The sequence below is a fragment of the Ambystoma mexicanum genome, chromosome 6p (genome assembly GCF_040938575.1).
Source record: "Ambystoma mexicanum isolate Mex_15411 chromosome 6p, UKY_AmexF1_1, whole genome shotgun sequence".
Taxonomy (NCBI): Eukaryota; Metazoa; Chordata; class Amphibia; order Caudata; family Ambystomatidae; genus Ambystoma; species Ambystoma mexicanum.
The window spans coordinates 1,520,630,151-1,521,783,583 of NC_090935.1; the positions used below are offsets into that span (position 1 = coordinate 1,520,630,151).

The 1,153,433-nt window shown below is 45.4% G+C and overlaps 2 protein-coding genes across 3 annotated transcripts; one reads left to right on the plus strand and one right to left on the minus strand.

Annotated features, from left to right (window-relative positions):
* Positions 1–99,926: 99,926 nt before the first annotated feature.
* LOC138510600 (purpurin-like) lies at positions 99,927–204,324 on the minus strand. Its single transcript, XM_069626381.1, has 6 exons — positions 204,196–204,324; positions 175,864–175,984; positions 133,252–133,388; positions 129,284–129,396; positions 109,537–109,749; positions 99,927–100,296 (listed from the first exon to the last, which is right to left on the minus strand). The coding sequence occupies exons 2-6, from the start codon at positions 175,981–175,983 to the stop codon at positions 100,286–100,288; spliced, it is 594 nt and encodes a 197-aa protein (XP_069482482.1). The 5' UTR covers position 175,984; positions 204,196–204,324; the 3' UTR covers positions 99,927–100,285.
* Positions 204,325–301,652: 97,328 nt separating this feature from the next.
* Positions 301,653–955,285, plus strand: PDE6B (phosphodiesterase 6B). Of its 2 annotated transcripts, XM_069626382.1 has the most exons (22): positions 301,653–302,311; positions 439,173–439,325; positions 440,001–440,090; positions 454,863–455,003; positions 501,622–501,696; positions 501,784–501,848; positions 503,239–503,305; positions 518,498–518,545; positions 528,977–529,126; positions 569,956–570,099; positions 621,328–621,393; positions 649,553–649,699; positions 696,828–696,935; positions 722,874–722,983; positions 757,441–757,528; positions 799,699–799,799; positions 807,107–807,214; positions 834,531–834,594; positions 876,497–876,571; positions 887,797–887,880; positions 917,059–917,215; positions 954,689–955,285. In XM_069626382.1, exons 1-22 carry the CDS (start codon positions 301,844–301,846, stop codon positions 954,751–954,753), a joined length of 2,574 nt encoding a protein of 857 aa, XP_069482483.1. In that variant the 5' UTR covers positions 301,653–301,843; the 3' UTR covers positions 954,754–955,285. The 2 variants fall into 2 exon arrangements, with proteins under 2 accessions (XP_069482483.1, XP_069482484.1); XM_069626383.1 differs by lacking the exons at positions 301,653–302,311; positions 439,173–439,325; positions 440,001–440,090 and having other exon boundaries at positions 454,871–455,007; positions 501,625–501,696.
* Positions 955,286–1,153,433: the final 198,148 nt, after the last annotated feature.

The window sequence follows — 1,153,433 nt, forward strand, 5'->3', positions numbered from 1 at the left end:
AAATTGATGCAGTAACACGCTCTAAAGCGCCAAAAGAGGTGGATCCAATTTTGGGAATATATTATATTCATTTAATAGACCCTGAACAAAACCCTTTAAGAGAGAATGATTGTGTGGGAAAAGAAGAGTTGAGGGTGCTATTAAAGAATAAGAAACGAATTAGACTACAGGATGGGCTCATGATTAGAGAGTCCATAACAGGACAAATACAGTGGGTGGTGCCCCTTTCATTCAGAGGGCTAATGCTACACCATGCACATGATGCAATAACTGCAGGCCACAGAGGTTCACAAAAATCATTGGAGATACTGAAAGATTATGCTTACTGGCTGGCCACATATGTCCCAAGATGTGGAATTATATATTAGGGGATGTCTACTATGCGCCCAATTTAAACCTGCTTCACCAATGCATAGAGCCCCATTAATGAAAAGAGGCTTAACTCTTCCATGGTCAGATTTGCAAATAGACTATGTAGGGCCTGTAAAGAGGTCGAGTAGGGGTAACCGATATATTTTGAGTGTGGTATGTTTGATGTCAAAATGGATAGAGTGTATTCCTGTACCAGATTGTAGTGCACAAACAGCAGCTACATTACTGGTGAATAATATATTTTCAAGGTTTGGATTACCACAAAGAATAGAATCAGACAGAGGAAGTCATTTCACAAGCGCTCTAATGAGTAAGGTGTGGCAAATACTGGAGTGAAAAGAAAATTGCACATTGCATATCGAGCTGGTTCTTCTGGGGGAGTTGAACGCTGTAATAGGTCTGTTGTGGCTATATAAAAGAAGTTTGTAGCAGAAGCAGGTTCCAGCTGGGATTTACGTTTACCTTTGGTTTTGATGTCAATCAGATCAACTCCTGCCAAAGCAACAGGTATTAGCCCCCATGAAGTTTTGACAGGTAGGAAGATGGTGTTGCCGCAACACCTACTATACAGAACACATGAGCAGGCACTTGTAAGCGCATCTACAGTTCATGAATACATGGATGAACTGAGGAAGCATTTACAACATGCATTTGCTTTTGTGAAGCGAAATCTAGAAAGGGCTGCTGACAGTACAAAGTCATATTATGATAAAAAGACATTAGTGAAAGAGTATTGTGTGGGGGATCAGGTGTATAAATTTCATTTTGGAAAAAGTACAAAAAAAATTCAAAATATCTGGCAGCCTGGCAGGGGCCATTTCGAATTAAAGATAAGATTTCTCCCGGGGTGTACAAAATTTCGAAAACTGAAGGTGAAACAGCAACAGAACAGTTTGTTCATGTAAATCAAATTAAACCATGGCATCCCAAACATGAGGTAAAGAGGCTTGGGCGTGTAGAAACAGATACTAATTCTAACAACTTACTAGGACTTAGGCAATCAGGCTTCCGTCTGAGGCATGGCACGGAGACAGCCTTGATTGATTTAAAAACACAAATCGAGGACTTGAAAGACAAGGGCAAACAAGCGCTCTTACTCCTACTCGACCTCTCTCCGGCCTTCGATCTGGTCGATCACCAAATACTCTGCCAGCACCTTAAGATTGCCGCCCACTTCTCTGATGCAGCTACCACATGGATCAGCTCCTTCCTGGCAAACAGATCCATGAGGGTCTTCTCCCCCTTAGCTGCAGCCGACCCAGCTCATGTGCCCTGCGGAGTCCCACAAGGTTCTTGTGTATCACCTATGCTCTATAACGTATTTACGAAACTGCTCTTTGATATTCTTGACCATCTGGGTGTCACCTACACAAATTATGCGGACAACACCCAGATACTCATCCATATCACTGGCGATTATGTAACTGATGTTAAAGCGCTCAATTCAGTTTACACTGTCATCCAGGCCTGGATGGCTCACCATGGGCTATGCCTCAACAACGAGAAAACTGAGTTACTCATCTTAGGTTCTCAGTCCAAACTCACCAAACTTGACCCCAAATACGTCTCCTTCAACATTGATGACAATGTTATCAAGGTCACTAGCGTCACAAAAATGCTTGGAATTTACCTAGACTCAACCCTCTCTCTCAACCGACAAACTAACTCAGTTGTCTCAGCATCCTCGTACACATGTAAGCTCATCACTGCCTATCGTCCCTTCCTGACATCGGACAACTGCCTGATCCTTGCCAGAACCCTTATCTTGTCGCAAATTGACTATTGCAATGCCCTTTACCTTGGGACGAGTCAAAAAAACCTTGATAAACTCCAGGTCACCCAGAATAACGCCATCACAGCGGCGCTTAACATACCCAGACGCGCCCACATTTCAGCTATCAGGCGCAACCTACACTGGCTCCCCATTACACTGCGCATCGCCCTCAAAGCACTTGTCTTAACCTACAAAGCACAGAACAATGCTGCACCTGCCTACTTGTCTGCGCGCTTCACTCAACACACAGCATCCAGACCCTTGAGATCTGCACAAGCGCACACACTAACCATTCCCAGCTTCAAGCTTGAGACAGCTAAAGGTACTTTAGCTTCGCTAAAGAACTTCCCAGTTCTTGCAGCGAAGCTTTGGAACTCCTTACCCAATGATCTCAGGAATACTCCATCCCTCCACTCCTTCAAAGACAGTACCAAATGGTGGCTTTACGAACAGGATGTTGCATCTGCCTCCTCACTGTAATTCTTATTGTTCTTATTCTGCTAACTGGCTACTCAAATGTATATATTGGCCCTCATTACAACTGAGGTGCTAAGTGCACCAACTATACCACCATGGTGTAAACTACGTTTACACCATGGTGGATGGCGGATTTACCGCCCCATTACAAGGTGAGTGGGGCGGTAAATCCCCATTTCCCATTTTCCCTTCCCCATTCCCATTTTTGCCCCATAGGGCATAATGGGAGTGGGGAAGGCGCTAATTACGGCACCGTAAATTACGGTGCCGTAATTAGCACCAAGGTGCCTTAGCACCATGGAACTTAACGCCTGCAAAAAGCAGGCGTTAAGGTGGGAATCAGGCGTTAAGGGTTAACGGTGGCGTTAACCCTTAATGCCTGAGTTGTAATGAGGGCCATTGTATTGATTATTGTAGTGGAACACAAATACTGTGACATATATATATATATATAAAGAAAAATAGGGGGGCTGAAGCTAATGGAGTTATTTTACAAAACTGAAATGTATTAAATGTTAATATGTATGTTTGTTTTCTCTCTAACATGTGCTTAATTTCAGAAGGCGAGAGGAAAAGGGCGAAGTGATTTATAAAGTGCGTGGATATATATATTTTTTTTTTTCGTAAGGGGTGAAATTAGTATTGTGCCATGTACTTAATTTGTTTCTTTTCCATTTGATTTAGAATACTGACATAAATTAGTCGGAGGTCACGGGACCGGAGGACACGGGAGACAATGGTGTCCTGGAGTCCCCTGGATGAAGATCAAATGATGCCTGCCTGCGGGTGGAGGTGAATACAAAGTAGCCGGGATGCCAAAAGAGATGCCTCCTATGGAAAAAGTATCCAAAAGTGCCAGGATGAAAGAGTGCCCCAAGTGAACCAGATGATGGGATGTTGCTGATCGGGACATATCAGAGGCAGACAACAGTAGAAGAGCAATGAGCTTGCAGCATTGTTGGTACATGAATTCCGATGTCTCCTGGAGTATGGAGATCCACATTTTATTGTTTTATTAATTGTTTTAATTTGTTATATTAATTCTTTATTTTATTTATTTATTTTAGTTTATTGTTTTATGGTTGACTTCAAGTATAAAAACAAGACGCTGAACTATGGACACTTCAGTTGGGAAGAAATTTGTAAATCATTTTATAAGAACTGATGGACTCATTTGGATTGGATTTTGATTTTATGGTGATTGGACAATGATTTATTGTGAAATGTGTGAATATTCATTTTACTGAATTGCAGTGTTGAAAAAGAAAAGGAAGAGCGTGTTTTGAGTTTCTTCCAATTGTGGCTTGGACCATTGCCAAATTCTCAGAAAAAGGAGGGATGATGTAGTATAATTTATTGTATTTTGGAGTACAGCGCCACTGAATATGATAACATTATGGCCAGCAATAATGTGGCACACATATAGCCATCCATACGTCGCTAGTGTAACATATGGATATGCGAATGGAGACAGGCTGCAGATTTAAAAGCACACCAGAATATATATTTTTTTCTTTTTCTCTCATTTGAAATGCCTCATTTACAGGAGACCACATTAGCTGTCTAATTGACTGACTTAATTAACAAATACTAACACCGGTACTAACTCAATAACATTATAATGTGCTCTCCATGTGGAAAAAGAGGCAGAAGAGACATGCTCTGAGAGTCATTTTAAGCGTGCATTTAGATTTTTTTCCTTGCTCTCTTTCTGTTCACTGTGTTGCAGGAAGCAAAATCTGCATGCCAGGAAATGAGTTTAGATACAGGTTCTTACTGTAAAAGTTGAGCTATTGTTGAAGGAAGGAGGATACTGTCTTTTGAAATTGATTGGTGACACGTAAGCACGGGGGATGCAACAGAGTTCTGCTGGACAAGGTTTGACAGAACTGAGTTCAGATCGCTTTGGCTAAGCTGCCGGGAGGAGTTTGCTTTGGCTGAGCTGCTGACACAGAGCTTCAGAGACTGGGCATTCCTGGTCTCACTTGGCACTGGCTTGAGAACTGCATGTTTCTCGCTGTGCATTTCAAACTGCAAGGTTACGAGGACAACCCTGGGCCCATTCCTCGGAGGCGGCAAGCCAAGGGAGGTCGCGTGTAGGAGAACTACAGATAGCTGGTAATTATCTAAGTGAATTGAGGTTGTGTGCCGTACGGATGAAATGTTTCTATAACTATCAGGCAGGGAGAGTAGCAATAGGAAAACCCTGTGTTTAATTGCCACGTTATAATGTTGCAAAGTGAATGCTGTTCCATTGATGTAATTTTTCTTCTTCTTGTTACAAATAATGTGAAGTGAATTTCGTTGTATTACTGCATTTGTTTTCTCTTCTGTTTGTTTCAGAGAACACTGTATAACAAGAAGGGTAAGGTATTATTTTGAAATGCAATTGTTTACAATATAAGTATAACACACACAATCTGTGTAGAGTGTTTTTGCTTTTGTCTCTTTATTTGGGGTATCTAAAATAATATATTGGGAGAAGGGGAAGATGTTTAAGTAATACATCTGTCATGTTTCCCATACAGATGGAGTAAGTTCATTAGCAATTATAAATAGCAGTGTGCGTGTTTCCACTCAGTGTGTGTGTCTTCTGAGTGGAATATAATACATCTTGCTGGGCGTACATGAATCATCAAAAAGAGGCCTATGGAAATATAGTTCACTAATGTAAATAAATTAGTGATAATACCACAGGTTATTGGGAATGCTATATGTGGAATTGTGGTATTTCTGAATGTAGTTACGAGGCCTCTAGAGATCCCATGAACAGTCTAAACAAAAGAAGGGGGTTTTGTATGTTGGGGCCACAAATAGAACAGAAAAATGAGTCTCACCCAAATACCACCACACATGATATATACCGCTAAATGATCCTGTATACTGTAATAAGGAATGGTCCCTGAAAGGAAATAGGGCCAAACCCAATCTAAATGCAAGGAGTAGTCATTGTCAAATTACCATTATTTTTGGCGGTAAGAAAATACCGCCGGGCCCCAAATCTACACAAAATACCCAACAGGTCTGGGTCCTACAAAATGAGCATCACTGCTTGCGAATTATCTGACATACATATGATATGAGTGCATCCTTTGTGCAGTTTACTGATGCCTGATTTTCCTTTACCTTCTTTCCAATTTTTTTGTTTCAGTGCAAATCATCCTATCTTTTTCTCTATTCCTCAACGTTTCTGTTTCAAAAATATTTTCCACAAAATAAAGGGAAACTGTCATTCTAGAAATGGAGCAACTGTTTCTTCTTTGAGTGAATGAGCTCAAAAATGAACTAGTTGATTTCTAGAATGACAGTTTCCCTTTATTTTGTGGAAAATATTTGGACAATGTGTGTAGATGTAACATACATGCCAGCTTAACCAATTCCCTTTAGGAGAAAGTAGTCCACTCATGGCCTTTGCTTTGTTTTGCGACTTGTAGTCCACAATTTCCCCCTTTATAAGTAAGGGGAAATCCTGGCTCTCGAGCCCAAAAATGCACATTTTAAACCCAGGACTGCGTCAAAGTGTGGGCAAGTTCTGTCTCCTGAGGAGGCTGTCTGATATGCTGTGTGAACTGGCTATTCTTGCCTGGTAGTCAAGTTCTCGCCAATCAATGTTCCTCACCTGAAGCACAAAACTCCTTTCACACATGTCAGCACGTGTACAAGGGCTGTCTGCTTAGGAGACTGTCTGACACGCTGTGTGGAGTGTTATTCTTCCCTGGTGGTCTAGTGCTCGCCAATCCGTGTTCCTCGCCTAGAGCACAAAACTCGTTCCACATGTGTCTGCACGCGGACAAGTGCTGTCTGTTGAGGAGGCTGTCTTACACGCTGTGCAGAACGCCTATTCTTCCCTGGTAGTCTAGTGCTCTGCAATCAATGTCCCTCGTCTGGAGCACAAAACCCTTTCCCTATGCGTTAGTGCACGTCAAAATGTGGACAAGTGATGTCTGCTGAGAATAATATCTAACATGCTGTGCGGTGGAGCTATTTTTCCATGGTGGTCTAGTGCTCAGCAACCAATGTGCTTCTCATGGAGCACAAAACTCCTTCCACACGTCAGTTTAGGAAAAATGGCTCTTTACTGTACCTTTCCTCAGGGCCATCTTAATAACTTTGGGGGCCCGGGGCACAGACACCTCTGGGCCCCCCCTCCAACAGACCAAAGGAATTCATGGATATAGAATATCTAGTGCGCTGCACCCCGTATCATAACAACCCATAGCTTCATGTGCTGCATCACAGAGATCAAAATAAGCATGGTAAACTCTGATTAAGATACCTTACCCTCTTCATTCTTGTTGTAATCAGAGTGATACACAAGTAGCATGTCAACATTTCATCAATAGCAGCCATGTGGAAGGTATACTGGACATAGTATAACTGCAGGACACAGATTTTATGACAAAAGTACACATAATCCGAATAGTCAAACGACTCAGATTAGCTGCCTCAGAGACAGCAAAAGTGCTCAAGCATGGATACAGGTGACCAAGGGAAATAAGGATAAAACTACACATACCATAGCATAGAGAGTGGATGATGATTTGAAGATACCCGGAAGGTGTCTTTATCCAGACAGACTGACATTAGAAGTGGGACATGGTTTTCAAGCAGTGTTGCCATTCAAGCACAAAGAAACAGGTGGCTGTTGTGTGTAATATATCAATGCGCACTATCATTATAGAGAAAGCAACTCGATATATAGCCAGTGATACCATCAATGAGTCTTTTTGAAAGATCATACCCTGAGAACGAAATCACTCTGAAGGGCTGACAATTTGGAAAGGTTTAGGGAGGTGAGGAAATACAAGATTAAATGAGATACAGAGGATCACACATTCATTAAGAGGTGAAGCTGGGATTCGTACCTACTCTGCAATTTCTGATCTTTTCCAATTTATTTTCTAGTTTTTACCTTAAACTAAAATAAACCATTTTACAGAACTGACTTGGAAAACATGAAAATCACATAACCCAATATAAACAATTTACAAAACAAAACGTTATAGAAACATATGCAAAATGGGAATGATTCTAGCTTCATTGTCTCCATCATGAAGGAAAGTATATAAGTACCAGCATACTAATGGATGAGATCTTAAAAGATTTCAGATAGGTTTCTCTTTTGTATTGTACAGCTTTAAATACTCCCCAAACACAGGCGTGTGCAATGGTATTAAAAAACGGGCAGACAAACCTTTAAATTGTACAAAAAAGCAAACCGTTTTGTTGTCACATAAGCAGACCTTAAAATATGCTTGTAAGAAGCCTACAATATCTGGTCTGCTCTCTTCTGTTTAGAACTCCTTCCACTCAAATGGCCTACATGATAGGAAAGATCAGGTAATTGGCCAAACAATGCCACCAGTATATGAGAACCAAACCTTTTCATAGAAGGCAGTACAGTACTGTCAGTGATATAAGATTTGTCCAGGATCACTGTATTGTCTGCTGGTAAATCCAGGATCCAAGCATGAGCGCTTTGGTTTCACAGTCTGGAATTTGTATACATAAAAACCTCTAACACTTTATTTTCCTCAATGGAGGTGCCTACCCAGGTTTTACAACTCCTCATCTATACAAACGAATTTCTAGACCATCACCATACTGACACTATGTTAGGTTATATTGCAACTGCTATCTAGTACAGGTACTTGGTAATGATAACACCTGGAGTGCTATATAACAAAGTACATATACATGCAGGCTTAACAACTTCACACATTCGAAACGGTGAGTCGGCCTTGCTGGAATTTGGTATTGTAATCTTGCATATGAACGCAGATCTATGCAATGAGTGCTTAACACACTGAGCTATCCTCTGAACCATCAGGGCACTCACATTTATGAATATGTATTTCAACTTTGGCTATTGCACATGATCAATTTAATCCCCACAGAAAGGTGAGAATGCTACAGGTGGTGTTCCACGCACGCTATGTATACCACAGTGAACACAGCATTACAGGAAGAAAAGATCAGAACAAAATATGCTTGTCAACAAGAGACAGAAAATAGGTTTAGCCATAGCAGCACACCATAGAAAATCCTGATGTGTAATACTTAATTTTGCTCACTTCGGGAAACTGACTTTAAAAAAAAATATATGTCTCCTTCTTGGGGCCCCCTCCATGGTGGGGGCCCGGGTCAAGTGCCCCTTTTGCCCTCCCATAAAGACGTCTCTGCCTTTCCTTCCATTTTTATGGACCCCCAAACATTTTGCTTTTATTTTTGATCCTGACCTGTACTTTCCAAGTGCAGTGAAACTTTAAGCTTCACTACACTGTCTTTTGCTCATCTGTTACGGGGAAACGGACACATCCTTCAGGCTGTCAGTACTGGGTAACACTGTTTCCCTTAGTCTTGCAACTTTGTTGCTACTTTTAGTACATTGTTATCACTTGTGGTTACTTTTGATCATTGTACAACGCATCCTGAATTGGAGTACGACGGGGTACACTTTGTTTTTGCCTTAGTCTAACACTCAAAGGATTTCTGGTTAATCGAGGAATGGACAGGCGTGTCACTGCAGTGACTTTTTACAATTTTTTGGTGCTTTTTCATGTTAGCCTCATTGCATTTACCGTGTTTGGCTACTAACTGTAGCTAGTGTCCAAACGTTGCTGTGCAACATGGTTTTTCGCTTGTTCTTTGGCCATCTGGTTCTTTAGCCTTCTTCCTGGCCTATGAGGTCAGGAAATCCTTATATGGACTTCCAGTGCCCAGGAAAGCAGAAGATTTTGGTGGGCTACTGGAGGGCTATGTGTGTTTGCTTGCAGGAAGTGGGCTGGGACTGTCTGGTCCCAATCCACAAACTGGTTTCTGTGTGTCTGAGTGTTATGTATGAGTGTTCCCACCAGTGGTCCTGATTGGTCCTGATTGGACCACTGCTGGGGTGTGTTTGGCTAGTCCTGCTATTGGCTAGAGGGAGTTTTGGTTCTTACCTGTCTTTTAGGATAAGAAGAGGACCTCTGCACCCATTCTTCAGAGATCCTGGAATACCATGAAGGAACCAAAACTCCTGTCCAGCTATGAGACCTGTGAAGAGACCAGAGACCCGTCTGAAGGAGGCCTGGCGACCAACTTCTCCTGCTGTTCTGGTGGAGCCCTGTCTTGCTATTGTTCTTCAGCAGTCCTGCGAAGGAACTGTGACCATTGGAGTGGAGGGTACATCCATTCCTGATGTCTGTTCGGTACTCTGTGAAGAAGAGCCATCGGAAGTATCTCGAACCGTCCTGTGGCTGACCAGCTCTGCGTTTGGGCTACCCTGCTGCCGACATCGATGTTCCGAGTTTAGGCCTGGAACTTGGGGGATCCTCAGCTTGTCCTACAAGACTTACTTCAGTGTAATTACGTAGTTTTAGCACCCAGGGGACCCGAGATAGGAGGGAAAGTCTTACCGCAACAAGCATGGTCCTTTGCGTCGCCGTGCTGCAGTGACCACCATCTGAAACAGCTAACCTGCTTCAAGTCCAGTCCTGAGAAGGGTCCTGCATCATGTTTCTCTACATTCTTCATATGAGAGTCCTTGCACCAGCGAAAGACACCGACCGAAGAGCAGCTCAAACCTGCAACTCCTGCGAATCAAGAACTGAGGCTAACAGCGGAAAAAAAGCAACCTTGGACCTTCTTCCATGGACCTGCCAAGTCCTGGGAATATTCAGAGTATGGGGGGTACGTTACAGTGGTTCTTACCTGCCTCTAAACTCCATTTAAACATTTTCCTAACTTTTACAAAACTTTTGCTATACTTTAAGCCTTCCAAATGTTGGGGACACTTCTATTCGTTAGAATACACTGTCCGATAAACCTTGGAACTATTCACTGGACCCCAGAAACCCTACCTTTATTTTATCCTGCATCACAAACTGTGTTGGAACTTTCCTGAACTTTTGGGCATAAGGCCCCAGACAACTTAGGGAAGGACTTTTGAAGTTAGGGTTAATTCTCTGTAGTACATAAAACCAATCTGCACTTTCTTTTACAGGAGTTTGATTTGTGTTATGCCCTACTCTAGTGGCTGTGTATATGGCATCTATTAGTAGTGTTGTAATGATACCTCTACCTGTTAGTAGTCATTTTTCATAGTGATATTTGGCCATAAATAAATAACTGTATTTTTATACACACTCAGGGTAATTCATAGAATTTCGCAGAAAAGTGTCGCAATCGGCTGGCGCAGAGTGTCCGCGTGCGATTGACTGCGCCAGGCACGTGCGATAAAACCGATTTCCGCGCACAGCGTATTCATGGATTACATGCTCCCAAACCAGCCGTGGCGCAGAGTATCGCAGCGACCCTGCAGCAGCGCCAGTAACGCCCCCAAGAACGCCCTCTCGCAAGGAAAAGCCAGCAAAATCGCTAAATCATCGCAAAGGGCTGCGCTAACTCTGGACCAGTTTACAGGGCAGCCAAACAAGGAACGCAAAGCGGGTAACGTGCATATCAGGGGTACACGTGAAGTTCAACACGCGATTGGCCAGGGTACGTGTATTACAGGGGTACGCGGGAAGTTTAACAGGCGATTAGCCAGGGTACGTGTATTACAGGGGTATGCGGGAAGCTTAAAACGCGATTGGCCAGGGTACGTGTATTACAGGGGTACGCGGGAAGTTCAACACGCGATTGGCCAGGGTACGTGTATTACAGGGGTACGCGGGAAGTTTAACACGCGATTAGCCAGGGTACGTGTATTACAGGGGTACGCGGGAACTTAAACACGCGATTAGCCAGGGTAAGTGTATTACAGGGGTACGCGGGAAGTTCAACACGCAATTAGCCAGGGTACGTGTATTACAGGGGTACGCGTGAAGTCATACACGCGATTAGCCAGGGTACGTGTATTACATGGGTACGCGGGAAGTTTAACACGCGATTGGCCAGGGTACGTGTATTACAGGGGTACGCGGGAAGTTTAACAGGCGATTAGCCAGGGTACGTGTATTACAGGGGTACGCGGGAAGTTTAAAACGCGATTGGCCAGGGTACGTGTATTACAGGGGTACGCGGGAAGTTCAACACGCGATTGGCCAGGGTACGTGTATTACAGGGGTACGCGGGAAGTTTAACACGCGATTAGCCAGGGTACGTGTATTACAGGGGTACGCGGGAACTTTAACACGCGATTAGCCAGGGTAAGTGTATTACAGGGGTACGCGGGAAGTTCAACACGCAATTAGCCAGGGTACGTGTATTACAGGGGTACGCGTGAAGTCATACACGCGATTAGCCAGGGTACGTGTATTACATGGGTACGCGGGAAGTTTAACACGCGATTGGCCAGGGTACGTGTATTACAGGGGTACGCGGGAAGTTTAACAGGCGATTAGCCAGGGTACGTGTATTACAGGGGTACGCGGGAAGTTTAAAACGCGATTGGCCAGGGTACGTGTATTACAGGGGTACGCGGGAAGTTCAACACGCGATTGGCCAGGGTACGTGTATTACAGGGGTACGCGGGAAGTTTAACACGCGATTAGCCAGGGTACGTGTATTACAGGGGTACGCGGGAACTTTAACACGCGATTAGCCAGGGTAAGTGTATTACAGGGGTACGCGGGAAGTTCAACACGCAATTAGCCAGGGTACGTGTATTACAGGGGTACGCGTGAAGTCATACACGCGATTAGCCAGGGTACGTGTATTACATGGGTACGCGGGAAGTTTAACACGCGATTGGCCAGGGTACGTGTATTACAGGGGTACGCGGGAAGTTTAACAGGCGATTAGCCAGGGTACGTGTATTACAGGGGTACGCGGGAAGTTTAAAACGCGATTGGCCAGGGTACGTGTATTACAGGGGTACGCGGGAAGTTCAACACGCGATTGGCCAGGGTACGTGTATTACAGGGGTACGCGGGAAGTTTAACACGCGATTAGCCAGGGTACGTGTATTACAGGGGTACGCGGGAACTTTAACACGCGATTAGCCAGGGTAAGTGTATTACAGGGGTACGCGGGAAGTTCAACACGCAATTAGCCAGGGTACGTGTATTACAGGGGTACGCGTGAAGTCATACACGCGATTAGCCAGGGTACGTGTATTACATGGGTACGCGGGAAGTTCAACACGCGATTGGCCAGGGTACGTGTATTACAGGGGTATGCGGGAAGTTTAACAGGCGATTAGCCAGGGTACGTGTATTACAGGGGTACGCGGGAAGTTTAAAACGCGATTGGCCAGGGTACGTGTATTACAGGGGTACGCGGGAAGTTCAACACGCGATTGGCCAGGGTACGTGTATTACAGGGGTACGCGGGAAGTTTAACACGCGATTAGCCAGGGTACGTGTATTACAGGGGTACGCGGGAACTTTAACACGCGATTAGCCAGGGTAAGTGTATTACAGGGGTACGCGGGAAGTTCAACACGCAATTAGCCAGGGTACGTGTATTACAGGGGTACGCGGGAAGTTTAACACGCGATTAGCCAGGGTACGTGTATTACAGGGGTACGCGGGAAGTAATACACGCGATTAGCCAGGGTACGTGTATTACAGGGGTGCGTGGGAATCATCACACGCGATTAGGCTGGGTGGGTCCTCACAGGTGTTCCCTTTACACCCTCCACGGCCCCTGCAGGCAGTCTACAAAACAGGGGACTACCCTGCACACCTGCTCATGTCCCCCTGCACCCCCACCCCCCCAGCAGTGCAGGGGCAGCCTCCACCAGGCCCCCACTCATGTCTCCCACCACCCCCACCCTCCCGCCACCAGGGGCAGCCTCCACCAGGCCCCCACCCATGTCTCCCACCACCCCCCGCCACCAGGGGCACTCTCCACCAAGCCCCCACCCATGTCTCCCACCACCCCCACCAGTGCAGGGGCACCCTCCACCAGGCCCCCACCCATGTCTCCCAACACCCCCACCCACCAGCACTGTGGGGCACGTGGCCAGCAGGCAGTCAAGCAGCAGCAGATGGCAGGTGGGAGCGTGCTCAGGGCTCTGGGGGGGCAGTAATTTCGCCTCCTGGCCAGGAGCGTGGTCTCTCGTGTGTGAACGCGTGGACAGCCTGATAGGTAGTGAAATCCCACACGTCAGCAAAGGCCCTTAGCGCGTAAACCCGTCAACAGCATATGCGCGCCTATAGTCACCTGCACGTGCAGGAAATTGTTACGTGACACGTCCCAGTGTCAAAGCGTGTGATTGGTGAAAATTGATGTACACGTAGAAGTGACAAAGCGTGTGATTGGTGAAAATGGATCTACACGCAGGAGTGACAAAGCGTGTGATTGGTGAACGTACACGCCGCGTAAGTGACGCTGTACGTGTGGGCCTGTATATAAGGTACATGTAGAACACCATTTCCTTGTACGTGCTTTTCGTGGAGAGCGAGTGGGTGAAATCTGTACTTCTTGTCGTTTCACACGCGATTTACTTCACGGCGTTTCCAGTTCGTATTCCCTGTTACCTCTGACAGCTTTTTCTCTTTTTTCTCTTTTACTGGTTTACCTGGGCCTGTTCCCTCAAACAGTGTCCCCTTCTACTGTTGTCCTGTCTTCTCAGACAGCGTACACATCTTCTTTTGGCGGGGGTTTAGCCAGCCAAACGCGCTCATTCTTCACGCTCTTTTACCTGGCAGACGGTGAGTCACGCACGTATCCAACTTCTGTGCTTGCCCCGTGTGTTGCCTACCCCTTCAGAGGTCATTCTAGGCTGCGTGTGACACGCATACGTTCATTCTTGTGTTACTGGGTGCCACAGCGTAGTGCAGGTTTTTCTTTCTGCACACGTGGTCTAGGAGGGGTTGCGTGCACGTCATCTCCCTTTTTTGGGCCTCCTGTGCGTTGCGTGACCCGTCATCTTTCCCCAGGGGTTACAATCAGCCGTGCTAGAGCACTAGGGTACAATTACCATCTGGTACCCAACCCCTTTGACCCCCAATTGCCCAGGACAATTGTCTACAGCCACTCCCATATGCACATTAATATCAGTGCCATGGCTGGGAGGCGAGGATTCCGTAAGGGTGGCAAAGGTGGAAGAGCCACAAGTGGTGGCCGTGGTGGATCCGGTAGGGGACGTGGTCGTAACTTGCAGGGTGAGCCTGTCCCCCCATGTGTGGAGGACCAGTCAAGGGCACCCATCATCCCCCCCCCCCTCCCCCCCCTCCCCCCCTCCCGTTGAGGCTGAAGTGGCTGACACCATCCATGCTCAGCCCTTGTTGGACCAGCCCATTGTGGCACCAGACCTGGCTGACTCCATGGCTGACTTCCAGGTCAGCAGGGCTACGACACGTGCGCTGGTGCACGTTGATGCCATCATGCCACGTGGATCTGGGGCAGCAAGGTCATCTACTGCACCAAGGAGGCAGGGCGGAGTGGCTGCAGGGGCAGCTGCGGCTCCATCCACCCCAGCCCTCACACACCCAGCCAGGACAGTGTCGGTCCTAGTCCATGCTGCTGAGATTCCCCCTGACACCATCACACTCGAGCCAATGCCTGCACCAACTCCCATGCTGAGTGTGCAATCCCACACTCCTGATACAGAGTCCACCAGGGCTCCTGCCCCTAGTGTCCAGAGCGGCGCAGGACACTCAGGATCACCACCACCTTCCAAGCGGAAGAGGAAGAGTGCTCGTCCGGCACAGGCTGATGCCCCAGACACGGCTACACAGTCCGGCCCGTCCAGGAAGCCCAGCTTCACGGATGACGAACTGAATGCACTTGTCGAGTATGTGTCCGGACATGACAACGAGATGGTCATTGTTGCAGGATCCAAGACCACACCTGCACAACGCCAGGCACACTGGCAGACCGTTGCGGACATCGTAAGTGCCCTTGGAATCGTGAGGCGCACAGCCAATGATTGCTATAAGCGCTGGAATGACCTAAAGCGCAGGGCAAAGAGTAAGCTGGCCTCAAGTCATGCCGCAACTCTAGTGACTGGAGGTGGGTCTCCAGTAGTAGACATGGAACTCACTCCACATGAGTCAGTCGCTGGGACCTACGTCACGGAGGAACAGATCCAAGGCGTGGGAGATCTGGCTGATTACGAGGCATTGTCCGGTGAGTGCACATGCATGTGTGTGTCATACATGTGCATGGTGTGTGTGTGAGGGCTTCTGTTTGGGTGGCAGGAGAAAGTGTGCGCGCCTCAGTCGTATGGGTCAGCCATGTGCTTCATGCAATACTTCCTGCGCAGCTGCATTTGGCCATAGCAGTATCCCTTCTGCCAACAGTAGACATCTAGCACAACTGCACGCCAGTTGCCCTTGAAGTGTCACCTTGACACAACAGATTTGCTTATTTTTCACTGTTCATTCAGTCAGTTTGTTTGCATTCCACCACTTTCACTAGGCATGTCGCTGTCCACTAGTCACATGTCTGACATGGGTATGGTAAAGGGGAGTGACTTTGTTACCTGGATATCATTTGTACACACATGTCCCTGTGCAATTTGACCATTACAGACTGGCAGCTCCAGGTGAAAAATCTGACCTGTTAGAATCAGAAAAGCTATTACATGCGGGAACTGGACTGAATGAATAGGTGCTGCCCTCCTCTCCATCTTCACTCAATAGCAATGGTACATGCCATCTGTGTGATGGCATGTGTGTTTCACCTGCCAATCACAGGCCAATGTGTGATGCCACTGCCAGGCAGCATGCAGAAAATTTGTTCATCTTCCATCTTGGTGTCATCAGTGTGTGCCGTTTGCCTGCACTTCATACGCAGTGTGGGTGCATGCATGGGAGGGTTTTAGTCATGTGGGACATGTCAATCAAGTACTGGTTCTCTTGCTTCTCAGCCCTCAATGTGTGCCATGGTGCTAATGCCTGTTTCCATTACTTTGTTTTCATGTCTTTGCAGGGGAAGACGCACCTGATACTGCTGGGGTTGTGGAGATGGTGCAGACCCAGGAGGTGTCCCAGGGCCGACCAACCACCAGTGAGGGACGTGGTGTGGTGGTGGGGGAGAACCCACAAGTGCTGCAGGTCGTGCTCTCAAGGGGTGTCTCTGGCTGCACCTCCCCCGAGCTGTACTCAGGTGTTGATTCGGATGAGACCTACGTGCCGTCGCAGGTGAGTGTTCCAGGGAGGGATTCTGTTCTGTCTCACCCACCTGCACCAGGGTCAGTACCCTCCATGGGGATGTCAGTGTTGGCAGCTACGCCTTCGGTGGTTACGGATGCAGGGTCACACTCCGCGACATCTGATCCTGTTCCTGGGCCAGCAGATCAGAGGGGGAATGCAGTCCTGCAGCCTCAGGCAGTGCCGGCACAGCAAGGCGCAGTTCGCCTTGCCCCAGACAGGTGTGGTGCCCGCCGACGTGGTGGCCGTACGCCACCTGGCAATACCGCATGGGAGCAATCCATTTACGGTATGGCTACCCAACAGGCTGCATCATCCGAGATGATGGCTCAGGCCATGGATAGGGTGGCCACTTCCATTGTCCCCCCAGAAAGGCTGATGGAGCGACTAGAGCAGGCAACTGACTCCATCTGCCAGTCACACAGGGAGGACATGTTGGGGTCCAACAGGGACAGGCGGGCGGCACTGGCGACTCTGCAGGAGGCCATCTCCATTGAGTCCCAGGGCCACAGGGAAGCCCTGAGGCAGGAGCTCCTACACCTCAGGACGACTCTTGTTGAGCTTGAGGCTTCAACACACCAAAGGACAGAACAGCAGCTGGAGCGTCTCACCCGTACGCTCTCAGCTGAGATGCAGGCAACGAGGGCGGAGGTCCGGGCATCCCGTGAGTTGTTGCATGGGGACCTCCGCACACTCATCCTCCAGAACCAGACCTACCACACCCGCATGCTTGCAGCCATGGAGGAGCAGACTAGGGCCTTGCGTGGGCTGCCTCCCATAGTGCAACCACCTCCGGATGCAGCTGCACAGGGTGATAATAGCGACAGCAGTGACACTCCCACAATAGGGTAGCCGTGTGGGCCATGAGCCCATGGAGGTGTTTTATTTTCCCAGGATCCACGCAGGTGGGTTCTGGTGTGCATCCTGTCCTCGGACCTCCTGGGTGGCCTCCCCAACCCCCCCGGGCCCATCAATGGCCATTTTTGATTTTTTCTTATTTTTATTTTTATTTTGATTTCTTTTATTCCCAATTTTTTTGGGAGGATCTGTTGGCTCCGATCTGTTGGCTCCGATCTGTTGGCTCCGATCTGTTGGCTCCGATCTGTTGGCTCCGATCTGTTGGCTCCGATCTGTTGGCTCCGATCTGTTGGCTTCCGTGGTTCCTGTGGGCATACGCTGCATTGTGGCTGGGCACATGCAGGCTTGTAATGTATTTGGTTCAGATGCTTGGGTTTGAGTCACACACACCCCTCCTGCTTCCCGTTTCCATGGGCTTGCAAAGGGTGTGCCCAAGTGACAGTGAATTACACAGTGACGTTGGACTCCCATGACCTGTGTGGCCAGTCTGTAGTCAATACTGTGTATACATTCCTAGTGCATATTGCTGTTGTGTTGTACACTGCATGTTGCATTGATGTGTAACTCTTCTTCTGTGTCTACCTCCCAATTTGCAGGTCCCTTCCTCAAGTCCACACAAGGACCTCTAGTCTGGCGATGGGGACCATGTTGGCAGCAGTGCACCTACAACTCTACATGGCGCCAACACTGCACAGTTGGTAGTGGTGGGAGTGCAGGCATTTCCAGGTGGTGAGACTACTAATATGTTACATTTTTGATGTCATGTTAATGGTACTACGTGCTCAAGTATGTTGTTGGTCCGGCATTGCTGTGAGCATTTCAGGTGTTGCAGGTTTCTAATAGTGCCACTGTACATAGTGAGAGTGATGTCATGTTGTGGGGATTACTTTGTTTACCTGCAATTAGCATGACATGGCACGGTGTGTCGTGTGGCAGTGCTGGGGTTGGGTTGGCTGATATGCCACTGTCCTCTTGTTGCATTTTGCAAGTGGGTATTCATTTTAGCTGCTTCAATGTGTAACTTCACAAAACTGCATTGGTGGTGTCTGTGTGGGTAGGGATGCACACATTGTGACACTTCCAGGTGAACAATCTCAGGCTGACATGGAATTCCCCGTTCATTCTCCACACATTCAGGATCAGTGTCAGGTTGAGTCATCATTGATTGTCAGATGGAATGTGCCAGGGCAGTGTGCACTCCACAGGGGTGTGATTTCTATGTGAAGTAATTAGCCACTAGCTGTGTACGGGCTGCCTCCCCCCGTGCCCTTTCCCCTCCCATGCGCAGCGGCTGTGCATGTGGTTGGGGATGTGGGGCCACCACCATGTCCACGGCCAGGCCCCGGCGTGTTGCAACGTTGTGCAGGACACATGCTGCCACTATGATCCTGCACACTACTGGGGGAGCGTATAACAGCTGCCCGCCAGAACGGTCAAGGGAGCGAAAGCGTGACTTCAGCACTCCGAATGTGCGCTCCACTATGCCCCTGGTTGTAATGTGGGCTGTGTTAAATCTTACCTGGGGTGGCGTGGTGGGGTTCCGAATTGGCGTCATCATGTGGGGGCTGAGAGGGTAGGCACTGTCCCCTGTGGAGGTGGGGATTGGTATCATTGGTGAGGTTGTGACCTTGCTCAGTATCCAACATGCATGCATGTGCAGTGGCATACATACTCACCAAGCAGCCATGTATCGCCATGCCGCCCAGCTTCTAGGTCCCGGCTTAGGGTGGACATTCGGTAAATGAAGCTGTCGTGGGTGGAGCCGGGATAGTTGGCATATACTGAGGTGATGATTCCCTTGGCATTACATGCTACCTGCACGTTGATGGAATGCCAGTGCTTGCGGTTCCTATAGATGTGCTCAGATGCCCTGGGGGGACGTAGAGCCACATGGGTGCAGTCGATGGCACCTAGCACTTTGGGGAATCGTGCCACTGCGTAAAAATCCAGGGCGGCAGCATGCCTTTCTGCAGGTGTTCTGGGCAGGTATATGTGCCTGCGGACTGATGGGCGTGCAGTCATGATGTTCAAGACCTGGTGTAGGCAGCGTGACTGGGTGGCCTGTGACACCCCACCCACTATGGCACTTGTCCGCTGAAATGATCCAGTGGCTAAGAAGTGCAGTACATTGAGGACCTTCTCCAGGGGGCTGAGTGCTTGGGAGCACAGGGTGGGTGATGTGAGGTCATCCTCCCACTCAGTCACCAGGTCCAGTATGATGTGTGGTGGAAACCTGTACCTCCCATACACCTGGTCATCAGGCATCCCGAAAAGGCTGGTTCTGGGTGTGAATATTCTGGCCCTGACTATCCTCCTCCTCCTCCTTTGGTAGCCCACTGCCACTGCTGCTAGGAACGGTATGTTCATCCTGGCGTCTGAGCTTGTTATTGTTAAAGTCCGCAATTTATGCTTAGCGCGTGTTCTAGGCGAGCGTGTGACCCGCGCAGCCCTGGAATCCTGTTGCCAGTCCAATAGCGTGTGGAAATTCACACGCACCACGGGATACAGCGTGTGACCCGCGCAGCCCTGGAATCCTGTTGCCAGTCCAATAGCGTGTGGAAATTCACACGCACCACGGGATACAGCGTGTGACCCGCGCAGCCCTGGAATCCTGTTGCCAGTCCAATAGCGTGTGGAAATTCACACGCACCACGGGATACAGGTTCGCTGACGTACTTGCGTGTGTAAGTGGCCGCGCACCCATTAAATACACGTACATAGGCCAATCGCGTGTACGCGCACTTTTGTCCAATTACACGCGATGACACTCTGACGTGCAGTATCTCCACGTGTGCCCCGTCATCACGTCCTGAGTGGGGAACACCCGTGCGGGTCACGTCACAGACGCGCTTACGCGCTGAGGGACTCTGGTCCAATAGAATCGCGTATGCGTGCTGACGCGCTTACGCGCTAAGGGCCTTTCCTCGGATTTCACGCTGACGTGCAGGATTTTCACGTGCCAAATCACTCCGTATCAAGCTGGCCACGCGAAAACACACGGAAGCCCACGCTCCTGCCCAGAAGGCCGAGTTACTGCCCCCCAGTGCCCCGAGCAGCCTCCCACGTGCCATCTGCTGCTGCCTGCCTGCCTGCCTGCCTGCTGCCACCGTGCCCTGCCATTTGGTGCCTGCACATCAGCCATCTGCAGGGGTCCAGTTGCTGTGTCCACCCCTGCTGGAACTGAAGACTCCCGACTGGTATTACATCGCTCCACAGCCCAGCCCCAGGACCCAGTTGCCCACCCACACCTGCCTCTGGGGTTGCCATGTCGGGCACTTCCACATCTGGCACCAGTGGCAACCCCAGGCCAGAGGGGCAGAGGGGCACCAGCTTCACTGTCACCGAAGTTGGTGTCCTGGTGGAGCATGTCCTGGGGCAGTATGATGCCCTCTTTGGATCGTCCCGCGCCAGCAAGGAAGGACGGCAGAGGATCTGGGCCGACTGTGTGGTTGCCATCAACGCGGAGGGGGTGGCAACCCGCGACGTCCTTAAGATCAAGAAACGCTGGGAGGACTTGAGGTCCAGGACCCTTGTGAAGGCCCGGCGCCTCGTGGAGGGGGGCCGGGGCCGCATGAGTACCATCCAGATGAGGGTCCTGGAACGCGTACGCCCAGCGCTCCACGCCCAGATCCTTGAGAGGGAGGCCCGTCTGGAGTTGAGCGGTAAGTGTCCATGCATTACTGTGTGAGACAGGGCATGTTGCGGTGTGCTGGTTCTATGATACTTGCCTGTATGTGTGCCATAGCCCATGTATGCATGTATGTGTGCAGGGACATCATGGTAATGCATGTGCGACCAGTGATGTGTGATGCACATGGTTGTTGCATGTGTTGAAATGCCGCATGGGGAGCCCTAATCAGATTATGAACATGAGAGCATGCCAGTCTCTGTACCTGAACATGGGTGGGGGTGAGGGATGGGTGCTGATGCCAGGTACATATATGGTAGCCATGTCTGTGTGCCTGACCTGCGTGTCTGTGACTTGTGCATGCCATGGATGCATGACACATGTGTGTGACAATGCAGAGATTCAGTAAAGCAGCAACATGACCCTTGTATCCGCTGTGTTTGGTGTGTTTGGGGCCAGATGGATGTGACTGAGGTGATGTGTGTGCATGTGATGGGCATGAGCCATGATGCATGTGAGTTACATATCATTGAATGTTTCAAGAGTCCATTGGACATGCATGGAAATGTCCATGGCATGCACCATGCCTGTTACTGTGTGTGTTTTGCCTGGACTGGCCCATGTGTTGTGGAGGGACATGATGGAAGTGTACTTTGACAGTGGTGCTCATCTGCTATTGCTTCCTGTCTAGGGGACCATTGTACAGTGCCCTGATGCTTGTGTTCTTTGTCTCCCTCTACGCAGCGGCTAGTGAAGAAGAGGGCGGAGACGGCGCTGTGGAGCAAGGCGGCGGGGATGCCCCCACGGCTGCAGCGGAAGGGGTGGGTGAGCCCCCACAGGGGCCTGCTACGGTGGGAGACGGTGAGGAGCCATCCAGGTTGGTGGTTTGCACAGAGGAGGAGGAGGCCGCCACTGGGGCACACATGGGGCCTGGTGGGGGCATCCCTGCTGGTGCAAGTGGTGCAGTCCAGGGCCAGGGGCAGGAGGCAGCACAGGTCACCGTGGAGGGGCCTGTGCATGTCGCTGTCCCTGACCCTGTGAGTGCACCACCATGCACCAGCAGGGATGCCCCGTCCCAGGCCTGTCCGCAGGTAGAGGGGATGTCCATGTCACCTGACTCCCCTCCACCTGCGGACGTGGGAACCCCTGGCCGTGCGGAGAAGGTCCTGATTGGGGTCGCGTTGCGCACGGCTGCGATTCGTGATGCCGTGCGTGCTTCCCGGGAGGAGCACGCACGTCATCACGAAGTGCACCGTGCCGACGTGGCCCAATTGGGATCGGCCATGTTCGGGGGTTTCCTGCATGTGTTGGCCAATGTGGCGGCCCTCTCCTCCTCTGTGCAGGCTATCCACCAGTCGTTCTCCTTGCCGTCTTCCAGCCCAGATGCCACCAGGGCCCCCTGTGGACCTGCCCCGACCAATGCAGCCAGCTCGGTGGGGATCCCATCCCTGCCACAGTCGGGAGTCAGAGATCCAGCAGGGGTGGACACCAGAGCAACTGGACCCCAGCAGATGGAGGATGTGACGGCATCATCGGGCAGGGCACGTGCACGACGGCGTCGGTGGTTTCCATCAGCCTGGATGCCGTCGTGCTGGCACAGGCAGTTGCGTCGGAGGCAGCAGCAGGCTCAACGTGGGAGGCATCATGGCTCGGGGCCATCAACATCAGGGGTGCAGGCATCGGCCGGAGGGCAGGAGAACCCTGGAATGGGAGTGGCTTCCGTGTGGGAGAGGTTGTGCCAGCGGATAGGTGCGGAGCGGCAGCGGGCAGAGGAGGAACGGCTCACGATGGTCAGGGCGGAGGACTCCATGCGGAGGGCGCTGAGGCGGGCTGAGTGCCTCGAGGGTCTTCGCAGGGAGTTTGAGCTTGACACTGCGTTATCCCTGCGGGACCTCGGGGCCAGGGAACATGCCCGCCTCCAAGCCATTGAGCAGGAGTTCGAGGATGCCCTGGCCCATGACAACAACCAGTGAGCCGTCCGAATAGCCCGCTGCCTTTGTATATAGTTGTATAGTTAGGGTTAGGTTTCCTTTGTTTTTTTGAATTTTTTTTGGGTTGCGATTGGACAATGCACCACTTTTTTGTATATAGTTCCCTTTTTAGTTAGTAGTCAGTTAGGTTTAATTTGGTAGGGCTCATGGACCCAGGATTATCTTCTTGATTGGCTTATTTTATTTTTTCATAATTTTTTCATGGACATTCATCTTGTTTTGTTTGATTTGCTTTGTGTTTTTTCTTATTTGCTGTTCAATACATATTATTTTTTTAATCTTCAATGTGTCGTATCATCTCATTGCTTTCAGGCATGTCATGTTGGGTGTTTTGTCATTCACTTGCAGCCATTGTGTGTGACAGACATGTGTTAAATTGCATTATTTACATTGGGGGTGTAACATGTAATTGCCTTTGATATGTGGGTGGGTGTGATAGTTGGTTGGGCCTTTTGGCAGGGGAGGATGGGCATTACGGACATGATTGGGGAATGTTGGGACCCAGGTGCAGGGGGGCATGGATTGGACATGGGTGGGGGCCTGCTGGCAGGTGCCCCACAGTGCTGGGGGGTGGGGGTGGTGGGAGACATGAGTGGGGCCCTGGTGGAGGGTGACCCTGGTGGCTGGGGTTTGGGGGTGGTGGGAGACATGAGTTGGACATGGGTGGGGGCCTGCTGGCAGGTGCCCCACAGTGCTGGGGGGTGGGGGTGGTGGGAGACATGAGTGGGGCCCTGGTGGAGGGTGACCCTGGTGGCTGGGGTTTGGGGGTGGTGGGTGACATGAGTTGGACATGGGTGGGGGCCTGCTGGCAGGTGCCCCACAGTGCTGGGGGGTGGGGGTGGTGGGAGACATGAGTGGGGCCCTGGTGGAGGGTGACCCTGGTGGCTGGGGTTTGGGGGTGGTGGGAGACATGAGTTGGACATGGGTGGGGGCCTGCTGGCAGGTGCCCCACAGTGCTGGGGGGTGGGGGTGCAAGGGGACATGTGTTGGTGTTCATTAGTTCAAGGAGACATGTGCCTTTGCTGGGGGGCATGCCCATGTTGGGTGGGCTGCCTGCGGGACATGACCAGGGATGCAGGGTAGTCCCCTGTGGTGTGGGCTGCCTGCAGGGGCCGTGGAGGGTGTACAGGGTACACCTGGGAGGAGCCACACTGTCAAATCACATGTGGAACTTCCCGCGCACCCCTGAAATACACGCGCCCAGGCTATTCGCGTGTGGAACTTCCCGCGCACCCCTGAAATTCACGCGCCCAGGCTATTCGCGTGTGGGACTTCCCGCGCACCCCTGAAATTCACGCGCCCAGGCTATTCGCGTGTGCGACTTCCCGCGCACCCCTGAAATACACGCGCCCAGGCTATTCGCGTGTGGAACTTCCCGCGCACCCCTGAAATACACGCGGCCAGGCTATTCGCGTGTGGAACTTCCCGCGCACCCCTGAAATACACGCGCCCAGGCTATTCGCGTGTGGAACTTCCCGCGCACCCCTGAAATACACGCGGCCAGGCTATTCGCGTGTGGAACTTCCCGCGCACCCCTGAAATACACGCGCCCAGGCTATTCGCGTGTGGAACTTCCCGCGAACCCCTGAAATACACGCGCCCAGGCTATTCGCGTGTGGAACTTCCCGCGCACCCCTGAAATACACGCGCCCAGGCTATTCGCGTGTGGAACTTCCCGCGAACCCCTGAAATACACGCGCCCAGGCTATTCGCGTGTGGAACTTCCCGCGCACCCCTGAAATACACGCGCCCAGCCTATTCGCGTGTGGAACTTCCCGCGAACCCCTGAAATACACGCGCCCAGGCTATTCGCGTGTGGAACTTCCCGCGCACCCCTGAAATACACGCGCCCAGGCTATTCGCGTGTGGAACTTCCCGCGAACCCCTGAAATACACGCGCCCAGACTATTCGCGTGTGGAACTTCCCGCGCACCCCTGAAATACACGCGCCCAGCCTATTCGCGTGTGGAACTTCCCGCGAACCCCTGAAATACACGCGCCCAGGCTATTCGCGTGTGGAACTTCCCGCGCACCCCTGAAATACACGCGCCCAGCCTATTCGCGTGTGGAACTTCCCGCGAACCCCTGAAATATACGTAGCACGCTCCCCCAGGCCCGATCGCGTGTGGAACTTCACGCGAACCCCTGTAATACACGAAGCCCGCTCCCCCAGGCCCGATCGCGTGAGGAACTTCACGCGAACCCCTGTTATACACGTAGCCCGCTCCCCCAGGCCCGATCGCGTGAGGAACTTCCCGCGCACCCCTGAAATACACGCGCCCAGCCTATTCGCGTGTGGAACTTCCCGCGAACCCCTGTAATACACGTAGCCCGCTCCCCCAGGCCCGATCGCGTGAGGAACTTCCCGCGCACCCCTCAAATTCACGCGCCCAGGCTATTCGCGTGTGAAACTTCACGCGAACCCCTGAAATATACGTAGCACGCTCCCCCAGGCCCGATCGCGTGTGGAACTTCACGCGAACCCCTGTAATACACGAAGCCCGCTCCCCCAGGCCCGATCGCGTGAGGAACTTCACACGAACCCCTGTAATACACGTAGCCCGCTCCCCCAGGCCCGATCGCGTGAGGAACTTCCCGCGAACCCCTGTAATACACGTAGCCCGCTCCCCCAGGCCCGATCGCGTGAGGAACTTCCCGCGCACCCCTCAAATTCACGCGCCCAGGCTATTCGCGTGTGAAACTTCACGCGAACCCCTGAAATATACGTAGCACGCTCCCCCAGGCCCGATCGCGTGTGGAACTTCACGCGAACCCCTGTAATAGACGAAGCCCGCTCCCCCAGGCCGATCGCGTGAGGAACTTCACGCGAACCCCTGTAATACACGTAGCCCGCTCCCCCAGGCCCGATCGCGTGAATAACTTCACGCGAACCCCTGTGATGCACGTACCCTGCAAATCGCGTGTGACACTTCCCGCGCACCCCGGTATACATGCACACGTATTTTTTGTCAGCGGGTGTCCGTGTTTGTGGGTACCCCTTTGCACGTCATTTTTCCTGGAGGGCCACAGTATGGGACATTCATCATGGCAGTATATAGGTGCTATTTGTTGGCGCACGTTTTGGCGCACATTTCTTACAGCCGCAGAGACGCTACCGCCTCCTTTCTTGTGGCGGTCGTGTTTGTGCCTGTGCGCTGGTTTGAGCGTGCGCTTTTTTCCCCTATTCTATTCCATGAATACGTGTTGTAGGCGAGCGTGTGGGCGTTCCGCGCACTTGTGCCCTGTACTTCCCCCGTGACGCCCACGTTTTGGCAAGTTGTTCCCCATTCCGAGTGTTACGCCCGTGTTCCGCCTACTTTTATTGCGTGCGCCGCGCTATGTGCGATTTTCGCTGTGGCCTGTGCGATTTTCGCTGTGACCTGGCGCACGCTGTTAGATGGCCTGTGCGCTAACGTGCGCCGCGCACTTTTTATCGCACATCCGCTGGTTTTCTCGCGCACGGACTTCCATGAATCGACGTGCGCTGCTTTTCGTGCGATTTTCGCACGTTCACTGCGATTTTCGCTATTCCACTGCGATTCGCACGTTTTTGCCCACTTGCGCCGCGCTAATTATTCCATGAATCGGCCTGGAAGTCTAAGTGTAATTTGAGATTCCCATTGTGTGTACTCATTGTGGACCCTTTAGAAGCTCACCACCTCTTGAGACTTCACCTAGAACTCTCGTCACTGTTACCTTGAACTGGTTTGGCTACAGCTCCCAGAGTTGTCCCTGTCACAATATAGGTTGGTCTTCCATACATCTGTCCACCAGGCCAGAGTATAGAAAATCAGTCCTAAAAGTCAGCTCACGCCAAAGTGTGGACAAGTGCTGTCTGCTGCCAGCGACTGGAGGTGTGGAAATGTATCAGCCGGGGCGCCGCTTCCGAATGTCTACTGACGTGATGGAATCAAGCTACCGGCTTAGGAACAACCAGACTTTGCCAGTGGGCACTTCTCTTCAAGTACTGGTAAGCACAGAACTGAAAGCTGTGGTCAACAAGAACACTAAGGTCCTCATTACGAGTTTGGAGGTAGCCAGGGCGCTATAAGCACCATGGCTGCCTCCAAACTCGTGTCCCGGTCCGGGTTGTCGGAGTAGGGACTTACCGGGTCATACCAACCTTGGAGGACCCGGTAAATCCCCATTCTGAAAACCATTCCTATTCCCATTCGAGCCCCCAGAACAGCGGGCCCATTATTAGCTCCCTGGTCCCTTAGCGGCTCCCGCTAAGGGACCTCGGAATGCGGCGATAGGGGGTTAACAGCACCGGCATCCTTACCGGTGCCGTTTACCACCTACCACCGTACTCATAATGAAGCCCTCAATCTCCTTCCTGGAGTACTTTACCCACGATAGATGATGGAGTTCAGCCATCGAAGAGTAGGGGGATCGCTTTTCTATCTCCATTGAATATTAAGAGTATTCTAACTGAGGCTGGATCAACGGAGCCTGCTGAAGCTCAAGCGAAGATTGCTGAGAGTGTGCAGGTGAGGTTGAAATCACCCATGCACATAGGGCTAAGTGAGGAGACACCCCTAGTAACTGATCAATTAAAAAAGATGTCAGCAGAGATCCGTTCTTTAGAGAGAAAGATTACAGCATTTTTCTTAAAATCAATATTAGAGGTGAATAAGCTCACCCGAGAGGGGAAGTTACAGATGTTGAACATCTGGAGGAACTATTTCCAATGGCACATAGGGCGAATAAGACCCGCAATAAGCACATTATTTCCACGCCCAGAGTTTTAATTCCACAACTTGATAAAGACACCCCCTCAATTACTGGGTCATTTAATAATGTGACTATAATCTCATCTATTCGCTGCCCCTACAGTCCATGCAGAAGAAGGCTGTTCAAATGGGAAAGGAGGTTGCACTACCAGACTCAAGTTCGGGTCTGGGCCACGCCACCATTTCTGGGGAGCACAGAGTTGTATTAGGTTATCTTGAAATAGTTGGTGGTCAGGTTTTGGGAAATATGGTTAAGCTACCACTTTCTGATCTGACGCCAAATGTTCCCTTGGAGAGAATCTTGGGAATGAATCAAATGAATAATCAGGAAGCTTCTATGAGTCTGAGGGGTTGTCTCACTGTTCTACCTCCTCCTGAAAGACCAGAGAAATGTCGAAGCTGATTACCACAAATGAAATATACCAATCACAGGCTGAAACGATACAAGTATCTTTTATTACTGTACAGTTTACAAAGCAAAACAGATAGCTATCTGGCTCCCAACACCTCACAGTTTGTACCAGCAGACAAAGTGAGGAGTGAGAGACCTGGACATCTAAACACAGACAATTTATACGATTTTAGCAATATTGTCCAGCCTCTCTCCGGGTTAATATTTCATGGGCTAGAGTTCGTGCCTAGTTCACATCACAGATTATACAATGTTATACAAAGGATTAAACAGATTTACATGTCCATGAACATTCAATGGTCCTGTTCGTTCTCGAATCCACGTTAAGCCTTATTCCAAGAGTTACTACAATGCAGTCCAGCTAAAGCATAAGATCAAAGTTTACTCTTCATTGTTTCAGGATGAGGCTTGTGAGCGCAGACAACAATTGAATGACAGTTCGTATGAAGCGCAAGGTTTCTTTACATAGGTTAAACAGTCGGCTCTCGGTCAACCGATACACAAACGAAACTCAGAGGTCATTCAGCATGACTGCAAGTTGAAAACACAGTTCACCATTTTAAAACATGGAATATGAGTTGAAATCAAAATGGTGGATGAGTCTGAAAATGTCAGCGAAGTTAACTCAAAAATCGGAACTTTGCGAACACGGTTTTCTGCGTAATGCGAATGGGCTTAGGCCAATATTCATAATTATGAGGCACTATAAGATTGCAGTTTAACAAACCCTCCTTTTGGCCTAAGCCAAGATCTTTTACTCAACCATTCGCTTTACTCAAAACCCCATGTCTCAATGTCTGTACATCCTGAATCACATTCTTCAAATATATCAATCGCCATTAGATCCTTGATAGTGATGTCCTTCATTACAAAAACATTAGTAATTTTCTCAGGTGCATGTATTTTTGGTCCCAATGTACCTACTGTTTGCACACAACATCCCCCTAACATCGGACAAATAATGCAGGAAGACATTGGGCCTCATTACATGGACGGCGGTAAGGGTTAACGGTCACCATTAATGGTACCAGTGACCGTTAACCCTTACCGCCTTACTACGAGGTCCCTTTGCGGGTTGGAGACTTTAACGCCTGCTTTTTGCAGATGTTAAAAACCAACCCGCAAAGGGACCAGGGAGCTAATTACGGTACCGCAATTTGCGGTGCCGTAATTAGCACCTTCCCCATTCCCATTATGGCCTATTGGGCAAAAATGGGAATGGGGAAGGGCAATGGGGGAAGGGGGAATTACCGCCCCACCAACCTTGGAATAGGGTGGTAATTCCCCTTTCCTCCAAGGCGGTGCCAGTATTTTACCGGCATGGACCAAGGTGCTAATAGCACCTTGGTCCACTGCCGTCTGTGTAATGAGGCCCATTGTATGCAACAACAACAGAACAATAGAATTGTCACGACCCTCGACCAAAACCCCCTCTGGCAAACCCATTGGCCAGGTGGAGTCAGGACTCGGGCCTCTAGAGCCTGGCATCCTCTTCAAAAGCCCTCATGGGGCCAGTCCTGGCCCCTATGGCGCCATGCTCATACACCATGAAAAACAATGTGCTTGGGAACTACTTTATTGTATTGTCAGCCAACATGGAGGCATCCACATAGCTTGGTTCCTAAGAACCAAGCTATGCGGTCTAGTGTTTTGGGTGTGGTAGCCTAGGGACTACTTTTCCTGGACTATTTTGTTGGGGCTATTTAAACCACACCCGAGCAAGACAACACGCTTTGCGTTACTTCGCAGCTTGCAACGTGACGCTCACCGTGTCCAGCTATTCCCTCGAACCTCGGAGAAGCAGAATCTGCAAGAAGACAAAAGGAACATCATTAGCAGCAGCATCTTACCTGCAGTCTTCATCTTTAAACACTCGCAGCTACTGAGAACAGCTTCCTCAAATCTGCATGCCTCCCGGACAGAACGACCTGAAAGAGGAAGATAGAGGCCACATTAAAGAAAGCAGTAGAGACATTAACAAATTACGAACTGCTCAAAATGCTTACTGGCTGGTCTCTCTCGGCTGGCACCACTCCGGACATTCCACTCGTGCTGAAGAACACTACGACCTACTTGGAAGGAAAACACAGGTTAGGAAAGGCAAGACTTTGCAGCACTGCGCATAGTGCTTACTTACCGCATCATAGCGCTTTTAATGTGCCATCATTTACCAGCGAGGCTCAACCAAGCCAGTTTGCCGCGCTGAAGCTCCGCATACCTAAGGGAGAAAAAAGAGACATTTTAAACAAAGAAAGGCTTGCAGGATAGCGACAAAACTAAAGAACAGCAATAAGACCTACCTGAACAATATCAAACGGGCCGGCGTCAGTGAAGGAACTGGACCGCACTCGCCCATGAAAGACAACGCGCCCCTGCAAAGAAGGCAGGACGGAGAGCACGCCTAATTCTACCACAAGGTGAGGAGAGGGCGCCAGAGGGACTGAAATCATACGGGGGTGGAGGGAGGATACTTACCCCAGTCGGTCAATCCTGAACACAGTCCTTCTGTATTTTCAGGCAGAACATTCCCGGCAGACCACATCAGGGCAAAGCTGAGAAGCATACCAGCGAGTAACCCGGCTGGGTGGCGTACCTGTGCATACCAGTTGAGAGTAACAGAACGCAAAGCCTACCATAACAAATCCACCTGCGCGCCATGGAGACATCAGAAATGGATCAATTGGCCCAATTACTAGGAGAGCTTCGTGCTGAGGTTCATTCTGCCCGACAAGAGACTAATGCCCTCCGGAGAGACCTAATAGTGACCAAAGAACACACTGAAGAGACTAGCAGGCAATACTTGCAATCACAGGAAGGACAGACGCCTCTGCCTGGAAGCAATCCAACAATGCAAAACCCTGCCATACCACCCACTCCGGTACAGATCATGTTACCTGGAACAGTGCCCATGGCACCACCAGAAAGGTACTCAGGCGACCCACTGAAGTATGCGACATTCATCAATCAGTGCCGCCTTCATTTTCTTTGTAGGGCTGGAGCATTTCCAAACGACCAAGCTCGGGTAGCTTTTGTCTTATCATACCTGAGTAGTAGTGCAGCAGATTGGTTGGTGCCGTTGGTAACCCATGACGATCCTCTATTACATGACTTTGGGGGGTTCCAGAGAGAAATGGAAAAACATTTTGCTCACCATACCCAGGAACAAGCAGTAGACAAAGAACTCTTGTCCCTCCGACAGGGGAATCAGGACTTGTTAACGTACATTGCTACCTTCAACAGACTGGTTGCCGAAGCTAGGTGCCAGACAACAAAAGAACCATGTTATTCCATCGAGGCTTACGAGGGGAATTAAAGGACATCTTAGCCCAGGTGGTTGATCCACCCAGAGACTGTGCAGAATTCATAAATCTGGTCATGCAGCTAGACCACCAGTTGCAGGACCGAAAGGCAGACCGGTCTAAGACGGACCCTCGGACCGTGTATGTTCGACCAAGGGAAAACACACCCTGTGTACCTGAAAATGCTGTAGAACCCATGCATATTGGAGGGATACGGCCTCAATTAACAAAACAAGAGCGGGACAAAAGAAGACAACAACAGCTCTGTTTGTATTGTGGGAAACCAGGACATTTCCTGAAGGACTGTCCAGTAAAACCCCCAAGAAGAACAGTCGGGGCCACAGAGAAGGATGAAGCTAAGGAATCGGAAAACTACCAAGCTCGACAAACGTAGAGGTCAGTTTGTCGAGTGAGAAAAAAGAGTTGCTGACCTCGCACTTTGCAATACCAGTGATCTTAATTAACCACCAACAGTCGTCAAGAATGCATGCCGTTGAAGCATGCACCGATAGCGGAGCAATTGGAAATTATATTGATCATGAATTGGCAGTAGAGATGGGGCTTCTTTTTTGTTCTAAGCCAACTATGGGCAAGGTAACCACCATGGATGGGACAGAAATCGCTTCCGGACCAGTAATCCAGTGCACAGCCAGGGTAACCTTGCTATGCCAGGACGGACATCAGGAGTCTATTTCATTCGATCTCATCAAGGCACCTCAGTTCTGGCTAATACTAGGGATGCCATGGTTGGTTGCTCACAACCCTTTGATAGACTGGCGGGCACGAAAATTAACCTTCCCCGGTTACTGCTCCCCTGCCTGCTATTACCAAGAGGGAAACCCGACGTCAGTATCCCCAAGACTACCGGAGCGACAGTACCAACCCTGGGAGCAACTAATACCTTGCCATGTGAATACCATGATTTCCAGGATGTTTTCCGAAAGGACCAAGCCAATACATTGCCGCCGCACAGGCCCTATGACTGTCAGATCGACCTTGTTCCTGGTGCACAAATCCCTTGCGGCAGGATCTACGCTCTCACACAACCAGAAAACCTTCATTTGAAATCCTATTTAGACCAGTACCTTGCAAACATATTTATCCGTCCTTCGAAGTCCCCTGCAGCCAGTCCTTTGTTCTTCGTACCGAAAAAGGAGGTAGACTTGAGAACCTGTATTGACTACTGCGCATTGAACCAGATCACTGTGAAGAACCGCTACCCCTTGCCACTTATCCCTGAGATGCTAGACCAAGTTAAAGATGCCCAGATTTATACCAAATTGGACCTTCGAGGAGCGTACCACCTGGTCCGAGTCAGAAAAGGAGATGAATGGAAAACCGCCTTCCGTACTAAGTACGGCTTGTTTGAATATAAAGTCATGCCCTTCGGGTTATGCAACGTTCCTGCGGCATTCCAGTATTTCATGAAGGACGTCTTAAGGGAGTTTATTGATGTGTGCGCCTTAGTGTACATACATCGCATGTTTGCAAAGCATGAAAAATGCTTTTTTCACGTCACCGAAGTAAGAATTTCTTGGTTTTATCCTTACACCAGGAGGCATCAGAATGGACGTGCACAAGGTAGATGCCATTCTGAAATGGCCTTCGCCGAAGTCTCTGAAAGGGGTACAAAGCAAGCAGGGCTTTGCGAACTTCTACCGCCGGTTCATCCCAGACTTCTCTCAGGTTGTGCACCCAATCACAGTACTATTACAAAAAAACAATAAAAAGTTTGCTTGGACCGAAGAAGCAGAAGAAGCCTTTCAGGAAATTAAACAAAGGTTTACCTCCGCTCCAATCCTGTGACATCCTCGTCCTGACCTCCCTTATGACATTGAAACTTATGCGTCCAGTCTCGCAATGGGGGCTGTCCTTTCACAGAGAGACCCGGAAACCGGCCAGCTACATCCTGTGGCCTTCTGGTCAAAAAAGTTCTCACCTCCAGCAATTAATTATGCCATCACGGAAAAGGAACTCCTGGCTATCAAATCTGCCTTTAAAACCTGGAGGCACTACCTTCTGGGGGCCAGAGACACCATTACAGTCATCACAGACCACCAAAACCTGCAATATCTCAAAACAGCCAAGGCCCAGTCCTTGCGCCAATTACGGCGGGCCCTTTTCTTCGCCGAATATGATTATGTAATCACATTTCGACCAGGAGTAAGAAACAGAAAGGCGGATGCCTTATCTCGCATGGGCATAGATGAAATAGTATATAGAACTCCAGACCCAGTACCTATTATACCTGAAGACAAACTCGTGGGTATCACGACAGCCTTAACACAAGCAGAACTACGAAAAGAAATCCAACGGACAAGGAATCCTGATGCCTACCTCGCATGGCAAACTCAAGGAGAACAATATACCATCAAGGACCATCTACCCTTTTTAGGGATCACCTATATGTACCCACGAAGGAATTACAACAGCATATTATTTCAAAATATCACGATTCACTGATTGAAGGGCATCCTGGCATTGCCAAAACCCTAGCTAAGGTGAAAGAGAACTTTTGGTGGCCTACCTGGCGTAAGGACATCATTCAGTATATTCAGTCCTGCGGTGTCTGCGCGCAAAATAAATCACAGAAACAAAAACCATCTGGTCTCCTACAACCTTTGGACATTCCTCCAGTTCCATGGCACACTCTTTCACTTGACTTCATCACTGATCTACCTCCAAGGCAAGGGTTCAATACCATCCTTGTAGTTGTGGACTTATTCTCGAAGATGGCCCTTTTTATTCCTCTCAAAGGTCTCCCAGACGCAGCCACTTTAGCAAAAGTGTTCCTGGAGGGTTTGGTTAAGCTACATGGCTTTCCTTCAGTTCTGGTGTCTGATCGAGGCAGCCAGTTTGTTTCAAACTTCTGGAAAAAATGTTGTGCAATGGCGCAGATCGACGTAGATTGACGTTCGGCTACCTACCAGTCACCATCCCCAAACGGACGGCCAAACCCAGAGAACCAATCAGACACTCAAGCAATATTTACGGTGCATGCTGCACCACAAACAAAGGACCTACTAGGGATAGCCGAATATGCATATAACAATTCTTTGCATTCAAGCACGGGACAAACACCCTTCTATTCCATTTATGGCAGACATCCACGTACCTCTGAACTAGACCTTCCAGCCAGCTTGGAAATTCCAGCGTTAAAGACTCTACACACAACCATTACTCAGGCTTTCAAAAGGGCAAAGGAACACCTTATTCATGCCAAAGAAAAACAAAAGAGATTCGCCGACCAACACCGGAAAAAGGCCCCTGATTAAGTAGGAGACAAAGTTTGGTTAGCTGCTAAATTCGTACCCATCAAGGGATCCCGGACCTTTCATCCCAGATTCTTAGGACCCTATACCGTTAAGCCAATTATCAACCCAGCAGCCGTGAAACTTGATTTACCACCTAATCTACACCTCCACCCCGTATTCCATGTGTCCCTTCTGAAACCAATGCAACCCGGCACACGGATTGGGACACCACCTAAACCCATACTTGTTGACAGAGAACCAGAATTCGAAGTCAAAGATATCTTGGACTCTAAATACTCTAGGACCAAGCTATATTATCTTGTTGATTGGAAAGGATTTGGACCACAACATAAACCTGGGAGCCCAGTGAGAATATCCAGGCACCACGTCTAATCAGGAAATTCCATCGGAACTTCCCAACCAAACCTGGGCCAGACAGAAGGATCACCATGGGAGTGGCCTTAGGGGGGAGTGCTGTCACGACCCTCGCCCAAAAACCCCTCTGGCAAACCCATTGGCCATATGGAGTCAGGACTCGGGCCTCTAGAGCCGGGCATCCTCTTCAAAAGCCCTCATGTGGCCAGTCCTGGCGCCTATGGCGCCAGGCTCATACACCATGAAAAACAATATGCTTGGGAACTACTTTATTGTATTGTCAGCCAACATGGAGGCATCCACATAGCTTGGTTCCTAAGAACCAAGCTATGCGGTCTAGTGTTTTGGGTGTGGTAGCCTAGGGACTACTTTACCTGGACTATTTTGTTGGGGCTATTTAAACCACACCCGAGCAAGACAACACGCTTCATGTTACTTTGCAACTTGCAACGTGACACTCACTGTGTCCGGCTATTCCCTCGAACCTCGGAGAAGCAGCACCTGCAAGAAGACAAAAGGAACATCATTAGCAGCAGCATCTTACCTGCAGTCTTCATCTTTAAACACTCGCAGCTACTGAGAACAGCTTCCTCGAATCTGCATGCCTCCCGGACAGAATGACCTGAAAGAGGAAGATAGAGGGGACATTAAAGAAAGCAGTAGAGACATTTACAAATTACGAACTGCTCAAAAGGCTTACCTGGCTGGTCTCCTCTCGGCTGGCACCACTTCAGACATTCCACTCGGGCTGAAGAACACTGCGACCTACAAGGAAGGAAAACACAGGTTAGGAAAGGCAAGACTTTGCAGCGCTGCGCATAGTGCTTACTTACCGCATCATAGCGCTTTTAATGCGCCATCATTTACCAGCGGGGCTCAACCAAGCCAGTTTGCCGCGCTGAAGCTCTGCATACCTAAGGGAGAAAAAAGGGACATTTGAAACAAAGAAAGGCATGCAGGATAGCAACAAAACTAAAGAACAGCAATAAGACCTACCTGAACAATATCAAACGAGCCGGCGTCAGTGAAGTAACTGGACCGCACTCGCCCATGAAAGACAACACGCCCCTGCAAAGTAGGCAGGACGGAGAGTACACCTAATTCTACCACAAGGTGAGGAGAGGGCACCAGAGGGACTGAAATCATACGGGGGTGGAGGGAGGATACTTACCCCAGTCAGTCCTGAACACAGTCCTCCTGTATTTTCAGGCAGAACCTTCCCCGCAGACCATATCAGGGCAAAGCTGAGAAGCATACCAGCGAGTAACCCGGCTGGGTGGCGTCCCTGTGGATACCAGGTGAGCATAACAAGCATACCAAGGATTATCACTAAGGCTGAAAAGTGTTTCCATCCCCAAGACCGTAAAAAGTCCCAGAACCAAGCACTAAGATCCCAATTCCCCTCGGGAACATGTACTTCTATACTTAGGACGTGCAGATTTTGTATTGCCTTGAATATGGTAGGGGAGGAGTCAGGCACAAAAACACAACAAGCAGATCCCACCAATTTACATACTCCGCCACGCTCAGCTAGGATGCCATCTAACACCACCCCATTCTGTAGAGCGACTAATCTAATTGCTTTCTGTTCCAATGCCATATTGTATAGTATATTGATGGTTCTGTTGATGGTCCTCTCCAATACTCTTGCCAGTCTCCTAATATCCTCAGAGTTCATGATCCGTCCCCAAAATGTCACGAAGGATTTTGCTACATCACCCATGACCTGTGAAGGAGTATCACCATTCTCGTCCCACCTTGGACAAGCTCTAGAGACCTCAGAGGTGCTGGCTATAAATACCCCTGGTAGCAAGATACCCAAATAACAAGTAACATGCCAATCTCTAGGGAGCCAAGGATAAGCTTCATTGCCACAGACAAAATAAACTGGATCACCTACATACAATGGCCTGTCCTCACTAGTCAGATTCGCAATATTGGTTCAACCCTCAAAAGTACCCGTTGACTGAGAACCATCCCTTTGTATGCAGAAGGAAACGGAGTTGGGGCTATGATTGATAGTGTAAGAAGGAGGCATGGCATCCCGGTTGCCTACGGCCGCCATCTTGAAAGAAATCAACGATTGGAAAGGTCTAGAAAGTCTATCAGAAGGCCTAATAGAAGCAACATTGAGTTTGCGCCTATTTGCTAAGAGGGAACATCCCGTAGGCGTCAGGACTCGTCTTTCAAATTGATTCAAATTAGTCCCATCGAAGTTCCCTGAGATGCTATCATTCAAACGACAAAAGAATAGTGCCCTTAGAGAGGTGTAAAATGCAGTAGTCAAAGGAAGAGGATGAATATACCAGCCCAACCCTTTTTTCCTGTGCTGTGGCAAATGCAAACATATCCAGCAATTCGTTCTGTGTAGAATCGCTTGGGTGACATTCATGATTAATAGAAGAGTATTATTGTGGTAACTCTGCCTGTGTTGGGAATCCATAGAAGGTAGAGTGTGCAGATGCACAAAAGGTGAAGACATAGTGAGAACACTCTTGGTAGGTAACAAAGTCTCAAGTTGACGCACCCCCTCAATATACCAAACCCAAATGCAAATACAACTGTTAGACCAGTTAACATTATCACAAGAAAACAGTAAGTCCTCAAGGACCATGATTTTTCATACTCAATTTCTTTGTCAGCCACAAGACTGATTGGTTGCTTCATACGAGTAGAGTTAGCGATGGGCATTGTTCCTCATAGTTGGTTTTGAAAGGTTTCTGCGACGGGCTCCTTAAGTTCATTTGTTGGTGATCTCCTGACCATGTGGCTTATCTTGTTCGGAGGTAACTTTGCCGGTCCCAGCCACTTACTTATGTTTCGGTGAGAGAGTGGCAAGGGACTAGCTCAACAGTGATTCCTCGTGGGAATAGCCAAACTGTGCTGTAAGTCTAGTGCCGTGGACGCAGATCGTGCCTCAAGAATCCAGGTACAGCATGATCTGCGAACAGAGTGACGTTGCTTCCTGATGGAAGTGGTGAAACAGAAGCAGGATTGCTCAAGGGTGCAGAAAGATCTGAAGAAGAATTCAAAGACAAAGACAAAGCAGCAGTCTCCCCAGGCCCTATGGGCTCAGGAAGAATCTCCGAGACACCCTTGGTGTTGTTCAAGAAAGGCTTATTATGCGAAGCAGAACAGACAGTTTCCTTCTTTTCTTCTTCATCGAGTGGCAAAGGAAAAGGTATTTTCTTGACGTGCATCACGTGTATCCAGTGTTGCTTTCCTTCTACTCGTACAGCGGTCTGTGTGGCCAACAGGACCTGGAACGGTCCTCTCCAATGTGGTGCGAGACAGGATGCTCTTTCGAAACTTTTAGTAAGCACCGAGTCCCCAGGTCGAAGTTGATGACCTGACCCCTCGCATTTAACTTGGAGGGCTTCTCGCACCTGTTGATAAATCAAGTACAGGTTTTGAGTTAACTGGTCACAGTATTCAGCAAGAAGCAAATGCTCCACCTATTTCAGTATTTTGGGTTTAGGTGAGTTCCAAATATTAGCTGGCCTCCCCATCACAATCTCGTATGGGGAAAGTCCAGTTCTAGTCTGTGGGGTCATCCGCATGGACAGTAAAACTACCGCTAAGGCATCTGGCCATTTCAAGTTACTGCTAGCACAGACATTTGCTAGCTTGTTTTTAGGATACCATTATGGCGTTCTACAAGTCCGGCACTCTGAGAGTGTCTAGCCGAATGGAACCGTTTATCGATCTGCAATCCAGCGCATACTTGCAGGATAACAGCAGTGATAAAATGTGGACCATTGTGCAACCAGATGACTCTCAGCAAACCAAACCTAGGAAAATATTCCTTAAGCATGGTTTTTGCCGTTATCATTGCTGTGACATCTTTCACAAGGAAGGCTTCAACCCACTTGCTAAAGGCACAAATGACTACCAGAACATACTTGTAGTTGTAGCAGTGTTCCATTTCGATGAAGTCGAAATGTATTACCTCGAAAGGCACACAGGGGGGACCAAAACTACCTCTTGGTGTCGCTGTACCCTTCACCACATTATGTTGTAAGCATACCATACAATTTTGGACCAAACGCTCAACAGTTTTTGAAATATTTACATTTACCCAAACAGGTTCTAGCAATTTACCGATTTTTCTAGCACATATATGAGTAGGACCATGAGCCAATGTAACCATGGCGGTGACATAAGCATCGGGTAGCATCCATCTTTTTCTTTCGTTGTCCACCCAACAACCTTCCTCATCCAGATTTACTAAACCCTCAGCCCAGTGTTTAAGTTCTTTTGGAGTGGCATCAGCTTGAATATTTTTTATTGAATCGATTCCTTCATCTATTGTACAGATATTTGTAGCTTCTTTCATTATATACATTTCTGAACATAAATCAGTAGCAGTCTGTTTAGCTATCCTGTCAGCAAAAGCGTTTCCTCTCCCTACATCGTCTGTTACTTTCTGATGTGCAGCGTACTTCATGATTGCTAGTTGAGTTGGAAGCGCAAGTGCTGAGAGTAGCTGAACTATCAAAGTACCATGTTGGATTTTAGTTCCGTGTGAGGTCAAGAAACCTTGTTCTGCCCATAGTTTACAGAAGTTGTGAACCACCCCAAAAGCATACTGGCTATCTGTAAATATATTTACTCTAAGCCCTTCGGAAACTTCACAAGCTCGAGTCAAAGCAATAATCTCTGCGGCCTGCGCAGAGTTATGTGAAATTCTCTTGGTTTCCACAATCGTGCTTAATGTAGTGATGGCATAAGCAGCAGTGGATGTACCATCTGGAAGTTTGAAGCAGGAGCCATCGCAAAACAGATCCCCTTGTGGTTCTTCAATCATGTATCATTTAAGTCAATCCTGCCTTTGGTTTCTTGCTCTGTGGTATAGAGGCAGTCATGTGACATTTCGTCACTGCAAGCAATGTCTTGCAGAAGAGGCAATAATTCAGCCGGATTCAATACACAACACCTCTTAATTTAAATATGCAGTGCAAATAGGATCAATTTGTATCTTATTAATCATGCAGAAGTAAGGTGTTGCTTTTGCGTTCTGTTTAATAGAACCTCTACGGAGTGGGGTACCATTACGGTTAAATAGTGACCTAAACCTACATCCTCACATTGTTTTACGGACGCAGCAGCAGCAGCAACAGCTCTCAAACATCAAGGCAAAGCGCAGGCAACAGGACCAAGTTTGGAGGAAAAATAACCGCACAGTCTATTCTTCCACTCATGTTCCTGCGTTAACACAGCCAAAGCACATCCATCACATTCAGGCACATATAACACAAAGACCTTATCATAAATTTTGTGTGTCCAAAACTGGTGCTAAACACAGTGCAGCCTTGAGCATATCAAAAGCTTTCTGGTATTCCAAGTTCCACAGTAATGGCAAAGAAATCCCCTTCTTTGTCAATGACAACATTGGTTTTATCACTAGTGAACAATTTGGGATCCACTGTCTACAGTAAGAAGCCATTCCTATCAAAGCTCTGATCTCTTTCTGAGTATTTGGGACAGACATGCTAGAGATGCTTTTTATCCGTTCAGGTGTCAATCTTCTTCCCTCCTTTGACAGGAGATAGCCTAGATAGGCAACTTCCTGTCGACAATACTGAAACTTTTTCAATGAAGCTTTATGCCCATGCTCTGCTAGATGAATAATAAGCAGCAACACGGTACCCTCTTTGCAAGCAATTTCTGAGTCTGCAGCTAAGACAAGATCATCAATGTATTGCAATAATGTACAAGTGGGAGGCAACTCAAGTGTATCGAGCTGCTCTTTCAAAGCCCTACTATAAATGCTCGGACTCTCCATGTACCCTTGTGGCACACGAGTGAATGTAAACGAGCATCCCCCTAGGGTGAATGCAAACAAATATCTACTATACACATGTATGGGAACACTAAAGAAGGCATTCTAAAGATCCACCACACAGAAATGTGTAGCAGAAGCTGGGATCATTGTTAATATCATGGTTACATCAGGCACAATTGGAAATTGTGGAGCAACAATCTTATTGATAGCACGCAAATCAATAATAAAACAGAAAGGAATCGCATTATCCCCTTTCTTATACCCTGTAAAATGGGGCTATTGCATAAACTTCCTGCAATTTCCTTGATTACTCCACGATGGACAAAATCAGAAACTATGCTCTTCAGAGCTTGCTCACAATCAACTGAAATCTTATATTGTGGAATACGTGGCAATTTAGCTCCTGGATTTAAAACTATTTTAATAGTTTCAATTTGCAAAATGCTGACATCATTGTCGTCAACCGCCCATAAACACGCCGGAACCTCACTAAATTCAGGCGGTAATGGTCTAGTCTAAAACAGTGAGGCAGAAGATTCCTGGGGTGAAATCGTCAAACGTACTCATCTGAAGAACAATGAATTACCGCATTTAATTCCTTCAACAGACTCAACCCCAACAAATTCTCACCACAATTCGTCGTTAGAAGAAATAGGCAGTGATCTGTGAATGGCCCCAGTGAAATCGGTACCGGCTGAGAAACCGGACTAAGCACTGGCATGACAGAAAACCCTACAGAAACGTTATTCTGCCCTGACAATGGAATATCTGGAACCCGTGAATGATCAATGGAACACTTCTGTGCTCCTGTATCTATCAAAAATAGATGTTTCCTATTCCCCACTTTCATCTCAACGTAGGGCCCTTTCTGATTGACGGGAATAGGTACTGGTTCCAGACCTTGCTTCGGGCTGTCCTAACAAAACAATATATCAACAAAGACAAAATTTTCAGAAAGATAGGCAGTTGAAGGGTTATCAAAAATATTTCTGCTATCTATACTAGGTTGCTGACTATCTTGCGAGAATGTCTGTGGATTTTGAGCGAACTGGCTTCTACCAGGACCCCCTACCCCAGGGTGGCCTCTGGATCGTCTAGCCATGATCCCATATGTGTTACTCGATCTCTGCTGAAGGATCGGGCATTGGACTCGCCAATGACCCTCTTGTCTGCAATAAGCACATTGGTTCATGTGTACAGGACCCAACTTCGCATTATTTTGTGGAGCAAACTGGCCTCTAAACTGTGTGTACTCCCACCTCTAGTTCCTCTAACTATCTGTTGCAACAATACTTTGGTATATTTCAGTCTCCCTTTCTCTTTTCAATCCTCTCTTTTTCATTATTGACTCTATTTTCGTAATACTGAGCCATATGCAATACTTCAGACTGTGATTTAGCGTGCCAAGCACTTTCGGAAGTCATGATTTGTGATTGGATATCAGGCAACAATCCACACACAGATTTATCCATACACAACCCTTTTCCTGACTCTGTGCTTAAATCCTGTCTGCTAAAATCTGAAAATACTTGTTTGAACTGATTAAAGAATTCGGTAGCACCTTCAGATTTCCCTTGGGTACAAGCAGTGAGTTTGTCCCAAACAATTCTTTTCTCGGGAACCAGAGTCTTTAATTTCGTTACTATTACTGTCTGGCACAGTCAGTATCACTTGAGGGGGTCTCGAACCAGCTTTCCTTTCTCCGTCTAACCGCACCAAGTTAATCCATGTGTGACCCAGTCCTGCTTGATCGTCTACAGTCCTAATCTGTTTCCATAAATCAGCAGGTAGGATCACAGGGAACAACAAGTCTATATCACCTAGGGTGAAAACTGACAAATGCAAGACAGATTCTATTTCTTCATAAAACCCTGTTGGATTTTTCCTAATGTCTGGAATCGACTGCCTAATAATGTTCACTTCCTGTCTGGAGAACTGGACATGAACAAATTGTGATACATAGTGAGCTTCAATAGTAGTGGCTGCTGTACCTGCTGCAGCATTAGCGGGAATCTGAACTTTAGGACCAAATGTCGGGGAAACCTCTCTCATAGGCAACTGAGTAGTAGGCAACTCTGAACGTTTGTTAAGCAATAAAGCCAGATCAAGAGCTAAAGTTGTGAAAGCAGTATCGGGTGCAAAGGCTCTCTTAAGAATAATCATCAATTCTACGGACAACAAATCTTTTTCTTCATACACTCATCCTGCCGGTACCCCACATTAACTGTAACACTTTCTTCTGCATTTCTGGAGTATACTGACTAAACATATCATATACTTCTATGGGAGATATCGACACATCCGAAATCCATCCAAGCGCATCCCTCTGCAAATTCGCGTCTCTTCACTAGTTGATTTACAGGGAGGAAGGAACCATTTCTGCACATACAAAGCGTCCAATCTATCACCATCTATTTCATCATTCCGTAATCGTTCTAACTCCCTTCTTAACTCGAAAACCCTCTCAACATGCTCATTTACTTTCTCTGCAGTATCCCTTGAATAAGCTAAGACATTCAAATCCCTTAACCCTTGTGGGACATCCATGTCCTTCAAATTATTCCACATTACAGCCAAGTGTATTCCCATCCCCTCAATAAAAACATTCTGTTTGGGAATACTTTCTAGATCAAGCATTGTAGCTAAGACAGCTGGTTTTTCACCTTTCTCTATACTTTTCTTAGCCCATGCATACAGATATTTATACTTTTCTTAGCCCATGCATACAAATATTTCTTCTTATCTTTAGAAACTGTACTACGAGTCACCACTTTTGATTCAACACTCACCCCTTCATCGGCTACAAGTGGAGCAGAACCACTTGGGAAAGAGAGAGCAGACAAATCCTCTAAAACAGGTAGTGGAGACACTACCGCTGGCAACGAAGACAGAATCACAGGAACAGTAATGGTCGGTAAAGGTGGAGATACAGAAGGAGAAACGACAATAGGAAGAGGAGCAACAGCTGGTGGCGGAGGAACAACGGGTAGAACAGGGACATCTACGGGAGAAGGTGCAACGGCGGGAAGAGGTAAGACAGCAGGAAGAGGTACATAAGGAGGTGGTACAGTGGCACCAGGCCTACGTTCATTTAACAGCTTATCAATTAGTTCATCTGAGACATGAAAATCTTTCGACTGATATATTTTCTGTACACCAAGTTGGAAAGCCCTAGCCATGTTCCTAACAGACTCTGGGCCTCATTACGACCCTAGCGGTACGGAGTGAACGGCGCCGTAAAAGGTGCTAGCGCCGTTCACTCTGTACCGCCGCATTACGAGTTCCCCTCGCGGGACACGGTAAGCACGCCTGGGAAAACCAGGCGTGCTTACCGGGTCCCGTGAGGGGAAGAGGGAGCAAACAACGGGCCATCTCGTAATGGCCCGTTGTTTGCTCCCTCTCCCATTCCCATTCAGCCCTATGGGGGCTGAAATTGGAATGGGGAAGGACTGTGTCCGGGTCCTTGGAGGGAAGGATTACTGGGCCTTCCGAACTCGGAATGGCCTGGTAAGTCCTCATTCCGAGGACCCGGACCCCAACGCGATTTCGGTGGCGGCCATGCCGCCAATAGCAGCCTGGTTACCGCCGAACTCGTAATGAGGGCCATTGACTGTTTCTGTTGATCATACAATAATGCCTTTTCTGAATTTGAAATATGACGACGTGCATGCTTCTCTTTACTCTTAAGTTGCTGCATAGCTTCTTTTTTCCAATTCTGAATTACATCAAATGCTGCAGGTCTAGCTTTTTTCTTTAACAATATGGACTCTAAATACTCTATACGGGCAATCTCAAAACTATGATTCACTGGCCAATGAAATTCGGAAGCAAGTCTAGTTTGTCTGTGCCAAATATCGTTGAATTCTATACTACCAATGCTGTACTTACAGTACATCGTACATCCCGGCGACCCCTCGTGTGGCGCCAGTCGGCCAAATTCTAAAGATTGTCTGTCTTTGCGGAATAAACCCCTGAAACAGGCAGACAATTTCCCAGGCATGTCAGATCACTGGTGTTACCTGGTGTTGTTTGTGCTCATGAGGACAAAACTGCAACCAAATATCAGGATACTTAGGAATCGGGGCATGACTCACCTGATTACAAAGGACTGAGGAGGTCCGATCGGATTACAAAGGACAAAGGACCCTCGTGGTTGGTAATTTCAGCAAAACAGGCCTCCTCAATATATGGACCCTCGTCAAGATGCCTTTTCGGACCGCATGCTCACCGTCCAGGGATCAGATCGTGCAGTACTGTCGAGGTATCGCGTCTCATACAAAGGGGCCCCCTTTTTTTCTCATCGTCCGATCCCGGTCCGATAGCCCCGTCTTCTCTTCAATGAGATGGCATCAATCTTGAGGGTCCCTATTCGGGCGCCATCTGAAAGACCAAAGAAATATCGAGGCTGAGTACCACAAATGAAATGCACCAATCACGGGCTGAAACGATACAAGTATCTTTTATTACTGTACAGTTTACAAAGAAAACAGATAGCTATCTGGCTCCCAACACCTTGCAGTGTGTACCAGCAGACACAGTGAGGAGTGGGAGAGCTGGACATCTAAAACAGATATATTTATACGATTTTAGCAATATTGTCCAGCCTCTCTCCAGGTTAATATTTCACAGGCTAGAGTTCGTGCCTAGTTCACATGACAGATGTTACAATGTTATACAAAGGATTAAACAGATTTACATGTCCATGAACATGCAATGGTACTGTTGGTTCTCGAATCCACAGTAAGCCTTATTCCAAGAGTTACTACAATGAAGTTCAGCTAAAGCATACGATCGAAGTTTACTCTTCATTGTTTCAGTGTTTATACGAGGATGAGGCTTGTGAGCGCTGACGGCACTTGAATGACAGTTCGTATGAAGCGCAAGGTTTCTTTATATAGGTTAAACAGTCGGCTCTCGGTCAACCTAAACACAAACAAAACTCAAAGGTCGTTCAGCATGACTGCAAGTTGAAAACACAGTTCACCATTTAGAACATGGAACATGAGTTGAAATAAAAATGGCAGATGAGTCTTAAAACGGCGGTGAACTTAACCCAAAAATCGGAACTTTGCCAACGCGGTTTTCTGGTAACGTGAATGGGCTTAGGCCAATATTCATAATTATGAGACACTATATGATTATGGTTAAACACTGACTCTTCAGTAGCAATAGACCCCCGCCAACGTTTAAGCCCCAAGTTTAGTAAGAGACCTTTGAGTATTATGAGACCTATAAAGAACTCTTGGTAGTGGGGATGCAATTGCCAATATGACTATAGCTTTGACACCCTTCTTAAAACTATATGAGACCATGAATGACTCTTTGAAATATCAGGCAACATTACTGGCTATTCTCCACTTTAAGACGATTTTTATCAAGGTAGTTATTATGGCATTCAAACCTGACCTCTCATTAGTACTGAAAGATCTAGTGGAAAAAGTTACTACTCTGTCAAGTGTAACTGACCAGAAATTGAGAGCCAAAGATAAAGTGACCCATGTTCTGGTTGTGGAGCAAAAAAATCTTAATAAACAGCCAATAATTAACCAGGCCTTTGGGAAAGAAGTAAATGCTACGACTGAAATTGTGGAAGTAGTTGGTGATGAAGCTGGCACGAGACAAACTTCTGTAGCAGGACAAGTAGACCCACGGGGTCAACTTATTTCAGCAATTGACACCGGAGGAGTTGTAAATGAGTGCCAAGATTTAGAGGTATGTGTTGAGTTGGTTATGGATGTTTCGCTGGAAGCTACTGGGGAGCTAAATACACAAGAATGTCCCCAAAATGAATGTCCTCTATTTTGTAAAATGAGACAACAGAAGCCAAAAATGAATGACTTAACAAAAATTCTGCAAAATTGTGAAATACCACCCACCCCTAAAAGTTCAACAAATAAGGGGAAAAAGTAAACAATTATAAATGGCTGGGAAAATGATTTACTAAAATCGTATAATGTTCCTTAATTAAGTCCTGCTGTAGAAAATATCGAGGACCCACTACTTAACTTATCGGTTTATACAGATGGAGAATGTGGTAGGGAGACACAGTCTGCAATTAACTGATTAGCTTGCTGTCAATACACCTTTGATAAGATTTAGGTTAAATTTGGTTCCAGGCCGGATATATCAAAAGTAAATGAGGCTGGTTGTAATTCTCCAAAGTTGTAAACTTTGGCTCAAAAAAGACAAATTGGAGATGCAAGACACACTGAACTAAAAGAGAAAATACTGTCTCTAGCCCCCAGATGCAACTCTTCGATTGGAAATAGGAGAAAGGAACCCACCTTGAAAAAAGACTGGGAGAAATGCCCATTATTCAAGAGATTGATTCCTGCTAATGATGGTCTTATATTGAATAACAGTAATTTGTTAAGTTTACTCCACCACATTCCAAAAATTAGAGCTATATTAACGCAAGACTTAAAGATGGTTGAATTTGTTAACGAAATACAACTAGATAAAGTTCTCTTGCATTTGGAATAAAATTGGTAAAGTTAACATTGCTATAGGCTGATTCCAACCTTTTAGAATTGGAGGTTGGACTTATTTGAAGCTAAAGATGATGCAGCTTTTCTTTCTCATTTGCATGCTGAATATGATGACGATAAGTAGGGAGGTCAAATATAAAAACATTTAAATGGTGAGCGAGATAGTCATTTTTATATTGAGCAAGGGGGTAAAGAAGATGAGGGTGGATGAATCAATTTTCTATAATATAAAGAAAAGCCAATAAGAGTGACATATTATATAAACAGGAGGATGGAAGGACGTGTGGTTAGTGAATTTAGGAGACCACCTATGCTGCCCAAAGAACTATCATGGACGTGGAGGGCAGAAGCCTTATCAGGTGGGAAGAAAAACAGCTAACTGGATGCTAATTATTCCGGCCGACTGATAATCAGATCCTGGAACATGAGAGGTCATGTTTATTTATTCAAAGGGGGGCTTACATTTGATGATTTTGATGCATTATGTTTGCAAGAGACTTGCCTTTGTTCCAACCCAATCTTAGATGGATTCACCTCTTCTGTAAAACGCAGCGTTCAAAGGCCAAAAAGGCAGACCGTCTGCGGTTCTCTTGATTTTGATCAAAAATCGTTTGGGCATAATTGTTAAGGAAATGAGACCAATCGATTTATTCAGATATTACAACTGTGTTGGGACCCCATAGTATACCCTGGTGGAGAGACTTGGGTGATTTTTAAACTCTATTGGAATCCTGTAGCTTTGAAGACTGTGAGAAATCTGAAGGTGTTTCACCCGCTATTCCTGAGGGATCTGTCATCGAAGTGGCCAGGACATGGCCATCGTTTTTGGATCGAATTCCTGTGGGTGAACCAGAGCAGGTGGATCACCTGTGTGAGGGGTCTTCGGGGAGTGGAAATGGGAGTGGGACACTGAATGGTGAAAAGCAATATCCCCTTCCCTGTAACACCTTTATCCCATCCCACCAGGTAGGATACTTAGGAACTCAAACATCCCACTCTTCCTTCACAACACAAACACTTGTCACGGACAGCTTGCTATGAGAGAAAATGGACTAACACCGAGCCGCATACCTGACATGTCCCAATACGATAGTCAGGCAGGGTCAGGCAATTACTGATTGATTTAATTAAGGCTCCCCAATTCCGGGTCATTTGGGGTATTCCGTGGTTACAACACCACAACCCCGCTATTGGCTGGACAAAGAAAATTGTGCAATTCCCTTCTTCAGAATGTAATGAAAAGTGTTTCCAGAATACTAGTATGTGCCCGGAATCTTCCTGCAAGGCCTTGGTGGCCTCCATGGCAGTAATTGGGGTCATTACTAACACAGCTGAAACCAACATACCTTTTGAGTATGGGTCCTTTCGGGACGTATTCGATAAAGGGGGCACAGACTAGTTACCGCTACACAGACCCTATGACTGCCCCATTGACTTGCTGCCAGGGGCCAAGATACCAGCCAATAGAGTTTACTCACTCACCCTGCCAGAGGACAAAGTTCTAAAGGAATACATTGATAAAGCCTTGGCCACAGGGTCCATCAGACCGTTGAGGTCTCCTGCAGCGTTACCCCTCTTTTTTGTCCCAAAGAAGGAGGGAGTTCTCTGCCCTTGTATTGACTACCGGGCATTAAATGCAATTACTACAGTAAAGAACCAGTACCCCCTTCCGCTGATATCTGTTCTTTTGGATCAGCTTGGTTCCTCCGTTATTTTCACTAAACTAGATCTCCGAGGGCTCAGAACCTCGTTCGAATAAGAAAAGGGGATGAGTGCAAGACAGCCTTCAAAACCCGATATGGATTGTATGAATACCTAGTGATGCCCTTCGGCTTGTGCAATGCCCCAGCCACGTTTCAGGCCTTCATGAACAACATCTTCCATGATTGCCTTGACCAATTTGTTGTCAAGGCAGAAAAGTGTGTTTTCAACTCCACTGAGGTTGAATTCCTTGTGCATGACCTAACTAACTAAGGCATTAGGATGAGCCGCTCCAAGGTCAAGGCTGTTCTAGAATGGCCTGTCCCTAATTCGACTAAAGCCCTACAGTCCTTTTTGGGATTATCAAACTTTTACAGGCGCTTCATCCACTAATTTTCATCCATTTCTGCTCCTCTGACAGCACTGACCAGCTCTAAAAAACCCTACCAATGGAACCCGGAGGCACAGTTTGCCTTCGAGACCCTGAAAGCCGTATTTTCAACCACACCAGTGTAACAACATCCTAATCCACTCCTACCGTTCCTAGTGGAGGCCAGCCCTTCTGGCTCAGCCAATGGGGCAGTGCTTTCGCAGCATTGTCCTGATTCGGGAGAGATTCACCCAGTTGCTTACTTCTCAAGGAAACAGACCCAGTACGAACGTAACTATCCTATCACGGAAAGAGAACTACTAGCCATCAAGGATGCCTTTTCCGAGTGGCGACACCACTTGTTGTGTGCTCGTCATCCAGTCACTGTCTTCTCCGACCATCGGAGACTCATGGTGTTCAAAGCAATGAAACGCCTTACGGCCCGGCAGGCCTGCTAGCATCTCTTCTTTTCTCAGTTTAACTTCTCCATTACGTATCGACCTGCCCATCTCAATGCTTGTGCGGACGCATTGTCACGTCTGTCTTCCAGCCCTTACAGTGCCATGACCGACCGCTCTCTCTTATTGCCTTGTAGGGTGATCTGTGGCTGCACTCCTCAGCCTTCGCTTCGTTCCCTGGTCTCCGGCTGGGTTTCCTCGCATGTAGAAGACTGCGAGACGCTCAATCTCGATGTGGTACAAGGATTACTCTATATCCAAGGCCGTTTATTCGTTCCTCCAGGGGAGGCACGTCTTTGTGAGCTTGCCTGGTCTCACGACTCATTGATGGTGGCCCATCCAGGTCAGCAGAAGATGCTGGAAGCCTTGCGCCATTGGGCCTGGTAGCCTTCTATGACTAGGGACGTGATCGACTATTTGGCCTCCTGTTCTGTGTGTTCCCAATGCAAAGTCACCCGATCCAAGCCTGTGGGCTTGTTACAGCCTCTTCCAGTACCACACAAGCCATGGAATATGGTCTCCATGGATTTTATTGTAGACCTGCCTCCTCTGAATGGCTTCGATTCGATCTGGGTGGTCATTTAGTACTTTACCAAGATGGCACTGTTCATACTGTGTTCGGGTCTGCCTTTAGCACCTATCTTGGCTTCACTTTTTCTTAAAACCGTTTTCTGTTTTTTAGGTCTACCTACCATCGTGGTTTCCGACTGCAGCCCCCAGTTCACGTCACGCTTTTGGAGGGCTCTGATGGCATCCCTTTGCATTGATGACAGATTTAGCTCTGCTTACCATCCTCAGACTGATGGACAGACTGAAAGGGTCAATGCTACTCTCGAACAATATCTTTGATGCTTCTGCCTACGCTTTCAGTCGTCCTGGTTGGCGATGCTCCCGCACGCTGAATTGGCTTATAATAATTCGATGCGTACTGCTTCGGGTCTGTCGCCCTTCTTTGCTTTGTATGGATACCATCCACGATCTTTGCCCTTGGATCTTGCTCTTCCCATTGCCAACCCGGCTGCTCGGCATGTGTTAGGGATCTCGGGGCCATTTGTAGGACCGTTCGGTTACACCTTTTAGGGGCTCAGGAGAGAGCAAAGAAGTATGCGATCGACATAGAGTTCCTGCGCCTGAATACAAAATGGACATGAAAGTTTGGCTATCGATGCGCAATTTGAAGATTACTGGTAAGCGTTTACTGCTGCTGAAGTTTGTGGTACCTTTCGCCATCACAGACATTTTGAATCCCATAGCAGTGCATCTTTCTCTGCCCTCCTCTTGGAAGCAGCATCCGGTTTTTCATTTATGTCTCTTGAAACCGTGTCCGCCTTCAACTCGTCTGCCTGGCTGTCCCCCCCCGGTTCGGGTGGATGGTGGTGAGGAATACAAGGTGGTGGATATACTGGACTTTCAGCTCTGCAGTGGTCGTCCTTACTATCTTGTTGATTGGAAAGGCTATTGTCCTGAGGATAGGTCGTGGGAACGTTTGTGCAATATATGTTCCCCTGTGCTCCTGCGTCACTTCCAGGCTCACAAGCGGTCAGCGCCGCCTTTGGTGGTCGATGCTGTTACACCTCGGCGCCCGCCTCGGCTTCCGCCTCATCCCCCCCTTACCTTCTCTCCTCATCTGGGCAGTTGGAACCCCACAAACCCCCCAAATGGGACTTTCGGGAGGGTCATAGCTCTCCGTAGGGGTGTGCAGCACTTTACAGCACCTTTCTAGTCCTAGTGGTGGTTGCCGTGGAGAATAGCTGCAGCAGTTCCTATTGCAATGAATCAGAACTATGTTGCCCAGAAAACCTGACTCTTGATTGTAGTTCAGAGGTAGTGGCATGGCGCCTCGCTTTCATACGGTTCCGCCTCCCTGTGGATTAAATCCACGCAGCTTGCAGAACACTGCTTCTGTTTATAGTTACAGCTGACATTTTTAGAAGTTATGTCTTTCGTGCCTCATACTTCATACTATTCTACTATGTACCAGACCCTGCCTTGCCTAACGGACTTCTTGTGAAATTCCTTCCTTGTCTGCTAACCTGTCCGTGTACCGGATCTTACGGCCTGCTTAAGGACTGCCTTGTTACTGTTCTGCTTATTCTGCCGCTAGCCCGTGTACCGGACCTTACAGCCTGCCCAAGTACTGCCTTGGTACTGTTGTGCTTATTCTGCCGCCCATCCGTATACCAGACCTTACAATCTGCCTAAGGACTGCCTTGTTACAGTTTCTACTTGTTCTGCTGCCCGTCCGTGTACCGAACCTCACAGCCTGCCAAAGGACTGCCTTGTTTTCCTGTTGCTACAATTTCTGCGTGCTACCCGTTTTTCGAACCTGATTGACTCCTCTCACCATTTGCATTCAAGAAATTGGTAAGACTGCTTTCTGATGTTACCATCAACTGATTTGGAGCTCCCAAAAGTGCCATTCTATTATTATTGACAGTGTGGGTTTTGACCTTTTTATTTTGGCTATCTCATCCAATTGCTGCAACAAAGACTGTCATCACTTCATTTTGGACTGCACACATTCAACATTTACAAGTGCACACGGGGACACTTGTCTGCTTGTGCACCTTCCCGTACCTAGTGGGCTCCTCGCGCCGCCCGGGTATAGCGTCCTTACTAACCTCCCTATTTTCTGTTCTGTACTTTCGTTGTATTCCTTCCTGTACATTCTAAGTATCCCTGCTCCAACCAGTGGTAAGGCATACGGCTCATTCCTATACATATATAACACCCATTTATATCTTATATTCAGATTAGCACCTAATCTCCTTCTACATTTATAGGTTGCTTCGGGTATCTGTCTCGTTGAAATAGGGGACAGAGTGGCTCAGGTATTCCTCTAGGTGCTAGGAGTCTGGGGGTAGTTCATACTGTTCTGGTTACTTACATTTTGTCCTTTCTTTTCAGCTGGGTCCGTGGCGGTGCGTTCTCCCCACTCTTTTAAGTGAGCAGACTCCTTGTCTTGTACAATACACAGCAAGGAGACATATGATTGAAAAGAGTTTATTGCCTCACAGAGAGGAGGCTCGGTTGGAGGCCCCAACCCGAGCTCTTCAATCAACTACCCCGTTTAAGCAGTCCTGGTCGAATGTCTCACATACTCCCCGATCGTTGTGTAACAGCCTTCGGACCTGCTCTTGAACACGTTTTGATACTTCGCCGCCTGCTTCCACTTCGCTACGGATCTGCCCTCAGACCTGCCTTTGGATTACACCTTGATACCTCGCCGCCCGCTTCCTCTTGACTACGGATTGTGTCTGGTATCACTTTGCCTACCGTTCTGCATCTTGCTGCCTGCTACGTTTTGACCCGGACTGTTTGGATTGCCTTTGGAACTGCACACGCGTTTTTTTGGGGACTCTTGAACTTTGTTTGCTTAAATAGTACACGGACTAGAGACTGCCATTTGTGTACTAGAACTTTGTGGCGTCCTCGCCCCGTCGGGTAGGTTTGGATATTATATTTGCTTACCTTGGATTCTACAAGCTACTTACTCCTCCAGCCTTTGAACTCTTCATGCCGTACAGACAGGATTCTAGTAGGGTAAGCCATACAACCCCTGTGCTTTGTTAACGTTAGTCAGCTACAACCTTTTGCTTACTGTTTGGGTTTTCTTGTTACAGAGAAGACCTCAGGGACCTGCATCGCTTAGCATCACATGACCCTTGAATGTTTCATGTTTCTATAGTAGGTAAGTGGGTATTGCATTTTGGAATGTCATCTGTAGTTTGTTACGGTCAGTATTGTACTGATAGCTTACTTTCTTTGCAGTCTTCAGTGTCTCACCCTCCAATCGAGTGTTTCAACCTGCAGCTCCTTTGTCTCATCCTGCATCCTGTCTTTTTACTAATAGACCATTCTGGTTGTTTTCTTCAATAACCAGACAGGCACATTAGTTGTAAGACTTTGTCTACTACACGACGAGTCAACTCACTTCATTCAGCACACCAAGTGAGCGCCTGACATCCATTGCATGTAATCACCCAGGTCCCAGCCCAAGGGTGTACCTACAACATACAGTCACTGGGAAGGCTTGAGTCAGTCTGGCCTGGACTTCCTCACAATACCATATATGGAACTTCCACCCAACAGCCAGTTAGGGGGAAGGGACTCAGTCAGGGCTTCTCAGGACTTTGAGAAAACAAGGAACAGGCAATTGAAAGTAAGAGGCCACAAAGGCCATCTTGTCTACTATCAGGAATGAACTGATTTCAATGGCAGGGCCTGGGTATCCCAAAATGGAGCATACTCAGAGCACCTGTCAAATTCAGCATGGAGCTGCCACCAGCCTATACCCTGCTTGGGGGACCACACACTGGTGCCCAAAAACATACACTAGGGGTACAGGGTTGTACCCCCACCCATGCGTGCCATATGGGTATCCCAAGGGTCTGTTCACCAAACCAAAAAGAGGAAGAACTGCACTGCCAGGAGTCCCACATGGACTCCTGTGCAGAAAATAACACAGAACACACATGATAAAAGAACAGGACAAGGACATGGAGGCCCAGTCCCTCCCATGCATTTCTAGCATCACAGTCACCCTCCCGACTAAGGTTAGGGTGGTCTACTCTCCCACAAGAGTGACACCCTCATCCAGAAGGTCAACATATCTTCTGGAAAGGCCATCCACATTATCATGACTGTTCCCTGGCCTATGCTCATGGTGAAGTCTAGCCCTTGCAGGCTAATGGACCACCTTTGCAGTTTTGGGTTTTCAACCTTTATCTGCATAAGCCACTTCAGGGGCTTATGGTCTGTTTGGACCTTGAAGGTAAACTCTGTAAGGTAGGGCCTAAAACGCCTAAGGCTCCAAACTATACTGAAAGATTCCTTTTCAACAGTAGCCGACCTAAATTGTAAGGACAGGAAGCTTAGCTCTCTCGTCTCCAGTCATGATTGTGACTAGGGCAACAGGAGATAATTTGGGAGGCCCACCAGCTAACCTGGTAGTTCTCAAAGGAGCACCTACATAATCCACTGGCATGGGCAGGGTCCTGTCCACCACTGTCATGCTTGCACCAGTGTCTCTGAAATCAGTAGAAGGCTGGCCATTCAGGAGGACACTTCTCAAAAACATACGGGTGTTCTGCGGGATTGTAGCCAGTACTTCTACGTACTGGTCCCAGGCCCCAAGGGACACTAGGGAAATCTCTACAGGAGCACGAAATGTGATTCGTGTATAGGAGGGGAGGACAGTGGCCTCCACCTCAGGCATGGGGTAAGGGTAGGTCAAGCTGACAGCCTGGACTCCAAGTGCCTTACCTTTACACTTGGGGTCACCCTTCTTGTGGTCCAGAGCCCCACAGTCCCAACAAGTGCCAGGAATGCGGGGTACGGTACTGGAGCCACTGGGAGCCTGCTTGACAGCAGGAGGACCACTACTCTTACTCCCACCCACATAGGACTTATCCCCACTAGATTTATGGGTCTTAGGAGAGGAAGATTTTGGTTTACCCGGTTGTGAATGCTTTTGGGACTCCTCAGACTTCTGAGTGGCCACCTTTTCTTTGTCCTTGTCCTTCCCACTAGGTTCCTTAGGGGACACCCAGTGGGAGACCCACTTGTCAACCAGCCTGGCCATCTTAAAGTGATCTAAAATGTTCTGGTCAACAACATACTGACGTAGCTCTGGTGAATAGGCTTCAGAAAAATGTTCAAAAAACAAAAGGTCGGACAATTCAACAAACGTTTTCACTTTGTAACCATCAATCCACCCCATCATGTTCATATGTGCAGCACTCACCCATTCAATCCAAGACACATTCTTTTCTTATATTCCATGAACCTTTTATGGTATTGGGCAGGTGTCTTGCCAAACTTGGCAATCAAAGCAGAATTCATGCACTCACACTGACCCCTTTCTTCCACACTCAGTTTCAGAATACAGTCATACCGAGTCTGAGGCACTCTGCTTAACAGACACTTAGCCCAATTTCTTTTATCAACATCATGGACTCCACAAGCCATTTCAAACGCTTCAATCTACTGGAGTATATCAGAACCTTCCACATACACACCAACCAAATCTTTCATAAACTTGGTGGCAGGGGACCTGACACTCTCAACTGGTTTAGCTGAAGTCTCCACTCTAGCTTTCTCCAACTGGATTCTTTGACATTCAGTGTCCCTATCTTGGAGTATCACTTGCTGTACCAACTGCTCTTTCTTAAGTTCAGCTTCTGTTTCCAACTTTTTGTATTCAAAGGCCAATTTCATCCTTAATGTTCCAAGGGATCCCCTGTTGCTGGGTTTGGGAATAGAGGCAGCAGGAGTGGTGGCATTCCCAGAAAAAGATTCAGTAACAGCCCCAGGGGCCTCAATGGTTGCATCCCGACCCCACCCTTTCATCAAGAGCTTCACAATCAGTCTGGTATTCCACCAGGGCAGCTATCAGCTCAGCCCTTGACTTATCTTCAAAGTCTAACTCCCTGGCTTCACAAGCACTCTGGAGAGCCTCTAAACTCATCCTAGTCAATTTACCATTTGCAATAGATTCCATTGCTTGTAATGTAGTTATCCAGTACACAACTAAACCTCAATTTAACAAAGTGTAGATAATTTGTAAGTGGCAAGTTTAGACACTGATACTTAAAACCATTAGCAGTAAAGACTGGAAGGGGGTTATATGTACTCCTGCCCTCTATATGGCAGAGTAGAAGCACAGAGCACCCCAGCCAAGATTCTCTATAGGGTAGCAATGGACGCGCAATCAAGGCTTAAGCTCTCATGAGGTGATGCAGGCTGGTTCTTAAATACAGTGTAGTCCCCAAGCACCCACAAAGGAATGTACACACACTATGTTAGTGAAAACACAGTTCTTTATATAAATGAGGGTTTGACTTGCACACATACAATAACATACTTTGTGCTCAGGCAATTCTAAAATGATAAATATATACAGTCTCTATGTGGTACCACAATTACTTCTTTGATTCCATTAAAATTACTCAACTATATACAGTTTCAAATGACATACAAATCAATTAATAATGTAACCAACAATAGACTTGAGGAGTGGTGGGAAACGTACCAGCGGATTCTCCTCAGTTCATCGGTGACCTTGACTTTCTCCATCGGGACAAAGCGGTCGACAGTAATGAGCAAGCAAGTCCTTGATTCAAAGAGTTCCTAGGCAATGGAGCATTGCGGCTCTGGTCGTCGGCAGCACAGCGTCAAGCTGTCCCCACTTCTGAGCAACACAGCTTCGACGGGCTTCCAGCAGTTACGGCGATCCTCCGAACCCTGGAGATGTCCGGGTGCTTCTCTTCGGTTTCCTTGGCAGTCCCTGTCTCCAGTCAACAGTCTTTCGAGGCTGGCTTCCAGGGTGCTTTGTGGAAGGTTAGTGGTATGCACGATGTTCCCTCGTAACTCAGGAAGAGGTCTCCTAGCCAGGTCCTCTCTTGGATCAGTCCTCGAAAGCACATTAGCTTTCAGATTGCGTCTAAGAAAAACAACAGTTAACCTTCTTCTTCCGGCTCGGCTTCGAGATCAAGCATCAAGTTTGGGCTTCAGCTTCTGAATGATTTTCATCAGTGGAAAGTCCCCAGATATACTGTTTGGTCTCTCATTCACTCTGCTGGGTCACACTCAGGCAACCAATCATTCCTAAGGACATTCAGGCAGGCAGCCAATCAGGCTCACTGTGCATTCAGGCCAATCACTTCCCTCCAGACACTCACAACAAGGAATGTGTATTGGGACAAGTACCCAGCCATTCATTACTCCACATTGCATTCATACTGGTTTCAGGCAGGGCTGTCTCAATCTTTGTGTCACGTACCAGAAACCAGACACCCATAACATGAAATGCATATTGGTCACACACTCCATTCACCCAGGTCCCACCCCAAGGGTATACCTACAACATACAGTCACTCAGAAGGCTCCAGCCATTCTGGCCTGGACTTCCTCACAATACCATGTATGGAAATTCCACCCAACAGCCAGTTCGAGGGAAGGGACAGAGTCAGGGCTTCCCAGGACTTTGGGAAAACAAGGTAACAGGCAATAGAAAGCAAGAGGCCACATGGGCCATCTTGTCTCTGTTACGCTCACCTGGACCCCACAGGGGTGTTGATCGGACCCGGACAGCTGCGGTCTCCGTAAACGTGATGCGTAGTGCAGAGATGACTGTCTGGACTGGCCCACCTAGTCTTGTCTGCTGGACCCAAAGAAGTATTTTCCTGCAAGTGGAGACAGGGATTAGCCACCTGTGGGTTTTAGTGATGGCCTCCCAACTGTTCTCGCTCTCCCCTACTAATCACCTCCGATATCCCCTTAGTAACCTCACCTTATGTTTGATGAGCTCTGCATCCTGCGTATCTTGCAGGGGTGCGTAGATACCAGTTACTTCACTGGTTTGAAGGCATTGGGAGAGTTCCGGTAAGCATTGACTCTGAAGTCCCAGGCGGGATTGGTGAGTATCAAGTTCAAAGAGTTCAATGTGCCCGATGTTCACTCTTGTCCTTTTCCTTCCTTAAATTGCAACTGAGTTTGTGAGAAGAAGGTCTCGTAGCTGCTGCTGGCGTTCAGGTAAGAGTCTGTGTTACTCAACGCTGTCCGGTAACTATTACATGCGTTAACGTGTTGTTTTTCTCCCTCTTTACAGATGCGGCATATGAAGATATGGAGAATAATACCGCCGGTGGTAAATCAGGTAAGTCTATGGTGGTAAGAGGTATTTGTTGATTCCCTTGGCTCACCTTGTTATTCTTGTGCCCCTAGGTGCCGGAGTACGGCGAAGAAATGATGGAGACAGTGCCGGCTCGAAAGATGCTGTGAGAACTGGTGAGTATGGCGCCGTGCTGGAGCTGGCGAAGCGACACGTGCAGGACTGATGTACTTCCAGGTCGGGAGATGAAATGGATCCGGAATCAGGTGACGAATTTGAAATAAGTTTGTTTTCTAACCTTGTCCTTTTCTTCCTCTTTATTCTAGGAGCTCCGGATTCAAGGCGGACGTGGCAGAAGACTGGATGCTGGCTGCAGGCACGGTGAGAGTCACGCTGCTGGATTCAGAATAACACGAAGCATGTGCTGCTGTTCGGGCGTGGTTTAAATAGCCTCCAAAGTAGTCCCAGGAAAGAAGTTCCCAGGACCACACCCGAGTAAAAAATAGTCCCTGTAGTAAAATAGTCCCATCCAGGCCTCACGTTGGCTTGGATTTATTTGCAGCATGGTCTGCATGAGGTAATGTCTATGAGCCTGGCGCCCATGGTGCCAGGACTGATTTTTATTATGAGCCTGGTGCCTACGGCACCAGGACTGAACCCAGACAGCCCCTAGCTGGGGCTGCTGGGGTTTTTGTAAATGTCTGGATGCCTGCTCCCGGGGCTGATGGGCTTGATCCGGATGCCCGGGGGTAGGCATCATGACAGTCTCCTATCAGGAATCAACTGATTCCAATGGCAGGGCTTGGGTATCCCAAAATGGTAAAAAAAAAAAATGCCCAAAAACATACACTAGTGGTACAGGGTTGTACCCCCACCCATGCGTGCCATAAGGGTATCCCAATGGTTTGTTTACCAAACAAAAAAGAGGAAGAGCTGCACTGCCAGGAGTCCCACATGGATTCCTGTGCAGAAAGTAACACAGACCCGCACATGATGAAAGGAGAACAGGACAAGGACATTGAGGCCCAGTCCCTCCAGTGCATTTCCAGCATCACACTCATTATAAAGTTCAATAAACACCTTTGAACTGTGATCACTTGTGCCTGTCTTTACTGTTGCCACCATGAGTTCCTTACATATGTTGTCAGGAGTGGGATATGATTCAACTGATAGAAAATTGAAACCCATGTTAATAATTGTGGTACCACCAGAAGGGGAAAACAAAATAGTTGACCTTCTTGATTCTGACCGCGTATCCACATTAAAGGGGATATTATTCTCTCAATTGCCTGTACCACCTTGTCGACATGATCTGTTCTTTAAAACTCAAGTACTGCTAGACAGCCTTCCTCCCTCTCATTACCACATACAACCTTGGGATCGGATAATCCTAAAAGTTTGCACTGTCTTTTCCTTCATCAGAGCTAGTGCTCTTGATCCCACTCTGTCAAAACCTTTTTTTTGTTGGTACTCAGTCCGTTGCCGTTGCAGGACCTTCCGGCTTGGGGATTAATTTACTGCAGCCCATTACTTCGACTGACTCAGAGTCAGAAGTGTTGGACAATTTTGAGACCTTGTCTGACTGAGCCAAAAATTGCTTCCTTTCTGATTCAGAACCATCTTGTCAAGGCTTGAAGATCCTCCTTGCTCCCCCTCCTCACCTGAGTCTTCAATGGTACTTTTGTGGGTCTCTGAGTCCTTCTTTCTCCTAGTCTTCTTAGTTCCTTTAGGCTTCTTCTCCTTCTTATGGTGTAAATAGGAGCAAGCTCTCTCGGAGGCATCCGTGACCAGTAGAGATATCTAGGTTAGGGGGAACCTCAAGAAGCAAGCTCCCAAAAAGTCCAGGGAAAAAGCCTTTAAGACAGAAAAAACCCTCTAGAGCTCTTTGGCAGAATGTGACAGTAGAATCTGTAGCCTGTCCTTCTTGATTTGTAGAGTTGCAGATATTGGAGATTGACGACACTGGTTTGATGAGGTGAGGAATCCTCTTCCTCTTTGTAATGATAGTGCAATCCTCTTGAAGGAGAAGGGCAGAACCAACATACAGAAGAATATCAGAGGAGTAGGAAGTCAGATGAACCACACGACTTCAGCATGGCCAAGGAATGTTACCTTGCGAGGATGAGGAGAGAACCGCCAGAGTTAAGGAGGTGGAAAGTCAAACCAGAGAGAGACAGAACGGAACACGTCCGGAGGAAGACATAGGGCCTCATTAGGACCCAGGCGGTAAGGGGTTTACGGCAGCGTAAACAGCGCCGACCCTTACCGCCTGATTCCGAGGTCCCTTAGCGCCATGGAGGATTTAACACCTGCTTTTAGCAGGTGTTAAAATCCATGGCGCTAAGGGACCTTGTTGTTAATTACGCCACCGTAATTTACGGTGGCGTAATTAACGCCTTCCCCACTCCCATTATGCCCTATGGGGCAAAAATGGGAATGGGGAAGGGTAAATGGGTTAATGGGGACTTACCGCCCGCCAACCTCGGAATGGGGCGGTAAGTCCGCCAACCACCATGGCGTAATTCATCATAAGTGACGTCATCCTATGTGGCAAAAAAATAAAACCTACTAGGGAATATGACAGGCTTAAAAGGAACATCTACATATACTTTCTATGGAGTATGAGGTTGTGATTGGGTCTCTAAAGTCAGGTGGACAACTAAGCCCACCCCAAGTGCAAGTCATCTTCCGTGTTGGACTAATACACAATGTCCTATTGGCTTTTCAAACTATAGGTCTCTTTGATACTTGGCCCTATATAATTGGTTGGCACACTTGTACCCTTCTGTAATATTCCACTTGCTAGCAGCACGCAAGCTGTTACCCGAGGTGCTGGGATGTTGGCCTTGTCATGCCTCCCCACCCAATTAGCCCAACATCCATCATCACTCCTGCGGTCTGCCATTCAATTACTATGTTTGAACTTGGCCTTGTGCAGGCTCTCTGCGCCTGAGATTAAAATGAAGTGAAGGCATGGCCTTATCTTTTGGTCTCAGTGTAGCTCGCTCCAAAGTCTATTTTCATCTGACCATGGGACTCGAGACCATGTTTTGAGCTCCTTTGTTGCATTTTATATGATAAAATGGAGAAAACCTGGCACCTCTAGTTTTTTGCCATTACACCTCAAACATGAGCTCAGCTCACTTCTCACGTTATTGTATCCTCTTGAGTAGATAACCAGGCTCTCAGCCGCCTGACTCTTGACACTGGGCCAGGCAAGCCTTCTCGAATCATCCTTCGCGGTCAGCTATTCTATTCTGTTGCACTACACTTCCAACCCTTTCATTCACAGGGTCCAAGTGTACTACAATGCATCGGGGAACATCCAGATTCTATACATTCCTATACATATACATTGGCGCATCACCTGCAATCTATGTACTTGTACACAGCCTTACGATTACTTCGTCTACTTGCGTTACTGTGTCTGTACAATTGTAAAATTGTTTGACATTTTCTTCAGTGCTTCTCAGCACGTACAATCTTCATTTTGCTCCCAAAATGTTGCTTAATTCGCTACTTCACCATCAGATTCTATAAGATCTATATTCTTTCTTTATCAGCATCTCTTCTAAGTGCATCATTTCTGCTTTGTGTGATGTCACCAGTCTTCTCTTTCATTTTCTTTTGCATTTCTTCCGGAACTTCCTTCAGAAGACCGTAATTTCTTTGTGGATAGATATAGGGTTTTCTCAATGGATACCTTGTTTCAAGGACTCTTCTTGGCATAGGCACCATTACTGGCCATGTGCATGTCTCAATTTCCGGTTGCCAACATATAGGCCGGATGCGGACGGGACATCCGGGAAAGGGGTACTTGGCTTCTCCTCTACATCTTGATCTACAAACTAAGTGAAAGAAAGGGAACTGAATCCTGGAGTGAAAGGAACAAGGGAAGCAAATCCCAGGACGGTCCAAGTCTAAAGTCACGAATAACAGTGTGTTTGGAAATGTTGAAAAAGACCTTAAGATTTACGGAATACGATACGTGAAGTGTCAACCCAGAAGAGGGGATTCAGGGTTGAAGCCATCACCCTATTTGAACTATGGATTACACTTGAGAAGGGTCAGCCCAGAAGAGAGGGACCCAAAAAGGTGAATCAGTGTCACCATAGCGAACTTTCATTTTGATTAAAGAAACATTTGCTTTTGTTATTTGAACACCAGGCCTGAAGGCAAGAGACTTTAAGAGGAAACAAAACTTGGCCATTGAGTTTCCTGAGAAATGCCTTTGGAACTGATTTCTCGTCCTGGAGAAGCCTGAGACAGTACGGTGTTCCAAGCTCCCATCCTACCCCATGCTAAAATGTGGTGAAGGGAACACTTCTTTCTTTTCTTGAGAACTATACCACACCCCTTTTTGTTGTAATTGTAAGGTTTGGCAATAGGTTTCTTATTATAGGCCCTTTTATTTTGACATGACGTCACTAGGACAGCCATATTTTTCATTTGATGGTGACGCTTGCTGCCATCTTAGATTTAGGTTTAGATTAGGCATTTTTCCAACCTGTATACAGCATTTCATTGTTCAATAAACACCCTTGAACTGTGATCACTTGTGCCTGTCTTACTTGTTGTCACCATGCGTTCTGCACATGTCCGAAAGGAATAAAATACTAAGATTCATGTTTGGTCAAACTCTTATGGGGGAAAGAAGCAGCATAGAATATCAATAGGCAGACTTATTATAACCTGTTCTCTTGGTGGAGTAGAAATCCCTGATTTAAAAGAAATACCATTTAGTATTTGTCTTGAAGCAATTGTGGTTTGTCCTTGCAGAATACAACAGTGAGCTTAAATGGCTGCTCATAGAGAGAGCTATGGTTTCCCCTCTAACTCTTGCTGATTGATATATCATCAAGGTGAAAATAGATTTCTTAAATGTACAAGTATTATCCTGTCTGCCCACTATTTTAGAACCTTTATTTATCCTTCTAAACTATCTTAATTTATCTCACAATATCTCTGGTTTAACACGTTAATATGAGTTAATGGTAGGTCTATGTTTTGTAAACCATGGCTTTCCTAGGGCATTAAGTATATTACTCAAATATTCTTGCAGGTAGTTCCAGAGATCAGTTTGCTGTGAAATTCAGTATCCTGGTTTCCTATATGCACCAATATGCGACAATTATCAATGCAGTAATGGAAAATTATGATTCACTAATATGCATTTCTGATACTTCTAATAAAGAAAGACTTCAACATATGCAAACTCTTTATTTTAGTGCTTCTATGCTCTACAATGTTCTCTCTGATAAATCTTCCTCTGAATCTAGGTGGAAATCTCAGATCGTATGGCAGCAAGAATGTACTTTATTAGATAATGAATCAGACTGGCCTCCTGTTTGTAATAACATCTCCAAAGTTACCATGTCAGCCAGTCTACTTCAAACCTTACATGTATTCCATCATAGAGCCTTCATCACTCCTTTAAAGCTCTTCAAATGTAATGCCACACACAATTATAGGGATCATTTAACCATGTGTTTGTGGACTGTGAACATGTTAAATCATATTGGGCAAATGTGAGGAACACAATCAAGCTAATCTTTAGTGTAGACCAAACCTTTTGCTTAGATTTCTTCTTCTAGGTGGCACACTGCTGCCAGGTGTCTTGGAACGTAAAGCCTGCTATTTATTTGACTTTCTTATTCTAGTGGCAATTCAAACTATACCATCCAATTGCAAAAGTCTTGATTGCATTTATTATAAAAGGTGTTGAAACTCTATGCAATATTAATAGGTTAGAAAGATGTAATGCCTCCTTCCCTTTTCTTTTACTTACACATGAATTGAAGTGGCATCTTATTCTAAGGTTTTTATCTAATGTAGCCCCTAAATGATGATGAAGTAGAGATATAATTATAAATATCCTGCTAATCTCCTCCCTCCCTCTTCTCCTTTTTTGGGTGTCTGTTCCCCTTTGCATTTTTGTCACTGTATGTCTTGCTGTGTTTTATACTTTAAATGTGTTTAAAATTTCTGCATCAATTCCATAAGCATACGTGGCCTTCGTGAAATGTAATTCTAACTACTGGATTGTTGAAATCTTTCATCATAATATTGTTTCAGAATATCCTCTCTAGTTATTAAGTGCCTTGTATTACTCTTGGTTCAAATGAAAAAGAAAGATCACTGCTATAATGACCTACCGTGCATAGGCCACATTTAACATTTAAAATAAAATATGGTCGACCTTGGAGGGTATCTTCTGGAAAAGAATACTATGCCTCCCGAAGGGTACTCCAATTCAACCAATCAGACGTGAATTAGGGTTGATGTCATTGTATGGTCTGGTCTGTTGGAAATCTTAATCCCTATTTTGGAAATGCATAACGGAAGACACCCTACCTATATGTCAACTATTAAAGTTGGCATTAGCATGTGAGAGAGAATGGAATTTGTTGAAGTGGAGGTCTTCTTATAAATATGTATAAGAGCTAATAAATTCTACAAAAGCTTTTAATAGCTAATCCGACCTATGTGAAGTGGAACTTATGGAGGCTGGTTTGGCTGCTTACTCAGGAGGAAGCAACACATTAAAAATATATTTTATCATCTGAACCAGGAAACCCGGGTGTATAATGTGTTACCATCTTATCTATGCACATTTCCCAGCCCCCTTTTTCATAGCAAATATATGAGGTTTTGTCTGAATTTACATCATACAAAATAGGTTTTGGAGGCTCTGAAGGAAGTGTTGAGCAAAGGTGTAAAAAATGCAGTCTTTGTGCAGGAAAGGGATTGTTAGAAAATAAGAAGCACTTATTGTTATTTTTCACAGCCTTGATAATTAAAAGGACATTGTACTTAGGAAGATTTATTGTTGAATTGAAGACAATTACTGTAGAGGAATGGTAGAATATTTTAATTAGCAGAGAAAATGTGTCTATGGTTTGAGGGATTGTTACATTTTTAGCTCAGGTATTCAAATGAAATGTTTTTGAAATGTTGAATTCTTATTTTTATCCAATGTGTTTTTTGTATTGTTGAATTTAAAATAATTATGACAACCTAATGTGTGATACAATTGTGAAAGGTTTGCACCAAACCATATGCAACAAAAATAAAGAAAATAAAAAACAGGACTGCTTTAGCATCTCCCAAATGGAATGGGACAGCCTGGCATCCGTTAACCATTTCCTCTTGTGCAGATCCGCATTTCATTCATTTTTTATGCTCAATCATCAATTTTGTTATGTTGGCCTTACATTTCGAAAAAAAAATGTAATATAGGAAACAAGCACACATCAGAAATTGTAGAAATGCTATTTGCATATAAACAAAAGGGCAAAAGAGTGAAGGCAACCCATTGTCATATGAGTCTTCAATCTTACTTGATCTAAATGAGTAACACTGCTGAGTTTACAGTCCAGCAAAATGCCCTGATATTTATATGAAGAAACCACTTCAAATGAAGCCCCACCCATCCCCCATTTCACCTGTTTAGATTTTTTACCAACAGGGTCAAAGACCATGATTTTGGTCTTTGAGATGTTCACGACAAGTGAGTTAAGGTCACAATACACTTTCAATTTACTTAAGGTTGATTGTAGACCCCTGGGAGTAAGATCTAAAATAACAAGGTTATCTGTGTAACCTAGCCTCTGTATGGAAGTAGAGCCTAATTTAGGCGGGATAGCAGAGATGTTATTGAGTGCATCACCCAGGTCTGAAAGGCATAGCTTGAAAAGCATGGGGGCTAAAATACGGCCTTGTTTGAGGCCTTTCGAAGTAGGAATCAATGAAGTAGTCCCACCATGCTGATCCAAGCTAACCTTTAATCTTGTTTTTTCTTGCAGGAAGATAATAATTTTTAAAAGACCAATGGGGATGTCCCAGTTAAGCAACTTTTTTCACAGCCTATTATAATCTAAAGTATTGCTGGTGCTATAGTATCAATAGAGGCGACCACTACCCATGAGTAATAACAACCAACCCAGTACCGGCATGACATAAGCAACTATGCTTGGCCAAACGCTCTGAAGAGATCATATATAATCCACAAAGCACTCACTAACCCAGCCTAAAATTCTATCAAGGACCTGTAAATAGCCCCCCTGAGGCCCAAACTCCAGAGTGAAATCCATTACCAAAGAAAACCCAGTGCAGACTCCCCCAGGGCGCTGTGCGCCATAACCATACCATATAATGATGCCACCCACCGGTAACCGCATACACTCATTCCTACCATTATGCTCACCCTCCACTTTACACCAACAAACAATAGAATGCAGCTAAACCCCTCAATCAATTTGACCTAGCTGCACACATACCTACATTTCTCATATAACACCTCAATAACCTGATAGAACACAGCTATACCCCACACAAAAAATCATCCTAGCAGCACACATAATCTCGTGCAGATGCCCCACGGCAGCCAGAATGCAGACTTGGAGACCACCCTCCATGCTACACACTTAACACTGATCTCTCACATCCACCGCACTACACTTAGTGCTAGAACGCAGCCAACAAGTGCAATCTGCATCGGCTGAACACATACCAAGTGCACCCAAGCACTATGTGCTACATTACTCTCTCAACTGATATGGACTATGGTCCCCGAGGGTGTTCAACCCACAGCGCTTTGAGATCATTCCAATGGTACATAAGGCGCTATACAAATGCACTATAACATAACATAACATAAAATAACATAACATAACATAAACAGTTCATATTAATTTTGGACTAAATTAGGCTTTTAACCAGATGCTATTCCTTAATGGGGGCAATGGAGGAAGCTGCTTCCTCCTCCGGCAACATATGCCAGTTGAAGCACCACAGCATTTATTGTTTACTGTGCCTGAACTGTGGATCAGTAGTTCCGAGTAAGGTGTGATACCATAATATAGTCATACAATATCATGTCTACTATCTTCCCCATATTTACCCCATTATAAAATATGTAAAATGATTTATATTCAGACACTTAGCTACAACCATATTATGACCCTCATCACTGCCAAATATCAATCACTTTCTTTGCACCCTGCTGAATGGCCTACATAAAATAAGCATATGGACAACTGCATCCTCACGCAAGAAGGGTACATGCCCATGCCTCCAATGTAGTAACTGCAGTAACATCATCACAGGAAACACCATTCAACATCCACATACCAGACAGAAAATAGCACTTAGAGATTTTGCCACTTGTAATAGTATTGGAGTAATCTATTCCATAAAATTCCCTTTTGGCCTGCTATACGTGGGTCAGATCTGCAGATCAGCTCGGGAAAGATAGTTAGAGCATAAATCTAAAATCCGTACCCTGAATCCCAACTCCCCAGTGGCTAGACACTTTAAAGAATACAGACAAAACCTAGCCCAGATTAGATTCATTATATTGGAAGTTCTACACACTCCTCACAGATGAGGCAATACATCCAAGATGCCTACCCAGAGAGAAATGCACTGGATCAATCTTTAGACACAGTGCACCCAAGAGGGATGAACGAGGAGTTCAATGTACACTGTTTTGTTTGATTAACAGATTGTCTACCTGTAATATGTCATGAAGCATGATATTTACGTTCTGTTTTTTCATTCCACTAATGGGCCAGGCACCTGATGTCACTCATGTTGTAGTTAGACTATGTAATGCTGTGTAATTTAATTTGTTTTTCAGGGGTTCTCGCCTTGATATTTAATCTTAATATTTTGGCAGAGCTTACTCTACCAACAGTGGAAGTCATCTGATTTTAACTTTATAGCTTGCTTCGATTTACTTTATCTCTCAGGTCCCTGTGATTTGTAGAATATACAATGATGAAATGTTAGATCACAATGTTCATGTTTGTTAACTTTATCTTGAAAACTTGACAATGGGATACATGTTGCCATGTCGTTGATTCTGGTTACTTTATTTAGATTGTTATCATAATATTGAACATTTATTCAAATTTATGGATTGAATATTTGTGAACGCACAATGATATTTCTCAACTCTTATAATTATTGGAGTCATGTGACCTCCAATAATTCAATAACTATTTTTCATCTACAGCTAATTGCAACTTTATTTATTTTGTCCACCCAAATTGTATCCTTACATATGATGAGTGAGAGTCTATTGGGACTATTCACATATTAAATGAATACTTCTTCAGTTTCCTCTCTCTGGCTTGTATGTATCTATGGGCTCTATCCAGTCTCTTTGATCATTTCTTCACATTGGGTGCTTTTCAGTCCCAATTCTATGCTTGATCTACCTCCTACAGTCCATTGTCTAATATCCTCTTCTGTTTCCATGATTACCTCCATAGTAACACCACAATCGCGTCTTCGGCTGCAGCGAGAATATCGATTTCAATCAGCAGCCTTACAGGTACACAGTAACCCTCTTTTCATTCACTCCCGAGTACACTTTGTTAATTTTTTGGCGAGCATTAAATACACGCTCGTACATTATTTACAATGGTCGGTTCTCATTAACAGATTCTTACTGTTATGCGTGTATAAGTTTTGCTGACAGTCGACTACAGCGCTTAAATGGATGCAAGTAGGCTTTATTTGAGCACTTGTCAATTTGAACATGTACTCTGGATTTTGGATTCCAAATAGTTAACACTGACTCTTCACATTTCTTTCATGGGCTACATTCTAAGTTATTTTTTACTATCTTTCTATATGGGCTCATCACAGTATTGCAGCAGTGCCGCTGTTTCGGTTCTTTCTACTCTGTGCTAAGCACAGTTCAAGTTACAGGTACCATCTTCATTATTTAGATTTACTTCTCTCATGACCTTTCTTATCAGTAAAAGCAGGGGTGACATTCACAGGTTACTCACACCATTTCAGCATGCTAGCATGCACTCTTATCTGCTTCTATGGATTAACGCACTGAAGCCTTCCTCTAACTTGCATGATTTCTTTACTAATGTGGTTTATTTATCAAGTACTGTATCATAAAGAGCAATTTCAACCTCTACTATGCAACTTAATTCAGATTCCACAATGGATTGCTAATAGCACTTTTGTACATAGATTTAATTCATTTTCTTATGAATTGCTGTAATCGTGACACACTGTCTTTAATCATGATGAACTGACATGAAGTATATTGTATCTATTATTCTCTAGACTCTGTAAACTGCACCTGATGAAGGGAATTTTGAATCCTGAAATGCTTTGTGCTTTCTACTTTTAACCATAAAAGAAGATTTGGACAACACATTTGTTTCTGAATATTGTTATTTATTTAAAGTAGTTATATATTTCTACATTAAGATCTCAACATTTACCTAACATTATATTGGCTGATTTTCAGCAAAAGGGTGTGCAGGGGACAGGAGTGTCTGATACGCTTTGGACGCCATCTTGTTTGTTCTGGAAAATCTTATGTGCTGAACCTGATTCCTTGTTTGGGGATTTGAAAGGTATTCTTGAGTCGGGGAAATGCAGATGGTTAACCGAGATACTCAACTATTGTAAACTTCTTTTGTCTAAAGCTGCTGACTCGGTAAGTGATCTTAAAGAAAATCTGTGCAGAGTGAAGATGCTGCTATTCGGAAATGATTGGGTGAGCACAGTTGATAAAATACACAGATATCCCTGTTTGAGCTATCTCAAGGGGATCACAAAAATATAGGTATACTACCCTCTTTCCTAGCAATATATGCAGCCAAACCGATCAGGTTTACATTTTTACGCTTTTGATGGAATTTGCATCCAAACAGAGCAGATTTGTATTCGAATCTGGTCATCCGGAAGCTGATCAGCTGAGTTGTTGTTTCTGTAAGGTCGGGGGCAAGAGTCAAACCCTTAAGCAGCTTTTGATCGACTGTCCAGCGATACAGGGGCTGAGATGGAATCATTTGATTACATTTTGGCCATCTTTGGAAGAGGGGTTGGGAGATTAAGTCTGGGCGAATGCTTTTTGGGACGTATCACTTCTACTGTTAGAGCAGTAACAATTTTTCAAACGTCTTAAATTAGAAGAATATCCTGTGATGGGTTCTATTAGAAGATAGTTTTGTACATTTTCGTTTTTTATTTAATGTCGATACTCTTCTTTTGTGTGTCTTTCATGCTTTGCTGTTCTGGTTTATATATATTATGTGTTTTATGATCTTATTTTATTGGATAACATGTTTGCGTATCTTAAATGTTAAAGTTTAATGTTTTTTTAACCATTAACCATTCATTAAAACAAAATGAGTCAGTTTACATGTTGCCACCTTGATTAAAAATGTATATTCAAATGACATACCTCCTCTCTTTCCTAAAGTTCCAAGATGTCAAATTCAAAGGTTACTTAAGATTCTTTTTCTAATCTTCGCTAAATGTTTCTGCAAGCCATATGCCATGGAGACATAGTTTTGTGTAGCTACTTTGCAGCTCTCAAAATGATTTTGTCTCTCGTTTAAATTCATCTCATTCTGTCAAATTGATTCTAAACAACATTGGAATGCAGTCTTTCGCTCGATGTAGGTTTAGTTCTAAATATTCTGTGGATTGGTATGAAGCATGTTGCAGTTCTTTGACTTAGGTGTAGTGCGCATATTCACCTCAATTAGGGCATCATTAGGGCATCTTGTCATTAGATAGAGATTAACATATGTTCATTGTTATCTGTCAGTTAAGATAAAATCTATCCTGGATTAAGATTGATATGCTTCTAAATAAAAGATGCTGTTCTTTAGGCTGGAGTTTGCTCTCAAGATATTAGTTAAATCTAGGAGGGATTGAAAGACTTGGTCGCTCCAATCTTCAATGTTTTTACTGCAACTGTCCCCGTGTATTGAAAAGTAGATAGATACTCGACACACAATATAAAATAAAATAAAAGAACACGTCAATATCTGTTTTTGTGCTAGATACAGTCTTTTATATGAAGAACATAACATACACCTGGGAACTCTGTCACATACTCCCCAGGGTCACAAAGAATGGTGCACATAGTTTTGTGAGGACTCCATGGGGCCAAACTTAAAAAAATAAAATTCAATAATTTACAGCTCGCCAGTGACTGCTTGCCCTAAATATTCTGCAATATGACTGGTCATATGGTACACTTTTTTCAATATCATTCTCTGTAGCAGTGATTATTGCTAGGATACATTATATATTTGCGCATGCCAGCTTATGTGCTGATCTTATGCTGCAATCAATGGAGGCTTTCATCCTAGATGTGTTTGAGAATGAAAATGCACTATTTTTACATTAAAGTTTACATTAGGCATTAAATTGAACACAATCATATTGCCCTGTTTTTCTTTTTTAACCAGACACTATTTAGAATGCTTTAAAGAAAATAATGACTTGCGTAGCAAATGGTGATGTGTTGGTAAACGCCCTTTGTATGTCCATAAGTCATATTGAGGTTATTTCTGTTGGAGAGTGTTCAGGAGCTTAAACCTGCACCTACAAATATCTGAGGAATAGGTTTGCAGGCAATAAATAATTCACCACAGTGGCCTTGAATTTCAAACCCTGCAATGTTCTATTTCATTTAGAATGGTGAATGCAATATTATTGCTACCCTTTATTCTACAACAATGTCTCCAAATAACTGTCATAGATTGGTATTCGGGCAAGATTATAATAACAAATCTGTACAATTCCAGTACCCCAGAGGCAAGTAGTACAAAATCTGTGCAACGTGGTGGAATTATTTGTTTTTCACGAGAGGAAGACTGATTCAGTGCCTGTTTTTTTGGTGAACTTCCTTCTTCTATTGTTGACTTTTGATCTAATCAAGAATGGCCGAGCGAACATGTCATTTTCCTGATTCTTCTTTCTCTCCTTCTCGTAAATCTCCGTAACCTTGGTTTTCTCCTCATCTCCGCTTAATGCTGTGAATTCTTCATCGTCTTGAGCATCGTTGGCGCAAATCCCTATCTGTTTACCCGTGGCTATCCAAAACTCGTCCCATCATACAGCCGCGGCTAGGAAGCAGCCATCGGTGCGTTGTGTACCTGCGACTATAAAAATGTATTTTAAAAAAAATATACATGCCTATGGCTAGTCGTCTTGGCAAGTTTTTTAAGATGTATTGAGTGTAGTATTTGCAACCAGTTATAGTAATATTTTGTATAGTTTTTATTCATTAATAATACCTATAAGTGTACAAACTTTAAAAAGGTAAATACAGATGCAAACAAAGTTTGTTAAAACAGGTTTATTTGAGGGGGATGTGGTTGTGGGTTTTCTTTTTCTTTTTGTTTGAACACATGATACATCTTCATGCTTAGGCCTATTATCTGGTTATTACTATCCATGATGTCTTAAATGTTCAATGTCCTTTTTCATCGATTCTACTTCTTTTTTGAAAATTAATGAATAGTTGTTTTAATACTGTTAACGAATCCATGATTAGTTTTGTGGGTAGTGCTTGTGGTGCTTCTTGTTTAATTCTTCGCTATACCTGAATGACTTATTTATCTGTTTGAAAATATTTGAAATAATCTGTTTTGTTATTCTGATTGCAGAACTATGCAGATGTTCTGTATTTGGCAATTATGAAGATCTATTCATTCCTTGGAGAAGTTGAAGGTCAGTGATTGTGTGCGTTTTGTATGTTTCATGGTTAATATGAATTGTTGTTTATATAAGATGAATTAAGTATGTTTAGGTATCTGACTTAGTAAAGTTTATAAGAATTATTTGGAAAGTAGGGGTGATTAAGCAGTACCACATGTTATGCCAAGTTATGTGTGAGAAAAATATATTTCCAATTACAGGTTGTTTGTCACTGTTTTGTTGAAGGATTGTTTTGATAATTCATTGATAATGTGGCTTTGGGAATTTTTCTTTCAATCCTTCTGTATTTGTTAAAAATAATGTGCTGCTGCTCTGTATCTAAGAAATATATGGTCACAGCTCTTATAAATTATTTGTTGGGGAAGAACATGGGTTTTACTTTGAAGAATTAGGGTGTTTTTTCTGAGTTGTGTTGCATTATGTACCTTAGGTTGTGATATGATATGTTATTTAAAACACGCTTAATACCCAGAGGTTTCTAAGTGCGGACCCGGGGATCAAACCTGTGTTGCTCCAAGGTGAGCATGTTGCCCCTGAGCTATAAGAATATAGGTGAAATCAAGTGTGGCATTTCTATCACAGATTTGAAAGTAAATTGCATCACTGCATTGGATACAGAACATAATGTGCATACTAGTTAGAATAAAATGTTGGTAGTATTTCATAAACACTAAACAGCAACCATATTTGGTATTTTCACAATCTGCTTGTAAATGGTGTACTTTGGGAGGGCAGCGACCCACCTGGGTACTATACTATGTGATGACATATACTGTTACATAATGCAGAGACATTGGAAGATGTGAAATGAATGGGGGTGCATAGCAAACCCTAGCATCAACCAAGCAGCATAACTCTACCCTTGACAAATATTGCAGCTTTGTATGTGCTTTGTAGATGGATATCAAGCTGTTTCCCGTGACCCTATACCTTCTACTGTGTCAGAGTTTTGGGAGTGTTTGAATGCGGCTTTAGAATTAGGAACTCAAATGATGCAGTGCACCTGATCAATGCTAACTTGGTTATGATGTTTTCAAATGTTCTTTTGCTTGTTTGTGGAGATTTCGGGATTCTGCCAGTTTACTGGGAAAGTTAATCACCACTCGTAACTTTCCAGTGAACATTTTTTCTCTTGCAAAGTGGTTTGGGAATTGTACACTCAGATAATGTCTACAGTTGGCCAGGTAGTACACTAGTGTTTTGGGGTTTCAAGCCAAATATACCATGGCTTCTGAGTAAATGTAAATTAAAGTGAAGGTGAAAGCCCAGTGGCTAGGGCCTCATAGTTTGCATTTCAGCTTTTATGCAGTAATCCATCAAATGCCTTTACCTGTTTTTGTATAGGTATGACCTTGGAAATTACATGGTTTGTGCATTTCTTTCACCTGATATGTGTATGCATTATTATGAATTCTTAAGCTATGAAGAAAATGGTCTCTGTGGTCTATAACATTAGTTACTATTGTATTCTGATTTAGCATTCCAAAAATATACTGTGCCAACCACAGATGCATCACAACCTGGCTAACATAGAGGTCATTCCTTCAAACTCTAGTTTGCTTATCTTTTTTACTCTATAAGAGATGTCAATACCATCCCACATTACCTAAGCATTAATAGTAGAGCTCTACCTGTGGCATTTTTGTATACTGCAGCAATTGCTCTCTAATTTAATTGTTGCATTATGTAGCACAGCTATGTACGGTTTCCTCACAAATAATATTTGTGAAATTGAGTCTACCATTTCGGTCACATATTTGAAGTATATTGCATCAATGCACTGTATGTAGACCAATATGGGTACTATACTGTTCAGCACCATTGCAAGTACATGAGTCCAATCTGTGTGGTAGACAAAAAGGAATGTTGGTAGTAATTCTTAAATAATAAACAGCAACCAAATCTGGCACTTTCACAATTTGCTTGGAAATGGTGTCCTTTTGAAGGGCAGGATCACATATGATGTTAGACACTGCACATGAATAGGAAAATGTAAAATGAATCAGGGTGCATAGCAATTCCTATCATCAAACAAGCAGCATACCTCTTTGAAAAATATTGCAGCTGTGTTTCTGCTTTGAAGTTGGATATCAGAATCTTCCCTATGATCCCATATTAGTAACTCCCTTTGTATCAGATTTGTGGAAGTGTTTGAAGGTAGCTTTAAATATGACAAGTCTTGTGATGGAATGCAGCTGATCAATGCTAGCTTGGTTATGATGTTGGCAAATGTTATTTTCTTTATTTGTGGTAATTCATAGATTCTGCCATTTTACCGGCAAAGCTAATTTCAACTGGTAAATTTGCAATTAACATTTCTTCTCTTTAGAAGTAGTTTGGGAATTGTACTCTGAAGGTATGGCTACAGTATGCTAGGCATTACTAAAGTCTTTTGGTGTTTCAGGCAAAATACAACAGGTAAATGATGTCTGAGAAATTATGTAAAGAAGGTGAATTCACAGTGGCTAAGGCCTCACAGTTTGCATTTCAGTTTTCCTGCAGTAATCCATCAAATGTGTTTGTATCTTTTTATATGGGTATGACCTTGCAAATCACATGATTTATGCATATCTTTCACTTCATATGTGCATGCTTTATGATGAATTGTTAGGTTATGAAAGAAATGGTTACTGTGGCTTATAAGATTAGCTCACTTTTCATTCAGGCTTATCATCCAAAAAATGTAATGTGCCAACCACAAATCTATCACAACCCGGCAAACTCAGTGACCACCCAGTTAAACTCTACCTTGCTCATTTTATGTACGCTATATGAGCAGCTCAATACCATCCCACATTACTCAAGCACTAAGAGCAGAGCTCTACATGGGGCAATTTATTATATTGCGGCATGTCCACTCTAATATAATGATTGCATTATATAGCTCAGTTATGTACAGTTTCCTCACCAACAATATATATGAAATTGCATCTAACATTTTGGTCACAGATTTGATAGTCGATTCCATCACTGCATTGTATGTAGAATATTATGGGTACTTTAATGTTCAGCACCAGTGCATGCACATGAGTGTAACCTGTGTGGTACACAAAACAAAATGTTGGTAATAATTCATAAATAATAAACAGCAACCATATCTGTCACTTTCACAATTTGCTTGGAAAATGGTGTGCTTTGGAAGGGCAGGAACCTACCTGGGTTCCATACTAATGCTCTAATCACTCCTGCTCATCCCCACTCTTGTTCCTCTCTCCTTCCCTATCTTGCTATCTCTCCTTCTTCACACTTTCCACTGTAATCTTGCTCTCTTTTAATCTTCTGTCCTCCTATCTCTCCACCACTTCTCAAGTTCTGTCCCTATGTCCCTACCTCTCCCCCTCCATCTATACACTGCCTGTGTTAATCATTGCAATGTGGCCCTATCCTGTGAGGTGTGAATGGCATGCTCCCCCTGTTTAGGACTCTTTTGCTTGAAGGATCTGCAGAGGTTTGCGTTGATATCTGAATTGGAAGGGGGATACTTGCTCGAGATCTGTGGGGGAAAGCCCTTGGCAATGAGGTAGAAAGGGGTCGCTTATGGGAATAAGGGAGGAGACAAGCAAAGGTGTCTCAGTGTAACGTTCACGAACATCCAGGTGTTTACTTCTGCATATTTAAAGGGAGTGCATCGTAAATTCAAAATAACTGCACTGTAAGAAGCTCTTCCATGGTTCTGTCAGGTGGGGGCTATTCCAAGAAAAACAACTATTTATAGGAGTGCATCTTTAATTCAGAATGCCTGCACCATAAGATGCTCGTCCATGGTCCTGTCAGAATGGCTCATTCAGAGAAAAGGTTTAACAGATTGCATCTTTAAAGCAACAACCTTTAATTCAGAATGCCTGCAATGTAAGATGCTCTTCCATACCCCTATTAGAAGGGGTACTTCAGAGGATGGCAACATGCTAGACTGCTTTGCACGTTGTTTCAGTCTGGATGAGTAATCACCACGTAACAATGTATGTTGGGTGGCATCATGGGAGAGGGCAATCCATTATATTGGACATTTCCCATAGAAACTGAAGAAATGTTTTTCTTTTTTAAGCAGGACATATGCACTGGAAATACACTGGTGCAGGCGCACCATGAAAATCAATATTGTGTGGCTCAGCAATCGAAATAAGGATTTCTTGAGAAGGAGCGAAAAGCAGTTCCTGGGTATCGGCATCATCCAAAAAGTAGGGGCTAGTACATAGCAAGGTGCAAGTTTAACTTTGTCACGAGAGGCATGTTTATCCATTATGTATGGCCTAGTATAATTTAAACTGACTTGTAAATTTGGCCTAATATTACCTTTACACATTCCCAAGCACTTAGGCATTGCCATATAGGTGTGCTTATATGGCACCAGTTTGTGTAGGTAGTCAAAAATAGCTTCAGGTAGCTGTTGGTGTCAAACTAAGCATGCACTTCTAGGCTATAAGCAGGAGGTAAATAACATTCAGCTTCTGCCAGTTTCAAATCCTGTAGCTCACCAGAGGACACAACTTGAACTGGGTGCACAGAAATAAGAGCCAACACGCCAAATTGGTTTAAGAACCCATATATTTTACCATGCAGTTTGCAACGCGCTGGTCTTAGAAGCAAGACCACGCAGAGCAACATAGGTTTGAATCCCGGATCCACACTTAGAAAGAGAAGTCAAGTATGGTATAAGGTGCGTTATAAAAAAACAATTAAATAAATACATTAAATAAATAAGGTCAAAAAAGGTCTACATCAGTAAGCATTGTATAACATTCATTTTAATGTTGAGGTAAGAGTGAATCATGGGACAGAAGTGATGGTTTCATGAGCGAGCTAAGGGACAAATCAGGCCATGCCGCACTACATAAATAACCAATATTATTTGTATTGCATATGGATCCCTGCTTCAGTATACTAAACCATATCTTTGTAGGCTTTGTGATTAGTGCATACCCAGCGGAGTACTTGGGCTTCAAAGTTGTCCCTTTGTAGTCCGGTAAACAAATTGAATCAATAAGAAGCAGCAGGTTAGTCGTTGTCGTATCCTCTTTGCCATTCCTCCAGGGGAATGTGTGCTTGGACATGTATGGCCAACCGATTTCAAGGGGGCAATGGTGGGAGCTGCAGCAACACATTAAAGTCTCATGCATTGATGGTTAGGGTAACCACCAATAGATTCTTCCGCAGGCCTGCAGGGTATGGTGAATTGTCTTTCTTCTCTGTTTCTGCCTGTGGCATTTACTTTAAAGATACATTGCTGCGTTACACAGCACGTAATAATTTTTTCGTATGTGTTTTACTTCACACGTTTTTTAACATTTCAAAAACACAATTTGTATGGTGGTCTGGTGAAACTGCAGCATGGGCCAGGGTGGCTACCCATGTGATGCTGTGTTGTGCTTTCCCCATGTCAAAAGTTGCCTGTCATCCCCTGCATAGGAAGATGTCAAATGAATGGGGGTGCATAGTAATTCCTATAATCAAACAAGCAGCATACATCTACCCTTGAAAAATATTGCAGTTGTGTTTGTGCTTCAACATTGGATATCAAGCTCTTCCCTATAAGCCCATATTAGTAGCCTCTTTTGTGTCACATTTCTAGAAGTGTTTTTATGTGGCCTTATATATGACAAGTTTTATGATGGAGTGCTGGTGATCAATGCTTACTTGGTTATGAGGTTGGCACATGTTATTTTCCTTACTTGTGGTAAATCATGGATTCTGACATTTTACAGGGAAAGTTAATTTCAACTGGTAAGTATCCAGTGTACATTTCTTCTCTTTAGAAGTAGTTTGTGAATTGTACTCTAAAGTTATGGCTACATTACGCCAGGTATTAATTAAGAAATGTTCACTGGGATGGGAGCAAGGGCAATATTGATGTGGTTCGCTTGGGTTGCTTTCTGGGGCTGCTCAGGACACTTGGCCATTGAAACCCTAGTATGAGTGGGGATGGGCAGTGGAGGGAAGACAGACATGGCGATGTCTTGTGTTGAGTAGCAGCAGCAGCGATTAGCTTGTAGGTGAAATGCAGGTTAGCAGGTCATACCATTGGCCCTATAAGGCCTGAACAGGTACAAACAGGTAAGGACCTTGCCCTTTGTAAGTGCTTTGATGAGGAGGCCTAAGGAGGACTGATTAAATTGCTGGTGGGAGGAGCAAGTGAGTGGTAGGGCTCAGTCACGTGACCAGCAGCCTACTCAATGCTGTCTTCCTGAAGCTGCCATACAGTCCTTACGTAGAGGCTTATAAGGCATGAAAACTGGAGCTGGGAGAAGACACTGAGTGGCAGTGTATTATATTCCAGCTCTTCTCCCACATCGCCTTCCTCATGAATTGATGACACACCAGAGATTTGTGAATGGCAGGTTTCTACATCAAACCAAAGATGTGTATTAGATTATCTTGCAACACCTTTATGTATATGAATTAACAATTTATGCTAATTTATGCCATGTTTACTGTGCTCAGGACTAAGATGCTCACTTTGCACCTTCAGTTTATAGTGATCAATGAATGTAAAGGGAGAAGACCACATGCCTTTCCTTCAAATTTCTAGTGAAGGAATGCCTTTTTCCCCAATAGACTGACACATCTCTTGTAGATTAGCCTCATATGATTGGAGAAAGTGTGTGAAGGATTGCACGTAGCGTAAATAAGATGCGCAAAGTAGAGTTTCATTGGTTGGCAACTGAGTTTCTCAGTTTGCAATGCTTTTGTGGCTGGCACAGTACATTTCTTCAAGATGCTACGCCTGAATGAAGCCTGAGCTAATTGTATAGATAATAGTGACCATTTGTTTCACAGCCTAAGCATTTATGTTAAGTGATGCACATATGAAGTGAAAGATATGGACAAACTATGGGATTTGCCAGGTGTTAAGTATAGAAAAATAAGTAAGGACATTTGATATGGTAAATATATTTTTCTCACACATAACCATACCATATCATGTACTACACCTTGAACACTCTTCAGAAAACACTGAAATAAAATTGTAAAAACCCTGCTTTCCAAGTGATATGCATAAACTGTACTGAACTACAAACCTACATTTACTGAATACATTTTATATAAACAACAATTCATATTATATATTGAAAATATTAAAAAAACACAATCACTGACCTGCGCCATCCAAATTATTATATTTTGGTTTACAGCTTTTTTCTAAGATGGCATCAAGCAAGCGACAACAACGTGCTAGTAGGAATAATCGTGTGCAGGGAAGTAAAGTTTTACAATATAATATTTTTTTTAAGTAGTGTTCTGAAATCTGTTCATGAAAATACTATAGATAATACAATCTGCAATTTCAAGTAGGTGTGCCAGCTGAACAAATTAATGGAACCCAGAATGTTTTTAGTGAAAGTAATGAAAGAAAGAATTATCAAATCCATTAGTAGTTAGTAAAAAAACAAAGGTTTTTAGAGGAAAATATAGGAAAAGTGCTATCAATTTGAAACAGCAGAATAAAGATACATATAGGAAAATGTACCACTCTTGAGTTTTTACAAATCTTGGGCGAAGTGTGAAACCAAAATCTAGATATGTTGTAAAGTGTTTTTTGTAAAAGAAAAAAGTAGAAGTAATAATTAAAAAAGCTTTTCATATGAAAAGAAAATTGTTCATTTTTGTATTGAATAAACTTAAGAAATTACTTAAGGTGACTACACCATTCCATAGAAATATAGTTAAGTTTAGTTTATTATTTGATAATGCGCACCAAACCCTGAGGTAGTGGTAACAAGAATATTTAAGCTTAGTTACATACATTAGTTACAGTACATGATTATTACAGTATTTGCAGTACATATATACAAGAAATGGGTGCATAGCATAACAAAGAAGGGAAGAAAGGTAGTCTTTAGTACAGGTTTCGGGAGAATCATGATAATCTGTAAAAGTCCAGGATTCAATGAAGGGGAGCAGTTTAACGGGCATCATTAGTCCAGAGCCAGGTTATCACGTTACATCTGAATCTAGGGTAGGACTGATCAACTCTCAATGCAGTAGGAAGTGCATTCCGGGCACGTGCAGCTCTGACAGGGAAGCTAGCTCCACCCGCTTTTGTTAATCTAAATCTGGGAATTTCTAGTGAGAGATGGTTAGAGGCTCTGGTGTGGTGACTGGACGATCTTCTAGTCAGTCTGGCAGAGATATATGGGGCGCAGTATTGTTCAGTCCTTTGTAAGTGAGGGATACCGTTTTGAGGAGTATTCTATCACTGATTTTTAACCAGTGGTGGTCTTTCCTGATATCGGATTTATGCTCTCTACGGGGTATGTTCAGGGCAGCTCTAAGGGCATTATTCTGCATTTTTTACATTTTGTTTATGGTAGTTTTTTTGGCGCTTGCATATAGGGCGTTGCAATAGTCCAGCTTAGACAGTATTAAAGCATTGGCTAGTGTGATACAGTTGTTTGTAGGGTCTGCAGGCCCTGATCAATTTACAGGTATAGGCTGTAGAGGAAGCCATAGAGCTGACTTGTTTTTTGAGAGATAGTGTGGAATCAAGGTAGAAACCAAGTGTTTTTACCTTGGTTACTACCTTGATTACATTACCATCGATATTAAAGGCAGTGTTACTGGGGCTACGTTTTTTAAGGTTGGAATCGGAACCCAGGATCAGGATCTCAGTTTTGTCGTAATTCAGGCAGGGGCCGTGAGAGGCCATCCATGCCTGAATGAGGAGGTATATCTTATTTACCAAAGCTGTGTCTTTGACAAAGTTGCCAGATAGTGGTATGAGGATCTGTGTGTCGTCCGCATAATTAGTATAAGTGACCCCCAATCTATCAAGTTTGTCAAAGAGTGGCTTAGTAAATATATTGTACATTGTCGGGGAGACACATGAACCTTGTGGAACACCACAGGTGATTGGTATTGGGTCCGCTGAGGCTAAGGGGGAGAACACTCTCATTGTACGGTTAGCTAGGAAGAATTGTACCCAGGCTATAGCTTCACTTGAGAAATGGGCGGCAGACGCTAGATGCTTGAATAACACTGCATGGTCCACCAGATTGAAGGCCGCCGATAGGTCGAGGAGGAGGAGCATAGCTGTTTTACCTTTATCCTTCAACTCGTCGATTTGTGTCTTGACATCAATTAAGGCCGTTTCAGTACCGTGTTGTGGTCTGAATCCAGATTGGCGTGATCCTAGTAGTTGGTTCGCCTCCAGATGGTTTTGGATCTGGAGATAGGCTACTCTGTCAATAGTTTTAAGGAGGAATGGGACCGTAGTAATGGGCCTATAATTAGTTGGGATAGCCGGGTTGAGGGTCTGTTTTTTAAGGAGAGGCAGTACCCAGGATTCTTTGAGGTTAGTAGGGACAGTACTTGAGTTAAAGGAGGCTTTACTTAGCTTAGAGATGAAGGGTGCTAAGTCTCTAGCTGCATCCTTAATAACTTGTGCCGGGCAACTGTCGCCTTGGCAGTTCGAAGGTTTCAGAGATAATATGAACTTTTCTGTTTCCAGTATGGATATATTGGTGAACCTGAATGGTTTGCTGCTACTTGGTTTATCTGTACTTGGTGTATCTGTCAGAAGGGTGGTGTGTGTTCCTGTGGAACTCAAGGAGACTTTCTTCTTTGCAATTTTGGTCTGTAATGTTATTATTTTATTTGCTAAGGCATTTTGGATGCTAGTGCACCATTTTTTGTCCTTTGGGACGTTATCAGTGGGAACAATCGGATTTTCCATTTCCCGGAGAATAGTAAAGAGCTCTTTGGAGTTAGATTTAGCCTTAATGATTCTATCATTAAATGTGTTCTTTTTAGTTTGGATTATTTATTTCTTATATTTGTTCACAAGGTTAACAAGTAGAGTTTTGTTCTCAGCCTTTGGTGAGTGCCTCCAGATTGCTTGGAGTTTTCGTTTTTGGATCCGTAGTTCTTTGAGATGGGGAGTGAACCATGAATTAAGGTGTGATTCTTGTTTACTTTTACATAGTTTGACTGGGGCAATGGTGTCCAAAGCTTTGGAAATGCTATTGTTAAATGTCTCAACTAGCGTATTTGGGTCAGAGTTATGAACGCTAGCAGAGAGAGCTGGTAGGAGGAGAGGGAGAAGTTTTTCAACAGTCATTTCTTTTTTAGTTCTAGGTAGGAGAGGTAGTGCAATTTCAAGAGTAACTGATTTTAGAGGCTCTATAATGGATGAGAAACAAATAAGATGGTGGTCGTACCAGACTTGTGGGGTAATATTAGTAATGGTAGTGGAGCAATTCAGATTAGCTATCCAGTCTAGTGTGCGTCCTTTTATATGTGTAGGAGCTAAGACTTTTTGGGTCAGGCCATGTTCGACTACGATAGTTTGGATAGATTGGGCCGGTTTGTCCTCAGCATCATTAAATCCCAAGTTGAAGTTGCCTAATAATAGGAGCTGAGTGGAGTCCTTGATGTTATTAGTGAGGAGGCTAGAGAGGTCTTCCTCAAAGTTACCTAGGGGTCCTGGTGGTCTGTACACTAGGAGAATAGTTATTGTACTATTATTGGAAATGGGTAGTTTAGCTGATAGTAGTTCACATGATTTAATTTATGGCGGTGGGGTACGTTTTAATGCTAACTTAGTTTTAGCTATGATGGCCAGGCCACCTCCTCTAGAGTTAGCCCTGTCGACTCTGAGTGTATTGTAGTTGTCTGGTAAGGCAATCATGAGTGCGGGACCTGCAGCATTATGTAGCCAAATCTCAGTGACAGCCAGAAAGACTAAATCGTCCATAGCGAGTATGTCGGCAATTTCAGTATTATGCATTATGAGGGACCTCACATTAATAACGGCACCTGAAAAGGTGGGTTTTTTATTTCTTTCTTGAACGGGTCTTGATTTGAGGTGGTTGAACATTTCTTGAACTTACACGTGACAACTTTTATGACGTGTTTGACGGAGAGTGGAAACACACTTCTCATACATTCAAGCAAAGAATGTGCCCCTTGCTATTGATGAGTGTGGGTGTATCTATGAAGTCCAAAACCAGTGTGACTTCTAAAAAAGAAGAAATCCAAAGGTCTGATAATACAGAAATTGAAAGTTTAGGTCAGTCTAGAATAAAACCTAAAAATCAAAGTGAGGTATGGATGTGCAATTTTTTGTGCAACAGTGATAAGTTATCTTGTAAATTCTTAAAGAGATTTTTGCAAGTTTTGCACAAAAATAATAATGTTCAAAGACAGATCAAGATGCTACAGAGATTAGATCACTGTGAAGTTTGTGAAAAAAATGTCTTCTGGGTCACTCTGTAGCTTGTCTTGATAAAACTAGACGCAAGAGTCAGTTTCATTATATACAGATGCTGAATGCACATAATACTACACTGAGATACCTTCTAGTTAAACTATAAGTGCAAAACACAAAATCTGTCACTTGCACTTTTAAATCCCTTTGGACTACAACTGTAGAAAGGTAAGTTTATACTTTGCAAATGATAAACATAATTCATTTAACAGATTATGTGTATGTAGATGAAACACTGGAAGTGGTAATATATACTTTCAAAGGATCTGATTTTTCAACAGTGTAAAAAAGGATATTCCCCCAAAATACTGTAAAAAAAAAAAGCTGAATGCACAATTACTGCACATTCGGCTTGTGAAAAAGAAAATCGAGGCCCATAATGCTGAACACTGGGAGCAGGGGTTGTAGGAGTGTCACCCGCTCCCCTTGTTCAGCATTATGGGTTTTGGGGGTTGCGTGGGGTCCCCCCTGCTTCCACGCCATTGGAAGTGGGGGACACAAAAAAAAAAAAGAAAAACGGACCCTGCGGCATCATCTGTGACCCACGTTAGTGGGAGGAAATTGATGCGGCAGGGGTACAGGAATGTCGGCGGCACACCGCTGTGTGGGTGGCTGAAAAAGGTAAGTGGGAGGATGTAGGGGGATGTGGGATGGGGAAAGTGATCTACTTGATCACTGAGCAACAGGATTTTCCGATTTCAATCTTTTCGGATTCACAATTTCCCATTGCGCAGTGATCACATAGATCCTTAAAAAAGTATTGCAATGTTTCAGTTGACTTCTACCCCAAGACCTGACATTGTTTGCATATCTTCTCGACACACTTTTTATAAGTCTCAAGTGTAATTAGTGTACATTGAGGAGGACATTAAACAGAGTGTAGAAAATGTTTGGAAATGACTTTATCTGTATTTGGTTGTAGAAAAACGATTTAAGACGAGTGAGGCACTTTATGCTTGTGACAATATGTTGGGTTTTATAATCAAACAAGTATTCCTGCAAGAAGTGTCTAGAACGAAATGGTAGTACCCGATATCCCTGTTTTGCTTCAGAAATTGAGCATGTTTGAAGTGATTGCATTGAAAACTGTTCATCCTTTTCAAGTTATTGTTAGGTTGCAAACAAAGATGTCAAACATGCCTAAAAAAATCATTAGTGAAAGGTGTGAGAGGCAAAGGTGTGTATTTACCTCTCAATTTGGAAGAAAATGTCAAAACTTTAGGAGTGAAGAATGACATTGCAGATTCTTTGTTTGTTTTAGTAAAAGATGTTGCCACAAAAGGTAAGAACATTTGGCAACAACTTATAGATATTGGAAAAGTGAATAACGCATTGGAGTTTCTATTGGAGCACAATGATTTATCCAAAGTCAGTGTGACTGTATCAGACCTGTCTTTGCTTGATGTTCAGTCAACAAACAAAAGCAGTGAAGGTCAGATCCAACTTCTGTCTGTTGCAGAAGGGAATTGTTTGTATGAACATTACACTATTCATCCTCTACACTCACATGAAGTCATGGGCGACAGTTTAGAATTGTATGAAATGAAAGCAATCAGTGTTTGGGAAAAGACGCTAGAAGCTTGTTGTTTCCCTATGCTTTTTCCTACTGGTAGAGGAGGCAGATTGGATGATCGAAAGGTTCCAATCTCTTCTTTAGAATATTGTTTTACAAGAATGTATTCTGAAGATTCCCGATTACGCACCAATGTTGAATATATTTTTCACTTATTGTATGAAAGTGAATTTTCTACATTATTTTATGCTGTTGCTCGTACACTTCAAACCGGAAACTAGATTTCAAAATCATTCATCATGTGAGATGCTGCAACAGGTGGAAGAGAAAAATGAAGTTTTAGAGGGTAAACTCATATTTTTTCTACAATGAGAGGAACCAAGGAATATGGGTATAAGAGACACAGCAAGGTTAGATGCATGATCCGAAACTTGGGCTCTCCAACTTGGTTTGTGACTTTAAGCTGAGATGAGTATGGTTTGGATGATCTTGCAGAGTGGATTCGTGAAGGTAATACACAGAAAGAAGACATAGAACACATGACACCAGTAGAATTGTGTTCCATGGGCCCTGTAAGTGTATCGCGATTCTTTCATCACAAATTTCTAGGCATGTTACGCTTTATATGTAATAAAGAAAATGGTCCACTAGGCACTGAAGAACATTTCTTTTGAAGGAAATAGTACCAGGCCTGTGAGGCTCCACACATACATATGCTATTGTGGAGTAAAGATGCTCCTCCATTGGGTAAAGCAAGTGGCAGCTGTGTGATGGAGTTCATAAAAAAATAAGTAACTTGTACCATTCCGTAACAAGGTGGAAAGATTTCAAAGACATGCATGTGGTAAGTACTGTTGGAGTAAATACAAAAGTAAAGACAAGAATTCTATCCTTCATGCATCAAGCAGCCATTGACGCAGTGTCATTCACAACATACCAAGAGGAGAATTTCTTAGATCAAGACGAAATTGCAGTCAACTTGATACTTAGATCAAGACGAAACTGCAGTCAACTTGATACTTAGATCAAGACGAAACTTAGATCAAGACGAAATGGCAGTCAACTTGATACCTTCAAAACAGAATGTAAATCCATTGGCGAACGATTCATGGAAAGAAGGTATCCCAAACCCCTAATCAGGCAAACATCTGAATCTATCCAAAAGGTGAAAAGGCAAACATTACTTCAAACTAAAACTAAAGTGGATCAAACAGCATACCCTAAACTTGTGAATTTTATTACTAAATACTCACAAGATAGCAAACTTATCTATCAGTTACTGAATAAACACTGGCATATTTTGCGTTTAGATGCAGACCTTACCAACTACATCTTGGAACGGCCAAACATCATTTTCACCAAAGCAACTACACTTAGAAATCCTCTAAATCCCTCTTTCCTCAAACCGGAGCCAATTGGACAGGAACACTGGTTAACATCCAGTACCAAACCAGAAGGCTTTTATAAATGTGGAACGTGTCATTTTTGCAAATACACATTATCGCCAACCAAAGTATTCAAATGTCATGGAGGCCTTGAAATCAAAATCAAAGACTTTATCAATTGCTGATCTAAGTATGTTATATATGGGATCCAATGTGTTTGTAACAAAATGTATATTGGGAGTACCATCAGAGAAGTCCACTTCCGAATACGTGAACATCTAAATAGCCTGAGCAGCCAAGACATCAGATTACCACTAGTCGTTCACTGGCAGGAACATCACCAAATGGACAATGCCACAGATATCAGATATATCGGATTACAGCAGATTCAACCACATCCGAGAGGTGGAGACAGAGAGTTGAAGCTACGCCAAGAGGAAGCGAAAATGAGTTGCAAACTTCGATGCCTTACACTCGGCCTCAGCAAGGAACATGAGCTGAATGTCTTTTTATAGCCTGTATAGATAAAATGTCTAATATATCACCCAGTACTGTTAGATCAAACAAGGTATGAAATAAAGGGAATTATATAACTGGTTTTGTTCGAGGCGTGACATAGTTCCTTATATGAAGGCGTGACATAGCTCCTTATTTGAAGTCAATACAACTGTCTATTTGATTTGAACCCTAACGCATGAAGACAACATTGTATGAAGTCAATACAACTGTCTATTTGATTTGCACCATAATACAGAAACTACCAGTGTACGGTATATTGCTGATGATACAACAGCTGTTGCTCGTTATGTTACAGCATACATGACAAAAGTTGAAAAGAGCAATACAGTTGAGGTATAGGCAGACTTATCAGCACAGTCTTAGTCAGAAACTTCTAATCTTTTGTCTGAAGATGTTCTCATGCAGCGGGAGTGGGAGCTACGAAGCTGCAGATCGGCTAACTAGTTTGCCTCTGTATGGTGGTAGCATTAATGTACTTTGGTTAAGTCTTGGCCCAGCTAGTATTAGAAATCGTGTACTAAAGTCTTTGAGTGACATTCAGCAGGTAGATGGCACAGTGCCTGATAATACAGAGATTCTGAAAACCAACTTGATTGATACATATAATCCAAATCGATCTTTAGAGTTGGAGCATCTTTGTTTATATGAAGTTTCAGAACGTTACGCATATAGAAATATTGAAGCAAACAGTGACAGAAGAAGGTTTAAAGTATGTGGATGTACCGTTTCTCTAGTGAGACAAGAGAAGGCAAGCCTCATCAACCACATGAAACTGTCTTGCCAAACTGCAGAGTAAAAGGAATGATTTCATTTTTGTCTTTTGCATTTGTTCTTCCCATAACATGCAGAGAGTGATTTGTTTGGAAGTTTTGAAACTTTTGAAGAATCATTTTTTGCAACAGAAAAAAGCTTAATTACATATCCAAAATTACTTGGAGTTACTGGAGAAAGAACTACCTCAAGAAAAACTTTTTTTTTAAAACATATTTTTATTAAGAGAGCAGGTCAGCAGCACGACAGTAACATAGACACATCTGTACAGCCTCTGAATTTCTTACAACGCACAAGTAAAGGAGCAAAAGAGAGAATTAAGGCATCTGTGTTACAGGTATGATGACACCACATACAAGATAAATAGAATTTACAGGTCAAGGTGAGGATTCAGGCGCTACATCTGAGTCTGAGTCAAGGCCACACGGGTAGAGGCGCAGCAATGTCCAAATGTCCTTGGGCTGAGAGGGCGACAGGACCGACAGTACAAATAGTTCCTCATCGTCATTCACCATACAAAGTTCTTTCAAGAAGGTGGCCCTGGTCGGGGCGGTAGGGGTCTTCCAACATTTAAGAATACAACGTTTAGCGATGATGCATGATATATTAAATAACCTCCTTGTGGTTTCATTCACCTTTCCTATGTCGCCCAGAAGGTATTTCAAGGGCGAGAGGTTCGCCTGGATGGCCGTAATGTCTTCGAGAAGTTCCGCCACCTCCCTCCAGAATTCAACAACCAATCGACATGACCAATACATATGATAGGGCCCTGCATCGGGGGCGTCACATTTAGGGCAGGCACCTGTACAGTTATCCACAAATTTAGCCACTCTGGAAGGGGAGTAATGTAGTTGGTTCAAGACTTTAAACTGGATTAGCCTGAGCCCAAAGTTCATGGACACTGATCGGGTTAATTGACAGTACCGGGCCCAGCAGACCTCATCTATCTGAGTGCCTGTGTCTCGCTCCCAGACCTCCCTCATCGTGTTGCGTGAAGGGGAGTGGGCCTGCACCAGGGTGTATAGCATGGAGACCCCCTTGCCGTAACTATTCGTGGACACTATTGACCTGATACACTCATGGGACTGAGGTTCCTGTGGGAATGTTGGCCATTTTGCCGAGAAGGCCGCCCTCATCCTGTAAAATTGGAGGCGTTTAAGCTGTCCCCTTCCCACCACTTCAACAAAATCCTTGAGGTCACAGAACTTCCCATCAGGGAACATGTCACGTAGTGTGAAAAGTTTGTTGGGATCCCAGGATTGCTGAAGGGCCCGATCTAACGTGGGGGAGATGCTAGAAAAGTCCCACAAGGGAACTTCCGGGTCATAGGGGGATTCCAGGCCAATCCTCTTATATATCTTGGTCCATGCATGAGTGGTCGTATATGCTGGGTCAAACGGGCATATATCCCCATAGCGTGGGTTAAGGAGGACTGAACGTATGTCATTTGGGCGGACAGAGTGTTCTCGATCAATATGTGTGGGGCCGTGTCCTCAGGGTCAAACCAATGTTTAGCAAATTGAGCTTGCGCACATACATTATATAACTCAAAGTCCGGTGCAGCGATACCACCCTGCGCAAAAGGTTCAACCATTTTATCCCAACCCATCCTGGCTGTCTTCCCATTCCAAATAAACGAGGAGGCAAGAGATTTAAGTTTGGCGAAGAAGGGCTTACCGGGACAGACAGGGATATTATTAAAGTAGTAAAGGAGCTTGGGGAGAACCACCATCTTGAGTAATGCAACCCTCCCATATGGGGATAGCGGAAGGTTGGCCCACAGTTGAAATTTAGTCAAAAGGGTAGACAGCAATTCCCCATGATTGTGCATGTACAACAGGCCTTTATCTCTGGCAACCAGTATCCCTAGGTACCTTACTTTAGTGGGGGCAGATCTAAATCCCTCTACTTCAGTTAGGTCTCCCGTGCCATCTGTGAGAGGGAATATTTCAGACTTTGGTACATTAATTCTGTATCCCGAATGCTCTGAGAATTTCTGTATATCTGCCATGATGTGTTTTACATTCTCAATTGGGTCTCGAACATATAGCAGGGTGTCGTCTGCATATAACAAAATTATCTGAGGAGGGCCGGACATCCTGAGCCCTCTATGTGCGTGATGTTGACTTATGTATTCTGCCATTGGTTCGATAGTCAGAGCAAAAAGTATGGGCGAAAAGGGGCATCCCTGCTTAGTCCCCCTATGTAGATGGAAAGCCGGGGAGAGTGGTGTTGGTCAAAACCTTAGCCTTCGGCTGTGTATACAGTAGACGCACACAGTTAGTGTAGTACTGACCAAGGCCAAACCGTTCTAGTACCAGAAAGAGATAGGTCCAGGACACTGAATCAAAAGCCTTCTCGGCATCTAATGCGACCACGGCCGCCTTGGCATCTGGGTCTATTTGTGCCATAACATTAAATAGGCGCCTCAAATTGAGAGCAGTAGACCGAGCTGGAATAAAGCCCGCCTCATCGGGGTGGACTAGGATCGGCATGTACGGGGGAAGTCTGGGGGCCAGCACTTTTGCAAAAATGTTTGCATCAGTATTAATTAAGGATAGGGGTCTATAGGACGCCATGTCTTGTGCCGGTCTGCAAGATTTCAGGAGGACAGTGATAATCGCCTCTCGCATCGATTCCGGAAGCACCCGCAGGCCCATCGCCTCCTCCCATACTTTTAACAGTATCGGGGCCAGTTCATCACTGAACTCTTTATATAATTCCGCAGGTAGGCCATCAGAGCCAGGGGAGCGACCGTTCGATAAAGCTTTTATGGACTCCACAATCTCTTCCACAGTGATTGGCCCATCCAATGCATTTCGGGTCTCAGCAGTTAATGTGGGAAGGTCGAGGTTGTCCAAATATCGGAACATATCCTCTTTGTTTTTTTGATTGTGGTTGGAATAGAGGGAGGAATAAAACTCCATGAATGCGGAGTTGATGTCCTGTTCTCCATTCACCAGTGTTCCATTAGGAGTCTGTATACTAGGGATCGGATTATGATGCCTATCAGTTCTAAGCATGTTGGCGAGGAATCTCCCGGCCTTATTACTTTCCCCATATCATCGGGCTTTGGCTGGTGCGGCCATATACAGGACTTCTCTATGGGCTAACTTATGGAATTCTCCCAATGTAGTGTGAAGTTGCGAAAGGGTTTCCTTGTTCTGTGTAACACTATATTCAGTCTGTAATAAGTCAGGCTTAACCTCAGTCGCGCCCAATTCCTCCAGTACCGACTTCAACATACCTGTTTACTTACCCAGAATGGCTCCCCGGACCCAGACCTTAAATGCGTCCCACAGGATCGCATAAGTGGAAACCGAACCCTCATTTAACCCCAGAAACTCTGCAATCTCAGTATGTAGCGACTCACATATGTTAGGGTCTCTTAGGATTGTGGGGGGCATCCTCCATCTTCTCGCCGGGGGGGAAACGTCACTCAAGTTGATATCAAGTGTTATCGGCGAGTGATCCGATAGGGTACGAGGATCGCATCGAGAGACCGCCCCAGCTAGGGATTGACTAATGATCCAGTAGTCAATGCGCGAATAAGAATCGTGCACCGATGAATAGAAAGTGTATTTCCTCTCACTTGGATGTAATGCACGCCATGTGTCAAACATGCCCATCTGTTGCATCAATTGTTTAACAAGTGCGGCCCTGGAGGGAGTCCTGGGGACCGCCGACGAGCGATCCAGGGATTGGTCCAGTATCATATTGAAATCGCCACCCCAGAGTATTCGCGCCTCCCCAGATGGAGTTAGCATATCCATTATTGTACAGTAGAACTGTGGATCATCTAGGTTGGGACCATATGTATTTATCAGGATCGTCTGATACCCAGCCAATTCCCCCGACACCAGCACGTATCTACCGTGTGGGTCTATTTTACTGGATTGGTATTTAAAGCAGAGCCTGGGGTGTATAAGAGTCAGTACTCCCCTGGATTGTGTCGAGTAATCTGTGTAATACCTGTGGGGCCCCCACCTCGGCAAAAATTTAACATTGACCTGCCCAAGCGCATGTGTCTCCTGCAGAAACAGAATGTGAGGGTTGTGGTGTGCCACATGCGCTGAGATCTTCCTTGCTTTGATCGGGTTATTTAATCCCCGGATATTCCAGGAAAGGAGCTTAATGTCCAAACCCTTATTAACCTGTGTCGTGTTCGTACCACAAACTGGGTGGATGCCCACACTCCCGCCCTTTCCGCGAGAAAAATTGAAGTCTTGCTGCAGAACCGCTCTCTGATTTAATCATAACAACTCTGAACGTGAGTTCCCCCAACAAACCCGGCATATCATCCGGCCCAACCATACCTCTATTCCGCCTCCAACCCCCACCCGCATCATCAACCCCAACTGGACGATGTACCCCTAGAACCACAACCTAGGAACACTCCTGGGGGTATGAACTGCACTCACATGGCCTCCAACCCAAGAGATCTGCACACCTTCATTTAAACAAACATTAATATTCAGGGCCGCCCAACAGCCAACGGATTAAAGCATTATAGCAGTGTGGCATCAAGGAAGACGCATCAACCCTCTGGGCCACCGGGTTCTGCTGCACCCCGGGGCGGCAGATTGTGGTTGCCACCCCGGTCCCGGGCCAGTAAAGGGATGGAGGCCTCAACGTACAACATGGCGTCAGTTGGATTTTCAAAGAAATGAGCCCGGCCACATGCTGTATTCTCATTTTCGCCAGATAGACAAGGGAGTATGGGACCTGGCGAAGCCTCAGTTGCCTCTTGACGGGTTCATAAGATCTTCTCAGTGTTTGGACATCCGTGGAAAAGTCCGGTTATTTATGTATCCTGTTATCATATAATAAAGTGCCCCTTTCCCTGGATATTCGCAGGAAAGCATCTCTGTCCCTGTAGTTGAGAAGATGGGCAATTATTGTGCGAGGCGGCGCTCCGGGTTTGGGCAGAGGTGCTGATGTACGGTGTGCTCGCTCCACAAGGAAGTGGTCCGAGAATGAATCCGGGCCCAGGAGTTCTTTCAAAAGGGCTTCTACTTGGCGTTCCATGGATCCCTTACCAAAGGTTTCGGCCACCCCGACCAGACAGATGTTATTCCTCCTAGAGCAAGATTCCAAATCCTCGCATTTATCAAGGGTTTTCCGGAGGTCCCCCTTCAGTTGGGCAATGTCGCGGCCATGTTGTGCTATCGAGTCTTCATTGGTAGCGATTCTGCCCTCGGCCTCAGTAATGCGAGCGCTCTCCTTGTCCACCCTCGCCTTTAAGGTACTGATTGTTGCCCCTATGTCATCCAATTTTGTGTTCACCGCCAGAAAGCCATTCTGGACCATAGCCATCAGTCTATCCACCCTCTCCTCCATTGGCAATTCGTGTGGACTAACTGCCTGCTGCGACGGGGGCTCTGCGGACCCGCTAGGCTGGGCACTAGCAAAGGAGTCCATTGGGCCGGTTTTCTTGGAGCGTACTCCCTTCTGCTCGTGGCGGCCCATATGCAGAGGAGGGCGGGCCGGGTTCTCTAATACCTCCAGTGTCCCTTATATCCACGTGTCTTAGAGGTGCTATATAGGGCTGGCAGCGTATCCGAGCTTAGTCGCCGCGTGGTAGGGGCTCGGAAAGTGTTAATATAGGAGGGTTGATCTAGTGTGATCAGGAAGCAATCGTGCCGCAAGGCCTGGTGATGATTGACTCTAGTAAAACAAGGTGTTAGTGGCACCAGCAAGGAGGACTTGTGGGTACAGTGTAGGAGGGTGATAACCAGTCTCTCAGGATTAAGCGGTACTGTATGTGGTGTAGCCCACCACTGATCAATAGAGGCAGCTGGACATAGCCACCTAGTTCAGCCACGGGGTTAGTGTTATGGTGCCCCAGTCCAGTGTCCCAGCCACTTAAGGCCTCGTGTTGTCACCAGGAGAACAGCCCAAGGTCCACGTCGTAGCTCGCAGGCCCGCACCCTCAGTTGGTTCGCCGTATAAGCGTCTTCAAACAATGCCTCACACCCCCAACAGAAGCCACCGACCGGGGGAAGCCGCATCCGATGTATTTATCCCCTCCAAAGCCAGCTCCCCGTGAGGCGCGAACCTCCCTCACAGGCTGCACCACTCGATCTTACTTGTGTTGTGGCAGGGGGCCTCGGGGGAGGGGGCGTCCCGTTCTGCAGGAGACACCAGGCAGCGCCGCGGATGGTTTCCGCGGGATCCGGGCCCCATGCAGCCCCCAGGGAGATCAGGGGGCGGCCACCCGGCAGGACCAATGGGCGGCTCAGCAGCGGTCCGTGCAGCAGTCATCCTCACCGCTTACGGCCGCCGACGGAGCTCACCACGGCCCCAGTCTCCAACCCGCGGGGCCGCGGATCGATACCAGCTGGGAGCCACCCGCATTCGCTAGGCCCTGCCAGGTCCACACGTTGCGCTGATCCGCTGGTCACAGCGCTCCGCTCGTCTCCAGGACGTGTTGCCACGTACGGCCCTTCCCCCGTGGCTATGAGGGTAAGTCGCACGGAGCCCGCAGGCGGCAAGCGTCCTGGCCTCAGTCCGCCGGATCTTCAGAGCGGCGTATCTGCCGCACGGTTCAGCGCACCAGCCCCAGAATCAGCCAGAAGGAGCCTGCAACTGTCCGCACACAACGTTGTGTTTTGTCTACTTCTAGGGCGGCCCCAAATCAGGATGATCAACTGCGAGGATTCATGGAAGCCAGAGCTCAGGGATCAGTCGGCCATCTTCATTGTGCGCAACAGCGCCCCCCAAGAAAAACTTTTGACAACTGAATTGGCAGAAGAGACGCCTGAGGGAAGTAAAGATTCTGCAGCAGGATGTCAAACTGTGCTTGGTGAGCCAACTATTCAAATTGATGTTGCGCTTGCCATGGAAGAAGTAGAAAGTGCAATGCAACAAAGTGCAATGCAACAAACTAAAGTTGCAGATGAAAATTATGATGAAATAATTAGTAAACTTAATATAGAGCAAAAATAAGTTTATTATAAAATCAAAGATAGGTTCTTACATGATTTACAGCATGACAAGCATGAATGTTCTTGTGTCCAATACAAACGTGTATTGGAGTGTGTTAGTGGACAGGCAGGAACAGTTACATCTTTTTCAATTCATGCAATAAGAGCTATGATCCTAAATTTGTCATGTATTGTAACTGCTCCAACAGCTTTAGCAGCATTCAATGTAGGAGGTGTTACTTTACATCGACTGTTGATGCTACCAGTTGAATATGGCAACAGACTTGAGTATAGTATCGAAAACTTGTATCAAGTCCAGCACAAGAAGTTTGAAAGGTTCTTAGAAAATTAAATACCTTGATTGTACATGAGGTAAGCATGGTGTCTAACTTGATGCTAGCTTTCATTCAATTGCGAATGCAAGAGGTGTTGAACACTGACTACAATGTTTTGTTTGGAGGTAACCATGTACCTGTTTTTGGAGACTTGTTACAATTATCTCCTGTGAAAGGTCAACCAGTTTTAAAAATGTTGCAATCTAAGGATAGTCGAAACAATTATAGGAAGTTTTGGTAATTTTAACCTTTGGAATTGTTTTGAATTCCAGGAACTCACCATTAATATGAGGCAATCTGCAGACTTAGAGTATGCAGAAATGCTTAATAAGATTTGTATAGTTCCTGAGGAGAATGTGAAAGCAGTCCTAAAGAGAAGACTGATTTCGAACATGTTTCATGCAGATTGCAGTCCGTCTGATGTCATGTTGACTCTTCAGGAAAGAACATTTCTTGTGTTGCTTTGATGCGCACTTGCAGAGTTAACATGTTTATCTCTACAACGCTACTGTCAGTTCAGCCAAATATTGTGGGGATAAAATCATGTGATGTTTTAGATGGTCATGTTATGCCATTAGAGTTGGATAACAGAGCATAAACTCGATTAGTTCAATGAGAGAATTCAATTTCGAAAAAGCAGGTATAGAAGCAGTTGTAAAACTGCATCAATGCACAAGTAATGTTAAAGAGGAACTTGAATTTAGGAATTGGTCTAGTCAATAGAGCGATGGGAAGAGCGATTGCATTTCACACTTTTCCTAACAGTACAAATATTGAACATGTTGAAGTAAAGTTTGATCATGTAGAAGAAACTCATTTGATTTCTTGGACCTCTGCACGTTTCATCCTTTTTAAGGATAGCTTTGTGAAAAGGGAACAATTTCCATGGTGCTCTGCATATGGAATTACTATTCATAAATCACAAGGGTTGACTTTAGAAACAGCACTTATTGACATTGGTCGCACAGTGTTTAAAGCGGGAATGTCATATGTAGCTCTGTCACGTGTGAAAATTAATATACTTTGTTGAAACAAAAGTGACAGTTGGCATTTCTTGCATTGAAGAATATAACAGGCTATCTGTACTGTATGCTCCTCGCCTGAAACTCATACCTGTACCCACAAAGCCCTTAGCCAGGAAACATAAGGAGCCAGTGAAACTACATTCAAATAAAATAGTTCCTCCTAAGACTAAAAAACAACAGAATCTAACAGAGTTGGAAAGTCATTCAACTATGACATACTCTCATTCCAGATTTAGTAATGAAACATGAGTTGAATGCTATTCTAATGCAGCATTGTGTATGTTGTTTCAAATGACACCATTGTGCAAGAAATTGCTTGAATAGCACACAAGAAGCTATGTGTGGAACTTTCCTTTCTCAAAATATCTGTAGATGAAAAACTACACAGTACACATTCGGCAATGTCTATCTGAAATGTTGTAGCTGTTGCAAGTGGAAATCAACAATTTTCTCAAAATACACAGGAAGATACTCAAGAATTTTTAATGACTGTCCTTGATTTATTACTGCAGGAAACGGTTAGTGTAGATAGATATGTAGGTATTAGTTAAGAGTGGAATCATATGTGTCCACAATATAACAAAGATTACACTACTCAGGATATTTCTGAAAGATTTTTATATTTTCCTATCCCTGATCAGAAAAGTGTAAATTTGACATGCCACAGACATTACCCCTTTTCACCTTAGAGATCATTTGTTACAATGTGTTGGTCAGAATAGAACTTTGGACACAGGACAGTTTTGCTTTGGACATTCTGACATCGACAGACCCTTAGCTTTGGTTTTAGGTAGGGAAACACCTCTAGTGCAGGGACAGAGAAGCATTTCCCCACCCCTTGTATTTTATAAAAGTCTTTGACCAAACCATGACTCACGTGTGTCCGAGTTTCATTCCTGACTCCTCACAACTATCTGGGGCTGCTTAGTGCTAGTCAGTATTTGGCAAGGGACCCACGAAAGCCTTTATCTAGCTAATCTATGAGGAGCAGAAGCCACCCCAGTGACACACTTTGTTTGGTCATCCTTGAACATTTTTTGTTTGTTGTATTGGCTTTCAATTGATCCTTTTGTCCTATTGTTACAAGAAAGACTGTAGATCACACTTCCTGCGTCAAATCATTTGTGCCTTGGTCAAATCATGTGTGCCTCCTCCAGGCCCCCATGAAACATCCCTTTCTCTCAGTGTACTACTCACTTATCCTTTTGCTTTCTTTTCATCTTTTTTCGATTTGCTCAGCCAGCAGTGCGGTAGTAAATGTCTGCCTAAATGAGGGGGATGACCAGTTTACTGAGCCACTTCTGAACTTCACAAAGACAGTGTGACCCGTGTTGTAAAGCTCCTTCAGATTGGCATTCATCTCTCCGCTGAGCTTTTTGGGAATGATACCAAAATGTGATGTGTTGAACAGATGGATGAAATGCAAACAAAGCGAAAGTGATGGCAGCAAGATCCCAGAGGGGCTCCATAAGAAGATTGCACACCAGGGGGATATGGGAGAGTGGCATTACCTCTCAGGAGTCAGATGCGAATCCGACACAGAGGACTGGCAATTTGTCATAATGGTGCTGAAAGGCACTTTTAACGATGTGGGGCAAGGGCTTGCTACACAGTGTGAATTTTCAAGAATCTGGACCTACAGCATGAATATGCCAGATCACATACAGAGGAACAGGCCTGAATTGTTATGAACTCAAAAAATACCCTACAACATGTTCATTCTCACACTGAACCATGGACAAAGGCTGCAATATGGAACATTTTGCCTTTGATGTAATTTCAGTCATTTGACTAGAAAAGTTGCCTTCCTTTCCTTTACATCTTTAGAAACAATGAATCGTGATACCCAAGGACAGCCCATTAGCGGGATTCAATAGACAATGCCACAGTGCTAGAAGAGTAGCCTAACCATGGTACTAACCATGAATGAGCAGTGACCCAGCACCACACTTTGGATAGAGTGAACAGGTGTGATGGGCTCATATTCTCTTACGTTCATGCATGGGGCAAATTGTTTTGGTCTATCTCCACACTGGCAGAAGAGATGTCATACGATGGTTTTTGCTTTAGGTGTATTAACAGCAGAAACCTAGAAACCGGGACATGGGAGTCAGCTTGTAGAGCAGAGAAACATGAGATGGCAAAGCAGTAGAACATAGCTGTTGGCGAGATTTGAAATGGCAATGACAGATATTGTATTTCAACACTGTCAGCCCCTGAGAGGGATTTAGTTCTCTGGGGACGTTCTTCAAAGAGGCCTGACTCATGGCTGTAGTGTTGCTTAATGTATAATAGTGATTATTGATATAATGCACTCCACAAAGTAATTTGTTTTTTAGCTAACTCCTGGCGACGCCACTTGTAAAAGCCATTTTCTAATCTCAGTGTATGTTCATTTAAGCACACTTCACTGTCAAGTCCTAATTTGTATCCTCTATTTATGCTGTCTATGTGTTCCTCCCCCGCTGCTTCAAATCTGCCTCAGATCCACACTTGACCACTTGTACCTTATGTGTGATTGATAATCTGAGTATTGTGTCTATACAGGGGTATATGTACCATTTCCCATACAGTTACTCATCTGTGTTCTGCATTTGGTTGCTATTGTTAAAATGAGTCCTGTACCTATGCTCGAAAACAAGTACCTTCTTTATTGACTGCTAATGTTGCCCTTGAAACCCCCCACATGTTTATTATTTTAATCCCAGCATAGATAAAGAGGGTAAGGTCTGCATATCAAATTGTGTTTGTTTGCTGTTGTCTATTCATTCAGCACTAGTCCATCGTCGCTTTTTCCTCCAGGCTCACACCCTGCCCCTGGTTCCTGTGCCTTGGACTACGAAGGTTGCCTGCAACAAAAGTGGCTTCACCACTACTTGTTTTCTTAGTTGGCCACTAAAAAAAGTAACCAATTAAAAGTGCTTATCAATTCAACGTGGAACATGATGTGATCGATGGAGGCTGCGTGTAATGTTGCCTTTTAAATGGCTCCCCTTGTGTAATTCCTCAATTGGATTCAAAGTACCTGTTGTTGCGCAGAACGAAAGACTACTTAAAAGTCTACACATCGCTAGAATTTCTTAGATTTGACGATAGTCGATGTTTTGTTCTCTACCAAAATCGCATTGAGTCTTACATATTTCGAAATGGTTATATTTTTTATTGAATAGTCACAGATGAGGTCTTATTGTTTAAAACACATTGTATTGGAGACACTGCAATACAAACACACTTTAGATGCTCTACAATCACACTATTATTTGGTACACCATCTTAAGTGCATATCATTATGTACATAAGTCATATTGCTTTTACGCTCTTTGGAAAATATTTATCACACACAATTAAGTAATTAGTGTAACATTTACTATAATAACCACATCCATTTATTGTTGTTTTCAAATAATAAATGTTACATATTGTTCTTGAAGTGCCACTGTTCCTATTTTGACAAGTTCAGTTCACAAATTAAAGTTTCACCAGATGCAATTTCATTTTAGCAGGCTCCTGAAAAAGATAGAAGATATTTTACAAACCCGTATTTAAAACATGAAGGACAATTCAAATCTTAAAACAAAGCACTACAATCTGATATGTGTACAATACTGAAAAATAGCAAGTAAACCTAAGGTAGTATGTGGGGAAACGAAGAACATAACAAATGCTGTCAACAGATACTAATGTTTACAATATTAATTGGTCATATTTATTAATGTAAGTCCTAATTTTCCTTATCGCACTCCTAAACCAAATTCCACCCTGATAAAGAGCTCTACAGGTAAAAAATAAATATTTTTAAGGCACTGGCCCTCCACATTTTCCCTGTTTACCGCTGTGTGTCAGATACTCGCCCCTCAACCAGCGCACCCCTAATGTTGTTGGGGACAACGCATGAATTAGCTCGATATCCTCTCATGGAACCAGTAGGTGTGGGAGCCAATGCTTATGCAGCAATCTTCCTCCGCACCCCCTAGTGGTCTGGCCAAGATTTTGTTACTGTTTTTTTAAATGAAGTTGGAAATAGATCTATCGTTTGATTTTGTTTTTTTCCTGACGTTGGAAAGATGCTTAGCATTTTGATTCTGTTTTTCATGAAGGCCTAGCTTGAAGTTTTGCTTGTGTCGAAAGAAGGACGTGTTTCATTGACTAGAAGAATTAGATTGATGTTTCTGTGTGTGTCTAAACACAGGGCAGATTCCATGTCTTAAAAGGTATAGTAACGGGTTTTTTTTTTACATACATTGGGCTTCATTATAGGTTTGCCGGTCCGGTAGTAACGTAACGGTGCCGGTAAACTACTGGCACTGTTACTACCGGACCGGCAAACTACGAGTTGTGCTTGCGGTTGCCTTTCTGCCTGCCAGGTCTGACCTGGCAGGCAGAGCGGCACCCGCGAGCACAACTCGTCGAATGCACCGGCATCATTCATGAATGGTGCCGGTGCATCCAACCTCCCCATTCCCATTGAGCCCCACTGGGCTCAATGGGAATGGGGAGTAATGAATACCGGCACCCGGCAATGGGGACGGACCGAGTCCACCGGGGTCGGAATGCCCCCGTACGTCCCCATTGCCGGGTGCCGGTAATTACACGAGTTTTGTGGCAGCGATGCCCGTTTTACCAGCACGTCTACCGCCAAACTCGTAATGAGGCCCATTATTGTGTTGAAACAGCCTGTTTTAGCTGTGGATTTTAATGAGAGGAGTTAGGGCACAGGCGATCTAAGTAACAAGAATGTAGCATTGATGCACAGGGAATACAACACAGACTAGTTTGCACCTTTAATAAGCTTATAAAAATAGATTTTGCAATATACTTGATTTCAGAAGCAATTATTTCTAGAGCCATTGAGAGAGTGAAAAACAGAACGTTTCTTTTAAAACGCCTTTTGATATTATGATTTGAATGCACCTATATGTAAAAGGCAGAAATGTTTCAAACGAAATGGAATTGTTTGTCAATTCTGAAACAAGTGCATGTTGCTTTTTAGTGAATAAGGTTAAGATCACTGTTGACAAGAATGCAGCATGTGAAATATGTTAATTAAGAACACACATGAACATTATTGATTAATCCCAAATGTTTTAAACACTTTAAAATATAAAAAGTAACGTGTTATTCTTGGAGCCTTCAAGAAGTCCAGTAGTTGATCACCAATGACTATTTTATTTTGTTATTAATATGTGTCCAAGTGAAAGGGTAATCAAGACAGACTCATTAAAAACACACACTCTCCACTAGATGTAACTGCATGGCATATTAAAGTGTATGGTTTGAGGTAAAAGAAGTAGAGAAAAGTAGTCATGTTTTGTTATTGGGCTTATACTGTGTACCGCTGTCACATTTGTGGTCTCTTGATGCCCTGGCAGATTTGAAAAGGAAGGAGGGCTGTGAGGGCTTCGTTAGTGGGATTGAGAAGGAAAAGTACAAGCAAGCTTTGATGTGCTGTTGGTAGCCTCAGTTCCGAAAAAACGGTTGCTGTGTGCTGGTTTGTTTTTAGTTGCTAGTCGTTATGTGGTGTTTGGTGTATGAGTAGGTAGGTGGAGATTTGTGTGTGGCTGGCTTGGTTTCTTGATCGGTGTAGCGTGGAGTTTTTATGATTCACTACAATAGCCCCCTCCCTTTATTTTGCACCCCTCCCTGGATTGGTCACAACTTTAACACTTCATGCATTTGCACTAGGAGAAATGTCGTCGGGCCTAGTATGTATCCATTGCCACCTTGAAGCGCTTTGAAGCACTCCAGCTGTGTATAAGCACTGTATAAATAAACTATTACAATTACAATTACATAGAGGTATGGTGTATTTTGTTCTGTGTTTTAGGGTGGGTAAGCAGAATATTTGAGTTGTTAGTGGGTTTGTGGTGAGTTGCATCACGTTCACCTAAGTTCAGTGCATTGTTCATGCATTGGCTACCATCAAAATCCATCAAAATTCAATACATTGGCTACCCTCAAAATCCTGGAAGGCTAAGGAAACACACTCGGGTGCTTCCTAGAGCTTCCGACCACGTGGCCAAAGCAGCAGGAAAGTCATTATCACTGACTCACTTTTTTAGTTTGACAAGGGATCTGCCAAAGTTTGAACTTAACGCTAAAAACCAGCATCTCTTGAAAGCCTTCAGGGAAGTTACAGTAGGCAAAATGGCAAAATAGAGAGTCCCCATAAAAAATATATTTCGAAGTCCCTTTCTTCAGGGCAAGAAACCGGAAAGCCGCTTGGGTTAAAATGTATGTCAGAGTCCTAATATCCTACTCTTCTCTTATTCACTTTTGAAATGTTAAAGCAACCTACAACCAATCAGCAATGTGTATGGCGCCATTGTGGCACAGTAAAATATTAGACTTGCAGCACTACTGTCAGGATTGGAGAAGCCGGAGATGGGGGAGATTAGCCCATGAATGGAACAGATTATAAAACTGTCAAATGTCCATGACCGCTTCTAGTTCTTCTTATTATTATTATTCTTCTTATATATTTTAATAGTGTCAGCCTTGCTCCGGAGCAACCGAGACCTGTGCAAGCCATAGGGCAAAACATTAATAGCAAGCATTTAACGAGCCATCAAGTAAACATTAATAAGAATTACAGTACAGCATGTTGATCATGGAGTGCACAAGATAGCCAGACTCTAGGTTAAACCAAGTTGTTATTGGAAGAACCATGTCTTCAGTTCTTTCTTAAACTGATGGAGACTTTGGAGCAGTATAAACTGTCACGGGGATGGCGTTCCAGTGGCCCGGAGGTTAGCATGAGAAGTACTGTTTCCTAGTTTTCTTCTTGCTTTCTCTGATCCAGACAGTCATGCCTTATGAATTAACTAGGTCCTGCAGCTCTGCCCATCCTGTTTTCTTCAGGTATATGGCCTCCAGCTGCCTCTGCGGTCTGTCTGTGTCTCTGCTGTCCTGTGCAGCTAGTTACATAGGGTCTTGGCCTACCACTGAAGCCAGACTGAACCACCCTTATTTCTTTGCTAACTGACAGGCACTTGTGGATGTTATTCTTTTAATCACCAGTTTTGATCAGCTGCCCTTATTCTGAAGGTCTGCGTCACATAGGATAATATGGGTTTTTGTAATATAGTTTACATTGCAGATATGATAAGGCTTGTGTTGAAGAATCCTACAGATCCCTCACTGAAACCCTGCCTAAAGTCTCTTTCCAGGTGGCCAGGGAAAGGCAAGGCTTCCTGATCCTAACCCTGCGAGTGGTTTACTGTGGAAGGAATACCCAGGAGGAGACAAGGCCCAGGGTGCTGAAGAGATTCCGTGGGGTGAGAAAGTATTTTTCCTCTGAAAAGAAGAACCTTTCTAGGCTACCAAAAGAGGTAATGGCTTATTGTCATTATAATGTCCCTGACACAGATATAAGATCTAAGGATATGGACAAAAGTATTATAAAATCTGAACAAGCCTTACCAATGGAAAGACCTGTTCTGTTTGTGTGTTTTTCAAGCTAAAAACTCTCATTACTCCCAAGGGTGTAAGTAAAAGAATCTGGAAATGTGGTCTTAAATAAATGAGCTTCCCCTGTAACATCTAATTCAAAAGATTCTGTTTTAAAGGACTATGAGGTAAGTAAATCTACTCTCAAAGTGAAGCAAATGGCTAAAAGAACTAACTTACTGTTTGGGGACTACACATCCCATAATCCCAGGAGTACCGGGAAGGGGAAGAGGGCTGAACAGGCATGCAATTGCGGCAGTCAGGCAATTGCGCCTTACAGTCCACACCTGAAGGAATCTGGGAAGCATAAAAGGCCCCCTCAGGTGCAGGCAAGAGAAGAGAGAGGAAGGAGCTGGGACTGTGACTGGAATGTGACTTGTAGCAGTAGTAACAGACAGAAGACACAAAGCTGGCAAACCAAGTAGATGTGGGAGAACAAGCCACAGCGTGGAGACAGCAGATTTCACCTGCTTGTTCTGACAGGATCCTGTTCCCAAAACTCTAAAGTGCAGAGGCTGCGCAGCTTAAGGCATGCAGGAGAGAGGTCTTTCCACATGTGAGCCTAATTGTGTGCTCGCCGTGCAGCCAACGTGTTGGAGACCGAGGCAAGAAGCAGCTGTCAAGCCGTGGGTCTCAGGAGCAAGAGGGCCTCCATAAACCTCTAGCCTGACTGAAGACACCTTCAGAGAAGAAGGGTGTGGATCCCTATGAAGCCAGAAGCAGTACATTGGGGCAGTAGTCGTGGAAGCAGAGCGACCCACAGAGCAAGTGTTTAAGAAGCCGATGAGTGAACCCTGGCGTTCTAATACCTTGCACGAGCATTGCCGGCAACAGTATCCAGTTCCTTATTCACTTGCATGTCATTTAAAGCAAGCTGAATTTATTTGTTGAAGTCCTAATGCATGAACAATGGAAAAGTAGCAGTCGTGTATTTCGGGAAAGTCCTTTTACTCACGTGGAAAGCTAATGCTGCTTAAACCCATTGTTAAACCCTTAACAGACTGTATCTAGCAAAGGAGTGTTCACGCGCCAGTACTTAAGAGAAGTGAACACTGCGAAGACCATTACCGAATACCTAAACATGATACAACAATTGTTGAAGTACTTATCTTGTGAAAACTATATCAAAAAGTGGTCATGTGTACCTAATTAGGATTCCCAAAGGGAGACTGAACTCTATCTGTTGCTTTACACAGGATTACAATTCAACACAAGTCTAAAATCTGAAAACTACCTTAAGAAGTGGTTGTGTGTGCCTAATTGTGATTCTTAAAGAAAGATGGAACTTTGTTCTTTATTCTAACATATATAGGAAATTATAGTGTATCTACTATTGAAGAAGAGAACAAGCATTGCCCAAGCCAAGAGGTTCCCCATATTAAAAGTGAAATCGGCCTTTCTCAGAATTAAGAAGCAATATAACGGTTACTGTGAAGTTAATAACATTTCAGCTGACCTGAGATACCCATGTGCAAGCATTACCTTAAGCTAAGAGAATGTCACCAAGGGTTCTGGGAAATTACATGGGCTGAGAAAGCTGGGGAAGGTAAACTAGTGACTTGTACAGACCATAATGAAGTTGATAAAATCTGTAGTGTCTAAGACTGTGGAAGCCAGAGACAAGTGAGTCTTAAAGGTACACTCAGGTTGTGATTGTGGCAGACAGACAAGAGAGGCAAAGAGGCTGCTCTTTTTGAATAGAGGTATTCAGAAGAAGGGTGCCTTGCCTACTTGAAGTTGTTGAAGTACTTTAAAGTGTATCTTGTCGAAGCATACCTAGCAGACCAAATTACTGAAGTTGGAGTAGTAGTCCAAAGTACTGAAGCATTGGTGGCACATCTGGTTTTAAGTAGATGCAACATTGTAGTACACTAAACAAAGTGGAGTACTATGAGACAAAGGTGACTGCTCTCATAGTGAATCAACTAGAAGTGAAGTTATTGAAGTGGAAGCAGCAGCACCGAGAAGTCATCCTGACAAATATACCATTTTGAATTCTAAAACTGTAACTAAGGAAATACTAACTGTTAACCAGGACTGTGTATCACTGACAGTTGTGGATATTGCATTTCTTTTGAACTGTGGAAAGTCTTCTTGAATAAGTGACAATTCATTGTGGTTTGGAATATCATTGGTGCAATTTGGTGGAAGTTGAAAGTGGATATTTCACTAAGGAGAAGAGACTTGCTATCATGGGAACTTTGGTTAACAATTCTTGCATTGACTTTGAAATATACAGAACTGATTTGAGACCTTTCTGTCTTTGGTTGAACATTAACAGTTGACCTTGAATCCTGCAGAAGGGAATGCACCCAGGAAATCAAAAGGTTATTCAGAACTTTTGAATGTTGTTTATGTTATCTTTGCGATATATTTTCTTTGTGTATTTGTTGGTTAGTGTCCGGGCCAGATATCCTTTGTTAGAATGTATTCCTTTAGCTTTGGGTAGGCAGAGAAATCCACACCAGAATAGGGATAGTGAGGCATTTTTACTACATTTATTTTGAGAATAAAATGGCATGTTTTGATAAATCATCAAACAGTTGCCCGCCTTGTATTACTGACCGCTCACACTTGGTAATGTTGGGGTAGACTACTTGTTTTCAAATAGGAGAGAAACAACAATATGCGGACAATATTAACATTAAGAATGGATGCAATATGGCTACAATATTGCAATTTGCATGTATTTACAGTAGGTAATAGAGGGCTGTTAAAGGTTATTTTTAAGGTTCCTTTTTGTCTAAAAAGATACATTTTAAATGTGCATACTTGTAGCAACATACAATTGTATGGATATGTGCAATTTAGCACTATGAAATTTAAAGCACAGAAGTTTTATATAAAGAAAGGCTTTTCAATGGGGAATCCAATGCTGTAGATTTTAGCACATTTACATGAAAATGAACATGCACATATTTATGTTCGAACTAGCTGACTCCGGAGATTGACATGGTGACAGCTAAAACCACCTGAAATAGAGTGAAGAATATAGGCCCAGGGTTTTCGGCCTGGAAGATTGTTAAGTAGTGCCCAGAGAAGTGTAGGCCACCTCGTACTGTCAATCTGGGGCAGTGCCTAAATTTGTAACAGGTTGACTGGAAGTGGAAAATGGCTGTGGGCCTACGAGAAGGTTAAATGGAATAGCAAGGAAAACATTGAAATGGGAATAGAGGCATGATGAATTGAATGGTCGTGCACAGCAAGAACGCCAAGAATAAATATCTAGAGTGTAGAAGTGTGTGGAGAAATTAGTTAGTGCCCAGTTAAAGGAATCTTTTGCAAAACTCTCTAGCCTCATAAAAAAGTGTCCATACATAAACCATGTGTGTCAGATCTAGCATTAGAGGTCTGCAACCAAGTTAAAGGTGTACTAAATATATATTGTATATCATGTTAGCAATGTGTGTCTTGCAGAGGGAAACTAAAGAAGAGGGTTGGGCTTGTCTTTGTAATGTCATGAAAATTGGATATTCAAGGGAATGGTGCTGCAGTTAAAGGCAGCCAATGTGATTGTTGGGATTAGATTTCCTTATAATGGGCCAACCATTTGCATTTTGGGTAATGATTTATAAGGGAACATGAGGGAAATGTGGGAGTGTGTTAAGTGTTCTGGATATGTATATATACTGAATCTGCTCTGTGGTTGGAGAGAGGAAGCATGATGGGTCATAAATAAAGGACAAGATGAAAAGTTAGCATCTTATGTGGAAGCCAGATTTGCAATACAGCCAATCAGCAGGGGTACACATTTGAAGATACAAGGTACTTACTTGCCAGCCATAGAAAGTCCATCGCCATCTCAATTATACATACACACAGCAGACCATTTCTTACTTGTAAAGAATCAATTATCACCAGCTAAAGGCTAGTGGCGAGTAGAAATGCTGTGCTCTGCAAGTTGGATCTATTTGTAAGACTGACAACTGTGACGAAACCCTTTATTCTTCAATGCTGTCAGATTCAGAATTATCGATCTCATAATATGGGATTAGATAGCAGTAAAGTAACTGGTCATAACATCATGAACTGACAAAAGAAAGTGCCTGGCCTATGATTGTTTTCTGGGTGTGCTCCAACCTTATCATGACTGAGCCCATAACATGTTGGGACCGCACTGTAGTAAATATATGGTTGAAAACTAAAACAGCCTTTTGCTGATTTTAGTTTTATTTTACTAATCATACATGCATCATGTTTTTTTAAAACGTTTTTGATGTCACTACCTATCATGTCACCATGGCTGAAGGTCATAGGACATTGCTTCCTGTAATGTCTAAACAATCAAAGGTCATGTGATGTCACTCGTAAAATATGTCACTTCTGCTACCCATGGCATTTTGGGTTAATTTCGCGTTCCTGATCTCATTGTTTAGTGAGCGGCTTCCACTCGACAACAGTTACAATCTACATTTAATATTTGATTCAGTGGCCATGTGTCAAGTTTACTTCACGCACATGGCCGCGGGGGAACAGGGATGATTACATGCCTGTGTTGAGTTGAAGACATCTGGGGCCAGATTACAGAAACTTTGCACTGGAACAAGTGCAAAGTTGCACTGTATTAGCATGAGGGCAGAGTTTTCCCTATTTCTGAAAACACTTCTAAATATTAGAAAACCATTGCACCATGACAAGTGCAGTCTGGCATGGTATAAGCACCAATGCAAAAATGGTCCTAAGCAAAAAAAAGAGACATTTTCGATGCACTTTTGCACCGGGGCAAAGTTTGCCCTAGAGCTAATATCATATATCATTCCGTATTAACACTAGGGCAAACTTTGGCCTGGATCACAAATACAGTGAAAACTGATCTATTTTGCACTAGGGCAATTTTTGCCCTACTACTTATAACATGCCAAAATGCACTTGTCATGGTGCAATGGATTTCTAATATTTGCAAGTGTTTTTAGAAATGGGGCAAACTTTGCACTAGTGCAAATACCGTGCAAACTTTGCACTTGCACCAGTGCAAAACTTCTGTAATCTGGCCCCGGATTGACGCGTTGTTGCACCCTAAATCAATATAGGAAAAAGACACGTGTAACATACTTTTCTGACCATGCATCGTTTCAGAAGCAAGTGTGCCCTTGTATCGAAGTATTAGGTCTTGTTTAAAATGTACATCTGGCATCATGCGTATGGACGTGTGATCATCGATCCTCTCAGTGATCAGTGTTGATATAAAATACCTCTCATAGCTGATTACTAACTGAAATCACAGTTTGCGTGACCTCTCCAGTCACATTTGGCATCTGCAATTTACTGTACGATTTCAATTATACACAAACTCAAACATACCTGACTGCAGCACAGGCTGGAATTGTCCTGCCATGCAAATCTCTTCCTGCTTTTGGCGAATTATGCGCTGAATTGCTGGAGAAATGTCACGTGGATTACGGGAAAAAATGATAGAGTATCCATCCTTGCATGTTCCATCACTGTTAAGACTTCGGCAGGCATAGGTAATGGCATAGTTATCATAATCAGTGTCAATTACCCAGTAGTTATCACCTGCAGAAAGAAAATAATTGGTAAACACTTAGTTGCTGCTGAAACTCGTTTCAGCTGCATGTATTACATGTTGGCACCTTAGCAGTAAAAATCACGTGATAGATCTCAGACAAATATGGGAGAATGGTTCAATGGGTTCACATTGTTTTGAAAAGCCCCCTGTAAATCGTTCTGTATCCTTCAGTCCCTTAATCACCACATGATACGCAAAACACAAGAGGGAGACTGACAACAGGCTGACAGCCTCATACAAAACGAGACAAATACACATATATAGCATAGGAAAAGGCATTTAATCAGGGTGTAGGATATACTGAAATTATGGCGGATAAGGCACGGCTTAGGGTGGAGAAATTGCACTCAAGCCTTTTCAAGAATTTCCCTGACAAAAAAAAAAGAATCTCAGTGTTTTGGGGAATATCTTTTTCTGATCCAGGAACGCTCTATTGGGAAGTTTTATAAATGTGTACTTTGTCCTTTTTAAAACAGGAATACTGTCTGAGAGCCATAGGGGGGACGATATTGGTGCCAGGGGGACAGGACAGCTCCTGAGGGGGAACCAGGATTCTTAATGATTCAGTCCATCACAGATGGTGAATATTTTTAGTAGAGGGGCCTACATATTTTTCCAAATTAGTATGAGCAACCGAGTGTAGCAAAGGAGCCCAAAACAATGGGAAGAGGTTCGCAGTAAGTTTTCCCACCAGAGATTTTTTAAATTCTGTTGACGGTGCATTTGACAGCCCATATTAAAAAAAGAAGTTGGTTAAAAAGCCATGCAAGTAACAAAAGGTTCTCTAGGGTAACCTGAAAAAATCCAGTAACACCATGTCACTAGTATTGCACAGGAGCATTGTACACCATTTTCATGTCGGTTCACCCACAATGTATCTATGCTGCTAATAGTTGCTGTAATTCACTTGCATGTGTCTGCAACAACAATTTATGCCAGTAATGATCACATGAAACTATTTACTATGACCATTACTGGCATAGATAGTTGTGGGCTCAGCTTCATGAATTTAATCTACTTTAAATACGCGATTCATGGATTTTTTGCGCCAAACAAAACGTGATTTGTGCACCATTCTGCCCGCAAATCTCCATTTGTTAAACAGGGATTTGCAGGCAGAATGGCGCACAAATCCTGTTTTTTTGGCGCAAATAATCCATGAATCAGTGTTCAGATCATTTCCGAAAAGATGAGCCCACAATCTATGACAGAAATGGTCACTGTAAATCACTTGCATGAAGCTGAGCCCACAATCTGTTTATGCCAGTATGTTCTCAATAAATCACTTTCTTGAAGGTGAGACCACAATCTATACATGACAGTATGGTCCCAGGAAATCGGTAAAGCCACAGCACAGAGGCTCTTCTAAGTATACATCTACTGAAACACATTGGAGGTTTGAATTATATGTCATAGTATGTTAGTGTGATTTAAACCGAGCTTTGTTGGTCGGAGCAGAGGGAAAACGCACCAGTGCTTTTGATGCAGTGTTGGTAGTTTCAGTTATGAAAACCCAGTCACTGTGTGATGGTTTCTTTCTTTGTTGTCGGGGTTAGTGGGTGTGTAAGCTCTTGAGCCTATATGGGGGGCCGGGGGTGCCCATTGCATGGGGTGCATTGGCCATGCTGAAGTATGTAATTATTGGAGGAGATGTGGAGTTCTGCTGTTTGGTGTGTTTGTGGGGTGTTATAGATGCCATATGTGCATTGAATACTTGGTTTGCATGCTGTATGTGTGCAGGAGTGTGGATGGTTTTAATATGGGTTAGTGGGGGAAAGAGTGTTCTCTTCATGGCATATGATTAATTGCTGTCTCCCAGGTAGTTTGTTGGGTGATCGAAGTCTATTGTGCTGTGGTTAGCTATGTTTGGTCTCTCTTTGCCAATGGCCTATGGCTGGCAAGTTAACCCGGCATATTAAAGAGCAATGTTTTTACTGCTTTTCTCATTTTCAGATGATCCTCTATTGTGCGTATTCCCTTGGAGAGGGGGAACCCAAAATTTCACGTAGATACCTTTGCCAAAGTCTATTCTTGACATGACAAGTGCATATTGAACACAAAAAGGTAGATCACTCAGTTTTAAAAAACTTGCACACAAAAAAACCTAACTGTCCCTATTAAGAATCTTTTCCCTAGCATGGTGGATGTGTGCAATGCCTGTCTAACAAAGGATAGTATACCCTCAGCCGATAGTTAAATGAAAAAATGAGAAGATTATAGTTATTTTTGTGATATTGTGAAAACTTCAATTCAAATCCCAAAAATAAGAGAAAACATGGTTGTATATTGAAAGTAATTTTGTTAGTTAAAAGGAAAGTAAGTATCACATATCAGCATTATACATTCTGTGGGATACTACTCTTCAGTTTTATATGCTACCCCTTGATATGTACATGTGAATAATATTTTGTACTCTTGTTTTTGGGCTTTAGAGTAAATGTTTTACAATATCACAAACAAAGTGAATATTCTCTTTTTTAATTAATTATTTTTATGGGCATGCTATCTCCTTTTAGACAACTGTCACAGTAAATAACTTTCATGAAGTTGAGGTTGCTTAGCTCACAATCTATTCCCAGTATTTTCACATAAAATTACTTTCCTGAAGCTGTGCCTACAAACTAGATCTAATTAGCCATGCTACTAGCTCTCCACTATACCGCCATACACATACAGGCTCTGAATTCACACTAACAGTCATACGCAGACACCTAAAGCACACAGTCAGATACACATAAATACAAACACACACCCACACACACACACATTCACTCAAAACTCTAGTGAACATGCACTGCAAGCAATACTCATTACATTCAAACGTGCACACACACACACACACACACACACACACACACATACAGCACATAAACAATTACCTTAAAGTGTTTGGCTCATCAGTCTCATGTTTTTTATGAGCAAGAGTGAGCGCTGCAGTGTCGGGAGCGGGAGATACAGAAGTGCTGTGCACTTCAGATAGACTTGAACACACGGGGTGTGCCAGCTGAACAACGTGGTTGCTAAGCAACATAGGGGCCATTGTGCATGCAGTACTTTGCACACTGGTTTTTAAAAAATGTTTCATTAATATGCGAGGCAATGCTAACCCTGCAGGAGTCTGGGGGGGGATGTACCTGGTACTGAAGACAAGAGGGCGATGACTCCTTTTACTTCCTCCTTTCCTCATGGGGGGGGAATCCAACAACGCAAGCCCATCTCCTCCCCCTTCTGTTGCCAGTAAAAGGGGGCCACAAGGTAAGCACACAGGAAAGTTAATTCCAGAGAACAGTTCACCCTTAGCTTCTTCAAAACATGAGCATGGAGGGAGGTCCAGCTAGACAGCAAAAATGAGACAGACAGAAAGCCGTTCTCAGGGCCTGATCCACGCAATGTCAGTGCAAGCCTGGCTTCTTAGTGGGAAAAGGCACAGCTCCTTAAAAGCTCCTTATACTATCCATACTAGTAGAGCTCCAAAACAGCAGCAGAAATGCAGAAAGGCTCACAAAGTTAGACTGGGCTGGCCTGGGTCAGCCGCAGGAACAGCAGGGAACAACCAGCTCTGCGGATGGTGGCAAGCACCTCCAGCCATCACCTTCCCACGCATCTCAACCAAGGAGCACGGAATGCAGCGAACAGCCTGCCCCACCAGTCCAGTCACCTCAATGGTCTGTGCAAGAGCACCAACCAGTTCAGTTGGGTGTCAGTTTCTGGTTTCTGGTGCCACGGTAACGGCACATTTCTTAACTTTAGCTTTAATGTGTGTTTTTAATATATGAGAGCCGTATATAATGTTTCCATTTCATACTTGTATGCAGTTTACAGCTCATGAAAACCTACATCATAGTAAGTCTGAATTTCCTGTCAGTTTTCAAAATATGTCAATTGAATAATTGAATGCCTGCAAAAATCATACGCTCATTGGTACTGTTTGTAGGAAAGATGTACATTTATTACATCTCCTGAAAAGTACCATCAGCCCTGACTGATGTTAGTTTTCAGATTTAAACTGAGTAATGTACGAACTGTAAAACTCATACTCCTCTTGGTACAGTTTGTGTGAAAAGGGTATATTTGTTCCGTTAAAACTGCTGTGACTTGCCTTTGATGTGTGGTTTGAGATGTTCATTGTGTAATGCATCGACTGTAAAACTCATACGCTCTATGTACAGTTTGTATGAAAAGTATACATTGATTCTATAACCTTAAAACTGACATGAAAGTCAGCTGTGACTTGTCTTTCATGTGAGTTTTTAGGAGATATTAATTTTGCAATGTACAAACTGTAAAACTCATACGCTCTGTGTACAGTCTGTATGACTTGCCTTTGATGTGAGTTAGGAGTGTGTGGAAAGTTTGCAGCAAATGAGCATGCATCATAAGAGTGTTTGTTGTAAGAGGGTGTGCGGTTGTGGAACCTGTGACATAAGAGCATGTGTCCTACACCCACATGTTATGTGTAGTAATCATTGTGTAGCAGGTGCGCATGTCACAGTAACATGTATTATTGAGGTGTGTGTTGTAGGAGCGCATTTAATGGCAGCGCATATCATAGGAGCACGTGTCATAGGGGTGTGCGTCAGAGTGTGTGTCTTAAGAGTGTGTGGAAAGTGTGTCGCAAGAGTGTGTGTCGTAAGAGCATGTGTGGTAGTAAGGTGGGTGGTAGGAGCGTCTATAGTAGGAGCATGTGTCATAGGTGAACGCGTCCTAGGTGCACATGGTGTAGGTGCATGTGTCCTTGGTGCATGTGAGAGCATTTGTCTTATGCCTACATTATGTTTAGTAAGCATGTGTGCATTAGGTTTATGTGTTGTAGGAGCATGTGTCCTAGGAGTGTGTGTCATTAGAGTGTGTTTCGTGAGAGTGTGCAGTAAGAGTGTGTCATAGGTGCATCTGTCATGTTGGCATGTGAGAACACGTGTTGTACATCCACATATTATGCGTAGTAGGCACGTGTGTAGTAGATAGTGTCATAGGAACATGTATCACAGAAGTGTGTGTTGGGGGAGCGCTCTTCACAGTGGCACATGTCATAGGAGCACATGGAGTAAGAGCATGTGTCGTAGTAGTGTGTGTCATTAGAATGTGTGTCTTAAGTGTGTGCAGTAAGTGTGTTGTAGGAGTGTGTGTGGTAGTAGTGTGTGCGATAGATGCATGTGTTGTAGGTGCATGTGACGCCGGTGCATGAGTCATGTGAGACCACATGTTGTACGTACACATGTTATGTGTAGTAGGTGCGTGTGTAAAATCATCCCTGACTTTAATGTATATTCTGATGTAAACTGCGTAATGTACAAACTGTGAAACTCATACTCCTCTTGCTACATTTTGTGTGAAAAGTGTACATTTATTCAATCACCTTAAAATTGACATCAGAGTCAGCTTGACTTGCCTTTGATGCGAGTTTTTAGATGTTAATTGTGTAATGTACGAACTGCAAAACAGATACGCTCTGCGTACAGTTCATATACAAGGGGAACATTTATTCCATCACCTTAAAACTGACATTGAAGTCAGTTTTGGCTTGCTTTTGATGTGTGAGTTTTTAGGAGATGTACATTTTCTAATGTACAAAATGTACAACTCATATGCTTTGTAAACAGTTCATATGAAATCTGCGCTTTTATTGTATGCAAACGTCATCTATAGATCATCATTTGTTTATTTTGGATATGCACAGAACATTCCATAAACAGTGCAAAATATAAAAATGCATTTCAATTGTGACACAGTAAAATACAACATAAAATATCATAAAAACAACAACTAAGGAACTCGGAGCCCCATCAGTGATAGTAGTGCATAATTTCATATCATAGAGCTCTACTTAGCATTCTTTTCTGCAGAAAAAGTGCCGATTTCAGATATGAGAGCAAGGACCAGCCCACATGTGGTGACTCCGCCTACAGCAAGCATATCAGGGCCGGCTGATATTGCACAAAACCCAATTCCTGTAATAAAGGCCGCAAGAGCAAGCCTCTAGCCCTTACAAAGTACCAGATGAGCCAAGTCTTTGTGGGGTGCCTCGCACATATGGCAAGACGGTCAGCAACACCCCCCAGACCAGGTAGCCACCACTGCCTGTAGAGGGATACAGTTAAACTGTGCCCTAGTTATGAGTACGCGATCCACCCTGAAATCTGCTCACAACAGATATCTCTGAAAACCTGGGGACATGATTGTCATTAGCCCTCAGTTCTTAGGTATCAACAATTTCGTACTTCTCTATTCATACTCACAGACTCATAGAAGGGGGCAGTCCATAGTTTTATCCCTCCACGAGAGAGCATCCTATAAGGTGGGTACAAATGCGTAAAATTAACCGCCATCAGCTGTTGCTTAATATGAGACAGCCATGGGACCTTGCCTCCCGAATCCTTGTCAATCATAGAGATAATCAATTTGTGGGTTGAAATAGCTCTCCTATTGCCCCATAGCCTAAGCCAGTGCAATACTGGCTGCAAGGAGACCACATCTCCAATAGGCTTACAGCCCAATTTTTGTGTACTCTGAAACTTGGAGCCAAAACTGGCAGGCCGAGCAGTTTCTTAAAGAAATGATTTTCCACTGTCTGAACCACACTAACATTAGAATAGCCCCACAGTTCTATCCCAAATCTGGCAACCGAGGCGGCCTTGCCCTTGTATAATTGCAACAATGGGTCAGTTGTTATAGATGTATGTCAAACATTCATATCTCCAAATTGGCCAAGACGATTTACATTTTTTTTCAGTGCACCAATTCCAGATAAAATCTAGGAGCTGGCAAAAAATAGTAAAAATCGAATTGGCCAATTTATTTATATTTGGCCTCAATTTTTATGTTATTTCCTGCAGGAAAACTCAATTTTAAAAGCTGCTCAGAACAGGATCAAAGTACAAAAAAATATAAACTATGAAGCCGTCAATGTACAATTCTGCAATATTGCATGCAAAGGCAGATGCCTCGAAAAATGACTGTGTAATATTTTCAGATGTGTTCATGCAAGCATTTGAAAGTTATTGAGAAAAGTCATTTTCTGAAATGCTATAGAGACTGGGCCTCATAACGAGTTTGGAGGTAGCCATGCCGATTTTAGCGGCATGGCTACCTCCAAACTCGGGTCCGGGTCCCGCAAAAGGCGACTTACTGGGCCATTCTGACCTTGGAGGGCCCGGTAATTCCCTTTTGCGGGACCTGGACCCGGTACGTCCCCATTCCCATTTGAGCCCCCATAGGGGAATGGGGAGGATGCTAACAACAGGCCCGTCAACAACAGGCTCGTTGTTAGCATCCTGGTATGCTAGCGGGTCCCGCTCTGCACGTCTGGTCTGGCCAGGCGTACAGAGCGGGACCCGCTGCATAACGCGTAATGTGGCGGCCCAAAATGAACAGTGCCGGCACCGTTCATTCCGTGGCCACCACATTCGTAATGAGGCCCACTGTCCTAACCTTAACCATGACTTATGCTAGCACAAAAGGCATTATATATACACATATATACATGTATATATGTATACACACACACATATATATACACATGCACACTTACGTACAAATGTATGTGTGATATGTGTGTGTATGTGTGCATGTATAAAGAAAGACATCTGCACCGTATGATATTCATTTATTGGCGATATTCCATTTAAATGGGTGACTTAAAGGTGAATATTCACAATGGTTATATTTGTGCCCAAGTTTCTAAAGAAGTGGGGTGGGGGACCTCCTCATCCCTATTTCCTACTGCCTTCTCTCAGCCAGTGGCAGAGGCTATAAGCTATATTGGGCTAGGTGATTATTTGTTGCTAAATGTTAATTTACATTTTTTTCTATTTTGAGGTTGTTTTATGCATCACATTTGTATTTGTGTTATTGCACATAGTAATGGCTTTTAAAGCTTGATATTTTATCATTATATGTAAAACACTGTTTTTAAACTTCTACTAGGTCACTCTGCACACTATAGGCTGCTTACAAATTGATATATATGAGTAGGAAAATAGTGGTCTTTGCTCTGCATCATAAGCACTTCAGACACTTTAATGCACTGACACCTGAAATGCGTATTTCCCTGTACATTTTAGACCGTTTTTAAATCCTTACCTGGTTCTAACTGTATGTACTGTAGTCCCTCAGTTGGACTTTTTTTAGCATACATTTTATTCTTTTGTGAGCATACTTTAGGACTTTTTTGTTATTATTATACACACTGAGACAGCTTTAGGCACTGACACTTTTCAAAGCTATTTTTTGCTGCTTTTTAAGTAACGATATTATGTATTTGTAAATTACTGATAGCCACCCCTCTCCAAACAGAGTGGTGTTATGGCCAAACGGAAGGCCAAGAATCCCTTGGGGCCTTTTGTTGGTACATTAGTGAAGAAAGAGGAACTTGGTTCTTGAATTGGGGAAAGGCCCGGGTCCAAGGCCAAGTCTTTGTTCCCGAAGGGGGACAAAACTTGGGAAGACTTTCTGAAGAAGGCAGTCGGGGCTCTAGATGCCAACATATGTTTGGCAGAGCAATCGGCAAAAGCAAGATATAATGTATAGGTAGTAATCGAAGTGGACTGGAGCGGTACTCCTCTACTTTTAAAGAAATAGGTTTTACTGCTCCTGTACTTGATTTTAAATAAAAACTATTCCGGAATGGTTTTGTTTTCAAATAAAAGTATAGGATGAAGTTGAAACTAGCGCTTTCAGTGCACTGCACTGAATGTTCCATTAAACAGCAGGCAAATGTGTTTGGGGAGTGTATTGTGCATGGGAGGGGGTGTGGAGATGGAGTTTGTTGCGATTGGGGGCAGGCCAGTAGGGAACATAGTTCCACTATTTCTCTTTGTACGCTTCAACCACTGTGTGTATGTCATCCCAGATGAGATTGAGGATCTCATCCATCGTATCGAAAACACGCTAGAGGCTGCCCCCCCTCCACTCTTCCCTTGGATCCCCGCACATCTAATTCTGCAGGCGTTCTGGGCTGCTCTAGACTGACTTCAACAATTCAGATGGACACTTCCATGCCATTCAAGGGCCCGCTCACTAGCCTGGCAAAGGAATTAAGCTTAAAGTAGACCTACCCCAAATATAATCTAGGACAGTGATCCCCAAAGTGTAGTCAGGAGCAACATGTTGCTCGCAGCACCATAAGTTGTTGCTCGTCAATTGCTCTCGGCCATGGTGTGGCGGCCTAGAAGGAGGTGCTCAAGCGATGAGACGTCAGTAGCAATAAAGCCAGGACAGAGTGTGCAACAATGTTGGCCAATAAGCCTGTTGTGATTCCAGCTGGCTTATTTTTTTACGTGCAAGATTTGTGGTTGTTGTCACCATGTAACTATTTTTTGGTATATGTCCTTACTTATTATACTAGTGTCATTGTTAAAACCATGTCCTCTTCAGATACTTTGCCAAGCTGGCAAATAAATGAGTAAAATAGTTGAAACATGTTTGTGTCCTGACGACATATTCTGTTTCTTTATCATAGTCTGTTCCTTTGTACATCTAGTAGGAGCATAATGGACAAATGAGTGGCATGCATATCCAACTTTTCTTTATTAAATATTGTATGTGTTTGATGCCAGAATCAAAAAATTGGGCTCCTGGTATGGAACCTATTCTACCCAGCAGGGTTAACTGAAGAACAAAGCACACAAGTGAATAGGTTTAAGCACACTATTGCTCATACACGCGTAATCCCACAATTTTTTGTGTAAACTCTGCCGTTTCTTCAATGAGACAATACTCAGAGGTTATATCGTAGAGAAAAAAATCTCTCAGACACAATTATTTTATATATTGGAACTGTGTGAGTGGTATACAATAGTGCGCACTATTTCCCTGAAACTACAGCACATATATTGCTGTCCACACATGCACATTTTTCTTTTGTGTCCTTGCAAATGTATTATGTTGTTTTAAGAACCTTGTTTTGTAACTTCACACCATTGAATTGTGCATTTTTGACAAACCCCCACACAGATTGGGTTTGTTATACACACACTGGCTTTATTTTTGCCTGAAAAACGCCTTGATACAGTGTGTTGAAAACATATTCTTGTTTGTTCTGTTGTGGTCCAAGAAACCATTTTGATGTCCGTTTCTCCCTGGAATTGTGCTTTTATGTATACCACTCACACAGTTCTAATATATAAAATAATTGTGTCTGAGAGATTTTTTTCTCTACGATATAACCTCTATGAGTATTGTCTCATTGAAGAAACGGCAGAGTTTACACAAAAAATTGTGGGATTTCGCCTGTATGAGCACTAGTGTCCTTGAACCTATTCACTTGTGTGCTTTGTTCTTGTGTTTGATGCCACCATGCATTATATTTATCGGAAAAATTAATTATAGTGTCACCTAAATATATCATTACATAGTGTCCTGGTGAAAAATTTGTCACCGTTTGATACTCTGCCCATCTGGCTTGTGGATAATCGGCAGAACAGGTAAATGCATGCCACATTTTTCATAATTCATTTGTCCTATATTCAAATCCAATTACTTTGAATTAATGTAAATTAGCAAGCCAATTAATGAATCAAAATACTTAATTAACACCACCACACCCCTCTATGAATTGGTCATCAAATGTTCAACGTTTTGACCAATGTTTGCCACTAAGTCTTGTGTAAAATCCCTTTGGTTAGAGAAAAGAGGCTGTAAATCCTTCAGAAAAGCATTATTTGTACTCCTAAGCACAGTTGTAACCAATGTAACAGGCCCCAGGAACTTTACAATCCACTATTTAACATCACAGGCCAAAATAAATCTTAGGAGGTAACCTCCAAAGCCCCAGTGAAGTGATCTTTAAAGCCTACCATGTAATGACCAGCATTACTTAATCAATATTTAATCAATCATATTTCTCCATTAAGTTAGCAACATTTAAAAACATACATATTTCATAAACTTCTCAAATAATAGAACATGAAAATAAAGCAGCTTTAACATATTCAACCAAGCTACATATAACACCCTGATCATTACAATCAATGATATAAAACATAGTTGCCATGTATTTCCACGCTTACACAAAACATAGAAACCACAAATTAACAGGAAATGAACCAAATCTTCATCTACTGCTACTTTGCAGGCACAATTTGTGCTTCCTGCTGCACACCATCATTTATTGAGGCGGTGGGTAAATTTAAACGTGCCATTTGCATCAGCCTCCTGCATTCTGGGGATCTTATTTCAAAGATTTCTTCTTTGCAACTTATATGTCTACATAAGTATGTATATAAACTTAAAGAGAGCATCCTATGTATATTTTGGGATTCTGCCTCTTTCCCCACCAGACAAGCTCTTGCTTTAAGAACTATTTTGAGTTGACTTAATGTGCCAACTTTAGATATTTCCCACACCCTATTCAAATGGACAGTGTTTACAACCCCCCGTAACACAAGTATTTATCTCTACAAGGGGAGGCTTCAATCGCATGTGCACTGAAATTCATTTCATGATTAGCAGAAAATCCCAGACGTGGTTTTAAAAAAGTAGTAAAAAATCGTCACTGGCCCAACACCTTCAAACTGAACATCCCCAATTCACCTCATAAGGCGCTAGAACGTGTATCTGCAGGGAGACCTGCTATTTGGCACAGGAATTTACTTTGCAACCCCTCCAAGACATGACACAACCACCCTAGATTTCACTGCCATAAAATTAATGGAACAGACCTTTGCCTTATATACCTCCAGGCACTTGTGCAATCAGAATGTCCCAAACCTGAAATAAAAATGTAAGAAGCCCTTTAATCCTTAATGATGCCCTTTTAGCTGTCTTCTGAAAATGGTTGACCCAAGCACCGCTCTTTGAGAAGAGTAGGCTCAAATAAAAATGATACAGCCCCCTCATCTCTACATTAATTTAAAAACTAGCTACAAGGTTTCACCCTTTTTCCGAGCACCAACATCTTTGTTTTTACCATATTTAATTTCAAACTATAGATCCCATAATAGTAATTTGTGTTTAGCATGTCCTGTGGGGGCCCTGCCAGGGTTAAATCCACAATAGCTGTGTCTTTGCCATAAAGAAGCCTGCTATAAAGTGTACCCTTCAGAGAGGGTGGATTAACTTTCCTAAGAGAAGTTCTAGAATCAACATCGGAAAGGAATAAATTGGGGCCAACTGACATCCTTGCTTTTCACCTTTATTGGTTGGGAAAACAATTAATAATTACCCTATATAGTATATCAGACAGACGCTGAGACATCTGCATATCACAGCTGGATAAGATTTAATAAAACATTAGGGTCCCCAATAAAATGTAAATTACGCCACACTATGTTTCTATCAATCAAATCAAATGTTTTCTCTAAATCTGAAAAAAGCCCAAACTAATCTCCCTCCCTTAACCTTACTGGATTCTCCATCATGGTGCTCAGAGTGAAGCAGTGGTCCACTGTATTAAGCCCCCTCCCAAAACCTGTTTCGGAAGCCTTCAAGATATTGTTACTTTGAGTCCACTCCTCCAGACTGACCAAAAAACATTTGGAGAATATCTTACTAGCAATGTCCAATGTGGAAATATAACCGTGGGGGCTGATGGGCCAAGGACTACTTGTCCAGGGAGACGGCATAATGCCTGTCTCGACAACTGAATTGAACATAAAACAATTTGGTGTCTTTTTAAAAAGTTCCCACTGTTTCTCAACAAATTTATTTGTGTCTTTTGCCAATTTTTATATCCTATTTTTAAAAATATAAATCTGACCAGCCACATACACACCACACCTTAAATCGTGGCTGAATTTTCTTTTCAAGATTCTACATTCTGCATTGAACCATGGGTGGGGCATCCCTTTCTATAACCTGACCTCCTGAACTTGGGGATGCTATTTGCCAGTAGCTCTGTCCTGGATAGTTTCAACCAATTACTGAAACTGATACTTTCCTTTGTGACCTCTGAACCGTTTAACAGTTTGAAGAGAATATCTTATTTTCTTGTGATTTATTAATTCTTTCCAGTGCCTCCTTGTCGATCTTAGGCATCGCCAACCAGCCACTCTGGCTGTCGGACATGATCTTCGTGGTGCCTACCCTGGCCATTGGCAAATTAACTCAAACGGACAGTGTTCACTCTTTGTTCAAACAGAAATGCACTATTTCATACCATTCCTGAAAAAGAAACAATCCACAATACAGTAATCGGTGACTGTGGGACAGTATTGTTGATCTTGTATGCTTATGAGTGCACCATTTGCGACTAAAGATCCCAGAAAATCCCCTGGCGGAACCCCCAAGTACACCTGAAAATCAGTGTTCCATTTGTGACCAATTTTACTGTCCAAGCATTTGCACTAATGTCTTTAAAATATTTAGCTCAAGAACCTGAAACCTCTGGTAATGTTCATCAAGTCCTGATATATTTTAAACAACTTGACTGGTCCTATGTGTCTACAAATGTACTACTGACCAGTCAATTTCCTCAATATTTCCTGTAAACAACCACTTAACGTCAAATGAAGTTAAAGGCTTTGCAAATTTCCTTTACTAGAATTGCATGTGGTATAGTAACTATTAAGTTTATTACATTTGTAATTTGTTTTGCAATCATTTTTCTGCCAACAGAGCGCCGATATGTTCTGTCAAAAAATTGATGTTGCTATCCATTTCATTTGATATGCACATTTTGCTCATAGTGCATAAAAGGTTGGGGACCCCTGCTCTAGGCAAAAGACTCTCCCTAATAGAGAACCCCATTCTTAATGTCTGCAAAACCCTGTCCAATATGAATATCAAGCTGGACAAAATGTTGGCCTCTATTGGTGACTCTGCTTTGAAAGGCAATCAGAGGGGCAGTTGTCAATGATGTGGGGTTGCTAAGCGTACCGTAGCTGAGGTAGATTATAACGGTGAGGAGGGCTTTTGTAATAACCGGTCAGGTAATGTCCGGTCCCTATTCTTACCCCACTGGCTAGTACCTAGAAAATCGAGTATGACTAAAGCTGGGGAAAGGTTTGTAAGTATCCCAAGCTCTGAGGGACCCTCCAATAGCAAGGACCACCAGGAGGTTGCTAAGCAGAAGGAAGTGATAAATCTACTAGTTCAAGCGCTCTAACGGGTGTGAGTGGCTCTCTGTCTAATCTTGCCATTCCTCTCTCTGACATCTGCAGGAGTACTTTAGATGTTCTGCCACATGTTACTCCCTTACTTCTAGTTCTGACCAACGTACTTGTTTTGAATTCTCACCAGACTGAGGATACAGTGGGTCTTCGGAATAAGGTTACCCACTTTATTAAGCAAACCTGTAACACTACCCTTACAAGAGGTAGAGACGTATTGATGGCCAAACGATCTTCTTGGGTATGTCAGGGGCCTAAATGCTTCTGTGGTGATTGTGTTACTACCACCTTAAATCATCCTGCAAAGGTGTTAGACCTACCTTGGCGGACCTTTCATGGCAATGCTGTACATCATACAATTGGATTTTTCTCTTTGGGTTTCTTTTATAAACCAAGTGATCCTGCCTTGTCTGACTTAAACATTATCACTCTGTCTCGGCTTAATCATGATGCTCCGGGGCACTTGTGGCAGGAAGTCTCTAAAACTCGCAAGGGGCACGGACGTGGCACGTTGTTAGGGCTGCCTTTGAATCCAAATGTGCCTCTTCTGAACCGTTTTTCATGTCTGGATTCACTGAAAGGGCCATATGCAGGGCAAGATCGCTGACAGTGTGAGTGGATTGTACCCAAGTGTGAGTGGATTGTACCCAAGTGTGGGCATCAAATCTAATTTGTTGATCCTTTGGTTACTTGTGCGGAAAAGGGTGCTACAGAAGCTCTGAAGCCAGGGTATGTTAGTCAATCAAGTTCAGTTTATTTCGGAATAGAGATTCCATAAAAACAAAGCAATAGCAATACAAACATAAAAACAGTGAATACTACAATTAATACATAATAAAAAGGTACATGAAGCAGTCATTCATATTTCAAAACAAAAACCACATTGTTAGACCTTCCCTGTAGTAGTAACATATGCATTGTTATCAGTACTGTCGACAGGCAGATATCTTTTCCTTATACTCATAGCCTGTCTGATGAACGATAACAAAGCTCACCCACCCCGTAATGTTTCTGCTCTTAGTAAGTAGCATAGGGTCGGACGACATTGCCTAAAGCCAACATCTCTTAAAATTAAACATTTAGTCTGTGCTCTCGTTCGTGAATATCCTGGGCATAAAACCATGAAAGGCATCAAGTTTTCACAACTGTCTGCGCAACATGGACTGACTGTATTTTCACTTGAATTAGACCAGGCAGCTGTAACAGCTTTTAGCAGGAGACAATCAAATTTAGCTCTAGTAAGTAGATATCTATTGTAGATACGGTTCCTCCAGGCAATTTAATCCTGGCTGGCAGTGTCCGAAAGCATCCAGTGCCTACGATTAGAGACTTTCATCACTTCTTTGGATTCTCTCAGTTCGTGCACATTTAAACCAAGGCGACTTTTGAGGCGACCTCTTACACCTCAATCTAAATTTGAGGATTGGTAAAAAAAGGTTCTGTGTTCCAATTGTGGTTACGTTTTTGCAATTATATTTTAGCCATGGGATTGTCACCCCACCTGCGTTACTGATCAGACCTTCAATGAAGCGCTAGTAAGCTTTGCTTTCAGGTTAGACCAAATTCTAAACCAGTGATAGTCATTCTAGCATGAGATAATCTTTCAAAAAGGGGAAGGCTAGTTCGATATGTTGCCTCATAATTAGCCGCAAAACGTGCGAGGCACAACATTCTTTTGATAAAGTCGTTTTCTATTGTTTGTAGGGGTGTCATATTCGCATAGCCTCAAAGTGAAGCACCATATTTGGCTATCGCTTTCGATTTGGCATTATAAACTTGCAGGATTGTCTATAATTTGAGCTTTGAACATTTTCTTGAAGGAAGTATCAGCCCCCAGGGACTGTTTCATTCTTATAGACTGGTTACATGGTCATCTCCAGGTAGATGACTGGAAAAATCGAACTTCTAAGTAGTCAAAGTCTGTCACGTATGGAATGTTGTTTTTTTGCTAAACATTGTACATGTGTTACATTTCTTTGTGCTATTTAAACGACCAGTACAGCAGATTTAGAGGCCTTAACAGTAAGTTTAGTTGATTCATAAAAGAAGTATATTCAGGTATTGAAGGTTGCAGAGCCCATGGTGTCTTAGCTATTAGAACAGTATCATTCACATAAGCTAGGACCCGTAGAGGCATATTCTGAAATTGTAGTATGTCTGTTCAACATTTCAGCATTCCTCAGAATGTTCGATTAGATGGACTTTGGGGGGCAGGAATGGGATCATCATGAAGATAGTTGATATAACTATAATCGGAGAGGTGCCAAAACACAGCCCTGGCACACACCTGTGCTAATAGGAATATAAGAGGGACATCTGCCATTTTTGCCATTTCTGACGCATGCTTTATCGTCCTTATGAATATACACAAGGATGTTTAGAAAACCCGGGACGCATAGGGGCGGTTCTCCCTATGATCTTCAGGGTGCTGGGGATATTATCATGAAACATCTGCGTAAATGGATGGGCTAGCTAGAGTGTGTTACACCATTCCTTTCCCCCAGTCCATCTAATCGAACATTCTGAGGGCTTTTAAAATAAATACATAGTAGTGGGGGAAAAGCACCTAGATTTAAAATTCACAGCAGTGAGAAAAAGCCCCTAGAGTTCACATTCACAGCAGTTGGAAAAGGCACTTGGATTTAAAAATTCACGCCAGTGGCAAAATGCATCTAGGTTTAAAATGCACTTTGATTCAAAAGTGTAATGAAAATCCACTTCGATTAAACTTTTGTAGAGAAATGAAAAACCAATTAATTGCAAACTTTGGCAGTGCAGTGAAATACCAGTTACACAATTACACTAGATACAAGTAGATGTAGGATAATATGTAATAAGAGTGGTGGGGTTTTACTGGAGTGCAGTAATGGCTGCACTCCCTGCACACAACACACTTATAATGTCAGTCACTGTAGATTGTCTGTGTCAGGCCTCCCAGGCGAACACGGGCAAGCACAGAGTGGAGCTGTTCAGTGGGGAAATACGAGCGGAAAAGGGAGATGAATAAAGAAAGAAATGTGAGCGGGAAGGAAATAAACAGAGAAATGCAGGCCAGAAGAAAGAAGGTGTGGGCGGGGGCACTTATTGCAATGTGGATGCGGGGAGAGAGAGGAGAGAACACAACCTGCTTCCCCGGGCCTGAGGCAGTAAGGAGTCCACCAGGCTCTGTGTAAAATATTTTCAAATTCCCTTCCTGATTGGAGCAGCCAATCAGTGGCCTAGGAGGGAGGCAGTGGGTCGGAGAAGGACAGAGGAGGGAGCTGTGGGAGGAGGGAGTATGGAAATAGATACATATCGAGGCAAAGGTGGACATAAATCAGCCACTGTGGGCGGGAAGGTAAATACATAAAAAATACCTGCCGGAAAGGGAGATAAACAAAGAAAAAAAGCGTGCGGGAAGGAAATTACCAGAGAAATGCTGAAGGAACAAAATTAAGGAAGAAATGCGTGTGGGCACTTACCGCAATGTGGGTGCGGAGGGAGAGAGGAGAGAATGCAACCTGCTTCCCAGCGAGTAAAGAGTCCCTCAGGCTCAGTGTGAAATATTTTCAAATTCCCTTCCTGATTGGAGCAGCCAATCAGTGGCCTCGGAGGGAGGCAGTGGGTCGGAGAAGGACAGAGGAGGGAGCTGTGGGCTCTGTGACGCTTGGGGCCAGGGAGGGCGGGGCGCTCGCAGTTCGTGGTGCTTCGAGGCCTTGAGTTTCAGAGGTGGCAGACGGAGTGCGGGCCCCCGGGGGTTTGGGGTTTGAACGTTGGAGTGCGGTCGGCGTGTTTCCGGTCGGTGGTCGGGCTGTTGAGGGGTGTTGCGCGGGTGGCGGATGCGATTAGTAGTGGCGGGAGTAGCAGAGCTGAGGTCGGGGAGTGAGTTGGTGGGGGGCGTTTGTTTGTGGTAGGGTGGCTGTTGGTGTGGATTGGCTGGGTGTGGTTTGTGGTAGGGTGGCTGGTAGTGCGTGTGGTAGTGTGGGTGTCGCTCGGGTTGGTCGCGGTGGGTTGGCGGCAGCGCGCGGTGCCTCGCCTGAAGCGCATGTGTAGGCGTACGGGCTGGGGTCTCGCGGGTCTGCGCGCCGGTCTCCGGGCTCCCTGGGTGGTGTGAGTTTGGGGTGTAGTGTCTGTTGGTGTGGATTGGTGGGGTGTGGTTGTTTGCGGTGGGATTGCGGGTGGCTGGTGTTGGATTGGTGGGGTGTGGTAGTTTGCGGTGGGGTTGCAGGTGGCAGGTGTTGTTTTGGGGTAGTAGTTGTTTGTGGCTGGAGGTTCGTGTGTGGGTGTCGCTTGGGTTAGTCGCGGTGGGTTGGCGGCAGCGCACGGTGCCTCGCCTGGAGCGCATGTGTAGGCGTACGGGCTGGGGTCTCGCGGGTCTGCGCGCCGGTCTCCGGGCTCCCTGGGTGGTGTGAGTTTGGGGTGTAGTGTCTGTTGGTGTGGATTGGTGGGGTGTGGTTGTTTGCGGTGGGATTGCGGGTGGCTGGTGTTGGATTGGTGGGGTGTGGTAGTTTGCGGTAGGGTTGCAGGTGGCAGGTGTTGTTTTGAGGTAGTAGTTGTTTGTGGCTGGAGGTTTGTGTGTGGGTGTCGCTTGGGTTAGTCGCGGTGGGTTGGCGGCAGCGCGCGGTGCCTCACCTGAAGCGCATGTGCAGGCGTACGGGCTGGGGTCTCGCGGGTCTGCGCGCCGGTCTCCGGGCTCCCTGGGTGGTGTGAGTTTGGGGTGTAGTGTCTGTTGGTGTGGATTGGTGGGGTGTGGTTGTTTGCAGTGGGATTGCGGGTGGCTGGTGTTGGATTGGTGAGGTGTGGTTGTTTGCGGTGGGGTTGCGGGTGGTTTGTGTGGAAGTGTGGCCTGTGTGTTGATTGGTGTAGGTGGTGCACATCATCCTTTAGGATGGGGAAGCGCCTGCGTGGGTCCGCCCACGCGTTCGTTAATTAAGAAGAAGAAGAAGAAGGAGGGAGCTGTGGGAGGAGGGAGCATGGGACTAGATACATATCGAGCCCAAGGTGGACATAAATCAGCCATTGTGGGCGGGAAGGTAAATAAATAAAAAATACCTGCCGGAAAGGGAGATAAACAAAGAAGAAAAGCGGGGGGAAGGAAATTACCAGAGAAATGCTGGAAGGATCAAAATTAAGGAAGAAATGCGTGCGGGGTAGTTATCTCAATGTGGATGCGGAGGGAGAGAGGAGAGAATGCAACCTGCTTCCCAGTGAGTAAAGAGTCCCTCAGGCTCAGTGTGAAATATTTTCAAATTCCCTTCCTGATTGGAGCAGCCAATCCGTGGCCTCGGAGGGCAGGAGTGGTTTGGGGAAGGACAGGGGAGGGAGGTGTGGGAGGAAGGGAGCCTGCGAATAGGTGAATATCAAAGCCTAGGTGGTCATTATACTCTTCTCTTTTGTTATCTTCATGTGTGATGCTGTTTATGCGTTCCAGAAATGCAATTTTATTGAAAGCTCTTACGTATTTATTAAACAACAATGAACAGCTGACTCAACTTACCTCCACTGGACAAGTAACTGGCTAGCCCTTGATAAACCATGTACATTTTGGCAGGCTGAGCAGGGTCTGGAATTGAGTAGTGAGCGGCCATATCAGCACAAATCACCCAGAACCTGAAAAATAATCAAATCGTGTAATTATTGTCTTAATGATTAGTACAATAAGCATTCAAAAATTATATTAAAGAAATAATTTTACATACAAATGAACAGGTGTTTGAAAAAAAATCAGGCCACAATCTCAGAATGCATTTATAGTTGGTCAGATAGCACAGTGAGCAGAGCGCTCGCTTTGACAGCCGTGCAGAGCCTACTGACGCAGGTTCGATTCCCAGCAGGGCCAAACTCAGCCTTTCATTCTTCCGAGGTGGATAAGTAAGCAGCGCTCAGATGCCGGAGTGTTCGGAGCGCTTTATAAATGCAAGTTATTATTATTGCCATACTCTTATATAGAAGGAGAATGTGTCAAATGTATCGAACCGCTTAGCCAGACGATGTGTTGTTACCTTGAAGTGTGTTATATGCTAAATACTCAGCAAAATGAGCGCTATTTAAAGGCAGGTTTAAGAATAATGGGGCAACTATTACTGCCCTGATTTTTAATCCTTGTATATATGTTTTGTGATAATGTATTAATTTGAATACACATTTTTGACTGTCTAGTACTTTAAATATTGCAATAGGTATTAGTGTGAGCGAGCACAGCGAGTAGGCCTTAACATGCAAAGGAAGTGTGGGAGTAGTCATTTCCCCAAAGGACACTGTTTGGAAATGGGGCTTTTACAAGACATGTTATGCATATTATATCATATTTCAGAGCACAGCTCATTATTCTGAATCATTCGTCCTATTCAGACCGTCGTGGGGAGTGAGGTTCCAGGACATGCATCTCCTGGGTTGTTAAGGATTGGTGGTTCCGGGTTAGTGTAAAGATACTTTTATTTGTTGAGAAAAGAATTTACTTTGCTCAATGTCAACATTGAATTTTCCCATCTGCTTGGTAAGACATCTCCCATCATGTTTACGGAAATAATTAATTTGGATTACATGCCCATTATTTCATTAATTTGCATATGAAACATGTAACATGTATTTGTGGGAAGAATGAAGTGGGAAATTCGAATTGAATGCTATTTGTTCTGTGCAGTGCTGCATTAAGGCACTGGCTATTATGACGAATTCAGGGAATTCGCCTCCTCTCCCCTAGTGGGAGCCATCCCCTTTGGGACTAGAAAGGTGAGCTTATACACTGAACATGTCCCTGTAGACAGGGACAGACAGGATCATACTGGTGGTGACCCCCGCCCCAGAGGACAAGAATTCCCCAAGTAAGGGTTCTACACAACCTCCTTTTAATATCTAACCCCAAGTGTTTGTTGGCTATATGAGAATTGCGCAGGATAGAAATGTGCAGTGCCCAATGGTTTCTGACCTGTGTTTGGTAACATCCATGCCTGAAGAGCGGAACCAATGGATGCTCCCATCTTGTTTTTGGGGGGGGGAGGGGGAATTAGGGAGGGGGAGGGGGAGAGAGAGATAAAGAGAGAGAGAGAAAGAGAGAGAGACCGAGAGACCTGCGTTTGAAACGCAGAGGAGGGAACGTCTCCCCTCCAGGAGGAGCCAGGGCCACACAGCTGGAGAAATTGGAACACAGAAATCTGTGGAACACTGTCGAGCCCAGGAAAGTGGGGAGCCCGAAGAGCTCAGAGTCGCAGAGAGGAGGAGAGACAAAGCTACATCCCCGCGTCCATCATCCCGTTCAGGTCTTGGCAGTCACAGACAGGAGGAACTAAGGCAGATGACCTGACCATGAAGAAGTCAGAGTTGCAGTTCCACGCCGGTCTGAGACACTGTCTCCCCCAACAAACAAAGCTGCAGAGAACCAGGTATGCGTCAAACACAGAGGACGGGGAATAGGGTGGTAAGGCACCAAGAGACCCCAACGGTTTATCACCAACATACCCCATTAGGGGGTTACAGTAGTGAGATTTCACGAATGTCTGAGAAACCAACTAGCCCACTAGGAGCTGAGCACCAAGATACCCACGAAGGGGTTACAGTATTGAGAAATCAAGAACGACTGAGAAGCCACCTAGCCCGTGAGGGACTGTGCACCATGATACCCCACAAAGGGGTGACATCAGGAGTAATCCCCCAATGGCTAAGAAGCCATCTAGCCCATGAGTGGCTAAGCACCAAGGTACCCATGAGGTGGTGCGAAACCCAAGAACCTAAGAAGAGCTGAAGAATCAGTAAGGTCACACCAAACTAACTCATAAGGTAAGTCTCCAAGCAGGGGTGAAGAAGGGAAAGGGCAGAGACGTGCTGAGTAACCAGAGACCCGGAGTGGAGGCAAACTACATTCCCAGCTACGAGAGGACAAGCAAAGACAGGGTCACAAAGCCTGTAGCATAAGAACATGAACTCATTTACAAAATCCTTGGATAGATTTAAAACTTGAATTGTTTGAACTTCTTTAAACATTTGAGTGGAAATACAAAGCAAACGCTACCAGAAGAAGATCCAGACTGAAAGGCGACCAAAAGACGTTTTACCTTTCAGTTTCAGCAGCAAGCCTATAGCCTGAGACAGAACCGAACCAAGAACATTTTGTGTGGGGTCAGAAACCAGCCACCTCTAGCCAAGTTAAAGGGGGCACCACCTTTCCCAGGCTACATTTACATTGTTATGCATTAGTGGTAGGGTCAGATGTTAGGACAGAGGACAGTCATTTTCAGTAAGACATCCAGATGAACACTAGTGTGTTATTTGTTCTTTTTAGTGTATGGAAACCATCATCCTAGCAGTAGGGTCAAGGGAGGCATTCTTTCCTTTAATAAAACGGACAGTCTGAAAACATTTCTTCCTGGCCATCTCAATGTCTGACTTACCACTCTATTCAAAATAAAATGATAGAAATACAAAGAAGCTAGTGGGAACAGGAAAGCACAGAATAAAGCAAGATAGTCACGCTTTGTTTAGAATATACTACCCAGTTTGCCCACGCCTGATGCCCAGTTGGTTTTCACTGAATTCCATTTAAGACACCTAGTGGTATCCTCCTCTCTAGAGTAAGCAATTCACATTAAGGTAAGATATTTATTTGATCTGGCTAATACCAGATAGATAGTAGTTTCACTGCCTGTGGCCTTACACCAAAGTCCCTCCAAAGTCCTTGGAGGAGGAAGAAATGAGTTAGTGAGAGGGAATGGAGGAGAAAATGCGATTAGAAATGTAGCTGGAGAGAAGGAATTGCGAAGTGGGAGGAAAATAACAAGCTCAGAACTACATTAGAAAGAAGCAAACAGTAAGAAGAAAATGACAGTGCACACATTTGGGAAGGAGGTGCACAGTATTTGAAAGGAGACCAAAGGTGTGCCAGATTGCAAATGGAGGAGCGCAGATATAAACTTTTTAAAGAAAGGAGGGTGCTCAGGAATTAAGATAGGTAGATAAAGAAAGGAACAAAGAAGGGAAAAGGCGAGAGAGGAGGGAGTGCAGGTATCCAGTGTTCAAGAAAGATCTATACCCAACTATTTTTTGGAAAGGCAGCTGCTGGGCCACAGAGGCAGACTCAGATAAACATTCTCTCCAGAATTGAGAGGGGGATTTACATGCAAATATTTAAAGGTGCACTGATTGTATTCCTCAGTGCATAATTGATTGTACAAACTGCTCAAGCTGGTGCAACTAGGAATGTAGCATTCAAATACATATCTAGGTAATCGTGTTTTTGAGATGTGCTAATCTACAAACGTGCATATTGAGAATTTTGGTGACAAATTCTACTGGGTGACATATCCGCCTTGTTATGTGTAATGACATTTTGATTTTCTTTAAAAGAGTGGGCAAAACTCACATTAAGTCATGTGGGTTGGAGGAGCTGTGAGTTTCCTTATCGGTGGTAGTCGATCCTGCACACGTGGCTTTACTTGATTAATTCAGCTAAGTTTACAGATAATGACTTACCCAAACAGTTTGACTCTGCCCTTGGAGGCTGCTGTCATGATGCCATCTTCACCAAGTGTATATTCAGCAGAGATATTATCTTGGAGAAAAAGGCCTTCTGGGTCCTTCTTGGCGACAGCATACCATTTTCCTGCATACTAAATTGGGGAAACAAATATGCATTCATTTTGATATATTTCGAGAGTTATTTTGATGGTTGTGGAACATGCAAATGGTGCTTTTAAACTTTACACAAAAGAATGCTTTTGATTCGTACGGAATCCACATGTTTCTTGCACTTGCAAAAAGTAGATGGATTCCAAAGGAATACATGAAATGCCACCCATCACACACTGGCATTTATTGTTTTGTTTTCATGTTTGGGCCAAGCATAATTGACACCTACACATGCAAATACACAATATTACACCGAGTGGGCTTAACATAATCAGTCCTCTGCGTGTAATATAGTGGTCGATCTAAAATGATATGTCTACAGTTGGCCAGTTCCTACAACATTTGTACTGAGATCTCTACAACAAATCACGTTTTTTTTTGGTACGCATGCTAGGTATCTTCAAATAAACACTAGTAATGTGCCTCACAAATAGGTATACAATTCAATTTTAATCTTCTATTATTGTATGAAATGTGATTAATGAAACAGCAACCATGTCAAGTGGAGGAACATTTTAATTACTGGAAATGTCTGCCACATTAATACCAGGCTACCCCTCTGAGAAACTCAGTATCTTAGAGGCCTGCAATCACCCTGAAGCAAGGACATGTGCAGACTAGAACTCTGCCGGTGCAGGTAGGAAAGAGTCAGAAGACATGCCTTCTCTGTCTATGCCCCAAAACTCTGGAGCCACTCCCTGTCAACATCAGACTCGCCCCATCACATCTACAGTTCAAGAAAGAACTTGAGCCTTTCCCCTCCAAGGAATGGCTCCTCCATAACATCCAGATCTGCACACCCTCCACTCCCCACCCTACCCGAGACACTGTGATATGATCCTCACTATTTCTTCCCCTGATTGCTTGTAGATTCCTTGCTGCCATTTGCCCTCACTCCCTTGTTGTTAGCTCCCAGCTCCGTTTTTCTCTGCTTTCTTCCCTCACTGTGTTCTTCCCCCTGTGATTGTAAAGCACTCCGTAGCTCCCCGAAGCTAGGTCTGCTCTCAATAAATACCATAATAATAATAATAATAATAACATGGTACACTATTATATGAGTGCTTGCCCGTGCAATTTGTGATAAAAGATCAATACAGATATGTTGTTCTCAGATGATACCAACGATCTTTAATCAAAGATCTAAATGCCAACATCATTAGTAGGGCAAGAAGAGGTTTGGTAAATCAGTTTTATTTATTAAATGAAGATGTAAGGAGTAAAAAGGATTTAAACAGTAAGCTACATTATTTTAAAGGTTTGGAATACTTTACAAAATACATATGACTGTAATCTTTAAATGCTTTAGGTTCCTTGTTGAACTCTTCATTGAGGGATCCCTTATGGTCCTGCCTTTTGTTTGTATGCTGTCAAAACAAGGTCGAATTAAATAATATTAGATTCCATACTTCCATAGAGATTTAGAACCTAAAGAACTATATTATATTGAATTAAAAGTAGCAGACACCAATAGCAATACAAAGAAAACCTAGACAAAAATGAACAATGCTGAATTGGTTTTAGTACACCAGCATGGCCACACCATCCCTAATAACTGTGGATATTGTGATAAAAGCCGCAAATGTGGCACACATGTACATAGTAATATGAATTAATTTGAATAACTACACGTTTTGCTGCACCCATTATTACAAATGGCTGCCATATCTATGTTCAGTTACCGCAAATTCACATACTTGGTAGACTGCATGTTGATAAGGGGTCATTTTGATTAATATAGATGTCCATGAAGCTTGGACAAGAGAGTGTTATTGAATCCTATTTCTTTGTTACAGAAAAAAAACTCCAAGTATTTAATTAAGACTAACCCATCAATATACTTACAACAGGGTCACCACCAACGATTGAAGTGTACAATATCTCTTTTGCACTGGCAACTGCATGGTATCTTCAACTACTGGAAACAACTTACTCCAGTACTGTCACTGATTGTTTTCACATCATTCACCAACGACAGCCTTGTTGTAAAGATTCTGTTAAATAGTTTGTTTTAAAATAAAATTACATGATCAATATAGAAAACATTGCTTGCTTAGTATTCGATGTAGGTGGATGGTAATGGTTTTGAGTTTGTTGGTGCTTACTTTTGTGGTGGTATGTACTTGGGCCTTGTGGTGGTGGTAGTAGTTCCAGAGCAGTAATAACCAGAAAAGTAACATTAACTTCTTAATATTTTTGCATCTTTGCAGGTTCACTCAGAAGTTGCTGGTTGTGGATGCTGAACAGCAGGCGCTGTCCATAAACTAGATTGTCGATATTGCAGCTGCATCTAAATTCTAGCCTAGTTAAATCATTTACACCAATGTTGATGGATGATGATGCCTTTTTCCTAAAGCACATTGACAGATGCATGGCACACCAATAAGTATTGTATCAATCATCTTTTATTTGTAATAGATCCACTTACTTGTACTCTTTCTCTCTACTCTCAGCCGTCCACTCTCCCTATGCCATCTACCAAGCGTGTTCCCAACCTTCTATCCTCACATTCCACCCCAGCATACCACACATCTCCCTCTCAAGCATTTATGATTAAAAATCTGCAAGTGTAAAGATCCCTAACTTGCCTTGACGCCCTCAGAGCAAACTCCTTTGCACCCATCTGTTTTGTTGTCTGTTTCCTTGTGTAAATTAGTGGCTATGCGGTCAGTGTCAAATAGCCTTCTAAAGGCTGAGGGCTGTGATCGGACCTGCCGAAAATCTCCTAACCACTGGAGTTTCATCTAATCCTTTGACCTCTCATACTCCATCTTATGCAGTATATCTGTCTTGTTGGTTGTTTCCATCCCTCTCCATTTTACAAAATACTGAGGGGTAACTGCTCTCCCTTTCAACACACAATTACTTGATTCATATTCCACACCTTGCCATCATCCGTACTAATGGAATTATGATATATTTTAACAATCCTCTTAAGTCTGTACAATTTCATGTGTCCTTTCCGCAATTCTTACCCACTCACCCATTTTGGGGCCCCCTCCTTCACTGCTTTTTTCCAATCATATCATAATTAGTTCTCTCTTTGGGAGCTATGATCCAATCTGTTATGGTTTAAGACTAGGAAGCTCCCTGCATCGATGGAGGACACACCTTTGTATTCAGCTTTCTTCCCCTACTTAACTGAAATGGTGACACCCCTGCCCTTCAGTGAGGAGAAAACCTATGCGCAATTACTCTGTCCCAGATGGATTTCCTCCTGTCCAGGACATTCACCCACAGCTACCTTACACAGTCTTTAATGGCATTTTCAATTTTTCTACCATGCCATTAGTCTGCGGATGACAAACTGAATTGAAACGATGTTCTATACCATTGTATAAAAAAATAAAATATTTCCTTTGAACTAAACTGTACTCTTTGATCCGTTATTATTATGTTAGGATAGACTTCTCTCATAAAAATATCTTCTAGAAAATGTATTATGGTTTTGGTGGAAATTATGTTTTGAATAGACACCAGTCTCGTCAGGAGATCTATCAAAAATGCAAAAGTGTGCATCTCATTGTCTCTATATTGGCCCGACAATGTCCACTCAAAACCTTTCCCACAGTAATTGTAATTGGTTATTTATAAGACCATTAATACTCAGAGGTTTCTAAGTGCATTCCTGGGGATCAAGCCTGTGTTGCTCTGTGTTGTCTTGCTTCCAAGGCGTGTGTGTTGCTCCTGAGCTATCCTCTCGAGAGAGTGAAGGAACTGTCTTTTTGTCAGGGGTACTTCTCAGGTACTGATAAACATTTCACTATTGTAGTATTGCATATAGTCCCTCACATTCCTTTCGATCTCTGCATTGTTTTCCTCACCCATTTCTATGTTTATGGAATTCCTCAATGGCTCTTATGAGTCAATTCATTGATTTGTTCTCTTACTCATTTTGGGGGTATCATACATTTCCTATAAACACATTCCCAGTAACTACATGCATTTCATCTCTAATTGTCCACACACACTCATCCATGTTCATTTGAGTATTCATGCTTACAAACACCTTTCTCTCTGACTCCTCTTTAAACGTTTGGTTATCTATGTCCTCTCTCATACTTGCCTACCACACTTCTTTTGATATTACTGGTTGTTCTAAAACCAATACATTTCACACTTCCTCCTTCTTTCCTTGTTCCTCTTCAGTTGTTAGGCGTAACAAACAATCTGGTAGCACATTGCTTTCCCCAGGAACATATTCACCACCAATGTGCACTCTTGCATACACGTCACTCATCTTCAAAACTGGACAGAAATCTTGTACAATCCCTTAGAGATTAACATCTCCTTCAACTGTTTGTGATCATTACATATCTTTAAAGTGAGCCCTCACAAGAATGTTCTGAATGTATCTATCGCCCATTTGACAGCTAGTAGTTCCTTTACTATGGTTGAATACGATGTCTCAGCTTCTTTGAGCAGCTGGGTAGCAAAATATATCACAAGTTTCTTCCCATTCTCCTGTTGGCATAGTACTGCTGCTAAGCCTACATTACTAGCATCGGTGAACACTACAATAATTCTTCCTAGTTTGAACTTTTGCAGAGATGGAGCTTGGTTCAAATTTACCTTAAGTACCTCAAATGTCTTTCTGCAAGCATCTGACTATTCAAATTGCACCTTACATTTCAGGAGATGCCTCATGTGCATAGTTTCATCAGCAAACCTTGGGATAATTGTAAACGGCATTCCCAGAAATGACTGAAGTTCATCCTACTCCCTCGGTCGTGGTGTTTTTATTTTTATATTTGTGAGGTCTTTCTTTGGTTCAATCCCTTTAGCTGAAATCACATGTCCCAAATATTCTATGCTCTCTTTATTGAGTTGCACTTATCTTTGCATAGTGTTAGATCTTGTTCCTTTTCTCCAAACCTCTTGTCAGTTTTCACTTATGCTCTTTAGAATTCTTTCCATAACACAATATATTGTCTTGAAAACTAAGTACCCCAGCATCTGACTGGAATATATTGTGCATAAATCTTCCTTTAGCTGAATATGCACCAGTCCAAATGTCATCCTTATAAATTGGTATAGGTCCTCTGGAGTAATGAACGCCGTTAGTTTTCTCATCCCGGAGGTAATGTAACTTGATGATGCGCTGGCTTCAGGCTGCAGGTGGAGAAGACTTGTGCATGTTCATTAGGGGTGGCGGTGCAGTATGATAGATCTATTAAGTGCTCTTAGATCAATACATAATCACAATTTACCTGTGGCATTTATAGGACGACAATTGGGGAAACACATTCTGCTGTTTTTCTTCTTTCTATGATCCATTATTTGTCTAAGTTGCCCAGTTCTTCTTTCATTTCTTTCCTACTTAACAATCGAAAATGTCTCCCTCTGTGAACTACTAGAGTCTATCCTCAACTTAGTTTTACAGAATGTACGAAATCCTTGAGACATCCTATTGTATCCATCTCGTTATCCATTTCACTCTTGCCCTCACAACGTAAAACAATTTGTTTTACGTTATGGTTTCATTTAATATTCAGTTTTTTTCTAATGCAGCCTGCTGAGTAAAGACATGGACCCTTCATTAGTAACATAAACTTCCTTGAAGCATACCGCCCGTTAAATGTGAGATGTCCTAAAAACACCACAGAATTTCTATGTTCACACCTCCATAGGCCACTGACTTTATATCTATCCCATTCAGTGTTACATTCTCAAATATGAATTGAACACCCTCTCTGGAAGCAAAGTGTACTTAGCTCTTTAATCTATTGTCATCTAAACTGGATTGTTCTTTGTGTAGCGTTCATCATTTCACCCATCAAGATCTTCTTCTTCACACCACTGCGAATTCTGCTTATTCTAGTTCTTCACACAATTCGTCTACTAAGCATACTGGACTGTTCAAAATGTGCCCTAGGGCATCACACCTGTAACAACAGCGCTGAATGAATTCCTGGTCCGTCACTCCCCCAGGATTGTAGTTGAGAGTTTTTTGGTAAGGTGTTTTTCCTGTGCCCAATGTCCTCCCCATCATCCTATTGGGTATCCGTGCTTGAACTATGTTTTTCTCCTTTGTGAGACTATCAGTAATTCTTGCCACTTTTTTACAATGTTTCCACTCATTTGTTTGTGTATTCCTCCTCCTTCGTTATACAAAGGACTTCATCCAATGTAGGATCATTCTTTGACCGCAATTGCTCCCTGACCTTGCCATCTCAAAACTCTAAAATAAACTGATCCTGCAATATCTGTCTGTGGAACAAGTTGCATGTTCTTGACAAGTCCCTGAGAACCATAATGAACTGTTCCACTGTTTATCCATCTACTTGTGAATGTTTCCTACAGCAGTATCTTTCCAAATTGATATTGATTTGTTTCATAATGTTTGTCTTATTCATCATGCATCTCTCATATTTGTTGAAATTGATTACCTCTTCTTATGAAAGCTTGTGTAGATCCTCACATTGGTCTTGCCTTACCATTCCCAGACAGTGCCTAAACAGTGATTTCTTCCCATCAATCCCATAAATCGGTCTTCATGCAGCATTGACCTATTGCTCAAATGATTTGTTCAAGCTCTTCCTTGGACTTGGGGGATCTCCTGGTGACAGTACCATCAACCCAGGAAGGGCCAACCCTCTCAACTCCCACCTAGACCCCCCCTAATCCCTCAATTAGCTCCTCAATACTAAAATCTACACTACCAGCTTGGCAGTAATCCATAATACACTTACCAGGACAAATGAATGCTGTTGTTCATATTAACAGCCCCTGAGATGGACCCAATTCACAGTGACCAACTTTGTTATGCGTTTTACCACAAGCGGTAGCATAGGAATACCAGCTGCAGTAAGATGCAATGACCATCTGGTTCACAACTTTCAGTATGTTATTACAAGGGACCAGGACACATAATAAATAGTCTGAGGCTGATTCACCTTGCTTTTTCTTTCATAAGAGATTAGAATTCATAACATTCACAAACAAATATGTAATGCACTGAGTTTTTCTCGTTACATCCCCTTGCAATTCAAAATGAAAAAAAACAAAAAACACACAATTCACTAGCAAAGTTCTGCTAGGGGAAACAGCTTTTCATTTCAGACAATATATTTTGTCTGGAATGAACTGTCATCAATAATGATATGTTGTTTGGAACCATTAATATTATAATGGAAATTAATTGTAATTTTCTTAAATATCCTAGAATATCTATATTTTTTAGAGATTCAATTAGTGAGTGAATGTATGAATGCATGATTAGTAGAATGTTTTTTTAAGAATTGATTAAAAGGTTCAATGTATTTTACACAAATCTAAATAAAATGAAAATAATGATTTGAGCTTTATATCCTTCTGCCTGCCTTCTTCAGTTGCTCTTTCACTCCTGGTACCACTTTTGTTGTATTATGTGCAAAATGATAACACCAGCTGTTATGCAGTGCCAAATCCAACCAAAGGGGGGGGCTGGATTTGGCACTGCATAACAGCTGGTGTTATCATTTTATGTTTTCTGTGCACCCACACTACTGACCCATACCAGATTCAGCCCACAGCCTCACACCTGAGTCTCACACTCTTGTTGACAAATGGGATCAGTTTTGAGCTTTGTTGAAATTCTGAGTCCTAGTTAAACTTCAGTGCCTCTCTTCCTACAAACACCCTCAACACCCTCTGCATCCCTCACATCCCTCCACTAGCTCCTCACTACTAAACTCTTGCATCCTTATACCTCCCACACTCCATCAGATAACTGCCTAGGTCTAATGTTCTAAATAGATTCCGATCCTATCAATCTTCTATCATCAACTATGCTGTCAATTTTTGCACTCCACAATCTGGGGGCTGCTCAAATGGCTAACCTGCTCAGTCGGTACCAAGTATAAAAGTCATTGGTGGGGTAATTTTTTGTATTGTGAGATTTCTTATGGTAGATGCCTCACCAATGCGATACAAGTTATGAGATTGGGTACTAATGAAATATTGTACCAGAGTAATTCTTCCTCTGTTGCACTTACCAGTTCTTTTTTCTTCTGTAATTGGTGCTTTCCTTCCTTTCTATTCATTTTGCATATATGTATTCATTTAACTGAAGTTCATCATGTGTTTCTACTTCTTATCATAGCGTCGCACTGAGTGCTGAAATCGTAGCTAGTATAGTCTTATCCACATGTTCCATTTCACTTTATGCTGAGCTTTGAGTTTCTTCCCTCTAAAGTGGCTGCCAAGTTGTTATGGGTTTGTGCTTGCAGCAATTCATTAATGCTTCTACCATCCCCCAATGAATCGTCTCCCCTCACCCTTCTTGCCTGGGGTGCATCTGTAATCCTTTCACAAATGCAAAATGGGGATTTTGAGCTGATCTCGGCCGGAGGGACCAAGTTCACGTGTTGTTAGCGACACCAGATACAGCTGAATCCTTCCTCCGAGTTGTGCATGTGGTGTACACAAGAACAGCCCGCCAGATCATTGCAGCAGCCATTTTCCTCTTGGAGCATAGGACTGTGTTTGAAATTTGGTGATGATGGAGTAGTGCCTCACTTTGATGTGTGGTGCCAGCAGAGAAAGGAAACACTTTCAAACTTTCATTACTGGGCTTCTGTGCTGAAACTAGAGCAGGTTGTACTACAATATGTGCGTCCTCTGCAGCTGTCATCATTCACAGTGTATCTAGATACCCTACAAAATAAATGGTTCCATGGTTCCTGGCCCTGGAACATACCAATTGTACCAGATGGCTCCCTATTCACTTGAAGGACATGACTAAGCTAAGAACAAGGCAACCAGATATAGTGAAAGAATACAGCACAGGCAACTTTCCAGTGCAGAAAATATTCAAAGCGTTTACTGCTATATTGATTGATCAAGCACACGAGCAGAACAGTGCTTGCTTTACAGGAGATGAAGGGGTAGTGGGCCTCAATGACAACCCTAATTCTTTGAGGTAATGGGTGATTGCTGTGTCAGAGGTTGCCAGGGTCATAGAGGTGTTTAATGATGGGCTCCATCACTTTGAAAGGCCACGAGACAGGTCATCATGACCAGTCATGATGTGTGCAGGCCATTTCCGACAGAAATGTTTCCTGTTTTGTTAGTGCCATGGAAATGTTAGGCAACCCATTTGAGGAAGACAGAAATGATCTGATTGCTCTCAAGACTAAGTTTCTTGCTGGGCTTGTTGCAGTTGAGGTTGTCCAGAATGTGAAGAGGATAGGCCATTTGGAGAGTTCGAGACTTTCGAAAAAGAAATATCTGGTAGAGAACAAGACCCATCAATGACACAGTTCAACAAAGCAAACTGAAAATCTTTTGTGCTTCTACACAGAAACGTTTCAGCAAAGGGAAGCAGCAGCTGGTCTCCCTTGAGAATGAGACACTCTTCTCACATCTGTATACATTTTGCCAAAAGTTAGCTGGAGACCTTGAAGAGCTTTACCACCATGAGAACCAGCCATGTGTCCTCCTGCACTCTCAGGTTGTGATAAATTGTCATTAGGGTATAAGGTCAGTGTCAGGGCTGGAGGCCAGAGTGTGTGTGGTGTGAGTGCAGTGGGGAATGAAGGCTCAAGAAGCCAACCACCAAAACCAAAAAGACAAACAAACCAGTGACAAAAGTGTTACAAAACATTCAAGCCTTATCAAAGGCTTCTCTGCTCTCATTGCAGGACAAAGGCCTACAAAACCACACTTCCCAGCAGCCCCAGGGCCATGGACTACAAGAAAGAAGCCACATTGACACACATGCGCGCTGAGTAAAGCATGTGGCTTGTGCTCGAGATTCCGCTGAGGGAAGAAGCATGCTGAGCAGCTCTGGCCACGGTGATAGACCCCACAGGATCACGATCCTGGCTTTCGCAAAGCTAAGAGCTGCAGCGCTCTCAGAGACAGTGGGGAAGCAGGGGGATAAGCGCCGGGGGCCTAGTCCTGCCCAAAAACAGGCCCCTGCCTCTCAATAAGCTAAGTACAGCTCTGGCTGCTGCATGGTTCAAGCAATCCCGCCTTAACCTGCGCACCTAACCCGGCGCTCATAAGCAGTGCAAGCACTACTAGGATGGCATACAGGCTGTCATGATCATGGACAAACTCAGCCTTATATGCTGAGGACTACAGGCTCACTGACCTTCACGCTGCAGGCCAATCAGCTACATGTGGCCTGCAATGAATGAAGCTGCATGTAAAAGCCACATACGTCCCCTGCATGCCCCTGCATGTCACTAGCATCCCTGTGCTGCTAACTCAGAATCCAAAGTCTTCCCACAGTTGAACACACTCACGCAGGGAGCCATGTGCAGCCTTAATTCGTGTGAACTAATGTTGGCTCTCTTTGCAGAATTTGAACTGCTCCTGCTGTCCAGATCAGAGAGCACGCAGGCGAGGAGTCAGCAAGGGCCACTCCAGCAGCCAGCAGCCATACCCAGAGCTAAGTGATTCTTTTGTTTAGTACTGGTACATGCCAGCACCCATTGTTATTCACTGCATTGTTTCTCGGGGGGCATGCATGTATGTACGAACCTCTCCCTAAACCTCTTCCCAGTTATCCTCATACCCCATACCTATCCAACCATTGTTTCCCTAGCCCTCCATCCCTGCTGGGGTTGCAGAGGTCTGCTTAAGCCCAGTCTTGTAGTCACCAAAACCGCAGTTGGATTTGTTGGTTAGTGCCACTTCCGCGCCTCGGAGTTGTGGAACCTGTCAGTCAGATCGCGCATGTTTGCAGAAAGTCTCTAATGCCAAGATAGAGGCTCTAACCACTACTTGTGTAGTCCTTGATGGAGTAGCTATTGTTCAGATTTTGAAACCCACTGTGGCCAAGATCTTCAGTGACTGTGCTCATGAATTTTCATTCCATACCTGTTTTTCAAGCTCCAAACTGCATTGCAACTTGACCTGACCTGGGACAGGTAGCTTCCCGATTTACTGAAAGGCAGAGCAGGAGCAAATTGTGGTACATGACTGTGTATGCGTGTGGTGGTTGCAGCCACAATTCCAAGTAATTGTTTCAACTTCCTCCGAGATGACAATAACAAGGTCTGAAGCAGTCTTCAGTTGGGTTAACTAGCAAGAGAAGAAACTCATCATCAATGATGCACAGGCAGTCCTCAACAAGCCACAGATGTCAGGTGTGGCCTCACGGAGGCCAGGTACCCATCATGAATCTGATAGTCGAATGTTGTGCATGCATATCATGAAACCTGACATGGCCACAACTAAGTATTACTTCATTCTGTTTTTATGGTTGTTGTGGTGTTGGCTGTATCAGTGGCCCAGAACATGCCACCAGGCGATGAACTCTGGCTGGCATTTGGAACTGGAAAGACACTTATGTATGTGGCGGCACAGGAAATAAAAATGGTGTGGGAATGAAGAAAGTACAGGCACTAGTGGATGTGACAGAATCTCCAGTTTTGCAGGCCATGTCATAAAGAGCATATCAGCAGTTGTGGCTGTACTGATAGAGCTCACAGCTCGAGGTGACACTCCAGAAGATATCATTCATGCACACCGTCGAGAGGTTTGTCATTCTGCTGTGACAGAAGTCACAGGTGCACAGATGTTAACACAGCACAACTGATACTCTATATAAAGAAGAGCAATGTGCAGTGAATTCCACCAACCAGGGCAGCACCAGAGGAGCATGTGCAAAGAGCAATCTACCAAGGCGTGTATGTTTGTTGCCAGATACTTTTACCAGCACCTGAAGTGCCTCCATCAACTAACTGGGCTTCGGCTAAAACTGATATTTCATTTTATGAATCACCCTGGCTTGCCTGACATGATGAAAGTACAAAAAGGCTGCACTTGAGTGCACGGCTCTGTGTCCGTGAAGGGGAGTGTTCACAATAATAACTGACTGGTTACCAGGTGGAAGAATTATGCTTACTTATAACAATATTGAAAACATGTCCTGTTGCCGATAATGACCAATTTTGCTGAGAGATCCTTTGAATATTAACTCATGAGAATTCAACGTCATCTAAATGTTTGTCTAGGCCTGCAAAGGAAGCTAGGCTGGTTGCTTATGTTACTTGGAAGACAATTTACATTTTAAAAATTATATTTTATTGGTTCTTTATGATAATAAGTCTGTAATATAGTGATTAATTGTCTTATGTGTACAGTTTGTTAAAACATTATAAAACACCTGTCAATAAACCATAGTTCTTGTGCATAACATCGATTGCATTTTATCCTGTATTAAACCATTAGAAGAGTCCAAGAGCAATCACTCTCTGCAAATTACTGTACAAAACCTTCTGGCAGCTTTTGATTTCATCAATCTCAACCTGAAATTACACAGGGGTTGTGCAGTTGCCGGTTGAAACAGTGGACAACTCAAGGTCATTCTAGAAAATGCCCACCTAAATGTGTTCAATATACATCGAGGTATATTTGGGCCAAATGCATTGCTTTTATCACAAAATGCACAATAGAGTTGCTATGATGCATTACTATTTAGAGCCCAACCAAGGCATTCAGAAACCGCAAAATATAAAGGTAAAAATTGAAACAAACCCATTTTACATCTTACATATTTTCGAACATTAATCTTCATCTTGCAACATTTTAATTACAACCAAAAAATGTTTTAATATGATTTATGTTTTTTATTGGGCGGCAGTCACCGCCCTATAATTTATGTCAAACCAATTTGCATTGACTTTTTCTGAAAATTATACAGCTTATCTGCCTGATTCATGGAATTATTTGCGTGAAAAACACAGATTTGCGCGCCTTTCTGCCCGAAAATCCACATACTTCAAACAGGGATTTTCAGGCCGAAAGGCGCGCAAATCTGCGTTTTTCACGCATCCTTTGAATATGCATACAGTCATAACCACTGGATGGATCTGCACCAAATCAGAAACAAGTTCAGCATAAAGCATCACACACATTTATTTTGATGTAAATCTGTCCAGTAGTTATTAGAAAAGAAATGGAGATGGGTATGCCCCCATTACCCAAAAATATTTAAATATCTTCCATGGTCCATCACTACACACACTGAAGCATTTCGGACGTGAAAAGCAACAATGTTTGCTTGATGTGAGAGATTCCCATGGTTATTCCCAGAGGAAGGCATAACATAAAAGTGCTCAAAATGCTATTTGGAGGAAGGACAGAGATGGTTTAAGATAAGGGGATGGGTGAGGGATGGGTGTGTGGAAAATTAACAAATGGTAAGGTGGCCATTTTGAGGCTGGCCAGAAAAGTGTTTATCTGAGAGATCAATTGTGTTTTACCTTGGCAGTCTTGTGGGATTACCAAGAGGACACAGTGCGATAACAGTAGTAATGGGAAATGTGTAATGAAAAGAAATAAGACAAACACTATATTGTGGAGGGTTTGGGGCAAATTGAGTACAGTTGTGATGTGATGAGGCCCAAAAAGGAGGAAAGGGGTAAACGTACGTGTTAAGGGGTGCCTTAAAAACTATTTCAATTAGAAGACCTTTTTGTGTTACCACAGGAATGAGAAAGCAAGTAGATTACTGCGTGAAGGCTGAGTATTGGTTTGAAAGCCTGGCAACCAGAATTATCACCAGGGAAAAAGGGCATTATTGGGGTTTTTCCTGCGGAAAGATTTTGGCATGGTAAATATCTGCAGAAATAGACAAGGAGGGTCACAGAAGAAGTCAATCTGGATGCTTGGAATTTGAGCTGTACTTATTGGTACATACCCATGTTCCGAGCAGCCTAAACGAGGTGTGTATCTGCTCTTGTTGCCCCTGATGCTCTAGGACACTTGATGAGCAAATGCAAGTGTTATGACTTCTTTTTCATTTAGGGATTGGGGAACTAGTCATTGCCCAACCTCTAAATAAAAAAAACAAGCTTATTAGTGTGAAATAACTAATAGGATATTGAGTATTTTCATGCATGGCCGTTTACCTTGTTATAGAGAGAAATGTAAAGCAAAAAACTGCTGTGAAGCATTGAAAACAAGAAATGTCTTTGATTTTGACCTTATTACATCCCTCTCTGCTTCTCTTCAGTCAAACAGTATTTTTGGTGATAATTGAAAATAATTACATGTTGCTACACAAATTTATTGTGCAAACCAAGTTCAACAGGAACAGGGTCGCTTGCAAAGTAGCCAATCGCATGTCGAGTAACTGAGAAAGTTATGGTGCTATTCTCACAGGAGCTTTTCCGCAATAATGGAGAGAAAGATCAATGTGAAAATAAACATTTTGAACATTAGCCTATTGGATGTTGAGAACCTCAGATAGAATTGTCAAATTCTTCCAATTAAAATGTAACTCTAGTTAATGTTCAGTAATTAAATGAACACATGTTTGTTAAGGTAACATAGTGTTTCATGTACGCTAGGTACAAACACGGATGGGCTGGAGGTAAATTGGGTATTCTTTACAGGTTTAAGTTGAAAATATGTTGTTGCTGACATTTATCATGTTTGTGGTGCTGTATTCAGGGTGTACTATCCTTGATAATTCAAGCAAATATCAAAATGACTTTAGAAATGGATAGATGTTCTTTTTCTTTAGAAATTGATAGATTTTCTTTTACTCAATCGATAGATTTCTACAGAATTTTCTAAATCTAGAGGTCTAGAGGGTGGAGAGACAGCAGAGACTTTGTCAGCTGCTCTAAAGTGCTGATTGTCTTTTGTTGCTGCCCATTTATACCAGGGTTGTTGGGAGGAGGAGCTTGCTACTTCTAAGACTCTTGCTCCAAGTGGAGCAACGCAGAGAGTCAGCAGAGTCTTTGGCAGCTGCTCTACAGTGCTGATAGTCTTTCGTTGCTATCCATTCAGACTGGCGTAGTTGGGAGGAGGAGCTTGTTATGTCAAAGACTCTCGCTCCAAGCAGAGCAACACAGAGAGTTAACAGAGTCTTTGGCAGTCTTCGGCGGTGCTCGGCGTGCTTTATAATGCTGGGCTGCAGGAGTAGGAAGCAGTTTTCAGTATCCCGTATGATCTGTCAATCCTTCCTGTGCTACTGGAAATACCGCCCTTAAGTTGGCTACAAGAAGTTAAGGTATTGCTCAAATCATTGTTTTCCTGTGAGTATGAAGGAGTGATTTTGGAGTTCGATTGGACGACAGTTGCTCCTTTGACAAAGGAAGTTACTTGTAGGCGGCAGGAGTGTATTTAAATAATGCGCTGCTTGACATACTCCCATTGTAAACTGTGTCCTAACATTTTAGGTGACTGCGGGCCTGGTGCCTTTGAGCCTCTTTTTTTGATTATACAACAAATTGCATTGGGAGAAAGTTACTGCCCTTGTGTACGTGGGGCCTGCCATATTGCAAGGTTCACATATTAATTATTCTGAAATCTAACTTAAGCTAAGCTACATACCTATGGTTTACGTAGCAGTGCGCTGCAAAAGGGTAAACGACCTAGAACTCAAACTACTTGGAAGCGTGACCCAGGAGGTCCCGTTCGTTCCAATAAAGGTAAAAAGCATTTTGCAGTTGTTCAAGGAACGACCCAGCCCAAAATTACTATTTTTATAGGAGCAACCAGGTCTGCACAAACAGAGAATAATGCAGTAAACACTGGTGTGCTTAACACTGGGGACAGCATATTGGAACCCATAAATACTGCTAAAGACCATTCCCCTGGGTTTTCAAACATTGACAATAATGGATCACCACTTAACCATTGTTTGAATCTATTAGAGAAAAACTAGAATTATCACGGCCAACATCTTACTCTAGGCACGGGTGACTTAGCTTGGTAACTAATACAGTTTACATGCACCATCTAGGAACAGGGCAGATAGTATCACAACACATTTATAAAAGTGCCTGTATATGGGCACCCATATTTTGATCCTGCATGTCACATAGTGATGACACGAACTCCTGCATGAAAACAAGGTATAACTGGGTGACCACGCCGCACAATTACTAATTTTGATAACCTGAATTATTAAACACTAAGAAGGATGCCTACCTAATGATGAACACAAAACTGATTGGGAAGTGATGGCACAAACTTAAACATGAATATGAGGTACAACTAGGTGACTACGCACAACTGTTAATGTTGATAACCTGAATTGTAGCATGCTAAGGAGGATGTTTATCTAATGAGGAATGCAAACTGATTGTATTCCTTAATTATCTCTTGTATACGTTACATGTTTTTTGTATCTGTATGTTATGTTACACGTTGGGGGCGCCCCGTCAATATGTGATTGGAAATAATGATGTGCTGAATAACGCAATGGATGTGATGGCTGTAACCTAATTTGGTGTTTATACTGATGGATCGACTTTCACAATTATGAAATACAAGGATTTCTTGCTGACAAGCTAGGGCAAGAGGCCCTGATGAAGGACCAATGGTCCGAAACGCATAGGCCTATTCTCGCTCTTTGCTGCAAATTTGGAACCACAACGAGGTTCATTTCACTGGATTAAAGAAGGAATATTTGACACAATATAGAGTTATTTGATTTGCTTTATCTCTAAGCATTGGATTATTTGAAGAAGACAAGAATTCCTTTAGAAACAAACTAACCCTTCGTGAGCACTATGGTGTGCGGCCCACACCGATGGCTCATAAGCCTTGGTCTTTTTTTCTCTACGTAAACATTTGGTGCACAGGCACAGTGCACTTGACAGTGGGCTGCACCCCACATACAACTAACACAAAAGGTGAAATAAATTAGCACAGAATCACTGGTTCTAACAAGCTGTGCCCACTCGCCAACCAAACCAGCTTTTAAGATTAGCCATTTTAACTCTAACTTGAAAACAATTACACATAATCATGAGGCATTACTCAGCAGATATGATTGGGAGCTGAAACACCTATTGGATAGGTGTAATGTATGTCTAAGGCAGTGTGTTAAATGCCCTAATGCTCATAGTAAACTAGGTTACTTGTACGATCAAGTGATAGCAAAAAAAGGAAGAGATCTTATAATGGTACTATCTGAGAAATCACGAAAAATAAACATGTATCATACAGTGAGAAACTCAGACTTAAAGTAGTCGCAAGTTTTGAGTATAGTTAATACGAATGCCCGAAACTGGCACCTAATTGACAGAATTATTAAAACAACTGATAACAAGAAATGTTGGTTTCTTTTGCGAAACTTTCGTTCTGTAAAACCAGAACGTATGGTATGTGGTATTTCAGAATCTTCCTGGGCTAAGCATATTATTGGAAACTTTTGGAGTGAAATTGATCCTAACATAAGAACATTAAAACACCCCAAGACAGGCTCAATGGTCTGGAAATACGTGAAGGAGGCAGACATAACTTTATTTATAACAAGGTCCAAATCATCAAAAGCCGTAGGGCCAGATGGATTATGTAATATGGTGCTAAACAATGATCCTAATTATTGGGCAGAGCTACTTGGCACATTATTTGTTCGTGTCTGTGAGACCGGTGATTACCCTTCTACATGGCTTGAGTCGATTCTGATCCCTGTATATAAGAGAAGATCATGGGAGGACCCAGATACTTATCGATTGCTAGCCATGCAGCACTCCAGTTCTAAGATTTTCTCCCAATTGTTGCTGGAGTTACTTTCTACATGGGCAAGTACAAATCATATATTGAGCCCAATGCAGATGGTATTCAGGAAGAGGTATAGTACTATACCCGCAATTTGGATACTCCTTACACTAATATCTGATACGTTTCAAAACCCGGTAGTTTGTTATGTGGACTATTCTTCAGCCTTCGACACAGTAGACAGGGACAGATTATGGGACAAACTGTCAGGGTGTTTTACCAAAATTGACCTTTTACAATTGACCTTCTTCACATTTGACCTAATTATAGTTGTACTAATTGACCTTCTGCACAATTGACCTTTATTTTATTTTAGTTATTTTATATATGTATTGGGTTGGTTTTGGATTATAAATAATATAAGGGGATTGGGTGGGGGTTGCAGGGGTTTTTGGATTGGGTGGGGGGTTGTTGGTGGTTTCCCCCGCAAATATGTCCTAATTGACCTTCTAAATTAGGTTAATTCTCCCGAGGTCAATTCTCCCGAGGTCAATTGTGAAAAGGTCAATTAGTATACAACCCTGTCAGTGTGGGGCCTAAATGATTGTCTGCAGTAATTATTTTTGACAGATGCATGAGGATACAGTGGTGAGAGTCAGATTAGCACAGGGATAGTTCTCATACAAGACCAATCCTAACTAATATTGGCCATAAGCAAGGTTGTGTACTTGCTTCAATACTATATAATCTTTACGTGACAGATTTTGTTCAACATCTTGAAACAGTACATAACCATCTTCCGTCCCTGGATGGTATAAGGATATCTAGCGCCACTTACACGAACAACACTGTGATTTTTGATCGTACCCTTATGGGTTTACAGCGTTCACTTGATGCTCTGTCAAGGTATGCAGAATGAAATGGTCTACGAATACATATTGGGAAGACAAAGCTTATGCCAATAGGCAAGGGAGCATATTGGGGTAAGAGGTTTACATGGGGATTGGGTGGACAAACTTTAGAACAAGTCGATACCTATAAGATACTTAGGTATCCATATAGCACACGACTTGGACATTGCACATCATGCAAGAGAGGTTAATTCTTCAGCCTGGATCAAATGGCTCGCCTTAAAAAATGTGATTGACAGACAGGGGGGCCGCTCTATGGAGACCAAATTTACTGCATATAGGACAGCTGTAGTTCCGGCGATCCTTTATGCATTGGTAAGGCTGCCGATGGGACTGGTTTCTTGGCTGCCAAAATTGGATGGAATAATATTGAGATCAAGGATGGGCTTGCCACGATCAGTGCCGGTGGAAACTACGTGCCTGGAATTAGGATTACCACCTTTGCATGTTCTTTGCCAGTTGGCCGTTAGTAAGTGGTGGGGCACTATATATTTTAGTGAAAGAGATAAACCCACAAATATAATTAAGTGCCATGATTTAAATTGCAGGCGCAGTGTGTGGTTTGCAAATACCGAAAAATGCGTATTAAAAGATTGCATGGCGATTGGCATGAAGGGTATACCTGCTTCGCCTGGTGGGGTATATGCCTTGGATTTCAAAAGGAAATCCAAGGATTATGATTGCATGATGTGTATTGATTACCGAGCGAGTAAAAGGAAATATTGTACGCATTCAACACAGGGTATGACAATAAATGAGCCCTGTGGTTACTTGCTTAAGTGCTACTCGCCAAGGTTGCACCATTTTGTTACTTCATTGCGCCTCGAAACCTTGCCTGTACTCAAAAGCACAAGGGCGTGCATTGGCTTGGAAAGATCTAACCGACTTTGCTGTATGTGTAAATTATCAGTGGAAACAGCCAGACACATACTTACTCAATGTTGCGTGTTAACGCCTTTTCATAAGAGAGAGGCTACCATAAGTATGTCGATTATACATCAGATCAATTCTGGGGCTCCATACATGGTGCAAAATCTCTGGTGGTAACTGCGGCTGCTTTTCATATATTGCAGAAGGTGGGAAAACTATTGGCTGTTCCATGACTCAGTACAATCTCCTGCTCAAGTCCATTATTAATAAAAGGCTATTGTATATATTATTGATGTAATTGACTGAACATCTGTTTAAATTGATGATTTTAATATTTCTCTTTTAACTTCTTTTAAGGTTGATTGGTTTTAACTGCGTAATGAAATGGAAATGATTACATGAAATGTTGGAAATATAAAATGTGTAATAACATAGTGTAAAGGTCTGATTGACTAGAAACACTAAGAGGCCGATTCATGGAATAATTAGCGCGGCGCAAGTGGGCAAAAACGTGCGATTCGCAGTGGAATAGCGAAAATCGCAGTGAACGTGCGAAAATCGCACGAAAAGCAGCGCACGTCGATTCATGGAAGGCCGTGCGCGAGAAAACCAGCGGATGTGCGAAAAAAAAGTGCGCGGCGCACGTTGGCGCACGTTGGCGCACAGGCCATCTAACAGCGTGCGCCAGGTCACAGCGAAAATCGCACAGGCCACAGCGAAATTCGCACATAGCGCGGCGCACGCAATAAAAGTAGGCGGAACACGGGCGTAACACTCGGAATGGGGAACAACTAGCCAAAACGTGGGCGTCACGGGGGAAGTACAGGGCACAAGTGCGCGGAACGCCCACACGCTCGCCTACAACACGTATTCATGGAATAGAATAGGGGAAAAAAGCGCACGCTCAAACCAGCGCACAGGCACAAACACGACCGCCACAAGAAAGGAGGCGGTAGCGTCTCTGCGGCTGTAAGAAATGTGCGCCAAAAGGTGCGCCAACAAATAGCACCTATATACTGCCATGATGAATGTCCCATACTGTGGCCCTCCAGGAAAAATGACGTGCAAAGGGGTACCCACAAACACGGACACCCGCTGACAAAAAATACGTGTTACAGGGGTTCGCGTGAAGTTCCTCACGCGATCGGGCCTGGGGGAGCGGGCTACGTGTATTACAGGGGTTCGCGTGAAGTTCCTCACGCGATCGGGCCTGGGGGAGCGGGCTACGTGTATTTCAGGGGTTCGCGTGAAGTTCCACACGCGATCGGGCATGGGGGAGCGGGCTACGTGTATTACAGGGGTTCGCGTGAAGTTCCACACGCGATCGGGCCTGGGGGAGCGGGCTACGTGTATTACAGGGGTTCGCGTGAAGTTCCTCACGCGATCGGGCCTGGGGGAGCGTGCTACGTGTATTTCAGGGGTTCGCGTGAAGTTTCACACGCGAATAGCCTGGGCGCGTGAATTTGAGGGGTTCGCGTGAAGTTCCACACGCGATCGGGCCTGGGGGAGCGGGCTACGTGTATTACAGGGGTTCGCGTGAAGTTCCACACGCGATCGGGCCTGGGGGAGCGGGCTACGTGTATTACAGGGGTTCGCGTGAAGTTCCTCACGCGATCGGGCCTGGGGGAGCGTGCTACGTGTATTTCAGGGGTTCGCGTGAAGTTTCACACGCGAATAGCCTGGGCGCGTGAATTTGAGGGGTTCGCGTGAAGTTCCACACGCGATCGGGCCTGGGGGAGCGGGCTACGTGTATTACAGGGGTTCGCGTGAAGTTCCTCACGCGATCGGGCCTGGGGGAGCGTGCTACGTGTATTTCAGGGGTTCGCGTGAAGTTCCTCACGCGATCGGGCCTGGGGGAGCGTGCTACGTGTATTTCAGGGGTTCGCGTGAAGTTTCACACGCGAATAGCCTGGGCGCGTGAATTTGAGGGGTTCGCATGAAGTTCCACACGCGATCGGGCCTGGGGGAGCGGGCTACGTGTATTACAGGGGTTCGCGTGAAGTTCCTCACGCGATCGGGCCTGGGGGAGCGTGCTACGTGTATTTCAGGGGTTCGCGTGAAGTTTCACACGCGAATAGCCTGGGCGCGTGAATTTGAGGGGTGCGCGGGAAGTTCCTCACGCGATCGGGCCTGGGGGAGTGGGCTACGTGTATTACAGGGGTTCGCGGGAAGTTCCACACGCGAATAGCCTGGGCGCGTGTATTTCAGGGGTTCGCGGGAAGTTCCACACGCGAATAGCCTGGGCGCGTGTATTTCAGGGGTGCGCGGGAAGTTCCACACGCGAATAGGCTGGGCGCGTGTATTTCAGGGGTGCGCGGGAAGTTCCACACGCGAATAGCCTGGGCGCGTGTATTTCAGGGGTTCGCGGGAAGTTCCACACGCGAATAGCCTGGGCGCGTGAATTTGAGGGGTGCGCGGGAAGTTCCACACGCGAATAGCCTGGGCCCGTGTATTTCAGGGGTGCGCGGGGAGTTCCACACGCGAATAGCCTGGGCCCGGGTATTTCAGGGGTGCGCGGGAAGTTCCACACGCGAATAGCCTGGGCGCGTGTATTTCAGGGGTGCGCGGGAAGTTTTACACGCGAATAGCCTGGGCGCGTGTATTTCAGGGGTGCGCGGGAAGTTTTACACGCGAATAGCCTGGGCGCGTGTATTTCAGGGGTGCGCGGGAAGTTAAACACGCGATTTCTGCACGGTACGTGTATTTCAGGGGTGCCGGGGAGTCCCACATGTGATTTGACAGTGTGGGTCCTCCCAGGTGTACCCTGTACACCCTCCACGGCCCCTGCAGGCAGCCCACACCACAGGGGACTACCCTGCATCCCTGGTCATGTCCCGCAGGCAGCCCACCCAACATGGGCATGCCCCCCAGCAAAGGCACATGTCTCCTTGAACTAATGAACACCAACACATGTCCCCTTGCACCCCCACCCCCCAGCACTGTGGGGCACATGCCAGCAGTCCCCCACCCATGTCCAACTCATGTCTCCCACCACCCCCACCCCCCAGCCACCAGGGTCACCCTCCACCAGGGCCCCACTCATGTCTCCCACCACCCCCACCCCCCAGCACTGTGGGGCACCTGCCAGCAGGCCCCCACCCATGTCCAACTCATGTCTCCCACCACCCCCACACCCCAGCACTGTGGGGCACCTGCCAGCAGGCCCCCACCCATGTTCAACTCATGTCTCCCAGGACCCCCACCCCCCAGCACTGTGGGGCACCTGCCAGCAGGCCCCCACCCATGTCCAACTCATGTCTCCCACCACCCCCACCCCCCAGCCACCAGGGTCACCCTCCACCAGGGCCCCACTCATGTCTCCCACCACCCCCACCCCCCAGCAGTGCAGGGTCACCCTCCACCAGGGCCCCACTCATGTCTCCCACCACCCCCACCCCCCAGCACTGTGGGGCACCTGCCAGCAGGCCCCCACCCATGTCCAACTCATGTCCCCCACCACCCCACCCCCCAGCACTGTGGGGCACCTGCCAGTAGGCCCCCACCCATGTCCAACTCATGTCTCCCACCACCCCCACACCCCAGCACTGTGGGGCACCTGCCAGCAGGCCCCCACCCATGTTCAACTCATGTCTCCCACCACCCCCACACCCCAGCACTGTGGGGCACCTGCCAGCAGGCCCCCACCCATGTCCAACTCATGTCTCCCACCACCCCCACCCCCCAGCCACCAGGGTCACCCTCCACCAGGGCCCCACTCATGTCTCCCACCACCCCCACCCCCCAGCACTGTGGGGCACCTGCCAGCAGGCCCCCACCCATGTCCAACTCATGTCTCCCACCACCCCCACACCCCAGCACTGTGGGGCACCTGCCAGCAGGCCCCCACCCATGTTCAACTCATGTCTCCCACCACCCCCACACCCCAGCACTGTGGGGCACCTGCCAGCAGGCCCCCACCCATGTCCAACTCATGTCTCCCACCACCCCCACCCCCCAGCCACCAGGGTCACCCTCCACCAGGGCCCCACTCATGTCTCCCACCACCCCCACCCCCCAGCAGTGCAGGGTCACCCTCCACCAGGGCCCCACTCATGTCTCCCACCACCCCCACCCCCCAGCACTGTGGGGCACCTGCCAGCAGGCCCCCACCCATGTCCAACTCATGTCCCCCACCACCCCCACCCCCCAGCCACCAGGGTCACCCTCCACCAGGGCCCCACTCATGTCTCCCACCACCCCCACCCCCCAGCAGTGCAGGGTCACCCTCCACCAGGCCCCCACTCATGTCTACCACCACCCCCACCCCCCAGCCACCAGGGTCACCCTCCACCAGGCCCCCACTCATGTCCCCTATCAACCCCACCCCCCAGCCACCAGGGTCACCCTCCACCAGGCCCCCACTCATGTCTCCCATCACCCCCACACCCCAGCAGTGCAGGGTCACCCTCCACCAGGCCCCCACTCATGTCTCCCACCACCCCCACCCCCCAGCAGTGCAGGCTCAACCTCCACCAGGCCCCCACTCATGTCCCCCTGCACCCCCACCCCCCTGCCACCATGTGCAGCCCCCACCAGGTCCTCACAATCCCCAATCATGTGCGTAATGGTCAGCCTCCACAGCCAAAAAGACCTACCAAGTAACCCATTCACCCACATGGAAATGGAAATCACATGTTACACCCCCAATGTACATGAAGCAAATGAACCCATGTCCGTCACACACATATTTTCAAATTGAATGGGAAAACACACAACATGACATGCATGAAACCAAGGAGATGAAACCACACAGTGAACAATGGAAAAAAAAATGTATAGAAAAAAATACAAATGCCAAAGAAAGAAAACTAACTACAATTTAAATGTGAAAAAATAAGCTGCATGTCCGCATAAAAACACAAAACTAGAAAATCAAATAAAAAAAAATGTCCAAAGTGAAATGTAAAAAGTCTCCATGCAACAAAGAACTATGTACAAAAATAACAAGGGTCCATCATCACAACTGAACTAAGGAAACCTCCTAAAAAACCTACCTAAATATCAACTATATACAAAAAGTGGAGCAGTGTCCGTCGACTCCAAATAATAATAAGAACGAAAGGAAACCTAAAACTAAAGAACTATATACAAAGGCGGCGGGCAAGTCCAGCGGCTCACTCTGTGGTGTTCCGGGCCAGGGCATCATCGAACTCCTGTTCGATGTCCCGGAGGCGGTCCAGTTCCATGGCCCCGAGGGTCCGCAGGGACGACGCCGTGTCCACCTCCAACCCCCTGCGGATTGCCTCGAGGCACTCGGCCCGCCTCAGGGCCCTCCGCATGGAGTTCTCCGCCCTGACCATTGTGAGCCGCGCCTCTTCCGCCCGCCGCCGCTCCGCACCTATGGCGTGGCACAACCGCTGCCACACGGAAGACACTCTCTGTCCTGGGTCCTCCTGCCCTCCGGCCGATGCCTGCCCCTCCGATGTCGAAGGCCCCGAGCCTTCATGGCTCCCACCATCTTGCTGCTGCTGCTGCTCTGCCTCTGCCCGTGCACTGCCTCCTGCTGCCTGCACATCCTCCGCCGGCTGGGGTGCACCTGTTGATGTGGCCACCCCTGCTGGACGTCCGACTCCCGACTGTGGCAGGGATGCCTCCTCCACCAGCCTGGCCGCACTGTCAGAGGCAGCTCCACAGGGCACCCAGGTGACTGATGGGTGGGAAGATGGCACAGAGGACGACTGGCGCGTAGGGGGTCCAGTTGAGGAGGGGGTCGGAGCAAGCCCCATCAGACAGCGGAATCCGGTCTGGGTGACCTGTCCCAGCAGGCTGACGTGGTCAACGAGCCATTCGAGATGACGTGCAGTCTCTCCATGAAAAGACTGCAGGTCACCTCGCATGGCCCGTTGACGCAATGCCACACCAGCCAGGACAGGCTCAACCCGGTCCCGGATGGCCACGTCCGCAGGCAGAGGAAGGCCAGTTGACGTCAGCTCATCCCCTGCCTGAAAACGGGTCTGGACGTAGGCATCCCTGCTGGTGCAAGATGATGCAGGGACAGGATCGGGGACAGGATTGCACACAGGCACCTCCGCGGCCGCCTGTGCTGCCTCCTGTCCCTGGTCCTGGACTGCACCACTAGCACCAGTGGGATCCCCACCTCCAGACCCCGTCTCTGGTGCTTGCGCGGCCCCCTCCTCCACCAAACCCCCCACCAACCTGGATGACTCTGTGCCATCTTCCCCTGTTGGGCCCTGTGGGGTCCCAGCTGCCCCTTCTGCTGCCGAGGAGTCCAACTGCAACCTCCGCCTCTTGGACCTCCCCCCGGCAGCTGCGGCCTGGGACGCGGCACCGGACTCCTCACTCCCCGACGAGATGACAACACGGGAGGGGAGCCGGGCCTTGCGTCTCCGGCTGGCGGTCGGATCCCCGCCGCTGTGCTCCACAGCACCTTCTCCGCCCTCTTCATCAGTTGACGCTGCAGACAGGGAGAAACAAAACACAGGCATCAGGGCACTGTACAATGGACACATACACGCATGACAGTTGCACATGAGTGGCATTGGCAAACCTCAGACATGTCATCACAATCCCCAACACACATGTCATTGCAACTGGCACACATGAGCCATACCACAGCCATATCGCAACTGCCACCACCATCCCTACACATACAACAGCATGAGCAGCCAAAGGGGAGCCATACATCACATGCAACACAGGAAGTGCAACACACATGTACACACACCACCACACTTGCATGCATGTCTACACCTCTGCCAAGTGTCGCACTGTTCAGACGGGCATCCATGTCACATCTGCCAATCAGGCTTCCACATACCGCTGTCACATGCATCCATGTAGCATCACTGTTGCACCTTTGACAAATACACACACATGCACATGTACACAGTGCTCATACATGCAGCTGAAAACAACATACATGCCTGACATCACGGACATGTCTACTTACATACACATTCATCCAAACATGTGTGCACGCACAACTGCATTTGCCATGCAAGCCCACACACACAAGCACCATCCATGTCTCACACATTACAGCCCTCGCATGTGTCAGCCCCACGGCCCTGTACACCCCCACCCATACTCCACCCCATACAAACAGATGTGCAACCGGCACAATGGGGAATGATCACCACACGCCCTGCTCACAACCAGGATGCATGTACACTCACCGCTCGACTCCAGACGGCTCTGCTTCTCTAGGACCTGGACGTGGAGCGCTGGGGATATGCGTTCCAGGACCCCCATCTGTTCTTCCGACAAGTGGCCCCGGCGCCCCTTGGCATCCGCTGCCTTCAAGAGGCGCCGGGCCTTGTTCAGGGTCCTGGACCTGAAGTCCTCCCAGCGCTTCCTGACATGTTGTAAGTCCCGGACTGCCACCCCCTCCGCGTTGATGGCAGTCACGATGTCTGTCCAGATCCGAGTCCGTCCTTCCTTGTCGGCGCGGGAACTTCCAAAGAGGGCATCATACTGCCCCAGGACTTGCTCCACCAGGACACCAACTTCGGTGGCACTGAAGCTGGTGCCCCTCTGCCTCTCTGGCCGGGGGTTGTCAGTGGTCACAGATGGTGTTAGCCCCGACATGACAACCCCAGAGGCAGGAGTGGGTGGGCAACTGGGTCCTGGGGCTGGGCTGTGGAGCGATGGGATTCCAGTCGGGAGTCTTCTGTTCCAGCAGGGGTGGTCACAGCAACAGCACCCCTGGCTGATGTGCAGGCAGCAAATGGCAGTGCACGTGGGCAGCAGGCAGTCAGGCAGCAGCAGATAGCAGGTGGGAGCGTGCTCGGGGCTCTGGGGGGCAGTAATTCGGCCTTCTGGGCAGGAGCGTGGTCTCCCGTGTGCTCACGCGTGGCCAGCTTGGTACGGAGTGAATTGGCACGTGAAAATCCTGCACGTCAGCGTGAAAACCGAGGAAAGGCCCTAAGCGCGTAAGCGCGTCAGCACGCATACGCGATTCCATTGGACCAAAGGCCCTCAGCGCGTAAGCGCGTCTGTGACGTGACCCGCATGGGTGTTTCCCACACTGCACGTGATGACAGAGCACACGTGGAAAGACTGCACGTCAGAGTCTCATCGCGTGTAATTGGACAAAAGTGCGTGTACACGCGATTGGCCTATGTACGTGTATATGAGGTGTGCGCGGACACTTACACACGCAAGCACGTCAGCGCACCTGTATCCCGGTGTACGGCCATTTCCACCAATCACACGCGATGAGACTCTGACGTGCAGTCTTTCCACGTGTGCTCTGTCATCACGTGCAGTGTGGGAAACACCCGTGCGGGTCACGTCACAGACGCGCTTACGCGCTGAGGGCCTTTGGTCCAATGGAATCGCGTATGCGTGCTGACGCGCTTACGCGCTTAGGGCCTTTCCTCGGTTTTCACGCTGACGTGCAGGATTTTCACGTGCCAATTCACTCCGTACCAAGCTGGCCACGCGTGAGCACACGGGAGACCACGCTCCTGCCCAGAAGGCCGAATTACTGCCCCCCAGAGCCCCGAGCACGCTCCCACCTGCTATCTGCTGCTGCCTGACTGCCTGCTGCCCACGTGCACTGCCATTTGCTGCCTGCACATCAGCCAGGGGTGCTGTTGCTGTGACCACCCCTGCTGGAACAGAAGACTCCCGACTGGAATCCCATCGCTCCACAGCCCAGCCCCAGGACCCAGTTGCCCACCCACTCCTGCCTCTGGGGTTGTCATGTCGGGGCTAACACCATCTGTGACCACTGACAACCCCCGGCCAGAGAGGCAGAGGGGCACCAGCTTCAGTGCCACCGAAGTTGGTGTCCTGGTGGAGCAAGTCCTGGGGCAGTATGATGCCCTCTTTGGAAGTTCCCGCGCCGACAAGGAAGGACGGACTCGGATCTGGACAGACATCGTGACTGCCATCAACGCGGAGGGGGTGGCAGTCCGGGACTTACAACATGTCAGGAAGCGCTGGGAGGACTTCAGGTCCAGGACCCTGAACAAGGCCCGGCGCCTCTTGAAGGCAGCGGATGCCAAGGGGCGCCGGGGCCACTTGTCGGGAGAACAGATGGGGGTCCTGGAACGCATATCCCCAGCGCTCCACGTCCAGGTCCTAGAGAAGCAGAGCCGTCTGGAGTCGAGCGGTGAGTGTACATGCATCCTGGTTGTGAGCAGGGCGTGTGGTGATCATTCCCCATTGTGCCGGTTGCACATCTGTTTGTATGGGGTGGAGTATGGGTGGGGGTGTACAGGGCCGTGGGGCTGACACATGCGAGGGCTGTAATGTGTGAGACATGGATGGTGCTTGTGTGTGTGGGCTTGCATGGCAAATGCAGTTGTGCGTGCACACATGTTTGGATGAATGTGTATGTAAGTAGACATGTCCGTGATGTCAGGCATGTATGTTGTTTTCGGCTGCATGTATGAGCACTGTGTACATGTGCATGTGTGTGTATTTGTCAAAGGTGCAACAGTGATGCCACATGGATGCATGTGACAGCGGTATGTGGAAGCCTGATTGGCAGATGTGACATGGATGCCCGTCTGAACAGTGCGACACTTGGCAGAGGTGTAGACATGCATGCAAGTGTGGTGGTGTGTGTACATGTGTGTTGCACTTCCTGTGTTGCATGTGATGTATGGCTCCCCTTTGGCTGCTCATGCTGTTGTATGTGTAGGGATGGTGGTGGCAGTTGCGATATGGCTGTGGTATGGCTCATGTGTGCCAGTTGCAATGACATGTGTGTTGGGGATTGTGATGACATGTCTGAGGTTTGCCAATGCCACTCATGTGCAACTGTCATGCGTGTATGTGTCCATTGTACAGTGCCCTGATGCCTGTGTTTTGTTTCTCCCTGTCTGCAGCGTCAACTGATGAAGAGGGCGGAGAAGGTGCTGTGGAGCACAGCGGCGGGGATCCGACCGCCAGCCGGAGACGCAAGGCCCGGCTCCCCTCCCGTGTTGTCATCTCGTCGGGGAGTGAGGAGTCCGGTGCCGCGTCCCAGGCCGCAGCTGCCGGGGGGAGGTCCAAGAGGCGGAGGTTGCAGTTGGACTCCTCGGCAGCAGAAGGGGCAGCTGGGACCCCACAGGGCCCAACAGGGGAAGATGGCACAGAGTCATCCAGGTTGGTGGGGGGTTTGGTGGAGGAGGGGGCCGCGCAAGCACCAGAGACGGGGTCTGGAGGTGGGGATCCCACTGGTGCTAGTGGTGCAGTCCAGGACCAGGGACAGGAGGCAGCACAGGCGGCCGCGGAGGTGCCTGTGTGCAATCCTGTCCCCGATCCTGTCCCTGCATCATCTTGCACCAGCAGGGATGCCTACGTCCAGACCTGTTTTCAGGCAGGGGATGAGCTGACGTCAACTGGCCTTCCTCTGCCTGCGGACGTGGCTATCCAGGTCCGGGTTGAGCCTGTCCTGGCTGGTGTGGCGTTGTGTCAACGGGCCATGCGAGGTGACCTGCAGTCTTTTCATGGAGAGACTGCACGTCATCTCGAATGGCTCGTTGACCACGTCAGCCTGCTGGGACAGGTCACCCAGACCGGATTCCTCCGTCTGATGGGGCTTGTTCCGACCCCCTCCTCAACTGGACCCCCTACGCGCCAGTCGTCCTCTGTGCCATCTTCCCACCCATCAGTCACCTGGGTGCCCTGTGGAGCTGCCTCTGACAGTGCGGCCAGGCTGGTGGAGGAGGCATCCCTGCCACAGTCGGGAGTCGGACGTCCAGCAGGGGTGGCCACATCAACAACTGCACCCCAGCCGGCGGAGGATGTGCAGGCAGCAGGAGGCAGTGCACGGGCAGAGGCAGAGCAGCAGCAGCAGCAAGATGGTGGGAGCCATGAAGGCTCGGGGCCTTCGACATCGGAGGGGCAGGCAACGGCCGGAGGGCAGGAGGACCCAGGACAGAGAGTGTCTTCCGTGTGGCAGCGGTTGTGCCACGCCATAGGTGCGGAGCGGCGGCGGGCGGAAGAGGCGCGGCTCACAATGGTCAGGGCGGAGAACTCCATGCGGAGGGCCCTGAGGCGGGCCGAGTGCCTCGAGGCAATCCGCAGGGGGTTGGAGGAGGACACGGCGTCGTCCCTGCGGACCCTCGGGGCCATGGAACTGGACCGCCTCCGGGACATCGAACAGGAGTTCGATGATGCCCTGGCCCGGAACACCACAGAGTGAGCTGCTGGACTTGCCCGCCGCCTTTGTATATAGTTCTTTAGTTTTAGGTTTCCTTTGTTTTTTCTTATGATTTGGAGTCGACGGACACTGCTCCACTTTTTGTATATAGTTGATATTTAGGTAGGTTTTTTAGGAGGTTTCCTTAGTTCTGTTGTGATGATGGACCCTTTTTATTTTTGTACATAGTTCTTTGTTGCACGGAGAGTTTTGGCATTTCACTTTGGACAAAATTTTTTGGATTAGATTTTCTAGTTTTGTGTTTTTATGCGGACATGCAGCTTCTTTTTTCACATTTACATTGTAGTTAGTTTTCTTTCTTTAGCATTCGTATTTTTTTCTAATACATTTTTTTTTACATTGTTCACTGTGTGGTTTCATCTCATTGGTTTCATGCATGTCATGTTGTGTGTTTTCCCATTCAATTGGAAAATATGTGTGTGACGGACATGGGTTCATTTGCTTCATGAACATTGGGGGTGTAACATGTGATTTCCATTTCCATGTGGGTGAATGGGTTACTTGGTAGGGCTTTTTGGCTGTGGAGGCTGACCATTACGCACATTGTGAGGACCTGGTGGGGGCTGCACATGGTGGCAGGGGGGTGGGGGTGGTGGGAGACATGAGTGGGGGCCTGGTGGAGGGTGCCCCTGCACTGCTGGGGGGTGGGGGTGGTGGGAGACATGAGTGGGGCCCTGGTGGAGGGTGCCCCTGCACTGCTGGGGGGTGGGGGTGGTGGGAGACATGAGTGGGGCCCTGGTGGAGGGTGACCCTGGTGGCTGGGGGGTGGGGGTGGTGGGAGACATGAGTTGGACATGGGTGGGGGCCTGCTGGCAGGTGCCCCACAGTGCTGGGGGGTGGGGGTGGTGGGAGACATGAGTTGGACATGGGTGGGGGCCTACTGGCAGGTGCCCCACAGTGCTGGGGGGTGGGGGTGGTGGGAGACATGAGTGGGGCCCTGGTGGAGGGTGACCCTGGGGGGTGGGGGTGGTGGGAGACATGAGTTGGACATGGGTGGGGGCCTACTGGCAGGTGCCCCACAGTGCTGGGGGGTGGGGGTGGTGGGAGACATGAGTTGGACATGGGTGGGGGCCTGCTGGCAGGTGCCCCACAGTGCTGGGGGGTGGGGGTGGTGGGAGACATGAGTGGGGGCCTGGTGGAGGCTGCCCCTGCACTGCTGGGGGGTGGGGGTGGTGGGAGACATGAGTGGGGGCCTGGTGGAGGCTGCCCCTGCACTGCTGGGGGGTGGGGGTGGTGGGAGACATGAGTGGGGGCCTGGTGGAGGGTGACCCTGGTGGCTGGGGGGTGGGGGTGGTGGGAGACATGAGTGGGGGCCTGGTGGAGGCTGCCCCTGCACTGCTGGGGGGTGGGGGTGGTGGGAGACATGAGTGGGGGCCTGGTGGAGGCTGCCCCTGCACTGCTGGGGGGTGGGGGTGGTGGGAGACATGAGTGGGGGCCTGGTGGAGGGTGCCCCTGCACTGCTGGGGGGTGGGGGTGGTGGGAGACATGAGTGGGGGCCTGGTGGAGGGTGACCCTGGTGGCTGGGGGGTGGGGGTGGTGGGAGACATGAGTGGGGGCCTGGTGGAGGGTGCCCCTGCACTGCTGGGGGGTGGGGGTGCAGGGGGACATGAGCAGGTGTGCAGGGTAGTCCCCTGTTTTGTGGGCTGCCTGCAGGGGCTGTGGAGGGTGTACAGGGAACACCTGTGAGGACCCACCCAGCCTGATTGCGTGTGATAATTCCCGCACACCCCTGTAATACACGTACCAAGCCAAATCGCGTGTGATAATTCCCACGCACCCCTGTAATACACGTACCTGGCCAAATCGCATGTGAAACTTCCCGCGTACCCCTGTAATACACGTACCCTGGCCAATCGCGTGTTGAACTTCCCGCGTACCCCTGTAATACACGTACCCTGGCCAATCGCGTGTTAAACTTCCCGCGTACCCCTGTAATACACGTACCCTGGCTAATCGCGTGTATAATTTCACGCGTACCCCTGTAATACACGTACCCTGGCCAATCGCGTGTTAAACTTCCCGCGTACCCCTGTAATACACGTACCCTGGCCAATCGCGTGTTAAACTTCCCGCGTACCCCTGTAATACACGTACCCTGGCTAATCGCGTGTTAAACTTCCCGCGTACCCCTGTAATACACTTACCCTGGCTAATCGCGTGTTAAACTTCCCGCATACCCCTGTAATACACGTACCCTGGCCAATCGCATGTTAAACTTCCCGCGTACCCCTGTAATACACGTACCCTGGCTAATCGCGTGTATGACTTCACGTGTACCCCTGTAATACACTTACACTGGCTAATCGCGTGTTAAACTTCCCGCGTACCCCTGTAATACACGTACCCTGGCCAATCGCGTGTTAAACTTCCCGCGTACCCCTGTAATACACGTACCCTGGCTAATCGCGTGTATGACTTCACGTGTACCCCTGTAATACACTTACCCTGGCTAATCGCGTGTTAAACTTCCCGCGTACCCCTGTAATACACGTACCCTGGCCAATCGCGTGTTAAACTTCCCGCGTACCCCTGTAATACACGTACCCTGGCCAATCGCGTGTTAAACTTCCCGCGTACCCCTGTAATACACGTACCCTGGCTAATCGCGTGTATGACTTCACGTGTACCCCTGTAATACACTTACCCTGGCTAATCGCGTGTATGACTTCACGTGTACCCCTGATATGCACGTTACCCGCTTTGCATTCCTTGTTTGGCTGCCCTGTAAACTGGTCCAGGGTTAGCGCAGCCCTTTGCGATGATTTAGCGATTTTGCTGGCTTTTCCTTGCGCGAGGGCGTTCTTGGGGGCGTTACTGGCGCTGCTGCAGGGTCGCTGCGATACTCTGCGCCACGGCTGGTTTGGGAGCATGAAATCCATGAATACGCTGTGCGCGGAAATCGGTTTTATCGCACGTGCCTGGCGCAGTCAATCGCACGCGGACACTCTGCGCCAGCCGATTGCGACACTTTTCTGCGAAATTCTATGAATTACCCTGTAAATAGATATTAAAAAAAGTCTAGAGGATCTTTTCTTTCCTTTAATGTCTGCTGAAAATGAAGTGGAGGATTGAGACTAGCTTTATAATAATAATAATGTAGCATTTATATAGCGCTACGAACCCTCAGGTATCTGAGCGCTGCTTATTATTATCCACGGGTGTATGGTGCTCATTTATCAACCTCGGAAGGATGAAAAGCTGAGTTTGGCACTGCCGGGATTCGAATGTGCGTTGGCAGGCTCTGCACGGATGTCAAAGCGAACGCTCCACTCGCTGTGCTATCGCTGTGCTAATGTTTGTTATCGAATGTCCAGACAAGTTTGGTTACATGAGCGCACTTTGGATGGAGCTGTTTACAAATAACTACTGGTATGGTCAAATATTTCCTACTGGCTGTACTTATTTTTGAATGTGGTACTTAAAGTACTTAAAGTACTTAAAGTATGCAATCTCGAAAGAACAAACACTCTAACCAACAAACTAGCTCTCTTACACCCACCAGGCAACCCACCCTCCATACAGGCCAACCCACCGCCTGCGACCACTACCCAACCAACGTTCGACTACTTTAGTCCAATATCAGCTGACCAATTTCTCAAACTCCTCTCTGCCCGCAAACCATCCGGCTCTCCGCTGGACCCTTGCCCGGCCACAACACTCAAAGAAATTTTCGCATCTACCTGCACAGGAGAACACACAAAAACAATCATAAATGACTCCCTTTCCTCTGGAATTTTTCCCGACGCATTCAAAACAGTTCATGTCAAACCTCTCATAAAAAAGCCTTCCCTCGACCCTATCGAGCCCCAAAACTACCGCCCCATCTCAAACACCAGGTTCCTTGCTAAACTCATCGACCGAACCGCCTACTCCCAACTAAATGCCTTTGTCGAAGCCAACAATCTCCTAGACCCCACTCAATCAGGTTTCAGAGCCCGACATGGAACCGAAACCACCCTGACCTAATTCTGGGAGGACCTTAAAAACACTGCAGACTCTGCGGGATGCGCCGCATTAATCCTTCTTGACCTATCCGCCGCCTTCGACACAATCAACCACTCAATCCTCCTTGACCGTCTCCACTCCCTAGGAATTCGTGGAACCGCTCTCAAATGGATAGCATCCTTCCTCAAAAATATGAACCAAATAACCCTACTCTCCACCTATTCCTCCCAAGCCCGACCAGTCGATACGGGAGTTCCCCAAGGAGCATGCCTATCAGCCCTCCTGTTCAATCTGTACTTGATCACCCTCTCACCAATAATTTGTTCGCACAACATCTTGTGCTACAACTACACCGACCACACTCAACTAATTCTAAAACTCCTGAACTCAAAACCCATCTGCCGACCCAACCTCGCTTCCTGCCGACTCGACATAGAGCTCTGGATGACCACAAGCCACCTCTTGTTAAACCCCTCCAAAACCGAAATCTTGGTATGTGGCAAAACCAAACTTCTTCCACGCCCACTACCCTGGCCATCTGCCATGGGCAACCCACTGACTCCCTCTAACTCAGTTAAAAACCTTGGATGCACCCTAGACTCTGACCTAACACTCTCGCACCAACTCAACAACGTCTCAAAGTCCTGCCACTACCACCTTAAAACTCTTAGGTGCATTTTTCCATACCTCTCCTTTCCCAACAGACTCTCTGCGGTCCAATCAATTGTTATCTCAAGACTGGACTACGCTAGGCCCCTCTACCTCGGAGCACATGCATACCAACTGACTAAACTACAAAGAGCACAAAACGCCACAGCCAAACTCCTACTAGTGCTTGGCCCTAGAGACCACATTTCCCCAGCCCTAAAACCTCTGCACTGTCTTCCAGTTGCCAGAAGGGTGACCTTCAAAACCTTATGCATTTCTCACCGAGCACTGCATAAAACCGGACCTCAATATCTTCAAGACAAACTAAAACCATATCACTCTGCGCCTACTCTAAGATCAAGCTCAGCCGGCCTCCTAGTCATACCAAAAACAAACACAGTCAGGTTAGGCGGATCATCATTCTCAGCCTTGGCCCCCACGCTGTAGAACGCACTCCCCCTCCACAACCGACTCACCGAAGACCTCATGTCTTTCCGCAAATTACTGAAAACATGGCTCTTCCCCTAAAACCGAGATGATAAATAGCAATGCAGCATCCCGATCCGAGCGAGAAATCGAAAACTAATAACCTCTATTGGTTAGCTAAAAAGAACAAACAAAATAGAATGAACAAAATGGATCAAACCTGTGAAGTAGATAAAAAGAATAAGCTGTATGAGAGCAGTAAAGTGGCTGAAATTAATGAAATGGACGAAATAAATATCATGGACAAGAGGATCAAATGTGGACGTGAGGATTAAAGTGGATAACAACAATTCAACTGACCCAAACTACTAGATCATAAATAACAATAAAACAAACAACAATACAACCTCAAGATCCATGCGAGAAATCGAAAACTAATAACCTCCAATGTAAACTAAAAAGGACAAACAGAATAGAATGAGTAAAGTAGATCAAAGCAATGAAGTGGATAAAAGAATAAATTGTACGAAAGCAGTAAAGCGGTCGAAATTAATGAAATGGATGAAATAATTGAAATGGACAAAAGGAACAAAATGGATGAAAGGAATAAAGTGAAGAGGATAGAAAGATGAATACAGGAGACGGATGAGTGCACAGAGAGATGGCATGGAATGTAAGAGCGCATGGTATAAATGGAAAGTACAGAATAGACGATTCGAGTACATGAGATGGGTATAGTGCATGGGACAGATGGAGAGCACGGAACGGATCGAGTGCGTGCGACAAGTGACATGGGCTGAACCGATAATGCAGGATGAATGAACGAAGTGAGTGGAGCGGGTGAAGTCGGTGGAGTGGATGAAGCGCATAGCGCGGATGAGTGAGCAGAGCGGATGAGTGTAGAGCGGATGAATGTGTAGAGCGGATGAGTGCATAGAGCGGATGAGTGCGTAGAGCGGGTGAGTGCGTAGAGCGGGTGAGTGCGTAGAGCGGATGAGTGCATAGAGTGGATGAGAACGTAGAGCGGATGAGAGCGCAGAATGAATGAGGGCATGGAGCAGATGAGAGTGTAGAGCAGATAAGAGTGTGGTGTGGATGTAGGTTGTGGTGCGGATGTAGGGTGTTGAGCAGATTAGGGTGTTGAGCAGATGTAGGGCATGATGGTCTTGAGCAGATGTAGGGTGGTGACCGAATGTAGGGTATGGTATGTAGGGCGGGTGAAGGGGGAAAAGCGGGTATGGAGTGAGGAGCGGGTGTAGAGTGCGAAGCGGGTTTAGAACACGGAATGAGGCGTGGGTGTAGAGTGCGGAGCAGGTGTAGAGTGTGGAGCAGGTGTCGAGTGTGGAGCAAACGAATGATGTATGTGGACAGAACGGGTGAAGTGGTTGGAAGGAACGGGTGAGGTGGTTGGAAGGAACGGGTGTAGTAAGGGGAAGAAACGGGTGAAGTGGGTAGCAGGAACAGAGGATGGATCTGGAAGAACGGGTGTTGTATAAGGACGAGACGGGTAAAGTATAAGGAAGGAACGGGTGAAGTATGTGGACAAAATGGGTCAAATATATTAAATAGAACAGGTGAAGTATGTGGATGGAACAGGTGAAGTGGATGGATCAAGTGAAAATGTGATTGGAACGGAAGAAGTATGGGGTTGGAACGAGTGAAGTATGTGAGTGGAACGGATGAACTGGGCAGAACAGATGAACTGGGTGGAAAGGATGAACTGGGTGGAACGGATGAACTGGGTGGAACGCATGACCAGAGCGGTAGGGGTTAACAGGGTGAAATGGGTGAAATATGTGGACGGAAAGGGTGAAGTATGTAGATGGAAAAGGTGAAGTATGTGGATGGAATGCATGAAGTATGTGGATGGAACCGTTGAAGTATGTGGATGGAACGGGTGAAGTATGTAGATGGAATGGATGAAGTATGTAGATGGAACGGATGAAGTATCTGGATGGAGCGGGTGAAGTATGTGGAAGGATGATGCATGGAGAAAGGTAACGTGGGTAGAACGAATGAAAGGAGCAGTGCATAAAATAGTTGGAGTGGATAAGATGGCTTGGAGTGCATAAGATGGCTTGGAGTGCATGGAACGGATTGGAGTGCATGGAACTGATTCCTTCAGCTTCACTCCACTGGCCTTTTGCTAATTTGTTATGGGAAAACTGACTAGTCCTTCAGACCGTCAGTTGGAGCGCATGCAACGGATTGGAGCACATAGAATAGCATGACTTGCATGGAACGGTTTGTAGTGCATGGAACGTTTGAAAGAGCATTGAAAGGAACGGTTCTGAGTGCTTGAAACGGTCGTAATACATGGAACAGTTCGGAGTACATGGAACAGATGGAGTACATGGAACCATTGGAGTGGGGTCGATCACAAGCACCTAAGGTAAACCAACATATCACATCTCCATGCTTACTCTCTTCTTAACACCACTACTCAACTAGAACACAGCGATACTATGACACCATTCGGTATAGCTGTTCTCATACCATCATTTGCCTCATACTCCCCATCACCCTAACTAAACACTGCTGGTTACACACCCTCCAGCCTAGGCGTTCTCCTGAGGCCTAACACAGCTAGAATCGGTCTGGATAACAACCTGCCAGAACAAACACATACTCATGATCTCTCAACCACCACACCTACCGCTAAGAAGCAGCTATCACACGAATGCCACACCAGCTGCACACATATCCATTGCTCACACGCACCTTATGGCTCTCTCTACGTTAATACTAAATCAATCTCAACAAACGTATTGTAAACTCAATTGTAATGTAATGAATTACTAATAACATACTAGATTAAGAAAGTGATAGGGAAGAATGAATAAGAAAATAGAAACAATTAGAGAAAGAGGCATGAATAATGTAATTCATTCCCATTGTAATGCAAGTGCCAAAATAAAATATGGTGGGAGAAAAGTAAATGCTATGCTGGAATGCGAGGTTATATAAAAGATTGGTAATGGGGTGCCCAAGTTAGAATATTGAAAACTATGTTTTGTAGGGTAAATGACCTTACACTTGAACGATAAAAATAATCCCAAATAGTAAAAATAAATGATCCACCGTTTGCAAGGAAAATAAAGTGTTATGACATGCAAAAACTATAAAAAACGGTCCCTTAGAACTAAACAAACACAGAGCTCACCAACCCAAAGGAGTTACGTCTTCTCTAGCGGAAAACCGCAAATTAACAAAACTATGCACAATAAAGTTTACAACATGATCCTGCACTCCTCACTGGCTAACACCTATATACAATTCTAATTATACCAGACACTTTAGCATGCACAAACAGTTCCCTGCCCTTGTAGATACATTTATTGGAATCACCTCTGCTCCTCCAGTCCTAAATCACGGTATAGCCCTAGCACATCTCCACCCTTATTTCTCTGGGAACCCCGGTGCACATGGATGACGGGATCTGGGCACCACTCCTGTGTTTGAATTTCACTTTTTATTGATCCATAGAGTGCAGAGCCTGTAGTTCAAATAGGATGAGTGATTTTTGAGTGAGGGCAGTAGTGCTCTAAATCTTCACCAGGCCTTTGGCATCACATAGCCCCATGCCCTGCTCACATGAATTTTACCTTCAAAGGGCACTTCCCTGACAGCCCATCTGGACCCAACATTCCTTTCCCAGCTCCTCCGAGCTCTACAGCTGGACTCAATGAACTGTTATTGGCACAGCATGGCTGCCTGTGGCCTTGAAACCATAACATCTCTCTGGGAATGGGAGGGGACCCCTCTCTGGAGCAACTGGACAGAGCAATAGCTCCATGTTAGGCCTGTTTCTCATGCTTTCACAAACGCATCCTGTATTATGCTTTAAAATCCAACATGACAGAAGTCCTGCTACCTTAGCCCAGGGACCTCACCTTTACTGCAACACCTCTCTGACTCCATATCACACGCCTACCTATGTCCACTACCTACTAGCACATCTCTTAAAACATAATACCTTACATTACAGCTAAATGCAAAATACATCACCTTATCTTTAACCTGTGCAACCGCAATGTGAATGCACTGTTGCTCTTTCTGTATGGCTATATGATGTTCTAATATGTGTCAAAGCTAACTACAAAAAGGGGTATGTGTGCATTCTACCAAGCCCAACGAGAACTACTAGCACTAGGCCACCTGCTAATATGTTTCACACAGTCTAAATTTCTTTGCCTGCCTGGGACGTTGTACTTGCATCCAAAAACGTTCCCTTTTTCTTTTTACATGTTATCTGTTTTGGGTAACTTTTTCCTATTGCACACACATCTTCCAATAAGTGCAATGGGGATTATTTTGTGTCACTCTAGACCTACACTCAAAGGATTTTTGGGTACTTTTAAATGTACCTAAACATCAAGGTCGAAGAAGGGCTGAGGAAAAATTGCACATTAGTTGCTGATTTTAAATATCAGAGCGAGATACTGACTAAGGCCCTCATTACAACCCTGGCATTAAGGGGTTAACGGCGCCGCAAAAGGTGGCAGCGCCGTTAACCCCTTAACGCCTGATTACGAGGTCCCTTTGCGGGTTGGCGATTTTAACGCCTGCTTTTTCCAGGCGTTAAAATCCAACCCGCAAAGGGACCTTGGTGCTAAGTACGGTGCCGCAATTTGCGGCACCGTACTTAGCACCTTCCCCATTCCCATTGAGCCCTACGGGGCAAAAATGGGAATCAGAAGGGCCCATGGTGAATGGGGAATTACCGCACCACCAACCTTGGAATGGGGCGCTAATTCCGCCATTCACCAATGGCGGACCCCGGCATGGACCATGGTGCTAATAGCACCATGGTTTAGCGCCGGGGTCGTAATGAGGCCCTAAGCATTTAAAAGCAAGAGGGTATACCAGAATGTTATTCAAGCATTCTTACAAGAGAGCAAGAGTGGCAAATACAGGAGCACTCTTATACCTCTCAACTCACATGCTTTTGGCGGGTGTCACCTGCCCGACAAGCATCTCTCTCACCCGCCAAGCTCCCTACACTTCCATGTTTTTAGGAATGCTTGAGGGTGATGTTCTTATTCCCACTGTGGTCAGATCACCTAGAGAAATCTAAGTCCTTAATCCGTATGTTTAATCAATTCTGAATAATATCACACAATACAGTCCAACTGTCCTTTCGACACTAAAATAGCCTCATCACAAGTCTTGCGGTAACCCTTAAATGTGGCGGTAGCGCTATTACCGGCACATTTAAGGGGCCACCAGATCATGGGCTTGGCGAATTAGCCGATTTTTGGCGCTGTTACTGCCGGCGGGAAATCCACTGGTGGTAATACCACGAAAATTCCCTATTGGGCCCAATGGGAATGAGGTATTCCCGAATGGGCCCATTGGGGAATGGGAACCAACCGCTCTGCCAAACCCGTGATCTGGTGCTAATAGCGCCGGGGGGTTTGGCGGTAGCGCTATTAGCCCCAGCGGTAAAAGCACCGGGGCTACCGCCCAACTTGTGATGAGGCCCAGAGGACTCACCAAAAGGCCTTCTCATGTATTCTGCCACGCCCAACCCAGCACTCACCAGTCCTTTTTCTGCTGCCCGGAATGTTTTCTTTTTTACCCCATCTGCCTTTGTTCACCTACTCCACCTCAGTTTATCCCCTTCCACTGCGTCCTTCAATCTGCTCAAGATGGCTCAGTAGGCGACGGGCCCATTTGCCTATTGGCAAATCCAGCTATGCTACACCATGCAGAGCAGACCCCTCCTCTTCCAGTCATGTAGGGGAGGGGGTCAGGCCAATCCTCTGTGTCCCCGCTTTAACCACTTTTTCAAAATTGTCAAAAGGGCACAATCGGGAACGGCACTGCCTGTTTCAGATGCTAACCACTGCCAATCCACCCGAATCCGCTGCAATCTCGACTTCCTTGGGTTCCAAAGTGGACGTTGGGTCACTTCATGACTTCATCCTCTCCCCAGCTGGCTTCCCAATGCAAAATCTTCGTTATTATTGGTGGCACCGGGCAGGATCCCACTTCTCACGATTCGAGCGTCCCGGTGGCCATCTTGGAATGTGGAGGTGATTTTTCGAGTGTTTGTTCAATTCTACATGCTTTTTTAAAGCTGTTATAGACCATTGTACATGCCACCAGTGGTATTTTATAGTTGTATATAGGATACCACTGCAGTGGCAATATTCTGGGCATACCGCAAGAGTGTATATTCATGCGATAGCAGAGCTCAAATGGGGAGGGCCCTATTAGCATATGGCATTGATGAATACTTCCCATTTTACAATTATCACCAAAGCTTTATTGAAGCCTTTATTCTACACATGTTTCTACCTCTGGTCATGGCAACTTTTATTTAAATATAATCCTGGTTGCCCTAATTTCGAACTCAGTCATCTAAAGGTGATTCTGTCATTGATTACTACATAAAAAAATGCATTATTGTTAAATGTAATTCACTTTATTCCTCCCTGGAAAGGGACATAATTTAGAATACACTTATGTATGTTTTACAATGTAAATTTACCATTCGTGGCCCCATTTTGCAATTTCCCTGTAGTAAAGAAGGCATTAATAAAAAAAAACCATAATAGGTTTATGCATGGGTAGAGACCACCATTGCAAAGTATTTGACAAGTGGAGCTGGGGTAGCGGGGGAGAGAGGGGCATCGCTCAAAATATATGATCGTGCTGTCCCCATCCACTCCGCCTATCAAAAATGGGAGCATCTACCTCAGAACCGCATTTTGATGCTTGCAGAGATGCCCGGAATTCCAATGCAATTCGCCAGCTTTTTAAACCCTGTTCAAAGCTGGTGGATTCCCTAGATATCCATGTAAACACTGTGTCCCCTGCATGTTCCTGGCAGGAGGAATGCATGAATATTTTCTGACAAGAGTGCAAATTTAACAGAAACCTGAGTCAGCCCGCATTTCCATGTTCCATGTTCACCCTTGCCAGTAACAATTCAAATTGTCAAGGCGAGGACAAAGGTGCGCGTGGATTCTGCGTCCCTCCCTCCACCCCCTCACCCCCTATTTACAGGAATACTGAAAATCAGTACCATTAGCGTTATCAGCAGCAGAAGATGACAGTTCAAGCAAGACAATACTGTGAATCAGCGCGCTGCTGCATCCTGGAGCGCACTTGGATGTCTTAATTGTGCACACATACCCTCTTTAGATCAAAGTTTTCTTTGACGGTAAACGAGTCCACAACGCAGGTCTGAGCCCCCATACAATGCTCGACTAATGTGGTTAGGGTAGCCAGGAATATATATGTGGAATGCTTCATTCTGGAAAATAAAGCACATAGAAAAATATTAACATTAAAGGTTATACCGATAGAAAATATAAAATGCACTCGTTACCTCAGTTTAGCAAACATAATTTGTGATGCAACAAATAAATTCCGAAAATATAAAATAGATCATATCTATCATTTGACCTTCATATTGTTGAAATAATATGGCTTACTTGTTTGAGCTACTGGGCCTAATCAGAACGAAACACCAGAACATTACTTACTCAGTGTTTTTGTTGGTAAAAATAAAAGCATAATATGCATTCAGTTGTTAATTTAAAAAAAACAATTTCGTTCCAATATACAAAAAGCTGGTGACCATCACATTTGCAAAAGTGGTGGCTCGCAATCAGTTGACTTGCAGTGGTTGTTAGTCTTGGTTAACACCCTTCCCATTGACAAACCAAGGCAAGCATTCCAAGGCATTGTGTCCTGATCTTTTCCTTTAGAGTCGGGGGGCGACTCCCTTTTAAGCGGCTATTTACATATACCTTGCCAATGTACAAACAGTGGTTGTGGTCCTAAAGGTTCCAGCTTGATGGTTGCAATGAACTCTCGCTCACTCATTCAAAAATATATCAACTTCTCTTAAATCAATCCATTATACCTCAATCATAAACCCAGATTGTGTGTCACTAGCTTTCCCTTCCAGGTGGCAAATATCCAGCACTGAGCATGCACTTCACAATACTGCTAATGCAACACATCACACAATTCACTCACCTCGCCCTAATTTAAATCAAGTGGTACAACCAACATCAGAGAGGTGCACACTATCCACTCTGCTTGATTTCTTTTATCCGTTCTACCAACCGGTGTGCCCTAAATGCCTACAGAGAAACTAATTGCACCTCTGTAACCTGTCCACGGTGTGGTGCTAGGCAGAAAGTGCACTGCCCAGGTGCTAGGCTTGTGTTAAAGCTCATCTATGCTTCTGCAGGCTTCACTCGCACGGCGTGGATTGGCAAGTGGATTGAACATGGCTATGAACTGGGAGCAGTCCTGAGGGTTGGGTTTGAATTCCACCTCTGCCAATGACTGTTTAGAATTGAGTAGTTTTTTTCAATAAAATGTTATTAATAACAGAACTGCAGAAATAAAATAAGCAGACAACTTTATTACAAAGAGCGCTGATCTTCATAAGTGGTCAAAGTCCACGCCTTTCACTCAGCTCCCTTCTCCACCCATTCACACTTTACAACGGCCACCCAAAACAGCTCACATTTCAATAAAGATGTCACAGTAAAGAAACACCATTTTGAGTATTATTATTTTACACAAAAGCCAAAAATTGGTTGTTGGGCAATTCAAACCTGTGCTGTCTGACATATGGAAGGACTATTTCAAACCATCCCTGAGCAGCTTGCTACATGTAGGGACTAATTGAAGCTAGCACGTCTATTTGAATGTGTTCTTTTATGATGGTTACTCAATTGTTATATATTGGTTCTTTGTCCTTGAGCTACCCTCTCGTCTACCTGTGTCCCTAACTACCCTGTCGATTTGGCCATATAATAAATTCCTTGAAATATATAGGTGAACTTGGTCCACATACATAGGGTACATGTCAGGAACAGACCATCCGGTGCTAGCCTTCACAAACCCAAGGCTCCATGGTCTCTTTCTGGAGATGGAAAACACACAAGAGGGGAGAGGATAACCCAAAAGGTTGGGAGAAACCGATTGCCATAAAACAGCTGCTAGGACTCTCTAGCTCAAGAAGGAAAAGGCAGCAAGAGAACAAGTAAGAACCCAACGTGACAATGCCCCTTCCCCGCCTTTCCACCCTCGTCCTCTAGCCTACAACACACTACTGAATGAAATATGAGATGCTGATGGCCTGCCAGGAGGTGGGCAGTAACTCAAGCAGACTCAGCTCCATCTCCAACCAGGTCCAGCGAACATGATGGCACATGCTGGGCAATGCTGCATGGGCATCCCACAAGCGAGGCAGGGTAACTGCTGTTACCATAGGCAGCTGGGAGAGGGGCAGCCCCAACCTCCCCGTGCCTGCTCCTCTCCTCCCCCCAGCTACGGAGACACGCAGTCTCGGCAGCACAAAGCAACGGAAGGGTAAGGTGCGAACAGTCATCTCACCCTTCCTCCAAACAGCAAGGTGCTAAACGCCATAAGGAAAACAAACGTCAGGCAGGGCCCAGGTTCAAAAGATCTGCCCCCACCAGGGGGTCAGACAGTCGGCTATCCGGCGGAGGCTGCAACAACAGCAGCCCCCACCACATACACAACAAAGACCCAGGGCCTCCCTGGGTCCTATAAATGAGAGCAGCATGCTCAGAGTAAACACAATCTGTTTGTGGACCCTGAACGGGGACCCAAGCAAACAGGAGGTTCACTGTTTACTCAGTGTCTTCCAAATCTTCTTGCTTCTTTAGCAATTCTTGAAGTTCGCTGTACATCGCAGTGTCTTTTTTCCTTCCTGAACATTGTACTGTTCAAAGCAATTGCAATGCAGCCTTAACGAAGGAAGAAGCGGCAACCGAATGGCAAGCGCGGACACTGTCAATCTCAACATTTCGGCATAGAGGAAAACGCGAGCGGCGAGCGTGTCCAAAACAAAACAAACAAAGACGCATGCTACGGAATCATCCCAAAAACCAGTGCGAACGAAGAAGAGAGAGGCACCCGAGCAGCCCGGCGCGGACTGCGATCGATTCAACAACTTACAGGTGAGCCACCGCGCTGGGGCTACGAGGGAGGAAAAACAGACATTTGTGTCCGGAAGAGATACAATTTATTACAGTGGATCGGAACCCCTGCGTTATTAGGCAGGCGGGGCAAGATAACACAAGCCAGTTTAAACTCGGGCAGAGTCACAAGCAAGCTTGGTAGCACGGCGAGCCGGGAGCTTGTCTTTTCTTGACAGCCACGCAGAGCTTGCGAACACAGTTTCAAGCTCGGCAGGCCCAAATACTGCAGATTTAAAGTAATTTCTGTAATATTGCAGGGCGACCTCACAGCGAAACCAATTATTTAAATACCAGTGAATCAAGCCTGGGGGCTGCCCAATTTTTTAAAAATAAACACCGCACAAAGTGGACACTAAGAGACAATTTTCTTTGAACACGGTCAAGAATGCACCAGCCAGCAGTTACCCAGCACGGGCAACAAATAGAACAGGCACAAAGAACTCGCCGATAACAACAGTTTAACTCCTTGATAAAACTTTTTCCCTTTTCCTATAGCAGGCATAGAAGACCATGGGGCCCAAACGGAAAGGATGGGCACCCCCAACACCGGTGCAGAAGCCCAAATCACCACAATTGCTAGCAGCCACTGAAGCGGCAGAGCACTACGGATGGGCATGGGTTAGAGAAAACATGTACGGCCTACTCAGGGAAGGAATTACCAGCGCACCCAGCCAGGAGGAGGTTTCTGCACCATTAAAAAGTAGAAAAGTATCCGAAGGTGCCAAAAAAGGTACCAAACAAATTGTCAAAACTAAGCGAGAATGTAGCAGAATTACAGCAACTAATGGTAGAAATAAGGGGGAAACAGACACCGACCACAAGGGAACCTGGGGCCTCAAACCCTACCATCGCAATAGAACCTACAATAACGGTTGTCAAACCACCCGTAACACTACCTACAGCAATCCCGCCACAACAAATACAGCAGTTGCCAATAGCACCCACAGCTATAAATACAACAGCCTCCACAACTCCTGCAACAGATTCAGCAGTTGCCCTAAAAGCATGGGCAACCCCAGGCACAGACAACACGGGCGCGACAGGGACACCCGGCAGCAATACAACTGACATTGTAACAATCTCTAATGCACAATTAGACCAAAAAATGAAATCTTTCCAAACAGAGATATTAAATAGATACAAAAGATGCCTGGCATGGAACATTGATACCACAATCACAGAAGCCATATGGGCCAAATAATTTATAGAAATCTTTTCCCTAATAGAAGCCCAATGCAAAGCGAAAGACGCTTTCAGAGACCCCAAAAAAATAGAAGAAAAAGCTATCGCCAGAAACGCCCAGGTCGAACAAAACGGGGACAACTGGTTACAGGCCTTTGCCATCTTAGCAACAATATATGAAGAAAAATTCCCCATGGATGGTAGGAAGATCTGGGCATACGTTGATAAAATAAGGGAAGTAAAAGTAACACAGAGCTCTTTCAGGTTACTCCAGGATCTCTCTAGAGTGGGTGCAGGGGTCCTCTTCTTATCCCAAAAGCCAGTTAAGAGCTGAAACTCCCACTAGCCAATAGCAGAACTAGCCCCACACACACCCCAGCAGGGTCCAATTAGGACCACTCGTGGAAACACTCTTGCATAACACTCAGACATACTGAAACCGGATTGTGGATTGGGGCCACAGAGTCCCAGCCCACATCATGCCAGTAAACACACATAGCCCTCCAGTAGCCCACCAAAAGCTTCTGCTTTCCCGGGCAACGGAAGTCCATATAAGGAATTTCCTGGCCTCAAAGGCCAGGAAGAAGGCTAAAAAACAAGATGGTCAAAGGGCATGCGAAAAACCTTGTGACATGGCCATGTTTGGACACTAGCCACAGTTAGTAGCCAAACCTATTAAACGAGGTAAGGCTAAAACAAAAAATAGCAAACAATGGTAAAAGGTCACTGCTGCCACCAGCTTGTCTATTTATCACACCTACAGTAACCAAAAATCCTCCGTTAGTCTAGGGCAAAAACAAAAATGTACCCCTTTTTACTGCATTGTAAGATGCATTGTACAATGATAAAACGTTACCACAAGTGATAACAAGTTACTAAAAATAGTAACTAAGTAGCAAGACTAATGGAAACAATATTTCCCAGTACCGACAGCCTGAAGGACATGTCAGTTTCCCCGCAACAGATGAGCAAAAGTCAGCGTATTGAAGCTTAAGGCTTCACTGCACTGTAAAAAGTACAGATCAGGATAGAAAATAAAAGCACAATGTTTGGGGGTCCATTAAAATGGAAGGAAAGGTGCAGCAAAGAGAACTCTTTCCTAACACATATGACATTGGCATTCACACAGCCAGATGTGGATTCCACCCTCATAAATTACTGAACCAAAGCCATGATTACGTACTTAACGTATAAACACACTGTGCACCTTCATGGGCATACTCCACACATCAGTGTGGTGAAGTTAAAAATGTATGAAAGGTAACATACACAGCGCATACACATACAGCCGATGCTTGGGAAACATGGACCGTAGCACACCATTGTAGCATGCCCAGGCGAGAAGGCCACATATCAACAGTCACCCCAGTGCCCAATGGAGTAGTGCCACTCATTCTGGAGGCACCTTTCATCACAGACAATGCATGGCTCACCCTCATCTGGATACCAATGACACAAATCATCGATCTGAAGAAACACACAATTCTGCAAGCAGCTGCACTTGTGACAAAAAAGCCCCGAGCTCCCAACCTAGATGTTGTTGGATGCAAGATGTAATATCGAATGGCTGTGCACATGAGCAATGCAATTTAACACATGCGCGCCATTTTATGCAAACACACTGAAACCGTAGTGCTGAGATTCCTCTGCACTCCAGCCTTGTCCCCAATGATCACTAGGAAGAATGGACTATAATTATTCATCCGACCCAAGGCACCAAAAGGAGGCTGCGAGAACTTCATGATTCGTCAAACATGTTCTACTAGGAAGCATTTCTGGAAATTGTTGTATTGCTTGTGACGGCTGACAGGCAGGTATTTTTACGGTTTTGCAACATGCAGTGTTTTTTCATCGGTCTGAGATTGTATACATCTCAGGCCTTCTGTGAAAACAGCGGAACTGGTAATCGAGTTATCTGTGAAAACATGGTTGCCTGTTTAGCAATAAATGGCTTGCTTTTCGGGGTTGTTTCTTGCTGCTGTCTTTGTAGTGTGTGATGGCAGAAAGGGTAGCTTTAATTAGATCTCTCTGAACCACTACCTTAGCCCAGAAGAAAAGGATGCTGGTTGGTGGATGTGGACGAGGGAGAGGGGAAGGGGTAGGGGAAGGCAGGTAGCGGGCACTCCGGATAGTATGGACCAACAGACCGGCATACAACAATGATGTATTGCAATGTCCTTGGGAAGCAGACCACTGACACACATAAGGTTCAGGGATCATGACGTTATTATACTTGTACAGGTACCCAGGATGTGGACTAAATGAAAATGAACCTCGGTTGAGATACAGTTTCAAATAAACATAAAAGTTTGGGTTTAGGCCAACCCCTTCCTTCCAAGCCCTAAAGGTCTTTGCTAATTAGCACTGCGTTTTCTATACCTTTGAAGATCTAGCAAGCTTTCAGTCAAGATGTCGATCTATTCTTGTTTCCCGTTAGTCATTATTTCTACATAGAATTCCTTTCTGACTTTTCTAGGACCTTCATGACCATTCTTGATGCCAAAGAATCCTAGGGCCATCTGTTGAGATGTGTACATCCCGCCTCGTGGGTTGGATGACCAGAGGACGGATCCAGAGACAAAGTTCTAATGTGTGCGTTTTCCTTTTCCCAGAAGCACAAATATAGTCTCTATCACTGACAGGCCCTTCTTGTAAAGCACAGTCTCTTCCAAACAGTCTCTGTCTGGGTCCTATTCTCTGGTGTCACTCGCAGTCTCTCATGCAGGGTTTCTCCACTGAATACTGTCTTGGTGGCTGAGTGGCCTTCCCGTGTCCCCACTGCCTGGATGGTGTTTCTCATATGTCTGCTTTGGAGCATGTCTCACAGGGCCCCCCAGAGATGGGGCTGGTCTGGAGGGCGTTAATGTGCTAGATCGGGTCTGGTTCACCTCCCTGCCTTAGGGTCCTAAACCTATAACTTCCCTGTCTTACTAACCTCTATGCTGATGCGCTGCTCACTTGTAGATGAGGGCTCCTGTCTACCCGCCACAATGTCCACAATGTCCTGCCACATGTTACTTCCTCCCCTCACTTCTCCCAGACAAAAGAGACACTTTGTTCTCACTCTTTCTGGCACTCTTCCCATGCCTCTGTAGTATCCCCCTCTCTCACCACCTGTTTCGTCTCCTCTGTTTCTCCACCTAACCTGTAAAGCTGCTTCACTTCTATACATTCTCTACCTTCCTCTGTTGCCAATCCCAGCAATGACATTGACCTCCTTCCCTCATTTTGACTTTTAAGTCCTTAAATCTCTTTTGTTGTCTCCCCTCCTTCTGAACCTCTTGGAGTTGCACCTCCTCATGCTTCCACAACTTCTCCTGCTTCCCAACACCTCCTAGTACTTCAATTCCTTGCATCTCCAACATCCCCTATATAAGTTCAAATACATTAAATACAAATACCTCCAACTCCCCCTGCTCTACCTCCAACCCGACACTTCCTGGACCTCAACTGCCTCCATTCCTCCTTGTTGTTCTGTCTTTTGGAAGTCTAACAGTACTTCTTTCCAAGACAGGGTCTAACTAGAGGTTCCTCCCCTTTCCTCACGGCCGTTCTTGTGGCACGAACTTGAGCTGGAGCAGATCAGGTATTCTATTCGGTACGTCCTTTCATAGCCTGCACTTTCATCCCCTGGCATTTTTACGTGCATATTACAACAAATATGCTCATCTAATTTTTTAAGGGGGTGGGAAAGGGCAGATAAGGGTTTGGGCTTGTAGGCAATAGCCAAAAATAAGTGTGGGAGATGGGTCCCCCCCCCAAAAAAAAGAAATCGATGAGCATTTTCATTGGAATTTACATGTTAAAATGACAGGGGATGAAATTGCAGGCGATGACATGATATGGAAGCTTCAATTCAGCACTCTGGCATCTTTTCATGAGTGGATTTGAACCCCTCTCATCCGGCAGTGGGAGACCTACCAGGGAGAAATTGAGAACCAGTTATTCCTCTGAGAACGGCAGTGGCAGGTGAGAGGATCCTAGTTTATATCCGCCTTGTGCCAGAATGTTGATATGCAGTACCTATTTGCCTTACACCATACTGTCTGTACAAAATGCCCGCCAGACACTTTCTGTTTCTTATAGAGTCAACAAACATGAGAGAAGCCAGAGCATGCAGTACCAAAAGGGAAAGAAGCTCTTGAGGACCACATAAGGTTGTTAACTTAAAGAAGAGACCTGGAACCAAAGAAATGAAAGCAACCCTCCAGCAGCCAGCACTATCAGTGGTTCACCACAGAGGGAATGAAAGAAACGAGCGAAGCAACAACTCTGCAACGGCCAGCAAAGCTGTACAAAGCTCTCCAGCAATGGTGGTGGCACACCGCAGCCAGCGTTGAATTCCCTAGACCACCAGCAACTTGACAATGGGGATGTGGGGCCCAAAAAGACTATGCTTACCAATGGGAAACACGAAACAAGCCCCGAACACAAATAGGAACATTGAGTGCCTCGGGATGCCGTCATTGTTCCGTGGCAGGGCAGCGCAGAGAAAAGGTGCATGATTCTGCTAATTGTCACAATCTGGGTGGAAAATATGGGAACATATTGGACAGGGAAATACAACCAATGGCAGGAGGGCGGCGACATTCAAGGAAAGACTGGAAGTTGGAAGTTGTGGGTTATTTGGGTGAGGTCTAAAGAGGTGACTGCAGCAGACCAAGAGAGAAGCTGGAAGAATGAAGGTACAGACGAGTTTAGAGGCAATTGGAGGAGAAGGTGAGATATTAGTATTGGTTAGTGAGTGCAAGTGGTACCGTGGAGTAAGTGAGTGAGTGTGTGTGTGTAACAGTGTAGCAAAGAGTGATTAGGTGAGTTTGTGTAAGGAATACATGTGAAGCGAATGTAGCTGAGTGGAAGGAGGGGGTCTGAGTAGGAGGTGGGTGGATTGATAGTAGTAGAATGGAGAAGGGAGTAGTAGAGTGAAGGAGGGTATAGTAGTGTGGAGGAGGGAGCAGTAGTTTGCAGAAGCAAACAGTAATGTGGAGGAGGAAGCAGTAGAGAAGAGGAAGGTGGAGTAACATTGAAGGATGAATGGTGAGGCCCAGGAGGAATGAGAGACATCAGAGGAGGGACAAAGAGAAAAGTGATGAGAGTATAGGTGGGCAGAGTTAGAGGAGGGAGTGTAGTGAGAGATAAGGAGAAGGAGAGGAAAATTAGAGCGTGGTAGAAGGAGACTGTCTCAAAGAGGGTTTCTGAAAGGCACAACCTCCCACCCATCCCTGGATAACACTAACCATATGATAGAGTAGGCACAGTTACGAGCTTCCTGAGTGAATCTGGACAGAGAAGGAAACGTGCCTTTAGGTCGGCATCACAGCTAAACATAGCTTTTATCATACTGATGAAGAAATAATCAGTAGCTACTAACCTAGATGTAAGGACGCCTGGGTTGGGGGCACATGCTTTCTAGACGAGAGAGACATGGGAAATGCTGAGGCACCTGTGAATTTGATAAAATTGCTTCAACCATCTCTGCGACTTGGAGTGATTATTGTGCCATCTGTGGCAGTACGGGTAATGCACAAATCTTCTTGTGAACCAAATGCAAGCATTGGGACCTGTTCCCCATTACAACAGTACATAGAGCCCGGAAGGAGCAGTCTGTGGAGAGTAAGCCTATATAAATATATTTGATGATTTCTGAATCCCCGAACAATGTTTCCTGAACCATATCCAGGATATCTGAGGGAGAAGTAGTACATTATAATAAAATGTAGTGGAAGGAGAAGTTAAAAACTGCAATAGGGTACACATTGTTTTATGACTACTACTGACTACCATTAGGGGTGGAAAGAATGAACACATACAGGTTACAATTCTTGTCAGCGGTGTGAGGGGTCAGAAATGTGAGGCAGACAACTTTGTGTAGTTTTTTGAAAAGATGCAATTTTATTTACTTAAAAGGTTGGATGAACGCCTCACTATCCCTATCCTGAGGTGGATTTCCCTGCCTAAAATAAACTAAAGGAAACACTATAACAAAAGGATTCTGTCCTTCACACTTAAATATACACCAACTTAACTAGGTAATATATGGCAGTTCAATAGCAACAAATATGACAGTTAAATCCACAACATAATAACTGTTTCTCCTTTTAATTTGGGTGAATTCCCTTTCCCAGATTCAAGCAGGATTTTGTTCAACAGTACCAAAAAGGTTAAGGAAATCCTATGTCCTAAGAAAGTTCCACTTTAGTTCTTTTTAATTCCAACTTGACAACATTAATGTTCCAACAAAGTTCTTGTTTGCTCTTTGGTTCCAACAAAAAGGTCTTTGTCCCGATCTTTCTGCACCAGTTGACAAAACCATTTGCTTGACAATATTAAAAACTTCTGCAGCAGATCCTTTCACACTTGCTTCAACATGTCAGGATGTTTTGATATTGATTCACAACAACACTTTAGTGGTTCTTCAATCTCTTCTTCAATATTTTAACCACACCACAGTACTGTAATGTCTTAAACCTGGTCCATTCATCTGACAGGCATAATGAAACAAAAGTTATCTGCTCTGGTATACTCTACTGCCATAACAGATCAAACTACTACAACATTATCTGACCTGGTGTGCTCCCCTGCCAGGCCAGAACAAACCTCTACTTATAGGTATTTCTGTGATAAAGATCAAACTAAGACAGGTTAGCAATGTGGTTTGCTCCACAACCTCAAAATTAAGGAACTCTTCAAGGGAAACAAGAACCACACTGATGCTATTCGTTACACCTGTGTACTTGCAACATTTTCTGAGTTATGCTCCTCTCTTTCTGAACCTCTTAGGCATTCTTGCCACTCTTGTTTTTCCACTTTTGTATTTATCAACTGCTGATAGGAATTCTGTTTCACTTCCACACTTCTTTGGCTTTGGCAATGTGGGTTACAGCCCTTTTCTCTTAAGACATATTTTGCATAAAGGAAACATTTATTAACAACATTGAAATTCTCAACTGCCTCCTTTTGGCTTGGGCAAGTCAGGATTGTTTGTAATTGCCTAGTTATGATATGATAGGGCATTTTATAATAACGTTATAGTTATAATAATAGTTATATCTCTCTCTTGGCTTTGGCAACTGTGTTTTTCTCTTTTAATAGGAATATTGCCCTTTCTCAGTGTTGGCTCTTTTTATTCCCCCACAGTGACACAATCAAACTTTTCTGGTAAGAGTAAGCAGTTCTTATTATGCCATCAGTGTCTCTTTGTCAGCTTGGTTGATAACAAATGAATTAGACTGCTTTGCATTTGTTCGGTATTCAAAAGCTTTCTTTCTTTCTTTTTACTGTTACTTTGTTACGGTTCACAATGTTACAGTTTAGATTCCTGGTCTCGGCCAGCGTGTGATTACGGAGCGCCCCAGGGTCACAATGTTACAGTGAACTCACAGGGTCTGGCATACGCGTCCATTCACTTCGCTGTCTCCAGGTCTTCTGCTTTGGTTACCCTCCGCGGCCCGGCTACTTCTTCCCCGTGGTTTCATGTGGTCCACGTCTGCCAATAGTAGAACTCTCCCGGCTCCCACAGTGATCTGGAGCTCATCTGCTCCATCTGCTGGGCTAACAGTCGGAAAGATTATAAAACGTGTGCTTTCCGCTGTGCGACCTCTGCAGGTGAAAACTAATGTCCAGGAGACTCTCTCAAGACCGGCATTTAATCTGCCGAGCACTGTGGTGCCGGCGTCTTGGCTCACAGCTGAGTTCTGCTTCTGCTGCCTCATGGAGGTAAAAAACTACCCGAGCTGCTACTGCTGCTCTGCTTCACCTTCTTCTCCTCTGCTCCCTTGTCCTGCACCTGAGGGGTCCTTTTATGCCTCCCAATCTCCCTCAGGTCATTAGCCCTAATTGACTGCGATTTGCAGTCCTCTGCCTCTGCAACCCTCTTCTTCATATCAGTACTTTGGGAAGTCAAATTCAGGTTTTTTAAATAATTTCTTCCTTACAATAGGCCATTAGAAGGTCAGGGTCTTGAGGGAAGTTATACAATGGGCTTATCCATTTTCCCTGACCTGAGCCCCCCCATGTGATTTTACAGCAGAACACCACCCCCCATGGTCAGTATTAGAAAGGATCTGCCTTTCCCTGGCCACATGAGTAGGGTCCCAGGGCAGGTTTCCTGGGTGAACCGTGTCTGATTCATCACAAACTCTTCCCCGAATGTTGATGGTTTTCTCAGCATTTATTGGGAATTGTGAAGAATCCTATGGACCCCTCACTGAAACCCTGCCTTAAGTCTCCTACAAGGTGGCCAGGGGAAGGTAGATGCTTCCCTTTTTCCCAGCGCTGGGGGTGGTGTATTGTGGGAGGATCACCTGGGAGGAGACATGGCCCAGTATGGTAAGGAGATTCTGTGGGATGAGACACAGTATTTTTCCTCTGACAGGAAGCTTCTACCCAATATACCTAAAGAGGTCATGGCTTGTTGTCATTTTAACTTCATATTAGATCTAAGCTTGTGAACTCCAAGATTATAAAGTCAGAGCAAACTGGACCCTTTTTGGTATCCTAAACTAAATACCTTCCTCAATCCCAAGGGTACAATGTGAAGGTATATAGAAATATTGTCTTCACTAAACCATCTTCCTCTGTAATAGCTAATTCTCATAGCCCCTCTATAAAAAAAAAACCTTAAGGGAATAGAATCTACCCTTGTAAGTAATTCAGAAGTGGAAAAACCTAATTGTGTTAAATGAAACCACAAGTTCCAGAACCCTAGAGGTACTGAGACGAGGAAGAGGGATGAAGAGGCATGCAGATGTAGCAATCAGGCAATTAAGCCTAGTAGCCATTGCAGTTGTCAGGCAGTTAAGGTTATAGCCCACACCTGAAGACAATTGCTGAACCTGTGAGGCATGAATGGGCCCCTCAGGACAGGAGGGGTAGAAGTAGCTGGAACGAGAGCTGGAGGGCTGGCTGTAGCAGTAGGAGTAGAGAAGAAGCACAAGGTTGGCAGATCAGGAGAAAGTGGAAGAACAAAAGGGACGCCGGAATGTTGACACAACGGATTTCACCTGCAAGTTCTGCGAGAGTGCTGTTCCCCCAAATCTGAAGTGCAGAGGCTGGGCAGCAGAAGACATGCAGGACACTAAGGGCCTGATTCACAGAAGCATTTTATAATGGTGCAATCCCATTGGAAAACGCTCTATGAATCAGGCCCTAAGTATTCCATGTGTGAGCCTTATTGCAGAGCTGTGAACGTGCAGGAGACTAAGGCCAGAAGCAAGAGGCAAGACGAAGATCTTGTGAGGAAAAGGAACTCTCAAATCAAGAGGCCACACTGAAGGCACCCGTGTAGGAGGAGGGTGTGGGTCCCCAGCGAGCCAGCAGCAGCAGAAGTGGTAGAGGAAGTCGGGAAAGCAGTGCAACCTGCAAAACCAGTGTCTATGAATCTGGTGAGTGAAGCACAGTGTTCGAATACACTGCGCAAACCTTACCGGTAACTGTAGCCATCCCGTAACTGACTCGCATATTACTTTATGCGAGTGAAAACTGTTTGTTATATCCAGTCTTGTTAACGATGGAAATTTAACACTCACGTATACCGTGAAAGATTTAATACTCGCATGAGAAGCTAAAGTTATTGAAATCCATTGTCGACCTATTTAAAGACTGTTCTGTATAACGTTGTTGTTGCATGTTCCTAATAAAGAAGGGGGAACACTCTCTAAACCATTACCAAATACCTAACTTTGACAATACAGGAGTCACAAGTTATAAAGAGTGAAAACTGCATCAAAAGGAGGTCGCGTGTGCCAAATTGTGATTCCCAAACACAGTCAGAACTCTATCCTTTAGTGTTTTAAGGGAATGCAATTCTTTATTAAACTTTAAACCTTGAAATCTACTTTAAAGAGAGGTTGCCTGTCCTCCCTATTGTGTTTTCACCTGGAAAACTGAATCCTATACTGTATCTAGAAGTGTAATTCTTTCAATTTCAGCAAAGTAAAGAGTCTAAACTGTTGAAGAGAAAAACAAGCATTAACCAAGACAAACGGCACCTCCTTTTCATAGTGAAACCAACCTTGCCAAGAGTTAAAGAGCCATTCAACTACACTGTGAAGTTGTTAACAGTGAAGTGGCCTACGTTACAAGTATACCATTATTACCTGACTCTGAGAGAGTGGCACTAAAGCTTCTGGGTAATTACTTGGGCTAATAACTGGCATAAAGGTGTGAGTAAAGCTGGGGAAGGGGAACTAATTGCTTGTGAAGTATATTCTGAAGTAAATGCAACTTGCGGTGGCCAAGACTGTGGAAGATAGAGAGAAGTGAGTATTATGGGCAGAAGCAGGTTGTTATTGTAGTAGACAGTCCAACAGAAGAGGCAAAGAGGCTGCCCCTTTTGGGAACACCATTAAAAGGAAGAGTGCCTTGCCTAACTGAAGAGGTTAATGTGTATCTGGTCGAAGCCTGTCTAACAATTCAAAGTACTGAGCTGCAGTAGTTAGACCAACAGAAGAGGCAAAGAGGCTACCCCTTTTGAGAAGATCATTAAAAGGAAGAGTGCGTTAGCCTACATGAGGAGGTTAAAGGGTATCTTGTCGAAGTCTGTCTGACAATTCAAAGTACTGACCTTTGGTAGTAATACTTAAACGGTAGTGGTATACTTAATTGTCAACAAAAGTTACATTGAAGTGGTCTGAACCAGTAATGTACTATGGGACAAAAGTGACTGTTCTCATAGAATCAACAGCATAAGTGTGGTTGTTGAAATGAAAGTAGCAGCACAAAGAAAGCATCCTCACAGATATACCATTGTAAAATTGTAACTAAAAGTGCTAAATAATTGTGTACTATTGACTTTGGGGAATATTACACCTTCTTTTGAACTGTGGCAAATTATATGAAAGAAGAGACACTCAATGATAACCAAAATTACCATTGGTGTATTTCTTTTCTGAAAGTGATAAGTGGATCTTTCATTCAGGAACAGAGATTTGTTACCAGTGGATTTTTGTTTGATGAACTTTTTATTTAACTTGGAACTATCAAGAGCTGGTTCAAAATCTTTCATCTCTTTTGATGAACATTTTGAGTTACCTTTGAATCCTGGGGAAGGGATCTTACCCAGTAGAGGAGAAGATAATTCAGTCATTAGGCCTCATTACAAGGTTGGTGGTAACTGCCAACCCTGTAACACGAAATCTGGCACCTGACTTACTGGTGCCACTGGGACATTAAAAGTCCTGGTGGCACAGGAAGTCAGGCGTGGAATTTCATAAGTCCCCATTCCCATAGAGTCACGTAGGACTCAATCGGAGTGAAGAGATGGAAGCACCGGCACCATTGCTAACGGTGCTTCCGTGACGACTCTGCCTACCGGGGCCGATGTGCCTGACAGGGTCAGACCTGTCGGGCGCAACGGCCCCAGCATGCAAACTCATGGTGTGGCGGTTCGGAAACAAGGGTGCTGGTGAACATACCCGCACCCGTGTTTCCGGACTGCCACACTTGTAATGAGTCTCATTGTGTTAATATTGTTTATTATATTGTGTTGCTCTATATTTTCTTTGTATGCTTTTCCCTGCTAGAAAATGTTACCATAGCTTTTAGACCAGGCAAGGAATTTCTCATTAGAGTAGGGCAAGCAAGGCTTTCTTTTCATATCTTTACTTTAATAAAAATGGCATATTTGGAGAAACCCACAAGCAGTTGTCCGCCTCGATTACTGACCCCTCACAGAATCGAGAAAGGAAATCAACATTTTCAATGCTCAATAGAGAAACAATAGGGCTGTACATCCAAAAGGCAGTGCATGACTCTAGCATTGATATCCTTCCTTAGATCTAACCATTTAAGGGGAGCATGATCTGTAACCATATAAATTTCCGACCTGTCAAGTAATATTTCAAATATGTTATTCTCGGGCAAACAATGTCCTACTAATGTATAGGATAGCATGTTCTAGCCCATCATGACTTTGTGATAATAATTCCCCAAGACCAATATGTGAACCGTCAGTTTATAAGATAAATGGCCTATTGAAGTCTGCCACCTTCAAAATAGATTCACTACACAACATTTGTTTAACTGGTCAACACATGTTTGATCTTTCGGATACCATTTGAGTCTTGAGGAGCAGAAATGGTAGAAACATTTGGAATTAATCTATAATAATAACTCACTAATCCTAAAAAGGCCCTTTCCATAACAGCTTTGACTTTTTCAGTTTGAGGCTGAACTAATCCATTCCTTACAAAATAGGAACAAATAATTGACTTCAGATCTAGCCAGATGATGATGATGATGATGCCATTTATAACATGCCTGTACACAAGTGTTTCTAGGTGCGACAACACAAGGGACAGAAGGCAGAAGGAGGACAAAACAAGCGATTTTACTAGGCCTTGTGTAATTCAGATCGTGTAAGTGTGATAACACACAGTAAAGGGGGGTGGGGAGAAGGAGGAAGTGCCAGGGACCGGAATAAGGGGAAGTGCAATCAGTTCAGCATTGCTCAGTATGTGCAGCCAGGGCAGCGGTACTCGGGGTAAGTGCAAGGGGCTGGGTGTCCAGTGAGACTATGAGGGTAGCCATGCCGCCAATCAGTGCAGCAGACAGCTAGGTCAGCAGGGAAGAGAGAGAGAGAAAGCAGAGGTGAAACAGAAGGTCTTGAGCTGCTTCCGAAACTTCAGGTGGTTCGACACAACTTTGATTTGAGAGGGACAGGGAGACTATTCCAGAGGGAGGCACCTGCAGAGGAGAGAGATCTACCACCCACTCTCTGCCTGGAGAAGCGCCTGACCCTCAATAGAGTTAGAGGTGGCTGAGCGAAGGACTGAAGAAGGGAGGTGTTTTGGAAGAGAGATTTAGATGTATTGCGGGGCCTGACCATGGAAAGCCTTGTGGGCAATGCAGAGGGTCTTGGACTTGATCCTTGCAGCCACCGGTAGCCAGTGGAGAGATTTCAGGGCTGGAGAAATACAGTCCCTGGGTTTGAGGCTGAGGATTGCAGTCCTGTTCTGGATTAATTGCACAGGGTGGAGAGTAGAGGAAGGCAAATTGAGAAAGAGGCTGTTGCAGTAGCCCAGCCTAGAGAGAACCAGGGCTCTGGAGACCGTGAGCTTCTTGGGTAAAGTGAGAAAAAGAAAAATTCCTGTGACTATGTGCAGCTGGTAGTGGGCCTTCTTGGCAAGGTCCATGATGTGAGGAGAGAAGCAGAGAGTGGAGTCAAAGATGACACCAAGGTTTTTTGCCTCAAAGGAAGGCAAAGGAAGAGGGCCCAAGAAGGGTGGCCAGAGTAAGAGAGAGAAAGTGGGAGCAGGGGCCCCAATGAGAAGGATCTCAGTATTACTCAAATTTAGGAAGAGATTGTTGGAGGCACACCACTCCTGAATTGTGGATAGACGGTCAGGAATGACCGAGAGAGGAGAGGAGGATGAGGGGAGCATGAAAGAGAGCTGAGTGTCATCTGCACAATACTAATATTTCTTTGGATTTCCAGAGAGTCCAGCTTTTCTTAAGACTTAGGTGACTTGCTATAAATGTGACGTGTTCAAGCCATGTTTTGCTGTGAATAAATATGTCATCAATATATGCCTTAAAAAATGATGAACAGGGTCTCAAGACCCGATCCATTGGTCTCTGAAAAGTAGCAGGAGCTCAATGTAACCCAAAAGACAATGCTTTGAATTGGAATAGCCCAAGAGGAATAGAAAAGGCAGTCTTGGGCTTATCTGTGGGATTAACCGGTACCTGCCAATAACCTTTAGTCAAATCAATGGTTGATAGATAAACAGCATTACCCAATCAGTCAATTGAATCATCTATCCGAGGCATGGAGGAGCTGTCAAACTGTCAAACCTCTTTGACCTTTGTAAAATCAATACAAAATCTCCAGGAATTGTCTAGTTTTGCCACTAATACAATAGGAGAGGATCATGGATTTTGTGATGGTTCAATAATGTCTGCTTTTATCATGGCCTCTAGCTCATCCTGGATTATTTATTTTCTGCTCTCAGGAATTCTATATGGTTTCTGATGTCCAGGGGGAGTACGTATATAATGGTATACCCCTTTCACTCTTTCTGGTTCAGTTCTAAACACATCAGGGAATTGCACTAATAGAACTAATAAATCTTGTTTATGATTTTGAGGCAAGTAGGTAGAAATTAGCTGGTTAGCATCACTTTCTTCAGACAATAAAACTTGTTAATGTGACAGAAGTATTTCCTGATGGGTCTTCTTTCCATTCTTTGAGTAAATTTATATGCTATATATGTGTTTTGATTTTTCGGTCAAGCTGAGAGACTTTATAATTTGAAGGTACCATTTGTTCTGGAATTTCGTAAGGTCCATGCCACCTAGAAAGCAGCTTATTTTCTAAGGGTGGAAGTATAACTAAGACTTTCTGTCCTACCAAGAAGGATCTCATCACAACCCTCTTATTGTAACATCGTTTTGATGCTCCTGCTCTCGGGCCATATTGGTCTGTACTATGCTTCTTACTGTCTAACCTTTGGGCAGTTTGGGATAAGGGAATAAGTAGTAGCTCTATCTCTTTCTTCCCACGTCTCTTTTAGCATATCTAATACAACTCTGCGCTCTCTCCCATATAATAAATCATCCTGTTATTGTGGAACACTGTGTAACATGGCCATATCTGTTGCAAGCCTGCCCAGGACTCAAATGGCCAGATGGCAGCGCGATTACTGTGGGGCAGCTCCTTGCACCATTTCAACCGCTTCCTAGTCCTACTTAGATAGCGCAGGACACTGAAGCATAATGGGAGTGGGGAAGGCGCCAATTACGCCACCGTAAATTACGGTGGCGTAATTAGCACCATGGTCCCTTAGCACCATGGATTTTAACGCCTGCAAAAAGCAGGCATTAAAATCACCATGGCGCTAAGGGACCTTGTAATCAGGTGTTAAGGGTCGGCGCCGTTTACGGCGCCGTTAACCCCTTAACGCCTGACTCGTAATGAGGCCCTGGGCCTGTCTTGAGAATAGCATCACTAGTGTTGGAAGTAATACTAGTTAATTTATTTATTTATTTATTTCATTGGTTTTTTAGTTGTACCTCAGTAGAAATGTTTCGAGTATTTGAAAACTTGTTGACCTCCTTAGTGGTGAAGTGTGACTCTGTGCTGGAAAAAGTTACTAAACAGGCTTAGATGCTTATAGTCCTGGTACTGCGATGTAACCTGATAGATGATAAATCTAAGCAACATTCTGTCACTTTGGAATAATGCTTAAGAGTTACTACCGACTTTTCTGATTTGGCTAGACAATTGACGCACACAGAATGTCAAGAAGAGAACACAGGGGGATTGAGGCTAATGTTGATTGCATGCAAATTGTCGAAGAGTGCCAAGTGATAGAGAGGAACATGCCCAGAAGTAGTTAATAAAAAGCGCAAAACAAAAAACACTATTAGACAGCCATTTATGTGTGCAAACAATAAAGATAGAAACATGAAATGCCTACGTAAAAAGACCTTAGAAGCAACAAATCACATCAAAGTCTTAAATAATTCTGCCTCTGACGTCCGTGGCGTCCCCATTTTATTGGATGAAAGATCCATGGCCCACTGCAGTGATATTTGAACTGTAACTGGAACAAAAATATCCAAAGGGAGTGCTAATGTAGTGAGCATTTCTTTTGCTGTAGAAACCCTTCAGTTTCTTCATGATCGAAGTGACACATCAGGCAAGGCCGAGTGCATTAAGAGAGGTGAAATTAGTAAGCTCAAGCTTGGAGAGATACCGCTTGCTAAAAATGTCCAAAGCGGTGCAAACCATGCAAGCTTGATCTGCTTACTATTGTCAAAAACTACAAAGCATCGAATAAAGAGGTGGGTGAAGATCCCCTAACTGACTTGGTAAGATTGCATCAGTCTCCTCTGGCATTAGGACATCCAAACGAAGTTATGGAAGCTGCTACCCAATATACCCAGATCGCTTCTTCGATGGCCACAAGTACACATCATAATACAACATTGATGGAGCCTAAAAAGACCCTACGCAAGGAACGCAAATTGAGATGCATTTTTGGGAATAGGGTTGTTGCCTACATCAATAGAGGGAGATGCATGGAGTGAATCCATTGGGTGTTCCCAATGTAGTGCCTTCATAATCAGGATACAAAGATAGTGGACATCAGGGAAGAAGAGCACATCGCTACCTCTTACGTACACTTCCAATCGGCGGGCATCATTACCTACATCTCACAGTATGAAATTGCTTTATTAAAATTGGGCCATAAGTGTACGACCATTGAAGTAGAAGACATTACTATAAATGGGACTAAAAGCCTAAGCAAAAAACATGTTGCCTTGGAGGAGGAACTGCCACAAGGCGAGGGGCTAAACAATCCTGTGCCCATTCCACTTAAGAGCACAGATCCCACAAATTCACCTAATGGACAAGCATGTAAGTAATGATGACCAGGGTTGGGAGTGGCTAATAAAAAATTGACTTCCTGGCTCTAACCACTTACCACTGCTACTATCTTGGAACACCAGGGAGCATAGCATCTGTTTCAGAGCGGAGCGCTGTGTGAATCTATTGACCTGTTTAGTGTCATTGCATTACAAGAAAAATGGCTGGTCAATTCTTTCTTCATAGATGGTTGGACTTTTATTTAAAAAAAAGCAACGCAAGATCCAAGAGGAAGACCGAAAGGGCGATTTGTACTGGGTTGTCAAGTATCCCCTACAACTTGTAATGGTGGTCGAATTAGTGACTACCTTCTTGTGGGAAAAATTCTAATAAATAGAAGCAATGTTGGCCCACATAGGCAAGAGAAAGCAGTTGTTACTCTATATGATTCCCTGGCTCAAAAAGATCATTGTGAGGCCATTAGAGAGTTGGAGACCTTTATTGACCTCCAAACGTACTCAGATGCTAAGACTATTCGTATATGTGGTGATTTCAACGCTAGTATTCCCAGAGATGGAGTGGAAGAAGAACATGTTATGACCTCCCGTCCCTTAACATGTTCTAACAGTAGCAACAAGCCAGGCAATACGCATGGTAAAGATTGGGCTAACATCTAGTATTCTGCTGGCCTCAGGATGGCAAACTGTAATGACTAACTAAATAAGTTATTGTATAGCGCAAAATATTGTATAGTTCTTGTCATCCCACTTTCCTTCCCTCAATACTAACAAGACTGAGGTGCTTTTCTTCCCTCATTACAATCTCTCCCCTTCTCCCCCTCCCTTCATCCACTTTCCACTTTCCAACCTCCCCATATCTTCCCATGCCCGCAATCTCGGCCTCCACCTCGACTCCTCTCTCTCCTTCTCCAACCACATCTCTCTAACCTCTCAAGCTTGTCGCCACCACCTCTATAACATCCGCAAGATCCGCTCATCTCTCACATTCCATGCTTCCAAACTCCTAATCTCCTCCCTTATTTTCTCCCGCCTCTTCTGCTGCTCGTCTCTCCTCTTTGGACTCCCTGTCTCTCACCTAACTCCCTTAAAATCCATCTACCACTCCTCAATCCGTACTCTATGTCTCCTCGGCCCTCGAGACTCTATTTCTTCCACTCTCTCTCTCAACTTGACTGGCTTCCCTTCCTCTCACAACTGAAATTTAAATTCCTCTGTCTTGTCTTTAAATCTCTCCATGACCTGACGCCCCCCTACCTTTCCTCCCTCCTCTCATTTTACTCCTCTCCCGCTCTCTCCGCTCAGCAAACCTCTACCTCCTCACTGTACCCCCAGCCCCATGTGCCTCCTTACGCTTCCGCTCCTTCCAACTTTTGGCCCCCCTACACTGGAACTCCCTCCCGCTCTCCATCCGCTCCACCCCTACCTACTCATCCTTCCGCCACTCCCTGAAAGCCCATCTTCTTCACTCCCCCCTGACTTCCCTTCCCTACACCTCCCCTTCTACCCTTGCCCCCCTTCTTTCCCCCCACCCTCTCTCCTCCCCCTCTGACCTTAAATTGGTAACAAATACTACTTAAGGGCAATGAGGACACCATATCACTCCCCCTTCCCTTCCCCTCTGACCTTAAACTGGAAACAAATACTACTCAAGGACAATAAGGACACCTGATCACCCCCCTCACCCTCTCCCTTGCCCTCCCCCTACCTCAAATTCTACACTGTAACTCCCTTCACCTACCCCCTCCTCTACCCTCCCTCCCTTGTAAATAGCTCTACTTATTGTTCTAATGACCTGTTCATGTTTGTAAATATGCTTCTCTCACTATTGTATCCGTTGTTATATTGTAAAGCACTTTGCCTTAAAGCGCTATATAAATTCAATAAACATAAACATAAACATAAAACTAACCCAAAGGTCTCAGGGCGCTTACACAACAAACAATAGAGCAAAACATAAAAGAGGGAAGAAAACAGAGGGATCGAAATGCAGACAACTGTTCATACTAAAATGAACAGTCATATCAGAGATGTCAGTGGTTATATTAATTGTTCAATTTAGGCTTCAAAAAGAAGTGTTTTGAGACATTTCCTACCTTGCTGAAGTGTTGCATATTGTTTTATTTGCAGGGGAATTGAATTCCAAATGTATGGAGCCCACGCATTAAAGTTCGCGCCACCCATCTTCTTCAAGATCGTACGTGGTTGGGTCAATAGCACCTGGTCATTTGAGCGCAGAGTCCGCTTTGATGTAGCTTTTTTAATTCTTGATACAAGATATTCAGGTGCATCCCCCGAAAGGCATTTGAACACAATAACTGAACCTTTGAAATAAAGTTGTTGCTCTATGAAAAATGCAATTTCCTCCGGTATTCCGTAATGTGAGTTTGACGGCTAAGCCTGCATACTGCTCAGACTGCGCCATTTTGTATGACCTGGAGTCTCCTAATATTACGTTTAGCTGTTCCTAATAGGAGGCTATTGCAGTAATCTAACTTGGTGTTAACTATAGCTGCTGCAATTGAGGCCCTATTATGTTCTGATAAGTATGGACGAATTTTCCACAGAAGATGTATAAACTAAGCACATGATGATTTAAGTTAGGATACATGCTTCTGGAAAGAAATATGAGCGTTAAAACACACTCCCAGGGTCTTGACAGATTCAGATACAGGGATGGAATTTCCATTTATAACAAAGGCTTTGTATCGTCGTACATCTAGATTCTTCAATCTATGAGGTGTACTGACAATGAGCAGCTCTGTCTTTTTATCATTTAGAGCTAAATAATTGAGGGCCATCCATTTCTGGATTGCCCCAAATATCTTATTAATACTAGCCAGATCCTCCTCATAGATCCCAGATAGTTTAAAAACTATCTGGGTGTCGTCGGCATGATTGGCAAATTTCACGCCCAGAGATTTGAGGAGGTCACACAGGCATTTAATATATATATTAAAGAGAAGCGGGGCTGCCCTCCACACTATACAGGGTTTTCTTCTTTTAAATCCAGCTGCATTGATTATGTTTTTCATTCCCAGTTGCCCAAATTAGTGGCATACTTGACCGTATTAGTCAGGGAAGAGAGTGATCATTTACTACCACTAAGTGCACTAAATTGGGATATTACTCAATTTGAAAATAAAGAGACCGATGCGATGGCCATAAACACGCAGAACAATTGCATCATATGGACTCCAATAATCTAATTGTCCTGGGGGAAAGGGCAAGAGAGATACTTCATTGATTTGCCATAGCATATGACAGCTGCACTCTGCAGCACCTAACTAAGGAGATGGCTGAGTTAGACATTGTCACATATCAAAGCTTTGTGGACAGTATTAGTACCTGCTTACCAGCTCACAACAAAAGGCCCACTAAGTTTGGATGGAGGCAGGCCCAATCTACACATAGACATGTCTTTGATATTGCTCTTAGAGATAGAAAAAGATTTCTAAGAGCTGAATTGAGGAGAATTGATTGTGACACACTTGATCCTTAGAATAGTGTTTTATGAGTTGGTATAAGTTGTGTACACTACACACGCTGGTTAAAACAGCACAAATACAATGTGGAGTGCAACAAGTGGAAGAAACTGGTTTATTGCAGTTCTATTAATGACTCCAAATCTTTCTGGAATATAATTAATGTCCTGTGCAGAAATATGCGAGGTGCTTGAAGGAGATTGGGTTGAGCACATGGAAGCCATGTTGGGTATTACTTCTATTTGCCCAGTAATAGAAAATATCCGAACACAGGCCCAGTGGGAATATCGATTAGAATATGCAGATGTTATGAAAATTATTGGCTCATGTAAATGTTCTAAAGTGCCTGGCCCAGATGGCACGTGTAATCAGATGAACTAAAATAATCTGAGGTACTGGGCGAGAGCATTACATCGGCTGTTCCAACTAATCAGTTACTCCCAGCTTATTCAGACTATGTGGCGCGAAGGCATAATAGTTCCTTTATAGGAGAAAGGGTCAAGGCATGAACCGGGTAACTATAGACTTCTCGTCATGCTCGATGCCCCTTCAAAAATGTTTGCTAACATCCTACTCAGAGAGCTAAACATTGCGATTTAAGAAACCAATACCATCCCTATGATCCAGACTGGTTCCATGAAGGGCACCGGGACTGCTGATAATGGATTGTCCTTGGCTACCTTGTCAAGAGATGCTCGAGGTCGACCAGGGAGCAATCCAGAGCAGGCCTTCCCCTGCTCAGGATGGTGGCAGTTCAGAGGGTCTGACTTCCTTCCCCCCTTTTTGCCAGCATGCTATTAAGCAGTCCACAATTGTTTCACACGGTGCCTCATACATCGAAAGCTCGCCAGTCACTTTCTTTTTCTTACAGATTCAGCGAAACTGTCATGGACTAAGAGCAGCAGCAAAAGAGAGTGAGAAACCTCCAGTGCCACCAACGCTCCATGAACTATGTGAAATCTGGACCCAAGTTAGCAACAGCGACCCTCCAGCTTACTGTGTAACTGGCGTTCCACACCGCGAAGAGGAATATCTTGGAGAAAGAGAGTGCACTGGCAGGACAATCACTACGCCAAGGCGAGAGGAGCTGCACAAGGCTCCCCAGCACTGACTGGCACACAACCCCACTGGCGGTGTGCACGCTAGACCCACAGGAATGTTGTAACACAGATTGGTTTGCCAAAGAGACTAACCTTACCTGGGAGGAACATGAAAACGATTCCACCAACAGAATCATTGAACGCCACTGGCCGACATCACTGTTCTGCAACCAGCCTGAGCAGGGAAAGGGGATATGGCTTAGGCCCCCATTTAACAGTTTTCCTGCTATGGTCACACCCAGGGTGGGAAAGATGGGGCCAGGCTGACCAGGGAGAAGAGACCCATGGACACAGGAGGGGGAGCAAAAAAGGGAGGACAGAAAGCAGGGGGTTGTGGGCTGTTGGGGTGAGGTCAGAGCAAGTGGAGGCGCTGGACCAAGAAACCAGAAGGAGGAAGAAAGGAGCAACGGATTGTGAAGACCATTTCTGGAGAAGGTGAGGTATTAGTTAGGTATTGGGTAGTGAGTGCAAGTAGTACTGCAGTGTGAATGTGTGTGTTAGTGTGACAGGTGTTATTAGAGAAATTATTGAAAGGAGAAGTGACAGTGAAGTGGATGCAACAGGGTGAAAGAAGTGTGACTGAGCAGCAGGTAGGTTAAGGAGTGAGTACTAGTTTGGAAGTGGTAGGAGTAGTGTCAAGGCGGGAGTGGCAGTATGGAGGAGGGAGCATTAGTGGGAAGGAGGGAGGGGAAATGAGACAGTACTAGTAGTAGTGCAGAAGAGGGAGCAGCTGTGAGTAGGAGGGATAAATAACATCATAGAGATAGTAGTAACATCAAGGGGTGGAGGCGAGGCTTAGAAACAGTGGGAGACATCAGCGAGACAGACCAGTTGCGAGAGGAGAGACAGGGGGAGTTGGAAGAGGAGAGTAGAAGAAAGGACAGGAGAGGGAGAAGAGAGAGTAAGCATGGTCGAGTCCAAAAGGGTGTCTGTAAGGCACGATTCCCCTGTCAACCACTAACAACTGGAGAGATTAGGGACCGATAGGAAGTCCCTGAGGAAGTTTAGTTAGAGAAGGCAATTTGCCTTTCGGTCTTCACATCTAGTAGACACTAGTTTAGGCAGAAGGATTTAATCTTATGTGTGTAGTAGACGGGCGTCAGGGACACCTGGGTTGGGGAGGAGGGGCTAAACAAGATGAGAGGATGGAGGGAGGGACGGACCTTGAGTCCACAAAACTTGAAATAAAAACTCTTGGACCGTTTCTGAGGCTTGGAGTGATTTTTCCGCCTGCTGTGACATCACCTTCTATGCTTTTGTCATGATTATTGAGGTTGCAAACATTCAGTTTGAGTGGCACATCTGATATGTTGTGCGGTGAAAACGTTGGCTCCCAAAGTTAGTAACTCACTTTGTAATTTTCAGTTAACACATGTCATATTTCCATTGTATAGTTTAATTTTCTTAGGCCAATGGTCCTTTATAAGAAAGAAAAACGAGACGTGACCTATCTCCAGAATTACATAGGAAATACAAAGATGTTATAGGGGTTCACACTGCAATTTGACCCTAAAACAAAATATGCACTTAGTGCTGTGTAAAGGGCATGCTCAGTACATTCTTGAGAACATCACTGATTCATAAAGGCAGACCTTCAGGAATCATCCGTCTCCCAGGCAACCTTCCACAGTACATGGTCTCACCTAGCGCAGTGAAAAGAAGGGGTCTTTTCCCATCCTACCTGGCCCTGTATTGTCTGAATACAAATGTTCACCAACGCCACGAGTGCATCTATTCTGTTTTAAATGGACACCTCAGAAAATGGGCTATAAATGTAAGAGGGCAGTTCTTGGTGACGTGTCTTCCCTCAACTCATGTGGGTGTAGGGGGAAAATACCTAAGTGAGAATCAGATGCAGAAAGAACTTTCCCAGAGCCAGGCTGTGCAGCCCTTGCATTGGCAGCCCGCCCCTCCTCGACTGCATACCAGTGCTCCTCTAGGAATCATGGAACCTGCAGCTTCTTCATGACACCGGACGCAATTAACAATCTGCCACCACTTCCTGCGTTCTGCCCGACTTGTGAACTGGGTACAATGTGAATACATTTGCATTGTTATTTTGTTCCTTAGCTGACAAGTCTGTTTTTTTTTCTTTTCTCACAAAGCAGTAAAATAGAAAACACAATTATCCCAAAACACAATTTCATGGGCTATTAGCAAATATATTTGTAAATCTTATGGAGTTCATCGTTTGCCTTTTATATTGCGCGACGTCTGTTATTGTCATATCCTCCCTGCACTGTAAGGCTTGTAGGGTGAGTTTGAGTTGTTTAAGGGGGGGCATTAGTGATAACAGAAGGTGAACAGGGTGCTGTTGCTGCTGTGTCGATGTGGGCAGTTCCGGGGTTTTATTAGTAGCCAGTATTGACTTTTGTTCCGGTTAAATCCTTGGGTAGCTTCTATCAATCTGTACCACTGCCAATACCGCGGGCGCCCTCGGCTAGACCTGGCCACCATCTGCTGCGCAGTTTTTATTGTTTGACTCTTAAACAGCCTGGCCTTTGGTCGCCCTTCCCTCCATACATTGCAGGCTCTTTCGTGGTTGGTCACTCTCTGCCTGAAGTTATATTTTCGCCTGCTCCTGAGTTTTAATTTATCACAGTAACTTGAGAGGGGTCGAAGTGTTGTAAAACAAAGGGTGAATTACCTGACAAAGGCCTTACCTTTAGTTTAACAAGGTCATGTGTGCACCTGCACCTCAAAAACATACAAAGTTCCTTATGTAGTCATTTCCTAAATTATGTGTTATTCGTGTGCTTTTATATAAAAACATTCTACTACAAAACGATCGTTTTAAATTTAAAAAATGAAGCTTAATGGCAACATAGGTTGTGTAAAGGGATAACTAGACAGGTAACAAACACATCTACTGAGCTGCAGGAACAGAAGACATTTTCCATCAGGCCTGGGCACAATGCACAACACACATTCCAGTCAGACCTCGGTGGAGGGAAACGACGACTGTGGCACCTGGCACAGTGCAAACAACCATTACATTACCAAGTGTAGCCAATATCCTTGGATAACCTGGCAGATTATAATATAAACATAGAAGCTATCACTTTTTAAAAAGTGTATTGTATCGGAACAGAGGCCAATTAGTAAAATGGCGGTTCATATTTTACAGTATCCTAGCTCCCCAGCCTGCAATATGTTTCATGCTACTTTGAGGTTCATTGTGACAAGTTGACTCGTAGGCATCTGCTTTGTGTATAATGAAAACACACATTCTGCACATGCATACAAATCGCCACACAATAGCATGAAGGATAACAGAACGCCTCCTATGTTCGTCATGTTCTGAAATAAGCCAATGTACACGCTGACATTATTCAAGCAAATAATAAAGGCTTTTTCAAAATGGGTCAGAAGTTGTTTAGTTAATACTCCCCCTCTTACCTGCTTTTCTAAACAGTCGTTGGTGTGTCCAGTGTCACCGCTCCTTGAGGTTTTAGAGGTTGCACCGCCTTTAAATAATAATCCCGAAGGCTCCTTAATTGGTTGTATTAGTTTCTGGGCCAGAATAAGATGCTTAAAGAGTCCGTAATCCATTATATAAACTGCAACTGTAATCCGTTTGCTAATGGAAGTGCTTACTGCAATGTAACAGCCACAGGTTTACATAATACGCGAAGAGATCTCCCTTAGCCGCCGAGTTCAGCCCAATATTACAGCGCCATTTGTTTTTCCTCCCCATGTACGTGTATGTAACACACGGTGAGGATTAGGGAAGCAGATTTGGGATCATGCAGGTTTGCAGAACCAGAAAACACCATTTTACTTACCATTTTGCGATCTTAAAGATAACAATATCACACATTATAAGTAGTAGATAAAATCTAACCTGTGCAATCGCATATTATATATGACATTACAGTTCATTTGAACATGCCTGTGGTATGCTTTAAGGAAGCATTTCTGAGGAAATCACATCGGCTTTTGCATAGTGACACTTGTGCATTCCTTCCCTTTATGTGCACATACACTCAAAACATTCGATTTTGGCAGCATATGCCAAGATATTCACAACATTTGCCTCACATTGGAACTCACACCATTTACCAACTGCTGATACCATTGCTCATGTACCTCCATTGTTTGAAAGGTTTTACCATAAAATGTAATAGACGCCAGTCCCATCCGTTTTGGGCCATGGAGAGACCTTTAATTAACGGACATATCCTGACTGGAACCAGGCACAGCACGTTCCTATGGTAGAGCAGTTAATGAGGTATATGTTGTGACGAAATGACTTCTGCTCTGCAGGAGTACAAGGATGCATAGGGGCAAAATGGGCCTACTTAGCACCCACAATTCTTCACACCAACAGTGATCCCAATCATAAAGGTAAAACAGGCACAGCTAACAAATATAGGTCCTTCGCCTTTTGTTGTAATGTGTGCCGAGGAAAGGATATACTCTTAGAAGGGGTGTGAATGTGAGAAAGTAGCAAACCAAACAGCAGTAGCGCACAAGTTCCTAAATAAAAGAATGTCCAAACAAGGTTCTACGACAATTTATACTTTCATTCAACAAATCAATCATACAACAAACTTTTAAAACACTATCAAAAACCCAACCCTACAAAAGAAGACAGAAGATACAAGTTTGATTGTGGCGAGTCGTACTTGTCCAAGCAGCAAGCTTTGTGAGTTGGTTTGAAGCAGGTGCTTAATGCTTTTTGAAGGCGGTGTTTGTGGGTTCAGCCCAGATAGCTCACCAGGGTCTGTTCGAATGTTGGGTTATTTCAAGAAGTTAGTAACTGCTGATTCGGGTTGGCTATTGATCCGAGGTCTGGCAGTTTCAAGCTTGGATCCTGACGGTCTGATGCGATGTTCGAAGAGGCAGCAATTCTAAGTCGTCCACAGTCACAAGATATGTTTGAGTCTGTGTGAAAGGTAGCATTGTCAGGTCCTGTTTGTTCAAAGGTGTGGAACCTGGTTTGAAGATGACTAGAATCGGTTTGAATGGTGAAAATAGGGATCATGTCTATTCCTGGCTCTAAGGATGCTGTGAGTCCCATGGTACTGACTCTATGACAAAGGGCATCATTTCAGTCTCTCAGCCTACAGAGGTTTGCAAGCAGAGTAGTAGGCATTGGTCCTCTGCTAGTGCCACCACCAATGTGCCCTAGGAGTGGGTAGGGAGAAAAGCTTGCTTCATGCTTGGTGCACTCATTCACCTCAGTGGCTGAAGACTTTGGAAAGATCAGCGCTCACAAAAGTGGTCCAAATTAGTTTTTTTATGATGTCCTTGAAGGTCCAAAAGTGAATCAAAGAAGGAGTGGCAGACCCCCTCTTTTATAGTGAAAAGGCCAAAGGAGCTTGGATAAAATTAAGCTTGCTTGAAGGGGACAGATACGTGTACTTCTGACAAGAGGCTCTTGCCTTCTGATGTCATACTCAGAGTGTCTTGTTCCACAGGAAGTGGAAGGAACTGGAAGGAGAGAAAAGCCCACAGACAAGTAAGATGGAGGAATCCTACCTCAACTCCCCTTGTGCTTCCTGGCTGTCTTAATTCTGCCCCTTTCCTAGCATGCAGCTTCAAAGGCTCTTTGATGTGCAGTTCCACAGTGTGAGGCAGACGTTTGGAATGGAATTGAGTATTTGAAGCAAGGCTCTCAGGGTGTGTCCAGGCAGGAGATGCAGGGTTTGGTACGGGGGAGTTACTCTTCCTCTCAGAGAGTCAACAGAGGCATGTATCTTGCAATTTGTTCCATTCACTGGAAATACACAAACTCTCTTATAGCGGGATGAGTTTACACAGGTGACACTAGTATGTTACAATTCAGATGTGGCTTTAATAATTATGTGAACCACCATACCCACATTGGTATGGCTTATATTTCCAGAGTAGCCTGCCAGCAGGTTGGTCGTTTATCATAATTATGATGGTTTTGGAACAGTGGTGCAGATTTAGTTTGTATATATTTATTTTGTATTTCTAGTTACTTTTTCTTTTTTTTTAGTTGAATACGTTTTATTATTTGTGCAAACTTTATCAAAATGTTACATTCCAGATAATACAGACAGCAACATATTCATTAATAATGAATGTGAACATGAAACAAATATAAAAATTACACCATCAAATATGTCATAAATACATAAGTTGATATTTATGTGTATTCAATATTAAAGCTAAAAAATGATACTCAGATGTTATGAACAGATGTGAAATGTGAATAAGTATCATATATGCTATTCATGACAAGCCTCTAAAAGACAAAAAAAGTGATATCTAACACTATAGTACATGATATGATATGATATGGTATTTGTAACGCGCCTATACACAAGTGTTTCAAGGCGCGACGAGGCAGGGAGGGAGGGAAACAAGGGGAAGAACAGACAAACGATCCTACTAGGCCAGGTGTCATTCAGATCGCGCAAGTGCAGAGGTAAGGGGAAAAGGAGAAAGTGCAGGGGGAGGAGGTGGGGGGGAAGTGCAGTACAAGGTAAGTAGCGTAATAAAATAATAAATAAAAAGGGCCAGCTGGTGGCAAGTGCAAGGTAAGTGCAGAGCAAGTGCTGAGAAGTGCTGGGAAGGGGGGCTGTAGGGATACAGTGACAGTCCCACAGTGCAGGGGGAGCCAGGGAGGCAGTGCAAGTGGAGAGTGGCTGGGCCCTGGACCGAGGTCGCTGAGAGTGGCCCAGATGCAGGTTTAGTGCAGAACTCAGTGGGGAGTAAGCAGGTTTAGCAGGGGAGAGGGAGAGAGAAGGCAGAAGCGAAGAGGAAGGTTTTGAGGTACTTCCGGAACCGGAGATGGTTCTCCTCAAGTTTCAGGGAGGCAGGAAGGCTGTTCCAGAGGGAGGCCCCTGCTGCGGAGAGAGATCTACCCCCAGCTCGTTGCTTCGAGAAGCGGCTGACCATGAGGGAGTTGGAGACGGATGAGCGAAGGGCTCGTGAAGGAAGATATTTAGGAAGAGAGAGTTGAAGGTATTTAGGCCCCAGGCCCCAGAAGGCCTTGTGGACAATGCAGAGGGTTTTGAACTTAATCCTCGCAGCCACTGGGAGCCAGTGAAGAGATTTCAGTCCTGGAGAGATACGGTCCCTGGGCTTGAGGCCAAGGACAAGTCTCGCAGTTCTGTTCTGGATAAGTTGCAGAGGGCGGAGAGTGGAGGCAGGCAGATTAAGATAGAGGCTGTTACAGTAGTCCAGCCTTGAGAGAACCAGGGCTCGGGAGACAGTGAGCTTCTGGGGGAAGGAGAGGAAGGGAAGAATACCTCTGAGGAGGTGCAGCTGGTAGTGTGACTTCTTAGAGACGTCAGATATATGAGGAGAGAAGGAGAGTGTGGAGTCGAAGATGACCCCGAGGTTTTTAGCCTTGCAGGTAGGGGCGGGAAGGGGGCCAAGGGAGGCCGGCCAGAGAGCTGCAGGGAAGGAGGGAGTGGGTGTGCCGATGAGTAGAATCTCAGTCTTACTGGCGTTAAGGCAGAGGTCATTGGCAGCACACCATTCCTGGATAGCAGACAGACAGTCGGAGATGAGGGAAGGAGAGGAGGAGGCCGAGGGTAGCCTGAAAATGAGCTGGGTATCGTCCGCATAGCACTGGAAGTGGGGGCAGAGAGCGGCGATGCGGTGGGCAAGGAGTGCCAGATACTGGTTGAAAAGCCAGGGAGAGAGGTTGGATCCCTGGGGGACACCACAGGTGGAGAAAAAGATGTCAGAGAGGAAGGAGCCCATTTGGACCTGGGAGGGTCGACCGGAAAGGAAAGAGGTCAGCCAAGCCAGAGCCTGACCAGTGATACCCAGGTTATCACATGAAAAACATGGCACTGGAAAAGATAACCAACAATACACAACACATCAGGGGGCTATAGGGAAAGAGTCAAAGATCTACATTTTGCTTAAATGCAAAACTACAACACACATATAACATCATATCCATAAAAGTACTGAGAAGAAGTAATGTGATTATTATATATTCAAGAGCCATATGTAGTCATTTTATAAATGGTTAGACAATCAATGAACATAATTCATTTGGATTCATATTTCACAAATAACTTAGCTGATCAGGCCATATAATGTTCTAATCTTTGCATATTGCAAATGTTATTCCACCAACCCTTAATGGTAATGTTTTGTAATTGTTTCCAGTTAGCTGTGATCATTTTAATGGCAGCTGCAATAAAAAGATCACATAGAATAAACAAAGAGTTCATTTCAAATCCATTAAATGCCATAGTACTATGCAGGATCTATGACAAGGACAATGGAATATTAACTTTAAAGATATTTTTCAATTGTGTCCATATGTCCTGCCAAAACCTATGCACCTAAATACAATAAAAACATATGTTTGAAAGACCCAGGATTATCTTTACATGACCTGCAGTTACCAGCATCAACATATTTGGTTTTGAGTAAATTGACAGCGCTTATAAACACTGTGTGATATTAGCAGATGAAGATATGAGATACATTTTCTTCCACATTGAAGACCATGTGTTTTCATCAAACAGTACATTACAATCTTGTTCACAATGTAGTTCAGATGACCATTTAGTATCTGTAGTTCGTATATGCATTGCCATCTTGTAAATTTGCAACTTTAGGCGCTAAGTCCAAAACCAAGCATTGCAATCTGGAGGCATCAGGTACTAATCCATTTACACTGAAGAAGTACATTGTGTCTAAACATGCATTAATTAAATCATTATAGAATTTTTAGTCTGAAATAGGCAAAGAAAATGAATCTTCAAAATCTTGAAATGATAATATATCAGGCCCTAAAAACACTTGATGAATAAACATAATCCCTTTTTTCAGCGAATGCTTACGAAGGACATATATCCTGTTAATGGTTATTCCCTTTATAAATAACCTGTCTTAGATGATTTCACCCTTTTTATAGTGTAACAAGTGCATTTCCAATTTTGTAGCTGGGATAATTCCTGGAAATGTCTTCCATGCTTGAGTGAGTGCTGGATATCTTTTGCCCCAAATCAGGCCACCTTCTCTTGGATGAAGCATACACTTTATAAGCTTTCAATGATTTTTTTCCTGAATGTTTGAAACAAGTTGTAGAGTAACAGCTCTTCAATATTTTTTTTAACACATCATCACAGATTTGTCTTTATTGGTTTCCAAAGGTTTTCCTGGTCAAGTGCTATTCTCACATAGTTAGGACCTCACTTGTTAAGTTCTCATCCTTACTTTTCAACACCTGATGGAGTAAATAAACCTATTCACCTTTCCAGGGGCAGGTTTCCCTCTTGGGTTCTCTCTCTGCTCCTCCTATTATGTCGGCCCCCATAACCTGCTCAACCTCTCATGTGGTAAAGCTTCACCAGGCTCTCTTCACCCTCATGTGGAAAGTGTTGTGCTTGACTCCTCTACACTCATATATCAAGTGCGTGCTTACATCTCAAGGAGTAAGTGCGTTGCTTGACTCCCTAATCTCTTGAGTCAAGTTCTGCACTCTGCTCCTCAGCACCTCCTACAGCAAGTGTTGGAATCACTTGTCCAGTAGGTCTTGGATCAAGTGTTTCACTTCTTGGTGCTTTAGGTAGCTAATTTGACCTTTTTTTATTTCTGTATTTATTCATTTGTATTGTAATCTGGTTCAATTTGTCAATTTATAAAAAAGCATGAACATAATTTTCAAATTCATCAACAATGTAAAAAAGGAGGATTTTGCACAAAGCATAAAATGCTTCAATGTTTCCATCAGACCTAGAGGTTTACAAGCCGACAGGGGTACTCATCTTCATTTGAACTATGCCTAGGCACAATAATTTCTAATTTAAAAAATAAATGAAAACAAAACCTGATATAAAAATATTTGTAATCATGGCACAGTAATTTACACAGGTATGACAGTAAATGGTTGCATTTCATTGGACATTTGGGGCCTCATTATTCAGGTCGGCACTAAAGGTGGCCCTAATTCCGCTGGACTGAATTATCAGTACCACCATGCCATCCAATAGAGTTAGAGCCAAATTATAAGTACACTTGTGCACAGCCCACCCGGTGGTGGCAATTGTAATTCCATGTAGCTGAATTAGCACCAAAAACGAATAACCCACTTTTCAGCAGAATTAGTTTGTTTGTTTGTATATTCATTTGTATTGCACTCCAGACCCTCAGGTATCAGGGCACATGGGTTACACGTAAATTCACAGTTTAGTTACACAGTAGGACAATAATATACAAGCAAATATATACATGAAAAATATACATAACAAGAAATATGCATAACAAATATGTACATGATATAGGCATAAGGGAGCAGGTATCAGCCGGTATCATGGCAGGTTGTACATTACAGAAGTTTTTATATAATAAACAGTTTAGAAAATGGAGGATTTGAAACAGTTAGCGATCAGTAGATTGGAGCTAGTTAATGCAGTTGGATCGGAAGCTCTGAGAAGATTAGTCTTCACGGATGGAGAGTGGCAGCGAGTTCCAGAGCTGGGTTGCTTTACCTGGAAAACCGCTACCTCTTACGTTGGAGAGCTTGAATCTGGGGACGTGGAGGCAGTTGGTATGGGCTAGTCTGGAGGGTCTAGTGGAAGTCCTTCTATGGAATCTCTCTGTTAGATAGCTAGGTGCAGTGTTATTCAGGGATTTATGAGTAAGTGACGCAATGTTCAGCTTACTTTTGTCATTTGTGGAGAGCCAATTATTTTGTTGTCTGATTTCAGTCATATAATCTCTACTGGCCACTCCAAGGGCCGCTCTAAGAGCATTGTTTTGGAGTGTTTGGATTTGCCTGATGATTGATTTGTTGGAGCCAGAATATAGGGCGTTACAATAGTCAAGCCTGGACAGAATGAGAGCTCTGGCCAGAATAATACAACTATTATTGAATGGGAAAGGTTTGCCCGTTCTTATAAGTTTGGAAGTATAGGCAGTAGTGGAAGCTAGTGTGTTGGCTTGTTTGGTGAAGGAAAGGGTTGAGTCGAGGTAAAATCCAAGTGTTTTAATCTCGTTGGCCACTTTAATAAGGTTGTCATCAATTATAAAGGAAGCATATTCAAGCCCTAGTTTCTTAAGGTTGTAAGGGGTGCCCAGGATGATGATCTCTGTTTTGTCATCATTCAGGCATAGACCGGGTGTAGCCATACATGCCTGTATGATGAGATACACCCTATTCACCAAGGCCAAATCCTTAACATAATCCCCTGAAAGTGGGAGGAGAATCTGTGTATCATCCACATAGTTGGTGTAGGTGCTACCAAGATTGTCCAGATCATCGAAAAGGGGCATAGTGAATATGTTGTATAGCATGGGAGAGACGTATGATCCCTGGGGGACACCGCACGTGATGGGGATGGGGCCAGCAGTTGCTGAGGGAGAGAATACCCTCATGGTTCTCTCACTTAGAAGTGACTCAATCCAGATTATGGCTTCCCTAAAGAAATGAGCAGCTGAGTCAAGATGACCTCATAAGACTTTATGATCCACAAGGTCGAATGCAGCCGAGAGGTCAAGGAGGAGAAGGAGGGCTTGTTTCCCCTTGTCCCTTAGTTCATCAACTTAAGTCTTCAAATCGATGAGGGCTGTTTATATTCTGTGTTGTGGCCAGAAACTAGATTGGCGTGCTCCAAGGAGGTGGTGTACTTTCCAGGTACTTCGGGATTTGTGTGTAGGTGACCTTATTAAGAAGTTTTTATAGCAATGGTACGGTTGTGATAGGCCGGTATTTAGTAGGTATCGATGGGTCAAGTGTTTGATTTTTTAGCAAGGGGAGTACCCATGATTCTTTGAGGTTGGTGGGGATGGTGCCGGATGCAAATGAGGTGTTGATAAGCTTGGAGACAAATGGAGCTAGATCCCTTGTGGCATCCTTGATAAGCTGGGCTGGACAGAGGTCGCCCTGACAGTTGGAGGGTTTAAGTGAAAGTATAATTTTTTTTCAACCTCCAGGATTGACGTTTTGGAGAAGTTGTAGCAAGTGGGTGGGGAGTTGGGTGTGAAGAGAATCTTAGCATCAGAAAGTGGGGTGTTGGTTGGAGGAGTGTTTGGGGATAGGTTCAATGATGCTTTTTTGGGGCTTTTTGTTTTGGAGAGTAGCTACTTTATTTATTATGTTTTATATATGAACAGATATTAAATGTGAATAAGTATCCTATATGCTATTCATGACAAGCCTCTAAAGGACAAAAAAGTGATATCTAACACTATAGTACACGAAGAACATGGCACTGGAAAAGATAACCAACAATACACAACACATCAGGGGGCTATAGGGAAAGAGTCAAAGATATACATTTTGCTTAAATGCAAAACTACAACACACATATAACATCATATCCATAAAAGTACTGAGAAGAAGTAATGTGATTATTATATATTCAAGAGCCGTATGTAGTCATTTTATAAATGGTTAGACAATCAATGAACATAATTCATTTGGATTCATATTTCACAAATAACTTAGCTGATCAGGCCATATAATGTTCTAATCTTTGCATATTGCAAATGTTATTCCACCAACCCTTAATGGTAATGTTTTGTAATTGTTTCCAGTTAGCTGTGATCATTTTAATGGCAGCTGCAATAAAAAGATCACATAGAATAAACAAAGAGTTCATTTCAAATCCATTAAATGCCATAGTACTATGCAGGATCTATAACAAGGACAATGGAATATTAACTTTAAAGATATTTTTCAAGTGTGTCCATATGTCCTGCCAAAACCTATGCACCTAAATACAATAAAAACATATGTTTGAAAGACCCAGGATTATCTTTACATGACCTGCAGTTACCAGCATCAACATATTTGGTTTTGAGTAAATTGACAGCGCTTATAAACACTCTGTGATATTAGCAGATGAAGATGTGAGATACATTTTCTTCCACATTGAAGACCATGTGTTTTCATCAAACAGTACATTACAATCTTGTTCACAATGTAGTTCAGATGACCATTTAGTATCTGTAGTTCGTACATGCATTGCCATCTTGTAAATTTGCAACTTTAGGCGCTAAGTCCAAAACCAAGCATTGCAATCTGGAGGCATCAGGTACTAATCCATTTACACTGAAGAAGTACAATGTGTCTAAACATGCATTAATTAAATCATTATAGAATTTTTAGTCTGAATTAGGCAAAGAAAATGAATCTTCAAAATCTTGAACTGATAATATATCAGGCCCCAAAAACACTTGATGAATAAACATAATCCCTTTTTTCTGCCACTGCTTACGAAGGACATGTATCCTGTTAATGGTTATTCCCTTTATAAATAACCTGTCTTAGATGATTTCACGCTTTTTATAGTGTAACAAGTGCATTTCCAATTTTGTAGCTGGGATAATTCCTGGAAATGTCTTCCATGCTTGAGTGAGTGCGGGATATCTTTTGCCCCAAGTTAAGCCACCTTCTCTTGGATAAAGCATACACTTTATAAGCTTTCAATGATTTTTTTCCTGAATGTTTGAAACAAATTGTAGAGTAACAGCTCTTCAATATTTTTTTAACACATCATCACACATTTGTCTTTATTGGTTTCCCAAGGTTTTCCTGGTTAAGTGCTATTCTCGCATAGTTAGAACCTCACTTGTTAAATTCTCATCCTTACTTTTCAACACCTGATGGAGTAAATAAACATATACACCTTTACAGTGGCATGTTTACCTCTTGGGTTCTCTCTCTGCTCCTCCTATTATGTCGGCCCCCATAACCTGCTCAACCTCTCATGTGGTAAAGCTTCACCAGGCTCTCTTCACCCTCATGTGGAAAGTGTTGTGCTTGACTACTCTACACTCATGTATCAAGTGCGTGCTTACATCTCAAGGAGTAAGTGCGTTGCTTGACTCCCTAATCTCTTGAGTCAAGTTCTGCACTCCGCTCCTCAGCACCTCCTACAGCACCTACAGCAAGTGTTGGAATCACTTGTCCAGTAGGTCTTGGATCAAGTGTTTCACTTCTTGGTGCTTCAGGTAGCTAATTTGACCTTTTTTATTTCTGTATTTATTCATTTTTATTGTAATCTGGTTCAATTTGTCAATTTATAAAAAAACATGTACATAATTTTCAAATTCATCAACAATGTAAAAAAGGAGGATTTAGCACAAAGCATAAAATGCTTCAATGTCTCCATCAGATCTAGAGGTTTACAAGCCGACAGGGGTACTCATCTTCATTTGAACTATGCCTAGGCCCAATAATTTCTAATTTAAAAAATATATTAAAACAAAACCTGACATATACATATTTGTAATCATGGCACAGTAATTTACACAGGTATGACAGTAAATGGTTGCCTTTCATTGGACATTTAGGGCCTCATTAATGAGGTCGGCACTGAAGATGGCCCTAATTCCGCTGGACTGAATTATCAGTACCACCATGCCATCCAATGGAGTTAGCGCCAAATTATAAGTATACTTGTGCACAACCCACCCAGTGGTGGCAATTGTAATTCCATGTAGCTGAATTAGCACCAAAAACGAGTACCCCACTTTTCAGCAGAATTAGTTTGTTTGTTTATTCCTTTGTATTGCACTCCAGACCCTCAGGTATCAGGGCGCATGGGTTCCACGGAAATTCATAACTTAGTTACACAGTAGGACAATAATATACAAGCAAATATATACATGAAAAATATACATAACAAGAAATATGCATAACAAATATGCACATGATATAGGCATAAGGGAGCAGGTATCAGCAGGTATCATGGCAGGTTGTACATTACAGAAGTTCTTATATAATAGACAGTTTAGAAAACGGAGGATTTGAGATAGTTAGCGATCGGTAGATTTGAGCCAGTTAATGCAGTTGGATCTGAAGCTCTGATAAGATTGGTCTTCATGGATTGAGGGTGGCAGCGAGTTCCAGAGCTGGGCTGCTTTAACCGGAAAACCGCTACCTCTTACGTTGGAGAGCTTGAATCTGGGGACGTGGAGGTAGTTGGTATGGTCTAATCTGGAGGATCTAGTGGAAGTCCTTCTATGGAATCTCTCTGTTAGATAGCTAGGTGCAGTGTTATTCAGGGATTTATGAGTAAGTGACGCAATTTGCAACTTAATTTTCTCATTTGTGAAGAGCCAATTATTTGGTTGTCTGATTTCAGTGATATGATCTCTCCTGGCCACTCCAAGGGCCACTCTAAGAGCATTGTTTTGGAGTGTTTGGATTTGCCTGATAATTGATTTGTTGGAGCCAGAATATAGGGCGTTACAATAGGCAAGCCTGGACAGAATGAGAGCTCTGGCCAGGATAATACAACTATTATTGGATAGGAAAGGTTTGCCAGTTCTTATAAGTTTGGAAGTATAGGCAGTAGTGGAAGCTACTGTGTTGGCTTGTTTGGTGAAGGAAAGGGTTGAGTCGAGGTAAAATCCAAGTGTTTTAACCTCATTGGCCACTTTAATAAGGTTGTCATCAATTATAAAGGAAGCATATTCAAGCCCTAGTTTCTTAAGGTTGTAAGGGGTACCCAGGATGATGATCTCTGTTTTGTCATCATTCAGGCATAGAACATGTGTAGCCGTCCATGCCTGTATGATGAGATACACCCTATTCACCAAGGCCAAATCCTTAACATAATCCCCTGAAAGTGGGAGGAGAATCTGTGTATCATCCACATAGTTGGTGCAGGTGAAACCAAGATTGTCCAGATCATTGAAAAGGGACATAGTGAATATGTTGTATACCGTGGGAGAGACGTATGATCCCTGGGGGACACCGCACGTGATGGGGATGGGGCCAGCAGCTGCTGAGGGAGAGAATACCCGCATGGTTCTCTCATTTAGAAGTGACCTAATCCAGATTATGGATTCCCTAAAGAAATGAGCAGCCGAGTCAAGATGACCTCATAAGACTTTATGATCCACAAGGTCAAATGCAGCCGATAGGTCAAGGAGAAGAAGGAGGGCTGGTTTCCCATTGTCCCTTAGTTCATCAACTTGAGTCTTCAAATTCATGAGGGCTGTTTCTGTTCCATGTTGTGGCCGGAAACTAGATTGGCATGCTCCAAGGAGGTGGTGCGTTTCCAGGTACTTCGGGATTTGTGTGTATGCAACCTTATCAAGAATTTTTTATAGAAACGGTACGGTTGTGATAGGCCGGTAATTAGTAGGTATCGATGGGTCAAGTGTTTGTATTTTTAGCAAGGGGAGTACCCATGATTCTTTGAGGTTGGTGGGGATGACGCCAGATGCAAATGGGGCGTTGATAAGCTTGGAGACAAATGGAGCTAGATCCCTTGCTGCATCCTTGATAAACTGGGCTGGACAGAGGTCGCCCTGACAGTTGGAGGGTTTAAGTGAAAGTATCATTTTTTCAACCTCCAGGATTGAAGTTTTGGAGAAGTTGAAGCAAGTGGGTGGGGAGTTGGGTGTGAAGAAAATCTTAGCAGGAGAAAGTGGGGCATTGGTTGGAGGAGTGTTTGGGGATAGGTTCAATGATGCTTTTTTTGGGCTTCTTGTTTTGGAGAGTAGCTAATTTATTAGATAGCGTATGTTGGATGCCAGAGAACCAGTTTTTGTCTTTGGTACAGGTATCTGGCATGGAGATAGGGGTTTCTATCTCTTTGAGTATTCTAAACAACTCCTTCATACTAGAGTTAGCTTGAGAGATCCGGTTATTGTAGGATTCTTTTTTTGGCTAGGCAAATTTCTTTTTTATAGAGGGGGGGAAAATCTTGGTTATTTCTAGTTAAGGTCGGCAGGGTGGTAGGGATTGAAGTGGGGAGAGGTCTGATGGTGTTGAGCACAAAGGACACAAGGGAGTGGTCTGTCCAAATTAGTGGGGAGATGGAGGTGATATTGGCATGGCAGTTATAATCGGCCACCCAATCTAGTATTCTTCCTTTATTGTGAGTGGGTATGGAGACTTTTTGAAGTAGGCCAAGGTTGGTCAGGATAGTGGCAATATTTGTAGCATGTTTATCAAGTAGGTCGTTAAAGCCCAAATTGAAATCGCCAAGGAGTATGATTTGCGAGGTGTTTTTAAGATTATTTGAGAGTATGGTGGAGTTATCCTCCTCAAATGTTCCAATGGGACCAGGTGGTCTGTAGATCAGATGGAGGGTTAGAGGTTGGGAGTTGACCAGTCGAAGTTTGACTGTGAGCATTTCGCATGATTTGAAGTCTTGGGACGGGACAAGTCTCATGGCTAAGCTTGATTTAAAAATGAAGGCGATACCTCCGCCTCAGGCCTCATGTCTATCTTGTCTGAGAATGGAATAACCATCGGGTACTGATAGCATGAGTATGGGGCCTGCTGCAGCATGTAACCAGGTCTCGGTTATGGTGAGAAAGTCTGGGGTTATCTGCTAGAATCAGGTCAGCAACTTCAGTGCCATGAGCTACCAGGGACCTAGTATTTAGTAAGGCCCCTTTTAGTGGAGGGGAATCTTTGTCAGCAGTGTGGGAAAGGTCAAGAGTTTTTAGATGAGGAGTGCAGTGCTTAGTGGAGGCTTTACGGTGGATAATACAGTGCTTGGTTTTGGAGATAGTTTGATGGAGATAGTTTGATTTGGGGGGTGGTTGATATTTAGGGCAGGTGTGGGTGTGTGTCTGGCAAGGGTTTCGAATACTTTGGCTAATCTAGATCTGAGTCAAGTATTCCTGAGGTTGGTGTTACACGGATTAGGAATTAAACTCAGTGTCGATAAGCCCAGTTGAGTTGCTTGCCATGTGTCGCTGTAGTCATTGTGAAGCCGGTCAGGCTTAATGGGGCACGAGTGGGGGGGCTGGCCAGGCATTGAAGGGTATAGATAGTAATTAGAGTGGCTAATGCAGTAGGGTGGGCTATCGTAGGCATACAACAGCTGCTACGTTAGTACGCTTGGTAACAAGCACAACCTGATAAGGGCAAGCTTTATGGGCGTTCGCAAGGGTGGAGAGACGTTAGGGCGTGGGATGCCTAGTTGTAACAACAGAAATAAACTAATTGGAATGATCAATTGGCAGGTTATAGCAACAAGTAAAGCTAGTTCGAGTGACAGCTAAATCAGTTTACCGAGTGGCTAGATATAGCAGCATAAAAGGCTTATTCAATATAACAAATAATTAGATATGACATCAAAATAGGCTGATTTAATTTAACAACTGGCTAGCTTTAGCAACGGCGCCAAATAGGCTAATTCGATATAACAAATGATTAGATATGGCAGCAAAATAGGCTAATTTGATGTAACAACTGGCTAGCTATAGTAACGGCACCAAAATAGGCTAATTCGATATAACAAATGATTGGATAAGGCAGCAGAATTAGCTAAGTTGATTAACACAAGGCTAGGTAGAGCAGCAGAGAGTAGGCTAAGTCGACGTATCATGTGACCGAATAAACACCAGCAAAAAACGTATTTGAAATAGCAATAGGCTAGGTGCGGCAATAGAGTAATCTAGATCACAGTTTAGCAAGCATGAGAATAGACTAAGGGCCTCATCACGAGTTGGGCGTTAATGCCGGCAGTATTACCGCCGGCGGTATTAGCCCTACCGCCAAACCCCCCAGCGCTATTAGCGCCGGATCACAGGTTTGGCGGTAATGGAATTCCCCATTCCACACTGAGCCCATTCGGGAATGCCCCATTCCCCATTGGGCTCAATGGGGAATTTTCACGCTCTTACCGCCGGCTCAGAGCTGGGGAGAAATCCGCCGAAGCCCTGATTTGGCGGACCCTTAAATCCGGCCATAATAGCGTGACCGCCGGATTTAAGGGTTACCGCCAAACTCGTGATTAGGCCCTAATTCAGCAAATCCTAGGCGTACATAGGAGTAACTTGTTCTAGGTGTGTAAACATTGGATGTGGGTAGGCCTGCTAGTTGTTGCAGGTCTATGCATGAACATTGTCCAGTAGTGCTGACGGTGCGCATACAAAGATAACACAATTATTACTTTGCAATTGTATATACATCAAACTCATTGCACTGGATACAGTAGTGTAGTGAGCAACAGTATGAGAGGTGCCGTACTTCGGCTGTGAGGCGAACTGAAGTCACAGCATTAATGACTAAGTTTTACAGATACATGGCGGCGATTGGGCATTGCAAATGGCCATTCCATAGGTACAAGGCAACGTGCTTGTGTTTAGGCAACTGACAATGTCTGCAGGAAAGTTAAGCGTGTGCCCAGGTCACGGGACGTTATTTGAATATCAGGATTACAGGTTCAAAGGAGCGGCTTGCAGAGCACCCCGTGTGATCGTAGCAAAGACGGTGGTGGGCAGGCGAGTTCATTAGTTCAATGGATTAGGTGTATATAGTTTGGAGGGTTCTGGGAATGATAATAGACGTATACTAATGTTCACGGGCAGTTAGTCCTGCGGGGTAGTCTTACCTCAGTGTGGAGGGTTTTCACTTGGAGAAGGTCAATAGCGCAACCAGTGCACGACCAGGTGCAGAACAGGGCCTTTTCATGCTGGGCCTTCGCGTGTATGGGCTGGCTTCCGCCTACCCGCGGGGGATTTTGGGTGAAATGGGCTAACGTTGCCTAGCAACGTACACACAACCTCATCTTTGTTCCCGGAGGGGACGGCGGCCATCTTTGGGGCAGGCACGTTATGGACAAAGGCCGCAAGCAATCAGAATGCAATATCCGTGTAATGGAGGAATATTTAAACAAAATGATTACTCACCTCTATGAATCCAACAGGATGTAAAACAAGGGATGGGCAGGTCGTGGCATCAAGTTTCGATCGAGTGATGTAGCACCAGCTCCTGCCTGGTGTAGATTCTGCAGGTCAGCTGTGATCACCTGTGCTGGCGACTTTGACGAGGTAAAGCGCCTCGCACCTCCAGGTTGCTGCGTGTAGGCTTGATGTGGCTGAAGAGGGAGCTGTGGCTGCGAGGGGCTCCTGCCCACTCCAGTTCCGGTGGCCAGTGAAAGTGTTTCCACTGGAAAAGTAGAGGAATTACCCAATGGTAATTCCACCGGCAGACTTGGCGCTGAGCAGAAAATGTATCATGCACCTCGAAACACATTGTGTATAGGCGCTTTATAAATACCCAATTATTATTATTATTATTATTATAATTATTATTATTATTATTAAGGGAAGCTCAACAGTTGCAATCTTTAAAAACTCAACCCCTTCAGAAACACCCATTTACTGTTGCTATCCAAGTCTTGATGCAGTGCCAAGGATGCCAGGGGATAAAGGCAAAGGAAAAATGCCTGAAATGTGGGCTCAAAAACTCAAATTCAGTGAGGCAGAGCTCTAGTTCCTTTTGAAAGAGTTGGTGAGCCATGCTGAGGAGCTTTTTGGGGCACAGGATCTCAAACATCTGTCCAGTGTAAGGATGCAGAAGGGGGAGACTGACACACAGGTGGCATTGAGATTCTTATAGACTTTTATTTAGTCTGAAAAATAAAGAGAAAACCTAACTTTCCCTATCTCTAAGATGTGTTTCCCTTGCTCAACTAAAACATTAAGGGTTCTGTCAAAATATCCGTGAAAATCAATAGTCCACTGTCCTCTATCAAAAACCCTACATCTGTACTTCTGTCCCTTACACGTAATGCTAAAATAAAGATAAAGTAGGCCTTCCTGGTCCAGAAGTGTGACTCCCTTCTTCTGGAAAGGGGAAGAAATTTGTTTCCAGTTGCTAGCTTCCTCACAGGGGAATGACTCCCTTCCCTGGGTCAAAATTGTCTTTCAACAAAAAAGGCAAAAGTTCAAGCAGTTCTCTGTGGAAGATACACTTCCATTTTTGCAAGTAAGAATTTGGCATAGTGATAAAGTTGGTGGTAACGGATTTACTGCCAATTTCACCACTTACCGCCATATGATATGATATGGCACTTATAACGCACCTGTACACAAGTGTTTCAAGGTGCGACGAGGCAAGGGAGGGATAACAAAGGGAAGACAGACAACGATCCTACTAGGCCAGGTGTCATTCAGATTGTGCAAGTGCATGGGGGAAAGGGAAAGTGCGTGGGGGAAGGGAGAGGGGAAAGTGCAGTACATGGGATAGTAGAATAAATAGGATAAATAAAACGGCCAGCTGGTGGCAAGTGCAAGGTAAGTGCAGACATAAGTGCTGGTAGGGGGACTGTAGAGATACAGAAAACCAGGGAGGCATACTTGTAATAACCAAGTTAATGTGAACTTGTGGAAGTGGAAGGCAATTACAAGCGTGAGAGAACAAGAATCCCTGACAGGAAAGTACACCAGGCAATCATCAGTGTGTGAGTTCAAGCAACCCCTGCAGGAGAGTACACCAGTCAGTTATCAGTGTTTGGGCTCACAAAGCCCCACCAGTATGCCAGGCAATTACAAGACTGTGAGATCACAAGTGTGTGAGTTCAAGAAGTCCTGGCAGGAGAGTACACCATGCAATCTCAAGTATATCCATGTAAAACGCCCTGGTAGGACAGTACACCTGGCAATTGCAAGAGTGTGGAAAAGAAGGAGTCCTAAGAAAAAGTGTTAGGTTCCAGGAATCCTGATTGACAGAATGTAGTCAAAACAGCTTTTGTATGCAGGTCTAGAAAGACACAAGGAACTGTTAAACAGTGAACTCTTTTTGTTAAACAGGAATCCAGGGGAGGGGAACAACCCTCTGGAAAGGAGAATCTTTTCTCTTGATGAACTTTTGTGTTGGAACTGTTTATTCTTCCTTTGCAAAATCTTTCTTTCCAAAGCCCAAAGGCTAAAGACATTTCCCTTTTCACCTTATACTTTAGTTAATAGTGTGAGAGTCAGACTATAACTTTTGGACACAAGGACAGTTTTGATTTTGACTTCTTGACACAGACAAATCCTTAGTTTCTGTTAAGTAGGGAAGATCCTCTAGAGCAGGGTCAGAGAGGCAGTTTCCCAACCCCTTTTATTTTCAATAAATGTCTTTAGCCAAAAACATGGCAATCTTGTGTCTGAGTTTCATTCCTGACTTTTCACAGGTACTAGATAAAGTGTTGGTGTCTATGGGGTACAGAGGTGACTAGGGTGTTGGGTGAGGGGTGTCATATCATGTTTTCCAAGATTTCCTCCCTGATTTCCAGAGGGGGAGTCCATCCCCTTTAGATCCTCCTGCTGAGTACCACCCCCAGGAGGACTATCGAGTAGAGGTCTCACCTCCCTTGCCTCACAGAAAGTGACGACATCTCAGGATTCGTCAGATACCCTTTCCATACTGCTGCTGGCTTCCCCATCTAGAATCAAACAGGGGCTTTGGGGGTGGTGTTATGGTTTCAGACTATCCCTGTACCCGTCGTGCCATTGCCAGATATTCCTCTGAGAATAATGACAGGAGGGCTTTCAAGTTTGACGATGGCTTGATCCCAGTCTCAGGTTCCTGTTTTTATTTCCTTCGCCCCATATGGTTTTTAGTATTTGAAGAGGGATCATGTAACCCCAGATATCTTTTTTTAAGGTCTATTTGGGTGATTTGTGACACCTATTGGGAAAACAGGGATACAGTGCTACCTAGGCCCAATTGGGTAGGAAGTATGGGAATTACTGTTGCTGTAACCCATATCTCTTTCCCCAAGATATAATTTGGAAATATTGGTTTGTGGGTACATTTTACGGTGGCCATCAATGCAGTTAACTTCTTCTTGTCTCATTTCTGTCATACCCTTTGATAATAACTGTGGACGTACAGCAGAGCTTTTGCTTACATTGTGCAACTCAGCCCATACTTTTTGTTGGTATAGAGTTACAGGTATTCTGTACATGCTCTTACCTCCTGTATAAAGACAGTTGTTTTTATCTTTTGTCCTTCATTGCTTACCCTTAGGAAGAGCTCAGGATTGGTCTTTCTTCCCACCACCTCAATTTGATGTTTGAGTATACAGAATATTGGCAAAAGATAAGGGGTAGGTTTCATTTTGATCTTCCATGGTCTTTTTAGGACCTGTATCAATTGGTAAACTGGAAGAAGACGCAGAATTAAGGTGGCAACCTCTTGTAGGATGACCATATCTCCCACACAATAACATCTCTTCCCTGTATTGGATGGTATGAATATAGGCGATTTATGTTCCAGACTCTCCAATTTGCCTGCTGGGAAAGACAGACCCAGAGGTTTTCCCTGCAAAATTGGAGACTGTGTTCGAGCACCCGGAGTGGAGGTAGCGGACAGTTGGAAAGCTTCCATAGTGCCAACCTGCACCTTTGTGGCATTTTGGGTAGACAAGAAGTTCAGCAGGTAGTATACCCCTAAGGGATAGTTCTCTGTAACCTGAGCTACTTCCCCATGCGACCCACCCATGGAGCTCTCAAAGAATGGCGGCAACAATCTGGTGGGAACAAAGCTGCTGCCACTTTCTCCATCCGGAGTCCTAATCCTAATTCATTGCCTTGGGGAGCTTGCTAGGATGTTTCTTCCAGTGGTTCCTATGTTTCAGACTTTCCCAGGCTGGATAGGGTGTTCTAGCTCTAAGGTGTTCTGGCTCTCCTCCATGTCTATAGGACTATTGACGAGGTGGCGTTTTTCAGGGAGAAGGAGATGTCCCAGGATGTTAGTGGACTGGAAGGTCCCATTCTTTCTAATGAGATTTTGCCCTCACTTTTACTGTGGGCAGAGTCAGGTGTCCAATGTCAGGTAACAGAAAAAATGTTCTGGTACCATTTTCCAACCATGTCTTTTCTCTGGGTTATCCCTATCTCCCTCTCTATAGTTGTTATTTGCAGGAGGTTCTCATAGGGTTTCATAGATCAGATATTCCATCAACTCGCCCCTCTTAATCTTAATTGAACTGGATGAGAAATTCAAGAGGACAAATTTCAACTCCTCTCCACGGGATAGGAGGGGTAGCACTTTTAATGTCCTCTTCTGGCCCATTTCTTCCCGAGGCATAGTATATATCACTGATCAAGATGGAATATCTACTCTGAAGCCTTCAGCTATCCCTCCACAAATACCTCCCCTCTCGAGCTCTTCGCTCCTCTACCTCCAACTCCCTCAGGGGCAGTCGTTTTTCTAAGAAACGAGCTGGGGGTAGATCTCTGTCTTCGGCTGGGGCCTCCCTCTGGAACAGCCTGCCTGCCACTCTAAAACTTGAGGAGAACCATCTCCGGTTCCGCAAGCACCTCAAGAGCTTCCTCTTTTCTTCTGCCTTTGCTCCCCCTCTCCCCTGCTGATCTGTTCTCTCTTGGCACCGTGCACCTGGCCACCCTCTGTCCTTTGGGCCCAGGTACCTGCTCATCCTGTGACCCTCCCACACTGCCTCTGGGCCACCCCTTGCACTGGGGTCTGTATTTGTACCCATACAGCCCCCCCTTTTTCTTCCTGCACTTATCAGACCTACCCTGTCTGCTGCCTTAAACCTAGCACTTGCAAATTGCTGGCTGCATTACCACTGTTTGTTGCCTTTATTATTTATTTATTGTTATTCATCTGTTTCTCCTCTGCTTCGCACTTTCCACCCTCCCCCATTCCATGCACTTTTCCCTTCCCCACCTCCCATGCACTTGCGCATTCTCAATGTCACTGGGCCTAGTAAGATCACTGTTTTGTTCTCCCCTGTTCCCCTCACTTGCATTGTCGTGCTCTGAAACACTTGTGTACGAGCGTGATAGAAATAAAATATCAATCAATCAATCAATCCAAGCCAAAATAGAGTACAATCTTATTCCTACCGGGAATCTAACATTCATATGGAGAAAAAAGGTTGGAATTGTTCCCCTCGACCTTCTTCCTCACCGGTAGGATTGCTCATGAAGTTAAGGGGACAAAGGTGAGTCCTATCCTATGACCTTTGTGGTTAAAGGGTGTGTGGCCTCTTGCCGAATCAGGACCTTGTTGTCTTGTCACAAGTAGGGGGATGTGATCAGTCTCTGTTTCCAGAGGGGCTGATTTACTGGTGGAAAAGAAGACATTAGTCTACTCATTTCCAGGTTTATCCACCGGGGTTTAGGAGGGGGGCTAGAAATCATAGTTCCCTTCATACTGCTCTCGAGGGTCTCCCAATCTGTTTCGGTTGGGTAGGATCTCACTCCTGACACCATATGTAAGGGTGCAGAAGGAGGAGATTGACATGCAGGTGGTATTGTGATCGTTATAGACTTTTATTTAGGCCAAAAAAGAAAGATAAACCCTAACTCTCTAAGAGGGGTTTCCGTGCCTCAACAAAAACATTAAAGGTTCTGTCAGAATGTCCGTGCAAATGAATAGTCCATTGTCCTATGTCAAAAACCCTATGTCTGTCCTTTACACTTAACACTAAATTAAAGGTAAAGAAGGCCTCCTTGATACAGATGAATGACTCCCTTCTTTTGGACTGGGGCAGAGGTTAATTTTCAGTTGCTGGCTTCCTACAAGGTCAATGGCTCCCTTCCCAGGGTAAAATTGTCTTTCAACAAAAAGGCAAAAGGTCTAGCAGCTCTTCTTGGCAGATACACTGCCTATCTACAAACAGTCTGTATCAGAAAGTCTTTGGTTACTAGGAGAATTACTCCTTTCTCCTAGTAGTCTTTTTTTTATTGTTCTTGGTTAAATAATCAACCTTAAACATATACATTTTTAAAAAAAAGCAAATACATTGTAATACATTAAGTAAAATAAAATAAAAGGATAGTTAACAAGGAAAAAAGTAAAAATCTCATGTCAAGTAATTTTCATTTCATTAATATCCAAAACAATTGACATGTTATCAGTAATCTTCTTGGTCAACCCATTAACAAATTCATGAAATACCTCCATATTCTAAAAATCTGATTGTTTCTATAATCAGTGGCATAATCTCACCTCTATAATTTCACGGCCATAATGTCCCTTCAGGTGAGTATTTCAAGTTTTCATAGTATTTACCAAACAGTTTTTGCCTTATAAAGGTCAGCTTTAGGCAATCAATGAGCAAGTGTCTCCATGTGTTTTTACAGAATCTACATAGCCTCAATTCTCTAGCACTTTTATTATTATTTATTTATTTGTTTTAGTTCTAAAAGAACTTTACAAAATACCCTTAATAAACAGTTACTAGATAATCAATATTCTTAAAAACATCCTAAAACCATGTTCATCTGTTTACAAGATATATAAACACATTTTTCATTTTACATTTGATACTTCACTACACCTATAGTTAAAAACCGTGTCTACAAGCAAATACACATGCTACAAACAAGCTTTCCTCCTCTGTTAAAAGGGATTTACAGTCTATAATAGGTTCCTTATTCCTGCTCCTTCCCTATATTAATCGCTTTTTAATGGCACCCACAGTCGATACATGGCTATGTGCACACTCTGAGTTTCTTTATTCAAACAGTAGGTCCAAAAAGCATCATCCTTTGTGCTATCATAAGAATAGACACAGTTGCCCAAAATGGTCATATATTCCACCCCCAGGGCGGCACATTCTGTCAGGAGGTGTTTAGCTGTCTCCGGTATTCTTTTTTAAAAAAAATTTTTTATTTTTATTTATTTATAAAGTTAAATGATAATCAATCAGAACAAATAATACAGTACAGCAAAAATATACAGAACAACATAACATTATATATTCATGACCAGCAATAAATTAGTAAATATTCAGGAAGTCATCCCAAATCTTTCTGTACACACTCAACTTCCCTTGTCTCTTAAAAAACATTTTTTCCATGGATGCCAGGGCAGACATCCCTTCAATCCAATCATCAAGATTTGGAGCATTCTGTGATTTCCAGCCCCTCAAAACCAGCTTTTTGCCCAGACTAGCACCACGGAGTAGAAACTTTTTCAGTGACACAGAGAGATCCTCCAGCAATTCTCCACCTCCCAAAATCATTGTCATAAAATCCAATTCTACATCCAGATTCGAAACACACAGACAGGCACGACAAACATCATGCCAAAATCCCCGTACATGCACACATTCCCATAGTAGATGTTCCAGACTCCCCTGTCCATTCCCACAACACCAGCAATCATCCGAGTCCATCAACCCCCTCTTTAACATACGTTCCGCACTCCAAAACACCCTATTGAGGATCTTTATCTGTCATGATCGTTCCACCAGATCAATAGCACATAGTTTAATATTCGCACACATATCCAACCACATCTCGGGCGAAACCTCACACCCCAATCTCCTTCCCCATTCATCTCTCAGATCAGAATTTCCCTCATAGGCAGACACAATACAATTGTATATCCTGGTAGCGATTGAACAACCACCTGGCTCCCTTTCTTTAAGAAAGAGATTTACCACTGAACTTCCTTGCTCCGCCACATCACCTATACTTCTCTTCAATTTTCTGAAGTCATCAGATCTGAAATTGTCAATGTGAAATTTTGCTCGCAACTCACGCTCTCCAATCCACTCACCATCTACCAGAACATCATCAATCCAGAGAACTCCACCTAGAAACCAATCCGGCCAGAATAAAGACTTACCCCCGACAGAAATCATTGGATTCAACCAAATGGAAGCATGAATGGTCTTTGAAGCAACCGATCCCAGTAATTCATGTACCTGTCTCCACGTTTCTCTCAAAAAGACAGTCAAAGGCGATTTCTTACATAACTTGTTAGTTGCCGTGAGAATTGCCCTTGGAGGGAGCGGGCCCAACATACTTGCCTCAGCAATTACCCATTTATCAGGCTGATCCATCAAAAAGGGTAAAATAAAATGACTTGAAAAAGCTAAATGATATGCCCTAAAGTTCGGCACTCCAGACCCCCTTTTTCCACTGGCAACTGAAGTTTCCATAATTTTAGCCGTGGCGGCTTATTACCCCACAGAAACGACTGCAACAAACCATCAATCTTTTTCCAATAATGTTGACCAATCTTCATCGGAAGTATACATAGAACGTAATTAATCTTCGGAGCTGCATTCATTTTTATAGCGTTCACTTTGCCCCATAGGGACAAATGAAGCAAAGACCACCTCAAAATGCTCATTTTCAAATCATTACATACTTCACTCATGTTCACCACAACCATCTCATCCACCATTGGGGTTAGCCATATACCCAGATATTTCAGTTTCCTGTCACACCACCGAAACCCCATCCCAGTGATCAAATTCTTGTCACAATATCCTGAAATCGGCAACACCTCATATTTAGACCAATTGGCCAACGCATGAAATCTATCCAAAACGTCCAACAAGGCCGGAAGGGACACTGTTAAATTTCGTAATAACAATAACAGATCATCCGCATAAAACCACAACTTCTGATCAGCACCATGAAAACTCAGACCCTGTATCCCCACATCACACCTCAAGGCAATCGCCAATGGTTCCATGGCCAAAACAAATATCAGGGGGGATAAAGGACACCCTTGTCTTGTACCCCTCTGTAGTACAAAAGAATCTGACAATTGCCCATTAGTTCTGACAGTGGCAGTTGGACAAGCATAAAGCAAGGCAATCCATGAAATAAATTCCTCTCCCAAATTCATAGCATGCAATACTGAAAAAAGATAGTTCCAATCAACGCAATCAAACGCTTTCTGCGCGTCCAAGGAAAGCACCGCAACATCATCTTCCATATCCTGTGCATGTGTCATCAACAACAATAAGTTCCTAATACTGCTAGATGTTCTCCAGCCGTGAACAAAGCCTAACTGATCAGTGTGCACTAACTTCACAAGAAGATTCTGCAAACGAAGGGCCAATAATTTCGCAAGAATCTTATTATCAGTATTAATCAAACTGATCAGACGGTAGTTCGAAGTCAAGCAACCATCCTTATCCTTTTTTAGAAAAAACGATATAATGGCATGACTAGTAGAAGCAGGAAGCAAACCTCCCACCCTGGATTCCATGAACATATCCCGCATAAGTTCTACCACCGAATCAGGTAAGATTTTATAAAATTCAGCAGGCAGACCATCCGGACCCGGAGACTTGCCCGAGTTCAACTTCCCAATCGCAGTTTTCATTTCATCCACAGTCAAAGCTTCACCCAGCATTGCATTCTCCAAATCATTCACTCTAGGTATCCCCAATCCATTAAAAAAGGAATCATTCAATCCATTGACACCCAACTCACTTTGATAGAGCTTCGTATAATACTCCTTAAAAGTCTCATTAATCAGTTTCAGCTCACAAGTCACCTGACCATTCTATCTTTTGATAGAAGTGATAGATCTTTCTGATTGCTGTTGTCTTAATCTATAGGCAAGCCAGCGATCACACTTTTCACCATATTCAAAATAAGAACATTTCAATCTAAACAAATCCTTTTCAGACCTTGTTTTCAAAGTCTCATTCAACTCCCTTTGCATCTCCCTAAGATTTCTCCTTATCTCCAGATATACTGAGTCATTAATCAAATCCTTGCAAAGCTGCTTGATACATTGTTCCAAATCCAAACTTTTCTTCTACAAACATTTCCTCTTGTTACTGGACAAAGCCAGAATCAAGTCCCGCATCGTACATTTAAATGCCTCCCAGACTGTCCCAACACTAATTCCCTCTGTCCTATTTTCTACAACAAAATGATCAGCCTCAGATCTGATTTTTTCCACTATCTCCTCATCCTGAAGAATTCAGGTGTTCATTCTCCATCAAAATGATCTAGAAGTATCAAACTGCAAACCCATATTCATAAACACAGGTGCATGGTCAGTGACAGCAATACAGCCAATCTCACAGCTTGCCAGATTCAAGGTTGCTGAACCAGCCGTGAGAAACATATCTATGCGAGAATGTGAGCCATGAGAGTTAGAATAAAACGTGTATTCTCTCAAATCAGCATGAAGCAATCTCCAACAGTCTTCTAAGGCAAATTCAGAAACAAGTGAGTTAAAAGAACAAAATGTTGGATCCCGCCTGCAAGCAGCATTGGATCCACTTCGGTCTTTGACATTATCAATAACCAAATTAAAATCTCCCCCCAGAATAACATTCCGGCAAGCAAAATCCTGTAATATTTGAGCCACTTTTCCAAAGAATGAACCATCATCCACCGAGGGAGCGTAAACATTGCAAAGAATAGTTTGAACTCCCTGAACTTCCACTAAGAGTGCAATCACCCTACCCTCCTTATCAGAGCATGAATTTAAAACCTTAATTGGTGAATTCTTCCGAATCAGAATAGCGACCCCTCTACTCCTGGACGAATAGCATGAGACAAAAAGTTCCCCAATCCACCCTTTGCGCAACACATTAACTTCGTCCATCAATAAATGGGTCTCTTGAAGAAAATAAACATCACTGTGCATATCCTTTAAACAATTAAAAATCGTTTGCCTTTTGAGTGGATTGTTTAGGCCATTTATATTCCATGAGGAAACAGACAACTGGTCACCACTCCCAGAAGGCATTGCAAGGGAAAAAAGAAGACAACAAAAAACCAAATAATAAATTCTGTACTTCTAAGAATCAAAAACCCTCCCCCACCCCCACCTGCAGAAGTATGAATCCAACATCAACAAGAACTAACAAACCCCAAGCCACCCCCGATACCCCTCCCAATCACATGGAGATATCCCAACCAGAAAACACCAAAGTCAAAAAGAGCCCATACAGGCTATAAGCAACCTATAACATAACCTGAATCACTTCAACAGCATCCCAATCATTGAAGCAACAGGTGAAAAGGATGCAACAACAAATATATCTAAAACTAAATAAATACACCCATCGGACCACCTATCAAAACATCACCGACCCGTGAGTCAAGAGATGGAGATGCCTATCCCCTCTAAATAAAAAGAAATAAAGAAGAGAGAAGACAAAAAAAAAACAACATAGTAAGATAGCAAAGCAAATAACAATGCAGCAACATATGTCAGGCAATCATGATGCAAATCCCCATTTCTGTCCAAGTCCAGCTGTAAAATCACAAGCAGATTTTAATAATAACCTGTTAAACTGCCATCCTGTCGCTTTAGCGCACATTGTGTACCACTAATCATAGTACCTGAATAATGTCATGGACGTAGCTAGTGTGACTACGATATGGGGGCTGCGCCTCAGAATCAAAAAACTAGTATGAAATCATGAGGAGTTACATCCCAACAATTTAAAAAGTCAAGATGCCACCGCATTGCCCCATTTCTGCAGTTATATCATACAGTTATTAAAAAAAAAAAATGATGATGGAGACAACTGGGAAAATGAAAAAATGGGCTCCTCATGCCTTCTTTCTTCTCCTGACCAGTAACCAATGACATACGTTTCTCAGCAGGCACAAAATGGTGGAGACAGCCATGTGGAATCTCACTTCAAACATGCTTTTAAAATTGAACCAACACTGCTGTTCACTTCCGCCTTGCTTCCACACACTGGTCTCCCTCAAAAATAAAAATATTCTGAAAATAAAATGCTGTATGTTTTGTCAAGTAGCTTGCCATATAACATGCATTTGTCATTTGGATCCAGAAACAGATACCGGAGCAGTGAAGATGACCACTCCACAACTCCAGGAAAGCAGTGTCACAAGGAGCCAGTGTAAAGAATGAAACAGGACCCTAGAAGCTGCGTGCCCATCCCGACTCCACCACATGCCAGTGCCTGAACTATTCATAATCCAAACATAGACGATTTGTAGAAATGTAGCACATGAAAAAGTCATCTTGCCACTCCAGCTTGTATTGTGCACCATCAGTCACAGATCTTGAATAATGTCACAAACGCAGCAAGTCAGACTGTAAAAATGAATCTACACCCTTTGTCCGCCCTGGACTGACCAATGTCAGTATCAGTAGATAGCACTACAGGGCAGCATGTCACATGGCCACACAAATATGATGGCAAAAAATCAGCCACCAATAGCCCATTCACCAACCACCGCATTCATCCGGACGGGGCAGCCAGTAGAAGAAATCATTTAGCAAGGGCCACCACACAAGTGCTACAAAAATAAAACATGCATAAAATGGGAAAGCATGCCAATTGTGTTGTCATCTGTTCCACAGTAGTATTATGAGAGCTGCCAGGTCAGGGGGGCACATGGGCACAGGGTAGAATGATGGTTACTAGACCACTTGATGTATCCAATAGAATACGTGTGACTGTGCGTGGGAAAATACCACAGTCATAGTACAAGCAGATCATTTTATTTCATGGAATAAACCAGGGTATGTTATACACGTATTCAACACCAGCACAGGTCATTCCAGATAGAATGGAAGAGGGTATGGGGCACTGGGTCGCACCTTGTATGTCCAGAGAGTGTCATAAGCCAGCTGCTCCGCATGGACCAGAAGGAGCGGGGGCACAACTGCTGCAGCTCTGTGCACCGTGTTGCACATACCCCCGTTAATATCCTCCCTCAGACCAAAACAGTACGGGCAGCTGAAATCCACTCGCAGTTCGTGAAGTTTAGGCCCCGCAGCAAGATCGCTACCTCCTACATACTTCAAACCTTCCAGTAATCCAATCCCCGGTCTCCATTCCCGGCGTTCGAGCCACAATATATCCATTTGCACGAGGAGGGAGAGCTGCAACCCAGGACGCGTATGATCATCCATATGCCGTGCCATCCCATACCAGCCGTAATATTGACACACCACATAACGCCACGTAATGCGCAGAGAAGTGCAACGCCACGCATTATGCATCACGTGTCATCACGTCGGATAACAAGGTCCTTTACTCTCTCCCATCAGAGCGTCGCCTCTAAAGAATCCACAAGCTGTATTACAGCATCGAATGTAGGTGAATTTGAATCTATAACTGTAACCACCATCCGGCGCCATTTTACCACATTAAATGTATTAAAAAAAAAATACAAAAAAAAAACACACGAGAAAAAGAGGGGAGGCCAAAAAAAGAAATGTTCAATGTCAATCAATCAGCAATAGTGCCAGGTGTATCCCGAAGCGCCTGCAGCCAAATTAAAGCTTCTTTTGGATCATTAGTTATTCTCTCCCCCTCTGGCAACATCAAGGTCAATGAGTTATATTTGTTCAAAAGGAACTTTACCCTCAGGGATTTTGCCAAATCTTTCACACCCTTAAAGCTCTTCCTAGCCATCATGACTTCTTTAGGGTAATCTGGAAACACAAATATAGCTTTTCCCCTGTAAGAGGAAGATCCTTTAGACCTAGCAGCAAGTAGCAGACCTTCTTTCTTCCTGGCCAAAACAAAGATTACCATGATGTGCCTGGGTCTAGAGACAGGCTGCTTACCAATCCTATAAACATGGTCAATATCCTCTTCCTTAATTGATATTAGACCATAACATTCATTGAAAAACCCAATAACTGTTGAAAGCAGCTTGTCAACCCCAGGGTCTTCCTCCACTCCCACCAGCCTGACATTTCTTTCCCGCAGTTTGAAGTCCATTTCCAGCCTCCGGTCCTTCTCATCATGGAGATCCTTTTTCAAATTATTATAGGCCCTGTAACTTCCCGCCATCTCAGAAGTCATTGAATGTGATTTTCTTTCCAACTCTTCCACTCTGCCATCCAAATGACACACCTTAGAATTCAGTTCTGCCAAGGTAGTTTTTACTTCTACCATATCCAGGGACACCTGTTTAAAAAGCTTATATATGTCCTGGCTGCTAGGATTATCCTCTTCCACGTCCATCAGTTGCTTCTGCTTCTTAGAAGTAGGATTTTCTGGTTCTTGAATTTTCTTCTTTGAATTCATTATCAATCTTGAAATAGCTTCAGGGAGGGGATCAGGAGCTGCAGGTTCAAGCTGCTGTCACCTTGGCCAACATTCCGGAATCCTGTCTCTGGTATTCTGATGCCTTTACAAATCCTATAACGTCTGTCCCTATATGGTATACCCAACTGGATACCCGTACGGGCTAATACCGTCCAATACCGGAAACTGATTGGTACGCAATCTTAACCTGAAGTATAAGACTGCTGGGTTGGGGCACTGCCATAGCTACTTCTGTGGTTGTAGGTATTTATATGCAACTCCTGATACTTGACTGGAGCTACGCAAAGTCATCAGGTAAGTGTAGTTATTCATCCAATCCCATTCTTTAACTTTACACATGAAAATACGTTTTAATACATATCTAGTTCCCCTATGATAATCAGGACTCCAATCCATATCCCTATACAGTGAGACCACTAACTTCACAAACTCGTCCCTGCTACCGCCTTGGCTCAGGTTATTACATTCAGCCAGTACAGCTAGCAATTTACATTTCGGGTTGGAGTTTTGTTTTATGTGCAATAGGCCGCGCTGTATCAATAATTTGCCTTTCAAGGAAACCAGACCCAACTCTAAGCAGATGTATTGCATTGATGTTGCTTGGCTCAGTCTCAAAATGTGCTTCCAGAAAGCACCATCAATACCATCAAGCTATGTCAAGTCTCTCATGGCCAAGGTCTCCAGCCCATACAACACCATAAGGCAATAACACTGTTTACATAAGATGATAATCCCCTCCAAAGAAAAACATGCACTGCTCCTTGCAAAGTTGGAAATGAACTGAGTCGAACGCAAGGCTTTCGTTCTCTTTGCTTCTACTATATTTTTATAAGATTTCTTGGAACTCATGTCATGTCTATGCCCAAAAATAGGTAAGACTCAACATAGTACACCTTGCCCACTGCTGTGGTAAAACGAGGGCACTTCACTTTTTTATTAGAGACGACCATGCTTTTTGTCTTACCAGTATTGATTTTAAGATCATTTTTGGTTGCATAGATACATAGTTCTGAGAACATGGCCTTAGCGCCACTGTATGTGAAATTTAACATAACAAGATCATCTGCATATAACATGCAGGGGATGGTACACACACCCTTCTTTGGACAACACCCAATGTTATCATTAATCAGCTTGGCAAGTCTGCCATATATAGGTTGTACAGAAGAGGTGCAAGTGTACAACCCTGCTTAACTCATTTGCAGATCTTAACGGGGGCAGTAACTAACCCATCATTGGTCAGACGTACCCGTGCCTGGGTGTTCTGATGCAGGCCATTCTGTATGTTAACAATTCACATAGGACATCCCCATGTGAGTAATTTACCATACAATCTTGAGCGATTTACTCCATGAAATGCAGCGAAAAAATCTACAAATACTACATGCAGTGATTGCCCACCCTCCCCGTGTGTCTTTTTTTTTATCAAGGAGTCGAGTACCTTCAAATTATGTGTCATGCTACTTCCTGGTCGAAAACGTGTCTGCATAAATGGCAGGATCTTTATTTCATCAACCCATTCCTGCAACGCCTTCAGGACCAGGTTAGAAAATAACTTACCACTTGCGTCTAAGAGTGATAATAACCTATAGTTCTCTGGGCTCATATGGTTGCCTTTCTTGTAAACCGGTAACAGGACCGACTTGCCACATCTCGGGGATAGTCTGGGTCATACATACCTGAGTAAATAATACCTTCAATATCTTGGCCCACTGGTCCGGGTTCTGTTTTAGCACTACATTCGCCAGCCCATTAGAACTGGGAGCCCTAGAGCTCTTTAATTTACGAATAGTGTCAGCAATTTCCTCTTCCTGTATAACCAGGGGCCATCCCCCAACCAAGTAACTCAGGATAATGCTGGGAATGATAACACTTCCCCTTTCCTCCAGGTACCTAACCCACTCCGATTCCTGTATAGGGTTCAGGGTCAAATTTTCAGCATCCCCTTTGGCTTTAGACAACTTTCCCTAGATCTCCTTGGGACAGTTGCTACGCAAATCCATAAGCATCTGTTGCCAACTCACATTTTGAATAGAGTAGTGCCATTGCTTAAGCCACCCAGCATAAATGTTCTTTATCGCCAAGATATAAAGCGCTACCATCCCCAATGGAAGGCCCTGTGCTCTTATCAGCTGAATCTCTTTCCTCTTGCCCCTCTTTGCATCTCGTATATACATCGAATCTGTGCATGGGTTTACCACATATAACTTGCTGCCCACTTTAATAGAGCCAGTCTCAAAGGTTAGGTTCCTGATACAGGCCTCAATCTCATCCCCTTTGTTGTTGCTCATAAAGACCAGATCAGTTTCTTGGATTTGCATTATTTTCCTATTGATCTTTAATCAGTGTTTAGCTGCCCATCTCACTGTGCTACCCGTATGATTAACTTTAATACCAATACAGCCACTCTTTTTAATCCCTTGGGCTTGAGCATTGATATCCAGTGCCAAGATTTTATGATCACTACATTTTGTTGGTAGCACCTTTAGTTCTTCTACCAATAGTGAACCTTCATTATTGCCAAACAGGTAATCCAGAGTGGCCATGCTCTTATTACCTTCCCAGGTATACTGCACAGGTATATCACCCATTGTCCTGCCATTCAACATACATATGTACCATTGATCTAAGTATGATACCCACCGAGCTCCTTTGATGTTAACCATAATCTGCGTCATGACACTTTTCCCGACATACCCTGCGGTACTCAGCACATAACTTCATATCAACGCATCAGGCATTTAGGTTGCCTCCCAATAATATGGGATATGGCCCCATAGTGCCCTTTGCTTCCAACAAAATGTCATCTATACAGCTGAATATTGATTCACACCCATCTTTACTATGGGCTAGATACACATTAATAAACAGTATCTTCCAACTATGTGTGCTTTCGTCCTGATGGACTTCCACAGCAATCACATTAGGTTCAGCAGGCACAACATTCACCTGTCGCGACAACATAATCTGGCTAACACTGATGACCAGCCCACCATAGGGTCTCACCCTTTTGGCCTTATTAGCCCTAACCTGGTATATATGATATCCATCAACATATATTACGCAGTCTAGCCATGTCTCCTATAGCATAAATATATCAAATTCCTTAAGGAGATCCATTGAGCCGTGTGACTGTAGTAAATGGTTGTTGCCCCGGGTATTACAACTTGCAATACAGATAGGTCAATAGGGTTGCCGTCTGTCCTCTGGTCCTACTTCCGTGCCCTGGGCAAAGACCAAGGCATTTCTTCATAAACTGTATTGCCTACTCATAATCTCTTCATTCCATTGGGATTAGTATGGTTTATGCCCCCTAGTTGTTGGTTATCAAAATCTACCCTTGGAAAGTTATGCTGGCCATGGTATACCGAATGTGCTTTACAAACGGTGAGTTTAAGGCCTATGTTATACAATAAATGTGCATTTGCCCACATCAATGATACTACCACTGGTGAGGCAAATCGTATCAGAACCCAGTTGGACGCACATCGCCATTTGGGTAGTTTGATTTGAGCTATATCACCTGATGCAATAATAGACAACAATGGTATAGTAACCCACATCCTTAGAAGGACAGATCGATTTAAAAAGGGGCTAGCATCTGAGGTATATAGCTCCTCGAGTTTCACAGATAAGCCACATTTTAGGGGGGCCTGCAAATAATGTCCTTGATTCCTCAGCCCCAGACCTCTGTGGGTAAGAATCTGTATTCGGAGTTGGATACTGACACTTCAATGTGGGAGCCTTATGAACATTCCCAGCTCGGGCTGGCCAGCTTGCCTAACCAATTTGTGATGGTCTCCTATAGTCACAGGGAACGTCCCCGTAGGAAGGCCACCCGTGGTTACCTTGGTGGTAAGGGGCTTTGCTGGATTAAATGGCTGGTCGTGTACCCACTTGTCCAGCGAGCCCTCTAAAGTCATTGTTCTTTTTACCCCATCCTTCAGTGTCCGGGTTACAACAATAGGCGCCTGAGCACTCAGGCCTTTATTAAAGCCCCAACACTGATTTGGGGGACCCTCTGTGCCTTCACCCCCCTCAGGCACCCAGTGACTTTGCTCCCTTTGAGAGTGTCCAAGTGTGCAAACTGAGGTCTCCGCCTCCATCACGGAGATCTCAGCGCATAAGGCATCGATTGCATCTTATTCAGATACCGCTGCTATATTAACAGAATCTTGCGATCTCCACGAGGTGTCAATGTCTTCAAGGGCTATTATACTTTCAGGTCCTCTCTCGGTTATACCAAGTGGAGGGCCCTGGGACTTTGAGTGACAAGTGGCGTCTAGACTGCCCCACTGCAGGCCCCCCACCCCCGTTGCAGCATTGGCACTCTAGTGGAAGGCCCCGGCAACTCATTTTGTTTTGTGCTAGATATAATCGCTGCTGCTTTATGGCTGAAAAACAGTACGTCCACCTTGGCCACTAAAGAGATCAATAGTTCCAGAAGCACAGGGTCCCCCACATTTGGCCTTGGATCAACCAGTTGATTCTCCACACTCGGTTTGCCTCCCGAGTGTCCAATCGACCCCCTTGGCGAGACCAATGCTTCCAAGATTGGGCTCTCAGATAGATTGCTAAATTGCATAGCCTGGTCTGTATGTTGCTGCCCTGGCCCCAAAGTGTTTCTTCTGAGGGTATTACACAGGGCCAGTAAGGAACCATTATTATCTAGGGAGAGGTCAGCAGCGAAGAGATGGCCCACAGTTCGACCTCTCCGTTAACAACCCCACCCAGAGTTGATTTCAAAGGCATGGCTAATTCTGAGGTTCCTTTTTCCGTCAGTGCCACACCATCTGAGGCTAATTTCTTAGTGCCTTTGCCCATAAACGCCCCCAGTATGCTAGGTTGGGCATATGAGGTAGCCGATCCTCCAGCACACCCTTCTTGCTTGCCCTTTTTCCTTTTTGGGCCATCTCGTTTGTTTGGTAGTTTGCTAGGGGCTGTGAGGCCATTTTCCTTTCAAAAGTACCTTGCTCCTCAACCCCATTTTCTTCCTGGGTTTTAATCTCATATTGTGCGCCACCCTTATTGTCGCAACCACCACTCAACTACACAAGCCATATAACGGCCGACCAGCCATCATAAGTTTTATAGGACAATGAGATCCAGTCTGAACAAAAGGTGGGCTTCGTTGTGGGAAAAGTACAGCCCACCAAACAATTCACAGTCCACAGACAGACAATAGAGAAAGGGAAGAGGAGGCACACTGTTCGATGTGGGCAGTGAATTAATGGATGAGGACTAGTTCTCTTACCTCATCCAAGCATAGCGTCCACACTGCCCACACCCAAACACTCTACGCACTATGCGTCGCTCCACTTGTCAGCTGATCTTTTGAAGCTGCAAGCAAGCGTTGCAAGTGAAAAAGCACTTCCACGGTTCCTGTGGTGTTCGTTCCTCCCTCCGGGACACAATGTAGCAACGTGTCGAGTCATCAATGCAGGCGATTACAAGCATTCTACGTCACTCTGCTTGTCAGGTGATCTTTTGAAGCTGCAAGCAAGCATTGCAAGTGAATAAGGACTTCCACAGCACCTTCGGTGTTCCTTCCTCGCTCCGGGACACAATGTAGCAACATGTCCAGTAATCAATGTAGGTGGTCAGAGGTACTCCGCCTCACTCCGCTTGTCAGCTGATCTTTTGAAGCTGCAACCAAGCCTTGTAAGTGAAGGACTTTCACGCACTTTCGGTGTTCGCTCCTCGCTCCGGGACACAATGTAGCAACATGTCCAGTAATCAATGCAGGTGATTACAAGCACTCTGCGTCACTCCGCTTGTCAGCTGATCTTTTGAAGCTGCAAGCAAGCGTTGCAAGTGAAGGACTTCCATGGCACGTTCAGTGTTTGTTCCTTATTCCGGGACACAATGTAGTACTTTTAATTGTACTACCCAACACTTCCTTTGTTGGCCATAGATTCATTCTCATTTTTAGGAACACATTCCTAATTTTTGGTGAGGAGAAGCAGTTTAAATATTTTGGCAGTACATTCAAGGCTCTGGTTTCTTAGACAGTAATGTGGTTTTGAAAGGCCTTATATCTATTGCACTCTTGAATGGTGCTACACCAGTCTGCCCTGTATAATTTCTGCTTGGCCATCAGCATTTCCAAGGCTCTATCTGTGTTATTTAGCCACTTTAAACAGTGCTCCATCTGTGATATTTAGCCACTTAAAACAGTTTTTCTTCCAGGACCCTAACAATCCCCCATCCCGATCCTTTAACACCTGCCGTACAACCGGGAGCATGGAGTCACTCTTAGTCATAATGATCTTTCTGTAAAAAGACACAAACTTCCATTTCACTGCCACCAGTAAAGAAACTAATCCTACTTCATGACGAATAATCTGTATGGGGGTACCTCTCAGCAAAACCAATATACTCCTCCAGAATTGTCCCTCCAGTATATTCCAAATCTCTGCACACAAAAACATTTTTCCTTCCACTCCATATGTCACGATTGGGACCACCTTTTGTTTGTAGAAGGTCAATAATGGCACATAGGAAAAGTGACCAAACTCTTTCTGGATTAGTAATCCCTGAGACGATGCTGAAGTCATTTTTGATTTCAAATCGTTCCTAGAAGGGGTTTCTGATCCTGATACATTCATTAGACCGCACAAATATCGATACTTCGGGACCCTTTCCAGAACTGTTATCAACCTTCATCATCATCATTTTGTTCTAGTGGTTTGTCTAAGGGCCAGGAACATTACCTTAAGTATGTAGTATATAGGAGCCATTGAATTACATGGTTTCCTATCTTTGGTGGGAATGATCTGGTTCTTTTCAAATAGGCCCCAATATCTGCCAAGTATAAATTATACAGGGCCGGGGCTAGCACATACCACTGTTTCAAGCCTCTTGCTGTTGGGATCGACATAGACAGAAGACCTTGGCGGTTTAACCTCACCTGAATTGTGGTATTACGAATTAAGCCCTTTATTAAATTAAGTAGATGGGAGGCGCAGCCCATTTTTGTAGTTTCTTCCAAAGCCTGGTCCTGTCGACTGAGTCTATGGCTGCTTTGAAGTCCACAAATGCTAAATAGAAGGGCTGGCCAGTACGTTTTACTTGTTGTTTAAGCAAATCTAAAGAAGCCAAATTCATGTCAGTGCCTAGTCCCGCCACAAAAACTGACTGTAGAAGGTTAACATTATGCCCTCTTCCCTCACCCACTTCAATAATTGATTTAAGATCAGTCTTGCAAATATTTTAGCTGAGATATCCAGAAGTGCTATTGGGGGTTAGTTTTGTGGTTCAGCCTGTGGGCCTTTTTTGTAGACGGGTATTATCACCGATTTTGTCCACAAATGCGGAATATTTCTCTCTTCCTGAGCACTAGGTTAATCATGCTGAATAGTATGTCTGCCCATTGCTCGGGGTGCACATTCAACAAATCATTTAACAGCCCATCTGGCCAGGGGCTCGGGATGTAGAAAGTCGCACAATAATACCCAGTATGTCATCTCTATCACACAGAAGGAACCATTGGTTGTTTGTTATTTTTAGCCTAGTTCTGTCACTCAGGCTTTTGGTTGTGAGTGTGTATAGATCTTGGAAATTATCCATCCAGTTTTCCTCTCGTATCATATTAGCCTGCAATTCTTGCTGTTCCGTGCCCTGTTTTTAATTTAATATTGCCTATGTTGCTTCACTGTTCTTAGTTGTTTATGAGCACGGAGCAAATTTTTGCTTTAGGATTGTAGCTTTTTTTCATCTTTCAACAGGGTCTCTGTCTTCCAAATGCAAGATTTCCTGTTTAATTTCCTTTTTTGTCTCTGCTACCTGTGAATCGTAAACATGGTCATACTTCTTTTGATTGGTCATACTCCCTGGTCCTTTTATCATGAACTGGCCTAAGATTAATGGATAGCACATGATCTGGGTACCTAGTCCCACGTGTTGTTGATTAAATTATTCCAGCGTAGTCGTTGATGGTTTAAATTGATTTTTTTCCAGAGGAGACCTTTAGGTTTGCTCCATAAATGTGTATCGCACACTGAAAGCTTGTGACGGTCCAACTGGTTGAAATCAAGTCGTGATCACTGCTTTTTTGGGGATAACTATCAGGTCCCGTATTGAATCAAACAGCCCTCTGGAATCAAAAACGTAATCCAGAATGGCTGCCTGATTCCCCCTCGACCAGGTAGCTCTAGGGGGTGAATCCCATTCAGTGCCATTCACCATTAGCGAGTCTCTAGATTCCATTAAGTCAAACCATGCCTTAGATCTTGCTCACCTTTCCCCTCAGTCAAACAGGGAATATTTGAATCACCCATAATAATGATTCCTCCAATTGCGGTTTCTAACATACACAGATCCAATAATCGATTAACAGCCCTCAAAAATGCATCTGTATTTAGCCCCAAGGGATTCCAATATAAATTAATAATGCCCCACAAGGCACCCGTTCTACTATTTAGGGAATCCCAATAAAGTCTACTTAACTGGGAAAATATATTGGGGGCGGCCCATTGCGACAATCTCAATGCTCAGTCCTTTCTACATGCAGTAACTAGCCCCTGCCTTGGTCTACCCCGCTCCTCGTTGATAGCTTGTACCGTGGCAAGAGTGTACCCGTATCTCTCCTCGCAGCCAGGTCTCTGCAAGCAGAAGATATCTAAATCAGTCAGAGTTTGTTTCCTTCCCACCACAGGTGAGAGCTACCTCGTGTGTTCCAGGATACCATCCGTAACTCGGTTTGCATAATTCCCATTTCTTGCTAATACCCCCCTGAATTTCTTCCCAAGATCCCTGGGAGCCAAGCACAATCTCTGGACTCTTGGGGTACTTGCTTTACTTGGATATGTTCAGTGGCCCTTGGGTAACTTTGTGTGCATGTTACCTTTAGTGGCAAATGTTGGAATACTTGTGTACATTCTTGTTTCTGAAAGTTAGGAACAGCAAATCTTTGTACCAGCTGTTTCTCCCATACATCTATCTCAAAAATCACACAGCCAAATGGCCGTAATAAAGGTCCCCATGATTATAGTCTTAACTAGATCCAATGTTATGTGCAGAAAGACACTATGACGATATTCTCTGTGCACAAATTCCACTCAGTCAATATGTCTTGATTCCACAACCCTCACTCTTGGGACTTTGTGCATAAGGCTTAACACATTCAATCGATTCAGCGGCAAGGGTGCATACAAGCCTGTTAGGTATTCCAGGAGAAGAATTGTCTTGTTTAAGCTTACTCCCTCATACTCCCTGATTCTGGGTAAAGCCTCCGAATAATCATTGCATTCAAATTGTTTTGCTTCATTTGCTGGATACTGGTTGTGATGTTGTGGCTCTGTCTGGATGGGCCCAGCTATGGTAAGCGCAGTATCTTGTTTCTCTGGGACCTTCCTGCAAGGCGGGAACTCCACCTCACATCCATCTGTGCGTTTCTACACTTTGTGCAGGGCTAAACGTTTCTGTTCTAATGTTTTGAAATTTGCTGACCCGAGTTTCAGAGTTGAGTTCTCCCTTATATCTAGGTTCTGAGATGTTGGCTTTATTATATCCAAATCACTTATGATATTTTTCTGGGATACTCCCTCTGCATTGGAGGTTTGATGTGGGGAAAGCTACATCTCAATTACTGTATTATCCGCCACTGAGTAGGTAGACAGATCTAAAAGTTCTCTGTCATATCCGATTTCCACACTGTCTCTGGTGCGGTACATTTCCACTCCCCCTGAGTTTAGTTGTTGTTCATCCTTTGCCGATTGGTCAGGCTTTGCTCTTTTTTCCTAGCTCCTCTTGATCGTTTCTTCTTGGTCGGTTTTACTCAGTTAGTTCTTTTCTTGGCTACCAAGGTATGAATAAATCTTCTAGAAGAAGCGGTTTGCCCTCCTTTAGATGGTTTTTGATTTTTAGTATTTTTGTGTTGAGTACCCAGCTCGCCCAAAGATGGCTTCTTTGCGAATATCGAAAAAAACCAGCTCCGACTCCTGAGTGTCAATTGACAAGATATGTATGTCTGTCTCCCTTGTCTCAAGTGGAGATATCTCCCCCCCGCCATGGACTTTATTCAGATGGCTTGAATTAGTTGTCTCCAGTGGTCGAAGTGGGTGGGAGCGGTCGGGAGTGGTGCTCCTCTACTTCTTTTAATTATGTTATACCGTTCCTATACTTTTATTTTAAAAAGAAACCGTTCCGGAACGGTTTTGTTTTAAAATAAAAGTTTAGGAAGAAGTTGAAACTTGCACTTTCAGTGCACTGCACAGGACGTTTCCTTAAAGAGCAGACACATGTGTTTTGGAGTTTTCATTGAGCGTTGGAGGGGGCGCGGCGATGGGGTCTGTGGCGAGCAGTGCAGGCCAGTAGGGAACATAGTTCCACTGCTTCTTTACATACATTTCGACCACTGGTTGTCTCTATGGATGGTCCCTGCACAAGGATTATGTCTCTAAGAGGACCCAGTTTCCCGTCCAGGCTCTCAATCTTTGCCGCCAATGAGAGTAACAGGGTTAAGTGTATCGCACACTTTTCATTTAGTGCTTCGTAGAGTTTGATCAGGGCAGAGAGGGACGTATTCATTACTCCTAGAGTTAGTTGCGTTGATGATGGTACTGGATTGGGAAATCCAAATAAGCACCTTGGCGTTTGTTGCAAAAAGGAGGCTGACAGTGATAATGAAGTTCTGGATGATGTTGTTGAGTTCCCATAATGTGCCAGAGAGGCTGAGTGGTGCATCTCTTCTCGATCATGTATGATTGCGTCTTTATCGGGAGCCATCACTGGAGATTAGGATTCAATTTAGTAACAATAGCAGTGGCCAGAATACAGCCAGGTGAGATAACATCACAGGAGTTGTTAATATGTCCATCATGACAATGATTTCACTCTTCCCTGTCCCCTCAGTTCAACTCTAGTTGTGTATGGAGGGTTCTATTGTTCTTATCAGAATGTACCAAAACTCTTTCAATCTCTGTGTCAGGTAGAGGCTGTTGTGGTGGATTTGTATCAGCCAATTCTATTTGTTCCAAGATATTTGGATGCCCTGTTCTGCCAGAGTTATTTTTTCCTGCTCACAATCGTCATTAAGAGTCATCTTTTGAGGATCCGTTCGCCTAGACTCCTCTATCAGTGTGGAATCAGATATTTCTTCAAATGAGAACAATTGTCCCATTGGACATTTCCTTGGTGCCACTTCAGAATGTGTTAGGTCTATCACAGAAACCATGTCTTCCTGCATCCTTCGTTTGATGATTTGCCTTCAAAAAGGGTTGTATGTCTTGCACGCCTTGAACCAGGGATAACGTTTTCAATGTCTGTGTTCCCCTCATCTATGCGCTTCTGCACCTAGTAAAACCCTTTTTACTGTTTTGGCAGCTAAATGCTGTTTATCCTTTGGCATTGCAGACTTTAGCATATAGTCATAGGACTTCCCCCTCAGGGCGGGCTGACCTTCACAGCTGTCCAGGGATGTTGGCCTACTTTCATCCTGATCCCCTAGCATGGTGGGATAGACAGCGGGGTCTCAAGTGCTGATAAGAAAGATGCTGAGTAAATAGGGTCTTACCTGCAAACGTTTGACGTCCAACTTCTTACTTTTATGGATCCATCAGTATGTTGTAAGATTGTAACCCTTCCCTCAGCAGGTCCTGTTCTTCTTCGGTCTCCTGGAACACGGGACACACAGCCGCACACCACTGCGCTCCCTCATGTACGGGGGTTAAGAGTGTTTTTGCTGCCACCTTTCCACTGCGCAGCATTGAGCACTGCTTTGCTGTCTTCTAATGTGCCCTGAGCTCATAAGCCGGTAGACAGCTGCAGTCCTCCTTAGCTACCACCAGCACAGACTGCTAAGACTGCTACTCGGCTGCTCCACCACAAATTTCAGTGGGGTCGCTGCACGCGCTCTGCACGTGCCTGGGATCCTCTACCAGAAGCTCCTCCGTGGTGCGTATTACCAGTCCGGCAGGAAGCAAAGCCCAGTCACCAACGTTTCACAGCCCACTTCTTCTCTCAAAGAAAATCTTACATCCTATTGGGTTGGTCAGTTGCAAGAGTAAAACTGTGCAGTCACCTGACCATTTATGAATATATATAGAAGTAAGCAGGTCCTTTAAGTGCGGAATGCTGTTGCCAACCACAGATTTAAATTTGTCCTGATAGCAGACTTCTTGTTGCCAAGACAATTTGTCGGCTATACTCAGTAATCTCCAACCGTGTGCAAACCATGTACAGCAGTAAGTATTTTTGACAATATCAAAGTGCAATGCGATGTTAAAAGGTCCTTCACCCTAAAATATACCGACACACAGTCTCTCTCGTGAACTTTCATAAATACAAGAGCTGAACAAGACTGCTGTGGGGCTGCTGTAGGGGGGTCGACGACCAAGGCTCTAACTGCTGGATTTTTAGAGTTCAGAGTTGATGCACACCACTGGGAGAGGGAAAAAGAACACCAACATGAACACAAAACCCTTCTCACACCAGGACTCGGCTTACTGATCCTCAGTAACCTCCACCAGCCGAGCGGCACTGACAGCCGTTGGTCGGCTCCCACCACTGACCCACAAGGATTATGCAGGAGAAAAGATAAAACAACAGCATCATGGAAAATAAATAACACACTGTTTTCCGTGTGTCTCACAAACGCCCACTCTGTGAGCTCCTGCTCCCACCACAGACTGCTGGTGGCCACTCCATCAGAGGAAAGGACGAACACCTGACACAAACGTACACACTAGATCGTCAGTGCTCCAGCCGCTTCCGACAATCCAAACTGGTGTTTGCTATCTAAAACGTCTGGTCTGGTATCTTGATTTAACAGTTCAACACAAGCAAGGGGAATGGCTCCTTTCCCCTGACCTTGGTTACCAGGAGAATAATTCCCTTCTCCTGGTCCATTGACTTCCCAGGTTCACACAGCAAGGGGAAATTACTACCTTCCCCTGGTCTTTCTTGGTTACCAGGAGAATGACACCCTTCTGCTGGTATCTTGATTTCATGGTTTAACAGCGCGAGGGGGGAATTCCTCCCTTCCCATGGCCTTTCTTCCACTTGTTTTACTTGAGTTCACAACACCAGGGGGTATGACTCCCTTCCCCTGGCTTCTCTTATATTTTGTTTCACAGTTCACAACAGGACTCCTTTCACCTGGCGTCTCTTATATATAGTTTTAAAGTTCACAACACCAGGGGGAAGGACTTCCACCCTCTGGCTTCTCGTATATGTAGTTTCACTGTTCACAAAACCAGGGGAAATTACTCACTTCCCCATGCTTATGTAATATTTGGTTTTGGGCAGAGCTGGTTCACTCTCCTGCCAGGTACAGCCACAAAGACGATGACTTTGGATGGATCTTCTTTTGGAGGTTATGGGTCGCAGACCTTAGTTTCTCTATGGCTTACTTCAGGCAGACCTGGCTCACTCCCTAGCCAGGTACTGCCCCGAAGAAGAGATTTTCTCTGCCTCTTCTTTTGTGGCTGAGGGCCCCTGACCCATGGGTGTGCTGTTTTCCCAGAGTTTCTCTCCTCTCCCTGCTTGTGTTATATATCGCCACATTATCATGTAATAAATATATCTATATACATATAAAAGTCAAAATGTGTTTGTTTGTGGTGGAAATTGTGATGAAGCGTTGTACCTTATATAATTCCACACTGTTTCACAAATCTGCACCAAATTTTGCATAGTTGCCTGTTAATACCCTCGGGACATTATTGGCTACATTTTGACACCCCACCCCTTTCCCTGGATTTCAGCAAAAGCCTGAAATCGACAAAACATCAAAGTGGTCATAGAAGAACGGGTGCTGACACGGAACAAAATTCGAGGTCCATGCATGGTTAAACAGCTAGGACATCTGCAGCGTGGCCTGACATGGTGTGATTTCTCCTGGGTTGGGGTGGACTGCGCAGACTGCTCCTCTATTGCTACTGCATCTATGGAAATATGAGCTCATGCCATCTGAAGGCGTACATGTCAGGACAGGCCATGGCCAGGTGCTCAACTAAAACCCCTTCTGCCCAGCAGCATTCCCAAAATGCCCAACATTGAAAACACAAGTACCAATAAGTGGCGTGACCCATGTAAATTTCACATAATGAATATATCTGCCAATCAGGGCCTGCATACAAGGCAGGTCAATTAATCATGTCTCAGTGGGGTTTGCTCGCAGAGTAAACATACCCTGTCTGAGAGGTACAGTAAATGCCGACTCCTCAGAGTTTTCAAGAAGGAGGACATAAAAACAAAACCCATGACCAGAAAATCAACTCTCATATCCTGCAAGGTGTGCACATCAAAAGCATTGTGTAGCAATGGCTGCACAGTCACTTTCCCAAGTGTGAACTCACCCTACTCACATTAGCCTTTGGTCAGCATCCTCAAAAATGCATGAGTGCTTTGCTAAGCTATGTACCAGTCCACAGTCCACTGCAATGCCAATTGTCTAGTAGTACCAAGATTCAGACTTACTACGATTGGTGGTAACAGTTTTCTTGTGAAGGCGGCCAAACTCTGGAACTCCTTGCCCAATAACTTGAGAGTAGACCAACCTTACCTACACCTTAGAAAGAACTTTATTAAATAACGCTAAGGACCACAAGTCACCTGTCAACTGTTATCCACGTTGCTTTGCCCCCTGTCTCACTTACCCCAACTGTATATAACCTGCATTTTGAGTATTGTAATTGTAATTGAACAAAGTTATACTGCCTTTGTAATGATATTGCAATGTATGATATTTGTAATTTACTCTGCGTTCCTGTTTACTTTTCTGTAACTTGCACAAATCTGTAACGTGTAAGCTTTGCACCTTCTTATTGCTGCGCCCTGTTACCTTCGGGTCTGGAGCGCATTAGAAATAAATAAAACAACAAACAACATGATGAGTGACTGCATGCCATTCATCACCCAACAGGTTCACAGGACACCCAAGGAGTGGAAGAGTGAAAAAGACATGCCACTGAGAGCACTGAGGTGCCCACACTATCCACTAGAACCTCAGTCACCACCTCTCCGAGCCATAATCATGGCATCAAGCAGATGACCCCTGACAAGACCGCATCTGCTGCCAGTACCAGCATGCCAGCTGCACCCACCAGTCAGACTGGCTCCATTCCAGCAGTAGTGGTCATTGACACAACCACTGTCAACACTGGCACTGATGCAGCACCACCACATGCTGCCACCGTAACTGACACCCTGCTGATACCACAGCCCCACCTTCTGTCAGCACCACCAGCGACCTGTTCTATTGGATACCTAACTATCCATCCATGGGGTGGCACTATCAACCCCAAGCATGACCCTTGTTCCCCCTCCTCACCTGTTCCATCAATTCAATGCCACCAGCATCAGAATACAGACACAGGAACTGATGATGGTGGCATTGGACCAGTGGATGCCGGTAGTCAGGGGCAGGTACCTGTGCGACCCCTCCTTCTCTGCTTGCACCCCTGGCAGCATGCCCCTGTACATCACAGAAGGGACCTGGAGCAGGCTGAACAACATCGAGCAGTTCCAAGACTGCATAGAAAATGTTGCAGGGCAGCTGCTGCTACACCTGCAGATAATTAGGGATGCTGTCCAGGGTTTCACCCACCATATGGCTAAGGCAACGCACAGGCAGTGCTGCCACCTCTCTGCAGCAATAGCATCCAAAACGGTTATTGGGCAGCGAGGCAGAGAGCTGGAGGAGGTAAGATTGTTATGGGCGGCGCCCATTCAAAGGAATGAAATGGCAACATATCTAAGTGTAGCCACTGTCATCAGTCTCAACACTCTGTGGCACACACACCAGTTGAGCAATCTGGCATGTTCAAACAGTCACGTGATTGAGGCTGAAGTACATGAGCCACTCATGCTAGGGACAATGAAGGTGGGAGGGCAAGGGTGTTGGGGACAATGAAGGTGGGAGAGCAAGGGTGTTGGGGACAAGGAAGATGGAGAACAAGAGTGTTGGGAATAAGACAGATGTGTGAGGTTTCTTAATAAGGCAGATGGGCAGGCAAGAGTGTGGGGGATCTGGAAGATGATAGAGCAAGGCTGTTGGGGACATGGGAGGTAGGAGGTCAGGTTGGTTGGGGATAAGTGAGTTGGGAAGGCAAGATTGCTGGGGATAAAGGAGGTGGGTTGGCAAGGACCTTGTTTGACCTGCAAATAAAGTTACAAATCAACATGGAAAGAGCAGTGCACAGTCATCAATGGGTGGGTGTGAAAGATGTGTATGTGACTATATACAATTGTGTGAGGTTTGTTAATCCAATGTCCTAAAAAGATATTATCACTACATTATTGCTGCTTGTGGCATCCATCCCTGCCATCATCACGGTCACTGCATGACAGCAAGTGGTCCCCTATCATGGGTATGATCATCCTCACCTGGGTGTGACATGTCAACTTCTAGGGGCTTGTGAACAAGTCTGGAAAGCACATGTTGTGCAGCATGGCACAACTGACAAACATTTTGGCCACCTTGTCTGGCTTGTACACTAGGATGATTAGGTCTGATGGAGACACCAGAAACGTCCCTTCAGCAGGCCAGAATTACGTTCTATGCAGAACCTGGTCTTAAGGTGTGCCTCATTGTACCCCGTCACCTGTGCTGTCCGCAGGTTTGGGACAGGTGTCATCGAATGTCAGGTGGCTGCGAATAGCTGGAGGCACCTGCAGAGGCAATGGGCATATGTGTTGGTTGTACAACAATCAGCAAGTGTACCAACTAGTCTTGCCATGATGGCCTACATTTTAGGCAATGTATGTATGGCAAATCAATGTTTCTGCCATTGGTCTCTGTCCCTAAATTATGTCACTCCTCATGGAATGAGTGGGGAAATGGGTAATGTCACTAGGGGGATCCATTATCACTGTCCCGCCAGAGGTGACAGAGATATGCTGCAACTGGATTGCTAATGGCCATATTATTTGTGGATTTTCAGTACTGGACACTCATTATCTGCTTTTTAATAATCATGTGCATGTTGTGATTGTGATCAAACACTTAGGAAATTGCATTTTTAAGTGCAGCCTTCATGCCATAGCTGCCTGTCAGTGTTTACACGTCACCTTGCACAGGAGAAGGATCATGGGCCTCATTACGAGTCCGGCGGTAACCGAGGCGGTAAAACCACCTGGTTACCGCCGGACTCGTATTACCATTCCGCCTCTGTGATTCCCGGAATTACCGGGGCATTACAACCCCGGTTTTCCAGGAATCACGGAGGCAGAATGGTGTAAATCCCCATTCCCATTGAGTCCTATAGGACTCAATGGGAATGGGGATCATGGAAACACCAGCAGCATCTCGTAATGCTGCCGGTGTTTCCTCGTCTGCCTGCAGGCAGGCGGTGTTAAACCCGCCAGGTCAAACCTGGCGGCAACATCACCTCCCGCCTGCAGGAGTCGGGATCAGGCGGTCCGGAAACAACGGTGGCGCCGGGTTTAGCGCGACCGTTATTTCCGGACCGCCTGATTTGTAATGAGGCCCTATGTATTTCTGTTGTCTTGAAGGGCCTTGTCAGGGGGTGTAGTGCTTCTTATATGTTGTGTCAGAGGGCATTTCCTTGGTGAACCCCCCCCCCGCCCTCCCTCATCATCCTACCCATTTCACTTGTGAATCCTACTGTTTGTTGGTTGTTTTACTTACCCAGAAACCTGCTCTGTTGCCCTCTGTGGGCCTCTACGTATGCTGGCAGAGCACTGTTGAGCAGTACCATGTCATCATGGTTGGAACCAGGGAAGCATGCACAGTAGTGGCCCATGGTGAGATTTGTAGGGACTGTTATGTGACCTCTTCAGATGCCTTGGAGGTCAACAAGTGTGACAATTGTGCAGTCCAGAGCAGCAGTGACAGAACTGTGCCTTTTTCATATCTACCCGTGCAGAGATGGAGGGCAATAAGATGTGCCACAGTGAATGCTGATTTAGTGCCTCCAGCACCTGATAAAGCTCAATTAGGAATGTGGCTATCGGTCCAAAATACTGACTAGAACATGCCGAATGTGCATTTACTGCGCATTCAGCATTTTCAAAAATTCAGACTCACATTACAGTGACCAAGCGGAACAGTGGTTGCAGGGGTGTTCCCCACTCCGCCTTGGTTGCTGTCGTGGGAGTCAGCAGTTGCAGGGGGTGTCCATCGCTTCCATTAGATGGAGAGCAGGGGACAAGAAAGTTTATTTTAATAATGTTTTTTTAAAAGGACACTCTGGCGCCAGCTCTGACTCATGTAAGTGGGAGGAACTGACGCCGCAGGAACAGAGATGAGTCAGTGGCACACACAGAAGTATGCCGCCGAAAGGTAAATAGGGAGGGAAGGGGGAGGCAGGTTGCGGCTGCAGGCCAAAATGATCTATGTGAACGGCTTTTTGAGAGTCGACATTATGGGCGGCGCAGTGATCACATAGATCCGGTTGCGACTACCATGCATCCTGCCCACAGTGTATCGGAAGGTGCCTGAGAGGAAAAAGGACAGCACTGACATAAGCTTCAGCTCTGGTGGAATTACTGACTGTTTTCGTCTGTAATTCTGCTGCCACCAATTTCTCCAGGGCTAATTCTGCCAGAGTATTTCCGCCCATATTCAATAACCCTTAATTTGTCTGAGTGGTAAAAGTGCCAGTAATTCCGTTACTACCACTTTTTCCCCCTTACGGCCAAACTCATAATAAGCCCCTTTGGGTATCCCTCCAGCATAGCATATTTAGATTAAAGACGTATTGTTACACCAGTCATGGTCCCTTTTTAATTAATGTTGATTGCTTAATTATTTTATCGTTCATCAGGTGATTCTCCAACATGTCTGCTTTACGCTCCTGTGAGCGAACTGCTGTCGTTTATCTGGGAAAGTTCAGCAAAGAGAGTGTTTGGACAGGCCTTTATAATCTTACAATATAACGATAGTGTCTTCTATAATATGAGGGCCTTGCATGAGGTAAGGCTTCATTCGGCCCTCATGGAAGCAATTAGATATGAAATGACGTAGGTAATTTCAGCAGGGGTGTGCCAATGAATCCCTCCAGAACAGAGAACATGTACATTTTTTTTATTTACCATATCTCCAAACCATAAATAATAATGGGATCTATTTTCATTTTATTGCAACTGACTAGTAACTGGTAGTAGTGATAAATGGCCATATCTTTGGTTTATCGTTTTCACTTGAGCTATAATGGGAACTGTTGTCAATCTTAATCTTGGCTTTAAGGCTGATTCCCTGCTCTTATTATAAACTAAAACGCCCATATAGAAAGGTTGCGCAAACTCCCCCAAATTTGTACTAGCAAGAGTCTTCCTAAAATGTTTGTATTTCCTATCCTCTTGAAATGTATACTGTTTGACTTGGCGAGGTTGATTAGAAGGTTATTATCCTTTGCCTATGACTATCTTTGTTAAGCTTCGTTGTAGTCCAATTGGCGTTAAGTCAAACAGGATGATACGATCAGCATCAGCAAGCCAGCGCCGGGCCGGGAGGATACCCCAGGGGAAATACATCTTTTTTTAAAAGCAAGACAATGCAGAGCAGCACATGTTCAAATCCTGGTTCCGGGCTTAGATGCTGGTTTCCAGTACAAAAAAAGCTCAACGTAGGTGCAAGTGGCACATTTGGACAGAAATGAGGGAGTAACTTCAAAATATTCCTGTTTGTCATTGACATATACATTTAACAAACAAGGGGCAAACACACAGCCCCATTGTAAACCTGTGCGCTTTCCCTAGTCACAAATACTTTGGTTAAAACCTCTGCTCAGATTCTCTGCACCTCTGGGGTTAAGTGCTTGTCTCGCCTCTTTGGCACCTCCCGAGAAAAGTGCTCATCTTGGCTTCTCTATGGTCAAGTGCGTGCTTTGCCCCTTAAGAACCTCCTGGGGGGGAGGTGCTTGCTACCTTGCGACTAAGATGGCTGCAGCTGTCTGAGCTCTGCTTGCAGAAGGAGGCCGGGGTCCAGTCATGCCCGGAAACAATCTATGAAGGCAGCGGTGTCAGGTGCTGCAAGCTAAGGGGCAGTGGTGAGCCAAGTTTGGAGCCTCCCCGTGGTGCCGATGTGCAGTTTTTGCTGAGAGCCACAGTGGTCAGGAGAGGCTGCCTTGAAGCACGAGCCATGTGAGTTCTCCTGAGGGAGGACATGGCGGCACCGAAGTGAGTGGCGATCCAAAAAATCCATCACCTTCCACATCATCTATAGACCACCTCACAGGGGTGACTCTTTCATTGCGGACATTGCCTACTTACTCTGCCAAATTAGCACATTCAAATAATACCTTTCTCTGAGATTTTCATGCTCCAGAGTCACAGGCTGACAACCACACTCAAAGCATTCTTTTCACACTGACTACTTCCATGGACCTTCAGCAAATTGTGCTCTGCCCCACACACATAAAATTTAACACCATAGACGTAATCTTCACATCATCCCCCTGCATCACCTATGCAGACTCTATCTCACTTAACTGGTCTGACCATGCCACCATCCCATTATCAGTCACCAACTTGACTACGGCTCACAAAGGTCAGGCTAAATGCCCCCTCACTCAACGCTGCTCATTCAAAACGTTCCCGGTCAATGAGCTAGAAGCAAACTTTGCAGACTTCCCCACCACAGGGAATACCTCAGACCTACTGGAATTATTCAGCACTTCTGCTATGAAAGTGGCGGACACTCATGCACCTCTAAAATCCAGCCAGACTAAGACCAAAACATTCCCCCATGGTACACCCCAAAGCTAGCTTCCAACAAACGCTCAATCTGAGCCCTAGAGAAATGGTGTCGTAAAAACCAGATCTGGGTTGTTAGTTTGTGCTCGTTTTGTTCACGGGTGAACTGCTCGCAGTATAATTGCTGCCCCCCCTTTTGACCTTTCATTGTTTGCCGCCAATAGTAAGGACACCCAGCACCCCCGAAACTCCCAAATACCGAACATGGCGAGCGTGGGACACCTCTGCAGCCCCCGCTCCTCATGTTCAGTATTTTTGTTCAGCATTTTTGGATTTGAACAAAACAGTAACACCCAATTCGATCAAAATGTCCATACTGGCAGTTTTTTTTGATCAAATTCGTTGTTACCCAAAAATCATTACTCAGGAGACCTCATCACCTTCAAATCTCTGCACGCAAACCATAGAATTCTGATTACCGAGGCCAAAGCTGCTTACTACTCCACCACCATTGCAGCAGCCTCTAACAGGAGCAAAGCCCTCTTTGAAGTAGTAAAGCATTATACCAAACCCTCACCTGATTCGAGATACCAGCACTGAGGAAAATACAACAGAATCAACAAATCTTTTATTGAAAAATAAACAAAATTGTAGAGATCATCGAATCCACCTCTCACAGCATTAGCATCCCCTGCATCTTGGAATGCACACTGTCCCTCTCGACGGAATTCTCTCCTCTCTTTCGCCCGGATCTCCTAAAAATGATTGCCTCCCTCAAACCTACTTCTTACTCTGATGACCTAATTCCGGGCTCCATCATTAAACAATTGCTGGGCAGCGCTCAATGCGCTCCTCATCATCATCAATGCCTCCCTCGCAGAAGGATCATTCCTGGACACCCTCAAGCTTGGTCTCATACAAACTCTTTTGAAAAAACCAACCCTATATCCAGACTACATGGCCAAATACAGGCCCATTACAAACCACCTGTTCATTGTTAAAATCATGGAAAAAGCAAATACTCGCCAGAATCAAACAACTCCACCTCCTAAATGACTATCAGTCAGAGTTCTGGCCAAAGTGTAGCATCGAGACAGCCACAATCCAGGTGGTGGATGATGTTCTTTAAATCATGTATAAGGGCGACCCTTCCCATTTGCCCTCCTTGACCTCTTGGCTGCATTCGACACAGTCCACCACTGCATCCTTCACCCCCTCCAAGCTGACAGGATGGGATTCTCTGGCACGGCCCTGAATTGGTTTAACTCCTGAATTTTCAGGCAGACACCAGTCTGACCTGATGAGTTTGTTGCATTCTAACCGATTCCAGCTCCTTTTTCGGAGTCTCCCAAGGCTCATTAATCCCTTTTAACTTTTATATGGAGCCTCTGTGCACTCTCTTCAAAGATCCCAATATAGCCATCCACCAATACTCAGACGATACTCAGTTGTACACAAGAGTAAATAGCGCACAGGACATCATTTGTCTCTGTGATTACCTAGCCATCAACCAGTCATGGATGCTGACTGCCTACCTCAAAATAAACCCACCAGTGACTGAAGTTGTCCTCATCGGTCTGCCTGCTAAAAAAACAACTTGCCCAAACAATGGCTCAATCATATGCACCTAGAAGGATTTGATCCATAGGTCTCAGATTCAGCAAAATCCTTGGGCTTCACCATAGACAGCAATCTGTTCTTCCAGAAACACATAGCCAAGAAGGCCTAAATAGCCTTGCTCAGAATCCCTACCCTTTTAAATATCAAACCCTTCATCCCGCCACAGGACTTCAAGGCCGTAGAGCAGGCCCATGTGGTCTTGCACATTGATGGGGGAAATGCTCTCTTGACCGGGCTCCCAACTACTCATTTGGCTCCCCTAAAAGCGGTCCACCACACCCCAGCACATCTTACTACGGGACCATGGAAAGTTGACTGAATTACCCCCATCCTACACAAATTACATTGTCTTCCACTTCAAGCCAGGATACTGTTCAAGACTGTATGTATCATCTACAAAGCAGTCACGAGTAGCACTCCAGCATACCCGGTGGCTGTCCTTCACATATCTGGTGGCACATGCTCCTCATGAAGCAAATTGACCAACCAGCTTGAATCACAACTCGTCCGCAAAAAGAAGAACGGCAAACAATCCTTCTCTTATCATGCACTCAGCCTCTAGAACTTGACCTCGTCTTGGAATGTCTCTAACAATTCGCCTCGTCTCTAACAATTCTCCAATTTCCCAAATCTCTCAAAAAATTGCTCTTTTAACACACAGACCTCACAGTACTGCACTACTGTTAAAGGATGCCAGCCCAAATTCTGGCTACCCACACTCTGCAGCGCTCTGCTGCTCTTGAGCTAGGTCAGCGCTTCAAACAATAAAGAATTAAATAAACAAAATAAAACCCCTTGAATAATGTTGAACATATAATCTACAACTGGCATCTCAAGCCAGTTCCTCATTTCCTGTACGAATTCAGGTAGAGCGCGTCAGATTGGTTGGTTCAACAAGGCCTTCAGCGATGCTAAGAAAACGCTAATCTAATTACAAAATGACTCACACCAAAGTCACCGATTGTCAGCGCCAGGCCAACTATAAGAATGTCATTGCGGAAAGATTGTAGCGGCCAGGATGACTAATAACTGCAGCAGGAGAAAATAAAGCAAATAAATTATGGGAGCTAGTTACTCATGGCCCAGTCCACAAAAGGAATGACTTGGGTAGTAAAACAATGGTACAAGATAAGGACTGGATCTGTTCAATAAACAGCCACTGGTATTCTGGAACAACTGTTATGGTGGTCCCCCAGAGAACTCACTACTTGTGCCACTTCAAGTTCTAAAAATGTGGTTTACTCGCTAAAAGATATCATTGAGGCCATAGGCAAACAATTACTAAACCGGAGTCCAGGTCCGGACTGTTTACAAGCAGATTTCATTTGTGCTGAATTGGAGGCATGGGCACCGCTATTAACTGTTGATTTTAACGCCATCATACTTTCTGAAAGGGGTCCCAAGTCGCGGCAATCAGGCATAATCCAGCCAATCTACAAAAAAAGGGGATTGCAAGATCCCAAATCCTATAGGCCGATATCTCTATTGGATTGCATTTTCCAAATCTTTGACCGTGCTTTGCTTGCAAAATTAGAGGAATGGGTTATGAAAGACGGTACTCTCTCCAGTGTCCAACTTGGATTCCATCTGGCGTTGACACAGGTGAGCAGTCCCTAAACTTGTATCTCCTAATTACAAATTCTCTCTAAGCAAGAACGGAGCCCATCTTTCTGGCTTTTATATATCATGGCATTTGACAAGTCCAATCATCAGAAGCTGTCGGCTGTGCACAGTTCATTAAATTGCCCGCAGGAAATCCTGAAAGAACAGGTCATAATAAATCAGGGCACAACAGCATGTGTTAGGAGTGGCAAAGAGGGAGGATGCACAGAATATTTTAAGTTTGAGGAGGGAGTTCTGCTAGGGCTGTTTACTAATCAAAACAGGGGCGTATGTTCCCAAGCTGGGTAGCAATGTGTTTCCCATGTTGGTGGTTGATACGGTGCTACTGGCTCGAACTCCCTGTGTGCTCCAAAAATGTAATAACTGCTACACTCTTTTTATGACAAATCTAGACTTTAAAGTAAATGCAGATTAATCACCTTTAATGGTTTGTCAGTTGGGTAACCAGAGAATGGTATTTCCGCCCTTGTATAGCAACAAATCTAGAATCCCTGTTTGCAAGGAATTTGACTACCTGGGTATTCGGTTTGCATCCAAGTTTTCATGCACTGCTTGCGTAACAAAACAGACACATAGGGCCTCATCAAAAGTAGGGTGGAGTGGCAAAAATGTGGCGGTAACACTATTAACTCCGCATTAACGATGCGCCCAACTATGAGTTGGACGGAAAGTCTCCCAACTCAGCTGGAGGTAAATCTGGTGAGTTTCTGCCCATTTGCAGGGCTATTACCGCGGTGCAAATTGCACCACGGTAAAAGCGCCGGGCATGTCGCATAGAGTCCTATGGACTCTTAAAAAAAATGGGGACTTACAGCCGTACAGCAACTTGGAATCCGGAGTTAAAAGCGCTGGATCGGGTTGCAGTAACGCTATTTGCATTGGCGGTATGCCACCAAATTTACTGCCGGGATACCACCAATGTTCTGATGAGGGCCATAGATTTAAGCAAGCCTGGGTGCTGTTTCCAGATGTATGCACATTTCCAATTTCAAACTCACCAACTTGTTCAGGAATGTTTATATTACAAAGGCATGTGGGGTTGCCAAGTATGGGTTTTCGATGTGGGGCTTGGTGAAGACCTCAAAGCTCCAAGTCGCTGAAAACAACTTTCTCAAAAAAGCTTTAGGCTTAACATGATCAGCATCAAATGATGCTACTCATCTAGAGTGGGGGCTTACTTTCTTGGAGGGCGAGCTAGTAACTCAGCCCACGCTACAATGGCTCTGTTTCTCACACACTCTTTTTATCAGGGGCTATGCAAAATTATCTGATGTGGGCGAATGACAGGACTCAAATATTATTAATCACAAGAGCAATATTCAACTGCCTCTCTTTGAGAGTGAATATCGCTGTCTGAAGATGACTCCAGTTGCTAACTATGCGCAGCTCCAGCAGAAGATCGGACTCATTTTCTACTCTCATGTCCAGCCTAGGCTGTTAGTAGGAGTCGCACTTTAAGACCGCTTCTAAGAGAGACAGGTCTTACCCAATCTCGTCCTGCTGTACTGTATTTGTTGTGGGCAGAAACACTTAAGGTGGACTGGACTCTCTTGATATAATATGATGTGATATGGCATTTATTACGCGCCTATACACAAGTGTTTCACGGCATGATGAGGCAAGGGAGGGGAAACAGAGGGAAGACAGACACCGATCCTGCTAGGCCAGGTGACATTGAGATCGTGCAAGTGCAAGGGGAGGGGGAAGGGGAAAAGTGCAGGGGGAAGCGGAGGGGGCAGTGCAGTACATAGGATAACAGTAAAATAAATATGACAATAAATAAGAGTGCAGCCAGCTGGTGGCAAGTGCAAGGATAAGTGAAGATATCAGGTGTCAAGTGCTAGTAGGGGCTGTAGGGATACAGAAACAGTCCCCAAGTGCAAGGGTTGCCAGGGGTCAGTGCAGGTGTGCAACTGGTGGAGAGGGGACCTGGACCCGAGATCAGAGGGTGGCCAGATAACCAGTGCAGTTTCAGATTCAGCCAGGGGATCAGCAGGGGAGATGAGGAGAGAAATCAGAAGCAAAAAGGAAGATCTTGAGGTGCTTCCAGAACTGGAGATGGTTCTCCTCAAGTTTCAGAGAGGAAGGGAGGCTGTTCCAGAGGGAGGCCCCAGCCGAAGAAAGAGATCTACCACCAACTCGTTGCTCGGAGAAGCGCCTGACCATGAGGGAGTTGGAGGCGGATGAGCGAAGAACTTGAAATTGAAGATATTTAGGAAGAGAGAGTTGAAGGTATTGAGGCACCAGGCCCCAGAGGCCTTGTGCACAATGCAGAGGGTTTTGAACTTAATCCTCACCGCCAGTGCAGAGATTTCAGTCTTGGAGAGATACGATCCCTGGGCTTGAGGCCAAGGAGAAGTCTTGCACTCCTGTTTTGGATGAGTTGCAGAGGGCAGAGAGTAGAGGCAGGCAGATTTAGAAAGAGGCTGTTGCAGTAGTCCAGCCTAGAGAGAACCAGAGCTCTTGAGACAGTGAGCTTCTGGGGCAAGGTAAGGAAATGAAGAATACCTCTGAGGATGTGCAGCTGGTAGTATGACTTCTTAGAGACGTCAGAAATGTGAGGAGAGAGGGAAAGTGTTGAGTCGAAGATGATCCTGAGGTTTTTAGCCTCACAGGTGGAAGCAGGAAGAGGGCCAAGAGAGGCCGGCCAGAGAGCGACAGGAAAGGAGGCAGCCGGTGTGCTGATGAGGAGAATCTTGGTCTTACTGACATTAAGGCAGACGTTTTTGAATGTTTTTGAAACAAGCATGGCACTGGAGGACACTACTCCTTGCATGTTAGCAATTTGTCAATGTTTTTAAATCACTCACTTTTTTAGATATGGAGATTTAATCACTGTTGGCGTTTTCATGTTCGTTTCAAACTTGTTTTGGTATTTTTGATCAATGCAATCCTTGGAGGATCGATGTTTTTAATAATTCTTAACTTTGCACAAGCACTTTAATTATCTCGTTTAACTGTTTACCTTGCGATATCAGAAGTTGCTCCAAGTTTTAGGGTATTTTTAGTCAATTTTTGAGTTAATCTGTAGACATATATGCTTAAATAATTGTTGTAGTGTTTGATTGATTGATGAATTGTTTATTTGTATAGCGCCTATACACATTGTGTTTCAAAGCACTTTAAGCAGGGAGTGAACATGGGAGAATACAAGTACATTCTTACAAGCCCTTGAAACAGATCATAATGTAATAAATAACTATCAAATCATAACAGATAGTACAAGTGCATGCTACAATAAGGGAGAGGTGAGGGGGGAGACGAGGTGAGGGGGGAAGGAGACAAAACTAGCAGTAACAATCCTATGCCTGATGACAATTGTTGCAGTGCAAGAGTGACAAGAAGTGGGGGGGGGGAAGGGGGAGAGGAGAAGAAGGGGTAAGGAGAGGAACAAAACAAGAGACTATCGATAAAGGTCAACGACTGTTCAAGATAGTACAGGGGAGGGAGTGGGATGATAAAACAGAAGGGAAAAGGGGGTGTGGACAAGCTGTTATCAGAGGTCCGGGGCAGTGATAAGAGTAAGTGCTGAGATAATGTTAAAAGGTGGAGGGGGGCAAGAAGGCTGCAAAGACAGGCTGCTATGAATTACTATGCCTAACAGCAATTAGGGTAGTGGAAGAAATTGACAGAAGGAGGGAAGGAAGGGAAAGAGGGGAGTATAGTGTGAGGGAGAGGGAAGAGAAAAGGAGGGGGGAGCAGGGCATAAGGCCAAAAAGAGGAGAAAGGGGGTAGGAGGACATCAAGGGGGGCAGGGGGATACCACAAAGGCAGGGATTGGGAGAGTGAGACTAGACACTGGTGGGGGACCAGGGGGACATGGAGACACTCGCGGGGGCTGGGGCACATGGAGACACTGGCGGGGGCAGGGCGGAACATGGAGACACTGGCAGGGGACAGGGGGGACATGGAGACAGTGGCGGGAGGCAGGGGTGAACATGGAGACACTGGCAGGGGCAAGGGAGACATGGAGACACTGGCAGGGGGAAGGGGGGACATGGAGACACTGGCGGGGGACGGGGGGACATGGAGACATGGGCAGGGGCAGGGGGGAACATGGAGACTCTGGCAGGGGGCAAGGGGGACATGGAGGCGCTGGTGGGAGGCAGGGAGGAACATGGAGGCACAGGCGGGGGACAGGGGGATATGGAAATGCTGGTGGGGCCAGGGGGGAACCTGGAGAGGCAGGTGGGGGACAGGGGGGGGGATGGAGATGCAGGCAGAGGCAGGGGATAGGGGGACATGGAGACGCTGGTGTGGGGCAGGGGGGAACATGGAGACGCAACAGGGACAGGGGGGACATGGAGACACTGGTGGGGGAGGGGGGAACATGGAGACACTGGCGGGATAAGGAAAGGGGTGGCATACCGTGGTGGACCGGGGTATTCAGGGCCTTCGTAGTGGGCCTTAGGTGGTGTGGCCGCTCCCGCCTCCCAGTTGCAGCCATTGGCTTAAGGGGGCCAAGGCAACAAATGGGAGGGGGGCGGGGGCTGGCCAAAGCAGGAAACTAAATTGCACATACACAGTAATTACAACAAAGGCCATCTTGGAGGGCCTGAAAGCATGGAGGCAGCATGGGCAAAGCGATGCATGAGATTAATCCACATGGGTAGTGAGCAGAGCGCAACATGCTTGCCATGCCAGACAAAGTAAACATCTGCACGATGTATTGTGCAAAGTCAGGCAAACACAAAGTCACTCACAGCAATCAATATGCAGGCAGCAAAAGTCTCGATCCCTACCCCCAGCAATGCGCAATTTCAAAAGAGTCCAGCACAATGAAAGTCCAATGCTGGGGAGCAGAGGAAAGGGGCTCCGTCAGCGAGAGGGAAGGCAGGAAAGATGAAGGATGGAGTTCTGTTTTTAACGGTTTTTATCGAATTTTATTTTGGAATAAACAGGAATTAACAATAAAGTTTGATCCTTAGGCACTTTACATGTCTATACAAGATTTCAATATAATTAGCGTAACGCACACATGTCCATGCTTATGTGTGCCAAGATACCTATGACATCAATGAATTTAGGATATATGCCATTTGTTTGCATATATGCATAGATGCTTCAGTAGCTTATTTGCTGCAACATAAATTGCATTGATACCTTATTCTATCCAATGTGTGGCTAGAAAGGAGATACTTATGCTCGTTACTTGTGCATGCTTTTATGGCAAGTTGCAGAAATAAAGTGCCTAATGAGAAGGTTTAACGTTCTTGTAAAGCACTATGATGTCACCATCTCATGGTGTGTGCAGATTGTTATTGGCCAACTGTTTTCAAATTGAAGCATTACATGTGAATACTCCAGTGATTAGCTTTCCTCTTATGCGTAGAAATGGTTATCCGCATTATTAATTTTAATTTATACTTTATTGTGATACAATCCAAAAATTGGATTTTACACAATTCATAAGTATATACATCCCAAGAACATATATACATCTCAAAGTACAAAAAAAACATAAACATAAACAGAGCATAAACAAGAAAGATCAACTCAATCATATAAAAATATAAGATATAAAAATAAAATATAAAATATAAAAGTACAGATACATCACATAGCCACGTAGAGGAGTTTGATAAGTTATGGTTTAAGGTGGGTGAGTTACACTAACAGGTGAGCACCTATAGTTATTGGGAATTCCCCATTCCAATACAACAGTGTGTAGAAGAGACCATTAAGTATCACTTTGTTACTAAAGTGATAAGGTTTTCACTGAAGTAAAGGCTTCACATGGTTCCATACCCTAAAGAGAGCTAACTGAAGGCCTAAAGTGACTGGATTCAGACATCCATACCAAAAGAACTCATCTTTTATTGCCTCAAGGTTGTGGACCCATTTTTCATATGAATTCATATATAGCGGTCCCAATTTTGGGCAAAGTGTTAATACATGGCGTGCCGATTCCAGAACTCCTATTTTCTTACATATTCTACATGTTCTGGATTCACGAGGGATTTTTAGCCTTGGACCAATTATGGTAAGCACCGGGAGCTGGTTTGTTCTTAATTGTAGCAAAAAGCGTCTAACATCAGGTGCCGGGGTGAGCAAGAGATACACCTGGGGTCTAAGATATCTATGGGTGACATGAAGTACTGCCTCATACCCTTTTAGGGTAGCTAAATGCTCCACATTCAAACACCAGTCCCACTTGTTCAGCTTATCTTGGAATGCTCTTTTCTGGTGAATAATCGGGAAGTGTTTTAGCTTTTCATAGGGCCAGTCAATCTCCATAAACAGTGATTCATTCAACTGTTTATAAGACCCACCCCTAGGATGTTTTTCCAGATGAAAGCTTTGCCCTGTCAGTTTGAGCAATTTACAACATGGGTTGGCTAAGGCTTTCAAGTAGAAGGAGCCTCTCGCACGCAGTGCCATCCCACTCAGGGAGACAAGACCCAGTTCCAATCTTAGATACTGTACTGAACAAGAAGGTCCCAGGCCAAAGACAGAGCGCCAGTAGTGTCCCTCTAGAATGTTTAGCCACGTCAAGTCTTGCATTGCTAAGGCCTCCAGGCCATATAGCACAGCAGGGACAAAGCACTGCATGTACAACTTCATAATACCAGCCATACTAAAGCCAGCAGTCCCCTTAGCAAATCTACATGCCTGGAGGGTAAGCAATTTAGCTCGTCTTTTTTTGTTTCTGATAATGGCTTCATAGTCTGATAAGGCCATAAAATCCAGCCCCAGATATGGGTATTGCTTCACCAGTGCAATGGTTCCCAAGTGAGTATCAATGCCAGATCGTCTTGGCCCTTTTCTTGCAATAGCCATTATTTTTGTTTTTTCCAAGTTTATAACAAGACCCAGTTTAGCAGAATATTCCTGTAGTTCATTAAATAGAGTCTTGATACCGGATAGTGTCCAGTCGAATAAAATTAAGTCATCTGCATATAGCATTCCCGTAAGTGGGGTATCCTTCAATTTAGGAGGGCAGTTTGATTTTGATGCCATACGTGCCAGCAGATCTGCTATATATAAATTATATAGCATAGGAGCCGTTACGAATCCCTGCTTTACTCCTATGTTGGTACAAATCTCTTTGGTAACCTCCCCTCGGTCATTAAGGCGGACCCTTGTTACGGTATTACTATGCAGGGCTATCAGAATATCTACGATCCAGTGTGGGCATTCCATATCTTTTAGCTTACACCACAGGGTATCCCGATCCACCAGATCAAAAGCACTTGTGAAGTCTACAAACAGGATGAAGAGAGTGGCATCATTACAGCTCATGGTGTTATTTATTAGCATGTCTAGGACCCTGATGTTATGGGTAGTGCCTGCTCCGGGTCTAAAGCCAGTTTGGGCATAATGCAAAATCTGTCTTTCAGAAACCCAATTTTCAATCTCTTTAAGGACCAGCGTGTTAAAGATTTTGCTGCTCACATCCAGCATTGAGAGCAGGCGATAGTTGTCCGGTAGAGTACGCTCCCCCTTTTTATATATAGATATTAATACAGACTTCTTCCAAGAAGAAGGAATTTGGCTAGATCTACCAATCCTTGAATATAATGTGAGTAGTATCTGTGCCCAATTATGTGGGTCCTGCTTCAATACCACATTAGCCAGACCATTAGGGCCTGGGGCATTGGAAGATTTTAAATTCAGTATAGCCTGTTTTATACACCTATAGCTCAGGGGGAGGGGCCAAGTTTGCAACCCCATAGTGCTTTGTGTATTGGTCATATTCTCTCTGAAGAATTTGTTTGAAATATAATCTACCCATTTTTCTCCCTGGATGGGGTTTAGGACCTTCAACTTCTGTTCTCCCCCCGCCTTTGCCAATATTTGCCAGATCTTGCGGCTATTTTTACTGCAAAGAGCTTCAGCGAATTTTTGCCATTTACTTCTTTTTTGAGTCTGGCGGTACCTTTTTAGCCAATTGTGATAATTACGTTTTATCTTTAAGGTCTCCAAAGCAAATGTGTCCACCTCGGAGGTAGAAGTTTTGTGTGCTCTTAGGGATCTTAAAGCTCTTCGCATAAGGCGTTTCTGGTCTCTGATATTAGCATCAAATGTTCGAGTGCCCCCACTCTTCCAACTTATCATCGGGGTAGGGTTAGCTTTAAAGAGTGAGTGTGTTAAATAGGTAATCCAAGATTCAATTTCCTCAGGACTCTTACCCCACATTAGTTGCTTAATGGTCTTATCACTAGGGAAGGAGATAGAGATCATTTTTTCAATATATCTATGTGTCCATCTAATCTTGTTACCCGCAAGGTTAGGAGCCAAGTCTTTACAGGCATCCACCTTTATACTGTCCCCTCCACCCTCTACAACCAGTGTGATGGATCCATGATCACTAAAGTCGTTCAACATGATGTCTAAATGCATGACATATGAGAGGATACACTCCGATACGGCCACATAGTCCAGAACAGAGCTCTTTTCCCCAACAGCCCAGGAGTCTTTCCCAGGTATATCTCTCCTTAGTACGACCATTTAGGATGGTCAAATTCCATTCTCTAATAATGTCCAACCAGAGGCTTCCTTTGTTATTACTCTTCGATAGGGGCATAGCACATATATTCTGGACATAACGGTAGTTCCCACACCCTTCCAAATCAACACATTTAGATCTCCACAAAGTATCACTGCTGGCTTTTTATCCCCAGTGTACCAAGCAGACAATATGGTGTCCAATTTATCTCCTATGGATTCTGTGTTCTGCTCACCCGGCGGGTCGTAGATATTGATGATCAGGACCTCATTACAACCTGCCCAACCACCCGGAGGGTTTATTTCAATCGCCAGGGCATTACCTCCTGGGCTTTCCTGGTAAATCAATTTCGGGTTGTATGAGGACTTTACACCAATTAGGAGACCCCCTTTCGGTCTACCCCTATCTCCCCTTACTGCCATACATTGAAATATGGTATAGCCATCGAATACCAAGTCAAAAGTTACCCAGGTTTCTTGTAGTAAGAATATGTCCGCAGCTAATAGGATATTACAAGAGGCTCCCTCATTTATCCAATGGCTATGTCCCCTCGTATTCCAACTAGTGATGGTAAAAGTTCATTCCCTTTTCTTCTGGTCAAACATTCCTTGCAGCCATTCCCAACCTTGTTCATCACTGAGTCTTTGAACAGCCTTTGATGTTGTTGATCCAGCTGCACCAGAGAATATAGTCGCCTATTTGAGTGACTTAAGTGTTGAGCGTTGTCTTCCTTTTCTACCGTAAGTGCTTTTTGAATCACACAAACATGTTTTTGATTCCTTCTTACCATCTTGCCCTGTTGGTTTTTCTATCAGTGCCCCTATAGTTAGAGGCATATTCAGTGAATGGTGGAAGCAGGCACAACCTTACCTTAGTGAAAATGCGGACTTTGGCGATAGATTCCTAAGCAAGCTGTTCACACACTGGCGTGTTGTTTGCCCTTGTGCCTGAAGCGTACTTCATGAAGGCCATGAGCAACCAGAATAGCATTTAGAGATGAAGTGATTTGAATCTTTCTTGCCTGTTAACATCACCAGCAATGCAATGTATTCCTACACATCTGAATTCACCCCTGCACGTCACATTGCAGCATGATAGCATACAAACATGGGCATAACTTTTGAGAATATCATTTTAAAGCAGAAAAAATACCAAAGGATTCTGAAATATTTCTAAGAATAACTAGGAAGGGGACTTTTCCATGTGCCTTTCTAGACTGTAACTATTGTAGTAACATCATGAAAGAACAATACATTTGTCATCCTAAATCAGGTGAGAAGACTAAATTGAGACATCATGCAACATATGATAAGCGTTATGTCATCTATGGTATCCGCTGCCCTTGTGGCCAATATTACAAAGGCCAAACAGCATGTAGAGTGAAAAGAAAACTGGACGCACAACTTACATCTGTAATTTTAGAAGTGTTATAACGACCACCCAGAGGTGGCGATATCTCAAAGAGACTCTCACAGAGCAAAGAATTCTGGATAGATTATTTAGAGACAATGCATCCTTCAGGCATGAATGAAGAATACAACCTAAATCATTTCATCTGAAGAAGTAGTTCACAATTTGATTGGATGTATTATGTGTCCCCGGAATAGTTATTCACTTTGCTAAGTTTAATATTAATTAAGCAATATGCCCCTCGCGGCGGGGGCATTACTGATTCAGGTAATGCCTCGAGGCCCATAGTCATAGGCCAGAGCGAAGCGAGGGCCTTAATGAAGGCCCCGGGGCATTATCTAGCTCAGCAATGCCCCAGCCGCGAGGGGCATATTGCTATTAGTACCCCGGCCCGCAAGGTCTGCGAGACCGGGGTACTAAAAGCAGTTTTTTCTGTCCCGAAACGCTGCACCGTTTCGGAAAATAAAAAATAAAAATGTCTGAGAAAAGGGCCACCATGGAAGGGAAAACTGAGTCTATTTTTCCCTTTCCATGGCGGCCATCGTGGCCATCGTGAACGGACGCGTTGGGAACACCTCTGTTCCCAGCACGTCCGCTCCTGAAAAAATAAAGAGAAGAAGGTAAGTGAGGTTGGGAGGGCGGGGGGACGAAGGGAGGGGAAAAAAAAAGAAAAACAAAAAAAGTACCTGGGTCCCTGGCAGGGGACGATGGAAGTCTCCAGCTGTGTGGAAGCTCGGAGCGGGGATGGCACGGCTGAAGGCTGCCATCGTCCCCCGCCGGGGACAAATCAGGCATTAGGTAAGTGGGGTTGGGAGGGTAGGGAGGTGGAAGGAAAGGGAATACAAGGGTATAGCCCTGCTTCGAGCCTTCTCATTGGCTGAGAGACTGCCACGCCCCCTGCCAGGAACAATAGCCGTGGAATCCCTCCCGAGGGATTCCCGGCCGGGTAATGCCCCGGCGAGCGCCAATCAGAATGCTTCTTTCATTCTGATTGAGCCCTCGCTGGGTACTAATAGGAGTGATTTTCACACCAAAGGGATTCTATATGTGAACTATGTGACAAATCCCAGAATTTCATCACTGCTTCTGAAGAATGAGGCTGCGGTGGTGAGGCCGCTACTCGATAGTCCCCTTGTGGGTGGTACTGAGCGGGTGGATCTCATAGGAGGGGAAACCCCCTTTGGGACCAGTGACGACCAAACCTGGAGAATGTGATATCCCCACCAATCACGTGACCCTAGACCTTCTTCCTACAATAACTCCACCTCTCCTCCACCTCCTCCCTCTCCATCCCTACCCTCATACACCATGTACTTTTGTAGCCCAGCAGAAGTAGAGAGTACTGGGGCAAGGAAGATCTCTAGTGAGTTGCAACCTCATAACTCACTTAGTACTGTGACAAGGAAGAGGCGTGGAGCAGTACAGAATACTTATGAGAACCACTTTGGCCATTCTAGTGGCTCCCAATCGTCGATTGGAAGAGAGTGTGTTAAAAGTAAAGAGGGGCTTGATAAAGTGTCAAGCCCTCCCTGGAGGAGCTGTTAGAGTAAGTACGGACCAGGTATGAAGGCAGTAGCTGACCGGGACGTAGATAACGGATGGGGAGAGTCTGAGGCCGGTCCAGGAGTGAGGACCACAGGGCCAGCAGGCAGCCAGAAACTTTGGGCATCCCTGAGACCCGGGTAGCACGCATACCATGCTGCCGGGAAGGAAGAGAAGACTGCGGAGATATTGCAAAGTGAGAGAGGCCCCAGAATTCCATCAGAGCTCCATGACCGAGCCAAGCAGCCTCAGAGGATCCGACGCCCACGCAGACCACTCAGTAAGGTATGCGATTAGCCAGAGAGCGGCTGAAGGCCCAAGGAGGTGGTGGCCTGAACTAAGAAGCTGGGAAAAGAGGGTCCTGGAACCTGAAACAGTGGGAGAAACGGTTGAATGAACATATGCTTGTTCTAAGGCCAGGGCTGTCAGAAGATGTGGTGAGGCCTGGGGCAAAAAAAAATTTTTTGTACTCAGCCAGCGGCAGTACCTCTGCAAACAGGAGACTCGAGAAATCTCCCTTTGAGTTTGTGTGCAGGATCCCAAATATGGTTTATTAATACAACTCCAAATCAACTACAGCAAAGTTAGATTTCTCTACTGAAGAAAGCTTCATACCGGACTAACTTTTGTATCATATGCAAAAATATATATAGGATGGCATGAGCTCTCCACTCTGCCACCTCCAACTCTCTGAGGGTCAGTCACTTTTCCAAGCAAAGAGTTGAGGGCAGATCTCTTTCTTTGGCTGGGACCTCCCTCTGAAAACAGCTTCCTTGCCTCTCTGAAACGTGAACAGAACCATCTCCGGTTCCAGAAGCAACTCAAGACCTGTCACTTTGCTTCTGCCTTCTCTCTTCCTCTCCCTTGCTCATCACCTTCCTGATCCATGCACTGGTCACCTTGTCAAGCTCTGAATTTGGGCCCAGGTCCCTGCCTTTCCAGCTGCAATCCTGCACTGCCTCTTGGCTCCCCTGCACTTGTGGTCTGTATTTGTAACCCTACAGTCCCTCTCTTGCACTTATTCTTCACCTGTTGGCTGCACTTATGAGTGCCCACACATGCCACCTGTTGCCTGCACTCTTGTTTCTCCTTTGTTCCTGCACTTATTCATCCTATCCCACCCTCGGCACTTCTCCCCTCCCTCCGTCCCTGCTCTTGCGCGATCTGAATGACACAATGCCTAGTAAAATCTGTGTTTTGTCCTACTCTTTTGTTTCCCCCTCCTTGCCTTGTCGCGCCTAGAAACACTTGTGTACAGGCACGTTATAAATGCTATATCATATCATTAAGGAGCATACTGCCCCATTGTGTGCATTAAAACACACATCATACACAGTGACAAATGATGTACAGTGGAAGCCGGTACATTTCTGAACTTAAGAGGCTTAAAAGTTTGTGCCAATTAGGCAGGATCAACAGAGCTCAGTGAAGGAGCCCAAACCAAACAAGGGTTACTTGAGGGGGGTTCTCACTCCCAAGAAAATGTTTGAAACATTGGGATAAATAATGCATCTTACAGCACTTTCTTTGCAAAATTGGGTAGAAATCCATACAATTTGCAATTGGTTTTGTATGTAAGCACATGGAAAATCCCAATAGTTTCAAATCACAAACCGTGCACAGGAACATTTTTTCAATACATTTCATGCCGCCTTTCCACGCAAGATATGCTAGTAGAAAAATATATTCATGCTGGTTGATCTCATGTATGTCCATGAAGGCTGCATCAATATATGCCATTATTACCATGTACAGACTCCCAGCCAGTAAAAATGCCATGACACAGAAAGTATATCCAGGATGACTGTGTACCATAAGTGTTATTACTGACTAGCTTGGCCTACATTCAATGTGGGCCAATTTAGCCAAGTAGTATGTTTGCTTTAACCTTGATGCATAGTCCTGTGCATCAAGGGTAAAGCAAAAAGAGCATTGGCAATGCTAACAGTTTGGGCATTCGTGTAGGCATGGGAAAGGCACTTCTGTATTGGTATTAGCTGGCCATTAATAGTGCCAGTGTAAAATGGTTTGAGTACCTCAGCAGCTAATAGCAGTGCCTGGCAAATGCCTAATACTTATACACAGGCCAAAACTGTTAGCTTTGCCAATGCTTGTTTTTAACAGGACTTCAGCAAAAGACATGCAGGGTGTTTTTAAATCGAGTGGCCAAAGGCAGACCTGATTAAGACATTTTTATTACATCAGTTCCATGTTTACAACTCCAATGAAGTCATGAACTCTCAAAAGACTCCTTTGAGAAAACACTTGCAGGCACATTGAGGGGAAAGTTTGATGGAAAGGCGTGTTTAAAGCTAGTTTAAAGAGTTCCAGTGAGGAGGTGTTTTGGCTGGGGAGGGCAGGAACTGGGTGAGAATTGCCATAGGGATTAGCATGGCCATGAGAAGTCAATGGGTGGGCAAATAACTAAACAACATCTCCAAGTCCCTCCTCATATTGCATTTCTTCCTATCTGTACTTGATGCTATCGTTGGGACTGATATTTCCAGACCCAGGATATGGCAAATAATTACTTACCAGATTGGAAACACAGCTCCACAATCTGTGAAATCTGTGCACTATCTGTTTTTTTTAGAATACTCTGGTGTGCTTTAAACTATGTTGGACAGGGATTTAAACCGTGGCCGCTAGGTTCCAAAGTGAGACACTTCCCCACAAGACCACTTGAGGGTCTGAGCGGGAGCCCTGTGAAATCCCTTGTCAATGTTGCACTGTACTGAAAATATTGATGTGCATTTTGTAGGTTTAAAAGGAGTGCAGGTTTTGAACTTTGCTGACGATAAATCCTCTGAGTGGAAGAGGCAAATGTTCATGGGGTGACTAAAATACCTGCCCTACACCCTCCTAATCCTCCCATTGCTGGGCCTGGCCTCTTTCACTGCGGTAGGAGGGTTGCCCCATAAAAAAAGTCTATTTCCACCACTGTCTGTTCGCTAAAGCAATAGTTTTGGCTTATTAGTGGCACACCTAATAACCCAAACAAAAAGAATGCCATGCAGTGGTGCAACACCATTGAGCAGATCGGGCTCTAGCTCCTTCCTGAAATGTTGTGCTTTGTTGACTCGACCTGGCTCCATGGGCGGCGCCAGCCCCTGGCCACTTTGAGGCAGAAGGCCTCTTTCGATGTGTCGCCAGCCCGTAGCACTCATTAAGGAGCAGCATCAGCATCAAACATGCAGAGCATAAAAACCTATCCATGCAATATCAACAGACTCACTTTGATAAAGCCAGTCTTAACTTCTGGTCTCAGCTTTTAGATGGCCCACCTCTCCAGAGATTAGCATAGCACTATGAAAGTAAACAGCCTCTGAATTGGGTTGAAAGGTACGACTAGTGACCAAAGGGAAGGTGAAATAGCTTTTCAGCTTCCCAGCTGGGCTCAGGGAATTCAGAGGGAAATGGGAGCAGGGCTGGCTAACGATGTGTCACGGCTGGTGGGGTCTCATTTCTTTTGATGTTTGGGGCACCCATTACTGATTGGAACAATGGTCCAAGGCACCTGTGGAGTGCTTAAATCAATAATGAAGTCAAAATAATGCAGCAAGGAGGTTCAAAGCTGCAGATTATCAGTAGGTTTCTGTGTCATAAGACTGCCAACATGGGGGCAGCTACTTGGGGGCCCATTTCATCTGTAAAAGGTGAAAGGCCCAGATGCCATCCCTCAGGGGGGAGACCGAAAGTGCAATGGGTTTATTGGGCCCACTCACTATACGCTTTTCAAATTGTCATCTAGTCTCTGCCGGGTTGACCGACAGAGCCGTGGCCAGACGGAACAGGACACAAATGTAAACAGTGCCTGGGCTTCGCTGTTAACAAAGGCCCTGCAATTACTAACACAAAACATTTTACTGTTAGCACCTGCATTCATATGCATACATTTTTAGGTAATTGAAATCGTGATGTAGGGTTAGCACTTGCGTGCCAGGGGAGTGATTAGAAGGGAAGTGGTGACATGAGACATCTCATTCTCACAGCAGTACTTAAGTGTGACGTTTCAGAAATGAAGGCGAGAACATTGAAGCTTCACCAGAAAAGTCTCATTCGAATGTGAAAAGATGTTAGATGCCCACACACAAGTAAGTTTGCTCCTTCCTCCCAACCTCTGAAGTTAGTGCCTCTCACAACATTTGAAGTGTTAGTCCCCACCCCCCATCTCCCCACCTCCTCCTGACATTTTAGCCTAGGTGCACCTCTGATGCCAGGAACGCACCCCCAGTTCTGGTCATTGGGCCGGCTCTTGCCGGAACCAACATCCGGCACCGGATGTGTAGCCAGATCTCAGGATGCGGCCAGAGTCAGCCGCCCCAAATCCTTGCTCTGTGCTGGGGAGAAGGGGAAAAAATGCCTGGAGCAAACTGTAACTTCCTCTGGTGACCCCATGTACGAGGTCACAAGAGGAAGTTACAATCCTCAGCCACGACCCGGTTTATGTATTTATTTATGCAATGTTTGTCGGATACATGGACCCAGATTATTTATTTATTTATGCAGTTTGTTGAATACCTGTATCCGACAAACATTGCATAAATAAATAAATATACAGGTATCCGACACACATTACATAAATAAATACCCCTATTAAAACGATCACACACGATGCAGCCACCCAACTGCTTTCAGAGGGGAGCTGCAGGAGTTGTGCCAGGTGGGGTTCAAGTAAAAGAAAATGTTGCTTATGGCAAACAGAAATCACCCTTAAATAAAATGGGAAGCAAATTGTGCATTTTAAAGAATATTCACTCAGCAACACTGGTCAAAACTATTATCCGCATAGTGAAGTTACTCATTATAAGTGACATGGAAGTGGTTTAAAATGCAATTGATACATAGTTTGGAAAAGAAGCAACAGGAAAACAATTGTGCAGTTTTAAACTTTTATTTTTGACATTTTGGTGGCTGCATCGTGTGTGATCGTTTTATTAAGGGTATTTTTTGACATGTCCTCTGATCAGAGGTCAACTGCCACCTCCACCCCCTTAGCCCCACCTCCTTGGGCACCGCCCCCCCAAACGCTGCTCCCACCCCGGCCCTTGTGGGATCCCCAACCATTTTTTTTCATTTCCACCACTGCGCACCCCTTAATGAAATGGCTCCCAGGGCACCTAGATTTAGGGGTGAGGCTGAACACACATTGGGCCTCATTACGAGTTTGGAGGTAGCCATGCCGCTATTTGCGGCTTGGCTGCCTCCAAACTCGTTCCAACTCAGGCCTGGTGAATGGAGCAATTACCGGTCCATTCCGAGGTTGGAGGGACCGGTAATTCCCCATTCACCATGGCCATTCCCCCTTCCCATTGAGCCCCCATAGGGCTCAATGGGAAGGGGGAATGCAATAACCGTACCGCAAATTGCGGTACCGTTATTGACCCCGGTGTACCTTTGCGGGTCCCGTCCTTAACGCCTGCAAAAACCAGGCGTTAAGGAAGGACCCACAAAGGGAACTCGTAGTAGGGCGGTAAGGGATTACCGGCACCGGTGCCTGTTACCGGCACCCGTTCCCTTACCGTTGCCGGTAATCCCTTACCGCCCACCTCGGAATGAGGACCATTCACATAAAACACTTTCACCCATGCATTCATCCACTAGGTACACAACTGCATGCATACATACATGAAACCAAACACAGCATTGACACAAACACCAACATGCACGCATGCATTCATACATACATACACATGTACATACTAATTTGATTTAAATACACATATATACACATTTAATTTAAAATAAAAAACACTTACCTTACCTCCATGCACCCTTCAAAAGCATCCACGCAGCCGACACGTAGACATACTGCCCGACAGGAAAGAACTCTTCTCCTATCAGCCAGCGTGGCCATGCTGGGCAACGTGAACACATTGACTGACAGGAGAGGAGTCCTCTCTTGTCATTCAGCATGTCCAGGTTGTCAGCAGAATGATGGGAGGCAGCAGAGCTCACTTCTGAGCCCTGCTGTCTCCCATTATTTTGCTGTTTGTTGCAGAGCCAAACGGCTTCGCAACAAACAGCAAAATCAATGCAGGAGCAGAGAGCAGACAGCACAGTCCCCCGTGTGAATAAAGTACACAGGAGACTGTGCTGCCTTCTCCTTATGAAAAGGGGCCACGAGGCCCCCCTCAAGCGCGAGGCCCGGGGCAGTTTCCCCCCTGCTCCCCCCTCGTGACGGCCCTGTCTAAGGCTTGGCAGGAGAGTGAACCAAGCCTACAAAGTAGGAGACTAGAGTCGGAATTGTGAGCCTGGAACTCACACCCACATAGAGAGAACTGTAGAACCAATAGACAGTCCATGCAGTATTTGGCAGGCAAGTAAAGTAAGTATGTGCGGGACACCATAGCCTGAGAGTGCTTCCAGGCTGATCTTCTTCATCACAGTATCCGGTAAGAGGAAACCAGGTCTGCCAACCAGGGTCAGGGACCCACCACAGCTTGGGGGAGTGCATCCGGGCTGTTCTTCATTGCAGTACCTTGTGAGAGGAAACCGGGTCTGCCAACCAGGGTTGAGGACCCACCAAAGCTGGGGGAGTGCATCCAGGCTGCTATTCATTGTCGCAGTGCCTGGTAAGAGAAACCCAGTCTGTCAACCTGGGTTGGGGACCCTAGTAAGCAGAAAACAAGTCTGAGAATGGTGTTATAAGTCTGAACAAGGCTGTGGAAGAGAGACATTCCCCCATCTTTTTGTTGAACTCTTAAGAATGCCTAAACAAGGCGAGGAGAAGGGAAACATTGCCCTTTTTGAGGAATTGTGCCTATGCAGAAGAGGTGGGTCACTCTTCTGCTGGATCAAGAAGACAGAGAACCCCTTTCAGTTTACTTTTAAGTGTGAGGGACAGAGTTAGGATTCTGACATTGGACATTGGGAGGCTGACACTCGTTGTTTTGTTTGAGGAAGGGAAACCCATCTTAGAATTAGGGCAAGTTGGGGTTTTCTTTTCTTTTATTTCACTTGAATAAAAGTTTATGCCAATTAGTATAACCCCTCAGTGTCAGAGTCTTGCTTCTGCAACCTTACAACTACTTGACAGAATCAAATTATTTGTCTATGTAAATATTGTTAAATATCACAAAAGATTGTTTTACGAGAAGGTCATATTTGAATGCAAGAACCAAACTGTAAATATTACCCAAAAACATTTCAGGTGTTAGATTGTGAGAGAGAAATACAAATTCCTTCTTACAGAAGATTTCATAAGGTTAACATTTGAAGTCCATACATTTATTATTTCTTTTTTTTTCTTTTTTAATCATAGGTATACAACTATATCCTTACCACTAAGACCTTGTATCAAATAACCACCCAATTTAGATTCAGGAGTAACGTTATTGAATACGTTTTCATTAGCCATCTCGCATAGTCTTTCTACCTGATATTGATACTATTCAAATAAACACCCGGTTTGCAATCAGGTATCTTTGCCGATATGGGTTAACACCTTTAGTAACACATATACACACAGAACACTCATTGGGGGAGCGGGAGCCTCACCTTGGCCGTGTGGTGTTTTCAGAGGGTCTCGAGGGGATTTCATGTCCCAGGGTTGGGGATCTTGCTGGGCTGCGTTTCCTCTGCATGGAGCTTCTGCCCATCTCTAGATATTGTGCCTCCTTTTATGGGGCCGCAAGGGGCTGGATGCAGACTCTGAGGTTTGTTTCCCTTCCACGTGCAATCGATCAACTTTAGTTTGTAGCTGCTGGTGTGGTGGTATTGCAGATGTGTCTGTTGTTGTGTTCTTTCACATTGCTTGGTGTATCTAGGCCTTGGCACTGCTGGATAGAGAATCATGGGTCTCAATGGCATTCGTCTTCCTGGTTGAGTGGTGAGGTTCATCATGTTTCGCATCAGCGGGCCCTTGTGTTTTGAGGGGTTCTGTGGCCTGGCTTGGTCATCCGTTCTCAGGATGGGCTGTTTGGTTTTTTGCATTGTGCTGTGTTTGTTTATGTTCATCTGAGGCCCTATAAAATGGGAGTCACGCACTACAGGGTGTTTGGCAGAGAAGGCTACACGGTAGACTGTTGATGCAGATATCTTGCTCTGCTTGGATGACTTGGGCGTGATTCCGGAGCAAGTGGCACGAGATCATTCTAGACATACGCTTTTTTATCCATGCCACCAATACTTGCTGGAATATTGCTTGTGATTACTTTGGCATCTATAGACTAGCATTGTATGGCCTTTGGGACTGGGCCTCAGTTGCGATGTCATGTTTTTGTCTTTGCAAGCTTTTGCATGGTGTTTTGTGCAGAGGTTCGGCTGGGGGAGGGGTGGGGAGGTCTGTCTCCTTTCCTACTGCATATTACTGGTTTCCTTTCATCTCACTTCTCTATTGTTTTTTTTTTAGGAGGTCATACTTATTGGTGCAAACAGTGCAAGGGTTTTGTTGATTGGTTTCTGCCATGTTTTGACTTTTTTGTTCTGGGCTCTTCTCTGAGTCTGGGTTTTGCTTCCGGTTGTAGCTTTTCTTTCGCATTGCACCTGGTTCCACAGTGGCAGGGTCTTCCATGACTTGAGTGTGATTTCACTTCTGTTGATTGAATGTCATGTTTGCTTGCCATTGTCCCACATCACTCTTATTGCCTCACAGTTGAGCAGTGCATTGCTGCAGGTTTACCTGGTTTTGCCCTGTCGTCTCATGCCCCTTGCCCAATTGGTTGGGGATGGTATAGCCAGGCATCCAGTTTCTGCCTGGGCGGTGCGACACTCAGGTGGCGTCTCATGCATGTGGGAGGGCATGATATGGAACCCAAGATGGCCGAGGGGGGAAGCAGCATTGTTCAGGTACGTTGGCGTGAGGTGCAGATTTGTGGTTTCTGCCGAGTCTCTGCGTTGTATTCATGTAATAAGGTAGATTTCATTTATATAGTGGATCCAGGGAAGCAAAGGGTTTCCTAGATTCACACACAATAAGCATTTAACAGATGGCCACAGGTTAAGTTATTTGGCACCCTTAGCTTTTGCATTATTTTGCTTTTGGGCCTTTGCTGGGGCTTTAGTTTTCCTGTGTGTTCTCACACGGATTTTGCGCTGTGGGTGAGGGGTTTAGCTCCTCTCTACTCCATTCCACCCGCTGAGCTCATTTGCTGCGCACGGCTGATGGAGCTCGTCCTTTTCGAGCTCAGTACACCGCTAGGCCTATGTTCTCCGTCTTGCTCATATTTGTATCATGTTTATCTATGTCAGGAATCCTTGCTCATCCCTTTCGCTGCGCATCCCTCGCACTTTACTCAGCCTTGCTGGGAATTTTCTCAGGGTCCCTGTGCCTCCCCTGCAGTTGCAACATTGTTTATTGCTTGAATCTTTGTTTTGCCCCTACCTGATTCCTAACCTCTTTGCACCACATCTCAACAGAGCATTGAGTTCTACAGGGCTACCACACTTGTCTGTGTCGCAATATGTGCTCATACTGTTCGAGGTAGGCTGCATACACACATATCGACTAACTATGCAGCATATCAGCATTTTCTCCTATGAGTAGTGCCTTCCACTCACATCCACTTTCATCATTATTACATGCTTGCTTGGCACAAAATACCTAGGAAATTGCAACCCTAAACTGACAGGCAAATCACAGACACGTCTGGCCCTGCAAGATTTTTTTAATCAGATTTGATTAGCCTATTGATTTCTTAATATATACCCCCGTTGACATTTACTTCCACAGAAATTTAAACTTTTTTCATCAAGGTGGGGATTATATTTGCAACTAACTTCTCCTCAGATCCACATTTCAAAAAACAAGAAGTGAATTGTAGACATTCCATTGGTGGGGTGGCCAGAGCCATGGGAATGTTTAAAACTAAATGGCAAAGCGGCTTAGGTTGGAAGGTGTGGCATGGAGCTTTGAGGATATAGGAATGCCAATCCTACTCATATTCTGGAAAAATTATTTTTTTAAACAAGTGCTCGGACTTGCTCGCCCTACTTCAAACTTTGCAGTCCATCTTGAACTGGGCTGTGATTTTACTGTTGACACTATCTTGGCACAGCCAGTACTGTACTGGCCCCGATTATGGTGCAATGCCAAGGCAAATTTGACACATGAGCTCATTAGCTATTTAGTCCACAAGGACTCGAATCTTAGGATACTTTGGTTGGCATACGTTAGATCTAGGTTGGTGGAAATCAATGTAGTTCCACATTTTCATTTATTATATATTTGCCCCCCATTCCCCAAGCATAAAAAGATTTATAAAAATCAGATTTTGCTCCCCTATTGTGAAGAAAAGACACTCTCTGGAGATGCTTTTTTTATATTTATTTGTGTTGGTTTTTCAAAACCTTTACAAAATAAGCACAGAAAAGAAAAAGAAAGAAATAAATATAAAAAGAAGATTCCAGTCGTATCAGTAAAACAATTTGTATCTATAAGACAGTTCTACTGACCTATACATCAACATCAAGGCAAAACTAAACTGTAGATAGTTTTTCCATAACAAATACATTAAGTGACCTGTCTTTCCAGTGGCTACTTGCAATCTTGGTTTGAGATCCTTTGCTATGGAGCTCAAAAGGCCTAATATACGAATCCAAAGTGTTTTAGCAGTTCAACTACAGAGAATGTCAAGTTAGTCTCCTAACCGGAGATGATTCTGTTCCAGAACAAATTGGAGATCAGCCCTTCATCGTTCCTTACGTATTTCCTTAGTAGCACGTTTCTCAGGTTCCAGGTGCCCGCGCAATCCATAAACAGGTGCCTCAGACACTGGTTTGAACGGTTCTCACACACTTTGCAAAGTTTATTTGAAACGTCCTCTTGTCTTCTCTGTACCAGCACCACCCCAACTGGTAAACGATTCACTCTCTGGAGATGCTGGAATCTTCAAACAGGAGGCATGCGATCCTATCTGTTCCAGGTATCCAAATGTATTTGCTCTGGCCTGAGAATCCTTCCCAGGGAATTTTGATAACAAGGGCATGTTTTAACGGTCTTCCCCTTAGAGCGGTTGTGGAGGTCTGGCCGCGTGATGGTGACAATCAGCCCTATCCAATGTGTAATGCTTCCAGGGAGGCCGGCCCTAGCTCACTTTTTGCTGTTCTGGCCGTCTTCTCAGAGTTAAGAGTGAAAACGCTGAGGCCACAGTTGTATGAACTCCGGTCAATGCAGTACCGACAGACCCGTTGACTCTCCGGGGCAGGCCGGGCACTGTAATCGTTTCTGAAGCAAGCCCTGTATGTAAGGAAATGTTTATTGAAATTGTAGATTTGTTGTCCTTTTTTTCATTATGTTTTAAAATGCTCTGCTAAACCTGTTTTAACATATTTCTTACTATGTTATTATTTGGCTTTAAGTGTATTTGAATTGTATTCTTTTTTTCTGTTTGTATGTGTTCTTATTTCCGAAATAAGTTTTATTGCGAGTGGTACAGTTTCCTTAACTTTGCTGCATACCTTGTTCTGTCTGCTCTTACCCTGTGATGCCTTCCTCTCTACCCTATCCTGCCCGAGCTCGCCTACCTCGTGCTTTCTGCCCTCACACCTATGTCATGCCTTGTACCCTCTACTTCCTGCTCTTTCCGAGCCATCCTGGCAGTCCTCTCGTAGCCTGTTCTGGCTGCACTCTATTATGCTGCGCTCCCTGCTCTCTCATACACTGTGTTGCCTTTCACCTCCAACCCACGCATACTGCTTCCCATACTGCATACCCAGTTCTCTCCCCTTGTTCTTCCTGCCTTCTCCCCACGCTTAACCTTTTCTATCTTGTGGTGCCTTTCAATTTCCATCATGTGCTTCCTGTTTTCTGACCTACTCTGTGCTCATGCCCCATCTCTTTCCGTGCTGCTTGCCCACCCTCACAGGTAGAAAGTAGGCCAAGAAGCCAAACAATTCAGACAAGGTACAGCACATGGAGCTAACAGCTGCAAGAAGATAGAACCTGGACACATGATGACAATAAAACCCTAATGTAGCTTATTTAGCTAAGAGCTTCATCAGATATTTCTGTCCTGCCAGAAAAGCACAAGTTCCTATCCTTCCAGGGTAGATACAGTGTTCATTTTTCCACGGTCAACACTATAAGTACCATAAACCCCAAGGGGCCTCGTTTTCTTTAAATTAGTAATTTAGCGGCAGGGAGCCGTTACGTGTTGACATACGCATAGGCGACTCCCTGCCACCAAATGTTCACCATTTGCATGGTGGAGTGCAAAAAAGCAGGGCAAAACGCACCGTATACATGTGTTTGCCGCTTTTTGCACTGCACTTTTGCACTCCACAGTAGAAAGTGAGGAAATGCTACCTGGCATGCTTGCATGCCAGGCTTGCATGCCAGGCAGTGTTTACTTTTAATTGTGAGTGCTGCTTGCCATGCACACATAGTAAGCAGTGCTTACAATCACGATTAAACCATGGCCGGCAGGCTTGCATGTTGGGCAGGGTTTATTTACAATTGTGAACACTACTTATCATGCACACATGGGAGGGAGTGTTCACAATTAAAATTGCATGCGATTGTTGGCACGATTGAAATGCAAGCATGTCAGGCAGGGTTTATTGATAACTGTACACTCTGCTTTCCAGGCGAGCATGTCAGGCAGCATTTACAATGGATTCCTACGGGGTCTGTCTGCTTTATGCTGATGAATAACGTAGACGTACCCTATAAGGATCACCAGCATGAACATCAATGCTGGTGCAAATGGAGCCTTTGTATGGTGGAGAGGAAGGAGGTGGTGGAAACGCGAGTTGCGTTCCGCCCCTTCTCTCTGCCATACAAATGATAGATAATGTGCCATGGCGTGAATGCAAGGCTTTAAAGCCTTACTCAAGGACTTGACACCTTCCATTCACGTTACACCAATATAGAACATAAGCTCCATTATGATTTTCTCTGTGTGGCATCTGCACCCCTGACCAGCCTGCCCATTGAGGTAACCAATGGCTGCTCCACACGATAACACACTCAAATTCTACGTTGCAAAAAATATTAGGCACACCACACTACACTACTAGATCCAATGTACACACCGCAGCCCTGTCTAATGCAGACCACACATACAGTTCGAGATACTTCCGTATTGAACATATCAGCACAAGCACAATGCTATCTTCCATTTCCCTCTCTCGCCACTAAGCCAACTCTCCCCCGTCTAGTCCTGGTCCACCAGAGCTCCATGAGACCATTCAAATGTCAGCGCAGTGCAGTATAAATCCCAGTGCGATAACGTAGCACACTCACGCTACACAAGCACAGACGCACGGAGACGCACACGCAACCACTACCACACCTGATCATGCACGTACCCCTCCGAATATATGTGTGTGTGTGTACATACAATATGATAAAACAACTCTTAAGCTCAAAACCACACATACAAATCACACTTAAATGGAGACAGCGCAAAATACACATGAACACTGTGTAATGTAAGCAAGCATGAAAAACCCACACTGAATATACAGCTGCACATCCCGAGTAAATACAATAAGCACATACAATCCACATGTAATCCCGGATTTGCCCCTTCCTACTTTACCCATGGCAGGTAGTAAAGGATAGAAAAGAGGCACTGAGGAATAGGAGAGGACAGGCAACATTGGAAGGACTCAGAGAGTGCTGGAAACACATTGCAGGAGGGCACAGAAAGAGAAGGATAGGGAGGGAAGCAAGCAAATGCTAGGGCACAGCAGGAAGTAAGAAGTGGGAGAGGGCAAGTACCAAAAGGTATCAGAGTGCAGGAAGCATGGGTCAGTAATGCAGGCAGAACAGTTTACCAGAGGCCACAAAGCACAGACACAGCAAGCAATGGGCTCTAAAGCCATGCCCCAAATGAAACACAAGCACAGAATATTCAAATGCACATCACACATAAAAAGCTATGCACCTACAATGTGCATTTTAAGTCCAGACGAACTGCAACACTCAATACATTGAAGCTCATTTAGCTGAAGGCCATAATTTGGCAACACAGAGCCATTAAGCTAGCACTGCAACGTAAACGGCACCTGCCACCAAATTCTGGTCATTTGCATGGTGAAGCACAAAACTGCAGGACAAAAGGTGGCGTATGCCACGTTTTATGCTGCACTTTTGCAGTCTGCCATGCAAAATGAGTAAAAGCTGCCTGTCATTTGCGCATGAAGGCTGCATTTACAATAGATCCCTATGGCGTCCACCTGCGTTAAAGGCATGGTCTAGTAAAAATTTTTATTGTCCCTACGGGTCGGCCATGTTTTTTTAAGCCTAAGTGGCTCGATTTTAGAAAACTTTCCTATGGACCTTACCCGAGTTTTCGTCCATTAAACGCACGCGAAAACAAGCACCAGGGAGCCGTCATTTTCTGATAATCCTATCTTTTCCCTGATCGCCCTGGCTGACCTGCTTTTGCGGCACTAAATCAATTCCCCCGCCCCTGAGCCTGTCATCAGCAAACTCGTACCGCCCATTTCCCAACGCCAAAGCACGTCTCGTGTCAACATTCGCTGCGCTTCAGCTAATGACGTGTCGCCATGGAAATGGCAGGACGCCTCTCTCCTCAATAAGTATAAACAGACCGTTTCACACCACACAGCAGCCGATTTTCGATTCCATTCCTCTCTCTGTGTTAATTTGAGTATTCTGTGACTCGTTTCAGTGCTCTGGTCAGCTACCTTCGCCGCTTGTAGCCCGTGCGAACAGATACCAGTACCACCGCTATAAATTATTTTAGTTTGTTTAACACACAATGGCTACAATAATGCCCTACATGTACGAGCCCGAGTATACCGAGGAGGAACTACTGGAAAGGGAAGCACGCGAAAACGATGGGGATTCGGACGGCAGTTGGCAGGACGAATCAACAGATGAAGAGCCTGGGCCTAGTTGCATGGACGGCGTCTCCACCTGGTGCACATGCAATCGGTGCGAGCTAATGCCAACTGAGGACGAGAACTGCTGCTGCCGAGAAAACTTGGGATGCCTGGCCTACATTTCGGAAGGCGAGCCACAACCGCAATGCATCACCGAGCTGCCAGACTTCAGGGCAGCATGCCTCACATGGGCCGTGTTGAGAATAATGATGGTGCTTATGCACGAACTTCGAGCAACTGTTCATCCTCGTAATCCGAGTAACGAGTAAGTATACTCTGCTTGTCATGCCACTCCTATTTCATGGTCTTCTACTATATCCAAAATTACATCTACATATCATTGTAACGCATGTAAGTCGTTGAATAGTGTGCATTGTCTAGATAGCAATTGTCCGTGTAAAATTCCATTAGTTACAAGAATTGTCATTGACAACAAACGTTTATTAAACTTATCTTGGTCATTTAAAAACAGTTTGTTTCATTCCTTTTCACAGGTGGTACAGGCTGGTGGCCTAGCGTTCCTTTACATGGTGGCTTCACGGGAGGCTTGGGCACTGCGTTCGAAGAGTGATAACCGCCTGTGCCGTTCGTGCCATTAGAGAAACGTTCCCGAGTGACAGCGGTCAGTACAGGGGATTTTCTCTCGCTGTGCTGCAACCTGACCTGTATAATCTTTAAAGTCTTGTATTTTTGTGTCATGAAAATAAGATACAAAATAAAACACCACATATATTTTAACAACGGTTGTCTCGATTTTTTAAATGAATCAAGTGTGTCTCCATTCAAGGATGGACGTCAGACATCTGTGCTCCGAATGGGTGAAGGTCTGGTTGCTGTGAAGCAGGGTGGTCACTATCTATCTAAGCTAACATAACATATTCTCGATAATGCATGCACTAAAACACACCTGTTCAAAGTCTTTCAGTAGGTTATGTCTCTATAAAAGTCACACATATATCTATACTAACATTTACCATTGGATTATACAGTCTTGACCACTATAATACACCGGTTGAAGTGTGTGTCTGTGCTCACAAGAATCTCCGGTATGTGGCATTTGTTATTGATAAGCAACGATATACTATCATTGATATAAAGGCGATATACTGTATATTGATATAAAGGCGGTTCGCGCCGGGGGATGAGCGCTGGCATGGGGGGCTGTCAGGGGCGCGAAAGGCCAAGGTGCCAAACTGCATGTACACTTCAAAAGGTAGACCACGCCAAGGGGCCATTGTTCACATGGTCTCCTCAGACCCCGTGTCTCCAGGCACGCCTCCGCTGAGGCAGGCCGCCCCCTGCAATACACATAAGTGTGTCTCCATTCAGCAGTCTTCCTGTGCCTTATCTGCATGCCCCAGCTCCATCCATCCCACCCCCCTCTATCAAAGGCGGTTCACACCCGGGGATGAGCGCTGGCATGGGGGGCTGTCAGGGGCGCAAAAGGCCAAGGTGCCAGCTGCATGTACACTTCAAAAGGTGTCCCACGCCAAGGGGCCATCCGTCACATGGCCTCCTCAGACCCCGTGTCTCCAGGCAGGCCTCCCCTTCAAGCAGGCCGCCCCCCTAATACCACGACATACATATGTCATTCATTCACAAACACACCCCAGTTTCTAATACTTTAAAAACCACTCGATATGTCTCATGAGAACATCTTTGTGCTTTGCAAGTCAACTCCTGAACGTGCTACCTGGGAACCACTGAGATCTATGCTAATCTGCTCATCGTCGTGCTATCTGTGAACTTCTGTGACCGCTTCGAGCATACCCATCAGTGCGCTATCTGTGGCCATCCACCTATTCTCCCGCAACATACTGCTCTGCTTGCTGAATCCAACTGTTTGTTGGTCAAGGTAAGGCCATGTATCCTGGTCATATTTCACAGATTTTTAAATTTCTATCTATTTTCGAGTAGAGTACACAATAGTGCTATGTTCATTGGTCTCATTGCTATTGACTTGAGTTTCCATTGCTATGCTATCAATAGATCTATTTATTTTCATCTGTGTCTATTGTCATTGAATTGCATCCTTCGGGGGTCCAGTCTATAATGTAAGCATGTTTCCTTCTCGTGCAAGACAGAACATCCAAGGGACGAGTCACATGTTCAGATTTCAGTCACATCAATTATACATTTCTGCAATTTATGCAAATACTAAGCAGCACATAATGAACTGGTATAGTTCCTGCGACCAAAACAAACCTTGCATTGATCATTGTATGATTCATTTACTTTTGTATCAAATCTTTACTCTTGAAGATTGTATAATAATGTTCATATTTACTTTTCAGATTTATCAACAATGCCTGCCTGTTCGATTAGCGGTTGCCCTTCGAAGACCCATGCGAAATCTGAAGGAACTACAATGCATGTATTCCCGAAAACTGTTGATCGAATAAGAGAATGGGTCAGACATTGCAGATATCCACTGGATGAGCTGGAAAGTAGAGTCCAACAAGTCTTAGAGGACAAGAGGGGTGATCGATACCCCATCTGCAGCCGGCACTTTTCCTTGGACATGTACACAACTTCTTGGGTAACAAAGAAGAATAAACGGCGAACGACACGGAAATTGCGCGAAAACGCTATTCCCACTCTATTTGTCCACATTCCGCCACCTGTGAGTCAAGTGTCCGGATTTAGCTTTCGGCCTTGCGGTAGTGTGTAGCCGAATGGATTAATTGATATTGTAGGTGTTCTATCCCTTGTAATAATTTCGATATTGATGAGTGTATAGTTTTTTGAATAATGACATTTATCAATATATTCTTTTTCGATTTCATAACCCACAAACGCAATGTATATATATATGGGGGCAGGGAACTGTGCTGTATTGAGCATTTTTCAAGTACCGCAATGTATATATATATGGGGGCAGGGAACTGTGCTGTATTGAGCATTTTTCAAGTATTCTGTCGGCTTACATGGCTATTTTTAATATTGGCATTTCATTATCAATCATTAATTGACCTTTACAACTTCTTGACTATCCCTTGAATCTGAAGCAAGAACATTCTACATCCTTGACGTGGTCGCAGTTATCAACCACTTCTAGCACGTATCAGGTAATCTTACTAGGCTAATCCGATACATACTTGTTTTATGCATGTCAAGTAATAGTTTTATTCTATCGTGTAATTATTTGACTGAATTTTTGGTTACTGCTTTCCAATTGATATACACCTTAGTTATCGTCCACTGGTGTTTGTTTTCAGTTATAATTAGTGTTATCCATACTAATGCAAGTACTGTCTTTCAGGGAGATGCTGAAGCGTCCGCCACATCTACAACATTTCTAGATGTTTTTCAACATCAGGAGGTATGGATACTGACAGCTCCATCAAGCATCATCATCAGAGCTGGAATTCTTGTTGTTTGATTGTTCTACACAATGTTTCATTCGTGGTTAGCCGTTGATATGTGCCTGTGCTGTCGACCCCAGGTGTGTGTTATGTTTTCACAATTGTAATCCTCACTAATGCAAGTACTATGTTTCAGGCAGTTGATGGAGCGTCAACCCCTGCACTTGATGCAGAGCCTGACATTCAAGTATATGAATCGGCGCAACAGCTTTCGGAAGTGCGCACTACATTTGCAAAATCCATAGATATTCTTCAGCAGCACGAGGTATGGATAATGACAGCTCCATCATGCGTGATCATATAACGTGATTCCATTTGCTATACTTTCTTCCCTATTAACGCAAGAGCTGTGTTTCAGGGAGACGACGAAGCTTCCACCACAATCACAACATCTCATTTAGATGATGCAGAAGTAAAGGAATCGTTGAAATAAGTCGATGAAATGTGATCATATTTGGATTTTCCTTGATTCTTTTGGACAATGCATCTTTCGCGGTTATCTCTTTATATGTACCTGTGCATTCGACCCCAAATGTGTGTTATGTTTCCAATATTGAAAACCATACTAATCTAAGTACTGTGTTTCAGGGAGACGACGGAGCTTCCACCACAATCACAACATATCATTTAGATGATGCAGATGTAAAGGAATCGTTGAAATAAGTCGATGAAATGTGATCATATTTGGATTTTCCTTGATTCTTTTGGACAATGATTCTTTCGCGGTTATCTGTTTATATGTACCTGTGCCGTCGACCCCAAGTGTGTTTTGTGTTTCCAATATTGAAAAGCATACTAATGCAAGTACTGTGTTTCAGGGAGATGCGGATGCCTCCTCTCCAATACAACCATTCATGGCAGTCCATGCAGAGCCAGAGGTATGGATACTGACAGTTCCATCGAAATAGATCATCACTGGTCGAATACTTGTCGTTTGATTGTTGCACACAATGTTTAAATCATATTTGGCTATTGAGATGTACCTGTGTGTTCGTCCTCACGTGTGTTTTATGCTAACAATATTTTGATACATAGTAATGAAAGTACTATGTTTCAGGGAGACGATGGAGCCTCATTCCGTGCTGTCTATGCGGATACAGAAAATATAGTCGTTGCAGCGCAAGAGGAAGGGAGGACATGCGGAAACGAATCGGAGCTACAGCGTGCAGATGTTGAAGGTCGAGTCAAAAAAGTTGCAAAGAAAAAAAAAACAAAAAAAGGTTAGTTACAAACAGTTCATAACTTTAAAAAAATGTTTGTGCTGGGGACTATTTTATGTTTTTTTCCAGTCAATTCTACTACACTCCATCTTGTGTTTAAACTGAACATCCCTTTTCCAATCTCTCCTCCAGTTACCCGTGGGTGTCAGAACTATACACACACAGACAGGGAAGCGAATGAGAGATGTGGCTTGCCAGACCGTGTACACTATGGAGGAACTATTAATTGAGGCGAGGCGTGTTCAGGCTCGAGATGCTCATGTCCAATGGCCAGAACATGAATTAATTGTGTTTGGAGACTACAGCAAAGTTGCATTGGAACATAGCTACAGTGCGTCCGCACCACCACAAGAAGATGTTATTGAATGTATTGAAGATAGCTCTGAAGTAGTTGCAGATCAATTTACACAATCTACACCCGCCAACAATTTGCCACCAAAAAACCTGTCGACATTGTTCTATTCTCCCATCAATGTTGAAGTAATAGATGTTGAAATGACAGAGAATGAACCAGCCGCAGCATCCATAGACGCATCAGAACTTGATATCAGCGATATTACTTTTCAATGTGTTGAAATCTCCACAACGTCAAAGGCCGAAACAACGTTGACGCAGGATGACAGTCTAATGAAAGAGAGCAAATACATTGTATTCGACAGTTGTTTGATGGAAATTATAAGTATGCTGAAATGTGTGCATTCCATTAGAGGGAAAGTATGTGGGAAGCCATTGATTAATGTGACTCGTCAAATAAAAGGCAGTAACGTCAAAATAAATGCCGCCTGTAGATTAAATCATAGGTTCTCATGATCTGCACAACCGATGCTGGGGAAACTGCCAGCAGGCAATCTACTGTGTGCAGCTGCATCACTTTTTAGTGGCTCCAGTTTTAGAAAGTTAGAGGCTTTCTTTCAGTTTGTGGGACTCCATTTCATTTCTAAAGCGCTGTACTACACATACCAACGTGATTATCTGTTTCCGGCCATTAGTGATGCTTGGAAAATTGAACAATTGTCTCTAGCAAGTACATTCGAAGGCAAACGATTCAGGCTAGCCGGCGATGGACAGTGCGACAGCCCTGGATTTTCTGCCAAGTACTGCACCTACCACTTTCAGGACATGGATAGTAAGAAAATTGTGAGTTCGGTGGTCGTGCAGGTAACACAATGTACATCCTCAGTGGCCATGGAGAAACTAGGTTTTATAAAATCAGTGGAATATCTACAATCGAGGGGAATGCACATCGACCTCATAGCCACGGATAGACACGTTTCAATTGCCAAGACAATGAGAGAGCAGTTCCCACATATTAAACATCAATTTGACGTATGGCATCTTGCTAAATCAATCAATAAGAAAATCTCGGCTGCAGGGAAAAAAAAGGTTTTGAAAGTATTTTGCAGTGGTCACATTCTATCACCAACCATCTTTGGTGGAGCTCAAAAACTTGTGAGGGGTCAGTGGAAATACTACTTGAAAAATGGCGGTCACTGATGCACCACTGTACCAACGTTCACCGCTGGACAGCAAATGAACATTTCCACCAATGTGAACATGGCCCTTTGTCCCCAGAGGAGGCACGGAAGAAGAAGTGGTTGATTCCATCGTCACCGACACACAAAGCCATTGAGAAGATTGTTTTCGACAAAACTCTATCAAGAGATTTGAGAGGACTGACAGAATTCTGTCACACAGGAGATTTGGAGGTGTTCCACAATATGTGCCTAAAGTACAGGCCAAAGCGCTTGCATTTTAGCTTTCGGGGCATGAAACATCGCACTCTACTAGCGGTCTTGGCCCATAACAGCAATGTCGGACGTGAACAATCTAGGACTAGGGGTAAAGTAAGGATGCCTCGCTACACTAAGGTGTTTTCAAAACGAAGTAAGCAATGGGTGATCAAACCAGTCTATGATGAAATGCAGTTCGACTTTGTGAAAGGCCTTATTGTTGCTGTGTTAGAGAAGCACAGATATGGAATTTTGGACGTCTCTGTGCAGAGCATTGATCCATTGCCACCGAACATTGCGACTGTGCCATGCCCACCCGAAGCACAGCTGATTGTGAAGTACAAATCCCGGTTTAAATAATTGCAATACGATTGTCTTTTTGTAAATAAATGTTATTGTACAGTGTACCTGTAAACCTAACCCCTACCTTCACCATCATGGGTGGCGAACAAGCTGGGTGTCATCTTTGAATTCTCTCTATTCACCTCACATATGTGTATGTATATATTTTTCTCATGTCTCATCTCATGTAAATGTAAATGCTGCGCACTGTTAACGGAGGGGAGGCTTGCGTATTGCAAATAATAAAACAAACAAACAAAAAATAAATCTCACTTTTAACTCAACTCCTGTGGTACTTTATACTTTCCCTGACCTTCCGCCAAAAATTAAATGTCTCAATTTGGGCTGCAAAGCTCGCAGACAACGGGGACAAAATTGGGGCACTTAGAACGTGCCAGCCAAGCGGGCCGTGGCATTTGGGAGAGAAGCCAGTTCGCGTTTGCACATTGAGGCGCACTACATAGACGGATTCTAAACTTCAAGTTCTCACAGATGCCTATACTACCTGATGTTGCACATAAAGAATGCGAAGGACAGCGCCCAGATGAGGCCCACAAGTCGCACTGGAAGTATAAGGGTCTATTGTTTTTTGACCTTGAGACAGGGACCATGCCGAAAGTACTACATTTGAAGGGAGTGCGCAATAACGTAAGAGACGATAAGGCAGAAAATTCAGAAACTAGACTGAGTTTCAGTTTTAGGTCAGTATACGAAAAATCATTGTCAAGAGCACGGTCCGTTTTACAGACTGCATTACGAAGAGACACAATGGAAATTTCAAATATAATGTAAGTAAATCTTTACACGCTTTTATACCGGAATGAAGATTTAATGAATGAATGCATGAATAAATGAATGAATGAAGAGCTAGGAAAAGCAAGTAAAACTGTTCGTAGTGGGCACATGGGCATGCAGGTCCACTGGTCTCACCGATCTCGGTCCTTGGCCCAGCCACTTTTCCCTGCACTACGGGACTGTCTCTGTATCCTTCAGCCCCTTCTCCCGCATTTACCTTGCACTGTACAGCCCTTCCCCATGCGCGATCAGAAAGACACCTGGCCTATTAGGATCGTTGTCTGTCTGCCCTTGTTCCCCACCTGCCTCGTCACGCCTAGAAACACTTGAGTATAGGCGCGTTACAAATGCCATATCATATATCATATCATTCCTCACGCATGTAGACTGTCGTTTATCATTGTGTGTTGGCCTCGATTTATCTCGTTACTTTTCGCATTGATTTTAGAGACGAACATACTCCATTGAAATATCCTTGCAAGCAAATAGTTTCTGATTGGCCGTAATAAATAAAATGAGTAATATTAATGAAGTTCGGCTAGCGAGACTAATTATAATATTTTTGTTTTCATAACAGGTATTTGATCCCTTTCTGCCACTGCCATCTGTTTGAAACACTGGCGGATGGATTCTTCAGCAGACACCTGCAGCTTCGTGTCAACAACTGGAGCACGATCACCATATTATGGGACGATCGCCAAGGGCCCACATGCCCTTACACTGTACTAGTGGCTAGAAGCAACATATCAACCTTTAGGCTGGACTAGTGCCTAGTTGATGGAACAGCCTTGCGGTTCACCGTGCTTCCAAAGTGATTCTTTTTACGAAAATGAACACCCTGTGTACCATAAAGGAACAGCGCGTGACTCAAGATGAAACGGAACAGTTATTGCGGATACAGATAAAAGAAAATAAATGGCTTCCGGAGTTCATATGTCAATTGCTGAATATTCTCTAAACATGTAATGTCAAATAAATGTACTTTACCAAATGTACTGTGTTGCTGTTTCATTTTAAAGTACAGTTTCATATTCCGAATTGTGGCGCGCTGTGTTGTGAGTTGATCTGTGTTGGTTTCCGGGTTCTGTGTGGAGTCGCGCAGAAGACAACTGGGCGCGTTTGCCTACGCAGCACAGTAACGACACGGGGAGAGGCGGGGAATATGAATGTTTTGATAATGTCAGGCTCAGGGGCGGGGGAATTGATTTAGTGCCGCAAAAGCAGGTCAGCCAGGCCGATCGGGGAAAAGATAGGATTATCAGAAAATGGCAGCTCCCTGGTGCTTGTTTTCACGTGCGTTTAATGGACGAAAACTCGGGTAAGGTCCATAGGAAAGTTTTCTAAAATCGAGCCACTTAGGCTTAAAAAAACATGGCCGACCTGTAGGGACAATAAAAATTTTTACTAGACCATGCGTTATGTTTTCTATTCCCTTCAGACTAGAAAAGAGGCAGTCTCCTCATCTGCTTTCCAGGCCTTTGGCTCCCACCCTCCACGCAGATAGGAATTAGTAAGGAAAGAGAGCGTCCTGGTTCCTGACATACACAGTTTAGTTTAGTTTAGTTTATTTGTGGAGCGCGCCAAGCCTGTAGGCATCTGGGTGCTATGCTTACAGGTTACAATAAAATACAGCAATATATTACATAACGACAGTTGCCGATATACATTGAAAATTGAGGACAATATATTACATATGTACATAAAAAATGATGGGCTCACTATGGCAAGTGTAGCCATTATCTAAAGTAAAAATGGATACAATGCAAAGTACAAGCGAATCACACATAGACAGGAGAGCACAGACGAGCAAGACAATAGTTATGTAGAATAACTATTGTGGTTAGAGTTTCTAGTTCTAGCTGGGCAAGATGGCGTAGTTATACGATGGGCTGAGTTCGTACTCCAGTAGCCATACCTTGACATTTTTTCTGAATAAGGGGTACGAAGGTTCCTCTCTTAGGGAGATAGGGAGGGCGTTCCAATTAAGCTGACCCCACCTTCCCTTTGTTGCTTGAACCGTGGGATCTTGACACAGTGAGAGTGGGCTGTTCTAGTTGGACGGGTTGAGGTGTAGCAAGTGATGCTGTTAAACAGGTATTTAGGAGCCTGGTCAGATAAGCACTTATGGGTGAGGGACAGTGTTTTAAGTGGAATTCTTTGCTTGATGTTTAGCCATTTTAAGGTATGTCTGGTTTCAGAGATGTGTTGTTTCCTTGAGATATTCAAAGCTGCCCTAATGGCGTTATTTTGAATAATTTGCATCTTATTGAGGTTCCGTTGTGAGGTGCCTAAATAAAATGCATTACAATATTCCACTTTAGAGAGGACTAAGGTTCTTGCAATTGTAATACAGTTAGACTGTGTCAAGAATGGTCTGCATGGGAGGGTGGGATTGGGCTGCCCAGACTGCAAACTTACTACTGGGCCAGCCAGCTGGTGGTGGTGAATGACATGCTCCATGCGGAGAGGAACCTGCCGCACATCAGAAGGATCAACACTTACAGTATAACAACACCCCTGGAACTCCTGTATGCGGCCTGGGCCGCACATCAGCTCCCAACATGGAAACGCATATCACACGAATCTGGGCGGAAGCACACCGTCACGTAGGATGGGACTCGAAACTGACCGTGGCCCAACCTCTGTGGAACAACAGTCTTCTACCCGAAATACAGAAGCTGCCTCAATGGCCCGCCTGGGCCCAGCGTGGTATCACCAAAGTTGGAGACGTAATGAGGGAGGGGAAACTGGCCCCGTTTGAAACACTACACTCTGAATTTGCCCTCCCAACCTCTCAGGGATACCACTATACTCAACTGAAGCATGAACTGCACGCCCATCGACAGATCATCAGTGACACGCCAGAATGCACCCCGCTACAGCTCAACATAGTCCGGACCAAATAAAATGAAAAGTCATTTCAACTATGTACAACGTGATCACATCCTTTGCCATGCCTGAACTGGTCAGCCTGAAAGCCAAATGGGAGCGAGACGTGGGACCACTACAACCAGAGGACTGCACAGAAGCTCTGATGTACCCCCGGGAAGTGGCCATTTTGTCAAGGCTCCGACTGGTCCAATTTAGGAACCTACACCGCACCTACTATCCAAGAGTGGCACTCTTCCGCAGGGACAGGGCCTCCGACTCGCGATGCCTACGCTGCAACCGTGAGGAAGGAACTTTCTGCCATATCATATGGGAATGCGACAATATACAGCAACTATGGCGGGAATGCTGTGACAAACTGTCCAGAGTCATGGGCAAGCCAACACAAAGGGGACCAAAACAGCTCCTGTTAGGGATTTCCAACTAATGTGATCGGACCCGCTATGAGAAACTGCTCTGGTCAACCGCTACCGCGGTACTCAGAAGGAACATTGCGCAGCTATGGGGATCGGAGAGAACACCCAGCTATGACCAATGGGTCACGGACATGGACATTTGTGTAATAATGGAACGCAGGGTGTACGCAGCAAGGGGATGCCCGCAAAAAGCAAGTAAAATATGGCAGAGATTGGAAGATGATAGCTAAGTACCCGACGTGATGACACAAGCAATATGTACTAAATGGGCGGGGTGACGCCGGGCTAGCGAGCCCAATACGCACAAACTGTTTCATGAGATCCCTCATCGAAGACTTCATGGTCCGAGGGGCTGAAGCCCCATCCCCCCTTTTTTTTCCCCCTTTGTTGTTTTTATCCTCAATGTTTCTTTTCCCTCCCCTGCAATGCACAGTGTTATTTTTAATGTTTATTCATGTTTGAAAATCAAATACATTTTTTTATTAAAAAAAAGAATGGTCTGAATGCAGTGATAAGTTTGCACATGTAGGCCGAGGAGGATGCCATAGCGTTTGTCTGTTTTGTCAAGGATAAGGCGGAGTCAGTGTATATGCCTAAGGTCTTTATCACCTTAGAGACTTTGATTATATTAACGTCAATATTGAAGGAGGTGAATAGTTCATCAAGTTTTTTCAGGTTTGCGGGTGACCTGAAGAGGAGCAACTCTGTCTTCTCGACAGAGCCCGCGCTTAGCCATCCATGTTTGTATGATGAGGTATATGTAATTTCGAGCGTTACTGTTTGTAATGTAGTCACCAGTGATAGGAATGAGTATTTGGGTGTCATCAATGTAATTAGTTTAGAGAGAGCACAGAAAGTGAAGGATAGCGAGGGAAGCAAGCAAATGCTAGGGCACAGAAGGAAGTAAGTAGTGGGAGAGGGCAAGTACCAAAAGGTATCAGAGTGCAGGAAGCACGGGTCAGTAATGCAGGCAGAACAGTTTACCAGAGGCCACAAAGCACAGACACAGCAAGCAATGCGCTCTAAAACCATCCCCCAAATGAAACACAAGCACACAATTGCATTTAAAGTCCAGACAAACTGCAACATTCAATACATTGAAGCTCATTTAGCTGCTGCCATAATTTGGCAATACAGAGCCATTAAGCTAGCATTGCAACGTAAACGGCACTCGCCAACAAATTCTGGTCATTTGCATGGTGAAGCACAAAACTGCAGGACAAACGGCGGCATATGAGGCGTTTTTTGCTGTATTTTTGCAGTCCGCCATGCAAAATGAGTAAAAGATGCCTGTCATTTGCGCATGGAAGGCTGCATTTACAATGGATCCCTATGGAGTCTGCTTGCATTATGCCCTGCGTTATGTTTTCTAGTCCCTTCAGACTAGAAAAGAGGCGGTCTCCTCATCTGCTTTCCAGGCCTTTGGCTCCCACCACCAACGCAGATAGGAATTAGTAAGGAAAGAGAGCGTCCTGGTTCCTGACATGAACAGAGGAGCCGGAGAGCAACCCCTGCAAGCTTGTACTCAAATCCTTTCTATTTTATTATGGAATGTGCTTTCTTTATGATATTTAAACATTATTAATATTGATAGGAAATCAACAAATGTATTGGGTATTTTATCTCACCATATTGAACAATATTGAACAGCAATCCCACCTCACATCTCCCATTTTTGTTTGCTTGTTTCATCAGAGATCATGGCCTTCAAAAATAAACTTCTAGGTACGAGCCCAAATTGAACCCTATACAGCAAAAGATATATACTGAATAACATTTTGATGCAGGATTGAAATATGTGCAGCCGATTGGAAACCCTGCTCAGATATTTAAATCTCTATTCCATTTTGTACAAGAACATTTGTTCCTGCAATCACGTTGCTAGGGAGAATTCTCAAAATTTGCTAATTACTCTCTACTTTAGAGCCCTCCAGCTCTTTTGCTAACCTTTGGGGCTTTGAACTTTTTAATTCTGTTTGTTTTCTGTGTTTATTTCATTTGGTTATGGAGTTTTAAACAACTCCATAGGCATAATCTTGTCATGTGTGTTACACAGCACCCTCAGTGCAGTGACACAGGGATGTCTTTTTTTAGGCTTCCCAAAGGTTTAAATACCTTCTCTGTGATAAACTACTGTTTCCCAGAGAATTTAAGGTTAAATTTACTTTACTAGTCTTTTTAAATTCCTAGACTTAGCACACACCATCTTCCTATAGAGTGCTGGAGGGCTTACCTAGTACTCCCACGTGTCTGGAAACTCATGCAGCAGTCACATGCTACCCTTTTCTATCGAAATGGCTGGTGGCAGTGGTTTCACAACGAACTAGCATGTTTTTTACCGCCTGCGAACACTGGTAGCTAAAAATCGCAGGAGTCATGTTTTTCAAGATGGCGCGTTAAGCCCCTTTGTTTAAACAGGTCCCGGTCTTCTTTTTTCGCCATTTCTTTTTAGAAAGGTCCTTCTAGTGTTTGTCTCTGCGCGCCAAACCAGGTTTGGTCCCTTTGTTTCCATGCCTTTTGCGGACTTCAGGACTGAAGACCGCCTCTGGGGTCTGAGTGTCTGGGGTGGGCAGGAAGTGAGGGAGGTGCCTGAAACTCCCTTCCCTTAGTCTCCTAGGAGACCCAAATGCACTCTGGCGTGATAGGCTGGCTGACTGTCCGGCAAGAACTGCTAACTTGCTGGGTGAGTGGCAGCTAGGGTGGAATGAATGGGAGAAAGCTGTTTAAAAGGCGAGTCTCCTGGAATGGAAAGCAGAGTCGACCTCTGGAATGAAAGAACCGAAGGCGAGCTGGAAGAGGACAGCTGCTGCAACTCCTGGACCGTTGGTTTGCCCGGTTAAGCCCTGCTGGAGGTCTGAATTTCCAAGTTCATCCTGACAGAGAGGCCCCTTCAAGGACGACTTCTTCCTTTGAGTTGGTGGGACCAATCAACTTGTAAGCCACCTAGATACCATTCTGGAAGCTGGTTAGGATTAACCAGGAGGAAGGACACCAACTTGTGTGCTTGATGAACAGCTACTCGAAATGAAATGACTCAATTTTGCGTGCGTTTTCCGACGATCCCGTGCAGTGCAGGAGTCCCCCGACGTCCTCACGACTGAGGTTCAGGAATAGTGAGATCTGAAGGAACTGCCAGGAACCAACGTCTTCAGCTGCATCTGTTGCTTCATATTAAGGTTCTGTGCCTGTTAAACGGGAAATCATATTGTGCCTCCTTTCTCGTATATATTGGCCTAAGCCCAATCGCTCTACGAAGAAAACCGCGTTGCAAAGATCCGATTTTAGATGGACTTCGCCACCATTTTAGGTTCATCCGCCATTTTGATTTCTGTTTAAAAGTAACTCTTTGTCTAAAATGGTGGACATTGTTACTCGCTTGTAACTGAGCCTTCCTGAACTTTGCACTATAGTTAATGGTCCATTGGCCGAATGTTTGGGTTGAGTAAAGAGATCTTGTCCCGTGCCTGATTTATGGTCCTAGGGCAGTCTGCACCAATAAGTCTGATCCACGGACATACATCGAACACAATGTTAAGCAAATATCGAACGTGGACACTGGCTGAACTGCATTGTGAGGGACATGTGCTAAGGCTTACTGTTAAGCCACTGTTGCCATTGTGACTTGTTTGTATGTAAACCGAGGATGATCCATGTGCATATTGTCGTACAAGCCATAAGTGAACTCGGCACAAACGCTAGACCATGGATTATTAACTTGCAGAGGGGCTGGACATTATTACCAAAAATGTATAAAATGCACAAATGTTTAGATGTCCAATACCTCTCACTTCTCACACTGAAGGGCTGGTATTCGCTGTGATGTACTGAGGGCCAGATAGCTATCTGTTTTGTTTCTTTGTAACTGCGCAGTAATAGAGTAAAGATCTGTGAATCTTTATAAGCCTGTGTTTGGTGTATTTCCTTATGTGGTACTCAGCCTTGATATTTCCTTGCTTTTACATGCCAACCCGATTGAGAGAACGCCTCTCTCGTGGTGAAAGTTTGTGGAACTTTCCCAACTTGCATGCCTCATCATCTTGTGACCCAACATATGATTCTTTTTCGTACATAACACTTCTGCGAAATTTGGCAAAGACTTTACCGTTTACTTCAAGAACTGCTCTTTCCTATCCAAGACACTAGTCCACTGATTTTGGCCTATGCCTATTGAACTGAATCGAGTCCTCTAGTGAACTGAAACTATTTGCCCTGCCTAAGAAAGTCTTTGTGATCTATTCTGCAAACTTGTGCCTTTTTCCTCCCATTGAAAGTAACTGAAATGCCATTTTGCTCTCATTTCAGGGGAGCCTAATTTGTTCAGAAACTTATGGATTTGGTATTGAAGTGTGTTTGTGTATACTATTAAGTTTTACCAAGAAACCTCGAGTGTAAGTGTGTACTTGAACCACTGTGATTATAAGACCTCTGTGTTATCTCTTGTACTGCTCACATTCCCTCTTGGGATAAGCCTGGCTGCTCAGCGTGCTACCACAAAACTGTGTAGTACAGACTTATATCAAAGGCTGCTTTTGCTTACACCTGTAGTCCTAATTGTATGTGGTGGTCCCAGAGGGTACTGCATGCAATTCTCCCTAACACACGTAAAGACAGATTCCTGCTTCATAGGTTTGAAGATTATAAATCTTAGTGTTGGACGACCAGTGACAAAGACATCTGTAAATGCTCACTCAATAGCGCTGAGTGAGCATTTACAGATTTTGGGTGTGCCTTACCTGCTCAAGCCCTGCCCTGTCTACCCCATGGCAGGCAGCGCGCACAATTACAATTACACATTGCCCAATATGCTTGCATGTCAGACAGCATTTGTTTGTAATTGTGAACACTGCTTAACATGCGTGCATGGTAAGCAGTGTTCACAATGAAAATGAAATGCTACCAAACATGCTGGCATGTGGAGCAGCTTTTAATTGTGAGCGGCATTCTGCAAGCTGCGCCCACAATTAAAATAAACACTGCCTGGCATATAAGCGTGTTAGACAGCATTTAATTGTAATTGTACATGGCAGGCAGCATGTCCAACGGATCCCTATGGGGTCTGCTTATGTTATGCTGGTGCATAAAGCTGGCAGACATTTTAGGGATCTCCAGCATTTATGCCGGCATGAAAACCTGTGGCGGTTCAAATGCTGGGGATTTGTAGGGCGGAGAGGAAGTGAGGGTGACAGAAACGCAAGTTACGTTCCACTCCTCTCTTCCATACAAATGATTGAAAATGCAGCATAACGTGAATGAATTACCTTACGTAAGGCTTTTACATAATTAATTTGCCTAACATACTCATTGAACAAGCGGTCCATTGGAGCTCATTTTCTAATGAGCCTTAATGTAAATGTATGACATAAAAGACTTGCATAACCCTTTTAGGCCATGCTTTAACATTGCAGCTCTTTTTTGCCCATTTGTATGGCAGAGAGGAAGGGCGGAACGCAACTTGCTTTTCTACCACTTCCCTGCCCCTCTGCCATAGAAATGCCCCAGCATTTGTGCCGGCAGCCATTTTCAAGCCTGCACAAATGTTTGGGATCCCCATGGAGCTGGCCTGCTTTATGCACCAGCAAGCGAGCTCCATAGACATACATAGGGATACATAACGCCGTTGTTAACCCTTAACGCCTATTCCGATTTTAACGGCTGCTTTTAGCAGCCAATAAAATCCATGGCGCTAACCTGCCATGATGCTAATTACGCCACCGTAATTTACGGTGGCGTAATTAGCGCCTTCCCCACTCCCATTATGCCCTATGGGGCAAAAATGGGAATGGGGAAGGGAAAATGGGAAATGGGGATTTACCGCCCCACTCACCTTGGAATGGGGAGGTAAATCCGCCATCCACCATGGTTTAAACGTAGTTTACACCATGGTGGTAAAGTTGGCGCAATTAGCGCCTGGGTTGTAATGACCCCCATAGTAAATGATGCCTGCCTTGTCTGCATGGCAGGCAGCATTTAATTGTAAATGAAAATTTGGTGATGGGGCACCATTCATGTGTCAGTGTTAACATACCAGTTCTCCACCTTCAAATTGCATTTAGTAGAAAAATGAGCTCCAATGTCTACAAATACACAAAAGCAAAAATGACGTACTGTGAATGCGCCTATGCACATGCACGTCTGTATTACACAAACCAGAAGTAGGTACCGTACGCTCACCTATGATTACCTCCATGCAATACACTCCGAATGTATGTAAGCGTAATATTGAACATACACTATGGGCTAAATGCAAGTGCACACAGTCAATATGCCGTGCATGCGAATACCCAATGTGTGCAAGCAATACCTCTGAATGTGTATTGAAGCATGAGGAATATGCTCAACGTGATAATTCACACTCACACACACAGAGGAACATAAACATACAAACAAACACAGTCAATTGCTCTAAGACGAAGCCCATCACAGTGTACATTAACCCTTAACTCACGCAACAGCATTACTTCACAATCCATTCTTTAAATGTTAGGTAGTTCGCGCTAAAGAGAGAGAGTGTTTAAGGAATTCATGAATCGTGCACAGTCTGTAGATACATCCCGCATCTGCATGGCTTGTTTAGCACAGATAAGAGGCATTAGCATTTAGCATGAGTCATATCGTCAGGTGTACTTCAGAAGACCTGCCCTCCCTAGGGTTCACCTTCAGCGCGTGACGAACACACACCACGGATGACAGTCTGCCTAATACACCGTTGCCTCACTCCCAACCTTACTCGGTGACAGTCTCATTTCGTGAACATATTATATGTCATAGCAGAAACATCGCCTTTTAGCGGCGTGTACTGTCGCCATTTTCCGACCTAGTCTGACACAATGAGTGTCAAGGAAGATGTGGAGACATTTCTTGACGAGCATCCTGCTTTTGCCAAGCGCTACTTCGACAAGAGGCTGAGGCCAGAAACCGTAGCTGCCGCGCTGGGCCGCAAGGAACCCGACGCCGACTTGGAAACCTTCAGGGACATAAGCCAAGTGGAGGAAAGCGAGATTCTCTTCGAACTCATCCGGGACATGCAGGAAAGCATCAACATGGAGAAGGTGGTCTTCAAGACCCTGCGCAGAATCAGCTTCCTGATCCACGCCGACCGCTGCAGCCTCTTCATGTACAGGCAGCGGAACGGCACGCCCGAGCTCGCCACGCGCCTCTTCAACGTGCACCAGGACAGCGAGCTGGAGGACTGCCTGGTGCCCCCGGACTCGGAGATCGTCTTCCCGCTGGACATTGGCGTCGTGGGGCACGTCGCGCACACCAAGAAGACCCTCAACATCAAGGACATCCACGAGGTCGGTATTCACGGGGCGGATTCCGCTGCCGTTGGCGGCACGTGCGCTGCTATTTGCGCATGTTCCGTGTAAGAGCAGGCCAGCAGCAACCATTTCACACTTACACTCGTCAAACAACAATCGTGAATTGCATTAGTGTTTAGATACATTTCAACCAGTTTTCAGTTTGTTTTGCCTGATAATTCGTTGATTTGAATGATTGGCAGTCAAAAACCAAGCGTTGTACAGTCACAATATCGTTCCAACCACATCCTACTAAATATATATCGGTGTTTATATCACGTCGTTAGAAAAATCATTCATAGTTCATGTAGCAGGTTTACACATATTTACTAGACAGGTTTGACGAACACCGAGGCTGCAGTATAGCCCATTATATTTTAAACTGTGCTAATTCCAATCCGCTCACTGTAATCTGCATTCTAAACCTGAAATGCTCGTGACCCAGATATCGTGTCAGGGATTACCCCCTCATCAGCGCTTTCCTCAAGTAGGTCAGCGCCTGGTATTATCTCACTCCATAGAGGGTAAATGAAACAGATGTGTCTAATTCCCATTTGCCCGGGATGTCACCCAAAAGTGGCAGTTGCCTGAAGCGCAGTTTCTGTGATGCAGAACTTTATTTTATGCAGTAACGTACATTGGTTTTCTGAATGCTTTGATGTTTTCATAGCCAGTGCTCTACCGATCCTGACCATGATACACATCTATATATGAATATATCAAGTTGTCTTTTTTAGATCTGTAGTCAGTGACAACCCTTTAGCTGAAGTGAGGTTAAGATGAGAGTTTAATGCAAGAAAACCCTCGAAACTGACCAAGTGTTGGTAGAAACGCCATGTTAGGCCCATGAGCACACTGATGACCGCAAATATGCCAGAACTTATGACATCATCGATGACATCAATGGAAACTATAGTACACTGATATCACAGATGACAACACTGATTCTTTGAACTGGTTTAACGTAATTCTCTTAGTAATTCTCTTAGTGCGAGTTCATTTATACGGAATGTCAAGGCTTGTGTTATCCTGCATCTCACACAACCTGTAGTACCAAAGCTTTTGTTCTTTTCCTATCATCACAGATGTCGTATTCAATATCATCATTATGTTTAGAAGCTATATATCAGGTGATTTTTCCCAATTATGGGTCCATGGCCTGCAGGCCAGTGGCCAGTTTGTGATAATATGGATGAGTATTTGTGAGCTATTTCGTATGTTTTAGCACGCTTCTTAAAAAGGGATTTTGTGCCCCCCCCCAGAGTTCTAGTGAGAATTTACATTAAAAAGTTACTATGGAGTTTATTGTGAGATTTCCTTGCGAGAATGCAAAAACTTCAAGCCGCTCGCACACAAGCTCCACACAAATATCTGTTATTCCTGCAACAAGACAAAAATGCATACAAATAAGTATTATCCCAGCCCCCCCACAAACTTTGAATGTGCTCAAATGCTACTCTTATACTCTCCCCAAATCCGCCCTGAAGACAAACTGCTCAAGCCCCTCGTCTAATATTGGATCAACCACTATCATATTCCTGTGACACACTTCAAAAAGCAAACCATATCGTCACAAAAGCATCACCATTCTTGCGAAAAGATGAAAAGGAATACAAACAGATATCTTACCTAGAGCACCACAAACTCTTAAGCTTCCCAATTGCCACTGTTTCACCCTCCCCCACATTCTCCCTGAAGCACCCTGCATAATATCATTTTGAGAACATTGTACTTTCTCATTATTGCAAGACTACTGGCGAGTTCAGTGAAAAAAATGGTGACTTTTCATTTCGGAAAAGACTCAGTTGCTGCAATGAATCTTGGGAGATGCATAAAAGATGTTGGTGTACCCTGCTTTCTTTCACATTTTCAAAAAAATATAGGACGGATTTCCACCACACCAAAAAAAGGCACATTTGCACGGCTTTGTGCAATTTTTTTAATAAAGATGAAGCAAATCTGTCCAGCGATTTAGGCTGTGATCCTATTTAATTAATGTTAATTTTGTCTATAGGAAAACCAATTAAAAAAAGGTGGCGGGGTGAGAAACTACTTTGGAATATTTTGCAAAGCCAATGGATCTTTGGTTTCACCTTACCTATATGTCGACTAGTCTCATTCTACAAAGTAGATGTTGTTCTAAAAAAGACAAATTGATACTTTAATTAGACTAACAAAGTAATTTTTTCACAAGTTTTTTTATTGTATGACCACTTTTTTGGGTAGTGATTGAATGGAGCATTCGAAAAACAGTCCGGGTGTTATGACAGACATATTTCACGGGCGCTAGTAATTAGTACTAAGGCAGAAATTGACCTAAGGCAAACCACATTTTCTTTCAATCCATCTTTGCACTAGGGAACTATCTTCCCAAGTCCTAGTTCTTTATCCTAGTGTGAAAATGCTTTCAAAGAATGTTTTGTGCACTAGAAAATTGTTGTCCTAGTGCTAATTGCACTTGCACTAGTGCAATGTTTCTGTAATACCACATTGAGCGAGTGTTCTACTGAAACTCTGCACCAAAATAAGTGCAATTAGCACTGGAGGAGAGATTTCCCTCGTGTAAAAACTATATTCTTTCAATACTTAGTGTGTAGAATGAGTGCAAACATCGCCAATTTGCAAAAATGCATTGAAGGAATGTTTCTTGCTGTAGGGACATTTTAGCCATAGTGCTAATTGCACTTGCTCTGGTGCAACATTTCTTAATACCGACCACAGGGTGGTATCACAGAAACTTTGCATTGGTGCAAGTGCAACTAGCACTAAACCAAAAATGTCCCTAGTGCAAAAAAAGTATTGCCGTTCATGTTTGAGCTCCATGACTATTACACCGAGGAGACCTGATACATTTACACTTTTGAGTAAGTCGTTCGCCTCCATGTAATTTCATGGCAGAAACAAAAAGGGTTGTGTGAAAGGTTGGGTACTCACTTGTATGCCACCCTTTTTTACTGTGCCGTGCAAAATAGAGTCAATGTTGCCTTCCATTTATTTATGGTAGGCATTGTTTTCTGAAGTATTTGTAGGGTTAGGCAGAATCTTAACTTAAGATCTGCCTCTCTTCTCTGCATACAAATGAATGAAAATGAGGCATGACATAAATCTTATGGAGAAAAGTCTTACACAGACTTTTAGACATTAGATTTACGCTACGACTCATTGAACTATGACTAATGCTATGGAAAATCGAGTGAGTTACCCATATGTATAAGTAACCCTGATGTATCTACAGGCATATACCTATTCACCAAAAGACGTAAGGACATCTGCTGACCATAAACTGAAAATAAGTTTCACGCAAAAATATATGCAAAATCCATAAGCAATGCCAAAAAACAAATAAAAAATCCTGCAAAATACCCGTTCAACACATAAAGGCATAGCAGAAATGGAGAGTTCCTCAATGCCTCCCCAACAAGGGTTCCCCTAAAAATACAAAGAAACAGCCAGGTTGTGGTACTCTTACACACAGAACCCAAAAAACTTGCCAGAATAATCACTGAAATACATCACCAATGCCAAGCAAAAGACCCAATACATCCCAGAACCTTTGACTGGTGGGAACTTCTTTGAAGCACCACATATGCATACATCGTTGTCCTTTAATGAGTCTCTGCACACTCCTATCAGGTAGTGTTGTGATTCTGAATCCCAGGTGAGCTTATACTTGTGTCCCCAAGTACCGGCCAGAAAGAAAGAACATAGACTCTCTAACCAGTCATTGGGATCATAGGGGGAACAGGAAACTGCAGCACTGGGCCCTCGGTAGCTGAACGGAAAACAACAGGCGTTGGACCCACTCTACAGTGCAGGTGCCTTTTGAGCACAAATACTGGAGAATTATAGTGAAACGCCACCTATCTAGTGCAAGAGAAGGCCAGCATACCATAGGAGATGACACAGGACCTAAGCAAACAAAATGGAGCCTGTCCTGAACAGCACAAGGGCAGATCCAGAAATGATATACAGTACGCCAAAACACAGAGATAATCCAGAAACAATCCAAAAGGGAAAAGCCAAAAGGTCAATCCAGGTAAGCGAAAGAACAAAGAACGAAATGCCACTAGCAGAAATGCTTAGAAGCACCAGCGTCACCTTGCAGAGTCTTTAAATGCAGTTAGCTTCCTGGTTCATGTCACGCAACTTGTCTAGGTCATCTGAGATCTCAGCTGTTGTGCTGAGATGACGTGGTAGTTTCCACGGTGCAGTGTCCCTGAGGTGCCGTGGCAACCTCCACCCGCGATGCAGGAAGCCTCGTGCGGGCTGGACACTGGAAGTAGGGAACATGATGTTGCAATACTTGGATCGGCAGTAAGTGTATGTCAGGTAGCCACTTTGAAGACATGATAAAGCCACTCTTGTGTTGTACCCTTGTTGCATGATTGAAAAATATTTCAAGCTACTAATTCTAGCTGTTGCGCATGAAGTCCACAATGTTGATATAATGACAAACAAAGCTGTGTTTCACTTACTGCCCAATATGCTTTCTAAAAGGCATATACACACATGGGGACATTTGTCAAGGTGTCCGATACCTTTACCCGCTCGATTCAAGACATTTATGTCAATGTGGCCACCTAACACAGGCCCAGAAAAACATTTTCCCTACACAGAGACGTCATATTTTAATGGTCCCACTGAACAGTGGGCCTCATCACGAGTTGGGTGCTAAATCGGCTGTTTTACCTCCAGCTTTTTTATGGAGGTGAAAATCCCTATTTTTGGCGGTATTACAGCTGGCTGTATTAGCCCGCAGTATTAGTACCGAAATTTCGCCATTGGATATCAGGAATGAGGATTTACCGTTAAGGCCCAACCCGTGATCCGGTGGTAATACCACCAGGCCGGTCGGTGCTAGGGCTATTACAGTCAGCGGTATTACAGCCGAGAATACAGCCCAACTCGTCTCAAAACATGTGTGTCACCATCCCCCACCTCCCATCTCCTGCACTTTTCCGCACTGCACTTGCACAGCCGAATACCACGAGGTCTACTAGGACCAAGTCTGTATTGTACTGTTTTTGCTACTGTTATTGTTCCCCTGTTCCCTTCCCATTTAGCCTTTTGGTGCTTTGAAACACTATTCAGTTGTATAAGCACCTAAGAAATGTTCAATAAAATAAAAATAATATAAACACACTTCACAATATCACTTGAGTATAGTGCGTCTTAATTTTTGCATCATCATGGGATCGAAAAGTCCCCTCATTTCAATGAACACAATCATTGTGCTGCATCATGTAACAGATTACCATCTGGCGATGGTTTAGAATCACTGGACTTTTTGATTTTTATTAACTTAATGAAATGTTACAGATATTTCCATCTCAGGAAGGGAAATCTAAATCAGATCCCCTTTTTTAAGCTCCCTACCAAAAGCATAGTGTACACCTGCATCCTGGCATAGAGCAGGTTTAGGAGTGAAATGGGCCCATTTAACAGCTTACATACAACCATGTTCCAAAAACGACATAACTATGAGAGTTGCTATGCTGGTGGCATGTTAAACTTTAAATATGGAGAGGCACACTTGATGACGTAAAACAATTTTTTGAGTTTGGCACCAGGAATTCAATTTACAACTGAGTATAGTACAAACAGAATTCAGTTTTTGGGCGTGGAACTCTACGTGAAAGATGGTAGATTAGAAACTACGATTTGCAATAAACTGACCAACAGGAATATCTTTCTGTTGGCTTCAAGTTTTCATTCCAAACAAACAATTGAAAGCATCACATACAGGCAAATTCTACGGTATAAGAGGATCATATTGGATGATCAGAAGATGTTTACAAAATCAGCAAAGTCACAAATGACATTTTCAGAAAGAGGTTATGCTACAGAAACTAGATCAGCGGCTAACTTGAAAGCAACATTAGTGACAAGAAATGTAGCTTTGCAACCTGTGCAAAAATCACAAGAAGAAACATGGGTATATGTATCAACTTATTCCCAACGGAGTCAGAAGATTAAGCAGATAATTAAAAGAAACTGGGATGTATTGAAAATGGACTTAACACTTGCCCATTTGTTTGAAGACCCACCTACGTTTGACTATAGGAAGAGCAAGTCAATGAGATTTGATGAATATAGCGAAGACAAACCACATCGAACATCTTTTAAAGGGGCATTGGCATGCAACAATTGCCAGCATTGTCATAATGTCAACTATCAGCTGCACCTCCTCAGAGGTATTCTCCCTTTCCTCATTTACTCCCAGAAGCTCACTCTCTCCAGAACTCTGCTCCTCTCTAGTCAGGACTACTGCAACAGCCTCTTCTAAATCTCCCTGCCTCTACTCTCCATCCTCTACAACTTATCCAGAACAGGACTGCAAGCCTTGTTCTTGGCCTAAAGCCCAGGGCTTGTATTTCTCCAGCACTGAAATGTCTTCATTGGCTCCCAGTGGCGGCAAGGATTAAGTTCAAGACCCTCTGGATTGTCCACAAGGTTTTCTGTGGCCTGGGACCACACTACCTCCAATTCTCTCATCCTAAACATCTCCCTTCTCGAGCTCTCCACTCATCCACCTCCACCTCTCTGAGGGTCAGTCGCTTTTCCAAGCAGAGAGTTGGGGGCGGATCTCTTTCCTCGGCTGGGGCCTCCCTCTGGAACAGCTTCCCTGCCTCTTGAGCAGAACCACATCTGGTTCCCGAAAGCAACTCAAGAGCTTCCTCTTCACTTCTGCTTTCTCTCTTCCTCTCCCCTGCTGATGACCCGTTTGTTCCACGCAATGGTCACCTGGCCACCCTCTGAACTTGGGCCCAGGTTCCTGCCTGTCCAGTTGCACCTCACACTGCCTCTTGGCTCCCCATCAATTGTGGTCTGTATCTGTAAAGCTACAGTTCCTTCTCTCTACACTTATGAGCCACCCGTTGGCTGCACTTTCTGATTCCCTGCACAGAGCCATCCACTGGCTGCACTTTTGTTTTGTTTTATTTTTGCATTTTTAAAGCGCTCACAAAGCCCGAGGGCATCGAGACGCTGTTATAGGAATTGTTTGTTTTTTAGTTTGATTACCTGCACTTCTCCACCCCACGCCCTCCTTGGCACTTCTCCTATTCCCCTTCCCCGCACTGGCACAATCTGAATGACACAAGGCCTAGTAAGATTGTTGTTTTGTCCTCCCTCTGTTTCCCTCTCCTTGTCTTGTCACACCTAGAAACACTTGTGTACAGGCGCGTTATAAATGCCATATCGTATCATATCATATCATAAAAGGCAATTACATGAGTCATCCTTACACTGATAGAAAGATTGAATTACGGCATACAACCACATGTGATTCCTCACATGTCATCTACGGGGTGAGATGCCCTTGTGGCATGTTTCATGTGGGTCTTACTACAAGAAAGGTTAAATTGAGGTGGACAGAACATAAATCTTATGTTCGCACATGTCATTTGCATTCACCTGTGGCGCAACATTTTAAGACACTGCATCATCCCAAAGCACAGATGAGATTTGTCATTTTTGAACAAGTGAAATGTCCTAGACGTGGTGGTAATGTGAACGCTTTGCTTCATCAGAAAGAAATATTGTGGATAGAGCGTATTGAGGCTCTAATTCCAAAAGGGATGAACTTGAATTTGATTTGATATGTTTCTTGTGAAAGATATATTTTTTTCATGTAACCAATTAGCTAATATTATCAGGTTGCGATTTTGTGATAACTCAGAAAGGGAATATGCCCAAAAGAGGTTAAATTATTTGTATGTACTTTCATTGTTATGATTATATTGCCTGATATGACGTTGTGAGTAAGTAGACATCCACAAAACATGGGTATTCCAATATATATAAAGCAAAATGCTACTAAGACTTAAGGAACGTACATAAATCATATTACATACACCCAAAAGTGTTATCATAAACCAAGCCAAAATGGCGATCAGCGTTATCAGCAGTTTGGTATCATGGAACCACAAGGAGAGGAGTCTCAATTATCTATTTGAGTCTCGAATAAATGAGATTAGTTGCAATTAATATTATCGTGCAATGGGGAGGCTCTGTTGTTATTACAAACTAGTAGGTGGGGCTGTGATTAGTAGAACGGTTTATTTGGAAATTAGTCCCTGGACTGAGGTAATCAGTGTAACTATATATTACCTGAGATGGCTGTTAAGACGGATTTCTGAACTCTGTCCTGGCGGCGCAGAAGTTCAGAAGGCCAACCTAATTACTTGGAACAGGGTAACCTCTGGACAAGCCAGACCAATCAGGGTAGCGATCGCGGCGGTCAAGACTAGGTCTCAAGAGGGGTGAGGGTGACTGAAAGCCCGCAATGAGCACACAAAGCAAGGACACTTACAAATTACTCCAAACAGGTGTTATATTAAAAATATATACACATTTATTCCAAGGCCTTTAAAACAATGACCGTAGCGAGAAATCACAATACAACTCTAGTAAACCAACACATACCATACCAATACAATATATATACAAATACAAACAAGTCTCAAGCGTTAGATGCACGAAATGTGTAGTCCACCTAAAAGGGAAGGAAAACAGGCAGTGCAAAATAATGCTTAGACCCAGTCCGCCTTCAGAGGCACCTAACTAAAAGGAAGTCCGAGCCCTACGAAGAGTGGAGCCTTGTGCTCAAAAGTACCTGCACACGCTGGTGCCAACGGGCAAAAGGGGAGTCTCTTCGAGGGATATCAGGCAGTTCAGTTTAGTGCACAAATGAAGAAGAACAGTGTTCCGCGACTCAAGCGCAGCCTCCACTGTGGGCAGAAGCAGAGCGCGAGTACGGAAAGGCGTGCTGTTTTGACACAGCGGGGAAAAGTTATGGGCTCCTGCAGGAGGGCGACCAGTTCCTAGCTATGCTACTCACCGGTCCCCGATGCAAGCAGACCCAGACTTCTCCGCGTCAGTTTCAGTCGCTGGCAGGTTCAGAAGAGCAGGGGACGTCTCGTCGTCGTGTTGAGTCTGCAGCAGCAGAGTTGGGTAAAAGACGTCCCAAACGAAGGAACCCGCACAGTTTGTTACCACAGCAGGGCAATGGAGCGGCCGTGTGTATCTGAGCCAAATGTACACTACTCACACCACCCTAGACTCTCTGGCACCCAGGATGTGTATTGGGACCAGACATCCCAGCCCACATCCTGGAGGCACACACCAGGCATGTAGAAGCCCGCGAAAGCATCCGTGTTTCGCGGGAAAGTACATGCCCAAATAAGGAAGGCCCCGGGTTGGCTCAACCTGGGGAAGGTGAAGGGAGCAAGACGGTCAGCGGACAGGACAAAGGAGCCTGGTGGTCTGGCCATTTTGGGAGCCAGGCCACCATTTTGGGTTAAGCGCGAGAAACCCGCTTAAAACACCAAAAGGAGCTCCAAACACAAGAAACGATCGCTGCCACCATTCCCGTCCGTGAATCACTTGCACCGATCAGTTACAATCCTAAAAGAGTATCTAGGTCCTGTAGAAGGCTAGAGACCCAAGAGAGCAGTAACTTAGCTTACAGTGCCCTCTTGTGTCATGTCGCACGAAAGCCGCAACATGATAAAAGAAACTACGGAAAACAGCGTTTCCCGGTACTGACTGTTTTAAGGGCATGTCAGTTTCCCCATAAGAAAGGAGCGAAAGCCCAGAGGAGTGCGGCAGAAGGCTGCACTTCTCTGGCAAAGTCGAGAACAAGGTGAAAAACAACAGCAAAAAGTTTAGGGGTTGCCACATGGAAGGAAAATTACCTACAATTACGAAATCTTTCCTAACAATGGCACAAATAGTTACTGGCTGTTTAAGAGTGTGCAACTAGACTATGATGTTTGTGTGTTATTTGGAACTACACTGAGGGTGTTTCATTCTAAGATGGCTATGGATACTGCACTGAATTCCAAGAGTGACTCGAGTAGCAGAATGGTACGTCAAATGCGGCACGGTATTCACGTGACAACTCCCGTTCAGTACATAATGCCGATGCAGGAGGGGAGGCTGTTCTTGCAGCCGCCTCCCTGTTCCTATATCATGCATATGCTAATATGTTCAAGGTAAGATGAGGGCCATGGAGCCTTGGCTTAGTGTTCATCATAGGGGCGCAATGTGATGCTTTTTGGTCATAAATTAACATTAAGAGGGGCATATCCTCTTAATTTTTAGAAGGATCTATTGGACTGTGAGGGACTGATCCATTGTTGATAGAAAGAATTACAACAAGTAAGTTCAAATTATATTTCAATTTGGTGCTCTGGACTGATAATTGGGTAAGAAAATATACCTGACAATTGTGGTGTCTTTGTTTTCAGCATTGACTATTGGATGAGTCCAGAAAGGAGATAGGTCAGTTGTTGAACTGATGTGACTGGTGTCTTTAACTTAGTTGCACATGGCGATAGATATTTTGATTACAAAGGATTGTACATTTGTTTTTTGCAGCTCTCCATTTTGTTGATTATTCCGTACATTGAAGAACAGACAGATACGTGCCTACACCACGAGAAACAGTGTGTGTAGAATGGAGTATGGATTTGTAATCTTATTATATCTTTCTAATTTCATTAGATTATTGAAAAAGATAACATTCACACCTGATGAAGGGGCAGTGGGGTCCCGAAACGCGTAGTGAATATGGGAGTATCTCAGTAGAAAAACAAATGTTGTTGATGTAGCATTGCTCCGATATAATATAGAATTGTTATCATAGTAAAATCATGTACACTCTTGGTTGATATGGTTTGTTTTACAAAACAGATGAAAATATTGAAAAGCACAGACGATGTTTTCTTCAATTTAAATTGGATTAGGCAAGTATTTTGCCTGAAGGAAATATCTGTTGACACTTATTAAAGAACGTAAAATGTTATGAGTTAATGTATAATTTACCATTATATGTCTATTAATGGTGACTATGCTTGCATACATTTCTTTATTAAAAAATAAAGACAATCTCAAAGAGGTATTTGCCTCTTTAGGAGTCACTGGGCAACCTTTTCATACACATTCAGTATAAGCCACAGCTATTCATGGGGAGTAAAACAATAGCTCCTTTTTTGATTACTTTCATTAATACAAGGGTAGTAGACCCTGTTAGTTATGCGGTGACACTCAGCAAAGAAATCAAATAATAGTGGAACACAGATTCAAGGAACAGTATATGCCTATAACTACTTTGAGGATAATACAGTTATACTATGTGAGTAAGCTTTTTATATCAATGGACCACAGACTAAGGTAAGCAATAACTCTTTAACTTATTTTAGGATGGCCCACAGCTAACCCAAGGTATATAAAACCCATATGCTTTTTAACTGAGCTATCAGCAACTTAAAGGTAGGTATACACCTAGGACTGTTTTAGCATCTGTTTGAGACAGACCAGGGAAAGCAAAACCCAATGTTACACGTTATGAATGACTCACTGTTATTCTAGGTAGGGAAAACCTAAGGCAGACTTATTTTAAACAGGCTATTACAATAGGTTAGTGGAAAAGCAAGATCTAGTTGGGAAATGTATACACCTATTCTCTGAAAGAAATAGTTAATGAAGCCAACAGCATTACTTCTGCGAAAGAGGCCTAATTTACAAGAGGCAGGAACCCCAACCAGAGAGCATGACACTCCAGCGAATTAACACAAATGACCACATGTTTCAAATAGGTCACACAAAGATGACGGACATGCAACTGATGCAATCAGGTGTGTGTGTGTGTGTCTGTGTGTGTGCGTGCATTCATGTGTGTCTATGTGTAACTCCACTGTACTAACAGGCCACAAAAGTAAAGTGCAATGTTGCATTGTCTGTAACAAAATGTCCTAAAAATGTAAATGGCATTTGTGCAAATGACAAGGGGCTGCAGAACTATTGCCTGTTTCACTCCAGAATGCGTATTGGTCATGAGATGGGTGGCTGCTGTATCATGACTCTGAATATGTCTGCATTGTGAACACTCTGCACAACCTGTGTAATCAATTGCTCCATGCAGGCACACAGATATCATATAACAGTAATGGGAATATACTGTTGTGGCATTACATTTGTAGGTTCATCAAAGACAAATGACCCCAAATTTCTTCTTCCTCGTCCTAGTCACCAGCTGGTGAATCCGCCTCTCACTTTGACCTCACTGGCACCAGGGCAACCAGTGGATTTGGGGCTCTGAGTCTCAATACAGGAATTCCCATTCAATGTATGAACTTGCACAGATGTGGAATCAGATTGAGGTAGCACTGGCCATTGTATGTATCTAAGGTTGGGACACCACCAAACAAAGGTATTCATACAGTGTACAAGTCAAGTTATATTAATGTGGCTGCCAGGTTAGGGAGGCCCCAACTCCTCCCGTATATCCCAGATGAGATAGAGTATGAGACACACACAAGGAGCAAGGTGACTCTGCTGTTTATTTATACAAAACGGCAGGGATGGGTCAAGGAGCGTACGCGTTCGTCCTGACACACACACAATCGTGGGGCTCGCAGGCCCTTTTTACTGTATTATGACGCGCTACTTGCGTCACTTCAGAAAGTTAACAAAAAACCTATCGCCACTCTTAATTGGTTGCTCGAGTGGTAGGGTTAGTATAGTACACATATAGAGAATGATATTAGTGGACATGGTGTAGTCAGGTGGTATATCTGGGTTGTCCCTACAATTAGATACATAAGAATTGTTACATGAAGACTCCTGAGGATTGGCTAATATTACTGACGTCTGAGATAAGAGCCCCATGTTCTGATTGGTGCACTCGTGAGCTTCCCAGCCTGGGACCAGCGTTGTTCCCAGCTCTCGGTGTACCTGTGATTGCAACAATGTTTCAATATGGGTACGTGCAGACAATGTGAGGATTTATTCATAGGTGGAAGGCTGACCGCTCCCACTATAGCAGATGTCCATTGAGCCTTTCAAGTGTATCGGCCTGTGTCTCGTAGCGAGGGACCCAGACGCCTTTTTTCTCCTGGGTTTTGGCATCTCGTCAAGTTCGGCTTGGTCACGTGGGGAGGGACCGTGAAAGAGGCAGAATTCTGCACAATTAATATTGTTTTTTCTACTGCGCGTTTGGTTTAATTTGCCGGCGTGACTTTATCGTTGGGGCGCGGAGTGCGAGGTTGCAACATCGTGCCTTTGATGATTTGTTCTTGGAATGTGAGTTTGCAACATTGCGACCTTGGCTGGTTGCTCCACCGGGTTCTTTCTGCAGGATCAGCAACCTGACTCTTGCTTTGTTAATGTCCACGGGAGCTCTTGGTTGAGGCCTACTCGGGCCTGGTGCATAATTAGTCCGTTTGGTGCATAGGTGCTTTTAGGTTATAATAGCATATATTTCCATGACCAGTATCGTGTTTCCATTATACCTCTATGGTGGTAATGGGTTTCAAGAGAAGCGTGAGCAAGCGTTATAGATGAGTTCATGATGCGTCTTGCGTTTCTGCATTCTGAAAGCCTATGTAAAAATAATAAAGATGCACGTCCGTGAATATGCCTGTCGCCTACGTCAGAGCACTGAGTATGTTCTTCGTGTAGATTGGTGTGGAAATGTTCAGTGTGTATATTTGTACAGAAGTGCTTCCCGTTGTCTAGGTCGTCATGGCATCTCTAACGACGTGTGGATTTTAGTCTAGCTGATCCGAACCGCAGGTGTCGGCATGGCCAGTGCGGGCTGTTGGGCAGGCAGATGGACACATCCGTATGTTCCTGTACCAGGGTACCTGGTCGTCTGGTAAATGGACAAACTCTTCTCGCGGCGGGTGTCTGGGCCGTGACCCTCTAGGCCAAGCGCGAGAGGTGAAGGACGGGAGCCTGGTCTTCCATTCTCCCACTTCAGTCCCCCCTCTGGTCGACTTGTCGACCACAAACATATCCTTCTCGTTATCTCCTCTTACCCTCCATATCTTAGTTATCCCTCCGAGATGTCCATAATGGTTTACATGATCTTCAAATGACCAATACATATATTCACATGTTCCTCCAGGAGTACAGTATACCCATCTTCCTATGTAGCTCCTGGGGTTCCTTGGGTTCTCGATCTTCACTGATGGTGGGTCTAGATGGTTGGTGATGATTTGGGAGCGCAACTTCTCCCTCTCTTGTATTATCACCCCTGTATGCTGGCCGTCATCTGCTGGCATTAAGGGGTGCATTCCCACCATTTCCAGCAACTCGTCAGTCGTGCGTGCCTTCCGGGCCTTCCAAAATCTAATTATGATCAGAGTAGCTCCAGCCAAAATAGTACACCCCACTATTATTTTCAGTCCATCTGACAGCCAGGATGGCATCCATGACCATAATAGTGAAAACCAGCTCTTATCCTTGTCTACACCGTTACTTTCATCCATCATTTTGGAGTGCATCTGGGCCAATTGTGATACTGCTTCTGTCAGTGTACCATTGTCAGCATCGTTGGCAGGTATGAACGTGCAGCAAGATTGTCCTATCTTTGCACAAACTCCTCCTTCCATTGCTGTGAGAAGGTCCAATACATATCTGTTCTGGAGTGCTACCATCCTTACAGCTCGCAGCTCCTCTTTAATTGCGTTGAACCCATTTACTGTTGAATTGATGGTCATCATTAGTTCCCATCTGGTTATTTGGAGCCATTTTGCGTTTGCGTATGCCTGCAGTCCCGGATGTATTATTGAGGAGAAGAACATTGCTGCTCTGCTGAATAGTCTGTGTTCTGGCGGTATTGATGTTAGTTCCGTTTCCGACCTTCCCCACAGGTAATTTCCTGTCAGTGGCTCTCCTTGTCGTTTTCTCCTATTTAGGACAGTATCATTGCTGTTGGTCCTGTTCTCTTGCTCCTTCTGAAGTGGTGCAGATCTCTTTCTTCTCTTATCCCCTTCATCCATTTTAGGGAATTTCGCCACATCGACATGCTTCTTAGGTACCACTAATGATGGTACATTGACGTGTACCATTGTGCACACACCATTCCACAGGGGAGGCAGTGTATGATATGCCTTTTCTCCACAGGCCCAATAATGGTCCATTATTACTGCTGTTCCCGCTCCCCCCTCAGGTAACTCCATCACGCTTGCACAATTGGTGTTATATCCTACGTCCACCTCTCCTTTATGCTGGTAGCATACTTTGGGCGCAGTCAATGGTAGTATTGTTATTGGGTCTTCATCTTCTTCTACCCACGTGAGCATTGGTACGTACTTGATCCACGTCATCCAACATCGATGATTGTGTGTCTCGATGGTTGAGATAGTTTCTTTTGTTACCATGTTGCTGCCAATCACTCCTATCTCCCAGCTGTTGTCCAGATACACCTTTCCTGTTATCGTCAGTAGCGGCCTCTCCCAGCATCCTTGTTTACCCGGAACTTCAGTGGCGTACCAATCACATGGTAGATACTGCAGTGTTACCTTCTTTGTTTCTCCTTTTGCAGGGCCACTTGTTATGTATTTGAATGCTTCAGCATGTAAACTGGTCTTGTGATAACTCAGATAGGTCTTGAGGAAGTTGTTTTCATATGGGTATGAGTCTCGTGTTTTCCATGTCATGTGCACTACTGTTCCTTGAAATCTTCCTTTCGTTTGGAACAGGGCCAAATATATTATGCACTGTGCTGTCTTTTCATCTATTTCAGTGGCAACAAATGTTCGTGAAGCGCTCATGGCGTATGGTATTAATGAGCAAACGTAACAGCTATCCTCAGTTGTCTGCTTACCAATGCGGGTCATGTGCTGGTACCATATGTTGTTTGTGACGTGTGCTGAATCTTGTACATAATTATCAATACCTTTATTGTCTGAGTATGTGCTGCGTTTAACTCTATTTTGCTTGGGTGCAATGTTACTATTACCACCTGACGTAACACCTGTTGCAGCAGGGAACGGGGGTATATTAGGTTTGGGTGCAGCAATAAAATTGATAGCATAGCTGTACTGCCAGACAGAGGCAGCCAAGAACCCGGTGATCATAAAAATCCCTATTATTTTTATTACATATGCTAATCTCACCGGCATTTTGCTCTTACCTTGCTGCAGTCCTGGCAGCGTATTCTTGTGACGTTAAAGTTGCCCGCCTAAAAATTCTCAAAAGTGCTCGTTATTAAATGTTAGTTTTGTTTCCTTTAAGCTCTCCCTATCAAGTAGTCATTCAGTGCCCAGGCGAAGAGCTGCTCCCACGCTACTCTAAGTGATCGGTCTCTTAGGACCGGCAAGTATGGGCGGAGGTGGGGCATGTAATTTTCTATGGCCAGGAGGAAGGCTGTGTAGTAGACACGTACCCTTCTCCTTTTTAGGTATGTTGGCCTTTTTATTTCGTATACAAATTGTTGTGACAATTCTTCTGGGTAGTTATCGTCTGGCAGCACCATCTACGCCTGTACACTGAACTTGTTAATTAGCTTTTCTTAACAATACAATATTACGCAGTTCCTGTATGTGCGAGAGAAAAAAGAGAACATTCACGTGTTTACATGTGTATTGGTGCAAGCAATGTCCTTCAGTTTTAGTTACAACTGTACTTAGGAGTCAATGGGGGGGGGTTTGCGCTCAGATGGCGGAAGTATTTTTACTCTTTGAGCGTGTGACCATGGGGTGGGCAGTATGGGGATCACCCCTTTCTTCGTCAGTTATCGTCTCCGAGGGAACAATTGGGTCGTTGTCTGTGATGAAACTTTCTTCCGCTGTCGGGGATGTTGTTGCTGTTCTTCCAATGGACCTGTCGTTGGCGCTGGGGCGGGTCTGCAGTTTGTAGATCTTTACGTCATGTAGGTGGTTCCAGGCACGCTTATCCTTTAGTTTTACTGCTCTTGTTGATACGTCCTCTACCAGATGGGGGCCAGTGAACCTCTTCTCGTTCCACTTTCTATTGAAATTGCGAAGTAGTACGTGGTCACCTTTGGCAAGTTTGCACAAGTTCTCCTTTCCCAATTCTGTACTTGCGTCTTTTTCTTGATTGCTGGTAGACCCGCCCCGTGTGCGCTCGAGCTGTTGAGACACAAACACGACACTAGTAATCAAAGAAGACACATATTGATACATTTCATCACCTAACACACTCGCTGAACTTTCGTGGTCGGTGAATGCCCTTGACGTTGGGGTTAGGGGAAGGCGCATTTGACGTCCAGTAACCACTTCGTGAGGGGTGAGGTGGTGGTCGGACCCTGGCCTATTTCTAAGTTCAAATAAGGCTAACGGAAGGCAATACAACCAACTTTTCTTTGTTGTTTGTTGTATTTTAGCAATTGCCTCCTTCAATAAGCCATTCAGGCGTTCACATACACCATTAGCCTGTGGGTGGTATGCACATGCAAATTTGTGTTTAATGTTCAGCAGGGATGTGATATGCTGGAACATTTCGTTTGCGAAATGTGGGCCGTTGTCTGATCTTAACACCTCGCACACTCCCCACCTGGGGAAGACCTCCCTTACTATGAATTTGGCTGCTCTAAACGCATCAGGGTGTGAACAGGGCCCTGCTTCAATCCACCTAGAAAATGGGCATACTACTACAATCATATACCTATTACCTTGACATATGTTGATCATATCAACATAGTCAATGTGAAGGTGCCGAAAAGGTCCTTCTGGCCGGGGTATGGTACCTCTTATCACTTTTAGAGTATGACCGGCCGTAAACTGTTGACATGTGAGGCAATTGCTGATAAAATTTGACACATGAGAGTTTAACTCAGGACAAAACCAATCTTCTCTAATTCGTGCTGCGATTATTTCCTTGCCTGTATGGGCAGGGTGATGTAATTGGCTCAGGGCGGTATTTAACAGTGCCAACGGTATTACAACTTTCCCAGTGCCACCCTGGCGCCATAGTGCGTCGGTTGGTGACATTGTACATCCTCTTTTCACCCATACTTCTTTTTCGGCCATTGGTGCAGCCGCTTGTAGCTCCATAATCTGTGTGGCTGGGAGATGGGTGTACCCTTCTCTTATTAACATCTCCCTAGCTATTCCCCTCCCTCTCCCTCTCTGTGAGTCTGTGGGGTTCCATATCTCACCAAAATATGCAGCATATTTCGCATGTGCGTCTGCTGCTGCATTTCCTTTTGAGACGTAGTCTTCTCCATTGGTGTGTGCGGTGCATTTGACTAGGGCTAGTTCTTGGGGGTCGTTTATTACTTCAATTAGTTCAGCCAACAAGAGGGCATGTTGTACTGGAGTGCCATCAGCTCTCCTAAACCCTCTTCTTCTCCATTTTGATAGCCCTGAGTGGACAGTGGATGTAACATATGCACTGTCGGAATATATAGTTACTCTTTTATTAAAACTTTCCTTTAATGCCAATATTAGTGCAACCAGTTCCGCGGCTTGAGCAGAGTAATGCTGTGGTAATTGTACACACTTCATAGCCACACACACCGGCGCCTCCATCATTTTTACTACTGCTGCCCCAGTCCTTCGTATCCCATCTCCTTGATCAATAGTTGATGACCCATCAATAAACAAAAGCTCACCTCCCTCTAGTGCGTTTTCTTCAACTTTCCTAGTACATGAGTACATCTTAGTTATTTGGGTGCAGTCGTGGGCGTAATCTCCCTCTTCAATTACTTCTGCTAGGAATCTTGCAGGGTTAACCGTGCTACATCTAACAATTGCTAGTTCAGCTTTAGACAAAATAATCTCATAACCTGATGCCCTCTGTGTCGTTAGTGTGGACTTAGGTTTATTCAATATCGCAAATAGTGCATGTTCCACAAACAGTGTAGTTGGACACCCCATAGTTATTGCTGATGCTTTTTCTACTGCAAAAGCAGCTGCAGCAAGACCTTGTTCACAAGGGAAGTGGCCTAACATCACAGGGTCTAAGTGACCGCTGTAAAATGCTACTGGTTTATAGCCCATGCTAGTTTTTTGGGCCAACACTGCTTTCATCACTGCTGAGTCGCAATGTGAAAATATAAAAAAGCGTCGCTCATAGTCTGGGGATGCCAGTACTGGAGCAGTTGATATCGCGTCTTTCAATTCGTCAAATGCCTCCCTCATTTCCATAGTCCACCCCAACTTTTTCTCCCCTTTATTTGCTTCCTTCAAACCCTCAAGCAGTGGTCCTATGTCTGAGCTGTAATCAAATACCCATGCTCTACAGTAGTTGCACAGCCCCAGAAATTGCTGCAGTTCTCTCACAGTCTGTGGCAGGGGATTGCTTGAGATGGCCTGTGCTCTCTGTGGTGCAATCCTTCTTCCATGTTGGGATATCAGTTGGCCAATGTAAAGTACCTGTTCCTGACAGTATTGTATCTTTTCCATGTCTACCTTGTACCCCTTTTCAGCCAATATTGTTAACATTTTTAAGGAGTCCTCTCTACATTTACTTTCGTTTGTACTGCAAATTATTATGTCATCCACATACTGTAACACTGTGCTTTCCACCTCAACGTTACCCAAATCCATCTGTATTACTCTATTGAAAATTGAGGGTGATTCACAATACCCCTGTGGTAACCTGGTATGTTTCCACTTTGTATTTCGGTAAGTGAAGCTTGTCAAATCTTGTGAGTCTGGGTGTAATGGTATTGAGAAAAAAGCATTTTTAAGGTCAATCACTGTAAATCGTGATGCCTCTGCTGGAATGCCACACAATATTGTGGCCGGGTTTGCTGTTACTGGATACTCTGCTTCTACTATGTTGTTCAAGGGTCTGAGGTCCTGTATGAAGCGCCAAGACCCCCCTTTAGCCTTGCGCACCGGGTACACAGCTGTGTTACATGGTGATTCTGAGGGGACCAATATGCCATTGTTTATAAGGGCCGTTATGGTTTCATATATGCCCTCATCTGCCTCTTTTGACAATGGGTACTGTTTCACTCTTGGTAGTATGGCACCTTTTTTCAATTTTATCCTTACACCCCCTATGCTTTTTATACATCCCACGTCATAAGGGCTAACAGTCCATAATGATTTGGGCACCTTTGACATATCTTCCTTAAATAATGGGACTGGGGTGCCTGCGGGTGCCTCAAGTGCCATTGCAATTTTCTGTGCTACTTGTTTGTGAGCCACTCTTAGCCATATTTCTACACTCATCATGAACACCATTTCACCTTCCTCCTTTTCTTCTGAGAACAGCTCTTCATCTGACACCTGGGTCAGCCTACATCCTTCTGCTAGTGCTATCACTGCCCTCCATGCTCTCCCTTCTTTATCTTGGGCGTGCACAGCAACATAATCAGCTGTTGCAATAATGCTCTCAATGTTCATTACAAACACCTTCCCTTCCAGTTCATTAACTGGTGTTTCTGGTCGGAACAGATAGGCTGCTGGCCTCCTCCATATTTTCCCTTCTATCCCTGGCATCCATGCAAATGCCATGTCTGTGCCATACTGGAATAGCTCGCCATCTACTGGCTCCGCCCTAATCGCTGTCTGTCCACAGTATGCTTGCAAAATCTGTCGTGCTGCGAGCATGTTAATCCCTGGAGTAGAGCAAATTATGCCATCCTCTGTAAAGGAGATCGTCATATTCAACCTGTTCATTATGTCTCTCCCCAGTATATTTACTGGTGAGGCACTATAATACAAAAGTGGGACTGACAGATCATAATCTCCAATAGATAAGGGAACGTTATCAGTAAATGGAACCAACCCTTTAGCCCCAGAAAATCCTTGGGTGTTCATGGCTTCGCCTGACATCTTAAATTTACCTTCCCTTATGCAAGACCGGGTTGCCCCGGTGTCAACAAGGAATGATAATTTTTTGTCACCTATCGTTACCTCTATGCGTGGTTCCTCCGCACTATTAGGTGTTACTGACAGGATGGGACACACCAAGGCCGTCTGTGGGCTGACCTATTGGGGGTACAATGATTGGCCATTCCCTGTGTAAGGGTTGTGTCCCAACACCGTCACCCTACCCAATTGTGTTTGTTGAGTTTGGGGTGGTGGTTGTATTAACGCTACTTGTTGTTGTGGCGGTGGCAGTTGCGGTGTTATTTGTTGTTGTGGCAGTGAATAGGTTTGTGGCTGTTGTGTTTGTTGTTGTGGGTCACTCCCTTGTTGTGACATCTGCTGTTGTTGTATGCCCTGCTGTTCTTGTGAGGTCCTAGGTTGTGCTTGTTCATTCCATGCTGGTGTTCCTGGCCTGACCCTACATGTACGTGACATGTGTCCTAATAGTCCGCAGCTCCAACACACGGGTGGTTCCCTGCTTTGCCATGGGAAGCTCCCTGTGTTGTCCTGGTATACGGGTTGCCCTGTGGGGTAGTAATTTCTAAGTCCCCCAGCCTGTTGTTGGGTATTATATCCGTATCCTCTCCCCCTCATAAACCCTCCTCTCCCTCTGTTATAACTATAATACCCAGTTCCTTGCATTGGGTACCCTCCTCCCATGTTTGGTGCGTGTAATTGCAGAGGCGGCACTTGCTGTATTACACCTTGTGGAGGCATTATTTGAGCGGGATCTTGTGCAGCCACTACTTGCGTTGGGCTTTGGGCCATTGGTGTGGGCGTAGTTATTAGTGCCCCTTCCATTGTGTATTTAGTAAGTTTTTTCTGTACTAGTTTGGCCTCTTCTGTTTTCCTGTCCTCCTCCTTTTGTTTCATTTTTCCTTGCCATGTCCTGCAGTGATGTACTATAGTCAGTTGTATTTCTGGCCATGGTTTTGCTTCCATCCCCACTACTTTCTTTAGTTGTTTCTGAACTCCTTCTGGGAGCCCTTGTACTAGTATATGATAAAATATGGCTGGTGTTTTGTCCCATTGTTCTCTAGTTTCCATGCGCCACTTCTTTTGAATATCCTGGATATAATCAACAGGATCCTCATTTTCACCCATCTTACGGGAAGTAATGGCTCCTATGTCTGATGTGTCTGGGTACTGCACTCTCAGTGCCTGCCATAGCGCATGTCTGCAGTTTGCAAATGGTGCCCCATCATGCGATGTGTTCGTTATTGTTACCCCATGGAATCCCGCTCTTTTCCAAATGTCATCCGCTCTATCCCCTAATATTGATATTAACAGGCCCTTCACATCTCCTACTGCTAGTTTCTGTCCTGCGGTGTGTTTTTCCATTTCATATATCCACTTACCCGCACCTCCACTTAGTGATGGGAGCCTACATTTTATATTTTCCTTATCCGTATGTTTCCAAGGTACATACTGTGGTCTAACCCCGCCTCTCTCCAACAGTGGCATTAAATTCTGTTTTGTGTCACCCTTTACGCTCCATAATATTGAGTCTTCACACCCCTCCTCTTCCCCCATTTCCTTTACTACTTCAAATTCTTCCTTACTACCTCTGCTCCTACCTCCCTCTTTTTCCTTTCCCCTTTTTTCGTCATTTCCTGTGTTCAATATGGGTATGTTTATTTGTCTGTCTTGCCTGCGACTAGGGAGGTCCCTAAGCCGACATGCATAAGGTGTAAGTTCGTTCATGAAGGGCGCGAGCTTTATTCTGTGCAGTGAGCGTGCGGTGGTTGAACATGTAGGGTGTGACGTGGGAGGGCGTGATGGGGATGTGGGTGGCGTGGTTTCATTGGTTTGTGTTTCCCCTATTCTTTTCACTTCCTCCTTACTTCTCTCCAGCTCCTCCCATCTTCTACTCATCCAGGGCGAATCTATGTTTGTTCTAGTGAGGTATAGTTTATCTAAGCTTTCCCTTTCACTCTTTCTTCCATCCTTCTCCACTCCTTCTTCCTCCTCACTGCAAAAGTCATTCATAAATGGCACCCCCCACTCTGCCTTTTTTCCTTTTATTGTTACTGTTTTTAAGTCTATTAGGTCTCTTTCTCCCCTTTCGTTGTTACCAACTGTTCCCCCTAGTGCTGATGTTGTTGCTACCTCTCTACTTTTATATACATCTCCCCATCTTTCACTCTCCCTACTCCTCCCTTCTCTTCCCCCTTCACTTCTCTCCTCCATTTCCCTACTATTTTCCTCCCTTTTCCTTTTCAATTCCTCCATTACTTCGTTGCTCATCTGTTCCAATATCCTTTCATCCTCTTTCTTCCTTTCCCATTTCACCCTTTCTCTTTCTACTATACTCTCTATTACCTTCCCCTCTTCATATTTTTTAGCTGTCTCTGATATTATCCTCCTCCTCCATATTTCCATTTCCTTTTCCTTTTCTTCTTCTTCCTTCTTCTTCTCTCTCAGCACTACTCTTGATACCCTATCTGCTGCTGCTTTTACCCTTTCAGCTTCTCTCTTTTGCTCCTCATTTCGTTCCCTTAATTTTTCCAATTCGTTCTTACCTTCTTTCCTTTTCCTCACTCTCTCTCTTTCCTCCCTCTCAAGTTGTTTGATCAATTCATTCTGCTCATCCCTTAGTTTTGCTAATCTTTCCTCCAAAATCTCTTCTGCCGTAGTAGCTCCTCTCCCCTCATTTCACTCCCTCTGGCACTATCCTCGTTTGTTCTCTTTACCGCCTCCCTTTCTTCTCCAGTTAGTGAGCCTCGTAATTTCAATAATATCTGTGCAGCTACCCACTCATCGTTTCCTATCTCTACAGTCTGCTCTTCTCCAATCCTCCCTTCCCCCATTGGTATCTTCCCATGAGCCACATATGGTGGAGGGCTGTATGCCGGGTTTGAGTATCCTTCAGCCGCCCTGAACTGTCCTTCTATTTCTCCTAATTCTCTTAAAGGGTACAACCCTCCTCCCTCTGTTTTCACTCCCGGTGTTATGGGTATCTCATTGCTCGGTTCCTTTTTTATGTCGTCTGATTTATCAATCTTTTCTCCTCCCTGTCCTCCGTTCCCCGTATTCTTTGTGCTTTCGCACTCCTTTTCCCCATCCGTTCCTTCTTTCTTAATCTCCTTTTCTTCCGGTGTTTCCCCCATAGTGAACATTCCATTTGGTCCTGGTCGGGACCCCTGGAACATCCTCCATAAGTTAAACACCTCCACATGGTTTGCCAACTTCTTCCCCTTGTATGTATTGTGCAGATGGTTTAGTAGTGAATGTTGGGCATATGGATCGAAACTACCATTAGGCGGCCATGGTGTTAACATTTTGTTGTCCGTCCCCTGGGTCCACTCTATGCTGTACTTAATTAATTTCTCCCTATGTGGTGGCAGTGTGGTGCATATGTGTTGTAGTGGGGTAGTGAGGGTGTTCCCCCACCCTCCCGACCCTCTCCCGTATGACATAGTGGCACTCCCCTGGTTACCCTTCCCCTTACTAGCAGTTTACAATATACAACCTTGTATTGCTTACCTCGCAAGTGTGGGGACTTACGACAATCCTTTGACAAATTATGCAATAATAATAAATATGATGTTATATTATATTCCTTCCCCTACGGCCCCCTGCGGCCGAAGCGCACGCAGCCCCCTGCGGCTGCGTACCCCTTACGACGATCTTATACAGTCGTCCTGTTTCTCCGTTCTCTTCCCCCTTTTACACTTGCCGTGGCCGGCGTTCTCCGTGCGCAGCCACGCCCCTTTCCCCTTCTCCTCTTTCGATCCACTGGTTTATAGTTTATCTCCGTATCCGCTCCTTTATCATGTTTCTCTTCCCCACCACTCTCAAACCCAAAGTTCCTTGTGCTCGCGATATCCTATTAAATCCCTACTGGTGACGTCACCGATTTCTTCGAGCTACTGGTACATTCTTGTTATGTTCTTTAAGTTCAAAATACACTTGCAATCTACCCCGCTAACCCTACAGCTGTCTTCCTGTCTCTCCTGGAACAAGGTAATCTCATCAATAATATAACCGGACTGCGCACGCTGCGTCGCCTCGCGTGTGATACGCCCCTCAACAGGAGGGCTTAACCAGCCAATTATCTTCCGTTTTGGGCAACTATGTAACTAGCTACCGCCCACAGGGAAAAGTCATCTACCTATCGAGTTTCTTGCTCGAACAATAGGGAACCTCATCTACTCATTGATCAATAAATGTCAAATCGTAGGAAACCACACACACCCACCCTCACACGTAGTCGCAATTTAGGCCATCAGTGTCTTACGAGCGGCTGCACGTGATGTTTTCGTGCCCCGCCCCCCTCTTTCGCGTAACGTAGCCGACTGCTCTCGCACTCGTTTCGCTACCATTCATTCCATTTGCAACACTCAGTTAAACCTTCGCCGCACATCTGTACAATACCTCCCTCCTCCCTTATTTACTTCCTCCCCCTCCCTCACAATTTCGCATTGCTTGTTGTGCGTGTCATGCTCACCAAGTTCTCTCGATGCAGGGCCGTTCGACTGCGTGCACCCCTCCAAGCGGCTCGCCACCTCCCCTCGTCTGGACCACGTCTGGACACTCGCCGACCGCGGGCGGGATACTTCTCAACCGGCTCCCGAGGGCCAATATCCGGATTGCGCTGTCCGGTCCTCTCGCAGCTCCGCGATGGTCCTGTAGTCCTCAGAAAGGGGCAACGGCAGAGGGGGCCGCGCCGCCGGGCCTCCTCGCAACGGGAGTGCCTGGAAAAATTAAAAATAAAAGTCGATCTTAAACAGATCTCAGCAGTGCCTCCAACTTGTCGGGGGGAAATTCTGCCGGGGTCGGCCGGGCCGTCCGCAGACCTCCGGGCAGGGAGGCCCCAACTCCTCCCGTATATCCCAGATGAGATAGAGTATGAGACACACACAAGGAGCAAGGTGACTCTGCTGTTTATTTATACAAAACGGCAGGGATGGGTCAAGGAGCGTACGCGTTCGTCCTGACACACACACAATCGTGGGGCTCGCAGGCCCTTTTTACTGTATTATGACGCGCTACTTGCGTCACTTCAGAAAGTTAACAAAAAACCTATCGCCACTCTTAATTGGTTGCTCGAGTGGTAGGGTTAGTATAGTACACATATAGAGAATGATATTAGTGGACATGGTGTAGTCAGGTGGTATATCTGGGTTGTCCCTACAATTAGATACATAAGAATTGTTACATGAAGACTCCTGAGGATTGGCTAATATTACTGACGTCTGAGATAAGAGCCCCATGTTCTGATTGGTGCACTCGTGAGCTTCCCAGCCTGGGACCACCGTTGTTCCCAGCTCTCGGTGTACCTGTGATTGCAACAATGTTTCAATATGGGTACGTGCAGACAATGTGAGGATTTATTCATAGGTGGAAGGCTGACCGCTCCCACTATAGCAGATGTCCATTGAGCCTTTCAAGTGTATCGGCCTGTGTCTCGTAGCGAGGGACCCAGACGCCTTTTTTCTCCTGGGTTTTGGCATCTCGTCAAGTTCGGCTTGGTCACGTGGGGAGGGACCGTGAAAGAGGCAGAATTCTGCACAATTAATATTGTTTTTTCTACTGCGCGTTTGGTTTAATTTGCCGGCGTGACTTTATCGTTGGGGCGCGGAGTGCGAGGTTGCAACATCGTGCCTTTGATGATTTGTTCTTGGAATGTGAGTTTGCAACATTGCGACCTTGGCTGGTTGCTCCACCGGGTTCTTTCTGCAGGATCAGCAACCTGACTCTTGCTTTGTTAATGTCCACGGGAGCTCTTGGTTGAGGCCTACTCGGGCCTGGTGCATAATTAGTCCGTTTGGTGCATAGGTGCTTTTAGGTTATAATAGCATATATTTCCATGACCAGTATCGTGTTTCCATTATACCTCTATGGTGGTAATGGGTTTCAAGAGAAGCGTGAGCAAGCGTTATAGATGAGTTCATGATGCGTCTTGCGTTTCTGCATTCTGAAAGCCTATGTAAAAATAATAAAGATGCACGTCCGTGAATATGCCTGTCGCCTACGTCAGAGCACTGAGTATGTTCTTCGTGTAGATTGGTGTGGAAATGTTCAGTGTGTATATTTGTACAGAAGTGCTTCCCGTTGTCTAGGTCGTCATGGCATCTCTAACGACGTGTGGATTTTAGTCTAGCTGATCCGAACCGCAGGTGTCGGCATGGCCAGTGCGGGCTGTTGGGCAGGCAGATGGACACATCCGTATGTTCCTGTACCAGGGTACCTGGTCGTCTGGTAAATGGACAAACTCTTCTCGCGGCGGGTGTCTGGGCCGTGACCCTCTAGGCCAAGCGCGAGAGGTGAAGGACGGGAGCCTGGTCTTCCATTCTCCCACTTCAGGTGACACTCAGCAAAGAAATCAAATAATAGTGGAACACAGATTCAAGGAACAGTATATGCCTATAACTACTTTGAGGATAATACAGTTATACTATGTGAGTAAGCTTTTTATATCAATGGACCACAGACTAAGGTAAGCAATAACTCTTTAACTTATTTTAGGATGGCCCACAGCTAACCCAAGGTATATAAAACCCATATGCTTTTTAACTGAGCTATCAGCAACTTAAAGGTAGGTATACACCTAGGACTGTTTTAGCATCTGTTTGAGACAGACCAGGGAAAGCAAAACCCAATGTTACACGTTATGAATGACTCACTGTTATTCTAGGTAGGGAAAACCTAAGGCAGACTTATTTTAAACAGGCTATTACAATAGGTTAGTGGAAAAGCAAGATCTAGTTGGGAAATGTATACACCTATTCTCTGAAAGAAATAGTTAATGAAGCCAACAGCATTACTTCTGCGAAAGAGGCCTAATTTACAAGAGGCAGGAACCCCAACCAGAGAGCATGACACTCCAGCGAATTAACACAAATGACCACATGTTTCAAATAGGTCACACAAAGATGACGGACATGCAACTGATGCAATCAGGTGTGTGTGTGTGTGTCTGTGTGTGTGCGTGCATTCATGTGTGTCTATGTGTAACTCCACTGTACTAACAGGCCACAAAAGTAAAGTGCAATGTTGCATTGTCTGTAACAAAATGTCCTAAAAATGTAAATGGCATTTGTGCAAATGACAAGGGGCTGCAGAACTATTGCCTGTTTCACTCCAGAATGCGTATTGGTCATGAGATGGGTGGCTGCTGTATCATGACTCTGAATATGTCTGCATTGTGAACACTCTGCCCAACCTGTGTAATCAATTGCTCCATGCAGGCACACAGATATCATATAACAGTAATGGGAATATACTGTTGTGGCATTACATTTGTAGGTTCATCAAAGACAAATGACCCCAAATTTCTTCTTCCTCGTCCTAGTCACCAGCTGGTGAATCCGCCTCTCACTTTGACCTCACTGGCACCAGGGCAACCAGTGGATTTGGGGCTCTGAGTCTCAATACAGGAATTCCCATTCAATGTATGAACTTGCACAGATGTGGAATCAGATTGAGGTAGCACTGGCCATTGTATGTATCTAAGGTTGGGACACCACCAAACAAAGGTATTCATACAGTGTACAAGTCAAGTTATATTAATGTGGCTGCCAGGTTAGCAATTGGTCTGTGTTGATTGGAATGCACAGCAAACCGCCTGAAGATATGCGATTTAAAGGTCAGTCTCTTCCCACACGTGGGCAAGGGGGTTTTATTACACCTAACACACAGAGCCTTGCTGTGTCAGTAGCTTTGTTTTCACAAAGGAATGATATGCCAAATCAAGGAGGCCTCACTTGTACCTGCCATGCAATGGGCAAGAGTGAATCCTGTATGAGTTTGTCTTCCCAAGCCAGCGCTCACACATGTAATAGATCTATGTGTCAGAAAGGCATTGGTATGTGCAGGTGTGGACTGGCCTATAGGGAACTATGGAGACTTCCTGGTAGGCCTCTGTACCATGGGCCTCTTTTGTGTGGTAAACTACCTTCTTTCCACATTTTCTCATAGGAAAAGGGTCGGGCTTGCTGAAAATGTGTAATATGGTTCCACTTTGAACATTATTTCAAGGGCCTCTTTTGGTTCCCAGTCCACCCCTGGGTATTCAGATTTACCATTTACAGAGCCACCTGATGTCCTAGGCCATGTGGTGGGTAGATGATGTTTTTTGCCTTCATGGCACACCAGTTACATAGAGGAGGGTTTGTGTGTGTTGTGCATTTATTTATTTATTTATTTATTTATTTTTTATTTATTTATTTATTTATTACACGCCCAGGACCCTGAGGTATCACAGCGAGGTTACAGACAGCTTGTTAAAACAATTAAACATATACAGTTTCATTTATAATTACAATTACTAAATCACAGATTAATTACAATGAACAGTAAACAGGCAGTTTAAGAGAGTGGATATGAACAGCGGATAAGGTATCTGATCTGTCAGTACTGGTTAAATAACCACGTTTTTAGCAGTTTTTTAAAACCAGATAGTGTTTCTTCTTTTTTGATACTAAGCAGGATGGTGTTCCAATATTTCGGAGCTAGATATTGGAAGCTGCTCCCTCCTGCTCTGGTGTTCTTGAAACGGGGCAATCCTAGTAGGAGTTGGTTGTTGGATCTTAGGGTTCTGACAGTTTATTTTTTGGCAATGGCTTTGTTCAGATAGATGGGCGCTTTGTTATGGTGCCATTTAAATGTGATGCATAGAGTTTCGAAAAGGATTCTGGCTTTGATGGGAAGTCAATGAGCATCTCTTCTGGTTTTAGAGATATGATCAGATCTTTTCATTCCTACGGTAGCCCCCCTTAATGCCTTGTTTTGGATTACTTGCAGTTTGTTGAGTTTACTGGCAGTGGTCCTGAGTAACAGTACATTACAATAGTCTAGTTTGGATAATATTAGCGCTCTAGTCAAAGTGATGCAGTTAGTTGAGGTCAGGAATTGGCGGCTTAGGCCTATTAGTTTGGCAGTGTAAGAGGATGATGAGGATAGAGTGTTGATATGTTTAGTCATTGTAAGGTTGGCGTCCAGATACTCTCCTAGGGTTTTTACTTGCTTAGAGACAGGAATCATTGTGCCATCGATGTTGATGGCGGCGTAGTCTGGGTGGAGTGTGCCTAATTTGAATTGGGAGCCCACAATGAGAATCTCTTTCTTCTCATCGTTGAGGCACAGGCTGTTTAATGCCATCCAATTCTGAATTATGGCATAGATATTGTTGATGGTTAACATACACTCATGTTACTGATATACATTAAACGATACAAGTATCTGATGTAAAAGGACATTTATTTGCATTACACAAGGTTGGAATAAGCATGAGAAGCAATGGCCGACATCTTTGGTGTTGTCAAATGGATGGTGTGTGCTCAGTGTGTGGTATGTTCAGACTGTTCATGCTGTTGCCCATGTGTGGTCGTTGGGGTGGGGGGCCAAGTGAACTTTAGTGGAAGATTGTGAATGTATGCAATGACAATGTGTTGGATGCAGCGAGGGGTCCCTTTCTACCTCCCTCGGTTCTGTATATGTCACAGGCAGGTTCCTTCAGAGCAATGTTTATCTACCTCTGGCTGGCTGATATTGAGGTAACATACATGTTAGGACTTTAAGCTGCTGACTAAACATGTCATTGATGCAACCAGAATGGTGAAGGATAACAAGCAAAAGGTCCAACACCAGGACAACCACAGTTGTGACTTAATCAGCAAACTTGACAATGGAAGCTTGTATCCATTGTGCCTCTTCCAACTCGTACTGAAGCGTATACAGCAGCTCCCATTGTGGGTCAAGAAGCACAGCGATCCAAGCTGGTGCAGCAGTGCCCAACATGTGCAAAGCCCTAAGTGTTCGTAGGGCTGCAGTTGTGCTGTTTGATGATGTGGCAGTGTGAATTTCCCTTTGTGCAGTTTGTGTTTATGGCGGCCCTTGGATAAAGGTTTGGGGAGAAGATGTGGATTGACCCGCCCTCCATTACTTGAATCATTGTACACCTGGGACGGGTGGATATATGCCTCATTGTGCTGGAGACAGCTTTCCTCTGCCAGCACCAGGGGCTGTTGCTGTGTTTCAATAGGGGTGAGTCGTATGCAATTATTACATTGTATATCTGCCCTACAATGTTGTCTCATTCCTGCGTCGATGGAATGAGGGTGTCAGTATCATTAATGGCCCCACAGCTGTCTGTTGTGGTGTCCCAGAATTCATCAAGCAAATCAAAGATTTTCTGGATTACATATGGCAAGGGGCCTGTTTATTTGTTGGAGTCTCTGGTGTCAGCGATGACCACAGTTACATGTAACAGGAGAAAGGGGCATGCCAATGACATTTTTTTGTGTGTGGACAAATGTTCACTCATATGTCTTCACTAGGTTGCTGTGTGTCTGACGACTTTCAAGTACAGAGACACAAAATACTGTTCCCAGTTGGAGGTGATGATTTTCTATTCCTAATCAAGGAGGCCTCACTTGTAGCTGCCATACAATGGGCAAGAGTGAATCCTGTATGAGTTTGTCTTCCCAAGCCAGCGCTCACACATGTAATAGATCTATGTGTCAGAAAGGCATTGGTATGTGCAGGTGTGGACTGGCCTATAGGGAACTATGGAGACTTCCTGGTAGGCCTCTGTACCCTCAGCGATGACCACAGTTACATGTAACAGGAGAAAGGGGCATGCCAATGGCATTTTTTTGTGTGTGGACAAATGTTCACTCATATGTCTTCACTAGGTTGCTGTGTGTCTGACGACTTTCAAATACAGAGACACAAAATACTGTTCCCAGTTGGAGGTGATGATTTTCTATTCCTATGCTTTCTGCTCTCTGCAATCAGGGAGTGGGGGTGAACTGGACAGGTAAGGCAGCCATGTGACAAGTGATTAGTCATGGCAGAATTTGCTGTTTAGCATAGGCACTGTATTCACTCAGTACACATGTATATAAATATGCCTGGCATGTTTACTATGTACAATTGTGTATTGCTCTGTTAGACATTGGACTAATATATTTCTTTGTACAACCATTTCCCAGCACGTTGAGCATGAAAAATCCATATTTTACCTCACTCAGAGCTGGAGTACCAGACTTTATGGCTTACTATGTTAGTTACTATGCTAGTTACTATGTTAGTTACTATGTTAGTTAGGGGGACCACTAGTGGAGCAGCTTCAGGTGGGAGATCAATAATTACCTGGTTCGCCCAAGGTCTAGCTGGGCCTAGGTCTGGTAATGGTATAGTTGGGTTAGTAAGGGTGCGTGGTTATGAAACCTTTATTTGCGACATTCCATGGCTATGGGCGGAGATGGACGCTAGGTTGGTTGGCCTTAAGGACATTGCACTTCCCTGTGATTTAACCTGGGCCTCAATGACTGAGCTAGAGACCACGCCCATAGGAGTAACAGCTTTGCTTCCCAATGTTACCTGCTTCACCTCCACAAGGTCGTTCTTAATCCCTCTAATAAGGTCATCTAAAATCGAGAGTGAGGTAATTAGGGAATGCTTACGTTGGGAAATACTAACCAATACCGGGGCCAATTCAATTACTACCATTCACACCATTTTGGCCCTACTTACTTTTTTTGTTCTGCTTTCTACAGGCAGCTGGTCTCTTGCTCTACGTTTGGCCATAATTGCTGGAAATATAGAAACAAACCCGCTAGATTTTAGCGTGCAAGATTATACCCGATTGTGCAAAAAGTGCAAACTTGTGCAATGTGTGCAAAATGTGTCGAAAATGTGCAAGACAGCTGGTCTTTGGCCAGAACGCTGCGACTGTAGACTGTGGACTTTGAACCTGAATAAAAATGCAGTTAACTGCAACCGAATACAAAACAATACAGATCTGGACTAAGAATTCAAGCTAGAAATTCATGAATTACACAACATTCCATAGATCTCATGGAAACTCTGCATTAAGAAGATATTACATTTATTGGACGTATGTTAAAAAAGAAAAAAACAGTTATGAGCGCCCAGTTCACGCCCGACTGGCTCAAGGGGCTGCCTTAGTCCGTCTCCCTCCCCCTGGGACACTCAAGGCTGAAAAGAACGGCTGCCTGTAACTTTCCCAGTGTCTGATGTCAAAGAATCCGGATTATCCAGGAAGTAGAATATCGATCAACAAAGTCACAAAGCAGAATCACAAAGGATCAGCAGATGGAATCCCCCTTAGTCGAAAAAATACTGCCGAAGTCTTAAGGCCAAATTCTTCTCAACTGCTGGGCCACAGGACCGATCCTGGCCAAGCCCAACAGCTCAAGGATACCTTTACTCGCCTCCAGTCAGAAGTGCCTCGCAGGTGATTATTAAAAGAAGAGACCAATCATTGGGAGAGCAGCGCTCGCAGCGCGGGTTTAGACAATTAGAATTTGTGTCTGTCACAAAAGGCAATCCGGTATCAGGAGGTAGCAGCGAGTAACAGGGAAAAGCAGCAGCAGTGGTGGTAGTGGCAACAATGGTGACTTAAAGTGATTAAGAGCACACAAACATGGCACCGAAAGCGAGGTAATATATTTGATGTTGTTAGTTGTAAAATGTAAGATGTAAGTTGTTACCTCCTAGCTTTTTGTAGAGCGCTTTCCACCTCACAACTCTTGCACAGACTCCACGGACTGTCTTTCTCCGTGGCTTCAGCACGGAATCCAAGTTATAAAGAAAAAAATTAATGCAGCAAACAGGTGTGGGCCATCAGCTCCTCCTCCTCTCCAGCTCAGCCCACCCTGCAAGCACTACCTTCAGAGCAAACACTTCAGGGAATTCAAATAAAATACCAAATCTGAAAGAGTAACATCCAAGCCATAGGTTATAGGTGGTGCTAATTGTGTCAGAATCTCCGAACCTAATAAGTAAAAAGTACTCAAACACATGTGTACACTTTTCAATTTTTATATATAATGCGGAATATATGGATGTGTGTATGTTTCTGGCTATACAAATGCACACCGTTGAACCCACGTCTACCACATTTTGCATGGATTCCCCTTTTGTCTGGGGCAAGATTGTAGTCTGTTTGGATGCAAAACATTCACTTCGTAGACACCCTCATTTACTGATGCTCACCCCGATTCACTACAGTAGGTACTAGAAGGAGGCAACATTTGGAAAAGTGTCTAAAGCAAAATGATCGATGTGTTGGTTATTCCTTTGAAATGTATTACTACTGTATACAGTTCAAAAGTGTTTTTTAAAGCATTTTTAAAGGGAGTCAAAACAAAAGAAATTACATTTTTTTTATCACACCACTCCAAATATGGGAAATGGCAAGGTTACAGTTTACTTAAGTTCATTCACGAGAAGAGAGCACAATCAATCAATCTTTCTTAGACATTTTCTCAAATGTGCTGAAGCCATTGAGTGACTGAAACACGCCGCACAAAAAACGAACATCACTTGGAAAAGCGCCATCTGATGCAAAGCGAAAATCACCATCAAGAGCTTCTGAAACACAACAACAAACAGCAGCGCAACTTGCCGACCAGAGGACAGACCAAATGTGATGCCAGAGCAAACTGAAGCAAGGCTTGCTGACATGAGGTCAAGAGCAACATCCTCCAGGTCACATGAGACACCACTCGATCAGGACACAGGCAATGCTGAGTACCCCAGCTTGTTGGGATATAAGGGGCTGTGTCTTGGCTAGACATCAAGTCATTATTAGCAATATTAAAACCCAGATATTTAATAGAGTGGACTCTTTACAGTTGGGAATTCCCAACCAGCCAACTCATGATGTTTGGCTTCTCTTTGGTTGTAAATACAATAATCTTGGATTTACTCCCATTTACCACCAAGTTGTTATCAACAGAGTAGCTGGAACACCTGATTAATTTCCTTTGGAGACAAATAGGGGTCAGGTCAAAGAATATCAGGTCATCCGAAAAAGCTAGCCAATGTGATCTCATGGCCTCTAATTTGATTGAATATGCGTTTACGATGTCCCATAGATTATCGGTGTACGAAATATAAATCCCTTGATAATCTAATCTTTACGTAGGTGTTTTGATGTAACAAAGAGCTTGCCTAGGGAACCAGGTACTCCCCAAGTTAGTAGTGTAAAGGTAAGCCTTTGTCAGGTGTTAGGGACAATTTTCAGTTTCTGTTCTAATTCCCTTTAACCTGAGAGAACCCCAGCACTTTTGCTGGACTCTGGACTTATTTTGAATTTTTATCTCCTGAGTGAATGGAACCTTTTACCATTCACTCAGTCCTTTTTCTCTGACTGGGATTTTTATTTTCACTGTTTTATGGAGTCTGGTAAACTCCATATGTTTAATACAGGCATCTGCTTTTTGCTTTGTGACACCAGCGCCCTAAGTGCAGTGTCACTGAAAAGTCGCATGTGCTTCTCTTTATGTTTAAATACATGGTCCTGTGAGAACTACAGTTCCCAAGAATAGTAAGATTACTTTTATCTTACCTTTTCTCTTGTGGGTCCAGCACACACCACACTATGTGGGATGCTGGGGGGTTACATTGTAACTCCTTCTCCCACTCCCCAAGTCACTTTTTGTCACAACTGACTAACTTAAATGGCTGGTGGCAGTGGTTCAGTGTTACTACTTTTTGTGCAAGTTACCAGCAGGCTGATTTCTCAGCTGCAGTACAGCACCCACGTGTGACCATTTTCCCCAAATGGTCCCTGTCTTCTTTTTTTTCGACATTTTCTAATGGTCAGTTCCTTGTGGGCTTTTCTTCTATCCTTTAGAGTAGATTTGAATTCTTTGTAAATTTTGCATTTGGCGGCCTTCAACCCTGAAGCCAGTCCAGGCTCCAGTGTGCCTGGGAAGGCAGGAAGTGAGGGAGGAGCCTGAAACGTCAGTGTCCTTTGTCTGTAGGTATGCCTGGCTGAAACCAGTTCTAACTGGAGGACAGCCAACCCACAGGGCACTGACAACTCTGAGTCTGTGAATGATTGGGACCAAGCATAAAAGACAATGATTTTTGGACTACGGTAGAGTCAACCACTGGAAGAAGTAATCCGAAACAGAAGACAAGCAGAGATGTCAGCAGAACCTTCCAGGAATGTGAAAGCATGGTGTATCCTTGCAGCTGCGCTGACCCTGCATTCACATTGACTGTGAAGACCCGCCAAGGATGACTTCCTTCTGTAGGCTGATGGGACCAAATAGCATCAAGACCTTCTTCAATTCTGGCCATCCTCCGACTTCCTGCGAGTTTCCTGAGCTGCAGAATCCGAATATCCGGGTTACCTGGACCATTATCAAGTGCATTATCTTCTGAAGATTGAATCTGGCTGAAACATTGCAGACATCGTGTGGATCTCCAGAGGTAGGAATCCTTTACAAAAATCCCCCTTGTAACAGTTCAGGAATGAGTAATCAAAGAGGATCCGACAGGCAATATTCAATTTGTCTTGGCAATTTGTCTTGGCAATAAGGAAAAGCCACCAAAACCACAACGAGCCACTGGAGTGAGATTAATCCATTGCTGCCAACCCCTTCTCCTGAGTGCTGCTGCAGAAGTCCCCCACACGTCCCCCATTTCATCACTATGATCAAGGAGCAGAAATCAGGGTCTGCACTGTTGCACCTAGAAGGAAGCCAGCTACAATTTCTTCTTTACTTTCAGGGTACTGTGGGACTTGGGTTGTAATTACCTTGAGTAATCTTTGGTGTTCCTGGCTTGGAAAGTGCTGTTTTCTTCAACTGAGAGTTGACCTCAACTCCTTTGTGCAGGACGTACAGCTTGTGCACTATCAGGTAGGCTAATGTTGAGCTCCTGTGCTTCTTCAAGAACTACTGACTGGTTAACTTTTCCTCTGAAGATCTTCATCAGAATTGGAACTGTCCATTTCACTTTGGCTGTCCTGGTTTCCCATAGGTCCATCTCCTGATTCTATTGCTTTGGCAATGCTGGTTCCTCCTAGGTTTTAATTGTGAACACTTTTATTGCTAGGAAACAGACTGCGTATATCCCTCTGGGAGAGTGTACCTATTATTTACAGTTGCTAGTTGTGTACTGCCTAACTTTGAAACTTTCCCTCCCATCTTCATTTTGCAAAGGTGATATATATATATATGAGTGCTGATACTGACCTTTGTTGATGTCACTCTGTGTGCTGTATATGTAAAGCATAGAAAAAGTTACGCACCTGCATTATTGTTTCTTATATTAATTGATTCCATTTCACATTTAATGTTTTTTGTAGTTGCTGCATTTTAGATTTGCTTGCGGGCCTTGTGTACATATAAATACAAATATTTTAATATAACTTTAAGTGAGTAAGTGTTTACTTGGTCACCTGTGTGAACTGATTTCATTGTACTGCTCTACAGCTCACATAACTCCCTCCTAAGATAAGCCTGGCTGCTCAGACACTCTACCGACTTGTGTAGTACAGGCCTTTATTAAGAGATGGGTCCCTAATGCCAAGAGAGTAGTCTTATGAATCCCACACCAGTTGGACTTTAGAAAAACCTACATAACATCAGGACACACGGTCAAAGGTATTAGACATCTCCATAGATGCCATGTAAACTGTTCCACTTATGCCTTTTGCGACTGAGTCTTGAATATGTGCCAGAATGGTACTGTTGAGGGAAGCACCTAGCTTTTTCCGAAAGCCCACTTAGAACTTGGTAATGATATCTAATATATCCACCAGCTATCTAACGCCTTTAATAACATGGAAGCAAAGATCTTACTTGGAGCATCTAAAATGGCTATCGGTCGAAAATTGACAGCCACTTTTCCAAGCAGAGTGTTGGGGCAGATCTCTTTCTTCGGCTGGGGCCTCCCTCTCCCTCTTGAACAGCTTTCCCGCCTCTCTCAAACTTGAGCAGAACCATCTTCGGTTCCTTAAGCAACACAAGACCTTCCTCTTTGCTTCTGCTTTTTCTCTTCCTCTCCCCTGCTGATGACCTGTCTATTGCATCCACTGGTTACCTGGCCACCCTCTGAACTTGGGCACAGGTCCCTGCCTGTCCAGGTGCACCTCGCACTGTCTCTTGGCTCCCCCAGCACGTGTGGTCTGTATCTGTAATCCTACAGTCCCCTCGATCTGCACTTATGAGCCACCCATTGGCTGCACTTTCTGATTACCTGCACTGAGCCACCCGCTGGCTGCACTTTTTCATTACCTGATCTTCTCCACCCCCCCTTTTTGCACTTCTCCCCTTCCCCTTCCCTGCCCTTGCACAATTTGAATGACACAAGGCCTAGTAAGATCGTTGTTTTGTCCTCCCTATCTTTCCCCCTCCTTGTCTTGTTGCGCCTAGAAACACTTGTGTACAGGCGCGATTTAAATGCCATATCATATCATATGAATTAGCAGGATTCGATCAATCACCCTTTTTAAAGATCGGTATGATGTAAGACACGCTCCAAGTGGGAGGGAACATATTAGTTCTTAAAATTCCCTAAATAGGCTTAAAAGAATGTTCGGCCAAAGTTTTGTGTTGCTCTTTATGGTGATGAGCGCTAGATGATCAGGATCAGAAGCCCTAGATGGCTTACTTCTACAAATAGGTTCCTGAATACCTTTGATAATCCTTTTCTTGGCTATAATACATTTGTTGGGATCTAAGAATTGATATTCAAGATTTCTAATTAAACCCCTCCTATCTTGCTTAACGTTGGCTATCCTGGGGTCAAACAAATGTGATCTAATTCTAGGTGCATAACAGGTTCCTTTCCCAGTCATCTGCTACAAACACTTGGAAATAGTGTCATTAATAGTTCCAACTGTAAACAACCGTGAATGGTTATTGGGATAGCTTGAATAGAATAGATTATCCATTGCCCACGTACATTTCTTCAATAAGAAATTATTCCTCTTGGCTGTTAGACCTCCCCATGTGGTTCAACCAGTACTACAATCAGTAAGTGGTCATGTGTTTGGATGGTTAGTTTAATTGCAAACCTAAGCAATGAGTGGTCACTCAAGCCAGCTTTCTCAATTATCAATTGAGTGCAAAGTGACATAAGATTGTTAGATACAAATACGTGATCTATCCAGCTGGAGGAAAGTCCTCTATTTACTGTGTAAATATTGTTCAAGGTTTCCATTCCTTTAGGGACTAGGATCAAAAGATTCCAGGATTCCTTAAAATTCTTCCAGTGTTTACCTCTGCGAGTGCCACGACTGATGGTGGAACCAGTTGTTTGTGATACCTCAAATGTATTAATGAAGTCTTCTTGCACACAAAGTTAAAGTCACCACAGATAACTGTATCATAAAAAAAGTGTGTAAAATGATGAGTATGCTCGTTCTAGTTTACATCCATTCAAACTTGCGGTCAATGGGGTACATTACTATTAATGGTCAGTGGCAGCAGAGTCTTTGATCAAGGGTGAGTGATTGTCATTTCACCAATCACAGGTGTTATATCTTCTCAAATCTTCAAGACGACAATTAAAACAAGCAGTGTTTAAAAACAAACAAATTAAAGTTATATTTGTAATTGACAAAGAAACTCAGCAAAACCTGTCCCTGTGATAATCCAGATAGGTATTTAACTTTATGTAGCGCTTCATACATGGTTCGTCCAACATCTAGGCACTGTGATTATTATACCTTAGTCGATACTCTGTTTATGACCTCTGAAGGATGTTACGCAATACAATAGCTCAGCCAGTTGACCGCTCATTGTTGTGATCTGTAGGTTGCAGGTTTGAATCCCAGCAAGACAACTCAGCCTTTCCAGAACAGAACTGCGAGACTTGTCCTTGGCCTCAAGCCCAGGGACCGTATCTCTCCAGGACTGAAATCTCTACACTGGCTCCCAGTGGCTGCGAGGATTAAGTTCAAAACCCTCTGCATTGTCCACAAGGCCTTCTGGGGCCTGGGGCCCAAATACCTTCAACTCTCTCTTCCTAAATATCTTCCTTCCCGAGCCCTTCGCTCATCCGTCTCCAACTCCCTCAGGGTCAGCCGCTTCTCGAAGCAACGAGCTGGGGGTAGATCTCTCTCTGCAGCAGGGGCCTCCCTCTGGAACTGCCTTCCTGCCTCCCTGAAACTTGAGGAGAACCACCTCCGGTTCCGGAAGCACCTCAAAACCTTCCTCTTTGCTTCTGCTTTCTCTCTCCCTCTCCCCTGCTGAACAGCTTTAATTCTTCACTGAATCTGCTCTGAATCTGCAACTGGGCCACTCTCAGTGACCTCGGTCCAGGGCCCAGCCACTCTCCACTTGCACTGCCTCCCTGGCACCCCCCTGCACTGCGGGACTGTCACTGTATCCTTACAGCCCCCCCTTCCCAGCACGCACTTGTTCTGCATCTACCTTGCACTTGCCACCAGCCGGCCTTATTTATTATTTTTTACGCTACTTACCTTGTACTGCACTTCCCCCCCTCCCCTTCCCCTTGCACTTTTCCCTTCCCCCCACCCCTGCACTTGCGCGATCTGAATGACACCTGGCCTAGTAGGATCGTTGTCTGTCTTCCCCTTGTTCCCCCCCCCCCCGCCTCGTCGCGCCTTGAAACACTTGTGTATAGGCGTGTTACAAATGCCATATCATATCATATCCGTTCGAGGTCGATAAAAGAGTAGCAACTTCGATTTGATGATAATTGTGATAAATATGTTCTATGTACAGCACTTTCCCAAAAGCGCTATATAAATAACTATTTGCTCATGGGCTTAGGTATAACATTTAGCATGGAGTCCTTGTCTCGCTGCACTGTTGTTTCATAACATTGGCATACAATTATGTAGTAATAGCTCTAGGAAATTAGGACTTTCAAAAGACAATTCTTATGTAGACCCTCAAATTACACAATACAATTCATGTTTGCTTTACTATGTAATTGGCTAGGTTTTTTTGTTTTCAACATTTAAATATATTCAGGTGAGATCAAATGGCCCGACCGTAGAGAAATAATGAAAGGTGTATTCTGTCACAATGCAGAAAGCTGCCGCCTGGTAATGATTTCCATAAAGTTTTTGCTCACGTCGGCTGGATGTCACATACATTTTACTCTCTTGAAATCACATGTATCCTCAAAGTTTAAAAATAGGGAGTTAAATACTCCCACCTCAGAATCTTATCTGGAGCATTGCATGTTCCTATTATTTCATCCATAGCAGTTTGAATATCACAAAGTTGCCACTTATCACGATTACAGTATAAATAAATTACAAGGATTTCGATATCTCTAGCTTTGGACTCCAACTCTATGGCTAGAATTCCCTCAGTTGTTTCAATGAGACAGCCCCGTAATTTAAGCTTTAAATCTTCCACAAATCAAGGGCTGACCACAAATGCCTTTTGTGGCTTCCCACGTGAGTGCTTGATAACCATCAATAATGAGCAGAGTTGTGAACATGGTCTCTTGTAGCAACACGATATCATATTCAAGGAATATAGATTTATAATTAGCAGCCTTTGTGATATTCAAGAAACCACAACTATTTCATGAAATCATTTTAATAGTATTTTTGTTAAAGAAATCTTCAGGCTGTTTGGGATAGTGTTTTTGCTAATGGCAGATATTAGCCATGACCAGTCTTCTTGGAGTTCAAGATAATTGCGTTGGTGCCCCGTAGTTATGAGTCCTAGTTGCTTTTGTAAAATCTCTTTTTATCATTAATGGTGGGATACCAGATTGCTTAGTGTCCCAGACTAATCGAGCCACTAAGTAGGAATAGAAGTGGGCCAGCAATTTCTCACCACCTTGGTTGAACATTTCAACCCAATCTCCATTGTGTAAGAGACGGAGGGCTGGTATTTAAAAAAAAATGGGTATTAGTCTTGACCAATTAAGATGAAGTGTGCAATGAGGATTACCCAGGCTTATTAGCACTGGGAGTCTTGATTCTATTAAAGATACAGATGCAAGCATTATGCTTCAACTTCTTTAATGTACTCTTCAGCAGTTTCAACAGTTACCACTGAAAATAAACAAAATGTTCTCTTTTATTTTTGAAAAACTACATTTCCCTATCTTTTGGTACATTGCTCCCGTCCTTTACACTTCTGGTCTATGTAGCCCTTTAACCACTTCCTGCCTCTGACTCCTCCTCTTCTTTGGATGCTCTGACCTGATCCATGTATGTCTCAACTTAGACAACCACATGCGAAAGTCAGCAGCGACCCTGATAAACCGCCTCAGGCTCGAACTTTCCAACTCAAACTAGATCCTTCCCCACGACGAGGAAATTATGCAATTCTTCCTCGCAATCATCACTCCTCAGCCGTTCTTCTGGTCATCTCCAGTCAAAGCAGAAAGAACATGGTTGCCGAGGGAGAATGCACTTCCCTGTTAACCAGAGATGGCAAATCACATCATTAGTGCAATGATACTTTACAGTGCATGCGCTTAGCGGGCAAGTAATGCTTGTCTCTGTGTCTTTAATAAAATTAATACTCCCCATGCTAGTAAGCCTGGCCAATCTTCATTCTATGTCAAGACCAGAGGCGAGCATTATGCTTGTTCAAAGCTCTGCATCACTGCCTCTGCTGCTGATGGGACTCGTTTGAAGTAAAAGGTTTTAGACGAACTGCTGTTCGACCAGCCTGCTGCTTGTAACATGTCTACGAGCACCACTCCCACTGAAAACACGTTGGATGCCATCATGCCTCTTACTGAGTGAGCTTTAAATTAGATCAGATAAATATCCACCTGCTGCATGATCTCGTGGACCCAACTGGCTATAGTCGGCAAAGCGACTGCATGGAAGGATTTCCTGCGTGCAATAAGCAGCCGTGTCACCCCCGCCTGATGAAATTCTGCTGTCCTAGCTTCGTACTTGCTGATGAATGCCGCCACACTCAGCTGTGGCTTTTCATGTAGATAAGGGCATGAGATGGAAGTGGAGTTAGTCTTAGTCCTCTTCGCTAGCATGGAAATCACACCCTACTGGCTGCAGATCTTCTTATCTACCGCCAATGCTCTTACATCTGAGACCCTCCAACGTGACACTAGGCAAAACAGCATTGCTAGCCTCCCTGACAGCTGTGTCATTGAGAGGTATTTATTTGCTGGTAGCCCGCTAGGAACTGTAGCACTATATTCACATCCCATAGGTGTGTGTATTTCGGGACCGGGGGAACACAATACTGTGCTCCCTTCATGAGCCTGACTACCGCCGGATGGTCCCCCAAAGGGTGCCACTACTGCATGTCCTGCCAATATTGCTGATCTGTAAACTACCGTCTGAAGTCCTTGCCATTCTCTAGAAGTGAGGCCAGGAAATTGAGGACGGATACTACAGGGGCAGAAATGGGATGAATACTCTGCCTTTTGCACCAGAGCTCCCACTTGCCCCATGCTGTGTTATAGCTCCTGCAGGTGGACCGGGCTCAAGAGGCTGACATAATTTCGGCAGCATAGCCCAAAATGCCTGGCATTCCCATCTTCCCCTGGCACCCTACAAGCCATCAACGGGAGTGCTTCCCTCACTCTCAGAGGATGAAACGACCCAGCTGGGTCTATGAGCAGGTACATCTCTGATGGCAGGGTCCGCGGGAAATCCGAGAAAAGTTCCATCAGAGCTGGTAACCGTACTTGTGATTTCCACATGGGTCCCACAATCATGACCGTCACTTTCTCCCTGCAAACCTTTGCCAGCCCTCTGCTCAGCATCATGAAGGGTGGGAATGCTTACTGCACTCCCCGCCCAGTCCTGTAGAAACATGTCCATCCCTAAAGTGCATGAGTCCAGCCTCCAGTTGAAGAAGCTGGTTGTCTGATCGTTCAGCCTGGACACAAAAACATCTGTGTGAATCAGCCCCCATAACCAATCCAGACACTGAAAGACTCCCCTGTCGAGTTTACAGTCGCTGGAATCTGTCAGATATTGGGAATTCCAGTCTGCTACAAAGCTAACGGATCACAGCAGGTACTCCGCCGTCACTGAAACCCTGGCCTGAAGGCAGTAGTGCCAGAAATCTTTCACCAGCTCTTCTAGGAGTCTGGACATTGTCCTTCCTAAGTGACTGCTGAGATGTCCATCTTTAGGAGAATGCAGCAGTTTGCTCCGTCTGTCATAAAGGCCTTGATTGCGAAGGACCCAGCTAGTGCTCCACATAACAATTTGAGGTGAGAGTATTGTACTCCCTATTTTTATAAATAGAGAGTAAATGCAATTTCAAGGGATTAACATGTGTGTTCTCCTTCATAAGAGAGTAAAATGTGGGACATCTAGTAGTTGCAGAAAGTAAAAACTGAATAGAAAAAGGTTAGAAACAAAACAGAGTCATACACTCAGATATCATGCAGGGGTGGATCGTGCTCTGGGGTCCAATAAGCCATCAGATACAAGCGAGCTCAACCTCCTGGTTGTGATTCGCGTCCAGCAAGCGCCTAGCTGTGTCTTGTAGTGTCGATTAACTGATGCTTAATATTGTGATGACTAAGCAAGATGGTAAGGTTTGATCGAAGTTGCATGTCAAGTGCACGGCTGCTGTCTTCTAGTGCCCTGCTCGTCATCCTTGGTTGTTGTGAGAATGAAGTCGACTATATGAGTCGTCTGAAAGTGCTAATTGAGACCTGAGCTTGTAAAACTGAGGATGACTGGTGGGTGTGCTCCTAATCCCATGAAAAGTAATTGGAACTTGTGATATGTGTGGAAAAAGGCAACATCTTTCTTACCTGCTGGCTCCCTGACTGTTCCTGATGCATCTGAGCATGAAGCCCCAAGCTTACAGTACACCACACATTTCGGGCAGGAAAAGGTGCATTTTGTAATAAGCTAATGCTGAATATAACATCATAATCATAGGGCAAGTCCTAAAGAAATAAGTGGGGAACTAAGTGACATATGAAATGTGCAAAACGATAACAAGTTATGTCATAGGGCATACATCAGAGCAAGGCAATGCCAGCCCCTTTAAATACATGGGGCAAGGGCAGGTAGGCATCTGTTAATTGAGTGTACCTGGCCCGAGATGCATTTACTTGATTGGGAGAGAGACAGATTTTATCTTCTGCAAAGCAATAGTAATCTTCATGGAAAGTAACATCTGAGGACATGCAGCATTCCAATAAACATTTGCCAAACAGCTGCCCACTGTTCACACCTAACATCACTCTTTGATGCCCACAAGTGATCTGCAAATTCTGGATTTTAGATACTGTCAATTTGAATTTCTGTAAAGTAAAATACTTGTGTTGTTGTTTTCCCTTTGATAAACGTTGACCTCCACGTCCCAGAATGCAAAGGAGGCCTGCACTTAAAAGCCAGGACTGGTGAGCAGCTAACACTCTAGAAAGGAGAATTTAAAACTCTTGTAAAGAAACATTTGAAAGGAGATTGTAATATATTCCCTGCTTGTAGTGATTATTAGTCATACAGCTTCTTGTTACGTATGATTAGTTTAAATCTACAGTACACATACCAAACAAGCTGCCATCACCATCATGAAAATGGAAAGAAAGCTTTGAAAAAGCTCATTTCTTGTATTCTGTTTTTGTTTTCTAGCAAGCTGCGTACACAGCTTCTGCTGTTTGATCTTCTGGCTAGTGTCAGAGAAGGACAGGGGGATACGCATTATAACGATTCCCCAATGGGAGGCCTGATCTTAGAAATGACTAATTCGGAAGCCTTAGTGGTTGGTTCAACTCAAGTCTTGCTGATTACCTCACTAAGCTTGAAAAGATTGAGCGCTTCTTCAGAATTGTTCCAATCCCAAAAGACCTTGAAGATTCTATGGCAGTCTTGTCCACCAAAGACAAATTGAACACTCTGGTCTCAACTGTAACTTCCCCTGAACAGCTGAGACGGAAAAATAGTTAAAGCTGTAAAAGGTTGTTGATGCAACAGCGTGCATCCCATTCTGCCTGCACCCCAGGGACAGATCCACAGGGGCTGCTAGAGAATGAAAAATCCCACCTTTTGCTGGTTACGTGGGGGAAAAATACCAAAACATTGTGTGACGCTATTAGCCTTGCGTGGTGGGGGAAGGGGAGATGTTGGTGGCAAGACATGTTGAAGTATGGACAGTGTTTTGCCTGAAAGGACCTATAATCTAAAGACTTGCATCCATGGCTGTCAAGTTTTCAGACGTGGCATTCTTGAGGCATGTCTAGGTATATTTCCATGTCTTTTGTGATGCTCAGAGTGAATATGTATCCCTTCCTGTTTCAACAATCAAAATCCCTCTGACTATGTCCTACCATTGGTCCCTATGTTTATCTCATCCCCAAAGTATACCACAGAAAAGAGCTGTTTTCCTAGTGGAAGTGCATTGCTATCACCCTCGAGTCTCACAGTGCAGACCCATCGGATTCCTTACTCACAGTGCTGCTCTCCAACCGTCCCCCTCATGCATACCATACTAGCTCCTTCTTTCTCACAGTAAACCCTTCAGACTTCTCCAAGTTGTAGCTCTCAAGTGACAAATCATTGTGACTGCCCTTAACCTCATTAGCCTTGTTTGGATGGACAACTGGTAAGCAGTGTTCCTAGAAATTATTCATACAGTCTAATTCGTTTAAACTCAAGTTCAAGGTGGTCCAGTATATCAACGTTAGTAAATGCTTAAATTGCTCCTTCTTATCCCCTCGGCAAGTTAACGATTCACCTCTCTTCTCTTCGCCTACAGGGTCATGCCATCCCTCCCCTTTGCTACAGTTGCTCACCATCCTCCCATCTCTGTGCTCCTCGATTTTTCAGGATGGCCAACCGCTTTGCCCAGTTTGTTTCTTCCTTCTGATCCGTACTTTTTCACAGCTTTTTCACAGCTCCGGCCCAGCCCTCTCTTTTTTAGCGCCACATTCCATTTTCAAAGTGTTTTGTTTCATAGCTCAAAACTGTCCCTCATTTGCATTCCAAAAAGTGATTTTGCTGTGACATAGGATTTCAGAAAAAATATTAAAATGACAGAGGGCTCGCTATGAAATGTTCAAATCTCTGCTCTCCATTCAAGAGTGGTGCTTCCATGGCACTCGTGCTTTCATTGGACCCCTGCTTTCCTTTCAGCAGACACTTTCTGCATTTAGACGCATATCCATATGAGAAGATTGTACACAACAGTAATGCTGTAACGGAAGGTATTAATTAATATTCAGTAGGTTATAAGCACAAATAATATGGTGACACAGAAAAGTAATACGTAAATAAGCCAGTGGTTTTGTCATTTAATGAAGATATTATAATTAATGCCTAGCTAGACAAGAGAAATTATGCCATAGGCAATCCGTCTGTGCCCATAGTTAGCTGTGCATGGATAACCCCTTTTTGGGCATAAGTCCCTACTGCAGCACAGTGGCTCTAGTGCACATCTACACAGCAGTACCACTCAGACAAGTAATTGTTAGTGTTTGCAGGCAATGGTTATACCTGTGGCCAATGGGCATGTGACGCTTCCTGACATGTCTGCGATTAACTTGGACTTGTTTGCCTTCATCTCCCTGTTTGCCCTCCCTCGGGGCCTCGCATTTAAACAGGGTGCTGCCAAAAAGAAAGCTGCTGATTGAATGAGCTTCACGGAATGGGTTCTACACTGGAACCTCCACTTTCATTTAAGAGCCAAACCTCACGTAAAGCACATGTTAATTTCAAGGGCAACAACACTCTGTAACTGCAGAGCAGTGTTGGCTGGAAATGGGGATGCATAGACAGCTACTTGCACAGTAGAACTGAGCTGGGCAACGTGTGCTTATCTGCTCAGTACTTTGAAGCGGAAAGGTCCCATTCCATTTTCTGCAGCCTCCTGGATCATCAATTAAATGACACAAAGTTTCCATGTGCTGAAGCTTTTGTGCGCCATCTACTGGAGAAAGATGGCAGGGAAATTGCAAAACAAATGCCGTGGCTAGCCTGGGGAAATGGTACGAAAGGAAAAATAAAATGTGGCATTTTTACAAGTGTTTACTGCGTAAAAAGCCCTCATATGCATTTTATCTGGAGGAATGGACCCAGCTAACAGTTTAGACAGTTCATATGCAGATATTGTTCTTCAGGATCTCATTTTCCCCCTCTCTCTACTGCGCCGCAGCTCCCCAGCCTGCTCTGCTGATGTCTGACTCTACTACGTGGTCTGGACTGTCTAAAAAAATGGCACGTCTGTTCCAAGCTTCCATGTTCTGTAGCCACCATTATAATTCTGTGTTCGATTCCTGATCGAAAAGGATCGTCTGGTGGTACCTCAGACCCTGTTGAACATGCTTTATCTTCTGGAGGGCTCTGCAATGTAGAGTCCCTGTTCAAAATGGAGGACGCTAGCAGCACTACTTCCCTGGTTAGCATGCATAGGGAGATGCTCGTCTTGTCGTGGCACGTCTTTATCGCCCTCTTGATATCTTATATCTTCCTCTCTGGCAGTTTCAGAGTCACTTTCCTTGTGTCTACTATGAAGCCTAGGAAGTCTAGTCTCCAGGTTTGGGACATGTCCGACTTCTCCTGATTGATGAGGAAACCAATTGACGACAGGAGGTTTCTTACTCACCATGTCTGATAGATCAGGGCTTCTCTGTTTTCTGTTATTAGCAGGATGTTGTCTAGATATACGAATATGCAGCGCCCTTTTCCCTGACGGCCACTGCTACCGGTCTCATCATCTCATCATCTTGGTAAAGGCCCACGGGGCTGAGGTGAGACCGAAGGGCAGTGTTTTGAATTGCCAGAATTACCCTTCACATCTGAAAGCCAGTAAGGGTTGGTATACCTCCACTATTGGGATTGTCAGGTATGCGTCCTTCAGATCTATCCTGGCCAACTTGTCGTGTTTTCTGAGAATGTCCCCCAGTAAATGAATGCCCTCCATTTTGAACTGCCTGTACGTCACCCAGCTGTTTGGCTCTTTTAGGTTTATGACACAAACCTGGGGTGCTCACAAACCTGGGGTGTAGGTCGGAGCATCCTTCTATGGCTCTCTTTGCGGCATTTAGATGCGGCATGGCCAGCTTGTCTGGAATGGTGTTTGTATGAACTCTAGATTGAAGACTCGGGCCATCTACAGTACCCAAGCATCGCTGCAGAGCGTGAAACTATTTAACTAAATTGCATAGTTCCCCTCCTACCAAGGGATATACTATGTGAAGCATGCACACTTGTGCTTGCTCCTTGGAATCTGCATGCTCCTCTGCCTCTGCAACCCCTGAAATTCTTCCTCTGGTTAGGAAAAAGGAATCTTGTTGTCTCGATTCCCAGTAGTGGGCTCTGGTGCCCTGGGGTCTTCGGGAGGATGAGAAGCGCCAGGCCGATCTACCCCGATAATAGCCGGTCCCGGCAAAAACCCTTTTTTGGAAAATCTTCTTTATAGAGGCCTGCGCCTTCTCCAGGGAGGCATATTTGCCAAAAAATCTCCCCATTTCCTTGCCAAAAGCCTAACCAAAAAGGACCCCATGTGATGCTTCTCCTGCCTCGTTTGAAGCAAGGTCACTTATTTTGGCATCAATCTTTAGGAGTAACCCCCTCCATCTCTCTGAGGAGATTGCGCAGTTATACTTGCCCAGAAAGCATTCTGCATGTTGCGCCCAACTTGCTATAATGTTGGGGTCTACTTCTTTGCCAGTGCCCCTGGCATGTTCGGCCAGATCCAGAATCTTCACTATGGGCCCAGAGAGGTCCCGCAGTTTCTCCTGGCAAGTCCTCCAGGAACTATCCATACCCTTCCTCAGGTCTTTCGAGGTTTTAGTTATGAAGGTGATCATTTTGGGATCTAACTCGGGTGCCTTGGCCACCTTTCCTGCCAGGTCCAGACACGGCCATTCCTCTCTCATGCACATCCTGGTATCCTTGTCTAATGGCGTCTTGATTCTCTGCGCCATATATTTCACCACTCTAGGCGAGGGTTACCAGTCCAAGGACCTGCTGTTCCTGATCCCTTCCGGGTCGAACATATCAGATATTTCCATGTATGAGACGTCCAACTTTCCTGGACTTTTTACCACCCGCTGGAGCTGGCATCTCTTCTGTCGGCTTATTGTCATCCTCTTGCGAGGAAGTAGCAGCCTCTGGGGACTCCACCAGTGTCCTCGTTTGTGTCTCCCATATTATCGTACCCTCGGATGTGTGTCTGGACGCTTGGCACTGCTGATCTCTGGAGGAAAGCTTCCTTTAGCTTTCCAAAGGCATTAGCAGCCTCTGGAGTGTTTGACCCCATGGCATTAGCCTGCGGGAGTAGAAGAGATTTTTCTCTCCCAGTCTGTCATTTTCCCCTGAAGGAGAGACTTCAGTGCAACGACCTTCATGGACGTGCCTGATTTCTCTGTGTGGGCGCTTTCACTTTTCTTCTCCAGGATTGATTCTAGGGTGTCCAACCTTTTCTGCAGAGGGTTGACCCCCCATCCCCCGCCTCCGCTTTAACCAATGAATTCCCAAGCACCTGTTTAAAACTAGGCATCAGATCGCTCTCTGGCGGCTCCTGCTCAATCTACTCTGACTCTCACATATTGAGGATGGAATCAAGGGGCCCAAATGCAGGTGCTGTGCCAATGCTTGGATTTAGCAGGATGAATCCCCCTGGAACTTGTACTGGTGTATGGTTGGTGTTTTGTTTTGGACACACATTATAGTTACTGCTTCCACGCTATCTTGAGGGGGTATTGCAGCAAATTAATGGGATTGCCTTTGATCTGTCCTGCTCCTTGGCGTTTCCGATGTATGTAAAAGAGCACTCTCACAAAGAAGCATTGTCTGGAGCCTTAATTTCCACTCTGGGGAAGGGGCTCAGTTGAGCGATCAATTCGGTTCAATATGTTAATGTGCTTCGCTCACTATGGGAGCACCGCAGGCATCGCTCAGAGGCGCTTGTGCTCACGCCAGTGTGGGTGTGGTTCTCACCATGCCTGGGACTGTGCTGGGTACTCGTGGCAGAAGTGACACAGAGACTCCTCTCCAAGGGATGGGGCCTTGGTCACTTCGCGTCTTGCTCCTCCCGGCTCTGGCGAGTGGGTTCCTGAGCATGCCTGTTGTAAGGCACGTGTCCCACTCTGCGCCTCTGGCAATTTTCATTCGCAGTGAGTAATCACTGTGCTGCACTAGAATTGTACTGTGAGGCCTGTAATAAAGGGACGCTTGGTCCAACGACAACACGCAGCATGCTGCAGCAAGTAATGCTAGCTGTTTGCACACATGACAATTAAAGCCAGCTGAACACGCACATTATACAGTTATGAAACAATCAATAAAACACTCTCCCTATCCATCCATTATCACAAGTAAACGCTCTCCAGAATAGATATTACTTATCCTGCTGAAGAGCAGCTAAAGAAGATGAGAAGTCAGAGACAGGAAGCGTAAAGGACTACTGGAATGAACCAAAAGATAGGGAAATGTCGTTTTTGGAGGAGACAAAAGAGAGAATATTTTATTTTCAGTGTTAAGGGCTGAAACAGCTGAAAAGTAAATGAAAGAAGTTGAAGCATAATGCTTACCTCCAGTCTTGACATAGAATTTATCTGAATAATGTTTTCAAGTCCAATCACCTGATCGTCAAAGCAACATTTCCCAAGTGGTTCTCTTGAAGATAGATTACTAAACTGCTGATTAAGTACATTGCCATCATCCAAAGGGGTAATGATAGTCGGCTCTTTGGAGGCGCTAAGACTAGTTCCAAAAGCAGTAACTTCCGAATATTTTTTGTTTTTGAGCATACCAAGAGGCTGTGCCGTTGTTGTGCATTCAGAATAATCCAAAAGCTGATAGCCAATAAGCCTAGAGCACACCTGCTTTTGGAGGAATATTAATATCTTAAGGTAATTATTGGGGTGCAGGGGAGAAAAACCAACCCTGACACTGGGTTGTATCAAACATTGTAGAGACAACAGTTGTCCAGAAACTTGTGGAACAATCCCGTCCCCTGCACACCCTATTGTTATTGAATAAACAATCAAACTCTATCTAGTAAGTTTTGGAAATATTCAAGATGATACAATATAACAGAACAACATTGGTCAGTGATATTGGTCTGTCCTTCAGTCCCTGGTGTCTCCTTTGGCTGAGAATTTAAATCAATTATCTCCTGTTGTGTTGGTAGGGAGCGTAGACATTTCCTTGAAGAATTTTTTCTATTGCCATTCACGTTAGGGAGATTTTAGGTTTTCTTTTTTCCTTTTACAGCTTTAACTATTTTTCCGTCTCAGCTGTTCAGGGGAAGTTACAGTTGAGACCAGAGTGTTCAATTTGTCTTTGGTGGACAAGACTGCCACAGAATCTTCAAGGTCTTTTGGGATTGGAACAATTCTGAAAAAGCGCTCAATCTTTTCAAGCTTAGTGAGGTAATCAGCAAGACTTGAGTTGAACCAACCACTAAGGCTTCCGAATTAGTCATTTCTAAGATCAGGCCTCCCATTGGGGAATCGTTATAATGCGTATCCCCCTGTCCTTCTCTGCACTTATTTTTCTCAAAACAGTTGTTAAAAACATGGTATTTCGGTGAACGGAATCTTTACTATTATCGTATAACCGCATTATAGATTCTAACACCAAATATAGTGCCGAGATAGACGATGGCCCCCAAGTATCAATTTGGGGACATTTCCTAGATGTGAATTCTAGTAACAAATCCAGCTGGTCTAGATTGGTCAGAATCTGGTTGGATGATGGCGATTATGGGGAGTGATTATTCCAGGATCAGGAAGTCTCTCCTTGGAACTCATAGTTTGTGAATCATCACACATCTCTTGACAGATGCGTTAAAAAGGACTCATCTAATACAACAGAGTCAGGTCAATTCAAATTTGGGACAGGGGACTTGGGGGAGGTATTAGTTAATTCAATGGTTTCGGCTGACAGAATTCTGTTATGTTTACCTGTTTCTGGTTGGCCTGCAAACGAGGATTAGGAATAGCATCCACATTAGAGGAATAGACCATGCTAATAGCCATGGACAGCGAGGTCGAGAAGAACAAAACAGTGGTTGAACTGTCAGTCATAGTGGCAGTATTTGAAACACTTCTCAAATTATACTTTGAAGCTTGTGTTGGAGATATATAGCGAGTGTAAGATATTGTTTAACACAATAGATGTAATTTCTTAATTTCAAAGGCTATGTGAATGTTGTTAGAGACACATTTCTTCAGTATTCTGAGTTATACAAAAATGGATCTTACTCATGTAGTCTCTCCCTCAGTCTCGTGCGGACCACCACAAACCATACATTTGCTGCCACTTCCGCGCTCCTCATGGCACCTCGGTTAATAAACACTCTCACTGCATTTCCTCTCTGTGTCACGAGTATTGAGGTCTGATGCAACAAAACGTTTTACATGAGCATCTGAAGTACATGTAAGAATAGAAGACCATACAGTTGATTTGTGTGCTTTTGCATTCTGATAAATTGTATCTTGTGTCTGTAGTGGGTACTTTGTTTGGAGGGTACCCAGTCTCTTGTTTGCCCACACCAATCTATTCAGGCATGAATGTGGATTTTTTCTCGTTGGAAAATAATTTCCTTTATTCAGAATCTCACCTCTGCTGGCGACCTTGACCTATTTCATTTAGGTGCCATCACTGCCATCTAGTGGTCATTATTTGTTCACAATACGTTTCGAGCAAAGCAAGGAGTTTTGGGGCCGACTGAAGAGTTTCATTTAAGGGGAAGTTCACTCAGAAATTGTATTGACCCAATCGACAGGGCATGTATTTTTGAGCATACATTGATCGATCGTAAAAAGAATTCCAAAGTTTTTCTCACATTTATACATGCGAAAACGACTGGTTGGTTACTGCCATCTTGTACTAATCTTATCAGTTGATCCATCGCCCTAAATTCAAGTGTCCTCACGCCAGTAATTTAGATTACCCACCCCTAAAGCTGACATCACTAGTCAAAACGATATGCTCCACCTATTTTAATGATGTTCCAGGGCAGCCAAAGGCCATGCACCCAAGACCGAAGTTATATGCACCGAAGTTATAAGACACCATGGGTGGCTTATAACTTTGCTCTCCCTGGATGAATCTTCACTAAACTTTGTAAAAAGTGTGATATGGGTGGGCCCACATAGACAGTTAAAATGTTTGATTCTATGGGTGTGATCTATGGGTGTGATAGCCAGGGCCTAGGGTCTTCCGTGCATGGCCAAAGGCCGTAGGCTGTAGGCCATACACCCAAAATTCTAGGCCCTGGCCACAACCACAGCAGCATATCACACCCATAGATCACACCCATAGAATCGAATATCTATCAAATATTTGCAAATCTACAGTTTGTGTACTGTTTGAATTGTATAGTTTGTATGTGAAGTTTTGGCTACGTCATGTCATTAAGATTGTAGAGTTTGGTAAACAAGCACTGCAGTATAACATATCAATGGAAGTAAACATTTTGTATTGTGGTGTATGGTTAGATGTTTGCTTCAATGGTTCTGTTATGCAGCAATATGTATGCGTTCTATTAGAGTATACTTACTGTTAGATTTTTTGAGATTGGATATATTTTTTTTCATGAGTTGGGTAACTGGAGCACATATTCTTTTTCAATTTCTGTGATAAAAGAAAAGAGCATGTTAGTGTTTGTATTTTATAAAGACTTATTACATTGCATAATAGACATTTCAGCTTTTTTTACTCTCATATTTAGTAGTTTACAAACCAGTGTACTGTGCAATTTTCTCAGTTTCTGTGTTTGTTTTTCAAATCATTGGGTCTGTGGGAAAAACAATCCATGTCGGATTAAAAAAAAAGTTTTTTTGTTATGCTACAGTCTATTTGTTTGTTTGTTTTCAGTGGTCACTTGTTGTTTCTGGCTTATGTTCTGTTGGCTTGTTGGAGATTTTTGGAGCAGTTAGATACCTGTTGGCATATTCTTACTGTCTATTTTGTGTTATAATTTAGTGGTATTGATTTATCTGTTTGGTTGTTGCACAATCTTGGGGCAGTTAGATACCTGTTGGCGTATTCTAACAGTTTACAGTTTTTTAATTGAAGTTTTGTTAATGTTTAAGTACAGATTAGTTATTAAATTTTGGTTTTAGGAAGATTAAATAAGCGTTTTTTAAGATTTGCTGGTAATCTCTGCTTTACAGTAATGGTACTATCATTACATTCGAACCATCCACATTTCTTTTTTATATATGCAGTGTAGTGACCTGCATTGGTTGTGGCTCCTGCATGGTAGATTATACCTATTGTTGTGAAGGATTTCTTACCAAGTGATACTTGACCATGTGTGAATCCAATCGGCTTGCAGTTGTTTTTGGTACCATGTGCATTGTAACATAGAAGCATTACTATTACGTATTTACTATGTGTTTGTATTAGTAAGGTGGAGCGATAATCTGAATTGCAGGTAGTACATAATCTACCATGGTTTGCATTTTGTACAAGTTGCTGAAACGGAACAGATTCACAATTAGGTATGGATACATACACAAAGCGCTCATTAGGAATTTGTTCCTGTCCCACATTGTTGCAGAGAGTGCATGTAAGTTTTCACATGTATGCAATCTGGAAGATTTCATTTATAGGTATGTTTTTGTTTTCTAGTACTTGTAGTAAGTACATTAGACATTCTTGTGGATCTTCTTGTGAGTTTATAGTGACTTCACCATTCCAGCACAGTAGTCCAATTCTTGTCTTATTCCATGAACACTATACGTGTTGTCAGGATTGTTTGTTGCGTTTCTATGAAGGACTAACATTTGCAAACACAATTGGTCTGTACTGTGTAAGTAAATGTTGTCAACAATTGGTGGCAATTGAAATAGAATATTCATTGCTACATTTGCATAGCAATTTACACCAGTTATATTTGAGAATTTGAATGGACCAGATAGTTCTGTGTCCAAGTAATTTTTTCGGAGTGTGTGTTGCTTCTTTGAAGAAGTACCAGAGTTACTTTGAGTAATAGGTTCTTCTTTGGTTGTGGTAATTGATGAAGTATTAGCTTCTTTTACTCTCTTTGGAGGATTTGCAGTGAGATCCTGTTGCATTTCTGTTTGAATTAGTTTTCTTTTACAACGTTTTCCTTTTTGTGGAACAGGATATGTTTTTAGATGGGGTGTATAGTGAACGTAGTCTATTGTATTCTAAAATGCAAGAAATATCAGCGTTAACTTTACCCGCATCAAAGTTAATTAGAAATAGACCGTCAAGTGTACGTAAGCATGATAGTGCTACGTAGCTCATGCCTTCTTTAAAGACTGTATTCCCAATATATATCAATGCTTTGTCTAGGGTAAGACCTTGTGATTTGTGAATGGTGACTGTGTATGCTAGAGTTAGAGAAAATTGTTCTCTGCGTACATACATGTCTTTGAAGAGAAGGAATTGGGCTGTTGAGTGCCCTATCCTTTTTACTTCTGAAAGTTTGTCAAAGAGAATATTGACAAACTGAATGTTGTCACGTGGGTATGTTTGAAAGCCAACAACTGTACCCAGTGCTCCATTAACTAGTCCTTGCTCCACGTCAAGGTTACGTTTAAGCATTACTCTACAGTTTAAGGATAATTTTATTATTTTCTCCAAACCAGTTGTGTTCTAAGGTATTTAGTCTTTTTGTGGCTTGTTGACACATGGGTAGTGTCATACCATGTGCGTCCAGTTTGTCTGTGGAGCAAATTTCAATTATTGGCTGCATTTCTTTTTTCAACATTGTTTCATTGAATTTGGAACAGCTTGCAAGAGTTGGCATTAAGGACATACAATTGACATTTTTATGTGCTAATTGTTCCATAACATCAGTAGCACATGAGTTATGGCCGTAAAGTGCACTGATGTGTCGGGTTTTTAATATTGCTTGTGCTTCTTGAGATAGTACACCAACTCTAATACTTTTTAAAATGTTGGCGTGAGGTCTGCAGATTGGTGCATGTTTTCTGTTAATTCTCTATATTGGAAATGTTGCCAAAGGTTGACATTTTTTATGCTGCCAACAGTTTTACGGCAGAGTTTGTGTCCTAAGGTTTTAAAAATAGGTTCACCTTTCACTGGTGTCAATTGAAGATCTCCGAAAACAATAATGTGTTTTTCTCCAAAGAGCTCTTCGTAGTTTGTTTTAAGTACTTCTTGCAATCTGAGGTGAATCAAAGCCAACATTAGGTTGGAGACCATGCCCACTTCATCTATTAGTAGCATTTTCATTTGTTTTAACACTCTGCGTAGTTCCATTACAGTTTCTGTAGAAAGTTTGTAATATTCTAATTTGTTTTGGTGTTCTACCGTAAGGAGTAGTAATCGGTGTAAAGTGACACCGCCTATGTTGTAGGCAGCTAAACCTGTGGGGGCAGTTACAACAACTGACAGTTTGTTGTTTGTCAATTGTTGAAGGAACTTTCTGATGATTTTGATTAAGAATGTTTTGCCTGAACCAGCTTCACCACTGACGTATAGTAGTATAGGTTTGTAATTTTGGCAGGTACATTCTTTATTTTCATGTTGTACACCATGTGCAATTTCTTTTGTTACTTCTTGAAAAATGGTACGCTGGTCTTTGTTCAGTTTTGATTGTAGTACAGTTAAGTCTTCTGTATCTTCTACATAGTGACACATGGTGTTCTCTACTTCTGTCATAGCTAATTCTGCCTCCTTTGCTATTAGTGGCTGTCCCAGTGGTTCTTGACTTCCTGTTACAGAAGGTTACTACTACGTAAAGTTTATTTCTGTGATAATGCTTTCATTTGCTTTGAAAGCGTCTTCATAGGAGTCATAGTTTTCTAGTATCTCTTCTTCTTTTCAACATGGTTTAAAAAGTTGTAGCAGGGACATGTAATATAGTTTTTTATGTTGAGGAGTTTTTAATGACAATTTGATATGATTAATCAGGCTTTGTTTGGTAAGTTTCACTAAGCTGCCTTCACAATCTGCCACTCTATATCTACCTTTTTTTTCATCAGGTTTTATCTTATTTTTGTATGTGAAGTTTTGGGCTATGTGGTATAGACACATGGTTTCCAAAGTGGTACTCCTGTTTGGGTAGTATGTGTCTAGTAAATTGTTTTTCAAAATGTTTTGGCTGTGGGATCATTTTTGGCTATTGTTTCTATGTCGTCGTATGATTTGAGAACTCTTTTTCTAGATTTCGCAGGACCAAGACTTAGCCATACTATATTTTCAGATTTTCCATACAAAGCAGTACCGGTTAAATGATCTGCAGCTTCATAGGAGCCACATTCTCTATGAGAGAGCATTTTTATGCCTAAGCTGTACAATTTCTGAGATAGTGTTTTGTCCGATGATAGGTCATTTCAGAGGTCTTGAAGCTCTGTTTTTTCTGCTTTTATTAAGTAGGCTGTAACATATTGTGCAACTGCAGTGGAATTGTCTGCAATGTACTGCACATCTATGTTTGCATTCCATAAGAGGGCAATATTGCATTGTAATCATTGATATATTTTGCTTCTTCTGTTCTTTTTATGTACTACGTGTTCTTAGGTGATTTACCTTTAACACTATGTCTAACTGAAGACATGAAGTTGTTCAGGTCACCTGTTTCTGTAACTGGTCTAGGGAAACCAAAGCGGCATTTGGTGTAGTATTTCCCTTTCTTTTTGTATTTGCGACGAAAATATTTGCCACATTTGTGTCTTTGAAATTGTACAATTTGTGCATGAAGATCACTATTTGTTGCTTCCGATGGAATTTCACAAGTGACATATTTTTCGATATACTGTAAAACAGTGGCATCACTGTCTTGACCAAATTTAGGAGCATCTTTTATCCATAAAAGCATGTGGATATGTGGTGCTCCTCTGGCTTGGTATTCTTTTCTCCAAAAGAATTGTTGCACTTCTCCGAGCGAAGGGACAGTTTTATTATAAATAAAGTGTAGCATAGCAATGAAACGATGATGGAAATATCTTGGAACATTAAAAGGATCTAGAGAGCAAAGTTGTCCAGGTGTTAGTATATCTATGTTTGTTTTGTTTTTGTTTGATATGCAAAGGAAATTATGTATATCTTCCCATGCATATTCTGCACAACTTAATGTAACAAACCAAGTGGGTGGGACAAGGTTTCTTATCATACAACATACATCTCCGTGACGTCATAACCAGTACTCTTTCGTAACAGGTGTGTTTGCTAACAGATTTGTAATGCTTGATTGTAAACCCTCATCTTTTTCTTTTAATTGCGTAGCTGACATATTTTGAAAGTGGGTTCCTGATTTTAATGTGTGTGCAACTCTGTAACATAGAGTTGCTAGTTCACTTTCAAAGAGTATGTGGAATATGTATTCCACATTTTGTCTAAATCTGGGATCTTCAGAATACATTCGTAACGAGCAGTATTCTGATGCTGTTATGTGAGGGGGTCTATCATCATACCTTCCTCCTTTGCCAGAAGGAAAGAGTAGAGGAAAAGCACGTGCTTCTATACTTTTTTCCCATATGCTGATTGGTGATTCTTTGGTTTGTCGCATTTGGTACATTTCTAGTGCATCATCTATGCTGTCATTAGAGTGTAATGGATGAATTGTATAATGGTCTAAAATATTGGATACGATAGCAGGATCTAGAAGGTCAAATTGACCAGTTTCTGGTGACTCTTGAATTATTTCAGTTATTTCCCTTAAGTTTTCTTCAATATTTATTTCTTTGTAGTATTCATTATTGTCTTTTAGATATTGCAAGGCTTGTCTAACTTTATGTAAGTCTACGAGTTGTTGCCAATTTTTTTTGTCTTTTGTAGGTACACCATTTACTAAGACAATTAAAGATTGCTCTATTGGACGTTGTACTCCCAGAGTGTGCACATTTTCTTTCAGATCTAATGGTGAATAAACTACATTGCCACAAATGCCACCAATTCAGAGGGAGGTAATTTTGCTGTTTTTGGTTGAAGGTGTATTATTGCTTAAAATGGGTGCACTGTTTGAATTATGATGCTCTCATATAAATTGAGTTGTTGCAGGAGTTTTGGTAGTGGGAATAATTCCAAGTTATTTGTGATAGCATGTGAAGGAGTTTGGTTGTTGTCAAGTTTTGTAGTGCACTAACTGCAAAGTATTAAGGGGTCAGCCATTTCGTATTTGTTTTCTGCTATAAGGTAGAGTGCTAATTCAAACCATTTGAAATCTTCATTGTCTTCTATTTTGTATGTTATGTCTACAGTTTTTGTGTTACTTTTATAAAAGGTTCTGCGGCAACACACACACACATGGTTTGGTACTTCAGCGGATGTACTTTTAAATGTTAGTATTTCTTTTTTGTATGTGTGTAGTAGAATGTTGCCATGAGTAGAATTGTTGCTAGTCTGTTGTAAAGCTATTACATTTTGTAAGTGGCTTTCACTTCCAAAATATTTTCTCTGGATATGGTTGATTTCTTCGAGTAGGTTTTTGGGTGTACCATGTAGAAGATTGTTATTTAAATTGTCTAGTGCTAAAGCAGGAATTTTAGCATAGTATAGTTTATAGACTAGATTTCTTATAGTTGAATGATGTCTTGATATCATTTTGATATGATGGAAGGTGCTTTTGCAAATAGGTCCTGAAATGCAGGCTAATAAATGTCCTTGTAGTCCTGTGTATTTGCGCACTGGACAGGTATCCATATTTTGCAGCACTTTCATTTTGATTTTGTCTTTGCCTTTCACATACTGATTGAGGAACTGGTGTAAAGATTTGAAAGATTTTTTGGGAATGTTACACATTGACGTGCATGGCCATTTGTATACTGGACGTTCTGGTTCAGTCGAATGGAGAGGTATTTCTGAGTTTTCTGGGGATTTTTTTGTAAGCAGTATTTCTTGTTCCATTATGGTATTATTAATTTGTTCATAACCCCGTCCACTGCTATGTATGGCAATTGTGTTTGTTTGGATTTGTTTGTATGCTTCTTCATTAAAATAAGGTTCTGTGCTCGTGGTGTGACTCCATTCACCTCCACAGATATTTAAGAAGTTATTTTTGTTGACATTCCGTTTATTGAGAATTTTTGGAATTTAGTAGTTAGTTTTGTTAGTGCTTTCATTCTGTTTAACACTAAAATGAATAACTTTCTTTTGAGAAGGATTGCACTGTCTATCAAAGCTTCTAAGATTATTTTTCTACGGTAGGTTTAAAGGGTTGTGCATGATTTGTCTCCTGTATTTATAAGATTCTAAAGGACTCTGTGGCGGAACATTTTTGCTAAAATACTTTTTTGGTATGGTTACTTACTAGTATATCAAGATTTATATGAGCAGTTTTAGCAGTAGTGGTAGCTGAATTCTTGTTAATCATTTTCTGTTTCGTTTTACATTTTGATAGAGGAGGCAAAGTTTCTGTAAGGATGCTTGTTTTGTTTCGCTAAATGACTGTATTAACTGTTCTGTTTGAACTTTTTGTACAAACTCTGGTAGAGATGGATGCTTATTTTGGACACTTTTATTTTAATTTGCTCTATTTCTGCGTTGCTTTCTACAGACTTGCTTTTTGGTAGGCATTCTTTGGGTTGGCATTCATAGGCTGTAAAGTCTGGTAGCAAATAGTTAAGAAACCAATTTATCTTAACCTAACTCCTAAAAAATGTGTGCCCTCTTATTTAACTAGGGTTAATACACCAAAAGGAAATTGAGGTAAAATCAAAGGAAGCGCCTAAAAATAAATGATTGAATTGTGGCAAAAACTAAATCTACAGTATTGGTGAGTGCCATCTATTTGGAATCTTTTCTTTCACCCTGATCTGTTTGAAAATGTTTAGAAAAATGAGTAGTTTTGATTATCCTTTTGGTACAATAAGAATGCAATTTGTATGCTCTCTTTCTTTTGTAGAAAATAGAAATTGAACCTCTCCTGAAGATCCTTAGTGATAGTAACTAAGGTGAAACACGTGTAGAGAGAAAAGAACTTGAGAGAATAAAACTTGAAAATGATAAAGTTAAATCAGTGAATGGAACAAAATTATGAGAAATATATGAAATATATGAAATAAATATATTTTTATTTTGAAAAAGACACGTAGTGTGAAGGAAATTTATTTTGGCACTCAAGAAAATATAAAAACTGAAAAATGAAAAGTTGCAAGTGGAAATGTATTTTATTTGGAAAATGATTTAACTCTACCCATGGCAATCTGGGCATCGATACAACACCATAGCTGACTAATCCAAACAACATATAAAATAGCAAAAAATCAGAATTCGCTGGGAACATAGTCCAGTGAAGGTTGCCGAGAAAGTGTTTACAGCGCATTCTTTGGGTTGGGCCGTTCTGCAATGTATGTGTGCTGTGCGCATGAGGGTCTGACTATGATGGGAAAGATGTATGTGGTGGTGTGTGATTGTGCATTGGGCAGCTACAATTAGTTGGGAAGGCTATTCTTCTATTTGTGTGTTACTAAACTGTGGTTCAGATGAGAGTAGAAAGTGAGCTAGTGGTGAGGAGAAGCATTAATAGTAAACCTAATGGTATAAAATTAAAACAGTTCTTTGTTTTGTAATACTAACATTCTAGGGGTTGAGTATGTTATTTGTGTTCCAAAAAAACGGGGATTTGTGTGCCATTCTGCCTGCTAATCCCTGTTCAATAAATGGGGATTTGTGGGAAGAATGGTTCGGAAATCTCAGTTTTTTTTTGGTGTGCAAATTACATTAATGAGCCACACAGTGTGTTTGAAGAACAGTAAGAATAATAAGGTAGTATTGTACTTACAATTTTTTTGTGGACTGAGAAGGTTTCTTCGGATATGTTGTTTGTAGTTCAGATGCTGCTGATTTTCATGAGAGTGGTCTTCACTGCAATTGTAAAAGAAAGAAGTTAGTAATTTAGTGTGTTTATAGCACGGATGTTAATTTAGACGTTGATTTTTATGTTTTTGTAGTAGTATTCTTGTTTGATATCTGAACATAGTGTATGCATGCATTTCATTTGACTATGTGCAGCCTTTATATTTTAGTTACAATATGTTAGTTCAACATGCTTTACAAATGAGTAGAATTTTAAGTGTATGAAATTCACTTGGTTTTTTAAAGCTGTGTTGTAGATAGCAGACAGGTTTGGAAGTGACAGTTGATTATAGTAGATGGAAACATTTCAATAAATTCATTTTATAGGCAGACATGCCAACAATCGAGAGCCCCTGAGAGGGAGATTTCACAACAGCAATCGGGAACATTTATTTTCCCCATAGGATTGCATTGGCATTAGCATTAATTTAGGCGGGAGACAGTAAAAAATAGTGCAATTGTTCAATGAAAAATCGGGAGTCTCACGCCTAAATCGGGAGGGTTGGCATGTATATATAGGTAATGCAGGTTTAGTGGCATTACTCTGTTTAAATGGATTCATAAGAGTTGTACATGTACTGTGAATAAAATATGCATACCTGTAGTATGTATTCATGCATGTGGATATGCATGGAGCTGTAAGTAGAAATCTTGGAGACTTGTAGAGCAGTTTTTGTAGTAGGTGTTTTTCAATGTTATGAGACTTGCACTCAGAGTGATCAACAGTACATTTGAAGTGCGGAACTCTGATGATGGAGTTAGATGTAGAGGTCTTGGATGTGATTGGTGGATGGTTGTGTGACTGCTTAGCTGTATCCAATGAGGGAATGGCACCGAGAGTGATGTGGAAAGGGTAGAAGGGCTGGCTAAGAGTTACGCACCGCACGGACACCACAGCTGTCCGCGGAAAGGGCGTGCCACATCTGAGGTTTTCCAGCAAATCCAGCATGGAAAGGGGACTGTAGGGATCAGCCAATCAGATGTTGACGTTGTGGATTTGTGTAGAAAGAAACTGTGTGTAGGGAAGTTGGCAGGGGTGGAGAAAGTCAGGGTGTTGGTGCTCGGAGATATGTTTGTGCATGCTTTACAGCAGTATGCTCAATGCAGGCATGTGGCAAACAATTTTGATGTTAAAGGAGTGGAGGTGGTGTGGAGCGCTGTGCCTGATTGCAATGTACAGCTAATTCTACAAGTTTGTGAAGATATGGGCAGGATGAACAGTCCCCATCTGGTAGTTTTGTACTATGGTGCTTTCCATTTGGGCCACGTCAGTGATATGAGATGATATGATATGGCATTTGTAACGCGCCTATACACAAGTGTTTAAAGGCGCGACGAGGCGAGGGGGGAGGAGAACAAGGGGAGACAGACAACGATCCTACTAGGCCAGGTGTCATTCAGATCGCGCAAGGGAAGAGGGGAAGGGAAAAGTGTAGGGGGAAAGGGAGGGGGGGAATGCAGTACAGGGTTAGTAGAATACAGATAAATAACAGTGGCCAGCTAGTGGCAAGTGAAAGGTAAGTGCTGGGAGGAGGGGCTGTAGGGATACAGAGACAGTCCCGCAGTGCAGAGGTTGCCATGGAGGCAGTGCTGGGAAGAGTGGCTGGACCAAGGACCGAGATCGTTGAGTGGCCCAGTTGCCGATTCAGTGCAGGTACAGTGATTTTAGCAGGGGAGAGGTGGAGAGAAAGCGGAGGCAAAGAGGAAGGTTTTGAGGTGCTTCCGGAACCGGAGATGGTGCTCCTCAAGTTTCAGGGAGGCAGGAAGGCTGTTCCAGAGGGAAGCCTCTGCTGCGGAGAGAGATCTACCCCAACTCATTGCTTGGAGAAGCAGCTGACCCTGAGGGAGTTGGAGGCAGATGAGCGAAGAGCTCGGGAAGGAAGATATTTAGGAAGAGAGAGTTGAAGGTATTTTGGCCCAAGGCCCCAGAAGGCCTTGTGGACAATGCAGAGGGTTTTGAACTTAATCCTCACAGCCACTGGGAGCCAGTGTAGTGATTTCAGTCCTGGAGAGATACGGTCCCTGGGCTTGAGGCCAAGGACAAGTCTCGCTGTCCTGTTCTGGATGAGTTGCAAAGGGCGGAGAGTAGAGGCAGGCAGATTTAGATAGAAGCTGTTACAGTAGTCCAGCTTCGAGAGAACCAGGGCTCTAGAGACAGTGAGCTTCTGGGGGAAGGAGAGGAAAGGAAGGATACCTCTGAGGAGGTGCAGCTGGTAGTGTGACTTCTTAGAGACGTCAGATATGTGAGGAGAGAAAGATAGTGTGGAGTCGAAGATGACCTCGAGGTTTTTTGCCTTGCAGGTAGGAGCAGGAAGAGGGCCAAGAGCGGCCGGCCAGAGAGCTGCAGGGAAGGAGGGAGTGGGTGTGCCAATGAGTAGAATCTCAGACTTACTGGCATTAAGGCAGAGGTTGTTGGCGGCACACCCTTCATGCATAGCAGAAAGGCAGTCAAAGATGAGGGAAGGGGAAGAGGAGGCCGAGGGTAGCCTGAAAATGAGCTGGGTATCATCCGCATAGCACTGAAAGTTGGGACAGAGAGTGGCGATGCGGTGGGCAAGAAGTGCCAGATACTGGTTAAACAGCCAGGGGGAGAGATTAGATCCCTGGGGGACACCACAGGTAGAGAAAAAGATGTCAGAGAGGAAGGACCCCAGTTGGAACTGGGAGGGTCAATTGGAGAGGAAAGAGGTCAGCCACGCCAGAGCCTGACCAGTGATACCCAAGTTATCACGGAGACGGTTGAGCAGGATGGTGTGGTTGACAGTATCAAAGGCAGAGGAGAGATCGAGCAACATGAGAACACATGGGGTGTTAGAGTCAAGGTTCGAGAGCAGGTCCTCACGGATGTTCAAGTGAGCGGTTTCTGTGCTTCTGGCAGCTCTGAAGCCAGACTGATGGTCATGAAGACTACCAACAGATTCAGCATGGAGATTAAGCTGGGAGATGGCCAGTTTCTCCAGGAGCTTGCCCAGGAAGGAAGTGATAGAGATTGGGCGATAGTTAGCCGGGCAATAGGGGTCAGAAGAGGGTTTCTTAAGAAGGGGGGTGCACAGGGGAGTGCTTGAGGGGGGATGGGAAGACTCCATAGGTGAAGGAGTGATTGCAGAAGTCAGTCAGGGCAGGAGCCAGGGAGTCGATGTGGTCCTTGATAGTCTTGGATGAACAGGGGTGGACCTGTTTGGATGAGACTTTCATGGATCGGACTTGTCTGGAAACCTCATCTGCAGAAAGAAGAGGAAAGGCAGAGAAGGAGGGTGGAGGGGTGGCAACAGAAGGGCCAGAAGAAGAGCAGGGAATAGATGGGGGGAGGTGATAGGAGGAGAGTGAGGACATTATGTCCTGAGTTTTAGAGATGAAGTGAGAGGCCAGTGCCGAGCAGAGGGCCTGGGAGGGGACAGGAGAGGTAAAGACTGCAGCAGGGTTGGCCAGCTCCTTGCAGATTTTAAAGATTTCGGCCGAATTGTTAGATGCTGCAGAGATGCGGGCTTGGATAAGGGCTCTCTTCTTGGTGAGAACGGAGAGCCGGTATTTCCTTTGGAGCAGACGGCAGGTCAGTTTGTCAGAGGGTGAACATGAAGCACGCCATTTCCTCTCAGCCACCCTGCACTTGCATTTAAGGGTGACGAGATCCGAGTCATTCCAAGAGTTACATTTGGCTTTGGGCTTCAGGCGGATTCCCATGACAGGGGCAAGGATATCAAGAGTATCAGATATAGCAGAGTGGAGAGTGGAGAGGGCTGTGTCAGGGTGGGAGTCAGCCGAAGGGGGAAGGGGGGACGAGAAGGTGGCATCGAAAGCCTCAGCTGACACGTGCTTCATGGGTCGGATGACCGAGAAGGAGGATGGCAGTGATGAGGGTGGTATAGCATGTGGGGTAGGGAAGGTGAGGTGGGTGGATAGGAGAAAGTGGGCACTCCAGGAGAGAGGAGTTGAGAGAGGGACAGAGAGTGAAAGGTCAGAAGAGATCAGAGCATCAAGAGTGTGCCCTGCAGAATGAGTCGGCCCAGACGGGAGAATAGAGAGTGAGAGAGAGTCGCAGAGGTCCCGAAAGAGTCCAGAGGGAGGACAGGAGGCATCCAGGTGGATGTTGAAGTCTCCAAGAAAGAGGAGTTGAGTGGTTGAGGACAGGAGTGAGGAGGAGAGGTCCGCCCACTCAGAGAGGAAGGAGGAAATTTGACCAGGTGGCCGATAGATAGTAGCCACAGTAAGGGAATGGCTAGGAGAGAGAGAGAGAGTCGGAAAACAAGGCATTCAAAAGAGGAGTAGGTCTGCGTAGGAGTGACATTGGCAGGGATCCACTCAGGGAAGATAAGGGCCACACCCCCCAGCACGGTTGGGCCTGGGAACAGAGAGGATCTTGTAACCGTCAGGTAGGAGTGTGTCAAAGCTGGTGACAGAGCTGGCCGTGAACCATGTCTCAGTGAGACCGAGGATGTCAAGGTCCGGTTTCTCAAGAAGGCGACAGATATCAGATGAGTGTTTGACGGCAGAGCGAGAGTTAAGAGTGGCAATGTGGAGAAGGTTGCCATCTTTGACGGACTTCCGGGGAGGGGTACAGATCAGAGGTACACCCTGCAGAGGTGAAGAAGAAGTCCGAGGGGGGCCAGGGTGGGAGGGTGGAGGCAAGGTAGCCGAGGACAGAGAAGCGGGGACAGCAGGAGAGGAAAGGAAGTTGATGAGGCGCAGGAAACGTCTATCAAAGAGGTGGAGGTTGGCCTGAGGGCCTTGGACCAAGATGGTCCCATTAGTGTAGATATTAATGAGGGCCTTAGAGGAGTGGGAGGAAGCCAAAAGGACATCCCATCGGGTGCCACCATTAATGGGAAAAGAGGAGAAGGGAGAGAGCACAGAGACCATATGAAGGGTCCACAAGTCAGGAGAAGGCACGAAAAAGAGGATGTCAGTAAGAGTTTCCTTGGAGGAGGCACTGGTGTAGGTGTCAGCGATAGGGAGGCCTGGGTTGGAGACCAGGATGTCCTTTTTAAACTTTTTCCTTCCAGATTTAGTGAGGAGAGCAGGATAGTCAATAGAGAAGCAGTTAGAGAAGATAGGCGTGATAGAGAGAACCATGGAATAAGGAGGGAGTGGGGGGAGACTGACGAGAGCAAGTGGACAGGAATGAACGGCAAGCCCTAATTTATCACAAATTCAGAGCAACAGCAACACAGTAATGCGTATTAGGTACCCAGAGGAGAGGCCACTTAAATTTGAGAGTCCTGCGAAGGGGAGAAAAACCTGATGTACCACACATTCAGAGCAACAGCAACACAGTAATGCGTATTAGGTACCCAGAGGAGAGGCCACCTAAATTTGAGAGTACTGCGAAGGGGAGAAAACACTGATGTACCACAAATTCAGAGCAACAGCAACACAGTAATGCGTATTAGGTACCCAGAGGAGAGGCCACCTAAATTTGAGAGTCCTGCAAAGGGCAGAAAAACCCAATTTAACCAAGAATTTGCGGAACTTAGTGAGGTGTAGACACCAGACGAGTTAAGTGACCAGGTGTAGGAGAGTGGGTTGGGAGAGAAGGTGGAGCGCCGAACGGCACCTGGCGTCCCCTGCAGACACCTGCAGACACAGCTGGGAGCCTCAGACGTAGGAGCCGCCCTTTGCATAAGGGACCCTTAGCCGAAGGGGGGCTGCCGGGCAGGGGGGGTTTCTAGGGTGGGTTAGATTTCAAGACAGGGGGAGGAGAGGAAGGGGGAGGGGGTGTGGGCGGTCAGGGCAGCATGATGGGAGAGGGGAGAGGAGGACCAGGAAGTGAGGGGGAATGAGGGGGCAGGGGGCTGCAACAACGCACACGGAGCGTGAAAACAAACAAACAGTGCCTCAGGAAAAAAAGATTATTTTAGATTGCACACTCACTGTAGCCCAACGGGGCCTGGAAAGGCAGCCTCAGAATGACCTCACAGGGCTGCGGGCGACCGCTCCAGCTGCTCAGCTCAACAAGAAGCGAGCGTGGCGAGCGGTCGCCGCATAGTCCTGGGGGGGATTAGCGGAGCCCAATCAGAGGGGGTGTGGGCGGGCAGGGAGGTGGGATGCGAGATGGGAGAGGAGGACCAGGAAGTGAGGGGGAGGGAGGGGGCCCCTACTTTGTTGGTAGATGTGGAACAGTTGGTTCAAGCAGTAATGAACATCCTTCCAAATGCGAAATTATTTTTTTCTGGGTTACTACCTAGGGCAATATGGGACAATAGTTCTGTTTTTTGTCCTCAGCAAAACATTGCTTTGCTAGGTGTGCAATGAACCGAGGCATGTGTGCTTTCATGCCTAGAGTTGGTATGTTTTTCTGCAATGATGAGAATATTGATTCGAGTAATGCTGTTTATTTTGAAGAAGATGGCATTTCTTTATCTTTTTTGGGAAATGCCATGCTGTTTTGGAATGTAAGGGTTGCTTTGGAGAAGGTTATGTAAAGATTTTAGTAGTAAAGTAAGAAGAAAAAAACCCCAAAAAATACAAAATAACAGGTGTCTGTCAGGCATCTGCAAAAAAAAAACAAAAAAAAATGGCTCTTTTCAGAGCCAACCTCAAAGGGGAAATGAGGCACACTATTTAAATTTCCTTTCACCACGCTCAGATTTTTGATATGTCCGCGTACATGACGGTAGTCCGCGGACAGCGCGTATTACATACAGGGATTCTGGGGTGGAGAGGCATGCAAATGAGAATGAGCGGAGCTAGGGATTGGTCAATAAAGTTTACTGGGTGTGTTGTGTAAGGAGAGATTTTGTCAGACCGTCTTTTTCCTGAGAGAAGAACAGATAGCTATGGCTGTGTGTTTCCGAAAACAGATTATCTGGATTTTGGGAGACTCATGGATACATTGGTTGGAGGTGCATGCAGAACGTTGTGGAGTAGCTGCAGATCTTGGATTCCCTCATGTGGAAGTGCACTGGCATGGAGTGCATGGAATGAAGTGGCTGAACTTGGTACCTCTCTGTGCTACTTTAGAGACAGAGCATCATCCAGACATAATTATAATTCATTGTGGAGGGAACAGTTTAGGATATGTGTCTGGAATTGCTTTGCAATTTGCAATGCAAGAAGGACTTGGGAAGGTCATGGATATATTTCCAAATTCCCAAGTCATTTTTTCTCGTACTGCGCAAAGACAAATGTGGCTGCGTTCTTCATTTGGTCCACAAATGGAGAAAGCGAGGCGCAATGACAATAAGGCTGTTTGTGCCTTTCTAAGAGTTGTTGGCATGTCCTCTTTTCACAATGAAAATATTATCTTTCGTAGCACATACATTTTTCGGAGAGATGGAGCCCATCTTACATATGCTGGCAATCAGATTTTTCTGAGAAATGTACAAAATGCATTGCAACCTTTTTTGGAATTACAGTCATCTATTGTGCAGTAGATGTTGACGATTTCAAGTTTTTCAAACGCACAAAAACACCACCAAAAGGCTCTTTTCAGAGCCACCACTTCCTCCCGGAGAAAAGTGCATTGGTTTTGCTAGGGCAGCACCCTAAAACATTATATGTCCTAGGACTGTCCACGGACTTCCAAAAAATGCACAGAGCCCTGCACTGTTTATTTGCCACTTCTATTTTTAAACTGTGAATGGCGGCTCTAAAAAGAGCCTTTTTTTGGATTTTTGTTGTTTTATATTTTTTTTTTACACACAACACACTAGGAGAGGAGGGGAAAGGAGGGTAAGGAAGGGACACCAACCACAGGATAAGAAAGGGCAGGTGGAGAAGGAAGATGTAAGGTGGGCCTTACTTAGGTAGGTAGCAGGTCTTCTGGTGCTCCGTGACTGTAGTCTCGAAAGCACTTCGAAGACTCTCCCCCCTGCAGAGTACTGCATCGCAGTACATACAGAATATTGTTACCCTCGAAAGGTAAGGGTCAACAGCATCGTGAATCGCCTGTGAGACAGCTGGAGGGATGCGCTCTCCCACAGGAGTGTCTCTTGTGGTGAGAGGAGCGGAAACGTAGGATGTGGTAGAGGAACTCAACCTACTACGTTGATCACAAGGTACAACCTTGCGAATGTCCCCACTGTGGAACGTTAGGTGTCGATTCATGGATGTCGTACCAAAGCTGTACGAACCACGTCTCCCACGACTCAGTACCATTTTGCACTCTTTGCAGGTGACCTTGTTTGTACGTGCTTTTGGTACGTTACCATGAATGGTAAACAACTGCCACACCCAAGACTCCCGGCGAGGGCTGGAAGTAGGGAATTCCTCTACCTCATCCTCTTCATCTTCGTTCTGTACATCCTCACGCCTGTTCCCCTCTGCAGGCCCTTGGGGAGGTGGTGGTGGTGGATGGTTTGGGGGTGGTGCTGAGGCAGATGAAGCAATAGCAGCCATGGATGCCATCAGGGTTGATGAAATAATCTCAGCAAGATCAGCAAAGGCAGAAAAAGTCAATCTGCAATAGCCAGAAGTACACTGAAGATCAGCTCTGGGGTGTGGCCTTTTATAGGGGTGGCGGGGTGCGCTTCGCGAACATATCGAACACCCAATAAGGTTAAAAAAGTTCCAAAAAGTATGTGGAAAGGCACGTTCATTTTCTGGCACATGTGCAATGGTGAACTTTTACTGTCAAATAATTTGGATTGTCTGTTAAAGCTCTTTTAAACTGTTGGGGAACCGAACAGTGTCCGCAAATTAGGACACACACTCAGCGAGGGTGTGGTCACATGAGGACATCGGAACAGGTCTGCGACGGGAACGGGTGTCCACAGGACACCAAATGCATGGGAACAGTCGTGCGCATGCGTGCGGGTATTCTACGGACAGTGTTCTGGTCCTCAAACAAATTAAAAGTGTGACACAAGTGAGATGGACAGTTACGGACATGCGCAATGTTTGCAGGACTTACGGGTGTGGTGCGCATGTGCGCAGATGTTCTGCAGACTGTACGGACAGGTATAGTATCCTTAAGACACCTCCATTTTGTTTGACTATGGACATCCCGGACACGGCACATGTTCTTAGGACAGTTTCAACTTGGCGGCGGACGGTACAGACAGGTATAGTGTCCTTAGGATACCTCCATTTCGTTCACTTAAGGACATCCCGGACACCAGGTGTGTTCTAAGAATAGCTCCATCTTGGTTGCGAACGGTACGGACAGGTATAGTGTCCTTAGGACACCCCCATTTTGTTTATTTATGGACATCTCAGACTCCGTGTGTGTTCTAAGAACAGTTCCACTTTGGTTGCGAACGGTACGGACAGGTATAGTGTCCTTAGGACATACCCATTTTGTTAATTGCAGACATTCCGGACAGGCGCGCTGTCCGCTGACATTTTAACTGCTTTTAAAAAAACTAAGACACAAAGGATTTCATTAAAAGACACATAATATTTTTTTTATTATTATGTACAGATACACAATTTATGAAAGAGAGGGGAAAGCAGAAACTGATAAAAATACAGGGGAATTAGGGGTTTGGAGAGGATGATGGGAGGGGATGAAGGGATGGAAGTCTCATCAAAACGTTTTTCTTGGTGTTGAGGGTTTGGGTTGAGGGATAGTTGACTGGGACATGGAGAGGGGGAACAGGTACATGTGGGACAATGGTATTTAATTTTTTCTTTTATGTGGTCCTCCACACACTGTTTTAAAAGATTGAAATTTTCCTTGAGCATGTCCATTTTTTGTTCCATGCGTTGTAGAGTCTTTTCCAATGTGTCTTTTGGTGTATTATTTTCAATGTTTGTATGGTCTGTTAAAAATAAATATATATATGTTAAGTACACATAAAGTAATGATTATTAATTTGCTTATATAGAGAAGTGTCTACCATTAGTATCACTGTCTTCAGACATTTCCTCACGTGGAAAATTTTCCTCAAGCCATTCCAAAGTACTGCACATTTCTGTGTAAAAACAAAAATATATGAATTTTAGTGTACCTAATACAAAAAGTTTAGAAAAATATAAGAAAAATGAAGTTTACTTACTAGTTTCTGGTAAGTTGTATTCGTACTGTTGTGTAGGTCTACTGTTGCTCCTAGCTCTGCAGTTTCTGTGAGGTAATTATGTTGGAGGCATATCTTTTTTGTTTTGGTATATTCCATTTTACTACATATGGTATTTAAATGGATGGTTGATGTGTTAGATATATAGGTTCCACTTCTCATTTATTATTACATATAATGTGTTTATGTGCTGCTTTTTGAACTCGTGCAGTGTTTATATGGCATGATAGAACAATTTAAGATACCCCCTGAGTGTTTGGGTAGTGTTGATGGTGTCCGTGTCCGTTCATGGACATACGCACAGTCTGTGGACATCGAAATCATTAGCAGGGGGTTCAGTATGTTCTATGTTACATGTATATAAAGTAAGGGAATCCTAGTAAACATCTATCAAATTCACACTATGCAAATGTATATTCAGTAAAAAAAACTTTGATAAAGGGAGGTTATGGTTAAGTTGTGCTACTAAAAACCTATGAAATTCAGTAAAAAAACGTTGTTAAAGGGACGTTATGGTGAAGTTGAGCTACTAAAAACCCAGGAAATTCAGTGAAAAAAACTTTGTTAAAGGGACGTTATGGTTCCAAGTAAAAACGAAAAACCCCTGAAATTCGCCAGTTATGGTCAACTAAGCAACCATAACTCGCGCCACCAGCGTGCACTGCTAAGACTAACACCCAGGACATCAAAGATGACATCACAAATGTCATTGATGACATCACTGATGACATCACATGTGCATTTACATTTCATGAAAAGTCTGTACAAGGGATTCTTATTATAATGTTGACAAAAAAGTGTGAAAGATCATTGGGATAAATATCATGAGCTACTTAGTGCATTAAGCAATGCATTGATATAAATAGCATTCTATTATGAAGTTCTATCCAGTATACTAAACTACCCATGCAGAAACATAGGCATTGTGTGCAGCATACATGATGGAGGTGCAATATTCATAATCTTGCCATGTTGCATAGTGAAATGATAACTGCTTTCTTATTAGAGTTTTGCGTACTGTGAAACATGTAATAAGTAGCTAATAAAACCCACTTACTACATAATTGCATTATTACAGACAAAACACAAAGAGACAACAACACATACAAATATGAGTATACACAGGGAAAGTAAAGTAAGCAAAAAAGCAGCAGTAGTAGCAGAAAGTGTTCATAACCTAACTGATTATGTTTATGCTGAGAAATGATTGCTCTGTTTCAAAGCTGCTACTTACACTATGTATGTGTATCACATGATGTGACTGGACCCTAAGGAAAGTAGTGTGAGTACAATGTAAAGAAATATGAGCATAGATAGGGAAAGTACAGTAATAAAAAAAAAACTATCAGAAAGTGCTGATAACCCAACTGAATATCTTCATGCACAGAAAGGATTGCTGTCTTTCAAGCCTGTGTCTTCACCTATGTATATGTTTCATATGATGTGACTGGACCCTAAGGGAATTACTGTAAGAACATACTTGAAGGATAAGTCTACAAATATAGTTCCTTTTCAATTTTTACTGAAAAAAAACATGTGGCCTAGATATGTCAGTAAAGGAAAAAAGGGAGAGCCAGACATGTGATGTCATCAGTGTTGTCATCAATGATATTTGTGATGGCATCTTTGATGTCCTGGGCGTTAGTCTTAGCAGTGCACGATGGTGGTGCAAGTTATGGTTGCTTAGCTGACCATAACTGGCGAATTTCAGGGGGTTTTCGGTTTTACTTGGAACCATAACGTCCCTTTAACAAAGTTTTTTCACTGATATATATATGTATATATATATATATATATATATATATGGTCAACCCTGTACGCGAGTGCAGGGAAAGTGGAAGGCACTCCAGGAAGCGAGTTCTGCTGGTAACAATTACGGCAAAACACTGAGGCAGCAATCCATTAAGTTCAGTCAAAAAATTGTACTTTATTTGGACATATGTCCAGGACAGAAAAAGAAAACACACGGTAAACGACGCGTTTCGTGGCAACTGGCCGCTTGCTCACGTTCAGGGCAATAAACACAAAGGAAGGACAATTTATCCACATTGAAACTCTATGATTGCAGTGTAGAAAGTCACGCTCATTCTCTATTCGTTCGTTTCACTTATCCACCATTTTACATTGGGTTCAAAAGGTAAAAAGTTAAAAACTCGCACATATTTTAGTAGATTCAAATAGAACATGTGTTCAGAATGATATATATATATATATATATATATATATATATATATATATATATATATATATATACACCAATTGCATAGGAACAGACATAAATATTTATACATCCACTAGTTCCCCAGGCATTGTGTGGTGAAATTTATTTGGAACTGCATTGCGAAGGAGTTTGGGGCAACGCTTTTTAGTGTACTTTGATGGTTTGTAAAATATCTTCTGAGCAGTGCATGCTGCAGACCGGGAATTGATTGCCCCTCACGTCATTCAAGCATCCTTGGCTGTGCGTTCAATCTCGGACACTGGAAATCTGCAGTACAAAGGCCATCTTTTTATTAACTTCAAATCCTTTGGAAATACATGCATCACTGTACCATGAGTTTTGACATCGCTGATATTCGGGCAACCAAAAATGATACATGAAGGCATTGGGCCTCATTATGAGTGTGGCGGTCTGGAAATAAGGGTGTCGGTAGCAACGTACCGGCACACTTTCCGGACCCCCACACTCCGACTCTGTGGGTGGGGGCCGTTAAGCCCGTCAGGTCTGACCTGCATTGCGCAACCGCAGAGTTAACAAGGTGCCGGTGCTACTGTGAACCCATTCCCATGGAGCCCTATGGGACTCCACAGGAATGGGGACTTACCAAATCTGCCGCTCTGCCGGGACTTGTACTGTCAGGCGGCGGATTCGGTGTAACGAGGACAGAGGCAAACCGCCGGCTTACAGCTGTCCTCGTAATGAGGTGGATTGTCTGATTGTACAGAATATCTGTAAAAAGAAATACAAATAAATATTACAAATATCCCAACATTTTTTAGATTGTAATAAAAGATGTGCCAAACAATTTTAATAAAGTATCACAGTGAGTAAATCAACCGTCACATAGCGTTGATTGTAAACTTTTTTTTGTATATAAAATATGCCCTGTAACCAGGTCTAACCATCACAGCGATCAAGTTAGTCAAAAAACATTGGTCTACAACAAGCAGAAATGTATTACTCGTACATTTAACAAACTATGAGCCACCTAAACAAAAAATACATTGAAAACATGGATTGCAAAACATTACATTTGGAAATAATACACTGTAATATTATGTGCTAATTCCAGATATAAAAATACATAGAAAGGTTGATAATGGTGAAGTATTTCAGATAATTTAAAATGAGAATACAATGAACTTTGAGTATAAAGCAATGGAATGTTGCTGAGCTGAAAACGATGAGACATCAGAAACCAATAGTTGACTAACCGTTACTTGGAAGAACAGATGAGCAGATTCAGCAGGAAAGGTAAAAAGTGGATCGATGAAGATATTCTTTGCAGATCACACAGATGTTTGCTTGGTTCATTTCAAGGTGTTTATAAAGGCTTAGAAAAGAGTGTGTGTATGTGAATGTCTGACGTGTTTGTTCCCAGCCAGTCTCTATGTGAATGTTTGATGTGCTCGTTCCAGCCAGCTCAGACCCCTCACAAGCGCACAGTCACAGGTGTGAATTGACCTTGATACCGGATGGGATGTGGATGAGGCGAGCGCAACATAGACCGGAACATAGTCAAAGAACATACAGATATGTAGATGGCAGTAACGGGGTCTTCAAAGGGGAGTATAGAGACACAGGCTCTGGGGTGGCCATGCAACCCTTGGTCCCCGTACGAAAGAACCCTTTGAGGTGTACATGGAATTCGGCACGTTCAGCGTTCCAATCCACACAGCCCCCTTGCGAGTGCACGGTTACAGGTGCGAACTGCCATTGATACTGTAGGGGGGATGGATGTGGATGAGGCGAGTGCAATATGCCCGGAACAATGTTCAAGGGACACACAGATTTGAAGATTGCCGGAACAGGTTCTTCAAAGGGGAGTATGGAAACACCGGATGGGATGTGGATGAGACGAGCGCAGTAGGCCCAGAACATAGTCAAAGAACATACAGATATGTAGATGGCAGTAACGGGGTCTTCAAAGGGGAGTATAGAGACACAGGCTCTGGGGTGGCCATGCAGTCCTTGGTCCCCGTACGAAAGAACCCTTTGAGGTGTACCTGGTATTTGGCACCTTGAGCATTTCCATCCATACAGCCCCCTTGCAAGTGCATGGTCATAAGTGCGAACTGCCATTGATACTGTAGGGGGGATGGATGTGGATGAGGCAAGTGCAATATGCCCGGAACAATGTTCAAGGGACACACAGATATGAAGATTGCCGGAACGGGTTCTTCAAAGGGGAGTATGGAAACACAGGGTCCGGGGTGGCCATGCAGCCCATGGTCCCCGTGCGAAAGAACCCTTCGAGGTGTAAATGGAATTCGGCACCTTCAGCGTTCCAATCCACACAGCCCCCTTGCGAGTGCATGGTTACAGGTGCGAACTGCCATTGATACCGGAGGGGGGAGGGATGTGAATGAGGGGAGCGCAGTATGTGAGTAAACTTGTTGAAGCACACCAATATTTCATGCTCCTATTAGATGTTTGGACATGGTGTGGACTTACAAAAAATGTCTTACAACTTTTAATATTACCTCAGTTATTTATTTATTTTTAATGTAGTTTGGTAAGCAGGATGGTAATGACAAACTACAAATTGTAGTGCTGCGGTTGAGGTACTGTCTGTATACATCCCCGGTATTCATTTATTTTTTGGTCATTTATATAGTGCCTATACACTTAAACAAGTGTTTCAAAGTGCTCCAACTCAGGCAGGGTGAATAGCTAAGCAAAATAAGATTACATTCATAATAGGCATTGGAACTTTCAGAATGTGCAAGTACTGTGTGTTTAGTGGTACAACATAGGACATGGGGAATACAAATTGTCACAACATATGCCATAATTGTTTCACATGCCTGACGGTCGTTACAATAAAGCAAGAGCTAAACATGAATAAAGGGGAGAGGGAAAGGGGGTAGGGTAAGATGAACAGGGCAAGATAAGTGAAAGGGACACCAGGTAGGAGAGGAGGGGGTGAGATGGGTAGCAGGAAGAGGCGCAGCAAAAGCGAAAGTGGCTGCAGATGTAAAGTCAAGTGTAATCCCAATTAGGTGAGCTGCCTACTCACAAGACAATCTGCATCGGTGCCTGAAGTTCTGGAGTCTTCATTAGGAATTGGTGCGGTGATGGGGGACAAGAGGGGAGCCATCCGGTCCAGCCAGGCCTGGACCGGCTCAGACAAGGAACTTCTTGTGGCACTTCGGGGGTTGGCCGGCTAACGTAGTCACTGGGGAATTTCTCATGAATGGCTCGGACCACACAGGCAGGAATAACTCGCTGAACATGGAATCCCAGTTTTCCATGAATCCACCATGTAAATTAAATGCACAATATGCCACAAGCCTGCACTCCCTGTGTAAGAGATACAGAAATAGTTTACTTGAATTAACCCAAAAACTGCATTTATTTTGTTTGCACTACCTTTTAAAATGTAAGGCATTGTTAGGCTTTAAAAAGTACCTTTTTGAAAAAAGAATTGGCAGTATTTGTGATTTCAAGTAGGGATAAATTTGAAATGTGAACGCTCATTACAGCAAAAACAGTTTGGGACACATCATTGCTTTTAACTTACAAGTGAAAGAAACGTAATTGTTCGGACGTGAAATGTAATGGTGAATATTTTGGTTAGAGATTAGAAACAGAGATTCATTGAATTTATTGAAATAATCTTTTGTCAGTGATCCATCAAAGTTATAATGATGTAGAAGAACAACATAAATTGTCAGCCATCTTGGTTGTTAACCATACAACGTATATAGAGTAAACTTACTTGTTACTTGGATTACGAGGGCGAACTCTAGCTGGTTCCTCATCGTTTTGGCTTCTTTCTCTCTGCAGTATTTCCTCTTCTGAATATTCGGGCTCGTACAGGTAGAGCTGAATTGTTGCCATAGTTCCTGAAAATTGATAAAGTACATAATCAACAGTGGGAAAAATAAAAAATGATTGTTTGTATACAATAACGAAATGAGGTTTAATATTAAAATTCAATTCAAACAGCCATGTTACAAAAACCCATCGTGCAAAGGCAAGATTAATAGGGTCAAACTTTGAAAGTTCTTAAAGACACATACGAAGAACATGCCATGTTACAGTAGAATGTATATATGGTTTGGTAAAGACATTTGTACATAATATAAGACATTTTTAAATAATAAGCGACTACTAAGGTAATTCATTTTAGGCAGTGTAAGTACCTATTCTCAGTGCGTAGCACTTGGAAGATAGCTGAACAGAGCAGAAACAAGGGAGGTTCGAAATGAAATACACTGACACGAAGGAAAAAGAAACTCCAATATTGTGTGATCACCAAGGGTTTGTTTATACTTGTAAAGGAAAGAGGCGTCTTGGCATTTCTATGGCTACATGTCAATAGATTGCATGCAGAAGACTTTGACATGAGACGTGCTTGGGCATTGTGAAAAGGGGCGTAAAAATCTAGTGATGTCAGCTTTAGGGGTGGGTGAACTGAATTACTGCCATGAGGGCACTTGAACTTAAGGCGATGGATCAACGGATAAGAATAGCACAAGATGGTGGTACCTGACCCGTCGGTTCTGCCTGAGTAAATGTGAAAACTTATATAAAATGCATAGGATTTATTTTTTACGGTCAATAGATGTATGCTCAAAAATACATGCCCGATCAATTGGGCCAATAACATTTCTAAGCGAACCTCCCCTTTAAAGGCAGTTATGGGGTGGAGAGTTAATTGGGGGAGCAAAGGGGGGATTGCCCCCATTTTATTATTTCACTTTCATATATTTATGTTTAAACAACAGTGGGAAGGTTTAGGGTTCGACTTTTTGGTCAAATTAAGTGTAAGTATATGAGATTGAGATTAATATAGGTGATCATTTCAAGACAAGCTTTAGGACAGGTGACAAGTTAGTAGGTGATTTAAAGACATAGGGCTTCATTACACGGATGGCGGTAAGGATTTACCGGTACCGGTAAAATACCGGTACCGGTAAATCCTTACCACCTTACTACGAGGTCTCTTTGTGGGTTGGGGGATTTAATGCCTGCTTTTTGCAGGCGTTAAAAACCAACCCGCAAAGGGACCCAGTGAGCTAATTACGGTACCGCAATTTGCGGTACCGTAATTAGCGCCTTCCCCATTCCCATTGAGCCCTATGGGGCAAAAATGGGAATGGGGAAGGGCAATGGTGGAAGGGGGAATTACCGCCCCGCCAACCTTGGAATGGGCGGTAATTCCCCTTTCCGCCAAGGCGGTGCCGGTATTTTACCGGCATGAACCATGGCGCTAATAGCACCATGGTTCTCCGCCATCCGTGTAATGAGGCCCATAGATCTGTTTGGAGTCACTGGACTTTGCAATAATATAGCCACTGTATTGCTGTCTTCAGCTGTTCTCTCAAAGGAATGATAGCACTATGTGGATGTATTTGTTAGTATTCTAGCAATATGTGCGGTTCTTAATCTTTAACATTTTGGCTACAAAGACTGCTGATTCATGGAATTTGTGCACCGAAAAACGGGGATTTGTGCGCCATTCTGCCCGCAAATCGCTGTTTAACAAATGCGGATTCGCGGGCAGAATGGCGCACAAATTCCCTGAATCAGCAGTGTGTCAGCTATTTTCGGAAGTGGTTGAAACTGAAAGTGCAAGAAATGATGATCTTGTTTAAGTATTGTTACAACATTATGTTTTAGATGTCTCATTCCTTCCTTATGAGATCTCCTGCTTTCCCCAAACATTTTTCAATGATTCACCTTCTATCATTTCGTGTTTAGACATATACTCTGCTTTTCATGAAAGAGTACACATGGGCTATTTTATCTACCATTTACCATTCACCCATTCTATCATCAAGCACTGCTACAGAGATGACAGGAACAGAATGCAACCATTTACCCTCACATCCCCTCTTCGTCATGAAGCGCCAGGACTGTGAGAGGGCTTTGAGTGACGAGGTGTGATGAATATTACTTGAAAGTAATCAGAGCATTGCCTCCAGATTCTTGATGAGTCAGACAGCCAACGGTTTGTCCGATTGACAAGTAGAAGGATGCTGTGTATGGCAGTCATTGCGTACTCCTCTAGGGAGGGTGGCTAGATTAGCTGAAGGGAGGCAGGATGTGTGGATGAATGACTGAGGGCGAGCATACATCCTTCATACATTAGGACTGGCATTGACACATAGCTGGAGTGCATACAGTGATTTTTACAGCTTTCTATTATGAGGATTCCTGTGCACTCTGAAGGATGGCGCTCTTTTGAGGCTGGAAGGCATTGGTCTTGGAGAGTGGGTTGTAGCATGACATATGTGACCTCAAGAAAGCATTACAATTCAGTTGCCTGTGCGTGGCATCTTGCCCTACTGGTGATGCTGACATATCCACTTCAGTACAGAGGGTATGCCTGTCCACAGTGCTCTAGGTGGTGTGAGATTGTAGGTAACGCGCAAGTAGCATGGACCTGCTGAAGAATTTTAGCTAGTCTGCTTTCTTAGGTGTGTTAACTCATTTGGTGGATGTTAGTGCATGCCTTGTCAAGAGTAGACCTGGGGGAGCCAGGGAATTCATGGTAAGGGCCGAGCCTGGGGGTTAAGCCTGGCTCTAGGAGCCCACCACGGGCCGAGCCAAGAGCACAGCGAGGGGCAAAATCAAAATAAATGTAGGCCTGGGGGCTAGGGCCACATATACTGTCTTTCCTTTTTATGCATTTATTTCCATGTTGCCCGCGCCGCTGCAGTTCCCTCTTCCCAGACTGCAGTGGCACAGGTAAAATGGAAGTAAATATGAGGTCCTAAATTCCCCTACTGTCACTCTTAAGGTCACTTGATGTCTGCCACACCTGCAGATGATGCAGCATGTATAGCGCCTAGTATGGAAGATAGCCTGTTTCTCGTGCTATGTTTATTTTAAGTTAAAGCAGCTGTGGTACCGCATTCTACCCTAGCTGCTCTCTTGGGCTCCCCCACTATTCTCCCTCACACACACATTTAAAACACGCCGCTTCACCACCAGCGGAATCTGCAGGTCGCCCGCTCTAAAAACTTCGGCAAGCCGCCAAGCAGTCCTCTCACTGCAATAAACATGTCACCTGTGGTCGCTTCGCTAGGCTTTTGTGTTTGTAGAGTGCGCGAGAGGACGTCCAGTCTACAATACACCTGTTAAGTTAAATCTGCTTTGACACCGTGGATAAGTAGAGGTGGGCGAGCCTCGCAGCGGCACCCGAGCCTCCTTTATTTCCTTTACTTTGTGTGCCTTTATTTCTATTTTGCCTGTGCTGCTGCAGTCCCATCTTCCTGGACTTCAGCAGCACTGGTCTCGGGAGGATAGCTCAGGGGCAACGCGCTCATCTTGGAAGCAAGACGACGCGGAGCCGGGTCCGCCATCCTTTGGGTATTAAGCGTGTTATAAATAACCCATTACAATTACACACAAAAAATGGAAATAAACACACAAAAATGGAATAAAATAAATGACATCCTCGGGCAGCATTTATTTTCTTCCCTTTTCATGAATATATTTCCATTTTGCCTGCGCTGCTGCTGTCGGCATTTCTTGGCCTGCAGTGGCGCAGGCCAAAATGGAAATACATAGATAAAAAGGTAAACAAAAATCGCTGCCGGGTGCTGGTTACTCCCTGTCATGCCCCCAGCCAATTATGTTGGAAGATTTTGGGTGGAGGGAGGGCTTAGCAACGGGCCGCGATGCGGCTAAGCACTACAGTTTCCCAAAATCAGGCAGTCAAATCACACGAGCACGGAGCTCGAGTATAATCAAAGAGAAAAAAAGTCAGCACTTTACCAAAGGGTGCATCTCAGCAACAATGAGCTTCTGTGCCATTGTGTGCTGGGTTACACCCGGTGCAGTATTCAGCTACACAGGGCCAAAGGCCCAATCATGGCACGAGACGGGCTGGGAGATGGGCGCGCGTAGAGGACAAACAGGAAGAAGGTTTCAGGTGGAGGGAGGGCCTAGCAAAGGGCCGCGATTCAGCTAAGCACTACAATTTCCAAAAAAGCAGGCACTCACATCACACGAGCATGGAACTCGAGTATAATGAAAGAAAACAAAGTTGTAGTCGATTTTTAATCAAGGCATTTCTCCAAACTGTATTATCTGCCTCATCACCGGGTTAAGATTGTCCCTTGGGTTCTACAGAAATAGCTTAATATCGTCTGCATACAATGAGAGGATGACCTTGCGAGTACAATTGAATACCTCTCTGTAAATGCTGTTCCCTCAGTGCCGCAGTCAGTGGCTCAATAGCGAGTGCGAATAATAGTGGTGAGAGAGGGCAGCCTTGCCACGTCCCTCTCGCCCGTTGTAGGGGCGCAGACCGTTCACCATTAATGGCTATCCCCGCTGCGTGTTTGTTTATTTAGTTATAAAGCACTCCAAACCCTAGGGTATCTAAGCGTGTTGCAGGTTACATATTGTTGCATGTTACAACTTATACAATATAATAAATACTAGTTACATGACAATATTACATAGAAATTGCAACAATGTTTTAAATGATACGGTTTACACAACATGATTTACAAATGTACATGAGTAGCATGGCAGCCTAACTCGAAGCAGGAGTGGTGGTGTAACTATGCTGAAGATCCCTAGCAATCAGCCAATTTTTGGTTTCATTTCTGAAGCTAAAGAAGGAAGGGTCAGATCTTAAGGTTGGAGGCAACGTGTTCCACAATTGTGCTGCCATAACAGGAAAGCTGCTTCCCCCTGCTTTCTTAAGCTTGTATCTGGGGACCTTGAGGCAGAACGAGTGCTGGATTCTGGTAGGACGAACAGATATATGTCTGGCAAATTTGTCCACTAAGTATTTAGGGTCTGAGTTGGCTAGGCATTTGTGGGTAAGGGTTAAGGCTTTGAAGTTTATTCTGTCCTTAACTGAGAGCCAATTCGTGTTGCGCCTAGCGGCCGAAATGTGTTGCGTTCTTGGAATACTAAGAACTGTTCTTAGTGCATTATTTTGTAAAAATGTGTCATTTATTGATATTTTATTTACTCGATCCAATATAAAGGGCATTGCAGTAATCTAATTTCGAAAGAACTAACGCTCTAGATAAAGTAATGCAGCTGGCTGTGGAGAGGAAAGGTATGCAGGCGTGGATAAACTTACATGTATAACCTTTTGCTGAAGCGGTTGCATTGACTTAACTATGTAAATTCAAGGCTGAGTCTAGTTCGAAGGCCACAGTCTTTACCTCAATAGCGACTTTAATATCTAAACCGTCGATGTTGAATGATTGGAATTGGTTATTGAGTTTGTTAAGTCTGTTTGTTGCTCCGATGAGTAGAAGCTCAGTCTTATCATCATTCAGACAGAGTCCGTGCACGGCCATCCATGTCTGAATGACGAGATAGATTTTATTCAGAAGGGCAGAGTCAGTGTCATAATCTCCCGACAAGGGAATGAGAGTTTGCGTGCCATCAGCATAGTTAGTGTAGGTGACACCCAAATCATCAAGATCATCAAACAAAGGCTTGGTGAATATATTGTACATCGTAGGCGAGCCTTGTGGTACTCCACAAGTTATGGGCACTGGCGCGGCTGATGCAGAAGGGGAGAAGACTCTCATGGAGCGATTATCCAGAAAGCATCTAATCCATGCCGTTGCTTCTGGGGAGAAGTGGGCCGCTGTGGACAAGTGTTTGCACAGCACTTTGTGGTCCACTAAATCAAAAGCGGCTGAGAGGTCTAGAAGAAGGAGGAGGGCCAATTTCCCTTGGTCCTTTAGCTCATCCATTTGGTTTTTTAGATCAAGCAAGGCCGTTTCTGTAACGTGTCTAGATCTGAAGCCTTACTGTCGGAGTCCCAGAAGATTATTAGCCTCTAGGTAGGCCTGTATTTGGAGGTATGCCAACTTATCAATGATTTTTATCAAGAAAGGGACCGTTGTTTTAGGTCTATAGTTAGTTGCAATGTTTGGGTCAAGAGTGGGTTTCTTTAGAAGCAGGAGGACCCAAGAGTCTTTGAGGTTGGTAGGGACAGTACACGAGTCAAATGGGGTGTTGATTAGTTTTGTTATAAATAGTGCTAAGTCACTGGCTCCTTCTTTGATTATAGAAGTTGGGCACCTGTCTCCTTGGCATCTAGAAGGTTTGAGGGTGGCTATGATATCCTCCACTTCCTGGATGGAAATCTGGGCAAATTTAAATCGATTATGTAATATGGTTGGGTTTGACTGAGATCCCTGAGGGGGAAGGGTGTTTGAGAGGGGGAGTTTTTTTGCTTCTATTTTTTCTTGTAAAAGAGATATTTTATTAGATAAGGCTGTTTGAATTTTTGTGCACCAGGCCTTGTCTTTAATGTATGTCTCGGTGGGCAGAATAGGGGATTTTAGTTCTCTCAAAATGACAAAAAAATTCCCTAGTGCTAGAACTGGCTTTGTTGATCCTGTCGTTCTACGCATCACGTTTGGTTTGGAGGATCTCCGATTTATATTTAGTGGCTATTTCCTGGAGATTACTCTTGTTAAGGGCTGTCAGGTTATTATTCCAATGGGATTCAGCTTTTCTTTTTTCAGCAGTATGTCTTTAATATTAGGGGTAAACCATGAGTTGAGGGGAGCTCTAGGTTTGCCTTTGCACATTTTTAGGGTTGCAATCGTATCTATAGCTTGATTCATTGTAGAGTTGTATAGGTGTACTAGGGCGGCAGGGGCTGAACAGGCAGGCAGTGGTTTTGTGATTGGATATGGAAGCGGAAGTAGATTCTCCACTGTTATGTTTCGTTTATTTCTTGTGAGAAGTGGAGGTGCCAGGAGGTTTGTCAACGAGAGTTGGTGGCTATCTTGAATGGTGAATGAGAGTAGGTGATGATCCATCCAGGCACAGGGTTCATTAGCAGTTATAGTGATCACATAGTTAATGTCTGCTACCCAGTGTATGGTTCTACCTTTAACATGAGTTGGCAAGTTGACCCCTTGAGTGAAGACTAATTCCGCAATAGTATTGCACAGTGCCAAGGCATGTCCATCATTCTGGTCATTAAGACCAAGATTGAAGTCCCCAAGTACTATAATTTGAAATATAGGTTTAGTGTTGGTTGAAAGTAAAGCTGTAATATCTCACTCAAATGAGGCAATAGGGCCTGGAGCTCTGTACAGCAAATGCAGTGCTATGGTACGCGAGGCTGATAGTGGCAGTTTAACTGATAGAAGTTCACCAGATGGAAAGGGGGGTACAACGAGACCCTTAGTCCCAGGTTCGTTTTGGCAATGAAGGTGATGCCTCCTCCTCTGGAGGATTCTCTATCTAGCCTTAGCATGGTATAATTCTCTGGAATAGCCAATGAGAGGGAAGGTGCTGCAGCTACGTGGAGCCAGGTCTCTGCTATCGCGAAAAAGTGTAGTTGTTTGGAGGTTATCAAGTCTGAGATATCTAGTGCATCGTCTACCATAGATCTGGCATTGATAAGCGCACCTTTGATATGAGGAGCAGTATTGCCTGGATTGTTCAGAGAGCGGAGTGAGGTATTCTGACCTGTCAAGATGTTAGTGTTTAGGATAGTTTTAGTTTTGAGACTCTTCTCTTCTTATGGTGGAGTTTCCGAGTGGGTTTGTCATGTAGAATAGGGAGTGATCCGTAAAATATGTTTAGTCTAGATCCAAGTCTATGATTCCTGACATGAATAGAACAAGGTTGATTAGGCATGGGCCTAGCAGCAAATCGTTGGATCCATTGGTTAGGCATGAGTGTGCAGGTACAGACTAGGGTGAAATTGTTGGAAGAGTTAATGTTTTTGGCTCCATTATTGAGATGATGCAAAAAAAGTGGTTGGTTTTATCATTCTTAGCTGGAGAGGTATTGATAACTTGTCAGAGATTGGGTTAAGTGGTGGAAGGAATTTGGTTGGTTTTATGTAGTTTGATTGCGGCATAGGTAGTGTTGTAGTATACAATGCCATAATGACAATCTTGATTGAGGACAAAGGCATGTCTATTTGAGGGTCCGTCCTATAGTTGGTGGTCACTGCGAATAGAGCAGGTGTACTGCGGCTGATGAATAATGCTAGTAGGGTTACCAAGGTTCAGGTGACCGCATACATAGCTTATGTTGTCAGTACGCTATCCCGGTAAGGAGGCTGTACCGTTGGTAAGTAATAATCGTGGTCAATGGTGGTTATTAATAGGTTGCAGTAGTTCTAATTAGCACTATCCGTTGAAGATGTTATTGTAAGCCTTGCAAAGGCGGGGTGCCATTACAAGGCAGACGTATGACTACAGTGGAGTTATGCATAGCAGACTGCCATATATATTTGTAGTGCGACCACCGTCACGCTGTGGGGGGTCATACAACCAAGCTACATAGTCCAGAAACTGGCAACCCATACCCATTGTCGAAGCATGGCGAACATAAATGGCCATTCAATCGAGTAGAACGCCTTCTCAGCATCTAATAGATCCTTAATTGCTACAACGTCCCATTTCACCCCTTCAAGAAGGGTGAAAAACCACCACAGCCCATAGCTGGTATCCCTCCCCGATATGAACCCCGATTGATCCACTAAAACGTGTTCCTGCATGAAGGGAAGGAGCCTATTCGCCAGTAGCTGGGCCAGGATTATATTGTCCAGATTAATAAGAGATATCTGCTGGTTTCCCATCCTTGTGCAATAGTGTTATCGTGGCTTCTCTAAGTGTCGGGGGAGAATGCAGCCTGCTGCAATGCCTCCTTTTATACCTGGCGCAGATACAGGGCTACTACGTGAGTATAGGCTTCATAAAACTTGGCAGTAAGGCCATCTGGACCCACTGATTTGACCCCAGGCAGGCAGTTCTTTAATCACCCTCTTGATTTCTTCCACAGTCACCTCTCTGTTCTGGTGACAGCCAATACAGTGTCACCTCCCCAAGGTGTGGCTTTATGTCATCCTCAGAGCACACTCCCTTTGATGAGTATGGCGTACTGTAGTATTCACGGAATGACTCCCCAATGTCTGATGCCTCAAAGACGGATTCCCCTCTAGAGTTAACTATATGATCAACCTGAGTGGGTCGCCGCTCGGCTCCGAGGAGCCACGCCAAGAAAGCACCCATCTTCTGGCCCTCCCCATACTGTCTAACCTGAGAAGATAGGTGCAGATAGCGAACCTCCCTCAATGCATTAACCTGGAATGCATATAACTCCTTCCTAATGTCCGCTAGTGTAGGCCGTGCCCCATTACTTGATACTGGTGCACTAAACCTTTTAGTCTTACCTCATTGTCCTCCAGTTCCGCTCTGATCAATTTTAGTATCCCGCCTCCATGCTCATGTAAATCCCATGGACATAACATTTAAAGGTTTCCCATAATATTGAGAGAGTCGACCGTACCGCTATTCGTGACAAAGAAGGCCTGCATGTCTGCTAGTAGCTCCTCATAGGAAACAAGCACCTCCGAACTACCCCTTACACCACCAACCCGGGGATGAGACACTCCAGCGTCACCAGTGAGTGATCCGAAAGGGTTCTTGGCAGGATCTCTCAGGGCCCAAGATGCACTATTGACTGCCTGGAGACCAAAACAAGGTTAATCCTGGACGCTGTGTGATGCACCCATGAGTGGAATGTATAGTCCCTAAAACCAGTGTGCTGCTCCCGCCTCACATCCACCAAGTCATAAATGGCACAAATATCTATCACCCTCTGGCTAGACCTGGACAGCCGGTGCATCCCACCAGTGGACCTGTCCAAGTTGTCATTTAAAGTGGTATTGAAGTCCCCGTCCCCCCCAAACGACGAGGGAATCCGTTATTGGAGACAGATGAGAAGGAACACACTCAGAAAAACGTGGGTCATCAGTATTCGAGGCATAGCTGTTCAGCAATGAGTCCTTAACCAGTACCTGGTTGACAGCAATGCCCTTCCTTCCTGGTCTTTGGCCATCTCGATGAGGCAAAACCCAAGGGAGCTGTGAATCAGAATGGCCATCCCTCTTGCATAGGAGTACGATGAATAGTATCAGTGACATCCCCATTATGCCGCCCACTTACTTTCACTGTTAAGTGGGCCTCCTGTAGAAACGCTATTTTAATATCATGGCGCCTCATGTAAAGGAGAACTTTCCTAACCTTGATGGGGCGCTCGCATCCCCTTATGTTCCAGGTAATCATTTTAAAGCTTTTCATCACCCTCCCACCACCACAATCAAAGGTCATCGGGGACGCCATTCACCAATGACCTGATTCCCCAGAAAGGCTGACCCAGTACCAATTGACCCCACCAAGTCCATCCATGCTCCACTACGCAACCTCACCAATGAGCAAATAGTAGATGACACTCTGAAAAATACGGCATACCCTCAAACTCTCACCCCCACCTCCCCACAACCAACCCAACATGTTTGGAGCACCCTCCTCCCACCGCCCTCCCCAGACCAATATTTGTGGAGTCCCTTGTGCCTCCACCCAGCCTCGATCCACCACAAGCCGCAGTTGCTCCGAGCGCTATGTCACTACCCCAAGAGGGCTATGATTCTGTGCCCCTTGTCCAGTCAGCCCCGACCCGCAGTGCCACCAGAATGCAGCGACCCAGAGCATGGTTGCCGGATAGAGCTGCCCCTACAGCATAATGTCCCAACCATCCATTGCCCACCCTGGAAGGTATGAGGGCCAGACCCCTGCATCCATGAAAACACAGAGTGACTCACTCAACAAGTCAACAACATTACTCCCCTCCCCGGCTTCCACATTTGATAGTCTTCAAACAGGGCTGGCTGCCCGTTCACTCCCCCTACCTTGCAGCAGCAGGTCTGATTATGGGATGGTCTGACCGCTTCATGATCAGGGCTGGGGGTGGACTGACCCCCTCTCTGCCCACTCTTGGGAAGGCTGTGTAGGAACCTGCTTGCTTCCTCCAGATGAGCAAAAAAGTGTGCCTTCCCAGCATACTGGATCCTGAGCTTGGCTTGGAGTACATCATCGCATTTTGAATGTCCAAGTCACAAAGTGCTTGACTCCCACAAAGATTCTCCTCGCTGCTTTCCCTGATGCTGAAATGTCTGGGAATATCTGTCTCGTTGTATATGAGTTCGCCTTTGTCTCTGGCCATCCAGAGAATTGTGTCCTGGACGCTGTAGTTAAGGATTCTCACATTTATGAGGTGTGGCAGTGCTCCCGGGTCAGGCTGGAATCCTGTGGGCCTGATCTACAATGACTCTATTCGCTCCTCGTGGTCCCAGCCACCAGAGCCACCCCATGAAGTGCTCAAGCCAGTAGCAGAGGGGCACTACCACCCACACTATATGTTAATGATAATGATGTGTTATTTATATAGTGCCTTAATCCAAAGCGCTTTACAGAGAACATATGTACATACAATATCACCTAGCCGAAAATGGTACTCATTTATCGACCTCGGAAGGATGAAAGGCTGAGTTGGCCTTGTCGGGATTCGAACCTGCGACCTACAAATCACGCTCAGATCGCAGCAGCGAGCGCTCAACCCGCTGAGCTATCTTACCGGCTATGTTGCATGGAGCTTACTCTCTGGGCGTGATCGGCCGCCTTCGCTTCAGTCCAGAGCACCTAGTAATGGAGCACTGCCATGGCCTCTGTTCCTGGCCCAATTCCTCCTCCTCCTCCTCCTCCTCCTCTCCTGATGTGAGGAGTTTCTGTCTGCTGTGGCAGGGCTATGCTGCCAATGTCCGGCGGCTGTTCTGTGCCTGCCGAAGTCACTAAGGTGCTTCTAAGTGGAGTTGGCTGCTCCTCACCAATTTCCAGCCAGGCCACCGTGGGACAGTTTGCACGCCACTCTCCCGATTGCCATTCCGCTTGCCTGATATGATGGCAGACCCCCGGGGATTGTCCCAGCACACCGGTCCTTGGGGCAGCAGTCACCAGCTCATCACTCATGCCTCACAAGGCACCCGCCCCTCGCGCCCCACCAGCCGCTCTCCGCTATCACTGATTCCACCTCCAATGGATCCGTTCCGGGCCAAAAACTGCACCAGCCGCTCAATGTCCACTATGGACCTATTGCCACCGGTTTACAGCATCAAACTGCGTCGGGGGCCTCAGGATATTGGATTGAGCATGGAGCTCACAAAGGAGCTGCCATCTGATTGAGCTCACAAGCGCCCCTCTTGGATTGGTAAGAGGTTTAACAGTAGCCGCACTCCAAATTGCATGACATTAGTGAATCAGTCCTGTGTGGAGGAGTGAGGGTTGCTAGCCCACTGAGGGGGTTTATCGTCTACTTTCTCTTTGATGCACAGTGACAAGTATATACTTTTCTGTACCTCTATTCCTACCACAACCCCTACTGGAGGTGAGTCCAGTACACTCCCCTTGGGGTGGAGGAAAGTCTCTGGATGAAGGGGTGAGAAAAACCACATCAGAAGGAGAGGTTGCAATCAATGTTGAAGCTGAGAACTTTAAAGTTAGTGAATCTTGCCCAATGTTCTTACATATAGATCATTTACTTTTTACAAAATTCTTCACCCAAGCATGGCAATACAGAGCTTAACCCTGGCTACTGTGAGAAACCAGAAGGTGTCTCACCCACTAGTCCCCGGGGATCTGTCATCCAGGTGGCCAGGACACAGCCATCACTTTTGGATCCAGTTCCTGGGGGTAGATCGGTGCAGGAGGATCACCTGGTTGAGGGATCCTAGGGGAGTGGGAGTGGGACACTGGATGGTGAGACGTGGTATCCCCTTCCCTGTAACACCTTTACCCCACCCTACCAGGTAGGATAATTAGGAACTCAACCCCCGACCCCCTTTCACAAGACAAACACTTTCTCACGGACAACCCGCTATAAGAGAAAACGGACTAACACCCGCGCCGTATACCTGACCTGTCCCACTACAATGGTGAGGTAGGGTCAGGCAATTACTGGCCATCACGCACACCTGGCTTCCATTACACTTCACCACAAGGATAAAAGTGGAGCATAAAAGCGCACTCTGAGTGAGGCAAAGCACACGAGGAAACAGCAGTTCCGAAATGGCAGTTTAACACGAGGAGAAAGACGGCGAAACCAAAGGGGATCACAAGGAGGGAAGTTCCCTTGACCTTTTCGACATGGAACTATTACTTTCATGAAGCCTCAAGAATAGAAAGCGTAAGACCAGGAAACCCGGCTGAGGAATCCTGCATTACGTATCAGAGGTATCCGGGTCCTCCCGTTTCGATAATCAAGGCACGGAGAATCGCCAGCTGCCGTGGTACTGTCATTGGCTCCAACCACAAAGCAGCATCAGTGAAATCAACACAGCCGGTGAGTTGGGGAGTCTGTGTTGAAGCCAAAGTTGGAAGAGGCAACATTGCATGGCGAGCGCTGGAACGAACATTGCATGAAATGCGTGTGATAATCAACACGAGTAAAGTTGAACCGCAGGTTAGTGATTAAACTTTGAAACCAAGATATACGATACGTTTGACAGAGTGGTCTGCATGCTCAATCGAAGGTCTCTGTAAGGTCTCCAGCTGAGAGTTGACAAAAGTGAAAAAGTGGCAAAGGAATGTGAATTGAAGTGGTCCTGCAACGGGTCAAGCAAAATCCTGTGCACAATCGAAAGTCTTCGATATTGATACAATAAAGAAAGTTGATGGCAAAGTAGGTTGATGGCAAAGTAGGGAGAGCTCTCTCCCAGCAGAGGGAGATCAATTGAAAGCTTTGTTTTAAAGCAAGTTTGTGTTATAATGGATGAATTGGTCTGAGCCCGGCAGTGGGAGACTGATTGAAGATTTTGTGTTAGAACAGATCTGAGGGTGAACCGTGAGTCACCGGAGAAATTGGATACATGGACATCCAAAGAAATTGTGTATATGTGAAAATATAAACTTTGTGTTAAAGTGGATATGAGCCCAGCAGAGGGGGATCCAAGGTGAACAGTAAATCACAGGAGAAAAATGTGCGTAAGAGAATCCTGAAAGGAAAGGAACTTTATTATTTGTTTGCTGCATCAGACCCTCTGAAAGAAGAGACTTTGAATGGCAATTAGACTTTGGTACAGGAGGCCATGATGTTGGAGTTTTGAACTGCACCTTCGTGCTAGAGAAGTCAGAGACTGTGCTAAGCTTGAGTGTGCTGCCTTGTCTTGTGCTGAAAAACGTAGGGAAGGGAAGCCAGCAGCTTGAATATCCTGACTTATCATTTCTTGAACACTTTTCTTTTGCATAACATTGTTTCCTACACTATTTGTAAGGATTGGGAATAGGTTTATTAGAATAGGCCCTTTTATTTTGACAAGACACCACTAAGACTGCATTATTATTATTTGATGGTCGTAATTTGCTCACCTCTTTAGATTTAGGATTAGATAGGCGTTTTTCAAACCCAATTGAAGTTCAATAAACACCCTTCAACTGTGGTGACTTGTGTCTGTCTTACCGTTGATACCATGCTTTCCTTACACTACACACAGCTCAACAACAGCAGAAATCCAAGTACTTGACTGTAAGTCTTCCCTCCGCGGGAAGCTTGCTTACCACAACGGCTCACACATATAATGTACTTTCCACAGCAATGCTATATTGGATCATTTGTCTTTACATTTTATATATCATTTATTTTTTGAAAGAACACCACACTTTACGCTGTGATAGGTATTTCACAAAATGTACTTAGTGGCATTGTGAGCAAATGCAAATGTAATTAAGTACTCACTCCACAAATGAGAACCAGCTGCCTTAAAGAGCTATCGAAGACAAAACCGACCTATAACTCTACCACAGCCCAGTAACCCTTATGGCTTAGAGCCTGTATCACCCATACATCCTGGCACAGTGGCCCCAGGGAGCAGATCATCAAAACATAGACAAATGTCGCAATGGGAGGCAAACACATGTTTTGTAACAAAATACAACGCTGCTACAGCACCGCAGCAATTTAAAAGTTAAAAGTAAAAGAAAACATTTTCCACTTGCAGCTCACAAATAAATGTATCCATTAAAACATACATTAAAAAAGGGAAAATGTAGAACGAGGGAAATGGAAGTTATAAAAAGCCAACACTATGGAAGGCCCTGTGGAGCCTCTATTCAAAACACCTAATTTTGCCATCTCTTCAGTTCAGCTGGCTTTGAACTTCCCGAAAATCCTCATTTATTCTTTTCCACGGTGCCTAAAGACTGTGATGGCAGCAGCAGATGTATCAGTGCCATTTGGGCGAGGGCCATTGAAGGCTGCTGCAATTTCCACACCCACGCACATTTCTTTTAGTGCAGGGACTTCCACTGATTTCAGCTAAGAAAAGTAAACCGTTGTAAATATGTATTATCTAGTATAGTTTACAGTTAGTTTAGAGTTTAGTGTTTAGAGTTTAGCATGTTTAGAGTTTAGAGTGTTCAGAGTGTTCAGAGATTTTAAAGTTTAGAACGTTGGAGTTTAGAGATTGAATTTAGTTTTTAGAGATCAATTTGAACGCACAGCGACAGTCACCAAGAGAAAATAGTTGACAGGTTGAATCCAAAGTCCTGTGTGTTGCATGCATGCATGGACTTCCACTTCCACCTATATCATGTGCATTATTTGTGAAGTATAGCTATTCCCCTTTTGTCTGCAAAATATACATTTACACAATTTTAATGTTCACACATGTGGTTATTCATGTTCAATATATACCACAGAATGCAATTCAGTAAGTAATACACCTTGCAAGTGGGGTTATGCTTCTCAATTTTTCATCACAAATGTATTGTTCAGAAATACTTCATGCTCATACATGTGTGCAATGATGTTTAACCACAAACAGAATTGGTGAAATTTCATCCGCTAACTGAATGGTGTGGCACAAAAACCTTTGCCGCCAGCAGAGACAGAAAAAAACAACACAATACACAATTTTGCATAGCAATCAGTGCTTAATTTGTGGGGGTGTTTGCCAGGGCTCGGCACTGGCCGATATTTCTGAGCCCCTGCACTTATTGTCTCAGACTCAGATTGTTTATAGAGTAATGATAGTCAGAGCATTCATCAACCCCAATGAGCAGGTGCAAGCTGTAGTTTAACCCCAAATTTGTCGACAGTGTGGGGGGTAGCTGTAGGTGGTGGCAGCAATGGTGGGAAACTGGCTGCCCGCAGTGTCACAGGCATGGTAAAACATATTTGGGCCCTGGCTCTTATTTTCTTACAAATTAAATACTGATAGCAGTAGATCCTTTCAGATGTTTGGCGTACACCATATCACTAGGGAGTCCCATGTTCAAACCTTCCAAGGCATCTTTCCAGGCTTTAACACAGATGTGGATTCCAGCAAGGAATCCAGACATCATTGGCCATCTGGCACAATCTTGCTTGAAGTCTGCAGGCATCCATTTTGGCCATATATGTAGAAACATCTGTGTTCCATGGTCTCTTGCAGGTTACAACATTAGGCAGCTGGTTACTTCATTGGACTTTGCACCAGGGATCCTGGTAGGGACGTCCCTTGGGTTTAGTAGGATGTGTCCCACTATAATTGTCATGAACCAGTGGAGCACACATTATCTGCGATGTGAGGACATTTCTACATGGAATCTTGTACCTTTTGTGCAAACTGACCTGAGATGTGCACATAAAGGGCTTATGTACCTGAAGAGACCTCAGATCAGGCTAATTTTCAAGTTAACCAGTCAGGACAAATGCAAATGTTGAGGAGGCTTAGTAGTACGATGGGATACCTTTCACCAAGCGTTTCAGTTGACAGGTGGCCCTGCCCCTTTACCATGCCCCTGAACTCCTATACATTTGATTTAACCCCTAAAAATGTAATGCCCCCCAAAATGTTAAATACATTTGATATAAACTTGATGAGAACCCTGCTGTAGTGTATATAACATTTTGATAGAGATGTATCCGAACCCCTATAAATGTAATTGAACCCCAATAAATGTGATGTCCCCATATTTTTGTATATAAATTGTACATTCATTTTATATAAATTTGATAAGAATTGCAATGAAATTGATATAAAAACTGGATATAGATTTAACTGAAGCCCTATACATTTAGCTTAACCCCAATACATTTGATGACCCCCAATCTTATACACATTGTGTATGCATTTTTTATAAGTTTCCTTAGAACCTCAATGGATTTGACATAGAAATACCACGTTGAGAGTACCTCTCCAGTTTGAATGGGTCTACGTGCTAAGTAGGTATATGTCTAAGGCAGGTCCAAGGCTATGATGCTATTAGGGTTGGAGACAGATATATAGCTGTTATTGTAGGCCTTGAAACACATGTGCTCTTCGGACTTCTCAGAGCTAGGCAGCGTGGTGTCAAGAAAACTGTAATTATTAACAGCAAGGAGTTACGTCGAGAAGAAAACAGTCCTGGCAGCCCCAGCAATGCTGATGAGAGTTATTTACCTTATTGCCTTGGGAGACAATAGAACAGTCTTGATTCAATGGATGATCATAGGCTTTGATGATGGACCATGAAGATCGGGAGCTCATCTTACTCTCATTGCCACTGTCATGAAGTGATTTTTTTGGCGATGTCATTCAATTCAGCCAAAGATATGACTAATTTGGAAATGGCTAGCGGTGCGGACGCTGTGGTTCTTGCACAGTACACAGGCGTAGAGCCCGTCCTATCATGGTTAGATATGCAACATGGTGAAATGGAGTTTGAAGACAATGGATACGAGTCCATGATCATGCAGAATGATGGAGTTCACTTGGAGGCTAGTGACCCCAACCATCTAAACATTTGGAGAATACTGAAGGACATGGAGCATCAATATCGGACGTTGTGCCAGCCGGTGGATATATTTTTAAAGCAAATGTTTGTACCTTTAAGGGGTGTGACACCTAACCCAGAGTTATATCGATGCATTTCTGTTTTTGTCTACAACCTCTAGCTGAAAAAACGGATGGCAAGGAAGAGAGCCAAGCTGTAGCTGGCACTATTTTATTTCTTCATTTGATTTATATAGCACCCAGAGGTATCACAGCTCTTGTACAGGTGTGTGTACACTGTCAATATTTACTGTGTTTGCTGCTCGAATCAAATTGAAAACTCTGGGAATATCAATAATGGAGACTGTTTAAGAAATTCATTTCAATAATGGAGACTGATAGTGATAAATGCAATAAGGTGACAGCAGCTGTGACCTGGGCTGATATCCTTGCCATTTTGGGCTTCATGTGTTTAAAACAACAGTTTCACAAATGGTTCACCAGGCATAAAATTGACCCTCCGCAGCAGGGGGCTCATGAATGTTTGGAAATATCCTATACAGATAAATAGCTATGTAAAATATGCTTCTTGTTGAGCCCTAAACATCTTGTAAAAATGATGAGTCTAATACAGCCGTCAACCCAACTAAGGGCTGGGAAAGGGACAAAACAACACATATCTAAAACATTGAGGGCTATACAAGTGGCGTATATGCTCCTCTTGAAAATGAAGCAGTTTAGACAGAGGTGTCTGCTTTGCGTTAGAAATTTAATTGAGAAAACACTGTAAAATGATATTGGCTATTTGATTGGGAGCTTAATGAAGTTCTCTTAGCCACTGCTATACTCTGTTGGTTTGTTTATCAACACAGTTAACAGCAGAGTGTGTATGAAATATTTAAGCATACTGCAGAACTTGGAGCCCGATTGATAGCTGCACAGCAGCAGACAACCCCGACATTCAATGTGAATAAAAATCTGATGGTGTAAATCTGAATGAAAATCGGGTGTTGTAAATGTCAATAAAAATCAGTTGTTTGTAAAATGTAGTTGTTTTTTTTATGTCCACTCGCTATGTGTTGAAAATTTCCCGCATAAAGCTGTCTGAAATATCTTAGTTCAAGGGGGTCTTGGTAGTTATGGAGGTTTTGAGGGCTTGTATCGTAAACTGAAAACCGATGGTCAGAATGTGTCAAGGAGCGCTGTCAATACGTGGCTTTAGGATCAGTAGTCCTGCACGCTACACAAGCTGGTCAGAAAACATTTGAAATGACAAATGACCATGTATCTGATATTGATCAGCAATGGCAGTCTGATCTTATGGATATGAGGCAGTTCCAGGGAGATAGTGATGGCTTCGGATATATTCTTGCCGTCATCAATGTCCTATCAAAATACGGCTATGTTGATGCTTTAAAAGACAAGACGGGACACAGGGTAGCAACAGATTTTAAATGCATATTTAACAGCGGGTGAGTACCCGCTAAACTACAGGCTGACGCCGGTAAGGAGTTTCATAATAAACAGCAATTGATCCTTCTAAAGCAGCACAAGGTACACCATTTCGTTACACACTCCAAAGCTAAAGCCTCTATTGTAGAACATTGTATACAAACTTTTAAACCACAGATCTGGCATTTCTTCACAGCTCAAAACACCCATCGATATGGCATTTATAAATATTTACAGCAACACACATCATAGATCTATTAAAACTACACCCCTTAGCTGTAACACCCCAGAATTCCTTCATGGTCTGCAAAAACCTGTATACCAAAATACGTTTTGAAAAGGAGACACAAACTACCCTTAACAAGGGTGATCATGTGCGGTTCTCGAAACTCTTTACAAAGGGGTATCTGAAAAACTACTGCAATGAGATCTTTATCATAGATCTAGTGGATCTCTGGGAAGGTCTTTATATATACAGACTAATCGATTACTTAGGGGAAGCTGTTCAAAATGTTTTTTATAGGGAGGAGATTCACAATGTTAGGAAAGATCAACACAGAGTTTATAGAATAGAAAAAGTTATAACTAGTAAAGGACGAGGTGCTAGGAAGCAATATCTAGTGAAATGGCAGGGGTAACCTGTGAAATTCAAGTGTTGTGCGGATGCCAGCTCTCTCGAGGCCACACCTTTTTACATTATGCTCCCCAGCAACGACTCCGCAGATACATTTCCACAGAACAAAATATACAACTTCACCATGAAGCAGACCAAACCCATACATTTGCAAGGACAGTGGATTGTGGTGCACACTGAAGTTCAATATGTCAGTTTGTGTGATACTTTAGGCAGCGGGGATGCTGCGTTTATCATAAAATAAACAAACCCTCTGAGGCTTTCATCGGGATGGTTTGCTGAGGGGTAGCTACCAAATACACAGGATCTTTTCAGAGTCATCAACAAAAGCATATCAACCCGACCAGAGTATGGTGGCATGGTGTTACATCTAGATCCGCACCAGAGGAATGTTTTTCTACAGGGGCCAGACGTGTCTATCAGGTTTTCAACAACGGCGGGGACTGCGTAACATGCTGGGAACCATGCAACACATTGGAAGTAGAAACCTGTGGGACAAGAGCAGAGCTGATATCAACAGGGGTTTTAGAGTTTACTGATTTACAGCAATATAGTGGAGTGTCAAAGGGTGGGGGATAGCTACGCACCATTACATAGAACCATGGAGATCAGAGGTCACTACAATGATATTGTGAACATTCAATACAGCAAACCTGAGTACATACCAGTGTGTAAAAACCATTTAGACACCATCAAGTGCAGTTTGTATCATTTAAATAAGGAAAAATCTGGTGGAGGTTGCACTTTCAACCTCTGTGGCTCAAAGACTAATATAACAGTGTTACAATGGCCGTGGTGAAGAACTATGGGGACCATGACCTACATGGAACATTATAGGACCCAGGCCAGTTACGGCGATCAGCCATACCTTATTGGGAGCCCTGTGATTTATGAAGTGGGGATCAGTGGTATCTTTAGAAGTCTCTTTAGACGTGCAATGCCCTGCTCATGTCGCGGCTTCAAATTAGTTAAACCACATGTGAAAACAGCTGCCAATCGTCGGCTCCCTGAGTCAACTACATCTACGGCCTTGTGAAAAACTGGACGTCTCTGACCTGGATGTGTTTAAATCCTACTAAAACAGAATTAATGATCTTTGGCTCTATGCAGGCCAGAGCTAAATTAATCACTGAATATTCTCATATGAACATTGAAAAGAATAACATCAAAGTCACAGAGAAAGTGAAAACTCTGGGGGTCTATGTGAATGCCTCACTCAGCACCGATTCACGTGTCGACGGAGTAGTAGGCACATCACAATACCATTTAAGAGTACTAAAACAAGTGAAAACATTGTTGTCTCTCAACTATCGTGCAACTCTAATTGGAGCAATCATCATGCCTCGCCTTGATTACTGCAATGCCCTACTGTTCAGTGCAAGTAGTAACTGCATTAAGAGATTGCAGTTACTTCGGTCTTTCCCGTTCTGGGAAAACTAAAAGCTTTCAAGATTTTACTGAGTTTCATGGATAAGAAATTCAAGGAGTTGATCAAACGTATTTGCAATGTTACCACACAAATGGACATGAGTTTAGCACCCTGTGTTATATGATTCACTCTAGTTTGTTCCTTCACCAATTGTTTAAGTATAAAGTAGCCATTGTGCCCTATGGCATTATGCGCTAAACATGTGTAGTCTTTGAATTTAGTTGTTACAAAGGTCTTAACACAATCACTCACACACAGATCCCGCTCAAACTCCCAAGAACTATCACCTGTTAAATGTCTGGCATAAATGTAGCTTGGCTGGTGCGTTATATCCTCTTACCTGGCTTCCACGTCACATGCAATATGATCCTCGCTTTTTTTTTAGGTCTACCAGGTGTCATATAACACACGTGCTCAGCCATGTTGCCGACAAACACTTTTCATACCGGGCACATAAACCCATTGCACTTATGACTCTTGGGGGTACATTTTGCGCACATGGGACAGTTAAAATTTGGCTAACACATGACAGCCCCTGAGACCGCTTTCCAGTGTGAATGTTAAGACAAACACGCAAACTTGCAAAGGTGTGACATTGCGGACATTTTGAAGGTTTCTTGTTAAGCGCTTTGCACTCTTCTCTTAAGTAAAAGCGACAATGATACTGACAGCTCTGTTTACTTTTGTTGTTAAAAATATGAGGACCAATGCTTAAAGAGGTTTTTAGCCCCTAGGAAGTTTTGTAGATTTGTAATACCATAGAAAAGGTCATCATGATGTGAACTATACGTGTTTTTTGCTGTATTAGCTGTTATCGGGAGTTTTTGCCATACACCTCTGTTGAAGTACAGTATTTTCATGGCTCTATGAAATACTGCTCAAAGAGAATCAACTGTCCAAAACGTACTGGTGTATCCATCGGAATGCCGAGCTCTTTATGGGCTTTCAATGCTTTGTCACATAAATATCTGCATCTGTACAGCTCTGCGGTTCGATTAAATCTATGAGACTAGACATCAGACGCAGTTTAATGGCCTGTGATTGAAATTTAATAGCCATATTTAATATGAATGTGAATGACTTTGTGCAAAGGTTGTAAATACCTCCGGAGCGGGGCCTGACAACTACCACAATGATTCTTAATGGTACAAAACACATAATTTCGGTCTTACTCTGCATGAGCCTCCTCAGATTTTCCAGAAATTGTAAAACGCCTTGTAATTAAGGACCTGGTTACAACATCAGCATCCATGCATATGTGAATGAAATTGTTTGGTCCATTAGTTTCTAATATACGCATGACCAGTGTTTCTATGGCTGCTGTTATAACAGCTAGATCGTGTCCCAGGGACCGTAACTGATCCAAGTTTACAAATCGGAATTCCTCATAATACTTGACGTTTTATATGTCCGTTGATATGTCTGCACCCTTTATAGGTATACAGGAGCATCAGGATTTTGGGTTTGGGTGTGTGAAATATTAGGACAATCACGTCTGGATATTACCAAACTGGTCTTCCTCAATCTTCTAAATATCCGATGCTGCTGGGGTCTGAAGATGCACCATTTTAAGGATCTTTCACTGTCTTTACAGTCCCTCTGAACTGGTATCCACCCCCACTCTGTAGAGACATACCAATTATAACAGTGCTTGTGTTTTCAACTTCACATGCTGGATCACACCTGTTACATCGGGCACTGGTTAAATGCATGCAGTTTTCTGCCTCTTTAAAAGATGTGCATGTTTTGTAAGGGGTCATTTTGTTTTCAGGTGTGAGCTATTTACTAGTCACAAATGTTTGCTGTTGTTAGACCATCTTACTGACATCTAATAATTGTGATGCCCCTTCAGCAGGTATTGGTGGAATAGCAACTGTACTAGGGCTAGGCATCACTACACCATCATTTGGAGTGGGTATCAGTGGCATAGACGATGTATTATGGTTTTCAAACCGACTGGGCCCCTCGACCACTAGTATGCTATGTTCCACATTTTGATCATTGCTTGTTGCGCTATTAGGACAGTTGAGCCGGCTTACCATGTCTGCCCCACAACGCCCCGTCACTAAGGCTATAGTGCTATCATTCAGCTGTTTTATTAATGTAGAAACGACTTGCGCCACATATTAAAAGAACAATTGGTGAGCAGGTGCAAGTGGAGCTAGGTCATGTGGCCTAAACTCACCCACCTTCAATCACTGCTAAACTGTTGGTCCCTTCTTGTTTTGTTGCCCTTTTTCCCACTTAAGAAGCCCCCAGACTCGTTTCCTTTGCAGTTGGTGAACAGGTGCAAGTGGCCTAAGCCCCACCCACCATCTTAGCCCTGCCTCTTTCAATCTGCTCTTAACTCTTAGATCAAGGGTGGCTCTCACCCGGGCGTCTGAAGTTAAGGGCAGATGAAGAAAGTAGCAATTCCTGTTTGGACCTGTTCGGACCAGAAGGACCCAAGGCCTGAACCCATGCTCAGACAACAGGTAAGCGCGCACCAACATGTCCTTTCTGCCTCTGTCCCAAGAGGCCATCTCCACCATCACCAGGCAATGCCAGCATCAACGACATTGCCCCTTCTCTAAGGCATGGACTCCGCAATGCAGCAACCTCTCCCACATCATCCTCACGAAAGACCCAACACACGAGAAAGGTAACATCCTTGGCTTAATCATCATTGCATTGCCTCCCCTCCACTACAGCTCTCCTCTCCCACTTGACTGGTCTGACCACCTGGCCATGCCCTTCACCATCCTCCACACCACCGCAGTGAAGCAATCCCAACAGACAAACATTCAGGTCCTTGAAGAACTTCCCAGTGGAAGCTCTCACGGAAGACTTTGCCAACCTCCACTTCACATGGACCGAACTGCGACTCTCTACTGGAAGCACTCAATGCCACCCCCTTAGCCTCCATTAACCAACACGTGGCTCTGAAACAAGGCACCTGCCATCAGCACCTTGGTAAACCCCAGGACTCCACCTCGGCAAAAGAGTAATCAAAAAACAAGAGAAAACCTGGTGCCAGTCCAGGACCGGCTCTGACCTGGCGCACCTCAAGGAACTCAGAGCAACCCGTTGACAATTAATCAATATAACCAAGTCCTCCTACTATCAGAACATCATAGCAGAAGCCAATAACAAAAGCAGAACTCTCTTCAAAGCAGTCAACATGTATGTGCAGCCATACCACTGTGCTCTAGCATCTTGAAGCGTCTTTTGTGCTAGATGGAATTACAAATTACGATCACAGACCAAATAACCGGACAGACTCAAAGAATATGGAAAAACGTTACCTTATTCTCAGTTCATAAAGTGGGTAAAACCTGACAAACATCAGACTGATGCATGTACACTCACAAAGCAGCTTGATTACACACAGCTCTTTATACACCAATATGGGTCATCTATGATGTCTTTCTACGTGGCAAAATACAAAACCTTTCAAGGGGAAGGATTAGTTAAGGGATCATATCTACGTATAGAATATATAGGGATTAGTGATAACCCTACGCCTTGAACTACCTCTACATTCGTACAATACTGATTATAATTGATAACCTGTCAGTGGATTGGTCTTTGCAACATTGTATGTTAGATTGTCCCTCAAACCCACTGATTGGTTGACATACTATTCCAACCTTGGACTTTCGACTCTTTTAGCAGCAAGTAAGCAAAACGTAACTTAGGTGTTTGATTCCCGTCAGACTACTCCCCGTTTTCACAATAAGTCCATCATCTCTCATCGGCAGGCCATAAGGTAAAGTCTTGCTTTTGTAGTTGACCTTCTTGACTATTCACTGACCTGGAAAATTCAAGGGAGTGTAAGCACACCACTATCTTCGTCTGAAGCATAATGAATTGCCCTTGTTCTCTTCTCTGAAATCAGGTGCTGCTGGCGAGGCAGGTGAGTGTTGACCTTTGTAGCACTTCCTGGGCTTGAAACTATCTTCTTGGCCTTTTCTGAGCCCAGTGCCCTGTGCAACTGTTTTTATTTTCCCGATCCCTCCCGCTTCCTCCTCCTCCCGCCTCCCTTCCCATCCCCCGCTCTGATTGGCCTCTGGCCTTTTGTGTTTGTGTGTATCGGTGGACACACTCACTGCTCGCCTCTTGTGCTGCTGGCAAGGCAGGTGAGTGCTGGTCTTTGTAGCCAATCCTGGGCTTGAAACTATCTTCTGGGCCTTTTCTGAGCCCTGTGCCCCACGCCTCTGTTTTTTCTTTCCCGATCCCTCCCACTTCCCTCTTCCTGCTTCCTCCCCCTTCCCGCCCCCACTCTGATTGGCCTCCTGCTGGTCCACACTGACCTCCACAGGGCAACCCTCTGCCCGGCAGCCCCTGCGGCCAAGGGCCGCAAGGCAAAGGGCAGCTCTAACTGAGGCGGCTCTGGCCAGTGTCTGCAGGTGTCCGAAGGGGAAGCCAGTTGCCAGCCATCAACCATTTGCCACTATGGCAGGTATGAGTGGTCCTCGTTAGGTTCTGAACCTCACTCTACCCAGCAAACTTGACCATTTGGCAAACTCTCAAACTTAGTTGTGTTTCTCCTGTTTTAGAATTGCATTGTGAAAGTGTTTAGAATTGCATTGTGAAACCCAGGCCTTTTTCCCTCTATTCAGGACTCTCAGACTTAGGTGTGTTTTCTCCTGTTTTTAAAATTGCATTGTGATTGTCCTTTAAATCTGAGTGTCTGTAGTCTGGTCCAACTGTTCCAACTTGTCTCGCCTCTCTCTGTCTTTTCTGCCTGCACCCTGCCCTGTGTCCTTCCCTAGTGTTCTCCCCTTCCCTCTTCCTTCCTCTTCTCTCCTCTCCATACCTACTCTATGGTTCTCTCTGTCTCTCCTATTTTCTCTAACTGCTTCTCTATCGACTATCCTGCTCTGCTCACTAAATCTGGTAGGAAGAAGTTTAAAAAGGACATCCTGGTCTCCAACCCAGGCCTCCCTATCTCTGACACCTATACCAGTGCCTCCTCCAGGCAAACTTTCACCGGCATCCTCTTTGTCGTTCCCTCTTCTGACCTATGGACCATACATATGGTCTCTGTGCTCTCTCCTTTCTCTTCGTCTCCCATTAATGGTGGCACCCTGTGGAAAGCCCACCTGGCCTCCTTCCACTCCTCTAAGGTCATCATTAATGTTTATGCGAAAGGTCCAAGGCCCTCAGGCCAACGTTCTCCTCTTCGATAGACATTTCCCGTGACTCATCAATTTCCTTTCTTCTCCTGCTGTCCCCTTCTCCCCCCTCAGGCTTCTTCTACACCTCAGCAGGGCATACCTCTGATTTGTACACTTCCCCGGAAGTCTTTCAAGGATGGCAGCCTTTTCCATATTGCCACTCTTAACTCTCACTCAGATGTCAAACACTCCTCCGACATCTGCCGCCTTCTGGAGGAACTTGACCTCGATGTCCTCGGACTAAGCGAGACATGGTTCACGGCCAGCTCTGTCACAGGTTTTGACACTCTCCTCCCTGATGGCTACAAGATCCTCTCTGCGCCCAGGTCCAACTGTTCCGGATGGGGTGTAGCCCTGATCTTCCCCGAGTGGATTCCTGCCTCGGTCATTCCTACGCAGGCCTACTCCTCTTTCAAATGCCTTGTCGGCAGGCTCTCTCTCTCTCCTAGCCATTCCCTTACTGTGGCTACTATCTACCGGCCACATGGCCAGATCTCCTCCTTCCTCTCTGAGTGGGCGGACCTCTCCTCTTCCCTCCTAGTCTCGACCACTCAACTCCTCCTTCGTGGAGACTTCAACATCCACCTGGATGCTTCCTGTCCTTCCTCTGGACTCTTTCGTGACCTTTGCGACTCTTTCTCACTCTCTATTCTCCCCTCTGGCCTGCCTCACTCTGCAGAGCACGCTCTGGATGTTCTGATCTCCTCAGACCTTCCCCATTCTATCCCTCTCACCACTCCTCTCTCCTGGAATAATCACTTTCTCCTTTCTTCCTAGCTCACCCTCTCTACGCCTCAGGCCAAGCCAATTCCATCACTGCCACCCACCTTCTCGTTCATCCGACCCATGAAGCGCGTGTCAGTTGAGGCTTTTGCTGCCACTTTCTCGACCCCATCCCCCTTTGGCTGACTCACACCCTGACACAGCCCTTTCCATGCTCCATTCTGCTATATCTGATACTCTTGATGTTCTTGCCCCTGTCATGAGGATCCACCTGAAGCCCAAAGCCAAGTGCAACTCCTAGAACGACTCAGACCTTGTCACCATTAAACGCAAGTGCAGGGTGGCTGAGAGGAAATGGCGAGCTTCATGTAAATCCTCTGACAAACTGGCCTGCCGCCTGCTCCAAAGGCAATACCGGATCTCTGTCCGCACCAAGAGGAGAGCTCACATCCAAGCCCGCGTCTCTTTACCCTGTTCTCCCCAGACAAGGTTTCTAGAGAAGTCCGATCCATGAAAGTCTCGTAAAAACAGGTTCATCCTTGTTCCTCCAAAACCATCAAGGACCACATTGACTCCCTAGCTCCTGCCCTGGCCGACTTCTGCAACCATTCCTTCACCACAGGAGTCTTCCTTTCCACCCTGAAGCACTCCCTTGTGCACTCTCTTCTTAAGAAACCACCTGCCGACCCATCCTGCCCAGCTAACTATTGCCCAATCTCCATCACTCCTTTCCTGGGCAAACTGTTGGAAAAGCTGGCCATCTCCCAGCTCAATCTTCACACTGAATCTGTTGGTTGTCTCCATGATCATCAGTCTGGCTTCAGAGCTGCCAGAAGCATGGAAACTGCTCTCCTGAACATCCGTGAAGACCTGCTCTCCAACCTTGATTCCAACACCCCCTGCTCCCTCATCTTACTTGATCTCTCCTCTGCGTTTGACATGGTCAACCATGCCATCCTGCTCAACCGTCTCCGTGACAACTTGGGGATCACCGGTCAGGCCCTGGCATGGCTGACTTCTTTCCTCTCTGATCGACCCTCCCAGGTTCAACTTGGGTCCTTCCTCTCCTCTCTCCATCTCTACCTGTGGTGTTCCCCAGGGGTCTAACCTCTCTCCCTGGCTGTTCAACCAATACCTGGCACTTCTTGCCCACCGCATTGCCGTGCCTTGCCCCAACTTCCAGTGCTATGCGGATGACACTCAGCTCATTTTCAGGCTACCCTCAGCCACCTCTTCTCCCTCTCATCTCTGATTGTATGTCCGCCATCCAGGAGTGGTGTTCCACCAATGATCTCTGCCTTAATGCCAGTAAGACCGAGATTCGCCTCATCGGCACACCCGCTCCCTCCTTTCCTGTCACTCTCTGGCCAGCCTCTCTTCCTGCTCCCACCTGTGAGGCTAAAAACCTCGGGTCATCTTCGACTCCACACTCTCCTTTTCTCCTCACATCTCTGACGTCTCTAAGAAGTCACTCTACCAGCTGCACCTCCTCAGAGGTATTCTTCCTTTCTTCTCCTTCCTCAGAAGCTCACTGTCTCCAGAGCTCCGGTTTTCTCTAGACTGGACTATTGCAACAGCCTCTTTCTAATTCTGCCTGCTTCTTCTCTCCGCCCTCTGCAACTCATCCAGAACAGGACTGCGAGACTTATCCTTGGCCTCAAGCCCAGGGATCGTATCTCTCTAGTTCTGAAATCTCTGCACTGGCTCCCAGTGGCTGCGAGGATTAAGTTCAAAACCCTCTGCATTGTCCATAAGGCCTTCTGGGGCCTGGGGCCTCAATACCTTCAACTCACTCTTCCTAAATATCTTCCTTCTCGAGCTCTTCGCTCGTCCGCCTCCAACTCCCTCAGGGTCAGTCGCTTCTCCAAGCAACAAGTTGGTGGTAGAACTCTTTCTTCAGCTGGGTCCTCCCTCTGGAAAGCCTCCCTGCCTCCCTGAAACTTGAGGAGAATCATCTCCAGTTCTGGAAGCACCTCAAAAACTTTGTCTTTCCTTCTGCTTTCTCTCCTCCTCTCCCCTGCAGACTTCTGATGCTGAAATTGCACTGGTTACCTGGCCACCCTCTGATCTTGGGCCCAGGTCCCCTCCCCTCCAGTCGCACTCCTGCCCTGCCTTACTGGCAACCCCCGCACTTGGTGACTGTTTTCTGTACCCCTACAGTCGCACCACCAGCACTTGACACCTGATGTCTGCACTTACCCTTGCACTTGCCACCTGCTGGTTGTACTTTTACTCTTTTTATTTATTTGTTATCCCATGTAATGCACTGACCCCTCTCCCTTCCCCCACCGCACTTCCCTCCTTCCCCTTCCCATGCACTTGCACGATCTGAATGTCCCCTGGCCTACTAGGGTTGCTGTCTGTCTTCCCTCTGTTCCCCCTCCCTTGCCTCGTCGTGCCTTGAAACACTTGTGTATAGGCGCGTTATAAATGCCATATCATATAATATCATGTGTTAGCAGACCACGAATTTGGTATTTTCAGCCTTCTATTTTCTGCTATTTGATTTAATTATGCTGGATGCACTTGCTCCTTTTGGCCTCTAAAGACTTGCTCACTCCATCTCATATGAACTTTGTGCACTTTTAACTTTTAATTGTCCAACAGTTGGCTTTCGCAGATGTTTTCTTATTCTTCAATCTATGAGGAATGTCCCACATTCAGATCTTATCCATGTTACTCCCTTTGTGCTCTGTGCTTATTCCTTTCAATAGCATCCTTAATTCTCAGCCAACCTTGACTCATTGTCGGTTCTGCACACAGAACTATTCTTCTGCGGCTCCTGATCTTGCAACCTTAGTCTGTTTCGCAGGTAGCTAAGTTGTATCAGGCATGAATCAGCATCCATTTTCCTATCATGGCCATCCTAGCCATGTTATATATACCTTTGGAGCAAGCTTCTATGTGTTTCCTTTCTACCTTGTGTTACTGCGTATTTACAGTTATTGATCAGTAAGTAACTTCAACTTCTTTATAGTCAGGATTACTTTAACTTTGGGTACATGTTTCTCTTTGTGCTTCAGTTACATTGTTATTCCTAAGTATTTTCATATTGTTTCAACATACGTTCATATTTCATCTTCATCGCTCTGCCCTCATCAGATTTCACTTAATGCTCCATGATGTCCATAGGTGCGTGCTGACATCCTTCCATGTGGCATCCTTCCACTGGCTCAAAGTGAGAGTACATACTATACGGCTGTCTAAGTGCATAACTTCTCTCGTACACTCAAAGTAGTATGGGAACGACACAGGGGGTCCCATTTACTGCTCTTCTTTGACGATTCCAGTATGACAGTGGTGAGGGGGCGGGAACTAGTGAGAACGCGGCTACCTGCTCTTCTACACCACACTGCATTGAAAAATCGACTGTCATCAACACCTTCTTCATCGACAAAGTCAACAAGATTTGCCAGCACATAGACACCAGCTCTGCTTCCACAGACCCACCTCACAACCCTCCTTGCGATGAATTTCCACACCCTGGACAACATTCAAGAAACTCTCTACAGAGGATCTAGTAGAAACCCTGGCTGCCTTCAAAACCACAGCATATACAGATGACATCCTTCCAGTATCCATCCTCAAGACCCTCCCTGCAGAACTCTACTTTCCTACCTCAAGGTCATCAACAGCTCCCTAACTCAAGGCACCTTCCTGTTGACCCGAAAGACATGACAAATCCTCCCTCTACTAAAAAAAAACACTTTGGATCCTGACAACCTAGGTAATTATCGCCCCATCATCTATTTTCAGATTCAGACAAAGATGCAGCAAGGAGACGTCAACCATACTGGTGGTCGACGATACCCTCAACATCCTTGACGATGGCCATCACTGCCTCCTGGTTCTACTCAGCCACTTGGCAGCTTTCAACACAGTAGACCATCAGGCTGAGATCCTACATCAGATCATCGGAATCAGCAACATTGTCCTACGCTGGTTCATGTCCTACCTGGCCAACCACCTGCAGTTTGTTCAGATGGACTCCACTAGATCGCAAATGCTATCTGTCACATGTGGAGTCCCACAGGGCTCCATCCTCTTCCTAGTGATCTTCAATCTATACATGGAGCCGCTAGGAGCCCTCCTACCCTCACACAACATCCACAAATATTGCGAAGACACACAGCTATACCTCAAGATCAACATCATCAAGGACATCCACAAGCTCAAAACCTGACCTTTTCTGATCCAGTCTTGGATGTCCAGTGTTTACTTGAAGCTAAACCCCTCCAAGATCAAATTCCTAGTCCTCACCAACAACACCGAACACCCAGACATACAGGCCTGGCTATCTACCATGAACCCTGTGGGCTTCACACCTGAGCTCACCTCCTGCACCAAGTCCTTCAGGTTCCACATCGACAAACACCCCTCCTTCAAGACAAAGATAGCTAAGAAAACTCAGACAGCTTGGTGTCAGCTCTCTCTCCTTTGGAAAGTCAAGCCCTCTCTCTGGACAGCTTTAGATCCACCATTCAAGCACTGGCCCTATCCCACCTGGATGGGAGCAATGCCCTCCTCAAAGGCCTCCCATCATCCTCCTTTGTGCCCCTGAGAAGTGTCCTGCGCATGCCTGTACGCCTCATCAAGGGTCTATGCAGAAACAGCCACATTACCCCAGCCCTCATTGACCTTCACTGGCTCCCACTGTACACACAAATCACCTTCAAGTCTTGCTGCATCCTCTATAAGGCAGCTGGCCTCAAGTTAACCAGCTACCTCATGAAGAAACTCAGCATCTCTGGCCGACAGCACACCACCAGAAGACAGGAAATGTACAGACTTGAAACCTGCCACTGCAAAAAGGAAAGGACCAGAAAACATGCCTTTTCTGCCTACACCCCAAGACTTTGGAACCTCCTCCCTGTCAGCATCAGACTCTCCACGTGCTCCTACAATTCAGAGAAGAACTCAAGACCAACCCCTTCAAGGAGTCTCTCCTCCTCTTGGCACCTGACTCGCCATACGCCACCCACCCTTCTCCGCTACACCAAACAGTACAGCTGTACCCTGTTGGGTGTCCTGACCCACGTTTAAGCTATCATGCCACCACATTTGGTGCTGTGGGCTTAGAAAATTCAAGATGGCGGAAAACCCACATGTGCGCCGCAATCCAGGAAAGCTGCGCAGTTTGTGCGCACACTAAAATGGTTGCCTCACTTGCCACCCACCAGTGCGAGAATGAAAGGCCGGGTTGCCATGAGGGAAATGGGTTGCCAAAGGAAAAACAGTAGCGCCGGTTAGCTTCAAAGCGCTTTAAAACCACCATTGGACTACCCGCACAGTAGTCTGAAACCATTGGGAATGGAAATGCTGATTGCCACATGCAACCTAGAATTGTGGGGAATTCATTTCTTAAATCCCAAAAATGGGTGCAGTACCAGTACTCACCACTATCCAAAAGCCGGCGTTTTAAAACCACTCTGTTTCCCTGAAGGCAAGTCAAAATGCCTATTTTCAAACATTGCAATATGTGCAAAATATTTACTGAACACCAGCAGACATTTGGCAGAATGGAGTTTTGTGTGCCTACAAAATCTGGGAAATGAAGATCATAAGACAAGGTTTATAACAAGACTGGCTGAGCTGTGGATTGCAGCAGTTTAAGTTGCACTGGATTTAAAGACACTAAAATCGAAAATGTTTAGATTAAATGAGTGACCTATGTTTGGTATCACATGCCTTTGTAACTGTTGAAATGTCATAGTTTTGCACTTAGACTCAGCATCCTAGCTGCATGTGTAAAATTGCAAGTTAAGTTAAAAAGCAACAAAAAACCTGCCAGTTAGCTGAAGGTCTGGCTTAAGGAACTTGATTTTGCTTGGCAGCTACCCCCATCAGGAGTGAAACTTGAGTCACCACTGTGTTCCCAGGCCAACCTTCCTTTTGCTGCCCACACTAAGGATATGCCATCTATCTGATAATTGAATTACCTGTGCTCTGCAGGAGAGTGAACAAAGCCCTCTTCACTCAGGCAAAGGTTTTATTACGCAGTCGTAAAATGTAGCTTCCTCTTGGCAGGAGCTGGGAGGGGCACTGCCTGTGAGAGCAAGCTGGCTTGGCAGAACTGGATTAACCAGTATTTCTACCTTGTGCTGAGAGAAAACCACACCCCTTTGTAGCCAGAATATTGTTTAGAAAAAGATTAATAACTCATGGTGCGGACATGTGAAAATTTTATAAATGATACCATAATTCTTGTGATTTTTCTGCCCACAGTTTAAGAGGTTTTTAGAACCGGTGGTATGTACAGGGGGGTGTCAGCGGAAAAGTGGATATTACTCTAAAGGTGTGCATGTTAAAAATCTGAAACTTCATCAGTTAATGTCCCTACTCCCTGCGCACATGTATGTAAAGTTGGGTCCATGTCAGAAATTGAAAAATCAGTTAAAAAGTCCATTATGTCCCATCTCTGAATGCAAGCTCCTAGAAAGAGCAGATTTGGACAGAGACATGGCTAAATTCAGCCACACCATGTATATGTAATTTCAAGCAACTGTGTAACTGTGAAATATGTCTTTTATTATCAAATATAGAATGTGTGCAATCTGACAAGGGAGTGCCCTCTTGGCAAGCCATAAAATGACATCACTCTGACTCACAGTTCATTCCCCAATCAAGGGGAGGAATGAAAGCTGGACCAATGACAAGTGAGAGGGGCAAGTCTAGTGATGCAACACACACACCCACTCTCAAAAACACATAAAAGCAGAGAGTCAGGACAGATAGGGACCTTCAATTCCATCTGCAGCGGGACGCTCTGCCGGAAAAATCCATACTTTACCTCCATCAAACCTCCAGAGAGCCAAACTAGAGACTTCAATCTATCCAGAACTAGAGACCCAGACCAGAGAACCAGAGAGAGCTGACCCAGATCACTGTGAAGTGCAGAGACCAGAGGCGAGTCTAAAACCCTGACCAGATCCGTTATGAGGCCCATTTCACTCAAGAATATAGTGTGAGTACCTAGAAAACTGTGCAGAACCAATCTCCTAGTTAAAATAATATAATTCAATCCATTTTTAACCTAAGTAGAACTGCAGCTTAGCAATTGTGTTATCCTGCCATCATTTTTAAAGCTGAAAAAGTGTGCGTTTAAAATTTCAAATCTGAAAAACGACCTTCACAAAATCGCTCATATCTCCGCAACCGTTTGTGCTAGAGACTTGCAGTAACTTTCATTTTGAAGCTGAGATCCTAGGCTTTCCCCTGACCCCAAAACGATAGAGATAGTCCTTGTGGTTCCTCTGTAATAGCGCTCGGCGCATCCGCGAATTTTGCCGCGATTTGCAAATTTCTCCACATGTAAAATCAGCTGCTGCTTGCCTTCCATTTGCCAGAAATTCGTTTAACCTGCTAACTATCCCTGCATCATTGCTAGTGTGAGCCTGGACTAATATTAACTAGATACCACAAGGCCTGAACCTCTGAAAGGGAATTAACAGCATTTCCAGCATATTTCTCATCCATTGCTAACACATATAAAAGCATTTGGGCCTGTGTTTTCAAAACTCCTATCTGTTTTCTGTGGTGTAAGCTTGCTGGGGTGAACTGATTTACATTGATTGCATTTCTGAGAACTGTGTGTTTTCCTTCCATTTCCTTGCCTTGCATCAAGGGGGGGAGGGGATTGCCAGAGAAAAGTGATTACATTGTTTGGTTGAAATCATATTGAGTATTTTCTGTACTGCATTCCTTGAATATTGCATCCACCTGAGCTTACATAAAGCATCCTCTACCACATTATACTTTTGTTCCTATTTACCAGTGTGCTACCTTATCCATTTCATGTCAACTCCTTATTGATTATAGAGAAGCGTGTTAGTGCCAGATTCTCCGTTGTTAATCTTTATCATATCAGATTAAGTGTGATATTCAATTATTAATTTATTATAAGGTGTGACATATATATATCTATTGTTTAAATTATCAAATAAACCTTTTAAACTTGCAAAACAGAACTACTTCTTGGCTCAGTGGGGTCAGGGGGATTCCAAGAGAGGGGTGTTAGATAGGGGTAGTCATCCAGAACGCATGAACTGGACCTAAAGATATATCAATAAGGGTTTTCATTCAGTATTCTAGACTAGGCGTTAACTTAGCTGTAGTGCTGAATTGAATCCTCTTACAAATTGGGGGCTCGTGCCGAGACGTTTGGGTTAGAATACCACTTGTGCAGCTTAATACAGTGTGCTAACTGACGGGATACATACATCCGGTCGGATCACCACGCTGCATTACGCTGTGAAGCATTCCTCAAAAGGGACACTCCAAGAAAAGTTCTGTTCTGCAAAAATAAAATACAAACTTCTGTAAGTCAGGACAGAGACCAATCTCTAGAATGACGACCTTAGTAGACATGAAAATAGCCAGAGAGCACCTCTTGCATAAGCTATTTGTGAGAGGTGAATGGACCGAACAGGGCCAGGATGCGTGGTTGCAGGCCATCACACAACAGGTCACTGAAACAGGGTCAGATATATATAGAGATCAGGGTCCCTTACATGTGGCCCTGAGTGAACTATATATGGCTCCTAAAGCCAAAGAGGAACACAATAAGATTGCCAGGATAGCAGCATACCTGTACCTATACGTGGGAGACATGCAGGATAGATGTGCTGAAAGCCAAAATCTGGCAAATAGGCAACAGATGGCATTACAGAAGGCCCAATCTGATCTGGACTCTTCTGAGCAGAGGCTGCAGAGGAGCCAGGAGTCAGAAAATGACAGCAGACGGTACATCACTAAAATAAAGGAGGATATGGATATAATGCAACAGGAAAAGGCTGACCAGGATACCAGATTTCTGGCCCTGCAGAAGGAGCACCAAGACAGTTTGGACTCCTTACTGCAGAGCCAGAAAAAGCTGGAGCAACAATTAGACTTTAACATGGCATGCACGGAGCAGGTAGCCACCCTGCAAAGTCATCTAGATAGAGTGAAGGTAGAGAGCAACAAGCTGATTTTGAAAGACCTGGATACCCAGGCAGAGTTTGATGAAGAACGGCAGAAAGCTGGTGCCCTTCAAAGGCAGAGGGACGACCTGGCGGCACAAATGCAGGCTCTTAGTCAGGAAAGAGACGCCTTAGGCCAGGAAGTCTGCCATTTAAAAAGAAAAATGGAAGAAAATCACCTGGCCCACCAGGGACTGGGTGATCTCCAAAAAGAACACCAGAACTTGTTAGAGCACACCAGGAGGGTGGAGGATGCTCTAGCAAGAAAGGAGCAGGCCAATAGGGACACAGCTCAGGAGGTAACCCTCCTGCAGCAAAGACTGGCCCAGTTCTCCAGGACCAACCAGGAAGCACAGAGGGAAAACGAGGCCCTCTGTGAACACAATGATAGGCTCCAACAACAGGTAGCGATGCAGGAGAGACTGATAGAGTCCAGTAAGGCCTTAACTGAGGAACTGAAGGCACAAATGCAGGCTCTTGCATTGCAACAGGGAGCAGGGGCGGATAGAGATGAGGTTCGCTGGGAAAGGGAAACTCCGGAGCATAACCTCAGGAGCCCTAGTACCAGAGGCCCTCATACCTCTCGGTCCCTGGACTCTGCCACCCCCATGTTCCCTGGCGCACACGAGCACAGGGCCACAGGGATGGCAGATTACTATCCAGCTAAGAGTATGGGGCTCATAGGCCAGTACCACCCAGGAATGGAGGGGTGGGCATCCGGGTATGGGCACCCAAGTACAGTACAGTTCAGTGGGGAACCCCAGGAGAGTAGGCCCCTTAAGGGCATCCTGAAAACCTCTGCCCAGTTAGGTCAGTGGGGAGGGTACCCATCAAATCCTGGCAGCAAGGAGGAATCTGAAGACTCCTCTGAACTGCGCAGGACACAGGAGACCAGGTCCCCACATTCTGCCAGCCATTCCCAGGCTCGCAGAATCCGGGAAAACCTGGAAGAACAGACGGGAACCTCTGGGAGCAGTGCCTCTGAATCCGAGGATGAATGGACAAAGGTTACCCGAACCAAAAAGGCCAATAAGGCAAAAAGGGCCTTGCTTAAGGACCCCTTAAAGCAGATTAAGGCGATCAGGAGCGTCATCACGCCTTACCATAAGAACGCTAAGTATTCTGTTTGGGAGCACTTAGAGTTGTTTGAACAAATGATGGAGACTTTCCAATTGAAGAACAGCCAAAGCTGTATTCAATATGTAAAGTGGACCTTCTCCCCGGAATACTCCAGTTTCTTTGCGGGGCTGGAGGACCAAAATCATTTAAGATGGTCCACCTATAAGGCGGCCATCTTGAAACATTTTTCTGTTCACAGAAATCCTCAAGAGGCTCGCAAGGCAGCCTACAATTTGCAATGTGGGGAGGATCAGGCCCCACAAGAATTTGTGCAGGAGTTAAAGCAGGCTTTTGCACAGACCACAAGAAGGGTGCGCACGGATAGCAGGGAATTTATTAATACGTTTTTCCATGCCTTGCCCAAATATATCATGACCCAGCTCGTGAGGGATTTTCACGAGAAAAGATCTTTAGACTGGGTCATTGAACAGGCTACCCGGATCTATGAGGTGCAGAAACCGATAGATAGCAAAAGTAATGCCCAGAAAAACCCCAAAGCCAACAGCACCCCTGCTGCTGCCAAGGTGGCAGAGGTAAAGGTCACCCCCGTTTTGGATTTGGAGATGGGGGGGCCTAAAAACCTACCTGCACCTAATAATGCTAGGCCCAGAAGGTCTTCGGGCCAGTCACAGACAGGGAGCCAAGGAGGCAGCCCCACAAATGGGGTCCCTCGCTCTCCTGATTATGTAAGTCCCCGTTACAAGGGAAATCGACCCATCCTGGGTTATGTGTGGACTCCTCCAGCCCAAGGGGGGGGATCCAGACAAGCACCTAACCCAGGGAACTTCCCTCCAAACTTCCCACAGGAGGGCAGAAATTTACCAAACCCTGGGCAGAACTTTTTCCCCAGATATCCACCCGACTTCCAGCCCCAAAACCATCCATCCTTCTTTCCCCAATTCCCTGAGCCCAGACCACTGAATCCGGGAGAGGGGAGGCCAAGGGTGGAGGGGTACCCAAATCTTCCCAACCCGGGGTATTACCAGAGGAGGGACAGCTACCCTTCCCGGGATCAGCCCAGGGGAGAAAACAGGGCCCCGTATCAGCCTGAGCGGGTTTCCCAGTTAGAGCGCCAGGTTCAAAACATGGCGCGGGATATGGGTCACATACTGAGGGCTCAGCAGAACCCTCAGATCGGCATGCCGGCGCAGAACGTACCCAACTCTGGACCTGGTGCTCCAGAACAATGACGGGGGCAGCACCCCGATAACACACCGGTTCCCAGGGAGGAGGCACAAAGGGAAGGGGGGTGTAAAGCCTTGGAGGAAGCTTCCTTCCTCACTTGTAAACAGCCCCTGGAAACCCAGGAACCGGAAACAAAATCTCTTGCCCCTGAAAGTCTGCCTCCTAAGGAGCAGAGGGGGGGTAGGAGAAACAAAAGACCCAAACAGACTCAGTTTGAGGAGGAGGTACAGATCTTCCAATTTGAGGGAGAGGGATCCTCAGAGGATCCTGAGAAAAGGATCTTCTCCTTCAGAGAGGGGGGAACTCCTCCCAAAGAAAAATGGGTCCCTAGGGATGCAAATCCAGACTGGGGAGATGTGGAGACTGAGCTACCGCCGCCCACCATCTCATCCCAGAACCAACAGCAAGAAAATCCCCTGGTTCAAACCCATCCTGGGGACTGCCTCCAGAAAGGGGGGGGCGGCCCAGAACCGGAACCAGGGGAACCCACAATGGCTCTGATCTCCAGTTGCCAACTTTTTCTTTCAGATTCCCAAGACTCTCCACAGAATTCTGCCCAAATCTCTTCGCTAGCGATGTCCAAAACCAGAAAGTTAGCCCACCAGTTGTCCAAAAATGTGCATTATCTGTGCCCCCTTGAGGAGAAGGAGGGAAGATATTATGCCCCGGTACAAGTACAGGGGCAGGGTACAATCTCGGCACTGGTGGACACTGGATCTCAAGCTACCCTTCTGTCCAGAAGGGCCTTTGATGAACTGAATGCAGGAAGGGGAGAGAATTACCAAATTCCTCTCACCTCTCTTCCGGGACAACTACAGAACTTTGACGGGAAGGAAATTCCCGTTGAGGGGACTGCAGACTTGGACATTAAAATTGGGCGACATAAGTTGAAACACCCGGTCATAGTTGTGACCCCAGAGGGCACCCCTTGTTTACTAGGGAATGACCTCCTGAGAAGGTTGTCACCCCTAATTGATTGCGTAAACAAGGTCCTCTGGACCCAGACTAGCCGACCAATAAAATTAAAACAGAGTGTCAACCATGTTAGTTTAAACGGCACCTGCCACATGGTTGAACAAAAATCTGACCAAGTAGAATTTCACTTCCAGAATAGCCAAATTCCAGACGTGACAGTAATAGCAGTAGGACAAGAGAGTGGTGGTGGAGGGTCCTCTCTATTTCTGAAAATCAACCTTCCTTCCAGTCTAAAGTGGTACTCCACGCTGGAAGGAAACACTCTGAAATTCTATACCAATCCACAATCTGAAACTCCCACTCCTATAGTCCAGAAAGATGTGAAATCAGCTCAGAGCCTGGCTGATATTCAGCAAATTGGAGAGCAGTTGTTCATCCCTGTTCAGTTAAATGATGGGAAGGACTCTGTTCTCGCTCGAGTGTGTGTGAACAACGGTAAGAGCTTCATCAGCGAAGCCATGTTTCGCCAACTCCCAAAAGATCCAGCCATTCCCACCTTCAAACTGATAGACAAATGGGAAATGGACCTGGAAGCACCTAATTCCAAACATCTCCTGCCAAGCAGGTGTATGCTCAAAATCTCCATTGGCAACAAGAGCATAGTCCACAATTGTTGGGTCGTGCGAGACGTCCCTGCCGCCTTTTACTTAGGCAGTGACATTCTCAATCGCTTTGCCATTAGTTTGGACCTAATAAACTTCAAAGCTTGGACCCGATTAGCGGATAATCCCATGGGCTTTGATGATCCAGAAAAAGCATTTAGGTCAGCTCAATTGCTACCTTATGCAGTTGAAATTCAGGTTAAAGAGGAAGTCACCATCCCAGAAAGGACCCGACAATTCTCCCTGGAAGTGAAAGTTAAAAGGGGACAAGAGTTGAAAAACCCTGATGCTTACATACATCTAAATGCTTCTCTCCAACAGCAAGGGTTAGGGGTAAACCCAACTCCATTAGTCAACATAGAACATGACACCATTCTAATAGAGGTGGACAACAGCGACTTAAAGAGTATTACTCTAGCCGCAGGCACCATTATTGGAATGGCGGTTGATGACCGACATTTTTCCATCGACTTAGTAAATGAACTGTTAGGACCAATCCCCAAGGACTGTTTTGACAGTGACAGTGAGGACAATACAACACCAGACAGGATTTTTACCCGGCATGGGGGGAACTTCCTGGTGTACACGTCCTGCCCCTATGGTAAGGAAGATGTGACTTGTGATTTCAGGAGGGATGAGGTGATTTTCCAGGTCCATGAGGGCTGCCTTTCCCACCTGAAGCCTCCAGTCCAAATCAGCACTCTAACCAGGGACTTCTCCACCCAGCTGGAGGAGGCCGCTGAAATAGCCAAACCAGAAGTCTTTCCAGGCTTCAGCCAGATGGTGGAAGAGAGAGTCAACCTAGCTGATGCCTGTGTGACTCTGGAACAAAAGCAAAAGTTGAAACAAGTTTTCTTGGATTTCCAAGATCTCTTTGCGGTAGACTCATATGACTGTGGTCGCACTGACATCCACACAACAACAATCCCCACGGACCCTGGCATGACTCCTGTGTTTGTGAAGCAATATCGCTTGCCTCTCGCATCAATGGAGTCCCTTACTGAAATAATTAAGAACCTTGAGTCCAGGGGAATAATCCGTCCAGTCCACAGCACCTTCAATAATCCGGTGCTGGGAATATTGAAGCCAAACGGCCAGTGGAGACTCTGTGCTGACCTTAGGGAGCTCAACAAACGGGTCCATACTTCCCGATGGCCTCTGCCCTACATTGACCAAGGTCTGGCCCAGATTCAGGGGTCACAGGTATTCACTGCAATAGACCTGACCAATGGATACTGGGCCGTGCCTGTCAGTAGGGAGGACCAATACAAGCTGGCTTTTACCTTTGGGGGCCAGCAGTACACATGGACCCGGACTCCCTTCGGATACCTCAACTCCGGCAATGAATTCAACATTTTTCTACACAAGGCCATGCCCGACTTGGGTGCAAGGGGTAACCTGGCTTATGTAGATGATGTCCTCATCAAAAGCTCAACTGTTGAGGAACACATAGCGGAGATCCGTTATGTTCTGACACAGTTGAGGGCCGCCGGAGCAAAACTTTCCTTTCAGAAAGCACAGTGGTGTAAAACCCGTGTTAACTTCTTGGGGCATGAGATCACTCCTCAGGGTCTTTGTCCCCAGGAAAAGAAAGTGGAAGCACTTCAGAAACTGAAAGACCCCACAACGCTGCGGGAACTAAGGAGCCTCCTTGGACTGACTAATTACAGCAGAAAGTTCATTGAGGGCTACGCAGAGATCACCAGACCCCTGATTCATCTCCTGAAGGGGGGGTCAAGTGGGAATGGGGTCCAGAACAAGCCGAGGCAGTAAAACAACTCAAAAGAAGCCTCTCACAAGAGCCTTGCCTAGCTTACCCTGTCAGAAACAAGGAGTTCTTCCTGGAGACGGGGTTCTCTAATACATGCTTGACGGCAGTATTATATCAAAAGCATGACAAGGTCAATAAAGTAATCTCCTATGCGAGCAAAACTTTATCCTCTGTGGAGGAAAAATTCAACGATTGTGAGAAGGCACTCCTGGCAACGGTGTGGGCATTGAAGAATTACCGCCCGTTTATCCAGGGGGAACACATCATAGTGGAGACTCCACACCAGCCTCTGCAATATCTCCAAAGTGACAGAATCCGGGCCGGAAATGTGAGTAACTCCCGAATTACTTCCTGGATTCTGTCAATGCAAGGCTTTCCTGTGGAAGTCAGATATGGCCAAAACAAGAAGAGTCCCCTCGCGCAAGGTCTGGCTGACTTGCATGATTGTGCCAGAGAAAACTGTCTCGAGGACGAAAGTCTAAAAATAAAGGACAACATGGAGGCATACCTTAATTCCCCCCACAAAGTCTTTGAAGAGGACAAGTGTGAGGGAATGCCCACTGTCTATGTGGATGGATGCTCTTACCATGTTGACAACGACGGGGAGAAAGAACTGGTGGCCGGCGTAGGGAATGCATGGGTGAATGAGTCCCCAGAACCCTCCGCTGGATACAAAATTGGTCCCCGAAGTAGTCAGGTGGCAGAATTGATGGCTGTGCATCAGGCCATCCTCACTGCTGTCCAGCATCAACTCCACGAACTGGTCATAATCACAGATTCGGATTATGTACGGAACGGGTTCGTGGAGCACCTGGTTAATTGGAAAACCAGAGGCATGTTATGTGCTAACAACAAACCCTTGAAACATGGGAAGTTGATCCAAAACATTGATGATCTGGTCACCTCGAATGAGATGACCATCTATTGGAAGAAGATCAAGGGTCATTCCAAAGTAGAGGGACCAGACAAAACTGGAAATGACTTAGCTGATCAGCTGGCCAAAACCGGGGCCATCCAAGGGGATCTAATTGAGATTGAGTCCCTGTTGGGGGAAATCCAGGTCACTGCTATCACTAGGTCCCAGACAAATGCTCACAACGACCTTTTAATTGCACAATGGAGTAAGGAGATCCCTGATGCTGATTTGATTACTGCTCAGAAGGGGGATCCAATAATTGGTAAATTTTACCAGCACCTTGAGGACCCTGAGAACTTTCCCCTGACGGATACCGATTACATTGGGAAAGAGGACCTAAGAGTGTTGATGAAATGTCCAAAAATGTTCCGAATCCAAGACGGTTTGCTGGTAAGGAAATCCAAAGCTGGCCACGATCAGTGGGTGGTTCCTACCTCATTCCGAAGCCTGATGTTAAGTCACGCCCATGATGCGGCCACCGCCGGTCATAGGGGGTTTCACACAACATTGGAAATCTTAAGAGAGGTTGCATACTGGCCACACATGGGGCAGGACCTCAACCAATATTTGAAGGGTTGTCTTGTGTGTGCACAATTTCAGCCGACATCCCTCACACACCGGGCGCCTTTACAAAAGAGGGGAATGACACTGCCATGGTCAGATTTACAAATCGACTTTGTAGGCCCTGTGATTCGCTCGGCTAGGGGGAATAAGTACATGTTGACTGTGACATGCTTGTTTACCAAGTGGGTGGAATGTCTCCCAGCCCCAAATTGCAAGGCAGAAACTGCAGCTGCCTTGATGATTAACCACATCTTTTCCCGTTTTGGTCTACCTCAAAGGATTGAGTCAGACAGAGGTAGCCACTTCACCAGTGAAGTAATGACAAAGATGTGGGAGATACTGGGGGTCAAGAGAAAGCTGCATATTGCTTATAGACCAGCTTCTTCTGGGGCAGTAGAGAGATATAACCGGACAATTGTGAGCATATTAAAGAAGTTTGTGGCAGATTCTGGGCCAAGTTGGGATATCCGATTACCTCTGGTCCTAATGGCCATCAGATCTACCCCTTCATCTGCAACCAAAATGTCACCATTTGAGTTGATGACTGGACGCAAGATGGTGCTTCCTCAGCATTTGCTCTACAGGACCCAAGAGCAGACACTGATAAATGCCTCCACTACTCATGAGTATGTAGAGAATTTAAGGAAACACCTCCAACATGCTTTTGCTTATGCTCAGCGGAATCTAGAAAGATCGGCTGATAGCATGAAGACCCATTATGACCTGAAAACTTCCAGGAAGGAATATCAGGTGGGAGACCGGGTCTATCTATACAACTTCCAAAGGAACCAGGCCAAGCAGCGCAAATTTTTGCCTACTTGGAAGGGACCCTTTGAGATCGTCGATAAGATCTCCCCTGTGGCCTACAAGATCCGCATCCCCAAAGGCGGTTCGGCAGAGGGGGAAGACAAGTGGGTACATATAAACCAGTTGAAGTGTGGCCATCCCAGGCACACTCTGCAACAACTGGAGGAATCCTCTGGAATCCTAGCGGATACTGTATCAGACTAATTCAGTTCCAATCATAAAACGTACCACATCTAGTCTCTAACATACTGTGATTTGTATGAAACTGTCTCTTAGTCATACTGTTTTTCAAAATAAGAATGTAAGGTTTCGTTATGATGAAATGCATATGCTGCCCCACTATCGCAACAGTGGTGGAAAAACGTCCATGAGTAGGTATTGCCGCTCTTCCTTTGTCGTCCTAGGAGAAAGAAAACCTGAAGACGGGCCGAGGAGGGCGATCCGGAGACCGGGAACGAAGATTCAATGGGCCCAGTGGACCGCCCAATATTCCCATCAGGACCGGCGAGGAGAACCATCGATCAGTACCGGATGGAGAAGAAGATGCTGAACTGTGCCATCTACAGAAGAGGAAGAAGATTATGCGGACAGACCGGTGCATGGGTCAAAACCCTTGTGCACGCGACTCCCCATCGACTCAAATTCAAGGGGCAGTCACGTGGGGGGGGCTTGTTGGGTGTCCTGACCCACGTTTAAGCTATCATGCCACCACATTTGGTGCTGTGGGCTTAGAAAATTCAAGATGGAGGAAAACCCACATGTGCGCCGAAATCCAGGAAAGCTGCGCAGTTTGTGCGCACACTAAAATGGTTGCCTCACTTGCCACCCACCAGTGCGAGAATGAAAGGCCGGGTTGCCATGAGGGAAATGGGTTGCCAAAGAAAAAACAGTAGCGCCGGTTAGCTTCAAAGCGCTTTAAAACCACCATTGGACTACCCGCACAGTAGTCTGAAACCATTGGGAATGGAAATGCTGATTGCCAAATGCAACCTAGAATTGTGGGGAATTCATTTCTTAAATCCCAAAAATGGGTGCAGTACCAGTACTCACCACTATCCAAAAGCCAGCGTTTTAAAACCACTCTGTTTCCCTGAAGGCAAGTCAAAATGCCTATTTTCAAACATTGCAATATGTGCAAAATATTTACTGAACACCAGCAGACATTTGGCAGAATGGAGTTTTGTGTGCCTACAAAATCTGGGAAATGAAGATCATAAGACAAGGTTTATAACAAGACTGGCTGAGCTGTGGATTGCAGCAGTTTAAGTTGCACTGGATTTAAAGACACTAAAATCGAAAATGTTTAGATTAAATGAGTGACCTATGTTTGGTATCACATGCCTTTGTAACTGTTGAAATGTCATAGTTTTGCACTTAGACTCAGCATCCTAGCTGCATGTGTAAAATTGCAAGTTAAGTTAAAAAGCAACAAAAAACCTGCCAGTTAGCTGAAGGTCTGGCTTAAGGAACTTGATTTTGCTTGGCAGCTACCCCCATCAGGAGTGAAACTTGAGTCACCACTGTGTTCCCAGGCCAACCTTCCTTTTGCTGCCCACACTAAGGATATGCCATCTATCTGATAATTGAATTACCTGTGCTCTGCAGGAGAGTGAACAAAGCCCTCTTCACTCAGGCAAAGGTTTTATTACGCAGTCGTAAAATGTAGCTTCTTCTTGGCAGGAGCTGGGAGGGGCACTGCCTGTGAGAGCAAGCTGGCTTGGCAGAACTGGATTAACCAGTATTTCTACCTTGTGCTGAGAGAAAACCACACCCCTTTGTAGCCAGAATATTGTTTAGAAAAAGATTAATAACTCATGGTGCGGACATGTGAAAATTTTATAAATGATACCATAATTCTTGTGATTTTTCTGCCCACAGTTTAAGAGGTTTTTAGAACCGGTGGTATGTACAGGGGGGTGTCAGCAGAAAAGTGGTTATTACTCTAAAGGTGTGCATGTTAAAAATCTGAAACTTCATCAGTTAATGTCCCTACTCCCTGCGCACATGTATGTAAAGTTGGGTCCATGTCAGAAATTGAAAAATCAGTTAAAAAGTCCATTATGTGCCATCTCTGAATGCAAGCTCCTAGAAAGAGCAGATTTGGACAGAGACATGGCTAAATTCAGCCACACCATGTATATGTAATTTCAAGCAACTGTGTAACTGTGAAATATGTCTTTTATTATCAAATATAGAATGTGTGCAATCTGACAAGGGAGTGCCCTCTTGGCAAGCCATAAAATGACATCACTCTGACCCACAGTTCATTCCCCAATCAAGGGGAGGAATGAAAGCTGGACCAATGACAAGTGAGAGGGGCAAGTCTAGTGATGCAACACACACACCCACTCTCAAAAACACATAAAAGCAGAGAGTCAGGACAGATAGGGACCTTCAATTCCATCTGCAGCGGGACGCTCTGCCGGAAAAATCCATACTTTACCTCCATCAAACCTCCAGAGAGCCAAACTAGAGACTTCAATCTATCCAAAACTAGAGACCCAGACCAGAGAACCAGAGAGAGCTGACCCAGATCACTGTGAAGTGCAGGGACCAGAGGCGAGTCTAAAACCCTGACCAGATCCGTGATGAGGCCCATTTCACTCAAGAATATAGTGTGAGTACCTAGAAAACTGTGCAGAACCAATCTCCTAGTTAAAATAATATAATTCAATCCATTTTTAACCTAAGTAGAACTGCAGCTTAGCAATTGTGTTATCCTGCCATCATTTTTAAAGCTGAAAAAGTGTGCGTTTAAAATTTCAAATCTGAAAAACGACCTTCACAAAATCGCTCATATCTCCGCAACCGTTTGTGCTAGAGACTTGCAGTAACTTTCATTTTGAAGCTGAGATCCTAGGCTTTCCTAGGACCCCAAAACGATAGAGATAGTCCTTGTGGTTCCTCTGTAATAGCGCTCGGCGCATCCGCGAATTTTGCCACGATTTGCAAATTTCTCCACATGTAAAATCAGCTGCTGCTTGCCTTCCATTTGCCAGAAATTCGTTTAACCTGCTAACTATCCCTGCATCATTGCTAGTGTGAGCCTGGACTAATATTAACTAGATACCACTCACCCTGAACCTCTGAAAGGGAATTAACAGCATTTCCAGCATATTTCTCATCCATTGCTAACACATATAAAAGCATTTGGGCCTGTGTTTTCAAAACTCCTATCTGTTTTCTGTGGTGTAAGCTTGCTGGGGTGAACTGATTTACATTGATTGCATTTCTGAGAACTGTGTGTTTTCCTTCCATTTCCTTGCCTTGCATCAAGGGGGGGAGGGGATTGCCAGAGAAAAGTGATTACATTGTTTGGTTGAAATCATATTGAGTATTTTCTGTACTGCATTCCTTGAATATTGCATCCACCTGAGCTTACATAAAGCATCCTCTACCACATTATACTTTTGTTCCTATTTACCAGTGTGCTACCTTATCCATTTCATGTCAACTCCTTATTGATTATAGAGAAGCGTGTTAGTGCCAGATTCTCCGTTGTTAATCTTTATCATATCAGATTAAGTGTGATATTCAATTATTAATTTATTATAAGGTGTGACATATATATATCTATTGTTTAAATTATCAAATAAACCTTTTAAACTTGCAAAACAGAACTACTTCTTGGCTCAGTGGGGTCAGGGGGATTCCAAGAGAGGGGTGTTAGATAGGGGTAGTCATCCAGAACGCATGAACTGGACCTAAAGATATATCAATAAGGGTTTTCATTCAGTATTCTAGACTAGGCGTTAACTTAGCTGTAGTGCTGAATTGAATCCTCTTACAACCCCTCCTCTGTGCCCCTCTCTATCCTACCCCCACTGTATATCTGCTATGTTACCTCTGAAAAGCGCTGCGTTAGGCATCTATACTGTTGGATACCTCTGTGAAGCGCTCTGTTATGTATCTGTATTGTATACCTCTGTAAAGAGCTCCCATGCTTCTCAAAGCTAGGTCCGTGCTCAATAAATACCATAATAATAATAATGGAGTTGAGAGTTTTGCACTCTACTGGGGCACGCACATATGACGTATGTATATCTGCATACATCGGCTGTGTCATCTATAGTGATGATAGTTGTGTTAAGGCCTTTTTGAATGTTGTTTATCACACACCTGCCCCGCAACATTAACATTGCTCTTCTGAGTTTCAACATCATGATCAATGCATGCATTTGTGTCGTTTACAATGGCGATACTGACGGACCCACCATCTGGAATGTCACTTGGAGCAGCATAGGGGTTATCACACACATCATCTAACCATTCTAAAATGCACTCAACATGTCAATACAACAGTTCCCTTTAAAAGTTTAAAATAGCGAGGCTCTTCAAACCGAGTGAGTTCAATAGAAAATATAAGCAGATATGGCAGTAAAAGTGTAAATAAGACATGACCTATGGCTATATTTCCATGAACGTACAGCCACAACTATGAAATCCATTGTGACTTTCAAAAAGAGTATGAGAGAGTTTGGATTTAAAACATGCTTTGAACATGTTTATACAACTGGTGTCTTTAAACGTTTTAAATAGCTGTAGACTACAGACTAATAACATAAAGCCTGGCACATGGCTGTCTTAAGGACCATTCTGTTACCCTTGCTTACACTAGGGCTGTCCAGTAGTGATGTAGTGCTTGTGTCTTAGAGCTATGTCCAGTGAGTATCAAGAAAGGAGGGTGAAGGTATACCGATGAGGAAAATCTCAGTCTTGCTGGCATTAAGGTAGAGATCGTTGGCGGGACACCACTCCTGAATAGCAAACAGACAATCTGAGATGAGAGAAGGAGAAGAGGTGGCCGACGGAAGCCTGAAAATGAGTTGAGTGTTAACCGCGTAGCACTGAATGTTGAAGCAGAGAGCGGAAATACGATTGGCGAGACTTACCAGGTATTTCTCTCTAGCTTGGACTATTGTAACAGCCTCTTTCTAAATCTACCTGCCTCCACTCTCCGCCCTCTGCAACAAATCCAGAACAGGACTGCGACTGCGAGACTTGTCCTTGGCCGTATCTCTCCAGCTCTGAAATCTCTCCACTGGCTCCCAGTGGATGCAAGGATTAAATTCAAAACCCTCTGCAATGTCCACAAAGCTTTCTGGGGCCTGGGTCCAAAATACCTTCAGCTATCCCTCCGCAAATACCTCCCCTCTCGAGCTCTTCGCTCCTCTACCTCCAACTCACTCAGGGTCAGTCGTTTTTCTAAGAAACGAGCTGGGGTAGATCTCTGTCTTCGGCTGGGGCCTCCTTCTGGAACATCCTCCCTGCCACTCGAAAACTTGAGGAGAACCATCTCCCGTTCCAGAAGAACCTCAAGACCTTCCTCTTTTCTTCTGCCTTCGCTCCCCCTCTCCCCTGCTGATCTGTTCTCTCTTGGCACCGTGCACCTGGCCACCCTTTTGGGCCCAGGTACCTGCTCATCCTGCCACCCTCCCGCACTGCCTCCGGGCCACCCCTTGCACTGGGGTCTGTATCTGTACCCATACAGCCCCCCCTTTTTCTTCCTGCACTTATCAGACCTACCCTGTCTGGTGCCTTAAACCTAGCACTTGCAAATTGCTGGCTGCATTACCACTGTATGTTGCCTTTATCATTTATTTATTGTTATTTATCTGTTTCTCCTCTGCTTCACACTTTCCACCTCTCCCCCTTCCATGCACTTTTCCCCTCCCCCCTCTCCCATGCACTTGTGCATTCTCAATGTCACTGGGTCTAGTAAGATCGCTGTTTTGTTCTCCCCTGTTCCCCTCCCTTGCCTTGTCGCGCTCTGAAACACTTGTGTACGAGCGCGATAGAAATAAAATATCAATCAATCAATATTGGTTGAAAAACCAGGGTGAGAGTTTAGACCACTGGGGAACACCGTAGGTAGAGAGAGATATAAAGGAAAGGAAGGACCCAAGTTGAACCTGGGAGGGTCGATCAGGGAGGAAAGATGTCAGCCAAGCCGGAGCCTGCTCAGTGAAACCCAGGTTGTCACGGAGACGGTTGAGAAGGATGGTATGGTTGACCGTGTCGAAGGCAGAAGAGAGATCGAGTAGGATGAGGACAGAAGGGATGTCAGAGTCAAGGTTGGAGAGCAGGTCTTCAGGGATGTTCAGGAGAGCAGTTTCCATGCTTCTGGCAGCTGTAAAGCCAGACTGATGGCCATGGAGACACCCAACAGATTCAGTGTGAAGATTAAGCAATCAGATGGCCAGCTTTTCCAAGAGTTTGCCCAGTAGAGGAGTGATGGAGATCGGGCGATAGTTAGCTGGGCAGGAAGGGTCAGCTGTGCGTTTCTTGAGAAGAGGGTGCACAAGAGAGTGCTTCAGAGGGGAGGGGAAGGCTCCTGAGGCGAAGGAGAGGTTGCAGAAATCGGCCAGGGCAGGAGCAAGGGTGTCAATGTGGTCCTTGATGGTTTTGGAAGAACAGGGAAGAACCTGTTTTGACAAGACTTTCATAGATCAGACTTGTCTAGAAACCTTGTCAGGAGAGAAAAGAGGAAAGGAAGAGAAAGAGGGTGGGGGCGGCTGCAGGAGGGCCAGAGTTAGCAGAAGGAGAAGGGGGAAGAGGAGGAGGGGAAAGAGAGGGTGGACAGGATGTCCTGGGTTTTTGAGGTGAAGTTAGAGGCAACAGTCGTGCAAAGAGCCTGGGAGGCGACAGGAGAGGTAAAGACTGCAGCAGGGTTGGCCAGCTCCTTGCAGATTTTGAAGAGTTCAGCCGAATTGTTAGATGCCGCAGAGACACAGGCTTGGATGTGGGCTCTCTTCTTAGTGTGGATACGGAGCTGCTATTGCCTTTGGAGCAGGCGGCAGGCCAGTTTGTCAGAGGATGAACAAGAAGCCCTCCATTACCTCTCAGCCACCCTGCACTTACGTTTAGGGCTAGCTGCGACAGAGTCGCACTTGGCTTTGGGCATCAAGCAGATCCTCATGACAGGGGCAAGAGCATCAAGAGTATTGGAGATAGAAGAGTAGAGCATGGAAAGGGCTGTGTCAGGATGTGAGTCAGCCAGAGGCGTAGAGGGGGGAAGAGAAGGTGGCGGTGAAAGCCTCAACTGACACACACTTCATGGGCCGGATTTCCGAGAAGGTAGGTGGCAATGTTGGGGTTGGCTTGGCCTGGGGGTAGAGAGGGAGAGATGGGAGGAAAGGAGGGAGAGATCGCTCCAGGAGAGAGGAGTTGTCAGAGGGATGGAGAGGGGGAGGTCAGAGGAGATCATAACATCAAATGTGTGCTCTGCAGAGTGAGTCGGGCTAGAGGGGAGAATAGAAAGGGTGAGAGAATAACAGAGGTCACGAAAGAGTACAGAGTAGGAACAGGGAGCATCTAGATGGATATTGAGGTCACAGAGAAGGAGGAGTTGAGTGGTTGAGGACAGAAGGAGGAGGAGAGGTCTGCCCACTCAGAGGCGAATGAGGTGATCTGACCAGGAGGTCGATAGATAGTAGCCACAGTAAGAGAATGGCCAGGAGAAAGAGAAAGCCTGCAGGCAAGGCATTTGAAAGAGGAGTAAGTCTACGTGGGAATGATAGAGGCAGGAATCTACTCAGGGAAGATCAGGACTACACCCCCTCCGGATTGGGTGGATCTGGGTGTGGAGAGGATCTTGAAGCTGTCAGGGGGGAGTGTGTCAAAGCTTGTGACAGAGCTGGCCGTGAACCATGTCTCAGTAAGACCGAGGACATCGAGGTCGAGTTCTTCCAGCAGATGTCAGAGGAGTGTTTGACGGCAGAGCGAGAGTTGAGAGTGGCAAGATGAAGAAGGTTGCCAGCCTTAAAAAACGTCCGGCGACGGGTACAAATCAAAGGTACGCCCTGCGGAGGTGAAGAAGGAGCCTTCTTGGGGGCAGAGCAGGAAGGAAGAGAGGGCAAGGTACCCAAGGGGGAGGTGGAGGGGGGAGGCAGGGAAGCAGGAGAGGGGACAGAGAGGACAGCAGGAGATGAAAGGAACTTGATGAGTCTATCAAAGAGGAGGAGATTGGCCTAAGGGCCTTGGACCATGACGGTGCCATTTAGGTAGACATTAATGACGACCTTAGAGGAGTCTAAGGATGCCATGAGGGCTTCCCAGCAGGTGCCATCATTAATGGGAGAGGAGGATAAAGGATAGAGCACAGAGATCATATGAAGAGTCCATAGATCTGGCGAAGGAACGACAAAAAGGATGTCGGTGAGGGTCTGTCTGAAGGAAGTGCTGGTGTAAGTGTCGGCGATAGGGAGACCAGGATCAGAGGCCAAGATATCCTTTTTGAACTTCTTCCTACCAGACTTAGGACCTCATCACGAGTTTGGCGGTAACCCTTAAATCCGGCGGTAGCGCTGTTACCGCCGGATTTAATGGTCCGCCAAATTAGGGCTTTGGCGGATTTCTCCCCAGCTCTGCGCTGGGGGGAAATCCTCTGAAAATTCGTGCTCATACCGCCGGCGGGAAATCCGCCGCCGGTATGAGCGTGAAATTTCCCCATTGAGCCCAATGGGGAATGGGGCATTCCCGAATGGGCTCAATTGGGAATGGGGATTTCCAAATCCGCCAAACCCGTGATCTGGCGCTAATAGCGCCGGTGGGTTTGGCGGTAGGGCAGATAGCGCCAGCGCTATTAGCGCCGGCGTTACCGCCCAACTCGTGATGAGGCCCTTAGTGAAAAGGGAAGGGAAGGATAGTCGATGGAGAAACAGTTAGAGAAAATAGGAGAAATCGAAAGTGCCATGGGTGAGTTAGAGAGAGAGGGTGGTGAGGGTAAGGGTGGGGCAGAGTAGAACAAGTAGAATGGTGCAGTCACTGGGCCAGCAGGTTATAAGAAAAGCATGCAGTAAAGCAAAGAGCACAGCAAATTTGCAAAAACACAGCTAGATTTGATTTTAAGCTAAATGCAAAAACACAGCTAGATTTCATTTTAAGGTAAATGCAAAACACAGCTAGATTTGATTTTAAGCTAAATGCAAAAACACAGCTAGATTTGATTTTAAGCTAAATGCAAAAACAAAGATATATTTGGTTTTAAGCTAAATGCAAAAACACAGCTTGATTTGATGTTAAGCTAAATGCAAAAACACAGCTAGATTTGATTTTAAGCTAAATGCAAAAACACAGCTAGATTTGATTTTAGGCGCAAAAACACGGCTAGATTATAATTACAGCTAGATTTAGATTGCTAGCAGTGGGTGTAAAACGCAGTGCAATTAGAATGGGCTCCACCATAGGGTCATGCCTTGCACTTGGATAAGGCGTTGCTCTTCAAAGGGCCCAGCTCATTGTTATCACCATGGTACAGCTGAACTGCTCTCTCAGTGTGCCACCCCACTATTCCAATTTGTCTTTGAAAGGCTATGTTAATGCCGTGTTAAGGTTTATCAGATTGTGCCCACACGGCTTGCAAGGGGGAATCGCAACTGTGCTGTCTCATGTAACCCTCTGCTGCAGCTTGAACTGTACTTTTAAGTGCACCCCACCTGTAAAACCTAAAGACTGCATGCTCTGTTGATTACAGTAGCATCAAAAATGCACTTATTACCCAAGCCTACAACCAATGTCGTTATACTCTAAATACCGTTAGACCTACGTATTTATTAAGAGCTATGCTCTATAACAACAGTTGTAAAAGTTATATATCACTATAAATAGTATTGATCTGTTGTGAAATACATAAATCCAGCTGTACGCATCAAAAATGAGCTTATTACACAAGCCTACAACCAATGTCGTTATACTCTAAATACCGTTAGACCCACACATTTATTAACAGCTATGCTCTATAGCAACAGGTGTAAAGGTTATATATCGCTATAAAGAGTATTGATCTGTTGTGAAATACATAAATACAGGTGTATGCTGTTGTATGAAGTCTGTGCAAATATGTATAACATCCTGAACGTGATGGCCGCCAACCAAATAGCTAAATATTGCTGTGAAATGTATCAGATGATAGCAATAGTGTGCATTAGATCTGTGCGTTTTAATTTTGTATTTTACAGTTCAATATCAAACCGATAAGGTCGCTCTCGAAGTTGTATTTTTATATCAAATTCATTGGGGCTCTTATTGAGTTTATATACACATTTCTGGGGTCATCAAATATATATTAAACATTTTGGGAAGTCATATAATGTATTGGGGTTCAATCAATTTATATTGAATGTATATAAACATGTATGTGGTCATTAAATGTATTGGGGTTCAATAACATTTGTATCAAATGTATATAAACAATTTTGGGGTTCAATCAAATTAAATCAAAGTTTTATAAAAATGTTTGTGGGTCATCAAATATTTTGTGATTAAATCAATTTTTATGAAATGTATATAAACATTTTTGGCAGTCATTACATTTATTGGGTATCACTCAAATGTATATTGTATTTATATAGAAAATTGGGGGTGCTTCAAATTTATTGGGGTTCAATCAATTTATATTGAATTTATGCAAACATTTTTGGGGGTCATCAAATTTATTTGGGTTCAATCAATTTATATCGAATTTATATAAACATTTGTGGGGTCATTTAATTTATTGGGGTTCAATCAAATTTTGATGAAATGTATATAAAAAATGTTGGGGATGCCATCACATTTAATGGGATTAAATTAAATGTATAGGGGTCCGGGTAAATCTATGTTTAGTTTTTATTTCAAATTCATTGTAATTATCAAATTTATATAAAATTAATATATATTTTATATAAAAAGGCACTCTATGACCTTACGCCGGTGGGGCTACAGCGTCTGCTTACAAAAATTACTGACTACGCTTAAAGTAATGGTCTTGTAATTAATCAGAAAAAGTGCCAGCTGATACAGTTATCCCGCCATAAGGCTTTACGAGCAAAATATACCTAGCAAGTACAAAATATCAAGATACCACCTGAAAGAGAAGTAATCTGTCTAGGTTTTCAGGTTACTGATAAAACATTGTGTGAGGATCGTGTGAATCGAATGCTGCATAAAAGTGGTCAAATGATTTACCAAATGAAGAAGATCCTCTCTAAATACTGCAAGTTCACAATAAAACTCCTGCTCATATACTATGTGGGGAAGGTAGTTCTCAAAATACTATATAGAGTGGAAGTGAACCCAACAAGTCTAACTATACCATGGGTAAAAATAGAGGGCTTCATATGGAAAAGGGTACTATTTACCAAGTGGGACACCAATGCCGTCAATACGTTATGAATAACAAAAATTCTCTATCCCACTGCACATACACTCTTTGTAAATTTAGCTAAAGAATTGGATTCAAACCAATCATTCCTCCTTTCGGCAATGGTCAATAGAGCTGATGCCATGTTGGTGGAATACAGTAAAGATCAGAAAGAGATGTGTGAAAACCTGTATGCAGTAAAAACAGACTGAAGGAGACGGACTGGATTCAAACGATCGCTTTAGTAAGAAATTACAAAACCTATTCTACTTTTGCTAGGATCGAAAAGCCAATGGGAATGTTGCCAACTATTTGAAGCAATTCCATGTCCAAGAATACATAGTCAATTTTTGTGCATTCCGTTTCAACCTTTTGCCAACGGGGGAAATATTGGCCAATAGAAGAAGGGGTGTAGAGACAAATATGTGTCGCTACTGTAAAATGACCAGAGACCCTGTATCATTTGATGGTGGAATGCCCACTGCTAAGAGACCTTAGAACGAGATTCAAAGTAGATTGTTCTCATTAAGTAATGAAGATCTGGCACAAGTAGTATGGGAGAGACTAAGTGCGGGCAAGGAAATTTTCTAACCCTAGGGGTTATTAGAATGCTGGACGAGTTAGGATTTACTAGAAAGTATTTAAAAAGCATCTGTAGATGCTGTGATGAATTGTATAATTAATTGGATAACTAAGGTTTAATTTTCTACTTCTGTGGCTTTTCGCCCGAAAACTAGAATGGAGCTTGATTTATTTTAGTGTTATAATTGTATATTATGGGATATTGTGTGTGAATGGTGAATGTTTGAGTGTATGTTTTAATTATTTATATATCAAAATGACTGTGATGGAAGAGTGGATTATTTAAGTTTTTCTTTTTAGAATTGCTAGATTTCGTTTTTGCTATCTAATGAATTATGTAAATATTTTGATGTGTTAAAGTTCTAATTTTGAAGATAAACACAATAAGTATAAAAATAAAAAAAGTGTTTCGCTCATCACATTTATTGGGGTTCAATTTAATTCATAGGGTTTCAGATACACCTCTATCAAATGTTATTCACTACAGGGGGTTCTTATCGGATTTATATCAAATACATAAAGAAATGTGGGTGTCATTAAATTATTGGGGTTCTGTCAAATTTATAGCGGTTCAATGGCATGGTAAAGGGGTGGGCCACCTGTCACTTAAAACTAGGCATGTACCAAAATTCAGCTTTGAGTAAGTATTCTGGCTGAAAATTAGATTTGGCTTTGGCAGAATGCTTAAATATCACTCAAATCCAAATAGTTTCCCCTACAAAATACATAAGTACTGTTTTGACTGTGTATTTGGCTTTTAAAAGGATTATGAAACATATGCTGCTGTCACTTTTGTGATTGAGCACAGGTGGAGCAGAGGTGTGAAAGTGCACACAAAGTCCCCACCCTTTATGTGCTGGACAGACAGACCTTAATATGGGTGTTTGTTGAGGAGGGGTGAGCTGCAGCAAAACTCACAATATTTTTTATGTGTCTCTGCTGTCCCCTGTGTTTTGCAGTTGAAAGCCAATGAGCTGGTTCAATAGTTTATGACGTTTCTATTGGAACATTTTATTTTCTTTAGGTGCTATTAATTTGCTGATGACCTGTGTGAGAAAGCTGAGAGTTATAGCTTCCAATCCCACCAATTCCCAATCCAAATAATATAACTACGTGGATTAATGCAGCTGTTGCAGAGATCCCAGTTAGTTCCAAACCCTCAGTAAAATAGCTCAGAAGGTAGTGTGCCTAAAGCAAAGAACTGAACTGTATTCAGCCTGCAGGCCAAGGTTATAAAGGTTATTAAGCAAGTAAAATGGCTCAGTGGGAAGTGTGCCTGTGCAAGAGATGTGCTTGTAATTTCAAAACATAGGTTACAATTCCTGCCCTCCAACTTTCTCATGTAGCCAAAATGAGTAAGTGCCAGATGTTACAAAAGAACATGGCTATTTTTTTTTATAACCAAACCACCACAGTCTGTGGTGGCAGAAATATTCCTCTGAGTGTTAGAGAGTTACAAAAGAGGGATATGTGTGTAATACAGTCAAGGAGTTACAAGTTTACAATTTAGAAACATTGGACCAAGTGGATGTACAAGTGAAAAAAATAAGTCAAATAAACATGAACATGCCAATTAAAGATCTGAAAACCAGCACTATGGGGTCAGCTGAGAAGCATGTAGGACTGAACATTTATTTACTATTCATATTCTATTTTTATTTATGGGATATTTGTAAGGTGCTATACAACAAATGGTGTTTCAAGGTATCACAAGACAACAGGGGAGGAGGAGACAACAGAGAAAGATAACAATAACGGTCCTACTAGGCCTTGTGTCATTCAGATCATGCAAGTCCAGTGACAAGAAGTGCGAAGAAGATGGGGGAGGGCGGTATGTGCGAAAAACGAAGTGCTAGGGTGGGAAGGGAAGTGCAGGATGAAGAGAGAATGCAAATGAAAGGGGACAGGGGGAAGTGGGTCACAGGGCTAGGAGCGTGCTAAGGGGAGGGCAGGAGGGCAAGTGCCAGTGATTGCATGCGATGCAGGGGGTGAGGGTCCACATGCTAAGTGCAAGGAGAGGGTGGACTGGGGGTTTTTCTGGTGTCTTTTACCATGTCCCAAAACACCACAAACATACTCCACCCGAAAAAGAAAGAAAAATACTATTAATAAAAATAAATTTTTCAAATACCTGCATCCCCCCTCAGTACCACACATACATTTATTAATTAAGAAAATGCAACTATTTGGCTCCATATGTGTCTCCTGCCGAATGGTTGTCCAGCTATTCGGTATTCGGCTAAATACTTAAAATGAAAGGTATCCCACCCTACTACTAGCTCTTACAAGATGGAAATAATGGGACTTTCCAGGAAGCAGATGTCATAGCCATACATGCACGTCTGGCAATGTTCGTTCACCATTTCACTCACAGGACACAATGCTAGGCTTCTGACCTCAGCACTGAATTTCCCATTAGTGATTACAGCAGCTTATACCCCACTAACCTTCTACAAAGTGGAGACTTACACAGGCTGCCTTTTGGACACTCTAACCCTGACGGGCCAACAGGGGCACATACAAGACAGGAGTCCCTTTCTGAACTAATGCAAACATTCATGAGGCGCAGTTCAGGGCTTAAGGGGAATAGGACGGGACGGATACAGGATAACAGTTATCGAAGTGAATAATTGGAAGGTTCACATAGGTTTATAGTTAGAATATTATTTTTCTCTATAAAGTGCATGTATTCAATACACACAGAGGGTGGCAGTGTAAAATGAAGGAATTCCAAAGTGGTTAGGTGGGTGGAAGAATTATTTTTCCATGTACTGTTAAGCATAGGGATCCAAATTGTTATTGTGCAATTGGTGGGCGCCCTGTGAATGATGGACCACTCTAACCACAATGCAGGTATACCTTGCCATTCGATTTGGTAGAAAGATGATGGATGGTTCCTTCTGCGTGTGGGAGATTGTCTTGATGCTGAGCCAGAGGGTATATATGAAGTACACAGTCACAGTTCCCTGCCACTGCATGCTTCTCGGGTGCTGTTTGGTGACCCCCAAAGTCCAACCCTTTTTTTCTGAAAGGCAGATTCTTCCTACAGTTGGTTTTCCTGTTGTATATTGTAAGGTAGCATGTTCTTCGTTTTCTTATTGAAATTGTGAAATCTGGTAATGATGCCTTTTAATTGTCTATTCAACGATTTCTTAAACAGAGTACGCAGTACAGCAAGTTTGCAGATGACCTCACAGAGTATGCAACAAAGAATATTCTTGCCACGCCTATCATGAACGGCAAAGATGTAGTGGCTGTAATCATGGCAGTAAATAAGACTGATGGACCTTACTTTACCAATTCAGATGAAGATGTGAGTATTACACAATAACTAAGGAAACATCTTGAAACAAAACATGTGTGTGTGCCCGCGCATGAGTCTGTTTGTGTGTGTGGGGGGGATTTCCGTTCAAGCTGCCGGAATAATTTGCCTCAACCTTATCGCTTACTGGAAGATCATTTGGCTTTTAGGAAAACCTTGAAAACATTGCTTTCCCCCAGATAATCGTTCCTGGTCAGCTTAATATTTAGCAGTATGCTGAATGTCATTTCATATTCAGTGCCTTGACGCCCCATTGGTGGGGAGATGTTGTTGCGCGATATAAATCCAGTACATATATACATACATTTGCAAAGTGCAAACCTAGCTGGAAAGCAAGTTAAGGCTGTATATAGCGGTTGCACCAATAGGTTTTAGGCTATGGCGTTGCAGATGTTGCTGGGTTGGGTAGGGGGTGCATTTGAGGTAAAGCTTTGGGGGGTGGAGAGAGGAAGGGTTGAGTGGTGCTCAGCGATTGGTGAGATGTTCTCAGAAGACCAGCGATTCCATTCCTTTCGAACATGTAGGAGGATGGAGCCAGTCTGATCTGTGTTGGTTACATATTCCACAGAGAGGGTGCTTGGAAGAGAGCTGCCCTAGTTTTTTTTCGTCTTGCATTTCTTTTTTGTTTGTTGGATAGTTTGTTTACCAATCACTTTCTTGTTTCAGCTTTTCCTGAAGTATCTGAATTTTGCCTCTCTGAACCTGAAAATCTACCACCTGAGCTATCTTCACAATTGTGAAACACGACGGGGCCAGGTAATGTAAAATAAAAGATCGAATATTTCGTTATTTTGATTGTACTTTGGAAGATCATCACAATGACAGATGGGTGTGAATCACCTCGACTACTACTAATTCAGGGCATATTTGTATTAAAACATAATTACACAAGTCAATATCAGAATTTTCAGAAATACACAACAGCAAAATCCCCTCTGGGGCTATGAATCATAAAGCTCTACACACATTTTTTGTCATATTATGCACATCAAGGTGGTGCCAGAAACCAAATTGGTTAATAAAGAAATGATATACGCCATGTTGAATATGGACATTTGCCACACGCATTTGAATTTTATCAAAACAGACAAACACACTGCAAAAGCGAATTTAGGTCTGTACAAATGGGCAAGGCTTGGGTCTCGGCCAGGATTAGCAGAGCGAGTCTTCTCCATCAACACCAGAAGCATGACATGGCGGTGTTGGTTATGTATTTTTAGGTGTGGCGAGAGAGTGCTTGCTCTCTGCAAGCAGCTTGCAGGTACATATTTAGATCAACCCCACCTGCTCTGTCAAGCATAACAAGGTAGTGGAGCTCTCTAAATAGGCGAGAGATTGGTAAATACTATTAAAATATTATTTATTTCCTTGCTGTTTGGTTCACTGATGTGTTTTCCATTGTGATTGTAATGATGAATTATATTGTAGTTGTTATTATTACCGATTATGCCTCTGTTCATGGCGTCAAACTACGCATGAAGTCCCCAATCCATAATGGCCACAATTGGCCGAGAACATTTTGCAGTCCGTTTTTATTGTTCTTACTTTGACCATGTATGGCAGCTCACTACGATTAAAGCAGTGTGCCGTGCTTTATTGGGATTCCTGTACAGCCTTTCTCCACTTACCACAGTGCCACGTTTACACTTGCTTTTGCTGTCTGCGTGTCCCTTCTGGAGTTCTCTGTGTGGAGCCCTGTTTTTATTTGGTAGCAGGCAGCATCAAGACATCAGAGGAGGCATCAGTGTCCGTGGAGCTGGACTGGAGTTGAGCAGGGAGTGCAGGGTCTTTGCCCTGTAGACTGAGGATATGCCCTCTTTTGTTGGAGCTCTGGGTAGTATTGCACTTTCCCACAAGCCTTCCTTAATGGCCAGTTAGATCATATATTATATGAATCGTTTTTACCCAAATCCTCATTGACTCAGTGCCCACCTGCAATTGTAGTTGGGTTATTTGGGTAAATACTCCGAGTTTGGCCTCAGGAGTCATTTTAATTTTGAACGGTGTGGTGCTCCTCATGGAAGAAAGACCTGTGCCTGGTCCTGGGGCAGGCTTGCCTTACCATGCTCGAGCCACCACACTGCAAAGGCTTTACCCACTTCCTCCCTCACAAGTTGATCCACTTGAGAGAAGATTCAAGATCACTGCTATGTGCAAATAATCTGCGAATGTTGTTCAATGTGTGCATGTGCAGTAGGGATTATGTGTGCACATCTGACTATTTGCGTTTTTCAGTGAGTGAATAAGAGTGCGATTGGGACGCATGCGTGTGTTTGTGTGTGTGTTTCAATGAGTGACTGAGGGAATGTGTGTGTGTGTGCCAGTGTGATGTGTGCTTGATGAGAGAGAATTTCGCCACACCTGTTCTCTATCCCTCTATCTATTCTCTACATTTCTAGCATTTTGGCGCTCCTTGAATTACCTGAAACTGGGAATCAGTATATCCTTGAACATATTTACATAGTTGGTTCCTCTTGGAGTTTCCTAACACAATCTATTGGAAGAAGATGTTATCTCCCAGCAAGAGTTTTCCTCCTTATATTCGTGACTGTGCTTCCAGGGAGGCCCAAAGCCCTCTGTATCTATCCAGAGAGGCGAGGTGGCTTCTCTGGGAGACAGGCCTCATCTCTTAGCCTCTCCACCCAGAGACACTCCTAAGGTAAAGCCTGTCACTGAGAGCTACAAAATGTGTGAGCCAAAGCTCTGTGTCATTGAGTTAGGTACTGTTTTTGATCTACTTGCTCGGAATGAACCTGGCCCGAAGAGCAATGGAACATGATAACACAAGTGAGTTAGACATTGTGCAGCTTGTAAGGGAACTGCTGGCAATCTTTCAGAATGGCCCACATATTAAAAACATGAGCAAAAACATTCAGTATCTTTTGGCGTCATTCGTTGACACCTGCTTTAAGGTTAAAGTCGCTGTATTACATACTCTGGGCAGTAGGATGACATAGAAAAGACATAGGGGGTCATTACAACCCTGGCGGTAGGGAGTTAACAGGGCCGGTAGAGCTGCCAGCCCCGTTAACCCCCTAGCGCCTCATTACGAGGTCCGCTCACGGGACCCGCTAAGGACGCCTTGGTAAACCAATCAGCCACTTGGGGCTATGGATGCCTTGGTAAACCAAGGCGTCCTTAGCGGGTCCCGTAACAACGGGCCCGTCATTAACGGGCCCGTTGTTAGCATGCTCCCCATTCCCATTGAGCCCTATGAGGGCTCGAATGCGCATGGGGATGGGTTCCTGGAATGGGGACATACCGGGCCCTCCAAGGTCGAAATGTCCCGGTATTTCCCCATTCCATGAACTCGGACCCGGTACCCGGAATGGGGGTAGCCATGCCGCAAATAGCGGCATGGCTACCTCCAGGGTCGTAATGACCCCCATAGTTGTAATGTGCAAGACTGTGTTTAACAGATGTTTGAAAAACCACTGCGTTGCAGAGCAGAGGCATTGAGGACAGGCAACAACAATAACAACTGAGCATCCCTAACATCCGTAAGATGTCTGTCTTCATTTGGTAGCACCAGCTTCACAGTAGCTGTTATAGGTGCAGGGGTACTACATTTAGGGTGTTCAACGCTCACACAAACACTCCTGTGGGAATAGCTTCCAAATTCTTCATTATTCAATGTATCTGGGCATGGTAGATCAACAGGTAGCAGTATTGGGCCTACAGCTGCAGATGGAAGAGGTGTATTTGAGTGATAAATGTCAGCTCGGCAAGGACGATGACTCACAGCTGTACTGGTTCTACAGTCTATTTGCACAGCACGACTTGTCAGTGTACACATTTGAGGGAAAGTTTAATTTAATTGTATGTGAGAATGTACTTACAAATTCTGAGATGGAGTTACACCACCATTTAGTGGACAAGAGCAACACAGACACAAGGAAGCTTGAAAGGGCTGTTGACTGGTATGTGAGCACTCGAGCCAGAAAAAGACTCAAACAACGACATCTAAGATGAAAAACCGATTGATAAAAGAAAATCCATGCAGAACAAGAGCACAGGCTCTCACTGCCACCCCCACCAAGACAGGGCCCCAAAAGCACAAACAAAAATCACAGACATCTGGTTCGTCAGCACCCACAGAAAGAAGGCATGAAGGCACCCCTAGCTTTGGGCCACTCACATCCATAGCCCCAAGTGGCTGATTTCTATCTTGGGATATGACACATAGGAGAGGAGATTGACCTTGCCATGGCAGACCCAAGCAGGCCTTAGTTAGTGCTATCCTCATAAAGGAGGAGGAAGCAATAGTCATCATGGACAACTTAGATGATGAATTACCACTAGACCAGAGGCTGGCCAAATGTACCCTAATATCAGCAACATAGCAATTTGTTGGGACGGGTCATGTGTCCAGAAATAGTGGCAGAGCCCAGCACTACGTGACACTGCTACGAATATAACTGGTATCCGAAAATGGGGGTTGGGAGAGGACCCGATCCTTCCTGGTCCTCACACTTATGTCAGAGTATTTGATGGCTTCACCTGATGCCAACTGGCTATCATGGAGTTTAGGTGGAGGGGCCTCTCAGCTTCGCTGTCTAGGACGCAATTCCAGTGGACTGTCTGTTAAGAAATGACAAGCCTGATAACAAACTAATTGCTACAATCACAAGATCTTGGTCCAAAAGATCAGCTTAGGTAGCAAACCTAGGGGCCATGCGCTCAGTGGTGCTCTCAGCTGAAGATGGCTAAATACTGGCACCACCAGTGCTGCCTAGTCCAGATTCCAAGTCCACAGAGATGTCTGCTCCTTCCAGAGAGAGCCTAGTGGCTACTGAGGTGCCTGCTGCTTTGGGTCTAGACCCAGTGATCACAGGGTAGACTGAAGGGGTAGAATCACAACCTGGGGTGGAGGACATGATAATCTCAGACCTCAAGGGCCTGCCAGAACTAAGTGACTTGTCCTTATCTGGAGGGTCCAGCCAGGCTCACATTTGCTAGGCGTAACGCGACTATCCAACTCTGGCACATCTGATTGAGCAAGCAGAGAAAGAGGCTCAGTGGGAAGCCCTGGGGTTGTTCAATGTATACTGGGAGAAAGGTTTCCTCTGCAGTTAGTTCAACAACCCTATGTCAAGGGCCAACCGGAGGTGGTGGTGCCTCAATGTCACAGGAGATTTTCTAGTAGAGTTGGCTAAACAATATTCCTGTGGCAGGTCACTTAGGAGTGGCCAAGACAGCTGACGTGTTGATAGCCCATTATTTCTGGCCCCAAATGGGTGTAAAATTCATGACGTTTGTGCAGTCCTGTAACACTTGCCAAGCAGCTGGTGAGTCTGCCCGAGGCAACAAAGGTCACCTTAATTCGACTCCCAGTGGTTGGATGTCTTTTCGAGGAATAGGCATGGGCATTGTAGATACTTTGGTACTTCAGACCTCCTCAGTGAACCAGTACATCTCGGTTGTGATACACAATATCACCTGGTACCCAGAGCTGTACCCCTTGAGAACCATCAAAGCCCCAGTGATGGCTAAGGCTTTGATAGTGATATTGTCGTGGCTGGAAATGTCTATGGAACTCTCCCGTGACCCCTCCTCACCTGTCTCTTCCGATTAAGTGTTTCTTGTCTCCGAGGTCTCTTTCCTTCGGCAAGTCACTTTCTTGGTCTTCTTCTTGACCTTTACCCTCTTATCGTGCAGATAAGGACGGGTTCCACTGGAGGCCACCTTTGCAGGAAACAAAATCCTAACCAAAAGAGACCCCCAGAAAGCCTGCCTCAGATTCAGGGGAAAAGCTTCTTCGGCACCAAAAAACCCTGATAGACTCTGACAGCTCCGGAGGATGATTCCACTTCTGAAGAGGTTGGTATTCCGAAAGGCATGCGGAGGTGTGCCACAGCAATCCTCAATGTTGATAGATGGCCCAGATGGATTCAACCGTAATTCTGAGAAAGGTAAGTGAAAATGATGGAGATGAAAGAATGAATGAGTGAGTAAGAAGGTTGCTAGAGTTGGAATGCCAGGATGGCTGCAGAGCGTGCAGGAGCACAGGTGCAGGAGGAAAGTCACGGTAAACCCGGAAGTGTGCCGTGAGAAGGGTTAAGACTCAAGAAGAGAAAAAGATCCGAAAAGCCGGTAACAGGAGAGAAGACGTGTGCAGCTGAGAGACGCGCCCAAGAAGGAGGCTGCGAATCTCTTGAAGCGGAGGGAGGAAGAGAAATGCGAGGAGCGCCGATCGAGGGCTGCCGCGGGAAAGGAAGGCGAAAAACTCGCTACTGGAGGGAAGGCGAGCGGCTAGGAGAACCAGAACGCCAGCGGGCACCAAGGAGCGATACACCGCACAGGACGTAGGCTTCTATGCGTTGTTATAGAAACACTGTAAGGCGGCGGCCATCTTGGTGGAACGCTAGACCGCACCTTACTCTTATGAATGGCAAACAAAACCTGCAATGAGCAGAAACTCATCAACACCATACCTTCCAGGACCGGGACATGACAGATATCCACACATGCAGGGTTCCCTAAAGAAGTTATTTCTGTCAGTGGGTCCAACTTCATACCCACGTATATGAAGGCTGTAAGGAAGGCATGGTATCAAAGTAAGACAGACACAGGTGACCACAGTTCAAGGGTGTTTATTGAACTTTATTAAGGGTGTGATAAATGCCTATCTAAACCTAAATCTACGATGGGAGCAAGCTACGACCATCAAAATAATAATAATGCAGTCCTAGTGGAATCTTGTAAAAAAAAAAGGGCCTATACTAAAAAGCCTATTGCCAATCCTTACAGCTAAAATACAAATAGTGTGGGGTAATGTTCATGAAAAAGAAAGAAGTGTTAACAAAATGATAAGTCAAGATGTTCAGGCCGTTGGCCTCCCTTCCCCATGTTTTCAGCACGGGACAAGGCGGTTCACTCGAGCATAGCACACTCCTGGGCTTCATCGGCATGAGGACACAGTTCCTTTTACCAACATCAAAGTCTCTTGATTCAGATGGCATGATGTACCACAAACAACGAAAACATTTCTTTCCAAATTATTGAAGTCGGGTGATTCACTCTTCACCCTGGATCTCCCTCAGCCGGGCTCAGATCACTTTTCTTACCATAATCTTTTGTTTGGATACCCTCTTCTGGGCGCAGATCCCGTTTATACAATTATCCTCCCTTAGCCGGGTGCAGACCAATTTTAGTTTGTATTAGCGATCGAAGACTTTCGAATGTGCACAGGGGTTGGCATGACCCGTTGCAGGACCACTTCAATTTCGCAATTCACAATTTTACACCCTCAGTTGGATGCCTAACAGAGCCCTTCGAATGAGAACCCACGTGGCGCCGGCCAACTCTGTATATTGTACCTATTTTCGGTTTCATAAAGTTCAATCACATACGTCTCATCTTTCTTCATACAATGTTGCCGCTTGCAACCTTGATCTTAACACAGTCCTGTCTGCTATCAGTCTCTCCTACTTACCGGCTGTGCTGACTTCACTGGCCCTGCTTTGTTGTCGGAGCCAAGGACAGTTCCACAGCGGCAATCGCTTCTCCCCACCTTGGCTATCAAGGCAGGGGGGCCCCATGTACTTTCAAGACACAAGTGCACTGTTCTTCAGCTGTAATTCCCGGTCTTATATTTATTTTCCTCGAGGCCTCTTGAAAGTCGCAGTTCTCTGAAAAGGTCATGGGTAGTTTCCTCCATGCAACCCTCTCTGCTCATAACGCCTTTCTCCTCGGTTTAAACTGCCATCTTGAAATTGCTGCTTCCTCATGCATTTTGCCTTGCTCAGACTGTGCTTTCATGCTCCATCTGACTCTGCTTGACCCTTGTGTTGGAATTTGTCAGGTATACGGTTCAGGTGTTAGTCCGTTGTCGCTCACGATTAACTCTCAGTGAGAAAGTGTTTGTGTCGGGAAAGCGGGGTTGAGCTTCTAGGTATCCTACCTGGTAGGATGGGGAAAAGGTGTTACAGGGAAGGGGATACCGTGTCATCCCACTTCCAAGACCCCTCATCCAGGTGATCCTCCCGCACTGGTCCACCCCCAGGAACTGGATCCAAAAGCGATGGCCGTGTCCTAGCCACCTGGATGACAGATCCCCGGGGACTGGCGGGTGAGACACCTTCTGGTTTCTCACAAGGCTATGTGGGATGAGTGTGGGTTTACTTACAAGTTCTCCACAGCCTTTCACCGACAGACCAATGAGCTTGTAGAGTGATTAAACAGGAACCTGAGTGACATGATAGGTGGCTTAGAAGAGCACCTGAGGAGAAAATGAGATATTCTCCTGCCATGCCTTCTGTTTTCCTACCGGGAGGGATCACAGAGCAGTGTAGGGATCCCTCTCTTTGAGTTTCTGTTTTGACAACCAATTAGGGGGCCACTAATTCTGGATCAATCCACAAACTCTTTTCAAATACATAGGGATTATACAGATCCAAGATGGCCAAGTACAGAGAATAGAGCACACAAAATCGGAAAACGCCAGACAGAAGCTCATAAAGCACTGGCATGACCAGAAGGCTACAGTGACAGAATATACTCCTGGACAGATGGTTTGGATTGTGGAGCCTAGCTTCATTAATGACAAGTGAACTGGGTCCTATGTAGTGCCTGAAAAGATCAGTGTGGTTTACCACTCATTGATACAAAGACCCCAAGTCAAACGCACAGGGCACATCCGACCGGAAGCAAAGAGATGTCAATTGCCTGAAGCCTTACCACAGCTGGGATGACTTGGTGGTGGCTCTACTGACAGACGATGAGACTGAGGAGGAGACAGATCCCCTCACAGATGCCAGCACTGCATTTGTTTTATGAGGTTCAAGGTGAATGGGTAGCAGAGATCTTATCCTAACAGTCTTTGACCCGTAGTACAAGGTTCAATTCAAGGATGCAGCTTCTGATTCTGAAACAACATCAGGCACCTTAAAGTAATCCCAGGCCCAAGAGGATGGTGATTATGGGGAACTGGATTCCTGCCCTCCTTTCATAACAACTGCTGAGCCTTCCTTGCACCTCCACTGGCCTTTATGCCTCCTCCCACCCTGCAGTACTGGCTCTCATCCTCCTGACCCCTGCGGTACTGTCTCGTCACCTAACCTTGCTGCACTGGCTGTATCACTGGCTCAGGCTCCTCCCTACCTCTGTGGCAGTGCCAATAATGTTCCTACCCTCAACCCAATCACCCCCAGTAGCAACCCCATCATCAGCACTAATCCCATTAGCTACATATGCAGAAGCAACACTTGCTGGTGGAGGCAGATTGGCTGTGCATCCTCCTATTCTGATTCCAAGTGTGTAAGAGATCCACTTCCACCAAATCCAGATCTCTGTACTCCTCCTGCACAGAGAGAACCAAGAAAGATTCCTCTCTCCGCTTCCCAGTCATTTTCCAGCAAAAAACAGAGATTCTCATGAATAGGTTTAGGAATGAAAAAGTGAATAGGGCTTTTTATGTTTTATTTTTTTCAATGTTTGGGGTAGACAGAAAGGTGAAAGGACAAGGAAAATATTTTTCTTTTTTTGGAGGGAATGTTAGGGTAAAAATGACTAATGTGAGAAACCTAAGGGTATTCTCCTATTCCCCCTGGATCTTGTTCTCAAGTGGCCAGTGGACGGCTATCGCTGTTGGATCCAGAACCTGGGGGTGGACAAGCGAGGGAGGATCACCTGGGTGGGAGTGAGGTATCCACGGGCGAGATGAGGTATTCTGACAGGACAATAGAAGAAGAAGATAAAGTCCTGGATACTTTCATGGGATATATTGGGGGTGTCAGGGCATTTGAGTTTAGTTCCATCAGTCAGAACACAAGACGGGGCAGAAAGGAAACCCTAATGAACCAAGGACAAAGTTCTTGTTTTGAGACCCTTTCATCCTCTACCTGTCCAGGTCGCAGTGGATACCACCAAGACCCCTATTTGTATAATCAATCCACAAACATAAGGAAGGGGGCAACCATTCCCTTAAGTAAAGATAAGGTTAAAAGATTTTCCTACATTCAATGTCCACTCACTAAAGAAATAAAAGGAACTCAATCTAACCTCCCAGCCCATTGCACTTGCAGCCTTTCCATAGGGTATTTCCAAACCCATTCCATCTCCCCCTCCCCATTTCGAACCATTACTTAGACGAGGAAGAGGCTACCGGAAGAAATAAAGATTTTCATAGGAGCAACATGGGGAGTGCAAGGGAAACCGACTATAAAAAGCACTTAAACTGTCCCACTGATCGAGTCATGCATTTACGAATGATCACTCACACCTGACTCCACTTGACCGTTTTCATAACTATAAAAGGGGTGTTTCTTTTTCAAGAGAGTGAGCAAGCTGGGGATGTTGTCTGGACTATAGGAGCCAAGGAGCAGAGACTGACAGGAGCTGAGGGCTGGAGGAGAACGGCATACCGATATGCTGGCCCGATGTCTGTGAGGGGTTGCATTGTGGCGAGGAAGCCGTTTCTCCAAGGATCCGGAGTGAGGCTGTCTGCATCCTGCTGGCGCTGTCCAGGAGAGTGCCCATTCCCTTGAGACCTCTGCCGGCCCCAATGGTGTCTGAAGGGCAGGATGTGAGACTCTGCGTATCCTGAAGTGACCACCGGTCAACGCGACGCTGCCCGGTGAGTTTCGTGAAAGCAGTGAGAAAGAAACTCAGGAGCATGCGTGTGACTGTAGCGTAGTGGGAGAAAGGCACAGAATATAAAGCGGCACAGTGTGAAAAGCAAGCGGCAGAAGGTTAAAAGGTTTTGAAGCTGAAATCGATTAGAAAATAGTCCAAAAGACACGAAATTGAAAGTGAAAAGCAGAAAGTGTATAAAGAAGCACTGAGAGAGCGGAAAAAGAAAAGGTGCAAATCAGCACCGGGAGGACAGAAAGATGTGGGAAAAGGGTGCAAGTAACCTGCAACTAAACGGAAGGTGCAAGTGAGCACCGAAAAGACAAGAGACGTGTGCAAGAGGCACAGGAATGAAAGGGAAAGTGCCAGGGGCACGGAAAGATGAAAGCAAGCGACAGGCAGTGCAAGTATACACGAGAAAGCAAGACGGGTACAAGTGTGTACAAGAAGTAAGGAAGGTGCAAGTGTGTACAAGAAAGAAAGCAAAAGAAACAAAAGAGAACAAGAAGGGGTGCAGGAAGCACCTGAAGGCGAAAGGCTTAAGAAGGAAGAGCAAGGAATAAAGAGTGGGGGAACAGATCGGAGTGGTCACACCTATAAGGAGCAAAGCACCTGGCGGTTTTGAAAGTATCTGATTGTGCCCCACAATTGAAGTGTGTATGAAAGTACTGTGTTTAAAAAGCAAAGGTACATCCTAACAAGTTGAACTTGTATTTGAAACCAAAAAGGGGCCCAAGCTTGGGGAAGGGAACCCTGAGAGGCCTAACCAAGTTGGAGACTTATTGTTTTGTATTGTTGAAAGGATTGAAGCTTGAGGAAGGGAACCCTGAGAGGCCAGACAAAGTTCAATACTTATTGGTTTGATGCTGAAGGAGTTAAGGCGTGGGGAAAGGAACTCCGAGAAGCTTTAAACGTGGAAGAGTTAAAACTTGTGGAAGGGAACCTCAAGGAACTTAAGACATTGAAAGTTTTGCGACCACTATAAAAACTGTGGAGAAGGTCTTATGAACACCCTGTTTTGATTGAACTTGTTTTGTGAAACTGACCAACCTACACCTGGTGGGAAGACAACCTTAAACCAACCTTGGTGTCCTATTTTCTGTTGAACCACTACCTTTTTTTAAGAGACTTCCTAACACATTTTGTCAAGGAGTGAGGGCAAGCATAGGTTTAGACACAGACAGACTTTTACTTTGGACTTTAAGACTTTGATGGCTCTTAGAAACATTAGTGTTAGGGCCACTTAGGCATTATACCAACCCCGGAACCTGAGTAAATAAAGTTTTGAAACTAACATCTTTCAGTCTGTGTCTCTCTTGATAGCATGCCTGTCTCACACTAATTAACACACAGATTGAGAAAAGGGGCAAATAAAGAGCAAACCTCATTCAAATTTGATGCACTGTCAAGGAAGATCAACAAACGAATCAAATGCCTACCAAAACAACTCTATTACACCAGTTGTAGTCTGGCCCTTTAAACACCTGCTCTTACAGCCTATGAAAACCCACTAAAGAGGGGAAAGTCATTTAGTACTTTTATAGGGCTCAGAAACCTCCCAGAGCACACCAAATCTTGCCAGGTCAGTCAGCGACCCTGATTGGCCGGCCTAATGAACCTTGATCTGCCCATGGTGGGTTTGTTCACCAATGTTAGCTGCCAGTGAGCCCTGGTGGTGGCACTTAAACTGTGTGTGGTACACATCCTCGTCCCCAAAAATGAGAACAAGCTGCCTTTTTGATGTGTAAAACATGGAGGTCTCCCTCCTTGAAATCCTACCAAAAGGGTTTTTTGGTGTGCATAATGCAGGATGGCACTAACAAGGGCTTGGAGAGTGCTAATGGCCCCTTTCGCTGATGAGTCACAGCTCACTGGGAAGGGGGTCATAAGCATTCCAAAGCCCCTAATTATGCCTATTCTCCTCAGTAAATGGCTGCACCACATAAGCCTGAAACAGTGTAATGCATGGACACTTGCATATTTTATTCAGAAGGGGCGTGTGTAAAATAATTCTGTGATGTGAAGACAAGAAGGTCAATACACAGAGATGTCTGGTTGTCTTGTGCAGGTAAGACATTTTCAAGCAACAGGTTGTTGTAAATGTTTGCAGACTCCTTGGTTTGAGAATAAGAGGGTTTTAAGATGAATGTTGAAAACAAGGACAGGGGGTGTTTTAAAAAATTCGAGATGAGCATGGGTACAACGTTAAACTGAGAGTGCCAGGGTCCACCAACGGGCAGTGAGCCCCGTGGGAACTCTGAATACCTGTGTGCATATTCGGTTCATGCTGCGATCACGGCTGAGCAGAGGTTCTCCAAGGCTTACTTTCCAAACCCCATACATTTACTACTTAGATTTTAAATATTTGCCTTCAATCTGCATTGAAACAAGACTTGTTCTGTACTTAAGTATATGCATAAATTGAGAAGCTTACATGTGATTGTACCTGGTATTGGTGTAAACGTAAGGAAAATTAATGAAATGTAGATTGTGGTTACTTTAGGAATGCAATAAGGGCAGTGATGACATTGATGAATGAGGTTTATTGTAATTGTTAAGTTGTTGATTTGAAGTGAGACATATTACCTGTTCGATTATGATGATTTCCACACTGGATTGATTGCATAACTTGGGGTATGATTAATTGTGATTGTAATCATGATATGGTATGTTTTATGGATCGATCTGAACAAACATGACAGTGATGATAAATGTACCCATCAACATACACAATGAGAGCAAGAATTTGGCAAACCTTCTAAGGGCTCTGGCCTTTTGTCACAGTATGTTATATATCTCCAAGGTCTAACTACGTTCCAAAAGTATGGCATCTCTGCTTGTCCCAAGTCTTTCTTGCTTAGACAGATAATTTGAAACTAGTATGTGCATTTTAATTAAGTGAAAATAGAACATACATTGATTAAGACTGAAACAAGGGTTCAAAAAGAGATTTGAATAAATATCTATGGTACATGTAAAATTGCATTATAAGCTTTCACAATGCAAAAGTAAAAAGCAAAGCAACTATGAGCAACACCATGGATGCATTCTGACCATCACCTATGGAAGGAGTTGTGCCTCATGCCATCTAGTGCATGGCACCTTAGTACTACCAAGAAAAGGAGGAAGCTTTTTAAGATTGCTGAAAGGACTTGAGATGCATAGTGTGATTTTAGTTGAAGGGCAGTCTGTAGATGTGAATGGCTACATTATGCATGTACTGCTAAGATTATCAAGATAAATAAGAGCAAGAGATTTCATGTGAAATGGTGGGAGTCACTCAGTGGGGTTAAGCAAGTTGCATCCTAATGTGTCCATTCATGAGTATAGGTCTTCACATGCGTAGGGCACAAGTTTCAATTTCATGAAACATAGTTATTGGCCACCCAAGTGTATGAGGGTGTCTTTTATTATGCCTGTGCCCATCACTTTTTGTTGTTATAGTTTGGCAACATGGCAACAATGACTCTTCTTATATGGCAAGATTCTATTGTATAGTGACAAACTGTCTTGAGCATTGACATTCCCATACATTCCACTATCTTACAATTACCTTAGATGAAATAATTCCTTGTGGTCACTTTGGTACAGAGCCCCTCCTTCACTTTTCTTGCCATTGCTAGGCATAGCTTTCAGGCTTCACAGTTGAATAACGCATGACATGGATGCAGAGTCAACTCACGGTCCAGAGGAGCCCTAACAGAACACAGCTCTGCCCAGTAATCTGCAGATTCAAGTCCTACATCAGATTCGCCTTCAACCCATACATCTAGCCTCTTGGGGAACTCCATGCCAACACCAATGTCAAGATACACCAATACACAGATGACATGCAGCATTACCTAATGATCACTTCCATCAATGACACCCATCGACTTAAATGTTGCCTGTCACTCATCCAATCCTGAATGTCAAGCTTGACCAATTGCTGAGCTCAACACATTGAAGGCTGAATTAATTCTCCTGGGAAATGTCATGAAGCATGCCCAAGACCAGAATTGGCTGACACAAAAGAAGCTCAACCGATTCATGTGTCTACCCCCACCCAGTGAAAAATCTCTTGACTTTATAATTAAGTGTGACCTCACAATCAAAACACTCATCCCCCAGGTGTGTGCTGCTTCACAAAGTCATAAGGTTAAGCCCTTCTTCCCTGCCCCAAGTTTCAAAACAGTCATCTAAACCCCAGGTCATCTCCCACCTGGATGGTGGCAACACCCTATTCCCCCCATGGTTCCCTCTGCAGCATGCCACATCACAGATCGATGAACATTCAACCACATCACCCCCAACCTCAAGGAGCTGTCCTTGATTTTCTTTCAAGCATGCATCATGGACAAGACAGGCAGGCTGCACCTACAAAGCAATCACACACAAAAACTGGCCTATCATCACACACCACCAGATGCCATAACATTGCCATACAGGAAACAAAGAAATGCCAGAGGGAGAAAAAGCAAGAAAACAGGCCTTACCTGCTGTGCATGCTGTCTCTGCAACAGTTACCACCGTACATCTGACAGACCCCCTTCATCCTTCACTTGAAGGAGGATCTGATGACCCTACCCTTCAAAGAACAACTTCATCTCTACTTCCGCCTCTGGATCTCGCCTTTTCCCCACTCCCCTACACCTATCACGGCTATCTCTGCTACCAATGCCCCCTCCCTAGTACCTCCTGGGTGTGTTACGTAGGTACAATACTGTGTTGCTTCTGAGCTAGATGCTTGCTTTATGCATTCCAGTACCCACATTGCTTTTATGATACTCTGCTCTAGGCACATCCAGGGATTATACTACGTTTTACACTAGCCCACAATCTCTTTAGGTCATTGTCTGGATACTCGAGATTTAATTATCAAAACTCCAAAGCAAAAACAGATAAACAAATCAATAATCATTTTTAATTTCAATTGCACCTGCGAAAGAGTGATGTGTTGTGTGTTTCTCCATGCAGGTGCTGTTGTGGTCGGCTAATAAAGTGTTTGAAGAACTAACAGATATTGAACGACAGTTCCACAAGGCCTTTTATACCGTGAGAGCTTACTTGAATTGTGACAGGTATTCTGTGGGCCTTCTGGACATGTCAAAAGAAAAGGTATGTAACATTTTCATAATGCTATTAACCATTCACATTTAGTTGGGAGGGAATACCATTTTAGGAGACAAGTGGCAGAGGCAGCATTTGGTGCTGGGTGCGAGAGGGTCCTGAGGTGGCACCAGCATTGCACATGATTCAAGGCCAGTTGTGCCTAGTGTATATTTTCAGTCAACAGTCGTAAATGTCTCCGAATTAGCATGATAGACAGAGGCCAAACACATTTTGAGGGTCTTGGAGAGAACAGATCAAAAACAAAGCACCCACAGAGATACTCATTTCTCAGTTATAGCCCTCTATTCATCTGTCACCATTCAAAGCATTCTCATACCCAACATACCAATTGCTTAGACGCAGACTCAGCCTATCATATGCTAAAAATATATTTTATTAATTTATCATACCATACAATATATATATATATATATATGTATATATACACGTCGAAATTCACAACTCTAAAATATAAGGGTGAAACCCCTCATACAATGCAACACAGTAATTACACAGAAGAAAAAAAGCAGCTTGTCCAACCTATGTCCAGAAGCATTGCTGATCAATATGGAGTTGGGCCAATGAGTTGTTTTGCATCCTGATAAAGGCCTAAATAGAAAATGTTAAGGGTGCCCCATGAAGAGAGCTCACCCTTAATTTAGGGGCCGAAACACACCAGTGTCGATTTTTTGTTTGAAAATTACATTGCATAACCAACTAAGTGAGGTGTGAGACGAAAAACACTGAGGCCAGTATTGGTTGGGCCTCAGGGTTATGCCACAAATGTTTTGGCCAAATAAACTACTTAGATGATAGTGTTCTGTTGGAATGGCCACATGATTAGAAAATAAGGCAATCGAGGGTTGAGACCAATGCTTTGTTCTACAAGTGAAATGGTGGCAAGAACCAATAAGCGAAATTAGTTTTTGGAATAGTGGCACACTTTACTAACCCCACAACTTAGCTTCTGTGTAATTACTGAGTTGCATTCTATGAGGTGTTTCACCCCTGTTTTTTAGAGTTGTGAATTTCAATGTGTATATATATATTTTTGTATGGTATGATACATTAATAAAATATATTATTTGTATATGATAGGCTGAGTATGTTCCTAAGCAATTGGTTTGTTGGGTATGGGAATGTTTTGAATGGTGACAGAGGAATAGAGGGCTATAACTGATTAATTAGTGTCTCTTGCAGGCGCTTTGCATTTTGTGAATCAAATCCTGGTAGAGGGATACTTTGATCCGGGCCCTACCGTGTGTGATGAGGTCACCAACAGGACACTGGAGCATTTGACAACATTTTCATGATGTTTGTGTCCACAATATATGCTGGCATTGCCACTCTAAATCATTGTCATGATAATGTTCTCACATTGCATGCCAACAATGCCACTGTAAATCACGTGCATGATGCTGCACCCACAATATAACGCACGATATATGCTTGCATTTCCATGTTAATTCACACTGATGATGCTGTGCCTACAATAAATGCCACCATTGTGAATGCAAAACACTCAATCGGGTGCATCTGTAATATATGCCAGCAACACTATTTTAAATCAGAAGAAGCTACTTCTATACAAATGCTAGCAAATTCACTTTAAATCATTTTCACTTTCATGTTGTGCCCCCAAAATAAGACAGCATTTTAACTGTAAAACCATCAGCAATGTTGTGTCCACAGTACATGTCAGAATTTCTACCGTAGATCGCTTTTGTGATGATATGCACACACTATACACCATTATTGCCTAGGTAAATCACGTTTTCCTAGTTGAGCTGTCATTATATGTCCGAAATGATTCTTAAATCATGTAAATGTGTGTAGCCCACAATATATGGCAGCATTCCTACTGTAAATCACTTTTGTGATGCTGTGCTACCAATATGTACCAGCAATCATATCAGTAAATCACCTTGATGTAGTGCCCACAGTATGTGGCATTTATCATTGCATTTTGCGTTCAAAGTTCAAAATGCTATTGCACCCTTTCTCGCCTGCCAAACAAAACACATGCATCTTTTGTACTTGCATACACATTCATTCAGTCCATTGTACTCACACTTACAGAAACAAACATACACAAACAGACTAAAGCACTCGCACACATGGAATGAAAACCTTTACACACATTTCATAATCTTGGAAACATTCATACATAGATACTGTAAGGTTGGAGAAGTAAGGCTCGGACACAATGGTGGGATATTTTTCGGTATATACTTTTACAATCAAAGAAGGGTTGGAAAAAGGACTCACTCTCCCTAAAACTAAGAGGGATTTCCCTGCCTCAAAGAAAACTAGTGAAGTTGTCAAGATGTCCAAAACCAAAAAGTCTGTCACTTTTGTGTCTGTAAAGCCTACTTTTGTCCCCAACACTAACAACTTAAACCAACTGTGCAAGGATGACCTATTCATAAAAATAAAGGATTCTTGGTAGTTCCATTGCCCAGAAAAGTTCCCAGTCTCCCAGGCAATCAAAAGGGATGCAATAAACAATCATCATAAGTATAGGATTCCAAGGCGAGGGGGTGCTCCTTTCTCCTAAACTCCTTCTAGTTTTATTCCTTTTGGGACTCTGAGCCCTGTATCCTTTCAGGCAAATGTCACCAGGTAATTCACAAAGATATGTTTCTCAGATTCACTGCTCTTATCCTATAAACGTGGTGCACTTCCATACCAAGCATAGGATTAGGTCCTTTCAGGCCACTTGTCCCTGTTGTTCTCAACTTCTGATGTGGGTGCAGGTCCCAAACACGCAACCATATGAACAGCTTGGTTTACTCTTCTGTAAACTGTTGGCATCTACTGGACTGTTTCTCTTTCTCTTACATGGTCCCAGATCCTCTTGTTCTCTGTTACTTCAGGTCTTTGCCTTTAACATGGGTGAGGTACGCAGACTTGTAACATAGAATTGTATCTGCTTGGTTTAATTTCCTGCCAAGCATACAAGTTCTCTTTGTTTGTTTCTTCTTCACTCTGGGTCCCAGACCGTCTTATTCTTGACTTCATATATTGGTGTGGGTCCCAGACTTGCTCTTTGTTGTTGTATCTGTTTGGTTCACTCTCCTGACAAATATATGATTCCTCTCTCTTGGTTATTCTCGGTGTCCCAGACCCTCTTATGCTTTGACTTTAATAGGCTGTGAGTCCCGGACTCGCAATGTCCCTTCAGGGTCAGAGACCCTCTTATTCCTCTGGGTCCCAGACTCATTAATGATTTCACTTTCATATGGGTGCAGGTCCCAGCCTCGGAATTTCCCTTTCAGGGTCCCAGATCCTCCTCAGTTCATAAAGTTAATTCAGATATAAAAACATCCATCGAACACAAACAATACATAGCATAAAAATCAACAGAATACAGCATACAGATAAAACAACCACCATAATAAATTCACTGGCTCTCAACAGAGACATCAAACCATAGATCTTAATAATGAAACACAGCATCTTATCCCTTTAAAATCCCTGTTCTTCTGAGCATAGCACGTTTCAAATAGGACAGAAGGGCCCATGCAGTCAATTCTGAATCCGCCGTCAGAAGCAGCAGCAAAGCAGGTTTATAGCAGCATAAATCCGTGCGCTTTATAATCTGCAGAATTGTTAATTTTCTGATGTCCCCATATCCGCGGCAGAATATTATAAAAGGACTCAAATCCTCTCCTGTAGCCCCACACACCGGGCAACTAGGGTCATCAAGGTATCCTGGCCACTTTTCAGTATTTCCCCTCAACAATAGACAATCAAATCTGCCCTCATAATGAGCCATCTGTGTTGCTTTTTCGTGGCCCAAACGAGATACGTCTGTATAAGGGGGATCTTGTTAATCAGCCTATGCTGGCTATCATGATATGTGACCCGTCCTGAAAGGGCCCGCTTGGCTGTAATCCCTTGATGCACAGCCTTCTTATACATTCTCAGTTGCAGGGAAGATAACACTACGGCGGGAGGAAACTGAGCCTGAATATCACTGGAGCACAAAGACTCGTTTACAAACCTCCGCCAAGGTATTTTAGACCAGGTTTCCTTTTCCAGCATACTTCTTATTATAAAATGACACAGAGTTGCATGCTTGTAGGCTATCCCCAGTTCCCTTTGAACTGAGACACAAGAGGACGAGCCAGAGAGCCCCAGGAGTTTAAAAAAATAACGATTTTCTTTTCCCTGTCGGTCACTGGACTTAGTGTGGCCCCACAGGGGTTCTCCATATAATGTGGCTGCCTTTATTTGTGTTGTGTAATCCTTAAGGACCGATTGGATATGCTGACCCTTGCACCTTGCCAGAAAATGGCATATACCACTGTGTTTTGTCTCGTCTTCAATGACTGCTTTTTTACATGGGCATTACCCATCATAACCTCTGAAACCCTAACCCCCAAGTAGTCAAATTCAGCTACCCTTGGGATATTTTCCCCAATGCAGACTATGGGACGTATCTTGGTGTGTCTCTTCCCTCCGATGCAACCCATCACTGCCGATTTAACAGTGTTGATTTTCAGTCCCTGACCAGTCATAAAGGTGGCATATGCATCGACCAAGGTCTCAGGGCCCTAGGGGTTCTGGCCATAAGAACCCTGTCATCGGCATAGGCCAAATCTGGGAAGGCCCTGCCCCCCAGGCTCAAATAGTCCATGCCTGTTCCCACCAGGGCCTTCAACAACCCGTTGATGTACAGTGTAAAGAGTATGGGGGTAAGCACACACTCCTGCCAAACCCCCAACCCTACATTGAAAAACTCTGTACACCTACCCCCTGGTCCAATACGGACACTTGCCCTGTTATTCATATTGATCTCCCGCAGCACCACCAGTATTGCCTCTGGGCACCCCATGGACTCAAGCTCGGCCCACAGCTTCAGTCTATCAATTTTGTTGAAGGGTGTGCTGAAGTCCATAAAAGCAAGGTAGACCGCCTCTCCCTTGCAAAACACAAAGTTGGGAACCGGGAGATACGAATTCAGTGCTTGTTCCATCGTTCCCATTCCGGGTTGAAAGCCAAATTGAATATCCGCCAAAACTGCCCCTTCTGTAAGCCATGTCTCAATATGTCCTAAAGGACATGTTCAAAAATTTGAAAAAAAATGTCCAGGAGAGATATAGGGTGATAAAACGAAGGAATAGTTGGATCTCCCTTTTTGAAAATTGGGAAAATGATCGCAGATTTCCATGAGGATGGATAATGACCCAGGCTTAAGCAAGCACTAAAAGCTAACATCAATACCGGTGCCCTTAGGTCAGTTTGCTAAAAAAAAGGTCAGTCAGTATTGCATCTGGTCCAGGAACTCGATTTCGGGCCTGTTCTCCAATCGCTTTTGAGACCTCTTCTATAGAAAAACGAAGAATTGAACCACATGTCTCCTTCCCCTCTGGTTCATAGCTAACACCAAACAAAGAACCTAAATAGGATACCCAGTCTGCCGCCCCCACATGGGTATCCGTATGACCCTCCTTCCCATTGTATACAGGCCCCCCTTAACACATTTCCCAAAACCTTTAGCATTATTAGTCCTTTTGCCTCCAGAAACTCTTCCCTTGCCAATTCTTTAAGCTCTATTTTTCTATGTTCAATTGCCCTACGGTAATTGGATCTGGCTTGGACGATGTTACCTCTAACTGTCACCAAGAATTTTAGGGCATTTAGAAGTGCCTGTTTAGCCGTCCCACAGGCCTGGTCAAACCAACCCCTGCCCCCAGAGTTCCCCTTCGGTTTATGCTGTACCAAAAAGACCCCTGTGAGTGCCTCCTAAATAACCGTAAACAATCCCGCTACCACAGGTTTGGCTGAGTTCTCAAGGATTTCAGTTATTTCCGGGGTCAACCCAGCCATAATATTTATATGCAAACTGGAGGGCTTGAATTTTTCCCCAGTTTAACCCTCTTAGTGACAGTGCTTCGATTTCCACTTTGCAGGGTACACTGTCTATTGGACCCTCCTTTCCAAACAGTCCTCTGATGGTTAAGACCAAGGGATCATGATCACTACTACCCACTCTGACCACTTCAAAACTCACAATATCTTTCCACAAATCTAGTGATAGTCAAAAATAGTCAATGGTTGAAGAACCAAGATGGTTACTGAACATTTGTTTCCTTGGGATGTCCGGATCAAAACGGCCGTTCACCGATCTCATGCCCCATTCGATCAACAAAGTACTTAATTGCAGACCCCTTGCACATACCCTTGTATCCTCAATTTGAGGTTCCCGAACATGTAGAAGATGGTCCTCCAATTGTTCATGAAGATCTTTTACTGATCCCCACCCCATTCTGAGATTAAAGTCACTCCCCAAAATTAGCCTATTGTTAATACGCCCTTCGTCCGCGTGATACTTATCCACAAACCCCTTTACCTACTCCCATCTATACCCTTTCTGCCTAGAAATTTAGGATATCAAACTTTCCTCTACCTGGCGGACTAAACCTTAGTAGTTGAAAAAGTCCATCTGCGTCTCCACCACCTTAACCCTACAATGTAGTGACACCTTGACCAAGATGGCCAGACCCCCATAACTCCTCCCCTCTGATTTGTTTTGGCCGGTATGCCATAGGAGACATAGCCATCCAATAGGGGAATCTCTAGGTCCCAGGTTTCTTGCAGGAGGATCACATCATAAGACCTCAAGAAATTCAGGTTATCTGCCTGCTCCAATTTTCCCCTGGAACCTGCCATATTCCAGGAGATAATCTTAGCATTGGAACCAGCCTCCTCAAGATCGTGCCCATTCCCAACCCCACTCTCTTGGACCCCCTCTATTCTCTGAGGCAAAAGTCCCTCTGTCAGTCCTGCTCATCCAGAGATAGTAAGGGATCAAATCTATTCTGCAAAATCGAACCCCTGAAGGCTCCTCCCCTTCCATGCCCCTGTGGTTCACTCCTACCCACGTTAACCTATGGTTGCACGCAGATTAAATTGTGTGTAACTGGGGCACCCCCTCACCAAATCCTATTCCCCTGTTTACCATCCTCTCCATGAGGCCCTCTGTAGGTGCCGCCAGCAACCCATTTGTGGGGTAGAAGAAGTCCAAGCCAACCATCCTACTGTCCAGTCTCGTTCTGTATGCCCTTAACCCTCTCGGGAAATTTGAGGCTACCATATGCCTAATAATTTGTGGATTTCTGAAGGAGACGACGATGCAGTGATGCTCAACTGATTTTCTAGTGAGGCCCACCCGTCCCACTCTTCTGGCCATTATGACTAGATTCAGGGCTTGGTCCAATCAGGTTGGTAGTGATCCAATGCGTGGCTTTGTTCATCTGCGATTTTGTGGTTTCAAAGACACCCTTGGGCAAGCCCCTTACTCCCATTATCCCCCCCACCAATGGAGCCGTCGCCAGGGGAAGATTTAACACACTGTTCTCACCACCAACCCGCCCTACATCAAGAGCACTAACTAGGGCTCCCTGCATAGGCTTGGTCCTTCCTGGAACCTTAGTCCTAGGACTTCTCTCCCTTCTACAAAGACTGTCTCCACCATCTTGGATAATTGTACCACCCGTTTCAATACCCTCCATACCACCCTGCCCCTCCTTATTGTGTGCTACCACCGAAGCACACACCAACCCTTCCCTTCTCTCTAGCCCAGCCAAGTTCCTCCACTTTTAGTTTCAGATCTCTAACTGAATCATCCAAGATTGCCAGGGTATTCATTACCCCACTTTTGAATGATTGGGGTAGGGTGTGGGAGGCCTCAATTTTTTCCAACCATTTAGCATCTTGGAATATGTCCCTCGTTGATGTGCCCTGTTTAGAGGCCAAGAGCTGATTAAGGGGCTTACATTTTTTTTATCAATTAGGGACTCTAACCAAATCTTGTTGTCCTCCCTTGTTGTTGAGGCCAGCGATATATATCCACCAAAAGAGGGGTATCCCCCAGCTCCCCCGCCACCCCTACCTCGGTCCCCTCATCCATACCCCCATCCCCTCTACCTATTGGTGCTGTTGGTGCTGTTAGATCCCCATTGTTACAAAACAGGAAAGTACCAATTCTCAAGGGAGTCTCAATATTATCAAGGTTAGACCCAAACACCTCCTCACAGCCACTGTCCTTATTGCTCACATTACACTATGTCCAGACCTCAGGTGAACCCCCACTCTTCCCCCTCTCGTCTAGCCCCCCAATAGACGAGGCAGCTTCCCATATAGCTTTTTCAGTAACCTAGATCCTATCAGCCAGATTCCCGGCCATAGTCTTTAGACAGTTATGCAACAAAAGTTGGGATGCAGCCCGCCTAGCCCTTATGGTCCTAACTGTGGGTTTGGGGGTTAGTTTTGGGGCTCTGGATTGTTTAGGTTTTTTGGCACTGGTTGCCATTTTTCCCAAATAACCTTCTTCCCTCAATTTCCTTTTTTATCATTGTTTGAACAAACTGGGGTTTAATTTGGTACAAAAGAGTGGGAGCTAGAGTGCTAAAATACTAGCAATATACAAATCCATCCTAATAAAACAATGTTAGCATGAGGAATATGTTATGATCATAAATACCAGACAAAAATGAATATGATGTGGTGATTGATACACAGAAATTAATAAAAAATATTGCTGAATTTGTGATATAAACATGTAGCATAAAAGGAATCAAAAACAAACAAAGGCAATTAAGAGAAATTAAGATTCAGATTTCAATACTCAAATAATAGCCAATTCCATTTTTTAATGTTATTTCTAAAAATTTGCCAAAGTTAGTCGAGATTTTAGGCAGTCCAATATGTAAACAATCAGCGGTACCACCTATAAAGAGTTTTTGGCCCGTAATCCAATATGCCAATGATTTTATGAAATCTTATAAAATGATAACTCATGTAAACTGATTAAGTCTAATTTAAGCTGGGGGGGTGCTGTTGAGCAGCCTAATAAAATGCTGCCTAGCTCTAGTGCTCCATGCACTATCAACACGAATCCGACTCCAACAGCGGATAAACTGTCACCCTCCAGTCATCAATACCACTGCGGGTAGCAGACATTACGTGGCACATCTGCCTCCAATTCTGGGGAGAATCGGTGCAGCTGAGTGTAATTTTGCTGTGTGTGCGGCCTTGCTGACGGCCGGGATGGCCTGGGTCGCGTGGATCTGCTGAGCGGCCACTCGGGGTCGCAACTGGACTGGGCCTGACAGCCGCAGCGCCCCTACACCCACTGTGTTGCGGGCATTTATAATCCTTCTCTGCCGACAGGTGCTGCGGCTGCTGTGGGCCTCACTGGCTGAACCCCCCCAGCCGGGGGTGCCGTATGCTGGTGGCTCCGGCCACTGCATCATCGATGCGAGGGAGCGGCAGGGACGAGTGGTCCCTCCCACCTAATATCATACAGGCACAGGTGGAGTGCCCCCGGGCTGTGTGCTCCGCCCTTCCTGGCCCCTCCTGCACCACTTGACTTTGTACCAGCGGCAGGGCCGAGTTGGATTTGGCGAGCAGCCCGCGGTGCATGGGCACCCCGGGTCCCCCCAAGCTCGCTGGATATCTGGAACTGACCCTGGAGGGGTAGCGCTGCGGGGACCCACGCGGCGACTGGAGCGACAGCGCAGCAGAACTTCGCTCAACTGCTGTGGACTGTCAGCGGCCCGTGAGTGGCCCCTTGAGCTCCCACTGGGGGTGAGTCGGAGGCCGGCGCAGGCGAGGAGTTTGGGCATAGCTGCCCCTGACGTTGGGAGGTGAGTGCTTGGGGCACCGGGCCTAAGCCGGTATTTACCTTCTTCTCTGGTGGCGTCCTTGGACCCCCCACAGCGCCCCCAACACCCTAATATACAGTGGCCAACTGTCACACTTGGGTTGCTGTGTGGCCCGATGCCACCCGCTGCAGGGCCCAGCGCGGGCAGACCCCCTGCCGCAACCAACAAACATTCATACCTGTGCTGTGGTCTGGGTCCGTGCACGGGCCCTCTCTGGAACCTGAGGGCCCCCTGGATGTTACATACAGTGCTGCCTGGTTGTGCCTGGCATGCTCTAACACGTTGACCACCGCAAACTTTTTGAACACCATATTCCATGCTAAAACTTACATCTGTTTGGATGTTTACCTGCTGGAACAAAGCTTGCCACGAGTCATATGAAGAGGACGGCGTTCACACATATGCTGCCCCTGTCATTGACCCATATACCACTCATACTATTGTGACCTGTTTCATCCGCACTTCTATATATTCAGGTGGCAGATCACCGCCCAGGCCATGCCGCTATATCAATGCTTCCTTCTTTACCCTATTTTCCAGCCCCAGGAGCTGCATAATTAACAGGCCAACTCTTGTCAGCCGCTCCTGTTTCTCTGTTTTTCTGTGCCTCCACTCTGATCCCTTATTATTCCTTGCTGTTGCCACTGAGTACTGTCTGGCCCCTGCCTGGACTGCTTGAACGGACACGGCGCCTTGACGTCAGCCATCTGGGCTCAACCACACTTTTGACTGTATTGAGATGTCTAACAGATCCCAGGGTGCCAACAAAACGGGGGCCATGGACAAGTTTGCCAAGGTGGCGCCTAGATCAGAGCCGGGCCACACATCATCCAATCAGGAAGAACCTGCTTCACCCTCTGCTCTCCAGCCCCTGACCTCGTGGCAATGATGGAATCTATGGCTAAAAATGTAGCCTCTTTCCACAAAAAGTTGGACGATATAAATGCTAACATCGCATCACTTAAGACTCAAATAGATCACGCTGGTACCAGGATCACTGAAGCGGAATCTAGGATTGGAGCCAATGAAGATGGATTACGCACCATTCAGGACACAGTTGCCTCCCTTACCCGCAACATGAAGTTCGTCAAGGCTAAGTGTGATGATTTGGAGTCCTGATCACGCAGGAACAATATACGTATAATAGGTGTTCCAGAAAATGTCCTCAAGGGTCGTATAGAGCTAGCGGTTGAGAACTTGCTTAAAGAGCTGCTCGACAACCCTAACCTGTCCCCCTTCTTCACTGTTGAGCGTGCACACTGTGCCCTATCTCCGCGACCCAAACCCAGAGACTTCCCCAGGTCTGTTATTGCTAAAATTCTCAGTTACAGGGACAGAGATCTTATCCTCCGCCTGTCACGTGAAAAGGGGGAACTGCGTCTTAGCTCCCAAATAATCAGGATCTTCCCCGACTTCTCTGTGGGGGTGCAGCAGGAAAGGCGCCAGTTTCTTGGTGTGAAGAAAATGTTGCGGGAACGAAACATCTCCTATGCAATACTGTTCCCGGCATGGCTGAAGTTTACCTTTATGGAGAAACTCTGCTTCTTCACGGTCCCCGATGAAGAGGTGAACTTTATAGAGGCACAGATACCGCTTAACAATCTGGCTGAAGATCTTATGGACAATGACTGAGCCGAGGCCTGACTGTTCTCGGCCTCCCTAGGCTTTTGGCAATTAGTATCCTTTAGCTCTTGAGTTGATAGCAGCGTCTGATCTACTGGCTCCCCACCACATGTGCGAATAGCATTTTGAATTATGGCACACCTTGCCATCTGGGTTACAACCGAGAATCTCCCTGTAAATGCTATACCAGTTATAATGTGATACCAGTCTGTACCCCTATTTACTGATGCACTTTGTTTTGCCTGTCTTATCTGAAATTGATAGACCACATTTGCAGCTGCTTTAGAACTGCTCCCTGCCACTGTATGTGTTGGTGAGATGGAACTGTGTTCTAACGATGTACACTGCGGTCTTAAGTACCAGTTCCGGTACTTCATACTCCTGTTTAGTTGATTGCACGGCAACAGCGTACCCACTGCCGTTGCAATGGCTACTTTAGAGTACTTGTTAGGTGTAGGTCCCTGTTGTGCCAGTAGTGCGGTTGGTCCATGTTGGGATTGGCCCGCTGACACCTGTTTGGGGGGATCTGTTGGTAACTGCAGGAGGCGGGAGGGTGGGGACACTGCCAGCTGTAATGGGGTTGTGAGGGAGGTGTTGTTTGGGGAAGTTATATTGAAAATGGCAGAGGCGGATCAGCATTTCACGTCATGGTAGGGTGTCATAATTGGAATAATTTTATCTGTGGATATACGCTCGGCCATCCTTGCTGGGATGCACCTTAGGACAATGAAATGGCCATAAATATAATGTCCGGGAATATCTGGGGTTTGAGTAACTACACCAAAGCCTGCAAAATCATGGCTTACGCTCAGAGACATGGTGTTAAGATACTTACGCTGCAAGAAACGCATTCTCGAGGTCACCTGGCAATGAGCATTGCACCGTCTTGGTGGACTAACAGATTTTACACGACTTATTCCACACAGGCCAGAGGCGTGCTGACGCTGATCCATAAATCTATTAAATCCACACTCCATAAGAGTTATATAGAGCCCTTTGGGCAGGTATATTGTCTTACACTACACAATGGTAAACAGGGAATACCTTCTTGTGAACACTTATGGTCCCACTGTAGACACCCTGGATTTCGTTGATGCCATAGCCTCTTTACTGCTGGGCTATGTAGGCATTCAGATCATCTGGGGAGGTGATATGAACCTGATACTCGACACCAGCCTGGATAGAACTGGAACTGCGCTCAGAACCCTGTCATGCGCAGCACGCAGAATACACATGCACAGCACAGCACTTGACATCTGAGACGTTTGGAGGGCTCCCCACCCCCAGTTGCGTGAATATACTTATTATTCGTCAGTTCATGATAGCTTCTCCAGAATGTATCTTTTCTTGGTATCTAGTGACTTGATGGGAAGAATTGTTAAGGCACAGATACTTACCCGTACGCTGTCCGACCATGCCCCGATCACCCTGTCGGTGCAATTTGGAACATCCGTGCCTACATGTAGCACGTGGCGTTTCAAATCCGCTGCCCTCCTCGATATAGTTTTTAAGGCTGACATACTGGCGGATATTGAGACCTTCTTTGAATGCAACTCCCTAGAGGCTACTACTGCTGGGGTCCGCTGGGAAACTTTCAAACTATATATCAGAGGAATGTCCATCTCGAGGGAGGCGGGAGTTCTGAAAACTATAAGAAACAACCTCAGTCGTTCTGAATCCAAGCTACAGGAGTTGGAACAGGATTGCTCGACAGCAGCCGACACAACCAAACTCGCACAAATCAGTGAGGAACTCAAGGTCTTCGAGACGCACGCCATGAGGGAGGTTCGATACTTTAGTCACTCACAAGCTGCACGGAAATACGGGGATGGTGAAAGACCGGGAAAGACACTGGCAAAACTAATGAGAGGGGAATGGGACCAAGACCAGATTGCGTCCATCAAGGACGCACAGGGCGTTCCACAATGGTCAGACCAGCAAATATTGGGGATCTTTAATGAGTTTTTCACAAATCTCTATGCTTTACCCCCGGAACATAGTGAGCAACACATGAGAGATCTCCTTGATCAGATCCCCACAACATGTATCTCCTCCTCGACTAGGGACCAATTAGATTCCCTGATCTTGCTAGAAGAGATAGTCAAAGCCATCTTGGACCTCCTGAAGGGCAGGGCGCCAGGACCTGACGGACTCACCCCTGAATTTTATCAGGAACATGTCGCTATTCTTGCTCCCAAATTATTGGAGGTCTGGGATGAATCACTCTGTGTGTCTGTCCTCCCTCGATCCCTGCGTGATGCGGTCATGAAATTGTTACTTAAGCCCAACAAACCTAGCGACGAATGTGGCTCATACAGGCCTCTCTCCCTCATGAACATTGACACCAAGATTTTTGCCAAGGTGATAACAAACCGCTTCCTTCCGATCATGACATACCTCGTTCACAAAGACCAAGATATTTTATCGGGATTATGTGCCAGATTCCCCCCTTGATCCTGTAGCGACTACCCTCCTTGCCTGGGGCCATCTCCTGAAAACGACTGCGGAATCCTACCCCTATTATAAATGGCTCCCCATCGGGGGGTTCCTCGGGCTGGAACCTACACACGATACAGCCTTGGCCCGACGCTGGGGTGCCCTAGGTTATCAGGCATTGACTGATTTCTTTCCCGAAGTTCATTGATCCACAGACATGGAGGCAGGGCCACTCTGCGTCCGCACTTGAGATGTTACAGTATTATAGGCTTTGCGCTGCCTTCTGCGCCAGATGACCCACTTTTCCTGCTGAGCCTCCTGACACCCCAGAGGTTGCCTACATTGCTAATTCGAGTGGCACCCGTGGCGTCGCCTCCTCTTTAAATAAAATGCTATTGGTGGGGACCCCAGCCCAGCCTTCCAAAGCACGCACCGAATGGCCATCTATGGAAAAAGATGTGCTCGCTCACCAACAGAGTATGCCTCAATTTCCGCTACCGAGTCATGCAGTTTAAATTACTGAACAGGTTGTACTACACTCCTCTTAAAATCTCTAAGATTGCTCGCACTATCACACATACCTGCGCTTGCTGCAAAGTGGAGTGTGCAGACTATCTACACACATTCTGGACATGTCACATACCGGGAGATTTCTGGGATGGGATCTTGAAGGCTCTCACTGATATCACCGTCACTGTGATCGACCCTAGCCTGCTGGGAGTCTTGTTTGGGGTGTGGAATACTGACCATACTAGATGGATGGCTAAATTCCTAAAAATAAGCTGCATGGTAGCCAGGAAGTGTGTACTTCAGTGTTGGAAGAGCCCCTCCCCACGACCTTTCACAAGTGGCTCAACGCACTCACCTGGTCCCGGACTTGTGAAGAAGAATGCTTCACTATGCTCCCTGTGCACTCTCGTCCCAAGAACATATGGTCTGCTTTCAACAGTTACCTTATCAGTCAGGCTGAAAGCACATCCGAAAGTGACTCACCCCCGGTCCCACAGGGATAATCTCGAGTGCCGTAGTATGCCACAATTGACTGTTTCTTCCTCTCTTTGATGTACTATCCCTTCCGCGGGTGCATTGTGTCCTATGAGTGTACTGATTGTATGTTATGCTCTGACATGTGTGTTTGTTGTAAACCTCTGCCAAAAAAAATTATAAAAAATAAAAAAATAGTCTAATTTAAGCTGCTGATGTTAACGTCCCACTGCTTTCACCCCCCCCTGACCTCCCTGCCGCACTGCCCGACTGATGCTGTTGAAGGGGAGAGGAACTCAACGGTGCAGACAGAGAGCAGCCAACATTACAAGCCCAATAAATGACAAAGTATGGCAGGAAAATAGGGGGGCAGTCACCAGTTTTCAAGGACCAGCAAATCTAGGAGAAAGCAGCTGGTATAAGGCAGAACTAGTGCGGCTAAGCCCAAGGGTAGGGCACGCCCCACGGCTTAAGGAGCCGCCAGAGTCCGACTCTTCTCCCCTGTCCCTTGGGACTCAGGACACGTGTTAGTTGAGAAACTATTGGAAGACGGCAGTCAATTTGTTCAGTTTAATCAATTTAGAAATAGCAGCAACAACGGCAGCACGAAGATACAGCGAAGGCCGTCAGTGTCAACATTGATGTGCCCACTTACTCAGATGCCGGGCCGGAATTGCGGTTCCATATAGTAAGTAAGATCCATACAGTTCTGTGCGCCAGAAAGTCAGGAATTCCCAGAAGAAAACTGCACAAGTAACACCTGAATGCACTGTATGCACGGACTGCGTAGGCTTGAAGGACTCTGCCGTGGACTCCGCCATGCTCCAATCCTGGGGCAAGGTTTGACCGCAGTGGCCCACCCCCAAAAGAGAAACACTGAAAACAGACCAGGGCTATGCAGGGGCTTACAGGTCTGTGCAGGACTTCAAGGACTCTGCTATGGACTCCTATTCTGACTTCTCTCGGCACCCCTTTGCTTCCTTGGACCTGAAACGCCTGTCATGTAACCCACATTCCTGTTAGCTTCTGTGTTGTAGGTACCAGCATTTCCCGAGCAGCTGCATTGTGCGCTAAGGCTCCAGTAGAGTTCAGGTAAGCAGCGGACACTGCAGCAGCCCTGCAGACATCTCCTGACTCTGCCTGGCCGCACGTCCTACCATGCTGGTGTTTCACCAGGGTCTGGGGGACACATAGGTTCATCACGGAAGCAGCACAAGAGGTCCTTCCGGCTTTAACCAGGTTCACATTCTCCCTCCTCTCTGTTTGCGGCTTCCCTTTTGGCTCCTGTCTGTCTGCCCGCTGCATGACTCCCACAGTTCCTTCATGGAGGATCGTTCTCCTCTTGTGTCCCAGCTGAGCACATTTTGAACTCCTGCATTGGTTTGTTACTTTCACTTAGACCAATGACAGCCTGTGAGAAGCTAGACCGCTCGTGTTGATCCTTCAAAGTGATCCTCGGACTGTCATCTTCTTTTTCTCAGTACTTTTTTAAAAACCAGATGTAAAATACTTGATTGGTATTTTAGTCTTGTCAAGTATATTATTTTGATTAATTTATCAATAGAACACATTGGCTCTGGCTAGAGGGGAAAAAGCAGCACTTGGTAATGGAGAAGGGGTTGGTCGTCCTAAAGCAGGGTCATAGTGTGTCTCCTGGGAATAGTTGCCCCTAATCCCATGGGGGGTTTCCTTCCCCTTTTGATCCTCCTCCGGTGCACCACCCCCAGAGGGGATTATTGCAATGTGGATGCACGTCCCTGGCCCCATGGGAATGGTCTCCCCCAAGATCGATATAGCAGACAATGAGGTACAAGGTTAATAATAATGCAGGTTTATTAGTGACCAATAAATCGTCAGTCAAGCAAGGAAAACCTAATTCAACAGGATTGGTTTCATACAGGAAAGTCTCTGGTTTTGAATCCCCTCCCAAAAAAGTCTCCATGATTCAGTCCCTTACAGGTTTGGGGTTTGAGCGTCTGTGATACATTTTCTCCTCTTCCTAGTTTCATATTAGAGGGTAGTGGGCTGTCCCTGAACTCTCACAGGTAGAAGAGAGTACTATTTACAGACACTGTGAGGTTACTGTACTTACAAAACTTGAGAGAGAGGCAGTCAGGTCACCAGGCCGAGACTTCGGACCTACCATCTCTGCAAAATACTAACCACCCACAGCACCTGCTCTGCTGACGAGCAAAGGAGCAGAGAACATGCTTACATGGAGGCTCCTTTCTGAAGACCAGGAGTCACTGTTCAGAACCCAGAGCCAAAAGGGATTGCGATCTGCGTCAATATGCAATCTAAAATGGCACGACTCCAGCACCTACCTGTGATGTTTTGCTGGGACAGCAGAGTATAAATTAGTGGATCAAGGCCTACGCCAATCAAAAGCCAGGATTACAAGTAGCCTAGAAAATAACCTATGGGAAACAAAGCGGGAGGAACAAAGCCTCCTCTTGAGTCATAAAAAAGGTAGGAGAAGCCTAGCAGGACATAGAACTCTGGAGGAGATACATCTACAGCTGCAGTCATATTTGACACAAGGGACATCCCTTGAAGACCACACATGGGAAGAGATCCAACTGGAGAGTCCAGATCCCTTGATTCAAAGTGACTCCACAGAAGACATATCGCTGATACCATAGTCGGGTGATCTTAAGCTGTATAGAAGACGAAAAAAGTTGCCATTCTCTGCAACTGTTCTCTTGGAGTCCTGGTAGGAGGTAAAAAGCCAAAGCCCCAGAGCCACACTTTGCCTAGAGGGAATTGGAATGTACCATATCATTCTGAACACCAGAGACATGCAACATATGTACCAAGTTGTCCACCAACATATCAGGCTAACATACCTGATTCCAACAATCAAGTATCCTTGGTAAACGTGGCAATTTTTAAGAGTATATTTGAGACCCCAGTTTACACAAAACAATGGGCCTCATTACACGGACGGCGGTGGACCAAGGTGCTATTAGCAATACCGGCACCGCCTTGGTGGAAAGGGGAATTACCGCCCTATTCCAAGGTTGGTGGGGCAGTAATTCCCCCTTCCCCTATTGCCCTTCCCCATTCCCATTTTTGCCCCATAGGGCATAATGGGAATGGGGAAGGTGCTAATTACGGCACCGCAAATTGCAGTACCGTAATTAGCTCCCTGGTCCCTTTGCGGGTTGGTTTTTTTTAACGCCTGCAAAAAGCAGGCATTAAATTCTCCGACCCGCAAAGGGACCTCGTAGTAAGGCGGTAAGGATTTACCGTTACCGGTAAACCCTTACCGCCTACCGTGTAATGAGGCCCAATGTCATAAAAAGAAGAACATATAAGAGACTGAGACCGATAATGGAATGCAGAGAGTGAGGCTGCATGGAATCCACTTAGCTTTTCATAGCTGGTCTGCGCTCACAGGGTTAACACTGATATGAATCCAATTTGATGCAGATTTAATAATGATGTTTCTAGCAGTCACCATACTGAAATCATTATGGCTTATTATTGTTGATTAACCTGTAACCAGACTGATCAATCCATCATTATGATATTTTATTTCAGAGGTGCTGAAGTTAATGCAGGCTCTGCCTGTAGGAGCCTTGTCCTCAAGCAGTTGTCAAAAGGGCACATCTGACCTTTGAACATGCTCTGTGCAATGAGAGAGCAGGTGCTTCAGCCCTGTCAGTTGACTGGTGCATCTAGACACATTTGTACAGTATGCTTCTGGTGGGGAGTTTTATGAAAGCGGTGGCTGTTTAGCAGACCACCTTTTCTGCGATAGTGTACCCTCATCATTTTATGGTTAATAATAATCATAAAATGTGCTTTTGCACACCAGTTAAATTGTTATCCTTTCAGCCAAAAAGGTTGAGATTCACCCTTCTAAGGGTCTGGCTCATCCACTTGATTCAAATACCTACTGAGGCCATCCAAACTGATTCCCAACACAGGCTTATGTTGCATGCTCATGTCCATGTCCAATCCCTGTAGGAATATGCGCTAATGCAGCAACCGGCAAATCTCTCCCTACATGCTGTGAGAAACTAGAAGGTGTCTTACCCACTAGTCCCCAGGGATCTGTCATCCAGGTGGCCAGGACAGGGCCATCGCTTTTGGATCCAGTTCCTGGGGATGGACCAGTGTGGGAGGATCACCTGGGTGAGGGGTCTTTGGGGAGTGTGAGTGGGACACAGAATGGTGAGATGCAGTATCCTCTTCCCTGTAACACCTTTACCCCATCCTACCAGGTAGGATATTTAAGAACTCTACCCCACCTTCCCTGTCGGTTGATACAAGAGAAAAATAGAAAGAAAGATGAGACTAGAACAATCAAGGAAGCCAAGTTAGTTCAGAATAAAATGTCAAAATGGGCCATAGAAGGGGCAGTATTGACAGGCAGAGAAGGATTGGGAATGCAGGAAGCAATGGGTACATTGTAGGCAAATAATCAGCGCCCGATGGACCAAGGTGGATACAGGTCTGTGCCACGAGGCAGAGGTAGAGGTATGGGCTATACAGTTAGAGGATGAGGATTTCAAAATAATAATCAAGGTGGGTTTCAGAATAAGCAGAATGAGAATCAGAGTACCCAAGGAGGATTTAATCAAGGGGAACTTGTTATACGGGCACCCCAAGTATGTTGGAATTGTGAGATAACAGGGCACATTGAACGCGTATGTGGGAGTCACAGGAATGTACTGAATGGCCAATTTTCAAGAGGGGGGCAGGTTATCCTCCACCATATAGCACACAGACTAGGGAAGGGTTTGTCAAAGAACATACAGTGTATCAGACAGAAGCGCCGCAAGTGCAGCAGGTACAGCAGCAACAGCGAGTGCAAATGAATCCATCACAACAAGCCCCCATGCAGAAACTGCAATATGCAAACACAATACAATTTCTGACAACCAGAATAGGAGGTGTCACTGTGGTAGGAGGAAATCCTTTCACAGGGACGGAGATGAGCCTGTACCCACAATAGGACAGCTCATATGGTGACGTGATGTGTTCAGTGCTATCTGTGACACCAGACCCCCAAGAGGAGCCAAGGTTCGATGTGACGATAGGAAGCAAATCTTTTTCTTTTCTAGTTGACTCCTGGGCTACTCGTTCAAGTATACGAGAGGGAAAATTTCCAATGTCAGGGATTGCCACGAATGCTCAAGGGTTCTCTGGAGCTGCAAGTCAAGTTCCTTTTACTGATGAATTACCAATCTCTATAGGGGAGTGTGACATGTCTGTTCCTTTGTTATATTCACGGCAGACACCAGTTAACATTTTGGGAAGAGATTTAATGACAAAACTCAACATGACGATTTCATTCACTGATCAAGGAATAGTGTGCTCCACTCCAGGAACACACTATTTAAATATGAGAGAATGTATATCGGCGTTCACAGGGCAAGTGGCTCTGCTAGGCATTCCAGTAGATCCAGAGGTTTTTCTATATGGCGTGAGCATTCTAACGACATGGCTACCTGGCTTAGTCGGAAAAATTGTGAGGATACCTGATGAGTTTTTGTTTAGACCGCAAATACCTATGGGCGAAGAGGGGTGACAGACAAATTTTATTAAAGATGAGACATTTGGAAGCTGGCACGCTTCTGGAGAATGGACAAGTGCAACAAGTACCAGGATGTCACAAAAGGTGGTTGCCTATGTTTTGGTGTAGTGCATATTGGAGTATTTAGAACCGCCTGGATAGGCACTGATAGGCCGTTTAGGAAGTTGGAAAGGAATACGATGAATGGCAATGCTATTGAGACCTGACTGTATCCAACAAAAGAACAGCCTGAACACCCGAGGAGATAGCAACCTGGTGTATATATAGGAAGAATCGACCCGGAGCACAGGATTACTTCTGCCCCTGATGAATGTCCGGTTATTTGAAACACAAAGGACAGAAACGTATATAAGTTGGGCTGGTTCACACAATGGGAAATGAGAAGAATTGAGTTGCCATTGTTGTGTTGTGCTAATGACATTTTTGGCATATAATTTTTGACACTGTGAGGTGTCATGATTTTAAGATGTATATGACTATGTTATGTGTATATGTTTTTTAAACAAATGAGTGTATTACTTGTGCTGAAGAGAGATTAATATATTAAAAATTATATTTGTTTGGTAACACTGCCTTTGATGATCATTGAGAACACATAATGCAGCCCATATTTGTTAAGTGGTTGCTACAAGACATTTCTGTCTGAGGGTATATACTGTTTGATGTAGTTTGTTATATGTTCCTTCCTTTTGTTTAAATACATATTATTTATCCTCACTTAGCAGGAGGGAATATCACCAGAGTGTGGGGGTTACCCCTGTAGAAAAACTATCTCTCATACCCAATGCCATGAAAGCAGTACACACGTTCAACTCTAGAGAGGTTCCAGAATACAATGCTAGGTGCCTCGTTCATCTTGCAGCATGCATGACCAGAGGACAATTCCAGGGAAGTTGGGCTACTTTGCAATGGAGATCGAAATGGTCATTTCTGTTTCAGGATGATTATATCAAGACTTCACAGATGGAAAAGCAACCTGGATGGGAGAGCAAGATGCTTGTGTATCCTGCAGAAGGACAGGAAGAGGTGGTCATGAAAGACATGAAGAGAATGGAATTCCCTGATATAACAGAGATAGCTGGATTTCCTGGATGTTGGGAACAAACTCAAGTCTTAGTCTATGGACAAGTGAAGTCTATGAAGGGATGGGAAGGAGGACTGATGTCCTGTGCAGCTCATCTACTGAAGTCAGAATATGTGCAAGAGGTACAGAGAGTAAACGATGGGTGTTTAATGTCATGGGCTAAGCATGCCAATCTGCTGACATGGGTAGAAGATGAATCAGGTCCAATGAGTGTGATCCCCTTGCCGGATGCGACATTGTGCTTCTGAAGAGAAGGAAGAAATCATGTGGGAGAAAACAAAGGTTGCAAAACTACAGTTGACGTTTCCAGGATGGGAGCAGGGGCAGCCGTCCTGATGGATTGATATTGGGCTTGTGGGCCTAGGGCCTACATGAAGCTGCCCAAGGATTGGGGAGGAATGGGTTCCTTGGTGCTCATCCATGTTCCAGCATTCGTGATTCCTCAGAGTGACTTGAACATTGGAGAGTTTCCAAAAGTAAATGCCCATTTGAGAAAGAGAAGAGCGCTTGAATTTCTCGAACGCACCAAAAGAAATAACTACTTCTCAGCCAAGTCAATAGAAGCCTTTGAATCCATGCCGTATGAACACAGGTTTTTCAGCAAGACTGCTTCAATATTTACAACTATCTTCATGCCTGGGATCCAGACGATGACCCATGCCAAATGGTTGCAAATTATGAGATTTGAGCTCCTGCAGACAATCAACACCACTATAAAGATATTCTATGCTATCAAGGAAGAGCTGAGGGCCATACGACTAATGACCCTGCAGAACAGATATGTCCTTGACATGATCACAGCGATGGAAAGAGTTTGCGCTAAAATTGGGCCATCGTGTTGCACGTTCTTACCTTCTCATGATGACGAGAATGGGACCTTGACAGAGGCCATAACGCTGTTGACAAACCTGCATAATCAGATGGAAGACGAGACAGAGGTCATTATAGATGACAGTTGGTTTTGTGTCCATATTCTCTTGGATTCCGTAGTGGATGGCACTATTGCTCATGCTGATGTTTGGATTCCGTGTGATCAAGATAATAATTGCCCAGTGTAAGAAGACAGCAAAGAAAACAGTAGGAATGAAGATCATGATCGATGTCAATCAGGGTTTGGACCCAAAGAATTGGAATCACAAGAAGTACGTGGGACGATGGGTCTACTGTAATCCAAATGGACAGTGCAATTACATGACCTGGAGTGTGGGTGAACATGTCAAGTCAGCTGGCCCCCTGAGGGGGGGTAATGAAGATCTGGACTTCAAAGAAGCTCGTATTCAAGAGGAAATATCAAGATGTGGAAACTGGTGAAGAGGTGGTCGATGACTCAACCAGAGGGGGGAATGTAGAGGAGCAGCTGCATGCCTCTGCAGGAAATCGCGCCCCCCTACCTCCTGTATATTGGAAGCCTGAGATTATGCCATGCTTGACACCAGCAGTTGTGACCATACCACGGTGAATATTCAAAAGAAGGTACCCTCTAAGAAAACCTTGTCAAATGTATTCCCAAAGAGACAACAACCTGAGGGAGGGACTCATTGAAGGAATTTGAAAAACGAGATAGAAGAGGAGCTGGTGATGTCACGAGAGATGAACATGACGGCCTGAGAAGACTGGCTGAAGATTATGCATGGACCTTATAGAAACTGATGATGAAGTTAAGAATCAAATAAACTTTCATATGCGAAATGAAGATTACACGTGTGTGACGCACTGCAGAAAATGCAAGCCGTTCAATAACTGTACAGGTGCAGCAACGCAAATAGATTAAGTAATCTTAGAAGCTGGCTATACGTAGTGAGTGGACTGCAGGCAAAGCCGCCATTGTATAGAAGCTGGACATCGTTGTCATGAATTTAGTATGCCCGGACCCATGGAGAGGAAAGGCAGAGAACTGTGTCGCAGCAAGAATTAACTGAGATTGTGGATATGAGTGGCGAGGCTGTTTGGTCTGGTATCAAAGTGAAAGCAGCCAAGGCCGGTTATCTATTCGTGAAGGCGGTGAACGTGAGAAGCTGAATCATCCCTTGTTAAGATGCAAAGTAAGAACACCAAGTGTGCCAAGTTTTATTCATTTAAGATATTTAAATGCTGAAAAATGGACCAAATCGTGGTCTCCTGCCACATGAGCCAAGGATGGAAATAGAGTCGAGATTGGAGTCCTAGAACAGCGATAGTGTGTGCTCGCACTCCCTTATATTCCCAGAGACAAGAATACTTTGTAAGGCCAAGTTCAAAGACAATCTTCATCATAGAAGGCATTTGTGATGAGAGACGTTGGGCTAATTGGGTGGGGAGGTAAAGTCAAGTCCACCTCCTGGCACCTGGGTATGAGCTTACGTGCTGCTAAGTTAACCGAATGTTCCAGGCATGGCACGAGCATGCCAACCAATTGTAGAGGGACATATAATGAAGGGCCTTATAGTTTGAGAGCTAATGATATACTGTGTACTTAATAGTGTTGAAGATTACATGTTTTAGAGGTAGGCATAAATTGTCCACCTTACAGTAGATATCCAACCACAACCCCACCCCTTATAGAAAGTATACTTAGATGTTCCCTTTAAGCCTATCACAAACTTTGGTAGGTTTTTCTCATTTGCCACGTATGATTAAATTTTAGTATATAAATGTGTTTTTATGTGAAATGAACCGAGAGCTCGAGCGGACGTCCGTTGATGTCCTTTGTAACTCCCTGTTTTAGACAATTGATAATTAAACAGCAAACTTTGCCATCTTCCTGAGTTGGTTTGATTATTTGGTATCAGAATTATTCTGCATCCCCATCCATTTCATGCACGTTACCCAAAGGGCTCTAAACTCAGTTTTGTCAGGGTAGACTGGGTGTTCGGGAATGAATTATCAGAGGGACGTGGAAAAGAATGATTGGGAGTATTCATATAGGAAACAGGATAACAGGAATTCTGCAAAAGATAATTTCTGGGTTCAATGGGGTTTGGGATCCTAGGGGATTTATTATATACAGAGGGGTTGTTGGATTTGGGCCAGAGAGCTTCAGTGAGAGGAAGGGGGGCAGATGTAGTACAGCCTAGAAAGGCCTCAGGGATTTCGTCTTCCTCTCCTTCTTCCTCTGTACAAGACTGCATCTCACCTGGGGCATTTCCCTGAGCACAACCCTGGGCGTCCCTACCCAGGTGATCCTCCCTCACTCTTCCACAACTAGGGTTGGGATCTGAGAGCACCAGCCCTTCCCTGGCCACCTGAATAATGGATTCTCCAGGTCTACTCGGGAGAATACCCTCAGGTTTCTCACAGTCTCCTACCGAGGCCACAGTTCTGGCTAATACAGCGATCTTCTTGGACTACGTATTCATGAGTTGGAGCAGAGTCAACAGCACTTTGGGACACTGCTGTGTGTATTACTGCCTTCCAACGATGGTGGGTGAGCAAGGACCAGATCATCCCTTGTCCTCCCAAGCTAAATAGGGAATTCCATGGCCTTACCTGATGCCCACTGGCTATTATGGAGTATAGCTGAGGGGAGAAACCTCATAGCTCTGTGTCACTGTAAAAGATGCCATTCCAGTAGACTGTCCATTAGGAAATGATAAACATGATCACAGGATCCATGGTGAAAGAAGCGGCTGCTTCTATGGCGAAAGAAGCAGCAGGAAGCAGCTCTGGTGGCCATTGTTCGAGGGGCTCTTCTGACTGGAGATGGTGAAAGAGTAGCCCCCGCCAGTACTACCCAGTCCTGATCCAGAGTCTCCTGCCAAAGAGGATCTAGTCGCCACTGAGATGCCTGCTGCAGAGACATCACACTCAGTGACCTCAGGGTTGCCTACAGGAGTAGAACAAGAACCTGAGGTGGAGGCAACAGTAGTTCCAGACGACAACGGCCTCCCTGAGCTAGGCCACTTGTCCTAAGCTGGGGGCCTGAGTCACGTGACTGTCAAACTTTGGCAGATCTACATGAGCAGACAGAGAAGCAGGCCAAGGGGAAGAACCTAGGATGTTCATGGTGTACTGGGAGAGTGATCACCTGTACAGTGAGCACCAGAACTCTGAGGCAGTGCCCAGCCGCCATTTGGTAGTCTCTCAGTGCTACAGGAGGTTCCTTTGGACTTGGATCACAGCATTTTGTTGGCAGGTCATCTAGGAATGACTGACAACCAACAGGCTGTCTGCCCATTTCTACTAGTCCCAGATTGGGTCAAAGATCAGAGAATGTGTCCAGTCCTGCCACACTTGCCAAGCATCTGGCAAGACTGGCAGAGCACCAAGGCCCCATAATTCCACTACCCAATGTTTGGGCTGCCTTTCGAGAGAATAGGTATGGACATCATGGGTCCTCTGGATCACCAAACCTTCACAGAAAGCCTTTACATTTTGGTTGTGTAGGGTTCCCTAAAGAAGTAATTTCTGATCAGGGATCCAACTTCATATCAGTGTATATGAAGGCTATGTGGGATGAGTGTGGGTAACCCACAAGTTCTCAACAGCCTTTCATCCACAAACCGATGGGCTTGTTGAGCAGCTCAACAAGACCCTCAAGGGCATGATAACTGGCTTGGAAGAGCCCATAAGGAGAAAGTGGCATACTCTCATGAAATGTCCCTGTTCTCCTTGCGGGAGGTACTAAAAAACGGTATTGGGTTCAATTCCTTTGAGCTCCTGTTTGGCCATCCCATTCGGGGTCCATTAAGTGTGGAGCCAGGAGGATGAGAGGGCAATCCTCAAATTCCTTCCCATGACATAGTGAACTATGTGCTTGGACGTTGATCCAAAATGGCCAAGTACAGGAGCAGAGCACCCGGAACCTGAAGGCCAGCCAGGAGCTCATGAAGTACTGGCATAACCAGAAGGCCGCCATGACTTAGCACATGCCAGGTCAGATGGTCTGGATCATGGAACCAGACAAGCCCAGTGCCTTGCATGACAAGTGGACTGAGCCCTGTATGGTGCCAGAGAAATTCAGTGAGGTTAACTAGCTAATTTATACCAAGGAAACGAGGCAGACACATTGAGCACTCCATGTCAACCGGCTGAAACCCCATTACAGCCGGCATGACCTAGTGATAGCTCTTGTCACTGATTGTGAGACAGAGAGAAGACTGATACCCTCCCCAACTTGTTACATGCTGAACTCACTGATTGGTCCCTAGAGAGAGTTCAGATCACCCCAAACCTCATCAAACAGCAATTGTAGGATTGCCAGAAACTGCTGGATCAGTTTGTAGGATTGTTCTCGCTGACTCCAGGGAACATTGATTGTGGCGTCCATGATATCCACACCGGGAAGTGCAAGCTGCTGAAAGGTAGGATTCACAGGATGTCTTACAAGGTCAAAGACACCATCTAGAAGGAAGTCTGTAAAATGTTGGCCTTGGGGGTTATCAAATCTTCCTGAAGCCCCTGGGCTAACCTAGTAGTACTGGTCCCTAACAAGTTCAGTAGCAGAAAAACCAAAGTCCGCTTTTGCATAGTTGAGCCCTGAATGGCTCAACTTTGTCATGAATGTAGATGCCCACCCTATCCCAGGGGCAGACAAACTGATTGACTGGCTAGGAGCTGCTCCACAGTACCTCTGACCTCAAGGCAGGGTATTGGTAGTTCCCTCTGACTGACCATGCAAAAGAGAGGTCCACATTCTCCACTCATGAAGGGCATCACCAGTTCACAATCATGTCGATCAGACTAAAGAATGTCCCTGCCACCTTCTAGAGGATGGTGAACCAGGCTGTGCAGGGTTGGAAGACTTCAGTGTCAGCTACCTAGATGACAATGCGGTATTCAGTCACACTTGGGAAGACCATCTACCCCATCTGGAACAGGCACTTCGGGCCATACAGAAGGCTTACTTGACTATCAAGTCTTCCATATGCCAGATAGTGCAGGTTACTGTAACGTACTTAGGACACCAAGCGGGTGGCGGTACGAAACAGCCTCTCCAGGCTGTGATGGATTGGGACATCCCCTCCACCCAAACTCATGTGAGAGCTTGCCTAAGCCTCACACGTTATCGCTGCCCTTTTATTAATGGGTATGAGACTCTTGCCCACCCCCTAATTTATGTGACATTAAAAAAACTGCAGAAAAAGGTCACCCGGTCCCCCGCCTGCCAGTCCTCCTTCCAGGGCTTGAAGGGCTTGTCTGTGCAAGTCCCCAGTTCTAAACATCCTGGATTTTGAGTTTGTCATTCAGACAGACATATATTAATTTGGCAGTAGTCAGAAAAGCATGTGAATTTGTTTTCTTACCCTTATTGAATGTAATGCGAATCTCCCTTTCCTTATTTCCGGGAATTAGTTTTTAGTTGAAGTGTATCACGGTAGTTCCAGGGTTAAATCCCACCTAGAACAAATTTGGTTGTTCTGTTATGCTAACATTAGCCTTTTAACCTTCTATCGGATTGATTCTTTATGCATGATTCCCTAGCATATATTTAGACACATTTTAAACTCTAGTAAGCATGACTAGTAACATCTTTCTCATTGCATTTGTGTAAAAAGTGCTATTCATATTTACAATCCTCCAATCGCATTACATATCCTTGGTCTCATGCATTCTGTTACTCTAGCGGTCACTAGGAATTACTTTTTCAGTTGCAATGACTGGTAACCGATTTGCTCCCCATTTGTGTTTACCAAAACACCCTTTCGCGTGAGTTTGAAATCCCAACCAAAATATATTTTGTTTATGCCACTCGACATCAAGCGTGCTGAATTCTACATTGAGCATGCTTGTACCGTGATACACTTCAACTAAAAACTAATTCCCGGAAATAAGGAAAGGGAGATTCGCATTACATTCAATAAGGGTAAGAAAACAAATTCACATGCTTTTCTGACAGCCAAAAATTGTTAGGTCCATGCCATCCCATACTTACTTCTTTTTCGGATTGCACAAATTTAATTTTAATAAACTAACATAGTCACTGTAATGGATTTATTTTTAACCATTTGAGGTAACTAAGAGGTGCTGCACTTTTAGGTGTTCATGCAATTTGAGAATGCTAAAAGGATATACTACACAGCCTAAGTCACTATTCTAACTACTAAATGTGTTATAAAATATGCTAAAATGCTATTTCATATGTTATATTTTGTGTTTTGTTTTATTACATGTTACGTTTGCATTCAGCCCGGATTTGAAAAAGGCGCCAATGGAACGCCGAAACACGTGTCATCCATATGGGCAGAACATATATCAAATAAATTAAGAAAATATACTTGAAGAAACTTGACTACGTACTTTTATTCGTTTACATCAGAAATTTGGCGCAAAGAGGTGTAGGCACAAACAAACTACTGCTTACTTTACAAACGGAGCTGAGGGACTCTATGTCTCCGTGTTGACCTACATCCTTGTGACACAAGAATAAAATAATAAAATAAGAAAACCATTGCCAACTTTAATAGCACTAACATACGGGTCGCGAGAGTACACCTTATGAGATCCCCACTTAAGAAGTTCCTCACTCAGTATATATTAATTTGGTATCAGTGCAGTGCTGGCTCAACTGAACTCTGAATGTGCAGAACAACCTTGTGTGTACCTGATTAGGTGCTTCAACAAGAAAAAAGGCAACTGGGTTAGCATTGAGAAGGAGGCAGTTGCGGTAGTTTGGGCAGTATGCCAGCTGAAACCCTACATTTTTGGATCTCACTTCACCGTCCAAGCGGACTACAGACCTCTTAGGGCACTTATAGTCATGCAGGGAGATAATCCCAAATTAATGCATTTGGCCATATCCCTGCAGGGATTGGACATTTATTTATGTTTATTTATTTATACAGGAAGGAGCAATGCTCTTTTGATCACAAAATAAAGTACAACAGATAAGAAATCTGATTTGACAAGAAGGACTAAGCTGCATACAATGGGGTGAGCTTGAGTGACAGTCGGACCGAGTTGTGGTGGGGAGTAAATGGAACAGTCACCAGGGACATTACATTGGTAGACATACATAGATTAAGGACATTTTTAAGTGCAGGTAGGCGGTACGGCCAGTTGTGTTAGGGATGTGACCATGATGGATGAAGTGCTATAGAGGAGGCACTAGAATGTGATGGACAGGCCAGAGGCAAGGGAAATATGTTAGCTAGAAGGCAGATGAGAGGTAGGTTAAGAGTGTATCTCAGAGGTGAGGAGGTAGGCTTTTAGTATGGTTTTGAACGAAATCCTTGTGGACTGTTTCTCGGATGTCTGGGGAATAAAATTCCATGCAAGTGGAGCAAGGAGAGAGAAAAACGGAAGCGAGGGACAGCACAGGGAGGGTGAGGTGCTGCAACGGTATGCAAGGAGGCAGAGCAGAGATTACGAGGGGGCTTGTAGAGTTGGATAGATGAGGATAAATACAGTGGTGCCTTTCTCTGGATAGATTAATGAACCAGGAGAAGACATTTTAATCTCACCCCATCTTGCATTGTCAGCCATCCAGCCTGGTGATGATACGAGGAAATATGTGTGAAATGATGGAGTTCAACGAGAGTCCTGGTAGCAAAGTTAGTGATCTTGTTGGGGAGACCAAAGAGGATGATGGCACAGTAGTCAAGTTTAGAGAATACAAGAGTGTTTAAAAGATGCTTGGCAGTGTTGAAAGGAAGGAAGTGCCTAATTTTACTAATATTTAGGAGGTGGGGGCAAGCTCAAATTGGAGCTTTTAGATGAAAGTAGAGAAGGTGTGAGAAGTGAGAAGTGAGAAGTGTCGTAGATGAAACTGAAGATTCTAGCTGAGGAAGAGTAGGGCAAAGTGTCAGGTGGGAACTATATAGTCAGGGGAAGAGATGAGACAGAGTATTTGGCAGGGAAGAAGAGTACCTCTGTTTTGGTAGATGTAACATCAGAGAGTGCAAAGCCATCCAATATTTAATGGCAGAGAGACATTTTAAAATTTTGATAGAGATCAGAGGAGAGCTCAGGAAAAGAGAAGAATATTTTAGTGTCATCTTTGAATAGTTGGTACGAGAATCCAAAGGAGGAGATTAGTGACTCAAGAGCAGAGGTGTAGAGGTAAAGAGGATAGGACTCAAGAGAGAGCTCTGTGGAACACCAACAGTTGGAGGAGTTCAGAGGTGTTGTTGCTGCAGGAGACAGAGAATTGGTGAGGTGCCAGGTCGGATTCAATCCAGGCAAGGGCTTGATCATAAATTCCAAGAAGAAGAGAGCATTAAACAGATCAGAGTGATCAACAGTGTCAAAGGCAGGGGACAGGTCAAGGAGAAATAGGATAGAGGATAGGATAGGACTTGGACATCCAACACAAACCTGGGTTGGAGCACCCGAATGCAGGTGGCCTCAGTCAATTCTTTCGCCAAAAGGATGAGCAAATAAAAGATGTGGGTAATGTCATCTCTGAATGGGTAACCTCCTCATCAGATTTCCCTTTCAGAGCTCCATGACAAAAGCATAGAGAAGTTGTGCCCGGCTGCATCAGTAGCCTGATCTGCAGTGCCTACCATTGGCATAGGGCAGGTTCAAAGGCCGCAAGTAACCACTAGACACCTGCAACAATAGCCAAGTCTCTACAGCGCAGGGGTAGTATTCAAGGCATGGCTCCCTGTATCAAAACTAACCAATGATAGTGACAGGAAAAACTAAAATAAAGCTATGCCGGAGTTTAGGCATAGTGCATGGCTCTACTTATGATCATGGTCGCCACATTCAAATTGATATTGCATATGTGTCCACACCTGAGAGTCACCGCTGCCATGGAAGGTGATGTGTATTCTGGACAGAAGGGTTGAGATTGCCAAATGGCAAGACAGGAACCTGATTTAACGCTTACCTTAGACTCCTCGTGGACACCACGTGATATTCTGAAACTTCTCAGGTTGCGCAGTTATCTTTTGTTCACTACCCCAACTGGACTCTCTTTCTATACCACAGAAAACAAATTACAACACGAGAATAATTGGAATGCGTCCTAATGTAAGGAAAAAATTATAGGTCAAAATTCCAGCAACCGTATAGTTCAGTTACCTTAGTTGGCGATTTGGTTAGCTCTCCATCCTGCTTCTGCGCAGGGGTGCGTGTTCTGAAGAAGGGCCTAAACAAGGGAAGAAGGACTGCCCAATATGAAATGTAGGGTTTAGATAAAATGCCCTATGGTGAGGTGGAAAGAAAACTCAACCTATTCCAACAACACAACCGTGACTGGATAGGTAAGGTTATTCTCCGGAACTCCTGGAAATACCTCAAAGGTGCAATTCCTAACAATTCCCAGTCAGAAATAGTATTGCTAACAAACTCCTTGCAAAAAACACCCTAATGTGTCTAAAACTGAACGTGCACAACCCTTAACCTTTATGGCACCTTAATGTGTAAAATTAGTGTACCTAACTGTGACAGAAAAAACGGAACACTTCTGTTCCTAGAAACAAAATCTCCACACGAAACCCCCTAGCTCCGTAATACTAAAACAATACTGGCGGTTAAACATACACTTGCCCTTGGAGAACGAATGTACGCAGAGCACTCGCCATTTAAGAACAAATAATAAGTGGAGACAGCTAATGAGGTAAATGATACTTGCTGTGGAAAGGAGACAGAACAGGAATGAGTGCCTCGAAAATCTCCTCACAAAACGAAACGCCAAAAGGAATGTGTCTCCCGCCAGCTCCACACTGACGAACGCCAACTCCACACAGAGTTCACAGAATAGTTGTTGCGGAACGGCACAGGAAAACAATGACCATGGCACTACAGAGGGGGTATCTATGAATTACAAGGTAACTGAGGAATTCCTGTCAGAGGGATGAACCGCGGTAAGTGTTCGCTGAACACAGCTGAAGACGCGAAGCGCCGTTGAACAAAGGGGAGGGGCTTAAGTACTCCAGAGTGACAGAAAACTAGACCGCTTGCCCAATCTAGAGGTTGTAACATCAGGCGGCCATGTTGGTTGATGAGGAAGAGCCTAGCCCTACCTATCCTTAGACCAGGAATTGTAAGCAGCCACCCAGGAAATTTTGGAAATTCTTTTGAGGGGAAACCCCGTAGTCATGACAGTATTCCCCCCCGAAGCTCCCCCTAAACTGAAATTCCCCCTCCCTGGTTTGGACGGGTGGTTGCGGTGAAAAATTCTGAATAACCTAGGGGCATGAACATTCTCGCAGGGTTCCCAAATTCTGTCTTGAGGGCCGTAACCCTTCCAATCCACTAAGTAGAATAGCTTATTACACACAATCTTGGAATCTAAGATGGCCTTGACTTCATATTCTAGTTGGTCATTATCTACAACCACAGGGGCTGGTGCTTTGGAAATTCGTGTGTTTGGATTGACAGGCTTTAAAAGAGATACGTGAAATACTGAATGGATTTTCATGGTTTTTGGAAGGGTTAGCTACCTGGCCACGGGATTGATGATTTTTTCAATAGCAAAAGGTCCCAGGAAGCGGGGAAGGAATTTTCTAGATCCCTTCAAGGTCAGATTTCGAGTGGCTAACCAAACCAAATTTCCCACCTTATACTCTGGTGCAACACATCTTTTGTCATCAGCAAATTTCTTCTGGGATTCTTTAGCCACAGATAATTGTTCTCGAGCTTGAGCTATGGCAGTGGTGATTTTTTCATGCAGAGATTTTACTGCTGGCATTTCCAACGGTTCAGGTGGATCGTAAGCTGAGGTACGTGGATGTCGACCATGCAAGGTGTAAAAAGGACTCAAACCAGTGGAGGAATGGACAGAATTGTTATATGCATATTCAGTTATCCACAAAACGTTTAGCCAGGTGTCTTCTAGTTGGTGTAACATACATCTAAGGTACTGCTCCAAGGTTTGATTGGTTCGCTCAGTTTGACCGTCAGTTTGGGGATGATGACTGGTGGACAAACGTACATCGATTTTAGCCAACTCGCAACATTTTCTCCAAAACTTAGAGACAAATTGGCTTCCTCGATCAGAGATTATAACCCTAGGAAAGCCATGCAACTTCACAATATTCTCCAAAAAGGTTTTTGCCAGCACTGAGGCTGACGGCAATCCTTTCAATGCTATGAAATGTGCAATCTTGGAGAAAAAGTCCACCACCACCATGATGGTGTCAAACCCTTCACAAGGAGGCAAATCTGTGATGAAGTCCATAGAGATGGTGTGCCAGGGGTTTGGTGGCACATTCAACGGAAGAAGCAAGCCAGCAGGTTTCCTTTTTTGATTCTTGTTTTGAGCGCAGTTACCACAAGTTTTCAAATGTTGAATGATATCTTTTCTCCAAGTAGGCCACCAATATGACCTCTTAACCTTCTCCATGGTCTTTGTGATTCCGGGGTGACCTTCCAAAAGAGTGTCATGATAGTTTGTAGCCACTTTTTCTTGTAGTTGGGGCGTGGGCAAGTACAACCGTTCCTGATAAAAGGGAAGGCCCTCCTGCACTGTAAAACCTTCTCCTCTGGATTCCCAGTTCAACAATTCGTCCTGCATCAGGTGGTTTTGAATTTCCTTTTTTAATTCTTCAAAGGCAGAGTCTGTTGTGTTCATTACTCCTAGGATTTTTTCTCCAGAAATTATCTCCACAGGATTCACCGGCACATAGGCTTCTTCCCCGTTACCAATTCGAGACAAGGCATCAGCCTTTCCATTTCGCACTCCTGGTCTGAAGGTGATAACAAAGTCATATTCAGCGAGAAAGAGAGCCCATCGTAACTGTCTTGAAGATTGTCCCTTCGCAGAGCGTAAGTATTGCAAGTTCCGATGGTCGGTGAAGATGGTCACAGTGTGTCGTGCGCCCAGCAAGTGATGCCTCCATTCCTTCAAGGCACAAATTATAGCCAAAAACTCCTTATCCGTAATGGTGTAATTCAATTCTGCAGCAGAGAACTTCTTTGACCAGAAAGCTACTGGGTGCAATTCTTGGGTGCCAGGATCACGCTGAGACAACACAGCTCCCATAGCTACATTTGAAGCATCAGTCTCAACTACAAACGGAAGATCGGGTCTCGGATGTTGGAGAACAGGTGCAGCAGTAAATTGCTCCTTTAGTTTCTTAAATGCCTCATCCGCTTCATTGGTCCATTCAAGTTTCCTGTTTTTTCTAAGTAGTGGGGTGATAGGATGAACTAGGCGAGAGAAATCAGAAACAAACCGTCTATAGAAATTTGCAAATCCCAGAAAACTCTGGATTCCTTTGACAGAAGTTGGAGCGGGCCAAGACAGGATGGCATCAACTTTTCTGTTATCCATTTTGATTCCACTTGAAGATAGAATGAACCCCAAGAATTCAATTTCGGGGACATAAAAATTACACTTCTCCAATTTCACATACAGAGAATTTTCTTGGAGCCTTTGAAGCACCGATGTCACGTGCTTAACATGATCCGCCAGGTTTGCAGAGAAAATCAGAATGTCATCCACATAGACCACCACACAGATGTCCAGTAGTTCTCTAAAGATATCATTCATAAAGGAATGAAAAGCAGCAGGAGCATTGCAAAGCCCGAAGGGCATGACTTGATATTCGAAGAGCCCGGAACGCGTTCAAAAAGCGGTTTTCCACTCCTCACCCTTCTTAATACGAATGAGATGATAGGCACCTCTAAGATCAAGCTTGGTGAATATTCGTGCCTGCTTCACCTGATCCGGCAATGTCGAAATAAGGGGAAGAGGATAGCGGTTCTTCGCAGTGATTTGATTCAGTGCTCTGTAATCTATGCAGGTTCGCAAATCCCCTTCCTTCTTGGGCACAAAAAAAAGAGGAGATGCCACCGGTGACTTGGACGGTCTGATAAACCCATTGGCCAGGTATTGATCCAGATAAGACTTCAGATGAGCATTTTCTTTTTCAGTGAGGGCATAAATTCTGCTGCAAGGATGCTGAGCCCCTGGAATGAGATCGATTTGATAATCATAAGGTCTGTGTGGGGGCAAAATTTCCGCCTGTCGTTCTTCTTGAAAAATATCCTGGAATTTTTTGTATTCTACTGGTAACGAACCTATGAGGCCTAAGGTAGTTTTGCTAGTTATCTCAGGCTGCCTGGCGTTTTTCGAACCTTCTGCAGAAAAACACATACTCTGACATTTGGAGTTAAACGTCAATGTCCGGGAACACCAATCGATCACAGGGTTATGCTTCTCCAATCAAGGTATTCCCAAGATGATCTGGAATTGAGGAGCTTGAATCAGGTCAAAAGAGATCCTCTCCCTGTGTCCTTCCTGGCAAAGCATCATAAGGGGGCAGTGCACTGGGTTACGGGACCTGACACCAAAGGTGTGCCATCCACCCGGAAACATTTTCAGCTTCTAACTTATTCCTCAAAGGGAATCCCAATTTACTAGCCAGATGTTGATCCATGTAGTTGCCAATGGCCCCACAATCTATGTATGCAACTAATGCATGCCTCTCTGTGGGGTTCTTCTGGCAAAAAAGGACTATAGGACACACGAAGTGTGAGGTCGCTGCAACCTTTTCCATGCTCGACAAGCGGACCTCTAGACTTGTCGGGCACTGGAGTTTTACGCCGTCTGTTCTTTTTTATACGAATTAATTCCTCCTAAAGGCTTCCGTGAAGGTTTTACTGGACAATCCTTTAAAAAGTGATCGGCCTTGCCACAATACAAACACAACTGCAGTTGTCGTCTTTTCTCTCTCTCTGCTTGGGATATAGGGCCTCGAATTCCGCCCAACTGCATGGGTTCATTGTGAACATCTAATCCTGACTTCGACACTGGTTCCCTTGAACAGACTACAAAGGAACGGCTGTCCTGATGAGCTCGATCCGTTCTCCTATCCTGAAGACGATGATCCAACTGGATTGTCAGATCTATGAATTCTGTGATACATTCAGGCGGATTGACAACTTGAGCGAGAACATCCTTCAGCTCATTGCGCAGACCAGGATAAAACAACGTCACTCTCTTTTCTGTAGGCCAATTAGTTTCTGCCACTAATCGATTAAAAGTGGCTACATGTGCAAGCAGCTCCTGATTGCCCTGCTTGAGTGACAGTAACTCATTGTCCAATGCCTGGCCTTGTGAATGACGAGCAAACAGTTTCTCTAACTCTCGTTGGAATTCTGAAAAGTTCTGTAACACGGGATCATCCCGATTAACAAAAGGAATGGACCAATCGGCTGCATGACCACCTAAATAAGACAACACAAAGGCAACCTTTGATTGGTCAGTGGAGAACACGCCAGGTCTGCACAAAAAATGTAGTCTACACTGATTTAAAAACACTGCAAACCTTTTTGGGTCCCCCGTGAATCTTTTGGGAGGGGCCAAGGGAATATTTCCTGGAATCACCACTTGGACTGGAACTGGGGGCGATGTTGATGAGGAAGCTTGGGCATTACTTTGGGGAAGGGGAACCTGTCCCGCCTGATTCTGTAATAACTGGCGAGCCAATTCTTCAGTTTGTTCCCTATTGATTCCCAGTTCCCTTCTAAGAGCACCGGTTTCGGTCCGGGCTGCATGGACTTCAGCTCTAAGTTCTCCCAGTAGTTGAGCGAACTGGTCTACCTCAGAAGTTCCCATGATGCCCAGGCGGAGTATTTTTTATGGTGGCTTCGCGTTCTGTAACGCTTACCTTAGACTCCTCGGGGACACCACGTGATATTCTGAAACTTCTCAGGTTGCGCAGTTATCTTTTGTTCAGTACCCCAACTGGACTCTCTTTCTATACCACAGAAAACAAATTACAACACGAGAATAATTGGAATGCGTCCTAATGTAAGGAAAAAATTATAGGTCAAAATTCCAGCAACCGTATAGTTCAGTTACCTTAGTTGGTGATTTGGTTAGCTCTCCATCCTGCTTCTGCGCAGGGGTGCGTGTTCTGAAGAAGGGCCTAAACAAGGGAAGAAGGACTGCCCAATATGAAATGTAGGGTTTAGATAAAATGCCCTATGGTGAGGTGGAAAGAAAATTCAACCTATTCCAACAACACAACCGTGACTGGAGAGGTAAAGTTATTCTCCGGAACTCCTGGAAATACCTCAAAGGGCACAAAAAAAGAGGAGATGCCACCGGTGACTTGGACGGTCTGATAAACCCATTGGCCAGGTATTGATCCAGATAAGTCTTCAGATGAGCATTTTCTTTTTCAGTGAGGGCATAAATTCTGCTGCAAGGAAGCTGAGCCCCTGGAATGAGATCGATTTTACAGTCATAAGGTCTGTGTGGGGGCAAAATTTCCGCCTGTCGTTCTTCTTGAAAAATATCCTGGATTTTTTTGTATTCTACTGGTAACGAACCTATGAGGCCTAAGGAAGTGTTGCTAGTTATCTCAGGCTGCATGGCGTTTTTCGAACCTTCTGCAGAAAAACACATACTCTGACATTTGGAGTTAAACGTCAATGTCCGGGAACACCAATCGATCACAGGGTTATGCTTCTCCAACCAAGGTATTCCCAAGATGATCTGGAATTGAGGAGCTTGAATCAGGTCAAAAGAGATCCTCTCCCTGTGTCCTTCCTGGCAAAGAATCATAAGGGGGTCAGTGCACTGGGTTACGGGACCTGACACCAAAGGTGTGCCATCCACCCCGGAAACATTTTCAGCTTCTAACTTATTCCTCAAAGGGAATCCCAATTTACTAGCCAGATGTTGATCCATGTAGTTGCCAATGGCCCCACAATCTATGTATGCAACTAATGCATGCCTCTCTGTGGGGTTCTTCTGGAAAAAAAGGACTATAGGACACACGAAGTGTGAGGTCGCTGCAACCTTTTCCATGCTCGACAAGCGGACCTCTAGACTTGTCGGGCACTGGAGTTTTCCGCCGTCTGTTCTTTTTTTATCCGGATTAATTCCTCCTAAAGGCTTCCGTGAAGGTTTTACTGGACAATCCTTTAAAAAGTGACCGGCCTTGCCACAATACAAACACAACTGCAGTTGTCGTCTTTTCTCTCTCTCTGCTTGGGATATAGGGCCTCGAATTCCGCCCAACTGCATGGGTTCATTGTGAACATCTAATCCTGACTTCGACACTGGTTCCCTTGAACGGACTACAAAGGGTCGGCTGTCCTGATGAGCTCGATCCATTCTCCTATCCTGAAGACGATGATCCAACTGGATTGTCAGATCTATGAATTCTGTGATACATTCAGGCGGATTGACAACTTGAGCGAGAACATCCTTCAGCTCATTGCGCAGACCACGATAAAACAACGTCACTCTCTTTTCTGTAGGCCAATTAGTTTCTGCCACTAATCGATTAAAAGTGGCTACATATGCAAGCAGCTCCTGATTGCCCTGCTTGAGTGACAGTAACTCATTGTCCAATGCCTGCCCTTGTGAATGGCGAGCAAACAGTTTCTCTAACTCTCGTTGGAATTCTGAAATGTTCTGTAACACTGGATCATCCCGATTAACAAAAGCAATGGACCAATCGGCTGCATGACCACCTAGATAAGACAACACGAAGGCAACCTTTGATTGGTCAGTGGAGAACACGCCAGGTCTGCACAAAAAATGTAGTCTACACTGATTTAAAAACACTGCAAACCTTTTTGGGTCCCCCGTGAATCTTTCGGGAGGGGCCAAGGGAATATTTCCTGGAATCACCACTTGGACTGGAACTGGGGGCGATGTTGATGAGTAAGCTTGGGCATTACTTTGGGGAAGGGGAACCTGTCCCCCCTCATTCTGTAATAACTGGCGAGCCAATTCTTCAGTTCGTTCCCTATTAATTCCCAGTTCCCTTCTAAGAGCACCGGTTTCGGTCCGGGCTGCATGGACTTCAGCTCTAAGTTCTCCCAGTAGTTGAGCTAACTGGTCTACCTCAGAAGTTCCCATGATGCCCAGGCGGAGTATTTTTTATGGTGGCTTTGTGTTCTGTAACGCTTACCTTAGACTCCTCCGGGACACCACGTGATATTCTGAAACTTCTCAGGTTGCGCAGTTATCTTTTGTTCACTACCCCAACTGGACTCTCTTTCTATACCACAGAAAACAAATTACAACACGAGAATAATTGGAATGCGTCCTAATGTAAGGAAAAAAATATAGGTCAAAATTCCAGCAACCGTATAGTTCAGTTACCTTAGTTGGTGATTTGGTTAGCTCTCCATCCTGCTTCTGCGCAGGGGTGCGTGTTCTGAAGAAGGGCCTAAACAAGGGAAGAAGGACTGCCCAATATGAAATGTAGGGTTTAGATAAAATGCCCTATGGTGAGGTGGAAAGAAAATTCAACCTATTCCAACAACACAACCGTGACTGGAGAGGTAAAGTTATTCTCCGGAACTCCTGGAAATACCTCAAGGGTGCAATTCCTAACAATTCCCAGTCAGAAATAGTATTGCTAACAAACTCCTTGCAAGAAACACCCTAATGTGTCTAAAACTGAACGTGCACAACCCTTAACCTTTATGGCACCTTAATGTGTAGAATTAGTGTACCTAACTGTGACAGAAAAAACGGAACACTTCTGTTCCTAGAAACAAAATCTCCACACGAAAACCTCTAGCTCCGTAATACTAAAACAATACTGGCGGTTAAACATACACTTGCCCTTGGAGAACGAATGTACGCAGAGCACTCGCCATTTAAGAACAAATAATAAGTGGAGACAGCTAATGAGGTAAATGATACTTGCTGTGGAAAGGAGACAGAACAGGAATGAGTGCCTCGAAAATCTCCTCACAAAACGAAACGCCAAAAGGAATGCGTCTCCCACCAGCTCCACACTGACGAACGCCAACTCCACACAGAGTTCACAGAATAGTTGTTGCGGAACGGCACAGGAAAACAATGACCATGGCACTACAGAGGGGTTATCTATGAATTACAAGGGAACTGAGGAATTCCTGTCAGAGGGATGAACCGCGGTAAGCGTCCGCTGAACACAGCTGAAGACGGGAAGCGCCGTTGAACAAAGGGGAGGGGCTTAAGTACTCCAGAGTGACAGAAAACTAGACCGCTTGCCCAATCTAGAGGTTGTAACATCAGGCGGCCATGTTGGTTGATGAGGAAGAGCCCAGCCCTACCTATCCTTAGACCAGGAATTGTAAGCGGCCACCCAGGAAATTTTGGAAATTCTTTTGAGGGGAAACCCCGTAGTCATGACACCTGAATGGTCATATCTCTTCTTCAATCTCTTTGTGAGTGCATGTATTACCCTCTGACAGAGACAGCCATGCAGCGGGCATCTATCCTGGCCCCAGGCATCAAAGGACCACACCCATTCAAAAGGAGTAGCCTCACACCAGGGTGTTGCATCTCTAAAAGTCTTTGTTCTTAGTGAGAAGGGAAAGAGGCGGGATCAGATTAGACAGGATGATATGTATCCTAGCCATGTATGAGAGTGAGCAATAGCTCAAGCCGTGTAGTCTTTAGGCACAATAGCTTGTAAATAGTCAAATGCATTGAAATGTATTCATGCAGTGAGCATATATCCACAAGTATGAAAAGAGTTTTCCATCCACTCTAAATGTCTGGGCTTTGAGCCAGTCTAATCAGTTGTTTTGGAACACACGGTTACACTATAACTAACAGCTCCTAGGTTGCAATCCAATGGTCTGAGATGTCTTCCAATTGTTCTTTTTGTAAATGGTACCTTCTGTTCTAAAAAACAATAACAAGGTACTGGGCTGCAATCCACCAGCCTGGGATGTGTTTCAATTGTTCTTTTTGTTTTGGTAAATAGTACCTCCTGTTCTAATGAACAATAAAAATGTCCTGAAAGACTACAACGGACTACAAGGCTTCTGGGCTAGGCTGGATGTGAGGGAGATAGTTGACTGATGAGCTTGGGCATTGAAAAATGTCAGGCTTTTATTATCTCAACAACTATGTGAACAACTGTGCTAATGCTATAAAATGCCAGTTCCTAGGAGGTGCCGTCAGTGATGTTCCTGTCCCTGCAATAGGCAGGTTGGAGGCAGAGCTGAAGGACCTAGGAGCAAGCTGGAACTACTTCCTCCATCGTAACCTATGGAGAGGGGGGGATGGTGTGAGTGAGGGATGATCATGCCTCCTTTTTTCTGCTCGGATTTTGAAGCATCTGAAATTGCATTACTGGGCTTCAGAAGCACAGGAGGAGTTTCTTTTTGCTTTTTGAGAAAACTATTATTTTTGACTGAGCTACATAGGAAAGCACCCCTAACAATGGCAATCAGCTCACCACCTATGAAACCAGTTTATTCAGATTTGGCTTTTGTTTGCATAATGGTCAATTCAAATTGACACTAAATCTTTGAAGGCATTTAAACAAAATTAAGGCATGTTTACCTTTTTTGCTGCTTTTTGCTAAGAGACCATAATGATTTTGATAGGTGTTTTTTCCAATTGGATTTTATATTTCTGGATATTTTTCTGGGTTTGTAATGGATTGTACAAACCACAAGCCTTCATCAAGGCTCCAGGCATCCATCCTTCAGCTCTCTTCCCCCTACTACCAGAGGACTGCATTGATTATGAGAACCAGTTATACTCATTTTCAATATACCATTGGGAAAGAGAAGAGGTATTAAGAAGGTTGTTCATTTTATGATACTGTTTAGTGAGAAGTGATTAGGTAATCAATTACTTTTAAGGAGCTATTATGTTTTGAGATGGTTGACTCATCTTAAGTAGATGTATAGACTATACAATGATAGCTGTATTGGCATTTATAACCCTTTGTATATTGAGTGTGTTATGTGTAGTTACACCGATGGTGCTAATGTTCTTATATTACTTATTTCTCATAATAAAAAGAATTACACTTTACAGGAGAGTGTGAATGCATTAATTCAGTGTTCGGTATTGAGAATCAAGTCAGATGCATGTATGCATATGTATTAAATGTGGGGCGTCTATGTAATGTACTGTATATTGTTTGACTCTATATGGTGCATGCTTTGATAATGGAGGGGCTAGTAGAATGTTTGAACTGTACACCCTCAATAAAATATATGACATTAGTAAATCAGCCATGTATGGATAAGTGAGGGTGGCTAACTCAGTGCAGGGGTGTGTTGCCTACTCTGTCTTTTGATGCCTAGTGACAGGTATATGCTTTTCTCTACCTCTATTCCTACCACAACCGAGACTGGGGGGTCTAGCACACTCCCCTTGGGATGCAGGAAAGGTTCTGTGAGATAGAGGTGATATGAATCATGTCATTTTGGAGAGCACCAGGGACTCTATAGATTAAACAACCCTACCCCCTATGTTTTCCCCCTACTTAGTTACTGAAGAGCTAAAGGGGTTGCTACAGGCCTGGCAATACAACAAATTTGTTAAAAAGTCTTAAAAACACACTTTAGTGGAGATCAGGGTGTCTTTATTAAGCAATTAATTTTAAAAGCTATCTAGCTAAGAGATACTAGAATGGTTAACCCACATGTTAATGTCCCTATACCTGAAGATTGCCACCTAGCAGTAACCAGATGGTGACATAAAGGCGTTGTTAGGGATGTTGACACCAATTTCAAAGTGGCAGTGGCTGTACCTGGAGGATTGCCTGGGGAACCCCTTTTTACACATTTGAAGAAACCCGGCATCAAACCAAGGGGCAGGTTCGACACCCTATACATTAGGAGGGACCTAGACCTGATACAGTATGCACCTTTTAGGTATCCAGTGTCAACTTTGGAGCAGGTAGACAACCAGAACTGGTTTTAAGGGTTTGACCTATCCCACTACCAGGGCTTGGCATGTCCCTTTTGCTATGGAAGGGTTACCCTTAGAGCACATCCTTAGGTACCACCCAAATAGGGAGGCAAATGATCCCTATACCACAGAACTACGGCTTTGTGAGGGGATACTTTGACACTGTTCATGCTCAGGCTATGGAGTTCAGAGTTCTCGGGGCTGCACTAGCAACACCTAGACCTGTAGAAATGGCACACAAAGCAACAGGAAGTCGCAAAATGGTATTCCACTAAATTGAGCCTACCTAAGGCAGCCTACCGTCAAGTTACTGCTCAGGAGAGGCTGAGGGATTTAGCAAGCATAATGGCAGCAGGTTGTAATACACCTATAGACCACTGTGACAGCAGGGTTTCAGTTCATAGTTGGCTATACCTTCATCTAATAGGGACTGTTTCAATTACAGCATTAACATCCACTCTGCGAGAAATATGGAACTCACAGGGAGCAGAAGCATCCATGAGATAAGGACTAGCAATAGTTGGGGAAATTATCTCATGATAGAGGGAGTAATCATGCCACTAATAAAAGCAGAATCAGTGAGAGTAGAAGTCTTCAAAAGCCTTGCCATGTTGCCCGGTGAGCAAGAAATGAAACTCTAATTTTGTCAAATTGCGACGGCTATCTATATCTCCCAAGGTAATGATCACCTGGGTAGACACACTGGGAAGGGGGCATGGAAGGAATTAAGTGGAAAGCACATGAAAAGGGCGTTGCCTACTGACACTACACGTACCAGGTGGAATACAGACAGAAACCCCTTCTCAGCTAGAGGTAGAAAGGGAAGGGGACATGCCTTCAGCCTGCCCCATATAGGAGAGGAAGAGATTGAGATCTTTCATAGCAGGGCAGTATCTATAGAGAGGAATGGTACTGGCACCAGGCAGAACTCTTCATGGGATATAAGATCCTATGAGGGCAGAAGTGGTGTGAGAAGTACCTACCATCTCAGGGTTAGGGCACAGCTCAGGCAACCACAAAGATACAGAGGTGAGGACTATCCTTCTTCTCCTTCACAGAAGAGACGAAACAAGGCCTGGCACCCAAGGCAGAGCAGAAGCAGCTATAAGAGTGGACAATGCTACACTCACAGGATAATTCCAGTGACTAAAAAAACAAACAATGGGCTAATAGTTCTGTTGGATTCTGGCACACAGGTCTCCCTAAACAGAGAAAGACACAAGAAGCTGTTACATTACATTCCTTCTGATGAGACAGTAGAAGTTATTACTCCCTCCAAAGAAGTGGTTGATACAATGAAGTGCATCTGGTTGGAATACAGCTTGAAGGGGAATACCCAAACGAAATAGAGGCACTGTTTTGGTCTAAGTTGAACAAAACACAAGATGGCCTTTTAGCACAACAAGACTGGCACAGGCTTTACTTTAGGGAAAGCCCTGAGGTGTGGGGGGGGTAATTAAGGGAATCTTTTCAAAAGAGGTTGAAGAACACTTAGTGAACAATTATGCAGTATTATGGGCTGTTCTAGATGAAGCACAATTATTAAAGAATCATGTAGGGCATGATATAGATTGCCCTCCATATAGAATGAGTGTTTGCAACACCAAACCTCAGAGACAGCATCCAATCAAAGCACAAGCAATTCCACATTTAAAGATAATAGTGGATAAGTTAGAATAGACCAAGGGGTTCTGGTACAACAAGCAAACCCACACAACACAGCACTACTTAGAGTATTAAAGTCAGATGGTTCATATCGTCTGGTAATTGACTTTAGGACTCTTAATGCAAATGCACGCACAGAGGCTGTTCAGGACATGCATAGTGCAGGCCTTTTGAGTAGCATATACAGACAAAAGTAAAAGACTGTATTGGCTGTGGGTAATGGATGTTTTGCACAACTTTAGGATCTAGAGAGCTATAAATACACAGCTATAACATTCAGAGGGAAGCAGCTTTGTTTCACAAGACTCCCACAAGGGTACAAATACAGTCCCAAAATAGTCCAGAGATTTTCAAGCAGAATGCAATCCCTTTTAGAGGCATTCACAGTCGCTGGACATATGTATATGACATTTACAGTACACATGATGATTTCAAAGGTGGATTTGATCATGGGAACACTAGCAGCTAAAGGCCACATTTTCAATTTCAAGAAATCTGATATAGCCCATAGGGAAATCATTTTTCTGGGGTTTTCTTTATCTGATAAGGGGAGGGGGCTTGCACATCAATTCCTGGGGAAATGCACAGACTTGCAGAGCCCACACACACTTAAAAAAGTTACAGGCCTTGCTTGGTCATTTGAATGTTGGACCTTCATACGTTGCAGAGTGTGCAGCTATAGCAAAACCACTATATGACCTGTTGAAACCACACACACATTTTGCAGCTCATTTACTAGCAAATGACTCAGAGTATTCCTCTTCAGGACAGAAACAAAGAAAACGATTTAGAAGTGACATTGTTTCCTGGTCTGAATGCATTTGCATATGTAGTATGTAATCAGGGTGAGACGAACCCCATAGCAGACTTTTCACATGTGTATACAATTCCAGAGCAGAGGTTTCCTCCAGAGGAGACGATTCTCGCTGCAGTTCAAATAATAGTGCAGACGGAATGCACACTAGCGGCAAACAAAATTATACACATAAACACACCGTTAGTGCAGTTAAAAGTGGCTACCAGCTCCAGTATCCTAAATGCAAAGGACCTACACTCAAGTAGGGTCTAATGGGCATCCACCCAAGCAGCACAGATATAAATGCCATTACAAACCAGAAGTCCAACAGATGTATGAACTGGAATGGTCTTTAAAGCCATAAGCAGATTCAGCAGCACCAGACATCGCACTTTGGACTCTGGAATAGTGCTATACTGTGATTGGATTGCTGTTCCAGCAGATGGGACACATTCTAAATATTCTGCTGCCTGTGCTGCTGTGAAAGGTCATTTCAACCATAAGAAGGAGTTTGAACACCAGGATACACAAACAAAGCATTTAGGTAATACATCAACTCGGGTTGGTGAGTTACCTGGCCTCGTCCTTTCATTCACGCCACGACACATTTTCATTCATTTCTATGGCTAAGAGGAAGGGTGGAACGCAACTTGTGTTACCGCAGCTCCCTTCCTCTCTGCCATACAAATACTCCAGAATTTTCATGTAGGTGCAAATGCAGGGGATCCCTATGGAGTCTGCCTGCCTTTTGCACCATAGGGATTTATTGTAAACACTGTCTGCCATGTGCACATGGCAGGCAATGCCTACTCTATTTGCACTGCAGAGTCTAAAAGGGAAGGACAAAAGGCAGCATACATGTTTGTACGCCACCTTCTGCCCTCCCCTTATTTGCATTCCACTGTTTACGTAACATATCCCCACAGCCAAATTGCAGGCTTATACAAAACGAGCTCAAAAGTGTTATAGCCAAATTGTGTGAACACCACATGTGGCTATCTATGTGAACTATCCTACACATGCAATTTGCATTGGTTGTAAATGCAAGGGAGCTGATACCTCAAAAATGCTTCAAGCATCTCCAGATGTGTTCTACGTTTAGGCTTTGAATCAAGTACGAGGTATCAGGTACAATCAAAGATGCAGCAGGGTACCACCTCTTTTGATCCGGTGCGCTCTTTGTGCCTCAGGCCTTTAAATGGATAGCCTTGTTTTGCCCATACAAATCCACTTCCTTGTGAATTAGCATTGGTCCGTGGATTTTACGAATGCTGAATGTGTGTAAAATGACATGCAGTTGACTATTTTATTTTGTTTATTTTTGCAGGAGTTTTTTGACATGTGGCCTGTACTTATGGGTGAAGTTCCTCCATACTCGGGGCCAAGAACACCAGATGGAAGGGTATGTTTAACTTCTTTGATATACATTCTCACTGCCTGTCAATAGGAACATTTTGCAGCTCTCAACAATATTTGTATTCCTTTGTAGGAAATTGTCTTTTATAAAGTCATTGATTACATACTGCATGGAAAAGAGGAAATTAAAGTCATACCGTAAGTTAGCTAACTATTGTTTATATTATTTCTTACAATGTCATGATTCAGGAACTGTATGTGCATATTACTAAGTATGTATTCAATATGCTGAATATTAGTACCTTTTTAAACAATGCTAATGTTCATCAGTGTTGTTTGCTTGCCATGTGCAGACCATGATTTGGCCTCCGTCCACTTTCTTTGAGTTTAGCATTACATCCAGCATCAGGTGATAATAGTACAGTGCGTTAAGTGTTATAGTGCCACCCCATATAATTTACACACCATCATTATCTGCAATTGGAAATAACTGCGAGTGTAAAGGACAAATTACTAAGTATGTGTACAGCTCCAAACAACCTTTACTATGCAACGGTGCATTCGCGGTAAAGTGCATGTATAAAGAACAATCAGATCAGGTGCTCAAACACATCCTATATCAACTAATGGAACATCATTATATTACCACATCTGCAAAAATAGAAGCTGTGTTCCCTTCACTATCCAAAGGCATTGGCAAGTTAAAAGGATGCCAAGTCAAATTCCATATTGGCCTGACGGTAAAGCCAATGGCACATTACAGGGGTATCCAGTTCAACATTCAAGGTCCGGTGGAAAAGGATCTCCACTCCCTCATGAAAGATGACATCATTGAACTGGCAAAAGGGACTACCCTGTGGGTTTTTCCCTTTGTTCCAATGAGGAACCCCTCACTTTGTTTCCCTGTCGGAGAATTGGTCTGCTTCCCTCGCTGTGTCGCCCGAGGGATGCTGTTGTGTGCTAGAGGACATGATATGAAGTTGGGACTGCAGGGAGGCACTGTTAATGCTTCAGCTTTCTCACACTAGTCTGGAGCACCCGTGAGTTGGGCCCTGTCCGCCATTTTGCATATTCTGTTGGATGGGCAGCCGCATAATGCCGTGGCTCGGTGTGCTGGAATGGGGTCACCATATGAGGTCTCAATCCGGCTCGTCGATCTCCATGATATGCTCCAACTTGGTGCTGTGTTTCACCTCAAACCGCGCGTTTTAGCAGATTTTATTTGTTTGGTTGTTGGGCCAGAGCCGGGAGCTCTCAGGAAGCCATGCCGTGTGGCACAGCTCCAAGCCACCGCGATCAGTGCTTTTGTTTTTACAGTGCAGGATGGACCGAAGGTCTAAAATAGAGACCGTTCAAATTAAAATGAGCAAGTATTATATTGTTAGACTGTTTCATCCCATTAAAGGGGAGTGATTTCCTAGCTAACTAAACTAAAATGTATTACATTACTTACTGTATATTATTTGCTTTGATCTGTTTGTCTTTCTATTGTTCGTAGTTAATAGTTGACTGTTCGAATTGGATTTAATAAGCATCAAAATACAAATAATTGGTTTTTAACATGTTTTGTTTTGTTTTTATCTTTCAGAAACCCACCAGCAGATCATTGGGCATTAGTTAGTGGCCTTCCAGCTTATGTTGCAGAGAGTGGCTTTGTAAGTTGCTGATTTATTACATTAAATTCAAACAAGGCTGTATACATAGTGACTGTACTAGGCTGAAAATGTCATCATCATGGCCGCTTTTCTTAATGGCTCCTGTATTTGGCTACATGTTGAAGTGTCCAGCAGAAGCCCAAAAGAGTTGTAGGGACAGTAAAAGAATCATCCCTCGTAGCATATCTTGAGCATTCGAGAGAGGCTTGAAACCGAATTTGTTAGCCTTTTTTGTGGGGTAATTATAGCTCACCACTCCCTCGTAACCCCTCGGTTTGGACAAGATGCGATATTCAATTTTACAATGCATAGAGACAGTTTCAGGACTGAAGAGTGGTGAAGCATTTGTTGGGGCTCAGCCTACAGAAGGTGGAGAGATTAATGAGGAAACAGATCTAAGGATAGGGGATTTTCAACATCTGGGCACAAGGACGTAGGTGCATTTTAGATCGAAGAGTAACTGGCTTCCATGTGGATGTGATTCACAATTTATCATTTTGCCCTGGTCGTAGACCACAAGGACGAAGCTGCATGATGTGATGGGATTTTGGTCTCCCTGATGCTTTTCAGTGGATAGGTCTGTGCCAATTAAGCACTTAATCTGAATCTCAATTAACTCCTTAAAACCAGTCATGTGATTTCGGGGGTAATAAGGAGAGAGTCCCATGTAATCTAACAATGCCAAAGAAAAGAAGAAAAGAGAATAGAGAGAGGCTTTTAGAACAGACACTCATTGGCATTAAAAGAGACTAGAGAGAGCTGACTGGATGGGCGGTAAATAAGAAAGAGGGCTTGACCAGTGGGGAGAACACCCTCATTAAAAATAGACATAGTCCCCATGCATACTTGAGCATAGAGTTGTGTAGGCCCCTTGTCCCCATTTCCTTAGTCCCCATTTTGAACAGTACAAGGAAAATGTGCAGGCATAGCTATTAACTCAGCCTCCTACCACAGTCCAGCTACTGGACCATGCACTGATGCACTGGACCCATCCAGCCTGCCCAGCTCTGCCAGCCACTTGTGAGGTGTCGGGCCATGGCTGGGAGGATTACAGGATTGATGCGGGTAGGCAAGGACATTTCTTGCAGAGAAATGAGCCTCCTATTAGTGTGTGTCTATATCTAGGGACCTCTAAGACGTGAACATAAAATGCATACCACCAGAGCTCTGACCTGAGTTATTGAATTGCCTGCCTATGCTACCCATCGATTTTCAGCACTACACAGGAAACTATAACCTTTAAATCCCTTCTAGCACAATACCCCGACACGTGTTAAGGTTTCTTTTCCACCTTCCTAGGACAACATGGGAATACAGACGTTCGTTAATAACTATCCTCTCCAATAAAGTAAAACACTTGTTTCATGAGGTCACAGCATGTTTACCTAAGATCACCTTTACCGTTGTTTGGTACTCAAATAGAAATATTTCTCTCCTTGCTTTGTCTAACAATGGAGTTATATTTGCTCTATAATTATTAGTTTGGGCTATAGCCCAAACTATTGTATTAAAATACTGATTCATGTAAACATAGGGAGATGGGCTTGTGACAAGGGGCAAACACAAATGACATTTGAGGAGGGGCACACAGTGTATTTTGATGTTTTTTGGTCATTGATCCCTCCCATTCCCTGCCCCTGGCCAAGCTAATCGCTATGGCTAATCCCACCCATTCCTGCCCATCTCGGGAACTCTTTTAGCTCAGAGCTCTTCCATGGTCGTGGCCATCTTGGATGGAGAAGGGGTAGGCTTTGATATGTCACTTGTCAATGGGAACCACCTATTGAAAGTATATGGTGTTTGCTCTTAGATAAAAAATGTATTTGTTGTCTTTTATTTTTATTTGTTAAATTCGTGAGCCATTTTGGATCGTTGGAAATCTACAGCCCTCCAGCGTCACGTGATAGAGAACACGCATTACATTAACTACTCTTGGCTAAAATGGCACATTTCTGAGCCTGCAACTCCCTCGTTCCTTTTACATGTTTGGCACAAGCAGAGCAGGTCTGCTTTAAAACAAGAAATACTACCTGAAACGCTCAGTAAGACAGTTCACACAGTAATCATTCTTTCGATGCTGTAAACATATCTATTCTAAATGCCAGCAGTAACGGCTGCCCAAATCAAGGTATTTGATTAGCTAATGCAGCCTACTAACGTTAGGATGTAGTTTACATCCTTCTAGCTGAGGAAGACCTCCGATTATGGCAAAACATTCAGTAGATTTCTCTCTAAAGCTTCATCAGAGCACTCTCAAAGCCGCTCAGTGAGCAAAGACTTTGAATACCGGCAGTGTGTGCCCTCTTCCCCCAGCCTCCACTTGTCTCCCAGAGGAAACGGCAATCGACTAGTGACTAAAGGAGACAGCGAGAAGGAGATGAGAAGCTCTATATGGTCTATGCATTGAAACAGACTTTAAGTGTCTGTTTTGAGTGCTCTGTATGGGCTGCCTTTAAACCACCTTTTGACTGAGTGACACAGTAGACACCCCTCATTCATAAGCACCACAGCCAGGCATCTTAAGTGAGTACACACGCGCTGCATTTAAGCATAGTTCCTTTGGACACACGCGTGCTGCATTTGCATGTTGCCACTGTTGCTCCTTGTGTGCTGCATTTGCAGAAGCTCACTGTAGACATCTATGCTCTGCATTCCCATCCACTGCAGGCAGATGCCATACACAGAACCATATTACAGGTACACACTGGGCGCCTTTTGGCATAGCAGACTCTTGGATACACAGAAGTATGTTATAGAAACACTGTAGCCAGCAATAAACAAACCCACGTTCAGTCTTGAAGGGCCTCCATATTCAGACACATTCACTATGGTTTCAGACACCACTTACGTCCCATCATAGCACTTGTGTGCATCATCCATAGAACTGAATGGACTGCAGTTATCTTACTGGGCTGTTTTTAAATACTTGTGCATTCATGCCACATAAGTTGCGCTTACTGATTTTCCTACTTGGTGGAATTCACAAACGCTATACATCCATGTTGCTAGATGCAGGTGTTGGGGAGCAGGGGCGTAAATCCCAGGCCTTTGACGATTTCGGACGAGGCCTCTGTAGGGTTTTGCTCGGGCCCTCCAACCGAGCAAGAAACATAATACGTGGGAGCCAGGCTCTGTGTCAACTTATCCTTTATTCAACCTGACAGGGACTGACCCAACTCCCCTTTGCCCCCACCCTAGCCCAACGTCACTTCCCCTCACTTGGGAGATAAGACCGCAGCGGCGGTCTGCCCACACAACGGTGTGGGCGGGCTGTATGCCCTGAGGGACGACCTGACAGACTCTATAGAAAGAGATGATGTCAGGAATCTGGAAGGATGGAGGGGGTCCCCGGTAGAGGCTGTATTGTAGTGCAAACACAGTGAAATTAGTATTGACCTTATGTATGCGGTAGACACCATTTTAGAGGTTGGATGCCATTTTGAAATTCGGCCTAGTGCCACGGCTATGCCAGCATGCTTAATTCTGCCCCAAGAGTTAGCAGAGTGTACGTGCATTCCTTGTTCCCAGCCCTGCCAGCTTTGTGGAATGTTAATTCAATTAAAGACACGCAGTTCTTCACTGTCTTTTATCATTAGTGCATGTAAAGCAGAAGGAATGTGCCCTGCCAGGCCAAGAGAGGGCTGCCGTTGGTCTTCGAAGAGCTATCCCATGAGAAGGTGGGTGAGGGGTCCAGGGCTCCACCAGTCCGGAATTCTAAGTTATAGCGGGCAGGGACCCCCAAGTCCATGACACAAGAATTGTAGTGCACAGCCCAAGACCGCCAGCCCTAAAACTATAAAATGGCCAATCGATCAGAAAGATCAGAGAGCAGTGATGTTTTGCGCGCACGGCTGGTTCATGTGATTTGTGCTGCGCGGTTCCAGGGCAGAAGGTAACACATTTAGGATTCTGGTGGTAGAGTTGTGGAGGCGCCAACGTGTCTGGGAATGGAGCGGGGGTTCTCATAGTTTATCACGACCTCGAATGTATCCGCCTCATTCATGTCCTTGGTACCAGGTGCACTGTAGAGCTATGAAAATAATGAACTGTACAACTACATTTGCCAATTAACACCTTTGTCCCCGGTGACGGAAGGAGGAAGACCCCCACGTAGAAGAAGATGCTGGGACCAATCGCCTGGCATCCCATATGGAGCAGGCTATATGTGTATAGGGACGCACCAACCAGCTACCTGGATTTGTAACCTATATGAGCTATGTCACTTGTGACGCTGTGTACCTTTATAACTTGATGCTTATGATATTTTGGTCAGAGCGCTCCATCGCTGCAGAGTTCTTTGCTGACACGTACTTGTATTTTTATGAGATTACACCTTCTTCTTCTTGCAAGAAGTGTGCTGGGCCGTTTTCCCTAGTGGGTTGTATTTTTTCTGGTGTGAGAGTTTAGGGGTTACTTTACAAATTTGCTGACCATGGCATGATCCCATATTTTCCACAGAGCCAGAGGATTCCAGGCTGCACATCTAGGGTGGGGGGAGGCAAGACCGCCTGCAGCGACCAGTCCCAAGCGCACAACCTGTAGTAGTGTACAGCAGCCGTTTTCACAGAATTCTTGTCTGCTCAGATGTCAGTACACCCCTTGCAGCCAAAAACAATGGGGGAGGACGTTGAGAGGGAAATTGGAGAAGTGAGAGAAAGGTGTGTGGGTTTGTAAGAGTGTTCTGTGATATAATGTGGGACGGAATGAGTAGAGTGTGAAGACTATGTGGCGATTATGTCTTTTATTATTTTCTTATGTATATGAGAAGAGACATGGAGAAGTGGAATCCTTTCCAAGACAGGGAATAAGATATAGCCATATTTCGAAAAAGAGATAAGAGAATACAGAAGTAGGGGCTCTGTATAATTAGAGGGCTTGAATTCCTGTGCCCAATATATTTTGGGTGGGGGAATAAGGTGAGGTAGTGGTTGTTATTTTAGTTTATTGTTTTAGCTTGTTCTTTTAGTGTTTATAACATCTATTGTATAGTGGGGGGAAAGGGAGAGCTTGTGGAAGGGATGGTGCAGTTGTTTTCTGTGTGAGGAGCGTGCGCGTGTGTGTGTGAAGTGGCTGAAAGTAACAGGAGTGTCGGTAGGGGGCAACAGGAAAAAGAGTATAATCGACTGGTAGAAACATCTAAGACGAATTGTACCTTGTATATGGTGTGACACTTTTATATATAACGTTTGTCAATATGGGAGTGGCTACTCCGTTGGAGTATATGTTTAGTGCATTGCTGTAGTACAAGTATAACACTGAGAAATATCACAAGCAATGGGTGGCGGAGACACAGGAGGGAATGTACCGCCCACGGCCAGCGCAGGGTATGAACAACAGAGGGATATTGGAACACATGGACACGTTTATGGCAGCCAAATATAAGGGTGAAAAACTACAAAGGGGGAAAGAGATTTCAGAATTATGGAAGATGGTCAAGGACATAGAAGACAATGATGAGTGCAAGGCCCAGTGTGATAATGGCCCAACCCCAAGTATAGCTAAAACAGCACTGCCTGAAGAAACACTGCTACCTATGCCCCGGCAGGATTTTACCCGACCCTTCCCCCTACTGGATATTCCAATTCAACGTATGCCCTGACCTGCCACAGCCCCATCCCTATCTGTGCCACCACCTTTATACCCAACGAACGAACACTGCCATATCAATGGACAGGAAACCCCAGAAGGAGCTAGAACAGGCGTTAAGGCGCAGACAGAATTGACGTGACTGATGGCCCCCAGGGAAGAAGGGAGCAAATCGGGGTGCAGTTTAGACGAATGGAGGGCCAGAAACATTTTGTTTGGATTAGATATTACTGCGATTAAGGATGTCCACATTGAGAAGGAGAGGGGTATGAGTGATGAACGAGGAGCAGGGAGTGTGGGTTAGAACAGTAAGGTCAGACTGAGATACAAACAGGGAGGTATGGGAGGAGGATTGGGATACATTGGATGAATTAGAAGATGACGAGGAGGCGCATGCAATAACTCCACATTTGGAAAGCTTTTGGGGTCTGCAGCTGAGGAATAGATTTGGGCAGGCAGCAGTGGCAAGGAAAAAGACAAGTGATGGCAAGAAGGGAAGTAGAGTAGTGTGCACACAGTTGCCATTATTGCATGAGGGCCACAGGAGAGCGCAGTACAAACCTTGGGTTCAGATGGACAAAAACAACCTTATTAAAGTGCTCCTGCCCCTAACTGAAGAGTCTGGGAAATTGATATATGTGTTCGAAAAACAAATGGCTGGCATCCACTTAGCAGTAGGAGATGTACAAGGTTTGCTTGTAGCAATCGTAGGGCACCAGGCCGCGGATGTTTGGGTCATGGCTGGATATCCAGGGGTTAAGAGAGTTGAGGATGCACACAATGGGGCGCACCTTAACAATATCAAAGCGCACGTGTGGGGAGCATGTCCTGTGGGCTTACCCCGATACACCGCATCTGCAGTCCATAATGCAGTATACAATGGGGGATGATGAGGACCCCGCCCGATCCAATTTAAAGGTGCAGGAGATGTGGAGGCCGGAGACTGGTGAACAGTGGGATCGATCAGTTATGCTTTGTTTATTTTTTTATTAAAAGGGGATTGCCCAAGGAAGTTCAGATGACCCTTGATAAGATTGTGGGCATTGAGGCGAAAGGCTGGGCTGGGATATAGACTATAATTATACATCATTGTAAGCAGATCAGAGAAAGAGAAAAGGAAACTGCACAAATGTTGCAGGCTGAGGAAGCAAAACTAGTACAGAAGAAACTGGCAAAATTAGCAGTTGAAGGGGTGGTTGCGGCAGTAACTCAGACGGACTCAGCAGAGCAGGCATCAGTGCAAACAGATGCAAGAATAGTAGTGTTTTGCCCTGGCAGAGTGCAATTGAACAGTGGGTCTCAGTCACAGTACCCTGAGTGGTATCACAGGCCAGCAGTGGGGGAGAGGAGGGTTCCAAGGCAGAGGGGGTCACAGGGGCAAATTTGGAGGAATGGGACTGACAGCTGGACCTGTTCAGTGTTGAAGATGCCGTAACATGGGCCACTTTGTAAGAGAGTGCAGGAGCAGGATGGGAGCGGGGTACAATCAGTACACTCCCACTGGCCCAGTACCACAACAGCAACACTTTACGGCACCCTCTATGCCCACATCAGTACCATATGAATTACATCAGGCGTGAATCCAGCTGCCACCACGACCCCGTCAAATGCAGTTGCCTGCCCTGCCCGGCACCCCAACACAGCTACAGCTGTTAGGGCAATCATTTAACTCCTAAATGCCTGGAAGTAATACTGTTCCTAATGGGACAGTACAACCCTATTGAGGAGTAAGTCTCATAGGGGTAACCCTTTCCTGTTTCTGGGTGCAAACACATATACCAATTAGGACAGCCCACAGAGAGCTCTTGCACACCCAGTCCTGTCCATGACTTCCCATCCAGACAAGGAACCCTTAGTGGGCGCTGGGATAGGAAACAAGCAATTCACCATTATGGTTGACGCACGGGCCACTAAATCATGCATATGTGAAGGAAACTCTGTGTTATCAGGTGAAACTCTTGGCACGCAGGGCTTCTCTTGGGCTGTAGCAATGGTTCCTTTCACAGAAGACATATCCATCAAAAAGGGAGGCAAGAAAATTAAACATGACCATCTCCATTACAGATCGGGGGATAGTATGCGCTAGCCCCGGAATGTGTCCTCTGAGAGTAATGGTGATAATACAGGCCAGAGGTGGGGAAGTGGTGGTTCGTGGCATTCCGGTTCACCTCGATATGTTTGTGTATGGGGTTTCAGTTTTGCTTGAAGCTGTGCCCCAGGTTGGAAAAGTGTGTTGGAGGGTACTATCTGATTGTATCTTCAGACCTGTTGTCAGAGTTTGTAGCAGGTAGAATAATTTCACTGAACTTGCAGGGGTTGGTGGTGTCACAAAGGAGGATTGTGGTAGTGATAACTGGTTCAGACAGGTGTTAATGGTGCTTAGTGTTGTGTATTGAACCAACAGTACCCTTGAGGGAAGTAAAAGATGCAGAATTGTTTGAAGACTGGGTTGATGATGGCAAGATAGTGCTGGCTATCTGCATACCCTGTGAGATCATGGCGCAATACTGCAAAGTGCAGTGTTCTATGATGGCCCTTGTAACAGCGGCCTCTTTCACCTAAAGCGACCTAGCACAGGTTCCTGATTTATTATGGACAACCAGTGCCCAAGATGTGGGTCTTTTACAGGGAGTGGCACCCGTTCGATTCACGCTCAAACCAGGTGTAGTATTACCTCGGGTGAGACAATATCCACTGTCCAAATAGGCAGAGGAGGGGGTACAAGATACAATTTCTGCAATCCTAAATCATTGTGTCCCCCAACTCTCCATGCGATACGGCTATATACCCGATAAAAAGGCGAAAGATTTGAGTTGGAGATTGATCCAGGATCACCTCCCCTCGAATGGCGTTGTACGGACAGAATCTCCAGCAGTTCCTAACCCTGTGACCATTTTGTGCAGCATACCAAAGCAAGCGACACACTTTATTGTAGTGGACTTGGAGATCTTGTAACCGTCAGGTAGGAGTGTGTCAAAGCTGGTGACAGAGCTGGCCGTGAACCATGTCTCAGTGAGACCGAGGACGTGACAGTGTCTAAGGCAAAAGAGACAGTGTCAAAGGCAGAAGAGAGATCGAGCAGGATGAGAACACACGGAGTGTTGGAGTCGAGATTCAAGAGCAGGTCCTCACGGATGTTCAGTAGAGCAGTTTCCGTGCTTCTGGCGGCTCTGAAGCCAGATTGATGGTCATGAAGACTTCCAACAGATTCAGCATGGAGGTTAAGCTGGGAGATGGCCAGTTTCTCCAGGAGCTTGCCCAGGAAGGGAGTGATGGAGATTGGGCGATAGTTAGCCGGGCAGGAGGGGTCAGAAGAGGGTTTCCTAAGAAGAGGGTGCACAAGGGAGTGCTTAAGGGGGGATAGGAAGACTCCAGAGGCGAAGGAGGGGTTGCAAAAGTCAGCCAGGGCCGGAGCCAGGGAGTCGATGTGGTCCTTGATAGTTTTGGAGGAACAGGGGTGCACCTGTTTAGACGAGACTTTCATAGATCGGACTTGTTTGGAAACCTCGTCAGCAGAAAAATGGGGAAAGGCAGAGAAGGAGGGAGGAGGGGTGGCTGCAGAAGGGCCAGAGGAAGAGCCGGGAAGAGAGGGAGGGAGGTGATAGGAGGAGAGTGAGGACAGGATGTCCTGAGTTTTAGAGATGAAGTGAGAGGCCAGTGCAGTGCAGAGGGCCTGGGAGGGGACAGGAGAGGTAGAGACAGCAGCAGGGTTGGCAAGATCCTTGCAGTTTTTAAAGAGTTCGGCCGAGTTGTTAGATGCCGCAGAGATGCGGGCTTGGATAAGGGCTCTCTTCTTGGTGAGAACGGAGAGATGGTATTGCCTTTGGAGCAGGCGGCAGGCCAGTTTGTCAGAGGATGAACATGAGGCACGCCATTTCCTCTCTGCCACCCTGCACTTGCGTTTAAGGGTGACGAGATCTGAGTCATACCAGGAGTTACATTTGGCTTTGGGCTTCAGGCGGATTCACATGACAGGGACAAGGATAGCAAGAGTATCAGATATAGCAGAGTGGAGCATGGAGAGGGCTGTGCCAGGGTGGGAGTCAGCCGAAGGGGAAGGTGGGGGCGAGAAGGTGGCAGCGAAAGCCTCAACTGACACGCGCTTCATGGGTCGGATGACCGAGAAGGTGGGTGGCAGTGATGAGGGTGGCTTTGCCTGTGGGGTAGGGAGGGTGAGGTGGGAGGATAGGAGAAAGTGATCACTCCAGGAGAGAGGAGTGGAGAGAGGGACGGAGAGGGGAAGGTCGGAAGAGATCAGAGCATCAAGAGTGTGCCCTGCAGAATGAGTACATCCAGACGGGAGAATAGAGAGTGAGAGAGAGTCGCAGAGGTCACGAAAGAGTCCCGTGGGGGGACAGGAAGCATCCAAGTGGATGTTGAAGTCACCAAGAAAGAGGAGTTGAGTGGTTGAGGACAGGAGTGAGGAGGAGAGGTCAGCCACTCAGCGAGGAAGGAGGAGATTTGACCAGGTGGCCGATAGATACTAGCCACAGTAAGGGAATGGCTAGGAGAGAGAGAGAGACGGCAGACAAGGCATTCAAAAGAGGAGTAGGTCTGCGTAGGAGTGACAGTGGCAGGAATCCACTCAGGGAAGATAAGGGCTACACCCCCCCTGCACGGTTGGGTCTGGGCACGGAGAGGATCTTGTAACCGTCAGGTAGGAGTGTGTCAAAGCTGGTGAGAGTGGGTATCCGCATATGAGATCATTTTAGCCAGCCCAAATATTCACAGTGTAGAGCAATGATCCCTGCTATGTTTCTAACAGAAATGTGAACAGAGGAAGACCTTCCTAAGCATGATTGCCTACCTTTTGAGGGGGAAGAAGAGGACATACCTAAAGCAAAGGACAGCCCACGTTAAGGGGGTGTGTGTATCAGTAAGTTGACGTCACCAGTACATCTGGCAGACACATAAGCTAAGACCCCACCCAGCTAGAAAAAGCCATGCTTAACAAATTATAAATCAGTTTATTAAGAATTATAAGACATAAAACCACTTTAACTGACAACATGGAATTATAAAATTGTTCCTATTCATGCATGGATAAAGTTCTTACAAACATATATGAGTGTGATATGACAGACCCTCAGCCCTGCGCCCTTACCTGCTAATAAGACAAAAAATCTGGGGGTCATGTTCGATTCCACTCTCTTCTTCTTGTCTCACATCCCTGACATCACAAAACATTCTCGCTACCAGCTGCATCTCCTCAGAGGTATTCTACATTTTCTAACCTTCCCCCAGAGGCTCACCATCTCCAGAGCCCTGGTTCTCTCTAGGCTGGAATACTGCAACAGCATCTTTCTCAATCTTCCTACTGCTACTCTCCGTCCTCTACAACTCATGCAGAACTGAACCACGAGACTTGCCATTGCCCTCAAGCCCAGGGACTGCATCTCTCCAGCACCGAAATTCCTCCACTGGCTCGCCATGGCTGCAAGGATCAAGTTCAAGCCCTCTGCATAATCCACAAGGCTTTCTGGGGCTGGGGCCCGCAATATCTACAACGCTCTCTTCCTAAATACTCTCCATCTAGAGCCCTCCGCTCGTCCTCCTCCAACTCTTTGCGGGTGAGATGTTTTTCCAAAGAGAGATCTGAGGGTAGATCTTTATCCGCTGCAGGTGCCTCACTCTGGAACAGCATTCCTGCCACTCTCCATCTTGAACCAGATCACGTTAAGTTCCGGAAACTCCTCAACACCTTCCTATTCTCTTCCTCCTTCTCTCTCCCTCTCCCCTGCTAACCTCCTTTCTTGGTCTAAATTATGGTTGTGAATAAGCAGTGCTTTATGAAATTATTGAAAAGCATGTTTGGGGAAAGCGCACAAAGATCCCGCACAGTTTGGTGGTGGTGATTGGTTTTCACTGTTGTGTGGTGATAATCACTGGGCTGGGGGTACTTTTTCAGACGCAGTGGCCTGACAAGTATCTGTCCGTTTTTTGCAGCTGGTATTCCTGCATAGAACGCAATGTTGGAGGGCGACTGGGTTGTAGAGTGAAGACTGCCCGCCTTTTTCTTTGGGCCTGAGGAAGACCTTCGTTTTTTGCAGCTGGTATTCCTGCATAGAACGCAATGTTGGAGGGCGACTGGGTTGTAGAGTGAAGACTGCCCGCCTTTTTCTTTGGGCCTGAGGAAGACCTTTGTGTAGAGCCGAAACTAGGGCTAGTGAAGGCCACAGTGGTCAGGTGGATCTATTAACATAATAGGCATGTACAAACAGATATAGAGTTTTGCGCTCTTTAGGCATCTAGTTGGCCTCATCTTTCTGCTTAGTTGCAAGCACTGTTAATATCTTAAGATACATCTCATTTTGAGAGTCCAGTGGTGTCCAGTGTTGTCTGCCATACTAAGGATGTGGACTATGGGTCTTTGGTGAATTTTATCAACAATGTATAACTTATAGAATGTATGTTTTATATGAAATGCATATATAATTGTTTTGTAAACAGATGTTTCCATGTAAAGAAATGTTGTCTATCACATCACACTCATATATGTTTGTAAGAATTGTATCCATATATGTATAGGATCAATTTTATAATTCTCTGTTGTCATTTAAAATGGTTTTATTTCTTATAATTCTTAATCAACTGATTTATAATTTGTACTGGTGACGTCAACTTACTGATACACACACAGTAGTAGGTGTATGCAGAAGCATCTTTGAGTAATTCAGTATACTGGTTTGGTCCGGGAGAAATTTTGTTTATATAGTTTGTTGTTCCTGCTTTCCTGGTGAATCAGGGTGCCGTGGTGTTTTCCAGAGATTAAAATGGACAGTGCTGGCCATGGCCAAAGGCCATGGCTAGTGGTCTGGTAGTGTTCTAAAATATACAGTGGGCATGGCCGTAAGCCGTCGCCACTGGCCATGTGTGGAAAAAAATCAATGGAATAACAAAACCCTTGGAAATCAAGAAAAAAACTTTAGTTGCAGCAACGCATAGCAACACAAGTTCGAATCCTTGGCTCACACTTAGAAACTGGTCCCCGGTATTAAGTGCATTATAAAAGAACAGTTATAATTATAAGGAAAAAACTTCAGTTGCAGAGACGTTAAGGTGAGAACTTAAAACAACAAAACCCCAGTAATGTCATTATTGTGGTCGTAGGCCGCGCAGCAGGGGGAATGAAGTTAAGGTGGCTTCAACTGAATTTCAGAGGTTTTGTTGCATTAAGTTCTCACCTTATCAGCCCTGCCAATAAAGTTTTTTACTTGAAAAAAATAATATATCTATATGTATATGTCCATAGACACTTCTGACCCTCTGCACACAAGATAAGGGTCAGTGAACATATATTCATGAGGAAAGTCTCATGAAAGTACTGTTAATGAAGAACATTTCTTTGAATTCTTCAGATATATGAGGAGATTACAGTTAGTGGGTTTGACTAAGTTTCCCAATATTTTGTTATGCGAGAAAGTACTAGTTGTTAAGAAAACTATTTGAAACTAGAAAAGAGTACGTTCAGTGACTGTAAATGAGTGTGCCATTTTTTGGAAGGCGGTACACTAGTTGCATATAAAGTCTTAAAAGACTTTGGGACAGTAGAAAATTGCATTCAATATCTGCAACTGAGTCTGCCATCTATTCTGACGAGATAATACAATTAGCTAAAGTACATTCAGTGATAGTACTGATTTGCCAAGTTTTTGTAAAGAATGGTAGAATGTACTAGTTGTAAAGAAACATTCTTAAAGTTGTTTGTATGTAGAAGAGTACATTCAGTTGTATTTATTGTGCTAACTTTTTGTGACAGCTGAATAAGAGTACTGTTTCTTTTTTTTGCATTCTTTATTGATCGCTGACATGGTTACAGAGACATTGCATAAGTCACTGTAAGTAGTAACACATCTAATGCACTGTAAAGTGACTAAAAGAAGAAAAGATGCTGCATTACAAAAATATTGTGTCGCTCAATAGTATAGCAAAATCTGTAAAAATGAAAAGCAATATATGCCATCAAGTCAATAGAATATCTGTTAGTACCCCAATATGATTGACACGTGTGTACCATCAAATTCATAATCTGCAAGATCTTCTGAATTGGCCACATCCTGTAGGTGCATACGTAATGGAGCCAAAATTCACAGGGACATTGCTGAGTAGGGACCACACTACATTATGGTTCGTCCTTATCATTACACCAAATTAGTTCACACATGCACTTATTTAGTGACAGTACAGTTTTACCTGTCCAGGTTGTAAGTATGTATTTCTTTGTAACTATTAAGGCAACATATAGCAGTTGGGACACCTTCTTAAGCAAGCCTCTGTTCTTCTCTTGGCCTATCAGGCCTGTTAGCTACTTTATCACCTTTAGCATTCTGGCACCATCTCAGAGTGCCACAGAGCTCAACAGCTTTTCTTCCTCTCCTGAGTCCTGCATACCTGCTGTTCCATGCTGTCCTTTTCTGGGGGAGGAGGTTGCTCCTTCTCTGATGGAACCTTCCTTTGCAGGATGCTGGTTCGCTTCTCCGTCTTTCTGGTGCCTTGTTTTGGGCATGCCGATCTTCTGCATTGGTCGCGGGTTGGTCTCTCTTAAGCAGAGACCAATGGGACTGTGTTTCTCCTTGCAGGGAGAAACATATGAGGGACTAGACCCATACCTGGTTAGAGAGAGGAGCAAAGGCGGAGCAAGTCAACTGCTGTGAACAGGCCAGTTGGAAGAAAGCTTTGCAGAGTGGATGCCGCTGCTACAGCGCTGAGCCGACACACCCTTGAGGCAGGACCACAGAGAGCCTTCACAATGCTGGCGAGCCCAGGAGCTCCAGAGGCCCTGGTGCCCCTGGATAATACATTACTTACAAGTGTCGAGTCATAATTGAAGACTAATGTTATTTTTGATTCAACTGGATTTTGAGATGAACCAAGTAGACCCAAGCAGAAGTCACATCATATTTATTGTTAGAATCAAATTCAGAGTTGTTTTTCCTCAGGCACAGTAACTGTGAGGTTCTACCAACTTTGTAGTAACTAATAAGAATAGGTTTTTGAATATTTGTGTTTGGACCTTCTAAAAAATAGGGTGTTGACCACTGTTATCAAAACGATAATTAGGTTGTCCCATCCTGACATTGCATTCTATAGAGAAGCCCTTAATAGTAGTTCATACCCTAGATCTTACAGGTGTTTGCACCAACCCATCTGCTAAACCCCCAGAATAAGGAGTTGTTTAAATGTACTCACCATTGCTGTGTGTTCCATTGCTTATCACAGATTCAAGTAAGTGTCTGCACATGAGAGCTATTTAGGTCTATGCTGAAAACCTTCACGAGAAACTCCTTTATTAAGGTGAAGTAGCAAGATGTTTAGGAGGTGGCTTCTGGTCAAGATTTGTGATTTGGGTTACCTTTGTCCCTCTCTCAGCCCCCTGGACTGTGATAGCTAAAATAAACTGATCTTGATGGTGGTTGTTGATCTGGCTTATTTAAATCTCTGGTGTTGTTTGTTCATGGGGTGGAAATAGTGCTATTGTGTTATTTGACCGCATGTCTTGTTATTCAATACAAATATTTTTTGAAAAATATTTGACATTGTTGATTTCCAGTTCGTATATAGAAAGACATATTGTGCACAATCATATTGTTTATTTTTCTCTTCTAGATATGTAACATTATGAATGCAGCAGCAGATGAAATGTTTAAATTTCAGGTATGTACTTTTTTTTAAATGTCATAAACCATTCAAAATTATTTTTTAGATGAAGTTAGAATGCCACATTGTCTTTTACACTACAATACCTAGGCTTACTTGAAGGTTTCCAACCTAGGCTTACTTGAAGGTTTCCAAAAGATGTAATTGATGAAGAGAACCGCTTTCCCTTGCTGTTTGGTGTGAGCTAGAATACAAAAGGATTCTGGCACACCAGAGTGGGATGCCTGATAGCTAAAAGTGGACTTTGTACCAGTAGCCCACCAGAAAGAGGTATTGGCAGCCCCAAGAACTATTCTGGATCAGTTCCTATGAATACAGGCTTTCTAGAATGTATTTGGGTGTCACATGTCTTATATAGTTTCTATTTACATATGGTACTCCGTTTCTATTACACATAAAGACATTCAGTGCCCAGCGCTTTGCAATGAGGGAGATTCCATGCTGCAGGGCCGTGGAGCATCACTGCAGTGAGCCTTAATTACTTTGCAGAGACAATTTTTATATTCATGCCACACACTGGCATCCATTTTAGAATGATTCTAGGTCTCTGAGTCCCATCTTTTCAGTTCTTGTCCTTCAAGTCCAATGATGCAGGTTATTGACGAATCCCTTCAGATAAGAACAAGAACCCCTATGCCTTTCCTCTAATGTCAGGGTGTAGTGTACACACAGGATTAATGATTCCAAAAGCCTTTTTCTGCTGGCCTGAACAATTATCACACCAAGGTAGGCCACATCTAGGGATGAGTGAAAATGCAGATCTCCATACATGGAGCAGAATGGTGATTTGGGTGAAAAAATCTGTTTAGGAATTTTTCTCCATCTTTTTGATTTTAAGAAATTCTATCTAATCCAAGAAGCCAAACATGCTGGTGACATAGGGCCCATGAGCAGGCAAAACACAAAATGTGTCTCCCCATTCTGATTGGTTAACATGGCTGGCCTTTAGCAAATCAAAGTGCAGATTAGATCCCAGCCTCCTAGTTGGTTCAAATTGTCATGCACCTGGCTCTGTTCGCCCACATGTCTGTGGATCTAAGTGCTTTAAGTATGCACATTCAATTGTATTATTATGTCCAGTGATAGGAATTTGCTGCAGTTTACCCACATCTTTATTTGTACAGTCAACACTGGATTGAATACAGCTCCCAAATCTTAAATCTTGAACAATCTGTCTTTAAAGAGTCAAATTACTATTCCATGGTGAGTAGGAGATCATGGCCAGACCCATAAAGACTGCCACATATGCTTACAATCAATATTTGACCTCAAATTCACACAGCACAAAATCCGCTTCCACGCTCTTCCTTTGATCTAGAAAAAATAAAACATGTATCTGAGGTATTCACTGACCAAGTGAATGCGGTACATGTGTTCAACATTTGCTTCATGTGACAGAATTTAATCTTGTACCCCTGAGTTTTTGTTTACGTTACATTGGAAAAGTGAAGGTGTTTTCTGCCAGAAAGTATGCTTTGCTGAAAAGACATGCTTTCTCCATTTGCTTTGTGTTTAAAAGGTGGTGTCAATGTTTACGCTTGAGCTTACTTACATCCTGCTCAGGGAGTAAAAAATCTGCCTTGCATGTTGCGGATAGATTTTTACTTCTGTTTTATACTGTCTAAAGAAACACCGTAAACTGGATGGTGAAATGGCCACCTACACACGTAAAGTTAAATGCAGCCTTAAATGTCCTCATGACCAACTTTAAACCTCCTCATTTTATCTTCTGCTGAGAGCCCATTGACGCTAGGAAGATGGTATTATGTATGTTGTTCATAACATGTGAGCAGTTTTTCAAAATGGCCCCCACAGTGGAGTGTTACTGTGGGAGCTTAGAAAGTGAGAAAGAACTGGTGAACCATATGTTGTGACTATAAAACATGATGTTTTTAAAGGTTTGATAAGAGGAGAAAGCTTAGTGTTCCAATGAAACACATCGTCATTGCTGCCTGGCAGGCTGTTGTCAATGCAATAAAGGATTTTTAAATTTTTGCTACATATTGTTCTTGCTGAGTGTGGCGATTACTTAATACGATTTTCCAACGTGGCATTTAGATACACCTTTTTTAGATTCTGTTTAAATATTCTTCTTATAGGGGAAATACTTGATATTTGGACTAAAACCACCTCTAAAAAACCATCATGCAGACATTGCAATTTAACACTAAAGGATACCTGGATGTACACATTTTTGGAATGCAAGTGGGTTTCTGTTTCGCTGTCTCTATCTTCGTCCTTTATTTTATTATGACGATCCGTGTGAGGAAATTAAGACGGGTTTCTTAGAGCATTTGGGCCATAACCAAGAACATTACAGGATGTGCCTCAGAGAAATGAGATTATATCTGCGTGAGACACCAAGACAGTTATCTTCCCGGGTGAGAGATCTGTTGGAGAGAGTAGGGGAGCAAAGATATTCAATGAAGTTAAAGAGATGATGATCCTCAAGCAATTCACCAAGTCCCTGACCTGGTAATACAGAAAGTGGTATGCTAACTTCATGAGCCCACCATGTAGGAAGTATGGCAAATGCCCACCAAGGGGCCAACCCATAGCAGGATATCCCGACTACTACCAACAGATCAGATGAGATGAAGAACCTGCCACATCCTCGAGAAGAAACATATTAACCCTGATTTTTGGCCTCCCTGAAAGGTGAACGATAGAGACACTTCCTCAGAGACACAGCTTCAGACCCCCAACCCTTACAACATACCACAGCTAAATCTCAGTTTTAAATGCTACACTTGTGGCATACATGGACACATTGCACGGTCTGCCTCAATAATCAGATGGAGGACCCGATGGACATTGGGTTTATACAACCTGGTTCCAGGTAGGAATGGAGCTTAGAAGGGAAACCTCTACAGAGGGCATAAGAAGGAGGATGGTTGCAAGACCCTTGGTGAGGGTACAAAATCTAAGAGACCAATACATGGGGAGCAGTTTATACAAAGCCATGCCCCCGCCCCAGAGGCAAGTGTTTTGATGGGGCTTCGGGGGATATTGGAAAGGGTGGAGGTATCTCATAGGGTCAAGGATATGACCCTGTCAAGGGGGCCCAAGGACCCCTATGGGGGTAGCCGGTTAGCCGGCCTAGCAGGGTGAGGCCAAAGCCAGACCTACCACAGGGGTGGGGGAGCTGAGAGGGTGCCTCATTCTTGGGTGCCCAGAATGCTTCGAGATATGTATGTGTATTGGTACCTTATTCCCAGTCTCACTGCTGCCTATCATCCTCTGTCCTGGTTGCTTTTTTAATCCTTCAGGTGGTTCCCCAGAGACAATAGCCACTATAATTCACCACCCTACTCATACCGTTGGAGGGGCTAGTGGGCCCCATTGAGTAACACATGCCAGAGACCACCTTAAAGGACTACAAGTACCACAATGCACTTGGGTCATATGTCTGGAACTCAACTGGTACCTCACAAAAGCAGGGGTTGCCTTCTGGAAAATTGACTTTCCTAAACCTCCCAGGAGCCAAGTACAGGACCTAACGCCTGCCGGAGGATCCAGCCTCACTACTGAGGAGCAGTGGAGCAACAGTACAAAACTGGAGCTAACCGGGAATGGTACAGCAGCAGGGGAGACCAGGCAACACTCCCCAAGACCCTTATTTAGAGTGACTTAACTGATACAGGAGGGGAACAGAGATCAACACTGTAGGCTACGTAGCAGGCAGGAAGTAAATGGAGGCTACGCAGTGGGTGCAGATAAAGGTCCTTATAAAGAATCCCAAACCATTAGGGGATGAGATAGGAAGAGTTTGGGGTAAACAAGGCCCATGGAGACAGCTCACCCAAGTGTCATATGGGAGCTTAGAAAAACATCTGGATAGGAAGGGGAGGGTCTAGAGATATTGGCAGCTCGTGAGTGCATCATCATGCGAACGCCTTCCCTTTGTTATTGTTCCAGGGAGCGGTGTTTGCGTGAGAGCATTGACAGTTGGTAGATGGTGGCAGAGGGAGAGACTCGACTGGCGGGCTCGCTTTAATAAAACTTAACTAAAGTCATAACTCTCACCGTGTCTGCCAATCTTTACAATGGCGACGAGGATGGGATCCTCAGCGAGCCCGCACCGGAGCGGCACGAAAGGGCGTTCGCGTATCCACGCCTTCGTGCCACCGGAGTGCTCCGGAGTCTCCCGTCCTCCCGAGCTCGGCGGCAGAGATACCACTGTGAAGCGCGCTGCCCAAAGCCTCGGCAGACCGCGGTCCCAGCCGACTGAAACATTGGGAACTGCCGCGGATTGGACCAACTCACCGTTTCCTCATCGTATAGGCATTAAAGGTGAGGAGGGATGGAGGGAGAGCGAAGAAGTGTCCATATAAACTCCCAAGGGGGGCGGTCCACTCAAGTGTGTTGCTGAAACAAAATTAGCGCTTTGTCGAGCTGGTGCCTAACGCTCATTGGTACGGCCCATAAGACTGGGAAAAACAAGCCCAACCGCCAGACAGCCCGGGAGGTAGACAAACTATTGTAACATACAGCACTAAGGGAGTGTCATAAAAGAGCTGCCTCCAGATACAAGGAATCGGGGAAAAGAGGCTCACATGGACATATATGGTGTATGAGTAGAAATAAAGAGTACTGACAACATCTCAAGTTGTACGCACTGAATAAACAGTCACAACTTTGGCAGTTATAGATAAGCAACTTAATAATGGCAGCAGCTAGCATGGCCCTAACTCCGCCTTTTCTTTCTGAGCCAGGGGCTCCACCTGTAAGGTGGGACAGGTGGAAAAAGATTTTTGATACCTGCCTAGTGGCAATTGGTGGAGACAAATTTGCCGCAGCAAGAAAAGAAGCAATACTTCTGCACAATCTGGGCACTGATGGTCGTAGTGTATATGACGGATTGCCTCAACCTCCACAGGAGGGACAGGGAGAAATAGACCAATACACAATGGCTGAAAGGAAGTTAGAAATTCATTTTGAGGCGAAGAAAAACATAACTTTTCAAAGACACAAATTCTTTCAAAGAACACAGGATTCCCACGAACTTTTGGAAAACTTTGTTGCAGCCTTAAGATCCCTGAGTCATACATGTGAGTTCGGCCCACTGACTGATTCGCTTATACGTGACCAGTTGGTACGTTGTACCAACAACATGAAAATACAGGAAAGATTGCTAACCAAGGATGTGTCTTTGGAAATAGCTGTGGAAACTGCTAGAGGAATGGAACAGACTCACAAGTACATGCCCACCATGAAGGGAGATTGACAAGAAGGAGAAGTAGCAGTAGTGAGAGGACACAAAAAAATGAATGTTAACAGAGAGGTCAAATGTTATAAATGTGGTAGCAATCGGCATATTTCCACAAGTGTATCCTGTCCTGCAAGAAACATTTTTTGTTTGAAATGCAAGAAGAAGGGACATTTTGCAAGAGTCTGTAGAGAATCAAGCCAAGTACAACATGTGGAGTCAGGACCAAGAATTCCAGAACAAGAGGAGAGCTCAGTAATCGTCCAGGGACCTCAGACCAAACATGTGCTGGAAATATCAGAGATATCCAACAAAGGAAGTGCGCCCGCTGACGTATTTTTGATGAATGGCAGGGTTGTGACATTGAAGGTAGATAGTTGTTCGCCCTGGACTCTGATGTCAAGAAGGACATATGAAAGCTGTTTGCGGGGCCAGCTGGCCGAATTGAAGGAACACACGATAGAACCGTATGCATATGGCAACGTAAAGATCAAGATATTGGGGAAGTTCCAAGCTGCTATCAAATACAAAGGTAGGAGTTGTGAATCAGATGTGTATGTGATACAAGAAGGCTTGTCCCTTTTAGGCTGGGGCTGACAACGCAAACAAGGAATTAGTGTACAAGCAAGTCTCAGTTGCGGAGATAAAAGACAAATGGGAGAAAGAATTTCCGATGGTGTTTCAAGGAGACTTTGGAATGCTGGGTTTAAAGGTGCACAAGTTGAGGCCGATACCTCATGATTTGAGGGGAAAGCTCAAAACAGAAATTGAAACATTATTGCAAAAAGGGATCATAGAGGAGAGCGAAAGCTCAGAATGGTTGTCGCCAGTGGTGGTGGCGGCCAAAACAAATGGAGACATAAGGCTTTGTGTAGACATGAGGGACATCAATAGGAACATTCTCGTAGACAGGCATCCTTTGCCTATGATTGGTGACAAGTTGTCAACTCTGAAGGATGCCAAAGTATTCTCCCTGATTGAACTTTCTCAAGCCTATCACCAGATTCCTTTGAAGGAGGATTGGCAGCACCTCACAGCGTTTATAACGCCTTTTGGTACTTTTAAGTATTGTAGGATGCCATTCGGCCTTGCCTCGGTGGCGGCCGTCTTCCAAGGGTGATGGACACTGTTATGGAGGGGGTGAAGAACATTGTGGTTTTCCAAGATGACATGCTTATCTATGCAAGTTCTATAGCTGACCATTATGTGATTTTAAACCAAGTGTTGAGCAGATTGTCTGAGGCTGGATTGACAGTAAGAAGAGATAAATGTAGGATTGCAGTTAGAAGAGTGGAGTATCTGGGACATGAGATTGATGAAAATGGTGTGAGACCGAAGAGATGCTTACTAGAAGCAGTAAAAGATGCTCCAATACCGACAGACAAAGACCATGTAAGGTCTTTCTTGGGTCTTGCAGAATACTACCATAAAGTTGTAAATGATTTCGTTATGGTGTCCGCTCCCTTAAGAATGATACTGAAAAAGGGGTTCAAGTTTGAATGGTTTTAGGAGTGTGGTGTAGCTTTTGAAAGCATTAAAGAAGCAATCAGTAAAGCGCCCTCTATTGGAAGGTTTGATCCAATGGACAAGACAGTGTTAGTGGTAGATGCTTGCATGTTGGGACTGGGCGCTGCCTTGATGCAATATGACAAGGAGAACAAAGAAAGAGTTATTGCATTTGCATCTAGGGCTTTGAGAGGGGCGGAGCCTAAGTACTCAGTTATTGAGAGGGAGACGTTAGCCATGTTCTGGGCCACAATGCACTTTAATTATTTTTGTGGGGTAGGCGGTTTGTTGTTCGTTCAGATCATAAACCCCTAGTGCAGTTGTTTGAAAGTGGGAGATGGGCTTTGGGTTCACCCAGGATAAGTCGATGGGGTTTAGGTCTCCAAGATTATAATTTTGATTTGAGTTTTCTGCCTGGGAAAAAGAATGTGGTAGCGGATTGCCTTTCTAGGATGCCAATCAGTGAAACTGAGAAAGTTATATGGAAGTGGATGAATCAGTAGTAGCAGAGGTGGGAAATGCTGTGAGTCAGGAGAGGTGGGAGCAAGAAGAAGGTGCTGATGAAGAACTAAAGTTAACTAATGAATGGACGGTGAGGGGATGGCCCCAAAGAAAGAATTTTGACAGGAAGTTTGATATATGGTGGGAGGTCAAGGAGGAGTTAAACATACACAAAGACAGGCTGAGGAGGGGGCGGTGTGTGATTCCTCCTGAGTCAATCAGAACATGTCTAATTGAACTGGCCCATGAAGGACACCCAGGGGAAGGGAAAATGAAGAGAAAACTCTGTCAGATCTATTGGTGGCCACGCATTGACAAAATGGCGGAGAGATGGGTGAAAGACTGCATGGAGTGTCAATCCAGTGACAAAGTGAAAGTAGTAAGGGAAATCCCTTTATTTCCCAATGTGGTTTCCGGATCAACCTTGGTCCAAAATTGCTGTGGACATCATGGGTCCTATTATGGGTTTGGGAGGTGGTCTGAGATTTCTGTTTCTGCTAGTGGATTTTCATTCGAAATGGATCGAATGGGAAGCAGTCAAAGAAGTCACAGCTAGAGAACTAATAGCATTTCTGGAAAAGATATTCCTTAGCGAGGGTGTGCCCACTGAGCTTGTCTCGGGTAATTGGGTCCAATTTGTTTCGGAAGCAATGAGGAAGTTTCTTAGCAGTTATGGTATAAGGCATACTAAAACTGCGTTGTACCACCCTAGAGGCAATGGCCTTGTGGAGAAGGTAAACCGATGGTTGAAGGGAGGTTTGCAGTTGGCTATGAGAGTGAAGCAGCCATGGAGAGAAATATTAAATGTGTTGACATGGAATTACGTAACCACTCCACATTCGGTGACCAAGGTATCACCGTTCACATCCCTTAAGGGAAGGGAGCCAGGGACCAGACTGTGTCCGGGGTGGTTGGGGATGGCCAAGGTGGTTCAAGTAGACAGAGAACAGATCATGAAACTCATCAGCGAGAGCCAGGAGAGAAATAAAGAGTGGTTCGATACTCGGGAAAAGGTAAAGGAACGTGAATGGAAGGTTGGTGAAATGGTGTATGTAAAAAATCCCAGATTAGTGAACAAGTGTTTGGAAAGTAAGTTTATGAGACCAAAAAGGATAAGTGCAGTGAGGAAGAGCGTGGTGATCGTAGAAGGGGGAGAAGTGTGGTCAAAGGGGAGAATTGCTAAGGCACATGGAGTGAGTGAAGAAATGGAGAAGGAAGGAGAGCGAAATAGAGGCAGAAGAGGAAGTGAGAAAGTGTATGGTGGTAATGCATTCAGTTGTCTCCAAAGGACGAGAACCAAGCCTGTATGGATGAAGGACTATATGTCTTGATACTTCAAATTTTCAATTGCAAAATACTTATGTCTGGAGACTTCATTGAGATGTTGTGTTCTATGCATTGTGGTAAATTCTTTTTGTTATCAGCAATTCTTTTCAGGATTGTTGATATGTTTTATCAGAAATATTCTTAGGATTTGTTGAAATGTTTCATCAGCAATTCTTTACAGTTTTGTTATTCTAAGTTTTGTTCTATATATAAATTTTAAGTTGAGATTTTCGATGTTTTGTTGGTTCTCCTAAGCGGGAAGATATGTAGAGATATTGGCAGCTCGTGAGTGCATCATCACGCAAACGCCTTCCCTTTGTTATTGTTCCAGGGAGTGGTGTTCGCGTGAGAGCATTGACAGTTGGTAGATGGAGGCAGAGGGAGAGGCTCGACTGGCGGGCTCGCTTTAATAAAACTTAACTAAAGTCATAACTCTCACTGTGTCTGCCAATCTTTACAGAGAGCTATAAAACACAAAGAGAGTCAGCCTATAGTGAGAGGTGTTTGCATGAAATCGCAGGAGCTGCAGGAGGACCAAGAGACCAGAGAAAAGCGTTCCCCAATTGGAGGAGGAGTTGGAGGGGAGTACTGGGATGTATGGTGTGATTTATTGTAAGGTTTTGAGATTGAGAATGTGGTACCAATTTTTTTGTCTGTAGGTAAGTGAGTGAAGATGAGAAAGAGCAAGAAGATGTAGAAGTTCAGAAGGGAGGTGGAGATATAAAATGAGAGAGGGATTAAGATCAGGAGGGAGGAGGGGAGCAAAGGTATGAGGAATAGGAGAAGAGAGTAAGATCAGGATGTAGCAGGAGCATAGGGCGAGGAGGTGTTGGTGGCAGAGTACGATCAGGTGTTAGGAGGAGAAGAGATATCGGAAGAGTAAGAGGTGAAGAGAAGGAGTATGATCCAGAAGATGAGTAGAGAGGAGGGTTTGAGGGGAGAGTGAGAATAAGAGTGGCAAGGCCCTCAATGGAGAGGAAGGGTGTGGGAAGATGATCAGGATACCCCTGTTTAGGTTATCTCTAACATCTCAGAGCGAGAGAAGTAGATATGGATGTGCCCTTTAGACTCCACAGAATAAGGATAGCTTAGATAGTAGGTGAATCCTATCTATAGTGAAGCCATATTATATAAAAAATCTTTGGGTAGGGAGTCTGGGCTATGTATCGATAATGGTATTGCCAACCTTGTCACATTATGTAGGTTATATGTGAAGTGCAATTTAATGGTGCTGTTTGATAATACTGTTGTGATGTTTTGGTCTGAAGGATAAATATGGCATGCACTTATTTGTAATATAATCTGACAACACAGGCCAGGTTCGATTGCCTACAGCTAAGGGGCAATACGGAAAAGTGCCCTGGCTTCCCTAACAATCCAAGCTGCCCAGCATGTGGGGTAGTGAGGGAAGACCGAAAATATTTCCTATTATTTTGGCCAGCATATGGGGACATTAGAAGGTCCACTATCTTGCAGGTTGTCAAGCTTACTAACAACCGCCAATATAGGCCGGCTCTACGCTTCCATGTAACGGCAGACTCTGAATTGACTGCTTGGTGCTTTTGTCCTACCTGAAAAGAGCTATGCATCTGAGAAAGAGGATTTTAAGGGAATGATTAATGTTTAACTGTACTGAATAATATGGTTTTTACTTCTTCATGAAAAGTTTTGTCAATGATTGCAGTTTTTTCTTGATTTTATCGTGCTATGTTCCGATTCTTGTTAATCTTTTATATTTGTATTTGATGTTTGTGACTGATGGATGCTTAATCCGAATAAACTTTGCAAAGAGAGAAATATAATCTGTGATGACACAATTAATGTATATGTATTTACATGTCTAGATGAATGTACCTTTCTCTTATAATGTGCTCACATCTTTTAAGACAGGACCCATGGATGACTCTGGATGGCTTATCAGAAATGTTCTATCCATGCCAATTGTGAACAAAAAAGAAGAAATTGTTGGTGTTGCAACTTTTTACAACAGAAAGGATGGTAAACCATTTGATGAACAAGATGAAACGCTTATGGAAGTAAGACTGTTCGTTCTTAGGATTTTGACATACACAAGATTTTGTATTCGAATTTGTAAACCCATAAACATCTAAAAAGTAATGGTCATTTTATCTCACTTGCCAGCAAATTATTATCGTTGCATTGTGGATAGCTCTGGGCAGCAAAAGGAAATACTCCTTGGTGGTTGACTAGTGTGGTTCAGGTTGCAGGGTTTTTCCCAATTTTTCTGGTACAGACCTGACCGAAATCCATAATATTCAGTTTCTGCCAGCACATTCCATTCTTAGATTTACTGGTTAAAATATATGTTTATACAATAGATGGAAATGTCTTATTTTGCATGATTCCTACTGACAAAGAAAAATATCGCAATCTCCTGCTATTCTCTATGAAACCTACCTTCTGTAGGAGCAAAATGCAGGAACTTAATTTCACAGATCAGGTCAGCATGCGGGAGGCCAGGCATCAGTCATTTATCAGATAAGTGTGCAAAAAAGAGTGTTTCTGCTCATGAGGAAAATAAGAAGTGTTCCATTTTGCTTGTTTCCGCCTGGTAGAAAAAATATCAAATGCCCACATCTTAACTTGAAAAGGTGAATGACCATAAGGGATTAGTTAGGGGTTTGGGAATGGGAACTGGCATGGAGTGTCGATGGAGGACTGGTGACTGGCGTGATGCAGTCCCTGTTGTAACACAAAATGATGGTGGGCACAATTTTCAGGAAAATAGTTTCGAGTGGCCCTATGATTTTTGCCAAACAGACATTCAAAGGCTTTTGGCAACGTTTGATGAATCTTGATAGTGCCCCAAATACCTGAGGGCGCAACATTATAAATCCTGCTTACGAAGTTGTGGGACTCGCTGCCTGATAGGGTATGCAGGCTTTGACAATCCCCTCTACTTTCTGCCCCACAGCATTACTGAAATGTGTACTTCTGCCAAGATCTAGTGATCAAGGCGTTGCCATTTAGTGGTCTGTTGATGGATGAGATTAACTACAATGACATTTGTTTTGTTTCCAGTGGGCATATACCTGCTTCCTGAAAATGTAATTAGCATTAGTACTCTTATTTTAGAATCTTTTTTGTTTTCATAAATATGAAACAGAAGACATGTTTTTGCAAATTTCCAAGAACAGCAGGCCTATTGGGTTTTAGTCAACCCCTTTTGATCTTCATGTATTATACATTATCCCAAATAGGTGCTAGTACCACAGGCTGTTTGCTAAGCATAAACATCACTTTCTCTTATAGGCAATCCTTTCTGCAAACCTTGTTTGTCTACCTTAATTCGGAGGCAATATCCCTGTTTGTGCTATTAATGCCTTTCCAATGAACGGCCTTATGCCCCTTTTATTGTCTAGCATTTCCATTTTATGTTTTGGTGCACATGGTGGTGCTTGCAAAACGGATAGCCAAAACAATTATAACAGAAAAGCATGGCAAAGTTCTTAAGGAGGAAAATATTAAAGTGCCCAGCCAGTGGCAGTGCTTGAAGCATGTATAGGCTGAAGTACAATTTGTTTTGTGTGTGTTTCTGTCTGCCTTATTAACTAACAAGGGTTTGTTTGAAAATCTGTATTTTAGTCAGGAGTAATGTAGTAAGGTGCATGCCTGCATAAATGTTATTGGTAAAGATGCACACTGAAGGGGCTTGCAGAGGATGGTCCTGTTGCTCCCTGTCCCTTATGATGCTGACATCTTTATGTGCTGGAGAGGTTTCCAATCTACACATTTTCCTATTATCATGACACTGAGTAGTTTCCTGTTATCATGACACTGAGTAGTATCTTAATGTGGTCATGGGTAGTTGGATTGTTGGTTGCTTCAAGGTGAAGGAAACACCCCTGTGCATATGATGTTGCCTTTCATGCGGGTTTCGGGTCACGTGGTCATTGGTGGACTGGGAATCATAAGTGGCCCCGGAAATGCTTTGCAAAGTGGTGCCATGTTACACAATGCCAGCAAATGTTGCGAGCAAGCCCAGTCTCTCTAAAGAGAGTTTTGGGAGGTCTCCCACCATGTAGATTTTGAAATAATGGGGCCCCTTCTGCTAATCCAAACATAGCATCCACTATCCTTCCCAGTCCCCTCAGCCACCTGCACCACCGTCAAGTAGCGAACAGGGTGGCTGGGCCAGGACTCCACCTCCTGACCTGCCCTGCTCCGTAGCGCAGGCTCGTTGTCCCACCTCCCCTTCTCGCTATTGGATTCTCCTTGCTTTGGGACGACTCAACCATGGTGTGCCCTGAGACCTACAGTTGTGTGGCATGTTATACAAATTAAAATAAATAAATAAACCCTGGGCCACCCAGCAAAGGACAAACAGCTAAGAGCAAATTTCCAGCCTATCCTCCAGCATTTTTGCCTCTTTACGTTTGAGCTATTGTTTTGCTGTGTCTACTTGCTTGTGAGTAGCAATTACGTCTTTGGTCAACACTGCCTTCACCATGCACGGCTCTTAGTTTCTCTTCCTTTCTCTTCTACTTATTTCTTCATTCTCCTCGGCTCAAAACCATTTCAGCTCTTTTCGTATCCCTATAATCTCTTTTCTTCCATGCCATGCCTCTTTTTGCTCACCTAATCTCTATATGCACAAAACCTCCAACCCTAACTTTCATCACACTTCCTCTTCTAGTATCTACTGCCAGCAACTCTCTCTCCTTTGCAGAATCAGCATCAGTATTATTCTACATCTCACTCTCTTTTGATTGCCCTTTGGAATGCACAATCTGTCTGTAACAAGACTTCATTTACCCCTGTCTTCCGTGTTTCTCATTCTCCCTCTCTGGACCTCGTTACCATTGCAGAAACCTGGATTTCTCTCACAGACTCTGCAACCCTTGCTGCCCTTCACAACTCTGCCTGGACCTTCATGCTGATGGTGTATGGTGTAGGACTGTTTGCATCTTCCAAACTTTCAATCCCTCCTACTCGCCTATCTCCCACTAGTTCTCCCTCTTTTGAATACACTATCTCCACAATCACATCTCCCAATTAGATTCATATTATATCTCTCTATCGGCCACCTGGTCCTGCTGGTCAATTTATTGACCACCTCTCCCAACTAACTGACTCTCTTCCTCCCCATCATCACCTCATTGTCACTGGTGACTTTAACATCCACTATGTCCCCACTACTCTAACCACTGACTCTAGCTCACTTCTCCATAACCACTTGCTTCTGTCCCCTCTCTGCCCACCCATTCAAATGGTAACTCTGATGATTTTCTTCTCATCCCCTCTCAACCCCCTTTCTCTAATATCTCCACTGCTCCTTCTCCTTCTGATCATTCCATCATCTTTGCCTCAATCTCCACTCCTACTTCCAAGCCACTCTCTCCATCTACCACTTCCATGAATCACCTGTGGGTGTTTGCAATTCACCATGCTATGGCACATTGCTAAACCCTGATTCCCAATCATATCACAAACTTAATACCAAAGCAGCTCCAACTTTTCAAAACCAAGGTCATGTGAAATACCAAGGCCCTTTGTAAATGTTTCGAAACAATGAACCCAGGAATCTCCAATGACCCAAACAATGTTCTTGTTTCAGCAAATCACAAAAATAAATTAAGCACTTGTTGTTTTCCTTTCAAGTTCAACTCCGTTCCACAAAAAGAACCCCAGATTGGATGTGTCTCTAGATGTCCACAGACAGACACAAATGTCTATGAGAGAGGCATTCTTTTATTTTTAGGATTTGAAAAAGGCATGGATGAGTGCCCGGATGGTAAATTATCCATCAGCAAACTACAAAGACATTAGAAGAGGGGCACACTGTTGTGTTGTTAATTGTTATTGTAATTTAGAATAGTAGTATGTCATTAGTGGAATGGACAGAATGTATTAGAAAATCTAGAATGTAGAAGGGGCAGTTAAGAAGAGATGATTAAAAGATAAGGATTACACATTATGGTCTCCAGTTTATTAATAATATAAATACAAAACAATGGCGACGAGGACAAACGGAACTCATAAAAAGGAAAACTGACTATTGTCACGCAAATTGGAGGTGAAACGGCAGGGAGATATTGAAGGTGAAACGGCAGAAACTGAAGAAGAAACTGAAGACATAGGATAAACAAATGAAAATGGTAAGGCGCACTAAGTAAAATAACGTCATCATAATATACTTAGACAAAGAAACATTTATTATCATAAGTGAAACTAAAAGCACGTAGTTAAAAGGAGCGCTGCATATTTTAAATGATTTGGAAAACGTACTTACTTGAAGCGAAGCGCGAGCTCCTGAATCAACTGATGACATAAAGACGCTGCCGCTGCACGCACATTAGAAAAGAGCACCCAAAAAACATTAAAAAACGTGCAACCATTTTGGATATTGCTATTTTGAGGGAAACGTCTGGTGATAATTATTGTGCTCTGAATCAGTTCACATGATATACATAAAGACAAACAAACAAAGGGAAATTGCAAAAGAAATAGGAGGAAGATAAGACAAACAAACAAAGGGAAATGCAAGCAAAATAAAAATAGGATAAACCAGTTAAATAAATCAATACATTAATGAAAGAACATAATACAAAGGTAGAACAATAATATACACAGGAAATTTTAAATATTGCACAGAAAGCTATAAAAGATGTCTTCTGAAAATGCAAGTGGAGACATGAGCACTTCATCATAGACCATATTAGGAACACCGGTCATATCAACAGACCCAACCAATTATTTGCGAAAGCCTAATCCTTTCAATTTAGAGCCACAAGATGATCACGGACAAAGGTGGCAAGAGTGGCTTGATGAATTCGAAGAATTTTTGAGAGCAGTTTGAAACCAAAATGCTGTTAACAAATTGGACATTTTCACAAATTTAGTAGGAAGAGAAATGAAAAGTGTTATTAAAACAATACCAGCAGAAGAAAAAACGACCTACCTACTTTTGGTGATAGCAATAAATACAAGGATTATAGTGCCACCAAATTGAGATTATGAGCGCTACATTTTTAATCAATGCACTCTCCACATGAGACCATAGCACAATTTGGGCCTCATTACAACCCTGGCGTTAAGGGGTTAACGGTGCCGTAAAAGGCTGTGGCGCCGTTAATCCCTTAACGCCAGATTCACACATAACGCCTGCTTTTTGCAGGCGTTAAAGTCCAATCCGCTAAGGGACCTTGGTGCTAATTACGGCACCGTAATTTACGGTGCTGTAATTAGCGCCTTCCCCATTCCCATTAAGCCCTGTGGGCCAAAAATGGGAATGGGGAAGGGGCCATGGTGAATGGGGATTTACCGCCCCGCCACCCTTGGAATGGGGCGGTAAATCCGCCATCCACCATGCCGGAATCCGGCATGGACCATGGTGCTAATAGCACCATGGTCCAACGCCAGGGTTGTAATGAGGCCCTTTGATTTACGTCCCCAACGAAAGGCAACATACTGTAATTTCTCACATTTCAATGATGATGAAGCAATCAGATTAAGGATCATTGAAGGTTGTTTATCATCCCAGTTTAGGAAACACCTCCTTAAAAAGTCCCTTCCGTTGAAAGAGGTACTGGAACTGGCGAGAATGTATGAGAGGGTAGATACACAAGCAGCGAACATGGAAAACCCTAAAAGAATGGACACCATTACCAAAATCAAGGTATTCAATGGCAAAGACGATACTCAAATGAGTCATTGGGGTTGACACCTTATTGGAACAATAATCGCAAAAATCCTGGAGAAAGACAGTGTTATAGCTGAGGATTTGAATTTCCACATAGAGGTCAATGTCCGGCTTTAGGTCATATGTGTCTACGATGTGGTCAGGAAAATCACTTTCAGAACATGTGCCGAGAGAAGATACCGTGGACGCCTATACATAAATCAAATGTGCAGATGGTTCCTGGTCGAAGATATGACAGTCAAAGAAATCTCAATGCAAGAATGGGCATGAAGAGATTGAATGAAAATTTGAGACCAAATTCGAATCAACCAATCTCACAACCTGGATTTGTAAGAACAATGGATGCTCTACAAATAGAATCTGAACAGGCTCAAGGAACACAAGTATATCATAATCAAGACCACGGGAAAGAGTTATACAGTGATCTATATGAAAATTCTCTGATAGAAGAGAGGAACATGAATATGGGCATGTATAATGAATGTCTAGAATATGACATGTAAAGTAAGGAATATGTGAGGTTGATATATGACATGTCAGATGGAAATACGGCTATAAAAGTAACAGTGAATCTAGGAGATCAAAATATACCATTTTTGGTGGATACCGGTGCTACGGTGAATGTAATGAGTAATAAAATATATAAAGAAATAGCTCAGTTGTACCCATTAAAACCGTCACAAGCTAATATCTTTCAGTGGGGAGCAACACAACCATTCGCTGTGAGAGGAAAGTTCAAGTGTGACTTGGTACACAAGAATAATCAGGTACCTATTGAAATGTTTGTCATAGGCAGTCCTGTGGAAGGGAGATGTCTCATCAGTTGCAAGACTGCAACAAAGCTAAGGCTTATCAATATAAACTATAACCAATCGGAAATGATAAAGGGCATACCACCAGAATGGCATAGTATACAAACTATAACAGAAGAGACAATGGATTTGGAGGAATTGAAAGAAAAATGTCCTGATGTATTTAGAGGAGTGGGGAAATTGAAAGGAGATGCAATACATCTTCACATTGATCCACAAGTTCAGCCGGTTACTCAGCATCCAAGAAGAATAGGATTCCATCTTCAAGAGAAAGTTTCTAAAGAATTACAACAACTCATTGATAATAATATAACTGAAAAAGTGGAAAGTGGTCCCACACCATGGGTGTCTACGGTGGTAGTGGTTCCAAAGGCAGATGGACGTATTTGTTTATGTGTGGATATGAGGATTCCCAAATTGGCCATACAGAAAGAGAGGCATCCAGGACCTAATATTGAGGATTTGATCATCAGATTGAATCGAGCAACAAGATTTACAAAACTTGATTTGAATCAAGGGTATCATCAATTGAAAATTGATCCTGAGTCTAGATACATAATTACATTCACAACTCATGATGGTCTATTTAGGTATAAGTGATTAAGTTTTGGGATATCATCATCAGCGGAAATATTTCAAGAGGCGATAAGAAATGTTATTACACCTGTGAAGAATGCATTTAACTATGGCAATGATATACTGGTGTATGGAGCTACCCAAAGACAGCATGACAGCATGATGAAGCATTAGAGCATGTATGTACAGCTTTGCAGAATAGTGGATTGACTCTAAATGGATCCAAATGTGATGTAAACAAACAAAGTTTACAATTTTTTGGACATGTATTCTCAGAAAGAGGAATAAGAGCAGACTCAGATAAGGTGAATACCATTCTCAATTTAGAGCCACCAAAGGATCATCTGGGGATGATAGGATATTGTGCTCGTTACGTACCTGATTTTGCAACGCTGACAGACCCTCTTCGGCAAATATTGAAAAAGGAGACAGCATTCACGTGGGATGAGAGATGTAAATAAAAGTTTGAATTAATCAAGAGGGAACTTGTCAGTGGCCGACAGTTGGCCTATTTTAACCTGGAATGGGAAACTGAAGTAACGGTGGATGCCAGTCCTGTGGGATTGGGGGCAATTTTAGCACAAATTGAACCAGGAAAGGAAGAGGCCAGACACATTGTGAGGTATGCTAGTCGTGCATTAAACAAAATTGAGCAGGCATATTCGCAATCAGAAAGGGAAAGTTTAGCAGCTGTATGGGCTTGTGAAAAATGTCATCATTTCGAGACTGGAAGACCATTTACGCTTGTTACGAACCATCAAGCCCTAATCTCACTTTTTGGAAATCCAAGGATTAGAATGCCTCCACGCATTAAAAGATGGGGAATAAGCTTACAAGAGTATGATTATGTCATTGTGCACAAACCAGGAAAAGAAGCTAATCCTGCGGACTATTTTTCTCGACATCCAAGGGAAGAATCTGATGTTAAAATGCAAACAGAAGCAGAAAATTACGTGTCATATTTTTCTGTTAATGCTCTACCGCCAACAATATCGAGAGAGATGTTTGCAGAAAAAAGTAAAAGTGATCCGACAATCCAAGCAGCAATACGTCTAACCACAACTGGCAAGTGGAAATGGTTGTTGAAGGAACAGAATGCTGAAGGAGGAGTAGACATGAAAGATCTGAAAAGATTAGCAAGGATAAGTAAAGAATTGACATCAACTGATGACGGAATGCTCTTGAGAGGAAACAGACTGGTGGCACCAAAAAGCTTAAGGAAAATGCTGGTAATGCTGGCACATGAAGGACATAGGGGAATAGTAAATATGAAAAAGATATTGAGAAATCAAGTATGGTTCCCGTGTATGGATATAATAATTGAAGACATTGTAAAGATATGTTTTGCCTGTCAGGTGTCTGCATCTAATAGCAATGCTGTTTCTCTTCAAATTGTAGCATTAACGGATGGACCTTGGAGTAGGGTATCTATGGATTTCTATGGACCTCTGAAAGAAGGAGAATATTTGTTAGAGGTATTGGATGAATATTCCAGATTTCCACTGGTGAAATATGTGATGTCAACTGCTTTCCATCATGTAGTTGGTGTTCTGGATGAATTATTCAGTGAATGGGGTATTCCGAAAATAATCAAAACCGATAATGGTCCACCATTTCAAGGACACCAGTTTGAGAAACTTGCAGCCTACTTAGGATTTAAACATCAGAAAATTATTCTGCTGTGGCCGCAAGCAAATGGCATGGTTGAGAGGTTTATGCTCAATTTGAAAAAAACAAGACAGAAGGCTATTGTGGGCAATATGTCAAGGACCCAGGCAGTTTCACAAATGCTTAGGGGTTATCGGAACACCCCGCACGAAATGACTGGGTATTCGCCATCTGAACTAATGATCCGTATAAACCTCAAACTCATATACTGCAGTTAAGTGATTATACGCTGGAAGAAGATGAAGAGATAAGAGAATGGAAGAAGACAAAGAGAAGAAAAGTCAAAGAATGGACTGATTATAAAAGGAAAGCCAAAGACAATCAAATTGGGCTGGGTGAACATGTGTTACTACGGCAAAGACTGCGCACTAAGTTCGATTCAAGATACAAACCTGTGGTTTTGAAAGTGAAAAGAGTGAAAGGACCCATGATTACTGCAGTTTTGAAGACAATCATGAAATTACACGGAATGCATCATTCTTTAGGCGGATGTTCCAAGAGGATACTGATGTTGATGTTGAAAATGAAACAGGACCTGATCCTGATGGTGAGGTGGCTGACAGTTCAATATGGGATGATGGCTCTGTGAACTCAGGAGATTTTCCAGTTAATGAAGAAGTGACTGAATTTATGGGTGGAGGTTGAGGTGGTGTGGGTCCTGTAGTTGATGTTTCACATCCTGGTGAGTTAGGATGTAGTGGAGAATCTGATTCAAGAAATATATATATGAGAAGACGTCCTCAACGAGTGGTGCGTAAGCCAGATCGATTAATTGCGCAAATGTAGATGGCAATTCAACAATCTGTAAGTACAGAGTTAAATAATATTATATACATGCAGATGGTGAAGTTAAGTATTTTTACGTAGTGATATAAGTCAAATGATAAGTAAGGGGGGTTGTTGTGTTGTTAATAGCTATTGTAATTTAGAATAGTAGTATGTCATCAGTGGAATGGACAGAATGTTTTAGAAAATCTAGAATGTAGAAGGGGCAGTTAAGAAGTGATGATTAAAGGATAAGGATTACACATTATGGTCTCCAGTTTATTAATAATATAAATACAAAACACACACCTGCTGACTTACTCAGGCTGCATTCCAGCAGCTACAGAGCCATTCAACAATTACATCCACAAACTATCAATCTAACCTTCTCACCTCAGCTAAACAGTTCAGATGTGGCTTTCAGCTCTCAGAGTGCTTTTAGGTTGTGAATCAAAGCTTTTTTTTTTATCACAAGCTACCTTTTCAAACTTTTACAACATACCTCCTCCAGGATGAACAGCCATTAGCATCTTAGAAGACATCCTACAGGTATGTTCATAATATACCAATTAGCAAGCATTTTTTAATATACCAATTATAAATGATCAAGTATGTTAAAACAATACAGTAGACAAACATAACATGCATAATATACATGCACTGTGCATGTTTACTTTATGCAAATGTAATTGCTTCCAAATTATAAATGTTGGATAGCACTCTCTTAAAACTACAAATAAAATTAAATCTGAGTAATATTTGCTACAGCATTTAAAATACATTTTGCTGCCATTATTTGCATATGCTTGCACAATAGACCAAAGTTCTGAGCACAAGTGCTGAAATGTGCTACCATATATGAGAGTTTCCATATTCCCACCATTTGCATATAGCACAATTAGCAATATACTGTGCAGAAAATAAGCCTATGTTTTGCACATTTGCACTGCACTGTCACATAAGTGCACTTAAAATATACTAACTGAAATTCCATTTTCATAACATCATCCACTTTAAATTCTAATACAATGTTCTTCATATGTAAAATATACTACAAAACATGTTTTGTATATATTCACATTATTTCAACTACACACTAGCATTTCAATATTTGTAAATGATATAATAGAACAATCTGAACAAACAAAAAAGTGCATCCAAGTATTTGAATCGCTTTTGGAAAACAGCAATGGAACAGTAACAATAGCATTTTAAACTTGCTGCTGCCATAGTTAAGTTAAGTTACTTTAAACACAGCGTCTATTCTCATCAGGAGTGTATGTAATTTCTGTCCATTACAAAGTCAATTTCATTTGTACATTTTACATGTACATGTTAAAGTGCAGAAATGCCTCCTAAAATTGAAGAAACAAAGCATGGTTAAACAAGGTCCTTTTAATTTCCCCAGAAACTAGAGAATAGTTCCTGCATGTCACAAAAGTAAGTACATCCATGAAAGATGCATTCCGCTACAATCTCCATAACATAGTCGACGTTGTACTATTATGCCACCACTCAACTAATAACTCCCTACTTCTCACAGTCCCAATTACCCACACAAATCCTCTCAGAATCCAAGCTTCTCACTAACCACACAACATATCTGATACTTCCTTTCACTCATTATTTACACAAATTCGCTTTCTACCCTACCCTCTTACTTAACCTGCAGACTGCATTTCAATTGCAATTTCTCCTTGATATCCTGCGTAACCTAAACAGTGTACTCCTTAGCATCCTCATTGAAAAGAGCAAGCTTACTTCATACCCTAGCACAATCTAACAATCCATCCACAAATAAAAAAACAAGCTATCAGCTGCTTATACCCAGCCTCCTAGCAACTTTAGTGCTATCCACATCCAAGGCCCCACCCATCATTCCTCTATCTACCTCCCACCACCCACAACTCCCCTCCTCCCAACTTATCTTTTTGGGAGGATAACGGTTTTCTTCACAGTACTGTCAACCAAAGCCACCATGAAAATAGAAGATTACCTCCACTTAAAACCCCACCTTCCAGCTCCTTAAAAAACACGTCAACACCAAGCCAGTACAGGCCACACATTCTCTAAAACCCATTGTTACAACAATTTATTAGCTGCACTTTGCATGCCAATTCTATGCTAACTCTATATAACAGCAACTATAACAGCTGTTAAATTAAGGAAAAAGTCGGGTATTAAAGGTGATTACAATGTGTGGCCATGTGTTACAAGCATTGAAATACTCTCTACCACACGTAAAACAGATATTGCAAGTCTCCAAGTAATTCCTTGACTTTATACAAAATCTCAGCCTTTAGCTACACTCCTCTATTCCATCACGGACACATCAGTAATTTGCAATATAAATATAATATGTTAAGGGGTCCTTTATCCAATATATACATTTCCAAATATCTCTTAGTATCCTATATGTGTAATATAGCTCGATAGATAATACATGCCCATCTATAATGTTCTATTAATTACACTAATGCTGTTTAAGCAATAACTGCCATAGTGAGGGTGCATTGACGCTTAGGTACTTACCCCACACTCAGGTTACACACCCAAGCAAAGCAATAGCCTTAACAGATGCCTAAAACCCATTACCTGACCAATATTGCAGCCCCACCAACAAAACTATAACTATTAGCACCCTAGACCGATTAAAAAGGTGCCAAGAGCCTTTTTTAAAGTTAAAAAATGATATAGTCACTAGTTCTCAGGTCCATAAAAAGTAGAAAAATAAACGGCTACCATAAAACATGAAGACACCAACGACTTGGAGTCCCTTATTCCTTATAGGGGGAATCAATGAAAGAAAGACAGAATGAAGCAGAGAGTAGAAAATGCACTCAGAACTAATCACAAAAAAATGCTCCACTGCCGCTTGAGGCAACGCACAGGATTATCTTAGTTTAGGTTGGTGATGGTGTGATTAGTACTGGAACAGCAGTTGAGTCCCTATATGCCCTGGCTGTAAGGTTGGTCCATCCCCACCTCCTAGGAATTCCAAGGTATTGTGTGAGCATTTGCTTGACTTCTGATCTGTGCTGACATCAAGCAGTGTCAGAAAGCTAAAGCCCACTGTTCACCACTGTTCATGGTTTTCAAAAGGCAACATTACTAAATATTACAGTCCTCCTTCCAAAGTCCCCAATTAGGCATAAACTGCCGTAACCTCACCCGAGGTACTAATAAACAATAACAGTCTTCAAAATCGTACAGACACTGCTGCAATCAAATATAATCAGTCTTCCTTTCTACAACAGAAAACATGAAGATGTGGATAAAAACATTGGAGAGTGACACACTCAACCTGCACTAAAATCCTTCATACAAAATGTACAAGCAAGAGGCCTACTCACAATTTTTAAGATACAAACAGATGAACCATTAATATGGGTCTCATTCCCCTACCTCCAACCAAAGAGAAACGCAAACAATTAGCTTTAAAAACAATGTCAACAGTCAGCCCGAACACAGATGATGTACATGAAACCCCCACCTTCAATGTGGTGCCAACATTGAAAACAATTTTACAAAAATTTTGCATCAAGTGTCCTTACTAATCTTATAAAAATCTGAGAAGTCGCATTGCTCATTTGTCAGTTATCAAAGAAAACTGGTGTTTTGAAGCAATATTTCATAGCATATTCAATCTAAAATGAAAATTGTTTATAGTAGTCTAAAACAAAATAAAAGTTTTTCACATACTTGGTTAAAAAACTTGAAACTAAACTATGAAATTTGCACAATGTCAATGAAGATAACGTCTCAAACTTTAGTGTGAGTGATTGGTATGACACTGCCAGCAAAGAACACCAGAAAAATCTAATTGCAATAGATACACGAAAGAGAGTATGACATAGTCAAAGGAATTATAAAAAATGAAACCTTTAATTCAAAGGCTTTCCCAAATAAATATTGAATCTATTGTTCCTGCTGTCCAGACACTGCATCCGATCTACAAATGGTCATGCGGCTTGATCTGAAATATGCACTCACAGTTGTTAAAATCTTTAAAACAATTTCTAAAACAAAACATACAAGCAAAAGACAAAAGTAGAATCAAAAGTCTTCAAAACATGGACTTCTGTCCTGTTCACATCTACACCAGGTTGTCTGGGCATTCTTTAAGCTACATTGCAGGAGCATCCTGTAAAATATCATAAAACAATGTTAGCAACGAACCACTCCACAATGCACATGCTTCTACATAAAATGTAGCGTGCTGTGCTAAAAGTCCAGCTGTAGAATTACAAAAGCTAAACAAAACTTTACACAAGAAGTACTAAAACAAATAAACGATATAAAAAATATATATATATTTATTTATTTGATTTAATTGAGTTACAATTTTACAAACTATTTCCATTTTACAGTTCAATGTTCCATTTGTCATCATAGGTTTATTGGGATGGAATCCACACATCCGTGAATTGTTCTTTATTCTTTTCGCAACACCTGGAGTCTGGGGATTTTCTTGTTTTGTCCTTGTTTATCATGTAAGTATCATTCAAGTTGTATCCCGTCACGCGGTAGAATCTTATTTCAGAATGAGATCACAGCTATCACAATTGCTGTCCTTTCTCTGTTTACCAGAGTTGTCCAACAGTCTTCTATAATATATGGCGGGTACTTTGAGAAAAGATGTCCCAAGAAAAGTTCTCTGTCCTTTACCAAACCCTTGCAATACAGTAGTAGATGTTTCAGGTTATAGTACTGAAGTAGAATGAGAAAACACAACTAACTCACAAACTAGCAACCAAGTGGATCTATGTTTAAAGGCTGGTTACAAAAGGCCATACCTGCGGGTTCCAGCACAAAAGGCTGAATTCCATGTACAGTCTTTGGTAACCAGCCCTCTTCCAGTCCCTCCACCCGCCCCCTCCACCACTTACCTGCTGCAGGCTCCATCCTACAGCTGCCTCTTTCCTTCACTGTTTGTGCTCTAGATACTATATCCCCAGAAGCCTGACGCACAGCACGCTGTGCTTATGTGCACATTCTTTTTTACCTCAGTCTTCTGGGGCCACGACATCTAGATGGCAAACAACCTTTTTACAAGCAAAGTACAGATGTTATGTTAGTGGGATTTATACCATGCACCACTGCCATGGCGCTCTGCAGATCTGATAAAAGGAGAGGAGTTAGGTTGTTAGTGGGAGGAGGAGGAAAGGTGATTTGATCGAAAATATTGCTTCGAATACCATTTCATTAATTTATTTTAAACACGTTTCATTGAAAATAGATGTGTGGGAGACCCCCGCAATCCCCCCATGCTCCCACCTTAATTAAAACCCAAAATCAACCCCCCATCTACACTTGTGGTGAAAAGTTTTTAAAACAATTCTATGAAATGGGATACACAGAATGGTCTGCGATGTAATGGGTGTATACCGAGGGAAAGTGTTTTCACAATGCTGTTGGTAGTTTCAGTTTGGAAAAACGGTCACTGTGGGTTTTCTTCTAGGTGGTCTGGGCTGGTGGGCGTGCATGGTGCTGTGTGTGTGTGGCATAGTTGATTCGCATGTGGTATGTTTTCAGGAGTATTGAGGGTTTTAGTATGGGTTAGTGGGGGAAGAGAGAACAGTCCTCATGGCATTGGGTTTAATCGCTGTCGTTCAGGTAGCTTGTTGGATAAGTGAAACCCAGTTTGCCATGGTCAGCTGTGTTTGGTCTCTCTTTGACAATGGCCTGTGGCTTTTGAGTTAGCTCGACAAATTGCACAGCTATGTTTTTACTGCTTTCCTGAAGGCCAGATGCTCTTCTACTGTGCATATTCCCTGGAGGAGGCTTTTCAGAGTTTCATTCAGATGTTTGGCACTGCTGATCCCCCATGTTTCATTTTAGAATAAACTTTGGGTTCCAAGGGTATATCATTGCTACACCTCAGGATTATGTTAGGTCTGTAGCTGGAGGTTAATTATTGCAGGAAATCTGCTCCCTGGCCATAAATTGCTCTGTGGAGAATGCAAAGTGTTTTAAAATAGGTCCTTTTTGTGACTGGAAGCCAGTATAGCAATCTTAGTGCTGGTGATGTGTTCTCTCTTGTTGAGCCTTAGTGGGATTCTTGCTGCTGCGTTCTGGATTCATTGTAGTATTTTGGTGAGATATTCAGGCATGCCAAGATATATGTTGTTGGCATAGTCTATTCTTGACATGACAACTGAAATAATGGTGAGTGCTCACGATGGAAAAGTGAGAAAGGGTAATATCTGTCTGATACATTGTAGGTGTTAAAAGCATTTCTTCACTACTCCATTTACTTGAAGTTCCAGTGTTAGCTCATTGTCCATCAGGATTCACAGTTGTTTTAAGAACTTTGGAGGATTCTCGTTTGGTTCTCATTTCCATAGGTTAAGGTATGAATGAGTTGTTGGGTGTGATCATGATTTCAGTCATATCCAGTAGAGTTCAAGGATGTTGTCCATGCATTGATTTGTCAGAGTCAATTGATGAGGGTTTGGTCAAATATGCTTGCTGGAGGTGTTTTTGTGGATGATTTGAGTGTCAGTTGTGGCATGTAAGGCAGTGTTGTTTGTTGAGTTTCATGAGAAGAATCATGCAGATATTGGAGACTAGCAGTAAGAGGGATGAGCCTTGTGGAACACTGTATGTGAATATGTGTTAGACTGAGCTGAAAGGGGGTAGACAGGTGTTGTTTTACATTCTTTCTGTGAGGAAGGATTTCATACATTGTAGCTTGATGTTGCTTACCCCTTTCCAAAGTCAGTGAAAGGTCTAATAGTATTAGTGTGGAGGAGGTGTTGGAACCTGAGTTCTTTTTTATGTCGTCCTTGACTCCAGAGTAGTGCTGAATTCTTTCCCTCTTATAGGTCAAAAACTGATTTGTGCCTGGTCTAGTAGATGGTTGGTTTCCATGTGTATTATAATTTGTCCAAATACATACATTTCTAGGAGTTTGGCAGGGTGAGGGATGTATGGTAGTGGCCAGTAGTGGGGATGTGTGTGCTTCCTGTTGGAACTTTGAGAAGGGGGTTTAATCCAGGCGGATTTGAAGTTTCTAGGGATGATTCCTGTTTATTCTGAGTAGTTCATGAGCATGAAGAAGTATTGTACTGGTGTTCCTTTGCTGAGGATGGCCTTATAGATGTCTGGTGAGCAAGGGTCTGCTGGTCAGCCAAAATTGTTGCTATGTGGCGATCGCTGCAAGCCAGGTCAGCATTGGGGTTGCTTCTGGGGATGCATCAGTGGTGATGACATTGCTTATGATACATGGGCATAACACTAGTGACTTTCTGGATGTTTATGACTTTGTTTTTAAAGTGGTTTGCAAGGTCATCAGAGTTTCTGCGAGAGAGTGGGGACGTTATTGCATGTTGTTGGGTTTCTTATCTCGTTAATGATAATGAACATATCTTACCGTGTAGTATTTGCTTTTGAGATTCGTTAGTCATACTATATTTATTTGCTTTTAGGATGTGTATCTATTTTTGGTATGTGATTATGTCTTGATTTGTATAATGTTTCCTCCATGCGTGTTCTAATTTTTGGTTTGTTGTCTTTAAAGCTTGAGGATGTGGGTTAAACCATGCTGCGACACATTTCTTTGTGAGGAGGGCAAAGATTTCTGGTGCTACGGAGTATATGACTTCTGTGATCTATTGTTGGAATGTCCCCATTATTTCTTCTGGTGGGAGTGTATTCAAGAGAGAGTTGGTTGTGTTGTTTTGTGGATTCCAATATGGTTCTGAATTACACATTGTTGAGGGATTTCTATTTTCTTTTCTCCATTCGATCTACATTTGTGTCAGCATTATGTGCTCGCACTGGAGTTAAATCAAAACAGGAATCCTACGTGGGTCACTCCACAGTATGCAAACTGGGAGAGCAGTTGTAGTTAGACTTCCTTTGCAGAAAATTGCATTCAATGTGTGTCCGGCAGCATGGGTTGCCCCTTTACCATTTCTTGTAAGTGCGTGCTGGCTAGGTGGGAGGTTAGTGATTTAGTAGAGTTGTGAATCTCCTTTTCAAACCAAATGTTAAATTCGATCGGGTGCTCGCACTCTATTACGATCCTGGTTATTCTGTCTGCATCTTTCTCTGTGAAGTTTGGGTTGTATGTGGGCAGTTTGAAATGAGTAGGAAGCATAGATTGTTTGATGGTCCAGTTCTATCTGAAGGAAGAGTTTTTCGTGGTCTGTGATGTTTAGAAGTAGTGCCGTCATGATTCTAAGGCATTCTTCATAAGCTATGGCCAGGCCTCCTCCTCTTTTTCCATCTGGGTTGGCTTACCTGATTTTGACGTTGCTAGGGAGGGATTTGCATTGACTTAAAGTCATCCATTACCCGGGTTTCTGTGAGGAAAAGTATATCAGTTCCCCCTTCGCTGAGGAGCTTTTGTATCTCTGTGGTAAGTTTTGACATTGATCGGGTGCCGATAAGATTGTAGTGAATCTTCTTGTTTTCTGGGTTCTGTTTATTCATTATGGATTGCATCAGTGGGTGATTGCCCTTTGGCTCTTCTTGTCATTTGATCCATTGATGGACTTTGATTTGATGGTTGATTGGGTGTCATTTGTTGTTTCTTGTTCATCATTAAAGAGTTGAGTAGGTTGCATGTAGGGTCAATGTCACTCTCGTTAGAGTTAGAATTCTGTTGTGTTGCCATTCTTTTTTTTTTAATAACATTTCTTTATTAATTGATTCGCATCTCAGTTACAGTGACCAAACATATTCAACAAACATTACAGTTTTGATTACCAATTGAGCCTTGTTTCAACATTTACATATCCTGCCATGGGTGTTGCCAATTCTTAACGATAAAAGGTGTGTTCAGGTGGGTCGCTTCTCTCCTTGTCCTTTGGGAATTTCCAAGTATATTGGTGTAGGTTTCTTCTTCTCTCCCATTGTGATTGTGACTCCTCAGGTTGGCCGGTTGTCTGGCTATGTAGGTGGATAAGGGCTCTGTTCTTTGGGGAGGTTTTGCATGAGATTTCCTAGAGTGTTGAAGTTGCATGAAGTAGTTTATTGCATTCTTTGGCTTTAATTGCTGGTCTTTGCACCTTTACATGTAGTCCTTGTCCAGCGGTTTTTCCATGAGTGAGGCACTTTTGCCTGGTTCTTGTGATTGGCTGATGAGGAGATGTGATCTGAGCAGGCTGCCTGTATGTTGTAGGGTGTAGGGTGCCCTTTGCGTTTCTTCTGAGTGCCTTATTATTAAGTTGGTTACTGGGGACATTGTATGTTACATTGGTGGGTGTAATCAGGTTTAGTTTGCTCGTTGTAGCAGTTTGTGTGGCGCTTTGCCTTCTCAACAGTGGGTTAATATCACAGGGGAAGTGACAGGGGGCATTTATCGCAGAGTTGTTCTGTCAATAGTGGAATCCAGGGAGTTAGTACTGGAGTTGGGGGGTGTCTCAAAGGTACAACTATAAAAGTTATCAAATTGGTGATTTATCGTAGTGGCAAATAATCAAAGTGGTAAATTATCAAAGTGGCGAATTATCAAAATGGCAAATTATTCCATTTGCCAGATAGCCGAGCAGGAAAGTATCAAAGTTTGAAGTATCCCAGTGGTAAATTAACAAACGGTAGATTTTCTTAGTTGCACAATTTCACAGTGGAAAATTATCAAAATGACGAAGTATTCGAGTGGCCAAATATCCCAGTGGCTAAGTATCGAAGTTGGAGGTAAAGTAACATATGGTAAATTATCTTGTAGGGTTCAAAATTGAGGGGAGCTGGGAGCTATTTAGCTCCTACTTGTAGCCTAGAAGAACCTGGTTAGCTTGACTCCAACAGCAACCAGGAGCTACTTTTGGATCCACAGACCAACTGATGCAGAACAACCACACTTTAACCCTGACACTCTCTAACAAGAAGAGCTATGCCACAATTACCTAGAAATTGTCCCTGAAGCAGGGACACAGGCGAGCGCAGCAGGCATCCATATCCACCCGAGTGGGTGGGGAGTCGGTGAGGTGTGCTGTTGGGCAAAGTGGAGAGGTGAGGGGGACTAGTGGCCACTTGTTGGCTGAGTTTGATTTAGGACTGAGTGGTGGTGTTGGTGGTCAGAAGAAACTCCATTCCCCCTCCTAATACCCTGCCTATTTTCCCTTCCTATATATATTCCCCCCTCACTAAACCTTTTTTCATTTCCACTGTCCTCTTCCGCTCACTCCTACCCCTGCTGGCATCCCTGCACCTTTATTCGCTGAGTGATTTACTGTGGAAATCGATTTCTCCGCTGGCGACCTGCCTGATTGTGTTCTGGCTCAGACTCAGAACCAAGGCTCACTGCCAGTGTAACCAGCCTAATTTCACCTCAGCTCCTCACGCTGGATGGCCAGTTTCTCACGTAGTTGATTGATCAGGATGGCGTGGTTGACTGTGTCGAAAGTAGAGGAAAGATCAAGGAGGATTAGGACAGAAGGAATGCTGGAATCAGGGTTAGAGAGCAAATCTTCACAGGTGTTCAGCAGAGCAGTTTCCATGCCTCTGGCAGCTCTAAAGCCAGGCTGATGGTCATGGAGACAACCAACAGATTCAGTATGGAGAGTAAGCTGGGAGATGGCCAGCTTTTCCAAGAGTTTGCCCAGGAAAGGGGTGATGGAGATTGGGCAATAGTTTGCCGGGCAGGTAGGATCGGCAGACGGCTTCCTGAGGAGTGGGTGCATAAGGGAGTGCTTAATGGGGGAGGGGAACGTTCCAGTGGCGAAAGAGTGATTTCAGAAATTGGCCAAGGCTGGAGCAAGGGTGTCAATATGGTCCTTGATGGTTCTAGAGGAGCAGGGGAGCACCTGTTTGGACGACACTTTCATAGATCGGACTTGTTAATGTTAATGTTAATGTTAATGTTAATGTTAATGTTAATGTTAAAGGACATTTGTACTGTGCACTATCACCACTGAAGTGGTCCCCTGGCGCTCTGGCGGCTCTGAAAAAGGGGAGGAGAAGGGGGGTGGTTTAGTGGGAATAAGTTGGAAAAGTGCAAGAGAGCAGTGATGTGCTGTTGGCAGCCTCAGCCCGGTGGGTCCGTCGGCTGTGCTTGGGGTGTTTTGTGGTCCGTAGTCGTCGTGTGCTGTTGTGCAAGTCTATGTGTGGTTTGTTTTGTTGTTGCATTGTTGTGAAGTTTGTGCGGATTGCTGCGTTTAAGGCTTGTGGTTGTGTTTGGTTATAGTTTGAGAGTTGTATGCAGAGGGATGGAATTGTTAGTTGGTTGGTTAGTTGGCATTGCTGTCCTTGCAATTGTGGGATTCTATCTAGGTCCGGTACATGCTAACAGTCACATTTCTATCTAGATGCTGCGCAAGCTAGGTTCATAATTCTAATTGTGGTGCATGCTAAGAATCACATATGCTAACAATCAAATTTCTGAAATTCCATCTAGGTGTGGTATTTGCTAGCAATCATATTTCTATCTAGATGCAACGCGGGCTAAGCTTGAGAATTCCATCTAAGTGTGGCATATGCTAACAATCACATTTCTGTCTAGATTTGGCGCAGACTAAGCTTGAGAATTCTAGAAACCTTGTCAGATGTTGTCAGAGAGAAAGAGGTGACAGGTGGAGGAGAGGTAGAGATGGCCAAAGGGGGGCAGAGAGAGGAAGAAGGAGAGAAAGAGTAGATGGAGGACTGAGTTTTAGATGAGACGTGAGAGGCCAGAGCCATACAGAGGGCCTGGAAGGGAACAGGAGGGGTGGAGACCACAACCGGATTGACCAGTTCCTTGCAGATTTTAAAGAGTTCGGCTGTGTTGTTAGAGGCCGCAGAGACACAAGGCTTGAATGTGTGCTCTCTTCTTGATGAGTGTTATTGCTTCGACTGGCATATTGGTGCAGTCTAGGTTTGTCTAAATGTGGCCTGACATGCTTTACTGTAATGTTATTATGTGTCTATGCTGGTCTACATTGTGCAGCCAGTGGGACATGTTTTGAATGTGGAATGGAATTTTTAAAAGCAAAGCATTAATGTTGCTGTGCACTGCGGGTGACTTGCATGTATTGGATTGGTATTACCCAACAAACCAAGTGCAAACACTCTGACTTTTTTTGTCAATTTTTCTCAGAAAGTGTGCTGTATATTGCATTAAAACACATATTTATATATTTCTCCTAGTACAGTGTGCAGCATACCCCTTCAGCAGCACGTTTGTGCGTATTGTGCAAATGTGATAATCTAGGTCGGCACCGAGTGTGGCACGACCTGTGATTTGTTGCCGAGAGCGGGGGCCCCCTCAGCATGGCTCGCAGGGCAGCCCCAACATTTTGTGTTATGCCACTGAGTTCCGACAGTCAGCAGCAGCGCCGCGGCCCAGGTAATGGTAATGGTAAACAAACATGATACTTAACTCTGGTGCCTACTGCACAGCCCGCTCACGCGTCTTACTCCCCCTCCAGCTACCCCTCCCCCGCGCCTGCCGCCTGCGCATATGGAGCATCATGTACCCAGGCCATCATACTGCGCGAGCTTCAGAAGTCATTAGCCAGGCAGCGATGCATGCTCCTGACTACTGACAGCGTGAGAGAAGTGTGACTCCGCCGACTCGACCTCCGGGAGACTGGAGTCTAGAGGAGAGACCTCACACTTACTCAGCCTACTAAGTAAGGCAAGTCAAGTCAAAGTGGCCCAGGCAGGTGTGTTTTCGTGCAGGGGTGCCACTCTGCCTGTTTAGTCAATGTTTAGAATTCAGGAAAAGCCAGCAAGCACCTTAATTCGTCCCACTTGTTCATTAATTTGCATGTGATAAATTGGAACACTTCCCCGGCTTTCCTGTCTAGCACCTTTAAAGCTACATAAACTCCTGATGGCGCCAAGCGGGGAGCGAGTGGGTGTTTGTGCGGAACAGTTTCTCACCACACAAGCCTGTGCTGCTCGTTCACATGCCGCGGGTCTAAGCAAAAGATTGTGCACAGCTGTGAAGTGCCCCCCTCCACCCTCATGTCCTGTCTGACACCCTGGGAGGTACAGTGCCGGCCAGACCGGCATCAGGTGTTGGGGGAGGAGGATTTAATTAGAGGGAACGAACGAGCGACCGTCATATTTAACATGCCGCGTGTGTCAACTGTAGAAATATGATATTTATACAGTTAACACGCGCTGCACGTTGATGTTGAAGGAGCTGCTAGTGCTTCCTCATTATGGGCCCGCCCCATGCTGCCTTGCATGCCCCCCGTTGGCAGGCGGCATACTTGCCAACATTCTGTGACCAAAAAGTCTAAAATGTAGGATTTTTCAAGTTTCAAAAATAATACTTAGCATAACAATGACATCACAGAAAATTACAAACCATACATTGTTGGCACCACTGGAGCATTCTAAAATGCACAACCCATCAAACAGCACAACATGGAGATATGTTGAAATGTTTACAATGTATAATTTCGAATGGTAAATTGATACTAAATTTAATTACCCACCTTCACAGAAGGTAATCACACAGAACTGGTAGGTCAGCCCGGGTAGTACATATTTAATACTGCAGTGGAGGTGGAACACTGAACAACATGGAGACTGATACCCACCTCAGTCTGATAGGCAGATGCTGTGTGATGGTGGTACGCTCTGCAACTTGCCTTCACTGGTGGTTAACGTAAGGTCTGTCCCTGCAAGAGTGCAGGGCAGAGTCATGTAGCTGTCAGGTCAGTGGATTGATCTGAGCCCATCGCTCAAATATATCACTTATCCACCCACCGCACAGACAGATTAATTGCCTTAAAGTCACATAAATTACCTGCCACTGTAAAAAGCAGTAGAATATGTCACCCAAATCTGTAGGCAGTAGGACTGCTTAAAAAGCAGTAGCCTGCCTACTGCCTAATTCAGTAGGGTTGGCAAGGACGAGGCGGTACACAGGCCCAAAACCGCTTAGTCTGGGGCCATGCTGTTTGCGCAAAAGTTGAGAGGCAGCCATTCCAGTCCTTTTATAGCCTGCCGGCCTCCAAAGAACAAACCTATGCTATTTTTGCCTTTAGGCACTGTTCAGAAAAACAAACACGTTTTTGCGCAGGACCTGCCCCTACACGACCCCACAAGCATTGCACTGCCTGCCAATCAGCTGCATCTTGCTAGCTGCATGTCCCTGACTGTCTCTAGTTGTAGCATTACTGCACTTCTTGCTAGGAACGTTGTGAGTTTTGAATTTGAATCCAAACGTATATCTCTTTACAAGGGGGCAGTGTCTTTGCCCCCAGACGCACAGCCACCACTGTTACATCTATCCATGGAGACATGGGCATACAAGCTTCTTCACAACACCACCCTAACCCTCCTCCCCCTGCACCGCCGCCAGGGAAGAGCATCTTTCTTCCCAATCCAACAATGTCAACCTAATAATGTGCACCCAACAAGTATTAACCCCCACACACTCAAAAATAAATACTAGCAAATATTGTCCCAAAAATAGGCTGCACACACGTTAAACCAGAACATTGCACTCAAACTGTGTGTCATAAAGGGTATCACCCCATCACTGCGCATCCCAAAATGCCAAATTTCCACAGCCCCATTTCACTGCATATATATATATATATATGGGGCGTGGGTAAAGTTAATAATAAATGAGAGCGGTTATGGGGGGAAGGCTGCACAGGGTCTCCTCTGCATATATATGCAGTGAAATTGGGTAAAACAAAAACCTCTGCATTTTGGTGATGCACAGTAAAATATACGTAGTGATCACACAAAGTTAAGGATGTAAATTGAAATTCCTGGTTGAATGCACCACTTTGTTGATAACTTTTAAGTTACTTACCTTCATGCAATGTGTCGAATACATCAAATATATTTCAAAAATATTCTTGAACCACACATTTGTGTCCCAACAAATGTCATGGTACTACAGTTATTCTTTTTGGGACACATTTTAAGTAACTCAAAAGTTATCAATAAAGCGGTGCATTCAGGCTGGAATTTCCACTTACATACATGGATAACGTGCCCAATGTGATACAATAAAGGACATGATGCTGTGCAGTTTGAGTGTTACACTTATGTCCAGCAAAAATCAGTAGTACTACAGTGCTAATACTAACAAGGGAGACAGTTGCCGTGACCTGGCCAGTATAAGCAGCAACCACCCGTGCCTTCTCTCTCATGAGCGGGGTATTATTTCACCCTCTGTGGTCAGATAAGGGTCAGCATTAATGCACAACAGTAGTTTGTTACCCTTCTACACCAACTTCTGCTTGGTGAGTCGCTTGGTGACTCAGGTGAACTTTAATCTAATTTCTGTTGTTCATGCATTTCCATTAAGTCAATTACTTTTGCAACAGTGCAGCCCTTCTCAGCTTCTAGCCCACTATGCAGGTGCATTGAATCACGAAAGGCCTAATCAGGGGTGTTGCTTGCAGAGCCCATTTGGATGACTCTTATTCTGCTGACGCTTCATATTGGTGCTTTCCTGTCCTGCATCGCGTTCCTATGCCTCAATTATTTCAGCAATAGCAATCCAGTAACCCTAACTCTTTTAATTGCAATTGCAATTTTTACAAAATGAAACATATGTCCACAACAACAAACAGACAACAACAAAAATCCCTCCTTCTCATTTTAGCCAGTTGTTCTTAGACACAATCTTCCAGTCGTCGCTGTAGGTTGTAAAGAAAAGTCAATGTATAAAGAAAAAAAAAACGCTTTAGCTTCTATCCAATTTTAGTTTCCTTCTGTCATTGCTCTCCTTCATGCTGGTGGATAGATTCTCCTGAAAAAGGATGTTTTGTGCCCACTCATCAAAGCAAGCCATCTGTGTTCGTCCTCCATAGTTTGAAAGTTTCGAAAAAGTGGTGTGAGGAAGGAGGAAGATCTCACGTTATTCAGTTAAGGCAGGGCAACCAATTATCACATGTTTAATTGATTCCACTGTTACTAAGTCTTTACAAAATCTAAAGATATTTGAGTCACTTTGCCCTATGATTTCCAGGATTTCATTCGTTTGAATTAAGTTAAATCGTATTCTCATAAAAGTTTCCCTATATTATATATTTGGGAATTTTAGGAGATAAGGTTGCACTTCATTTAGCTTCACAGAGGGTTGTGGCATATCCTTAACCAGTTTCGAGGCTCCCGCTTTTTCTAGGGTCTTTATCCAGTCGAGTAAGAACATTTTTTTCTTTACACTTGTCGGGTTTGACCTTAGATCTTCTTGCATTGAGCTAAGTTCCTCCAGGATCTTTCTGTTGTTTCTCACCCAGGTCTCTAACTTTGGCACTGCTCCGTTCTGTATTTCACAGTTTATTATTCTCAAGACCCTTGGATTGTTTGGGAGGGTTGTTTTTTGGAAAAGGGATAGTCTTTTCCAGTCAACAGTATCTTGGAGCGATGATAGGCTCAATTCCCTCCGGATTACATCTATTTTTGTTGGATTCGGTATGTATAAAGTCTTCTCCAGATGATGGCTTCCAATCTACCCCATAATTCTGGGTGAATTCCTAAGATTGCTTCCACCTAACATGTTTATAATTAAAGTGCAGGTGCCAAGACCTTATGGTGAGGTAGGAGTTTGTGTTATCTCTGCGCAAGACCCACAGGAGATCCTGACAGCAAGGCTCTCATCATCTCGCCCATAGAATAAGGCAACACATTTCTCTAAGCTCCTCTCTACCCCCTTGAAAGGGACTTTATGTGGCAGCTTGCGTAATCACACGCTTTTCTCAATACAATCACACTCACAGTACCACCACACTGGTCGTTTTTCGCTCCCAACTCACCTTCTCTACACAATGTTCTTCATCATAATTAAGGCCCTCCCCATCAAGAAGACATCGCCAGTAGCCTAACAATCTAACTGCGCCATGAGGCTACCATTCCAATGAAAGCTATGCCCAAGTCAGGCTGGAAATCGATAGGTGTAAGAAAGAGACGACACGCAAAGCCCGTTTTAACTGTATGTCCAAGGATTTAGCGTGCTCTCCCCAGTTCCGTCAGAGAGTGGGACTGAAAAGTGAAAAAGGGGTAGAAAGGGTGCAGCGGTCAGAAAAAGAGAGGAGCAAGGGAGGGGAGGGATAGGAACAAGAACAGAGTGCAGATGAAAGATAGGGATGGTTAGTGTGTGCAGAGGATGGAGGGGTGCAGGAAAGAGCAGAACACAGGACAAGTCAGGAATGGTGGGTGGACACCCAATCTTTTTGGGACGAGCTATGCTCAGGCCATGAAAGCTATGTGGCCAGGGAAGTGGAAACATTTTTACACAAACTGAGCCTTCTGAAGTGAGACACCAAATTGCAGGATTTTGTACTCTGAACTGCTTTTCTTTTTCTTAATTTTCTTCTGTTTTCTTTTCTTCATTTCTCCTGTTTTATACAGTGATGATATATGTGATTTAATACGTACTGTGAATTTAATTTTGGGAAAAGTCAAGTTCTTTGACTAAAACACAATAAATAAATAAAAAAGCAAAGTCCCAAGGTGTCCCCTGTCCCCCGCAGATTTTATGAGTCTCCTACGCCCCTGGCACTGCACACCCACCCACCCAACTGAGCGGGACAGCCTGCCTTATGGGCAGCATAGCCAGGTCTCAGAGGGTGACTGAGACAGCCGGTAAGACGAGTCCGGGTGCTTCAGCTTCAGCCCTGGTGTTGTGGGGAGGGGGAGTTGTGGGGTGGGGGTTTGCACATGTCAACATTAAATATTATTAGTTCACCTGAAGCAATGCTCGGTCATTCCTTTTTGTTTACATGTCTTTACAGTGGTGCATAGCATGTGGATATTAATGTGCTCAAAAATAATTGTCCATGAGTTCTTGCCAAACCATACGTCCACACCTGCCCTCTTCCCGCCCACTGCTTGGCATTGCATCAACCACAGGCAGTGTGTTTTCCTCTTCAGCGGGTGTCATGTCCACACCAGGGGGTAGAGAGACATTCCGCGTGAGGCATGTATTGTGCAGTATGGCACAGGCAAGCACATTTTTCCAACCTTTTCAGGCCTGTACATCAGCGCCCCTCCATTGCAGTGAAGGCACCGAAAACGAGCCTTCAAGGGGCCGGAGGTCCGCTCAATGCAGGGCCTGCTCCAGACATGTGCCTCGTTGTAGGCTACCCCCTGTGGTATCTGTGGATCCCGCACAGGTGTAATGAGCCACGGTAGCTGGGGGTATCCGGAGTCACCTGCAAGAGCAAAAGTGTAAGTTGTCAGTCACAGAGCTTGTTGACTTTTACAACAGCATGTTGACGGTAATTCTGTGCATGAATTCTAAAAGTATTCTCGCACAACCTGTCTAACTATCACAGTACTTGCAAGTGAAATCATTCAGTATTTGCATTGTCATGGCACAACATGCACCCAGCTCACAGCCAGCAGTTGTCAAATTCAGGGTATGAGATTGACATTGCAGGATGCCGTGGTACCTGTTTTGGGACTGTGCCTTGCTCTCATGCATGTGCCCCGATGGTTGGTTATTTGTCTGCGTCTATTCCATGATTGTGTCAAATACCTGAGCACATGGCATTACTACTGCCAGTGTTACATATATATGGTTTAGTGATGTACCTTGTGATTCAATCAATAGGGATGTACAATGTTGCATTGTAGTACCTGTAGTCATATGTGTGTGTGTGTGTTGGTAGCCTGTTGGGGCAATGTGCATTTACAAATTCATTCAGCATTGTCCATCATGTCCACGTCTGGAGGGTTGTAGGTTGTCATTTGTGCTGTGAGAGGGCAGGTCCTGCATGTACAGTGCCTTAAAAGGACATGCAATGATCAGTTGTTGCTATAGACCCCCCTTCACATTGCTTTTCTGTACTGCTGCAAGATAAATGTGTGTAATGGCACTTGTACTCACCCAATATCCAAGTCCCTTGGTCTCTGTACCTTCTCCAGGGAGTGTGCTGTTGCGCAGGACCATGGCATTGTGACCAGGGAAGCGGGAACAGCAGTACGTGATGAAGAGGTCAGGAGCTCAGGTGACCTGGACGTTGAGGGAGTGATACTGTTTCCTGTTGCGGTATACCTCTTCACGTGCTTGGGGGGGGGTTGCCAACGCCACATGGGTACAGTCCAGGTCAGCAATGATGTTGGGCATCTGCACTACTGCATTAAACAGTGCCTTCGTTGAATGCTCCCGTGCTGGGGTGGTGTGCAAGGATATGTACTGGGACACATGGTGCAGGAGGGCCTCCAGCAACTGCACACGCACATTGGAAAATGTGGGCTGCAACAAGCCGTGCAGCCATGCGGCTATGGAGTTCTGGAAGGTACCAGTTGCCAGGAATTGCTGGATGGACACAAGCTTCAGCAGTGGGGGATATAGCTGTTCTTATGTGTATCCTGCTCTCTAGGTCGCCCAGGATTAAGCTGAGCAGCTCGGCTCTGGTCTCCCTGTTCAGTCAGTACAGGATGGCCAGCTGGTTGTCAGTCAAGGTCCAGGGTGAGGGCCTGACCCAGGGTATGGGCACTCACCTTATAAGGCGTTTCCTCTTCTCCTCCTCTCTTCACCCTGTTCCCTGTGCTGATCTTCCTTCCTCTGTAGGTAAATGTGCAGCATGAGCAGCTGCATCTCCCAGTTCGCAGCAACTAGTGGCAGCATGTTGGAAAGTTTATTTGGAGAAGGCGTGTGCCTTATGTAGCCTTCTTGAGTGGATTGGGTTTAACTTTGGCTACATTTCTGGCACCTGTCTGCCTTTACCTCCACCTGAAACGTGGGGGTAACTGCACTGTGTTTATGGCAGAATTACTGCCCATTTTCAGCAGTATTGCAGCAGTATTTCTACTTGCAATATGGTTTAAATACTATTTTGGGTTTGGGCTGTAGTTCCGCCGGCCGAATTAGACCCAGTCCTAATTCCGCCATATGTTGGTGGTAATTCTTCTGTGGCTAATTCCGCCAGGGCTAAATCCTCTTGCAGAATTAGTGCTGTAAGGTCAAAGTGGCAAAAATTCCATTGACACCACTTTTACCATCTACCACCAACCTCATAAAGCCGTGTCCCATTTTTTAAATATTAGCATAATGTTTGCACTTCATTAACTTTCTGGAACCTCTTCTTTTAATATTCATGACGTTAAAGAATGCGGTCAAAATAAGGGACCAGATTGTCGGTTCAGGTGTGAAAATATCAGCTGGCAGCTTGTCCAATGAAGGAGCCTTCTCTCTGGACTACAATAATAAAGCTTTATTTACCTCTTTTTCTGTGAAGATTAGTTGCAGGAGGGGTTTAGGTGTGAGTTAGCAGTGCAGGGTTCGGTGTAGAACTTTCGGGCACACATAGTTTAAAACAATGCGCTATCCAACCCCTGTGTCCCCTGTGTTGTATGCTCGAAATAAATGCCAAATCGCCAGGGGGGCGCAGACCCCTTGAGGTCGTTTTCCAAAATAGTTAACTGTCGTTAGAAACAGAAGCCTTGATAAGAGTCCTCCAGATATTATTTAACTGACCTTTTTTAATTTAATTAATTTATTATATTTGGCACGCATCTCCTCCGATAATTCCACAGGAATCGGTTTTATTTAACCATAAGGTGTCGTTACGTTTTTTTTTTTTTTCATTTTCCCCCACTCCCCATCATACCATATATTAGTAGGTCTATTTTGCGATTGTTTTGCTTTATAATAATATAATGTATGCGTGGAAATGGCTTTGCACACGATGTTATTTGTGGGTTCCATATAAATGGAGTTATTCTCCAGATCTATTTGCAGGGATTCCAAGATTGGTATCAGAGCTTTGTGATCTGAGGTGATGTAGTCTCCATGTTCATTTTATCCCACTTTGCAGGTTTCCTGATCAAGCATGGGCGGGTGTACGAATCCTTATCTAACGTCATGCCCGTCTTAGAGAGGCAGGCCAGATTAAGGCTTAGGATCACTGGACCATGAACACTTTCTGTTCTTCTGATCACATTTAAACATGAGGCTGCGGACGAGTGGACTATATCTATTAACATATCAAAGTTGTGTGTGCAACTGAGCTTCGTCTGAAGGTAGGATTGGTCTGACAGTCACCTGGCAACCCACCATTACCTGCACTCCCAGCTCTGCAAATGTGGTACCCAGTTTCTTGGCATCTGGGTGTGTGTCCGTGGGCCCACTTTTTAAAATAGGAAAAGTATTTGACACAGTGACATCTAGTTCGGATAACTCATAAGGTGACACATGGATTTCATATTGTACATTCATGCCCCAGCTAAAATATATAGACACTCTCTATTTAAAAAGTATAACTTTTAAAAATCCACCCAATTCATCTATAACACTAAAATTGATTTTGCCACCCACTGATCTCACATAAATATTAAACAACACTAAAATTAGTACTTTGGAGTTATACAATTTTATACACATTAGATCGGGTTTAGATGTTTCTATTGAAAGAACAGTCATTTCCAAATTGTGCTTAATTGTCAGACCCCAACTTGGTTGCCATTTAGAACCTTTATCTGCTGCAGCATAAAGGTTTATAAACCCACAAGTGGTCATTAAAGATGTTGACCATATTTACTGAAAACAGTTTACCTGCTGCTTATCTAGGCAGGAGAGACAGTTGCAACAAACATTGGAAGAAACCTCACTCGGATGATCCATGGGCTGATCTTTGCCAAAATCCATGGGTGGGAGCTGATCCATGATTAGCGTTGCTATTTCCTTCTCCATGGACATGAGAGCTAAGGATGTTATATTTTTTAAGGGGTTTGAAAAGACCTATAACTCTTAACAAGTGCATGTCTCTCGTAGGGGGTTAATAGTAGGATAGTTTGTGCAGGTCCCGGTAGAAGGAGTCTCAGGGGGATGAAGTGTCAAGGCTGTAAGCATCAGAGACTTCTTGTGGCTTTCATTTAAGGTCTCTCCCTTGCTCAGGCCTATAGCCCTACTGTATGGGTCACAGAGTGCTGGTGACAGGAAGGCAGCTCTGCTGGGGCGCTGGGGGGGGGGCGTGACAATCCTAGCCAATTCATGGCACCAATCTTATGATCATTGGAGAGTGGACATGGAGATTGAAGTCAATCCACTTCTTCTTAGTTAGTCAGGGGGTCAATCTGAATTCTGATTCCCGTTAAATTAGTATATGAGGTGCCCACTCCTTTCGTAGCAATTGTCTGTATATGGCCTTGTCTAATAGACTTTGCACGCCCCGTCTTGCTAGTGCTCTCAGGCAGTCAAACGATAGGGCCACCATGGGCTATGTTCCAAAGTTGTACTTGGTTATCATTGCCGCCTGTAGTTGAAGGGGTTAACAGAGGCATAGACTCAAAGGATTGATCAAAATACCTTAATGGGAATGCCAGGATAGTATCGCACTTCTTCCAGTAGAACATCCTGTTTAGGATGTTGTGAGCTATTGAAGGATGCCAACAAGTTACTAATACACAGTCGCCAGGTATCGATTTTTGCATCTTCCCTACCCATTCGACTCTCTTTGCCATCAATATATGGCGATTTATTTCCAAGCAAAGGCCAGTTCTGTTGATGAAATGTGTTGATTACAAAATCAAAGAGACAGATCACTCCTCTTGGTTAGGCCTTAGATTAGGAACCTGCTCCAGAATACTAGAGGTGCTGCTTGGGGCAGGAGGTGTAAGGTCGAGTAACCCCCACACTTTTGAGCTTAATTCCATGTTGAATTTAATCTGCCGGCAGCAACTGCTCGAGGCTCCATCCTGGGTTAACCTATTGTTATCATTTTTGTATTTTTTGGGAGTGGGGTCCACATTTTCCAGAATTACGTAATTGCTACGTGGTTATAACGACTTAATAACGTCATGCTCATGTGACTAAGCATTTTGTGACATATAATCTAAGGAATGGAAAGGTGTCCAGTAATACCTTCCTGCAAATGTCACCATTTCCATGGTTGCTAGTTTTCTCATTTTGATTAGTTCGCTTCACCCATTAGCAGCGCTCCAGATAAGATTTTGAAATGGGAGTATTTTACTCTCTATTTTTGAAGATGGAGTAAAAATATTTTTTAGGGAGTAAAAATGTAAGTCCAATTCACAATGGGAGTATTTTATAAGCGAGTAAAACATGTTTAACTGGAAAACAGAAATGTTTTTGTAATAATTATTCCTTTGCATCTAATTATTGATACACATTAAAAGATACATGTTTACTTCCTGTGGTACTATGTGCACTGTTTGTCCAAACATATCCATGGAGCTGTGTGGGGGAAAGCAGCAGGTGCTACATGTCTGTTTCCAGTTTTTGTTGGGAGTATTCTTTCTCCCTATTTTTATTTTCTGGGAGTATTTACCTATTTTTAGGGAGTAAAAGTGGCCGATCCACTCCTTATCTGTAGGGCTGCTCATCAGACATGTTGGGTTCTTCCTGTTCAAAGTCATTATTTCCCCGCTGCAAGAGCTTTCTATATCCAGAGTGTGTGCAGCACTTTCAACACCATGGGATCCTCCAGATTGTTTAACAGGATCGCTTTCAATTAAAGGAGAATGCACGTGCCCACCACCCAGCTCCTTCTTTTGCATACATCATTTCATCGCCACTAAGCTCTGTTCCAGTACCACGGCAGGCGACTTTAAAACATCTTCTTGGTTTCACATTCATTTCCAGCACGAGCCATTAGCCCACGGTTGTGCACGGGGTCAAAGTGCATTAGAAAGCAAGTATTCCGATATTTGTGCAACATATGTATGTTACAGCCTGGGGATGTCCCTAGGTGTCTTAAACCACTCAGATGGGTCAAGTGCGATGTCCAGCTCCTCCATTAAGGCATGCATGAAACAGATTAAAGTGAGAACCCTTTCTGACCGAGAGCAACAGATCTGTGACTGGTTCGTTGTTGATGTTCCTTCTTAGTCAATGGATTATAACCCAATGCCAGTACATTCTGGAGTTCCAGGTAGAAGAAAATATAATTTTCTGGAGTCTGAACTCTCTCCTTAAAGAAGGAAATGATTTCAATTAATCCCTCAAAATGAACTGTGCCACGAGCAGAGTTAATTTCTTAATACAGTTTTCAAATCGTGGCATCTTAACACCAGACCATAGGAAGGGCTTTTGACAGATTAGTCCTAGGTTTATAGATGATCTGCCTGTCCAAGGACCACACAGCTGTTCTAGAGCCTATCTAAGCATGTATGGGTGTGTTATCAGTTTAGCACTCTCCCACGTGCACTACAAGATTTAATTATGGCCAGACCAGTATAACCTCGCCTCACTTCCTAACACTCAGATATAGTTAAAATTGGGTGGGCCAAAGCCAACTGGCAGGACTGAGGTCTGCAGCTATTATTTCAAGAACAGTGGCTTCTGACCTTCCAAAGAAAGTCTTAACCCCTTGCTCTTGCTTGTGGTAGTTCTCAGTTGGGATTCTGACATGCTTGCTGTTTAGATCATATTGTACCTTGGGCCATTTTGTGAGGTCTCGGAAGGATAGCTCAGCAGCAACGTGCTCATCTTGGAAGCAAAACGACACAGAGCAACACAGGTTCAATCCCTGGGTCCACGTTTAGAAATCTCTGGATATTAAGCGCGTTATAAATAACCTTTCATATCATATCATGTGCCTTCTTCCTGCCTAGTCTTCCATGCATGGTGATGTCTTTAATGTCCTAGGGGTGGACTGTTGAGTGTGATGTGACAGTTGGAGATAGGCTGCTAGAGTGATAGGTTATGCAGGGGGATATTCCTTGCCTATGTCTGTGTCCTATACTACCTTTAGGGTTTTGCTATCCCGATGCTGTAACTGACAATAAAAAAGCTTTCCTTTTCTACAACTGGCTTCTGGTCATTGTGGGAAGGACCCAACATGACATAGATGGTGCCTGGAAACACTTCCGGATGCATAGGCGCTGGTTAAATGTACAATAAATAAATACAAATAGATTACTGCTGGCCGTCAGATGGTGTGCTGGATCGAGGGATATGCAGGTGACATCCACTGCCACACACTCAAGAAGATAGGTCCCCTCTCTGTGTTTTTGTTCTGTGTCAAGGCATCTCAGTGCAGCTACCATCGTTGCTGTTATTTATTTTGTTTTATTTGTATTTTTTATTGTTTAAAGCACAGACCTAGCTTGAGAGCAGTGGAGCGATGTAAAGAGGGTGTGTAGCCAGCATTTGTGCTGGCATCTTTTAACAGTAGCACATTACTGTGAGGTATGTGCATCGGTATGTGCGTCAACTGGAACTAGTCCTTGGTTAGGTGTTGTTGAAAAGGCCATGCTTTGCGAAATTTGCGAAATCGGAGAATTGTGTGGGCATTCCGAGCCGACACCAGGATCGCGATCTAGAATGTGGTGCATGACCAGAGAAGGATTGTTTGCATGTCCTCTCTTTGTGGACGAATTGTCATTCAAGCCAGTTGGTCAATTTGCTGTGCAAGGAGCATGTGCCACCAGATATGTTGAGTTTAGCTGCCAGGTATGCTGGTGTGCTACTCGTGACTGCTTTGTAGATGGTACCTGCAGTCTTGAACAGTATCCTGGTTTGGAGTGGATGCCAAGGAGGTTTTGTAAGATAGGGGTAATTCGATCAACTTTATGTGCTCCCGTAATGAGATATGCTGTAGCGTGGTGGACTGATTTTAGGGGAGCCAAGTGAGCAGCTCGGAGCCCTGTCAGGAGAGCATTTCCCCCATCGATGTACGAGATCACAAGGGCCTGCACTACGGTCTTGAAGTCCTGCCGCAGGATGAAGGCTTTGATTCTCTGAAAAGGTAGAAAGGTAGAGATTCTGAGCCAGGCTACTTGGGCCTTCTTGGTTAAGTGTTTATGGAAGGACAGGCTTCTGTCAATGGTGAAGCCTAAGGATTTTGCTGAGTCTGAGAGTTGTGGATCAAACCCTTCTAGGTGCATATCATTGAGCCATTTTTGGACAAGTTGTTTTTTAGCGGGCGTACTGATAAGGACGAATTCAGTCTTGGATAGGTTTAGTTTGAGCTAGGCAATTGACATCCAGGACTGGATGATGGCTAGGTAATCGCAGAAACAAATCACGTCCTGTGTGCTATTTACTCTCATGTACAACTGAGTATCATCCACGTATTGGTGGAGGGTTATATTGGAATCTTTGAAGAGAGTGCCCAAAGGCTCCATGTAAAGATTAAAACGGATTGGTGAGAGGATGGAGCCCTGGGGGAATCTGCAGAAGTCCTGGAATTTGTTTGAATGCAACAAGTTCTTCTGGACAGCCTGGTGCCTGCCTGAGAGGTAGGAGGTAAACCAATTCAGGACAGTGCTAGTGAATCCTATCCTGTCAGCAAGAAGGGAGAAGAGGATGTGGTGGTCAACAGTGTTGAATGCAGCTGAGAGGTCGAGGAGGATGAGGAGGCATGAGTTGACCTTATCCATAATTTGTTAGGCATCATTCACCACCTGGATAGTGGCTTTCTTGATGCTACACTTGGGGTGGAATCCTGACTGAAAGTCATTTAGCAGGTGGAGTTGTTTGATTCTGGTGAGTAATTATGTCGCTACTACTTTTTCCAAGATGTTGCCAATAAATGGGATGTTCGTAATGGGCCAGTAGTTGGCCAAGTCGTCTGGATCTACGGATGGTTTTTTCAAAAGAGGTCATATGAGACCAGTCTTTGAGGGTGTCCTGGAATAATCCTCCTGTGAGGGACGCATTGATGTTGATGATGAGGAGCGCATTGAGCGCTGGGCCCATCAATTGTTTTATGATGGATCCTGGGATTATATCATCAGAGTAAGAAGTAGGTTTGAGGGAGAAAATAATTTTTAGGAGATCTGGGGGCATGCTGTGCTGAGAGGAGGTGTGCATGCTGGGGTGCATGGGATGGTAATACTGTGAGAGGTTGATTTGATGGTCTCTCAAATTTTGTCTACTTTTTCAATAAAATATCTGTTGATTCAGTCACATTTTTCCTGAGTTTCTCGTTCCTCTGGGTTGGATGGGGGTTTGGTACAATGCTTTACTACTTCAAAGAGGGCTCTGCTCCTGTTAGCGGTTGCTGCAATGGTGCTGCAGTAGTAATCAGCTTTGGCCTCAGTAATCAAAATCCTGCACTTTGCGTGGAGAGATTTGAGGTTGGTGAGGTCTCCCGAGTTATGGTTTTTGTGCCACCATTTGAAATAGTTGTCGACATGACCTATTCTAATCTGTAAGTGCTTATCCAGTCCTGGTTTTTTCTTTGCATTCTGGGACGTGTCCGAGTTTTATAATGGGAAAAGTGAGCTACAAGTAACAGAATGCAAAGTAAAAAACAAGGAATGGATAAGCACCTACAAATTGGAATGTGTCATGTTAGCAAGTATACATTTCTCTAGGGCTTTGATTGCACGCTTGTTGGAGGCTAGCTCAGGGACGTATCATGGGGGCGGATAGTTTGGTCTTAGCCCGGCTGGATTTTAGGGGGGCAAGAGTGTACACCAGCTTCATAGCAGAGTTGCTGAATAATTCAAGGAGGCCCGAGGCATTCCCTGTGGTGGGTAAATTGGCAAAGTTTGCTTCTAGCTCATTGACTGGAAGGTTTTGATTAGCGGCGTTCAGTGAGGGGGCCTTTAGGCTGATCTGTGTGCGCTGTAGTCGAGTGGGTGACTGATAGTGAGATGGCGGCGTGGTCAGACCAGTCAAGTGGGATAGGGTCTGCACATGTGATGCAGGGGGATGTTGTGAAGACTAAGTTGTCTTACTAAAGCTTTCTTTCCCGTCATCTGTGATTTTGAACTAGATACTTAGCGTCCAATGCAGCTGTTAGAGCTTCTTTCTTTCCAGTATCTGACTGCAATGTGCTGGGTGGACTTTGGGGAACATCGATAGGGGAAGAGTAGCGCCAGGTGAAATATAGCAATGAGTGCCATACCATGAGGCTGAGAGTCATAACTGTAAAGGAGAGAGATGTGCTCCCTATTCGGTCCTGCCACACTCTGCCTGCATCCAGGAAGGGGAGGGGGAATCTATCGCCCCAGTTGTACTGCTGCTTTTGGGGGTTCAGCATTGTGTCGGTCCTGCAGCTGCAGAGCTCCATGACCCACCAGGACTGCATGTAAAGTAATGACGTCAGTCAGCTATGTGTTGTGCTCTCCTGTGTTTTGGAGCGGAGACACGTGTTTGTGGGTGCATGCACAGGAGTTGGACTGGAGAACGTCCCTCTGTGCCAGCAATGTGTTTTACAGAGAGAATCCCTTTTCCGGCCCCCCGGTGAGGTGGTGGAAAGTTCTACATGCAGTATGTGGGCTTCACACACTCTGTCCTCCTACAGCACGTAACTCGCTACCCACAGCACTTCATGGCTGCTCCAGTGGAGGTTGCTGCCATTATTGGTTCTTTTAGGTCGGATCACGTATCCACATCTGCTTTGGGTATGCTCCCTAATCCTCACAAATAGTCGGGCAGTGCATGTGCTGGTCCTAATATGCAGCGAATGCAAATCGGATGGAATGAATCTCCATGCTATATCTCCACAGCGATTTTGACGTGACTATCATGTGAGGGAGGCCATACACTCCTTTAAGTACATTACGGAGCATGATTGCAATGCAGTGACCTTCGATTGTTACTTTCATAATTATAATTGTTCTTTTATAATGCACTTAATACCAGAGACCAGTTTCTAAGCGTGAGATTTCTCTGACATTATGGGTCTTTCTGGAGGTTGCTCAATAGTACAACTAGCTTGGCTCCTGATTTTTACTGACAATATTTTAAAAATGCAGTATGGCACAGTATTAAGTGTGATGTGTGGCCTGGAATTGGGTTCTGATACTGGTGTGTGGTGGGCTGTGCATGTCATAGCCTCTTTTTAGAGCTGAGGGTTATGTGCAAATGAGGGCTCAGTACTATTGTGCTTATATGATATGACCACAGTGTACTGGGTTTGTGGCGTAGCAAACCACCGATCCCGAGAGGGAGTGGTTAGTGTGACTTGTTGTAATTAGTTACTTGCCACATTTATGTGTTGCTATTACTTGGGGGCCTAAGCACTACCTATGTGCCACTATCTGTGTGCGTTCTTGTGGGTTGATGGACACCATTTGCATTTGTCCTGCAGCTGAGGGAGTGCGCGCTAGTGGTATGAATCTTATTTATGGTCTGGCGAACCCGATACAGGTGACTGATTTGTTTTGCAAGGTCCGTTGTTGCCCAGGAGGTTCCTGGTACATGCGGGTTCCCTGGCTGTCTGAAGGGTGGTTGCCTTGACAGTAAGTGTGGTACTTTGGTCATTTTTATTTGGATGCTTTGTTACGCGTGGCCCAGTACCGGTGAAGCTGAGGAACCCCACTGCATGAGTGGATATGTTTTCTGCACACTGGTGGTTGTGGGTTGCTGACCAGGTGGTTCACGCAGAGGATTTTTGTGTCTTCATTGGTTGGTTGGGGTTGTTTGTCTGAGTACTGTTTTATACTGTTTTCCTTTTGTTTGTGTTTGTTCCTTTTAAACGTGCTTCACTTTTCTAAATTCCTATAGGGGGGGAGGGTGTGCTGTGGTTGTTTTCGTCCTGCCCTGTCATCTCTGTGTGCACTGTGATCTTATGAATGATCTGCGGGTGGGATTTTGAGTGTGGGATGACCGGCTGAGTGCTATCGGAATGACAGTTGAAGAGTTGAAGAGTTGAAGAGAGGCTGCTGGGGTGAGACCACGTGCCAGTGGATGTGCATTACCCGTGCGTGTGTCCTTTGAAGCCTTAGGGGCTATATTGCGCTGTAACTGACCATAAAGAAGCTTTGCTTTTCTACAGCTGGCTTACAGTCATCTTGTGAAGGACACAACCTAACAGCAGTCTCCTCATTTATATTGCATGTGCCTTCACCCAGAGGTTGAAGCGCACGTCTTGTGACCACTTAATGTTCTAGCAAGGGGGGGGGCACACCATATCCCTGTTGCCCCCAACCATACCTGTTATAGTTCTTAGGAACCATATGCCCAGTGAGATATGTTGAGGGAATGGCAGCACACTGGCAGATTATACACTAAGGTTCGAATTATACAGTTGTGTTTCCTGCATAACACAGGAAGGATCGGGGTAAGGGAGATTGAGCAATGATAATGCTGCTCAAATGTCTGTGAGACTGGGGAGAACTGGTGCATGAAAGCGAAACGGTTCACAAGGCGCAAGCCCAGCCTCTGTACCAAAGGCCGGCTTCATTGGCTGCCTTGCATAGGTTTGCAGAATTGGGAGTCAGTGCTTTCCCTAAAGAAATGTAGCCTTCTAGTGGGCCTCATGTGGCGTTCATATATCATGAACAAAATAACGACTGATGTTCGCTTTTAATAAAAGAAAAATGTTAGACACAAAATGAAAAACATGACATTTTATCACAACCAGCACTACTTTTAGGTCACAGCTGAATTGATCCCAAACCATGCTAAAGGCCGAAGGCGTTCAACCGTAACGCTCCATGAACTTCATGGATCTCCTCACTTGCCATCACCAAAAACATCAATGCAATAAATGCCATGCCCTGTCCACCACCACACACACACAGGCATGGCTGGAGGCTCTACTCGACTGCGTGAAAAGGGTGTCGCAGTGCCACTCCATGCAGGAATCAGGGTGGCAAGTGCACCAGGAGCGGGCAAATAAATGTGGTGATCAGCTATATACAGCTCTTGTTTTAGTGGTTCTGGGGTCCAGACTTGTTCCCAGTGTAAATTCCATCATGACTCACACTCCACTCTGCAGTGTTAATCATTATTCGTTTCTTCAGACCATTCAAACTGCTTAGCTTAGCACAGCTCTCATGCAGGAGAGGCCAAACAGGCTTGGGGGTGAGGGGAAGGAACACAGAACCTTACACTCACAGGCTGCACTAGTGGTCCCAGTAGGTGCCGCATCCTCTGGGAGCTCTCGGAATTTCCTGTGGGCTCCCTAAACACTACAACATCAATACCTCTCCACTTGCACAGATGTCAAAAGTGCAAAAGAAATTGCGAACTCTTCTCGATCAGTAGAGAACGTGGGGTCTGAGTCACAAAGAAGTTAACAGGAGTAAACCTGACTCACCCCTGAAGTACGCCTTTGCAAGGGCAATTCGATTCAAGCAAGACGCTACTGTGAATAACTGACTTCCTCCGACTCACTCATGGTAAGTCGGGGGTGCGGGGTACTCAGAGTGACTTCTTTTGTGAATTGACTAGCCATAGCGCCAGGGCTAAGCCAATGCTAAGCCATACTCCTGGTGATTTCTCTGTGAATCGGGGTGTAGAGTTCAACAATGTAAAATAATTCCACATGAATTATCAATACCGTTTTGTTGATCACACCCTTAATGTGCACACCAGTGCTTATTTGCTTCACGAATTAGCAATGTACCATGACACTCTAAATGTGCCAGGCTTAAACCATATTTCAAAAGCATAACACAATTTATATAAGGATCCGATTTTTGAAATACCAATTAAAATGTATGGGAGGAAACCTCGAAAAGGCTCTGACATTCGACAACATTAATCCAAAAATGAGATGAATTTCAAAGGCAGGATGATTTGCATGCAGACATATTAAACTTTTGTTTGTGATGATGGTTTCCTGATGCGCGTGTAATTCACAGTTGTGTTATTGGCCTTTTGCAGTCCCTGACGCAGTTTCTTGGCTGGTCTGTTCTCAACACAGACACCTACGACAAGATGAATAAGCTGGAGAATCGGAAGGACATTGCTCAGGACATGGTGATGTACCACGTGAAATGCAGCAAAGACGACATTCAAGACATCCTGGTAATACTTAAGGAAATATGCCTGGCCACATATATAGGCCTCTACTGGAATTCTTGCCTGATGCACTGTGCCTTTTCTTAGATCAATGTTAACATTGAAATTAACGTAGTATTCCTGAGATTAGCAAAGATGCCGAGAAATCGCGCCAATCGTGATCCAAAGAATACTTAAGAATGTTTAATTTCGCTTAGGGTGACTTTACTCTGATAAAACTGGTTATTCAGTTTGAGAATGTATATTTTAGTCTTTGTAGAATTACAATGTTATAAATTCAATAGTTAAAAAAATTAAACATTTACACTTGTTGTATACTAGCCATCCAGTGGCAATACTAACGTTGGACAATTTTAGGGAGTTGTCTAAGGTTACCCCCAGAAACGATGCACCACTGAGCACCATTTTGATCCTAAAAAACAAAAATTCTGGCCCGACTATAAGGTGTGGAGGAAACAAACGTGGCGTTGCTTGGAGCCGCTTTGCGCTGTCATACTGCCAATCAAAAGAGGATTCCATAACCCTGTAGGTTAGAGTAGAAATAAATCAGCAACAGGGCTTAAGTAGAATTAGGGAACAATTTTGCAAGTATGGAGAACCTCACTTGCACTTTTTAGATGAAGGAGACAGCAATGGCAGTGTTAGGCATACATGAATCAGGTGGGGGAGAAGGCCAACGTAGTTAGAACCGGGTGTGCATTTTGTAAGTGGAGGAGAAAATGAAAACAAGGAAAGAGCCACGTGCATTTCGTAGGTGGGGGGAATACCATGCAGGGAGCGTCACACGTGCATAATGTAGGCGAAGGAAAGGGCCAAAACACTAACAACCCCAGCTGCATTTTGGAGAAGGAGAATGCTAAAGAGGTGAGAAGCCCACGTGCATTTTGTAGACAGAGAAGAAGTCCAAAACAATGTCAGGCACCCATGCATTTTACAGGCACAGCCCCCAGTGAGAGGTGTGCAACCATCTGTCTTAATGTTCAGACAGGGTTCCAACCAGAGGTTAGACCAAACTCTCTTACTGGTAGCTACGATAGAGCTGTCAGGCTTCACTCAAGTGAGGAAGAAAGACTAGTGGAGAGGTACAGTTAGTTCCAAATAGAAGCTCATACATTCCAAAACAAGTGCTTCAGTTAAACAACTATATGAGTAGAAATAGTATAGTTCCCAGGCAGGCAATTCTTACTCCTGTAGCAAATTGTAAAAAGTGTCATATATGACGCACTCAATATACAGTATTAATCCCCCACCTGCATTGCCTTCCTCCTATATATATGCTAATGGTTACATATAGCCCCTTTACTGATTGGTTACGCTGTCTTCTCATCCATCTTCGCCGCACATGGGTGACGTTCGTGTCCATCTTGAAACATTGCAAAATAATTGGTTACATTCAACCAGCACCATCCTACCTTTAACCTAACCATGTGATGTACACCTGGCTATCAACATGAACTCAGTAGTCGACTTCGAGGTCAGGCTGGTCCTCGCAAACAAAGCAGCCTTTTTCTCATCCCAGACACAAAGGTGCTCCCGTCATGCCTTCCCTACTTTGTGGGTATCACTTGTGGCTCTCCTTGGCACAAATCATAGTTCATGTTGTTCTTCGCTGTTCCCTTTCAGTCTTCCTCCCCAAGAGTAAACCTAGTGTCCCACTAATCAATACAGTTCGGGAAGGATTTAGAACTCATTTTCCTACAAATCTGGTAGTTCAAATAGGATGACCATCATTCTGGCAGGGGGGCGCTAGTGTCTTAAATCTTAACTCATGTTTCGGCAACCTCAGCTCTCTGCCTCGTTTCCAGAGAGTGTGACTTTCATACTGGGCCGCAGACCCTTATCTGTTCTGCAACACACATTCCTACCTAATTGTTCAAAAGCCTGGTCAATGTGATTGTACGTATGTGTTTCTTGCCGTGTCTGGAAAACGAAATGTGATGTTCAACCAAACTCATGGGTCGTAACCTAAGTGTGGTAGTGCTGTGGCAAGTGCAAGGCTGGAGGGCAAGTGCAAGAGACTGGCGAGGAAGCTTAGGACGTGTGAGACTCTGAAGGTACACCAGCAGCCAGTTAGCGAAACTGAGCAGAAGTAGAGTAGAGAAGGCGACAGAGCAGAAAGAGGAGGTTAGCAGGGGAGAGGGAGAGAGAAAGAGGAGGCAAAGAGGAAAGTCTTGAGGAGTTTCCAGAACTTAAGGAGATCCGGTTCAAGATGGAGAAAGGCAGGGAGGCTGTTCCAGAGGGAGGCAACTTGAATGTATAAAGATCTCCCCCAAGTCTCTAATTTGGGGAAGCGGCTCACCCCCAGAGAATTGGGGGAAGACAAGCAGAAGGCTCAGGAAGGAGAGTATTTCAGAAGAGAATGTTGCAGATAGAGTGGCCCCAGGCCCCAGAAAGCCTTGTGGACAATGCAAAGGGTCTTGAACGTAATCCTTGCAGCCATGGGGAGCCAGTGAAGGGATTTCAGCACCGGAGATATGCGGTCCCTGGGCTTGAGGCCAAGGATAAGTCTTGCGGTTCTGTTCTGGATGAGTTGAAGAGGACGGAGGGTAGAAGAGGGAAGGTTGAGAAAGAGGCTGTTGCAGTAGTCCAGCCGACAGAAGACCAGGGCTCTGGAGACGGTGAGCCTCTGGGGGAAAGTGAGAAGAGGCAGAATACCTCTGAGAAGGTGCAGTTGGTAGTGGGACTTTTTAGTGATGTCCGCGATATGAGACGAGAAGGAGAGAGTGGAGTCGAAGATGACCCCCAGATTTTTTGCATCGTTGGTAGGTGGAGGCATGGACCAAGTGAGGGCCGGCCAGAGGGAAAGAGGGAAGGAGGGAGTAGGGGTCCTGATGAGGACAATCTCTGTCTTACTGGCATTGAGACAGAGGTTGTTTGCTGCACACCACGATTGAATTGTGGACAGACAGTCAGCTATGAGTGAGGAAGAGGAAGAGCCTGAGGGTAGCCTGAAGGAGAGCTGCATATCATCCACGTAACACTGAAAGTTGGAGGTGAAGGTGGCTATCATATGGGCTAGGAGGCCATGTAGCCTTTGAAAAACCAAGGGGATAGGTTAGATCCCTGGGGGACACCGCACATAGAGAGAGTGATAGGGGAGAGAAAAGAGCCCAATTCCACCTGGGATGGGCGGTCAGATAGAAAGGAGGTTACCCATGCCAGAGCCTCGTCAGTGATGCCCAGGGTATCACAGAGACGTGCGATCAAGGTGTTGTGGTTCACCGTATCAAAGTAAGAGTAGAGGCGGAGGATGAGGACAGAGGGGGAGTTAAAATCAAGATTTGAGAGCAGGTCTTCAGTTTCCGTGCCTCTGGATGCTCTAACCAACAGATTCAGTGTGGACAGTAAGCTAAGAAATAGCCAACTTCTCCAGGAGTTTGCCCAGGAAAGGAGTGATAGAGATCGGATGATAGTTTGCCGGAATGGAAGGATCAGAAGAAGGTTTTTTGAGGAGAGGCTGCTTAAGGGCAGTGGGGAAAACTCTAGTGTCGAAGGAGAGGTTACAGAGGTCGGCCAAGGCTGGGGCGAGAGAGTCAATGGTGTCCTTGATGATTTTGGAGGGACAGGGGTCCACCTGTTTGGAGGAGGCTTTCATGGACCGGGCTTGTCTAGTGGCTCCTCAGGTGTGATGGGGAGAAAGAAGAGAGAAGAATGGGAGGGATGGGGTGGTCAAGGGCGATACAAAAGATGTTAGGGCATGAGGTGGTAAGGAAGAGAGAGAGGATAGAATATCCTGGGTTTTTGAGGTGAAGTGTGCAGCCATATCCAAGCAAAGGGCCTGGGTGGGTGCAATAGTGGAGGAGGCTGCAGTAGGATTGGCTAGTTCCTTGCAGATTTTGAAGAGTTTGGCCGTGTTATTGGATGCCGCAGAGATGCAGGCTTGAATAGAGACTCTTTTCTTGGAGCGGATGCAGAGTCTATACTGCCTTTGAAGGAGGCGGCAAGCCTGTTTGTCAGAGGGTGCGCACGAGGAATTCCATTTCCGTTCGGCAGCCCTGCACTTACATTTAAGGGTAGCCAGTTCGGAATCATACCAAGGGTTGCACTTTTTGGTAAGCTTACCCTCATGACAGGGGCAAGAATATCAAGAGTGTTGGAAACTGAGAGGTTAATGTTATAGATGACTGTGTCTGGGTGGGAGTCAGCCACAGGAGCAGAAGGAGCAGAGTAGGTAGAGGCAAAGGCAGCCACTGACACGCTTTTCATGGGTCGGATGACCTTGTAAATGGGAGGCAGTGCTGTGCTTACCAATGCAAGAGAAGAAAGCTTCAAGTGCGAAGAGAGGAGAGAGTGATCAGTCTAGGAGAGAGAAGTAGTGAGAGGGATAAATAGAGGGTTGTCAGTTGAGATGAGGTTTGGCCAGCTGTGTGCGCTGGGCCAGAGGGTAAGCTGGAAAGAGAGAGAGAGTCACAAAGAATGCCGAAAGGTTCTGAGGAACCAGGTGTGTCGAGATGGATCTTGAGATCACCTAATAGGAGGTGTTGAGAAGAGGAGGAAAGGAGAGAGGAGGCCAGGTCTGCCCATTCTGAAAGGAAGAGGGAGGTCTGACCAGGTGGCTGATAGCAGGTGGCCAGCAAGGGTGAAGATCTGGGGAGAGGGAGAGCCTGCAGATCAGGCACTCAAAGGATGGGTAGGCCTGCATGGGAATAACAGACACAGGGATCCACTCAGGGAAGATTATTTATTGCTACTACCCCACCTGGTTGTTTGATCTAACCAGAGAGAGTATCTTGTCGCCTTCAGGGAGAAGTGGGTCAAAACGGTATGAGGTAATATTATCCCAATATATATGGTCGCCGTAAATAATATTGCCGGGAAAAGGTTGCAGCGATATTATATGGGTGACCATATATATGGGACAGGGGCAAAAAAAAAAAAAAAAAAAGAAAGAAAATAACAAGTTTGGGGTTTGCGGGGGTGTCCCCCGCATGTTCCATGCAATAATGTCGCCACAAAAAACGGCAATTTTTCGGCGATATTTTTGCATGGCGATATTTTTGTGGCGACATTATTACATGGAACCGTCAAAACTCGTGACAGAGCTGTCCTTGAACCAAGTTTCACTGAGGGCAAGCCCATCAAGATTCGGGAGTTCAAGGAAGTTGCAGATGTCAGAGGAGTGTTTGACAGCTGAGCGAGTGTTAAGCGTGGCAATGTAGAGCAGATTCCCATCTGTGAAAGACTTACGGGCAGAGTAGCAGGAGACAGTGGTCCCCCGTAAGCGGCGAGAGTGCCTGAGGGACAGAGGTAGAAGGGAGCAGAGGAGCCAAGGCCAGCAAGGGTGCCGGGACCACCGTGGGTGAGAATGGAGGCAGTGCGGCAGTGGCCGCAGGGGGCAAGGGAGTCCCAGATACAGTGTTAGTGGGTGGCAGGTTCACCAAAGAGGAGAAGGCTGATGACGTTGTCAATGTGCGGGGTGGCGGCAAGGAGGCCGTGGCGGGGGCAGCAGGGGGTTTAGGAAGCAACAAGGGAGCCATGGTGGGCAGAGCTGACAAGGAAGCCAGGGATGCCGCAGGAGCTGGTGCAGAGGGAGATGGAAGTTTGATAAGGCGAGGGAGGAGCCTATCAAAGAGTAGAAGGTTGGGTTGAGGACCCTGTGCCATGATGGTACCATTGCAGTAGACATTAATGATGACCCTGGAGGTGGAGAAGAGGGCAAGAAGGACCTCCCAACGGGTGCCACCATTAATGGGTGAGGAAGAGAAAGTAGAGAGAAGAGAGATCATATGGAGTGTCTTAAATTGGTTGAGGGAACAACAAAGAGGATGTCAGTGAGAGTCTCTCTGGCAGCTGCTGTGACGTAGGTGTCTGCAATAGGAATGCCTGAGTTAGAGCCCAGTATGTCCTTCTTGCGTTTCCTCCTGCCAGTCTTAGTAAAGGGTGAAGGATAGGAGATAGAGAAGCAGTTTGCGAAGATAGGAGAGATAGAGAGTGCCATAGCAAACTGCAGAGAGTGAGGTACACTTAACCAGGCTGAGGCCATAGAGGCACAGGGAGAGCAGTAGGTAGAGGGTGGGGGAGACAGGGCACAAGACCGGGAGAAAACCAATGGGAGCTGGGGGAGATAATATGCACAGAAAACAGTGAACACACAGAGGAAAGGGGATAGCGGGCAGGGGTCAAGTTCTAAAAATGAAAGTGGGGGACTCATCAACAAACGCAGTGGGATGTGACGTCGCCAGAAATTAGCATATCAAGGTGAAATATGAACATTTCATACAATTGGCTTTCCATAACCACCCAAACTGAACAGGACAAATGGCATTTGCCTTTCATAAGATCAACACACACACAAAACCAAGACAGGATATTGTTTTACAATTGTGTTTTTGAAAACATTAAAAGGTGCGCATGTTTTAAACTCCAACAACCAATACAATTTTTTTCCCTGGGACTTGCATTACTGAAATGGGATATTTCACCTTTAGTTGTTTGTTATTTATCAGCAGGTTATATAGTGCAGTGGGGAAGAGTCCGGGCTACAAACCTGACAACTGAGGTTTGATCACTGAGGTTGGTTTTAATTCATAAATTCAAAGAAGACATCCAATGTTTCTCTTTTAGATATGGGGGACTGAGTCCACCCTCTGAATAAAGCGGGTGGACTCCATCCCTCCGCGTGTACCCTCGACTTGAGCCCTGATAGCGGGTGGAGGGATGACAGGAATAACAGCGCAGACATACATTGGAAACTAAGGGGGGGTGAGCGGCAGAACAAAGGGCAGAGGAGGTAACCGATTGCCGTAGTCCCAACAATTAACAATGTGAATTCAATAGGAGATGACAAGGGTGAGGGAACAGATAACAGACTAGAAAGAGAACAGAGGGGGTGGACTTCTCAACACATTTTCATGAAAAGCAGGATGTTAGCACAGCTAAAAGCGATTTAAACTGCAACAAGACAATACGAATGTGCACACAGCTAAAATCAACTTTAGACAGCAGCAAGACAATCAGGATTTGCACACAGCTAAAATGAATTTAAACAGCAGCAAGACAATCAGGATGTGCACACAGCTAAATTCGCATATAAACAGCAGCAAGACAATTCGGATGTGCACACAGCTAGAATCAAGTTTAGACAGCAGCAAGACAATCATGATGTGCACACAGCTAAAATCCCCTAGAATCATGGTTGATTGGTCAGGGGAACAAAAGAGCTCCAAATGCATCAAGGAAAATTCATAAAAGGTGAAGTTGTGATGGTACTACCCCTGCACTGATTCCATGATATGTCCCTTGGGTACTCGTCACTGGAGGGGCTACAGTGGGGTAGGCACACTGGCACACATGTGGTGGTTGTGCCTTCTACTGGAACGAGATTCTGTCCAGGATTAGGGGGAATCACAGATCCGAGGCTTCAGTTGACAGCACTCACACTTATATTAGGCAATGCTGACCAGGAGAGTCCTTAAAATTTATGGAGGGACACTGTTCTTGATCACTCAACTCCTTTGTGCAGCGCTCTGGACCCTCGCACAATCATGGAAATCGACAGATGAGCATATCCTTAATCTGAGATGGGCTAAGATATGTGAAAAATGGACATTGGAAAAGATCACATCCACCCTTAGCAACTTGCTACTGAAACCTTCCAGAACTTGGCTCCTGTGGGTGGTGTATTGCCAGGACACAGGAGGCATTCCCCCAGAACCCACCACTTTGCGTCACCTTTCATCATTTTAATTTGGTCAAGTTGACTTAACGAAAGGGGCAAGGGACCTGTTTTGTGGGAGGGGAGGAAACAGGCACCACTGCAGGGCCAGATTAGGGAAAGTACAAAGTTTGCACGGTATTACTGTGGAATCAGAAAATACAATATTAAGGCTTTTACACCATGCAAAGAGAAATACACCAACAAGGGCTTGTAAAGATTCCCAGAATCTTTATTGCAACACTGAACAGTTTACAAAACAAAGTACACAAATAGCTATTTGGCCGTCAGTACTTCACAGAGACCACCAGCAGGTTCAATGTGAGCAGTCAACAGGAATTGCTAGTTGGACATCAGCATATTTATACAGTTTCTTCGTAACGATGTCCAGCCTCTTACGAGTTAATCATGTAGTGGGCTAGGGTTCGCGCCAGGTTCATTCCTAATTTCCATATCTCGTGCATGTGGTTTACTTCTTAATACATTTACTAACAAGTACTACTATTCTCTGGATTTGACTTTACACTCTTTACACATTTACTTCAATGCAGGTCAAACAGATGTTTCGCGTCTGACGTTTAAATAGCATTATCGTTCTTGTATACTTGTAGGTTAACATTGTCGATCCAAATAATCCCCTGATCCCGAGGTCAACAAAGGACAAGGTCTACATGACCCTAACATGTAGCCTGCAGGCAGGTTGGACATTAACTCGCCTACAGAGGTTGAAGAGGTTAAAGTAAGAACAAGAGAACACAGGTCGGCCATTTTAGGCCACATGGTGACTTTGCACGACAAGCCAAAATAGCGGCTTAAACCTAAAATGGAGGCTTGATTAACTTAAGGTCACGACCTTGTGATGCGGATTTCCTCGCAAAGCGACTGGGCATAGACCAACATATACAATGAAGACGAAACAATATTATATCGGTTTCGACAAACCATCCTTTTGGCCTATGCCAAGCGCTAAACTACCTTTGATCACTTTACTACTAACTCCACATTTCAACGTCTATACACCCTGAATCGTTATCAGACATATCTATTGCCATTAGGTCAGACACTAGAGTTTCTTTCGACATGTACTCCTTGGAAACCTTATCTGGGGCGTATATTTTATGCCCTAATACATTTGTTGCTTGCGCGCAACATCCCCCTAATACCGAACATATACCAGGAAGACACTGTATACAACAACAAAGGAACAGTAAATTACCCAAGATAATCAGCAAGGCCGAAAGCAGCTTCCATCCCACGACCGTAGGAGGTCCCAAAACCATGCAGTAAGTTCCCAGTTTCCCTCAGGAACGTGCACTTCCGAACTAAGAACATGTAGATTTTAGATCACCCTAAAGATTGTTGAAGAGGAGTCTGGTACATAAACGCAGCAAGCGGACCACACTAATTTACATACTCCTCCACGCTCAGCCAGAATGACATCTAATGCCATCTGGTTCTGAAGAGCTACTAATCTTATCGCTTTCTGTTCTAACGTCATATTATAGAGTATGTCAGTGGTCCGGTAGATGGTTCTCTCCAGTACTCTCGCTAGTCCCCTGATATCTTGTGAATTCATAATTTGCCCAAAAAAATGGCACAAAGGATTTCCTTATATCTCCTAGAGTTTGCACTGGAGTATCCCCCGTCACATCTCGTCGTGGACGAGTCTTCGAAATTTCTGCAGTACTGGCAATAAATACCCCAGGTAATAGAATCCCTAAATAGCAAGTTCCTTGCCAATCCCTAGGCAACCATGGAAATGCCACATTACCGCAAACGAAGTAGACAGGTTCACCTACATACGGAGGTCTGTTCTCACTAGTCAAATTTGCAACGTTGGCGCAACTTCTAAAATCACCCATTGACCGTGTTCGATTCCTCTGTATGCAGAAGGAAACTGAATCGGGGCTAGGGTTAACAGAATATGATGGAGGCGTGGCATCCTTATTGCCTATGGGAGCCATCTTGAAAGAGATCAAAGACTGGAGTGGACGAGCAATCTATCAGAGGGCCTAACAGAAGCAACGTTTGGCTTACTCCTATTTGCAAAAAGCAAGCATCCCATGGGCATCAAAACACGTTTTTCAAAACTATTCAAATTTGTACCATCGAAGTTCCCGAGATGCTGTCATTCCAACGGCCAAAGAATAGTGCTCTAACAGAAGCATAACAAGCAGTTGTCAAAGGTAAAGGATGAATGTACCAACCTAGCCCCTTATCCCCATGTTGCGGTAAATGCGAGCAGATCCAGCAGTTGGTCCTATTAAAAATTGCATGAGTGGCATTCATTATTAACAAAAGAGTATTATTCTGATAGTTCCGTCTATGCGAAGAATCTTTAGGCGACAAGGTATGCAATTGCACGGAAGATATGGATATAACAGATACATTTTCAACAGGTAAAAAGTCCTCTAGAGGATATGCTTCCTCCAGATACCACAACCCAAAACCAGTAGTTACTAAAAACCCAGTTATTATTACAAAAAGGCAACAATACGTTTTCGGGGTCCCCTAAGACGTTTGCTCATTGTCTCTGCTAGTCACATATTTATCTAAAAGTTCAGTACGAGCGGTAGTGGGTGCAGGTATCGTAGTCTTCAATCGGAAAACACCAATTGTTTGTTTGCTGGCGACTCCAGTCGTGCGTCTTCTTAATGTCTTTCCCACAACCCTTAGCCAACAGAATCCTTTCGTATAGTCGGGCCAAAAGGCAAGCCCTCAAATGATTTCTCCAATCGCACAGAAAAACCGTGCTGTACGTCTATTTTCTAGGACGTAAATTATATTTCACAATTTCCGGTGCTGAAGGATCAGAAAGCAAGATGTCGTCACTTCCCACTGGAGGTGGCGAGTGAACGGAAATGGGATCAGAAAATGGATGATCCGGAAGTACCACTGTTGGAGAGTGCGGAGACAAGATGGCCGTTTTGTCTGGCCTTATGAATTCTGGAACGGTCTCCGATACTCTCTTGTCAGTTGTTGCTGTTTCGGGCACGTTGGTTACAGCATTGGAAAGGGATTCTGTGTCTTCTGTATCGGATGGCACGGGCTGTGGGATCCGTTTGGTGTGCATTGCGTGTATTCAGTTCTTCCGCCTGGCTACCCGCACCGCAGTCTGGGTGACTAGCAGGACCTGGTAGGGACCCCTTCTCTGAGGTGCAAGGCAAGACGACCTTTCGAAAACTTTTGTGAGGATGCAGTCCCCCGGTCGTAGACTGTGACCAGGACCCTCGTACCGTACAGGTAATGCCTCTCGCACCTGGTGATAAATTGAAAATAGATTTTTAGTCAACTGGTTACAGTAATCTGAAAGAAGCATATTCTCTACATCCCACAATGAGCGACTCTTTGGCATACCCCAAATATTAGCAGGCCTCCCCATCAACACCTCGAAGGGGGAGAGACCAGTCCTAGTTTGAGGGGTTGTTCTCATCGACAGCAACACGATCGGTAAGGCGTCTGGCCATTTTAACTTGGTGCCAGTACACGTCTTAGCGAGCTTGTTCTTTATAATGCCGTTATGCCTTTCCACTAATCCGGCACTTTGGGCATGTCTAGCCGAATGGAACCGTTTATCAATCTGTAATCCTTCACATATTTGTAGGATTACAGAAGCGATAAAGTGAGGCCCATTATCCGACCAGATGACTCTCGGCAGACCATTGCATCTCTAACAGGGAAGGCCTCAACCCACATACTAAGTGCACAAATGACAACCAACATGTATTTAAGATTGTTGCAATGTTCCATCTCAATAAAATCAAAGTGGATGACCTCAAACGGAACAGAAGGTGGAGCGAAACTTCCTCTAGGAGTCGAGGTACCTTTTCCTACATTGTGCTGCAAGCAGACCATGCACCCTTGGACAAAGCGCTCCCCAATTTTTAAAATGTTATCATTGGCCCATACACTGTGTAACATTTTAGTCAATTTACGCGCACAGACATGGGTCGGACCATGAGCCATAATGACCATCATTGTAATATAGGCGTCAGGGAGTAACCATTTTCCTTCAACATTGTCCACCCAACACCCATCACCATCCAATCTCCCTGCACCCTCAACCCATTTCTTGGTCTCCTCTACAGTAGCATCTGCTTGAATGTCTTTTACAGAATCAATACTTTCACCAAAGGTGCAGACATTTACAGTTTCCCTTACATCATACATTTCTGACCTAAAATCAGTGGCAGTTTGTTTAGCTATCTGATCAGCGAAAGCATTCCCTTTTCCTATATCATCTGTAACCTTCTGATGTGCTGTACATTTTACAATGGCTAACTGAACAGGGAGTGCGAGCGCTGAAAGTAATCGCACTATTAAAGTGCCGTGCTGTATTTTTGTGCCATGTGAGGTCAAGAAACCTCGTTCTTTCCAGAGTCTACCGAAGTTGTGAACTACCCCAAATGCATACTGACTGTCGGTATATATATTTACTGTAAGCCCTTCAGAAAGTTCACAAGCTCGAGTTAATGCTATAATTTCTGCGGCCTGCGCGGAATTATGCCTAATTCTTTTGGTTTCCACAATTATGCTTAAGGTAGTGACAGCATAAGCAGCCGTGGATGTACCATTCGGAAGTTTGAAACAGGAGCCATCACAAAATAACGCTCCTTGTGGGCTATTCAAAGGCTTATCTTTCAAATCGATTCTACCTTTAGTCTCTTGTTCTGTAGTGTAAAGGCAATCGTGTGACGTTTCGTCACCATCAACAGTATCTTGCGGGACAGGTAAAAGTTCAGCCGGATTTAATACACAACACCTCTGAATTTGAATGTGGGGAGCAAACAAGATCAATTCGTATCTTGTCAATCGTGCGGAAGTAAGGTGTTGCGTTTGAGTTCTATTTAATAGAACATCTACAGAGTGAGGTACCATTAGGGTTAACGCATGACCCAGGACCATTCCCTTGCTCTGTTTTACAGACGCAGCAGCAGCAGCGACAGCTCTCAAACATCTCGGCAAAGCGCATGCAACAGGATCAAGGGCGGATGAGAAATAGCTGCACGGCCTATTCTTCCCTCCATGTTCCTGCGTTAACACAGCCAAAGCACATCCATCACGTTCATGCACATACAACACAAAGGCCTTTTCATAATTTGGAGTTCCTAAAACCGGCGCCGAACACAGCTCGGTTTTGAGTAAATCAAATGATGTCTGGTGTTCCAAAGTCCATGGCAATGGCAAAGAAATGCCCTTCTTTGTCAAAGCCAGCATTGGTTTAATCATTAACGAAAAGTTAGGGATCCACAATCTACAGTAAGAAGCCATACCTATAAGGACTCTAACTTCCTTCTGCGTATTTGGGACAGACATGCCAGAAATAGTTTTTATTTGTTCAGGTGTCAACCTTCTTCCCTCCTTTGACAGGAGATAGCCTAAATAGGCGACCTCCTGACAACAATATTGGAATTTTTTGAGTGAAGCTTTATGGCCATGCTTTGCTAGATGACAAAGCAACAACATGGTGCCTTCTTTACAGGCACTCTCAGAATCAGCAGCCAAGAGGAGATCATCTACATACTGTAGTAACGTGCAAGTAGTAGGCAACTCGAGAGTATCGAGTTGCTCTTTCAATGCTCTACTATAAATACTTGGACTCTCAGTGTACCCTTGTGGTGCACGAGTGAATGTGAACGAGCGTCCACCTAGGGTAAACGCGAACAAGTACCTACTATCCTTGTGTATAGGAATACTGAAAAACGCATTTTTGAGGTCCACAACGCTAAAGTGAGTGGCAGAAACCAGAATCATAGTTAGTATTGTTGTTACATCAGGTACAATGGGAAACTGAGGAGCCACAATTTTGTTAATAGCACGCAAATCAATTATAAACTGAAAAGGAATCGCATTATCACCTTTTTTGTATACTGGCAAAATTGGGCTGCTACACAAACTACCTGTAATTTCCTCAATTACTCCACGATGTACAAAATCAGAAACTATACATTTCAAAGCCTGTTCGCCTTCAACTGAGATCTTATATTGTGGAATGTGAGGCAGTTTTACTCCATGTTTCAGAATAATTTTAACAGGTTCAATTTGAAGAATGCCCACATCATTATCATCAATTGCCCATAAGCATTCCGGAATGTTACTGAATTCTGGCGGTAAAGGTCGGGTCAAAAACTGAGAGGCGAGTGATTGCTGAGGTGAAATTGTTAACCGAACTCCGTCCGAGGAGCAATGTATTACTGCATTCAATTCCTTCAACAAATGTAACCCCAGCAAATTCTCTCCACAGTTTGTAGTAAGTAAAAATGGACACTGCTCCGTGCAGGGACCCATTGTTATCGGTACAGGCAAAGAGACTGGACAAACTACAGGTGTGCGTGAAAACCCTACGGAAACGTTGGATTGCCCTGACAGGGGAATGTTTGGAACCCATTAATGGTCAATGGAACACTTTTGTGCTCCCGTATCTACTAAAAATAGATGCTTCCTATTTCCCACCGCCATCTCAACGTAGGAACCTTTCTGATGAACGGGAATAGGTGTTGGTTCCAAATCCTGCTTCGGGCAATCCTAACAAAACAGAATGTCATCAAAAGGAAGTTCTTCAGAGAGGTACATGGCAGAAGGATGATCAAAAATGTTTCTATTATCCACACTCGAAACTTGTTTATCCTGTGAAGAAGGTTGCTGTGATTCTGGCGCAAACTGGCCTCTAGCAGGGCCCCCTACACCAGGGCAACCTCTGGATCTTCTACCCATGTTCCCAAATGACTTTTGCTGCAAGGTCGGACATTGTGCGCGCCAGTGACCTTCCTGTCGACAATAGGCACACTGGTTAATGGTTACCGGATCCAGGGGCGTATTTCCCTGTGGAACGTATTGACCTCTAAATTGCGTATTACCCCCTCTAGGGCTTCTAACCATCTGTTGTAATAGTACTTTTGTTTTCAGGTCACCCTTTTTTTTCTCAAGTTTTTCCTTTTCATTATTCACACGATTTTCATAGTACTGAGCCACGTGCAGTACTTCTGATTGAGACTTCGCCTGCCAAGCGCTTTCAGAGGACATAATCTGTAACTGGATGTCAGGCAGCAATCCACGTACAAATTTGTCGACAAACAGCCTTTTCCCTGACTCTGTGCCTAAGTCTTGTCCACTGAAATCTGAAAATACCTGTTTGAACCGATTGAAGAACTCAGTAACACCTTCAGACTTTCCTTGGACACAGGCCGTAAGCTTGTCCCAAATGATTCTTTTTTCAGGAACTATAGTTTTTAATTTTACAATAATCCTATCAGGCAAAGTTAATATCACTTGAGGTGGCCTCTCGCCAGCTGGTCTTTCTCTGTCGAGCCTAACCATATTATCCCATGTATCTCCTAACCCAGGTACATCATCTACATTCCTAATCTGTTTCCACAAATCAACTGGCAGGATTACGGGAAATAATAAATCAATATCACTTAAGGTGAATACCGATGATTGTAAGACCGACTCTGTTTCTTTATAGAACCCCGTCAGATTCTTTCTTATATCAGGAATAGATTGCTTTATGGTGTTCACTTCCTGTCTCGAGAACGGGACGTGAACAAACTGCTATACGTAATGTGCAGGAATGTCCACAGCGACTATACCTCGTGCAGCATCGGCCGCAATCTCAACTTTTGGGACAAATGTCGGAGGGACCTCTCTCATAGGCAACTGAGAAGTAGGTAGCTCCGAACGCTTACTAAGCAACAAAGCCAAATCAAGCGCTAAGGCAGTCGAAGAAGTATCAATCGAAAAGGCTCTCTTATAAACACCCAACAATTCTGCGCGACAACAAATCTTTCTTTTTACACACTAATCCTGCAGGTATTCTACCATAACCTGTATCACTTTCTTTTGCATTTCTAACGTATACTGACTATACGTGTCATATACTTCGTCTGGAGTTATCGACATATCCGAAATCCATCTTATCGCATCCTTTGTACAAATTTGCGCTTCCTCACCTATCAATTCACGGCGAGGAGAAAACCGTTTCTGTAAAAATATAGTACCTAAACTATCACCATTAGTTTCTTCATTCTGTAACTCTTCCAACTCCTTCCTATACATAAAAATCCTCTTGACATGCTCATATACTTTCTCCGCAATATCCCTAGACAACGCTAAGGTATTCAAATCCCGTAACCCTTGTGGGAGATCTACATAGTTTAATCTATTCCACATTATGCTCAAATGGATTCCTAACCCTTCAATAAAAACATTTTTCTCAGGAATACTTTTTAGATTTTCGAGTGTGGAAAAAACATCAGCTTGTTCACCCTTCTCCATACAATGTTTAGCCCAAGCAATTAATTCATTCTTTTTACCTTGGGACACAGTATTACGAGTCACAACCCTTGATCCCGTTCCCTGGTCTACTACAAGCGATGCAGAATCACTTGGAAGAGGGAGAATAGGCACATTCTGAATATCAATAAGTGGAGGCAATGGAGCAGGCAAAGGAGCGAAGGCTGGAGGAACAACACGAAGAACAATAGGAAGGACCGGGGGGACTATAGGAGGAGGAATAAAGACAGGAAGAGGCAAAGCACCAGGAGGAGGGACGTATGGTGGTAGCGCAGAGGCATCAGACCTTCGTTCATGCAAAAGTTTGTTAATCAATTCATCGGACGTATGAAAATCTTTCGAAGGATACATTTTCTGAATGCTTAATTGAAACGCTCTGTCCGTGTTCCTAACTGATTCCAATTGTTTATTTTGATCATATAACAGTGCTTTTTCGACATTCGTCATATGTCGACGCATATGTTTCTCTCTACTCTTTTGTTTCTGCAAAGCTTCTGTTTTCCAACTGTGCAATGCGTCAAATGCTGCAGGTCTAGCCTTTTTCTTTACCAATACAGACTCTAAATATTCTATACGAGGGATTTCAAAGCTACCATTGGTTGGCCACCGAAGATTAGAGTTATGTCTGGTCTGTCTGTGCCAAATATCATTAAATGCTATACTACCAAAGCCTTTCTTACAGTACATAGTACATCCTGGCGACCCCTCCTGTGGTGCGGGACGGCTAACTTCCAAAGATTGTCTGTCGCTGCGGAATAATGCCCTGAAGCAGGCAGACAATTTCCCAGGCATATCAGAATTCTGGTGTTACCTGGTCAAATAATTGAGCTTGCGAGTACAATGCGCCAATCGGGTCACGATTCACCTGACCAAAGGACTGGGAGGCCCGATCGGGTTACTAAGGACAATCTAAGGACTCACGTGTCTGGTGATTTCGGCAAATTTACCCACCTCGATATATGGACCCTCGTCAAGACGTCGCCTCGGGCTACAGCTCACCGTTCAGGGATTGGATTGTGCTGTTCTGTCGAGGAATTCGCTTCTCGTCCAGAGGGGCCTTTTTGTTGACACAGTCCGATCCCAGTCCGATAGCTGAGCCAACCTTCAACGAGATGAAGTCAATCTTGAGGGTACCTATTCGGGCGCCATCTGTGGAATCAGAAAATACAATATTAAGGCTTTTACACCATGCAAAGAGAAATACCGCAACACGGGCTTGGAAAGATTCCCAGAATCTTTATTGCAACACTGAACAGTTTACAAAACAAAGTACAGAAATAGCTATTTGGCCGTCAGTACTTCACAGAGACCACCAGCAGGTTCAATGTGAGCAGTGAACAGGAATTGCTAGCTGGACATCAGCATATTTATACAGTTTCTTCGTAACAATGTCCAGCCTCTTACGAGTTAATCATGTACTGGGCTAGGGTTCGCGCCAGGTTCATTCCTAATTTACATATCTCATGCATGTGGTTTACTTCTTAATACATTTACTAACAAGTACTACTATTCTCTGGATTTGACTTTACGCTCTTTACACATTTACTTCAATGCAGGTCAAACAGATGTTTCGCGTATGACGTTTAAATAGCATTATCGTTCTTGTATACTTGTAGGTTAACATCGTCGATCCAAATATCCCCTGATCCCGAGGTCAACAAAGGACAGGGTCTACATAACCCTAACATGTAGCCTGCAGGCAGGTTGGACATTAACTGGCCTACAGAGGTTGAAGAGGTTAAAGTAAGAACAAGAGAACACAGGTCGGCCATTTTAGGCCACAGGGTGACTTTGCACGACAAGCCAAAATGGCGGCTTTAACCTAAAATGGAGGCTTGATTAACTTAAGGTCACGACCTTGGGATGCGGATTTCCTCACAAAGCGACTGGGCATAGGCCAACATATACAATGAAGACGAAACAATATTATATCAGTTTCGACATTACCACTAGAGCAAAGTTTGCCCTTTTTTTAAAACAATGGTACAGATTAGAAAACTATTGCACCATTACAAGTGCAGTTTGACAGGCTATATGCACCAGGGCAGAAATTACCCTCGGGCAAAAAATATACATTTTAACTGCATTATTGCAACAGGGCAAAGTTTGCCCTAGTGCTAATACGGAATGGTAAAAAACGCATTGAAAATTTATTTTTTTTGCACTGGGGCATTGTTTGCCCTGGTGCTTATAACATGCCAATCGTTTTCTAATGTGTCCCATTGTTTTAAAAAATAGGGCAAATTTTGCCCTAGTGCTAATACCGTGCAAACTTTGCACTTGCACCGGGCAAAGTTTCTGTAATCTGGCCCCTGGTAGGGCTAGGTGCAAGCTTTTCCTCACTTTCCCTTATGTACGATTTCCCCTGTGTTCTCTCTGCTCCCTCTGTTTGGAAACGATATTGCAATGCATTTGTGCCTGCCCACTGCAAGTTTGTGCTTCTACTTCCGTAGTCTGTCCGGAATGTGACCTTTTTTGTGTCCCCTCTTTTATCTTTAACCCTTTGGCCGGCCCTCCAAAGCATCAGTTTTGGCATTTATTCCTCTTTGCTATACATTCTTTCTATGTTCAGACCCAAAAACCATAAATAAAGTTGAGTAAAAAACAGATAAAAGAAATGCAAAAGCAAACGCCACACCAAACTCTTCACCCCTCTCACCCTCTACTCCCTGAACTAACAGCTCTTTTACTAAATTCTTACAAGTTTACACTTCACTTACTTTAATCAGACAAACCACCAGGTCTAGTCTACTTTGCCCACTCCTATCCTGCCCATCTTCTATCAACAACCATTTTAGAATTCCTTTTTCAGTTTTCAATTTTTTAATTTTCAATTTCAATCGACACTTCACAACTCAGGACCTGTCTTAATGGAAAACCGGCACGCACTTTGACCAACCACAAAGAATGCAGATCTTACAATTCGGCAGACAGTTAACCGATACTTTCGATCTCCTCTCATGAACACCCTGGTTTTCCACATCTGCCTTCCTGCTACATGACTAATCCTGTCCTACCCGCCTTTCCTCCAGAGCCATGTACAGTGAGGCCAATGGTATTTGCAGATGGGCACTATTTAAGACCACTTGCCTTACCTTATAACATACCCTTGCTGTTATTCACTTTTTCTTACCTTCTTTGTCTCTTCTCTTTGGCACAAGTGACCACTACACTGGTAGGTGGTGCATAGGAAGGGGTCATTCGTGTGCATGTGGTGTTGCTGCCATACTTTCTACCCATTCATCCTCCCTCTGTAATATTGAGGGCAGATGTTTTCCTCTTATCCTCTCTCATCCCGTCAGCGAACCAAACCCTGAGAAATCCTAACCTCTCACTTTATTACTTACACCAGTTCCCATCCCTTTTCTTATATGTGACATTGAACCCGTACCCTTCTAATGGGGTCCTTATTTCTCATGTTGCTTTCAAATAGTTAAAATGAAGAACATATTTTAAATGTTTTGGAATGCAACATATAACCTTGCTACTAGACCACACCAATTGATATACAGTCTGTTGCTTTCCTAAACCTGGAGGACTGCCTCTTCCTTGCCATATCTGGGATTGCTATGAGAGGGTGTCATCCGATGTCGGAGGCAAGTGCCCAACCTGTGAGCCACAGTATTCATTTTCCCTGCTTCAGTACCCCATTCACTTAATAGTTTTGCTCAGTAGTGCGAAAATGGAAGGATAAAGGAAATGATCATCTCTTTTTTGACAATCTCGTTCAAGATATACATTCAACAACTTCCCTTCCTGTTTCATGTAGATTCATGCTCAACCGCTTGCCTGCCTTGTTAACAAAGCCCAAAATGCCCTACCTAATTACATTATTGTAATTAGGTAGGAGTTGCAGCTGAGTTGCCACAGTCAGTGGCAGTCACCCCTTGCAGTCTCTGCTACTTTGTTTGTTCTGAAGGAGTGGCCACAGGGCATTCAAAATCCCTGGAAGCCCACAGAGCGGCCGCGGAGTTGCAGCTGAGTTGCGGCAGTCAGTGAAATGGCTCACTCGAAAAAATATGTAAATCCTACACAAGCCACACAAGATACAACCATTAATTTTGCACCCTCGACTGAAGCAAACGTCCTCCGGACCAAAACTCACACAGATGCGAATCCGTCAAAAGAAAGAACAGTTACTGCACCAACCGATATCGCATTGGAGTTGACTAATGCACCAACTGAGAATCACTCAGAATGACGACCTCCTCACCTTGGTTCCCCTACCCCTTGGCTGATGGAGTCGGCAGGCTCTCCCGGTCTAACGCCTGTCACAGAGGTGACAGATGTGGGTACCGTGGCGGCTGGGGTGAAAGAGGCGGGCCGTCCAGGGTTGCAGTCACAAGCAAATTGTTGAGCTCCTCTCCTGAGCTGGCGGAGCCACCATCCTCTGTGCTAGTCTGTTCGGAGCCACGGGCCCCTCTACCACACAGGCAGAGTGAGCCTGTGACAGGAGGCCCCCCGGCCATCTCTTGTCCGTGCTCCGTTTGGGAAGTGCAGCCCTTATGCGTCCACGGGGTGGAGCCAGACCTCCCAATGCCGGGATCGAAGAGAGCTGCGCCGACCCAGTTGAGGAAGTTACGAGCAAAACGCTCCACAGCAGAAACTGTTTGAGAGAAAACCCAAGCAAAGACTCAGGAAAACTAACCAACTGCCAACAGTCCTCACTGAAGATTACCATCGAAATTCACTCTATGAAGGCAGGGGCATACCTCACAACCCCTAGAACCTGCCACTCGACTGACTCAGAGTCATCACCTATAGATGACTGTTCCTACACCACAATTGAGGATTCAGACTCAGACTTTGCGGCAACAAATCCTTGAGGCAAACTACCTGTCGCAATCTTGCTAAAGGTTGCCAGCAAGTGCAAAGCACCCCAAAACCCTGATCTGAATAATAGAGACCTGACAGCATGTCTAGAGACTGGAAACCTTAAGGATTCTAACCAGCCAGAACACTCACTTGAATTTAAAAAAAACAGGTTACTGCTGAAAGACCGACAAGTTTACATCAACAACTCTCCAAAATTGGGTTATAACCCAAATCAAGCTCCCCATGACAAAACATCTAAAGACCAGAAAGCGCACAGACCATCTCTGTCGCTTCCATTTCTAGGAGAGATCACTCAATTCTTTCCCCTAAAAAAAGGACTGTCATTACCAATGGAAAAGATGAAATATCAGACATTGATCTTCTAGAAGGATGCCTGGTAGAGGCTGAGCTTTTAAAAGGAGCTCTGAGTCAGCCTCAGCAGGTACCTACCAGCCTCCTAAACATATCTAATACTACTACAAATTAAAACTTGTTCCATAAAAGATGGCACGTAGGAACCCCTCAGTTGAAACACTTTACTGCTCAAAATACATCAGCGGGTCGGGTCCCTACCCCAAAATGTACTCCTACCATCAACAAACCTACCAGACCCACCAACTTATTTGGCCGCAAAAAGACAAAGGAGTCGATCCCGATCATTCCCGAGGATAACAGCAAACAGAAGAAAAAGGCTGGTCTGTTTCTTCCAGAGGAGGGAGAAACTGATATTGGAATATCAGCAAATATCAACAAAGCACTCGACCTGGATCTCCTGAAAGAAGCTCCCTAGTTCCATTGTCAGTGGCAGGATCAGTAGAAAATCATAAGCCCTCAAATACGATGTTGAATCAAGAACCTCATACCACTCACCCTTTCTCTCAGGCTCCGGGAGGCAAATCAAAAACAAGTAAGACGCAGGGAGAGGCTGAACCTGAAACATCACACAGACAAAATTGACCTCTTTTCTATTATGTCCACCCTAACAATAGCATTGGCACCCCTTCACCAAACTTTATGAAACCTTAAACGACACCCTAAAGGACCAACTCACAATTGTCACATAAACTCAAACCAGACTCAACTGCCTGGAAGGCTACATAACAGCAAAAGAAGTGTCTAGGGCAATCCCTTTGACCTCAAATGCTCAAACGCAAACAAATAACAATCTATTAATGGAAACGGTTCAGAAACAAACGGACCACCCAATTCCAGAAGACTTCCTCTTTTCAGCAATGGTCACAGAGCAGGCCCCAGTCCGGGTCCCAGCCCTACCTTTGGTGATCCCAGGGTGTCTTCCACCACTCACTGCCCTGGCGAAAATGAAATCTAAAACACAAGAAAACACCAAACTGGACAAAAAACAGGCAACGGGAACAAATAAAGAACATCAGAAGAAATGTCTGAACCTGAAACCAAAGCCTCAAACAAACCCTTTTAAGAACAGACAAACAAAAAATGGTTGCTCCATACAAGAGATTGATCTCCTTATCGATAAACATCCTGAGGCACCAATTAGAATGAAAACCAACAAGCTGGACCTTCGGAAACACACAAAACAGCAGCCCTCAATTTTGAAAAAAAAACTCTGCTAAAAGGACATCGACAACTTCAACAACTGGCGACAGGACAATCACCAGCAACCCTGCATAACTGTTTGGCCCCACCTTCACCTACGGAAAGTGAAATGATGGAAGCCATACTGAATCTGGGTCAACACTCTATAGAGTCCTCAGAATTGGAACTTGTGGCAAGATCCCGGGGAAAAAGAAAAGCTGCTTCTTTTCCCGAAAGCCCTTCTACACTTGAACCAGAAACAAAGTTCATAGCCCCGGAGAGCAAATCGACCAGGCCCCATACCTCGACGGAAAGAAAAGAAGGGACTTCAATCAAAAAGTCGATTAAAAGGATTTCTAACAAGACAACAACCCTTGGGAACTGAACGGTGAGTGGCCCTGTTACAGGACCATTAGCTAGTAGAGAGTCAAAGTCCATCAAGATGTGCAAAGACGTTGTTTTGTCAGGGCCCCGAGACCCTCGACCAATCTCAAGATGGAAATCAAAAGCATTGACCAACGTCCGACCAAGAGACCTCATCCCCTTCCAAAAACCCCATAGTAACAGAAGACCGCAAGGAGTTGATTACTATCGAGTAGAGAAAAGAAAGAGACTGGCGAGATCTGCGAGATTGACAAAAACCCGCTCCTTTGCACTGGAACGTGTTTTAAAAGATGGAGACCACGTAATTCTGAACAGGAAAACCACCTTGAATCTTCTTCACCATGTCCAGTCCCTGAGAAAACTTGTCTCCACATAGTGGAGTTTAAGAATGACAAAGCCACAGATCGAATCTACTTGCTCATCCTATCTTCAACAACAAAGAAACTTCTTAGAGGAGCAAGCAAGAACCTCCACAAACCTGTATATGACCTGACAAAACTTAGGTCACTTAGCAGAAACAACTCCAGATCGCCATCAAGCTCAACACGAAGAAACAACCTAACGGCCAAGAGGACCTTTGAAGTAGTTAAAACCACTTATGGGGAACATACTGACTCACACCAAAGGCTCACAAACGCGCGTAAACAACACCGCTCCAAATCTGGATCCAGAACAATGAGAAACAGGACCGATAGGAGATCGAAAACCTACGCGAGTAGACAACATTGCTCCAAATCTGGATCCCGATCAAGGAGAACCGCGACTGATACGAGACCGAAATCCAGCCACCGGAAGTCTGTAACGACTAGAAAAGTACACAGCAGAACCAGAGAGGATACTGAAAACCAGGAACCCAAACCTCCAATCAGGAGAGATAAATCAACCCAAAAACTCTACTTCAGATCAGCTTCAAACAAGCAAACTCACATTAACTCACACTGGGAGACATAATTCGAGAAAGAGCGAATACCAGCAGGCCCCCAGAAAAATTGGTTGATTACCATCGACCAAGACACTTAAAAAAAAAATGAATCAATGAAGAATATCATTCCACGCAACAAAGGACGACAGAAGAGGAACTAAAAAGTTGGTCCTGGATCCCGGCAGCCCTGATAACTAACAAATCCTAGCAACGAATCAGATTGCCCTGCCCTCCTAAACCATCGACCATTGTAGCAAAAACCTCAAACAATTCTTTAACCCTTGGCTCATGGAACACGAGGGGTTTTTCTCACCAGACGTCCATTTCAGACATAAACTTAGGTTCAGTTGACCTACTGTGTCTGCAAGAGACCTGGATGATGAACAAACCATCCATGGATGGCTGCGAACTTGCATTTTCTCCAGCAATAAAAGGTCCATTTGGAAGACCCCGAGCCTGGCTCATTACCGCCATCAGGGCAGGGGGTTCCCTTCACCTAGAAAAAACGATAACAAGAGACCTGCACAACCTCGCTACTTTAATATCTTGGCAACCAAGAGACTCTGTGAATCTTAAGATCAAGCCTAAAACCTATTTGGTGATCAACCTCTATTGCAATCCCAAAGACTTCTCAGTGGATTACTTCACCACAAAAATGTAAGCCCTGCGTGACGTCTCTAATCATGTCTGTTTAGTAGACTATATCATTTTATGCGAGGACCTAAACGCCACAATAGATTCGCTAGGACAATCCACCGACCAAAACACAGATTCAATCAATAAACTTAAAAGGACCCAAACTCACTCTGATCTTGAATCGGTAGCCAGAGGGAAACAATGAACCTCCATTTTGGACACCTGGGACCTTCATAATCTTCATTGGTTAAAAAACTGGAAAAAACGACAATTCCAACACGGTAACTTGTAGGAAGACAAGCCACTCTAGACCACACCTATACTTTTAGAAACCTCTTGGCAAGAATAACCTCCTTCGAAGTTATTCATATACTGAATAGTGATCACAACCTTCTTAAGACTCATTGGGAAATGGAACAACTAGAACCACCCATCACGGACCGACAAATTGGAGGCTAAAGTGGAGACCAACATAACTGGAACCAGGCTCAGACTAAATGACACAGCAATCGAAATAGAATTAATGAAATAACAAGGCGATATTTGGTGAACAAAGACTTAAACAAACTGGACATCGAATCGCCACCAACGGATTACTGTCCCTTGCTGATCCCATATCAGTGTCCAGTTTCAAGAACTAAAACTACTACGATTCACCATCACATGAACAACCGAAACCTGAGACTGAAACGTTTGGAACTGAGGCGAATAACTCGGAACGCCAAGAAACATCCCTCCAACGCCTCAGAAGAGGCCAAGACAGCTTTGAAAAATTACAAACATTGGCTCAAAGCACACAAAATCGCTCTATATCAGAAATTCTCGGAAAACATGCTGAGAACTGAGCGGGAAACAGGCCAAAGCTTTTTGGTCACTAATCTCATCAGATCGAAGAACGACTGAAGACAATCTATAGAACAGTGTCAGTGAGCAAGAGTGGATCTTGCATTTCACAAAACATTTTGATAGACCACAGTCAAATCAGCTGGAACAAGATCTCAACCACGACAAATGGGATATAGAGCAAGACAAAATGACCATCAAGCACAAGATCAACAAGCTAAAAATATCCAGAGCGCCTGGCCCAGATGGGCTCTCAAACGCAGATCTAAAGGCCAACCCTGAAGCTTGGTCAATCTTGATTGCTGAAATCTTCAAAACATGTGACGAGACAAACATAATACCTAAATCTTGGAAAACTGCCAACATCTTCCCGATCTATAAAAAAGGGGACAAGGGAAATCCGAACAACTAACGTCCCATCGCCTTATTGGACTGAATCGGCAAACTCTTTGGAGCCTTTCTTCTGGAAACATTCAAATCATGGATATCATCTTCAGAAGGCTAAGATCACCTTCAAACAGGTTTCACAAAAAACCTAGGAACCTCAGCCGACATAATGATGCTTAGCATTTTAAAATCCAAAGTGCTAGAAAGTTCTCCTCGTCTCTTGCTGGCCTTTATTGATCTCTCTCAGGCCTTCGATAAGGTGAATAGATCCAAACTCTGGGCTAAACTTACCAACTGGGGCTGCCCTACCTCTATATTAGCACCAATCAAAGCGCTTCATACAGACAATTCTATTAGGGTACGGCTTAACAAAGCGGAGTTCCTCTCTCAAAACATATTCACCTACAGATGGGTCAAACGAGGCTGCCCCCTGGCACCCGCGCTCTACAACGCCTATATTGGCGACCTTCAGTTTGCTGAGAGAAACATCAGAACCTTCCCGCCATCTGTGGGCAACGAAAAGATCTCTAGACTTCTATACGCAGATGACATTATTCTAATTGACCAGACTGCCGTAGGCCTTCAAAGAAAACTTGATAACCTTTTGGCCTACCTTACATCAAACGACTTAGAGATCAATACAACAAAAACCAAGGTGATGATTCTTGAAAAAGCTCCTAAAACAAAGAAAATACCATCATGGCACCTAGTCAAAGAACAACTAGAAAGAGTCTAAGCCTTCAGATACCTAGGTGTAACATCAGTACCAATCCTCAAGAAAAACCTATGCAGGAAACCATTAGTCAAAAAATAAAAAACCTAACTATTCAGACACAGATGATGGACAAAAAGTTCAGATGTTTTTCAATCAAAGACTCCCTAACTTTCTACAAAACGAAAGTAGTGTCTTCGATAGGTTAAGGGGCAGAAGTGATGCCGGCTATACCCTCGGAACTCTGGTCCAAACTAGAGGGAGAAAAATACTCTGCTTGCAAACCTCAACTCCCATATCATCAATCAGAAGAGAGCTAAGCCAAACTTAATTGAAAGCCACAGTCGATCTCAACGACTTAATGCTGTTCAGGAAAATGTGCTCATAAAACCAGAAAATCTACGAGATAATTTAAATCTACGAGATAATTCTGAAAGCAATAAACAAAGGAGACAACAAAATATTGGTCTTCTGGGTCGGCAAAACCTCCTACTTTTGGAGGAAATTGGAAGCTTGGCGTAAGAGCTAGAGAAGAATCCCACGAAAACAGCTAAAAATGTCAAGGAAACAGACTCGTGTAAAACAGCTGAGTTGGCCGGAAGGAACAAGCTAACCACGCATCTACCCATATCTGTGCAGAAACTGAACGAGCCTATAAACTATCTAGTGAAATTTCCCAACAAAAGAATACGCTCAATCTTTATGAGAGCCAGGCTAAACTTTCTAAAAACCAAAGAAATCCAAGCAATCCTAGACAAAACTAAATCCAACAAATTCCGATACTGCTAGGAGCCCCAAACAGTTGAAACATTAAAACACCTTCTTCTGAACTGCCAAGGCCTATCGACCAACAGAAGAACACATCTCGGTCACCTCTTCACGTACTTCTGTAGTCTAGACGAAGATTATTGGTGGACGTACCTGATTAACGGAGAAAACATCGAACCAGTGATTGCAGTAGGAAACGTCCTAGAAAGCCTCGACCTGGACAACAAAAAGACTGTTGAGAGTGGACAGGAAACACAACAACATTAACAAAGAACCAAGAAAAACTACATCTACCGCAAAAGACTTTTAAAAATGTAAACCACTTAAAGGAAAAAAGAGAGGGAAATAAACTTCAAAGGTTCACAAAACTTGTAAAAACCAATAAAATAGTTGAACCAGGTATAAAATAAAAAAATAAAAAATAAATTATTAAACCAGCCCACATCTAGCTGGCCTTCAATAGGTGGCCATACATCTTCCCAAGGCAGCCTGTTCAGCCACCCTGAAAGATAAGGTGTCTTTTTAAGCATGTTGGGCCTCATCACGAGTGGGCGGTATCGCGGCAATAAATCCGCCAATGTTAGCACCCAACGCAAATAGCGTTACCGCAACTCGGTCCGGCGATACTAGCGCTGGATCCCGAGTTGTGGCAATGCTATTAATCCCAAGTGCATAGGACTCTAGCAGGCTTTTTTGGCTCAATTACCACAGCGTAAATTGCGCTGCCGTAATTGCTGCCGAAAATGAGCTGGAGTTAAAGCTGCCGACTTTCTGCCCAACTCATAGTTGGGTGGAGCATTAATGCAGTGGTAATACCTTTGCCGCTGCATTTTTACCACTCCGCCCAAGTTGTGATGAGGCCCAAATATTTTCCTTTGCAAACCCCTTGTTACGAACACGGTCAATACTAAACTGCTAGGATTTTCTTTTTAATGATCAATGTCCTCTTCCCTTAGGGAAGGCATATATTTAGGTCAGAAATTAATTTCTGAGTTTCCTTTTGCTAACTTTAGTCGGCCCTAAAAGTTTTGCTGTCATTTTGGATTCCAGTCTTCTTTTTGCTGACAAGAGGAATTCTGCTAAAGTTCCCTGCATCTCCCACTGCATTTGTATATGCTTCACTTAGTATCCCACATGTCCACTTGTAAAGGCATCCACTAGAGCACCTCCCTTTACCCGTGGGTGAATTTTATTACCCAGAAAGTTTATTGGAGTGTAGTCTGGGGCAGCTGTATAATTTACTATTTGCAGCATCACTATATATTCTTTAAACCACCTTCGTAGCCACTTGCTTCCTGAACAGAAACAAAAAACAACCAGTACATTTCAAAACCCTACATACCAGCCTTTTCGTTAGTGGTCGATTTTTGTTTGGGACACACATATTCTTTTGGGGGTGAAATGACCATTCTGGCTATGTGGGCTCATCCTACAGCTCACACTGCTGTAAGAATGTGATCTGATTTCAGCTGGATGACTGCCTAGACACCTCAAACGCCATCTATTGTGTGCCAGTAAAAGCTGAGCTTGGCTGTTGTGACAGGGTCAGGGGATTCACCCCAACATGGGGGAACAGGGACACCTTCTGCCTGGGCTGGGAGGTCTACCACAGCCTTTACTAGAGCCAGTTCTGGCCCAGATGGTATCAGGTAATATTATCCCCACCAAAAATATTGCTGTATATATGGTCGTCGGGAATGGCCATAGGCGATATTTTTAGTGAGGATAATATTAGGGTTTTTTGGGAGCAGGGGTTGTGGGGGTGTCCACCGCTCCTTTTAAAATAATACAGGGATTGCGGGGGTGTTCCCCACAGGTTCCATGCCTTAATATCACCGCATTTTTGCGGGGATATTAAAAGATGGAATCCCCCAGATGCGGTGTGATAGTTATGTGGGCTACAATCTATGCCCCTGTTTTTTCAGTGTTCAATTAATATGGTGCTGCTATCAATCACTCCAAACCTTTCTGCCCTGTTGCTAGCTCGAGATCTTTTCGTCTCTTTTCAGAACTACACATACCAAATATCTTGCCACCGCCCAGAGAGTACTGCAACCTGGAGAGAGAGACTGGTGGTCCTCCAAACGCTCCAAAGTATCAGCATTAATGGAGCCGCTTGGCGAGCTGAATCAAATAACTTTACAGCGGCATGTGATGAAAGCAGAGGAGAATGAGCACAACAGTATCCCGAGCTCAAAATAACATTCAAACTCTCAGTGTTAAAGCCCCTTCTTATGGGGGAAGAGCAGCCATAGATTGGGGAGGAAGATGAATGAAGGATAGGAATAGGAAGGGAGGGGTATAAAAGACTGGCCCATGAAGAGCAGATAGAAGAGTGTTTGGGTGAGGTCAGGAGGAGAGGAGGTGGATCGAGAGACCATAAAGAGGAAGGACAGTGGCGAGTAGCATTGAGGAGATTGTGTCAGAGGTGAGCTGTTGGTAGTGAGAGAGTGGTATCAGATTGTAAATGTGAGGCTGTCAGTGAGTGAGTGTTTGGTTGTTTCAGTGAAAGGAATTAGGTGTAAAGAATAGAAAGGGGTGAGTGAGAAAGGAGAGAGTGAGATTGAGAGGGAGAGAAGAGGGTTGGAAGTGGAGAAGAGAGGGAAATGGGAGAGGAAAGGGGAGGAGAGCATGTGAATAACGGAAGGACAGATGAGGAGAGAGGGAGAAGACAGAAAAATCGAAGTAAAGAGTGGGAGGGATAGACAAGGATAGTGGCTAGAAACAGGCCAAGATAAGTAAAAAGTGAGAGGGAAAAGGGCAGGAGTAGAACAGAGTAGAGAGTAGGAACATCAACGAAAGGAGAAAGTAAGTGGAAGGAGAGGAAGGAGCAGGGTGCCCGCTAAGGGCACACTATTGATAATTTTCTACAATCTGATGAGGGGAATAGTAAAATAGGGAACCCACTCAGAAGAAGATAAAAAAGGCTACACCCATTAAGCCCTCACCCTTGCCAAATGTCATATAGTAGGGTTTTGCTATCTCTACTTACCACATCATGATTTATGGATGTCTGGGCAAGGTAGGCACAAGCACACAGGAGGATGAGAGAGAGGTGGGGGGGGGGCACTAGTGTACCCAGTCATGGCAAAATGCATTAATAAAGCTGAATATAGGAAACCCTTGAATCACGCCTCGTAGGCCGGGAGTTTGTACGACCGTCTGTGATACTGTCCAGTCCTAGTGAGACGTTTGCCAAAACTTTGAAAAGTACATGGCTTTGGATTGGTGGACAGTGTTAATTCAATGTCCCTGTCTGTGTATGTCAGATGTGACCCCAGGCCATTCAGAGATTTGTTTTATCCTTTCATTTGGAACCTTACCTGTACGTGTCCAGATAGTTGGGAAGGATCCTCGAGGTTGGGTGGAATGCTGTACTTTGATCTTCCTGACAATGAAACTCTGCCTTTCCATGCTTTAAAATCTCACTTCAAACTCTCCATTGTCGTCTATCCTGCCATCCCAGCTGGAACATTAGTATCTTTGCCTTCTGGTGCTCCCCTAAACCTACTTCCAACTGTTGTAATCACTAGTCCTGAGCTGGGTATCTCTGCTGTCTGGCTGGAAATGAGTAGTGTTCCTGTTGCACAAACCTTCTTTCTCCTTTGTGGGACATCTTGGCTCAAACACCTGCAGATGCTCCTCATCATGGGACCTTCCTTCATCCTGCTCTACAATGCTTTTGCCTGCACAGGTGCTGCTAGTGACCTGTTTATTCTATTGCCTCTCCGATCGCTTGCTGCTTCTTTCATAGTGTGGGCTGCCTGAAAGGGGTCTTCCAACATAGGTGACACCATTTACTTCACCAGTCGTCTCATAGGGTTCTGCTGGAGACCCTGCAACTGTAACCAGTACTGCGATGAAAACTCATTTCCAATGCCCAAAGTGCACTTTGGACCTATGACCCATGGGCTTTCTCATCAGCTCCACCAACCTGAGTCACTGGCCCTTGGTCTCAATCCATCACTGTCCTTCTTCAGGATCTTGGGTGTCATGTCCAGTGCTTTTCCAAGGCCTCCTGTCACAACTATTTTTTCAAGGGGCTTGAAAATCCACCTCTGAACCTTTGCTCATTGAACCTGGCCCTGCATCTCTCTGGGTGGTGTCCCAAGACTCTTCAGACAGATGTTTGCCATCTCTTCAGCTCCTGTGAATAGCAAGCAATACTAACCTTTTCACAATAACCAGTAGTTGATCTCCACACCTTTTCCCATTGAACTCTCTGGACTATCTTTAACTCACTCTAAGTACATACAAACTTTACTTACATAGTAAAATATGTACAATTCTTGTTGGGATAGAGCTTTGCCATTTTTAGGAATGCTGTCTGGATTTTATAACTAGCGTTTGATTTTTAAATGATTTGTTCACTTTTATGAACTGCTTTTACACTTTTAAAGTCTCTCAACCGGCTGTTGCATTTGTCTATAGTTGTTGTGAATAATGATTTAACTCTGTGTCGTCTTTAGACAAATAACTTTTTTTATGCAAACATTTTCTAATGATAAAATAGATACACTTCCATAAATGTTTCTTAATACATGGGGCTTCATTAGGACTCCGGCGCTAAACCATGGTGCTATTAGCACCATGGTCCATGCCGGAGTCCGCCATGGCGGAATGGGGAATTACCACCCCATTCCGAGGTTGGTGGGGCAGTAATTTCCCATGCCGCCATGGCCCTTCCCCATTCCCATTTTTGCCCCATATGGCTCAATGGGAATGGGGAAGGCGCTAATTACGGTACCGCAAATTGCTGTACCGTAATTAGCACCAAGGTCCCTTTGCGGGTCCCTACTTTAACGGCTGGTAAAACCAGCCGTTAAGGTCGGGGTCCTGCAAAGGGACCTCGTAATTAGGCGCTAGGTGTTTAACGGCGCCGCAGCCTTTTACGGCGCCGTTAAACACTTAGCGCCTGGGTCATAATGAGGCCCATGGTGTTATAAGAAAGATTAGTAACCCGGCGAGAGCGAAACAGAATGCAACAAGCATTCTGATTGGCTCTCGCCAGGTCCTACCCGGCCGGGAATCCCTCCGTCGGGATTCCACGGCCTTTGTCCCCGGCGGGGGGCGTGGCAGCCCCTCAGCCAATGAGGAGGCTCGAAGCGGGGCTATCCCCGCTCCGAGCCTCCCCACGGCTGAGAGGCTGCCTTCACCCCCCGCCGGGGACTCGGGTAAGTCTTTTTTTTTTTTTAAATACCTTCCCTCCCTCCCACCCGCCCCCCCAACTTACCTTCTTGGTCCTACGTCCCCGGCGGGGGACGAGGGAAGCCTCCAGCCGTGTGGAGACTTGGAGTGGGCCCATCCCCGCTCCGAGCCTCCACACGGATGGAGGCTTCCCTCGTCCCCCGCCAGGGACGCAGGTACTTTTTTTTTTTTTTTTTCCTGTCCCACTCCTGCCCTCCCAACCCCACCACTTACCTTCTTTTTATCCTTTTTCGGGAGCGGACGCGCTGGGAACACTTGTGTTCCCAGCGCGTCCGCTCCCGATGGCGCACCATGGAAAGGGAAAACGGACTCCGTTTTCCCTTTCCATGGCGGCGGCCATTTTCTTTTTTTTTTCTTTCTCCCGAAACGCTGCAGCGCCGAAACGCTGCAGCGTTTCAGGACAAAAAAAAAAGCTTTTAGTGCCCCGGTCACGCAATTTTTGTGGGCCGGGGTACTAATAGCAATAGAACCCTTGTGTCGGGAGCATTACCGTCCCAGGTAATACCCCAGGGCCTTCGGTAAGGCCCTTGCTTCGCTCGGGTCCTTATCTATGGGCCCCGGGGCATTACCTGGGACGGTAATGCCCCCGACGCTCGGGTTCTATTGCTTAAGTATAGTTATCATTATATATACACTGTGCATCCTTATCTTTATTGTGGACTTATGTGTGGCAGCTATATCTTGGTACCCACCTTCCATCACCTCCTAAGAGAGATGATGGGTTGCACTGTCACATTTACCATTGCGAGTCAGGTGAAACTTTGGTAGTAAATCTGCCTAACATTACAGGTTGTTTTTCCTAAGCCCTCAGCAGAGGACACTTGAAAAAACATGCTTACGCAGGTGCATTACATCTGACATACATATGCTTGCCAACTACATTTTACGTTAAATTTCCTATTCAAATTATCATTTACTCAATCATACACTGTTAGGACAGTTTTTCTGAAGTCCAACTAAGGGCTTAGTAAACAATTAAACTGAGACAGTACAAGACTCCACTCTTAGTATAAGGCTGTACCACCTGAGTTCATGGTAACGTAGACACAGCAGCAAGACTTATTTTAGGAGGTTGAGAGGGCTTTAGGAAAGTACATAGAACCCGTAGTATACCAAGGATTCAATAGAAACACTTAAAACCAGACGTATTATAAAAAATAAAGGTTTGCTATAAATACAAGTAGGGCAAGTTAAGTCTTGGGGTAAGTACTGACCATAGAATCATAAGCACATTATAAAAACACACCACAATGCTTGAAGGTACAAAGACCAAAGCATAAACCTTCTTCAGAATACCTAACAGTAATTCTAGGGAAGTCAGACCTTATAAACAGTTAGTATAGGCCACACCTGTTCATGGGGAGTAAAACCCCAAGTTACTTTTAGATTACTTTACAGTAAGTCAAAGGTAGTAGACCCTGTCAGTTATGCAGTGACAATCAGTTAAGAAATTACATAATCAACCAACCCTGTTACCAGGATACTTTTCTGAATAGTGGGACACAGATTCAACAAACAGTATATACATTTAACTACATTTATGATAACACATAGTTATACTAGGTGAGTAAGACATTTTTGTGTAATATAAAATTACAGCTTCTTTTCAGCTCAGTAGAACACAGATGCAAGCAAGAAATAACTCGTTATGCTAATTTAGGATGCAGCAGATAGACCAAGGTCAGCTACACCTACAGAACACTTTTTTAAGAATGGCCCGCAGCTATTCTCGGCAGGTAAAACCTAATGATGTAATATACTATTACAGTTGCTGTTTAGGTCAGTGGAACACAGGCTAAGGTAAGCAATCACTTTCTAACTTATTTTAGGATGGAACACAGCTATTCAAGGTAAGTAAAACCCATATACTTTTTAAAGAGGCTACAAGCAACTTAAAGGTAGGTATAAATCTAAGACTGTTTTAGAATCTGTATAAAACAGACGAAGGGAAGAAAATCCCAGTTGGGGAGCTTACACACTAGTATTCTGAAAGAAATAGTTAAGTGAAGACAACAGAATTACTTTTGGGAAGAGGCACAACCAATTCACAGGTGAGTAAAACAACCTCACCTATACTTTTCAGAATGGAACAACACACATTCAAGGTAAGAACGTATGTACTGCTCACTCTCACAGTGACAGTTACCAACTAACTCTTCCACAAGTAAGTACTTTTCAAACACTTGTTGTTCTTTTCGAGACAGAATACTTTACTTATCCAGTCCTTCCCTATTCTATTGCATTTGTTCACTCAGAGGAAGAAGAGGGACCCTACAGGTCTAGGAGCCAGCTGTAGGCAGGGTGAGAACAAGTCAGAGTTCCTGTGGAAGACTGTTTAAACAAGTAAGTAGTTCACTTTAGAGTTAGTTAGGGTCCAGGGACTTCAGGGAAGACACCCTAGAAGGATTCCGCAGTGGCCCTGGGTGAACTGGATGAGTGGCCTCCCAATCACAGAAAACACCTCAAAGCTACACAGGAATAACAAAGGCTTAAGTTAAGTAAATACCCCAGCCAACACAGTACCTTAACACGGAAGAAGAGTTGCAGCAAGAAGACTTCAGGATCTACAGCCAAAAACCTGGTTGATGAATTCCTTTATCATGAAGACTGAAGACAGAACACTGGAAGGGCCTTTGCAGCAAGGATCAATGTGCATCCAGGCAAGAGTGTCTTCATGGTTGGATGCAGCTCTGTGGTTTTGGTGCTCTTTTCAGGAGCCAGAAGAAGACAAATATCGCTGATTTAATTTTGTGCTCTGAAACACCTGTATATGAGCGCGATATACATTTTTCTTTTAAATAAATATCATATCAATCTGGTCCAGCACTCCGGTGAAGGGATTTTAAGGACTGGAATCACATCTCGGAGGTCCAGCTCAATTCAGAATTCGGAACACCTGCTCTGCACAATGGCTCAAGGTCCCAGGGTATTGGGGTATTACAGCCCCACAAGGTCGCAGCACAACATGGGATGGCTAAAAATGCAGGTCTTCTTGAGCCTAGTGGTTCTAACCAGGGTCTGGGTCTGGATCGGGGTCGTCGGGTTCCCCGGGTCGCTTGGAAGGAAGGGTAACAGTAGGCTCCGGTTACAAAGCAGGCTCTCCGGTCGCTGGAAATCTTCTCAGCTGTAGTCTTCATCTTCCTCTTCGGATTCAAGTCCAGTGGTTGACTACTTATTCAGCTTCCATGATCAGCCTTTTATGCAGGAACCTACCCAATCAAACAGACATGCAACATTCAAACTTGGGGGGTTTGCAGTTCTTTCACAGTTCTTCTTTGAACTGGATTCTCACAGGCAGGCTGGAAGACAAAGGGCTATAGAGTTGTGCGCTTCTCCCTCGCTTCCTGCTTTCACAGACACTCTAAAACTGGGCTGGTTTGACCCAGGTCTCCCCTGCTGAAGATAAAAATCACACAAAGGCAGTGGGCAGACCAAGAAGGGATGAGAATCATGAAAATGGCAAAAAAAGAAGACGGGTCATTTTGGTAAAATGGGCACCCATGGTGCCTTTAGCACAGCTGTGAAAACAACCTGCGGTAAAGGTGCACCGAATGTGTAAAAAGGTTCACTACCAACAGCCATTTAAGGTAAGCTTGTCCCTGTAACAGAATTGTTACAGTGCTAGTGAGAAATGGAAATTGTATCTCCCCAGCAATCCACATAAAATGGGCTGTGCTAGTTTCACCTCACAAAATGTAGAAGCGATAGAAATATCCTTTCTACCCTTGGGAACTGTAGTTCTCACAAGGTTAGCCAGAGAAAGTTAAAGGGGAGTCCAAAGTGCAGCACTGTAACAATAAAAAGGTATATACCAAAAGTTGTCAAAAAGGATAAAATGATAAAGACACTATGGAGGGTCTTAAAAATAACACCCATAAAAAGAGTAAAAGGATCTGTGAGAAGGTTCCCACTCACTGAGGTACAGGGAAAAAGTAAAGGTAAAAGTTCTGGGGAAGTCGGGAAGTGAGGAAGATTTAGCACTAAAGTTAAAATCTTACTTAACATATGACAAGCAAACATATTTAAATTTTTAAACCAATTGTCTATATGCCAAGTGAGTGCTTTGCAGCTTGAAGCCATTTAGCAGTTTTATCAGTTTTTTATCTGCCTTGGATCATTCGCAAGCTTATCGTAATTGCCTGTGTGACGAAGTGACTCGATAGTCATCATCATTTGGAGTTGGGAATAACATCCCCAGCACTACCAAGACAGCTACAAGACTGAAAACGATATCCCCAGATAAGAAATGGTAACCAGTAATGCAGCCGACTAACTGTCTCGACACCCTACACCGTCGGGGCAGCATGTACACAGTCAGGAGGAGGGTGAGACAGAAGAGTTCCTACACAACCTCGCACAGCAGCAACACCCATCTCCATGGCCATAGACAACATCAAAGAGGCCTTGGCAGGAGATGAAAGGAGATACTGCAAACGGCCAGAGACAGCGGCGAGTGGAAGAGAGTGCACGAGAAATTAGACCAACGCACGCGTGAGGCCCATCAATCGCTCAAACAGATGTGGCGCATATGAGATGACCTTACTTTCATGGAGGACGGACTGTTGCTACGAGATCAAAGATGGCCTTCCTGGCAAGCCTAGTGCCTCGCGTGCTGGAGCTATCCTTAGCCCACAAAGGTCATCAAGGTGTGCCAAAACCAAGGCGTGTCTTTGCCTAATGGTCTGATTTCCTGGACTTGAGGAGAAGGTAGAGGAATTTGTTCGAAGTTGAGTGTGATGCCAAGCAGCGATGCCTCACCAGAAGGAACTACACATTGAGAGCATGGACTGGAGCTGCGTACCTGTTGGAGGTGGTGCATATGTATTTTGGGTCCACCTACCATGACACACACTTCTTAGTACTCGAAGACCAGTGGTAGCGCTATCCGGAAGTGGAGTTTGTAGAATCCATGTCCCTGAAAGACATGATCCTGCTGCTGGAGAAAATCTTTGCCACCCACGGGTTTCCCAGTGCAATCTGAACCGACAACGTCCCACCCTTTCAAAGTGGGGGGTTCTCTGAATACCTGCAAGCCCACAGGGTGCAAAAACGGAAGGTGACTCCAGTCTGGCTTAGGGCAAACGGGGAAGTGGAAAGGTTGATGTGCACACTCAACAAGGTATTTCGGATTGCGCATGGGCAAGGCAAATGTGAATTGAGAGCACTGCACCAATTCCTGTCGGAATAGCGTACTGCCCCCCCCCAATGCTTGACCGGCGTGCCGTTCCAAGTGTTGTTCCAATGGTGCCTGAGAAGAATGATATCGGACCACAGGCCTCACAGCCCCGGCTGATCATTGACGATTAAGTGTTTCTAAGGAGGAGGAGAGCAAATGAGTGAGAACGAAAGAACAAACCTATGAGACCGACCTCTGTAAGTAGGGGGTGAGATTTTGATCCACTCCAGACACCCGAGAGGGAAACTGTCCCTCCCACACAAACCACGCCCGTTCAATGTCATGTATACAAAAGGGTCCATGATAACTGTCTCAGACAGCCAGGCTACGATCACGAGAAACTCTCGCTTCTTCTAGAAGTTGACAAGGTTGCCTTCACTGTGTGAGAACTGAGAAGTAAGGTCAGAGTCACCATTGAGATGGCCAAGAATAATCGACTGTGAAGGGGCCCCATGACCAGCAGTGATGTAGATGGCCCGACAGACCAAGGAGGAAGCTCTGAGATGGGCGATGCAAGTCTGCACAGGAAGAAAAAAGGTGTTAACCCATGTGGGAGCACTGCCGGAAGCCAACTTACCTGCAGGACTTTGAAGTATGTCTCCCTGGACTTGAATGACATGCAAGGTGACATTGTTTGTTATAGCCACACGTTGTGGTGTTAGTTATTTGATGTTTATCTGATGTGTTTCTTTGTTTGGCTCTGAAAAAGGAGTAGAGTTATGTCTGTCCCTTTAAGGAACTGATGGTGCAGGATGTCATCACGTTCCCTGAATAAAAGAGCAGACTGCGCCACAAGCCTTACAACCTGTCTCTGTGTCCTTATTTACAGAGTGAGTAGGCCACAATAGGACGCGGCCATCCTCTGTGTAACAGTGACTATGCTACTTGGATGATAGATTAAAAGAGTTAGAACTGCTGCTGCCAGAATGCCCTCTCTCACAGATGTGAAACCCGTAGTGGACCCAGAAGTGGAGTTGCGGATTCCATATAGGGTAAATTATGTATAACCCCACAATCGTGCCTTCTTTGTCCTGGAGGATGCTGGAAAATGTGTTCCTAGAACTTGCTGACAAGTCAAACTGAGAGAGACTACATTTCCCACAATGCCCCTCTCTCACAGTAAGAACACTTTGAACAGACCAGGGAGCTACAATTGCCAATTCAGTTTAAAAAAGAAAAGGGAAAAGACGTAAGCAACACATATACGTGCTTTCCAATCCCCAAAGTGGACACTCATGGAAACCTGCACTCTTGCCCCTCATCAACAAGACCGGCAAAAGGAGGAGCAGCCGTCACCTATTTAGCCAAAGAGTATCCCGATGGAGCTCCCTTTTTTCCCACACTGAACAGAGACCAGGAAGGTGGAGAGCTTATTTCTCTGTCACAAATACAGGCATGTAGAGGAAAGAGACCCCTGCAGCACCTCCCCTTATTGGAATCAATTAGAGAAATGCCAGTACCATATCAAACAGGAGAAAACATGTTATTTCAAATTCACCTCAACAACCCAAAGGGGCTGCACAGCACCTACCTGACCTGATGGCCACAGAAAATAGCCAATTCCAAGCGCAGAGGGGGATGCCATTCAAAGACAGACTGGCTCATAGAACAGTACTTTCAGGCCAGCAGCCAGCGAGCCGCACAGGAAAGAGATCCAAGTTGGAGGTCGGCCTCTCTGAAGTCTTCCTGTGGCAAATTAGAACTACAGTGCATCCCTATCACTGACCATGTGCAGACAGGTCACCTGACCCATCCAGTCACAAAGAGAGCTATCCATCCCAAACATTATGTAAGGACAAGAGTGGAAAGGGGTTTTGTGATACTGAGGGCCCGAATTTGAGCTTGTGATAAAAGTAGTGAAGAAAGCCGACATTCTTCTTTTCAGTTTGCAGCACCACCAGAGGTGGGTGGAAGAAATGGAGGAGAGATGTCTTGCACTCCAGCAGCAAAAGCTGCTAAAATCTCTAGTTTTGATAGACACAGGTGAACCAGTGTCACTGGGAGCATTTCTTGAGACTGCCACTTTTCTAATTTAAGAACGTTCCTTAAGCTTTCAGTTAACTAGAAAAGTGGTGTTACAGTCTAGGAAATGCTATTTTATAAAGATAAAACGTATGCAGTAGTACTTTATCTCTTTTTTTTGGTGTGGAAAGAGAATCCACTCGCAGTTCCTTTGCCTGCATTTTTGATGGTTGCTAGGGCTGTTGTCAAGCTGCAAATTAGGCACCTGCAAAAATCAAGGCTTTCATGTCAGACCACCACATTTTCCCTTTGACAGTATAGGGTGCTTTTAAGGAAAGTGTTCTTCCTTCGTGGAAGAACCGTTTCCTATTTTTGCATTCACCTCACAATCGGGCCCTGAGTGAGCTGGAGATGTCTGGTGTTGGAGAGAAGAAGATTGCTCAAGAGAAGAGGCATGTTTTATGACCTACAAGAGAGAGAGAGGGAGTTTGTAAGGCCTGGATTGGAGAGAAGATTGTTGAAGACAAGATGACAATACTAAGACCTGGAGAAGAGATGCAGATTGTATGACTTGAAGAAGAGTGGAAGATGGTTGAAGAAAACAGGCATTTCATAAGACATAAGGATGATAACATTGTAATAACTCATTTTATGAGCAGTTTCATTAGAGGCAACACAGGGATTGATGCTAAGCACCTGTGAACCTGAACACTGGCCTAGGCAAGTGGTTCCGGAGGGCGGAATCACTAACTGACGGCAGATCAGGATTGCTGAATCTGGGTGAGGGTTCTTCCAGAGTTCTGGAAAGATAGAAGAAAAGAGACAGCACAAGACATAGGTGGTTACTAGGAAGAGATGCACTGAGATGATTCTAGACATCCTGGGAGACTGGAAGGCAAGCACAGAAGCAAATCAGGGCTAGGGGTCTAGCAACAATAATGAGAAGTCACACTGGGATTCACATGATTACACACAGCGATTCACCACTAGATTGGTTTAAAACAGGATGAGGTTTGTCAGGTCATCCCTCAGGGCATACAGCCTGCCCACATCGTTGTGTGGGCAGACCGCCTTTGCGGTCTTATCTCCCCAGTGAGGGGAAGTGATGTTGGGCTAGGGTGGGGGCGAAGGGGAGTTGGGGCAGTTCCTGTCAGGTTGAATAAAGGATAAGTTGACACAGAGCCTGGCTCCCGCGTACTATGTTCATTGCTCGGTTGGAAGGCCCGAGCAAAACCCTACAATTGGCGACGAGGGGTGCACGAGACCCACTCGTGCCAGAAGGAGGCCCGCAGTCGAGCTGTTCCAGCGCGTCGGCGCACCTCCCCTCCTGGGGCCTGGAAGGCACAGTGAGGACCGCGGTCGAGCGGCTTAGGTGCGTCGGCGCTCTTCTCCGCAGCGCGGACCCGCCACAAGGGCCTGCGAGTGCGACCGAAGCAGGCCGCCTTCCCTGACAGCCACGTGGGAGCGCTCGAGCACCGTGGGGAGGACCCAGAGGGCCCACGTGTGGCTGCGGCGGCTACCCCGCCCCCTCTCCTCCCTCTCCACCCTGCTGGGCGCGGGTGGCCAAGCAAGACTCGAGAGACCCGAGGACCATCCGGACAAAGAAGGAAGGGGCACACCACAGCCCATCAACCTTCGTGGCTATAATAAAGCACGCGCACCACGGGGAAACAGCGCGTGCTGCGTGATTCACAACGCAGCAGCTACTTAAGGCTCCGCAGAGACAACAGGCCTCATCAGGAGTACGCCCCACACCGCGGACATGTCTACCCCTACAAGCCCAGAAGCCTCCTCGTCAGGAGGATCGGAAGCCGTGGCGGATGATCAGCAACAGGCACAAGGTACAGGTAATGCCTCCCAAAACCTGCCCATGCCTGGCCCATTCGATGTCAGAGACACCTCTAATCTGGGACCCATATGGGTCATATGGCTCAGGGACTTCAAGTTCTATACGGAGGCAATTGGCCTAACTGACGACGCAATGCTAAAAAACACTCTATTCATGACGGTGGGTTCCGCTGTCAGAGACATAGCAGGCGAACTGATGAATGTAGACACCATCACGTACGGAGAACTTCATGGGAAGCTATCGGAATACTTCACACCCCACACAAATATCGACTACGAGCGCCACGTGTTCCACGCAACGAGACAGGAAAAGGGGGAATCGCTAGACAATTATGTGATGCGCCTACGTATCAAGCTAAAATACTGTGTATCCACAAATACTCCAACGAAGAAGCTCTAAGATCCCAGGTCATAGCTGGCTGCATATCTCAACCATTCAGAAAACAACTGCTCCAAAAGCAAAGGTCCCTCGAAGAAATCCTCGCCCTCGCCAGAATGGAAGGGGCAGTTGAGTCGGCAAGGCAAGGTCACAATTCAGCATCAACCACCCAATGCGGATACAATCAACAAACTATATGCTGCCCCCTCGCAAGGCGGGAAACACTCAGACGCCACGTGCTACCGGTGCGGCTACGAATACCCACATGTGGGCGACCTCCCAGCAATTGGACAAAAGTGTGCCGCTTGTGGTGGTATGGACCATTGCAGAGCAGTCTGCAAGAATGAGAAAACTGAAACACAGAAAAGTACAGCTGCACATAAACCCGGACATACCACCAGTCGCTCAACACTATGGCGGGATACCCGTGAACATACAACACCAAGTTGAAGAAGAACTGGACAAGCTCATAAAGCTCAATGTCATCGAACCAGTCTCAGGGCCCACCCCATGGGTATCCCCTATTGTTCCCGTCCCTAAAAAGTCACCCGACGGGTCAATACGGCAGCGAGCATAAACTTGCATGTGGAGAGAGGAGCACATTAGAGAAGAGGACAATGAGAGCTGCAAATGCCAGAAGCAGCCTCTGGAGAGTGGGAACATGAGGGATGGGTGAACAGCAGCCCTGAAGATTGCGGTTATGTAAAGCCACCTGAAAGACTTAGAGCAGGAGAGTAATGGGGAGGTTAACCCCAAGATGAACTTGGTGGCAAGAGCAACTGCTGAACTTACAGGCCCCAAATGGAGCAGACGAGGACAGAACTTTGTTGGGGCTAGCAGCACCCGCATATGCCAGAAGCAGCTCCCGTAAATGGGAAAAACATCAGGGGTTGCAGAGCAGATCTGTGGCATGGCGGTGAGCCTGGGATGATGGAAATGAATGTATTGCAAGGGACACGCGCTCATTCCCTGCATGCCTGAAGCATCAGACAGCTAACTAGGCACTGGATGACACCCCTGCCAGGGAGACCTGACACCTGCAGTGGAGTGGAAGATTATCAGGAAAAAGAGGCCTGCAGAGCAAAGGCAGATTGGAAAACGTGGAGATGTGGAGTGGAGGAGAGGGGAGAAGATGACCAGGGATGTCATTTCACCAAAATAACGAGGTATTGGAAGTGACATCACACGACCCTTGACCTTTGATGACATCACAGGAAGTGATGTCATTTAACCCCACACCAAAGTGACATCACGGGAAGTGATGGAACACAACCTTTCACCCCTTGACAAAACAGGAAGTGGCATCACATAGCATTGTTCCTAAGTACACTACGATAAATATGGTTACGAGATCACTGTAATGTGATATACATTTCATACAAGAATGTATCATTAAAATCAGTGCGTGTAGGCAGTGAATGCAAGCAGATGTCCAAGGCCAAATGATAATGATGTATTATTATATAGCACTTAAGTTTAAGCGCTTTATATAGAACAAATATACATAAAATATCACCCAACCAGTATTGGTACTCATTTCAGGGACGTCATTTGGGAGTTGCCAGGGGTCGCAACTGTGACCCCTGAGGTCTCCCATGCTACTCCTGTGGTCTCCCTTGCTACCCCTAAAAAAACAAAAGAAAAAACATTTTTCTTTCTTTTTTTAAATGGAAGCTCCTGGGCTGTGGCCAGCACCATGTGGCTCTTTGTTTCTGGAGTGGCTGGCTTTCTTGTTCATGCCTCTTAAAAAATAGGGGGGGTGCCACAAGTGTAACACTTTGAGCAGTGACCCCAAATAAGAAAGAATAGGAATAACAAATAGTCTTTCTAGAATTCTATACAATAATTGCCGGACTCATTAAAGGTTTATTTTAGGCACACTGCAGAGGGTGAGTCACTGATTTACTCTGATTTAGGCTGTTCTTAAATACCTCAAATTTACAATGCAGACAAAAACTTTATGTATTTTCCTTTTTCGCAAGTTGCAGTTATGGCATGTTTATTTCTTCCACTGTCTCTGTTACCATCATCGCAAGACATTCCATCTCGGGGGCTTAGGTCACTTGACAAAATCCCTGTGCCTAAAAGCTTGTGTACAGTGTAGAAATGTTTGATCATAGCACATAAAATGGCACTTGATTTCATTGTGCCACAATTAATGCTTTGTTGTAATGTGTCTATCTTTCCTATCTCCCTGGCATGCTGTTCAGGGTGTTTGTTTGCACGTATGAGATAACGAGTGCCCAGAGTACGGGCTGCTTTCCCTGCGCTACTTTAAATTCTTTAATACACTATTAGGAACCCTCCCAATGGTATGTATTTTGCCAACCTCAGAAGCCTGAAAAGTAGATCCACAGAGGTTGTACATGTGGCCAACTTTGCCCCAGACCTCCAGATGAACTGTTATGATATGATATGATATTTTAATTATATCGCGCCCATACACAGTGTTTCAGGGCGCGACGAGGCAAGGGAGGAGTACAAGGGAGGACAAAACAACGATCTTACTAGGCCCAGTGACATTGAGAATGCACAAGTGCAGGGGAGAGGGAAGGTGGAAAGTGCAAGGGGCAGGGGAGGAGTGGAAAGTGCTGAACACGTGACAGAAACAAGAGGTAGTGCGGCCAGCAGGTGGAAAGTGCAAGAATTAAGCGCAGACACTGTGGGCCTCATTACACGGACAGCGGTAAGGGTTAACGGTCACCGTTAATGGTACCGGTGACCGTTAACCCTTAACGCCTTACTACGAGGTCCCTTTGCGGGTTGGAGACTTTAACGCCTGCTTTTTGCAGGCGTTAAAAACAAACCCGCAAAGGGACCAGGGAGCTAATTACGGTACCGCAATTTGCGGTGCCGTAATTAGCACCTTCCCCATTCCCATTATGCCCTATGGGGCAAAAATGGGAATGGGGAAGGGCAATGGGGGAAGGGGGAATTACCGCCCCACCAACCTTGGAATCGGGTGGTAATTCCCCTTTCCTCCAAGGCAGTGCCGGTATTTTACCGGCATGGACCAAGGTGCTAATAGCACCTTGATCCACCGCCGTCCGTGTAATGAGGCCGTGTGTCTCATAAGTGCAGCTAAGGGGACTGTAGGGTTGCAGATACAGACCCAAGTGCAAGGTTTGCAAAGTGGCAGAGTGGGTATGCAGCTGGGTGGACAGGGATCTGGGCCTGAAATCAGGGGGTAGCCAGATGCTCAGTGAAGAGATGGCAGGGATCAGCAGGGGAGAGGAAGAGAGAAAGCAGAAGCAAAGAGGACCGTCTTGAGGTGCTTCCAGAACCAAAGATAGTTCTCCTCAAGTTTCAGAGAGGCAGGGAGGCTGTCCCAGAGGGTTGCGAACAAAGAGATCTACTGCCAACTCGTTGCTTGGAAAAGCGACTGACCCTGAATGAGTTGGAGGTGGAGGAACGAAGAGCTTGAGTAGGAAGGTATTTCCGAAGGGAGAGTTGAATGTATTCTGTACCCAGGTTCCAGAAAGCCTTGTGGACAATGCAAAGGGTCTTGAACCTAATCCTTGCAGCTACTGGGAGCCAATGAAGAGATTTCAGGGCTACAGAGATACGATCCCTGGGCTTGAGGCCAAGGACAAGTCTCACAGTCCTATTTTGGATGAGTTGCAAAGGGCGGAGATAGTAGCAGGCAGATTTAGAAAGAGGCTGTTGCAGTAATCCAGCCTGGAGAGAACCAGAGCTCTAGAGACAGTGAGCTTCTGGGGGAAGGAGATGAAGGAAGAATACCTCTGAAGAGGTGCAGTTGGTAGTTTGACTTCTTAGAGACATCAGAGATATGTGGGGAAAAGGAAAGCATGGAGTCAAAGATGACCCCTAGGTTCTTAGCCTCACAGGTGGGAGCAGGGAGAGGGCCAAGGGTGGCCAGCCAGAGAGTGACAGGCAAGGAAGTTGCAGGAGTGCCGATGAGGAGGATCTCAGTCTTACTGGCATTAAGGCAGAGGTTGTTGGTGGCACACCGCTCCTGGATTGCAGACAGACAGTCAGAGATGAGAGAGGGAGAAGAGGTGGCAGAGGGGAGCCTGAAAACAAGCTGAGTGTCATCCGCATAGCACTTAAAGTTGGAGCAGAGAGCAGCAATGCGGCGGGCAAGGGGTGCCAGGTATTGGTTGAAATGCCGCGGAGAGAACACCACAAGTCGAGAACACCACAAGTGGAGAGTGAGATAGAGGAGAGGAAGGACCCAAGTTGGACCTGGGAGGAAGGAAGTCAGCTAGGCCAGGGTCTGATCCGTGATACCCAGGTTATCATGGAGACGGTTGAGCAGGATGACATGGTTGACTGTGTCAAAGGCAGAAGAGAGATCGAGTAGGATGAGGAAAGAGGGCAGATTTGAATCAAGGTTGGAGAGCAGGTCTTCACAGATGTTCAGGAGAGTGGTTTTCGTGCTTCTGGCTGCTCTGAAGCCAGACTGATGGTCATGGAGGCAACCAACAGAGTAATTGTGAAGATTAAGCTAGGAGATGGCCAGCTTTTCCAGGAGTTTTTCCAGGAAAGGAGTGATAGAGATCGGGTGATAGTTAGCCAGGCAGGAAGGGTCGGCTGAGGGTTTCTTGAGGAGAGGGTGCACAATAGAGTGCTTCAGAGGAAAAGGGAAGGCTCCAGTGGCAAAGGAGTGGTTGCAGAAGTTGGCCAGGGCAGGAGCAAGGATGTCAATATGGTCCTTGGTGGTTTTGGACGAACAGGGGAGAACCTGTTTTGACGAGACTTTCATAGATTAGACTTGTCTAGAAATCTCATTAGTGAAAAACCTAGGAAAGGAAGAGAAAAAGGGAAGAGAGGCGGCTGCAGGGGGGCCGGAGGTAGCGGAGAGAGAAGTTGGAGGAGGAGGAAGGGACGAAAGGGTGGACAGGATGTCCTGTGTTTTAGAGATGAAATGAGAAGCCAGGGCCGTGCAGAGGGCTTGGGAGGGGACAGGCGAAGTAGAGACTGCAGCAGGATTGGCCAGTTCCTTGCAGATTTTAAAAAGTTTGGCTGAGTTGTTAGATGCTGTAGAGACGCGGCCTTGGATGTGGGCTCTTTTCTTAGTGCGGGCAGAGAGCAGGTATTTCCTTTAAACTTGCGTTTTAGGGTGATGAGGTCAGAGTCATACCAAGAGTTGCACTTGGCTTTGGGCTTCAAGAGGATCCTCATGACAGAGGCAAGAATATCGAGAGTATCAGAGATAGCAGAGAGGAGCTTGGAAAGGGCAGTGTCAGGATGAGAGTCAGCCAGAGGTGGAGGAGGGGGAGAGAAAGTGGCAAGGAAAGCTCTAACTGACACACGCTTCATGGGCTCGATGACCGAGAAGGTAGGTGGCAGTGCTGGAGCTGGCTTGGCCTGCGGGGTAGAGAGGGAGTGGTGGGAGGAAAGGAGAAAGTGATCACTGCAGGAAAGAGGAGTGGTGAGAGGGTTAGAGAGGGGGAGGTCAGAGGAGATGAGAACATCCAAAGTGTGCCCTGCAGAGTGATTCGGGCTTGAGTGAAGAATAGAAAGAGAGAGCGAGAGTAGTAGAGGTTGCAAAAGAGTCCAGAGGAGGAACATGAAGCATCCAGGTGGATGTTGAGGTCGCCAAGGAGGAGGAGTTGAGTGGTCGAGGCCAGGAGGGAGGAGGAGAGGTCTGCCCACTCGGAGAGGAAGGAGGTAGTCTGAACAGATGGCCGATAGATAGTAGCAGTGGTGAGAGAGTGGCCAGGAGAGAAAGAAAGCCTACAGATAGGGATTCAAAGGAGGAGTAGGCCTGCATAGGAATCATAGAGGCAGGAATCCACTCTGGGAAGATCAAGTCTACACCAGGACGGTTGGATCTGGACGCAGAGAGGATATTGTAGCCAACAGGAAGGAGAGTGTCAAAGCTTATGACAGAGCTGGCCGTGAACCATGTCTTGGTGACAGCCGAGCAAGAGTTGAGAGTGGCAATATGGAGGAGGTTGCCAGCCTTGAAAGACTCCTGGGGAGGGGTACAAATCAGAGGTACGCCCTGTGAAGGTGTAGAAGGAGCCCGAGGGGGGGGACAGAAGAGGAAGGAGGAGAGGGCAAGGTAGCCAAGGAGGAGGCAGAGGTAGGGGGCAAGGAAGACGGAGAAGGGGGAGAAGGCACAGCAGGAGAAGGAAGGAAGTTGATGAGGCGCAGGAAGCGTCTATGAAAGAGGAGAAGGTTGGCCTGAGGGCCTTGGACCAAGACGGTGCCAATCAGGTACACATTAATGATGACCTTGGAGGTGTGGAAGGGGGGTGTGAGGGCCTCCCACTGGGTGCTACCCTTAATGGGAGAAGAGGAGAAAGGAGAGAGCACAGAGACCATATGGGGAGTCCATAGGTGTGGCGAAGGAACGACAAAGAAGGAACGACAAAGAGGATGTCAGTGAGGGTCTGTCTGGAGGAAGCGCTAGTATAGGTATCAGTAATACGGAGACCAGGATATTCTTTTTGAACTTCTTCCTACCAGACTTAGTAAGGAGAGCAGGACAGTCGATAGAGTAAAAGTTGGAAATGTTACCAGTTTATTGGTATCCACTACAGAGTGTAATTTGTTTTCTAACTTTGAGAACATTCAGACGTGTAATTGCTCATTTTACTATAGCCGGTATGAAAGCTATAGCTGGTAAAATACTTCAGAGGGTTGAGTGTTTGCTGCTGTGATGCGTGTGTGTGATCTGCAGCCATTCTTCCTTATGCCATTAAAAACATGCTCTGAGAGCAGAATACAAACAATTAATTGAAGAAATGAAAAAGTGAGAGGTAAATGAACAATGGGAGGGGTTGCATTAAGAACTTTCTGGAAGATAGTTGTTATAGGGCAAAGTAATCAAAGTGGTATTATGACAACAAATGAGATTACCCCTAGTTCATGGCATACCCACTATAGCATTCTCTATAATAACAGAGAGGAAACTATCCCACCTGCCTAATTAAAACCCTGGAAAACAAAACCAGAACCTCTAGTCCTGTACTTTCCTTTTCAGAAGCAGGGGTTTTAATAACTTTAAAATCGTTAAAACCTTGTTCGCTCTCAGGAATCAATGAGATTCCAGGTGACTTGCATGTGTATGATTTATTGATCTGGTGCCCAATCTTACAAACCTTTTTTTAATGCAAAGAATATTACTGGAACAGCCTCAAAGAGCTTGTTATGTGCTGAAATAATGTCCCTGCATAAAAAAAGATGGCAGAGATTGCCCAGAAGACTATCCCCGAATCTTTTTGATTGATTGCATGGCGAAAGTGTATGGCAAAATATCAGCACGTTTGGTCGAGTGGGCAGAATGACATCATTTGATTACTACGGTCAGGAAGAATAAGCGCATGGTAGAACATTGCATTATTTGATGTGCCTTGTTGCACAAATATTGTATTCAAAAGAAGATGTTTTTATATCTGTTTTTTATTGATTTGAAAACAGCTTTTGACAAGGTGGTAACGGAAATGTTTTGAAATGCATTGATGTTCTTGAATATCTGTTTTTAGAAGCCTTAGGATGCCCCAATGATAGGTGTCAAAACGATAGACATCCTGCTTTATGCAGATGAAATAGGGCTAATATCTAAAACCCCGACTGGCACAAAAAAGCAACTGGAGACCTTGGGGACACATTGTGTGGCATGAGCATTAGAGGTAAGTAAATATAAAAAAGCAGTTTCAATGGTATGTCACAGAAGCAGGAAAGTAAAGGTTACTTTTATACTAAAAGGGAAAGTGATCACACAGGTAGTAGATTAGTTTGATTATTTTAGCCCAAGGATATCTGTTAAGGCGGTGTGATCCAAAAGAGACCCCTAGGTGGGGTGAGAAACAAGAAGGCAGGGAGAATACTGAGAAGTCCGCGGGGGAGGAGGGTTCATAAAGAGACCCCAAGGCAGGGAGAATACCAAAAAGCCCAAAGGCAAGGAAAATCCTGAGGAGCCCCAAAGGCAGTGGAGAACAGAGAGATCCCAGGGTAGGGAGCATAAGGAAAAACCAGAGTACGGGGTGAAACACAAAAACCCCCAGTGCGGCGGGACGACAGTAAGACAAACCACGGAGTGGCAATATTTTCAAGAGGTCACTGAGTGCGAAAAGGGGAAAAGAACAGCCCCAGAGTGAGGACCAAGAGACTGAGACAACCCACGATGTGAGGGAAAGAGATAAACCTCTGTCCGGGAAAAGAACAGAGAAAGAATCCCGAACTAGACGGGGTAAAGACTTTTGATAGGTCCGAATTGTGAACGAAAGAGACTGAAAAGACACTCAGTGCATGTTTGGGACTGTGCATCTAGTTGAGGAGGCTGTGGAAAAGAGACACCAGCCACCTTCCCTTTATTCTGCCAATGGGCCAAAGTATGTCTTTATTGGATTTGTGTTTTTGTTTGCAGCGGTAAAGAGAGAACTCAGTTTAGAATAGGATTCTGGACCGGAGACTTAATTCTTTTATATAAGACATCCTGAGGAGCACGCTTTTATGTATTTCTTTCTACATTGGAACACAGAATCCTAAGCTTAGGGCGGCTCCAACCTTGTTTTCATTAAAGGAAAGAAAAAAATAAGTGTTTAGATAATATCCCTTTTTGTCTGTCTCCTAATTCTGATGGATGTTTTCCAGAACTACATAAGAAAGGAGTTTGGGGATTGCCCTCCCATCCTTACTGCACCAGACATAGGAGACCCCTAACAGGATTGCTCAAAGAGGCTTACTCCTACACCGCTCTGTGGCACCCCCTGGTGGAAAAACAGAAAGCAAGGCAGGAGAATATCCCACTTTTCTCCATATATGCTCTTCCTAGCCAACTATCATGCCTTCAAGGTTCTTGTTGTTCAACAATCTCATTGGTTTGTAGGTGAAAGGCTGTGGAGAACATAAAAGTTATCCCATATTCGTCCCACTTGCCGTCACATATGCAGGTATGAAGTTGGATTGCCTTTCAGAAAGAAATTCTTTAGGGAACCTCCCACGAGAAAATATCCCTATCACTATTCCTGTGAAATCCGCCTGCACTTATTATCAGCTAAAAGCAGGAAAATTCTATAAGAATCCCTTGTAAATGAAATCTCAAAAGCATAATTTGTCTGCAACATTTATATTTTGTTTAAAACATCCGCGAATACAATTAAAAATTAAAGACAATTTTGCGTGGTTTGATCCTTTCATTTTCGTCTCCATTTAGTAAAAGTTGAAAATTGCATTTAGGGGACCCAATAGAATGTAAGTACTAAAGATTGTGGTTCACTGCATGCAATTTACACTTACTGTAAAATTACCCCATACCTATTCGAAGGGAGAGGACGAATGCACAGTGGAAAAGTCATTTGCACTGCGTGCCCCTTTTCTGCTTTTACATCAAATGAAAATGTCCCTCAGCATTAAAGTGAGTTGTAAACTGTTGCGCAGTGCATTTACACCTCACTTTTGAACTCCCAAGTCATGTAAGGTGAGCTTCTTTGTGTATTATATGTGGTGTAATGTACTTTAAATGAACATTTCACAAAAAACCTATATTAGTCGGTTTGACATGTTTTATTAGGAAAGTAAAATGGGTAAACTTGCCGGCAGAAATGTCTCTGCATTTAAGATTTGCTTTGCAATACAGAGCCTATATGGGACATCACTATGACACTTTGTAAAACAATGCTTTCATGAGTTCCAGCATGAAGTATTAAAATAAAATAAAATAAATGTGCTTAGTCTTTGCAATGTTTTATGAACATAAACATTTACATTTTCCTTTTAGCCAACACGGAAAAATCTGGGAAAAGAGGTTACGGAATGTGAAGAACATGAAATTTCCACTGTGCTGGTAGGAATTAACAAATCAATACTGTTTGTGAAGTGACATGCAATACATGAATGTAAGTGTAAACCCCATTTCAATGAAAGATAGCAATACCTGTATGTTGGCATAGAACAAGAGTTACTGGTCATACCCATCTTAGTATCAGCTACCCTGGTTTCCCCTTGAGCTACAAAACCAATGTGGTTGTCATTCTTTAAAGTTTCAAAGCAAACCGTGCCTTAACCTGCTCCACTGCGAGGACAAGAACCACATAGGATTGTACCTGGATGCCCAAAGCTACCAGTCAATTCAATGTGATATACCTCAATTCAAATTAATAGGAGTTGAATTACAACACGCATTGCAGGAAACAATTAAGATCATTATTATATGTATCTTTGTTGAGCTAATGAACAGCTTCAGTCTGCAACAGAAATATTCCAAACAGAATGTTGTAAATATATTAGTTGTTATCTTGCTCTTTTCACTAAGGCCCTGATCCATGGAATTATTTGCATGTAAAACGGGGATTTGCGTGCCATTCTGCCTGCAAATCCCCATTCACCAAACAGGGATTTGCGGGCAGAATGGCACGCAAATCCCTGTTTTATACGTAAATAATTCCATAAATCAGGGCCTAAGTGGCAACTGCTGATCCCTGGTATTTACTCCCGCTCCTTAGTTCTGTAATAAAAGACAAGTTGTGTGATCAAAACCTGAATTTTTTAAATAAATGAAAATCAAGGGTGGTCCCCAACCTTTTTGCAGGGTAAGTCGCTACAGTCAGAACATGAATGTTGAAAATGTATTTACACAATTCGAGTGGACCTGCCAGTGACAATCTCGCTAAATGTGATACACACATTCAATCACACAGTAGAACATTTGGTATTGTGGATTTCTAGCACGCACATGCAATTTGAATGCACAATGTACCGGATTACATCTAGATATGCTGGTTTAGGTTAGGGGAAGCAATGTTATCAGTTTAGAATGCACAGGATATTTGTTCACCTAAACAATATAGAAAAATGGTTTAATGAATTCCAGATACAAGGATGAGTACCCCTCACGCTTCACCCTGCGATGTGCAGTTTTCAGAAAGAGGAGAGGATGTATTTATATTGGTATCACTTTTTCCTGGGAATGGCATTAGGATGGCTAAACTCCCATGCATTTCCCCATTCATTCTGTTTATCTATGGCTTTCACAGATCATACATTAAGCCATTCTTCAGTAGACTGAGGTACAGGTCTGCCTTTGAACCATAGCCCAATGTTGACTATATCCGTGAAAGATGCTTTGGGTACAATTATGTTGGATGTTTCATTACAAAGAACAACAGCACTTAGGTTGCACAAAAGGACTATCAGTTTTACACTGCACACACAGCTCATGTCATTTTTGTTTAGATTGAAATGTGGGATGGGCCAATTCTAAATTCAAGCAGGCCCTTAGTTGGTGCATTTTAATGGAGTTTTATGATATAATAAATGGGACTTCTAGCACAGGGCAGTGTGGTCAGATGACATCCAGGTTTTAAAGTACACACTAGGTTATGGAAAGTTCAACATTGCTATTCTGTTACTTTGAATATCCACACTCTTTATAATTGCCACAGCCACACTGCACCCTTTATTGACCCATGAATATTTAAGACAATTATGGATTCCTCTATTAGATTTAGCCCATAATACAAAATCTGATTTTTGTGGCAAATGAATATTCTGTTTTCATTCACCTGTTTCACCTGCTTTACATAAAATGCATTGCCACATCACAGGGCTGAGAACAAAAGACGTGTTGGAGTGAGAATGCCAAACATATTTTATTTTGCCATGTACATTTGACAATAATATATTTGTAACCTTTAATACATTTGCAAGTGGCAGTCTAAATAAAATGTCATCTTTTAAACTTATCTTCTGTGGTGCAAAGTTTAGAATCTGCATTTGGGTCACTTCTTCATGTGCATCAGGAAGACATTTCTTTGGAAAACGTGGCATCATCCTATAAAATTACAGGATAATTCACTTGAATTTTATAACTTTAAAACACACATTTCACAAGCAGAGGCCATATTATTTTGCTTGATTAATCACATTTCCCACACACTTGGACACATCAGATTTTTTGGATAAGCTGTTCCGTGATTTGTAAAGTCTGAGCTTTCAGTATTTCCGGCTGTTGATTTAAAGTTATTCAAAAGTCAGTCTTTGGGCCAGTTCACATGAGTGTTCTTGGTACAAGTGAAACTCTATGCCATGTGTTAGTTGCTATCTCTCAAGCTATCAGGTAATTACTTGTATCCCATAGGTGCACCTTTGTCGTGGTAGCTGGTGCAAATAAGAAATTAAGCAAATCATTATTCTGGAGGCTCTCCAATTTAAACTTGAGGCAGCCTCCATTTCTCTTAATTTCTTCTATAGAACCCACCCACCCTTGGGACTAAGGTCTTGAGCAGAAGAAAATGGTTAATGGTTTCATAGTTTCATGAGAGTGGGACAAAAATATTCTTTGTCTGCCAACATTGGTGCCACAGAAAGGTTTTTGCCAAATAAAAAATGCCATGACTGTACCCTGGGACCCCAGCGCCTGACACACATCTGCCCCCTGGTCCCCAGCACCTTACAATCACACATTATCACATTCATCATTAATGTGATTATGCCTGCCTGCAAGGCGCTGGCACACCATGGAGAAGGCATGACTTTTTTTTACTTTGCATGGTTGATAAAGCCAGCATGATAAGTGTTATTATGTAGCTAGACTTGCATTTTAATGCAGCCAGTCTAGCTATTTCTAATTGTGGTATGACATTTTATATTGGGCAGCTTTGATAATGCAAGCATGATCAGTGGCATTGTTCTTTCTGTGGCATAACATTTTGCATTGGGAATCTTTGATAAAGCAAGCATGATAAGTTTTAATATGTAGCTAGACTAGTATTCCAATGCAGCCAATCTAGCTATTTCATATTGTGGGATGACATTCTGTATTGGGCATCTTTGATAAAGCAAGCATGATAAGTGCTGGTTCGCTGAGTTCGTCGCAGTCTACGGCAGTCTCTGTTGTGATTTCCTGAGAGAGTGAGTCTCTCTGCACTGCCTACAGTTAGGTGGAGGACCTTTAAAACCCCTGCAAGAATGCGAAGCAGTGCGCAGAGTTGGTCCACTGAGTTCATTGCAGTCTACGGCACTCCCTACTGCGATTTCCTGAGAGAGTGAGTCTCTCTACACTGCCTGCGGTTAGGGGGCGGACCTTTAAAATGCCCTACAAGAACACAAAGTGGTACGCAGAGTTGATCCGCTTAGTTTGTGGCAGTCTACAGCAGTCCCTGGAAGTTATGGAACTACTGGAACGGACCAGATCAACCGTGCACCCTAGGAAGAGTGAAAAGACCGCTGACAAGGGTCTGCCTCCAGACCCCTCTAAAAGCCCCTCCGTGTGGGTTTTAAGGATCCAGAGAGGTGTCCCAATCCAGCCGGCAAACCGCTGCTGCGGCAAGTGGTAGCATGGCTCAGGGCATCAGAGGATGCCCCCGACCGTTCACCAGTTTGCCTGCTGAGTGAAAGATCACGCCCCGAAACTCTGCTGTGACATCATTACATCTGAGCACAGATACAACAGAGCACCACAAACTCACTTCTAAACCAAACGACAGCCAAAGTGAGGCACACACACACCCCCTACCGACAAACAAAAGTGAAACAAAGGCACTCCGTAAAATTCAGGGCAAGGAGAAAATTCTGCTGGTCTCTCTGACTACAGACACAGAAGCCTGTGCAGTACCAGCCCTGATACATGTTCTAATACACGACAAACCATTTTCAACTTACTTTTGCCCTTCTGATGAAGTATCAGCTACAGATCTTACACTGTCTCAGAAACCCCACCCCTGCCTTCTGGTCCAAACAAAGAGGTGGAACCGGCAGGAGCCGACAGGGAGACTACGTCTCCAACAGCGCAAACCAACTCACCACACGCGGATCCATACTCACAAAAAGAGAAAAAGCAACTTCTATATATAAAAAGAAAGCACTCTACAAGAAAAGGGGGAAAGAAATAACGGAAAACACCAGCATACGGGCGCAGCAAAGAAAACAGCTTGGCCCAGCCAGAAAAACAGACCCAGGGAAAACTCAGTTTCCAAACCCCCTAATGTCAACTGCCCTAAAAGACTTTTTTACGAAGCAATTCAAAAGAAAACTGGAAGCAGATGCTGAACTATCGGACGCCGAAATTTTAGACGCCGTTCTGGAAATCCCACCAGCATCAAAACAATGTAAAACGTCTGAAAACAGCCCCAACAATTTGCAACACAATTCTTCAGTGGTTCTAGAACCTCCACTACCAGAAGCGCTACTTGCAGACCATCACCTACTCAAAGAACCAACAACCGGCAACCTGATCAAACCTCCACCCGGATTAACCACTCCTCCTGAGGAAAATTCTAAAGAAAAGTCCACAAACCTGCCTCCCTCAAATGCACCAAACCACGAGACACTGGAACAAACAACAGAATCATACGTCCACTCGATCGAACAACAAACTTCGGCCGCAGAGCCTCAAACACCTACAAAGCCTGAGCAAACTAGAGCTATACAATCAAACAACTCGGGGAAAACCACAAACGACACGTCAAACAAAATACAACTGTGTGAGAACAACCCACAAGAAAACACACCGCCAGCACCCGGGCTCCCCCCGCTCTCATCGCTCACAGAAAAAACAAAGAACGCAGAAATTGAATGAGATCCCCCTCCACCCCACCAGGATTACTGGAAATAAGACAGTACACCGTCCAAAAACAGAAGATCCAGCGAAATCTTCACGAATACACACAAAGACACTCCATAAAAAAAAACAGACCTACTGACATCATATCAGCTATTACCATCGCCCTTGCTCCCTTTGGAAAGCTTTACGAAGCGATAAATGACTCCATGAAAGATTTGTTAACGGTAACAGCCATGATGCACTAGAAACTAATCTTTGTGGAAGGTTTCATAACGGCTCTAGAACAATAAAATGCTGAGCAAGAACGACGCTGGGACTACTCGCGGCACTCGAAGAAAAGATCAAACTAAAAACTTTGTCAAATGCACCGCCAGCGCAACAAGCTAACCCAACCAAAGGGACACAAACCATGCCCAAAGGAAATCTGCGTCTCTACACAGAGCCGACGACAAACACCATCCAAGTGCTTCCAAGGGCCACTGAGACCGCGACAGCACCGTCCATAGTGAGATTAGGAACCATCGCGGAGGGCGATACCGCAAGCACTAAACAAGGACTTCAAAAGAAATTAGCCATCAAAACCACAGCTATATTCAAACTTGCTAGACCATTGGCTCAAACGCAAAGTAAACTTTCAATCACAAACACACCGAAACCGACGAGCACTCCAAAAGACGCCCAACAGGTGGACCCCGATGTGATCGACCTCACCAAATCACTGGTAACTCCCAAAGACTTTATGACCAGCTCCTCTCTGATGAACCTAACGCTTCACCTCGATCAAGAGGAAGATTCAGAAGCATCTTTTGACTCAACACAGAACCTTGGATCAACAACAAACACCGAGACTCCTTCTATCGACCCAGATCAAAAAAAGAAACCTTCTTTGTGCATCGCCTCGCCCAGGCGATCAAACACCAGGCTAAAAAATCCTGACCACAACCAGGTGGTTCAATCAGAAAAAGCCAGGTTGGTCCATTCCAGTAAAGAAAGTGGGAAAATCGACACACATAAACAACGTGACTCAGCCCATGAGACGTCAGAAAAGCCTTAAAAAAACAAGTCACAAAAACAACAATCACACTTCGTCACCACTACTTATCTCATGCAGCAGAGCTATACCCGCATCTTCAAGATCGAGCAATTAGGCCCCGGGCAGAACTACTTGGTACTCAACAGAAAATCAGTACTTGCGCATTGAGAACTAAAGACTTTACCCTGATCGAACCATACCATAGGGATAAGAAAGCCAAAGCCTACCTTCATATAAAAGCATCAGCCCTACGCGAAATTAAGCAAGAAGTGTACACTGACCTCGAACATCTGGGTCTCCGCATATCAGAACTACTCAAATCAGACCCAGCCCTCCAGAAATCTTCCTCGCCAAACCATACAGAAACATCAAGAACCTGTTTCAAGTACAGAAGGAAGAACTATATAAAAATAAAAGATGGGACAGTCACCCGGGAATGTGGGAAACAACACGACCAAGATACCCCGGCTCAGATCGACCGCGCTACGAGAGACCAAACCACCATCGAAACGACAACTTTGAAAATGGTAGAAGAGGAAGATTGAGGTCGGATAGGAACTACGCCCTCCTAAAACCGACAAGTGCCCGGGCCATTGTAGAAACCGTGTCAAATCCTGAAGAATCTACCAAGCCAAACTCACCAAAAACCGGCGACGCGGCGCGACCCAGCAGAGAAAAACCACAACGACAACGGCGGCCCAGCTGGGCCATGGAAGTGGCTGAAAGATGCACTAAAACCCAACCCAACAAAATAGCAATGAAGGAAAGAGGGCGATCAAGATAGTAACCGCCTTCACCATTGTCCCGACTTGCCATCAGCGAAAACAGTAAGCATGGGGTCTGAACACTTAACAAACCCAGAGGCACAGGAGCTGGGAACCTTCGATATAACCTGCCTCCAGGAGACTTGGTTGCTTAAGAAGCCGGCCTTGGACCGATACGAAATCCAAATATCACCGGCAGTCAAAGGCATCCTGGGCCATCCATCCTCGGGCCTTCTAACAGCCATCCGCTCTGGGTCAGGAATCACAATCGAAAAAAAAGTAGTAGAGACCTACGGAATCTTGGCACTCTTAACCACATGGAACCACATAAAACTGGGCATGGCAAACTGGACCACAGCAAACCTAGCAATAATAACCCTCTACTGGAACCATCAAAGAACCAAAAACTCCACCTTCTGCGCAGCTGTCGCCGACACGATAGACAAGTTTCTAACTGAATTAGAAACCACCCACATTGTCATCTGTGGGGACTGAAATGCAAAGTGTGAAACAATCGTTGGCAGCACCATCAGCACACGCCCCAGTTCGGCTACAACTAAACAAGGCGAGGTCTGGATGAACCTCATGAATTCAAGAAACTTTCACAACATAGCAATACTCCGAGGGCATCAGCCATCCCTTCCAACATGGGAACGGGCCAAGTCAGCAGCTACCCTTGACTACATCTTTGTGGCCCACGCCTTGCTACCATACGTCGACCTCTTTGAAGTTAAAAGAACTAAAGAAAGTGACTATAACCTCCTATGCATGGTATGGACTACCATCTGCCACCAAAAACAAGTATATGAATCAAATGTTGAGTCAACCACACAACAGTCACGCCTAAGACTAACAGCGGCTGACATAAGACACATAACAAACAAATACACTGATAAACCACCAGCCAATACCAACGATATAGCAGTGGAGAGACCGAACTACCTCCCTTTGTTACTAACCTACAAAATAGGAAGTGCGAAAGCGAAAAAGACCGACTAGAACGGCATACATGAGAGTATGACAAAATGCTGGTAACCAAAAGAAGAGAACTAAGAAAACTAAAACGAACCAGCAGATTCACACACTCAGATGAAGTCAGATGAAGTCAAAACTACACTCAAGGAAGCAACAAGGATCTACAAATCATGGGTAAGAAGCCACAAGGCAAACCTGTACCAAAATGACACAGAGAAAATGTTAAAGGTGTTAACCACCAAAAACTCCAGAGACTTTTGGGCTTTAATAAAGAGCAAGGATCTGCAAACAAACAACCAGCAGCTCATCAACTCAGTGCCTGAAACAGAGTGGATAAGCTACTTTACCAACCTTTTTGCTCCTCTGACACCAAAGTCAAAGGCACCGAAACACTTGGCTGAAACCAGGTGGGCAGACCTAATTGACACAGAGGACATTAAAACAACGATCCTCAAACTTAAACCATCGAGAGCCCTGGGCCCGGATGGCCTAACAAACATCGATCTGAAACAGCACGCGGTAGAATGGTCCACTTTCATAAGTAAAATCTTCGATCAATGCAGAAAGACAAAGCAGATCCCAGTATCTTGGCAGCAAGCAGTGGTGGTCCCCATTTTCAAAAAAGGCAAGAGAGACGACCCGGCGAACTATCGCCCATTTGCACTGCTGGACATCATCGGCAAAATCTTTGCCACCTTACTCCTGGCAAGATTCCAAAAATGGGCCGGAGCATCACCCTGTTCAGATCCATTTCAAATGGGCTTTTTAAAAAATGCCAGTACCAGTGTTAACATCATGATATTGAACATAATAAAAAACAACATCAGGACAGGTGCGCCGAGAGTATTCCTAGCATTTGTAGACATGTCACAAGCTTTTAACAAAATAAACCGACAAAAACTATGGAACAAGCATCGCCTGGAAGTGCCTGTCCGAAATTCTGGACCCGGTGATCACCCTCCATACTGACACCAAACTGCGGGTGCGGCTGAGCCAGCAGGGATTGCTATCAGAAGATATCAAATCAGAACGAGGAGTAAAACAAGGCTGCCCGCTGGCTGTGGCCCTCTTTATCGCCTTCCTGGGGGACTTCAAAGACACAGAAGAGACCGTGAGATCTTTTCCTCTGAAAATGTGCCAATGCCCAATACCTGCAATTCTCTATGCGGATGATTTGATCCTACTAGATCAAACCCAAATCGGACTCCAGCACTAGCTATCCAATCTGGCTAAATACACACAAGAGAACAATCTGAAAATTAACATATTCAAGACGAAAATACTGATCCTGGATAAAAAATCAAAAATGAAAATGGAAAAATGGCACTGGTCACTCAACAGTACAGTACAGTTCCCTACTTTAAATACATGGGAATAATGGTGGACGCCACGAGAAATGAACAGACGATGCAACAGGCACTGTGGAACAAAATGAAAACCTTAACAAGCCAAACCAGATTGGTAGACAAAAAATATGGAAAATCCTCTTTAATACAGGCGATTCAATTCTACAAATCAAAAGTTGTGCCCTCCGTGATCTACGGAATGGATGCATCCCTGAACATCCCAGCCACTCTTTGGCTGAAGCTCGAGGGCCATTTGTGGAAATCAGTCCTCGGACTCCCCAAGTCAACTTCGATGGCAGCCATCAGGTGAGAACTGGGCCTCCTCTCTTTGGCAGCATCAGTTGAGCAAAGTCAAATGCAGCTCCTCAGAAAAATCCTAACTCCAGACAGCCTGCCAATATACAAGATCATCTGCCTCGAACTCCAAAATGGTTGCTGCAGAGCACTCAATCTCTGAGAACACAACTTGAATAGCAAACAAAAAGATTTGGCCTGCACACAAGAAGATTTGATCGGCAACCCCGAAAGAGTTAAAACAAAAATGGGGAACCAAGACTGGATCACAACTTGTGAGAAGGCAACAGCAAACAGATTACTGACTCACCTACCTCCAACCACGAACAAACTAAAAGTACCCCTGGCATACTGCTCAAAATTTCCGGACAAACGCTTGCAGAAAACGTTCATGAGAATATGCCTGAACTTACTACCAACGCAAGAAATCCGCGCCATCCGAGCTGTTACACCCTTGGCTAAATGCAGACTGTGTGAATATGAATCTGAACAGGAATCTGTAAGACACCTACTAATGAACTGCCCAAAAACAAGGCATCTTCACGCAGCCTTTTTATCACCGCTTCTTGGAGAAGCAACTATCAGGGAAGAGGAGACATGGTGGTGTTGCTTAATAGCAGGAGAGAAAACCAGATGGACCATAGCGACTGTTAAGATCTTAGAAGCAGGAATGAAAATTACAACAGTCTCACCAACGGGCGACCTGCGGGCACAAACCCACTGCACAGAACAGGGAAACCATACGGGATAACAACCCTCCCAGTTAATTCTGCATACATCGAAAATGCCCCACAAAGAGACACAAACTAAAGTCAACAACATTATCTCTGTCCCCCTTGTCCTTCAACTACCAACGAAGAATCTTGTAAAAATCTTAAAAGATTATACACAACTAATAATAATAAAAATAAAAATAAGTGTTATTACGAAGCAAGACTGGCATTGTTTATGCAACCAGTCTAGCCAGTTCTTACTGAGGCATGACATTTTGTATCGGGCATCTTTGATAAAGCAAGCAGGATCAGTGGTATTATTCTTACTGTTGCATTACATTTTGTATTAGGCATCTTTGGTAAAGCAAGCCTAAGTGTTAGTATGTTGCTAGAATGGCATTCCAATGCATCCAGTCTAGTCATTTCTTATTGTGGTATGACATTTTGTATTGGGCATCTTTGATAAAGCAAGCATGATAAGTGCCATTATGTAGCTCGACTGGCATTTTAGTACAGCCAGTTTGGACATGTTTTCATACTTTGGCATGAATTTTTAATGGTAAGGGTAAGTGGGGATAGTGCCATATATTGGTAGAACAAACATGGACATGTTTTCTTATAGTATCACTACTGGCATTATGCACAAAGATAACATGAGTATGTTCTTATATGGGAATAATAGGGTAAAATGGTGAAGTCAGCATGGAAATGTATGGGCACAGCCAGTGTGAAAATGTTTTAAACTGAAACATATTGTGGGAAAAGGCATCATGAAAATGTGTTGAAGGAATGCTCCTGTGCACTATTGGTGACTTGCATCTTTTGGATTGGATTTTCTTCATGAGTTACCCTACAAAACCCAATTGCAAACTGTTTGGCTTCTTACCCAATTTTTCTAAAAAAGTGTGCTCTAAAAGGCACAATTTGAACGCAATATTTAAAAGAATGTCACAGGGGGCGAGATCCCCGAACTCCCCTGGAATGGTGCGGGCTCCATTGCAATGCTCGGTTGCTCTGGCATATCTGTGCCAAATATTTACACCCCTCCAGTTAAAAAATTCACCAGCCACTACTGGCAATCTGCCACTATTGGTGTCCTCACTGCACTTGGCTCTGTAAGAAAAAAGGCGGGTGAGTTCATTAGTGAGACAGTGGGAAAGGAAACCTGTGGTGTTTTATTTATTTATTTATTGAGCATTTGTATGGCACCTATACAGCCAATGGTGTTTCTAGGCATCACAAGGCAGGGGATGGGGGACAGAGCAGAAAAACTATTATGGCCCTACTAGGCCTTGTGAGATTCGGATCATGCAAGTGCAGAATAGAAAGTGCAAGGAGAGGAGGCAGGTCAGGGAGGAGAGAAGGATAAGGGAGAGGGGATGGGGGAAGTTCAGGAGGGAGGGGACCCAGGGACTGGGCAAGTGCTAAAGGGCGCCCAACATGGGTGAGGGTCAACAAGTGCTCAGACAGGGGTGAACCAGATTCAGTAGGCTAGCCAGGAAAGGGTGCTCGAGGGCAAGTGCTGGTTATAGGGCTGTTGAGGGAGACTGGCCAAGGAGAGCCTGGCCCCTGTAAGACTCATAAGGGACCAGGGACCAATTACATCAGCAGGGGGGCAGATTAGCAGGGCAGGGGGCGAGGGAAGAAGAAGGAGAAAAGGATGGTCTTGAGGAACTTTCGGAACTTAAGGACATCTGGCTACAGTCTGAGAGGTACTTGGAGGCTGTTCCAAAGGGAGGCTCCTGTTGAAGAAAGAGATCTACACCCCACTCACTTCTTGGAGAAATGTTTGGTCTGCAGAGAGTTGGAGCTAGAGACTAGCAGGGGGATATTTTGGGAGAAACGTTGGATGTAGCGAGGTCCCAGGCCCCAGAAAGCCTTGTGGATGAATTGATCCTTGCAGCCACCTTGAGCCAGTCGAGAGATTTTATGGCCGGAGAGATGCAGTCCCTGCGCTTGAGACCAAGGATAAGACTTGCAGTCCTGTTCTGGATTAGTTGAAGAAAGCGGAGGGAGGAAAGAGGCAGATTGAGGAAGAGGCTGTTGCAGTAGTCCAGCCTGGAGAGAAATAGAGCTCTGCGAACATTAAGTTTCTTGGGGAAGGTGTGGAAAGAGAGAATGCCTCTGAGGAGGTGAAGCTGAAAGTGGCCATTCATGGCAGGGTCAGCGATATGAGGTGAGAAGGCGAGAGATGAGTCGAAGATGACACTCAGATGTTTTGCCTCACGCAAGGGTGATGGGAGGGGGCCCAGGGAGGGCTGCCTGAGATTAAGAAGCAAGGAGGGAGCAGGAGTCCCGGTAAAAAGGAACTCAGTCTTACTGGCTTTAAGGCAGAGATCATTAGCAGCACACCATGCCTGAATAGCAGTAAGACCGTTGGGAATGAGAGAGGAAGAAGACGAGGTAGAGGAGGGAAGCTTAAAGGAGAGCTCTGTGTCATCAGCATAGCACTGGAAATCAGGAGAGAAGGTGGAGATAAGGTGAGCAAGGCAGATGTTTAAAAGCCAGGGCGAGAGGATGGAGCACTGAGGGACGCCGCGAGTAGACAGTGAGATGGAGGAGAGAAAGGTGGCCAGTTGAGCCTGGGAGGATCGATCAGAAAGGAAAGAGGTCAACCAATCCAGTGCCGGTCCGTGATACCAAGGGTATCAGAGTCGATTTATGAGGATGGCATGGTTGACAGTGTCGAAGGCAGAGGACAGATAGAGGAGGATGAGAACAGAAGGAGAGTTGGAGTCGAGGTTTGAGAGCAAGTCTTCAGAGGTGTTCAGGCAAGCAGTTTCTGTGGCTCTGGCTGCTCTAAATCCAGACTGGTAGTTGTGGAGACAGACAACAGATTCAGTGTGATGTATTAGTTGGGCGATGACCAACTTCTCCAGGAGTTTGCCCAAGAAAGAGGTGGTGGAGAGCGATAATTAAACTGGGCAGGAGGGATCTGCAGATGGCTTTTTAGTAGGGGGTGCACAAGGGAGTGTTCGAGGGGTAGTCAGAATGAGCCAGTGACAAAGGAGTGGATGCATAACTCAGCCAAGTAGGGAGCGAGGGAGGCAATGTTGTCCTTGATAGTTCTGGAAGAGCAGAGGAGCACCTGTATGGAGGAGACTTTCATAGAGCAGACTGTTTGGTAACCTCCTCAGCTGCTATGGGTGAGAAGGTGGAGAGACGGGGGAAGGAGGGAGGGGTGCCAAAGGAGGCCCAAGGCCAGGTGGGGGTGTCAAGAGTGGGGGTAGAGTAGAGTGAGGTCAGGATGTCCTGAGTTTTGGAGGTAAAATGGGAGGCCAAAGCCATGCAAAGGGCCTGGGAAGGAAGAGGAGAAGTGGAGACTGCAGTAGGATTGGCAAGTTCCTTACAGATTTTGAAAAGTTCAGCTGTGTTTTTGGTGGCCCAGACATGCAGGCTTGGATATGGGCCTGCTTCTTGGAACGGATGGAGAATCTGTATTGCCTTTGGAGCAGGCAGCAGTCCAGTTGGTCAGAGGATGTGCTAGAAGCCAACCACTTCTGTTCCGTAACTATGCACTTACTTTTCAGTGAGGCAAGGTCGGAATCATACCAACTATTGCACTTGTAGGCAGGCTTCATGCGTATCCTCATGGCAGGTGCAAGGGTGTCAAGGGTGTTGGCGATGGAGAGGTGAAGGTTAGCAAGGACTGAGTTGGTGGGAGAATCAATAGCAGGGGTGGAAGGGGTAATTAAAGAGGGGGCAAAAGCAGCTACTGACACTCGCTTCATCGGTTGAATGACGGAGAAGGAGACTGGCAGTGCTGGAAGAGGCTTTGCCGGTAGCCTAAGCGCTTCTGATGAGAGGAGAGGAGAGCATGGTCAGACCAGGAGAGAGGTGTAGTGAGAGGGTTAGAGAAAGGGATGTGCACTGAGATGAGTGCATCCAGGGTGTGCCCGGTTGAATGGGTCGGACCGGAGGGAAGAATGGTGAGGGAAAGTGAGTCACAGAGGTTGCGGAAGAGTAAGGTGGCCGCATAAGGAGAGTCAAGATGAATATTGAAGTCTCTGTGGAGGAGAAGCTTAGAGGTAGATGTCAGGAGAAAAGAGGCAAGGTAGGCCCATTCTAAAAGGAAGAGGGGGACTGGCCCAGATGGTGGCGAGAGTGAGCGAGAGGGTAGGAGAATTGCAAAGCTTGCAGACAATGCATTCAAAGGAGGAGTAGGATTGAGTGGATATGATGGAAGCAGGGACGCATTCAGGGATGACAAGGGCCACTCCACTGCCATACCGGTTAGGCTGGAGCTTGGAGAGGATCTTGTATCCCTTGGGAAGCAGATTGTCAAAAGGAGTGACAGAGCTGCCATTGAACCACATCTCAGTGAGGGCAAGGACGTCCAGGTCAAAGACTTCAAGGAGTTGACAGATGTCAGAGGAGTGTTTAACAGCAGAGCAGGAATCTATTACATTTGTCATGTCATCTTTGATATCCTGGGTGTTAGTCTTAGCAGTGCATGGTGGTGGCGCCAGTTATGGTTGCTTAGCTGACATAAAAGAAAGGGGCTACAGATGTGATGGCGTCAGTGATGGCATCAATGACATGTGTGGTGGCATCTTTTATGTTCTAGGTGGTAGTGGTAGCAGTGAAGAGTGCTGATGGGTAAAAAGGGTGATTAGCCTACCATAACTCCCGAATTTCAGAGGTTTTTAGATTTTACTTGTTGTTAAGATGGATTTCTGAACTCTGTCCTGGAGGGGCAGAGGTTCAGAAAGCCAGCCTAGTTTCTTGGAACAGGGTAACCTCTGGACAAGCCAGACCAATCCGGGTAGCAATGGCGGCGGTCAAGACTAGGTCTCAGGAGGGGTGAGGGTGACTGAAAGCCTGCAATGAGCACACAAAGCAAGGATGCTTACAAATTACTCCAGGCAGGTGTTATATTAAAAATATAGACACATTTATTACAAGGCCTTTGTAACATCGACCATAGTAAAGAATCACGATAAAACTCAAGTAAACCAACACATCACAATCAATACTATATATATACAAGGCCAAGGGGTCTAAAGAGTTAGAAGCATGAAATATGTAGGCCACCAAGATGGGGAGGAAAACAGGCACTGCAAGTAATCGTTAGACCCAGTTCGAGATCAGAGGCCACCTAAGTAGAAGGAAGTCCGAGCCTTACGAAAGAGTGGAGCCTTGTGCTCAAAAGTACCTGCACACGCGGGTGCCAATGGGCCAAGGAGTGTCTCTTCGTGGAAATCAGGCAGTTCAGAGAGGTGAACAAACGATGGCGAACAGACCTCCACTACTCAAACGCAGCCTCCACTTGTGGGCAGAAGCAGGGCGCGAGTACGGAGAAAGGGGTGCTGCTTTTCAACAGCGGGGGAAAGCCCAGGCTTCTGCAGGAGGGAGGCCGGTTCAGGGTATTGAACACTCACTGGTCCCCGATGCAGGCAGACCCAGGCTTTTCCGAGTTAGCCCAATGTACACTTCTCACTTCAGACCTGGGAACGCCAAGTGTACGAAGCGTGTGAGAGTGTCAAGGGCTCGGATTTCAGCAGCAGCCAGACGGCGGTAACAGAGCAAGCTTCCTGTGTAGGCTGGTCAGTCCGCTGGATGGCCCAAGGACACTTCCGAAGTCTTACGTACAGGAGCTGGTGAAGATGCTGAGAATAGTTGTTCCCACTATTCTAAAGGGTCGAAGCGCCAGTACAGGCCTTCTCGTTCGATCAGAGGCAGAGGGGTCTCACAGGACGACAGCAGTGCAAGGTGCCAAACCTTCAGCGAGTCACCAGCGATTCCTCGACTCAGCTTCCTAGTTGCAGGATACTTGGCTCCTTTACCCTTTGTTCGTGAGATCGACATGGTAGTGGTGTTTCCAGCCTCCTTTTATCCAGGGTTTCCTTCGCGCCAAAACGGAGAGGGCCCAATGGAAGATCTGCTCACAAAACACTCACACCATACGTGGACCTATCACAGACCACGGTGGTCCCAGGCATTCAAGACACACTAGACTATTTGGAACCCAGGATGTGTATTGGGACCAGACTTCCCAGCCCACATCCTGGAGGCTCACAACAGGCCTGTAGAAGCCCGCAAAAGCATCTGTGTTTCGCAGGAAAGTACATGCCCAAATAAGGATGGCCCCGGGTCGGCTCGACCTGGGGAAGGTGAAGGGGCAAGACGGTCAGCGGACAGGACAAAGAACCTCGTGGTCTGGCCATTTTGGAAGCCAGGCCACCCATTTTGTCCAAACGCGAGAAGCGCGGTTAACAGGACAAAAGGAAGTTTGTAGTATGGCAACGTAACCATAATGTCCCTTTGACAAACGTTTTTTGAATGATTTGCATAGGTTGGCAGTACTGTAAGTGATTCATAACATAAGTTGACCAAGATTTTTGTTGAGCATTTAGAAGGATTCCAATAGTAAAACATAAGCATACTGTAAAGCAACATTTGACTTCACTGCCCATCTTTCTACGAATTGCACAGTATCATATGCTGTTGCACAGCATGGCCACATGGTGCAGAACTCATGCACACTTCACAATAATATGGGTGAGTCGTTGATAGTGCGGAAGGACATTGTATATTGTTGTACGAACTTGTAACTGCAACACTACCCGTTCACAACTCAACAGGGCAAGTTTGCAGCACAATAGAAGCAAGAGTGCATACCGAGGTCTTTGAATCACTAAACCCCATTCCACCCTAAAAAAATGGGGGGTGAATGCCATTACCAATACAAATTTTACGGCACTAACCCATTGCACCAAAAAAAAGGATTTTTTATCTTCAACCGGAACGCCTCCGGCGTTCCCGTTTGAAGAAAACAAATCCTTTTCCAAGATGGCCACCATGGAAAGGGAAGGCGGGCGTTGAATAGAAAGTCTTTTTGCGCTTTCCATTACAGCTGCCAGAAAGTAAAAAAGGAAAACGTGTGACCTTAGTGGCGAAGAAGATTTGTATTTGTTCTAAAATGTGTGGTTATCAGCAACACCTTTAACAGAAAGGCAGTGCCTGGTGGACATGGCGACTGCAATACAATATTTAGTCCCAACCAGTATTTATGTCCCCGACATTGTGGTCAGTAAGCATACCTACAGCGTACCCTTCAGAGACGAAAGGCGTACCGTTGATTTGTTATGTACATAACGACACTTGTGAAGTATGAAAACACTACCACATGTAAAAGTGTTTGTTTGTGCGCAATGACCTTTACATAAATGTGTGGAACATACAGTGAATATGTTTGGCAAAAATGTGTATACAGAAGACAAAGAAGTAGTCTTCTAATGTGTGGACAAAATCACAACAAACCCTGTAAGGTGAAGTGCAGTAATGGCAGAAATATTGCAAGCAACACCATTACCACTGACCTGTGCACACATTTTTGTGTAAGTGCGACAAGGTGAAAAGGGTGAAGAAATGTGTAGTGAGAAGGTATAAAGAAGCATTGCTTTTGAAACGTTTCTGTACAGCAAACACTTTCACTGCACCTGATCTCATTTTTCCACTTTTAGAAAGATACCAAATCTGACAACATAGCGTCTTCATGCAGAACTAATCTTGGTAATTGGAGCATCTGGGTAACAGAAAGTACCCTAACGGCACAAAAGCATAATAGATGGGCCTGAGCCTTACGTTGCCAAAGCAGCGTAAACAAATGATTCCATAAAGACTTACATACCGCGATACGGCACCTATTAAAGAACATACTGCAACCTGCAACGTAGCATGACAGATTGTGAAGGGGAACATGAAATGGTTAAAAAACACACTAACATGTAAAAAGTAGTAAGGTACTTTTATTTCACAATGCACAGCGCTAAATCATCGCCCTTTTCTCAGTTGCAAAGAAATTGGAAGTTTGTGTCTCTGCTGCACAATGAAAATGTTAATTTTGACGGTCACGTTTATGTTTTCCCACACAGTCACCATGCGTTGGCACCACAGTTTTTATCACACACACAGTATGCAGTGGCGACACAGTAGTCAGTTTCGTCTCACATTCATTGCCAAGACGGCGTCAATCGCTGTGATGTAGTCCATCAGAAAGTATGGTATGTTACTTATAATGTTAGTGGCAATGGTGATGTTGTTGTTTAACCACACAGAAATTATGCGTTGTTGACACAGTAGTCGTATTCCTGTCACAGTGATTTACAAGGCGACGTGAATGGCTGCAAACTATGACACCAAAAAGGATGGTATGTTGCTTCTTACTGCTACAACTGTGTACGGACATAGAGGTCCGATGCAGTCATCCCATTCAATGATGACGCACATACAACCGGTGACGAATAGCTGCACTTGACGATTAAAGAAAACGTCACTCAGACGCTGCTATCCATGACATTCGCAATAGGGAAGGAAGTAGCTGAGGGGAAAATGACAAAAAATATCTATCAATACGAAGCCTTTGCGGAAATGTAAGGTGTAACACATAACATTTCTATAAACAATTAATGTTATATGGGGAAATGTACTGACTCCCTACAAACGGCGACAATGTACAATCTGCATAATAGGTAAAAAAATATCAATGCCACATACATTTCGTAGGTAATAGTGGAAATTGTAGTGACATCGTACAGACAGCAGTAATGTGCAATCTGAAATTTCAACGGCACACAAACTTCCAAATGCATTAGTAGCAATAATTTTTTATTTTTTTTGCAGACTAAGAGCCTCATTATGACTCAGGCGGTAAGGGGTTAACGGTGCCGTGAAAGGTTGCGGCGCCGTTAACCCCTTACCGCCTAATTACAAGGTCCCTTTGCGGGTCCCTACCTTAACGGCTGTTTTTTACCAGCCGTTAAGGATTGGACCCGCAAAGGGACCTTGGAGGTAATTACGGTACCGCAATTTGCGGTACCGTAATTACCGCCTTCCCCATTCCCATTGAGCCCTATGGGGGCAAAAATGGAATGGGGAAGGGCCAATGTTGAATGGGGAATTACCGCCCAGCCACCTTGGAATGGGGCGGTAATTCCGCCATCCACCATGGCGCAATCGTTAAAATACTGCATCAACCATGGCGCTAAGAGCGCCATGGTTAACGCCTGGGTCGTAACGACCCCCTAAGTAAATAATGGCAGTTTGGTGTACAGGCCTGAAAAATAAGCTTACATGATATGCACCACCTCCATTTCGACCTCCGCAGTCACACAGTAGCTGTTTACAAGAAGGCGTCCTCGGGAACAGTGGTCAAAGTGTACGAAAAGAAGTAGTGGAACTATGCTCCCTGCTGGCCTTCCCCTGCTCCCCACAAACCCCATTGCCACAATCCCTCCCACACATAATACACCCCCTAAAACACTTGCACCTGCTGTTTAAGGGAACGTTCAGTGCAGTGCACTGAAAGTGAAGGTTTTAACTTCTTCCTACACTTTTATTTTAAAACAAAACCATTCCGGAACAGTTTCTTTTTGAAATAAAAGTATAGAAGCTGTAAAAGGTAATTTTAAAAAGTATAGGAGCACCGCTCCCGACCGCTCCCGCTCACTTCGACCACTGCTCGGGAACTGATATTTCATGTGCTTCACAAACCTTTTTGAAGCATAACTTATCAAAGGGAATGTTTCACAAACTCTGACTCTCTACATTCTTTCTGTCTCTGCCCTGTACGTCAAGGTCGAAAAACAATTGACCCTTATGAGGTTTGCTACATGTGCGACCATACTGAGCGCCTAGTGAAAAAATGAAATGAAGTGACCTTCACTCAGAACGCAAATACATTCTCATTTTGCAACAACATATCAGCAGTCAATCATGAGAACCGTTGCTCCCGACCACGTGCAGATGCGCTGTGTTTACGAAACCGTGCAGGTGGCTGCCTCAGATTCCAAACTATAGGACGCCAGTCTAACTGCAGTACTTTTGGTGGTGGCTTCTTACATAGACGCAGTAAGGACTTGTCGTACATTGCCTACCAAGTTTCAGTGTACGGTATGATAGTGGTAACAAGAATAAAACACTGTTTCACTTCCTACTGCCACATATAAGTAGTGCTTACCTTTCGACACAGTGTTCCATAAGGGTTTGTTTGCGGGGATTTCAGCGTACAACACAAAAATGAAATGACCATGGCGGCCGTATCAAAAGAATGCTACGCACTTGATACTGCGGCAGAACCAATCGGTGAAAGCGCAACATCTTGACATACAGCATGCCATAGATTAGCCAATATAAATCTTCTCCACTGAGCGAACAGGGAAGTGGCACTGCGGAGCGGACATAGATATCACCAATTCTTAGAGTGCTACTTTTTGATCGTTTTAAAGGAAACTACTGGACGATTTCCCATAAAATTTACAAAAGCACGCTTTGGAGAACAAGCCCCTGCCCCTACCGCAAAATTGGTGACAATCCGTCCGGTGGTTTGACCTGTAGCCATGCGCAAAGTTTTTGCCCCATTCAGTCTATGGGGAAAAAAGACGTTTTGGGACCCCCCTATAACTTTGCCCCCCCTGGACGAATCCTTACCAAACTTTATATACTTTTTTTGCAAACTTTGGTAAGGATTCGTCCAGGGGGAGCCGAGTTATAAGCCGCCCAAAAAGTGTTCTTCCTATGGAAACAGCAATTTAACCATAACTACATGGTCACTACCATGGCCATGATATATATATATATATATATGTATATATATATATACATATATATATATATATATATATATATATATCCTCTCTATCTCTCTCTCTCTGACATTGATACATGTTTTCACATAAGCAAAAAAACAAGCATCTCTGAGTTGTTGGATGAGAGGGAAGGGGCAGTCTGCAAACTCCAGGCAATTACCAGAAGCTACCACTAAAGGTCACGGAGGGCAAGCACCTTTGGTTCACAGAAATTGATAATTGAAATTTGGGGCCACAGTCACCCATGTTACCTTGCTTAGCATGCTAGTATGCAAGCTGAGAGATGCCTCAAAGCTCACTCTGCCGTGTTCAGGTGCTGTGCTCAGTTACATGCTGGAAATTCTACTGGTAAGGGCGAGACCCGTCTTCGGCAGGGCAAGAAGGTTATTGTCAGGCATTGGTCTGGGCAGGGGCTAAAATTCCTGCTCATTTCACCCAGACGCCTACCCTGCTGTCTCCCTCAAGCCCCAAACTCTTCCTAATCAATGCAAACTGAAAATCCCCCCTCCACCGCCATCAACAGACACACACTTACCAGGTTTTTATGTAGCACCAAGCCTTGGGTATCAAAGTGATGTTGCATTCCTGCAGGGGATTCTTCATGATGAAACACAGAGCAGAAAATATGGAGGGTGGGTGAGGTTTCCTCATCTATGTGCTGCACGTTGGCATAAAAAAGGGACAGGGAGGTGTGAAGGCTGCAGGATGGTGGAAAGCAGTGTGTTGGCAGTGACATGCACGGCAAAAACAGCCATGCTTTTTCATCCAGATACTAAGGGCTGTCCTTACAACGGTAGGAAGGGGATGTCAGAGATTGACATATGCAGAACATGTGAGCTGTTCACCTCAGGGGAACTCCTGGAACCAGGGCTGGTACCACTTTAACCGTTAACAGTTGTGTACACTTTAGAAGAGAGAGAAGGAGGAGGGGCTGCCGGGTTGTCTCTCTGAAGTTTGTGGGGTGTTGACTGAAATTGTGCGCTTACATTTACTACTTTTACACAAGTTGGAAAATGTCTTGGGGAAATGTCATAGAAGGCAGTAGCAGCCCCACATTCGCTCAAAAATTGGGCAGCTGCTATGTATGTCCTTTGTGACGACAAAGGAAATGGTACAGTGCCCTCCCTCTGCCTCACGCTAAACCTGCTGAGAAATGTAAACAGGGGAGGTGCTACACAGAAATGAAGCTTGCAACTCCATGAAAGTTGAGCAAAACCACATTGGTGTGGATAGGATCAGGCATTTTGTAAATGCCTAGGTAACTGTGTAATACTCCTTTAGCGTACCCTGACCTGTGTATAGGCACACACATGCACGCCCATCCCACACACACACAGATTGAGATTTGTGAGGCACTGTCATATGATGTCTCTTAATTTCTGCTACAGTCCTAATAATGTAATTTTCATCCTTACAAAGTTCCTTCAGTTTATAGCTTTTTGTATCTGTCTTGGGGTATCTGTATCATTCTGTACCATTATTTGAGCGTATTGTCATTTCATTCAATTAGTTTATACAAGGTCCTTTTTCAAATGTCATTGCATTGTTCATGATCTCTTTTGGGAGTGGATGGTACATTCTAGGCTCACTTAACATCACAACCCGAGGGATAGGTGAAGGGGATTTCACAATCTCTGTGGGAGAAGATGCCTTTAAAGAGGATACAACCGCATAGAGACTTTGGAGGGAGGTATATGTTGAGTGGCCTGAGTAACAGAAGGAGTGGCAGGCGACACCTCTGTGGGCGATCTGGGCCAGATTTACCATGTAGGAAATACCTCTGGTGTAGATTAGGCAGCACAAACTATCCGTGCAGAAAAATGGCAGTGCACCAAGGCAGTGAGCCTAGTTGTCCCTTCACTCTCTCTGTCGCACATCATCCTCTTACTGGTCATAGTCAAATTCCTCTGGTAAGTCCTGGAGCTAGATTTCCTCCATAGGTTCTGTCAGCTCCATCGCAAACTGTCACTCTCTCGGGAGCCTTGACACATTTGAATAGGATGGGTGTAAGTATTTTTTCCACCCTAACCTAAAGGTAATGTTGCTGCGCATATTACCAACCCAATGTGTCTTGAGTATACCACCGACTCATCCCAGATGTGTCTTCACAACTTGATATGCATGTTCTACCCACTGCGTTGACAAGCTGCCAGTTCCTCATCATGTCCTAGACCTTAATATACAGGCTGGATTAGAAACCATGTCCAGATCAAGCAGGATGAGAAATACAAATAGTCAGAATCATGAAAATAATCTATGCTAGTAGAATTGGAAAATAATGACCCTCAGTCATCCTCATCCCACACTCCTCTCCTCTCCACACATACACACAGAAACGTGGATGTTTTCTGGGACATTGTTGGACACTTAAATTACATACAGTAGATTTCTATTTAACGGTTGTTGGAAGGAGGCCACAGCTCACCATCCCCTGTGAGGCAGTGTTCTGGGATGTTGTGGGCCACTTTAATTACATTCAGTAGATTTCTATTTAAAGGTTGTTGGATGGAGGCTATTGCTTCCTTCCACCAACTTCACTGCCTCCCTGCTAGCACCCCCGACCTGTTTGTTTGCCATATCTCTGCACCCATGCCCTGCTTCTGTCGGCATCCATTAGATCCTCTAGCTCTGTATCGTGGTAGCCCCTTCACATCCTCTTTCCAGGTATCAGGGACAGCAGAACAATATCCTTCGCTCGACTGTGTTTTTTTTACAGGCGAACAGAGGAAATTACTTAGTTGTCTCTGAGATCTTTATTTAATAATTTACTTTTAACGCGCTGTAGCCCGTAGGCATGGGAGGAAAATAGGAGTGGGCAAACCCCTACCATCCCCAAGCTGGTGGTACACTTTCCAAAGTACTACCTTGTGTTATAGGGAATCCGCCTGGTGAAAGTTCAGTCTGATTACCACCTTTGGGCTGCCATTAGGGCCATAATTCAATAATGGGGCAGTGGTTGTGCCACCTATCCACACACCTCCAAGAGGTAGAGTGGAGATTTGATGAAAGCTCTGCCTCCATCAGCTTTCCTAAGTAAGGGCTTTATTACGCTGGTCAGCTGGGAATTCTATCCCATTTTACTGGCCACGTGTTCTTAAAATGTCCCTTTTCCTACAACTGCCCAAAGGCAGCTTTCTGGTACTACTCGGTTTGCTAGGTAAAGTCATTAATTGTTTTTAATGAATGATTGTCACACCGCTTCTTTAGCTAATTTAGCAGGCACAGTGCTGACACAAACGGTACCACATAGAAAAGACAACACATACAGTAGAAGTTCAAAATTCCCTCTCCTAAAGAAAAGGTACAATATGGGTATCAGGGCAAGTGACCCTCACACAAAGAACAGAAACAGCATAGGGAGCATAATTGAAAGCTTGCACCACACATGGGCAGGTACATCATAAGCGACCATCACACAATGAATAGGTACAGCATATGTAGCAGCAGGTCCAAATTCCCACACAGGCACCCATAATTCACAGTCTAAGCATCAGTGCTTTCATCACAAATGTAGTATGCACAGGACCAGCATAGGCTTCACTCAAAAATAGAACAGGTACAGGTACTGCATAGGTAGCACCAGCACAGGCTTTCCTCAATCAGGTACAACATAGACCAGGATAGTGCAAGCTTTCCTCAAACTGCACCAGGAGCTGCAGGCGCAGTAGAAGCTTTCCATAAACAGGCACAGCATGAGCAGGGTCACTACAAGCTTCCATAACAACCAGGTATACATACAGCATGGGCAGGGCTAATGAAAGATTCCATCTCAAAAGGGTGCATTATTTAAACGATGAGAGCCAGCATGGAAAAGTGGAAGATGGCTCAAAAAAACGTCAATGCAAGTGTCCCTCGCAAACATGTACAGGTTTAGAATGGACAGGCCAGTGCATGTTTCCCTCACAGGTGGGAAAGGGGTACTGTGTGGACAAGGCTAATAGACGTTTCCCTAACAAATGGGTCAATAGACAGCATGGGTACGGCCAGGCAAGCGTCCCTCACAAACAGGTGCAGCATGTGAAAGGTCACTGCAAGCGTCCCTCACACAATTGTGCAACATTCGCAGCGCCGGTGCAAGTCCTGTGCAAACAGATACTTGCAAAGCATACTAGGGTCATTGTAAGTTTCCCTTACAAATATACACAAGTACGGCATTCATATACCTCCCTCCAAAGTCTATATGCTGCTGTGCACATGGCTCTCAATTTGGTGCTTTTATGGCACAAACTGGGTCAGTTCAGGGTTCCCTCATATACTGGTACAGGTACAGCATGTACACGGCCAGTTAAGGTTTTCCTGCTAAGCTCTTACAGGTTCAGCACAGTCAGAACCAGAGCAAACTTTCTCAACAGACAACTTGCACAGCATAATCAATGGCAGTGCAAGTCCCACTTGCAAATAGCAGGCACAGCATGAGCTCTAGATCCATGCATCCTACTAGCATACTTGTATGTGTAGAGCTCTTCTATCATATGACCCTCTACTCCAATTAGCAGCTTTTACCAGTGACCATTTGTTGGCTGGGGGTTAGGGCTGGTACAGGGGCTGTACTGTGCAAGTATGCCACTTTTCTGCACCCTATCTGGTCAGTAGTTCAGGATTAGATTTGTGTGAGGGTGGAAGGGACAGGTGAAGAACAGGTGGTAAGTGTAACCATTTTTGGCTTGCACAACATACACATATAAACACTAGGGGGTTTCTTTGTGCATTATGATTTATATAGCTATTCATTTTCTGACATCTTCTATTGCAAATATCGGCCCATACCGTTAAAGTAACTTATATCTCTTTTTAATACACATTTTATTTGCTTATAACAATACATATATCAACTCTTATCATACATATTTAAAAAAAAATGTGTACAGCAAGTCAATGCCAAATACAAACAATGGGCCTCATTACGACCCAGGCGGTAAGTTACCGCCTGGGTCGTACCCTTACCACCATGGCGTAAACCATGTTTACGCCATGGTGGTTGGCGGATTTACCGCCCCATTCCAAGGTGAGTGGGGCGGTAAATCCCCATTTCCCATTTTACCCTTCCCCATTCCCATTTTTGCCCCATAGGGCATAATGGGAATGGGGAAAGGCGATACGGCACCGTAAATTACGGTGCCGTAATTATCGCCAAGGTCCCTTTGCGGCATGGATTTTAAAGGCTGCAAAAAGCAGCCGTTAAAAGCCATCCCGCAAAGGGAACCTTGTAATCAGGCGTTAAGGGTCGGCACCGTTTACGGCGCCGTAAACCCCTTAACGCCTGAGTCGGAATGAGGGCCAATATATAGTCAGTAGAATACATTCATACACAAAACAATCAAACCCCACAATTCAAGTGTCGATCTTTACATGCATGTCAAATGCTTAGAGTGTAATTCATCATAAGCATGAAAGCAATGAACATCTCATTATTCCCAACTGAATTGCATCATGCTTACCTTAATTATCCAAAAATATAAAATGGCATTCGAGTGTGAAGAAATAATTAAAGTGCATGGTGCTGACCTAGTTTATTTAAGGCCTATCATGTCAAAATGTGTAGTGTTGATGTGGTATGTTATGTAAGCAGCGTGCTTAATGCCTGTCGGAAGCCTACCAGTAAGGTGACAAACCTACCCTAATTTTGCTTAGCACATTTTCATTCATATGGGATACAGTGTCAATAACACTCCCCTTTAACACTGAACATGATGCCACATTACCATTTCGACGACTAACTGGACTAAATGGAAAACCAGTCTCATTTTCTTCAGGGCAGACAGTTGTTGAACTGAGATAACTCTACACAACAGAAATAAAAACACATGCTAATATTGAATGGCATCACTTAAAAACTTTATATTACTGTCTACGGCAAATATTCACAAGCCAAAGGATGTTTAGTAGATTACATCTATGAAGGCATCAAAAGACCTTTGTGGTTTGGAAGTATTTTTCATTCATTCTAAACTCTTGCCGGAACAATCCATGTAAATTTGCTTAACTACAGAATCCATGTATACTTTATATATAAAAGTAAATCTGCTGTGAATTACCTTCTATTTTTCACAGCATATATGCAGGGGGAACAGAAACTGCCGCATTCTGGACTGTTGTGTCGATGACCACCTGTAATAATGAGAGAGATGAATGTACTATTCTCCTAGTCTCATAATTCAAGGTCTGTAAAGCGAGTAATGCCGAATAGAAAGCACCACTTACAGCACTGGGCCTCATTACGAGGTGGGTGGTAAGGGATTACCGGCACCGGTAAGGGCACCGGTGCCGGTAATCCCTTACCGCCCCACTACCAGTTCCCTTTGTGGGTCCTCTCTTAACGCCTGGTTTTACCAGGCATTAAGGACGGGACCCGCAAAGGGACTTTAGAGCTAATAACGGTACTGCAATTTGCGGTACCGTTATTAGTGCCTTCCCCATTCCCATTGAGCCCTATGGGGGCTCAAATTGGAATGGGGAAGGGCCCTGGTGAATGGGGAATTACCGGTCCCGCCAACCTTGGAATGGGCCGGTAATAGCTCCATTCACCAGGGCGGAGTCTGTAAGGTTTTGGAGGCAGCCATGGCGCTAATAGCGCCATGGCTACCTCCAACACTCGTACTGACTTGGGCCTCATTATGACACAGGCGGTAAGTTACCGCCTGGGTCGTACCCTTACCACCATGGTGTAAACTACGTTTACATCATGGTGGATGGCGGATTTACCGCCCCATTCCAAGGTGAGTGGGGCGGTAAATCCCCATTTCCCATTTTACCCTTCCCCATTCCCATTTTTGCCCCATACGGCATAATGGGAGTGGGGAAGGCGCTAATTACGCCACCGTAAATTACGGTGGCGTAATTAGCACCATGGTCCCTTAGCGCCATGGGGCTCATTACAACCTTGGTGCTAAGTGCACCAACTTTACCACCATGGTGTAAACTCTGTTTACACCATGGTGGATGGCGGATTTACCGCCCGATTCCAAGGTGAGTGGGGCGGTAAATCCCCATTTCCCATTTTCCCTTCCCCAAACACGTGTGAGCAAATTGAGAGTCATGGAACTTAACTCAGAGTGCTAAAAAACAAGACTGCTCAGATGCTTTAATGTTAATTCCAGCACAGAGTACGCGGGTTGAAATACTTTTAGCCGTATTCAAAATGCCAAGAGGCAGCTAAGGGTGTAGTTCACTTTGAAAAAGCAAAAAGGAAACAAAGTTCAAAAAGACTAAACTTTTTGGGGATAGAATATGATCACACGGACAGAGGTGACAGCAAACGTAACATTACATAGCGTGCAAGTAACATGTTAGAAAGGTTGCTTCTCGTGTTCCTCTTCATCCTTATAAACTGTGACGAATATATCTCATTTATCCTTTGTCCTGCGAATCGACACTTCCATATTATTTATGGGCTGCATTACAGTGTGCCCCAGTGACATGTCCAGTGATTTGCATGGGCGGCATTAGGCAAACTTACATCCTGTACAGAGAGCAAGCTTAGCCTTTGGTTCACCCTGAGGAAGCGCCTGAGCACAGATTAATTGATAAGGCAGAGAACATCCCTCTGGATAAAGAAGAGCAGCCTTTATTTACAGCTTCCTTCTAGTACATCACAGGAGCTTAAGCAAAAGACTTATGACGAACCTCAAATTCTCCCTTTTAACTGTACAGTATAACAAATTGTTATAATATAGGAAGCTGCCTTTCTGACACTTTAATTAAATGCAATGTAACTTGTTTTTTGTTCCAGAAAAAAGAACTACCTGGACCCACGAAATTTGAAATTTATGAATTCCGGTTCTCAGACTTTGACTGCACTGAACTAGAACTTGTAAAATGTGGAATTCAAATGTACTATGAGCTTGGAGTGGTAAAGAAATTCCAGATTCCACCGGAAGTAAGTGAATTGGTCTTTACTTTGTTTTTATTACTACTTTACTGTTACTGATGATCACAGATTAGGGAGGAGCCTTTTTCAAATTATTGCATTGTCGGCCGCCATTTTCTCAGTTAGAAGCTTAAATCAGCTAATCTTAAGTGTTCTTGCAAAGAATGTGAGAGTTTAAATGGGTTCACAATGCCGCGTGAAAGCGTCATGTTCTTTGAACTTCCATTTAAATACTAAAGCAATTCATAGAAATGGTACTGTTAGTGTGTAGTGATGTTGGCATTTCTAAGTACAATGATGTTTTAGCAGAGTAGGTTTTAATGTAAAACATTTCAGACAATTGCCACAAGCAGACAAGCCAAGCAACTTTGTGAAGGTATTAAGACCCACGAGTTCTAAATTCAAATGTGCCAAATTTAAGAAGCCAAAACTGGGCAAATGCACCTGCAGAATCAAAATGGTGCAGACCTCTCAGTGAAACACAGTAAAAAAGTGAACTCTCTACTCTTGATAACATTGAAAGATCTTCTGTAATGTTCGCCTAATAAGGTGCTCACTGCACGTTCCCTTCTTGATGATACCCACCACTTAGCCAGAGCTCTATTCTTGAAAACACCAAAGTCACTCAGAGTTCTGCCACTGTCTTCATCCACACTTTTCCTCCCGCCTTCTTTTGTCTCTAAATGGATCTATCTATCTTGACAATTTCTTTTGGACACACTCTCTCCCCTTTAATTCTCTTCCCCAATATCCATGTTCTCGCCTCTCTCTTCCATCGATGTCTCAGTCTGTCTGTCTGCCCCTCAGGCTCTCTCTTGCTCATCAAGTTATCACACAGGCAATCTCTTGTAAACTTTATAGAAAACGTACCTTCTTGTCTGCTGACAAAACCACGGTTTTGTCAGCAGACAAGTTGTTTCTTCTTGGCTTCTATGCTGGCACTCTTTCCCCACTGCTTTATCTCCCCGGACAGTTTTACTTACTGATCAACTTTAGTTTATTCCCCCGTTTTATACCTCCTCTTATTCGCTCTCATCCAGCCTCTCTCTCCTTTTCAATTTCTCACTATTGACTCTCACTTTCTCCCTTGAGCTCTTGCCAACACCCAACCAAATTTGTCAATTTTAGTAAACGTTAAATGATGAAAGTCTAAATCAGCCCCAGTAGGATTTTTACTGGGTGGCCAACCAGTTCCACTAATCTCTAAAGAGGTTGATCCAACCATGGAGCCATTTATTGTCAAATGGTGGCACTAGTCATGAGGGATCACTATGGAAAATGTAGCCTCTCCACCAACAGAACAATATGCAATTTGCTCTACTAAGGTGTCGCTTGTGATTACAGGAGATGCCTCAAAATCTGTTCTTTATTATCAAATGTGTCCCTACAAAAAATGTTCTTTGATATTTCCCAGCATGCCCTTTTCACCTTAGCACGAGTTTCCCAGAGCTACAGGGAAGCATCATTTCTCTGCACTGCCTGTTCCCAGTCCTCTCTGAATGCAGGCCGCACCCCCACCAACACGATTAGCTCTCTACCCCTGAGCCCCCCTACCCCTTCTTTGTGTTCTGGGCTGGACAACCCCAACCTCCGGTCTCAATGCCTGCTCCCCTTTCCCTTCCCTTTCTTCCTCCCAAATCCCACATTCCCCATGCCCCCACAAACACACGTATCTCACCCGGTCTCCCTCCTTATCTCTAACACTGTTAGCTGGCACTTCCTGGTCCCCTCGTCTCGTATGCGTGGTAAGCGACTGCACTGTTCCACAACAGGCCACTGCTAGGCGAAGGTGGATTTTCATGAAGACAAATCACAATAATATGTTGTGAATGAGCAAATAATAAATATAACAAAAAGTGTTTGAGCCTCAGCCCATGGCTTCTAGAAAATCGGGGTCCAAGGGCCATGAACAAAAAGCATAAAAGGCTGTACCCACAATGTCAGCCTTTTGTTCACGGCACGTTCCCGGTCCCTTTCGTTTCCCTCTCCCTCCGCTATGCCCCCCTGCTGCCCTCCCCACACTCAACTCCCCCGCTTTTATGCTGCAGACTTCGCCCTCCAGCTTCCTCCATCTGGCAGATCTAGCAGTTCGGACACTGCAACCCATGGGAAAAACTAACCCTTTCCTAGTTGGGAGGGCAATTTTCTTTAGATCCGATGCGTGCAGCACCTATCTGAAGGGAATTACTGGAGAACCCTAGACTGCTTCAGCATACACTATGTGTTACACTAACCTAACCATCTTGTGATGGTTTGCTTCGTCTGAAGTTCAAACAACAGAAATACATTTGCAACTTACTGTATGGCTGAGCATATATGAAAGGGGAGACTGCCTCCAGTCTATAATGCTACCTAAATTCTTCAATTTAAGTCCTACATAATAACAATTTCGCTACTTTTCTTTTGACTGCCAGTTTCTGCAAGAAGTTACTTTTGATTGCCTCGCGACTGTGACTCCATATGAGTGGCAGATCACACCTAAATCTTATTATTCCACTGTTTACTTGGGCAGGCAAAGTGTCTTTGGTTCACTCATTCCTTATGTCTTTTAAAACACCCAGCAACAGAGAAGTGGGATGAGAGAAAACAATCCCTCTTCATATTCAATCCAATCTACTCATACTCAGACAAACCACGTCACAAAATCCCTTCTCTGTGTTCTCTTCTGCAATCATTTTGTGGCCTTTCAATGTCAATTTTCCATTTCCAGCTTGATAGTGAACTAGATTGGTCCAGGCTCTCAAGGGTAAATCTCTAGCTTTTGTCGAATAGGCTGTAAAATGGCCCATCCAATTCTGCAGGTTGAGGTATCCTGTGGGTGTAAATACACCATGGGCCGTGAAATTTCATGACCATTTCTTGAAAAAGTCATCTAGTTCAATATGGATTTAAGAGCTGATTAACTGTTATTGCTACATGTATTGGTGATAGGGAACCTGAAAGGATCATCAGGGATCTTCAACTGACAGGTCTAACTCACTAACTTATCAGGCAAACTTCCTCAGGGAGAGTAACATCATCCTTCGAGTCTGTATTGGAGGTTAATTCACTGATCTTCGATATATAGTACAACTTTTTTTTAACTTGTTTTTGTTGGTTTTCAAGACAAATATACAAACATCACACCCGCCGCAATCCCCCCTCGCCAACACCTCTGTCCCTACCTCCATATAAAGACCCAGAATATGTATTGTTGGGTAAACAAAGAATAGTGCATCTGAGTTTCCCATTTACTGCGTAATGCTCAAAATTAAGTTCTGGGGGCACCATTGTTGCATATAGTCCCCTTTAAAGAAGTCCAGTATCTAGCCCCAATGGTTCTTGAATTTGTCCCTTTCTCCTTGGATTCCGTATGTTGTTCATTCCATGGTACAATGTTCCATATTTTATGGAGCCAATCAATATTTGTTGGGGGGATAGGAGGGGCGGTGTTTCCATTTCCTAGCAATCACAAGCCTAGCCGCTATCAGTAGTAGCATGAAGACTGTCCATGGGGATTTCGGTGTCCTGTCAATTGGTCGACTGCAATTTGGTCGACTGCAATTTGGTCGACACCATTTGGTCGAATGCCAAATGGTCGAATTTTTTTTTTTTAATTTATATATATTTTTTGTGGGTTTTCGTGTGGGGAAAGAAAAAAAAAAGAAAAAAAAGGGGTAAAAAAAAAAAAAAAATTCGACCATTTGGCATTCGACCAAATGGTGTCAACCAATTGTCCTGTCGACCAAATGTTTTCGACCAATTGACTGGTAACCGGGGATTTCGTAGGGATTTGCAATTCAGGATCTATTATCCCACATAACCATTTTTTGGGGGAATACCTTTGAGGACCTTTGATTATCTGTTGTATCTAGTTGGTCACCTCTCCCCAAAAGGGCTCTAGTGCCAGGCACTACCACCACACATGTCTCCAGTCTACTTTCCCAGTACACGCGTTCTGACATTCTTGGGTTGTATCTGGGTATATACTATTTAGCCTTTCCGGTGTATAGTGCCATTGGAACATTACTTTGTACCAGATTTCTCTGGTCTGTGTAGATCTTGTTAGTTTAGAAATGTTGGCCCAAAGGTGTTCCCAATGTGGTCTATGTATTGCCTCCCCCAGTCTCTTCTCCCATCTATTCATGTATGGCCAGATAGGATTTTGTCCCTCCCCTGTCAGGATTGAGTACATGTGTGAGATAAGTTTTTTGTCCCCTTAGTGTGTCGTTATGAATTTCACAAATGGTGTGAGATTTCCCCCCATCGCCGTTTTGATATTGGGCTGCATCCGCCAGTGGCGTATTTGATAATATTCCAGCCTGTCTCTTTCCGTAAGGTCCAGGTTAGCCTTACACTCCTTGAATGTCATCACACCCTCCATACCCAATCATGTCTCCTTCTTTCATACATACCTTTGCCCTCGATCTATGAAATGTCCCTGTTTCATCCAGGGGGCGAATTGTGGGTTAACGGAGCGGGGTGACGGGAGAAGGCAGCGATGAAAGGTGCCCTTTCAATAGGAGACAATCTCAAACATTACACGTTGGGATAGTATCTGGCTATGGCTGACATTGGGGGGTTGATCCTGCACGATCCATCCTCACCCATTGCCTGGTTATGTATTCCGAGAGCCATTCCCTTATTACCCTAAATTGGGCTGCCTCGTAGTATTTTGTGAATTTCAGTAGTCCTAATCCACCTAGCTGTTTGGGGGCCATCATGGTTTCCATAGCCAGTCTAGTTTTTTATTTTGCCATATGAATTGCAATATAATTCTATCGAGCGATTCGAAGAATGTCTTTGGTATTGCAATGGTTATGTATTCCGAGAGCCATTCCCTTATTACCCTAAATTGGGCTGCCTCGTAGTATTTTGTGAATTTCAGTAGTCCTAATCCACCTAGCTGTTTGGGGGCCATCATGGTTTCCATAGCCAGTCTAGTTTTTTATTTTGCCATATGAATTGCAATATAATTCTATCGAGCGATTCGAAGAATGTCTTTGGTATTGCAATGGGGAGCACTTGAAAGGGATATAATGGTCTTGGCAGTATGACCATTTTGATCGGAGCTATTCTCCTTAGCCAGGAGATTCGTAAGGGGGTCCATACCTTGAGGGCCGCCTTTATTTTAGTTTGGAGTGCTGGGTAATTTACTTTGTAAAATTCAGAGATTAGTGGTGTCAGTTTTATGGCCAGGTACATGATGGTGCCCTTTGCTACATTGAATGGCCATGCCAATGTGGTCTCCCGGTTACAGGCACTCGGGGGTCCCAGCAATAGGAGCTCGACTTAGATTGATTAATCTTTTGCCCTGAAACCTTTTCCACTTCAACCAGCACCTGAACCAGGGCCAGGTGAGAGGTGTCACCTTTCGTCAGGGTCAGCAACATGTCATCTGTGAAATCCCCAACTTAATGTCCCACCCCCGAACCTAAGACCTTAAATCGCTTGGTTGATTCTAATTGTGGCTAGGAGAAGTTCTATGTACAGTGTGTACAGAAGGGTTGACAGCGGGCATCACTGTCTCGTGCCACGTGTGATGGAGATCTTATTCGACAAGTGGGAATTAATTGAAAGCCTCATTGAGGGGTCTGCATAGTTCGCCTCCACTTTCCATGTGAATTTAGGTCCCAGCCCCATCGCATACAAGGCTTCTTTCAAAAATAGCCACTTATCCTGGTCGAAGGCCTTTTTGGCATCAAGTGCTAGTAGTAGTGCCTGCACCCGCCTCACCCCCACCTTCTCAATAAGGTGTGCCACTTGTCTAGTGTTATCCCAGGTGTTGCGTCCCTTTATAAAGCCTGATTGGTCCATAACTTTCAGATCCAGCAGGTGGGGCACGGGTCTAGCCTCTAGTACCTCTGTATAGATATGATATGATATGATAGTTTATTTATTACATGCTTAATACCCAGAGGTTTCTAAGTGCGGACCCGGGGATCAAACCTGTGTTGCTCCATGTCGTTTTGCTTCCAAGGCGAGCACGTTGCCCCTGAGCTATCCTCCTGAGATCTTAGCATCCAGGTTCAATACGGCTATGGGGCGGTATGAACTGCATGCCATCAGACCTTTGTTGGGTTTAGGGAATACCACTATTTTCACCTCCGTCATTGATCGTGTCACTATTCCCCCCTCCCTATGGAATTGAAAAGTTTTGCTAATCTGGGGCTCCTTTTATGGGTATATTTCTGATAGAAGCTTGCTGGGAATCCATCCAGTGCCGGAGCTTTATCACATGCTAGGTCTTCTACTACACCCTTCATCTCCTCCTTAGTTATATCCTCTTACAGTTGTTTGTTATCTGAGGGAGTGGCTTTGCGCAGGTGAAGGTTGTTGAAGTAGTCTTTCACTGAGGTACGATTACAGTAATCTGAGAAGTATAACTTCCCATAAAATGTCTCAAAGGAGCTTATAATTGTCTCTGTGTCCTTTTCAATCGTGCCGTCCTGCTGTCTTTGCCTCGTATAGTACGCTTTACTCCCACCTTCCGCACTTGTCTCGCTAGTGGCGCCAGCATTATATCGTTGACGTATAGACAAAAGAACTTTTTCTGCATTTCGGGTCCTTAACAATTCAACCTGGCTACTATTCTCCTTCAGCTGCTTCATGGTGGCTTTGGTCTTGTTTCTCGCCACCTCTAGCGTTGCCTTCTTTAGTCGGCCCTCTAGTTCCTCCTCCATCGCATTTCTCTGCCTGCGTTTCTGAGCCTGGATCGTGATAGCTTCCCCTCTCATTAATGCCTTACAGGCGTGCCAGATCCCTTCCTATGTGGCCCCCTGGTTGTTGTTGTATTGAAAATTCTCCTCTGTTTGTTCCCTAATTATATCTGCTGCCGCCCTATTCTCTAATAATTCCCGGGGGAATGCCCAAGACCATAGTCCTCTGTATTTCCCCTGTCTTGTCACTTTTACCGTCATTGTGCGTGGTCTTATAGCGCTATGGCCCCAACCTGAATATCCTCAACTTCCCCCAGAATTGTTGGTCTCATCCACACATAATCTATTCTAGACAATGTTTGGAGGACATGTGAAAGGCAAGTATACCCATTTTGCAATCCCAGTCTATGTCGCTATGTATCCCTCAGGGTGAGATTATCGAAAACCTCTCTCATGGTCTTGGAAACTGGTTGATCCCTCTGGGATCTGCCTGAGCTTCTGTCTATTGCGGGGTCCCAAGCTACGTTCAGGTTAGAAACGATCTCCCCTATTGCAAACTTTTCTAACTTCTGAAGGGTGTCCCGGATAAACCTTTCTTGCCCCACATTAGGAGAGTATAGTGTGGCTAGGGTCAGTGGTTTGTGATCTATCCGTACCTTCAGGAAAACAAATCGCCCATGAGGCTCTCTCATAGTCTGCTGAACCTCAGCATGAAGTGAATCTCTAAGGCCAATTAATACCCCTGCCGTTTTCCCTAGCATGTTCGTCTGATGGATTTTCGTGAAGTGATAGAAGTGTGTGATTGATTTATCTGCTCTTTTATATGAGTTTCTTGAAGCATTATGATGTCTGCACTCATGCGTCTCACCTGCCCCTCCACCTTTTTGCGCTTAACTGGGGAGTTCAACCCGCTAATATTATAAGATAATATAGTGTCGCCCATCGTTCTTTGTGTGTTTTGGCGTGTATAATTTCTCCAGCTCTTTGTCCTGCTGCCATATAGTCTAGTGCCGCTAGTTTGTGGATATGCCTCCCTCCCATACATCTGCCCAACCCTCTCCCTCTGAAAACCCTCCTCTGTCCCCCCAACTCACACCCTCCGCCCTACCCTTTTGCCCATCCCCCACCCTTCCCCGGTCAGGACCTGTGGTCTAATAAACCACCTCAGCTTCTAGTCTGGGGTATCTGACCTTGTATAACCCCAGGGCTACCTCTGCGAGGGGTGAACTACACACTTCTGGTGGTTCCAAAAACAGTCAGCCATATTCCTCCGGCTCGGCCCAGGGTTGCAGTTACTTGCCATCCGTTCCCAAGTGTGTTATTGGTAGGTTTCTTTCCCTCCCAGCCTTGTCTCTTTATATCATTGTCTCTGTCATAGATGGAGGGCCGGGGTTGCGGCTCGGTCTTGCTCTGGGAGCCCTGGTATTCCTATCTTGCCTTATTTCTCTACTGGTTCTCCCTCTATGAATTCTGGACCATTCCCAGGCATTTGGGTTCTCCGCGGGGTGTGTTGTAGAGCTTTGTTTCATGAGGTCTTCTTCCATATTCAGAACTGACATCCCCTCTTCGCACGTGCACACCCTCTGTTGGCAGCCCTCCGACATGAAGAGGAGCCCAAATGGAAAGGTCCATTCATATGCTATTTGTTAAGCTTTGAGTGCTGTCGTCAATGGGTGCATCTCTCACCATTTTTGCAATTTGGATTGCGCTTGATCTTGGTACAGCTGGAACCATTCACCTTAATCTCTGTTCTGGTTCTGGCCGCTCTAAATATGTTTTCCTTTACAGAATACAATGTAAATGCAACCATGACATTGCGAGGCAGCAGGCCTGGCTCCACCTTTTTGGATGCGGTCCATTAGAATATCCCCCGGACGCATGTCTGTCAATAGCTCCCCGAAGTATTGATGCATTGTGCTTTTCAAATCTCCCTCTAAGGTATCTTCGCTAAGGCCCTTCACTCGGATATTAGATCTTCAGGATTACTTTTCCAGGTCCTCCTCCTGTATCTCCAGGTTGTGTGTCATTTTGTCCACCTGTTCCAGAAGTTCACTATTTTGTCTGACCTCTTCGACAATGTTCGAGAGGCCCTGTTCCATCACGTCGACTGTGGCTGCCAGGTCGTTAATCTCATGGTGCACTTCTTGTAGAAAACTACGTAAATCCTCTTGCATCTTAGTTAGCTGGTCTTGAAAGGAGTTTACCATTCTATCTTCCATGCCCTTCAAACATCCCATTAGGTCTTCTTAGTTTAGGGCAGCCATGGTGTGGGGGTCTTCTCCCTTGTTCTTCATCCTTTTAGAGGTTCCTACGTCTCTTTGGACCCCCTCTTCCTGGTGTTGGCCCCAGCATCGTTCTAGTAGTCCTGCTTGAGGGACACTCCGCACTTTTCTTTTGCTCAGTGGAATTGTGCCATGCGCCCGTGGCATTTGGGGGTTTTTACCCCCTTCCGCTCCTTCCTGCTTTGTTGTCTGGAGCACAGCTCTTTGGTTTAGTCCACTCAGTGTGGGGGCTTCCTTGCTCATACTTGGGCCCTGGTGAAACATCAGGTAATTCAGAAATAGGAGTATCTTACATTCCATAATCTTTATGTCAACAATGTTACTTCACATTACGAACGATTCTTTAGAGAAAAAAATATATACGTGGTTGAAGCTCACGTCTCTCATAGTAGTAAGGAAAAATGCAGGAATGGAAAAACCAACAGGCAGAGTGTAACTGTCTCGCCCTGTTAGAAGAACACCCTGCACCTACGACAGGGTGCCCATCCCTAGGCAGTGTGTGGTGCAGAGCCTATCTAATAGGGATAGTAAGGGAGAAAAGCTATCCCTCCACTAGCCAAATGTATGGGTGCCCCAACCTGCATTGGTGCTTATTTAGAGAGAATGAATAAGTGTATCTAAACTAACGAGCAACCAAATTGTAGAACAGCATAAAGAAAAAAAAACACACAACTCCAGTGTCTCCTAGTGTGACAGAGCAGGGTATTAGATCACTTTAAATCACAGCTCAAAAGGATTGCATGAGTGTATAAATGACAGCAGGATTTTCAGTCCATGTTTTATTCACTCGTAGGCTATTTACTCAAATCTCATGTGGAGTGGTGAGTTTTGTGAACATCTAAAATAGCGGGCATCAAGATTCATAAGAACAATACAGGCTTTTCCTACGGCCTGTCCGGCCCCCTGATCACTAGCTCCTCAGGAGATGGAGCAGCCACCCCACCCTGTGCCCCCGCATCTGAGCATGGCTGGAAGATAGACTTACAGCTACATTGATGAAACGGTCCTGAAGAAGATGGTTGGAATTGCTCTACCCCATCGAAACCGTTCGACCCCACTGGCCATGGGTGAACCCATGACCACCTTTAGATATCCCCAATAATAAGGGGTGATAGCCAAGAAGAAATACATCAGTTACTTTTTACTCACAAGTTGTGAGCTTTTTTACAGTTACATTGTACTAAGGAGGCATCAATATACCACACTAGATGCACGCTTTTTTAGATGTTCACAAAACTCACCACTCATGAGATTTGAGTAAAAAGCCTACGGGTGAATTAAACATGGACTGAAAATCCAGCAGTCATTTATACACTCATGCAAGCTTTTTGAGATGTGATTGACAGTGATCTAATTCCCTGCTCTGTCACACTAGGAGACACTGGAGTTGTGTGTTTTTTTACGCTGTTCTACAATTTGGTTGCTCATTAGTTTAGAGACACTTATTCATTCTCTCTAAATAAGCACCAATGCAGGTTGGGGCACCCATACATTTGGCAAGTGGAGGGATAGCTTTTCTCCCATACTATCCCTATTAGAAAGGTGCTGCACCACATGCTGCCTAGGGATAGGCACCCCGTCGTAGGGACAGGGTGTTCTTCTAACATGGCGAGACAGTTACACTCTGCCGTTGGTTTTGCCCTTCCTGCATTTTTCCTAACTACTATGAGAGACGTGAGCTTCAACCACATATATATTTTTTCTCTAAAGAATCGTTCTTAATGTGATATAACGTACTTGGGCCCTTACAGTTGTACTGGAGCCTGAGGGGTCCTTACTAGGCTTCCTTCCTTCAGTGTTATTGGTGATCTAGGTCTGGGTGCTATCCTCTGCTGTTGTTTCCCCTTTTACCCTCTCCTTTGACTGTCCTTGGTATGTAGCCCCTGCTAGTGGGGAGGTGGTATCTGCTTCTTTACTGCGTTGTTGGCCTGGGGCCTCCTATGTGCTTGCTCCTTTCCCCTCTTATCACAGTCTTAAAGCCTTGGTTTGATTTTACCCATATGGGGAGATTGGTTCCTTATGGGAATGTAAATTCGTTAGTGGTGGTTCCAAATGTGGGCTCTCAAATCCCCCTCACCTTCCGGGGCTTTCTCTCCCCCCTGGTTATCCTGTTGGCCTCTCACTCGGATTGCCTCTCGCCCCGTGGTCTCCTCCCCAGTGCCAGATACATTCTTCACCACTCCGGCCCGAGTTCGCCTAGGAGTTAGTTGTCCCTCTTACTGGGTGATCTGCTATGCCCCGCTGAGCCCCTGGGGAGTTTCCGCCTCCTTACCATATTATTGAAGCAGAGGGGCTCCAATGACTACGATTTCAGCCACTGCTCTCCACCACCCTGTCCCACCAGTCTGGTCCTCTGGACCTCCTCCTCCTGTTGATTCTTGCGCTGGAGCACAGAGTGCGTGGGGGACCAGGGGATCGCTTCTACTGCCTGTTCCCCCACGGATGGGCTCCGGTCCGGTCTCCGCACCTCTCGCTTCTGCTTTCCCTCGGATGGCAGCCCCGGGGTGGGGGGAGTCCCGCCTGCGCCAGGTTTCACGCCGGGGTAAGCGTCCAGGGAGGACCGGTCTGTTTCGGGCTGCGTCCCTCCTTGTATTCGGCCAGCACTTTGGAGTGCCTTTAATGTGCTGCCGGCTGCTTTCTCAGATCTCTCGTCCTGGGGGGCTCATCCCTCTTGCTTGGGTGCTAGATGTTATTGGATGTTGCGCTTCTGGTTGGCCTGCTGCTTTTAGGCCTTGCCGGGGGGACGTGAGAGTGCAACCTCACGATACAGCGGCCATCGTGAAATCATATAGTACAACTTTTAAGAAGACTCCAATGTGCCCCATTTTCCTATTTTAAAAGGTGCACTAACCTTAGCTTTCCAGTATTAATAACTCCTGTTTAGAGAACCCCTGCCCCATGACCTGCATACTTAGCTCTTAAAGGAACCCAATATAAATCTCATCTGCCTGGTACGCCTCTGAGTGTCTTATTGCGTGCAAAAGACTTATTCATAAAACACTCATTTATGTATTTGGGGGGCCCATTTCATCACCTCACATGTATGCTCAGAACACCATTCAACTGTAAAATGTGTATATATAGACATGTTCCAGAATATGTTACCAACTTGGCTCATTCCACAAGACTCTTTACTCAAGACAATGTTTAAAAGAGATCTAACCAGGCCTGTCTTTTGTATTTTTTCATGTTCCTCTGAGCACTCCCGACAGTTCAACATGTTCCCTCTTTAGTAGGCATACAGCTACCATCATTGTTATGACTGCAGTCTGGTAGAGGACTTAAGTCAAACGTAGAGGTCCTGGCAAATGGGTCTCCCAAGAAGCCTAGATAGAGAAGCTGACCATGGAACCAACAGAAAGAAGTGTCATTTTTAAGTGCCATTAACGATGTGTAGGGACACTTTAAGCCCCAGGATTGTGAGTGCCTGGAAGTCTGAAAGAGCAATGGACACTAAACTGAACACTGGAAAACCAAGAGATGTTAGGTTTAGAGACTGATCTCAGACCAGACTCTTCAGACATTATCAGGGAGACTTGCTATTTTTCTTTTGTTGTGATCTTTTCTTTAAGTTAAGGCAACCTCTGTCATGTTTTACTTTGTTGTCCTTACTTGTGTGGTAATGGGAGGGGCAAGACGTTAAAGACACTGGAATTGGATGAATTAGCCTAAAGTTCAAAAACAAAATCCCAATTTACACTTACTTTTGAGTCTGTCTGGTCATGATCCTACTGCGCTTCAAGACAATTGGTGTCAGAAATGAGGTTGACCAGCCTGTGTTATGTGTTGTCTTGTGTATGTCTTGACACACCAATTGCTGGTGTGTCAAGACTGATCCACTGAATTTACACACCTAGGTTTCAGTTTGGACAGGGAACAGCATACCCAAATGCGCCCCAACCCCCATAATGATAAGGTGTTTTGACCCTCTCTCCCAGTTCAACTGGTATTTCTCAGGGACCTAATCTTAAATTCCTACATTTTTGGTGATAGAAATTACCAGTTTGACCCACCGTTGTAGCAGCCCTTCTTTAATATCAGTGAAAGATGCAGGCCCCACAAGATTCAAGAGTTGGTATTATGTCTGTAACTCTCCTTTCAAAAGAGGGCCTAAGTAACAGATTTTCAACTCATCCTCTCAATGGAATTGGTGTGCTAGACTTTCTAAGTTCAGAAAAGAATTCCCTAGTTCATCCCCCTCTTTGTAAGGATGTAAGACGTCTTGGGGAATGCTGGGTTTTTATTGGCCGGCTGTGAGTTTTTCCAGCACTGTTTGCAGTCTTTGTTCAGCCTCGATCTGATGTTTGGCTAGTTGGGCTAATATCTCCACTAGAGATGCCATTATACCGGGAGAAGACATGTGTCACTCAAACCTCCATCAAAGTCAGACCCAGAAAGAAATTCTAGATCCTCAGTGGTATCAAATTTGACTTGCAGGTCCCCTTTTCTCGCCTCTTTGGGAGAAGAAGGGAAAGAGATGGTAGAATTCCTTTGACCTGTTCCTATAGGACTTAAAGCACCGAGTCGGCTGAAGGTCTTGAATTCTCTGACTGACAACCAAATTCTATCTCCGTGCTTCAGGTGATAGGTGGCTAAGGGAAGGGTGTCACGGAGAATCTGAGAGCTAGCTATACTATAAGTCTTGACACAACCTTGGAGGTGCAACTGTAAGGCAATAGCCCTCTTTAATGCTAACACTCTATCCTGCTTTGTTGAATTATTGTGACAACTCTCCCTCCAGTGCAGCCACTGCACAGAGTTTGGCTCGCCAAGGATCCCCTTGTCATGGCTGTACGAGGAATGAACAGCAGCAGTCTAGTGTTGCTGAGGCCTGGTAACTGCCGCGCTCCATGAGTACGATTCTTTTTTGCTTGCTACCTCCTTATTGAATCTACTTTCTCTACCTTAACGCTTTCATATACTCTGTCTAGAAAACATTCCTAATTTTGTTTATGCAGCCATTCAGATTGTGTCTTCCCTCATGTCTTCCACGGCTTCTTAGTGAACACACTCTCTCTCAGAGCGGTCCCGCAGCCCGGGCAGCATGGTACTTAGAGATCGATTGTTCTCACGCCGTCTTCCCGAACGCTCACACTTTCCATTCCATACAAATGAAGACTATTTATCCTTTTCAGGCTAGCCCACAGACACTCACCAGGCATCACGAAGGCAGCAGGCACCAGTAGTCAGAGGGGGAAACAAATTATTTTCTCCCGGTCTCACGTGACTGGCGGCAAGAGTACATTCAGCCTAACACATAAAGGCTTACCCATTCTACCTATTAGGCTTGTGTATGTGTAAGACTCCTTACATTGAACCTGTATTTCCAGTTTCCTCAGCCTTGCTTCTCCCTCTTCTCATTTCTGGTTCTGTACCTTAGATATCAGGAGTTCGGGCAGATCTCATCCTGATACTGGGGTAAGCCTACTGTTTAATTGATAATACTCAGTTTCTTCTTCCATATAACTCTCTTTTCACACTCCTGTTTTTACATCTGGATTCAGATATTCTCCTCTCAAAGGGTTAATATGCCACCTCCATGAACACATCAGCACTGCTGCAACCTAGAGCCCACCCACTCTAGCAGCACTCCACAGGGTTTTTCCCCCTTCAGGGGTTTTCCCTGGAGGCCCCACTACGTTCAGGCTATTTTAGAGCAGGGCTGAGGAGGGGTTTCTAGGTAAAACCTCACAATCTACGGGACACAGTAGAGGCTGAAGAGTAAGAGGTGGGTGTCATCCTTGGATGCTGAAGTCTAATTGTAATATTATTGTAATACTATACATTGATTCTTAACAATTATCAACAAGATAGTAGTCCCTCAACTTGTTGGGCTGAATCCCACTGCTGACACCATTTGTGAAGGCATGACACCACTTGTGAAGGCACCCTGAAGAAGTACACAGACAACAGATTAAACATTCAAACAATCTATTTTATTAACTTAAATGTCAGGATGGAAAAGGCCTAACTTGCCCTATGTTAAGGTGGGATTCCCCTACCTAAATAATACTAAGGAAAGTTTGTGTCAAATAGTTCAATTTAGGAATCTGTCTGTGTCCAAAACCTATGCTTGCTCTCACAACCTATCTATACAATGTGTAGGGACACCAGCAATCAAAGTAACAGTGTTAAAAAATAAAGTCTTCTGTTTCTTCCAGCTCCAGATGATCTCTGGGTTACCTTCCCCAAGATTAACACAATTAAACAGTTTCAAGAAAAAGGGTATTGAGTTATCTTTCCTTAAATTCAGTATAGTTCAACAACAATGGTCTCTGGGTTACCTTCCCCAAGTTCAATATAGTTCTGCACAGTGGTCTCAGAGCTTGGTGTCCTTTTCCCAGCTGGCACTCACTGGCTTATGCTCCTGCTTCGGCGACAGTGCCAGGTCCTCTGCACAATGCTGCTCGGTCCTCTGCTCACAAGGGATCTGCTCTGCCCCCAGCCACTCAGTGGTACAGGTTACCTCCAGAGGCAACGAGCAGTCCTTTCTGACCTTTTTGGGAACGCCTCTGCCAGCATAGCTTCCCGTTGCACCATTGTTATGCAAGGGACTCTGAACTTCATTGTCAGTCTCAAAACTCAGCCTCACACTATCCTCAGTCTCGGCACGCCCTCCCTTCCATTGATCTGGGCAGCATGTTTCCTTCTCTGGCATCGGATTACACTATCGCTTCTGCGTAGAACCTAACTCTCTCCTCTGCTGTTTTCTCCCTTTTTGTGTACTTGTAGCCCCTTAACAGGTTGCAGGTGTGGGTTGTTCATTAGTGTTACCTGACTATCACTAAAGGGATATGCCTGACCCTGGTAGTGCTGTGTAGGTCTTCCTCATCCCATTACTATAGTGGTGAAAGTGTGTGGTGTTCATTACTTTCATTCTTCTCTTCCTCATCTCAGTACTGTAGTAGGTTGAATGAGGCAAACTGAGGAGAGCTGGCGTCTAACAGTCCATGATGATGGGGGAAGGGTTGGTCACTAACACAAATTGGGGGATACTATATCTCAGCCAAGGGTACCCCACTCCTTACCCCCTTCTTTCTAGGTCTTCAGGGTTTACCTTTTCTCCTGATGTTATTCTGACCAAAGGGAATGGGGTGACAATATCCCACCAAGGTTTCTGGAATCAGGGATTCATCACGGAATGGAAAGGGGAAATACTGTGTCACACCCGAGGACATTTCACTTCCCCTTTCCACAAATCCTCCAACCAGGTGGTCCTCACGCTCTCCTCCGCCCCCAGGGTCAGGATCCAACAGCGATTCCCTGGCCCTCTGTGCATAGGATCCGAGGGAAATAATTGTGAGAACGTCCTCAGGTTTCGTACATCACTCAGCATTGTACTTAAGAACTTTATCCCTATATGTTAGGAGTTATTTGCACAGATGTTCAACTGGTGTGCACATCTTAAACAACAAATAATATCACAATGACATAGTAGTCAACAACTAGCTACTACAATAACCAAGATGTTAGACGCCAAAACCCCCAATCTCCTGAGGTTACCACACAAAACCAAAATCTCAATTTACTGCGTGTCTCCCGACAACAATAAAGAAATTCCCATACAATTCCCTTTTCCCAATATGTTTGTCATCCCCAGGCTCAACATTTACTCTCCCCTATCACACTTATCCACTCACCTCTGATCAAATATGCTCTTTGCTATTTACACTTTATACAACATCATTCAAATAATAAACACTAATGCACACAATTTTTTATATGTCCTTTCTCTTGTTCCCTTACCACAGGAACCAAGGGATACAGCAGTTGCTAGTGCGGGACTTGCACAGTGTCGGTCTCCCTCCTCTTTGAGAGATGTTACACTTTAATATTCACTAATACAACTACTGGGACATCCCCGCTCTTCCTTACAGAGACCTCTTCTATGTCTACCAAACGAAATACTTAAAACCACCAATTCATACCACATGGTCAGCTCCTCTTACACTCCACTTACACTCCTCTTACACTCCACTCTCATACCAATACTCACTGTCTATCTGGTTTTCTCGCCTCCGGTGCACTGCGCTCTCTATGTTCTTCTGAGGTCCTCCAATGTTGTCTTTCCCCTCAATAAGCCCTGCACAGCTGGGGGTGGCACCATAATCTCCAGCGATCAGGCAAGCCTCTGGATAATCCCAGTGCTTATTGGCCTCCTCGTGATCTGCACACTTTTTCTGCTTTCTGCAGACATGTGCCGCCAACCCAGGAAGATGAACTCCTGGCCTCTGGAAAACTCCTAGAATCACGTCAGGGTCACCAGAATGTAGGCAAGGCCCAAAGTTCAAAACATCCACAAATAATCCAAATGAGCCCAGATGCAAGAAAATAAAAGATTTTTTACATGCAACCGCAGCTGTGGACAAAAATCAAAAATGTTCAACAAGTCAGCTCAAAATGGCTGTTTTTATGGTCAATGTGGACAGTGTTTTCAAAGTACATGGCAAAATCATAATTGTGTGTGTTCTGCTTTGGTTGGTCCATGGGTGATTCTATACCATTCCTAGCCCTGTTGGCCTATGCTACCCCTTGTGACAGTTCTAATAGCGATTACATCGTAATGAGTTGTAAATGAGCTCATCAAATTTGACACAGCTTTTATTGGTCCCTTGACAGAATACAATTTCACACATATCATTCGACTGCTGTGTGGCTGAAGCTTCTTAGATGACCTGGGAAGTGTTGCTTCCCCGATGATTAGACAATAGAAATGTGAGGTGCGAAAAGTGTGGCAACAAAAAAGAACACTTCACATCCTTTCTCACTGGAGCATGATGGTTGGCACAAACATACCATTCTGACCCTTGTGTAGTGGACAATTAATATTGCAAGTTCTCGTTGGAAACATATAACCCTTTCTCATGCTTCATATGCATGACCCTTGGGGTGTGTGTCTAATTCTGTGGCTCTGAGATCATGTGCACCTCTAGTATGTTTATTCAATAAGGGGGGGTTTGGAGAATACATTGTATGGGTATATGTGGTCAGCTGTGATTTGGCAGATGTCAGGGATTCCCTGTGTGTTATGCTTTAACTGATATATTCTTTGGGTTTTGCAAACTTGGCTGCTTATCGCACTGTGGTCTTCGACAAAGATGCGTGTACCTTTAGGTACTTTTGCTTCCGTCTCAAGCGCATATATTTCTACAAGGGGCAGTGTGGTTCTTTTTTATGAGTGACTTCATCTTGGGCACATCCCTGTATATTACATTGTTCCTACCAAACAGTGAGCTTTGTGGGTGTTGGTAGCTGAGATCATGAACAGGAACTTCAATAGTTATATTTCATATGGTTCGATGCCTGGGCCTTACTTAATCTTCCTGGTTTTTACCAATTCCTGCACTTCCTTTGTCGTTGCCCCTCGCAGCTGCAATACTGGATTAAGTCATGCTTGTGCTCTGTGTAAGAGCTTCGTCTCCTAGTTCTAACTAATTGCAGCACAGCTTAACACCCTGTCTGATGCTTCTGACCCTGTCTGTGTATCTCTATCTAGCATGTACTGAAACTGAATAGATTTTGTTATGTGAAAAAGCCTGTGATTCTCATGCCAACAGTAGGTTTGATATTGGTCTGTAGTTGGAGGAGTCTTGCACATCGCTTGCTTCATTTTTTAGTAACGGCTTGATGTATGCTGATTGGAAATTTTTAGGAACTGTTCCCGTGTTTAGAGGTTCATCAGTAGCCGGAAGAATAATGCTGGTGTTCTGGGTTGAGGATTTCTTTGAAGATGGTTGGTGGGCATGCGTCAAAGGGGATCCGGCGTAGTTGGTGTCTTTTATTAGTTTGTTGAAGGTTTCTTCATTTAAGGATTTGAATCTGTCGAGTGTTGTGCGGTTGGTGGGGGGCTGGTTATTGGAGGTTCCAGATTTATGTTTGTTGTTGTGCAGCTTCCGTCGATGGTCTGATGACTTGTTTCTATTGTTGTTCTTAGGTAGTTTATGATGTTGTCACATAGGGATTGTGATGGTATGATGCATGATGTTGGGTTTTTGATTTTCTTGATGATTTTGATGAGTTCTTTTTGTGAGTGTGTTGCCTATTGGATTCCTGTGCTGCAGTATGCTTTTTTGCTTTTAGGAATGCTGCTTTGTACATTCTGAGGTGTTGTCACTATTTATTTTGTCCGATTGGTTGCAATAGTTTCTCCACTCTTTTTCCAGTTTGCGGTTTGTATTTTTGGGTTCCCTCAGTTCTTCTGTGAACCATCTCGCTACCATTTATTTGGCTGTGGCTCTGAGAGTTTTGCAGGTACTAATTGGTCTAGGGCCTCTATGATACAGGTGTCAATGTTTCTTCCGCTGAGTCTGGATTTATACTATTTAGCTCAGAAATGTTTGATTTGGTTGATTCCATTAGTTCTGTTAGGGTTTTCAAGTCAAGACGCTCCCAATTTCTTTTGTTAGTAGCATATAGTATTGCATTTCCGGGCAATATCTGATTCAGGGTTTTGACTGTGAATGGGATCAAGTGGTGATCACTCTATATGATCGGTACAAGTGGGGCGCTGGCCGATAGTCCCCCCTCTGCAGAAAATTGCATCCAAGGTCTGTCCAGCGCAGTGGGTAGGCCAGTTTACTTTTTGAAGTGGGGGGCTTTCAGTAGAGTGCTGAGGGAGTTTGCTGTGTCTTTGGTTTCTCTTTCAAACCAGATGTTGAAGACCCCCAAAACAATTAGTTATCATGATATGTGGAGAGGTTGGCAATTGCGTCAGTGAGCGTTGTTGCAAAGTTGGAGTTGTAGGAAGGTGGTCTGTAGATCAGGAGGAACAGTTGGTTGGCTCGGTAGTTGATTTTGTTGTTAGTAAGGAGTGATTCACAGTGTTGGGTGGGGGGATGGCACAGATGTGGTCTTTGTGTGCTATTGAAATTGCACCTCCTCGTCTGTTTTCTCTGTTGGGATGTATCAGTTTGAAGCTATCTGGTATGGCTTCATGGGCGATTGTTTTGTAGTTGTCTGATAGTCATGTTTCTGTGAAGAAGAGCGCATCAGTGCCACACTTGCTTAGGAGGCCATCCATTTTAGTGTTATGTTTGCCCATGGATCTTATGTTGAGTAGGCTGAAGTATAGAGAGTGTGCTTTTTCTTTATTATTGTTGCTCCTCCTCTCCCGTGTCTCAGGTGAGGAGGTGTTTTGTCAGTTTTTCACCTCTGTCTCAGATTAGGCTGTTATTTGCTGATCGTATGGTTGGGGCCTATGTTTCTTCATTGAAGAGTTTCATTAAATTGAGGAATCAGATTCCTTGGTCTGGCTAGTTGTAGTGGGCTGTTCATTTTACATGTGGTCTTTTTCTAGTCTTTGTTCACATGGTGTGGAAAGTTAGGGATTCTAGTTTGTCTCTGATTTTTGTTGGGGTCTTTCCAAAGATGTCTTTGGAGTTGCTGGGTTCTGTGTGCCTTAACCGCACGGTTGCCAGTCATTTGGTCGAAATCAATTGGTCGACTGGACAACTGGTCGAATCAATTTGGTCGAAAACCAAATGGTCGAATTTTTTTTTTTTTACCCCTTTTTTTTTTTTTTTTGGGGGGGTCCCCCCAACCCCCTTTTTTTTCTTTCTTTTTTTTTTTAACACGAAAACCCACAAAACACATATATATATATAAAAAAAAAAAATTCGACCATTTGGTTTTCGACCAAATGACGTCGACCAAATTGCAGTCGACCAGTTTGTAGTCGACCAAATAACTGGGCACCTGCGGTTAAGTGGTCTGTTCTGGTCTAGGTTTGTTTGGGTACTTACTTGTGGGTTGTTTGTGGGTTGTTTTTTTTCTGTTGAGTTGTGGTTGTAGGCAGAGAGGATGTGGGAGATGTACTGTGTTTTTGTTCTTGCCTTAGTTCGTTTAGTTACAGTTGGTGGGGATTTTGCGGTGTTGCGAATCCTGGTAGGTGTTTTCAATTCCATTGGGTTGCAGTTTACTTCCTATTTCTATTTTCCATTCTTGTTTATTTGTCCTTCTTATATTGTGGCATCTTTGTGCTCTAGGTGTCTTGGTCTAGGGTTTGTGGTATATGCGAGGGGCAGGTGCCCTCCCGGGTAACTTTCTTTCAGGGGCTTAGTGGTAGGATAGACTGCTGCAGTACAGAGTGGTGTTTGCCTCGCTGTGAGTTGTAGTCTTTGTTTTGGAATTCACGTTAGATTGCAGTATATTGCGTTATGTTCCAGGGGCGGCTGCCCTCCTGGGTCTGTTCCTTTCCTGGTCTCCAGCTGGATCGCTGTGCTCTGACGCCCACCGGTGTCTGCCTTGCTATGGTTGTTGTATTGTGATTCTGGTTTGAGGAGTATTTGTGATATATTCCAGGGGTGGGTGCCTTCCTGGGTTGGTTCCTTTCCTGATTGTGGGTGAAATTGGTGTGCTCCGGCACCCACTGGCGTCTCCCTCGCTATGGTGGTTGTACTGTGATTCGGGTTTGACGCGTATTTGTGATATATTCCAGGGGCTTGGCCCTCGTGGGTTGGTTTCTTTCCTGATTTGGGGTTAAATCAGTGTGCTATGACACACAGTGCTGTCTTCCTTGATGTGATTGTTGAGTTGCATCTGCATTTTAGTTAGAGTTTGGGTTTGTGATGTGTAGTGATGTAATGTATTTTAGGAGTGGGTGCCCTCCTGGTTTAGTTGCTTTCTTGGTCTTAGGTTAGGTCAGTGTGTTGCAGCCCAGTGAAGTCTGTCTTGCTCTGGTGGTTTATCTTTTTTCGTGGTCTTGCCTCATGGTTGTATTTGTGTTTTGTATGGATATAGTGAGTGGTGAGTTGCACAGTGCTATGGGGTTCCTTGGGACGTGAGTTTGGGTTGTGATTTGTTGCAGGGGAGGGTGCCCTCCAGGACTTGATCTTTGGTATATTCCAAGGGGAGAAGCCCTCCTGGGATGGTTGTTTTCCTGGTGTGGGGTTAAGTTGTTGTATTGCGCCTCGCAGTGTTGTCTACTTTGCTGATTCCATCCAATTCTAGTCTGACTGTTTTCATGGGAGGAGTATCCTAATCATTACAGTTCTAGTCTGGTTAGATTTTGCGCAGTTCAGGTGTGGTTAGATTCAACATCAGCACAACCTGGTTCGTTATGTTTCTCGTGTGGCTAAATTTGGTAGTGAAGTTATTTAAATCATTCCAGGAGCAGCATGCAACAGGCAGCAGGTTTGGAATAGTGCCAGACTTCTGAGTGTAGCTGGGTTTAACAAAGTGGCAAAATTCAGAGGTAGCAGGATTTAACAGCCAGACACAATATAGAAGTGAAACTTCAGTGCGCAGCCATGGCAAACCTCACAGAGTAGCAGGGTTGAACGCAATAGCAGGTTTTGGAGCATGGCAAGATTCAATACATTGGTAAACTTCAAAGGGCAACAGGATTCAGTAAAATGGCAAACTATGGGGCGCAGTAGAATTTAACACAATCGCAAAATATGAGCGCACCAGAATTCAACTCAATGGCAACTGTTTGGGGCGCAGTAAGATTCAATACAATGGCAAACCTCAGAGCGCAGCAGGATTCAATACAATGGCAAACTTCAGAGGGCTATAGGGTTCAACACAATGGCAAACTTCAGTACACAGCAGGATTCAACACAATGGCAAAGTATGGTGCGCTGCAGGATTCAACACAACGGCAAGCTTCAGAGCACAGCAAGATTCAATACAATGGCAAACTATGGAGCGCAGCAGGATTCAACAAAATGGCAAAGTATAAGGCGCTGCTGGGTTCAACACAATGGGCGTAGCAGGACTGAACTCATTGGCAAGTTTTGGGGTGCAGTAATGTTCAATACAAAAGCAAACTTCAGAGCGCAGCAGGATTCAACACAATGGCAAACTTCAGAGCACAGCAAGATTGAGTACATTCGCAAACTATGGAGCGGAGCAGGATTGTACACAATGTCAAAATATAGTGTGTCACATGGTTCAACACAATGTGCACAGCAGGACTCAACTCAATGGCAAGTTTTGGGGCGCAGTAAGATTCAATACAAAGGCAAACCTTAGAGCGCAGTAGGATTCAACACAATGGCAAACTATGGAGGGCAACAGGATTCAACACAATGTCAAACTTCTGTGCACAGCCGGATTCAACACAATGGCAAACCACAGGGCACAGCAGGATTCAACACAATGGCAAACTTCAGGGCACAGCAGGATTCAACACAATGGCAAACTATGGAGGTCAGCAGCATTCAACACAATGACAAACTTCAATGCACAACAGGATTCAAGACTGGTAAAGTATGGTGCGCCACAAGATTCAAAACAGTGGCAAGATTTGGAGAGCAGCAAGGTTCAATACACTGGCACACTTTACAGGGCAGCAGGGTTAATCAGAATGACAAACTATGGAGCACAGCAGGATTCAATAGAATGTCAAACATCAGAGCACAGCAGGATTCACTACAATAGCAAACTATGGCGCGCAGCTAGGTTGAACTCAATGGCAACTTTGGGGCGCAGTAAGATTCAATGAAATGGCAAACCTCTGTGCGCATCAGGATTCAGTACAGTGGCAAACTTCAGTGTGCTCCCAATTCTTAACAACTTATCAGGTTGTTGCAATAGGTGGCTTGGCTTGGCACGGCTCCCAGGGTGAACAGGCACAACCAGGCGATGGAAGTGCCCTAGGGAAGTGCCCTTTGCAGTGGCCCTTAGCCGGCTGCCCTGGTAGAACCTCAGAAGAAATGCTGTTCCGGTCACATTTGTGGGGCTCTACCCAATCCCCACTAGTCAAGGCTGGAGGTGGGAGTAGGGGGTGGCCGGACCAACAAGGATCCCTCACTTTACAAAAATGATAACAAAGGCTCAGAAACCTTACCAAGATGTAGGGCCTCCTTACACGGATGGCGGTGGACCAAGGTGCTATTAGCACCTTGGTCCATGCCGGTAAAATACCGGCACCGCCTTGGTGGAAAGGGGAATTACCGCCCTATTCCAAGGTTGGTGGGGCAGTAATTCCCCCTTCCCCCATTGCCCTTCCCCATTCCCATTTTTGGCCCATAGGGCTCTATGGGAATGGGGAAGGCGCTAATTACGGTACCGCAAATTGCGGTACCGTAATTAGCTCCCTGGTCCCTTTGCGGGTTGGTTTTTAACGCCTGCAAAAACCAGGCGTTAAATTCCCCAACCCGCAAAGGGACCTCGTAGTAAGGCGGTAAGGGTTTACCGGTACCGGTAAAATACCGGTACCGGTAAACCCTTACCGGCTTCCGAGGTTTGTGCAGGGCAGCCAAGAAATTACTTCAGGAGCAAGGCACATGGATTAAAAATGCTCTGGCGCTTGCTGGCGTTGTCGTCACGTGTGGGGTTCTACCCACTCCCCACCAGTCAGGGTGAGAAGGGGGCGAGGAGAGGCGGTACCAACAGGGATCCCTCAAATGCAGGGGCACTGAGGCACAGGAGGATTAATAAATCAAAAAAATGATAACAAAGGCTCAGAAACCTTACCAAGATGTAGCGTCTGTGGAGGGCAGCCACGAAATTACCTTGAGAGGAATGCACACGGATTAAGAATGCTCTGGCGCTATCTGGCTGGTCTGGTTGCATGTGTAGGACTGTATGAAGATTCTGGAAATTAAGAGAAAGTGAGGGAGAATAAAGACAAATGAGGGAGGAAAGATAAGGGGGAGCAAGTCACTTAAAGGCTATGCAGAGAAAATGAAAAGAAACTCTGGACTAAATAAGGAAGGAGAGAAATGGAGAGTAGAAAGTGTGTGATAGAAGAGTGAGGAAGAAAATTGAAGCATAGTGGGGTTCTCTGCCACATTAGGAACCAGAACAGCAATTGGAAGAGCTACAAAAAATGGAATACTTGTGTAGCCCCTGTTTTACAGCAATGGACCAGGTAAAGGTGTACTTTCCCTCACCCCAGACCAGGGACGGTCCCCATGGAAACCAACATGCCCAGGCCTGCTGGGTAGGGAGGGGCGCTGCACCTGCAAAATAGAATTGCTGCGACGAGTTCTTAGATGAAAACATAGACACAAACAACAGAGTGGATTTTATCGGGATCCCAAAGGGTTCCACTCTTTATTTATTAAAACACGTATTCTTTTAAAACATTCATATTCCCTGTCCTACCTTTCCCCTGGCGTGAGTACCAACTAGACAGGACCTGTACCGCCAGCTCACCCTATCTCGGATGGGTCTCAGGCACCCATAGAATGAGTCTGATGCAACAGTCCCCTTACCTACCTTCAGGTACCACCCTAATGGAGAGTGAGGCCAATGGATGGACTCTGTGGGTGGTTCCATCTCGCTTGGCAGCCTCAGGCAGTCCTCCATGTCCTCTCACTACATCACACCAGGGTGCATCACCACTACCATTTTTTTCCTATGTACTACCTTACACCTAATTAACATTCCCCTAACACTTTTCCCATACTCTACTCTCCCCCTACTTATCATTTAATTATATACATATATATAAATATTTAAACAACACTATTTAACATCTAATAATTAAATATTCACATATCATTTATAAATACAAATATACATCAACATACAACATATAAAACATTATGTCACAATGGGGTGACTGCTGCACTCAATGACCCCATTCAAAGTACCTTAGGATATGCCTTGGGTGGTGTTGCTGTCCCCTCCTATGGCTGACGTGATGGGGCCTGGCCCTTGGTGTTTTCAGGAGCCTGGCCCATTTCTTTCCTTTCTTCTGGGTGGCCTCGTCCACAACGCTGGGCCACCCACGAGCATGAGCACTGCACAGCCCATGCTTGTTATGACCTTCTGGACGGCCCCCTGCATGAGTGGGAGTCTATTTGCAGTCTCCGACACACCCAGCTGCCTTGTTCCATCTTCTGGGGCCCCTGTTAGGAAGGGGTGCTACCTGTGCTCACTGCTGCTACTGCAGTCCTTTTCCTGGTTTTCAGGGTGGGCCCTATAGGTTTGGGGGGCCCACCTACAATCACCTTTGCCCCAGAGGCCACCTTTAGCCTCTTCTGGCCAGCCCTGGCAACCAGCACTGCACTTGCTGCAGTATTTATTGCTTCAGGTGGGCATCCCTCTACACTCACCGCTATCTTGGAGACAGGCAGCATCTCCATGGCAATGGGCTTGCTGCCAATGATCACTTCACCGTGCCAGTGGCTCTTCTTGGTCTGCCCCCTCTGAAATGCATTGTGAGATGCAGGCGGTGGGCCGCTGGACTTCACCTGTGCTGCTCCTCCAGCTGCCAGGAATCCCAGGTTTTTTCTTCACACAGGCTGCCTGACGGAGTAGCCCGGGACTTCTAGTGTCCCACTTTTCACCCAGACGGGCAGGACTTTACCTTCCCTGCTCAGCCCTCCTAGGCGGAGCAAACTTCACCCTCTTCCCCCTATAATGTCTCTTCATCAGAGTCTTACTCCTGAATCTTTACTGATGCCACAAGGACCTGCAGTAGTTTGTATTTTATTTAGAGTGTCAGGATGGTTGGGAATGATTTTGGTGTCGCCAGACAGTTTACAAAACTATTTAATGATCAGCTATCTTAATGATCAACTTTTTCCTCGTCTTGCCTCCTTGAATTCAGCACTGCTGCCCTTTTTTCCTCGTGTCAGGGCCTCTGCCTTTCTTTGCTCCTACTTCCCCCTGATCAGAGCCTGTTTCTTCATGATCACTGTCTTTTGCTGATCACAGGCATCTTCCGATGCTTCCTCTACCCTTTTCTTTTGGGTAGGGCTTCAGTCTACTCTATTTTTAGCCGCCCTTCTGGCTACTACCTTTCCCTGTTCTCTGGATCGTACCCTCTGACTGTCCTCTCCATGTCTTACTTTGGGTTCAGCTGTCTTCTTCTCCTCTCGGGGTCTTACAATGTGTCTTTCCACTCCAGGTCTTATAGACAGTCCAGCAATCTTCAGCTCTCCACTAGCATTCTTCTTCCGCTTTACCACTGCAGCTCTCCTTCTCGGTACTGCTGAGTTCCCTTCCCCTCTTGTCCTGGGAGCTGGTGCGTATAGTGTGCTTGGACTGGTTAGCTTCTCTCTGATTGGCTAGAGTGGTCACATGCGTGCTCTGTGGTAGGTGTGCTTTTTAGTGCCAAGCCTTTAGATGGGGGAAACCACCATCTTGGATCTCACTATAGTCTGTGTTTTTGCTGGCTGTAGGCCTGTTCTTCTGCCTCAGACTGGAGAGGTTCCCTCCTATGAATTTTGTTTGGGTGACCTCCTGTGCCAAGCAGCTCAGGATTTGCAGTAAAGATTCCTCTTGATGGGTGGGGATTTTCAAAACATATTTCTCCTTTGTTTGACACCGTGCTAGTATCCTTCCACTTGCTTCTAATAGAGGGAGAGGCTGCAGGTGATTATGTCTCCTTTTTGCTGGCAATTGTGAAGGAGACATGAGTTCTCCTCTCCCCAGTGTGGGAAGGAAGTGAGGCTCGCTGTGTCCATTAACTGGCATGTTGAAGACTGGGATTGCTGCTGACACTCTGGATTGAATGGGTGCAGTGTGTCTATTTACTGCGACTGCATCCATTGGGGATGGAAAGCACTCCTGTGGATTACCCCAGTTCTCCCCATTATGTTCCTGATTCCAAATGTGTAAGTGTACGGTGCTAGTCTAATCCGGGGTTTCCTTTGGTGGTAAAGACTGATTATGCAAGATGTGTCCCTTCCTTGTTGAATTTTAACGGGGTTTGGGCCTTGGCGACCTGACTGTGTCTTCACATAATCTCCACCTTGCCCATAAATCCACTTCCTGATGCCAGTTTGGGTGTTGTTTTCGTTCAAGAAGGGATTTTGGGTTATGGGGCATGTAGTTTTCGCTGGTTTCCTTTTCCAAAAAGGGATTAATTTATGCCTGGGAAATGTTTTCACAGGACACAGGGGGTGTTTGGGACCAGGGCATACCATACCCAGGTTGATGTGTCGAAGTCAAAGGGATCACTGTGCCACATTTGCCAGACTTGCCAGTGGCATTTGTAGACAATAATGGGGAGCGACATTTATCAAGCAGAAGTGCTATGGATGAATCAGAGGAATTGATGGCTTTGAATGTGCATACGCATAGTTTAGTTCTATCATCTGATAACTGAATAATGCTATTGTTCTGAAATAAAAAAAAGAAGTCAGAAATGTATATTTTACCTTAGTAATTAAATTTGTTTTGTGCCGCATTAATAGATCTCATAAGTGCAAAATGTGTTCTTTAGAAGAAGTCACGCACTGCCTAAAAATATAAGACAAATTGGGGTGTAGGGGGGAGTCAAGAATACATTAATTACATTTTTAAATCTAGCATTTGTTAATGTTGAAAGTGTAATAAAGATATTAAAAAATACACAGATGACAGACATATCAAAGGGTGCATGTTTCACCTTCTACTGCATCCCTGTAGCCTGCTTCGTTGTCATCATCCAAATGTAGAATTATTTTATTTTCTAACAGAGGAGGGGAAAAACATCATACTATAGAAAAAATTTAAAAGCAAGAAATCAGTAGATCAGAATAACATCTGTTCCTCCAGGAAATTGTTGCACAACTTAACCTTACCACGGCAATCACCTGGGATTCTCCCAGAACATAAAACCAGTGCGAAGGAGTAGGACACGAGGTAAACAATCTTCTAAGCAACCTACTGCTCCTAAGACCCTGGACATTTTGGAAGAAGCTGACAGTGCACGTGAAGAGTTGAGTAATTCGAGTCAAGTGTGTGAGGTAGCATCTGATGACTTACTTAAGATTTTGACATATTCTATGGAGGTGGTTGATCAGGCCCCTGCTGTTTGTAGTAAGCCTTGAGAGTTCTTAACTAAAGGCAATCATCCAAGGGAATCTGCTTCAAGAGGAATACTCAACCAGCAAGACAAGCCCAATATGGACAGTGACTCGTCTAGCTCTCATCATTTGAGAGGGAGGGAGGCTTCTTTTATCACTTTAGAGCAACACAGACTTGGCCTTGTAGGGAAATTCAATCCTGCCGTCCTAACACATGTTGGCAATCGTTCTGATGAGGCGGTCTTGCTAGAAATGCCCAATCAACAGGCAAAGCTACTTAACTGTGGCGTTTTTTCCAAATTAAGATGCACGAGTGCTGATGAGGCTTCTTTCCTCACCTTGGAACAACAAAGACTTGCCATCATAGGTACAACTAGCTCTACCACTAGCAATATAGTGGTACCATATACCTCGCTCTATCAGCGGGTACGGAGAACAAACTGCCTGTTATTGGAAAAACTTGCCATAATTAAAGATAATGTTACATTGCATCGGTTGAACGCACTGGCGCTATTTAGATCAGCTGACTGTCTTAATGAAATTGAGTCCACGGACATCGTCCAGGTGGTGTTCATTGATGATTGGTCCCAGATGGAGTTATTTTGCACATTGGTTCCACATTAATTTTCCAGATGTTATTACAAGCAGCTCTACTCCTACTTCGTCTTGGTTATGATTTAACAGATCTTACTTCATATAACCTGGCTGATTCCTTATTAAGTCACATCTTGGCGAAGGACACTACTGAGGGGCCGATTCATGGAACAAATGTGCACCGAAAATCTTGGCGCAAGCTGGCGCAAGCGTGAAAAAGCAAGCACATGCGCACGCATGCGTTTCATAGAAGGACCTGAGCGTGTTTTCCCCGGGATGTGCGCCAAATCCGTGCATGGCGCACACAGGCGCACACGTCATTGCAACATCCTGAATGCCGTGCGCGGCGCGCACGGGGAAAGTGCACAATGTCAGCGCACACACCAAAAAGGGGGCGGGACATGGGGCGTGGGGAACAATGCGTGAAAAAGAAGGCATAACTGGGGATTTACTGCTGGGAAGTACATGGAATGCCCACACGCATGCGAACCACACGTATTCATGGAATCGAATACGGGAAACCCGCGCACGGCCAAAGACACGCACAGGCCTAAACACGTCCGGCACACGAAGGCAGGCGGTAGCGTCCCTGCGCATTACAAAAGTGTGCGCAAACAACAAACACGTATATACAGCTATGATGAATGTCCCATCCTGTGGCCCCCTAGGAGAAATGACGTGTCACGCAACGCAAAGGCATCCCATAAAAGCAAGAAAAAGAGATAAGCGACCCCTGTAGTCCACGTGCGTGAAAAAAAACACACGCAGTACTCTGTGGCAGCCAGGAACCCCAAAAATACGTACGTGATCAACACGCAGGTTAGTATGGGCGGGAAAAAGGGCTACGCGACAAACAGGGACACCCGCAGTGGGAAAAATATCGTGTGCGACTCACTGTCTGCCTTGCATGTAGAAGAACCCATAGCCAACACCCACCCGCTGTGAAGTAATTGCGTGTGAACCCCTATGCTTGGAAAACACAAGCACCGCTTTCCACGAAAAGCACGTACAGAGCGATGGAAACCCATGTGGGACCCTCAACCCGTTGCAGGGAAACGCCCGCGCGTGTTACGTCACATATGCGCTTATGCGCTAAGGGCCTTTCCTCGAATTACACGCTGAAGTGCAGTTTTTTACGTGCCAAATCACTCTGTATCAAGCTGGCCACGCGAGAACACACAAAAGACCACGCTCCTGCCCTGAAGGTCATTTTCCTGCCCCCCAGAGCCTGGAGCGTGATCCCACCTGCCATCTGCTGCTGCCTCTCTGCTGGCCACGTGCCCTGCTATTTGGTGCCTGCACGTCAGCCATCTGCAGGGGTCCAGTTGCTGTGACCACCACTGCTGGAACAGAAGACTCCCGATCGGTATTCCATCGCTCCACAGCCCAGCCCCAGGACCCAGTTGCCCATCCACACCTGCCTCGGGGTTGCCATGTCCGACAAAACACCATCTGGCACCAGTGGCAACCCACCAGCAGAGAGGCAGAGGGCTGCTAGCTTCAGTGCCAATGAAGTTGGCATCCTGGTGGAGCAAGTCCTGGGGCATAATGATGCCCTCTTTGGAAGTTCACACGACGACAATGAAGGATGGAAGAGGATCTGGAAGGACATTGTGGCTGCTATCAATGTGGAGGGGTGGCAGCCTGCGACCTGCAACACGTCCGGAAACGCTGGGAGGGCTTCAGGTCCAGGACCTTCAGCAAGGCCTGGCACCTCTTGAAGGGAAAGCATGCAGAGGGGTGCCGGGTCCACCTTAGCAACATCCAGATTAGGGTCCTGGAATGCATAAACCCAGCGCTCCACCGCCAGATCCTTCAGAGGCAGACCCGTCCGGAGTCGAGCGGTAAGTGTCCATGCCTACTGATTGGACGCTGTGCATGTCGAGGTGTGGCAGGAGTGTGCAGGTTGGACATATGTCTTGGAAGGGCCATGTAAGGATGTGTATATACAGGGACATGAGCTTAACGCAGAGTCCAGTCATGTGTGAGGCACATCAATGGTGTATGTGTTCGAATGCATGGTGCCCAAATGCATGTGTCGGTACACACATGTTTTGAATTATGTGTATGTACTGTGGCATGGTTGTGGTGTGACACATGGATGCTGGTTCCACCTTCATGTATGTGCACAATGTACATGTGCGTATGTGTGTGTGTATTTGACATGTGTGCCACTGTGATACACCATGGATGCCTGTGACACCGATATGTAGGAGGCTGGTTGGCAGATGTGACATGGATGCCAATGATTCAACTGTGACAGGTGTTGGAGATGTACAGATGCATGTATGTCTGGTGGCGTGTGTGCATGTGTTTGGCACTCCCCGTGTTGCATGTGACATCAGGCTAACCTTCGGATGCTCATGCTGTTGTATGTGTATGGATGGTGCTGCAACATTCCTGTTAATGTGCGCATGTGTGTGGGTTCAAATGATAGGTGTGTTGGCGATTGTGATGCCATGTGTGAAGTTTGACACTGCCACTCATGTGCAACTGTCATGTGTGTATCAGACCATTGTACAGTGCCCTGATGCCTGTGTTCTGTCTCTCCCTGTATGCAGCGTCAACTGATGAAGAGGGCAGAGACGGTGCTGTGGAGCACAGCGGCAGGGATCCCACCGCCAGCCGGAGACGCAAGGGCCAGCTCCCCTCTTGTGTAGTCATCTGGTCGTGGAGTGAGGGGTCTGGTGCCGCATCCCACAGGGGCCTATGGAGGAAGATGGCAGCGAGACATCCATGTTGGTGGAGGGTTTGGTTGAGGAGGAGGACGTGGAAGAGCCACACACGGGGTCTGGAGGGTGGGATTCCACTGCTGTTAGTGGTGCAGTCCTGGGGCAGGGACAGGAGGCAGCACAGGCGGCCGCCGAGGTGCCAGTGTGTAATCCTGTCCCTGATCCTGTGACTGCATCATCCCGCACCAGCAGGGATGCCTTCGTCCAGACCCGTTATCAGCGAGGGGATCCGCTAACAACAACTGGCCTTCCTCTCCCCGCGGATGTGGCAATCCAGGACCGTGTTGAGCCTGTCCAGGCTGGGGTGGCATAGCGTCAACTTGGCATCTGGGATAATGTGCAGGGTTCTCGTGAGGACGCTGCACGTTATTTCAGATGCCTTGTTGACCGCGTCGACTGGCTAGGATGGATCACCGGTGCTGGGTTCCTCCGTGTACTGGACCTTATACCGACCCCCTCCTCAACTGAAGCCCGTATACGCCAGACATCCTCCGTGCCATATTCCTGGCCACCTATCACCTGGCCACCCTGTGGAGCTGCCCCTGACTCAGCGGCCAGACTGGTGGAGGACACATCCCTGCCACAGTCGGGAGTCGGAGGTCCAGCAGGGGTGGCCACCACAACAACTGGACCCCAGCAGGAGGAGGACGTGCAGGCATTGACAGGCAGGGCACGTGCACGGTAGCAGCAGGCTCAAGGTGGGAGCGATGATGGCTTGGGCCATCAACATCAGAGGGGCAGGCATCGGCCAGAGGGCAGGAGGACCCTGGATTGGGAGTGTCTTCCGTGTGGCAGCGGTTGGGCCAGCAAAGAAGAGGCGGAAGAGGCACGGCTCACTATGGTCAGGGCGGAGAACTCTATGCGCAGGGCGTTGAGGCGGGCTGAGTGCCTCAAGGAAATTTGCAGGGAGTTGGAGGTTGACATGGCTTCATCCCTGCGAGACCTCGGGGCCAGGGAACAGGCCCGCCTCCAGAACATTTTTGCTGGCACGAGCGAGGTATGTGTTATCTGGGGCGTGCGCAAGGAGTTTTACATGCATTTTTGCTGGTGCGAGCGGGGTATGTGTATTCCGAGGGGTGTGCGGGGAGTTTTACACGCAATGGGTCTGGCACGAGCGGGGTACGTGTATTCTGGGGCGTGCGCGGGGAGTTTTACACATGTTTTCATGGTTGAGGGCTGTATGCTGGTCCACTGGCCTTTGCGCCTGGTACTGGATTTGTGCGATTTCTTTGGTGCACAGGGCGGGGTTGGGGGTGTAACTGGTGCTGCTGCAGGGTCGCTGTGCCACTCTGTGCCACGGCTGGTTATGGATGTATAAACCCATGAATACTCTGTGCGCCAGCTGTGTACGCCACTTGTGCACCAAATTCTATGAATTTCCCCCTGAGACTTATAAGAAGACTGACATTTTGGTGACTTGTTCAAATGATGATACCTCTAAAAGGAATGGGTGTCTCGGTGGAGGAAGCATTCATTCTGGAATTGAGCAGGAAAGCTGTCCGTGGCTTGCTAGAGCCTTATTTAAGGATCCCTCTAGCATCGCCTAACTACCTTGCCTCGCTCACACGACTTCCTTATGCTTTTTATTATGGAATTTGAGGGTTTTCACTTTTGTTTCAATAAAATTATTTGAATGTTAAATCGTATGAGATCTTTGTTTCATGGGAGACTTGTTTGCGGGAATGCCCTCTCTTAGATGGTTATTTTCTATTACTGAATCCTGCATACAAGGTCTTAAAAGGGCACCCCTATGTGGGCGTTATGGTGGGTTTGTAGAGCAATCTTAATATTTCAACACATCCTTGGAGAAAGTCAAGTCCTTTTATTCAGGCTGTGGAACTCGAGTGGGATACTACTTTCTATGGAACTGGAACGCTTTCATTGATTGTGAATCTCTATTGGAACCCCTCTTGAAATGCACAGGACACATTTTTGGCTTTGATGGAAGATCTATTAGCAAATTGGCAGCCTGCGCGGGGCACCAATAGTATTGTTATCTTTGGTGACCTAAGCACCTCTTGTTATATTCCCTCCTCTATGGGATTGGGCTCTCGTGCCTCTAAAGTGAGCAGTAGTAGAGGAGGTGCGTGGTTCGCTCTTATGGAAACATGGGAGCTCATCCAACTGAACAGTAATATGATTGATTAAACATGCTGCTGAGGTCCTCCGAAAGCAATAACTGATGATAAGTTTGCTACTAATGTAATCCTCGGTCAGTGCTCTTAGCTAGAGATTCTAGATATTGAGTTTAGTGACCATCACTCCCTTGGTAGTTTCTTGGGATATACCCGGGGCATATGGTTGCGAGATATAGATACCCTTTGCAAATTGTAGCCAATAATGGTGGTAACAGACTTTCTTGGTCTGAGAGAAATAGTGCCAAATTTAATGAGCGCATGGACTTGTCTTTTATGAACCAGAGTCTGGACATTGATTATGTAGTAAAAGATTATGCAAAAGTTTTGGTAGCCTTTTATGATTGTATTCCCCTAGATAGAAATGCTTACCCTAGGCAAAAACACCTGTTTGACAAACGGTTCAGGATCATAAAAGGGAGGTGTGAGCGAAACTTCGATCTCTAAATCCATTATACTGTTGAAAGAAATTGCATATTAAGCCGCGGTTTCAATCTCCATACAAAACTGGCTGTGCTGTTCTCCTAATGCAGAGGCTACGTGGGTGTTGCACTTTGAGAGGATATATTTTATCATTACACCTCAACAGGTAACATGTGAGGCTCCACTGGTTACGAACTGGTTCTTACCGTTCGAGGTTGATGATATGTACATACTTACTGGGAGCAAAAATTCTCGGGCCCCAGTACCTGATGAGCTTTCGAACGCCTCTTTAAAACACCAATACTTCCATTTGGGCATTCTTACTTTTTGCCATTTCTAAACATATCTTATCCACTCACACTTTTCCCCCTTCATGGAGGTCCTCAATAATTGTGCCAATCTTTAAAAAGGGCGTGCGTGGTAACTCCATAAAACTATCGACCAATAGCACTGCTCGATGTGCCAAGCAAGGTTTTTGCTTCTTTGTTTGTCTCCCACCTACATAATTGGGCAGAGTACTATGGTCACTTGGATACATTTTAGACAGGTTTTACACGGGGAACTGGACCCCTTAACGGTTTAATCCTGAAACTGCTTAAGGCGAGTGTTGTCTCCAAAAAAACGGGAATCTTTGTGGCCTGTGTGGACTTCACAAGGATTTTGATAGAATAAATTGCTGCCAACTTTGGACTAAATTGAGACAATGGGGTGCCCGCCGCACCTGATTGAGATGATTTCTAGCATCTATTCAGTATTAAAATTAGACTTAATTGTGATGATTTCTATCTAGTGCTATTGATATGCATAGAGGGCTGAAACAGGGCTGCATTCTGGCACCTTCTTTTTAATTTATTCAGTTCAGATATTGGAGCTGCTTTAGACAATCCCCCCTCCTTCCCCATGCAAATAGGTTTTCATTCAGTAAATCGGCTTTTATATGCTGATGATCTGACCTTGCTTGACCAAACCCCTATTGGTCTACAAAGGCAGCTTTTAGCACTACAAAACTATGTGCATGAGAATATAATGTAATGGCACTTGAACCAACTTGAACTTGAAGCTGTAAGTATTTCTACCTATTTAGGTTTTGTCTTAAGTGGGGGTACTAGTAACACAGTCCTTTTAACCTCGCTAAAGTAAAAAGAGGTTAGATTAGCCACACAGGCCATCATTATGAATAGGCAATATGGCCGCTTTTCTGCCCTCCCATTGGTCAATTTTTATAAGGCCAAGGTGGTTCCCATTTTGTCGTATGGTTCTGAAATATTGCCGGTAATAGATTTATCTTTCTGTGGTATGTACTGGAAGCAGTTTTCTGCAGGTGAGTGCTACACCTACCCAAGCGTGTGCCAGCCCAGATAATACGATACGAGCTGGGCCTACTGTCTCTTGAAGCCATAGTGAAATGGAAGATTCTATCTCTATTTAGGAAGATCTCGCTTGCTACTAAAGGCTCTCTACTAAAGGCTCTCTACAGTACTTCCTAAAAGAACTGATAGACAATTAGAAGGATGTCTTCTTTAACAACTGTTATCTCTTTAATCTCTTTTGACCTCCTTGGAAACTTCAGGGGAGCTGCTGTATTCTAACCCTAATAATGTTAAAAATAAACTGTGGAGATGGGATTGTTATCCACCATTTCTGTAAATAAATCTTATAAGTTGTTTTCATGTGTCATGGCAGTTGAGAAACCTCTCAACGAAATTCCAATTATACCTCATAACATTTCCACATTTGCATTTATGCTTCCTCTTTCTACGATAGCGTTGTAATGTATTCCCCACTTATGAGATTCTGGGTGCCCGAAATAAAATGTTAAGAGGTGAGCGAACCAGTCGGCTGTGCCAGTGTGCCGCGGTTATCGAGTCTTTGCATCACCTTTGTGGCTGAATGTGAAAAGTTTAGGGAGCTGAGAACGTTGTGCTTCGGTCATTGGATGTGTCATTTTAGAATGATGACTACAGAGCTTCTATGGAACCACATTTTACACAGGGCTAACCCCTGGTGGAAAGTGGCAGCCTTGTGCTTTGTAAATAAGGTTTTTCCACGCAATTCTTAAACCAGTTTTTTGTATTTATTGCAAAATATGTTTGCTTTTATTTGCAATTGTTTTGTGGCTTTTTTTATTATGTCTACTTCAGTACTTGATCTACTGTTGTTGTTATATTTATATATGATGTTTTATTTTGGGTATAATCATTTCTTCTTGTTTTTTTATTTTTCATTATTTATATGTGTAGGGTTTACTTGTGAACCAATTGACATTAAAGGAAAACTTTTTTTTAAAGAATATGTCGACCACTGCTCCGGCCACCGGGAATACGACGATTGCACTAAAGTCTTCATAGCTAATAATTTGCTAGTGCTGTGACATGAACATTCTGGAATCCCGACCGTTGTATACAAATTAGAAGCCACATTACTGTGAGCTTCTGTAGTGTAACTCTGTGAATATTGTAGACGATGCTTTTCAGTGGAAGACTATGAATGAAACCGTGATCCTTAGTGCAGAAACAGTAACACTGGTCCTTTTCCATTCAAGATGCACACATTTTAATAGTAGCATAGAGGAAACCTTCAGCAAAGGACTGTTTCTACTTTTTGAATTTGTGGGAAACACGGCCCAGACTACAAATAACCTCATCCACGAGATACAGAATTGTTGTCACCTGTACATCTCATCGTTGACGTACAGGTATTTTACGGAGCTCTAAAACGAATCTGAAGTTCTCTCTGACCCAACAACTGCCAGTCTTTGATTAAAAGACTGCAGGAGGGAATTGTAGTATTCTATGCACATTATTGAATTTTGTAACTGCAGTTTATCCTGTTTCGTCTGTTATAAAGCAGTCATTGCGCTTACATATTTAAGTTGTATACTGGGGGCGCTAAGGAGCTGCCGCGCGAGATGGCAGCTTTCTAGAGGAGCTCTCTGTGCTGGTGATGACTATCTGCAATATAGGCACTCTACGTTCCTGTCTTGGATGCACTTATGTAACTTCCACCGCTGTTGTAGCCGGGATCCGTGGCCTCAGCCTCCGTCCCCAGTGCGGGCCACCTCGCACACTGGTGCGGCCAGTGTTTTATGGAAGAGAGTCTGAGAGCCCTGTGTGGAGCTGCACCCAATGTTGTTGCCAGCTGGACTGAGGGGCGGTAGTGGGCGTGCAGCACCGCAGGCCCTTGGTGTGCTTCCAGCCGGTGCCGGACAGAGGAGCAGGGATGCTTGGAATTATAAGAAGGACGACCTGGCCCGAGATCCGCGACATGCTGGCAAGGATCCCCGGGCGGTTAGGCCCTGACTATTGATCAGCAGCCTTCCTGCATATGCCATTGAGCGAGTTGTTTACATGAACCAGCGGCCCCAGTGTTCCAGTGGGCCAACCAGACAGCCTAGCCACTGGTCCTAGTGGGAAATTGCCTCTGTGTCCTGGTGGCTTTCATGTCTCCACTAAAGGTGTAGAGGTGTACTCCTGGGTCATTTTATGCCTCCAAACACTGCTGGACTGCAAAGGGGGGGCTGGAGGTAGCCAGCGCCTGGGGACTGGTGAGTATGACGAGGGGAGATGGCAAGAAAGAAGGTGGCATGGAAAAATATGCACACCCAGTTCCCAAGCCTGGGGGGCCATTGCAAAAGAACCCCTTGTGTAGCACGAGTACTCAATTGGTGTGCCCGAATGACATCCAGCAAATCCTCTCCTCAATGGAAAAAGGATTTGACTCTGTCAATGTGAAACTGGATGACATCACAACCAACATTACCACCATATGGTACCAGCTTGAGAGGGAATCACAGTGGATCAATGCAGCTGAGGAGAGGATCACCACGGCGGAGGACACCATCTTGTCTATACAGGCCACCATCAACTCCATGGCTAAAATCATTAAGGCTGTAAAAGCAAAGTGTGATGACCTTGAGTCGGGCTCCTGCAGGAATAATTTGAGATTTGTTGGGGTTCCTAAGGAGCCACTGAGGGGAAAACTGGAAAGCGCAGTGGAGGTGCACCTACATGAGGTGCTGTTAAACCCCGCAATGTTAGCCAATTCTGTTGTAGAGCGGGCGCATTTTGCTTTCGCTCCCAAGCCCAAGCCTTGAGAATACCCGTGCCTGCGACAGAGACCTTCACCTGAAAACGGCACATGAAACGAAGGAGCTGCGCTATGAGCCTAGCACTATCTACCTGTTCCCAGACTACACTATTGCGCTGCAACAAGAGAAAATATCATTCATTAGTCAAAAAAGTCCTCAAGGAACGGAATGTTCCATACGCTATGCTATTCACAGCACGCCTCAGACTCAAGTATGAAAACAAAACGCATTTCTTTATGGTTCTGGAAGCTGCCATAACATTTATTGAGGCTCATATCCCCCTCCCAATGGCCCCAAGCTTGGGTGGCCCATAAGGGGTGGCCACAATTCTGAGATATGAATGTCTGTGGTGAAGATATAGGTGTGCAATTGTCAGACAGTGGCTTCTGTTATCTGCAATCTTGGCTCGTTAATTTGTTTTCTGACGGTCACCCCTAAGCACACACGCAGTTTGCTCCTATGTGAATGCATGGTTCTTGGTAGGACTTGTCAAGTTGGGGGGAGGGTCAGCACACTGCCTTGGGTTACAGTGTGGGAGGGGAGATGGGGTGTAGTTGTGCAGTTCTGAGTGGAAAATAAAAATGGTACTTGGTGGATATTGGGCATGGAAGGGCGGGCTGGTATAAGCACCTATATTAACATGTTGGTTTATGCTGTCTTCAGATTGTTTGGCATGGTTACGTAGGGAGGTGGGAGGCATTATATCCCTTAGTTGGAATGTGCGGGGGCTGAGCAATCCGATTAAGGCTCAGAAAGTATTGCCCCATGCTCAGAAGCATGGAGCACAGTTCCTATTCCTCCAGTAGACAATGTGTCAACGGCTCAGGGTGCCTCTTTTGCGAAACAATGGGGTACCCACACATTATATGTCACTTTTGCCACAAGCCCAAGGTGTAATGACCCTGCAATGAAAATGCTGATACAGCGCTGTCCAGGGGGCACACCTAATAGTAGCAAGAATAATAGGCAGAGGGGGCACCCTTGGCAGCAGGCAGCGCATCATTGACGGCTGCGCACTAGGTGCCTCGTGCCCACGCGCAGACCAAGGCGCTAGGGGATTGAAGGGGGATGGAAGTGTTCGAGGGGGGAATCTCGGGACACGCAATGTGTAGGGTTGCGCAATTGTATAGTGCGGTGCCGCCCTGTTTGAATCAGGAAAATTACAGTTGAGTAGACTGCATGGGGAGGGCCCAGACCGACCCTGCACGATAGATCACCTGGAAAATTGCACGGACCTCTCACAGCAGTGGGGTGGGGGAAAATACACACAAACTGACTGTTACCAGTAGACAGTAGTAATTGGGAACATAATCAGTTGATACATACAAGGACGGTGAACTGAGCCCTCGGGCGCTCGCCCTGACTGGAGAGAAATTAAGCTCACAGAAATATGTCTGGGAAGATACAAAGTATGATCAGCAGTTTCAAATTGGCCCTTGGCAGTTGAGCCTGGGAAGCAGGATAAGGGGCGAGTGGCGATACACAAAGGAGCCAATCAGCAGGTGAGTTTTGGTGTCCCTGAACAGCAACAAGTATCTTGTGCTCCTACTGATGTCAACAGGGCACCTCATCGGTCAAATGCTTTTTTAATGTCTCCCTTGCCACACGCTCAGGATGTCTTGTGCTTTTTCTCAATGCGTGCTGACCAATGCTAGTCAATACAGTCCCTGAGGTCAGCACGATTACATAGGATATAGTAACAACTAACGTTTGGGGAGGAGTGGGAAACAATGTGGTACCACAAGGGAGGTGATGGACCAGGGAGGCAGTGAGATTGTTCGCGCCAATCATCTTTTACTAATCTATGCTCAGCTATAGGGGATTGATGTAGCCCCACCATTTAGTATTGTGGGACACTCAACAACTCGGAAATTTAAGTTTAACTGTTTCTCACTATGCTAATATTGTTTTTGTTGTATAAAAGATCCAGCCATAGTGGGCGTTTTTGTTGGGTCTCATCAAGCAGTTCTGTTCCACTATGCTGTTTGATTTGTGCTTGCCCAGCTGCAATGAACAGCATTACTTTACTGTATGCCTGCTGTACACTCCTTTTAGAATCACTTTTGGTAAATTACTTATTGCATGCTCACTGAGGACCCCGAATACAACCCTTATACACAAATCATAGCATTTCCAAGCATTTAATTCCACGATTGATGCACAGGGTTGCTATCTGATTGTCCACAAGAAATTGAACCGGCTGGAGGTGCTGCTGGTTGATGTATATGGGCCAAACACAGATCATAATTATAATTGTTCTTTATAACGCGCTTAATACCAGCAAGTGGTTACTAAGCGCGTGATCGGGATTCAAACCTGTGTTGCGCTTCATTGTTTTGTTTCCAAGACGAACGCGTTGCCCTGAGCTATTGTTCTGTCTTGATGGTTGTGCAGATATAAAATACCTACGTCCCCAAGTACCACACGAGTAAAAGACAAAACCACTACTCATGCAATCTTTGAGGCCACAGGTGTAGAGTGTCGTAGGCCTGGAACTAGGAACGCCGAAAGAAGCCTCAACCACTGTAAGGTAAGGAATGATGATTAAGCAATGACAATGGCGTTCTATGAGTAATAAAAGGACTGTACCAGGGATTTACCTAGTGGAAAAGGAGGAAGGTAATGAATAACAGGGTAGCAGGATAACCGGCAGCAGCAGCAGGCTGATGATGTCTTGTGGACACTCTGAAAAAACACATGAGCAGGAGCAAAGCAAGAACGTGATCTGTAACCAGTCCGTAAAGCAGTCCGAGGTCGAGAATAAAGAGCGGCAGCCAGAGTCCAGGGAAAATCCGAATGCAGAATCAGTAAGCAATCCAAGGTCGGTTACCAGAACAACAGATGAGCAGTGTGTCAAAATCCAAGAGCAATCCAAAGACAAATCCAAAAAAACGTTCCGTGGTCATGAAAGGAGCAAGAACAAGAGCAAACCAAGACGCTAAACAGTCCTCCAAGGAAGCAGCTGTGAAGCAAGGCTTCCGTGTTACCTCGATCCATTTGAATGCGAGGGTTGTCACGTGAAGCGGGTCACGTAACCGCAGCAGCGTGTTATGTGTCCCGTGTAGAGTGCAGTGATTGGTGTTGCTTTGCGTGCGTCCGTTGTTTCCGGGTCATGTGAGACTGCTTCCTGATCACATGACATGACTGTCCCCGAATGCTCGCACGGCACCTCTGAGCACGGGGGAATCGCCATGGCAACTGCCAATGCAAGAATGGCCGCAAGTATCCCGGATTTCCAGCAGGTAAACCCCGCTTCTGACTAAGCCACTGCTGCTGCCGCTGGGTACGTGAACGGGACTGGGTAATACCACGGTTTTGGCGGGCGGTGGATAAGTGTAAGGGCAGAACAGCTATCCTTCCTCCCCTTCATCCTTCTTAGGTGGGGCTACCCCATTGGCACAGTGATTTGCGGTGGGTGACATAGCACCATTTTAGATGTGTCCTTGCACCCCATGGGGACAGCTCCTAGGTGGCTGACCAACGCGGCCTCTGCGATACAACACTGTATGGAGGAAAGAGAATACTTAGATGTCAGGAGGGCACTACACAGGAGAGCTAGGGAATATTCCTTTTACTCTTCAATGCATGGCATGCATTCTAGGATAGACGTCTGGCTGGTGTTGTCCCACTTGTTCAAGAAGGTAATTGCATGCAATATTCTACCCAGGACACACTCTGATCTGTCCCCCATTAAATTAGTCTTGGGCGTCTCCTCAAGAGGTAGGTGCTAGTAAGGCCCCACAGCGGTGTAAACTGGCTGCACCACTGCACCCAGTATTTAGGATGAATCTACAGGATCAGATAGCGCAGTACTTTGACCATAATATGGGCTTGGTTACATCCATGGCCTCTTTGTGGCAAGCTTTTAAGGTCTATGTGTGAGGTATGGCCATGTCCAACAAGTTCAGCATTTTAAAGCAAATAAGACAAGATGTCAGCACTGTGGAAGGCTGGCTCAAGAGACTTGAGACCCGGTATGCCGTGAACCCCACATCCCTATTGCGATTAGAGATCAAGTTTGAGCTAGATACATTTCGAGAGGCAGCTGAGAGGGAATTTAAATATTTTAGTAAACCACAGATGGAAAGGTGCTATGGTGAAGCAGATAGACCAGGTAGGCTACTGGCAAATCTAGCTAAAAGTGAAACAGGCAATAACAACATCCCGTACATTACAACTAGCATAGGGGGAGCACTGCACGCTGATCCGGACATAAACGATGCCTTTTACCAATACTATTTGAAGCTATATGGCCCGCACATCCGGGTATCAGAGGAGCTCATGTGATATCTGGACAAGATCCCCATGTTCCTGCTCACAACAGAAGCTGGCCCTCAGCTCGAGATTCCTATGTCTATTGAAGAGATAAATGCAATGATTGCCGAACTACCCAATGGTAAGGTCCCTCGGGTGGAGGGGCTGTGTTCAAAATTCTATAAAGAGTTCAGGGAATTGCTGGCCGCATATCTGTTGCAATCATGGGAGGAGGAATCGCTTGTCAAGCCGATATTACCAGAGTCACTGAGAGAAGCAAAAATAATAACACTTTTGAAACCTGATAAACCATTTGATGACTGTAGCTCGTTTCGCCTACTGTCTCTCATTAATGTGGATGTAAAAATCTTCGCCAAGGTCATAACTACCAGACTCTTGCCTCTTATGCCACACTTAATCCACCCGGACCAGTCTGGGTTTATCCTTTGGCGCTCTTCAACTTTCAACCTTTGTAGATTGTTTAATATTAAGATGAGGCTGGATCCGGAGTCCAAGCAGTGGTTATCTCGTTAGACATGCAAATGGCTTTTGACTCAGTGGGCCTCATTACACGGATGGCGGAGAACCATGGCACTATTAGCGACATGGTTCATGCTGGTAAAATACCGGCACCGCCTTGGCGGAAAGGGGAATTACCGCCCCATTCCAAGGTTGGCGGGCGGTAATTCCCCCTTCCACCATTGCCCTTCCCCATTCCCATTTTTGGCCCATAGGGCTCAATGGGAATGGGGAAGGCGCTAATTACGGTACCGCAAATTGCGGTACCGTAATTAGCTCCATGGGTCCCTTTGCGGGTTGGTTTTTAACGCCTGCAAAAAGCAGGCGTTAAATCCCCCAACCCGCAAAGGGACCTCATAGTAAGGCGGTAAGTATTTACGGGTACCGGTATTTTACCGGTACCGGTAAATCCTTACCGCCTTCCGTGTGATGAGGCCCAGTGTCCTGGCCATTCCTGTGTAAGGTCCTGGAGAGATGTGATTTGTACCCAGTTTTGCGTCCTGGATCAGGCTCCTCTATATTCAGCTTTATGCCAGAGTACAAATGAATGATAAACTATTGCTGGTTCTCCATTTGGCTAGGGGCGCGAGGCAGGGATGCCCCTCTCACCCTTGCTCTTTGTTATAATGATTGAGCCAGTAGCTGACATCATCAGAAATAGATGGTCTGGGACATCGGCTGGGTGGCATTCTCGAATCAATTTCTCTATATGCGGACGATATCCTTTTATTTTTGAGAGACCCAGACAAAAGTATCATACCGGATATTCAAGCAGTGTCCACCGTCAGCAGTTATTCAGGTTTGCATATAAATAGAGTAAAGTCTGGAGCCGTCTAATCTGAGTGTTCTGAAGTGGATGGTAGAACCGGTTAAGTATTTAGGGATACAGATCTCCTGCTCAAATGACTTTAGGATTGAAACTACGGAGTGTGTATAACTAATCTGCGTTCAAAGTTGGCCACATGGGGCAAGCTACCAATCTCGTTAATGGGTCAGGTTTCTCTGTTCAAAGTAACCATACTTCCATAATTGTTCTAGTTTTTCCTGAAGATACCCATGTGGCTGTGGAGGACCTTCTTCGCAGAACTGGTGAGTCTATGTTCAGAGTTTATTTGGGTGCCCGGCCCCGTGAAAATGAAGTGGTCCAGCTTGGCACTGCCATATGTCATGTGGGGTTTTGCAGCGCCAGACTTTGAATTATACTTCCTAGTTGCCAGATACTGGAGGATGAAATTCCCTGCACGATCGGCGGGAAGTGGAGACTGTGTGGATGGCCAATCTGAAAAGTCTGCTATTAAATGCTCCCTATAAGCAAGCTGGACCAATGGATCTGGTGGGCATTACTCTACTGCCTGGTGTAAATTGCTGAGCCGTATGAGAGTGTCTGTTCCCTATAATAAGGGTTTCCCCTTTTGTGTAACCTAGTTCTGGGCTCCCCATGGACACGATAATTCGTAAATCCTGGAAGGTGGCGTGCTTTCACATGATAGGGGACACGTTTATAGACGGACAGTTTATAAGTTGAGAAGATACCAAGGCTCGGGTGGGAGGTGGAGCGATTCAAGCACTGTACTACAGACGCATGCGAGCTGCGTTCAGGACATACTGGCCCACATTCCAGCTAGAACCTTTGTGTCTAAAGTATGTACTTAGAGCATCTGGGCTCAGGAGAGCGGTGTCTGGCCTGCTGGAGTTGGTTTTACGTAATCTGCAATCTAGTGTGTATAATGCTAGGGTCAAGTGGGACCGTGATCTGCAGAAAGACTTTACAGATATGCAGCGGGCAGATATGTGTAAATTGTCCAAGAACGTTTCATTAAATTTCAAATGTAGAGTTATATGTTTCAAAGTACTGAATACACTACACCGTCCTCCAGCTAGAAATAAAATATTTAACCCTGAGTGTGAGACTGGGTGTCCTAGGTGCCATGATTATAATGCTGACCTACTTCATATGTATTTGGCATGCCCAGAGTTCAGAGCTTTTTGGTCTGAGATATGCAAAATACTATCTGGTATTTCTGGGGTTCAGGTTGAGGAGACACCACACATTTGTATATTTGGTGTAACGGGAAAAATGTCTGTCATAAGCCTTAGGTTTCTGAATCTCTGACTTTTGTTGGCTAAGAGATGCATGTTGTTAAAATGGAAGAGTGCTCAACCTCCTTCTGTTGATATGTGGCTGACCATCAGTATGATCTGGTTCAATGACATGGAGGAGCTATACGCTGCATTACTGCCGTCAAGATGTTGTCGCCCAACGGACAGCAATACCTGAAGGACCTGTCGAGAACAGATCAAACCCACAGCACAGTTTGATTGCTGGGGATATATAGGAATGTGTCATACGGAATATTGACCATTGATGTGTATCACCCTGCCTTACCCGTCCAGATTGTCAATGTCGATCAGATATGTTCGAGCACAGTGGCCTAATGAACTAAGTTTAAAAAAAATGTATACTGAAAGTACACATCTGTTTTTGTATATTTTTTTCTGTTTTTAGCTAAATGGCAGATACAGTTTAATATTTATCGAAGTGTGTTTGTGTATTTGTTCCAATTATTAACCTATGGTGTTATTTTCAGCTGCAGCGCAAACCTTTCTAAGAGGTTCCACTTACATGCTCATCCCAGCGACCCTAGGTGAGCTAAGGGAGGCACACGTCCGCTTAGGTTGACCAACCATCTCCATGGGTACTGAACACACTGTAATCATTGAGATTCCTTCCAAATACACAGCTTAAAAACTGCAGATATATGTCATTGATAGGAAAAGTAGGCACGTGTGGACAAACCTAGACACATACTGTACAACAGAAACATTTGCACTCTCGGAAATGACTAAGACACTAGTGCATCAAGAAACAAGCAAAGAAACATAGGCCATTTATCCATCTGAAGACCTAGAAGAGGATTACTTAACCTTATGTGTGTAGTGGCCCGACTTGACATAGGCTACAGCCACATGACCAACGCTGCTGCCGAAATGCACTAATGCTACTCAAAAGAGCTCATCAAGCTGAGAAGGATTGGGGGTCAATTTATTGAAGTAAGACCCCGTTTGTGTGATTTGTAGGTCATCCCTGGAACTCCTCTCTCCCTTGCCATTCCCTCCTGCCATTCCGGGGTGTTTCCTGGTTCCTCTTCTGCCATTTTTTATCGAGTGTATGCTTGTTCCCAGCCCCGATTTATTGGTGCTTTTGTCAGTGTCCTTCCATTTAATGGGTTTCCTTGTCCCCATCCATCCATTTCCCACCAGACAGGCGAGGCCTGTTCTCCAAGCTCTCCTGTATTTTCCTTTCTGGAAAGTAGGCATTTTTGTGCCTACCACTTAGCGTAGCTTCCTTAATAAACCCATCCGCCACTTCTGAGCTGTTGGCTAAGAGAACATGACTGGGGACCTTTCACTGAGGTATGCTGAACTGTCCCCACCTGGGAGATTTTGCTGTTAAAACTTTGCAAATAATGGGCTTGTCCCGTTGGGAGGACGCTGTAATGGGGTTGGGGGAGGTGAAGAGACAAGAGAGCACTTGCATATTTGGGAAAGGGAAGAAGAGATAAAAGATTAATTAACTCCAAACCATTTTTGGAAAAAAAGTTTGACATATGAATTTCAGTGTTTGAGTCATTCAATTATTGGGTTTTCAAATAAAACCAATCCTCTGAAAACTCAAAAGAAATTATGTTATTGTCTATTTAAGGCCTCGTCAATGTATTTTGAGAATTTCATGACCTTTCCATTCACATCTCTACTATTTCTCTTTCGCTCTTTTTCTATAGGCATTGGTGAGATTTATGTATGCCATGAAGAAAGGGTACAGAAAAGTAACGTACCACAACTGGCGCCATGGGTTCAATGTTGCACAAACAATGTTTACGCTTTTAATGGTAAGTGTAATTTCTAAAGGTGTTCTATAAGTGACAGACTACAAGGTTATACTGGAAAGTAAAAAGATGAACTTGCTCTGCATGAAATAAGGTTCAGCGGCAATACAAAAAAGAAGAAAGTCTTTCCAGTCATTCATCTTTTATCCAACATCTAAAATATTTATTTTAATTAAAATCACTGAGAAGACTCTGTTGGTTTAACATCAAATGTTTTTTGTGTTTATTTTGGGTACAGAGTAGTGTGGCTTTATTACTCTTGGAATGTGATCATAGCTTTCTACAGTAACCAACTTGGCTTGCGGCCAAGTAAGCCTGGATGGACATTTAAAAAACTCACCCGTAGGTCCTTTCAAACCTTTTGTCACAATTCCTTCTAGACATTTACAGTGTAATTCATGGAATTTCGCACAAAAGTGGCACACAAGGCGGCGCACAGTGTTCCCGTGCGATAGACTGCGCCAGCCGCGTGCGATAAAATCCATTTCATCGCACAGCGTATTCATGGATTTTAGCCTCCAAAACCAGCCGTGGCGCAGAGTGGCGCAGCGATCCTGCAGCAGCGCCAGTTACGCCCCCAAGAATGCCCTCGCGCAAGGAAAATCCATCAAAACTCCCAATTCAGCGCAAAGGGCTGCGCTAACCCTGGACGAGTTTACAGGGCTGCCAAACAGCAAACGCCAAACAGGGAATGTGTATTTCAGGGGTGCGCGGGAAGTTTCACACGCAATTGTGCTGGGTACGTGTATTTCAGGGGTGCGCGGGAAGTGCCACATGCGATTTCAGCAGGGTACGTGCATTTCGGGGTGTGTGGGAAGTTCCACACGCGATTGGGCTGGGTACGTGTATTTCAGGGGAGCGCGGGAAGTTTCACACGCGATTGTGCCGGTTATGTGTATTTCAGGGGTTTTCGGGAAGTTACACACGCGATTGTGCTGGGTACGTGTATTTCAGGGGTGCGCGGGAAGTGCCACACGCGATTTCAGCAGGGTATGTGCATTTCAGGGTGCGCAGGAAGTTCCACACGCAATTGGGCTGGGTACGTGTATTTCAGGGGTGCGCGGGAAGTTTCAAACGCGATTGTGCCGGGTACGTGTATTTCAGGGGTGCGTGGGAAGTTTCACATGTGATTGTGCTGGGTACGTGTATTTCAGGGGTGCGCAGGAAGTGCCACACGCGATTTCAGCAGAGTACATGCATTTCGGGGTGCACAGGAAGTTCCACACGCGATTGGGCTGGGTACGTGTATTTCAGGGGTGCGCGGGAAGTTTCACACGCGATTGTGCCGGGTACGTGTATTTCAGGGGTGCGCGGGAAGTTTCACACGCGATTGTGCTGGGTACGTGAATTTCAGGGGTTCGCGCGAAGTGCCACACGCTATTTCAGCAGGGTACGTGCATTTCTGGGTGCGCGGGAAGTTCCACACGCGATTGGGCTGGGTACGTGTATTTCAGGGGTGCGCGGGAAGTGCCACACGCGATTTCAGCAGGGTACGTGCATTTCGGGGTGCGTGGGAAGTTCCACACACGATTGGGCTGGGTACGTGTATTTCAGGGGAGCGCGGGAAGTTTCACACGCGATTGTGCCAGGTATGTGTATTTCAGGGGTGCACGGGAAGTTTCACACGCGATTGTGCTGGGTACGTGTATTTCAGGGGTGTGTGGGAAGTGCCACACGCGATTTCAGCAGGGTATGTGCATTTCTGGGTGTGCGGGAAGTTCCACACACGATTGGGCTGGGTACGTGTATTTCAGGGGTGCGCGGGTAGTTTCACACGCGATTGTGCTAGGTACGTGTATTTCAGGGGTTTTCGGGAAGTTACACACGCGATTGTGCTGGGTACGTGTATTTCAGGGGTGCGCAGGAAGTGCCACACGCGATTTCAGCAGGGTATGTGCATTTCTGGGTGCGCGGGAAGTTCCACACACGATTGGGCTGGGTACGTGTATTTCAGGGGTGCGCGGGAAGTTTCACACGCGATTGTGCCAGTTACGTGTATTTCAGGGGTTTTCGGGAAGTTACACACGCGATTGTGCTGGGTACGTGTATTTCAGGGGTGCGCGGGAAGTTTCACATGTGATTGTGCTGGGTACGTGTATTTCAGGGGTGCGCGGGAAGTGCCACACGCGATTTCAGCAGGGTATGTGCATTTCAGGGTGCGCAGGAAGTTCCACACACAATTGGGCTGGGTACATGTATTTCAGGGGTGCGCGGGAAGTTTCAAACGCGATTGTGCCGGGTACGTGTATTTCAGGGGTGCGCGGGAAGTTTCACATGTGATTGTGCTGGGTACGTGTATATCAGGGGTGCGCAGGAAGTGCCACACGCGATTTCAGCAGAGTACATGCATTTCGGGGTGCGCAGGAAGTTCCACACGCGATTGGGCTGGGTACGTGTATTTCAGGGGTGCGCGGGAAGTTTCACACGCGATTGTGCCCGGTACATGTATTTCAGGGGTGCGCAGGAAGTTTCACATGCGATTGTGCTGGGTACATGTATTTCAGGGGTGCGTGGGAAGTGCCACACGCGATTTCAGCAGGGTACATGCATTTCTGGGTGCGCGGGAAGTTCCACACGCGATTGGGCTGGGTACGTGTATTTCAGGGGTGCACGGGAAGTGCCACACACGATTGTGCTGGGTACGTGCATTTCGGGGTGCGCGGGAAGTTCCACACGTGATTGGGCTGGGTATGTGTATTTCAGGGGTGCGCGGGAAGTGCCACACGCGATTTCAGCAGCGTACGTGCATTTCTGGGTGCGCGGGAAGTCCACACGTGATTGGGATGGGTACGTGTATTTCAGGGGTGCGCGGGAAGTGCCACACACGATTGTGCCGGGTATGTGCATTTCGGGGTGCGCGGGAAGTTCCACACGCGATTGTGCTGGGTATGTGTATTTCAGGGGTGCTTGGGAAGTGCCACACGTGATTTCAGCAGGGTACGTGCATTTCTGGGTGCGCGGGAATTTCCACACGCGATTGGGCTGGGTACGTGTATTTCAGGGGTGCGCGGGAAGTGCCACACACGATTGTGCCGGGTGCCTGCATTTTGGTGTGCGTGGGAAGTTCCACACGCGATTGGGCTGGGTACGTGTATTTCAGGGGTGCGCGGGAAGTGCCACACACGATTGTGCCGGGTACGTGCATTTTGGTGTGCGCGGGAAGTTCCACACGCGATTGGGCTGGGTACGTGTATTTCAGGGGTGCGCGGGAAGTGCCACACGCGATTTCAGCAGGGTACGTGCATTTCTGGGTGCGCGGGAAGTCCACACGCGATTGGGATGGGTACGTGTATTTCAGGGGTGCGCGGGAAGTGCCACACACGATTGTGCCGGGTATGTGCATTTTGGAGTGCGCGGGAAGTTCCACACGCCATTGTGCTGGGTACGTGTATTTCAGGGGTGCGTGGGAAGTGCCACATGCGATTTCAGCAGGGTACGTGCATTTCTGGGTGCGCGGGAAGTGCAACAGGCGATTGTGCCGGGTACCTGCATTTCGGGGTGCGCGGGAAGTTCCACACGCGATTGGGCTGGGTACGTGTATTTCAGGGGTGCGCGGGAAGTCTCGCACGCAATTGTGCCGGGTACGTGTATTTCAGGGGTGAGCGGGAAGTTTCACACGCGATTGTGCTGGGTACGTGTATTTCAGGGGTGCGCGGGAAGTGCCACACGCGATTTTAGCAGGGTACGTGCATTTCTTGGTGCGCGGGAAGTTTCACACGCGATTGTGCTGGGTACGTGTATTTCAGGGGTGCGCGGGAAGTTTCACACGCGACTGGGCCTGGGAGAGCGGGCTACGTGTATTCCTGTGGTGGGCGGGAAGATTTACACGGTCGCCTACAATGCGCCAAAAAAGACGGTCCAATCCAGAAACACGTATGCCAGCATGAAGCCGGCATACGTCGACTCGCAGGAAGCAGGCGTACGTCGACAGGCGCAGCATAAAAGTGCGCGCAAACAACAAACAAGCTCATACGCCAGGATGAATATACCGTTCCTAGCAGCAGTGGCCGTGGGAGACCGCAGGAGGAGGAGGAGGAGGATAGTCAGGGCCAGAATCTTCACACCCAGAACCAGCCTTTTTGGGATGCCTGATGACCAGGTGTATGGGAGGTACAGGTTTCCACCTCACATAATACTCGACCTGGTCAGTGAGTGGGAGGATGTCCTCACATCACCCACCCTCTGCTCCCACGCACTCTCCCCACTGGAGAAGGTCCTCAATGTACTGCACTTCTTGGCTACCAGATCATTTCAGCGGACAAGTGCCATAGTGGGGGGGGTGTCACAGGCCACACAGTCACGGTGCCTACACCAGGTGTTGGCCATCATCACTGCATGCCCATCAGTCCGCAGGCACATATACCTGCCCAGAACACCTGCAGAAAGGCAGGCTGCCACCCAGGATTTCTATGGGGTGGCACGATTCCCCAAAGTGCTAGGTGCCATTGATTGCACCCATGTGGCTCTACGTCCCCCCAGGGCATCTGAGCACATCTATAGAAACCGCAAGTACTAGCATTCCATCAACGTCCAGGTAGTATGTGATGCCAAGGGAATCATCACCTCAGTATGTGCCAACTATCCAGGGTCCACCCACGACAGCTTCATTTACAGAATGTCAACCCTAAACCGGGACATGGAAGCTGGGCGGCATGGCGATGCATGGCTGCTTGGTGAGTATAAATGCCACTGCACATGCATGCATGTCAGATACAGAGTAATGTCACTACCCCACTAATGATACCCATCACCACCTCCTCAGGGGACAGTGCCTACCCTCTGAGCACCCACATGATGACACCAATTCGGAACCCCATCACGCCTCCCGAGGTAAGATACAACACAGCCCATATTGCAACCCGGGGCATAGTGGAGCGCACATTCGGAGTGCTCAAGTCACGCTTTCGCTCCCTTGACCGTTCTGGCGGGCAGCTGTTATACGCTCCCCCAGTAGTGTGCAGGATCATAGTGGCAGCATGTGTCCTGCACAATGTTGCAACACGCTGGGGCCTGGCTGTGGACATGGTGGTGCCCACATATCCCCAGCCACATGCACGCCCGCTGCGCATGGGAGGGGAAAGGGCACGGGGTGAGGCAGCCCGTACGCAGCTGGTGGCTTATTACTTCACATAGAAATCACACCCCTGTGGAGTGCACACAGCCCTGGCACATACCATCTGACAATCAATGATGCCTCAATCAGACAATGATGATGAATGAAGGGACAGTCAACTGTCACAACCATAGAAGCCTGAGATTGTTCACCTGGAAGTGTTACAATGTGTGCATCCCTCCCTACACAAACACCACCAATGCAGTGTCATCAAAAGACACACTTCTATGCAGCAAAAATGAATACCCACTTGCAGAATACAACATGAGAACAGTGCCATGTCACCCACCCCCTCCCCGGCACCGCCACACAACACACCATGGCATGTCATGCAATGTGAGATCAAACAAAGTAATCCCCACAACATGACACAAGTGTCAGAAAGTTCAGTGTCCCTAATGCAAACTGGCCACACATGAAATGCTCACAGTAATGCAGGACCAACAACACACATGAGCAAATATTTAGCAATAATACAAATCAGCTACACAACCTCAAGCCTTCCATAAACATGACAGTACGAATTTCAAAAAATTTGCAGTCTCACTACCTGATAATGCACGCACTTCAACCACTTCCAACTGTACAGTCTTGGCGCCACGCAAAAGTGTAGGTGCACTGCTTACAACATGGACTCCATCTCCAAAGTAGACGGCCTTGTGAAGAAATGAGGAATGGACCTACAAATCAGGAGGATGAGATGGATGCAGAGACACATATCAATACACCATGCAGTGTACAATACAACAACAATATGCACTAGGAATGTATACACAGTATTGACTACAGACTGACCACACAGCACATGGCAGTCCAACGTCACTGTGTAAGTCAATGTCACTTGGGCACACCCTTTGCAAGCCCATGGAAACGGGAAGCAGGAGGGGTGTGTGTCTCACAAACCCAAGCATCTAACCCAAATTCAGGCAACGCCTGCATGTGCCCAGCCACAATACAGCGGATGCCCATGGGAGCCACACAAGACAACACACTGAAAAAAAATTAAAAATTCAAAATTCAAAATTCAAAATTCAAAAATGGCCATGTATGGGCCAGGGAGGGTTGGGGAGGCCACCCAGGAGGTCTGAGGACAGGGTGCACACCAAAACCCACCTGTGTGGATTCTGCGAAAAAATAACACCTCCATGGGCTCATGGCCTGCACGGCTACCTTATTGTGGGAGAATCGCGGCTGTCGCTCTCCCCACCCTCTGCAGCTGCATCAGGAGGTGGTGGCACTATGGGAGGCAGCCCACGCAAAGCCCTAGTCTGGTCCTACATGGCAGCAAGCATGCTGGTGAGAAGGTCTGGTTCTGGAGGATAATCGTGCGGAGGTCCCCATGCAACAACTCACGGGATGCCCGAACCTCCTCCCGAGTTGCCTGCATCTCAGCTGAGAGTGTACGTGTGAGACGCCCCAGCTGCTGTTCTGTCCTCGTGTCAGTTGAAGCCTCAAGCTCAACAAGAGTCACCCTGAGGTGACGGAGTTCCACCCTCAGGGCTTCCCTGTGTCCCTGGGACTCTATAGAAATGGCTTCCCGCAGAGTCTCCAGTGCCGCCCGTCTGTACCTGTTGGATGCCAACATGTCCTCCCTGTGTGACTGGAAAATGGAGTCTGTTGCCTGCTGTAGTTGCTCCATCAGCCTTTCTTGGGGGACAATGGAAATGGCCACCCTATCCATGGCCTGACCCATCATCTCAGCTGATGCTGTCTGTTGGTTTGCTATTCCGTATATGGATTGCTCCCATGCGGTATTGCCAGGTGGCATACGGCCACCGCATCGGCGGGCACCACACCTGTCTGGGGCAAGGCGAACTGTGCCTTGCTGTGCCGGCACTGCCTGAGGCTGCAGGACTGCATTCCCCCTCTGATCTGCTGGCCCAGGAACAGGATCATATGTTGCGGAGTGTGACCCTGCATCCGTAACCACCAAAGGCAGACCTACCAACACTGACATCCCCATTGAGGGTTCTACCCCTGGTGCAGGTGGGTTGGACAGAACAGAATCCCTCACAGAAACACTTACCTGCGACCGCACATAGGTCTCATCATCTGAATCGACACCTGAATAGAGCTCAGGGGAGGTGCACCGAGTCACCCCTTGAGAGAATGGTCTGCAGCAAGTGTGGGTTCTTACCCACCACCACACCACGTCCCTCACTGGTGCCCGGTCGGCCCTGAGACCCCTCCTGGGTCTGCACCATCTCCACAACCCCAGCAGTATCAAGTGTGTCATCCCCTGCAAAGACATGAAAGAAAAGAAATGGGAACAGGCATTAGCACCATGACACACAATTAGGGCTGAGAAGCAACAGAACCAGTACTTAATTGACACATGTCCCACATGACTATAACCCTCCCATGCATGCACCGTCACTGCATATGAAGGGGAGGCAAATGGCACACATTGATGACACCAAGTTGGAAGATCAACACATTTGCTGCATGCTGGCTAGCAGTGCCATCACACATTGGCCTGTGATTGGCATGTCCAATACACATACATGACACATGCCATCACACAGATGGCATGTACCATAGCCATGTCACACATGTGACAATAGGCCTGAGAAATGCCTAGTGAAAGTGGTGGAATGCAAACAATCAGCCTGAATGAACACAGAAAAATATGCAGCGATGTTGTGGCAAGATGACACTTCAAGGGCAACTGGCGTGATGTTGGGCTAAATGTCTACTGTTGCCAGAAGGGATACTGCAATATCCAAATCCTGGTGCGCAGAATGTATTGGATGAAGCACATGGGTGACCCAAACCACTCAGGCACACACACCCTCACCTGGCACTCAATCAGAAGCCCTCACACACACACCATGCACATGGATGACACACACACATGCATGTGCACTCACCGGACAATGCCTCGTAATCTGGCAGGTCTCCCACGCCTTGGATCTGTTCCTCCGTGACGTAGGTCCCAGCAACATACTCATGTGGAGTGAGTACAATGTCCTCTGCCGGAGACCCACCTCCAGTCACTAGAGTAGCGGCATGACTTGAGGCCAGCTTTTTCTTTGCCCTGCGCTTCGGGTCATTCCAGCGCTTGTAGCAATCATTAGCTGTGCGCCTCACGATTCCAAGGGCACTTATGATGTCCGCGATTGTCTGCCAGTGTGCCTGACGTTGAGCAGGTGTCGTCTTGCACCCTTCAGTAATCAACATTTCCCGGTCATGTGCGGACACATACTCCACAAGTGCATCACGTTCAGCCTCACTGAAGCTAGGCTTCCTTGAGGTGCCGGACTGTGTAGCCGTTTCTGGGGCATCAGCCTGTACTGGACGAGCACTCTTCCTCTTCTGCTTGGAAGGTGGTGGGGATCCTGAGTGTCCTACGCCGCTCTGGACACTAGGGGCAGGAGCCCCGGTGGACTGTGTACTAGGAGTGTGGGAATGAACACTGATCATGGGACTTGGTGGAGGCATTAGCTGAAGTGTGATGTAGTGAGGGGGAACGTCAGCAGGATGGTCTGGGACCGACACTGTCCTGGCTGGGTGAGTGAGAGCTGGGGTGGATGGAGCTGCAGCTGCCCCTGCAGCCTCCACACCCTGCCTACTTGGGGCAGCAGATGACATAGCTGCCCTGATCCACGTGGCCTGGTGACACCAACGTGCACCGCCACACGTGGCCTAGACCTGTTGACCTGGAAGTCAGCCTGGGAGTCACCCTGTGCCAGGTCTGGTGCCACAATGGGCTGGTCCAACAAGGGCTGAGCAGGGATGGTGTCAGCCACGTTGCCCTCAACCAGGGGGTATGGGGCATGGGTGTCCCTGACTGGTCCTCCACACATGGAGGGCTAGGGGCACCCTGCAAGTCCAGGCCACGTCCCCTACCGTATCCACCATGCCCACCTCTTGAGGCTCGGCCACCTTTGCCACCCTTTCTGCGTGCTCGCCTCCCAACCATGGCACTGATGTTGTTGTGCATATGGGAGTTGCAGTAAACTATTGTCCTGGGCAATTAGGGGTCAAAGGGTAGGGTACTAGATGGAATTTGTACCCCAGTGCTCTAGCAAGGCTGTATGTGACCCCTGGGGAAAGATGACACAGGCACCCCAAAAAAGGGAGATAACGTGCACGCAACCCCTCCTAGACCACGTGCGTGAAAAAATAAACCTGCAATACGCTGTGGCACCCAGAAACTAAAAATTGAACGTATGCGTGTCACACGCAGCCTAGAATGACCTCTGAAGGGGGACGTGACACACGGGGCAAGCACAGATGTTAAATACGTGCGCGACTCACATCTGCCTGGAAAAATAGCGTGAAAAAGATGCGCATGTGCGCGCTGGCAACACCCCCGCCAAAAGAAGAACAGATTTCACCCAATTACATGAGCTGACACTCTGACGTGCAGTCATTGGACGTGTAACATGCACCCGTGTACAGGGTAATGCCCGCGCTCGCACGTCACAGACGCGCATACGCGCTGAGGCCCTTTCCTCCAATTACACACTTTGACACTCAGACGTGCTTATTTTTTCCACACGCCATGGAAAACGCCCGTGCGTGTAACGTCATAGACGCGCCTACACGCTGGGGGCCTTTGGGCCAATGAATTTGCGTACGTGTGCTGACGCGCTTACGCGCTAAGGTCCTTTCCTCGAATTACACGCAGACGTGCTGGATTTTCACGTGCCAAATCACTCCGTATCAAGCTGGCCACGCGTAAGCACACGGAAGACCACACTCCTTCCCAGAAGGCCGAATCACTGCCCCCCAGAGCCCCGAGCACGCTCCCACCTGCCATCTGCTGCTGCCTGACTGCATGCTGCCCACGTGCCCTGCCATTTGCTGCCTGCACATCAGCCAGGGGTGCTGTTGCTGTGACCACCCCTGCTGGAACCGAAGACTCAGACTGGGATTCCATCGCTCCACAGCCCAGCTCCAGGACCCAGTTGCCCAACCACTCCTGCCTTTGGGGTTGCCATGTCGGGCACTACACCATCTGGCACCACTGGCAACCCCCAGCCAGAGAGGCAGAGGGGCACCAGCTTCACTGCCACCGAAGTTGGTGTCCTGGTGGAGCTAGTCCTGGGGCAGTATGATGCCCTCTTCGGAATTTTTCGCGGCGACAAGGAAGGACGGACTCGGATCTGGATGGACATCAACACGGAGGGGGTGGCAGTCCGACGATTCCATCATGTCAAGAAGCGCTGGGAGGACTTCAGGTCCAGGACCCTGAACAAGGCCCGGCGCCTCTTGAAGGCAGCGGATGCTAAGGGGCGCCGGGGCCACTTGTCGGAAGATCAGATGAGGGTCCTGGAACGCATATCCCCAGCGCTCCACATCCAGGTCCTTGAAAGGCAGACCCGTCTGGAGTCGAGCGGTAAGTGTACATGCATACTAATTGGAAGCTGTGTGTGTGGTGGTGTGCCAGTAGTGTGCAGGTTGCACATGTGCTTTTATGGGGCCAAGTATGGGGGTGTGTGTACAGGGCCGTGAGGCTAACGCATGCGAGGGCTCTCATGTGTGAGACATGGATGGTGCATGTGTGTGTAGGCTTGCATGCTAAATGCAGATGTGTGTGCACACATGTTTGAATGAATGTGTATGTAAGTAGTCATGGTCGTGATGTCACACATGGATTTTGGTTTCAGCTGCACGTGTTTGCACCGTGTACATGTGCATGTGTGTGTATTTGACAAGGGCGCAACAGTGATGCAACATGGATGCATGGGACACCGGGATGTGGAAGACTGATTGGCAGATGTGACATGGATGCCGATCGCAACACTGCGACAGTTGGCGGAGGTGTACACATGCATGCAAGTGTGGTGGTGTGTGTGCTTGTGTAGTCCACCCCCTGTGTTGCATGTGATGTCTGGCTCACCTTTGCCTGCTCATGCTGTTGTATGTGTATGGATGGTGCTGGCTGTTGCGATATGGCTGTGGTATAGCTCATGTGTGTGAGTTGAAATGACATGTGTGTTGGTGATTGTGATGCCATGTCTGAGGTTTGCCAATGCCACTCATGTACCACTGTCATGTGTGTATGAGTCCATTGTACAGTGCCCTGATGCCTGTGTTTTATTTCTCCCTGTCTGCAGCGTCAACTGATGAAGAGGGCGGAGAAGGTGCTGTGGAGCACAGCGGCAGGGATCGCACCGCCAGCCGGAGACGCAAGGCCCGGCTCCCTTCCCAGGTTGTCATCTCGTCGGGGAGTGAGGAGTCCGGTGCCGTGTCCCAGGCCGCAGCTGCCGAGGGGAGGTCCAAGAGGCAGAGGTTGGAGTTGGACTCCTCGGCAGCAGAAGGGGCAGCTGGGACCCCACAGGGCTCGACGGGGGAAGATGGCACGGAGTCATCCAGGTTGGTGGGGGGTTTGGTGGAGGAGGAGGCCGTGCAAGCGACAGAGACGGGGTCTGGAGGTGGGGATTCCACTGGTGCTAGTGGTGCAGTGCAGGACCAGGGACAGGAGGCAGCACAGGCAGCCGCGGAGGTGCCTGTGTGCAATCCTGTCCCTGATCCTGTCACTGCATCATCTTGCACAAGCAGGGATGCCTACGTCCTGACCCGTTTTCAGGCAGGAGATGAGCTTACAACAACTGGCCTTCCTCTGCCTGCGGACGTGGCTATCCAGGTACGGGTTGAGCCTGTCCTGACTGGTGTGGCGTTGCGTCAACGGGCCATGCGAGGTGACCTGCAGTCTTTTCGTGAGGAGACTGCACGTCGTCTCGAATGGCTCGTTGACCGCGTTGGCCTACTGGGACGGGTCACCCAGGCCGGATTCCTCCGTTTGCTGGAGCTTGTTCCGACCCCCTCCTCAACTGAACACCCTATGCGCCAGTCGTCCTCCGTGCCATCTTTCCACCCATTTGTCACCTGGGTGCCCTGTGGAGCTGCCTCTGACCGTGCGGCCAGGCTGGTGGAGGACACATCCCTGCCACAGTCGGGAGTCAGACGTCCAGCAGGGGTGGCCACATCATTGACTGCACCCCACCCGGAGCAGGATGTGCAGGCAGCAGGAGCACGGGCACGGGCACAGGCACAGCAGCAGCAGCAGCAACGAGGTGGGAGCCATGATGGCTCTGGGCATTCGACATAAGAGGGGCAGGAGGACCCAGGACGGGAAGTGTCTTCCGTGTGGCAGCGGTTGGGCCACGCCATAGATGCAGAGCGGCAGCAGGCGGAAGAGGCACGGCTCACGATGGTCAAGGCGGAGAACTCCATGCAGAGGGCCCTGAGGTGGGCCGAGTGCCTCGAGGCAATCCGCAGGGAGTTGGAGGAGAGCATGTCGTCATCCCTGCGGACCCTCGGGCCATGGAAGGGGACCGCCTCCGGGACATTGAGCAGGATTTCGATGATGCCCTGGCCCGGAACATCCAGAAGTGAGCCGTCGGACTTGCCCGCTGCCCTTGTAAATAGTTCTTTAGGGTTAAGTTTCCTTTTGTTTTTTTTTTGGGGGGCGGTTGGACAATGCCCAAACTTCTTGTATATAGTTCTTCATTAGGTAGGGTTTTATTTCATAGGTTTCATTTTAAGGATTGGGCACATGGACCCTGGATGTTCACTTTGTAAATAGTTCGACAATGGATTTGGATTATTAATTTTATTTTTCTCCATGGATCAATGGTTTTTTATTATTTTTTCACCTTGGATTTATTTTCTCAGACTAACACTTTGGAGACTTGCTTTTGGATTGCTTTTCATTTGGATTTCATGCATCTTTTTCATTTATTGGACATGCAGGATTTCATTTCAAATTTCCATTTTCTTCTGTTCCATTTCATTCCCTTGCTTTCTGTTTAATACATTATCATTTGGTACTTCAATGTGTGGTATTCTCTCTTTGGTTTCATGCATGTCACAATGTGTTTTATCATTCACATGCTCTCATTGTGTGGGTTTGACGGATATATGTGGATGTGCAGACTAGCCATTTGGGATGCATCATGTGGTGGTGATTTCTTGGTGGGGTGGATGTCATACCTGGTGGTGTGTTCAGACTGGGGTGGCGTGGGGGGTGTATTGAGGGGGCATGGGGACCATGATTGTGGATCATCATGAGGTGTTGGGGGGACATGAGTGGGGGCCTGCTGGCAGGTGCCCTGCACTGCTGGGGGGTGGGGGTGCAGGGGGACATGTGTGGGACATGAGTGGGGGCCTGCTGCCAGGTTCCCTGCACTGCTGGGGGTGGGGGTGCAAGGGGACATGTGTGGGACATGAGTGGGGGCCTGCTGGCAGGTGCCCTGCACTGCTGGGGGGTGTGTGTGCAGGGGGACATGTGTGGGACATGAGTGGGGGCCTGCTGGCGGGTGCCCTGCACTGCTGGGGGTGGGGGTGGAGGGGGACATGTGTGGCACATGAGTGGGGGCCTGGTGGAGGGTGCCCCTGACTGCTGGGGGTGGGGGTGCAGGGGGACATGAGTGTGGGCCTGCTGGCAGGTGCCCTGCACTGCTGGGGGGTGGGGGTGCAGGGGGACATGTGTGGGACATGAGTGGGGGCCTGCTGGCAGGTGCCCTGCACTGCTGGGGGGTGGGGGTGCAAGGGGACATGTGTGGGACATGAGTGGGGGCCTGCTGCCAGGTGCCCTGCACTGCTGGGGGGTGGGGTGCAGGGGGACAAGTGTGGGAGATGAGTGGGGGCCTGCTGGCAGGTGCCCTGCACTGCTGGAGGTGGGGGTGCAAGGGGACATGTGTGGGACATGAGTGGAGGCCTGCTGCCGGGTGCCCTGCACTGCTGGGGCGTGGGGGTGCAGGGGGACATGTGTGGAACATGAGTGGGGGCCTGCTGGCGGGTGCCCTGCACTGCTGGGGGGTGGGGGTGCAGGGGGACATGTGTGGGACATGAGTGGGGGCCTGCTGGCGGGTGCCCTGCACTGCTGGGGGGTGGGGGTGCAGGGGGACATGTGTGGGACATGAGTGGGGGCCTGGTGGAGGGTGCCCTGCACTGCTGGGGGGTGGGGGTGCAGGGGGACATGTGTGGGTCATGAGTGGGGGCCTGCTGGCAGGTGCCCTGCACTGCTGGGGGGTGGGGTGCAAGGGGACATGTGTGGGACATGAGTGGGGGCCTGCTGGCAGGTGCCCTGCACTGCTGGGGGGTGGGGGTGCAGGGGGACATGTGTGGGACATGAGTGGGGGCCTGCTGGCAGGTGCCCTGCACTGCTGGGGGTGGGGGTGCAGGGGGACAAGTGTGGGACATGAGTGGGGGCCTGCTTGCAGGTGCCCTGCACTGCTGGGGAGTGGGGGTGCAAGGGGGCATGTGTGGGACATGGGTGGGGGCCTGCTGCCAGGTGCCCTGCACTGCTGGGGGGTGGGGGTGCAAGGGGACATGTGTGGGACATGAGTGGGGGCCTGCTGCCAGGTGCCCTGCACTGCTGGGGGGTGGGGGTGCAAGGGGACATGTGTGGGACATGAGTGGGGGCCTGCTGCCAGGTGCACTGCACTGCTGGGGGGTGGGGGTGCAAGGGGACATGTGTGGGACATGAGTGGGGGCCTGCTGGCAGGTGCCCTGCACTGCTGGGGGATGGGGGTGCAAAGGGACATGTGTGGGACATGAGTGGGGGCCTGCTGCCAGGTGCCCTGCACTGCTGGGTGTGGGGGTGCAAGGGGACATGTGTGGGACATGAGTGGGGGCCTGCTGCCAGGTGCCCTGCACTGCTGGGGGGCACTGCTGGGGGGTGGGTGTGCAAGGGGACATGAGTGGGTGCCTGCTGGCAGGTGCCCTGCACTGCTGGGGGGTGGGGTGCAGGGGGACATGTGTGGGGCATGAGTGGGGGCCTGCTGGCAGGTGCCCTGCACTGCTGGGGGGTGGGGGTGCAGGGGGACATGTGTGGAACATGAGTGGGGGCCTGATGGAGGGTGCCCTGCACTGCTGGGGGGTGGGGGTACAGGGGGACATTTGTGGGACATGAGTGGGGGCCTGGTGGAGGGTGCCCTTGACTGCTGGGGGGTGGGGGTGCAGCGGGACATGAGTGGGGGCCTGCTGGCAGGTGCCCTGCACTGCTGGGGGGTGGGGGTGCAGGGAGACATGTGTGGGACATGAGTGGGGGCCTGCTGGCAGGTGCCCTGCACTGCTGGGGGGTGGGGGTGCAAGGGGACATGTGTGGGACATGAGTGGGGGCCTGCTGGCAGGTGCCCTGCACTGCTGGGGGGTGGGGGTGCAGGGGGACATGTGTGGGACATGGGTGGGGGCCTGCTGGCATGTGCCCTGCACTGCTGGGGGTGGGGGTGCAGGGGGACACGTGTGGGACATGAGTGGGGGCCTGCTGGCAGGTGCCCTGCACTGCTGGGGGGTGGGGTGCAAGGGTACATGTGTGGGACATGAGTGGGGGCCTGCTGCCAGGTGCCCTGCACTGCGGGGGGTGGGGGTGCAAGGGGACATGTGTGGGACATGAGTGGGGGCCTGCTGCCAGGTGCCCTGCACTGCTGGGGGGTGGGGGTGCAAGGGGACATGTGTGGGACATGAGTGGGGGCCTGCTGGCAGGTGCCCTGCACTGCTGGGGATGGGGGTGCAAAGGGACATGTGTGGGACATGAGTGGGGTCCTGCTGCCAGGTTCCCTGCACTGCTGGGGTGTGGGGGTGCAAGGGGACATGTGTGGGACATGAGTGGGGGCCTGCTGCCAGGTGCCCTGCACTGCTGGGGGGTGGGGGTCCAAGGGGACATGTGTGGGACATGAGTGGGGGCCTGCTGGCAGGTGCCCTGCACTGCTGGGGGATGGGGGTGCAAAGGGACATGTGTGGGACATGAGTGGGGGCCTGCTGCCAGGTGCCCTGCACTGCTGGGGGTTAGGGGTACAGGGGGACATGTGCGGGACATGAGTGGGGGCCTGGTGGAGGGTGCCCCTGACTACTGGGGGGTGGGGGTGCAGGGGGACATGAGTGGGGGCCTGCTGGCAGGAGCCCTGCACTGCTGGGGGGTGGGGGGGCAGGGAGACATGTGTGGGACATAAGTGGGGGCCTGCTGGCAGGTGCCCTGCACTGCTGGGGGGTGGGGGTGCAAGGGGACATGTGTGGGACTTGAGTGAGGGCCTGCTGCCAGGTGCCCTGCACTGCTGGGAGGTGGGAGTGCAGGGGGACAAGTGTGGGACATGAGTGGGGGCCTGCTGGCAGGTGCCCTGCACTGCTGGGGGTGGGGGTGCAGGGGGACATGTGTGGGACATGGGTGGGGGCCTTCTGGCATGTGCCCTGCACTGCTGGGGGTGGGGGTGCAGGGGGACAAGTGTGGGACATGAGTGGGGGCCTGCTGGCAGGTGCCCTGCACTGCTGGGGGGTGGGGTGCAAGGGTACATGTGTGGGACATGAGTGGGGGCCTGCTGCCAGGTGCCCTGCACTGCGGGGGGTGGGGGTGCAAGGGGACATGTGTGGGACATGAGTGGGGGCCTGCTGCCAGGTGCCCTGCACTGCTGGGGGGTGGGGGTGCAAGGGGACATGTGTGGGACATGAGTGGGGGCCTGCTGGCAGGTGCCCTGCACTGCTGGGGATGGGGGTGCAAAGGGACATGTGTGGGACATGAGTGGGGTCCTGCTGCCAGGTTCCCTGCACTGCTGGGGTGTGGGGGTGCAAGGGGACATGTGTGGGACATGAGTGGGGGCCTGCTGCCAGGTGCCCTGCACTGCTGGGGGGTGGGGGTGCAAGGGGACATGTGTGGGACATGAGTGGGGGCCTGCTGGCAGGTGCCCTGCACTGCTGGGGGATGGGGGTGCAAAGGGACATGTGTGGGACATGAGTGGGGGCCTGCTGCCAGGTGCCCTGCACTGCTGGGGGTTAGGGGTACAGGGGGACATGTGCGGGACATGAGTGGGGGCCTGGTGGAGGGTGCCCCTGACTACTGGGGGGTGGGGGTGCAGGGGGACATGAGTGGGGGCCTGCTGGCAGGAGCCCTGCACTGCTGGGGGGTGGGGGTGCAGGGAGACATGTGTGGGACATAAGTGGGGGCCTGCTGGCAGGTGCCCTGCACTGCTGGGGGGTGGAGGTGCAAGGGGACATGTGTGGGACATGAGTGAGGGCCTGCTGCCAGGTGCCCTGCACTGCTGGGAGGTGGGAGTGCAGGGGGACAAGTGTGGGACATGAGTGGGGGCCTGCTGGCAGGTGCCCTGCACTGCTGGGGGGTGGGGGTGCAGGGGGACATGTGTGGGACATGAGTGGGGGCCTGGTGGAGTGTGCCCCTGGATGCTGGGGGGTGGGGGTGCTGGAAGACATGCGTTGGTGATCAGTAGTGCAAGGTGACATGTGGGTTGGCTGGGGGGCATGGCCATGGTGGATTTGATGTCTGTGGGACATGACCAGGGGTGCAGGGTAGTCCCCTGTGGTGTGGGCTGCCTGCAGGGGCCGTGGAGGGTGTAGAGGGAACACCTGGGAGGACCCACATGGCCAATTCACGTGTAGTACTCCCCGGAACCCCCGAAATACACGTACCCTGCTGAAATCGCGTGTGGAACTTCCTGCGCACCCCGGAATACACGTAGCCTGCTGTATTCGCGTGTGGAACTTCCCGCGCACCCCGGAATACACATACCCTGCTGAAATCGCATGTGGAACTTCCCGCGCACCCTGGAATATATGTAGCCTGCTGTATTCGCGTGTGGAACTTCCCGCGCACCGCGAAATACACGTACCCTGCTGAATTTGCGTGTGGAACTTCCCGCGCACCCCGAAGTACACGTACCCTGCTGGGATCGCGTGTGGAACTTCACGCGCACCACGAAATACACGTACACTGCTGAATTCACGTGTGGAACTTCACGCGCACCTTGAAATACACGTACCCTGCTGCATTCGCGTGTGACACTTCACGCGCACCCTGAAATACACGTACCACGCTACCCCAGGCCCGATCGCGTGTTAAACTTCCCGAGCACCCCTGAAATACACGTACCACGCTACCCCAGGCCCGATCGCGTGTAAAACTTCCCGTGCACCCATGAAATACACGCATACGCTATTATTCACAAAGCGGGTGTCCGTGTTTGTCGCGTACCCCTTTGCACGTCATTTGTCCTAGAGGACTACAGTATGGGACTTTCATCAGAGCTGTGTATACGTGCTTTTTGTTAGCGCACATTTTGGCGCACATTTTTTTCATGCGCAGGGACGCTACCACCTGCTTTCGTGTGGCGGACGTGTATGGGCCTGTGGGCGTCTTTGCCTGTGCGCTGGTTTGCCCTATTCGATTCCATGAATACGTGTTGTAGGCGAACGTGTGGGCGTTCCGCGCACTTGCCTCCTGTACTTCCCCCGTGACGCCCATATTTTCACGTGTTGTTCCCCATTCCGCGTGTCACGCCCCGTGTTCCGCCTACTTTTGCTATGTGCGCCGCGCTATGTGCGATTTTGCTGTGACCATGGCGGACGCCGTTAGATGACCTGTGCACCGGTGTGTGCCGTGCACTTTTTCAGCGCACATTCAATATTTTTCTCGCGCACGGACTTCCATGAATCGATGTGCGCTGGTTTCCCTGCGATTTTCACACTTGCACTGCGATTTTCGCTCTTTCACTGCGAATCGCACGTTTTCGCACGCTTGCAGCGAAATTTTCGGCGCACATTAATTCCATGAATCGGCCTGTAAGTGTAGGATGGGTTTTTGGTGCTTTGGATCTTGGTTTGAACTCACATCGGAATGCTGGGTTTCTTGCAATGGTTCATCATTCAGTCAGAAGTCTAGGTTCTAGAGTCGAATCTTGGATTTATTTGTCAGGATTATTCAGCCAATCAGAGCCCTCTCAGGCTGATTCGTCAATTTAGTTTAGCCAATTGTAAGCTCCATATTTCCTAATGGAAGTTTCACACACTATAAAAGGTAAAGCTCACTTCCTGTTATTTTGTGGGGTTTGCTATATTGTTGGAGAAGATGTACACAGAGCAGGCTTACATTTTGCTGGTGTTTTGAATGTGCTGGAGTGCTTCTAACAGAATTTCGAGAAGTTTTACGTGCGAAGTGTTGGTTTTTGTGAAGGCCGTCTGTCTCAGGTGACATTTTGTTGTCCATTTTTTAGACCGTTTCGCTTTATGGTTTTAAGTGTGTTATTACTTTCCCATATACAAAAAATTAAAACACTTTTCCCTTTCCTCTTGTCCCTTTTGCATTTTGTTTCCACCTAATAAAACTTTAAAAATCCAAAAGAACCTTCCTGTCCCTGATCCCATGACCCCAAAAAAACAGAAAAATATGCTTTCCCAGTTTCCCCGGCATTCTTGTTGTTCTTGCAGTCTCATCTCCCCACTTGCTTTTGTGTTGGTTTGTCAGGTAGTGTTTGTCTAGTAGGGAGTCGATTTGTTCTTGGGGTGTTTAGGAGCTCTGAGTTTTCTCAATGTTTTCGTGTCGGGGGCTGTATTTTGGGCTAAACATTTCTCCGTGTTTGCTGGTTCTCCCACGCTCCACATGCAACACTTGTACGGGAAGGAGGTGGAAAGAGAGAAGAACGAGGAGCTGCATTTCTTCTTCAAAAAGGAGTTTACCCTCATGATGGACATGTCATGACTCTTCATCTCTGCATGTGGGTGATGCTGTCTGCAGACTTGGTGTTAGCAACTATGTATGATTCAGAATCAGAGACCAATTTGAAATTGGTTTCAGCTGCAAAAGGTTCAGACCCAATGCGTGGACAGGGAGATTCATGGCTTGGCAGTATATAAACAGTACAAGCAGAGGGGGGAATGCCGTGGAGGAGCCATGTGATTGGGCTGCACACAAGCAGCCACTTGTATGGTCAGTTGACCTCTGTGGCATGGACTTCGGAAGGGGAACAGTGCCGATAATCATTCCTTCTTTCATTAACTATGTCACCTTTGCGAAATTTGAAAAACTGCCGTTTCTAAAATTAGGGTTCAGGGTTTTCAGGTATCTTGTGCTATATGTGAATGGTTGTTCATTTTTCTGGAAACCCAGGTTTGTGCAAGGCAGGGTTGAATCAGGATTGTGTGCTGCCTTGCTCCATATTCCCCAGTCATGCCTTGAATGCTGAGTCATTTCTCACTCTGCCTCCATTCAGTCTCCCTGCTCCTTTCCCTTGTACTGCTTCCCTACAGCCTCCTCTCATGCTTCTTGTGCTGTCATCAATGGAGTCTCCAACCTCTGCTTCTTGCTCTGTGTTCCTGCTGCAACCTCCCATTCCCATTCCCAGAGCTCTCAAACTTCCAGTGGCCATGCGTTAAAAGTCTATCCTGTCCTGTTTTTGCTTGAAATTCTGGAACTTGTAGTTTTTGTACATTTCAAACGGGAAAGAAAAAATGAAAAGTCCTAGAATCCTCTTTCTGTTGTGTTCTTTCAGTCTCAAACCGCACTCTGTTCTGCTCATTTCCTGCTTTAAGTCAGTATAGCCTCAATATTTATCCTCTACAGCCAGGCTCTGTTTTCTCTTGCTTCCGCTTGTCCCTTTTCCGCTTAGTTCTAGTTCAGAATCATATGCTTCTGCCTTTTATGGCTTGTGTGTTTCCAGTTCAGTTTTTCAGCTTGGTCCAGTTTCCTAGATTCAGTCCCTTGCTGCAGATGGCTAGTTACCTCCTTTACAGTCCCTTGCAGCAGTTACCTCATTCTAGCTGTTTGCTACAGTTACCTAGTTCTATTGCCTTGCTAGAGGTGCCCTTCTTACTAACTCCGCCATTCCTGTTTTGAATTGTTGTTACCTTAAACTTTCCTGGGTTGGTTGCCTTGAATTCCTCTCTGGCTTTTCGTGTCTGGTAAATGTTCTATGGTGTCTTCTCTTGGGTCTTTGTGTATTTGTTTGGACACACAATGGCTCCTATAACCTGGGAGTCAATTTCTGCCCCTTTCTTTTTCTTGTCTTACTTGTAGTGTATAGTGCGAGGATTTCTGTTTCGCAAGTCACCCGATTGGATGCATATCGCCTTGTCTCTTGCAAGTATACTCCTTCTTTGTGCCTTTGGATCCAGGCACAGAAACCACATTTGTTGCTCCTCTTCCATGGGCTTTCACGGTGGGTGTTTGTAACAGTGTCTGTAAACATCCCTAGTGGGACTCCAGAGTGTCTATTAGTGGTTCTCATCCCTTCTTGTTAACGATCTTGGTCTCCTTTTTCCTCTGGGTTCCTTAGGTTTGTTTACCTCACCTGTTCTCCCTTCTTGTTCTCCTTACATCTGTTTTTTATTTGTCCATCCCTTTACATCAGTACTACAGTTTCCAACCCTAACAAGGGGTTTTCCCCATGACAGGATGCGGAGCGGGCATATCTTATTCTGTTCTTTGGAGCCAGTTCATCGGCTTAGGCCACACAGCAGCGCTGGTTCGTAAAGACAGTGAGGGAGGCTGCTGAGGCATTGTGGGAAGCCTAAGAAGAATGGGTGGATCAAGAGGTACGGTCAGGGCTATTAGAGGAAGCACTGAGCACCAAAGCAAAAGAGGCATATCAACTTGTGGATACCCTCCATAAAAGAACGGCTGGTGGTGGAGTGGGAGGACATTCCTCATAAGGGAGGAGGGTACAGCTACTACAAGCACCCTGGAGGAGGAATATGGGATGGATCCTGCCTGGGTGTTAGGCATTGAGGAGGAAGTGGTCTACACACAGCACAAGAAGAGGGGGATGAGGAGAAGGGTGTAGTCCTTCAGGAGGGGACGCAGAGTACCAGCCTATCAAGGTGCTGCAGCAGCTAGTGGGCTTAGCTAAGGGGTAGAAGTTATAGGAGGGGGCAATGGTGTGTTGTAGAAGCCTCATCCTAATGTGTAGGTGTCAAGGCAGGCACAGGACGCATCCCAGGGATCAGACCTCTGCCAGCCCACATGGCAGTATTTTGCCCTACAACTTGGGGCCATCATAGGAGGAGGGTAAGATATTCTATACTGTGGAGGGCTGTGGGAAGAAGGTTAAGTGGGAGCAGAAAGACAAAGGCAATGCACACACCCTGGTATCAACATCCTTGCGTCCCCATGTTCGATTTTGGCATAAAGAAATCTATGAATTGAATGAGCCCCCTGCCTCAGCTGAGCCCACCAGCAATGCAGCATCCAAGACCACCCCTCCAGGTGTTGGGGAAGCAGGTCCTAATACGTCCTAGGGCCAGGGTGCAGTATAGCATCATCAGGCATGTCGTATCAAAACCCCTGCACCCCTGCAGCCTGCCAGATCGGTGCGCGTGGCACCTTAAATTGTGGCCAACAAGCAGTTGGGAGTGTAATACCACAGACAAAGTTAGCCATTGTCTTGAAGCACCCTGAGTCATGTGATTTGGTATGCTGGCACCTGTTGCCTTCACTGCACGGTCCCAATAGGCCATTGAAGCTGACCAACTCAGCCGTTGTAAACAACATGGAAAGACACCCATAGCTGTACCATCCTTCCGTCTGATAAGCCATTATTAAGGGGGGAATGAATGCGATAGTTATGTGGAGGGGCTGGACTCATAGGGAGAGTCCTCTCACATGAGAGTATCAGTGATGTGTGGGAGAACTTGAGAACATTAGTGGGAAGGAGAACTCTGCGCGGAGAGCTTGTGACCTTAAATGGTTGGCTCTGGCAAGGTGCCATGGGAGGGTCCAAGAACTTGAGTGGGTATGAGAGTGTCTGTGAACTGTAAGAGGTGGCTCTGTCCTATGAAATAACATTATAACTTTGACGGTTAACTCTACACGTGAGGATGCTTACGAACCTTAGTGGATGGTTGGGCTCTGCAAGTAAGCCCTAAGAATGTAGTGTTTCTTGTGTCCTGTCAGAGAGCCTGAGAAATGTAAGAGACAAATGCATCCTATGAGGGAGCCTCAGAGTTTTAGAGGGTGAATGCACTCTGTAAGAGAGCTAAAGAACTTTAGTGCATGGCTGTGCCCAGTGAGTGGTCCTGAGAATGCCATGTGTTGCTTGCGAACGTGCGAAAGTAGGATTCAAAACCATTACTGGCACAATAGGTAGTGGCATGTATAAAGCAACTGGTCAGAACTTCTCAGGCAGTATTGAAACTACTATCCGTTTCCCAGTGACATGCTCCAAAAACCAACCATTCTTTACTTTTTGGTGTCTGATTCCCTCTGGACCGTTCCTATACACTTCTTCGAACGGTCCAAGAAGAAACCACGTAGACCTACACAAACGGTAAAATAAGCATTGGGATAACACTGGAATTTAAGAAAAATGAAAAGCACAATGATACAAGGTGCATTGATTAGCCGTACATGTTTTTGTACATAGGAGGTATAGATATGACACAGAAACAGAGATCTGCATATTCCCATGTGGTCTGTACTGGAATATACCAAATCCAAGATGGGGACCATAAATAGCAGCACCTGTTTTAAATGGCCCTGTGATACACGCGACACAAGTGTGTCGTCAGTACAGTGCCTGCCTGATCTTCCAATACCCAATGTTCTGGACATGCCTGTTCTTTAGCTCTAAGTGAGTTGGATCTTAAAGAGCAGTGTGTCTTTTCTTATTCCTTGTAATGGCCTGCAGAGAAAGTTTAGGGTTTTGCATGGGGCTAGGGTCACAAGAGCCCACAAAGGCAAAGGTGGTGTAATGGAGGCGGTTTCAGGAAAAAGGGGATACCATGACTCACCTGTCGGCACTCCCTACTCAATCCCCGAAGACCCTCCACTCAGATGATCCTCCCTCGCTTGTCCACCCCCAGGGTTGGAATCCAAAAGCGATGGCACTTCCCTGGCCATCTGAGCAGAGGATCCCCGGGGAGTAGGCATGGGAGTGCGACCAGGTTTATCACAGGGGGAAGAAGGGTGCAAGGGCACCCAAAAAGCAACAATAAACAACAACAATGGTGGGGTTCTGCTCAATTCCTCTCCCTCCCCTGCAGCCTCCAAATTGAGTCCGCGGGGTTAGAGGCATGCAGGGGGACCGTAATGCAGTGTTACAGTTCCCGCTCACCTCATCCCCCCTCTCGGCCTCATCCACAGGGGGAGAGGGGTGAAGGGGGACAGGAGAAGTGCCGCTCCAGTTCCCGCTTGCTTTGCCAGCTGGAAAGGGAACACTCACACGGGCAAGCTGCTCATCCGGATTGGTCAAGTCAGTAGGGCAGCAACAGGAATGCATCGCGTCACACTGATCATGTGCAATGGGGGGCCACAGTAATATGTGGCTCTCCATCGCTCATGCACAGTTCGACCATACAAAATGCAATATCTTTCCATGTCTCGTGCACCCCCCTTGGCATGTAGAACCACAAATTGAAGACCTCTGCACTAGGGTGTTGTAAAACAAAGGACCCTTAATGCTATGGGTCTGAGAAGGATGCAGGGTTAGTGTAGTGAGAGGAAGCTCAGCACAGTTGGGGAGTGTTTTTACCATTGTGTTTCTCTCTGTACCTCTCTTTCCTTCCTGTCTCCTCCACTTCCTTTAGAACAGAAAACTCATTCATTCCTGGACAGCAAGAAGAATACGTTTGGAACTCTTTTGGGGGAGTTGATCTTTCCAGAGCCCTCCACCAGTGAGGTGAAGTTTGAGAGTTCCCAGGAAAGCTCTGTCCCTAACCACTGCCAGGACACATTGGGGGTGACCGGCTACTGGAGTAAGACAGGCCTCTCTGCCAGCTTTACCAGTACCAAGGGCCTCACTGGAGGTGAAGGACCCCTGCAGTTGTTTGCTACCCTCCCCCATTTTGGAAGAACTTGAACAAGGTCAATATCTTCACCCCGAACCCCTGGATTGAGACTCATTGAGAGCGAGAACAGCCAGCATCATTGTTCTTCACCATCCAACCTCTTTGAACCATTTTCAGACCATGTTCAATACTCTTCTAACCAACTGAAACTGCCAGTGCTGCTTTTGGCAACTCTTGATCATTGAATCGCATTTGAGGCATCCTGTGCCAGCTGAGAGCACTGTCACCTTGGCTGAAACCAGATGTTCGCTGCTGCAGAAAGACATTGACCAGATGTGTCTCAACCAAGCGCTTCGAGTCACCGGCATCTTCATGTTTGACCCATGATCGAACATCAAACCGCACATGGTGGCTTCATGAACACACTTCATTAGAACACTTGATCTGACGTCAACAAGCCTCTCTTTGAACTTGATGCCTGCTCACGGTCTGGATCACGACAACTCGCCACATATAAACCTGATTCAAACCGCTTGAACAACGATTAGAACCACCAATAACTGATGTACGTACTGATAGAGGGTCCCGGGACCCATAAGCCATTTGTTGGGATCCTAGAGATTGACTAAGGCCCTCTTGCACCTTTTTCACCATTTAACATTGTGGCATTCTATTGCCCTTTTCCTCCATGCTAAGTACCCAGAGTGCTTGCATCTTCATATTCTGCATTTCTCTATCCCTCTGGGCTTTGATGGTATTTCTAACAGTTGTACATTGGTGTGTTTAAAATATATAGAGAACCTTCATTGGGCTTTGCTTTATGTTCCACTGTTGTCCTATTGTTGTATGGGTTGTTACAGATTCACATTCAGACCTCTCTTAAGAATATAGCCTGCTGCCAGCCCATGTTACCTCAAAATGCGAAGAAGATATATCACTTACCTGTGCCTGTTTCACACTTATGATTGGGATCACTCTTGCTTTGTAGATGTGTGAGGACTGAGTAGGTCAGTTAGCCACCAGTCACCCATGTACTCCTCTGAGGCAGAAGTAATTTCATTACATAAACTACCTACATAAATGACCCAGAGTCCACCATCCTGGAAACAGACCTGTCTTCTTAGAAGTTTGTAAATGTAGTAGAACTGGGTGTAACAGAAGTAAAGAAAAAAGGACTGTAACTATATTTAAGAAAATATGACCCTGACTGCCATGCTAATCACTTTGAATGTGGTCATCAGGATACTGTGAAAAGCGGCATTAGCCGCAGTTACTCCTCAATCAATCTTGAATAAACTCATTTGGTATTATTGAATACAGGAGTATACTTTTCATGATGCTAATTCAATTTATTTTGTGCTTTTTTCTAGACTGGCAAATTAAAAAGATATTACACAGATCTAGAGGCCTTTGCAATGGTGACAGCTGCGTTTTGCCACGATATTGATCACAGAGGAACAAATAATCTTTATCAAATGAAGTAGGTACATATGTTTTACTTTTTTCATTTATTGCTGCACAAGAGATAGTAGAGAACCTCTAGGCTTCTCTTTCTATGCAATTCCCAAAAGAGACGCTCGCAGACAAGCAAGTGCAGTAAAATAGGAAGACTGTTTTGCTTGAGTCGAACTCACTGCAAATACAATATTTTACGATTACTATGAATTAGAGCACACTTTCAAATTGATAAAGATAGAATTATTTTACATTAATTTGACTCTAAATCAGTGTTCTGTTACCCATCAAGATGAGGAAGCCAAGGTCCCTCATTACAGATACTTGAACCAGTGCAAGTGCAATTTTTCACGATATTAGCACTTGGGCAAAATATTTATGGTGCGCTTTAAAGGTTCTCCTGTTACTCAAAACCAGCACTTGGATCATGATTGTGAACACTTTTTTTGTTGAGAATTGCTCAAAAAAGATCTGTTTAGAAAAAAACGATTTGCCACATTTATTTGTATTTGGGTTTTGTATAGTGCAAATCTAGATGGGAAGCAACAAGCATCAACACCGTCGACCAACAGGTCCTCCGAAAACATTCACAGTAAGTACATGCCCTCCACAATACAGCCTTTCAGTGGCTTGCTTCCTCCCATAAAAATTGAACCAAAATAGTCACAGATCTATGATATTTTCCTGTATGCCCTCCACTTGGGATAGGCATTTTTGTTCTGTTGATGGCAAACCCCTCTGTGGGGCACCAATCCAGAGTTCCGTGTAGGACATTTGGAGGCTTAACTCTGCCTGGTACTTGTCTTGCTGCCTCAGTCATGCCTGAGACAGCGTCAGCCTTTCCCTTTGCTGAGCACGAGCACTCTGGGTCTATCCGTGGTGCAAACCTCATGGAGCCCCAACTCGAGCTGGGGATCACTCTCCTGTTCCCAGGAACATATATTACATGGCCATGCTAGTGTCCATGTAGTTATGGTTAAGTTGCTGTTTCCATAGGAAGAGCACTTTTTGTGCGGCTTATAACTTCGTCCCCTCTGGACGAATCCTCACCAAACTTTGCAAAAAAAGTATATGGCCCATTCTGAATTGTTTTGCAAAGGTTGGTGAGGATTCGTCCAGGGGGGGAAAATTTATAGGGGGGGTCCCAAAATTTCTGTTTTTTCCCATAGACTGAATGGGAAATGTTTTTTGCTCGCGCCTACAGCCCAAACCGCTGAACGGATTTTCACCAAATTTGGACCAGGAGCAGCAGCTTGGTCCCGAAAGTGTGCTTTTGCAAATTTGGTGAAAATATGTCCAGTAGTTTTTTTTTAAAATGACCAAAAAGTAGGTACAAAAAAAATTAGTGATATCTGTGTTCGCTTCGCGGACACACTTCCCTGTTCGCTCCGCAGACAGGACGGTGATTGGGCAAGCAGCTTGCGTGATGTCCGCGGACATCTGACGTGCTCTCTCATTGGATGCGGTGAAAGCGTGCAGTGCGTCTGGCTTCAGAGACGCCCGCCATCTTTCTTTCCCGCATGAGAGGCTTTGTCAGGTCAGCAGGAGCGTGTCTGTCTCCTGTTCCTCCCACCCCCCTGCTCATGCCCCGTGTGTCCTTTCTGTTCCCCCACCCCCGCTCATGCCCCGTGTGTCCTTCATGTCTCCCCCATCCCCGCTCATGCTCCTTGTCTCCCCTGTTCCTCCAGCCCCCCGCTCACGCCATCGCACACGGTAGCCAGTGGAGGGCCGAGGAGCGGGATCTGACGCACAAACTCATGTCCGTGTTTTTGTTTGTCTCCTGACATAACCCCCCAACCCCCACTCATGCCCTGTGTGTCTCTCCCCTCCGCCCCACCGCCCGCTCATGCCCTGTGTGTCTCTCTCCCTCCACCCCACCCCCCGCTCATGCCCCATGTGTCTCTCTCCCTCCCCTCCACCCCCCGCTCATGCCCTCTGTGTCTCTCTCCCTCCCCCCCACCCCCTGCTCATGCCCTGTGTGTCTCCCTCCCCCCCACCCCCCGCTCATGCCTCGTGTGTCTCTCCCCTCCTCCCCACCGCCCGTTCATGCCCCGTGTGTCTCTCTCCCTCCCCCCACCCCCCGCTCATGCCCCGTGTGTCTCTCCCCTCCCCCCCACCCCTGCTCATGCCCCGTGTGTCTCTCCCCTCCCCCACCCCCCGCTCATGCCCCGTGTGTCTCTCCCCTCCCCTCCACCCCCCGCTCTTGCCCCGTGTGTCTCTCCCCCTCCTCCCCACCCCCCGCTCATGCCCCGTGTGTCTCTCCCCTCCCCCACGCTCATCCCCCGTGTGTCTCTCTCCCTCCCCCACCCCCCGCTCATGCCCCGTGTGTCTCTCTCCTTCCCCCCACCCCCTGCTCATGCTCCGTGTCTCCCTACTGTTCCCCCCACCCCCCGCTCATGCCCCGTGTGTCTCTCTCCCTCCCCCCAACCCCCGCTCATGCCCCGTGTGTCTCTCCCCTCCCCCCTGCTTATGCCCCGTGTGTCTCTCCCCTCCCCCCTACCCCCGCTCATGCCCCGTGTGTCTCTCTCCCTCCCCCCACCCCCGACTCATGCCCCATGTGTCTCTCTCCCTCCCCCGACCCGCCGCTCATGCCCCGTGTGTCTCTCTCCCTCTCCCCCACCCCCCGCTCATGCCCCGTGTGTCTCTCTCCCTCCCCCCCACCCCCCGCTCATGCCCCGTGTGTCTCTCCCCTCCCCCCAACCCCCTGCGTATGCCCTGTGTGTCTCTCCCCTCCCCTCCACCCCCCGCTCATGCCCCGTGTGTCTCTCTCCCTCCCCCCACCCCCCGCTCATGCCCCGTGTGTCTCTCTCCCTCCCCCCCACCCCCGGCTCATGCCCCGCGTGTCTCTCTCCCTCCCCCCACCCCCCGCTCATGCCCCGTGTCTCTCCTGTTGCCCCCCACCCCCTGCTCATGCCCCGTGTCTGTCTTCTGTTGCCCCCCACCCCCTGCTCATGCCGTGTCTGTCTCCTGTTCTCCCCACCCCCGCTCATGCCCCGTGTCTGTCTCCTGTTCCCCCCACCCCCCGCTCATGCCCTGTGTCTGTCTCCTGTTGCCCCTCCACCCCCCGCTCATGCCCTGTGTCTGTCTCCTGTTGCCCTCCACCCCTGCTCATGCCCCGTGTCTGTCTCCTGTTGCCCCCCACCCCCCACTCATGCCCCGTGTCTGTCTCTGTTGTTCCCCCCACCCCCGCTGATGCCCCGTGTCTGTCTCCTGTTCCCCCCACCCCCGGCTCATGCCCCGTGTCTCTCTCCTGTTGCTCCCCCACCCCCCGCTCATGCCCCGTGTCTCCCTTCTTTCCCCTACCCCCTGCTCATGCCCCGTGTCTTCCTTCCCCCCCACTCCCCGCTCATGCCCCGCGTCTCCCTTCTTTCCCCCCCACCCCCCACTCATGCACCGTGTCTGCACTATTGGAACAGGGCAGACACAGGGCATGAGCGGGGGTGGGGGCCCCACCTTGCCCTACCCCCACTCATGCCCCGTGTCTCTCCTGTTCACCCCCACCCCCCGCTCATGCCCTGTGTCTGTCTCCTGTTGCCCCCCCACCCCCCGCTCATGCCCCGTGTCTGTCTCCTGTTGCCCCCCACCCCTGCTCATGCCCCGTGTCTGTCTCCTGTTGCCCCCTACCCCCCGCTCATGCCCCGTGTCTGTCTCTGTTGTTCCCCCCACCCCCCGCTCATGCCCCGTGTCTGTCTCCTGTTCCCCCCACCCCCGGCTCATGCCCCGTGTCTCTCTCCTGTTGCCCCCCACCCCCCGCTCATGCCCCGTGTCTCCCTTCTTTCCCCTACCCCCCGCTCATGCCCCGTGTCTTCCTCCCCCCCACTCCCCGCTCATGCCCCGTGTCTCCCTTCTTTCCCCCCCACCCCCCGCTCATGCCCCGTGTCTGCACTGTTGGAACAGGGCAGACACGGGGCATGAGCGGGGGTGGGGGCCCCACCTCCACCTTGCCCTTCCCCCACTCATGCCCCGTGTCTCTCCTGTTCACCCCCACCCCCGCTCATGCTCCGTGTCTGTCTCCCTCCTTTTCCCCCCGCTCATGGCCCGTGTCTCCCCTGTTAACCCCCACCCCCGCTCATGCCCCGTGTCTTCCTTCTTCCCCCCCACCCCCCGCTCATGGCCCGTGTCTCCCTTCTTTCCCGGTCATGCCCCGTGTCTCCCTTCTTTCCCGCTCATGCCCCGTGTCGCCCTTCTTTCCACCCCCTGCTCATGCCCCGTGTCTCTCTCCTGGTCTTCCAGACCCCCCGCCGATGCCCTGTTGTGTTCTCTTTAAACACCCTGCCTTCCGTTTCCCTGGTGTCCATCTTGGTAAAATATTTTCCTTCCTACACCGGGACGCCTGCCTGCGGCGTCCCGGTTTGGGAAGAAAAATCTTTTTTTTACCACCCCAGGTTCCCACTTTGAGAACGTAGTGGTCTTCCTCCATTGAAAAGGGCGTTATGGTTAAGTAGCACTAATAAAAACCTATGAAATTCAGTAAAAAAACTTTGTTAAAGGGATGTTATGGATAAGTTGCGGTACTAAAAACCTATGAAATTCAGTAAAAAAACTTTGTTAAAGGGACGTTATGGTTAAGTTGCGCTACTAAAAACCTATGAAATTCAGTGAAAAAACTTTGTTAAAGGGACGTTATGGTTCCAAGTAAAACCGAAAAACCCTTGAAATTCGCCAGTTATGGTAAGCTAAGCAACCATAACTCGCGCCACCACAGTGCACTGCTAAGACTAACACCCACGACATCAAAGATGACATCACAAATGTCATTGATGAAATCACTGATGACATCACATGTGTATGTACTTTTCATGAAATATGTATACAAGGGATTCTTATTATAATGTTGCAAAAAAAGTGTCAAGGATCATTGCAATAAATATCATACCCTAATTAGTGCATTGAACGATGCATTGATATAAATAGCATTCTATTATGGGGTTCTATCTAGTATACTAAGCTACTAATGCAGAAACATAGCATTGTGTGCAGCATACAAGATGAAGGTATAATATTCGTAATGTTAATATGTCGAATAATGAAATGATAATTGTTTTCTTAATAGATTTTTGTGTACTGTGAAATATGTAATAAGTAGCTAATAAAACCCATATATTACATAATTGCATTACTATAGACAAAACACAAAGAGACAAGAACACATACCAATACACATATACATAGGGTAAATAGCAGCTTTGAAACAGAGCAATCATTTATTTGCATGAAAATAATGCTGTCTTTAAATCTTGTGTCTTTCCCTATGTATATGTTTCATATGATGTGACTGGACTCTAAGGGAATTACCATAAGAACCTACTTGTAGGATACGTCTACAAATAAAATACAATATTTAGTTTCTGACTGTTACTGAAGAAAACCATGTGGCCTAGATATGTCAGCAAAAGAAAAAAGAGTGAGCCAGACATGTGATGTCATCAGTGATGTCATCAATGACATTTGTGATGTCATCTTTGATGTTGTGGGTGTTAGTCTTAGCAGTGCACGGTGGTGGCGCGAGTTATGGCTGCTTAGCTTACCATAACTGGCGAATTTCAAGGGTTTTTCGGTTTTACTTGGAACCATAACGTCCCTTTAACAAAGTTTTTTCACTGAATTTCACAGGTTTTTAGTAGCGCAACTTAACCATAATGTCCCTTTAACAAAGTTTTTTTACTGATATATATATATATATATATTTAATTGCATTTGGTTTACAAAAAAATGAAACCTTTTACAAACAGAATATTTACACATAAGAATGAGCGCATTAAAAGAAAAAAAAAAGAAAAATCTAAATTCAAGTCATACTTCAAGTTACGCTTACCATTCCCATTTAAAATTTCTCCTATCTAGTAGTCAGTTGTTTTCCCTCCACATCTTGTTGGAGTCCTACATTGCTTCACTTCTTACCCAATCACTCAATGCCCTACATTTAGGACCTCCCGATTTCTCCCCCTGGAGACCAAGCACTTTTCTGATCAGAGGACAATATTACATTTATCGAACATCTAAATCACCGCTATTGTTAATCCCTGTAAAACACCAGAGATCAGCCTGTCCCAAAACATTTCCAGTATGTAGTATGCAGACTCAAAGCCACATTTTTCAACGAAAAGGGATCTTGCTTGCCACATGCCTTCACAGTCCCAGATGGATTGCTTTTCAGGATTTCTGCAGACCTTGCATAATTGAATGGCTGAGTGTCCCAGTCCTCTATTTGCTAGTATGACATTCAAGCGCAGTCTCAGGAATTTTTTCCTGATCCTCCAATCGGGAAATTTGACCAGATATTTATTTAAGAACCCTGATTTTTTTGTCAGCTTTCAACAATGGGTTGGGATTACTTGCGGATCATACTTCCTCGATAGTATCAATCCAATCCATTTCTTCCCAACGTTTTTTAGCTTTCATCAGGTTCTCCATTAAGGACTGGATTTCTATGTCGCTCTTCTCTAACTAGTCTTTTACCTGGGAGCATATGTGCCCTAGCATCTTTGATCTCTTGTTTTCCATGTGCGCCTTTATATCTAGATATAACGTGTCTTCTTTGGCTAGATGGATGAGTCAGAAGAGGGAAATTAGTTTCCACCTTACATGTGCCTTTCATGAAGTTAGGCCCAGTTCGAACCTAATATTTGCAATCGGCAGACACATCGGTAAGCATAGGACATTTTTCCACATCATTCCTTCCCATTTTTGCAATATACTATTCCACAGATGAGGTTTGGCTTCCACCCCATAAGTTGTGACTGGTATTACCTTTGCTTGATAGAACTTGATTAATGGTAATAGAGAGAATCTGCTGTATCTCATCAATACCTTTTTCATCTGGGCAGAAAGTTGATTGATTTTCATAGCAATATCTTGTTCTACTTTACACGCTGCCGGTAATGCGTATATTTTGTAGCCCAGATATAACAGTTCTTCAACCCTTGGAATTGGTTGGCCCCCCAGGCTTCCAGTGCTGGAACATGACCTTTTTGTTCTTTTTTCTGAAGACCATTATCTTTGACTTAATAGGATTCACTGCTAAATCATTCTCTTTGGCATAGCACTGTAATTTATTCAAAAGACGCTGGAACCCAATTGCTGTCTTATCAAGTCAGACAACGTCATCTGGTATGCAAGCCGTGAATTTTAGCGCCCTTCAGTGTTGGACTTGCCAAGGCCGCTGGGGCCAAGAAGTCCCCCATATCTTCCCAGTAACATATGTGTGTCCTCTTTGGGGCTTATTCTGCCTTTTTTCTCATAGTTGTAAACGCCACTTTAGTTTTGCCCATGCTGGGCCCCTCCATGGAAAAGAACAAAAAAACAGGACATGAGATCAAATGTAATCATTAGTCCAAATCATGAAATTAATCCCTTCCTTGAATTCAGTCCAAATCCTCATTCTGCTTTACATGTATAAAAAAACACAAATATAAGTCGATAATTGAAATGATTGAACATACAACATTTTAGCCCATAAAACACACAATGAATGAGTGCAAAGCAACAAAAAACAAATTCATAAATTATACACAAAATGTCTGCTGACTACATTTTGTAGATTCATTCCCATAGGTCTCTGGAGGACTAATGCAGTCCTGACTCAGCGTGTTATCACCCTCCTGGCCATGGAAAAGCCAAAGTGGCCACTGCAGTCTTTCTTTGGTCTTACCCTCCACTTGACACATGCACATTTGAGTGCCCCTCTATGTGCTAGCAGCCTACATGAGGACCTAGACCATGAGGTCTCTGTGGGTGTCACAGAGATCTGGTCCAATCCATATTTGTGGATCTACAATGGGAGCCTCATCCATGGACGGTCAGTGATGTCTTGACACCAGTAAGGAACTCATGGTGGCAATAGTTAAGACAGACACAAGTGATCACAGTTCAAGGGTGTTTATTTAACTGTATGGATGAGAAAAACACCTAATCTAAACCTAAAGCTAAGATGGGAGCGAGCAACGACCATCAAATAATAAATAATAAGGCAGTCCTAGTAGCGTCTTGTCAAATCAAAATGGCCTGTACTAAAAAACCCATTGCCAATCCTTACCACTAAGTTACAAAAAAGAGTGGGATAATGTTCACCAGAAAAGAAAGAAGTGTTCTCAAAATGATAAGTCAGGGTCATATGGCGGGGTCACCCTTCCCCACATTTTTAGCACGGGACAAGGCTGGACTCCTGAGCACAGCACACTCTTGGGCCTCTCCAGCACGAGGTTCACAAGTCTATTTCACAATACCAGAATCTTCAAGGGTCAAGTCTCTTTCCTCAAAGTCTCTTGCCTTAGAAGGCTTGCTGGATCAAAACAACAAACAAACAAACAAAAGTTTCTTCGGTGGTCGTGCACCTTTGGGCGATTGCTCTTCGCCCCTAGGACCTCCCTCCACTGGGCTTGGATCCTCCTTGCAAAATGGGCTTCCCTCTGTTGGCTTCACTACGGCCTTTCTTTAACACAGTTCATGAATTTCTAACACAACTCTTGATTTGCTCATTTTTTTATCAGAAAGCGTGGGTTCCCTTCTCCTAGCTTTCTCTCAGCAATGGGTCAGAGACTTTCGATTGTACAAGGGACTTGACATGACCCTTGTAGGACCACTCCGACATCTCATGCCACCCTTTCCTAGGGCCTTCTGGCACTTGCAGTTTTCAATACTTGCAGTTTTCAACACACAAAGGGGGTGAGCGAGAGTCCTTCAAATGAGCACTCCTGCGGCACCTGACCACTCTGCGGCTGGCCCTTGTCTGGGCTCCTCCCAAAAGTCCAAACACAAGCACAAGTTCTCTCTTCTCAAGCTCCTTGCATTCATATAATGTTGCCACTCGCAACCTTGGACTCAACACAGTTCGGTTTGCTATCAGCTTCCTCTGACTCACCGACTGTGTTGAACCCGTTGGCTTGTCTTACTTCTGGAGTCAAGGATGGTATCACGGTAGCAAGCGTGGCTCCTCGCCTGTTCCATCGATGCAGGAGGCCCTTGTGCACTGTTGACATCTGTTCCTCCACACACCAGCTATGACTCCCGGTCTTATAAATTCCCTTTCAGAGGCTTTGCGGGTCTCAGTTGAAAAGGGCATGGTCAGTTCCCCCTTCGTCGTCCCTTTAGTTCTCGCCGCCTTTCTCCGCCGTTTGAACTGACAGTCCAGTACAGCTGTGTCCTTGTGCGTACGCCCTTGCTCGTAGTGTGCTCTCGTGCTCCACCTTTTATCTCTGTGGGGAAGGTAAAGGGCCGTCAGGTGTACATGGTTATTGTCAATTGCCTGACTCTGCCTGATCCGTGTTTTGGAACATGTCAGGTAACCAGCTCTGGTTTTATTCCGTTGTCTGTTACGATGTAAGAAAATGTTTGCGTCGGAAAAGGAAGGGGGCTGGGGGTAGAGCTTCTAAATGTCCTATAGGGTAGGATGGGGAAAAGGTGTTACAAGGAAGGGGAACCGCATCTCGCCCGTCAGTGTCCCACTTCCACTCCCAGAAGACCCCTCATCCAGGTTATCCTCTGCCACTGGTCCACCCACAGGAACTGGATCCAATAGCAATGGCTGAGTCCTGGCCACCTGGATGACAGATCTCCGGGGACTAGCGGGTGAGACACCTTCAGGCTTCTCACACACCTTCATGGATGTCTATCTTGGATGACACAGGGATTGGAACTTCAAAGACGCATTGGATTCTACCTAGGATGTGTTGGGCTATTTTGTGGGTAGGGACATATACACTGGGTTAATGACTCGATCCCTAAAACATAGGTAACTGCTCAGGTTAGGTCATTCTGGAGCTGTAACTCCAATGTGTCAGATCTTAAGACCCTAGAGAAGGCTTGCACTCCTCTGGGGATTCAGAAAACTCTGCCTGGGCAGGGCAAGCTACCCAAGTCAGCTGCTAGAGCCACAGGCCAACAATGGCAATCCAACAACACATGTGGCCCTCCTTGATCAAGATAGATTTTTGCTCTTTAGGAGACAAGGGCTCCTTGTTGGATTATCAGATCTCTACCCTGTGTACGGACTTCTACTTCTGGTAGACTTCACCTCGAGTGCCCCAAAGGTGCTTGTGGTACTCGAGGAACTCTAAGGTGGACCTATAAAATAATCTGTTCAGCCATTGGGTTCCCTTTTACATTTTCCACATTAGCTACAGTATTGAACATTTGGATTCCTATGGTCGGAAACCGTTCTAAGGAAGTTGCTAGTCTGAAGTCAAGGCTGAACAACAGCTTTGCAACCCAGGCATTCGCACAGAGATGGCCACTGCCACTAGGCTAACACTGCAGGTTTGGGAAATTTAACCCAACTCATTTTGATTAGCTGATGGCAACATAGGCCATCTCTTAGATTCAACAAGCCCATGTTTAAGAGGTTCACCAACTCAGACAGTCTCCTTAGAATTGTGTGCATCTGCTGAATCAGTGACCCAACCCATGGAGGATCATAGCTGGTCACCCAAGTGCCCCAGAGTGGAATGCTGTGCTGAAAGGACATCAAATCAAAGAGTACTCTAGGCCATGTGCAATTTCACACTCATCTACTGGTCTGCTCGGACACATGCAGTGGTTCAACCTTTGATCATTACCCATGCAGAGGTGACATGTTTTTACATTGATGCAAAGTAATTTGTAGGCTTTTGTATTGGTGTCAAATCATGAGTTTGAGAGTATCATTTTACATTTTTTCCAGGAACAAGAAAAACAGATTATAAAAAGGTTTAGGGGGTGGTACAAAAAGTGGAGGCTGGAAAATGGCTTGTCCCACATTTTCTTTAAAAAAAATAAACTTCTTTGCACTAATGCTTTACACAATTGCAAAGAGAAGTCTTTGTGCCAATGTAAAGACATGGAACTCTCTCGGGGGGGGGTCACAAACATTGACAAAGGAAAACCTATTGGGTTTGCGTTTTGCCAGTTTTCCCAGACCTGAGCAGTTCAAATCACAGCCCCATCTTTAGCCAAATAGACATCTAGGTGTCTGCAAGCCCTCATTGCGGAACTGTGACCAGGAATGGACGTGTAACCTTCCCACCCCCTGGGATGATTTGAGATTGCCCAAATGCAGTGGGCACCAAACGTGGGGTGTCAATCTACATCAAATGCCTGAGCTGCAATTGCCAAACTTCAGGCTGGGCTGTACTGGGTAGACCAATTGTGGGCCACGACCATGCCACACAAGAAGGGCCATTAGCTATTTTAAGTTCTTCATGGAGTATGGGTGGACTGGGCATGCCTCATACACAATGTCATCAATAATCTGGAGGAAAATGTCTACTCATTCTTTTAATCTGTGTACCATATGTCATCGTTGGGGAGGTCTGAGGAAATGTATTCAACCTTCTCACAGATTCAACTCAAGAACAATTTAAAATGAGTCTTCATCTGGATTTCCAGAGAAGCCCGCCATCTGGTCATACCATTAATTGCTCTTGGAAAATAGCCAAAGGACTTAAAACAGGGACATCTGCTAGTGAAAAGTATTTCAATGGGGGGTTGCATAAGGAGCCCATTTGCCCTAGCAAATGACAAATGGGCTCCTTCTGCAAACCCCCATCCCCAGTGGACAAAGAAAGATACTTGATAGGTTGCCAGGGCTCTAATTCTGGTGGGTCAAAGCTGGCCAGGCACAACCATCTTGAGTTGATGACAGTAGCCATCAACAATGGAGGAACCTTCATTTGAATGAGTCACAGCGTGGTGTCCCTGAGACTGCTAGGACTCATCCCTGTACTCCCATACTCTGGTAGTACAAACAGGAGTCTATGTCTGTGGTAATACATTGTTTGTTGTCTGTCTTATCCTTAAGAGTATATAAAGAACCCCACGAGAAGATATGGGACATAGCCATTCATTAATCCATCAAAACTAGTGTAATATTGTGTTAGATGTGGCCATGGAAGGAGTGGGCCTATTCAACACTAGCTGGGTATGGCATTTGTACAGACATATGGATAATAAAATGGAATATAACGTGAGATATTGTGTCTGATATAGTCACGTGTTTACAATATTGGCGGCTGTGCATAATAGGTTCAACATATGTCTGTTAAATTGGTGGGATGCCATTGATGCGCGTACAAATTGAACACAGTAGATAGTGATGCAAGTGAGACAGGGTCATAAATATGGTGTATGCTGAGTTTTAGCATGTATGTATAATGGAATGGATGAGTTATAGTTTGATGTGAATTGCTGATGCTGTACATATTTGATCACCATACGGATAACATTAAGTGCCAATAAGTGCACACACAAAGGTTTTTTTACGTGATAAATCTGTTGTTGCAGCAGACCTAGACTCCGTGGTTTCCTTCAGAAAACTGATTACTTCCACATATTGAATAAGTCTTAATCAATCCCATATAACACATTTCCTTTTGTGCAATTAAGGATCGAGACATATATAAGAGTTTATTGGCTGGAGTCCTAGACTATGGGAGGACTTAGTACTGCTGTGGGGACTTCCAGAGCTCCTACTCAAACCAGAAACAACTTGGCATCCTGTATAAGGCTGAGACCCCTCCTGGATCTGGCAGTATCACGTCATTTGTAGGGATAGCCATCTTTGGTCGGTTGATCCATATGCAGCAACCAAAGTGCACCACCCTGGCCCTCCAAAGCTAAAACTCAAATTAGTCATACCTTATTTATTTATATATTGTTTGCTTGTTAGGCGCTTAGAGGCCAAATTAGACAAACTAGGGCCTAGCTATAAATCGCTCATTATTGATGACTGCCGCATTGAGGTCATGAGCAAGGTGAAAACCTTAGGCATTTACTTGGACAAAAACCTTAGCATGAACGCCCAAGTGAATAACTTGGTCTCCTCCGCTTCCTATTTTCTCAAATTGTTTCGATGGTTGAGACCTTTCATATCGGAAGCCAACGCAGAAACATTGGCCATAATCAGCTCTAAGATCGACTATTGCTGCAGCCTTCTCATAGGGCTGCCGGTATCTGACATCCACCGGTTGCAAGTCATTCAGAATGGATCAGTTAGGGTAGTGAAAGGCTTAGCAAGAAGAGACCATGTGTCGGAGGCCCGGCGCAGCCTCCACTGGTTGCCGGTTAAGGCCAGAATTATGTTTAGATTGCTTCTTATCACCCAGAAATGCATACATGGAGTTATGCCACTATATCTAAAAGAACTAGTTTCAGTAAAAAACAACATCCGTTCCCTTCGTTCTGATGAAACAAACATGTTGGCCATCCCACGGGTGAAAACGAAAAAATCCAGGGATTCAACCTTCTTCTCAGCAGCTCCCCTTAATTGGAATTCATTGTCTGTTACATTGAGGAATACCACCTCGTTAGAAATCTTTAAAAAAGGGCTTAAAACCGTGCTTTTATCATAGGTCGGATTCGCCTCCTGATTACTCTCCCCGCTTATGAACCTTTTTGCGTCCAACTGGGTTTGTCTCTCCTGTACGTTCTTTTGTTTTGTGAGTGTTTCGTTTTGAAGCGCCCTTAAGCCCTCGGCTACCTGGTGCGCTATATAAATGTTAAACATAAACATATACAATAAGACAATACTCTTTCAACGCGCCCACAGGGCAAGGGAGGGAGCAGGGGTGAGAGGTACATTACAATACATAAAAACACAAATTTAAGAGCAGAGGAAAAAGAGGATGAACCCACTATGCCTTTGTGAGTATTCAGAACGTGCAAGTGTAGCAAGGAAGAGGGCAGGGGGTAAGTGCTGGGGAGTCTGAGCTCATGGGTGAGCAACAGATGAAGTGCTCGGGGTGTTGAGTGCAAAACGGCCTGGAGCTGCAAGGGGTGTAAGTACGAGTCTCCAGGGCAGAGGGTGTAAGTGCAAGTGCAGAGGATAGACAGAAGCTGGGTCAATCGGGTGGGGAGGTCAGTGCCCTGAGGATGCATAAGGGCCCAGAACACCAAACGCAGCAACTGTGTGATTAGCAGGGGAGAGAAGAAGGGAAGGAGGAGGTAAAGAGGTGAGTCTTAAGGAGATTCCAGAATTTAAGAAGATCCGGCTCAAGGTGGAGAGGGAAGGGGCGGCTGTTCCATAAGAGGGAGCCAGATGAGGAAAGTCAAACACCAACTGCCCTCTGTTTAGCAAAACGCTTTACACAAAGAGAGTTGGAGCCAGAGGAGCGTAGTGGTCTAGAGGGAGAGTATTTAGTAAGATAAAGTTGAAGATAGTGTGGTCCCCGAGCCCAGACCGCTTTGTGGATGATGCAGAGGAATTTGTATTTAATCTGTGTAGCAACCGGGAGCCACTGGAGACTTTTTAGTGCAGGAGAGATGCAGTCCCTGGGCTTAACGCCAAGGGTAAGTCTTGCTGCCCTATTCTGGATTAGCTAGAGGGGTTGCAGAGTGGAAGAAGGTAGATTCAGGAGGAGGCTATTCCATTAGTCAAGCCTAGAGAGAACCTGGGCTTGGGTCACATTGAGCCTCTGGGGGAAAGTGAGAAAAGGGAGAATTCCTTTGAGAAGGAAGAGCTGAAAGTGGGATTTCTTGGCAATGTTCAGTGTGTGAGGGAGGAAGGAGTGACAGGAGTCGAAGATGACTCCAAGGTTTCCCTCTTCAGGAGAGGGCGCAGGGGCAGAGCCCAAGGAGGAAGGCTAGCTTGAAGGGAAGAAGGAGGGAGCAGGGGTCCCAATGGGAAGGATCTCAGCTTTACAGGCGTTGAGGCGATATTGTTGGTGGTGCACCAGGACTGGATGCCAGATAGGCAGTCCAGGACGATGGAGGGTGCAAGATGGTCAGCAGAGAGTTTGAAAAAGAGCTGTGTGTCGTCTGCGTAACACTGGAAGTTGGAGGAGAAGGAGGAGATGAGGCACGCAAGCAGAGAAAGGTAGATGTTAAATGGCCAGGGGTAGAAGATAGAACTCTGGGGACACGAGAGGTGGAGAGGGAAGTAAGAGAGGAGAAGGTGCCCAGAATGACTTGGGAAGAGCAGTCAGTAAGGAAGGATGTCAGCCAGTCCAGTGCCCGTTCTGAGATACCAACGGTATCATGGAGCCTTTGTATGAGGATGGAATGGTTGACTGTGTGAAAGGCAGAAGAAAGATTGAGAAAGATAAGGACAGTGGGGGTGTTGGAGTCCAGGGACGCAAGCAGTTTTTCACAGGTGTTCAGAAGAGCAGTTTCTGTGGCTCTGGATGCTAGGAATCCAGAGTGATGGTCGTGGAGACCACCAACAAGTTCAGTGTGAGAGTTGAGTTGGGGTAAAACCAACTTCTCCAGCAGTTTCCCCGGGAAGGGGGTGATGGAAATAGGGTGGTAGTTGGCAGGGCAGGTAGGGTCTGCCAAAGGTTTTTTCAGGCGTGGGCGCACAAGGGAGTGCTTAAGGGAGGAGGGGAAAGATCGTGTGACAAAACAGTGATGGCAGAAATCAGTGAGAGCAGGGGCAAGAGAGCTGATGTTATCCTTGATGGTCTTGGAAGAGGCCTTCAGGGAGCGGACTACTCTGGTGACTTCTTCAGTTGTGACAGGGGTGAAGGAGGATAATGAGGAAGTGGGAGGGAGGGGGGGCAGGGAGGTGAAGGGGGGTGTGACAGGTTGTGAGGGTGTGTAGCAAGGGTGGTGAGGGTGTCCTGGGATTTGGAGGCAAAGTGTGAGGCCAATGTATTGCAGGGGGCCTGGGAGGGTGATGGGGAGGAAGAGGCTCAGGAGGGGTTGGCTAATTCCCTGCAGATCTTGAAAAGTTTAGCCATGTTATTGGATGCACCGTAAATCCGTGCCTGAATGTGGGCTCTTTTCTTGGCCGAGTGGAGTGTCTGTATTGCCTTTGGAGCAGACGGCAGGCCAGTTTGTCAGAGGATGAGCTTGAGGTTTGCCATTTCCGTTCTGCAGTCCTGCACTTACGTTTCAGGGCCGCAAGTTTGGCGTCATACCAGGTGTTACACTTAGAGGCAGGTTTCAAGCGGATCCTCTTGACTGGGGCAAGAATGTCAAGATTATTGGTGATGGTTGCTGAGGACAGAGTCAGAGGTAGAGTCAGAGGTGGGAGGGAGAGGGTGGATGAAGGTGGAAGCGAAGGCAGGCGCAGACACCCGTTTCACCAGGCGGATGTTAGCGAACGAGGTTAGTGGGACTTTTGGGGGGGCGGGAATGGGGCCAAGGGGACTCAAGTGTGTGGAGAGGAGAGCATGGTCAGACCAGGAGAGAAGGATGACTAGTGGGGGGAGAGAGAGGAGAGAGTTCAGAGTGTATGAGGGCATCCAGAGTGTGTCCCGCTGAGTTGGTTGGCCCAGATGGGAGAATGAAGAGGGAAAACGAGGTGCAGAGGTCAGAGAAGAGAATGGATGCAGAACCTGGGGAGTCAAGTTGGATATTGAAATCACCCAGAAGGAGGAGATTGGATGTGGATGAAAGTAAGGAAAAGCAGAAGTTAGCCCATTCATAGAGGAATAGGGTGGTGGCGCCTGCAGGCCAGTAAATGGTGGCAATGGTCAGGGTGGAGGAGGGAGAGATGACATACTTGCAAACCAGGCTTTCAAAGGAAGAGTAGAGCTGGGCAGGTAAGATGGAAGCAGGAACCCACCCAGGGAAGATTAAGGCAAATGTGCAGTGAGGTAGAGGCTCGGAGATGATCTTGAAGCCATCAGAGAGGAGGGAGTCAAAAGCAGTGACTGAACTGGCATTGAACCATGTCTCGGTAACAGCGGGAATGTTGAGGTCAATGTCTTCAAGAAGGAGACAGATGTCAGACGAGTGTTTGTTGGCTGAGCGAGCATTAAGAGTTGCCAGGTGGAGGAGGTCTGTGCCTTCGAAGGTTTCTGAGGTGGTGTACAATGGGCATGGTACATCAGTCAGAAGAGGGGGAGAGAGAGTAGAAGGCGGAGATGCAAGAGAAGGAAGGAAGTTAATGAGAGAAGGCAGCATCCGGTCAAAGAGAAGGATGTTGGGTTGTGGACCCTGAACCAGAATAGTGCTAGTGTAATAGACATTAACGAAGCAACGTGAGGATGAGAAGCTGAACAAGAGGACTTCACACTTGGTGTCACCGGTAATGGTAGAGTATGTGGAGGGAGAGAGAGTAGAAATTTGGTGCAGGGTCCATAGATCTGGAGATGGGACAAAGAAGAGGATATCAGTGAAAACTTCTCTAGAGGAAGTGCTGACATAGGTGCCTGAGATGGGAAGTCCAGGTTTTGCACTCAAGATATCCCTTTTATGCTTTTTCCTACCAGACTTTGTTAGAGAGGTGGGATAGGTGATAGTGCAGCAGTTAGAGAATATGCGAGCAATTGGAGAGAGCCATATGACAGCAGAGGTTTGGGCAAGGAAAGAGAGAGGAGTGGCTGCACAGTACATATTCTAGCTAAACTCACCCGGAGGCTTAGTAGGCGAAGTCAAATTGGCGGCACAATAAACAGTGAAAGTAAACACACCAAAGTCCGATTTTAAAAATGGAGGCACAAAAAGTGAAATGCAGGATGTTCCCAGATGGAAAGTAAACACAAAGTTCAAACAAAATGGATTTATTAACTTCTTCTCTTTGCTGATGATGCGGTCCTGCAGTCCAATTTGCCCTTTGGACTGAGAGAAGCTTCTGATATATTTCTTTGATTTATGAAACGTCAAGGAACTAACTATTCACGCATCCAAGACAAATAGTGTACTATAGTGTACTTAAAATAAGGTTGTTTGCAGGATAAGGCTTGCTGGGAGATATGTGTATCTCAGAGATTCCCCAAACCTCATCATCCTTTTCTAGAATGCCCCGTAGAAAGTTTAAGGGCTCAAACTGAGCATTAAAGTCAACCCCCATAGTTTTGCCTTCTATGATTTTGATCAATTTCTCCAAGGACTGTATTGCTAGCTGGGATGGGGGACACTGATTGTGTTCATTATCTTTTCATTATTTGTTTTTATTTGTTTTTATTCGTTTTATTCTTATTTTCCACTTATGGCTATGGGTTCATTTCTGTGTTCAAGGCAGTGACTATTTTTTAGTTACTTTATATATATATTAATTATTTTAACTTCATCTTATTTTCCTTGAAGACTAGTTGCTCGGTAGGAGGGTGCCTGGTCTCTTTGCTGCTCCGGGGTCTTATCCCGGCTGCTGCCATAATTGATTTCCTTTTCACACACACAACGCTGTGTCTTTCTCCTCTGTCTGTTGAAGCTTCCTGATTGGCTCCTGTCAATATAATGTGTCCTTTATGATGGGCCAGAAATGAAAGCTGGATACAAAGTTGTCATATTTTTGGTTAAACACATTTATTAAATAATATGGGTTGGGGAAATACCTCTCTGTCCCTGCAATAGGATGAATTTCCCTACCTAAAACCAAAAACCTTCCGTAATAATGCTAACATTACTTAATGTTCAAAATACTCTTTTTTATATAACACATTTTATTGTCATTTAAAACATAAAACAGCAGCAGAACCAAAGCAGCACAGTGTTTGACATACATCAGAAAAAGGTCGGATGTACAGGAAGCAAGGGATAAATCAATTTCGAGGCAGATGCAACACAAGCAACCTGCCTATCTCACTGAAAAGCCCCTCAAGAGGCTTCCTCCCACTTATGCCATATCTTCTGGAACTTAGTCGGGCAGCCCCGTGCATTATATATCTGTCTTTCGTAGGACATACATACATCCACATCGGAAACCCATTTACTATAGTGAGACGTATGTGGCCATGATAGCTATGTTTCTTTTGTCCATCATGACAGCCGTGGATATCAATAGTTTGTCAAAATACTTGTAGGAATGAGTTCCTCAGACACCCAAGAGCAGCAACTTGGGTTCCATAGGCACAGGCTCCCCCACACCCTCAATAGTTTATCTAAATCTCTTCTGCAAAGACGCCATATCCTCAGACACTTACAAATAGTACTGTCTGCCTAGTCACATCTCAGGCACCGCAGATGAGCCACACAACCGCATATGAAAAGCGGCAGGCACGGATAATACATCCTGTGCAATATTTTAAGATGGATTAACTGGAATATGGATGAAATTGACACCTCCCTAGGGAACATCAAGGCCTCTACCCAGTCCTCAGGGCTGATAGTCCCCACCTCCCCTTCCCACCTATGCTCCAGTTCAGGCAGGTCATGCGATGAAAATGATGATATGCACTGATACATAACCAGGGTGACCCCCCTGTCTATTCTCTGTGACGTAACATTGGCCTCCAATGGGGAGCAGCGTGGGACACCTTGCACATCAGCAAACTGGGCACGCAGTGCGTGGGTGAGTTGAATGTAGTGGAAGCGCTACACCTCCGGGAGCCCATACATGTGCTCCAGGTTGGGGAAGGAGACAAGTCCCCCTTCCTTCATCACCTGGTTTAAAGTTAAAATGCCACAGCGAGCTCAACCTCCAAGCACACCGATCTTATTGATTTCAGGTAGGAGTAAGTTACGCCATAGAGTCTGGGCTAGCTTCAGCCTCTCAACCCATCCAATGCCTTGAAGCACACCTCCCCAAGCCTTCACGATGTGCCGAGTTACCTCCGGCAAGGCAGGAACCCTGCCACCCTGATACAGTACTTGGATCGGTGAGATCTCCCCCATGCATGCCCGTTCAGCCTTAATTTGGGGTAGGCGAGGGTCCGCATGCAACCAATTATTGATAACTGCCATCTAGTACACTACTACCGGCAGGCCCAGTAGTAGTGTACTATGTTCGGTAGACCGATGCCCCCATCCCACATCGAGCTATGCAGAGTAGAGAGCGCAATTCTGGGTTGTTTCCCACCCTACATCAGGTCCCTGAGGGCTGTATCCCCTCTGACAAACTCCGCCCGAAGCACCGAAAGAGGGTTATTCTGGAGGACATAATGATACCTAGGTAACATAAGCATCTTGTATAGTGCTGCCCTCCCCAGGAGCATTATAGGAAGGGACTACCAGTGCTTCACATCCTGCAGAAACCGATCCATGACAGGGTATAGGTTCCGAGAAAGAAATTTGGTCGGATCAAGACCGATGTAGACCCCCAAGTACTTGAAACCCTCCAGTGAGATATGACATGGGCAATTGGGGGGTACGGCCAGGTCGCCGCCCTGCACTGGGAACAAGACCAACATGTGTGAATTAACTTAAGCCAACTAAACGCTTCACAGTCTCTCAGACAGTTGGTTACAATGGGACAGGAGACCCTCGGATTACCAAAATATATTAGCAGGTCATCCGCGTATAGGGATATCCTCTCTTCGTTCCCAGTGCGCCAACGGAAACACCCCCATGCCAGATCCCTGAAGTACCTGTCGCCCAAACGTGTGACTAAGTAGTCATCAAAAACCAATAGCAGAAAACACTTGCACGTTCTGAATCTTCGCAAGGCCTAGTAGGACCGCCTCTATCTTTCATTGTTATATTTGCATTCTTTCCCATGTTCCCTCCCTGTTGCCATGTGGGCGCTTTAAAACACAATTTACTTAATGTATAAGCGCCTTACAAATGCACAATGTATAAATAAACAAATAAATAAATAAATGTGATGTCTGGGAAAATCCCCCCGGCAAATTCTGAAATGAGAAAAGAATGGGGAAGGAAGTGAGAAGAGGTATGAGAAAACAAGAGCAAGAAGAAGAAGAAAAGGTGCCACCCACGTCACGGCCAGGACCACAGAGCCACTTCCTAGCCAGCATACCATGGTTGTAATCTGTCCGCACCATTGTTGTTGGGATATTCGGTTCCTGCTGTTCAATAAGTCTCAGCCCACACTCCATGAGGACTGCGAGGAGTCACCGGGGGGACCCACACATCGGAGTGTCGTGCTCTTTTTGAGCCTCTGCGAATGAAGCTGTCTCATAACCGGGTCAAAGGACTGGCAAGCCCTCTGGACCTCCCTAGTGTAGTCAGGGAAAAATGAAATTTTGGCACCATTATATGTGATGGGTCCTTTCACTCTCACCATCTGAAGCTGGGCATCCTGGTCCCAGTAGTTGAGAAGCTTAGCTATCACGTTGAGGGTGGAGCCCCAAGAGTCGGCAGGCCAGTTGGGATATGGTGCACCCTCTAAATGGAGAAGAAATTCAAGAAGGTCTTGGGATTCATGAAGTCCATCAGCCAGCTTTCTAGAAAGAGCTCCATACTGGGACTCTCTGATTTTTCAGGGAAGCCCAAAATGCATAGGTTATTTTTGCGTGAGTGCCCTTCGCCGTCTCGAATTTCAAGGCCCTTCACCCTCTGTGTGACCGTGGATAGACGGCGTTCCATTGCTCGGGGAGCGTCTTCAGAATCTGCAATCCATCACTCCACTTCACCCATTCTGGACCTGAGTTTGTGCAGATCATGGCGGAGCAGCGAGGCATCCGAGCTAAGTCTGTCAATCTTCCCCTCTATAGAATTCCTAGAATCCGTAATGCGCTCGTGACATCCGTCAGAAAGAGAAATGTTGCAGTGGCGTCCTTATCCAGCACCACAGCAGCGGCAGGGGGAGATTTAGATGTGTGGTAACCGTGTATTGTTCCATTTTATTCTGCGTGCCAGATTTCTCTGGTTTGTCCTTAACCATGACGTATGTGGGGGGTCGGGACTCCTGATATCATCAAGACACCAGTCCAATGCAGGGCCCCCCAGGGATGTATAGCAGAGGGTCACCAGGTGCAGTGCCCCGCAGGGGCAGCACGTGCCATTGTGCCAGTGTGGTGGCCAACCCGTGCAGTTCAGGAGACTGTAGGATACCAGTAATGCAGGCTGTGAGATACCAGCAAGGGATAGCCACCTAGCACCATATAGAGTGTCAGGAGCACAGTGCCAGGTTAGGATGTAGGGTGCAGCCTCCTGGGCATCACTGTGGGTCATTGCAGGCGCCGGGTTCCCAGGCTAAGGCGGCCAGCCATTTGTCACCACCGCTGCCGCAGCCCATGTCCACCACTCCGATCCAGGCAAGCAATCTCCCCCAAGCATGTCGCAGTCCCAAGGGCCAGAGGAAGAGAGCCAAGTTGCTGCAGCTCATAGGGGGAAAGCAACAGCCACAGGGGAAAGCAACAGCCACGGGGCCCCGCGCACAGGCGACTCCATAAGGCCGATACGGATGATGGATTTAACTGTTAGCGCTCATCGCCACACTGCCCACCAGGGTGAACACAATGGATGTTGATGCGGCATGCGGGGGGTCATCCACGGGGCCTATCAACGGCAGGCATGCAGCATCCCCAGTACAGCGAGGCAGTTGTCTCTCATTCAGGCTAAACAAATTCAATCAATATCACAGCCAATAGGCTCCCACTGAGGCACACAGGGATCTGGAGTGTGCCCCTATTCCAGGGACACCCCCCATACATCCCCAAAGCAGCAGGCACCTCCAGCACAGGAAGTCCAAATGTTCAATCCCTTGGGGACTGTTCAACCTGGGTTAATAACACTCAGAGATCAGAAGTGTTTAATTTGTTATATATATGTTGATGTACTGTTTTGTATTGTTATAGGAATCGATGTGTGTGAAAAATGTGTACTGTATTACCGTCCACCTTTTGTTGTTGGGTCGATTTTAAGAAAAACATTTTTGATTTTAGAGTTGGTTTTATAAAGAAAACCTGGTTGTGATAAACCTTATTAAAATAAAATGTTTTTTGATACTGTAAAAAAGTAACTAGGTACTAAGTCTATTTTTTCAAGACTGTTGGTACAAGGAGGGTATTTCGTATATCATACTGGGTGTATAGATCAATATACGATTGGTGAACATAATTACTGTCTCCTTTATATGATATAAATTTGTGGTCATCCCCTGACCGTGAGAGAGAGGGAGTATTCCATTAGGGGTACTATATGCCTTTGATAAGGTAGTAAACAATCCCTTGGGCCTCCACTCATTTCTCCCCGGTCCTCACCGCGGGCAATCTGAAAAGTAGGATATCCCGGGCCAGGTCACCAACCGCAGGGTCGCCGTGGGTGAGTCAGCACAGGGCATGCAGCGTCCAGGTCAAATACTGTGGAGCCCAGCCAGCACACCCAGCCTGCGCCAGCCCCCTGCAGGTAGTGCGCACAGTGGAGTACATACCATGCCAGCAGGCAGTCTCCAAGGCTGCCGGGGCAAAACCCAGGAATGCAGCGGTTTGGTCTGGGATCATTGCGGCACCGGTTCAGGCAGAAGGGTGTCAGGATGCAATGGCCCAAGCTGATGTATTAAACAGGATAAAAGAGGCCGTAACAAAGCACTGCAAGCACAGCGCCCCCCCATTCAAAATTCTCTTAATGATCAAAATGCTATTAATTTTCACAGTTCTCTTAAGGTTCACACTTCTCTTTGGCGCAGTTGCTGAAACACCGCAAGGTCCCCAATGCACTCTGGCAGACTCACAGCTCTATGTAGCATCTTCGGTCTTGTTCGTGCATACTCCCCACTCGGGATGGCTCTGACCTCTCGCCGGTCTCCTCTGCGGCTTCGCTCCTACTCACTGGCCTCCTCATGTCTCCCAGTAAGGACCACACTGCTTCTCTTGGCTGCCAAACACCCACGACTCCTTTCGCGGTTCCCGGTGTTTCCACGGGAGGCTTCTCACACCTTGCGTTCCAGGCCCTTTCTGCTGGCGTGTTCCTTTGCTCCACTACACTGGCTGACACCTCCAGCTTCCGCACACAGGGGAACTCACGTCTTCTCTCGAACCCCAGCTTGAACTCAGACTCTCCCTCGAACTCGAGTTCCACTCCGAATCTACATATTTAGTTCTGTTACCATATTTAAAGGTGCCGCACATAGGAGTCTTTTCTCAACAACTAGCACGCTTACCATGCTTGTTGCTCTGCATCAACTCCTTCATCTTCCTCGTACCAGTACTTAGGTGGTTGTGGGAATTGAAGTCCACGGATGTCATTTCATGTTTCTCATATGAAGACATGTTCTTGATAGTTCCATATGATGAATCCGCTTCATAAAAAGGAAAATTGGAGCTTGTGCTTCTAGATCCAGACCTGAAAGATTGGGTTGAATGATGTTGGGAAAAGGTTTCTTTACTTTTCCTAAAGGGGGGAAACAGAAATATGGCAATAGGCCATTAGAGTATTGGACAAGACGGGGTCTTCTTTATGGACAAATGGGGGATACCATGTCTCATCCAATGAAGCCATGATATCTACCATGTAGTTGTCTCCTCACATGTGATCCTCCCTCATGAAGCCACCCCCAGGGTCAGGATCAGGTAGTGGCTGCTGTTCCCAGGACACATGGGAGGAGGTCACTGCCGGGGAATCCGTGATGCCTCCATTGGATTTATCACACCTTTTATTGACATGTGCCCCCTGAAGTGCAGCAGACAAGCACATTAAAGGCGTTCTCAGTGCCCAAAGTCGCGCCTAAGTCAAGCCCATCTTTGCCCATCTGTGCATCAGACGGGCCCTGGGCGCCAACTCTTTCTCCCTGGGTGGTTTTCCCCCAAGACTCTCTGCTTCAACTTTCTCCTGAGAACACAGTGTTTCTTTGTGGGTCTATCTATTGTCCCTTTAACACTTTGACTACTGCAGCACCTTCTTTAAATCAGGTGAGATGTTTCTTATTAAATGCCCGCTCACCGGCAGCACATGCCTCCTCATAATGCGAACTGTTGCTTGAGCACCTGCCAGATTTAGTCTTCCTGACAGAAACCTGACTGTGTGAGACCTCTGGTCCATGATTGGTTCAGGCTCTGCCATTAAATGATAGCATTCCCTGTCTGGATAGAGGCTCTGCTCATCCGGGTGGAGGTGCTGCATTGATTTTCCGTTCTTCATTTGTCTGCTCAGTGTTACAGTTTACTCATAGCATCACAATGGAGGCAATGTGAGTCTGCGTATCAATATCTGCATCTAAAATGCTACACCTTTTGATAGTGTATTGCCCTCCTATCTCAGACCCTTCATTTACTATGGCCTTTTTGGAGCTTGCAGCTGATCTGAAAATGTGTTGCTCTGATTTAGTCATAATGGGAGAATTTAATATGCATCCTAACGGCCCATCTGACCAACAGGCTGTTTGTTTTATTTTAGCTATGCACAAATTAGGTCTTCCTCAAGTTATTTATTGAGCCTACTCACCATCTTGGTAATACACTTGATCTTATTTTCTCATCAACTGCCCTAGTGACACTGTTTCCACTCATGCATGTATTATGGACTGACCATTTGATCATACCTTTTATAGTAGAAACAACACCATCCTCTACTGCTCCTATTCTGCCTCCTGCCCCCAGTGTAGATGGCATAATGTTAAGGTATCTGAGAGATCTTGTCAGATTAATGAGACCTGTGCCACACTATCTACTACAGATCTAGCTGTGCTTTCACAGGGTTTTAGAGCTACAGGGAACAGTTTGGCCCAACTTAAATCTTCTAAGTAAAACTCTCACCCGTCTGATCCTTGGTTTACTCCCCAGCCCGCTGAAATGCGGCATCACCGTATGCAGGCAGAAAGGAAATGGTGTGTAGCCCACTATCCGCGGATGGGATCTCTCCTGCGAAAAGGACACTTCTACTTACCATAAAGCAATTCACAAAGTTAAACGTCTGTATTACACCAGTTGTGTTGAATCAGCTTTGAATAAACCTAAGGAATTGGTCAGACTTGTGCAGTCGCTTTCTTCTGTGCCTTCTTCTCTGCATCAAATATCTCTGTCTCAGACTTTATGTGATACTCTCTCTTCTTTTTTCATTGATATGATTTTCACTATTGGTCGGAAAATGTCTTCCTCTGGTTCTCAGACTATAGCCAATGTAATTTCTCCTTTAACTACAAGTCAATCTCACGTTTGGTCTTCCTTTCCATCCTTTGAATCGAATGACATTGTGGGGGCTGCACACAGATTGAAATCTGCTTCATTGAATGCCATTTCTCTTTGTCTTGAAAAAGATCATGCCCACTTTTGCACCATCTGTTGTTTGAGCTGTAAATCATTATTTTTCTACATGTTTTATTCCTCCAACTTTGAAGCATGCCCTAGTGATTCCATTTCTAAAAAAAACCTTCTTTGGATCCCCTCCTTCCAGTTAGCTATCATCCTATCTCCCTTCTTCCTTTCCTGTTTTCCCATGAACATTTTATTACATTTAAAAAAAGCAATAGACAGCCCATAGGAGAATGCATACAATTTACAGCAAGTACACTTGAGACCTTTTACAACAGTGACCAAGTAAGCAAATATAAGTCATTCAGCCCTGAGTATGGACAGCCAAAAGAATGGAGTCGCAAATAAAGACATAGAGGGGCATCTTCTCCCTAGCGAATAGCCTGGGCTGATCTGGACCACAAACCAATACAATAAACTAATAACAATTTAAAAAAAATTGTAATTGTGAAAATGATCAAAAAATTGATCTTATACACAAATCAACAATTGAAGCAAAATATATCACTATTAAATAAATTACAATTAAATCTCATCCAACTTAAAATTTGACTTCTCTAAAATCTGTTGAAATGCATTGAATGTAATTGTTTATTTATATAGCGCCTATACACAGGAAGTGTTTCAAAGCGCTCAATATATATTCTCTAAGTAAACCCAATTCATCTAACATTTGGACAATACTATATGTTAAGAATAATTTAGATTCTGCTGACATACAGTTCCAGTAATCATTTAAATTCACAAATTCATTTTATGTACAAAAAAGCGGTCCAATTAGTTTGTTCTCGCCATTGCTAAGGTTGGGCTTTCCAACAAGATATGTCGGAGGGTATCTATTTTGGCTACAGTATAACACAGCGGGCATAAATTAAGCCCAACCTCCTCCTTTTGCTCTCTTCGTACATGTTGTACATCTGTTGGAAAGAGATTCAGACATAATCTTAGAAACTCCTGTCTTGTGGCTGGACATGGATGTTGAGAGAGATAATTTGGTAATTGGTCAAGCGGTATATCAATGATCGAAAATGTTGAATAAAATGTATATGCTCTAGGACGAATGATCGTGGCAATCCAATCCCTCTCCTTTAAACCCTTCTTTGCACTCAATGGGTTACCTACAAATTCTATCAGTTCTTTATCTATATTGATTAGCAACCTATCAGCCACAGATATTATTTTTTTTTAAAACCTCAGTACCACGGGGACCTTGCATCAACCAATCTTCATCACATTCAAGGACATGCTACGAGGGTATGCATTCACACATGGGGGCAGAAACAATCCTGGGGCAGAGGTAAACCAGTAGGGCTGCCGTGGTCATACTCTAGCCAGCCTCAGGAGATTCTTGTAGATTCACTCCCAAATCAAACCATCATAAATGCTGGCATGTTTTCGTGCCTATGGTGCAAAGCCGGGAAGTCATTACTCTGCACAAAATCTATAAAGCGACGCCAAGTTTCGAGATATTCATCCAATTCCCTCTTGTTCGCAGCATCAATTTTGTCCATCGCTAACGAGAACCAGATCCTACTCCACCACTCGCGAATATCCGGGGACACAGTCCCGTTCCAATTGTGGCAGTGTAATCCAGACTGCTACCAACATATGCGTAATAAGTAAGGCACTACTGGCGGCCAGCTTATAAATACCCCCAGGACCACATTGCCCTGCAATATAGGTAAAGGATCTAACAGGAGATCCACCCCCAGTATGCTCTTGATATGGGACAAAATGTCTTTCCAATATTGCTGGATAAGGTGGCAAGGCCACCACATGTGCAGGAATGAGTCCCCTGCCTGACCACAATGCCAGCACGTGGGTGAAACAGAAGGGTGCATTTGATGGAGACATTCGGGATTAAGATACCACCATGTAAAAAAGTTTATAACCATTCTCTTTGAGTTGAATACATTGAGAAGACTTGGAGGCCTTAGACCAAATGTTTAACCAGGAAAGTTTATCAATAGTCTGTCCCATCTCAATCTGCCAACAACCCATATAAGCATGCTGGGGGCCAAACCGTTTCCCACTAAGGATCTCAAATAGAGTAGAGATTTATTTAGCCAGGAGGTTCACCAATTAACAGATCCTCAAATGCAGTGGCGTCTCTCTTCCACGCCCACTTGTCAGATTAGGTGCACTGAACCAATCAATGCCACAGCTTAATATACTGATACTTTGCAGGCTCAGGGAGGAGAAAGGGCAGACAACAGTCCTGAAAGGAAAGCGCTCGCCCAGCTGCAAATAGTTGGCCGATCCTCCACAACCCACCCACTGCCCATTGTGAAAATTCCCTCAGGGCACAGCCAGGTGGAACGGCTGGTTTTAAAAGCACTGGGACAGGAGGGAGGGAGCTGAGAATAAATGATATCTCTTGCTGGTCACGTCCCAAATTCTCAGCAAGGTCATGTGGCCAGAAGAAGCGACCTGGGGTAGCTCCTGGTCTTGCAGGGAAAACACCACTCATGTAAGAGCGTCCCATCCCTACACGCTCAATCCCATCCCACTTATCCTGCTCCCCGCTGGCACTAGAATCTAGAAAAGAGACATAGTAATAGCTTTCTAGGTCGGGCACCCTGAACCCGCCGTTGGGCCTTGTATGATATGATAGGTTATTTTTAACACGCTTAATACCCAGAGGTTTCTAAGCATGGACCCGGAGATAGAACCTGTGTTGCTCCATGTCGTCTTGCTTCAAAGGTGAGCATGTTGCCCGTGAGCTATCCTCCCAACTCTAGCTTGTAGCTAGTATGGTGTGACGGGAAACCCTAAGAGGCTTCTTAACCCAAATAAACTGAGAGACCAGCACTTGCAGATCCCTAAGGACCATCCTAAGGACCATCACCGGTAGGAACTGTCAGACATATAGAAGCTTGGGCAAGAAAGGAATTTTAACCGCAAGTCATTTTCTTCAGCCAGGAGGCCTCCTGCCAGGACCATCGCACCAAATCCTCCCTCAGCTGTTTACATAAGAGAGGGATATTACTCAGAAACAAAAGTGAGTGGGCCTTAGTAACGTGTATTCCTAAATGCCTGAATGGCGTCTGGGCTCCATTGAAAACCATACTGTTACTTTAAGTTGCTTGATGAAACTGGGGCTGGATTCCCCCCAAACCCAGGTAGGGGTGTTTGTCCAGCTTGGTTTTGCAGCAGTTGTCTGGCGAGATCATCGGTGCGCTCCTTCAATACAATTAGTTCTCTTCTGAGGGCATTAGTCTCTTGGCGAGCGACGTGCACTTCTGCCCTAAATTCCCCCAATAGTTGGGCCAGTTGGTCAGTTTCTGAAGTTTCCATAACGCCCGGGTGGGGATTTGTAGATAGGCTTCGCGTTCTGTTACGCTCACCTGGCTCCCACGGGGGCGTCGGTCAGACCCGGACTGCTGCGGCCTCCACCCAAGTGATGCGTAGTGCAGCGAAGACTGACTGGATCTGCCCTCCAATTCTTGTCTGCTTGACCCGTAGAAATATTCTCCTACAAGTGGAGAGATGGACTTAGCCACTTGTGGATTCAAGTGATAGCACCCCCACTGTCCTCCCCTCTAATCACCTCTGAAGTGCCCTCTCAGCAATCTCACCTTATATTCTTGAAAGATGAGCCCTCCATCCTGCGAAGCACGCAGGGCCGCGTTGATGACCAGTTACTTCACTGGCCTGAAGATATTGGAAGAGTTGTAGACGAATCCTGACTCCAAAAGGTCCTGGCGAAGAGCCGTAAGTATATAGTTCGTAAGAGTTCAAAATGTCTGGAATTCACTCCTGTCCAATTCCTCTTTTATCTTGCAGCTTTGACCCAATAAGAAGATTGACAGCTGAAAGCGCTCCGGTAAAAGTCTGTGTTACCCAACACTGTCTGGTAAATAATGCCAAGGGTTAATCTTGCTGCTTTCTCCTTTTCTCAGAGGTGCGGCATAGGAAGATGTGGCGTGCTGATGAATAATACCTCCGGCTGTAAAATCAGGTAAGCATATGGCGGCTAAAGAGATTGTCTCTGTCTGTTCTCTCTGCTCACCTTGTTGTTTCTTGTCCCCCTTGGGTGCAGGAATTCGGCGATGTAAAGATGGAGACAGCGCCGGATCGAAGAGATGCTGCGTGGAACGGTGAGTATGGCGCGGCGCTGCTGCTGGCGATGCGACGGGTTTAAAACAAAGTCTTTCCTCAGGTTTGAAGATGCAATGAATCCGGGATCAGGTAAGTAATCAGGTAATACTCTTGTTCTAACCTTTGCTTCTTTCCTTCTTTCTAGGTGCTCCAGGTTCGAGGCGGACGTGGCAGAAGGCTGGAGTCTGCTGCTGGCACGGTGAACTTTACGCTGCTGGATGCAGAATAGCGCGAAGCGTGTGCTGCTCTTCGGGCGTGGTTTAAATAAATAGCCCTCCAAAGTAGTCCCAGGTAGGTATTCCTCCCCGACTACACCCGAGTAACAAAATAGTCCCTAAGGTAAGTAGTCCCTTCCAGGCCTCACATGGGCTTGGATCTTCTTGCAGCATGGTCTGCATCAGGTAAGTGTGCACTTATGAGCCTGGCACCTATGGCACCAGGACTGATGTCCCATATGAGCCTGGTACCATTGGCGTCAGGTCTGAGCCCAGATAGCCCCTAGCAGGGGTTGCTGGGTTTTCTCAAGGAAACATGATGCCTGCTCCCGGGGCTGATGGACGTGGTCTGGATGCAAGGGGGTATGCATCATGACAGTGCCCTCAATGGGGTGTCTGGACACTGTCCATGCTGCCAAACACCGTGCCCATAATCAACCAAATAAGTTGCATGACACAGACAATGGAGGCCGACGCACTCTGGCCGCACACCAATGTGTAAATGTCAGACTCACAATCAGCGCACACCCTTGAACATGTCCACTGGACATCACCTGACCATACCCTCAGCACCACAATTCACCATCACATGTTCACAAAGCTGAATACACATGACCGCATTGAAGCACCTCGCAGGTCAAGCATCCATTAGTGTGCAGTATGAATTCCACCTCAGGCAATTCCGCTGTCACTGCCCCTCCCTGACAGTAACACTACATAACACCATGGCAACATGTGCAGATGAATTCAAATGGGAGAACACATGCGACAAGGATGCTTCAAATTGAACCCATCAAGTAGTGAGCAACACCTACATGAGTGCGATTTGTGCGGGAATCGGCCACAGCACATGAGTTCCAGCATGCAAGTTGACACCCTGCTTCATCTACGGTACTCTTCCCTACACTGGCGGACACTACCAACAATCACATTGTGCCATTATGACTAGTGTGAAGACATCGAGGGACACGTGCATGGCGTCTACAATAATCCATATGCATCATTATCTAAACAAGCACTATCATGTAGTCCATCAGCCTAATGCATCAAACATTGGCCAACATGCATTTGGTCTCATCCCCTGCCACACAACCCTCACATGTGTGTACATCATGGACCTTGACACTCCATCTGGGTGGCTGGTGATTCCAATGTTAAGGCCCCTAAGTCGTGTACGTCACCCAAGACCAGCACCATGGATTGCAAGTAGTTTACAGGGCAGATGGTTGTGCAGATGTGAAGTCAATAGCTGCCATTAACGAAATACTGCATGTGAGTATGAACGATGTACAGGCCGAGCACAAATGGAAATTGAGAGATACCCTTTTTGTGCTCCCATGCAGGTGATGCTGGCTATCCGCTGAAGGCGTGGCTCCTCACCCCTGTCAGGAATCCGCAGAACAGGCACGAAGAGGACTTCAATCGTGCCCATACACGCACTTGTGTGGTCATAGAGCCGACCTTTGGCCTGTTGAAGGCACAATTTCGCTGCCTCAGCAGGTCGGGAGGCACCCTCATTTACGGGCCTGAGAAGGTGGGCAAGATCATCATGGTATGTGCCATGCTGCACAACATGTGCATCCGGCGGAACGTACCTCTGCCACCTGATATGGACCAGCCACCACCAGGTGAAGTTGAAGATGAGGAAGGAGTAGATTTTGGACATCGGCCAGGTCACAACACAATTGAGGGACGTCCTGTGCGCCAATCAGTCATAGACCATTCTTTCTGATGCACTGGGATGCTGAGGGTGCTATGTATGTGGGACTCTGAGCACTGAGTGTGGGGGTATATGGGCACTGTGCACTGTCATGCAATAAATTGACACCCACCAAAGAAGCAATGTCCAGTCATGTTTTGTTTTGCTACACAACGGGTGTATTGCACAGATGGTATTTACGATGTGAATGAACCCTCCACCCCCTACAGATCACCTACCCCCTCCCACCACCTCCCAACACTCCCACACACCCTTCCCCCCTCCCACCTCCCCCAACACACCAACACACCACTCCCCCTTCCCACCTCCCCCCAACACCCCGACACACCCCTCTCTCCCTCCCACTTACCCCCAACACCCCCACACACCCCTCCTCCAACACCCCAAAACATCAATGGCACAACAGGTGTCCGGATGGACTGACAGTCAACGTGCAGAATTCCCCTGCTACTGCGGACCCCCCTTTGGAGGAGGGGGTTGAATCTCAGAGCACTGCATGCTGCACAGGGACCTGCACACAGGGCTGGTCTGAGTAGAACTGGCAGGCGTGGTAGATGTTGATGTCGACGGTTGTGGATCGGATGCCGCTGTATGCCGCTGCTCCATAGTGTTGGCTATTCTTGTGAAGATCTGGGCCACAGCTGCAAATCCATCATGGACCCGCTTAGAGTTCCTGTTGATGGCCTTGATGACGGCCGCAGTGTTCTCACGCATTGCACGGCATGTCACCCCACGATCTGCAACATATTGTTTGACTAATTTGTGCATCTCTTCTTGCCGACCCTCCATACTTGACAGATGTCCCTCGATGTCCCGTATTGCGGTGGTGGAGGTTGATGGTTGGTTTGCTGGTGTGGATGAGTCCAATACGGGGCTGTCCTCTGTTGGAGACTACTCTCCATGTCTGCCCTGTCCTTCAGAATCATGATGAGTGGTGCCCTGTGGGGTGCCCTGTGGGGTGACCTGCGTCTTGGGGTTTGTCCAACATCCTCAGACAAGATGCCTCCTACATGTGAGTAGTCATCATGGCCCTCTTCCTCATCGCCACTATGAAACGCGGATGCAGCTGTCTCCCCACCGAGCTTGTGGCAGCGGTGTGTGAGCCGTCCTGCTCAGTTTCCTCAGATGTGGCCTCACCCTGTGTGGATTGTGTCTCCAGGGGTGCAGGGACAGGTGTCTGCTGGTCCTGTGTTGGGGGCTGCGGAGCTGGTTGGGCACTGGTAAGTGACTTTTGTGGCACTTGAACCATCTTTGTTCCCCTCGACGTGGATGACCTGGTGCCATCATCCCAGCACCTGCGCCTTTTGCCAGGTGTCCTGGCCTGTGCACTTACATCGTGTTCATCGCTGTCTGCATCTGTTCCTGTGGGGGACAGAGAGAGGCAGGGCATCATTGATGATAGTACTTGCATCATGCATGCATTGGTCTTTGTGCAGTTAGTTCCATGTGGATCGTTGCATGGGGCCTACGGGTGTGTTGTGTCTTGCGTGCTGTGTGACACGTGCAGTTCATCGGTGTATCGGGTGTGTATTTGGGTATGGGAGCGGCATGCAGCAAGCATATTGATGTGACGGTGGTGGGGCCAGCATCTGGACAGGGAATGTGTGTATGATGGGCCATGTATTGGCTCGCATCACAATCACATTTGTTGGACAACTATGATCATTGGATGTCAGGTGTTTGCGGGGACCATCACCTTCATCTGCCGATGATGTGACTCCGAACTCAGCTCCATCAACTCCTTCGATGGACTCAACATCAATTAATGTGCTGCAGGTCTCTTCCCACCTTGCCAATTTTATGGGTGAGTGGGCACTGCTGCCTGTTGCCAGCCCCTGGCTGCGATTGGCCGACAGGATGTTCCTTACTCGTAGGCGCAGGTCATCCCACCGCTTTTTGCAGTCCTTCACAGTGCGTGCGATGGTGCCAACCGCACTCACTTTCCTCGCTACGTCCTCCCAAATGTCCTTCTTCATGAGCTGCGCTGGACGTCTCAGGTCAGCACAGAAGACCACGTCCGCATGCTCCACTAGCGTGTCTGCTAACATGTTGAGCACCTCTTCCTTGAATCTGGGTTAGCACAAGCGGGCAGTGCCTTTCTGGGTTGCTTTAGACATCTTCTTCAAGGTGTGTATGGCATTTTGCCAGAACATTTCCTCTCTATCAAGGATTGCAATGTATTGTGTTTTTGAAGATGGCTGCCGGAGCATTTCCCGTTCCTGCGCAATGACGTTGCTTCCGGTTCCGGTAATTACGGACCTGGTAATAACGCTAATGTTATTAGCAGTACTATTATTTAGTGGATGACGATGAAGGAGGTGCTATCAGCGGGTTTTATGATGCCGCTATCTGGGGGTTTGAGGGTCGTTACCGGTGTGGCGGTACAACCGTTACCGGCATGCAGGTATGCGCATACTCGCACAATCGTGATCAGCCGCTATTTGCGGGATCAAGCCTAGACAGACATGTTGTTACCGGCATGCCGGTAATGACGGATTTGTAGCGCAAATATCATTATGAGGCCCAATGTCTTACTCTCTCAACACTTTATGGTAAAGGAGTGCCCAAAAACCTCAATGCACGAGAACGTGATTTTAAAGAAAATGAACCTCTTATACAAAAAGTTAATTAGTATATGATATGAAATGTGTAAAGCACAGAGCTTTTTTCCTTCTTACATTCAATCACGTTGACAGGTTTTCACATTCTTCCTTCCTATTAGATCTCAGCATCCGTTGGCTAAATTACATGGTTCATCGATCTTAGAAAGGCATCACTTGGAATTTGGGAAGTTTTTGCTTGCTGATGAGGTATGTGTATGCATAATTTTGCCATTTTCTTTTTATTTGTTGAAACGTGCATGGCTACGAAAGGCCAGCCAGTATAAACACATTGTTCAGGCAGTATGAATTTGGATTTTTCCAAGGGTGTCAAGATATGTGCTTCTGATGATGTACGATTGACCTTAATAGGTTGTGCCACTATTGCTATACTCATTATTGATGGCCACCTCTATCAATTTGTAGGACAGACGGTAAAGGCTGCTCAATGGATTAATGGTTATCACTATATGCCAAGTGTGGTTTGGAGCTTCAGAAGTTACAACAAAGAGACACACATGACTGATATGAGCATTGCACTAATTCAATAATGGACCAGGGCCCGTGCCCAGAAAACTGATGTGCAATAAATATGTGTTTACTTGTTGAATTGTATTAGTTGATTTTTGTATTTATGTTTTTGAGAATAAAATGTTTTTGATTTCATGTTTAATGGGTGCAATCTCATTGTTTGGCGGGCCCTGAGGATCTTTTCTAGGCAGGAGACTTGGTTGGTCCATTGATGAATTTGTGCTTTGATACCTGCCTAGAATACCAGGGTTTCTACTAGGCCACTCTTTATTATTTTGTAATATGAGCATTGGTAATGCCAGTAGGTTTTGACTGTCACATGTCAAGTGCAGCATCCCATCCCCTGAAAATGCCATGGAATGCCTAGTAAAGTGACCATGTGGTGAGATATCTTCACATCTTCAGATTCTGCCTCATATGTTATGTCCAGGACAAAAGGCCCCAATAATACACTACATGAAACATCCATACATACAGATAATTATGTGTGCAGACATTTAGGGAGTTCTTGACTGAAGCTGGCTATTGCACAAATGCTCTTTCTTGGGAAATGTTTCCTAAAAGTAATTGAAGTAAACGTATCGCACCCACCATTCTACAGTGCTTGTGACACAACCCATGACATCACAAATGATGGCAGCACAAATACAGCTGAGCAATGGCGGATTACCAAATAGGCAAAGTTGTCACTGGCCTCTGGGCCTCATTCCTTTTAGGGGCCCCAAGAGGTATCAAAGTGGTGCAGAAAATAAAAAACCGTATGAGGAGATAATTTCCTCCTTCCTAGGTGCCTCCAGAGGGCTGAGCGGAGCATTGGGACTGGGAGGACGAGAGAAGGTGTGAAGAGCCGGCACGATAGCCTTTTGCCCTTAAGCTGTACAGAAGTATATCAGTGCAGATGGCAGCAAATGACCAGCAGTTAGGGCAAAGAGGCCAGGATGTACTACTAGAAATATTTGCCCAGACACAGTCTTACCCTTTCATCTTGGACTCATGTCTGGTTCTAGTATTTTGTGCCTGTGCATGCTGGACGTACGATCTAGGTTCAGCAAACTGCTGGTAAATGAGTATGAATCACATATACTCAGCTACTGAACATTCCTCTTATCCCATTGTCCTAGCCTTGACTTACCTCCTTTCAATCTGTACCACTTGTTTGGCATTGTTTATGCTTACTTGGTTCCCCTCACCCAGTACTCCTGTTTCTCCCCACGTTTGCCTGCTTCATCTGATCCAGGTGCTCATGGTGTGTGTGTTGTGATTGGAAGGAGTCTTACCCTGTCTCCTTTTGTCTCAGCCATCATGTTCTATATGTTGGCTATTTAAATTACTAAAGGGGGGGCGTGGTTTGGCGCTGATGGGAATTTGTAATTGGTTATTTATAGCGCACTTAATACCCAGAGGTTTCTATGTGCGGACCCGGGGATAGAAACTGTGTTGCTCTGCGTCGTCTTCCTTCCAAGGCATGCGCATTGCCCCTGGGCTATCCTCCCGAGACAATAGCCGCCTGAACGTGTCGCTCCTGCCCGCATTCTTCCTTTCATTATTCCTAATGTGCAACTCTTCTTAAAATCATCTATAAATCTACTGGAGGTTGGCTGAGGAGGACTGCACTGCCTTTACTGCACCCATTTCTATTTCAAGGAAGGTCCGCTCTAGCTTCCGTAACGCTGTCACACCTGAAGAAGCAGCCAGGCCCTCCTCTACGCAGCACAGAGCTCCAACTGACAGCACGCCTCAAAGCAGCTTTCATCGCCAGCTAATGGTCAAAAAACATTCAGCGCTTTGGAATTCATGTCAAAATTCAGGTACTTTATCATACTATGTACTAGTTTTAGCTGAGTAAACACTTTCTTGCTGAATTTATTTAAATTTGCTCATGACGGAACGTTCCACATACCGACAGAAACCCTTTTTTACTCATATCTTGCATATATCATATTTACTGATTTATCATACGCTACCCATTATTATGGCTTCAACAAGGAATTGTCAGAAAAATTCCTCAGGTGTCAAGGAGCAACAAGGGTCTAACTCGACCACCACCCTGAAATGCCACAAAAGGGACTCCTCCACCAATAATCAATGAAGACCCCACATGGTGGCACTTCTACATGAAATTAGGTCTCTAAAACCCTTTATCGGGACCACTAATCAGAAACTTCAACAACTTGATGATAGGTGGTGTGCATTTGAAAACAGACTGAGTGAAGAGGAAAATAGAATCAACACAGTAGAGGATGTTGCACCACGAGTACTTCAGCTGGAGAAAACCATAAGGGTGCTACAAAAACATGATGAGGACCTGGAAAACCGCGGGAGATAGAACAAACCAGAGTATCGGGCCTTCCTGAAAGATGTGAGGGGAACAATGCCATTATGTTCCTCCAATAAAATGCTCCGTCATTACTTCATTATTTTCTTCACTAAGGAAATTGTGTTTAATATCCAACGTGCACATCCCATTGGTCCCATGAAAAACCTTCAAGCTTCCCAACCAACACCATGCACCATCATATTCTTACTTTTGGAATACACCAAGCTCCAACTTATCATATCCAAGGCAAAAGAAATTAACCCCCTGGTCTGGCACGATTACAGAGTTTACATCACACAAGATGTGGCAAGAAAGTTTGCCCAGAGAAGGAAGTAATTCCTAAACTATCGCCCGACACTGAAACAATTGAATGCAACATATGGTCTTTTTCACCCATGCTCCTTCTAAGTTACCATTAACAGTAAAACATCCGTCTTCGACGAACCAGCAGACCTCAAGGCCTTCATCAGAAACTTCATCAGAAACTTGAAAAATTACAACATGGACACTTTGTCTCCTCTTGTCCTCAGCTACCCCTGGAACTTGACTCTCCAAGCATCTTCTTTGAAATTTCAGCCCGACCGCAAAATCCACTTTATGATTCAATATATTCATATATAATCTTACGGGCCTGGGGGGTGTTTGGTCACCCTTCCCATTTTAGGACCCCTTTCTGATCCTTCCTGCTGTCACCTTGTTGTCCAGTCTTTTTTTGGCTTTTGCCCTTTCTTGTCTTTTTTTCTTTTCTTTTTTTGGGTAAACTTGACATTTTCAGGATCTTTTTCTGTCCTCTGTACAATGCTCCATAAGCTTCCATATTCTATGTATGTCTGATTACATATATGTCAATTGTTTACCTCCCTGACCATTCCTTCATGTTCTTCCCTCATGTTTGCTGCTTATCATGGTTTCGTACAACACCCACATTTGATCTCTAGTACATTTTTTTAATTATAGTTAGATTTTACTGTACTATGTCGTGCAATAATCTTTTGCTGTGTTTCATGGAATGTTAAAGGTATAAATAATCTGATCAAAATGGGCCTCATCACGACTTGGGCGGTAACCCTTAAATTCTGCAGTAGCGCTATTACCACCGGATTTAAGGGTCTGCCAAATCAGGACTTCGGCGGATTTCGCCCCAGCTCTGAGCTAGGGGGAAATCCACTGAAAATTTGCGCTCATACCGCCGGCGGGAAATCCGCCGGCGGTATTAGTGCGAAATTTCCCCATTGAGCCCAATGGGGAATGGGGCATTCCCGAATGGGCTCAATGGGGAATGGGGATTAACATTACCGCCGAACTCATGATCCGGCGCTATTAGCGCCGGGGAGTTCAGCGGTAGGGCAGATAGCGCCGGCACTAATAGCCCCGGCGTTACCGCCCAAGTCGTGATGAGGCCCATAAGATTATAACACACCTTAATAATTCAGGCCTGATGTGGCATTTATTCAAGAAACACCTTTCCCTAGAAGAATCCCTAGAAGAATCCTTGAAACTGAAAGCATTTTGGGTTAAAGAAGTTATTCCCAGCACTGCTATTGACAAGAAAAATGACGTCGCCATTCTCACCACAAAAAATCTGGCCCATAAGATTATAGCCTTCGGCAATGATGACATAGGAAGATGAGTGTGGGTTGATCTACAATTGGGCTCTGACATTGTCTCTATTATGAATATATATGGCCCCACTGAACCAGACACATGCGTTTAGGATACAATCCAACATACAATTGTACAATCATCTCACACTGTGGTGACTTCAATAATGTAATAGATCACTTTGTGGACAGAAGATCCAAATGCGTCTTCAAAAGTTCTAGAACCCATGTCTCTTTCACCCGCTGCATTTCAGAAATAGGTCTTACCTGGAGGCTTTCCCATCCCTCAAGTACAGACTTTACTTTTCACTCTCCCCCTCATGATACTTTCTCACAAATTGATTACATATTAGTGGTCAAGTCATTATCACACACAATTATTGACTTCAAGATCGATAACATTATTATATCAGCTCACGCCCCTGTCATCACTACCTTCGATCGGTTTGATATATTTAAACATTGTGCAAAATGGAGATTTAATAACAATCTACTTAATGATAAGGAATTTACCCAATCCTTTCCCACAATTCTCCACCAGTTCTTTGATGACAATTTAGACGAACATACCTCAACACTTAATAACTGGGATGCTTTCAAAGCTGCCCTTTTGGGTCATAGCATTTATGAGTAAAAAGAAGAAGGAATATAAAAAGAAACGAGATGCCCTTTTCACACAGTTAAAACTTGCTGAGAAACAATATTATTCATCTCCCTCAAAGAGTGGCCATCACAATGTTTTAACTGTGCGCTTCAAAATCAATAATAAACTTACTGAACTAGTGTTACGCTCACCTGATTCCCACGGGGGCGTCGATCTGGACTGGCCCGCTGTTGCTTCCACCAGAGTAACACGTTGAGCCGAGATGACAGACTGGACAGACCCACTTAGCTTCGTTTGTTGGACTCGTACGAATATCTTTCTGCAATGGAGAAAGGGAATTAACCTCCTGTAATCTGAGCGTTAACCCGCCTTCCCACTCCCCTTGTCTGCCCACAGAACACTCCTGAAGTTCCCTCTTAATCTCACCTGAAGATTTGGAAAGATGAGCTCTCCATCCTGCGTCGAGCGCAGGGGCGCGTAGACGACCAGTTACTTCACTGGCGTGGAGGAATTGGTGAGTTCCAGTATTGACTCTAAGTCCAATTGTTCGTAAGAGTTCAAAAGTCTGATCTTCACTCTGCCAGATTCCTTGCAGGTTGCAGATTTAAACTACCAGAAGAGTTCCAAGTGGCAATTGGTAAGATCCTGGTAAATCTATTGTGGTTCTCCCCTTTGGGGCCGGGGTACAGCGATGATGCAGAATTAACTGCGCCGAACCGAAATGAGGTGAGTACCCGTCTGTGGTAATCAGGTAAGTCTTTGGGGGTGATTTGTATTGTCCTTGTTTTTTCCCCTTAGGGGCCGGGGTGCGGCAGTGATGCAGAATTGACTACGCCGACCCGAGATGAGGTGAGTACCCCCCCGTGGTAAATCAGGTAAGTCTTTGGGGGTGGTTTGTATTGCCCTTGCTCACCTATCTGTTCTTGTCTCCCCCAGGTGTTGAAGAATGGCCTGGAGATGCTGGATTCGCGATGAAGTAAAGGAATGCAGCCCCGGTTGGTGAGTTCAGTGCGGCTCTGCGAGGTGCGTGGCAATGCACCTTAGAAGGCTCCTCTCTTCCAGATCAACGATGTGCTGGATCAAGGATTCAGGTAAGGGTTTTGTTCTGACCTCTTCTCCTTTTCTTGTTCCAGGTGTTCCAGGGCTGAAGCGGGCGTGGCTGAAGACTGGAGCTGCTGAAGACACGGTGAGCGTTACGCTGCAGCAAGCAGAATAACGCGAAGCACGTGTGGCTGTCCGGGTGTGGCTTAAATAGCCTTGGAAGAAGTCCCAGGTAAGTATTCTTCCACAGCCCCACCCGAGAGGAAAGGAGTCCCTGAGGTAAAGTAGTCCCTCTAAGCCTCATTTGGCTTGTGGCTTCGTGCAGCATGGTCTGCATCAGGTAGGTATGCAGCATGGTCTGCAACAGGTAAGATTTCTGTAATGAGCCTGGCGCCCATGGCGCCAGGACTGACTTTATTCTTATCAGCCTGGCGACATAGGCGCCAGGACTGTAGCCAAAGAGCCCCTAACTGGGGTTTTTGGGTATGCTTCAAGTGGCATGATGCCTGCTTCCGGGGTTGCTGGGCCTGGTCTGGCTTTCCGGGGGCAGGCATCGTGACAACTAGCATCCGGATCCATATTAAAATTCTAATCCAAAATGATTCAAATTTCTAACAGAGCAGGCAAATCCCTTGCCTCCGACCTCAAAGCTCACAAGGAGAAAATATGTATTTCCCATATTAATAATGCGCAAGGGATTACGGTTACTAAACCACATGAGATAATAGATGTCTTCAAAATATTCTACTCTAACCTATACACACCAGAAGTTGATACACTCTTAATCAATCTAGATCAATTATTTTAAAATATTATAAGATACTCATATCCCAGTCTAGACCTTAGCAGTTTGAACAGGTTTATTACTATTCAAGAAATGAATCGTGAAATCTCTGAATTACGAAAGGGTAAAGCTCCTGGCCCAGATGGCTTATCCATAGAATTCTTTAATCATTTCTCCTCATACCTCTCCCCTAAATTAGAAGCGCTATACACTTATTTTGCAAACAGACATTTTTCATCATGCTCATTCGCCGAGGCACTATTAATTCTGTTCCCGAAGACACAAAATGATTCAAAAACTATCGTCCAATCTCGCTAATCAATGTAGAATGTAAGATCAATGCTTAGGATTTGGCCGATCTGATTGAATAATTTCTCCTCACCTAATCAAATCTGACCAAAGTGGCTATATTAAAGATATTTTTGAAGAAAGGTAGCAGGCGCCCCTCTCCAGAAAGAACATGGCATGATAACCTGTTCTGTGTTTTTTTTTTCCCACTTTGAGGGTTTGCTGCCATTGCTTTTTGCTCACTGTACCTTTCACAGATGGGAAGTATCCGTTTGCATATCAGTCTAAAACTCTCAAAGTGGAAAAAAACACAGAACAGCTTATCATGCCATGTTCTTTCTAGAGAGAGGCGCCTGCAACCTTTTTTGACATTATTTTTAAAGGAACTTGCTGTTGGTCACCCTAAGTTACCTGGGGGAACCCAGACGTGGACCTCTTGCTCACTGTGCTCAGAGAGGCACAGCTCCACCTCACTGATGAGGCCCTACAAGACTGAAACATGTGAATGGGGTTGCTGTTGGTACTCTTGTTCAGAAGGGAATTGCCATTGCATGTCGTTGATGGACTGTCCATGTGGGCAGGACAAAGACTGATATGCAAATGGTTATTTCCCATCTGTGAAAGGTACAGTGAGCAAAAAGCGATAGCTGCGGACTCTCAAAGTGGGAAAAACCACAGAACAGGTTATCATGCCATGTTCTTTCTAGAGAGGGGCGCCTGCTACCTTTTTAAAAAAATGTTTTAAAGGATCTTGGGGTTGGTCACCCTAAGTTACCTGGGGGAACACAGACGTGGACCCCTTGCTCCCTGTGCTCTGAGAGGCACAGCTCCACCTCATTGATGAGGCCCAACAAGGGTTAAACACGTGTATGGGGTTGCTGTTGGTACTCTTGTTCAGAAGGGAATTGCCATAGCATGGGGCGGACAAAGACTGATTTGCAAATGGATATTTCCCATCTGTGAAAGGTATAGTGAGCAAAAAGCGATGGCTGCAGACTCTCATAGTGGGAAAAAACCACAGAACTGGTTATCATGCCATGTTCTTTCTAGAGAGGGGCGCTTGCTACCTTTTTTGATTTTATTTTAAAAAGAAGTTGGGGTTGGTCACCCTAAGTTACCTGGAGGAACCCAGACGTGTAACCTGTGCTCACTGTGCTTAGAAGAGCACAGCTCCACATCACTGATGAGGCACAACAAGGCTGAAACACGTGTGTGGGGTTGCTGTTGGTACTCTTGTTCAGAGGGAATTGCCATAGCATTTTGGTGCTGGACTGACCATGTGGGTGGGACAAAGACTGATATGCAAATGGTTATTTCCCATCTGTGAAAGGTACAGTGGACTGCGGACTCTCAAAGTGGAAAAAACCACAGAACTGGTTATCATGCCATGTTCTTTCTAGAGAGGGGCGCTTGCTACCTTTTTTGATTTTATTTTAAAAAGAAGTTGGGGTTGGTCACCCTAAGTTACCTGGAGGAACCCAGACGTGTAACCTGTGCTCACTGTGCTTAGAAGAGCACAGCTCCACATCACTGATGAGGCACAACAAGGCTGAAACACGTGTGTGGGGTTGCTGTTGGTACTCTTGTTCAGAGGGAATTGCCATAGCATTTTGGTGCTGGACTGACCATATGGGTGGGACAAAGACTGATATGCAAATGGTTATTTCCCATCTGTGAAAGGTACAGTGGACTGCGGACTCTCAAAGTGGGAAAAAACACAGAACAGGTTATCATGCCATGTTCTTTCTAGAGAGGGGCGTTGTTACGCTCACCTGGTATCCACAGGGACGCCACCCAGCTGGGTTACTCGCTGGTATGCTTCTCAGCTTTGCCCTGATGTGGTCTGCGGGGAAGGTTCTGCCTGAAAATACAGGAGGACTGTGTTCAAGACGGGCCGACTGGGGTAAGTATCCTCCCTCCACCACCGTATGCTTTCAGTCCCTCTGGCGCCCTCTCCTCACCTTGTGGTAGAATTAGGTGTGCTCTACGTCCTGCCTTCTTTGCAGGGGCGCGTTGTCTTTCATGGGCGAGTGCGGTCCAGTTATTTCACTGACGCCGGCCCGTTTGATATTGTTCAGGTAGGTCTTATTGCTGTTCTTTAGTTTTGTTGCTATCCTGAATGCCTTTCTTTGTTTAAAATCTCTTTTTTCTCCCTTATGTATGCGGAGCTTCAGCGCGGCGAACTGGCTTGGTTGACCCCCGCTGGTAAATGATGGCGCATTAAGAGCGCTATGAGGTGGGAAGTAAGCGCTATGCACAGCGCTGCGAAGTCTTGCCTTTGCTAACCTGTGTTTTCTTTCCTTCTAGACGCGGTGTTCTTCAGCGCGAGTGGAATGTCCGGAGTGGTGCCAGCCGAGAGGCGACCAGCCAGGTAAGCCTTTTGAGCAGTTCGTAATTTGTAAATGTCTCTACAGCTTTCTTTAATCTTGCCTCTATCTTCCTCTTTCAGGTCGTTCTGTCCGGGAGGCGTGCAGATTTGAGGAAGCTGTTCTCAGTAGCTGCGAGTGTTTAAAGATGAAGACTGCAGGTAAGATGCTGCTGCTAATGATGTTCCTTTTGTCTCCTTGCAGGTTCTGCTTCTCCGAGGTTCGAGGGAATAGCTGGACACTGTGAGCGTCCTGTTGCAAGCTGCAAAGTAGCACAAATCATGTTCTGCAGTCAGGGTGTGGTTTATATAGCCCAGGTAAAGTAGTACCAGGGAAAGTAGTTCCAGGCCTGCCACACCCAAAACACTAGACCGCATAGCTTGGTTCTTTGGAACCAAGCTATGTGGATGCCTCCATGTTGGCTGACAATAAAATAAAGTACTTCCCAAGCACATTGTTGTCCATGGTGTATGAGCCTGGCGCCATAGGCGCCAGGACTGGCCCCATGAGGGCTTTTGAAGAGGATGCCAGGCTCTAAAGGCCCGAGTCTTGACTCCACCTGGCCAATGGGTTTGCCAGAGGGGGTTTTGGGCGAGGTCGTGACAGGCGCCTGCTACCTTTTTTGAAAATCTTTTGAAAGGAACTTGGGGTTGGTCACCCTAAGTTACCTGAGGACACTCAGATGTGGACCCCTTGCTCACTGTGCTCATAGAGGCACAGCTTCACCTCAGTGATGAGGCCCAACAAGGCTGAAAGGCGTGCATGGGGTTGCTGTTGGTACTCTTGTTCAGAAGGGAATTGCCATAGCATTTCGCTGCTGGACTGCCCATGTGGGCGGGACAAAGACTGAAATGCAAATGGATATTTCCCATCTGTGAAAGGTACCATGAGCAAAAAGCGATGGCTGTGGACTCTCAAAGTGGAAAAAAAAACACAGAACAGGTTATCATGCCATGTTCTTTCTAGAGAGGGGCGCCTGTTTTTTTAAAACTACATTAAAGATAGAAATAGCTCTTCAAATGCAAGACTTTTAGTCAATGTTATTGATTATATTGCTTAAAATAATGCTGACAAATATGCATATGCTGCTATCTTTCTTGACGCTTAAAAAGCTTTTGATCGAGTCAGTTGGGACTATCTGTTTCGGGCCCTACAGTGGCATGGATGTGGCGGTGGCTTTATCTCCCTTGTATAATTACTATACTCCAATCTCTAATCCTCCATTTTCATGAACAGCCAATCTTCCACGTTTTTCCCATTCAAAAGGGGTACAAGACAAAGATGCTCCCTTTCCCCGATTCTCTACGTTTTATCCCTTGAACCACTCTTGCAATAAATCCGATCATATCTGAGTATCCTGGGTATTTGATGTTGTAAATATGAAGCCAAAACAGCTGCGTATTCAGTCGATATTCTTATCCTTTTAAAGGATCCTAAAGAACATCTCCCTGCCTTACTGTCAGCACTAGGTCAATTCTCCCTTGCATCAGGTTAGAAACTTAATAAAGACAAATCCGAAATTCTTCCACTTAACTTTTATTGTTTAAAACATGAAATAGACTTGTATGGTTTTAAATGGTGCGAGAAATCCATCAAATATTTAGGCCTTCAATTCTCCTACTCACTTAACACCACCATTAAACTTAATACAGATGCCCTTCTACAAAGATTAAAGGATCTAACCTCCAGGTGGTCCCCTCTGTATTTATCTTGGTGGGGGCGCTTTGACACAATTAAAGTGATGCTGTCTCCCATTGTACTTTTTTATTTACAAATGCTATCAATCCCTCTCCCTTCCACCTTTTTTAAATCTGTGAACTCAGTACTAATTAACTTCCTATGGGGTAAGGGCAAATGCAAAAGAATCTCTATCAACAAATTGAAAGCTCCCTTTAACGAAAGGCGGGGTCGAGTTCCCTGACTTTAAGTAATACGATGATGCATTTTTAACCAAGCAGACCAGTACATGGTTCACCTCTGAAGAAGACACTGATCCTCCCACTTTGTATTAATTTGAGAAAGAATTAGTATCCCCTATTGACATGTGTGATTTAATTTACATTTTTGGCCCCAAGTTCTCAAAATTCTCATGAACTGGCAAAGCCTCCATACACGCCCTTCGTTCCTTTCTGTTTACCAATGTAAATTCTACATCAAAGTTATTCTCCCTATTTTATGGCACAACAAAAATATTGCTTCAAATGGCAGACCATTCAGTAAGAGGTCTTGGTTGGACAGAGGTATTAAGTTCATCCATCAAATTTACAGGGCTTCCAATTGGATATCCTTCCACGATCTAAAGAGGAACTTCCATCTACTATGATCAGACTTTAACTTCTACAATAATGTATTAAATGCGTGCTTGCATACATTCAAGCACTTCTCTAACTATGAACTCACCCCTATCCCTACAAGATTGCTTTTTCTAACCAAGACATCTGCTGCTAAAGCATCACAATATTATAATTTGTTCATGCATGCCAACCCGCGAATATTACAAATACAAATAAAATATCCTATCATATTAAGAAACCCTCAGAACTTCAATGGGAAGCTGATTGTGGCATTTCGTTTGATGGCACTATGTGGTGCAAACAATGGTCCAGACTTAAAAGTAATTCTCCATCTGCCAATATCACACAGCGTTTGCTCTTCTTTTTGCACAGGTCGTATATAATCTCAATGAAACTCTAAGTCCTCACATGTCGATGATGGACATTGTTGGTACTGTGGGAAGGAAAATGGTAACTTTGTACATATGTTTCCTGAATGTTCGCTAGTATTTGAGGTTTGGAAAGTAAATTCGAGTTTCTTGAAAACCGTATTCAAAATTGATTTACCCTTATCACTCATTAACATTCTACTGGCCAGCATCTTGTGTGATGACAGCCTGAACAACCCATCTTCTCTACTGTATGACCTTTCAGTTAAATTGATTACAACCAACTAGAAACAATTTAAAAACCTAAATACTAAAGCTTGGTGGAATATTGTATGCCACGTACACAGACTAGAACATTGGATGGCCACTTGTCTGCATCAAATAACTAAATACAACAAAATTACTTGTCATACTACAATATGTCTACTCATGGCTCTTGAACTGTATATTCAAACTTGCACGTTAAGTGCCATTATTTGTACCATATTAGGTTGGTGTTCAATTTATGTCTAAATACCACTTTTATTTTGTTCATCTTTAAGTAGTCGATGCCACTACCTGTTCTTCACCATATTTCACTCTTCCTTCATCATCTCCCTATTGTATCTTGTATGTCCTTTGTCTCTTGTCCTCACACTCTGTTTGTGCGGCCCATCAACATGAATTACCCAGACCATATTGTTTATTCGCAGAGTAAGCTCTAATTCACTATAACTGTTCTATAACTGTTCTAAACATTATGCTCTCCAAACACTCCTTATCTCATGATTATCAGTTGTAGCAATATGCTCTATGGCTCTGTTTTGCATATCATATGTTAATGAATTATTAAAATCTTTAAAAAAATTATTTGACTTAAAGTACTAAAGGATTCTTGTCTCACAATTGTGTAAGCCATTTGCTTGTGACTCTGTATTTAGCATTGGTGGGGTATGAGTTCTGTTGTGCCAAAACCGTTATATTAGCATGAATAAGTACCACCCTCCCTCTGACCACTAACAGCAGGGTAGGGAAGGCCGAATCTGGTGACTCCTTATGCCAATCAGGGGTTCTCTGGTGCAGTGTTTATGCTGTCTTCAATGAGAAGGTTAATGGTTTGATTTGAGTTTTTTTCAGACTTAGGCCTTATTCAATAAAGATCTTGGCTGTGCATACTTTGAATCACAGTTGATTACTTTTATTTCTGGATTCTATGATTTGATTTGATTATATATTTTTTGACACTTTTCAACACCTCTTGTACAAGTAAACCACTATGCATGCAGGAACTTTGTACCATTGGCAATCAGTAATGTCAGGCGTAAAAGGGACAACAGTTGAGCATGCAAACACTGAATAACACCAGTACATAGCAGAAGGATGTGCAAGTTTGATAATTGCTGGTCATTTGTCTCGAATATATATATATATATATATATATATATATATATATATATATATATATATATATATATATATATATATACCAAAACAGGCTCACACTTAGGGGCATTTTAGGCCCCTTCATACCCAATCTTTTTTGTCCTGGCCAGGTGCCTAGGATTTATATACCCCACGGATGATTAAAGAGGTGACTATTGATCTTGTAAGCCATTTGAATCCACTGCTTTAGTTAAGCACAAGGTGCACACAGATGTTGGATCCAATGGTGTGAAAAAAACCCAGGTCTCAAATGTATTCTATTGAATATTATTTCAAAAAGGCTATGAATCATTTAAAGGTGAAAGGTTCACAGTCAGGGCATTTCCTGGAGGAAGAGGTGAGGGCAGTGGTCTTTTCCAACAAAGAACCAATCCCATGACCTTTATTAATGAGTTCCCTGTGTGCAAGAATTGATTCCCACCGGTATTTATCTGTAATACTGAAAATAACTTGGCAAACATTGTCTTGGGGTGAAACCCAGCAGTTCAGACTGGACTCCCCATTTGGCCAGTGTCTGGGTTGTTTGTTATTTGTGGCAGTTTGTTCTAGTGGCAGATGTGTGGCTTGTGTGTTTGTGTGTAGTAAGAATAGCCCATATGGGCATGTTTGGTACGTGGGAGGTATGCAGGAGAGGAGTGAGCAGCAGGTGTGGTTAGTAGTTAGTAGTGTGTGGTTGTTTTATTGCTGGTTCCAGGATCCATGCTTTCCCATGAGTTGTGGAAGGTGCCTATTTTAATGCTTGTCTCTGTCAATTGAATAACCATGTTTTCAGTTGTTTTCTGAAGGTTAGGTGAACCTCTGTCGTTCTTATTTTCTGTGGTATCGAGTTCCATAATTTGGCAATCAAATGTGGTTCCTCTGGATATCCTTTTCTCATAGTCTTTCATTTTGTTTTGGAGGTCATTGCTCGATCTTAGGTTTCTTCCTGGTTGGTAGCAGTTGACTTGGAAAAATTGGCCTCCTTGTCCATGTAGTGATTTGTGATTTGTGAGCGATGCAGAGGGCTTTGAAGTTACTGTGTTTTTTATTGAAAGCCAATGTAGCCTTCTCAGGGCTGGTGTGATGTGGTCTCTTCTGTTTATTCTCAGGAGTAGGTTTACTACAGTATTTTGGATGCGTTGGAGTTTTCGTGTGGTGTCCTGGCATTACATTGTTGAGGCTGTTTGCTTAGCCTAGTCTTGATAATACCAAGGAGATGATTGTGAGGGTTCTGTGTGGGAATGTGAGGTATGGGAATATCCCTCTAATTAGTCACAGGAGGTAGAAGCTTTTTTTTGCCATTGCATTGACTTGTGGTTCTAGTGTGAGGTCTGTTGTCCATGAGTATTCCCCGTTTTTTTATCACACCAGATGCCTCCGGTTAGGTTCCCATGCACTGTCGCCAGCTCAGGTGTGTGTTGTGTTATCATCGGGGGGAGATCACTGTTTCTGTTTGGATTGGGTTTAGCTGAGATTATTGTTTGTGATCTAGGTGTACATGTCTGTGAGGCATTTGTTGAGGGTGGTGTTTGTATCTTGGTTTGAGGTTATCTTGAAGAGGATTGGGCATCGTCTCCATAGTTGTAGGTAGCCAGTTCATGGGTTTAAATTGGTTTCATTAGGGGAGATATAGATGTTGAAGAGGATTGGGCAGATGCTAGATCCTTGTGGTACGCCACAGGTGTTGTGTTGGTGCTAGATGTAAATGGCAGTAAGTATGTTATTTCCTTTCAGTTGGTGAGGAATGATTTGAGCCATTTTGGGGGCAGAGACTTGTATGCCGCATTCTTCCAGTCCCTGGATTATTCTTGTGTGTCTGATTGTGTCGAAGGCATCAGATATGTCTAGCAGTATGATCGCTGATCGTGTGCTGTTGTGTGTGTTTATTTTTAGGTCATCCCATACGGATAGACATGCTTATTCCGTTCCTCTCATAGGTCTGAAGCTGATTTGAGTGGTTGGGTGTTCTGTTGCTTTCTATATGGTTGAGTAGTATTTTGTAGATGTGGTTCTCCATTAGTTTCGCTTGGTAGGGTAGATTCTATAAAGGTCTGTAGTTGGAGGGGTCTTCCACATTTCCTGTTTCTTTTTTGGGAGGGGCTTGATGTATGCTGATTTTAATGTTTTAGGTACTTTTCCCATATTTGGAGACAGGTTAATCAGAAGCCGAAAGTTTGATGCTTGTGTTCTGTGGTTGTGGATTTATTTGAAGATTCCTGGTGGCTAGAGCAGCCTTCAGCCCCACTTGGGAGGAACATGTTAGACACCTCGAGATTGTGTTGCAGGCTCTTCAGAAAGGTCCACCTGACCATAAAGGCAAACAAGTGCCAGATTGGACAGGGTTCAGTGGTCTTCCTTGGGCATTAGGGTGGTGGAGGTAAGAGTGAGCCTCTGCCCAGTAAAGTACAGGCTGTACATGACTCAAGAAACCCCCACTACCCAAACCCAAGTCAGAGATTTCCTGGGCCTCACTGGGTATCACAGGAATGTGTTCAATTTCATACTAAATTATAAATCCACAAACATCTGCCGATCTCAAGAAGAACATCTTGGGGTCGGGGGTTCCCACCAGTAATAGATTTGGCACATTATTTCTGTTGGATGGGGTAGTTTGACTGGGTCTGGTGCATCTGACCACATGGGCCAATTTACAGCATTTAACCACAGTGTTTGTTCTCATTGCGAGCCATCCCCATCCCATTGCTATCCCCTTTACATTTCCCACCTCCTTACCCCATTATACCACTCCCATACCCACCATCTCCCCAAAACCTACCTCAGTAAATTGTGGTAAAGTGATCCTCAGACCGATGCTGTAAGTCAGTTGCATCCAGATGGGCAGATACTGATTGACTAGCCTCAAATCCTAAAATAACAGGTACGGAGGATATGAGTGGAGTGATAAAACCATCTATCCTACTAATTGCTAAATGATAGAGGGATGGGAAAGTCTTTCCTTGCATTACTTAAAATGATTTTCTGGAATGTAGCTGAGATAAAAAATAAACTTGAATATTTAGAGTGTGTGACCATTTTAAACATTTACCTGGTGATCATATTTCAGGAACCGTGGATTTGAAAAACAATGATTTTCACAGGTACACTGCATTTGAAGTGCCAACCGCTATAAAAAATATGAGTTGCCACCAGGAGGGCTTTTGATCCTAACTGCTGTAGAGGAATGATTCCACAATTGCAAACGCAACATATTCAACACCTTGTAGCTACACACATTCTGAAATATGGCATTTCAATTTATTGTAGTAATTTTCTCCAACGTTACTGGTAGAGGGTATTACAAGAAGACCTTGACACATTTATTCATACCATCCTTAGGTTAAAATCTACTAACAAGAGTCTAAGACAGAAGCATTATTTGTTTGAAGTCAATGATTTCAAGATGTAGCTTGGTAGGACATGGAGCTTTTTGAAATAGATTACAAGAATGTAGCCTAGAATAGCATATCTCCAGTACTTAAAGACAACATAGTCAATCGTGTGGGGCGAAACCCTCTGCCACATATGATAGAGTTGGGCTTCTGTCAGATAAAAATAGGTGCACAGTGGGGAACTGTCAGGGACATTTTACATTCAATAATGGGTGACAGATTAGTTTCATTGTTCATATTCTGTTCCCATTTGAATACTGGGGGGTGATAAAGGACTTGTTGATTATTACCAGAGTTAAAAGTGTTCACAAACCCCTACATTTGACTATAATGTCCCAGCACAGTGTCTCAGCAAAAGTGGAGGATGCAGGTGACTTATGAAAACTGGTCACCAAGTATACACAGACTCCTTATGCCCCTAATACTGCTTGGGAAGCTGATATTCTCAAGGATGATGGAATGGGCACAGAAAAAATAGATCTTTTCTGACATTCAGTTGGAAGTAAGGTCTCACGTGGGGACAACACTCCAACGCCTGAATCTGCAGCTAATCATAGCACAGTTCTTCCATAGAAAGGACCTGCCAATATAGTTAACATTTATGGCTCATTCATGCATTTGTGATGTTTTTAATAGGCTGAAGCTGTGGTGGATACTGTATAGTCCTACCCTTATTGAGTGGATGGGTTTATTTGCATATGAACAATACTGCAACTATCTTATTTGGGTCAGAAGGAGGGATTTCTAGCTCAGAAGCCATGGAATGTATTCTGCACCAAGGTTGTGTACTGGCACTATTCTTATTTAACTTATATACCAATTATCTTTACCAAGTACTGAAGTTGGAATCAGCAGACATTTGTGGTGAGGCAGTCATTCCCTAATATCTAAACTTACACTTACTCTCTGGCACTTAGGCCGCCCTGAGGTAATGAGTCATTCTACATTCGAAGCTATTGTGAGTCAACTTGTGGGCTCGTAGACAGCCCCAGAGAAGTGCATTCTGAATGCCTGGAGGCACTGAGTACGACCAACAGGGAGCAGCATGAATCCTACCTGCCCCAAGTTTGTTTATAGAGAAGGGGGAAGAACTCACCACCTTCTTTGCCAACTATAAGAGACAAGGCTAGAATTGTAGATGGTCTCCCATGCAGAAGACACATTGCTTAGGGGCATTACTAGTACTGGACAGCCAAGTACCAGTTTTTGCACCTTCGTGGCATCTACATGAGGACTGTAGGCCAGCTCCAGACAGACCACATTGAGTAGGCTGCTGGTCACGTGAGCAGGCTCTGCCACTCAGTTGCCGCCTATTTAACCAGTCCTCCTTAGGCGTCCTCATCACCGGTGTCCTCAGCAAAGGACGCACTAAGACAAGAAATTCACCTGTTTGTGCCTGTTTGGGACGAGAAGACCAAGGGACAGACCGACTATCCTGCATTTCACATACAAACTACTTGCCACTACTGTTACTCACCAAAATAGGTCACCATGTGTCTCTTCCCACCACAGCCCATCCCCACTCTCTCTAGGTTCTAAATCGCCAGGTGCCCTGGGCAGCCCCGACAAGCTACCCTATCGAACCTCGTCAATATCGCAATCTGCCCCATCCAACAACAACGGACCACATGCACATGCCCACATGTTGATCAATGCGAGCTCAGCAGTCACTCATGCTTCAGAGATCACTGACCTTATATCGTAAAACAACCTTGATGCTCGGTTCATCACTGAACCATGGTTTATCCCATCCTCCCCACATATCTTTGATGTGCTCCTACCCCAGGGCTACTGCTTCCAATATGCCAATCGGACAGGAAGGGCAGAAAGCAGAGTGGCAATCATCCAGTGAGGCAGCAAGATTTCACAAAAGTAAGTCCAGTAATCCACAAATGACGATTCACAGAAATATACAGTACTTCAAATTTGCAACCGCCTACCTTACTCTGGATCTCCAAAACCTCCAAACAGCCAAACAGCACTCCCCTCGCACTCTCTTGGTGCATGTGAGCTGGTGCATTTGAGGGGTATATTTTATCTCCAATCCGGTGTGTGAAGGTGGAGCCGAAATGCAGTGCTGAGCAGTTGTAGAACTGCTGACAATTTTCTATAGTAGCCAGCTAAACAGCACTCACCTTGCACTCACACAGTGCGCGCACGCTGATGTGCATTAGGGATGATTTTTTTATCTCCAATCCGGTGTCAGAAGGCAAAGCCAAGATGTAGTGCTGAAAAGTTGTAGAACTGCCACCAATTCTTGATAGCAGCCAGCCAAACAGCACTCACCTTACACTCTCTCGGTGGTTACGCATTGCCAATCCCTCACCCAACCCTGAGGTGCCAGCAACTCAGTAACAATGCGATGAAATCCATACATTTATTATCAAAAGAAAGAGACAAAATCTGAGAGACCATCGGATCAACCTCTCACAGAATTAGCGCCCCTGCTACCCTGCATGCACACTGCCCCTCTGAATCTAATTCTCTCCTCTCCCTCCTCTCCTAAAAATGATTTCTGCACTCAAACCTACTTCTTTCTCTGACAATATAATCCCGGCCTCCATCAATAACCAATTGACGGGCCTGGTGCCCAACGTGCTCCTAAGCATCATTAATGCCTCCTGTTCACGAGGGTCATTCCGGGACACCCTCAAGACTGGCCTCATTTGACCTCTTTTGAAAAAATCAACCCAAGATCCAGCGACCTAGCCAACTAATGGTCCATTACGAACCTCCAGTTTATTGCAAAATCTTTGAAATCTTGCAAAAAGTAGTTGCTACACAACTACTTATCAGAATCGAACAACTCCACCTCCTAAATAACTATCAGTCAGGGCTCCCCCCAACTGTAGCATGTAGACAACCACCATCCAGGTGGTGGATGTTGCGCTCCAATCACCCTCCTTGACCTCTTAGCTGTATTTGAGGCAGTCGACCACCACATCCTTCTCTCCCTCCTTGCTGACAGGATGGGTTTATCGGGCAATGTTCTGAATTGGTTTACCTCCTACCTCTCAGGTAGACACTGGGCTGTCCAGATGAACTAATTGTGGTCTAACAAACACAAGGTCCATCCTCTCACCAATCCCTTTGAACCTTTACATAGAGCCTCTGGGCACTCTCCTCTAAGATCTTAATATAGCCATCCACCAATACGCAGACAACACTCAGTTGAATATGAGAGTAAATAGCGTGCAGGATGTCATTCGTCTCTGTGATTGTCAAGCCATCATCCAGTCCTGGATGCCTACCTCAAACTAGACCCATCCAAGACTGAATTCATCCTCAGCAGTCCACCCACTAAACAACAACTTGTCCAACAATGGCTAAATTATATGTGCCTAGAAGGATTTTAGCCACAACTCTCTGACATAATCCTTAGGCTTAACAATTGACAGCAGACTGTCCTTCCCGAAACACATAGCCAAGATGGCCCTGGCTCGGAATCTCTACCCTTTGAAAAATCAAACCCTTCATCCTGCGGCAGACTTTGGAGCGTAGTGCAGGCCCTTGTGGTATCGCACATCGATGTGGAAAATGCTCTCCTGGCGGGGCTCCTAGCTGCTCACTTGGCTCCCCTAAAAGCAGTCCATCGCTTTGTAGCATGTCTTATCCCCATCCTATGCGAACTACAGGTCAGAATACTGTTCAAAACAGCATTTATCATCTACAAAGCAGTCACAAGTAGCAAACCAGCGTACCTGGTGGCTAAGCTCCACATATCTGGTGGCATACGCTCCTCGCATGGCAAATTGTCCAACCATCATCATTATTATTATTATTATTATTATTATTATTATTATTATTATTATTATTATTATTATCATGGTATTTATGGAACCACAACGCATCCGCAAAGAGACAACCCGCAAACAATCCTTCCCTTGTCATGCACCCATCCTCTGGAACTTGATGCTGTTATCGGCATGCCCCACAATTTTCCAGTTTTGCAAATCTCACAAAACATGGCTTTTTCAACAACACCTGACCAAGGACTAATTCAAATGGATGCACATACCGGCACACAGAACTCAACTCACAGTACTGCTCTAATGTTAGTATATGCAAGCCCAAATGCCAGTTACTCATACTCTGTACAGTGCTCCACTACTCTCGAGCTAGGTATGCGATTTAAACAACAAAATTACAAAAAATTAAGTAAAATGTTGGATCATCACTCAGGACAATCAAGCCGCTAATGTTATTAAGAAAGCCATACTTGAAATTCCAAGAATTATTTAGAGATTATACAGAGTATGTGGCGGCCTGGATCCTTGTTGTTAAAAGTGCACCCTTCACCAGGTTAATGGTGTCATTTTCAGACACCCTCAAAGCATATCTGTTCAACATTTTAAAGATATGCTTGAGATTTACTTAAACAACATTTTTGGGGATAGCTAGGTACACAAGTGGAGTTTGTGGATTGTCACAGATGGCCTTTAGAGCACACCAACACTCCAAGATAGTCCAAGGGTTTTTGTTTGAGGTTTGGAGAAAGGGCTCAATAAAGGCTGTTGCACTCTCTCGCATCTAGTGCTGCCGTTCCCTCCCTATCCCAGACTTCCATAAAGCCCTTGATGGTCTCTAGCAATTGGTCACCTCTACATCTACAGATCTATCTGACTGGTGTGATGGCCTAAAGACAAAGGGGCTCATTATGAGTTTTCTGGAAAGATGTCAGTGATTCCGTCATGTCGGTAGTAATGTTTCTGGCTACCAAAGTGATGGAATCACTGTCATATTCCAACCTCGCGGGCGCGCCCCCCCTATCGCCAGAATCGTTGTAACCGGCATCATGGAAACATCATCAAAACCGTGAAATGCTGGTGTTTCTGGGAACAAACATGTAGTAACAGAACAGCGATTCTGCCGTGTATCATGACGGAAACACCGGAACCGATGCCACCGGTGATGGAAACACTGGCAACGGTAATAGCAGAACTGGAAACAGAGTCATTGCAGGAACTAGAAGTTCACTGGCAGCCATTTTGGACAACTCAATCCATTTAAAATCGAGCACTTCCTTTTACCAACCACTCACGCAAACACCAGCAACATGGCAGGTAGCACCAAAACACTGGCACCATGGCAGGTAGCACCCTGCTTCACTGATCCCAAACTGACAGAATTGATGGATAACATTGTGTCCAATGTAGATGAACTCTTCGGAAGTGACAATCGGCAGACCAATCAGCGGTGCAAGACCGCCATATGGGAGGAGATAGCCCAGAAGGTCACAGCAGTGAGTCCCGTCCCCCGCACACCCAGGGACTGCCACAAGAGGTGGGATGACCTCCGCCTCCGAGCGAGAAGCATGCTGTCTGCACATCACAGGGAATCCGTGGCCACTGGAGGCAGGACAGCCTCACCCCTTAAACTAATGCCGTGGGAAGAGACCTGTAGTTCAGTAATGCATATGGAGGGGATCGAGGGAGTAGGATCATCAGAGGCTGGAGCAGAGAACCAAGGAGAGGGCAGTGAGTACAACAAGCCACATTCTAATGCCAAACATGAGACAAATGTGAAATGCACCATACACATTGGGGAGACATGTCCAAGTAAATGTGTAAAACTCTTGATGACCACATCAATATGGTCCCTGCACCGACTGATTCCAAGGGTGGGGACCACAGTTAGACATGCACAAGCATCATACTGAAAATGCATTGACACACACATGGGCACATGAGTACTGGTAATGTGCGCAGAGGGATAACATTACATTTATCACGTCCACAATGCACCACTACAACCAGACGTGGCAGGACAACAACCAATGTGCACTCATAAAACACACATATGCATGGACGCATCAGAGCAAATTTGACTACTAGACATCATGTCCAGGCCAGGTCACACACAATGTTGTATCTGTGTAATGCAAGTATGTTGATGTGACACACAGGTGACTGACTGCATGCTCATCTCACCCTAACAGGCACATCCTCAGACAGTGACAATGCTGGTCTCCCAAAGCCCGGACAACCTCACGCAGGATGGCAAAACCACAACACATCACCACATACCAGCCAACGGCAAGTGCAGCACAATAGCCATCCGGCCCAGCACAACAGCCAGCTGCTGCACCCCTGCCAATACAACTAGATATGTGTCCACCAAAAACCAGGCACCGGCCTAGGCCAGCACCTCCACTGATGATGATGAGGTGGTGGATGGAGGCAATTGCACGGATGACTCTCAGGACCACACCCCTTACCACAGGCCTACCTTCAATTTCTCAACACTGCACAGCCTCCCTACACCACCACTGCCCAAAATAAGGGAAAGGGACGCCTGCATACGTGGGATTTAAACAAGGCACAGCGAGATGGCAGATATGGTCCATCAGCAACTTGTGGAATGCCAGAATGATGCAGCAATGCATGCAGGCTAGTAGCCAGCTCTGTGCACATGCCCCTGGGCTGTGTAACCTCTGCTCTCGTGGTATTGGCATACAACATTCCCGAGGGAAACAAGGGGGTGAAAGCACTTGCAGAGTCACTAACACCCACGCTGCAGGTTGTCCTGGATCACATGAGGGCCCAGGGGATCTGACCCCACTCCCCAGCAAGCTCCCACCAGGGCAGCCCCAGGCGCTGCTCCCAACGGCGTTCAGCTCATCTGCCCATGCAAAGGGCCCTGACTACAAGAAGCATAATAAATGGCACTGATGCACAGCATTCATGACACTTGTTTTTAGGGGGTGTGGGGAGGGTTTGTTTGGGGGGAATGTGGGTGTTTTGGGAGGGGGAGGTGGGATTTTGGGGAGGGGGAGGTGGGTGTTTGGGGAGCGGGAAGGGTGCACAGAATGTTTGTAATAGATAGGACATTTAAATCAATACATCTCATTTAATACTTGCAGCAATGAGTGGTCATTCCTTAGTCAAGTGCCAGAATGTATTGATTGTGCACTTCAGATGCAGTATGGGTCATGATAAGTGAAATGTGGTGGGGACTCAAAAGAAGATGCTAATCAAGGGAACCAAGGAGGTGGTGCAGTTGTTGATTATCAAGGCCGAACATGGGTCGCTAGGGCAGGTAGTGGTTTTAAGAGAGTTAAGAGTGTTTATGATGCCTTGATCCAAGTCAGGGAGGAAGTTAAATGTCAAAGAGTTCACATTCGAGGTGGCAGCTGCAGTGAGGGTCAATGGGACTGCTGAATTTCCAGCTCCAGGTTTACTGTTGCTCATATGGGAGCTAGATTTAATGCCATCTCTAATTTTTGTAATCTTTTCTTTAAAGAAGGTCTGAATTTGTTGAGGTCAGAGAGAAGAATAGTTGTCAGGGGTGAGAGGAAGTCTGGCATTTTTTAAAGTGTAAAGGTTCTCTAGTAGAATTAGAAATGGAAAGGGCATATAAGCTTTTTTTGCAAGAAATATAGCTAATTTATAGGCAGCTCTAGCCGTTTTAAGATCATTATTATTGAGGTTGTCAGGATTCCTTTACATCTACGTTCTAGATGTCTAAGTGAATGTTTTAAAGCAGAAAGTTCAGAAGTGAACCACTTCTTCCCAAGGTGGTTGACTTTGATCAGTTTAGTCTTTAGGGGTGTCATTGAATTAAAAGTATTCATAGTCTGAGAATTGTAGCATTCTATCATATCTGAGGTATGGACATCAGAATCAATAGATATATTAGCAAAGATGGGATTCAATAAATGGCTGATTAATACATGTCTATCTCATAAGCTTATTAGGCGCAGGTTCTCTCAAAAGAGGTTATGGTGAACTAAAGAGAACAGCAACATGATCGGGCCAGTCCACATGAACAGTAGAAGATGTAAGGAAGGCATGGGATCAAGGTAAGTGACCACAGTTCAAGAGTGTTTATTGGACCTCAACAGGGGTGTAATAAACGCCTATCTAAACCTAAATATAAGATGGGAGCAAGCTACGACCATCAAAATAGTAATAATGCAGTCCTAGTGGAGTCTCGTCAAAGTAAAAGGACCTATACTAAAAAACCTATTGCCAATCCTTACCGGGAAGTTACAAATAGTGTGGGTAATGTTCATGAAAAAGAAAGAAGTGTTCACAAAATGATAAGTCAGGATGTCCAGGTCGTTGGCCGCCCTTCCCTACGTTTTCAGCACGGGACAAAGCAGTTCACTCGAGCAAAGCACACTGTTAGGCTTCTTCGGCATGAGGACACAGTTGCGTTACAAGCATCAGGGCCTTCTATGCCCAAGTCTCTTACGTTATCAAAAGTCTCTTGCTTCAGAGGGCCTGATGTATCAAACAAATGAAAAGTTCCTTTCCAAGTATTCACAAAGGGCGATTCACTCTCACCCTGGATTCCCCTCAGCCACTCTCAGATCCCCTTTTCACAATTAGTCTCCCTCAGCCAGGCTCGGACCAATTACAATTTGTATATCTTTTCTCAGGTGACTCACGGTTCACCCCGGATCCCACTCCGTCGGGCTCAGATCCCCTTTTTACAATTAGTCTCCCTCACCCAGGCTTGGACCAATTACAATTTGTATATCTATCAAAGACTTTCGAATGTGCACAGGGTTTGTCTGGACCTGTTGCAGGGCCACTTCGATGTCACAGTTCACAATTTTACACTCTCAATTGGCTACCTAAAAGAGTCCACCGAATGAGCACCCATGTGGTGCTGGACCACTCTGTATGCAATATCTTGGATTTCAAAGGTTCATTCACTCCTTGTATATTCAATTACATTTGCGTCGCTCGTCATCATACAATGTTGCCGCTTACAACCTTGGTTCTAATACAGACCGGTCTGCTATCAGTCTCCCCGACTCACTGGCTGTGTTGTCTTTATTGGAGTGGCTTTGTTGTCGGAGCCAAGGGCAGTACCACAGTAAGAATCTCTCCTCTTGGCCTTGGCCGTCAATGCGGTAAAGCCTTGGATACCTTTGACACACAATGCACCTTTCTTCAGCTTTGATTCCCAGTCTATTGTTTCTTATCCTCGAGAGCATGTGAAAGTAATGGTTTGCTTCCTCTGAAAGGCCATGGGCAATTCCCTCCTTGCAACCCTTCCTGGTCTCGCCATCTTTCTCCTCGTGTGAAACCACCATCTTGGAACTGCTGCTTCCTCATGTGTTTTGCCTTGCCCCGAGTATGCTTTCGTGCTCCGCCTTTTATCCGTGTGGGGAAGTGTGATGGAAGTCAGGTGTGTGTAATTATCAGTAATTGCCTGACTCTGCCTGACTCTTGGGTTGGGACATGTCAGGTATACGCTCTGGTGTTAGTCCATTGTCACTCACGATGAACTGTCCGTGAGAAAGTGTTTGTGTCGGGAAAGTGGGAGGGGTGGTTGAGCTTCTAGGTTTTCTACCTGGTAGGATGGGGAAAAGATGTTACAGGGAAGGGGATGCTGCATCTTACCCTTCGGTGTCCCATTTCCACTCCCCGAAGACCTCTCATCAATATGATCCTCCCGCACTGGTCCACCCCCTGGAACTTGATCCAATAGTGATGGCCGTGTCCTGGCCACATGGATGACAAATCCCTAGTGACTAGCGGGTGAGACACCTTCAGGTTTCTCACAAAGAGCATGCAGGGTTTTCATTACACAATATTTTCCAGTCACACGGATATGAGTGACAGGTATGTGCAAAAAGAAAAACGAAGCTCATAGAGAATATTATATAGAGCGATGGCCTCAGAGTCCCTACTATCAGAAAAATTAAGATCCAGTTCTCCAAGTATGATTAGTGAGGAGTTTGCTTTCATAAAAGACAAAACGAGTTCTAGAAAGTATTGATGAAAGTGGAGCCCCCAGTAGGGTGGATGATATATGACAATGTGGAGTATCTTAGAAGGGGAAATCTTAAGTGCATCCGTGAGTGTTTCATATCCAGGGGGTTCAAGGCAAGGGAAGGTGAATGGGAATGTGTTGTGCACTTTAGAGTAGTAGGTGTATGGGGGGGTCACACCTGTCCACCACCCCCAGATCTGTGTTGGTCTGTTGAAAGCAGAGAACCCTTTTATACTGCGCACTGGTGGTCGCCTGTGTGGTCACCCTTTTCCCATCTGTATCTGGGTCAAGGACCATGTTAAAGTCGCCCCTATAATGAAGGACCCTTCGATGAATGATTGGATTTTGCCTTTGATAGAGACCCAGAACTTAGGTAGGATCCTCTGACACACTTAAAAACCTCGACACACAGTTTAGCCATTTCACCATTGACTCTATGAAAATCACAGTATCTGACACAGTGAAAACCCTCGGAGCCTATCTGGATTCTAACCTATCCATGAATAGACAAGTCAATGCAATCACCGCCTCAGCGGCATACCATGCTAAACTAATTAACGCAGCTAGGCCTTTCCTCTCCAAGGAAAACTGCACCAATATAGCCAGAGCCATTAGTGGCTCAAGGCTAGACTATTGTAATGTACTCTTCTTAGGGACATCCACAAAAAACCTGGAAAGGCTACAAGTTATCCAGAACAATGCGCTCCGTGCAGCACAAGGCATCATCATAAGAGAACACATCACGGCTGCCAGAGAATCAGCCACTAGCTCCCAATAAAAGAGAGGATCATATTCAAAGCACTGACACTATCTCATAAGTGCATCCACCTCTCCGCACCCGACGACCTATCCCAAAGGATCCACCCTTCCACCTCCACAAGGCCAACTAGAACACCCTACGCCAACATGCTTAGCGTGTCCATGGTAAAGAGAGTTAGAGCAGGTGGCGCCAGCTTCCCCTACCTCGCACCCTCACACTGGAATGCCCTACCTCCTACCTTTTGAGGCGAGGTATCTCTCATGGCATTCTGGAAAGCCATGAAAACTGTGCTGTTCGCCTGATGGACGCCACAATCACCTGCATCTCTTGATAAACTTCAAAATGTATTTATAATTCAACTCTGTACCCTAATATATTATTGTACAATGTGTAAATTGCATTTCCCAGCTGTACCTACCTTGTAACTATTTTCCCTGCAAGTAAGAGCGCCTTGATGCCCAAGGTCTGTTTACGCGCTATAGAAATGTAATACATAAAAAAATAAATACTAACTTGTCTTGCCCGTCGTTTGGACAGTATACTGATGCATGGGTAATCATGTTGCATTTCACCTCCCGCTTGACCATTACGCATTGACCGTTGGGGTCCTTAGATTCCGCCTTCGGGACAAAAATGTAGCTTGCTAGCCACCACTATTGTGACCCCCTTTTATTTGGACTGGTTGTATGCATACAATATCTCCCCTATAGTTTTGGCTCTGAGGGCTGGCTTCTTCCCTCTCTTCCAGTGTGTCTTCTGCAGAAACATGATGGGCCTCATTACAACTCAGGCGGTCCGGAAATAACGGTGGTGGTAAACCTGCCGCCACCGTTGTTTCCAGACCGCCTGATCCGACTCCTGCAGGCGGGAGGTGATGTTCTCGCCAGGTCTGACCTGGCGGGTTTAACACTGCCCGCCTGCAGGCGGACGAGGAAACACCGGCAGCATTACGTGATGCTGCCGGTGTTTCCATGATCCCCATTCCCATCGAGTCCCATAGGACTCAATGTGAATGGGGATTAACACCATTCCGCCTCCGTGATTCCCGGAAAACCGGGTTTTGTAATGCCCCGGTAATTCCGAGAATCACGGAGCCGGAATGGTAATACGAGTCCGGCGGTAACCAGGTGGTTTTACCGCCGCGGTTACCGCCGGACTCGTAATGAGGCCCGATGTCTAGTTTTGATCAGTGAAAATTACGTGTTTGTTAGGAATCTCTTGCTTGGGGATTTTAAACCTCAGACATTCCAAAAGCCCAGTGCCATTAATCAAGGTGCGTTAGCCATCCAGAACTGAGTTTGGACCAAATAGCAACCTCATTTCAGGATCACCTGACGCAAACTGGTGTCGTAAACATAGTACTAATAAGGTCCCAACCTTCTGTAGAATGGTCATAAATGAGCAGGAAACCATGGTAAACCCCGTGTAAGAAACTCCCCCCCAGCTTCTCTCTCCCTCCTCCACCCACGGGTTCTGGACTCCTGGTTACATCTTGGATATCGATGGGCCAGATCACAATCTAAACCCCCACCTGCGGGCCCTGTGTCACCACAATACTACCACTGAGCCCCCTTCAGAAAGCCCCCATCTTGTATGGTCAACACAGCACTCAGATTCTATGAACTTGTGGAGCAACAGCCCATCCCCCAATATTTAAAAAGAACACCAGATTTCTCCATAGTGCTGCCAATGTGTAACCTCGCCCCCTCAGGGTTGTGTGGGGGGGGGGGGTGCCGGATTTAGTTTCTTGAATTTGCAAAGTCCTTTGACCCAGTGTCTGTCCCTGGAGCCCTTGCTTTTTGAGGCCATACTCCACAGTCCTTCCGGGCCGCCCAGGGCAGTCACCGGGGCGGCCTCTCCGACTACCTCATGCATCATTCTGTTGATGTCGTCCTCGGTGACCAGGTTATATTTGTACCCCTCGAACTCAGAGGCAAGAGAGAAGGGAAACCCCATCTGCATCACACCCCCTTTGTTGTGAACCATTAAGCCAGTGGGGTGCAGAGTCTTCTGCGAGATAGGGGGAAGGATGACAGGTCCTGGAATATCAAAATTTGGAAGGATCTCCAGCCTACTGGGCCTCTTTTTCTCACCATGTCCAGTATTTTTGCTTTTTCAGAGTAATAATGGAATTTAGCCAGCACTGACCTCGGTCCACGGGCACCCCCTCCTGCTCTGTATGCTCTGCCGATGGTGGGTTTGGTAGTATTGTGATCATTAAAGACTTTCCTGATGACTTATTTGATGGCTTTAATTATATCACCTTGCGTTTCTCCCTCCCTTTCCGGAAAGCCAAAGAACCTCAGGTTGCATCGACGTTCTTGATTTTCGATGTCGTCCATTTTCAATGCACTCTGCCCCTCCCTCCTTTCCAGCTCAGAGATTCGCATGTCGAACTGGGTCTCCAGTATGTCGATGGAGGATTGGTTTGCCTGCAGGCCCTGGATTCTATCGTCCATATTGTCTACCTTCTTGTCAAGCCTGTCACGCCTCTTTCCAATGTCCAATCTGAAGCCCCTTATTTCCTTGAGCAGGGCTGCCATGTCCTTCCTCAGGGATTGGGAGTCCTCCATGCTTGGTGATGGCGATGAGAATGTTGGCCCTTGAGATTACTGGGGTCCTGAATCGTAGTGTAATTTTCGAAGTGCAGATGACAAAACTCATGGGTGGAGGGTTCCCCTTGGAAGATTACAATATCAGGAGGCTGGCCGTACCAGGGCAATTGGACACCCAAAAAAGGATGAGGGCCCCAATTTTGGGCTGGTAATGTAGCTCTGCGGTCAAGGGCTTCTTGTGATCAGAGAGGGACACAGATCTCCCCCTGCGGCGGGATGGACCGCGGGGCGGGATGGACCCAGACCGCCTTGCGGCAAAACTTGGGTTGTTGCAGTATTGGTGGTGCGTGGGGTGGGCGGCTCAAGTGGACGACTCTCAGCCGGCTCTCCCCGGATATCCGGGTCCCACCAGTGCTCCCTTTTGTTTCAGGCAGAAGGCCGCGGCACCAGGTCTCCTCGGGTATGGGCAGGGTCTCTTGCTTACCCCAGGTGAGGGCGAGTGGTGGACTGAAATGGTCCGAGGGTGCAGTCCGTGTCCCTTCCAGTGGACCTCCTGACAGGGCGGCCCACCTCCTCCTGGGTGTAGGTGAGGGTAGCAGTAGGGCTCTGGGGCCCTTTCTTGTCACTACTTCCTTCTTTTTCCTCCTCTCCTCTCCCCCCTCTCACTTCCTCTCACCCTCTTCTCTTCCTTCTTTACCCTTTCTTCACCCTGAGGGCCTTGAGGGGGAAACGGGGTCCTCCTCTCCCCAACAGGCTGAATCAACTGGCCGCAAAAGTCCTCCTACAGATGGCTCTGCCCCCTGGTGTCACTGTGAGGGGGCTCCTCCACTTCACCCAGGCGGGGGCCGGGGCTCTGGTAGACAGCTCATGGAGCCCGCAGCCGGATCGTGTGCAGGTCTTCTCCACGGTCTGTTCCAGCCGGTCGTAACTCAGCCAGTATTTCTCCCCAAAGCTCGGGGGGGAACTAGATATAGCACACCCAGAGGCATGGGCTGGTGTTGGTAGTGGGGGCTCTCTGGAGGGGGCTCAATAACCAGAATGGGCCTGTTAATGAGGAGCTAGGCAGAGCGTTTAGCTCATCTCCGCGCCCCCTGGTGGCCAATGTTAAAGGCACTTTTAATATCTATGAAAGAACTGTAAACCTTCTTTAACAAACATATTTTTTTGCAATGCATACTGATGTATGTTGTTATCAGCAGCGCATGCTGGGGATGCAACTCATGGTTGAATTGCCTTGGCCATGTGGCTCGTCCATGACCCCACACCACCCCCGTTATAGACTGCCGTGCATCCTAGTTCAGTGTCCACAATATCCTCATAATGTGACCAATGGCCAGTGCTCATTGCTTGCAGCCATGGCCAGTTGCCATAATCCATGGGGCATGGGCTTCGGCCATGCTGCATTCCCCAATAGGCAAATCAGAGTAGACATTTGTCCTTGCTGAGGGCCAGGCCCACTGCCCAGGCAGCAAAGTTATATCACTATTTTTTGTACTTGCTTTTTGACACTTTGAAAAAAGTGAAACACAGGACAGATTTGTAAAATCATGCTTTCAGGTCCTTGCTGATGCTCCTCATGCAGGTTTGTTGTAATCCAGTCCAATACTTCAGGCTGTAGCCGCAAGCAGAATATATTTTCCCATTCAAACCTAGGGATTTGGCCATGCCGCACGCCCCAATAAGCAAATCAGAGTACACATTTGTCCTTGCTCAGGGCCACACCCATTACAAGGCACCAAAGTTATATCACAATTTTTTGTACTTATATTTTGACACTTTAGAAAAAATAAAACACAGGACAGATTTTCAAAACCCTGCTTTGAGGTCCTTCCTGATGCTCTTCGTGATTGTTTGCTGCAATCCTGTGCAGCACTTCGGGCTGTAGCCAAAAACAGAATTTCTTTTCCCATTCAAACCTATCCGATTTAGAAAATCTTTACCACATAGCCGGTCCCTGGTGGCCATGCCCACATTAACCCCATTGCCGGTCCCTCTTGGTCATGACCAGTAGCCAGATTGTCATGACCCGGATAATCTGGCCACTGCCCATGGCCAAAGGCGAATCTATGTGATCACTGCGCCGCCTGTAGTTCCGCCGACGAAAATGTCAACTGCAATTACGGCACGGCGCAGTAATCAGATAGATCACTTTTGCCTGCCTGCCCCATAAAAACATAACCCCCACCACTTACCTCTACTGTGGCACACTACTATGTGTGGCGCACATCCTGGTACCCCTGTAGCGTCAGCTCCTCCCACTTACATCGGGCGGTGCTGACGCTGCAGGGTCCTTTTTTCAAATCTTATCCCCGTTTACCGTTATGGTAAGCGGGGGACTCCCCCGCAAACCCCTGAGCACCGCTACTTAGCCCAAGGAGAGCTGGGACACCCCTGCAAACCCCGCACTGCTTGGGCACGGTAATGGGGGTCAGGATTTTTGTATCACGCTACGGCACAATTGTAGTAATGTCGCCACAATGGTGACGACATTATGGTACAATTCCCCACAGGCTATACCTCAGTCACCAATATTACCTACATTATGTCACTTTTCAAAAAATAAAACACGGACACATTTGCAAAACCATGCTTTCGGGTCGTTGACAATGCTCCTTGCACGAGTTTGTTGCAAATTCATCCATGTTTTATTTTTGAAAAGCGTAAAAATTTACATACACAATATTGTCATATAACGTAGCCCCCACTTCGCAAAATCCATTCAGACTTTATACAAACATTCAAGGTTGAATCTATAATCTTTCTGAAAACCTTTGGGCAGACTCGTCAAACAGCAACAAAGTTATTAGCCATCTAGAAATGTTGAGATCCCCCTCTAATTTTGTCCCATATTGACAAAATCCCGCCAACCTTTGCAAAAGCATTCAAATCTGGGTCTAAAATCTTTTTGCAAACTTTTGTGCAGTTTCATCAAACAGCACCAAATGTATAAGCCTTTCAAATATTGTGGGTCCCCCTCTAATTTTGCCCCCTCTTGGAGAAACCGCACCAGACTTTGCATTCACGTTCAGGTCTAACATGATATTGCAAAATTTCATGCAGTTTCATTGAGTGGCGCCAAAGTTGTAAGCTATCCAAAAACTGCTTTTCACTGACCCTGTAAGGCAGAAATATGCATGGATGTCCCAGAAATGTTCCTGTAACATCTGAGATGTTCACGGACTTCGTATAGGAAAAAACACCTGCATTTTGGCTTTTTATGGCCATATACCATCCCATCCTCATCACCACTCACTTCCCCAGAGATTGTTTCATTTGTTTAACAAGTGCAATGTTTTGTTTTTAAATATATGTTTACTGTGATGTGCATGTACTACCGGTGCTGTTCGCGAATCCAACCTGCCGAATATTTGTTTGTTTCTTTCTTTTTTCCATTTCTCACCCAGCCCTTTAGCAATTGGTATCCCTTTTCCTCCGCCCTGGCGGCCATCTTTCCCTGCTTTCCTCTACCTTCCTGAATGTAATGAGCAGCTCCTGACAGCTCCTGACAGGTTTCTTGTGAGGGCTTTCCATTGATTCCAATCCGATTTTTTGAGTGCCTTTTGGAGGGATTTGTGAGTATTTAGCAATTGTTTTTTGGGTTAGTTGCTGATTTATAGAGGGATTTATTTGTTGTTTCCCTTTGACTCACAGTCCGTCGTTTTCTGTGCTGGTCCACCTGTAGAGTGGCATGGCTTGGTGCTACAGTCCTTTGTTTCTGTCTTTTTTTCCATTCCATTCCCCACTCAGCCCTTTAGAAATTGGCTGAGGCAGCCTCTGCCCTGCTTCTTGCCTTCCTGCACTTAGACCACTTGGTCCAAGCGCCGATCATCTGAAACATCCTGCACATCCGCAAAATTGATAATCACTTGGTATTCAGAAAGGCTCTCCAAACCTGGCTTTTCCTTTCTTCCTCTTAAAACTTCTCACTCTCTACACTGTTGATACATGCACAGAAACACTGGACCAAACTCAAAAACACATCTTTCCACCCAAACCTCCACGGATGCTGCAGCGTTCACAGTGGCACACCATGATCAATTTGCCCTCCCCTCTAACTCCCAGACGATAGTACATCAGTCCGCTGCCCCTCCAGGCCCCTCGTGCACTGCTCAGGCTCTCAACTAGAGAGACTACAACTGGCAAGACCAGCCGATCATGTTGGAACAAGAAAAATGGCATCAAAGATGAACTCCATCCGAGTTGAAGGCATGAATACTTTGCACTATGACTGTGAACACAGGGGGCAGGCACAGCCACCCATTCATGCACTATAGAATGCTGCCATGGCTATGCAATTCCAGTCAAGCAGCTCACATAGACATTGTAACGGAAATCCCTGACATACCTCAACACCTCTGCCATTAGTATACAGCGAAATCCTACGTAAAATGTCAGTCTAGCTGGACACACATCAAATCTCCGGCACTAGCACTCTATCCTAAACCACCAACAGCACCCGCCCATGTGCCTGACGTCCGGGCTGCTTACTGGAGCCTAGCCAGCCCACTTAAATCTTAACCTGGCAACATGCACATACACATCTTAAAATCGAACTCTTCGAATCTCCCACACATGGATTTTGGTCCCCAAGGGCTTTGCAAGCACAATGCACATTGAGGCCATACAAATGGGGCAAGGGTGCTATGTAAATGACGAATACAATGCAATACAACAATACAATACAATTATATGAATTATATGATAACTCTTATTGCATACAAAACAATGGTATGCTCTTAAAAATATAATATAAATAGGAGGCAAAATGCTGCATCTATTTCAGTCTAATCTATACATGCTAATCATACCTTCACATGGATTTATGGATATAACCTGCAAGTGCGCGTCATATGGTACCATGTAATAGAATGCAAATACTTACACTCGAAATCATGACATCCAAAGGATTTAGATGCATAAAGTACAAGTACATGTGATAAAGTGCTGTAGCCATACCAAAGTGCAAATGTGTCCCCAATGTGTAGCATCTGTTTCAGTATCATCTAAACATTCTAACCATACCTCCACATAGAATTATGAATATAACGCACGTGTGCACCTAATCTGGTAGCATTAAATATAGTGCTTATTCTTGAATCCATGACATCCACAGGGTTTTGATATATATAACGCAAGTGCATATAATAAAATGTTGTAGCCATACCAAAGTGCAAATACTTCCCCGTTCAAAATTCATAAAATGGTATTATAAAAACATGCGCACATAAAGTGAAAGTGCAACAAGTAAGTGCTACTGTTTTACTTGAAATTGAAAGTGCCATTTTCATTTAAAATTCAAAACAGAATATGATGCTATAATATGCATGATGTATGAATGATCTATACTGAAATAGATGCACCTCTTTTTACATTATATATCTAAAAGCATGCGATTGGCCTTTATGGCCTTTATGCAACATGATTATTCATACATCATGCATATTATCACAGGTATGATTCTAATATCAATCTAATATCATCTGTTTGTTTCCCTGATATGAAATTCAACTGGGTAGTTATCAGATGATCCCGATTGAAAGATCTGGCCTTGCTGAATGCGTGCACTATGACTTTCTTGGAATACTCACGACTAGAGACATTTGTGCTTGTTTCCCACTTTCTCTAGCAAAAACACTGATGTCAGAGCAAATTGCGCAGTAGTCTAATAAACTCACCATATGGGATGCTCTGTTTGCAGCTCATTGTATGAATACTACCAGCAAGTAGTAGTATTTTAGAACTTGTGGGGTTCCTGTAAAAGTCTGCTGCTAACTCACCTTGATCTAGTCGGACAAGGACATCAAAGAAAATCATTTCCTTTTTGATCTGTGATTTCGTAGCAGAGATTCAAATGACTCTGATTTAGAAATTGCACACATTTTAGTCAGTCTTGTTCATTACCATTCCAGATTATATCACCACCCATTCCGTATAAAATGAGTTCTCATTTGACCAAGCCATGAATCTCTCCCACCAACCCATTGTAAGGTTAGCATAGACACGAGCCAACATCAAGCCCACGGCGGTGCCCCTTGCTTGCCTATAATAAGCCTAATTAAAAAGGAAGACATTATTGGTCAACAAAAAACGATCATTTCAAAGATCATCTCATTATGGTTCAAATAGTTAAGGGACCTCGTATTCAGAAAATATTTACATGCCTGCATCATGATCGATAGACATATACAATGAAACAATGGGCCTCATTACAAGTAGGGCGGTAAGGGTTAACGGTCACCGGTAACGAGACTGGTGCCGTTAAACCCTTACCGCCCTACTACGAGTTCCCTTTGCGGGTCCTTTAGCAGGCGTTAAGGACGGGACCCGCAAAGGGACTTTAGAGCTAATAACGGTAACGTAATTTACGGTACCGTTATTAGCACCTTCCCCATTCCCATTGAGGCCTATGAGAGCTCCAATGGGAATGGGGAAGGGCCGTGGTGAATGGGGAATTACCGGTCCCGCCATCCTTGGAATGGACCGGTAATTACTCCATTCACCAGGCCGGAGTCAGAACGAGTTTGGAGGCAGCCATGCCGCAAATAGCGGCGTGGTTACCTCCAAACTCGGAATGAGGCCCAATGTCCTTTTCGCAAGGAATGTTGTTAATCTACTTTAGACAAGTCTTGGGGCCTCATTACGACCCGGGCGGTAAGCGATTACCGGTACCGGTAAGGGCACCGGTGCTGGTAATCCCTTACCGTCCTATTACGAGTTCCCTTTGCGGGTCCTTTCTTTTGCCAGGCGTTAAGGACGGGACCCGCAAAGGCACACCAGGATCAATAACAGTACCACAATTTGCGGTACCGTATTGCCGCCTTGCCCCTTCCCATTGAGCCCTATGGGGGCTCAAATGGGAATGGGGAATGGCCCTCGTGAATGGGGAATTACCGGTCCCTCCAACCTCAGAGTGGACCTGTAATTACTCCATTCACCAGGCCGGAGTCAGAAGGGTTTTGGAGGCAGCCATGGCGCTAATAGCGCCAAGGCTACCTCCAACCTCGTAATGAGGGTCAGAGCCTCATTACGACCCTGGTGCTCCCGTAATGAAGGGGGCCGGTACGGGACCGGCCCCATTCATTACGGGAGCGCCGATTACGAGTTTCCATTTGCGGGACCCGGATCAGGCGTCTGGTAAAACCAGATGTCTTTTCCGGGTCCCGCGAGGGGAAGAGGGAGGTAAAAACGGGACACTTGTAATGTGCCCATTGTTAATTCCCTCCCCATTCCCATTGAGCCCTATGGGAGCTCAAATGGGAAATGGAGGCAGCCATGGAGCTAATAGCACCATGGCTGCCTCCAAACTCGTAATGAGGCCCAAACCAACGACTCATTGGGCCTCATTACGAGGTGGGTGGTAAGGGATTACCGTCCTCGGAATGGACCGGTAATTGCTCCATCCACCAGACTGTAGTAGGAACGATTTTGGAGGCAGCCATTGTGCTAATAGCACCATGGCTACCTCCAAATTCGTAATGAGGCCCTCATTACAAGTCAGGCCCTCATTACAAGTCATGGTGGATGGCGGAATTACCGCCCCATTCCAAGGTGAGTGGGGCGGTAATTCCCCATTCACCATTTGCCCTTCCCCATTCCCATTTTTGCCCCATAGGGCATAATGGGGATGGGAAAGGCGCTAATTACGGCACCGTAAATTACGGTGCCGTAATTAGCACCAAGGTCGCTTAGCGCCTTGGACTTTAACGCCTGCAAAAAGCAGGCGTTAAAGTGTGAATCAGGCGTTAAGGGTTAACGGCGCCGACGGCGCCGTTAAACCCTTAACGCCTGACTTGTAATGAGGGCCATAGGCTTTTATTCAAGCAACTTATCCATAAAGACCATTTAACTAACTTTTTTCACTGAACATATATATTTAAATTCATGTGTAAATGTCACACTGGTAGTTGGATCCCCATAACCAGGATATTACTTTGCCCTACATATCAAGGAGTATGCCGGCTTTCAAGGAAGCTGCTGGGAGGGAACAGGCACTGGCCCTCATTACGATACTGGCGCTAAACCATGCGCTATTAGCACCATGGTTGGTGCCGGTTACGTAACGAGTCCGCCAATGTTCAATGGGGAATTACCACCCCATTCCAAGGTTGGCGGGGCGGTAATTCCCCATTGGACAATGGCCCTTCCCCATTCCCATTTTTGCCCCACAGGGCTCAATGGGACTGGGGAAGGCGCTAAGTACGGTACCGCAAATTGTAGTACCGTACTTAGCACCAAGGTACCTTTGCGGGTCCCTACTTTAACAGCTGGTCTAGACCAGCCGTTCAGGTCGGGTCCTGCAAAGGGACCTCGTAGTAAGGCGCTAAGTGTTTAACGGCGCCTCAGCCTTTTACGGTGCCATTAAACACTTAGCACCAGGGTCCTAATGAGGACCACTGACTCTCTTTGATGAACAGAAGACAGTAAAAAACAAATGTTCCCACTCGGGTGAGGCTCGTGGTATACATGATAACAGTGAAATCCTTAAACAATTGGAAAAATGCCCAACAAAAAGTAAGTGGTGGGAAGAACACTCATTGCAAAATTACTTTGATGTGGGTAGAATTCTGTGTGGTCTATGGCCCTCATTACAAGTCAGGCGTTAAGGGTTTAACGGCGCCGTCTGCGCCGTTAACCCTTAACGCCTGATTCACACTTTAACGCCTGCTTTTTGCAGGCGTTAATGTCCAAGGCGCTAAGCGACCTTGGTGCTAATTACGGCACCGTAATTTACGGTGCCGTAATTAGCGCCTTCCCCATCCCCATTATGCCCTATGGGGCAAAAATGGGAATGGGGAAGGGCAAATGGTGAATTACCGCCCCACTCACCTTGGAATGGGGCGGTAATTCCGTAATCCACCATGCCGGACTCCGGTATGGACCATGGTGCTAATAGCACCATGGTCCAGCGCTTGACTTGTAATGAGGGCCTATGCATCTTAACAATACTGGGCCTCATTCCGAGTATGGAGGTAGTCATGGTGCTATTTGCACCATGACTACCTCACATACCGGTGCCGTGACTGATTTGGTGAGATGGGGATTTACCGGTCCAGTCCGACCTTGGCGGGACCGGTAAGTCCCCATTCACCAAACCATTCCCCATTCCCATTTGAGCCCCCATAGGGCTCAATGGGAAGGGGGAAGTAGCTAATAACGGTACTGCAATTTGCGGTACTGTTATTGGCTCTGATTTCCCTTAGCGGGTCCCATCCGTAACGCCTGGTAAAACCAGGCGTTAAGGGAGGGACCCGCTAAGGGAACTCGTAGTAGGGTGCAAAGGGATTACCGGCACCGATGTCCTTAGTGGTGCCCGGTATCCCTTTGCCCCCTACTCGGAATGATGCCCACTGTCTTTTGAGGAACAAGACCCTGAGATACTACAGGAATGGGGGCAAGCAACTAGTGAATGTTCAGCAAAGTGTCTTTGTTTTTTTGGTACAATATGTCAAATTGTGCCGCGTCATATTACTTAAACAAATGGATACGATCGAAACAAAACTGGAGGACCTCCCAGTGATCGAGGAAGGAAAAAACGTCATAAAAGGATTGAGTCTAATTTGGTATCTCAAGAAAAAGACTTGAAAATTAAGAAAACAATATAAGTTCTTTTGTGACAAACTTGATTATGTATTAGGGCAGGTCTACACATTTGCAAAAAGGTTCCACTATGTGTGCAAAGAATCTCTTCTTATCACAACTGACTCTGCACGCGCAGTAGTCCGTGATACAGCATCTTTCCTTGAGTCAGACATTTCAAACTGTGAAAATGAAGAACCCACTGTAAGATTACATTTTTTAGAAGAAATGATGCTTCTTTGTCAAGATGGAAAACCATAGAAAAGAGGGAGTGGCTGAGGAAGATAAAGAGGGAGGGGACAGAGCAATTCCTTAAGACGAAAACCCAGAGGGGACAGCGGGGCAAAAAGAACCAACAATCCACAACCAGAGAGATCAACGCGCTTTGCATACCGGATGAAAAAGTAGAGATTTGTTCAAACATCCAAGTGTTCAATTTGCCAAATCATCAGACAACCAAAGAACAATATGGATCTTAAAATTGGCCATGAATTTCTGCCCCACCTCCCATTATAATGGAAATCCCAGAAAAGATTTTAAAAAAAATAGGCTGCATGGTATACTTGACCAAATTCAGGGTGTACAAAAATCCTGTACAACCAAAAATTCGACCAAATAGGGCATACATGACCATTATAGCAAAAAGGGGAATGGGTGTCACCCGCCCCCCTTGCTCGTTATAATGGGAACCCAGGGTTTGCCGGGTGTCCCATGCATAGGGGAATAAAGTTAGAAGAAAAGAAAAAAAGGAAATGACCCTGCAGCACTGGTTCCCAAGCACTTAAGTGAAGGGAACCGGTGTCACAGGGAGTCGACAGCACACAATGAGGTGTGCCGCCAAAAGGTAAGTAAGGAGTGGAGAGTGTATTTGTAGGGTATACTTGAGGAGGCATTTACTTTGGGTTGTTTGGGTCAAGTTAGCTACGGTCTTTTCGGTCACAAACCTTTCCGTTACGGCAATTAACCCAAATCCATTATAATGATGTACAAAGAGCATAGATTTTGATAAATTATGAGTAAAGTTAGGCTACGCAAATTCTGAGCCATCAACGCCAAAAGGTATTTCACACTCGGAACTAGAGGGGGCAATAAGGACCTTACTATATCAGATCTATCTGCTTTAACTATTTTGGCTCATCTGGCTAAAGAAATAGAAGAAGGTGATTCCATTAATCCGTTTGCTCTGGATATCAATCGGGAATGGTCCATGAAAAGCAAATGAAAGTGCAAATCTAAATTCAATCGACCACCTCAATCAAGGGGGGGTTTTCCAAGACCTCATTATAAGGCTGGTGCTCCCGTAATGAAGGGGGCCAGTACGGGACAATCCCCCTTCATTACGGGAGCGCCGATTACAAGCTTCCCGTCGCGGGACCCGGATCGCACACCTGGTAAAACCAGGCGTGTTTTCCGGGTCCCGCGAGGGGAGAGGGAGGCAATAACGGTCCAGATGTAATCTGCCCGTTATTACCTCCCTCCCCATTCCCATTGAGCCCTATGGGGGCTCAAATGGGAATGGGGATGGGTTCCTGCAAGGAGGATTTACCGGGTCCTCCTATGTCAGAGTAACCCGGTAAGTCCCCATTGCAGGAACCTAGTAATGGAGCCCAGAACGGAGGCAGCCATGGAGCTAATAGCTCCATGGTTACCTCCATTCTTGTAATGAGGCCCAGCATCACCATTGGCGTCATCAATGACATCACAAATGACACTCCCATATTTTCCAAAAAACTGGTTTGTTGTCGTTTGGCATGCTAAGCAGCTGCCATTACATTCACTTATAATGGTGTAGACAGACACCACAGGATACAGGTATGTTAGGCATGATGTTGTGCTGCTGGTTTGGCATGATGACATCATTAAAAAAATTGAAGTTATCTTTACTTTTCACGTTATTCATAATTGACAATTGTGATTTAAAAAAGGATTTATTTTTGAACAATTCAATTAGGTATACCTAATGGTGTTCACAAAATGGAATACAATCAATTTACTATTACGTGGGTTGTGTAACGATCTCAATTAGTAGAATAAGGTGCATATTAATTAATACATAGAATGCATATTAACAAAAAAGAACTAGAAAGGTAATGCATTACAGAGTAGCTAATACAATTAATTACTTTGCAAAAGGGATAGATGTAAAGTAATTGTAAAGTGATTTAGTAAATCTAGAAAAAATAACAAAATATGAGTGTTACCGTAATAAAGATTCCTAATGTACATATGTGCACATAAATCTCGAGTACTGAACCAATAAAGTAATTGATTAAGATAACATGTTTCGGCAACTCTGCACACATGTATTCAAAATTGATTTCTGTTTGAGAAATTGATATATTGGTAACTTCAATATAACATGCGCATTGAAACTTTTATTCTTCGTTGTCTTCTTCATTGTCATTTCAAATTGTCAATGACTTTCACACACACATATGATTTCTTTCAAGGATTAAAATGATACTAAAAGAAATCAATCTGTTTGTCCATCATTATATAATATATTAATCTTGTTTTGCCTTCTGTTGTTATTGTGCAGTATTCCGACAAGTTTTTAATTTTTTTAATTATAACTCTGTGGTTAATAATTGATGCTTTGAGATGAATTACATTGTAGTCATAATTTGATTAATTCATGATTGTTGTATGTCTGTTGAAATATAATTTCTCTTTTTACATGATGAGATGAGTTACTGTGTTGAGATGTGCATAGCAACAACTGATTTAAGATTGCAATTATAGTAAATAAAAACTGGTTATGTTTTTTTTTCTGTAGACAATGAATATTTATCAGAACCTTAACCGGAGGCAATTTGAACATGTCATTCATCTGATGGACATTGCTATAATTGCAACTGATTTAGCACTTTATTTTAAGTAAGTGACAATCTTACATCAAATTCCAACTATTAGGATGGTGGTTTTATGACTAATGTAATTAGGAAACGACATTTGAGCAAAAAGGTAGCACCTGCAAAGGAATCCTTACTGAAAAAAACATTATTATTCCACTATAGGTAACAGAAAATATGAACTTAATGGAGCGGAAAATGAAAGCGGATATTGTGCCATTATTGTACTGTCTCCTGGCCCATTGCTGCCTGTGGCCCTAGCCTCCTTATGCCGGAGTGCGCCCTACAGAAAAAGGATTGTGGGTTCACACTTGCAGCTGAGGGCACCACTGTTGAGCTGTCTCCTCACCTGTTGCTTCCTGCGCATCCACCATCCTGACTCTAATGCACCATAGAGCGCTCAACAGAGAAAGGAAGGTAGGTCTCCCTTGTGACGAAGCCAGCGGGCAAATGGCGCTGGTATTGGGGTGTCTCCTCACGCATTGCTGCCTGTGACCCCACCCTCCAGACGCCAAAACGACAGAGAGCACCTGACAGCAAAAATAAGGCGGGTTGCCCTTCCTGCAAAGCCTGCTGGCAAAGGGAACTGCTGTTGGGCTGTCTCCCTGCCCATTGATGCCTGCAGCCACACCCTCCTGATGCCGAAGCGCTGTACAGTGCCCAACACAAAAAAGAAGTTGGGTGCCCTTGCCCTAACCAAGGAACCAGAGCCAGATTTAAATGCTCAAGGGACAAGTCCGAGAGCCTTTCTTTTGGGAGACCAAACACACAACTGGGTTAGCAGACAGCTGAGGGTGCTATAATTGGGAGAAGACATTGAGGAGTAGGGGATATGGACCTTTGCATTGTCCACAAGGCTTTCTGGGGCCTGGGTCCAAAATAACTTCACCTCTCCCTCTTTAAATACCTTCCTACTCGAGCTCTTCGCTCCTCAGGGTCAGTTGCTTCTCCAAGCAACAAGTTGGGGGTAGATCTCTTTCCTCGGCTGGGTCCTCCCTCTGGAACAGCCTCGCTGCCACTCTAAAACATGAGGAGAACCAACTCCGGCTCCGGAAGCACCTCAAGACCTTCCTCTTTGTTTCTGCCTTCGCTCTTCTTCTCCACTGCTGATCTGTCTGCTTCGGTATGGTGCACCTGGTTACTCTCTGACTTCGGGCCCCTGTTCCTGCCGACCCATCCACTCACACCCACTGCCTCCTTGGCAACCCCTGCACTTGGGTCTGTATCTGTAACCCTACAGTCCCCTTACCTGCACTTATAAGACAACCCTTGTCTGTGCGTTATACCCTGCACTTGCCACCCTGCTGTCTGCACTAAAAGTTGTTTTTGTTTTATCCCTTGCTTAGCACTTTCCACTTCTACCCTCCCCCCTGCACTATCCCACTTCCCTCTCCCATCACTTGCGCATTCTTAATGTCACTGGGCCTAGTAAAATCGTTGCTTTGTCCTCCCTTGTTTCCCCTCCCTTGCCCCATCGTGCTCTGAAACACTTGTGTATGAGCACCATACAAATAAAATATCATATCATGTATATCTAAGAGAGTCATGTCAGAGAACAGGCTGGCCGGTCACACTACTTATTGCCACACCATGGGTGGGTTGACAGTTCCCCAATTTGTATTAGTTTTTACCCACAGACATAGCACTAGCGGCTCACGCTTGTAATGTTGCTTTGCTTTCCATACTGTTGCGTTGTGTACTGCTAGGATCAACCAGAGGCCGTCCAAGCTTCCCTGGTTTAGTTGTGTGCCTGTGGGGGGGCCGCACCAAGGGTGCCCCTGAGTGGTTGACCGTTCCCGGCAACAGCTTGAAGGTGCACATTTTTCTGTGGACTAACTTAGGATATGTGGGTCCAAGCCAGTCAAGCCCCCAGTGACTAATATACTTTTGTTTCATGGTTCATGGTTAAACAAGACGAAGATTACAAAAGCACAGTATTAATAAACCATTGCATACTAGGGGTATCCCCTAAGCAATCTATCATTCCTGGCACCAGCTTGGAGAAATGCATGTTCTGCACCGGCTCCTCATTGGGGTATGTGGATGGAGGCCAGCTCAGAATTGCGCAGAAAGGCTTGACACTGGACAGTTAGCTTACATCTGCAACAAGGGAGCTAAGCTCCACACCTGCACTGAACTATATAGTGACGGGACAATAGCTCAGGGGCAAAGTGCTCTCCTTGGAAGCAAGACGACAAGTAGCAATCAGGTCCGCACTTAGAAACCTCTGGGTATTAAGTGCATTATAAATAACCTGTCATATCATATATGCGATATATTGTATATTTAACTAGACATTATTAATTGAAATGGAATGTAGGTTGTATTGATTAGCACTAAATGAAATGGCTCTGTTGCCACTCATATTTTCCCTTGTGATACATTTTAACAGAACTAGCTTGCATAGACTAGCATTGTTTGGATAAACTCCCTAGAGTGAGACATTTTAATTTGGATTTTTTTCTTTCATTGTGTGATTGACATTGGCGGAGGGCAGTAACCAATCGCAGGTTAACTAAACCACTATTAAATTAAATATTGGACCAAGTTCATAAACACTGTGGATAAGTAACTAAGTCCAAACAATGGGAAAAAGAAAAGCAACCACAACCCACTCTGCAACCAACCAGGGCAACAAAAGGATGCATGGTTATTAGTACACCAATTGTGGAAGCCAACATACTAATCAAGGTAACTGAGGGCTTATTAATCACACTACCACCCTAAAAGATGTAAATCTATCTACACCAATGGCAGGAGCAAAATCCGCCAAAAGGAACCGCTTAATCACAAATGATGATCGGCTACTGTTGGTTAAACTCAGTGTCACTACTCCTGTAAAGTCAACCCAAAGCAATAAATCCAGCAAAATGGGGTATCAACCAGCCCACACAACAAACAAGTGGATGCGACTAGGAACAAAAAGCAAACCAAGGATAAAAAGTGACTACACCTACCCCAATTGCCAACTTGGGAGGTACTTTGGAAGTCTTTGAAAAGAACAAATTACTTACTGCTGGTCTTCTTTCTACTAGATGTTTCTCCCACAGATTCCTCATCTTTGATATACCGAGATCCTGCTTGCAGTCTCTGACAATGATTGGACAGCAGAGGGCACTTTGCAGCATCGCGTTAATGTCCCTTGATGGTTTCCATTCCCGCACTCAGACATGACGTCGATGATGTTTTAAATAGCATGCACTGCACCCGCTGCCTCAGTTCTAGTTTTCCCACTTTCTGCACCTTCCCCCTTTTTTCTGTCCCACAACTTCAAGAGGTCCCAGGTGACACCTTCCCAAAAGCTGCAATTCATTGGAGCAGCCCTGAACTCTTACTCGGTGGAAAGCTTCACCTCCCGAGTTGAGGGCTCAACATATCTTGCAGATGGTTACAAGATTTCAGAAAGCCCAACATCCGGCATTCGACTTTAAGAGGTTGCTGGGCCTCATGGCATCCTGCCTGCCTAATGAGGAGGTCCCTCCAGTAGGCCCTCAGATCCTAATAGTCACTTTTCTCAGGCAGGATGATGGACCTTCTACAAGTGCAGAGCAAGGTCGCACAGGATCTCCTTTCGTCGGCTTGCAAGGAGAATGTGATAATGGGGGGAACATTTTTGGCAACTGTGGCCAGAGATAACAATAGTCACAGATACTTCTCTCACTGGCTGGGGATGGCTCATAAGTGGCCTTTAGTTCTCATCAGAATCCAGACTACACATAGACCTTTTAGAGCTGAGGGCAATCAGTCTGGCGCTGATGGCCTTTTTGCAGTCCATACATGGGAAGAGTGTTGTGATAATGACAAACAGCACAGTGGCCATGCATTAACTCAGAAAGAGAGGAGGTGTAGTGTCACTACCACTGTTGCAGAAGGCAATGCAGCTCTGATTTTGGGTGCTAAAAAACAGGTAGTCCTTTTAGAGATCTTTGCCCCTTTGGGATCCCCTCATATAGATTTGTTTGCATCCATTATCAACAGAAAGTGCAACCTGTTTTGCTCCAGGGAATTTCCTCATAGAAGATCACTCTTGTATTCATTTCCACCTGTCCCTGTTATTCCTCATGTCATCAGGAGGTTGAGGAAGTTCGGGAAGTCCATGGTCCTGATTAATCCAGATTGGGCAAGGAGGACGTAGTATCCAGACAGTCTAGACATGTCCATCTGCTCTCCATTCTGTCTTCCACAGAGACTGGACCTACTCTCACAAGAGGGAGGCTGTCTTCATCAATCAGAAATCAGAATTCTGAACCTTCATGCCTGGTTTCTGAGAGGTTAAGATACAAAGTTTAGGACCTCCTGGAAGACGTTATGGAGGTGTTGCTATTGGCTAGAAGACCAGCACTAAAAGCACTATACTGCTGCGTTAGAGTTTTGAAGCTGGTGTAAAGCTAAAGATATCAATCCTTTTTCTTGCAATATACCTGCAGTACTTTCTTTTTTACAGCACCTAGCCCATCAGGGGCTGCAGGCCGTTACAGTCAAGGAATACTCGGTGGTGGTGTCCATTTGAAACCCACGCAAGAGCAGGGCTCTTACTTTAAGATGCCAATGGTCATTGAATTCCTCAAGGGACTATCAAATACTTTCCCACCGGTCCTTTTTCTGGTCCCATCCTGGGATTTAAACCTGGTTTTAACATTCTTAATGGAAGATCCATTTGAACCTCTCCATTTCTGTCCACTCAGGTTATTGACTTTGAAGACAATATTTCTGGTAGACATCACTTCTGCTCGCAGAGTGAGTGAGTGAGTGAGCTGCAAGTTTTGTCATGTAAACCTCCTTTTGTTATATTTTTCAAGTAGAAGGTAGTGTTCAGAGTTCGCCCCTCCTTCAATCCCAAGGTGGTGTCTGAATTCCATCTTGCCCAAAATATTACCTTGCCAGCATTTTATGCACCTCCTCACCCTTCTAACAAGGAAGAGACGTTACATAAGGTAGACCCTAAAAGGACGCTTAGTTTCTATTTTGCTAAAATGGCAAATGACAGGCATGAAGGCCAACTGTTTATTGGTTACACTGCTCACAGGCTAGGCTGGGTTGTGACTAAACAATTGTTGTCACGTCGAATCATTCTTTGTATTTCAGAATGCTATTCTATGGCTGGAAAGGATGTCCCAGAAAGTCTCATTCCACTAGAGGAGTGGCAACCACATCGGCTCTCCAAAGAGGTATATCAGTGCAGGACATTTGTAATGCTGCAACTTGGTCCTTACTATGTACTTTTTGAAAACAATACTGTTTGGACACTCTGTTGGGTCAGGACGCTCAGTTTGGAAGAGGAGTGCTCCACAATATTAATCAATAATGAAAACACTGGACAAAAATTCACTTCTACCACTTCCATCTATAAAACTGCTATGGGAGTCTATCAACGATGAGAAATCCGTGGGAGGCTAAAATACATTAGAAGAACAGATTACTTACTCGTGGTAATGTTATTTCTACTGGTTTGTTCCCACAGATTTCTCATTGCCCTCCCAGCCTTGCCCTCTAGCTGTCGATGAATTTTTGAATTCACTGCTTTCTTTCAACGCCCATGCAGGTTTTTGGTAATCCTCAAGTCAGCTGTTTTGTCATGCCGGCCTGAGGCCACTTCGGACCATCCTGCCAACCTCCTGACGCCCCTAGCATAGTTATACCTGTCTTGTGGTGGAGACATTCCTCAGGGGAGGCGGCCTTGCAGTTTCTTCTCTTCAGTCCTCTGCGTCCTTGTGCAGGTTTCGAGTCTTCTCACCAGTCTCCAGGAGTTCCAGTCGACTACTTCTCTGGCAGTTGCGCCACTTCTCAGTGTGGCAGGTCACAACTTCTGAAGCTCTGGGCCTGGTAGTAGGGAGCAGAATTTTGCTGGTCTCCTTGTTTTCTAGTGCTCCATGATGTCTGTGTAGGATGTCTCCCTCATTCTGCTTCGAATGAGGATGAACCCACCTCTGCATCTTTTCTCCGCAGGCTGGTAAGCAGCACTTCAGCTTGTGCTCTCGTTCTTTGTGTCAGTGTTGTGCAGATTTTAAATCCATCTCTGAAAAGAGGTCAAGCAATCCATTGGTATTGTGAATGCAACTGCCCCAGGTCAGAATCTAAGCCAGATGAACAACACTCACAGTGACTTGGTGAAATCCCTAAATAACCAATAAAGATATTGGCTTCCTGGGATAGAAGAGGATGACAGATATCCCTGATAAGGGATGGCCTGTGCTCTGAGGGGAAGCACCACCTTGGGATCCCCCTTGCCATGTCCCCTAGGGGGTTTAGCATAGCAGCCCAACTCCCTTGGGGAGAGAGGATGAATTCCCTTGATTTGTCACAGTGTGCAATCATTGGTAGTAAACGGGTATCACTGATTGCTTGAAGCCATCACCAAGGGAATCTTGGGTATTGTGGGTTATCTTCCTTGCTGCTAAAAAATAAAATGAAACGATTGCAATTTGTAGTAGAAATTGGTATTCACTCTCTTCTGTCTTGATCAAGTTTGCTAACTTACAAACTTCTTACAAGATGTGTCTGAGTAGGAATGTATCCTGCTGCAGCTGAGCATAAGTGCTTCCTGATTCTTGAGAATCCTTGTGAGCCTATGGGACCAATATTTCCATTGGAGCTGCTCCCCCATTCTTGGATCTACGAGAAGACCCACAATAAGGTTTCAATATACTTGGATTTTGTGTTAAGGTCGTACATCAAAAAAGGCCCAAAAAGTATTATAGTTTTAAATGCGAGGAGTTTAGGACCTAGCCTCTCTACTCCACTGCTGTCAAGCTCAAGAAACTGTTGGAATTAATCTTGATCTCTAGATTTACTTTTTACAAATGTTCATATGTTTCTCTATAAATTATGATAGCATAAGCCAAATAGAATTCCCAAATGCTTCATGTTTTTATCTCGGAATATTAAATCCTTCCTTTTTAATTAATTGTGTGGATACAAATTACTTAACGGTTACAGTGTTTCAAGAAATAGTGCTGGTTATATGCATATTTGAAGCACTCATTGGTATCAAACTAAGATATGATGGATTTCACAATTTGGAACTACAGGCCAACAAATAGAGATTAATTTTGGGGTGTAGTAAAGATCAGAGAGGTCACCAGGGTAATTATCAGCTACCAGTTACCTTTTGTATTACTATGGCCAGCATAAATGTATGACATCGAGGCTGGGAAGGAGCATGGCATTGGTTGGGGTGGGGACTGCAATGTTGTTGTTTTTTGTTGGTTTGGTTTGTTACACTAAAGTCCTTTTCCATTATATCACATACTGAAGTGTAATCCTTTGTAATTCATGTGATTTATTAATTAAAACAATGTTTATACTGTCATATAATATTGTTCTCATTCACAGAAAGAGGACAATGTTTCAGAAAATTGTTGATGAATCAAAGACGTATGAAGATCAGCTAAAATGGAACGAGTATATGTCCTTGGAGACCACTCGGAAAGAGATTGTCATGTGAGTAAATGTCAAATCTAAAAACCTAATCAGTGTGTTCCGCAAACAGGATCATTCTAAATGGGCCTCTAAATCTGGCAGAGAAGACCATCTCTGGACCCCGTGCACCTCCATGGTCCACTACCACTGATTTTCCTTATTTTCTGTGACTTTTATCGCTCCAGTCAGAGAATACTCACTGACCTGAGTGTGCATGTGTGCACAAAGTAGTGTAATTGCAGCCTACTGAACAAACATGGTTGCTGTCATTACAGTGAATTCCTTGGGATTCCGCCTGCTTTTTATTCTTGTAAAAATTAGACAGAAATCCACAGGAATGTAAGATTCCTCACGTGCATCAATGCAGACGTAGAGATGCTGGGAAACACTGGGAAGGTATTTCCTGGTCTGTCCTCTGCTTAGTCGGGGAAACCTTGAAGGCATGCTCACACCGGAAAAATACTGCCTGCCAGGGAAAAGCCCAAGACACTCTTGCAAGGATAACAGGTATTTATTTCTGCCAAAATAAAAATGCATCAGCGCAGAACTCGGCTGCCACGGAACTCGGCTGCCACGGAACCCTCTGAGGTCCGTTGGCATGTGCAGTACATTATAAGCACAAACAGCGTTGCTAATGATGTCATCATATATAGTACAATTCTACAATATGGATTGGCAGAGACTTATAGATGTAGGGCCTGCTCCATATGGGATACTAGGCCATTGGATCATCTTCATCTGTTCATCTTGGTTCACGTGGGTACTGCTGGGCTCATCATATACGGTGAGCTGACCTAACAATTAATTAGCTGCTCTGACCCACAATGTTATTCTTAGGATTGTAACAATGCACCTGGCAGATACAGGGATCGGCTCGCGGGAGAGCTGAAGTCACACTAACTCACACACACTTCAGTCGCTCCCAGACAGATCAGCAACTCTCAAGGTCTTCCACATTAGTTTTAGGCTATAATTCTGATGCCACCGTGCACCTTGCTGCACAAATAACATGACACATTCCTGAAGGTGCGATATCCTTCTGATGTTAGTGATCGATCGAGGGGTGTAAATGTTTTGTGGTCTGGGTTTGGATGGTGCTGTGGCATGCAGGGAACATGGGATGAAAGCATGGCAATGCTGTATTTCTCATGTGGGGATCGTGGGGGCAGGAGGGCCTTGGCTATCTGCTCTGTGGGATGGTGCTGTCAAAAGGCACTCTGCTCCCTTCTCATGACCTTGCAGGGCACATTCTTCCCACGGCGCGAGGGTCTGTAACTTGCTGAACAATGGAGGAGGTTGTGGATCTCAGACCTGGCCAGGGTGGGGGTGGTGTTTGCGCTCATGCAAAGGGCCTAATACTAACACACAAAATGTTCTTTGCCGCGTTTGGTCGTAACCTCTAAGATGGCTGCCGCTTGCCAAGATGGCGTTCACACTCGCATCTACCATACAGCTTGTAATGCATGCACTAAGGTGGTCGTGCACCCCCTTCATGTGCAGCACCCTGTTCTCTGGATGTGCTCTATTAGCGTCTAGTTCTTGTTCAGTATTGCCTCGGGGGGGGGTGGGAAGACCCGCTCTCCTTCCCAACAACCTCACCAAAATGGCATGGATGGGTGAAAACGCATGGAAAGCTTGGCTCTGGGTGCTTTGACTGATCACTGATATTTTGAACAGCCATCAAAATGAGACTGTCTGACATGTGCAAGTGTTTGCCAAGCACGCTCTTGTCTGGTTTACTGTTGTTGCCAGATGATACGAAAATCCAGTGACTTCTCCTTGCAACAATGATTGCTACACAAAGCATTATTTTTAAACACACGCTAATCAGCAATACATATGTCTTCTCCTGGACAGCTGCAACTTCTAATCCCTTGAGTATCTTTGTTTTTTCTGGCAGAGGCCCTTCGTTTCATTTCAGGAATTTGATTGAGTCAGTAGACGCAACATTACAAGCCCTTTGTCTTCCTCATGACATCATAGGAACTGATATCACAAACTTTGTTGGTGAGGGATTCCTAAGAAATTATAATGCACTCAGATGACGTAACAAGTGGATAGAACAAATCCAACAATAAATCTATATAAAATCAGGTATCAGAGTAGAAGAGTTTATATTCTGTAACAACCTCAAATAGAAATGTATGCAACAATAAAGGTGAAACGTGCCTGATGGAAGCCAGAACAAAATAACCCACATCTCACAGTAGCAAGTAAAAGGCGCCCTATAGTGTAGCTTGTTTGTTTCTTATTAATCACGCAGGGTTTGCCAAGACTTGTGAAGTAACCATGGATCCAATTTACCTCCTGAGGTTGGTTCTCTGTAAATGTAGTTTTATGATGCATAGCTTGGCCTCGTGTAGTTAGGAAGGAAATACTTAAGACTTCCTCTGAGGCAATGCTCTTGTGATCCCTTTTGTGGCTCATGCTTTGGCCAAACACCTTCATCGCAATCCAAGCAACCAATGGGTAATCAAGAAACTGAGAGGTTCCTAGGTAACTCTTTTGAGCATAATAGTGACACTTGTTCTCGATAGAAACCAGGCTACACCTAGGTCTACTAAATTACCTTCTTCTGTCTTTTCATCACAGTAGTTGGAAGCATCAAGGCCCAACGATGAGTGATAAGAGCCAATCAAGCACTCTTTCATAGCCTGCTCCCATTCGGCTCCATCCTTAGAACCAGGATGAAGCAAAGAAACAAAGACAAGCCTACTGTGGGCTCCAGCTTATGAGTATGGCCCATGGCTCGTGTGAAAGAATAACTTCAGTCTGGCAATCAGCAGGGTGAAAGGGAATTCATAATAGTTATCCCCTAAGGCAAAGGGGAAAGGGCAAAAGGGGAATAATATGTTCTTGCTGGTAGGCATTATTGCATAAACTTTCACAAACCCTGAAAAGGAGTCCTGCAGGCAAAAGACTGTAATGGCGGTACCAGGGACCCCAAAGAGCTACTATTATTTTTATTTCAGGAACTGTTTCAAGACTAGAACTTTGGGACGCAAGACACTTGATTCTACTTGAGAGTAAATCATTTTGGACTTCAATTTCATGGTAATGGGACTTGGACACTATTGTAGGGTGCTGTATTAATGTTGTTACTCCTCCATCCTGATACTCTTGACCCAGCTATCCCTCTTAAGTTGGCCCACCCTACCAGCCTTTATCCAATCCATTTCTGGAGATATAATAAAGCTGTTGAAATGTATTTTGTATCTTGAGAGGTTTGTACATCGCACAGCATCACAATACTACAATACCACAAAGGGCTTCATTAGAAGTTGCTAGAAGCTGTTAGAAGCACAGTGTACACCGTGACGCAAAGGCATCAAGATTCCCTAAAATGTCATCTTTTGGGATACAGAAATGGTGTTCACTTTTAGTTTTTTCAATTTTAAGTAGAATTTTATGAACTAAGTGAAGTAACAGCAATAAGGGGCATGGTATCCCAAAATGTATCCAACCTCTAATGAATTGCTTTGAAGACAAATAGATCTATAAAATAAACATTCTGTACAAAATGCTAATTCAAACATGGTAGAAGGTGATATCCTGGTGGTGTGGTAAGGCGCTAAGAAAAAAAGCTCTAGAATTAGTAAGCAGAAAGTTTGAATTTCCTAGATTTTACTACATTCTGGAAGGCTGCAGGCTTTTGATAATATTTGTAATTTCTGAAATAGAGACCGTTGTAAACTCAAATAGGTGAGTGGATTGAGGGGATGGGGCAAGGGGATCAGGGGGTACTTCTGTTAGTATTAATTTGGTGGTTTTCGCTGCAATTTTCATTTGGAGTAAGGAGATTTTGTCCAGTAGTGCCTTTTGAATGCTGGAGCACCAGGTGATGTCTTTAAGGCAGCTATCTGGAGGGAAAACTGGCGATTTGAGTTCGCGCAAGATGGCAAAGAGCTCCCTCGAGCCTGAATTGGCCTTTTCTATTTGCTCCTTGTCAGTCAAGCTTTTTGCTTGGAGGATGGCCTGTTTGTAGGATTTGGCTAGTGGGGTAAAGTGACCTTTATTCTCAGCTGAAGGAGACTTTTTCCACATAGTCTCAGCTGCTTGCTTAGTGGAGCGTGATGCTTTGAGGTCAGGGGTGTACCAGGCGTTCAGGTGAGCTATTGCTTTAGGTTTACATTTATTCATGGTGGTTACCTTGTTGATAGCTAGTTGGAGTGTTTGGTTGTAAAGTTCTACCATGGAGTTAGGATCATAGATTGAGTGATGGTAGTCCATTAGAGGTGCAGCAGCAAGAGCATGTTAGCTGTAGTGATATTACGAGCATTTCTTGAGAGGGAAGTTGGTGCAGATTGAGGTGTGGCACAGGTTTGACTGTTCTTGGGGATGGTAAAAAAAATGACATTATGGTGAGACCAGGGCTATGGAGTGTTGGATATGATATTGGTGTTGCAGTTAGCATCTGCCAACCGGTATAACAGGCAACCTTTGTCATGAGTGGAGGATGTGATGCATTGGGTGAAGCCCAAGGATTCGATAGAGTTGGCTAGGACACTTTCATTATCATTGTTAGAGCCCAGATTTACTCACCCATGAGGACGATTCTGGAGTATGGCTTAGTGTTGCATGAGAGGAAATGTGCAATGTCTTCCTTGAAGGATACAGGGGGACCGAAGTCTATAGATGAGGGATGGTTTATGGTCTTTCCATCGAAAAGTTCACAACAAAATGATTTGCATCGAAAATGACCCATCTAAATATTTTGCATTGAATGCATTTTTTTGTATATCTTTTTTTTGGGGGGGTCCCCCCGCCAACTCCCTGTTTTTTACCCTTAAAAACCATAAAAACGTAAATGGACCCGTTGCCCCACACATATATGCATTCGATGCATATTTGTTTGATGGATAAGTTTTGATCGAAAAGGTTTTGTTGGAAACTTTTTCGATGGAAAGACTGGCTTCCATGAGGTATATAGTTAGTGTGGCTATGTCAGAGAGGGACAATTTGATTGAAATCAGTTACCCTGACTGTAATGCTTGGTTGGACATTTCTCTGATGGCCAGGTGATTCTTGGCTATGATGGCCAACCCTCCTCCTTTGGTGAGTAATCTGTAGTTATCCGGGATGAAAGGGAGAGTGATTGTCCAGCGGCTGCATGCAGCCACGTTTCTGTGATGGCTATTATGTCGAGGTGCTCCTCCATGGTGCTCTTCATCTCTCCTATTCATCTCTCCTATTTACTCTAACTGCTACACTATCACCTATCCTACCTCCACTTGGAAGCCTGGAAGGAAAATGTTCAAGAAAGATCTCCTGGTGTCCAACCAAGGCCTGCCCATTGATGACACCTATGTCAACGATTCTTCGAGGCAGACTGTCACTACATCCTTTGTGTTGTGCCCTCTCCGGACCTATGGACTCCCCATGTGGTCTCAGTCCTCTCCCCTTTCTCTAGGTCACTAAGTCACAAGTCAAACAGGGTCTGACCGACAGTTAGTTACCCATGCCAAGGGGGGTACCCATGGCTAGGAGAAAGAGTAAGAAGTCCCCCTCTGTGAAGGGTGCTCCTTCTTTTCCAGCTGTTTCTACAGCACACACTGTGGTCCCAGCTCCTGAGGGATTAGGACCAGTGGTGACCCTTGACTCAACTCTTGAGGGCGAAGAGCCCGAGGACTCTCCTCGGTTCCATGTGTTGATTCCGCCGCAAAAATATTGCGATGCAAAAATATTGCCACCCCCGGCAACCCCTGTAAAAAAATGTATGTGCAGGGGACACCCCCGCAACCCCTGCTCCCACATAATATCCCCCCAAAAAATGTAGTGATACCCTCTCCTCAGGGAGAGGTACTCAACCCAGAGGATCACCCTGAAGGTGGGCTCTCTAGGTGGATTTTGGATTTTTGTAAGGGTCAAAGAGAGTGCCACTCTCTTGAGAGCCTAAGAAAACTGGTCCAGGCCAGTTTTTTTGGGAGGGTGAGCTCCTTTACAGTAAGCCCACTCAGCCTAAACCTGGTGCAGTCAAGAGGTTGGTTGTACCCTAGACATACAGGCCCTTCCTTTTCAGTTTGGCACATAAGGTGCCCTTAGCTGGTCATCTTGGCACCAGGAAGACCAAGCAAAGGCTCTCAGCCCACTCCTATTGGCCAAGAATGGGAGTAGAAGTGGAAGCTCAATGCAAGACCTGTCCCACTTGTCAGCTGTCTGGCAAGACTGGAAGCAGTATCATTGCCCCCACTGCAGCCTTTGCCAGTGGTTGGTACACCATTTGAGAGGATGAGCATCAACATTGTTGGTCCCCTACACCCTCCCACATCAAATGGACACAGGTTCATCCTGGTACTGGTAGATCATGCCACCAGGTACCCAGAGGCTATACCCATTTGGACCATAACATTCAAGGTGGTTGCCAGGGCTCTTCTGGGCATTTTCACCAGAGTGGATATCCTAAATAGGTGATCTCTGACAGAGGAACCAACTTCATGTCTAGCTACATGCAAGCTATGTGGAAGGAACATGGTGTAACTTATACGTTCTCCACCTCCTACCATCTACAGACCAGTGGTCTGGTTGAGATATTTAATAAGGCTCTCATGCGCATGTTGGGTGCTTTGGAAGAGCCCCTAAGGAGGAAATGGGATCTCCTCCTACCATGCCTGTTGTTTGCTTACAGAGAGGTGCCACAAGAGGGTGTTGGTTTCAGCCCCTTTTTGGACATCCAGTGAGGGGCTCCGCCTTAGTACAAGAAGGTTTGGAAGACACCCCTCCAGGTCCTGCCAAGCAAGTGGGGACTATGTGTTAGGTCTCAGAAGGAGAATGGCACAGATGATGGGCCCGGCAACAGCAAATCATAAGGCAAACCGAGAATTGAACAAGTAGTGGCATCACCTTAAGGCCTTTCATGTGGATTGGACTCCTGGTGTCTAGATCCTTGTGGTGGAGCCTACCAAGCCCCGAGCTTTGGAAGATAAATTGACTGGACCCTTCAAGATAATCTCCAAGATGGGTGAAGTCAACTATCTGGTTGACATGGGTGTTCCAGGGGTAGCCTCTCAGGTCTTCCACGTCAACAGGCTCAAGCCTTTCCACAGGAGAGGAGAAGTCTCATGCCTCTTGCTAGCGTCAGAGCAAGAAGAGGATGAGAGTGAGCCCCTTCCTGATTTTGCTGCATAGCAGCCCTCAGGATGGCTCAGTGGAGTGGGTGCAGCTCTCTCCAGATCTGGCTCCAGAGCAGCAGAGGACCTGCAGGGCTTTGCTCCAGCAGTATGCCCCTCTGTTCTCACTAACAGCAAGCCTCACCCAATGGTGTAGGCATGATATTGACACTGGAGACAGTGTACTTGTCAAAAACAGATGCTACTGGATGTCAGACACTGTTAAGAACCACATCCAGGCAGAAGTTGCCAGGATGTTTACTTGGGTGTTATTGAACCCTCAACCCCATGGTCCAGCCCAGTGGTCCTTGTCCCCAAGGCAAATTCTCAGGAAGATACCAAGGATTTGAGGTTCTGTGTGGACTACAGAGGAGTCAATGCAGTCACCAAGACTGATACACACCCATTGCCCAGGGCTGATTAGCTTGTGGACAAGATAGGTGCTGCCAAGTTTGTGAGCACCTTTGACCTCACATCAGGCTATTGGCAAATAGCTTGTAGTGGCCAGGCCAAGGAGAAAACAGCTTGCTCAAGACCAGAAGGGCTCTACCAGTTTAGGGTTATGCCTTTTGAGTTGAAGAAGGCGCCTGCCACCTTCCAAATGTTAGTCAACCATGCTATCAGTGAGCTGGAGGCCTTTTGTGTGGCCTACCTGGATGACATTTCTGTCTACAGTTCCACCTGGGAAGAGCATTTGGCACACTTGGATAAGGTGTTGCAGGCCAGAAAAAGGGCCAACCTCACTATCAAGGCAACCAAGTGCCAGATAGCACAGGGGAAGGTTACCTACCTTGGTCATGAGGTAGGAGGGGGTCAAATTCAACCTCTGCCTAATAAAGCACACGCTGTATAGAACTGGGGTACTCCTTCTACTCAAACCCAGGTAAGAGCTTTTTTGGACCTCACTGGGTACTATCGGAACTTCATGGCAGACTATGGCACCATAGCTGCAACTCTGACATCACCCAAGCAGCTTAAGAAAGTTCATTGGAGTGTAGACTGTTAAAGGGCCTCTGATGGCTTGAATAAAATTCTGTGCATGGCACCTTTGTGTGCCCCTGACCACAGCAAACCCTTTATTGTGCAAACTGAGGACCATGACACTGTATTAGAGTTGTCCTGCCTCAGTTATACGACAAAGGAAGAGAATATTCCATAATTTTCATCAGTAGCCAACTCAAGGGTAGGGAGCTTAGGTGGGCCACTGTTAAAAAGGAGTGTTTTTGCATAATTTGGGCACTTAGGCATTTTAGACCTTACCTTACAGGGGTTGGCTTTAAGGTCCAAACTGACCATAAGCCCTTAAAATGGCTTATACATATGAAGGGTGAACACCACAAACGGCTCAGGTGGTCAATTAGCCTGCCAAGGCTAGACTTCAGCATTGAGCATAGGCCAGGGAAGAGTCATGACAATGCAGATGGCCTATCCAGAAGGTATGTTGACTGTCTGGATGAGGGTTACAATCTCGTGCGAGATCAGTTTCCCTTACCTCAGTCTGGGGGCAGGGGAGTATGTGATGCTGGAAATACCTTATGGAGGGACAGGGCCTCCAAGTCCTTGTGCTACCACTTCTCTGTGTTAGATTTCTCTATGTTTTCTGCCACTGAGGTCCAGCTGTACTGCTGGCAGTGCAGCTCTTCATGTTTATCTTTTGGTGAACAACACCCATGGGATACCCATATAGCACCCATGGGTGGGGGTACACCCTTGAATCCCTTATGTGTGTTCTTGGGCACTTGTGTGTTGCCCACAGAGCAGAGTATGGGCTAGTGGCAGCTACATGCTGACTTGGCAGTGGCTCTGAGTGTCCTCCATTTTGGAACACCCGGGCCCTGCCATAGGAATCAATGGATTCCTGATAAAAGGCAAGATGGCCCCTGTGGCCTCTTGGTTTTTATTGCCCTTTACATTGTTTCCCAAAGTCCTGGGAAGCCCTGTCTCTGTTCCCTTCCTCCTGAATGGCTGTTGGGTGGAAACACCATATATGTCTCTGTTCCCGTTCCTCCTGACTGGCTGTTGGGTGGAAATGCCATGTATGGCTCTGGGGCTGGTTCCTGTCAGACTGACTGGTGCCTTCCCACAGGCTGTATGTTGTGGGTACACCCGGATGTGTGACCTGTTTGAATGGATTTGGGAGTCAACTCACACTCTCTGTTGTCGGTGTCTGGCTTCTGTGTGTGTGTGTGTGTGTGTGACACAATGAATGAGACGAGACAGCCCTGACTGAAACTGACTTGAATGCAGTGTAGTGTGCTGAAAGGCTGATACTTACACCAATCCACATTCTTTGTTGTGGGTGTCTGGGTGGAGTTAATGCCCTGAATGCCTGTGAGTCTGATTGGCTGCCTGCCTGCATGAATGCCCTTCTGCGTGATTGGCTGACTGAGCCTGGCTGAGCCAGAGTGAATGGGGAACAGATGTGTATATCTGGGGACCTCATTTACCAATTTCTTCAGAAGCTGAAGCTGAAGCCGGAAGAAGCTGTTCATTGAAGCGCAGCTGGAGGAGAAGTCTGCTGCTGCATTTCTTTGTGTAATCTAAAAGCTGATGTGTTCTTCCAAAGACTGATCCAGAAAGGACCTACAAAAGACACCTCTCCCTAAGCTATGAGGGACCATTGTGCAAACTGCTGCTCTTCATCCGAAGTGCCCTGGAAGCCAGTCCTCTGTACCTGCCTTCCAGAGAAGGGGTCTTCATGAGTCCTGAAGATGGGTGCCTGGACATCTCGTGTTGAAGAAGTCCATTGGTGTCACCCAGGTTCCAGAGGTGGGTTTCGTGACCGCCCTGAAGCCGTTGCTGTCTACCTCCCAGAAGAGGAGGTACCCTGGCACAGTGCTGCTGGACACTCAGAGCTGCTAAAGTTCCAAACTGTCTAGGAACATTTCAAGAGACATCCTTACCATCATCACTGACCTCTATTTTCCGCTGGATAGATTCCAGAGTCGCTGAGTGCACTGGAAGGTCTGTCAGTCGGTTTCCTGCCACCAGAAGTAACAAAGATGTCCAGAGGGTCCAAACATGGTGAACGTCTGTGGGCCACTCAAATGGTCGAGTCCAGGTCACCGGAGTTCCGAGTTGCAGCATCAAAGAAATGAAATTCGGAAAACAGCGATATTCCGAAACCTGACTCCAAAAGCGACCTATGCACCTGTCGCTGCCAGAAGTCATCGAAGGTTCCCAGGGGTCTTACTCTCATCTGCCAAGCCTTTAAGGAGCCAACAGCAGGTTTCTTCTGCACAGGATTTCTACAGTCTGAGAAATTGGTGAGCAAAAGACAGCACTGCGATGAGTAAAACTACTACACTTCAGAAATACTTTGGTTCCATTTTTCTTATTGGACTCAGCATCCCAGTGGCTCCTTCTTCCAAGGGTGGTCCATCCTCAGAGGGAATTGTGAAGTGAAACCGAGAAACTCTGCCAATTAGCCTGCCAGGCACCAAAGGTACTGTGACAAGGAAGAGCATCTTCTAGCCTCAGGAGTCGTCCAGTGGTCTCAGATTCATTTTGGATTCTACTCTCCTGTGGCCTCTCAGATACTTCGGGGGTGGTTGAACCTTTTCAAAGAAAGCAGAAGGTAATTGAACATGAATGGCCTGGGCAGTAAAAGACAAAATAAGTTACTCCCTAACTTTTCCCTTACAGGTTGCCCGGGTGGGGGAGGAGGGGTCTTCACACAGAATTGTATATCTAGTCTAAACAGAGCATTCTGCCACTGTTCACAACTAACCTGCCTTTCTTCCCTATTTTATGCTGATACACCTCACTTAAAAATGCACATGCCTATTTAAAACTGTCTGCAGTTAGTGCATCTATTACTAAATTTAAGTATTGTGTGGTATCACATAGATTGCATATATTTGCCATTCTTTGAATAGGTATTGCAAGTACAAAGTGTTATTATTTATAAGTATTTGTCTTTGGGTAGCAAACCTTATTTTATATAAAGAAGCTGTGTTATCACCTAACATAGTGTGTGGACATTCCTTTGTGGGGGCTTTGGGGAAACACTGTACTTAAGAACCATCCTGAAAGTTTAAGCCTGGTTGCTCATCCATTGCTACCAAATTGAGAGGCCTTGCTGGGGTGTTCTGTGCCTTTATCCTACCATATTGAGGGCAGAAGTACAGACACCCCCCTCCAGTCTTTACAGGCTTCATCAGGCTTAGTAGACGATTTTGAGACTTTTTGGCTATCTCTTGGATTTACTTACTTAGTTTCTCTAGGGGACTTTTCCAAGTCTTTGGTTCTCCTTTTCATTTTCTTTGTAGACTTCTCCTCAGTCTTCTGGGTTTTGGAAACTCTTGTACAATATCTTTCTTAAGTGTCTCCAAAGTCTCTCCTTCTCTTAAATTACTCGGGATACTGAACAGGTTATCATGCCGTGTTCTTTCGAGAGAGGGGCGCCTGCTACCTTTTTTTATTTTTGGAAGGGACTTGGGGTTGGTCACCCTAAGTTACCTAGGGCAACCAGACGTGGACTCCCTGCTCACTGTGCTCAGAGAGGCACAGCTTCACCTCACTGATGAGGCCCAACAAGGCTGAAACACGTGTATGGGTTGCTGTTGGTACTCTTGTTCAGAGGGGAATTGCCATAGCATTTCGGTGCTGGACTGTCCAATGCTGGCGGGACAATGACTGATATGCAAATTAATATTTTTCATCTGTGAAAGGTACAGTGAGCAAAAAGCAGATGGCTGCGAACTCTCAAAGTGGTTAAAAACCACTGAACAGGTTATCATGCCGTATTCTTTCAAGAGAGGGGCGCTTGCTACCTTTTTGGTATTTTTGGAAGGAACTTGGGGTTGGTCACCATAAGTTACCTGGGGGCAACCAGATGTGGACTCCCTGCTCACTGTGCTCAGAGAGGCACAGCTTCACCTCACTGCTGAGGCCCAACAAGGCTGAAACACGTGTATGGGGTTGCTGTTGGTCCTCTTGTTCAGAGGGGAATTGTCATAGCATTTTGGTGCTGGACTACCCATGTGGGCGGGACAAAGACTGATATGCAAATGAATATTTCCCATCTGATAAACGTACAGTGAGCAAAAAGCAGATGGCTGTGAACTCTCAAAGTGGTTAAAAACCACTGAACAGGTTATCATGCCGTGTTCTTTTGAGATAGGGGCGCCTGCTACCTTTTTTTTATTTTTGGAAGGAACTTGGGGTTGGTCACCCTAAGTTACCTGGGGGCAACCAGACGTGGACTCCCTGCTCACTGTGCTCAGGGAGGCACAGCTTCACCTCACTGATGAGGCCCAACAAGGCTGATAAACTTGTATGAGGTTGCTGTTGGTACTCTTGTCCAGAGGGGAATTGTCATAGCATTTTGGTGCTGGACTGCCCATGTGGGCGGGACAAAGACTGATATGCAAATGAATATTTCCCATCTGATAAACGTACAGTGAGCAAAAAGCAGATGGCTGCGAACTCTCAAAGTGGTTAAAAACCACTGAACAGGTTATCATGCCGTGTTCTTTCGAGAGAGGGGCGCCTGCTACCTTTTTTATATTTTTGGAAGGAACTTGGGGTTGGTCACCATAAGTTACCTGGGGGCAACCAGAGGTGGACTCCCTGCTCACTGTGCTCAGAGAGGCACAGCGTCACCTCACTGATGAGGCCCAACAAGGCTGAAACACGTGTATGGGGTTGCTGTTGGTACTCTTGTTCAAAGGGGAATTGTCATAGCATTTCGGTGCTGGACTGTCCATGTGGGCGGGACAAAGACTGATATGCAAATGAATATTCCCCATCTGTGAAAGGTACAGTGAGCAAAAAGCAGACGGCTGCGAACTCTCAAAGTGGTTAAAAACCACTGCACAGGTTATCATGCCGTGTTCTTTCGAGAGAGGGGAGCCTGCTACCTTTTTTGTATTTTTAGAAGGAACTTGGGGTAGTTCACCCTATGTTACCTGGGGCAACCAGACGTGGACTCCCTGCTCACTGTGCTCAGAAAGGCACAGCTTCACCTCACTGATGAGGCCCAACAAGGCTGAAACACATGTATGGGGTTGCTGTTGGTACTCTTGTTCAGAGGGGAATTGTCATAGCATGTCGGTGCTGGACTGCCCATGTGGCCGAGACAATGACTGATATGCATCTGTGAAAGGTACAGTGAGCAAAAAGCAGATGGCTGCGAAATCTCAAAGTGGTTAAAAACCACTGAACAGGTTATCATGCCGTGTTCTTTCGACAGAGGGGCGCCTGCTACCTTTTTTGTATACTCGGGATACTGAATTTCTCTTTATGTGTTTCTCTGCATTTCTATAGTTCTTTAACTCCTTTTGTATAAGACATTTGATATCATGATCCACCTCCTCTGATTCACTGTCTTTCACCTTGAGATAATTATAGCAGGCCCAATAGTTATTTGTATTCTCTTGTCTAGTTCATATATTTCTGAGACACGTAAAAGACGTTTCGTACTGGTTCTTGTTTTTAACTTCTGACCCTTCACTGGGAAGAGTAGATTGAATCCCTGCTTGTTTCTTACTATTCTTCTTAATCTCCGGCCACTCACTGGGACGAGTAGTTTGCATCCCTGAGTGTTTTTCACATGTCTTACTTTCGGACCTCTTACTGGGATGAGTATGCTGAGTCCCACAATTTTGTCTTACTCTTCTCAGTCTCGGGTAACTCACTGGGATGAGTAGACTGAGCACTAGAGTGTTTCTCACTCTCGTTAGTTTCACTGGGACAAGTAGGCTGATGGTACTCTTCTTTCCTGTGAGCCCTCCCGAGTCTCCCGCCATCCCCGTTACCTTGTATCCCACAGGGTGGCATCACCGGGTCTGCTCACAGGATACGGACTTCCCTTGTAATCAGGACAGCTTTGGTTCTCGCTCCGACTCCTTCTGTTTCTTCTCCACAGCTCTGCAGCACCAGTGCCCCAGCAACCTCGACGTAGTTGCCAGATGGATCAGTCCGCCTCTCCTGGGTGACGCCACCACCTTCGACTGGTTCTCTCGCATGAGGTTTTCTTCCCTTACTCTCTTGTGCCTTCAGCTTCCTCAGTGCTTCTTGCACACAGCATCTTGTGGCTTACTCCGACAGAGGATCTCTCTGCCTTCCTCAGCACTTCCGACTCGGCTGATTTGAAACTCCCGGGTTTTGCTTCTCACTTCCAGTAGTCCATCTTCCATTTTTATGATAGATTGGTGGGTCCTTCCCAGCGGGGGATTATAGTTAAGCACTCTTCATTATTTGTTCATTCTTCTTCATCACAGTAGTGTTGGTTCCCAACCACTGAGTAATCAATGTTTCTAGCTCAGCATTCTTCTTCTTCACTGTATATTGACTGTATTGTTTCTCAGTTTGGATTGTGGGTCTTATGTCACAATAACAAGCAGTGGCCTGGTTTGATGGATGTCTCTGAAGTTCTGATGTTACTGTTGTGCCACACGAGGGGGCTCTAGGGCTTTCCTTTGCGGATCGGGGGCCCTTGTCCACCAGAGGGGAGTCTTTCCCTGTGAGGTCCACCATGCTGCCACCCCCAAGGGGATTATTGCATAGTGGGCTAACCTTCCTAGCCTCACAAGGAAATCTCCTCTCTGGGGACAAGTGACTGAATCCTGTGATTCGTCACATACACTTTTCCTTATGAGATTGGCTTCCCCACCTTCCTTAAATTGTACTTTGTATGTTGGAACTTCTCCATTTGTTCCCCAATCCCAGATTGGTTGTTCTAAATTCTCGAGGTCTCTTTCCCAAGAATCTAGGGGTGAGTAGGTAGTACGGGGATGATTAGAGTTTTCTAATAGGTTACTGAAATTGGTACCTCCTCAGAATGCCCAGGACAATTGCTGATTTAATGAGTACAGGCTGATTTCGTCCCCCGACAGTGAGGGGTACCCTTGCATATGTCTCATCATTACCAATGTGGGGTACCCTTGGATATGTCTCTTCATCCCTGTGGACATGGGTGATCCTGACAGGTTGCCCACCCTTTAAATATTTGGCATATACCAGGTCGCACAGCAGTTTGTTTACTCCCGGTATCTATTAGGGCTAATGCTGTTAACCTGTTCACAGACACCGGTTTGTGGGTTTTGAAGGGAGTTGAGGCACAAAAGTAGCTCTCAGTATTTTCTACCTCCTAATCTGTTTCCACCTTATCTTCCTGCCAGAGGTCTGTGGACATTCAACCTATTTCCATAGGTTCCTTTTTTTATTCTTCAGACGCACCCGTGCCTTAGGACCCTTTTCTCCACAGAAGAAACAACCGGGACAAAAGGAGGTGTCGGTCTTCCTTTGCCTTTCTCCTCTTTATGTGGACTACCCCTTCTGAATAAGAAGGTTTTATGGTCTCTTCTCTTCTTATCGGATCCCTGATGGTTGTCTTCCCCCCTACGTTTGTAGTTTTGATTAGAGGTCTACTTTCTTTTCTGCAATCCCCAGTCTTATATAGAGACTTCAACTGTCAGGCTGCCTCTGCATGAGCTTGTGCCACTTGGATCGCGACATCAAAGGTTGGCTTGCATTGTTTTAAAATAGCCCGTTGTAAAAAGGGCGCACCAATTAGTGAATTGCTCCAGAGCTAAGGCCTCTAACACCTCTCAAACAGTGTTCTTCCCCAGCCACTAAAAAAGTGTATTTTGTTCTCTGGCTCTTAACTCTAATGGGCTTTAATTCAGGTATGAATTGATTTCTGTGATCTTTTGTGGGCAGAGGTGTTCTGTTTGTCCAACTCTTTCTAATAAGGATATTTTTATTTCAGCAAAAGGTGTGACTCCTTGAGGACTGAGAGTCTGATATGATGCCATGATCCCACTTTTTCACTGGTAGGGCATTTCCAATTTAAGTGACACCCGCTCATGTCAATGAATTACTCATTGGAAATAAATGTACCAGCTCTGAACCAATCCTCCATTCTTATGATGCCTAATATAGCCAGATCACTCCGTATCCCAGCACTGAATGTGCTATGTAGACCGCCGCTCCTGTTAAGAATATGCCAATTGGCAGGGGGACCACTTGATTATATTTCTCATGGAGGCAGCGCAGTGCTGCAATAGATGTGTGAATCGGGTTGGTCTTGCTGCGTGGTGCAGAATGATTCCCCCATTGAGCCTACCTGGGGATAAAACAGCTCATATAAGGCTGGGCCAGATGTTGCTCAAATAAGGCTTTTCCATACCAGAGTTTAACATGGCTTGCCTTCACTATCTGATAGTAGAGATCAAAGTCTGGGGCAACCAGGCCGCCCTCCTCACGTGGGAGCATAGGGATCTCACAAGCCACTCTCTCCTGCACGCCAGCCTAGATGTATGTAAGGAGCATACAGCGCAACCTACCAAAGAATGAGTTAGGTAGTTTGATTGGGACAATAAAAAACATGTAGAGAAATTTAGGAAGGACTAACATCTTAATTACAGAGACATGTGCGTTGATGGATAACAGAAGTCTACTTCATCTCTCTAATTTGGTATCCACTGCATTGATAGTTGTCAAGTAGGTATCTGCAAACAGCTTACACGGGTGAGTGGATACCTGGATGCCCAGATATTTGACCCCATCAGGACACCATCTGAATCCCCATTCTGCCAGGTCCTTAGCCGTGGCAGGCGTGAGCGGGAAAAGTTTGGACTTTGCCCAATTTATCCTAAGTAAGGAGAAGTCACTGAACTGCACCCACAGCCCACACAATGTGGTCCTCTGCATACCGTGAGACAAAAACCCTTTGGTATAGAATCCAAGAACCCTATGAATGTGCTCCATTCGTGGGATGCAGACCAAGGGCTAAATAGCTAGTGCAAACACAGAAGCAGAAACAGAGGACAACCCTGCCTTCTGCTTCTGTGAAGTTGTAATGGAGGAGACAACACCGTTAATTTTCAGTTGGGCCATTGGCTTAGTATGCAGAAGCTTGATAAGAGAAAGCACATATGTGCCAATACTCATCCACTCCAAGACCGCAAAGAGTAATGGCCAGCAGGGGAACTCAAAAGACTTCTCAGCATGTAGCAGCGTTGCAACCGCCGTTACCCCGGGATTGATTAAGGAGAGAATCATAAAGAGCCTCCGAAGATTGGACTGGGTAGATCTCCCAGCTTTAAAGCCTGATTGATCTGGAAGTACAAGTTTGGATATCAAAGTGTGAAAACAAAATCTAAATATCGAGGCTGAGTACCCCAAAAGGAAATACACCGAACACGGGTTACAAAGGAACGTACAAAGAACTTTATTTTATACTGAACAGTTTTCCAAGAAAAGTAACAGATAGTTATCGTCCCTCGGTACAACATAACGAACTCCAGCGTGGTTCAGTGTGTTCAGTGAGAGACGCTGTACATTAGAATTCTTTGCTCTTTTATATCATTTGTGAACATGATGTCCAACCCTACTTCGGGTTACTATTCCTCTAATAAATTACCGACCTAGGGTTCATGCCGAGTTCGCATATCCACATGCAACTAGTTTGCCTTTAATACATACGTCAACAAGCCTACACGGCAACTGTGTATTTTGGGATTTCCCATAGAGGTCTTCTCAAACATTAATACAATGTAGTTAAACAAGTGTTCTTAGTTCAGTATTTGGATACATTGTTCTTAACATATGCTCGTGGATTAGTTTCATTGCACGAGTAATCCTTTACACACAGGTCTGCGAAGGACAAGGTCTCAGTTCACGACCCCAACAAGTGGCCTGCAGGCAAGTTACATATTAATTACACACAGAGGTCAAGACGGCCATGTTGTATTTCGGAATGACATCGTCCACCATTTTAACTCACAGGGTGACTTTACAGAGAGAACCTAAAATGGCGGATTGACCTAAAATGGCGGTTTAGATTGATTTTAAGGTCAGGACCTTGCAACACGGATTCCTTTGCAAGTGGTTTATAAACAGCTTGGCGTAGGCCAATATACACATATTCATTGCAATAGGAGGCACAATATAATTTCCCATTTGACAAAAGGAGCTAGCCTATTTGCCAACAACTTGGAAAGTACCCTCTATGACAAGACTGGAGGCGAGCATTATGCTTCAACTTCTTTAATTTACTGCTCCTCAGCAGTTTGTTTCAACAAACCAATAAAATCAACAACAAATACTGAAAAACTGTCTCAAAAGACACTTCTTGTTTTGAACTACAATCCCCATAGTCTCTGTAGTCCATCTCCTCCATGCTCAGCTATGACCATTTACTGTTCCTGAGCTCCTCCTCTTCTTTTACTGCTCTTCAAGCAGATAAGTCCTATTCTTGTTTATCTCTCTGTAGGAGGTTAATCATTAATAGCAGATAGCATGATATCGAAGACAGTTATGTATAGTTAATTTTGCAGACTGTGTCAGCGCGGCGTAGGAATATAAGCTGTAGGACATTTTACATACATTAAGAATTTATGGCATTTCGCCACGAGCGCGACAGCAAAGCAGTGCGCGTCGTCTTATAGCGTACGGGATAGTTCACTCACAGCCCGTTCGTGCGGCCGGACACCGCGGCGCGTACACCCCGTGCCGTATGTCCGGCACCTTAGGGGTGGCTGGGCCCTGCCGCGGGTGACTGCAGCGGCCCGAAGAGCTGCGCGGACTCAGAGGCTAGCAAGACCCCTCCTTCGCAGAGGAGCCAAAGCAGCGAAGATGCAAGGCACTCCGGCTCCCTCCTTTGCGGAGGCGGGGCCAGCCGTGGTGTGGAGCAGCGGCCCCTCCTATGGAAGGGAGGAGGATAATACGAAGCTCGCTTCCGCGTCGCATTGTTTCCTGCGACGCGGAGTGGAGCTCTCATAGCAAAGCCGGGCCCGGCGGTGATTTTCTGCATTAACTACTCAGGTAGACAGTTCAGGGTCACGCTAGACTCCGGAGATAAGGAGCGTTCGACTCCGAATGACAGGCTCACTTCAGGGCCCGTGTGCTTACTAACGGACAGCATTCAGGAAGTGCTGTAGCCTCGTGAGGCAAAACAGGCATAAGCCTGAGATTAAGCACAGTGCCCTCCACATTCAGAGGCACTCCAAGACAGAAGCCCATCCCAGGCACATATAAGAACAATAAGAACAAGATAGTCTGGTGCAGCCACTTAAAAAAAAAGAATATATATATATATATATATATAATTAAGATATGGAATAGAGAAGCTGGCAGGCAGATTTACAAGCTGGTGCATTTAAAAGTACCAGGAGCACATATATAGTGAAAGGGCGTGCTAAAACACCTTGACAGGTATAACAGGCACACAGCACCCTCCCAGAATGTCGGATTTCGAGTGGAGCAAAGAGGAGTAGTCCCTAGACCTTGCTGCCAGCTTCAAGGAGGTGCTGGGAAGCTCACTTATAGATGCAGTGGCTCAAGGGGTGAAACCCCTGCAAGACAAGCTGGAGTCCCTGGTGGCAATTCTCCACCAGCCCATAGACAGCACCATGCAGACAGAGCGCACGCCCAAAGAACCCTCAGAAGCAGGGTCAAAGGGGAGTACCAAGGACCCGAAAGAGGAAAGCCTCTTGCGACCCCCAGGGCCCATTGGAAGGGGCAAAGGAGAAAGCCCCGGAGGTCGTCAACGCCTTTGCAAAGCTCCGAGAAGCATATTTGCAGCGTCAGATAGTGCCGGACCTCACAACCCCCGCTTCAGGGGAAGAAGATGATGGAGAGGAGAACCCAGGCTCGGAAGAGGATCCGGAGAAAGGAGACCCTCCCTATCAGGATGAGGACGAGTTAAGAGAGGAGGAGGAAGTAAGACCCAGCGGAGGGAAGAGAATCTGCAAAGAAAAACACCTCGAGGAGGTGGAAGAGGATATGTTTGTTCTGGACAGCATCCGGAATCCAAGATCATCGGACTGGCAACCAACACCAAGGGTGGCCCAGTACATGACCAAGAGACTGAGAAAAGCACTGGACAAAGAAGTCCGACAGCGCCTTCGAGCAGAGTGTCCCAGACCGGACCTCCCGGGTGAGGTAGCCGAAACGCCAGAATTGGACCCCAAGATGCTCACTTTCGTATCGAAGTCCAGCAAGGACCCCCGTAAAGGTATCAATAGATCTTGGCAAAGCTGCCAGGAGAAGGTACTCGACCTAGCGGGTCCGCTAGCGAAAATCATGTACCTAGCAGAAAGTGCAAGAGATACGGGAGAAGAAGTTGACCCCGAGTCCCTAGCAGGTTGGGCTCAGAGAGCAGTATGCCGTCTAGGTAATGCAAACTGCGCCATCGCCTCGGAACGCCAGAGAGGCCTATTGCTGAAGATTGACGCAAAGCTCAGTGACCTGGCCTCATACGAGGCAGGAGAGTCAGCACAACGACTCCACTTCGGAGAAACTTTTGGCAAGGAGATGGGCCGCTTTGACGGCACCTACACATCACTGGAGAAAGCACAGGCTTCGATACGTAAGATCTTCCCAATCCGAGTTTTTGCCGGGACCAATCGCCACAGGGGTCGCTCGGCTGGTCGTAACCAGGGGAGAAGAAGTCCCCAGAATCTCAGAGCCCAAAACTAGGAGAACAGGCAGCAGGACTCCTTCTTCCCTACCAGAGGGCGATTCCAAAGAGGACGCAGAGGGAGAGGAGCCGGCCATGGTTAAGGATTCACACATGGTGCGAGCTTCTCTTTACCCTCCAGTAGGAGGGGGAACTTGTATGTTCTGGAGAAACTGGCGTGCGCTTTCCAACGATGCCTGCGTGTTGCAAACATTCCTAGGTCTCCACCTAGAATTCATAGAACCCCCCCGTGCAAGAGCGTAGGCCACACCAGCAGCGTCTAGGGCATGCAGAGCAGAGACTGTTAGACCACAAGCTATTTCAACTGGCGAAGAAGAACACCATAGAGAAGTGTCCGGGAGACCCCGGTTTTATAAGCAATATGTTCTTAGTGCACAGAAAGGAAAAAGTCCGACCCGTGATAAATCTAAATGAGCTGAACAGCTGGGTGGTTTACCCACATTTCAAGATGGAGGGCATCCACCAGCTCCGAGACTCGCTCAGAGAAAAAGATTGGCTGACGAGGCTGGATCTGAAGGATGCTTACCTGACGATCCCAGTAGCAGAGGAGTTCAGGACCTTCCTAGCTTTTCGTTGGAAAGGACAGCTTTGGCAATTCAAGACCATGCCTTTTGGACTTGCATCAGCTCCCTGGGCCTTCGCCAAGCTGATGAAAACAGTGGCAGCGGCAATAAGAGAGAAAGGGATAAGATTAATCATCTATCTAGACGATCTTCTGCTGTTAGCCGAAGACTGAGAGACCCTCAGCTATCAGACGAGATGGGTCCAGGACTTGCAAGCATCCCTAGGATTCCTAAAGAACGTAGAGAAGTCGGATACGAAACCGGCACAGAGGCTGGATTTCCTAGGCTTCGTACTGGATACCAGGACAGCGACGCTGGAGCTTCCAGTGCAAAAGATCCGCGACATTAAGAGAGAACTGAGAGGATGTCTACAAAGACAAGTAGTTTCTCTCAGGACTCTGGCGAGAATAGTGGGGCTTTTAGCAGCTTCCATTCAAGCCATATTTCGCGGACCCTTGGACTATCGAGTGCTGCAGAGACTAAAGATAAGACATCTGCAACAAGGCTTGAGGTATCATCAATCAGTACCTTTGGATCCAGAATCCAAGACAGAGCTGGAATGGTGGTCGAGAAATATGGACACCTGGAATGGGTGAGCCATTTTCGGAGACGTCCGGATTTAGTCATAGAATCCGACGCCAGCCGGCTGGGCTGGGGAGCAAGGTGCGGAGACCTTCAGACAGGAGGGAAATGGAGCGAGGAGGAACTTCATCTCCACATAAACTGCTTGGAGCTGCTAGCAGGATCATTTGCAATCAGAGCCTTCACGAAAGGGAGGATGAGATCGTGTGTCCTATTGAAGATGGACAACATATCAGCGGTACGATATATAAACCATCTAGGGGGCACCAAATCCTGAATGCTAGCCAAGTTAGCGAAAGATTTCTGGGACTTTTGCCTACAATCAGAGACATCAGTCACAGCGGAATACCTCCCAGGGACACTGAATGTAGTAGCGGACTGGAACTCGCGCTACCTCACGGACTCCAGCGATTGGAGACTGGATCCAGCAGTGTTCCAGAGGATGAACGAGAAATGGGGCCTGCTACACATAGATCTTTTTGCATCCCGGTTGAACGCCCAAACAGCAGTGTACTTCAGCTGGAGGTTGAACCCGGGAGCTCGAGGGACAGACGCGTTCCTTCAGGAATGGAGCGGAGGTCCACACTATGCTTTTCCCCTATTCATGACGCTGATCAGAGCGCTAGTGAAGTGTCAGAGGGAGAAAGCGGAGCTGCTGATGGTAGCACCACTATGGAAGTCACAAGTGTGGTTCCCAACGCTTATGGAGCTAGCAGTAGATCACCTGAGAATGCTCCCAGAGGGAGAAGACCTGCTCACGGACCCAGCTGGGTCATATCATCCTCTGAGAGTGAGGGAGACACTCCCACTCATCGCGTGCAGGATATCCGTAGATGCTGGGCGCTGCCAGGCATTTTGCAGCAGGCTGCTCAGCTCATCGCAGAATCCTGGTCTCCGTCTACGAGAAAGAGCTACGACGCTGCTTGGTCGAAGTGGTCTAGCTGGTGCAAGGGGAGAAGTGTTCATCCCATTTCTGCACCTGTAGTGATGATTCTGAATTTTCTAGCGCTGTTATTACAAGGCGGAAAACCATTTCGCACCATAGGAGTCTACAGATCTGCAATATCAGCCGGACATCTGCCGATAGAAGGAGTTCTGGCTGGAGAACATCCAGCAGTGGTTAGGCTAATTCGAGGAGCCAAATTTAAGGCGCCTCCAGAACCGTGATACAAGACGGTTTGGTACGTTCGAGACGTCTTTAAGCTTTTGGAGAGTTGGCCCGGGAATAGATATTTATCCCTGAAACAATTGTCAGGGAATTTGGCAATGCTTTTATGTCTAGTTTCGTGTAAACGAGTATCAGATGTGAGAGCGTTGGAAGTAGATAGGAGATCATTTGGGCCAGAGGGCGTAACGTTCACAATAGTGCAGAGGACTAACACGGGTACTTCTTCAGTACACTATCCATATTTTATGAGTACACCTAAATGGTGTGTAGCAAGCTGCATCAAAGAATATGAAAGCAGGAGAGCGGAACATAGGGCAGCGAACACCACGCAACTGCTTATAGCACGCAGAAGGCCTTTTCAGGGCATATCCACAGCTACTATTGCCAGATGGGTTAAAGAAATCATGCAGGCAGCAGGTATAGATGTGGGGAAGTATGGAGCACATTCAGTACGTGGAGCTATGGCATCTAAAGCCTTTAAGGCAGGAGTATCTCTTAGAGATATTATGCTAGCAGCAGATTGGACGAATGATCGAACATTTAAAGAGTTTTATTTCAAGCCGACCGAAAGTTTAGCGGTCACGGTGCTGGGAAGCTTTGAACAAGCATAATGCTCGCATCCAGTCTTGTCATAGACTAAAGATTACCCCAGCTAACTGCGCAGGGAGTATTAATTCTATTAAAGACTAGGAGGCGAGCATTAAATTCCCGCCCATGCTATGTGTTGCGTATGAAATATTGAATTTTGAATATGTTAAGAATGTTATAGTGCTGGCAATACATGGACACCACCCTGATTTTCTGTTTTGCAATATCCCTAGGGGAAGAGGAGAAGAATAATTGATGTAGAAGACTAGCAGTGGTAGTCGCCTGGAGTCGAGGAAGTTCAACACTCGGTTTGGAGTGGTACAAGTCTTCGCCCAGTTAGCAGGACTTTGTGTGGAATTTATCGAGTGACTTTTCAGAGCGAGTAAAAAAGAGGAGGAGCTCAGGGACAGGAAGTGGTCATAGCTGAGCATGGAGGAGATGGACTACAGAGACTATGGGGATTGTAGTTCAAAACAAGAAAAGTCTGTTGAGATAGTTTTTCAGTATTTGTTGTTGGTTTGTTGAAACTGCTGAGGAGTAGTAAATTAAAGAAGTTGAAGCATAATGCTCGCCTCCTAGTCTTTAATAGAATTAATAATCCCTGCGCAGTTAGCAGGGGTAATCTTTATTATTGTCTAAAGTCAGTAAGCGCAGGGGTCTGTATGATGCACATGGGCAACTATCCTTACCAGGTTTAGGGATTAGAGTTATTACTACTTCTCTAACTGATGGTAACAACATCCGCCTATGCAGGGCCCCTGGGTACATTTCTACTAAGAGGGGAGCTATAGATGGACCGAACTCCTTGTAATAATCAATTTTAATGCTGTCCAGGCCTGGGACTTTCCAGCTTTAGAGGTCACGGATCGTCTTCCCAACCTCCACTGCAGTGATAGGGGCAACGTAGACCAGCTAAAAATCACCTGCATTTTTCACAGTTGATGCCTATGTTACAATGTCATGCTGTTCGACGATATATCCTTACCTCTGAGAGCCGCTATTAAAAACTTCTCACCCATCAGCTGTTTTACAACTGACAATTAGAGTATGTAAATATCATTCAATAATACTTTCGAGGGAATAAATAGTGTGTATGCATATAAGAGAATTGCCCCATTATGCCCGACCCCATCGCTGGCAGTAGAGGGTTATTACTATGTACCCCGCCTCTTGATGTGCCAGGTGTACTGGCATTGCACCGAGCCCATGAAAATCATACGGAACACAATTCCTCTGTACTGTGTGTTCATTTGTCCTGAACTGAACATCTATTGTTGCAGGGAAAACCAACCCATAGAATAGCTCAGAGTGTGGCTCAATTTATTGAGCCAAGATTTCTGTATAACCTGGAAAAACCTACTGAAAGATGCCCGTGCTTCATGTATAGTATAATGGTTCTTTAATAAGGCCAGGGGGTGATTTCTAAGCGCGGCAATGGGATTCAAACCTGTGTTGCACTGCATTGTCTTACTTCCAAGACAAACGCGTTGCCCCCGAGCTACCATTCCTTCCCCCACGCTCTATCATGGCATTAAGGATCTCCCAGTAGTTATCCAAATGATACATAACTAATAAGTAACATATGTATCCCCTTGTGACGACTATAACACCTATGAAAATAAAACTTCGGCTCCAGAAGAGAAGGCAAAGGACTGGCCTAGCAAGGTGTAATGAAACCGTTTCTGACATAAAACCCAACTGTAGCCTTCAAACATTCTAGCAAACTAGGACCACCCTTAAGGACCTTCCCTCAGCAATAGAAGGTGTTATCATTATCCTATTGACTGTGGCTGGAAGGAGGATTGCCCAATATTCGAGGCAAGCACCTAGAACCTCATTATGAGTTGGAGAAATAAACTCTGTGGTGTGGAATTACCACGATATCCGAGGATGGTGGTATCATTTCCCAAATGGTGGGTATTAACTTGTTTCTATTATGTATTTTTGTATTTATTGAGTCGTGTAGAATTTTAAATTCGTTTTTATCAGTGCTAATGGTTTTTATGCCGAATAAAGCTTTGATGGTGTTGGCAATTACCATTGCCACCATCCCGACTGACCGAATGAGCACCTTAATAGGAGTCCACACATGTGTGGGAAAAGGGTTCGTGGTACCAAAAAACATTACTGTATGGTAATACCTCCAATTTTCAGCAGAATTAATGTTACTGTCAAAAGAATGAGAGGAATTACCGAAGAATAATAAAGCCCAACATTATGTGCAATAGCTGATCCGAAATAGCCTCATCACAGGAAAGAGATGCTCATCTTTAAAAGCAGAATCCATTAAAAATTAACTATTTCCTGCATTCATCCAAGGTAGAAGGAGGCAAATGCCATGCCTGGGCGATAAGGCAAACCCCAAATCTCAGAGATGAGGCCGTGCATGCCCAAAATCACAGTGGCAGAGCTCCAGGCATTGGCAAATGAGGTGTTAGGGCATTCAGAGGAAATGTTTGGTGGGCAAAGTCCCAAAACCACCTATCAAAGGAAAGCCAACTTCTGGAGGGAAATAAGCGACAAGGTGGTGGCAGTGGGCACAATGCCTCGCAACATGTACAACACTAAAAAGATGGATCGAGGGTGTGTGCCCATGTTGCTAAACATCACCAGGACACTGCTGCCACTGGTGGAGGCATGCAGCCACTAACCCTGCAGTCATGGCAGGAAAAGGCCAGCAGCATCCTCAGCATGGCTGGCATAGAAGGAATTGGAGCAGCAGAGGTTGGAGCAAGCAGCCAGGCTGAGCCTGGTGAATACATGGTTGCCCCCTGGGCAAAGTGAAATTCCAAACATATAATGTCACACACCCTCGACCACCTGCATGAGGTCGCCGTGTCCATGGTGACACGGCATCCCAATGGCATGGAGTGAGTCATGAGGGCCAAAGGTGGCTAAGAGGCAGACAGAGGAAGCAAAGAAGGTGCTACCAGCCATGTCCCTAAATAGCGGAACAGATTACAGAGCCCCCATTATCTGCAGCACCCTAGACAAAAAGGTAGCCAGAGCTCGCACAGGTCCAAGTAGAAAGCACTTCCTGTGCCCTGTTTTCTCTGAATTTGGATACTTGCTCGGGAGGTCCTGCCCTTGCCAATCCCTCAAATGAAAACACATAGTTTGATGCCAAAATAAGGGTGCACATTTCAAGTGGCCCCAGGTCTCCCTGGATTCCAGAGTGCGTTCTCAGGGCCACCGAAAAATAGCAAAAGATGGCTCTATAGTCTTAGACATGCCAGTATCACCTTATTCACAAGGCTGATATGCATGTTTGTAAAGGAGTAGGGATCAGTACAAAGGATGCGCTGGTCAGTCGCCCCACAGACATTAGTCTCGCGAGTGCACTCCATTTATATTCGTGTTTGGGGATAGGATGAGATAATACCTTTGCTGGCCCCCTTGAAGAAAATGAATGAAAGGATCAGAAACGATCCTCTAATGCATTGCTCACCCCTGTGCCTCTTCCAAAAAGATACAGGCAAATGCTTCTGTCTTCCTCACATTTTAAAGCACATTAAATTCGTGAAGTTGGGTTAAACTTTGAAATGTGGAGACATTCCCTTTGAGTTTCATAATTCCCCGAGGGGAGTGCGGGGGGGGGGGTGTGGGGGGTGGGCCAAGGGCTTCCGAATGATCACATCTACGATGAGTGCATAAGTAATGCATGGGATTTCCCCCAGCTAATGTGTCCTCGTCAAGGACTGAGCTTCTGGTCAAAGCCCTGCGTTCTATTCAAATAAATTAAAATAAAAGTGCACCTGCAATAAGCGTATATTGCAATAAATCACTAGTTCCTATCATATGTCTATTAATTGAGGATGTGTACTTTTAAATGTTTACAAAAGTGTTAACGATAATATTCATCGTGATGACCGTCTAAGGGTTGCTTTTTCTTTTCAAGGGCTATGATGATGACAGCGTGCGACTTGTCGGCTATCACAAAACCTTGGGAAGTCCAAAGTAAGGTCAGACATTTTGCATGCTTATGGCTTTTTTGCACAGTCTATTAGTAAGATTTGCAAGAATGGAATTATTAACTGCAGGAAAATACCACATTGCATGACCTTAATTACATCTTTTTTATACTGTATAGTATGCAGTTATATAAAGCTTTACTTATCATTAAAAGTGTCAACTATGCCAGAGGAATAATAGCAACACCTTTGCCTGCATTATAACATAGCATAACCAGCAACTTAACATGACATGGCTTATGGCCTAGTTAAGTATAATATAGCATAGCATGACAAACCTAAGAAAGAATAACATTTCAAAGCAGGGCGGGAGGTTGGGGGGCGGGGGGGACACAGCACAACCACATAGCAAAAACATACCAGGCAAACAATAATGTGACCCAAACCAAGAGCACTGCAAAGGCAGCATGTCTCAACTAAGATATTAGCGTGGGTGCTTGGAGGAGCGTTCAAAGGATAAGGGATTTATGGGATAAAGTATCCCCTACCGTACATTATAAGGATAGTGCAAGATCCAAGTAGGTCAATGACCAAACAGAGGAACGAGGCCTAAAGCCAAGTTTTTTATAAGGTTCCATAACTCTGAGGTGATTTGCAATATCCTTTTTACTTATGGTAGGGGGTATTTTATTCCTTATAATACATGAACATACACTGTCATCCCCTTTTACATCGGGCCTCTTAATGTAATGCAAGACGTCTTCTAAATGGTGATACCTATAATCATAGTAGAATCTGTTTGAGTTAAAAAAAAACAACTACAATGCAGCTTCTAATGTGGTACAGAAAAATAATGTAGGCAGTTTATAGCATTTAAACCATTTTTGTTTGGGGGCATGGCTGAGTAGCGAGCAGCGCAGATGTAGGCTCTGTGAGCTCTGTGCCGGCGGGGCCTGAATGGACCTCGTGGACGGTGTAAAACCATTTCTAATATCCGCAATGAGAGGGAGATGATGCAGAAAGACCGCCTGATCCTCCCTGTTCCTGCCGCACTGAGCTTAGGAGCATGATCTGCAGAGATTTTGTCCAGAGGACCTGCTCCGCGTTCTCCTTGAGGCACAGGCAAGATGGCCGCCTCCATCTGGTGCAGCCGTTGAAAGCGGATGAAACTGGCTCTGTGGTGCCTGCTGTGAGCGACCACTCTGTATTCAGAATCAGCATATGAGAGGCCACCCCAGAAAGCCGACCACGGAGGGGTCAGCCGGTCTCTGGAGAAACTAAGGTACACCGACCACATGATCCTTCCAACTGCTTTCTGTCACACTGATGGGGGACGTGCTCCCGTTGCTGCATCATTCCGGGCCAAATCCAGGCCTCAGCCCTTTGGAAGCGTAGGGACGGCAGGAGTTTTCAACCCTGAGGGGGAAGGCAGAAGCCAGGAGGAAGCACTGTTACGGTCTGTATAATTTGCTCCTTTTGAAGCACCAGTGAGCACTGCATGTGGTCACTGCAGCAACACTGGTTTCTAGCCGTGTGGAGAGTACTAGATAGTCGGCTTCTGTAGTTGCCTACGCAACCCTACAGCTGTGCTCCCGGCATGCTGATTCCCTTGGTCCCCGGGTGGAGGTGCCTTTGGCAGCTAGAGGAAGTTGAAATTAGAAATAGACAGATCTGCTCTGGAGGTTGGATGACATCCAAGTCTCACTGGTCTAAATCTGCAACATGGCTGCAAGCACATCTGAAGGGAAGGCTCCCCCAGCTGGCAACATTAATCAATTGTTAATGGTGAAAGATCTTCCCGCTATGAAATCTCTTCAGGTCAGTGCTCAGGTCCATGCAACCATTATCCCAGCTCAAGAGGTAGAACAGATGGATGTGCCAGCCATGAAGTCTGATATTAGAGATCTGTTCACATAGCTTAAAAAGGAGCTTAAGGTGGGCATACAGAGTAACGCAATTAAGTTGGTTCTCTCCATTGCCGACCTACAATCCCATTTAACAGTGGCCGAGTCGTGGCTGGTGGAAGTAGAAGGAAATGGGAGGAGAACAACAGGCATGGGAACATTCTATCCTGACGGACAGAGCAGAGGCCATAGAACAACAGCTGGAGGGGGTTAGACAAGAAGATTCTGAAAATCGATCTCTGCAAAATAATATCTGCATAAGAGGGACGCCGAAACAAATATTCGACCAGGACCTACCTGCCTACGTGGAAGGCCTATTCCGTACCTTGACTCCGGAACTGGAGGGCGGCAACATCATTTTTGATCAAACTCACATGGTGTACACTACTTACCAAAATAAGAATGACCTTCTGCCTGATGTCCTAACGCGTGTTCACTTTTACCACCAGATAGAGAAAATTATGTGGGAAGCCCGTAAACTGAAGGAGATACGATAAATAGAATCGGTGCTTCTGCTCTACCAGGATGTGTCACAGAACACACTATATAAACAACGGAAGCTAAATGTGGTTACAGCCTGGCTACAGTTTTGCTAAATCCCATATAAATGGGGGTATCCATGTAAGTTAATGTTTGAGATGGAAAGCAGGAGATATGCCATATCTAAAGAAGAGGGGATCTCGGCCTTGATGAAGGGCAAGAACACTGCAAATGTTTGCAACAATGATGATAGGGGCTGGGTGAGATGGTTACAGGGGGGATTTCAGGAGGACCGGAGGAGAGCTTGGGGGAAGGTAGCGGGGAAGTTAGGTTCATGGATGGGTTCCGGGGCTCACCCAAGGCTCCCCAAGCATGGGATTCACCTCATTGAGAAACTGACTGTTAGGTTACTCAGCTGCTTTCACAATGGTGTATTGGTTAATGTTAACTGTTGATTTTTGCAATTGTTTCTTGAATATCAATAATGCTCACTGTCTTGATGTGGGCTCACCGTGGATAGGGTTCGATATTATTGAGGGGGTGTTTCTCCCCCAAGAACAGGCGAAAGCGATCCTGGGACATGGTTTAATTCACTGACCTATGATTATCACTGAGGGTAGGTTTGTGGAACGTAAGAGGTCTGAATTCCCCTATGAAAACTAAGTTGATTCTGGAATTATTAAGGGCTCTGAGATGGGATATTGCTTGTTTACAGGAAACCCACGTACTCACCCAAGACAAACTACACATGCAAGTGTACTGGGGAGACCCCCAGCCAGCCCATAGAGTCAGGGTTTGCTCCGCAGTACTTTAAGACGAGATAGCTGCACCTTTGAGATGGATGGGGTTGCAGGTATATTACTCCAACAAAAATCAATAAGGACAGGGCTTGTGGGATGTTTTCCCCCACTAGTCCAGGCCCTGCAACATTACTGTGCATTGCTTGCATCAAAAACATCAGAAATGGCCGCCGAAAAGCATTCTGCTCACTAAAAATCACCCTGAAGTGTGCAGAAAAATCTGAAAAATAGGCCACCATCCACTTTTGCCCATGTCAGTGGTAACACAGGAGACCACTGCCAAAACCCATCATTTGGCTACCCACAGAGCAAATTAATGCAAAAGAAACACAGAGCTGTGTGGAAATCATTTTTTCTTGGTTGTCAAATTTGCAAAAATCATGGCTCACAAACCACCCAAAAGATCCAACCTCCTTGTTGGGTGCTGAACATCATTCTACTTCAAGAATCCACATAAATATAATGTCAGCAGAAGTATATGTTATTAGAACAAAATCCACCTTTGAAGATGGTTGCTGCAAAGAAATGTCAAAAATGGGTGCAATACCGTTACTCGCCTCTGTCAGACGCTGGCGATCTCTAAATCTGACAGGTGAAACTTGTGTCTCAAAAGCTAAATATGCCAAAGAAGGGACTTCCATCAAATGCAATATGGGGTGCCATACATTGATTTTCATGTTGAAAAAGGCTGGAATTGAAGATATGTTTGCTTATTTTAAAATGTGTAACTTTAATTTCCAGAAAAAAACAATGTCACAATTGACCATAAGGTAACCTGATTCAGCAAACTCCAAGAGGTTTCCCACACTGAGCTTCAAGCACATTCCACACCTTCTCCCTTAACAAAGGAATCTTTTCCCCTGTGCTCTGCTGAGTATCTGACAGGCAAGTGTGAAAGGAAATGGGAGGCGCACTCTGGCATGTTGCTCTGAGTGAAGACAAAGGACTCCCTTGAGCTGAACATGCTAATTCGGGTGTGACTGACACAAACTGCACCGGAAGACAAGCCCATGTGACTCTCTGACTCAGCCCAGCCTTGGAGGCGGGCCAGACTGGAAATGTGGATTTGAAATTGAAGAAACTGTATGTTTGAGAAAAAGACTTATAGCAAATTGTACTGAACTGATAGAAATATGGGATTTATAGGTTATTAAAATGAAAAAGTTTGCTCACAGTTTAAAACTAATCTGGAATCTGTGCAACATTCAGAGTCTGAACCACGAAAAAGTTCATATTCTAGCTATTGTGATTATGTTAGGAACATGAAAAATTACAGGAATATGCCCAGATGGTATGTGCATGTATGTTTAAAAAATTGTACAGATCCGAAAATGTGTAACCAACCAAAAGCGCGAAAAACTGTCATTTGTGAACCAAAACTCGTAGGAATATCAGACTTTGACAGAAGTGTACCTTAAGTAATCTGTAATGTAAATATGCATTATCAACAAGTTTGTGATATTGGAAATATGTTTTTTTGGGAAAAATAGATTTTCTGGGTAAGAACAAAGGGGAGGGATTTTTTCTGGACCCTAAACACTGTGTTACTCTGACACATGATGACACATCATGACACACTGTTCCTTTCTCAAATCAGGAGAGGGTAAATTCTCTGACCTATCAGATACTTAGAGTGTTGGGCATTGTATAATCAGCCTCCCCACCCCTTTGGAAGATGGATAAATAGGGACTGTTGAGGACCCAGAACAAACACACATTCACTCATCAACTGATCCACTGGCGAAGCACCCTGCAGGAAGATCCAGACTCCAGAACCTAGATCCAGACTCCAGATCCAGAGTCCAGACTCCAGAACTCTGAAGCAGAAAGGCCAATCCAAAAAGCTGAACCCTTCTCAGCTGGCTTTTAGAATCTTTTTGCAACCTGATTCTAACCCCAAACTTCCATGGGGCCTAACCTCACTGATCCAACAGCCTGGCTGAGCTGTTTTGCTGCTTCTGGCCAAGAACCCTTGCTAGAACCCAAGATCCAGATCAGTCCGGCAGAGCTGTAACACAGAACCTGTCAGATCCAGTCCAAGAGGCCGTGAAGACCAGAGTGCCTTGCTGAGAGCAGAACCAAGCACCTGAGACCTGTCCGGTGGCGAGCGAATCCCAGCCAAACCTTTGACCAGATCTTTGATGGGCCCATTCCATTCCAAAGTATTTAGTATAGAACTGTCCAGAGTCATCCCTAAGTTTAAAGTAATCCTATTCAATCCATTTCAACCTATCCAGAACTGCATTATATAATCTTGTGTCCATCCTGAATCCTTCTCATTATATAGTCTTGTGATAACTGTAGCGATAAATCATCCTTGCGCTAAATATATTTTCTGAAGAAAGTCAAGTGTCCTAGCTGACAGAAGTTGGAGCGGAGGCGCTGATGCTCTGGTGGCTGGCTGTTGGGTATCTTGCATCTTCATAGCCCCTTAGTATAAGCCTATCCTTGTTGGTAAATCTTCAAAAGCGCAATCCCATTTGTATGTTTCAAAGGAACCCAAAACGACATTCCAATTCCTTATAGTTTTTCCGTAATCGCATTTCTCGCGCGCGGAAAAGTTGCAGCGAATTTGCAATTGGCTCAATTTCACTCCGCGTAAAATAGCTATTTCTTGCATTCAACTTCTGAATTTCGTTTTCATTCTGCCAATCATTCAACAACCATCACTAGTGTCTACCTGAACCAATCCAAAGCAACTCTCACTAGTTCTGAATCTCATTTAGCGAACAAAAATCATTTTGAGCATTTTCCCATTCATTTCGAACCACAATTAAAAGCAATTGACCTGTTTAAAATCATTACTGTTTTCTCTACGTTTGCTGAGGGGGAATCAAGATTGAAACTGCAATTGTTGATTGTTATTCCTGAAACCTGTGTGCCCTCATTCCATCTCTTCATATTGCATATTGGGGGGAGTGAGGAACAGGGGGAAAGAGTGATCCCATTGTCCTTGATTGCAATTTCTTGAACCCATACAAAATATTCTGTGCTACATTATTCTTGTTGATATTGTATTGTTACCCATTGCTGATCATTGTTCATATTCATAAGTGTGATCTTCAGATATTATTCATATTCATAAAAGTGTAATCTATAAATTGTTCAATTCTTCAAATAAATCTTTTAACTTTGCAAAACAACCTTCTTCTTGGTTCAGTGAGACCGGGGGGATTCAAAGAGAGGGGCATTATATAAGGGTACATCATGCAGAATTAAAAGAACTTTTGACATAAAAATATATAAATAAGGGTTTCCATCGGGCATACCATACTAGGCATTGACTTAGTTGGAGTGCTGGGTTGAAACCGCTTACAGATTGGGGGCTCGTAGCGGGATTTCTGGATTAGGTCTACCACTTGTGCAGCTTAATACAGTGTGCTAACTGACAGGATACATAAATCCTGTTGGGCTACCACGCTGTGTTACACTGTAAAAGCACCCCTCAAAAGGGAACGCTCTAAGGAAACGGTCTGTTTTGCAAAAATAAAAAAAAAACTTCTGTAAATCCGGAAGGAAATCAATATTTCCAAAATGGCAACATTGGTAGACATTAAGATGGCTAGAGAACACCTTTTACATAAGTTATTTGTGAGAGGTGAATGAACTGAGCAGGATCAGAATGTCTGGTTGCAGGCAATCACACAACAGATCACGGCAACAGGGTTAGATATCTGGAGAGATCAGGGTACCTTACATGTGACCCTGAGTGAGCTATATATGGCCCCTAAGGCCAAGGATGAGCAAAATAAGATTGCCAAGATAGCGGCATATCTATATATATCTATGGGAGCCATACAGGATAAATATGCTGAAGGCCAAGATCTGGCAAGCAGGCAACTGATGGCATTAGAAAAGGCCCAATCCGATCTGGACTCTTCTGAGCAGAGGCTGCAGAGGAGACAGGAGTCAGAAAATGAAAGCAGGCAGTATATAGTTAAAATAAAAGAGGATATGGGTATCCTGCAACAGGAAAAGGCAGACCAGGAAACCAGAATTCTGGCCTTGCCGAAGGAGTACCAAGAAAGTGGGGACTCTCTAAAGCAGAGCCAGAAAAAGCTGGAGCAACAACTGGACTTCAACATGGCATGCGCAGAGCAGATAGTCACCCTGCAAAGCCACCTAGATAGAGAGAAGGCAGAGAGCAACAAATTAATTCTTAAAGACCTGGACACCCAGGCAGAGTTTGATGAAGAGCGCCAGAAAGGTGGTGCGCTTCAAAGACAGAGGGACGACCTGGCGGCACAGAGGCAGGCTCTTGCGCAGGAAAGGGACACCTTAGGCCAGGAAGTCTGTCACTTAAAAGGGAAACAGGAAGAAAATCACCTGACCCTCCGGGGACTGGGTGACCTCCAAAAAAGAGCATGATAGATTGTTAGAGCACACCAGGAGGGTGGAAGATGCTCTGGCAAGGAAGGAGCAGGCCAGTTTGGACAGGACTCAGGAGGTAACCCTCCTGCAGCAAAGACTGGCCCAGTACTCAAAGACAAACCAGGAAGCACAGAGAGAAAATGAGGCTCTCTGTCAGAACAATGATAGGCTCCACAGGCAGGTAGCCATGCAAGAGTGAATGATAGAGACTAGTAAGGCCTTGATTGAGGAACAGAAAGCTCAGGTTCTTGCATGGCAACAGGGAGCAGGGGCTGATAGAGATGAGGTTCGCTGGGAAAGGGAAACACCTGAGCATAACCTCAGCAACCCTAGTACCAGAGGCCTTCATCTCTCCCAGTCCCTGGACTCTGCCACCCCCATGTCCACTGGCGCACATGAGCCCAGGGCCACGGGGATGGCAGATTACTATCCAGTCAGAAGTATGGGGCTCATAGACCAGCACCTGCCAGGAATGGATGGGCGGGCATCTGGGTATGGGTACCCAAGCACTGTGACATTTAGTGGGGAACTCCATGAGGGTAGGCCCACTAAGGGCATCCTAAAAACCTCTGCCCAGCTAGGACAGTGAGGGGGATACCCATCACATCCTGGGAGCAAGGAGGAATCAGAAGACTCCTCTGAGCACCCCCAGACACAGGAGACTAGGTCCCCACATTCAGCCAGCCATTCTCAGGCTCGCAGAATCCGGGAGAACCTAGAAGACCAGACGGGCACCTCTGGGAGCAGTGCCTCTGAGTCAGAGGAGGATTGGACCAGGGTTACCCGAACCAAGAAAGCCAATAAGGCAAAAAGGGCCTTGCTTAAGGACCCTTAAAACAGATCAAGGCAATAAAGAGCATCATCACGCCTTATCATAAGAACGCTAAGTATTCTGTTTGGGAGCACTTACAGCTCTTTGAGCAGATTATGGAAACAAAACATTCAACCCCAGAACAATCCATCCTTCTTTCCCCACTTTCCTGAGCCCAGCCAACCTAATCCGGGAGAGGGGAGGCCAAGGGTGGAGGGGTACCCAAATCTTCCCAACCCAGGGTATTACCAGAGAAGGGATAGCTACCCTTCCTGGGATCAGTCCAGGGGAGAAATGAGAACCCCGTATCAGCCTGAGCGGGTTTCACAGCTAGAGCACCAGCTCCAAAACATGGCACAGGATCTGGGTCGCATGCTGAGGGCTCAACAGAACCCTCAGATGGGCATGCCGGCACAGAATGCCTCCAACTCTGCACCTGGTGGTCCAGAACAATGACGGGCCAGCACCCCGACAACCCACCGGTTTCGAGGGAGGAGGCACAAGGGGAAGGGGGGTGTAAAGCCTTGGAGGAAGCTTCCTTCCCCACTTGTGAAAAGCCCCTGGAAACCCAGGAACTGGAACCAAAAATTCCTGCCCCTGAAAGTCTGCCACCCAAGGAGCAGAGGGGGTGTAGGAGAAACAAAGAACCCAAACAGACCCATTTTGAGGAGGAGGTGCGAGTCTTCCAATTTGAAGGAGAGGGATCCTCAGAGGATCCTGGGAAAAGGATCTTCTCCTTCAGAGATGGGGGAACACCCCCCAAGGAAAAATGGGTCCCAAAGGATTCAAATCCAGACTGGGTAGATGTGGGGACTGAGCTAGCGCCACCCATCATCCAATCCCAGAACCAACAGCATAAAAATCCCCTGGTTCAAACCCATCTTGGTGACTGCCTCCAAAAAGGGGGGCAGCCCAGCACCAGAACCAGGGGAACTCAAAACGTCTCCCATCTCTAGTTGCCACCGTTTTCTTTCAGATTCCCTAGACTCCCCACAGAATTCTGCCCAAATCTCTTCTCTCTCAATGTCCAAAACCAGAAAATTAGCCCACCAGTTATCCAAAAAGGTACATTATCTGTGCCCCCTTGCGGAGAAGGAAGGAAATACTATGCCCCGGTTCAAGTCCAGGGGCAGGGTATAATTTTGGCACTGGTGGACACTGGATTCCAAGCTACCCTTCAGTCCAAAAAGGCCTTTGATAAACTGAATTCAGGAAGGGGGGAGAATTACCAAATTCCTCTTCCTCTCACCTCTCTTCCTGGACAACTTCAGAACTTTGACAGGAAGGAAATTCCCGTCGAGGGGACTGCGGATGTGGACATTCAAATTGGGCGACACAAGGTGAAGCACCCGGTCATAGTTGTGATTCCAGAGGGCACTCCTTGATTACTAGGGAATGACCTCCTGTGAAGGTTGTCACCCCTAATAGATTGCGTAAACAAGGTCTTCTGGGCCCAGACTAGCCGACCAATAAAGTTAAAACAGAGTGTCAACCATGTTAGTTTAAACGGCATATGCCACATGGTTGAACACAAATCTGACCAAGTAGAATTTCACTTTCAGAACAACCAAATCCCAGACGTGACAGTAATAGCAGTAGGACAACAAACTGGTGATGGGGGGTCCTCTCTATTTCTGAAAATCAACCTTCCTTCCAGTTTAAGGTGGCATTCCACACTGGAAGGAAACACTCTGAAATTATTTACCAATCCACAATCAGACATTCCCACTCCTATAGTCCAGAAAGATGAGAAATCAGCTCAGAGCCTGGCTGATATTCAGAAATAGGAGTGCAGTTGTTCATCCCTGTTCAGTTAAATGAAGGGAAGGACTCTGTTCTCGCCCGAGTGTGTGTGAACAACAGTAAGAGCTTCATCAGCGAAGCCATGTTCCGCCAACTCCCAAAAGATCCAGCCATTCCCACATTTAGACTTATAGACAAATGGGAAATGGATATGGAAACACCCAATTCCAAACATATCCTGCCAAGCAGGTGTATGCTCAAAATCTCCATAGGCAACAAGAGCATAGTCCATAATTGTTGGGTCGTGCGAGACGTCACTGCCACCTTTTACTTAGGCAGTGACATTCTCAATCGCTTTGCCATTAATTTGGACCTAATAAACTTCAAAGCTTGGTCCCGATTAGCGGATAATCCCATGGGCTTTGACGACCCAGATAAAGCATTTAGGTCAGCACAACTGCTGCCTTATGCAGTTGATTGGAGAGGAAGTCACCATCCCAGAAAGGACCCAGCAATTCTCCCTGGAAGTGAAAGTTCAAAGAGGTCAGAAATTGAAAAACCCTGATGCCTATATTCATCTAAATGCTTCTCTCCAACAGCAAGGGTTGGGGGTAAACCCAAGACCACTAGTCAATATAGAACATGACACCATTCCAATAGAGGGTGATAACAGCAACTTAAAGAGTATCACTCTAGCCGCAGGCACCATTATTGGAATGGCGGTTGATGACCGACATTATTCCATTGATTTAGGCAATGAACTGTTAGGACCAATCCCCAAGGACTGTTTTGACAGTGACAGTGATGACAACACGACACCAGACAGGATTTTTACCCGGCATGGGGGGAAATTCCTGGTGTACACTTCCTGCCCTTATGGTAAGGAAGATGTGACCTGTGACTTCAGAAGGGATGAGGTGATTTTCCAGGTCCATGAGGGCTGCCCTTCCCACCTGAAGCCGCCAGTCCAAATCAGCACTCTGACCAGGGACTTCTCCACCCAGCTGGAGGAGGCCGCTGAGATAGGAAAACCAGATGACTTTCCATGCTTCAGGCAGATGGTTGAAGAGAGAGGCAACCTAGCTGATGCCTGTGAGACTCTGGAGCAGAAGCAAAAGTTGAAACAAGTTTTCTTGGATTTTCAAGATCTCTTTGCGGTGGACTCATATGACTGTAGTCGCACCGACATCCACACAACAACAATTCCCACAGACCCTAGCATGACTCCAGTGTTTGTGAAGCAATATCGCTTGCCTCTCGTATCAATGGAGTCCCTTACTGAAATAATTAAGAACCTTGAGTCCCGTGGGATAATCCGTCCAGTCCACAGCACCTTCAATAATCTGGTACGGGGGATGTTGAAGCCAAACGGCCAGTGGAGACTCTGCGCCGACCTTAGGGAGCTCAAAAAACGGGTCCATACTTCCCGATGGCCTTTTCCCTACTTTGACTAAGGGCTGGCCCAGATCCAGGGTCACAGGTATTCACTGCAATAGACCTGACCAATGGACACTGGACTGTACCTGTCAGTAGGGAGGACCAATACAAGCTGGCCTTCACCTTTGGGGGACAGCAGTACACATGGACCCGGACTTCCTACGGATACATCAACTCCGGCAATGAGTTCAACATTTTCCTGCATAAGGCCATGCCCGACCTGGGTGAGAGGGGTAACCTGGCTTATGTAGATGATGTCCTCATCAAAAGCTCATCTGTGGAGGAACACATAGTGGAGATCCATTATGTTCTGACACAGTTGAGGGCTGCCGGAGCAAAACTTTCCTTTCAAAAGGCACAGTGTTGTAGAACCCGTGTAAATTTCTTGGGGCATGAGATTACTCCTCAGGGTCTCTGTCCCCGGGAAAAGAAAGTGGAAGCACTCCAGAAATTGAAAAACCCCACAACTCTGCGGGAACTAAGGCGCCTCCTTGGACTGACTAATTACAGTAGAAAGTTCATTGAAGGCTACGCAGAGATCACAAGACCCTTGATTCATCTTTTGAAGGGGGGGTCAAGTGGGAATGGGGTCCAGAACAAGCTGAGGCAGTATGACAACTCAAAAGAAGCCTCTCACAAGCGCCTTGCCTAGCTTACCCTGTCAGAAACAAGGCGTTCTTCTTGGAGACAGGGTTCTATAATACATGCTTGATGGCAGTATTATACCAAAAGCATGACAAGGTCAATAAAGTAATCTCCTATGCCAGTAAAACTTTATCCTCTGTGGAGGAAAAATTCAACGGTTGTGAGAAGACACTCCTAGCAACGGTGTGGGCATTGAAGAAGTACCACACGTTTATCCAGGGGGAACACATCATAGTGGAGACTCCACACCAGCCTATGCAATATCTCCAAAGTGACAGAATCCTGGCCGGAAATGTGAGTAATTCCCAAATTACTTCCTGGATTCTGTCAATGCAAGGCTTTCCTGTGGAGGTTAGATATGGCCATAACAAGAAGAGTCCCCTCGTGCAAGGTCTGGCTGACTTGCATGATTGTGCCAGAGAAAACTCTGTCTCGAGGACGAGAGTCTAAAAATCAAGGACAACATGGAGGCATACCTCAATTCCCCACACAAAGTCTTTGAAGAAGACAAGTGTGAGGGAATGCCCACTGTCTATGTGGATGGATACTCTTACCATGTTGACAAGCACGGGGAAAAAGAACTTAAGAACTTGCGGCCAGCGTAGGGAATGCATGGGTGAATGACACCCCAGAACCCTCCGCTGGGTATAAGATTGGTCCCCGAAGTAGTCAAGAGGCAGAGTTGATGGCTGTGCATCAAGCCATCCTCACTGCTGTCCAACTCCACAAACTGGTCATAATCACAGATTCGGATTATGTACGGAACGGGTTTGTGGAGCACCTGGTTAACTGAAAAACCAGAGGCATGTTATGTGCTAATAACCAACCCTTGAAACATGGAAAATTAATTCAAAACATTGATGAACTGGTCACCTTAAAGGGGGTGGCCATCTAATCGAAAAAGAATAAGGGTCATTCTAAAGTAGAGGGACCAGACAAAACTGGAAATGACTTAGCTGATCAGCTGGCCAAAACCGGATCCATCCAAGGGGATCTAATAGAGATCAAGTCCCTGTTGGGGGAAATCCAGGTCACCGCTATCACTAGGTCCCAGACAAATGCTCACAATGAACTCTCAACTGCACAATGGAGTAAGGACACCCCAGATGCTGATTTGATTACGGCTCAAAAAGGTGATCCAATAATCAGTAAGTTTTATCAACACATTGAGGACCCTGAGAACTTTCCCCTGACGGATACCGATTACATAGGGAAATTGGACCTCAGAGTGTTGATGAAATGTCCAAAAATGTTCCGAATCCAAGACGGTTTGTTGTTAAGGAAATCCCTAGCTGGCCATGATCAGTGGGTGGTCCCTACCTCATTCCAAAGCCTGATGTTAAGTCACACCCATGATGCGGCCACAGCCGGTCATAGGGGGTTTCATACAACACTTGAAATCTTAAGAGAGGTTGCATACTGGCCACACATGGGGCAGGACCTCAACCAATATTTGAAGGGGTGTCTTGTTGTGTGCACAATTTCAGCCAACATCCCTCACACACCGTGCGCCTCTCCAAAAGAGGGGGATGACACTGCCATGGTCAAATTTGTAAGTCGATTTTATCGGGCCCGTGATTCGCTCCTTTAGGGGAAACAAGTGCATGTTGACCGTGACATGCTTGTTTACTAAATGGGTGGAATGTCTCCCGGCCCCAAACTGCAAGGCAGAAACAGCAGCTGCCCTGATGATGAACCACATCTTTTCGCATTTTGGTCTACCCCAAAGGATCGAGTCAGACAGAGGTAGCCATTTCACCAGCGAAGTAATGACAAAGATGTGGGAGATACTTGGGGTCAAAAGGAAGCTACATATTGCTTACCGGCAAGCCTCTAGTGGTGCAGTAGAGAGATATAATAGAACAATTGTGAGCATATTAGAAAAGTTTGTGGCAGATTCTGGGCCAAGGTCGGATATTCGATTACCTCTTGTCCCAATCACCATCAGATCTACCCCTTCATCAGCAACTAAAATGTCACCATTTGAGCTGATGACTGGATGCAGGATGATGCTTCCCCAGCATCTGTTCTACAGGACCCAAGAGCAGACATTGATCAATGCCTCCACATCTCATGAGTATGTTGAAAATCTAACAAAACACCTTCAACATGCTTTTGCCTATGCTCAGCGAAATCTAGAGAGATCAGCCGACAGCATGAAGACCCACTATGACTTGAAGACTACCAGAAAAGAATACAATGTAGGAGACCGGGTCTACCTACACAATTTCCAAATGAACCAGGCTAAACAGCGCAAATTTTTGCCTAGCTGGAGGGGTCCTTTTGAAATTGTAGACAAAATCTCACCAGTTGCCTACAAAATCTACATCCCCAAAGGCAGTTTGGCAGAGGGGGAAGTTAAGTGGGTCCATATTAATCAACTAAAGTGTTGCCATCCTAGGCACACTCTGCAGCAACTGGAGGAGTCTTCTGGAACCCCAGAGGGGGGTCACTCCACATCCATAAAATTCCAACTCTAAAATATTCCATATATAGTCTATAAAATACAATAATATAAAGGTGTCCTGACTTATCAAAATATATGTGTCTGCCCCACTACATTAATAGTGGTGGGGAAATATCTACAAATATGTTTTTGCTTCGTCATCCTAGGATAACATATAGTTGTTTGGAAACCATGGAGACTAACCAAGGAGGACTACCCGGGGACCGGGAGGAAAGATCCGAAGGGCCTGGAGTATCGCTCAATACTCACATCAGGACTGGCGAGGAGAACCGATCGATCTACCCCTGATGGAGGAAAAGAGGATGAACTTTGCCATTTGTTTAATCAGAAGAGATGAAACTTACATCCCAGTCTTGCAAATTCCCATTGATGGACGATCAACGCCAAATCGCAACAGGGGGGCTTGTGGGATGTTTTCCCCCAGTAGTCCAGGCCTCCAACATTACTGTGCATTGCTTGCATCCGAAACATCAGAAATGGCTGCTGGAAAGCATTCTGCTCGCTAAAAATCAACCTGAAGTGCACAGGAAAAATCTGAAAAATAGGCCGCCATCCACTTTTGCCCATGTCAGTGGTAACACAGGAGACACTGCCAAAACCCATCATTTGGCTACCCACAGAGCAAAATGACTGTAAAAGAAACACAGAGCTGTGTGGAAATCTGTTTTTCTTGGTTGTCAAATTTGCGAAAATCATGGCTCACAAACCACCCAAAAGATCCAACCTCCTTGTTGGGTGCTGAACATCATTCTACTTCAAGAATCCACATAAATATAATGTCAACAGAAGTATATGTTATCAGAACAAAATCCACTTTTGCAGATGGTTGCTGGAAAGAAATATGTCAAAAATGGGTGCAATACCGTTACTCGCCTCCGTCAGACGCTGGCGATCTCTAAATCTGACAGGTGATCTTGTGTCACAAAATCTAAATATGCCAAAGAAGGGACTTCCATCAAATGCAATATGGGGTGCCATACATTGATTTTCATGTTGAAAAAGGCTGGAATTGAAGATATGTTTGCTTATTTTAAAATGTGTAACTTTAATTTCCACAAAAAAAACAATGTCACAATTGACCATAAGGTAACCTGATTCAGCTAAACTCCAAGAGGTTTCCCACACTGAGCTTCAAACACATTCCACACCTTCTCCCTAAACAAAGGAATCTTTTCCCCTGTGCTCTGCTGAGTATCTGACAGGCAAGTGTGAAAGGAAATGGGAGGAGCACTCTGGCATGTTGCTCTGAGCAGTGGCGTAACACAAAATGTGGGGGCCCCCCTGCGAGCCATGCTCAGGGGGCCCCTCCCGCCCAACTCGGCAACAAATCACGGGTTGTCGTACACTCTGGGCCGGCCTAGATAATCACGCTTGCACAATACGTATGAACATTCTGCTGAACTGGTATGCTGCACACTGTACTAGAAGAAATAATAAAATATGTGTTTAATGCAATATAAAGCACACTTTCCGAGAAAAATTGGCTACAATGCCAGAGTGTTTGCAATTGTCTTGTAGGGTAACACCAATCCAATACATGCAAGTCACCAACAGTGCACAGGAGCATTAAAGCTTTGCTATTAAAAATGCCATGCCACATTGAAAAACTTGTCCCACTGGCTGCACAAAGTAGACCAGCGTAGACACGTAATAACATTACAGTAAAGCATGCCAGGCCACATTTAGACATACCTAGACTGGCTGCACAAAAATGCCAGTTGAAGCAATAACACTCATCAAGAAGAGAGCACACATTGAAGCCCGGGTCTCTGCGTCCTCTAAAACACGGCAAAACTCTTCAAAACCTGCACGGAACTGGTAAATCCTTTTGCTGTCTCCACCTCTCCTGTTCCCTCCCAGGCCCTATGTATAGCTCTGGCCTCTCACTTCTCTGCTAAAACTCAGGACATCCTGTCCACTATCTCCTCTTCTTCTCCCTCTTCCTCTCTTGGTCCCCCTTTGGCCATCTCTACCTCTCCTCCTCCTCCTTTCTCCTTTTTCTCTCTGGCAACACCTGAAAAGTTTTCTAGATGAGTTCGATCCATGAAAGTGTTGTCCAAACTGGTGCTTCCCTGCTCCTCCAGAACCATCAAGAACCATATTGACACCCTCGCTGCAGCCTTGGCCGATTTCTGTAATCACTCTTTCACCATTGGAACGTTCCCCTGTCCCCTTAAGCACTTCCTTGTGCACCCTCTGCTCAAGAAGCCGTCTGCCGATCCTACCTGTCCAGCAATCTATTGCCCAATCTCCATCACCCCTTTTCTGGGCAAACTCTTGGAAAAAAGCTGACCATCTCCCAGCTTACTCTCCACATTGAAACCCTTGGTTGTCTCCATGACCATCGGTCTGGCTTCAGAGCTGCCAGAGGCGTGGAAACTGCTCTCCTGAACACACATGAAGATCTGCTCTCTAACCTTGATTCCAGCATTCCTTCTGTCCTAGCCCTACTTGATCTTTCCTCTACTTTCGACACAGTCAACCATGCCATCCTGATCAATCGACTATGTGAGAACCTGGGCATCACGGATGAGGCCCTGGAGTGGCTGACCTCCTTCCTCTTGGACTGCGGCTCCCAGGTCCAACTTGGTCCCTTTCTCTCCACCACTTCTCTCTCGGCCTGTGGCATCCCCCAGGGCTCTATACTCTCACCCTGGTTTTTCAACCTCTTTTTGGCCCCTTTGGCCCACCTGATCTCTACCTTACACTCTAACTTTCAGTGTTATGCGGATGGCATTCAGCTTTCCTTGAGGCTCCTCTCATCTCTCGCTCATCCCTGACTGCCTATCCGTGATTCAGGATTGGTGCGCCTACAACGATCTCTGCCTTAATGCCATCAAGATGGAGATCCGTCTCATTGGGACCCCTGCCCCTGCTTTCCCTCTCTCACTCTGGCCGCCAACCTTGGGCCCTCTTCCTTTGCCTTCCTGCGAGGCAAAAAACTTTTTGTGTCATCTTCAACTCCACTCTCTCTTTCTCTCTCTCTTTCTCTCCTCGCATTTCGGATGTTGGCAAGAAGTCCCACTACCTACTAGCTGCTCCTCCTCTTCTTTCTCACTTTCTCCCAGAAGCTCACTTTCTCCAGAGACCTGTTTCTCTCTAGGCTAGACTACTGCAACAGCCTCTTTCTCAAGTTGCCTTCCTCTTCTCTCCGCCCTCTGCAACTTATCCAGAACAGGACTGTGAGACTTATGCTTGGCCACAAGCCCAGGGATCATATCTCCCCAGCACTGAAATCTCTCTACTGGCTCCCGGTGGTTGCAAGAATCAAGTTCAAGACCCTTTGCATTGTCCACAGGGCTTTCTGGGGTCGGGCCCACACTACATCTAACGCTCTCTTCCAAAATACCTTCTTTCTTGAGCCCTTCCCCCAGCTACCTCCAACTCTCTAAGGGCTAGATGCTTCTCAGGGCAGAGATTGGGGGGTAGATCTCTCTCCTCTGCAGATGCCTCCCTCTGGAATGGCCTCCATGACCCTCTGAAACTTTAGGAGACCATCTGGTGTTCCGGAAGCAGCTCAAAACATTCCTCTTCTCTGCTGCTTTCACTCTCTCTCTCACTCCCCTGCTGACCTACCTGTCTGATGTACCAACTGGTTGCTTGGCTACCCTCAGAGTCTTACTGAGTCCAGGCACTTTCTTGATCAGTCACCTTCCACTGCCTCCAGCCTACAACACTTAGGGGCTGTAACCCTACAGTCCCGTGCTCTTCTTGGAATAGCTATAGTCGCACTGCCCTGCACTTACTCAGAGCATTACTGCCCTGTCTTCCCCTCCTTTCTTCCTTGCACTTCCCCCCTCCCTTTCCCCTTGCATTTCTCATTTTCGCATTTGCACGATCTGAATGACACAAGGCCTAGTAAGATCATTTGTTTTGTCCTCCCTCTATCTTCCCTCCCTTGCTTGTCGCGTCTAGAAACACTTGTGTACTGACGTGTTATAATAGACTTATATCATATAATTTTATCACAGATGCCCAAAACAATATACAATGCCGCAGTAAGAAATAGCTAGACTGGCAGCCCCCAAATTCCAGTCTAGCCAGGTAATTGCACTTAGCAGGACTGCTCTATCAGAAATGCGCAGTTAAAAAAAGTCATACCAAACTTAGGAATAACTAGACTGGATGCACCAAAATGCCTCTCTAGCAACTAATACCACATATCATGCCTGCTTAGCCTGGACATGGACAACTATTATGATTTATCGCACAATCTCACCCCCACACATCCCCTCTCCCTCCCATGCACTACCCCAACCTCCAAAACGAGCTCCTTGGCCCAGAATTACCTTCACGTCCCTCTTCCTTGTCCCAGAGCTTACGTTTGAGGCTCCTTGCCTCATAGGTAAGTACTGGGATGAGGAATGAGGAAGAGTGGGATTAGTAGTAATGAAGATAAAGGTAGCTAAGTCAGGCATTACCTCCATGTACCTCTACCTCATCCCAGTACTTGTGTATGAGGCATAGTGCCTCATACACAAGTACTGCCTCATACACAAGTACTGGGACAAGGACGAATAGGGTTAGGAGTAATGATGATTACCAATAAGTAATTAAGGCATTTAACACAAGTAGTGGCTTAACAATATTGAGTTGACTGGGTTGAAGCTCTCACCCCCAGAAATGTTGGGCTATGTTGACTCAACCTGGATGACCTTCAGGGCAGTTGCCGGACAGAACAGGACACAGGTGTAAAATGGCACCTGGGTTTCGCTGTTAACAAGGCCCCAGCCATTACTAACGTAAAGCATTTCACTGTTAGTACCTGCATTCGAATGCCACATTTTTAAGGCAATTTAAATTGTGATGTGGGTTTAGTACTTTCATGCCAGGGAAGTGATTGGAAGGGTAGAAATGGAACAGGAGACCGTTCATCCTCCAAGCAGTTCATAAGTGGGTGCTTTCACACTTAAAGGAGAGAGTTAACTGCTTGTAACATTGAAGCTGCGCTAGAATAGTCTCATTAAAATGAGTAAAGAAGTTGGATGCCCCACACAAATAAGTTTGCCCCTCCCGTGAAGTTAGCGACTCTCCCTACATTTGAAGGATCAGCCCCCCGAAATGTAGGTTTTGTTGCGCCCCTGAACACAAGCACATGCACCATTCACCATATACACGTACACCCAGTCATCCATACATTTAAGTGTGCACTCTTTCACCATACATGCACACCCAGGCAGCCATCCATACATTTAAGTGTGCACCCTTTCTCCAAACAGGCACACACACCCAGGCAGCCACCTATTCATTTAAGTATGCACTCTTTCACCATACAGGCACACCCAGTCGCGCCTTGAAACACTTGTGTATAGGCGTGTTATAAATGCCATATCATATCATATCCATACATTTAAGTGTGCACCCTTTCACCATGCATGCAGACCCAGGCAGCCATCCATATATTTAAGTGTGCACCCTTTCACCGTACACGCACACAAACACACACACACCCAATCACCCATACATTTATGTGCAACCATTCACCATACACACCCACAGGCAGCCACCTACACATTTATGTGTACACCCTTTCACAATACACTCACACACGCACACGTCATGGGGTTGAAGGGAACCCTATTACTACAAAAAGAAATAGTTTTTTTTAAAATCACTCTGACTTCATCAAGAAATTATTTCCGTTAAGGACCAAACCATAACGGAAATAATGTCTTTATGAAGGCAGAGTGACATCAAAAATAAACTATTTTTTTTTAAGTCATAGGGCTTCCCCACCGTATGACATGGAGGCATGCAGCCTGGGGTCTTCAATGCCATGGGGTGGGGGGATCCCTCAGACTTCAAAAAGAAAGTTTCTTTTTGTAGTCACTCTGCCATCATAAAGACATTATTTTCTTTATGAAGGCAGAGTGATTTCAAAAAGAAATTTAAAAAAAAGAATTTGAAAAAAAAAAATTATTTTTTCCGCAAGTGGGGCCCCCTCCCAGGACATGTGCTAGCAGGGCCCCCGCACTGCAGGGGCTGACGGGGCCCCTGTTATGCCAGTGTCTCTGAGTGAAGACAAAGGACTCCCTTGAGCTGAATGAAAATGCTAATTCGGGTGTGACTGACACCAACTGCACAGGAAGACAAGCCCATGTGACTCTCTGACTCAGCCCAGCCTTGGAGGCGGGCCAGACTGAAAATGTGGATTTGAAATTGAAGAAACAGTATGTTTGAGAAAAAAGACTTATAGCAAATTGTACGGAACTGATAAAATTATGGGATTTATAGGTTATTAAAATGAAAAGTTCGCTCGCAAATTAAAACTAATCTGGAATCTGTGCGACATTCAGAGACTGAACCACGGAAAAGTTCATATTCTAGCTAGTGTGATTTTGTTAGGAACATGAAAAATTACAGGAATATGCCCAGATGGTATGTGCATGTATGTGTAAAAAATTGTACAGATCCGTAAAATGTATACCCAAAAAAAAGCGCAAAAAACTGTAATTTGTGAACCAAAACTCGTAGGAATATGAGACTTCAACAGAAGCGTACCTTAAGTAATCTGTAATGTACATATGCATTATCAACAAGTTTATGATATTGGAAATATGTTTTTGGGGAAAAAAAGATTTTCTGGGTAAGAACAAAGGGGAGGGATTTTTTCTGGACCCTCAACACTGTGTCACTCTGACACATGATGACACATCATGACACACTGTTCCTTTCTCAAATCAGGAGAGGGGGAATTCTCTGACCTATCAGATCCTTAGAGGGTTGGGCATTGTATGATCAGCCTCCCCACCCTTTTGGAAGATGGATAAAAAGGGACTGTTGAGGACCCAGAACAAACACACATTCACTCTTCAACTGATCCACTGGCGAAGCGCCCTGCAGGAACATCCAGACTCCAGAACCTAGATCCAGACTCCAGAACCAGAATCCAGACTCCAGAACTCTGAAGCAGAAAGGCCAATCCAAAAAGCTGAACCCTTCTCAGCTGGCCTTTAGAATCTTTTTGCAACCTGATTCTAACCCCAAACTTCCACGGGGCCTAACCTCACTGATCCAACAGCCTGGCTGGGCTGTTTTGCTGCTTCTGGCTAAGAACCATTGCTAGAACCCAAGATCCAGATCAGTCCAGCAGAGCTGTAACCCAGAACCCATCAGATCCAGTCCAAGAGGCCGTGCAGACCAGAGTGCCTTGCTGAGAGCAGAACCAAGCGCCTGAGACATGTCCGGTGGCGAGCGAATCCCAGCTCCATAGCTGGATAGGTTCCATTTCAACCTATCCAGAACTGCATTATATAATCTTGTGTCCATCCTGAATCCTTCTCATTATATAGTCTTGTGATAACTGTAGCGATAAATCATCCTTGCTCTAAATATATTTTCCGAAGAAAGTCAAGTGTCTGGCGGACAGAAGTCGGAGCGGAGGCGCCGCTGCTCTGGTGGCTGGCTGTTGGGTATCTTGCATCTTCATAGCCCCTTAGTATAAGCCTATCCTTGTGGGTAAATCTTCAGAAGCCCAATCCCATTTGTAAAATCTTGACCCTTTTTGAGAAAAATTGACCTTCACTAAAACCTCTGTAACTTTTGAACCGTACGTTCTAGAAAGATAATTTAAATGTCATTCTGAAGCTAACATCCTCAGCTTTGAGACAACATCATAGCACCTTAGTATAAGCCTATCCTTGTTGGTAAATCTTCAAAAGTGCAATCCCATTTGTATGTTTCAAAGGAAACCAAAACGACATTCCAATTCCTTATAGTTTTTCCGTAATCGCATTTCTCGCGCGTGGAAAAGTTGCAGCGAATTTGCAATTGGCTCAATTTCACTCCATGTAAAATAGCTATTTCTTGCATTCAACTTCTGAATTTCGTTTTCAATCTGCCATTCAACAACCATTGCTAGTGTCTACCTGAACCAATCTAAAGCAACTCTCACTAGTTCTGAATCTCATTTAGCGAACAAAAATCATTTTTAGCATTTTCCCATTCATTTCGAACCACAATTAAAAGCAATTGACCTTTTTAATATGCGCTGGTAATGTAACTGCTCCAGCACTATTTTTAGTAGGGCTACAAGCATTAATGGTTTACTAGTGCTGTCTTGTCGCCACAAGCTGTCAGAGGGGTTTAAAGAACACCCTCAACGTTTCCACAGGTTTTTCTCTTCCTGTGGTGCCTCCCTTTGCTGCTCCATTAGCTGTGTTTGCCTAAGATTGTTATAGGCTTCAGTTGTGGTTCATACAACCATCATTCTTTCATTGGTGCAAGCGACTTCCACTTCCATAATCGTCTCACTTTTGGATGCCATACGCTTGGCTTCCTTGTCTGCTGCTTGGTTTCCGCGTGAGACCAAATAAGTCCCTTTCGTGTGGGTGGCGCATTTCATGACTGCTATGCCCACTGGGAGCTGTAGTTCCTTAATGAGTCTGTCCAATAAGGCTGTGTGCTGCACTGGTGTGCCGTCTGCTCAGAGGCAGCCCCTCCTTTTCCAGCGCGCTAAACCTGCGTGTACTGTTGACGTCACATAGTCGGAGTCACTGTACAGCGTTACTTCCTGGTCTGCATGATTCTCAATGGCGAGTATCAACGCCAATAATTCTGCAGCCTGTGCTGGGTACTGAGATGGTATTCGCACACTAACAAGTACTCGAAATTCTCCATTTGCTATGTGTTTCACCACAGCGATGCCTGTGTATCTTTGCCCATCACTTTGGTCAGTTCTAGAAGACCCGTTAATAAAGACGATCTCTCCTCCTGCCAAGGCATTTTCTTTCACCCTGGGGATTTCATCATAGAAATCTTCATAATTTGTACAATCATGTATCGGCTCCCCTTCAGTGACTGTCTCTGCTATAAACGTAGCTGGGTTTACTATCTTAGATCAGACTATTTTAATCGATGGGTTTGATATGATCACTTCGTAAGCTGAAGCTCTCTGAGATGTCAATGTACCCTTTGGTTTTTCTAGAATGGCAAATAATGAGTGCTCTACGTACAATGTCATTGAGCATCCCATTACAATGGTTGTCGCTTTCTCTATGGCGAACGCTGCAGCAGCTAAACTTGTTCGCAAGGGAAGTGGCCTCTCATTACTGGGTCCAGATTCCCACTGTAGTATGCCAGGGGCTTGTACCCCAACGAGGTTCTTTGAGCAAGCACTGCTGTCATGACACTGCCATTTGTTTGTGAAAACAGGTAAAATTCCTCTGCATAATTGGGAATCCCGAGAACTGGAGCTGTGCAAATAGCTCCTTTGAGTTCGGCAAACCCTTTCTCCATGGCCTCAGACCATTTGATCTTTTCTTTCATTACTTGGGCCTTCTTTAGGGCCTGAAGTAAAGGCTTAGTGTAAGAGCTGTAGTCGAAGACCCATGCCCTGACATAGTTGCATAGGCCTAAAAAACTTTGCATCTGCTTTATCGTGTGCGGCTTAGCCGTGTTCAGTATGGCTTCAGCCCTTTCTGGGTTCACTTTCTTCCCTTCATGTGAGATCAGCTGGCCTATGTGCAGCACTTCCTGTTGACAATATTGTAATTTTTCCTTGTCAACCATATATCCTTTCTCAGCCAGTATAGTCAATAGTTGAATAGAATTGTGCCTGCATTGCTCTTGTGTTGTGCTGCAGATTAGGATGTCATCCACATACTGCAGGACAACACTTTTAATGCAATATTGCTTAAGTCCATCTGCATGACTCTGTTGAAAATAGACAGGGACTCACAGTACCCCTGTGGCAGCCTCGTGCTTTTCAGATGCATTTGTCTGAACGTGAATGACGTCAGATCTTGTGAGTCACGGTGCAACAGATTGAGAAAAATGCATTTTTCAAATCAATTACCGTGAAATAATTTGCCTCAACGGGTATATTACATAGGATTGTAGACGGCTTAGGGACTAGAGGGAACTCTGCCTCAACCTTATAGTTTATTGGCCTTAGGTCTTGCACTAGCCTCCAAGATCCCCCCTTTGATTTTTTCACAGGGTACACTGACGTATTACATGGTGACTCTGACGTCACTAAGATGCCCTGCTCCATCATGGCAGAAATTGTCTTGAAAATCCCCTTGTCTGCCTCTCTGGACATGGGATATTGTCAGGCTCTTGGTAGAATTGCTCCTGGTTTCAGTTTAATCTTCACTTCTCCAACCCCCTTCAAGAGACCCACGTCATAGGGTCCGGTAGTCCACACTGAGACAGGCCCTTTAGCTATATCGTCATCAAAATATTCAGGACGTTTTAGTGCCAACATCATTCTCTGAGGTACTTCTCTTTTAATCATCCTTACCCAAAAGGTGAGACTTACTTCCACCATTGTCTCTCCCGTTTCTGCTTGTTCTTCAAACAGTTTGTCATCGGTGACGTCAGTCACTCGATATCCTTCTTCAATGGCAATTATCACGCACCATTGTCTACCTTCATCATCTTAACCGTCAACCAAGACCACTTTCCCTCGCACTGCAGCTTTGTGTATCATTAAGGGAAATATGTGTCCCTCCTCCTCATGCATAGGTATTCTTGGTCTGAATAAAAACTCATCAGGGGTTCTCATGATCCTGTCTGCAAGGCCTGGCAATCCCACCATAAGCACTCGCATGCCATATGCAAAGATTTCTGGCTCTAATGGTATGGCCCTCATGGCTATGTGTCCTGAGTATGCTCTAACCATTTCACATACATTTGAATAGTGCATTCCTGGAGTGGAGCATACTATGCCCTCCTCTGTGAACAAAAGTGTCATGTTCAACTTTGTCATTAAGTCTCGACCCAAAATGTTTACTGGGGTCTGACGTGAATATAATAAAGGTACATTCATTTCACACTCTCCTGCGGAGACTGGGAGTTCGTCTGTAAAGGGAACTCGACTGTGAGCTCCTGTAAAACTCTGTGTATCTATGGCCTCGCCGGACAAGGAAAACTTGCCTTCACGTATGCACGAGCCTGTCGCACCCGTGTCTACTAGGAAGGAATATTCTTTACCCCCTATAACGACATCCACCCTACATTGCCTATGGGGGTCTGGTGTCACTGATAGGATAGAACACATAGGGTTCCCAGTGAGCTGTCCTAACTTGTATATAAATTCGGCCCATCGTGTGCCGGTGGATTTCCCCCATTCCCATTGTTACCTCCCATTCCAGGGTTCATGGTCTGTGATAGTTGCTGCGGTGCCTATTGGGATTGTCCTTGTGGAAAATTCCCCATGCTTTGTGGTTGCACCCCTTGCTGCGCTCCTTCTGCTTGTTGTTGCACCATGTGATTTTGTACACCACCCTGCTGCAAGCCTGCAGGTGGATTTGTTATGCCTGCTCCTGTTCCTTGGCCATTCTGCATCATGCCTTGACTTCTGCATGTGCGCGCCAAATGCCCTGTCATTCCACACAGCCAACAAACTGGCGGTGGTTGGATCATTTGCCCATTTGACATATTTTGGTTACCATTTTGCATATTTTGAAAGCCTCCTTGATTATTTTGGAAATCCCCATGATTGCTCTGCCATCATCTTCCCCTAAATCCTCTTCCCCTGGGATAGAATCCTGAATTGCCCTGATTATTTTGCTGTGGATTAGCCACTTGCTGCATGCCTGATTCAGCTGTGCTAGTTATCATGGCTCCCTCAAGAGCATACTTTGACAATTTCTTTTGCACCAACTTCGCTTCCTCACCCTTATGAGTCGCTTCTTTTCTTGCAACAGTCTACAATAATGTGCGATGGTCAACTGTATTTCTGCACAAGGTTTGGCTTCGATTCCCACCAATTTCTTGAGTTGTTTCTGTACCGGCTCTGGCAGCCCTTAGCACAATATATGGTAAAACACAGGTATAGATTTTGTCCAAGATTCATGCGTTTCGAGCACCCACGCCTCTTAGAAATTCTCTATATAAATCAACAGATCTTCCGGCTCCTTCATTTTTTGAGTCATTATAGCTCCCATATCGGAAGTATCTGGGTAAAGTACTTGTAGCGCTTTCCATACTGCTGCTCTACAATTGTTAAATGGTGCTCCGTCATGCGCGGTATTAATTGTGGTTACACCAGGGTAGCCTGCTCATGCCCACACATCGTCTGCTCTCTCACCAAGTATGACGATCAGGAGACCTTTGATGTCTACTATAGCTAGCGTGTTGCCTCCTGTCATTTTTTCTAACTCATGCATCCATTTTCCGGCTCCCGATGTCAGCATTCATGTGGCCATGGAATATATTGTGGTCTTACTGCCCCCTTCTCTAGTAGCAGAAATTGGAATGCGTAGCCCTCTTTCTCTTCTCTCATTGTTTTTCTGTCTATTGCAGGAGTAATATTCCCGCATCGCCGTCTATCTGGCAATGTCCTTAGTCTCTCTACATAAGGTGGCGAAGACACTGCCTTCTGACTGTGAGATACTTCTTCATATTGGTCAGGCCGCGTGGCGGACTCTGACGCTCTTGGTGCAGACTCACTAGCGTCCGACCATCTTATTTCCTTCTCCTTTGGGAGTCGCCTTTCACTTTGCCTCCCTTCCTCGTGTTCTTCGCGCTCTTCCCTTTGGGAGTCGGACATTGTCTGTCCCCAATTCATACAACCTCTTGTATCCTCCTTGTTCCTGCTTATTTCTAATCTATCCAGGGATAGCTCTCTATTCCCACTACTTTGAGTGAGCTCCTCAGTGTCATACAGCTGAGTGCTTTCCAGGCGCTCGTCTTCTCCCTCCCCCTGGGGTAATTGTTTTAGTCACATTTCATCATATATTCTATCGATCGTTTCTCTGATGCTTCTGGTGTCGAAGTCATCATCAATGTTTGCCCTAGAAGTGACTGGTACTGAATCGTACGCAGGAAAGAATTCTTTGATGTCTTCCCAATCTAATACTTGAGCAGGTTTTTTAACCTCTCTCCCCAGATATTTAAGATCGCATACTCTCTGTCTTCACTTACGTTCTACGTTGTCATTAAACTCTTTTCCCTTCCTCGCCTCTTCTCTGACCCTATCTTCTTCCTTTCGCCTTTCATTTCTATGTTCATCTGCCTTTCAAATTTCCTCATCTCTTTGTCTCGTTATCCTTTTTTCACATACCCTTTGCTCATCTTCTAACCTTTGCTGTTTCTATCTGTCTTTATCATAGGCCGCTCTTGGGTTGCGAGCAAGCTGTTTTTCTTGCTCTTCGCGATATACCTGTTCTCGCCTTTGCCTGTCTTTCCTTCTTATCCTTTTGTCTCTTAACTCCTTTTCTTTCCCCTTACTCTGTGTCTCATCTAATCTCTCCTTTTGTCTCGCGTCATCAATGCCTTTCCCATCGAGTTTCAATAAAATGTGTCCTCCAATCCATTTGTCTTTTGCGAATGCTATCTCATCAGTTCTGTCTTTGCTCCCTTTCCATTGCTTTGCTTCTCTCTCCTTGTCGAGTGATGCACTTGTCTGTGCCTGATCTTTTCTTTCATCATCGCATCTCCCCTTGTCCCTTGGGACTGCGGAGGCAATATTTTTGTCCTTATCTCTCCCTTGATTCTCGTCACTACTATGTGTCAGTGGCTCATATGCTGGGTTGCTGTACCCCGTGGCTGCTTTGAGTTCCCTTAACGGGTATAATCCCTCGTCCTTACTTTCTTCGATTTTCAATTGGGGCGGGGCAGGTGGCGCGCTAGACGTCTCACCCCCCTCTGTGCATACATTAAGTATCCAATCTGTTGGCGGTTCTTCATCCTTTACCTGTTCGTACATTTTCCACAACTCGAGAACAGCAAAGCGTTTTTCTAACTTCTGTATATGTGGCATGCAAATATGTCGTCATATATTGTAAAACGGCTTTGGATAAAGACCCATTTTGTGGCCATGGCATAAACATCTTGTGGCCGGTACCTTTAATCCACTTGGTACTATATTTCTTTAACTTGGGTGCGTGTTTTGGCAATTGCTTGCATAAGTATGCCAATGGAGTAATGATTTCCATGCTTAAATCTGTTCCCTTTCCTCTTAAATAACACTTGTCAATGCTTTCATGCAACTTCAACACTTCCAATAATATGAAAGAGCACCAAATATCGCAAGCTCCAATCCAAATTTTTCACGTAATATTATACTTCCAATTTGTTCAAAAAACATTAATTCCGGTGCGATTCTGTCTCAGCTATCAAATCGCATGAAATGTTAACTCAATTTCCTCAAGAAAATGTTCAATACATATGACGTCACGACAGAAAACATGTAAGACAGACGCTTACCAAACTAGACGGACACCAGCTGGACACAAATATCTCTGGCTCTAATTATGACCTCTTCGTGGAGTGTAAACGTACCCCTTTCACGACGTCTTTAAACATTGTTGTAGCCTATTCATTCCCCATTGTGTGGGACTTTGGGTACACGTTTCTTCTAGCCGCTATATTAAAGCGTAGGAATAAGGCGAATCCTCTCACTTCTCAGGTGTCTGCCCTGGTAACCTCTCTCTTCTCGGGTGTCTACACCGGTAATCTCTCATTTACCCTTTATTACTCTTGAGTCATTATCCCCTTATATATATATACAGTCTTCTCTACTTCTAACTATATTTTGTTTTTCCCTCCTCCCTCCGTTCCCTTTTCCCTTTACTTGTTCTAAGGCATACACTGTTTACCAAAGCATTCAATTTTTTCTTCACTCACCGTTCGCATGGTTCGTCTCTGGACCCTCGGTATCACCGCCTTTGTTACCGCCTCCTTCAGTTTTTCGCTCGCTCAGCTGCCCGTAGGAATGGGAAGGAATGTGTGGGAAAACGGGTCCCTTCAGGCCCTTTCTGCAGACTTTTTGCTTATGCTACCATTGTCTACGGGGAGCTTCACGGTCTACTCAGCCGAATGGCAAAGGACTTGCGATATTGCCGAAGACCTAGAGTTTCTTTATGTCGACGGTCAATAGGTGTCTTACTTTAGTCGAATAATCGGTAAACCATCAAATCTCTTCTACCAAGTGTACTGGGGAGACCCCCGGCCAGCGCATAGAGTCGGGGTTTGCTCCGCAGTACTTTAAGACGAGATAGCTGCACCTTTGAGATGGATGGGGGTGCAGGTATATTACTCCAACACCATTCAATAAGGACAACTCAATGGTTTGGCAAAGGGGAGTCCGTTTAATGACAAGTGGAAAAAATGGGGAAACATGGAAATCAACAGTGATGCGATAGTCTGTCTCGCTTCAACTCCCAAGAACTTCATACAAACAGTAACATTTATACCCAAAACTCGTCATCATTGACGTGTAACACTCAAAAGTTAACATGCAATTCTATTGGTTAGGAAAAGTTAACTTTTCTATAGGTACTAAATCTGTATATGGTAACGGTGTGAGGGGATTGGATAAACACTATCAGGTGGGCGTCTAAGCCCTTCCTTCTAACATTACTCTTGTAGTCGTCACTAAGAGTACAACGTCCCATTGGTTCTACTATCTATAGGACCCTAGATTATTTGGTCCACTGTGATTGGGTTGGCTTCAACCCCATGCATAAATCTCCACTTTACTTAGCAGCACACAGAATGGTCAGCCAGGTGCAGGATGCCCCAAGATTCACCCGGCCTCCCTTCAATCAATCATTACTTTAGTGGCTATGTGTCAATTAGTTGGCTGTGGTTGGCCTCGAAACTGTATCTTCTTGTCAGGAAAAATTATGATATCTCTGTATGGGCGACAGCCAGGCGTAGGTGTGAACCTGTGCTCCTTCTCGCTCGGGTGGTCACGTGCTGCTCACACCGTGAATCTGCCTAGTTTCCTTCTATTTGTGCATTTTAATTCTTATTCGGCTTGCCATCTGCCTGAGGCTCCTTATCTCGGCCTTCCTGAGATAGGCTGTTCTGTTCTTAAGTTTCGATTCAACGAAGCTACTGTTCACTCCTTCTATTGATCTGACCTTGGCTCTTCCTGGTGCACGTTGCCTCTGCTGAGTTTCGATTCAGCCATCTCTTCTCGTTTTAGCTGGAATACGAATCCTGTCCTGTTTGACCTCTAGTAACCTGAGTTAATTCTGCTTTTGTGTAAAGTGGACTCACCCTTATATAGTGTGCTTTGTTGAGGTAGATATGTATAGGTGGCGCTTGCCGCGGTCTATCTTCTACTAAACATAGCAAGCTGCACTGTTTCCTTAGCTTTCTTGCAGTTTCGAGCGTATGTACAGGCGTTAGCTGGTTGAATATCGCCATCCTGTTTGTAGCTTAAGTTTCTTTATATTTCAACATCGTCTCTCCTTCTAAGTTCACAATATCCTTATTCATGGTGTTTCATCTCTGTGTGTCATCTTTGAGTCGTCTTATCTTCTATGTGCAGGTCTGTCCGGGCCTTCGTGACATCACCATTCGTCTTCAATTAAGGCCTTTTGAGTTTCTTCCGGGACAGTGTTTAAGCAACCTTCATTTCGTTTAATTTGCTGGTAGGGTTTTCTCAATGGTACCTTACTGTCCATGGTTGTCTGGTTATTGGTACTTCAATAGGTATTGTTCTTCTGATAGGCACTGGGCAGAGCCCTACTGCGGCTCTCTGCTGGTTTATTTGCTCATCATACGTCACCTATCTCGGTGTGAACGTTCCTGGTACTTCAAAATGGGCTGGAGTGCAGGCCACACTCGGGACCTCCTCTACACAAGATTGGACATATACTCTGGGCTATTTTAGCAGTGTCGAGGTCAAGAAACAAGATATAAACATCCTATTGTTCAGATCTACATGATTTTAGGTTGACATAACATTAAGGGGCACAGGGAATATACTTGGCCGTGAGAGGGTTGTGCGACAGGGCACCGCTCACACCGGTTGTACTATATGTCCTGAATGACAACCAGGACACATTTTTCACAGGTCTCATTCCTACTATCCAGCTTTTAGAATGGGGGATTTAATCATTGGGGGAGATTTTAATTGCGTCATAGATCCTCAGATGGAAAAGACCTCCTCAGCCTCCCCAAAGGGGTTCCACAACTTTAGATCCATTAGGAAGTTACTGCGGGAGGTAGATGTCATGGAAACCTGGAGAATTTCATCACCAATACGAACGTGACTAAACCTTTTACTCATCAGTCCATAAGACTTTTTCCAGGATAGATCTATTTCTCACTGCCCAGACTTTGGTTCCCCATACAAGTGCCATAAAGATATAGGCTACTCATCTTACAGCCCAGATGTGGATCCCATGCCTGCTGTGCCTACAGACCCAAGCTACCACTGATGACCCCCAATGAGGCAGAAACATGTCTGGGGATGCTGGTGATCTCGTGCAGAAGGGATGTCACTGAGCAGTTTGGGATGGACTGCTCCTTTTGGGGTGGGACCAAGCCTGATTTGTGTATGGTCTTTGCCCTTTTGTAATGGCTTACCAGGCAAAGAACTATGGTTTGGAGGGATGCCCACAGCAATGCCAGAGGTTATGATTAATTCTAAGCCTTCCAGCCATCACCTCTTTTGTTTTGCTTTTGTCAGTTTTGTCCACAACCCAGTCACGACATCTCTACCTAGTGAACCACGTGTGCCCATCCACTCACTGCAACCAGGAGATTGTGTCCTCATGAAGATACATTAGAAGAAGACAGTCTTGGGAGGATAGCTCAAGGGTAACGTGCTCGCCTTGGAAGCAAGACGATGCGGAGCAACACAGGTTCGATCCCTGGGTACTCTCTTAGCAACCTCTGGATATAAAGCATGCTATAAATAACCAATCATATCATAGCATATCACTGCTTTGGCTCCATTCTGGTAGCGACCACTACAGGTTTTATTGGTCTCAAATTCTGCTGTGAAACGTCCAACATGGGTCCATGTGACCCACTGTAAACGGGTGCAGCACCTGGGGATTCAACGTTTCAGATGTCTCTTTTATGCACTGTTTTGCACTTTCTTCTGATTTCCAATGTTTTCTATGCCTTCTTATCTGGGTTAAAACAGTGCTACAATCTTTCCATGGTAGTAACTACATCTGATATCCAGTACTGGCCCCTGGTATATTAAAACGGTGTATAATGCAGGGAGGAAAATGTGAAATGAATGGGAGCTAGGAGTGTGGTCTGGAAATGTAGTTAAGGGTTCTGCCAAGGCCAGCTGTGTGCCCCACTGTGTTGTCTCTTACCCATCTGAAGCTTTTTCTAATTGGCTATCAGAGAAAGACTCACCATTACATATGTCAGATTTAACATGTTACTGCCATGCTGTTTGGCACTCTAGGCTGGGAAGAAAAGAAATACTGAAGATAATTTGCTGGTACTGTACCTGACCAATACCATGGCGGTGGTGAGAGAAAGGGTTCAGAGTGGTAACGGTCGCAGGGCTACTGACATAGTTCCACTGCTGCTAGGTGTCCATCAGGAGGCCGCACTGGAAGAGTGCAGTATAGAGCACCAGAGTGTAGTGTTAAGAAAGGCTTACAGTGACTCAATTCCACTTTCAATTCTAGAAATAGTACAGAGGCAGTTAGAGTGCATTCAAATACTACTCCTGCTTCATGTGAGTACAATGAAGATTTAGATAATAGGACAGTACTTTGATCCAATATCGGGTGTCCCCCCCATTTGAAGTTCCTGTGCTCATGAAGAACGCACAGACGTAGTCAGTCTCTTAAGTAGGATGCTATCAGCAAAATAGATAGGTCAGGGGTTCAGGTGTGCTATTTTGAACACTACACTGGCAACAATGATTTATACTGGTCCTTTATCTGCCTTTCAGGCCTTAGTTTCCCAACTGCTCAGAGGGGGCAGCGATAAAAAGGAAAGTAGCAGATCGAATTTGGGATGGGGAAAATACAGCCCTTGCAGCTTGCGGTGTATACGAGGAGCAAAAGTTAAAAGGCCTTTGAGGCCAGTTACAACAAGCAACTTGACTTCTCTATGGGTCAGAGCTCAGCAACACCGAGGCAAATATGGGAGAGCTGTATATAATGGGGCCTCTCAGCAAACTCACGACGGAGGCCCTTATCCAGTTGGTCAATGGAGTGATGACACTGGGGCGAATACTATAATGGGACATGGCCTATGAAGAGATGCAAGGCTTTCTGAACTCTGAGCATCTGTGAAGATGTGAGGTACATCAGCTGACCAGGAATCCTGGGAAATGACCCTGAAATAACAGAAGACCTGTGTCCCTGGAGAGACTTCTAGCAGTACGGTGGATAGACCTGCGGACATCGAGAGTGCAGCTTTGCAGCCAAGGGGTCAATCAAAGGCATCGGGGCCCCACCAGCAAAGTCAGGCCCAGCCCATGGCCTGGATGCAACTGGGACTGGGTCAGACACAGAGAAGAGTGGAATGGTCGATGACCTGGCAGTTCAGCTAGGTGCCTTACGTTTGCCCCAGGTGTAACCCCAGACCTGTGGTTAGGAATTGCCTAAATATGGATATAGTGTCCGCTTCAGTCACCCCAGCTGCAATGTCTTAATAAGCTAGGAAAAGCTCAGGTAGCACTAATGCATAAAAGGATTTGTTGAGATGGAAATGCAACAGTGCTACCTTTAGCTGGAAGTTTGCTGTTTCACAGTGAGGACAGGTGTGTAGAGTGTGTGTTGGTTCCTATGGCAGATAAACATTTTGCTTTGCAGACCGTAGCTAGACAGTTTAAGGTGTATTGGCCTGCAGTAGAAAACACATCGGTAAGTATTCATGCAGAGTGTCTGAAGGGATGACCCAAGGCGGTACCGAGGCATTGAGAATGCACAGAGCCCGATACCAGAAGTTAGGAAAATCATGAATGTCCAGACAAACTTACACGCACTTGAAGTAGTGTTTATTGGGCAGAAAGGGGCATTTGAGGTAGCTCGCCATACAGCCACAGGATGTAGTCCTGATATGTGTCCTATTAGTAATAAGCATTCTGAGCAACCTCATAGCAACACAACTGTGCACATGACCATGTTGTTCTTCTTACTGGCATGGCAGGTGTTCTAGTAAGAGGAAGACCCTGGTCAGCAATACATCACCCTGGAGGCACGCTTGACGCCCCTCGACCCCTGACATGTTCACTTCTTTTGTTCCCCATGAGATAACCAAACAGAAGCTCTACAACAAGAACTGAATGGACACTTGGAAGTTTGAAATGCCATTCTAATAAAGTTGACTAATGCTTAGATTGCACTGTAGATGACCTTTAAAGTCGGTCAGAAGGGGATGGGCGGGCTCTTACAAAACATCAACTCCTGAAAAAACAGAAGTGAGCGAAAATTGCACGTAGTTGTTGTGATAGTCACACTAGACACGCAAAAGGGGCATTGGGAAAGTGTGTAGCCCCCAGTGGCATAGACAAGTAAATAAAATAATGCACCGATAATTGGGGACAGGGAGGTTGTAAATATGAAGTGGCGGGATCAGGCTTTACATTTTAGGTCATGTCATCCTCATAACCTCTTTCTTAGTGTTTATTGCTTTGGTTTGGTTGGGGTGCCCTTCTGCCCTTATTGGCTCCAGGCAATGCTTGTTTCAAAAATCTGGCCTGCACATGTGTGTGTAAAATGCTGAAAACAGACATTTGGCATGGCTACAGTTAGTGGGGCATGGTTGTATAGTTTGTGCCAATGGCTCGCGCCAGTCTCAACTGGAACTAACAATGTTCATCTCACCGGTGCTGGATGCTGTCATGCTCATTGCCCTGCGCCCATCGCCTGAAGACATTATGACCGGAAGTGTGCGTAAACGGCCATTTTTCACCCAGAAGTAGACCACCATGTGACATCTCATGCACATGAACATTAAGAGTGGTCTAATCCCTCAAGATAATGGGCCTCATTATAAGTATGGTGGTAAGGTAACAACGGTGCCGGTAGCGCTACCGGCACCGTTGCTACCGTACCGCCATACTACGAGCTGTGTCTCGCGGGTGCCGCACTGCCTGCCAGGTCAGGCTTGGCGGGCTGACAGGCAGCGCGAGCACAGCAAGTCGGATGCACCGGCACCGTTGTAAACGGTGCCGGTGCAACCGACATCTCCATTCCCATTGAGCCTTATTGGGCTCAAATGGGAATGGGGATGTACCGGCACCGGCACCCGCGAAAGGGCAATTATGGCTCCGGCAAGGCTACATCCAACCTCATAATGAGGCCCAATGACTGCTATTGTTCAAAGTGAGGCGGGAGTAGCGTTCCAAAAGGCCCACTAAGTGCCTTTTGATATTTTGGGGTTGATAGCCTGAAATAGGTATGAGGAGCGGATTTGAAGGGCAGGATTCGTTCGCCGTTTGGGCATGTGTTAATGCTTGGATGCTGTGCCTGCCAAATGTAATAAATCTTTTTGCTCATTTCATTACTCGAAATTTAGACAATTCTTTTCTGGCGTTTACAAAACCGAAAAAGGCGGAGGGGTGCACATGTACAGTGGCAGTGGCGATGTGGAAGACTTGTAACTTTCAAGCATTTGCGCATTACCGCAGTAACCAGAAAAAACGTAGTTTCCATGGTCACGATTCATGCAGTAACGTGGCTTGGTGCTACACTAAACAGTCAGCATGTAAACATATAAGCATTCCTTAGAACAAGTACATTGTAGGTCTGCACCTGAAGCATAAGAACAGATCAGTGTTCCGAAGTTTCTTAGGTAGTGTTGTGTTTCAAAGTTTGGTGGCTAAAACCTAGAAAGACCACCCCGAGGCTCTGAAGCCTGTTCAATTGAATGGTGTGAAGAGTGTTAGTGCTTAGAGGTGGAAGTGCTCCGGTTTAGTGCTTAGAGGTGGAAGTGCTCCGGTTTAGTGCTTAGAGTGGAAGTGCTCCAGCTGGGTGGGTGGGCCTGAACATTTACTGAAGGTACTGGAGTACTATTTAATCTTTGGATCTGAAAACAATGGTTAATGCTTTAAATGTAACTCTAGCAAACACAGGAAGCCAATGCAGTACTGGGGCGATACGTGGAGTATCGGGTTACAAGTCTGGCATCAATGTTTTGAACTATTTATAACTGATCCAGCACATATGAGTGTGCTCCAAGCAGCAAAGCATTCCCATAATTATTGTAGAAGCCAATGGTCGCTATGGCAACGGACGCCGAATGATGGACTCCTGATAAGAATGGTCTGATTTGCATTATGGTCATAGGGTAAAATAATTAGAGGATCTGACAGCTTTATTGGCTTGTTGGATCATTTACCCAGAGGTTACTTACCTATTTTGTAATTTACATTTTTATATCAACGTTTGGCATAGGGATTGCTTCAAAAATGTCGGTTTTATTTGTGGCTGAGGGATTGGGGGATCCAATTAAGCATTCTGTTTTGTATGCATTCGGACTAACCCTCTTGCAATCCATCTCGTTTTTAATGAATTGAAAGACTTTACCTATGCTATTGAAAGATCTGCTATCAACTGCCTAGTTTGGGAAGTGGACACTGTCCGAAACCGACCAATCAGGCAGGGGATTTAGATGGGTATTTCATAGCAAGGGAGACAAACATGCCCCTTGAGGTATTACACATACAGTGATTGCGGTTATGCTTCTGCAGGATGTTTCTGGGGGCGAAATACCGCGGGAGCATTAGTGATTTTGCCCTATGACACTCTCATTGTCTTAGCACTGACCATCTAACCTTGTCGTTTCAAGTGTAGCACTTCATTACACCCATTATTGCTGCATGCTACTCTCTTTGCCGCTGGAACTACCCTATTGCCCCTAGTTTTAACCCATGTTACTAACTGCCCCAGAACGGTAGCTTTACTTTTAACATGCCCACATTTCACTTATGTTACCCATTCACTCACATTGCCCAATAATTTACACAATTCCCTCACCCGGTTTTACCCTGTGTCACTATTATTACTACCAGAACTATCCTACTGACCCCTCATGCTGCCCACATTTCACCCAGTTGGCCTCATGTCGTTCTCATTGCCTCAGACTGGCTATAATGCCCATGGTTTTGTGCGTTGCCACTCATTGCTCCCAGAACTGTCTATTGCTGCCTGGCTTGACCACATATCATTCCCCCTAGTTTTGACCCATTCACTACAACTGCTCCAAAAACGAACACATTGTTCCTGTCCAGTTGTTCCCCTAAGACATTCTCTTTGCCTCTAGAACTGCTCTTTTATTCTTTAACCTGCACAACTGCCACACTCATTACCCCTGCCTTTGCCTCTGGAACTGCTCTTTTACTCTTTAACCTGCACACTCATTACCTCGGTTTTGTCCCATGTCAATCTCATTATCCCAGTTTGGCCCCATGCCACACTCACTACCTCCAGTTTTCTTCCACATTCCCTCCGATGTGTAAATCTCATTTCCCCTCAAAATGCCTCACAATGCCCCAGTTTCCACCCATGTCACTCTTATTGCTCCCAGAACTCCCAATGACTGGCCACATCTCACTCGCATTGCCACTGTTTCCGCTGTTATCTAATAGAATGTCCACATTGTCCCCACTTTTGCCCCACATTACACCAAAATTGTCCACATTGCTCCAGCCCAGTTTTGCACCATGTCACTTCAATTTCCCCACATCTGCTCCAGTGGCTTAGACATGTCTTTGTGTTACCCTCATTGCCCTAGTTCTCACACTTGTGACTCTGTTACCACAATCATCACATTGTCTCCTGTTATTCCCGCGGTCATTCTCACTGCCACAAATGGACCGCTAACAGACCAGATTTGCGCACATGTCACATTAATTGCCCTTAGTTTCGGCCCATGGCACTGTGGTTACTTTCCAAACTACTAGTGACCCGTGACTTGCCGCATGTCATTCGCTTTGCTCTCATTTTTCCTTAGTATAGTTCCCATTACCACCACAGTTAATTTCCCACAATTTCAACCAGTGTCACTCTAATTATCTCAAATGCCCCATTTCACTGGGGTGTTCATATGTCACTTTTATTCGCCCCAGCTTTGCCGACTGTCTCTTGCTGCAACTAGAAACCCCCTTCCACCCTAATGTGCCTAATGTATCTCTCATTGCCCCATTTCCCACCATGCCACGCTCTTTGCCTTGAGAACTATCAATCACACACAATTTTGCCCCATGTCACTTATTGCCCCAGGTTTACCCCATGTCAATTCCATGACTCCCTAAACTGCCTCATTGCCCAGCCCTAAAGACTGCCCCCAAAACTGATGCCAGTGCAACTGAAAATTGAAAATAGAGACTGCAGTTTTCCGGTTTGGGAGTTATTTAGTCCTTCAGTGCTGATGGCTTTACCAATACAACTTTTGTTTCTATTTAGTAGGGAAGTCATTTACATTCAAGTGGCTGACAGCAGAGAGAACTGTAGTTTTAGTTATGAGATAGCACAGCACGTTAAGCGCTCACTGCTGTGATCTGTATGTCGCAGGTTCGAATCCAAGCAATGTCGACTTAGACTTTCATCCTTTCGTGGTCTGTAAAATGAGTACCAGTTTTGATAAATGACAAGTTACTGTTGATGGCCGGATTTAGCTCAACATTTGATAGTGGTTTATTATGAATTAACTCCCAAATTAATTTTCAAATGTAAAACGTGCATGTGAATGTTTAATAATGTGTGCTACAATTTAAAATAATTCAAAATCAAAACATTTTTAAACTAACCTAAAGAGAACGAATTACCTTTTAGAAGTCACTAGCATAAGTACACGTTCTCCGAACAGGTTATGTAGATGGACATGATATACTCTCATCAATTGTTGAAAATCAATGATCCTGTAGGTCGCTGTTCCGATTCGCTTATCGCTTGATGTGCTTTGCACCCTGAAGTAACCTGCACCGAGAATGGGTATGCGTGGCTGGCTGACATACCCCAGAGTAGATGTTGGAGGAAAGCAAGGTTGGTGTGCTGCTGCATACGGGGACATTCTGTGCTCTCTCCCCACCTGTCGCCTCACGCTAGCATGGTGCAGTTCGTTGTGCTGCATTGCGGTGCAAATATCTCCGAAACCATCCGTCCTAGGGCCTTGTAACGTGGTTTTCGAAGACCTTGAGTTTTGTTCCTCATGTCGGGGCCAGTCCTTCTATGACCACATTGATGTTTTGCCCATTTCAGGCAAACCGTCTCGTTTGTGAAGGTACTGAAATCCAGGGAAAGGGATGGGGTGCCTAAATGTCATGTAGCCAGTAATGTCTGGAGGGTCCTAACAGGTAGCTATGCAAAATCGGTGCAGATTGGTGAAACTGTGGCGTTGTATAAGGAACAACGCTTCGCCAAGCCACAAACCCACAAACACATTTTAACTTATGCTGAAATCTGGGGAAAGGGGTGGGTTTCAAATGTCATGTAGCCAGTAATGTCCAGAGGGTCCTAACAGGTAACTATGAAAAATCTGTTGCATATTGGTGAAATGGTGTGGAATTGTATAAGGAACAATGGTTCTTCAAGCCACAAACCAACAATCATTTTGACTTTTGCTGAACTCTCGGGAAAGGGGTGGGGTATCCAAATGTCATGTAGCCAGTAATGTCCGGATTGTCCTACCAGGTAAATATGCAAAATTTGGTGCAGATTGGTGAAACAGTGTGAAATTGTATAAGGAATAATACTTCGTCAAGCCGCAAACCCACAAACAAATGTGGCGTTTAGTTTCAATTATACTGTTGCTATCAATTAAGTGTATTATGCATTATTTTATTGAATTCGATATTAAAAGATTATTCTCTAGGTTGTATTATTTGATTTGATTTGAAACGATGTATTAATCTGAACAACATTGTTTATTTGGCTGAGGTTTTATTTAACTTTAATTGATAACATTTATTTGAAAAGAGGTGAGAATATAAATCATCATGAAAGTATAGGTAAACAGGAACATGTTATCCATGATGTCTTAAGAAAGCAGCCTGCCAGCATAGAACCACTCCTTGACTGCACTATCGTTTGGAGAATGGATGGGGTTGGGCTGTCCAAAGACACGTTGGAATGGTTGAAGCTTGATTCAGAACGGCGCCCAGATGCAAATGATTCTGTCCAGATGTGCGGTACAAGTAAAGAAAATAAATTGTGTGAATTACAAATGTCGGGTTTTGCGGTTCTTCTTTTGGCTCTTTGGAGTCGAAGTATGAACACTTCCATGAAGGTCTACGTGGTCCCCATCATTTGCGACATCTAAGTCCTTTCTTAGTTTTGTCTCCCGCTTGTTTGCGTTTACATTCCTAGGGGTTGTTGTGAGGGGTGCTTTGCTATATAAGTGGAGTGCACCCTTGTCCGTCTTTTCTACCCCCGTGCTGGGGTAGTATGCGTTCCCCATTTCATGCTTGCTGGGAGGGAATGAGTCCTCCCACTATCCCTCCTCACTCTCCTCTTCAGCATTTCAGTCAGAGCCACCAACTGCGCAGCGCGAGGCGTCTGTGTTATGCTGCAAAGCAGTCCGAAGGCCCTCTGCTGCCGCCACAGGCATGCATGCCTGCCCACGCACGCACAGAAAAGAACCCTTATGGGTTCTTACAAGGATCTTATAAGAACGTGTGAGAAACTAGTGGTATTTTCGTTACAATAATACGAACTTTATAAGAACTTACATGGCACTGACATACTTATTCAACTATTATACCATCTTATAAGTTTGTAGTAGGATTTATGTAACCCTTATTAAGAAAAAAAACAATAAGAAATGTTTGTTTCTAACCCGCTCTAAACCCAACTGGCTTGGCTGCATCAGCGGCTTCTCGCCCACTGATCCCAGGGGTACTGGGGTGTCACAAAGTGGGGTCTCCGTCAGTCCCTTAGAAAGTTCCTTTCCTCTGTTGAGCTCCAACATCCTTCCTCCAATTGCAGCTAACATCAGAAGAGGGGCTGAGGTTCTACGGGCCTCATCACCACAGCCTTCCTCTGCAATCATGGAGCAGGGGCGAGCCGAGTACCACGTGGGCCTCTCCTATGCAAACACGCACGCTCACCTCTCTCACACACTCTCACGCTTGCTCTCAAACCACCCATAGTTCATCTTGCTCTCCAGCGTGGTCCCTTACTTAGCTAGCTCCTCGGGTCTCGCCCCATGGTTGAGCATGGGTGCAAAAACAAACAGTCCTGCACCTTACAAACCCACACCTGCACCTTAATAGCATGGGGCGTCAGGGTCATGGCATGCGCTGGGGCTCAGAATAGCAAACCCCTCACCTGCGGAAAATGTGAAATGTACAGCATTCCATATCTTGTTGGTTGCTTCCATAGTGCTTTATAGCGCCTGCCGTTGCTTCACAGTGCACAGCCTGAGGTCTTTATTCCTTCTAGTTTGTTTTTCATGTGATAAAACTTGCCCTTATATCAGCCTTATGTAACTTTCATCTTGCTCCTACATCCTTACAAAGATTTACAATGTATTTGAATGCGGTATATGTTTTTAGTATTGCAAGATTTTGGCCAAAGGGCTTTGTTTCCAGATTTTAATTTACGTTCCGCAAAAGTCACCGTTTACTACTAGTGTACACAAAAAGTTGCATGATAATACACAATGTTGCTTTTTTCCCCAACTATAGGTAGCTCTTTTGGTGGCAGCTGAATTTTGGGAGCAGGGTGACTTAGAAAGAACTGTTCTTCAGCAGCAACCAATTGTGAGTATCACGTGAGCAGCCAGAATGAGGGCATGACGTGTGTTAACGTTGAAGGGAAGGTTGTGAGTGATACACAGTTTGCACCAGCAAAGCATGATGACCAAGTCGCCTTATGTTCTCCTCTCTGCCCCACTCCACTGTCAGGCGCCATGGGCAGCTTAGCTCCCTGTCCCTCCTTCTTTCCTGCACCCTGCCCATGAGACAATCCTGGAAAATGTCCTCACAAGGCTTGCAACAGATCCTGACCGCTGGAAGCCAACAAAGCGCTGAGAGCATCCAAAGAGATACATGGTTTATCTCAAATCTAGTGAGGGAAATAGAAGGGAACATGAAAGCACTGCCACGAGCCTCCCACCAAAACAGCGTTCTTTGGATTCCAAGTGCTCTATACAAGCGTGGTTTACCATTGTAATTACAAGTGTTTATTCGAACATCGCTTATACACAAGTGAAGTGCTTCAAAGCGCTTCAAGGTGGGAAGGGAGCAAGGAAAAAAAGAGTAGCTTCACTCTTAAGCCTTGAAGTTTCCAGATGATCTAACAAAAAAGTAACTAGCATACTAGGCCTGGCGGCAATTCACCTAGTGCAAGTGCATGGAGTGTATCAGGTGCACCAGATTAGGGAGGGGAGGCATGGGGGGGATAAGACAGAACTTACTAGGCCTAGTAAATTCAGGTCATGCAAGTGTACTGACCAAAGTGCAAGGGAGGGGGGAGGGGAGAGTGTGCCCAGTATAGCAGGACCCTGGTTTAAGTGCAGCAAGGTTACCTCTCTCATGGATTATATGCTGAAGTGCAGTAGAGGTTACCCCTCTCATGGAACGAATGCTGAAAGTGCAGTAGTGCTGAGCATAGTGCAGAGGCCCGGAGGCAAGTGCAAAGACTGGCCGGGGAATGTTACGATCCTTGCATCTTCCCATCATGGTGTGCTCTTGATAGACCTTCGGGGCCGACCTCACCTCAGTTTCCAAGCACTTTTCCACAAACCCACCAGGATGAATGTATATAATGTACTCCATTGCTGAATTTAGACCATGCTTCTTACAATACCTGGATGGTTAATTATGTCCCTCATAGACCATGACAAACCTACACTTCAGATGCCTTTGCATGGCCCTGGTGCTAGCGTATAATGCACCTCTGCTGTATAAGACTCCCGGCGCCATTCAACATACCATCCTGATGATTAAAAATGAAAGCTTCAGTCCGCAATCTGTTTTGGGACTTTCAGCATGCCATTCTTTCAAGCCATGCAAATTCCATGTTTTTGAGTCCTAATTGCCTGATGCTACCTCAATGATTACTGCTTGTACCCTGGTAGAGGAAGAGGTCTCCTCCCTACATAATCTCTCACCTGAAGCTCTATGAACTAGCAGCTGTCATTCTTCCCAGAACTGTGTAACTGTAATCATAACTACTTGCACTTTCATGACCATTTGGCTGATGATTGCTGTTTATTCCTGGTTAGAAACGCAGTGGCACAGCACGTTTCCAGCTGGTAAAATAGCTCAGCGGGCGCTCGCGGCTGTGTTCTGGCGTGATCTGCATTTCGCAGGTTCAAATCCTAGCCAGGCCTACTCGGCCTTTCATCCTTTCGAGGTCGATAAATGAGTACCAACTTCGGTTAGGTGAAATGGTATGTAAAGACGTTCTATGTAAAGCGCTTTGGCAAAAGCGTTATATTAATAAAACATTGTTATCGTTAATCCTGAAGCCTTTCTTGAATACTCCCTGTTAACATTCTGAAGTATGCTTGCAGCAACTCTTTTCTTCGATCCGTGTTCCAGCCTGGATGAAACATCCTTGCAAGATCCCTTCTCTTTAGTCCTTCGGCCGCCAGATGCTTTCTTGCAAGATCTTGTCTCTCTGATCCTGTCTTCTTTGACTCCATTGCCTGCCGAAAGCTTGCTTGGGTGATCCCTGCTATTTGCTCTTTGATCCAATTTACAGACTGAAGCTTGATTTCAAGATCCCCACTCTGTTCTTTATTCTCTGATGTCAACACCAATCTGAAGCTTGCTTGCCAGATCCCAATTCAAAGGCCAGATAGATTTGTTGTTTTATTGCCCAGTCTAGTGTGGGTGAACTGATGGAGAACCTGCACGCATCACTCAGATCCGTAGCTACACTGAACGCACAAGGGCACCCAAGAGGCAGATCCTGAGGATTAGTATCCGTTCCAGCGCTGGTTGTTCCTTTGTGTGTCCTGCCCATTGTAATTCAGCATTTGTATATATTGAAAGAAAAATACAGGAAAACCTCATCCTCGAAGAAGGCCGGTCATTGGAAGAAGCACTCATACTGGTACCAGCACACATCAGAATCTGCCCTGCAAGGCAGCACGCAAGCACTGCATGCGCTCAGAGGGGATCATTTGCAAAGGCCTGTGGATAGAAGTCCTCAGGCACAGAACTGGTATCAGTTATACCCCTCCTGCCCCGTCTTGAGCTTGATCTCCTTAAGTTCCAGTAACTCCTTCAGACATTCCTTTTCTCCTCTTCCTTCTCTCTCCCTCTACCCTGCTAACCCCTCTCTCCGCTCTATCCCTCTCTCCCTCCTTTTCCACACATTTTACTGACTGGCTGCTGGGTGTACCTCAGAATCTCACAGGTCCCTGGCATCCTCGCCAGTTCTCTCGCACTTAAATCCAGGTCTGCACTTGCCTCATCGCTACTGCGCTTTGGTGAAATAACCCAGGAAAGTGGTATCTCTGAGCATTTACCCCAGTTTTTCTGACTCGGTGGGTGCACTTGGATTCCCCCCTGCACTTGTTCTCCCCCTCCCCTCTCCTGTACCCTCTGTGCACTTGCAGGTTCTGAACGTACCATGCCTTGAAGATGGTCTGTCTATCTTCCCTGTCCCCCCTCTTTGCATGAAGGTGCCGAAATGCACTTGGAAAAACTGCAGAATCGTCATCAGACCTATGTGTTGTTATCTACACTGTTAATTGTATTGTATGCACTTACTCTGCCTGTGCAGACTTCTATCATTCAGAAATTCAAGGGCTCTGAACGACTGTTGTTTTTTCCCCTTGTTCCCTCCCTCCTTGAGCGCTTTGGAACACTTGCCTTGTGTAAAGGCACTTTAAAATAAACATAACCATACCATATCATTATAGTTAAGAAGTAGAACAAGTAATATTGTCAAAAGTGGAAAGAATCACAGTAAAGCGCACTTCACACTCTCCATTTATGATAAGCATAGTGCAGAGGCCCGGAGGCCTTTATGATAAGTTCAAGTCAATGACAGACCATCATTCAGATCTAACAGTGACCCTCATAGGTGACTGCAAGGAGGCGGTGGGGCAGGACTAAGAGGACATATAGGTGCCCAGATTTCTACCTAGAATGTTTGGAGGAGGCAGGACGGAAAGGATTCAGCAGCAAAGTATGGTCGTCAGTAAGCAAAGTATACATAGCATAGGAAGGCCGCGCCGCTTTCCGGGTTAGGTTGAAGTCCCTTGTAGCCTGGAGCAAGTGATTCCAATAAGCATAGCTACCTGGGAGTCGACAGCAGACAAACACCAGCAGGCGTGACAGCCAGGCATGGGGTGCATGAAGGCTTGTCAGTCACATCTGTCAATGTACGTGCGCCATTACACTAAAGCACAAGGGTAGGGCCAGTTCCCACAGCTGTGTATCAAGGGCTCACATGGCGCGTCCAGGAATGTATTGAAGAAAGAGCAATGGAGGCAGCAAGTCCAGAGGTTCCAAATGTACTAAGAAAGCAGCAGGATTCCGCCAGACGCAGAGTGTGTGAGGACCTGCCATCACTGCAGACATGCAGCTACTGCACAACATTATGCAACTGGTGCCGATATTTCCCAATGCCAAACCTTTTATAAAACTGGATATGAGAAATGCATATCCTGAGATTCGGCTCCGAGCAGAGCCCCAGACTCTCACAGCAATAGCACGTGTTGGGTAGCTGCAGACACATGCACGCCTTCTGGATTTTCATAGAGTCTCAATGTTCCCCAGAATGATGAGTCACATGCTCCGTGAAGTCACAAATACTGCATATTTTCAGCATGACCTCTGAAGTCCTCTGCGTCCTTTTTTAAAGCACCCTCTTTATTAGGTTTTGTACCGAGTTGGGTTCACAAACCAAAGCATCATTCATTGCAATGGTGAAGAAAACCATTTCGCCTTCCCCATGGCCTGGCCCCCCTCCACCTCTCCCTCCCTGTCCCATTCCCTTTTCTCTTTCCCGTTCTCCCCTCCTCGCCCTACGCCCCTCCCCTCCACGTCACTGTTTCCCTTCCCTACCAACGCTCTCCCTCATAGCCTAAAGTCCTGTCCACCCCTCACCGCCAACCTCCCCAAATCTTCTGGTGCTTCTGCAGGCATCCTCTGTTCTCATACACCACCTGAACCCACCTCTTTATGATGTTATTCCCCGATCTCCATGCCACGATCTTTCGGGGCCTCTGACCCTATCCACTTCTCTGCTATGGCCCGTTCGGCCACTATCAATGCTGTGTTTAGGAAGCTTCTGGCATATCTATCTACCTCCTTATCCCCCCATATGCCAAGCACTGTCCCCTTAGGTTCCAACCATATTGGTCTCTTCAAGGCCCCTTCCACTTCCTCTTGAACTCTCTCCCAGTATCTCTCCAGTGTCGGACCATGCCATGTGGATGTGTGTCCCCTTGTGGATCATGCATTTAGGGCAGGTGTCATCCTCCCCTCCATCCACCCTCCTCCGTTTGTCCCTGGAATAGGAAAGATTTAAATCAGCCAGACCCTTTGCTTCAGCATTGATAGGTGATATGGGCCTGTACGAGGCGCAATCATCTGGTGGCATGTCTTGTCTTTCTTTGGCAACACAATTATGTGAACTATATACCAATCAGAGGGCAAGGCTGCTTCTCCCCTACTTGCCAAAAACATTGTAAACATTGGGCCGGCAATCTTATTACTTAATTTCTTCCACAACTTCACCAGGACACCGTTAGGCCGCAGGGATGTATCCGAATGGAGCGATGCTAACGCTGCCATTACCTCTTCTTTAGTGATATCCGAGTTGAGGGCCTCCCTCTGCCAAGGCGAGAACTTCGGCCGAGGGATTTCCTTCAGAAGATCCATGTAACTTGAGACCAATTGCCTAATGTGGCCCGGTAGAGGTGCCTGTAATATTCCACTAAGGCTTCACAGATCACTGTATCCTCAGAGAGCCTTCCCCCGTCGGTGAATTCAACGGCTGCACGAAATTTAGACGCATCTCACACGCCATCTTCCCTTCCTTATCGCTGGTTTCATATACTCTTGAACTGCGAGCCAGATAAACCTGACAAGCAGTTTTGCAGTAGTGTGTTTGCAGTATGTGCCTCTAGTATTCATCAATAATCTATATGTGCGGACGGAACAGTCGGATATAAACTCAGCATCAAGTCAAGTCAGATCCCGTTCTAGGCCCACCAGCCTCCTCAGCCTCTGCCTCTCTCTTGCCCCACAGGTTGAGGTAGCCTCTCCCCGGAGCACCGCCTTGTAACTTTCCCATAGAGTCACGGCATTCAAAGCTGAAGAGGTATTAGTTTCATAATACTCAGTCGTTGCATCAGTAAGTTTCCCAACAAAGTCCAGAAACCTCAAGTAATATGAGTTCAGGTGCCACATAGGGCACAAAGCCGTTCCTGGCTGGTGCAGGGAAATGAGCTGCATCACCCATTTAAAGTACGACCCCTCAGTATGCCCCATACTGCCACCCAATACACGGTCACACCAAGTCAGTGAGAAAACTCTGCCTGTTGCCCCCGCCGATGCAATCAACAGCTTAAAGCTGACAAGCCCCACTGCCTCGGGTCCATCATGTGTCCTGATTTTCACTCGCAGCTGAATCCACTATTGGTATAGTGGCCTCAGCCTGGGTCATGGCCTGGCCCTCCACAGAAGGCTGGCTTCTCCATCTTTGGCGATTTTGTCTCGGGCCTTGGTGCAAATACATCCATTCCTACGCATGCCTAAGGTCTGCAGAGAAAATCACTCGGCCCTCATATAAGATCTTCCTGTTAGCCGGGAAATAGAGAACATATTTGACATTCATGTCCAAAAGGTGCTTTTTAACTGCATCAAAGGATTGCCTGGCTTTCTGCACAGTTCTCTGCAGCGAGTAAACACTGCTACCCTTGTGCCATTCACCTCCAAAGGGCCCATCCTGCGAGTCATCTGTTATATAGAGTCTCGATCTCTTAAAGTTCAGGATTAAAGCAAAAATCATCCTGGGGGTGGAAGAACAGGGGAGCTGGAACCCGGTGGGCTCTTTCAGTAGAGAAGAAAATTAGACAGAAAGGATCGCTCCACCAGTTCCTTAAATCAAGTCTCCAGGAAAAGCTCTGCAGAAGGCCCCTTCACCTTCTCGGGAATCCAACCACATGGATATATTACTGCAAAAGGATCTGCCCTTAGCATCCTTCCCTCTGTGTTTGAGAGGTTTGGTGCAACGTAGTGCTTCTGGCAGCTGACTTTACAGTAGTGAGCATGTCCTCCACATCCGATACCCTTATTTCCACCTCAACCACACGGGCCGACATCTGTGGAGATCCTGGTGAAGGAGGCTTATGCCTATTCTGAGGGAGTCAATCTTCCCCTCCATGGAGGATCTAGAGTCTGTTATTGCCTCCAAGAGATCCTGTTTAGATGGATGCACCGGAATGCCAAAGTCAGCTTTGTGGTCCTCTTGGAAGTCTATGATGAAGTAAAAGTCTCTGTCTTGCTCTGATGGCAGGATTTTTGGGGCTTGCCCTTAGTCCTGCTTCACAGCTAGAGTATGTACTCCAGTAGTGCAACAGTTTGTCCCTACAATTGTTGGGTACTGATAGGAAAGGGCCCAAAAATCCAGAGGAGGAAGGTGGGGCACCACCCCCAAACACAGCCAGCCGTGAACATTAACAGTAATTCAGCAGTGTCTCAGGAGAGAATAGTCAATGACACTTCTAGATTAATACAATGGGTGGGGCAGAAATGAACACAGCCACAGCCACCTTGTTCCTCTTATGTGGTATGAAGGCGGGGGTGGGGCAGGGAAAGGCCCCACCAGGCCAGATGGTGTATTACTCAGCTGATGCCTTCATTGTCCTCCTGGAGGGAAGAGGTGCTAAGTGCAGCCCTGAGGTCCAGGCCAGTGCTGACACGGGCACAACACTTGCACGATATCCCCACACTTTACCTGGGATTCGACGTCCTGCTGCCCCAGCCCACTGCAGCCACAAAATCACTTGTCAGACCCGGCATCCGTCCTCTCTGCCTCTGAGCCTCCAGAAACCAGGATCAGCCATCCAGGTCAGGCTATCCTTCCTCTCCGATGAAATATATCTACAGAAATGCTGAGACTTGTTGACCTAGTTTCATTTAAAGAATAATAGCTAGTCCTGATGGGAAGGGTTGCTAATGTCCCATTAAAATTATAAAGCTCATCAAAGAAGTGCTGCTAGATTTTCACCTTAACTACCTGTATGAATTTGTTCACTGCAGGGAACGGTGCGATAGTAAAAGTTCATAGCACCTGCCCAGCTGTTCCTTCCTCACTCTGCTGTAACTAACAAGTGAATGTGCCCTTCCATGCATGCACGCTCACACACACACATACACACACTTGCAATCGTTTAAAGCTATACAAAACATATCTTCACATTTAACATCAAAAGCCTTTCATGATGAGAAATTCCAAACACCTGCTTGCGGAGAGGCACTCACAAAGCAAAAATGCATCAAAATCCTCAAACCATTAAGTGCCATTGATGTGCTTGTGAGATAAAGAGAAACCACTGTATGAAACACCTATACAAATGACCCAGTCAATATTCTCCAGCAGAGCAGCCTTTATTAAAACTAATGAAAACAAAACAAAAATACAGACCTTGCTAAAACACACTTTTACACAGTACCAATCTCCCAAACTGGGTTGAATAAGAATGCCAATTCTATTGATATATCCTAAAGTGTCAAAGCAATGTGCAAAGCACATTAGCGAATCAGAATTCTTGACTAACATTGTAACATAATTATAATGGGTTATTAATAACGTGCTAAATACCTAGGGGCTTCTAAGCACAGACCTGGGGATCGAACCTGTGCTGCTTCATGACATCTTGCTTCCAAGGCGAGCGCATTGCCCCTGAGCTATCCTCCCGAGACCAAGCTATCCTCCTGAGCCATTGACAATCAAAGCATTTGAACAAAGTGAAAAAACACATACTAATTATTTTCCAAGAGACTCATCACAAGTTGGGCCTTAGCCCTTAAATGCGGCGGAAGCGCTATCACCGCCGCATTTAAAGGTTGGCCCTATCATGAGTTGGGCGGAAAGTTTGGAGGTTTACCTCCAGCTTTTTGCTGGAGGTAAAATGATCTTCCTTTCACCCATTGTGGGTGCTATTAGCACAGCGGTAATTGCGCTGGCGCTAATAGTGCCCAAAACTCCCATTGGGTCCAATGGACGCAATGGGGAATTGGATACTTACAGCTATATCGCTACTCGTGATCCGGCGGAAATTATGCCGGACCGAGTAGTGGTAGTGCTATCTGCATTGCCAGTATCCCAGTGGTGTTGCCGCCAGGATACCGCAAAGCTGTGATAGAGCCCCCAGTGTTACACTTTGCAAACTCTAAAAGTATTAGCTAGATGGAATTACCAACAGATGAAATTGTTAAATAAACAGAGCATGACTCATCCCCAGTAGGATGTCAGCAGTGAACTCCATGATTTATGGGGCCACTGCCAAGAATTGCCTGTGTAATAGATACGAATAGAAAATAAAAAGGTGTGTATTCACAATAATTAAGTACGTAAAAGGGCCTATAAGCTGGAGGGCTGAATACAGTGGTAACGGAGTTACCATTGCATTACGGCCACATTACCGCATCGCTGAACTATTGGTTTGGAGGTAAAGTGGAGGAAAAACCTCCAGCAAAATTCTGCCACCTTACTGCCAAAAAAAATCAATTTTCAGTGGAATTACTGCTGGTGGTAAATCCGCCAAATATCCTGTAGTCCTATGGACTCAATAAATGGGGACTAACACCACCATACTACCACTTGTAATCTGGTGGTAATTTTGCTGGGTCAAGTGGTGGTAACAGTAAATCTGTTTGGTAGTATTTCAGCGGATTTACCACTGAAATACCACTGAACTTGTAATCAGGCTGACAGTCTTGACACACTGTCTTATTCCACATGCTCTTATGCCTCACAGACATACTCTTCATGCTCTTATGCCAATAATTCTGATGCCACATGCTCATGGCCGCATGCACTCACACCATGCGCTCATAGGCTATGTGTTCTTTTGCCACATGCTCTTTTCTTATGCCACACACTCTTTTGCGACAAACACACACAGCATAAACGCATACAGCATACACTGATTTATCATATACCCATACACACAACACCCATATGCCATAAAATCATATGACTCACGCTCATATAGTAAACAGTCGTACACCGCTCATACACCATGAACTCACGTGCCATACAGCATGGTTTTATGCCATACACTTGCATGCCATACATAGCACACAAGCACATATGTCTTATAATCATACGCCATACACTCATAAGCTGTACAATCAACTGTTGTACACACACAACATACACTCACACACTACACTCATTAGCGATATGCTCAAATGACATATGCCAAAATGCCATACATGCAAAACTCATACTCCACATACTCATATGAAAGATCCTCACATACTAAACACTTATATACCACTCATACAAAATATATTCTAATGCCATACACCATACTCTCATATGCCATACAGTCACAACATACAATATGACATAAACTCATACCACATATATTAATTTGATATACACTCATACAACATATGCAATACACTAATACACCCTATGCAATTCAGTCATATGCCATACACTCATAAGCAATACATTCATACAACATACACTTTACATGACATACACCTTAGCTGCACCTCCTCAGAGGTATTCTTCTTTTTCTGACTTTCCTCCAGAAGCTCACTGTCTCCAGAGCTCTGGTCCGCTCTAGGCTGGACTATTGCAACAGACCTCTTTCTAAATCTTCCTGCTTCTACTCTTCGACCTTTACAACTTATCCAGAACAGGACTGCAAGATTTGTCTTTGGCCTCAAGCCCAGGGATCGTATTTCTCCAGGTCTGAAATCTCTTCACTGGCTCACCGTGGTTGCAAGGATCAAGTTCAAGACCCTCTGCATCATCCACAAGACTTTCTGGGGCCTGGGACCGCTCTACCTCCAACTTTCTCTTCCAAACATCTTCCTCCTCGAGCTCTCTGCTCATCCACCTCCAACTCTCTGAGGGTCAGACGCTTCTCCAAGCAGAGAGTTGGGGCCAGATCTATCTCCTCGGTTCGGTCCTCCCTCTGGAACAGCATCCCTGCCTCTCTTAAAATTGAGCAGAACATCTCTGGTTCCGAAAGCAACTCAAGATCTTCCTTTTTGTTGCAGCTTTCTCTATTCCTCTACCCTGCTGATGCACCTGACTGCTCCGCGCACTGGTCACCCTCTGAAATCGGTCCCAGGCTCCTGCATGTCCTGTTGCCCTTGCACTGCATCTCCCCAGCACTTAAGGGTTTGTATCTGCAACCCTACGGTCCCTTCTCTCTGCACTTATGAGCCACCCGCTGGCTGCACTTGTGAGTAAACTGCACTTTCCCCTTCCCCTCCCCCCTGACACTTCTCTCCTTCCCTCTTACCCGCACTTGCGCGATCTGAATGACACAAGGCCTAGTAAGGTCGTTATTTTGCCCTCCCTTTTTTTCCCCCTCCTTATCTTGTTGCGCCTAGAAACACTTGTGTACAGGAGCGTTATGAAAGCCATATCATATCATACACTATATGCCAGACGCCCCACAAAGAAAGGAAATAAAATTGGGGAAAATATCTTACGTTAAGATTATTCTACCAAAAACGAAAGTCAACAAACATTACAAATAACACCTTTAATATATACATGCTCACTATATAGCAGTGCAACCTCAGCCATCAAGCTCAACGTATAACGCCTCATTCAATACCACAAACAAGCTCTGCCACACAGGATTATTTCTCACTTATGTTTTCTATTCATTGCATTTCTTAGCATTTCTTAAATATAGGATGTATTTTCGGAATGTGCGAGTTATACAGCACACATCATCAGATGGGAAGATGAATGCTGCCACATGGCTACAACATTTAAAGTACGTGTGTCTTAAAGATGTATGTTCCTCTCATTTCAGCCTATGATGGACAGAAATAAATCTGCTGAGCTTCCAAAGCTTCAATGTGGCTTCATTGATTTTGTGTGCACGTTTGTTTATAAGGTAAGTCTGGAAACATATAAATGCATTTTTATTGAAAATGTGTGCAAAATATACAAAATATGCTTCTACCTACACACTAAGTTTTCATAGAAAATCTGTGATCAGAGAAAGAAAGGTATGATAGCAATTTCATCAAAGAATAACAGGGACAGACCTTAACCTGCATTTCAACCATAAGCCTGCAGAAACCACATTGTAGTGTCGCTTCAAATTCCCAATCCAATATTTCACTATAGCATTTTATGATGGATTTTTGTAGCAGGCTATACGGAGTGAAAGGCTGCTTCAGAGCATGGGGGGGCGGGGGGGGGGTGAAAGATCATATCTGAACACTCACCATTGTATGAAGATTGGGAATATGACTAAAGGAAACAGGCCCATGATTAATAGCTTGACCGGAACAGATGCATCTTCAAGGCTTTTCTGATCTTTAGATGGTCAAGCAAGAGGCAGAGAGGGACTAATTCGGAGTTTCAACAGAAGTCATCTATAATAAGGTTGAAGGGTCTACCAGTAAAAGTACAATTGCAGTGCAGTTGTGCAGCCAGGTTTATGTTTTCTCAGAATGCTCAAAATCTGTCTCCATTTTTCACCCTTCCTCTCCAAGTAACACTAGTGAATGCACCCATGCCATCTCACCCTGTCTCGTGCCACATCCATGCAATCCATCAAGCCCTCCTCATGGGGTTGGCATCTGTAACTCAAAAGAGAAAGTAGTCTGCCACTGGCCATGGTAGACCTTGTTGTTCAGGCATAGTAGTAAAGTGGTCTCATAGTCAGGGAGCCGTGGTCTAATAATTTCAACCCAAAGATAAGGCAAGCAGAATGAGGTCTGAAAAAGCTGCAGTTTTTTTTTTACCAGGAATTCCACTTTGGTTAATTTGCAGTAGTTGAGGTGGGACCTGAAGGCTTCTAGGGTAAGTGATGTTCTGTGAGCAGTCTCGACCAAAAGTATTCTGACATTGTGACCAAATTCACTTGTGTCTAGATGAGATGTCAGCATCAAAGTTAATGCCCAGATAACAAATTCAATGCAAGGTGTTGAATGAGGGGTGTTTGCTGTTCAGCCATGTCGGGTGTCTATAGAGCACTATGCTATTACTTGGCCACCCACAGACTGTTCCTGGAGTTGAGTGATGTTAGCTTGCAAGACCCAACAGTCCCGCCATTCCCCTCACCACAGAGGAGGGGCTGTGTGCATCACCTGTAACAGGATGCCCCACTCCCCCATTGGCAGCCCCTAAGTCTGGGCTTCTTTCGGAGCCTGGTGCACGCACGCTGATGCATTTGGAAGGAGACGGTACTCATCACACACATGCAAGAATCAGAGCCTCATCACCTCATCACCTCGACAGCAGAACAGGCAGACTGGCACTAACATGCCGTGGCAGACATTGGATGTCATTTGGGGGTCGCCAGGGTCTCAGCTGCGACCCCTGGTGACTTCCTTGTGACTTCAAGTATTGCAGAAGAAGTTTGAAAATAAAATGAAAGCAGGTTCGTTATTTTCGGGGAAATTAGATTTTCGCTATTGTGCTATATTTGCAAAGGTGCAGCTAGAGATGAGTGTTTGTTTATATAGGCCAAGCAGCTTGGATGCCCAGACCCACAGCGTTTTATTCAGAGTCAACTTAAATGTTTGATGTTTCTGATGTGAAAAAATACTCCATGTTTTGATGTTAATCTGGCCTAGATTTTCCAGTATCTCAGTAAAATAGTTTGTACTGTATCATATTTTGATGTATACTGCTTCATACCAGACTACTCCTGCTTTTAATAACTGCACAAATAGGTGGTATTACTATGAAATGCAATAGTACTTAAGGTATCAACCTCAGAAGGATGAAGGGAGGAATCCTGCTGAAATATGAACTTGGAAAGTGCAGACTGGCACATGTCAGAGTAGAGCTTTTAACGCAGCGACCTATCCAATTGTGACGCAGTATGCTGTTTAATCAAATGCGCAATTAAAAAAATTATCAGGTTTACTAGTGGGCCATGACATATTCCTCCTGCCGCTGCTAAGTGTTATGTTAGTAAGAAATGTAACCCACAGAGCCAATGCATTCACAAATGCTGTGGTATGCACATTTAAGGAGAAATAGCTGGTCAGATAGTGCAGCGAGTTAAGTGGTCACTTGTGTGTGTTTTGCAGGTGACTAGTTTCGATCTAGCAAGGTATCCTTAACTCTTCATGTTTCTGAGATCGACAAATGAGTATTAATTTGCCCTGCAGGGTAACAATTTGATATAAGAATGCTTTTGAGAAAGCGCTATATACGTGAGATATTATTATAAATGCCTAAATGTTAGCATCAACATATCCAAGCATAGGCTCAGAATAATGTCATAGGTGCAGTTTCTCAAATCGTTCTTGGTGCAGGTGATGAGATGTGCTAGCCATCTCATCACTTGTGCCAAAAAAGGAGCAACCAATCCACAAAGGACCTCTGAATGAGGGCATCCTAGATGCGCTCAATCATAGGCCCTTCTTCCACCCTTTGCTTATTCACGTAAATCAGGGAGAGTTTCTGTGCATTTAAAAGTTCACTGTGAATTAATAAACATGATGCTCTTTTAAATGGCCAGAAATGAGGGTCATTTCCCTGCGCCTGTTAGAAATAGGCAAAGAGAGGGCCAAATCATGTCACGGTCATTTATGACCCTTTCAATTATTATTTTTTTTTTAAGTTTGACATCTGCAGTTTAAACCGTCGCTGTCACACTTGCACTTCAATTCCCCAAATACTTTAAGCCTTTCACAGGGACGGTCCCTCTCTGTGAAATGTGCTCGCAGCAACCATGCTGGGAGACAAAAAGTCTGCTTTGTTATCGGTTCGATAGTTTATGAAATGTAGGCTTATTACGGTTTTTGCACTCGTCCGTCACTTCAGATGTTATGGGGTTAAATGTCTTGTTCTGTTATTTCATGTGGAGTAATGTTCATGTGTGTGATGTCACTTCCATTACCCCTGGCATTTTGGTGAATTGACGTCCCTAGTGTCAGATGGGATTTATAACAATGGAGATGGACAATGGCTAGTGAGTAATCTCCCTGCTCCCATCAATTGCAGAGGTTTTATTTCTTTCTAAGCTGTAAATGAAATGCTAGTCATCAGCTATTCTGGATCCGGAGAACAGCCTCGATGAATCCACGGGGAACATTGGTTTCCATATAGTATTCTCACCACATAGACACGTGTGAACACTCTAAGAGGGGAAGGTCCGTCTCTTCCGATTTGTTCGCAAAGTCTATAAAAGGGGTTCAAATGCTGAAGTAGGATTGGAAGCTGTTACAGGTTATAGCATCTATTTTTGTGTAAAGTGAATATCCCCCATGCCCTGTGCCACCAAATATTAATGTGCAGCATAGAGATTTTAGCGCGTAAAGTAGATCACCAATGTATTTATGGAAGCCGATGCGGGGGGGGGGGTGGGGGGCGGCAATGAGTATATTGTGCATTATAGCCAATTAATGGTTCAAGTCTATTTCCCACTCTTTAAAGGACACATCAAAAAGGCTTCTTTTTTAGGCCGATTTGGTGTGGCCTTCCATGATGGGAAAAGGTTATTTTAGGGGGGTTTACCCCAAACACTCCACCCCCCTCCTTTTCCAGTGCTACCATAATTTAATTTTAATGGGGCAGACTGACCCCCTTTTTGTCCCCTCCCTTCACTGCCACAAATATTGCATGGTTTCCAACCCTTCACATCTCTCACCCCTCTTACACAATACATACACACACAAACATATCTTCTCTTCTGGCGGGCATCTTCTGGGTAGCTCTGAGGCTGGGCCTGTCAGCCCCTGCGCATACTCGTGTGAGGGCTGGTATCGGCCTAGCTGCTGCCATCTGCTTTGCTCTAGGTTTAAGCTTGCTAAGCATCACATAACACTAAAGAGTACCTCAAAGGAATTTTCTTTTAATTCAGGCGAGGTTGATGGTTTAGCAATTTTTCCTCAGATATCTTGCCAATGATCATCAGTGAGTTTACCCAGGCAGTCCCTTTCCCAGTCCCACAAATAAGTCTGGGCCCCTTAAGTTCAATAGTCAGAAGGGCCCTGTAGAGACGAGAGACAACGTTGTGGCCTGGAAAGTTCTCAAATAACATCTCAAGCGGCTCAAGAGAAGACCCCTTTCCTATCACTAGATTGCAAATCCGTTACCAGATTGGAATATATTGATATCTTTAATTTTCACCAAGATGGCATCTTAATATACACTTCTATAGGAGTCCCCCCTGGGACAGTTGTTTCAGTTGTTTTACTGCCCTACCAGGACACTCATTTGGGTTTTCAAAACATAGCAGAAGGAGGGAAGGAAGATACACCTTTGGCCCTATTATAGACTTCAAGCTGTGAAGTGCTTGCAACATAATGACATTTGAAGGTGAGAGCATTAGGCATGCTTTAGGCACTAGTTAGTGGATGGCACTGAAACATTTCCTTGTTCTTTTTCAAGCCAGGATTTCATCATTGGGACTGTAGCATGCCATTCTATCAGGGCCCTGAGCTACGATGCAGCAATATATCTTTGTTCTACGGGGATAGCTAGATTCCCAGAAAACAGAGGTCACATCAGCATCTTTATGGGGAACATGGGTCATTTATGCTGCCAAGTAAAATTGAGGATTTTCACTTGAACCAATTTTCTAAAATTCAGAGGCAGTTTTATGGGCATTGCTTCACGACGTATTAGAAACACAGGGAAAAGTTCATTTTCACACGTGCTATTCCTGCAAAACAGGACGCATCAGAAAAGGCCAACGCTGTCTTCAAAACAAATCTTCATGAGTGATGGGAAGTTGGCCTGTTACAAGCATTTAAGAGACAGGTTGGGATACATTTCGAAGTAGCAAATATTTTAAAGACGAAGAGAAGAAGCATCATTGTTTAAATGTCTTTACTAATGTCCGGCTAACTATCCCGGCTAACTATCGCCTGATCTCCATCACTCCTTTACTGGGCAAACTCCTGGAAAAGCTAGCCATCTCCCAGCTTAATCTTCACAATGAATCTGTTGGTTGTCTCCATGACCATCAGTTTGGCTTCAGAGCAGCCTGAAGCATGGAAACTACTCTCCTGAACATTTGTGAAGACCTGCTCTGTAACCTTTATTATAATCTCCCCACTGTCCTCATCTTACTCCAACTCTTTTCTGCATTTGACACGGTCAACCATGCCATCCTGCTCAATCGTCTCTGTCATAAACTGGGTATCACCGATCAGGCTCTGGCCTGGCTGTCCTCGTTCCTCTCTGATCGACCCTCCCAGGTACAACTTGGGTCCTTCCTTTCCTCTATCTCACTCTCTACACGTGGTGTTCCCCAGGGGTCTAACCTCTCTCCCTTCAACCAATACCTTGCACCTCTCGCCCACCGCATTGCCGCTCTCTACTCCAACTTTCAGTGCTATGCGGATGACACTCAGCTCATTTTCTGGCTCCCCTCTGTCTGCTATCAAGGAGTGATGTGTCGCCAATGATTTCTTCCTTAATGCCAGTAAGACAGAGATTTTCCTCATCGGCACACCTGAACCCTCCTTTCCTGTCACTCTCTGGCCGGCCTCCCTTGGCCCTTTTCCTACTCCCACCTGTGAGGCTAAGAACCTCTGGGTCATCTTCGACTCCACACTCTCCTTTTCTCCTCACATCTCCGATGTCTCTAAGAAGTCAAACTACAAACTGAACCTGCTTAGAAGTATTCTTCCTTTCCTCTCCTTCCCCCATAAGCTCACTGTCTCTAGCGCCCTGGTTCTCTCTAGGCTGGACTACTGCAACAGCCTTTTTCCAAATCTGCCTGCTTCTACTCTCCATCCTTTGCAACTCATCCAGAACAGGACTGCGAGACTTGTCCTTGGCCTCAAGCTCACGGATCATATCTCTCCAGCACTAAAATCTCTGCATTGGCTCACAGTGGCTGCAAGGATTAAGTTCAAGACCCTCTGCATTGTCCACAAGGCCGTCTGGGGCCTGGGTGCCCAATACCTTCAACTCTCTCTTCGTAAATAACTTCCTACTCAAGCTCCTCGCTCCTCCACCTCCAACTCCCTCAGGGTCAGTCTCTTCTCCGAGCAACGAGTTGGTGTTAGATCTCTTTCTTCAGCTGGGGCCTCCCTCCGGAACAGCCTCGCTGCCTCTCTGAAACTTGATGAGAACCATCTCCGGTTCCGGAGGCACCTCAAGACCTTCCTCTTTGCTTCTCCCTTCTCTCTTCCTCTCCCCTGCTGATTTAATGTCTGATACTGCACTGGTGACCTGGCTACCCTCTGATTTCGGGCCTAGGCCTGCACCCACCCAGTTGCATACCAGCACTGCCTCCCGGCAACCCTTGCACTCCCCCTACCTGCACTTTTGGACACCTGCTGTCTGCACTTAACCTTGCACCTGCCACCTGCTGGCCACACTTCTTGTTATTGTTTTGATCCCTTGCACAGAACTGCCCCCTCCCCTTTCCCCTGGCACTTTCCCTTTCCCCATGCCTCCTCCCCTGCACTTGCATGATCACAATGTCACTTGGCCTAGTAAGATCATTTTCTCTGTCCTCCCTCTGTTCCCCCTTCCTTGCCTCGTCAAGCCTTGAAACACTTGTGCATAGGCGTGTTACAAATGCCATATCATATCATATCATATAGGTCTCAGAAATATTCAGGGCCTGTGATTTTTGCATATTAATTTAGAACACTAATATTGATTGAAATATTTCCTGTTGCTCAACCAGTTATGGGAAATAGCATATTGATTCGTGGTTAATGTAAAATTCACAAAGCACATAATGTTTCTATGGTCTCTGATTGATTGTTTTTATTTATTTATAAAGGGGAGAACAATGCTCTTTTGATCACGAAATAACTTTTGTCAAATCAGATTGGACGGCAAGCAGTGAGCTTCTTACAATGGGGTGAGTTCTATTGACATTCTGACCAGGTTATGTGGAGGAGTAAATTGAATAGTCATCAGGGACAACACATGGGTGAACATACATAGATCATGGAAAACAGACATTAGACAGCTAGGTGGTATGGCCAGCTGTGTTAGGGATATGACTGTGATGGTTGGACTGCTAGAGTGTAGCCAGTAGAAAGTGAGGGACAGAGGCAGGGTAGAGGCGAGGGACCAATGTTAGCTAGAATGCAAATGAGAGGTAGGTTAAGAAGGTAACCCAGAGATGGGTGGGGGGTAGGCTTTTAGTATGGTTTTGAACAAATCAGTGTGGACTGTTTCTCGGATGTCCGGGAGTAGAGAATTCCATGCTGAGCAAGAAGAGAGAAAGTGCAGAAGCGAGAGGAAACACAGGGAGTGCAAGGTGCACAGGGGTAGTCAAGGAGGCAGAGCAGAGATTACGAGAAAGCTTGTAGAGTTGGATAGACAAGGATAGATACTGTGGTGCCTTTCCGTGGATAGATTTGTGAACCAGGAGCAGGAATTTACATCTGGCCCTGTTTTGCATTATCAGCCATCCAGCCTGGTGACCGTACAAAGAAGTAGGTATGAAGTGAGGGATTTCCAAGACAGTCCTTTTAGCAAAGTTAATGATCAGTCCAGTTTAAAGAATACAAGAGTGATTAAGAGATGCTTGGTGGTGTTGAAAGGAAGGGGGTGCCTGATTTTCCTAATAATTAGGAGGTTGAGGTGAGCCGTTGTTGCAGTTTGAGAGCGGAAAGCAGAGAAGGTGTGAGAAGGGTCATAGATGACACTGAGGTTTCTAGCTGAGGAAGTGTAGGTGAGAATGTCAGGTGGGGACTAGATAGGCAGGGGATGAGATTAGAGCATTTGGCAGAGAAGAAAGGCACCTCTGTTTTGGTTGAGTTTAATATCAGAATGTGCGAAGCCATCCAATATTTAATGGCAGAGAGACAGTTCTGAAATTTTGATACAGAGATCAGAGGAAAGTTTAGGAAAATATGTCATTTGCAAAGAGTTGAAACAAGAATCCAAAGGAGGAGATTGGTGACCCAAGAGCAGATGTGTAGAGTGTAAAGAAGAGAGGACCCAAGATAGATTCCTGTGGAACACCAACAGTTAGAGGAGTAGTTTGAGAGATGGTGTTGCTTCAGGAGGCAGAGAATTGGTGAGGTGCCAGGTAGTATTCAATCCAGACAGGGCCTGTATCGCAAATCCCAAGAAGAGTGTATTAAGGAGATCAGTTCAACAGTGTGCAAGGCAGCTGACCAGTCACAGGGAATTGGGTTAGAGGATAGGTTGAAGTGCTTTGCAGAGGAGATGAAATTGGAGACATTAATGAGAGCAGTTAGAGTGATAGATGCAGAAACCTGCTTGTAGAGGGTCTTGAAAGTTGTGAATATCTAAGAAATGTGTAAAACAGTTTAACGCAATCCTTTCCAGCACTTTAGAGTAGTGCATAAGGAGAGAAACAGGGTTAAGTTAGCCAGTATATTTGGGAGAGTTCTTGCTTTTTTAGGAGAGCGATGACCGAGGCAAAATAGAGGGAAAGCACGCAGAGTCTAAGGACAGGTTGAAGAGTTCAGTTCAGTGAGAGACCACGCAAGAGGCAATAGGCTTGATTAGCTGAGGAGCCAGAGGGTCTGATGGGGCAAAAGAGGGGTTAGCCTTCATCCGTAAAGATAAGACTTCTTCATTATTAGCTTTTCCCCACTTAGCAAGCCCCTCCCACCTGGTGCCTTCCTGGTTGCCGCTCTTTTTCCCTACTTAAGTAGCCCTCCAGCCTCTTTTCCTTTGCAGATGGGGAGCAGGTGCAAGTGGATCTTGGTCATCTGGCATAAGCCCCACCCAACTGGTGCCTTCCTGGTTGCCGCTCTTTTTCCCCACTTAGAAAGCCCCGCCCACATGGTGCCTTGCTGGTTGCCACTCTATTTCCCTACTTAAGTAGCCCTCTAGCCTCTTTTCCTTTGCAGATGGGGAGCAGGTGCAAGTGGATCTAGGTCACCTGGCCTAAGCACCACCCACCTTCTTAGCCCTGCCTCTTCCTTCCTGCTCTTAACTCTTAGATCAAGGGCGTCTCTCACCCAGGAGTCCGAAGTGAAGGGCAGAAAAAGAAAAAGGCAATTCCTGTTTGGACCTGTTCGGACCAGGAGGAGCAAGGGCCCGAACCCCTGCTCAGACAGTAGGTAAGCATGTACCAACATGTGTTTACCCCTTCAGTCCCCACAGGCCATCCCCACCCCTCTGATCCCCCGTGAGGTTCCCTTGTGCCCCCCCTTCTTCCACACAGGTGTTGCCTGTTTTGCTTCATTCTTCTACCCTGCTCCCCCTCCTGCCTACTCCTGCAGGAGCCTGTCCTGATAAAGTCTGGTTTCACCATCACCGTCTTGTGGCCAATGCTGGATTTGGCTTTTATGGACTTCATTGATTAACAGTGTGTCACCCTTTCTAATGGTGGCCCTGAATCATGCTGTTCCCATCTTCATCTTGTATCCAGGCTTGCAACATTATGTGTTACTACTGACTTCTGCAATTGTATTCGCTCTCCCCTCTTGCTTCTCCACTCTTTTTGACTGCTTGCTCTCTGTTCTCTCCTCTCCCTTTCTCCCTTTTCCTATCTCCTCCCTCCCCCTTACTTTCTTCTATGCACTTACTCTATCAGAATTGTCCCTGGACCTAGTATGATAGCAACCTCTTCTGTCTCCTCCCCCCTCTCCTTACTTGCACCCCCCCCCCTCCAGCACTATCTGAAATGTCGTCAGGCCTAGTACGATAGTCACTTGTTTTGTTCCTCCCCTCCCTTTCTGCACCCCTCTCCCTCACCTATTGTTTTCCTCGGCTCTACCAGAAATGTCGTCAGGGCTAGTACGGTAGTCGCCTGTCTGTTTCCATTTCCTTCCCACTCTCCCCCCTCCCTTCCTTATCTATGTCTTAGCTCTTGCACTATCTGAAATGTCGTCAGGCCAAGTACGATAGTTAATTTCACATCCTTACTGTTCATGGCCTGTAAGAATGTCATTGTATTTTCCCTTGCTCTCTCCCTTGCCTTGAAGCGCTTTGAAACACATTGTGTATAGGCGCTATATAAATAAACTATCATATCATATCAAAGTGGGAGATAGAGGATGATGGTATGGTAGGCAGAGTGCAGGAAGGTCAGGAGAGATATTTTAATTTTGGACGTTTTGGCAAAAAGTATTCAGCTAGGTCATTGGCTGTGTGAGTGCAGTAGATAGTCTTAGGTTTAGGAGGAGTGAGGAGTCAGTTTAGGGTGCTCTGTAGCCGGTGAGGATGGGTGTAGTGAGAGTCAGTTAAGGTGCAGTAGAAATCTGTTTTCGCTCTATCAAGAGAGGACTTGAGAGAGTTCAGGGCAGAGAGATATTGTTTCAGGTCCTCATGCGAGTGGGTAGCCTCCATTTGCTCAGCAGCCAACGCATGCCTGTGCATAGACAGGGTATTACTTGGATGATCCATGGTTGAGATGCTGAGACTTAGAGGGAAAAGTTAGTAAGTGAGAGGATAATGAGTCATATAGTAGTGATTGGAGGCTGCGAAGGCCATGTTGGTGGAAGAGGCATCATGTGTGAAGGAGAGTGAGAAATGTAGGCCTGAGAGAAAGAGAGGAATGGCAGAAGATTTAAATGACCTTTTAGCAAAAGGTGAGGCAAGTGATGAGATGGTCAGGGGTGGAAAGGAGATGTGGTGGAAATAACGGAGTACAAACCAAAGAGTTACCCCCGGTGTGGATAGGTAGGTTATGGATAGAGTGGGGAGCATGGTTACTAAGAAAAGACTGAAATTCAGATTTCTGAGAAGTGTTTGGAGAGGGAAGGTTAAAGTCACCAAGAGAATGAGCTGATGTTTAGTGGAAAGGCAATCTAGTGGTTGCCGAAGTTCATCAACATTTTTTCCAGTGGGACAAGGAGGGCGATAGATGGAGATGATGTCAACCGAGCGAGGTGGAGCAATTGTAGAGATAGTTAATTCAAAAGAGGTAGGAGAGGACGTGGCATTGGAGATTTGTGAGTATTTGAGTCGGGAAGAGAGTATGTGTCTGACACCACCATTTCTGCCAGACGAGGAGAGTGAATGAAGGATAGTTTGGAGTCATTTAGGGCCACGAGGGTGTGAGTGTCAGATGGAGATATCCAAGTTTCAGTGATAGCAAGAAGGACTAGAGAAGGAGAGCTGGCATGGAAGTAGCTGGTGATAAAGGACATTGTGTTGCATTCAGACTGAGCACTCCACAGTGCAATGTTCAGTTGATGAGGTAAGGAAGAGTAGAGAACTTGAGTCTCAGAAAACAAGAAGCAAGGTGGTAAGGTGTTAGAGGAGGTATGGTTAGCTCGCCAGCTTTGTTTGTTGGAAGTAGGAGGTGCAAGAGAGACAGAGGAGTATGAGGTACGAGATGTGAGTTTTATGATAGGGATAGGAAAGGAGGAAGTTGTAGCGTGAATGGAGAATGCAGAGGAAGAGGTGAGTAGGAAGAGCAGCAGGAGTGATTGCATTGTAAGTGAGTACTGCAGTACGGAGAAAACGGACAGTGATTGGAAAGCTAGGATTACTCAAAGATGGAGCAGGGAATAAGGCAAAAGCAAAGGCCCATAGGGTAAGAGGCCAAGAGGCGGGTCGACTACTGGTCTTCACCCTTCACTGTTACGGGTCATCCCTGGCTGTTGGATCGCCACTTGGGAGTTCAAAAGTGATGACACACGCTCTTGTCACATGATCGCCTAGTGCACCAGTGGTTGGTCTCTGATTTTGTCACTGATGATGCTGGGATTAGGTGTTTTCTTCTAGATTTGTGTTCCTAGAGGAGTCTCTTGTGGCCTTCAGCTGGAGTGTGGTCTGACTCAAGATGGCCACAGGGAGTATTTGTATTTGTATTTATTAGTCTTATATAGCGCTTTATACCAAAGTGATGTTACTGATTCAAGATGGCCACAGGAAGTGGCATCACTGATCCAAGATGGTTGCAGGAAATTATGTGACGATCCAAGATGGCCACCAGAAGTGATGTTACTGCAGAAGGTAAAGCAACAAACCAGAAGTGATAACACATGCTCTCGTCACCTGATCACTAATGGACTCAACAGTGGTTGGTCTCTGATTTTGTCCCTGATGTTGCTGAGATGAGAACATTTCTTCTTGATTTGTGTATCCAGAGGAGTCTTTTTGGGCCTTCGGCTGGAGTGTGGGCCGATGGTTTAATTGATAAAAATAAAAAAGGGGGGCAGGGCATCCCTATCTCTCCCTTGCCTCACCATCACAGTATCCAACATTTTGCCACTCGTCTTGATATGTGTAGAAGAAGCTTGGAAATGGTCTAATATTAAAAAATGGTGAGGACCAAATCCAAATTTAAGCAGTGATCATTTTAAAAATTTCCAATCAACATGGTAAAATGCTTTCTAATCTTCAGGTACAATAATGCCAAAGGTTGGGAGAATGTATGTGCATGGTCTATGACTCTGAGCACTCTCTGCACATTATCAAATGAATGGTGCCCTTGGATACATTGTGCTTGGTCTTGATGGACATGTTTTAGCATAAAGGGTTCCTAGTCATTGGCTAAAACATTGGCAAATATCTGTGTGTCCATTTTTAAAAGAGTGTGTGGTCATTACAAAGAGCATAAAACAGGATATTTTACAGGTTTGGCCAATAGCATTAGAGGGAGCTCCATCATAGAAGGGGTGCAAGAATGAGATATGGAGAAGTTGTTAAAAAGCTTGATTAAATATGACGCTAGTAAGGGACTAAACATTTTACAAAGAGAATTTGTTATTGGGAAGATGGTTTATCAGCCCCGACACTCATTTATTAAATATTACAACCTCCATAGTCTCCCTTTCTTCTGCTGATAATTTGGAAAGGGATATACCACAGAGAGAAACAAAAGTTGGGAATGGGGATCAAGACAATCTGGCTCATATAGCATTTCATACAATTGCTTGAAAAGATAGTTTGCCTTTGTCCACTATTAGCTGACCTTGTCCATTTTTCAGAGATAAAACATGATTACTCACTGCTTGTTTTTTTTAAATGTTTAGAGCCAGAAGTTTACTTACTTTGCAAGATTGTTCAGAATCATTATGTTTGGTCTGCAGCAGCACCTTAGATGGTTTCCCTGCCTTATATGCTAAGCATGCCTCTGACATTTATCATTTGCCTGTATACTTTATATGAAGCTGAGACCTCATGCTTCACTTTAGGCTCTTACACTTGTTCCAGAGATTGAATTACTACTCTTTGAGTTTTGTGCCAGCCTGTCTGTCATAAAGCTGACAGATTCACCTCTCACTGCAGCCTTGGCTGCATCCCATGCTGTTGCCCATGTTACATCATTGGTCTTATTAGATTTGAAATAAGAACATATTGAGCCTGAAAGATTAGAGGAGAGTACAGTATGCTTTAATAGTGATCCATCGCAATGCCATTGGCATGAATCTTTATTATACCAAGTATTGCAACCCATAAAGTTATAGGCATGATCTGACCTAGACGAGGTGGACAATAAACCTTCCTGTAACTACAGCGTGTCCTGGTGCCTCATTACTAGGGTTTCCTGGTTCAGGGTTTTCTTTGCTTTTACTTACAGGGGTGCTTTCCAGTGTTTTCAAAAACTTTCAGAATCTGTGTTCATCAGCGTGTTTCCGTTTGCCCCCTTTAAAAACTAATTGACCCCTTTTTTTCTAGTGTAAACACACAAATATTCATTCTACATGGTTTCCAAACACTTGTTCTGCTATGGACATTTGTGGGGTGGAATTGTTGTGAATAAATGTAGCCTTTGTTTTTTTCCAAATTGCAGTCTCTGGTGTTTTTCTCTATCTCTGCACACTGCCCCCTGCTCAACCCACATGGGATTGCACACATGTTTTTCAATTTCATGGCAACATGGTATGTCAAGAGTACGACAAGAAGCGCTACTTGAAAGCCTGCTATTATAGAATAAGAAACAGAGGTTTGTGGAGGCTCCACTGACATTCCTCTCCTCAAATAGGCGCCTGTCCCTATTTGGCCCAATCTAAAGTGGCAGTACATAAAATAATTCAAATTAAACATAGCTGCTGGGATGTCCCATTTCAATGTGACACATTAGTCAGCATAATGTTGCATTCTGTGACTCGTAGTCTGGATTCTGGATACAGCAATTGAGGCCCTAGTCAACGGAGCCCTGGTGGCTGAAAGCGCCACACACAGCACTGGGCCACTTGGTGCATATGCAAATAAAGTCAATATTGTTTTTCACGCATTGACGAGCTCCTTTATAGCCAGGGGAAGCAAGTGTGCCATCATCCGTGCATCCTTCTGCTATTTTGTCAATGAAATTAACCCTTAGGAAGTCCGTTATACAGCGTTAATAGTTCGTGAATAATGCGGAAACAAGGCGTTGGAAGTTTCGGGGCTGGTTAGCTTAGCAGGTTCCATGCTAGCTGCAGAGATCCGTTGGCACTACCCGCAGGTGCGGGTCTATGCCCAGGCAGTTTGCATTAGTTCTAGTTAGATTCAAGTGTCCATTTTGAGAACAGAATTGATCTTCATTTTGTTATGTGAATTAATGTACGTTCCCAAAATGAAAAGAGGGGAGCCGGGGGGGAACGCAAAGCATTTTCCCCCGGGGTTATTTTGGCACTGCACAGGCCAGCAAGTTGGCCTGCGCGTAGCGCGCACCCCTGGGGGTATTTAAGGGTCAGGGAAGGTTCGGGAAGCAGGCGACGGTTGGGACTTTAGATTGAGGGCGACGGTTGGGACTTTAGATTGAGCAGTCCTGGTCGCCTGCTCCCGAGCCTTCCCTGATATTTGGGCCTAGTGGTTGGTAGTTAGTGGTGAGGAGGTAGGGTTTTGTTTAGATTGGGGTGGTTCAATAATATTTTAGCAAGCATTTAAAAAAAAAAGAATTTTGTTAAATAGACGGAGGTACAATACATAAGGTACCTCAGTGTGGGTGTGCGTCCACTACTTCGGTGGACCATACACTGCATTCTCCTGCATTTTGATGGTGTGTTGGGATGGAGTGGAGTAGGTGTGTACTGGGTGTGTACTGTGGAATCAGTGTTTTACTTTTGGTGGAGTAGTGTGGTGGCATGTTATCTCTAGTCACCTATTTTGGTTAGTTCTCCTCTAGTGTTTACCTGGGATTTTCAAGTTGGTTAGGTCTCGTGTCACCATGGGTTATTAGTGTGGTTATTGCCATCTTTAACCATCAATGTTGTTTCTGTTGACGGCCAGATGCCTTTGAGCAGCACCTTTTTCTTTTTCTCTGGCCGTTTTATTGTTGTGGCATTTGAGCTCTTCACAATTTTATGCAGTTTAGGTTTGTCTTTCCAATTTGGTATTTGTGACGGCTCCCTCCATGGGGCTGGTCTGTGATGGATGTTCTCAGCTGCGTCTACATGCTGGCCACATGTTCACTAGCTGGGTTGGGGTTTGGTTGCCGGTGGGGTTGTCTCTTCTTTTGGTTGTAACAATGAATCGAGGGAGACATGTTGTAATCTGGGTTCTGCTAGCAAGCATGCTAGTAGAATGTGGTGATGCCATCTAGAATGTAGGATGAGTGTCGTGCAAGCATTCCTAAGGTGTCAGTTAGTGGTGGGTGCTGCCCTTTCTGGATGTGGCAGTGTTATTCCACCCTGTCTGTCCTGTTTAGCATCAGTGTGATATTTCCTGGCTCAGCACTTACCTGGACAAGCTGGACAATACACCTGCCTGTAACTAGAGTGTGTCCTGGTGCGTCATTACCCACGTAGGTTACTTCATAATCTATCCTCGAAGACTCTTGCTTGCTCGCCAGGATGTAAGGTCAACCAGGAGTCTACCAACTTTAGGTCAGACAGCCCCTTGACTAAGCCTCTATTTACACCAAGCACACCTAGTTGGATAGATTTGTCAATTGAGTAAGGTGATTAAAACTGACTATTAGTGATTTTCTAGGTGCAGGGGAGAAACCAACAACTCAAAGGGAACTTTATACTTGTTTTAGCCCCTTGACTAAGCCCACCCCAGCCTTATCGTTATATGGTGCAGATGGGTGTGAGCAGTTCACCACTGAATTAAGAATTAAATTCCAATCTCCTCCAATAATGAGTGTTCCTTCAGCAAAATGTAACTAAGTAGGGAATACATTAAAAAATATTTGTGCTTGATTCTGTTTGGGCCCATACACATAGAACCTCTCACTACTCAACCACCCTTTTATTCCTACGAGATGACCACACAGCCCCTAGTATGTGTACAAAATGTTAAAATTAAGAGCAGATTTTAAAATGATTGCCACTCCTCTGATTCACGGAGACTGCAAACTGATATGGTGCAGTAATAGCTTACATTTTAAACAATATTCCTCTTTTCTTTTCAAATGTGTTTCTTGGATTAAAGCAATGGGCCTCATTAAGAGTCCAGCGGTAACCCACCGTTGATGGCGGGTTGCCGCCAGACTCGTAACACTGTTTCCGCCACCTGAGATCCGGAAAGTGGAAAGTGTAAGTCCCCATTCCCATGGAGATCCGGAAAGTGGAAAGTGTAAGTCCCCATTCCCATGGAGTCCTTTAGGACACCATGGGAATGGGGACACAGAAGCACCAGCACCATTTCGAACAGTGCTAGTGCTTCTGTGACAACTCTGCCTATGGGGGTCAGACCTGCCGGGCGCAACAGCCCAGGAAGGCAGAGTTGGAGTGAGGCAGTCCGAAAAGGGTGCCAGTACGGTGCGACCAACACCCTTATTTCCAGACCGCCACACTTGTACTGAGGCCCAAAGTCTGCCTTCAGATCTGCCAATTCTGAGAGAATAGGTTATCTCTTGTTGGAGAACATAAGCCCCTGTACATTCAGAGAAACAGGGGGATTATATTAGGATGGGACATCAGATAGGAACACAGTTACAGCTACAAATAGAAAGAGTAGTAGAGTTGACATATAACATTTCTTCCATATCTGAGATATGTGTGACCAATTTATCTAAACCTCTATTCATTACAGCAGCGCCCGTGTAGTTATGGTTAAGTTGCTCAACTCACAGAAAGAGCACTTTTGGGGTTGCTTATAACTTTGGCGCCGTTTGGCAAATCCTCGCCAAACTCTGCAGAAACAGTATATGGCCCCCTCGGAAGGATTTAGCAAAGTTTGGTGCGGTTTTCGTCCAGAGGGGCAAAGTTATAGGGGTGGGGGGTCTCAGAATGTGTGGAAATCCTCTTAGATGCAAAGGAAAAAAGAATTGCTCATGCCTACAGCCCAAACCGCTGGACGGATTTTCCCCAAATTTGCACTAGGACTGGTGGCTTGGTCCCAAAAGCATGCTTTTGTACATTTGGTGTAAATACATCCAGTAGTTTTTTCGAAAATGGCCGAAATGTAGGTCAAAAGAAATATGGGATATCTAGGTCCGGGCCACAGACTCACTTGCCGTGACAAGGCTTTCTGGGGCCTGGGACTATGCTATCTCCAACTTTGTCTCCCTAAATACTGCCCTGCTAGAGCCCTCTGCTCCTGTAACTCCAATTCTCTGCTTGTCAAACACTTTTCGAAACAGAGAGGGGGAGGCATGTCTCTCTCTTCAGCCGCTGCCTCTCTTTGGAACAGCCTTCCTGCTCCTCTTATACTTTAGCTGGACTTCATTAAGTTCCGGAAACTTCTGAAATCTCTGCTTTCTCTTCCTGTTTTACGTAAACCCTTCCCTGCTAACTCATACCGCTGCCACTGAGACTGGTGGCTTTGTCCCTCAAGAACCTCACAGGTTCCAGGCCCTATATCTAGTCGACACCAGTACACTCCTGACCCCCTTCAGCACTGCCCTTGCAGGTCTACCACCTGGCAGCAGTGTATTCCACCCTTGGGACTCCTGTGCCCCAGCAGTTAGCCAGTGGCCTCCCACCTTGGCATCTCTTGGCACTTTCCTCTGGGTTCATATCAGCACTTGGCAATCCCTACTCCCCTTTTCATTCATGCACTTCTCTTACAGCACTATGCATGTGTGCATTTATAGCAGCAGTGTGTAAGATTTTTGGAATAAGCAAAGGAAAAGCAGAAGCAAAAGATGTGTAGAATATTCCTAAAGTGACATTTGGAGTGTGGGAGTTTAATATGTTGATAGGATTGTATGAAGAGTTTTGTGACTGATTGGTGGATAAATGGGTCACTGTTTGAAAGCAGGTAATGAGCGAGTGTTACAAACATAACAGTAAAAAGGGTAAAAGGGCTGTCTTGTGCGATGGTTGACACGTGAAATCCGGGTTTTTTAATGATGCATGGCCTGGAGACGGGACTGCGGACACCGCGGATGGCCATGAAGGTCCATGGATTAGGGTCCTTATTGTATGCTATAGAAAAGTATTTGGGATAGAAAATTGTTTCTGTGCTTTTTTCTTTTTCTCTAGTATGAAATTGGCCATTATATCCATTAGCATAGCAGAAAATGCTAATCGGAATCTTGGAGAATCATATTGAGTTTGACTACTTTACTGAAAAATGTAAAGTAGATGGTGTCTATAAGCTTTTTCAACTGTAAAAGGTGGTTCCTAAAGGAACCTTTTTTTTGGTGTTTCTTTATTTTGAATTTTTCTTTGTTTGCACGAGAGGCCAGGAAGGAAAGTGTGGGGAGAAATGAGGGAAGGGGCACCAACCACAGATACGGAGGGGCAGGTGGATAGGGGAAGATGTTGCGCATGCATTAAATGTAAGGTAGGGGGCAGTGGTTCTCATGCTTCTTGTTTACAGCCTCAAAAGCACTTTGAAACTGCTCTGCCCTACAGAGTGGTATGTTGCAGTATATCTAGAGTACTGTTGTCTTGGAAAAATATGGATCAAAAGCTTCTGTTATGGCTTGCAAGGTAGCTCGTGGGATTTTGTGCATCACAGGAGTAGCTTGTGTGGTGGCAGTATTGGTTGAGGAACCTGAGGTAGAGGAAGACAGCCTACTACTTCCTGAGAAAGGAACAGCCTTTTTCAGAGCATCCCAGTGGTTGGATTTGGTGTGGCTGCTCATAGAGGTGGTCCCGTAGGAGAACTGCCCAGGTTGTCTGCGACTGCCCGGTGCATGTCAGCTTGTTAGCCTTAGCCTTCGGTACACCCCCAACAGTGATAAAGAACCGCCACACCCATGATTCCCTCTGTGTGCTGGAGGTAGGCATTTCCTCTATCTCATCTTCCGGGTCCTCTTGATTCCTTTCGGCATCCTTACGCTTTTTCTGTTGTCCAGGCCCTCCAGCTGGTAGTACAATTTTTAAGTTAAATAGCAGTCGTGCTAATACTCTCCCAATCAATCTCTCCTGGATTGCAGATTGAAACTTAGTAAGAATAGGTCTAGGGGCAGCGTTAGGGTACATTTTCAGCTTGAAACTTCCTAGATCAGCTAAAAATGCATTTTCGAACTGTTCACGAAGCACAGACCCATTCGCGAAGCGAGGACCTTTTCGCAACATGTCATCACACTGTCCGGTAAGTCTACGATGACATAAGTTGTTTGTGAACGTCAGCGTGCAAAAAACGGTGCAAAAATGTGCAAAAGTGAATAGAGGTGTTAAAGATGTTGCTAGCGGGTGGGGAATTGCACAGTTTCAAGTTGAAACTTTCTAGATCCGTCGAAATATGCTGTTATATTAGGGGTAAGTATGATATTGGGAGGTTGTAGCAAATTAGGGTGCACTGGCAAAAACCCATGAAATTCAGTGAAAAAACGTTGTTAAAGGGACGTATGGTTACAAGTAAAAAACGAAAAACCCCCGACAATCACCAGTTATAGTAAGCTTTGCACCCATAACTCGCATTACCACCGTGCACTGCTAACACTAACACCCAGGACATCATAAATGACATCACAAAGTTCATTAATGACATAACATATTAAATTAATTGTGATAAAAGATTCCTACAAGGGGTTGTGTTTACAAGGTTGATAGCAAGATGTCAGAGGTGGTTAGGAGACCAATCATGAAGTACTTCATGTATTAAAGAATGTACTCATCTAAACAAAATATTATATTGGAGTGTTGTTGTTAATACAGGAACGTAATCATACATACACATATGCAATGGCTGAAGCAAGAACCATAGAAGTACAATATTTTTAAACTGGTAATTTTGGATGGTAAAATAATGAATGCTACCCTATCAGAGTTTGAGTAATGTAAAAAATGGAATAAATAGTTAACAATTCAAAACTTACTACACACTTTTGTTACTACAGACAATACATATGAAGAGCCACAATGTATACAAATCAGAGGCACATACAATGAAACTAAAGTAAGGAAGAAAGAAACAACATCACCAGAAAATGTTAACAGCAATAAACTTAATCTTCATGTATACAAATTAATTGTGTGTTTGAGGCCTGCTTATTGTCCCATGTATGTTTACCATGATCTTAGACCAAACCCTAAGGAAAGTACTGTAAGAACATACAAGGTTAATGTCTACACATATAGCACATTTTCAATTGTAATATTCTGACTGTCAGTGAACAAAAACACATGGCCTAGATATGTCAGTGAACAAAAACAATTGGCCTAGATATGTGATGTCATCAGTGATGTCCTCAATGGCATTTGTGATGTCATCTTTTATGTCCTGGATGTTAATGTCAGTAGTGCACAGTGGTGGCGCGAGTTATGATTTCTTAGCTTACCATGACTGGTGAACATCTGGGGTTTTCCGGTTTTACTTGCAACCGTTGCGTCCATTTAACAAATATTTTTCACTGTATATATATATATATATATTGGACACAACGAGGATGCCAACAGAATTTGTGAAATAGCTGCTTCATTTCACCAAGAGAACATAATGAGTATAACTATCAAAGAAAACTAAGAAAAGAGTGTGTGACTTGTGGTTAAAGAAATTATAGTGTGAAACAAAAGAAGATAGTAGAGAAGGCAATAATTGGTGAATAAATATAACCACGAACATTGAACATCAAAGTATGCAAAAACATAGAACCAGTATATATGTGAAAGCAAAAACCAGCACTTCTGAAGGAGCGAGAGTATGTCTTATAAATTAACATTGGTGGGTACAATTCGCTCCTCCTACCGCATCACACATGATGATTCACATTTTACATCACCATGCATCCAACATGTTAAAATTAGGTGAGCAAATCAACAGGCAAACCAGTACAATAATAAAGCTTGTAGCAAACAAAACTGGGCATGGAAGGGTGATAGTCTGGCTGCATAGGAGCTCTATAGAAAGAAAAGAGGGAAGGTTGAGTATTACATGCAACCGTCCCAATACTGATCAAATATTTGTACACCTCAATACAAGCCACCAGCCTCATATAATTGACGTGGTTCATGTATTACATGATTTGTTGGAGGGGGTAGTTATCTCACAGAATGCTTTCCTGCACCTAAACATTGCTGGAACGTTGTCCTGAAAGATTTTCAGAGATGATCGATAGAATTGACCCAATGGAACCGATTGTATCTTCTCTTTGGTTTCCACTTTCTCTGGAAAATAGTGAAATCTTGATAAGGTATCTTGAGTAAAGCCTTTTGCTGTTTGAAAAGATTTGAAGACTTTGGGGGTCATTACGAGTATGGAGGTAGCCATGGTGCTATTAGCGCCATGGCTACCCCCATACCGCATACCGGGTCTGGGTTCCCTGAATGGGGAAAAACCGGGCCATTCCAACTTTGGAGGACCCGGTATTTCCCCATTCAGGGAACCCATCCCCATTCCCACTCGAGCCCCCATAGGGCTCAATGGGAATGGGGAGGGAGCTAACAACGGGCCTGTTAATAACGGGCCCGTTATTAGCTCCCTCGTCCTTTATCGACTCCCACTAAGTGCGCCTGGTAAAACCAGCCGCCGTTAGCGGGACCCGCTAAAGGACCTCGTAATACAGCGGTAAGGGGTTGATGGCACCGGCACCCTTACCGGCGCTGTTAATCCCTTACTGCCAGCCTTAGAATGAGGCCCTTTGTGTATGATCTAGTAAGAGTTCAGGTGATTCTGGGCATTTGACAAACCAATAAGGCTGTCAACATAATCCTCCAAATCAGAATTTTGAATGTCATTTGGGATACCCCGAATGCGTACATTATTCCATACCAATACATTTTTATGGACCTCTAGTTTTAGTGGTATATGTTTTGTGTTTAGTCTAGAGCCTCAAAGCAGCCTGTTTCCACCAACTTGGAGAATGTAGTTTCTATCATGGTGTTTTCCATCTGCTGTACTCTGCAATCTAAGGGTGAAAGTTGGTCTAACATTTCTGACAATACTAACACCATTCCTGTCACTGAGCATTCTTTTCAGATTCCAATTTACTGGACTTATCATGCATTGATGGCTGTTTGTGATTGCCCTTGTCCCCCATTATGCAGTCTTCTTCTAACATTGTGCATTTATTTGGCTGTTTTTTTATCTGAATCCTGCCCTAGTATGACGTTTCATTATTCACCTCCTTTGCCCAGGGAGACGGCATGTTTGTAAACTATGGGTGCCAAATGTTTTACATGTGAGGGACCTTTAGATTGTTCAGGAATATGGATAACGTTTTTAGAGAATATGTGTAGTACTCCACATGATGAGAAACTATGCTTTTTGATCATGTAGGGGCTGACCTTGAAAAGAAGAACGTAGCCCAGTCCTGTCCTGTAAAATGAAATTCTTTGAAGTAGAAAGTGGTGTGTTCCAGGTAACCAAATGGAGGACAAGACAAACGATCTTACTAGGCCTTATGTCATTCAGATCATGCAAGTGCGAGAACGAGAAGTGCATGGGGAAGGGGGGGGGGAGTGCCTGGGAGAGGGAAATGTAACAGCACAGAAATGCTCTGAGTAGTGCAGCCAGGGCAGCGCGGCTCTGGGTAAGTTCAAGGAGGCAATGGACTGTAGAGTTACAGTTTGAGCCCCTAAGTGCGAGGTGGGACTGTGAGATGGGCAGTTTTTCCAGGAGTTTGCCCAGGAAAGGGGTGATAGAGATTGGGCGATAGTTTGTCAGACATGTAGGATCGGCAGAAGGCTTTTTGAAGAGGTGGTGCACAAGGCAGTGCTTAAGGAGAGAGGGGAAAGTTCCACTGGTGAAAGAGTGATTGCAGAAATCGGCCAAGGCTGGACCAAGGGTGTCAATGTGGTCCTTGATGGTTCTGGAGGAGCAGGGAAGCACTTGTTTGGACGACACTTTCATATGTCAGACTTTCTAGAAACCTTGTGAGGTGTTGTCAGAGAGAAAGAGGAGAAATGGGGGGAGGGCCAGAGAGGGGCTGAGATAGGAAGACAGAGAGGAGATAGGGGACAGGATGTCCTGAGTTGTAGTGGTGAAGTGAGAGGATAGTGCCATACAGAGGACCTGAGAGGGAACAGGAGAAGTAGACACTGCAGCAGGATTAGCCATTTCCTTGTAGATTTTTAATGTTTGGCCGTGTTGTTAGAGGCTGCAGAGATGCAGGCTTGAATGTCGGCTCTCTGCTTGGACAAGACAGAGGGCCTCATTACGAGGTTGGTGGTAAGGGGTTAACAGCAACGATAAGGATGCTGTTGGTGTTAACCCCTTACTGCCGCATTACGAGGTCCCTTAGCGGGTCCCACTAAGGGCGCCTGGTAAAACCAGGTGCCCTTAGCGGGAGCCGCTAAGGGACCAGGGAGCTAATAACGGGCCTGCTTTTAGCGGGCCTGTTATTAGCTCCTTCCCCATTCCCATTGAGTCCTATGGGGGCTCGAATGGGAATGGGGAATGCTTCTCAGAATGGGGATTTACCGGGTCCTCCAAGGTTGGAATGACCCGGTAAGTACCCATTCCGAGAACCCGGACCCGGTATGCGGTAAGGGGGTAGCCATGGTGCTAATAGCACCATGACTACCTCCTACCTCGTAATGAGGCCAGAGAGTCTGTATTGGCTTTGGATAGGAGGCAGGCCAGTTTGTCAGAGAATGTACCCAATGCCCACTACTTTCTCCCAGGCACCCTGCACTTGTGTTTCAGGGCAGCGAGGTCAGAGTCATACCAAGAGTTGCTCTTGGAGGTAGGCTTCATCTGAATGCTCATGACAGGGGCAATAATGTCCAGAGTTGTGGAGATAGAAAGATGCAGATTAGAGAGGGCTGTGTCAGGGTGTGAGTCAGCCTCAGGGGTAGGAGGTGCACAGGTCTTGCGCCTTGAAACACTTGTGTATAGGCGCGTTATAAATTCCATATCATATCAGAGAAAGTGCTAGCAAAGGCATCTATTGACACACGCTTCTTGGGCCGAATGACCACACAGTTAGGGGGCAGTGCTGGGGTGGGATTTGCCTGAGGGATAGAGAGTTTCTGGTGAGAGGAGAGTAGAAAGTGGTCAGTCCAAGAGAGTTGAGCGGTGGATGGGTTAGGGAGGGAGATGTCAGAAGAGATGAGAACATCCAAAGTATGCCCGGCTGAGTGTGTCGAACCAGAGGGCAGAATGGAGAGAGAGAGCATGTCGCAGAGGTAGCGGAAAAGCCCAGAGGCAGGATTAGAAGCATCCAGGTGGATGTTGAGGTCTCCACGGAGGAGAGGTTGAGAACTAGAAGTAAGGAGAGATGAGGAGAGGTCAGCACACTCTGATAGGAAGAGTGCAACGTGACCAGGAGGCCTGTAGATAGTGGCCACAGTGAGAGAGAGGCCAGGAGAGATAGAGAGCCTGCAGACCAGGCATTCAAAGGAGGAGTAGGCCTGCGTAGGAATGACAGAAGCAAGGAGACACTCAGGAAAGATCAGAGCTACTCCACCTCTGGGTCAGTTGGTTCTGGGCTTGGAGAGGATCATGTAGCTGTCAGGGAGGATAATGTCAAAACTCAACCAGAGCTGGCCATGAACCAAGTCTCAGTGAGAGCAAGGACATCAAGGTCAAGTTCTTTGAAGAGGTGGCAGATGTCAGAGGAGTGTTTGACAGCAGAGTGAGAGTTAAGAGTGGAGACGTGGAGCAGGATGCCACATTTGAAAGTCTTCAGGAGTGGTGTACAGGCTAACGGTGCACCCAGCGGAAGTGGAAAAGGGGCCCGAGAGAGGGCAGAGGTGGAAGAAAGGGTTGGCAGAGGAGCCAGATAGGTGCTAGTAGGAGTAGCAGCAGAAGGAAGAAAGTTGATAAGGCATGGGAGCTGCCTATCAAACAGAAGTAGATTGGGCTGAGGGCCCTGGACCAAGACAGTGCCATTCAGGTACACATTAATGGTGACCTCAGAAGAGTGGAAGGAGTGCAAGAGGGCCTCCCACTGAGTGCCACCATTAATGGGAGAGATAGGAGAGAGATCTCAGATTATATGAAGGGTCCATATGTCTGGTGAAGGAACAACAAAGAGGATGTTTGGTGAGGGTCTGTTTGGCAGAAGCACTGATGCAGGTATCAGTAATAGGGAGGCCTGGGTTGGAGGCCCTCTTGAACTTCTTCCTTCCAGACTTAGTGAGAGAGATAGGATAGGAGATAGAGTAGCAGTTAAAGAAGATGGGAAAAACGGAAAGCATAGTAGAGAGCGCATGGATACAAGAGGAGGAAGAGGAGGAAGTGAGAAAAGAAAGAGATGCACAGCCCCAAGCCACTACACAGGAGGCACATGGTGGTGGTCAACACAGGGGTCACAATAGGGGGAGGTAGGCGACACACAACAGTACAACAGAACCACAGACGATGGGGAGCTATAGAGAGCCAAAGGGAACAGTTCACAGATCAGCAGTACACAGTAGAAGGGGACCTAGAAGTGGGAGAAAGGCCTAGTTGGGCACAGATTCACAGAGCAACAGTAACACAGGTTATAAGTAATAAACTAAACTAAACACAGTGGGAGGGGACCTAGAAGAGGGAGAGAGGCCTAGTGGGGCACAGATTCACAGAGCAACAGTAACATAGAAGAAAGATTAAGGGAGACACGCACAAAGGCCAGGTGGTTTAGTAGGGAGCAGTAGTGGCTTCTCGCCCTTCCCGCAACTTCCTTACTTCTTGGTAGCTGATAGTCGATGACTGTGTCACATAGTTGCACTCTCTGCTGCACCCCTCTGCTGTGTCACGTAGTCGCACTCTCTGCCGCAACCCTTAGACCCCAAACACCTGCGCCACTCAACACCGCACTCTTGGCCTTCACAGGCTTTGCCACATACGGTTTGGTAGGCCAGTTTTAAAGGCCTGTTGACTGGTGTCAATGTTGTGGCATAAGAAAGTGTGGCATTGTTGTAGCGAGCGTCGATCAGGCATCGTAACTTGCGGACCTGCGGCGCTCAACACTGTGCCCTTTGACCTTCACAAGCTTTGCCATAGAGAGTTTTGTAGGCCAGTTTTACAGGCCTGGTGGGGTCAAAGTCGTGGCACAAGAAAGCGTGGCATAGTCATTGCGAGCGTAGATCGGGCAGCGTAACCTCTGGACCTGTGGCGCTCAACACCGTGCCATTTGACCTTCACAAGCTTTGCCACACAGGGTACGGTAGGCCGGTTTTAAAGGCCTGGTGGCGTCAATGTCATGGCATAAGAAAGCATGGCGAAGTCATAGCAAGCGTCAATCGGGCAGCGTAACCTGCAGCGCTGTTCGCAGGCTTTGCCACACAGGGTACGGTAGGCCAGTTTTAAAGGCCTGGTAGTGTCACCGGCATGGCATAAGAAAGCGTGGCATAGTCGTAGCGAGCATCAATCGGGCAGCATAACCCATGGCCTTCGCAGGCTTTTTGAATGGAGTTCCAGAAGTTTTCCTTAAAGTGGCAGTAGCTGTGCTTCGCAAACATACTCCTTTTTTAATTATATTAATATGTTTCAGGGCAACATTTCTTTTGCTATGTGCAGAGGTCAATGAACTTTCCCTTAACTATTTGCTAATGCAGTTTTTATGGGATGTCTGGACTTTGACAAGTGATGACAAGGCCTTGGAATTCACTGGCCCAGCTCCATTGGTGACATCCAGTAATGGATGTATTGACATAATCTTTGGAACCAGCCCAAAAAGGCTGCCAAGGACCTTTGTGTGTGCTCTTCTTGTGTTATTGTGCATTCCTGATCTAGGTAGGCCGAGAAATGTGAATATTCAAAGGATTTCTAGTTCCCCTTTCAGCAGTTTTGAACTCCCCTTCGAATTAAGGCAGGTCCATTTGACTGCAGGGACTCCAAGTGAAATGACATGTATGGTACAATTATTTAGAATTTTTATATTAGTTCCTATATTGCACTATATCTCCTTATTTTAAGTCAAATGAAACATCTGCAAATATCTTGAAATTGTATACAGTTTTCTATATCACACAAGTGTAATTTAGATTTCCTGTGCTTAATGATGCAATAGACCATTCTGTATAATACATAGTGAAGGTAGTCCAGGAATAGAAATCACATTTAAATTGCAGACACATTTCTGTACACCAGACATATAAAATACAAATGTATCTTCTTTGTATACTGTATCTGTGTCTTGTTCTTCCACAAACATTCTGAGCTTCTTGAATTCTTTTGGGAAGTAAATGCACTCTGAGGTGTTAGGCCTATCTTGATGTTTTTGCATGAAGCTAGTTCCTGTTTACATACACTTCCCAAAATGTCATCAGCATCAATAAAGCAACGACTGAAGACATGGGGCTCATTACGAGTTTGCTGGTATTCCGGTTGTAAATCAGCAGGAATACTGGCAAACAGAATTACTGATACAACCACTTAATCAGGCGGCATTACCACTGGAGGTATTACACCTGACGGTAATACTGCCAGATTACAAATGGTGATTTTGTAGTGTAAATCCCCATTTTGCCAGTATTACCTCCACCAGTATTACCGGATGGTAATACCACTGATTTTTGGAGGTAAAGTGGAGGAGTTACCTCCAGTTTGAAGCTTGAAGCTGGAGGTAACTCCTGCATTTTTACCTCAAAAATCATGCGCGGCAATACCGGCAACTTGCAGTTTGGCGGTGCAGGAAAAATTGAGGTAAATGGAATTACATTTTTATTTTCTTGCACCACCAAATTCATAATGAGCCCTCATATGCTTTGGTACTGTGATGTATTGAATTCCAAATAAATACAGTTCTCTGCAAAACCTTGATCTTACATGTTTCAAGGATCATCCTTTATGTCAGAGCAGTGAGCAAGAGCCCTATGTTTGCAACATATGACATAACTGGTGACTGTTGCCTCTACTGCTCTTTCAGGTAGGACTTTTCATTTTGCTTTATTAGAGCCATTGGGCCTCATTATGAGGCTGGCGGCCGCGGAATGAATGGTGCCGGTAAGGTTCCAGCACCGTTCATTCCAGGCCACCACATTACGACTTTGCTAGCGGGTGGCGGAATGCACGTCTGGGCCAGACCAGACGTACATACCGCCACCCGCGAGCAGACCAGGATGCTAACAACAGACCCGTCATTAACGGGTGTGTTGTTAGCATCCTCCCCATTCCCATTGAGGCCTTTTGGGGCTCGAATGGCAATGGGGATGTACCAGGTCCGGGTCCCGAGAATGGGAATTACCGGGCCCACAAAAGTTGGAATGGCCCGGTAATTCCCTTTTTTCGGGACCCGGACCCTGACATGAGTTTGTAGGGAGCCATGCCGCTAAGAACGGCATGTCTACCTCCAAACTCGTAATGAGGCCCAATGTCCTTTGTCCAAAGTTTTCTACACCACCTTTTACTATATGTATCTTTGTTAAGGCCCCCTATATGGCATTGCCTGTGCTGCCTAAATTCTGTATTATACTTCAGATCAAGGTTACAACTGTATCACTCAAATAAATACAAATTCAAAATAAAATAGCTAACGAGAGGATATTCTACAATTAAGTGTGTTATGAAGAGGGGGGTGACCCACAGTTATTTTCTTGGATGCAACTGTACCCTTCATTGAACAAACAATTGATTTTGATGTGCTCGGGAAGAAGACAGAGGAGCATTTTGAATGCTTTTAACCAAAAGCATTAAAAAAGAGAAATGTACTGTAGTTGGCTTATTTGCATAATAAGAAGACCAAACAATAATTATATTTGCTGTTGGAGGACGAGGAGCTATTTTACATCCACGAAACCACATCACTATTGAAATGAAGCGTTACTTTTGTCATCTGAAAGGGCGACGTAAACATAAAAGTGATACACGTTTCGGTATACTCGGATGCAGTATAACATGATGGACTAATCTTCCCTGAAGCTCTTTGTTCTCTGCCCTCTGTCCTTCACCTTTTATTGCAGGGTAACATGTAATTCTGCAGCCATTACACTAAATACATGTCTATCAAGAGCTGTTAAGCACTTCCTGTGTATCCTCTGGAGCTTGTTTTAATCAACTTCGAGCATTTAGGTTACTATTTGAAAGCGTATATGCCACATGTTTATGTTATTCCTCATTTCAGGAATTTTCACGGTTTCATGAAGAAATCACACCAATGTTAAATGGCCTGCTGAATAATAGAAAAGAGTGGAAAGCTCTAGCTGATGAATATGAAGCAAAAATGAAAGCCATAGAAGAAGAAAGGAAGAAGAAAGAAGAAGAATTGACTGCAAAAAAAGGTTTGAAATCATCTTGCTTTCGTTTTAGTGAATTCAGAAAATGCAAAGCCATCATAGAGCCCCATTACGAGGTTGGAGGTAGCCATGGCGCGATTAGTGCCATGGCTGCCTCCAAAACCCTTCCAACTCTGGCCTGGTGAATGGAGTAATTACCGGTCCATTCCGAGGTCGGAGGGACCGGTAATTCCCCATTCACCAGGGCCATCCCCATTTGAGCCCCCAAAAACTTTGATACAAACTAATGTACAACTCCCCTCCTTTAATCATCCCTAATGTTACAGAGCATCTCAGAACATTTGCGTTTACCTATGATGTGATTTGGTGACAATGGATGCCTTGTTGGGCTGTAATGGCTGGGGTGTCCTGTCATAGTTTCGAAAAAATAGTTTTGAATGACAAAACTTTCGAATACAAAGTGTGTCATTCCAAGATTGGAGGTAGCCACGGAGCTATTAGCTCCATGGCTATCTCCAATACCAGGTCTGGCACCGGTCTAGTTTAATGGGGATTTACCGGTGTTTTCCGACCTTTGCGGGACCGGTAAGTCCCCATTGAAAAAGCCATTCCTCATTCCCATTTGAGCCCCCATAGGGCTCAATGGGAATGGGGAAGGCGCTAATAACGGTACTGCAAATTGCGGTACCGTTATTAGCTCTGAAGTCCCTTAACGGGTCCCGTCCTTAACGCCTGGTCAGACCAGGCGTTAAAGGAGGGACCCACTAAGGGACCTCATAGTAGGGCAGTAAGGGATTACCGGCACCGGTCTCCTTAACGATTCCCGGTACCCATTACCGCCCTACTCGGAATGAGGCCCAAAGTTTCAAAAAAATAAAATTTGAATGCATTTTTTTTTTATGTTAAAGGGTTTAGTTTAGTTTCGTATAGTAAATTAAGTGTTTTTTTTTTAAACTGGGTTTTTCGGGGGGGCCCCAAAAAAATAATTCGAAAGTTTTTTTTCCGATGCTTTGTTGTCAAAGATTTTGTCATTAGAAACTTTGACTGTCGAAACAGTCACTATGAACCAATGGCCCTTCATGCAAGATAATAGGCCGAGTGAAGAGAGGGCAGAGGGCCATTATTGCCATCAGCCCGTGTTTCTGGCATTTGATGATGTCCCAAAGAGAGAAGGCGCAACGGTGCTGCACACACTGTAGATGAGATGAGCGGTGACAGGCGAGTGGGGATAGTTTGGAAGCAGCCTGCCAGGCAACAATGCATGCATCCCTAGCCTATTGCATCCAAAACAGGTAGGTGTCGGAAAAGAGGTGAGAGAAGGAGGCAACTGGAGAAGCAGGAAACTGTACAGGAGAGAGAAAAAGGCAGAAAGGGCAATGAGCAAGGGAAGGGGAAAAGGCTTCTGCAGAGAAGACTCAGAATACAGGCATCTTGCCAGCAGATGATGCAGACAGTCTGAGCAATCCGGCTGGCTGGGCCATACCTCATGGTTGTAAAGGTTACATGACGACCGTTAGGGTGACGACTTTTGAATATTTTAAGTAGTTGTCAAGTGTAGGGGTGTACCGAACTCCGGCTTCGAGTAAGTATTCGGCCAAATTCCGGCTGAAAAAAAAGCTATTCCGCTCCGGCCGAATAGTTTTTTGCTATTCGGCTCTTGCCGAATACGTTGTCATTCTCATTTGAATGCAATGCAACAAGAACTCAAAAAGGCAAATATAGACTTCAGTTTGCAAAACTGATTAGAATTAGACCAGACAATTAACCCCGACCAGACAAATTGCTTCCACACCGCTGTAAAAATATCTTAGATTGTGATTTTCTCTTTAGGGCAGGTTTTGTTACATATTCTTAGACATGAAAGGTGCTCACAAACTGAAAGAAATTTGCCTATTTCACTTTAGGATACATTCAGTTCCTGTCACGTCACTTCCCATTGCGTATGTCATAGTCCCCCCTTTTCTTTTTTTAAGGACTTGAGTCCTGAGTTTAACATTATCTGATATTTTATCAGGAATGATAAGGTACACATGTTTGTGTATTGACGAGAAGGAGTGGCGAGGATAAGTGAAAACTCAGCAGCATTTGTTCCTATGGGCCATGCCCATGGAGAAACATTAAAAATTGACAATAGGAAGTGGAGACTAACAGGGCTGGGCTATGTCAGGCAGAGCAAAATGCCCCCACCTAACAGGCCTCTCAGAGGAATGTGTGTTGGGTAATCTGTCCGGTTCCAAAGTGGGCCAGTGTGTGACAGCGGGTGAAGATAGATGTGAGGACTCGATATGAGACAACCAGAAAACTATGCTCTGTTGGTGGAATTAGTATGATGTAGAGTTGGGAGAGCCAGAGAATTTCTGGGATGGGCCAAGTCGGGGCCGAGTCTTGGAGTCCAGCTTGGCTCCAAGTGGCAAACGTGGGCTGAACCGGCAAAATTAGCATGTACGTCTTGGAACCAAAGACAACATTGCTGACACTCTGCCGGCATACACTGCAAGCCCCCATTTCTGGCATCCTGACTCCCCAACATCTTCACAAACTTCCTGCTTGGGGCCTGCAAACCCCTTACACAAATACCATAGATGGCATTCCACCCCCCACCCTAGCAAAAATCCCCTACCTGGAATTCTGCTTGCCCATCCCTACTAAACATAAATGCCTGCATGACCCCCCAACTCTCCAGACCACGCAAAGAGATAACACCCTACAACTACTCGGAGCAATCAGACAATGAAGGATGAATCTGCTTTTTTTCTGGCTTTTATACTTTAAATAAAGATGCTGCATTGATTACAATGAAGAGAAATACGAGTATAGAATGCATTTAAAATGGTGCTTTATATTTTTTTAATAAGTGTGTTTTTTAAAGTTTGGAACATGATTTATTAATTAAAGCAACTATTCGGCTTCATATTCGGCTTCGGCCGAATAGTTCACAAACTATTCGGTATTCAGCCGAATACCAAATACGATACTCGGCGCAGCCCTACTCGAGTTTAATGGATAGATCATATTTTTATTGCAAGCAAAGTTGTTAAACCACTAGTGATAATCAACTCTGGGTTTAGAAACGTCTGTGAGCCATCTTCAAAGTTTGCACAGTGACACTTGCTGACCCTTGGAATTATTTAAAGGCAGGAGAATATTCTAGTCAGTGGCTGCAAATGACCATGTCATCGTCTTGTGCTGAGAGAAGATACTAGCCGCAAAAAAAAAAAGGTTACAGTTCCTAGGAGGCAGGAGGCAGCAGAGTACATGCAGTGGCAGTATGCGGTATGGCAACTTTTTTGGATGGATGAGACAAAACACTAGTTGTGATAAAAAAGACAAACTGCTATTCATTCGAGGAAGGAGAGTACATTTAGTGATTGTATTGGATGTTCTAAATGTTTGTAATGCATCAGAAAATAGGCTTGTTATGAAGAAATATCCCTAGGTTTCTTTGAAGAAAGGAGATTAGATTGTGTGGCTGCTGCTGACCGTTTCACCTTTTTTGATGAGAAAAAGTAGTAGTTGCAAAGAAAAAGTTGTAAATCGCATTTTGTGATGAACGACAGAAAATACTAGTTGCAAAGAAAAAGTCTTCAAACTCTGATTCTCCCTTCTCTCCTTTTTTAATTTCTCGGCTTTTGGCACATTGTATGGCTGTCATTGTATTAGGTTTTGTTTTACTATGTGCTTCACTGTACAACCCGTCAGGTTATCAGCCTCTATTCTTTAGGGCTGTACATGTATAAAAGGTGATGCTTGACTATGTGGCTCATTGCGCATAAGCTTTCAGGAACTTGCATGTTTGTAAGGTGAAATAGACTGTTTATCACGCTGCCCATTTAGCTATAATTGGCGCACAGTAATTTTCTCTTTTCACATAGCACACTCTCCCTACCACCCAACACAGTGTGCCCGCTCTACACCACATGTCAGCCTTTTCTTATACGCTTTGAGAGTTTTTCTAATTTTTCATTGGCACATGGCATACAATCTTTTCCACTGAATACACTGTGCCATGTTTCATATTTATATGGCAGCTGGCAGGTTTCATAGTATTTATCACTTGCAATTTGTATTAGAGAATAGTTCTCTGCCACTGTTTCAAATTATGCATCTGTAATATCGCTGCTTTATTAAGTGTGCAGTGCACCCATTCAAAGTATGTTTTAGAGGTAGCACAATATGCAGATCACTAACTCAGTTTGCGCCCCTTCACTCAAGGATGGCAGTTCCCCAGGAAATTATTTAGGAGTCCTCTTTTTATTTCCATGACTTCTGTATTTGTACGTCAATGGCCCTCATTAGGACTCCGGCGGAAAACCATGGTGCTATTAGAACAATGGTCGATGCCGGAGTCCGCCATGGCGGAATGGGGAATTACCACCCCATCCCAAGGTTGGCGGGGCGGTAATTCCCCATGCCACCATGGCCCTTCCCCATTCCCATTTTTGCCCCATAGGGCATAATGGGAATGGGGAAGGCGGTAAGTACGTTACCGCAACTTGCAATACCGTACTTACCTCGAGAGTCCCTTTGTGGGCCCCTACTTTAACGGCTGGTCTAGACCAGCCGTTAAGGTCGGGTCCCGCAAAGGGGCCTCGTAGTAAGGCGTTAAGGGTTTAACGGCGCCGACACCTTTTACGGCGCCGTTAACCCCTTAACGGCTGGGTCCTAATGACACTCAATGTCTGATGTTGCAGCTCCCCAGTGGTTGCGTAATTCAGCCACGTCTGCCGTCCCCCTTCCGTGTCTTCAGTAATCAGTGACACTGCGGTGCTGTTTTTGGGTGTAACTTTTAGGACATCCTGGTCCGTGAGCCCCTCTATGGTAAGTGCTGCTTTTTCTTGATCTGGAAACCGCAATTTGTCATGTTCACACATTTAAATTTTGCCGCCTTGTGCAGGTCACCTTATGCTTCCTTTATGTACTCATTCCATGCAGTGGCTTGCTGCAGAAAGTCATTTCTAATACTAGGATTTTTGGAACTTTCGGAACTGTTGCGACACTATCTGATACCCGGTAACTACCTATCATTGAATGTACCTCGTTGGACATTCTGGCTTGTTAGCTCCTTTGTGGTAAGACTGGGCTTCTTCATTTCGGATGAGATGTTTTTGGGTGATGCACATATGTTTTTATCTAGACAGCCTTATGCTGGCCCATTTAATTTACTTTTGGCCTTCTGTGACTTTTCCATGTAGCACTTGATTTTCGCTGCAGATTTCTTTGCCTAGCTGAAGGCCACTCTCCACTCCTGTAACGTCATGTTTTTGCATGAAGCTAGTTCCTGTTTAAATGCACTTCATTCCCAAAATATCATCAGCATCACTAAGGTAGCCACTGAAGACATGGGGGCTCATTAGGAGTTTGTTGGTATTCTGGCAGTAAATTGGCAGGAATACCGGCAAACAGAATTACCAAACCCACCACTTGATCAGGCAGCATTACCCCTGGAGGTATTACCGCTGGCAGTAATACTGCCTGATCACAAGTGGTGGTTTGGCAGTGTAGATGCCTATTTCTTGGGGTCTAGGACTCCATTGGGAATTCCTGCTGGCATTACCTCTGCCAATACCACTGATTCTTGGAGGTAATGTGGAGGTGTTACCTTCAGCTACCTCCAGCATCAGCTGGAGGTAACTCCTCCACTTTACCTCCAAAAATCAGCGAGGTCAACTCGAGTGGAACCCCCTATTTCGGCCCAGCAGCATACACAAGCCGGTCAACTGTGTACTTTGCTTCACACATTGTGACTTGAGCCATCCACCTGGGCAACGATGGTGCTTGTTTTAGGTACCCATGTGTGTTTTACTCCACACACTGCAATGTCTCTTTTAGGCCTTGGGTGTTTTCCTAACTTTTTTTGTATTTTGGATAGCAGTGGTGAGGTATGGGGAATAAAGTTGTGCTACTGTGGTGGTTTCTTTTTATTATTATTTTTATTCGTTTTTATTTCAATTAGTATCTGCACTGGGTGTGCTAATCTCTCCCGCTCTGTCACTGGGTGTGGTTGTGGTTATTCAGGTCGGTTTGTCTGCCATTTCAGACTCTTTCGGGGTAGCAGATGTAGAGTGTACGTTTGGTTTGACTCCTGCTGTAGTATAGGTCTCCTAATTCACTGCTGGCTTCATGACTCTCTTTAGGCCTGCTTGAACTTTATGCCCAAATGTAACTCTTTGTAAGTACAGTTTGAATTGCAATGTAGTACTATGTTGCATAATTGTCAGAAAAGAAATGATTTATACATTCCGAATATGGTTTTTTATCTGTATTATTCTTTCCCTAATGAAGACAAGTGCAACTAAACTTTTAACGTCGAAACTGGTCGGTTGGTAGTAGCCGGAAGACATTCACAGCAATCCACACTAATTGATCTCTCCTTTGCTACATGTATTCATAATTTTGTTATTGTTCTAGTTCGGGAATTGTGGCTGTGGCCCTCCACATTTTGCCTTGTTTGTTTGAAATAGCCCATATGCACAGTGTGTTTTGGTAGTGATGTTTGTGTAGGTTGATTTTCTAGTGAATATTGGTGCTGCTGTATGTGCTATTGAATTGCTTCTTTCACATGAACTGTAAATATAATGTGTTGTTATCTTTTGATTATGTATGTAACATTATTTGTAAATGTAATGTTCTAGTTTTAAAGCTTCAGGTTTTTCTTATTCAAACTCTTTGGCAGCATGAGCAGATTACATGCAGTGCTGCTGAGTTTCCGACCTTTTGATAACATAAAATACTGGTTGTGAAGAAAAAGACTTTGAATTCTTTGGGGCAGGAGAGTGCTTTCAGTCTGTATACTGGGTGTGCCATGTTTTTGTGATGGATGAATGAAGTTAATAGTTATGAAGAAAAAAGACTGGCTACTTGGGAGGTACGAGGAGATTGCATTCAGAGGATAAATTAGTGAGCATCCCCTTGTGATTAGACACAATACTAAATGCAAAGGAAAGGGTACCGAATTCTTTGGGAGGCAAGATTTAAATGTGCAAGTATATTTCATGATTGGTGATTGTATTGTATTTTTTAAATGTGTTTGAGGCATATGGGATTTGTGAAGAAAGTTTTCTGGATTTCTTTTGAAAAAGGAGGAGATTAGATTATGTAGCAGCAGCTGCCTGTGACACCATTTTGATAATACAAAAAAGAAATGTTGCAGAGAAAAAGTTGTACATCTCTTTTTGGAAGGAACAAGAGGAAATACAAGTTGCAAAGAAAATGTTTTAAAACTCATTGCAATCATGAGGAGATCACACGCAGGGCCTATGAGTGCCCCAATTTTGGGATGAGACAAAATACTAGTAGTAAAGAAAATGTCTTAAATATTTGTATTACGAGGATAAATGAGTGTGCCACCTTTTGTGATTGGACACAATACTAAATGCGAGGATTGTGATTGGTGATTGTACTGGGTTTTCTAATATTCTGTGGGGCATATACTAGTTGTGAAGAGTCTGTATTTCTGTTGAGAAAGGAGAAGATTAGGTTCTTTGGCTGTATCTTTTAGTTTAACCAAACTTTATATGGCACTTTTATCCAAAGCGCTGAACAAAAGAGATGATTACGTTACAAAGAAAATGATAAAAGCAGGATAACAAGCAAATACAGTCGCAAAGTTACATAGATAATAAAGAAACAGATCGAAGAAGACGAAGATTTAGACATAGTTTGAATTGAGATAGATTAGAAGTATAGAGAATTGGAAGAGGACAAGAATTCCAGAGATAAGATGCGTGCAGTTGAAAGGAGCAGAACCGGGAGGCCGCACAAGTCGGCCACTGAACAGAAAGATGAAACTGGGAAGCAGAAATTAAATTTCTAGAAGAATGATATAAAGAAACCAAAGAACATAAATATGGGGAGCCAAAGCCTAAATATATTTGAAAAATAAACACAAAAATGAAACTCCAGACGTTGCTTCATTGGTAGCAAATAGAGCAGTGCCAGATATGGAGAAATGCTGGCCAGCCAGGGACAATGTAACAGAATACGCAGTGAAGAGTGGAGAATGGAGCGCAGAGGGAGAAGAACACAATCAGCAAGCCAACATAGAGGTAGCAGCAGTAGTTAAGATGAGACAACACAATAGATTGAAGAAGAGTTTTGGTGTAAGAAAAGTTAAAAGTTAACAGAGGCCTAATTTTCCAAATATTAAACAAATAAAAATGGCAGAATGGGGTTGTAAGGAAAAGGCAGAATCAAAAATAACACCTATGTTGCACGCCTGGGGGCTAACCACAAGCTGCAGAGGAGGAATGGAAATAGTTAAAGGAGATGGAGTAGATGTAGTAGCCAGAAAATACAAGATTTCTGTCTTTTTTGGCTTTAGGCAGCGAAATATAGAAGCCATCCAAGATTGAACAGTGGTGAGACAAGAAGAAAGGTGAGAATTAATATTGTTAATGAAACAAGAGAAAGATCTGCTTGTCGTCGGCATACAGATGTACTTGGAAACAGAAGTCATGTATCCACAAAGCACGCAGTGAGGTGTACAGCCAAAAAAGCAGTGGGCCAAGAACAGATCCCTGGGGAACTCCAAAGGAAAGAGGAAGCGACTGAGGAAGAGAGCCTTTCTAAGAGACAGTATATGAATGCCCAGACAAGTAGGAGAGAAACAGAGACAAGAATCAGAAAAGCAAGGGAAGTGAGTGCAGTCAGAAGAATCGAGCAATCCACAGTCTCAAAGGTGGCGCTTCAATCAAGAGGAAAGAAAGAAGTGCAGTATCTGAGTGTGCCACCTTTTTTATGAGACCAAATACTAGTTGTGAAGAAAACTTTATGCAACTTCTTGGGGGCAAGATGATCTTATATTCAGTAGCTGAACATTAGTGCACCATCGGTTCTTACAAGACCAAATACTAGTTCATTGTTTGGGGGCAGGAGAGTGCAACCAGCATTTATAATGGGCATGCCATGCTTGTCATAGATGAGAGAAATGATAAATTGCAGAGAAAAATTGTTAGCATTATTTGTGAGCATGAAGAGACTACATTCAGGCATTCTAACTGAATGTATAATTTTATGTGATGAGATAAAATGATAGACGTGAAGAAAAGATCTTAGAATTGTTGGGAGGAAAGTGGAGATTATACTTAGTGGCTTCCAAAAATCGAGGTCGCCCTCACTTGCAGACTACTGTTTTGTAATTTAATAAATGGAAACAAAATAGCACTGCAAAGAAAAAATATATCACCAAACTGCTCAATCCTCGAAACATTTTTGAACGTTTATTGAGCACTAGAATAGTGATAGACCATGATGGTCAGGTGGCTCTAACTGAATGTGTCACTGTTTTGTGGCAAGACAAAATATTAGATACAACAAGAGGTTGTAGGTTTCCTTGATGGTAGGAGGAGATTATCCTCAGGTCAAGTTTATTTCAGATCGTTACATCCATAAACAAGCACATATACACAGTTAATAAAATCAATAAGAAAAATACATCATAAACATAGAACTGTTTAAAATAAATTACAGATGTGTCATACATCCGAGCCCTCTATCAACCGTTGTGTCTGTTAATTCAATTGCAGCAGCCCAACACCATACTCCATATTTGATATAAGTATAGCTCATCTTCGCCATTCTGTCAGCAAAAAGCATGCAAGACCAAACAGAACCGCTGGCTTAGCTGAGGTGAGCAGGAACAGTAATGCTGCATGAGATTTCCTGAACCAAATCTCTCGTTAGAAGGTTAATACAAATTGTGCCGGTAGATCATTGAACAATGGGCATACCAAAATAAAGTGGGATAGCATCTCCCACCCACCACACACTCCAAGGCTGTGTCACAGCCTCAACCGTCAATGAATTCATTCTGGCTCTCGTCAAAGTGCTCTCTTTATAGATACAGTCGCCAGATGCAAATGTATAGCTAAACTGTTGTGAGGAGCTAATGGTAAATATGCCCTAACCTTGGTTTTTGCCAGCATTTCATCTTCCCTTAGGTATGCCAAAAGGTACATGGCCCTATCTTTACCAACATCCTAGAGGGGGGCCGTTCAGCTTTCCAGAGTCATAGAAAAAGGTAGCCAATGAGAGCTTGTATAGCAAGGACTTTATGTGAGCCAACCATCCCACCTTGATGTAGCCATTTTGAGTAATTAAGTTCATCATTAAATCCTTTGTTGGGGAGCTAAGAGTGCCGACCCATAGTGAGACCAGCAGTGCAATAGGTCTCACAAAGATAATATCTCCCAGATCGCTCAGACCCATTTCCAAATGCATAGAGTACACAGGTGATGAGGGGGAGATTATATGAAGTGGTTGTAATTGAGTGTGTGTGCGCCACCTTGTGAGGTGAGAAAATACTAGTTGCAAAGAATATGTGTTAGATATAGTGCGAGATATTGGGCCTCATTACTAGTCTGCCAATCCGGAAATAAGGGTGCCGGTGGCAACGTACCAGCACCCTTTCCGGACCGGCAGACTACAACTGTTCCTGACAACGTCATTGCACATGACATGGCTGACCTGCCAGATGCAATGGCCCCGGTAGGCACAATTGTCACTGAAGCACCGGCACCGTTGTTAACAGTGCCGGTGCTTACGAGTCCCAATTCCCATTGAGTCCTATGGAAATGGGGACTAACATTTTCCGTCGCCTGATATCCCAGTCTGCCGGTACTTGTAATGTCCCAGTGGCACTGGGATCTCAGGCAGCAGAAACAGTGTTACAGTCTGGAGGCAACCCGCCGGTAGCACTAGCGGCTTACCACCAGACTTATAATGAGGCCCATTGAATCTTAATTTTGAGATTGAAGGTGAATCTAGTAATTTCAATGGATTTTTAACTTTTTGTGATGGACGAGAGAAAATATTAGTTTTGAAGAACAATTTTTAAAATGATTTTGGGCAGGAAGAGATTTACTCGCTGTATCTAAGTGTGCTACCCTTTTTAATGAGACACCATATTAGTTGTAAAGTGAAGTCTTAGAATACTTTGCAGGTAGGAGAATACATTCAGTGGGTGAATTGGGTGTGCTAGTTTTTCTTTTACTTTCAAGAAAATCCTAGCTACAAAGAAAAGACCTTGGAAATCACTGAAGGCAGCAAGAGAGCACAATCAGTGGCTGTAACTAAGTGTGCCATCTTTTTATGCCAAATCAACTTGTTTCAGAGAAAAGGGCTTAGAATTATTTGGCGGCAGGTGGAGATTATATTCAGTGGCTGTAACGGCGTGTGACATCTTTTTGTAACAAATGATCTAGTTTCAGAGAAAAAGGCATGCAATCTTTCAGTAGTAGGGCTCAATTACATTCATGTTCTGTTCCTGATTTCATCATCTTTCTCTGATACTCAAAAAATACATGTTGCAAAGAAAAAGTCTTGGAATTCTTTTGTGGCAGGTGAGTACATTCACTGTTTGTAATGAATGAATCAAGATGAGAAAAAATACTATTTGAAAAAGAAAGTCATAAAATTGTTTGCAGGAATGTAAGTACATTCATTGGTTTTACTGGAAGTGGTACATTGTTGTGATGTCTACTCTAACTCCTGAGCCTCAACCTGTGCTCTTCACTGCCTCGTGATCACTTTGTGAGAGGGAAGGCAGAGGCGCAAACGAGTACGGTACATCCTCAGGTATATATGGAAGCTCTCACTACATGAAATTCAGGTTGTCTAGATCTGGCCCGCCCCCTCACTTGCAGCCGGTCACATGACCACTGCGGTGTGGAGCGTGTCATGTGACTGTACTTATCCTCCCTCCTTCCAGCTGGCTCTTACCAGCAGGAAAGTGTCTCATGGCTCCATGGATCCGGTGCTTCTGCCTGTGGCTGAGGTCATACCATCTGTGGCTCAGCCCCCCTCACCCATAGCCATTCACGTGATTACATCCCATCGGGCACTTGTGTGAGAAACCAGAAGGTGTCTCATACACTAGTCCCCGGGGATCTGTCATCCAGGGGGCCAGGACACGGCCATCGATTTTGGATCCAGTTCCGGGGGTAGACCAGTGCAGGAGTATCACCTGGGTGAGTTGTCTTCAGGGAGTGGGAGTGGGACACCGGATGGTGAGATGCGGTATCCCTTCGCTGTAACACATTAACCCCAACCTACCCGGTAGGATATTTAGGAACTCTACCATAGCCCCCTTCTACAACACAAACACTTTTACACAGACAGCCTTCTCTAAGGGAAAACAGACTAACACCTACGTCGTGTACCTGACATGTCCCAATACTATAGTCAGGTGAGGTCAGGCAATTATCAACAATCACCCACACGTGACTTCCATTACACTTCCCCAAATGGATAAAAGGCAGAACACGAGAGCACACTCTGAGCGAGGCAAAGCACACGAGGAAACAGCAGTATAAAACGGCAGCTGAGCACGAGGGAAAGACGGCAAAACCGAAGGGGATCGTAAGGAAGGAAATTCCCTTGACCTTTTCAAAAAGGAACCATTACTTTCCAGAGACCTCGAGAATAGAAAGCATAAGACTCACCAGACAATGTGGTACCGTCCTTGGCTCCAAGAACAAAGCAGCTTCAGTGAAGTCAATACAGCTGGTAAATTGGGGAGGCGGATACAAGACCGGTCTGTGTTGATACCAAAGTTGCAAGCAGCAACATTGTATGGCAAGCGCGGACATTGTTAAAACGCATGTGATAAGAGGCATGAGTGAAGTTAAACTGCTGTTAAGTGATTGCACTTTAAAGCAAGCTACAATACCTTTGACGGAGTGGTCCAGCAGTGTGTGGGTGCTCAATCAAAAGTCTCTGTAAGGTATCCAGCTGAGAAGTGATAACAGTAGATACATTTGGTCCCGGCCGGCAGAGGGAGGCCAACTAAAAGAGATTGAATAAATGTGAATTGAAGTGGTCCTGCGACGGATCAAGCAAAATCCCACACACAGTCCAAAGTCTTTGATTTTCATGAAATAGAGAACTTTTGGAAAAGTACATGAATTTGGTACAAGCACAGCAGAGGGAGACCAATTGAAGGTTTTGTGTTAAAGTGAGTTTGAGCCCGGCAGAGAGGGACCCGGGGTGAACAGTAAATCACCCAAGAAGTTGTATAAGTGAAAATCCTAAGAAAGAAGGACCTTTACTATTTTTGTCATGTTGCATCAGGCCCTCTGAAATAAGATATTTTGAATGACAAAGAGACTATGGGCCTCATTACAAATTTGGAGGTAGCCATGCCTGTAATACAGGCAGGCTACCTCCAAGCTTGCAAAAAAATCTGCCACCCGCGAATGGGCAATTGCTGGCGTATTCCGACCCTGCCGGACCCAGTACTTGCCCATTCGCGGGTGCCGGAATCGGGTTATCCCCATTCCCATTTAGCCCCTGTGCCGGTGCTACAGGCAAGCTGTGCTCACGGGTGCTTTTCATTTCATTCCACCAGGTCAGACCTGGCAGAATGAACGGCACCCGCAAGCACAACTTGGAGTTTGCCGGTCCTGATACAACGGTACACGTAAGCTTACCGGTACTGTTGTATCCGGACCGGCAAACTCGTAATGAGGCCCTATGGCACAGAAGGTCCTGACGTTGATGTCTTGAACTGCATGAGTATTCATGCTCTGCTCTGCCATACTTATGCTCCTCGATTTATTTGTACCAACCTACAAGAGAATTGCGGTCTGTCTCCCAGTTACATCTTTCGGTTCTTCGACCACACTGTGCTCCCTCTCGATTTCGCTCTTTCAACTTCTTGCCCCTGTTCAATGGCATGCCCTCCCTTTGCAGATTTGATCATTCCCCGCTCTTTCTCAGTTTAAAAAACATCTTAAACATCATCTTTTACGGTTTGTCTTTTCCTAAATTCACTTACAGTGTGATTGCTATTTGTTGGACCATGCCTTTACCTTCACATTTATTGTACTGTTTTTGTGCTTTGGATAACAGTGGTATGCTATAGAAGCTTTGTAAAATTAATAAATAAAATATACAAGCGAAAATACCAGCTGTGAAGAAAATTTTTTAAAACAATTTGATAAAGGTGAAACAATTCAGTGGTTGTAGTAGGTGTGCTAAATAATTAGTCGCTGGGAGAAATTACTTATTGGGAAGAAAGTCTTTTTGGAGTTAGAAAGGGATTCATTTCACAGTATTTAACTTAATGAGTCATACTTTTATGAAGAGACAAAATATTGATTGTGAGGAAAACATCTTGGACACCAAACTTTGCAAAATCATGCATTCCAAACTGGCTATATACTTCTTTTTGCAAAGATTGGTGAGGATTCGTGGAACAGTGCCAAAGTTATAAGCTGCCCAAAAAGTGCTCTTTCTATGAGTTGAGCAACTTAACCGTAACTACACAGCCGCTACTGCAGGCCTTGTTCACTAAAAAAACTGTTAACAGGACGTTATGGTTCGAAGTAAAACCGAAAAACCCTGCTAAGACTAACACCCAGGACATCAAAGATGACATCACAAATGTCATTGATGACATCACTGATGACATAACATGTCTGGCTCCCCCTTTTTTCATTTACTGACATATCTAGGCTACATGGTTTTCTTCAGTGACAGTCAGGAACTAAAAATTGAAAAGGTACTATATTTGTACACTTATCCTTCAAGTTTGTTCTTACAGTAATACCCTTAGGGTCCAGTCACATCATATGAAACATATACATAGGAGAAGACACAGACTTGAAAGACAGCAATCCTTTCTGTGCATGAAAATAATCAGTAGGGTTATCAGCAGTTTCTGATAGTTCTGTTGTTTTTTATTACTGTACTTTCTCTGTATATGCTCATAGTTGTATACATTGTACTCACACTACTTTCCTTAGGGTCCAGTCACATCATGTGATACATATACATAGGGGAAGTAGCAGCTTTGAAACACAGCAATCATTTCTCTGCATAAAGATAATCAATCACGTTATGAACACTTTCTGGTACTACTGCCGTTTTTTTGCTGAGTTCACTTTCCCTGTATATACTCATATTTGTATGTGTTGTTGTCTCTTTGTGTTTTGTCTGTAGTAATGCAATTATGTAATAAGTGGGTTTTATTAGCTACTTATTACATGTTTCACAGTACGCAAAACTCTAATAAGAAAGCAGTTATCATTTCAGTATTCAACATGGCAAAATTATGAATATTGCACCTCCTTCATGTATACTGCACACAATGCCTATGTTTCTACATGAGTAGCTTAGTATACGGAATCGAACTTCATAATAGAATGCTATTTGTATCAACGCATTGCTTAATGCACTAATTATCTCATGATATTTATTCCAATGATCCTTGACACTTTTTTGTCAACATTATAATACGAATCCCTTGTACAGACTTTTCATGAAAAGTAAATGCACATGTGATGTCATCAATGACATTTTTGATGTCATCTTTGATGTCCTAGGTGTTAGTCTTAGCAGTGCACGGTGGTGGCGCGAGTTATGGTTGTTTAGCTTACTATAACCGGCAAATTTCAAGGGTTTTTCGGTTTTACTTCGAACCATAACATCCCTTTAACAAAGTTTTTTTAGTGAATTTCATAGGTTTTTAGCAGCGCAACTTAACCATAACGTCCCTTTAACAAAGATTTTTTACTAATGTTCCTCGGTTTCTAGTAGTGGCACGTAACCATAATGTAAAGTAACATCTGACTTAATTGCACACCTTGCGGAGGATGCCACATGACCATATGCTGGCGTACAGCACGGTGACGTGTCTGAGAATCCGTACACACTTAACGATAAGATGTATACCTCGTAGACAGTGGGCAGTGTGGAAATACATTTTTTACTGATGTAGGAACTTCCACCTTCAACATTTCCCTTGCACAGCTCCAACACTTATTCGTAGTCAGCCATTAACAATGTAGTACACAGTACATACTTTTAGCAAAAGTACTATTTATCTGAAAACAACATGAGCTAAAGCCATCCCTCCTCCCCAAGAAACAGCACCACTGCTGTAATGAAGGAGCATGAGAAACACTGCCCCTACCTTACAAATAACACACGCACAACATTTTCCCCCGTCCACCTACCCCTCCATATTACTGTTTGATGCCTCTTTGCTCATTTCTGTCCGCAACTTTCCTTCTTAGCTGTCCTTCCAAAAAAAAAGCCATCCGTAAACAAAGTTAATGTTCCTTTAAGAACCACCTTTCACAGTTTAAAAATATTTAAAAACAAAAAATCGCATACACTCCATGTACTTTATATTTCTCAGTAAAGGACATAGACGCAATAAGATTTTTCAACATTTCCATTTGCAGTTTGTGTTATGCTAATGGGAATATTGTAGCTTTCGTCCTCCGTTCCAGGGACTGGAACGGTAAATAAAGGGCCAGCAGTCTAAGTTATCAGGCCAATCGAAGCGAGAGTGCATAACGCAAGCTCTGGATCATTACCCCCCTTCAACCCCTGCAATGGGTAATGAATGCCATTAACAATCTAGATTTGCAAAGCAGTAACGTGTGCTAATAAAAAAGAGGATTTGTCGTTCTATCCCGGGACGCCTGTGGCGTCCCGGATTAGAAAACAAAATCCTTTTCCAAGATGGCCACCATAGAAAGGGAAGACGGTTGTTCCATACATGGCCCCTCTTCCCTTTCCATGGCAGCCTGCAAAAAGAAAACCCTGTTAACATATTACCACAAGCACTTTTTCCCTCCCTTTCAAATGTATCCTAATGTCGAACAACTTTACCACAAAGCCAGTCCCAGGTGGACATGGCCACTGTAATCCTATCTTTTCTCCCTTCCGGTCATGGCCAGTAGCTACATTGTGCAGATCATGACCTTATACCATGACCCCGACATTCTGCCCACTCCCCATGGCTGCAGCCTACCCCTCAGTCAATAAACATATACCGCTACGTTTTTTAACTACATTACGACACTTGTGTAATACAAAAATACTCCCACATCTCGTCACATAACCAACCCTAATGATATTGTACACCTTTTTTGGATGACGTTCCCCTCCATTGTAGCCAAATGTGCCCATAACCACCTACATGCCGTGATGCAGAACCTGAAAATGAACACACAGCGACATACAACGTAGCACATTACATTTTGAAATAAAAAACAGTTTTTTAAAAGAAAACATTAACATTTTAGAATGTTTAAAGTACTTTTATTTCACAATAAGCTTTCCGAGGCAATCGGACTATTCCCATTTTCAATCAACTAGCAACTTTGTTTCTTTGGTCATCATCGCACGTTGTTCTTTTCGCATACACAAAGTATTTGTTTTCGATAAAGCAACCGCTTCGGTCGCACATTGATTTCCAAGACGTCAGCATGAACTTCGGCCTACACCACCATAAAAGAAGTTATGTTACTCCTAATGGCCACTACAGCGGATGGACAAATGGGGCTGGCCCGGTCGTCCCACAACACAGTGACGGTTAGACAGCCGGTCACGAGTACGTGCATCTGGCGTGCAAAAAAGCCATCACTTGGCATCTGGAATCCATGGCAATCACAGTATAGCAGAATGTAGCTGTTCAGAAAACATAACAGAAAATACGTATCAATACCCAACCTTTACCAAACAATATAAAAAAAGACACAAAGAACGTGAAAACTGATACACAAGTCGATGTGGTAATACATGACATTTTAAAGAAATATTAGCGTTGAACATGGGTGAATATAGTGATAGCCTACAACTGCCAAGAATCTGCACTCTCCATAAGTAAAAATAAAAATGACAACTACACAGAAAGATAGTACCTCAATTACATTGCCAAAATGATTGTTCAGGTAATAAAAAATTAAAACTCGTTCCGGTGTAGAGTCGTCAAAAGTAAACTTACACAATTGGGCGGCTTATAACTTCGCTCCCCCTGGACGAATCCTTACCAAACTTTGCAGAAAAATTATATGGCCTGGTCTGAATTGATTTTTTTTCCATAGATGCAATGGAAAACAAATTTTGCTCATGCCTACAGCCCAAACCAATGGACTGATGTTCACCAAATTTGGTATAAATCCGTCAAGTAGTTTTCTTTAAAACGAGCAAAAAGTAGGTAACAAAAATTAGTGATATCTGGGTTCGGTCCGCGGACTCACTTCCCTGTTCGCTCCATGGACAGGAATTCGATTGGCCCAGGGGGCAACGTGATGTACGCGGACATCAGACACTCCCACTGATTGGTTGGTGAAAAGCGTGAGGGGCGTCATATTTTTACGAAACACCTGCCATGTTCTATCTGCGGATATCCACGGCTGTCCACAGACAGGGCGGTAGGGAACAGGGCTGTGAAACATTTTGGGTCATTTGATGTTGGAAAGAGGAGCTGGGAAAGGTGGTGGAGTGAAAGAAAGATGATATGGAGATGATATGGGGCTATTTGTTTAGGTGGAAGAAGAGCATACAGGGCACAGTAATCCACAGACACTGCGGTAGTCCATAGACAGACTCTTGGCCGGCAGCTTATTTGGTGACTACAGGCAGGCTTTATTAGGGTAGGGGAGTGGAATGTAGATGATATGAGGATATTTTCATAGATTAAAAATACACCATGGACCCGAGAATCTAGGCACTGCCACAGCCACCACAGAATAATACGGCCATGCAACCAAGAATCTGTCTACAACCATTGTAATAGTAATTGTTCGGTGGGCATTTGGAGAAACATATTTGGGGTTATTTGGTGACTACAAGAGGGCTTGTCAGAGTAGGGGAGTGGAATCTAGATGATATGGCGATATTGGGGTTGGTGAAAAATAGGGTTGGCAGTCTATTTTGATGTCTGCAGATGGCATTTGAATTGGGCAGTTAAGGGCAGGTTGTGGTGTGGTGGTTGTGGACAGTGCCTAGATTCTTTGTTGCATGGCTGTAGGGACATTGCAGTACTACATATGTAGTTAGATACTAGTTGGTGTATTGTAACTGTTGATACTTTTATAGTTCTGAAGGGCATTTTTTGAAGCAGTTTGGTACTTGTTGGTGTATTCAAACTATTTTGATACTGAAAAGTAGCATTGCAGTAGTATGGCTGCCATTATATACCAGTTGGTGTATTCTAACTGTTTATAGTTTTGCTGTTTTGAAGGGTATGTTTTGATGTAGTTTGATTCCTGTTGGTGGATTCTAACTATTTTACTATTGGAAACTAATATTGCAGTATTATGGGTGCAGTTAGATACCAGTTGGCGTATTCACACTGTGGAAAGTTTTACAGTTTTTAAGGGTATGTTTTGAAACAATTTCCTTCCTATTGGTGGATTCTAACTATTTCACTATTGGAAAGTAACATTGCAGTATTATGGATGCAGTTAGGTACCAGTTGGCATATTCTAACTGTTGATACTTTTATAGTTTTGAAGGGTATGTTTTGAAGCACTTTGATTCCTGTTGGTGTATTCTAGCTATTTTGCTATTCAAAAGTAGTATTGGAGTAGTATGGCTGGAGTTAGATACCAGGTGGCAATTTCTAACTTTTGGTAGTTCTACGGGTTAGTGACTAAACTTTGTGGACCCTCATAATCCGTACATTCTAAGTACTATGGGTGAAACAACATAAGTGTGTGTTTTGCAGAGTTGTTGTTTCTGTTTGCATAATCATTGGGTCATTGGGAAGAACATTTATATAACATTACCAGAAATGTACTAAATTTACATCTGTTGGCATATTGAAACTGTTTTCCATTTCAAAAAAAGCATTGCAGCACTATGGATGTAGTTAGATACCAGTTGGCGTCTTCTAACTGTTTATAGTTTTACAGTTCTGAAGGGTATTTTCTGAAGCAGTTAGATACCTGTTGGTGTCTAAAGTGAACTAATTTCCAATAGTTTTACAGGTCAGTGACTAAATTTAAGTTTAAGGAATATTAAGTGGGCATTTGTTAGATTTGCTAGTAATCTATTTTTTAGAGTAATGGAAGTGTCATTGGGCCTCATTACACAGTAGGCGGTAAGGGTTTACCGGTACCGGTATTTTACCGGTACCGGTAAACCCTTACTTCCTTACTACGAGGTCCCTTTGCGGGTTGGAGAATTTAACGCCTGCATTTTGCAGGCGTTAAAAACCAACCCGCAAAGGGACCAGGGAGCTTATTACGGTACCACAATTTGCGGTGCCGTAATTAGCACCTTCCCCATTCCCATTATGCCCTATGGGGCAAAAATGGGAATGGGGAAGGGCAATGGGGGAAGGGGGAATTACCGCCCCACCAACCTTGGAATAGGGCGGTAATTCCCCTTTCCACCAAGGCCGTGCCGGTATTTTACCGGCATGGACGAAGGTGCTAATAGCTAATAGCACCTTGGTCGACCGCAGTCCGTGTAGTGAGGCCCATTGCATTCAAACCAACCACATATTTTTTAAATATATGCAGTATAGTGACCTGCAGTGGTTGTGGCACCAGTGTGGTATATTATGCCTACTGTTGGGAAGGTTTTCTTGCCAAGAGATACTTGCCCGTGTGTGAAGCTAGTAAGCTTGCAATTGTTTTTTGGTACCATCTACGATGTACCTTAAAAACATTAACATAATAATACATAGTGGCTATGTGAGTTTATGTGTAAGGTGGAATGATTGTCTGAATGGCAAACATTGCATAACATGGCATGATTTGCATTTTGCATCAGCTGATGAAATGGAATGAATTCACAATTAGGTATAGATACATACACAAATCGTTCATGAGAGACCTGCTCTTGTGCAACATGGTTGCACAGAGTGCATGTATGCTTCTACGTGTATGAAATCTGGAAGATTTCATTTATATGTATATTTTTGCTTTCTAGTACCTGTAGTAAGTACATTAGAAATTCTTGTGGATCTTGCTGTGTGTTTATGGTGAATTTTACCATTCCTGTACAGTAGTCCAATTCTTGCCTTATTCCTGAGACACTGTAAGTGGTGTCAGGATTATTTGTCAAATTTCTATGAAGGACGAGCATTTGCAAATACAACTGGTCTGAACCGTTCAAGTAAATGTTTTGAACAATAGGTGGCAATTGGAACAGAAGATTGATTGGTACATTTGCATAGAAATTTACACCAGTTGTGTTAGAAAATTTAAATGGACCGTAGAGTTCTGTCTCTGGGTCATTTGCAGGACCACCACTTGTTTTTTTAGAAGACATATTTCGCTTTGTTTCTGCTGATCGATGTCCACTTGCATTTGTACTAGATAGTTTGTGGTTGTACTACTTGATTGAATAGCAGTTGCTTTTAGTTTCTTTGGTGGTACTGTTGGGAGATCTCTTCTATTTTCTGTTTGCATTGATAAATAATTTTAATTTTAAAATGTTTTCCTATTTCAGGAACAGGGTACATATCGCGATGGGGTGTGTAGAGTGCACGTAGTCTGTTGTACTCTACGTTGCAAGGAATGTCAGCCTTGACTTTGTTTGCATCAAAATTGATTAGAAATAGTCCTTCGAGTGTATGGAGATGTGACAGTGCTACATAACTCATACCTTCTTTAAAGGCTATGCTGCCAATGTCAGCCAATGCCTGATCTAGGGTTAGACCTTGTGATTTGTGAACAGTGACTGCATATGCAAGATACAGAGAGAATTGCTCATTGTGTACATACATGTCTTTGAAATGAAGGAATTGTGCTCTTGAGTGTCCTATCCTTTAAACTTCTGAAATTTTGTCAAAGTGGATGTTGACAAACTGAATGTTGTCATGTGGACACGTCTGGAAGCCAACAGATGTACCAGTTGCTCCATTGACTAAACTTTGCTCCATGTCAAGGTTATCAGAATGACTCTGCAGTTTAAACACAATGTTAACATTTTCTCCAAACCAGCTGTGTTGGAGATACATTTTTCTAAACTATTTAGACTTGCCGTGCACTTCCAGTTTGTTTGTGCAGGTAAAATGCACTATTGGTTGCATTTCTTTTTTAAACATTGGGTCAGTGAATTGCGTATAGCTTTCTAGAGTTGGCATTAAGGACATACCATTTACATTTTTTGTGTTACTTGTTCCATGACATCAGGAGCAGATGTATCATGCCCATAAAGCTCATGGATGAGTCGACTTTTTAAGATAGATTGTGCATCTTTAGAAAGAAGATGAGTCCTAATGCTTTTTAAAATGTTAGCATAGGTGAGGTCTGCAGACTGACGCATGTTTTGAGTTAGTTCTCTGTATTGGAAATGTTGCCAGAGATTTACATTTCCTATGCTGCCAAGTGTGTTGTGGCATTGTTTGTGTCCTAGGGTTTTAGAAATAGGTTCACATTTCACTGGTGTTAATTGTAGGAGATCTCCAAAAACAATAAAATGTTTTCCTCCAAAGAGTTGTTCGTAGTCTGTTTTAAGGACTTCTTGTTATCTGAGGTGAATTAAAGCCAACATTAGTTTGGAGACCATGCTCACCTCATCTATTTGGAGCATTTTCATTTGTTTCAGAATTCTGCATAGTTCAGTATCAGCTTCTGTTGATAGTTGTTAGTACACTAATTTGTTTTACTGTTCTACTGGAAGGAGCAGTAGTCGGTGTAAAGTAACACCACCTTTTTTGTAGGTAGCTAAACCTGTGGGGGCTGTTAGAACAGTTGAAAGATTGTTATTTGTAAAATGTCCTGGCTGTGGGATAATTTTTGGCTATTGTTTCTATGTCTTTGTATGATTTCAGCACTCTTTTTCTGGATGCAGTTGGACGAATGCTTAGCCAGACTATGGGGGTCATTACGAGGTTGCTGGTTCAAAAACAACGGTACTGGTAAGCTTGCCGGTACCGTTGTTTCTGGACCGGCAAACTACGAGTTCTGCAAGTGGGTGTCTTTTTGCATGCCAGGTCTGACCTGGCGGGCGGAATCTGCAAGCAGGTGTCTTTTTGCATGCCAGGTCTGACCTGGCGGGCGGAAAGGCACCTGCTCGTAGACCTTGACATATGCAGGAATCTGAATCGTGCCAGTGCATCCATCCTCCCCATTTCCAATGAGTCCAATGGGACTCGAATGGGAATGGGGAGTAATATTTTTCAATGGGCAATTACCGGGACCGCTGGGGTCATAATGCCACGGTAAGTCTCCATTGCTGGGCGGCAGAAAAAAATGACTCAATTTTTACCGGCACGGCTACTGACAGACTCATAATGAGGCCCTTAGTGTTCAGATGTGCCATATAAGGCTGTGCCTGTTAAACAGTCTGCAGCTTCGTAGCATTCACATTCTCTATGGGAGAGCATTTTTATGCCAAAGTAGTACAGTTTTTGTGACAGTATTTTGTCAGATGGTATGTCATCCCATAGGTCTTTTAACTCTGTTTTCTCAGCTTTGGTTAGGTAGGCTGTGACATATCTTGCAACAGCAGTGGAATTGTCTGCAATACATTGTATATCTATGTTTGAATTCCACAAGAGGGCAATGATTGCATTGTAATCATTGATGTACTTTGAAGCTTTGTTTCTTTTAATGTGTATTTAGGTGATTTGCCTTTCACACTGTGTCTAACAGAAGACATGAAGCTGTTTACTTGTCCTTTTGCTGAAACTGGTCTAGGGAAACCAAAGCAGTATTTGGTATAGTATTTACCTTTGTTTTTATATCTTCATTGGCAATATTTGCGACACTTATGTTTTTGGAAGCGTAAAATGTGGGTATGTAGCCCACTATGTGTGGTTTCTGAAGGGATGTCGCAGGTTATGTATTTGTGAATAAACATGCAAAACGGTGGCATCAATGTCATGACCAAATTTAGGAGCATCTTTTATCCACAAAAGCATGTGGATGTGTGGTGCTCCTCTGGACTGATATTCTTTTCGCCAAAGGAAGTGTTTCACTTCTCGGAGGGGAGGAATATTTTTATTACAGATGAAGTGCAGCATGGCAATAAAGCAGTCGTGAAAGTATCTTGATACATTTACAGGGTCAAGAGAGCAGACTTCGCCTGGTGTTTTTATGTCTATGCCTTCTTTGTTTTGGTTTGCTTTGCATAGGAAGTCATGCACAAACTTCTATGCATATTCTGCACAACTTAAAGTGACAAACCATGTGGGTGGGCCATGGTTCCTTAAAATACACCGTACATCAGCATGACGTCGAAACCAGTATTCTTTTGTACCACGCATGTTTGCCAAGAGATTTGTGATACTTGACTTCAAAACGTCATCGTTGTCTTTTATCTTTTGAAGCAGTTGGGTAGCAGACATGTTTAAAAAATGTGAACCTGTTTTCAATGTGTGTGCAACTCCCTAACATAGAGTTATTAGTTCACTTTCGAACAGGAGGTGGAATATGTATTCAATATTTTGTCTGAATCTGGGGTCTTCAGAATACATTCTTAAAGAGCGGTATTCTGATACTGTTATTTGTGTGGATCTTTCATCATATCTTCCCCCTTTTCCTGTAGGAAAGAGTAGAGGAAAGGCTTGTGCTTCTTCCCTTTTTTCCCATATGTTGATTGGAGATCCTTTGGCTTGATGCATTTGATATGTTTCTAGTGCATCGTCTATAGTGTCTTTGGAGTGTAGTGGGTGAATTGTATACTGGTCTAAAATATTGGATGCTGTAATAGGATCTACAAGTTCAAATTGGCCAATTGGTGAGGAATCTTCAATTATTACTGTGGTTTCCCTTAGGCTTTGTTCAATGTTTATATCTTTGCAGTAGTCATTGTTTTCTTTAAGATATTGTAGGGCTTTTCTAACTTTGTTTACGTCTACTAGTTGTTACCACCTTTCTTTGTCTTTCTTTGGTACACCATTTACTAGGATAATCAAAGACTGATCTATTGGCCTTTGCACGCCTAGAGTTGCTATATTTTCTTTAAGATCTAATGGCAAATAAACTACTTTGCCATGAATGCCTTTTGGTAATTCATAAGGAGGCAATTTGGCTGTTTTGGGTTGAAGGCGTATTATAGCTTGAAATGGGTGTACTGTTTGGATTATAATGCTCTCATACAAATTAAGCTGTTCGAGAGGTTTTGGAAGTGGAAATATTTCCAACTTATTAGTGATAGCCCATGAAGGCATTTGGTTATTATCAAGCTTTGTATTGCAGTATGTGCAGCAAAGTATTGAGGGGTTAGTTAGTTTGCATTTATTTTCTGTTATAAGATGTAGACCTAATTGGAACCATTGGGATTGCTCATTTTCATCAATTTTGTACGTTATATCTACAGTTTTGGTGATGTTTCTTTTAATAAAAAGTTCTGCGACTACACACACATACTTGGTTTGGTACTTCAGCAGATCTGCTTTTAAACTTTGCTATTTCTTTTTTGTACGTGTTCATTAGAAGATTGACATTTGTAAGGTTTTTGCTACTCTTCTCTAAAGGTACTGAGTTTTCTAAGTGATCTTCACTTCCACAATATTTACTTTGGATGTGGTTTATTTGTTGAAGGATTTCTTTGGATGTGCCATGTAGGAGAATGTTATTAAAATTTTGCAGTTCTAAAGCATGACTTTTTGCATAGTACAGTCTCTGGAGAAGATTTCATATAGTGGAATGGTGTGTTGCTAACATTTTGATGTGGTGGAAGGTGCTTTTGCAAGCGGGTCCTGAAATGCAGGCTAATGAATGTCCTCGCAGTCCAGTGAAATTGCACACTGGAAAGGAATCCATGGTTTGCAAAGTTTTTATTCTAATTTTGTCTTTTACTTTTACATAGTGATTGAGGAACTGGCGTAAAGATTTGAAGGATTGTGTCTGTATGTTACACATTGAGGTGCAGGGCCAATTGTAGACTGGATGGATTGGTTCAGTGAAATGAAGAGTTGATTGTAAGTTTGTTGGGGACATTTCTTCAATGAGGATTTCTTGTGCCATAATGGTGTTGTCTACCATTTCATACCCTCGCCACTACTATGTATGGCAATTGGGTTTTTCTGGTCTTGTTTATATGCCTCTTTGTTGAAATATGGTTCTGTGCTGCTTGTGTGAACGAATTCACATGCACAGAAATTCGCAAAGGTATCTATGTTGACATTACGCATGTTTAGAAGTACTTTTTGTAGTTACCTGATTAATTTTGTTAGTGGTTTCATTCTGGTTAAAATGAATATAAACACTTTTCTTTTGAGGAACATTGCACTGTCAATGAGAGCTTACAGGATTAGTCTTCTGCTGTAATTTTGTAAAGGGTTGAGCGTGACTTTTCTGCTGTTTTTTATACAATTTCAAAGTACTCTACGGTGTAACATTTTTGTAAAATTAATTTTTGGGAATGCTTTACTGTGGCTATGTTAACATTGGTAGATATAGTGTTTTTTTATTATTATTATTAGTAGTAGTAGTTATTATTATCTATTAGTAGTTTTATTCTCCTTTATACATTTGTTTTTATTTTTACTTTTTGGAGGAGGGGCCCTAGTTTATTTACTGCTAGCTGGTTCAGTTTTGTTGACTGACTGTATTAGCAGTTTTGTTTGAACATTTGCTATAAATTCTGCTAGAGGTGGATAAGTATTTTGCATGCTTTTAGTTTTATATGCTCTATGTTTTTGTTGTTTTCTACAGAGTTGCTTTTTAGTAGGCATTCTGTTCTGTTTGTTGGAGAAAAAAACAAAGTGTGGGTTTGAAAGTTGTGGAAAGCATTTACGTGCATTGTGAATGAGTGTGTGAATATGAGGGCAGACATAAATAGATGGCTGTGTGATTGTGCAATGGGCTGTTAGTTCTGGTTGGGAAGGTTGTAAGAGAAACTATGTGTAGATGTGTGAAGGGCTTGGGTTAGTGTATAAGACAGTGCAGTATGCATGAATAAGTAAGGACATTACGATGTTTTCACGATAATAGCGGGTGTTATGATACTGGTGTTCAGATGAGAATACAAAGAGTGTACCTGCTGAGGTGCAATGGGTAAGAGTGAAGTAAATGTTGTTGGTTTGGAAAGAATTTTGTAGGCTAGTATACAGCTACACTGTACTGTATGAGTAACAGAAAGAACACTACTACACCAGTGCACTTACTTTGACGAGTAGTTTTCTTCAGGTTGTTGTCTTCAAGGGGATAGGTTGTTGTCTTTCAGGAGGTTGTTCATCACTGCAATTGCGAAAGAAGAACATTAGTGGGTATGTATGGTAATGGCAAAGTAATTGTTGTACAAGAAGACATTATTTTGCAATGTAGGAGGAGTTATTGGGAAGAAGAGTTAGTAACATTGGACGTGAATACGAGTATGGTGGTAACACTGCCATTGCTGTAGACGGGTTGCCATCAGATTCCTAATTGTTCGGCAGGTAGCTTCCCAATGTCACTAGGGCATTACAGGTCATGTGGGCCTGGAAAGTCAGGTGGTGGAAAATGTTAGTCTCTATTTCAGTGGAGCTGCATAGCACTGTATGGGAATGGGGACATGGGAGCACCGGCAGCGTTTTGAACGCATTGGATTTTGCCATTTTTTATTTCATGTACATACCATGCTTCAGTAACATACATGCAATTTTCGTTTTGAGTGTGCATTGTGGGAGTGTTAGTGCAGCTTTGCTAGCGGGAGAAGTGGTTTTCAAAGCAACAGATTGAAAGAAGGAAATAACAGTTTGTACATTGGAATCGGTGATATGGGCAAGCATGCATGTCTTGGTAATATATTGAAGTTTCACCCCGGATCTGGCACTTAAGCATGGTGTGGAAATGTTTGAAATGTGGTTTTCTTTTCTTTCACAAAAGACAAACGATGCTGCTGAAATTGGAAATATGTGTTTTGCAACTGGTTTGAAAATGTTCATTAAAAGAAAACTTTCCAAGCACACAGCATTGTAAGTAACTGCCACTTAATGTCAGGAGGTGGGACAAAGAACAGTATGATTATTGAATAGGTTATGTAGGGTAAGTGACAGGAATCCTGTTTATATGCGTTTGTAAAATGAGTTGGAAATGTACTTTTCTAAATATATGCATACCTGTTCTTTGTGTTGATGGATGCAGATGTGGCTGAATCTGCAAACAGGAATCCTGGAGATGTTTACAGTAGTTTTCGATGCAGGTGCTTGGGAGTACCAGGAGACATGTACTCTGAGTGTTCAACAGTACATCTGAAGTGTTGAACTGAGATGACAGAGTTAGATGCAGAGTTTTTGGATGTGATTGGCGGATGGGTGTGTGACTGCTTCACAGTAGCCAATGAGGGAGTGCTGCAAAGATTAAAGTGGAAAGGTAAGAAGGGTTGTCCTGTGTAACAGGGTCCGCAGACAGCCAGGTTCTCCGGGGACAGAGTGTGCCACATCCGGATCTTTTCAGGATGCCTGGCATGGAAAGGGGACTGTGGGGATTAGCCAATCAGGTGTTCTGGTTGTGCTTTTTAGGAAGAGAGGGTAATAGTTTTTATCAATGCTGTGTGTAGTAAAGATGGCTGTGGTTGCAGAGATGGAGAGATTCAGTGTGTGGATGGTGGGAGATTGTTTTATGATTAATTTGCAAAGGTACACAGAAATATGTGGCATTTCTGCCAACCTTGGATTGGAGGGAGTGGAGACTTTGTGGTGTGCCTGGCCAAAACTTGAAAGGTGTATTTGCACTTTGTAAAAATATGCCTGTTTCCAACACTCCAGATGTCATTGTGGTGCATTGGGCAGGACTGTTTGGGGTACATTAGTGCATTAGGTTTTCAGAGTGCAGTGAAGGAATTGCTGAAGGCACTAATGGGGCTCTTTCCATGTACAAAGGTGATATTTTCCCATATACCACCTAGGGCACTATGAACCTGCCCCAATATGTTCTGTCCTCAACAAGACGCAGGAAGGTGTCTTGTCAACAAAGTGATATCTTCTTTTTTGTACAGTATTGGGATGTCATTTTTCCCAAATGACAACGTTCTGAAGGATGATGCAAGTCCTTTTCTTTGTGATGGCATCACTTTAATGGATTGTAGCAATGACATCTTTCTTGATAATATTCAGAAGGCACTTAGAAAGGTCTTGTAAAATGATGTACAGTGCATGCGAGTAGAAAAAGAAAATCCCCCCCAAAAAAGGTTCAGAGCCACCACTAATGAGCAAATATCTTACCTTGTGTTTCATTTCTCTCCCCACCCCCTTGATTTGGACGATCTGTCAGAGGAAACCGTGGTAGTCCACGGACAGGACGTGCCACATCCAGGTCTTTTGGTGATGCCAGGCATGGAAATGGGACTGTGTAGTCCAATCCGGGGCCAATCGGGTTTCCTAGGTGTGGTAGGCAAGGAGAGAGTTTGGCAGAAGGTCTGTTTGCAAAGAGGAGTGCAGATGGCTCTGGCTATGGCTGTGTCTTTCAGGAGTCAGAGTGTGTGGATTTTGGGGACTTGTGGATCCATTGGTTGCAGGTATATGCAGAGCATTGTGGAGTGGCTGAACATTTCTGCACAGTAGTCCAGTTCTTGCCTTATACCTGAGAAACTAAGTGTTGTCAGGATTATTTGTGGCATTTCTGTAAAGGACGAGCATTTTCAAATACAACTGTTCTCAGCCATTTAAGTAAATGTTGTGCACAATTGGTGGTAATTGAAAGAGAACATTCATTGTCACATTATCATAACAATTTACTCCAGTTGTGTTGCTGAATTTAAATGGACCAGAGAGTTCTGTTTGTGGATTGTTTGATGGGCCTGACGATCTTTCTGGAGAAGAGACATGTGTGTCTTTCTTTTCTGATGGACATGCAGTTGACTTTTTACTAGACAGTTTTGTGGTTGTATTGTTTGATGCAGAAGCAGTTGGTCGTTGTTTCTTTTTGCAGTATTGTTGGGAGATCTGATACATCTTCTGTTTGTATTACTTGTAATTTTAAAGGTTTCTTTTTTTGAGGTACAGGGTACGTATCTAGATGGGTTCTGTATAGTTCCCCTAGCCCTTTGTATTCCAGAATGCAAGGAATGTCAGTGTTGACTTTGTTTGCATCAAAGTTAACTAGGAGTAGACTATTCAGTATACGCAGATGTGAAAGTGCTATGTAACTCATACCTTCTTTAAAGACTGTGCTGCCAAAGTCAATCAATGTTTGATCTAGGTTTAGAACTTGTGATTTCTGAATAGTGATAACATATGCAAGAGATAGAGAACATTGCTCTCTGCGTACATACATGTATTTGAAAGAAGGAAACGTGCTATTGTCCGGTCATTTCTTTTAACTTCTGCAAGTTTGTCAAAGTGAATGTTGACAAACTGAATGTTGTTGTTATGTGGATATGTTTGGAAGCCAACAACTGTGCCAATTGCTCCATTAACTAAACCTTGTTCTACATCAAGGTTATGTTTTAGAATTACTCTGCAGTTTAGACACAATCAATATTTTCTCTAATCCAGTTGTTTTGGAGATACATTTTTCTAAGCTATTTAGTCGTGCTGTTGCTTGTTGACACATAGGAAGTGTCATGCCATGCACTTCTAGTTTGTCTGTGGATCTGATATGCAGTATGAGTTGCATTTCTTTTTTCAACATTGTCTTGTTGAATTGACTACAGCTTGCAAGGGTTGTCATTAAGGACATACATTTTAGATTTTGTTGATGTCATTGTCACAGGCCCATAACACAAAAACCACACCATCTAGTGACGGCGCAATAGGTCACTTGACTCACTTATGTCCCTTTGGGACTCATGAACACAGGGGCCCTGGCTGGACACAGTCCTGGCGCCTTTGGCGCCAGACTCATATAGAGATGTGAGCTGGAAAACTTTAATTCAGTGCAGGAGTGGTTTTAATTTTACTTCAGTGCTGGAATGCTTTTATTTTACAAGAACTTTCCAGGTGCTGAAAGCCTTTATTCCAGAAGAACATCCCCATGTGCTGACTCATCGGGCGTGGCTCCCTGGGCCTGGTCTTCAGGTGCTGACTCATCGGGTGTGGCAGGGCATGGCAGCAGGCAGGCCAGAGCTACTGGGTGCGGCCAGGAACAAGACTATATAAATCCACGACCCCTCAAGCAAACGCTTCGCGTTACTTTGCACCTCCATGCAACATGATGCTCACCGCCGCCTGGACCAGCTAATTACCTCGTAATCCTCCAACAACAGCATCCTTACCTGGACACTGGCTCACATCTCACGGCAATGCTCATCTTCTTGGCAGATCCCGAATCGACGGCGCAGCACCTGCCCTCTCTGTCCCACGAAGCCTAAGTCCTGAAATTAAAAAAGAAGACAAGACAAGGTTAGAACTCCCAACCCAGGGTCGTGCCACATTTAAAACCCAACGTGTACCATAAGGCTCCATTAAAGGCTACTTACCAGCTGTCAGACCATCTCAGCCCCGCTCCTCCATACCGCCGGTTCCGCTTCTTCTACCGCAGCTACCGCCGTCACCGCTACACCACCTGCAAGGGGAGAGAGCAGAGAAAAGAGATATTACATACAAAGGACAGAGAATGAACTTTACAAATACAATTCCAACAGTCGGTAGACAAGCAGGCAAGTGGAAACAAGGGAAACACCTACAAGAGAAGTGGACTAGTCACAGTTGGCCTGGACTTCCACAAAAAGGGACCAATGAAGGAACTCGGTTCCCTTCAATGAGCGACCCCTGCCAGAAGCAGCAGGACGGAGAGTTCATCATCATCATTCAGCAGGTGAGCCTCAAAAGTAGTGCAACCCCAGGGAAGCCACATCCAGGGAGAAGAGGTCTGGAGAAGGGGTCAGGGACTACAGGCTGCATACTCATATGACCCCCCCCTTATATTCACGCAGGAACCGCACTGCTCATCACCGCAGTTCCCCACACAGATGCAGAGGGAGGAACAGACAAGAGGAGTTTCATCCCTGGGAGGGCTGCGACCGTGCTTCAACACCTCTGCAGAGACCAGTTGAGCGTAACAGAATGCAAAGCCTCCTACGAATCTCTGCCTGGGCGTTATAGAAACTTCAGAAATGGACCATTTAGCCCAGTTACTGGGAGAGTTACGGACTGAAATTCATGCCTCAAGACAGGAAACCAATGCCTTAAGGAAAGACCACATTGTGAATCGAGAACGCATGGATGATTTAGCAAGGCAGATGCTCCAATCACAGGCTGGCCAAGCCCCATTACCGGGGGTGGCCCACCCTATTCTGCCACCACAGTGAACGCCAACGCCCATACAGGTGGTTCTTCCAGAGGCGGTTCGCTTAGCTCCGCCCGAACGCTTTACTGGTGATCCAAATAAGTATGCTGTATTCATGAATCAATCTCGCCTTCATTTCCTGTGCAGACCTGGGGCCTACCCCAACGATCAATCTAGGGTGGCATTTGTACTTTCATATTTGGGAGTAAGTGCGGCGGACTGGTCTATACCCTTGGTAACTCAAGATGACCCCTTGCTTCGGGACTTTCGGGGTTTTCAGCGCAAAATGGAGAAACTATTTGCACGGCATGCCCAAGGTCAGGCTCTGGTCAACTAATTATTGTCACTCCTGCAGGGTAACCAAGATTTGTTAACCTACATCACCTCCTTCAACCGTCTTATAGTCCAAACAAATTGGCCACAGGGAAAAAGAACTACTCTCTTTCACCGTGGATTAAGAGGGGAGCTTAAGGACGTTCTAGCCTAAGTAGTCAATCCCCCGGAGGGGCGTGCTGAATATATTGACCTAACAGTTCAACTCGATCAAAGATTGCAGATTCGTAAAATGGATAGAGCCAGATGTAAAGGGCTGTCGGTCTATGTGCGACCCGGTGAGAATCAGGCCAAGCCGCATGAATGGTTGGAACCAATGCAGATCAGGGGCTTGCGGAGCCCTCTCACCAAGGCAGAAAGAGAAAAAAGAAGACAGCAACAGCTCTGCTTGTATTGTAGCAAAGCAGGACACTTTCTCTGAGAATGTCCGGTGAAACCACCCAGGAGAACAGTCGGAGCAACTGACAAGAGTGAAGAGGAAGAACTGGACTCGGGGAAACTCCAACGCCCGGCAAGCTGTGTAAAGGAACCAGTACAGACCTCACACCTAGTCATCCCGGTGCTCTTGGTAGACCACAAACACCCATTGAAAATGCATGCTTTAGAAGCATATATTAACAGTGGAACTGTGTGGAATTACATTGACCAAGATTTGGCTATCCGGATAGGTCTTCCACTCTGGCAGAAGCAGAGATCGGAAAATGTTACAGCGGTTGATGGATCTCAGTTATCATCTGGCCCAGTGACACATTATACCGAAAAAGTTACGTTTCTGTGTCAGGGAGGTCACCAAGAGGACATCACCTTCGATCTCATTGGCGCTCCTCAGTTCCAAATGATATTAGGGATGCCTTGGCTGGAAACCCATAATCCCAAGATCGACTGGCGTAAAAGAGTTCTGACTTTTCCCCCAGACTGTGCTAACACCTGTTTCAACAAAGAATGCTTAGTGAAAGATCACACTAAACCAAGTTCAAAGAAAGGAATCGTATTAGGTCTCACCAGTTCTTTACCCTCTGAATACCTGGATTACCAAGATGTATTGATCTTGTACCCGGAGCCCAGATTCCTTGCAGTCGGATTTACGCCCTAATGGAGCAAGAAAACCAACATTTAAAAACATACTTGGATCAGTATTTAGCCAACGGCTTCATTCGCCTGTCAAAATCCCCTGCTTCCTCAGCCTTATTTTTCGTGCCTAAGAAGGAGGGAGACCTGAGAACTTGCATTGACTACAGAGCCATCAATCAGATCAGGGCAAAAAACCTGTACCCGTTGCCACTCATTCCAGAACTTCTGGATCAAGTAAAAAATGCGCAAATTTATACCAAATTGGATTTACAAGGGGTCTACCATCTGGTAAGAGTCAAAAAGGGGGATGAGTGGAAGACAGCCTTTTGCACAAAATATGGCCTTTACAAATATCAGGTTATGCCCTTTGGGCTATGTAATGCACTGCAGTGTTCCAATATTTTATGAATGACATGCTCCGTGAACTAATGGATGTGTGCGCCCTCGTCTATATCGACGACATCCTCATTTACTAAACCACCAAGGAGGATCATGTCAGACATGTCCAGGCTGTTTTAGATAGATTTCAACAACATCAGCTGTACACCAAGTTGGAGAAATGCTTCTTTAACGTGACAGAGGTTGAATTCCTCGGGTTTATACTCACACTGCGAGGGATACACATGGACACGCACAAAGTAGATCCCATCCTCCAATGGCCCTCAGCAACTTCCACGAAAGGTGTACAAAGTGTGCTCGGGTTCACCAATTTTTATCGTGGGTTCATCCCAGGGTTCCCAGATTGCACATCCCTGCTGCGAAAGAACAAACCATTTCAGTGGACCAGAGAAGCACAAGAAGCCTTCCAGACCCTAAAACGAGCATTCACATCAGCACCCATTTTACGGCATCCCTGATACAAATTGCCATACGTCGTCAAAACCGATGCTTCCAACTTAGCAATGGGAGCTGTTTTGTCTCAGCAAGATCCCCAAACAGGACAATTACATCCCGTGGCTTTCTGGTCTCGTAAGTTCTCTGCTCCCGAATTGAACTATGCGATCACAGATAAAGAACTGTTAGCAATAAAAGCGTCATTCAAGGCATGGAGGCATTACCTTCTTGGAGCCAGGAACACAGTCACCGTCATTCCGGACCATCGTAACCTACAATATCTGAAAACCGCAAAAGCACAATCATCAAGTCAACTCTGTTGGGCTCTCTTTTTTGCGGAATATGACTTTGTCATTACCTACAGACCCGGAGTACGCAATGCAAAAGCAGACGCCCTATCACGAATGAGCGAAGACGAAAAGGCGTTCACCACAACAGACCCAGTGGCAATCATTCCTGAAGAACGAATCCTGAACAGGATTGCAGCAACTGCCACTTCGGACGACCTAAAAATTGACCTTCAACACTTGATGAACCAATCAGAACAGCAGGAATGGCTGTCAAGAGGAGACCAATACACTATAGTGAACAATCTACTGCACTTTCAAGGGAGACTGTACGTTCCGGATAAAGACGTGCAAAACCAAATTATAGAAAACTAACATGACTCTTTAATAGAAGGACACCCTGGAATGGCTAAAACTCAAGCTAAGATAAAGAAAAATTACTGGTGGCCCACTTGGCGAAAATATATTGCCCAGTTCATCGTGACCTGTGGTGTTTGCTCTCAGCACAAGTCTCAAAAACAAAGTCCTGCAGGCCTTCTACGTCCTTTGATGGTGCCCCTGGTGCCCTGGCAGACGCTGTCTATGGATTTTATCACTGATCTTCCCCCCTGCAACGGATACAACACCATCCTGGTCATCGTGGATCTGTTCTCTAAGATGGCCCATTTCATTCCTCTAAAAGGGTTCCCTACGGCCTCCACTATGGCCACCGTCTTTTTGGAACAAATTGTCCGACTACACGGATTCCCATCAATATTGATATCAGACTGCAGAACTCAGTTTGTCTCAGCTCTCTGGAGGAGGTGTTGTAGAATCGCCAAAATCGACCTTTTTATTGTCCACAAGTCATCATCCCCAATCCGATGGCCAGACCGAACGGACCAATCAAACTCTAGAGCAGCCCAATGGGGAATGCTCCATTCCCCATTGGGCTCAATGGGGAATTTTCGCGCTCTTACCGCTGGCGGATTTACCACCGGCGGTAATAGCGTGAATTTTCGGCGGATTTCCCCCCAGCCAAGAGCTGGGGCGAAATCCGCCGAAGTCCTGATTTGGCAGACCCTTAAATCTGGTGGTAATAGCGCTACCGCCGGATTTAAGGGTTACTGCCATAGTTTTGATGAGGCCCTTGGTATTCTACAGGGAGGAGCAGTAGTCGGTGGAAAGTTACACCTCCTATGTTGTAGGCAGCTAAACCTATGGGGGGTGTTACCACAGCCGAAATGTTGTTGTTTGTTACATTTTGTAGAAATTAGCTGATTCTTTTAATTAAGAATGTTTTACCAGAACCAGCTCCACCACTTACATGCAGCAGCAGAGGTTTATCATTTTTACAGCTACAGGTTTTAGTTTCATGTTTAAAACCATGTTCAATGCCTTGAGTGACTTCTAGATAAATGGCGAGTTGTTCATCATTTAGCTGTGATTCGAGCACTGACAAGTATTCCTCAGATTGTTTATAGTGATACATGGTATTTTCTACCTCAGTCATGGCTATTTCTTCTTCATTTAGAATGAGTGGTTCTCCATGTGGTTCCTGGCTTCCTGTAAGGGAAGGTTGACTACCCTCGGGAGTGTCTTTGTCTAGTTGAGCTTCAATTTTGTCCTCTTGTTGGCGTTCATTGTTGGCGTCACACTATAAGCCAGATGTCAGCTGAGGTGACACCACTTTTAAACCACAGAGTACATATAGCAATTGTCTGTTTAGCAGGAACACTTTCTTGCAGAAAATCCACTTCACTTTCGTTTGTTAAAATGAAAAACGTGTACGTGTACATATTTACAAGTGTCAGGCAGTCTGTCACAACCATCTGCAAGATGGTCAACCGACTCTGTGAACCCCTTCCATCTTCTGCCTCCACACAAAAACACTGATTCATGTCTCCAAATACCTCTATAATGTTCACCAATCAAAACTTTCCTCAATTGTCAACCTTCTGGATCCATGAAAACTTTCAGCACTATCGACAACACCTCTCTCCTCCATTACCTTGCTAATCTTGGCATCTGGATCTCTACTCTTACCTAGATCATCCCATACTTGTCTGGCCATTCTCTCTCTAGATTATGTAACCTCACGTCCCCCTCCAATCTTACCCCTCTCATAGTGGTTGCTCCACAAAGCTTGTTGCTTGGCCCTCATTTCCTCATCACTTGCCAAGGTTCTTCTTTGGTATCTCCCCTCAAAATTTTGCTGACAGCACTTAATTTTCTTCTCTTCTCACACCCCTGAAATATCCACATAAATCTCCAATCGTCTTACTGCTATTCTCCACCGGATGTCACTTTGTGTAGTATGGTGCACTTGGCCAAGGCCAAAGTTAACTAACCTCCTCCTTCTAGTGCCCTACCCTTTGCCCCTCACCATAATTTTGGATTCTGAACTCCTCTCAACTGCCCCAAAAGCTCTAATCCTTGGGGGTCCTCTGACAGAAAACTCTCAACCAAAGTTTTTAACTTTGCAACTTACATTCTCATGCTCCCCACCCACTCTAGCAACCATCTTCAAAATCCCTATTGAAATGTATCCTCCTGACTCCAAATCTACCAATGGGCTGTGCCCCTCCCATTCTATGTAGCTACTGTTATTTCTTGATACTCACCAGTTTAATGCTCTACTTAATCTCACTGTCTCCCATCTACCGTGGGTCACCTCTCTCTTCCGCTACTTTACCCTTCTTGCCACATAACATTGGGGCTCCCTGCCTCCTGACATCAAGAACATTATCACCATTCCATAATTAACATCTGCCCTGGAAAAAACATACCTGCCCTAACACATCTCATCAGTACTTAAAGCTAACTAGTATGCATTATCCTGCATGGCATATTGTCAGTCAGTTTGTCTGTATCATCCCTTTCCTTGACGTTTGTAGCCCGGATATATTGGTAATGCCTGATTACCAATTGTGTTAGTATATAGAATTGTTTAGTTCATCTGTGTTGCCCAATTCTTCACCAATGTTAATCCACTACTGTAATCACTTGACTTGTTTGACCTCTGCTATGAGCTGCATTACGGTGTTGTATGGAGAGAAATAACTTGCCTTTTACTGATAAAAATACAAATATAAAAATATCAAATGTAATTTTCAGATTGTTCTTACGAAATGCTTAAATTCGTTTTTGTTTCTTTTTTGCAGCTGTAGCAGCTGGTGTTGCAGATGGTGGTAGTACTGCAAAGTCCTCAACCTGTTCCATAAGTTAAACATACCTTCATCATAATGGCACTTTCGTGAAAGGTGGCCATTTTGACAGTTAAAAGGAGATGCTAGAAAAGTGGATCATCAAATAAACGCAAACAACTAAAAAGATCTCAGAATGAACTAGAGCAAATGTGTTTACTATTTGCATTTTTTTATCATAAAATAAATTATACTTCTCAAATTGATATAACAAACACATATACTTTATTGTGAACTGAGATTATATTTTAGCAGTTCTGTATTCACAGTAAATAATATTTTACATGCTCCAGTACCAAGCAAAATAGCTTCAAATAGTCAAAGAACCTCTACAAGTGTTTGTCTCACAATAGGGGATGAAAATCTTGTTTCCTGTTTTTGTACAGAATAGATTTTATATGTGCATATTCATTTATTTCCGATTACAAAATAGCCGCAAAGAATTTAGTTTTGTTTTGTGCTTTACATTTGTTATATTATATCAGCTGTAAATTTTGATCTGTTCACTTGGATACTCCTCCCAGTACAAAATAAAACAAGCATTAAGAAAGCCAATAGTTTGGGCGTTTGTATTGTTCACTGTATCTTACATGTATAGGCAATAATGCAGTGGGGGCAATGACATCACAGGTGAAAAATTGTATTGCTAGGGGAGAAATGACAGCAGGGGAAGAATGACAGCATGGGGGGAGAATGACAGCTTGAGGGAGAAAATGACAGTGTGAGGGAGAAGAATGACAGCATGGAGGAAGAATGACCGCATACAAGGGAAGAGTGACAGCATGAATGGAACAAGAGCACGTGAGAGAATGAAGTGTCAGATTCTGTATCATGCACATGCACAGCAACGTTTTGTCACGTGGTAAAAATATTCACACAGTGAAAGCTGCCTTTATTTCTGTTTGTGCCACAACTCCGTAGTCTGGGGATCCGTGCCTTGCGCATGCTGAGCAACCAACTTTACCATTGGCTACACGTGACCTGACACCAGGAGCTGCGCTCCTTTAAATGTGTCCCTACCGGACACAACAGCTTCCCCATTCTGACACTTCTTGTCTCTCGTTCTCTGGAATTCTCCTCAGGCAGCGTTATACCGCTCTCCTCCACATCACTGTCCTGCTCTTCTTCCTTGAACAACTTGAAATCAGACACGTTTCACGTGACCACCTTGAATGGAGACCTGGCAGTGATCAAGGGATGTGACCAACCAGTTTGGGCTGGACTGCCGCTTTTGGCGTGGGACCAAGTCTGATTTGCATATGGTCTTTCCCCTTTTGTAATGGCTTGGCATCCGAAGAACGCTGGTCTGGAGGGTTGCCCAGAGCAATGCCAGAGGTTAAGATTAATTCTAAACCTTCCAGCCATCACCTCTTTTGTTGTGCTTTAGTCACCCCGAGTGGGACGGGTATGCTCAGATGTGGGTCCCGTGCCTACTGGGCCTAGAGACCGAAGTTACTTCTCACTGATGAGGGAAAAACATGTTTGGGGATGCTTGTGGTCTCGGGTAGAAGGGATGTGACCAAGCAGTTCGGGCTGGACTGCCCCTTTGGGGTGGGACCAAGCCTGATTTGCATATGGTCTTTCCCCATTTGTAATGGCTTGGCAGGCAAAGATCGATGGTCTGGAGGGTTGCCCAGAACAATGCTAGAGGTTAAGATTAATTCTAAACTTTCCAGCCATCACCTCATTTGTTTTGATTTAGACATCAACAGCTGAACAAAAGGGAATGGTGAAAACTCAGCCATGATTACCATCCAGTATTTGTTCTCTCCGAGCTGATGTTTTGCTTCTCAAATGTGCATGGTTAATATTTCACAACCCCAGCACACAATTGCATGAAAAACATTTACACTTTGTAAGGCAATTATTCACACAACACACTTTCAGCTAAAGTGTAAAATGGCTTGTTAAGGACATGTATTCTCAATCAGCATACATAAATGAATAAATGCAATAAAAAATAATACATGAAAAGTTTAATGTGAAAAAGGTTAATTATACTTCACTGCTTTTTCTCCAGTCGCAGAATTCTGACAGAATTCCTCAATTCTGCCAGAAATGCACTGGAAAGCGCATACCAGGCGGATAGAGAGATTTTTGCTTAACGCGCAATATAAAGCAGTGCATCCACCCTTTCCCCGAAGTTTCTTCCATCTGCCTAATCTGGTGCCCTCCAATTTAAACCTCCCACAAAAGCAGGATGGTATTTTCCAGAAAGTTCTGATATTTAATGTCCACCAGTTGCCAATCCCGAGGTTCTTTGGCAGAGATGACATGTGTAGATGGTGCGCTCCACCATTTCACCTATTCTGGGGAACCACATGGTGTCCCTGATTTTTCACTTGTTGACCACAACCCCTATATGTCCTTCTTGGGCGAGATCAACAATGGATTGGCACAGATTCTTCTGGATTATTATTCGGTGCCCTTGCATCACAAGGCCATCTGCAGATATTGACAGCTCCTTTTGCACATGTTTAAATGTGGTTAGCTCTGCTGCGTCTTCTGGTGTGTTTCTGGTTCCTCTGCTGTTTATTTCTCACCACCTTCCAGACTTTATTATATCTTTTAACCTCTTTAAGAGATCAGCTTGTTGAGTGTGTTCTTGTAGTGTTTCGGTCGTAATCACTTTCGGAGTTCCTTGTTGCATGAGAAAATCAACATATTCTTCTGCTGTGGATGTTTCTCTTGAGTTACGAGGTAGCGAATGACGCAACATGAAATCCTAAGGATTATACTCCTTGCCTGGCATATGTATTATGGTGAAGGCAAAGTCGTGTAATCAGAGACCTCATCTTTCTTTGTGAGGGGGCATCTTGCAATGCGAATTTCCGTAGATGGTCGCTAGTGCTTGATGGGCAGTTACAATGGTGAATGCCTTCCTGAGGAGACACATTTGAAAGTGCTCACATACAACTGCAAGCACTTCCTTTTCGGGCTGAGACGCGTTTCTACGTCCAATAGCTTTTTGCTAGCATATACAACCACCATTCTTGGTGTTTCTGTTCCCGGGCGATGCTGTACCAAAATGGCTCCTTGTCCTACCAGGCTAGCATCCACTGTTAGCTCTGTGCACAGATCTGGATCGAAATATGCCATGTGACGCTAGGTCCTGCTTCATCTGTGCAAATGCTTCCTGGCACACTTGAGACCACCGAAAGGAGTGTCCCTGTTTTGTTAGTTCTCTGAGTGGTGCACTGATGGGGGCAAAATCATGGAGATACCTGCTGCAGTAGCTCACCATACCCAGGAACAATCTGACTTCACTGACATCCTCCGGTGGTGAAATTGTTTGAGTGTCTTATGTCGACGTAATATGCATTTCACACAAAGTGTGAATATTTGGGGAACGGCCACTATGTGAGACATCCAAGGATTAGGGCCACTAGCCGGTCCAATTATGTCCTGTTCAAGTAGGCATTGTATCTCTTTCTCTACATGTGCTTGAAGGTGAAAAGGTATTCTCCTTGGGTGCTGAGCGACAGAAGTGACATATTCATCGGTGTAATGTTATTGGGTCCCCTGTGTGGCATCCCAGATCTGTGAACAACACTGGCAATGTCTGCATGATGGAGTTATAATGCTGCATGGTGTAGGTTACTGCCACAATCACCATTCCAAGAGCAGTAGGATGACCCAATAAGTTGCTCCCAGGGACTTAACCCTGTAACACACGTAGTTCTGCAGACGCATGTCGTCCCTTGTACCAGAGGATTGTTTAGAATTTCCCATGGTTGCGCACATGGCCTTTTGCTGCCCACTGAAACACCCTCAGCTCTGATGGGACTAGATGTGGAGTATTCGCCATCTTCTTGTATTCTGTGACACACAAAATGTTGAGAGTGGCACCTCTGTCAATTACAAAGTTTGCTGGGTGATGCCCTATCAGTATATAGACATCGCCCTCAGTGGATGCTGTCACTGCGTTCATCATATATGCATAGTCACAAGGCTCTCTTTCTCCCGATGACAGGGGTGAAGGAGACCTACCCATGGCCTTGCGCACATGCCTGACCACATCTCGCCGGGAATTCATGTACTTTCTCCGGACTGTGTTGCATGTACTCTGTTCTTGCCTTGTGGTAGTATAGTTTGGCCCTTGAGGTCTACTGGTGGGGGCATTGCATACGTCCACTAGGTGATTTTCCCTGCTGCAGGTGGTGCATCTCTGTCCAAATGGTGGGCACTTCCAACCTTGTTCATGAGGAAATGGAATTCTGCAGCAATTGCATCTTGCTGTCGAGACATAGGGCCTCATTACGGCTTTGGCGGTAGCCATGCCACTATTGGCGGCATGGCTGCCTCCAAAACCGGGTCCGGGTTCCCTGAATGGGGAATTACCGGGCCATTCCAAGTTTGGAGGGCCCGGTAATTCCTCCCTCAGGGAACCCGGGCCCGGACCTTCCCCATTCCCATTCGAGCCCCCGTAGGGCTCAATGGGAATGGGTGCAGGGAGCCAACAACGGGCCGATTATGACCGGCCCATTGTTAGCTCCCTGGTCCCCTCGCGGGACCCGGTAACGATGCCTGGTTTTACCAGGCGTCCTTACCGGGTCCCGCGAGGGGACCTCATAATCAGACGGAATGGGTTTAACGGGTCCGCATCCATTAGCGCCACCCATTAACCCATTCCGCCTGACTCGTAATGAGGCCCATAGTTTCTTGCAGAGTTGCCTGTGTTGCAACAGTTCCATCCCCATGAGTCACCTGATATGTGTTCCTTTGCTATCTGAGTCACTTGCATGTCTGCGTGCACTTCCATCCTGGCCATCTGCAGTATAGTGGTGAGAGGACGCGGTTCTCGTAGCAGTTTTTTCTGAACGATGATGATAGACATTCGCCAATGATCTTCAGGCATATCGCTTCTTCGTTTGTGAACTTATGAAAGTCGCAGTGCGCCACCAACTTGTAAAACCTAGTCGTGAACGCATGGTATCGCCTGTGACTTGACATGCAGCGTTAAAAGTATGCCTTTCATGATCAATGTTTTGCTGCAGATCAAATTAGGTGCATAGCGCCTCTTTGAGACCGGCGTAACTTTTAATCTTGTCGGGCAGGAAAGTGGGGATGAGATGCTGTTCGTCATCTCCCACAAGATGTATGAGTAGTCTTCTTGCAAATCGATCGGGTGCATGTTCATCATGAGCGGCTAGATAATTCTCAAATCGTTGCATCCATCTCTCCCACAGTGGTCCAAGTGATTGTTGATCTTGCATGTCAAATGGTACTGGCCGGCGAAATGCGTTCACACCTTGCATGTCATCTTCAGGGCATTTTTCTTGTCGTTGTTCTTGTTCTGACATCTTTCCGGTGGATTACGAGGTGATGTGCAGCTCGTGTCTCTACAGTTATATATCTCTCTGGAACGATGATGCTTGGTCAGAGAATCAAGAGAAGAATCCAACCTTTGTCGCCATTGTCAGATTCTGGATCATGCACATGCACGTGCACAGCAACGTTTGCTAGGTGGAGAAAGAAACTCACACAGAGCCTGGCAAGGTGTAAACTGCCTTTATTTCTTTTTACGCTGCAACTCCGCAGCCTGGGGATCCCAGCCTTGCGCATGTGCGGCAACCAGCCTTTCCATTGGCTGCCCAGGCCCTGACAGCATGAGCTGGGCTCCTTTAACCGTATCGCTGACAGACAGGACATGAGGGTGCAGAGGTGGAATAAGTGCACACGGAGGAGAGAATGAGTGCACGGGGGAATGGAATGAGTTCACAGGGGCAAGCCAATTAGTGTGCAGTGGTGAAGAATAAGCATGCAGTGAGCGAGAATGACGATTCCCCCTGCTAATAGCGCAGGGAGCTCTTGATTCTATTAAAGACAAGGAGGCGAGCATTAAGCTTTCATCTTCTTTTATTTTCTCTCTCCAGCAGTTTCAACAAATAATAACTTTGTAAAACTTTCTTTTTAAAAATAACTTTTTTCCCCCCAAAAAAAACTTCAAGTCCCATCATTCCTGTAGTCCTTTAGTCTCTGGCCATGTGACCTAGTCCTTCCTGTTCCTCTGTCCTTCCCCTTCTTTGACTGCTTCGAACTGCAATCTTTCCCAACTGCGTAACCAACTGGTCAACTTGTTTTGAACTTCCTGCTTTAAGCCGGATCGGACTCTCGCATGTGAACTTGCAGGCTCATTCCGGACAACTTGTTCTCTTTAAGGCTTTCAGCTGTTCTTTTGCTCATCTCCTATTGACAGAAGACAAATTGTATATGTTAGGGCGGGGAATACACACCCTATTCTGGAAGGAATAATCATGTTAATTATAAGAAGTGCATCGCTTCATTTACTTTATCCTTGCATCATCTTTGTGTATTTGGGCCGGGAATTTAATGCTTGCCTCCTTGTCTTTAATAGAATCAAGAGCTCCCTGCTCTATTAGCAGGGGGAATTTTCATTCTATGTCAAGACGGAGGTGAGCATTAAGCGTGTTCAAAGCTGCTTACTACTACTTCCGCTATCGTGTTGATTGGTCTAAAATAAAACGTCCTAAACGTTGTATCGCTAGCCCAATCTGTTGCTTTCATTATGTCCTGCAACGCTGCGCCTTGCCCTAATGCTTTTGAGGCCATCGCACCTCTGACTAAATGCGCTCCAAACTTAGACATATCAATCCCTGCAAGACTCATGATGTCTCTGACCCATCGCGCTATAGTGGCTGTTGCTACTCCTTTGTGCGGTTTCCTGCACGCTATTAGTAGTTGAGTTGTCCCTACTGGCCTCAGCTCTGCTGTTCTACTTTCATATTCCTTTATACATGTGGCTACACACCACTTCGGGTGGTCTTGCATGTATAGGTATGTGATTGTAGCAGAATCTATTTTTGTCCTTCTGGCTAAGTTGAATATCACCCCTTCTGGCCCATAAGTCTTCCTATTTACTTCCAATGCTTTCATGTCTGCTACTCTCCTGCATGATACCATGCACAGGAGCATATCTAGTTTTCCGGACAACTGTCCTAGGGATAGGTATCTGTTATTGGGCCAATCTGCTAGTAGCTTCAATACTACGGATACGTCCCACAATACTTCGTACCTCGGCTGAGGTGGATTCCTAAATCTTATCCCTTTTAGCAGTCTTATCACAGTTACTTTCTCCCATATTGGCATTCCTTCTAAAGGTAGGTGTCCTGTTGAAATTGCGGACCTATACACTCCTATAGTTTTGTAAGCTTTGCCATCTTGCAAAAGTTCCGCTAAGAAATTTAGTATTTCGACTAGAGGGGCAGAAACGGGATGAATATTTCTCCTTCTGCACCATGTTGACCACCTATTCCAAGCTGTGTCGTAGCTCCTTCTTGTTGAGGGTGCCCATGACTCGGCAATGAGGCTCGCAGCTTGCGCCGAAATTCCCGGGAGATTCCAACGTCTCCTGCTATCTTACATGCCATCAGCGGCAGTGTCCCCTTCACTCTCAGAGGGTGATATGACCCAACTGGATCCGTGAGCAGGCTCACTCCTTGGGGTAGTAGTCTCGGGTATTCATTACCTGTTCCATGATGGTCGAGAACCATACTTGAGATTTCCATATCGGAGCTACTATTATCAGGCTCGCCGCTTCTCTGCGCGCTTTCGCCAATACTCTGCTCATCATTATGAATGGCGGAAAAGCGTATAGTGTCTGCTCTCTCCAGTCTTGCAGGAAAGCATGCGCTCCGGCTGCTGCTGGGTCTAATCTCCAGCTGAAGAATCTTTCTTTCTGTGGGTTCAGTCTTGACGCAAACAGATCTGTGTGAATCGGACCCCAACGTTCTTCCAGCCGTCTGAATATTTCCCAATCCAGAATCCAATCACTCGATTCTGAGAGGTACCTGGAGTTCCAGTCCGCTATTACATTCATCGACCCCGGCAGATATTCGGCTACTACTGAAATCCCTGATTCCAGGCAGGAGTGCCAAAAATCCTTGGCTATTTCCGCCAATAATTTGGATCTCGTCCCTCCTAAGTGATTGATGTACTTGACTGCTGAAATGTTGTCCATTTTCAACAGAATACAAGAGTTCATTTTTCCTTTCATAAAAGCCTTGATCGCAAATGATCCGGCTAACAATTACAGGCAGTTGATGTGTAGCTGGAGTTCTTCCGAGCTCCACCGCCCTCCTATCTGGAGATCTCTGCATTGGGCACCCCAGCCTGCTCTGCTGGCATCCGATTCTATTATTAGGTCTGGACGGTCGCCGAATATGGCTCTCCCGTTCCATGCTTCCATGTTCGCCAGCCACCACTGCAGCTCTGTCCTGGATTCTTGGTCGATGTGTTCTAATTGGTGATAATGCAGACCCTGTTGCAGGTGTTTTATCTTCAGTCTTTGCAGAGCTCGATAATGTAGCAGACCTGGAAAAATCGCTTGTATCGAGGCTGCCAGTAGGCCTACTACTCTTGTTATTGTGCGGAGTGATATTACTGTTTTGCTGAGACATGTTCTCAATTCTCTCTTTATGTATCTTATCTTTCTGTTTGGAAGATCCAGGGTTGCTGTCCTGGTATCTACGATAAACCCTAGGAACTCTAACCTCCTGGTTGGTTTCATCTCTGATTTCTCCTGATTCACTAGGAATCCCAGGGACGTCAGGAGTTTCACTATCCAATCGGCCTGATAGAGGAGTTTGTCTCTGCAGCTGGCCACCAGAAGGATGTCGTCTAGATATATAATCATACGTATTCCTTTCTCCCTGATCGCTGCTGCTACTGGTTTCCTGATCTTCGTGAATGCCCATGGTGCTGATGCTAGCCCAAACGGCATTGTGGCAAATTGCCATAATTGCCCATCCCAGTCGAACGCCAGGAAGGGGCGGAAATCTCTGTGTACTGGAATCGTCAGATAGGCATCTTTCAAATCTATCCTCGCTAGCCAGTCGTCTTGACCGAGTGTATCTCTGAGCTGATGGGTCCCTTCCATCTTGAAATGGTTGTATACTACCCATCTGTTCATGTTCTTTAGGTTCATTACTGGCCTTACTTTGTCTTTTAGGTGGACCAGAAACATGTTGCTCCCAAATTTTGGGTATGTCTCGCATGGTTCCATCGCTTGCTTCTCTGCTAGCTCCTGTAGCTCTGTGTGTAAAAGCCCTTTCTCTTTTTGCGTTGTGGCTAGAGGACGGGGTGTTTGACATTGCGAGGGTCTCTGTAAATTCTATGCGCATGCCTCTCGCCGTCTGCAGAACCCAGGCGTCGCTGGAAAGCACACGCCAATTTTTCCAGAATATGGCTGTCCTCCCCCCAACTGGTGGGTACGTGAAAACTCTCACCTGTGGGGAAGTTGTGTCCTCTTCCCTGTCCTCTGCCTCGCCTTCCTCTAGGGAAGCACCCTCTTGGCAGGAAGAATGAGTCTGGCTGTCTGTTCTCTCAGTAGTTATTTCTATTTCCTTGAGGCCTTCTGAACGCTTGATAGCGACCGGTCGCTCGCCCTCTGGACCAACCGGTCCCGCCAAAAACTCTCCCAGGGAAGATTTTCTTCATTGACGCTTGGGCCTTTTCTAGGGAGGTATAGGTTCCCACAAATCTCCCCATTTCTTTGCCAAAAGTTTCACCGAACAAAAGTCTGTGCGCTGCCTCACCAGCCTCATATGACGACAAATCTCCTAGTTTGTTGTCAATCTTAAGCAGGAGCCCTCTCCTGCGTTCGGATGAGATTGTGCAATTTGCATTGCCTAAAAGGAATACGGCTCTTTGCGCCCAGTTTGCTAGGACTCCTGGGTCCACTTCCTCTCCAGTGTCCTTCGCCCACTCTGCTAGGTCCATCATTTTTGCTAGCGGCCCAGCTATGTCGAGGACCTTTTCTTGACAGCTTTTCCAAGAGCGGTCTATACCTTTCCTGGGGTCTCTGTTAGACTTAGAGACGAAAGATAGCATCTTTGCGTCAAGTTCCGGGGCTTCTGCCACCTTGCCCTGTAAATCAGGTCTCGGACATTCTGCTCTCATCCTCTGCCTGACTTCCTTCTCTAGAGCCTTTCTCAGTCTTTGCGTCATATATTTTGCGACCTTCTGTGAGGGTACCCATTCGGATGATCTAGGGTTCCTGATGTCTTCAGGTTGGAACATAGAGGTTTCTTCCTCTTCTAAATTGTTCATCTTTCTCAGCCTTTTCTTCGGCAGAGGTTGACTTTCTTCGTCCCCTTCATTATCTGCTTCCTCTTGAGAAGAGGTTGGGGATTCCGGTGGTTCCTCTTCGGGGAAACCTTCATCTATGTTGCCCATATTATCGTCCCCTGGGTAGGGGGTCTCGAGGCTCGGCACCTGTGATTTTTTCATGAACGCTTCCCTTAGTTTACTGAAAGCGTCAGCAGTCTCCAGGGCTGTTGTACCTGCCCCTTCCATCTGGCCCGGGGGTCAGAAGAGTCTTTGCTTTTCCGGCCCTTGATACACCCCTTTGGGCCCTTCATTATGACTCTAGTGGAGTTGCTTTCTTCGGTGCTCTTTTCTTTCTGGCACAAAAATAGCGTGATGGTATGGAGTCTCTCCTGTAGGGGTTTAACTCCCCGAGCCACTGCCTTTGTGAGTGAATCACCCAGCACTTCTTTAAAACTATAGGGTAAGTCTTCTTGATAGACTGCCTCCTCCTCCTCACTCCACTCAAAATTGGACATGATAGTGCTGTCAGGTGCCTGATAATACATTTGCAGGTGCAGGCACATCCACTGATCCACTCCTGTGAGGCTGTACCTTTTCTGCACCAAGTAGATGATGTGCAGTGTCTCCAGGGACTCTTCTAGTCCCCCTCGTGTAAAAATACACTTCAAAATGATTTTGCAATGCTTTTTTCTTTAAGCGTATATTTGCAAAACCACGTTATCAGAGCTTATTCTTGCTCTGTAGTATCGCGTTGTGCGTCTGCTTCATGAATGAGAAGCTTCACACGGAGCCTTTCTCGATAGGCTCCGCACCCCTGAGGGTGGGGGCTCTCCTTGGTGAGCGTTTCGCTCCCATTATCCTGTGTAATCTTTGAGGGAATCCCTCTGACAGGAGCCGCGCTCACGTGCCGTGACTCCTCCCCCCCAAGGCTGGGGGCTACCGATCTTCGCGCACGCTGCTGGGACCAGAGGTTCCCGCTCACGTTGCGCTCCTCACCTCTGACGGTGGGGGCTTCCCCTTGCTACGCGATCGGGAAAGGGATTTCCCACTCGCATTTGACTCCGCCCCACGAGGGTGGGGGCTAACCCTCTCCTAGGTGCGATCACAACACCACAGGGTCTTACGCCTGCTGTGAGGAGGTCTGCAAGCCCCCGAGGTGCCGGGTAGTGTGGCACGGGGCCGCAGACTCCTCACCTTGATTATTTATGTTAAATAAATGCTGCTGCGCCGCGCGCGCGCTTCTGAGGCTTAGTACCATGTATTTAGTATTAACGTATCTTTAAATCACTGTTGAATTATTATCAAGACACAAAATATTACAGAGCTTGAATGAAATGGTACTTATCTCTGGAGAGCAGGAAAAGAAGAGGGAGGACAGAGGAACAGGAAGGACTAGGTCACATGGCCAGAGACTAAAGGACTACAGGAATGATGGGACTTGAAGTTTTTTTGGGGGGAAAAAAAGTTATTTTTAAAAAGAAAGTTTTACAAAGTTATTATTTGTTAAAACAGCTGGAGAGAGAAAATAAAATAAGATGAATCTTAATGCTCGCCTCTGTCTTGACATACAATGAGTGTGCAGTGAGAGAAAATGAGTGAGCAGTGAGAGAATGAGTGAGCAGTGGAGTAAATGAGTGCACAAGGGGAAATGGTGGAGGAATGAGTGTGCAGGGTGGAATGAGCGTGTGAATGAAAGTATGGGGGAATGAGAGCACCGAGGGAGGAGTGAAAGTGAAGCAGAGGTGTGAAAGCGCAGGAGAGATGTGACAGCAGAGGAGAGAAGTGAAAGCGCAGCGTGGGGAATCAGAGCACATGTAAGGAATTCCACTCACCTGTCCTCTTTCTCTCAATAAAAGTGTTCAACTTTACTTGTGTTTTCTGTATGTAGATCCTGTGTCACAGGTAGACAAACCCAAATATGGGTGCTGGCTGTCAGTCATACAGGATTTAACAGTGCGATGTAACTTTCCCTTTTTTCCAGGAAGCTTTTTTTGGTTTAGTAATTTTAGGCCTCCCATTCCCTTTATGATGTAGACTGATTACATGACGTTTTGTGTAGTTCCGTACCATTTTCCATGAGTTGCTTGAACCAGGAAGTGACATGGCTTAATTGGGAATGGTGAAGCAGATTATCTCTCTGACGGCTATACGAATGGACATGGAGAGAAAGTTGGCTTCCATGCACCTGACCTCCTGTTTTGGAGACATTATACAAGCCAAATCCATCTTGGACAATAAAGGTATACCCCCATTTCCTTACCAGATTTGTGAATGCATCTTTCCATCATCACCATGTCCCAGACGTCATTAAGGTGATCACCATCACTCCGCTTGTGAAGAAAACAGGTCTGGGTACCAAAGCGCTAAGAATTTAAGGCCTATCACCAACTCTAACTTCCTACTGAAGATCATAGATAAAAGGGCAACCTTACAACTTCGAGCCTATCTAGATATCACTTTTAAGCTACTCACCAGGTAGTCAGGCTTCAGATCGGAGCATAGCACAGAGACAGCCGTGCTCAACCTCCAGACTCACATGTTTGAGATCCTTGACAAGGGAAAAACAGGACTGCTAGTCCTGTGAAACTTATCGGTGGCGTTCGATCCCAATGAAACACTTGTGTATAGGCGCGTTACAAATGCCATATCATATATCATATCATATCGACCATGAACGGGAGCTTAACAGCCTGGCCGTCCTAGGAAACTGCACACAAAAAACAGTAGACTGGGTTCAGTCTTTCTTGTCCCATCGGAAATTGACCTTAAGCTGGAGTGGCGCTTCCTGAGAACCTGCCCCCATCCACTGTGGTGTGCCCTAGGAAGCTTGTCTATTGCCCACTCTGTTCAACGTACACATTAGACCACTCTGAAATCTTCTCGATGAAATGGGGGTCTATTTCACAAATTATGCTGATGATACTCAGCTGATCCTTGAGATCAGTGGTGAGTATGACACGGAAACAGCCAACCTCCAAAATATATGCAACACGATCGAACATTGGATGACCACTAATTGTATGTGTCTAAATGGCAGGAAGGTAGAACTGCTGATCTTTGGATCCACTCAGACCCAGGCAAAATTGGATGCTAGCTATTCTAGTTTTAACATTAAGGACTGTAACATTCCGTACTAAGGAAAGTTAAGACCCTAGTCATCCAGTTAGAATAATCCCTGAGTGCTGAAGCACCCATGAACCAGACTACCAGAAATTGCCAACACTACCTTAGATTGCTAAAAAACATAAAACCATTAATCTCTGAGGCAAACTGCATAACTTTAGCGCAGGCTATTATAGTGTCTATCAAAAATAGTCCATAGGCGCCCCTCTGCGAGAACGAACACGGCTAAATGACCTGTTCTTTGGGAAGGTACCCACTCCAGAGTCCGCAGCCACGCTTTAGCTCACTGTACCTTTCATAGAAGGGAAATATCCATTTGCATATCAGTATTTGTCCCGCCCAGTCCAGTCCGAAATGCTATGGCAATTCTCTTCTAAACAAGAGTACCAACAGCAACCCCATACATGTGTTTCAGCCTTGTTGGGCCTCATCAGTGAGGTGGAGCTGTGCCTCTCTGAGCACAGTGAGCAAGGGGTCCACGTCTGAATGACCTGAGGAAACTTAGGGTGACTAAACGTAAGTCCCTTAAAAAATCAAAAAATAGTTCATAGGCACCCCTCTGCGAGAACGAACACGGCTAAATGACCTGTTCTTCGGGAAGGTACCCACTCGAGAGTCCACAGCCACACTTTAGCTCACTGTACCTTTCACAGAAGGGAAATATCCATTTGCATATCAGTCTTTGTCCCGCCCACATGGGCAGTCCAGCACCGAAATGGGAATTGCCATAGCATTTCGGTACTGGACTGCCCATGTGGGCGGGACAAAGACTGATATGCAAATGGATATTTCCCATCTGTGAAAGGTACAGTGAGCTACATTCTGGCTGCGGACTCTCGAGTGGGTACCTTCCCAAAGAACAGATCAATGAGCCATGTTCGTTCTCGCAGAGGGGCACCTATGGACTATTTTTTCATTATTATACTGTCTAGGCTAGACTATTGTAATGCCCTCCTGATTGGTGCCATCAAATGATGCCTCCAAAAACTTAAAGTTCCCCAAAATGATACTATACATATCATAAAAGAAGCTCTCGGAGAGATCACATCTCCTCCAGTAGACAAGCTATATACTGACTCCCAGTCTCAGCATACATTCAGTTTAAGACTGCTACTCTGGTCCAGAGATGCCCATACAAAAAAGCCCCAACATACCTGAACACCCGAATGGCCATCTACGAGGCTAAAAGGACCTTCCACGCTGCTGCCCTGGTCGGCTGCCATATCCTACCATGGCGGCCCACTTCTGGAACTCCCTACCTGTGGAACTACTAGAGGAAGCAAACCTCAAGCCCTTCTTTAACACACTAAAGACTCTGCTCATTAGTTAAAGCAGATGTTTCCAGACCTCCTCTGGCTTGCTCACCTGCCCTTGACCTGTTTTCTCTATTCATACTCTTGTGTTCCTGTGCTCCCTGGCGCTGTACAAATAAATAAATTAATGAATTACAATAATGGTTGGTGCAAATGTGTGCATGTTTCACAGAGCCCTCTTCCTGGTATGGCCTTGGTTGTCTTTCTCCTTTCCTCCCGAACCTTCAGTATCCTCTCTGTTTGCTCTGGTGTGGCGGCAGTCAGATATCAGTTCTGTTTCCTCTGGATGATTGTGGCTCAAAACTCTTCAATAACCTGGAGGGGTTGCCCTCCGTACCTCTCGTCCACATGCCCATCTTTTAACATGCCCATCTTTTAACTTTTTTTTTATAACAAATTTTATTCATTTTATAAACATAAACATACAAATCAAGAACAAAGAACTCGATCGAATTGATCGGGCATACAAGCATTCTCTAAGCACGGCTCTTCATACACATTGCAAGTGTGAAAATATCAAGTCCCTCATATAATAAGTTACAGGTCATCCAATTATGATGCAGATGGGTCTCCAAGGGAGTCCAAACGTCTATGAAATCTGTTCATGAGCTCACAACATACTATGTGTCTTCCCATTTTTGCCAGATCTTGCGTGCTTTCCCTGGGCATCCTCTGGTAGTGTATATTCTCGTTTCCATTTGCACACAGATGTCCACGTCCGTTATCCATTGGTCGTATTGTGGGGATAAGGATGAGCCCCATAGTTGGGCCAGATTCCTCTTTACGAGTCCTGTGGTTGTTGCCAACATGAGTCTCTCAAATCGGGAAATATCTAAGTCGTCATCCATCCCAAGCAACAGCAGTTTGGGGTCCATAGGTATTCATTGGCCCATGACCGCTGACAATCTGTCACAACATTTCTGCCAAAAGATCTGGATTCGTGGGCACTCCCACAAGATGTGAAAAAAGGACCCCCTCGCCTGTTGGCATCTTAGACAGTTGGGGTCAGTTGCTCTCCCCCATTGGTGTAATGCTTCTCTTGGGTAGTATACCCTATGTAGGATTTTAAGTTGGATCAATCTGATTCTAGCCGACATGGCGACTTCCCTTGGGTACATGAGTGCTTTGGTCCATTCTTCCGGTTGTATTGGCCCCACATCTCTTTCCCATTTTGCTTTCAGGTCTGTAAGTTCGGTTGTGGCGAAAGAGGCTATTGCATTGTACATTATGGAGGTTATTTTACTGTCGATACGTTCTACCACAATGTTCCTCTCAATTGGTGTGCAATCTGGAATATTCGGTAGGTCTATCGCACATGTGGTAAGTGCATGATGCATTTGTCTGTAATGAAAGTGTTCTGTGGGGGATAGGTTGAATTTGTCCCTCAGGGTCTGGAATGGCATTATCACTCCGTTTTGAATTATGTCTGCTAGCCTCGTTATCCCAGCTACCTCCCAGGCCTCCCATTTCGGCAGTTTACCAAGCTCCGGTAATCGCCTATTACGCCATAGGGGCTGTGCCAGCGTGAGCTTCCCATCCCATCCTAGGTGCTTGTGTGCGTCTCGCCATATTTGTGTTCTGTGTGCTCTAATTGTGTTGGGGATCATGCGTACCTTGCTATGGTAGAGGGTCTCTAGTGGGGTGAGCCCCATAACCATCTGGCTATCCGCTTTAATGTGTGGTAATTCAGGGTTGTTATGCAGGATGTCATTTATTATTGGCATCTGGGCTGCCCAATAGTATGTTTGTAGGTGGGGAAGTCCTATACCTCCTTCTCATACGGAGCGTTGCAGGGTTTTTAGTGCGATCCGGGGGTGTCCTCCACCCCAGAGGAGCTTTCTGAGAATCTCGTCTGTTTTGTGGAATTCTATTTTGGGTACATACAGTGGAGCGTTTTGGAGGATATATACGAATCGGGGTAGAGCGAGCATTTTAAACATTGCCGCCCTTCCTAATAGGGTGAGAGGGAGGGTCATCCAGTGTTTCACGTCGTTTGCGAATCTATCTCTGATTGGGTGTAGATTTTGGGATACATATTGCTTGAGGTCCGTCGTAACCTGTACCCCAAGATATTTAAACTGCTCGGTTTCTATTCTGTATGGACAATTGCATAGAGCTGTCGCATCAGTTCCTTGGATCGGAAATAGAATGGATTTGCTATAGTTTACTCGTAGACCACTAAATGCTCCATAACTGTTTAGTATTTGGGTGACGATGGGGTATGAGACTGGTGGATCGCTCATGTAGATCAGTAGATCATCGGCATAGAGGGAAACTCTATCCTCCCAGTCCCGGGCCCATTGGAACCCCCTCCACAGCTGTGAGTCTCTCAGCATTATTGCCAGGGGCTCAATTGCCAGTGCAAATAGCATCGCCGAGAGGGGCCACCCCTGCCTGGTCCCTTTACCCAGATTAATGGTGCGTGAGGTCCATCCATTCACCCTTATCTCAGCTGTCGGTGTATTGTAGAGCAACTTGACCCAGCCTATGAATTGCTCACCCAACCCCATCCTACCCATGATGCACCACAAGGCCTCCCAGTGGACTGAATCGAAGGCTTTTTCGAAGTCAATCGTGAGGAGTGCTAGTGACTCCCGCAACGTTGGGGACTGTTCAATGGCGGCGTCCAGCCTATGGATATTCATGCGTGTGGATCTCTGCGGCATGAAGCCACATTGGTCTGGGTGGATAAGAGTGTGTATGACTGTCTGGAGTCTGTTAGCCAATATCTTGGCTAGTATTTTGGCTTCTAGTGAAATCGGCCTGTAGGAGCTGCATATGTCTGCTGGTTTGCCTTCCTTATGAATCACCACTATGGTGGCCTTTCTCAGGTCCGGGGGTAGGGTTCCTCTTTCTTTGGCATACAGGAACATTTTATGCATATATGGTACTATTCGTTCGTTGCCAATCTTTTTCCAAGCCTCCACTGGGAAGCCGTTAGGCCCTGGGGTTTTACCATTTTGGAGTTGGGATAGGGCTGTTGATAGTTCTTCCTCTGTGATTTCTGTTTCTAAGCTCATCCTTTGCGTATCACTTAGGTGTGGTATGGTGAGTGTATCTAGGATACTGGGATCCACTGCAGTCGTCGGGGAGGCGTATAGTGTCTCATAGTACTCTGCGAAGGTTTCAGCAATGGCCGAATCAGTCCAGGTCCGTTCAGCTTTCATGGTGGTTATACATCTTATCTGGCGTTGCCCCTCCTCTCTTTTCTCCAACCACGCCAGTATCTTGCCGGCTTTGTCTCCAGTCTCGTATAGTCTAGTGCGCATAGCTCTATGTGCTTGTTTCGCACAGGTGAGTGTGATATTGTGCAGCTTCTTTTGTGCCGCTTGCAGGGTTCTGTTGTTGTCTGGAGCGCCTGTAGTTATATATTGCATTTCGGCATTTCTGACGTCTGTTTCAGCGTCTTCAACCTCCTTCCTGTGCGCTTTTTTGTGAGCAGCAGTCCAACTCAGTATTTCACCTCTCAGCGTTGCCTTGTACGCCTCCCATATGGTTCCTTGGTCGTCTATCGAGTCCTGATTTAGTTCAAAATATGAGGCAGTGGCTTCCTGAATCTTTTCTACTAACTCTGTGAATCCTAGATAATATGAATTCAGGCGCCAAGTCAGTGGGGGCATGGGTCTTTCTGTTTCGAGTAGGATCGTCAGCGGCGAGTGATCTGAGATCCCTCTGGGCTGTAGCGTTGCCTCCGTTACCTTGTGTATGTCTTCGCCAGGGAGGAAGAAGTAGTCTAGTCTAGACAACGATGCATGTGCTCCCGAATGGAAAGAGTATTGTTTCTCCGTCGGATGCAAATCTCTCCATGCATCCTTCAGTCCCATTGCTGTAGCGAAGGTGGCTATTTTAGTTGGTATCGCTGGGTTTCTCCCTCTTATATGTGTGCGGTCTAAGTTGACGTCCATTACGTCATTGAAATCTCCACCTACTACTAGTATATCTGCAGTGTTGTTGGCTATGATTGGTGTGATGTCGTCGAGTAAAGTAGTTATAAGCGCCGGGGGAGCATAGATCGCCAGTATGGCAATGGTTTGATTCCATAGCGTTCCTTTTATGAGGACAAATCTCCCTCCGGTATCCAGGGTTATGTTGGATATCTCAATAGGGATTCTCTTGTTTATTAGTATTAGCACACCTCTCGAGCCCATTGAAAAACCTGCATGTATTGCTGTACGGTATTTGGTTCTTTTGAAGAATTGGCATCGTGTATCAGCTAAATGCGTCTCGGTAAGCAGTGCTATGTCTGGGTTGTGACGATTCAGGTATTGTGTTACCAGTCTTCTTTTGATGCAGTTTCCCAGGCCATTGACATTCCATGTCATGATAGTAAGTTTTTTGGTATTTGGCTCTTTCGCACTCATTCCTTGTCCTGTTTGAATGTCCGTGTCAGTGGTAGCAGTTTAGGCGAGAGGAATCCTGCGCTATGGGTGTTTGGACTGCCCTGTTTTCTTCCCATCTCAAAGTGCTTGTCTAAGCCGTGCTTTCCTTGTTGCCAACAAATAACGCGAACAAGTCCCAACTCTCCCCCCTCCCCATACTCCTTCCCCAACTGAAGCATCTGTCGCCCACACAACCAAACTTAATCAAACCGTTGAACTTGGGGTGTCTCTAGTCACTGTGGCGTTGGTGGCGCCGTAGTGGAGAGTCTGGGTATTGTATTAGGCGCCGTGGGTTGAAGGCGGGTGATTGCAAGTTTCGTTCTGTTGCAGTTGCAATCGGGGGGGTGGCTTGCGTGGTGTGGTTTATCGCAGCCGCCAGCCGTTCTGTGTAGTATTTGTTCCAGCTTGTGCCTCCGATTGTTCAGTTGCGGAGAGCGTTACATGCAATGATCTGTCGGTCGTATTTAATCATCGGCATTCTGTGGTATTTCTTCCATTTGTTGCTGTGGCGGCTCATTTGGCGGCCTGTTTGGTCGAGGTCTGTTTCTTCGGTTTTCCTGCCGTCTCCATGGGCCCCATTCGCCTTCTAGGTTGCGTTCCGCCCAGCTCCATGCCTCTTTTGGATCTGTGAAGTGCACAGTAGTGCCCTTATGGTAGATTTTCAGCTGAGCTGCGAATAGCAAGCCGTATTTCACATTCAGCCCTTGAAGTCGCTTTTTGAGAGTGTCAAAGGATTGCCTTGCTCTTTGTACTTCTTTGGTAAAGTCAGGGAAGAAGGCTATCCTGGAGGCGTTATATGTCATGGTCCCTTTCGTCCTTGCCATGTGGAGAATCGCATCCCGATCCCTGTAATTTAGGATCTTGGCTATCACCGCTCGTGGTGGTGCTCCAGGAATTGGTCTGCCAGTCAGTATCCGGTGTGCCCGTTCGATTGAGAAGAAGTTTGAGAGGGATTTGGGAGCGAATAGATCGGCGAACCATTGTTCGAGGAACAGCTCCATGCTGGGTCCTTCTTCTTTCTCTGGCAGGCCGAGGATTCGGATATTATTCCTTCTCGATCGGCCTTCTCCTTCTTCCACCCTCTCCTCCAGTGTCTTAATGCGGTCTAGTGCGGCATTCACTTGTTGACCCATGCTTCTTATAGTATCCTCCGCCACTGATATGTGCGTTTCCGCCTCCCCTGTACGGGATGATAGTTTCTGCAGATCATGGCGCAGCAGGGAGACCTCTGTGCAAATGCTATCCATTTTGACTTCCATGGCGGATCGAGAATTGGAGATAGCATTCATCACGTCTCTAAGGGATATGTCCTCCTCGGGCTCTGGTGATTCGACAGTTCTATTCTGAGCCATAGGTGTCGGGGCAGACGTTGTATATTGCTCCATTGTGTCCTGGGTTCCAGTTCTTCTAAGCCTTTCTTTGCCCATTTCTGGTGTGTGGGGGGAATAATGCGCGTGCGTTCCCCCCGGCTATTCTTCGTAGTAGGGGGGGTGGAGGCGGGCTGGCGGACGGACAGTCCGGGGTACCGTCTGCTGTGCTTCGGTGTCTCAGGAGATCGCCTCCCTTCCTCCCCCCTCTCCTTACCGGTTTTGCCGCGTGTCGCTCTCCAGGTTCCTTTCGTCGTCGCAGCGGTCGCTGCTGTTGGCGGCAGGCGCTCTACGAGAGATTGGAGCGCCCGCTCAGCTTAGGCCTGTAGTGCTGGTCTCCCAAGATACGCTGGTGTTGTAGGCCTCGGCGTAGCCGGAATGTCTTCCCGGAGGATAGCTAGCCCAGCGAGGGCCACGGGGGGCGGGGAGGTGGTTGCTCTTTTCGGTCAGCAACGATAGTCAGGGCTGCTGACTTTCCCCAGTGGAGGTTGGCGCCACTACTCTTCGGCTTCCGCGGGAGGCAGCGCCCGTGGATCTATATTGTGTCGCCGTCGGCCATTTTGATTTCGTCTTGGCGCCGACCGCCTCTCTCTCTCCAACTGCCGATATCTCGGGATTGACGCTTCGGAATTAGCACCAGTTGCAGATATTGTTCCTACTGGGTTTCCGCCACCCTTGAGGAACCTTTTTAGGGCTGTATTTGCCCAGATTCGTAGGATATTTCAGGATGTAGCTGGCGGCTTCGGGAGCTCTGCGGGCTCACGTCTTCATCGGTCGCCGGCTGGCCACGCCCCCCATCTTTTAACTTTGATGTCACAAGCATGGCCACTTAGTACCTAGTCTATCTCCTGACAAGGCTGTTTTCCACTTCCATTCCCCACTTTGATCCCCCAATAATCCACTCCATCTACTTTACAGCTCCAGTTTTCCTACTCTTTTCCTTTTACAGGGACTCTGGTATTGTGGTTGATGTTGTGTTCTCAACTGTGATGTTCTTTCCTTTTGGGAGAGTGAGGATCTTGAGTTGGTCTAAAGTTTAGTTGTGATGTGGTGAGTAGGGGTATTTTCAGTTAAACATATCTGGATCGGCAGGTCTTCAGGGGTGTGGTCAGTAAGAGAAATCTATTGCCATTGCTAACAGCCCAGTGGACCTGTGAGTAGTGGTCTCAGAGACAGCTCTAAAAGCAATGTGGAAGGACCAGCTGGGTAAGAAAGAGGGTTAGGCATTCGCTGATCAGGTTAGCTCCTATATCCCTGTGATGGATGCCGGGAATGGATCATCCAGCCCTTTCATAAACCCCTCCAAACTTTGATTCGTGAAGGCATTAAGAGGGCATCATGCAGTCACATTAAGGGATTATGCAGGTATAGTAACTGATAAATAGCATGTTATAAGTGATTGTTTATCCTGGTCTATTGCTTGGGTTGGCTGAAGGGCAGCAACTTTCAATCCAGACTCTGCTTCTGATGTCCCCCCCAATCAACCTCTTGAGTGCAACTTCCTCAACCATTGGGTGGTTCATACCTTCCACAGTTCAATCAGGTATGCTAGAAAACAGAGGGAATATTTTTACATTCAATCTTTTTTAAGATTGTATACTATTTTATTGCCTGCCCTCATTATGTATCAGTAATATGAGTCAAATATGTATGTTTGTTTTGTGTGCATTCTTGAGATGTATCCTTTCTGAACCTTCTATCATGCATCTCTAAGAGTCGCATTCCTTTGTCCACTCTAGCATTCCCAGTCCACCCCAAAGCAATGTGAAGGAGTTCCTCCCTGGTAGCTTTTTAACATAATTTCAAATCATACGGCAATCTCTTTTGAATCCAGTTCCTACCATTTCTCTGACCTACACAAATACAAACACAGACACTATCCACTTATTAGTCTAACACTGCCACATGACTCATATTATCCAGTGCACACTCTTTGGGTGTGAAGCCCTCAGCCAATGGTTTCTCATGGGCTTTTACCTTCTGTACAGAATCATTCTGGGAGACATTCCGAAACATCCAGCTTTCTTCAGACTTCAACCCCCCTTTTCCCAAAATCTTTCCAAGGTTTTGCCAGGTTGGACCTTGCCCAGCTTTTGGAACACTCAACACTGTGCTACTTCTTATAAAGGGGCCACCAAACTTGCTAGACTGTTCCTAGGGGCATGTCAATAATCCTGTTCAGGAAAAAAGCACATGAGCCTTGAAACAGTACTGACACTCCTTCTGTTTCAGACTGTCTTACTACTAGAGAAATTTATTTGTGGAATTTTTTACAGATTTTTTTGCCGCACCCACTCACAAACACCCCATTTTATATTGCCTCTCCCAACCCCCCATGCATTTTACAGAAGAAATTAGGTAAAGTACAGTACTGAATTCTGCAGTGAAATGTCGGCAGTAAAAATAGTGGATACCATTCACCACATATATAGCGGTGCCTAATCAAAATTTATTTATACCAAAGTGCCATTACACATCCCATGTAATGTTGAGATAGTTGCCTGTTTTTTTGTGCCAAGGCATTTATTTTATTTAGAAGGGTCTAATGATTAATAAGACAAGAATATGTCAAATGCCACTGTGGTGTGGGCAAGGATGTATGCGTGCGCAGCGGTTATTGCTGGAATGCATAGGATGGCAAGGTCCATCACTGGTCTGTGTGATTTGAGCAGAGAAAGCATTGTCAAAATATCCACCACCATGACATTAAATAGGCCGATCAGGGTGTGAGTTCTCAAGTTGGCAGAGGGAGAACTGGGGTTCTGATGGTCCTGCTGGGCTTCAAGAAGGCCTCTTTAATTGTATCCACTTTCTGATTTTGCAAAATGGCTGTATTTGGTGGATAAATTATCCAATATAGTTGGCTTATTTTACTATATTAAAGGGTTGTTATCATCCATGATTTTGGAGGGGTAAACACATATGTTTCACTGTGAGGATGGTTAAGCAAGAGGTGGTGCAAGCTTTCTTTAGAATAGGTTTGGTAGTTGAGTTTTTAAAATGTGTGCTATTCTATTTCTTCATTTTTCTTGGTTGGTCTGCCTCTCCCTTTTTGGGAGTTTGCAAAGTATTTGTTACCTGCTAAGGGCTAAAAGAAGATACGACTGTGAAAGGGGGTGAAGGTAATCAAGGATGCCCTATGTCTACCATATTTTGGGGTAAATGGCAGGCTTCAAAACTGAGATTATGATGTGGAATGTTAATTTTAACATCGCCTTAAACAATAAGTAAAATAGATATAGCTAGGACCTTTTCCAATGTTGAAAGAAATAGAGAAATCTCTTCCTAATAGTACTTGCCTTCCAATTTCTATTGAGGGAATAATCCATTACCTACTGGTAAATCTCCTGGCCCGACCAGGTGCTGATAGATATATTAAGGAAGGAGCACCTAATATGGGTGCTGGTTTTTACCAAAATCTTTAAAACTTTTTTGTCCGGGAACACCTTTCCAGCTAGCTTGAAGAAATCAACAATAATACCGATTTTCAAAAAAGGTCAAAAACTAGACCCAAGTAACTATCAGCCAATATATCTCATCGATGCCACTGCAAAATGGTTGAGCAGGACGATTTATTCCTGCATAGCAAAACGGGCAAAAGAAAATTGCATATTATCTGAGGATCAATACGGATTCAGGGCAGGGGTGCATACCGTAGAGCAAGTTGTAAATCTTAGATTGCTTATAGACAAGTATACTGAAGCTCATGGTTGTCCAGTTTACTTCGGTTAATGGACCTTAGCCAAGTGTTTGACAAGGTAAACAGTGAAAAGATGTGGTATCAATTGTATTCTATGGGCCTGCCAGTGCCTGTTTTGAAATCACTCATCTCCTTACACACAGGATTGAAAGCTGCGGTAATGTAAAGGCAATGCAGGAGAACTTCCCCCATTGTTTGATATCCTATATGGGGTAAGGTAAGGCTGTGTCCTTGGCCCCCTAATGTTCAACCTATACATCTGCAATCTGGCTAATTACATAAATAAAATTACAAAAAACACACAGAGTATGGGGAGAAATATTTGCATCTTATCTTATGCCGACGACATGCGCGTCGGCACACAGACCAGGAAACTACCCCCCATATTAGCACCAAGTCAAAACCTTGGCTCGGTGAAAAAATGTACAGATTTAGGAGTAACCTTTAAGAGCAAGGCAAATTGGACCATATCATTGAGACTACACAAACATTTTCTCGGGCCTTTGGGCTGTTACACAGATTTGGTTTGGAGATGGCCGGATTAACTATTAAACCAACATTAGATATGTATTGTGCCAAACCAGTCGCATCGTGTTTCTATGGTGCTGAAGCCTGGGGTCGGTGCTCTCCCAAATCAAAGAAAATAGTTTCTTGCAGAGTATTTTGGGAGTGAGCTGGTGTTCCTCAACCTATTTGCTCCATAAAGAATTAAGCATGGACTACATATTAGATTACATAACTTTAAAAGCAGTGTTGTTTTGGCTGAGAATATGGGCACAAACTGAGACTCATCTAACACATGCAATTTTACAAGAATTGTAGTCCTTGGACATCTGTAGAAAGATTAACTGGATGAATAAATTGGGGAAAACATTTGATATCCTTGGCTTCCCGAGCCTCTATGCTGTCCCAGCAAATGTATCCAGAGCTGACATCAATTTAGTAAAGGAAAAATACATGGAGTATCTAAGGGAGCAGCGCACCCTTATTGAAATTAAAAATGGGTCAGTCTCCCGATATATTGATTATGGCTGTAGTGGACTTAATGCTGATTATATGCACTGGTTTTATCGTAAATGGATAAGGAGTGTTCTGGCCGCATTTTATCATTGATTGTGGCAACACATATATGGATCAGAAATGTATTGTTCGCTGTCCCTGTAATGTGATTTTAACTCATGATATGGCTCACTTTCTGCTTCTCTGTCCGTCCTTTTATGAACCACGGAAAATATTTGTAATACCAGCACTAAGGACATTACATTGTAGGTTGCTTGTTGAGGCATTACGATGCATACTAATTTTACCACCCAGAGAGGTACCAGCGGCTGTTTACATGTTTCTAGAAGCAACTAAGCAGCCCCTAGTGGGTATGCTCCAAAAAGACTGTGTATGTAACAAGGTTTTATCATGGATTTTTAATGAAATCTTCTTGTATAGAGACTTAATAATTCAATGTATTTTTGTATTTTAAAAGTTTATATTCTGTAACCTGTCTTTTATGGAGCTATGCTTCAAAATAAAGATTTTCAACATCCACATTACCTAAAGAATGTACCCCAAAAAGGGTAAAATACATGTTCATATATAGTTACATATATTCCCAAGATGATTTTTTTAAGAACCTTACTAAAAAAATGCAAAATGTGGATCGTAAGGTAAGGACTCCCCGAATGACATTGAATTTATCCCACCAAGGAATAAAGGGAGGTTCTTGTACCCTGACAAAAGAAATTATTCTAAATCAAGCTGTATTCTCGGGCTAAAGTGTCCGATGTTCACAGGGATATGTAAAAATGTAGAATTTTATGTATGGCAGTCATTGTTACCCCATGAGACCACAACATGCTACCTGTTTTCTTCTGTGGCACTCTGAATATCTTAAACAGATCTGTCTGAAGGCAATACAGAATTGAAATTAACTATGGATTGATATGGAATATGGATTGATATGGAAGACTAAAATTCTGTGGATGCATAAATTGGCTCATTTGGAATAATCCTCCATTTCTTGATACAGATTGGTCTATGGTGGATCAAACTACTTGCAGGTTAGGGACATAGTTGATCTTCCACACTTTCTGTACCTCCAATTGTTTGTGAATTACATGACTGAGACTACTTGAATAATTTCACATGCTTCACTATTCTTGTTAGAAATGCTAACTAGTAATGTAATTAAATTAAAATAATTAAAAAATACAGGCACAATCTTAAAGTGTATAGAAGGCTGGGAATTCTCATTCAGAAGGAGCCTTACATCAACTTCTAGTAAGTAGACAAGGCTGTGCAGTTTTATAATATGATGTGTGCTTAGTAAGGTTATGTACATGAGGTATGCACTTGTCATTGATGCAGTCACCCGGATGCAGGCCTCTCACATGTTTGCCTTGTGCTTGATGATTGGTGGATTCTAGATGAGTTTCTTCAGGTATATTTTGGAAAGTTAGGAACTGAGGTGGAGGGAAATCAATACTGCATTGTACAGTGTGTAATCAACAAGAATAATTAAATCTGTACAAACAGGTAGCGGTATTCACTAATCTGCTCTGCCGAATTGGGTTAATAGTAAGACACCTGACATTCAGTCATTTAATTGGCAAAGGAAGTGATTGAATTTGAGAACCTATCACAGGAGAGTAAAGGGATGGAACGTGATGAGCATAAACGTGTGGCGATGTTCACATACTTTCCTTCACACTTTTACTATCTCTAGATAGTTTTATCCCAGACATCTAATTAAACTCCACAAATCTAATGTCTTTTATCTATTTTATTTTATTTATTGATCATTTGTAAGGTACTTTATACAACACAATTGCGTTTCAAAGTGCCACACGGTTAAAGGGGAAGGGAGCAGGGGAAATAATGACGGTTACAAACACAGAGCAACAGTAATATATATCTATTCAGTCATGGTCCTACTAGGCCTTGTGGCATTCGGCCGTGCAAGTGCATTGATGAAATGGGCAGGAGAGCAGGGAGGAAAGGGGCAGTAGAGGAGTGGACAAGTGCTGTAGAGGGCCCAAAAGGAAAGTGCTAAGGGGAGCCAGGAGGACTGCCAGTACGGTAGCTCTCAAGGGTGGTGTATGGAGCCATCCAGCAGGCAATATAGTGGGGGTGGGGTGCTGGTAATTACTGGGAGGAAGAGCCTGAGAGCCTGTGGGATTCATGAGGATCCGGCCACCGGTCACAGCGGCGGTGGGGAGATTAGCAAGGAAGGGAGAGAGGGCAAGAGGTAGAGAAGAGCAGAGTTTTGAGTCGTTTCTAGAATTTAAGAAGGTCCGGCTCAAATCTGAGAGGGACAGGGAGGCTGTTCCAAAGGGATGCACCAGCCGCAGCGATAGATCTGCCCCCACTATCTGCTTAGAGAAACGTTTGAAAGTCAGAGAGTTGGAATTAGAGGAGCGTAGGGCTCTTTCAGGGGAGTATTTAGGGAGGGAAAGTTGGAGACAGCGTGGTCCCAGGCCCCAGAAGGCCTTGTGGATGATGCAGAGGGTCTTGAATTTGATCCTTGGAGGCACCGGGAGCCAGTGAAGAGATGTTAGGGCTGGAGAGATATGGTCCCTGGGCTTGAGGGCAAGGATAAGACTTGCAGACTTATTCTGGATTAGCTGGAAGGGGCGAAGAGAGGAGAGAGGGAGATTGAGAAAGAGACTGTTGCAGTAGTCCAGCCTGCAGAGGACCAGGGCTCTGGAGACATTGAGCTTCTGGGGGAATATGAGAGAAGGAAGAATGTCCCTAAGGAGGTGACGCTGGAAATGGGACTTTTTCGTGAGGTCCATGATGTGAGGAGTGAAGGAGAGAGCAGAGTCAAAGATGACTGCAAGGTTTTTGGCCTCGCAGGGTGTTGGGGGTAGAGGGCCCAAGGAAGGTGGCCAAAGGGTAGGAGGAAAAAAGGGCACAGGTGTTTCGATGAGGAGGATCTCTGTCTTACTGGCAATGAGACAGAGACTGTTTGCTGAACACCATGCCTGAATGGCGGACAGGGGAAGTAGAATGAAGTTTGAAGGAAAGATGTGTGTCATCTGCGTAATACTGGAAATGAGGATAGAAGGAGGAGATCAGATGAGCAAGAGGGGAAAGATACGAGATAGATATTGAAGAACCAGGGTGATAGGAAAGAACCCAGGGGGACACCACAAATACAGAGGGTGGTGGAAGAAGAGAAAGGGCCCAATTGCAACTGGGAGGGGTGGTTAATGAAAAGAGGTGAGCCAGTCCAGTGCCCAGTCAGTGATCCTGAGGGTGTCACTGAGTCGTTTTATGAGGATGGATGGGTTGCCCTTGTCAAAGGCAGAGGAGAGATTGAGGCGAATGAGAACAGCAGGAGAGTTGGAATCAGGATTTGCGAGCATGTTTTCACGGGTGTTCAGGAGAGCAGTTTCCGTGCCTCTGGATGCCCGGAATCCAGATTGGTGGTCATGAAGGCAGCCAGCAAGACCAGTGTGGAGGGTCAGCTGGGTGAGGGCCATCTTTTCCAAGTGTTTACCCAGGAAGTAGAGAGAAGACGATAGTTAGCTGGGCATCAGGGGTCAGCAGGCGGCTTTTTGAAGAGAGGGTGCCCCAGGGAGTGCTTGAGGGATAGAGGGAAATGTAAAGGAGTCATGGCATCACAAGTATGACACTGACACAAGAGATATCATTTCAAAACCTTTATTCAATTTTTGTGGTTTGGAAAAACTCCTACTCCGCCCTATAGCTATGATGGGAGTAGTCTCCATCATCAAATAATAAAGAAAACACAGTCCTACTCAGTCAGTTTTTGTTAAATCAGAATGGCCTAAACTAACAAAACCTAATGCCTGCCCTATCTCTTATCCAAAAAGTGTGTAAACGGAAATGTGTATGCAAAGGAAAATCAGTGTTATAACAATACGGATCTCCTCCCCATGTTGGACAGCACGGAGTAAGGCAGCCCCCTTAGACAGTATGACACACTCTCTGGCTCAGGTTCTCAAAAACAAAGACAGTTCAAAACGTGGATCGTGGCCCGACTTGCCTTCTATGTTACAGTCACTAATTCCAGTGCTCCAAAAGTTCTTTTACAGTTCAACCAAAAACCAAAAAAGTTCACAGTTCAACAAAGTATTTTACGTAGGTCTCCCTTCGTCAAGCTTGAACCTCTCAATCACAGGACTTGCAAGGGTTCCCTTCCCCAAGCTTAATGCATATTTGTTAGGGGTACCATTCCTCTAACTTATCGCACTTCCGGTCTCCCTTTGTCAGGCTGGGACCTTCTTACTGATGTCGAAGACTTTCGAATGTGCAAGGCTTTTACTTTAGTCCTCCGCAGCACCACTTTCAGTTCACTCACACTCTTCTGTTATTCACCCCAATGTCTCTTGGTCTTGGTAGGCACTGTAAGCAAAAAAGTTAAAAGAAATATTTCTCTTCAAGCATTCACCTTTTTACTTTTGCCAGAGTTAATCTTGACCATTACGCATTTCAGAGTTTGTTCACTTTGCCGCTTTGTAACAAACCATTTCACATTTCGCAGAGGCTTTCGAGTGGGCTTCCTCCTTTTGCTGTACCACTCTGCTACTCTATCAATGGCTTCATAGTCTACAGCCACTTAAAAGTTCATCACTGGTTAACTTGCTTTCGCGTCTCATCAGCATGCACGCAGCGTTCAATTGTGATATAAACTGTAGCTAGCAACTTCCATCTTTCCTTACACACACCGGCCTTTCATGTCGTTCACTAGCTCACCAGTTGTGTACATTTGTCTCTTTGTCTTTTTCAGCTTTAATTCACGAGTCAAGGTTATTACTACAAGCTTGGTCTGGCCTCCCCAACTCTATCGTTCACCCAGGATGGTCGCTGGCATCCTTGAAACACAATGCAGACTTCTTGTCTAGGATTTGGCCTTCTCTGTGTATCTTTCTCGGCTCTTTGGAGGCACTGACCTCCTGCAGGGATCTCCTGGGTTTCTCTACCTTTTGCTCTCTTCCCTCGATCGGTCATTCTGCTCCATTAGGTTCGACTTAGTCCCGGAGGTTCTGCTCCTTCTTGTGTTCCACGTTGCTCAGAGCGTGTCTCTATGTTCAGTGTTTTATCCGTGTGGGGAGAGCCAATGTATATCAGATGTATGTGATCAAAGTCTAGTGCCTGACTTTGCCTGACCCGATTAGCGGGACATGTCCGATGGGATATGTAAGGGTAAGCCTCTTTACTCTCAGTCACCCTCTTCCTCAGCTCAGTGTTTGTGTGGAATGGGGGGGAGTTTGGATGTCAGAGAATCCTATAAAATAGGATGAGATATGGCAATGGTGGAACACCGCGTCTCACCATCGGTTGCCACACCCCCACTTCACGAAGACCCCTCACCCAGGTGATCCATTCGCACTGGTCCAACCCCAGGCGGCTTCTACAGTCTTGTACATCTTCAGACTGAGAGAGCAGGGTAGCATCATCCCCAGATAGATACGTTTGGGGATCGAGTTCATTTTAATTGCTTTGATTCTGCCGGTCATGGATAAGGGCAGGGTGTTCCATTTGGTGAGATCACCCCGGATCCGTTCAATTGTATGCAGATAATTCAGATCTCGTAGGTCTTTTGTGTGTGCACTGATGTTGACACCTAGGTATTTAATATGGCCTGTCTGAAGCCGGAATAGTGCGACGCCTCCCGGATCCCATGGGATATCTAGTCGAAGTGGCATAATCTCCGACTTGGCCCAGTTGACCCGGTAGCCGACCATTAGGCCATATTCCTGCAGGAGGAAGCGCACTCTGGGGAGGGACTTATGGGGGTCTCCTATGTACAGAAGGAGGTCATCGGCATAGAGGGAGACTCGGTGCTCTGTGCCACCTCTCCATAGTCCCCACCATAAGGGGTCTGATCGTAGGATCGTGGCCACTGGTTCGATAGAGCGTATAAGAGGGGCGAGAGTGGGCAACCCTGGCGCGTGCCCGAATAAAGGGCAAAGGGGGGGAGTCTGGCCATTGGTGGTCACTGTGGCCTCTGGGTCTGAGTACATCAGGCGTATCATGTGTATCAAAGGCAGAGGTAGACCAAAAGCAGCGAGGGTAAGGATCATGGGCCTTCTCCACGTCTATTGTGAGGACCGAGTCCCCTCGCTCCAGTTCCTCCGCTATGACATGCAGCAGTCGCCATACATTGTCCCCTGAGTGCCTTTTGCATATGAATCCTGTCTGATCTGCATGGATCAGATCCGGCAGCACTGTCTCAAGTTTCTGAGCCAAACATTTTGCCAGGATCTTGGCGTTCGAAATATTTATTCGTCGTTGGGCCTCCCTTTTTTTCTGAAACACCACTATATTAGCGATCAGCATAGACTTCCGGAGGCGGCTGCCCGCACCCACCTCGATAAACACTGCCTGAAGTTTCGGAGCCATGTCGTCGACAAGGGCTTTATACATGTCTTTTGGGATCCCGTCGGGGCCTGCAGTTTAGAGTTTAGGGCTCTGATTGCCCGGTGGACATCCGCCACTGTCAAGGGGGTGCTTAACGCATCAAATTGGGCTTGGGTGATTTTAGGGAGTTTGACAGTGTTCAGAAATCCTTGCATAGCCTGCGGAGGGAGAGGTTCTGGTTTTGCGTAGAGGTATGAGTAAAACTCTGCAAATCTGGCGTTTATCTCCTCTTCCCCCACTATTGGATTCCATTCCGCATCTTGTATTGTAGAGATTAACGTGGCCGCTTGCCGTTGCTTTAGGGCTAGTGCCATAAGGCGCAGGGGCCTGTCACTGTCAAGGTAGTATTTCTGGGCCCAGCTGGAGAATGATTTTTGGGCTCTAGTGGTTGTGATCTCTTTGATGTCTGCGCGCATCTTGCGTAGTAGTGTGAGGGTTTGTTGGTCTTGGGATGTCTTATGCTGTTTTTCTAGAGTCCGCAGTGTGTGTGTGAGTTGCTCCTCCTGGGTGTGCAATTGTTTCTGCTTGTGTGCCCACCTGGAAATACATTGCCCTCTCATGTAGGCCTTGAACGCGTCCCAGCAATGGAGAATCGTGTGGGGCTGAGATTGGTGTCCCAGAACGTTGTCATATCCCCCCTGATCGGGATACGATAGGGCTTTGAGATTAAGACGCCAGTGCAGGAGTTTTTGTGGTGTGGCAGGGACGGTTAGCCTGATCTTGACCGGTGCATGATCAGAGAGTGTGGTGGGGAGGGTGACACATTCATCTATGGCATGTGTCAGTGTGCGAGGGGTCAACCACTAATCGATTCTAGAGTAGCTCTGGTGTCTAAAGGAGTAAAAGGTGTAATCTCTGTGGCAACCGTGTTTTTGCCTCCAGATGTCTTCTAGGCCCAGGTCTGAGAGCAAAGATGTGGTGATGGCAGAGATCTTTCTAGGTCTATTTGTGGTTTGTTGGCCAGAGGTTAGTCTGTCTAGCTCAGGGTCTAGGGCCACATTTAGGTCCCCTCCAATCAGCAAAAGTCTCCTCATATAGGGTGCGCAATGCATGCATGAAGAAGCAGGGAGAGTCGGATGTTGGGGCCTATAGGTTGAGGAGTGTAATCGGATTATTGTATAGTAAAACCTGTTCCAGGATGTATCTCCCCTCTTTGTTAGTGATGGTGGTTTGGATTACCAGGGGTGTGTGTTTGTGAACCAGGATGGATACCCCTCATTTGCCCCGGTATGGGACATGTGCGGTCACCCCTACCCAGCCCCTTTCAAGTTTCTTGGATTCCCCATTATTGATGTGGGTCTCTGTCTGCCTGGAGATCTCTGAGGTGGTTCAGTACCCGCCTGTGCTTGATGGGATAACCCAGCCCATGCACATTGAGATTTATCAGAGTGATCTAAGCCATCTATCAGCCCCGTTGTTCTTCATCTTGATCCCCCTTATAGATTGAATTGGCCTTGGTACTTGGCCCACATATTTAACTTCAACGGGATTATCATCTTCTATTTCCCAGCTACCATACACGTTGCCTATTTCCCTGAATTCTGCAAACCAATAACCGTTAATTGGGCGAAAGGGAACCATGCCCAATATTAGGCCTGTAAACCCATGCATGGTGTTTTCGGGTGAGAATTAGCGACTTTGCTCTCCTTGTCATGCATGACGAGTATTCCTCCCATGTATGTTTAGAATCACGTGGGACGGTCACATTGCCTGCTTCTTGACGTCTGGTCAGCATTGCAGTTGATTTGATTGTTGCTCGGAGCAGCAAGCATTTTTTAGGCTGGCTGTCGATGATGTCGGTAATGGGGAGCTCGTCTGAGTCATGCTACTGGGGGGGTGAAAACCGCAGGCCCCGTAATCCACGTGGGCCCGGCCTCTGCCTTGGTCGTGGTTTGTGAAGACCCCCTCGAGAGCTGTTGGATGTGAAGTGAGCCATTATTATGGGTAGAAGCCAGTAGCACAGTTCAGTTGCGAATAAGAGTGAGCAGGACCCACTGCTGGGTTCCAGATCTTGAGTGCCTTCCGAGATCTACAACAACATATTAGTCACTGCGAGAGCAGGGGCTCAGGTGGTAGGTGTTTTACTTCTCCTCTCTGGGCCTTTCATGCCCCATCTCGGTCTTTGCCATCTATTGCCGTTCAAGCGGGTGGGGGGCTCGGATGAGGACACCGCTCATGATACCAGCGCCCCCGGTCCAGATTCCCGTGGAAATTACATGGTGACTAGGTTTTGATGCTGCAGAAACCACCAGGGCGTCCTCTGGGTCGTCGAAAGTATGCCATTGCCGGTCGATCTGCACACACCAGACTGCTGAGAATTTCAGGTAGTGTCTCAATTCACGGCCTCGTAGTGTCTCAAACAATGGGTTGAAGTCTCTCCTCCGGTGGGTCACCTCGACCGAATAATCATTGAAGAGCCGTATGGGGGTTCCATCTATGCTCACCTGCCCCACCACTCTGTACGCTTTTAGTATGGCCACCTTGTGTTGGGAGTTTAAAAGCCTGAGAGTTATTGGTCTAGGGCGTTCACCAGCTGCTAGTTTGGGGATGGGTGCGCGGTGGATTCCCTCTATTGTAAGCTCCCTAGGGTTTTCAATGTGCAGAATGTCCTGTAAAAAATTATACGTAAAGGTCTCCAGATCCAGTCCCTCTGTGTTTTCCGGAAGTCCAATTACCCTAAGATTGTTGCGTCTGGACCGATTTTCTTGGTCCTCCATTTTTGCGCTGAGCCGCTGGACTTCTTTGATGACTCCATCCAGTTTGGTGGCCGTCGATTCGTGATTGTCCTCCAGGGAGCTGATGCATTGGTCATTATCGGTCGTCCTTTCCGCTTGAATGGTGAGCCTAGCCTGCACGTCTTGTAAGTCCCGTTTTATGTCTTGGACCGTGGTTTTGGGCTACTGTGTTCTCTGGCCAATAAGCTTAATTTCTGTGAGGATGGCTTGAAGTTGCGCCTGGATATCCATGTCTGTCTTGCATCTGGCAGAGTGTCAGAGTTTGGCTGTTAAGGCGGTTGTATTTTCTGCTGGCGCTGATAGTTTGCCATTTGGTTCTTTTATCATAGCCCCTCAGATGCTATCCGTCGGTGGCAAACTTTGCAGTCTGGGATGCCGCTGTAGGATCAGGGTCGTGCCATTGCAGTTACTGTGCCTGAGCTTCCGCTCTGCAGCTAAGTTGGGAGCCAGGTCCCCTACTCTGCTGTTGGTCCCTTCTGTGCTTGGGTCTCCCTAGTGCCCGCTATCCAATGGATGCCATCCGTGGTTAGCTTGGTTACCGGCTTCTTTTGTATGAGTTTTGCAGTTCTGACACCCGGTAATTTGGTCTCACGCCAAGACTGAGGTCCTTGCTGTCCGACCAGGGTCGCAGCCCTCTTGCGCCTTCACTATAGGGGCCTAAGCTTCCAGACGGTGAGGGCACTTTGTTGTTGTAATGCTGAGGGCGGGGGCTCGCTCATGGGCCATGCGGTTTACTCATGCGGCTGGAGGACGCAATGGCAGGCTGACCCCCAACCTCAGGCAGCAGCAGACCATGTCAGCCTATATGAGACATCGTCGAGAGAAGCCTGCGTCGCTGTAGACCAGCTCTTGGGTATGATTTCCTGCCAAGGGTAGCTGCCAGATGGTTCTCGGGTTGTGAGTCTCCCAGGCTGCATCTCGCGGTCCCTGTGCCCCTGAACACCTGTTCCTCTCTTTGTCGCCCTTTGGCCTGCGCTCCGTGTGTACTGAGTAGGCTGCTGGGTGGTGCTGCGTCTGGAGGCAGCCACGGGGAATTAGCGGGGCGCAGTGGGTCAGTTGGTCTGCACCTCGTGAGTCGTGGGGGAGAGGAGCCCTCCGTATGGACCCTCAGCACTCCGTATACACCCCGGCAGGCCCCCCTCAACTGTTCCTCCTGGTGCAGTTCCAGCGAGGGTGGGTCCAACCGGGGGGTCTCTCCGCTAGTGATGTGTAGGGCGGTTGGCCGCTCCATCGAGTCGTTAGCCGGTGTCGTAGAGCAGGGACTCAGGTGCCACTATATGTTGCCAGATGATCTGCGTTCCCTGTAGGCCCGGCAGGCTGAAGCACGGTGTCCCGTGTGTGTCTGGTGGTGAGGCCGGCCACTGGCTGCGGCCGAGAGATGCGGCGGCGGTGCAGGTCAGCAGCGCCTCCACTGCAGGGGCGGGCGGATGAGCCGTCCAGATGGACCCGTGTCCGACCTGGCAGGTCACTCCCAATCCACTCCCGCAGCCCTACCACGGCCGAGCCGCCGTGTCACAGCTCACACGAGGGCAGCCCTGGCTCCACGTAAAGATAGGCAGCAAAGGGGGTTCCTTGCTGGGTGTTGCGTGGTGGTTGATTGTGCCCCGTCCGTTGTCCCGCTCGGGCGGCCGCGTGGGAGAGTTAGTCGTTCTCCCTATCCAAGTGCTGTTGCTGCAGCAGAGGGTTCAGAGGCACTCCCACAGTCACGGCTCAACTTTCATCGATGCGGCTGTGGCGGTTGGGGGCTGCGTTAGCTCAGTTTCAGTTAATTCGCGCCATTCATAGGCCCCCCCTGCCCTTCACTAGCCGCGCCGAAACAGGGGCTGGTGCCGGTGTAGGTGGCTGTAATTTGCCACATGGGTGCCCCGTAGGTTCTAGCTTCCATAGGGCTATTTTTCCACCGCTTGCAGGGGGTCAGTGATATTCATTTATGCAATGCAGTGGTGGGCCAGCATGGAGCCTCACGGACCCGCAGCCATCTTGCTCGGGCTCTCGAGCACCCCCCCAGGTCAAAGTCTTTGAGGAGGAGACAGATGTCGGAGGAATGTTTGACAGCAGAGCGGGAATTCAGAGTAGCTAAGTGAAGCTGGTTACCATCTTTGAGGTTTTTCTGATGGGGGTTTACAGGGGCATGGTACTCCCATCAATGGTGGTGTGGCCATGAGGGGAGAGCAAGACGGGGTGGCAGGAGAAGTGTGGAAGTTAATGAGAGAAGGCAGGCGCCGGTCGAAGAGGAGAAGATCAGGTTGAGAGGCTTGGACCATAATAGTGCCACTGTGATAGACATTACTGATGCACCTAGAGGATGAGAAGTATGCAAGGAGAGATTCCCAGGTAGTGCCACCATTAATGGGTGAGGAGGAGAAAGGAGAGAGAGTGGAGACCAGATGGGGGGGGTCCATAGGTCAGGAGAGGGGACAGTGACGAGGATATCTGTGAAAGTCTGTTTGGAAGTGGTGTTGACATAGGTGTCAGCAATGGGAAGGCAAGGTTACGATTCAGGAGGGCTTTTTTCTTCCAGACTTCATGCAAGAAGAAGGATATGAGGTAGAATACTAGTTGGAATAGAAAGGAGAGATTGAGAATGCCATGGGAATAGCAGGGGGAAGAGAGATAGGCAAGGGAGCTACACAGTGCACAGGAATTCTCCAAGTGTCCTAGCAGTCAGGCAGGCACAGTGGAGGAGGTGTCCAAGGGAAGACAGTGCAAATTGAAGAACCCTCCTAGGTTCAAATTTCCTCAAAGGTACAAAAACAAATGGAGGATGAAACAATTTAAAAGGCACACCTAGATTTGATTTTGTCAAAGAGCACTAATACAGCACAACATGGAACGTACAGATGTTTAGGTGATCTTATGGAGGAGGAAATTTGGATTGGACCCTAGAAAGCAGCAGAAAGCAGGCTAACGGTGAGAGGCACAGCAGAAGAAATATGCTGAGTGGAAAGAGGATACGGTTTGCAGACACATTGTGGGACAAGGGAGGCAGGCAATCAGAAAGAGGGGTGTGGGTCAGGGGCATGGAGATCCGGTGTACTTACTAGTGAAATGTGGTGGTACATGTTTCATAGTCCCGAAATGCAAAGAATGCATTGAGTACGGTCTGTTTGCATCATGGATTGGTGAAGAGTTGCATGGAGGGGGGCTCCCTCCAGTTCCGGACAGGTCCAGGCAAGGGCCTTGTGTGGGACTTGGTGCTGGTGAACGGCTTTCTCGCCTGCCGGCTCCCGCTAGGCCAATTAAACAGCAGGAAAGGCCAATCAGTAGGAACACTTCATTCCCATGGCAACTCTCTGAGGCACTCCTGTGCCAAGGAAGAGGGCGGCCATCATGCAGGATGGAACAGAAAGCAAAGTTGGTGCTGCCCGCACCACATCACCTCATCACAATAGACAGTAATCTTACACTTGCTAAACGTCGTACTATTCTCTGCTGCATGCCTTCCTTAGTCTTTCAAACTATAACTATGTGGCCTCCGTTTTCCATCTTAGTTTTATTCTTTGTCTTCTTGAGGGATAAAGCTGGTCTCGCTATTTTTTCATGCCTAATCCATGATGTTTAATGATATAGGTCTATGTTGAGGCTATACAATATTGACTTTGTTACCTCAGACGAGGAAGGGTCAGAAACCCTTTTCTGGTCCGAAGATTAAGGCAGACTCAATCACTCAATCAAATGAAGCCTGTACAACCTTTATGGTGCAAATCTGCCAGATAGAGCCTATTTATGAGATGAAAGGGGGGCATTTGCCATGGCTTTGTAGGTCTGGAAACGTTTTAGTAGAGGTTTCCAATTTTCAAGGACATTTTATTTTGTAACAATAGACCACGTTTTGGTGATGAGTGTTTGTGGTTGTGGAGATCATGAAGGAAAGGATTGTGTGGTGGCTTGGTGAAACGGCTTAGGAGCATGGTTGAAGGAATGGCCTTTTCCATATGCATGTTTCCTTCACAGGACCTCACATTTTAGGCGGTCACAGAGATCAGGGAATTCTCTTGAGATGAACATCTATGTCATACATGCTGTAATTAGTTGATGAGATTATGAATTATCAAAGACCAGGGAGCTAATTTACAGTTGATGCGTCATCTTGGTTGCTGTCTGTCCGCCTCCGAGAGCTTAGTTTATTTCAACTGGTTTCCACGTTATCTATTTAAGTGCAACTCACTGCAATGAAACCCATTTAAGTGCACACCTCTCTCACCAAAAATCCAGACAGTGAATTAAATACAAATCGCAGATGCCAAATTTAAAAATGAAATATCAATATTTAAATAATAAACAGTAAGGGGTAAATATGTCAAATCTGAAACATCATACTAATGGTGTAGAAGCAGAATGTATGCAAAAGCGCATTGATGCTTTAGAAGGGGTCTGAACTGGCTGAATTTGATGGTATATGACATCTATTGAGCAGAGGGCGTTTCACACAATCTGTGTGAAATGGCTTCTTTGCAATTCATGGAGACTGAAAGGGGACTGGATTGGCTAGTCGAGGGTGCGATGCTGCCCCTTTTAGGGTTGCACGCATTCAGCGGAGTGGCATGGTACTCTGCCGTGTGGAGTTCAAATAAAGGGGGGGTTCCTGGACCCACAGAGTGACCGGGGAACCCGAACTGTAAGGACGTGTCCGTGTGCAGTCTCTGACGGGGTGGTGCTCACAGTCACCTGCGAGGGCGCAGGACCCTTATAACAGTGGCGATGAAGCGGGAATGCATCCTGGATCGGGCTCTCACAATGGCAGTGAATTAATTTTTGTCTTTAATGCATTTCACTGTCTGATTATGCCGAAGGGGAGGATGCAGACCACGCGGTAGGCAAGCATTTTGTGATCCGGCCCTCGGAATGTCGCAGCTTCGTTTTGAAGTATCTGCAGGCCATCCAGGTCCAAATTTTGGAACCTTTAGCAGCAGAGGGCTACTAACACCACATGAAGTGATTTTGATGACAATTTCACGCATTTTTATCATGTTTCATCGAGTGTAAGGGGAGGATCCAGTGGAAGCCTGCTATTATACTGGGGTGATCCCTGGGCCCACCTGGCTCAATTTTTGGGACTTCCACCCATCTGGGTGAAATAACTGTGCATAGTGGGTGGTATCTCCTGGTTGGTGCTGCCTGGACTGCATGTTGTGGCTGGGTCAGCTGTTTTGCTGAAAGGAGAAGAATATGTACGCTGCACCAATGCTACAGGAATGGTGGTGTGAGTTGCGGCCCTTGTGTGATCCAATAAGGGTGCTTGTGCGCTCATTGCCATGGATGGTGATGGACAGGCAGCTCAACAACAACCTCCTGCGCCAGGTCTGCCTCAGGCACAATCCCTTGCAATGGCTGCTCAACCTCAAGCACAGGCCCTTGCTGGTGCTGCCCTACCTCAAGTTCAACCCCCAGCACCGGCTCTTCAGCCTCCAGCGCAGCCCCCTGCAATGGCTGCACAACAACCGCCTGGGATGAGACCTCCAGGTGCCCTTCCACCTATGCCCGAGTTTGATACATCAGGTGCGCCATCCAATCTGGGACCTCTCTGGAAGATGTGGATGGACAGACTTGAAATGTACTTCAGGGCCACGATGGAGACAAATGATGACAGCAAGGTGGCTACCCTGTTGTACTGCGCTGGGCCGGCGGTGCATGAGGTATTTTTGTCTCTTCAGCCTCGTGACCTATCATATGATGCGGCAAAGGATGCCCTCCATGACTACTTCCTTCCTCTGGCAAACGCAGACTATGCAAGGTTCCTCAAGGGAGCAGCTCGCCAGAAAGACGATAAGATGCTGGACACTTTTTATGGAAGACTGCGAAGGCTCGCGGTTCCCTGTGCGTGGGACAATCCAGAGACAATGATTAGGAACCAACTGATCCAGGGGTGCGCATCTGGTAAACTGTGCAGGCAAGTCCTGAGGGAGCCAGGCATCACCCTCCCACGCATCTTGGAGCTGGGGCGATGCCAAGAGGTATCTGAACTACGTGCATCCCGCATGGAGGCTGGGGTTCGTCCCAGCAAAATGGAGGATATCTGTGCGGTGGACCGTGGCAGAGGGGCCAGACGCCTGGGGACTGGTCCACGTGAGATGAGATCAGGCCCAGTCAACTCATGCTCGAAGTACGGGTATGACCTGCCTCACCCTGTGGAGTGCCCAGCGGTGGGAAAGTCTTGCAGCAGGTGTGTTGGTGCGGACCATTATGCCCAGATGTGTAGGGCCCCACTTCCAGTCGTCGTCCCCAGAGGTCCAGTGAGGGCGGATTTCTTCAGGCAACAACGCCCATCGAATGTCGCCCAGATCGATCAAGCTGAAGAAGGTGCAGCTCTGGATGAAGAAGAGGAAGAGGAAGAAGAGAATGTTTTCTTTGTTTACAGTGTGGGTGTCCTGAAAGCAAAAACAAGGCGACAACCTCGATGTCAAGTGCAAGTAAACAAATCATCTGTTCCGGTCCTGGTGGACACTGGGGCATCGGTGAATATCATGGCCCAGGAACACTACGACTCCATGGTATGCCCGCACAGCCTGACAGCACCAAAGGCGCGCATATTCACCTTTGGGGGCACAAAGCCAATTCCGCTGGATGGTGCATTCGTCGCGGATGTGAGACATGGTAGGTCAGCGATAAGAGCCCGGTTCTATGTCACGCCGGTCAGTAGCAACACACTGCTGAGCTGTGCAGCGGTAGAGGCTTTGGGCATTGTGAGCTTCGCATATTCGGTCTATGTCCCAAACATTCAGGTACTGTTGGAAAAGTATGCGGCCCACTTTGAATGTATCAGGCGCATGACGAGTGAGCCGGTTAGGTTTCACATTGATGACTCGGTCCAGCCCATTGGCCTCAAACATAGACGTGTCCCTTTTCATCTCTGGGACCTGGTGGACCAGGAGTTGGACAACCTAGTGAGACTGGACATAATTGAGAAGGTGGAGGGTCCGACCCCCTGGGTTTCACCAATTGCTGTTGCCAGAAAACCAAAGCAACCAGACTCTGTTCGGATATGTGTCGAGATGCCAGTGTCGAGATGCGCCTACCCAATAAGGCCTTCAAAAGGAGGAGACACCTGATGCCCACCATAGTTGACATTATTACAGAGCTCCAGGGTGCTCGGTTTTTCTCAAAACTGGACCTACGTGCCGGGTATCATCAGGTGGTGCTGCATCCCGAATCGAGGTATATCACCACCTTCACCACTCATCGTGGCTTATACCGATACAAGAGACTACGTTTTGGAGTATATTCGGTGGCAGAAGTGTTTCAGAACATTATCTGGCTGATCTGGAGGGCGTGCTAAACCTAAGCGACGACATCCTGGTGTTTCCCAAGTCTCAAGCGGAACACCTGGTCAAGTTGGCAAAGACATTTAAATGCCTCCAGTCACTGGGTCTGACACCACGATTAGTGTGAGTTCTTGAAGACCACTATTGAGTTCTTTGGGTTTGTCTTCAGGGAAGGGGGTGTATCGCCGGACCCGCGCAAAGTGAAAGATATCGTCGAGGCCCGACCCCGGAGAATGTCTCAGAGGTGAGGAGCTTCCTGGGGATGGTCACGTACTGTGGCCGTTTCATTAAGAACCTGGCGTCCCGATCTGAGCCCCTGGGGGCCCTCACCAAGACAGATGCAACCTGGCAGTGGGGACCGCTGGAGCAAGCGGCGTTCGATGACATCAGCTCTCACAGCGGAGGACATTATGGCATTCTTCGATCCGGCCCTCCAGTCGGAGATAGTGGTGGACGCCAGCCCGTTTGGCCTTGGAGCGATGCTGACTCAAGTAGATGCGAATCAGGAGGTCCGCCGCGTAGCATATGCCAGTAAGGCACTGTCATAGACGGAACAGCGTTACTCCCAAATTGAGCGAGAGGCACTGGCTGTGTTGTGAGGCTGCCGCCATTTCAGACTTTACATGCTGGGAAGAGCGGTGACGGTGGTAACAGATCACAAACCACTATTGCCCATATTGGCAGGTTTGTCCTCCAAACCACCGGCAAGGATAGAACGCTGGATGATGGCCCTGTTGGAGCACGGGGTGTCACTTGTGTACAGACCGGGCAGTCACAATGCTGCAGACTATCTCTCCAGACACCCACAGGAGGACATTGGTGGGGCACAGTCCAGGTGTACTCAGAAGGCGGATGAGCATGTCCGGCTCATGGTGGAGGCGGCCACGCCCAATTCCGTACCAGTGAAAGAACTGGAACAAAGATAGTAGGCATCCAAGGCAGAGTAGAGAGCTGTCCCCTAACCATTCACTGATAACAGTGGGGCTAACCTTTCTGGACCAAGACCTGCCACTATGTCTGCTGCACTGGAGCCAGACTCTTATATGGAGTCAAGCTACCAGGACTGGGAGGGCAACGCAAGGATGACTCACCTTGTCCTGGAGCCCCTAGTTTGGGACTCCCAGCAACCAGAAAGTCCAAGAACCCAACCCCATCTAAAAGCCAACTCACTGCTGGATCAACTTGACTTGCAAATGAAACCCGATTCGACAGCAAGAAAAGCACAGAGAAGACCAGTTTGATGCTGTCAATCCATTTTAGACCATGAATAAGGTAATGTCTGAAGACCTTGTCCTCCATAGTGATTTCAATCCTTTTCATGTAAGGCAAACCCAGTGGCAGCTGTAATTGCTTGCCTGATAATACTTTACCAGTTCTGCATTTTCTGTGTTCTCTCCACATAGGTGGGGTTTTTGTTAATGTTTTTAGTTGATTGCATTTTTTATTGTTTAATTAAAGTCAATATTTTCACAGGACCTTGATTGGACATTATTGTTTGGGGGGTTATTGTACTATTGCTGAATGGGCCCCTCCTGAAAGTGTAGCCCGCCCTTGACCCACATTACCTCAAATGGCGATGGCACCATAGCAGTCTGGCAGAGTCTGTTTTATGTTTATGATTAGGATCATTGCTGGTTTGGTAGTAGTGTGGGGCTGAGTAGGCAGTTTAGCCGCTACTCATCTCTGTAATCGTGAAGAGCAATAGTCGTTCTGACACAATGTGATCGAAGGTTAGTCAGTGATATGAGCAAGCACATTCATAGTGATTGATGTGCAGCATGCAACAATTCTTAGTGGAATCAATATTTTGGACCCTGCAGGAGTTAAGAAGATATGAAGGGGGCCTACAAACCCTTGGGGTATCTGTGCTACCCAGGATCACTAGTATGTATCTTGGAAGTAGGCAAACAATCTGTGTGGGATGCACACATGTGTATCACTTAACATGAAGCTCCCATTCAGCCCGCATCGCCACAACTGCATAGCCCAACAAGAGCAGACGACTGGAGCCCCACAAAGACAGACTGGAGCTTGTGCTCCATTTAAAGATGGCCCCCGCCATCACACTCCCTGAAAACTCACCAGACCGAAATAATGGCAGAATGGCCCAGCAGCCCTCCAGCGTTCCAAGTAGCCCAGCCTCCCATGATTACTGAATGGCCCATTCCTCATCAACACAAGGTAGAGGAAATATGTCGGCAGGCACAGCCGACCCCCTCCCAAGGACCCCGTGGGCCTGTCTGGGTCAGTGATCAGGAGATCACTTTACTTAAAGCTCCCATCCAGTCCACATCACCCACAGCTGCGGAGTCCATCAAGGAGAGATGGCTGGAGCTGCACAAAGACACACTGGAGCTTGCGGTCCATTTAAAGATAGCAGCCGCAATTACACTCCCCGAACGCTCACCAGACACAGAATAAATGGTGGAATCGCCCAGCAGTGTTCAAGCGTTCCATGGAGCCTGGCCTCCCATGGGTATCACTACATATTATCCCCACCAAAAATATTGCTGTATATATGGTCGTCTGGAAGGCATATAGGCGATATTTTTGGGGGGATATTTTTGGGGGTATAATTTTGGGGGTTTTTGGGAGCGGGGGTTGCAGGGGTGTCCCCCGCTCCTTTAAAAATAAAGCAGGGGTTGCAGTGGTGTCCCCCGCAGGTTCCATGCCTTAATATCACTGCAAAAATATGGTGATATTTTTGTATGGCAATATTTTTGCGGAGATATTAACACATGGAACCCTCCCATGATGCCTGATTGACCCATTCCACATCAACAAATGGCAAGAGGAAATAGGCTGGCACAGGCGCAGTCGGCCCCCTTCCCAAGCCGCCTATTGTATGTCGCTTCCCTGTCCAGGCATGGACGTCCCTACACACAAGATCAAGGGCATGCCATCTTCCGCCTGCGCTCCTGCCACCCGCTTCCTCCATATGCACCAGCCTTGCTACGCTACCTTTCCCCCTACAAAGTTCCTCCCAGCACAATTCCCTCTCCAAAGCACTTTATCATCTGTGTGCCACAATCAACCTTCGCCCATGCATGCCAAAGATTCAAACCCAAGCTCTCGCCCCAACAAAAAGCCTTCTACCAAAACACCTCATCAAAATCTGGCTGTGCTCAACCGCTTGACCCCTTGCACCATACAACTATCAATACCATGCCAAAGATCAGCCAGGCTCAATCGCCTTGCCTCTTGCACAACATAGCCATCACTACCCATCTCCCTCCCACCTCCATAAGGAACAAATTCCTTTGTCCATTAACTGCCCAACATACATAAACAGTGACGTCACCACAACACCCCTTAACACCACACCCACTCAACAGAAGATCTTGTGAGGAACTCATGGTGACAACAAGAAAGACAGACACAAGTGATCACAGTTCAAGGGTGTTTATTGAACAATGAATTATGTATGTAGGTTGGGAAAACGCCTATTCGAAACCTAAATCTAAAATGGGAGCAAGCGTCGACCATCAAATGAAAAATAAGGCCGTCCTTGTAGAGTTTCGTCAAAGTAAAAAGGGCCTATACTAAGAAACCAATTGCCAACCCTTACAACTAATACAAAAAGAGTGTAGGATGGTTTTCAAGAAAAGAAAGAAGTGTTCCTAAATAATATGTGAGGATGCAGTAGCTTGGGTCTACCTTCCCCACGTTTTGGGCACGGGGTAAGGAGGGATCTTGGAACACAGTACAGTCTCTGGCTTCTCCAGCACGAGACGACAGTTCCAATGGCAGCTCTCAGGATCGTCAATGGCCAATTCTCGTTTCCTTTGAAAGTCTCTTGCCTTCGAGGGCCTGACGTGTTCAATATAACTAAAACAAAAGTACCTTTAACCAAATTACAGTTTGTTAGGGTAATGATGGTTGACCCCTGGGTCCCACTCTTCTGGTCGCCGACCCCTCTCAATTGTTAAACACAGTTCACATAGGGGGATGGTTTCACCCCTGGGTTTCCCTCTTCTTGGCTCTGACCCCTAAACAGTTCTTATTGATATTGTGTGGGAGCGAGGGGCCAATGGGCCCCTCTCTGCCATCACTTCTCAGTACAACACTCGGACCAAGTGCCTCTAGTGTGTGATTTGTATAGTGACATGATAAACTACTGAGTGTCTTTTGATCAACCAGTATTTAGTGCATGCATTATTTAGAATGTATTTTCTTAGCTTAGATAGTGACCACCATGTTTCACAGCGACCTGACATTCACCCATCTGGAGTACAGATGTCTGACGTCAATCCTCCAGCCAAGTAAGCAACCAACCCGGAGGAAGAGATGATGCCCACACCTAAGACACCACCACCACCTAAGACACCACCCTGGCTGACCAGTCCGGGTCCAACGTAGCATCATGTGTTAAATATGCCAATGTACTATATAATATGGTGTAACTTTGATGTGCTCAGAGCGCTCTTAGAGATCTAGATAAACTTTTCCTTGAACTCTCGCAGCCTGCTCTTTTGTGCCTTATTCCCTGTCCAGGGAGTGTCTGTTTTATTAATTTCTACACGTATAAGTCAGGGAGGGCACAAACATTTGGTGACCCCCTGCGACGTGATCGGAGAGGTGCCTCGAGGCTGGCACCGTGCGGCGAGATCCAGGACGCCCCCCAGCAAAACCATCGCCTGCGCGGCCAACCAGCCTGTGCGCACTGCGAAGAAGGGTCAAGGGTTCCCGGTTGACGAATACCCGACTGAAAAGCTGCTCGCCGAGGCAGGCCACGGCTTGGTTGGGGTGCGAGCCTGACTAGGGTCGGACTGCGAGCGGCGACCCTCAAATCACCTGACTGAACACGTGAGTGCCGGTTGCGATAGTTACGAAGGAAAGGTAAGGGGGAAATAGGGGGGGCAGGTGGTAATGGGTTATAGGGAAGAGTAGGGCCTGTGTGAGTGATGATGAGGCTTTTTTGATCTGTCCTTTATATGGCCATTAGGTTTTTGTAAGAAGTGAAGAGAAAAAGAAAAGTGGTATCCTAGCTCGAACGGGGTAGAAGGCGGCGCCGCGTAGCATTGTCTCCTCCAGTGCAGAATAAATAAGTGACGATACAGAGAAAATAGTAGGAGTCCCGTATATTGAGTAGACTCGGAGTAGTTATTTAGAACATTCTTTTTCTGGGTGCGAAAGGATTCTTGGAAAAGAGTAAAAGGGTGTAAGAGGTGGGGAGTGAATGAGAAGAGTAGGCGAAACGGGGAAGGGGTGGTAAAAGAACAGACAGGAAGAAAAAGTGCGCAGGTAGTGCATGTGCATGATATGTGTTATATGTCTTTTGGGTTCTGTCCATTTTTGTCAAGGATATCCAAGTACTGTGATTAATTTGTGATTAAAGTGGCAAAATGTGCAAAAATGAACTGTTGAATTTGAACATGCAACAACCATAAGGTTAACGTTGAAAAGTGATTTATATATCTATCTTGATACATATGTGTGCAGACAACCTATAAGTAATTGAAAAAATTCGGGGTATATTCAGCTAGAAGGAAAGAAAGGCAAGTGGAGAAGTGATTAGAGGGAAAGAGAGGTTGAAGGGCAAGTACAGACAAAGGGAAAGAAGAAAAAATATCATCATGGGGGAAAAACACCACTAGCACATATTTGTCAGCAACTTCCGTTATACAGTGAGAAGGTACAAAAATACCACGATCAATGGTTGACGGAGATAAAAGGAGACAGTGTGACGCCAATTTGGCCAGAAGGTGGGTCATTCGATAAAAGGGTGTTAGATTTAGTATCCACACACTTGTTGGCAAGGTATAAGGGGAAACAACTACAGAATAGAAGAGAAGTACTAGACCTGTGGCGAACGTTTGAAGAAGTTACACCTACAGCAGAGGTAAATAAAGAAAGAGCGAACGAAACCCAGAAAACGCAGGAAGAGGTAAGCGGAACGCCAAAGGGCGAGTGCACAACCACTACAGCTGAAGGCGATACAACAAAAATATATCCTTTAATGTCAAGGCCAGCAGTAGGATACAGTGAGCCCCTGTACATACCAGCATGTCCCACCCCCGCACCCTCAACTGGAGCAGTTGCCAGGGCACCGCCACCCTATGATAAAGGAGGTTTGTATGGCCCAACAACGCACCCCCCGTGAATTTGGCACACTTAACTGGAGAATTAGACCGCCAGCTAGCGCATGCACAGATGGAAATAACGCGGCTAAGAGCATTGGGCGATAGAGGCCAAATGCTGCCAGGGGGAGGAGAGGTGCCGCCATTATCCATGGCGGATCTAACGCCAACATTGAGCACAGCAGGGGAAGTGGCGCAAGCAATCTCAGAGCCAGCGCGATCAATATCATCACAAGGAACACGCATACCACAAGGGCAAGAGAAAGAGTGGCGGTCAGGGGAGTTCCTGTTTCATCTAAATGACAAACCTGTGAGGATTATATGATGCCCACCCACCCCAGAAAGTGAGAGAGGGGAAGGATGTGAAGGAAACAATGAGCAAGAATCAGAAATAGAAGAGGTGTGGAGTGACTTAGACGAATATGAAGAGGCAGCTGCCGAGGCCGGGTCCCCACTGCCAAACCGCCGTTACCCAGATACACCATCGCCACCACTATGGAAGGGTAGACTAAGACAGCGAGGGGGAAATATGATGGTAAGTAAAATAAAGAAAGGTGTGGTAAGTAAGGTAGGAAAGAAACACAAGTTACAAATGCCATTAATACATAAAGGACCAGGTAGGCGACACTACATTCCATGGGCTCAAATGGATAAAAACAAGTTGCTAAAGGTCCTCCCCCCACTATCGGGAGGGGCTGGCAAATGGATGCACGCCTTTGAGAAAAACACAGCAGGAGTGCCTCTCACAATAGGCGATGTGAAAAGTGTATTAGTGTCAGCAATTGGTGACCAAGCAGACACAGTGTGGGAAAAGGCCGGATTCCCCAGAGTAACTGTAACGCTCACCTGATTCCCGTAGAGGCGCCGGTCTTGACTGGGCCTATACCGTATCTTCAAAGGTGATGTGTAACACACGGCTGGCTCTTTGGGCTGGACCTCTGTGCACTGTATGTCTGACTCGAAGGGTAAGATGTCTGCAGATAGAAAATATGGGATTAAGGAAATGGGTTATTGAATGTCTCTCTCTTCTTCCCTTTCTCTTCTCCTGTAGAACCCCAAAGGTTAACGCTCTCACCTTAGGTAAGTGAACGCCGTGCTCTCCATCTGCCTCGGGGCAGGGTGCTGTAACCAGTTTCTTCACTGGATAAGGGGAGCAGCCCTCTTGACTTCAGAGGACTGCTGTCAGTCGTTTACTGCACGAACTGTAAGTTTCGAATAATTCTAATGTCTTTAAAGTCTTTAGTAATGATGTTTCTTGTTTTGCAGGGTTCCGGCGATGGCGGATGACGGGCTGAAGTGAGTTGAAGATGGAGCCCGTGTGATGGATAGAAGCGCCTGGAAGCACGTAAGTAAGCGCTTGTTGCCTGCTTCACGATGCGCTCTAACTGTCTTTTTATTTTGCAGGTACAAGTTCGGAGTGGCTGCAGGGTGCCGGAATACCCACTGGGTTAGATGTGGAAAGGAGTAATGGCACGTGAGTATTAAAGTTCCCCAATGTCTTTAAACGCACCTTGTTTTGTCTTTCAGATGCGGGATGCAGCGCCGAAGGCCTCCGGAGCGTGCGAAGAGTTGGTAAGCTTTTGTCTTTCAGATGCCGGAATGCAGTGTGAAGACCTCCGGAGCGCACGAAGAGTAGGTAAGCCTTTGTCTTTCAGATTCCGGAATGCAGCGCGAGGCGTTGGTGACAGCCGATGGACCAGGTAAGTGAAGAGCTGTCACTGAAGACCGTAATGCTAACCTGTTCTTTCTTGTCTTTATAGGTGTTGCTGAAGACTGGATTCAGGATGGTAAGCCTTTTTCCTTAGGCCCAGGATCAGATGCAGAAGACACGATGAGCGTTCTGCTGCAGAGGATGCAAAATAACGCAAAGCAAGATTCATCCATCGGGTGTGGTTTAAATAGCCTCCTGTAGTGCTTAGGTGTCTCCTTCCACAGCCACGCCTAGGTAAGAAAAGAGTTCCTGCTTTCCAGAAGAGTTCCAGTGTTCTGAATCTAGGGAGTGGCTCCTGCCCCACCCAACAGGAAAAGTAGTTCCAAACAGAAGAGGATCAGAGGCTCAACTGGCAGGCAAGTAAGCAGCATGGTCTGCTGCAGGTAAGTCCACCCAAGCATTATGAGCCCGGCGCTTCCAGCGCTGGGACTGGGCATATTTATGAGCCTGGTGCCACTGGCGCCAGGACTGGGTCCAAAAGGTCCCAATTGGGACTGGTTGGCACTCGGAACCTGGGTTATGGATCTGCTTCCAAGGGAGTTGGGAAAACCCTGACCTTTTGGAAGCAGAGATCATGACAGTAACGATGAGTTGTGACCGCCACAATGGATCGGCGTTCAATAACGTTCGAGCACAGGTATGGGATGCATTGCGGCGCACGTTTCCTGATATTCCAGATTTACATTTAGTGATGCAGTGTACAATGGAGGAGAACGAGGATCCTGCGCAATTCATACTGCGGGTGCAGGATTTATGGAGAAGCGAAACGGGCACGGCGTGGAACCAGTCTACCGCCTTGTTCTATTTTATCATCAAAAAGGGGCTCCCGAAGGAGGTGCAGAAGACCTTGGACAAAATAGCTGGGATAGAAGCCAAGGGCTGGCCTGAAATAGAGAGCATAATTGTGTACCACTGTAGGAGGATCAAAGAGAGAGAAAAAGAGATAGCTCAAAAAAGGTTGGCAGATGAGGCGAAGCTGGTACAGAACAAATTAGTGAAGGTCGCCGCCATCAACGCCAGCGTAGCCACAGACAGAGAAAACAAGTCGGATGAAGGAGTGGGAAACAGACCAGCAACAATAGCGGCACTGCGGGCCACAGGAGGACAAGGACCATGGAACGGAGAAGAGCAGTACGGTGGACAACAGTGGCAAGAAAGACCAGCAAGAGGAAGAGGTGGGTACCGTGGCCAGAGAGGGGGGTCTGGAGGTATGGGGAATAGAGGATTTGGTGGTCAAAGAATGAGAGGCGGACCACAAGGGTCATGCTGGAATTGTGGGAGATGGGGACACTATTCCAGAGAGTGTAGAATGCGGCCTTCAGGGTATTTCCAGGGGCAACAGCCCATGGAGAACGAACAAGGTTGGGGGTGCACACACCCAGGTAGCCCCTATGGACTACCGATGGGAGGAGGGAGACAGCAGGACCAATGCTATAACGAACCTCAGATGCAGCAAGGACAGCAACCACCGCCACAACCAACGGCAAGACAAAACGCAGTAGGAAACGCAAACAATAATTGTTTTGCAACAGCCACAAACGGTGTGCCTGCACCATACCGTGGCGTGACCGTGGTTGGAGACAATGGGCCTCATTCCGAGTTATGCCGGTAAGGGAAAAATGATGCTGGTATGTAAATACCGGCATCATTTAACGTTCCGTAGCATTCTGACCCGCAAACCCGGTATTAACGGCACCGTTATTTACGGTGCCGCTAATAGTGGCATAGGCGCGTACATGCGCCTCTTCAGGTAGTAAATACCGGCATGCCGGTAATAGGGGGCAATCACAACCCACGCAAACATGCAAATGCCGGCATCGCGAACACGGTAACAACGGACTGCGTGATGCCGGAAAAACAGGTATTGCGGACCACCCGCAAACAGCAACCAAGATACAAGGCAGCTGCCACAGGTGCACACAATCCCCACAGGTGGAGTCAAAGGAGGGTGCGCCAGTATGAACTGAGCACACCCACACACCACAACCCCCCCCACAGGTGTAGGCAATGCAGAGTGTCCCAGTACAAAAGGAGCACACCTACACACCACACCCCTTCCTACACCAAAATGCTACCACTAGCATTTGCAATCATGGCGCAGGAGGACATGCCTATACTGCTACAACTACAGCAACAACAACAACAACTACAGCAGCAAGAACAGGCAGCACAGAGGAGACGCAGGAGGAGAAGGAGGGTGAGACAGGCCCAGCAATTACCACCAGCGCAGCCACCAGCGCCTCGTAGGCAGCCACCAATCCCTCGCACCAGACCCAGCCCATTCAACCTAACCCCTGAGCAGATCCACACCCTGTACCGGTTGGACCGTGACACCATCACCACCATAATGGACATGATACAGAACGACATTGTCAGCCACATACAAATACGCACTGCCATCCCCCCACTACTGAAGGTGGTGTCTGTACTACACTTCCTGGCCACAGGCACCTACCACCACACACAGTGGGCCAGCTGCATGGCATTTCACAACCACTATTCTCACGCATGCTGAACCAAGTGCTGGATGCCCTCCTGAAGCACGCAAGCACCCACATATCCCTACCACAGACTGGCCAGGAGATAGCCGAAACCAAACTAGGCTTACATGCACTGGCAGGCATGCCCAATTGTGTCGGTGCCATCGACTGCACCCATGTGGAATTGGTAGTCCCCCATGCCATAGAGGTGGTGTACCGCAATTGCAAGCAATACCACTCCATCAATGTGCAAATGGTATGTGACTCCAGCAAGATCATCACCCATTGCTTCGCCCGATTTCCTGGATCCACACATGATGCCATGGTACTGCGCATCTCCACGCTACCCCGTCACATGGAGCGACATGCTGGACCCCGTGTCTGGCTGCTCGGTGAGTTGCACAACAGGCCCATGGCCATGCTGTGGGGTACTCATGTGTGCGGATGCAGAAGGAGGGGGGGATAGTACAACTCGGTGGGAAAGGGGGGGATAGTTAACCAGGGTGGGAAATAGGGGGGGATAGTTTATCAGGGTGGGAAAGGGGGGGTTACAAGTACACCTGGGTGGCAATAGCCAGTGAGTGGAGAATGAATGCAGAGCTAAACACCCCTCACCTGACACAGCCAAACTGAAAATGACACATCACTGGGCCACATATCACAAATAATGCAAATGGATGACAACAAGTAAGAGGCACAGCCGGGGCACCATGGTGATGGCAAGCAATGCATGACTGAATAGGATGGCAACTGTGCCAATGCGGCCAGTGTGACCATGCATAGTAAAGAGTATACAGCATGAATTGGAGGCTAAACATTGTCGCACTGCCACAGCACATCTGCCTCAGCATGCATGATTACACCCTGCATCATCTATTCAACCCCATCCAGTGTTCCACACCTCATTACAGTATACATTCCATATAGGTGACTATTTGGTACACATACAGTGACATGTGCATGCTCACACCTAATAGCTGCTGCCATGACCGTGCTCCCTGAAGGTGACAGTTCAGAGTGACACACACCTATTTGTATCTGCTTGCAGGTGATGGAGGATATCCCTTGAGGCCGTGGCTACTTACCCCTGTGCAGAACCCGCAGAACAGCCATGAGGAGGAGAACAATCGTGTGCACACTCGTACCCGTGTTGTGATTGAGCAGACCTTTGGCCTGTTGAAGGCGTGGTTCCGCTGCCTAAGCAGGTCTGGTGGGGCACTCCTATTTAGGCCTGAGAAGGTGGCAAAGATCAACATGGCCTGTGTCATGCTGCACAACATGTGCGTCCGAAGGAATGTACCACTGCCACCTGACATTGACATGCATGGCCCGGGTGAGGATGAAGGGGATGGAGACGGAGGCGAAGGAGCCCCCCTGCCAGTACGTGATGCACGGGACGGCCATGCTGTACGCAAAGCACTAATTGAAGAATACTTTTAAGACACAGGGACCATGAATGACTTTTGTCAGTCAGACACTGGGCCAATGTGAACATGCACAAAGGGAATGTTGTAATTTGGACACTGAACACCATAGCACATTAAATGGATGCACACCAAAAATAACAATGTCCAGCCATGGATTGTTCTCCAGAAAACTTGTGTATTATATGAAAGTGCAGAACTGTGCCTACTCACCCCTCCCACAATCCCGCAACAAACTCCCTCACCCACCCCACAGATCCCAAATGTCCCCATGTGTGCAACAAACAGTGTTGCCTTCACCAATGTTACTCCTCACATTTTTTCCATTTTTCACAAAGTCACTTTTTGGCGACTTTTGGGTCTGGGGGTGCCATGGCCATGCGCCGTGCGCTCCTGCGCATTAAGTGCACAGGGCTTGATTGAACAGAGGTGGAAGGTGTTGACGTGGTGGAGGTGTCAATTGTCAATCCCCTTGCAGACCCATGGTGTGGCTGCTACACTTGCCTGATGTTGGCTAGTAGGGCCTCGGTCAGTGACCCCATGCACTGCCTGAATGCAGACGTGGACGCCTCCACGGCAGCTGTCTTTGCAGCAATGGCCATGGCTATGGCCTTCATGGCCTCATTACCGGCAACGACCTGTTGCCGCATAATCTGCAGCATCTCGTCTTGGCGGGCCTCCACCCTTGACAGACGGACCTCAAAGGGGGTTTCTGTTGCAGGTGTACCGGTGGCTGGTGGGGTGGTGGAAGGCAGGGTGGTGGAAGGCAGGGTGGTGGAAGGCACCTGCGTGGGGCCCTCGTCCTGGGCACTGTCATCTGCGAAAATGCCGATGTCCGAATCTCCTAGGTCGGAGTCATGGAGACATGGGTCATCCAGGCTCTCTGTCTCTGCAGGGGGGTGCCAATGGGTGTTGGGCTGGGCGATCCCAAAGATTCTTCAGCCTCTTCGACCACCTATGTGGACACGACGTCTGTGGTGGCCGGCGGTACAGCTGGCACTATCGCAGCAGGTGCACCCTGCAGAGATGATGCCTTGCGTGGCACACTGGGAGTGGTCGCAGGCAATTTTTTGGAGGAGGGGGTTGCGGTGGCCCTGGTCCCCTTGCGTGCACTGGATGTGCTTGCCCCCTGTCCTGGGTTCCACCTTCCTCATCGGTGCCTGGGGGATAGAAGAGATGCAGGTCATCAGTGAGATTGCCAAATGGCAGCTGTGATTTGTTGCAGTGTAATATCTTGATACATTCAGGCATGATTTCATTTCTGTTGTGTGGCATTTGGTGTACTGAGGGGACATGTTGGCAATGATTGCATGGCTGGTGGCAATGGATTGTCTAGGTGTGGGGGGGACATGGGCATGGATGGGTCATGTTGCACCTCTGTTGGGTTTACATATTTCACGCAGCATGCGTCTGGTGCAGGGGGTGGCAATCAGTATTCTGTTGGTGAGTTGATGTTGCCTTGGGTAAAGGAATTGCCTTTCCTAATCGGACTCCCACCTCACTTGTGTCACATCATGTTTTGTTATTGGTGGATGTGATGGTTCACTCACCTTCCTCTGTTGTAGTAGCTGCCCCGAACTCCTGCTCTCCGATCCCCTCTATTGATTCTGGGTCGATGAATCCACTTGCAATCTCCTCCCATGTGGTGAGCTTAACAGGGGAGTGTGTGCCACCACCTGTCGCCATTGCGGCCCTCCGGTTCTCCGCGAGGATCTTCCGGACACGGAGGCGGAGGTCGTCCCAGCGCTTTCTGCAATCCTGGACACTCATTGGGGTGCTCCCCACTGCTGTTACCCTCTGCGCAACCTCCTGCCACACCTGTTTTTTACGCGTTTGGCCTGCATGCTTCAGGTCCGTGCTTCGGATTATGTCAGCATGCTGTTGTAGGGTGTCCGCTAGCATTGTCAATTCAGCATCTGAAAAGCGGTGCTTCCTCTTCCTTTGTGTGCTTTTTCCGGTGGCCTTTGACATCCTGGTTGTGTTTTGGCACTCAACAACACGGGTGTAGTGGTAGTAATGGAGGATGACAATGGATTGTGTTTTTAAAGATGGCCGCCGGCCCATTTCCCATTCCTGCACGATGACGTAATTTCCGGGTCCGTTTTTTGCGAACATGGTAATAACATGCCGGTATTACCGTGCCGGTATTTACGGGTTAGTGTGAGGCGGTAGTGCAATGTGCGGGCCCCGCGATGCCGGTATAGGGGGCTTGGAGGCCCTTTATCGGCATGGCAGTATTGCCACTAACGGCATGGGGGAACGCGCGTGCTCGCGCACTCGTAATGACCCACTATTAGCGGGTTCATACGTGCACGGACCCGCTCATTCCGGCATGCCGGTAATGAACCCGGTTTTACCGGGCAACTCGTAATGAGGCCCTCTTTTCAGTGCCAGGGCAAGAAAGACTTTCAGATTAGGACAGCCCACAGGGAACACTTGCGTGTCCAGTCCTATCCACCACGTGCAGAAGAGGAACCACTAGTGGGGGCAGAGATAGGAAACAAGCAGTTTATCTTTATGGTAGACTCAGGAGCGGAGAAATCATGTCGTATGGAAGGGCGGTTTCCGCTCTCAGGCAGGAATTTAGAGACGCAGGGGTTCTCTGGGGCTATTTTAAAAGTTCCTTACACTAAAGATCTTGATATATATAACGGTGGGGGGGAAAAACCGTGCGCGCACCCTTACTGTACCACAAAGACACGCCAATCAATTTGCTGGGGAGAGATTTATTAAGTAAACTAAATATGACCATCTTGTTTACAGAATGAGGAATAGTATGTTCAACCCCAGGAGTGTGCCCGGTACGAGCTATGTTGATGATCAGCACAGTAATGAACGAAGTTGTGGTGCGAGGAATACCCATTTATATAAGTATGTTTATTTATGGCATCAAGGTATTAGCACGAGCGGTGCCAGAGATAACGAGACAAGAATGGAGAACACCATCAGATTTCATATTCCGCCCAATTGCACACACAGACGTCGTGCCAGGCACGATAATGTCCATAGACATCGAGGCAGTTCAAGTATCCAGCAGACGTATTGTGGTCATAGGACTGGACGCGCATGGGTGCGAGTGGAGAACTGTGTTATGCATAGACCCAAACATAATGCTGCGAGACATAACAGACGAGGAATTATTCACCGATGGTGAAAATGACGGAGAAATAATAATGGAAATAAGTATACCATGTGATATTATGATCCAGTACAGAGAGGTACACAACCCACTCATGGCTAGCGTTAATGCCCCACTGACTATATTTGAGGAGGACATGGCAAAGGCGCACCTGAAATTTGGACGACAGGGCCCCACGATGTAGGGTTACTGCATGAGGTGACACCAATAAAAATAAAACTCAAGCCAGGTGCAATACCGCCGAGGGTAAAGCAATATCCCATATCGAGAGAAGCAGAGGAGGGAATTAGGGAAACCATAAATGCACTCCTAAAACAAGGCATCATAGTGCCATCAAACTCCCCATGTAGTATGGCGATTTTCCCGATCAAAAAAGCAAAAGGAGGGGCGTGGAGGATGATCCAGGATCTCCGACCACTCAATAACATCATTCAAAAAGAGTTCCCATTAGTGCCTAACCCGGCATCAATATTTTACAGCGTACCAAAAGAATCAAAATGTTTCACTGTAATTGACTCGAAGAATGCTTTCTTCTCCACACCACTTGACCCAAGATCCCAATACCTGACAGCGTTCACATTAGGGAACAACAGGTATGAACATCATCCAATACGTAGATGATTTACTTGTCTGCAGCCATACAGAATAAAAGTGCAGAGAAGACTCAATAGCACTACTGAATGTGTTAGCTACCCAGGGATACAAGGTGGACAAAGGAAAATTGCAATACTGTCTCGCCGAGGTTGTATACCTCAGACAGCTAATATCAAAAGATGGGAAGCGAATACTCCCAGACATAGGCTATACGCAACATAATAATCCCAAAAAGTGTGAAAGATATGCAAAAGTTTCTTGGCATTTGTAACTATTGCCGAGCATGGATCCTTGATTACGCAGCATACACACGTCCCTTACAAAAAGAGTTAAAAGAAGCACAGAAAAATAGAGCTGCAATAAAATGGACGCATGAAATGATGACACAGTATTTTAAATTAAAAGACCTCATTGCTGATGCCCCAGTTCTCGTGAACCCAGATTATGAGAGGGAACTTTACTTGTTTTCACACTGTAATGGGACACTGATGACGGCAGTACTGACACAAAAAACATCACTAGGTCACAACCCATTGGCTTATTACAGCGGGACACTAGATCCAGTAATGCAAGGCCATTTCACGTGCAAACAGGCCCTCGCAGCTGTGGCGTTCGTGATTCAAAAAGCGCCACCATTGTCATGGGATGTTCAGTAACGCTATATGCGGAGCATTCCCTATTCGCCATCCTTGAGCGATCAAAATCAACGCTAACAACACAGAGAGCAACAGCGTATGAAATAATAATTTCAAGCCCCAACATACACGTTGTAAGGTGCAAAACAGTAAACCCATCAACATTCATTACAGAGCCATGCGTGACAGAGGACATACAGGAACACAATTGTGCCACATATGAGGGGGAAGGTGATGACATCCCAAAGCAAGTGAAAATGCCCTACAGGAGGGAGAAATATATTTCATAGATGGGTCAGCATCAATAAACCCCGAAAAAGGGGAAAAACACGTAGGGATGGCAGTAGTGCGCATGGAGGAAGATGACTATGAGACAATTGTGCAAAAGCGCCTCCCATCCCATTACTCAGCACAGGCAGCCGAACTAACTGCCCTGATCGAAGCACTGCACACAGCAAAGGGCTGCGTGATGACAATATACTCAGACTCAGCATATGCAACTACCACAGTGCACTCAGGGTTGTCACGGTGGCGTAGACAGGGATTCAGGAGGGCAGACGGTTCTCCAGTAGAGCATGCAACATTGTTGAATGAGTTAATAGATGCATTAACAGTACCATCGGTAGTGGCAGTGGTGAAATGCCAAGCCCATACCAACAACACAGATGCCATCTCATTGGGAAATGTGGCAGCCGACGCAGCAGCGAAGGAGGCCTCGTATTTCAATGTAACTCCAACACTTGAATGGATTGTAAAAGCAACCACCACAGACCCACTAGAAGAAGCCTACAGTAATACCCCAATAGCGCAGATAATAGAATTTCAAAGAAGAGCACCACAGGAGGAGCAAGAACTGTGGAGCAAACGGGGATGTAAATAATCAGCCACAGATCTCATTTGGAAACAGGAGACAACAGGAAAGGTTGTAATGCCCATAGAGTTACTAGAAATAGCATTCCAACAGCTGTATTTCCCCGGCCATGTAGCAAAACAACACATTGCCGCAGACATCCAGGAACACTGGTTCGTCCCTAATTTGCAAGAGCACCTGTCAAAATTCATTGTAGAATGCATAACATGCCAAGCATATAATTCAGGAATGAAATTGAGAACACTGTGTGGTACCCTGCCCCGACCAACAGGACCTTTTAGAGAGCTCCATATAGACTATGCTGATATGGGAGAGCGGTGTAATGGAGCAAGATATTTGATTGTGGTGGTGTGCCCCTTTTCAAGATGGGTGGAAGCGGGCCCATGTCCCCACCCAGATGCAAATTGTGCGGCCAAATTCCTTGTTCCGGAAGTGTTTTCGGGAATATGCGATGTGATAAGATCAGATAACGGTACGCACTTCGTGAATGACCTCTTTAAGGAAGTGACATCACTCTTGGGGGTAAAACACAAACTATGCTCAATTTATCACCCGATGGCGAATGGAGTGGTAGAAAAGATCAACGGATTGCTAAAGAGTAAGTTATCTAAGTTGTGAAACACGCTGAAGAAGAACTGGGTCTATTACTTGCCCCTAGCACTGTTCCAACTCAGGACACAACCATGTAAAGACCACCATCTGAGCCCCCAAGAAATTGTAACTGGGAGGCGAATACACAGGCCAGTATCCTGATTAGAAGAGCATCGGATGCACACAGGGCTGCCACAGTGCTGGGGGAAGAGTTCAAGGAATACCTGACTCAGTTAACACGCGCAGTATGCAGCATAGAGCGACAAATAGCACCGCCTTTTACTGAAAATGTGGCGACTGATACTACCACACCGGCCACAGACAGTTCAAGCGGGCCACTGATTCCAGGAGCACACGTGTACGTCCGCATCTTTGTAAGGAGGTGGAATTCACCCAGGTTTCATGGCCCTTACGAGGTCATCTATAGTACACCCACTGCGGTGAAGGTGAAAGGATTGAGGTATTGGGTGCACTTATCAGACTGTTACGCTCACCTGACTCCCACGGAGGCGCAGGTCTGGTTTGGAGTGTTGTTGCTTCTTCTATGGTGAAGCGCAGGACCCGGAAGATGGACTGGACCGGACCTTCGAATCTGGCTTGTCTGGCTCGCAGGAATATCTTTCTGTATGTGAAAAGGGAGTATTAACAATCTGCGGGAGAAAGTATAAGCCTCCCGCTCCCTTCTCACCCCTCTACGAAACCCTCCTGCGACCCCCACGTGAAGTCTCACCTTAGGGTTTGAAAGGTTGAGCTCTCCATCCTGCTTCTCATGCAGGGGTGCGTTTTATCCAGTTACTTCACTGGGATTTTGATTGTAGAGGGTTCAAGTTTTGTTTTCCCGGTATAGTACCGTGAGGATTCTGTTAATGAGTATGATTCTGCAATAATAATTGTTCGTTGTCTCTTTTTCAGGTGCGGAAACTATTCCGAGAAGAGCTATTGAACCGAAGAATGAGACTCCGGTGAGCTTGATGAGAGTTCTCTGTGTCCTTGTATCAATGCGCTCACTAACGCTGATGTCTTTTTTCCCCATAGGGGCCGGGGTCCGGAAATGCCTGGATGCGGCACCGACCCGAAACGAAGCTCAATCCAGAAGAAATCAGGTAAGTCTTTAATGGGCGTTTGGGTAATGTCTTTTCATGCGCCCACTAACGCTGATGTCTCTTTTTCCCCTTAGGGGCCGGGGTCCGGAAATGCCAGGATGCGGCACCGACCCGAAATGAAGTTGGAATAACCCAACAGGTAAGCTTTGTAATGGAAATTAAGGTTTCCTTGTTTTCTTTCCCCTCTCACCTTTATTCTTGTCTTTTTCTCCCTAGGCGCGGTGATGTGGCTGCGAGTCCAGATGTCGCCGTAGAACGTGGTGGTACCTTGTACAGGTGAGTGAGATGCGGCGCTGCAGCGATCGATGCGATGTGCTTTTAAATGGATGTCTTCCTTTTCAGGATCGTCGGCGAGATGTCTCCGGAATGCGGACTCTTCTTTACCCTTTTCTCTTCTCTTCTTTCTTTGCAGGTGTTCCAGGATGCTGGCAGGAGTGGCAGAAGACAGAATGCAGGAGCAAACACGGTGAGCGTCCAGCTGCTAGATGCAGAATAACGCGAAGCTTGAGTTGTTGCTTGGGCGTGGCTTAAATAGCCTTCAAAGTAGTTCCAGGTATGTATCCTTCCTCTCAGGTATGTATTCCTCCCCTGACCACACCCGTGTGGTTAAGTAGTTCCAAAGATAAAGTAGTCCCTTTCAGGCCTCAGAAGGCCTGGATGTTGCAGCATGGTCTGCATCAGGTAAGATAACACTAAGCACCTTTAACACAAAGTCCCCTTTTATGAGCCTGGCGCCTATGGCGCCAGGACTGTGGCCCGATATGAGTCTGAGTCCAAAGAGCCCCTACTTGAGGCTGTTGTGACTTCCCTTGAAGACATGATGTCTACCTCTGGGGTAGCTGGGTCTTGTCTGGCACCTTGGAGGTAGGCATCATGACACAGACATGAGGAGGGCACACTATAGTACAATCCCCCAGGAGGAGCAAGATGGTGCCACTGGTACCACAAATGAGTTTGAAAAAGGATAACCAAATTGTCAGTAAAGAGAACATGCAGAGATAAAAGTTATGATATGTATTTTGTTTTGCATGACTTATCTCCTACTTCCTTCTTTTATGTTTTCCTTCTTTCCTTTTTGATTGATCGATATCCTCTCCATACACCTCAACTCTCTCTATCTCCCACCTTCGTTTCGATTATTGTTCCACGCTTTTCTCCATCACTGTTTTACGCTCCTTCCCTCCATAGCAAAAGTAAATGTGTAATAGAGCAAATAAACAAACATGACTAAAAAAAATGATTAAACATGAAGTAGAACAAAAAATGTAAATACATGTATATATTGTGGTGACTTAACAAATTTATATCGCCCCTCCAGGTGACAAATGGCTCAACGAACTACAATTGTGGAGAACCAATTAATGCTAGATAGTGATAGGGACGCCATTAGGGCTAAAAGGTTCAGTAACGTTGAATGTGTTTTGAAATGTGCTGCAGTTTTGATGTCAGTAAGGTTGTTTTTCACGGCTTGGTATTATACCCTTTTATCTTTGGTTAATGACATGCACAGGGGAGGAAGCGGGGCTAACATGATACGAGAAGGGTCGCACTTGATATGGACTGGGGTGAAGACTATGTGGAAAGAATCACATGAGATTAACATGAACACTACATATGTGATGCAACCTTCAGGACACGCCACTGTAGGACCAACAAGAGTATCATTGTTACGAACCTAAATATGAGTAATGATTATGAATTCAATTAATACGATGGAGATTATCATTGGCCAAATGATTTAACTAACACTAGTACACATGCACAGACAACCATATACCCTACCTCACACAACATTGCTGCTACTGATGACGATACACATAGCATATTGAATAGCAATGATAAAACCTGGACTGGAATGTTTCCAATACATTACAAACGGGTGAAAAACAATAACAAGGAAGGGAGGAGGAGGAGAAAAAGGGGGGCGGGAGGGAAAAGATACAACATTTATCATGACCTGGGGTGTCAAGTGACTCCAATCAAGCACTCCCACTAAGTCAGTGCCTTTGTCTTGGATGCCCAAGGAAAGCCCTTAATTATATATTTTTATGACAAGTTATACTCTGGATGATAAACCCTTATATAACGCCCCTCTCTTTGAATCACCCTGACCTCACTGAGCCAAGAAGTAGGTTTGTTTTGCAATTTAAAAGATTTATCGAAAAATTAAACAAGATATATATATTACACTTTTATGAATAAATTAATAATTGATAGCACACTTATGAATATAATATTGATCAACAATAGATAATCTGACACTAGCACACTTCTTTACAATCAATGAGGAGTTAGTATAGGAAGGATAAGGTAGCAGAAAATACGTTTATGGTTTCAAGGAAAGCAATGAGGGAAAAATGCAGCACAGAAATAAACTTGATATGATTTCAACAAAAGATAATATGTTGAAATATCACTTTTTCTTTGACAATCCCCTCCCCCCCTATGCAAGGTAAGGAGATGGAAGAAGAGCACACAATTCTCAGGAATACAAATGCAATACGAATTTCCAGTTCCCCCGAGCGAGCTTAGAGGAAAACAGGAATGATTTTAAAGTAGGCAAGATCCTTTTAAATGTGGTGGCAATGAAGTGAAAAATATGCTGAAAATGATTTTAATTCCCTCTAGAGGTTCTGGGTGAGTGAGAGATACTTTAAATCAGTTCAGGTCAGCCCTACCAATGATTCAGGGATGGTCATCATGTTGAAAACGGGATGGAAGCAAAAGACAGATATTTTTACACGTGGTTGAAATGAAGCAAACTGTCTATTCGTGGCACTTTTTTCCGAGTGCGTTGATCGCGATTACGGAGGAACTATAAGGAGTAGCAGGTCGGTTTTAGGCTTGTTTGAAAGCTTAGAATCTTAGCTTTAAGATGAAACCACGTTCCTAGCACCTACGATTCCAAAGATACGGACGATTTTATGAGGGTCGTTTTTCAGAAATGAAATAATGATTTAAAATGGCAAAATGACACTTTACAGGTTTAAAATCGGAGAATGAACACACGATTCCTATGATGCAGTTCTGGACAGGTTCAAATGTTTTGAATCAGATTATTTTAAGCTAAGAGATTGGTTTTGCACAGTTCTGGCTGAGTACTCACACTATGAATTTGAAATAGGCCGTCAGGGTCTAGTCAGCAGGTTTGGACTGGACTCAGGCGGTTTCTGGTAATAGTTCTCTGGTTTGGATCTCTGGTTGTGGTCTGGTCTGGTCTGTGGTTCTGCTGTCGGCACTTCACAGCGGTCTGGTCTGTGGTTCTGCTGGTCTGGATCAACTGGATTCTGGATACAGCACTGCTTTCTGGGTCTGCTACCGGTTCTGGCAAAAGTTCTTGGCAAAGAATCCAGCAGCTCGCCTGGCTGTAGAATAGTTTGGTTGGATTGCTGGATTCTGAAGGCTTGCTGAGAAGAGTACTCAGCTTGTGGGTTGGGCCTTTGCTTTAAGTTCTGTAGTCTATCTGGAGTCTAAGTTCTGCATGTTCCTTCTAGATGTTGTGTGGTCCGGCAAAACGCTCCGCAAGAAAATGAAAAGTTAATCTCTTGCCTGTCCAAGCAGTCTCTTTTTATGTGTTTTGAAAGTGGGTGGGTCGGCTCATTCTGCATGCCCAACCCTCTCATGATTTCATAGGTCAAGGATTCTCTGTGACCTGATTTTAGAAGGGATAGTGTGTCAGAGTGAGTCAGAGTCTTACAGTCTATTGAAGAAACGCCCCTTTGCTTTTACTTAGAAAATGAATTTTTCATAACTAACAGGTTTCCCAGATACACACGTCATTGAAATTACATACACATTTCACAGATTAATTTAAGATACACTCTCGCCCAACTCTGATCCCCCTCAGAGCCTGGGTTCACAAATGGCAACATGTTGTGCTTTTTAGTGACTTTCGCCATATTGGTTTTTCCTCAACATTTACACAGACCTGCACCCCTTCCCTGAGCATATTACTGGAAATTACTATGGGCCTCATTACACGGATGGCGGAGAACCATGGTGCTGTTAGCGCCATGGTTCATGCCAGTAAAATACCGGCACCGCCTTGGCGGAAAGGGGAATTACCGCCCCATTCCAAGGATGGCGGGGCGGTAATTCCCCCTTCCACCATTGCCCTTCCCCATTCCCATTTTTGCCCCATAGGGCATAATTGGAATGGGGAAGGCGCTAATTACGGTACCGCAAATTGCGGTAGCGTAATTAGCTCCCTGGGTCCCTTTGCGGGTTGGTTTGTAACGCCTGCAAAAAGCAGGCGTTAAATTCCCCAACCCGCAAAGGGACCTTGTAGTAAGGCGTAAGGATTTACCAGAGTTCGGTCCCAGAACACCGTGCAAAGTGAGATTTGGGCTCAAATCGTGAGGGCATTTTTCATTTTCAGGATCCCCAAATTGTACATTTCTGTGAGCTTAATACAAGATTTTAGAAGCATTTAACGTAAACATATATTTGCTTCAATATGAATCCACAGTCCTGTCTGGCCCGTCCCTAGGAACTGGGGGAGTCAGGGATCACATGTCTCTCCTTCCAGGCAGAGCTCTGTTTACAGTCCACACCCAAAATCAGCATAACCCATTCAATTGCAAGGGTCTATTGTGTTGGGTCCAGCAGGCTGCAGGGAAGTCCCCTCCCTCTCAATCAACAGGGCCATGTGATATCATGCCTCCTGGTGTGAGTCTCTGGGGTGTTAAGAGTTCTCAGGAAAGTCCAGTCACTTGAACTTTTAATTACATAAAACCCCCTTCTGTTCACTGCCCAGTTCTGCAAGACAGCTCTCCTGTCAGGATTTATAGAGCGCCAGCACCGGTCAGTGTCCAATGCCGGTACTGCGCCTATTTTTGACAGCTGTCTTGAATTAATACATTTCAAAAGGAAAGGATTTTACTTGATAGTATATGATCCTTGCTTGACATGGCATTGATGTGGATCTGTAGTAGAGTAAAGTAAAACACTCAACCATAGTTGGATTTTTGTTTGGTGGTTTCGGGCCCATGATCTTAGCAATTTTTGACATGAATAAAAATGGGTTTTGAACAGAACCATCTTTCTTTGCACTGGTGGGTGGCAGGTCAGGGGACCATTTTGGTGTGCGCAAAATTGCACGGTTCTCCTGGATTCTGGCGCAAATGCAGGCTTTTCCACCATCTTGAATTTCCTAAGCCCACAGCACCAAATGTTGCAGCATAGTAGTCCAAACGTGGGTCAGGACACCCAACAGGGGTTAGACGAAATAGAAGATCCACGTAACCCTGATCAATCAAATACATGGTATTCCGACATCAGTGCCACGGCGAAGCAAGCAACAAATGAAAGCTGCTACGTCTGTTCACTCATTCCGCACGCATCAGGAACACTGAAAATGTTAGTACCGCAGGACGTGCCCTTGTCAGAGGCCCAATGTTTAATTCATCTGATTTTATGCAGAATAAAGAGCAGGTTCCAAAAGCACACCGTCACATTGAAAAAACTGGAAAATGAGAGAACGTGCACAAGCAGACGCCAAGGAGTAATTTTCCTCAAGGAACCATTTCTTCTCATCAAGGGGACGTGATATGCAGAATTAAGTGGCACAAAGAAACTATCGAATGCAAAGCAGAAGCACTTCGAGGCCTATCCAATGACACTTTCCAATGGATAAAGGAGGTATGTGACCCCATCTGGCCGCACATGTCACAAAGCTAACGTGGGTCACAGCATTAGAAAAGCCTATCAAAATACAGAAAGAGGTGCCACATGAACTGTTTTTCCATGGGGAGGGAAGAGTGAACATGGGAGAGACAAGGAAATGTAACAAGACGGTCATAATACCTGACATGAAGAAGGGCACTGCTGCACTAATGGATATGTACTGGATTTGCGGAAAACAAGCTTACCTGCACCTCCCCGCATCGTGGAAAGGAACTTGTGCTCTAGCCACCCTCCACACAGCCCTGATGGTAATACCAGAGAGCCATATCCAAGGGTCAGCAGGGCAATCGGCTGGCATATCGGCAGCAGGGCAATCGGCTTGCATATCGGCAGCAGAGCAATCGGCTGACATATCGGCAGCAGGGCAATCGGCTGAACCATCAACAGCGCCCCAACTAATAATAACAGAAGCTCCAGCGTATGAACTATTGTCAGAATATGAACTAAAGAAAAGATTGACACGAAGTATAAGATCCTCCAATTACATCTCATCTGAATCATCGAAACTCCTTGCTGAGATCCCGCAGAAATACAAGCTCTTTTCATCAGCAGAGACATTTTTCGCCTCACTTCTTGTCCCGGGATTACAAGCACGAACAAACGCCAAATGGTTGCAGATAGTGCGCTGGGAGCTCATCCAACTGGCTAACGACACTGAAGAGGGGTTCAACGTGATAAAAATAGAGCTCTGCGCACTGCGCCTAATGACAATGCAAAACAGATATGTCCTAGATCGCCCCACGGCGATGGACGGTGGTGTTTGCCAAAAAATTGGGGGGGCGTGTTGCACATTCGTGCCAACTGAAGATGCTGATATCGGGACACTCTCACATGTGATAACAGCAGTACACAATCTAGGGGAAAGGATGAGAACAGGAGGCGCAGAAGAAAGCACATGGTTCGACAATTTGTTCAGTTGGATACCATCATGGGTAAATGTGGCAATGAAAATACTGGTCCCCATCATCGTATTTGTGCTCCTGTTCTTTTGTGTGTGCCAACTGGGACTACGGTGTTGTGAGAAAAGCATGCTAACCTCAGCTATGATGATGGTAACAATGGCCAACCGACAACGGTAGCTACCATGATAGATGTACAAATGCAAACAGGGGAGTACACTACACCACAATACAGGATGACAGCAATTTACAGCCAATATGGGGATATAGTTGATAATTTGCATCATACAACGATAAAAGAACCAAGGGAGTTGCAATGGTACCAAGAAGTATGGGTGGATCTAGATGGGGATGGAGGAATTTACTTAATGTGTACACCAGACGAATATGCCAGAAGAGGAAATAGCTTAAGAAGTGTATGTAGAGCGTGGATGCCAATAAAAGGCACACCCGCGTGGGACGAGGCTGTGGCGGAGGCTGAGTACTACCGAAGGGAGAATTAAAAGAATAAAAATTAGAAGTATTTGTTACTTTAGATGTAACGAAAGGGGGGAATGTGTGGGAGCGATCTCTGCCATCACTTCTCAGTACAAAACTCGGACCAAGTGCCTCTAGTGGTGGGTACGCCCCTCGCCCTTACGCGATGTTAACTTTGGGTTACATTCGCTTAGATGGGACCACCGAGCAGGACATGGGGCATCCATTTTTTGTACGCCATTTCGACTCCATCTTGGTGACCAGGCCTCACTGCGATAGTACAAAATGCCTCTCCCCTTTTCCCCGCCGCAGCAGCTCGGAGCACATGGCCCCCACCCTCGTTCCCACTCCGACTGGAAAACTCTGCAGCTCCATTCTCACGCTGAAGCCGGAGATGCTTGCAACAAATAATAAATGTAACATCTCTTTTCCTCTGAGATCACTGTCCTGCATGTGAACCAACATGAGCCAAGCACATAGCTCGTCCATCTCCACAAAAGTGTCCTTGCCCTCTCACCCTCGCCAGTTGAAACTTATTGCCATTCTAACCCTGTGTCCCGGCAAGTTATCCCTTTCATGTGCCAGACTGCTGACCATGCTATGAAGCCCACCCAACAGACCCCCAACTAACATTAGACCCCTGCTGCAGTATATCGTGCCCAATACTAACAAATGCCACATACCTGAGATTCTTGTGAGACTAACCCTACAGTTCAATGACAGTATTATAGTGGCCAAGACTCGTAAACCTGTGATCCCTATAACCCAAACGTCACAGATGTTATAGATACCTGTGTGATTTGTATAGTGACATGATAAACTACTGAGTGTCTTTTGATCAACCAGTATTTAGTGCATGCATTATTTAGAATGTATTTTCTTAGCTTAGATAGTGACCACCATGTTTCCCAGCGGCCTGATCTTCACCCATCCGGAGTACAGATGTCTGACGTCAATCCTCCCGCCAAGTAAGCAACCAACCCGGAGGAAGAGATGATGCCCACAACTAAGACACCACCCTGGCTGACCAATCCGGGTCCAACGTAGCATCATGTGTTAAATATGCCAATGTACTATATAATATGGTGTAACTTTGATGTGCTCAGAGCGCTCTCAGAGATCTATATAAACTTTTCCTTGAACTCTCGCAGCCTGCTCTTTTGTGCCTTATTCCCTGTCCAGGGAGTATCTGTTTTATTTATTTCTACACGTATAAGTCAGGGAGGGCACAAACAATATGAAGGCTGAGTCTCTGGTTTCCGAGGGCCTGATGAATTCACAAAACAACTAACAAACACAAAGTTCTGTCGCATGTATCTCCTGGCTGATGGCTTCGCCCCTGGATCCCCTACTTCTAGGCGCTGACCCTTCCCAGTTGTTTACCACTGTTTCTCACAGGGTGATGGTTTCATCCCTGGGTTCCCCTCTTCTGGGCGCTGATGCTTCATGTATCGTATTCCACAAATCTTAATGTCTTTTTAAAGAGTCCCAGAGGACAACCCTCAAATGGGTTTACGTTTGTCAACACACCGTTTCTTGGGACTTTAGACTTTGCCCCTCTTGGGATTCACTTCCTTGGGTGGGGGATTCACTTCCCTTGTTTTCTCTCAACGCGGGATTCACTTCCATTGCTTTCTCTAAATGGTTTGCAGATCAAAGTCTTTCGAATGTACAGGGATTTTACTAGACCTCCTGTATGACCACTTTGACCTCTTTCAGCGACTCTCCTACGGCCTTCTGGTACCTGTAGTTTTCGCTCTGATGGGGATCGACAAGAGTCTCTTGAATGAGCACCCACGTGGTGCCGGTTTTCCCTCTGCAGCTTGTCACTGTTTACAGTTCTTTACCCAGTTCATTAACCTTGGTTTAAACTTGCCACTTTGCGATTCTCTCACTTAACACAGCCCGGTTCTTATCGATTCTCCCCTTGACTCACTGGCTGTGATGAACCATCTGGCTTTTGCCTTTCCTGGAGTCAAGTGATACCACGGGCGCGAGAGCTTCCCTTGGTCCTGCTTATCAGCATAAGCTTGCCCTGTGTACCGTTGACATCTGCTGCAAGACACTTGCGCTGTTGTTTGCAGTCTTAGGCTCTCTTCCACGAAGGTTCCGCGCTCCTAGAATGAAAAGGAAAAAGTCACTTCTCTCCTCACCACCCTCTCGATTCCTGATGCCTTTCTCCTTCTCTTGAACTGGCGTGCATGCAGAGCTGTGCCGTCGTGGTGTCTGCCGTGCTCACCTTGCTCATATTGTGCTCTTTTGTTCCACCTTTTATCCCTGTGATCAAGGGCTGCCAGGTGTGTGTGTGATTCTGATCAATTGCCTGACTTTGCCTGATCCTTGTATTGGCACATGTCAGGTACACAGTTGCATTACCAGTCCATTGTTTTCTGCATTGGGGATAAGTGTGGGTGTCGGAAATTATAGTCTTTATATTGGAAAGGGGAGGTGTTGGAATGTCAGAGCATCCTACGGGACATGATAGGGAGCGTTTGTGAAATAAGCAGAAGGGTGTGTGAGAATTCGGAAAATGATAATCAGAAAGACGGGATTGGTTGGGTTTGCGGGATAAACGGGAATAGCTGAGATTGAGAAATGAACAAAAGGGATTGTGGGAATTGTAGTGTTTTATTTGAGCCTGTTGGGAATGTCAGTGGGAAACAGTAATCAGAAGGACGTGGATAAGAACATTTGAAAACATTCAAGTAGGAATTAGAAAAGAAAGAATTCTGGGATAGGTAGTTTCTGGGAGCAATGGAAATTGGGATCCTAGGTGATTGGTTATATACAGAGGGGTTGTTGACTTTCAGAAGAGGAAGTGTATTGGATTGAAGGGAGGTCGATTTAGTACAGCCTATAAAGGCTTCATAGCCTCGTCCCTTTCTCCTTTATAATACTGCGTCTCACCAGGGGGCTCCCCCCCAAGTATGACCCTGGGTTCCCCTACACAGGTGATCCTCCGTCGCTCGTCCACTGCCAGGGTTGGGATCTGAGAGCACCAGCCCTTCCCTGGCCACCTGAATAAGGGATTCTCAAGGTCTTATTGGGAGAATACCCTCAGGTTTCTCACACCCCCAAAATCCCCCACAATCCCCCAGCACAAACTACTATCAATAAATACAAATACAATACTGGCGACCCCCCACCACATCATCACCCCCACTCAAATGTATACTGATCAATGCCAGATCAATCCCTGCCCATGCCCCAGATACCCTTGAGCTCATAACTACAAATAACCTAAACTGCCCATCTCAGAAATCTGGCTTCACGCGACAGATGGACCTGCCCTTTCAATCCCTATCCTGAAAGGCTACTCCATCCTGCACAGCGACAGAACCAGCAGAAAAGGCAGCAGACTCACTATCTACAAAGTGACCCTTCCCATTAGAGCTATCAACACCACTCCACCACCCAACTGCAACCTACTATGTGCTAAACTTGCTTTATCACCCACAGATACTATAACAGATACCTTATCTATCGACCTCCAGGTCCCACTATCTCCTTTGAAGAAGACATCACACAACTCCTCACTTTGAATCTCAAACCAAACACCAAACTACTTCTCTTATTCGACATCAACCTAGGCACAGCAGATAAAAATGCAACCTCCCTAGCAAATGCTTAAGCCTCACTCAGTGAATTCTGACCCCTACCCACATCTTCGGATGCACTTTAGACTGGATTGCACACACAAGCTACAACATATCTATCCTCTCAAACAAACAATGCCCTAGGGGGGGGCTGTTGCGCACTGTAGAAATGACTGCCTGATTTCAGAGCTCTCGCTCCACGGAGAAATCCTGCACCTAATTATCCTCTTTAGAGCCGCCTGCCAAGCTGAAAATTGAGGTACGCATAGCCCAGATATACGTGTCCACTCCCTGAAACTCCTGTCAAGCTATGGCCTGCAGTGCCGGAGTTATAGCTGGGTAAAAACCAACCGACCCATGCAACTGGCGCAATCCGGCTGAAAGTACCGGAGGAAAATACCCGCAAGCCGTGGATGCAGAAGGACGGAAGGCCGACGTAGGACGGGCTTGTTACTATAACCCGCGCCCAGCCTGAATCCTCACTACCCAGCTGGAGCGCAAATGCGGAGAGGGTGACTGGAGTGGGGATGGACCTCTGGATGTGGCCTGGGCTCGCGGCGCTCTCCTGCTGCTGAGCCCCAAGGCCCCCCCTACCCTGCTGTGCGCCGCAACGTGGAACATGCAGCAGCGCTACAACGCTACATTCTGCAGAGGCCTGGCAGAATTAAAGCATACGCCTCACAGCGCCAAGCAAGGAGATCGGAGGTGCGGCGCAGGGGGAGTGGTGCTGCATAGACCCGTCTGCCTGGTGCGGAGCCGGCAGGCTCTCGCCGTTGAGGGGCTCCTCTGGGACGGGCCGTCGGCCTCACTGTGGACGGCGCATAACAAAGAAGCTACACACCCTGCTGGGTGCACACTACACGCGTGTGGCTTGGCCCTGTACCCCGCGGGTTGGATGGCTGGCTTCTAGAGGGGCAAAAAACTGCTTGAATAGACCCGGAGTGGCCTCCCCCTTGTATGACCCCGGGCAGGCCACAGTGACCACCCGTATTCAAAACGTGGCGCTTTATGCAAATGTGGTCCATAACACGCGCTTAAACATACAGCGGCACAGAAGTGCTGGGGTTTTCTTTTTGAAATTGCATGTGGGTGGTGGTCCCCATTACACCTGGGTGCACATCACTCCGAGGGGCGGGCTGGCGGGTGAGCGTCAGACTCATACCAGTTACCTGGAAAACGGTTAAGGATGGAGGCACTTGAAGATTGGAACATCATGAAATTCAGAATACAACAATAAAAGATGTCGGAGGACGCAGTCCACTCATGGTAAACGTGCTCTGGCTAGCGATATCCAGTGATTGCCCGAATATAACACTCCCAGCCTCAGAGCCTTGTCCTAGGCTCCTATAGAAACAACATACAAGGAACAGAACTGATAATACGTAGAACTGCGACGAGCCCAATAACAGACTACTGTGGGAAATAGAACAGCAAATATCACAACAACAATATGGGCAAACCACACAAAGCAGGCAAAGGGGCTAAGACTCCTGGTAACAAGAAGAAAGGCCCAATGGTTGCTTATACTGGCAGCTAAAATCAAAACCCTACTACAGACGTCCACACTGGCACTAATGAGGCCTTGGACCCAGAAGTTGGAGACCAAGAAGACAGGCTGACAACAATAGTGCAGAATGGATTTCGTGCAGTGAACATGAAGTTGGACAATATAGTAACCACTATTGGCTCCCTCAAAGTCAGAATGGACAAAGAGAGCGCACGTGTCACGGAAACTGAAAACAGGATAATCACTAATGAAACTACAGAATAAATGCAAGGACCTCGAATCAAGATCAAGGAGAAATAACATCTGAGTATTGGGCGTGTCGGAATCCTTTGGAAAAGGTCAAATGGAAAAGCAACTTGAAATGCTACTCAAATCCCTGTTTGGGCCGGAGGCATTCTCCGAACACTTCCTAATCAAGAGAGCGCATCGCACACTTGCGCCAGCAACCAAACCAGTCGCGCCGCCACACACGATAACTGCAAGGCTCCTTAATTACAGAGACAGAGATGCAATCCTGTGAATGGCAAGGGAGGTTGGAACGCTCCAATATGAGGAAAACTGAATACACATATACCCAGATTTCTCTGCCGGGGTTCTGACGAGCAGAAGATCCTATGAGCCAGTCAAGAGGCTCCTGAAAGAACGCCAAATTCAATATTCCTTGGGGTTCCCCGCCAAGATGAGGATCCAACATGCAGGAAGGGCGCACTTTTTCAAATCCCCGGCTGAAGCGATGCAGTATATTGAAACTTCCATACCCCTACTTCCCAGAGGGGGCAGGCTGGTGCAGAACAACAGGCCCGACCGGCGGATTAAGAGACATTTAGTGGGCGAATATATGCTAAGCTTCCGTATCCTTGAGGTTGCAACCTCGTCAATTTGATGGCTAAGGCGGCCCCACGTAAAGTGGTCAAGTGGAGTGCTGGGGCCAAATCGGCGGCCATGTGAAGCAACATGGCTACCCCTAGAATATTCCATAAGTTCATTTGGGTACATCGACAATTTGGGGGTGATGATGAGGGTGGGCGCGAGGGACGAGGGAACGGAATATGTTGTTTTTGTTTTGGAAGGGACTCACTATGGAGCAATGGAGGGGTTTGTGGGCACTGGAAGGCATTATGTCCAGACAGAAAGTTGATGGAGGTTAACCGTTTGTTAAATATTAAAATTGTGGTTGCACTGCGACTGGCGTTGGCCAGGTCGCACAAATGTTATGACCCTGATGGTCGAGACATTGTCAATATATCTACCTATAATGCACGGGTGATGGGTTGAGGATAAAACTGCTAACATGGAATGTACAGGGACTAAATAACCAGATGAAAGTCAAGAAAATTGGTAATTACATTGCCTGACATGGCCCCCATGTCCTAATGTTACAAGAAACGCATACAATGGGAGCTAACAATATGCGTATACTGCCCAAGTGGGGGAATTTACGGTTCTATACTGACTATTCTTCCCAATCTAGAGGGGTTATTACCCTTATTCATCCAAACCTGGGATTCGGGCTGGAGGACCACAAGGTGGATCAGTTGGGAAGATACATTATGGTATGGGGGAAGGTCGCAGGCCAAATATTGCTGCTGGTTAACACATATGGGCCCAATATAGATGACCCTGCTTTCTATATGAATATATCAGATGATTGTCTCACTTGATGTGCCCAATGTGGTCTGGGGTGGGGACTTCAATGTGGCTCTAGACCCCACACTGGATAGGTCCACGAAAATTATCAGACCTCCGAGCAGGACAGTCTGACTCTGGGACACATTCTTCCACAGCTTTCACTGGTAGATGCCTGGTGGGAAATAAACCCCGGTAGTAGGAGATACACATACTATTCTTCAGTTCACGACTCTGAGTCTAGAATTTACTTTTGGTTTGTTTCCTCGGCTATCGCTGCTGCATTGGGAACTTGTGAAATTCTGCCTCGTACGCTATCAGATCATTCCCCAGTGTTGATGACGCGAACACTCCGAAATGCCCCCTGTCCCGCAAGAAGGTGGAGAATGCCGAATGATATGCTAGGAGACCCCGGGGTGGTGGAATCACTACATGTTGAAATAACAGAGTTTTTCACCAACAATGTGGGATCGGTTGGTAGATACTCCACAGTGTGGGAATCCTTCAAGGTCTGGATAAGGGGAGTCCTGATATCCAAGTCTGTTGGCATGCTGAGGGGTGTGCGAGCCGAACTAATGGACATTGAAAGTAAATTGGACAAATTGGAAGAAGCTTACACTCGTACACAGGACAAAGAAATATTAGCTGATATACACACACACCTCTGGGAATTTGATAAGCTGGCCATCAGAGAAGTGCGCTATTTGGCAGCCCCAATGCGTGCACGCAGATACGGGGAGGGTAGCAAAGCTGGTAGAACGGTGTCCAACTTGCTCAAACACGATAAACAACCGAATCAGATCGCTAGCATACAAACAGCGCAGGGGGAGGTACTCCTGAGGGAAGAGGAGATAAACAGGGGATTTGTTACATTTTATAAAGAATTATACGCAAACCAAGATAAGAAATCCCACACTGAAATGAAGTCATACCTTGCAGCTCTTTCCCTTCCAAAACTCCCTGATGAAGATCGCTTGGCGATGGACCAGCCGGTAACTGCAGAGGAAATTACGGAAGCAATCAAAGCACTGTCATCAGGCAAGGCACCGGGGTCAGACGGGATAGGAGCCGAATTTTATGAAGAGTTCCATGAAGAGCTCGTCCCAATACTAATGCTGGTATGGGAGGAATCCCTCGATAGTAATATATTACCCACAACTATGAGGGAGGCTGTGATAACTGTGCTCCCTAAGCCCCGACGACCACCACAAGATTTATCGTCCTATAGGCCCCTAACACTCAAACACTGATACTTAAATATTTGCAAAAGTGATGGCCAATCGACTTCTACCAGCAGTAACTACTCTTGTCCATCCCGATCGGAACGGGTTTATCCCCACAAGATCCACAGCCCTGAATCTATGCAGACTCTTTGGCATAATGGCACAAATTGACCCAGGGAGAAGCGCAGTGGCCATATCCCTTGATGCCGAAAAAGCCTTTGATTCGGTCTCATGGGTCTATCTCATGGCTGTGCTAGAGGCATTTGGGGTGTGACTATTATGCACTGAGCCCGGAGCTTGGGTTTTAACCAATAGGTCCATCTCCGAATTGTTCCTGTTGGGCAGGGGCACTAGGCAGCGATGTCCATTCTCGCCCCTGCTATTCGCATTAACCATAGAGCCAATGGCGGCTGCGGTGCGACTAAGACATGCAGACAGGGGGATAAAAATGAAAGGGTCCACTCAGTTGATCTCACTGTATGCTGATGATACGTTATTATATGTCCATGAGCCTGAGATAAATATAGCACCTATCATGGCAGAAATACAAGAGTTCACAACTTACTCTGGCTATACTGTGAACAGGGCCAAATCTGAAATATTCCAGCTTACACCGGCCACCAGATGCCCTGACACAATAAACAGGCTCAAATGGTCTGAACAGCACATCAGATATCTGGGGATCCTGGTGTCCAGGGATAGACTCACATTATATTCTGATAACTACGAATGTGTGCTACAAACTTTAAATACAAAACTCCAGATGTGGGGGCGCCTCTCAATTTCATTATACGGCAGGGTCGCCATCCTCAAGATTGTAATCTTGACCAAGCTGCTTTACCTCCGTCAATGTCCCAATATGGCCTGGTAGGAAATGTTTTAGTCAGACTCTGATCCATGGTGGTAACATTTCTCTGGAACGGGAAGACAGCAAGGATAAGCTAGGAATAAATTATGGAACCATGCTCATCGGGTGGTACAGCTGCCCCCGACTTTGAGCTTTATTATTATGTTTCTCAAGCGCAATTTGCAAAATACTGGTATAATGCCTCAGATGGAGCACCCCATGTATGGATAGAGAAGTACACCACACACCCCACGAACATACAATCTGTCATTTTTGATTCACGATACAAGGATGCCTGCGAATACAATCCGGTAAGCTGCACAGTCAGGGCATGGGAGGCTATATGCAAAAGGTTGAAACTGGAGACACCATATAACTCGGAAATACCCTTATGGAATTCCCAGGTATACCCCCTACACACGACAGTAGCATACAGGAATCATGGGACCCAAATAGCTAGATGAAAGTGGGTGACATGTTTGTCAACGAGAAATTTGCGACCTTGAGGGAATTGCTGAGGGCGCTGGCAGGTGGGCCACTCAAGACGCTTCAATATTATCACATGAGAGCAGCATTTAAGAAACGATGGTGGCTATTCCCAGAAGAGCCTCCACCACATCCATGTATACAGTTGGTAACCGCTAAAGATGGCCTGGGAATCTCTAAGCTATATTCGGCAGTGCAGTCCCACAGCCCCACAGTAAATCAAATCCAAGAAAAATGGGAAAGAGACTTGCAGATGCCCATTGCAGAGGAGAAATGGGCCAGGTACTGCTCACTCACTGAGAATGTGTCACTTAACTCTGGGCTATGGTTAATCCAATTTAAAATTCTAAATAGATTACATTACACACCTGCTAAAATAGCAGAATTTGCCTCAGGAAACCCGGATGCTTGCCCTAAATACAATGCACCTCGGGCCGGAACCTTTCATATGTACTGGGAATGTCCGGTTGTGGTGGGCTTTTAGAGTGCTGTGGCTGAGATGTTGGAAGAGATAACGATAACGCAGGTTCCCCCCAACCTAGCTCCTCAAAAATACCTATTTGTGGACATTGGCAAGAGCTCTGAGAAAACTAGAAGATAATTTAATATTTCATGTGCGGTGGCCAGAAACTGCATACTACAGAAATGGAAAAACGCCGGACCACCCAGCATGAACCAATTTCTTTGTGAACTAACACATGTCAATGAAGCAGAAGAACAATATGTCTTGACCCAACCTGCAGCATGTAGGCCCAAAGACATTTGGGGTCCTTGCAGAGTGTATTTATGAGTCTCTGTAACATCAAATGTATAAATGACCAAATAATGTACACTTATTGAATATGTGAGGTGACATGTGGAATGGTGCTGTATGTCTCTTTGTGACCACTAATGAAAAGAGTTTAAAAAAAACAAAAAAACAATGCCCTTGGTTTGACCACCATATCATCAGCTTCTCTATCCCCACAATCAAACGCCCCACCATAGCCTCTGCTGCCCTACCAGCAGTGCCCTCCCGTTGCACCAAAAATATCACCAAAGACTGCCTCCTCCCATTGCTCGTAGACCACCAACACACTACAGTCCACACCACTGACCCTTCCTCATTTGTTGATCAATACAACATCATGATATCTCAAACAGTAAACACACTGGCCACTGTAAACAGCGCAAAACCCGCCCCCCAAACACACAAAAACCCCTGAGCTCCTGGTGACCTGCTCCAAAAAACTTGCTGCAGAAGCAGCATGGAGAAAAGTTCCATCTGACACCTACAAACACCTCTTCTCCACTAGCTCCAAAGAATATAAGAAGGCCATTTTTACTGGCAAAGTCTCCTCCTATAAAACCAGAATCGCCAATGCAAAATCTGCAATACACACAGCCGCGTACGAGCTGGATCATAAATAACGATCGAACTGGCATGATGACGGAATTATACTAGAACACAGCACTAGCCGTGCGAGCATTGAGGCACATCTAGATACATAGACCGAAGTAAGAAGGACACAGGCTCTTTCTGACTAAAGATTTCTTATTGCAGAAGCATGGTTGAGTCAGTGCACCAGTATACTCTACTGGAAGCAAGATGAAGATGTCGAGTGGTCTGACATAGTTGTTGTGACTCTCCCCATAACCGTGGTCAAGATACTTTGTTGACTTGCAGTACACAGTCTGATTTTGTGTTAGGTAAAGTTAGAGTTTACTGACTTCACAGTGCATCGACCATGTTTTGAGAGGTGCTTATTCACCCTATGCATATGATAGATGAAGGAAGGGTACAGATGGTCCCCCAGATGAAGTTCAGAAGACCTGGTTTGATACAATAAATTGTTGAATGAAACATGTTGGGTTTTTGAGATTTGGTATTATAATAAGTCAACAATAGAATAACATATTTAGTGGTGTCCAGTTAAAGGATTGACAGTCAAAGGATCGAAAGACAAAGGATCGACTACAAAGTGCCAAAAACAAAAGGATCGATTTTTTTTAATTATATATTTTTGGGGGGGTTTTCGTTTAGGGAAAAAAAGTGGTTTTTACCACAAAAACAGGGGTTGTGGGGGACCCTCCCAAAAAAAAATGTAAAAAAATAAATCAAAATCCTTTTGTTTTCGGTCCTTTTGTGTCGATCCTTTGACCATTCGATCCTTTGTAGTCGATCCTTTGACCTACAACCATATTTAGTTTGTGTATTTCCCATGGTAGCAACAATGGGGGACAAATTCTACTCATACCACTGATAGATATTCATGAGGTATTATGGAAGGAAAGGAACCTCAGAGGCTACTGACCACTGTTATTTGATGCATTAGTTATTTGGTGTTTATAAAGGTGTCCTATATCATATAGTTTTGTATAGGCAGGGTGCTAGAGGGTGTTGTATTTAATATGTTTTCACCCAGCAACACACTTTTTTCTAATGAATGTCGGTACACTGTTTTTTACTTTTTTGTACTCTGTTTTAGAATTTTGTATTAGGCTTGTTTTAGAACTGCACTAGGTTTTATATATTTTTTTACCTAGGTTTATGTATTTGATGAATGATCTAATTGTGATTTATTGTGATTAATAATAAAATTGTATACAACATTTTTTGTTTATTCTGTGACAACACGGTACCTATTTGGTCCATGGGCCAAGTCGTCATGACCTAGGTAGCAATAAGGGAAAGACAGGTGGACGTTTTTTGATTCCGTTGTTAGAGATTGTCCGTAGAGCTCGATCCAAAACGTCTGTAATTTGCTCCCTTGGTCTATCATTGGTTGTTGACATGCAAACTCTTCACCATCCTCCACAAACTTGAAACCCTGACTACACTACCCACCAACTTTACCAAATATGACGTTTGGGGCACCAAGGTACAAGATGCCCTTAGAGGAAAAATCTACTCTCTACAAGAGAAAATGTGCACTAAACAATCTGCCACCTGTAACAGCCCCAACCGGTTCCTTCACTCCACGCTTCCTGACCTTGTAATGGTAATGGTCATTTCATGCATATAAGATTACAAAGTCTCTGAACAATTTGGAGCAGGAGTTACCAGCACTCCATCTCAATCAATTTGTCTATTATTGGCACATTACAATGGATGAACTATTGATCGATTATTTTTTCTCCACCCCCTCGCCTCTCCCTTCTCTCTCATTTTTTATTTTATTCAATTTTTTTGCTTTTGGTTATGATTCTTTCTTCCGCACAATTGATGCTTTAATATGTGAATATCACAATGGGTCTATGTTATGGGAACGCTAATATGGGTTTCATAATTTCTTTGTGTTCCAATGAACAATATACACCATATTGTTATGGTGCATTAGGCTGACATTTCTGAATTGTTGCCTTGAAAAAGACAGTAGCGGTCGAAACACGTGTTGGCAAGAAGGTAGAACTGATTCTTCACCTGCAATTCACAACAATAAATGGAACATTTGACAATCAATTGTGGCATCTAACTTGTCATGATAGACATACTGTGGACGAGCGCATGGGTATGGGCTCACAGTCGTTTTTCTTAGGAATTATAACAGGAAACCTGAGTCAGCCAAGTACTGTTTTAGGTACACTGACATAATCATAACAGGACAATTGCTGAACTGCCCTAATCATCCTTGAGCCCAGGGAAGTGTCCACATAAAAGTTGTACAAGTGGATGCCGGGTGCAAACCTGGTTGAAGATTTTCTGGAAGTGTATAATACTAGAGATTCCGCTGAGGCACCCCAACTACAGCACACACTGTATATCAGTCTTACTATTACCTTGAAACATGATAGAGACTGTTTGCTTGTTTACAAGTTTGTACAACATCCATAATTTAACTGATGTGAACTATTTTCTCTCTGCATTACTTCTACCAAGTAGATGAGGGGAACTAAACAATTGCTGCATTTGCATCTACTAAATCTTTTATTGCAGACACACTGATATGAATCTCGATTTCTTGTTGCATTTGTGCAAGAGTATCAGAAATATTCTGTGAGTTATGCAAGTAAATGCCATCTATTAGTGGTGAGAGTTGAGACAGCAGTTTGACAGCAACATTTGAATAGCAGTTGACTACAGTGGTGTGCTCAAATTTGAATGGACCACCATGTCTGGTGTGTGACTGTATTAGTGGGTACAAAAGACAGTTATAATGTATTTTCATAATCTGTGGTTTGTATTTTCAAAGGTTTATGCTTTCTGTGGTTTACTACATGCAAAGTCTACTGTATTCCAGAAAGCAAGGGATGTCAGAATTGACTGATTGCAACAAACTCCACGAGGAAGAAACCTATGAGTGTACGAACAAGGGAGAGTGCCACATATCTACTGATAAAAGCTGCAACATTGTGACTTGTGAATAGTAAATGCATCTGCAAGACAAAGAATTGTTCTCTTACACAAGAAATGAACTGATGTGTGGGTAATGTTCTTGGCTTGCCACACTTTGTCAAATTTCACAATGACCATGCTGTGCATCCAGGTTGCATCATAGAAAGACTGCAGTTGAGGCATAGAGACTGTGCATTATCTAAACCGGTTGTGTTGGACACTGATTTTTCTAGTTGGTTTAGACAATGGCTTGTTGGCATATGGGGTATCATGACATGTACCTTCAATGTGTCAATACATTTATTGCTGGTCATGTGCTGCTTTTCATGTTGTGGCATATTTTCATAAATTTGTGCAGTGTGCTAGTGTAGACATTAATCAGACAGCGTACATTTTGGGGTATTAACTGTCTATTAGTAGAGGATCTGTTTCTTTTCCATAGAGTTTACAGATAACCCTACTGTTCAATGTTGTTTAAGCAGATGATTTTTTTAAAATCTGTTCTCTATACTGGAACTTAATGTAAATCTTTTGTTTTTCTCTGCTGCCTTACATGGTACAACATGCTTTATGAATATTTTGATAACAGGTTGGCACTTAACTGGTGTTACCTTAAAGATCACCAAGCATTACACAAATTACATGTTTTTCACCAAGCAGATGTTCATAATGTAAGGAGAATGAAAGGAACATGGGACTGCCTCAATGTAAATCTAGAGACATGAAAATAACACATGTTAAATAAATATACATTTTCATCAGTTTTTGTCTATCCCTGAGACACAATACTGGACACATAGGGCATTGTACACATCTGAATCAGCAAGGAAGAAACCGTCTACACTGTGAAAATATGTATATCAAATAATGCACCAGCCAATGTGTTCACCAGTGATTTTTCTAAACTAACTTGTTATTTGCTTTCAAATAGGGCACACATAAATGAGTGGGTTATATCCTGCAATGCATTTCAATTAAACTATTTGAAATAATGTTGACTGTAACAATCATACAATTATAAATACAGAAAATAATCAATAATTCTATTTAGAGAGCATTGTATTCATTGTGCTGACTGCATGTGAACTCATATTCAACTCTGAGCCATCGACCCATGCTTCTGAGAAACTTTTTAGAACAAATCTTTGAAAAATAAATATCATATGTACTCAGAAGTGGCCCTGATGCAATGTGGGTAGAGAATATTATTTGACTTAAACACATGCCCAGTTTATGGCCATCTTCAAATGCAAATCAGTGCATTAGTTGGCAACTACTGACCTTGATCACCATAAATATACAAGTGAAATGGCCCCATCAACTGTTCTGTGTCAATCAGTAGTCCAGGCCAATTGAAATGCCACATCCACAACTTAAATGCATTTCTTATGTCACATTACATTAAGCACATAATGACTATTGACTTTGCATGCAAAAAACGAAGAATATTCATAACTCTGAAACTAAAGGACTTAGGAACATTAAAAACCAACTGTTTTAAAGATATTTGATTTAACCCCATATTCCAATGGTCTATGAATTTTTAAATTTCATAAAATCATTAATATTTCATAGAGTTATGAAGCATCATGCCACATAGCTATGTCAACTTAAAATGTGCATCTACAAATAGTTAAATTATTTTGGTTACATTGAGTTGGCATGTAGCCATTATGAGGAGGAGGAAGGATAGCTCAGGGGCAACACGTTTGTCTTGAAAGCAAGACAACGCGCCGCAGCACAGCTTTGAATCCCGATCCTGCATTTAGAAACCACTCATTGGTATAAAGCACATTATAAAAAAAGAATTGTAATTATAATAATGAATTATGAAAGAAAAACATTATTGCTGTCAAATGTATTTGGAGTGGATTTTTCCTTCACCTGTTCTGATCGCAGGTATAAAAACATTATAACCATCCAATGGAGACTGAAGGGTGTATTCAATAGGAGTGCCTAATGTTGAGGTAGACCAATGAGAGAACTGGGCCTATATCATAGTGTGACATAATTATGACATAGCTGTCTGAATTATAGACACTTTAAAACTGTAAGAGCACAGAGGAGAATTTTATTCTGACACTGGGGAGAGTTGCAAGAAAGAACACCACCTGTTCCTATTGAATGGAGTAAAGAGGGAGACCAATTTAAGGGCTGCAGAAGGGAAGGCTCCTGTTCCAGGGGATGACTCTTCTCCACAAGGGGATCTGCATAAGTGAACTTGATGATGACAGAGGCTCCCCTGGGAACACAGATTGGTTTTGCTAGCTTCATGCCTCTGAAGACTGATAAAAAGCAAGTGACATAATGTTTATCAACTCTACCTCACAGAGCCTTTCCTCCAGCCCTAGGGGAGTGTCCTATACCCCCAGTAGGGGCTATCATAGGAATAGAGGTAGAGAAAAGCATTCACCTGTCACTGTATATGAGAAGAGAGAGTAGGCAACATCCTCCTGCAGTGGGCAGCTACCCTTACTTATCCACACAGGACAGATTTACTAATGTGACTTATATTTTATTGTGGTCCACTGCTCAAACCTTCCAGTAACACCTTTCATATCAAAACATGGACCATACACAATATGTCAATACAGTACTTGAAATATATGCCCCACATTTCATATAAGCGCTCTAATGTTTCTGGCTCGATTCTCAATCATAAACACTCAATAAATGCCCTTACACTCACATGTATGGTGCAATTCTTTTTGTTATGAGAAATATTTAGTAAAGAAACATTGCTACTAATATTGCCTAGGAAACCTCATGATATGAACTGCCCTTGCAATACCTCACCTTTTTCCAGTGTGATATTAAGAATGGGTAAAACAAGCTCTCATACTCACTACAGTCCTTGGAGGGTAAGGAGATGAGAACTGGATGCCTGGAGGCTCGTGGTCTGTACAATCCAAGAAAAATCCCAAAGAAAATCAAATCCAATTGGGAAAACCACCTATCAAAATCACCATGGTCTCTTTAGCAAAAAACCGCCGCAATAGGGAACAATGACTTCAAAGATGTAGTGTCAATTGGGATTTACCATGGTGCAAACAACAGCCAATTATGAATAAAACATATCCATAGTGTAGAGCTGATTCCGATAGGTAGGAGTTCTTCTCTATGCAGGTCAGTGCAAAATAGTAGTTATGCTAAAAAAAAATAGGTCTGCTCAAAAGCAAAGTCTTTCCGAGACTCAGAAGCCCAAAAATGCAATTTCAGAGACTTCAGAATCCAGGCAGAAAAACGGTAGGGGTATTCCCCCTCCTCTCTCTATAGGGTTGCATGGAGAGAGTGGCTTCAGTTTGCTATCAGGGTCCTTTCAGCCTCATCTGCCTCTTCCAGCTCCATCATTTCTGCAAACGGCTCTCCTTCTGGGAGCCCCCCCACCGGTCAGCTTATTATAACATTGAAGCATTGTTTACTTAAACCGTATAATCCCCAATTACCATGGTGTCAATTTATCAGCTCATAGCAAGTTGCTTTTTCATCATCATCATTTAGCAAGATGCCGTATTATCTCCAAAGTAAAGTCATTGGCAAACTGCTAAATTATCTATAAATCATTAGTCAACATTCTCTCTCATATCCGGCCTTGCCTGGAAGCATTGTAGTCCATAGTAGTTTCTTAAAATATTGATATTGTTAACAGGAACATGCAGATAGGTTTACTAAAACAAACAGGACACTTGGAACACATCTCACTCCATTGGAGTACAGCCCAGAAGTAATTGTTATTGAAATGTATCAGTGAGTTCCAAATCAATAGATAAATCTAGCACAAAGGCCAGACATTCAAATTGAAATAGAGATTCTCTTCATAATTGTTAATGTATGCTTACCTGAATATATTTCAATGCATTTCACCATGCACTTCTACACAACTTCAGATATCGCTCAAACATCAAACCCTATGCCTAGCTAAAGCTGAAATTACATAACACCCACCTCATGAGCCCATGAGCTGTAGAACAAGCAGTGGAGGCATTTTAGGAATCATGCAAATAAGAGTGGTGATTGAAGAGACAAAAGAACATGAAGAACATATCATACTACAAAGTATCAGTCGCTGAAAATGTTAACTGAGGATCTTTACTGGTTCGCTGAAAGAAAATAATACTGAAACTTAAATATCTTCTTGAGAAGAGCTGGCTGTGGCAAATACTACAAAATCATTGTACAATAGGCATAATTGTTGAATTAGAGATGGGTAGATTTCTGTCACTGAAAAGGTTCTAGACAGTTCTTATTGGTCAGTCATGTTACAGCGTTGGTGCAAAAACACATTTTCTGCTATTTGCCGCTAAGAAATAAAAGGATGATCAGGATCAGGATGAACCCAGCTATGAGGATATAGAAAATAGGCATAATTTCTTAGCCTATCTTCCCAAAGAAGCCCAATTTCAAAGTGCCCATATGGCAACAGGGTTCTGACAGGGGAAGGTAGACGATGAATTACAACAAAGAAAATATTGAATTAATAGTACAAACAAATAATGAGAATAAAAGGGAGGGGAGACGAACCTACTATGCCTTGTGAGGGTTCAGAACTTGCAAGTGCAGAGGGGAGAGGGTAAGGGATAGGTGCTGTGGTGCTCATAAAGAAGTGCTCATGGTAAGTGTTAAAAAGAGAGGAAGTTAAGTGGAACCATCCGTGGGGAGGGTGAGCCGAAATGAGTGCAGTAGAAAGACAGCGGCTCGGATGAGAGATGTGGGGGTCAGGGCATCGAGGAAACTTAAGGGCCCTGCACATCAGTCATGTTACTGTATGATTAACAGGAAAGAGAGGAGGAGAAGGAAGAGGTAAAGAGAAAGGTCTTGAGGAGTTTTCAGAACTTAAGGAGGTCTTGCTGAAGACGCAGAGGGAGAGGGAGATGGAGGATTTTCCACAGGAGGGAGCCAGCAGAGGAAAGTGATAGACCACCAGCTCTCTGTTTAGCAAGCCGCATAACACGCAGGGAGTTGGTGCCAGAGGAACACAGGACTCTAGAAGGGAAATATTTGGTCAGAAAGCGTTGAGTGTTCCCCGGCCCCAGATAGACTTGTGGATGATACAGAGGGATTTGAATTTAATCTGTGCTGAGACCGGGAGCCAGTAAAGGCTTTGTAGGGCAGTAGAGATGCGGTCCCTGGGCTTCAGGCCAAGGATACGTCTTACTGCCTTATTCTGGGTTAGCTGGAGGGGACGCAGGGTAGACAATGGAAGATTAAGGAGGAAGCTATTGCCGAAGTCCAGCCTGGAGAGAACCGGAACACGGGTAACATTGAGTTTCTGGGGGTAGGTGAGGAAAGGTAGAGTTCCTTTGAGAAGGAAGAGCTGAAAGTGGGACTTCTTGACAATGGGCCTCATTACAACTCAGGCGTTAAGGGTTAACGCCGTCGTTAACCCTTGACGCCTGATTCCAATTTTAACGGCTGCTTTTAGCAGGCGTTAAAATCCATGGCGCTAAACCGCCTTGGTGCTAATTACGGCACCGTAAATTACGGTGCCGTAATTAGCGCCTTCCCCACTCCCATTATGCCCTATGGGGCAAAAATGGGAATGGGGAAGGGTAAATGGGAAATGGGGATTTACCGCCCCACTCACCTTGGAATGGGGCGGTAAATCCGCCATCCACCATGGTGTAAACATAGTTTACACCATGGTGGTAAAGTTGGTGTACTTACCGCCTGGGTCGTAATGACCCCAAATGTCCTGAATATGAGGGATGAAGGAAAGGGATGAGTCAAAGATGACTCTGACATTTCTGGCTTCAGAGGAGGGGATGGGGGCCCATGGAGGAAGGCCAGAGTGCATGGAAGAAGTAGCGTGCAGGTGACCCAATAGGGAGAATCTCTGGTTTGCTGCCATTGAGGCAGAGGACATTAGCAGTGCACCAGACCTGGATGACAGAGTGGCAGCCAGGGATGAAGGAGTTTTCAAGGGCATCAGTGGGAGGTTTGAAGAAAAGTTGTGTATCGTCAGCGTAGCATTGGAAGTTAGGGAAGAAGGAGGAAATGAGGCATGCCAGCTGAGAAAGGTATATGTTAAAGAGACAGCACGAAAGAATGGAGCCCTGGAGAACACGCAGGTGGAGGAGGAAGCAGGGGCGGAGAAAGGGCCCAGAATGGTTTTGAAGGAACGGTCAGTTAGGAAGGAGGTAAGCCAGTCCAGTGCCCACTCGGAGATGCCATGGTGTCATGGAGCCTTATTATGAGGATGGAATGGTTCACTGTGTCGAATGCAGAAGAGAGATCAAGAAGGATGAGAACAGCAGGGGAGTTTGAGTCAAGAGATGCAAGCAGTTCTTCGCAGGTGTTCAGAAGAGCAGTTTCGTGCCCCTGGATTCTCGGAATCCAGACTGGTGGTCATGTACACTGCCAACAGGTTCGGTATGAGAGTTGAGTTGGGGGATGGCCAGCTTCTCAATCAATTCCCCTAGAAGGTGGTGATGGAAACGGGGCAGAAGTTGGCTGGGCAGGAAGGGTTTGCAGAGGGTTTTTTAAGGTGGGGGCACACAAGGGAGTGCTTGAGGGATAAGCAGTAGCAAAGGAGTGGTTGCAGAGATCAGCAACAGCAGGGGCGAGAGGTGACATTTTCCTTTATGGTCTGGAAGGGCATGGGGCAACCTGTTTGGAGGAGACCTTCGTTGAGTTGACAACTGCTGCTTTCTAAGGGGACACAGGAGTGAAGGAGGAGAAGGAAGAAGGATGAGGGTGAGTCCTGGGTTTTGGAAGTGAAGTGAGAGGCAAGTGCATTGCAGAGGGCCTGTGAAGGAGTATGGGCAGAAGATGCTGTGGATGGGTTGGCAAGTTCCCTGCAGATTTTGAAGAGTTCAGCCAGACTGTTGGACGCATTGGACACTCGTGCCTGAATGTGGGCTCTTTTTTTTGCACGGATGGAGAGTCTGTAGTGTCTCTACATCAGGCGGCAGGCCAGTTTGTCAGAGAGTGAACCTGAATTGTGCAGCCCTGCACCTACGTTTTTGGTCTGGAAGATTGGAGTCACACCAGGTGTTACACTTGGAGGCAGGTTTCAGGCGGATCCTCATGACTGGGGCAAGGATTTCAAGGGTGCTGGTGATGGACAGATAGAGGTTGCTAAGGGCAGAATCAGTGGCAACATCTGTGTTGGGTGGGCAAGGGGGAATGAAGGTGGAAGAGAAGGCGGAAGCTGACACTCGTTTCATCGGACAGATGTTCGTGAACGAAGTTGGCAGAGCTTTGTGAGTTGTCACAGGGCGATAGGGGCCCAGGTGGGAGCTGAGGAGAGAGTGGTCAGACCAGAAGAGAGGGGTGACCAGGGGAGTAGAGAAAGTGAGATTGAGTAAAGGATGGTGTCTAGCGTGTGTCCAGCAGAATGGGAAGGGCCATAGGGAAGAATGGAGAGGCATAGGGAGGAGCAGAGGTCAGTGAAGAGGGTGGTTGCTGTGCAAGGGGAGTCTAGGTGGATGTTGAAGTCACCTAGTAGTAGCAGGTTGGAGGTGGTAGCGAATAGGGAGGAACAGAAGTCTGCCCACTCAGAGAGGAACAAAGAAGAAGTGCCAGGGGGCTAGTAGGTGGTAGCAATGGTCAAGGTGGAAGAAGGAGAGATGACCAATTTGCATACTAGGCTCTCAAAGGACGAATAGTGCTGAGTGGGTAGGATGGAAAAAGGAATCCACTTTGGGAAGATTAAGGCAACCCCACCACCAGCACAGTGGGGTCAAGGTTTTGTGGAGATCTTAAAGCCATTGGGTAGGACTGAGACAAAGGAAGTAACTGAGCTGGCATTGAACCAAGTTTCAGTGAGTGCAAGTATGTCCAGGTCAGTGTCTTCAAGGAGAAGGCAGATGTCAGCAGAGTGTTTGATGGCTAAGCGTGAGTTGAAGGTCGCCAGGTGGAGACGATCGCTCCCTTTGAAGATTTTTTGAGGCAGAGTGTCGGGCATGGGCATCCGTCTGGAGTGGTGAAGCACAGGGGATACAAAGGGGAGAGGCAGGGGAAGGAAGGAAATTGGTCAGCAAAGGCAGGATCCGGTCCAAGAGAAGGAGGTTGGCCTGTGGGCCTTGAACTAGGGCTGCGCCCGTGAGGTAGACATTGAAGCAGCAGCAAGATGAGAAGTAGCCTGCAAGGACTTCCAACTTGGTGTCGCCATTAATGGATGTGGAAGAGTAAGGTGGGAGAGCGGCAGTGAGGTGAGAGGTCCATATTTCAGGAGATGGGACAGAGAAGAGGATGTCAGTGAAGATTTCTCTTGAGGACGCACTAACATAGGGGTCTGCAATTGGAAAGCCAATGTTTGCAGCAAGGATTTCTTTTGTATTCTTATTCCGTCCAGATTTAGTGAGAGAGGGAGGATAGGTGACAGTGTAGCAGTTGGAGTAGATTGGGGAGATGGAGAAGGGGAAGTGAGAGGCACAGAGAAAGCGAGAGGTGGGGATGGGGTGTGTGTGCTGCAATGCACAGTTCTGAACCTGATGCACAGTTGGCCAAGTGGCTATTAGGAGTACAAAACAAAAACAATGTAGGATGAAGGCAAACCTAAAATCGTTTTTTACACTAACAGATACATACAATGCAGGATGAAGGCACTCCTAAATGCAAATTTGTGCACTAACAGACAATTTCAATGCAGGATGAAGGCACTACTAAAAACTATTTTTACACTAACGGACAATTTCAATGCAGGATGAAGGCACTGCTAAAAACGAGTTTTACATTAACAGACAATTTCAATGCAGGATGAAGGCACAGCTAAAAACGAGTTTGGCACTAACAATTTCAATGCAGGCTGAAGGCACAGATAAAAACGATGTTTACAGTAATGGACAATTTCAATGCAGGATTAAGTCACAGCTAAAAACTATGTTTATACTAACAGACAATTTTAATGCAGGATGAAGGCACTAACAAATAGCAGAGGGAGTGAGGTAAGTAGAGACGAAGTAGCCACCAAACAACAGTACTCACGTGATGGAAAGAGGGGGGAAGTCACAGTCCAGAGGTGCGTTGAATGAATATCCAACATGAAGGAGCATATTTGGCTGTAGTTGTAGCAGAGAGGGCCCGGAATCCCAGCCAGGCACTGACAGGAACAGACAGGAGCCTTGAAAGGTGGGCCGGCATTCACCTGTCGACTAGTCTTGTTTGGGCATGAGAAGTACAGCAGGCCCAATCAGTGTGCGAGTCCCTCAAAAGCCCAAGGCACTCCAGTGCCTACATGAACAAGGCGGCCATGATGAAAGGGGCAGAGAGAGCGGACCACAGCGAATGCAGGATCACCCTGCACATGGAACGTGGTGCACGCATATTTTAAATAAATAAATAAATCCACTTTTTTCTTTCTTTGTAAATAATTATTTAAAATATGCAGGATGCTAGGGGTGCATCTGCGCTGCTTGCGCTTAATGAAAAACACGCCCCAAAAGCCCCAAGGGCTTACCTTCATGTGCTTGATGATGGGGGTGAGCCCCCAGCCTCGTGGATGCAGCAGAGGCCCGTGCTGGCCGGATGAAACAGTAGAACACCAATATTGTAGGTTCTAAGTGAATTGAACAAAGCTTTTTCTTTTTCTATTGACATTATCCAGTATTCACCGTTGCTAAATTCACAAGAAGTTGTGTAGCACTGACAAAGGGTCAAGAGAGTTGAAACATGTCTTGGCTTGTAATGTATGGGCTTGTAATTCATTATTACATCTTATTGTGCTTAAATTCTGATATGGAATTTCATTGACCATATTGGTTAAAATGTCCTTTGGTTTACAGAGTAGCTTATGAAAGTTTTCATAATGGTGTTAAGATAGGCCCAAAGGTACCAATAAGAGAGAAATGCTCAATAACAGAGTAATGTCATGGTCATGAAGTCAGGGGCACAGGCATGCAGGGGTCACATGCACAGGAGACCTGGGTGGACACTGTCCTGGCGCCTTCGCCAAGCTCATGAACAAAAATAAACAAGAACATCCATTTACACCAAAAAGCTTTTATTATGGACATAGCACTTCAGATGCATTAACCTTGAACATTCCATCCATTAAGCACTTCAGATGCACTAACCTTGAACATTCCATCCATTAAGCACTTCAGATGCATTAACCTTGAACATTCCATCCATTAAGCACTCCCAAGTGTATTCTTGGGTGTGGCCGCTAATGGATTCACAGCTATATAAGCTGCCCTGATCCTCAAGACAGACGCTTTGCGTTATTCTGCACTTACCAGCAGCGTAACGCTCACCGTCGCCTGAGGTCAGACCTGCTTACCTTTGAAGACCCTGCTTCCTGCCAGCATACTTACCAACTGGGGGAAGCTGTTCTTACCTGTACATCTCTTCGGCGAACCGAGCATTCATCTTTACACTTTCCGGAACGCTGAATTCTTCATCTTGGCACCACAGCACGACACGCTCCATCGTCAACTGCAGCGCCTGCAAAGAAAAACAGAAGACAAGGTTAGACATAAAACAAAAACTGTGAGTTTAAGGTCACGCTTCGCCATACTTCGCGCTTTTCCTTAAACCATCACTTACCTGCTCCCAAACGTTGGGGAACCATCAATCTTCCATCCGGCCGCGTCTCACAGCTGCATTGAGGCTGCATTTCCATCTAAGGGAAGAAAACAGAAGAGAGACATTATTGCGGGCATAAGGAGCAACATATAAAGACATTAAACAGAATGAACAGAATCACAAGTACTCAAGTGACACTTACCAATCATAAGGAGAAGCATAGAGTCACCGCTGGACTTGACTCATTCTTATCAGGGATCAGTGAAGGAACTAGATCCCATTCAACGCGCCCCTGCCAGAAGTAGCAGGACGGAGAGTTTACCTTCCATAATTCACAGGTGAGCTTTATGGGCCGGTGTATGCTCACAGGAACCGTAATTTGGGGAGAAGGGTTCGAGAGGTACAACAATCACAGATTGGCGCACTCACACACTCTTATCTCCACGCAGGAGTAGTATCACCACGTACCACTTCTCACCGATTTTCTACTGAGGGAGAGGACTGAAAGGGGGTGAGTCAAGTTCAGGGAGGGCTGCAACCGTGCCCCAACGCCTCCGCAGAGCCCAGGTGAGCGTAACAAGTAACTCGAGAAAACACAGCCAGATTACAAAAGACAGTCTCAAAAATGGTGTCAAAAACACCAACCTTTTAACAGAAGAAATCGTCATAATTGACATCACGGTTAATACAATCACAACAACTTCTATTCTCATATATGATTCATTAGTAGAGTATGGAATATATAATAATCTACAAGTGACCCCCTTGTTATTGGTTCTTCTGTACCTCATAACCACTCCTAGGGCAAACCCTCTACAAATAATATGTCTGAGTCGAATATGGCATTGGTTGGCATTCTACTACACTAGTCGACAATAAGAACATCATTTACTTGGTCAGACATATGCTCATCTGACCTCAACGCTTTACACAAAGTGAAATTACATGGTGGGTAGGGAGAGATGGGCGAACAACTATAATCGAGTTTAAAAGAAGTTACTCTCCTCTGTTCACAAGCCTAAGGTCCTATCTGTCCAGTTTTGTTTGTTGTCATGCGGCAGCCCTGGAAATTGTGGACCAGGTGGAGACTCCATTGACTTTCCCTGCACGTTGTTTTCCTAACGTACATTAGCGGTCTAGTCTCTCGATTCAACATGGCCACCGCCTGTATTTACTGGGAAGTAATCGCTGGCTTAGGGCATTGCAACCCTCTTCCACTCCTGTGTAAGACGCTCCATGTCCAATCAATAACAACATTGTTATTCTCCCTGTCCCTGTTTTCCTCCCTTGCCCTCCTTGTTGTTGTTATTATTTGTTTGCTGTATCCTTGTGTCATTCAAGCCTTGCGGTGACCGTCTTTGTTGCACTGCCTTGCCGCCCCGCATCTTCAGTTTGTTTTTATGCTGTCTCACAGCTACTGCTATTGCTGCCTAGCCGCCCCGCTGCTTCACAGTTTGTGGCTTGCCGCATCACGGCTCTGCCGTTGTGTACTTGCCACCTCATGGCTCCTTATCTGCCTCTTTGCCAATTTTTGTGGCTTATCATTGTTTAGCTCTGCATGGCTTAAGGGATACGTTGCTTTTGGTTCTTAGTGTGTACCATGTCACATGAACGTTCCTCTGAGTGGGGAGCTCAGTTATTGATCATTCTGTTATCTCCTCTGCTATCCTGCGGGGCTCCATAGGTGTAATCATTCTTGCTTATTCCTCTGCCTCCTCTACTGGACTCACCTTTGCCTCTCATACTGTCAAAGGAATACGAGAAGGTCACATCCATCTTACATTCTACAAAGAAAACCACCAACCATCCTTCAGCTTATCACCTCACCAGGGTTTTTCTGCCCCTTGGCTTTTCCCTGGGCTGGGATGGGCTCCCCGCAGTCCCCACTGCCTGGCAAATAGCAACTAAGGCACAGTGGCCTCTGGAGGAGCCCACCCTTTTCTCTTCCAGAAGAAGAAAGGAAAGAAGGGGGTATCAAGAAGAAAGAAGAAGGAAGAAACCACTGAGGAAGCAGAAAAAAGGGATGAAACCATAGAACCAGAGATTTGTGTCTTTGGCTGATATCTCTGTTTGGCCTGGAATAAATGACCAATGTGTGAATGACGTAGAGGACTGCTGTTCGGAACTCACTTCTATTTATTTCATTTTCTACTATCCTAACAAGTGTGTATTTTCCTTCGGCAGCCACTTGGGGTGCTGTATATTCATGCATTATCGTATCATTTGACAAGGTAACCACTTTCATCTGGCATTCAAGGATATGTGTATTTCTTATTCCTACCAAATGAAACTAATCAACCCAATAATTGTATACTGTTTGGCCTAGGAACCGTTATCTGGTGTGGTTTTAGCTCACTAAGCAGAACTTGCCTCGATGCACTGACCTTGGTCTCTGGGGCTCATCTGAGCATTGTGAGGTCTGGAAATTGTTTTAAGCAATTTTAATTGTCAGACTCCAACATTTCAGAAATGAGGCCTAGCGGAATTTGGTCTGAGTAATGGCAATACTTCTATTCAATCTCTACCATATTGTTTCCTTTGTGTCTTGCATGTTAGTGTTCTTTGTGACAAGGTGCAAGTGTTCTTTGTGTCTACGTGTGACAAATCTCTCTACCCATCCATCTCTATACTACATGCTACTTCTACATGTACTACTTGGCACCCTACTTGTGTTGCACAAACAATTTGCTCTGTCAATGGCAACTATGTGGCCCTTAGTGTTTTGCTAATGGCTTATTGAACTTTTGTTCATTGCTTGCAGTGGATGGTTTGGGAACGGGTGGCTCCTTCGCTGTAGAGAAATAGATAATTCAGTATAGTTCAATGGGGTGATGTTACGTCTCATGTTGCTGGTCAGTTCCTGTCCTTGCCCTCGTCTGTGGTCTGGTCACCTTTTCTTCATCTTCTTACTCCTCTTCGTCTGACAGGGCAGCCGTGCCTACAAACTTTTTACCATCGCCTATATGCACCCATGCTTTCTTACCACATGCCTTCACTGCCGTGGGGGTTGCATACTCAACAGTAAATGGACCCTCAAATCATGCTTTGTGCCACTTTCGGACAAAGTTCTTTATGTACACTAGGTCTCCTGGATACAGTGACAAAGGGGGTATAAAGGTGGTATTAAAGCTCTCACATTCACTATTTCTTCTCTGTCGGCATTGGTTGCTTCTTGGCCGCCATGCTGCACCTTTATCTGTTGAGAAACACATTTCAGTCATTTAATCATTGCAGTTAAATAATGATGCATCTCATCACCTAGCACTGTAGCGGAGCTCTTTGCATCCAAGCAAGCGCGTGTGGGAGAAGCAATGGGGATGTACATCCTAATGCCCATCACAATTTCATGGGGTGTGAGGTGGTGTTCCGAGCCTGGCTGATTGCGTAAGGCAAAACAAGCTGGGGAAAGGCAATGCAACCAATTCCTCTTTAGGGTTTCTTTCAATTTTGCAATCTGTTCCTTTAACAGGCAATTGAGGCATTCTACAATGCCATCTGCCTGTGGGTGGTAAACAGTACAAAGCTTGTGACTGATGTCAAACACGGATGTTCATTTAGAAAATAGCTTGTTTACAAAGTGTGGTCCATTGTCTGACCACAGCACTTTACACACACCCCATCGGGGAAACACCTCACGTACGAGGAATTTAGCAGCCAACTTGTTGTCTGCATGGGTACATGGATCCAGAGTGAAAAAGGGCACATCAGCACAATCATATATTGGTATCCATTACAATTTTGGAGCATATCAACATAGTCAATGTGCAAATGATGAAATGGCCCTGTTGGGCGGGGCATTGCCCCTCTCACCATTCTCAAGGTATGTCCAGCAGTAGATTGCTGGTATGTGGCACAATTGACAATAGAATGGACAATGTTCTCAGGCAGGTTTGACTCAAACTACTACTCTGAAATATCTGCTGCAATGTACGCTCTTGTTACGTGTGCTGGAAAGTGCATAGTGATTGTGTGCTCTAGCACTACTGTTAGTAATTCGGGTGGCATCACAGGCTTTCTAGTGCTAACCTGTTATCACACTAGAACTGAGGGGGATAATTTGCACCCCCTCTTTAGCCAAAGATCCTATTCTGTCTGTGGTGCATGTCCCTGTAACTCTATTAATTGTGTTAAGGGTAATGAATTGTAGCCCTCTCTTATCTTCATGTTGAGCATGAATTTGTGTGGGAGAAATTTAATTTTTGCTTTCTGTGGGAAACATGCTGCCCTTTTTGTCTGTGCGTTTTCCGCATCATAACCGTATGAAACCAAATCTGTGCCCCTTGTATGGATTGCGCACTTCACCACGGCAGCCCACATGCGATACGCCAATGAATTTAGTAATCTTCCTAATAAAGGGCAAGCTGTACTGGTGGGCTGTCTGTGCACTGAAAGCCCTGCCTTCTCCACTGTGACAGTCCTGAGTGTACTGTAGACATCACATAGGCAGAGTCGAAATATATCTTCACCACCTGGTCTTTGTGTTCCTCAAATGGTAATATCATTGCAATTAATTCAGCTGCATGTGGAGAAAAATGTGCTAGTAATGTGATGCTTGACACAATCTCAAAATCATCACCCCTACTTTTTATCACTGCTGCTCCTGAATGCCTCAATCCCATGGTCTGATTGATCATCAATGAACCATCAATGGGGACCACCTCTCTTCCCCTCTAGCTTTGTTTCCTTTACTGGGGTACATCATCATGTATATGAGTGCATGTAAAACACTGACCCAGGATTCACCCTACGACATCTACCAATGTCCTCATATCCAGATGCCACTTGTGTAGTAAGTGTGAACTTAGGTTTTTTGACATCAGCAAATAGGGCATGCTCCACATACAAGGTTGCTTCACAGCCCATCGCTATTGCAGATGATCTCTCAATGGCAAAGGTAGCTGCAGCCAGTGCTTGTTCACATGGGAAATGCCCTATCATTACTGGATGCAGGATCCCACTGTAATATGCCAACAGTTTTTGCCCCAGTGAGGTTTTCTGCATGAAGACAGCAGTTGTCATGTACCCATCGGAATGTTACAGTAAATAAAATTCTTCCTTGTAATCCGATATCCCTATGGGAGATTTACTTATGGCTACTTTCAGGGCCTCAAATGCATTGATCATCTTGCCTGTCCTTATTATGGGGCGTTTCTCTTTCTGTGCTTCCATCAGTCCTTTCAAAAGGGTCTAAATGTACGTGCTGTAGTCAAGGACCCACACATGACAGAAATAACATAGCCCTAGAAAATTGCTAGAGGTCTTTCACTGTCACTGGACGAGGTGTGTTTGCAATTGCCTCTGCTCTGTCAGGCGTCACCCTCCTCCTTTCCTTTGTTATTATCTGGCCTAAATATAACACTTCTTCCTTGCAATATTGTAACTTGTCCTTGTATCCCTTCTCAGCCAATACTGTGAATAGCATTACTGAGTCTGCCCTACACTCTTCCTGTGTGGTGCTTCACACTAACAAATCATCAACGTACTGTATAATTGTACTGGTTATCCGTACATTTTCCAAGTCCATCTGCAGTACTCTGTGTGTTGAAAACACTGGAGGACTCACAGTACCCCTGTGGGAGTCTTGTGTGTTGGAGTTGGTCCTGTGGCAAGTAAACATCATGAGAATCTTCATGCAATGGAATGGAAAAGAACATATTTTTTAGATTAATCACTGTAAATGTGTGCCATTTTACACAGAATTGTAGCTGGGTTGGGCACAACATTAAACTCTGGCTCTACAATATTGTCTAATGGGCATACATCTTGTATTAATCTCCAAGACCCTCCTTTTGCCTTTTTTACTTGGTATACCACCTTGTTGCAAGGGGATTCCAATGATATAATGATACTGTGTTATAGCAAAGCGACAATTGCATCGTAAATGCCTTCATCTACCCCTCTTGAATTTTGATACTGTTTAACTTTGGGTAAAATGACTCCCTTCTTAAATTTTATTCATACTGCTCCAATCCCTCTCAACAGACCTACATCATAGCAATTGCTAGTCCATAGTACACTTTCACCAAATCTTATTGCATGAAAGATGGTACTTTTTTAGCCAATAATATTATCTGACATATTTCTCTATACTGTAATGCAACTGATATGGAATGGATATTTCAAAAACTACCTCATCGTCAGTATCGTCATCTTACAACAGGGCATCATCTGTCATGTCACTCAATCACTGTGCTGAATCTAGTGCTATGGTTTAGCAGCAGCTAATACCTTCTTCGTCTGTCCTATGTCTCGCACCACTGCTGCATCTGAATGTTTCATTATGACCTCCTCTTCCACCACATTTGTGGGCACTTCAGCTCTAAACAAACTGTGTGGGTAATAACAGCAGCTTGTTTCGTATTTGTGGAAGCGATCCTAACAACACTTGTATCCCATAAAGAAATAATTCTGAATTTAGGGGTATCCCTCTTAATGACTTTAAGTTATAGAATGCCCATAAAAACTCTGATGCATTTGCATAATGCATGTCTGGTGTTGAGCATATTATTCCGTCCTCGGTAAAGGAATTGTCGCATTCAATTTGGCCTTCAGGTCTTTTCCAAATATGGTAACTGGTATTTTCCGAGAGTACAACAATGGGGCAGGCATCATTTCTTCTCCCACTGTTCTAGGCAACTCTTCTTTAAATGAAACCTTTGTTAAAGCCCTAGAAAACCCCTGTGCGTCCATCGTTATTTGTGACAGTGGAACCCATCCTTCCCTGACACAAGATCTTGTTGTCCCATCGTGAACCAAATAATAAAACACCCCATCTCCTGTTTTCACCCCCTCCGGGGTTCCTCTTACGGGTTGGGAGTTATTGATAGCACTGTACACATCAAGCCTCTCTGTAGGCTGTCCTATTGTAGATAAATGCTCTACCTTGTTCCTGTAAATGGGTCCCCTCCCACCACTTTCGCATCACCTATCATGGATACTGTAGTCTGCAGCAATATGTTCCTGTCCTACTGTACGCATTGTTGTGTTTGCCTTTGGAATGGATTCAGTGCTTGCTGCTGCTGTGGTTGTAAGTGCATTATCTGTGGGGTATGCTGCTGAGGTGCCTGGTGCATCTGCGGTTGTGTCTATGGTGCAAATAGCTGCTGCTGCTTATATTGAAATGTGCCCTGCTCTTCATGTGCCTGTGCAGGATATTTTGGGGGAAATATAGGCACCCCTCTTGGACTGGGATGTTGCCATCCTTTGTTAATTGGTCCTCCACGTGTGCACACCCATGCATAATGTTCCATCTTCCCACATGTCCAACACTGTGCTCCAAAACATATCTGTGCTCCAAAACCTCCAAAATCGTGGTCCCATCCCACCAAATCCTCCTTAAAAATCTTACCCTCTACCCCTTGGCACATACCCCCTACCTCTGGGGTAATAGTTTTGTTTTCCCCTTCCTCCTATGTATCCGCTTGCCCCTGCTATTGGTATTCCTGTTCATAGTTTTCACCTCCAACATTTGTAATGATTGCCCCTTCTGCCGTTACCTTTGATAATTTCTTCGGCAACAATTTAGCTTCCTCACTTTTTGTCTCCTCTATCTTGTTCTTCTCTTTCTCTAGTCTCAATCGACAATAATAAACAATATTCAACTCAATCTCAGCCAATTTTATTTCATTTGAATCCTTACAATTTTCTTTAGCTATTTCTGCACTTCATCGGGAAGATCCTGACACAAAATGTTATGAAATATGGGTATATCTTTGCCCCAACCTTATCTCGTTTCTAAAAGCCATTTCTCTTGTATTTCTTGTATATATGGTGCTGGATCCTCACCTGTGCTCATTTTGCTTGTTGTAATGGCTCTCATGTCTGTTGTATCAGGGTATTGCACCCACAATGTCCTCCAAACGTCTGCTCTACAATTGTTAAACTGCAAACTGTCATGTGCATTGTTTTGCACCGTCACAATAGTATAACCTGCCCTTTTCCATATACCATATGATTTTTCTCCCAATGTTGAAGCAGGTAAACTCTTCACCTCCCCTACCACTAGCATATTTCCTGCAATCTTTTCCTCCAATTCATGAATCCACCTGCTCCTGCTGTCAATGATGGCAAGGTAGCCATCAAATTAGTTGTATCTGTTTGTAGCCATGTAATGTACTGAGCTAGCCCCCTAAACATTTGGAGCAATGTCAACTGCGTCACCCCTGCCTTGCGTACGGGTGAAACCACACCCTTTGTCCCTTTTGATGTTGTTATGATGCGGCTTGCTCATCAGCCTGGCACATTTCTTAATCTGTTCACATATGGTATTTTCCTTCCTGAATTGATTGGGGGAAGCCACTGGAGCGACGTACTCTCTCTCTCTCTCCGTGTTAGCTCATCATCCCGCAAGTCTATTAAGGGATACTCTATTCTTTCAAGCATCCGTGTTCGGGGGGGATTGTGCCACCTCTTCTTCCTTTTCCTCATATTCATCTCCCCAATCTTCGTCCTCTTCTTCTACCTCTTCTAATGCATTTTTATTCCTGACTCCAATCACATACACTCCCCTTTCAATCTCATCTATTATATGTCTGCTAACGATACCTGAAATTCCCCTCACACTGTCTTCTCCTTCTCTGTCCTCTGTTACTTTTCTCCCTCTCATACTCTTCTCTCCTGCTCATCCTCTCTTTCCAAAGCCCTCATGTTGTCATTTTCAGTGCTCTGTCCATCTATTTGAAATAATATCTGTCCTCCCACTCATTTGTCCGGCGTGATCGCTGCTCCTTGTTCTCCTCCCTTTATGCTCTTCACCCTATTAAACTCTTCCTACGCTTCCTTTACCTGTGCTAGCAATTGCCTGCATCTGATGAAGCTGAGCCTGCAGCTGTTGACCAGGACTCAATGGGGGGCAGCCTCAGCAACACTACCTGTTCCATCACACAGCTGCTATGCAGATTGCACACTCACCCTGACCATTGACATCCCATCCGCAGACTCCTGATATATTCTGGTTCATCCTCTAGTCCTTCCCGTGCACCCAATTGTTTTGACACGTATACACAGAACACTCAGACGCCACAGTCTTCCAGCCCCCTGGGGCCAAAACACCTATGTGCAGACTTCAAGTCGCAGTGTTTAAAATATACACTGTTGTATGATTGTGCAACTCAGCACCTTGTTTTGTTTATTGTTATGACCCCTGTTGCTTGACAGTAGGATACATATTGTTTATACTGTATGATGTTCTTCCCAAGATAATCACCTTGGGGCCACACTCATTGCAGCATTTGTGGTTGTATACCTGTATGGAATGAGTTTTCTGTGTTACGTCTCAATCAGACACCCATCTTGTTCCAACTAAGATAACATTTTGAACTGTTTGAGATGTGTAGTCCAATTTTGTTAATTGCTTCCATGGAGTTGATGGTCTTGGTTCCATCGACCCTGTTTGCTTGTGTTTGATGATTCAAACTCATATTGTACAATAATTATTTCTGCTTTCAGGGTAAATACTATATACAGGCGTCTGGCACATCCATGGGGTCTTGAATGGCCCCTGTATATGCCAATGCATTTATGTACAGATCCAAGCAACAACTTGCGTTAGAACATACCACATGGTCATCTAAGATCCTAATCTGGAAACGTTTCATAGACAATATTTTTGGGATATGGTGTGGACCTGCAGAGGAACTGACTACATTCTTGAACTACCTCAACTCAGTACATCCCAGAATTAAATTTACAATGGAGACTGCATCCCCAGCACTACATTTTGTGGACGTCAGTCTTGAGATTAAGGAGAGGAGCATTGCCACTACTATTTATCACAAACCCACAGATGCCAATAACCATCTCCACTATACAAGTTTTCACCCTAAGTCGATGATCAAAAGCCTCCCATATAGCCAGATCTTGAGGTTGAAAAGGATTATCTCAGACCCAGCGGGCCTCGACATAGAATGTTCAAACATGGTAGAGAGATTTCAGTCAAGGGGTTACCCAGATGGTGACCTTAGTGAAGCAAAACGGAGATCTGATGAAATCACCAAGGACCAACTTCTGGCACCTAAAAATAAAAAGAAGGAAACACCTCTCCTCTACAAATCAAAATTCTCTAGACAGAGCTTTCAGATAAGCAAAACGATCAGGAAACACTTCAGCATCTTCCACAATGACCCCACTCACCTCAAGCTATTCCCTAGGGCCCCCATGATGGCCTTTAAAAGAGGTTGCAACCTGAGGTATACACTAGTTAAGGCAGAGAGACCATTTAAGAAAAAACAACAATTCCTGAAGACTAAAAAGAAGGGTGTTTTCCCTTGTCTAAAGTGTACGCATTGTAACAAGGTGATAAAAGGAGACACTATCTCACACCCCCAAACAGGTAAGAAAATAAAGCTAAGAGACTTCTCTACCTGTCTTACTCCTGGGGAAATCTATACAATCAAATGCCCCTGTGGGAAGTTATACATAGGGCAGACCACGAGACCCGTCAAGAATAGATGGACGGAGCATAAATCCAATATAAGGGGTAGGAATGTGAGATCCCCAGTAGCAAGACACTTTGCAGAACAACATCACATCATTGCCCAACTTAAGTTCCAAGTGATAGAGGTAGTTACAAAAACACAGAGGGGCGGGAACTACCAGTGACGGCTATCACAAAGAGAGAAATACTGGATACATCTCCTTGACACGCTATATCCCAAAGGCCTGAATGAGGAATGCTCATTGAATTGTTTCATTTAAAAGACCATATTATCTACAACAGATGGAGTATACAAACCATACATGACTGAATTCAGACCAGTGGCTCAATCCACATTAGCATTAATTCCCCCCCATGGGGGTCTTATAGAGCATCGATTAATAGACACATGATGTATGCACAGAACTGATACATCTAAAAGCCCCGACATTTAGAGGATCAGGAATATTGTCAAATGTGATATACACCTTTGAGTTTCTTACCACACTGTTTTTGTTCTACCCCTTGGGGGTTGGCTGTAATCACATGGTTGCTCATGACATTTTCACTTAAAGATCTCATTATCTGGGGTATTGGGAATAGATTGACTTGCCCCCTATGACACATGATGTATGCACGGAACTGGCATATCTAAAAGCCTCGATATCTAGAGAATCAGGAGTACTGGCAAATGTAACATACTCCTTTGAGTTGCTAACTACAATGTTTCTGTTCTACCCTTTGGGGGTTATCTGTATTCACATGGTTGTTCATGACAAATGTACTTCAAGATCTCATTATCTCGGGTATTGGGAATAGAATGACTTGCCCCTTGTGTCATACATTACTGAATTGCTCATTACACTGTTTTTCTTACCCGTCATGATATTTCCCATTGACATGTATGGTAAAGAAAATTCTTTTGGTCATATTTTGTCATTTAATGAACCCTACTATATGTCAACCCCTGTAATGACCATGAATTGCCTGTATATAGGACAGATGAACTGATTTGACATTGAATAGGGGAACCGTTTGGAGGTAGATTTAACCATTGATGGGGTCCCCGTTTGTATTTAGGTCCAAGGGAACATACTTGCCATCTCTTTTACACATATACAAGGTACATGAGCATAGGGCTAACTGCGACTCTTATATATACAATAAATACATATGACAGCGTGAAGATAGATGCCAGGTTTGACATAGCACGCTTGTCCGTCCTCTCCATAATTACTCCTTGAAGCATTTAATACCTATACAAGATGGCGGGCACCATCTTTCATTGGCAACCGTCACCGTGGTTACCGACGCTGGCGTCGCCTGTGTTAGACCGCTCTCTGCTTTGAATTCAGGTATGTGATAGCACTACTCGGGGTATCCCCCAACTTAAAACAATTTACTCAGGGAAACCCGGTAGATTAACCACGTCCACTCATTGCTATTCTGCAGTGTGAACGCAGAGCGAAGTACATTGTCAGAACAAGTTAACTTTCGATATACAAAGGACATTCTCGATCGACGGGAAACCTGGAAATTGAGAGTCCAGCACCTGTCCGTGGGGAAGATTCAAACAATGTGGGCGAGTCTCCATAGCAGTTACCTTGCTACATTCGGGTCACATGGGATTTAATAATCATGTTTGACATGCGTCCACCACACTGACGGATATTACTATTCCTTATAGTGATGTTGGTATGCAGCAATGGACACCTGACCGAAAGCGGTTCTTGAGATTATGTCCTTTTTCATGCTTGACAAACGCCAGTAACACGGCACTAAGCGTCAAACAAATTCCAGACTGAGGGATCCCTCATCCAGCATTTTGCTCAGAATAAGGAGCAAAACCAAGGGGGTGGGTGTGTCTAATACTGCATTCACTCTGTGTGTACCCTTCTATGTGACACCGAATGATAGTTTAGTAGCCTTACCTATTACCATAATTAATTTCAGTTGCTTGTACGGCTTGGGGACTGTGAATGATACAGGTGACTTTGTACACCACAGAAGTGACAGCGAGCTGTGCCGCATTCATTTAAGGAGGGCGAGACCGCGAATTTGTTTACTACCTGGTGAGGGATGGTGCGGGAGCGCCACCTCTTCGATTAACCAGATTGATCAGCAGGTTTACTAGTCTTAACTCACGCCATATTACATATCCTGGGAAAACCGCATTATTGGGACTACATCCAATAGGTTTTGATCACAGTAAAGTTGTAAACAAGGACTCCATCTACACGTTTCGTGCTAATACTGGAAGTGGAGATGTAAATATGATGCTTTGAATATATTCTGTTGGTTCTGCTCTGGAGATATTATGAACACAAATATGATGTAGCTCCTCTAGCGTGAAGATGTGTACCCCCCTCACTTGTCATTGCAATGTCAGAGACCACTGCCTTAGAAATTGATGTAATGTCTGATTTTTAGATTGATGGAATGGTTTAATCTTGAATATCTGTGCACCACCTAAAGTATTCTTTTTCATGTGATGTTTTTGTACAGTCCAATAAGGCACTGTAAGAAGAGGAGTGTTCTTCGAAATGCGTCAGCCATATATGTTGGATGTTTAGATAGCTTTGCCTACATGAATTTATTTGTTCTTCATTAAATTGCTATGTTTTATCTACTTGTTCGAAAGTATTTCTGTTTAAATTGTTGTTGGGAACCTGGACCTCATATTAATATTGAATTAAATGGTTAGCTGGCTTTGTCAGTGTTGTATAGTGTGCATCTGACGAGAAGATTAGACCTTTGGATCCTCTGTTTTCCCTTGTTTGATAGTTTTGGTTCTCTGTCGGGGCCTTAGTTCCTCCCCTGCACCTTCAAATTCCTTAAAACGCACTAGATGGACAAGTAAATTGTTTCTCGAATGATTGGTATGCACCACCAATTCTCGTTCATAGAAAACTGTTGCAAGGTCTATGCAAATTTAAAAATGCCACCAGTAGCTCATCTCATTTTTAATCTCGAAGTAGTTATATTTCCGCTCCAGCTTATCTGGTGATTAAAAGTTATTCCAAGATATTCAAAACATTGGCACACATTTAGTCTCAGATTATCCAAGAACATTGATGGGTCACGGGAATGTGTAGTCATTACATAGCATTTATAAATGTTCACCTGGAGTCCCCTTTGGTCCATAAAATCTGCAAAGCCCACAATAAGAGTTTGGAGGGACTTGGGGTTTCTCGCTAAAAGAATGTAATTGTCTGCATAGCTCACAACAGGCAACCCTCTGGCTTCACATCATGGAACATCAGCACGTATGCTCTCTATAAAGGATAAGAAGTGGTTAATACATACATTAAATACTAACACAAACCATAGAATCTCTATGTAATGACTCAACACACTCACAGTAAACAGCCGAGGATAAAATAAGATAAAATCACTTGTGTGTCAACATTCTCGCCAATTAGTAATGCACTATGACGCAGTATACTAAATAATTGGGGGATGATCAACACAGAAGACTTTTCAATAGGTAAACCACGTTTTGCCTTTAGGCGCATGACGAATTTGCGGGATAAACTTGTCCACACATAGAGAACCGCAGATCCAGTAAGGGGCCCAACACAGTCGACTTTGTGGAACACACAACCAGCTGTGGGGCACTACAAATGTGGCAAATGCTCGGTATGTAGTCTTACATCGAATATGAATGAAATTGATTTGAAGGGCAGAAAGTGGACATTAAAGAATTTTTCTAATTGTAACACAAAAAGGGCCATTTATGTCATAAAATGTCCATGTGATTTGCTAGATGTTGGGAAGACTAAGAGACCCATTCGACAAAGGAACTGCAAACACAGATCTTGTGTTAAGAATAATGTGCCTGATAAACCATTAGTGGCGCACTTCACTTCAGCAAAACACACTCATGAGGATATACATTGGTCTATTATTCAGATAATTGGACCCCACCCAAGAGGGGGGGACAGAGATCTAAAATTGACAAAAAAAGAACAGAAACAGATTTTTGACCTTAACACAGTTAAAGACGGTTTGAATATTGCCATAGAGTGGGGGCTGTTCGTACATTGAGGAGTGGTTCCCCGCTTCTCCTCTGTTTTTGCGATCTGGGTATATTATGCTTCTTCACATATGGTTTGGCCAACACTGTCCATATATGGCATTTTTCACATATCGGGTGTTTCTTGGAAAAAGGAGATACCACGATTAGTTATTTGTGGTAACCTTTCCCTCATTATTATTACCTGCCTGTATTTAGCAGGCCATATCTTCACCAAAAAAAGTAAGTGTTTAGAGTAAGAAGAAGTCCCAGCAAGACACCATCAGCTCAGGTGAGGAGGAGGGGGAATTCATTGAAACTGAGAACAAAGATTACCCTGTTGACAGTTTGCAACACCAAAAGACTACCATGGCAACAGCCAAAAACGTACAGGAGCTTGTGGCGGCTGTTCAAGGGCTGACTTTAGAAGTCCAGAATATGAAGGCTGAAAACAGCATTCTCCGTCAAATGGTCTCAGAGCGGGAACCACATCCAGTCAATCTACCCGAATGGCTCTTTTGTCAAGCAAGTTTGACGGGACACCCAAGCGGCTCAAGGAGTTTATAGAAGCCTGCATGATCCACTTTGTTTTTTGACCCCACACGTATGCAGCGGAACACTCCAGAGTAGGCTTCATGGTCTTTAATATGACAGGTAACGCCCTGGCCTGAGCTACACTGTTGGTAACTGGGGAAAAGCCGTTCCTCCAGGACTACAGTGGATTCCTTACTCTCCTTAAACAGGCATTTGAGAGCCCTGAAACTACATTTGGAGCTTGCGAAGAACTCCTTGATATACACCAGGGATTTAACGACCTGCTCACTTACATTACCTTATTTAAGTGCCTAGCCATGGAAGCCGAGTGGCCGGAACAGGCCCACTATGTGATTTTCCGCCGTGATCTGAAAGAAGAACTGAAGGACGAGTTAGCCCGGACACCCCGTCCCGCAACCTTTTCAGACCTCCTCATTGCGGTTCTGCAGATTGAGTACCGCTTAGCCGAATGAAAGTCAGAGAGAAGGTAGAACAAGGCTCCCTTTTCTTCGCCCCCAACATCTTTCTCCCTTCCTCCCTCGGCAGCTCGAGAGACAAAAGAATAAACCATGCAGATAGGTTCAGCAATAGCCCCATTGATGCCTGACGAATGGAAAGACCGACGGGAAACAGGCCATTGTATGTACTGGCGCTCAGACAAGCACTTACTCTGGAACTGTCCGGAGGTACCCCCAAGGAGATCAGGAAACGAACGACTTCGGACCCATCTGAGGGCTTTCGAGCAGTCCCTACATTTCTCTCACAGTGGCCCCTACCTCCGGCACAGAAGATTCCCGTCTGATGGTGGTTGCCCTACAGATACTCTGCGAACAACAAACCATTGACACTTTAGCCCTCATTGATTGTGGAGCACCGGGTACCTTCATAGATACCCTATGGGCCGACAAGGTGGGCCTACATCGCTTGCAACAAGAAGACGACCAGAAAGTAGAAGGGGTGGACGGAACCCCTCTCACCTCTGGACCCATCACGCACACCACATAGGCACTCCTAGTCAGAGTGTTGCAGCATACTGAGAGGTTGACCTTCGATATCTTCAGGGCGTCTCATTTCCCAGTAATCCTGGGCATTTCTTGGCTCAGACTACACAACCCCACTATAGATTGGACTAAAAACGTCATGGCATTTCATCCCACATATTGCCGTCAGAACTTCCTTCAGGAAGTAGCCAAGGAGACCGTCAAGATTTTGCTTGCCTCTACCAGGGAGACCAAGGGGGTTGGCTGCATCCCACCGGAGCTCAGAGAATTTAAAGAAGTCTTCGTCAACAAGGCAGTTTTGGCTTTACCTCCCCATCGCCCAGAGGATTGTGCCATTGACCTAATCCCTTATGGGCTGGTGCCCTTTAGACGAATGTTTGCCTTGTCCCTCATCGAAAAGAAAGCCTTGAGAACCTATCTGGATGCCCATCTCAAGAACGGTCTGATTCAACCCTCCAGATCCCATTCAGGAACCTCCCTATTCTTCATACCTAAGCGTGACTCGACCGACTTAAGGCACTGTATTAACTACCGAGGATTAAACAAGGTCACCATCAGGGACAGGTATCCCATGCCCCTCATTTCCGATATTCTTGAAGCAGTGCAGGGGCATATGTATTTTCTAAGCTTGACCTTAGGTGCGCATACCATCTGCTCTGCATACGAAGGGGAGACAAATGGAAGACGGCTATTCAGACACCTTTCGGGCTGTTCAAATATAAGGTCATGCTGTTTGAGCTGGTTAATGTCCCTGCTGTGTTCCAGCGGTTTATGGACCGCATGTTCTCGGACATGCTGTTCGTGAATGTTATCATCTACTTGGATGACATCTTGGTGTTCTCACATAACTTCCCTGAACAAGCGGAACATCTTCAAGCAGTTCTTCAGAGAATCCAGTCCCAACGTCTGTTTGTCAAGCCTGAGAAGTGTCTTTTCTCCGTGGATACTGTGCCCTATCTAGGGTTCATTTTGTCACAACAAGGCATAATGATGGACCCTAGGAAGGTTTCCGCCATGTTGGAATGGCCCACTCCATCCACAGTGAAAGACATTCAGAGGTTCCTCGGATTGGCCAACTTCTACCGCAGGTTCATCATCAATTTCTCTGAGTTAATTTTTCCTGTGACAGCACTGCTTAAGAAGGAAAATGCATCGTTCTGGTGGACACCAGAAGCTAACCTGGCATTCAAGCACCTTAAAGATCTTTTTTGCTACGCTCCCATACTCAGCCAGCTGAACCAATCCAGGCCGTTTGTCTTTGAAGCAGATGCTTCTGCAGGTGTGGTGGGCGCTGTTCTGCTTCAAGACAGGGAAGGCATGGAACATCCCCTAGCCTATCTCTCAGGAACATCCCATAGCCTATCTCTCTAAGACCCTCTCTACAAATCAGCGAAACTACTCGGTCATTGAGAAAGAACTACTGGCTATCAAGATTGCATGTGAAGAATGGAGGCATCTCCTACAAGGAGGTTGTCTTTCGTTTACCATTCGCACAGACCATAAGAACTTAAAGGTCCTCCAGAATATGGAATGTGTACACTCAAGACAAGTAAGGTGGGCTTACTTCTTCAGTCAGTACGACTTTTCCATCGCCTACATACCGGGCAGCCAAAATATGTTGGCGGATGCCCTCTCTCGCAGAGAAGCAACCAGCTCCCTCACAGATAATAAGCTGGTACCGATGGTCCCCAGAGACCGTATTGGTGGAGTCGTTTCCTCCTTCTTCCAGGACATAAAGATGGCTACCGTACAGAACCGAGATGCATGGCTCAGTCCACACATCGGCAGGTGGAACACAAGGACAGCCTGCTGTTCATAAACCAAAGGCTCTTCATACCTACTCCAACTCTACGGCAAAGGATCCAGGAATGGTGTCACGACAACCTGACCGCAGTTCATCGTGGGGTCAAGGGCACCCTGGAGTTGCTCTCTCGCTCCTTCTACTGGCCATCCTTATCTTCGGTTGTTAAGAAGTACTGTACGGCTTGTCATGTGTGCTCCAGAAACAAATACAGCACAAGAAAGCCCATCTGCCTCCTAGAGCAAGTTCCAGTTCCTTCCACACCATGGTCCCTGGATCTCAATGGATTTCATTGTCGATCTCCCGGTGTCTCAATGTTTGTCATGTATAATGGTAACCATCAATTCATTCTCCAACTGGGCACATTTCTCTCCCTTGCCATTCCTTCCTTCTGCTTCCGAGATGGCAGAGACTTTCATTTGGGATGTTTTTCGCCTGCATGGTTTGCCGGTCAAGATAATCTCAGACCAAGGGAGTCAGTATACTTCCCGATTTTGGAAAGCTCTCTGATCATCTGGGCATAGAAAGGGCTTTGCCTTCTGGAGTTTCATCCCCAGAACAACGGACAGGGTGTCTCAACGTCTTGTTAGAACAATACCTCCGATGCTATGCCAACTGACATCAGGACGACTGGGTTTCTCTACTACCCACCACAGAATATGCCTACAACAACACAATACACTCAGCTATCAACATGAGCCCTTTTTCTCTGCACCTATGGACAGCACCCACACAGTACAGTCCCTGTCCATTCATTACCTGCCAACGTACCATCCATAGAAACCGCTTTGGACAACATCACTGCAGCCCACAACACTGCTAAAAGAGTCTACAAGAGGCACGCCACTGATACAAGATCCAGGCTGATCAGCACCGTAGGCCAGATCCTGGGTGGAGTGTGGGTTCAAAGGTGTGGTTGTCGACCAGATACTTGCCTCGGTGGGTTTACCCATCCCAGTTATCACCTCAGTAACTGGGTCCCTATGAAATAATCTCTAGAATTAACCCAGTGGCTGATCGCCTGAAGCTCCCAAAGAGTTTGGCTTGCATTCACCCAGTATTCCATTGCTCTCTCTTCAAGCCAGCGGAACCTGGAAGCCCAGTTACACCGGTTAGTAAGCTTTGCAACCCCTCCACGGCGGAACCGGATGAATACGAGCTCTCTCTCAATCTTGACTCCCGCAATAGAAAGGGTTGCTTAGAGTACCTGGTGCACCCTCTTCGGAGGATTCTTGGGAACCTAGGTCCTACGTCCATGCACCGAGACTGGTTCATACGTTCCATTGAGTGCACCCGGGAAAGCCGGGTGGGGCGGGCACTGGACGGGGGCATACTGTCATGCGCCGCTTAGGCGTGCGCCTGTGGAAGCAATGGGAGTTCTGCCGCCCTTGAATGTTCCACCACGTATTACCCAGCATCATGCTCGGTCTACTGTTCAGCAACATGGCCACCACCGGGAAGCTTAACTACCATTGCATCCCAGCAGACGGCACATTGCAATCCGTTCCTGGATCCCTCAGTCTTTGGGTTAAGGCGCTGGTTTTCTGCTTTCTGCATATATACACACCTGCTTTCTCTTGCCTCTTGGCCGCTTCTCTGGCTGTCTGGTCGACTGTCCCCCCTTCCGCGTTTCAGCCACGTCTCTCTTCAGCGGTCTGTTCCTCCTCTCCTCTCTTCGCTCTCCCTCTCTATCCTATTTTCCACGTCCCATCACAGCAACCGTTACTGGTCTCTCCTTTTTCTCCCATCTCCCTCCCTCTCTCTCTATTTTCTGGCCACTGTGTCCCTCGCAAGTTTTCTGTTTCCACTGTTTCTCTGCGGTTCTGTCCCCCTGATTCCCGAAAAGTCTTCCTGCCTGCATCCCACATTGAGGCAGCATAAGCTTAGTTCCACTTACCTTTTTATTTGCCACCCTGCAGCTCCAACTTCTGTGAGGCTCTGCTTGGCCTCCTAGCTTGCCTCCCTTCAGCCAAGGCCAGTGGTCACTGAAACGGCCGGAGGCCCTTATCTCTTTCCTCAAACCATTGGTCTCCAGTATTGGAGGCATTTCCACATGAACCTACATTTCACGAGAAAGGACCGGACTTCTATCTTCCTGGACCCAACAAGACCACTACTAACCCAAAATAGACATTTGGACACTAAGACTTTGGAACATCTAGGGGGTTTCTGTGTCTCTGGCTTTTTCCCCTTTCCTGAGCTTGTCTCGGAAGCAGGTCTAGTGGCAGCTGTCGCCCCAGCCTCCACTGTGGCTTCCCCTCGAAGCAGGCCAGATCTTCACAAAAAAAGGAAGTGTTTGGAGGAGAAAGTCGTCCCAGCAAGACACCATCAGCTCAGGTGAGGATGAGGGGGAATTCATTGAAACTAAGGAAGAAAACTACCCTGTTGACAGCCCATTTTATGGCATAAGTCTATCAATAGAAACGCATGGATGACGTAAACTGCAATGGTGGCGTTATCCAAGTGCTTCAATTTGTCACAGCACATCACAGGTCTGTATTTAAAAACTGCTGCTCTCCCATTCATTTCAAATTCCAATACTAAATATTCGATTGAGACACAATTGGGTAGCTAAATAATTTCCTCAAAATCTTCTCTTCAAATTCTTTTTTAACTCTTGAAGATAATTATGACCCCAGAATACTATATTGGAGTAGAGGAGATATTTTTGCTTTGTAAGATAGCATGAGCCAAATAGCTTATATTTATGACTATGAATACAATTATTGCATTCCCTGCCAATTTAGCTTATTATCTACATACACCCCTAGATATTTATATACCTGGAATTGTCTGAGAGGGAACTCCAAATATTTTCACTGCATATGTTTATAGATTAACTGCATCAGAGAAGACCTTTACTTTGCTTTTATCAATATTTACTATCAGGTCATCAGTTTTTGCATAGTTACCTAATGCATTCAGGATAGTTTGCAACCCACTAGTGTTATGGTCTAGGAGTAACAGATTGTCCGTATAGGCGAGCCAACTTACCATATGAGAACCTATTTTAACAGGACAGGTATGCAGTTCAGAGAAGTTCCTATTTAGATAAAGGTGGAAGAGCGTAGCCGCTATTATACATCCTTGTTTTACGCCTCGGTGGGTAGGTATTCGTTGTGTTAATTTTCCTTTCCCATCAAGGCGTACACGGACAGATGTAAGGGGGATATTCCAAGCTACTAGTTTGCACCATAATTTACGGAAATTCATAGAGTGTCGAACGCAGCGCTAAAATCAATATAAGCGCAATAAACCTTGGTTTGGTGCCTCTTTCAGGAATATTCAATCGCTGATGTTAGGATCAAGATGTTATGCAATGTGCTTGATTTAGGTCTAAAGTCTCTCTGATTTGGAGATAAGATGTTATTAGTTTTAATTCATGAGTTTAGTTCTTACAGTAAAACGCTGGCAAAATGTTAGCGGAAATGTCGAGCATCGCTATGCACCTTTTTTGAGGACTGGCAATATATTACTTTTGCACCAGGAGGCTGATAATCTGCCTTTGCTGCCAATTTCTTTGAATATAAAAAGTGCATGAGGCCACGTCTCTGGCGACATTATGAGTAGATTACAACAGACCCCATCTGGGCCTGCAGCTCTTGAATTATTCAGGCATTCAATAATGACAAAGATGTCAAGTATTGACACCTTACATTCCCACACAGTTGCTGGTAACTCCACCACTTCTTCATTAGGATCTCTTACTCCTAAGGTAGATGTAAATGTGCGTTTCCCGCCCATATTTTCTCAGACACACAGTTTATTGATAATTCTCTTTTCTTATTGCCACGTAACAAACTCCATATCTCGGTATTGTTACGTGTGGTTGCTAGGTTAGCAATTTTCATCCAAAGCTCTTTTGCAGTAAATTTTGTGGTCCTTCAACAATTTACTGTACGAAATGTTGATACTTTCGATATAGGAGCCAATTACGCTGGAATACATGCTACCAAACAATGGATATATCAATGGCGCTATTTTAAGTCGCATTTGTTTCTCTACTTCGACTATCTATTGTATGTATGGCAGCTATTTATGCTCTTATTGGACCACTCAATGGCAGTTTTATATGTGCGCCTTACAAACATGCTCTCACTTATTTTTTTCATTAAATCAGCAAATGCTGGCACCGTCTCAGACTCAAGAGTAGAATTGAATACCTCTTGCCGTCGGATGTAGGTGGGAACTAGATCTAAAACTGCAAGATTTGTTCTACTCAAATGTTTTCCATTCCAATGTATTCGGTTATTTCCTTAATTTAGACAGATGTTACCATTTTCATCATACTCATGGGAGACACACTGAGCCTCGAGTGGGTTAAGACAGACACAGAGAGGGAAATGATCGCTCTCTTCCCGAGGTACAATCGCAATATCTGCAATTAGACTAAGCCCACTCGAGTTTGCAAAGACAATCAATTGTAGTTGCACTCTTCTCAGTCACACGAGTATATGCCATCTTGTCATCACTGGGCAATAACCATTCAATCTTATGAATCCATTATGATTCAATAGCTTAGCCCATGGTCTGCCTTGGCGATTAGTTGCTAATAGATTTACCATTGCTGATGTAGCATCTGTAATGGGATCTTAAGTTCCAATCTCAATTAAAGCATTAAAATCACCTATCAACCACATGGGGTGACGATTGGAATTTGCTTACATCACATTTGCTACAGTTTTTACATTCACAGATGCAACATAATTCAGGGGATCATAGATATCAACTAATATCACACTCAACTGATGGTACGATAATACTACTAGAAATGTTTTAGTAGTCTCCTTTAGGACTACAATGTGCCTTGGCTCCTTTACGGAAATTAGAAGGCCTCCTTTAGGGTGCCCTCTTGGTCCCTTCATTGCCAGCTGTTGCACGGTAATCCATCCATCAAATTCTACCTCCTGAACTATCCAAGTCTCTTGAAAGGCGATAATCGTAAAGGTATCAATATGGGACACAAATCAATCCTCTCCATAAAGATGGACAAATCCACGAGTGTTTCAGAAATATATCGGACTAATGTCACTGAGACTGTGACTGCTCAAAATTTTACATAGGGACTTCGAGAAAAAAAAATGCCAATCGTTTTGTTTTATATTGCCTATCTATTTTTGAAATAAAACATTTTGGGCGAACCATTCCTTTAATGGGTAAAATGCTATCTTTATTAGGGACTATTATACTAGCTCGAGGTTTGATTTGAGGCAACATCAGAATTTTACAGGTGCAGCCGACTCTATATAATTTGTCTTCAAATCGAAGACCATAGTCAAGAATAGCTTCATGAGTGAAGCACACATTGCTGATATACTCGTGCATATGTTCAGCTTGGTCGACTATCTTGATGTGTTCTGTGGATATTCTTCTTAGTGGTACCACTATGTGAAAGTTACTTAACACAACTGCTCTGTGTAAAGGTGGTAATGTTGCTGTGTCAGAGACTGGTTGCAATTGTAGTGCCTTATGATGAGTAACGTTTGTGGTGTCGGCTAATATGGGGATCGGTATAATCGGATTGACCATATCAGCTGCCCAGAACTCTGATAATTTAGATTGGGTTAGCGGGCGCGTAACTGCGTTGGTCTTACATTTGTAAGGGATTGCAGAGCAATCTGCAGAATTAAATCTCCCAGTACTCGCATCTACCGCCTTCACTTTCGGCGAGTTAGTAATTGCAGTCCCTGGTACACCTAAGAGTCTTGCAGTTTCAGGGGTGATAGGAAGGATATTTGTTGCATTATTGATAGGAGTTCCTGGCTCACTATTCATGGTTAGAGATATGACCTCATTATAATGGCGAGATTTCTTAGTGGCAACTCCTGGGTTCTTGAACATTCGCAAGCGTTTGGAGTACATGACCGCTTGGGAGATGGGTTTGAGTTTAGGATTCCTGATATGATTTTGTTTACATTTTGCATTTTAAGTGCCTATCTCATTAGTCACTGCTATGCTACTAAGTTTAGGAGGTGACTTCAATCTATCAAATAGGGTTTCACTAATTACTAATTCATCAGTAGAAGTACTTTGATCTTTTACTGTTTTACGGTTAATACTCTTGTGAAGGAGTAATTATTGTACGTCTATTTTTTTTTTTTAAAGGTTCTCGCATTTGGCCACAAAAGTAGACAGCAGGTTATTTAATGCTCAAAACATATTGCTAGAATTCATGCTTCTAGCGCTATTGTTGTTTATACTTTTATTAGGGGATTCAATTAAGCCAGCTGTAACTACTTGTAAACTAGCATTACTATCTTTGGTTGCTAATGCACCCATATTTATTTGCGGCAGGTCATCTCGACCGAGTGTAATACTAAGTTTCTTGACAGTCTGATGGTCAAAGAATGTACAGTGTGGATGAGATCTCCCCAACATCACCGAGGTATTCAGCTATAGAATCCTCAATGGATATATCTATTTATCTTGGTGGGGTTTGGAGCCACTTCGATGCCTTCATTTCTGGTCCCATGGACCATTGCAGTAATAATGGCTTTTTCCTGTTTTACATGATTAATTAAACCTTTACTGATCTCATCGGATATTATTGATGGCTCGGCAGTTTCGTCAGTATTCACTCTTAACGGGTGCCTGACGTTACCCCCATACATGTGTGGTACAGCCTGCAATATTCAGCTTTGCCTCACTTGGTCCACCTAAAGTCAAGTCAGGTGGTGCTATTACAGACTCTAAAAACGTCATACCCAAACAACCCAAGGATACGCTCAACTCGCCGATTATTTCTTTAGCTGCAGATTCTTTATCTACTCGATCAAGGGCTTGTATTTTGGGGAAAAGGGTAGTATGTTTTTTGGATTTAAGGCCAGTATTTGGTTTACAAATAGGTTTTGTTACAGGGAGACTGCACGGGCTGTGCATTAAACCGGGAACATCCTCGCCCGTCTCCTCATTTCCCATGTTAATTTTACAATGAGCACTTCCGAGCTTCATTATTAGTAGATGCACAAGTATAGCCAGCTACTGGCCCACTGCTAGCAGAACACGCCCAGTTCAGTTCAGATGTGTTCTGTGGATATTCTTCTTAGTGGTACCACTATGTGAAAGTTACTTAACACAACTGTTCTGTTTAAAGGTGGTAACACTGCTAGCAGAACACGCCCAGTTCAGTTCAGAGCTTAGAAATCGTTAATTAGGATAAACCTCAAATATAACTGCAACCGACACCCAGCATAACAATGGAACTATTAGATGCGGCAAACGCTGCTCTTACAGTCTTGATTATATCCTTATTGTCCTCATCAAAGTTTATTTGGATAAAAAAATCCATGAACCAGTTTTACAAACAACAATAAACAAGTTTTACAACAGTAATTATACCCGTTAAAAACAAGCCTTATAAAAACATGTTTCTACAGAGAATGTATTAAAAAGCATCAGAATAAAAAATAATGTATGTACTATTTCATCTTTCAAACAGTTTCTTCCGCCGATACCAAGCTTTCCTTAAAAATTCTAGGCAGCCAATTCGGCTAGGGGGCGCAGCGCAAGATGGCCGCGGGCTAATGGAGCTCCAGCAACACGGGGACGGCCACGCAAAAATATGCAAGTAATAAATATATGAGGCAGCAACAAATGTCAGGGAAGTGAGGTGCTTTCCTCCAGGATCCAGAGGACACTTAGCGCAAGAAAATCGGACCACGGGAGCCAGAGAAAATCCTGGGCAGCATCTCCAGCTCGCCTGCACAGCCAAAAACCACCAATTCTGCCGCTTCCTGGGAAGGCAAGCCCACCTGTAACAGACTCCCTGCAAGGGGCCAACCCTGGCTGGGCCTCTGAAAGAGAGGTAACGGGCTAACCGCCACCCCGCCCACCCCCTCCAAGCAAGCCAGAGCTCATCCACCACCGCGGCTCACCCCCATAAACTGCTCACCGCCCAGACAAGAGAAAAAAAAACCCACCGAGTAGAGCAGCCTGATGGTGAGCATACCTTCAAGTGGGAAGCGAGGGAAGCAGACCCGGCGACTCCGTGCCTCGGGGCACCCCCGGATCATCGGACGGGGAGCAGGCCGGAGCCTTCCAACAACTCTCAGCCTGCACAGGGGCACTGCATCTCCCCACCAAAGTACACTGCCACAACCTGGCCAGCAGTTTCCCACGCGGGCCCGCCTCCGACAGCATCCAACTGTTGGGGACCAAGCACCCAGCAAGCGGGGACATGTGGGGGGATGCCGACTCAGGACCAACAGTTACCCCAGGGGTGTGGGCGCCACATCAGCGCAAACTCTAAACAAACTATATTAACGTGAACCCGGCGGGACTCCAGCAGCTACTCAACCCCCCCATGCAACTAACGGGCATATAACCCACAACAGCTGTCGCCACAGGTAGCACAGCAGGCCCCCCCCAACCCCTGCAGTACATCTTCACAAGGCCCGCTCCCACCCTTGCCTACCATCATCTTAACAGGGGACCAAAGCGGGAGCCTCACACACCCGCAACCGGCGGACAGGAGGAGCCAGGCCACTGACCCCGAGCCTGCGGGGGTAGGGGCAACCACCGACAATCAGCACACCACACTGCTGCCTACCTGGCATCCGTTAGACCCGCAGCGTGAGGCGCTGGGGACCCGACAGCTCCGCCACAGCACCTGAGACCTGGACCGGGAGCAGTGAGGTGCCACGCCAGCAGAGGATAACACAAGTAAGTGGGGTGGGGGGGAGGTGTCCTGCGAGCGGAGGCCTTCCCATTTCAAAGCGGCAGTAAGGGCTCAGCTTAGCCTGAAACCTGGGTGAATCCCTAGCGGCCTGGCTCCCCCCCCACCCTTCCAGGCCAGGTGAGACTAACCAACCAAGGGCATCTTCCCAACCGCAAGGTGGCGCTGGTCGTGTAGGACAGCAGGGGCAGACCGGGGAATCTATATCTGCATGGGAGAACCCCAACAAGGAGGCCATATATCCAGGACCTGCACATAATTACGCGGAGGGGCGCCCAACAAAGAAGCGCCTAGGTCACCTGCAAAGCCCCCCCCCCTGGCAGGGCCCCCAATCACCAGACAGACAGAAGACCCCTCAAACCACGGTAAAAGGGGAGTGCAGGACTCAGACCTCGCAGCCACCCCACACAAAACAGGGGGTTTCAGAAAAAACAGAGCACAATGCCGCACAAGGTTGCCAGCCCACCACACATGGCCCCTAGCCCCAGGCGGGCAAGACATCAAACACCTTCGGCCATCTTGCCCCAACCTATCCACCTCACAAACTGACAAACTCGACATAGCTTTGCCACCCCCTTGGGACCCTGGGTGCAGAACCAAAGGACAGGCGGGAAAGTAAGCTGCACCTTCGGGAGGCATCCCTCAAGCAGCGGCAGGCACAAATAAGCATCTGTGGACCAGGAAGCTCCCCCCTCCCTAAGTCCAGCGCACCCAATCGCCAGCAAACTCACCATCAAATTCAAGAGGGCAGCGCTCCCACACAGAGCCCATGTAGTCGGGACCCATGGCATTAGCTACCAGCAAGAGGAGGACCGGGTAATACAAGCCGTGCGGGCATGCAAAGAGGAACCCGCGCCCAACAACATTAGAGCTCCCAGCACCTGCTACACCCAACCAACCACGGAGATCCTGTCGATACAAGGCAGAAATTGACGTCCAAACGCAGCTGCAGACCATCCTGGCTGAGATGCGAATCATTGGACAAAAGGACCCAAGAAACAAACAGCACGGTTCTGGACATGAAGAGGGACCTGTAAGAAGTCCAAACTCGCCTAACGGCGCAGGCCGGAGGTATCACGGACAATGAACAACGGATCAGCGCACCGGAGGACAACTATACAACAACAGAAACAGATCTTGATGGGGTCATAAGGGAGGTCCAGAGACTGGGTGAGAAATTAGATGACCAAGAAAATCGCTCTCGCCGGAGCAACCTCCGGGTGGTGGGCCTTTGAGAAAACACATAAGGGACGGACCTCAAGAAATCTTTTGCAACAACTTCAAAATAGAGAACCCACAAGACCTCATAATCGAAAGGATCCATAGGGCACCTATACCCAAGCCAACGTCGGATCAACGACCTCGGATCATGACCATGTGCCTTCTCAACTTCCAGCATAAAATGCTGATCCTTAAAGCATACAGGGCAGCAGGCCCCATCAAAGTTGGGCCAGCCGGCATCCGCATCTACAGCAACTACTCACTGGAAGTCTCCAAGCACCACAAAGAATTTAACCCGATCTTCGAGGCCTTGAAGGACTCAGATCTCTGCCACTACTTAAAATTCCCAGCAACCTGCTGTGTTCAAATCGACAAACAGTGGCAAAGCTTTGAAGATCCAGAAGCAGCCTGGTGCCTACTCCAGCAACATGAAATAATCACAGCAAACTTCGAAAGACCAGCACCAGTGCCCTGGGATGCCCGGACCCTCGTCGCTCCTTCAGTCCGGAAAGATTGCAAACAAACGGGAAATGGCAGAACAACAACAGACGCCCAAAAGGCTGGGGGCCAAAGCGCTGAAAGCTCAATTTACCACAGACGTACCACACAAAACTCTCAATTGCAAGAACACTGCCGTGGATCCAAATGGGGACCGGATTGGAAAATAAAGCTCTGGATCCTGCTGAAGAACGCTGTCACTGCATATCCTATGTCACAGTCAAGCAACCTTGAGCCCCACGCCACAATTATCATCCCTGTGCAAGGAGAGGCGGGCTGAAACCTCGTCAGGCTCTTTGGGCGGCAAGAAGGACCTTGTGAAGGGTGTGGCATGAGGGGAGGGGGGATGCATTGGGCAGTATGCTCCCCCCACCTCCTGCCTGGGCACAAGTGCCATCTGTTAGGATGAGGCTTCAGATTAGGCCTACCCAACGTTTGAAATGTTCGGTTTGGTTGAAAGTTTACTATGACTCACGTTGGAGTCATCCTGAGATGTTCGCTCCCAGGGCAAACCAGCGTCGCTACCAAATCACTGTCACTGCACACTACAACATACTAAGTCAGACCCACACGATAAACAACAGGCCAGCTAATCTTACTCACACAAATTATGGCACTTGACATTAACCTTCTGACACTAAACACCCAGGGCCTGGGTCACCCCATCAAGCGCAAGAGAATGGTTAACAACTTAAAGGGCCCTTCAGGGGGACATAATCTTCCTTCAAGAAACACACCTGGGGAGCACGGAGTCAGCGAAGCTACAAAGGGGATGGGTGGGTTCAGCGATTCATTACCCATATCACGGTAAAAGAGGGGTATCCATACTATTCAACAAGCGGATCCCGTTCCCGGTCAAACGCAAAGTTGCCGACAAGGAGGGTAGATTCATACACTTGCAAGGACTTATGTACCACCACATCGTCACGCCCCTCAACATCTATGCACCCACTACGGACACTCCACATTTCTTCAGGAAAATATTTGCGTCCTGCGCACAACACGTGGGGATCCTCACATTTATAAGTGGCGCCCTCAACCTCATCCTTGACCCCCTCCCCGATCGCCAAGGGGACACTACGGGCAGTGCCAGTTCACTCAAAAAAGCAGACGGCTATACAGACCATAATACACGACATCCGTCTGATCGACATATGGTGAAACAAACACGACCAACAACAAGACTACACATTCTACTCACAGCCACACAACACCTACTCTCAGTTGGATTACTTGCTTATCCCCGCAAACTCATGCTACCTCGTGAAGGATTGCACGATCCTCCCGACCACCCTATCAGACCATGCCCCAGCCCATCTAGGAATCACCCTCCCAAACACACAATGTCAGCCCCCCCATTCCCCGGACTCATAACCTGCGCATGCTCCATTACCCCGACCTGGTGGAACTCCTAGAAAAGGCCACTGAGCGGTTCTGGGAATCCAATCTTGTTCAGGAATACTCTACCCATAAATGCTGGGACGCCTTCAAAGCTTTCATGAGTGGACAATGTATATCGAGATGGGCGCACAAACGTAAAGCGTGTGGGGAGGAAGCAGCCCGCCTAATGTAGGAACTAGAAAAAGTTGAGAAAAACCACAAAAAAAACAGGAATAAACTACTGAGGCCTACACTAAACAAACTTCACGCCAGAACCGCCCAGTTATCTCTCTTATAAACGCGGATGCCAAGATCCTCGCGAAATGCCTGGCTAAGCGCATTGAAAACAGCCTCCCTAGCATCATCCACAAAGACCAAGTGGGTTTCATACGAAACAAACACTCAAGCGACAATATAAGACTGCGGCATCTAGTTGCAGGTGATAGGGACCCAGAAGGCCTAATACTAGCAATCGACACCGAAAAGGCCTTAGACAAGGTACAATGGGAATTCATTTTCAAAGTACTGCCACAGTAGAGTGTCCCCCCCCCCTCCTCATCCAAATGATTGAGCTGCTCTATATGGGTCGTACAGCCGCTGTAGTAACCATTGGCATTACCTCTCCTGCCTTCGTAATTGCAATCAGGCACGCGCCAAGGGTGCCCGCTATCACCACTGCTCTACACCTTATCCATAGAGCCAATCGCAATCAAGCTATGGGCCTATAAGTGCTGGGCGGGCATTGTGCAAGGCGGGGAGGAACACCTCTATGCCGATGATATGCTACTATATATAAGCAACGGGCCCACAACCCTCCCATACATCTGGACACTCCTGATAGAGAGAGGGCCAATGGTGGGAAATAAAATCAATTGGAGCAAGTCTGAGGTCATGCCGCTGCAGCCAGACATCCCTTGGGACCCAGGGGAGTTGCCCCCTCTCTCTACAAATGCAGCATATTAAATACCTGGGGATTCTCATTAGCGCCTCATTGGGTGACCTCAGGGACCTAAACTATCCCCAGAAAATAACTGACATATGCCAAGACCTGAGTGGAGGGGACATCCTGAACCTCTCTCTGACCGGGCGGATAAATGCCTTGAAGATGTACTCTTTACCCAAGCTCACGTACATCGCAATGATGATCCCGGTCCGCCCGACAACCACCTCCCTAAAGGAATTAGACAAAGCAATATCCAAATTCATCTGGAGAGGTAAGAAGACGAGAATTCGTCTTTCAGTCCGGCAAGCCGCTAAGGCGAACAGTGGACTCGTCGCCCCGTCCCTCAAAGCTTATTACCAAGCGGCACAAGCGTGCTGGGTAAAGCGATGGCTTGATGCGGCAGATGACTCCAGCTGGAGGGCAATGGAGGTCAAGATGATGAAACCCCTAAATCCAACAGAAACAATGGCCACACCTCCAAGTAGGCTCCCGCCCAATACAAGAAACTACCCCATACTCGGGCCTACACTCACCCAATGGCACAGACTCAGGGCAGCGGAAAGGATCCAAACTAAGCACGCACCACCATGATCCAGTATAAGGGCGGAATTATCCTATGGGCTAGCACGCAGAACTCACCCTAAGCAGGAACTAGAATGGGCCAGCGTTAGGATAATGGACATACTGGAGGGGACGTCATTGCAGAAGTTCCAAGATGCCTGCACGAAACTCGGCTTAGGGCTGGGAGATTGGCTCACATACCACACTATTTTGTCCACTTTACGGAGACACATGGCACACTCCCCCAGCCCTATAGCACCCGCTCCCTGCGAGACAGAGATGGAGAGACACCTTCATTCCTTCCCTCATCTCTACACATTTTACCAAATGGTAATTCCGAATAACCAAGGTCGGAATAATACATTAGCATGCAACTGGTCTGAAGATCTGGGGGTCCAAATAGAGGTGTCGGACATATTAAATTACTTCACCGCTATACCACAGGCTTCCACCAACCTCAGGAATAGAGAGATACAATTTAAAATAGTGCAGCAGCTATACTTCATGCCCTCCACCCTACATAGGATGGGGATCTCCCAAACAGACAACTGCTGGAGAGAATGCGGCACATTAAGCACGATGGGACATATTCTCTGGCACTGCCCAAGGATCTCCCAATACTGGAAGGACGTCCATAAGCAGATAGGTGGTATCGATGGGGCCACGGCCACATTCGCACCCGGGGTAATGCTCCTAGCGGGGGAAGCAGGCGCCTGGCACCAGGATGGGCTTACCCGAAACCTCATAGGCCTAATACTGCTCTCGGCTAGGAAACTCCTCATTACCCACTGGAAAGCCAAAGATCCCCCTACCTCCGCGCAGCGAACCACACTCCTCGCAAAACTTTGCAAGATGGACTGCGCGGCTCTTGAGCGACAGCAGCCCCAATCTCCCCTTAGAGCATTAAGAGTATCAAAAATCAAAGCACTAATAGCCCCTTACACACAGCCATAGGAAAATGTATGAGAACACACCGGTCATGTTTCAGATGCTGGACCAGTATCCAAATGGGACACAAACCGGACTCAAGCCAAGCAATAAGTCGATTAGCCACACAAGGGCGGAACTGGCAGAACATCAAGGGAGCTACTCACAGTTAAGGGGGGACGGGGGCTAAGTTGGGGGGGTCTACTGTTTATTGTCCATGGTTTATTGGTGATGGGCAGTGCAGGGAATGGGGACATTCCAGGGGTAAAGACAGCTGAGGATGCAAACAACGCTCTGTGCTGAACATTAGCAGGCCTACCCCGAAACCACACTAACGCTATTTCACGTAGACTGAATGCTTTTTTATGTGTTCCATCGCCTCAGTAGATTAAATCAAACTGTTTGTAACCTGATATCCAAACGGCAATAAAAAGATTTTACAAAAAAAAAAAAAATCTAGGCAACCCCAAGCCACTTGTATAGTTTCAGCGCAAAGCAAGAATATGAGCGGCGGTCTAACTTGGAAAAAACCTGCGTTTTTCAGCAAAGGTACAATAGTCCTATTTCTAATGTCTTGGTAAACTGGGCAAAACATCATGCCGTGTTCTTTCGATAGAGGGCCGCCTGCTACCTTTTTTGCATTACAACATTTAAAATATCTTCCTCTGGCCAGTTACACCCCGGGCAATCTTTGGGCTGTTCCATGCTCAACCAGTTTTTTGTTCTTGACCTGAGCCATAGACTATTAAAACGTGCCCTGGTCACTGCCCAACAATCTTATTATATCATGCATACATGATTCAGTCACTTGAATGTCGACACGTTTATTTTGTCACTTTTTTCTGCTAACCCTAATTTCAGGTTGCGCGTTACTAACAATTCATCAACAAAGGCAAAAACTGCTACGATAACTACAGCAGAAGCAACTGCCTGGATTGGTTAGAACTCCACTGCTAGAAAGAAGACACTGGTTCTTCGTGGTATCTCGTAGTATCTCACAGAGATTCACGAGGTTACATGAGCTTACGCATTGGGCTACCTACCAACTAAATTACAAAGGGCTCAAAAACAGTAGTACAGACACATAGAACACATACACATGTGGAATTACGTCTCGTCACACTGCCTCACTGTTTATACTGCAGTTTAGCAAAACAGCCACATCCACATCCACATCACACGAACAGCGTACAGTACTTAGCAATGTACTTCAGCAATCTGCATATGCCGCATACACGCCTGCCCTGTTATTTCAAGGACTTCTGGGTGGAGGGGCAGGGCTTGCCAATAATAATCCTATGAAACCGAAAATAAGGATTTTAAATACTTATATAACCTTTGGGATAAGGTATAAAGAGTTTACACTATATATAAGTTCTTATAGTCCACCTGGGTCCATACCACGTATTTCTTCAGAGGTAAGCACAATAGACACAGGTTTTCCTGCGATCCTGCGAACAGTACTTAGCAATGTATTTCGCCAATGTGCGTGCCAAATGCACGCGCGCCCTGTTATTTCAAGGACTTCTGAGTAGAGGGCGGGGCTTGCCAATAATAATCATATGAATCAGAAGAACAAGTTACTTACCTAATGGCAAAATTCTTTCAACTGGATGTTCCTCCAATGTATTCCACATCTGTGACATGTAATGTCCACAGATGTGCTGCTTTGGAATTTTTTTCAGCAGAGGATGCCCTGCGTCGATGGCATCTGGTCGATGTCCCTCGAAGGCCTGTGTTGAGGGTGACGTCATCGGATGTTATAAGTAGCACGCACAGCGCCCGTAGCCTCAGTTACTGTTTTTTCCCCTCCACAACGTGTGACATGTCCGCACACATTGCCTCCATGACTGCACATAGCCTTGCGGGAACGCAAGCTGCAATAGCATAGGAAATTCTTCAGAGGGGCAGGCTGGGAGGGCGATGAGGAATACCTTGGAGGAACATCAAGTCGAAAGAGTTACCAGTTGGTAAGTAACTTGTTCTGCAAATGGATTGTGTCCTTCAACGTATTCCACATCTCTGACAGACTCCCAAAGCAGTATCATTGATTGGAGGAGGGAGAAGAATTTAGATATACCCAATCAGATGGCAGAATAAAGCACTGCTTTACCAAAGGCCATATCTTGACCATGGAAAGTGTACAGGGAGTAATACAAAGGTATGGATGGAAGACCATGTTGCAGCATCACAAATGTTCTTAACAGGAACTCCCCGTTGCAGGGCTGTGGATGTAGCCACGCCCCTGGTGGAGTGAGCTTGCAAACCCTCTGGAGGGTCCTTGCCAGCCAATCTGTAACATTCAGCGATAGTGAGGATAATCCACCTGGACAAGGTCTGTTTGGCAACTGCCTGGCCCAATCCGTGTCCAGTATACCCCCCAAAAAGTTGGTTGTCCACTCTGACCCTGGACATCATATAAATATAAAAGCTCAAAGCTCTCCTAGGGCCCAACCTATGGAGTCTCTTCTCTTCCTTACCAGGATGAGGAAGAGGATAGAAAGCAGCAAGTATCACCTTCTGGCTCAAATGAAATTCAGACACTACCTTCGGCAGGAAGGAAGAACTTACCCTCAGTACAACCCTACCCTTGTGGAACAATGTAAAGGGTGGCTTAGATTAAAGTGCCTGCAACTCGCTCACTCTAAAAGCAGATTTAACTGCAATCAAGAAAACCGTTTTGAAGGTCAACAGTCTCAAAGGACAAGAGTGCAAAGGTTCAAATGGAGCACCCATCAAAAATTTCAAGACCAAATTCAGATCCCAAACCGGCACCTAAAAAGGGGACGATGGGAACAGATTTGTGAGCCCTTTTAAAAACTGGGTAATCAATGGAATCTTAAAATAAGAACATTCCTCAGACAAGCGCTTGAAAATAGATAGCGCTGCCAGGTAACCTTTAATGGTACCCACTTGAAGACCCTTGTGTGAGCCAAAGAAAGCAAGAAAGACTGAACCATCGGAATGGAACACTGAAAAGGATCGACATTGTGTCCTCTACACCAGTCGCAAAACTTAAGCCAACGGTACAGGGATTTGGTTGCCGGACGCCCGGATGAAAGCAATGCCTCCATCACGTCATCCAGGAGGACCCATTCCTTATATCTCAACTTTTCAGAAATCATGCGTGAAGGTTAAGAGTCTTGACCTCTGGATGGAGAACCAGACCCCCGCCCTCCCCCCCTACCCCCTTTATGTTCATGTGGGACCCGAACCTCTGCAACCTCCTTAGAACATGAGGAATGACGGGGATCGGAAGAAACACATACAGAAGTGGGAATGACCAACCCACGACAAACGCGTACCCTAAAGCTCCTCTGAGAGGAAATTCCCTTGAGCAATATGTCTCGCATTTTCGGTTAACACCGGTCGCAAACAGATCTACTTGAGGGGTTCCCCAAAGGGCGAAGATCTGTTGAAGGACTCCATGGGCCAACTCCCACTCATGGGAGACCACGCTCTGCCTGCTCAGATCGTCCGCCCCCGCATTCTTCTCTCCGACCAGATGAACTGCCGAGAGTGAGATTCCTTGCTGTATCGCCCAGAACCAGAGCTGCATCGCCTCTCTGCACAGCGGAAGTGACCCTACACCTCCCTTTTTGTTGAGGTAATGCATGGCCACTGTGTTGTCCGTCATGATCAGGACACTGTTCCCTCGCACAGATGGCAGAAAAGCCTCCAGGGCTAGCCTGATGGCCCTCAGCTCCAAAAGATCTATGTGGCGTTTGGACCCCGACGGAGACCAACGACCACTGATGGTCAGCTCGTTGGCGTGCGCTCCCCATCCTGTGAGGGAAGCATCCGTCACTACCATCACCTTCGGCCACAGTTGCCAAAAAGGCTCTCCCTTCATCAGATTCCCTTCGCTGAACAACCACAGAAGATCCTGTGAGACCGTGAGCGGAATCTGAAGGAGATCTGACATTTTTCCTGAGAATTGTGACCACTGCGTCCTGAGAGTCCATTCAAGGGATCTCATCCTCAGTCTGTCCTCTGGCACCAGAAAAATGCAGGATGCCATGAGGCCGAGCAACCTTAAAAATTCGAAAGCCGGGAGACAATGGGCATGTTGAAATTTGTTGACCATCTGGACAATGTGATGAGCCCTCACCTTGAGTGGCGAGCACATCCACAAGAATGTGTCAAATACAGCCCCTATGTACTGGAGCTGTTGGGGAGGTGTTGTATGCAACTTCTTGAAAGTGAGGGAGAAACCAACTTGTGAAGGGAGTGGCAGGTGAGGATGAGATGATCCAAGGCTTGTTCGGCAGAACGTGCCTGGATCAGCCAGTCGTCCAGGTAGGGTTAGACGTGAACCCCCCCTTTCTGCTGAGATACACTGCCACCACCACCATGAGCTTGGTGAAGACCCTCGGGGCTGAGGTCAACCCGAATGGCAGGACCCAAAATTGAAAGTGTGAGTTGCCAACTGCAAACCTCAGGTATTTTCTGTGCCTTGGATGGATCGGCACATGAAAATAAGCATCCTGTAAGTCCAATGACACCAACCAATTCTGAAGTCTAAGGGCCTGAAGGACCTGAGAAAGAGTGACCATCTTGGACTTGTCCTTACTGAGGAACTTGTTCAAGCAACGTAAGTCCAAGATGGGTCCCAGTCCTCTGTCTTTCTTGGGAATCAAAAAATATTTACCATCCCTTGTTCCTCTCTGCCACTGGCACTAGTTCTATAGCGCCTTTCTCCAGCAGGGTCAAGATTTCCTGCACAAGTAGCGTATCTGGAATTTTCAAAGAGCGCTTCCCCAGTGGATCATCGGGCGGCCGACTCAGGAAGGGTAGGCAGTAGCCATGGGCTATTGTTTCCAGAACCCACGCACCTGAAGTAATGGCTCACCACTCTTCGAAATGCTAAGACAGTCTGCCCCAACCGGCAAATATAGCTGTTTTGGAGGGGCTGCGGCAGTGCCTGAACGCAAAGAGGCAGCTGCTTGAGCAGCTTTGGCACCCTTTCCCAGTCCACCACAAGGAACTTTACGTCGGCCCCTTTGACTGGCCACTCCTTTCGTTCTACCAAAAGAGGAGTAGTAACGAAAGGAACCCCCCCTCCACTGCTGTCCCCTAGGAAGAAAAGGTGGAGGTTGAGTCACAGCTGCACGCAAAGATTTAGCAGCTGCTTTGGAGGTCTGCAACCTCTCGAGGCTCTCGTCAGTCTTGCTGACAAACAAATGAGAACCATAAATCATAAAGTAAAGAGTGTTGCTGTGCCATGGGTTTGTATTTTGAGAAACTGGGTGGGTAAATATTATTCCGTAACCTACCCTTTGTTAACCCAAAATTGTTGCAATAAATGCTGCAGTGAATATCACATCTAGTCCTATTAGCTAAACAGGTGGGATACCTGAAGTAAGAAAAAAGACACACAGTCTAAAAGGTTCAAAATAGTTTTGTATTAACAGCATAAAACATAGAACAGAAAATTGTTTATTAACCTTGAAGGCATAAACAGAAAAAACAAAAATAAAGAGCAATTGAAGAAAAACACACACCTTATACATTCATATTCCTTAATCATATGACCTGTAGGTTTCAAATCTAGGCGGTGGTGTGGGGTAGAAGGGGAAGCATGCATAGAAGGAAAATTGAATGATAAGCCAAAGTAGCGAAGAAAAGATGTAAAGTCGTGATAGCAGCAAAAGTGAGAGAGTCATTCCTGTCCTAACATAGTGCTACAAGCAAATCATTAGGCTGAACAACAATTTGTCCAGATTAGGTTAGGGAGTGTCACTTTGTTGCTTCCTATAGAGGTCTAAGTTGAAAATGCCAACAAAGTCCTGATGGCATTTTGTTCTTCCTCGGATGTGGCTTCGTTTTCCGAGGCTTTCGTTCTACCAAAAGAGGAGTAGTAATGAAAGGAACCCCCCCTCCACTGCTGTCCCCTAGGAAGAAAAGGTGGAGGTTGACAGCTGCACCTAAAGATTTCGCAGCTGCTTTGGAGATCTGCAACCTCTCGAGGCTCTCGTCAGTCTTGCTGCCAAACAAATGAGAACCATCAAAGGGCTTATTGAGAAGATGGGCCTGCACATCTGGTGCAAACCCCGACTTCCGCAACCACGCCAACCTGCGTATCACAGTCCTCGCAACCATGGACCGGCTGACACCATCAGCACAGTCCAACCCATACAGAAGGGATTCACACATGGCATCCTTGCCATCCTGCACAATAGCAAGAAACCCATCCCTTTCTTCCCCTTTGGGAATATGCTCAGCCTCCAGGGGGACAATTCCACAGAGTGTGCGAACATTTTGCCAAGGCACAGGTGGATTTGGTAGATTTCAGTGCCATACTCCCAGCTGAAAATACCTTGTGTTCCCATCCATCGAAGCGCTTGTCATCCCTATCAGGAGGGATGGTAGGGTACACCACCTGCCTCGAAGTGGCCGTGGCCGCCTGAACCACCAAACTCTCAGGAGTGGGGTGTGTGGATAGGTAGCTGGGGTTGCTACTGGATGGGAGATATTCCTTAGTCAACGACTTGTTGACCGCTGGAAGAGACTCCAGGGTGTTCCAAGTAGCAGCCACCCTTTTCTGTAACGCCATGTGAAAAGGCAACACTGGGTCAGTGGACGGACTCTGATCTAAAATGTCGGTCAGGTCATCCTGGGCGAATTCAACTGGAGGGCACGATCACCCTAGGTACTCCGTAACTCTCGACATCAACTTCCTATAGGATGCTTCAGCATGGGCCCCAGGCTCTGGCCTACCAAACTCCTTTTCAGGAGATGTAGCCAGGCCACTGGCATCATGTAAAGACTGTCGCAGATCCTCAATCTGACTGTCCTCATAAAAGACAATGTCAGGAACTTCAGGTGTTTCACCAGGAACATCAAAAGGCTCCAACTCCACATCAGATCTCTCCTCATCCTCATATGTTCTGTAGAGAATGAAAGAACTCCTTTCTAGGGACAGGTGCAGACCTGGATTCAAGAATAGGCTTCACACTCTTAGAGCCTTTCTCGCAGGATCAGCCACAGGGGGCCTCCAATGGCAAATTCCGGTCCATGGGCCCCGATGGCGTCGACGGCTTTGGCGTAGACAAGGGTGCCGAAGGCTCTGAGGGCCTGACCGAGGGCAAAGCCCCGACGGCTGCACTCGATGGACACGGCGCCGACGGTGTTGACGCCTTCCTCGACCCTTCACAGACTTCGACGGTTTTGTTGGTGACTAAGAACGCGACCTGGATCTGGTAAATCTCTGGCGATCTGCCAGAGCCGTGTCCGAATGGGACCTTGACTGATCCCGATGTTTATCACGCCGACTGCCCGGGCCCGAGGCCGTACGAGCATCGGACCGAGACCGTCCCCTGCCGGCTTCAACTGAAGGCGGACAGAACAGTGCCCTGAAATTGAAAAATCTCCAGCATTTTCTCCCTGAATGCCTCCCATTACTCCGGAGTGGAGGATTTAGTGGAACAAGCCACTTTCCTCGCAAAGCCATCATCCGACGAGGACAGGGGAACAGTGATGCCGTTTCCGGGAGTGCCTCGACGATGACGAGTGGCGGGCACCACTCCGGGAACGAGATCCCCTTGATTCCCTCCGACGGGGACAGTCTCCCCTCCAGTCGTCAGTGGGAAAACCAGTAGTCTTTTTTGATTTACAGGGTTTGGAAACCAGACCTACCTGCAATTTCCCCTTCAGCTCCTGCAAGGCCTTGGCAGTCAACGACTGGCACTTCGAGCAGTCGCCCGTGTTGTGACTCTCGCCCAGACACCACAAGCAGATATTGTGGGGGTCCGTGATCGACATCTTGGACTTAGAGTCCCGGCATTTTTTTAATCTAGACCACAGGGTGGTCGGGGTAGAAGAATACATTATCGAAGTAGAAAACATGAGGCGTGCCGAGTTATTGAATCAAACACGTTTGCAGAAAAACCAGAACTGAGGCTACGGCATCATGCGTGCAACTTACAACATCCAATGATGTCACCCTCGACGGAGGCCTTTAAGGGACATCGACCCAACTCCATCAACGCAGGGCACCCTCTGCCGAAAAATTTCCAAAGCAGCACAGCTGTGGACATTACATGTCAAAGATGTGGAATACGTTGGAGGACACAATCCATTAAAAAATAAGGATTTTAAATACTTATATAACCTTTGTGATAAGGAATGAAGAGTTTACACTATATATGTCCTTATAGTCCATACCACGTATTTCTTCAAAAGGTAAGCAGAGTAGACACAGGTTTGCTCAGCCGGTCCTGCAAACAGTACTTGGCAATGTAATTCGTGAATGCGCACGTGCCAAATGCGCACGTGCCCCGTTATTTGAAGGACTTCTGGGTAGAGGCGCGGGGCTTGCCAATAATAATCCACGTATTTCTTCAGAGGTAAGCACAGTAGACACAGGTTTGCTCAGCCCGTCATTCGAACAGTACTTAGCAATGTAATTAGCCAATGCGCACGCGTGGGACTTTTACATTGAGCTATGCTAAACTCCTTATATTAAAGTCCCAGTCTGGTGATTCTCTGACTTGTGCCTATGATCATGAGCTCCTTTTTTTCGTTGTTAAGCACAAGCCCATTATCATTAATGTGAGTGTATCCTCGCAATGCATTATTCTGCAAACAAATAACACATCACTAGCAATACTCTTGGGCCATCGTGTTGAATTCTGGCACATACCAGGACTGCCCCACCAACATTGCCATTCCATCCATACCTATATGCGCCGATCCATGATATATTCTAACCAGATAGCATACGAAGATTTCTTGAGCCACTAACCGACCCCTTTCATCTTGTCACAAGCAGCTTTATGTACCTGGCAACCTTTCCTAGTCCAATTGAACTTTTCAACAGGTAGTGCACTTTCCTGCATACATGCAATTTCTTTAAATGTTTTACATGGAGTCTCTTCCTACACCATTTGAACCGACAATACATACACCTTGCTGTCCTCTGAGGAAATCCACTAACTTGCCAGTTCGATCAGTGAAATCATTTCCAATACTGACTGGGTCATCCATTGCCTGGTGGGAAGCAAATTTTATAATAGCAATCCGCTCAGGTAACATTATGGCATCCAAAATGGCCAACACATATTGGCTGTTGGTAATAGGTATGCAGGTTAATGTCCTGAAGCCTCTCTGATTCTAGAGTTGATCGAAGTTGGGAGCTATGCAAAATGCGTATCTGAAATCCATGTAAATGTTGACTGACTGGTGAGCCAACAACTGGCAAGCTCACGTAAGGATGAGAGACAAAGGGGCAAACCCTTTTTTTTGTGAGGTGGCCTGACTCTAGAGGGTCACATGGACGTTGCAAAAGGAGGGTTAGAGTCAAAGGCTACCCTAGTCATGGGCGTTATGGGGAGGTACGTGCGGCTGGAAGGTGGTCTGCGGCATCAGACTGACAAATCTCTTTTGGGGAGTTGCAGAAGTCGAGTGCTTGTGCTGATCGGATGTGTCACACAAGCACTCGACTACTGCAACTTCCCACAAGAGATTTGGCAGTCTGACATCGCAGACTACCTTCCAGCCACACTTACTTACCAGCAGCTGGTCCTTCACCAAGTTCTTTGCCATGGCGTTTACTGGTTAACCTTGGTATATGTTATTTCCTCTGCAACAGTGTCTTGACCACAATTCTCTGTCCTGAAGACAGTTTGGTGCCCATCAGCAGCGCTGCTCCATCCTAACAGCCACTGGCTTTCTCTATTAAGCACCAAACTAGAAACACCATTAACCAATGTGTCGACAATCTTAGCGTATTGCTAGACTATTGATGTCCAGCAATACGAGAAATAATTTTCACCTATGCTACTAACCCACCCTCACGCATACCACAATGTATTTCTATATGCATACAAAACTTGCTACCTAAAGGCACTTGCTTATTCACAAGTTTGTTGAATAAAACCCTATTTGTGTTGTTAAAATTGAATCAGCCATCTTTTTTAACGATTGGTGACCACCTTTAGCATGCTCCGAGCTAGTTAATATTTAGCTCCACGACAATCAGTGGGGTGACCTCCCCATAACACCCATGACTAGGGTAGCCTTTAACTTTAACCCTCCTTTTGCAAAGCTCACATAAGGGCCACTTATTTGACTACTTGCCGTGAATTGAGGTAATTTACCCCTCTCCACCACCTTCTCAGGAGTACAAACTGCATACTCTAAAACCACCTGCTCCTCCTGAATCCTAAAACTCGATCCCGGTACCAAGTATTTGAGGTCCAGATCAGTCAATGGTACATCTGAAAGAACTGGACTGTGTGTCTGACAATCCGACACTGACACACAGTTGTGTGGTGTAGTTTCATGTGGCTCTCCCTCCAGGGGAGTAAGCAACAATGATGCTGAACACCTTGTATGAGTAATATTAGACAAGTTCAATAAGAGCATCTCATACTTGCTTGCTCTCGAAACAGACCTATGCTGAGTATTGGCCTTCAGCAATATTGTCACAACAGCGTGTGACACCACCGCTTCTACAGGTGATCTTAAGACTATTTTCTCACTTTGCTCCACCGCCAGAGTGGCAGCAGCCACTAATCGCAAGCAGGGCATCATTCCTGCCACAACCAGATCTAATTCCTTGCTATAATAGGCTACGGCTATATGGTGGATTCCATGCTTCTCGGTAAGAACCACCAGAGCAAACCAGTTTCTTTCATGACAGTACAAAGTAAATGCCTTCTTATAATCTGGCAGGCCCAATGCAGGGGCTTCAGCCAGTTGTCGCTTGATCTTAACAAAAGCCTATTTGTATTCTGGTGTCCATTGCAGTGGCTCAACTGTGTTTAGTAGAGTATAATTCTGGAGTGGTTTAATTATGCAAATCCTGGTATCCACTGCCGACAGTAGCTAACAGCACCGATAAATGCTTGCATTTGGGTTACAGTCTGAGATTTCAGTATATTATACATAACCGCATTTCAAGAAATGGATATCAGCCGACATACTTTCATAATATGTCCCTAGGGGAACACAACTGTAGTTTCTTTTTTGAAGCTTTTTGCGCTTTCTCCGCAGAGGTGGTCAGTAAAACACTAGTATCTTCCTTGCAAGTCTCCTATTAAGACGAGGCGACAAACAAATCATCAACGTATTGCACTAACACTGATTTTGCTGGCAGCTCAATATCATCATTCTTAATTGTTGTGAGAAGAGGGTTAAAATGACACAGCAGGGATTCAATGGCTGGGGTGATACCTGCCTTTGGTTTACGAGGCTTTAGAGGATACTGGTGGGGTCTGGATAATCTTTTCAACGGGTCTACTCCTATCTCTACCGGTTCAGCTGTGTGAATAAATCCCACCTCATTGTTGTGGGTCGCCCACAGACACTCGGGTATAGAGTCAATCAGTTCCTGTATAACCTCCTCTGACTACTGCACTTCTTTCGCCACTACACTTCCCCCAATTTCTTCACTTAATGCAGCAATCACTGCTACCGCGTTAGATTGGGGCACACTTAAGAACACCCCATACAGTGTGCAGTAGATTCTGCACCTCCTTTAACACACCAAATCTCTCCTTAAAAGTATTACAGGTGAAGTAGGCCTTAAAGGAAATCATGTTGCTCTGTAATGGGTGCCAAAGTGACAGTTAAAGGGTCAGTCACTGGGTATACAATGGTGGTATTCGATATACCCACTGCTCTCACCATTTCTCTAGATATCAGGATATGGACGGGGATATTAATTTGCAAAGCATATTTATTTGCCCCTGCCTCTACCAGGCATGGCACTGGTATCCCTTGAAACACTTGTGTATAGGCGCGTTATAAATGCCATATCATATCACACTGCAGTGCACACAAGGATCCTCCTGATCTATGGGAATCATTAGTGCTTCCAGAGACCCCACCCCTTCTGGTTTTCAGAATCTGCTCAATTCCCCACTCGCCCCCAACAGGTCTCCAAGGATGAAAGAATTACAATTCGGTTTTGGAAACAGACACATTGACCCAGCCAGGACTGGTTGTCCTTGAACTGGTCCTCCCTGTTGTGAGACCTGCATATTATTTTAAACTTGATTACCTTGAAGTTGTGTGGTCCAAACAGGCACTCATTTTTACAGTAGTTACAAGTCAAAGAATTTCATACCATGGCCCCAGGAGCCTGTTGGTTATTCCAACTTCCCTGTACATGTTGTCCTTGTGCTCCCCATGTCTGCGACTGAGCCCCGTCCCCACTGTCTTACAGTCCCCACTGTCTTACAGTCAAACACATCCCCCTGTTGAGATCGATATCCTGGCGGACCTCTGGGCCTCTGCCTCCTTGTACCCCCACCCCCCTCTTTTGGGTCTGATAATGGGCCACACACACCCTGATACTGTCCCTGTACCAGTCCCTGAAGAGACCATTTGCAAGGACACACATTTATTCTCAAATGTCTCCTTTTGCTCCTGGCAAGCAATGCAATGCTTTGCCACGGAATCACCCAAAAAGACAGAAATAAAACCTTGTATTGCATATTTGTCTGAATTTTGGCTATACGAAACCATGCGCTCCCCTGACTCCGCCCAGCAGCACCACTCCCCAGTCCCCTTTGACATGTCGACAATAATACCATTGCCTAACAACACCTGTTTTATTAGGGGGGGGATGGTGGGACGTATGGAGGAAAGGGGACTATGGACTAGGAGTATGTTAGTCACTACGGTGAGTATCTTATAATTACTCCTACGTCCCGTCCCCTTTCCTCCATACTGTATGGGCGATTACAACTGAATGTAGCCCTAGGGTGGAGAGCTGCCCCATTTAAGAAAACAAGTTCCTTAGTACTGCCTGACCAAATGCCGCATCCGACCTGGAGCTGGCATCCAAGCAGTAGTGCTTGCAGAAGGCTGAGGGTGTAGCCCATGCAGCCGCCTTGCTGATGACCTGCCACGGAATGTGAACTTGGCTCTGATGGCCTGGGCATGCATATTTGCTGGAAGAGGTTTGTGCTTCCCCTGATACACCACCTTGAAGCTGCAACCACCCACCTTGCTATTGAGGCTTTGGACGCCCGATAGTCGGGCTTTGACCCACAGAAGCTCTTGGTTCTGTCTAGGTAGAATTCTAGAGCGCGCCTGACATCTAGACGGTGCAATACCCTCTTGTCGTTAGGGTCCACGATGAAAGTAGGTAGTACTATCTCCTTGTTCAGGTGAAATGAGGAGACCACCTTAGGTAAGAATGCAGAGTGAGTTCTAAGTACCACCTTGACTTTATGAAATGCTGTATAAGGCCATGAAGCCGCCAGTGCCGGGATTTCACTGACCCTGCGTGCAGAGGTAAGGCCCACCAGGAGAGCTGTCTTAATAGTGACCAGCCTGATGTCTGCAGATGCCATAGGCTCGAATGGTTTATGCTCCATAGCGCCCAAGACCACGTTGAGGTCCCACAGAGGGTGTGAGGGTGTGGTTACTTGATAGGCGGGTAGAGCCTGGTCAGGCTGCCAAATGTCTTTTCACCACTGGATTAAAGGAAGAAAATACCTCCCCCTCAGAGTTCCGGTAGGCTCCGATTGCTGTCAGGTAGGTGCAGCATGTGTCTACCTTCACCCCTGAATGGGCGAGGTGAGAATAGAAGGATAGCATGTCATTCAATGTGCAGGTCAATGGATTGACTTCCTTTGATTCTGCCCAGTGACAAAACTTAGTTCACTTGCTTTTGTACTGGCTTCTGGTAGCATCACTGCTAGCACCTTGTATAATTTCTAGGTTAGCCTCTGACAGATGCAAGTGCTTTAGTGTGCCCTGTTCAGGAACCACGCTGCAAGGGCTAGAATCTGGGGAGTGGGGTAGATGACCGTGCCTCCCTGCTGTGAGAGTAGGTGAGCTGAGCCCAGCGGGAGGTGTATCAGGGGCTGCTCCAACAGGCTGAGGAGTTCCAAGAACCATGGCCTTGCTGGCCACCACAGAGCTATCTGGATGATACGGATGTGCTGGGACTCCCGTATCTTGCATATTGCCCTGTGGCCCAGGGGAGTGGGAGGGAAGGCATACGGGTTCATGTTGTTCCACTGAATCTGCATTGCATCGCACAGTGAGCCCCAGCCAGGACGCGAACTAAGGGACACCTCCTGTTGGACCAGGTGGCGAAGAGATCCACCTGAGAATGACCCCACTTGTCAAAGATCCCCTGAAGTACCTGGTGGTCCAACTGCCATTCGTAGTGGTCTGAACCCAACCTTTTGAGTCTGTCTACCTCCAGGCTGGACTCCCCCGGGAGGTGAATTGCTGTGAAGTGCATGCTATTTATCAGGGCCCACTCCCAAATGACTGCTAGAGTGCAGAGGAGAGGAGACCTAGTGCCACCCTGCTTGTTGATGTAACATGCTGGTGGAGCTGTCCGTTTGAATGAGGATCGACTTGCCACTGATCAGAGGAAGGATTTGAGAGTGAGCCAGATGGCCATCCACTCGAGCCAGTTGATGTGGGCCACCTGCTCCTGCTGGGCCCATACTCCATGTACACTTTGGCTGTACAAGGTAGCTCGCCATTCTTCTAGAGATGAGTCTGTGGCGATGGTAACCTGCAGAGCTTGCTGGCAAAAGGGCCTGCCTATCCGCAGTTGCTTTCCGTGCGCCACCAGACAAGGTTCTGGCGGAGATGCAGTGGGATGTTGACCAGTTCTGCTGGGAACCCTTGCAATTCTAGGAGGCTGTGAAGTGTAACTGCAATCTCCTAATTTTGAATCTCATGGGTGGCACTGCCAGGAGGCATGCTGCCATGACGACCAAGAGGTGTTGGTACCACCATGCCAAGGTCACTGCTTTGCTGAGAAAATGCCCCGTGTCCATCCTGATGTTGTCCTCGGAGGGGAAAATTCTCTGGGAGCCAGTATCCCAGATGAGGCACAGAGTGTTAAAACTCTGCGTGGGGTTCAGCTGCAACTTCTTGAGATTGATGGAAATGTAAGCATGATGGCAGAGGCGGTGTGGTGGACTGCCTCTCGCGACTTTGCCCTGATGGGCCAGTCGTCTCGGTATGGATAGACGTGGTGACCCTGGTGCCCCGAGTAGGCCTGCCACCGCGTTCATCAGTCTTGTAAAGACCCTGGGGGGCAAAGAGTAGGACCTTATATTGGAAATGAAAGACTATGATCCTGAACCTCAGAAATGACCAATGGGGCTGCCAGATCGGGACGTGTAGGTAAGCATCCTTCAGATACAGGTAGCACATCCGGTCCCCCATGCACAATGTCTCTGCTATAAGCGCGGAGTTAACCATATTGAACTTTTGAAGAGGAAGGTAAGGGTTCCAGGTGGAAAAACAACTTTCAGGCCTGCCTGGTTCTTCTTGTGTATGTTGAAAATCAGTGAATAGAAGCCCAGACCCAATTGGGAGGCTGGGACGGCTGGGACCTCTTCCACTGCCGGACTCTAAAAAATGAGCAAATTTCTGCCAGCAGAGTTGCTGTCCCAATCTGTGGGAGCAGAGGAGGAGAGAGAAGGAGAAGGAGGGATAGGTAAGCGGTAGCCCGTGACCACTACTGAGAGGATCCAAGGGTCTGTGAACCTTGTGTGCCAGTATTGGGAGTAAAGGGCAAGCCTGCCCCCCACCGGAGTCACATGGGGGTGTCATGCCTTTTTTTCGTCGGAGGCTGAGGACTGAAAAAAGCCCTTGTGTGTGGCCTGGTGTTGCTTGCGCCAGTGTTGGCTCTGGGACCTGTCCGTTTGCCTGGACCATCGTTCCTGGAAGCCCCGCAAACCACTGAAGGACCGACCCTTGTCTGAACTCTGGTGCGTCTGGCTGTATGCTGTAGGAGTGCCTTTAGTGAGGATGGATAATGATTTGGCAGCCTGGGAACTGTTCTTATCAAGTTCCTCGACCGTAGTGGAATGGAACAGGTCGCCACCCTCAAAGGGAAGGTCCAGTATGCGCTCCTGGTCGTTCAGGTTGAACTTGGTCACGGTTAGGCAGAATCCTGTGCAGTGCCCTTAGGGACCACTACACACAATTAAGACCATAGGTGGCAATACAAGTTTTACCTTTGGTACAAGCCTGTACTATGTCAGAGTGGTAGCAGTGGCGAAGCAGCCAGGCTTATCTCAAGAGTATATGAGCAGTAGCAGAGATTACACAAAGGGGCCACAATTACTGTGACTCAAGCAAACACTGACTCAAGGTTTCAGGTAGAAAAATATAAGTACATTTATTTTTAAACCATTTGTTGTAAACACGACACTTCTATTAGATTTAAAACCACACAACAAATATACTACAACTAACCAATTCACTTTGTACAGTAAGTCTCAAGGTAAGTACCCTGTGTTTGAATGGACCGGTGTTGCGAACAAAACAGGTTACCGCAAATATGATTGCCATCACTTTTTGACAGCTCGGTCTACTAAATAAATGCATATCCGTGACATGAAATGCTACCGGGGCAAAAACACACTTAGCACCTGAGATACCCAGAGGGAGTTAGAGACAAAAATCACAGGCAATATTTTGGTTAGGCAGACAGAATCGAGAAACACTCAGAGACAGGAGTTCAAGAGTCAAAGGGCCGGAGTCAGGGTTAAGTGACACCAGGGACCTGTGGCCGAAGATCACACAGTCGGACAGTTCGCAATTCAACGTAGCCAAGAGTACTTCGATATTGTCAATGTTCGGAAGCAAAAGTTAGAAGGAGGGAAGACAAGGGCAAGCCTTGAAGATGAAGAAAAGGGGTTCACCCTGTTTCCTCAATCAGAACGCAGTACCTTATTCCAATGGTGCAACTGGTGCCCTGGCAGTTGTTCCTGTTGGTGTCCTGCAGACCCACGGTTCCTGGAGCTTCGAGGTGAAGGACGACGTATGAAGGGGGTCTGCACCACACAGGGATGAAGCCGGCAGCAGCGACAATGAATAAATGGTGCGCTCCTTATAAACAGGAGAGGCTCTTCAGGTGGCTATCCGGACCACTACAGCAGTGTGCAGCGATTTCGACCACGAAGGCGACCTCTGGCTGAAGACGATGAGCTGGTTATCCCCACAAGGCTCAAGGGAAGAAAACTCCGGACTGGATCTTCTCTAGTCGTCGAAGGGTAGATAGCTCAGGACTGCAGCAGGGCTTCACCGGGACAGGGTAGTTGCAGCAGTCGTCGTCTCTCCGGTTCCTTGTAGTTCCAGTAGCGACTCTGACTTCTAGCCCAAGAGACCTGCCTTTTATGCGCAAAAACCCCCATTCACACAGCCTGGCTGTCAATCACCCAGCAGGGTAGTTCTCCAGCCTGGACAATCGCCTCAGCCAATCATGGCAAAGTGCGACTTGGGTTTCCTAGGATACCCTGTGCAGGGGGTGACTACACCCCTCCCTCACATTCAGCCCACCTAGACACCCAGGCACCTGGTGGAGGGCTTCTGGGCAGAAGCCTGCCAAAAGACGGTGAACAAAGAAGGCAAACCTAGTTTGCCGTGCAAAGTAAAACACAAGAAGGACTTTAACAAAAAGAAATGGCGAATAAACCCAACCAGAGCCAAAAGAAAGACAATTTGGTGAAGCGGGTTTATGTTCGATGCTAATATAATAGCCTAAAACAATACCACGTTTATCTAATATAATCGCGGTAGAAAAGTTAGGGTAGATACCGCTGCCACCAGCCAAGTCTAAATTTTAAAAGAGCGAAACAATGCTCTAGGAGGTACAGATAAAAAGGGATACGAAGTAACCCTTTCCAGTACTCCATGGAAGATGGGGTATACTGGATCTGTGGTAGATGGACTAGGTAAAGTTAATGGGAACTTTACCCTTTTCTGGGGGACTGTAATCAGCCTCAGAAATGGAGTCGGGGGGAAGTCTCAAAGACAGCCCTGTGCCACGGCACCGAAGGTGCTGTGTGACACACAAAATAAGGGGGCTACTGAAGTGGTGTACTTCAGAGTCCACAATCACAAAAACAGAGAAATATACCTGGCCAAAACACAGGTAAGAGTGGGGGGAAAAGCTCAAACTCTTACCAAGTGGAAAAAAATAAACTCCAGAAGTCCAGCAAAGCTACTGGGGGACTAACTAGGTGACGGAAATTAGCCATCAATGAGAATTCTCCCTAACAGTCACCCATAGCCAGGCAGTCCTTCTCATGTCCGTAGTGATGCAAATGGCACGACCTGAGGTGTCAATGTGCACCACCGTGGACTCCATTATGTCTTGCGCTACAATTTTGGCCAAAGCCAGCCCCGCCTTGAAACGCGCCTGGCTCTGCACCAGAAGTTCAGCATTTCCCGCCAAAGCCTTTGGTTGACAGCAGCAAGCATAGCGTCTGCATTGGACTGACGAAGATGAAGGGAAGCGTTGGAATAAGTGTTCTTCCTGTATGCTTCCAGAATCTTCTCCTCTTTACCCAGGAGTGCAGAGGCTGATATAGATGAAGACGATTGTGGCTTGGAGTAGAACGAAACTGCAGCAGTCACTGAGGAGTGTGGCTGAGGGAGTGCCGACAGCAAGAGGGGGGTCCCCCTCCATCTGCCTAAACTTGCCATCGAGGCACCTGTTGGTAGGTTGTGCCGAATGGGAAGTTTAAGCCAATCCTTTTTAGCAAGTGCCACCATAACTTTTTGCATCAGAATCCCTGTTCTAGCCGTAGGGGGTAGAGTGAGGACCTCCACCAAGACCCCCGCCTCTGGTTGTTAGACCTCAGGCTGAGTAAGCCCCAAGAATTCGGCCAATCCGGCGAACCACTCATGGAAGGCCTTGGTCGATGAAGGTGTGGTGTACTGACAGGAATCGCGGCTGTTGCAGCGGCTGTGGGGCTGCCAAGACTGTTGGAGGTGTGTGAGCCGGTGTGGCGGGATCTGCCATGGGCTGTTGGGACTGCATAGGAGCCGGAGAAGCTGAAACAGGCAGAGTGGCTGTGGGTGCTAGCGGCAGAACTGGAGGGCACATGTCCCCGATCACATCTTGAGGATGATGTCCATCTGCGAAGGCCTCATGAGGGTCAGAAACCTTTCAAAAAACCTGTCTTCACAGGCCGGTGGAGCACTTGGTAGCGCAGGCATGGGCGAGATATGAACACCCTCTGCCTTACTGTCTGGTGTATGTGCCCTGAGACAATGAAGGGTATGCCATAGGCCACCTGCCCAGTGAAGACCAGTCCCACCTGGAAAATCGTTCCCCTACCTGGTCCCCAAAGGAGGATGCTGTTGGACGAGCAGCCATTTTATCTGGGCCAGCTGCCATCTTGTAGGGCTGCATGCCACGTGCCTGCGTCGTGGTACTTGCTGCACTGGGCCCAGCCTCTCCAAAACTCTTGGCGGTAGAGGTTGAGGCCTACCCTGTACCTCACTGGTAGGCAGATTACCCTCAGCTGTGTCACCGGTAGTGCTGCGTAAAGGCGGCTCCTCAGACATTTGTCCGGTACTAGGGCGTAGACCCGGTAATAGAACCTTGCAGTCCCTCAGTGCCGTCACTGGTAGTATCTCACAAACCCTTGTCCTGATGGTCGGTAGTTGTAGTAGCCTTGGTACCTGCCCTGCTACAAGAACCTGAGAGGTCCCTCCTGCTCACGCGCTTCCTGGGGAAGGAGTCACCTTTGCAGAGTGCAGATTAAAAAAAGTGCTCCTCCTACCTTGGGCCTGGACCTGTGCTTGACAAATTCCTTTAAGCCCTCTGGAGGCAACCTTCGAAGAGCTCCCTTCTCTGAGTTAGTCTGTTCTTCAGAGCGCACGGTTTCAGCGTGTCACACGCAGTACAGCCCTCCTAGAAGTGGTCGGGGCCAAGGCAGCGAAGGCAGAGAGCATGGAGGTCATACGTAGGGAAGAGCCCCTCGCAGGGTGGACACCTGCTGAAGCCCGCTGACATTGACATGCGCCGGGGAGGAGCGTGGCACCAGAGAAAAGAGGTATCTGATTAAAGACAAGAAGAAGACAAAAAAATAAACACTTCTCCGGGGAAGAGCATGTGGAATTACTAGGCGGAAGTCCAAACCCAGGAGCGCTGGTAAAAGCAGTCTGTTCCAGTCGACGTGGAAAAGAGGACTGGGGAGTGACGTTGCTGGGCGGAGTCAGGGGAGAGCATGCTCCCAGGGCCACACGGATCTACATTTAAAGGGGAAGATTATTTTTTTCTGGTGAAAAAGGTTCCGTCTCCCGTCCCTAGGGAGGGACACCCATACAGTATGGAGGAAATGGGACAAGACGTAGGAGTATGAATTACGGTCTTTTCTCCTGCAAACATATCAGCTACAGTCTTACCACCCAAATCAATTTGCCACCTCCACCAGCTCTGCTAATAGCATGGTCTGTCATACTATACATATATTCTTAAGTTGTATTCGTACCTTTGTGAGTAAACCAAAACAAACAAGTTCACTATAGCCGCTTGGACTGTTGCCTTTGGCTTAGTAATGCCAGAATGTTGTGTGAATACCACCTTCAGTCTATCTAAATAATTGTTGGGAGATTCGCCCTTATTCTGCTTGCAGTTTGATATTTTTGCCCAATCGCCCTTTGTGGGGCACATCTCTGCAAGAACTTATTTCACTTGCTTGCACCAGGGTTTCCTCTGTGCCTGTATCAGTGGCTGGACAGGCCAACCACTGTTCTACCAATTGCTGTCCCACTTCCAGTGACATCACTATTCTCATAAGTTGATTCATATCTGCCCGTGACAGCTTATAGCACTGTTGGGGAACTCCACCAATGCCTGAAGGTCCCCTGGTGTCCATGGTACATGGATGGTAACTAAACTCTGTTGTTGGTCCCCCTTTTCATGGCCAGACAATGGTACGTGCCTGAGGGGCACCTGAAAGGTGTGCAAGTCCCTTCAATATATACTACCTCCCACCATTACCGAGGGATCAAACGAAGATGGCAGACCCCTGGGATCCCAGACCACCTGCCCCTTGATATTGTTCTCAAATGGAGGTGGTGTATAAAATACTGAAACCTTAGACTATAACCCTTTAACCCATTTATTGGTGCTGTTATGACCGGCAGTGGATACTAGGATTTGCAGAGATAGTAAATCCACTTTACACAATACTCAACTAAACACGGTCAAGCTACTGCAATGGATATCAGAAGCTGAAGAGGCTTTTGTCAAGAACAAATGGCTACTGGCTGAAGCCCCTGCATTGGGTTTGCCAGATTACAAAAAAGGATATACTTTGTACTGTTATGAACAAAACTGGTTTGCTTGGGCGGTTCTCATCTAGATACATGGACTCCATCATAGACCCGTAGCCTATTATAGCAAGGAGTTACATTCGGTTGCGGCAGGAATGCCGTCTTGTTTTCAATCAGTGGATGCTGCAGCTTTGGTGGTGGAGCAAAGTGATAATAGGAAAGAGAAAAGAAAATGGGCGAACCCTCTTTTTTAGGGGGCCTGACTCGAGAGGGTTGAGAAGTATACAGATACGTGGGGGTAGAGTCAAAGGCTTCCCAAGCCAATAGCGTGACAGGAGGTCGCTATAGCCTTGCAAAAGGAGCTAGATAACTGCTAACTCAGAACAAAGAATCACCGTAAACCGACTCTACCCCCACGTATCTGCAAAGTGATAATAGTCCTAGGATCACTGTTAGAGTTGACAGTGCCACAAGTGGTGTCAATATTGTTGAAGACCAAGATTCAGCATGTCTGTTTTGAGAGCCCTTATTGAACTTGCCTAATATCACTCTGATGAGGTGTTTGGTTCTAAAAACAGCATCATTGTTGCCTACTCCCCTGGAAGGAGAGCACATGATATTACAGGACACGATTGTGGCTCAGTGACAGATTGTTTGGTAATGTCCTCTACAGATCTTTCAGATGTACCATTGACCAACCCGGACATCCAATATTTCATGGATGGATTGAGTTTCAGCAACCCGGAGGGGCAGGTGGATTCAGGGTATGCAGTATGTGCTCTTGAGAAGGTGGTGGAGAGTGGTAAATTACCTCAAGCAACATCAAGTAATATAGCTGAGTTAGTGCCTCCTACGTGAGCTTGCTGGCTAGTGGCTCAGCAGTCAGTCAACATTTACATGGATTCAAGATACACGTTTGGCATAGCTCATGACTTTGGTCAACTCTGGAATCAAGAGAGGATTAATTACATCAACTGGCACACCTATCAAAAACAGTAAATGTGTTAGCTCTTCTGGACGCTATAATGTTACCCAAGTGGATTGCTATAGTAAAATGTGCTGCCCACCATGCACTAGATGACCCAATCAGTATTGAAAATTAATTAGCTGACTGAACAGCCAAGATAGCTTTAAAGGACAGCAAGGTGTACGCAATGCCAGTTCAAATGGTGCAGGAAGAGACTTCATATAAAACATTGTAGGAAATTGCATCTATACCAGAAAGTGCACCATTTAGTGAGAAGTGCATCATCTTTGTCTCGGAGGATAGCTCAGGGGCAACATGCTCGCCTTGGAAGCAAGACAGGGAGCACCACAGGTCTGATCCCAGTGTTCACGCTTAGAAACCCCTGGGTATTAAGCACGTTATAAATAACTCATAATATCCTATCATAAAGCCAACTTGTCTAGGAAAGGTTGTCAGTTGCATGAGGACTCTGTGGCGAGATGAACATGGTTGGTTAGGGGCTCTAAAAATCATGATATCCCATCTGGTTAGACTATATCATGGAGCAGCGCATATACGCTGGAATGGTGATGTTAGTGGGACAGTCATGGTATGTGCCAGAATTTACCGCAATGGCAAAGGAGTATTGTCAGCGTTGTGTGATTTGTTTGCAGAACAACGTGGGGGAAAGCGTGCCAGTCAGACAAGGGGCACCTCCTCCACCTTAAGGCCATTTTGTAGGATTAGAGATGGATTATCTGCAATTTCCTAAGTGCAATCAATGGCAGTACCTGACATTGATAGTGGTTGTGTATTCTGGCCTACCCCTTTAAAAAGGTGGATGCTGTGACAGTAGCAGAAATATTGATTCAATAATTGGTATCTAGATTTGGAGTTCCCATGTGCATAAATAGTGATCAGGGAACACATTTTGTAAACGATATCATCAAAACCTTGACATCCACATTGAGAACAGAGCATAATTTACATTGTCTACACCATCCCCAGATACGGACTGCAGTTTTACAGAATACGCTGGCAAAATTATGTCAAGATACCGGGATGAAGTGGCCAGAAGCGCTTCCTCTGGTGCTGTTCAGTATGATTAGTACTTCTGTTAAGAAAACAGGTTTGAGTCAATATGAAATCCTTTGTGGAAGACCTAGGAGATTGCCTGTGGACTCACCAGTGAAAACCGTGCCCAATGATTAGCAATTGTCAGTGTTGGAAAAGGTCAAGACATTAATGTCTTCTGTCAGTCTCATTCACAATCAGGTTCAAGCTGCTCTGCCACAGGAACCAGGCTCTCCAGGTCATTCCATACAGCCCGGCGACAGTGTACTGATAAAGGTCCACCAGAAAAATACAGCACGACCCAGAGATGGAAAGGGCCATTTATCGTGCTTCTCTTCTCAAATTCAGCGATAAAAGTCAAGGGGCACCAAACATGGGTGCATGTCAGTCACTGCAAAAGGGCGGTAACCCCTACACTGTAGGTTTCATTTTTTGGCTGATCTGCTCATCTGTATTGGCTTCTGCTAATGTAGTTAGAGGAGAATATGACTCAATTGTGCAAACTATATTAGCTATAAAAAAACATGACTAACGTAGTAACCACTAGTGAAGTCAGGACCTGGAGGTGGCATAAGAAATGATCGATAGTACACTGGCAAGGAGGTGGGGGGGGCGACCTGTAACTTGAATGGAGTCTGGGAATGTGTGGGGATCTTTGATTGGGGTCTATACCACGGCCAGCAGAGTGCCCAGGGGCTAGGGGGGTCGTATCATCTCCCTTTGAGGCTCTACCCAATTGGATGAATGATTAGGATTATCAGAAAGTATTGGACTCTGAATTGGAAGAACCCAGAGCGAGACCCCAACCAAACCTTAGACAGAGAAATTAGTGCAACTACTAACATACCTAGAACTGAAGCTACTAAATCAACTGTGTTGATGGGTATCTTTCTGTCTCTCATCAAGTTCCTCCCTTCTCCTGCCACTCCTCCTCCTGCCATCCCTCTGACCCCTCTGCCACCGACGGGTGTACCACATTTCTGTACCTCTCTTCAGAAGACCTTCAGAAGTGGCTACCCTCAGCGCCAACTCTGCTGTCAAACACTCCTCTGACATATGTCGCCACCTTGAAGACCTCGACCTCACTCTCACCGAGACTTGGTTCACGGTCAGCTCAGTCACGAGTTTTGAAAATCCTCCTGGAGGGCTACCAGATCCTCGCTAAACCCAGGTCCAACCAGTCTAGTGGCAGAGTTACCTTGATCTTCCCTGAATGGATGCCTGCTACTATCATACCCACTCAGTCCTACTCCTCTTCCGAATGCCTTGTCTGTAGGCTTGGTGTGTCTCCTATCCTCTCGCCAACTGTGGCAACCATCTATGGGGCCCTGGTCCAACCGCACCTCTTCTCTCCTGGCCTCCACCTCCAAGCTTCTCCTCCTTAGAGACTTCAGTATTCACCTCAACTCCCCTGATGCGGCCTCTGGACTCTTCCGCAACCTCTCCAACTCATTTTCCCTCTCTATTCTTCCCTCCCGTCCAACGCACTCAGCCAGACGCACCTTGAACGCTCGAATCTCAGCAGACATTCCCATCTTCAACCCTCTCACTACATCTCTCTCCTGTTCTCTCACCTGGATCTCCTGGGTCCCTAGCTAAAACCCCACCCACACTGCCAGTCTCCTCCATCATTCGACCAATAAAGCGAGTGTCAGTTGTTGCTATTACTGCCATCTTCACTCCCACTCCTGCCACTGACTCTCACACTGGCATAGCCCTCACTAACCTTCGGATCTGCGAGAAATCACTGTGGCTGATTGTCCCGCGACAAATGTTTGCATGGGAAATGCACAAATACAAAATGTTCGTACCTTTTCCATGCGAACATGCAGGGGTGCCACCCCCGCAGCCCCTGTTTTTTTGTTTTTGTTCTGTCGGGAGAGCTGCATTATAGTGAGCGGGTGTTGCGGGAGACACCCCCCAGGCCCCCGCAGCCTTTTTGTTACGCTCACCTGGTATCCACGGGGGCGCCACACAATACTGGATGGAGTTTGTGCGCTATCCTGGACCCTTCTCTGCTTGGTTATGTGCCAGGCGGTGGGTAGCGCCTATAATAGGAGAATGGAGGGTTAAGATATTGGGCCTGTGATAAGTGGACTCCCACCTCCCTTTGTTCCAAATCACCTCCCTTGGGGTTTATTCTCACCTTAGGTTTTTGAGCGTAGAACTCTCCGTCCTGTGTCTCTGTGCAGGGGCGCGTGGTGGTTGCGGGTGTTCCGTTGGACCTAGTTTCTTCGCTGGTCCGTGTGCCCTTGTGTCGGATCCAGACCGGCTGGGACTCTGACTCTGCTTGTTGTGTTCGGGTGAGTTATAGTGTCTTTCAGTCTCTACACTGTCTCTTTCTACTCCTTTCGTTTTATCTGTCTTCTCGGCGTTGCTTTTCTCCACTTTGCTTTTTCCCTAATAATGTCTTTTTGTTTCCACTGGGATGGTTGCGCTTTCGGAGCTTGCAGCGCCAAATGGTGAAGACTACTGTAAGTGTTGATGCGCGGAGCGCGGTGCTGTTTGTTTTCGACTTTGTGTAAGAGTTGCTAACCTGTATTCTCTTCCCTTCTTCGTGCAAGTTGTGGTGATGTTCCGCAGCGGTGAGCGATTGAAGCGCAGGACTGTTTGCCCGGGTAAGTGCTTTATTAATGCTGTCCTTGTTTCTTCACCCTTGCAGGTTGCTGTGATGTTCCGGGGTGATGAGCAAGCGAAGCGCGGAGTGATGTCAGATCAGTTGCTGTCCTTGTTTCTTCACCTTTGCAGGTTGCAGTGAAATCTGGAGATGGGCGAGGTGAACGAAGCGCAGGATGGATTCAGGATCCGCTTCTCACTCAGGTAAGTGTACTTGCTTGTTAATGCTGTCCTTGTTCTTCCAGGTTGGTGAAAGAATTCGGGTCTATGGCTTCAGGATCAGGCCGCGGAGAGAAGCAGATAAGCAAGAGCTGGACACTTTGAGCGTTACGCTGCAGGAGTGCAGAATAACACGAAGCATGTATTCCAGTTTGGGCCTGGCTTATATAGCCAGCCACACCTGAAGGCCTGACCATACCCAAAACACTGGTCTGCATAGCTCAGTTCTAGGAACTGAGCTGTGTTACCGACCTCCATGTTGGATTAAGGTCCAAAGCTGGTACTTTCCCTATTCCTGATAATGAGCCTGGCGCCAAAGGCGCTAGGACTGACTCCATGTATTCTTGTGATGGAGTTTAAAGGCCCATGGGGCCACTGTGAAGGGCTGTAGCCCCATTGCTGCCAGGGGGTTGTTATACCTGAGGGGGTTAGGGGTATAGATTGCAACACTTTTTTAAAACATTTAGTTTTTAGACTGACCCCACCAAACACATACCATGAAAAGTTCAAACTTTTGGTAGTTAGAACTTTTCGTGGTGTGTGTTTTAGGTCTTTTGGTGGGGTCGGTAATTTTTATTCAGACATTTCGTTCTATTCCTAACCTTCATCTCTCCATCATCCTTGCCCCCATAATGAGGATCTGCACGGAGTCTGTCTACAAGCGTAAGACATGGTATGACTTCGACCTGGCCTCTCTGAATCGCAAGTGCAGAGTTGCTGAGCAAAAGTGGTAGGCTTCGAGCACATCCACTGACAGACCGGCCTGCCGCCTGCTTCAACGGCAATACAAACCTTCCATCAGCTCGAAGAAGAGGGCCTATATCGCATCTCTGGGGCCACTAACACATGGCTGAACTTTTCAAAATCTGCAAGGAAGTCGCCAATCCTACTGCAGTCTCAATTTATCATCTGCCTTCCCTGTCCCTCTGACCTGCACTAGCCTCTCACTTCATTGCTGAAACTCATGACATACTGTCCTTACTCTCCTCTACACATCTCCATTCCCTGCTTCCAGGCCTCCCTTGAACCCCCCCCTCTCCTTCCCTCCTCCTCCTCCTCCCACTCTCCTCTTTCGTTCCCATATCACCTGATGAGGTCTCTAGACAAGTCTGCTCTATGAAAGTCATATCCAAACAGGTACTCACCTGCTCCTCGAAAACTATCAAGGACAACATTGCCTCCCTTGCTCCACCCTTGGCCGATTTCTGGCCTCTCCCCTTTGCCACTGGATCCTTCCTGCTACTCCTCAAACACTTCCTTTTGCATCCTATCCTCAATAAGCCTTCTGTCGACCCCTCATGTCCAGCTAACTACCGCCCTATCTCCATCACCCCCTTCCTTGGAAAACTCTTGGAGAAACTGGCCATCTACCAGCTTATCCACCATACTGAATCTGCTGGTTGTTTCTCCGACCATTGGTCTGGCTTCAAAGAAGCTAAAGGCACGGAAACTGCACTCCTAAACACCCGTGAAGACTTGGTCTCAAATCTTGATTCTAATTCTCCCTCCATTCTTATCCTTCTTGATCTTTCCTCTGCCTTTGATACGGTCTATCATGCCACCCTTATAAATTGGCTCTGTGATGCCCTCAGCATCACGGACCTGGCTCTGGACTGGTTGACGACCTTCCTCTCTAACAGACCTTCCTAGGTTCAACTGGGCCCTCTTCTCCCTTCCATCTCACTCTCCACCTGTGGGGTCCCTCAAGGCTCTATCCTATCGCCTCTGCTTTTTCTACCTTGCCCCTCTAGCCCATTTGATCTCTGCCTTTTCTCCTAACTTTGTGTTATGCGGACGACACACAGCTCTCCTCCAAGCTTCCCACCACAGCCTCTTCTTCTCTCATTTCTGACTGTCTGCTATTCAGGCACGGTGCACTGCAACAATCTCTGCCTTAATGGCAAGAAGAACGAGATCCTTCAAATTTGGACCCCAGCTGCTTCCTTCCATCCTACACTGTGGGCCCCTACATTCACCCTCCTGTGAGGCAAAACACCTTGGTGGAATCTTAGACTCCTCTCCTTCTCTCCTCACACCAAGGACCTTTCCAATAAAGGCCCACTTTCAGCTGCACCCCCTCAGAGGCATTCTCCCTTTCCTCACCTTCCCCCAGAAGCTCAATGTCCCCAGAGCTCTGGTCCTCTACAGGCTGGACTACTGCAACAGCCTCTTCCTCAGTTTGCCTGACTCCTCTCTTCGACCCTTGAACTAATTCAGAATAGGACAGCGAGACATATCCTTGGTCTCAAGCTCAGGGACCGCATCTCTCCAGCCCTAAAATCTCTCCACTGGCTCCCGGTTGCTGCAACGATCAAGTTCAAGACGCTCTGCATGGCCATGTGGGCCCGAGACCCCGCTATATCCAGCTCCCTCCCTAAATACCTGCCTGCTAGAACCCTTTGATCTTATGGCTCCAACTCTCTGCAGATCAGATGCTTTTCCAAGCAGAGAGTGGGGGCTAGATCTCTCTCCTCTGCAGGTGCCTCCCTCTGGAATGGCCTCCCTGCCCCTCTCAGACTTGAGCCGGATCTCCTTAAATTTCAGAAGCTTCTCACGACCCTACTTTTCTCTTCTTCATTCTGTCCCCCTCCCCTGCTAAATTCCCCCTCTGCCTCCTTTGACTAGCCGCCTGGTTCCCCGAGATTCTACAGGGCACCAGGCCCTCCTCAAACAGTCTACCACTGCACTTGGTCTTCCTTGACACCTCCCACCCCCTATCCTGCACTTGCCTTTGGGCTTCCTTCATCCAGCACTAGCCTGGCTGGGCCTGCACCTCTTCAGCCCATCCAGCCCCAGCCCTCGCACTTAGCACATGGACCTTCTTCCCCTGCCCTCTTTGCATTCCACCTGGCCTCCCCTTGGGACATGCATAACCCATGGGCCCGTCCGCCCTGACCGCCAGTCCTCCCTCCTCCCCCTCTGCCCTGAACTCTTGTTACCACACTTGCACGATCCAAATCCCAAATCTTCCCTCCTAACACTCTCTCCCCTTCTTCCCCTCCCTTTTCCACCTTGCACCCTCCCCATATCTTCCCATGCCTGCAATCTAGGCCTCCACCTCAACTCATCTCTCTCCTTCTCCTACCACATCTCTATAACCTCTCGAGCCTGTCACCACCACCTCTATAACATCCACATGATCCTCTCTCACATTCCATGCTGCCAAACTCCTAATCTCCTCCCTTATTTTCTCCCGCCTCTTCTACTGCTCCACTCTCCTCTTTGGACTCCTTGTCTCTCAACTAACTACCCTAAAATCCATCTACCACTCCTCTATCCATACTCTATGTCTCCTCGGCCCTCGAGACTATTTCTTCCTCTCTCTCAACTTGACGGGCTTCCCTTCCTCTCACAACTGAAATTTCAATTCCTCTGTCTTGTGTACAAATCTCTCCATGACCTGGCGCCCCCCTACTTTTCCTCCCTCCTCTCATTTTACTCCCCCTTCTGCTCTCTCCTCTCAGCAAACCTCTACCTCCTCACTGTACCCCCAGCCCATGTGCCTCCTCACGCTTCCGCTCCTTCCAACTCTTTGTCCCCCTACACTGGAACTCCTTCCCGCCCGCCATCCGTTCCACCACTACCTACTCATCCTTCCGCCACTCCCTGAACGCTCATCTTCTTCACTCCCCCCCTGACTTCCCTTCCCTACCCCTCCCCTCCTACCCTTGCTCCCCTCTCCTCTCCCCCCCCATCCTCTCCCCTTCCCCTCTGACCTTAAATTACTACTTGGGGGCAATGAGAACACCAGATCACTCCCCCTTACCTTGCCCTCCCCCTCTCCTCTACCTCAAATCCTACACCCTAACTCCCTTCACCTACCCCCTCCTCTACCCACCCACCATCCCCCCCTTGTAAATAGTTCTACTCATTGTTCTAATGACCTGTTCATGTTTGTAAATGCGCTTCTCTCACTTTTGTACCAGTTATATTGTAAAGCGCTTTGGCTTAAAGCGCTATATAAATTCAATGAACATAAATGACACAAGGGCTAGCAGGACCATTTCTGTCCCCCCCCTCTCGTCTTGTTGCACCTTGAAATACCTCTTTGCTGTATAGGCACATTATAAATACCCAATAAATAAACCTGGAACCATTGCATGGTTCCAGATCTAATCTGTTATTGTCAATCTATTCTCTTTACCAGGAGTAGAAATAAAGTGCTCTCCAAGGTAATTTAGTGGTATGAAAAGTGGACTGGGACCACTGTGATGACAATACAAAGAGATCCGGGTGGTAATGAATGAGTGGATCCAAATTTGGTAAACTTGCCTATGGATATGCACAGAGTGGTGGTACCTGGGTCACGTGACTTGGAAGATCATAGTGTGGGAGTTGCTGAAAGGAATGTCCAGTAGGATTAGAATGTTATTTATTAACGATAGTAGATTGACAGAAGAATACTAGTGTAGCAAAGGCATGTACTAATTGTACAGATTCCATGTCATTTTTCAGATACTCTGGATCATAGCACTTGTACTATGATCCAACATTTACTGTCTCCAGAGATGGAGAAAGAAGAATTCCTTAAATACACTCGGGTGTATAATCAACGACTACAGTATAATTGAGTGTCAAATCTAGAAAAGGCTGGTTATAGGTATATGGTGTTGAATGCAACGTTAGCTACAGTGTTGCTTACTGTTACTTTGTCTGTATCTCAGGTGACTACTAATTATCGTAATTGTACCAGGGGGGCTGGAATCCAGTTGGCACAGCAGCAGGAATTGTTACTAGACAGACGGCAGAAAAGGGAAGTATTGAATGAAGTGTGGAGTGGGGCTAAAACAGTACTTGCAGTATGGGGGGATTATAAAGGTACACATTTAGAAGGTTGTGTTGACCGATTAGAAAGGCCAATGGGCTCATATCTTGGGGACTGAGGCACAAATTGGTGAATTACATGTAATTGGCACTCTCAAACAGCTTACCGAAGGCGCTCTACAGAGATTAGGATGCTGTTCTTACTCTTCCTCAGAAGGGAATTGCCACAGCATTTAGGTGGACTGCCCATCGCAAAACCTCCTGAAGCTTTTCAGCGAAAGAACGGAAGAAATCAGACCCGGAACGCCTGAATATCGACCACGGTCGTGGACGAGAGGCTCTGCACCGTCTCACAGTTCCAGGAATCCCAACGTGTAGACCGTGGCTCCTTGGCGCATTGCAGGCCTTGACGGAGGCAGAGCCCGCATTGCAGACTGCGAACGACAGAGGTGGGGGCATCAAGCCGCTCCTACTGCTTTTGGGGCCGGAAGCACCCCAGGGGCGACCGCAGGCAATGGCGGTGGTGCGGGTGAAGAACCTGGTCGCGAAAAGATCGGCACAGCTAGGCCTCCCGGTAAGGACGCCGCCATCCCCCTGCATCCCTGCACCACCGCCGGCCACACACGCTGACTTCCATTCTGCACACACAGTGCGACCCCTGCCGGGCAATGAACCCCCTGGGTCTGGCACCAACCCCATTCCACCGGTTGACGCCTCAAGCATCCCCTGCGCTGCCCAGGGGCCAAGTCCGCTATGCCCAGCCCAAACATCGAACAAAGCCACACAGGGGGCATCCGGCAGGCGGCGGTCGATCGCGGGGGCCCAGATACCGGAGAGCCCACTCGAGCCGCACAGAGCCAGCCACACACGTGACCAGAGGGGCCATCAAGATACAGGCCCTACACAGACGCCTTGCAGTCGCGCTGCGGGTGGCATTAACCAGCCACAGACTTTCCCCCCACGGCGACTCCACAACCTGTCGCAGTGCCTTAAGTGGCTAACACTCCTCCTGGGGGGAACGTAAATTAATGAACAGGTGAATACGTGAGAGGGTACACTCCATTCCTGATTACAATCGCGTGGCTTACAAAATAAACCGTCAGCTAAACGGCCTGCTGACATTTATCAATCAATAGTGCTAAAATCCACTAGAATACTCCGGCCCTGCAGTCACAATCGTTCAGTGCATGGCAACCCGACACTGAGACCGTGGAGTGTCAGAAGGCCAATCACCAGAGCCTGGTCTTCGCCGGAATCAAGATTAATAAACCACAAGGCTGTTTCTTATGGGAACAATACTCCTCCCTGTGGGAACATAAGTTAAAGAACAGGTGAATACGTGAGAGGACAAAGTCCTCTCCTGATGGTATTTGCGTGGCTTACAAAACAAACCTTCAACTAAACGGCCCGCTGATATTTGTCAACTAATAGTGCCAAAACCCTGTGGAACACTCCGGCCCTGCAGTTATAATCGTTTTGTGCAAGGAAACCCGAAGCTGAGATCATAAAGTGTCAGAAGGCCAACCACCAAAGGACCAAAGAAACGGGAAAGGAAGGGAAACCAACACTCTAGCACCACCTCTCCTGAAACCGCCGTCAACCTGCATCTATGCTGTCCTGGCTCCTGGCACAGAAACTAACGAATCTATTAAGGTACCCATACCCACCAACCCGACAGGGCCATACAAAATAGATATCTTTGAGATGCCCGGAAAAATGTAGTAAAAAACAGGAAGACGGGCCAGATGGATTCTTTCACTAACTTACAAACAGCCTCCGATGGCCCAGACCCATCGACTGCCACCACGTCGGCGGCCACAGACACGAAATTTGACCACCTCCTAACCACGGTGCAGAATGGGTTCCTGGCAGTCAATGTTAAATTAGATGACATCGTCTTGACAATAGGTTCACTCACAAAGAAAGTGCCAGGATCACAGAAACCAAAAACAGAATCAGTGCGAACGAAGACTCAACTCACCAAAATACCCATGACATAACACTCCTGAAAGGGGAGATGAACAAGCTCTGGGGCAAATGCAAAGATTTGGAGTTGAGATCGCGCTGCAACAACATACGAATCGTCGGGCTCTCAGAGTCCCTACTAGGCGAAGACTCCTTTTCCAAACAATTTTTGGTTGAACGGGCTCATCGCACCCTAGCCCCGGCACCTAAGCCGGTGCCCTTCCTCGTACGGTCATCGCCTAACTGCTGAATTATAGGGACAAATTCACAGTCCTGAGACTGGCAAGAGAGATGGGGCCCCGGAAACACAGTAATGACAATATTCATACCTACCCCAACTTCTCAGTGGGAGTCCAAACTCAAAGGCGATCCTATGAAACAATCAAACGCCAACTCAGGTTGAGGAAAGTACCCTGCGCCCTACTGTTCTGCGCAAAGCTGCGCATACAACACGATGGACGGGCACACTTCTTTGAATCTCCCGCAGCAGTACTGACCTATGTAGAAGCCCCAATTCCCCCTCCCCCCTGCGAGACACAAACACGAGCAAAACGACCTGCAACAACCAGTGCAAGAACCAAAGAACGCCAATGATTGATGGCAGCTCCACGATATCCTTTATTAACTTTAAGTTGTGATTGTGGTAGATGGGGAGGACACAGCTCCCACATTCTGAGTTGGGCCGGATGAGATGCACTCGACTACAAGGGCGGCGTTGCAGCACTCGTCCCCTCGGGAAGAACCACAAGTTTGTGATAAGGGATCATCATGATGTTGGGGCCGGTGATGTGGGTGGGGGTGGGCACATGTGACAAGGGACTGTTTTGTTGTTTGAGAATATTGTTACTCCCCGAAAGTGCCCCAGTTGGGCATCAGGAGTCAAAGTTAACTGGTCTGAATAACACAAAAAATGCAATCACTTTATCACAAGCTGAGTCCCCCCCAAAGGAACAACCCCTCTCTCCATGCATCACTCAATTTTAACGAAATGGCACAGAAAACAAATCCACCCGCAGGGTTGAAACTCAAACTGCTTACCTGGAATATTCGGGGGCTGAATAACAGGGAAAAGCTAGTAAAGTAGGGGCATATATCAATAGGCACCGCCCACACATAGCTATGCTCCAAGAAACCCATGCATTACAAGGGGTTAACGAAAGCGTTCTACGACAATGGGGGAGCAATAGGCACTATACTGAATACTCATCCCATAATAGGGGTGTCCTCACACTAATACACCCCTCGTTGGGGTTCTCGACCGTGAAAAGCAGAATTTACCCCCAAGGCAGGTATGAGGTTGTGTGGGGCACCTTGCCAGGCGAGAAACTTCTACTAATCAATACTTTTGGCCTGAACATAGATGACTCCGAGTTTTATATTAATATCTTAGCTGAAATCGGCCCGACAATGGACACATTTGTGCAATGTGGAGGAGACTTCAACACCATACTCGATGTCTCTTTAGACAGGTCATCAGATAAACAAAGGACCCTCACTAGACCTGTCACTATATACATCAAGCCCTAGCAGAGTTAGCCCTAATAGACGCCTGGAGAGGGATACACCTGATAGACCGACAATACACGTTTTACTCATCAGTACATGACACAGAGTCAAGGATAGACTACTGTTTCATCTCCTCCCACATGATCAATTCAGTACAGCACTGCAATATACTCCCCCACACATTATCAGACCACTCTCCAGTCACACTCGAAGTGACGATCCAGAACATTAGACCACCAACCAGACTTTGGAGAATGCCCCCAAATATCCTAAGTGACCCAAACATGGTAGAGTCACTATATATCGAAATGGAGGAATACTTCCAATTAAACAAATGGTCGACCATATGGGAAACATTAAATGTATGGGTAAGAGGTAACAATGTATAAAACAACTGGACTCCTTAAGGCCGTCAGAACCAAGTTAACCAAAACGGAAACACACCTGAAAACACTTGAAACTGACTATAGCACAACACGCAGAGAGATTGCAAATTGTGGTGTACCATTCAATGTGTGAAAACCAGAACATGAATTAAGCCCGAGTGCCCAGAGGACAGGACCAACAGGATACGCAATAGGGAACATTGGCCTTGCTTATCTGTCAAGAGATACATCTCCATGTTGGTTCTAGAAACACATTGTTGTATCAAGTGTTGGCACATTCCTTTTTTGCCTGTATATATTGGGAAGGGCATGAACAAGAACGGTGGCTCCTTGTGGAGTATCCACCATAGAAAGGCATAATTAAGGTTTCTTATTTGTTTAGTTTGTACGCCTTCAGTGGAAATGCACACACAATAATATGTGGCCAACTCTATGTACTGTTTTAACATTGTGTATTTAATATGTTGTGATAAATATTAAAATATGTATATTTTTTCAACATCTACATGGTTAAGAGCCCTTGTTTTGGGGTAAAAAATGCAAAGAACTAAATGTGTATACATCTAGGGTAGCTCACTCGTAGCGTTAAGGGAAGGAAGCTGATTTGTGGGACTCTTTTTGATTTCCACTACACCCCAGTCAAAAAGGCAAAATTCTATAACTCAATACCTGGAAATTGCCCGAAATGCAGTAGCCCCCCCAAGCGGATGGTTCCATATGTATTGGACATGCCCCCTGATAGCTGGGTTTCGGCGTGAATTTGCAAGTATACTAGAAGACATGAGACAGATCCCTGCGCAGCTCATTCGCCACAAATACCTGTTTGGGGATATAGGTAAAATTCCAGAGAAAACCAGAAAACTGTTCTATGTCGCATGGGAAATGGCAAAGAAATGTATTCTCCAAGCATGGTAGAGCAATCACGCCCCACGCACAGAACAGTTCCTCAAAAGCCTAACATATGTCAAAGAATGCGAAGAAACTTATATAGGAATGACGCCTACAGCATGCAGACCGAAAGACATTTGGACTCTGTTCAGAACATACCTGAGTAGAACTCCATCAGATACAGAGAACTGTAATAGTGAATAGACTCGGCATAAGACTTGATAACCCAAAATTCTTTTGTAGCTGAAAATTTGCAAATATATATGATTATTGTCTAGATGGAGGGGATGTGGGGGTAATGTATCACTATAGTGTGTACTCTGAAATGAGATGAAAGATGAAACAGCTGTGATGTGATATGCAAACCAAAAATAAAGGTTTTTTTTAAAAAAAGAAATTGGGCAGTACGATTGGAGGCTTTTCCTGCATCCTTTCTTGAATATGGTGACAATAACAGTTCTTGTCCACTCAGTCTATTATTTTTGATTCCATTATGGCATTAAACAGAATCATCAAGATTGGGGCCAAAATAATCTACAGATATCCCACCAGTGCCCGGGGCTTTATTGTGTTTAGCATCCTTGATATTCCTAGTCAACTCATTATACAGGAGTCACAATGGCAAATTATCAGTGTCTACCCTGGAGGTGTTCTGCATATGAATACTTAGCTCATCTGCCGCATCACTTTGGTCTATATGGACATCACTAAAGTGTTCCACCAATCTGTTATCGGACATGCTGGATTGTAGCCCAGATAACTGTTCTTCATACACCGGGCCACTGTTTTTGTTTTTTTTTAAATCTCTTTATTAGTATGTCATTAAATTAAATCACAGAAGAATCAAATACAGAAAGGAATAGTGAAACAGAGAACACAAATCAAAATTATTCAATTAAAGAACATATCAATAAACAAACAGCATAATCAAATGATCCCTCTGACATACTAAGAAAATTTTCATTTTTGTAAATAAAAGAGCAAAATACAACAGTCAATAAAAACATTTAACATAGAACATACACACAAACACCAACACACAGACACCAAACCAAATCCCCAAAAAGTATTATCGTGAGAAGAAAAAAAAAAGAAAAAAAGAAAAAGAAATTCTCTTTCCCCTCTTCTTTTCCCCTTCCCTATCTCTTTTCCTTTCCTCTTCCTTTTCCCACTACACCATTTCTCCCACTCCTCATACTAATCTGCAGCCTATATAGTTAATCATACATGGCATTGAATGGACCCCAAAACAGATTGTACACCTCTTCCTGGTCTTTCACTCTAAATGAGAACGTTTCAAATTTCGATAAGGTGCCCAAATCAACTAACCAATCTTCAACTGTAGGCTTCTTCCTAGTTTTCCAAACTCGAAGGATCAGTCTTATGGCCACCAATAAAGCCTTATTTATCCAACCACTATATTTCAAAGAACGCCTAGACCTACCTCGATGTAGAAATAAGATAATGTTCCCACCCGATCTCTGTAAAGCTACATCCAAAATTAAATCAATTCTATCAATCACATAAGTCCAGAAAGTCTGAGCTCTAGAGCAATCCCACAGAAAATGCATAAGGGTACCAACATCATTTCCACATCCCCAACATAGATTATCAGTTTGTAACCCCAGTTTATACATTTTAACTGCTGTCCAGTACACCTTACCCACCACCTTCTGTCTAATCAGACGCAAGTTCAAATCCGTACCCACACTGGCACTTACCCTAAGAATATCCTTCCATTCCCTGTCCGTAAAATACATATATAGATCATCCGACCACACCATTCTCAATTTATCCCATGCCGCAACATGTTTATCTTCCAATTGCATAACGGTCATATGCACGCACAGAATATTCCTGTCCTGTAAGCAATGGCCACAGTGCGAGTTTGATTCCCAATGAATTTCCAATCATCCTTTTCCTAAGATAGATCAGGGAGCTCAGGTCTTCATATTTTTGTTTTTCTCTTTCATGCAACCCATATTTCCTCTGTATGTCCACAAATGCCAACAGATCATCACCATCCAATATATCACCTATTGTCAAAACCCCCTTCCGAACCCAATATTGCCAAATCAAACCTCTTTTAATTGTAAAACCTCATTGTGCCAAAGAGAAGCATCTTCACTAAAACCATATGACTGGCTATTCTCTCCAAACCACCCCTGCAAGGTTTGCCTGGTTGCCACTATAAACTTCAACTTTAATCTATTAACCAACATATTGCCCATGGTATAAAGGCTATTTAAACGATACGGATTGTAAACCCCTCTCTCCATGCGTAGCCACATTGCACCTGCGAAGTCATCATTCATATAATAATAAGTACCCTTCTTGAGCAGGAACGCCTTACAGTACTTATATAAGTCAGGATATCCAAAACCACCTTCATCCACACTTGCATCAGCATAAATCTAGGGATCCGTGGCTTCTCACCCAACCCCCACAAGAAACATTGAAAAATCTCTGCAATTTGCAAAATCTGTTTTTTGGAAATCAATAACGGAATCGACTGGATTATATATAAGACTTTTGGTAATAAAATCATCTTTATCGCATTTATCTTTGCCCATAATGATAAATTAAGTCTTTCCCATCGTCTTATTGGATATATAATTTTTTCTACTAGTTTATCAATATTATATTGCATAATTTTCCTAAAATCACCAATGATATACACACCAAGATATTTATCATACTCAGGGGACCATTTGCATTTCCATACATTCAAAATATCTTTACTACACTCATTAGACAACGGGAATATCTCAGTCTTATCCCAGTTTATTCAATGCCCCGAAATCTCACCCACTTCTTCAAACATCCATTTCAGAACCAATCCACATTGTTCAGGATTAGACAACAGGACCGTCATATCATCTCCATAAGACAATACCTTAACTTCCACACCTCCAACACACAAACCTTTAATTTCTCCACATTGCCTAATACAAGCCGCAAAAGGCTCAAGTGCCAAATCAAACAAAAAAGGTGATAAAGGGCACCCTTGCCTCGTGCCCTTGGATAAAGAGAAAGACTCCGATAGTAAACCATTTATAGTCACCCTTGCTTTAACCTCATAATGAATACACAATCATTGTCATAAAGGTTGGTCCAAATCCCATTTTTAACAAAGTGCATTCCAAAAACCTCCAATTAACCCAATCAAATGCTTTCTCTGCATCAAAAAACCCAATTATGCCTTTCAATTTTTTATTATGATGTATTCCAATGACACCTAATACAGTCCTGATATTATCATATCCATATTTGCCCGGGATAAAACCTACTTGAGACTCATCCACTAGATCACCCATATCAACCATAAGCCTATTCGGCCACATTTTTGTAAATATCTTGAAATCTACATTCAACAGCGAAATAGGTCTATAATTACTGCACTTCCTGTGGTCTCGATCAGGTTTAGGAATGACAGTAATCATTGCATCTGTCATTGAATCGCATACCCTTCCTGACTTAAAAAAGCAATTTAAGAGGACACATAAAATAGGCGATATTTGCTCAACAAATATTTCATAAAATTCTGAAATAATCCCATCTGGCCCTGGTAATTTTCTGTCCTTCAATTGCAATATTGCAGCAGTAACCTCAGCCACATCAATCGCAGACTCTAGAATCAATTTTTTGTCATCTCTAAGTCTTAAAAGGAGAACTTTATCCCAAAAAAAAACTGCAAGTCCATTTCAGAAGGATGTAATTGTTCCTTATACAACTTTTTATAAAAACAATCTAAACTCTTCACAAATATCTTCAACTCCTATGAAATGCCTCACCTCTATCATTTTCAATAGATGGAATACACTTGTCCACCATCAGACCATTAAGTTTATTTGCCAGAAGTCTACCATTTGTATCCCCAAATTCCCAAAAGCGCTGCTTCGTATAAAATATACTCTTCCCTGCTTGTGAATACAAAAGCATCTTTAACACCTCTTCCAATTTATTCAATTTATGTTCCATACAAACCTTCCCTACTTGTGCACAATTCCTCTTCAAACCCACAATCTCCTTCTCTAATTTTTCAATCCTTACTTTATTTTTCTTTTTAGCATGGGGAGTTCTACAAATCAATTCACCCCGTAAAACCGCTTTAAAGCAATCCCACACAATCTTAATGTCAGCAGATCCATTATTTTCCTCAAAGTATTTTTGAATAAATTCATCCAATCCCACATTAGAGGGTCATTAAGTGAATTAGCTTGCATTCTCCATCTCATTCTTTTTATGAAAACCATGTAAATTGATTTTCAGATCTATGAGTGCATGATCAGAAATACACCTCTCCCCAATACTTGAACTAAACGTCTGACCAACCATTCTATCACTAATCCAAAAAAAAAATCAATACGAGAGTATGAATTATGGACCGGCGAATAAAACTAATATTCCCTCTCTCTTAGATGATGAACCCTCCAAATATCAACCAGATTATACTTAAAATCAAACTGTTTCAATTCCGCACTTAATTTCCCATTATTATATCTACAATCCGACTTTCTGTCCACATCACTATCTATAACTAAGTTAAAATCTCCACCTAAAATAATCGCCTCTCCCTCCATCTCCCCCAAAAGATCATCCAATTTCCTGAAAAAAACCCATATCCACGGCACATGGAGCATATACTGTCCCCACAGTAAGTTTCTTCCCATTATGTAAAATATCAATCAGAAGAATACGACCTTCTTGATCCTTTACTGTTTTTGCAATCTTGACAGACAATCCCCTCCTAAATAAAATACTAACCCCCCTAGACTTAGTATCATAATAGTTCGATACCGCCTGTGGATAATTGCGAGTAGTCAAATAATCCCCATTCTTCTAATTGAAATGAGTCTCCTGAAGAAACACAATATCACCTTTACTCCTCCATATCCGGGCCACTGTTTACGGCTTCCCAAAACCTTTTGGATTCTTTTTCTCTGCTAGCTGCCTCCGGTGCCAATTGTTCTAAGGCTAATTTCCATTTTCCAATTAGATGTTTATAATTTGCTCTAGCCCATACAATCTTCCCATTGGAAATCTTCAATAGACAGCAGCTGTTTCCTCGCCACTCTACAATCTTTGTCATAACAACCAGTCTTTCCAGTTTTCTGAATTTCTTTGTAGCCCTGGCTACCAATGCTTCCTAGATGTGGGCCATAAGCTTCATAGAGGTTTGTACAATAACCATAGGGTTTCCTTTATCATTTAGTATAATCAAGAAGCTAGCTATATTTCTTTCCATAATCTGTACCTCCTGCGTTATTTTATCCAACTCTTCCAAACTCAGTCGTTTTGTGGTATTGCCCTGGCATGAGACCTCTGCCAATCGTTGAAAACGTTCTTCCTCTTACCTCACCACCCCATCCCCAGTGTAGGACCAGAATAAGGACATAATGATCACTAATGGTTCTGGGCGTACTCGCTCCATCATGCCCCACATATTGATCGTCACCAAATAATTGATAGCTGAGCTTCCTCTTGTGTTTCTAAATGTTTCACCCCCACTATTAAACCCTACGAATGGGGCTGCTGCTGGTGGGATACTCAAAGTAGTTGTCAGCTTGCGGTTTGTTAATGGACCTATCGGTGTACATAAATGAAATGTACTCTTCATATTAGTACCCTCACTTGTTTTTGAGGTCAACAATTTTCTTCACTCTCCTGAATACCCTGGGTAGAAATGACCATGTTAAGCTCATTTCCTGAACTTGGGGCCCAGTGTAGAATATAGTACTTTGTTTGGTCGCTGGTTGTGGCTTGCACTTTATTACTAAAACCACCTTTTAGACCAATTTTTCCTTTTAGAGAACTAGCTTAATTTTTGGTCTGTCAGACCACACCACCCATAATGTAAAAAAAAATAAAAAAGCAGTGTTTTAACATTCCTTACAAATTCCCAAAACGGTTGCAATGATTCCTTTAAAAAGAAAATGTCCACTCTCTCCTTAAAGAGCTCAGCTGGATTTTCTATAGTTACTAAGCTGGTGTGCAGGTCAAAATTCGACCCAACCAACTCCACCACAGCCTCGCTTCCCATCCCCTCTCCACCACTCAACAGTCTCAGCCTGAACTCCACTTACCTCTCCAAACCTTCCAGCTAATACACCGGGGTCATCCAATATTGTATTCTCTCTGGGGATAAGGTTGCTGTACAGTTTGTGCTGAACCCAGCATCTGTAACCATGCCTGACCCAATTTCTTCTATCCCCAAACTCAAACTTTCATTCAAAAGTTCACCTTGGGTCAATACAGGCAAGACTTCCTCATGTATACCAATCAGGCATTGCCTTGTAACCAACAATTCCTTCTCCACATTCTTAATTTTCTCCTCCAATTGACCAGACATTCTGTAGATTGGAGTCCAGTAGGGATGGGGTTTATTTACTCTACCTTTCCTTCAGAACCATATTCTGTTTGTGTCATTTATCTCTGGATTCCTTCAATTTGGAGGTGGCCTTTCATTTGCCCATCCCAGACTTTTATCTGTACATCACAGAAAGAAAGGATATTGGCTTAAAAATACAAATGAAACCAGACGTTGGGATAACCCACCCAAACAGCTCTTAAGAACCAGACAACACCACCGTAAAGAAGGAACAACAAATCGGACCTAAAATTTCATATACGAGGAAAAACATGTGGGAGCGAAGCACATGTGACTTGCTCAAGGGCTGCCTTAGAATGTCGCCCATCCCTCGCTCCCGGCAGAAATGTCACAGATTATCCAGAGTATACCACACCCAGGCAGAGAGGATAAGCAAAGCATTAGAAGCACACTTCCATAGTCTTACTGCCACCATAATACACATAAAATGAAGGAGCAAATAGCAAGATGGCTGCCCTATTCTTATTGCACATAGCCACCCCGCCCTTCGGTGGTCTCCTTTCCGTTAAGTTTCAGCTCTCTAATCTCCTTCACAATTACTCCTTCACAGAGTGTTGCTAAGGTCGGTTAAATCCGTGGGGTAGCCGATACACCTGTTTGCCAAAACAGGATTAAAAAAGGCAGCAAAGTTTACAAAGGCAGGTGCAGCAACAGTATGCACTGCTTGTGCCGAACACCCTGCAAGTGTACAACACCTGTGCCCTTTCTCGCAAGCTTCGCCACTACAGCTAGACTCCTTGCTCTTAAGCTTGGGGCTGTGGCCTCTGTTGGATGGATGACATTGGAGGCTTCAGGGCTTGCAGGACTCTGCAGGTGTACAACACCTGTGCTCTTTCCCGGGACTCTTCTACTTAACCACTTGCTCTCTTCTGTTCGATCTCTACCCACCCATTCAAATGGAAACCTCTTTGACCTTATTCTCATCTCCTTTAAACTCTCTGCCTCCAATATCTCCACTGTGCTTTCGCCCTCTGATCACTATTGTCTTTATCTCGATCTCCACTCCTGCTTCTTCCTCACTCTCTCCATCTATTAAAACATTACTACGGGCAAGTTTCCCTCCTCCAAACTCCAGATTACCTATGACCTCCATTTCTCTCTCTCTCCTCCTACACTGAACTCTCCTTTCGATCCACTGAAGAAGCCTTCACTAACAAACACCGCTCTTGATGCTCCATTTTCTATCACTACTCTTATTACACCCACTCCTAAATCCTCCTCTCCACGGCCCTGTGATCATACCTCATCTGCTCCCTGGAAACAATGCACAAAAAGCTTTGCACTTGGTAAAGGTCAAATAATTATATATGATATGGCATTTGTAACGCGCCTATACACAAGTGTTTCAAGGCGCGACGAGGCGGGGGGGGACAAGGGGAGACAGACAACGATCCTACTAGGCCAGGTGTCATTCAGATCGCGCAAGTGCAAGGGTAGAGGGGAAGGGAAAGTGCAAGGGGGAAGTGGAGAGAGGAGAGTGCAGTACATGGTTAATATCATACAGGATAAATAACGAGGGCCAGCTAGTGGCAAGTGCGAGATAAGTGCAGACAAGTGCTGGGAAGAGGGGCTGTAGGGATACAGACACAGTCCCGCAGTGCAGGGGGTAGCCAGGGAGGCAGTGCAGGGGAGAGTGGCTGGGCCAAGGACCGGGAACGGTGAGTGGCCCAGTTGCAGATTCAGTGCAGTTTCAGACGTTTAGCAGGGGAGAGGGGGAGAGAAAGCGTAGGAAAAGAGGAAGGTTTTGAGGTGCTTCCGGAACCGGAGATGGTTCTCCTCAAGTTTCAGGGAGGCAGGAAGGCTGTTCCAGAGGGAGGCCCTTGCAGCGGAGAGAGATCTGCCCCCAACTCGTTGTTTGGAGAAGCGGCTGACCCTGAGGGAGTTGGAGGCGGATGAGCGAAGAGCTCGAGAAGGAAGATATTTAGGAAGAGAGAGTTGAAGGTATTTTGGCCCAAGGCCCCAGAAAGCCTTGTGGACAATGCAGAGGGTTTTGAACTTGATCCTCGCAGTCACTGGGAGCCAGTGTAGTGATTTCATTCCTGGAGGGATACGGTCCCTGGGCTTGAGGCCAAGGACAAGTCTTGCAGTCCTGTTCTGGATGAGTTGCAAAGGGCGGAGAGTAGAGGCAGGCAGATTTAGATAGAGGCTGTTACAGTAGTCCAGCTTCGAGAGAACCAGGGCTCTAGAGACAGTGAGCTTCTGGGGAAGGAGAGGAAAGGAAGGACACCTCGGAGGAGGTGGAGTTGGTAGTGTGACTTCTTAGAGACGTCGGATATGTGAGGAGAGAAGGAGAGTGTGGAGTCGAAGATGACCCCTTGCCTTGCAGGTAGGAGCAGGAAGAGGGCCAAGAGGGGCCAGCCAGAGAGCTGCAGGGAAGGAGGGAGTGGGTGTGCCGATGAGTAGAATCTCAGTCTTACTGGCATTTAGGCAGAGGTCTTTTGCGGCACACCATTCCTGGATAGCCGAAAGACAGTCCGAGATGAGGGAAGGAGAAGAGGAGGCCGAGGGAAGCCTGAAAATGAGCTGGGTATCATCCGCATAGCACTGAAAGTTGGGGCAGAGAGCGGAGATGCGGTGGGCGAGGAGTGCTAGATACTGGTTAAACAGCCAAGGAGAGAGGTTAGATCCCTGGGGGAGACCACAGGTAGAGAAAAACATGTCAGAGAGGAAAGACCCCATTTGGACCTGGGAGGGTTGATTGGAGAGGAAAGAGGACAGCCACGCCAGAGCCTAACCAGTGATACCCAGGTTATCACGGAGACAGTTGAGCAGGATGGTACGGTTAACGGTGTCAAAGGCAGAAGAGAGATCAAGCAAAATGAGAGCACATGGAGTGTTAGAGTCAAGATTCGAGAGCAGGTCCTCACTGATGTTCAGGAGAGCAGTTTCCGTGCTTCTGGCAGCTCTGGAGCCAGACTGATGGTCATTAAAACTACCAACAGATTCAGCATGGAGATTAAGCTGGGAGATGGCCAGTTTCTCCAGGAGTTTGCCCAGGAAGGGAGTGATAGAGATTGGGCGATAGTAAGCAAGGCAGGAGGGGTCGGAAGAAGGTTTCTTAAGAAGGGGTGCACAAGGGAGTGCTTGAGAGGGGATGGGAAGACTCCAGAGGCGAAGGAGTGATTGCAGAAGTCAGCAAGGGCAGGAGCCAAGGAGTTGATGTGGTCCTTGATAGTTTTGGAGGAACAGGGGTGGACCTGTTTTGACAAGACTTTCATAGATCGGACTTGTCTCGAAACCTCATCAGCAGAAAACAGGGGAAAGGTAGAGAAGGAGAGAGGAGGGGTTGGCTGCAGAAGGGCCAGCGGTAGAGCAGGGAATAGAGGGGGGGAGGTGATCGGAGGAGAGTGAGGACAGGATGTTCTGAGTTTTTGAGATGAAGTGAGAGGCCAGTGCCGTGCAGAGGGCCTGGGAGTGGGACAGGAGAGGTAGAGACTGCAGCAGGGTTGGCCAGCTCCTTGCAGATTTTAAAGAGTTTGGCCAAATTATTAGATGCCGCAGAGATGCGGGATTGGATAAGGGCTCTCTTCTTGGTGAGAACGGAGAGCCGCTATTGCCTTTGGAGCAGGCGACAGGCCAGTTTGTCAGAGGATGAACATGAGGCACGCCATTTCCTCTCTGCCACCCTGCACTTGCGTTTAAGGGTGACGAGATCTGAGCCATACCAGGAGTTACATTTGGCTTTGGGCTTCAGGCGGATTCTCATGACAGGGGCAAGGATATCAAGAGTATCAGATATAGCAGAGTGGAGAGTAGAGAGGACTGTCAGGGTGGGAGTCAGCCGAAGGGGGACGAGGGGGCAAGAAGGTGGCAGCGAAAGCCTCAACTGGCACGCGCTTCATGGGTCGGATGACCGAGAAGGAAGGTGGCAGTGATGAGGGTGGCTTTGCCTGTGGGGTAGGGAGGGTGAGGTGGGAGGAGAGGAGAAAGTGATCACTCCAGGAGAGAGGAGTGGAGAGAGGGACAGAGAGGGGAATGTCACAAGAGATCAGAGCATCGAGAGTGTGCCCTGCAGAATGGGTCAGCCCAGACGAGAGAATAGAGAGTGAGAGAGAGTCGCAGAGGTCGCGGAAGAGTCCAGAGGGTCCACAGGAGGCATCCAGGTGGATGTTGAAGTCTCCAAGAAGGAGGAGTTGAGTGGTTGAGCACAGGAGTGAGGAGGAGAGGTCCTCAACCACTCAACATTCCTATGATCTCCAACTCTATCTCATTGCTCTTAAAAACGATTCCTCTACTCTCGACTCTGCTAAATGTTACTTCAATCTCACTCATTTTCTTTTGATAACACATTTTTATTGATTTTTAATACCACAATACAATGACATACATTACACAAACATAGAAACTTGCATGCAAATGGTGGGGCAGCGTGATCAGACACTGTATATATATATTGGGCACTTTCCCACTTGTCCTATTCGGGTTATGACAGGTCGTGCTACGGTTCCTTGAGGTAGTGGCAGGGTTATACGTCCTGGTCTGTTGATTCAGTTTATACATTCATGACATGGTTTGTTCCCATTTTCCCCATATCTTGTCTGCCCTGCCCGGGCAGCCTCTTGCTTGATAGACTCGGCGCTCCATTAGAATGCTAGCGTCTACATCCGATATCCATTGGTCATAGTGGGGAGTGATCTCTGAACCCCACAGTTGCGCAATGTTCCTTTTGGCAATCCCTGTGGCCGTTGAGAGTAGAAGATTTTCAAAGCGTGTCATTTCTCCTTCCTCTTCGATACCTAGAAGAAGGAGCTTGGGTTTGTTTGGGATTGGTCGGCTCATGACCCTCGAGAGCCTTTCACTACATTTTCACCAATAGTGTTGTATATGTGTGCATTGCCATATGATGTGGTAGAAGGTTCCTTCCTCCTGTTTACAACATAGGCATTTGGGATCGGTTGTTTTACCCCAGTTGTACAGTGCTACTCGGGGATTATATATCCTATGGAGTATTTTCAGCTGTATAAGCTGGATTCCAGCAGATATCGCTGTCTCTCTGGGATACATCAGGGTGGAGATCCATTCCTCAGGTAGTATCGGCCCACATCCCTTTCCCATTTCATCTTTAGGCTAGACATTTCTTTTGTGGCAAAAGAGGAGATTGCGATCTACATGGTGGATGTAACCTTGCTTTTCACGCTATCTATGACTATGTTCCTCTCTATGGGTGTGCATTCCGTCATGTCCACCAATTGGGCCCTTTGTTTGGCGAGTTCGTGATGTAGTTGGCCATAGTGGTAATTTCCGCTGGCAGGAAGACCGTATGTGGCCGAAATCTCGGCAAACAATATAATTTGATTGTCTGCAAATATTTGCTGAATGGTCTGTATACCGACTGTTTCCCAGTTTGGCCATTTAGGGAGCCTGCTGATTTCCGTGAGGTGGGCATTATTCCAGAGGGGCTGGACTGGGGTGACTTTATTGTCCCACCCGATATGCCTGTGTGTTTCTCTCCAGATTTCGGCTGTATGCGCTATTATCTTGCCTGGGGGGAGGGGGGGTGACCCTTCATGTTATAGAGGCTTTCAATCGGAGACATGCCATGTCTTGCTGCTATTTCGGCCTGTATGTGTGGAAGTTTGGGGTTACCATGTAGCATGTCATTTACCATCGCCATCTGAGTCGCCCAGTAGTAGGTTTGGATATTCGGGAGTCCTATTCCCCCCTCCCACACTGAGCGTTGTAGAGTCTTGAGGGCTATCCTTGGATGTTTCCCTCCCCACAGTAATTTACGTGTTATTCTGTCTATTTTGCAAAACTCCGTTGTGGGGATGTGGAGGGGGGCATTTTGTAGGATGTACAAGAAACGAGGTAAGGCAAGCATTTTGAAGAGTGCTGCTCTGCCTAGCAATGCTAATGGCAGTGCTTCCCAGTGGGCCACATCTTGTGCACATTTTTTAACTAATGGTTGTAGGTTTTGGGTCACGTAGCTGTCCAGCCTGTTTGCAATCAGGATGCCTAGATATCGAAATTGGTTGAGTTCGATTTCGTATGGGGAGCCCTGTGGTGGTATGCAGTCTATTCCTTTGACTGGAAAGAGCACCGATTTGGACCAATTCACCCTGAGGCCACTGAAGGCCCCGTAGTTTATTAGTATTTAAGTAACTATAGGGCAGGAGATTGCTGGGTCGCCTAGATATACCGGGAGATAATCTGCATAGAGGGACACCTTATCCTCCCATACTGAGTTCCATTGGAAACTAGTCCATGTCGTTGTGTTCCGCAGGATAGCAGCTAGTGGTTCAATGATCAATGCAAACAGCATTTCCGATAGCGGGCACCCCTGCCTGGTACCTTTCCCTAGTTGAAAGCTACGAGAGGACCATCCGTTCACCCTCACCTCTGCTATCGGGGTGATGTATAGGAGCTGGACCCATTTTATGAATTGTTCACCAAATTTAATTTTCCTTATAATTGTCCACAAAGCCTACCAATGGACCGAGTCAAAGGCTTTTTACAAGTCTATGGCTAGCAACGCCAATGATTGTTGTATGGCGGGTGCTCTTTCTAGCGCTAAATATAGCCTGCGGATATTCATCCTCGTGGATCTCTGAGGCATAAAGCTGCATTGATTCGGATGAATCAGTGCTGCGATAGCCGTTTGGAGTCTGTTAGCTAGTGTTTTGGCTAATATTTTGGCTTTGCTGTTAATTAGGGATATGGGCCTATAGGAGCTACATTCATCTGGGGGTTTGCCTTTTTTTGGGATCACTATTATTGTAGCCTTACGTAGGTCCAGTGGGAGCATACCCACTTCTAGGGAGTGTTTGAACATGTTAAGCAGGTGGGTAGATATATCTAGATGCTTTATTTTTTTCCAGATGTCAAGTGGGAAGCCGTTAGGGCCTGGGGTCTTGCCCGTTTGAAGTTGGGTAATAGCTGCTGATATTTCATCTTCTGTTATTTTATTATCTAGTATAGTGGCTTGTTCTGTGGTTAGTGTTGGAAGAACGGTTCCATCTAGTATGGTACTGGCCGCTGTGCTACTTGGGGGTTTATATAGCTCTTCGTAGAAGTTAGCAAAACATTCTGCTATCTCTTGATCAGATGAGACCATTACTGCATTCATATTTTTAATGTTTTTCACTTGCTGATGACCCTCATCACATTTTTCCAGCCATGCAAGCAATTTGCCAGCTTTTTCCCCAGTTTCATATAAGCGTGCCTTCATGGCACTATGTGCTTTTTTTGCGCAATCCAGAGATAGATTATTCAGCTTCTTCTGCGCTAGTATTAGAGCTCTGTTTGTTCCGGGAGTGTCGCTAGTAATGTGTTCTGATTCTTTGATCATAACTTCTTTCTCAGCTTCTACAATCTGTTCACGCTGGGCCTTTTTTTAAGCTGTAGTCCACGAGAGGATTTCGCCCCATAAGACTGGCTTGTAAGCCTCCCATAGCGTTCCAGGGTCATCGACCGAGCCTGTATCGAGTTCGAAATAGTTGGAGGTGGCTGTTTCTATCCTCTCTTGTAGGTCCTGGAACTCCAGGTAGTAGGAGTTAAACAGCCAAGTGGAAGGAGGACATGATGATCTCTCTGTTTCAAGCTCAAGCAACAATGGGGAGTGATCAGATATTCCCCTTGGAAGGAGGGACGCGCTACGTGCTTTATGAATATTCTGGCTTGGTAGCAAGAAGTAGTCTATTCTAGACATCGAGGCATGCACCCCTGAATGGAAGGAATATTCGCGCGCGTCACTGTGCAGTTCCCGCCACGCATCTTGCAACCCCAGTGCAGACGCAAAGGTGGCCAGTTTGGTAGTAGTGGCGGGGTTTCTCGCTCTCATGTGTGTGCGGTCTAGGGTATTATCCATTACTTCATTGAAGTCCCCGCCTATCACCCAGGTGTTAGCCGTATTTGAGGAGAGGATGGGAGTAATATCGGCTAGCTGAGCATTCAGGAGCGACGGTGGGCAGTATATTGCCATAATCGCCAAGGTTTGGTTCCATATCGTTGCATGTATTTGTACATATCGTCCACCTCTGTCCTGCGTTATGCGTGTTAACCCCCAGTGAGAGTCTTTTGTGAATTAATATGAGTACCTCTCTTGCCCCCATGGAGAAGCCTGCATGTATCGCTGTGCGGCAATTGGATCTTTTGAAGAGGTTACATATCGTTCCTGCAAGATGTGTTTCGGTTAGGAGGACTATGTCTGGTGAATGTCGGTTTATATATTGCAACACTAATCTTCTTTTAATGCTGGATCCTAGCCCATTCACATTCCATGTCATAAGCGTTAGGTGTTTATTGGTTGTACCAGCGTCAGGTGCCATCGGGTGTTTGGATGATTGATTTACGGATGTGCCTTGTAGGACGTAAATGTTTCATGGTTATTAGGGTGTGATATATTTTGGATTTCATCTTGCTCGTCGTGATCGCAGTGCCATCATATGCTGAACATTGAATAAGACATTTTTCCCCAGCTCCCCCCTCCCTATACTCCAACCCCAACTGAAGCATATGTCGTCCCATAATAAACTTGTGAACAGTTAAACTTCAAGTCGCATATGCCCGCTCTGTGCTAACCAGGCTTTGCAGTTTGCGCATAAATTCTAAAGCTAGGCAATTTAGCACCCTCGTTTGATGCTATGCGTTTGTTTCCTCGTCTGGGGGCGGTGGCTTCTAGGTTGGCCGCCAGCCATAACATGCTTTGTGATTCATGTTTCGAATTGGAGCAGGGGCTCCTTTGTGCGCGGTAGTAACGTTAGTTGCAGTGTTGTTGTTCCTTATTATTCATTTCCTTGTTGTGGCATTCTTTCTTGTTGCTGTTGGGGCCCAAAATCTGGTTGTCGCTCAGGGTGTGGTCTGTTGCATTCCCCTCCCTTCCCCCCCCCCCCCCAGTGCTCCAATCGCCTTCTATATGTCTTTCAGCCCAGTTCCAAGCTTCTTTAGGTTCTGTGAAGTGCACCGTTGTGCCATTGTGGAATATTTTGAGTTGGGCAGGGAAAATTAGGCCGTATTTAGCTCCCATTGATTGCAGACATTTTTTGAGTGGATCAAAGGATTGGCGCGCTTTCTGCACCTCCATGGTGAAGTCCGGGAAGAAGGCGATTTTAGATCTGTTGTACATGACAGCCCCTTTCGATCTTGCCAGTTGCAGCACAGCGTTTCTATCCCTGTAGTTCAGGAATCTTGCGATGACTGTACGTGGCGGTGCACCTGGCGCTACTTTACCAGTTGGGATGCGGTGAGCTCGCTCGATGGAAAAGAACTTGGAGAAGGATTCCGCATCTTATGTGTTTGTGAGCCATTTTTCAAGAAATAGTTCTATGCTTGCCCCTTATGCCTTCTCAGGGAGGCCAAGTATGTGGATGTTATTGCGTCTGGATCCGCACTCACTCTCATCCACTTGTTTTTCCAGGATTTTAATGCGCTCTAGCATGCCAGACATGTGACGATTGACCCCCCATAGGTTGTCTTCAGTCTCTGAGATACGTGCTCCGGCCTCCCCAGTGCGCAAGGTTAGTTTTTGTAGGTCGTGTCTCAATAGAGACACATCGGCGCCAATACTGTCCATCTTTTCTCCATTGATGTTCTGGAGCTGGCAATGGCACTCATCACGTCCCTGAGGGAAGATCTCATCCTCCATGTACTCTGGTTCTGTTGATGTCGACCGCTCCGGGGAGCGAGCCATTGGCTTGGTTGTATATTGCTCTATCCTGCTTTGTGTGGAGGTTTTCCTGGATTTGTCTTTCCCCATTTTGTCTATTCTTTGTAATGGCATTGGAGATCAGTTCACTTCGTGGAGGGCGCGCCAAAGCGGATTAGCAAGTGTTTTCCGCAGGGCTGGGAGTGTTGTTCACTAGATCTTGGTGCACCGTGGATGTTAGCCCCATGGAGCTGTGTGAGATGAGCCTCCGTTGCTCCGCTTTCACCTTATGACAGGAGTAACCACACGCTGCAGGGCTCCATGTGCAGTTGTATCTGGTGTGAACATGCACCTTTGTGTGCTTTGTCCTCTGTGGTCACCTTACTTTGTTCACAGGTTCGGTGCAATTCCTTCTTTTTGCTGTGGAGCGCATATGTTCGATGGTTGCTTGCGACCACAGGTTTTAGTGGGGCATCTGACTTACGAGTGGAGCAGTGGTAGTGTGCCTTTAATGGACGTGGGGTTCCTGCGCGTACACCACTTCAAGGGGGTGGCAGCCTCGTTTGCTGTTTTGTTGCTTTCGCCGTGGGTTGCGTCAGTTCATTTAGGACAACATCATGCGCTTGTGTGTTCTCTTTGTCTGGCACACTTTTCTTGCTTTGGGCTACTAATGAGGCTTGTCTAGCACTACTGTGGGCATCATAAATTGGCCACTCTGGTAGGTTTGCTCGCAATATTGCAGCTCGTTTGTTGTGGTAGGCTGTTGAAAATGCATCAGGTGGTCTCACCCTCCTCTTAGTACCTAGTGCCACCAGTTCAGGATCTTTTGGGGGGGCTTACCCCCTGCCTCCCACTGCCAGTGGTGTGCGATCCTCGTTTGAGTCCGGTGTTAGTGACACAGTGCCCACATTTGGACGTAGGTGTGTTTGGTGGAACCACAGGGTCTTTATTATTGTACTGGTGCAGCAGGGGAGTAGGCCGGGTCCCACGTCGCCACCTCCCTTCTCCCTGTTACTGTCATCCCTCTCCTTAAGGAATCTGGTCTAGAGCCTAACTGTTGTGCCAACTTTCACCCTTCTCTCTTCTACCACACTATTCCAAAATCTCCTAGAGCAAGCAGTATTCAATCGACTCACGGAGTTCCTTGATAATCACAACCCCCGGGACCCTCTTCAATCTGGCTCCCAACCTCTGCATTCTACATCGACAGCGCTCCTCAATGTCTGCAACTTCATCTCTTATGCTCGGCATTCACACCTTTAATTTATTTTCAACCTCTCTGCCTTCGATACTGTCAACCATTATGACATTCTCTCTACTTTCTCTGTCCTTGGCATCAGAGAGGAGGTCCTCGCTTGGCTTGCTTCATACCTTGCCCCCAGACACTTTCAGGTGTCCTTGAACAGCCATACCTCCCCACTCACCCCCCCTTACTGCTGGAGGTCACCAAGGGTCTGTCCTCGGTCCACCTCTCTTTACTCTCTATACTTCAGCTCTTGGTGCCCTAGGCTTCTTTGAACTCTTCACTGATGACACTCAGATCTTCTCCTTTCACTCCTTATCTGACCAGCTGGTGTAAAAAAATGGCAAACCGTCTCTCTGCAATTGAATATTGGGTGGCATCTCGCTTGTTCATGCTCAACTCCAATATGAGTGAAGTTCTCAACTTCCCTGCCAAACAGGCTATGTCTCCAGGCTACCTTCCTTACTCTGCTTCCGCTCATAACCTTGGTGTCATCTTCGACCCATCACACAACTTTTTGCTCTTAATCTCCAAATCTGCCAACGCCGACAGACTCAACCTCAATATCAGAAACATCTTTTACCATCTTACTTTCAATACTGCTATAAAGCCATCTCCTGCTTAGTGTTTTATAGATCTAACTACTGTGACAGTCTCTTCCATTGGCATTCCCAACTACTCTTTTTCACCTCTGGACAAATTCACTAACTTCACGGTCCGCACACCTTTCTTACCTTACCTCTACCTCCCGTCACCAGAATGGCTGCCTACCTATGAAATAAAGGGCGAAGTATAAACTTATCTTCAAAACTAAACATGGGCTCAACCCTCCCTACCTATCTGCTCATCTCCCTACTCTCCTCTTCATTCATTAAGATCATCCTGCGCTTACCTCCTTGCCACCACTTCAACCACCTCTGCTGCCTCATTTCCTCTCTTCTCGCTCCCCTAGTCTGGAATCCTTTAACCCCCCCCACCTCCCCTCCATACTATTCCAACTCTAGCCCTATTTCAATCCAACTTCAGAGCTCTCATTTTTGAAGAACCGGTTTCCTAGCACTCTATGCCACTGCATCACCCTGTTTTCCGCTCTTCCTACCCTTCATGGACAACCCTACAGCACTTCTTTGCCTTCAATTTGGTCGTATCCTTCCGAAACACAATGGCTTTAGAAAAGAAAATCTCTGATCGCAAAAATTGCAAGTATGGTAAATTGCGCACCAGATTTCTCAGATGAAACGAGTCCAATCTCTGTAGGTAATTTCTGACATTTTAAGATTAACACAAAACTAAATTTGTGGTCAGCAGATACATTTACATTTGTGTCAAGGAAAGTGAATTCAGTGTTAGAGAAAGTCAATGTGAATTTTATAGCACTATGAATAGAATTCACAAATTAAAAAAAAACTTTGCAAGTCAACTTCCGAACCTTGCTAAAGGGTCAATGTAGATCAACCACAGTGTTCAAAATATTAGCCAGTGCTCTAAGAGCAAAACCACACCTTCTTTTAATCTTTGCATGAACGGTTTCCGTATGCTGGTGTAAATGGTGGCCCCATCAATGTGCCTTTCAGCTGTGGACAGAATTGTGTGTTGATTCTAAAGAAACTGTTGTACATGTAACATGTTTGAACTGCATTCATTGCAACAATGTCATTCCCGAAAACATTTTGCAGCATACTCAAGATGGGGGACAAAATAACACAAACATTATACAACATGCATTATCAATTTTACGGTCTATTCTTTAAAATGCCCTTGTGGAAAAATGCATGTTGGGGAGATAACCAGATCAACCAAGGAATGCATTGGAGAACACAAACATGGCATCCAAAACAAAAACGAGTGCAAGATATATATATAAAACACCATCACCAAGTGTCGCAGCTGAAATGTCAAATTATTGATGTTCTCCCAAGACATCCATGTGGTGGAGGCCAGGTGAAAAAACGTTTGGAGAGAGCGTCATTCTGGAGCCATAAACTACAATGTATGCTCCCACTTGGGATACATGAAGATAGACATCTAAGATGTTTCCTTTAAAGCAGCAAGTACTATCAGGTACCAGCTACATGGGATAGGTCGATAACCAATAGATTCAAGAAGAGATTTACATTGATATGGCAATGAAAGTGACTCTCAGCCTTTTGCTGCCCGTGTGATAAGAGGTGGAAACCTACTTAAAATTGTGCACGTTTTTTGGAGGCAAAGTATAGTAAATACTAGAGATTTAATCTTTTGGAATTTTTATAGTGCAATCAAACACAATCCAGGTCGCTAATCAAATAATCAATTCAGAATCACATTAATAAGAGTAGATACAAAGGTTTGCTTCAAAATTGCAGTAAGCAGCATAGGAAAGCTATTGCACTTCGGTACAAACCAAGATGGCACTCTGCACAGATACAGCAAAGGATTGATCCTTTGATTCCTTCAATTTTAAAGAACAAGCTCCACTACTGTCCCCGAACCGCAATGTTATGAAATATAATCAGATGCAGCGTCTGCAGAGGGTATAACGTCCTTTCATCGACGGTCAGAAGTTTGTTGGGTTTTTTACAAGTATTTTTTACTGAAGAAATTCATCAAAATATATAGGGGGTTGGGAAAGCATATGTAAGGGGTGAGGGAGGCCGGGAATAGATTTTAAAAAAAAACAATAGTGGATGGGGTTTTGGGTGGGAACCCCCCAAAAATAAAAATCAATTCTGATGAGTTTTTTCGGCAAAAAAATACTCGTAAAAAACCCATCGAAATGCCAAGCGTCAATGAAATGACCTAGAATCCTGCCGAGACGTGGCTTCCCCGCATACAGAGTGAAGATTCATTAATGGGGGGTAAGATATGGAATTGATTCAAATACGAACGCTTTGTTTTGTAGAACATATTTTTGTCTTTAAAGGATAGTTCCGGGACTTTTTTTTTTATTGTCCCTACGGTTCGGCCATGTGTTTTTAAGCATAAATCGGTAGATCGTAGAAAACTTTCCTATGGACCTTACCCGACTTTTCGTCCATTAACGCACTCGAAAACATCCGCCATTTTATGATAATCCTATCATTTCCCCCCATCGCCCTGGCTCACCTGCTTTTGCGGCACTAAATCAAATCCCCCGCCCCTGAGCCTGACATCAGCAGACGCGTACCGCCCATTTCCCAACGCCAAAGCACGTTTCGTGTCAACAATCGCTGCGCCTCAGCTAATGAAGTGTCGCCATGGAAATGGCAGGACGCCTCTTTCCTCTATAAGTATAAACACACCGTTTCACAACACACAGCAGCAGATTTTCGAATCCATTCCTCTCTGTGTTACTTTGAGTATTCTGTGACTCGTTTCTGTGCTCTGGTCAGCTACCTTCGTTGATTGTAGCCCGTGTGAACAGATACCAGTACCACCGCTATAAATTATTTTACTTTCTTTACCACACAATGGCTACAATAATTCCGTATATGTACGAGCCCGAGTACACCGAGGAAGAACTACTGGAAAGGCAAGCACGCGAAAACGATGGGGATTCGGACGGCAGTTGGGAGGACCAGTCAACGGATGAAGAGCCTGGACCATGTCGCATGGACGGCGTCTCCACCTGGTGCACGTGCAATCGGTGCGAGCTAATGCCAACTGAGGAGGAGAACTGCTGCTGCCGAGAAAACTCGGGATGCTTGGCCTACATTTCGGAAGGCGAGCCAAGTCCGCAATGCATCACTGAGCTGCCAGAGTTCAGGGAAGCCTGCCTCTCACGGACCGTGTTGAGGATGATGATGGTGCTTATGCACGAACTTCGCGGCACTGTTCGTCCGCGTAATCCGAGTAACGAGTAAGTATACTCTGGTTGTGATGTCAATGATGCCACTACTATGTCATGGTCGTCTCCCACATATAAAATTACATCTACATATCATTTGAATGCATGTAAATTGGTTCCATATTGTGCATTTTCTAGATAGAATTTTTTTCAAATCAGAATGACTTTTTTTACCTGAATCGACAGTGATAAGAAAGTTTTGTCATTTTAATACAGTTTGCATCTTTCATTTTCACAGGTGGTACAGGCTGGTGGCCTATCGTTGCTTCACTTGGTGGCTTCACGGGAGGCTCGGACACCGCGTTCGGAGAGTAATACCTGCCTGTGCGGTACTTGCCATTAGACAACATTTCCCCAGCGACAGTGGACAATACCGCGGATTTTCCCTGGATGTGCTGCAACCGCAAATTTACAATGTGTAATGTTTATTATTTATGTTCAATTGAAATTAAGATCCAAAATAAAACCCAATATATATTTTAACAATGGTTGTTTTGATTTGTTCAAGCGTTGGCAATAAAAGGAAGGCCGTTGTATTTTATTGATACAAAACATGGTTATAGGTAAATATGGTTGATCATAATAAATCATCCTTTTGGGCACCGGGTACAGAGATGACCACCTCTGGCCCGTGCCGCCTTGCCACCACAGGCCAGCCTGCTGCTGACTAACTGCCTAGGCATCCAGGGTCTCCAGGGTGAACTGCACTGTTAGGGAGAATTCTCTGTTTAGGCTGAATTTCCCTACCTAGTGAGTCCCCCAGCAGCTTTGCTGGATTTCTGGGGTTTCTTTTTTTCTCCTGCCAAGAGTGAGACTCTTTTACCCTCACTCTTGGACATGTTGAAGTGTGTTTTCTTGGTTAAACCTTGTGTTGAATGGGCTATGGGGTCTTTTACTCCATAGGGCCTCATGTATTTTTGTGATGTGGGTTACACAGCACCCTCTGTGCCGTGACCCAGGGGTGTCCTAGGGACTCCCCAACATAGACTCCATACCCTGGGACTGACTACTGTCTCCCAGGGCATGTAAAGTCACCAAAGACTTTGCTAGTCTTGAATCCTGAACAGAACCAGTACAAACCATCATATTGTGGACGTACTGGCTGGGGCAATTCGATTGCCCCAGGGTCTGTTAGTCGAGGGGGCACGTCTCCGTCCCCCCTGATCGAGTTTTGGCTTGTGGCAGTGGAAACTACTTTTTATATTCGACCGCGAATATTTCCCTATGGGATTTCCCATTGTTTTAGGCTAACACATTTAATTATTTATTTACGGTAGCCTTAAACATACCGCCGGTTTATATATTTATTATTATAACTCCGGTTGGGACTTTTTGCCAAAACTTGATTCTAAAATGGCGTTGGCGTTCACCTCTGTAACTCTGACCCAAAGTGGAGCCCTTTGTTCCACTTTTGGCGGGCTTCTCCACAGAAGCCCTCCAAAGTGGTGCCACTCTGTCTGGGGTACTTAGGAGGGGTGGAGGGGGATTTAGGCACCCTGGACTGAGTTACCTTGGTAACTCAAGTCGCACTCCGTCCTGATTGGCCCAAGTGGTGAGCCGGCCGGCTCACCACTTAGCATGTTTGAGTGACAGCTAGGCTGGGTGAATGGGGGTTTGCTGCATAAAAGCAGGGCTTTGGGGACTGGAACTTTAGAAGTCGCCACAGGACCAAGAATCCGACGAGGGAAGAGCTGAGCCGACCTGCTTCGACGACACCACCCGGTGGAGCCCTGCTGAACCGTCTCACCACTTTTCCCGACGACCGAGGAGAACTCTTAACGGAGTGGCTCCTTCCTTTGACTGGTGGGGACAACCAGTTTTCACCTTCTTTCCGCTTCTGGAGGTATCTCGTGGCCGCCTTGCCAGTGCCAAGCACCCCGGCAACCGGAACCCCACCGCTTTTACCCCCAACCACGAAAGTCGGTACAACCCTTTAACCGGAGGACTCCGCGGCTGGTTTCTTCCCGGGCAGTGCAACGACCCTCTTCTTCTGCTCTTCAGCGAGAACTTCTTCTCCCCTGACCGACGTCGAGCCTTGCTGCCACTGCCTGGAACAACTGCCACCGCTGGAGGATCCTTTCCGCTTAAGGTACCGTGTTCCGCCTGGCTTCCCTTGCCACCGACTGTACGGGGTAGATTTAGCCCCCGGCTTTCGAACCTGGGAGTGCCTGGAACACCCTGGCTAAACTTTCTAAGCCACCCTAAACTCTTTCTAACTCTTTGCAAGACTTTGAATCCCTAATAACAGTGTGATCTTGGGCACATTTTCGCTCCGGCTACTCTAAGAGTGGGCCCTGCCTAGTGACTTTTGCTCACCTGTGACTTTGTGCTTCTTTGAGCCTATTGCAAGTGTTCTGGACCTTAGAGTGGTGTGTTTAACCCATTTCTGTTTCTTTTTCTTTTTATCCCTTTCTTGAACCTACTAGAGTGTCATCTAACGTTAAGCGCTCCCCTCTGTTTTAATTATGTGGTGTTAACCTAGAGTTGTCTAGATAGGAGTAAGGGTTGAAACTGCTTCCATTATAACTGTGTTTGAAGTGTTTTTACTATATTTTGCTAGAGTGATTTCAACTTATGTGTGTTTAATAAATAAATAACTATATACTTTTGAAACCAAGCTCTGGTCAGTGTTTGCTTGTGCTATTGTATTTGAGTACCTATTGTGTATACTTTACATACTGCCTAACTCTTCTTGAGGGAAGTCTGACTGCTCAGCCACAGCTACCAGGTAAATCTGGGTGGTGCAGACTGCTACCAAGTGGGTTTACTGCTATACCTGTAGTCTTAAAACTTTTGCAGTGGTCCCCAAGGGAACTGCACAGGTTTCTGCCTAACATGCACCCATATATTCTCCTGGGAGGGTGAGGTATTTATAAACTCACCCCCCTGCCTTCCATGTACTAGATCCTGCAGCCGGCCTCTTACATGCAGTTAGATGGCCTCTCCTTGGTGAGGCCCTGCGGCAAACGAGTCTTGTCTGCACGACCACCGCCCCAATCCACCCCCCGCCCTATCAAAGGCAGTTCACACCGGGGTACTTGTGCTGGCAACTGGAGCAGTCAGGGAGCGATAAAGGCCAAGAGGTGCCAAAGACCATGTACACGTCAAAGTGGTCTATAGAGCATGGGTTGTTGTTCCCATGTCTACCTCCAGACCCCGTGTCTCCTGCCAAGCATCCCCCCTCACGCTGGACGACCCCCTACAATCCACATAAGTGTGTCTCCATTCACGAGTCTTCCTGTGTCTTGTCTGCACGACCACCGCCCCAATCCACCCCCCGCCCTATCAAAGGCAGTTCGCACCGGGGTACTTGTGCTGGCAACTGGAGCAGTCAGGGAGCGATAAAGGCCAAGAGGTGCCAAAGACCATGTACACTTCAAAGTGGTCTATAGAGCATGGGTTGTTGTTCCCATGTCTACCTCCAGACCCCGTGTCTCCTGCCAAGCATCCCCCCTCACGCTGGACGGCCCCCTGCAATCCACATAATGCCACGACATATACACGTCATTCATTCACAAACACACCCCTGTTTCGAATTCTTTATAACCCACTTCATATTTCTAATGAGCACTTCTTTCCGCTTTGCTAGTCAACCCGTGAAGGTGCTGGTTATCTGCTCTTCGTCTCTGTGAACTTCCGTGACCACTTCGAGGAAACTCGTCAGTTTGCAACCTGTGAACTGCTCCCTGTTCTACGACATGAAACTACTCTGATCCCTGCATCTGTTTGTTCGTCAAGGTAAGGCCATGTACCATAATCATTTTGCGTCCAATTTCTTTTCGTTCAAGACAGTACATGCAAGGAACTAGTCACATGTTCTGAGTTTACATTGGTATTCATAGAGAATTGTTGATCTTTACTTTTCAGAACTTTCCACAATGCCTGCCTGTTCCATTGGCGGTTGCCCTTCGAAGACCCATAATAAATCTGAAGGTACTATAATGCATGTTTTCCCTAAGACAATAGATCAGATAAGAGAATGGGTCCGATATTGCGGATATCCACCGTCTGAGCTTGAAAGTAGAGTCCTAGAGGTCTTTGCGGACAAGAGGGGTGATCGATACCGCATCTGCAGCAGGCACTTTACCTCTGACATGTACTCCACATCATTGCTAATAAAGAAGAACACACCGCGAGCGAGGCGAAAATTGCTCTCAACCGCTATTCCCACTCTATTCGTCCACATCCCTCCACTGGTGAGTCAAGTTTACGTATTTATCTCTTGGCCTTGCGGTAGTGTGTAGCATTAGCTAACAATAATTTCCCCATTTATGTATCCACTCAATATGAAGGCGGAAGATTCTCCATCCGTGTCGTTATTGCAGTCATCAGCCACTTCAAGCGCCTATCGGGTAATCTTACTTGGCTATTCTGCCACTGACTTGTTTTAGGCATGTAAATCAATAGTTTTAATTTATCGTGTAATTATGTTACCTAATGGTACACCCTTGTACTCGTCCTCTAGTCTTTGTTTTCAGTTATAATTATTGTTATCCAAAATAATGCAAGTACTGTCTTTCAGGGAGATGCTGAGGAGTCCAACGTATTGACGACTACCGTTGATGTCACTCAGATGCTCGAGGTACGTTTTAGGACAGTTCCGTCGCCCTCCTATGTGTCTTCTTTTTTAAATTTTGTGTTCATTACTAATGAAAGTCCTATGTTTCAGGGAGTCGATGGAGCATTAGTCCAAGAAGAAGGGGGAGCATGCAGTTACGGGTCGGCGCAACAGCTTGCAGAAGTGTGCACCGCAGTTACATCGTCCCTTGATGTTCTTATGCATTTCGAGGTATGGATACTGACAGTTCGATCAAGCGAAATCATATGACGTGATTACATCCGCTATACTTCCTTCTTTATTAACGCAAGTACTATGTTTCAGGGAGAGGACGGAGCTTCTTCTACAAGAACATCACCCCTAGTAGTTGATGCAGATCTCTGGGTGGTGACACTTCCAACGATCAAGCAAATCGAATCATATTTACATATCCATTATTTATTTTAGACAACTGATCATTTGTGCAGGTCTATTTAGATGAGCCGTTCACGCCTGCACAAAGTTTCTGTTCTTTTTATCAAAATAGAAAACCATACTAATGCAATTACTGTGTTTCAGGGAGTCACTGAAGCATCATCTTCAATAATATCATCAATGGAAGTCTATGAGGAGCCCGAGGTATGGATCTTGACACTTCCATCTAACTAGATCAACAATGCGTGAATAATTGTCGTTTGAATGTTCTACACAAAGCGTTCATTCGTGTTTTGCTATTGAGATGTACGTGGGTATTGGTCCCCAAGTACATTTTGTGTTTTCGATATTATTATACATACTAATGAAAGTTCTATGTTTCAGGGAGTCGATGGAGCGTCAGTGCGTGATGGATGTGCTTATCATGAAAATGTAGTCGTTGCAGCGCTAGAGGAAGTGGAGACATGCACACACGAGTCGGAGCAACAGCGTCCTGATGTTGAAGTTCGAGGCAAGAAAGTTTCAAAGAAAAGAAAGCAAAAGAAGGTTAGTGTCCTGGTCACTATATTATGTTTTTCACTGTTAATAGTTCAATACTGTAAGTTGTGTTTAAGCTGAACATCCCTTTTCCAATCTGTCCTCTAGTTGCGAGTGGGTGTACGAACTAGATCTACACAGACAGTGAAGCGAACGAGAGATGTTGCTTGTCAAACCTTTTGGCAGGGACTTGAGACTGGAGATGCATCGTGCCAATTGGAAGAATATGAAGTGATTGACAACGGAGCTATACCACATGCAGCCATTGATAGTGAATGTCCTCCTGGTAGTTCGGATGCAGTTGGAGATAAATTCACAGAATCCACACCCGCAAAAACTATGACCGCGAGAAAGTTGAAGAAATTGTCCTATTCACCCATTGCCGGAGAAGGAACAGATGTTGCAATGGAAGAGAATGAAGTGGACTACAATGAAACACCTTCAATATCACTGAACATAGCGGAAGACGATATCAGAGATTCTACCTTTCATGTGAGTGACATGTCCTCAACGTTACAGGCCGAACCAGCTGGAATGCAGAGTGACAGTATAAGGAAAGAGGCCAAATTCATTGTATTCAATAGTTGTTTGATTGATATTATTCGGTTGAAATGTGGGCATTCGGTAGGTGGGGAAGTATGTGGGGAGCCATTGATTAATGTGACTCGTGCAATTTGAGGCACTAACCTTAAAATACATGCCACATGTACAAAATATCATCCTTTCTCATGGTCTGCACAACCCATGCTGGGACAACTGCCAGCAGCCAATCTACTTTGTGCAGCGGCTGCACTTTTTAGTGGTTCAAGTTTTAAAAAATTAGAGTCTTTCTTTCAGTTTGTGGGAATCCATTTCATTGCGAAAACTCAGTTCTACAAATACCAAACCGATTATCTATTTCCAGCCATTAGCGAAGCTTGGAGAATGGAAAAAATGTCTATTGATAGTACATTCGCGGGCAAACGGTTCAGGCTAGCCGGTGATGGACAGTGCGACAGCCCAGGATTTTCAGCCAAGTACTGCACCTACCACTTTCAGGACATGGAAAGTAAGAAAATTATGAGTTCGGTGGTCGTGCAGGTGTCACAAAGTACATCCTCAGTGGCCATGGAGAAAGTTGGCTTTGTAGCATCATTGCAAGAACTACAATCGCGGGGAATGGTGATCGACCTGATAGCCACGGACAGACACGTTTCAATTGCCAGGACAATGAGAGAAGAGTACAAAAATATAAATCACCAATTTGGCATCTTGCAAAAACAATCAATAAAAAATTGTCGGCTGCAGGTAAAAAAAAAGATATGCAAGGTATTTCACAGTGGTCCAAGTCAATCAGCAACCATCTTTGGTGGAGCTCAAAAACATGTGGAGGGTCGTTGGAAATTCTACTGGAAAAATGGCGGTCAGTAATGCTACACTGTACAAACGTGCACAGCTGGAACACGAACCAACATTTCCACAATTGTGAACATGGCCATTTGTCCACAGAGGAGGCACGGAAGAAGAAGTGGTTGATTCCTTCATCACCCACTCACAAAGCCATTGAAAAGATTGTATTTGATAAAACTATAACAAAAGCTTTGAGGGGACTCACGGAATTCTGCCACACAGGAGATTTGGAGGTGTTCCACAATATGTGCCTAAAGTACAGGCCAAAACGATTGCATTTTGGCATGGAGGGCATGATAAATCGGACTCTTTTAGCGGTCTTGGCACATAACCATAATGTCGGCCGTCAACAAAGTAGGACGACCGGAACTTTAGGGACGCTTCGCAACAATAAGGCCTTCACTAAAAGAAGTAAACAATGGGTGATCAAACCAGTGTTTGAGGATATGCAATATGAGTTTATTGAGAGACTTATTGTTGACGTCCTAGATAGGCACATAAATGGAGTTGTGAACGAACCTGTGCAGGTGACAACTGCATTGCCACCCAACATTGCCTCTGTTCCATGTCCACCTAAAGAAGAGCTCATTGAGAAATACACATCACGGTTTAAATGATTGTAATTTGATTGTCTGTTCTCTCGAGTCTCCTCATGTCGCAGGCCCATTGAATATGTTTATCTATCCAACCTTGTTCATTTGCGCATTAAATTAAACCAAACAGTAATATAAATGATTTTTCAAAAAATATAGAATGTCTCCGTATTTATGGTTCTGTGGGGCTGCAAAGCACGCAGACAAAATGCAAAGATGGAGTGTAAATTTCAAGTCCTGTAAGACGGCCTTACACTGAATGTAGCTAACTAGGAATGTGTGTTCGTTCAAAGTGAAGGTCAGCTGCTTTGATTTTTTCTTGGGTGCCAGAATGGCCCACGACTCAGTATAAGGTTCTATTGTTATTTGACCTTGACAGGCCGGGACCACGTAAGAAACGATAATGAATATAATTTCAGAAACAAAAGCCATTTCATGTTCGTTCATTAGAAGAAATAAAACGTCGGCATAGAAGGAGTGGTATTTCGGGGCTGCCCTACGCACAGACACAATGGAAAATGCAAATATAATGTAAGTAACTCTTTAGATGAGTTTATACCGCAATTTAATTACTATACAGTAGCTTTAAAGACGGGTTAAGTTGTACTTGTTCATTCTATGTGGCATATTGTTTTGTACCGCGCACTTGGGGAGAACCGTCTCCTTTTACGGAAGCACCTCAAAACCTTCCTCTTTGCTTCTGCTTTCTCTCTCCCTCTCCCCTGCTACAACTGGTCCACTGTCTGCGACCTCGGTCCTGGGCCCTTCCACTCTCCACCTGCACTCCCTGTCAACCCCTGCACTGGGGGACTGTCTCAGTATCCTACAGCCCCCCCTTGATGTTTAAAACCCAGTTGCACTGTCCTAGCTATGAAATAATTTCCAGACCTAATATATAAAATGAATAATTTTAATAAAGATCTGATGGTGAGACTAATTTCCTTTTTTTATGTTTTTCAAATAGATACATCGTCCATTATTGTCTGTGTCACGAGTACCAGACACCGGCAGATGGGTTTTTTAACCGCCAGTTGCTTCTCCGCGTGAACAACGTTAGCACCCTGACCATTTTGTGGGACGATCGCCAAGTACAAGTATGCCCTTACGCGGTACTAACGGCTAGATGCAACATACAGACCGTTGTGGTGGCCTAGTGCCTCGTTGTTGGAAGAGCCATGCGATTATCAGTGCGACCGAAGAGCTTATTTTATTGTAAACCAACACCCTGTCTACTGCACACGAACATCGCTTGCCTCAAGACGAAATATTTTGGATCGAGAGCAAATAAAAATTCATTGATCTAAGACCCTGTGTACAGCAAAGGAACATCGTGTGCCTCGAAACGAACTTTTCGGAACGTGAGCAAATAAAAATGCAAATCGCTGAATATTCTCAAAACATTTGATGTCAAATAAATGTACTTTGCCAAATGTACAATCTTGCCGTTTGCTTTTAAACCACAGTTTCATATTCCGAATTGTGGCGCGCTGTGTTGTGTGAGCTCATCTGTGTTGATTTCCTGGTTCTGTGTGGAGTCGCGTAGAAGACGCCTGGGCGCGTTTGCCTATGCAGCTCAGTCACGTCACGGATAGAGGCGGGGAATATGAATGTTTTGATCAAGTCTGTTTCAGGGGCGGGGGATTTGATTTAGTGCCGCAAAAGCAGGTGAGCCAGGGCGATGGGGGGAAATGATAGGATTATCATAAAATGGCGGATGTTTTCGAGTGCGTTAATGGACGAAAAGTCGGGTAAGGTCCATAGGAAAGTTTTCTAAGATCTACCGATTTATGCTTAAAAACACATGGCCGAACCGTAGGGACAATAAAAAAAAAGTCCCGGAACTATCCTTTAATGTGTTGATCAGGTAACACAGAAGAAGTTTGTTAGGTTAAGGCTGTTTGAAGTTGAGCTATGACTGAAAAGTGTATTTTACATTTGAAGCATTCTATGAAGATGACCTGCACATGTAGAGATGTTGTGAAGGGTATACATTAGCAAGAAAAATTAAGATCAAGTCATATCATGTTCTGAGAATCAATGGATTGAAGTATTTTTTTTATAAAATGTTCTAACCACTGGAGAACGATCATCCTGGATTTAAACCTGTACATGTCGTGTCATGTGATCTTTTATGGCTGCTCTAATTTTAAATCGATATAAAACATGATGTGTATGATTGGCAATTGAGATTGATATAAAATTAAATACATTTTGGAAAAAGTAAAGTGGTTGATCCCTTATTGCACAACAAACCGTCTCATCACTCAAGAAGTAGTTCGACGAGTTATCGATTGCACACTATACTGATTGGGTGGCAGTCTTCACTTAGTTTTTTGAGTTAGAGGGACGCTGTACCTATGGGTGGGCCTAATCAAGTCCCTCCCCTGAAGTAAAATTCAGTGCATAGTAACAGGTACTGCTCATATAGAAGAGCAAATGTTATAGTTATAGGGCCATATTGGGCAAAGGCCTGCAGGTCTCACTTTCAAAGTCATAGTAGTTTTATGCCAATAGGATTGATTGGTGAATGGTCACTAGGTACAAACATGAAACTAAATTGGAGTTAGAACATCCAGGAAAAAGGGAACAACGTTTGACTGATGGCTCCCGCTCATTGGGTGGCTGCCAAAATATTTGAAGCAGCCCTACAATTGGGCCAGGATTGCCTGCCCAAAGCCCCCATTCTGCATAAAAGTGGAGCATCTGCTTCAGTCGCTCATCGCCTCTTGTTGAACAGTCTCTGACAAGGCAAGGGAACACTTACACTGGGAACAGCCACAAGGAAGCCTACAACCATTCAAAACCCCTCGTAATGATGCCGACCTCCAATATCTGTGGACACCGAACCTGCCTAGGAGGGTCTAAGCTTGGTGCTCACTTACCCCCAATTTGAAAGAAGCAGTGTTGTGGAGGGTCTGAAAGCTCTGCTGTGAAAGTCGTCTGACTGCCTGACTCAGATAGCAAAGAGGTGAGGACACCCAGGATCTTGCAGCCCAACACCTGCAGCTGCTAAAGAGTACTTCATGAAACTAGAACGTTACGAGACTTCAACAACTGTGTAGTTACTAGAGTCTTTCTGCAACCTTCTGCCACCAGAGTTGATCCTCTCTGAAAGCACCATTTCGCACCATACTCAAGATTGAGGACACTGTCTCCAGTGGTATCCTGCTACAACTTCACAAAGCTCTACCTGCAGCTGCTAACCAATGGTGTTGGAATTGCAGGGCCACATCTGTATATTAACAGCAGAGATTCCAATAGTACAGTCCAGAAAACGAGAATTAATTTCGTAGTCATGTAAGTGGCAGGTAGCCAAGCAGTTTCAACCACAAGTTCTATTATAACTGCAGATCATCAAGATCTTCTCCCACTCAGCGAATCATTATTTGGTCAATATGCATTGTTTATTTAGAAGGGAAACCTGCATTGAGGTTTAGTGACAATAAACCTAGAGGTTTCTCCAAAACATCCTTTAGAAATATATACTGAGCCTGAATTAATTTAATTCGAACACAACCCTACAGCCAGGAGCCTGAGAAGGCTTCAAACGATGAACTGAGAGCATTCTCAAAGTTTATTATTCTGATCGTTTAGAGAAAGATTTACTTAGCGGCAAGCTGTGTTAAGTTGAATTACCCTCCACCACTCACAGAGTATTTGTGTTATCATGTACCCCGATCTAGGTAGTTACCTGCATAGGTGCCCCACTTTGATTTCTACACCAATACTACAAGAAGGTAAGCCTAAACGAAAAAGAAATTCCAGCCAACAACTGGGCTCTTGGATAAGCTGACAAGAACCACTTCTTTGTAATGTTTTTTCAATGTTGCTCCTGACCAGGATACCAAAAATGTTCTCTGCAATTTGACAGAATTAACATGGAAGTATGATGTGGATGGAACTATAGAGGATTGGTTTCAAGGGAAGCATAAACGTCACCTCACCCATTTATATTATGCAACCGCAGGGGAAATTCAACAGAAGTTCCACTGGTGAAAACAGAGCTATATCGAGGGTCTGCAAAAGAGAAAGACATGGGCCTGTTCTGCTCCCCCCCCCCCCCCCCCAACAGCTTTACATAATTACCATCCCATTATCTATACGTCAGTGCTACCCACATGTAATGAAATGTATATATCACACTGTACATTTCCTTGGGATAAGGATATATATATATAAATTATATGACAGTTGAGGGGCAGACTCCTCAGAATGATTCATTCCGATTATAAAATGGCAAAAACTGAATGCAGTACCATTGAGTATTGTGTGTTTGGAGCTAAACTCCTGGGTTGTCAGGCAATTAAAGCCGTCTTTGGTTACATTCAGTGCAGTGTTTTCACTTTGCCAAATGTGCGCAGCTCTATTCTCACAGTATGGTGCATGGGATCCCCGAGGTTTTCCCTCAAGTTGAAGCCCCAAAAACATGTTCCTGCCTCACCTGTAGTTCGCTGGATCACAACTATTAGGAATGTATGATCCTCCGAGTGCTGTTCCCTGCATCTAAATAATCGCAGAACATGGCACTTGGACCCAACCCTCGGAAAGATTTCAAGTCTAGATTCCACTATAGATACCTAGAAAAAAGCCTCAGTAGCTTTAGAACAAGTCCTTAACTTAGAAGCAATACTGGTATCAAAACAGTGCGGCACTGGAGTTTTTGCACATCTCAGGGCCCTATTCTTATCCAGGTGTTAAGTACCGAAAAGGACGTTAAAAGGCTTAATGACCTTTTCGGTACTTAAGACCTATTCTGAAGGTGGCGCATTCTTCCGAAATCCGAAAGTGGCGCATTCCTTCTGAATACATGTGGCGGTTGCTGGGATGGGTTGAAAACCAAACTAGCAACCACCACATTCGTAAATGGGCTTTTTGGAAGCCTATTCTTGTGGCACTCCGCCAGTTTAATATGTGCTCTAAACTAGCGCACATATACGGTACCCTTTTGGTGCCGTTAAACTGGAGAAGTGCCACAAGAAGCCTTGTTTGGTGTAAATGAAAGTGTTCATATACACCTGTGTGTTGTATATGGACACTTTCATGTACACCAAAGCAAGCAGCTTCAACGTTGAAGCTGCTTGCTTTGGTGTACATGAAAGTGTTCATATACAACACACGGGTGTATATGAACACCTTCCTATGCACCAAAGTAAGCAGCTTCAACATCCTGCAATGTTGAAGCTGCTCACTTTGGTGGAACGTGATATTAGGGCCCTCAGCAGCATTTTTGTAAAATAACAAATATGTCGTTCTTTTACAAAAATGCTGCCGAGATTGGATTGCGCCCGCAACACCTTAAAACAGGCGCAATCCACACAGATCACTGTCGTGCTCTACGAGGACGCCCAAACCCACTTGAGAACACTAGTGGAGCATGGGCGTCCTATTTTGGTGCAGTGAATCGTGCTGTTTAGCATCTTCACTGCGATAAGTTAAGAATAGGGGCCTCAGACTGAACTCCAATCTGCTTAAGTGGCATGGTAACTTTGAGGAAAACCCCACTGTTAGGTCACATGGGAACTTTGGAGCATTCCTTTAACCTGTAGATAGAAGATTTGCATTTTCTCAGAACAGCCTAGTCATCTGGCTTGAGTGGCTGTGAAAGGTGTGGCTTACTTGCCCTCTCTGAATTGCTTATATACAGCACTGTCCCGGCACTCCTCCGATACACAAAACACAAAGATGTCTGTCCATTGATGAAAACAATTCTCAGGATTCCCTTTGAAAAGCAAGCATGCATAAAAAAAAATGGGTGTAATATTGCCAAAGCACTGCAGGACAGGAGAGGATACATACCAACTGCAACGTTGAAATTAACTGAAGCCTGTAATTTGCGGCATACGTGGGATCCACAGAACTATGCATGGAAGCCAGCAGGTATCCCGTTGCAGCCCAAAAGTGTATTCGTGTCCAAGTCAGCGAGTGTGACAGAACGCCAACTGGCACAGGAGTGAACGCCCTAGCTTTTTTCCTTTTTATTAAAATGCAATGGTGGAGGTACGACTTGTTTCTAAAAGTGGAGCATGAAAAGCTCCATGCCAAAAGCAAGTGCATCCATGTCTGGGTAATATGGATTCACGGCCTGCCTGGCTGTATCCGCTCAAACCAGTGAGACAAAAGCCCAGAGCTGCTTCCATTGATTCCTGAGGAGGAAGGGTAAACCACTCCAAGCCCAGGACAGCACAGTAGGAGATTTCATGGTAGTTTGTACTCCAAAAGCATCACTGAAAGCCATCAGGTATCGGAAAGGGACAGAATTAGAGTATCCAGACAGGGAAGATGAGCCCGAGAAGAGTTTCACCATCTTTGGGCCCATCTCAAGGCCTTCAATGATGTCTTAAGGCAAGGGTCACTTATTACACAACAGGAATTAGTTCCCTTCCAGCAGGATTGCTTAGGGCCTATCCCCTCCAACACTGAACCAATTTCTCCACCTGTGTAAGTGGCAGCCAAACGGCGTGGACTGGGAGAACAGAGGAAGGAGGACTCACCTTATTCTAGAGCCCCCTGCATTAGGAAACTCAGCACAGAGGATGCCCAAGAGCAGCTGAAATCCTGTCTGCTGCTTCCACACCGTTCAAAGCCTTCGAACCAAGACAGGACCTAGGGTGCTACTTTTGGCATCATCTTCAAATTTGAACCACTTTCTGCACTTCGTGCAATCCAGATGCCAGTCCGACCCATTGCCGTGAAACATCTCAAGCAACCCGAAATACGGGCTCGATCTTTGTGGGAGCAGTCGGCTCGATCTACGTTACATCAAATATATCAAAACCACTGTGAATGCAGACTCGAACCAGCAGAAGCCATTGTCTGACACACTCAAACCATTCAAAGAAACTGACACTCCGACTTAACCCTTCAGCAGCCTGCACCTTCGAACTGACTGGCATCACATTAACTCAAACTGTCGACACAACAGCTAAAGCACCATGAAGCCCAGTTTGATATTGTCAAACCTCCTAAAACCAAAAACCACGATATTCTCTTTGGAGACGTTGGAAATGGCAGCATGCTTACAGCCCATCAAGTTGCTATTCAATGTGAAGGTGTCAGTCTAGTCTTCGACAAGATAGCTGCTGTCATTCTATTTCGCTGCAGTTTCCACAACGCTCGGTGTGTTGCAACCCTACTGTTCTCTTTGGGTTAAGATGCAGATTTTTCCTGCTACTGCGACTTCCCTCTCTCTTTCTATTCAACTTTTGCCTCCCTGCTATGCTCCTGTTTTCTGCCGGCTGTTCTTCCGTTCTGCTAACAGTTGCTGCTTGCTGACCTGCTCTCGACATCTTGCTGTGGCAGCGCTTGCTTACCTGCTCTTGACTACATACTGTTGCAGTGCTTTTCCCACAGCACTAGTACCCACATTTCTGTGGTCCCTGTGACCTGCTTGTTATCGCAGGTAGGTACAGTGGCTTCAGGAAGGAACCGTCTGTTTCTCAAAGAAAGTACTTTCAAGAAGGAGTCGTCAAGAAAGATGACAAAGGAATCTTCTGTTTCACCTGAAGCATCGTAAGGTGAGAGCACTTGGTTTGATTACGAATTGGAGAGTTTGCAACGCCAAGCAGGCTACGACATGGAGCAGATACAGGAATTAGTTTAGGCTGTGCAGGGACTTACAACCGAGGTACAAAACCTCAAACCCGAAAGTGCTATGCTTCAGAAATTAATGGATGTCAGAAACGCTCAGTCTACAGACCTGCCTTCTTTGGGCTTGGTTACCAGGAAGTTTGATGGATCACCAAAACTGGTTAAGGAATTCATAGATGCCTGTATGGTGCATTTCACTTTCCAGACAGCGGCTTTTGCTTCGGATAGAGCCTGAGTGGGATTTATGATTTTGAATATGACAGGCAATGCCTTGGCTTGGGCCACCCCTATCGTGACTTCAAGTCCCTTGTCCAATCATGCAGCCTTTATACAGGTACTCAGGGAAATGTTTGAGAGGCCAGAAACTGTATACAGTGCCTATGAATAGCTTCTGGACATTAGACAGATCTTCAGATGTCTTGGCCTATATATCACACTTTAAGAAAATGGCAGCACAAGCAGGCTGGCCTGAGACTGCTCAGTGTACTCTTTCGTCCGGGTTTGAGTGATGATATCAAGGACCAATTGGCTAGGGTTTCCCCGCCCAAAGTCTTTTCTGAACTCATCTCCATGGTACTCTAGATTGAGTACCGCCTGGTTGAGAGAAAGGAAGGAACAAATTACTTACCTGTAACTGTTGTTCTCCAGCATGGGTCTGGCATGGATTCACATGCTCATGAATATTCCCCGTCGTCAGGCTGGGAATCCTCAGTAAAGGAAAAACCAGTATCAGTTTCGTTTCTGATCTGTCTTTCGTAGTAATAACCAATCACTGGTCTCTGCGTCATACTGACCACAGCCAATGACTGCCCTCTACCTAAGCACCGCCTCTGGCAGCCATCTTCAGATTTGGAAGCACGTGAAGTGGCAGTATGACCAAGTGAAGAGCCGCAGAGGGGTAGGCGGGAGGGTTCGCATGTGAATCCATGCCAGACCCATGCTGGAGAACAACAGTTACAGGTAAGTAACTTGTTCCTTCTCCAGCATGGGGTCTGGCATGGATTCACATGCTCATGAATAAAGAATACATAGCAGTACACACATGCACAACCACGGGAGGTGGCAAAGGCTCAACATTAAGCATTGCATCAAACTCAACATTAAGCATCTTACCTCCTCACCAGGCTCACCTCAAGCGAACAGGTTGCGCAGCACTGCTTGGCCGACCCTGGACTCCTCCCTGGAATCCCGATCGACGCAGTAGAACTTCGTGAAGGTGTGCGTCGACCTCCACGTAGCAGCCCTGCATATGTCCAGCAGGGGCACACCAGAAAGGAACGCCGTGGTAGCTGCGATCGCTCTGGTGGAATGGGCTCTCGGACGGCCGGGCAGCGGTCGGTTTGCCAACCGATGACAGTACATGATACAGCCGGAGAGCCATATGGAAATGGAAGCCTTCGAGAGAGCCTTCCCCTGATTGACAGGTCCAAAGTTCACAAAGAGTTGTGACGTCTTCCGAAAAGACTTCGTGCGGTCCACGTAGAACTTCAGCGCTCTAGCCACATCCAGCAAGTGCAAAGTCCTCTCAGCCGGCGACGAAGGCGACGGGAAGAACACAGGCAACACCAAGGGTTCGTTGAGATGGAAGTCCGACGGTACCTTGGGCATGAAGGAGGGGTGCGTCCTGAGCACTACCCTCGTGTCGTGAAAAGTCAAGTACGGGGCCTTGCAGGAAAGGGCCTGGATCTCTCCCACCCGTCGTGCGGAGGTGATGGCCACAAGAAACGCTGTTTTCCACGACAGAAACTTCAACGGGGCCGAGTGCAGAGGCTCGAACGGAGGTCTCATGAGCTTGGTCAGCACCACGTTGAGCTCCCACGCCAGGGCCGGAGCCTTCACCGGCGGGAACGATCTGAACAGTCCCTTCATGAACTCTTTCACCAGACGATGAGACCACAAGGACGTCCGTCCCGTGGTTCTGGTGTATCAGGAGATCGCAGCAAGATGAATCTTGATGGACGCGTGTGCCAGTCCAGCTTTGGCCAGCGTCAGCAGGTACGGCAGAACTTGGGGAGCCGTAATCCATAGAGGGTTAATCTTCTGTGCGTGGCACCAGACAGAGAACCTCTTCCATTTGTGTCCGTAGCATTTAAGAGTCGAGGACGCCCTGGCCTTTGCAAGAACCTCTCTGCAGTCGGCCGGTATGTCGTATCCTCCAAACTCTAGCGCTGCAGGAGCCAGGCCTGCAAGTTCAGCGATTTCGGGTCGTGGTGGAGGATGGCGCCTCCTTCCCTGGAGAGCAGATCCGCGTCCACCGGCAGCTTGATTGGCGGGGACGCTGACAAGTCCAGAAGGTCCGGGAACCATATCTGCCTCGGCCACGCAGGTGCGACGAGGATCATCCTGCACCGTGACCTCTTGAGCTGGTTGACGAGCCGGATTAGCAGTGGCAAAGGAGGGAACACGTAGAGGAACAGGCCCTCCCAGGGGAACGAGAAAGCATCGCCCATGCTCCTCGCCTGGGGAAACCTGCTGGCAAACCTCCAGCACTTGGAGTTCGTCGCCGTCGCGAACAGGTCGATCTGGGGTGTGCCCCACCGTCGGAAGAGGCGATCCACTAGATCGTGCCGTAGTTCCCACTCGTGGCACGAGCGCAGCTCCCTGCTGAGTGAGTCGGCGATGGTGTTTTTTATCCCTGCCAGATGAAACGGCACCAGAAACATCCCTTGGGCGACTGCCCAATGCCACAGGTCCTGCGCCTCCTTGGACAGTGCTGGGGACCTGGTTCCGCCCTGTTTTCTGATGTAAAACATGGTGGTGGTGTTGTCGGTGAAGATCCTCACCACCTTGCCGTTGAGGGACGGAAGGAAGGACCTGAGGGCCCAAAACACTGCACGGAGCTCCAGGACGTTGATATGTAAGGATTTCTCCGTCGGGAGCCAAAGGCCCCTTGCGTGCAGATTTTCGGTGTACGCTCCCCACCCTTCCAGGGAGGCATCCGTGGTCACTGTCTCCTGGTGGGCTGGGGTCTGGAAGTCCATGCCCGCCGTCAGATGCGCGCGGGTGCCCCACCACCGGATCGCTCGTCGGAAACTCTCGTCGAGTGTGATCCTTTCCTCGAAGTTGCCCGTCGTTTGGATCCAGCGCGCGTCCAGGAACTCCTGCAACGGGCGCATCCGGAGCCTGCACATGGGAATGAGGTAGATGCAGGAAGACATCATTCCGAGGAGGGACTTGATGGACCTCACCTTGGCCGCGTCGGCCACCAACATCCGCTGCACCTTGCCCAGGATGGTCCTGGTCCTCTCCTCTGACGGGGAGGCCCGAAGGGACACTGTGTTGAGCCTCGCTCCCAGAAACAGAGTGTCTTGCGCGGGTACCAGGTGGGATTTGGCGTAGTTCACGGAGAATCCCAGGTCCATGAGAAGTTGGACGGTCCTTGCCGTGTGGACCACGGCGAGCTCCCTTGTCTTGGCTCGGATGAGCCAGTCGTCCAAGTAGGGGTAGACGTGGATCCCTTCGCGGCGCAGCTGAGCCGCCACCGGTGCGAGGCACTTGGTGAACACCCTGGGTGCCGACCGTAGACCGAAGGGGAGGGCTTTGAACTGGTAATGCCGCCCCTGGACCACAAACCTGAGGAATTTTCGGTGCCCCTTCAAGATGGGAATATGGAAGTAGGCATCCTCCAAATCCAACGACGACAGGAAGTCTCCTTCCTCCAGCTGACCCAGGACGTGCTGGAGGGTGACCATCCGGAACTTTTGCGCCTTGATGAACTTGTTCAGACGTCGCAGGTCCAGGATGGGGCGCCATCCCCCCGTCTTCTTCTTCACGAGGAAGTATCTCGAGTAGACTCCGGAGCCCCGAAGCCTCTTTGGGACGAGTTCGATGGCGCCCTTCTTGAGCATCGCCTTCACCTCCAGGAGAAGTTGAGGGACGTGAAGTTCTTTCCTGGCCACGGGGGGGGGGGACGCGCGGACACTTTCTTTGAAACTCGAGCGCGTGGCCCCGGGCCAAGGCGTCCAGTACCCAACGGTCGGTGGAGATGGACTCCCACACGCTGACAAAGCTTGCCAGCCGGCCTCCCACCGGGGTGCTTCGGTGGGGGCCCGACCCCCCGGCCGGTTCAATCCTGCTTCGACGAGGCTTTAGTGCCTTGTCCTTGGCGACGACGGCGGGGTCCGCCAGGCTTGCCTCGTCCTCTGTAGGCCTCCTGAGATGACGAGCGGGCCGCT

Bases quoted from the DNA above. Each gene is read 5' to 3' on its own strand.
- LOC138510600 (XM_069626381.1), bottom strand. From the start codon at position 175,983: ATGAAGCATTCCACATATATATTCCTGGCTACCCTAACCACATTAGTC. The intron at 133,389-175,863 runs GTATGTGTGCAC...TCCCCAATTTAG, and splicing joins AAAACTTTGATCTAAAGAGG to TATGCAGGAAAATGGTATGC. The intron at 109,750-129,283 runs GTAAGTTGAGTC...TTCTTTCTGCAG, and splicing joins CAGTTACTTGTCCAGTGGAG to GTGATAACTACTGGGTAATT.
- PDE6B (XM_069626382.1), top strand. From the start codon at position 301,844: ATGAGTGTCAAGGAAGATGTGGAGACATTTCTTGACGAGCATCCTGCT. The intron at 518,546-528,976 runs GTATGTACTTTT...ACATCTTTTAAG, and splicing joins ATGAAATGTTTAAATTTCAG to ACAGGACCCATGGATGACTC. The intron at 807,215-834,530 runs GTGAGTAAATGT...TTTCTTTTCAAG, and splicing joins ACTCGGAAAGAGATTGTCAT to GGCTATGATGATGACAGCGT.